Source organism: Lissotriton vulgaris, chromosome 8 (assembly GCF_964263255.1).
Source record: "Lissotriton vulgaris chromosome 8, aLisVul1.2, whole genome shotgun sequence".
Lineage (NCBI taxonomy): Eukaryota > Metazoa > Chordata > Amphibia > Caudata > Salamandridae > Lissotriton > Lissotriton vulgaris.
The window spans coordinates 1413143768-1414297200 of record NC_141696.1 but is presented as its reverse complement, the minus strand read 5'-3'; the positions used below and the strand labels follow the sequence as shown (position 1 = coordinate 1414297200).

At 45.2% G+C, this 1153433-nt stretch overlaps 1 protein-coding gene across 3 annotated transcripts; it reads right to left on the bottom strand.

Moving 5' to 3' along the window:
• Positions 1–502510: 502510 nt before the first annotated feature.
• Positions 502511–1036508, bottom strand: IGSF5 (immunoglobulin superfamily member 5). Of its 3 annotated transcripts, XR_015299372.1 has the most exons (11): positions 1035952–1036442; positions 955937–956025; positions 847284–847601; positions 802339–802650; positions 762849–762977; positions 724827–724851; positions 663611–663723; positions 630618–630674; positions 619243–619267; positions 503486–504537; positions 502511–503410 (listed from the first exon to the last, which is right to left on the bottom strand). XR_015299372.1 is itself a non-coding variant. In XM_086935431.1 (10 exons), the coding sequence occupies exons 2-10, from the start codon at positions 955992–955994 to the stop codon at positions 504474–504476; spliced, it is 1101 nt and encodes a 366-aa protein (XP_086791557.1). In that variant the 5' UTR covers positions 955995–956025; positions 1035952–1036442; the 3' UTR covers positions 502511–504473. The 3 variants fall into 3 exon arrangements, 2 of the variants coding, with proteins under 2 accessions (XP_086791557.1, XP_086791556.1); XM_086935431.1 differs by having other exon boundaries at positions 502511–504537; XM_086935430.1 differs by lacking the exon at positions 619243–619267 and having other exon boundaries at positions 502511–504537; positions 630601–630674; positions 1035952–1036508.
• Positions 1036509–1153433: the final 116925 nt, after the last annotated feature.

Below are 1153433 nucleotides of genomic sequence, written 5' to 3'. Positions count from 1 at the left end.
ACCTAGATGAGGATAGGGATTTTGTATTACTGTAGATGTTGAGTATGGTTACACAGATTTGGTGAAGCTTTCTGCTTACCAGAAATGTTAAGTACTTGTTCTGAGCTCAGTCTTACAAAAATGGAGAAAGAAGCTCCCACGTGAGGCGGTTTTCACTGGTCACAGAAATATGACTGTTTTATGGGATATTTCGTCTTGAATCTTAAGAATTTTACTTTCAAGGACAGTTACCAGGTTCTCATAGTGTTGGTCTGACATGATAGATGACTCCTCCCCAGCATACAGCTCTTTAACTTCTGTAAATAGTTTGGAAGGTCTCTTGTTTGTGTGGGTGCCTTACTAATTTGAGTATCATAGTGCGTGTTAACTCAATTTTATGAGCTTAATGGATTTATTTACTAGTTACTGCTCCATTTTCTCCAGTTTATTTCAGCCTACCCTTTTTTCAGTGAGCAGGTCTGTATTTTAATTCTTGCTAACAACCATTCTTGTTGACTTTGATAATTTTATGTGACAGCGTACTGCAATGTTCAGCCGCTTGTGATTATGTGTTGTAAGGCATTGAGGTTTCAGGGAAGAAGTTTGGTGACTGGAAAGGGCAGTAAACTGAAAACTTTATGAAATCCTGTTGAGATAGCTTACTGCTCCTGAGGTAAATTTGTGTTGGGAAGAGCCTTTAAGATGGATTTGGTATCCTCTGGTTACACTTAGATTTAGAATTCAATTAATTGAGCGAGTGATTGGTCCACCACAAAGAGGATTTCCATTGTTAGCTTCCCTTTTCTTGCTCCATGACGGGTCTTTCCTAAATTCCAACCATCCATCTGTACCCATGTCTTCTTGTTCGACCTAGTCATTCCTTCAGCCCTATTATCCCATTGCATCCGACCCCTTGGTCTAGCCTCCTTCTTTTAGCCCTGCCAGCTCCCCTGTTCTGGTCCCACCCTCTCCCAAAGCGGTCTACTTCTGTCGATATGCGTGATCCACAATCTGGCATTCAGGGTGATCGCTCATGGTGTTCTTCTTACAATTATGTCAGACATTCGTTTGAGGAGAAAGCAGGTGGGGAGGTATGGAATATCCTAGGAATGGGTTCCAATTTGTTTTATGGTTGGCTTCGATGGTGCGCCATCATTTTTGTAAAAAGTTGGCTTGGGTGAGACCTGAAGAACGTGTTGCCTGTGTCTTCGATTGCCGTTTTTATTGACAAGGGGTAATTCTCCTCTGTACCACACATGTCACTGAAGTAAGGAGCAACTAACTCCTAAAGATTTTGAGTTTTTAGGTCAAGCCTAGAGCAGCGCATGCGCTGCTTGCTCGACATTTAGTAAGGGATAAATAAAGTGCTACCAGATGCTGCCATGACCGGCCTAAAGCTTGAGTACATGTGAAATAAACTAGAATATCTATACTAAGCAAGATCTGTGGAGTTCCAGGCATTGGCCAGTCGAAATGGGCCCTATTCCATCTGCATCTGAGCACGTCCGCAACTTGGGAGTGACTATAGATAGTGAACTATCAATGCGAACTCAAGTGAAGAAGGTGGCGGCCACATGCTTCACTATCTTGCATTGGTTGAAGAAGATTCTGTGGATGCTACCTGTGAATTCACAGAGGTCGGTGGTTAATGCCTTGGTGACCTCCTGGCTGGATTACGGCAACGTGCTCTATCTGGGGGCTACCAAGGCAGTCACCAGGCACCTCCATTTGGTCCAGAACGCTGCAGCATGGTTGCTTTGTGGCTGCAAGAGAGGAACAAACATATCTCAGGGCGCCTCAGGGAGCTTCAATGGCTCAGAATAGAGAGCTGTGCGAAGTTTAAGGCCCTGGGTTATATGTATAAAATCAAATCGGGCACGGCTCCCAGGTATTAGCAATCACTGGTTAACATGTATTCCCCTGCCCGCACCCTCCGTTCATCCTCTCAAGGGCTTTTCTGCGAGCCAAAGGTCAGACTTGCAAGGATTGGCGGTAAGTCCTTTTCCTTTATGGGTCCCAGACTCTGGAACTCTCTTCCCTTGGACATCCGCTCTGAAATCTGCTACGGTCGCTTCCGGAAAGCCATAAAAACCTGGCTGTTTAATAAGTAACCTCTGGCCTCGTTGTGTTACATGGCTCTTGTCTCCGTTAGTGCCAGGAAACCCTTTGTGGGTAGCTGTCACGCTCTATAAGCAGAAAAAATAAAATAAATACTACTTTTTTTTAGGCTTATTTTTTTAAAAGAACATTTGCTGTGACAAAAGAGAAACTGCTATTAAATTACTTGGGTCTGGAAATACAAATCTTTTTTTTGTTTGCATTTGGCCTGATTCGCAGATTCGGCCGTATGTGAATGAATAAAGGCATTTTATATACAAAGCCCAATTTGCGATTCAGTGACCTATTACCAAATCGCAAATTGGGGTTGCACTTCAGTGTTCCTAATACCGAATTGCAGTGGTATGTATGAATGGTTTGCGACCAAAATGCGGTTGCAAAATATTCATATTTTACCACCTACTTCAAGTAGGTGGTAACCCATAAAAAAATGCGAAGGGGTCCTCAAGGGACCCCTTACCCTTTGTGAATGTTTGTAAAAACATTTTTTAACAGTAGGCAGAGGTCCCATGAACCAATGCCTGCTCTTAAAAAATTCAAAGGAAACCTTTCACTTTTTTTTTAAACGCATCATGTTTTCCTTTAAGAAAAACGAACTGCATTTCCAAAAAAAAAAAAAAGCAATCACCATGGTGGTTTGCTGACCCCAGCAGGTCACCATCACTGTGATTTTTGTGATTCCTAATGGGGCGAAAACTGAGACCTACCTCATGAATATGAATGAGGTAGGTCTATTTGCGAACCACTGGGAATCGCAAAATGTGTCAAAGATATATTTGTACATTGCTGTTTGTAATTACCAAATAGCAAATCACCAAAAAATTGCTATGCGGTAATCACAAACGATTACCTATGTACATCTGACCCAAAATCTTCTGAAATCTCTTTTCTTATTAATACATTCCCTAAGTTAATATGCCCTTGTCTTCTAGTGGTGTTTTTTGAGAATCACAGCCTAATTGACCCGCGACCGCCGAATGCATCACAGCCACCATGTAGAAAACAAACTTTGGAGCCCCTTCGGATCCCTGCCCACCGCACATTTTCCACAGGGCCGCCACCTCCATCGCGCCCGAACTATATCGCACCATCAATGCCTCACTCACATCCGGCATCTGCCCAGACGACTGGAAACGAGCGGAAGTAAACCCCCTCCTGAAGAAAGCATCAGCCAACCCAACCGACCTGAAAAACTACCGGCCCATCTCGCTCCTCCCATTTGCGGTGAAAGTCACTGAGAGACTCGTAAACACTCAACTGACCACCTTTATAGAAGAGAACTCCATCCTGGACGCCTCCAAGTCAGGTTTCCGCAGCAACCACAGCACCGAGACCGCCCTCCTTGCCGCTACCGACGACATACGTATGCTACTCGACGACCACGTCCCTCATCCTTCTAACCTCTCCACAGCCTTTGACACCGTTTCACATCACATACTCGCAGCCAGACTGCATGTCTCGGGAATCCAAGGAGCCACCCTCGACTGGATCCAATCCTTCCTCTCCGACAGAACCCAGAATATCCGTCTCCCACCTTTCCTCTCCAAACCCATGGAAATCATCCCCAGGGATCTTCACTCACCCCCACGTTCTTCAACATCTACATGGCCCCCCTCGCTGCCATCGTCAGACAGCCTGGGCTCAGCATAGTATCCTACGCCGACGACACCCAGCTCATCCTCTCGCTCACAGAGAATCCCGAAGACACCAGACTATGCTTCCAGGAAGTCATGAAGAACGTGGCAGCCTGGAAGAAGGACAGCTGCCTGAAGCTAAACTCAGAGAAGACCGAGATCCTCATCCTTGGTCCCTGCACCTCCACCTGGGACAACACCGCCATCGGGAACCCACCCACCCCTACAGACCATGTGCGGAACCTCAGCATCATCCTTGACTCGTCCCTCTTCCTGAACCACCAGATCAACGCGGTCACCTCCACCAGCTTCAACTGCCTTCACATCCTCCGTAAGACTTTCAAGTGGATCCCCTCCGACGCACTCATCACCAGCAGACTGGACTATGGAAACGCCCTCTATGCCGGATTCAACAAAACGCTCCTGCACAGACTCCAGACTATTCAGAATGCCGCCGCCAGACTTGTACTAGGGACCCCACGCTATGAACACATGACCCAACACCTACGAGACCTCCACTGGCTCCCTGTCAAGAGGAGGGGCACCTTCAAACTCCTCACCCATGCCTACAAATCCCTCAACAACATCGGACCCAAATACCTCAACAAAAGACTATCCTTCCACGTACCCAAGAGAAACCTCTGCTCCCCTGACCTTGCCCTGGCAGAGGTCCCCCGGATCCGCAGGAACAGAACAGGCGGGCAAGCCTTCTCCCACATCGCAGACAAGACCTGGACCGAGCTCCCTCTGAACATCAGACGCTCCCCAACTCTTCACACATTCAGGAAGGACCTCAAGACCTGGCTCTTCGACTGATCCGGAGCTTTCACCCCCCCCCCCCCCCCCCACCCCCCCAGCGCATAGAGACCCTTACTGGTGAGTAGTGCGCTTTACGAACCCCCGGATTGATCGATTGATTGATTGATTGAATTAATTTTGCCTCCAAACACTGCTTTTTGCTTTGAAAAGCACCCCAGTTTCTCATTTTGTTTTATTAATTCCTGAAGCCAACACCGCATTTACTTCCTTTTTTTGTATTTTTGATCATCAGAGTTAGTTATTAGTAACTAAACTGGATCAGGAGAAACTTGTTTATCCCTTAACTATCATGTTTCCATGGTTTTGCTTTTGAACAACCATCTGCAATTTTCTCAGAAAAAAGGCATTGTTGCATGTTCTGAGCTGCTAAAGAATATATAAAAAAAATCAGACGTTGGGAGATTTTTACAGTGACTCCTAAGATGCACCATGAATAAAGCACAGAAGCGAATTCCAAAAGAAACGGAAGTCGACTGCACTTCTCCCTTCAGACGTTATGGACGTCAGGAATCTGCTTCTTGGAAGTAGCATAAATGCTGCAGCATTCACTGAAATAGAAGGTTGACACCAACAGGCCAAACGATTATGTCTGTTTTAGTATGAATAATTACCTATATAGTCTGGAAAAGCTGGAAAATGTCTCCTTTGCAAAAGGCAAGCAAAATTTCCAGACTTTTCCTGAGTCTAGACTTCAGGACAGTCTTTCTTGTGGGACCGGCGAACTTAGAGAATTATGTTAATGATTACTGTTTTGATTCTTTTTTTAATCTAAAGTGTGTGATTATAGGAGCGTGCTCCCCGATCTGATCATTAAAAGCTTAAACCTGACCTAAAGTTATGGTAAGGCGTATACATGTATGAGTGCAAACACACTAGGATGTTCACAAGTGTAGTGTGTTTTGTGTAGTGAACTGTGGCTTACAGTTCCTAGTCACAATAGTTGTGCCTTGAAATGTGCAATGTGCAATAGTTTGAGGGGAGTGCATCAATTTCAATGGATTAATGAATACTTACTTTCTTTTTTTTCCTCATGATGGTGTAAGGCATGAGTGTGTAGGCATGCGTGGATTCTAGGAGCCCTGATGAAGACCGGTGACACTTATGGGTTTTTAATGCAGCCCAAACATGTTGGATCATCATTTTGGTCAGATGAACCATTGAAGCTCCTCAGACATCCGATGAACTTGGACTTTTAATCATATCTAAGGTACTCAATAAAAAAGAAAAATTTCCTTTGTACACTGTACACATACAGATATTTTGACTATTTAGCTGAATCCCTGTTACAATCCAGTCTTGAATTATATACGAACTATGAAAATTGAACCTGAACCTGAAAGGTTCTGTCTGCAGCTATGTCTGAGAATTCCAGGGATATAGAGAACTTGAAAACCCAAAATAAATCCCTAGGAAGACTTGGAGAGGCTTGAAACTCAGACCAGGAATAACAATTTGAGAGTTCTTAGTATTTCGGAAGGCACTGAAAAAGGTGACATTAAACGTTTAATCTGTAAACTACTAAGAGAAGGAATACTACATGACAGGCCAGACCTGGATCTTGAGAAGGTGAGTGCACAGGGATCCCTTTAAGTTAAAACCTGCTAGGAATACTCCTAGGAAAATTCAGATACATTTTCTTACCTATGCAGTTAAAGAGTTGATGCTGGGACGTGCCCTGAAGGAATGATCTCTGAACTACCAAGTGAGATCGGACATAGGCAAGAAAACTGTACAGAGGCAATGGGAATTGGGTACAAGGATGAACGATCTACGGGGTAAAGGTGACCAGGTCCAGATGAAGTTTCCAGCGATGTTGAAAATCATGTGGAGAAAAAAGGTGCACAATATAAGTAACCGAGAAGAGGTGAACACTTTTTTTGCTCAGATGGAGGGATGAGCGTTTAGTCCTTAAAGACTCTGTGTGGGTCCCCTATCAGGCGAAATAGTGTAGATGCATCAAAACAAGTTCATTATGAGTTGTTAGGATTTCTTTTCTTTAATGCACGTTTAAGTATCTCTCTACGGTAGGGGGAGTCGCGAAGGGCGGATTCTATTGCCCAGGGATATGAAAGGGGGATTCCCAGGGAGGGTGGGTGATGGGGGGCACTGGGTGTTGGGAGCATGTGGAAAAAAAGAAAAAAATTGCCCTCTTTCTGTTATACTCTAATATGGTTATAGCCATTTCTGGGTCCTATCAGGTTAGGAAGTTTAATCAAGAGTCTGTGCTGAAGGAGCTAAATGGGGTAGAGTGTGGAGTTTCGAGTATGAATAAGTGAAACATAGTTCAGTTTATATCTTGGAATGTCAATGGTTTGAGATCTAGGAAGAAGGTGGCCTGGGTGACTGAATACCTCAAGAATAGTGAAGCGCAAATGATACTGCTTCAGGACACCCATCTGGAACAGAAAGAGTGTGGGTTATGTTTTAGCAAGCTACGTTGGGTCCAGTATTGGTAGTGTATTCAGGCCAGAGAGGTTGTACTATAGTAGTGGCTTTAATTATTATTATTATTATTATTCTGAGTTTTGTATAGCGCCTGGTTACCAATAAGCATCCCCGCGCTCACCAGAGAATAGCACTACCAGAATAATGCAGGGGTTAAGCAGAGAACAAAAAAAGTTTTTAAAAGTTTGCGGAACCGAAGAAGACTGGCTTCCGAACGTAGTTGTAGGGGAAGAGAGTTCCACAGGGTGGCCACCTTTATCGAGAACCTTCTGCCACCCGTTCTTGCCTTCTTCGCCCTCCCAACCTGAAGAAGATGTTGGTGGTCGGAACGGAGAGAGCGGGGGGCCTTATAGGGCTGGACCATCTCCCCCAGAATAGGTGGACCTACCCCCTGCAGGACTTTATGGGCAATACAGAGTGACTTGAATTTCACCCTGTCCCTAACAGGGAGCCAGTGCAACGCCCTCAGCGCCGGGCGAGCAGACTGACGCCTGGGGAGACCCGTCAAGAGCCTGGCGGCCGCGTTCTGCACTTGCTGCAGTTTGTTCAGGGTAGATTCAGGTGCATCCAGGAACAACACGTTGCTGAAGACCAGCCGCAAGATAATAAGCCCCTGGATGAGAAGCCTCCTGGTGGCCGCCGGGAGCAGAGGTAGAATCTTCCGGGCTGAACGGAGCAGGCCAAAACACACGCCAGCAGTCTTTTTAGCATGAGTTTTAAACGAGAGGTCCTGCTCAAGCCACACCCCCAGGCTCTTGATCTCCTGCTTGGGGGTGGGTACAGATCCCAGACAATCGGGCCAGCTGCTGGGGGACAAGGATGGAGAAGAGTTCCCCAGCAGCATCAGTTCCGTCTTGGAGCCGTTTAGCTTTAGTGCTGAGCTGCACATCCACGTGTAGATCTTCTCCAGACACGAGTGCAGCCGGTCGGGATGGTGAGCCGACTGGGAAAGGCCTACCACCAGCTGAGTATCATCAGCATAACTGATGATTTTAATACCCAGCGGCAGTACCACACTCTCCAGGGGGGCCATATAAACGTTGAATAAAGTAGGGCTCAATGAAGAGCCCTGTGGCACACCACACTGGAGAGGGATTGAAGATGATTTTTCATGGCCTTCCCACACCTCAAATGTATGTCCTTCCAAGAAGGAAGCAAACCACTTGAGGGCCAAACCAGTAACCCCCACCCCTGACAGCCGTTGGAGAAGCACCTGATGGTCCACGGTGTCGAAAGCAGCACTGAGGTCCAGGAGGATCACTGCCACTGATCCCCCCCGAATCCAGAATGCTCCTAGCATTCTCCACGACCGCCAGCAGGGCGGTGTCGGTCCCCTGACCGGGACGAAAACCCGTTTGGGAATCGCCCAGGAGGGAGTTAACCTCCAAGAAGTCCGACAGGCGACTGTTCACCAGCTTCTCAGCCACCTTACTGAGACCCGGCAGCAGGGAGATAGGCCTAAAGTTGGCAAGGTCGGCGGGATCCAGGTTAGGCTTCTTCAAAAGAGCCTTAACCACCGCCCCTTTCCAACTTTCCAATTATCAGAAATAACTCGGGAATAAGGCTTGTAAAATATGAATCAGATCTCTCTGATAGAAAATTAGTGGCTAATTTAGTGATTCAAGGTAGGCCAGTATCGTGTGCAATGTATTATGGTCCAAACAATGATAATCCAGAAGCCCTAATGAAGTTGGAATCTTGCCTGTTGGAGACTACGACCCGATTATACTTTAAGGGACTTTAATCTAGTTCTAAATAAAGAACTAGATAGAACATCAAAAGTTAAATATGTTAGCCCACCTAAAACATCTGCTACGTTGAAAAATATGATGGCTGAATTTAATCTGATTGATATTTGGTGCAGTGAGATGGGGTAGCTAGGGATTTTACTTTCTATTGTAAAAAGTATGTGCATCATTCTCGCATCGATTATTTTTTGGAGGATCAGGAGTTACATGAAGAGGTGGAAGCGGTAAAACATGTCCCCGCCGTTCTTTCCGATCATTCTCCAGTGATCCTGTCTCTAAGACACCACCAAAAAATGGGACAGAGAAGGTAGACGCTGGATAGGACTATCCTATTAACGGATAAGACAGTTGACTTTTTTCTTTCTAGTAGGGGTTCTGCAAAATTGCAAATAGTCTAGGATGCTTTTAGAGCTTATTTAAGGGCAATATTAAGCTCTATAATGGTTGGTAAGAGACGTGCGGTGAGGCAGGAAGATAATGAGCGAATTAAAGAGATCAAGGCCAGAGAATGCTATCTTCAGAAGGCTTTGATGAAGGGATCAGGTAGAGTTACTGTGCTTAGAGAATTGGAAGGACTACATGCAGAATTTCGAGCACAGCTGTATAAAAGGATATTGGATAAATGGAAAGTGAGTAAGCTCCAGCATTTTTCATACGGTGAAAGGTGTAGTCCGCTTTTAGCTGGGAAGGGCCAGAAATTCAATACGGAGTTTCATAAACGCAGAGTCAGGGATGATGTTGAATACCAATGCAGATATAAGTGGAGAAGCCCGGAGATATGAGTATCCTATATAGAGAGGATATACAACCTAGGAAAGAATGTATAGAGGCCTGGCTAAGGAGGATGGAGCTTCCGCAATTAACAAAAAGTAAAAGAGGGTTTTGGTGGAAGAGATCACAGAGAAGGCGATCAGGGTACAATGTAGGAAAATGGCAGGTGGGCCAGATGGCCTCCCAGTTGGGATCTACACTCAAATCATAGATAAAGTAGCTCTGGCCTTGAAAGATATATTTAATGCGATATATAGAGAAGGTGAAACAGCTCCCCGATCTTGGTCAGAGACCACAGTAACTTTAATTTTGAAACCGAACAAAGATCGGTTGAGAGTAGATTCTTTTAGCCAATATCGCTCTTGAACACAGATTATAAGATCTTTTTAGGGATAGTAGCTCCAAGAGTAGCACAGGGTCATTAGAGGAGTTTTACACTCAGATCAAAGAGGTTTTATTCCAGGGAGGCAGCTTAATGAGCCTACGTGCCTGATGATGGGGGTTATGGATATGGCGGAGGCCCAGAATTTGCCTTTGACTGTAGTTGCTGTAGATGCAGCAAAGGCCTTCGACCAAGTGCATTGGATGTATCTTTGGGAAGCCCTAAGAAACTTTCGCTTTCTGCAGAACATGATGAGGGCTGTGCAAAACGTATACTATCTCCATAGGGCTAGGGTGTTGGTAAATGGAGAATTGTCAGATTGTTTTGACAGCACTAAGGGCAAGAGATATGGTTTCCCCCTGTCTCCGCTCCTCTTTAATCTGTATATTGAGCCTTTTGCGAATTTGATCAGAGCAGATCCCACAATTTTCCCTTTTAAATCATCCGGGTTAGTGGCGAAATTGGCTCTGTATGCGGATGATCTGATTCTCTACACCACCAACCCCCAGGCAGCAATCTCCAATCCGATGGCAAAGGTGGAGAGCTTCGGTTCGATTTCAGGGTACAAGGTGACTGCGGAAAAAAAAAAGTCATGGAATGGAAGAGTAGTTGGGGGTTGAATCTCAAATGCATTATCTCGGTGTATTAATTACACAGAAACTTGAGGATATTCCTAGAATAAATTGAAAAAAGTTAGCCGGGAGAGGGAGTTTGTTGATAAGATGGGCCAATTTACCTTTAAATATATATGGTCATGTGAATCTCATTAAGATGATTGTCCTCCCCAAAATTACTTTTCTTTTCAATTCCATTCCTCTAACTTTTTGGAAGGAGGATATAGCAAAGCTCCAGGGGAAAATAGGTAGTTTCATATGGGCTTTAAAGGGATCTTGGAAAGCTTGGAAAAAGCAAAGGAGGAGGTTGGAGGCGGGGTGGTTTGGCCTTACCGGATCTGCTCGCATACTATCACACTTTTTACTTCAAGAACATTTGCCTGCTTGCTAATAAGACGAATATTACTTATCATAAGGGGGCCCTGTTTTGGGAATCCCCGGGTACCCCCGATTGCTTGATGACCAACTTAGTCAGCCCTTAAAATCTGGGGGGCTTTGCTTTTGGGATCAAACTTAGTGAGTTGGAAACTGGTAAGCAATTGTACCAAGGGACAACTGACAAGATTTAAATACTACCAATTACGTTCTTGATGGGCCACACAAGAGTGGGAGAAGGGGAAGATGACTTGAGGCTAGATCAGTTGAAGAGAGCTGACCCATGGAAAAAGGAAGTCTCATTTTGATTTTGGGCCTTTGTGGAGTGGGATGATAAGATTGTCTCAGAAATTTCCAATCTATGGGTAGGAGAGCTTGGGGAATAAGATCTGAAGCAAGCCTGGTATGATTACTTCTCCATTCTACAAGCAGTGGTAAAACCAGCTTCGCTTAAGGTAATCAACTGTTTACTACTCATAGAGTATATTGGTCTCCAGCTAAGTTATCAAGAGTTACAGGGAACACATACGTCTGTCCAAGGTGTATGGTTACATCAGCAGATCACCTGCATTTGTTAATGCAGCGTCCCAAGATCGCTCCCTACTGGATATCGGTGTGTAATTTTCTTGGGGAAGTAACTGGCGAACGGATCAAGGTGAGCCCCTGACTTGTATTTTTTGGGCTTTATCAAGAAGGTGGTGTACGAACAAACACAGTCATCACTAAATTAATCTTTTATGTGATTCTGTTGGCGAGGCGGGAGATATGTAGGATTTGGAAATCCAAAATTCCCCCATCCTTTGCTGAGTGCCTTAAAAGTATTATCTGCACGAGTCAGTCTGATGTGGCCTGTGACTTCGGAAGTTTGGATAAGGTCTGGACATTGTTAGTGGATTGGAGACAGCGGTCTAGCAGGTCCAATGATTAAGCCATACATGATGTCGGTCCTGGCTCTCCTGTGTCCTGGTCTCTACGTGAAGGAGATGGAAGAGGAAATAGCAGTATTCTTGTGTGTAAATGCTCATCTTTCCCTCCTGGCATCTGAGGGATGAGAGTAATACCAGCAAGAGAGTTGGCAGAATGAGGACTACAAAAAAAGATTTAAAAGAAAAAGAATTCTGAAAACTGGCACGATTCCTGCAGGTTCCAATGGGATTTCGTTAACAAGGCCTTGGCATTTGTTGTACTAATTTTAATTATAGTGTGGCATCCCATGACTGAGGCAGTAGAGTCACTGTTACATCAGCCGTGACTGACATAGTGCATTTTCTCAGTTGTCAACACAGAGGGTGGGTGCTTTCCCTTCAAATGGTTGGTGCTTCGTATGGTGTAAAAAAGTAGTGAGGACAAGTTTGCCTTGCCATGGTGGCATGGACGACCTGTAAGCCATTAGGTTTTCTCAAAGGTATACCACTACACAGTAGCGTCTGGTCCCCAGTGCACCAGGCAGTACTGTGAGATGTAAGGTAGGAGTGTTGCATGGGTGTGTTGAAGGATATTCATACTGGGCACCCACAATAGTGGGTTAAGTCCTGGGCATTTTAATCTGAAGGGAATCGGTTGGAATGGAACAGATCTTCTGCATGGCATTACAGAGTGAGAGGACTTTGTGGTCTTGAGAGGCACACTGTGTGCCCCTTCTATTCATAGTATGCCAACCATCAAATCGCCACGCTGTAGAATGATGGTGACAGCTACATATATGTAGAAATCACACCTCCAGAATTAAGATTGATAGTTGTTTATTCCAGATACAGGGAGATCCTCAGCACAGCAGTCCTTTACTCAGCGCTGCTCAACAGTACTGACATAACCAGAATCTCTGGGACATGACATTGCATATTCTGCCTGGACATTCCAGTTCACAGTCTAACCAATGTATAATGTATACACAATAACTTAATCTACATTAACTCTACATTTCTCCCCCGTTAAGGAACATTAAGGATTTTACAAGAAGAATAGGAAATTAAACTTTGAAGAACAAACATAAAAAGAAATATTCAAACAACAACACTATGACATTTGACAAATTATATTATTGTACATTGGAAACTTTGCAAACATTTCCAAAACTCCAAACGGTCCCATTCTCCAACACTACAACACTTCTCTTTACTCCAATTACTTTTAAGGGGATAGAGAACGTACTGTCCCCTTTTATTACCACACCATTTTGTTTTGTGACAACCCAATCTCCCACTTTAATGTTCGGTATTTTCACACCTTTCCTCATGTTGTAATACTTTTCAGTATCCTTTTGCTTCTCAGAAACAGTTGCTTTAATTGCATGATGATCTACCCATAAACGATCTTTGGCAACCAACCAACTGGGATTGTCTTTCCTATATGGCTCTCTCCCTTTGAGAGAAACAAAAGGAGAAACACCTGTGACAGCATGGGGAGTAGTTCTATGAGCCCAAACCAACTTCTTCAACCCCTCCTTCCAAGACAATCCATTAGCTAATGACAATTGGATGTTATCCATGATAAAACGATTAATCCTGTCTACCATTCCATTTGCTTGTGGTCTGTATAAAGCTACTTTTTCATGTGTAACTCCCCATCTCTCCATAAACTCTTTCATTTCTCTTGATATAAACTGCACACCATTATCTGACACAAAAATGTTTGGTGCACCCTCTTCAAAGAAAGTCTCTTCTAAGAATCCTATCACAGTTTTGGTGTTAATCATATTCCTCGTTTTGTACACAAACCACTTTGTGTGATAATCTGCAAGTACAAAAATAAATCTGTCAGCACCACCTAACTTGTTAATAGGCCCCAAGAAGTCCATCACCAATTTTTCTGATGGTCTGACAGGTAATTCAACACACTTAAGTGGCGGTTCTCTCAATGTCTTCACCTTATTACTGTTAGCACATGCATCACAATGTCTGATCACTTCCTCAACCATGCTGTCTAATTTAGGCCACCAATATCTTTGCCTAATCCTTCTAATGAAAGAATTTTTGGATTTGCCTCCAGGAGACTGCAAGGAGCTGAAAAAAGTTATTTGACGATTGAGAGAGAAGCTCTTGCATGTTGCTGGGGAATTAAACATTTTAAATGCTTTCTTTGGGGTTTGCCATTCAAGGTTAGGACAGACCACAAACCACTGACACATTTATTCATGGGAGGAAGAGGTCTAGAAGGTGGAGTTACTCCTAGAATTTCGAGATGGTTTTTGTCTGTCTTAGAATATAATTTTGAAGTGGAATACTTGAAAGGACTCAAGAATGTAATAGCAGATTGTCTATCCCATCCTCGCCGCCAAAATATGTAGAAATCACACCTCTGGAATTAAGATTGATAGTTGTTTATTCCAGATACAAGGAGATTCTCAGCACAGCAGTCCTTTACTCAGCGCTGCTCAACAGTACTGACATAACCAGAATCTCTGGGACAAGACATTCCATATTCTGCCTGGACATTCCAGTTCACAGTCTAACCAATGTATAATGTATACACAATATCTTAAGCTACATTAACTCTACAATATTCTAGTGGCAGGACAGGCCTTTTTACCTGCCGACTGCCAGAGAGTCACCCGCTGGCCTCTCTAGTGTGTTTAAATTGGTGTGCCAGTTCCTGGTGGTAAAAGGCTCTGATTGTTCAATCTGAGTCTAGTCCCTACTGTCTGCCCTGGGAATCAGGGAAAGTTCCCACATAAGATATAATGTAATAGGTCTTTATAATCAATCTCACTTCTAGTCATATTTTCTGATCCAGCCTCATCTTCCCCACCTCCCTTTCTAGACACACTTCTTTCATGTCAACTGTGCTTTGTCTAGCCGTTCCTATATTTTAGCGATGAATGCTGCACAATAATGCACTTTCCCTCTTCCTTATTTTCCCCTTATCCCTGTCTGCTTCATGGTCACTCACCTACTATCACAACTGTCAAATGCAGGCATATTCATTTTCTTCAGGAGTGTTCTATCTTGTTTTTACTCTCTGTCCTACTCGGTCTTTTACCTTCTTTTCCACTCTTTCTCCACATCTCATTCTCCAAATCTTCTTTTGCTAATCTCCCTTTTCAGCCAGACCGCTCTTCCTTCCTGATTGTCCCTTTCCACTCAATCTCTCCCAAACACAGCAATGCTCCATCCTCAACCATCCTCATCCAACCAACCTCTGATGATGCTATGCTCCAACCTCCCCTATTTCTCTTTTCTCTCCTGCTCACCCACAGCCAGTCCTTAATCACCCTTTTCTGCACTCTTATCTTCCCTCCAATTTGTATTGGTGATAGAAGGTAATAGGCCTAGTAAATAGATTTTTTAATTGGTCATTATCAGACAAATATGTGCCAAGTGGTAATTCCTGGGAAAGTTCAAAACTCACAGCATCTCCCAGTCTTGTGTACATGGAAACAAAGCATTGCTAAGTGATTTAATAAAACGGTAGCAGCACTCTCAGATAAATCTATGATCACAAGCAACATCGTACCTACCTTTGAAAATGTACCTAAGCTGGACATCAACAAATTAGTGCATGAAAGAGAATAGATGTTAAACACAATAACAACTTGACAGTTATTCAAGCGTTAAACTTTTGATTAATGAGATCTCTGGCAGTAAGTGCGTACATTTGAAAGGGTCCCTTCCTACCAGCTGAGCTCTAGCTAAAGCCAGAGCAAATACTTTTGCAGCAACCCTCTTGGTTAAAGGAGCTTTTTCCTCATTTGCCTCTGGATGTAACCAAATCTTGACATGTGCCTTCTACTTGCTTTCTGCTAGTATCAAAACATAGATAAGGTGGAGTATTCTCAGCCACATTATCATGGAATATCATAATTAAACACTTGCCCTGAAGTTCAGGAAGGGCTAGAGAACCCTAACTTTCCCGGCAGCAATTTCTCCCAATCTACTTGTATCATGACTCTGTTGCAGCCTATATCCACAGGTTAAGAAACTGAGGAATACATGCACTTAATCAAGATTACTACAATAAGATATAGGACCACATGCATTAACATAAAAACAAGATGCAAACGAACAGATTCGCAGAATCTGCCCCTTTGTGACCGGTATTTTTGCATTTGGGATGCATCATTCCAAATGCAAAAATCACAATTTGAGTAATAGCAAAATTTACGATTACTCAAAGTGCGATTGCATTTATGGAATCGCAAATTGCGATTCCTTAAATGCAATACATTAACCAGTAAAAATGTGTGATTTCGCAAATGGGAATCGCAAATTACTGTCAATCTAAAGTTGATGGTAATTTGCGATTTCTTTGAAAAATGCACTAAAGTGCATTTTTCAAAGTCCCATGTTACACACACACACACATGCCTTTAGGGCATGTGTGTGCGCAGCATGTGTATAAATTGAAATTTGAGGGGTGCAACAGGATATCCTTTTGGCACCCTTGCACCCCCTGAAATTCCATATGAAATTTGCGAGTATCTGTTGGGTACTCGCAAATTGCGCATGCAATTCCCATTCATTCCTCTGGGCCCCTAGGCCCATAGGAATGAATGGGAAGCACTTCCTTAATTGCCACTCACAATTTGAAAGTTGCAATTAAGGAATGCGTGGGAATCGCGATTCCGACATGCATAGGCAATAGCGATTCTTTGATTGCGATTCCTTAATAACCGCAATTAAAGAATCGCTATTGACTATTTTGATGCATGTGCACCATAGACTCCATAAATCTCTTTCAAATCTTGGTGCATGGGTCATTTGGAGATGTTGCACAGGAGGCACAGCTTAGCTTCTATGACCTTAATGCTAAAACTATGAAAAGAAGTGAAGCTCACACAGCAGGGTAAGAAGGAGGACACTTTATTCCAGCCAGACACAGGAGCTCCCCGGCAGCAACTGCCGATGAGAGAACATTCCCCGCAGAATGTTCCACGCAGGGAACGCTCATACACTAAGGTTCCCAGAACAGAGAACCAGATCCCAACACATCTCCCCTCCTTCAACAGAAAACAAAACAGAACCAAAATGAAAAAGAAAGAAGAGTGAACAGGAAAAAAAGAAGAGAGAAGTGAAACGAGATAGACAAAGTGAGGAAACAAGAAAAAGAAGCACAAGCACAACTTCAGAAGAGAACATGACCAGAAAGAACAAATGCCATGAGAAAGACAGCAATGACAGAACTACAGACTACTGCATATTATAATCATGAAATTTTGCAGGTAAACGCTTTGTCCTGGAAGGCCTGGATGATACACAGAAAGGAGAAACACGACCAGAAGGAACAACACCATCCCTACCAAGAACATCAGAAGACACTTCAACAGGAGGAGAATGTGTGCCCAATCTTCTGTTGACCTCGCCAACCATAGACTTAGGAACAATGGAAATGCAAGACTTATTCTACACTCTACCGTCCGACAGTACCACCACTCGTTCTATTACCACAGACACCTTTTTAGGGGATGAAAACCGAGATTCACCTTTGCGGAGAAAACCAGGTTTCCTAAATCGCACCCAATCACCCACCATAATATCTAAGGGATGACACGCACCAGGCCTGGTATCATACTTCACTTGTACAGCAGCTCTGACATCAGTTACACCAGACAATTTACTAGAATCGGCCACTCTTCTAGACATCCATTCCTTGTTCAGTTTAGAACCAGCCACCCTTCCACGAAGCAAAGTGAACGGGGCAACACCAGTGCTAATATGAGGAGTAGTTCTCACAGCCCACAACATATCACAAAGAGCTTTACGCCAATGCAACCCATTCACCAAAGCAAGTTGCACCTGTTCCTTGACAACCCGGTTGAAGCGCTCAACCAAACCATTACTACATGGGTGATAAAGTGAAGTACGGACATGCTTGATGCCCACATTCTTAAAAAATCCCTGCATCTCAAAAGAGGTTAACTGAGTGCCGTTATCAGAGACCAGCTCTTCCGGAAAACCCTCCCTAAGAAAAACGTCAAGAAAGAAACCAATGATGGATGACGAGTTGGCATTATCAACAAACCTCACCTCAGGCCACTTAGACATGTAATCAATAAGAACAAGGGCATACTTGGGAGAACAACCAATGAGACCAAAAGGACCAGCAATATCAAAAGCCAATTTTGACCAAGGTAAATTCTTCACCACAATAGGTTCAACAGGGGAAGGTCTTGTCACTTGAGACTTGTCACTAGTGACACATGTACAACAATCACGCACATAATGTTCCACATCTCTATCCAGTGCTGGCCACCAAAAATCTTGCCTAACCCTACGCTTCATGGCACGAATGCCAGGATGGCCTTCGTGAACCAAATCAAGAATTCTGTTCCGAATAGAAAAAGGAACCACAAGTAAACCACACCTACGTAATATGCCATCCACAACAGACAACTCATCTTTGACTCTTTTAAAAGGATCCAATTCAGAAGGACAATCCTTATCACACAGCCACACACCAGATAAACAATCAATTACCTTCAAAACCACGTTATCTTCAGTTACTCCATCCAACCACTCACACTCAGAAAGAGCACAACCAACAGTGTCATATAAAGAACACACAGCACACACTATTTCCAAATCATCGCGCTCAAGAGTATCATTCTCAGAACAAAGGGGCAATCTAGACAGACAATCAGCCACATGATTTTTAACACCGGGCACGTACTCAAGTCGATAGCGGAACTCTTGCAACCTGAACTGCCATTTGGCAACTCGTGGTGTAGCCCTACCACCCCCCTTTGTAGTGAATAAGTCAACTAAAGGTCCTCAAAATGAATTCATTACCCCATAAAAAGTTCTTAAAGTGCTGCACGCCCCACCACAAACCCAAGGCTTCCTTTTCAATAGTTGAATAAGTGCCTTCAGCACCCCTCAGTGTTCTAGAAGCGAAGGCGATTGTTTCTTCACAACCATCACTTTTTTTTTGAAGCAGGACCGCACCTAGACCCACATTGCTAGCATCGGTTGAAATAATGCATAGGTCATTAATATTGAACAACTTAAGTGGACTAGCTTGTACAATTTCATTCTTAATTGACACAAAATTGTTCTGACAATCCTCATCCCATACAAATTTGACATTTTTTCAGCAAATTGCGCATAGAAGCAGTTTTAGTGGAAAAGTCGTTAACAAATTTAGAATAATATTCCACCAACCCTAAATATGACCGAAGCTGATCCCTATTGGTAGGCATGGGTGCGTTTTGAATCGCATCCATAATCTTAAATTTAGGTTCGATGCCTTTGTGAGAAATGTGGTGACCTAAATAATCAACGCCATCTTGCAAAAAATTTACATTTGTCACCCCTCAATATTAAACCACTAGACTTAATTATACTCAGAACATGTTTAACCCTCTCATCATGCTCAAGTTCAGTTTTCCCATGTATAAGAATATCATCCTGAAAGAATACAACTCCAGGAATATCCTTAAATAAGTTTTTCATCAAACGTTGAAAAACAGCCGAAGCGGAGGCAAGGCCGAAGGGCATACGAATGTAACGGTAAGCGCCTTCAGGAGTAACAAAGGAGGTCAAATGCCTAGACTCTTTACTAAGCTCAATCTGATGGTACGCAGAAGAAATATCGAGGGAAGTAAAGAATCTAGTGCTGTCTAAGGTGGTCAACAATTCATTGATATTAGGGAGGGGTTGACGGTCAACCCAGATGTTAGCGTTAAGGTCACGTAAATCAACACACATTCTCAGACAATTGTCTGATTTCCGTGCTAAAACAATTGGTGCGAGCCACTCAGAACCCTCAATGGGCTCAATTACCCCTGCCGCACACAACCGTTCCAGTTCTTTTTTGAGTTCAGGGCGAAGAACCTTGTGCGCAACAGCCTTAGCATCGTTTTTGAGAATAATTTGGTGTTGGAAACCTATAGGTTTTCCAAGTTTCCCATCGAAAACTTCAGGAAACATATGTTCCCACTTGACACCAGAGAGTTGAGTCACGATATGAGAAGAAGCAGGAGCAGAATTATAAAATTTGCTACGAGAAATCACCATATCAGGATGATTGGGATCCAAGACAATGTTTAAATTGCCCTGATCATCCCACCCTAAAAGATTGGCACCCTCCTTGACCACAAATATAGTACCAGAAGCAAGATCAGAATGAAATTTGAGATTAGCGACAAATTTCCCTAAAACTTCAACCCGTTTCCCACCATACGCAAAAAAATTTATGCAAGATTCCACAAGTTGCACATTACTTAACGTGTCATAATCCGCAGCATTAATTAGGGTAAAAGGAGAACCAGAATCAGCCAGAAAAGTCAGACAGGTATCATTTACAGAAACACGACCAGAAGGAACAACACCATCCCTACCAAGAACATCAGAAGACACTTCAACAGGAGGAGAATGTGTGCCCAATCTTCTGTTGACCTCGCCATCCTCGTCGCCAGTGAAAAGAAGTGAAGCTCCACACATCAGGGTTAGAAGGAGGACACTTTATTCCAGCCAGACACAGGAGCTCCCCGGCAGCAACTGCCGATGAGAGAACATTCCCCGCAGAATGTTCCACGCAGGGAACGCTCATACACTAAGGTTCCCAGAACAGGAGAACCAGATCCCAACAAACTAGTTATAGTATCTTAGCCTAATCTTTGCCTTGGTCGACTACAGGGCCCAAATGATATGAATTTGAATGATAAACACAGTGACAGATGTCCAAAAGGTAGCCGTGTTTTTGAAATTTATAAAATTGGCTAAGACCTGACCGCACATCATTACTGATACACTATGCTAGGCCATATCTCTGGCATAGTTTTACTAGAGCTCTTTACTTGATAAGCAATTCATAAAATAAAGTAGTACTTAAGAAAAACCTTTGTGATGTATGGTAGCATAATATTATTAGCACTCAGCATGGAATGCTGAGTTGGCTGAGAAGAAGCAGAATGCTTAGAATACTGACACTAAGTACTATTAGAAGATTGGAATGCTGAGACAGATATACATTGTTTACCATGTTAGAAATGTTCTTGCTGTTTTCGCAGACCATAGCATGTAGTGCTGCATTCCTCTTTGCATTCTGTGTAGTTATCATTCATTTTTTATGCACTAGAGTAGGATTTTAAACTAAACATTTTCAGGTATCTTTATTGTTTCTTAGGGCTATTTTCAATGTCTTATTCCTTGACAAACAAGGGTTTGGTGTTCAATTGTGTACCAAAGTCAATCTTGAGGACCTGCTCATTACCAGAAATACGTCCTGCTCAGTGAGTCATGTTGACAGAGCTGGATAATTGTGGTGGAGTTAGGTCCTTCAACTGTCGACTGTGCGACTTCTCCATGGAGTGGGAGTGCCAGGAAAGAGCCAAATCACATTTAGATTTTTTTTTTTTTTAACAATTCTTTATTGATAATTTTTGATCATTCTTTCCCACCCATCCCACCCAATTATAAAAACAACCCCACACAAACAGGCAATGAATATAAACAGAAATATTTTAAATTAGGCGTTATGCATTTAGATTTTTTATGTTGAAGATAAGACTCTCTTTTCGATTCACCCGAGGACAGTGACTTTGAGTGCGGCTGGGTCTGTTCTGGGAATGAGCCTGAGACTTTGAGCAGGATTGGAATTAAACCTTGAAGCGTGATCCGCCTTGTTTCTTGTGCTCAACTATGTACAGCTTTGCCTTATACTCGCTGATGCTTTGAGTGCATTAAGGAGCATTTATCGCAGGACTTCTGAGCCATGCACAGACCCTAGACACAACAGGCAGACATTTTGCTGGGCCTTGACAGATCTCTGCTCCATGCTGCCGCTATTTGAAGCATGCAGTTTTCGGGGAGACTTTCTCTAGCACACTCTGATCCATAAAAGAGAATTTGGGGGATTTATAAAAAAATGAAAAATGTTTGGGAGCAGAGATCAAGACCCTCATGAAAGGAAGCAGTAAGAAAAGAACTAGCCTCGGCGTGCAGTGGTGGTGCCTATATTTGGCTTTGTATCATCACTTCCAGACAGTGCTTAATTTGTGCTGGTGTTTTCGATTTTTTCTTTTCCAGGGCCCGATCTGTTGCATTTTTCTCCCGTGCACATAGGTGGTGCACTGGCCAGCACTGTGCACGGGCCATTAAAACACCCTGTGGGAGCGAGGCTTGTGCAGATGCATGTTCATATTTGGTGCATTCTAGTGTGCTTGCTTTGGTGCGGGCTGATGCGTGGTCTTCAGGGTGGGGCAGGGCGGATGTGTTGTGTTTATGCGCAGTTTAAACTACAAGTACGATGAGCTGGGAACTTCATTTATGTGGCATCAGACAGCAGTCTTTGCTTGCCAGTGCCAACGAAGCTGCAAGATTAGGTGAGTAGTGCGTGCACCATGCTGTATATAACACACAACTGTTATCCAAGAGACAACAGAGTGAAAAAATAGTCCTTGGCTGTGGGACACGGTAGATAAATTCCGGCGCGGCAGCACCTGAAGGAAACTGCCCAGTAAATGCATGCCTTGCAGAATTATAGCAATATACGGGAAGCAGCTGAGGGTGGTCCGAAACCGAAAGAGTAAAAATGCCATTCAGCGTATTAGTACCTCACTTATACCTGTCCCAAGTCTGGCTGTTACTATGGGCACCGGCCGGCGCAACAAACGCACGGGAGGACAAATTAGCAGTGAGCTAAGAAAACTGTCCAGCCCCAGCAGAAATATCCGTTTAACTTATGATAACTTGAAAATAGGCATCTCTGTTTGAAGGAACGTCTCGGCCGTCGGGGGCCAGGAGCTCCCTCCTTGTTGAATCTAATTCCTGGAAATGGTTTTATGCGATTCTGGATGGTTTGGGAATAGCTCGCGCCAGCTCACACATCTTCTTGTGCACGCACAATAATTGTGGCCAGCGTTTAAAAATAAGGCTCGACAGCTCCGAGACGCGGCCAAGTGACAAACTGCAGAGGCTGCGAGGTTACCTGCCCGCAGGCCCCCAGAGGGTGTTTTTATTACATTCTGACAATCCTCTCACTTGACAGGGGCTCCTGTCCACCCGCGTGGGGAAGTAACCCCAAGGCACAGAGCTCCGCCCTTGTGTTACACGCCGAGCTCAGTGCACACATAGAGTAGTAGGCGCTCTGAGCATCTGTCCACCCTGCAGCACGCAATCAGGCACTGCGCGCTGCCCAGCACTGTGCACAGGCGGCAGGCCTCTGGCCTGAGATCTTCGGACTGAGCCCTCGCGCAATAAACAGACCACGCAGTGTCAGCGTAAAAGGCCATTTTATTAGACCAGGCTGCGTAATCTGTACATAACAATAAACGTAAAACAGGTAATAACATCAAACCCCCACTCACACTCCCCTCTCATTCATTTCACTCGTTTCACCTCATCACAAACCCCTAGAAGCTCCATACCATACTTTATTCCTGCCCCTCAATCACTTGTCATCTAGCCCGCTCCTTGCGTCCTTCCAGTCATGCCTCTATCCGCCATTCGAACTCCCCCCCCAAGGGATGGGTGTGCCCGCTCTTGACCCCCCTGTCCCTTCAAAGTACCGCCAACCAGGGAACCCCCTGTAAGGCAGTTCCATGCCCCACCCCCCCTCTCAGGTCCGTCAGCGCACCAATCACACCCGCACTCACTCCCTGTGACACCAGATAGCCTCATTCCATAACTTGCTCACTACATCTCTCATCTCCATCATGTAATAAGCATTGCCCAGCAGGGACAAGTGCACTCCGTCGTCCCTAAAAACTAAAGGTTCCTCGAGTCGAATCACTCCGTGTGCAATTACTTTAATGTCCTTGTCACCACAGTAAAGTCTCATTGCCCTGTTGAGCTTCCTTCGTGCCTTTTCGATTGCCCCATGCTTCATCGCCCCTCTCCACACTTTCCTGGGGACCAACTCTGTCCAGGCAATGCAGGTCCCTGCAAGCCTAGATTTCAACACTTCCAGGTCCCGTTGCATAAGCTGTAAAAGCGCCAAACCTGACAGCTGCACCAAGTCATTTTCTCCCAGATGTATTATCAACAAATCAGGGCATCACCTTTGCGGGATCATCTTCGCGAGCGAGGGCAGTAGTGCCCCCCATCGCATGCCACCTTTGCCCCACCATTGTACCTCGTGCAAGTGTCCTTTCAGTCCCAGGTTACGGCCGTAAACCTGTTGCTCTGCATATTTGGACGCCCAATGCACGAAGGAGTGCCCAACAATCCATGTCACCGTCTTACTGCCCGGTCCACCCACGCAACCTACGAAGAAAAAGATGTTAGAAACAAGAACAACAACCATGAATTGTTGCGTGCTTATCTAGGTTCCTGATCGATACTGTGACCTTATGCCCCTATTCGGCTATAAATCCATTTATTCCCTATATTGGCATAACCGTTCAAGTGCGATTTTCTGAAAAGTCATCTCTGGCCTCACACGAACAGAGCCACATTCCAGCATGACTCTCTGCTACTTCCTTTGCGACCAATTAGTGCAATGACAGAGCAGCAGTCACTATCTGATATTCCTAGATAACACTCCGAGTTCTTCAACAAGATAAAAACTTAGCAAACCTGGAAATCCCCGCTTGCTATGTTTTGATTAGTAATGGAACTCTAATGAGCAACTGATAACTGTCACTTCCTAGTGACATCTTTAATTGACGTCTTATGTCCAGCAAACTTGCGTCAAACCCGGCACCTGTCAGGTATAAATATTACCAACGTTGCCTTAAGCAATGAGCGAACCTGTTGCTGATGCCAGCTGCCTGCATGACCCCGTGTTGGTAAAAACTAGCACTCTGTCGCTGCAGCCTGCTATCCTGTGGTGGTGAAGCTACTGATTACCATTATCGCCGCTACAGCGTGAACTATGGTTCAGTACGCTTGAGGAGCCGTGCAGCCGTCCTCTGCGAAGACATCCAGCCCAGCTGCCCGCGGACGCTGTCACCCCTCCTTCCTCGACGCGCTGAGAGAAGCCGCTGCCTTTCTCGTGCAGAGAAATCCAGTCCCGGCGCTTCCAGTTTACCCTCGCGGGTGACTGGGATATCGAGAGAGACCCCTGAAGGAGATACCAATCCTCCATCATTCTATTCAGAGGTATGGTGTTGACTAAACCCTTAGACGAGAATTCTTGAAACAAACCTTGGCAAAACCAACTTAACTTAAGCTACTTACTTACTCCCCTTCTCACGTGTTAGGCTTAGGTCAGGCACACTGGGGTAGGCTTAGTTAGAAGCACCAGTTGAGTATGTTAGCCTAATGTATATATGACTGTATATATGTTTTATTACTTTTAAACCATTGTATGGCTAAGAAACCATATCAATGCTTTTACAGTTCTATTTCGCAATACTTATCTTACTGTACGTACTTTTCATAATAACAGTTATTGCAATTGTGGCAATACATTTCTCTTGTACGAGAAGAAAGACTGTTCAATAAATGTTAACCCTTTATTGACTAAACGCCCGTCTCTCTATTCTCTACATCTTGTGAAAGTAAACTGCACTAGACTGACTGAGTGAAATCTGTGTCTATTGTTTCACACGACCCTAGAGATCGACTCTTGATCTGAGGAGCAAAGTTGTCATGTTGCACGGTTGTTGGAAAACTGAATCCCTTCTTGTCTGTGCCAAGGAAGCTGATCACTTCCTATGCAGAGAAGAAAGTTTCCAGTGACCTCTGAGCTAGTTGGTAACACAACCCAATTAAGTTTAGCATAGTCAGTGGAGGCCTGGAATATCCGCAGTTCCACGTCGATACTACTGTTTATGTTATTCCAATGCGCAGGGCCTAGTGGGAAACTAGGAACTACACTACATGGCGCCCAACGTTTGGTAAGGCGATAAACTAACGCAAGACTTATAGAGTAACTCAGTCGTGCATATTTCACAGACCCCTTTCTCCCGTAAATACTCCAATAGACGTCTGGAGTGGGTGAAAGGTTAAAATCCGCCCGACCTTAGTAGGAAGAGATTCCTATGTAAAGCTCTGGTTTATTCAACGTTGAAGGATACAGTGTTCCAAAATATTGTGCATCTAATCTTTGTCTCCTTGGAGACCTACTCTGCAAAAACTACATTTTCAAAATGTCAGACAATGAAGAAGCAGCTAGGCTGGCTTCCATACTAATAGAGGAGGACTCGAGTCTCCTACAGGCAGACCCGGATGCTATTATCATCCCGGTCTAGTTAAGAAGATCTATAACTTTAAAACTTATAGAAAACGGACTGCCACCTCAAGGTGGTACAGTAATTTTCGTGATAGAGGCTCACGAGTATCGGCAGACAGAGGTATTCTATCATGGATAAACTTTCCAGCGGTAAACGCTATAACACAAGAGTTTCACTATTACAAAATAGAGGAACCTCCGGATGAGTACGCCCCTTTCGAGGAGGTTGAAATTCCACTTAAATTTCAAGAGCACCTGCTCTGGTTTAATGGCGCCCTAAAACACAATGATCACATAACCAGGCTCGGTCCACTAGGTAGACCAGGAGCCACGTGGCCGGTTCTAGCCAGCTACACACCACATCCTGACATTGCAAAAATGTCTAAAGAAGAACTCTTAGTTAACATAGGAGAATTAACAAAAGCATATAGAGAGTTAGTAAAATTATTTAAAAATAATTTAAACACTCCTAAAAAGAGCTGGGATGGAAATAAACAATCCACTCCCAAGGAAAAAGTTTTCCAGTCCAGAGGAAGGTCTCCTCGACGGAGGGAGAGAACTCCGACTCGAGAACGCCAGTCTCCCCAACGGGAGCCCTCTGAGAAAAGATATAACCTTAGAAATAGGGATAATATAAAAAAAACCTGATAGATATCAAAGTATTGATACACGTCCCTCTCGATCTTTTCCACAGAATTCGGAAAGAAGAGGACGGTCAGACCCAGGAGAGCACACCAAGTCCAAAGACAAGGAAACTGCTCGAAATAAGAAATCTCAATTTCAGAAAAAGAAGGTAGCCAGTATTAGAGTAATCAACAATGCCGAGAATACTGAGGACACAGTTGAAAAACGGGGAGTGGGCATTGACAATGTTGGACAGTGCAGCAGAGATCAGTATAGCGCGCAAGATCTTGATGAGTCATCTGGAGACAGTGGACATGAATGAATTCATTCAGGTTGAAACTGCCGACGCCAGACTTAGCGAGCCCCATAAAATATACGAAATAACATTGCGTATAGAGGGTGATAAGACTAGGAAAATTAAGGGTCTATTTTGGGATAAGCTCTCAAAAGGCTATGATATTCTGTTAGCTGAAAAAGATTGGCCCCCAGAGTTTGTCAGGGAGTGCCCTCGTGGCGAAGAAGTGATTATGCCTGCCTTCTCGAATCACATTCCGATTCATAAAAAATACACATATGCAAGGAAATGGGCAGTAGCCCAGGCACCTGCATTGTATAAAAATCATGTAGGATGGGATGAGGATTCACCTCCTCACAAAATCCAACTAAAAAGTGAACCAACTGCCCAACGGCAGTATCCCATAAAGCAAGAAGCTAAAAAACAAGTCAGGGAGATCTTAGATCAACTTGAGTACCAGGGGGTGATTGAAACATGCACCTCTCAAATGAACAATCCTTTGTTTCCTGTCTCCAAGCCAGACAATTCATATCGTCTAGTTTTGGACTACAGACATCTTAATACATGTTGCAAAACTTTTGCAGTACAAAACTCGCATAGTGCAGCCCTAATGAATAATATAGTTAGGAAAAAATATAAAACGACATTAGACATTTCTAATGGTTTCTTTTGTCAAAACATTGCACCAGAAAGCAAGTACTTGACCGCTTTCTCCGCATTTGGGTCACAGAAAAAATTCTGTCGACTCCCACAGGGGTTCAAGAACAGCCCAGGACTATTCTCAGCTAGGGTAACAGAGTTACTACAAATCTATGATGATGAAGCATTATCTTACGTAGATGATATTTTTCTCACAGACGACGACTTGGATACTCACTTGAAAAGAGTGAACACCATCATACTTGGGTTCGCAGCAGAAGGATACAAATTCAACTTTAAAAAGTCCCGAATTGCCCATCTGACAGTACTGTTCTTAGGGTACGAATTATCAAGTGAAGGGAAAAGCCTAGCGGACAACTTCTTAGAGAAGTGCGCTGTACTCCAAGCTCCAAAAACGCTGAAGAATTTACAATCAATACTAGGTTTTCTGAATTTCGGAAGAACTTACATACTAAATTACGCAGAGAGGGTTAAACCTCTCTACGAACTAATAAAACCTGATTTAAAACAAATCAATTGGACTCAAAAACACACAGAAATTTTGAGATCACTGCAAACAGACATGTTAGCAAAAACAAAATTAGATACACGTGACAACACGATCGATCTTGTAATCCGAGTCATCCCAGGAAGATGCGGATTCACGTACCTAACCTCTAATGAGGGAGAAAAGGTACCGATTTCAATTAAATCTCACTTGTACACACAAGCAGAAAAAACATTCAGTCACACAGAAAGAACTGTGAACGCAGTGCAAATCGCATTAGCAAATGAACGAGAACTAGCACACGGCAAACGGATTAATATCCTTACAGCGGAATCCGCCTTCGAGGCGCTATTCAGCCCAGTAAACCTGCCTACAGTGTCACTGGATCCGAAATGGATACAGTACATAGATTCTCTAGGAGCGGAGGACGTGAAATACTATTTCGCCCCGCAATTTGAAGAACTGAATGATTTAGAATATGAAGAAGAATATCCTCTGCCAATCGAGATTCTGCCTCTCCCACAATACGCCTGTATAATCTATACAGATAGCTTTGTACAGCATTTTAATGTAGAGAGTAAATCCTACAATGCAGCATGTGTGATCATTAAAGGTCGTTGGCTGTGCGGTAAATTCAGACCGAAAGTAACAAAAACTGAATCTGTAAGAAACTGTTCGGTTCAAAGAACTGAAATCAGATCTTTAAAGATGGCGCTCGAAAATGCAGAACGCGAATTCCCCACACTTATAGTGTGCGATTCTCATTTTTGCGTCAACTCTTACAATAACAAACTGCAGAGTTGGATCGAAAACGACTACAAAGATGACACAGGTGCCACAATAAAGCATAAATTGCTCTGGAACGAGGTAGCTCTTTTAAGTAAAGAACTACAAAAGACTCACGTGATTCACGCACAGAGTCTTCAACGTGATGGCGTTCACGTTGCAGGGAATTCATTGGCTAATACAGCCACCGCGGAAGCAACTAACCCGGCTTCCGTAGCCACAAAAAAGCGTACAGATAAGTACATAGACGGGGAAACCATACTGGCAGTAAAAACGACCGTAAAAGGCGACTGTGCAGCACTACCCGTAAACTATCCACTCAATTATGCATACATAATCGATGCAAACTCCGTTCCTTTTGCTCGAATCCCTGGAGTGGGGGACAGAGTAATTCCAAACAGGAGCAGGAGGGGCTTCCTCTTACTGGAAGCACACATGGGGTTGGGTCTGAGACACCAAACAATCAAAGCCTCTCTGAAAGAATTACAATCAGAGTACTGGTGGCCAGGAATGAGTATAGATATTCAATGTTTTGCTCAAAATTGTGAAAACTGCAACCGAGATCGCAGAAATGAACAGGCCAGGGTAGTTTCAGGATCCCTTCTAGACAGCATAAGGCGGTCTATCTGCGCAATCAAAGAAGAGAAGCGCGTCCCAGTGTACACCATTAAGACAATAAGCACTTAAAAAATGAGGTCCCCAGCGCTCGGCTGACGCTAGAACGGTTATAAAAGATTTGCGAGTCTTTATCGGCATATACGCAATTACCACGTTCCATTCTGACCAGGGTCCTGCTTTCAGCTCTCGAGCTTATGAGGAGGCCAGGGCTAGCATGGGAATTGGGTTGTGGTATTCTTGTCCGTCGCACAAGTGTGATAGAAAGAAAAAAACCGGGACATAAAGCAATCTATAACAGCGAAGGTATTAGGTTCAGGCGCTGGGTGGGTCAAACATTTAATAAGTGTCCAGACTAGTCTTAATAACATGCCAAGAAATTCTCTAAAAGGTTTCAGCCCATACGAACTATTGTTCGGAATTAGAATGCGAGTTCAGGACCTCGATAGTCAGATGTCAGTGGTACAAGAAGAAAAAACAACAGACTCTGATGTAAAAGATCGTTTGGCTGTTTTACAGGAACTGAATGAAACAAGAAAATCATTAAGCAACATAAAGTTAAAGCAACAGCCAAGTACCACTGACGAGGCACCACCCGCAACAGCCCCAGCAAGGCCTGTCTGGATTCCAAAGATTGGGGATCTAGTCAGAGAAAAGATCGCGGTTAAGAAGGAATTTGGGCCTTCTTACAGAAAAGCAGTACCTGTCTTAGCAGTCACCGGAACAAGATCAGTTGTGCTACCGCCCCTTGCTGGTAAAAAGGAGAACAGAGTCGTGTCTATCGATCTGGTAAAACCACAAGCATGTGGCCTATAATCAACAGTAGGCCCAGTGGACTCCCAAGAAACAACAGAATACCCAAACTTGCAACAATCCAAGAGGTTCAAACTGAAAGACTCATCACATTCGATCAGCCTGCAGTGCACAATGAAGGACTATGCAATAATGCCATGGAACTCGTGCCTCTTGAAACACAGATTGAAACAGTTCGTCAAGAAACAACACCAGTCTACACTAATGTGGCATCAGAAAGTGCTACCAAGAGACAGATTGAAAAAACAATCCCATCAATTGACAGAACTGCCTCTGGTTATTTCATCAACTTCGACAACTTCTCTGAAGATTTTAACGACCCCGAAGTGATGCCAGAAACAAAAAAGTCGTTTAAAGAAAAAGCAACGGAACTCTTTCATCAACTGAAGGAAATCTACTTAATTTCCCCTTGGCTAGAGTTCTGGTTTGGTCTAGGTGTATTTTTCCTCCTGCTTTGGCTCATCATGGTACTGTGTTTGGGAAAATTCATTGAAGGAAAATATATTACAATGGACACAGCAAGTCAGAACATCAACCTAGTCCTGAAACCACACAGATCATCCCACGTGAAGAAAAGAGAACTGTCAACAGTAAATGTCACAGCAATTCCAATACCTGGTGGGGTAGTATGTGAGAAAACAGACTATGAGATCTATGGTCCGGTCGAAATCCTGAAGTATCCTCATCAACTAAAGGTTTCCTTAAGTGACTTTGTGACACCTAGTACATTCTCTGATGATTGGGACTTTAACAGTATTAATGACATGATGTCTGATTTAGTAATGTCAGCTAGATTCACAGATCATGATTATTTACAAGGTTCATCTAGTTATGAGCAATTATTCTGTTACACTCACTATGGGGATCATTACTTGCATAAATCTGCACAGCCTAGAAATGTTTTTATGTATAATCAATGGGAACATTGTTCTACACCACCTAAAAGCAGTTCTAAAGCATTTTATGAGAAATTCAAATACTTCTCAGGGTTTAACACCAGTGATGCAGAAACGTTTTATTACAAACTGTTAGATAAAACAGGAATGAAAACAATGCTGACAAATTCTAAATTGATATATTCAGAAGCATTTTATGACAAAATGATGACATTTGGTTTTGATTATTGGAAAAATAATATTGAAACGAAAACAATTTGGGGTACAAAAGATTGGCAGGTGCAAGGCATAGAAGCACTGTTTAGAACCTGCATGATACCAGAACAAATGTTATTTTTAAATGACACTGTACACCAAACATCTTGTCTTGGCCTAGCCAAGAACAGAGACCTTAAAAAACCGTCTATACCAAAGCCAATACCTGAGAATACAACAGCTGATATTGAGTTAGACGTGTCACAAATTTTACATTTCAACAGAACACATCCTGATTGGAAAAAGTGGTTAATCTGGCCTACAGACACAAATAGCTGTCAAGATAGGTTCCTGAATAAAACACAGGGTTTACAAATGACCAGATTAGACCCTAGATATTCCCAGAGACAACATCCAGGGATTATAACAACATACAGTGTAGGGAAACTCTGCCTAGAATGGCTAACTACATCCACACTGGCTGAAATTAAGCAACACTTGTCTTTATTAAAAGATGGTGCTGATTTGCGCGATTTCATTCTTGGACCACGCAAACAGCGTCAAAAGCGTTTCATAGCGACCAGTATCTATGCTGCTTACAACGAGGCTTGGAAAGTAAAGCAAATTGAAACTGCTGAAAAAATACGAGAAATTGATCGTATTAATTTGGAGAAATCACTTTCTGTGGTAGACAATGGGTTAATGACTCTATCTTCCAGAATATATTCTTTGGACAATATTGTATCCTCTGCCTTTGATGTGATAGACAGAGATTTGCTAATGTTACAACATGGCCAGTCTCAATTACGCTCTATTATAGAATTAGGCTGGACGCTGCAAAATCTTCGTTCAGGCTATGTGCCTTGGCGTTTAATCAACACAACGTCATTATTTTCCAGTTTTAACCTTACTGAGAAACAGATCAGTTTGGCACAGAAAGGAGCAGACTATACAATCTTGAGCATCGAGAAACTCGAGAGATTACCATTGACAATGTCAGAGGGCCCTGTCATTGAATGGATAATACACGGAATTATCACAATTCCGATAACAACTTTCCGATTTCATAAATGCCTTGAGTACATACCTGCTGGCCAATATGAACAATTGGGTAAGGGATATGTTAAATCCGAATGGAAATTACCATACACTCATTCTTGCTATAGTGACAGCGACAAAAATGTATTTCTTAGTGGTGACAACTGTAAACACTCACTAAGCGGTATACTTTTGTGTCAGGGTATTAATTTACACGGAGCATGTGATGGAAATTCAAACAACCTCTCATGCCACCAGCTAGTCACACCTGCAACTCAGATAGAGCCCTTCTTTATGCAACTCGCAAACGGGAGTTACATTCTTAGAACGGATCACAGGTGCTGTGGCCTCGCGCCAGGGAAAAGTTATCTAGTACAAGTAACGTCCATGGTCAAATGTTGTATGCAAGCATTGTTTCCGAGCGGGCCTCCAGACATAGTGACTCCCCTCTGGCCTCGTCTGAATCTCTATTCTATACGAATTGATACATTAAGCAAAATGAAATCTGTGCTTTTACAGACAACAGTGCCTATAACGTCATCTAAAGAGACGTATGATCTTCTAGTCGCAAGGACGGCTACTGAAGTCCATGACCTTTTATCAACAAATTGCCCCGTGCATTTCGTAGAAATGTTCAGCCAACTCCTTAACATGTCTAGTGCAACAAGCATCCCAGGCATATTTAAGACAGTCTTTACGGGACTGCTAACACCCTTCCAGGCAATTTTGGGAATCTTTCCTAATTTCGTGCACTCCATTTTTGGTGGTATTCCACTATTTTTGGGACTCATCGCAGGGATTCTATTTTTGACCATCCTGCTACGTTATGGCAAGCCTCGGCTCAGACATAGCTCCCATGGGAATGGAAGAGACAATCCTAGCAATGCGCTACAGGGACAGGATAACTAACGTCCTCGGATTGGCCAGGCTAAGAGATCTAAACATGACCTGGTTCCTTTCATTCAGACCGATATGGCAAAATTGCATTTTACCTGTGCTACGGTGTATGCTTTGCGGCGAGGAATGCGTGTTGGACATCTGTCTTTCACTTCCATCAGCAGTACCAATGGACGTCGATACTTTGCTAAGTCCAATAACGGCTCACGCATTGTGTTGTCCCCAGCGGCTACCAATCCTGATGACGGCATTCGTGGAGACTCCTGTACTACAGCCAAGTGGTATCAGTGGAGCGAGTGACAAAAGCAACATCATCCAGGTACAACGTTCTGTGAGCATTGCTGGTCCTGCCTTCGATGACAGCAATCATTCTCACACCTGCCAAGTTACAGCGCTATCTACTTTGGTTGAACTATCACCTGATTTTGTAGACCAATTCTTTGCGAGCCTGTCTGATACGATGTTCTCACCCATAGAGAAACAATAACTTTTGAGAAGCTTTCCGACACACAGCGTTCCCATGAACTCTGAATTCGGCCTTCAGTTTTGATCAACAAAAACTGCCAGGAGCTTTGGAAACCTATTTTCTTTGAATTGGACAATTTTTTTTAATATTGACCCTTTTTGGCACGAACGATTCTTTGCTTAACGTAAAAACTATTCTTAGAGAACAGAAGCTTCACACTTCTATTTCTAAACACATCTAGAGACATAACAACATAACACCAGCCTCTAGCACACATGTTATTACAATGCATCTTTATGTGATGACTTATCTCGCATTTCTTCTGTCAGAGATACTTCATGTGTAATTCTTTTGCATAATCGTTCATTGATTTCATATGCAATAACTTTTGAATGGTTACTATGCTTTAAAAAAAACGTACAGTACCTAAATTCCATGTATTACAAGTACGCCTATTTCGAATGCATTTATGTATTTTGGGGTGGGCAATGTTACACATGCATCTTATTGCTTAGTTTTAGTAATTTTGATGGACATGAAAACGTGGAGTGGGTGTTGCGTGCTTATCTAGGTTCCTGATCGATACTGTGACCTTATGCCCCTATTCGGCTATAAATCCATTTATTCCCTATATTGGCATAACCGTTCAAGTGCGATTTTCTGAAAAGTCATCTCTGGCCTCACACGAACAGAGCCACATTCCAGCATGACTCTCTGCTACTTCCTTTGCGACCAATTAGTGCAATGACAGAGCAGCAGTCACTATCTGATATTCCTAGATAACACTCCGAGTTCTTCAACAAGATAAAAACTTAGCAAACCTGGAAATCCCCGCTTGCTATGTTTTGATTAGTAATGGAACTCTAATGAGCAACTGATAACTGTCACTTCCTAGTGACATCTTTAATTGACGTCTTATGTCCAGCAAACTTGCGTCAAACCCGGCACCTGTCAGGTATAAATATTACCAACGTTGCCTTAAGCAATGAGCGAACCTGTTGCTGATGCCAGCTGCCTGCATGACCCCGTGTTGGTAAAAACTAGCACTCTGTCGCTGCAGCCTGCTATCCTGTGGTGGTGAAGCTACTGATTACCATTATCGCCGCTACAGCGCGAACTATGGTTCAGTACGCTTGAGGAGCCGTGCAGCCGTCCTCTGCGAAGACATCCAGCCCAGCTGCCCGCGGACACTGTCACCCCTCCTTCCTCGACGCGCTGAGAGAAGCCGCTGCCTTTCTCGTGCAGAGAAATCCAGTCCCGGCGCTTCCAGTTTACCCTCGCGGGTGACTGGGATATCGAGAGAGACCCCTGAAGGAGATACCAATCCTCCATCATTCTATTCAGAGGTATGGTGTTGACTAAACCCTTAGACGAGAATTCTTGAAACAAACCTTGGCAAAACCAACTTAACTTAAGCTACTTACTTACTCCCCTTCTCACGTGTTAGGCTTAGGTCAGGCACACTGGGGTAGGCTTAGTTAGAAGCACCAGTTGAGTATGTTAGCCTAATGTATATATGACTGTATATATGTTTTATTACTTTTAAACCATTGTATGGCTAAGAAACCATATCAATGCTTTTACAGTTCTATTTCGCAATACTTATCTTACTGTACGTACTTTTCATAATAACAGTTATTGCAATTGTGGCAATACATTTCTCTTGTACGAGAAGAAAGACTGTTCAATAAATGTTAACCCTTTATTGACTAAACGCCTGTCTCTCTATTCTCTACATCTTGTGAAAGTAAACTGCACTAGACTGACTGAGTGAAATCTGTGTCTATTGTTTCACACGACCCTAGAGATCGACTCTTGATCTGAGGAGCAAAGTTGTCATGTTGCACGGTTGTTGGAAAACTGAATCCCTTCTTGTCTGTGCCAAGGAAGCTGATCACTTCCTATGCAGAGAAGAAAGTTTCCAGTGACCTCTGAGCTAGTTGGTAACACAACCCAATTAAGTTTAGCATAGTCAGTGGAGGCCTGGAATATCCGCAGTTCCACGTCGATACTACTGTTTATGTTATTCCAATGCGCAGGGCCTAGTGGGAAACTAGGAACTACACTACAGAATCAACCAACCTCCTGCCTGGGACCATCTCATTTCCTCACATACCTCTCGCAACAGCGTGACTTCCACCGCCCAATCCTCCTAATCCTGTCCCAGGAACACCCCAACCTGGCCGCAGCTGTCGCAGCCCCAATCCTGAAGGAGTGAGTCCCGAAACCAGACGTGTCCAACCCCAATCGCCGCAAAGCCTTGCGCAACACAGCCAACAATTGTCCCGCCGTCAATCTCGCGCCCGATGCATGACAGAAGATTTTCCCCACGCGCCACACTCACCGTCCCCAGGAAAGTCTGCCACTCAACCACAGGGCATACTCCCCCACCCTCCGTCTCATTCAGCCACACCCACTTACCCCTGCCCAACTGATCAGTCTTCGAGCACCGCAAACAAATACCCAAGCGACCACCATCCACCCGAATCTCCTCGAACAACCTAACTTGTGCCAGGTGCCGAAACCGCTGCCACTGCGAACGAGACAAAGCATCCGCAATGTCATTATTCGCCCCAGGGACATGCTTAGCTCGAAACACCACATTCAACCGCAAACATGCCAGCATGAACCTCCGCAACAGCCGCAGCACTCTCAGGTCCCTTGCCCTCTGATGATTCACCAGATCCACCACCGTCATGTTATCCACATGGAAGAGCACCGACCTGTTCCGAAATTCCTCCCCCCACACTTCCAGTGCCACCAGCAAAGGGAAGAATTCCAAGAAAGCAATGCTCCTCCCTTGTTTGAGCCAGGAGGCCGGCCAGCTCTCCGCACACCACCTGCCGTCCCAGAAAACACCAAACCCCGCTGACCCAGCCGCGTCAGAGTAAATTTGGCATGGCCAGACCGCCCTCTCCTCATCAAAGTCCAGAGGCCACACCGTTAAAGTCTTGCAAGAATGTCATCCAGGTCCTCAAATCTGCCCTCACACCCATGGAAATCCTGACTCTGTGATGTGGAAGCACTGCCCCCGACATGGCCATGCCGAGCCGCCTACAGAACGTCCGCCCCACACGCACCACCCGACACGCAAAGTTAAGGAAACCCAGAAGTCTCTGAACCGCCCGCAAAGGAATCCGCTTCTCCCCAACCGCCCAGTCCAGACATGCCAGTATCTCCGCCACCTTGGCCGCAGGGAGGCGCGCCAGCCACTGCACCGAGTCCAGCTCGATCCCCAGGAACGTGAGGCAACAGCTGGGACCAGCCGTCTTCTCCGGTGCCAGAGGCACACCAAACTGAAGGGCCATCTCCTGGAATCGCGACAGGGCCCTGCCGCAATCCCCGGAACCCGCCCTCCCCAGGAAGAGGAAATCCTCCAAGTAATGAGTGACCTCACGGCACCCACTGACTCGCACCATGACCCACTGCAGGAAAGTGCTGAATAGCTCGAAAAGAGCGCAGGAGATGGCACATCCCATGGGCAAAACTTTGTCCACGTAGCTGGCCCCCCCAAACTGCATTCCTAAGAGCGAAAAATCCGCCGGATGAATAGGCAGTAAACGGAAGGCTGACTTGATGTCGCATTTCGCCAATTCAGCCCCCGCCCCACACATCCTCACCAGACGGATCGCATCGTCTACCGACGCATAGAGCACTCTAGAATCCTCCTTTGCAATAAAGTCGTTCACAGACTGGCCCTCTGGCCATGACAGGTGGTGTATCATCCTGAACTCACCCTCCTCTTTCTTTGGCACCACCCCCAATGGAGAGATGATCAGGTCCGCCAAAGGCCAGTCAGTAAACGGGCCAGCTACCCTTCCTTCCTCAACCTCCTTCTTCAATTTTGCAGACACCACACTAGGCAATTCCTTAGCAGATCTCAAGTTGTCGGCCCACCGGCACTCCCTAGGACCTTGGTAGCCCACTCGAAAACCCTCTGTGAAGCCCCAGAACAGCCGCGCCGCTGCCTCCTGGTCCGGGTAGCACGAGAGCCAGGGGGCCATCGCCTCCACCCTAACCGGTGTAGGCGCCCTTCTGTCCAGGGCGGCCCCGACCTCTGGCGTTCCTCCACTGTTCAGAGGGCGTAGCGAGGGTGAGACACTGAGTAAGGGCATGTTTCCCGCCGCACTTCGAGCACTCATGCTTGAACTTACAGGGATATCTGGAACAATACCCCTTATTGTAGCTCCAACAGGCCCCTGTGGAATATCCACCTGGCTTGGACTGTTGACCCGAGACGATGGTGTTGGGCACTGTTCCACCCCCCGCCCCGCCTTGGGCGGGACGCGGCGGAAAAGACCGATACACAACCGGCAAGCCGCTGGCCATGTGTGTGGACGCAGTGGAGTGCGTGGACGCCATCCACTGCACCCAGAGTTCCTGATCAGCTTGCCCCCAACTCTTCTCTGGATTCGCACTGACCCTAGCTCTAAACTCCTCATCATAGCTCAGCCAAGCAAAACCCCCGAACTGCATCTGGGCCTTGCGAATGATGTCCATGTATTTGAAAAGCGCAATCGCCCTGTCCAAATACTTCTCGCAGTAAATACTGGCATAAATCAAGAACGCTGACGTCCAGTTTTCCATCGTCACTGGCACCCTAGGGCGTCTCATCAGCTCCCACTCCTCCTCTTTGGACCCCTCCTTTGCCTGCACCTCCCTATGTAGTAGCTTAAAGACATCCACAAATTCATGCCTCCAAATCCGTGCCCTTAGTTTCCCTGAGAGATGCGAACCCAATGGCATAGCCAAACCCATATACGGCAGTTTCTTCTGAACCTTCACACCCTTCTCCTCTTTACCATCCCCCTTGTCAGTCTGCACCCCTGTCGTCACCGATTTACCGTCCACCTTCTCACCATCCCCAGGTGGACCGCCCGATGGCTTCTCCGACTCCCGGACCGAACCGTCCCCCACTCCCACTGACCTGCAGGTTCTCTTACGCCCCTCCCCCCCTGGGGACCTTCATCCCAGGCTGCCCACCAGGATCCCTCACCTGTGAGTGCCGTGGTCCGTTCTCTGGGCCGTCCTCTGGGCACCGTCACCTGGACCGCCGCCGTCCCTGCCTTGGTCTTCGTCGACGCCGGGGCCTGCAAAACACCAATGTCGCCGTTGTCCGCAGCGCCCCCTATGCCTTCCGAGTCATCCCGCACCTCCCCGTCCTCCAGCTCATCACTCTCCGCGCCATAATCCAACTCAAGCACCGGTTCCAGATCCACACGCACACTCTCCACCTCCTTCACAGCTCTCTTCACGCCTTTCTGCACACCCCCATGCGCACGCATGCCAGTCTCCACATGTGCCGCAGGAGCCCGAGCCCTCGGTGGAGGGACAGCCACCGCAGACTGCCCTGCTGCTTCTGTCCTGCGTTTTGGAGCCGTCTTGCCAGGCACCCCTGGGCTCTGCCGACAGCCGCCGGCTTGGATCCCCACCCGCCCCTCAGGTCGCTCCAGCCTGAGTGGGCCCCAGCACCATCGGGCCTCAAAGCCGCCCTGGCCGTCCCTACGCCGCCATAGCTCTCAGGGGGGGGGGGGGGTTCCACCACGTTCTTCCTAGCCCTGACTCTCCTAAGCTCTTCCTCCAGCTCTGCCTCCCGTTCCTCCTCAGAAGTCGGGGTGGGGGGGCCCTCAACCTCGTGACCCCACACCGCTCCCACCCTGGCCCTGGTCTGCTCAGCCCACCTGACCTCCCGGATCTGTTCGAGGATCCTCTCCTCCCTGGCCCTATCCTCCCAAGATAACGCGCCCCAGATCTGAGGGGGCGGAGGCGGGCAGTATCCCATAAGCTCGGCCCCCGGGGGGGAGAAACCACCCTTACCAAACCCAGGGGCCCACCCGGGCACCCCACCCATGGGGACCAAGACCGCCACCCCACCCTGGTCCACGGATTCCCCGGCCGGCTCCTGCCTTGCCAGGGCAGGGGTGCCTGCCCTGGAGCTGGTGGACAGGTCAATGGGGGCTTCCTTCCTCTGCCCCTCCTCCACAGGCTCAGTCTCCCCCTGCAGGCCCTCCCCGATGGCATGGGAATCAGCTTGACCCTCTACCTCAATGGCCCTGGACCCCTCCCCTGGACGCACCGCCGGCACAGGGGGCCGCGAAAGGCTGTCCCCCTGCCCCTCCCCCTCCCCTGCTCCAAGCGGAGTGGGAACAGGCCCCAGCAGCTGGGGCGGGGGGCCACGCCCCTCACAGCAGCCCCGGAGGCCCCAGGCAGGAACTCGATCGGAGGGTAGGCCCGCGGGGGCAGGCTCTTACGCTTCCCGCCCCTCGCCGGGTCCCTGGGCGCTCCGCCCCCCTCCGATCGCTTGCCTGCCCACAAGCGTCTGGCTCGTCGTCGAGACAAGCCACAACCGCGGCCTTGACCCTGGCTGAGGCCGCTCGCGTGCCCCTGGTGACCCCCACCCACGCCTGCCCCAACACACCTGGCTGCAATAAATCTTCGCGGCCGGCCCGCGCCAACAACAGCAAGGCCGCCCGGACCTCCTCGGACGTCACACCCGACATAGTGTAAATCTCACGCTTCCGGCCTTTAAAGTGGAACGGCTGCCGTAGAAACAGCCCCAGACGACAATGTGTACTCCACAGCACACTAACTTAGCTAAACTTTGCAAAATACCCTGCACTGGAAAATCCCTTTCTTTTCTCCCTCCCGATGGTGCCAGGCGCAGGAAGAGGAAGTTCCCTTCCTCCCCTGCGCCTATATACCCACCCCCTAACTCCTCCCCTTCCCCTGCCTGTCCTATCCCGCGCGAATGACCCTGGGGGAAGACTAGTCTGCGACTGTGCTTCCCCCGGGGCCCGGCAAAGGGCAAAAGGGGCGCCTTCATGTCTTTGCAGGGAGGCCCCTCAAGTTTTCTTTACACCACTGTGCTTGCCCATGAGAAGACAGGGAGGCTAGGCTGGCGGGGGAGTCTAACGCTCTTCAGGTCTGTATTTTTTACATTTTTGTCTACCACAGGCCCCATGTGCACCTGCCATGTTTATGTACTCAACTTGTTTGGAAACCCTGATGCACGAGTTTCATGTATGTATATATTGTCCTGAGCTTTGAGGCAGTTTCCAGTTATCAGCAGCAGTGTAAGAAAGTCAAACAATAAAAAAGTAATTCTTACATGATTCTGGCAATGTGCATATGGATTCTAAAACTTGATCATGTTGTTTTGGGTGACCAGCAGCTGGGCGGGGGCGCTGAGTTGAGGCCAGGGGCCCTGTGTTAGGAAATAACTTGGATTGAAAGCGCCTGCTACAGGGTTCCTTGTGTGTTCCAGCAAGATTCAGGCTACAATAAAAATATGAAGGTAAAGCTGCACACTGGTGATTAAATGTTATGTCCCTGCTGGAGAGAGATCAGTGTTTCGTCTAGTAGTAGATTTAACTGCAGCACAGAGAGTTAATGTGCCTTTTGCAAAGAACATGTACCATGCAGATGATAGAATTGTATTTAAACGGATAGCTCAGTGGGTTTCTGTTTTTGTCATAGAGATCCTTTTGTTACTTGCTCTTCATAAATTCATAAATTACAGTCCTAATATAGCACAGACGGCAGACTCAGTTGAATTAGTTCAAAAGTGCTTGTGGAAGCCTCTCTGAATGGAGTTGAATGTTTGACTTCATTTGAAAATTGGTGGAAGTGGCATTTTGTGACTTGTAGACTGATCATGTAATAAAACTATTTGTTTGATGCATGAGAGCCTGATTCTCCATCAAAGCTTAATCCCAGTGGTATAATGGACACTTCATTATCTTTTATTAGGAATACTCATTGTGATGCCACAAAACATTTTTTGATGGCATAAAACCTTAACACGCTTAAAGAATCCCTTTTCTGTGTCTTGGACAGCACAGCTATGCAATGGTGAGACTGGCCATGAATGATACTGCCCTGTCACCCCTCAACTTTACATAATTAATAACTGTATATTTAATAAAGCAGAGGTGTACTCTTTTATTGCTGTCCCTCAGTATCTGCTTTTAATCCTTCCTTTCACTTCTCTCTCCTTCCCTTCTCTCCATTCTTCTTTAACTTTCTGCCCTATGTCCGCGTTTCCTCTTAATCGCCGCCTCCCCTCATTAAATGCTTCTCATTGTTCACCTTTCCCTTCCACTCTACTTTCACGCGCTCCACGCTGTCTGCTCTTCTTCCCTTGACTTTCTCCCATTTCCACTTTTCATTCTAATCGTTACACTCCAATCTTGCTTGCCACTGGAGGAAGTGGGCAAAGCCGGGGAAGTGGGTGTGGCCTCTTAACAAAATTTTAGCACCTGCACTTCATATTTCACAAATTAAGCACTGTGGTTGCATTCCAATTAGATTTCTATTTTGTATTGTGTATTGGCAGAGGGCTTGCACCAGGGAGTTGGAAATCCTATCCCTGTGGCACTGGGGGAGCGCCTCTAGAGAACATATCACAATTACCCCTTAGACGTTACTCTTAAGGAAGTAGATTACATAGGCATCAGTAAGTGGGATAAGAGAAGTTATATCTCCTTTAACCACGTCAAAACATCAGGTAGGCTGTTTGTAGAAAAGATAACAAAGATTGATACTAAAATTCGATGTAAACAATATCTACCCAAAAAATATTGCACTTCTCTCCACAGAGTGGTCCTCTGCTCAGGGAAGGCCACAAAAGGGGCAGGTGCAATTAATCCCATAGAGCTGGCTCATGAATCATTGCACTTTACTCTAGGGAAGAGGCTCTGCGAGCACCCAGTGGGGGCAGATGGAGTTTCAAGGGACCACAAAACACTCCGAATGATGTGATGTAGACCCACAAGCGCCCTCACAAACACTGCACAAAAGACCAGTAAAATATCGGTTGAAATGTGGGTGGCGTTTGCCCTCACAGCTCCAACAGCAGGATACCAAATCAGTTTGAGCACTGGCATTGTGAGCTGGACCACCACATTAGAATGGGGAATGACACCATGCCAATGTAGTCTCACCCATACGCCCATCAGCAATTAATGGAGGAGTACCATGCCACCTTGAGTTTGCCCAACAAGGACAGAATAATGGGTAACAAAACGTTTTTGCAAGAAGATTCTTCTTCTAGAGAACTGTTGTCAAATTCACAAAACTTTATACAGTCTTCACAGTTTGTAAACTTCCCAAAACTTTGTAGGAAAAAATAAAATGTATCCGCCATTACTGCTAGAGCCTTGATGTCAGGCAGTAGATCCGGCCTTGGGCTATATTTGTATTAACTCTGTGGCATGGAGGAGCCATGATTGGTATCGCGCCTGCAGTGTTATGCTGCTGTAAGCAGCTTCTTATGCACTTAAACAAGCCCAGACCATTATTTCTGCAGGAGTTTCACCGGACTGCCTTTCAATCAATCAATAAACCAATAAATGCCTGCGCATTCATTTTAACATTCTTGCTGACTTTTTGAGCAGTTTATATACATTACAGCCAATGATGTAAGCAGATGTAGGCACGCTGGATACCTGAATATGGCAAAAGTCGAATGACTGATTAAAAACACAAAATGCTAAAACTGCAATTGGCCTTTTTGGGCCAGTGCAACACCTGCTTGCTCTGAAATGAATAATAATGTTGCTCTTAGGAAAGGTTTCCTTCTACCAAATTATTGACAAATGATATATTCAGGCTACAGTAGAAATCAAGAAAATAGGCGCTGGCTCTGCCTGGATTGGTCCAGCACATACTATGGTGAAATGTTTTTTCCAGGTTCTGTAAGCCCCAGAAAACAGGTACCCAATGGGGTCATTGGTGAAAAAAATAAACAATCATGTGAAAAGATGCACACATGCACACAGACGTACAGACACAACATGTGTAGCACAAGCAGGAACAGTGCAAGCTTCCCTCATGCATAACCACTGGAGCATGCGAATTAGTAGTCCAGGCTGCCTTCACATGTGTAAAACATATTTTTTTTTACCAATGGCAGGGTCTCGTTTCTGGTTCAGATACATCAATCGTCACCTCCCACAAACCCTATTATTCATAAGTTGTTGGTAACAGATATGACAACAAATGCACAAGCTATCCCATTGACCTTTTCCCTGTGAAGGGAAAAGGTCTAGTTAGTCAAATGAATACAGTAAATAACTACATTTACTCCACCTTTCTTCACCTGCCCGATCCTCTCTCTCTCAGGTCGCCATCCGGTTCCTGGGTTACAGAGAAAAAGGAGAACACAGGTTAGGGGCCCCTCTGGCCCCTCCCCCTAGGTAAGGGCAGAGGGAGCCCTTGGGGTGTTCAGGTATCGTCATTGTCATCTTTTTTGTTGACTGAACCTTCCAGGGCCCCCTCATGTAAGGGTTCAAGGGGACCCCTTTGGGTCCTCAGGTTTCGTCGTCTCTGTCTTCATCTGATCCGTCCAGTGCAGCTTAGTCATGCAGGAGACTGTGGATCATCTTTCGGCACCCCAGGGTCGATGTCTCCTTCTTCCATACTACCAGGCAGTTTCTGGAAAACAGAAGAACATCTTTAAAGCAGCACAGGAGCCTCCAGCAAGCCTGGAGATCACCGAGTGTGTATGTCCTTGGGAACAGACCACACATCACTGAGACCGTGGTGATTCATGATGTTGGTATCCAGGCCCTAAGATTTGTGTCTAGGGCCTTCAGCAGGTCCTGTGCGTATGCACACTCCCAGAAGAGATGGTTGGTCATCTCGTCCACGGTGCACCCTCTCGGGCACGACTTGTATTGGTTGAGCCCTCTTGCATGCATGAAGGTTTTTTCTGGCAGACCTCCTTGGATGGCCATCCAGGTGAAATCATTGTGCTGGTCGGTCAGGCACTTGGGGGCGACGTTCATTCATACGTGGTTCACTGTGGCAGAGGGGAGGACGCCGATCGGTTCACTGACATCCCTTGCACGTATCTGGCATAAGACGATCTTCAGAGTCCACATAGCTGGGGCGGCAGTCTACAGTCCAAGCTCCTTCATGAACTTTTCCACCTCCTTGTAGAACCACGGGGTGTCCATTTGTAGGGGACGGCGCTCACCCATTCTGCCCATCCGAGGCGCCTCGCCGTCGGCAACAGGAAGAATCGCACCATCAGAAATCTGGCATGGCTCTCGTCTTTGGTCCTCAAGGTGCTCCTCATGCAGTAGCACACGAAAATTCCCCTCAGGATGGTGGCGATATCCAGCACTTCCTTGTCATGGGTCTTGAACACCACCTCCCTCTTCACTCTGTCCATCTTTGAGCCCCAGATAAAGTAGAAGATCATTCTTGTAATGGCCTTGGCTGTACGGGTCTGCAATGCCACACTTGAGCGAAGTACTGTAGCACTGGCAGGGTTTCGTTCCGCAGGACCAAATACTTCCCTTCGATGGTCAGCTTCTGAAGGCCCAGAGTCCCAGCTTCTGCTTTGTCTTTGCCATTCTCTCTTCCCATGTCTTCTCTGCAGCACCTTCCCTGCTGAAACAGACTCCAAGGATCTTCAGGAAATCTTGCTGGATTGAGAATAGCAGTGGGTCTCGGGTGGGGGTCCAGTGGCCTGAGAGTAGGGCGTCCGGCTTGGTGCTGTTGATCTTTGCTCCTGATGCCTATCCAAACTTGATACAAGTCCTCTCCAGCTCTTTCACGGACTGTCCATTCACGCAAAAGATCAAGACATTGGCCATGTAGAGGGAGCACTTCACTTCTCCCTTTCCGTTTCTTACATTCGTCGGCGAGGAGCTCTATCATGTTAACGAACAGAAGAGGGGGGAGCGGAAAGCCCTGCCTAACACCTGACAGGACGGGGAAGGGGCCGGTTTTCCGTCCATTAACCAATGCGATGCTACAGATGTCTCTATACGATGTGGTCACCCCATCGCAGAAGAAGTCTCCCAGTCCCAGTGATCTGAGTGTCCGGTCCATGAACTCATGGGAACCACAGTCGTATGCCTTTTCCTGATGCAGGCTGATCAAGGCCATTGGAACCTTGCGACTCTTGACGTACGCCGTCGTGCCCTAGACCAGGGCAAGGCTGTCTGCAATTTGTCGACCCGGTATCCCACAGGCCTGGTCTGGATGAACTATCTTCACTATTACTTTCTTCAGGCTGCTGGTCATCACCTTTGCGAGAATTTTGTAGTCCACCTTGAGGAGCGAGATGGGCATCCAGTTGAGATCTTCTCTCTATCCCTTCTGCTTGTACAAGCGAGTTATCATGTCTTCATGCGGGGATTGCAGCATACTGACCTTTTCCACCATTTCGTCGTAGAGATCTAGTACGTCCGGCCGATCAGGTCCCACAGTTTGACATAAAGTTCCACTTGGAGACTGTCATTTCCAGGTGTCTTGCCCCTCTTGGTATTTGGTCGTAGTGGCCAAGTACAGATTTTACAGGGTGAACAGGGTGTCCAGGCCATCTCTCTCTTCGGGACCCAGTGTCTTTGAGATGCCCTCAATGAAACTATCCGTCTAGGATCTCCCTGTAGACTTTGGTGAGTAGAGCTCACCATAAAAGTCTGCTATTGCTCTGATGACATGGTCTTTCCCACTTTGGAGGTTGCCCTCCGAGTCCCGAAGCGCTACCAGCAGTGTGTGGGCAGGGTGAACTTTCTTGTAGAAGAATGTGTTGCATTTCTCATCCTTCTCGAGGTTCTCGGTTCTGGTCTGGAAGAAGATTTTCATGGATTCTTCCCTGAATTGCTCCGTGCACCTTTTTCAGGTTTCCTCCAGTTCATCATCCACGTCCCATCCCCTGTGCTCGAGTTCGTACAGTTGCTGCAGCATCCTCTGCAGTTTCCTGAACAACCTCTTCTTTTCCCGTGCAGCACCTCTGCTTGCATTCTGAAAAAAACTAAGAAACCTGCCCTTCACCCATTCCCACCACACACTGGCATAGTGAAATAGGCACTTCATGTTCCTCTACTCTTCATAAGCGACTCTGAGTTTCACCACTAACTCCTCGTTTTTCAGCAGCAAGCAGTTCAGCTTCCACAATCCAGGGCCAGCGGGTAACTTAGGTGTAAGTTGCCCCTCGAAAATGGCTGCTCTGTGGTCAGAGTAGTGAACGGCGACCATGGAGCTTTGCCCAGGCTTAACCAACGGGGAGGTTAATAGGAAGTCGACCCATGAATGCACAAATCCGTCAGATCTAATCCAGGAAAAATTCCTGGAGTTCGACCCCCTGCTCGGGAGACATCCCAAAGGGATGCCACACTTATCATTCCTACTAACAGCCTGGATGTCATGTCCATCCCCACAGAGTGTGATCCAGTGCGTCCATCCATCTCTACTGTGCAGTTCAAATCAAATCAGGATCCTGGTCCTGGAGGTCACAAGTTGCATCCTGAGCACCCTAACCATCTTGAGCCACTCATTCTTCTCCGGGGGGCATAGACGTTGATGAGCATAACATGCTCACCAGCCCACGAGCCGTCCATGACCAGCACTCGGTCGTTGACCTGCTTAGTGACCCTGTCGGTGGCGAAATGCATCCCCTTGATCAGAATGGCAACTCAAGATAATTTGCAGTCGTTCTCTCTGAACTAAAACGATGGCCCGTGCGTTGAATGCTGTTCAAGCTGGCTGTACAAATGGGCGTATGGAATCCTGCATTCATGCAGGAAATAGATATTTCTATTCTGGGCAGCCAGAAAGCACAACGTGCCAACCCACCTGACCTGGTCCTTTACACTTCTGACATTTAGGATGAACAATGATACAGCCAGTGTCTCCGCGTTAGCTGTCAGTGTCTGGTTTGAAACCTCTACTGGGGTTGAAGGCCCTGGGTTTCTCTGCTTGGGGTGCTCAGCAGTCCCTGGTGCTGCTCTACCTCACCGGTGCTGTCTTCCGTACCCTCGATGAGGACTTCTGTTCCCACTTCTGGGATCCACTGTGTCTCCTCTCCTGTGACTCCGGTGGTTCCCATCATGTTCAGTTCTTGGGCTGCGTACAGGGCTGGGCTCCTCCTGCCGGTCTTCTCCTTCTTCCTCCATCTCCTCGTCTTCGACGATGATGACGTCTTCATCCTCTAACACGGCTTTGTTGATTTTCTAATTGTTATGTTATGCTAATAATTTATTAAGCACACAAATACCCAGAGGTGTCTTGGCGCTGAGGTCCAGAGTAGGTAGGTTTATGTAAGGCACAGGTCTCTATTGTTAAACATCCAGGTTTTCAGCGCCTTCCTGAAAGCAAACAAGGTCGGAAGTGTTCTAATAGAGAAGGGAAGATCATTCCAGAGTTTAGTACCTGCCACCCTAAAGCTTCTGCCACCCCAGCTGGTTTTGAAATATCTAGGAGTTGCTATCAATTTAGCTCCATCTGAGCGAAGATGTCTCTTAGGGGCATACCAGTATAGCAGGTGTCTCAGAAACATAGGACCAATATCATGAAATGCCTTATGGGTAATGCAGAGGACCTTAAAGATGATACAGCTCTTAACCGGGAGCCAGTGCAGATTTTGCAGATGTTTTTTTCACTGACTGAAACTTGGGAATTCCCAGCAAGAGCCTAGTGGCTGCATTCTGAATCATTTGCAGCTTATTAAGTTGCTTCACAGTCAAACCAAGATAAATTCCAGTGCAATGTTCTAGTTTGGCACGAATCAGTGAAGTAATCACTGTTTTCTTACTGTCCACAGGGATAAAAGGTATTTTTTTTATTAACTTAAGAAGAAAAAAGCTCGATGAGGAGACAGCATTAACCTGTGCCTTCAATTTGTTATCAATAATTATGCCAAGGTTTTTTGCCGTGATGACTGGGGTGGGTGACATCTCTAGTTCATCAGGCCACCAACTCTGTGACCAGCCAGCAAGAAATTACCAAAAATGACTATTTAAGTTTTATCAGAATTCAGTCTAAGACAATGAGAGCTTATCCATGAACTGACTGCCAGCATGCAGTTTTTAAAATTTTGCATCGGTGGCAGAGTATTTTTGATAACAGACAAGACAATTTGTGTATCGTCTGCATATGATGTCAATGTCAATCTGAAAGATCTAATAAGTGTCGCCTACATGGAAGGGCAAAGGAAGGAGAATTGTAGCTGCCCAAAGCTACTGATTGTATTCGTCCGGACAGAAAGGAAGAGACCAGTGTGAGAGCCTTGTCGGAAATGCCGATAGAATTTAGACGCTTAAGTAGCACATTGTGGTTGACCGTTTCGAAAGCCGCCGACAAGCCAAGCTGAATCACAGCAGCAGCGCCCCCAGTATTCAAAACTGTTCTGATTTCATCTATGGCTTTAATTCGGCCGGATTCTGTACTGTGTATTGCTCTAATACCAAAGTGGGTTTTGTCTAGACAGTTGTTGTTAAGCAGGTAGTTAGTTAGCTATTTGTTCAAAACTTTTTCTACCAGTTTTGCAGGTATAGGTCTACAATTATTGGGTTCGGGGGGGGGATCGATTTTGGATTTCTTCAGTAGTGGCAAAATAGAGCCCTGTTTCCAAATGTTGAAAAATTCTACCTGAATGAACATGGAATTAAAGATGGTGGTAAGACTGGGATCCAGAGTCTCAGGGGCTTGCTTGAACATATTGGGAGGGAAAGGGTCGTGGGGAGAACCTGATTTGGCCTGCTGAATAAGTGTAATGATTTAATCATTAGTAATTGGGTTAATTCAGAAAAAGTTGCAGCATTAGGTGGCCCACATTAGCTAGAATGCATCTATCTGAGTGTGTTTTAGTGCCAAAAATGACATATATTTGCTCCACTTTTTCAAACAGTGTTGCGCTAAGGAGTTGCAGAAGTCTTGTGAGTCTCAGTTGTGTTTTTCCTGGAGGTTCAGACAGTTTAGAGACTACTTGAAAGAGTTCCTTAGTGGAATTATTTGCCTCCTCAATTTGTTTAACAAAATAGGAGCGCTTCTCTGTTATTATCAGGCTTTTATATTCGACCAGTAGGGATTTGTAGTTGGATAGGTCGCTGGCGCTATAATTTCTTCTCCAGCGTCTATCCGGTCGCCTGCACTCTTGTTTCTTAGCTCTAAGGGTTTTCGAAAACCATGGAGCAGTGGGTGATTTTTTCTTGTTTGAGTTTTTTTTTAAGGGGCTATCTTGTCGGCAACGTATGAGAGCCAGTTATTAATTTGGAGTCAGTCTAATTCCACATCTTCTGGGAGTTTATTTTGGGTTTTAGACAGTTGAGCATTAAGCATATTGCCATCCACCTGTTTCCAGCTGTGATAGGTCATTTTGAGTTCCTTTGGGTTAGTAACCTTGTCCAAAGAAGGGTTGTGCAGCTCAAAAGTAATAGCTGAGTGATCCGTCCAGTAGTGGCAAAAAAAGTCCTCTTTCCTTGCCATCTGCCACTTCCAACTGTTTCTCCGAGAGAGGGCTGTTCCTGCTGCTGCGTCCTTCTCCTCCTTTCCCTGCTTGGGTTCGGCCAGTGGGGCTTCTGGTGGGGTTGCCTACTGGTCCCTGTCATTGGCCTCCTCTGCCTCTTCTTTGTCGTTCGCGGACTTCTGTTGAAACATCTAGGACTTCACCTGGTTCCACACCTTCGCAGTCACTCAGGTGTCGCTTTCGCTGCTGCTTTCTTTCATCGTCTTAGGTTGTTTTCCCTTAATTTTTTTCTTCTTTTTTCCCTTCTTCGGTTCTGGAGTTGGGTCTGTTTCCCTTGGGGTTTCCGTAAGCGGGGCTGCTTCTGGTGCTGCTTCCTTGGCGGCTCCCTTGGGTTGGTGGACTTCCTTGGCCTGTGCCGTCCCAATCATATACAACAGTGACAGCAATAGTGTAGTGATGGGTGGCCTCTCTTCGCTGTGAGACTTGGACATGGTATCTGCCACACACATAGCATCATCAGTGGCAGGGCAGGACCACTTTTACAGGAGAGGGGTCATCCAGACAGGACCCTCGGATCTCAGAATAATGCAGTAACAGTAGTTGAGGCCAATTGCAGTTGAGAAGATGCATAAATCTCAAGGCGAAGGATGATTGGACAGATGGGAGTCACAGGAAGTGATTGCTTCAGGATTAGGAATAGAGTGGGGGGAGGGGCTCTCAGCAACAGATGGCACCGGAAATGCTTCTGAGTCTGCTTTGAAGAAAGGCCTACTACCTAGCAACAATGTCATCCACATGGTTTGCTAGAGTTTTCCAGCTGCCTAAGGCCCTGGTGACTGCTCTCTGAGGCAGACAAAAAGTGCTGGTCACACAGCAAGAAGTCAGCATCTCTCTGCTCATGTCAGATGAGATAAACTACTTGCTGGAAGACAAGGTCACACACATATTTTTTCCACAAATATCAACTTGTCAATTCAAGTAAAGCCTTGTATTTTGTGAGCAAATAGACACATCATTTAAAAAGAGTACAAAGAATTCCTCTCACAAAAGCTTAAAATTGTCATGAAAAAACAGAATCACAATTATTGCTGACACTTACTACTGCTGAACACGGATAATTTCTGGCTTGCAAGCCTAATATAGCTCTATCTCACATCATGGTTATCAACAACATGGCATGAACTACCTCGACTAGGTAAGACCAGCAGCTTATGAAGAGTGCATATAACCCTGGCATGCATGCCCAAAGTAGGCCACCACTATTATGCCAGGGCTAGCCTTCTATTTAGGGTTGCCAGTGGTGTGGATGCTCACTTTAAGCACAGCATTACCACCGTTACATTGTGCCCAGCAATACCAGTGATGGGAGCCAACTTGTCATGGATGGTGCTACATTTCCCAAGGGGCACACTCAATCATGTCATGGATGGCACTGATAAGCCACAAAGTGACCTACACAGGTGACCTACTTGTAGGACACCCCCGTGCCGCACGGCCACCAGCTGCTGCGTGTGCCCCCTCCGCCTCACTGCCTCGTTGTCCGGCTGCCGCCGCGTGACCACGCCCCCTCCTTCGAGCGGCGTGGTCCGTGGTCGCTCCTGGGCGCCGCTTCTCTCCCTGTGCCCTGCTGTCTGTATTGTTAGCTTAGCTTAGTATTGTACTGTTGTTTAGTTAGTATTTTTGTCATCTCTGTTTAAAACTGGTGTAATTGCAGTTTCGTCCCTCTGTATCCCTCCCCGCTCCCCGCTTCCCGCCACCGCCGCTAGCCCCGCCCCTTTTGCCTTCTGTACCCTCCCCGCTCCCGCCTCCCAGCTGCTCCGCCCCCCCGCGCACTTCGCCATATATGGCAACCGTGCAAACGCGCAGCGGTCACGCGCAGCGGGCGCGCCGATTGTGCGCCGAAGGCACGCCAAAGGTAAGCCCGTCTACGCCCGTCCGCGCCTGGACCGCGCCCAGTGCCAGGACCCCTGGCCCCCGAGGACCCCGGCCGACCCGCCTGACGTACACCGCCGCCAACCTCAGCGCACTCAACGCCGGTCGACTCCCAGGGTGCTACCACGCCACACCACGACGCACCCACGGACCCTTCAGCTGCCACGCCTGCAAGTTCACCTGCATCCGGACCTGCATCGCACCAGCACCCGCCAAGTCGAACTCCAGCACCCACCTCAAGTGCATCCTGCTCAACACCCGCTCCGTCCACAGACACGCCATCGAACTCTGGAACCTCCTCGACACCACAGCCCCTGACGTTGCCTTCCTCACAGAGACCTGGATGAACGCCTCTTCAGCTCCCGACATCGCCATCGCCATCCCAGAGGGCTACAAGATCACCCGGAGGGACCGCACAGCCAACCAGATGGGAGGAGGCATCGCCATCATCCACAGGAACACCATCCGTATCACGACCAGCACCGACAACACCCTTACCACCGCCGAACACCTGCACTTCCAGATCCACACCGACCCAAAGACCACCCTCAGAGGCACTCTGATCTACCGACCTCCGGGACCACGCACCCAATTCAGCGAGGACATCGCCGACTTCGTCAGCCCGCACGCCCTCCCCTCCGCTGACTACATCCTCCTGGGAGACCTCAACTTCCACCTGGAGAACAACAACGACCGCAACACCAGCACCCTGCTCGACAACCTCGCCAATCTTGGACTCAAGCAGCTGGTGTCCACCCCCACCCACCTCGCCGGACACACACTCGACGCAGTCTTCTCATCCAGCAAAGACATCGCCTTCAGCCACGCCACAGAGCTTCAATGGACGGACCACAGCTGCGTCCACTTCACCTTCAAAAGAACGACGACCCACCACCACCAGCAACAGGCTGCCCGCAGAAGCTGGAACAAGATCACAGCCGACCAGCTCGCCACCTCCCTGAGCCAGCACCCTCCTGCCAGCTCAGCGAACCCCAGCCAGGCCGCCGACAACCTCACGAAGTGGATCAGCAACTGCGCGGACGAGCTCGCCCCGCTGAGGACCCCACCCAACAGACCCGGCAGCAAGAAAGCCCCATGGTTCACCGACGAACTCAAGAGCTCCAAGAAGAACTGCCGAGCCCTCGAGAAAGTCTGGAGAGGGGAACCAACACCGGACAACATGACCACCTTCAAGCTTGCCACCCGGAAGCACCACCAGCTGATCCGCGCCGCCAAGAAAACTGCATTCAAGGACCAGCTGGACAACAACGCACACAACTGCAAGGAACTCTTCAACATCGTGAAAGAGCTATCCAACCCCAGCGCAGGAAACAACGACATCACCCCATCGCAAGACCTCTGCGACTCCCTCGCCTCATACTTCCACAACAAGATCGCGGACATACACAACAGCTTCAACAACCAACCAACGCACACCACGACCGAACCACCACCCCCCACCTCCACCCTCCGCGCCTGGACTCCGATCAGCACCGAAGACACCGTCCGCACGATGAACTCCATCCACTCCGGATCTCCGACCGACCCTTGCCTCCACCACGTCTTCAACAAGGCCGACGCTGTCATCGCACCCCACCTGCGAGACATCATCAACACATTCTTCGACACCGCCACCTTCCCTGAGAGCTGGAAGCACGCCGAACTCAGCGCTCTACTCAAGAAACCCACAGCGGACCCCACCGAACTCAAGAATTACCGCCCCATCTCGCTCCTCCCGTTTCCAGCCAAAGTCATCGAGAAGACCGTCAACAAGCAGCTGGCCGCCTTCCTTGAGACGAACGGATCCCTCGACCCCTCGCAGTCTGGTTTCCGAGCCAACCACAGCACCGAGACCGCCCTCATTGCCGCCACCGATGACATCCGAGCCCTGATGGACAACGGAGAAACAGCGGCCCTCATCCTCCTGGACCTCTCCGCGGCATTCGACACTGTCTGCCACCGCACCCTAGTTCAGCGCCTCAGCAACGTCGGAATCCAGGAGAAGGCTCTGGAATGGATCATCTCCTTCCTCGACGGAAGAACACAGAGAGTCCGCCTACCACCGTACAAGTCAGAGGCCACCGAAGTCATCTGCGGCGTCCCTCAAGGATCCTCGCTGAGCCCCACCCTCTTCAACGTCTACATGAGCCCCCTCGCGGCCATCGCACGCCAACACAACCTGAACATAATCTCCTACGCCGACGACACCCAGCTGATCCTCTCCCTGACCAACGACCCCGCCGCCGCCAGAGCCAACCTGCACGAAGGGATGAAAGAGGTAGCCGAGTGGATGACGACCAGCCGCCTGAAATTGAACTCAGACAAGACGGAGGTCCTCATCCTGGGCTCTTCCCCCTCCGCCTGGGACGACTCCTGGTGGCCTCCAGCCCTGGGCACCGCACCCAAACCGACAGACCACGCACGGAACCTGGGCTTCATCCTGGACTCCTCCCTCTCCATGACCAGGCAAGTCAACAACGTCTCCTCGGCATGCTTCAACATCCTACGCATGCTACGAAAGATCTTCTGGTGGATCCCCACCGAGACCAGGAAGACCGTCACCCAGGCCCTCGTCACCAGCCGACTGGACTACGGCAACGCCCTCTACGCCGGTACCACCGCCAAGCTCCAAAAGAGACTCCAGCGGATCTAGAACGCCTCAGCCAGACTCATCCTCGACATCCCACGAACCAGCCACATCTCCGGACATTTGAGAGACCTGCATTGGCTCCCCGTCAACAAAAGAATCACCTTCCGCCTCCTCACCCACGCACACAAAGCCTTACACGACCAAGGCCCGAGCTACCTCAACAACCGAATCAACTTCTACGCTCCCAAACGCCACCTCCGATCAGCCAACCACGCCCTCGCCGCCGTCCCCCGCATCCGAAGAGCGACGACAGGAGGAAGGTCCTTCTCCTACCTGGCCGCCAAGACCTGGAACTCCCTCCCGACCGACCTGCGCCTGACCCAAGACCACCTCTCCTTCAGAAAGAAGCTGAAGACCTGGCTGTTCAAGCAGTAACGGCACCCCCTCCCCCCAGCGCCTTGAGACCCTACGGGTAAGTAGTGCGCTCTATAAATGTCTTTGATTGATTGATTGACAAATTACCACTAATAGTCCAGTGACAGAATTTGCCAAAGGTCGGCACCATCAGGCCACGGGTGCTCCTGATACAGAACATTAACACTGTTATGACAGAGCCAGCAGTGCCAAGGCAGAGTTCCATCATGCATAGGATCTCTAAACATGCCATGAAATACAGGCAATATGCCAGGGCCTGCACACTCATAGACACACATGCGTACACATATGAATTTGTTATGTTATGTTACGTGGATTTGTACTGCGCACAGCTGCCCCAGCTAAGGGGCGTCCTGGCGCATGGCAAGGTAACACGCAACAGCCACAAGAAACACAACAGCTAAAAAGAAGGAACCAGGTTAAAATAAGAAAGTTTTAATAGCCTTACGAAAAGAAAAAAGATCCTCCAACAACCGAATCTCCACCAGAAGGGAGTTCCATGAGAGATATTCATAATTTAATAAATAATGGCAGCTTTTAATTTAATAAAAGATATCAGCCAGTAGGCCAGGGCCTGCACACTCATAGACACACATGCATACACGTTTGAATGTGTGAGAGATATTTTTTATGTAATAAATATTGCCAGCTATTAATTTAATAGATAATGTCAGCCAATAGGCCAGGGCCTACACACTCATAGACACACATGCTTACGCATTTGAATGTGTGGGAGATAACTCATAGACACACATGCATACACGTTTGAATATGTGAGAGATCTTTTTAATGTAATAAATAATGCCAGCTATTAATTTAACAGATAATGTCAGCCAATAGGCCAGGGCCTGCACACTCATAGACACAAATGCATACACATATGAATGTGCGAGATATTTTTAATTTAATAAATAATGTCAGCTTTTAATTTAATAAATAATGTCAGCCAATAGGCCAGGGCCTACACAGTCATAGACACACATTCGTACACATATGAATTTGTGAGAGATATTTTTAATTTATTAAATAATGTCAGCTTAGTTTCACATATGGATTGAATTAAATCCAGTTTTGCTGCGATATACTGAACTACGTATCATGTAGATTGGCCACACTAGTCCCAAACGAGACCTGACCCCGTCTTGAATTTCGATACAGCCATGTGTGTGTTGTCATTTCTCGTCTCCTCGCACGCAACACTATGTGCACCAATTAAATGCTTTCTGATGACGTGCTGTTCTCGAAGAACTTGGAGGGAAGCTTACCCTCCACTGTAGCAATTCAAGGTTGCTCCTGCCTGTGCCCTTGAAAGGCCATTCATCCACAAGATTGTCATTCTTTTGTGTGAAACTGGATTTATACTGTCAAATCCATTGACACTAGGGCAATAGAAATTAATTACTTTACTTTGTTCGATAATGTTGCATTTTACTGTACTGTGATTGGTTGAACATATGAAACATATTCATATCAAGCTGACTGCGTGACCGTTGCTATGTATTTTGTGATGAAAAGGGCTCATTTTGTATGTGAACCAATCTCGTTTGCGCGGACTCTTGTCAGTGTGTCTCTTTTTTAAGAATCACAATGGGGCATATTACCAAGCAATAGCGATTATCGCTATTGCTTGGTTAGTGTTAACAAAATTATCGCCGAGCTGCCGCGATTTTTATCACAGATAAACCTTGGTATTACCAAGCTTTATCGCAAATGCGATAAAAATCGGCCGCAATGCATGAACATCGCTGAAATGTCAGCGATATTTATGCATTAGCAAGCTAATGGTCTTAGCCATGTTATCCACCTCCCATTGGATAACATGGCTAAGAACTGCTCAGGGCAGGTTTAGCTTTTGGAGATATTCGCGCTTAGCGCGAATATCTCCAAAAGTTGGTAATAGGAGATAGCGATGTTAGCGACTGTTTCCAGTCGCTAACATCTTGGCACGCCCACTTTGCATGTCATTAGTGATAAATATCACTGACATGCAAAGTGGGGCCCAAGATGGTCGCAATCTCCTACTAGCTGTCGCTAACTGGTGTTAGCGACAGCTAGGTAATAGGGAGATAATTTTATCTCTGCTTTCTTGATAATATGCGCGAATATTTCCTATGAGGCTTGGCTTTATGTCAGACGTTACTTTCAGCCAACTTTTCGGCGCTAAAACATTTTGTGCTCGAAAGTAAATTGTAAATAAACATTTTGGGCATCATCTATGAGCACTTTTGCACCGTCGGAACGTCACTTTTTTGACCTTCCGCTGGTGCAATGTGCCCCAGCATATTTACAAGGCCACGTAAAGCCACTTATCATTGCTTTTCATGGTCTTGTAAATATGCGGACCTTTCACGCAGAACACTGCGTGAATGGGGCGTTCCATGGGTATGCTGCATTCTGCAGCACAAATAGAAAGAGAAAATCGCCTGAATCAATTGATTTTGTGCAGGAAGGTGACCCTTTCTGCACAAAATCAATCAGCCCCGCAATGCAGGCACCCATGCACCATGGTTCAAGGATGCCTGCATTGCTGTATGGCAGCCCATTGTGCGCCAGCACAGGGGAAAAGGAGAGGAGTGCGCGGTATCTCATAGATACAACATATTTCTGACCTTTTGTTTTGACATAGAGCAGCGCAGCAAGATTTCTTGCGGTGCTGCCCTAAGCCAAAACCTCATAAATGAGGCCCTTTGTTTTGGTTTGCATAACTTTTCTGATGCAAACCTCAGTGGCGGCTGGTGACATTTGAAAGAGGTGCATTGTAAAATTATTGTCGTACAGCACTGTGGTGGGCAAGCGCAGCGAGCGTACCCAAACAAACTACGGGGAGTTTGGGGGGTTCTCCCCCTCAGAAAAGGTTGAAAAAAGAGTGGCCAAATGGTGCATTTTCAAGCAAATTTGAGGAAGGAGGGAGGTTAGTAAAGCAATACGAATTAATTATTTATAATTTAAGAAACTTTAGTGAGTTTCTATTTTTCGTGAAAACGCCCTTTACTGTTATTGCTGTTGAGTTGCAGTCCAGCAATCTCACTGACTGGAGAGCCTGAGAAAACGTACAATTCCTCTACACTCATCCTTGTGTGTGAATACACTATTGCACTGCCCATTGCCACAAGGCACAGTTAACCAGGACACCACACAAGTAACAAAAGACTGTGGCCTAGATATTATGGCTAATATGTCAAAAATGATAAAGATGGCACCTCGGACAAACCTCACTAGGTATTCCTTATAAATGCATACCAACATACCACTGGCATTGAAAGAGTGGTGCACATGACCGGTGGTGTTTTGAGCCTCTGTGGTTCCCATACCCGACATCTTCACCTGGCAGTTTCTGATTATCTGCTATAGGTGGAATGTGGCCGCAGCTTTCCTAGTTAAATGTGCTTAGAATTCATTCGGGTTTCGTGGTCCCAGGACCTCGAGCCGAGGGTGTTTATCCCTTGCAGAACTATGATTTTTCTTGAGTTTTGAAATTACCGAATCTGCATGCCAGCAGGCGGCGCGCAACTAAAAATGTCTGTGATTGCCGAGTTCCTATGTTGAGTGCCAGGAAAGGTTTTTAAAAATCCAAAACACGAAACTACCTCTATTCAATGCCAAGCAAGAAATCGATGTAAATAAAAAATGGCAAGCCTGCCTCTCCTAACGGGGTGCACACGCTTTAACAGACAGCTAATTTGTAGGAGTAAACCCACACCATCTTTTCTTCCATTTTATGTTCAGAGACTCCCAATCTGACATCATGGATACATGCTTATTCTTCTAGACAGACTCAATACCTTGTATATCTCATGCAAATAAGTAGAAAGTGACAGGCATGCATAATACATGCCATTTGATTCATAGTTATAATCAAACTTTTGGCAGAGAATATAGGTGCAAAGTAGAAGTATGTGATTAAAGGGAAGCAGGTATCACCATGAGTATGGGGGGGCTGCAACTAACCATTTTGGCCAGATAATGCTAACTACGCACAAGTACATACCAGCGCCTCACAACAGATGCAGACTACTATTTATGACACAAGGAGAGTGGCAACATTTACATGATGTGAAGTGGAGGCCGGAATTCGAGCCTTGCCTCTGCATTAAGAGGTTGACACTTGAAGTCACTAACTGCCTCCTGGAAAGTTCAGCTCGTTTTGGACTTGAGGCTTTTTTTGCGCGTTTACATAGCGCAAACTCGACCTGAAGGTATCAGAGCACTTTACATGAGCACCAGTTGCATTACAGGCGGACACATTCATTTTTAGACATAGGTAGATTAAGTGATCACAGGATGCTTGAACCTCTTGCCTGACTCAAACCTGCTTCCCAAACTTCAAAGTCGGCTGCCCTAACCGTTAAGCCACATCAGGTTGCACTAGGGCCTCGACCTGTGGTAGAGCCAAGCTTCTGGCTCGTGCTTGGCTCCAGCTTTCAGTGTCTCTCCGACCTCTAACTGTGAACCTGTAATATTACACAGAGTGCAAGGCACAGTATACTAGTGTGTGTCAGCAGTATTTTTCCATCCTTACCAGTTCTTTTTCCATCTTCCCCAGTTCTCCCAAAGAATTAGTCAGCGATTCCAATGTGCGATACCTACAGACAGAGCACCTCCTAAATTAATCGCTGCTTGCAACCTTTAACACAACCACACCTCAAGCAAAATGTAGGTTGTAGAATCTGACTCCACACTCTCCATGGCTTCCGGAGTTAAATATCCCCTCAAGCATGCAACACATTTGCCCCCAAAGGAACCACAAAGCCTAGATAAAACAGCTCCCACAAAGCTGGGCACATTTCCACTTGATTTGGTCTTATTTTATTACAAATTGTCTCTTCGTCCCCCTCCCTCGACCAGCAAGCAATCCACGGTAGAACACTTGACGCTAAAACAATCAAAAGCTGCACATAACACCCGGGGCTAAAGCATCTGCACAAATGCACTCTGCGGAGGCCCCTGATGTTTCGGGCAAGCAGACCCTGCCAGAGCTCGCTGGGGATGGCATAGCTGTGCGTCCCAAATTACCTCAGCCACGCGCCATAAATAATATGCGCATAGCAAACTTGTCTTTGCAAGTGTTGAAAAGGTTAGCAAGGCCATTTATGTAACAAGTCTCCTGACAAGACCAGTAGAAAAAAATTAATGAAACATATAACATATGGAAACCATGTCTCTTCTAGGCTGAAAGAGCAAGAATAATAAACGTAATCATCTCTAAAATAAAACCTCAAATCAGAATAGAGCAGAGTGAAATAAATCTAGAGGTACCTGCAATGCAAATAAAACTAGGTAATAATAGACACTATCTGGTGTTGATGCAAGCATTTCACTTTTTTACCTCCTTCCGATAACTTTGAGTCACAGATCTCCTAACAGACATCACCTTTATGGCCAGGTTTGCCTGGTTCGTTTAATGGGCTCTTTGTACGAGCAGCTGGTCTCATTTTATGGCTGTTGTTCCGCTACAGACGAGGCTATAACAATATATTGATAGGAGTCAAGGCATACTGTCCCTGAAAATGAAGCATGTTTTACAGAACCCTATTTAATTGTTGCCGACCTTGTTAGTTTCCTATAGAAAGTCTGTGTCACTAACTTTTAACATCTCTAATTAATGAACAGGGAGGCTGGTGTGCATGGTTATTTTTAGAATATAGGGCGGGGGAAGACATCTCTGCCTTGAAACCATTCTGTCTTCATCTTAGAGGCAGATTTACAATGTCTGGCGCATCTCTGCAAATCAGCAGGGTTGCAGCAGAACAGATGCGACACGCAATTCCCCCCTTGCGCCACCATGGATACGTTGCATTTCCAATGCGGCACACCATGGCGCAAGGAGGAGCAGATGCGTGACGCATCTTGAGGCCTAAGGGCGGTGCATTGCTGGAGTTGCGTTGCAAGCATGACAAAACTCCAGCAATGCACAGGGGCCGCCCTTACTTAACGTGGTGCGCCATTCTTTACGCCTGCCTCAAGCAGGCATAAGGGTTTGACGCAGCAGCGTCGTACAACTGACTCAGTGAAATCTTGCAGATTTCACTGCATCAGTTTTACGGGGCTTTCCTGAGACGGAACGCCCACCCTACGATGGAACGCCCTCATGAAACCTGACACAGGTTTCATGTGGCGCAGTGCTTCACAACGTGACGCATCTGCCTAGATGTGTCACATTGTAAATAAGTCGCAACCTGGCACATGATTTATTCTGCTGCTACATCTCAAAAGTGACGCAACGGCAGCGCAAATGTGTCGCAAGGGGCTTGTAAATCTGCCCCTAGTTGTTTTGCCTTTCGAATCACTAGCAATGTGGAGGCTAACTGGTTTTTAATTTAATGTGCTTTATGATATTAGAAATGTGCAAACAGTCCAGTGCAGCCTCATTGATCCCCCTAATGCCCCATCTTACCCCTTCCCGGATATCAAAGGCACCCAAAGCTCTTACCCTCCCCCAACACCGTTACCGCTACACCCGACACCTGCATCTTTTCTACCTGTGTGGGCCCAGTAGATATGTCGGTTAAAATGGCGCCAGTTTGCCGGAACACTGCTATTCCTGCCCCGATAATAATGCACTGTTAATGAATCCCACACATTAACGGCGCTATCTAGGGGCCCTCTCTGCACGCTAAAATCCTTTGGCCCTCCGATCGGGACATACGAGAGCTACAGGGGAACAAATTTACTGGCAGATTACTGCAGACTATAGACTGTCAAAATGGCGCCAACTCAACTGAACACTGCCATGCCTAGCCCCAAACCTGACACAAAATGTTAGCAAATCTGCCTTAGTTTCATCTTTCACATTTCAAAAGTGAAGAACGTTGCCTGTATTTCATTGCTCAATCTATAAATACAGCAGCAACAGATCACATTTATAGTGCTCTGTGTTTTGCACTGGGGTAAACATAAGGACTGAGGCGAATCCTGTTTGTTTCAGTGTCTTACTGCATACAAATAAAAACATGGCAGCAGGTAATTCACTCGATTTTTGTACCTGTCCAATATTTATGTAATCTGGTGCTAGGGATCACATTACAAAAACTTTGCTCTGGTGCAAATAACAGAGCAATATTCTCTGTTTGTATAACAAACAAATTGAACAGTTTTTTTCCTTTTGTAATACGAAATAAACTAATCACATTTTGCCCCGCACAATATTGTTGATTGAAAATGTTGTATTCCATTATAAGATATATAGTATTAAAAGAATAAACCATCATGGAAATGCCATATACAATATAAAAACAGGGTACATCATAAAATATAAAAACGTACAATTAAAATTGCCAGGATTAATAAAGATAAAATGTATCTTATTGCACAGAGGGTCACCTAAAAACGGAAGTTAAAAAGCCAAATATAATTGTAAAAATTCATCACTTTGTTCCAGTACAGGGCACTTTAAAAAAAAAAAGAACAAACCACAAAAGACACAGCATGATGAGGTAACAATTGTAAATAAAGAAAGGCAGGTCTAAAATGGTAGAAACCTCTTGACCTTAGAATGGGCAACAGGTACCTTCATCCAGGTGGATCATAAAAGCTACAGAATAGTACCAGGTGCTCCAAAATATGGGGTGAGCTGTCATCACAGGGACACATTTTAATAGAATTCGGCTCATATTGCAATGTCTTCCAAGGATTTCTGACGAGGGAAAGGTAAGGTTCAGGGCCAGCACTGGCTTTTAGAAACAAAAGGGCTCTCAGGTTGATTTCTCCAGGCCCATGTTCTCTCTGTTCTCCCCAGCACGTTTTAAGAGAAAATCTTTAATTAGTTTCCTGTCTCCTTTGTTTAACAGCTGAGAGCTATGGAGCCCAGCTCCATATTATATAGGGTTGTTTTACTAGGGTAAAAAAGAGATAAGCAGATTACAGTAAGATTGATAAATATGTATGACAGACCTGCTTGCTTATTGAAAACTATTATGTGAACAGTACAGATTTATGGAAGAATATCCTAGTCCAGGAATCTAAAATCCTAAATCCACACTTCATAGAAAATGTGATCACTGTTTTGACGGTTTACTCAAGGGACCCACAAGAGGAGTTTCAGTGGGGGTGTTTGGGGTGTGACACCCCACAAATTAATACATTCATGGCTTGTTTCTTGGATCTGGGGGCCCTGAGACGGATCTGGTTTGTCTCTATTGGTGTTTGATCGTGTGCCTAGAATAAAAGACAAAACAGTGACCTTTGATGTAAAACGAGAGAGAGGTGCACATTGGGTGGCTAAATTTCAGACAACCACATAGTCTGCAATCAATCCTAGCGACCCTGCTTGTCCAAATTGTGTGATCTTAGCCAATGTTTATATTTAAAAGAGGCTTCTTTATTATCACATACAAGAGCACTTTTATATTCTTGAGTTCATGACCCTTGGCTTGACTCTGGCTCTGGCTCAGCTGGCTCTATTAACTTGTTAGTGCACCCACCTCTGTTTGGGACTTGGACTTTCAGTCATTCCATTCATGAAATGATTTGTAAAAGGCGATGATTAGAAACGTACACATGCCTTCATGCACCCATTTGACAACCCTACCATCAAGGCATCTCGTAGCAGAGGCAAAGAAGAGTGCACATACATATAAAATAAGTTATCCCAGGGCATGGACTCCAGGCTGTTGTTACACATGACTGTAGTCATGAGTTACCAGGGATAACTACCATGCCCAGGAGGAAGCGGGCAGGGGAGTAGCTTCAGGAGGGGTGTTTGGGGTGTGAGACCACCCAAATTAATTAGGTCGTTGGGTCTGGGGTTCCGGAATTAGATACGCAATGTTTGTGTCGATTTTTCTTGTCTTTCCCATTTCACTAAGAGATTGTAACTTAATTTGTCCATTTTTTGGATTGGAAACTTAAATATATTAAGTATTGGTTTACCCAAAAAGTTGTTAATCTGCACCTATATATGGTAAGAGGACCAGAGAGAGACATGGGAGACCAGGGCCAGACCCAAGAGTGTCATTACAAGGAGAAAAAGTGAAAATAGGACCAGCAGCAGTAGAAACAAGCCCACAGATTGGGGATAATTAGGCCAGCAAGCAGAAGGACCAGAATCGAGTAGACTACAACAAGGAAGTACCAGGGTGGCAGGACCAGGAGGTTCGAGATGAGCAGGTCTAGGAGTAATGAAAAGGACTTTGAAATCCCATCCAAGGGGGCCAGGACCAGAAGGAAGACTTATGGGGGTTAGACCTAAGAACACCAGTACAAGGACACAAAATACCATACCCATGCTGACCAGTATTAGAGGACCGTGGTCAAGTGGGCAAGAACAAGATGGAACAAGGCAGACAGGTGACCAGGAGAACTAGTAGGACTGGGCTTTGGAAGTTGGACTGGGGGACTAGGAGGGCTAGAGAAACCAGAGGCAGTAGGACTAGCACCAGATGGCCAGACCCAGGAGTACCAGACAAAATACTACCAGAACTAAGAACACCAGGACTACTTTGGCCAAGGGGGCCAGGACCAGAAGGATTAGGAACAGGGAGTATTAGGGACAGAAAGACTAGATAAACAAGGGGAGAAGGAACTGGAAGACCAAAGGGTCAGAATAAGGGGGAGGAGGATGGAAAGGACCAGGATCAGAAAATAGGGAGACCCAGAATCCAGTGGAACAGGGCCAGGAGTACCTGGGAATGATGGCCAGACAGACCAGGACCGAGAAGGACATTTTTCAAAGTTCTAAGGCTAGCATGAACAGGCGATATTCGATCTTCAGAACTAGAATCAGTGTTGGAACAAGACAAGTTATTGTAGACCCATGAGTACAGAAGCAGAAGAACTAGGAGAATGTATGTTAAGAAGTTCAAGGATAGAGTGAGGAGGATTTAGAAGATCAGGGCCAGAGGTACATTGGGACCAGGAACAATGGCATTGAGAGGACTGGATGAATGGTAACTAGATGAGCTGAAAGAATCATGATCAGGAGTTCTGGAAACAGGGCTAAGAAGGCCATGAAGATCAGAACCTATGGGAATGCAGCTAGAACACCAAGTTGAGCAGATTGATTATCTCTAGTAGGAAGGATAGGATAAGGCCAACCATTGTCAGGAAGGGGCATGGTAAGGGTGGCTGAGAGGACCACGACATGAATGGCCAGGCTCAGGAGAAGACCCAAACAAGGAGATCCAAGAGAGGCAAGATCAGTGGGTTTTATATTAGGAGCACCAACAGGACAAGGAACAGATCCAGGAAGACCACGACAACCCAATCCAGGACAATCATAGTCCAGGAAGACTATGTGGGGCAAGTACCAGAGAGGTTAGATGAGCCGGGGGGCCAGCAGGATCAGGACCTGTGGTACAAGGGCAAAAAGGTACAGGGTGAAGAGAACCAGGATAAGTGACCAGACCTAAGAGGGCCAAAAAGAACAGGACCAGGAAGGATCAAAACTGTTAGGAACTGGGAAGTGACAGGAAGGCTAGATGACAAGGTTTATGATAACACGCAGGAGAGGACAAGAACCAGAACGACTAGGACTAGGGTGGCTAGAAGGACTGTGTGAACTATGTCAAGGAGAACCCAATCTTTAAGGGCCAGCGCATAGGAGGGTTAGGTCCAACGGGTACAGAATCCTGAGAAGGACAAGGGCTGTGTAAACCAATAATAAGAGGATTAGGTCCAAGAGGACCGGAATGGTGAGACTGGGGACCCAGGAAGCCAGAAGGGTAAGCTTGAAGAGGACTAGGAATCAGAAGACTCGGGGATCAGGACCAAGGGGAACAAGAAGATTACTACAAAGAGGACCTGGCATAGCAGGAGGACCAGTGTGAAGATCAGGACAAGAGAGATCAGGACCCAGATGAACAAAGCCATGAGAACCAAGATGGAAGGCTAGGAACAGGATGACCAGGAAGATGAGAAGTAGGATGACCAAGCAAAGGAGGACTAGAACAAGGGGGCCTATAGCCAGTTGTTGTAGATCTCTGATAACAAGGACCAGGACGAACATCTTCAGGAGTATCAGGACCAGATACAGAAAATTAGGAAGGTCAGGAGCATGGGGACTATGACAAGAAGGACCAGAATAAGTAAGGAAGACAAGGGCCATTACCAAAGATGCCAGGATGGCCAGGGCAAGGAGGACTCGAAGGATCATGACCGAGATGAACAGGGCTATGAGTGCCAGGAGCTTGGGAATAGGGTCCAGAATACCAAATGGGGCAGAAAAAAACAGGACCAGGTGGTAGCAGTATCAGGGGGAGAAAGTTCAGGAGGACCAAGGCAGCCAAAATCAAGAAGTCCGAAAGCACTTTATCTGAATGACCAGGAGGACCAAAACTAAAATGACCACGTTCAGAAGGACCCAAACAGAGACAACCAGGACACCATATTTAGTGGTCACAAAACCAGGAAGACAATAAGGGCTGTGAGAACCAGGAATATGAACACCACAGTTAGGCAGACCAGAAGCAGAGCGAGGAAGACTACTAACTGATTAGGACCTGTAGATTCAGGACCAGACGTCCAGGAAACCACAGTCAGAAGAGCAAAAGGTAAGCAGTCCAGGGCAAGAAGATCAGAAGGACCGCAACTAAGGGGACCAGGAAGATCATGGCACTGATGCCTAGAAGGATCTAGACTTAACCAGGGCATATTGGACCATAGTGAGGAGAAATAGAAGGGCAAGGGGGCCAGGATATCAGGAGCCAAGATGACCAAGCCAAGTGTCTAGGAACATGATGACCGGGGCAAGGTGATCATGAGTAAGATGATGAGTTAGTGCAGAACCAAGATAGTAAGAAGCAGGAGAACTAGTCAGATCAGGAGCATGTGGTTATGGCCATTTGGACTAGGGACCAGATGGAGAATATGAAATGGACTAGAGGGATTAGGTTAAGCAGGAACAGGCATAAGAGGAGCATATGGAGAGCAGCTAATGAACCAGGACAATGACCTGGGGTATCAGGACCAGGGTGATAAGGATCAGGGGGGCAGGAGGGCCAAAGAACCCACACCAGGACTACAGTGACTAGGCCTAGTCCAAGAGCACCAGGAGCAATGGACACAGTACCAGATGGAGAAAGAGGACAGGGCCAGGAGGATCAGGATGTCCCAGACCTAAAAGGATTAGGAGTGACAGTTCAGGAGGTCATGGACAAAAAATCAATTTAGAAAAGGATCCAGAAGTCCGGCAGAATCAGTGTGTGGATGATGAGTAGGACAAGGACAAAAGGGACCATATATCCAGTAGGTCCAATACAAAGAATGGCCAGGGGCAGGAAGAGCAGGGCCAGGAGGACTAGAGTCAAGAGAACAAGATTCAGAAGAATCGTAACAGGGTGACCAGTGATATTGGAGCCAGAGCCAGTAGGAGGAAGAGGAGAAACAAAACAACCCAGAAAAGGAGGACTTGATACAGCCCGGAGTAGGACCAAGATCAAAAGGTATTGAAGGACCAGGAAGAGAAGAAAGAATACCAGGAGGAGGTGGAAATCTAAGATGTTGTAAGCCAAATGTATAACGATATCCCTCTTGTAAATGGTTTCCATTCATGCCTTTTATGATGTCAATCCCTAGAGCCCCCCCTTTTAGCCCACATATAGAAGTGATTGTATTTGCTGAAACATCAGAGCATGCAAAGTCGAAGTTACACTCTGAGCTCTGAGGGATAGCAGGCACTATCTGGTGCTGGCAACGACTCCTCTGCTATGGTGGAGTATAGTGTTGCCCCCCCACCAGCCGCAAAACTTTAAACATAAAACAATAATAAAAGTTATTATCTTTTTATTTTCAATAGCTGAAACTTGGGGCAGGCCTAATTGGGGGCCTTCATGGAGGGAGAGTGGTGGCAGGCCACTGTTGTCAATGCACAGGTGGGTTTGGCTGACTGGCTCAGGACAACCAAATCGACATGTGCACTGAGACTGTCTCCAAGCTGAGCTGCATTGATGGGATGGGAGACAGCAATCACAGGCTCCCAGTCTTACTGGGAGCACAAATCATTGGTGCTCAGGCCAATCCGGATACTGCTTTCATGCTTTTTAACAACGGGGGAACAGAGGAGGACGATATTTAATGGGGTCCAGTGTACATGTCCTAAAGTAAAGCTAACAGCAGAGTACAAAGTTCCCCGGGGAGCGTGTGACAGTGTGGAGCAAGGAGTTGGTATTGTCAATACCGTGGATACCAATGAAGGGTTCCCTAGTCGGAACTTAGAGAGCCTCACACACCCAAAGTAAGAGGCGTGAAACACACCCTTACTGGAGGGTGTCCGGTGTCATCATCGACTCACTGCCCCTCGTCAGACCGGCGCTGCAATGTCTGACGGAGTCCCCAAAGGTACTCTTTTGACGGGGTTCTTTTGTTCCTTGCCGATGGTTGGTATAGGTGAGGATGAAGAAAGGTGTAGTCAGTATAATAGTGAGTGAAAGTAATAAAAAAGGTAATCAGTCCACTTTCAACTTTAATAACGTGGCTGATTCCTTAATTAAAAGGGGTGGGAGGGGAGTTTAGAGACCGTAAAGGTATACAGAACAATAACTCTACCCCCTAGTGTGGTCAACATGTTTCTCGCCAAGAGGCGATTCGTCAGGACCTCAGAAAAGTGCTACACAAAAACAAATGTGGACTCAATACTCAATCTCTATGAAGAAAGCAAATACAACCTCACTGGGTCGGAGGACAAGAGGGCCAAGGGGTCCTGCTCTATTTAGGCGACCTAGAGGTAGGGGAAAAAATATATAAAACAGAAAGAACAATTCAAGTCAAATACAACATAGTGACTCAATGCTCAATTCGTGCAACGTGACTCTGGTGACACAAGCTCCACACTGTGAGGAGTGAAGGGGGTAGTGTGGAAGGGAAAAAGCAATTGAACCAGGTATTTGGGTGCAACGTCCCTTCTATGACAAACACCACCCGAATATCACAATTGGAGGGTTGCCATTGTGTATATAAGACAAAACTGTGGTATTTAGCCGAAGCTTACAAGATAACACCCAATCCCTAGGAAACAGAAGCAAGCGCGCAACATTAGTCATGTTCTTACCCTAAAAGGATTAAAATGGGGCCTCGCAGCATGCTCCCGTGAGGCCAGGGTTATAAGGTTGGGTGCACCTATGAGATGTAAAGAATTAGTAACTGATTACCCAGACATGTCAGGTAAACGCGGAAAATGGTGCACTAAACAGCTGCAATAGCGACCCCAAGTGGAGCGTCAAGTATTGTATTGTCACGGCAGCAATTCACAATCAATGCAAGCAAGGAGAGACTCTGGGCGGGATGCTCCCCACTTGATATGGCCTCATATGGTCTCGGTACAGTGATGTAATGCTAAGTTAGGCAAGGAACTCCCACCATACTCCAATATCATCCCATCAGGGACAAACAGGTAACCGGAGTACTGCCCTGGTTCCCTTCAGTAATTGGTCGGGAGGGTTGCAAGCCGGGTGAGTTCATGGCCCAGTGGGTCATAATATCATATTTAAAGGATTTAAAATACGAATAGAGGGGCCCCAGGGAGGCTTGGGGTATGACACGATGCTGCCCAGTTTCCATGTAGTGAAAGCCCGGGCGTTCTGGAGGCGGGGCGCATAAGTGGCCAGGTGGGGTATAGTATCGTATATGAGATACGAAAAGTGGGGCCTCCTGGAAAGCTTCCGTGCAGCAAGGTAAGCTTCGAAGTGAGAAACCTGAAACTTTCGCTTGATATTGTGACCGATAACTACGCTCCTGACATTAAGAACCGGAGCTAAGGTAGTCATGATCGGAACTTACCTTGACGGAGACACTGGAACGGCGGAACACCTACCCCTCACGCTCGCGGCACCTGGTCAGGGTGCGGAGCAGCTGGTGGAGGTTTTCCGCTAGTGTCCGCCGTTTTGTAGGAAGTGGGCCTCTGACGTGGGTGCTGGTCCGATGATGGCGCGTCTGTAGTGCGTCATGCGCATGCGCAGCACCCTGTCTGGTCCAATGGGAGAGATTAGGTCATAGAGTGGCGCTGGATGGGGGCCATATTGGGAGTGGCAGTAATGTCAGCAGTTGGAGGATTACTACGAGAGTCATGCCTCAGACAGTCGGGTTTCAATGAACCCGGGCAGGCGGCATAAAAAGGAGTGCATGAATTAACAAAACTAAGGTGGCCCTAAGGTATGCAAAGGTGCGGATATTCGCGCAGATTGCGTGATGATATACACACTGTGTCAGTCCTTGCCTGCATTGACCGTGAAAAGGTAGGACAACGAGGCTGAACCCAGTAGGTCCGCTACGTAAAGAATTGCTAAGAGGGTAATATCTCAGACAAGCGGGTGTAATTTAACCCGGGCAGACAGCCCAACAATGAGTGTGTGAATTAATCGAAATAATGTAGCCAAAAGGTATGTAAAGGTGCGGATATTAGCGCATCTTACGTGTTAATATACACACTGTGTCAGTATGTGCCTGCCTAGACTCTGAGCTGCCGGGACAGCGCGGCTAGTCCCTGTGGGTCCATGAAGAGTTGAACTGAAAGAGGATCCGAGGTAAATTGGGATAACAGTGACAGTGAAAGGTTGGATTTCTAGTTGTACTACACCGCTGGTCATGGGTGTATGGCAAGAGAGGTGTACCCTGAATGTGTTACTAGGGCGGGAGGGGTATAGGAGTGGTAGAGTGGTATTTATCTAGAGACACTCGTCCAGGGAATAGCGTCATTTAGTCCTATTGTGTCTAGCTGGAGACGATGAACCCATCTTTGTTCAAGCCTAAACAAAGCTTGTCTGGACATGGCTGGTTGGGACTCAAGCACTAACCATTGGATGCTGTCAGCAGGGTGATTGTACTGTTGGTAGTGTTCATAAAGTCTCGTGTGAGTCTTGGAGCACCGTATGTTACTCTTATGCTCCGTTATTCTCAATTTGACCTGTCTCATGGTCATCCCTGCATAGAATTTGCCACAAGGGCAGATAAGGAGATAGACACACTTGGAGCTATTACAGTTGGTATGCTTATTCATTTTCCAAGTGAAAGAGTCTGTTAACGTGATTTCTTTGCACTGTATAGATTGGGGACAGACGGCACAGCCTCCACAGGGGTAGTGCCCAACAACGGGTGGGAGGTCCCATAGTGTCCGTTGTCCAGTACCAGGTGATTTCTTAGGACGTGTGTGTATCAGGGAGTCTTTAAGGTTCGTTGTCCGTTTAAATGCAAACCTAGGCTTGGGTAAATCAGTGCCCCCTGAGTTGAGGATGCCCCAGTGTTTATTCACTGTTTTCTTAATGAAATTAGAATTCCTGGTGAAGCTAGTGACGCATGTTATAAGGTTGTCGTGTTCTTTTTGGTGTACTTCAAGAAGGGCCTCCCTATGGTTGTTGAGGGCTCTCTTACTAGAGTCTCGTATCAATTTGGTGGGGTATCCTCTGTCATGGAGTTTACATTGTAGGGTGTTTGCTTCCTGTCTGTAGTCATCCCTTGACGAGCAGTTTCTACGTATCCTCAAGAATTGACCGAAGGGAAGATTTTCGCGTAGTGCTCTGGGGTGGTGGCTATTAAACAGAAGGAGGCTGTTTCTGTCCGTCTCCTTACGGAACAGAGTAGTGCTCAGACCGGCTGGTCCCAGCCGTATCGTGAGGTCAAGGAAGGGCAAAGCTGTCTCTGACATGGTCCCAGTGAATTTCAGGTAGGGATTCTGTAAGTTAATCCAAGTGCAGAACTGGTTGCAGCTCTCTCGGTCACCCCTCCATAGTATCAGAATGTCGTCGATGTACCGACGCCATAGTGTGAGATGTTGTCTGAAGGGGTTAGAGTCGGGATAGATGATCTGGTTCTCAAAGGCCGCCATGTAAATGCAAGCAATACTGGGAGCAAAAGTCGAACCCATAGAGGTACCTCTGATCTGGTGGTACAGCTGAGAGCCATATTGGAAAAAGTTTTCCGTCAAAGCAATGCTTGCACAGGCCATGATGAAAGATATGGGGGTAGGCGAGGGCCATTCCTGCTGCATAAGGGCGGACTCCACGGCTTCTAGTGTGGCTGCTTGGGGAATGTTAGTATATAACGCTTCTACATCAAGCGTGAGAAGTAGATCCACCTCTTCTCTCCCTTCAATTGACTCGATGAGGCGTAAGACATCTCTTGTGTCTTGTAAGAAGGAGGGTATTTCCTTAACAATGGGTTGGAGGAATACATCACAGAACTTTGATAAAGGTTCTAGTAGTGAGCCAATGCCAGAGACAATGGGTCTCCCTGGGACTGGGCTGGTCCCTTTATGAATTTTGGGCAGAGTGTAGAAATACGGAATCACAGGATGTTTCGTCAGGAGGAACTCTGCCTCTTGTTTAGAGATCCAGCCATTGGCTTCACCTTCAATGATCAGACTAGAGATGTCTGTAATTAGCCTATTGGTTGGATCTGATGGAAGGGGTCTGTAGTGGGTAGTGTTGGCCAGTTGGCGCTTACACTCCGTGTCGTAATCGATGGCATCTTGTATGACAGTTGCTCCCCCTTTGTCGGCTTGTTTTATGACGATGGCGGTGTCATTGCCAAGGGATAGGACTGCTTGTCATTCAGCTTTGCTCAGATTATTGTAGCTATTGAAGTTAGGTTTATTCTCCAAGGACTTGAGTACAGCCTTCTCAAAGGTCAATACCTCTGGGGGGACCATCCCATCCGTAGGGGTAAAGGTGGATGGGTTACGTAGGCCCGTATCAGTTTTTTCACTTGATGGCTGATCCTGGAAGTAGGCCCTAAGGCGTACTTTGCGGAAAAATTGTTTAATCTCGCATATTTCTGTAAAACTGTCCGGGATGGGCGTGGGAACAAACCCTAAGCCCTTTTCAAGGGTAGCCATTTCAATAGGGGTGAGAACTCTGTTAGAGAGGTTGACCACTAGGCTCTTCTCCCCCTCGCTGCACTCCTGGTTTCCATCGGGGCGGATGTCGATGGCTGGTCTTGCCACTGCACCCCTCTTGTCCCGCTCCGTTTGCGCCCTTTTCCTCCTTTTCCTCTTTACCCCTTGGCCCTCTTGTCCTCCGACCCAGTGAGGTTGTATTTGCTTTCTTCATAGAGATTGAGTATTGAGTCCACATTTGTTTTTGTGTAGTACTTTTCTGAGGTCCTGACGAATCGCCTCTTGGCGAGAAACATGTTGACCACACTAGGGGGTAGAGTTATTGTTCTGTATACCTTTACGGTCTCTAAACTCCCCTCCCACCCCTTTTAATTAAGGAATCAGCCACGTTATTAAAGTTGAAAGTGGACTGATTACCTTTTATATTACTTTCACTCACTATTACACTGACTACACCTTTCTTCATCCTCACCTATACCAACCATCGGCAAGGAACAAAAGAACCCCGTCAAAAGAGTACCTTTGGGGACTCCGTCAGACATTGCAGCGCCGGTCTGACGAGGGGCAGTGAGTCGATGATGACACCGGACACCCTCCAGTAAGGGTGTGTTTCACGCCTCTTACTTTGGGTGTGTGAGGCTCTCTAAGTTCCGACTAGGGAACCCTTCATTGGTATCCACGGTATTGACAATACCAACTCCTTGCTCCACACTGTCACACGCTCCCCGGGGAACTTTGTACTCTGCTGTTAGCTTTACTTTAGGACATGTACACTGGACCCCATTAAATATCGTCCTCCTCTGTTCCCCCGTTGTTAAAAATCTTTGCGTGGGCCAACCCACGGAACTATTTAGGTTACCTCCAGCGGCAGATCGCTGTGAGGCCCATTCGTTACCTCGAATCACTGGTTGCATTTGAGCGTATCCCCCATACCCTTTGCCCCACCCATCACTCCCAACGACTCTATCCCCCGGGTGACCGTCCTACCATGGAGGACGTGCCGGGTCTTAGTTTCGATGAGGAAACAATAGCCGAAGCCTTGAGGTCTACACCCTCACTCCTGGGCAAATCAGAAGCAGCCGCCACTGGCTCCTCTACTGACGACTGGACAACTCTCACCACCTTGAAAAAGGAGTGGTTACGCATCACCATACATGGACTTATGATGGCTGAATACCTGAGGGCTAACATCGCCCCCCAGGGACTCATAGTCAACCTCTTCCCTAGGATCTTCCTAGAAGATAACCAGTTTAAAGGGGACTGGTGCCAGGTCTCCTGGAAATGTACGAAAGACCTACTTTTCTTGATTGTCAAAACAGCTAAAAGACTGGCAGACGCTCTGCTGGATAAGATTACAGCCATAGAGACAACAATGAAGACAGCCGTTAATAAAAACTCCAAACCGGCCTTCTCTGCTAAACTCGCAGAAATTAATCAGGAGATTGCCGATAATCAAGAATTTCTCCTCAAACAGAAACTGTCCAAACTTGAAAAAGATGTAGCAAGGTTTGAGAAAGAAAAAGTTTATCCTTACCTCAAGGAAGGATACACCAATAAGAAAACCGGGTACTCCTCCGATGAGAATTCTAGTATTGAAAGTCGAAGGGGGTCCGCAAGCAGTGACTCTAGTACTAGCACCACCCCCAACAACAACCGCCAGCAACGGCGCCCGAATTGGAACCGGGGCTTCCATCAAGGACCCATGTTCCATGGACCCCCACAAATGCTGCCTCCCTGGCAATATCCCTTCTACCCGCAAGGCCCCCCACAATTCTACCCCCAGAACCCTTTTCACGACAGAGGTTGGGGCAGAGGAAAAGGGCGCAAACGGAGCGGGACAAGAGGGGTGCAGTGGCAAGACCAGCCATCGACATCCGCCCCGATGGAAACCAGGAGTGCAGCGAGGGGGAGAAGAGCCTAGTGGTCAACCTCTCTAACAGAGTTCTCACCCCTATTGAAATGGCTACCCTTGAAAAGGGCTTAGGGTTTGTTCCCACGCCCATCCCGGACAGTTTTACAGAAATATGCGAGATTAAACAATTTTTCCGCAAAGTACGCCTTAGGGCCTACTTCCAGGATCAGCCATCAAGTGAAAAAACTGATACGGGCCTACATAACCCATCCACCTTTACCCCTACGGATGGGATGGTCCCCCCAGAGGTATTGACCTTTGAGAAGGCTGTACTCAAGTCCTTGGAGAATAAACCTAACTTCAATAGCTACAATAATCTGAGCAAAGCTGAAAGACAAGCAGTCCTATCCCTTGGCAATGACACCTCCATCGTCATAAAACAAGCCGACAAAGGGGGAGCAACTGTCATACAAGATGCCATCGATTACGACACGGAGTGTAAGCGCCAACTGGCCAACACTACCCACTACAGACCCCTTCCATCAGATCCAACCAATAGGCTAATTACAGACATCTCTAGTCTGATCATTGAAGGTGAAGCCAATGGCTGGATCTCTAAACAAGAGGCAGAGTTCCTCCTGACGAAACATCCTGTGATTCCGTATTTCTACACTCTGCCCAAAATTCATAAAGGGACCAGCCCAGTCCCAGGGAGACCCATTGTCTCTGGCATTGGCTCACTACTAGAACCTTTATCAAAGTTCTGTGATGTATTCCTCCAACCCATTGTTAAGGAAATACCCTCCTTCTTACAAGACACAAGAGATGTCTTACGCCTCATCGAGTCAATTGAAGGGAGAGAAGAGGTGGATCTACTTCTCACGCTTGATGTAGAAGCGTTATATACTAACATTCCCCAAGCAGCCACACTAGAAGCCGTGGAGTCCGCCCTTATGCAGCAGGAATGGCCCTCGCCTACCCCCATATCTTTCATCATGGCCTGTGCAAGCATTGCTTTGACGGAAAACTTTTTCCAATATGGCTCTCAGCTGTACCACCAGATCAGAGGTACCTCTATGGGTTCGACTTTTGCTCCCAGTATTGCTTGCATTTACATGGCGGCCTTTGAGAACCAGATCATCTATCCCGACTCTAACCCCTTCAGACAACATCTCACACTATGGCGTCGGTACATCGACGACATTCTGATACTATGGAGGGGTGACCGAGAGAGCTGCAACCAGTTCTGCACTTGGATTAACTTACAGAATCCCTACCTGAAATTCACTGGGACCATGTCAGAGACAGCTTTGCCCTTCCTTGACCTCACGATACGGCTGGGACCAGCCGATCTGAGCACTACTCTGTTCCGTAAGGAGACGGACAGAAACAGCCTCCTTCTGTTTAATAGCCACCACCCCAGAGCACTACGCGAAAATCTTCCCTTCGGTCAATTCTTGAGGATACGTAGAAACTGCTCGTCAAGGGATGACTACAGACAGGAAGCAAACACCCTACAATGTAAACTCCATGACAGAGGATACCCCACCAAATTGATACGAGACTCTAGTAAGAGAGCCCTCAACAACCATAGGGAGGCCCTTCTTGAAGTACACCAAAAAGAACACGACAACCTTATAACATGCGTCACTAGCTTCACCAGGAATTCTAATTTCATTAAGAAAACAGTGAATAAACACTGGGGCATCCTCAACTCAGGGGGCACTGATTTACCCAAGCCTAGGTTTGCATTTAAACGGACAACGAACCTTAAAGACTCCCTGATACACACACGTCGTAAGAAATCACCTGGTACTGGACAACGGACACTATGGGACCTCCCACCCGTTGTTGGGCACTACCCCTGTGGAGGCTGTGCCGTCTGTCCCCAATCTATACAGTGCAAAGAAATCACGTTAACAGACTCTTTCACTTGGAAACTGAATAAGCATACCAACTGTAATAGCTCCAAGTGTGTCTATCTCCTTATCTGCCCTTGTGGCAAATTCTATGCAGGGATGACCATGAGACAGGTCAAATTGAGAATAACGGAGCATAAGAGTAACATACGGTGCTCCAAGACTCACACGAGACTTTATGAACACTACCAACAGTACAATCACCCTGCTGACAGCATCCAATGGTTAGTGCTTGAGTCCCAACCAGCCATGTCCAGACAAGCTTTGTTTAGGCTTGAACAAAGATGGGTTCATCGTCTCCAGCTAGACACAATAGGACTAAATGACGCTATTCCCTGGACGAGTGTCTCTAGATAAATACCACTCTACCACTCCTATACCCCTCCCGCCCTAGTAACACATTCAGGGTACACCTCTCTTGCCATACACCCATGACCAGCGGTGTAGTACAACTAGAAATCCAGCCTTTCACTGTCACTGTTATCCCAATTTACCTCGGATCCTCTTTCAGTTCAACTCTTCATGGACCCACAGGGACTAGCCGCGCTGTCCCGGCAGCTCAGAGTCTAGGCAGGCACATACTGACACAGTGTGTATATTAACACGTAAGATGCGCTAATATCCGCACCTTTACATACCTTTTGGCTACATTATTTCGATTAATTCACACACTCATTGTCGGGCTGTCTGCCCGGGTTAAATTACACCCGCTTGTCTGAGATATTACCCTCTTAGCAATTCTTTACGTAGCGGACCTACTGGGTTCAGCCTCGTTGTCCTACCTTTTCACGGTCAATGCAGGCAAGGACTGACACAGTGTGTATATCATCACGCAATCTGCGCGAATATCCGCACCTTTGCATACCTTAGGGCCACCTTAGTTTTGTTAATTCATGCACTCCTTTTTATGCCGCCTGCCCGGGTTCATTGACACCCGACTGTCTGAGGCATGACTCTCGTAGTAATCCTCCAACTGCTGACATTACTGCCACTCCCAATATGGCCCCCATCCAGCGCCACTCTATGACCTTATCTCTCCCATTGGACCAGACAGGGTGCTGCGCATGCGCATGACGCACTACAGACGCGCCATCATCGGACCAGCACCCACGTCAGAGGCCCACTTCCTACAAAACGGCGGACACTAGCGGAAAACCTCCACCAGCTGCTCCGCACCCTGACCAGGTGCCGCGAGCGTGAGGGGTAGGTGTTCCGCCGTTCCAGTGTCTCCGTCAAGGTAAGTTCCGATCATGACTACCTTAGCTCCGGTTCTTAATGTCAGGAGCGTAGTTATCGGTCACAATATCGGGTGAAAGTTTCAGGTTTCTCACTTCGAAGCTTACCTTGCTGCACGGAAGCTTTCCAGGAGGCCCCACTTTTCGTATCTCATATACGATACTATGCCCCACCTGGCCACTTACGCGCCCCGCCTCCAGCACGCCCGGGCTTTCACTACATGGAAACTGGGCAGCATCGTGTCATACCCCAAGCCTCCCTGGGGCCCCTCTATTCGTATTTTAAATCCTTTAAATATGATATTATGACCCACTGGGCCATGAACTCACCCGGCTTGCAACCCTCCCGACCAATTACTAAAGGAACCAGGGCAGTACTCCGGTTCCCTGTTTGTCCCTGATGGGATGATATTGGAGTATGGTGGGAGTTCCTTGCCTAACTTAGCATTACATCACTGTACCGAGACCATATGAGGCCATATCAAGTGGGGAGCATCCCGCCCAGAGTCTCTCCTTGCTTGCATTGATTGTGAATTGCTGCCGTGACAATACAATACTTGACGCTCCACTTGGGGTCGCTATTGCAGCTGTTTAGTGCACCATTTTCCGCGTTTACCTGACATGTCTGGGTAATCAGTTACTAATTCTTTACATCTCATAGGTGCACCCAACCTTATAACGCTGGCCTCACGGGAGCATGCTGCGAGGCCCCATTTTAATCCTTTTAGGGTAAGAACATGACTAATGTTGCGCGCTTGCTTCTGTTTCCTAGGGATTGGGTGTTATCTTGTAAGCTTCGGCTAAATACCACAGTTTTGTCTTATATACACAATGGCAACCCTCCAATTGTGATATTCGGGTGGTGTTTGTCATAGAAGGGACGTTGCACCCAAATACCTGGTTCAATTGCTTTCTCCCTTCCACACTACCCCCTTCACTCCTCACAGTGTGGAGCTTGTGTCACCAGAGTCACGTTGCACGAATTGAGCATTGAGTCACTATGTTGTATTTGACTTGAATTGTTCTTTCTGTTTTATATATTTTTTCCCCTACCTCTAGGTCGCCTAAATAGAGCAGGACCCCTTGGCCCTCTTGTCCTCCGACCCAGTGAGGTTGTATTTGCTTTCTTCATAGAGATTGAGTATTGAGTCCACATTTGTTTTTGTGTAGTACTTTTCTGAGGTCCTGACGAATCGCCTCTTGGCGAGAAACATGTTGACCACACTAGGGGGTAGAGTTATTGTTCTGTATACCTTTACGGTCTCTAAACTCCCCTCCCACCCCTTTTAATTAAGGAATCAGCCACGTTATTAAAGTTGAAAGTGGACTGATTACCTTTTTTATTACTTTCACTCACTATTACACTGACTACACCTTTCTTCATCCTCACCTATACCAACCATCGGCAAGGAACAAAAGAACCCCGTCAAAAGAGTACCTTTGGGGACTCCGTCAGACATTGCAGCGCCGGTCTGACGAGGGGCAGTGAGTCGATGATGACACCGGACACCCTCCAGTAAGGGTGTGTTTCACGCCTCTTACTTTGGGTGTGTGAGGCTCTCTAAGTTCCGACTAGGGAACCCTTCATTGGTATCCACGGTATTGACAATACCAACTCCTTGCTCCACACTGTCACACGCTCCCCGGGGAACTTTGTACTCTGCTGTTAGCACTGCTTTCATGCTGCCAGCAGCATGCCTGGAGGATGAGAGCAGCATCAGGATTGGCCGCAGGGGATTCTGGGAGGCTGTGGTGCTGAGAATGAAGCAGAAGAGCAGAGATGCGGCGATACAACATGTAAGTTATTTATTTATTTATTTATTTATTGTGTGTCTCCTTTGATGTTTGTCATCCGCCAGCAATTCTGCCAGGACACGAGCCGCTACTGTGCTGGCACAGTCATCTGAGGGTTAATCAGAAGGCAGATAGACTCAAACAGTGCAGGGAAAGAATATCGACAGGCAAAACTATCGAGGTAAGAATACCGATTGTTTTAAATATTGAGGTAAGTTTTATCGATATTGAAAATATCGATTTTAATGTTTTTTAGAAATATCGATTTTGAAAATATCGATATAAATAATATCAATTTGATAGTTTCTAATTTTTTTATGTTATAATTTTAAATTTTTAAGTCATTTTGTATCAGTACATTTATAATGTTTACTTTTTTATGTTTAAATAATATTTTTTTATTTTAATATACATTTTAGGAGCGGGATGTTGGGTTTATAGGGGATAAAGGTGGGGAGTCATTTAAAAATGTTGATTAAAAATTTATATAAAAATTAAATTTGTATATATTTTAAGAGCGGGATGTTGGGTTTATAGGGGATAAGGGAGGGAAGTAATTTCAGAATGTAGATGATAAATGTATCTGTTAATCAAGGAGAGAGAGAGGAACTAGAGTAGCTAGTTCGTTTCCCCTGGGATATAGTGGTTAATCAAAGAGAACTAGCTATGTCTGTATGCTATGTGTCTGCATGGGAAACCATTTGGTTTAGTATGAAGGCCCTCACCCACCAACCTAGTTGGTGGCATGGTTCATCATCGGGCCCCACCCGAGGCACCGAGTGCCCCCCAGGTGTGCTGCGACGCCAGATTACTGCGGAGCAGGTTTTTTGGAAGGTGAGTGTGCTGTGCAGGTGTGTTGCGTGAGATTTTAAAATTCTGTCCTTGGGGTCCCTAACGGTTACCCTATTGGTGGGCCCCAGGCAGAGGTTAAAAACAAAGGCTTGGGACGTGTAGGGGTAGACTTATGGTCTACCACGTCCAGTGTGGTCGGCTAGTTTCAGCCAGGCCTTTTCATTAAACTGGCTTTCTTCAGGACCTATGTGTGGGGGTGTTACAGGTATCTGTGTGATTCTGGATTTCTTCAGGACCTATGTGTGGGGGTGTTACAGGGATCTATGTGATTGTCACTGCCCTGTATGTGAAGCACGCGCTAAGGTGCTGATATGTGTAAGAGGTATTTCCTCTCAGTTTGTACCTGTAAAGGAAAAAAGGACAAACAAGAGACACATAAAGTTAAAAAACACAAAAGTGTCAACCACGCACATGGGTGGGTTAGTGCCTGGTGCCTAGACTTGTGAGCGAATAAGGTGGGGGTGTAGGCGTTTGTGACGGAACATGGCAATTGCCGGTTTGGTATATGCGCTACAGATGCTAGTACCTAGATGCGTAAAATAAATGTGCAAATTATCTACAAGTAGGATGCTTACTCCTGTCTACAGAGGACAAAACTCCCTGGACTTCCACGGGAGGGTCGGACTTATTAGCACTCTGGCCACCTTACCGCCACATTACGATGGAGGGGGGAATTGTTCCGCAAAGACCGCCTGCCACGCTTCCACCACTGACAATCGTTCCAATTGCCTGGTGGAGCGGACAAGACATGTAAAATGGTGGCGGTGCCTAGCAGGTACCGTCCACCAGATTACAATGCTGGCTTCAGCCAGCCTTTCCATGACGGTAAAACCACCATGGAAAGGCTGGCGGAGATTGGATTCGGGGGCCAGTTGCAGGCCCCCTCTGTGTTGGGGGGCATGGTGCATTGGGGGTACCCATTGTAGCCCCCAACATTTCCCTGCACTAAGTGGCAGGCACCGCGTGGTGCCTACCACATAGTGCCGGGACTGCATGTCATTTTAACATTGTGAACAGTGCTGCACCAGCAGCACAGTCCGCAATGTTAAAGTCCCGGAATGCGCCCGCTAGTATGTTTGATTGGCGGGATCACCGCATGACTGGTGGGTGGTTCCAACCACCGCAACGATGGTGGGCAGACTCAAGTCCGCTCGCCATCATAATGACCCCCCTTAGTCATGGAATGGTAAAGCAAAGTATTTTCCATTTTTTATTTATAAACAGTTTCATTTTTATTGTTTATTAATTTTTTTGTACAAAAAAGAAACCATTTATATACTTTTTTTAAACATTTTTATAAACCATTTTACATATTTATTTATTTTTTTAAATCAATAATATGTATTTGACAAGGTTGTCATTTATTATTTAGTATATTGATTATTATTTTCTAATAAAATAATATTTAATATGTTAAATAATTGACAATATTTTTAACAGAAATTTTTCGTACAACATATATATATTTTTTTAAATGTTTATATTTTTTACTTTTACATTGCATAAAATAAACATCTTTTCATATAAAATAAATATAATATTTTCCTTTTTTTAAAATATAATGAGTTAATGTATATTTTATATTTTTTTACATTTATTTTAAACATTAGGAAAACATTGCAATACATAAAGTTGTATATATTTTTTTTTTTTTAAATTCTATATTTTTCATTGTTTTCTATGGGGAGGTAGTCTTTTTTTCATTTCACTTATGCAGCTATTTTTTTCACCCTTTTCTTTCTATTGGTTTAGTTTTTAGGTCATTTTGGAAGACGGGACCTCGCGGTTGGGAGCTGCTTTTCGTCCATTTAGGTAAGTTTAATTTTATATACTTTTAAGCTAGTTTTAGGGTAGGGGTAATGTAGTAGTAGTGTAAATAGATTGGTTAGGGCGTTATTTGATGGTTTTTGGTGTAGCTAGGTATTTTTTTGGTAGTTTAGTGTTTCATGTGTTTGACAGAGTGTTGGATATAAATAGAATATTATGTAGTGTTAGTTATGTGTTTATTAAATGGATTATTGTGTTTTTAATATTGATAATAATGCTTGTGGGTTTGTATTTGTGTTTTGGGCGGGTGTTGTTTTCTTTTTTACCAGCAGGTTTTGGCTTTAGTGAAAAGATGGATTTACCAGCGCATTTTTTTTTAAACTAAAGGAAAATGTTATTTCTTTTTTCATAACAAGTTATTTGACATTTCCTTTTTTCCCCCCGGGTTGTTGGAACGTTTTTTTTCTAAATTATTTTTGTTTTTTTTATGGTTTGCTGCGTTGGATTTTGTTTTTACAGTTGAATTTAGCATTTTTTGGGGGGCTTTGTTATCCAATGGATTCCTATTTAATTTGTTTGCTGTGGATGTTATTGTTTTCGAGGATATTCTACTGCTACAAAACTGTATTACTTTTTTTTTTACTATGGGTGGGAAATTTATCTCTTTTTACATTGTTTATTTTTGATTTATTATTTATATTATGTCATATATCCTTGTGCTATATTTCAAATGTTATGACTTAATTATAATGATGTTTATATGTTTTATAGTTGGAAGATTTAAATTATATTCAGTATTATGTTTAGTTTAAAGAATCGATTTAGCAATTATGTCTAGGTATTCTAGAGCTGGTGTAGTTGGATACAACTAAGTTTTATATTGCAGTTATTCGTACATGATTTTAGTTTGTTTTCTTAGTTTAGGGCCTATTTCACTTAGTGATTGCTCAAGTCTGAGTTCTTTGTAGCTCTGTTCTTTTTTAATTGCTTCAATTAGTTTATGAGGTGTTGGTTGTCCCCTTCCTATTGTGGCTTGGAAGGCATTATGCCATCCTTGCACCGTGTTGTTTGTTTTTGCTTTTTGAGCCTCAGTACAGGTGTATACGTTCCACCAGGGGATCTGAAATTCTGGATGTCAACAGTGCCCTGATCTATGTAACCTTCCCACCCAGGGGTCTTCGAAGTAGTCTAGGAAGGGACTTAGTGGCTTATTATGATGGTGGGTGGACATCAGTCCGCCCGCCATCATAACGGCGATGGGACCGTCTTCCAGATGTGGAGTGGTCCCACCAGCCCAATTAGGATGTGCCCGCCGTATTTGGGGCGCATCCTGGCCTTTTACCATTGTTGACGGTGCTGCTGGCTGCAGCACCGTCCGCAATGGTAAAAGAGCATGCACAGCATTTCCCTGCACCACGTGGCAGGCACCACACGGTGCCTGCCACTTGGTGCAGGAAACTGCAGAGGGGTACCCAGAGGGGGACTGCAACAGGCCCCAAAGCCAATCCCAGTCAGCCTTTCCATTGCAGCATCAATGCCATGGAAAGGCCTATACATCACCCACATCTTATTATGGCGGACAGTGCCTGCTAGCCATATTAGTTGCCTGGCAAGCAATCCTAACGATTGCGACCGGCGAAAAAGCGGCAGGTGGACTTTGTTTCCGCCATGATACCCACCGCCATCCTAATATGGCGGTGGGTAATTCTCATCACGATGGCGTAACGATCGCCACTGCCACCCCGACGGTGTCGATAATTACGCCATCTGAATGAACCCCATATTTATATTCATTAGCTTGATAGAAAGGACTTTTTATAAGTAAGTTGTAGTGATTGGCTATTTCAGTAGTTGGGACATAGGCCAGGGCTATAAAAAAAATTGCTGATAAGGAAAGTTGCTATTTGTTGAATAATCTATGCTCAAACGTAGATTTCTGTAAGTGCCTCCATATGCTCTGATTAAAATGATAATAGAAACCTTGTATTGTAGTGTGTGGGTATAGTTTGAGGATGGATTGAATTATCGACTGCTCAAAGTCTATTATGATTCTTTGAGGATAGTAGCTTTCTGTGAATTGTTTGTATTTAGTAGTTCTACGTAAGTGGTGTTTTGTTTATTAGGCAGTAATGCGCAAATAAAGGGGATATTTGTCTCTTCATATTCTCTGTGGATGGTATACAGCCAATAGAATGGTTTGGGGCAAAATGTAAATGTACCGTCCATCATCCACGTTGCGCAGTTTTTAGGTTTTTGTAAATTTGTATTAGTTAAATATGATAATTGTCTTTTCATGACTTTCGTTGTCATAAATAAGGGATTTTTTGTGGGTGATGGTATACTCAGTTAGTATTTGAATTTCTCTAAACGTTTGGGGGATAGGTGGAGTTTGAGATGCAGCTCTTTTAGTATTTGCTATTAGTCTTTTCAAATTAGGATAGAAGGTAGTTGTCCTGTAACATGTTCTGGCACTCCCTCATTGTCTCTAGGGCATCTCTTACTTCAGCTTCAGTTACATTGAGGGGATGGTTGTGTTCTCTAACATTTACAACATTGGTATCTATTGTAGTGGCTCTACTATAACAGGCATTTAAATCTTTTCTCCATTTCCAATGTGTTTTATTACAATAAATTTTACTTGGGTATAAGTGTAACTCATGTAACAAAGCATTAGTTTCCCTTTTTGTGATGAAGTGAACTTTGCTCCTTCTGTCATTATTGGGGAATAACTGTGAAGAGATCTATATATATCTCTCTTCACAGTTATTCCCCAATAATGACAGAAGGAGCAAAGTTCACTTCATCACAAAAAGGGAAACTAATGCTTTGTTACATGGGTTACACTTATACCCAAGTAAAAGTTATTGAAATAAAACACATTGGAAATGGAGCAAATATTTCAATGCCTGTTATAGTAGAGCCACTACAATAGATACCAATGTTGTAAATGTTAGAGAACACAACCATCCCCTCAATGTAACTGAAGTTGAAGTAAGAGATGCCCTAGAGACAATAAGGGAAGCAAGCATATATATATATATTTCTTGATGGCATGTTTTGATGGTCGTTGTTTATTCACTATTATATTTTCTGTTGGTATGAAAGAAAAATGATTTTTCAATAACAAATGTACACATATTTTCATGTAAATTGTATCCTTTTGTCTTTAGTGGTCAAACACTTAACACTTGCTAATTGTAGTTGATGAATTTAATTTTGTGGATGTTTTTTGTTGGTGCAGTTTGCAGAAGCTGAGAAGAGAAACAATTTATTAGTTAAAATTGTTATTTTATTGTTTAATATTTTGTTTTATTTGTTAGTTCCTTTATATACTTACTTTGTTTGATTTTTTTCTTTAATGTCGATTCTGTAGTTTCCTTCAAAGTTGTTTGTTGTAACCTTTTTTGGTGCAGTTATATTGAAGTGTAAGCCTTGAAGTGAAAGAGAATAGGTTATATTTTTAGTTAATTAGATTATTTACATAATTTATGAATATATGTATGAAGTTAAAGAATTGCAAATCTCTAATAGCCATGTTTAAGGAATTGCTATATAAAAGTTGCAATTGTTAACTTATGTAAGTATTGCTAAATAAAATGTTATTTATACACAATCTGTATTAGGGAGTATAATATTTTTTTAAATAATTCCTATGGTGGTACAGGGTCATAATAATTAATTGGAAACAATTTGTAGTTTGAATATTTATTTTTCTATTGCTTTTTCAGTTGATATATTGTAAAAGCACTTTTATTTGTTATAAATGAGGCTTTTTTGATAATTGGCTTTTTTGTGACCGGCAATACCATTAATGCATTGATGCATGTGCTAATGACATTTTATTTTAAAACATTTTGTAATACAAAATATATATTTACTAATTTTCATTGATTTAGTGGTTTTTGTTGATGTTGATGTTTAATTGAATTTTGTAGCAGCTGTAAAAAGAACAATCCCAATGACGCATTGCAGCGTTGTGGTTGGCTTAGGGGAGGGAGCCTGGCTGCCTGCTTCCTATTCCTGGAAGCAGACTCAGGAGAGCAGGAGCACAGAAGACTCATGATCCGGCTTTGAGGTAGGATTTTTTAAAAAATATATTCCCAACCCCTGCTCTCCCCCACGTCCTGCCTCCTACAGTGTCCTTTCCCGTGTTTCCTGCCTCCCAGCTGTCCAGCCCCCGCAGCACTAAATGCGCAGCGGGCATACCACTGGTGCGCCAAAGGCAAGCCAGTCTGCGTCTGTCCGCCCCTGGTAAGCGTCTAGCACCAAGGACTCTTCCTCTCAAACACTCTACCACTACGACAATCAATCAGTCAATCCATCAGGGGTTTATAGGTATACTACTCATCCGTGAGAGTCTCAAGGTCCTGGAGGGGGCAGCTCTGGGTCAACCCGAGAGCCAGGTCTTGAGGCTCTTCCTGAAGGTGTGCAGGGTGGAGGAGCGTCTGATGTTGACAGGGAGTTTGTTCCAGGCTTTGGCTGCAGTGTAGGAGAAGGCCCTTCCCCCAGCTCTGGTTCTGCAGATATGCTGGGTCATTGCTATTGCGAGGTCAGCGGAGAAGAGGATTCTTTTGGGTGCATGGAAAGAGATTCTTTTGTTGAGGTATATGGGTCCGATGTCATGGAGGGATTTGTAGGCGTGGGTGAGTAGTTTGAAGGTTACTTTCTTCTCAGTGGGAAGTCAGTGTAGGTCTCGCAGGTGTTGAGTCATGTGTTCGTGTTGTGGTGTACCGAGGACAAGTCTGTCTGCGGTGTTCTGGATGATCTGGAGTTTCTGTAACAGGGATTTGTTGTTTCCCACGTAGAGGGTGTATCCGTAGTCCAATCTGCTGATGAAGAGTGCACTGGTGATGGTTTTTCTGGCTTCGGTTGGGATCCACTTGAAGGTCTTGCTGAGGATGCAAAGGGACTTGAGTCATGTGGAGGCGACGGTGTTGACCTAGCGAGTCATGGTGAGGGAGGAGTCCAGGATGATGCTGAGGTTCCAGGAGTGGTCCATCAGGGTGGGTGGGCATCCGAGGGAAGCAGGCCACCAGATGCTGTCCCATGCGGTGGTGGAGGGTCCAAGGATGAGGACCTCTGTTTTCTCTAAGTTCAGTTTTGGGCAGCTGTTGCTCATCCAGGCTGTGACACATTCATTCCTTCTAGAAAGATGAGTCTGGTGTCTTCATGAGGGAGAGGATGAGCTGGATGTCATTGGCGTATGACACTATGCTGAGCACATGCTGTCTGACGATGGCGGTGAGGGGGGGCTATGTAGATGTTGAAGAGCGTGGGGCTGAGCTATGTTCCTTGGGGTACTCTGCAGTTGATCTCTGTGGGTTCGGAGAGGAAGGGTGGGAGTCTGATCCATTGGGTTCTACTGGTGAGGAAGGAACAGATCTAATCAAGGGCGAGTCCTTGTATGCCGACCTCATGGATTCAGGCTGCTAGAGTGCAGTGAGAGATGTGTCGGAGGCAACGGAGAGAGCCACAGTGTATCTGTGGTCGAGTAGTATGGGGATGTCGTCGGTGGAGGTGAGGAGGGCGGTCTTAGTGCTGTGGTTGCTGCGGAATCTGGACTAGGAACTAGGAGGAATCGAGAATGGTGTTCTCTTTGATGAAGGTGGTCAATTCTGTGTTGACGAATTTCTTGGTGACTTTGGCTGTGAAGGGAAGGAGAGAGATGGTCTGGTAGTTCTTCAGGTCTGTCGGGTCAGCCGAAGGTTTCTTGAGGAGTGACTTGGCATCCACCCGTACGATGGCAGCACCCTCCTCACAATCAACACTGCATGCCACACTGCCTGCCATCTGGCAACACTATAGAATTCTCCTGCACCCTGCTCCTGTCAAAACTACAAACTCTCCTTCTGCCACATGAGCACACCAGCGCCTCTTGCCGCCCAGCCGACCAACAGTGCAGCTGACCGGCTCAACTGCATCCTCCTCAATGCGTGGTCTCTCCACAAACACGCAAGAGAAATCTGGGACCTCCTCAACGCCACCTCTTCAGACTTCTTCATGGAAACCTGGACCAACCTCTGCTCCAGGCTGGACATTGCCATCATCATCCACAACGGCAACAAATTCACCCGCACGGACCACCCTGAGCGGCCAGGAGGAGGCATTGCCATTGTCTGAAAAAGCACACTCCGACTGACCACGCACTCTAATGATCCAACGGTGACGATGGAAAACCTCCACTTCCAGATCTGGACCAACCCCAACACCACCTTCCATGGCACCCTCATCTATACGCCCCCGAGCCATGAACCCCCACTGACCAATGCTTTTGAAGACCTCATCTTTCCCCAGGCTCTCCCATCCACTGACTACATCCAACTGGGAGACCTCAAGTTCCACCTGGACAATCCCAGTAGCCAGAACACCAACCCCCTCCTGAGGTACCTTGCCAACATCGGACTGAAGCAGCTAGTCACCGCACCAACTCACATAGCCTGACACACGCTCAAGCCCGTCTTCTACACCAGCAGGATTTTTAACTTCATCCACAACACAGGACTCTCCTGTACCGACCATCATTGTTTACAACACGACTTCACCACGCCCACCGCACACCATCGCCATCATTGCCCCCCATCGCAGCTGGATCAAGGCCACCGAAGAACTTCCTGTCAACTCCCTCAGCACCACCACTCCGCCAATGCTTACAGACGCCAACACCGCAGTACGCAACCTCCACCGATGGATCTCCAACTGCACTGACACCCAAGCACCCCTCAAAAAAAGACAAGGCAAACAACACTCCAAGAAGGCCAACTGGTTCATTCTTGCCCTCCACTAGTCCAGCCCCACCTGCAGACCTCTCAAGCAAAGATGGAGCCACAACATCAATCAACTCCGCAACACAGTCACCCTTGTACCATGAAAATACAGAATCTGTAAAAATCGGTATTTTCGAATCGGTAAATTTAAATTACCTACATCTAGCCCAGATTGAGGTATCTGCTTAGAGAATGGAAGCAAATGAACGCTTGACTCCTTCTTTGGTCAGTAAATCCGCCATGGCAGTGCTATCTAATAAATAATTAAAGATCGAGGGGGCCAGTTCTATCCCAAGTTGCTACTGGCTCACAGCTCTGGTTATAAAGGAGAGCCCCTAGGCTCAAATAGCCAACATAAACATACTTAACAAGTGTAGGTTATCCTTATTAGACCGAGGGAATACCACTGAAATAGCTGCTAAAAAGGAGCTGGACTACCTTCCTTACTCATTGTGTCTACCAGGAGTGTACATCTTCAACGGAAATATTTATTAAGAGAGATAGGGGGTGAATGAGGGGAGAAGTTTCAGTGTGAGTCAAGCTATTTTCCTGGTGATTTATCAAGTATACATATAATTTGAGTGGGAGCTGATCCTCCTAACTAAAGAAGCTTAAGATGGCAGCACGCGGCCTCATATACTGATTGAAAGCTACGGACCTGAAGTGAGGACAGCGTCGCGGGCACAGCTTTGCTGCCCGACTCCCTGTGCCTCCACCTCAATCTGCGGAGAGGAAGCGGATAAATAGGCTCCCACAGCTCCACTTACCGACAGGAGGCTTGGCACTAAAAGCAGTGGTGGAGCATCTGGCATTGATCCGGTGCTAACGAGAGGCTCCTGATTCACTGGAGGTAGGCAACGGCTCCTACCTCAACTAACCAGTCCAAATCACCCGTGTGAGACAGCGGGAGGACATGGGGGGCCCGTAAAGCAGCATCAAGGTAGTGGGGAGCCCTCCTTCAATAGTGACTGATTCCAAAAGGGCGTACTCAGGCACACAAAGCTGTGTTTTCAAGCCCACAACACTTTGACACTAGCTTGGACTTTAGTGAGCACCGAGCGCAAGCACAGAAGTATGAGAAAAACACTGAAGATCAGGGAGTAGCTCGCCACCAACTGGGCACAAGCGATAAGTAGGGAGTGCCTGACCCTAAGATGTCCACTGCAGTTTGGTCTTCCTCCTAAGCATTCTCTCCCCTTTTGCGGCTGTGGGAGCCAGCATTGTTTATGGGGCCACAGGGACCTTTTAGAGAGTGCTTACAGCGACACGAGGGGAGCATTAAGGAGAAGCTTGGGAGTCTGAGGCAGCCCCGGTTCCTAGTAGAGACCGCATCTATGCTACCTAAGAAGGTGACCTCTTAGGTGTCTAGCTACATTACGCCTGCGGAGAAGACGCAAGCCCAGGAGAAAGAAACCCCCAATCCAGTCATGGCCCTGACCAAGGAAGCCCTGCTCAGCTCTTTGAAGGACTTTAAAGCAGAACTCTGTGCTGAACCTAAAGGAGACCTGCAGGCCTCGTTGGCTCAATTGAATACCGATCTCTGACAACTGCCTGTTGTTTTCAAAATCAGGCCACAACTCGAATGGGTGCAGGGAAACCTTGTCAGACCCCCTTCCACCCCCGTGGAGGGCAATGGTGAGATTTAGTGTCCTTTTTAGGTCTCGGCTAAAAGACGCGCGTAAGCGCGTCTCCGCCGAGATCTTATGTCAGGGACGATGCTTCCCAGGAGACAGGGTCTGTCGCGCGCTTTGCCTCTCTGGAGGCGATTTCCGCTGGCCACGCGCTCGCGAACGCGCTCAGCTGCTGTCTCCTGGGAAGCAGATACACCACACGCGCATGCGCAGAAACAGCGACAGACACACACGAGCGCTCATGCACGCACGCACCCACACATACAGCGAACCCAGCGTCGCATGCATACACACACACACGTGCACCGAGCATCCCCCCCCACCCCTCCGTCGTCGCACCCCTCCCCTCCGCCGTCGCACCCCGCCCCCCACCCCTCCGCCGTCGCGCACACACACACGCAGACATACAGGCATTCTCTCCCCCCCCCCCCCCGCTCCGCTCACCGGTCAAAGGCCCTCCGGACACGCAGACATACAGGCATTCTCTCCCCCCCCCCCCCCCCCCCCCCCCCCCGCCGCTCCGCTCACCGGTCAAAGGCCCTCCGACCGCGGGGCTCTCCCTCGGTGCTCCTCCAGGCACTCCGTGGGCGCGGGCTTCACAAAACGGAAGTCCCGCCCCACGATAGGTTTCGTTTTCTCAGTCCCGCCCCACGTTAGGCAAATGAAACAAGTGCATGCTCTCTCCCTGCAAATCAAAGAAGTGCAGGCTCGCTCACTGCGAATGAAAGAAGTGCACATACTCAGTGCCTGACAGTGCCTCAGAGTTTAAAGCGCTGATTGTACACCACTGAGCACGTGCACAGGAAAGCTGTCTTCTTCCACAACAAGGAGTACATGCATCACACCTCGTCCTTTATCAATAATAAATTCACCGCCGTGCAGCTGCGCACTGCATGTTTCCAGGATCGGCTTGCAGTGTAGTGCAGTGCGGCCTCGTGTGCACCAGTATGAGCTCAGGCCACTATTAAGCCAATAATTCAACACCTCGCGTTCCACATTGCCATAACCCACGCGCCACTGCAGTTAACCAGCGCCAGCACAGAGACCAGTGCAGCGGGCGATGTGAAACCACACAGCTGGACCGCCAGGCCGCACACTCAGTACTCACTGCCAGCACCCTCCTCACTTCCGCCCATGCCCCCTCCGCCGCCCTGCTCCAGGGCACCCCAGTACTTCTCAGCGCGGAATACCCTGGTGAATGCACGCCACTGCCGCCAGTATTGCGCGGCTCAGTGACGTAGCGAGGATTCCACGGACCCCGGTGCTACCGCGCCTGCTGCGCCTTTCCCAGCAGCGCCCCTGCTCTCACATAGAACTCAGTGTCTGGAAGCGATCACGAGCAGTGGGATGGACAGGCTCGCCCAGGCTGGCAGTGTCCATACCCGTGGTGCCCAGCTCCAGAATGCAGTGTCTGGAAGCCCTCACACGCCGTGACAGGCGGGCACTCTCTGCCAGTATCCCCTTGCCAACTGTCTGCTGAGCCCGATTAGCACTCTTTAATTAATCTGCGAGGCTGCAGGGAGGCGCTGACCTGTTCACACTCACAGTGACCCTGCCCCACCCGCGTCCTGCCCTCCCTCTCCAGGAATGGGGACTCCCTCTGGGGAAGCCCGCTCTGTGCCAGGCCCAGCCGCCAGACACACGGAGGTGGAGAACGGCTGCTGCCCAGACACGCAGGGAGTGACCACGGACACGGCTGCCAGCACCACACTGCGCACAGCGCGCCCTCCAATCACGCGGCGGCCGGTCAGGATGCGACCCTGCGGGCACCGGAGGGCACCCCGCGGCGCAGTCTGTGGGAGTCCCGCTCGGGCACTCCCTGCTACCAGCGCCCCCTGCCAGCTTCGAGCGGATCTTTAATGGTATTTAGAACTACATGCATACACCATCTTCAATAAAGTCATTGCACATTTTCAGTAACACCTAAAAATGCATTTAACATAGTGAAAAGAGGCACTGGGCGTCCACACAGAAAGCCAACACTCCCCACAGGGCTTTCATGAACTGCTGCCCCCTCCCGCCAGCAGCCCAACTCAGATTGAATCATTCCCGCCGGCAGGTTTACTCCGTCGGAGGCTCACGCTGTGTGCTCACTCACTGCCATGCTCACTCACCACTGGGCTCACTCCATATCAAGCTCTCTGATTGGACTCGCTCACCAACAGCCTCACTCCGCGCTGTCTTCAGTCACTGCAGAGTAGTGAGTGCAGAGTAGTGAGTGCAGAGTGCAGAGTAGTGAGTGCAGAGTGCAGAGTAGTGAGTGCAGAGTAGTGAGTGCAGAGTAGTGAGTGCAGAGTAGTGAGTGCAGAGTAGTGAGTGCAGAGTAGTGAGTGCAGAGTAGTGAGTGCAGAGTAGTGAGTGCAGAGTGCAGAGTAGTGAGTGCAGAGTGCAGAGTAGTGAGTGCAGAGTAGTGAGTAGTGAGTGCAGAGTGCAGAGTAGTGAGTGCAGAGTAGTGAGTGCAGAGTAGTGAGTGCAGAGTAGTGAGTGTGCAGAGTAGTGAGTGCAGAGTAGTGAGTGTGCAGAGTAGTGAGTGTGCAGAGTAGTGAGTGTGCAGAGCAGTGAGTGCAGGTGCAGAGTGGTGTGTATTGGCAATGTAAATGACAATGCCATTTATTTATGATTTAAAAAAAAAAAAGAAATGTCATGAGCAATGCCAATTGCTCTACCTTTAATGATGCCGAGACCATTGCATTGCAAATGCTTGTTAGGTCTCGGCTAAAAGACGCGCGTAAGCGCGTCTCCGCCGAGATCTTATGTCAGGGACGATGCTTCCCAGGAGACAGGGTCTGTCGCGCGCTTTGCCTCTCTGGAGGCGATTTCCGCTGGCCACGCGCTCGCGAACGCGCTCAGCTGCTGTCTCCTGGGAAGCAGATACACCACACGCGCATGCGCAGAAACAGCGACAGACACACACGAGCGCTCATGCACGCACGCACCCACACATACAGCGAACCCAGCGTCGCATGCATACACACACACACGTGCACCGAGCATCCCCCCCCACCCCTCCGTCGTCGCACCCCTCCCCTCCGCCGTCGCACCCCGCCCCCCACCCCTCCGCCGTCGCGCACACACACACGCAGACATACAGGCATTCTCTCCCCCCCCCCCCCGCTCCGCTCACCGGTCAAAGGCCCTCCGGACACGCAGACATACAGGCATTCTCTCCCCCCCCCCCCCCCCCCCCCCCCCGCCGCTCCGCTCACCGGTCAAAGGCCCTCCGACCGCGGGGCTCTCCCTCGGTGCTCCTCCAGGCACTCCGTGGGCGCGGGCTTCACAAAACGGAAGTCCCGCCCCACGATAGGTTTCGTTTTCTCAGTCCCGCCCCACGTTAGGCAAATGAAACAAGTGCATGCTCTCTCCCTGCAAATCAAAGAAGTGCAGGCTCGCTCACTGCGAATGAAAGAAGTGCACATACTCAGTGCCTGACAGTGCCTCAGAGTTTAAAGCGCTGATTGTACACCACTGAGCACGTGCACAGGAAAGCTGTCTTCTTCCACAACAAGGAGTACATGCATCACACCTCGTCCTTTATCAATAATAAATTCACCGCCGTGCAGCTGCGCACTGCATGTTTCCAGGATCGGCTTGCAGTGTAGTGCAGTGCGGCCTCGTGTGCACCAGTATGAGCTCAGGCCACTATTAAGCCAATAATTCAACACCTCGCGTTCCACATTGCCATAACCCACGCGCCACTGCAGTTAACCAGCGCCAGCACAGAGACCAGTGCAGCGGGCGATGTGAAACCACACAGCTGGACCGCCAGGCCGCACACTCAGTACTCACTGCCAGCACCCTCCTCACTTCCGCCCATGCCCCCTCCGCCGCCCTGCTCCAGGGCACCCCAGTACTTCTCAGCGCGGAATACCCTGGTGAATGCACGCCACTGCCGCCAGTATTGCGCGGCTCAGTGACGTAGCGAGGATTCCACGGACCCCGGTGCTACCGCGCCTGCTGCGCCTTTCCCAGCAGCGCCCCTGCTCTCACATAGAACTCAGTGTCTGGAAGCGATCACGAGCAGTGGGATGGACAGGCTCGCCCAGGCTGGCAGTGTCCATACCCGTGGTGCCCAGCTCCAGAATGCAGTGTCTGGAAGCCCTCACACGCCGTGACAGGCGGGCACTCTCTGCCAGTATCCCCTTGCCAACTGTCTGCTGAGCCCGATTAGCACTCTTTAATTAATCTGCGAGGCTGCAGGGAGGCGCTGACCTGTTCACACTCACAGTGACCCTGCCCCACCCGCGTCCTGCCCTCCCTCTCCAGGAATGGGGACTCCCTCTGGGGAAGCCCGCTCTGTGCCAGGCCCAGCCGCCAGACACACGGAGGTGGAGAACGGCTGCTGCCCAGACACGCAGGGAGTGACCACGGACACGGCTGCCAGCACCACACTGCGCACAGCGCGCCCTCCAATCACGCGGCGGCCGGTCAGGATGCGACCCTGCGGGCACCGGAGGGCACCCCGCGGCGCAGTCTGTGGGAGTCCCGCTCGGGCACTCCCTGCTACCAGCGCCCCCTGCCAGCTTCGAGCGGATCTTTAATGGTATTTAGAACTACATGCATACACCATCTTCAATAAAGTCATTGCACATTTTCAGTAACACCTAAAAATGCATTTAACATAGTGAAAAGAGGCACTGGGCGTCCACACAGAAAGCCAACACTCCCCACAGGGCTTTCATGAACTGCTGCCCCCTCCCGCCAGCAGCCCAACTCAGATTGAATCATTCCCGCCGGCAGGTTTACTCCGTCGGAGGCTCACGCTGTGTGCTCACTCACTGCCATGCTCACTCACCACTGGGCTCACTCCATATCAAGCTCTCTGATTGGACTCGCTCACCAACAGCCTCACTCCGCGCTGTCTTCAGTCACTGCAGAGTAGTGAGTGCAGAGTAGTGAGTGCAGAGTGCAGAGTAGTGAGTGCAGAGTGCAGAGTAGTGAGTGCAGAGTAGTGAGTGCAGAGTAGTGAGTGCAGAGTAGTGAGTGCAGAGTAGTGAGTGCAGAGTAGTGAGTGCAGAGTAGTGAGTGCAGAGTAGTGAGTGCAGAGTGCAGAGTAGTGAGTGCAGAGTGCAGAGTAGTGAGTGCAGAGTAGTGAGTAGTGAGTGCAGAGTGCAGAGTAGTGAGTGCAGAGTAGTGAGTGCAGAGTAGTGAGTGCAGAGTAGTGAGTGTGCAGAGTAGTGAGTGCAGAGTAGTGAGTGTGCAGAGTAGTGAGTGTGCAGAGTAGTGAGTGTGCAGAGCAGTGAGTGCAGGTGCAGAGTGGTGTGTATTGGCAATGTAAATGACAATGCCATTTATTTATGATTTAAAAAAAAAAAAGAAATGTCATGAGCAATGCCAATTGCTCTACCTTTAATGATGCCGAGACCATTGCATTGCAAATGCTTGTTAAGATCTATTGGGAGTCTAGCCTTCCTTCCTTGTTAACCTCTGTCATTCTCAGCACACTCACTGTGTGGAAAAGGGTCCCAGGATGCCCGACCCCAACATGGCCAACAGTGGTGACTTTTTTTCACCCTTGCTGATCTTTTACTTTTACTTACAAAACCCTGGCAGGACTGTGTCTGACCTCAAGAGGACATCTGGAATTCTCTCGGACCATGGCTCCCCCCACCCTGCACTATACTGACATTCCACTGAGTACACTAGCCCCCTACCCGGACAGCGGAGTTCGAGCATTTTGTCCGACGCCCGGTGGAGCTGCTCTGTTCAGCTAATTGAGGAGATTCCATCTTTCTGACCGATGCCTGTTGGAGCTTCCTAGATAAATATAGGGAAGACTGGCTTTGGATTTCCTCCCTGGCCTTCACCTACGCTTCCGGTCTTTGGGCAGACTTTCCCTTTATCTCCTATTCCATCTTCCCCCTCTTCCACTCCCTTCTCATTCCCCCTCTCCTCCTTCCCTCTCTACTTCTAATAATAATAATAATAATAATAATAATAACTTGTCTCTCCCGTAGTACACAGTATCTCAGCCTGACAGCAGAGTCCGAGCATTTTGTCCGATGCCCAGTGGAGCTGCTCTGTCCCGCTATTAAGGAGACCGGCCTTGGTTCATCCCCACCCCGTCACCTACCCAGCCGGACCTTGGGCACAGTTTCTCTCCTTCTCCCTGTCTCGCCCACCCCCCCTCGTATTTCTGGTGCTATGCTTTCTCCTTGTTGCCTTTCTTTCCTGCTTTCGGACCGATGCCCGTTGGAGCTTCTTAGAGAGCTATAGAGGAGACTAGCTTTGGATTATCTCCCTGGCCGTCTCCTACCCACTCGGACTTTGGGCTGACTTTCCCTTTATCTTTTTTCCGTCTTCCCCCTCATCCTCTCCCTTCTCACTCCACCTCTCCCCTTTCCTTCTCTATTTGTCTCTCCGGACATTGGACACTGTTCTTCCTCGTCTCCCTGCTATGGCTCCTTCCTCCCCTCTTTTCCTATAAATTTTCTCAACCTTGTTGTTTGTTTACTTACCTTACTACGCTATTGTAACTGATGTAATTTGTAACGCAATGTTCCTCTGTTATAGCGCTCTGATACCTACGGGTCTAGCCAGCGCTTTATAATCCTTTTGATGTACCCTCTAATGTAACGTTCCCCTGGTTATGCGCCCTGATAACTCCGGGTCTAGATAGCGCTATATAATCTTCGCATATCAAATAAACTAAAAACTGTTTTTTCCTGAACGCTGAGACCTGAACTTTATGATTCACATGTGTTTCTTTTAGTTGTTCTGACACTTAACATGTTTTTTCTTGCTACCTTTTGAAAGTTCCCCTTCTAGAAGGGTCACCCAGATTTTTGCCTTCCTTCTTTTGCGAAACCTGTATTTGTTGGCCATAGGACTCTTCACGCTTTACTCCTGCAAACCAGTGGTAAAGTGGTTGTGCACTCTCTTTTAAACCTGGTAAAATTGGCTTATACCCAACTGGCACATTTAATTTACTTATCAGTCCATGGTAATACATGTACCTAGGCCCTGTAAATTAATTTCTACCAGTGTGCTGCAGGACTCACTGTGCCACCGACTAAAGTAGCCCTGTAACCATGCTCAGTGCAGACTGAGTGAACTCTGTAGCAACCTGCCATGGTCAAACCCCACGTCGGATCTAGCTGGTCCTGCCAATGACTAGGTGGTTACCACTTTTTCCAAATACAGGTTTGTAAGTCAGAAGATAAACTTTCGAGTGGAATTAACTGGTCTGTGTCACCAGCCAATGCTCCAGTGTCGTCAGCCTTAACTTGGCCTGGTCTAGTGCGATCAGATAACTGCAGATGGAGCTCTGTACATTTTGCCACTATTTTTTATTCAAACTTTTAAAATTCCTATCGCTGGTTCTACTTTCTGGATTTTTGTTGGTTTGGTGTCATTTCATTTATCAAAATGTACTCTATTGTCCTAAATTGGTTTTTGATTATTCTTGTGTTTTCATTTTATTACTGTTTTAGTGCTGCATAAATACGTTACCCTGGATGCACAGCAGAAGCAATCCACAGCAGTAGAGTTATCCAGAAATAATCAAAGTATTTTTGGATTACTCCACCGCTGTGGATTGTTTTTGCTGTGCATCCAGGGGACACCACCGCTGGGGTGGTGCTTCTTCCAGACAATTTCACGCTCTAGGTCAGAGAGCAATACCATGTTTGCACACTAAATTCTGTTTGAATTTAAAGTAACAGTTAAATTTTGAATTACTTTGGTGTGCATGAACCACTACATTGTACATAATTACTTTACACATTGCCTCTAAATTAAGCCCGACTGCTTTTGCACCAATGGTACAAAAGGGTTTAGCACAGGTTCATTTAGTGGCTGTTGTAGCTCACCCTGGTAAGGACTGTTAATATTATTTGAGGTGGATTCCCACCTCCTTCTTACATCCTGACCAGCCGGGTCCTGGGGTCAACTTACCTGAGTCTGCTCCCGTTAACAAAAGATCAACCTCTATGTACTCTTTTGTATCTTTTATTGCTGTCTTCGGGAATATTTTTTGTCTTCTTGTTTACTTCTCATACACCTTTAATTTCTATTCCTTAAGGGCCAGATTTACGCTCATTTTTTGTATTCGCAAAGGAGATTTCAGCCTCTTTGCGACCGCAAAATTGGTCAGCCCAATGTACCAACCCTATTTTGCGAGTCGATGATCAATTAGCAACTCGCAAAGTAGGGTTAGAGACTCGTTATTAGGAAGGGGCTTGCCAAGGGTGTCCCTTTCTAATAGCTACTCCAAAACCTATGTATGAATGTTTTGCAACCGCAATTGTGGTCACAAAACACTTGCATTTACCACCCTTCTCAGAAGAGTGGTAAACCACTCGCAAACGGGAAAGGGTCCCTAGGGGACCCCTTCCCCTTAGGGAATGGATGAGCAAATATTTTTCAAGAGCAGGAAGTTGCCCCAGGGACCCCTGCCTGCCCTTGAAAAATGAATCTGAAAAGTTTAATTTTTATGTTTTAAATGCATCCCATTTTCCTTTAAGGAAAACGGGTTGCATTTAAAAGAAAAAAATAGCTGCTTTATTGACAAAGCATTCTCAGACATGGTGGTCTACTGACCCCAGCAGGCCACCATCCCTAGTTTGCCAGCCATTCCCAATGGGGTCACAAATTGCGGCAGCCTCATTAATATTCATGAGGCATGCAATTTGCTACCCTATTGGGAATCACAAACAGAGTCTGAGACACTGTTGTACATTGCATTTTGCAACTCGCAAATTGCGAGTCGCAAAGCTACGGAATTTCCGAGTCGCAAAATGCATGCTTCGTACATCAGTCCCTAAGACTTTAGCCTCACCAATAGCCTATTTTGTACTCTTTATTCATTTTGTACAGTGCTCTGCTGGCTGGTTCACACTATATAAAACTGCATGAATAAGAATAAATACAACTGTAAACATACAGCCGTACATATTTGGTGCTAGAAGTCCGGATTTCAGCATACAGTCTTCCCTTCCAAGATAGCCTCAGATGCACAAGGAACTAGGAGTATTTTGGCACTACCAGCTCCTTTTGGTATTACAGAAGGGGTAGCAGAAGGTTGTACGCGCCATTTGTAATAAGCATTGCATTGATGCTCAGACAGCCATTGGCATCTCCTACTTTGCATGGGGATGGGAACTCACGAAACTTAAATTAGGCCTGCAGATACATGAGTGAAGAGGCCTTGAGGCACACTAAGGGGGTCATTAGGATCGCGGACGGACTTGAGTCCGTCCGCGACCCCAGAGTATGAGGGAACGTCCGCATGGGCAGCGGCGTTCCCTCTGTGCTGATTAGGATGTGACCGCCAGGGTGGCGGTCACATCCTATATCTTTAACATTGCGGCGGGTGCAGCTTCAAGCTGCACCCGCCGCAATGTTAAAAATGCATACAATGCATTTGTATGCAGAAAGCGGCAGGCACCGCGCGGTGCCTGCCGATTTCTGTATACAAATGCAGGGGGGTACCATAGGTACCCCCCATGTGCACCCCCCCTTCACCTAGGGGGCCCGCAACGGGCCCCCGCAGTGAAGATACACATGCTTTTCCTCGGCGGAAAACCCGCCGCGGAAAAGCATCTTTGGAAGCCCATCCTAATATGGTGGACGGTGTCTGAGAGACACCGCCACCATATTAGAGCTTTTCCGCCGCGGTTGTAAGCCAACCGCAGCGGAAAAGCTGCGGACGGAAACCAGGACCCACCAGCCATCCTAATGTGGCGGTGGGTCTTTGGTGGGTCCGCTGCGGTTTTTCCGCATCCTCTGGGCCGGCGGTGGCTTCCGCCGGCCCAGAGGATGCGGAAATTCCGCAATCATAATCGGCCCCTAAATGTGCATGATCCAGGAGATGGCACACAATTAGTGCACATCCTTCATGCACCCTTTGAAAAGGAGCATGTAGCGTCGCAGGATTAGAGAAGCGTTCCCTCCAAACACAAGCCGGAATTGTTGATCGATATGCCATGCATTCAGGCTACTGAAAAGTGACCCTCAAAGCTGCACAAAGTTTGGGACAGCCTCTAGCTGCACTCACATTATAGCACTACTACAAGGTCACTGTCCAATGGGTGCGGGCCATCCTGCTCTAAAAAAGGAGTATCAGCTGGTGCCCCACCTACGTGTCTCTGCTGTGCACAAATTCGGTGATTTGGCATACGTGCCACTGACATATTTTGAGGTAATCCGGCACAAATCCATGATCAGGATTTTTTTTCAGTTTAAAAATGTGGTATTTGAGGACTAGGATGTCCTTGTGACAATCTCTAGTACACATGCAAATGTGTCTTCCATCTTTTCACAATTCTGGGGCACCGATCTCGGTGAAGTGCAAAAATCGATGTGCTCCTTTTCCCATTACACAAAAATGTAAACCATTTGTGTAATGTGGAATCAGGAACTGTTTAACACAGCTGGAAAGTGTGCTCTGAGACCATTCAGTTCAGCACGTCTCCGCCAGTCTGCTCCAGGGACAGGCTCTCCATCATGGGCTTCAGTCTGCAGAAAGTTATGACAAGAGCTAGAAGTGGCAAAGGGTGAATCCACACCATGTCTGTCATTGTCAGACCACATTTGTTTTACTTCTTTAGGGCAACTCATGTACTGTGTAGAAGTCTGTGAAGTTGCCAACTCAAAAGGGTAAAATAAACCTTTGCAAAGGTCTAGACCAGTGGGTAACTTTTTACTTCTTTGAACCCCCACTTAATCGTTACTGGAATCCAGAGATTCTCACTGAATTATTATGGGAATCCAGGGACCCCCGCTGAGACATAACTGGAAGGAAGAGATTTCATAATCGAAGCAGTATTGATTGCTTGAACCTTAAAATAAATCACAAACATGCAGGAACAAACATTCATCAAATACATAAATGCTTAAATATTTAATTTAATTCACAAACAATATAAAAACTTCGAAATTGTATATTAATGAAAAGGATGGAGATTTTCGAAAATCAGTTGAGGCTACCCGTCATCCATACTATAATCTGTTTGATTCATTTGCACTGCTCCCACGAATCAATCTGAGGAGACCAACTTCATTTTTTGCATCCAATTTCCAATTCCTTCACACTTACAGAGCATTTAAAACATAAAACTTTTACTTCTTTATTTATATATACTTCATTAATCTGCTAATATTTTTTACTTTTCTAGGCAATGGCAGACCACCAGAGTAGGCCATGGGTCCAAGGACCACAGGGTAACAATCTAACCCAAATGTTGGTGAGATAAATTTAATTTAAGACGAATCTGAAACATGATTCTGTTTACGTCCAACAGACCTTCCTGTTGTCATCCTTCATCAAATTCCATCTACGTCAAGCCTTCAGAAAATACACAAAGGAAAATTACACAGTACAGCATTATTAATTGGCCCTTTTTTTTAATTCTAAAAAAGTTGTAAGATCTGGCTATGCCCTAACTAGACACTAGACACTGGCTATGCCCTAACAAGTAACGTAACAACTTGTATCACTGTCAGTGCTAAGAGGCCCTCAGGAGAATACTATGAAGCACAAAACTACAAATGCAAACAAAGGGGGTCATTAGGATGGCAGGCGGACTTAGTCCATAACGGCGGGGGTCCCGTGGGGGGCATTAGGATGCGCCTGCCACTGTGGTGGGCGCATCCTGCATGTTTAGCATTGTGGCGGGCGGGGCTCTCAGCACCGCCCGCCACAATGCTAAACATGCATGAATGCATTTGCATTAACAAAGCGGCAGGCACCGCGCGGTGCCTGCCGCTTTGTTAATGCAAATGCAGGGGGGTATCACAGGTACCCCCCCCTGTGCACCCCCCACCTCTCCTTCACTCCTGGGGACCGCAGGGGGCCCCCAAAGTGAAGACTGCATGCCTTTCCATGGCGGCATCTATCCTGGGCCATCCTAATATGGCTGGCGGTGTCAAATAGACACCGCCACCATGTTAGGCCTTTTCCGCCCCGGTCGCAAGGCGACCAGGGTGGAAAAGCGGCGGACGGTCTTTCCATCCGCCGCGGTCACCCCCGCCATACTAATATGGCAGGGGCATTTAGCTGAGGATGGCGGGCGGATTGCCCCCACCAGGCCGGCGGTGGCTGCCGCCAACCTGGCGGGGGCAATCCGCCCGCCAAACTAATGACTCCCATAGCTTTGTTATGTCTACAAGGTGTGCTGCTTTGCCACATAAAATGTGTGGCTTTTGTGTGAAACTGTAGTTCCTGCTTCATTATTTAACAGTTACAAAATGGTTCTGCATTAGATGTATCTTAAAGAAAACAGTTAGGGTCTCATTCTGGTCATGGTAACTATTCTAATGGAAAACATGCAATGCATTTCTTATGCAAAAAGAGGATTCATTCACCATACATTTATTAGTGACATACCCTGCCACAGCTCATACAGATAAGTGTATGATATTATTTTTCAAATATATTTGTTGTTATTTTATTTTTCTGGTAAACAAACATAATTCTTCTGATAATTCAGATAATCCAAGATGAAAAAAGAAATTCGTTCAAAATTGCGAAAAATGTCAATCCGGAAACCGGATCAAAAACTCAATATTTGTTGAGTGCAAAATAAGATTACTTGCAAATTGCAAATCTAAACAATCCACCTCCATTAATATAAAATATGTTTCCCTAAAAAAACATAGAATCAGCATTCTATCTCTAAAATAACGATTAAAAGTACTTACAATAAGTAACAGGTGTTTATCTTCGACAAGAAAGCAATGTGCATGTGAAAAAGTGTATTAAGTTCAATATGTATCACTTGAGTGTGCTGTAGCTAACTGGTCTGACAAGATGATCAGTGGTAGTAGGTATGTGTATTTATTTACTTATTGCAATTTTTATGTAGCTCAAACCTGTCCAAAATGGTATCAGAACGTGCAGAGGATCAAGCTCCCTGTTGGAGGTATTTGATCAAGATGGAGAACTTGTCAATTAATGGTCATGAGTGCCCCAATGTTCATAATGTTTGTAGATTTCATAATGATCCTTATTACCGTGATCATTTTGTGGCCTCATAGGTTAGAACCTGAAATTGGCCCCCTGGCAGGATAATCATGATTGGAAGAAGCACTGGAAGAGAATACATTTATTGTTTTCCCCGAAGATGCTGGATGCAGGATTTGTTGTTATGGATGGAGGTATAGGGTTCCAGATTTTGCAGGTTCTGCCTGAGAAGGATTGATTCAATGTCCGGATCTTTTTGAAGAGTAGAGTTTCAAGTCTGTTAGAGTCTGACCTTTGGAGTTCACAGTATTCACCCAAAACGGTGAGTTTGTGGGCTAGGTACTTAGGTGATCCAGTGTGTAGAGTCTTGTAGGTGATACAGGCTTGTTTGAATTGGCAACTTGCCTCTAAAGGAAGCCAGTTGAGGGAGAACAACATGGGGGAAATTGATGTTTTGCCATCTAATACCAAGCAAGTTTATTGTGGACAAGAGATTGCACTATGGTCTTGAAGTAATTAGCTAGGGGTTTTATTTTATGGAGGAGCCTGTACTGGTGTTGTGTGCTCCTTGCTAGGGCATTAGTCAGTCAGTCATAAGCTTTTATTCGATATGCAAGATATCTTATAAGCGCACATACAATACAGCCATTTACAAATCTAAAAAAAGCAACATTTTAAGAAGGCAATATTAAATCTCATTAAAAAGGATAAAAGGACAAGAAATGTCCAGAATAATTTAGCTAAAAAGAGAATTAAACCGCTACTGACAGTCTCTTGCAACGAATAAACCAGAACTGTTTTAAAAATTTAGCTATGCCACATACAATAGGAGGGGAAGTGTCCGTCATTAGGATGCGCAAAGCTACTAGGTAGCTACGTGTACCCATGTTTCGGCAGAGAGGTTTAAGCCAAAAGCTCCTGGGCTTTGCATAGTCCGGGCATTCGAATAGGATATGCGTAACGGACTCTATCCTACTGGGACAACATGCACAGTTTGGGGACGTATAAGCAACTGATTTCCAGTTTGATACCAAGGCCCCAAGCGGGAGCGAACCTACTCTAAATTTAAAATACAGTGCTCGGTCAAAAGGGAGGGTGATAAGGTCCAGGTAAGGCTCGAAAGCTACAACATCTTTTACTAATAAAAAGGCAGCAGTGGACTTGCAATGATCCGGGTTTGTAACTAGTTGTTCCGCAGCCCATTTCCAGTAAAGACTCTTCACGGCCTCTTTTGGTGGAGCTGAACGTGATGACCAACAGTCCCCCAATCCGATTTTCTCCAGAAGCTTTTTAGTGTCTCTCAGCCATCTTATTTTTGCCCAGCCGCCCAAGCTCATTATTTCCGCCAACCCATCAGCATACGATTTTAGCTCTTCACCCCTCCAAATTCGTGTCCATAAAAGGAGAGGGCGAAGCTGGGCTTGATCTTTAATGTTTTTGCAGCCAGTATCCAACAGCACAGGTACAGTTGGGGTGCTCAGAGGGATGGCGATAATGGATTTTAGGAGCTTACTCTCCGCTGTAGCCAGGGCGTCCAGACGGCAATGTCCCCACAGTTCTGCCCCATACAAGGCTGATGTTACTACCTTAGCCTTGTAAATGTCAATCACTGGGGTAAGCGATCTCCTAGGTGAAGCCCGGAATTCCCTCAGGAGGGCTCCTCCTACTCTCTTATGGTTGAGGACCATCTTATCAATGTGGGGTGCCCAGGTCATTCTATCCGTAATCCGAATTCCAAGATAGTCAAATTCGGATACTTTCTCCAGGGCAACAGAGTTAAGAATAGGTGGGCGGCCCAGTTTCTTTGGAGGATTTAGGACTAGGTACTTAGTTTTGTCCACGTTAATTACTAGTCCCTTTGCAGCACAGAAATCCTGGAAACGGGTTAGCAGTTTCTGGAGGCCTTGCGGGGTCTTGGAGATCAAAAGCGTGTCATCCGCAAAAAGCAGGGTGGGGATCCGCACTCCTCCGAGACAGGGGGCGTCGGCTGGTTCTTGTTGGAGATGTTCTACCACCCCATTCACATATAGTGAGAAAAGGGTGGGCGCCAGAACGCATCCCTGCCTCACGCCCCTAGACACTGGTATTTTCTCTGTAAGCTCTCCGTTTTTACCCCAGCGGACCTGAGCAAAGGTATGGGCGTGGAGGCTAGTGAGGAGGGACAAGATGTAAGGGGGCAATCCCAGCTCATGAAGCACCCTCCATAACTCCTCCCGGGGAACTAGGTCAAAGGCAGTTCTTAGGTCTATAAAGGCCAAGTAGAGACTGCCCTTGCCTAGCTCCACCACCTTCCACCCCAGGAGTGCCAGCCTGAACACCTGCTCTATTGTCCCCATTCCTGCCCGAAAACCTGCCTGGAAGTCCGATAGTATTTTATTCTCCTCCACCCAGTGAAGAATCCTTCCAAGTATAGCTTTGCCTGCTATCTTTTGGGTGGAGTCTATCAGGCTTATTGGGCGGTAATTCCCCGGGATTTCTCTACACCCTTTTTTATAAATCGGGACCACTACCGCCCCCTTCCACGATTCTGGCACTGGCCCTCCCATCATGATGTCATTAAGGAGAGCTGCATTGCCCTTCCCCACTCCACTGGGTATGCCCGCATAAGATCCCCCGGGAGGCCATCTAGGCCAGCTGCCTTGCGGGGGGCTACCCACCCTATTACTTTTTCGATCTCTAAAGGGGTAAAGAGATCATAGGCGTGAGGTTCTAATACTAGTGGGGAGTTCACCCTAACATTTAGTTCCCCGTCTGCCGGGAGATATAAATCCCCAAAGTGTTTTACCCAACTTTGTGGGGGGATATTACAGGGTCTCATAGCTGCCTCGGGCCTATTCCGGGAGCCTACAAGGTTCCAAAAAGCCCTTGAATCCCTACTTTTGCTAGCCTGGAGTAGGTCTTCCCAGAATTTATCTTCCCACTCCATCCTAGCAATTTTTAGGGATCTGTTGTAAGCCTTCCTTGCTTCCTGTATATCACTGTGGGATTTGTGCTTTACTGCCTCCACAAGCCTTGACTTGTGTGCCCTGCATGTTTGAGTGTACCAGCCATCATCTAGCTTTTTACTTAGCTTGTTTCCCAACTTACTAGAATGGATGGTAAACACATTTGTCAAGGCATCTACTAAAGAGACAAATAGTCCACTCACCCTACCCACCCCTTCTAAGGGGGACCCCAGGGTTGTCACTGCATGGTTTAAGAGGGTTGCAATTTCTCCGACCCTTGCCTCGGAGAGGACCAGTTTAGCCCATTTTAATCGTCTTCCACAGAGCGAGACTACAGACTCGTCGGAGGGAGCTAATACGGGGTTAATAAGACCCTTTTTTACAGGGCACCACCACTGGTCCATGCTTAAGGAGAGTGGGTTGTGGTCGCTTTCAGTCGTAGGCACCACCAACATGTCCCTCACATGGTTCCATAGGAATATATCTACTAGGATGTAATCTATCCTAGAGGTGTGTCCTGGTCTGTTATACGTATGGGCACCCCCCCTATCCGAGATTGTCCTCCCATTGACTGCCCTTAGATTTAGTTCAAGGCTCAGGGAGTATAGTTGTAGCGCCACTTCTGACCACCTCCTGATAGGTGGGATTTCCAGTACAGGGATCCCTATCCTAATGTCCTCCTCATCTTGGTCAAGGGCAACGTCCGAGCCCAGAGGCTCGAACGTACAATTCATGTCACCAGCAACCAGTGTGTGCGACTTGTAAGGAGTTTTATTCAGGAGGGTCTCAAGAAGAGATATTACAGGTGACTTTCTCCCGCCCTTAGTCCCTCTGGCATAAATATTATAGACATTTAAAACTAGTCTTCCCCTTTGGTCTCTTAAGATGATATTTTGGATGTCCGGGCAACCTGTGTGTAGCTCCTCTATTCTACAGTCTAAGGAGGCTGCTACCCAAATAAGTAGACCGCCTGAAGGTCGCCCCCTCCCTGTTTCCGAGGTTAGTGCAGGCACAAAGTAGGAAGAGAATCCCACCCTGTGTGCCGGCACTAAGCTCCAGGTCTCTTGGAAAATACATAAGGAGTGCTCATCAACCCATGCAATCCAATCAGGGAGAGCCAGCTTTCTTGCGATCCCTGCGATATTCCAGCTGAAAACCTTGAAAGCTAGGTCCGTCACAACTGGGGTGTCACTGGTCGCGTGAATACTATTGTCTGTGGCCCTCACAGAGGGTGCTTGGAGGGAACAATAATCTTGCGGAATGTCCTTTAAGGCTACCATCCCACTAGTATCTACAATTGAGGGAGAATCAATTCGGGAGGGTAATACTGCCATTGGATCTACTCTATTCACAGTTTCTTTGTCTGAAACTACGTCCGTGCATACCCTGGGGTCATCCTCCTCCAGTCAGTAGCACCCTGGCACCCACGGGGGGTTCATCCCAATACCCCCAAGTGCCCCAGCCCAACATGTCTCCCAATTTTGGCAAAAATCAGGGGAGCTTAGTCTTTCCCCAGTTAAGCTAACAATTTGCCTGGGATAAAAGTAGGATAGGTCTACTACTTTAACCCCTGGAGCCCCCATGTTTTTTATGGGAGTACAGATGGAGTTCACTACTCTGGGGTCTTGAAAGTTTATTATTATGCAGTCCCCCTCCTGACTTTTTTTTACCCTGCCCTACCCACCCTACTCTGCGGACACTTAGAATAATCCCATCCACACCCAGCGGAATTGGCTTATTTGACTTTAGCCAGTGGATGCACTTATTCTTGAGAGATTGGTGATTCTCCAACTGGCCTTCCTTTAGTGGGGGAACGTTTACCAGAACAGCGACAAAAGGTTGACAGTCTGGCGGGAGGTTTACTGGAGGGATCCGGCGTATTGGATTTCTAGGGGCCACTGTAGTAGTAGTCGAAGCTATAGGTTGGAGGGCAGCTTTGGTGACCTTCCCTGTTACTAGTCCCTGAGCATTATCTCGTGAGCCTGGTGTTTGAATATCTTTCACTTTACCACTGGCTGTCTGGGGCTGTTTTTGTGGAAGTGGCTTAGGCTTAGTTTTAGCGGCCTCTATGTGTGTTGGCGGTCCCTTGGATTTCGGCCCTGCTTTAGATAGGGGAGAAATTTTGGGAGCTGGGATTTGGACTCTGTTAGTATCAACCTTTTTTAGGCTTTTTGGGGGGTTAGGATTTATCTGTGGTGGTAAGGAAACTGCTGGGTGCTCACTCCCCTTTAGGTCCGTGTCTTGGTTATCACTCACTCTGGATAGTTGTTTGAATGTAGTTTTAAGTGAGTAAAACCCATCGAGGGTTGATTGCTCTAGCTTATCCATTCTCGCCCCCAGGCCCTTAACCTGAGTTAGTAGGGGCATCAAGAGATTATTTACCCTCTCCAGGATATTTTCAATAGTGACGGGGTCGGTGAGCTTGGGGACGTTAACGGTGTTATCGTTAGTAGGTGGTCCCTTATAGGAGACCACTTCATCCCCCTCTGCCACAGCTTTATTCTCTGTGAACAGGCCCTTAGCATGTTTCCCACCAGGTCCAAAAGGCTTTCTTATTCTTTGATAAAGCGCGGCCTGTCTCACCAACTTGCCCTTTTTACGATATCCTGCCTTTTTACTTGTAGACCTCTTATCCTGCCTAGTTTCGACAGTTTCAGTTATAGAAGGCACCCCATCTGGCAACCCATCTAGTATTACTATAGTCGGGGTGGGCGGTTTTGGCAATGAAGGCTGACTGGTGGCTTTTTTTAGGGGTTTAGGCGATACAGGTGGAGATGATATACTGAGACCATCCCCTTCCTCAATACCACTAGGAAGAAGCGTGGCCAGATGTTCCAACCTGTCTATATTTTGCCCTATTTCAAGCAGCTGAGGGGGGTCTATTGAATCGCCCGGAACACCAGCAGGGGAGACAGTTTGAACCCGCTCACAAGCCGGTGTAAGCGCCTGTGCAGCGGCCCCCAAGGATGAGCGTCTGGAAGGGAGGTAAACCTCGGACAGACGTCGCTCTGACATAGCGATCTCCTTTTCTATTACAGCCGCCACCCTGGTAATGAAGCGGTCCATAGTTCCAATCACAGGGCTCCCGGCAACGACTCCCCTTTCACCCTCACTCCTGAGAAGTTTTCCAGAGCGGGTGGACATGATTGTAGGGAACCCTAAGGGGCCTCACTCAAACCGCCTGTACACACTACTGTTGGAAAGGAAAGGGACGTGGCCCAGCCCAGCCTTGACAGCCCCTGACTGCCACAGACTGCCCGCCCTTTGCTCGGGCTTCGCTCGGCGTCCCGCTGAGCGACTGGCCGTTGTTAATGTAGAGGGCGTTGCAGGCGGGTGGGCGTGTCTCGGTGGGGGCGCGGCCGTGCACACCTGTACAGCGCAGGGACTCCTGGTATTGTGAGTCCCTGCAGGCGCGCTCCCTGGGCCGGCTTTCACAGCTCCCTCCACGAACCAGGAAACACAGAAGCCCTGTCAGCCTCTACCCCTCGCCGCGCAGCGGCACCCGGGAAGCGGGTGCTGCAGGATGTCAAAAAAAGCGGCAGGCGGCGGATCCCTCCTGGGATAAGGGGAGGCTCGAACTGTGGCTTGGCAATGAAGGTCTGTAGTGGCGGCACCCGGGTCAGAATCACCGCAAAAGGCTCCCCTCACCGCAAAGGGCATTAGTATGTGAGTAAAGGTTTTGGACCAACGGTACGAACATATTTTTGGTCACAAAAAGGCAGGGGTTTGAACAAGAAAATCTGTTTTTGCATATACTAAGACCATTTAGTGATTCATTATCATGTTTCTGAATCGCTAAATAGGTTCAGAAAGTTGTTAGGAATCACTATTTGTAAGTGGGGTGTTAAGGGCGTCACTTCCAAATAAAAGTAAAGAGATAGTTTTTAAAACTTTTTTTTTAATACACCCAGCTTCCTTTAAGGAAAATGGCCTCCATTTCAATAAAAGTAATTTATTTATTTAAAGGCAATCACGGAAATGGTGATCTGTGGATGACCCACAGCAATTCAGTATTTTTGTGAACAACTTATTAGTACATAGGTCGGTACGCAAACTACCATGGGATTCATTAAAAAAGTTGGTCTGCAAATTGAGACAACTTATTGTAAATCCTCTCTTAGTACACCTGGCCCTTAGATTCTCATCCAGTGAGAAGCCTAGGGATTTTGCATTTTTCAACAACCGTTGCTCTTTAAAGTTGGTTGCTTCTAACCATGATTGTAAAGAAGAGTTGCTTTGTTGAGGAGAGGTCAGTATGTGGGCTCAGTTTCCGGTGATGAAGGGTGATGTTATAATGAGTGCACTGATGTACTGAAGAGATGTGACTTTCAATTATAATTGAGTGTTGTCTGCATATAGTTGGAAGGACAGGCTACAGGTGCACTGAAGGGAGTTTAAACACGCCATGTAATAGTTGAAGAGTGTGGGAGAGAGGATGGAACCTTGTGGTAGTCCTTGTTCAAGGAGTGAGGGAGTTACGAAATCGTTTGCCCATTTTATTTGTTGTGAGTGGTTGGAAAGGTATGTCTTGTACCATCATAGAACAGATCATTTAGGCCCATACATTCTTCAAGTATTTTTAACCAGGAGGCAAGGTTGACTATGTCAAACACTGTTGGCCAGGCTAGAAGAACTAGAAGGCAGGATTCTCATTTGTTTAATATAGAGATTCCGTACGCCAGCCAGTTCTGAATCTGGATTGACAAGGATCAAGTCGATGATTTTCTTTAATGAGTACTTTCATTTGTTTCTCCATGCAACTTTCCATTACTTTTGCAGGGTAGACTAGAGAATGGCTTGAAGTTGCTCAGATTTTCAGGTTCAGCAATTGATTTTTTGAGGAAATGTGCGATCTAACCTACTTTGACTGTCTGGGATGATACCATTTCTCAGGGAATCGTGTATCATCCTTGTCAGGTACAGGGAGAAAGAGATCCAGATGCCTTTGAGCAATTTGTCTGGTAACGGTCCATGAAGTAATCAGACAACTTGAGGATGCCGAAGTTATGCTTTCAATTTTATGGCAAGGCGCGGAGGCCAATGTTATGCATGTCTCTTTAATTGCCAACTCACAGCAGCATCTACAAAACAATGTAGGAACTTAGAATACGAGTTAATAAGAGTCCTAAAGGCTATTTAGTCCCCTGTAAGGCAGCCATCTTCCTTCTTTGTTGCTGCTCACAGCTATTGATAAGTCACACCTTTATGTTGTCTTATTAAGTATGATTGATGCCCTTTAGTTTGTGTGAGGTAATTATGTATTGATGGGGAACTGATATGGTTTGGGATTGTTTAATGATTTTTTTAAAATGAGAAATATATATTTGCATGTTTTTTTAATTTTAGGATGTTCCCAGATATTAGTTCTTCTATATTTGTTTTCCAATTTTTAAGACCATATTTTCGCGCTTGGTTTGGAGTTATTTAGATTGAGGATGAGTTTATATACATTTCCGTTGGTTTGCTCGAGCCAGGTCAAGTTCGATGTGTGAGCTCGAGCAGACTCGACCCAGCGGTTGCTGCTGCGGTGACGTTTCCAGCTTCTTTTTCACAGGGCGAGTCGTGCGCTATCTTGGAGTTGCGCAACTCATTTCTGAGGTTGCCGATCGCGTGGGGTGCGCGAGAAATTCTGTTGTGGCTTAGGCCTTTCACGATTGAGTCGCGTGCTTCAGAGGAGCGGCGCAACTCGTTTTTCAGCATTGGGATCGCGTGAGGTAAATTAGTGTTTGTAACCTCACACATGCAAGTAACTTGGCTCCCCATCCAAAGCCACTCTTAAAAGTTATAATATAGGAGCATTTTAGACTCACCTCACATCGGGGAGCATCAGGTTGTTGAGGCTAAAGATGGATGATTTATGATCCTGGAGCCACTGTAAAACGTCATGTGATGCGGCAGCCATATTGGATTGGGAAAATCCAATGATTGGATAGGTGTTTTAAGGTGGACATATTTTGGGATGTCATATGAGCTTCAGATTCGTTTTTTCACCTCAGAAGTCAGTTACCTTCGTGTGACAGTTCGAGGTGGTTGGCTTTTTTATGACGGAGGTAACTTTTGTATCTCTTGGGCAATTTTAGGAAGAGAAAGCAGTGTTGTTGCTTGTGATTAAGCACATTTAGATTTAAGTTTCTATTATTATAAAATATAATTTTTATAGATATGTAGAAAGACAGAAGTCTTGAGGTAGACATTGAAGGGAGAGTCCAGGTTTGTGTGGATAAGGCAGTTTCGGTCCTGGCTGCTCAGTTAGGCAAAAAATTAGATGACTGTATGGATACATTGGAGGGCACATTTGCAAGGAAAGTTGAGGAAGAACAGTTTTGATCGGTGGAAGAGGTACAGACGGTTAGTGGTAATGGTAAAAAGACAACGCAGAAAAGGAAGCATTTGCCTAAAGACAAACTCAGCAAAGAAAAAGGGGCCTTTATGCAGAAAGGCAAAGAAAGGCTTGCCTCAAAGGAGGTGTATGGAAAGGCTATAAAGGCCACAAAAGGGGATCACAGAGCGATTGCCTGTGATGAGTCCTCTAGTAGTGGGAACATTGTTATCTCCGGCTCTTCTGAGTTTGATTCTTCGGATGATGAGGTCATTGAGCGTAAAAGTAAAAAAAAAAAAGAAAAGAGAGAAAAAGAGAACATAGATCAAGTAAAGGACCCACTGGCCGACTTTATGTTCGACCCTTGTACTTTTCAGCATCATTTATCTCCCGAATGGGTTCCTATGAAGCATATGGCTGAATATGTTGAAGTCTGGATTAGGAGAGAAATGCCAAAGGAGGTCATTACTATATTACTTTCTGAGTGCCTAGATCTAGACCTACACTGGTGACTAAGGTGGCATTCACTCCAGAACTGGATGCTAAAATGTTGACTTTCCTGAACTAATTGGGAAGAGACCCAAGATGGGGTTTGGATAAAGGATTGAAGGAATGTCAAGATCGCTTTCTAGATGTTTTTGGACCCCTAACAAAAATCTTTGACATGTGTGAGGAAACTTACCTCCAGCAGGGTTCAGAGGATGTCTCAGAGTTAAGGCAATGGGTGCAGAGGGCGGTGTGTTTGTTAAGAAACGCAAACGCATCACTCTGCTGTCAGCATAGGAAGAGCCTACTGATGAAAATTGATCCAAAGCTGGCTGAGTGATCAGGTAAGGAGTCAGGCAAAGAGGCTAAGGGTCTCCTTTTTGGGGAGGAATTTGTGAAAGAAATGGCACATTACACAGGGGCATTTAAATCGATTCAGAAGGTACAAAATTATATTAAAAAGGTTTTTGGAATGGCCGGGAGAATGCGGAGTCGATTCCCTGGCCGAGGTTCTGGTGTTACGAGAAATTCCTTCTCGCGCTGATTTAGACCCGGAAGTTTCCAGTCCTCAAGGGCTTCTCCCCTAGCTTCTACCCGTAAAGACAAAGAGGTAGAGGACGGTTCAGGGGAGCTAGAAGATGAAGACAAGGTATGTTTGGCAAGCGGCCTTTCATCTGCACAGGTAAAATTGAGTGGCCGACTCACCCAATTTTTAGACAGGTGGAAGGAGATACCGTCTGTAACACCCAAGGATCAGAGATTAAGTGGTTACAGGAAAGATTTTGTGAGTATTCCATTTCAGAAGAGAAGACCGACCCCTTTGAGGTTCTCAAAGGAGGAAGAGAAGATGGTAGAAAAGGATTCAAGAATTAGCAGAGAAAGGTGAAATAGAAAGGTCAGACGATTCATCTGTAGGATTTGTAAGCAACTTATTTCTTGTAGAAAAGTAGGACAAGGGTATGAGACCTGTCATAAATTTCAAGGAATTAAATGAGTGGGTGGAGTACAACCACTTCAAGACAGAGGTAATTCACATGTTAAGAGACCTCCTAAGGAAAGGAGAATGGTTAACCTGCTTGGACTTGAAAGACACTTACTTAACGGTCCATGTATGCCAGAGCCAAAGGGATCTTCTGAAGTTCCAATGGAAAGGTTCCATGTGGAGATTCAGAAGCCTTCCCTTCGGTCTTACCTCGGTACCATGGTGCTTTACAAAGGTAATGAGGCCTATTGTAGCTTGGTTATGCACAAGAGGGGTGAGGCTCCTAGTCTATTTAGCCCTAGACATACAACTCTGGCTGTTCGAATGATAGAAGATTTGGGCTGTTAGTGAACAAGAAGAAGTCATGTTTGGTTCCAAGTGAGGAGACAGGGTTTTTAGGTTTTCAGATTTGGACCTTGGATTGTGTATTGCAGTTGCCCATGGAGATGGTGTGGAAGATCTACAGGGAGGTGCGGAGAGCTTTAGTAAGCGAGTGGTTAACTCTGGGGCAGATTGCTAGGATCTTAAGACTACTCTCTGCCTCAATTCAAGCTGTTTTCCCTGCTCCCCTGAAGTATTGTGCTTTGCAGAGGAGGAAGACTATCTATTTAAACAGAGGGTTGAGATATTCAGACAAAGTTCAGACAGATTCAGACAAGGGAGGAATTGAGGTGGTGGCAAGAGAATATAGAGGCTTGGAATGGAAGGGCCATTTTCGGACAGACTATGGATTTAGTCATGGAGTCAGATGCCAGTCTTCAAGGTTGGGGAGCAAAGTGTGGTTCAGTGATGACAGGGGGAACATGGACAAGTCTGAAAAAAGCTATGCACATCAACTACCTAGAACTGCTGGCAGGCTTGTTTGCGGTTAAAAGTTTTGTAAGGAATCATTTGAAGTGTTATGTCCTCTTGAGGAAGGACAATATATCGGCGGTGAGATATGTAAACAAATTGGGAGACTGCGCTCAAAGGTGCTAGCGGACTTGGCAAAGGATTTTCGGCATTTTTGTCTAGGAAAGAATTTCATTATTCAGGCTCAGTACTTACCTGGTGTGAGCAACACTGTGGCAGACTGGAATTCAAGGCAGCTGAGGGATTTCAGCGACTGGGGATTGAACAGGGAGGTGTTCACTATTCCTTTTGAGATCTGATGGAGGTAGACCTGTTTGCCAACAGGGTGAATGCTCAACTTCCCAGGTTCTTCAGTTGGAGACCGGATCCACAAGCAGTGGCAGTGTAAACATTTTTGCAACACTGGGGGGATTTAAAAGCTACGCTTTCTCACCTTTTGCACTAATTCAAAGGGTTCTTCTGAAAGTGAGAAGGGAAGCAGCAGAGACTGTTTTGGTAACTCCTTTTTGGGGTTCCCAAGTTTGGTATCCAGATGTGATGGAAATGTTGATTGCCGAATCACAAGTTAGTTCTGCAGGGGCACTTAAGACTGATGGCGTGGTTGGTTTTGGGAGAATCTGGCAGGTGTCAGAATTATCATTGAAGGCTTCAAAGCTCATTAAGGAATCATGGTCTCCAGGAACGTCCAAGGCATACAAACTGGCCTGGGGGAGATCGCTTCATTGGTGTTCTTCGAGGGGCTTAGATCCCGTATTGGCTCCTCTGGTAGAAGTGGTGAATTTTTTAACAGAAATCTTCCTTGAGGGTAGATCTTATAGTACTGTGAATTTTAGCAGGTCAGCTATATCAGCTATATCAGCAGGGCATGTATTGATTGATATCTTACCAGTTGGACAACACGATGTTGTGAAAAGACTGTGAAGGAGGGGTAAGAGCAAGCCCCAAGAACCCCCCCCCCAAGATGTAGTCAGCTACATGTTGGTTCTCAGATCCCAGATGAAGCAGCTCTGGAGGACCGCCACTGTGAACTTATCAACCAGCAAGGCAGTCATGAAACTCTGATGTGACCCAAAAGTGACTCTGCTTGAGTTTAGACAAGGACAGATGATGAGGGTGAGGCAGTAGAGCTCTGGACCTTGCAGACTGATGGGCTGCTCCATATGAGATAAAGGAGTGCAAGGGGGAAGTCATCTACCTGGTAGGCCTCCAGACTCCCAGAAACCCTGGAAGGGTCCTGCATGCTCAAGCCGCACTTTGAGAGGTCCGAGGTTATTGCGCTCTTGGTGACAGATGTAGGTGAGGAGTAAGAGAGGATTCTCTCCCGGATCTCCTCTCCTCCAAAGAGCATGATGGATCAGTAGAGGGAGTGCACCTCTCCCCCTCTCTGACCCCTCAACAGGAGAAAGCCTGTCGCCAGTTGTTGGAGAAGTTCTCCTTCCTAGTCTCACCTAACCCTGGGCTCACCCCTTGGTGTACCCACAATATTGACACCGGGATCAAGAAATCTGAGAAGAAGAAGATATACAGGTTATTTGACAAAGTGAGAGCCAGCACCAAGGAAGAAGTGTCAAAGATGCTAGAGCTACGGGTGATTGAGCACTCCAACAGCCCTTGGTCCAGCCCTGTGTTGGTAGTACACAAGGCTGCCCAGCGGGATCAACCCCAGTACTCCATTTCTGCATGGATTATACGCAGCTCAATTCAGTCACCAAGACTAACGCCTACTCCATCCCCAGAGCTGATGAGCTCATAGAATGGTTGGGAACTGTCAAATTCCCGAGTAATTTTAATTTGACATCAGGGTAATGACAGATTTCCCAAGTGACATGAAGCATCGCAAAGCAGTTTCGGACAGACCTCGCACCAAGGACATAAAGGATAACTCCCAGCAGGCCAGACTTGGTTCCGTGCTCGGTCGCCAACATGAAGTTCCTGTAAACCTGACTCTTATTGCTACACTGATCACCAGCGACACCCGGTAATCTGAGATCTGCACTCCAATACGCACAAGCAGCTGTTCGCACTACAGTGACGACAGCCCACACAGCCCAGTGTGCTCTTCACACTACATTGAGGACCATCCGTAGTGGTCTCCCACTCCTTGCAGCCTCCAACACCGTAAACGGGACTCTTCGCACTGGAATTTGAGAAGGATAACTTTTTCAGTTGAACTAACCTGGTCCCTGTATTTGACCCATGCTCCATCATGCCCAGCCTGAACTTGTGACTTTATCCCAGTCCAGCGTGACCAGATACAGTTGGTGCTGCTTTGAAATTGTTTGTTAAAATTTACTCTATTTTTCAAAATTGGGTTGGGATTTTCCATTAGTTATGTTGTGACTTTATTACCGTTCATATACTACAAAAATACCTTACACATTCCCCCTAAATTAAGCCTGACCGCTTCCTGCCAGGCTACCAGAAGATTGAGCACTGGTTAATTAAGTGACCTTTGTAGTTCACCCTGAGAAGGACTGTGTTTATTGGGCCCGATTCACAGAATTAACTTAAGACAAAATCCTAAACTTACTACCATTTTCGTATTCACAGAAGGTACTTACTCATTTTGGTATTCACAGAAGGCACTTACTCATTTTGGTATTCACAGAAGTTAGGAGTCCTAACTTTAGGACTCCTAAATGCCTTCTGTGAATACCAAAAGTCTTAAAATTAGGATTTTTCTCAGTTTAGTAGGAGTAAAGTTGAGAAAAATCCTAATTTTAAGTCTTTCTGTATTCACAGAAGGCATTTAGGAGTCCTAAAGTTAAGAGTCCTAACTTTACTACTACTAAATTGAGAAAAATCCTAATGTTAAGACTTTGGGTATTCACAGAAGGCATTTAGGAGTCCTAAAGTTAGGAGTCCAAACTTTACTACTACTACATTGAGAAAAATCCTAATTTTAAGACTTTTGGTATTCACAGAAGGCATCTAGGAGTCCAAAAGTTAGGAGTCCTAACTTTACTACTACTAAATTCAGAAATATCCTAATTTTAAGACTTTCGGTATTCACAGAAGGCATTTAGGAGTCCTAAAGTTAGGAGTCCCAACTTTACTACTATTAAATTGAGAAAAATCCTAACTTTAAGACTTTCGGTATTCACAGAAGGCATTTGGGAGACCTAAAGTTAGGACTCTTAACTTCTGTGAATACCAAAATGAGTAAGTGCCTTCTGTAAATACCAAAATGAGTAAGTGCCTTCTGTGAATACCAAAATGGTAGTAAGTTTAGGATTTTGTCTTAAGTTAGTTCTGTGAATCGGGCCCATTATTCTTACAGACTGTAATACCAGGGAGTGTCAAGGGCAATTCCCTAGGTATGGTCATTCTACAATGGTTATTTTATATTTGGGTGAGCTCCGAATCGTCCTATTAAATCAAACTAGAACAGAGGCAAGAAGGGTGTTCGATCTGCTGGCCTCTACCCTGCTTAGAGGCCTCCACCTAGGTTAAACTTCAAAAGGGTCTGCTTTTGATACAATGTCCAGGCTCTTGAAGCACCACAAACAGACACTGTCAGTTATTGTAAGGTACAGTACAAAAACATCACCCTTTCCTCTGCCACTCCTTCTTCCAATGCAACCAGGTCTCCCATCAGCAATCAGCTGATTCAGCTAACTTCACAGGGATAACGGAGCCTGTGTCCTTAACGGATTTATGTATATCATGTTATGTATGGTTTAAAGGGCAGAGGGGATTTTGAGGTTGGTGTAGATGATAGCAAAGTGCTGGCAGGGAATGGGATACTCAGCATTAGAAGAGATTTGGGACCACAGGGGCAAAGGGGTTAGAGTCAGTGGCAGGGTAAAAGAAGAAAGCTAGGGGATAGGTAAGGTGGGCCTAAGGGAAGTGGTAGGAGAGAGCTGCTGGCCCATAGGTATTTCATTTTTTAATAAATACTTTTCACTAAAAATATTTTTTGCAATGTATAACTTTTCAAGTACAGTTTGACAGGTATTGTGGAGGAGAGTTCAGAAGTAATAAGTAATGATGTTGTCTCTGATGCCACTGGTATTTGTATCTAGTTTAAGTGGAACATACCCCACTTTAGCCTCAAAATCATTATCACTTGTGTTAAGTGTCTCCTTCTATGGCATTGGCATGCATCACCGCACAGCAACGTTGTGCAATATGTAACAAATTGCTACTATGTGATGCACCTTACCTGACTTGTGTAGCAAAGCTCCACTGGAAAATTCCCTTCAATACACAACAGGCCTGATTCACAAACTGTATTTTGAACTATTTTAAGTAGTGCTACAGTAGTAGTAATTGCTTACTAGAAGCGGCAATTCACCAACGTACAGTGTATATCTCCACCACTCTCATCTTTTGTATGGGGATATCCTCACTCATGTAAGTTTACTACTTAGTAGTAAATGTAGAAGGGGTAGAGGCTGAAAATAGGGCATACGTACTACTAAATAGAAGGGTTAAGGGAGGAGTATGGGGGAGGTTAAAGCAGGTTTAGGGAGGGAACCACACACAAAAGAGTAAGTCCATTGCTATTCATAAACTCCCTTCTAAAGTTACTGCAGAATAAAGGACTCAAAGTAGTAGTAAATGCACTGCAACTCAGAGCTGGAGAAAGTCCAGTACAGCACATGGTCACCCACTGGTACTGACTGGTACTGCAACACCTTCCCGTGAAATAATAATGGAGGTATGGGCATAAAATAAACCTCCATGGAAACAATTTTGAATTAAGTGACATTATTTCAACTAGTTGAAAATATAAATATATTTATTTAATGTTAAATAAATTACATATAAAATAATACATTTAATATCCTTTTTTAGGTTGAGCTGGTGTAAGCAGTGCGAAGCACTGCGTCCAGCGAAGCATCTTTTGTTACTCACTTCCTGGGATTGTGAGACTGGAGATGGGCACGTGCAGGCGATTCTCCCATGTGAGCGCGCACGTTCACTCACACACCATGCACATCTCCTGTCCAAAATTGCCAGGAAGTGGAAAACACATACACACAGACACACACACGCGCACGCACACACGCACACAAAGAGACACACGTGCACACACGCACACAGACAGACACACACACAGACAGACACACGCACACACAGACAGACACACGCACACACAGACACACTTGCACACACACAGACACACGCGCGCACACACACACACACACATCCCCCCCACTCACCGGGCTCTTTCCGCGTGTCCCTCTCTCCCTCGGCAGCCAGCGGGTCAGTCTCGGCATGGGAGCCCCGCATTGCTATCCTCTGGTCTTCTTCCGGGCCCCCTCCTGGGACCCGGGACTTCAGCTGCCGCACTTCGCTTTGGCGCCGGGGCTCCCTCTTCATAACAAATAGCACGCATGCGCGGGCAGCCCCCGCCCTCTCAGTCACAACCCGGTTACTGAGCTGCTTTCTGTTTCGCTGTCTTACGTGTTCGCTGCAGTGGCTGCTGTTTCTTTTTTTGGTATTTATTTAGTTATTTTTTATTTTGAGAGTGAGAGTACCTGCACTTCTTAAGAGCGGCACTTTAAACATCCCGTTACAATTAATTTTTACCACAAAACCCCAATAGCCCTGGTAAAGATGTGCACCACTGAGGTACCCCAGGCACATATTTAAGATGTTATCCCACAGTCGAGGTAAGACTAGAGGCGGTGGGTGCACGTATCACAAGAATGCCTCCTGTTAACTCAATGATCGCAACAAAACTGCAGAATCTCTCAATAGCTGCTCAGGCGGAGCCACTATAAACATGACTTTAGCAAGCAAACGCGGATCTCTCTCAAAAATGTTAATCAATCATAGACGTGTGCTTTGCCCTGTCAGTCTGCGAGAGAACTGCAACCTGCATAGAATCTCGATGGCGTCAGCCTATTCTACCTATAGTGACCCAGTTGTTTCCACATGTCCTCTGAGCGCTTTGTTTACAAACATAGGCAATGATGTCTCATGCGCACTCAAATCTAAGATTTCCCTTAGTCTGCTGTTAGTTGCACTGTCGTAAGCAGACGGAGAACGGGGTTTATTCAGCCATGTGTGCATAGTTTCTCTGGTGAGGCGTTGCATTGCCACTATCTAATGTGGTAACTAACTGTGGCGTAACAGAAAATGAATTGCCCGCCCGTACAATGTGAAGAGTACCCTCAAGTTTCCCATGGCTCACAGGAGGAATAAAATGGTTTTACGGGTTAGGGGCCACCTAATAAGTAGGACCCGCCCCTGAGCCCCTGTGGGCTGCCAGGGCCTGTGTTACGCCCTAAGCATATGCTACATTGAATTTTCAGTATAGCGCCCCCACTTTTAAAGTGCTGTATAAAAAGTTTGTATTAGAGAAAATGTTTATTTTTCTGTAACATTTCAATAATAAACAATGTGTTGCTGTTTCCAGGATACCATAGCTGCCAGGTTATCTATGCACAGTGCAGCGTATCACTGAATACTATGGGGCAGATTCAGCCGGCATTCACTGTGGGGCTCACTGCGCAGCGCTGATCACTTCTTTTATGCTCCGTTTCCCAGCGCTTCATGGCCAACTCGTGGCATTAGTAAGCAGTTAGCACCGAGTTCAAAAAGTGGTTTTGTGGTCGTGATAAAGGCTACGTTGCACTAACTGTGCAGCATCGAGCACGCCCGGAGAGTTGTATTGTTACATATATGGACTGCAGTAAAACTTCTCGTACTAGTACAATGTACAAACAGCGGTCTTGTTTCCTATGGGAAGGCTCTCTGTTGTCACAGGTGCTCATTTTCGGAGATGGCGCCACAGCGTCGAGCACGCAGGAAGCACAATGTATATGTGAGGTTGATGGTTGGAAATGTTTGTACAGCCCCTTCAAACCAGACATGTGGCGCAATGGTCAGAACTGCAGGACTACTAACATTAGGACTTTTAAATGCCTTCTGTGAATACCGAAAGTTGTAAAATTAGGATTTTTCTCAATTTAGTAGTAGTAAAGTTAGGACTCCTAACTTTACTACTACTAAATTGAGAAAAATCGTAATTTTAGGACTTTCTGTATTCACAGAAGGCATTTAGGAGTCCTAAAGTTAGGAGTCCTAACTTTACTACTACTAAATTGAGAAAAATCCTAATTTTAAGACTTTCGGTATTCACAGAAGACATTTAGGAGTCCTAAAGTTAGGAGTCCTAACTTCTGTGAATGCCAAAAGTAGTAAGTTCATTCTGTGAATACCAAAAGTAGTAAGTGCAATCTGTCAATACCAAAACAGTAGTAAGTTTAGGATTGAGTCTTAAGTTCATTCTGTGAATCGGGCCCATACTTCGTATTACATTTCGACTGTCACCTTTTTTAGGTCTCGCAGACCTAGCGTTGCATATAGCACGTGGGCCTCCATCAAGAGTGGGCCATTCATTCCAATGGGGGGAGGGGTAATGGGCCCATCAGCATTGCACATTTTGAGGAAACAACTCAGCTCCCTGATCTTTCATCCGAGATTTCACCTGCTGCAATTAGTCAAGGTGTACAGGTTTAATAACTGGGGAAAATATGCCAAAATCGACACAGTAAGTCCAATTTCCACATAATATTTCACCAAAACGAGTAAATTCAGAAATATAAATGCAATTTTCAGGACCTCTGATAGTGGGGAAGTGATGTACCCTCTCTGAACGGTAATGCTCTGCATCTTTCTTACTTTGTTTCAAGGCATGGTACAGTATTTCTACGGTCGTACTTTAAATTTTACATGCTGTGCCATATCTCTAGTCTTTCTGTGGCTTCCTATGCTAGTGCTCTGGTACATAATGACCCAAATCTGGTTCAGTATTTCCGATGGTAGTGATATGAACTGTGTCTTTGTGGCCTGATGTTACTGTGCCCGTGATATGGAAATTATTCAGATGTTGCCACTATTTTCCAAAATGTTGTATTTCAGTGGTATTCTGTTCGTAATCCTCTGGATCAGGCACACAGCGGCTCACAGTGCGGTATTTGTGTGGCACTGGTATTCCTACTGTAATGCTGGGAATGTGGTACATGATGGTTATAATATTTGTGTTGTATACATATGGTAATGCAGTTGCATACAATAATTAAAATAAGACACTGGTGTGGTACACACTTGACGTAAAGTGGTTAAAAGTATGTAAATGACAATATTTTTAATGATCTTCCTTGAAAAACAACACATAAATAAAAGGCATTGTCATTTACAATGCCAATAGCTCAAACTCCCGCAAATGCGAGACCTGTTGCATTGCAAATGCTTGTTTAAATATTGTGGTAACATACTTTTAACTTAAATTAAGATATCAGTACATTACTTTGAATTAATTCTGAACACCACTATTAATATTCTTAAATGCATAATACAAAATATAATATTTATATTTTAGGCGAGAATACTTTTTTATTTAAACTACAAAAAACACATTTAACATAACATATTCAGGATAATCACATTTGAAACCAAAATTAAGTTAATATCGCTGCAGCATTTTAAAAATGTTATTCTACATTTAAAATAAACATATCAAATCAATTTGTATTATTATTAAACATGATATTTTTGCAAGTTTTCTTCAAGTTTAATAAACTCTTTTACTTTTCTCTATAACTTACCATATGGAGATCTCTGACATCGTAGTACAGGAGATACTATCTGCACAAATGGTGTGCTGCATCTTCCTGGTCCAGTTACCCTGATTCACTACCCTAGGAGTAACCAATGGTACATGGAAGGAGTCAATGACCTCATGCACATAAGGAAAACCAGCAGTGCTGTGTTAAGCCAAAATTGCTAACGCAGCTCTACCCTATTCTGAAAACACAGGGATGCGCCGTATTTACAATAATACAGTGCACCCCTGTGTTTAGCGCTGCTGCTAAATTCAGCTGCCTAGCGCCAACGTAGGCACCCTTGCACCATATAGCAAAGGTGCCTGCATTGCAGGGAATCATTTTTTATGTGCAGGAAGGTTTTCCTTCCTGCACATATACAATAACTAATGGTAAATTGTAACTTCTTTGTGTACTGCAGAATGCGCATACATAGAAGTTGCAACTTGTTCTTTTTTAATGATTGTTCACGTGCAGGAAGGAACACCTTCCTGCACATGAGCAATCACTAATGGTGATTTGCTGTTTCTATGTGTGCTGCAGAATGGCTCTGCCCCATATTTACGCCACCCTTGTAAATAAGGGGCAGCATCAAAAAGCAATGGGTATTGTTGTGGAACACCACAGCAACCTACATTGCCCGCCCCTTGAACAATAAATGATGCGTGAAAGGGGGCCTTACTCAAAAGGCGGCGTTAAGTCATGTTAAGTGGCTTAATGCCACCTTGTAAATGTAGCGAAGGGCTTATCGCCAAGGAACATCATAAAAAGTGACGTTCCTGTGGCGATAAGCTCATGTAAATATGCCATAATGCGTTTACTACTTTCAGCATGGGGCGCTTGAAAAGGGTCAGACTCAAAATAAAAGTGGTCAAGCCACCATGTAATGATGGTTGGGTTCCCTTTTGTGTATGCAGTATTAGCGTATAGGCTATGTATGTATGTGCTCTTAGCCCAAATGAGTACATGGAGTTGTAACTTGGACTCATGCATGAATTCTGTACCGTTTTCAGGAGTTATGTCCAGTTCCAAGAGGCACCGGTTTTACAATGTGGATCAAAATGATTACCTTCGTGCCATACAATTGTATATATTTATTGACCAGGCCACTCTACAGGGAAGGAGGCTGTTACATGAAGAACATAAAAGTATATTAAAGCTTCAGAGATATCAAATAAAAAGAGAGTATACGGATAATAAACTTTACTTTATGATTGTCACCCAGCCCAGTCTGAAGAGATGCACTTTCAACTCTTTCCAAAATCTTAATATGTCTGCTTATGAGTGGAGAGTGGAACGGGGAGGGTTCCAGTGGGAAGAGCTTTTCACTTAGAGTACTCTCCTTATCTTGTCTAGTGGATGGAGAACCTTCTCTTGGAGCCTGACCACAGTCATTTGGTCTGTAGGAGTGGTGACATCATGTTGGAAGCACGAAGTGGAGCATCACTATGGCTGACCTCATGCCTGAGGCGTAGGGTTTTGAAGTCAACTCTTTGCAGGAACAGGTGAAGGGAATACAGAGCAATTTCCAAAAGACAGCCAGCAGTGGTGTTTCTGCACAGCACCAGTCACATATGCCAATCTTATAGTTCTCTTATGCCAACTCCTGGAGTTCTGACTGCCCACAAAACTCAATCCTTGGTCAATGTTTTCACAATATTAGGAGAGCAACCTAATTTCCTTGTTCACATTGAACTTTCCAATTCGAATTGCATGTATCTGTAATCACTCTTGTTTTCAATTACTTTCCATATTTCGTTTTTCAATTAATTTCCAGACGTTGGTGTCTTTTTCCATAAAGTTCTTTGAATTCAGAGCATGTGGCCGCTGCCTTTCAGGTGGAGGGTAAGATGAGCAACCTGAATTTGTGCTATTTTGACCATTGACTTGACCATTGACTTGTCAGGGATTCCTGCAAAAACATAATTTCAATTATCAATTCTACAGGTGACCACTGCAAGAATAATGGTGTATGTAAAGTAGGATACTTCATAGGAGCACATTTAGAGACATCGTTCACATGCTGGATCAGAGACAGCTCTCTTAAACAGCACCTTTTTGAGATGAAAGCGGCAGCGGGCAGTCAAATGAGGGTGAGTCATGGATGCAGATGCTGCATACCAGAAACTCTATTTTAGAGACATTTAAACACCATCTATGTTGATGCATCGTGCTTTAGCCCTGCAGTGATGGTTGCCATGATTGTTACATATTCTGAGTATCTGGGCGTCCTTGGCAAACATGTGATAGCACAGATTGACATAGTCAAGGAAGCCGGCCAGGTGTGTCATGCAAATATTAGAGAGACTTGGCAGGAAAGACAACTCTGGTGCCATTCTTGGCAAACTGAGTTCATCTATGCTATTGAAAAATTATCATATTTGATGCAGAGGGATCTGTGCCTGCTGCAGTATGCCAAAAGGGAACAGAGTGGGTTGATGGCATTAAACACAAAGAAAATTCAGTTTATATATGAGGTGCATGCATTAGCATACCCATACTCTGGATGTTTCATATACCAAATATGTACAGGGAATAAAGAGCCCCTGAAAATCACGGCGAACCCCCCCTTGTTTATAAGGCTCATTCTCGTTTGACAACGAATGGGCGCTGGAATTGTGATTTGTACTCTACACTAAGGGCCAGATGTACAAAGCGGTTTAGTGGTCACAAAGCCGGTGATTCACTACATTAAGGTATTTGTAACAATGAGTAGTTTTTTTAAATGTTCTAAATCCATTTTGCAATTTGGTAAGCGGTTGTGGAATCACAAAATGGGATTATAAATGCATAATGAATTACAATTTGAAAGGGGTGTGTTTGGGGAGCCCCCTGAAAATTCCAGTTCGCGATGCTATGTATCAATGATTTGCAAACGCAATTTTGGTTGCAACCATTAATAGTTTACTGACTCCTCACATGAGATAGTAACCAATTATCAACGGGGAAGGGGTCCCTGTGGGATCCCTCCTCCTTTGTGAATGTAAATAAGAAGGTTTTTTTTCGAATGGCGGTGGTCAAGCGGGCATACTCAAATGTTAAACCACCTTTTTAAACAAATTATTTTTCTTAAATGTGGACACGTTTCCTTTATGGAAAAAGACTGAATTAATAAACATATTTAAATGAGATCACAGAAAAGGTGGTCTGCTGATCCCAGCAGGTCATTTCATTGATGGCATTGAATCAGAGTGAGTCCACATTTGCAACCTACTTCAAGAATATAGATGAGATAGGTTGAACTGTGACTCAGTCTAAATGTTGATTTTGCTAACCATCCTATGAGTACATGATTCAGGTCGTGAATGCTCATTGAATTCCCAAAGAGTTGGTGCACAATTTACAACCAATTTTTGATGATCCAGATTTCATACATCTTGCCTTAAGAGTTTTACCAGCCTCTAGTAGTGCTACCTAATTACTACAAAATGTAATTCACAAACCTATGGTAGCAGATGTCCACCTCCTCTTCTATATCTTCTAGGCGTAGATCTCCACCCCACATCTTGATGTACTATTTTGCAGTAAAGTGGAAGGAACCAGCAGAAGTGATGGGAAAAGGAGGAATCATGTCTTCAATATGGATGGTGTTAAGGAAAAATAAGGCGCAATTTGGAAGGAGCATGCTAATACAAAATGCACACCCACAAAAGAGTAAGATCATTGTAATTCACAAAAACAGTTAGTACAGCCTTAATAGTTTCAAATAGTTATAAAGTCTTTACCCCAGAGTCTATACCACGCAGGACACTACCACACAGATAGTACCCCTCATGCCTTTTCATGCTGCTTTACCACAGTGTACATTTACCATGCAGGTAAGTATTCTTATTTTTTAAATGTCATAATTATTATGCTATTTTTTTCAAAAATTTAATTAATGTTAATAGGATGGCTAAAGCTTCAGAGTGCTTAGGGCTTTAAATGGGTAAGTGTCTGGTGTAGTAACGGTTTCAAAGGGTTTTTTAGGGTTTAGGTATTCAGGAATGGTTAAGAATACAGGGTAGTAAGACATATTTAGTGTTCAGTAAAGGGTAAGGGTATGTTTATGGGGTAGTAAGAGATTTTATAGGGTCAAAGTTGAGTAAGGGTACAGAATAGTAAGAGGTTTTAAGGCTTTATGGATGAGTGATGGTATGGGGTGGTAAGAGATTTTTAGGGTTCAGGGATGGTTAAGGGTACAGGGTAAGAAGGTGTTCTTAGGGTTCAGGTATGGGTAAGGAAAACGGGAAGAAAGGTTGTTAGTGGGGGGCGTGGCTAGGCGACCTAACATGGCGGACGCAGCTTAACTGAGCTCCGTCTCGACCAACATTTATCCGGTAATTTATCCTGACTCCCTCCGGCTTCCCGCGGCCTAGAGGGATTGTTCTGTCACCAGTGACCGGCGGCGAGCCTCCGGTGTCACTTTGGGTGCTCAGGGCACCTGGCGATTGGAGCACAGAGCAGAGTGGTGTGCGGCCTGGTGAAGCCGTGCGGAGGAACTGGGGGCTCCAGTTTGACGCAGCCCCGGTGGCGGAATACAGCAGTGGAGCCTGTGGGGGGCACTCGGGGGGCATATCGGCCCTCGGATAAGGCATCCAGACCGTGGAAGAGATGCGGCTGGCCCGGGGTTGGGCGCCTCGTCACTGGGCCTATCCTTCCTTTGGGGCTGGGTGTTCGTGGTGCGCCCGGACTGGCAGGAAGCCCCCTGCTGTTGTGAGCCCGAGACTGAGAGGCGGAGAGCAGCGCCCGAGGAGAAGCACGGCCTTGGCCATTGCTGGTGTACGAGGCTGAAGGGGGCCTGTAGATCATCATACGGCGGTCAGACCGGGACGCGGTTGTGGAGGAAGCAGAGAGGAGGCCTGAGCAGTGTCCGGTAGTCTGGCGTGGGAGCTGGCTCTCCCCTATCCTGGGGCCTAGTGGAACAACAGGGGGCACGAGACTGGACGGCAGGCCCTGGACTGAGGGTGCCTCTGATCCAGCCAGGAGAGGCCCGGGAGTGCACTAGCGGCCTTGGTGGCATTAGCCTGGACAGTGTCCCGTGGCCTAGTGTGGGGGCAGACTTTCCTTAATCCTAGAGCTTGGCGCAACAAACGGGGGGCACAAGACTTAACGGCAGGCCCTAGCCCGAGTGTGCCCTTGATCCGGCTGGGAGTGGTCAGAGAGTGGATCTGCGACCTTGGTGATATTTGTGTAGGATTGCCCATGGCTGCGCCGACTGAGCTTCCCTTGGACGGACTTCTACAACGGGCGGCCATGACGAGGGACAAGGGTGGAGGCGGAACCACGAAGCATGGGCCCATCAACAAGTTCACGGGACCTGGTGGGAGTGCAGGAGCTGCGGGCGGTCAACAGGACTCTGGTCCGAACAACGCAGCTTTGAATGCAGCCATAACCCAGTCCAGGGATATGCTGGACGCGAAAATTGGCGTAGTTGGGTCGGATGTCACGCTATTGCGCCAGGACTTGCAAAATGCTGTGTCCCGCATCACGGAGGCGGAAACCCAGATTTCGGGGGTGGAGGACGACATAGCGGCTCTGAAGCGCAAGGTGGCCAGTATGGAGGGCATCCAGAAGGGACTAGCGCTAAGGGCTGAGGATGCGGAAGGGCGGACCCGGCGGAACAATTTGCGTTTCGTCAGACTCCCGGAAGGCTGCGAGAAAGGCAACATGGAGGGCTTCTTGACGCAGTGGCTGGAAAGTTGGCTCCCCCCGGATTCCCTTTCAAGATGTTTTGTGATAGAGCGGGCGCACAGGGCTCTCATGCAGAAGCCGCCGGTGGAGCCGTGCCCACAGCCTGTAATAGCCAAACTGCTGAATTATCATGACCGTGACACTATTCTGCAACAGGCCAGGGCCAAGGAACCACTCCCTTACGAGAACCAACGTATCCTGATTTTTCTGGACTACACACACTTGGTGCAACAACAGCGGCAATCATTTATTGAGATCTTAAACTCACATACGCCTTGCTTTTCCCGGCCCATCTGCGGGTGGTGTTTCATTCCCGCGCCCACTTCTTTGATACCCCCGAGGAGGTGTTTAAATGGACTGATGAAACGGTGAAGGTGAGGGTACAAACACTGCCGGGTCTGGAGTCGGATTCATCCCGAGTGAGGCACAGTCGCAGACCTCTCAGGGGTCATGGAGAGGGGGGGAAACTGGAGATCCAGGTCCAGGCGGCGGTCAGCATCCGGCGGTGCCTAGGATAAGGGGAAGGAAGCCCCTGAACGACAGACAGTGGACCCTTGACTTTTTCACACTGGTGGGCATGAGGGACTTGGGTTGCATTATACCTTTGCATAGCTATAAATTGATGTGCACTGTTGAGGTTGCTGTTTGCGGACGGGAGGGAGCTGGCGTGTGGATATCCGCAAGGCTGTGAGTGAACATGGGTGGAGGCGGGGCGGAGGGAGCAGCTTTGTGGGCGGCCGAGTATGATTTATGCCACAACAGGTACTTCAATGTTCTTGAGGTATGGCGTGGGCGGTCGGGGTGGGGGAACTGGGATTTGTTGGTTTTTGGGGGGACTTGTTCTGGTTGGATATGAGTCGCACAGTCACATGAATGTCTCACTGGTTGTTGTGTGTGAATATGCATGGCGCAGCGACCGGGCTTCTACACTGAATGCTCCCAGATGACGAATCCTATGGGTAGGGTGCCGGGCCCAGGGGCTCGCTTCAGGTCCTTAGCTGGAATGTGAGGGGATCCCTAGACAAGATCAGGAAGGGGGCAGTGATACGGCAGGCAAAGAGGGCTGGGGCTGATGTGTTAATGCTACAAGAAACCCACCTATTAGGTACTAAGACACTGTGCTTACAGCTCTATGGTTACCAGCAGGTTTTTCATGCAGACTTCACTAGGGGGTCCAGGGGAGTGGCCATTTTAGTGAATCGCAGAATTCCATATGTTCACTCTGCTCAATGGATTGACACACAGGGACGCTATGTATTTGTTAAGATTATGGTTGGGGAGGAGCCTCTGGTGCTGTGATCTGTGATGCCCCACCCCCTCTGTAATGGTCGTTGGTGGAGAAGCTGTTTGCGGTGTGGGCTGACATCCCGGATGCGTTAGCGGTAGTAGGAGGGGTTTAGAATGACATCATGGATGGACTCAAAGATAGGCATAGGCCGGGGGGGGGGTCAGGTGGTGCACCATTCCACTAAACTGAGGGACATGGTTAGAGGCTTGGTCTGAGTAGACACATGGTGGCACCTGCATTGCAACAGGCGGGAGTACACATATCTTTCAGCTGTTCACAAATCCTTTTCCAGACTGGATTATATCTTTGTTCCCAGGGCAGTAGTTGGTAGGGTGGAGTCAGCGGATATACTACCGCGTGGGCTCTCAGATGATTTCCCCATTACAGTCGACATTTGCCTAGACAGGGGTCGGCAGCCATTTAGATGGCGCCTATCAGTGTGGCATCTGCAACACAAAGACTACCAGAGACATATGGGCGAGGCCATAGCTGCATACTTAGTTGAGAACGTGGGGTCCATTGCCAGTGCCGGGACTGTGTGGGAGGCCCTAAAACCCACTCTACGGGGGGCAGACTTAGCTTGGTGTGCGGCTGCCGGGAGGAGGCGCAGGGCGCAATTGGTACGGGGTGAAGCTGAGATTGAGGGGTTGGAGCGTCGGGGCAGTGCTGAGGGCGAGGGTCAAGTGGTGGGGCAATTACTCCTGGCGCAGCAGTCCTATGCCTCTCTGCTGATAGATGAGGCGCGGCAGATATGGCTTGCGACGCACAGCAGGATTTATCAGTGGGGGGACAAATCGGGAACAATGCTGCACCAGTTGTGTCAGGGCACATTTCAGGTGCAGGCCCTGCCAAGGATACTGGACGGAGTGGGTGCCTTGGTCACGCATCCGAAAGAGATAGCGGAGGGCTTCGCTGCATATTACGCAGATCTGTATGCCCCACACAAATGTCTCAGTAAAGAGGTGGTGGATAAGTTTATTGCCGACTTGGCGCCTCGTGCGGTATCGGACAGAGGAGCTAGGCACGGTCTTAGGCGAACTTAACACAGGAAAGGCCCCTGGACCCAATGGGTTTCCTAGTGAATTTTTCAAGAAGTACCACCTGCAGCTGGGTGGGCGCTATAGGGCAGCCCTGGAAGAGGCCAGAGAACGGGGTAGCCTCCCCCCGGATTGGAGGCACGCTAAAGTGGTGGTGTTCCATATGCCGGGCCAACCCCCAAAGCATCATGCATCCTACCGCCCGATCTCTTTGCTAAATGTGGAGGCCAAAATCTTGGCCAAAGCACTAGCTAACTGGCTCTTGCCCCATATCACAGCGTTGGTCCACCCAGATCAGGGTGGCTTCATGCCGCAGAGGACGACCGGACACAATATTCGGAGAGCGCATGTAGCGATGGCAGCGGTTCAGCGCACAGGGGAGCAGGCGGCACTATTATTAGCGGATATGGACAGGGCATTTGATTCGCTAAGTTGGGTCTATCTGTTTGCGATCCTGCCTCGGCTCAACTTGGAGCCCCGCTTTCTTTCATATTTGCGACTTCTATATACGGATCTGACAGCCTCGGTTTGAGTGGTGGGAGCCATATCCTCCAGATTTTCCATCGGGCGCTGTACCAGGCAGGGATACCCTCTTTCGCCGTACCTATTTGCCCTAGCCATGGAGCCGTTGACGACATAGGTGCGCATTGACACGCAACTACGAGGGTTCGAGTGGGAGCGGGGACTGTCTGACAGAATCAGGCTCTACGCGGATGATGTCCTCTTTTTCCTTACAGACCTTAATAGGTCGGGCCGTGCCTTCTAGAAATAATGCAAATCTTCGGAGAATCATCAGGGCTATATATGAACCCTTGCAAGTCGACTCTATGGGTGTTGGGGAAGCCCTCAGGAGTGGGGGACTGGGCGTCTACGCTTCAGGTAGCTGTGGGCGGCATTAAGTACTTCAGGTGTTTATCTCCGAGGTGCCCACGGTCTCCTGGGAGCGGAATGTTGCGCAGGTCTGGGAACGGGTCCGGGCGGATATTAAGACGACATCCCACATGCCATTGACCATTTATGGTAGGTCGGCCATTTTTAAGATGGTGGCCCTCCCCAGACTACTATACCAACTGCAGAACCACCCTTACCCCATTCTGCCCCAATGGTTCCAACAGGTACATTCTGTTCTGGGGCAGTTCCTCTGGGTGGGGGGCACTATACGGGTAGCGTTACGCACCTGTTTTTATCTACTTATTGTGGGGGATTGGCGACCTCTGATATTCTTTCTTACTATCAAGCCTCGCATCTCCTAGTGTTAAATGATTGGTGGTATGGCGACCAGGGGGACCCGGCATATGCCTTAGAGCGCAGCCTTATGGGGTCTCATATGCGACACACCATTCTCTATGCGGCGCGCTTACGGAAGACACTACCACCGGCCACGCAGGTTGTGTTCCAGATTTGGAGGCAGGCTCTGCATCGCATGAGGTGGTGGAACACCCTGACAGGCGAAACCCCCCTGTGGCACAACGGGCGGCTCCCTGGGCACGCGAACCTGCCAGGATTCCGGGGATGGGACAGCATTGGAATTTCGACACTGGGAGATGTGCTGTCTGGTATGACGCTTAAGTCCTTTCAGGATCTATGTAGGGAATTTAGTATGCCTCATTCTCAGTTTTTTAAGTATCTTCAGTTCCGCCATGCCCTCGCCCCGAGCCTAGATGGCCTGGAGTCCCTCCCCGAGTTTAGCCCTCTGGAAGCAAAGGTGTTTATGGGAGACCTAGAGACGAAAAAGATCTCTCGCATATACCAGTCACTAGTCACACATTCTGCCCCTACATTGCAGCAGCTCCGGGAGACCTGGGAAAGGGATGTGGGTGAATTGGAGGAGGAGGATTGGAGGGGGGCACTTGCAGTCCCCAGGGGTGCCACCATAGCAATGCGCCTACGGCTCATCCAATTCAAGTATTTACACAGAATATATTTCACTAGGGAGCGGTTATGGCGGGCGGGGCTAGTTGCATCTCCGGACTGTCTCAGATGTGGCCAGGAAGTGGGGACGTTTATACACACAGTGTGGGTATGCGGCTCACTAGATCGGTTCTGGAAGGGGGTGCTGGATTGCTTGTCTGAGGTTCTCGGGTGGGAGCTCCCCCGTACACCACAATTAGGCTTATTACATGTGATGGATGGGGTGGGCGGTAATGTCTACAAGAGACACCTACTGCTGCTGGGCCTCACTCTGGCCAAAAGAGACGTGGCTAGAGCGTTGAAGGATCCGCGAGCCCCTTCAGTGGTAGGGTGGAAGAGAGGGCTGGACTTCTGTATGGGGATGGAACAGCCGATTTTTGTAGCCCGAGGATGCCCAAGAAAACACTATCGAATTTGGAAACGTTGGGGTGACTTTAGGGGCCTGTGGCTTGAGTCGCCGTTGGACCGGGAAGATCTTCCGGAAGTGGCATGAAGGGGCCATAGTAGAGGTGACATGCATGTAGCCGTTTTGAAGTTTGATATGAAGGAGACGCGTGACGGACCTGGTGCGATTCGGGTGGGTGGGATCCGGGAGGGGGGAGTGGGAGGGGGGTAGGGGGGTGGTGCTTAGTATTGCTTTGTTTATGTTTGTTTATAAAAAAAAAGTTGCTTACATCTCAATTGATGTGGTATATTTGTCCTGCAGATATCTCTGGTGTGCAGAGCTCTGCGGAATATGTGCAATCTTTCAATAAAGTTTGTTTAAAAAAAAAAAAGAAAGGGTGTTACTTTTTTGGGGGGTATAGGAATGGTATAGGAATGGGTAAATGTATGGGGTAGAAGGAATACCTTTAAAAGGGTTGTTGAGAGGAGAGTAGTAAAAGGGGGATTGGGGTCTGGGAGATGTGGTATGTCTGACTGTGAAAGTGGGGATCTAGGTTTGAGTCTCAGTGTTGGCTCAACATCTTGTGATTCTGGGCAAATCACATAATCTTCCTGGGAATACTAAAAATGAATGTGATCTTGTGTAATATAACTGGTGCTCATATAAAGCATGCAGATACCTTCAGGTTGAAGTCATGCTATATAAAATTTCAAAATAAAAAACAAATAAACACATACATATGTGTGTGCAGGTGTTTCTATACATGCACACTTATATGTGTATGTGTGTATGTATAGCAAAGCCGAGTAGGCTGAAACGCGTTGGTTGGGTTTGTTGTTGCTAAATAAACAAACTTAAGACCTCCATTCCTGAGTGCTTTGCATCTTTGCTGGTAAAATTGGTTATGGGGCCTGGGTCCGGCTCCCACGCATAGCACCGACTGCAAGAGCGCGCTGTCAACAGGATCATTTTGTTGGATATATATATATATATATATATATATATATATATATATATATATATATATATATATCGAACAAATGCAATCTCCCGAGCTCCGACCACAGCGACCCAGGAAATCACGCGGATCCAGTAATTGTAAAGCACAGGTTTTATTCAAAAGCTGAACCAAGCAATCTGACGCGTTTCGGGCATCCGCCCTTGCTCACAGACAGTCAGAGTTGGAAATGCATGCGTTTTAAATAGTAACCACTGAGCAATGAAAAAAGTGCATTTTTTTCTCTTTTTTTCAACATACACCTCGTGATAATAGACAGCGAGGACAAACTACTAGTAAAAGATAGCCTAGTCTGTTTTCCAAACAGTTTTAAAATGGCAACAGTTCAAAAAATTCATTATATATATATGCGCACAGGAACTCTCCAGCACGCAGAAAGGAAGAGGCCACACGAGGAATCCGGTTTGGAGGCTTTAATACAGACAGCATGTGGACATAATGCATTTCAGCCGATGGCCTTCCTCAGACGCCACTGCTAATCAGGAACACAACCAACTCGACGCCTCATTGGCGAGAACAGACACCCTCTCCAACCACCTGATCGCCCACCAGGTGGAGTACTGTAGACACTACACCTCCCAGATTGTATCAGTACTGGGCAGGGGTTGCGTGGAGAAACGAAATGTAAGTCCATGTGTGGGCAGGTGTCATGCAGGGCAAAGCGCTGTGTGTCCGATTCAATAACAGTCCCAAAAGCCTCCTTTGGTCCCCGCATACGTTTTCAACCTCATAAATGCAAGCACGCCGGGCCGTGAGTTTGATTGTAATAAATCAACACTCCTAGTGCAGACACAAGCTACCCCTGGCAGCGGCCCCTGCTGTACTCATACATATATATCACAAAAAGGTGAAAGGGTTGTTATAGTGAGGTGAAAATGTCAGTTACAAAATACCATCCTAAACTAAGAAAAAAGCACTTAAATTCACCAGAAATAGTTATCTCTAGTAACTAAGTCGATCCCTAAAGTAACTATGGGCCTCATTATGATGGTGGTCAGATGTCATTTCAGGCTCAAGACGGTCTGACAAGGAGTCGGCAGTCCTGATAGCCCAATTACGATATGATCGCTGTGCAGGCATTCGTAAACATCCCAGAAAAGGGCAGCAGTGCAAGCCACAAATGAAAAATGGATGCTTTGAACATCCATGCACCATGTGTGCTAGGTACCGGGTGGATGGGGGACCTGCAGTGGGCTCCAAAAGTCTCTTTCATTCTGCCTTTACACGGCGGTTGGACCGCCATGTGATGGCAGAGGGAAATTGACATTGTAACTCCTATGGTGGGGCCTGTTATTTTCCTCTTTAAAATTTAATATATCGACTTTTCTTTTAAAAAAAATAAGAACATATGGAAACAATCCATGTAAGAATAGTATAAGTTCTAAGTGCCTGGGCATCCCATTCTTCTTTGGTGGTTAACGCTGATTAGCGAGAGCGAAAAATATATTTTTGAGCAATTGGGAAGCTCAAGGCTCTTCAGGAACAAGCACTGGCAAAGCATATATCGTTGGTCTTGTCATTGTTATTTTAGCCATGTTGTTCAACTTTTGTACAACAGGCGTATAATATAATATCATATATTATCATATAATATGATATAATATATTATAATAAAATATAATTTAATAATATTTTTTGTGTGTTTTGCATGATATGGTATGGTGTAGTATGGTACGGTATGGTATAGTGTGGTATAGTAAAGTATGATGTGACCTGCCGTTGTATAGCATGGTATGGTATTTTTCTTCTACTTGCACTTCTTGGATTCCAGTCCTACTATCCTACTGTTTCCTGTTGTGTGTCACCCTCCAGAAGGCTTTACCCTGTCTGTTAGGTAAGATGTACAGCCAAAGTTGATCACTTTTTAGATGATGCAAGATGTCTTACATGTTTTGCCATTCACTTAGAGGGAGACTAAGCAGTTCTTGAGCATTGAAGTGATGCTGTCTTATTTTTAGGAACCTTTGCTGACGCAATCTGCTCCATGTAAAATACTCATCTGAGGCCTTATGTCTCTCAGGTTGGACAACTAGTAGAGTGTTCGTACCAACATGGTGGGTCAGGGTTAATATTTGAATGGCTATTCAGGAGTCTGCTACTGGGCTTGACTTTCTGGAGCAGGGTCAGTTGATACAAGGCAGTTTTTAACTACATTATGATTTTCGTCCTAACCCTGATGGTAATGATGGTAGATGCCAAGGGACTCTGTGGAGTTTACAAACTGAGATGTGAAATTCCCCAGCTTTGTTTCTTTTTACCACTCCTGAACCTGTTGTTATCTATTTGCACTGGTTAGAATTTTATCTTGGCAGTGTTCAAATTAAGGTAGGATTTGGACATGCATGTTTGGACGGTGGGAAGCCAGTGATTTAGCTGATTGAGAGCTTGCCCTGATGATGTCGCCAAGTGTTGGATTTGTCTAGTCTGTACATTTACCATTCAAATTGCAGAAACTTTTCAAAGTGAAAAAACATGACTACACTCTTGCACCATTTTTGCTGCATGTGTACCATGAAATTGTGCAGAGGTTAGCACTAGTCTCTATTACTTAAAGATGTTTGCACTGTGTAAGAATAGAGAACAGGAGCATGGGGGAAGGTGACTTAAGGAGGTCTCCCTCCGGGTTATTTGAGAGAGTGGTTGGTGCCAGGGCACTGCTGGGGCTAGATTGGTGGGGATTTTAGACAGGCCGGGTGAGGTGGCATTAATGGTCAGGTTGTTATGGTGCTTTCTTTTTTTTACAGAGTTTTATATAGCGCGAACTTGACCCAAAGGTTTCGGGTATCAGAGCGCTTTACACGAGCCCCAGTTGCGTTACATGAGGAAACATTCATTTTTGTTAGGCACAGGGTGATTAAGGGATTTGCCCAGAATCCCCGGATATTTAGCGTCATTGCCGAGACTCGAACCCGGTTCCCCAGATTCGAGGTCGACCACCCTAGCCGTTAGGGCAAGTCTTATATTTGTAGAAAGTTATGATGTTTAGACATGCTCACTTGTTAGTATGGGTGAGGCAAGTGAGTACCTGAATATATATTTAGATGGCAGAACTCAAACAGGTGGAATGGTGCAGTATGCCAACAGCCCTGCTGTAGGGTTGGCAGATAGTACAATTTCAGAGGCAGGATGCAATTATTGGTTGGTCTCATGACTGGTCGGGCAGATCACCTCAAGGAAGGCTGAGTGTGATGGTCTGGGGAGTTGTTGATAGTTAAGATGTAAGCAGTGAAGATGAAGTTTGGTTAAAAAGTGTTAACATTGAGGGCCTGTGACAGAGAATAGTAATAGAAAATTTGTTGTTAAAGAGGGGGCAGGATTTAGGGGTGGGGATGGGGGTTTGGTGGGTGTACAAAAATGTATAGTGAGGATAAACAGTTAGCAAAACCAAAGGGGATGATAGACAAGCATTGAACATTGCAAGCACTCACCCACAGTCAACTTATCTGGGTTTAATCCATCATCATTCTTTAACTCACTCCACCACCCCAGTTCAGTCATAGCCTTATGCAAATCAGTCTGACCCTGTGCCTCATGGGAACAGTCCAGCCCGAACTGCCAAGCCATGTCTTCCCTGGACCGGAAACAAGCATCCTGGGACCGGTTTCTTGCTAATCAGCCATCATCAGCCAGGCTAGCTTGAATATAGTGGCAAAGTGAGCAAGGGACCCACGTCTGGGCAAACCCTGCCAACTTAGGGCGAACAAAGCAAAACCAGAGGGGATGATGGACGTAGCGTTGAACAATGCAAGCACTCACCCCCAGTCAACTGATCTGAGCATAATTTTTTTGCTCACTCCGCCACCCCAGTTCAGACATGGCCCTATGCAAATCAGTCTGACCCTGTGCCTCATGGGAACAGTCCAGCCTGAACTGCCAAGCCATGTCTTCCCTGGATCGGAAACAAGCATGGGACCGGTTTCTGGCTAATCAGCCGTCATCGGCCATGCTAGCTTGAATCCAGAGGCAAAGTGAGCAAGGGACCCAACTCTGTAAGGCATGTGCCAGAGTTATATGTATATATTTTGTGCACCTGCTTCATCAAAGTACCCTTTTTACACTAAATGATCATGTTTTTACGCCATCTCGACCAAAATATATTGTGCAACCATTCTTAAATATTTATTTTTATAGATTAAAATAATGTGTAATAGAGACTTTTTACAAAAGTAAAAAAATAGACAAAGAAGAATTTGCATTCTTTTTACTACTAGTTCAAAAATGCCAACTGAAAACAATTTTGATTCAAACAACTTCTACATTTGGAAAGTGGTCACTGTGTTTTCTCTGTTTCTATTATGCACAAAGAACAGAAAAGTGCACATATGTAGTTTGCGCTTCATTCCACTTTATGCAAAATGGCTGAAGCTCCAACTGCGCCTCGTAGTGCTTCAAGGGACTCGATGACTCCAACGGTCTTTAATTTCAAGGTTGTTTTGGAATGTGAAGGTAGCCAATTATCTCGATGCTTCCATTCGCATTGATTCCCCTAACTCATGTGCCCGCGAGGACCTCCTGACTGCCTTTGAAATCTGCGCGGCCTGACCCCGGGTGGCCAAAGTGCTGACTGGCCCTGTCCCGCGCGCAGCTGCTCTTCAATTACCCGAATGAAGCGAGTCAGAAATAATTAATGAAGGGGGTTAATGGCTATTGATGGGCCATCTGTGGAGTGTCACCCAATTCCAGCAGAGTGTTCCTCGCCGCCGGCCGAAAGGGTGTACTCAGCAACTTTCAAGCTAATAAATTAATGATACAGGCCCCGATAAATACTACCACTGGCCTCTTTGTTGGAGCTGGGCCGGTAGGTACTGAGCACGCGAGCAGAACGAGATGACTGTATTAGCATAATCACACCAGTGGGTTTCTGGGACGTGGAATGTAAGATATATGCCAGGAAGCGCAATTACCGGTTGTATGTAACCACAGAGGGCCCCTACTTCTTTGTGCAGCTGGGTGGAAGAAATCAAACAAATTTTCTGCAGCTGCGTTCTAAATCGAATTATTAAATATTGCATCTTTCACTTTCAACCATATAACACCCTCTTGAAAAGAGCAGCTTACCTTTTGGTAGGTGGATATATAATTGTTGAAAGAAGAAGCGGACCTCTTCACAAAAAATTATGTATCTCAAGAAAAAATATATTGTTTCTCTATCAGAAAATGTTTGTTTGATGATCAAATATCACTGCCAAATATTGTTTATGTAATGGTTTAAGTTTATGTGTTTAAATGTGTTATTCTATTAACCTGACCAATGTTCTGGGGCTGGTGTTTGATCCATGTATCTTTGTGCTGTAGTTAGTGTAAGAGGATCGTTAGATCAGCTGCCTTGGTGCTAATAGACCTGTTGAGAGGGTTTAGTCTAGAAATGGTGTTGGCATCAATTGGTTTTTGGGGTGGCAGAAAGGAATTAAGGGGAAGGGGGGTTGTATTCGGAGTTAAATGGGTAGTTGGGAGTACTGGAAGAGCGATAAGGGTTAGGGGTGTTGATGGCAGTCAGAGAGAGTCAAGGGGGTGAGGAGTGAGTGTACATAGGGAAGGTGAGTTGGAGGAGGGGGTAGGTTGTTCCAGGGCAGCAGTACTTACTCACCCCTCTGTGCTATATAAAATTAAATTATTAATAATAATAGTCATAATAATAAAGATAACATTTACTAGACCCTCCTTGTAGACTGACAGTCCACCTTCATCTGACAGTCTCATGAAAACTGCGGTCCACAAAAACCCTAATGGTCTTTTTTCAACATCCACCCATCCAGTGACCTGAACTTCTTTTCACATCCACCCATCCAGTGACCTGACCTTCTTTTCACATCCACCCATCCAGTGACCTGACCTTCTTTTCACATCCACCCATCCAGTGACCTGACCTTCTTTTCACATCCACCCAATCAATAACCTGACCTTTTCACATTCACCAATCCAATGACCTGACCTTCTTTTCAACATCCACCAATCCTATGACCAGACATTCTGTTCACATCCACCCATCCAATGGCCTTCCTTACTTACTAACGCATGTACGACGTTACAACGCACACATTCACAACGCATACCATTACAACGAAACTTTTACAACGCAGGATCCATTACAACGCATGCCATTTCAACGCACGCCATTACAACGCAGCTCCTATTACAATGCATGCCATTACAACGTAAGTATGGGTAAGTATTTTTTTTATTAATGGGAATGTAATAGTAGTGTAAGTTTTGGATAGTGTAGGGGTTAAAATTACTATTCTAACTCCAGGGGGGTGTAATAGTAGGGTAAGTGTTGGATAGTGTAGGGGTTAACATTACTATTCTAACTCCAGGGGGGTGTAATAGTAGGGTAAGTGTTGGATAGTGTAGGGGTTAACATTACTATTCTAACTCCAGGGGGCGTAATAGTAGGGTAAGTGTTGAAAGGTGTAGGGGTTAAAATTTAATTAAATACTTACCCATACTTACGTTGTAATGGCATGCGTTGTAATAGCAGCTACGTTGTAATGGCTTGCTTTGTAATGGATCCTGCGTTGTAAAAGTTTTGTTGTGATGGTAGTGCGTTGTTTTAGTTGCGTTGTAATGGCTGTTTCCCCATACTAACTTCCTGATAGCAACATGAGAAGATGATGTAATCACATCATTTATAGTGATGGTGATACAATGTGAAACCCTTACACCCCTACTGGACATTGTGAATGTGTCCTTCATGGAAGACATTTTTCTAGATGATCAGACAGAACGTCCTACTATTGAAAAAAGGTTAAACTGGAACTGAAGGACCATGGAAAATATCACTCATTAAATTGTTCCTGAAGAACGTCATTGCGATGAATGTGGCAAATTATGTCCATTAAATATGTCAAAGACAACAGCTGCCACTCTGGATTCGGACAACAACATTGCATGGAAAAGGCATCTACTGGCAACTCAGGCTGGATTTGCAATGGCCTGCCTTTGTTTAGAGTGGGCAAAAAATGATAGACTGAAGTGTGGCCTGAGTAATTATCAGAGGCGGAGATTAATTTGGCAATCTATCCATAACATTTTTGTCTCTCTGAATGGAAAAGGCCATCATCCAAGTCGTCTATGTTATAATTATGGTTTTCGGAAGCAACAAACCCTGCTCACTTTCATCAACCTTGCTATCTATACCGATGACCGCCAAGCTCTTTAGGAAACCCTGTTGCTCTAAATAAGCTTGGGCGGTGCTGTACTACAATAGTTCGAGTTATACCTGAGGACCAGAGCCCAGTTGGTCCAAATGAGACATTTTCCATAAACTGCAGCATCCCACAAGACTCTGTTCTCTCCTCACCAAAAGCCCACCTGCTCGTTGGCCAGAAAGTGTTACAGCATCCACCAGAAAATGGTTGAGGTCCTTTCTGCTTGGCCGCATTGTCAGAACATGCTATCAGTGAGCTAAATAACTGCCTTTCCACCATCCAACCCTACATGTCCAAATCCTATCTCAATTTTAACACCACCATGAAATAATTAATTCCAGTCCAAATAGACATCAGGTTCAGGAGTGGTTAGCAGAAACAAAGCTGGTGAATTTCACATCTCAATTCGTCCTCTGTGACTTGACCCCACTTGGTGTGCAGTGAGCTCTAAATGCATTATTGATCATTAATATTATTTATTTATTTATCATTGTCCTCATTTACCTCTTGCCACGTGATCCTTTATTCCAACTCTGAGATATGGTGTCATCATCTCATGAACTGAGACTACAGGCAATTTCCGATTGACCTCAACCTTGGAGTATCAGACACAAGTGTCAGGTTTAGTGATAGGATGTATTGGCAGCCCTTACACCAGAGGTCTTCAAACTTTTGTCGGCTGAGCCCCTCCATCTAAAACTTTTTACACATTGAGCCCCGCCCCCCACCATCACCACCACCCGACAAAAAAGTTCTGGAAGCTGGTACTCTGCATCATTGATGGCCATTCCCTCCTGCAGAGCCCAGGTCGTATAGGGCAAATAATATTAAATAAATTAAGAGTGTATAGTACACTGAAGTTGTTTTAGTGCTTGTTCTTATTCTAAAGTTCAAATAAAGAGTCTCCAAGAAGGAATTAGCACATAAAATTACATTGGTGCTTTATTTTTCACATAAAACACAAATTGTAGGATAGATTAGAAAAAACACTCCCAAAACACAGGTGTGCGGTGTGCCTGTTTTTCTCCACAGAGACAGTCAATCTGTGGATGGAATATTGCTTCTGCCATCCTTTGGTTGTGCTCCACTTCCAGTCTTGAGCAGTATCTGGAAACAGGAGTGCTCACAACATTTTGTAATATATTATTTGCAGTTTTATATAGTGCAAACATGACCCAAAGGTATTGGAGCACTTACAGGAACATCGTTTACATTACACAAGCACACATTCATTTCTTGTAAGCACAGGGATATTAAGTGATTTGCCCAGAATCACGGGATTTTGAGCAGACACCTAGAATTGAACCTGGCTCCCCAGCTCTACAGTCATCTACTCTGGCTGTTGCGCCACATCCGTACCCCTAAACAAGATATCAGAATAAAGAGTTCCACAAAACATTCTTTCTGACACGATTGAAAAATCCATGATTATGTGGAGTATGGCCAGGTTTTGCCATGTCAGTAGAAGGCCAGCCACAGTTTTCCAAGAAGGCCAAGGGGACATTTACATCATACATATGTGATATAAGTGATTCAAGAGGATAAATGCATCTTTATTCTCTTGCAGCATCAACCGTCAATTTGTTGGCATAGTTGGCTTATAAAGAAGATTGCCTTCTAAAGCTTCAGAAATAGCTGAACAATATTTTTTTTAAATATTGATCTACGAAAGAAGTAAGAACAGATGGTAGGAATACTTCACAATATTTATTATATCACGCTTGTGAACTCAGCTCTAGGGATTGGAACATGTCATACAAGCACCAGCGCCTTTAATCAAGGTCAAATTCATTTTTCGTAAGTCACTGGTAAATTAAGTGATTTTGCCCAGCATCACATGATGTTTAGCCGATACCAGGACTCGAACCGCGGGGCCCAGAACCTAAGTCAGCATCTATGGCATTAATGCCAAATTCGCTCCTCCTTGAAACATCCAACGTTCCCACTAGTAGTGGGATGAAGGGGAAAGGAGCGAGGCTTTAAAAAATATTACAAAAAGCTTTTCACTCTTACCTGCCAGAGAATGGAATCTTCAGGAATGATACAACCATTGTAAATTCTTTGCAGTGAAACGTACTTCCGACGTGAGAAACAACATGGGGTGCAACTAGACCTGTGCTCATTCACGCCTAGGCCTACCTCTGCTCTGACTTGAGGAATCACTCCCAGCCAGGGCTGGCCCTAACACTAATCGCACACCTGAGAGGGACAGGTGAGTGAATTGTCACATGAGCAGGGTGAGTAGTGTGCTTGTGTGACTGCAGGGTGAGGTACAGGGTGAATAGCGCAAGAGCATTGTGAGTGCAGAGTGCAGAGTGATCACTGAGAGCGCAGAGTGTGCGGTGTGCTCATGTGACCGCAAGTAAGTGGAGGGAGAATGGTGTGAGTTCATGGTGAGTGGCATAAGTGTGTGGTCACTATTAGTGCAGGGTGAGAGGGTAGTATGAGTGCATGGTGATCAGTGTGAGTACATTGTGATCCCTGTGAGTGCAGGGTGAGTGTGAAAGAGAAGGGCGAGAATGAGGAGTGAGTTGTCTGAATGCAGGGTGCATCCCCAGACACAGTTGAAGTTACTCAGCATGTGATTGAGGCTTGGCATAAGGTTTGAGATATAAGTTAAACTATTGCTTTTATGGCATTATTCAGGCTTCAGGGATCGAGGGTGGAGGAAATAAATATTGTGCTTATCCTGCACCAAACTTCCAGACTTGCGATTTGTGTTGCCAGCTCTTTATATTGATGCCCCAGATGGTACAAAAATAAGCAGTCACCTAAAGCCTATTTGCAGCACTTATCTGTGCATACTTGGAACAACAAAAATAAATAGAAAGCATTTTTAATTGTTCTAAGGCTGCCTGAATGATCCATGACTGATAATTAAAGGGAACAAAGATTGAAAAGTCACATTACAAATGAATATATACTATTTTATTTATAACCCTATTAAGTGTAAGGACAAGGCCTTTGCAGGCTCTTTAAACAACACATGGCTGGCTTTTTTCTTCTGAGAACCCTACTTTATATTCCTATTCATAAAATGCAGTCTCACACTAAGGCAGTAAAATCCAAATGCAAGGAATGGGCAGAGTGGGGTCCCAGGGGGCACTGGAACCAGAAAACAAACAGCCAGTGTAATCAGTTTATAAAGGTATGTAAATATACACATGGTCTTTAAGAGGCACCCAACGCCCATAGGGTTCAGAGGGTTTCAGCCAACCCCCCCACCCCCCATCAGATAGCCTTTCCTTAAGTTTCTATGACTTTGACACAGGCTCAGATTCGACTTTACTTTCTTGGAATTCACAGCCCTAAGTAAAAACTACAATACCCAGCCTTCCAGTGTGATAGTTACAACAAACGTGATCAAAGTAAACAAATTAACATCCATAAAGAAGCAGATGGGGACATTGTCGTCTTTCTCTAGTCGTATTTCTTTGCTGCTCGTGTTAGCCGACATAAGTGCCATTCCTTGTTTTCTTAGTTTAAAGTTTCAGTGATAAATGTAGTAATATTTATCTTTGATTCTGGAATAACATTTTGGCATCTCATTCTGGGCACTGTGCAGCACCCGCTTTGATGTGGAGCCAGTGTGAGTGCAACTGTGGTTTGCTACAGTGATGCTGTGACAGGTGCTATGCCTCAGCACATGTTGCAGCAGAAGGTCACTTAAAAAAATACAGGACCTCCTGTCTGACCGGTTTGGACATGCAAAGTGTCTCAGTACGGACACACCCTCTGGGTGCAGGAGGGTCCCCAAAGTGTGGATCATAGATAAGAGATAAAGAGATAATCGGAGCAAAGGCAAACAAGTTACAGTTGAAAAAACCTCCTCTGACACCCCCACCCCACCCCAGTCGTGTGGGTCAGCCTGGGCTGAGACAGCTTCCAGGGCACACACGCAGACAGTTTTTGAGCTGCCAGCCGCACCCGAGTACTTCACAGGTCTTTAACCCCTCCCATGCTCGTGACGGAACCGTTCCGTCACGAGCCTCGGGTGGGCTGTGCTGGTGACGGAACGGTTCAGTCATGGCCCGCTCGCCGCGCTTGCGCGGCGCGAATTCCGCGCCTGCACTGATTTTCTGAAGCGCGGGCGGGGCCGTGACGGAACCGTCTCGTCACAAGCAAAGCTCACCCGCGTGCCGTGACGGAGCGGTTACGTCACGAGCATGGGACCGCCGCGCAGCCCCGCCTCCCCCTTAGCACTGCGGCTGAATAGCCGCCGCAGTGAAGGGGTTAAAAGACCATTCACGTGTTAACGGGGCCTTGTTGTTTTTGTCACCTCTTAGCGCCCCTGCATCTCCACTCTGACTATGGCTGAGCCACACAACTGGCGCCTGGAGGCAACAATGGAAGATGAAGTGGTGGGGTGGAGTGCGCGCCCCCCCTGAGGGGATGCTGTGCCCCCTCCCCAGGGGGCGCGCCCCACAGTTTGAAGACCTATGCATTACACTCTTAAATGAGAAATCAAGCTGTTGGTCACTAAGGAAAAATAAGTGAGGATTAACTATTATGAACCGTTATCATTGTTTATCCAAGTAGACGCTGGTTGCCACATATTCAGTCTCTTATCTGAACGATCAATTGTGTTTATCTCAAATGCCTACTTCTCTGAGGCCACCCATCCCACCCTGACTGAGGCAGACTTGAGCAACCAGTTCTTACAGAGTTCTCTCCTTGCTAGGAGAACCAAGTAGAACAGGAACTTACTTTTGTTTTTACCTAATATTATTATTGACCAAGACTTAGAAATTGTTTTGGATAAATAAAACATTTAAAAATTTAGTTATTAAGTAAGTGTTGCCTCTTTGAGGTTTTCAGAATATCATTACTTTGACTTATTTTTAATGGTAAATTGTTGGCAGCCTAACTGGAAGCCAAAGTGAGCACCATGCAAGCTCTGAAAGGATCTTTCAATAGGTTGATTAAGGAATTTGAGGCGATATGATGCCTCCCGTGATTAATGTAAAAAGAACAAATGATGGACAGGATGCAGGACAATGTTATACTTTCACCCCAGGACAGAGATCTGGGCCTGAATCCATAATTTTTTGCTCACCATGCCATTCTAGTTTGAACCCAGCCATATGCAAAACAGCCTTGACCCTGCACCCAAAGGGAACAGTCCAGCCCGAACTGCCAGGCCAGGCCCTCCCATATAGAAACAAGCATCCTAGGACCGGTTTCGGGTTTCACCCCTCATCAGCCAGGATAGCTTGACTCCAGTGGCATGGAGAGCACGGGCCCATGTCTGGGTATACCCGCCCATTCGGGGTTGACAAATGCAAAAAGAACAAATGATGGACAGACTGCAGAACAATGTCATAGATTCACACCAGATGAGAGATCTCGGCCTAAATCCATCGTTTTTTTGCTCATCATGCCATTCCAGTTGGAACCCAGCCATATGCAAATCAGTCTTGACCCTGCACCCAATGGGAACAGTCCAGAACGAACTGCCAGGACTGGAGGAGAATGTTTCAATCTTTCAGCATTCCATCCATCATTTGTTGCAGTTATACTTTTCGCTCTAAGTGGGATGGGTATGCCCAGACGTGGGTCCCTTGCTCACTGTGCCACGGGATTCAAGCTAGCCTGACTGATGAAGGGTGACATACCCCGAAACCGGTCCCAGGATGCTTGTTTCTGGTCCAGGGAGGACCTGGCTTGGCAGTTATGTTTGGACTGTTCCCATGAGGCACAGGGCAAATACTGATTTGCATATGGTTGGGCGCAAACTGGGGTGGCGTAGTGGGCAAGAGAACAATGGATTTAACCCAGATCTCTTGACTGGGGGAGAATGTATGAATCATACAGCATTCCGTCTATCATTTGTTGCAGTTACACTCCCCTGATTAAGGCATGCATAATGAAGGTGGTTCCTGCCGCAGTGTTGGACCTCTTACTTAGCTTAGGATTGAACTGTCCCTGCCAGGTCTGAGGCCCGGGTGTTGCGCCCCTTGCTTGATCTTAGGCCCTCAACCACAGTTGGGTCCCTCGCCTTGAAAACGATGTATGCACACTCTGGGGCCTATCTCTTTTACCGGCCCATTTTTGTTTTTTATACATTTGCAGCTTTGATTTAGCAGGACAACCTGATAATATGATAAAAACATATACCTATATGTCTCCTTTTGTTCGACATGAATTACACTGTTAAAGAGATGTCATTTATTTGATGACCAAGCAATTTTGCATTGAAATCTTTTAGAACTAAAATCTATCCATCCTCCAGAGAGGCAGAAACTATGACAAAGTGTAATAATGCAAGCTGTGGTGGACTGGCACATGTTGAAATAATTGATCTCACTGGGGTGCTGCTTGAAGAGCAATATCTCATTCTAATGCATGTTATTCGATCAAGACATTTCCCTGTACTGAAAACAACTGGAGCCTGGTAGGAGTATTCCTAGTGATGTGCAGATTTGTAGGTTTTGCCATGGAGATGTAATTGAAAGTATCACACACACTTTATTGCATTGTTCTTTGTTTGCAATGATAGATTAAAATATGTGAGTCAATAACAGGAATTATTAAAGAAATTAAAATGTTATACACATGAATGAGCTAGGTTAGGTTATGCATTCAGCATGCATTTCGGAATAATAAATAGCAATGTTTGATTATGTTTGAAATTCTTAAAAATGTGTTGAATTTTAAGATGAAGAATATGTCAAGATTGAGACGTCGATGTTCAAGTTTGGTTGTATAGCTAATATTAAGCTATCATCATGATTTAAAGAAAATAAAACCCTATCTCATTGTACAGCTCTCCGTTGGTTTATAGGAGGTTTGTACTGTGTAGATCGCATGTATACACAAACACATGCGTAAGTTCATGTCCTACTTGAACACTGTTGTTTGGAGGGCGGCTTGCATGAATGAGGGGCGAGCTGGCCCTGTCATCAAGAGCACAACTCGCACTAGCCCTCTTTGCATGTGTGCAAATAATTTTTCACACGCCCAGTGCTCAACGCGCATTCCCTTTTGTGACTGCAGCCATGCAGAAGGAATATCTAAACCACACAAGCAGATTGCAAAAAAAAAAAATAGTTGTCAGGTCCTTTGTGTCAAGCACTGCTAGGGGCCCTCAACTTTATCGCAGACAGTGCCTGTGTCACTGATGACACTTAAACTTTGTTTTAGAGCAGTAATAAGTTAATTTACTAAGTGCTCAGTACCATTTTATTATTTTCATTACAGCTATTTTGTACAGGTAACACATTATAAAAAGTATGCCTCTCAGCATAGGAGCACAAGTACTTATTTTCCCCTTTTAGATGTTCTCCAGCAATGTGCCCCTGTTGACATTTCGCCTTAAAATGCATTCATGGCCTCTATTATGTTCTCTTCTCTGCCCCTTCCTCCTCTTTCTTTTCCTTTTTAAGCTGAGCCAAGGCAGTCACATAATCTCCCCTTCCCCCTCAAATACCGACTTCATCAGCACGCATGCCCTGACCTCCACCGACTTCATCCTCCTCGGAGACCTGAACTTTCACCTTGAGAACAACAACGACAGCAACTCCACCACCCTGATCGCCAACCTCGCCAACCTCGGACTGAGGCAACTAGTCACAACGCCCACCCACTCCGCCGGCCACACGCTCGACCCAGTCTTCTCCTCAAGCCCGCATGTCTCCGTCAGCCACGCCACTGAACTCCTCTGGACCGACCACCGCTGCATCCACTTCACCTTCCAGAAACCCACCACACACCACCGCACCCAACAGATCCCCGGACGCCGCTGGAGCAAAATTACCGAAGACCAACTACATGCAAACCTCGCTCTCAGCCCACCCACCGAACCCTCCAACACAGACGTCGCTGCCCACAACCTCAGACGCTGGATCGAGGTCTGTGCCAACACCCTCGCCCTGCTGAAGAAACCCCCCACAGACACACCAGCAAGAGGTCTAGCTGGTTCACCCCAGAACTCCTAGATTCCAAGCAAGCCTGCCGGAAACTAGAGAAGAAATGGCACAGTGAAAAAACTCCGGACAGCCACGCAGCACACAAGGAAGCCGTCCGCAACCACCACCACCTCATCAGGGCTGCCAAGAAGACCTCCTTCAAAGACCACCTTGACAACAACGCATACAACAGCAAGGAGCTCTTCAACATCGTGAAGGAACTCTCCAACCCCAGCTCCAACACCAACGACATCCCGCCGTCGCAAGCCCTGTGCGACTCCCTCACCACCTTCTTCCACCGCAAGATAGCAGACATCCACGACAGCTTCAACACCCAGACAGCCGCAACAGACAGCAACACAACAGACCCTCCGCACACCATCAGCCACGTCCCCTTGATAGCCTGGACCAGCTTGAGCGTCGATGACACCATCAAGACCATGAGCACAATCCACTCCAGCTCTCCGTCAGACCCATTCCTGCACTACGTCTTCAACAAAGCAATTAGCTCCATCGCACCCCACCTACTCAACATCATCAATCTCTCCCTTGAGACCGCGACCTTCCCAGAGAGCTGGAAACACGCTGAGATCAACGCCCTACTATGTTAGACTTGGCTGTCTCTAGTTGGCAGAGGTATACACTTCTGACAAATAGGGACTCACATCCTCTAGTCAGGGCAAGGGGATCACACACTTAGATAACCCCTGCTCACCCCCTTGGTAGCTTGGCAAAGCAGACAGGCTTATCTCAGAGGCAGTGCGTTAAGCATTTATGACCATGTACAGTAATAAAGTGAATTCACTACAAATGGACACGACACAGTAGTATTATAAAAATAAGGATGTTTATATAAGGCTTAGCACAAGACCAAATAACAACAAAAATATACCACAATCTTAATAAATACTCTTGGAAGGAAAAAAAAAATAGTTCAAGTGTGGTTTCTTCTTAGCACAAAGTCTTTAGTAACAAAAGCAACTCTTCTTCTTTAAATCACAGTTCTTGGCAACAATGTAACCCCCACAGGAGTCGCACGACGTCGAAGCAAAGTTAATCCAAAGGTTCGGCGTCGACCGCGAGGAGCGCTACGTCGAGCCCGGAGTCGCACAGACCCCCACAACACAGTACCTTGGAAAAGCGAAGCACACGATGATCAGCGGCGTCGAGATGTCCGGCGTCGCGTCTTCGGCGTCGATCGGGCCTCGGAGTCGGGGCGATCTGCAGCGGCGTAGACAGATGTCAGGCAGGAGCAGCGCTCACGAGGCGAAGCAGGATACGGCATCGTCGTCGATGTCGATGATGATGTTGCAAGAGTGAGCAGCGCTCACGGCGTCGAGAGGGCTCGGGTCGATGCGATCAGCGGCGGCGTCGACACGGGGTCACTTGGAGCTGGAGCCGAACTCGCTACTCACTGGCGTCGATCGGGCCCGGCGGAGATGCGGGACACGGGAGCTGCACTCACGATGTCGAGCTGCATTCGGCGGCGTCCGTCGGCGTCGAGATTGCTGGATTCTTCAGAGGTACTGGATTTTCAGGTTCCAGCAACAAGCACTTTCAGCAAATGGTGAAGTCCTTTAGCCCTGTGACTTCAACAGGAGGCTGGCACTCTTCCAGCCCTTGGAGATTTTCCTTAGCAAAGCTTGAGAGTACACACACAGTTTCTCTCTCCTGGTTCCTTGGCAAAAATAAAGAAGTGACTGCAGGATTCCCCCCCAGCAAACAACACACTGGCAGCAGGGGTAGGCAAGTCCTTGGATCAGCAGGCTTCTTGTCCTTGGTTCAGGTTTCCTTGTCAGAAGTGATCTAAATTCTTGGTTCAGGGGTCCTTCTCTTATACCCCTTTTTGGCTTTGATCCCTTTGTCCCTGCAGGGGAATTTTCCCCCATCCTGGGTTTGTTGAGGGTGTTGCCAGGCCGAGGCACCTGGCCTATTCACTGTGCAGGGCAGAGTCTTCAGCCGCCCAGCAGGAAGTGGAGCCAGCATTTTCACTGGCAGGGGCAGGGCCATCAGTCGCCCGGTAGGAGGTGGGGCCAGGATCGTCCCTGGCAGGCCCAGAGCCATCAGTCATCAAACAAAACAAATCCTAGTTCTCATGGCAATATTTATCTATTGGTCTGTAGACATCAATGGAAAAAGAACAGTCACTCCAGGGGATCTCCGTAATGTAGATATAATCCCTATGTCTCAGTCTATTGCCTCTTTAAAAAAACCAATCTCTCTGCTCTATACATTTAAGACAGCAAGAGACTAACAAAAACTTTGAAAGAAAAAAATGTGTGAATAGCGAGAAGGCACCTCACGGTAGGCTCATGTCTTGGGTATTTAACCAGTTTAAAAATTGGAGGAGAAATGATTCATCTCCTACCCATAGGAGGAGCACATCATCAATATATATACAGACCGGGGAGCACTCGATCGGCGTTCGAGTGCTGAGAAGACGCCGACCGAGTATTCTCCACCGGTAATGCCCAAAATGACCAATTTGGTACCTGTCTTTATGGTTTTTATGTCTAACAAACAGGGTAAGAGATCGTTCTTAGAGTAAATATTCCTGATGTATTTTTTCTAGTAATTGAACTGAAGGGAGAAAGGACCACGCTCACCTATGGGGGCTGCGTTCCTGTATTTAAAGTCCTCTTGGCTGGTATGAGAGGCAAAACTACTTGAAGGGTAATGATTTTAATTACTCAATACAGCATGGCTGTTTGACAGTGCATTAATATCTATATGTGGAGTATAAGGGTGGACAGCAGGTAACCTCATGTATATCTGTTTATATTACAGCATTGGAGATACAGTGTCTCTTGCAGTGGCATTTAAATTGAGTTGCCCTGAGGAAATTGCCTGATAAAAACCAAGGCAATGAAACATGTCGGCTGTAAGTAGGGTGTGAATCGATAGGTAGTATTCACACTCTCCTTCTTTTATGTTTATGTGTTTGCTGTTTGCAACAGAAATAGGAACGTGAATAAAGTTTATTGTCCTGGTTGCACGGTAACTTGTATGTTAAGTGTTTTATGTTGTAAGTTTTTGTCACATATAAGTTGTGTTCACTGCACCATTCACTGTCCTTTTACTTTGGGTCTGAGACACGTTTACGTTAATGCTTGAAGGCACCAATGATGAGAACAGGGCCATCCTGGTGAGTACCAACCAGGGGTCCAATTGGTGGTGCGCCCGTGAGGTGCCTTCTCGCTATTCACACATTTTTTTATTTTTTTATTTCAAAGTTTTTGTTAGTCTCGTGCTGTCTTAAATGTATAGAGCAGAGAGATTGGTTTTTTTAAAGAGGCAATAGACTGAGACATAGGGATTATATCTACATTACGGAGATCCCCTGGAGTGACTGTTCTTTTTCCATTGATGTCTACAGACCAATAGATAAATATTGCCATGAGAACTAGGATTTGTTTTGTTTGATGACTTTTGAGTGGAGGGCGTCCTAGTTCTTGTCTTTCCCTCTAGACTCCTATTTTGATGTGTCCAGAGCCATCAGTCGCCTGGCAGGAGGTGGAGCCAGCATTGTGTCAGGCAGGGCAGGCTATCAGGAGCTACTCTTCCCCTACTCTCAATGCAAATGCCCCACTCATCCCACACTGACTCATTCAGAACTCTGGAGCCACCCAGCTCCTGTCACACACACACCAAACCAGCAGAAACCGGTAATAGTCAGACAAGAAATTGGCCACTTTCTAAAAGTGCTATTTTCAAACCCAGAGTCCAAAAACCATCCACCCAAACGGATGCGTTATTAAACCCTGAGTTCTGGATAACAAACTCGACATTTTACCATGCTTCCCGAGCCAGCTAGGATTATACCATTAATAATCCTGGCAGCCCATTCTAACTGATGCAGAGCAGGTAACCTTACAATAGTGAAAAACGAATATGGCTGTAATTCACTATTAGGACATGCCAACCTCATCAGGCTTGTCCTACCTTATGCTTACAATGCACCCTGTCCTTGGGCCTACCATAGGGGTGACTAACAGGAAGTTAAGGGAAGGTTTGGGGACTGGCAAGTAGGTGTACTTTCGCAGTCCGTGTGACAGTACCAGAATGCACGTAGGTCTAGCAATGGCAGACCTTTAGACATACTTTTATTAGGCCGCTCTTGTGGGTGGCACAACACGTGCTGCAAGCCCACGAGCAGCATTTGTATTTACAAGCCCTGGCACTCCTGGTGCACTATACTAGGGACTGACAGTAAACCAAATAAGCCAAACATGGAATCCAATCAATATTAATTTAACATAGGGAGCACTTACACTGTGGCACTGATAAGCAGTGGCACAGTGCCCAAAGCAATATACCAGCAAAAACATTGTAAACAGAGGAGGCAAACAGAAAAAAATGGAGGAGAGACTCAGGCCAATGATGTCAGGTCTAACAAACGCCCTACTCAAAAAACCCAAGGCAGGCCCAAGAGACCTCAAGAACTTCCGACCCATCTCTCTGCTCCCCTTCCCGGCCAAGGTCATCAAGAAAATCGTAAACAGACAGCTAAACCAACACCTCAAAAAGAACAGAATCCTGGACCCTTCCCAGTCAGGGTTCCACAACAACTACAGCACCGAGACCGCCCTCATCGCCGCCACCGACGACATCAGGACCCTGCTAGACAACGGGGAGACTGCAGCACTCATGCTCCTAGACCTCTCCGCCGCCTTCGACACCGTCTGCCACCGCACACTACGCGCACGCCTCCACGCCGCAGGGATCCGAGGCATGGCTCTGGAATGGACCACCTCCTTCCTCTCCGGCAGAACCCAGAGCGCCCGCCTCACCCCGTTCCGCTCCGAAGCCTCCGAGATCATCTGCGGCGTACCCCAAGGATCCTCCCTCAGCCCGACACTGTTCAACATTTACATGACCCTGCTCGCACACATCGTCCGACAGCACTATCTCAACATAATCTCCTACATTGATCCTCTCCCTCACCAAGGACCCCATCACCGCCAAAGCCAACCTCCATGAAGGAATGAAGGATGTCACCGACTGGATGAAGATCAGCCATCTGAAGCTGAACTCGGACAAGACGGAGGTCCTCATCCTTGGCTCCAACCGGTGAGCCTGGAACGACTACTGGTGGCCAACAACACTGGGGCAGCCCCGACCCCCACCGACCACGCACGCAACCTGGGAATCATCCTCGACTCAACGCTCTCAATGACCAAGCAAGTCAACGCCGTCTCCTCCTCCTGCTTCAACACCCTACGCATGCTCCGCAAGATCTACAGATGGATCCCGACAGATACAAGAAAGACAGTCACCCAGGCCCTCGTCAGCAGCAGACTCGGCTACGGAAACGCCCTCTACGCGGGAGCCCCAACCAAGCTCACCAATCGACTACAACGCATCCAAAACACCTCAGCACGACTGATCCTCGATGTACCACGGCACGGCCACATCACCCCCAACCTGAGAAACCTGCACTGGCTCCCCGTCAACAAGAGGATATCCTTCAAGCTCCTCATCCACGCACACAAGGCACTCCATAAGACCAGCCCAGTCTACCTCAACAGACGGCTCTCCTTCTACACCCCAAACCACCAGCTACGCGCCGCCGACCTCTCACTTGCCACCGTCCCGCACATCTGAAGAACAACCACCGGTGGGAGATCCTTCTCCCACCTCACCGCCAAGACATGGAACACCCTCCCACTGAGCCTATGACAGACCCAAGACCTGCTGACCTTCAAGAGGATACTAAAGACCTGGCTGTTTGATCAGTAGTGGCCCCCACCTCCCCCCTCCAGCGCCTTGAGACCCTCGTGGGTATGAAGTGCGCTTAACAAATGACTGATTGATTGATTGATTGATGAAATATCAGACGCTTCAGACACTGTTTTCTAAATCGGCTCTTACATTTTTTCTATCGTCAAGGTGCAATGATTTTTCCAGATTCTTCCACTTTCCTGCTTGTTGCTTTAGCGAGCCTTAATCACCGGATATACAGCAGCCCAACCTTGCAGCACAGTTACTAAGTAAGGTGTTCTCTGACACTTGTTTATATGTGACCTCGAGTGACCCGAAGGTGTTGGGGCATTTTACATGAGCACTAGTTACATTACACCAGGCCAGATTAATTTTTGAAGCCATTTTTATATAACATGAACGCGGCTGACCCGAAGGTATTTGAGCACTTTGCAAAAGCGCCAGTTACATTATTCACGGTCATGTTTGTTTTTAGGTGAATAAGTGAGGCCCACGCCGCCCCTGTTTATTCATTATTTCCCCTCTACCTGATAAATAGGAGCATTTTGTTGTTGTTGTTGTTGCTATGTCCAGTGCTCCTATACCCAGGTGGCTGGGACAGAGGGCAGGGTGGGAGACTTGCTGGTAAATGGATGGTACCAACAGTGTTTTCAATGGAAAACTCTGGAGAAGGGTGCCTGGTGAATAGAGATCTGGGGGAGGAGGTATGTGATGTCTCTGCGATTGGAAAGTACTTCCGTGCTTTTTTTCACAGGCTGTTAACCCCTTCGACACTGATGACGAGCTGGGCTCGTCATGGTGTAGCCCGCTCGCACACTGATGACGAGCCCAGCTCGTCACGCAAAGTGCGATTTTGAAAAACCCAGCGCGCTAGCGGAATTCCGCTAGCGCGCATGCGGTTAAATACTCTAGTGATGCCGTTGCACACAGAATGTTATATTGCCATTGACTTGAATCAAGGCACTTGTCTTTCTGTCTATGCATTAAAAAGCCTTGGAATGTGTCCATAAATGTTTCCTGAGGCAAGCATGCATTCCTAATTCACACTACATGACCCAGTGTGTAATAATTAAAATATAGCTCTTCAATCCCTGGTGGCACAGCACCCAGGATAATGTGCTGCATGGCTAAACACTTATAAGGTCCCAAAGGCAAATCCTGTTGGCTGCGCCAATGCTTGCTTTACCATTACTTTGGTCGCTCTGTACTTATTACTCTTACGGCATAAGAAAAGAACGATACAATATTTGAGTTAGGAAGAAAGAAGCTGGGGACCCTTGGGGGCCTGAGAGTGATGTGAAGGCTGTAAATTGGCATGATGAATGTCCCTAGGGAATTGGAGATCAATAGAATCAGAGAAAGGCAACAGACCTAATATGACCGATGCATTAAAAAAGTGTCACCAATTCCACGAGTAGATAAGGCCGGCAGCCCTCATCTCCCATCAAGTATCTATAGAGCTCAATAAGAGATTTAAATCACTTTTTCCTACAATCCCACTCCTCTATCAAAGGACAAACAGTCTTTTCTTACATCTGGGAGGTAATTTCCTGTGCTTGACATGGTCATTCGTGTTGAATGTCGCCTTATGTCATCTCCTGTGATGTCACCATTATACAAATTTGCATGCTTGAAACCTGAAAAATGTTGCTTCCTTTTTGGTCACAGAATGGTGCCACTTATCGTCTAATGGCTCACTCCCATCCAATATTTGTACAGAAGAGTTACCGCCCTCATATTTGCCAACATTCTGAAGGAAGAAAGAGGGAGTCAATAAAAAAGAAAGCGGATGAATCTATTTTCCACATTGATTTACAATAAAGTTTGATCAATTTCAGGTGTGAGGAAGTTAAAATAAAGCCATTTTTTGCTTCAAAATCGGTGCCTGAATCTGATGTGCTGCTGGTATGCAGCGGCATAGGTGCTGATAGACGCACTGGGTTATTTACTGTTGCTATTCTTGTGCTCAGAATAGGTGAGGAGGGAGCAGGTTTGTGTTTTCAGAGTAATATAACCCACTGCAAGTGCCTTCACTGAGTCCATGAGCCTTCTTTTAAGCTGCCAGCAGGGCAGAGGTCCCTTCCATTCCTGTGAGCCCTGCTTCAGATATGGGTTTCTGTCATTGCGTGCTATGTCAATGTCAAGGGGAGAGAGAGATGCTTTCCAAGCTGCATTGCACCCCATGCCAGGAAACATTGTATCATTAACTTCAGCACTCAATCTCTGCAGACTTACAGCTTCATGTACAAGAGGCCACGCCACCAGAGCATCACTTTTTATGACCGACCGGTAGCACAGGCCGCTCTGTCATATATATGAGGCGACGCTGAGCCACTCTGCATGGCTTTGCATGGCCTCATAGTTATGGAGTAAGGCTTGCCTTTCCCTACATCAAGGAGACATTCCATAGGCGTTGCGCCATGGGTTTTTCAACTCAACACCCATGGGTTTTGACACATTCCCAGATTTACAAGGAGCTGTAAACCTGGGAATGCATCAAAACTGTGCGCAGGGGAGGGGGTATGAGGAGAAATAACTTTATTTCTCCTTGTTTTGTCTATTTTCTATGTGTTCTACATTCTGCAGCATATGCAGAAAGGGAAAAACACCTCCATTGAATGTTTTTGTTCAGGAAGGGCCTCCTTCCTGTATGAAAACAATCCTGCCAACAACGCAGACACCCTGGCACCATGGTGCAAACGTGCCTGCGTTGGTGCTAGGCACTAATGTTTGCGCTGATGCAGGCTAAAAGGACAAGAATGCGCTGTATTTCATTAATTATATTCCAGTCCTTCCCTTTTGAAGCAGAGCAGTGAGGCAGTGAGGACGTTGCCCTATGCCAAAAAGTAGTAAATGAGGCCCTAAGATTGAGGAAGCTGTAATATTGGTATACATTTTCATGATAATCGGGTACAACTTTTTTTCTTTTCTACAAAGCCAATTTCTGCTGGCTGATTCTGTGTGTAGGAGGTGATGAGCTATATCTGATTTCATCCTAGTCCCCATTCTTAGAACATTCTGCCTCATGACATTTTTTTGTAAATATGCCCCAGAGTATGCAGCTTTTATAGAACCATATGCAGATTCCACATGGCTCCCATGATCAAATTAGAAGTCAGGGAAGGCTTGACCTGGTAAGGCCAAACGCTCCCATGAACAACAGCGAGTGTCAGTATACACCACTCTGTTATTAGTCATGAGGTTGCGTCTTCACTGCCTCAATACATATTTGACAAAAAGCATTCTCCATTTCAATGTAAATATGTTTTAAAAGTGGAGAGTTGTGAGGACTAATCCAACAGGTTAGAGTGTATCCTTATGAAAGGCCTGATCCCCAAATCAGTTTATACTATGTAATTGTGCATTTGTGTGCACACCGGAATGCGATTCGGCAATTACCCTGCTTCCAAGTTGATTGGCCTCACTGCCAGTCCCTTCCAGTATCTGTTACACTCCTCACAGCAGTGTTTATATGCCTGTGCCAGATCATATCCCCAGACATGTTAACATTTTGAACCTGGAAAGAAGGAGATTTTGAGAAGACAAATCAAGGGAATTTACTACCCCCATTCATCACTTACATTGTTGTGGAACAGATTCTTGGTGGGATACAGCTGAATGAAAGCTATTTGACTTTAAAAAAATGGTAGTCTCCCGTCTGAATCAGGGCTGTTGGCATGTACATGCACTTCTTTCTTCGCTGCATAGAATTCAACCCATATATCGTGGTGGGTGGAATGGTCTCTATGTACGCTTAAGTGAGTGCCTAGTATACAATCACCAGTCCTACCATCTTCATTAAACTGATTTAAATTGATGTGCCTTACAGATACACACAATCTATTGTCATATATGCCTATGTGTGCACTGTACTTTGGGCCTAAACTATTTACTTGCCTGATTGCTAGCAGTGCAACACCCATGAGACACACCTAAGGAAGTGTAAAATATTAGCTTTTTTTGTGTCAAAACTGTTTGCGCTTTGAAGTTGATTTCCTCTGAATATGAAAGGCTTATGTGCAACCAAGACCTTGCACTCCTTGACAATATAGCTTAGCTTTCTACAATCACAGTATTTACCAAAAGCAGAACAGAGTCTGTTTAGTACACAATTAGTGCTGGTGAATAATCTCTATGGTGCAGCGACAAAACCACCCAGTGCAGTTGATTTGAATGGTTGTTCCACCTAGGGGAATGCGGGAGAACCTCTGGTGCCTGCACCGGATTCTTCCTCCAATTTAACCCTTTATGGAGACCAATGGGGAATCGCTTCATGTCAGCTCCAACCCTTCTGGCTGATCAATGAGCCAGCTATGTCTGGTTTTTTAGGGTGGGGGCATGGCCCCACAACATGGGTCAACCCACAAACCCATGATCATTAATTGTATTTTGGTATTTTCCCTCCCCTGGCATTTGAGCCCCAAAGCATAACACAAACAGCCACCCAGGGAAATGAAAATACAGCAGACATTTTGTTTTTGGTGGTGCGTGCACGGGGGCTTTCTGCTGCCCCCTGAAGCAGTAACTGCTAGATGAGGACTGAAACCCCTAATCCCAAGCAGGTATCCCACAGGCCACCAAGGAGGTGTTTTTTGGGGAGATGGACCCTCTGGCATATGGGCTTACTTCCATGCCCGAATTGTCCCGTGAAATATAGGCATGGGGCAGGGGGTCAGGCCACTCATCCGTTGGCTAACTTCACTGTGATTGAGGGCTAGGGGCTTCCAGCCAGCCCTCATCATCCCTAGCCATAGTGTTGTGTCATTCACATTTGCCTTTATCCCATGTTTGCATACAACATTTGGCAAAGGGTAAGCCCACTTCAGCATTGGCTAACTTCACTATGATTGAAGGAAATGAGCAGCTTTCAGCCATCTTTGTCCATTGTCCTATTGCTGTGTCATTCACATTTGCCTTTGTCCCATTTCATTATACTGCATGAGGCAATGGGTCAGCCCGCTTCAGCCATTGGTGGCTACCTTCACTGTGAGTGAGGTCATTCTGCGCTTTCACAAGGAGCACACCATCACCAAAGTAGTTACTTTCAGTGCCAGGGACTACTAACGCAAAAAGTGCTTTTGGAGATCGACTCACTCACTTTAGTTTCCTCCTGTGTGCGGCAACTTGAAGTCGTTTTTTTTTTCTTTTAGGTTCTTGGATGATGTTCTTAGCATTGCAGAGTAGTAAAAGCAAGGTGTTTTTTCTTTTTATGGAGTCAATTGTTTTTCTTGTCTCTGTTATTTTTGTAGCGCACTCTCACTTGCAAACCATTGCATTACATTCTCACTTTCAGCTTATATCAGACACACATCATTGCCACTGCATTATTAGCACTACAGTAACAGCATTCTATCTGGTACACAGTATATGAGAAAGAAAGCCTCGGATAGTTATCAGGGATGATGTCCTGTTGGATCACTGCTGCCTAGGCCCTAACTCAAATATTGGAGGAGAGCTCTGAAGCTGCTTCTGAGAATGAGACTGCACCCAAGGGAGAGGATCATGAATAAAAAGTTGGAACAATCAGTGGAGTTGCATCCGATGATGACTTTTCTTCCAGTGATTCTGAAGCACATGGCACTTGTGAGGTTCTTTGCAGGCACAATCTGTGCAGCCGAGAAACAGTGGCAGTCTAGCCAATCCCAAGTGCAGGCGGGTACAGCACATGGGTAGTTCTCACTTGGCAGCCCCTCATAGATGTCAGCCACAAATTACCCCATTTACTGCAGATACAGGATGTAAAATCAATACTACACATGTGTTGCCTATTGACTACCTACTATTTTTTGTGGATGATGTGTTTGTTGAAGAAATTGTGCATTAAACTAATTTGCATGCTGAACAGCTTCTGAGCATCTATGGAGGCACTCTGGCACCTCATTCCAGGGCACACCTGTGGATCCCACTTCACATGAGGACTTGAAATGTGCTTTGGCCCTTATACTCCTCATTTGTATTGGTGCAAACCAACAGTACAGTCTTACTTATCTACTCGTACTGTTAGGGGAACACTGACCATGACAAGTTGCTCAAAATTCAGCATATTGTGAAACATTTGTCTGCCAAGTTTCCAGAGACTTATACTTTGAAGAATATAGCAGTCAGTAAGTCACTGATCCTGCATAAACGGAGTCTGCTTAGATTTAGAGTTTGGTGCTCTCATAGTGTCGGCCAGTCGGAAACCGATCTTAATCCCTAACGGACGCCGTTTCTACCGTCTGGATTATCATATCGGTTACTGACAGGCTTTCCATGTCGGGCTTTTCGACATGGAAAGCCTATCACAAAGTGACTTTTGGGGCCCGTAGCAGGGCCCCCTTCAATTTACGGCCTCCGGTTGTTGGCCTGGGAGGCACACATAGTACCCCCTTGTGAATCCCTGCAGCGTGTGGCAGGGACCGTAAGGTGCTTGCCACACAGTGCAGGGATTTACAGTAACTCCCAATTCTCTATTGGAGCCTGTGCTGCGACTGGCGTTTGACTGCCGCACAAGCCCCCATAGGAAAATGTGAGTATGTGGCCGCACCATGTGCGGTTGCATTGTAATTACAGTTTCGACCCGCCGGCCTGAAGTTGGTCGGTTTCAAAACTGCAGAGATGTCAGTCAATCAGGATGTCTGTGTTTTAGGCCTTATTATATTGTTGGAGGTAGGCCCAGACCTACAAGTGAGGTTCTATTTCAGGGGTCTCCAACCTTTTCTGTAGTGAGAGCTACTTCTGATCAGTAAAAATCGTCGTGAGCTACTAAATGCCGAGCAACTCGCGCATTTTTCTGAAACATCCCCCCCACACCTGCCTTCATTGACTTTAAGCCGAATTATTGGTGTTCATCAGGGAAGACAAGGTAACACTTCCCATATAGGATCACAAACCAAAGAAAACATGTCCAACCACTCACGGTACACATGCCATAGCTTGCTGACAATGTAGGTAAGTGCTACAGTGAAGTAAGTGCTTCAGTGCCACACATTGGATTAGTAAGCGCTAGAATAGATAGAATGCTGCAACAGAAGGCCTCCCCTTACTTCATTATCAAATACAGTAAAATAAACAAAGGGAGAAAAGTTATGTTACAAGTGAATACATATTACTTTTTTATGCTTGTGCCTTTGCAAACTATTAAAACAGAGGTCAAATGGCCGGTATTTGGAAACCACCCTAGTTTCACTATAAAGCATTTCACTCAGTTCTATAACACATACTTCAACTCTGCAAAGTCCAGAAAATGCATTGCCATAGTTCTTCACTCTGTTCAGCACAGCAACATGCTGTCTGCTAAGCCTTCCACTCTCTGCCCAGTCTTCTACTTCCAGAAATCCAACTCCAATCTCTTGGCAGCCTTTTATTTAATCAAAATCATAATTTGCAGTCTATTTTACAAGGGCTTACTTTGCAGTCTAGCTTTCACCCCTAACTCAATTATGTTCTCACACAGTCCTGCACTTCACAGATTTCAGATGCCAGCATTGTCTGCATCCTACACTAAGCACATCCCCATTTTCTCAAAAGCCATTCACTAACAGTACAGCTGTCCTCTGCGCACAATTGCCAAATACCCCTCAGGCACACAGGTGTAAACCTCTTCAAAAAAGGTTTTGAATGTGAGGGCATCAATTTGTCTGTGTACAATCCCAGCCATGGTGCTTCACCTGCTCAAAATGTTGAGGGCTACCAGTGCATATTTGAATTTAATCTACTTTTTCATCTCAAAAACCATTCTGCTCTGCCTGTTAATTTTTGGGTGTGTGCACTGCTAACACAATGTCTGATGGGTCCCTACTCATCTGGAGCCTGTGCCTTACTGCAAAAGTAGGAGATTGCAAAGTAAACATTTATTTTTCCTTCTCACATTGTGTGGCATGAATTTTGCAGTCTGGACTTTAAAAAGCAGAGAAGAACAAGACAAAAACCCATCAAAGGGACTCCGTCTTTGACTGGTGGCAATGCCCTGTTTCTGCTTGTTGATACATGTTGTTTAGCATAAGGGAAATATGCAAAGCAAGAGGCACAGAGCCTTCATGTTTCAAAAAAATATACATTCATTAATGTTGAGTGTTGCCAGTGCAAGTACATATTTTCGATGTACTGTTATACTTGGCCCCAGTCTGACCTTAATTTTCAAATGCCCCACAGTTAAATTACAAAAATGAAGCTCAGGGAATATGAGGCCTTTTGATTGCAACATCCGCTGCCACCGCACTTTACTATTGAAGAAAGATGTAAAGCGCGGTTGCTGTCAACGTTCCTTGCATGCTCTGAGCAGCTTTCTCTGTCTACCTCAGGCAAATATATAGCGCGGTGTAGTAATCAGTGAAAACTTTCACTGAATATTACACCACGCTATATATTTGCCTGAAGTAGACAGTGAAACAGTTTTAGTGCTGGCAAGGATTTTTTTGCTGTCTGCGAACTTGTTTTTACTAATGAAGGCAGGCAAATGTAAAGCGTAGCTGCCCAGTACATGCAAGGACTTCTAATCTGAATATGGGCTGCCACTGCGCTCTATTACTTAAGGCAGACGTAAAGAGTTGTGGCAGCCCCTTGCAGGCACGGAGCCACTTTCACTGACTACAACGTGCAGGCAAAGGAAAGCTTGGTGAAGTCAGTGAAATCGGCTCCGTGCATACAAGGAACTTGTATTTTAGCACCGGCTGCCACGGCGGTAGCAGCCCAGTGCCTGCAAGGACCTTTGATCTTAACGTCGCCTGCCACCACGCTTTATTTTTTAATGCAGATCTAAAGCGCGGTGGGAGCCGACGTTCAAACCAAAGGGCCTTGCTTGCATGGGGTTAATTTTAACAAGTCACTATGCTGCTGCTCGGCCACCAGCTATCTTACCGTGAAATTATTCCGGGAGGATCAAATAGGAAATACGAAGCGGGATGCCAGCCTGGAAAACAGAGGTGGCGCGTGACTTCAGGAAGTTGTGACTGCAGGAAGAACGTCACGTTCTTCAGTCCGCCCCGCCCCAGCAAAGCTCACTTTAGCCAATCTGAGAAGCTGGTTTGGGTGAGGGCGGACAAGGGCTGATTGCCATAAAAGAGAATGATGGAGTACAAAATGAAAAGCGAAACCACGTCTTAATAATTAGATAGGAGGCACGAGCTACTCCCAGAGGGTCGGCGAGCTACCGGTAGCTCGCGATCGACCGGTTGGAGACCCCTGTTCTATTTCTATCGGGAGACGTGTCAGAACACAGAATATTGTAACCATTTTTATTATCAATTTAAATTCTGTGAATTTGTGTGCTTCAAATGTAATCCACTGTGCAAGAGAGAACACATTTTGCAAAATGCCCTCTGAATCACAGGATAGTATGGGTAACAGCAAATACCCAAAAATCTGAGTGGGACAAATAATTAATATTCTTATTCCTAAACTCATTATCTGGGCACATTTAAAAAATGCTTGGATGTTCTTCATATCTGTTATTCTTCAAATACATATTACTTTATGAACTGATGCATGGTCATTACCAAGTGATACACTAGAGCTCATTTGTTAGCTCTGGATGTCACCGGTTGTAGGGCAAACAAACATTTCTGCACCCAGAAGGATGTGACTGATGTACCAATATATTACTTATGCAAATTGGCCATTGGTGCAAAGAAATTACAGATGAAAATGGTCACAGATTGCTATTTTTTCCTATGTATTATAATGTTTTTAATTCCTCTATTAGTTTCTGTGGTAACATCATGAACAATCATCTTCAATGACCACTTGCTGAATTTTGAGTTTTGTCTACTTTTCAGAGTGGTATAGCTCTCTACGTGCACCAAGGGTTTTGTAATTCTTTTCACCACAAACTACAGGTGGGCAGAAACTACAAAAACAGGAACAATGGACTATCACTTAGAAAAAGTATAAAAACTGGGTTAAAAAATTACTTTTTACAGCTTATTCTTGAAAGCTGAGAAGATGTTGATTATAGCACAGGAAATCTTTTGTTGATGTAAATTGTAGGAAAAATATGTTTTCTTGAGCAGCACTTTCTTCTATTTTCCCCAAAAACTCAAACATTTCTGTTTTTCGGCTATTTTCATGGATCTCTCTGGAAAATTCACAAACCGAGGGTATCTTTAGATTCCTCGGTATGTGGGAAAAAGGGACCCAAATGTGACCTGGATCCCTTATGTGGAAAAAAAAGTTATGTAGGCTTAAGCATCATATGCCCCAGACATAAACAAAAAAGGCTCAAGACTCAACACCTGTAAGTGGGAGAAACCTCAGCAGCTAAGGGATTAACCCTGCAGCATTTCCTTAGAAGAGGCATGGAACAAGAGCATTTACCTTGCAGACAGGCTGCAGGTCTAAAAAGGGTAAGAATATATCGCATGTCAATAAACTTACGAATTTCATTAAGATAATAGAAAGTCTAAGCATTTATTTGACTCTCATTTTCCTCTATAATGCCAGCATGACAATGTGATATGATAGTAAAAGTCAAATTACCGCTGGGCACTGAGAAGGATTCCATGTGCCTTGTTAATTGCCCTAAACATTTGGAATTTTCTGCCACCCTCATTTTCCACTTTTTTTTATTAAAGTACAGTGATTTAATTTGTGGTGATAGCTCCTGGTCAGTGAACTACTTAGTGCTTAATTTTAGCCGGTGGTTTCCGGTGCTCAGCACCAACACTTTGGGGCCGACTACGATGCGCAGGAAATGGCTCCAACCCTCGGTCGGAGCCATTCCTCCAGCATCTTAATCGTCTGTTCGGATTCTTTTCAGACCGGATCATTTGGATGGAATTGGTCAGAAAGGAATCCGAACTGGATTTCCGAATGGCTTCCGACGGGCTCGATGGGCTCGAGGAGGCACCTATGGCGAACTGCACCTCATCTCTTTGCAACGAGAGCATGCATTCCAGTCGGAATGCATGCTCCCATTGTAATGAATAGGATTGCAACCGAACAGTGTTCGGTCACATCCTAATTACTGGTTAGGGACCACCGATAGAAGGTCGGTTGCTCCCACAACCGAATCAATCCGTCCGACATCGAAGTCGGACCCTTAATTGGCAACACCAGCTCTTATGACAGTCTGTCCCATGGTGGCACTGTTTCTAGCACAACAACAGTTGTTTATTAATTCAACATAAAATAAATATGACTAATACTTGCCGCCAAAGCCATTCTTATAGATTAGAGGGCCTGGAATAGTCAGAATTGTCACACTTGTAGGAGTGTGATCGTTAGTGGCTGTGTTGATACTATAATTGGCAATGCTGACGGTGTCAATGGGCATTGCCAGTGGAAATGGACTCCTGACAAGGGCCCTGGCACTTCCCTTTTTTTTTCAAATTAAGCGCTGGAACTACTCGGATTGTCCCTGGAGCGCCTCCTCCCTAGTATTCTAATTTTAAAATAGGCTGCAGAGAAATGTTTGTTTCTGCCGAGCAGGTATGTTTTGTAACATTGTGCTATGTGCTGTCAGCACAATAGCACACAGACTCCTTACACGGCTTTATGTTAGATAAACAATTTTGTTAGTTAAAGTTAACATACGTTTCTGACTGCAATAGCCCATAACTTTATGAAACTAAGGATTGTGGCGTTTTCATTGGTGAGTTAATATTTCTAGCTATTTGCTTTAATTTGATTATATAATGTTATCTACATCCACCGAGACTTCACCTAAGATAATTTATTTGTCTGTTACTGCTGAGATTTCATGATGCTAAATACACGGAAGTATGGAGTCCCTTTTTTGACAGGGCATTCTGGGATTTTTGATTTTGAGTCTGATCCAGGAAGATCCATTGCTGTTAATCACGCTCTTACTAAATTATATTGCTCACTGTGACTATGACAGTCTTGCTAGCTCCATACCTTAAATTAGACCCTCGTGCTTCTCAGCCTCACCAAGTGCTATTTTTGAAGTGCAATGGAAATAAGAACAAAGGGCAGAAGAGAGCATTCAGTCAAACAAAAGCATCTGCAATTTTGCAAAAGTTGGGATTTACAGCCTTATTCATGAAGGCTAAATCGGCTCGCAAAGGGCCGGATTCTGAGAATCCGGCCCTTTGCGAGAGCGATTTTTGCATTTGGGATTCAGCATCCCAAATGCAAAAATCGCTAATTGCGATGTCGCAATTTTGCGAGGAATGACATTTAAGGAATCTCTATTTGAGATTCCTTAAATGCCATTCAACATCCTATTTAAATTTGCGAATTCGCAATTTCTAGGCGCAATTTACCGCGAGGTCAGACCTCGCGGTAAATTGCGAAAACTCAGAAAAATGCATTTAAATGCATTTTTCTGAGTTGCATGTTACACACACACATGTCCTTTGGACATGTGTGTGTGCAACACCTGTGTCACAGATCATTTGAGGGGTGCTACAGGGTGTCCTTTGGACACCCCTGGCACCCTTCAAATCGCTATCTTATTTGCGATTAGCAAATTGCTAATCGCAAATAAGGAATACTCACCATTCATTCCTATGGGCCTTTTGGCCCATAGGAATGCATGGGGAGTTATTCCTTATTTGCGATTAGCAATTTGCTAATCGCAAATAAGGAATCAGTGGGAATCGCAATTAATATTGCGATTCCTACATGAATCCCGTTTTGCGAGTCCTTAATAGCGATTCGCTATGAATCGCTATTAGGGCCTCGCAAAACGGGAGAATGATAAATCTGGCGGTTAGTGACGTGAAACTAGGTAGGATCAGTTTCGATTAAATCATTTTGTTGTGAACGTGGGTGTAGGTAAGTCGAGTCACCGCTCAGGATTGGTGAACCTTAAGCTTGAAATAATACACTCATAGAGACACAGGGCCTGATTCACAGACTGCATTTTGTAGTAGGTAAGTAGTACTTCAGTAGTGCTACTTACTACGAAATTCGCAAGTCTTCGTGTGTATATCTCTACCTCCACCACTCCAATCTTTTGTATGGGAAGATCCTCACATATGTAAGTTTACTAGTTAGTAGCAAATATGGGAGGGGGCAGGGGGAGAGGCTGCAAAGGATAATACTTACTACTGAATCAGAGCGGTTAAGGAGAAGTAAGGATGGTTTAGGAAGGGTTAAGGAGGTATTTAATGAGAGACATGCAGCCACTCACAAAAGAGTAAGGCATTGCTATTCACAATTTGCACTCCTAAAGTTACCTCAACCGAAAGGACCCACAACAGTAGTAAATGTGCTACTGCTCAGATATGAAGTAAGTCCAGCACCACACACCACAACTGGCCAACCACTAGTACTGCAACACTCTCCTATAGAAAATAATGGACATAGGGGCTTAAAATATGAAAAAACAGAATAAAGACCCCACTGAACTTTCTAATCTTCACCCTATATCCCTGTTACCAGTATTAGGAAAAATAACAGAACCAATGGTGCATTCGAATCTAACAAATTATGTGGAATCACATAATATCCTTCACCACCAACAATCAGGTTTTCGACCAAAGCATTCCACAGAAACAGCATTATTAGAACTCACAGATTCTATTAAAACTACACAAGATAAGGGAAAAAATGCCGTCCTGATTTTACTCGATCTCTCAGCGGCGTTTGACACCATTTCTCATAAAATCCTCATAGAAAGATTGAGAGATAGCGGGATAACGGACATTGCTCTCAAGTGGATCAAGTCCTTCCTCTCTGAACGCACACAAACGATATCACTTGGTTCTTATATCTCCGCGGACAAGAAAATCACCTCTGGAGTACCCCAGGGCTCAACCTTGAGCCCTTTGCTTTTTTAATATTTATATGGCCCCTCTTATTTCACTCATTGAGTCATACGGCATCGAAGTTACATCTTATGCCGATGACACCCAATTGATTGTAAGTCTGAAAAAAAACTCCACAGAAGCAGAACAGAATTTCCGTGACTACCTGTCTAATGTCTTTCAATGGATGAAAGTTAACCACTTAAAATGTAATTCGAGTAAAACCGAAATACTGCCAATCGGCAAAAACACAAAATGTACCCCTAGTGATTGGTGGCTAGAGGGAACTACCCCCCAACCCCCGAAAACAGTAGAGATTGCAAGAAATCTCTGAGTTTATTTTGACTCATCACTCGCCTTTGAGCACCACGCAAGGAGCTTAGCAGGAAGCTGCTTCAGCATCATAAAATCCTTAAAGAAATCTTTTGACTTCCTTCCAATAAACTCTAGAAAGTCGGTGACGGTTGCCCTGATACTTTCAAAACTCCATTACTGCAATAGTTTGATGGCTGGAATAAAGAAACAAACGCAAAAAAAACTTCAGAGTGTCCAACATGCTGCAGCATGACTTGTTTTAAAACTTTCTCGTAAATCTTCTGCCTCGGCTGCCCTCAGGACACTGCACTGGCTCCCTCTTCATAAAAGGATTCTTTTTAAAATTCTTTTAATCGCTTTTAGAGCCCTAAATAATATTGGCCCTAAATACCTGGCGAAAAAATTCACATAGAGCGTTGAGATCGGCTGGATCAAACCAAATTAAAATACAAAAATTCTACTATAAGACCAAGGGTGGCAAATCCCTCAGCGTCCTAGCATCCAAGGCTTGGAATGCCCTCCCGAAAGTACTTCGACTTCAATCCTCAGAAATCCATTTCAGAAAATCACTGAAAACGTGGATTTTAATGCAACAGATGCATCAGTCCTAGCAGCAATCTAACACATCATCTTTTCTTCTGCTCACTCTCCCTAGCACCAGGATGCTCCTTCCGGAGGGACAGTTCACGCTCTACAAATAAATAAATGAAATGAAATGAAAATGAAAATAGAGCCCCAAAGGAAATAATGTTAATTAAATATTCAAACTAGTTGAAAATAAAAATACATGGGGGCAAGATGGCTGCTGACAGGCCGTAGGGAGCAGTCGCTCCCTCACCTCTCTCCTGAAAATTACTGAAAATTACTGAATACCGCTGGCGGCTAGTAATGGAACAATTGGGATTTGTGCATGATGAATGGTGAATGGTGCTCTACCCCACCTATATGAAGACATCACTAACTATGCTATGGACATCTAACTGGACTTTGTGGTCGGTGTGTTGCCTCGCCACAAGCAAAGTAAGGCAATTTCAGCAGCGTATTCTTGAAATGATCTGTGGGGGAGTAAGACGCTCTGACAAGGTGAGCGCGAGACACACCATGGCGCCGAAGCCCCCAAAGGTCCAGAGGGAGCAGAAGGAAACGAAAGACAAAGGAGAAAGCTGTCTTCAGTGATCCGGGGGTACCGGCGGCTAACCTGCGGACAAAAAAACGAAGACACAAACTCAGCAATGGAGGCCCACAGAAAAGAATGTGGATGACCCTAAGATTAGGGATGAAACTGTAACATAAAAGAAGGCGAAGGAAAAGGGCAACAGTGCTAAAAAAGGAAATACGGTAGCGAGGAACAATGAAGAGATGGGTTTGAAAGAACCCACACTACGGCAGCCTACCCTGTTTGAATCCTTCCCCCCGCCCCGATAGCAGTGCGATCGCCAAATTCACATCCTGCCATTGATACAGCACTCGGAGACGCGCGCACCCAGCGGTGAGCAGCAGCACGGTGAGCTGGAGACGCAGGCCGGTGAGAGAGCAGCCGAGTATCGGATTGCATCTGAGACGGAGACCGAGCCCGGATTCCAGAGTCAGGTCACTGCACAGCAGCAGACGCCGGAACAACACAAGGAGCTCACTGCAGCTCTTCACGGACGGGGGCGCCCATCACAACAGGCTTTTGAGGACCGTCATGTAGGGAAAAACAATGCTACAGGTACAGATTGCCAGCTGCCGCCACCCGTGATTGACAATAGTAACAGACATGAAGAGCAGGGTAAAAGCGGTGGCCAGAAACTGTATTTAAGAGCAAATGGAAGAAGGAATGATCAGGGTATAGAGGAGCAGTTGCTAACCTCCGCGGGGCACTCAACAGTAGCAAGGTTAAACAAACGGCCTGCAAACACTGACCACATTATAGAGGGACTAAGTACTACTTCTCTAATCCTGAGATTACCCAGCGATGAGTGTTTTTTCTCCGTCAATGATGAGGAAGATGAAGAGGATGAAGAGGAGGAGGTGGAGGAAGGCGGATCGCGGTCAGACTCGCTTTCAACAGGGTCAAGGAGCTGTACAGAGGCTTCAGAAGTAGAGACAGATACTTCAGAGCTAGGGGGAGATACAGTACATAAGGCGGGCTCTCATCAGAAAACCAAGATTAGCAGAAATAGACCCCGGATCAGAGCAAAGAACTCACTAAGCCCCTCACATCCAGAAGTTGCAAAGAAATTAGACTGGGATTACTCGGCTACTTCTCAGTTATATCATGAAGGGGCAGTAAATATCCCACTGCAGTCCCAGCTTCAAAGTCAACCGCAGACCACCAGTCTGGACCTTGTGTATACAACGCTAAAACGAATGCAAGGAGAGGCAAGGTCAGAGAGCCGCAGAGCGAGGCAGGCAAATAAGAGAATACAGGGCTCACTACGAAAAGTTAATAAACTATACTCAGACCTTGCGGGAAGGGTTATGGAGGTGGAAGAAAGAACTGGTAAACTGGAGGACGAAATGGTAAAATGTCAGGAACACAGACAGGAGCGGGAGAAGACATCATCAGATATTTTATGGAAGCTCGAGGACTTTGAAAATCGACAACGAAGAAATAACATAAGACTATTAGGTGTGGCAGAGGGGAAGGAAGGGCAGGATGTTCGGGCCTATGTAATTGAGTTGCTTAGAGGTGCATTTCCTGAAATACCTGCATGGGTTTGGGAAAATGGAGTGCAGAGGGCTCATAGGTTTCCTCTAACTCAGAGAAGGAGGAATGCTATAGACAAGCCAAGGGCGATCCTGGTATTCAAAAGTAACTACCTGTTAAGGGAGGAAATCATGAGTGGAAAGGCGGGATTATTCCTCTAGAACCAGAATAACATTCTCCAGAATCCCGTCACAGGTCGACTAGACCTTTTTACCTGTCATAGAGTGTAGAAGGCAATCTATCTAAACAATTTGTCAATACATTTTAATTCTTCCCATTGCTTTCCCCAAAGAGCCACTGACTAAGGACCAAGTTCAAAGATTTATTACAAAGCCAAAAACAATTGAGTGTATAAACACCTCAGCAAAAGATTCAAAAGATAAACAGGCACTAATACAAACATAATCCTACGGAAAAGTCTCAGTCGACTAAGAAACAATACAAGAATCAGTTCCAGAATCATCAGGCTAACAAGAATTGCTATGACCTGAGTTTTAGTAGGCATTTGAAAAAAAAAAATCCAGATTAATCTGTCCCTACACTATACTAAGTGACATCCCTACTCAACAAGGTTCCCTCCTAACAAAGGTGTCAGCCGTGGTGACTTCCGAAGAAGTACACTCACTTTCTTCGGACTTAGTCTAAGAACTGCTCCCTCATAGCAAAGCTCTCTGCCTGACCAACAGCTTCCTTTCGCCCTCATGCGCATCTGCTCTGCCTTACCCTCGGGGTGCTGTCTCTAATACAAAACCCCACAATACGGACGACACGCCCTAAGGTACGCCCCTCTCGAAGGTGTTTGTTTGCAGAAAATTTCCACCATGGCATCTCTCCATCCTTGTCCGTTGAAATGTCCTTGGGTCTCAGACTCTTCTTCTCTTCAAGTTGCTTCCCTAAGTTCCCCAGTCACTCCTCCATGTCTGGGTCTACCATCCTAACACTCATACACAATGGGCCCTTCTTCTGCAATCTCTACTTAGTCCTGCACCTGCAAAGGAACGCATGCAAATCGGCTCACAATTTCATAATGTTGCAATTGACTTTTAACTAAAAACAGCTTTCTCAAAAACATTTCTATGGTTCATTGTCAAGCAAAGCATTTTCAATCCGGCCTACTTGATTATCATGAACTAGGCCTCTGCACGTTTATGTGTATCTCATTCTAACATGAGCAATACATTTCGTTCTTTAGGCCTTCATCCTTAAAGCAAAAATACATTCTCTAATTTAGGCAATTCTATCACGTTAAAGGAATTCAATATTGAATTTTAATAAAGCAACTAATACAATGATGATCTATAGAGCATCTCTTAATTAGAATGATTCTTCACTGCAAACAACACTTCTAAGTTAATATGTCATTAATGCTTTTCAAAACACTTACATTGCTCTACACGTATTTCTAGCGCATTAATCCTTAGCCCTACGTTACATTTAAACACGATTAATAAGTCCTCTATATATGTGGATGCTGACTACTGGTAAATATGATGCACCCCTACAAACTTTTCTTTGGCTTAACGCTCTCTCATGAGCAAAGCTAAGCCTGAGGCCAAGTGCACCTATAAGGATACAACGTTTTTCGCTAGACCTGACTTCTGCCACACCACTGTGGAAAGACGTTGGCGGATGAGGCAACTAATAACACCATTTCAGAACTTAGGGTGGGAGGCTTATCTGTTGTTTCCTAGCCGCCTCAAGAGATTCTATTCTGAACTAATAAAGAGTAAACAGGATGACTTGGAGAAGTGGGGGGATAAGTGGGCACACGAGTTAGAGGTGGGAAAAGATTGTTTTAATTTGTCATTAGAACTGGGACAGAACATCTTGTGTTCGGCACCCCTTCAAGCGCAGCATTATAAAACATTGTACCGACTGTATTATACGCCGGCGAGGATTGCGCAATGGGGGGGCTCAACAGGTATCAATTGTCCAAGATGTGGAAGTCTTGAGGCAGATATTGTGCATATATTTGCAACATGTACCCACCTTAGTACAACATTAAGAGACTTCGAAACATTCCTTCGAAATTCGCTAGAAATATACATTACTCTACTGCCTTCAACAATACTGCTGGGAGTAACGGATGATGATAGACAACTCTACACGCATTTCTAGCGCATTAATCCTTAGCCCTACGTTACATTTAAACACGATTAATAAGTCCTCTATATATGTGGGTGCAGACTACTGGTGAATATGATGCACCCCTACAAACTTTTCTTTGGCTTAACGCTCTCTCAGTTCCCCCCTTTGATGACCTGTGTCATCACCACCAACCCCAACATCACTCAGGATAGGGACTGAGCTAAACAGAACTTGTCGCTACTTTCCCACGCTTGAGCATCTCCAACGGTCTCAAGCTATGATATTGACTGTCTTGCAGTCTCTCTATTCTTTGCTCTTGCACCCTCATCGACCTTGCCAACCTAGTTGACCTATACCACTTGTACAGTCTCATCAAACCCCACAATCCAATCACACATGCCACAAAAATGATGAGGGGTTTCAACACGTATCCAAGGAAACTCCTTCCCAGATTCGCAAACCAGTTTCCAACATTTCCAAATCCCTTGCCGACCTTCTCCCACACATTCTCTTGCATCAAGTCCTCAATTTCATAATGAATGGCAGTAATGTTACGTATATATTTTTTCAGATCCTTGGAGTTGTCTGGAATATACGTGCAACATTCCTGAACCTTTAAAAGTTTACAGACTCCTCCCTCTTTTGCTAGAAGGACGTCTAAGGCAAGACGGTTCTGTAAAACCATTGTCCTTATCAACAACATCTCACCCTCAACCAACACTAATGACTTAGCTGTGCTCATTGACAGTTCATCCACCACAGTTGCCAACCGCCGTATTTTCACGTCATTCAAAATCACTCCCAACATGTGTATCGCTGCTCCAAACACATCCCCTATTATCGCACCAGCACTCTCTCCCCGCTTCACCCTCGTCTGGTGTCCTCCCTCCAGGAGAGCAAAGTCCTCAGTATGGTATATCTTGGGAAAAATAATCGCCAGATAACATGTCCCATACCACTTCTCCGGCAACCGCACATACGCATTTTTTCCACAGACAAAGTACACAGTAGGGATCACTTGTACCACACTCTTCAGGAAATCCTTTGTGTAATACTCCAATGTGAAAGTGTGCTCACATGTTGTATGACCCACATACACATTTTCATAATACGTCTGTGGTCTGTGAAGGCACAACTTCCCTTTCTGTACCTCATCTAAAGCTATCGGACCATAACTTCCCTTTATCTTGTGTAACTTCTCCTCATCCGTCCAGTCAACTTTACCTTGCCTTGAAGCTTGCAACTGTTTTTGCTTTTGATATCTATCTTCCACTTGTTCTATGAACTTCTTCTCTATCTCTGATAACGAGCATGTCAAATTGTGTCGGTGAGCATATGAGGTGTCTAACTCTTGTGTCGGAATGAGAAATATCCAAGTCTGTCCTCTGACTTATAATAGTCAAACTTATTCAGGTGCTTATAAGCAGGGACTTCCGGAAGCACAGCATCATATTTCGCCCATACAATATGCTAAGCCGCAAACTACATGAAATTCCATATGTCAATGGAAGGTGATGGTATCTAATACCTTCGTCTACTGAAGCCGGTAGTTGCATACACACATAGCAATCCTTCGCATCCATTGCATCAATGTATTCATACAACAACTTTGCATACGCATTTTGCCCAAAATTGCCTTTTGACAGATCTGCATGTAATCTACGACTCTCTTCTGCTAGCAAAGCCTTTTCAGCTCCTATTTTGACCTCTTTCTGGCTAGGTGTGGTAGGTGTAGGTGTTCCCTCGACCTCCACTGCCTGCTCTTGTGGTGCTAAATATGAAACTATAACTACTTAGAATATAAAGAGTATCACTCCACCTATAAGTGTGCCTACAATGCACTTAGCCCTACGGGTCGGGTTCCCAGCCTCCATGGTCTCAGAACAGAGTGGTTCGTTTTCAGCCACAACACAAAGTCTCTTTCTTGGCTTTTGAGAGTTCTTGAACCACACCCGGAAGCAGAAATCCCCTTTTAGTTCTTCATTTACATCACTTCAGACAACCCTAATCCTTCTCCGTCCTCTCAGGGAAGTCCCTAAATTTCTTCTTCTTCCACTCGGCTCTAGGTAAGTTCAACAGCTATTTACAAAGTCTTTAATAATCAATGATGATATTCGCTCCAACTGCACATAGCACATAATCCAAAAGTTCCATGCGAAGCACAACCGCTTCATAAGCCGGTATTTCAGGACCAAATGTAGGAAAAATCCAGGATTAAATCACGTATCTTGCTTAGGTAAGGGGGATTAGGAATTGCGGGTGTCAGTACGCCTTCAATTTCCAGTCCAGGTACCAACAGTATCACTTCCAGCTTAACGTTTGGGATCGTACTGGTCACAGTCACTGACCTCACCCTCCCGGACCTCAATACACCTGGCATTTGTCAAAGGGTAGGTCCACTCAGGAGTGGCGTATCTTTGACAAGGTACTCTCACCCTCCTTGACCTTCTCAGACCTTTCTGCTCTGACTCCTGTTTTCCCTCTTCCGGGTCTGATTCTTCAGATACAGGTGCAAGATCCCTTTTGGAAGCCAATCTTACATTCAGTCGCCTTCGCCTCTCAGGCCAACTTGCCTCTGTGTCACTCACTCCTCTGCTTCTTGTTTGCACCCCCTGCTCATCACTGTTTTCAGCTTGTTCTGGATTCAAATCACCTTCACAGCAACTTCCCCATTCAGAGGCAGATTCTGTGTCACTGTCGTCGTGATTTCCTTCAGCTCGATCAAATGAGTTACCAGCTCCTTCAAACACCCCCACAGCTTGACTTGTCCCCTCTAGTGGATCCTCCTCCACAGCTGGATTTTCATCAACGAGAGGAGCTGTTTCTTCCAGGGGTGCTGGAACTCTTCGGGTGTGAGAAGCATGGATCCAATTCGGCAATCCACCACACTTCACAGTGGTGTTCATCACCAAGATAACTTGGAACGGTCCTCTCCAGCGCACATCTAGGCAGCTCTTCCTCACGTGTTTTTGCACCAAGACCCAATCACCTGGACACAGGTCGTGACAGAGGTCTCTAGAGGTCGGAATTTCAGCCGTCTGCACCTGAAGAGACACAGAATGGATGACATCAGAAAGTCCTTTGCAATAATCAAGAATCAGATCATCTGTGATATTTAGCAAGGCTGCTGAAGGGACGGACGGCAATATCATAGCCCTCCCCATCAACACCTCGTGGGGTGAGAGACCTGTCCTCCTGTCTGGCGTACTACGTAAGCTCATTAACACCAACGGTAATGCATCTGGCCATTTCAGGGACGTAGATGAGCATACTTTCGCCATTCGGGCCTTGAATGTTCCATTTATTTGCTCCACTATGCCAGAAGCCTCCGGTCGATAGCTACAATGCAGTCTCTGGTCAATGTTCAGTGCAGAGCAGAGCATTTTCACAACTTCACTATTAAAATGCGTCCCTCTGTCCGATTCCAAAGAGGTCGGGACCCCGAATCGTGGCACTAACTCCCTCAACAGGATGTATGACGTTACATCGCAAACTTTTACAACGCACACCGTTACAACGCAATTTTTACAACGCAGATACATTTACAACGAATGCCTTTACAACGCATGACATTACATAGCAGATGCTATTCCAACGCATGCCATTACAACGTAAGTATAGGTAAGTATATTATTTTATTAAAAAATTTAATTAATTAACATTTAATTAATTTAATAAATTAAATTATTTATAAATAATTATTTTTTTAATTAATTTAAATTAATTATTTTTAAACTGAACACAAAAATACCCCAGTTCCCCAAAACCCTAAAATACCCCTGTTCCCCAAAACCCAAACCAAGCCCTGAACCCTAAAAATACCCCTGTACCCCAAAACCCAAACCCAACCCTGATCCCTAAAAATACCCCTGTACCCCAAACCCCAAACCTAGCCCTGAAACCTAAAAATACCCATGTACCCCAAAACCCAAACCCAACCCTGAACCCTAAAAATACCCCTGTACCCCAAAAACCCAAACCTAGCCCTGAAACCTAAAAATACCCCTGTACCCCAAAACCCAAACCTAGCCCTGAAACCTAAAAATACCCCTGTACCCCAAAACCCAAACCCAACCCTGAACCCTAAAAATACCCCTGTACCCCAAAACCCAAACCTAGCCCTGAAACCTAAAAATACCCCTGTACCCCAAAACCCAAACTCAACCCTGAAACCTAAAAATACCCCTGTACCCTAAAACCCAAACCCAACCCTGAACCCTAAAAATACCCCTGTACCCCATAACCCAAACCTAGCCCTGAAACCTAAAAATACCCCTGTATCCCAAAACCCAAACCCAACCCTGAACCCTAAAAATACCCCTGTACCCCAAAACCCAAACTCAACCCTGAACCCTAAAAATACCCCTGTACCCCAAAACCCAAACTATATATATAAAATTACTTTAATGTATTTATTATATTTATTTTTAATATTTTTTAAATTAAAAAAAAGGTTAAATAAAATGATATACTTACTTATACTTACCTTGTAATGGCATGCGTTGTAATAGCATCTGCTATGTAAAATCATGTTTTGTAAAGGCATGCGTTGTAAAGGATCCTGCGTTGTAATGGTGTGCGTTGTAACGGTGTGCGTTGTAATAGTTGCGTTGTAACAGTTGTTTCCCCCCTCAACAATAATTTCGCTACTGTGAGTGTATCGCACCTACGAGTTGGGTATGCCTCAACCCACCTGGAAAACACACACACAATCACCAAGACATATCTGAGGCGATTACACCTCGGCATTTCAATGAAATCCAGTTGCATCCTGTTGAAAGGTCCACTGGACCTTCCAATGTGACTCAATGTGACTGGTGTTCTTTTCCCAACATTCATTTGTTGACACGTAACACACCTCTGACATACTGCTTCCGCAGCCGTTCGAAACTTGGGATTATACCAAGTCTGCCTGAACACTCGCATCATTGCATCTCTTCCCAGATGTACAGGACCATGTATCTGTTGTGCCATCGGGCTCACCAGCTCATTCGGCAACACAGCTCTCCTATCAGCCGAAATCCACTAGTCCAACTCTCCTCTGACACAACCAGCGGTCGCCCACACCCTTTTCTCGTACTCGGACGCTTGTTCTTGCATTTTCCTCAATTCATCCCAGGTATCAGCCACTTCAAGTATCATGTTTAACTCGGTCCCTCCCTGTGTCCCTTCGACAATTTGATCAGTAAATGATTATCCCTGTTCGGCACAGTAGCGTGCAACTTCATCAGCATAACGATTCCCCAGGGACACAAAATCAGTACCTTTGCTATGGGCTGTGCATTTTACCACCGCTATCTCCGCTGGACCCTGCAAAGCCTCCAGCAGTAGCCTGACAAACTCCCCATTCCGGATAGGGGAACCTGACGATGTCATGTAACCCCTTGAGACCACAACTGACCAAAGTCATGAACCACCCGAACCCATATTGGCTGTCAGTATATATGGTGATCCGAATCTTGTCTGCTGCCAAACAGGCACGTGTCAACGCAATTATCTCAGCCACTTGAGCGGAGTGTACTCCTTCCAGGCAAGCCGCTTCGACTATTCCATGAATGGTACAGACAGCAAAAGCTGCTCTCAACTGACCAGCATTGTCTCTTACGCATGAGCCATCAACAAAGTAAATTTCATCAGGGTCCAGCAATGGCTCATCAACAATGTCCGGTCTAGGTTTGGTGCACAGTTCAGTTACTTCAAGGCAATCGTGGTCTTCACAATCATCATCTAAGGCATTTGGTAATGGCATTAACGTAGCAGGATTCAAAACCGAGCACCTCTTAAGGGTCACATTCTCCGCGGCAAGTATGACTTGCTCGTAGCGTCTGAGCCTATTATTGGTCAAGTGCTGCGTCTTGGTCCTGGTCATCAACAATTCCACTGTGTGTGGAACATATACCATTAGTGGATGTCCCATCACAATGCTTTCACACCTTTCAATGCTGACACCTGTTGCAGCAACGGATTTGAGACATCCGGGCAACGCTGCGGCTACTGGGTCTAAGGTTGCCGAAAAATAAGCAACTGGTCTACGGACACCTCCATGATCTTGCGTTAAGACTGCCAAAGCACAACCCTCCCGCTCACAACAGAACAATGAAAATGATTTGTTGTAATCAGGCATTCCCAGAGCCGGAGCACGACACAAGTCCTCTCTCAACTCAAGGAAAGCCATCATGCAGTCTGTGTCCCATGGTACCGGATCACTCACATCCTTGTGCGTCAGTTTCTGCAATGGTTTCGCCTTCAGGGAAAAATTGGCAATCCACTGGCGACAGTAGCCAACCATCCCCAAGAACATTCTAACCTCTCTCTGGGTCGAGGGCACCATCATTTTCATTATGGCCTCTATCCTGTCAGGAGACACTTTCCTTTTCCCCTTTTCTATCCTGTGACCCAGATACTGTACTTCAGAGAGACAGTACTGTAGTTTGCTGGGGGATACCTTGTGCCCATTTTCTGCCAAATGGTTCAACAAGGCAATGGTGTCAATTCTACAAGCATCTTCTCTCTCTGACGCAACAAGGAGGTCGCCTATGTACTGTACGAGAACCGAGTTCTGCGGTAGTACTAGACTCTCAAGATTCCTTTTCAGCAATTGATTAAAAATCGATGGGCTTTCCGTATACCCTTGAGGGATACGACACCATGTTAACACACGATCTTCCAGCTTGAATGCAAAAAGAAATTGGCTCTCCTCATGCAATGGTATTGAGAAGAAAGCTTGACACAAATCAATCACAGTGAACCACTCAGCCTGGTACGGTATCTGAAACAGTATCACCGATGGATTCGGTACCACTGGACAGCATGGAACAAGTATGTTGTTCACCTTTCGTAAATCCTGCACAATCCTGAACTTCCCGCTAGGCTTCTGCAAACCCATGATCGGGAAGTTGCATGGGCTGCCCATGACTTCCTTCAGAATTCCCTGTCTAATCATGGATTCGATCACAGGTTTTATTCCTGCAATAGTCTCCGGTGTCAACTTGTATTGGGGTGTTCTTGGAAACTCGGCATTCGGTCTCACTTGAATCTTAACTGGCTCTACTCCTCTGATTAAGCCGATCTCTTCTCCTGTAAAGTCCCACACCTCCTGCCTGACTGTTTCCCGCAAATCCCAGGGGAGTTCCTCCACCGTCAACGCAGGATACAATTCTATGCACACATGCGTGTTTGCAACATTAAAGGCAGCATCATTATCATAAGTTTGTAACTCCACTCCCCTAGGTGTACAGTAGATGGTACAGTTAAGCTTACACAGGAGATCTCTTCCTAACAGACACACAGGGCTGGAATCGCACACCACGAACTGGTGTCTGTCCCTGAAATTTCCTATTTTTACTGGGACTGGCTCAGTCAGTGGGTTTGTCATCCTTCTGTTTGCAACTCCTACAACTTGGATAGTCTGTCCGGAAAGTGGTAGGTTAGGGACTACTGCGGACCGTACAGTAGAACGGGTAGCACCAGTATGTACCAAAAAGGTGGTGGGGTGTCCATCCACATCAGCCTCTACAAATGGTCCCCTCTGGTCTACCGCCAGTACTGCCCCGAGGGTACAGTCCTCCTCACCACTCAGGCACCGTCCTGTCACTGGGTCAAACTAATAGTATTCGTCCCCTTCAACTATGAAAGGCATCTGCTGGTAAACCTTGCTCCCTGACGCAATCTTCGGCGCCTGGGGAACCGGAGCCCTAGGAGCTGAAGTCCCCCCTTTGGCCACCTTGTACTTGGCTACTGTTACTTTCGGCGCCGGAGGAGCCTGAACCTCCTCCTCCTCTTCCTCCTGTACTTGGTTTTCCGGGTTATGGGGACACTTGCGTCTCCAATGCCCGACCTCATGACACTGATGACACATAGTCGTCTTCTTCAAAGTCGCCAGGTCTATCCTTGGCCTTGGACTGTCCTCACTGTCCCTTTTCTGACCACCCGATTTTCTTCCTAAGGTTCCATTTCCTGACTGACCCTGTCCTCCCGGTTGCATCTGGACTAGCATCAGTTTATCCTTAAGCTTCCTTGTCTTAGAGTCTATCTCATCGCTGCAGTACCTCGCGTACCTCAGAATCTCGTCCAGGGGCTTGTTCTACCAACAGATTAAATGTTGTTGTACCATGAGAAAGATATCGGGTCTCAATCCCAGAACAAACTTGGACACAAACTGTCCCATGTCTTTTGGACCCATCACATCCAATCCACTGTATTGCTTGAATATCTGCAATAACTGCTCATAATACCCATGAACTGTCTCTTTCGGTTCCTGCCTAGTCCTGTCTATTTTCACCCAGTCGATGTCCTGTGGTGGTACCTTAGTCTTCAACCACGTTCATCGCCTGCTCATACTTTACCATCACCCTGGGTGAGGGTCCATTTGTGGCAGGGTCTCAGTCTGGCTCCACTGTGGGCCACTCAACACTGACCTTACAGGCTATCCACAGGTCTCTCTAGAGGCAGTGTACCTTCCACTATTTCCTCCACCTCTGATTTGAGCCTCAGCACATCAATTTTCCTTGCTTTTATTGCCGCCCTCAATGTACCTTGACTAGAGGATTCACTAGAGTCTCTCCCTTTACAGTCCTGACTCACTCGTCTGTCTTCCTCGGGTTTGTTATGGGGAACCCTTCCTCTTTCCCAGCTTTCGCGATCCCACTCCTGTCTTTTATCTGTAGGTGCTGGGGGGCGCTCCCCTATTCTCTTCACTCCCTCGGTCCCATTCGTGCCCGCTTCCATTAGACGTGCAATGAGACACCCCCCTATTCTCCTGGCTTCCTTGACCACAATCATCCCTCGATTTGTCGCTCGGGGTATCCACGACCGTCTCCCAGGTTCTCAAATCTGGCCTTAATTCCCAAATCGACCTTGGCCGTGGTCCTCTCAGATCCATCGGTCCTCTCCAACCCCCCTGCTCTCCAGATGAGTCTGCCGATGCTGCCAAAGGGGTGCTCCTTTCTATGGGCCGTGGCAATTGGCTCCACCCGTCTGCCACATTACTCCTTCCTTCACTGGTACTTCTCTCCCTGTCTATTTGTGGCAGACCCTCGCTTTGTGTCTGTCCTGGACTGTACACTGATACTATGGGACCTATGGTGACAGGTACCGTAAGAGCGTCCGGCAGCCTCTGAGAACTGACCCCCTCTTCACTGCGTACCTTCTGTACCGTAAATCTTCCCACTACCCTCATTTCTGGAGAATGGTGAGGTGCCCTCTCTCCCTCCACCGAGCCAGGCCTGTCCCCTACGGGGCCCAAGTCGCTCTCCATTAGGACACCACTGTCCCCGACAGATGCTTCCCTGCCCATTGCTGATGCTGGCCTCCCCTCTATCTCAGGGTTATATGGAGGTGGTCTCTCCGACAACAATCTCTCTATCAGGCTGTCGTCCGTTTCACTGTCATCATCCTCTGTACTCTTTCTCTGCGCATCCCCTGCATTGACCAACAACGGGTATAGCCTGTCCCCTTCGATGGTCTGCACTCTCCACCTCTTGGCCAGTGCATCCCATCTTGCATCTTGGACCTCCCTAACTGATCTCTTCACTCTTTCCTGTCTCCTATCTCTATTCTTTTCATAGGCTGCCCTGATCCACGCATTTAATGCCTCAAACTGCATTGGTCTAGGCAAAGGCCGCAAAGAGGCCATAGTCGCTTTTAACTGGTACAGCACCTCCAATCTAAACGTTCCGTATCTAGGAAAAGTCAATTCCTCGCTTCCGTCAGTCATCTTACACCAGTTCTCAAGCCACAAAATGGTATGTAACCCAACATTCGTGGCCATGTAATGAGCTGGCGTGTCCTCGGGTGGAGCCTCTTCCCTACCCCGAGGTTCTAACTTCTTTTCTCCCTTGAAACAATTTTGCAACACTTTTAAGCATTTCATGATGAAAACCACAACGTTTCTTTGTTTACAGCGCTCTTTTACTTCCCGATGACATTCCACCAATCCCAGCGCGGCTTCACACTAACCAATCTATCTCAGCGCGGCTCTTTCTGACGTCACTCGCTTCACACTAACCGCACTATCCCAGCGCGGCTCTTTTCTGACGTCACTCGCCTCCGCTTCGCAGCAGTTCCCCTCCTCTCTCAGCTCGTCTCCCGGTCACGCATGCGTCCCAATCATACACTTGAAATGATCACTTCCGACCAAGCAACCACTTCCTTGACTGTACGTCCACAGTCTGACTGTAATTGTCACCGAACTGGCAAATGTCTGTCCACGAAACGACCGAACAATCGCCTCAACTGATAGGTTACTAGCACACGGCAACTTCCGACCAGCGTCCGTTACCCACACACTCACACATTCGTTCCCCCTATCTCGGTCCTGCGGGCGATCAATGGCACCTCATGATCCCCTTACAATGGTCGACAATTACTATAGGTGTTCGATACACCCGAACCACTTAAACTCCCCTTGAGCCTAAGATTTTCACCGGTTGCGCGCGCTCACAACCTGATCTCCTTTCACACTACAGGCACTCAACTCCGCAAGACAATAAACTTCAACAATACAATGCACACCGCAATCTAACACGCATGACCCTTTTCATACTCACTCCCTTATGACCTGCTGCTTTCCGCCGCACCGGCACTTTCCGTCATTTTCCATGGAACACCATCCTCCGTCCGCGGTCCTCTGGACGCTCATCGCCAGATCTCTATGGGCCTTGGGGAAATTTTAACCTGCTCTAGATTACTCTCACTCCAGAAGATAAACCATCCTACTCTGCTACCAACTGGAAAGGCGGCATTATTCCTCTAGAACCAGAATTACCTGTCATAGAGTGTAGAAGGCAATCTATCTAAACAATTTGTCAATACATTTTAATTCTTCCCATTGCTTTTCCCAAAGAACCACTGACTAAGGACCAAGTTTAAAGATTTATTACAAAGCCAAAAACAATTGAGTGTATAAACACCTCAGCAAAAGATTCAAAAGATAAACAGGCACTAATACAAACATAATCCGACGGAAAAGTCTCAGTCGACTAAGAAACAATACAAGAATCAGTTCCAGAATCATCAGGCTAACAAGAATTGCTATGACCTAAGTTTTAGTAGGCATTTGAAAAAAAAAGAAAATCCAGATTAATCTGTCCCTACACTATACTAAGTGACATCACTACTCAACAAGGTTCCCTCCTAACAAAGGTGTCAGCCGTGGTGACTTCCGAAGAAGTACACTCACTTTCTTCGGACTTAGTCTAAGAACTGCTCCCTCATAGCAAAGCTCCCTGCCTGACCAACCGCTTCCTTTCGCCCTCATGCGCATCTGCTCTGCCTTACCCTCGGGGTGCTGTCCCTAATACAAAACCCCACAATACGGACGACACGCCCTAAGGTACGCCCCTCTCGAAGGTGTTGGTTTGCAGAAAATATCCACCATGGCATCTCTCCATCCTTGTCCGTTGAAACGTCCTTGGGTCTCAGACTCTTCTTCTCTTCAAGTTGCTTCCCTAAATTCCCCAGTCACTCCTCCATGTCTGGGTCTACCATCCTAACACTCATACACAATGGGCCCTTGTTCTGGAATCTCTACTTAGTCCTGCACCTGCAAAGGAACGCATGCGAATCGGCTCACAATTTCATAATGTTGCAATTGACTTTTAACTAAAAACAGCTTTCTCAAAAACATTTTTTTTTTTTTTTTTTAATATTTTTATTGAGAGGTTTTTCCCCCTTTTTTTCCCCCATAAGGTGTGAACAGGGAACAGTGGCATTCAATGTAGTACAGCACAGAATCATATATACATTAGGGAATTATACAAAGCATAGAAACAAATGTGATATCAAATCATACATAGTTTTTCCGAAATAAATCATATATACAGTAGATACATAAACTTCTATACACTACGTTCTCGATTCCCCCCCCCCCCAATAACTCAATAATCAATAATCAGGGCCTTGTTTCCATCGAATAAGGGGCTCCCATATTTGCAGACCAAGTTTCTTGCCTTTTCTCCCCCTCCTCGCATAGATAGCTGATTCTAACTTTTGAATAGATAATACCTTGCCCATCCATTGATGATATGAAGGAGGGTTAGGATCCAACCATGCCGAAGCCACTAGCAATCTGAGAGTAGCCAATACTACAAATAGAAAGTTTTCATTATTCACGTGTGTCTCAGGGCTAACTCCTAGTAACATTACCACTGGGTTTAATTCTGTTGTGATTGCTAATGCACTCTGCAAAAATTTCTCGATATCCCGTTTAATATTATTTAAATGTGGACAGAGTGAAAAAATATGTATTATATCCGCCCCCGGACTACCACATCTGAAGCAGGTGGTTCCCGAGAGACCCCCCCATTGAGCAATTTTCCCAGGCGTATAGTACAAATGAAATAGGGTCTTGTAATGTTGAGCCTGTAAGGATGATGAGCACAACAATTTTCTTCCCATCTCTAATGACTCTGAGAAGATATCGCTATTTATATCCAGATCTTCAGACCACCTATTGATCCATTTCTCCATGTCATCTTTCTTTAATATTGTCATCTCAGAGTAGAATCTCTTTATAGTGCAGTCCGAGCCTACTTCTATAATATCCATCAATACATTTCTATCGAACCCCAAAGGCCCTCCTTTCCTGTTTATTAAACAGCTCCTAATTTGAAGATATTTAAAAAAGTGTTTTGTGTCTAAAGTATATCGAGCCTGTAGCTCAACAAATTGTAAAATACCTTGTGGGCCCTGAATATCTCCAATCTTTCTTATCCCCCTCCTCTCCCAGTCTTGGAATACAGCTCCCGAAAAGACCATACTAGGGAGGGAAGGGTTGTTTTTTAACCTAGTGTAAAAATTATATTTCCCAATTCCTATCTTTTTCGATATTCCCTTCCAGACATTATACGCAGCCATTAGGGTCTTAAACCGTGTTCTTTTGTAATAACTTTGCTCAGTGAATCTCAAAAAAATATTTTCCGCATTTTTACCCAAAACCAAACCATAGATAGCAAGTGAACCGACATTGTCCCATTCATCCACATCAGCCCCCCCTACCAATCCCAACATGTTTTGGAATGCAGCAGCCCAATAATACACTTTTAAATCTGGTAAAGACCAGCCCCGCGCTCCCGCGGTAAAGACATATATCTCAGTGCCCTGCGTGTCTTTCCTTTAGCCCAGATAAAGCGATTGATCATTTGTTCACATATCTTGAACCACTTGTTTTCAAATAAAAGTGGGATTGCCCTAAATATATACAAAAATTTTGGCAATATCATCATTTTAATAATATTGACCCGACCTACTAATGATAAGTGTAGATTTTCATACCGGTCCAGGTCCTTCTTTGTTTTGCTTATTATTGGAGCAATATTATTTTCTACCAAATTATTTATATCAGCTGATATTTTTCTTCCAAGATAGGTCCCCGCCTGAGCCACCCGGTTATCATCACACGTAGTCACTGAGTTTTTAATAATCTGGGTCTTAGAGGCATTTAGGGCGTACCCCGATATCCGTCCAAATCTGCGGGCCTCTTCTTCTATAAAATCAGTTGCCTCTGTGGGGTTTGGTGTTATCACCGCCACGTCATCAGCATAAGCCAATATCTTACATGATCTCAGCAATGTTGGCAGCGGAGTTATCTCTGGGCAAAGATCTAGTTTACGAATCAGTGGATCCATATACATGGCAAACAGTAATGGGGAACATGGGCACCCCTGCCGTGTACCCCTTTTGATTGAAAATTGACCCGTAGTGCCCCCATTGACTCTTAAAGCCGCAACCGGTTCTTTATATAAAGTTTGTAATGCTTTTATAAACCCAACCCTAAGTCCAGCTCTTGCTAAAGTATACCACAAATAGTCCCAGGAGACCCGATCAAACGCTTTTTCAGCGTCCAGCAGCATTACTGCCATCGGGTCTCCTGTGACTTCGGTGGCGTCAAACAATGTTATTACTTTCCTAGTATGATGGGTCGTTCCTCTACCAGGAATAAAGCCATGTTGAGTAGAGCAGACTAATGGACTTATCACCTCTGCAAATCTCATTGCCAACATTTTTGAATATATTTTAGTGTCATTATTCAATAGTGTAATGGGACGATATGACCCAGGTTCGTCATGCGGCTTGCCTTTTTTAAGAATCAAAACAATGTCTGCACCCCCCCACGACTTTGGTATAGACTGACCTAGCTGGGCAGATTGAATCACTCTAGTTAACTCTTGAGACAGCACTCCCCAGAAAGTTTTATAAAATTCTAGAGGTATCTGGTCGGGACCAGCAGCCTTTCCTGAGGGGAGTTTACCCATAGCTTCCTTAACCTCTTCCAGATCTAACTGTATTTCTAATCTATCTGCTTCTTCATCCGAGACCCTCACCGTTGGTATATTCTCCAAGTAATCCCTAATCTCTTCATTACTACAGGGGTATTGGTGATCATAAAGGGTCTGATAGAATTTCCTAAATACTTCCCTAATCTCTTCCGAGTCAGTTTGTAGATTACCGTTTTCATCTCTAATTTGTCTAACCGTCCCTGCTGCCGCTATCTGCCTAGTACGCATAGCAAGAACATGCCCAACTTTTTCATTATATTCATAGCACTTCTCCCTTCGGATTGTATAGTATACTGCCGCTTTTTTTGCCAGTTCATCTTCAGCATCACTTTTAACTTTTATTAGATCTAACATATATTGTTCAGCTGGCTCCCCTCTAATAACACAATTATTGAGTTGTTCTTCTGCTTCTGAGACGGCTCTCTCTAACTCCCTTTGCAGTAACCCTTCCATTTTGCGTTTATGAATGCTGTAACTACATGTTTCTCCACGGACACCCGCTTTAAAAGCATCCCATATGACTCCCACCGATGTACTTCCTTTATTATATTCAAAAAACTCAGTGATCCATTTTGACATATGTAGTACATAGTCCTCTTCTAGAAGAAGTCTTCTTTCAAAACATTTCTATGGTTTATTGTCAAGCAAAGCATTTTCAATCCGGCCTACTTGATTATCATGAACTAGGCCTCTGCACGTTTATGTGTATCTCATTCTAACATGAGCAATACATTTCGTTCTTTAGGCCTTCATCCTTAAAGCAAAAATACATTCTCTAATTTAGGCAATTCTATCACGTTAAAGGAATACAATAATGAATTTTAATAAACCAACTAATACAATGATGATCTATAGAGCATCTCTTAATTAGAATTATTCTTCACTGCAAACAACACTTCTAAGTTAATATGGCATTAATGCTTTTCAAAACACTTACATTGCTCTACACGTATTTCTAGCGCATTAATCCTTAGCCCTACGTTACATTTAAACACGATTAATAAGTCCTCTATATATGTGGGTGCTGACTACTGGTGAATATGATGCACCCCTACAAACTTTTCTTTGGCTTAACGCTCTCTCATGAGCAAGCTAAGCCTGAGGCCAAGTGCACCTATAAGGATACAACGTTTTTCGCTAGACCTGACTTCTGCCACACCACTGTGGAAAGACGTTGGCGGATGAAGCAACTAATAACACCATTTCAGAACTTAGGGTGGGAGGCTTATCTGTTGTTTCCTAGCCGCCTCAAGAGATTCTATTCTGAACTAATAAAGAGTAAACAGGATGACTTGGAGAAGTGGGGGGATAAGTGGGCACACGAGTTAGAGGTGGGAAAAGATTGTTTTAATTTGTCATTAGAACTGCGACAGAACATCTTGTGTTCGGCACCCCTTCAAGCGCAGCATTATAAAACATTGTACCGGCTGTATTATACGCCGGCGAGGATTGCGCAATGGGGGGCTCAACGGGTATCAATTGTCCAAGATGTGGAAGTCTGGAGGCAGATATTGTGCATATATTTGCAACATGTACCCACCTTAGTACAACATTAAGAGACTTCGAAATGTTCCTTCGAAATTCGCTAGAAATATACATTACTCTACTGCCTTCAACAATACTGCTGGGAGTAACGGATGATGATAGACAGTTGGAAGGCAGATATGTTATCTTTGTAGCAATGGCAGTACTAAGGTTATGCATTGCTACAGCATGGCTTGACCCATTACCACCGACATATCATCAGTGGTTAGCCATGTTACTGACAATCTGTAACTTAGAGAAGGCAATATATGCAAAAAAAGGAAAGAATGGAAGGAAATTGGGACGAAAAATATGGGAACCTATATGTAAATGGAAGGAGGAAAGCAATAATGTTTAGATGTTAATCTTAGATGCTCAGTTTGTATGTTATAATTTGTCTCAGTACTACCCATGTAAAATTGTATGTGCAATTGCGGCGTAATATATATATATATTTTTTTATTTCTCTTCTCTGTTTTTTTATTTTATTTTTCTTTTCTTATTTTGTTGACTGTTTTGCTGTGCCCTGTACACATAAAAGGGGGAAAAACTTTTTAATAAAAAGATTTTTAAAAAAAAGAAAAATACATTTAATTTAGTGCTAAACAAAGGATCTATAAAGAAAACATATTAATATGTTATTTGAAAATAGTTTAATAATCATTTTACTTGAAAAATAAATGTAGAATTCATTTTATTTAAATAACATTACTGTACTCTTAATAAATTATGTTCATTATTTTTTGTGCAAAATAAAAATAAAATGTATTTGCTTTCAGTAAAATCTTTTATTTTAATATTTAGATTCCGAAAAATAATTTTAAATTAATTAAATGTATTAAAAAGGATTACATTTTAAAATAAAATTAAGTTAACAGTGCTGTAGCATTTGGATAGTGTTTCACAGCTAAAAAATATATATAACATTTATTTAAAATAATATTTAACATAAAAAATATTTACACATTTTCTCCACGATTAGGGCATTGATCTCAACTTGATAAAGTTTTTGAAATACTAGTAAAAATATTTTTATGCTTTGTTTTGTTTAATATTTTTATGTTGATAGTCATTCTGACTGCCGGTGGGAACATGGCGTCCTGCTTAGAAGTTGCTCTCCACACGCTGACGAATACTTGATGTTGATGTTACTGGCATTCACCACCACCATGCATAATATTAGGCATCTCTTCTTGCTCACCTCACCGTAGGAGTTGCTTTTTCCACAGACTTGCACCCTGCCCGTTCTTCTCTTCTTGTCCTCTCGGTGTCTGGTTGTTTGGCAGTCTCAGGCCCCCGCTGATGTGTGAAGGCTTGGCTCTGCTCAGGGCCGTGGGAGCGCTCTCTGAGTCCCGTGCAGTGCACCGGGCCCTTCCCCGCCCTGGAGTCCCTGGATCCTGTTCCAGGGGGAAACTTGGCAGAGTCAGTACATGCTGCAACCTCCCGGGAAAGTCAAGTGGAGGCTTTGTAGGGTTTGGTGCCAGAGGTTTGGCAGTCTTGGAGGTTCTTCCTAGTGGAAAAGGCTATGCTGTAAAAACCTGCAATCAACCCAGTCTCTTGAAGCAGGGAAAGAGAGGCAGTAGCATGGTGCAGGCTCTCCACCTATGGAACTCATGACCTTGCGTTAACGCACCGTACAGAGGTACTAGAAAGTAAAGTTCAGAAGCTAGGGTCGACATATATACGGGACCCCCTCTTAGAGTACTTTGGGCTAGGGAAAAGAGAGGAACACAATAACAAAACAAGGAAGGATTCCCCCGTGGCCTTAATTACTTTACCAATATCATATCATTTCTACTTTCAAGAGAGTCCTTCAAAACATGGCAAACACATTTGTTTATTTCATATTTGTACCTTTTTATTTATTCTTTTACTTTTTTTGTAAAATTATTTTTTGTATACTTTTTTCTGAATTCATTATATTCATATCTCATAAAAATTAGTACATGTATTTAATTAACAGTGCATATGTGAACAATAAAAACACCATAGAGAGAACACATCTAAATCACTCTCACCAATACATCATACATCCACTATCATACACTCAAGATCCACTCTTTATTCTGTGTCTAAGGAGACACAGATCTTTCTGTGAACTGTCAGGCTAGGTCGACGCGTTTCGGTGGATTAGGACCACCTTCCTCAGGACCTTTGACAGAACAAAGCTCGTCTCAACAGTTTGTGGACTTTGTATGGATATCTGTAATAATAAATAGAATACAATGTATCTATACCATCATCTTTTCAAAGCAACAAACAGTTACATTATAACTTGAGAAAACATAGTTTGTCCATAACAGTTATCACTTTATGAAGGACCAACAATTTTAACATGATTCAATTCATTATTCATTTATTTTTTATCGTTGCTTTGCTTGCGTCACAAACCAACACTGACCTAGCTGGGTAATTGCATTAAAGTGAGATGTTACCCCAAACAATAAATTTATGTGAAATGAGTATTGTCATATGAAGGCTGGAAAAAACGCAGATTTCGTAATAAAAGGAGTGAAAAGCACGAAGCAAGAGGAAAATTTAGCCCGAAAGATAGAAAATTCAGATCAATGTAGAGGGTCGTACAGTTAGATTAAAAAAAAGATCTGTAAATCTAATCCTCCATGTCAACCAGTACAAAAAAGTGTTAACTATTTATTCACAAATACTCTTACCCTAACAACAATTCGGGTAGATGGTCTCTATGTAGATCTTCAGCCATCAATTAATTGGGTAGATGTCCTATAGTGATATAGAGAGTTAGTTTCTAATTTGAGTATACGTGCATATTGAAATTACAGTATATACCTTCCAAGCATGCTTACCCAATATAGAGTCTCCGTAGTATTATCTTTTGTTTAGCGTAATTTGTAGTTGGTCTCTCCCCATGTTAGGTATGCATTATATCCCGGGAAACTCTCTGTTGGAAATATATGGACAAGTTCTCAATTTACACCCTCCGGATTTGAAAAGAGAAAATCCAATGTGCACGGTTGAACAAACTGACCTTATATGTAAATGTTGTCTCAATGTCAATGTCACTCTTAGATTCGGCGATGATATTTCTTCAGTTTCTCATAGTTGTCATGTTTTTCCGATTTTGTGCGTATTGTATTAAAGCTGTAACGACATATTGAACCAGGATTTTAAATTCATGCTCAATTAATTAAGGGTTCTTAAATTTGGTAACCTCTTACGTTTAAGATATCTTTTACGAACAGTACCACCACTATTTGTATATGTTTTTACATATTGGCATCATTAACCCCGGTTACTGCTGTTTTTCTCTAATACTGCATAGAAGTTTAAAAGAGGTATTTGTATTACGTTCTTATTTATTATATAACTTCGTATAAGCACTCCTGTTACAATTGTTCTCACATGAGGGTTTGCCGTTAAAGATTAGATATCCTACCTAATGCTACAACCGCTCAAATTGAGCAGAAGGCGGTATACATCCATTCGTTAAATGGCCGCCTCACAGTATTTGTAAATGTCTAATAAAGTGCTTACAATATCTTTTACGACCATTACCAGCACTATTTGTACATATTTCTACATCTTGGCATCATTCACCCACGGCTACCATTATATTTCTCTAATACTACATAAGAGTTTAAAAAACCTATTTGTCTTTCGTTCTTGTTTGTTTTATAGCCTCGTATAAGCACTACTTGTACGTGTGTTCTCACACGAGGGTTTACCGTTGAAGATGAAATATCCTACCCAATGCTACAGCCGCTGAAATTAGGCAGAAGGCGGTATACATCTATTCGTTATGCGGCCGCCTCATAGTTTTTATAAATGTCCAATAAAGTGCTTACCAGAGTTTAAGTCTTCCGTGTTTACAATGCCTTCATCTTCCGATATCATGGAATCAGAGGCCCCTTTCCCCCTCGATTTAAATATCGTCATTGACGATAAGTGGAGAAGTGGAGAAGAGTGTGGAGAAGTGTGGCTCAACAGTCAGAGGCGGCAGACCCGGAGGCAGAGGTCGGCCTGGGACCAGGGTTCAATTCCCGACGCGGCTGGGTACAGGACCAATGTCAGCGGGCCCGATAAAATCTCGCCTCGGTGCCACTCTAACCATGGGGTCCCACGCTGCAACTCTGGGCAATAGCTTGCTTAATCTCCACTCCGGCCCCATCACCGCCGGGGATGCCTGGCTGCACCTTGGGGATCCCCAGTAAAGGGACCATCTCACAGGAAAAGCCAGGATGGGTTCCCCAGTGGTACAGCGCTGGGACGCTTCTGGGTAACCACGCGCTTTATAAATCCAACATTCATTCATTCATTCATTAACACGCCAATTCGGCTCGCGTGTTGGCGGTTCTGCATGTTAAAGCGGGCGCCATTACTGAGTGGAGTTTCATATTTTGTATCTGTTACTGCTCGCATTGGATATCATTTTGTGCTTATTGATCCGATGAGATCTTTTTAGTTTAGTTTTTATCGGATGACATCTTTTGTGATTAGAGCAAGATAAAGCAACCGGGTCATTCCTAAAAAGATTAGTAAATTACTGACTCCGTATTTTAATGTAAGTATCGGCGCCATTACTAAAAGGAGTTATCACCTACTCCGTTTTTCCACTCGCATATAATCTTATAATTAGCATAATAGTATATGTTTTATTCTTAAAATAAAACCAGGTACTATGTTCACATGAATGTTTCATGATAGTATTCAAAATAAAGTCTCTCACAATTTCCTTATTAGTAGGGCGCCATGTTGAATAGAGTTTCATGTTCTGTATTTATCATTACTCGCATAAGATATTATTTAATGCTTTTTGGTCTAATGAAATCTCTCTGGATTAATATTTTCCTGTTGAATTCCTTTATGACTCAGACTAAAATATCTCGCAATTTCATTATTAAGTACATAGATTACAGCCTAAGCATATATTTACCCTGATTTCATCCCTTGATACCATAACTTTTGATATTACAAAATCAAGGTTACCTTAGTAAGGGATTGAAGTAATGACTCCATTTGTTTAATTATAGTCCTCATTACTCTATCATTATGATAATGATGATCAATAAGGAGATATATACAGAATTCTTTCAAGGACAATCGGATATTATTCTGGCTATTTTGTTACATACCATGAAAAATTCTCATTTAAACCTCTCCGTACACTGTCCAATTAGAAAATCCAGTAACTTTCGCATTTCTTTCTTGTTATCTCCATAAATTCCCCATTTTTATGTTGTACTTTTTCCAAAATACACAATTTTAGGCCAGATTCCTTATTATTAAAGTCTACACAATGTTGAGTTAGGGGTGCTGTCATCTCACTTGTTCTCACAGCCGATTTGTGTTCGCTGAACCTTGTCTGAACTCGCGTCCTGTTTCGCCTATATATGCGAGGCCACACGGGCATACAATGTAGTAAATGACGTTTTTACTTCTGCACTTGTAAAGGAGTTCAATTTCACATTTACACTATTGTATTGAATTGTGTCACTTACCAAAGCGGACTCACAGGCATGACAGCTACCGCATCTATGGTTTCCCTGTACTACAGGTAAGCCAGTCAAAGTTGTCTGCATCTCTTGTGGTTTGAATTTATTCCTTGTGTGGACCAGCCAGTCCTTAAGATTCCTGTTCCGTCTATAAGCTAACAGTGGTTTAACAATCTGTCTATCATTTTCCACATCTAGAATTCTCCAATTCTTGTTAATTACATTTTTTATCTTGTAATTTAGTGGTGAATGATTTATGACGTAAGTTATCTTCTCATGGGATTTCTGTTTTGTATGATTAAGTAGGGCATCTCTGTCATAGTATTTCGCTCTTTTAAAAGCTTGACGAATTAAGCGATGTGGATCTCCTCATTGAATTAACCGATCCTTTAGTAATGCACCATGGGTAGAATAATCCGATAGCGACGTGCAATTACGGCGAATAAGAAGGAATTCCCCAAAGGGGATGGAATCCTTTTGGCAGTGGATCTTCGCTCAGCACAACAGGAGTTTAAGGATGCGGTTTGAACTCAATAGCAGTTGATGGGGGATAAGGGGAGATCACCGGGAAGGGAGTCCCTGGAGGTCATGAGCTGGAACGTGAATGACTTAAGAGTTGAAAGGAGGCAGCGTTTGGTACTTCAATACCTGAAAGAAAGCTCCACCAGGGTTCACGCACCTTCTGTGGGCTGAATGTTTAGCCAGTAGATCGTTAGTTAAGGTTATAGCTACAGACCAGAAATACATTTCTAAGGGTGTCGCCATAATAATTACAGCAAATTCAGGAATAGAACTACGTAGATCGCAGGCAGACAAAAGTAGGCATTGGGTGCTAGCGGAAGTTAAAATCTGCTGCACCCTATATACCCTGTCTAGTTATTATGGTCCAAATGAAGATGATATTTCACCCCTGAATAATCTTTGCACTAGTCTGTTTGACTTTGAAGTCCCTCTAATAATTGGCGGAGACTTAAAAGTTCTTTTAAACAATAATCTGATTAGATCTTCCCCCGCACTCAAATCACTTTGCCACAAGTTAAATCCTATCTCCTCTCTATGTTAGATAATTTAAATCTATGTGATGTATGGCGATGTATGGCGGAAGATCAATGGCAATTCTAGAAAATATTCCTTTTATAGCAAAAAAAACGGTCACTATTCTAGAATTGATTACATCTTTAAGGAGCTTTCAGAAGTTGGAAAAGTAAACAAATTCATTATTTGCCTCTTCATTTATCTGATCATGCTGCAATTTGGTTAAAAATTGAGCTCCCCTCAAACTCTAAATCTAGAAGGTGGACCCTCAGTAGAAGATTGCTTTTGCAACCAGACATCATGAGCAAGATAGAAAGGGACACAACTGACTTTTTTAATTGGAACTTAGTGTCCACCTCAGTGCACATGGTATGGGACTTTAAGGCCTGGCTAAGAGGGTCCTTAAAGGGTGCCTCAGCTGCCTGGGTTAGAGCAGAAAAAAGTCAGATTGCTTCACTGGAAGATATGCTGGCAATAGAAGAAGCAAAGCTGACGTCTGGGCATTTCCAGAGGGCTGATAAAGAGAGTTTAGTTGGGAGAGTTGAGGACTTGCAACTTGAATTTAGACTCATGGTGGAGAGGAATATGCTGCAGAAATGGGAGGTCAGTCAGATGAGAGATTTAGATCAAGGGGAAAACTGGGGGAAATTGCTAGTAATGAAGAGTAGAATGGATAGGTCACACAACTACATCGGGAAGATCAAACCGGAAAATGGGGATCAGGCTGTTGAGTATAGGGAAGGTATTGAGTCGGCCTTCACTACATTTTTTCAGAATTTGTATCAGGAGGATTTGGTGGTAGATGAGGTTGCATTGGATAATTGGCTCTCTAAAAAACAACTTTCAAAGCTAAGCACTGATAGTCTATTATTTCTCAACCAGGATATATCAGGGAATGAAATCCTGACTGCTCTCTATAAAACTAAGAAAGGGAAAGCAGCAGGACCGGACTTGATCCCATATGAAATACTGGCTGAAGAAATCATTCTGACCTAGTTAGTGTAATTTCATGAAATATTGAGGGGTACCTCTCTACTTCCGGACTCTTGGAACGAGGCTGCTATCCCCTTAATTTTAAAGCTCGGGAAAGACTCCACACAATGTCAGTCTTTCCGCCCAATATCTTTATTGAACTGCGATTCGGCATACAAGACAGTCTCGTATGCCGATTCCTCGACCAAGCGCTTCTAATACCCCTGCCGTTCGGCGCCGCTCATCCTACCCATCAGCAATGTCACCGGCACCCCACCAGGACCGATTTTCACCTCTTTTACCAGAACCCTGCATTCCACAGGGAAGAAAACCTCCACTTCGCGGATCACCGAGTCCATTCCTTGCACAATTAGTGTTATCGCAGGCTCACAGTAAATGTTGCCCAGATGATGATCCCAATTATCCCTTAAAAGGGATCGAAACGCCATTGACTTTTTTAAAACAGCGTACACATGAATAATTGTATTGCAAATGTGTCACGTCTGTAGCCCTATATCAAGCTTGTCACATCATGAATACTTATGAACAAGCTCTTCTTCTGTTTCGCCTGATTGTTTCGAATTTTGTTTTGTTTTCTTTATGATTTATGTTGTTTAAAGTGTCACCCTATCACCTTGTCCCACCTTTTATGTATTGTGTTGGGTACAGGACTGTATCCTACTGGATATTGCAACTGTCCTTGGACAGAAAACTTATTAATTTATTTTAAATTGTCTATCCGGCTGGGTAGACTGTATAGAATCCATTGCGTTCTATATTTACTCTTTGAATTTCTTTCATAACAAGGGCCACTGTCCATTATTACAAACTTTGTAAATTTGGCATTTTTAAAACTGTAATTTAAAATCCAACTTCACTTTCAATTGGATTTCAAATTCCAATTCCAGAGACACCAAACCTGAAAGTATTACATGGTCTGTTGGAACTGGCACGTTCTGGTTGGCTGAGGTGAGTTCCTAGCCAGGTAGAACCTACCACTCCTGTCAAGGTTAGGTGACACTCACTGTATAACCTGTGCTACCCCTTGCACTGAGCAGTCAGGCTTATCACAGAGGAAATGTGAAAAGCATTGGCACAGCACTCTCATACAATAAGTACACTGAGCGTCAAAAAAGAGATTTCACATGTGATGTATGTAAATACAGTTTTTATTCAACACACACATTAACTAACACACCATAAACCTCATGTATTTTTTGGCATAGTTCACAGGTGGAAATATCACTAGCAGTACTAAACCCAAAAGTGTTAAAATGACAACGGTAATATGTAATATTTTACTCCTCCATCACCCTTATGCTTATGCAGTACAAAACTTTATCAGAATAAGGCCCACCCTGGCAAGTATTATAATTCAATACCACACATTTGTAGGGTGCCCCCAAGATCATAATGATATCAAATATGTGTACACACAAAGGATTTCAACAATTTTAAACAGCACTGTGATCCAAGGCTGCACAGGTAAAAATCAATGTCAAACGTAGTATTTTTTTGGCAGGAAGTCAAAGTGTAAAGCAACACCACTGTACAGTGTAACTCATAATAGGCAGTCACTCTCACACACTCACTCAGCACTGATACATGGTACCACCGATAGGCAGGTATGTATGGAGCACACTTGCACACACACGAATATAGCACCATAATGTGGTGGAACTGATATGCGGGAGATAAGTTGAGAATGCACATGCAGACCCCATGGCCCAACCATTCAGCTAACCCCGACTACCCTACACCCACAGGCTGGAGATAAAGAAAACGTTCCCCCCTGATACTAAGCCAATTGTGTCCGGAGTCACAATTAGTCAGGGCCGTAGAGAGGGGGTAGGTGGCAGGGCTAATTAGGCAGCAGTCGAAAAATTTAGATTTGGCCACTACTCGGGAAGTTCACCCACGGTATGCGGAGCAGAAGCAGGCTGAGGGCGATAGTAGTTCAATCATAAGATTCCACACAGTGCCTTCCAGCACCAGCCGAGTTCAGTGAAGCCCAGGGGGGTCACACAGTTTCTTTACCTGCTTATGATTGCTCTCTGAAGTGTTTCTTAGCCCCCACTAAATCATTCTCACCACCCAGGCCCTGTCCGGGCCATACTACCTGGCAACCAAAAGTCATTGGGGCAGGGTGAGGTTAGTCTGCCGCACTGAGGGCACAAAAAAAACAATCGCCGAATGGGGGATGAAGCAGAGGAGCCTCTTTAAAAAGGAGGCACCCCGTCATATGCACATTGATCAAAGTAGCACCCGGGCAATCTGGGCACCAATAATCCGGTTGCGGGATCCCGCATGGGCCGCTTCGTCTATCGTGCCGTATCTCTCCAGGGAGGTATATCATTTGCATTGTGTGTGATCGGAACTGTCTGTTGCGCCTCATTTCCTGGGGGTCTCAGGGAATGAGGTGCAACATCTGGTGTGCCTTGAAACGACTCGCACCAAAAAGTTCAGATCATACACAATGTAGAGTCACAAACTCAGTACCACCCGCAAATAAAGCACAACCTCTGGTGCACAATGATTTGAATTGCACTAGCCTGTAAACAGGCGAGGTCGCCCCCACACACCACTGCTTCTGCCCGCCTGGTCTTGGGCTCTTGCCCTTCGTTTTGGTCTGCCTTGTGCCTCTGTTTGTTTGCTCGCTCTTACCCTTGCTTTCCTTGTGCTTTCCTTTGCTTTGCTTTCCTTGTGCTTTCCTTGTGCCTCTGTTTAGCTTGCTCACTCTAGCCCTTCGTTTTTATTTTTATTGTGCCTCTGTTTGTTTCTGTAGTCTCGCCCCCCGGACGACCCAGCCGCCGCTGAGCCACCCTCGAACCTCCGTTTCCCGCCGCTGTCTCCCTGCGGCCCGCCCCCCTCCTGCCCATTCGCTGCCCCGCTCCCGCCACCCAGCTGCTCCTCCCTCCCGGCTCCTCTCTTAAGGGGATCGCGCCCAAGCGCAGGGAGCGACCGCCGAGCCTGTAAACTAGCGAGGTCGCCCCCACACACCAACACTTCTGCCCGCCTGGCCTTGGGCTCTTGCCCTTCGTTTTGGTCTGCCTTGTGCCTCTGTTTGTTTGCTCGCTCTTGCCCTTGCTTTCCTTGTGCTTTCCTTTGATTTGCTTTCCTTGTGCCTCTGTTTAGCTTGCTCACTCTAGCCCTTCGTTTTTATTTTTATTGTGCCTCTGTTTGTTTCTGTAGTCTTGCCCCCTGGACGACCCAGCCACCGCTGAGCCACTCTCGAACCTCCGTTTCCCGCCGCTGACTCCCTGCGGCCCGTCCCCCTCCTGCCCATTCGCCGCCCGCTCCCGCCACCCAGCTGCTCCTCCCTCCCGGCTCCTCTCTTAAGGGGATCGCGCCCAAGTGCAGGGAGCGACGGCCGAGCCTGTAAACAGGCGAGGTCACCCCCACACACCACTGCTTCTGCCCGCCTGGCCTTGGGCTCTTGCCCTTCGTTTTGGTCTGCCTTGTGCCTCTGTTTGTTTGCTCGCTCTTGCCCTTGCTTTCCTTGTGCTTTCCTTTGCTTTGCTTTCCTTGTGCTTTCCTTGTGCCTCTGTTTAGCTTGCTCACTCTAGCCCTTCGTTTTTATTTTTATTGTGCCTCTGTTTGTTTCTGTAGTCTCGCCCCCCGGATGACCCAGCCGCCGCTGAGCCGCCCTCGAACCTCCGTTTCCCACCGCTGACTCCCTGCGGCCCCGCCCCCTTCCTGCCCTTTCGCCGCCCCGCTCCCGCCACCCAGCTGCTCCTCCTTCCCGGCTCCTCTCTTATGACGCCCACGCGAACGCGCAGCGGTCACGCGCAGCGGGCTCGCCGATTGTGTGCCTAAGGCGCACCAAAGGCAAGCCCGTCTGCGCCCGTCCGTGCCTGGACCGCGCCCAGCGCCAGGACCCCTGGTTCTCGCCGATGCAAGACGACTCGACTGACCTACGACGCCGCCACCCTCAATGCTCTCAATGCCGGCCGGAACCCTGCCTGCTACCGAGCCACCCCGAGACGCACCCACGGACCCTTCACCTGCCAAGCCTGCCGTTTCACCTGCTACCGGACCTGCACCACCCCCGCCAAGTCGATCACCAGCAGCAACCACCTGAACTGCATCCTGCTCAACACCCGCTCTGTCCACAGGCACGCCGTGGAACTCTGGGACCTGCTCGATGCGACAGCACCGGACGTCGCCTTCCTCACCGAAACCTGGATGAACGCCTCCTCAGCACCCGACATCGCCATGGCCATCCCAGATGGATACAAGATCACCCAGAAGGACCGCGTCAACCAGACGGGAGGAGGCATCGCCATCGTACACAAGAACACCATCCGCATCTCGACTAACTCCGACGAAACCTTCACCGCTGCCGAACACCTGCACTTCCAGATTCACACTGACCCCAAGACCACCCTCCGAGGCACCCTCATCTACCGACCGCCGGGACCACGCACACAATTCAGCGAAGACATCGCAGACTTCATCAGCCCGCACGCCCTTCCCTCCACCGACTACATCCTCCTAGGAGACCTCAGCTTCCACCTGGAGAACAACAACGACAGAAACACCACCGCCCTGCTGGACAACCTCACCAACCTCGGACTCAAGCAACTGGTGAACACCCCCACCCACTACGCCGGCCACACGCTTGATCCCGTCTTCTCATCCAGCAAGCACATCTCCTTCAACCACGCCACCGGATTCCACTGGACCGACCACAGCTGCGTCCACTTCAGCTTCAGAAGAACTACGACCCACCACCACCCGCAACAGATTCCCTGCCGAAGCTGGAGCAAGATCACCGCCGAGCAGCTCACCGACTCCCTCAACCAGAACACTCCCACCAGCACAACGGACCCCAACGAAGCAGCCAGCAACCTCAACAAGTGGCTGACCGCTAGCGCCGATGACCTCGCACCACTAAAGAACCCACCCAGCAGACCCGGCAGCAAGAAAACCCCCTGGTTCACCGACGAACTCAAGGAACCCAAGAAGAACTGCCGCACCCTCGAGAAAGCCTGGCGGCTCGACCGGACCTCAGACAACAGGACCGCCCTCAAGCACGCCACCCGCAAACACCACCAGCTGATCCGCGCCACCAAGAAGACGGCACTCAAAGACCGACTGGACAAAAACGTCCACGACAGCAAGGAACTCTTCAGCATCGTCAAAGAGATCTCCAACCCCAGCGCCGGAAACTACGACATCACTTACTCGCAAGACCTCTGCAACTCACTCGCCGCTTTCTTCAACCACAAGATCGCCGACATACACAACAGCTTCGACGCACAGACCACGCACCCTACCACCGAACCAACGCTCGCCACCACCACCCTCTGCAACTGGACAGCATCGAAGACACCACCCGGAAGATGAACTACATCCACTCCGGATCACCAACCGACCCATGCCCACACCACATCTTCAACAAAGCCGACGCCATCATCGCATCCCACCTCCGAGACATCATCAACTCTAGGCATGAGCGGATTTTGCGGATTGGCAATCCGCGAATTTGCGGATTTGCGAATTTGCGGATTGCGAAAATCCGCGAATCCTCGCAGATTTTTTTTTTATGTTCGCACAGGTTTCTGCAAGTTCGCGAGGGTTTTGTACAATTTCGCAAATTGCGAAATTGTACAAAACGCGTGCGAACTTGCAGAAACCCGTGCGAACACAATGTGCCCAGTAGGGTATGTGCCTCTTGTGTGAATAAAAGGTCAGAGAAAGATCAGTTCAGCAGATGAAGAGAAAGAAGCTCCTGGTCACAGGAACAGCACGGGTATTGCGCTCGTGAAAGTCAAGGATGCAAAGCCTATCCAGCATCACAGCTGATTTTCCACGGTAGATTTGGGAAGAAGGCACACCTGTCCAGCCTCGACAACGCTCACGATTGTTTTTGGGCTAATGAATGAGTCACTGAATTTGAGCATCAACTAGTTCGAGCGACCATGTGTGTGTTATTACTATGTAATTGCCCCGAAGGGCGCAGGGGTCCCTTGAGTGAGCCTACTCATGCAACTATTTTACAATGGCGCCAGCAAGCTGCCAGCGCCGTTGTAAAATAGTTACAAAGTTAGCTTGCACAGGAAGCACTTAGATAAAATAAAGCAGCACCTGCTTCGTTTTATCTAGTGGTTCCTGTGCAAACTAACTTTGTAACTATTTTACAACGGCGCTGGCAGCTTGCTGGCGCCATTGTAAAATAGTTGCATGAGTGGGGGTTCAACTTTTGAACCCGTTACGTTCGCGGATTTTTTTTTTGCGGATTTTGCGGGAAATCCGCAAAATTCGCGGATTTCCCAAAAATCCGCAAAATCCGCGAGCGTAACGGATTTCCCGCTCACCCCTAATCAACTCCTCCTTCCGCACCGCCACCTTCCCGGAGAGCTGGAAGCACGCCGAGCGGACCGCCCTCATGAAGAAACCAAAGGCGGACCCCACCGACCTCAAGAACTACCGTCCCATCTCGCTCCTTCCTTTTCCGGCCAAAGTCATCGAGAAGACCGTCAACAGTCAGCTTGCCGCCTTCCTCAAGACGAACAGATCCCTCGACCCCTCGCAGTCCGGGTTCCGGGCCAACCACAGCACCGAGACCGCCCTAATCGCAGCCACCGACGACATCAGAACCCTGATCGACAACGGGGAAACAGCGGCCCTCATCCTCCTGGACCTCTCTGCGGCGTTCGACACTGTCTGCCACCGCACCCTAGGGAAGCGCCTCAGCAACATCGGAATCCGAGAGAAAGCACTGGAGTGGATCATCTCGTTCCTCGCCGGAAGAACCCAGAGAGTCCGCCTCCCTCCGTTCAGATCCGAGGCCACCGAAGTCATCTGCGGCGTACCACAAGGATCTTCACTCAGTCCAACCCTCTTCAACGTCTACATGAGCCCCCTCGCAGCCATTGCACGCCAACACAACCTCAACATCATCTCCTATGCCAACGACACCCAGCTGATCCTCTCCCTCACCAACGACCCCACCACCGCCAGAGCCGACCTGCACGAAGGGATGAAAGACGTCGCGGACTGGATGAGGAACAGCCGCCTTAAACTGAACTCTGACAAGACGGAAGTCCTCATCCTGGGATCATCACCCTCCGCCTGGGACGACTCCTGGTGGCCCCCGGCCCTGGGCACCGCTCTCAAACCAACGGACCACGCACGCAACCTGGGATTCATCCTGGACTCCTCCCTGTCGATGACCAGACAAGTCAACACCGTCTCTTCATCGTGCTTCAACACCCTGCGCATGCTCCGCAAAATCTTCAGATGGATCCCCACTGAAACCAGGAAGACCGTCACCCAGGCACTCGTCACCAGCCGACTGGACTACGGGAACACCCTCTACGCTGGAACCACAGCCAAACTTCAAAAAAGACTCCAACGCATCCAGAACGCCTCCGCACGACTCATCCTGGACATCCCTCGACACAGCCACATCACCGGACAGCTGAGAGACCTGCACTGGCTCCCCGTCAGCAAGAGAATCCCGTTCAGTCTCCTCACCCACGCACACAAGGCTCTCCACGACCTGGGCCCCAAGTACCTCAACGACCGCATGACCTTCTACACGCCCACCTGCAAGCTACGATCGACCAGCCACGCCCTCGCCACCGTACCACGCATCCGCAGAGCCACCGCCGGAGGAAGATCCTTCTCCTACCTGGCAGCCAAGACCTGGAACTCCCTCCCCACCCACCTTCGGCGAACCCAAGACCATCTCTCCTTCAGGAAGCAGCTCAAGACCTGGCTGTTCGAGCAGTAACTTACCCCTCTCCCCCAGCGCCTTGAGACTCTCCCGGGTGAGTAGCGCACTCTACAAATGCCGTGATTGATTGATTGATTGATCTGGTCACACACAATGAAGAGTTGCAAATTATATACCTCCCTGGAAATGAGGCAGAAAATCTGTTGTGCATTGATATGGGACACACCAGACAATTCCTGTCACACACATAGACGCAAGTTCAACACCGCATGTAATGAGAATGCAGTTGGTGTGTCACATGAGAGAGATGCGGCACAATAGACTAAGCGGGCCACGTGGGGTCCCGCAACTGGTGAATACGCTCACCACCAACAAGAGGCTTATGCATGGTGAGGCCCTACGATAAAGGGGCCACCCTCCTTAAATGCAGGCAGTAATTTTGGGGCTCCGGACCAGGCAATCCGGTCTCCAGGCACAATACTTAGTCCCTTGCTCACTTCGCACTACCAGTTGGGATCCAGTAGATGATGTGGGCACTTAAGGGGGCACCGCTCTCCAGGTGTCACAAGTAGACAGTGTGGATCCTTTGTGTGAGGTATTTGGTGACCCAGAGACATCCACAAGAGACCGGGGTCAAGCCAACTAGCCCTTAGAGAACACACATCAGGATGCCTCACAGCAGCATGTAGTCAGCCCAGGTCAGCCACAATTTAGGAAGGGTGCATGGTTCCTTCTAATGGTAGTAATCCTCCTTGTGGTCAAATGTCTCCTCTGGCAATGTTCCAGGGTCTCTGGTCCCACTTCCCAACGAGTGTATCTCTATCCTGCTGAAGTATGGCACCAGTAGTTATACCGTAGTGTACTTTTGAAGTTGGGGGTGGTTCAGAGGGGGTCTCCCTTTGAACCACTAGTGTCTTCCCTAAATTTCAGTCCAGTCTGCCATGGGGCCATAGAATACAGATCGTAATCTTTAGTGGGGCCATGATCTGGCTTCCCAGAGGCCAAGTGTTTAAAACTCATCCTCCAATTTATCCAGCTAGGACTGCAAATGGCAGAGGCCTTTTATTCTAGTTACATGCCCAATGTTTATAGTTGTCTCTGGGGAATGCACAGATGTGCTCCCTCAAACTCCATTGTGGACTGGAGTCAAACTTAAGGGACACAAACAGTTTCAGAGCAGAGAAATTACCACTTTCTAGAAGTGGCATTTCTAAGCTATTAATGACAAATCACCCTTCACCGAAGCAAAGGGTTTGTCACAACGAATACAATTATAGGAAACATTATGAGGCTGCTCCTCTGTAAGACATTATTGCTGCATGAAGTAATTTCAACCATTTCCACTTGTTAACCTATAGGAAGAGCAAACTAGGGGTTGGCGGAATTTGCTAAATTGCCTTACGCAAAATTTCGCGAAACGGCAAAAAATCTCCCCGAGCACGCGGAATTTCGCATGCTCGGGGAGATTTCCGGGGCGGGGCTTCTTTGTGAGTTCACATGCCTCTCTTGTGTTTATAAAAGGTCAGAGACCGATCAGAGCAGCATATGAGGAGAAAGAAGGTCCTGGTCACAGGAACTGCACAGGGACTGCGATCGTGAAAGTCAAGGATGGAAATGCCTCCATCAGACATCACAGCTAATTTTCAAGGGTAGAAATGGGGAGAAAGCACAACTGCCCTGCATCGAAAAAGCTCACGATTTTTTGGGGCTGATCAATGAGTTACTGAATTGGAGCTTTATCTCGGGCACCTGCTTTATTTATAACTGTAAGTGCTTCCTGTTGAGGTTTAATTTTTGTGACAGGAGCATCGTGCCAGAAAGAATCCTGCCCTGCATATTTATCCAAGAAGACGCCACCATTTTGTGTGATAATTCTACTCAACTGGAGTACTTTCTACTGGCTAATCAGTAAGTGCTACCTCGTTGGGTAAATGTATACTGCTTTTCCTACACTACACCTGCATAAAGGGCCAGAAGGGTTGTCTCTAGTGACCACATGTGTGTAACTTTGCCATCGCGCCGAAGGGTGCCCGGGTCCCTTGAGTGAGCTGTCCATCATAGTGGGTAAAGGGCGGGAAGATGGTGCACACCGCTAGTGTGTGTGTGGCGGGGCCAAACGGGCAGGGCTTCTATGCGAGTTCACATGCCTCCTGTGTTTATAAAAGGTCTGAGACCGAACAGAGCAGCAGAAGAGGAGAAAGAAGCTCCTGGTCACAGGAACTGCACGGGGACTACACTCGTGAAAGTCAAGGATGCAAATGCCTCCATCAAGCATCACAGCTAAATTTCGAGGGCTGATTAATGAGTTACTGAATTTGAGCTTAAACTCGGGCACCTGCTTTATTTATAACTGTAAGTGCTTCTTGTGGAGGTTTAATTTTTGTGACAGGAGCATCGTGCCAGAAAGAATCCTGCCTGGCTAATGAGTTAGAAATGCCAACCGGAGCAAAGCCGCAACTGCACACCCACAGGCCTGCAATAACAGGCTTGATACATGTTTGAAAGGCCATTTTGGAGGGTGGCACAATCAGTGCTGCTTCCCACCTTTAGCCAGTGCAGTACCTGCCCTAGGTATGTGGTGTACCTTTTTACAGGACACTCACAGGGACAACACCTGAACCAATCGAGTAGGCACCACATCCTAGCCTCAGTAGGAAGGGTGCGGTCGCTTTCACATTGCATTACAGTGGGAAAACGTTCAGTGTCCTAAGGCTACGACAAAAAGAATCAGCAAAAACCAGGAGGTGAAAAAGCAAAAGGTTTTAGGGAAATTCACTATGAAGGGCCTTTGTCCAACATGGTCCAATTTGAAAACTACAAATATAAAATGTAATAAGGTAATTCCAATGTTATCCTATAGGAGAGGAAGGCCTTGCAGTAGTGAAAAACTAATTTGAGAGTTCTTCACTACCAGAACATGTAAAACCTAAAGGTACCTGTCCCACTTTGCAAATACATTGCACTCTGCCCTCCGGACTGTCCAGGGTTTACCCTAGGGGTGACTTATGTTTATTAAAAAGGAAGGTTTGAGGCTGGCAAAGACTTGACTTTGTCAGGTCGAAATGACAGTTCAAAACTCCACACACTTAGGCTCTGCAATGGCAGGCTTCAAACATGCTTAAAGTGCTACTTAAATGGGTGGCTCAATCAGTGCTACAAGCCCATTAATAGCAATTAAGGTAAAGACCCTGGGCATAGGTAGCTCCACTTTATCAGGGACTTACAAGTACATTAAACATGCCATTTAGGTATAAGCCAGTCTAACATGTTTTAATGCGATAGCTCAAGCACTTTAGCACTGGTAGGCAGTGGTAAATTGCACAGAGCACTAAGGCCCATAAAAACAATTTCAGCAAAAATAGAAAGAGTGTAGGCAAATCATTTGGAGATGACCCTGAAGAAAGGGCCAAGTCGAACATTTCCCAAACTAGAATATAAAAAATACATCGTATTCCCCTCTAGTGTTTAACACACATCTATGCAATGAACTGCTCTACCTTGGGGAACACGAGTGCTGGAGGCTACGGCCCCTACGCTGAGCCAGCAAAGAAGGACATTTGTAAAAGTAAGCAGAGTTTTCATAAATTTTCAATGACCATTGATCTCTTTTAGGGGGATATTATGAAGAAGGCATGGTGTATGATGTTAGCATTTATAGAAAAGGAAGTCTCGTGAGAACATGTTGCCTTAATGGTGACCTGGAGCCAGCTCTAATGTATTCCTTTTTGATGACTGCTAATTGCCTTGAATATGTCAAACCCAAAGGAATTTTACCACAGGCACACACCTGCTGACATTGCCATTCATCAAATCTTGCCAATGAACAAACAAAACCCTCAATTGTTCTGAGATAGACACATTTGAAGCTTCTACTGTAAATAGGCACCTGAAGCAGGCTTTCGGGAACATGGGTGCCATGTTGTACAGCAAGGCTTTGTATCTGGAGCCAACAGCTGTAAGGGCCACTGTGTACTCTAAAATTGAAAATGCTAAGGGCCCCTATCAACCCCCTACTAACCCTTAGCGCCTTGAGACCCTTACGGGTGAGTAGTCGCACTTTAACAAACTCCTGATTGATTGATTGATTGATTGATACTCCATGTATTAAGTGTGTGATGGAAGCCTTCTAGACCCTCAGCATAGAAGTGGATGAACCGTGAACATGTAGCTCAAGGAAGATGGCAATTGTAAATCTAGGGCTAGTACAACACATTTATCACAGCTGCAGCAAAGATGTAAATGTCCAGCCAAGAATAGCTCAAGAAAACAAAGATATATACGCAGTGCACTCGATTTTGTCCAGGGGTAGAAAGTACACAACAAACTACACAAATTAGTGCACACAGTATAAGAAGTAAAATAGAACCATTGGCAATGCACGTCATTTACTGTTTGCTGTCACTAGAAGAGTGTGAACATCGGGGGCCTATTACATAAGGTGCCCCGGGGGCGAAACGGGCGTTTCCGCTCGCTTTGTGCTCCCCCAGGGCAATTTGGTATTATAGAAGGGGGCGTAGGCGCTGGTGCTTCCCCTTCTATATTACCGATAGCCTTGGCGCACTGAACACTTCAGTGCTATCATCAGAGGGCGTTCATTCATTTGCAGAGGGAAGTGCCCTATGCAAAGGAGGAAATTCCTTTGACTCTGTGCCCGCGCCATATTACAGATGCAGGCGCAGAGACAAAGAAGCCCTCAGGAGACGCACTGACAGTGCGCCATTTAAAGGTGGAGTGCTGTCAGAGTGCCTCCTGAAAGCAGCCCTCTGCAGGGGGTAAACGGGGTCCCATGGACCCCCCAGAAATCCCCTTGCAGGTGGATGTACTTGCTTGCAAGGAGATCCCTAATCCCCCTTGAAAGTGCACATGAATGCGCTCCCCCGGGGGCAGCGCGAGTTCGCGTCTGCCCCCAGGGCAGCTCATTCACCATAATGGGGGGCATTGGCATTGTTTGCGCCCGGCTCACCTTTTCAAAGATGCGCTGGGCGCAAACAATGCCAATACGTAATACGGCCCCAGGGCAACCCTGCTACAAGAAGCACAATAAAGTTACAATATCATTTATGAACCATTTGTGAGTCAAAAGTAGTTGATGATTGCCACTTTAATGTTGACGAACACCTAAACCAATATGGCACAGAGCAAAATCAGTGACGAATGACAGATAGTGTACTGATGCTCTGCAAAAGAAGGGGGCAATGTCTCCAATTCAAAAAGTGTCTTGAGGAAGGTAGGCCACCTACTTGGTTTAGGGTTAGAAGTGTTGGCCAATCAAAATGGACATTTCACTGTGCATTGGGCTGTAAGGGACTTGTGGTCCATGGTTCTACATTCAAGTGGGGCGAGTCAAGATATAATGTTGGCAGTCCTCTGTCTGACGCCCAAAAGGAGGAGACAATCAGAGGCATAAAGCAGAGAGGCATATAATGAGGTGTTTTTTACGACACTGAGCAATCTTCAGATCTCACTAGCAGGTGGCAGAAGCAGGGGCATAGCTTGGTCAGTAAGACTGGAAAGAAGGGAGGAGGGGGGTGAGCTTCAGATTTTCTAACAATCACACTGGCATATAATGTTAAAATACATTATACAACAAATAGGGTTTCTGAGAATGGCTTAATGGGCAATCTAAAGGGAGTGTGGTGTCAATTTGTAGTAGTACTAAGTGAGAATGAACACTATGGGCCGGATTACGATGTCAGTCGGAGTTGCCTCCGACCGACACCTTTGCGGTGGATGAATTGCTCGACCATAGGTTGATGGTTCTGCACACGAATTACGATCTGACAGCACATAGTGCGGTGAGAAACTCCCATTTCTCAATAGGAGTTTTCGCAGCAGGTGGTAGCCACCGAGCACAAGCTCCCATTGAGAAATGGGAGTTTGTGAACATCCCTGCACCATGTGGCAGGCTCCTTATGGGGCCTGCCACACGGTGCAGGAATGTTCGAGGGTGATGCAGAGGGCCAGGGGGCCATGCTAGGGTCCCCCAATGTTGCTTTCCAACAGCTATTCCATGTCGGAAAGTCCGACATGGAAAGGCTGTCGGAAAGCAACATCATAATCCCAACAGCAGAACAGCCGTCCTTAAGGGATTATGGTGAGCTTCGGACCGACCACCCGTCGGAAAGCGTTGGTCGGTCCTCCGACTGCTGCCTCTGACCGCACGCATCGTAGTGAGTCAGTCGGACCGCAGCAGTAGATGAGGTTCAGACAGCAACCAACAAGCTGTCGGTTGAGGTCCGAACCGCATTGTAATGAGGCCCTATATTTTGTAAAATATCCAACTTTACCGAACTATTCATCAGAAAATACATTTATTAGGTGGGTGTAACACCCCAAACAGCCCCTGAAGCTACACCACTGTGCACTAGGGCAACAAAGAAGGTTTGCCTTCCTGCTGATTGAGTGTGATAACTAAGATAGCCATCTTCACTGGGGGCTAGTAATTTGGGCAAAAATCCAGACCAGCAGAAAATGCAGAGCAGCTAGTATATTGAGGAGTCACCATAAGAGATACAATTGTGAACACTCTGACAAGGGGTGAGTTTCTTTCTGTTGTCACTGTAACTTTCAAACAAGGGATCCATCATAGGAGGTGTAATAAAAATGAAATATCCTTGTTAGTGAAGGAGATCTATTACTCTAGATGTGTATATCATCTCAGACAGATTGCTTCTCAGCTGTATGCTGAAATCTGAGATTTGCTGATTGATGCCATCACATAATCGGTTCCACAAGGCTCAGTCCTGAATCTAGCTCCCCTTCAATTATTAACACACTAATGTGTGATATTGTGTTTTCTTGTTTGTTCTATTATTGTTTTGTTTTAGTGAAGTCTTCTTGTCGTTTTCTATTTTTTATGTTGAATGTGATGTGTTTCTTTCTAGCAAGGAGTAGCTCTCCTCCATGGGTAAATTGCCCAAAATTTGATGTTTAGAAACTAATTTTCATAGTTATGGAGAAAAAAATAAAAAGCGACATGTTCTTCAGTGGTGGCTGGTGATATTTGAAAATGGTGAGACGTCAAAGTTTGGGAATAGTGCCCTGTGGCGAGTTTTCGTAGTCGACATACTTAGAGCTATATTCCACAAGTTTCATGTGCGCCTCGTTCATATGTTTTAGCATCCAGAGTACATCATCATGTATTGCCAGACTTTTTTCTTCTATGCATGTGAACCTAAACCAATAGCTCTCATCCATTAGAACTGCCTTAGCCCTGATAAATTTTCGGAAAACGGTGAATACTCACCTCTTGAAGAACATTACACCATGATGCAGTAGCAGTCAGCTACTCCTCTTATCACATGTTGAATGAGCCTTTGATCCTGTACTGCACAGTGCTGCCTTTCATTTAGGTACACACTATATAAATACCATACACATTCTTATATGTATAAATCAAAATTGATTTTATGTCACATCTACTATGCTAATGTTAATTTTCCCCTTACAGTTCACAAAATCCACCATTGAAACTCTGCAACATAAATTAACAAAATTTCACCTGGAAGAATAAGTGCCTGATTACGGGTTTGGCAGTCTTACCACCATACCACTGCAGCCTCAAAAGACCTCTGAGTCAACGGTCTTCCACCCGCCTTATTACGATGCATGCAGCCTGAACCATTGATCGAATCGACAGAGTATGTCTCACCAGCACAGCAGGCCGATTACAAAAACACAGTGGTACTGGCAGTCTCCTTGCGGCAGTTCCCCGACGGTGGTAGTCCACCCAAGTACACTCTCAGCAAAGCACCACAACATTGGCCATTAGATGGATATTAATTCAACACACAAGATGCCCATTGTCCAAGTAGATACACCTGCAAATCACACTATGAAACACACCCCAATTCAGACCATGATCCTTAGTCACTCCACTGCAGCACAGCAAGTCAGACCCCAATTTCTAGTGAAAGAAGGCAGCCTTTTTTGACCCCATTCTTTTTACCACTCTCCACACACTTTTGTTGCATATTTTTCTCACATCCCTTGTTTTTTTCCATTGTCTTGTACTTTAATTTGGAGTTATGACACAGCAAAAAAATACATGTTTTTTAGAGACTGAGTTGTCAGTTATGGTGGATAAAATCATAAGAATAAAGCCGCAATTGTTTAGAGCCGAAGTCAAACATACTGCTCTAAGAAAAGGGAAACGTGGTCTAGAATAGTCAACAGATTGATTGCTGTAGGTATCACCCTGCTCACACAGGAGGAAATTAGGAAGAGATGGAATGACCTGAGGGGAATGGTGCGTTCCCTGGCCTCCAAGCAACACACGGAGGCCCAGAAGACTGCCTGTGGTCCTCCAGTGCCCCAATACATCTGTTTTCCGGGGAGTAGAAGGTCTTTGCCATTCTACATTCTGAGGGTTTGACAGGAATACCCGGGGGAGTGGAGTCTGGTAATTCACACCTGACTGACTGTCACAATACTTTAATGTCCTGTTTGTTCCCAACTCGGCTTTTGCCACTGTGTTTTGTACCTAGTTTCCTAACATGCAGTCCTCAAAGTATCAGAGATGTAGGTTTGTCTGTGTTAATGTATATTGTTGCATATTAAATCGTATGTATCAATCTCCATTACAAGCCACTTGTTGGAATGGTGTCTGTAAGTGTATTACTATAAAAATGTAATTCCAGGACCCATATGTGTTAATATGTAAATGTATGGTCCATCCCAACTGCATTTTGGCAACAGGTATGTAACACTAATCATTTTCCTTGTGTTGACAAGTAGAAATTGAAATGACTACAACTACTATGAGGCCCTGTTTCAAAACAAGATGAAATTATGATTTTGACTATTCTCACTTGTCTGACATATTACAACTGATGTTCATTTCTCATCTGGTTAACCATTTTTCAAATCTTTCATACAGCTACTATGAGACCCTGTTTCCGCAACTCAAAACAAGATGAAATTGTGATTTTGCCCATACTCACTTGTCTGACAGATTACAACTGATGTTCATTGCTCATGGAGTTAACCAATATGTAAGTGTTGTCAAGTAGAGATTGAAATGACTACAACTACCATTAGCCCCTGTTTCTGTGACTCAAAACTCCCCATTCTCACTAGCCTGACAAATTACAAGTGATGTTGAATTCTCATGGACTGAGCAATCTACATAAAATGCTGTACTCAGAGACATGTCTGCCTACTTAGCTTTATGTTGTCCTGGTCTCCTTAACTGAAACATTTTATTTATTGAGCTACACAATCCAAAGTGTGTAGCTCAAATATTTGCAAGGCATGAAGGTAACGCAACTAATTAGAAGTGGCAGGTGACCCATTGAATCTGCACTGCTCACACGATGAGTAATACTAAATATGCTACCAAGTTGTGTGATCACTAACCCTGGGTGTAGTTTGCGTAGTAGCGCTACGCATAGCTACGCGAAGTGCACTTCATACTAAGCAAGGTACGCGAACTGCGTAGTGTACTGTGCAAAATGCTGTTCGCAGTGATTGCACAGTGCCGGGTGCTTGTCCGCACTGTGCAATCATTACAAACCGCATCTTGCACAGTGCAAGTGGTCGTTTCCTGCCGCTCGACACCCAGCTGATCCTCTCCCTCACCAACGACCCGGCCAACGCCAGAGCCAGCCTACACGAGGGAATGAAGGACGTCGCCGAATGGATGAAGAACAACCGCCTGAAGCTGAACTCAGACAAGACGGAAGTCCTCATCCTGGGATCATCCCCCTCCGCCTGGGACGACTCCTGGTGGCCCCCCGCCCTGGGCACCACCCCAAGCCAACTGACCACGCACGAAACCTGGGCTTCATCCTCGAGTCCGCCCTCTCCATGACCAGACAAGTCAACACTGTATCGTCATCCTGTTTCAACACCCTGCGCATGCTTCGAAAGATCTTCCTTTGGATCCCCACCGAAACCAGGAAGAAGGTTACCCAGGCACTGGTCACTAGCCGAATGGACTACGGGAACACCCTCTATGCGGGAACCACCGCCAAACTACAGAAAAGACTTCAACACAGACAGAACGACTCCGCACGACTCATCCTGGACATCCCCCACGACAACCACATCTCCGCCCACCTGAGAGACCTGCACTGGCTCCCCGTCAGCAAGAGGATCCCGTTCAAACTCCTCACCCACGCACACAAAGCTCTCCACGACCTTGGCCCCAAGTACCTCAACAACCGCCTCACCTTCTACATGCCCACCCGCCAGCTACGATCGACCAGCCTCGCCCTCGCCACCGTACCACGCATCCGCAGAACCACCGCCGGAGGAAGATCCTTCTCCTACCTGGCGGCCAAAACATTGAACTCTCTCCCCATCCACCTGCAGCTGACCCAGGACCATCTCTCCTTCAGGAAGCAACTCAAGGCCTGGCTTTTTGAGCAGTAACGGACCCCTCCCCCCCAGCGCCTTGAGACCCTCCAGGTGAGTAGCGCGCTATACAAATTGTTCTGATTGATTGATTGATTTGTACTCGAGCAGCAGCTTTTCTCAAGGCAGACTGGTAGTTTCTCATTGTGAGCGGTCGAGAGCATACGCGACCACTCGCAATGAGAAACCTGACCTACCTGTGTTGAGAATCTTGCCGGGAGGTTTATTGTCCATGCTCGCAATCGGCAACTTGATGTTGCTGATCACGAATGAGGAAAAAGTCTTGCCGGGATGTTATTTTGCCAACTTCACATTGAGGGCCGCGAGCAAGCAAAAAATGCCTGCTACGCTACAAGTTTTTGCACTGTGCTACGTGCAATTCGCGTAGCGCATAGTTGTGCAAACTACACAAGCATAGCATAGTCCTATGCCCAGGGTTAGTGATCACCTCTTTTGTACACACGTAAGCCTTGGAATAGTCTAATAAACGTTACCTCTCCACGGTGTTGCCTTACATTTTTGGAAGATGTCATGTTTATTCATTAATCTAAAATTCAACTTCTTGGGACATCTAATGAGCTGCATAATTCAAGTACATGTATTTAATGTCTCCAAATGGAGATAGCACACTTCCACCAATAATAATGTTCTCTATTTCACAACAGGTTTATCTGGTAGAGCACCTGGTAAGAGCTTGCCTGCGGAAGAAACTCCCATTCCACCCTAGGATCAAGCCCTCAGTGATGACAACACTTCTGGAGATCTGGACGTGGATAATGGTGCTGGTCCATGTGGTCAGCGTGGGCAGACAGCAACTGTGAGTCTCACTGTGCCCATGCCAACATCTCCCACCCTAGCTGTAACAGCAGAGTCAACCTCCGTCCCCCCAGCTGTGTACCTAGCACAATTACATCCATTGTGTGCCCCCCAGACCTGCATACTGAGGTGACAATCACCAGCCCAGCTACAGAGGAGCCAGGACCCAGTGGGATAGACAAATCTGGGCCACGGGAACAGTCTTGTGGGGGTATGGGTCGTAAGAGGCATACTGTGTGCCGGCTTAGAGAGCCCACTGGGGCCACTCACACCCAGGCCACCATCAACCAAGTCTTGAGGAGCCTATCAGGACTCCCAAGGCATGATGGGCCAGGTACCAACCGACATATACCATGAGATGCAGCTCCATAAAACCAACATGAGCTCTCTCATAGTAGTGTTGCAGGACATCCCCACACACCTGTTCAGGGCTTTTCCGGCACCATCTACCTCTTCCTGTGGTCCAACAACATCTGGCCCATCAACATCTCTGGCCGCCACAGGAAGGGAGGCCCTGCCAGAGGAAAAGACACCTGCAGCGTTGGATCCCCCACACTGCCAAGTGGGGACGTCCACACATATCTTCCAGGAGGTGTGGATGGCAAGACCTCAACTATCACCAAAAATAAATGTTGCATCTAATTTCCTCCTGTGTGTGTAACACATTCAGTCTGTGGACTATTTCTGGACACATTTACCTTTCTGATGGGATTAGTATTTTGGCCTTGGACTTCAAACAATTTGGCATCTACAACTACGGTTTCATTCACCATGACTGACTTCTTCACTTTTGGTTTTCCCTGTTTAGTTTTTCACAATGTTTATGTTCACTGCAATAAATTCACTAGTCAGAAACTCATTGCCTGCTGTAGTATATCTCAAATTTAGCAATTATATATGTACTCCCATCTGAACTTTACAATGCCAAATATATCAACTTGTGTAAGCATGAATATGTTGCATGTATACAATGCTTAGCTTAGGATCATAGCCATGTATCACCAACAAATACAAACAAGTGTATTCCCATATACTATCTTTCTTCAATTGTTCCAACAATAGGTTAGCATTATGTCAGAAACATAGCATATCACATATGACTCAATTTCCTATTGAATAGGCAAAATTAAAATGGTCAATATCATCAGCTGTAGTAATATCACGTAGCTCACAAAAGGAATCCCAAATCAATAACACAAATAGAAAGTCACGTGGCAATACTACATTTTGTGATCACAGGATCATTCCAATCCAGTGTTGCCGCATTTGGTGAAAATTTCACAACCAAATGTCAGTGGTGTGCGCCACGCACTTTTCCCTACAACGAAGAGACACCTCAACATGCACATACACTTTACAAACAATTAAGAATTTGCCAATGTGAAGGGAGACTAGCATGATTTGGCCCCACAACAAGGTTTTGTTGAAGCACATGATAGCACACAATTTGCATTAGGACCACAACACGGTGAGGTACACGTCCAATGGATTCCTCATAACTTCCATCCTATCACTATGCAAGCTGTCTTAGTATTAGATTTGTTCACCCAAAGTCTGTGACAGGCATTCCCAGGAACAACCCATGTACCTTTTGTACTTCCAAACAGCCTCATATACACACAAATGTCACAACTCTGAAAAGTCCAAATGAAGATGCCATGGTGAAGGCACCTAAAACAGTGCAAAACAAAGACATTAGCTATCAAACCATACATATAAGACAATTCACATAGCCATTGTCTGGAGAACACAGTCCATGTCAAAAAGTGAAAGCTGAACTAAGCAACAGAAACAAAATGAACATGTGTCAAAACCTTCCTCTACAAGCACATTTCAGCTGGCTTTTCCAGGGCTTGACCTTCCTAACATTGTACCTTAACATGCTCCTCACATCATCACAACAAGAGTTGCTGTAACAAAGTCCTGACATGTCACAAAATACTAACACTCATGAGAAAAAGTTGTTGATGAGACTTTGATGGAAGTCAGCCCCTTACTCTTCACCACTGTCATCATCATTTGCCATTTTAGGATCCCCACCTGGTGGCACTTCATGTGCTCCATCTACGATATAAAGGATGTTCCGTCACAAGGCGATATTGCAGAGTATGCAGCCGGCCACGATGATTTGACACACCTTCCTGGGTGAGTAGACAAGAGCTTCCCCAGTCTTGTCCAGACATCTAAAACTGGCCTTCAGGAGCCCAAAAGCCCACACTACTGCCCGCTGTGTCCTTCCAGTGACTTAATTGAAGTAGACTTCCCCTGGCATTGTTGGATTCCTCAGCAGTGCCAACAACCATGGATGGCTGGGATACTCTGAGTCTCCTAGACGAAAGACAGACATAAGTGCAACAATAAGTTACACACTTTCTGAGTCTGCTACCTGACATTATCCACACAAAGTTAGGACAGATCATACTTACCAAGGAGCCATGCCCTCTCCGGTAGTAGTTGTCAAGGCTGCCAGTGTATGGTGCTGTTCTGCAGTATTAAGGAATCATGGGCTGAGCCTGAGAACCCGGCACAGACATTTGAGATATACAAATCTGGTGGGCAGACAACTTGCACGTTGATAGAATGGAAGTACTTCCTGTTATAGTAACCTTGTTCCCTGGCTTACGGTGGTACTAAGACAATATGAGTGCCATCAATGGCCTTAACCTCATATGGGAGGTTACCGAACTCATAGAAGTCAACCTTCACAGTGGCTAAATTCTCACATCCGGGGAACTGGATGTAGATATCAATGTGTGTCATCATGGCTGAAAGCACGTCTTGTAAGACACCACTGAACAATGGTTGTGACATACCACCAGACGTAGGCACATTGCATTGAAAGGAACCTGTGGCCATCAATTGAAATGCTGCCATAAGTTTCACAATTGGTGGGATACATGTAGGAATAATGTTTTGAGGAAGATGATCAGGCTCCAACTGATGACATAAATACAGCACAGTTTTTCTATTCAAGCAAATATTTCTTGATGATATCCCGTTCTGGAAATCTGGAAGGTCTGGAAATGGGCAGCATACTGGAGGCTGCCATCTCCTCTCTCTCCCAGGGTACATATGTGTGCAGTGAAAATAATTTATAACATTGGTCACAGTGTCCACAGTAACATATATGAAAAGTAAACCGAAAGTCATACGGCAGAATATGACTGGTTCTGACGTACCTAACAGTCATCAACACTGTACTTCCAACCGCTAAAATGGCGGATGCCTGACCTCGTATATTGGACATTCATAACCTGTCACCACCAGCAGACGTCAACCACATGGTGGGCGTTTTCATCCACGACAGACACAGCCATAGGCTAATGTTTTTGATTGTGACTGTAACGGGCCAATGGCTGTGTCCGTCTATGCTGATGACTGTGCATGTGGCATACATGTTTGCTGCAGTTTGAAAAATAACTCACTTGCCTTCTAACACTGCTGCTATCATCATCTCCTCTACATTAGCAGCTGTTTGCCACCCTTGGAAAGCAATCATGCCAGGCCAAGCAGGTGAGAGGGCCCCTGCCTTCTCTCCAGAAGAGCTGGTGCTACTGGCTGAACAGGTCCTTTCCCTGTATGACCAACTCTATGGCTCACCAGAGGAACCAGTAACTATCTTACAATCATATATATTACTCGGTTTAACTTCATCATTTGCATTCCCACAGGCTACAATGTTCCTCTGAGTTCCAGAGTGAAGTCTGATTACTATTGTAAAATGTTTTGCTCCCTACATAGGCAATCATATAATGGATTGTTGAGCACTGTACAATGTGCACTCATCAACACTGTGATGTGTGATGTGGGGTAAGCCCTACATTCTACTTTTGGTGCATGCACATATGCATGTATGCATGTAATGGTGCCTATGATATATTTACTAATCCGATCATGGTAAATGTGCAAACAAATGAATAGCCTTTATAGCATAAGCTGTGAATGTATACCGTAAGAAGCAATTGAGGATGATATTAGCTCTATGTATAGTCCCACATATGACTCAGCTCAGATCAGGGCTCATCAAATTGTTGTCCAGGAGCTAGCTATACCTCACAGACCCCTTCAGAGTGTCACACAGCCTTGAGGTAAAGTATTGGCTGGCCACAAGATATACGTTTATGTATTGTACTGGTGGAAATGTGATGTTCAATGAGATGAGAATGCTCAATATGCTCAGGCCTGACAATGAGTTGTGCCCAGTCTATCCTATGGGCCAAGCTGGGGCAGAGATACTGAGTCAATACAACTGATGTACAGAGTAATCTGCCTATAGACTTGCCGATCCTTGGATGATCCCAAAATGAGTTTTCATAACCAATAGTAGCCCTGGATGCTTTTTACATGGACCACATTTGGAATGGTGACTGAGGTAACCCCCAGACCTTATACCACTTTCCATTGGCTCACATTGTCAACATTTTTCCTTTACTTGTGACAGGTCCCTTACTCCCACAGGTCTGTTTTCAATTTTCAATAACTCATGCTTGCACTGTACAGGCCGATTGCACATGTGATACTTTAACAGGGCAGATAGTTGGGTACTTCAGAAGAGATTTGATATGTGAATCACCAGCTTTGTTACATTCAGCTAATCAACAAGAAATACAATGGTATGTTGATGTCATCCCTGTAACAGTGCAAACACAAGGAGATGATGGACGGATGTGCTGAAATTTGTTAGACACTCCAGTCACAGATCTTGGTTGAATCCATAATCGTTCATTAGCTCACTTCACCACCCCAGTTTGGACCCAGCAATTTGAAAATCAGTTTTGACCCTGTGCCTCATGGGAATAGTCCAGTCCGAACGGCCAAGCCAGGTCCTCCCAGTACCGGAAACAAGCATCCTGGGACCAGTTTCGGGCTAACACCCGTCATCAGCCAGGCTAGCTTGAATCCAGTGGCAAAGTGAGCAAGGGGCCCATGTCTGTCCATACCCTGTAACAGTGCTACCTATGTCCAAAGGTGTTTCCTGTGATGGCAGTGCATACAACATGAACTTAATCAGCCGTAGTATTATATCCTATTAAGAAGTCCACATGTCCACACATCCCCAGAAAGGAAGCTCTCAGTGACACACAGCAGCCCTTTCATATGATATAAGTGTTAGGATGTAGTCTATACAATGGTACCAGGCTATATTGACCATATGCATGAAGTCAACAGGCCTGGCTGTAAAGGTGTCTGTACACTAATGCACAAGTAGTTTACCCTTCAGAAGGTCACAATGGTGTGTCGTGTCTCATATTACCTCACATCATAGTAAGTGTGCGATGGCCCTGGGCTACATGATGTCAATGGGCTGGCTTAGTCAGTGTAGGACATGACCAGAGATGAGAATAGTCAGCAGATGACTACAGAAGTGGAGATTACACAGGTGAAATCACATGGAGATTACACAGGTGAAATCGCATGGAAACAATGTAATCTCCTGGAATATTGCAGGACTGGGTACTAAGATGAAAGAATGTAATTGGGTCAGTTACATTGAGCAGTTTCAGATCATTTGTCTGCAGGAGATTTGATCAGTGGACTGTGACCTCTTTCTTGAGGGGTATAAGGCCTTCTATGTTCCTGCGATAGCATCTAGCAGAGGTAGACCTAAGGGGGGCCTGGTAACGTTTATTTCTGTAGCACTCTCTTGTAAAATACGTAGAGTTTTAACAGATAACTCTGGAATCATTGGCCTAGTACTAAATGGAGATAACTGTCTGGTTGGTCTGGTAAATTTTTATAATGCAGTTAACCCTTGTTCAGCTCCTAGTTCTATATTAGCACTAAATGTATTTATTAGCACTTCAATGAAGGATGATAATGGGTGATTTCAATGTTCATCCATGTGGGGACCCCCTGTTTAAAAACCTCTCAGACTTGTATTGCGAACGTTCAGAGGGATTACATCTGGAACACACATCGGAGGGGGAAGCTTTCAATGACCTATTGACCAACTTGGATTTATCACTGACAATGGCATTGAGGGATCCTTTTAAGCACTTTGAGATTCCTACTTTTAAGGGTCACGGGAAGGGAACCTTCATTGACTATGTTTTACTTTCTGTGTCAATGCAGACTTTTGTGGACTCTTTCATCATTGAACACAGTGAATTCAGTGATCACAATCCATTGACTGTAGATTTGAAGGGCCCCTGGGTGGTCAAGGAAGGACGGAATTGTACCACTGGTAGGCTGAACACTACTGACGGCAGAAGGCGCCTTAAGTGGTCTATGATCACACCAGACCGGTTGTATAAAGACATTAAGGATCATTGTACCGAGGAAATTGCAAAATGTACTCAAGAAGGGCCGGAACCATGTCAGGTTCTAAGTGCTTCCCAAAGTATATCAGATAAGGTGTCTCAGTTGATGTCAGCTCCAGTAAAGTCTACAGAGATCGGGGGACCAAGATGGTTTAATCATGATTGTTCTAGGGCTTCACGTAACTTAAGGACAGCCCTGACAACAAAACCCAGAATAAAGGAGAATATTGAACAGTGTAGAAAAGAATACAAATCCGTTATTAACAGTCGTAAGGAGTTTTTAAGAGAAGAGGCATGGAATGAGATTCTCGAACCCTCTACTTTGAAGTGTAGCTCTAGATTCTGGGCGGTAGTAAAAAGACCTTTTTTGACCCAGGACCCAGGGGATGGACTGGAATGCTGCATAACAAAGGAGGAATGGGTAACACATTTCACGCAACTGTATGGTGGCACGTTGAATGTTAATTCCCATTCTCCTTCCTGCAATAGCGGTGACTATATTAGGTTTGATAGAGGTCAGGTCTTTGAAGGCATAATGGGGCTTACAGCCGGGAAAGCTCCGGGACCTGATGGGATCCCGCCAGACTTATATAAGTCTGACCCCAGTTTTTGGGCACCAATATTAGAATCGGTCTTTAACGCAGCTGCTAAAATTGGCTGCCCACAGTCATGGAGGGTATCAACGATTGTCCCAGTTTTTAAGAAGGGGGACAAGGGTAGCCCTCTCTGTTATAGAAATATTTCATTAATTGATTCCATGGTTAAAATAGCGGGCAGAATTCTACTGCAGAGGCTTTCTGACTGGGCGCTGGAAAACAGTATTATGTCCATCTCCCAGTACGGCTTCTGCAGTGGACGCTCTACCATCACACAGTGCCTTAACCTCTTTCTAATATTAAGTAAGTACACTGTCGCTCAAAAGGGTACTGTCCACCTTGCCTTCATGGATTTGTCTTCAGCTTTCAACTGTGTGGGAAAGCTGTGGCAGTCCATGAGGGACAATGGTGTTGACAGTGGGATTGTCAACTTCCTTGTTGATTTACATAGTAACACTAGTGCTAATGTTAGGTACTTTCAAGAGCTGTGTGTAACTGAATTTTAATATTGGAAAGGGTGTGCGTCAAGGATGCATTCTCAACCCTTTTCTTTTTAACTTTTATATTAATGAGCTAGACAGCGTATTGCAGAATGTAAAGGCTGACTGTCCCAGAGTTGGCAGGCGAGGTATTCCTGTCCTTTTATATGCAGATGATGCAGTTTTAATTTCTAGAACAGAGAGAGGTCTACAAGCTTTACTAAATGCTTTTGAGAATTTTATGACGGATAGAGACCTCCTGGTCAACAATTCTAAATCCTTTATTATGCAAGTTGGCCAACAACCAAGAAGGAACTTCTTATTTAAAATAGATAATGTAGCAATCCCCATCTCGAAGACATTCACGTATCTTGGGGTCTCTTTTGACTCCAAACTTAGCTTGATAAAAAGAAAAATGAATTGTTAAGGGTGAATGCTACTATTTTTAACTTTGCATCAAAACTGGGGAAAAAACCTAACAATGCCATGCTGAAACTTTACAATGCAAAATCAGTGGCAACTGCCGTTTATGGCAGCGAAATATGGGGTTATGTGGCCGGTGAGCAACTACAGATTGTTGAAAACTCTTTCATGAAAGGCCTCTTGTGTGTCCCAGCAGGCACATCTAACTTTGTAGTACATGAAGAGCTAGGGTCGCAATATCTATGTGATATTTTCTCATTACGCCCGCTGACATGCTAGTTAAAAACGTGGCTCAATCAATTTCACTGACCCACCTGATTATGAGAGATTACTTGTCTCAGGATAAGGCAATGGGCACACCCTGGTTAAAATATTTGAAATCAAACTTCTCAAGGCTTGGCCACCTGGATTTGTTTGAGCACCCGAGTGGGATTATGAAGGGTGATGTGGATGCAGTTAAGCGAGCCTTCATTGTGGACAGAAAGCTCAAAAGAGAAGGTGAGGAGCTCCTGAAACCAAGTGTAACAAGATTTGCTATGTTAAAAACAGGAGATATGATGGAGCCCTATTTGATGGGATCGCTGACTTCTCATGAGAAGTTCCTGCTAACGAGGTTCAGAATAAATCTTTTTCATCATCTACTGTTTAGACCTAAAAATGCTGCTTTTATTAAACCTACAGCTCCCTGTGGCTGCGACGGCATGTCTCCACAGGATATGCTGCATTTTATATTTTTATGTAAATTTTATGAATATCCTTGCAAACGCTATCTGGTAGATCTTTTAAAGAAACTTAATTTTAACCAGATCGGACCAGCATTATTGTATCTGCAACTTTTGCACAGTGACAGTATTCTTCAAGTTACTGAATTTTTAAAATTGTCTATTAAGTTGAGAAATTGTTTGGACCAATGATGGTATCTCTGTTGATGTGATTATCTTTACTAATGAATTTGCTATGTATGGAATTTGCTGTACCCTGCACTTTTGCACTATCTGCTCATGTTTTATAATTACTGTGTGTTTTAATATGTTTTAAATTGTTTATACTGTAAATGCACATTTATGGTTTGAATCAAAACCGAATACAGTCTTTTTGACTTGACTTGACTACAGAAGTGTGTATTCATTGTTGTGTCCAGCATGTGAGAACTACACATGTTGTGTGTTAACTATCGATTTATGCTTGTGCTAGATGTATGCAACTTGGTCTCAACAAAAGAGATCTATAAAAACCTGCAGTGATGATCTTTTTATTCATCGCTTATATCCATACAGGTCAACGCTCATCAGAATCAGGCCATTTAGATAGTCATCGCCCAGAAGGGGGTCTATGGCTGGCGCTGCTTCCATTATAGGATAAGGTGGGAGGAGCTGAAGTGCTGGGCCCAGAGGATTGCGGAGGTCCAGCTGGGTATACCCTCCTAACACAGACAGGGCGCATGCCACACCCTGACCTCACTAATTGCTTGCATACTAGTGGTGGCCTACCCAGAGCTTGTTGGGCAGTTGAAGGCCTGACAGCAGCTACAAGAGGTTTAGTCCTGGCCAGAGTTGGTCATGTAACGTTGCCAACTTTTTTGGCTATAGGCAAGCATTTCCCCATCAACATTCGAAGTGACCCATGTGCGACACACAAGAAGAGTTCTTGTTTGTGTAGGTCTGGTAGTAGGTGGATGCTGATGTGCTTTGCCTATTGTCTTTATGACCAGGAACACAGCAGAGTCCAGGCCACTACCAATTTACAGTTTTGAGCAGACACATAGCTGAGTAAATTAATAAATTACCTCAAAGCCACTTGTCTTCATTGTGTAAGGAATGATGCTCCCTCACTACAGTCTCTCATGTGATGGTAGCCCTATCACATGTGACATGGCATCCAGTGCACATTTTATGCAGTGACTGGACAACACTTCCCATTGGTAATTTATGATTCTACCATTTCATAAGTTTGCATATATCGCTGGTACCATCAGCATTAGTGCCTACTGCAGGCTCTGGTCGGTTCGAGGCTAGCTCTTTTTCTCGGCCTTCCTGACTATCTGGTCCAGCGCCTTCAGGTGGTGCAGAACTCTGCTGCCCGGGCGATCTTTGGCCTAGGGAGACGAGCTCGAGCGTCCGGGTTGCTCCAGATGCTTCACTGGCTCCCCATCAGGAAGAGGATCCAGTTTAAATTCTTGACCCCGATGCATAAAGCTCTGCATGGATCAGGAGCGGGATATCTGCAGCGGAGATTGACTTTTTATCGTCCAGCTCGGTCCCTCCGCTCGGAAGCTCTTTGCAGAGCGGTGGTTCCACGGGTGAGGAAGGCCCGCGTGGGAGGGCGGTCTTTTGGTTGCAGAGCCCCCCAGCTTTGGAATCTGCTTCCTTTCTCTCTTCGGAGTACTGCCAATTTGCTCCAGTTTAGGAGGGGCCTGAAGACCTGGCTTTTTAACTCCTAGTTTGTTTTACTGCCCATTGTCTTTGTTTTGCTCTGTTGTCTGTTTTTAGCTGTGTTGTGTTATTTCATTATGAGTTGAGGGTGGAAAGCGTCGGGACACTCCTTGTGAGTAGCTGTACGCTATACAAAAGCTCAATAACATAACATAACATAACATGTTGCCCAGTGTACATTTTCCTGTTGTTATTTCATCTGCAATACTGTTTAAAGATTCATTCACTGAATGGTCACATGCATCAGGGAGTAAGATGTAGAAATGTAGATACCATATGTGAGTTTTCTTCACTTAGTCTTACAAGGCAATTTGTGTTTGCTATACCAAATGGTGCTGTGAAGTGCCATCCCATTAGTACTATAGTGATCCCACCTCTTCATGTCATAGATATTCACTGACACACAACAACCTTCAAAGGTGTATCTGCTTGTAGGAATGCAATCTAAGAATGGTGTTGTCACCAGTACCAAGCAGGATTGTGGATGTTCACAGGGCTAAAAGAAGTCTTATACTGTGTGCATTTGGAGTCTCTATCGCTGAAAGCTTTGGCCCTCAATGTCTCCAGGAAACGTTTCTATACTATGTGTAATACATAGCTAAACTATTAAGTCCAGATTTCATGAGACTTTTTGGAAGTGGACATATGATGACATTTCAAATCAAAAGAGTCATCAGTGGGCAATGAGCATTTGCAAGAGACATGCTTTCTGCTACAGCACATCTCGCTGCTACATTGCTTTTTTTAACTTGACTTTCATGATATCATGATGTGGTTTATGGTAAATGAACATTTTGGTAAATTCTGGGCATTGTGTGAACAGTGTAGAAATGCATATTTAATAGCCATCCTATTTGGTTACATCAGTTTACCATGCTATACTACAAGGGCCAAAGTATACAAGGTGATCAACTATCTTAATATGGACATAAGGATGTAGTGTAGACAAGTCCATTAATGCATTTGGAGCTGTCTGGGCTTATGACGTCACTGTGACCACCTATTTTCCGGTAATGTAGCATGCATGCTTTTGCTCATGCTAATGGTAAAGTTTAAATAATGGATCATTAAGCTGTACACTTTATAAATGTTTTGTGTTGGCATTTTGTTTGCACTTGTCCCTAAGCTATATGATGGCAATGTGTTAAATGTGTGCAAGTCACTTATTTGTTTTGTTACACCTGGAGGCTGGTTAGTTGTCAGCATTGTCATACATTTTTTATGTTATCTTTTTTGACATGTGTCCGTTATTGTGTGGTTTTTAAATCTTGCACTTACACACATATGGTATGTGGTTAGTGAAATCATTGGTTGTCCCTGATATACTTGAAGCCGGAAGCACAGAGATGTTTACAAGAATGGGAAAAGTGGACTCTGGTTCTGGGAGCCAGACTTTCAGGGTGCCCCATGATTAAGACACCCGTCTTCTACAGAGAGTATGCATTTGGAGCTGTCTGGGGTTATGACGTCACTGTGACGTCATAACCTTGAAATACTTCCACAACAGATTGGTTTAATTGAATTTCCCAAAAACTGCTTTTTAATGTGGGTGATGTGTGGTAATATTACAGAAATGTTGCTGAGAAGGTGTATTTCTATTTTATGCAGCATTCATACTTATGTTTATTTCATATCACATGTGGGAAATTGGAGGTTGTCACAAAGGTTATTTGATATAATGTTAGTGAGGAGCTGCTGTTACATTGCAATATTAAAAACGCTCATCACTAGCCATGAATATTAGATGTAAACACATCTGGAATTTGGAAGGGTGTGCCTGTGCAGTGTCAGTCACCTGGACCTAGACGCCCTAAAAAAGGTGCATTTAGATCATATATTCAAAGTTGTTCCGAACAGGGACCCACAAAATAAGTTTGTGCCAGAACAACCAAACACCTCAAAATGTCCCTGCCTGTCCATAACGGTGTCAGTTTTGGACGTCATCAAGCAGCAGCGGCAGGATGTGTACGATCGGTTCCAAGGAGTTTCAGCTTCATACCAATCCATTTCCACCAGCTCAGCCCTGGAGGTTAGAAAGTCACAATCACGTCGACAGGAAGGCACATTGTGATTGGGCTGGCTGTACAATTGGCAGTCCACCTTCCGACTTCTATGAAACCGCATGGATCGTAATAGGGCGGGCGGACCGCCAACTGGGCGGTGGTGAATCCCACGCCGTTTCAAGTTCGATACCATGACCACCAAACTCGTTATCAGGCCCTAAATCTCCTAGAATTATGCTGTATGCCTTTACCATGCATGCCTTTACCATGCATGCCTTTACCACAGAGTTCTAGCAATGCACATACCTTTACTATACATGTCTTTACCATGCATGCCTTTACCACAGAGTTCTAGCAATGCACATGCCTTTACTATGCATGCCTTTACCATGCATGCCTTTACCACAGAGTTCTAGCAATGCACATGCCTTTACTATACATGTCTTTACCATGCATGCCTTTACCACACAGTTCTAGCAATGCACATACCTTTACCATACATGTCTTTACCATGCATACCTTTATCACAAACATACATAGGATTACATTAAAATAACCATTACCACACATGCATTTACCATAGAACCTTTAGCACACTTTTTTTAAATGGAAAAAATTGCAATTAAATATAGAAAAAAACAACGATAAATAATATATACTTAGGGCCTTATTTTGAGTTTGGCGGTCTGAGTTATAACATGCTGGGCAGTCGGACAGCTATTGGACTGCTTCTGCCGCCAGGGATCCGCGATCCCTGGTGGTCTTGCAGCGCTCTGAGGTCCCTAATAATCTGGCTGTGGCACTGCGGCACTTCCAAGCATATTAGGAGTTTCCTCACCACCACAGTTTTCATAGCGGTGATCCCACTATGAAAAGTGAGGCGTGTGGAAACAAAGCAGGCCCCCTGGTGTCTCTCTGCCAGGGAATACATGCAGGGGGCCACATGCTGTTCCTCCCCATCTGCATGCACCCCCAGTTCCTGCAGTGAATAGACTTGTCCATCCATGCCTTGCTAAGTATGAGCCTTAAGCACTGCGTCTCTGTGGGCCAGCCTCCGCAGGACCGCCTGACCTGGATTTCTGTTGGAATTCGGCAGACGGTTGCATTATGGCTGTGGCGTTGTGGCAACGGGGTGCTGGCATGGCAGCCCAGTGCCATATCCCCAAAGTCATAATAAGGAGCTTAGTCAAATGTATTTAAATAGAAGAAATTATTTTTTACAAAAACACAAAAAGTTGTTTTGCGTAGCGCATATGTACGTAACTGAACACAACATAACGCAACACATCACAACAGTACGCAAATATTTTTAACCAAAATAAACACTTCTTTTCAATTTTTACACAACATTTAAGTCTACCCCAACCAAGATGGTGAACAAAGGGGCCCATTAGGATGTAGGGTAGATCGCCACCGCACGTATGGCGTAGGCAATCCGTCCCTCATCCTAGCCCGCCCGCCGCCACCCATTTCCCCCTGCCATATTAGTATGGTGGGTGGGACCGCGGCGGACAGGAAGACCGTCTGCCACTTTTCCGCCCGGCCGACAAGTCGACGGGCGGAAAAGGGTTTCATATGGTGGCGGTGTCTGTTAGACACCGTCATCCATATCAGGATGCAGGCGGGAGGGAGCCTTTCCGTGGCGGCATTGCTGCCATACAAAGGCATGCAGTGTTTGAGTTTGGGGGACCTTTGCGGGCCCCCGGGATGTTGGGGGATTGGGGGGGTACCAATAGTGCCCCACTTCATGTGCATGCACAACATGTCAGGCACTGCGCTGTGCCTGCCACGTTGTGCAGGCACATGCAGGGCATGCATTTTTGGCATTGCGGCGGGCGGTGCTGGAACTGTTTTCTGCTGCATATTTTAATTCCAACATCAATTGGATTCATCAATCAGTATAAATTCGTGAAATCTGTAAATTAAAACATTTATTTTTTATTTTTTAAGACCAAAAAGGAAAACTTTCAGAATAATGAACTGTCTAATTTTCTATTGTTGTTTCAAATAACTGTGCACTCTTCCTGAGTGCTGGACAGTGACTGTCAGGCAGATTTACTATTGCATCTCCACCAAGTGTTACCTCAGGGCAGGTGCTGGACAGTGCTTTGGTGGACCGATTGACTAATTTAACACTGCTGCCAAGTGTTACATCAGAGAAGGTGCTGGACATTGACTGGGAGGGCAGATTTGTTATTCTAACTTCGCCAAGTGTTACCACAGGGAGGGTGCTGGATAGTGACTGCGGGCAGATTGACCATTCCAACTCCACCAAGTGTTACCTCAGGGAAGGTGCTGGACAGTGACTAGGGGGGACAGATGTACTATTCCAACTCTGCCAAGTGGTACCTCAGGAAAAGTTGCTGGATAGTGACAGGGGGAAAGGGCTAGATTGAAATATTTTCCTTAATTATTTACTATACAAATTAAAGTTCAGACAGCACATGTTTTCTCTTTTAGGGGCAAATTGTGATGCATCCCTTAAAGGTTCCATCAGGGCCGCATCATAATAGGCCGCTCGGTTTCCTTTCCGACCGCCTCATTATGATGGAGGCGGTTAGAAAGGAAACCAGCCGGTCATTCCAGCTGGCTTCCGATGGGCTGCCATTCGGAAGCCGGCTAGTAATCTCAAGGGAGGGCCTTTCGGCCCTTGAGATAACAATGCACACTTTATGACATGGAAAGGCTGTCAGAAAGTGATTTTGGGGGCTCCTGGCAGGGCGCCTTTGGCCCTTCTGGCCTACGGTTGATGGCTGAAGGGGTACCTTAGAGATCCGCCTGTAAAACCCTGCACTGTGTCGCAGACACCATGGGGTGCCTGCCTCGGTGGGCATGATTTTCCGCAAATATCACATTTTCCAATAGGAGCCTGTGTTAAGACTGGTTCTCTTCATCGTAATCTGTCAGTTGGAACCGCCAACCGCAAGTCAGTCGGTCCCGGTTCCGAGATGGTGTCAGGTGGAGGCTTTCCGCCTGACATCATAATCAACCCCAAAATATTTTCATCTTTTTCTCAAAAATGAATCTCAGAGAAACATTTTGACAATAAAAACAGAAATCTCATCATAAAGTGAGGAACATATCTCCAAAACAGTAAACAAGCCTTAAAGTAAATAAATCTCTCTTCTAATTTCAGGAAGCTAACTTTTCTTTTTCAGCAAATAATAAATTACATTTTCGCCTACACAGGTTACTGAAACTAGACACAAATCTTTTTTGCAGAGGTGCAGGAAAAGGTTCACAAAAACATAGAAAAACCTTAATGAAACAATTTACGAAAACTTTGTTTTTATTTCAGAAAATCGAAAATCGACAAGCTGCATATGTACTGGCACACCAAGGAAAACAACTTTTAAAATAAAAAGGCTACCTTTATTGTAAGGAGAGATTAACTAAGAGAGGTGTGTTGAGTATTTCTCATCCTGTTGCAAAGGCTTAGCGATTGCCCTTGGTGATGTGGGTGAAAGAAGTGAACCACTGAACATAACAACTTTGCCTCTGCAAAGTAGACTGAGCTTAGAGAAAATGTTCAGCACATTAAGGGGCATATTTTCAAGCCCCACCGCCACAGGCATGCCACTTTAATTGACGCTTCTGTGGCGATAGGGGCTACTCCTTATTTACAAGGCAGTGTTCAGCCACCTAATGTGGCTGAATGTTGCCTTGTAAATAAGGCACCCTTTCATGCTATACTTAGCGTGAAAGGGGGGGCAATGGGTGTTGCGGTGGGCGTCCCACTGCAACACCCATTGATTTTGACACTGTCCCCTATTTACAAGGGTGACGTAAATAGGAGGCAGGGCCAAAATTAAAACCAGGGAAAACTTGATCTTAACATGACAAAACAAGGAAAAATGCTTTATTTCTCCTCGTTTTTGCTGCTTCTATCTGTGCTACATTGTGCAGCACACATAGAAACAGCAAAACGCCATGTATGATAGTTTATGTGCAGTAAGGAGTCCCTCCATGCACATAAACAATCATTTAACAAATTACGATTTGTTGCAAATCGTCATTGTTGATTGTTTATGTGCAGGAAGGGACACCTTTGTTCACTTAATCAATCTTTCCCTCAACACAGGTTCTCTTGCACTATGGTGCAAGGGTGCCTGCGTTGGTGCTAGGCAGATGAGTTCAGCACCAGTGCTAGGGAACACGCAAGGATGCACCGTATTGTTGTAAATATGGTGCTTCACTGCATTTTCAGAATGGCGGAGCACAGCGTTAGCTATTTTGGCTTAACGCCGCGACCCAACATTCTTTTGTAAATATGCTCCTTAGGGACTTATTATGACCATGGCGGATGCCATAGTTGTGGTGGCGGTCCATGGACTGCCATACTGGCGGTCCACCTTCCATGTTTTGACTTTGGTGGTCTGACAGCCACAGAGCCACTGATACGGTGTGAGGCTAATAATATGCTGGAGGTGCTGCTGCTGCACAGTCAAGCATATTGCTAGTTTTTTCAGTGCCACAGTTTTCATGGTGCAGCAACCACAATGTAAAGTGTGGCAGTATAGGGCCCCCTGTTACCTCTGGGCCAGTGATGCATGCTGGGGGGCAAATTTTGTGCCCCCTCTGTAGGCTGCGCCACCAGTTCCTGCAGGGCATGGACTTGACAGTCCATGCCCTGCCGGAATGTGCAATGGCGTTCCCATTGCTGTGACTTGCTAAGGTTCATGTATGAGCTTTAGCACAGCACCACCATGGGCCAGCCACTGCAGGACTTCCCGACCTGGATTCCAATAGGAATCTGGCACGCGGTCACAGTATGGGCTTGGTGGTCTTAGAGCTATGCCCCGGCATGGCGGTCCGCTCCTAGAGCGGCAAACTCATAATAAGGCCCTAAAACTCCAGCTGCCACCTCCGGTTGCTCTGTTTTTGAGGGAGGTAGTCCAGAATATTCTCATGAATGCAAGTAGTATGTCCACAATCCCCAATTTGAGAAGAATGAAACAACTAAAAACAGGTGAGTAACCCCATGAGAGTAACACCCCAAACCTACTCACCTAGACATTAACATAATTTAAAAATACTATTAACAAAATTTACCCAGAGACCCAAATTTAAGGATGTTTTTTTCACTTTTCCCAGGTATATTGGAGAAAAATTCAAAAAAGCATTCTTGGTTGAGGAATACATGACAAGCAGTACACTGCAATGTGAACTTAAGAAACTAAGGGCCCGATGTAGGTAAAAGGGATTTTCCGATTTCAAAATACCGAGGCGGTCCGAATCGGTATTCTGAAATCGGAAAACGAGATGTAGGAAAAAAAATGCGAATGAATACCGATTCGGTCGGCATCGGTAATGAGAATCGGTACGTTCCGATTCGGCACGGACCGAATCGGGAATTACCGAATCGGCTAACAACGAATCGGAAATTACCGATTCGGCCAACACCGAATCGGATAGTCCTGATTCGGCTAACACCGACTCGGAAATAGCCGAATCGGTAAAATCCGATTCGGCAATCATAGAATCGTAGCCTTGAAAACACACCCATGGCGAAAAAGCCCATAGGAATGCATTGAAGAAACCGAATCGGTAAAATCCGATTCGGATAATACCGATTCGGATTTTACCGATTCGGTAATATCCGATTCGGTAAAAGCCGATTTGGCAAAAGCCGATTCAGCCAATGAGGTGGCTCCCCCTCCCCCACCCAAACTGGGAGTGGCAACCCTGGCAGGTGCAGCTAATTAAGACGTTTCTGGAGAGCCTGCCTGAGCTCAACACTCACAGTTAGCAGCAGTGGGAGTAGGAGGTTGTGAACTGTAGTGAAGAACATGGCAGACCAGAGCGAGAGCCAGAAGTCCTTCCAGAAGAGGAAGCCAAAGTTCAGCACCACCGAGCTTCAGGTGTTGGTCGAGGAGGTGGTGAGGGTGCACCGCCAGCTGTTTGGAAAGCTGTCCCTCAATGTGCCAGACAGCACCAAGAGGAGGATCTGGGCCGAAATCGCCCAGAAGGTGAATGCTGTGGGTGTCACCCCCAGGTCCGTGGATGAACTCAAGAAGAGATTCTACGACATCCGCAGCCTCACAAAAAGGAAGATGGCAGAGATCCAGAGGCAGGCTGGAGTCACTGGAGGAGGCAGGAACCCGGCGCCACCCCTCACCGAGCTGGAGGAACTGGTCTCCAGCACCATTGAGAGGGAGAGTGTTAGTGGAATTGGGACCCTGGACAGCTCTGCGAGAGCTACAGCTACAGGTAAGAAGCATGCGCATCATGACACACCCTACCAGACACCTCCCCATTAGACGCAATGCATAGGCAAACCCCAGCACAGTACTGTCACCAACATACAAGAGACAAGCATCATGGTACATGTAGTCAGCAGAAGTTAGCAAAATATGGCAGTGCAGAATCACAAGACAGGAAACAGTGTGACACAGTGTAAGGAGATGCAAGGACATGTGGAATGCTTTAATTGTACTGACTGTAATACATCGGCACTCAGTTTACAAATGCTTCTTTGTACCTAGGGGCACCATCAGGCGGAACAACATTGCCATCAGAGGCAGCAGCACCATCTGACACTGCACTCGCAGGGCCGAGCACCAGCCAGGCTGCCCAGGAGGAGGAGGAGGACGGAAACACCCTAGGGCTTGGTATGGAGGGAGACCTGGTGATAGACTTCGAAGCACTGCACTCCCCACAAATGCCCAGCACACCCCCCTTGCAGTTCTCCCCAGAGAACTCCCCTACAAGGGACCTCCTTCCACCTACACCAGCTCCTGCCACAACCATGGCTTTGCCACCAGTACTACCTGTCCTGGGAGCAGGGGCTCAGGGACCGGCCAGCACCACACCCCCACCAGTGGCACCCCAGCCCACTCAGCAGGCCGGCAGCAGCAGTGCCCGGCGCCGTGCCATCACCACCACTGCTGCACCAGCACGGGAGGGCAGTGTATTCCTGGGCCTCGAGGGAAAGATGGTGAAGATACAGAGGCAGCAGGCAAAATCCACGATGGCCTGCCAACGCCAGCTCCTGCAGCACAACCTGCAGATGGGAGAAATGGTAAAGGGATTTCAGGCCTTCGTGGAATCTAACAAGGAGGTGGCAGCAGGGTTAGGCAGGCTAACCACTGCCATAACCCAGTTGTGTAGCAGAATGGAGGAGCAGGAGCTGGTGCGCAGGCGGGATGCCCGGGTACAGAACCGCTGCATGAGCCGCCTTGCTGCGGCGACGGCACAACTGTGCCAGCGCAGCGCAAACATGGAATCTAGCCTGAGTCAGAATACGGCAGAGCTCACAAGGGGGATGGCCCGGATCACCACTGCTATGGAGGCCATGATCATCTCGAACACAGCCTCAAATCCTGCCCTGGGTGATGCTGGGGACAGCAGCAGCCGCAGCAGCCCGGCCAGCGCTGCGTCTGAGCCACGTAGGAGCACCAGGCGCTCCGCAGATGCTGCTGGTCATTCAGAGGGGGCTGAAGGACACCCCAGTGGGTCTGGCAAGCGGGCAAAGAAATAGCCTTGCAAGGGCGGGTGAGGCAACCTGAACCTTGGACTTTTGTTTTATTTTCCTCTACACCATTTTTTGTTGCACATCAGTGCAGTAACTGTGTTGCAACAGTATTAAAATTTGTTTTTTCCCAACCACAATTTAGCAGTCTTTGCATCTGTACTCACTCAGAAATAGTTCTCAGTAATCTCCTCACGTCTGTATCTGCCATCACTTGGCGTACACACCCCAGCTGGCTGTGTCAGTGGCACAGCTTCGTCGTCGTCGTGGTCCTCGTAGTCAGACAACTCCACCTCAGTGCCCTTCTTCACCGCAAGGTTGTGTAACATTGCACATACAGCTATGATCTTGCAGCAGGTGATGGGGGTATACTGCCTTGCACCTCCACTCTTGTGCAGGCATCTGAATCTACTTTTCCAGATGCCAAAGGTCCGTTCGACAACATTCCTTGTGCGTATGTGGGCCCGGTTATACCTCCTTTGGCTGGGTGTGGAGGGGTTGAGGTAGGGGGTGAGTATGAATGAGCGGAGGGCATATGCACTGTCGCCTGGAAGAGAAAGGGGTTACATTACACACATGCATACATGTATTCCACCTAGCTACTATGTGTTATGGGGGTCTGATGATGTGTCTCACCTAGGAGGTATCCTTCACCAAATTCGCCAGCCATCAGCCGTGCATAGATGCCGCTCTGTTGGAAAATATAGGAGTCATGGGTACTCCCTGGAAATTTTGCTACCAGGTCTGTGATGGTGCACTTTGCATTGCAGATCACCTGCACGTTGATGGTGTGTGTAGACTTCCGATTGCGGTATATGTATTCGTGTCCGCTGGTGGGCAAATCGGAATGTGCGTGCCATCTATGCAACCAATGATTTGGGGAAATTGTGCCATCTGGTAGAAGTCAGCTTTAGTTTGTAGCAGTTCTGCGTGGGTTGCAGGGAAAGAGATGTATTGGTCCATCCTGTGTATCATGGCGTCAAGGAATGTGTGGAAGAACCTTGACAGGCTGCTCTGGCTCACCCCTCCTGCTGCTGCAACTCCACTTTGATAGCTGCCAGACGCTAGCAGGTGTAGGCTGCATAGCACCTGGATGTGCGCAGGGATGGCGTGTGCCCTTGGGGTGTGGTGGTCCAAGAATGGTTTGAGATCCCTGATGAGCTCAAGTATGGTGTCAGAGTCCAGCCTGTATCTCTGTAGTATCTCTGCCTCTGTGAGCATGAACAGGGTTATCCTCTGTCTGTAGACCTGTTCATTTCTTAGCCATTCCCTCTGTCCTTCCTGCTGTAGCCGTAGCCGCCTCGCAATGACATAAAAAGCTGCCATCCTGCAAGTTGCAATGCATTTTGGGACTGTTTATATGGGTTGGAGTTGGTTACCACCTGATTGGAATCCATGGTAAATACCGAGTGAATTCTACCGATTTTGAGCCGATTTCGGTGTTTCTGTGCCTCCCTACATCTCCCCATCTGTCGGAATCGGGGAATTTCCCGATCGGCGATTCATACGAATCGGTATGTTTTCCGATTCGGCTCATGTCCGATTCGGTCTATCTACCGATTCGGTACATGGACCGAATCGGTCCATGTACCGATTCGGTGTCACTACCGAATCGGTACATGGACGATTCGGTAATTTTCCGATTCGGTGTCACTACCGAATCGGTACATGGACCGAATCGGTAATTTTCCGATTCGGTGTCACTACCGAATCGGTACATGGACCGATTCGGTACTTTTCCGATTCGGTGTCACTACCGATTCGGTACATGGACCGATTCGGTGTTTGCATCCGATTCGGTGTTTTACCGATTCGTTACATATCCGATTTTCGGTATGTACGTATCGGATTCTTTCCCATTCGGTACTCATTCCGATTCGGATTTCACTCCGATTATTTATTTTTTTTGTTCCCTACATCTCGATGGCTGTTTACCGATCGGTAAGGGCCAAAAATCGGTATTTTCGGCCGTTACCGATCGGTAACGGCCTACCTACATCGGGCCTTAAGGGCCTCATTTATGAATTTTTGCCTAGGGCAGCCCCGCAGGCCTTCCTGCTGCTCTGCCCAATGGCAAAAGAAATGGGCAGGAATGCAGCATATCTATTAGATATGGCACATTCTTGTCTTTTTCTCCCATAATGGGTGCCGTGTGCCAACCCAGGCGCCTTTGCACCATGGTGCAAGGGTGTCTGCGTTGCAGGTATGATTGTTTATTTGCAGGAAGGGGAACCTTCCTGCACAAAAACAATCACATGAGGCTTTTTCCTCTTTCTATGTGTGCTGCAGATTGCAGCACACATTGAAAAAAATGAGGAGAAATACAGATATTTCTCCTTGTTGTGCCTCCCTTACACCACCCCTGGGGAGTCGTTTGTTTTTGGCGCTGCCTCAGAGTTACAATGTCTCCTAAATCTTGGGCAGTGTAAAAAAGCAGTAGATGTTGCAGGGAACGCCAACATCAACACCCATTGCACACCCCTTTAATGCAGAAAACTGCGTTAAAGAGAACGATATTTACAAGGCAGCATTGAGCCAAAAAAAAGTGGCTTAGTGCTGCCTGGTAAATATGGAGCAGGCTCCTGCACTTCTGGAGCGTCCCAAAAAGTGACGCGCGGGTGGTGCATGGGGCTTATAAATAAACCCCTAACAGTGTTGTGCTTTGTAACTCCTGAATGTGTGGACGCATTCTACATCTCAATTATAAAAACTGATTTATTTTACCCAAAATGAGGACAAATTGCCACCACTTCTACATTACTTTGAAGATACATGGATTGGCCATTTAAGTTTAGAAAGAGGTTTAAAATCAACAATTCAATAGAGGGATGGCATAATTATTTTAACAGCTGTATTGGTAAATCCCACCCTAACTATTTCTTTGAAATTTTAAAAAAAGAACAATGTTTCCAGGAAGTGAGAATGGCACAATTATTGTCAGGCACTCTCAATCCCTGAGCTTCCCAAAAAAGTTAAGAAATGTCTGAGAGACAATTGGCCAAAATTCAGTAATGTTAATTGATGGAGGCTTCTGAGTAGCTGGACAAATTTGCATACATTCTTAAAATGTAAAACAACATTTGGTGACTACTCGCCTGTTTTTACACACTAAGGGGACCGATTAGGATGGCGGACGGATCGCCACCGCCATGCAGGAAGTGGCGATCCGTCTGCCATCCGTGCCCGCCCGCCACCTATTTCCCCCAGCCATATTACAATGGCGGGGGGACTGCGGCGGACTGAAGACCCTCCGCTGCTTTTCCGCCGCGGTCGCCTTGGTGGCGGTGTCTATCAGACACAGCCAGTCATATTAGAATGTGCTGTGGGCAATGCCTTTCCGTGGCGGCAATGACGCCACAAAAAGACATACGGTCTTTGCTTTGGGGGCCCGTTGCGGGCCCCCAGGGTGAAGGGGGGGTGGGGATGCACATGGGGTGTACCTATGATACCCTTCTGCATTTCAAAATACAACATGGCAGGCACCACGGGGTGCCAGTCATGTTGTGCTTTGAAACGGACAACATGCATTTTTAGCATTGCGGCGGGCGGTGCTTTCAGCACCGCCCGCCGCAATGTAAAAAATGCGGGATGCACCCGCCACTGTGGCGGGTGCATCCTAATTTGAGGCACGGGACCTCCACCTCTGTGGCGGACGTTCCCGTCCACGGACAGGATGGCGGACTGACTTTGTCCGTCCGCCATCCTAATTGACCCCTAAATTCCCATATGTTGAAATTATTTAAAAAAAAATATTTTTGAAGTTTTAACTTTTGGTAATATTCTCTAAATCCACTCACCAAAAATTAGAAGTAATTCAATGAAGAAACCTCAACAATCCAAAGCCAGGTCCGAATAAAAAATCATTTTGTCTATTACTTTTCCTTCTTTGCCATCCTCAATGATGTCACAATCCAAGTATAAAAAGGCCCATTATTTGAAAGTAAGTGTACTTAACCCCTTAAGCGCTGCCGTCGGCCAACAGTCGTCGCGAGCACTACCTTGCCAGTGCTGCGCACGACCGTTGGCCGACGGGCCAGCTCTTGTTATTCGAACGTTCAGCACTGGGTGCTGAACGTTCGACGAGCAAAGGGGTTAAAAAATTGTCAAGTTTTTTATTGAAAAAAATTAAAAGCCGTGACCAAAAACAATTCTTTTTTTCTTTTCTTCTTGTACCCCAGAATGACTTTTTACTTCCCCAAGTCATTAAACCTTTTTAAAAATACGCACATTTTAAAAAAAAGTTTTATATTTTTATAAAATACGTTAAAAAAATAAACATCACCTTTTTTAACATTTTTTAAACCTATATTATGAAAAAAATACTGATCGGCTTGTATAAAAAAAAAAAAAAAACCAATATGGTGATGTAAAACTGGTTAAATAAACATAATACATACTTTTTATTACTAGGTTATTATTAACTACCTTCTTCTATCTCGCCTTACAATAAGGGTGCTAGCCTATATATAAAAAATAAATTACATTCTTTTACAGCTCATCAGTCCATCATATTGCGAATGAGGCACTTCACCGACTGTAGGAACAGATGCAAAACCAAGAACATCAACCTGAAAACTGAGTAATAAAATAAGGAAATTTTCTACAATTAAAATGCATGGTAAAATGTCGGAAAAAGGTTTTTTTTTTGTTTAAAACATATTGATTAACATTGAAATAATGACTGTTAATGATTGCAAAGTTTAAAAAAATATATTGTATTAAATACAAACTAGTTTATGTTGTTTTGATTAAAAAGTTAAAAAAAAGAAATTGTTAATTATTTCCTTTACCACTTTTTAACTTTATTTTATCATGTTTCTGTCATTTTAAATGTTAATAACTTATGCAAATATTCTTATTTTTTTAATAATCTTACCTTTTTAATTATATTAAAATATATATATATATATATACTTTTAGAAATGTATAGTATTAAGTGTGTATTGTATTACCTGAATATTCATACCAAATCCCCACCCATAGCCTCTATGGGCCAGATGTACGACCATTTTCCGCGGTCACAAAGAGGTTTTAGGCTTGTTTGCGACCGCAAAAAACGTGTGGTCCACGTACTAACCCTATTTTGCAAATCAATTAGCGACTCGCAAAATAGGGTTAGAGGCTCGCTATTAGGAAGGGGCATCCAAGGGCATCTCCCTTCCTAAGAGTGACTCCAAAACCTATGTATGAATGTTTTGCAACCGCAATTACAGTCGCAAAACACTCGCAGTTTACCACCCTTCTCAGAAGGGTGGTAAGGCTCTTGCATTCCCAGGGGACCCCTTCCCCTTTGGGATGCATGCACAATTATTTTTTAACGGTAGGCAGTGGTCCCAGGGACCACTGTCTGCCCTTGCAAAATGAAACTGAAAAGGTTCATTTTTATTTTTTAAATGAAACCTGTTTTCCTTTAAAGGACAATGGACAGCATTAAAAAACAAACTGCTTTATTTAAAAGCTGTAACAGACATGGTGGTCTGCTGACACCAGCAGGCCGCCATCCCTGGGAGTGCTAGCCATTCGCAATGGGGTAGCAAATTGCGGCTGCCTCATTAATATTCATGAGGCATGCAATTTGCGACCCCATTAGGAATCGCAAACAGTTATGAGATACTGTTGTACATAACCTTTTGCGATTCTCAAATTGGGACTCGCAGGTATGTTAATATATTTTTAGATTACTAAGCATATAATACAATAATTATTTTAATGTAAAACTAAAACATTTAAAATATTATCTGAGTATTCTTACAGTTCCTGACACTTAGCCCTGGCATCCCTAACATCCCGCTTCCAAAAACTATTTCTCAAAATTAATTAGGCAAACACAAGAAAAGGATGGACGAAGTGCTAAAACATTGCAGACACTCACCCCTGTCACAGATCTGGGTTGAACTCATCATCATTCTTTAGCTCAATTTGCCACCCCAGTTCACCTCCTTGTGTTTGCTTTGTTTGCCCTAAGTTGGCATGGTAAGCCCAGACGTGGGTCCCTTGCTCACTTTGCCACTGGATTCAAGCTAGCCTGGCTGATGAGGGGTGTTACCCTGAAACCGGTCCCAGGATGCTTGTTTCTGGTCCAGAGAAGACCTGACTTGGCAGTTCGACCTAGACTGTTTCCATGAGGCACAGGGTCAAGACTGATTTGCATATAGCTGGGTCTGAACTGGGGTGGCAAATTGATCTAAAGAACGATGATGGATTCAACCCAGATGTGTGACTGAGGGTGAGTGCCTGAAAAGTTTCAGTGCTCCGTCCATCATCTCCTGCTTTGCTTGCTCTAATTTGGCAGGGTCGGCCAATAGTCGTCGCGTGGGTCCCTTGCTCACTTTCCAACTGGATTCAAGCTAGCCTGGATAATGAGGGATGTTATCAAGAAACCGGTTCCAGAATGCTTGTTTCCGGTCCAGGGAAGATCTGGCTTGACAGTTCGGACTGGACTGTTCCCATGAGGCACAGGGTCAAGACTGATTTGCATATAGCTGGGTCTCAGCTGGGGTGGCAAAGTGTGCTAAAGAACGATGTTGGATTTAACCCAGATCTATGACAGGGGTGAGTGTCTGAACAGTTTCAGTGCTCCATCTATTATCTCCTTGTGTTTGCTTTGTTTGTCCTAAGATGGCAGCGTATGCCCGGATGTGGGTCCCTCACTCACTTTGCCACTTGATTCAAGCTAGCCTGGCTGATGAGGGTTGTTAGCCTGAAACCGGTACCAGAATGCTTGTTTGCGGTCCTGGGAAGACCTGGCTTGGCAGTTCGGGCTGGACTGTTCCCATGAGGCACAGGGTCAAGACTGATTTGCATATAGCTGGGTCTGAACTGGGGCGGAGAAGTGAGCAAAAGAACGATGATGGATTTAACTCAGAGCTGTGACTGGGGTGAGTGTGTGAAAAGTTTCAGTGTTCCGTCCATCGTCTCCTTATTTTTGCTCAAAATGTATTAAAACATTTTAATCTATTATTTATTTTTAATACTGTGTTTTATGTTTATCATAAATGAATACTCTAGCAAATAAGTTAGTACCTGAGTACTAATATAATTTCCTACTTATAGCCCCAGTATCCCTAACATCCTGCACCTAGTAATTCATTTGTAAATGAAATTAACATATATTAATCCAGCATTAATATTTGAAATATGTATTTGTTTTATTAATTAATCCCTTAGCAATTTTAAAATGTAAGTGAATATCTGGATGTTCGTACACTCATCACCATAGCCTCTGTATCCCTAACATCCCTCTCCTAAAAATTTGTTTTGAAAATATATTAATTATTTATGTATTTTCTAACTAATTAGTTTATATGTTTAATATACATTTCTTGTATATGTTTAATATAAATTAATACTCGAATAATGTAATTAGTACCTCAGTATTAATATACTTCTTCACCCATTACCCCTGTATCCCTAACATACCACTCCTAATAGTTAGTTTGCTAATTAAATTAACATATATTAATTCAATCTTTATATGTGAAATATATATTTAATAATGTTTTTTAATTATTAATCTAACACAAGTAAATCTATACATGGTAATTAATAGGCTTCCCCACCCATAGCCACTGTATTCCTCGCATCCTGTACCTAATTGTTTTTTTTTAATATACAATATATATTATTTTAACATTTATTTTTAACAAATAATTACAATACTTATTATAAATGAATACTCTAACAATTACATGTGTATCTGAGGATTAATATACTTCCCCAGCCATTGCCCCTGTATCCCTAACATCCCACTCCTAATGATTATTTGTAAATTAAATTAATTTAACGTGTAATTACCCAATGTTGATATATTAAATATATATGTATGTTTTTAATAATGCTCTTGGAATTTTTAAAAATAAATTAATGCTTGAGTGCTAAAACACTTCCCACATTTTGGCTCTTTTTCCCTAACATCCCACCATAACCCTTAATTTATAAGTAATATATAATTATAATATTTTTATATTGAGTAATTTATAATACATCATATTTGAAATTAAACTAATAAATAACAAAACAAAGCACTTTTTAAAACACTTAACATACTTACCCACTACTTATCAATACTTACCATTAAGCACGGTAAATGCATGCATGGTGATAGGATGTGCATGGTAAAGGGCATGCATGGTAATGGTATGTGCATAGTAAAGGGCATGCATGGTAATGGTATGTGCATGGTAAAGACACATGTGTTGTAAAGACTTCGTGGTAATGGCATTGCATGGTTAAGACTGCATGATAGCAGCTGTGTCCCAGCCTAGAAAAGCACAACATGTGAGGGAAGCATTGAATGTCTGACTGTGGGGCACTGTATATGAGCAACTCATATGAGGCCAGCAATAGAATAGTCAAAGCTCCCTTGTACTGAACCTTTAACCCTAATGTAGCAACACTGCTTGCAAATCTTCCCGCAATACATCTTATGATTACTCCAAAAAACGCTCAACATTGATATCAACAGATATTGGAGAAAACTTGGCAAATTTACAAGTAGAGAGAAATGTTACTGAATTTAATTTGTCACCTCCAGTCAATTATTGGTGTCTACAATTGCTTCACTGGGCCCTAGCAGAACCCCATTGAACAGGTGGACGGTGTGACAAAACACCTATTGCATTAGTGTTGGACCAATCCCAAGTTAAGGTAGGTATTTCAGAAATATAGCCGGGCCTAAGGAGCTCCCTCTCCAATTGTAAACATCGCGGAACAATACGCAATTGAGAAGTTGATAGCTGTGGTTCTTGATCACTCATATGCATTTGAGCGAAGCTGGTCACCTTTCTCCACCTATGATAAAAGGGATGGCACGGATTGTATAAGGACAGCCATATCTGAGATGATGCGAAGATCAGGCGAAGATAGGGTGACATTGTCTCTTGAATTGTGATATATGTTGCTAATTGGTGGATAGTAAAGCTTTGGTCTACTCCCTTCTCTTCCCATACATTTACTCCCATCTCGATTTGCTCAATGGGGTCCATAACCAAAGCTGTTAGGAAATTCTAGTTTGCTTTATAAACTATAGAAAGGACCTGTGTCACACTTTGGCCCATCGATGGTTGACGCAACGATGATGCATGGTTTTGATCATTCTATGCTGCCGTAATACAGTTATTATTAAATGGATTGAGACCTGACGGCAGTAGGGTGGATGAGGATGCATCTTCAGTTGCATTTTTGCCTAACCCTCCATGAATAGCAAAGGAAGGGATTTCGTCTTGTGTTCTCCTCGGCCTGGGCTCTCATGAGCCACATTGTCATGGCGTTGAACCTGCTGGTGCCATTCGACTGCAATTCTATACCCACTTCTCCATTGGAAGCAATATTCCCCAGCTTTATTGGGCATGTAAATGCATTAATATTTCTGTCCCTAAGTTAGGGATGGGAATGTTTACCTAGACTTCATGAGTGTGTGGTGTGCAATGTAGATATCAGTAATTTCTATCCGCTGTCCGCATTGGGGCCACTGCTATGGCTGCCCTGCACTGGGGCTGGATAGCAACACAGTAATTGAAATCCACCATAAGCAGGTTAGAGTGCACCTCAGTGAAGGAGGGATACAATGGAATCTGCATTTGCAAGGCACCTTGGCACGCACACAAGTGCAAAATGTGCCCATGGGTAAGATCCACGTGTTCAAGCCAATTTACTCAAGCAAATTTCATGCAAATTCTCATAGTGATTTTGGAAGTGCAAAATAGATGTCTTTTTCCAACTTAACGTAGTGCAGACCGGGTCCAGCAAACAAATGTAGGGCCTCCTTTACAACAAAATGACGCAACACGGTGCCGCAAGCCATATTGCCCCACTGAGCTGCGTCATTTTAAAAGCACCTGGCTGTGTCATATTGACAACAATACAACGCATCCCTGTGCTTTCCCCTGCGCTGGCGCACAATCGGCTGCAATGCACCAATGCAGGCACCCTTGCACCATGATGCAAGGGAGCCTGCATTGCGGGGATGAATGTTGTTGTGCAGGAAGCGACACCCTGCCATCATTGATGGCGTTTTCCTCTTTCTATACATGCTGCAAAAGCAGCAGACATAGAAAGAGGGAAAAAACTAGAAGAAATAAATATATTTCTCACTGTTGCCTCCTTACATCTCTCCTGGGGAGGCGTAGGATTCCTGGGGAATGCAGCAGAATTCATGAGTGTTGCGTGGGAACACCCACAGCAACACCCATGGCACGACCCTTTCACGCAAAGTGATATATGAAAAGGGGCCGTATTTACAAGGCCATAAAAAGCCACTCAGGGTGGCTTTGCGTGGCCTTGTAAATATGTGCCAGCACATTGTGCCGTTGGTGCATCACTTTACACCAGGCGCGCAAGCGGCTTGTAAATAAGGCCCTTAATATGCATAAATCATTTTACAAGTGATATTGATTTTAAGAACTAAGATTTATCCTATAACTACACATTTGTTGAAAAAATAGGGCAAAAGGATAACACACTATTGTTTTCTACGTATACCATGGAGGACAATGCTTTTCCTGAAAATGTAATCTTATCTTTCACAATTGAAAAGAGGGAGGACATTTATTTTTTCTATTGTTCTCATGGGAGTACCAAAAACATTGTGCAAAACCATTTTGTTCCATCTTTTGCCCTGGTACAAAACGTTAAGCTTAGATGAAATAATGATTTTTCCATTCTCTGCAGCACTATCAATAAAGACTGTGCTGATGGAAATCCCCTACTTTGTTCTGTTTTGTTTTGCTATGTTTTGCACCAGGCAGCTATCACCGTTGGGTGGAAGCTACTTGAACAGGGTGCCGTTCTGCACCCATTGGCACTCTTTTGGAAGCCCTGCGGAGACTGAATGAAAACACACTCTGTGGTTTCACTGAATAGCAAGAGGCATCTGTTTTTAACTTAGATCACATGCGGGAAAGCTGCACATTGTAAGTAATAGAGAAATGATCACCGGCTCGATTAATTTGCCTTGCGGCCTGTATTGCTTCGAAATCATGCGTCGATCTGCTGCGGATGATTTATTCACAGCAGGCCGGGAGCACAATGGTACCCGACGGCCACATCCACTTCAACTTACTGTGAACGAAACAGAGGGTATCTTTGGTGCTCCGGAAAGAACTGCTAAACTCCAAAGGAAGTGGCGGGGGGTATTGTTTCAGGTCGGTAGCAGCCTCTTAGTCCTGCCTTCCATCAATGCTGTTTCCGACCCCTGGAATTCTAAATTTCCTGCTGTTTAACAAAATGGTCTCTTTCTGCCACCAGACACAAGGTTGTCTCTATCTGCCTTTGCCAGTTCTGGACTCCATGGCCCTCTTTTACCCCCTCTGCAGCAAAGAAGAGCCAGTGATGTCATCGGGGGTGGGCTACACATATTTCTGAAGCCACTTCCGCTACCCCTGGCTGAATCCACCTCCATGGAGTGAGCCTTTGTTTATGAGTCTGTGATTTCCAAAATATGATGAAATTTCGCTTTGAGAAATAGTGTCGCTTCACAAATTGCTTCTTTCTGGCGTTTGTATAGTTTTGTGGTATAGGTGGAGCTCACTGTTGTACATGAAGTGTCTTTTTAGTACAATTGCATCTCAGATAATTGAGAGTGTCTCATTCCACACTCAGACGGTGTTTCGTATAATTTCTTAATTTTCAACGTCTAATCAGCATGCAGCAGACTAAGGGCCTCATTACATATTTGGCGGTCATGGCACTGCTGTCGAAACGGCATCGGATTCACCGCCACCCACTTGGTGGTCCGCCCACCCTATTGCGATGCATGTAGTTTCATAGACAAAAGACTACATGGCACCAGGACATCTCAACTGCAGCGGGACAGTACAATGCATCCATTGGCGGGCAGGCCACCAGTGTTACCGCCGGACCAATCACAATGGCCTTCCGGCCAATTTGAATGTGACGGTCAAACCTCCACAGTCAGACCCCCCAGGATATAGCGGCATGGATTAGCAAATTTAGCGGCACAAAAATGGAAATTTAGCGGCACAAATATGGAAATTTAGCGGCAATTTTGCGGCATTTTATTTGCCCATTCTTCCTACAACAAACACAGATATCTTCGTTTTTTTTAGTTATTTAACAACATGAAGCTATGTATATTTGATTTATTTACAATGTAGACACAGTGAATTAATTATTATGGTCTGTGGAAGAAAAAGTCACCTCTGGAGGGTCTCCGACACTCCCGTTCTCACTTCCCCCCATTTTCCGCTGCAATATCTCACTGTTAGACACCTATTTCTCCCCACACTTTTCTGAATTCCTCCATCTGCAAATCTCATGTCATAAAGCACCATCTTCACTTTCTCATGCTTTCTCTACTTCCTTTTATCGCCACTCCCATCCATTCCCACAATCATAAAACTCACCCACTCATCTACAAGCATTGCACTTTCATTTTTTGGCACTGTATATATTTTGACAGCTGTGAAACTCGCTGACACACTTACCAACAATTACAACTGACAGATATGAAACTACTGCTCCGTGCTTGCTCTGCAGAGGTCAAGGACTGGTTGTGAATGTGGCCTTCACAACTGTATGCCCCGCTGATAGGCACTATGAGAAACTTGCTTCATTTAAAGCAACAGTGTATCTGATCAGTGTGGGAGATGCTGTGCAAGTCTTCAGTCTAGGCAGTTCACTATTAGGTAATGACCTCGTGCTGATAGCGAGACAAAGAAATCTCACTCATAGCACACAACGTTAATTCACAGTTTTAGCTTGAGGTCTGGCATATCCGGGCAACTGCAAGACAAATATCATGTGTCACTAATAAAATCAATACTGCGATTTTGGCACGGTCAATTGTCGATCCTACATAGAGTCTTAGGACCTTTGGCTGCATTGTGGTTAGAATACTGCTTTAGCTCGAGGAAAAGTGGTAGGATAAACACAATACCTACAATGTTTAAATCCCGCCCACAGTGTCACTACTGATGATGCTTTCATCCAAGGAGAGCCTTAAATGCCATCCAGCCAAACCTGATGGACCTCAAGTCCGCCTCCCTTAAAGGTTACAGTTGGATGCTAGCAGTCGAGGCAAGGGATTTCTAACGGTTGACAGGGCGGTTAAGGGCTAGTTCGTTAAGTAGCAGCTGGGGTTAAGCACGGTACTAAATGAAGGGACGGTGCAATGAGCGTAATGAAGAAACCAATGACACTGGACAGCTGACCTCAGCAGGGTATGAACTATCCGACCCACCCTCCACCTTGCGATCACATCATACGACTCCATGGTGCTACCTCAGGCAGTAGGAACTGGCTGGGGGCAGCTGCGCATGCGCACACTGTCCAGGAATCGTGGATTGTGACAATCTGCGCATGCTCGAAGAAACTGCTTCAACTGGAGCTTCACAGCTGACATCGAGAGAGTTCAACGTGGATGTGCAGTGACGTCGCATCTATCCTGCTGGTTCGAGCGTACACGGTGTCCACTGTTGAGCTGCGGGGACCCTTAGGGTTAGTCAGGGACGCAACTAGACGCAAACATTCCGGGGCGTGGGGCTAGCACCTTGAACTGTGGAGGAGAAGCCATCTTCAGAGACGATAACAGGCGTCAGTGGCTGCTGAAGGTGGGGCAAGGATCTTCATTTCCGGCTTCCTCGAGCCAGGTGTACACAGCAAGTCATGATGGCTGCGCAGGAGCAGAAAACAAATCATGGTGCACCGAGAGGGGCAAGAAGGATAATAAGTCAGACCCCCCAGGATATAGGGGCTTTGGTAAAAATGCCGCGATTTCAACAAAAGTGCCGATTTCGCGAGCACTTTTGTAAAAATCGCGGCATTTTTACAAAAGTGCCGATTTCGCGGCAAACCGCGAAATCGCGAAATCCTGGAGGGTCTGCACAGTTAAGCTGGTGTAAAGGGACTGATATAAGGCTGAAACTCACCTGTACTCAGCTGCACACGTCCTGTGCTGCCATGGAGCCGATCGTACATGTAGTAAATGAAGATACACAATCCCCTGTGTATGTAGGATTCTTTATTAGTAAGTTCTTTCCAAGATGACAAGTACAAGAGTAGACAAGTAGAACCCCACCAGGAGCCAGCTGTTAGCAGCTCAGCCTCAGATGACCAACTGCCAAGTAAGTTATAGAGAGCCACTGAGAACCAGAGGGACACCCAGGCATTCCATGATGTCATAGTACAGTCTATCCAAGGAGAGCAGTGAAGAGGACATTTACCACAGTACATATCCTGGCTCTGCTGCTTGATGATGTCCAAAACTGAAACCGATGTGGATGCAGCTGAAGGTAGGCCACCATCTAACCCATCTTAATGTGTTTGGGTGCCCTGGCCCAAGCCCATTTTGTGGGTCCCTGTTCGGAAAAGCTTTGAATGTATGATCTAAATTCATCTCTTTGATGTCCTCTTTGGCCAGGTCACTGACACTGCACATGCACACCCTTCCAAATTCCAAATGTGTTTACATCTAATATTCATGGATTGTGATGCGTGTTTTTAGTATTGTAACACCAAAGCAGCTCCTCACTAACAGTACATCAAATAAGCTTTGTGATACCCTCACATTTCTCACTTGCGAGATCCTGTTTTCATATGAAATACACCTAAGTGTGGATGTTTTATGAAACAGAAACACACCTTCTTTGCAAAATGTCTGTAATAGACTCTCACACATCACCCACATTCATAAGTCGTTTTCGGAAAATATTGATTAACCCTTTCCATGCTCATGACGAGCTCAGCTCGTCATGATGCACGGTTGAGCTGTGCTGGTGACGAGCTGAGCTCGTCATGAAAGAATGGAAATAATCAAAAGTCAGCACAGGAGGGGAAAACACCTAGCAGCCAAGGTGTTAAACCATTCTGTTGAAGAAGTATTTCAAGGTCATCATGGCAAGAGTCTCTTTAGAACAGGTATTGCTCAATCAGAGGGCACCTTGAAAGTCTGGATCACTGCGCTAGAGTCCACTTTTACCATGCCTCTAAACGTCTCTCTGCACAGGCCACTGGCTTCAAGCATATCAGGAATAACCTATAGCATCGCCGAGTGCCAAGCATATGTGTGTAATGTGTATCGCAAGATATAGGAACACAGGCATCAGTAACATCATTCTTCTCATATAACTAAAGTAGGTGCAAGGTACACACTAAATAATGGGCACATCCAAAAACATAACACAAAAAGGTATGACACCTAACCACCCTCCATGTGTGGATAGACAAATAACTAATATGGATATATCAAATACATATCCAACATGCCTCATAGTGAGAAGTGCAAGCAAACTTATTCAGACATTGCTCAAGACAAGCTGAAACCTCACCATGTGAAATAACAACCCAATCAATGTCTGACCCAATTTGGAATCGTCCCACATATCCATACATACAACATTTTCCCTTGTCCTGTATGACTCCTGCGCTGGTTCCAAGCTCTAAATATACAAAGAAAGCTGTTTATGTTGGTCACCAATCAGTGTGAAACAAACACACCCGTAGTCACACCTTCCAATGTATCAAAGCACATCAATTAGGTTGTGTAAGTGGTCAACACTATAATGAACGCCTGCCCATAAAAGTTCCATATGAAATTGTGCATGTACATAAAGTACACTACAAATATATTTGTAGTATAACCTGCCATAATTTGTTAACACAATAACATTGCATCACAATTTAATCTCTGCAACATTGCTAGCGTCCCAAAAATAGATAGGGAAAAGTAATTCAAGGACTAATGTGTTAAAAAACAAAGCAGATTTTAATCAGTCCAAATAAACACAGGGACCAAACATTACAAAAGGCCAATGGCCAGTCCAGATAGAATTGGTGTGGCTTAGCACACTGCAGTGCCACACAACGTGCCCTGACTGACACTATTAGGGTAACCTGCTCACAAAGGGGCATCCATTAGGCAGTACAGGCTCCTCATGGTTTTATTTGGGATGGGGATGTTTGGTTTTGTTAAGGGTGCCCTTAGGTTGGAAAGTGGTGTTTTTTTTGAAGAGGAAAGGGTGGACTTACGTTTAGGAGGGGGGCTTTGGGAATGGGAAGTTGAGGAACATTTAGCAGGGGTGCCTTGGTTAGTGGAAGGGGTGGATGGGTGAGTAAGAGGTGTGGATTTGGAGGTGGAAGCGATGGTCCTGGTTGTGGGAGAGATAGTAAGGTCCTTGGAAGTGGTGGTTGGAGGTTTGAGAAGGATGTTGGAAAGGGAAAATGAGAGATCTTCGATAGGGTACTTAGCAGTGGGAATAGTAATGAGTGGGGTCTTGGAGGTAGAGGGAGTAACTGTGTGCAATGTGCTTGGGTCTGTTGTGGGTTCAGGTGCATGTGTGTCAGGTATATGTGCTGCTACCAGGGGTGTGTATTGTTTCTGTGATGTCTGTTGGGAGCTTGATTGTGTGTGTCTGTATTTCTCAGATGTGTATAATGTGAATGGTGTATCTGTGGAGGTTGTGGCAGTGAAAGTGCTGGGTCTGGGTGTTGTGGATGCTGATGTGGTGGTGAGAGTGTGTGTGGTTGTGTGTGATGTGGGCATGGGAGTGATGGTGGTGGGGTTGGGTGTGGTGTCTGTGCAGGCTTTGGATGTGGTGGTTGGGGTTTGGTGTGTGCATGCACGTGTGCAGTCATCTATGATGTGTTGGTATGTGATGGGGGAGTGGTTTAAGTATGTGGGTGTGGTATTGTCAGTGGTGGTTGGGGATGTGATGGTAGTGTGGGTGCATGTGGTCTTGGTGGTTGGTGCGGTGTATGTCTGTTTGGATGTGTGCCTGCTTTTCTGTGCTTTTCTGTGAGGGTTTTGCTTATGTGTGAATGTGCTGCTTGGGTCTGTGTGTGCAAATGTGTTTTGGATAGGTTAGGGAATAGGGTATTAGTCAGGCTAAGGGATGGGGGAGGGACACAAGGTTGGGAGGGATGGGAGGCTGCCCTGAGGGATGAGGCCAGAGCCTGAAAAGAACTCTGTAGGCCAGGCAATGAACTGTGAATGCCTTCCAGGTAGGCCACCATCTGCTGCAGATGGCTGCCTTGCCCCTGTATGGCATTTAGTCGTATAGTCTAACCCACAGAGATTTTTCTCAGGAGGTCAATACCCTCCTCACTCTGTGCAGCTGGGGGACAGGGGCTGAGGTGCCTGAAACAAAGGAGACAGCTCCCCTCTTAGGGGAGCTTGCCCGACTAACTGCTTTGGGAGAAAGGGGGATGGCACGGAAACTGGGAGTGACAGACAAGAATTTAGGTGGAATAAATTCTGGTGGGCCTGTCACCACTCTGGAGTGTCCACCGGAGGATGACTCTGTAGATGATGAAGGTGAGCTTGTGTCCTCCCTGGCACTTCCCACATCCTCTCGGTCACTGACTCCCTCCGTGTCTGTTCTGTAATGACTGGAACCACTGCTACCAGTTGCATCCCCTAACAATGTTGGCCCTTTCTCCTTTGCTTGCCCAGTATGAATCTGAAATGAAATATAAAATTGGTTTATTGCATTACCACACCTGATCATCAGATTTAAACACAAAACATTTCTAACGTGTACAGATCACACCAGCTTTGTGGTTCACTATATAGGCTCCAACATTAGCAGGAAAACGTGCATCCATGCATGCTACCCTTCCTGGAAAGAGTTTGCCACAGTGATGTCATAACCCCACATAGCTCCAAATACATTAATAGTCTACACTCCATGCTTATGTCCATATTAGGATAGTTGAACACCTTGTATATTTTGGACCTTGTAGTATATCATAGAAAACTTATGTCACCAAATAGGATGGCTGATACATATACATTTCCACACTGGTCATGCAAGACCCAGAATTCACCAAATATTTATTTACCTTAAACCACATCATGATGTCATGAAGGAACACATCACGCATGACCGAACACTACCAAAGACCTGAAATGGACCATCATTGAACAGATAAAATCCAGTACTGATACCAACAAACTCCTGTTCGAGAAAGAACAGTGTTGGATCTACAGACTTTCCACACACAAACAGGGGTTAAACAACAATATCCCCTGGAACTCTATCATGCAGAAGTAATGATTTCCTCATGATCTTCATGACATAGTACGGTCCATTAATCTTAAATACTGTTATCCTCCTTCTGGGACCATTTTCTGACTGTAGTAATTCCAGGAGGCAGTTGTAGTGGAGAAGAGGAGGTTTAATGCAGAGAAACAGCTTGAACATCCACAGTATGCAGGAGACAGGCTAACACTGCCCAACTCCCACATATAGAATACAGAGCAAGGTAGAACCATAACAATTCTAAAAGGACTACAACAACTCTTAAAGGGGCATACAACACATCCTCCCTCTTTGAAAGAAAAAAAAAAAAAGAAAACGAGAATTAATGAATATAATCACGCAATCTAACAGGAGAAAACTTTACGCGAACACTTCTCCTGAAAGAATCATTAACAGGCTGTACAACAATACGTTCAGGAACAGCAAGGTCAGAGTTAAAATTGGAGGAATCATTAGGAGTAGAAGCAGAGTCAATAGGATTACAGCATCATTAAGAGTACAGGCAGAGTCAACAGTAACAACAGCATCCCCAACAGGCAAATCAACATTCTCAGCTTGTGGCTCACAACCAAAAGTATCTAACATAGCAGAAAAGGTTAAATCATCATTGACATTGGAAGCAGAATGCAGGGGGGACAAGGTTGATTGAGAAGGGGTCTTAGAATCAAAAGTCTTACAAGGAGTTATCCCAGAATCCACAGTTCTACACAGAGAGATCCTTCTGAAATTCCAAATTTTACCACCATCAACCCTTACAGCCTTGGTAAAAACCTCAGTAACCTTACACGGGTCAGACCATTTGTTCCATTTATTCCCAAAAACTCTACCAAATTTCACACGCACAAAATCACCAACCTTAACCTTCGGACTGCAAGAAGCTGAACCAGGACAACTACTCTTCATCTTATCCTGATAAGCCAACACTTTATCCCTGACTTTACCAAGATCAACAGGACGGTCACAAGGAATCTTATCTTTCATCCACCAAGGTAGTAGCTTAGAGCCGGGTTTCCTTCCTCTTAGCATTTCAAATGGAGACAAACCCGTAACAGAATTAGGGGAAACACGATAAGACAATAGAGAAGCACGCAATGCTTCTCCCCAATTTAGATTGCTTTTGACAGCGAGTTGAATGGAGCCTTTAATTACTCTGTTGAAGCGCTCCGTTTGGCCATTGGCCTGTGGGATATAATTTGACACTTTTTTGTGAACCACACCACATCTTTCCAGAAAAGAAGAAAACTCACGGCTAATAAACTGTGGACCATTATCTGAAACAATTTCAGCAGGGATTCCCTCTCTACAAAATACTTCATCCAGAAATTTTACCACCTGAGAAGAGCCAATTTTATCCACCGCTTTCAACTCGGGCCATTTGGAAAAGTAGTCAATCAAAACTAAAATAAAAACGTCCTTGCTGGATGACAAATCAAAAGGACCAATAATATCCACTCCTAGTTTTTTCCAAGGAGAAGAGACAAACTCAATAGGGGAAATACCAGCAGCTAACGGTTTAACAGACTTGTCACTCAAAGAACATGGCGAGCAAGAAGAAACCCATTTATCAACCATGTTGTCAACACCTGGCCACCAGTAGAACTCACGAATACGTCTTTTAGTACAGGACATACCCATGTGACCTTCGTGGGCCATAGAGATAATCTTCTTCCTTAAGCTTGAAGGAGGAACAATTTTATCCCCACGGGTAACAAAACCTTGATGAAACATAATCTCATCCTTAATCTTATAAAAAGATAAGACTTCACCAGACAGTTTGCGTTCTTCAGGCCAACCATGTTGTAGATAAGACACAACACTTGACATATCAGAGTCATTGTACATAGCATCTCTCAACTCAGACTCAGAGATGGAAATGGATAAACTGATGTTACCTTCACCATTAATATCCCCAATGGAGAACAAGACATCACGATCATTACCAACAATAGTAACTTGTGAATCCAAAGGTAAACGAGACATGCAGTCAGCATGTACATTTAAACGTCGGGGAACATATTCTACAACACATTGGAACTCCTGTAACTTCGCAGCTAGACGTGCTAAACGAGCAGTCAACGTCCTACCACCACCTGCGGCTAACATATTGATAAGGGGCTTGTGATCAGTACGTAAGCGAAATTTAGTTCCCCACAGAAACTGTCTGAAATGTTCAACAGCCCAAGTGCAAGCCAACAACTCTTTCTCGATAGTGGAATAGTTGTACTCAGCACCACGGAGAGTCCTTGAAGCATAGGAAACAACATATTCCTCACCCTTGTTCTTTTGCATTAATACAGAACCAAGACCCACATTACTAGCATCCACACACACAATGCATTCTTTACCCAACTCAAAAGGTCTCAAAAATGGAGCGTTTAAAATTTCCTTTTTCAAAAGATCAAAAGCACATTGTCGTTCAGAATTCCATACAAACTTTGTGTCTTTTTTCAATAAAGATCTTAGAGAATGCACTTTAGCAGAATAGTCCTGCACAAATTTGCTGTAAAATTCAGTAAGACCTAAGAAAGAAACAAGTTGTTCTTTATTGGAAGGTGCAGGAGCCTTGAGTATACTTTGAATGTGATTGACTTTGGGCTTGATACCTTGGGAAGATATTTCATGGCCAAGATATTCCACCTTGGTCTGTCTGAACTTACACTTAGCAAATTTCAAAGTTAAACCTTTGTCTTGGACACGTTTTAATACACAATCTAAATTCCTATCGTGATCTTCAAAATCCTTACCAAAAATTAAAATATTGTCCTGAAAGGCAATTGCTCCAGTACAACCCTCAAGAACCTCTTTCATAAGTCTTTGAAACACTGATGCGGCACTGGCTAAGCCAAAGGGCATGCGACAGTATTGAAACATACCTTCAGGTGTTATGAAGGTGGTCAAAAACTTAGAGTCTTCATGTAAAAGGACCTGGTGGTAAGCACTCGCTAAATCTACTGTAGAAAAAATACAAGCACCAGCCAGGGTAGAAATTAATTCATGAATATTAGGTAATGGGTGCCTGTCAACCCAAATTTCCTGATTTAGGCTACGAAGGTCCACACATAGACGAAGTTCGCCATTACTCCTAATAGATAAAACTACTGGAGAAACCCAGGGAGAGGATTCAACAGGTTCTACGATTTTCCTAGAAACAAGATCAGATAGGATTACTTTTAATTTGTCACGATAGGCCAGTGGTACATTTCTAACCCTGTGTCGAACAGGAATGGCTCCATCTTTAAGAATGATACAATGTTTGAAATTTTCAAATTTACCCAGTTTATCAGTGAAAATAGCAGGAAACTTTTCCTTTAAACGACTGGTAAATACATCAGGCTCATGGGATACAATATACACAGGTTGTGCAGCATTTGGATCAAGTTTAATGCCAAGCTCATGTTGGTGAGGCCAACTGAGAATAGACGCGCCATTAGAGGCAGCATAGACCTTGCCTTTAATACTCCTGCCTTTAAAAGAAATGTCAGCCCAAAAAAAAACAACCAAATCAATTTTGTGACCAGTGTAGCCACCAGGTCGTACATCAGGTGGTAACAATTTCAATGAACCAAAACATTTTTTGAAAATGTCCATGCCAATAATGCTGTACCATGCACAATAGTCAATAAGCATGGAAATGTCATTGCCGTCAAGCAAAATTATGTCTTTTGGAAAACCTTTGCATTTAGTGTCACCAACACATAACAGACTGTTAATTCCAAGAGCATCAATAAGATCAGATTCATCGTCTGTTACTAAATTCACTTTTTGCGAAGACCTGCACATTTTACTAAAATGGCCAGAGCGTTTGCATTTAATACAAACTTTATTCCAAGCAGGACAACCTCTGTAGCTTCCTACATGGTCGACACCTCCACACCTGTAACAAACCACCTGATTTCTTCTTTCGAAAGGTTTAATATCTCTTCTAAAATTCTCTTTTTTATTTGAGATAAACTGCGGTTTAAAAGGGACAAAAGGTTTTTTGAAATTAGAGGGTTCTTTTACTATTGAAACTTCAGGAATTACTACTTTGTTTTTATTTTCTTGACCTCGAATTTCACTAACGAAAAGTTCAGACTGTTCAATCCCTTTTGCAATATTTAACACAGCTTTAAGAGTAGTTTCGGTACCCATCCATAAGCGTTCTTGTATTTTCTTACTTTTGGTTCTCATCATTATTTGGTCTCTGAGAACTTGTTCAAAATTAATTGTCTCGAAAGCACAAGTACCAGATAGAGTTCGCAAAGCAGCTACATAGTTTTTAATAGATTCGTCCTCTTTTTGTATACGTGAGTAGAATTTAAAACGTTCCATAACAGTGTTTATTTTTCTCCCAAACCTAGCGCTTAGTTGCTTAACTACAACATCAAATACATTCATGTCACCTGCGGCTTCAATAGGAGGTACATTTTCTAGTTCCTTAAGACCTGCGCCACCCAAACAATTTTTTAATAAGGCTAACTTTCTTTTAGGAGAACATCCATCCTGTTCTACAACATCGACAAACGCTAAAAATGTGGGAAACCATAGATCCCATTCCATTTTGGGATCACCAGCTAAAGGAAGAAAATGTGCAGGAGATACAATATTGTTAGCCATGATAAATAAAGTTGTGTGGAGAAAAAAAAAAATCCAAACAAATTGTAGAAAATACTGAGAAAAGAAGCTTAAAAACGAGTAAAATACATTACATTTCATAAATAATACATTACATTTCATAAATAAGCATGAATAAATGGTAATGTAATAAATTAAAATAAGAAAAGTAGTCACCGACGTCTAGTTGATGTCAAAAAGATGAAATCCGGTGAAGATTCAATAGTAGAATACAGTCTCTTGAAATTAGGCAATAACTAATAGTTAAATCAGGTGAGCGTTGATGCACTAAAAAGGGAACCGGTTTTCATGAAAGGGCTGCGCATCAGCGTTAAAGAACAACGTTGCTGTGCGCATCGGCGTCGGAAATAGTTGTCATGGGAACTTAAAATGGAGTCACGCTAAGATGAGGTACGTAAGAACGTGATGCGTGATGACGATACGAAGCTCTTCACTGAAGAAGAATTCGGGAGCTTGATGACAGCAAGATGAGTGCGCGAGTGAGACTGCGAGTTCAGAACGCTGGGCCGAGTTCAAAAGTAAATGCAGCTCGAGAAACTGAAGCTCAAGACGGTAAAACAAATTGTAATATCCAATGACAGTATGAAAATAATAGAAATGAAACTAATTTGAAAACGAAAAAAAAATTAGGCAATAGGCTCAGCTCGAAGGTGGGCTTGACACGAAGATAGAGTTGTAGAAATCTTTGTAGAAGAAGGGAAAAGCAGGAAAGCAAGAAATTTCTGCCGCTGGTGCAATCAGAGCACGTAATTAAAAGGAAATACAGGCGAAGGTGCAATCAGTATACACAAATAAATACCTTGAAGTATGAGTGAACGCTGTTTCAAACAGTTCCTCTTCGTCCAAAATTACACTTTTCTTGAGAAAAAAAAAATGTAGAAGTTCTATAGGATATCCCACAGCGTCGCCAAAATTATTTAGTAATTCCAGGAGGCAGTTGTAGTGGAGAAGAGGAGGTTTAATGCAGAGAAACAGCTTGAACATCCATAGTATGCAGGAGACAGGCTAACACTGCCCAACTCCCACATATAGAATACAGAGCAAGGTAGAACCATAACAATTCTAAAAGGACTACAACAACTCTTAAAGGGGCATACAACACTGACCAACTTCATTTTTTTATCACCTGTCATGAACCATTTGAACCCAGTGATAGTGCCCCAGATGAGTTTCCCTAATTACCCTTCCAATGGAGACTAGGGTGTTATAGTAAATGCAGCAAATTGACTTTCAACTCGTACTAATATTAACATCTCGGATTTACTAGAATTCCCATAGGAATTATGATGGATAGGATACCTATTACCTAGTCATATTCATGTAAAATCGATTGAGTCTACAACATTTTAAAATTGTCCCGTTGTTTAACAGCTTCACTGTCTGTGATGACACAAATAGGAATAATAAAGTTTTGTAACATGCTTCACGAACGGTGGGTTAGCACTCTATTCCCTCTGAGTTCTTAACAACCAATCGCCACACTCGCTTGCCAATGTGATTACGCGCATGTGTCATGTGATCACGCTCGTTGGGATGGCGCGGTACGCCTTCCGTTGCACCAATGGCGTTTTAAATACACTAGACAGAAACATGCTGGCAACCACGGGGTCCCTGTTTGGGTGATACCAGGTGCTAAGTGGGAGCTGAATCTTGGCGTAGTGAGTACTTGCACGGAAAGCTCCAAACCTATGATATTTCTCGACATTCGCACTTCCGCCTATTAATCGAAACATCACCTTTTGCCTCCTTTCTTTAGTGTTCGACAATAGTTCAGCACCCCCGCTTGGATCCATGGGGAAGGAATGATCTACAGCCCATGTGAGCCTTGTTTACCTTTCTCTCTCCCATGTTTCGAGTGCCTTTTAAGTTTATTACACAGATTCTGTCTTGATTGGTTGTCTTCTCCTCCCGTTCATTTGAGACGGTTCAAAACCGGCAGCATGTGTATTGCATTCTGCTGCTGTACTCAATTGACTACATAATGCATTAGACTCGTTGCCGATTATGAGCAATGTTGGGGATATACCTAATCCTGTAACCACATATATTGATAGTGCTAAGATTAATGCACTTCACAAATATCATGATAGGCAGTATAGCCTGCTGTGAACACGTTTGAATCTCCACGTTTGGCAGCATGAGGGTCATTTCACTCACTGTGTCACAGCGTCACAGTGGAGAAGTTGTTAGAATGTCTTAACTACCATGACATGCATTTTTTCTTTCAGAATTTCACTTTCCTCTCAGACAAATTGGAAGGTCAAATAACTAAGTTAAATGGTACTCCTTGCCACTGGTGTGGGTGCACCTTAGCCTGTGCGTACCCCTGTGGCATATCTGGTCCTGCAAAAAGCTTCGCTACTGGTGCATGGAGGCTGAAACATGTAGAACGGCTATCACTTTCTCACCTAGGATGTCTCTGGTCATCTTAACCAGTTAATACATCCAACTATATCACCCTTTTAATCTTACCTTACTTCTCCACCATTAAAAGTTTTTAGGATAAGTAAATGTAATTATAATCATCAGGGTGTTACTTTGTCACTCACAACAACCAAAAAACCTGCTCCGCTGTAACCAGTCATCGTACCACCCTTGAGTTGCACTTGGCCCCTCGGGTGTGAACCCTATGATGAAGCATGTCACCAACTAGGTTGGTGAGTGAGGGTTCTTTTTAAACACTCTGTGACTCCTCAGCTACTATTCATCAGTTGGATTCACTCTTTCATTGTTTAGATACCTATTACAGACCTACAGAAACAAGAACTCTTCTTGAGTGTTGCACATGAGTCACCCCCAATGTTGATGGGGAAATGCCTGCCTGTAACCCAAAAAGTTGGCAATGTAACATGTACAACTGTAGCCAGGACTCACTCCCTTGTAGCTGCTGTCAGGGTATCTCAACTGCCCACAATCCCCGGGTAGGCCACTGCCAGTATGCAAGCCTTATGGGGGTCAGGGTGCAGATTGTACCCCTCCATATTGAAAGGACTTCCCCAGCTGGACCTCCGCGATCTTCCGGGTCCAGCACCTCAGGTCATACCATTTTTTCCTGCAATGGACACTGCGCTGACCATCAACCCCCAGGGTCTGCACGTTCCATGCGATGGCTTTCCAAATGGCCCACTTCTGATCACCGTTGACCTGTATGAATACAAGAGATGAATAAACAGATTATCACTGCAAGTTTTGGGATATATGTTTGGTTGACACACAATTTGTATACATCTAGCACAAGCATAAATCAATAGTTAACACACAACATGTGTAGTTCCCACATGCTGAGCACTACAAAGATATGAATACAACTTGTGCAGTCATCTACTTACTATCCTCATCCCTGGTCATGTCCTATACTGACTAAGCCAGCCCACTAACATCATGTAGGCCAGGGTCATCCTACATGTACTGTGATGTGATCTACTATGAAACCGCACACACCATTGTGGCCTTCTAAAGAGTAAACTACTTGTGCATTATTTTACAGACACCTTTACAGCCAGGCCCATTGACTTAATGCAAATGGCCAATATAGCCTGGTATCATAGTATAGACTACATCCTAAGACTTAGGTCACTATGAAAGGGCTGCCATGTTTGTCACTGAGAGCTTCCTCTCTGGTTATGTGTGGACATGTTGATTACTTAAAGGGATATCATACTACGGCTGATTGGGTTCATGTGTTATGTAGTGCTATCACAGGACACACCTTTTGTCATACGTCACACTGTTACAGGGATGACGTCAAACCATTGTATTTCTTGTTTAATTGGTTACATCTAATACATCAAAACTTCTTCTCTCCTAACTTTAGGATGCCTAAATGCCTTCTGTGAATACCGAAAGTCTTAAAATTAGGATTTTTCTCTATTTAGTAGTAGTAAAGTTAGGACTACTAACTTTACTACTACTAAATTGAGAAAAATCGTAATTTTAAGTCTTTCGGTATTCACAGAAGGCATTTAGGCATCCTAAAGTTAGTAGTCCTAACTTTACTACTACTAAATTGAGACAAATCGTAATTTTAAGACTTTCGGTATTCACAGAAGGCATTTAGGCGTCCTAAAGTTAGTAGTCCTAACTTTACTACTACTAAATTGAGAAAAACCCTAATTTTAGGACTTTCGGTATTCACAGAAGGCATTTAGGAGTCCTAAAGTTAGGAGTCCTAACTTTACTACTACTAAATTGAGAAAAATCCTAATTTTAAGACTTTCGGTATTCACAGAAGGCATTTAGGAGTCCTAAAGTTAGTAGTCCTAACTTCTGTGAATACCGAAATGAGTAAGTTCATTCTGTGAATACCAAAAGTAGTAAGTGCATTCTGTGAATGCCAAAAGTAGTAAGTTCATTCTGTGAATCGGGCCCACAGTGTACAGTGCTCAACAATCCATTACATGATTGTCCTATGCAGGGACCACAAAATGTTACAACAGTAATCAGACTTTACTCTTGAATTCATAGGCACTGTAGCCTGTGGGAATGGAAATGATGGAGTTAAACAGTTACCTGTTTCTTTCGTGAGTCAGAGAGCTTGCCATGCAGGGAAAGGGTCTCTTCAGCCAGCAGCTCCAGCTCCTCCTTACCTGCTTGGCCTGGCATCATTGCTCCAAGAGGTGGCAAACAGAAGCTAAAGTGGAGGAGGGGTTGATAGCAGCGGTGTCAGGAGGCAAGAGTTGTATTTTTCAAACCGTAGCATACATGTACTCCAGGTACGTGGTCAACAGCTTATATGGGCACAGCCATTGGTCCTCTATAGTCACAATCACCAACGTTGGCATGCAGCTGTGCCGTCATGCATTAAAAAGCTTGCCGCGCTGTTGGCTTCTGCCGGCTGCAGCAGGTTCAGAATGTCCAATATGTAAAGTCGGGCATCCGCATCTTAGCGATTGGAAGTACAGTATTGGTGGTTGTTAAGTGCATTACCACCACTCCAAATGAGTAAGTAAATCTTTATTGCTTGATTAATTAAAATCTTAGCAGTCCATACAGCTATAAAAAACACATATGAACACAATTACATATTTCCTTAACAACAGAGTTACTATATTCTAAAATCAAGAATTTAGCTGGTTTAAAATACATACGAAAAAATTATAGTAAAACTTCATAATTCAGGCGAAGACTATGTGTGAGTCCCAGGCTTAGGGTATCGCCTGTGACCATAGATCTAATGGTGAATTGTTGGATTACGACCTGCTGGTCTTAGTGTCGATGCGCGACAAATGAGGTGTTCCATGTTTACATATGTCCTACTCCATTGCCATGTAATTTCCATTACACAAACATCTGTGTAGTGCCTTACTGTGAATAAACGATATATTAGCGCGGTGCACTGTACACCGCCGCTGACAGTATTTTGATAGGAAATATCTAAAATAACAATATTACGGTGCTCAAAATACATTCTTGGATGTATAATGTGTACATTTATGTTTCAGACACATGTGAAGACTATAATGGGGATTACTGGTAGATGTAGGACATTAGAAAATTATGTGAATATTGTGTGATGCTTTCACAACCAGTTATGTTTTGACACATGACTTTTGGCTTACACTTCATATATATTACTCTGGACACTGTGACTAATGTTCAAAATTGTTTGCACTCCACACAAAGGTACCTTGGGAGAGGGAGGAGAGGACATCCTCCAGTGTACTGCCCATTTTCAGACCTTCAGACCATGGAAGAAAGCGATTTCATCAAGAAGTTTCCTTTGAATAGGCAAACCATACTGGATTTATGTCATCAGTTGGAGCCTGATCTCCTTCCTCAAAATACTAATCCCACATGTATCCCACCAATTGAAACTAATGGCAGTATTGCATATTCTGCTGCCCACAGGTTCCTTTCAATACACTGTGGCTATATCTGGTGGTATGTCACAATCAATGTTCAGTGGTGTACTCAAAGACGTGCTTTCTGCAGTGATGAAACGCATTGACAGCTGCATACAGTTTCCCAGACGTGAAGATTTAGTCACTGTGAAGGGCGACTTCTATGGTATTAGTTGCCGCCCATATGTGGTCGGAGCTATTGATGGCACCCATATTGCCTTAGTACCACCGCAAGCTAGGGATCAAGTTTACAGTAACAGGAAGCAGTTCTATTCTATCACTGTGCAAGTTGCCTGCTTACCGGCTTTGCATATCTCAAATGTATGTGCCCGGTTCCCAGGATCAGCCCATGATTCCTTCATTCTGCATAACAGCACCATACCCCAGCTGATGTCATAATGTCTACAGGAGAGAGCCTGGCTTGTTAGTAAGTATGATCTGCCCTAACTTTGTGTGGGTAATGTCAGGTAGAATAATCAGAAAGTATGTTACTTATTGTTGCACTTATCTCTTTCTTCCATCTAGAAGTCTCAGCATATCCCAACCTTCCATGATTGTTGGCACTTCAGTGAGGCACATGGAAAGACAGGGGGGGCATTGGTGCGGGCACTTGGGCTACTGAAAGCCAGATTTATATGTCTGGAAAAGACTTGAGAGCCCTCCTCTAATCACCCGATAAGGTGTGTCAATCACCATGGACTAGTGCATGCTCCACAACATTGCCATACAACAGAACATTCCTTATATCGTAGAGGATGGAGAACATGAAGTGCAACCAGGCGAGGATTCTAAAATGCCAAATGATGATGATAGTGGTGAAGAGGAAGAAGATGACTTGTGTCAAGAGCTCATAGCTCATTAACAACTTCTTCTCATGAGTGTAAGTATTTTGTGAAATGTCATGACTTTGACTGTTAAAGCAACTTTTGTTGTGATGATGTGAGGAGTATGTTAAGGTAAAATATTAGGAAGGTCAAGCTCTGGAAAATCAAGGTGAAAAGTGATTGTTGAGGAAGGTTTTGACACATGGTCATTTTGTTTGTATTGCTTTGTTTAGCTTCAACTTTTTGTCATGGACTGTGTTCTCTAGAACTTAACTATGTGAATTGTCTTACAGGTATGGTTTGATATCTGATGTCTTTATTTTGGTCTGTTTTAGGTACCTTCACCATGGCATCTTCATTTGGACATTTCAGAGTTGTGACATTTGTGGGTATATGAGACTGTTTGGAAGTACAAAGGTGACATGAGTTGTTCCTGGGAATGACTGTCACAGACTTTGGGTGTACAAATCTTATACCAAGACAGCTTGCATAGTGATAGGATGGAAGTTATGAGGAATCCATTGAATTTGTACCTTGCTGTGTGGTGTTCCTAATGCAAATTGTGAGCCATCACACAAAATGTTGTTGTGAAGCCAAATCATGCTAGTCTCCCTTGACATTGGCTAAATCCTCAATGTGTGTAAAGTGTATGTAGCTGTTGATGTGACTCCTCATGGTAGGGCAACGTGCTTGTGGCATACCACTGACATTTGACTGTGACATTCCACCAGATACAGCAACAATGGATTGGAAAGATCCTGTGATCAGAGAATGTAGTGCTGCCATGCGTTTGTCTATTGGTGTTATTGATGTGAAATTCCTTTTGTAAGCTAGGCGACATAGCTCTCGCTGATTACATTGGCCAATTTTATTTTGCTTACTCAAAAGGAAATTGGCTGATGTATCCCCTCCTTCCATGTTGTTATGGTCAGCAACTGAAAATGTGATCACTGGCACAGAATATTTGAGTCATGAATGATTTACTACGTTTCTGACATACTGCTAGTTTATTGTTGGTACACTGAATAAAGATGGTATATGAGAATACACTTGTATGCACATGTTGGTGAGACATGGTTGTGATCCTGAGCTGCACATTGTGTACATGCAACATATTCATAGTTACACAAGTTGATATTTTTGGCATTGTAAAGTTTGGTTGGGAGTACATATATACATTGCTAGATGTGATATATGATACAGCAGACAATGAGTTTAAGACAAGTGGATTTATTGAAGTGAATAAGGAGAAAATAAACATTGTGAAAACAAGACAGGAAAACAGAATAGTGAAGAAGTCAGTCAATGGTGAATGAAACCATAGTTGTAGATTCCAAGTTGTTTGAAGTCCAATGTTCAAAATACTACTCCCATCAGAAAGATATATGTGTCCAGAAATTTTACAAAGAGTGAGTGTGCTATACACACGGGAGGAAATTAGGAGTGAGGTTTCTTGCTGACCGTGATGGAGGCCATTGCCTCCTGGAAATTTTCTTGGACGTCCCTGCTTGGCAGTGCTAGGGGTATCCACAGCTGCAGGGACAGGGGTATCTGCAGGTGTGTCTTCCACTGGCAGGGCCTCCGTTCCTGTGGCTGCTGCAGATGTTGACGGGCATGATGTTGTTGGACCACAGGAAGAGGTAGATGGTGCTGGAAAAGCCTTGCACATGTGTGTGTGGATGTCCTGCAGCACCCCTTTGAGAGAGCCAATGCTGGTATTATGGGCCTGCATCTCATGGTGCATGTACCGCTGCAGCTGCATCATCTCCAGGATGTTGGTAGTAACTGGCCCATCATGCCTTGGAAGTTCTGATAGGCTAACAAGACTTGGTCGATGGTGGCCTGGGTGTGAGTGGCCCAGTGGCCTCACTCAGCTGGCCCACAGTACCCCTCCCATGACCCCCAGCCACATGAGCCTGTGTTCTTGGCCCAGAGTGCCATCTCCCAATGGGTCCTGGGTCCTCTGTAGCTGGGCTGGTGATTGTCGTTTCAGGATCCAGGACCAGGGGGCACACAATGGATGTAACTAAACTAGGTACACAGGCTGGATGACTGAGGTTGGCTCAGGTGTTGCAGCTGGGTGGGAGGTGTTGGTGTGGGCACAGTGAGACTCACTGTTGCCGTCTACCCAGGCTGACCAACCGGGCCAGTACTGTCATCTACATCCATATATCCATGAGTGTTGTCATCACTGAGGGCTTGATCCTGGGGTGGAGTGGGAGTCTCTTTGGTGGCCAAGCTCTGGCCAGATGCTCTGCCAGATAGAGCTGTTTTAAAATAGAGAACATTGCTATTGGTGGAAGTGTGGTATCCACATCCAAATGTTTTGTGAGACAGAAAGTAGAAACCTAGGAAAAACAAAATAGGTAGAGATTACTATTGTGATATATTTCAGTGGTATTGAACTTGTCAACAAAATATTTGGAGACATTAAATACATGTACTTGAATTAAGCAGCTCGTTAGATGACCTGAGATGTTGAATTTTGGATTAAGGAATAAACATGACATCTCCCAAACATTTAAGGCAACACATGTAACATGTGCTTTTGACCATTTCAAGGCCTAGGTGTGTACAGAACAGGTGATCACACAACTTGGCTGCATATTTAGCATTATTCATCTTGTGAGCAGTGCAGAGGCATTGGGTCACGTGCCACTTCTAATCAGCTGCTTGCTTTACAAATATTTGAGCTACAGCGTTGGTCTGGTGTAACTCATACCAACGATATTTCCAGTTGAGGACACCAGGACAACATAAAGATAAGTAGGCAGAAATGTCTCTGAGTAGAGCATTGTAATTAGATTGCCTAGTGTACGAGAACTGGACATCATGTTATGTTATGTTATGTTATGTTATCGTAGGTTTTGTTAAGCGCTCAGCTACTCTAGCAGAGTGTCCCGGCGCTGACAGATCAGACACAGCATAACTCTTCCAACGAGGGGCAAATTAGAGGCCAAAAAGCCACGTTTTAAGATCTTTCCTGAAAGATGCCAAATTCTCGCTCTTTCTCAGAGCAAGAGGCAGATCTTTCCAGGCACGTGACGCTAGATGTTGAAAGGAGAGGCCCCTAGTCCGTGCACGCCTGATTACAGGGATCCTCGCCAGTGACATGGCAGCCGATCGTAAGGCTCTGGTTGGGTTATGGAAGACAACTCTCTTCCGCAGATACAGAGCCCCAATGCCATGCAGGGCTTTAAACGCCATGGTAAGGGCCTTAAACTTAATGCGTTTCCTGATTGGAAGCCAGTGAAGGGCCACCAGAAGGCCAGTGGCATGAGACCGGCGCCCAAGGCCAAAAATGGCCCGAGCCGCCGCGTTCTGCACCACCTGCAGCCGTGACAGAAGATATTCAGGCAGGCCGAGGTAGAGTACGTTCACGTAATCCAGCCTCGATCCAATCAGGGCTTGCACCATTGTTTTCCTATGGGCAATCGAGAGAAGAGGGAGGAATTTCCTCAACATTTTGAGTATTCCGAAGCACTGCCCCACCAGGCCAAGAATCTGAGATTTCAATGAAAGGCAATTGTCCATCTTGATACCCAGGTTCTTGGCAACCTTAGAGTCCGAGGCCGGGGGAAACATTCCTAAAGGCCACCATGTCTTCCAACCAGGATCAGGGTGGCAGCCGAAGAAGAGGAGCTCGGACTTGTCAGAATTGCATTTCAACTGGTTAAGTTGAAACCAAGTAAATATAGCGCCCAAGCAGTTCTTAATGCTCTCGCCATCAAAGTCCATGTTCTTGTCACAGGTGAAGAGAAGCTGGGTATCGTCGGCGTACGATATAATCTGGGGGCCCAACGACTCTGCCAGTGCCGCGAGGGGGGCCATATAGATATTAAAAAGGGTGGGGCTCAGAATTGACCCCTGAGGAACTCCCACCTCCAAAGGCAGCACTGTGGCAGAGTACGGAGGAGCCCAGACTGTCTGATGTCGATTAGAAAGAAATGACTCAAACCATCTAAACACCGTTCCCCTAACCCCGATCTCCCAAAGTCTCGCCAGGAGCCCGTCATGGGGAACGGTGTTGAACGCCGCCGAAAGATCTAATAGCACCAAAACTGCTTTCCCTCCACTGTCAAGGACTTCCTTGATGGCTTCTGACACCTCCAACAGTGCCGACTCAGTGCTCATATTAGCCCTAAAACCGGATTGGGTATAGTGCAGGATCTCATTAGACTACAAAGTCGGCCAGGACTGAGTGCACATGCTTTTCAGTCTCCTTGGCCAGAGCCGGTAGCAGCGAATTAGGCCTGTAATTGGCATGATTGCTGGGGTCCAAGGATGGCTTCTTTAAAAGAGGAAGAACCATCGATTGTTTGCAGAGACCTGTTAAGGATCAGATTGACCGTCGGGTTGATAACACAAGCAATTTTAGCTAAGAACTTAGCGGGGCATGGATCACACGGGGAGTCAGATCTCAATTTGGACAAAATTTCCAGAGAGGATTGCAGCTCAATCGGGGGAAAAGTCATCAAAATGGGCAGTCCCGCGATTACCTTAGGAGAGCCAAGTGCTGGATCGAGCGGTCCCACTCCCGCCACAGCAGGAAAAGTATTCTGAATGCTAATGATCTTGTTAGAGAAAAAGCTAGCCAGTTGGACCACCCAAGGTTCAGAAAAGGAGCATTTAGGTGTGATGGCGGCCGGGGAGGTAAATTCCTTCACTACAAGGAAAACTTCTTTACTGGTGTTGCTGGCCTCCTCGATCCTTCTGGCAAAATAAGCTTTTTTCTCTAGATAGATTTCCCTGTGGTAAGCTTTGATCCTGCTCTTATACGCTTCCTTTAGAGGCTCCAGATAGCTTACTCTCCAAGCTCTCTCTGCTTTCTTACAAAGCCTACGGCTAGAATTGAGAGCTGAGGTGAACCATGGCGCAGATGTGCGGGACGGGCCTTTAAGGAACACTCGAGTGGCGCCAGCTCCTCCAAACAGTGAGTAAGCCAGCTTTGAAAGAGATTAGTATCCGTCTCCACATCACCTGACAGACAACACGGATGACTCATCAAATATTGGTCGATCATGTCTGGGGTCACTTTATGAAAGGCACGAGGGAGCTGGGATAGATGTCCTTTATTCCTAATGGTGGAACTAGGTTTATGCAAAATACCAAAGGACACCAACAAATGATCAGTCCAAAGTACTGGTAAAGGAGGGGAGACTCTGATCAAAGCAGTAGAAAAGATTTGATCCAAAGTATGTCCTTTGTTGTGTGTAGGTGACGTCAAGTAAGGTAGTAAGCCGAATGGCTCCGTAGAATCTAATAGCTTGATCGTATCTACAGCATCCACTTCGTCAAAGTGGATGTTGAAGTCGCCAAGGAGTATACAGTGTTTAAATTTTACGCACAGTGACGACATCACTGAGGAGAGTCCCTCATGAAAAGATCCAATAGGATCTGGGGGTCTATAGACCAATAGTCCAGCACAGGATTGGGCAGGAGAAAGTGACAGGCAGAAACCCAGCGTTTCTGCTCCCAGAATATCTTCCGTTGGTATAATATTACATTTAAAGCAATCATTTGTGATATGTCAGACAAGTGAGAATAGGCAAAATCACAATCGCATCTTGTTTTGAGTTACAGAATCGGGGCCTCATAGTAGTTGTAGTAATTTCAATCTCTGTTTGCCAACACTTGCAAAATGGTTAACTCCATGAGAAATGAACATCAGTTGTAATACGTCAGACAAGTGAGAATGAGCACAATCACAATTTCATCTTGTTTTGAGTTACAGAAACAGGGCCTCATAGCAGCTGTAGTCATTTCCAACTCTAGTAACCAACACTTGCAAAATGATTAACTCCATGAGAAATTGACATCAGCTGTAATATGTCAGACAGGTGAGAATGGGCAAAGTCGCAATTGCATCTTGTTTTGAGTTACAGAAACAGGGCCTTATAGCAGCTGTAGTCATTTGAATCTCTTCTTGCCAACACTTGCAAAATGGTTAAGTCCATGAACATCAGTTGTAATGTGTCACTCAGGTGAGAAAAGACAAATTCTAAATTTCATCTTGTTTTGAGTTACAGAAACAAAGCCTCATATTAGTTGTAGTCATTTCAAACTCCGGTTGCCAACACTTGCAAAATGGTTAACTCCACGAGAAATTAACATCAGCTGTGCTACGTCAGACAGGTGAGAATGGGGAAAGTCACAATTGCATCTTGTTTTGAATACAGAAATAGGGCTTCATGGTGGTTGTAGTCATTTCAATCTCTACTTGCCACCAGATGCAAAATGGTTAGTGTTGCATACCTGTTGCCAAAATGCAGTTGGGATAGACCACCCATATACTTATTACCACATATCATTGGCCCTGGAATGATATTTATATTTTAATACACTTACAGACACCATTCCAACATGTGGCCTGTAATGGAGAATGATACATATGATCCTATATGCAGTAATAGGCTTTAACACAGACAAATCAATATATTTGATACTTTGAGGGTTGTATGTTAGGAAACTAGGTACACAACACAATAGCAAAACCAGAGTTCTGAGCAAACAGGCCATTGAGGTATTGTGACAGTTAATGAGGTGAAACCTACCAGACTCCACTCCCCCAGGTATTCCTGTCAAGCCCTCAGAATGTAGGATGGCCAAGACCTTCTTCCAGGGAAACAGATGTATTGGAGCGCTGGGAGGATCACCGCCAATCTTCTGTGGCCTCCAGGTGTTGCTTAGAAGACAGTGAACGCATTTTCCCCCCACAGGTCGTTCCACCTCTAATTTTACGCTGTGTGCACAGAGTGGTACCTTAAGCATTCACTTTGTTGAATATTCTGGACCCTTTTCTTACTGAGAGCAGTATGTTGGACTTGGGCTTCAAACATACGTGAAACAATTATTTGTGAGTTTCATGTACCACACTAAATGGCATGGCTGTGCTCAGACGTGGGTCCCATGCTCACTGGTACATTGGTCTGTCAGAAATGTTATAAATCAGTCTTGGAAAAACACTATAGAATGCCCCAAACATCAGACTTGATTTTTGCCATACTCTTGCAATACTACTAGCTTGCTCCTGAATTCTAAGAATTAGCCTTTAGTGTTTGGGCTTATTCTTAAAATCCATGAGTATACCGTAGTACAAGAATAATAAGTCACACCTACTCAGAGTAAACGTTTTGTGAATGGGACCCAATATGAATAAGTACACAATAGCAGTCAGTGATCAAGTGAGATATACTCTCACTTGATCACTAATAGAAAAACTGATGTAGCAGGACTTGAAAAACATGACTATGGCTTGTTCGATGTATGCATCCTTTTTAGTAAAAAATGTATGGCCCTACAATGAGTTTGGCGGTCTTACTGCCATATCGCTGTGGTGGCTGTCCCAAGAAAACCATGGAGTCGGCGGTCTTACATCCGCCCTATTACAATGCATGCAGCCACATTGCAAGGGTTAGACAAATTGCAAGGATTCCTCTGATCACCATTATTATGTTTCATGTACCGCATGGTTATGCCCAGACATGGGTCCCATGCTCACTGTGTCACTGCAACTAGGCTGTACCCGGCTGATAAGCCCATAACTAGGGTGAAACAAGTCCTGGGTTGGTTGTGTTCTGGATCAGGGAGCAGCTAGTAGCCTGGCAGTTCGGGCTGGACTGTTCCTAATGGAGCATGGTCAAGACTGATTTGCATATGACTGGGTTCAAACTGAGGTGGCAGTATGAGCAAAAGAACAATGGGTTGGGATGGTACCCCGAGCAATTGCCAGTGGTTAGGCAAATTGCAGGAATTTGAGAATTAATTTGTTGATGCCACTTTTTAAACATGATTCTATAAAAAAATATTGTTTTAAATTGTGTATTGAATGTCCCTTGTTGAATTCTTTTATTGTGTTATGGGAAACATCTCCTTTTTAAATTTAATGATTTGAATTGTGTATTTTTTCTGTGATTCTTTTACTTGGTAAATAATAAAAATCGAATTTAGACCCACTCACATACTTTCCCTATGTTTATTTTATTGAAACAGAAATAGTATGTGGTTTGAGTGCCTTGGTGGTTACCTTTCACGCTATTAATCCCTGACCTAGGACTTGCAGTATCCGTTCTCTCAGGGGGTCCTTGATATCTATACATTGTTAGGCAAATTGAAAGCATTCCTTTAATCACATGGTATGGGCGTGCCCAGGCGAGGGTCCCATGCTCACTGTGTCACTGGAACCAAGCTGTCGCCAGCTCATGGGCCCTAACTATGGTGAAAGCAGTCCTGGGTTAATTGTGTTTCATTTCAGAGAAGACCAGGCCGGGCAGTTTGGACTGGACTATTCCCATGAGGAACAGGGTCAAGACTGATTTGCATATGACTGGGCCACGCTGAGGTGGCATGGTGAACAAAAGAATGCTGGGTTGGAATTCTATCCCCAGTGATTGCCAGTGCTAAGACAAATTGCAAGAATTTCTCCCATCACCGTTTGTGTTTCATGTCCAGTCTAAAGTGGCATGGGAATGTCCAGACGTGGGTCCCATGCTCACTGTGTCACTGAAACCAAGCTGTATCCGGCTGATGAGCCCATAACTAGGGCGAAACCCGTCCTGATTTGCTTGTGTTCTGGTGCAGAGAGGACCTGGGATGGCAGTTTGGGGGGAACTGTTCCCATGAGGAGTTGAGCCAAGACGGATTTGCAAATGGCTGGGTCCAATCTGAGCAAAAGAACTATGAGTTGGGATGCTACTCTGAGCGATTGCCAGTGGTTAGACACATTTCAAGCATTCCTCCCATCACCTTTTGTGTATTTCATGTACCACCCTAAGTGGCCTGGATATGCGTAGATGTGAGTCCCTTGCTCACTGTGTCACTAGAACCAAGCTGTACCTGGCTGATGAGCCCATAACTAGAGAGAAACCGGTCATGGGTTGCTTGTGTTCTGGTTCAGGGAGGACCTGGCCTGGCAGTTTCGGCTAGTCTGTTACATGAGGAGCAGGGTAAAGACTGATTTGCATAAGGTGGTGGCATCATTTTTGAAAGGATATTATCATTTAAGAAGCACCTACTGGCGCATTCCTGGCCTCCAGCAATTTTCAGGCATCAATTAAAATGTCAAGATAACTCTGGTGATTAACTGTCTTCCTGGAATGAGACAGAGGTTTATCTAATGGAAGTTTTGACTCATCCAGAGGTTGCAAAGAGGGTTAAAATGTCTGCTGCTAAGAAAGTGTATTATGCAGATAGCAAAGTGCCTATAATGTAAACAGGTCAATGGGTTACTGCTTCTGTAAGAGAACTCCGTTTGTAACTTGTTGTTTTTAAGTCCAAAACCTAATATAGAACATTGAGCTATTCACTGTCATCAAAGAGCTGCATGCGAACTGCAAGGTATATGTTCAAACTAAATATTTTGTTGCCCAGTCGTTCATTATCCTAATCTTGTGAAAAGGGTTCATTTGGGTAGAAAACTATTCATATTATTAAAGGGAACCCCTAACAATGATGTTACGATTTAAATTCGGAATTTGTGCTTTAAAGAATAAGGAGTCTTAAACTATATTGCCTACCAGTATCAATGACATGTTACTCCTACACTACACCGTGTAGTCCTGTCTGATTTAACATTTCCTATACACTGATTTACACACATACGATTGTCTCTGCGCAATGTGTGTGTGTTTTAAAGTGCTCTTACACCTTAGTCTGGTCTGAGTGGTGCTATAAAACTAAATTAATCTGACAGATAGTGGTTATAAAGACTTGAAGGGCACTGTTAAAGGGTGCTAGTGAGGGAATCCGTGGCAGAGGTGGTCATTGGGCGGGCACCGACAGACATTGACGCACAGGGTGCCATCAGTGTTAAAGCCGGCCCTGCCCGAACAATTGCCAGTGGTTAGAAAATTGCAATCATTCCCCTTGGCACCCTTTGTGTGTTTCATGTACCGCCCTAAGTGGCATGGGTGTGCACAGGTGTGGGCCCATGCTCACTGTGTCTCTGGAACCAAGCTATACCTGGCTGATGAGTAATTGCCAGTGGTTACAATATTTGCATGCATGCCTCCCATTACCTTTTTAGTGGTTCATAAATTAACAATGGTCGCCATGGTGATGCATGCATGCACATGAGCGGCAATCTTGAAATGGGTTTTCTTTAATTGAAAAACCCACTTCAAGATTGACAGGAATGCTAATGTATGCAGCTTGATTCCTAGTTCAGCATGCGATTGTCAAAAAGCATCAGTTTAAATCTGTGACCTATTGGCTATGCTAATGCTTGTTTTACTCAGACTGCAAGAATGCTGTGTTTTAGTACTACACAGGTTTTTAAACTGACTGGAATACTGCAAATATCATGAAGTTGCACAGTTCTTCACTAAGCACATTTGTGATCAGTGTGAGCAATTATTTATTTGAGGGAATGCCCGTTTCCCCAGTCTTATCAATTCATAGTTGTACATAGAGTAATAGACAGCTCCGCCAATAATATGTAGAACTACATTTCAAGTTATATGTATCACTATCACCTTACTCTCCTGAAAGGGAACACACATTCATACAAGAATACATAAAACCCCATCTAGAGGTAGCGAGCAGTGTCTAGGGAAAATGTTTCACCCAGGCATTGCAATAAATATACGCGCACAGAGACTCTCACGCAGAGATTTACCTTTGTGAATTTAGACCAATGCATACAATGCATTTTTTTGGTTTGGGACGTGTGCAGTAACAATTAACTATTTATTGAAAATTACAAAAGTAACTCATACCTTTTTCTCTAAAAGCTGTACTTTGAATTATACAAGTTATCAGAATAAAAACAAACAAAAACATACTTTTGCAAATGTAACTAGCAATAATTATGTTCTCTGTTTTTTGTCAAGAATTTTCAATGCCTACTAATTCCTCTTCTTTGTCATCATGTGGTGTGGGTCTTATAAAAAGATGAACTTTGAAATAAATAAAAACATTATGATTTAATGTTTCTTTTATTAATGGTCTAGTGATTAAAATGGACTGGTATAGTTTAGTATTCATTCTACGCATATGGGGCTAATTTACAAACAATTGTTCAGATGCTTATGAGTAATAAAACGTTCCAGCCAAATTTGCATTTCTGCAAAGTTCCAGATAAGTGAAAAGTCTTGTTGTAACACCAATGCTATTTTCTATCTGCATTGGTGTATTTGTTTTTAAATTCATAAAGCGCATTATGGCCATAGGTGTCAAAGCGCTACCACCTGATGAGAGAGGGGACATGGCTAAAGTCACGGAGGAGACAATAGCCAAGTTTTCAATTGCTTGCGGAAGGCCATATGAGAGTTTAAGCTAGCAATGTGGATTGGCAGCGTGTTCCACAGTTTAACGCTGCTTCAGAAAAGGTGCAACCACCCCATCTGGCCTTCTAAAACATCAGCATGTTCACGTTCCTCAGACAGGAAGATCTCAGCTGTCTCTTAGGGGAGTACCAGTGAAATAATGACCCCAGGGGGAACAGCCTTTGGAGGTGCAGCCCCTGATGGACCATACAGAGCACTTTAAAAGTCGCCCAGTACCTCAAAGGCAGCCAGTGCAGGAAGAGCACGTCTTCCCTGTCTGAAAGGCGTTTAAGTACCTCCAGTACCAGATTGGCTGCCGCATTTTGAATGACATGTAGTTTGTTGAGTGTTGACTTATTAATGTTTAAATATAACAGATTGTAATAGTCAACGTGAGATGCAATTAACGGAATAACTGCTGCTATTCTGAGCTCACCTAGTAGAAGAAGAAACATCTTTTTCAGAATTTCTATGATGAAAAAGCATGAACTCATGGTCCTTTTGGTATCGTAGATAGGGGTATTGTCAAAGATAACTCCTAGGTTTTCAGCACAGACAACTGGTGTAGGTAAGGGCCCACATGTCTCTGGTCACTACCGCTCTCTCACACCAAATGTGGTGCCTCAAAGACCAGGATCTCCGTCTTTTTGGCATTGAATTTCATACAGTTCTCCTTGATCCAGATGCTGATATCCATCATACAGAGTTTGAATTTCTCTGCAACTGACAACATTTCTGCAGATATCGAGAGGATCATCTGGGTGTCACCCGCACTGAACAGAACCTGGAAGTCAAATGACAGCACCAATTTTTGACAGCGAAGCCACGTAAAGATTAAACAGGCTGGGGCTAAGAGAAGACCCCTGTGGAACCCCACAAACAAGCTTAAACAGTCCTGCTGTGAAGACGCCACAACTGACAGTCTGGGTCCTATTGGTCAGAAAGGAACCCATTAGGTCTCGAGTGGTATCCCTCAACCCTGCCTGGCGTAATCTTTGCACCAAGCAGGATGGGGATATCGGATCAAATGCTGCCGACAGATCCAACATTACACAGATGGCCGTGCCACCTTGATCCACCTGGCAATAAATGGAAGCTGCTGCGACAACAGATTCAGTACTATGACACAGTGGCAGCTCCTCCACTAAGGAGGAGGAGCGCCACCCCATTACTATTAGGGATGTGCAAAAATAAACAAAAATATAATAACAAGACGTTATTATCATTTTACTTTTCTGTGGAGGACTGGAACCAGGTCAGGGTGGGAGGGGGCGAGGCTGAACTCACAAGAGCAAAGTGAGAAGTGGTTTGCACTCCCCAACTGCGCATAACTGTCAGACCGACCAGTCATGCGGACTTAGCATGTTCCTCACCTGGATGTATTGCCTAGCCCGATGGAGAACATACCCAGGCTCCCAGGTACTGCCTGAGCGTCCAGCCAGCCTGCTCAAACCAATCACAATGCTGCTCATGCAGCGTCATGATTGGCCGGGAGAGTCTTCTTCCATCGCTGCCAGTGCTCTGTGAGGGGTCCAGAAGGTCTTGGATGGTGATAAACTCAGCCAATTCCTGGTTAAAAATGTTTTTAAAGATTTAGGCCAGTGCAGGCAGGAGCAAGATTAGGCCCAGGTTTATTACGTTATCTGGGTTCCCATTAGGCTTTCTTTTTGCGAGAAATGACTAGTGTCTTCTTCCAAGCTCTGGGTTTACTCCTATAGTAATTATTTGGTTATAGACCCTTTCCAGAAAAACAGCAATCAGATCTGGTGCAAGTTGTAAAAATCGGTGGGGACAAGGGTACTCCGGTGAGCCTGATGTCAGGTACATAAGAAAATATTCTACTTAAACGCAGGATATGGTGGAAAATTGACCTAGTTGGATCGAATGGCGATCAGTGGGAGCCTCTGCACTCATAGTAAGGGGATGCCTATCCTCATTCACCTTAAAATCCGAGATCTTCAGGATTTTATTTCTGAAATTACCTGCAACATTATTGCAGAAGTTTTGCAAGTTCTCCTATGTTTGCTGGACTGGGGGAGTAGAGAGCTCTTTCACCGCCTTGAAGAGTTCATTAGGAGTGTTACTGGGAGATCTTATTTTGTTAGCATAATAAGATTATTTTGCAGCCAAAATGGGGGATTTTATGTAGCAATCAGCTCTTTTTGTTTGCTCTCTGCTCTGATGTGAAAGTGGTCCTTCACCTCTGTTCTTGTCTCCGACATTGCCGCCTGTGGTCTTTTAGCTCGTCTGAGAACCAGGGCGCGGATGCTTTAGTTCTAGTGCCAGTCTTGTATTTAAGTGGAGCAAATTGTTCAATTGCAGCCATCACCCAACCATTAAAATCATCTGCCGTAGGGTCCTGTAAGCTATTCTTTTTCACTAGTATTTCACTGAGGGCTAATTCCATGTCTATGGGAGAAATTTTACTCTAACTTCTGTAAGATGAGGGCTAACAAAAGGGGCCTGATTCACAGAATGAACTTAAGACTCAATCCTAAACTTACTACTATTTTGGTATTCAAGACAAACTTAAGACAAAATCCTAACTTCTGTGAATGCCAAAAGTAGTAAGTGCATTCTGTGAATAGTAGTAAGTTTAGGATTGAGTCTTAAGTGAGTGAAGTAGTGTGGCTCACTGGTTAGAGGCGGCAGACCTGAGAGCAGAGGACGGCCCGGGACCAGGGTTCGATTCCCGGCGCGGCAGGTTTCTGGACCAGGGTCAGCGGACTCGATAATTCTCTCGCCTCAGTGCCCACTCTGATCAGTGATCACACTTGGCAACTCTGGGCATTAGCTTGCCTCATCTTCACTAACGGCCCCACCAGACCGCCGGGGATGCCTGGTCTCACCCTGGAGATACCCATTAAGGGACCATCTCTCAGGGAAGCCAGGAAGGGTTTCGCAGCGGTCGAAGCGCCTTGGGACCCTCCGGGTAAGTAGTGCGCTATATAAATGCCTATACATTTACATTTACATAAGTTCATTCTGTGAATCGGGCCCTATGTCTGTTCTATTCTCTTCTGCAATGTAATTCTAAAAGTTACCGCTGGGTAGTCTGACCAGCTGAGCGGGAGAATGTCACCCACCTCCAGCACTGAGTAATTGGAAAAGATTGGCATTATTAATCCTTGTATGAATATTAACCTCAAATATGTGAACATGTTTTGAAGCATATAGTTCATAATGCATGAACTGACCATGTGTAATGGCCTGGATGGAAGTACGTCAGCACTAAGTATGAGTTGGTCTATTATAAATGCTAGAACAGCTACTATGTGTTTGATAATCTACAATTCATTGTATTGCGATACACATACATATACATGGATAGAAGTTTTATACAGGCACCTAGTGCCACAGGCTGCAGGCCAGGTTCGTGATTGGGTCACATCAAAGTAGTGACCATACATTTCCAATCCATGGCAATAAAATTATTTAGATTCCTAACCATAAATTTGGGGTATGAGTGATAATATGTTATTTAGTGATCCCAATTTTAAAGTGCAGTAATTCCACTAGGCAAACTTGAATGAGGCTTTCGCTGTAGTATCACCAAATCTCATTTCATATTATTTTCTGACAGGCGCATGTAGAAACCAGGGTTCTGCAGCAACACAGTGCCCGGCATAAAGTGCTATAACGCCTCGTTTAAGTACTAAATAAATGCAACTACAATACAATACAATATATAACCCACACCAATACCATAGCACTCAGCATTCAGGTACTTAATTCTAGTTCATAAGGGTTGCATAATAATCTCCTTTTACTGCTTGGCACTCTTACAATCATGTAAGACAAAACTGCTAAGGGGCGGCACACAGTACTGTACCCGTTCACATCAATTATTCAGTCACTACCAACTGAACAGGAGGCATGAAATAACCGAACAAATCTGCCACATGCCGTGGGCCAACACAGGAATTTAATTTAGTCTATCACTGCAGCTCTGACTAGCTACATACTGACACCATATATTGGCATCTTCCAATGACACATTGCATAAGCGTAACAAAACTTGAGGGGGCCCTCCTGCAAGGGACGTGGAGGGGCCCCCTCCAGATTCAATTGGGAGCAGCCAGAGTACAGTGCTGAGGGGGTCCCCCTAATTGTGGGGGCCCCCCTGCACCGCGTGGGCTGCGAGGGCCTGTGTTATGCCACAGACTCATTGACATCTTACAATAACAATCAGATATGGTATAATATTAACAAAGTCCATCACAGCAGATCTCGCTATCATTTCTCCCTTTAACCTGTACCTGCTCATGACTGTAAACTTTACACAAACTATTGCAGAATGGACATCCCAGTGAAATTACAAGCTAAGAGGACTATAAGCATAAGAGGTACCATAAAGGGACCTGCAGAGCTGCTCAAAGCTGCCAGCTTACTGAAAACCATAAACTGCTCTCCTCTCTAACACATTTCTTCATCTATCACACAACTAAGCAAGGAATCCCATAATTCAGTAACTGCACCCCTGGGGTCATCATACATGACACTGGAACACTTTCCAAACAGGATTAAAACAGAGACAACACACTGCAAACCACACACCCTATATGGTGAAGTGTGCTACCCATGTAGGCAAGTGCTTCAGCACAATCACATAGAGGTAGTAAGCACCATATAAAATTTGCATTACAATACAATGTAATACAATGGAGCGCATGGCCCTGTTACCTCCAATTTGTACATTTAATGGTTTTGCCAAGTACAGCCCAAGGTCGTGCACTCGATCACAAACAAATCTGTTGGTGCTGCATGCACTATCCCACAAGTGAAGTGCATTTGCAAGATAGTCAATGGCATTCCAACCGCAGCTCTGAGTTTCTGTGCAGCTAACCCACTAAGTCTTGAGAGGGGCACTTAGGAACCATTGCAAAAGTTATCTTCTAAAAGTCCAATGTGAAGAGTTCCATTCGCGGTGGAGGAGACAGCGAGGAGCAGGGTGAGCGTTGTAGAAGGTGGTCGCTGTAGCACAAAGCGCAGGCCAGAAGGTGCAGGCTGTCATCACTGTAGTGTGAAAAGCTGGTTGGGTGCTGCGGACAGCAATTGCTAGACCTTCACATTGGTGGTCACTGTGGGCTGTCGTTGCTGCAGCATGAAGCGCGGATCTCGAGTTGCCAGCCACGGCTGGGTGTTGATGTAGCATGAAGAGTCGGGTTCACCGGAGCTCCACGTTGGAGGTCATCACGGTTGGCAAAGTCTTGGCACGAATAGGCCTGTTTGTGGTAACAAAGAGCCCAAAACTTCAGGATTTCACCATCCTTCACAGGACCTCAATTGATGCCAGTCAGGACTACATGCCCTGGGGAGCCACCTCTTGTGGAGCATGAACTCACTCCAAAAGAGGCCAGCAGGGCTCCGACATGTCCATTTGCAGATCCAGTCAGATCCAGTGCAGCAGGTCAGTTGGGTTTTTCCACGGAGGCCTCTGCAGCTTGTTGTTTCCCTGTAGCTCAGACAGGAGGTCAGCCAACTGACCCTTGGGGTCACTCAGGTAGCCTGGGATGAAGGGAGCCTATCCAGCCTTCCTTCTCAAAGATCAGGGCAGTTCTGAAAGAGCAGGGAAGTCCTCTGAGGAACAAGGCAGGCCTCAAGCTGTAGGGAAGTCGTCTGGGGAATAAGGCAGTCCATCATATTTACCTGTTACCAGCCTTTGAAGTGGGGGATTCCCTATGCTACGCTCACATCTGGTTCTGGATAGTTCCTCCCTTTAGCTACCAAGGCTCCAAGAAGTCTGGGGTTACAAAAGAATAGTTTCAGGTTCCGTTGTGCGTTCTAGAGGCAAGCCTTTTGAAGTTTAGGTGGGGAAGGAACAGCTCCACCCCATCCATTCTGACAGGGGTAGGAAAAGAAAATGCTAACTTTCTAAAAAGAAAAAGAAAAATAATTTCTTTGCTCCCCATGCCATTCCAGTTTAAACTCAGCCAATGCAAATCAGTCTTGACCCTGTTACCCAAGGGTACAGTCCAGCATGAACTGCCAGGCCAGGTTCTCCCTGGACTGGAAAACAAACATCCAAGGACCCGTTTCGGGGTTTCACCCCCCATCAGCCAGGCTAGCTGGATTCCAGTGGAATGCAGAGCATGGGGCCCACGTCTGGGCATACCCGAACCACTAGGGGCGACAAATGCCAAAAGAACAATTGATGGGCAGAATGTTGAACAATGTCAAACAATCACCCCAGTACAGAGATCTGGGCCTAAATCCATTGTTTTCTTGCTCTCCATGCTATTCTAGTTTAAACCCAGCCATATGCAAATCAGTCTTAATCCTGTTCCCCATGGGAACAGTCCAGCCCGAACTGCCAGGCAGGTTTTCCCTGGACTGGAAAACAAGCATCCTGGGCCTGGTTGCGGGGTTTCAACCTTCATCAGACAGGCTAGCTTGACTCCAGTGGCACGCAGAGCACGGGGCCCACGTCTGGGCATACCATGCCAATTTAGGGAGAACAAAGAAATAAAATATTAATTTGCTTTTAACTTTGACTCTGTTTGTTCATATTATGTCAATTGAAGCAATATGTTAGCAAGTAATCCCCAGCAAAGATATTTAAGGCTTGTGATGATCCAATGGCGGGTCAAAGTTCAAAAGGGAGTCAATAATATTTTTTAATTACCAATAACATTGCCACAAATTGACGGGTCTGCACATTTAACCATCTTTTAGTATTATTACGTTTTCGTAGATCCCCCAAGGTGACCGAGTTAAAAAGAGGGTGGTGTAGCAAAAAAGTGTTCATTTGCTAATTGCTTTATAAGTAAGTAAATAAAAGTAAAGCAACCAATGAAATTCGCTGAGAAAACAAAGCTAAAAATGGAGATGTGTTTAAGGCTCAAACGCATAAAATCATTGGAATTCACCAGTCATGTTTAAGAAAGTACACAACAAATGGCTTAACTTTAGTCCCTTCCAATCATACATCATCAACAGATGCCAACAACAGATGTTCCATGTATCTTTTTATTTGATGACTTCTGGTTGGGATAGAAAGCCTTTTGTGGCATCATTCAATAGATGGCCTCTGTAGAGATGAAACTATTACAAAGTTAGTTTTCTTTTCAACCTTTTCAACCTTCAACCTTTTTCACATAGGTCTTTGACATCTTTATGGTTATGTACTAACCCTGGGCGAAGTACTATGCTACGCTCGTGTAGTTTGCGAAGTTTGCGCTAATTCGCACTATGTGAATTGCACGTAGCTTAGTGCAAACACACGTAGCGGTAATTTTTTGCTTGCTCGCGAACTCAACGTCAAGTTGGCGACCGCGAGCGAGCAAAATGACATCCTTGCAAGACTTTTTCCTCATTCGCGATCAGCAACATCAAGTTGCCGATCACGAGCTTGGAAAATAAACCTCCCGGCGAGATTCTCAACTCGGAAGGTCAGGTTTCTCATTGAGAGTGGTCGTGTATGCTCGCAACCGCTCGCGATGAGAAACTACCAATCTACTCGAGCGGAAGAACACGTCCGCTTGCACTGTGCAAGATGCGGTTTGCACTGATTGCACAGTGCGGACAAGCATCCGGCACTGTGCAATCAGTGCGAACAGCATTTTGCACAGTGCACTACGCAGTTCGCGTAGCTCATGTAATGCGAAGTGCACTTCGCGTAGCTACGCGAAGCGCTACTACGTGAACTACGCCCAGGGTTATTATGTACTACAAATTTACAAATGGCGTGATGACAGAGACTCTTAGACTCCCATAAGAATATAGGGGTGACCTTGAGATGACAATAGTGGTCCGATTCTCAAAGAAAGGGTTACATCTGCACCCGCAGATAAGTGACCTCTCAAGAGAGCACCTATATGAATTTTTGACATTCCAGCAGTACGCCTAGACACCTGCAACAGTTTCCAGGAATACTTCTGTCTTCGGGGAGGCATTTCAGTACGCATAATTCTACGTTGTACAATTTTGCACCGGAAATACTATGGCACTTTTTTTTATTATTTGGAAATTTGCTGTCTCACTTTTTTATTCGTAAGAAATTGTGACTCTTCTGGAAAATAACACTTCCCCTAAACACTGCCCGTTTTGGGAGGGATCGTTACCCCTTTCCACTCTGAAAAGATATTTAGTGCTGCCCTATACAGGAGCACATTTTCTGACATTTTCCAGGTGAAAATTGATGGGAGAGGACTGTTTGTCAGTACCTACAAATGTGTGACGTCAACAGGTACACATATTTATGGAAAATTCCAGGCCTGCGTCTCGGATAGATTTATTTTTGTACGAGTGAATCACATGAGGTAAGCGCAAAGACAACTTTTGTGGATTTCAAAGGGGGTTTGCACAAAAAAAAAAGTACATTTGCATATGCAACCCAAAAGCACATGTGCAAATATCTATAGAATTGGGTCCTGGAAGTTTTACTCAAAGCAAAGAAAAGTGATACAGCAAAGGCTAGTTATGCTCTCTAAATTTATGCATATTAAATGAAAATCAGAACAGTACGGGCCATCAACATTTCATGCCACACGTCACTCGATGATTAATATGCCATTCACATGTAAATTCTGAATCAGAGCTAACATTTATTCTGATGAGGTTTAAATAGTGTTCACACCTCCTGCAGCATTTTCAGCAAGCTTCCTAAAAGCAGAATGAGACGGGTTTTCCTTAACATGAATATTCTAAATTGTTTTTAAAATACATTTTGAGTACTTTATAAAGTGTTGCTTGCCATCTAAAAAATACTCAGAGCGCAAAAAGTTGAAATGACTAGTTTCAGCCTTTTTGATTTTTAAGAAATGAGGTGTTCATTTGGACTCCGGTCTCTCGTTGCACTTCCGCTCCCACTGCTGTTATATCGCTTATCATGTTTAGGGCAGGCCTCTCTGCAGCCTTAAAAAAAAACACAGCAAACAGAAATTGGCCTCATCTGTCAGTGTCTAGCGCCTTTAAATTGTGGAAGACTCAGGTGAAGCGCACAGCCTTATCGAAAGACTGCAGAGGGCAGCCTAAACGCTGCTATATAAAGCCAAGGTGGCCGGTGGAACATCACATAATGTGAGTTCCCTTGTAGTGTGCTGAGGCAGTCACTTTTGGGCTTTGTAGGACCTTAACATATTATTAAATGTTGGCAATTCCGAGTGGCAGCTGGCATGGATCGGAGGTGGCGGGGTGGGGGGCAGGTGCGGGAGAGGGATGTAAAACAACAAGCTTACCTTATCACTGCGTCTCTTCGTCGTGTCGGACTCGGCTCAGAACACGAGGCAGGTAGCATCCAGGCTTCCTTGACCAATCACAACACTGCAATGCAGCATTGTGATTGGCCTGAGCGCCGTGGTTCAGCGCTAAGATGGTGCCTGGAGGCCTGGACATGTTCTCCCCCAGGCTGCAAAGTAACCTGCGTGGAGAACATGTAAAGTGTGCATGACTTTTTGGCTGACCCATGTGCACTTAGAGTGGGCAAACCACTGCTTCACTGTCCTGCTCTGAGAGCAGAGCAGCCCCGCCCGTCCCAGCCGCAAAGCAGCAGGAACAAATAAAAAGATAATAACATTGAGTTATTATCACTTTATTTTTCCTTTAGTTACACTGCTTAAAAGCAGTAGGGCGACACCCCTTCGCCTTAGCAGAGGAGCCGCCACTCCCTATTCCTGCACAGAGAGTTCCTATGTAATACAGTTACACTTTTAACACACATTGACAAAACCAATAGGCTGGATTTAATGTGTTAAAACGAGTTTAGACAAATGTGCACAGATTATTTGTGCTGTGTCGTGGTGAAACCTGGCCATTTCTCTGCCTCTAATGTCTGAGTTTCATATAATATTTTTAGAGCTTCTGGTGCTGAGTGGCACCACCACCGCAGACGTTGCATATAAAAAAGCATCAGAAATGCAAGCTTCCCCCTTGCAGTACTGATCCGTTATGGTGGATTGGGACAGTGCTTTAGCAGGTTGTTGTCTGACTGGAAGGTGTATAGGAGATATTGTGAGTGCATTCGTCTTTTCTTTTGTGGAATTTGAACTCTCCTAAGAAAATTTCATCACACAAGGAGGCCAATTGATCAGTGCTACAAATAATTCTTCATCTGGTATGTTCCAGCTAGATACTTATGACCTGCCTCTGCTAAATTGGTGTTAGTGGCCAGCTTCCAGCATGCCACCTGGGGTGGCAAAGGAACTACAAAAGCTTGGAATGATCTTCCTCCCTATATCAAAGCAATACCAAATCTTTTGGGTTTTAGGAAATCCTTGAAATCCTCCCTGTTTTCCACTAATTAGCTTTTTTAGGGCCTCCTTTTCTCCTGATCAGTTAGAGCCAAGACTCCTGTGGGCATTTAAGTGCTAAAAAAAATCAATAGCATATAAAAATAAAATAACATGACAATGAACCACCAATAAAACTCTTTTTTGCTGCCATCTGTTCTGCATAAGATATTTAGCCTCATTGGTTTAGGTGTCATGTTTGTAATCTTCACTGCCTGGCACAGGAAAGATGAGTTTATAGAGGTAATCAGTTTGCATTTATGGGACTCCCGGTGGATGAAGCAACCCCCCGACCCCCACACACACACAAAGGTTTTTCTGTTATATCAAGGTGGACAAGGTTGCATTATAGTGGGACGATAGCGGGGTGGAAGAAGAGCAGAACCAGGTTTCAGTGCATGCAATAGTATGAAGATAGAGATGTTGTATTAGAGACACCGGATCTACAACTCAAGAGTAGTTTTGTTGGGATGTGTAAAAGATGGGACACTAGCTTGGGAGGAGGCGATTCTTTTGAAGCTGTTTATGAAGATTTGTTTAGGATGTTAGCTATGAAGATTGTGATACCATGATGAGTTGTAGGATATGTTCCCAGAGATCATTCAGAAATGTGGGGTGCATTAAAGGTAAGGTGTTTGAAGGAGTGCCACACAGCATTGGGCTTGTTAGACATGTTCGTGTTCAGAAGTAGTGGCTTGATGTGAGGTGTAATGGGGGTGTCAGAAGAGTAGTCTTGTGGGACGAGAGTGTTTGTGGCAGCAAGAGATTAAACATGTGATTGCCGTCTTTGTATCATCTCATGCAGGTGATCCAGCTTCAATCACATGCTAAGCGGTTCATTTTGGAGGCTGGATAAGAGATTTTTGCTCTGATGAGTAGCAAGTGACTGTAATGAAGTATGAGATGAGTATTTGCAGCTCCCATATGAATTATTCCTCTGGGTGGTTGAGACCTTCTGTGGAGGGTCAGTGCGTATACTCTTGTGTTGGAGTCGCTGGGCTGGACTGGGAAGTTACAGCCTGATTCATCATAGACCCGTTTTGCAAGTCTATAATAGCGAATCATAAGGAATCGCTATTACAGACTTGCAAAACGGGATTCATGTAGGAATCGCGAAAAGAATTGCGATTCCTACACAATCCTTATTTGCGATTAGCTAATTGCTAATCGCAAATAAGGAATAACTCCCCATTCATTCCTAGGGGCAAAAGGCCCATAGGAATGAATGGGGAGTATTCCTTATTTGCGATTAGCAATTAGCTAATCGCAAATAAGATAGCGATTTAAAGGGTGCCAGGGGTGTCCAAAGGACACCCTGTAGCACCCCTTAAATGCAAATTGAAACAGGTGTTGCACACACACATGTCCAAAGAGAAACTTAGAAAAATGCTTTTAAAAGCATTTTTCTAAGTTTTCGCTGTTTACCACGAGGTTTGACCTCGCGGTAAATAGCGGGCCGAAATTGCGAATTCGCAATTTTTAAATGGATGATGAATTGCATTTAAGGAATCTCAAATAGAGATTCCTTAAATGTAATTCCTCGCAAAATAGCGAAATCGCTATTACCGATTTTAGCATTTGGGATGATGGCTTGATGAATCAGGCTGTTAGTTGACAGAGGAAGGCTATATTAGGGGTGTGAGAAAGTGGGTAACTGATTGACTGGGATGTGATACCTAGTCAAGCAGCAACCACAATCCGTGTCAGTGTATACGGCACAAGCAAATCCGAAATTAACCTGTGCTGTTCCCTCGGGTAGCTTGGCACAGAGCAGTCAGGCCCAACTTAGAGGCAATGTGTAACGTATTTGTGCAACATTTCAATCAGTAAAAAGGTGAAAACATCATACACAAAAACCCCCACACCAAGTTAAATTAAAACAACAAAAATCCATTAAGTAGAGCTGGCGTAATCATTTTTTTAGGAATAAAGTGGAAAATAGTGCCTAAAAGAAAAAAGCTCCAACCACGGCTATCTGGTAGCGCTGGACTGGAGCAAAGTCAAAAGTTAAGCCCGAACGTGATAGAACATGTGCTGGATAGTCCCTGATTAGCCCCGCTGAAGGTTTCCTTCTCAAGTTATGTGCCAAGAGTCCAGTTCGCATGTCATAGCGTTGTGGGCAGTGATCAGCATAGTTCGAAGAGCAGGCCAGGCATCCCGAACGTGCAGCTGGTGCTTTGCGTTAGCTGAACTCCATAGGCGATCAATGCTTGCTGTGCAAAGACATGGACTGGTGGCAGCTTGAGATGGATTTCAGTGAGAGCGGTGCGCTCTCATTGCAAACTGGCCCATTTGTACTCGTGAAGTGCTGAAAAACACGATTTTATGAGCCTGTAAGCCATACCAAGGGTCCAGGATCTGAGAAGCACCACTTGGCAGTCAGGAATTCGCTGCAACTGGGTCCAGAAGCTAGTTGAGGCGCATTTCATGTCCCTGAGGCCCAGATCAGGTGGCTAGCATATTAGTCCTTGGAGTCACTCTGGAATTCTGGGTTCAAGATTAAGTTGCTGGTCCAGTTCATCTCTCCTAGGCAAAAGGGCAGAAGCAGCAGTTCCTTTAGAGCAGCAGTCCAGCATAGTGGCAGTCCTTGTAGCAGCAGAACAGTCCTTCTTCCTGGCGGAGTATCTACAGGTTCAGAAGTGTAATAAAGAGTTGCTGGCTGAGGTCCAGTATTTTTACCCTGTTGTGCCTTAGAAGTGGGGGAGAAGCTTCTGTAGGTTTCCCTTTGAAGTCCCCAGGTATCCTGCCTTTTGTGCACTGGTTTCCGACTAACTACAGGAGGTATGCCGCTCTTTGTTTGGAAGCATGACACAGCCTATTCAGGTGTACATCAGGCTGTGCCCAGCTCCTCCCTCCCATCCTGCCAGTGATGTCCCCTCCAGGCACACCTACGCTTGCTATTATGTCTGTCTGTCGAAAAGGAATACACAAAGCTCAACAGTCAGCTGCACCTAGTCATCTGACCAGAGACAGGCTACAGGCACCAAATGGCTATGGCAAGTAAATGTCATTTTCTAAAGGTGCCATTTTCAGAATTTCAATTTTATATTCAGGATTTTATATTGTGATTGCAGAGACACCAAACAGGAACTAATCATCTCTTTCCATTTATAAATTACACTTATAAAATGTAATAAGCCAACTCCAATATTATCCTATGGGAGAGATGGGCAGTGCAGATGTCAAAAACTAACTGAGCAGTTTTTCGTCACCAGGACATGTAAAACGTAATAGTACATATCCTTATTTTTAAATATATTACGCCCTGCCCTCCAGGCTGTCGAGGGTCTGCCATAGGGGTGACTTATCTAAGTAAATAAAAATGTAAATGTTCGTTTGTTCAAAATCGTAAAGGAGGGCTGCAAAGACAAAGTCTACAGGCCCCTCCACCCAGGCGGACCATGGGGCATATTACTGCTAACTAAAAAGTACTGTGGGTACAGCGTTAATCGTATGTATATTTACTAGATACACACACTAGGTGTGTCTACTTTATATTTACCTTAAATCTAGGTTGAATCACAGGAGTGGCATACATGGGGCTGCCCCCCATGTTGTCCTGAAGAAGAGGTGTAGGGGACACCTTGAAACATGTTGACAGGATATTAGGGACTATGACCACATAACTGTTATAATTCCTTTATTCACCCCCTTTTTTACCATACCAACTAGAGGCAGGAATAAAAATGTTGGCTTACTAGTTAGGTATTTTTAATTGACACCAATCACCACTCCACCACACACTGCACTACACATAGTTTCACAAACAAGTGCCCCTACGTATCCCTCGCAAGTCACAGCACGCCCCAAGCAGTAGATGCTTGGGATGGCCCCAAATTTTTAAGCATGTCACCTAAGGGCAACCTTGGGTGAGTGTGGGGACTCAAGAAAAGAATTGTCTTTTCCAAGAAAGTGCACCCAAATTTCGGTTGACCTAATAAATTCTCTTTACTTTGGCTAGGTTCACACCTTCATATATGGATTTTAGTGCTATACAAAATCATACATCTCCAAAAGTTCTACACCAATTGCTTTGAAATTTTGACACAACGTTTAGTCTTGTTATATACACAATGTTGGATTCGAATAGGCGTGTGTCCAATACACCCAGAGTTTTTAATCGAAAGGCCAAACAGACCTTATTGATTTGGTTGCTGCACAACAACTACAAAGGACGCATGGAGACAATAGTCTACATATATAAGGATGGACAGTTGGTGTCAGGATGGCAGATCGGGAAGTGGGTGGAGGGAGGGGGGATGAGTTGGGTCACTTTGCAACATTAGCGCATGTTTATATATACACAACGTTAGATTGGAATACGCGTGTGTCCAATACACGCGTGTTTTTAATCAAAAGGCCGTACAGACCCTATTGATTTGTTTGCTGCGCAACAACTACAATGGACGCATAGAGACAATAGTCTACATATATTAGGATGGACAGTTGGTGTTTGGATGGCAGACCGGGAAGTGGGTGGAGGGAGGGGGGAGGAGTTGGGTCACTTTGCAACATTAGCGCGTGTTTATATATACACAACGTTGGATTGGAATACGCGTGTGTCCAATACACGCGTGTTTTTAATCGAAAGGCCGTACAGACCCTATTGATTTGGTTGCTGCGCAACAAATACAAGGGACGCATAGAGACAATAGTCTACATATATTTGGATTGACAGTTGGTGTCAGACTTAAGACAGACTTAAGTTAGGATTTTGTCTTAAGTCTGTCTTAAGTCTGTCTTAAGTCTGTCTGAAGTTTGTCTTAAGTCTGTCTTAAGTCTGTCTTAGTTTATCTTAAGTTTGTCTTAAGTCAAACTTAAGGCAAAATCCTAACTTTACTACTACTAAATGCCTTCTTTGAATACTAAAAGTAGTAAGTTTAGGATTTTGTCTTAAGTCAGTTCTGTGAATCGGCCCCATGGTTTTGATTATGGTTGGTAACCTTTAATTATGCCATGACATTTTTTTTTCCGGGAAGGGATTTTAGTGATCTTTAAGACTCAACTGATTCCAGCATAGGGTTCAGGTCCAGAAGGATATGCTCTTACTAAGACAAAAGAGTAGGTCAATTCTAAGGGAGTTCAGTCTGAGACTGTGATGTTTGTTGTGAGAAGTTGGCCTGGTATATGATGTCCACTATTCTAGTGGGCACCCTGTATCAGTCCAAACAACCCTTATGGTGATGGTTGTAAAGTCAACCTTATAGACCAGCTATCCTAGTGGTAGCATGGACAAAGCAGTCTTAGGCTAAAACTTAAGAGGGCATGTAAAGACAGCTGATAATAATCCCTTGAATATCAAATGAAAGGACACCACACAAGGTATATATCAAATATATATGTATTTATTACTAACACATCCCCTTTGCACTCTTTATGAGGTCAGAGTTCGAGATAAAGCACAAGTTACTCAATAAGCATACTATAAGTTGCACAAATACTATTCTGCCCTAGGGGCCTCACGAACCATATACTAAGTAAGTGGTATAAGAACCACTTCAGGAAAGGTGAATAGGCCTAGGGCCTAGAGAATCGCTGGGGCTACACTGGACAACCAAAGGTTAGGAAGTAGGAGACCCACAGGATGCATGTGCAGTGTCTAAACACACACACAAGTTACCATAGAGTTATAATGGGAACGTAAAAGTTACAAAGTAGTAGATTTCGGACACTTCCGGATGGACTACGGGAAAGCCCTGTTAAACTAGGACACTTTGACCCCGCTGTCCTTGAGGCGTATTTCGGGAGACAGGGAGGACAACTGCCCCAGATGTGGGATGGAGAGGGCGGGGTTCCTACACCTGGCCTGGGACTGCCCCTTGGTCGGTAGCTTCTGGAGGGGGGTGGTGGATCGTATACATGCCGTAACCGGCCTCCGGATTGATCTGAACCCGCTTCACTGCCTATTAGCCCTGGTCCCTAAACCTAGGAAGAGAAACCTTTCCTACAAACTTTTGCAATTAATGTTGGTGCTGGCGAGGCGTAGGGTGGCGATCACCTGGATGGGGCGGAGGGCTCCTGAGTTGTCAGCGTGGCGTAAAGATGTAAGAGAGTGGTCACTGGCAGAGGAGACGCATATGCAGAGGACCCATAGGGATGTGAGGTTGCAGGATGATCTCCTTGCATGGCGAGTCACGTGTGTCACGGAGTTGTCTCACAGCGATTCAGATGGCACGAGCGCTGAACTTTTCTCTTCAGGGGACTCGGGATCTGAGAGGGAGTGGGGAGGGAGTGGGGAGGTTGGACCCGCACTAATGTAGGTGCATTGCCTGTTCCTCAACAGTATTTCACGTTATTGATGTGGTCATTATGTCGCTCATGAACACAGCCTGAACTGTACTCACTGCACCATATAGTGCCATAATGAGGTTATCGTACTGTATACACATGCTTGATGATTGATGCCAAGTTCGGGGGGGGGGGGGGGAATTGTTTTTTCCATGTTGCAAAATCAAAAATAACGTTTTTTTAAAAAAAACTAGGACACTTGGATAGTTAATACCCACGGGAGCACTGGAGTACTCGAGTTACCTCACCCAGGGAAGCAGGGTGCATAGGTGTTCTTTCGTGTCGGGTTTCATAGCTGAATCCTATGGACAGCTGCAAGAAAGTGCTGCAGGCGACCAGGAGGAAAGTGTCCGGGTGGATCCAAGGGTGGATCCGAGTCGAGGAGAACCTGAAAGCAGAGGGGACAGAGTCTGGGTCACTAGCCAGTGACCAGGAAGGAACCAGGAAGGAACCTGGCGATGTCGAGATGCAATCAGGTGAAGAGGTGAAGTTTGTCTCCGCAGCCACGAGGTCCAGGAGGCATCCACAACAACCAGGAGCTGGGGTCGAGCTGTCCCACGACGGATCTAGCTGTTGGCGGTGTCGGTATCCGAATTGGACCCAACAAACCTTGGCAAATGCAATCCACGCAGGATTAGAAGATTGGCTTCTGTTCAGACCAGCAAGGTCTGGGGAGGAGCTTCTCCTTTGCAGGGAAGCTGGAGCAAACCTGGAGCAACCAGGCAAGCAGTGTTGATTCAAAGATTCATCTTCGTAGGGCTCACTAGCCAACGGGCTAGCAACCGGGAAGACGCATCAAGCTGAAATGCAGGAGCGGGCCCCACGTGGCACTCGTGGAAAGTGGAGGGCTGAGCTTCGGTACAAATGCTACTCGGGTCTGGGGCTTCTCCAACCCCAATGCACAACTTCGAGGGTACCTCTGAAGCTGCACGGTTAGCAAACAGCAAGCAGTCCAGGATGTCTGGTCCCACGTCTCTTGTGTCTGCCACAGGTCTCAGCTTTGCTGTGGATGTGGGTCGGAGTCAGAGAAGTCTGGTATTCCAGTTCCTGAGTCGCTGAGTCGCAAACCAGCAAGTTACTGGTGGTGCCTGTTTGCACAGGGTGGTCACTCCTTGACCACAAGGGAGATGTCTTCAGTCTTCCAGTCGATATGGAACGTCAAAGGTACAAGAGTTTTGTTTCAGAGTTTCTTTCCGGGATAATCCAATGTATAAAGACACAGCTCCTATCTTTATACTAAACTAAGGGGCTGGATTACCTGCTAGGTGCCTCCTATGGGTGGAACCTGAGAAGAGGGTGGTTACACCCCTTTCTCTTCGTCCAATTTTGTGCCAGAGCTGGGGCTGGAGTGCCCCAGCAACTGGTTTGAACTGGGCTATGCATGGAGCACCTTGTGTGCCCCAGGCAGTGTCTGGAAAAGCATCTTTCCAATGAACCCACCCTGACCCAATCCCCTACAGGCTGTCTGGGGAGGTGCCAGCACCTCCCTTGACAGGACACCTATTGTCCAGGCCTCCCCTGCCAGAGTTTCATCCAGCAGCAGGAGGTCAGACTCGTGTCTCTGGCAGCAGCATCCATTTTGTGATGCTGAGGCTCTGTTTAACTTTAACCGTGTAAAGCAGTAACTACATGTCTTCTCCCTCTAGAAGGGTGGAATGCTACCCCCGCCTCCAGGACTGGCTGGGGGGGGGGGTAGTATTCCAAAGTGTTTGACACCTTACACAACATGTTTTGATAAAGCCAAACCAAAGTTAGCATTAACTGCGAGGATTATAATGCACTTAAGAGTATACAGTATGGCTATATCATAGAACATTAAAGAAATGGGGTTATATCATAGAACAGCTATAAGGACATGGTTCCGAAAGCTGCAGACAGGCTCAGCTCATGCTAGAGCACCATCTCACATAAAACCAAGCACTCTGCCTTCAGGATTGTCAGGGCCTGCTATATGAGTGACTTATAGGTGTATATGTGTCTATATATAAGGGTAGTTATAGGAATACTATATCTAAGCAAGGGGTGATTACACCACCTTGCCCATGCTGAGTGTTCAGCCTGTGGTGTCAGTTTGGATGGCCAGCCAGGGGTGGCAAAAGATATGCTGCAGCCCCTGGTAGGCCTTGGATGCACCTATGCCCTGGATACCTATGGTACACTATATAGGGGCTCACAAGGTGACCCAATATCCAATTAGATATGTACCTAAAGTACATGGAGTCCATTTTACAGAGAGAGCAGATGGCCTGGGGCCCTGAATAGCAGGATCCCAGGACAACTAAGTCAAAAACCAGCTAAACACTAGGCAAAAAGTTAGGGAAGACATATAGTCAGATATCCACCTTCCTACATTTGTCACTTATTAAGGATTCCATGTTGGCCATCATTGCATTGTGTATGTGGTATTTGAGGCAGTTTTGTATGAGACCGTAGGTAGGGTTTCTTAAATGCATTTTGGAATACGATCTAATATTAAACTGTCTTTGTTTATAGCCATAATAGAATCAAACGAAACCTGTGAAGACTATTGAACTTGAGAAGCAGATTCACTATAGGACTGCCACAAAGGGCAGCCATGAGATATCCCTCAGTACCTAAAGAACATTTTTTAGTAGGCGGTCACACAGTAGGTGTAAAGTTGTGCACCACTATAACCACACATTTGGTTGACAGCACATTGAGATGCACAGTCACCCTTTGTACAACATTGCAAGAGGAGAAATCATCTATGGCATAACACCAGCAGAAGTGTAACACACTTTTTGGTACACAAATCACATTTAGGAGCCAAAATCACACTTAGGTGCACAAAGAGGTGCAAAATCACTTGGGCCATGCACGGATAGAGTATAAGATGTTACAACATATGTAAAAGCTGGAAATCAGCATGACATCACATTTAGTTGACAGCACATAGAGGTGCAAAATACAATTGATACATCAGCATGAATGTGGAAATTCTTTAAGCACAAAATTACATTTAGGAGTGCAAAATCATTGTTGGCCCCAAATAAGCAGCATTGTGGTTTTTCATTTAGGGGTAGTAGCACATGTAGATGCCAAATCAAACTAAGCTACAACACCGTACTGTAACTTCTTGTGATGCATATGGAGCATTATGTGGTGCATGGTTCTAGGGTCTTGGGGCACAGGTATTCCGCCTGTGACATTTAGACAACTACTCAGGAGCAGTAACCATGCTATCCTGTATCTCTAACAGACTACCTTACTTACATTTATGTTTTGGTCTTTACAAACTGGCAGTAAGAATATATGGATTCAGCTGACTGCTGTAGAGAACACTGCAAGGGTTATCAACAGGTTTCTGGAGAGCATCTTTGATAGCAGTTATCACATGTTTTGACTGGCTTAAAAGTGCACATTTGAATAGTAGTAGTCAGTGGGGAAATTGTTGCAAATAAATGCACACCTACTAATGCACAGACTATTTTTTCCTCTATTTTATGACAGAAATGAAGTAGTATTTTGGAAATGTATATCAATGGAATTAAGAATTCCAACATGCAAAAAGTGCCTAACCTCACCTCACTTGTTCTTACAAGATCCATTTACTAACACAAAGACGAGGAGACCATATTAATCAACTTTTTATCCTTATAATTGCACAATTGACAGTCTCAGGTTTAAACAAAAATGGAAAAGACTATTGGTGATTTAATGTTGATGTGTTAAAGAAAGAAATGTGTTTGATCATTTTAAATAATAATAATAATTCATACTTCTAAAGTGCGAACATATCACCCCTTAAGGTTTCAAGCTGCTGGGGGCCATTGGGATATTAAGTGAGCTATTGCTCAGAGTCAGATGATGCTAAGCTGAGCTACTATCAGCAATCAAACCGTGATCCCCATGCTCCGAAGTCAGACGCTCTGGCCACCGCTGTGCCGCACCTCTCCCACTCCCATTTTAAGTAGTGCACACAGGGCAAAGATGAATTGGAAACAGATGAATTTCAGAATGCATGTAAATTGATGGAACTGTATTATAAGGGACAGAGAAATGTGGTTCTTTATAGGAACAAAGTTTTACAAGAGCAATGAAACAAATCTTACTGCACTAAATGTGTTAGCAAAGATTGTGAATTTGAAAACTTTAGGAGCAACCGGATATTGAATCTGTTGGTTACAAGGGAGAATTCAAAGAAAGGTAAAGAACAGCTATTGTAAGATCTTAACAATAAAAATACAGCGGAAGCACAAAAGGTGTAAAGACATCTCCAGAAGGAGAAATAGCCAGATGTTAGACCTGGTATCATTGGAGTGAGTCTCCCTTCCATTTTTTACTGATTGCCTCCTCTGTTTTTGATCTGTTTTGCTGGTTAGATGCTTTGGGCAGTGTGGCACTGCTATTCAGTGCCACAGTTCAAGTGCTCCCTAAGTTAAATTGATGTATTGATTAGTGACTCCATGATTGGGTTATTTGATTTACTTATCAGACCCTAGTACAGTGCACCATGTGTGCCCAAGGCTTGCAGATCAAATGCTGCTGGTGGGCTTGCAGCACTGGTTGTGCCACCCACAGAAGCAGCTTGTAAACTGTGTCTCAGGCCTGCCATTGCAGTGCCTGTGTGAAGTCTAGTACTGCCATGTTGACTTGGTAAGTCTATCCATTTGCTAGTCCCTAAACCTTCCCTTTTCTTCATATCAAACACCCTTAGGCAGGCCCAATGGCAGGGTGCATTGTAAATGTAAGGTAGGACATACGCTGATGTGTGTGGCATGTCCTAATAGTGAATTACAGCCATTTTTGTTTTTCACTATTGCAAGGCTACCTGTTTCCCATAGGCCAGAATGGGCAGTTTGATTGTAACACCTTATAATCCTAACTGACTCAGGGAAATAGGTAGAAATTTGAGTTTAGTATGCTTAAACTCAGAATGATAAAATACATCTTTTAGTGAAGTTAGTTTTAACATTCTGTGTTTGAAAATACCACTTTTAGAAAGTAGGTATTCTCTTGCCTAACTATCCAAGCCTGCCTCTGCTAGGTTGTGTATTCCTTGTCTGGAGTTTGAGTGACATGGGCTGGGGGATTCCAGGAGACAGGGTGAGTCACCACAGGGCTAAATAGAGAGATCTGCATGTAGATGGGTGGGAGGAGTTGCACCTGGGACCTGAATAGGGTTGTACCTTCCCACCACAATGCTGGCTCCACCTCCTGTGGTGTGTCTGATGTCCCTGGCGTACACTGTGAAAGGAAAGAAGGAGTCTTGTCAACAAAGTGTTCCAGGACTGCACAGAACTAGTTTGGAATAGGTACAGGCCCCTCTACCTTCAGAGGACAAAGGATTTTGCAGTAAAAATATGGCGACCCAGACCCCAAGACTTTAGATCACTTCTGGAACAACAAGGCAAACCTTTTCCAAGGAGAAGAACCAAGGAAGCTGCAGGAGTTTGGACTGCATACGCTGCCAGTGTGCTCTGTTGCTGGGTTGGCCTGCAGTGGTTTCTTTATTGCCAAGGAAAGGAGAAGGAACTTTCCAAGAACTTTCATCATCTTGCAGAATATTTCTCCAAGAGCTTGAACATGTGCTTGCCTCCTGCTGAAGTCTCAGGTAAAAAAAACATTCACCACCAGCTCCTCTCTGAATTTCCTTGCTGGGAATTCTGTCTGCAGAAGCTGGGAGCTGGAAGCGCGGCGCATCGAGAAGAAGCGTGTCGCAGTCGCAGCTGTTACCGTCGCATCATCGGAGAAGCGCGTCACCGCCGCAGAGGTTGCCACCGCATCACCAGAGAAGCATTACTTCATCAAAGCTGTTACCGGGCGCATCACCGGAGAAGCGTGTCACCGCCGCAAGGTCGACGTCGCATTACCGGAGAAGCGTGTCACAGGGCCTGTCGTGGCTCAAAAGCTACAGAGTTTGCCGCACGGCTGCCATCGTGCACGCATTGTCTTTTATTTATTTATTTTATTTTTTTAAACTTATATTGCGCACAGCTACCCTCAATGGGTTTCCCGGCGCCAGGGATAGATAAAAGAAAGAAAACGAGCAAAAAGGCCCAAAACAGAACAAACAGTGCAGAGGGATTAATTGAACAGAAGGGTCTTCAATTTTTTACGAAAAGGGAGGAGATCAGTCTCGGCTTTCAAGGCCGGCGGAAGAGCATTCCACATCTTTGGGCCAAGATAAGAAAACGAGCGGCCACCCATTTTGGCCAGTTTAATTCTGGGAACAGAAAAATCGCCACTAGTGGAAGATCTTAAAGTGCGACCAGGCTTATAGACTTGAACCAGGTTCTGTAGGTATTTAGGGGCAGAACCCTGCCTGATTTTAAAGAGAAGGCATAAGGTTTTAAATTTTACACGATTCGGGACCTTAAGCCAATGAAGGTCACGCAGAGTCTGAGCTGCGGAAGATCTCCGGGGTACATTACATAATAAATGAGTTGACGAGTTTTGCACCACCTGAAGCTTATTTATAGTGGCCTTATCGGCCTCAAGATAAAGCACATTCCCATAGTCGATGCGGGAGATCACAAGAGCCTGGACGACAGTTCTCTGAGTAGAGCGAGGCAGCATCCATAGGATCTTCTGCAACCATCTTAAGGTGGAAAAACAGATTGCAGTGTCCCTTGTTACCTGCTGTCTCATAGAGAGCCTGTCGTCAATGAGGAAGCCGAGGTTGCCGGCTACGGGGACTGGATTCGGCAAAGGACCCATATCACAGGGCCAATGCCGAGGGCCCCACAGATCTTTATTCTTGCCCAAAATAACAACCTCGGTCTTGTCACCGTTGAGCTTGAGCAGATGGTCATGCATCCAAGCAGCAACGCGTGACAGGCCAGATTTCAAGGCAGAGACCTCATGGCCCTCACTGCTGGAAAGAGAGAACACAATCTGCGTGTCGTCGGCATACGAATAGATTGTCAAACCGGCGTCCTCCACGATGGTAGCAAGGGGTCTGACGTGGATGTTAAACAGCAGAGGGCTGAGAATCGACCCCTGGGGGACGCCATATGCCGAGGAATAGACAGCAGATTCAGCTTCTGTCGAAAACACCTGAAAGGTGCGCTCACTTAAAAAGGAGGCAATCCAGGCCAGCGCAGATCCAGCAACACCAAGGGAGCAGAGAGAGTCAAGAAGAATGGAATGAGACACGGTATCGAACGCTGCACTCAAATCCAAAAGGATGAGTGCAAAGGTCTCCCTGCGATCGATACTGTGCCGAAGCCTCTCCGTCACCCCGAGGAGTGCGGATTCAGTGGAGTAATGTGCGCGAAACCCAGATTGGGACGGATGTAGATATCCCACGTTCTCGACAAACGAATTAAGCTGAGTGTTCACATTTCGTTCCAAGATTTTAGAACATGCAGGCAGCAGGGATATGGGCCTGAAATTGGCTAAGTTAGTGATGTCCGCGCCGGTCTTCTTCAGCAAGGGAACGACCATGGCATGCTTCCACTCTTGTGCCACCATAGACTCTGTAAGAGATGTATTCAGAAGTCTCATTAGGACTCTCTGTGGTTCGAAATCCAACAGTTTTAGGATTTTCATAGGAACAGGGTCCAGAGGGGAGCCTGACCTGATACTGTTCAAGCACAATGAGAAAGTGATGTCATCAAACAATAGCCAGTCATAGATGTGCATTGAGGGAGAGGGAAGAGGACTGCTAAAAGTATCCACCGGTAGGGAATCAGCAGATGGCAGAGGAGTAATCAAGGATTCATGAATACGCTCCACCTTAGAGATGAAAAAATCTGCGATGGCATCACACTGTGATTTATCCAAAGCCGGAGGAGAAGGTACCGTGTCTGCTCCCGTAGCTTCTTCACCACTGCAAAAAGAGTTCGGGGACAGTTCTGTGCTTGAGTAATCGTAGATGCCGTAAGGGTGGCCTTGGCCAATTTACAGTTAGCATGATAGCTCTTTAATGCTTCTTTATAAGCCACCTTACTAGGGGTTGAATAGGAAAGCCTCCATTTTCTTTCCAGAGCCTTGCACTTGGCTCGTTGTAATTTTAAATCTTCAGAGAACCAAGGTGCAGGAGGTTGAAGGGATCTGTGGCTATTAAGTATAGGAGGAAGGAATGCAGTTACAGCATCCGTTAACCACTGGGAAACTACAGCATTAGATTCTAATCCAGAGCTTTCCAGAATCAGAGTAGATTCAGTAAGATGTTGATTGAATGCCACCATATTAAGCTTGTCCCACCGATAGAAAGGCTTACTCTTACCGGCACAGGGCTTAGAATTGGGTAAAGAGAGAGGTAACATGAAGTGTACCGCAAAATGGTCTGACCATTCTAGTGGGCGGGCCCTTTGGGAGCAGTCGTAGGGTAGATTAGAGATAATTGGGTCTAGGAAGTGACCGGCCCAGTGAGTAGCCCCCGAGTTGCGAAGTAAAAGATTAAAAACTTCGAGGTCAGATAATAACGACTGACTGAGAGTACATTCAACATCTTCAAGATGGATGTTAAGGTCACCAAGAATGGTGAAATTAGCCGTTTTAAGTAGTACGGGAGATATACTATCAGCCACTGAGGATATCCAAGGGCCAGCATTGCCCGGAGGGCGATATATCAAAAGATCGGAAAGCGTTAGTTGAGGGCCAATCATTAATTTAAATAGTGCGGCCTCGCATCCAGGGAGGGGAAACGACTCCAACTTACATTGGTAGATGGTTTTAAAAATAATAGCAATCCCCCCACCCTTCCCGGAAGCCCTGTCCTGACATACCATCACATAGTTGTTGGGAACGGCTATGGCAATGTCAGGTCCAGAGCTTTCGTGGAGCCAGGTCTCAGTCAAAAACAATGCATCTGGCGACTCATCATTTATAAAATCAAATAGATTGAATTTATGTTTGGGGAGCGATCTACAATTAATACTCCAAAATTGGAGAGGAAGGGAAGTCAGGAGTTTCTTAGTGGGCTTCCTTTTGCCCCGGTAATGCGCCTTGGTTGTTTGTGTCTTAGAGAGCAACATTTTGCCGGTAGAAAAGCCGCAACCAGCACAGGTAAAGTAATGGGTGGGCAAAGTACAGGAGATACAGGAGACGGGTATGCGGGGTCGCAAAGATCTTAGTGTAAAAGCCGAATACGTTAAATGATTGGCAGAGAGATCGTGAGTTAACCAACCTGAGCTGGAGTGCGAGATGTCAATATGCAGCCCGTCCTCAGCGCGGACGGGCGCAGACGGGCTCAACTCAGGCGTAACTCCGGCGGAAATCCGGCGATCCCGCTGCGCGTTACCGCTGAGCGCCAGCATGGCTTGCTTTTATGCTGGTCTAGCCTCCTAGCGACAACTAGACCGCTGGGAGCATGAAGCGCCGCCGGGCGTGTGCCCCACTCAAGATGGCCGCCAAACGAGACAGGGCGAGGGACCCGCAAAGTGCGGTGTTCTTCGCGATTAAAATGCAAGTAAGCGGGTCAGAGATGCGAGTGTGCGAAGGCCAGTTTTAAAAACAGGGAAACAGCCAAATAAAAATTCAACTTATTAGACAAAACGGGGATTTTTAAAATATGCACGCAGGAGCTGCACTATGATGCAGCGATAATCCAATAATGCGCCGGAGCTTGTACACATGTCTTCACATCTTATCCCATCGCACCGGATTATCGCATCACATCGAGGTGCCATCTTGTCGCATCGTAACCGGGCCTCAGTACGAGAGTCTATGCATCACCTCCTCTCCAGTAAGGACCAAGACGCATCCCCCACTCTGCGCAAGCATTGAGGCGGGACACACCGACTCCCCCGAAGCAAGGAACCAGCGCATATCCAACTCTACGAGCCTTTTGTTTGTTTTGCGTTACGCTTCCAGGTACTTTTGTGAGAACTGTGTCGCATTTATCATCAACCTGAACTAAGTAACTTCTACCATCTTTAAGTCTATTTTTAAGTACAGTATTGTGGATTTTTGTTGTTTGTGGTCTTGTGTTAAGTCTACATAAAGAATACTTATTTTTATAAAACCTGTGTGGTGTCCATCTGTAGTGTTTTCACTGTATTACTGTGTGTATTCACAAATGCTTGACACACTGCCTCCAAGATAAGCCTGTCTGCTTGTGCCAAGCTACCAAGGGGGTGAGCAGGGATTATCCAGTAGTGTAATCCCCTTTCCTTGACTTAGAAGCAAGGGTCCCTATTTGGTCAAAGGTGTATACCACTGCCAACTGGAGACCCCCAGTTTTAACACCAGGGATATAGAATTGGCATGTTGAGGAAATTCAGGGATGGTGGCAAGTGTGAGCAAAATAGATAACCACAGAGTAATTAAGACCAACGATTCATTGATGGTCAATTGGGATGCAAAGGGAAAGAAAATGTTAGGCCCAGAGTCAGATGTTACAAAACATTCCACATCAAGGGTTCAACCCCTTTTTGGAAGGGCTGTAAGACAAATGGGGTTTTGGTTCATTTTATTCACACGTGTAAGGGAAGTAGGATGGCCATTGTTAGACAAGTGAAGGAGGAGGACAGGGAGGAAGGTGAAGGTGATATATAAATTATAATGGGGAATATAGAAAACACAGCAGGTGGAGAGTATGAAAAGGGGAATACTAGTCAAGTAAAACATATTAATTCTAATATGAGTATCAATGAGAAACTATTTGGAGAAAAGGAAGATACAGTTTCCAGACACGTGACAATGGACGAAGTACCATTCAGTTGATAGGATCCTTTGAATGCAAGCTACAATATAAAGAAAGAATAGAAGGAAAAGTGTATGTATCAAGATAAGAACTAAACATTGTGGGTCTTAGTAATCAGAAAGTATTCCAGATGATCATAACTTCTGGCAAAGAAAATTGAGGTATCATCCGTCAGGGAGGAGTAGAAGAAATGGATAACGGGGTATGGTATGTTCTTCAATGACAGACCCAGACAAATAGGAGGGGTGGTATACAAGATAAAGTTGAAACAAGGAATTATTCCTGTCAAGCATAGACTATGCAAAATATTGTGTGCAGAGGAAATCACTAGAGGCTATCCTGTGGTTATCTCCCACAGTAATGTTTGGGAACGCTACAGAGAAATAGGCATGTGTGTGGATTTGCTGAGGCTGACTAAGGCAATTTAGGTGCAGGTACATATAGTACTATGGATTATGGGTCTCCAAGGGATATCTGTGGGGACAACAATCTTTTGTAAGGTAGATTTGATGGGCATACGAGGAGGTGATCCTTGATAAAAAGTCAAAACACTTGATAGCTTTCTTTACACCTGATGATGCATTTCAAGTTAAGTGGATGATGTTTGGTTAGCATCAGCAGCATCTGCATTTCAACAGGTAATAGTACACCGGTTCATAGGAATTCATAAGGTAGAAGCTTTTCAGGATGGCATTCTTGTGTGGGACTAGAGCAAGCAAGAATATGTTCACTAACAGAAGCTTGTATGACTTTGAGAAAGGTTATAGATTTTTTAAAGTGGAGTAAATAGAATATTTGTGACATATTATCTCTGGGAAAGGTGTAAAAACAAAGCCAGATGTGACTGCAGGTATTCAAGGAGCAACCACACCTCAGAACAAGAAACAGTTGTCCTCATTCTCAGGAACGTTTGAATTGTATTCTATTTTTATTTAAATGTTGCCAATTTGATGGAGTGTTTTATTGAAAAAGAAGGGGGGGGGGGTTCTTATGGGCTGAAAAATGTCAGGGATCACATGATAATATAACGGTCCAGTTGGGGAAACCGGGGCAACCATATCTGTTCACTAGGTGGGCTACTCTGGTGCTAAACACCAGATCATATGGCTCAGGGGCGAAGGGGGTGGATTTACTTCTAGATATGCTTTTTAAATGCTAAAGGAGATGGAAAGTGGGTATTCTGTAGTCAAAAACAAAAAGCATATGTTAATGTGAGTGGGGTGTAATGAAGTGTGTGGGGTGTACTGTAATTGAGGGAAACCTATTTAGTGGAATCACATAAAGGTCACATTGGAATAACTGTGTGGAAAACAGTTTTAAGAGAAGAATTATCGTGGCCAATGGTCACAAGGGAATTAAAGGATTATTGGGCAAGTGAAGTACTTTTGTGGTGTGGTTCAATATTTTGCTTGAGAAGCACAGGTATGCAGTGGGAGTGGTGATTATTTGACAAAGTAGGTAGAAGTCACGTCTATCAAAGTTCCCAAGCTAAGTATTGTTTTGGATATCTTTGATGAGTTGTTTTCTAGGAAAGGATTAACAAAGAATATTTTGATGGACAATTGAGTTCAATTTACTTCTTCTGAGATGACAGGTTTGGTAAGGGAGAGAGGCATATCCTACATGTGAAAATGATATCCACCCATCTCCAAACCAACAGGTTGGTTGAGCAATTTAATAGGATGATAGTAGAATGTATACAGTGGTGAGCAATGGGTAAAATATGTCCAAAGCATTTAAAGAAATGATTAGCTTAAATAGAGCAGTTCCACATAGTGATACAGAGAGTTCTCTGTTTGAGGGCATAAGAGGAAGAATGTATCTTAGTTGTGTACAACATACATTATTCAGAAAGTGAATGAAAACAGATGGTGTAAATTTGTGATATATTTCACAGAAAGCAAGGTGTCATTTGGTGAAAAAATAAGAAGTGATGAGAATCATTTTTTATTGTGCTGATGTCAAATGCAAAGACAAGGCATGTGTCTGAAGGGGGTTGAGTATGGCAAATGATCCTATGCATTTACATAACGTAGCATGAACTTGCAGAAGGTTTGGTGGTGGAATAGGGCAGCAGGCAGTTGTGAAGAGAGAAGCAGGAATCAATCAATCATCAATCAGGAGTTTGTTATAGCGCGACTACTCACTCGTAAGGGTCTCAAGGCAATAGGGGTGGGCGGGGGTTGGGGGGGGTGCAGGTTCCATTCCATCAAGGAGGGGGTCTGTCGAAGAGCCAGGTTTTGAGGTTTCTTGAGAAGATTGGGAGCGATGTTGTCTGTCTGAGGTGGAGCGGAAGGGCGTTCCATGCTTTGGCCGCGAGGAAGGAGAAGGAGCGGCCTCCCAATCTGGTGCGAGGGACCACGGCGTACGAAAGCTGGGCTGATTGTAGGGTCCTTTGGGGTGCGTGGAATTTGAGTCGGCTGTTCAGGTATGCTGGTCCTGTGCCGTGGAGGGCCTTGTGTGCTTGGGTGAGCATCTTAAAGGTGATTCTCGCCTCGACAGGGAGCCAGTGGAGGGTGCGCAGGTGCTGGGAGATGTGGCAGTGTTTTGGCAGGTTGAGGACCAGTCTTGCGGCGGCGTTCTGGATGTTCTGTAGCTTGCGGATGAGGTTTTTGTTTATTCCGGCGTAGAGTGCGTTGCCGTAGTCGAGTCTGCTGGTGACCAGGGCGTGAGTGACTGTCTTTCGGTGTTCGAGGGGGATCCATTTGAAGGTCTTACGAAGGAGGCGGAGGGTGTGGAAGCAGGAAGTTGAGACAGAGTTGATCTGGCGGTCCATTTTGATCTCGGAGTCCAGGATGATTCCCAGGTTGCGTGCGTGGTCTGTGGGGGTTGGCGGGTTTCCGAGGGCGGTGGGCCACCAGGTGTCACTCCAGACGTCGGGGTTTGGGCCCATGATGAGTACTTCTGTTTTGTTGGTGTTTAGTTGTAGGCAGCTGTTTTTCATCCATTTGGCGACGGCTTCCATGCCTTCTCGAAAGTTGCGTCTGGCGGTGTTGGGCTCGTTGGATAGGGAGAGGATGAGCTGGGTGTCGTCTGCGTATGACACGATGTTGAGTCCGTAGGTTCTGACGATGGGGGCAAGTGGAGCCATGTAGACGTTGAAGAGCGTCGGGCTGAGGGAGGAGCCCTGGGGGACTCCGCAGGTGGTAGGTGTGGGGTCCGAGAGGAAAGGGGGGAGTCTGACCCGCTGCGTCCTGCTGGAGAGGAAGGAGCAGATCCAGTTGAGGGCCTTGTCCTGGATTCCTGCATCGTAGAGTCTGCGTATTAGGGTGCAGTGGGAGACTGTGTCGAACGCCGCTGATAGGTCAAGGAGGATGAGGGCTACTGTTTCTCCTTTGTCCAGTAAGGTGTGGATGTCGTCTGTTGCGGCGAGGAGGGCGGTTTCCGTACTGTGGTTTTTTCTGAAGCCGGATTGGGAGGAGTCGAGGATGTTGTGTTCTTCAATGAATGTGGCGAGTTGGCTGTTGATGGCTTTCTCGATGACTTTCGCTGGGAACGGGAGCAGGGAGATGGGTCTGTAGTTTTTGAAGTCGGTGGGGAAAGGAAAGGATAATAATGTCAAGGAGAAAAAGGGAATAGATTATTAGCAAGTTAAGGGAATTTGTACTTGATAAGTGGTCAAGTGGGATCACATCTAGCTTACATGGAGTGAGTGCGGGATTAAAGTGTCAGCAGGAGTAGTAGAAAAATAAATGTTTCAACTAGTTTACATATTAGATTGTGTTTTGTGTGTTGGTTACATAGAGTTAAAAATATTTTTAAATTCTATGTATTGGTAAAGCATTCACATGCTATTCGGTTTATTTTGTATTTAACTTGTGTTCTTTAACGGTTGTCATTTTGTATTTTGTATTCATTACTTCCAGAAAAGAAAAGGGAGATGCTGTAATATTCTGTGATGCATTCACAGTATTCTATGAAGAGTAAGTTGCAGAGCCTTGGGGCCCGGGTATTTCATCTGTAACAGTTGGTCCACTGCGCAGCAGCAATGGCCTATTATCATGTACGTTTGAAAAATGACCTTGCTTACCTTTATGTTTTTTTTGTTCTTTACACCAGTGATGCAACATCAGCAGATGTGCGGAAACAGTTTTTAGAGTACAAATTGCATTTATGTCTTGCTTACATGTCAGGGCTAAATTCCGATTCCTGTACAAACAGACATGTAATACCATATCCTCATAATTTCCCCCCAATAGATTCCAGATGATCGAACCTGCTGGAAAAGCCCGAACAAAGAGTAAAATATGCAGAATTCAATGTGTTAAATATCGCTTATGCATATCGTGCCTCATGGCCAAATTGATAACATACAATAGGATTTATTGATCACGCCTGGTAAATATCACTATCCAGGGTATTGATACTTACATGGGGTGGTAAGTACTCCACTGTATTCCAGAGAACCAAGGCCTTAATTAGTTGCAAAATAACATTTAGGTGCAACATCACGTTGGTGCAGCATGAATAGAATGTGGAAACCCTGTTTGCGCACAAATCCATCTACAGTGTTGTGTTCTGATGCTTTGCTTCACCTTCCATTCACTGCACTAGAAAGCAGTCTCTAAGAAGGTAGACTGATGCACCTAATAGTCAATAGCTAACAGTGAGACAAAACTACTATACTGACCCATTCCAAAATGTGAATTCCACTTTCTTCAAGCAAAGGCTGAAGGGGCTGACTCACATGAACCAATGGCTGAAGGGGGCTATCTCAAAGCCAAACTCAGAGTGTGTTTTTGATGTTGATGAAATAAACTTTAGGAGTTCTAAGAACAGGTGTGAGTTATTATAATTCAATCAGCTGAATTTGTCAGAATTCACAACTTTGCAATTACAGAAAATTGCAGGGTTCCTATTTTTCGTATATGTTCTGCCAAGATCTGTTTAGGTGAAAAGTTCTGCTGTGGTAAGTAGATTCCAGCAACATTAGTAAAAATACAAGTATTAATCCCTGCAATTTTTAAAAATAATTTAGCAGTTTCACAAAATGTGTGGAAGCATAGTCACCAATGTTAAAGTCTACAAATTCTTACACTGCAAAAGGATAATGGTGGAGTTGAACGGGGATGGAAGAGTAAACTAGGGATCAAATGTTGCGCCCATTTGTTCTTTCTGTGGTGCATATCAGCAACAACCGGCAATAATTATCGCTAAGCGCACTTAGTGCTACGATAATGATTGCAGGCTATCGCCGGATTCTATTGCGGAGATAGCATGCTATTAGCAAAGCATATCTCCAAAGCGATAAAAATCTAAGCGTTAGCTACAAAACAGTGCGATTACTGCTGGAAAACCGGCGATAATCGCACTGCGACAGGCGATACCTTTCTGATAGGGCAGGGTGGATTTAGCCATGTAATCCACCTCCCATTGGATTACATGGCTAAATCAGATTAAAAGCAGGCGTACAGAAACCTGTGTTAAGCGCTGTTAGCGCTTCTTATATCATCGCTAAGCAGGCTAGCGATTTCCTTGTTAATTGGAGAAATGTCGTTTAGCAACATTCTCCACGTAAGTTTGGCAAGGTACGCCCACTTTGCATCTCATTAGAGATGCAAAGCTGGGCATTATGAGTAAGGGCGCTAAATCAAGGATTCACGTGATAGTGTGATCTTGCTGATAAGGCGATAAAATTATCCCCGCTTTTCAGCCGACAACGGACACAAAAGCGGCGATAATTTTATTGCGCCGCCTTGATGATATGCCCCTGTACTTTTTTAAATTTTGTTCTTCATGAGTACATTACCATATACTTTGAATGCAATTCATATGGAAAACTCCATAAAACGTGTTATAAATAACAAAAGGAAAATAGTGCGCACTGTACCCAGGGGATTGAAGTGCTAAACTCTGTAGTAGTCTGACTTTTACTGGAACACATAAAATCCATGTTGAGCCATTTTTAATTAATATTTTGCCATTAGTGGTATTAATGATACCTCAGGTTTGTCACTTGCTGTTGACACATTTCCAAAAAACTTCAGAATACATTGGAAACATTTATTTAAAAAAAACGGTATAAAATGTTGATCAAATGCGGGTGGCTTAAGGGGAGGAGCCAGGCCGGCGACCGCGATGGCCGCTTAGGCTCCCGGCTCCGTAAACCTCTCCGCCTCGCGAGCCTATCCTGGCCATTATCCTGTGCCCGCATCACGGTTTTGCGCGGGTGAATGTTTGTGACCGCCGATCATGTGCCTCCGAGATCCCTACCTGCCCTGATGCCGGAGTTATGTCCCATTTTCTACTGCGGCCTGAGATGACGTCGGAGCCGGGACATGGAGTGGGACGCTGTGCTGACCACCGGCGCAACAATGGCGGCCACCAGTTGTGATGCCTAACTGATCGCCCGAGCGGGAGTGAAACTTGTCCCGATCCTTTGTCTGCGCCTCAGCTCTGTCAGCGGTGCCACGGAGAGGTCCCGACCCATCACCGTACGGGCTGCTGATCCCAAGAAGGGGGTTGCTCACTGCAGCGGCCATCGGACGTGAAATACAGCCTATCCTGAAATTTGTGGGAATCCCCCGAATCGTGCAGGAGAGTATTCTCGTTTCTGGCGGAGCCCACCGGGAGGTGTCGGTGGCCCTGATTGCTGCGCCCGGTTTTCCTAGCCTGCTTGTCGCGCCATGCACTCCCCCTCTCCTTTGTTTGGGACCCGCTCCCGGTCCTTCACTGTGATGGATGCTGACAGAGAGGCAGTTCGTGAAAGTAACACCCGGCTTTGGCTGCCCCAAGGAGATGGAATGATCGGGGCTGGGAGGTGCGCCGACATCGGGGAGCATAGCGAAAGGCCGATGGTTGGTGACCTGGTTCTGGCCCTTGGCGCCCTCCGCAGTGCCCTATTACGGGACGCACGAAACCTGGGAGAAAAGCTGGACGCCATTGCTGCCGCCCCGAGGAAGGAGGCGCCATTCGTGTCCTGGGCGACTGCAATTTTGCCTGCTTCCACATCGGTGGGCTGCGCCTTTGATACCCTACCAACTGGGGAGACTGTGAGGAACCCGACTCCTACAGCTCCTAGCTGGCCACCGGGAGTTTCATCTAAGTCGGGGAACACTGGACCTGTGACGCCGAAGGGGTCGGACGACCATGTAACGCATTCGAATGCTCCGACGAGGTTTCGACAGTGGAATGGAACTACTACTCTTACTCCACTGCTGACGGCCCCGTGCTCAGTCCTGTTGCGACGTCTGGTGACCATATTGGTGTGGCTTGATCCCCGTGTTCACTCTACTCTACATGGCCGACTGTTCTCCCCACCCGGGGTGCCTGAGTCTCCCGGCACAATCTCTTCGGACACAGACTGGTTACTGTACGTGGGTGAGCTTGATAGGGTGGGCCAGGGGTAGAGAGGACTCCATCGCGCAGGGACTGCTGACGGGCTGATGGATGTGGCTGAGACTCGGAAATAGTTTGACTATGTAACTTGGCGGGCAACAATGTATCTTATTACCCTCTTGCGGATTGACTGTATCTGATTTCGTATTGTTCACTGTGTTGAGGGTTGGCACGGGGTGGGGTGGGGCCGGGACCTGGCCTGGAGATCCTCCTCCATTCTATTTGTAACTATTTTCTTTTCTTTTATGGACTAGTTTCTTTTTGGGGGTTTTAGTTTTTTTAGGGCGACAGGCACACTGCTAGGGGGGGGTAGGCCATAGCCATCTACAGGAGTGCAGGGTGGGGGGTCGGGGGGATGGGTTTTCTTAGCCTTGTCCTTTTATTGTTTCTATGGCCCTTATTTTTCTTTCCCTTTCCTTCTTTTCTGGGATCTGGGTAGTGTATTCCTGTGTTTTTCTAGTCTGTTTTATTAGGGTAGATGTTCCTATGATGTTCCTGGGCATGATGGTCGGATTGCTACGACGATGTAATGTGTAAAGGTTTTACTGCTTCTCCTGGCTAGAGCATACCGACGCTAATATTTCAACTACAGTCATCCTGTCTATGAATATCCTATAATATTGCAATCCCTTATTTTGTTATTGCTCGAATATACAGTTCCGGATCCTGTTCTTCTTTAAACATTTAGAAAGAAACCTTTCCTGATCCTGTCACACGTGCGACAAGCTGTGGGCGAATGTTGACTATTTCCAGTATTGTGCCGGTGGGTGGCGGGCTACAGTTTTCTACGACATGCTTGACTTGCCTTGACCAAATTGTGTTAGCGGCCAGCCGTGACGGTTGTAGGCCCATACCTGTATCTGCTTAATGTACAATAAAGGTTCACCAAAAATTTAACAAAAAAAAAAAATGAGGGTGGCTTAAATTCTAAAAACAGTGATGAATAAAACAATATATTTTCTGCACACTGCCTGCAAACTATGGTGTCCTTCTTTACTTTGCCCCATTGTGTTTGCATAATTAATGCCATGATTCTATCTTGCATCGCCTATAGTAGAGGAATTCACCTTGCCTTTCCCACAAGATCGATCATACTTCTGCAATGTATTTATATTTTGGCAGCTCGCCTATTTTGTGGGTTTTCAAATTTGAACACTGCAACACAGGCCATGAATCTTTGCATTGACTTCTTCCTTCATGGTCGATGAATTTAGTATAAGGGTCCAATTCCTACTTCGTATAAGAAAAAAACAAAGGTTAAACCATAGTTATAATTAAGAAAACTTTGATTATTCTTTCTATAGAAAGCAAACTTAAAATGCACAAACATGACAAATTCTAACGTTATAGTTATATCTTCAATTTATACATTACACACCACTTTACATTGATATGACTTTATTTATTCGTTAACTACAAAGAACACTTAAACTACATAAAAAATATGAATTGAAAACTTCTACTTATGCCTTTAATTTATCATTTATTCAATACCTTAAAATTAGTATAGCTCGTGCACCTCGATACACAGTGTTGTCAACTCGGTAGCCACACTACATTCACTAAAACTCGCCACTGTGCCATGTACGGTATTCTCACAAAAGATGTGATGTGTGAAGTAATAAATATTATTGTAAATACCATTACTATACTATTTTGCTAGTAGTCTAAAATTCGGCAGCCAGACTCCTTCTGAGCTTGTCTAATAGGTATAGTGTGCATACACAAAAGAGATTGAGGGAGCGACACATTCACCACAAAATCAAGCGGTTCACAAATGTGAATTCCAAAGAATGTTCTTTTATTTGATGGTATTCAACAGAGATGATGACGATCAGATCAGTAGCAAATCTTCATTATTTCATAAGTCAATATGCAAAACAAACAGCCGACGCGTTTCGTCCACAGACGGACATCATCAGGGCTGTAACCACCAAAAACATAGAAAAAAGCAACAAATTAATAAATAATACATCAAAGATTACAAATTTCATGAACATTGTCCATCAGTTATATATAATAGGACACCTGCCGTGCGTGCTATAAATAAATATAACATAACATATTTTAAATGGTATGTGATGTCATATAAAAGGGTATAACAAGTGCATAAAGTAGCAGGTTCTATAGTAGAGTGGTGAGGAGCTAGGTAGAGTGAAATGGCGCAGTATACAGTGTTGTAGAGTGGTGAGGGGTACACTGGAATCAAGTAATGTGTTTTAGAGTGTCATAAAGTGCCATAGAGTGGAGTACAGTAGAGTGTCACAGAGTGGATGAAAGTTTGGTACAGTGGAGTGTTGGGAAGCTGAGTGGAGTGTGGTATACTATGGTAGACTGTCGTAAAGTTGAGTGGTATGTATTAGCATACAGTGGAGTGGATTAAAGTGCAGTAGCGGAGTAGTCTCTCATAGAGTAGAGTATATTAACTGGGGTGGAGCGACTTAGAGGGAGTTGTATAGAGTGCCGTAGAGTGGAGTATAGTATTGTAAAGTGCTTTAGAGTAAAGTAGAGTGCTATATTCTGGTATTGACAGGAGTACATTGTTGTACAGTGTAGTGCTATTCAGTGGAGCATAGTGTAGTATAGTGGAGGGGCATAGACTGTTGTTGAGTGGAGTATACAGTTGTTGAACAGATCACAGTGGAGTAGTGTGAAGTGTACTTGGATAGAGAGGAGTGGCGTAGAATGGAGTACCATCCAGTGGAGCAGCATAGAGTGGAGTGACGTATAGTGTAATAGCGTACAGTGAAGTGGCATAAAGTGAAGAGGCATAGAGTGAAATAGCATAGAGTGGAGTGGGGTAGACTTGATGTACATACAGTGTAAAAGCGTAGAGTAGAGTGTAACACAGTGGAGAAGAGTTGACTACAGTGATGTAGAGTGGGGCGACTTACAGTGAAGTGAGGTACAGTGTACTGGAATACAGTAGAGTGGCATAGAATAAAGTGGATTAGTGTACAATTGAATGGCATACTGTGGAGTGGCATACAGCGAAATACCATTAATTGGAGGGGCGTATGGGGCGGTTGTACAGAGTGGAGTGGCATACAGTGGCATAGCATGGAGTAGAGTGGCATGCAGTGGAAAAGCGCACAGTGCACAGAGGTACAGGGGAGTGGCATAGAGTGAAGTGGCATATAGTGGAATAGCATATCATAGACTAGCATGCATAGTAATAGCATACAGTGGAGTAGCATAGACCGGAGTACATAAAATGGACTGGTATAGACTGAAGTGGCATAAATCAAAATAGCGTACAGTGGAGTGGCACTTAGTGCAGTGGCCTACAGTTGAATGGCATACAGTGGAGTGGGGTCTAATGGAGTAAGAGACAGTGTAATAGTCTACAGTGGAGTGGCATACAGTGGAGTGGGATAAAGTGTAGTGGCAGAGAGTTGGGCAACCTCGCAAACCTCGGACTCAAGCAGCTGGTGACCACCCCCACCCACTACGCCGGACACACACTCAACCCAGTCTTCTCATCCAGCAAGGACATCGCCTTCAGCGACGCCACCGGACTCCACTGGACGGACCACAGCTGCATCCACTTCAGCTTCAAAAGGACCACGATCCACCACCAACAGCAACAGGTTGCACGCAGAAGCTGGAACAAGATCACAGCCAACCAGCTCGCGACTTCCCTGAGCAAGAACCCACCCACCAGTGCAACGAACCACAGCCAAGCGGCCACCAACCTCACGAAGTGGATCAGCGACTGCGCAGACGACCTCGCCCCCCCGAGGACCCCGCCTAGACAAACTCAAGAGCTCCAAGAAGAACTGCCGAGCCCTCGAGAGAACCCGGCGCAGAGACCCAACACATGACAACATGACTGCCCTCAAGCTCGCCACCCGAAAACACCACCAACTCATCCACGCAACCAAGAAAACTGCATTCAAGGAACGACTGGACAACAACGCACACAACAGCAAGGAACTCTTCAACATCGTCAAAGAGTTCTCCAACCCCAACGCCGGAAACAACGACATCACCCCTTCGCAAGACCTCTGCAACTCCCTCGCCTCCTACTTCCACAACAAGATCGCGGACATACACAACAGCTTCAGCATTCAACCGACGCACGCCACGACCGAACCACCGCCCCCCACCACCACCCTACGCGCCTGGATCCCGATCAGCACCGAGGATACCGTCCGCACGATGAACTCCATCCACTCCGGATCTCCGACCGACCCCTGCCCTCACCACGTCTTCAACAAGGCCGACGCTGTCATCGCACCCCACCTGCGGGACATCATCAACACCTCCTTCGACACCGCGACCTTCCCGGAGAGCTGGAAGCACGCCGAACTCAGCGCTCTACTAAAGAAGCCATCAGCCGACCCCACCGACCTCAAGAACTACCGCCCCATCTCGCTGCTCCTGTTCCCTGCTAAAGTCATCGAGAAGACCCTCAACAAGCAGCTGGCCGCCTTCCTCGAGACGAACGGATCCCTCGACCCCTCGCAGTCTGGCTTCCGAGCCAACCACAGCACCGAGACCGCCCTAATCGCAGCCACCGATGACATCCGAGCACTGCTTGACAACGGAGAAACAGCGGCCCTCATCCTCCTTGACCTCTCCGCGACCTTCGACACTGTCTGCCAACGCACACTAGTGCAGCGACTCAGCAACGTCGGAATCCAGGAGAAGGCACTGGAATGGATCATCTCCTTCCTCGCCGGAAGGACACAGAGAGTCCGCCTCCCCCCGTTCAGATCTGAAGCCACCGAAGTCATCTGCGGCGTTCCTCAAGGGTCCTCGCTCAGTCCAACCCTCTTCAACGTCTACATGAGCCCCCTTGCAGACATCGCACGCCAGCACAACCTCAACATCATCTCCTACGCCGACGGCACCCAGCTGATCCTCTCCCTCACCAACGACCCCGCCACCGCCAGAGCCAACCTTCACGAAGGGATGAAAGAGGTAGCCGAATGGATGAAGAACAGTCGCCTGAAACTGAACTCGGACAAGACGGAAGTCCTCATCCTGGGATCCTCACCCTCCGCCTGGGACGACTCCTGGTGGTCCCCCGCCCTAGGCAGCGCACCCCAACCAACAGACCACGCACGCAACCTGGGCTTCATCCTGGACTCCTCCCTCTCCATGACCAGACAAGTCAACGCCGTCTCCTCGTCATGCTTCAACATCCTGCGCATGCTACGTAAGATCTTCCGGTGGATCCCCACCGAGACCAGGAAGACGGTCACCCAGGCCCTCGTCACCAGCCGTCTGGACTACGGCAACTCCCTCTATGCCGGAACCACCGCCAAACTCCAGAAGAGACTCCAGCGGATCCAGAACGCCTCAGCACGACTCATCCTGGACATCCCCCATCGCAGCCACATCTCCGGACACCTGAGAGACCTGCACTGGCTCCCGGTCAACCAGAGAATCACCTTCCGTCTCCTCACCCACGCACACAAAGCCCTACACAACCAAGGCCCAGGATACCTCAACAGCTGCCTCAACTTCTACGCTCCCAAACGCCAGCTTCGATCGACGGGCCACGCCCTCGCCGCCGTCCCCCGCATCCGAAGAGCCACCACAGGGGGACGGTCCTTCTCCTACCTCGCCGCCAAGACATGGAACTCCCTCCCGACCCACCTCCGCCTGACCCAGGACCACCTCCCCTTCAGGAAACAACTCAAGACCTGGCTGTTCGAGCAGTAGCGGACCCCCCTCCCCTAGCGCCTTGAGACCCTCTGGGTGAGTAGTGCGCTATATAAATGCCCTGATTGATTGATTGATTGAGAGAGTTGAATTACATGGAGGTGAGTCATTAAACGTGTACTTGCGTACAGTGGAATACTGTAGAGTGGAGTGGCATACAGTGGGTGGGATACAGTGGAGTGGCATAGATAGGAGTGGCGTACAGTGGAATATCATAGAGTGGAGTGTTGTAGAGTGGAGTAGAGTGGAGTGGCGTACAGTAGAACAGCGTACAGTGGACTGGTAAAGAGTGGAGTGGTGTAGTATGGAGTGTGGTAGTGTGAATTAGCGTATATTGGAGTAGCGTAGAGTGCAGTGGCATAGAGAGGAATGGCGTACAGTGGAGTGTGGTACAGTGTAGTGGCATACAGTAGTATAGCATAGAGTGGATGGTGTACAATGGAGGGCCGAGGAGTGGAATACCATATAGTGCAGTGGCCTATAGTGGAGTGGCATACAGTGGAGTGGGGTACAATGGAGTAGCATACAGTGTAATAGACTACAATGGAGTGGCATACAGTGGAGTGGGATAGAGTGAAGTGACATAGAGTAGAATTAAGTAGAGTTGAGTCAATATTAGTGCAGTTGTGTACAGTGGAATGGGGTATAGTGGAGTGGCGTACAGTGGAATATCGTAAAGTGGAGTGTTGTAGAGTGGAGTGGAGTGGCATACAGTAGAACAGCGTGCAAACAACAACTTAACCTGTGCTATACATTAATATTCCCGGCCAATCTTAAGGTCATTCATGTTAATGCCCGCCATTTCTTTGAGGATGTTGAGACGGCATGGCAATAGATAGAAGTCAATTTCCCGAATCTGGTGATACTGGACAAACACCGGCAACCCCGGAGGCTGAGCCAGAGACGTAGGAGAACAGTGCAACGGGCCACAGGATGACAGAAGATTAGGACAAGAGCATGCCCACCCTTGAACAGAAGATTGAAAGCAGGAGAGCAGCATTGAAAATTGTGGCGGCGCTTTGAACAGCAGGAGAAACCAGCAGGCGTGAATCATCTTCAGACAGCATGCCAGCAACAGACTCAAAGACTAGTCAACCTCTATTCCCCTCTTTGACACTGCAAATGGCCAGGGACCTGGAGGAATGAACACAGATATAGAGCAGAATACATGTATGCTGGTGGGATGCAAGTAATAGAGGAAGAGTACCCACGCCGCCAGGTACCAGTGACAATGCAGACAGAAACATGAAGCTGGCATAATGCGGAAGCTCGCAGTAGTTGGTAACATCTTTAAGCTATCTGACACTACCATGCAACTACTGCAATGCTGCCAATTGGTACAGCGCATAGGAACTGCATAGGGTGAAATAGTCTGTGGCTGGCATATCTTCCCCCTGTGAATGCAGAGAATAAGTTCAAATTGTTGCTGCATTTAGCAGCGGTTTGGTCGAGCACAGTTTCAAGGTTAGACTGTAGTATTGGGGTAGTTCAAGTTCCAGAAATTAGCAGTTACAAGGGTGCACATTGGGACAAGTGACGGATTATACCAGGAAACAGAGTTAAAGCACACAGGTGGGTTTTCCATGGCACATGTAGCGTAAATGGCATCAAGAGCATTGTATAAGTTCCTAACGTGGAATGTACGTGGCATGGGCTCCTTACACAAGAGGTACCGTATTCATGCACAACTGAACAGGCGTAAAGCACACATAGTCTTTCTGCAGAAGACACACTGGAACACAGCTGAGGCGGGTAAGCAGGGGGAAAAATGGAGAGGCCAGCTATACAGCACAACATATTCAGCGTTTGCAAGGGGCGCAGCAGTATTGATACGGGCGGGGGTCCCTTTTTGTCTATTGGAGCAGCGAGTGGATGGGCAGGGCAGGTATGTGCTTCTGAAAGGAGAGATGGCTGGCCAGGTGTTGATGATAGCTAGCATATATGCACCAAATACAGAGCAAGATGGGTTCCTGAAAAGAATAAGCGCAATGCTTGCGGACTGGGCACACCACCCATGGATACTGGAGGGGGACTATAACGTGGTGCTGGACACGCAGTTGGACAGGTCGCATCCGTCTCTTATGGGAGCTTTGGCAATACGGCAGGCTAAGATGGTTGATGCGTGGGTAGGCGGATGGGAACTCTTAGACGTATGGTGAAGCAAGCATGCGGTAACACGTGAGTACTCATATTATTCCCCAGTACATGCAGTACACGCAAGAATAGATCTGATTCTTTGCTCCCCCATCTTACTCCCGCACATACTAGTCACGGCGTATATAGGAAAACTGCTGTCTGAGCATAGTCCGTTGAAAATGGTGCTGGAATGGGGCTGTGTCCCAAACCCCTGTGCTGACTTTGAAATTGAATCCCCAATTGCTTGAAGATGGGGCCTATAAGGCGCAACTGTCAAATACCATTACTAACTATTTCTCCCAGAATGCCAGCTCTGCCCCTACCCCGCTAATTGAATGGGAAGCATTCAAGGTGGTGGTGAGAAGCACCTCCATCTGGGCAACGGTGTGAGCTAGACAACAGATAGTGTGAAATCTAACTGAAGTAGAGTCGCACTTAGGTCCTCTAGAGAAAGAAGCGGCTGAATCCCCGGAGAAGGCAGAAAAATTACAACAGACGCGTATAGAATATGCAGATCTCCTAGAGAGGCTAAGAGTAGTAGACTATAGGGCAGATATCCAAAGAGCTCATATGGAGGCAGACAAACCTGGCACTCTGCCAGCACGTATAATATGGAACCAGCTACAAGCAACTCCAATAATCAAGATCCGCTCCCCCCTTGGGGATGTGGCTGTACCCAACTAACGGTAAATGTAGCATTTTAAAAGTATTATAGGCATTTGTGCTCCCGGGTGACCACGCACACAGGAAATTTGGGGATTCCTCCATGGACTAAATCTACCAAAGCTGGATGAGGCAGACAAAAAAACCTAAAGTCACTGATTATGACAGAAGTGATTCAGATGGCTATCAGGAACCGACCGCGTAATAAGACCCCAGGTCTGGATGGCGTCCCCATAGAAGACCAATGTGGATTTGTGCCACGTAGGAGCACAGCACACAATGTGAGGAGGCTGTATCAAGTGATGTGGGCCCCTTTAGACCAGTTCCGGATGCGGTTGCCTCTCACTGGACCTTAGACAAACGTTTGACACGCTGAGTTGGGAATAAATGCTGGGGGCGCTGATCCGGTATGACATACCCGTAGAATACCTGAATTGGGTCAGGCTCTCTTGGGTTTACTCATACCAACAGGCATAGTCACACGGGGACAGCTGGACGGATGGGAAGATGGAGGGATAACTACTGTGAGGGCAATGTTCCACAAGGGCACTCTACTGTCACACACAGACTTTGCACATACCAATGGCCTGACGGACACCCTATTGCTGCTACACGCCAGATTAACACACTACGTGAAAAGGGTATGAGCCCCGGATGGGCAGGAAACGCCAATGAATGAGCTAGTCCATATGCTTAATTTTATGGGTAATGGTAGGCATTTGACAAAATGGCTATACAGAGGTATCAGGGAAACCCAGACCTCCCAATTAGGGGCATTACGGGCTAAGTGGGATACAGACATGGGAGCAGAAATAACAGACAGAGAGTGGACAGCACTTCTAGCGTACCCGAAAACAGTGTCACGCAACATGCAATTCGAATTTATCCAATACATGATCTTGCAGAGGCCATACCTTACACCTCATAGGCTCCACAAGATGTTCCCTGCAGTTACATCGAACAGCCCGAGGTGTATAGAGACAGATGCAGGGTTCATTCATATGATATGGGCCTATCCAGCACTAACGCACTACTGGGCGCAGATAGCGCACATACTAACATACGTGGTAGGTGAGCAGACTTGCAATATGGCAAAGAGCTGCATACTAGGGCTAAACCCACACCCGAAAGGATACAAGGTACAGGCGTGCTTTGTTCACTTAGTGTTATTACTAGCAAAAAGGCACATCACAAGAAGGTGGAAGGCAACAAGGCTACCAAAAATAGAGGCATGGAAGGAGGAAGTAGAGAAGTGGAGACTAGCTGAAAGAGCTGCGATACGCAAGGAGGAACAGCGAGGGCAGAGGAAAATACCTATTGCAATGGCATGAGATGTGTTGAGTGGGGCCTTTAAAGCATGGGATGGGACCACACAGGTGGCAGCCAATTCGGTGAAGGACATGTCATAGGTACCGACACTGGACACTTATGCTGCTACCACTCACCACAGGGCAGAAATCACACGGGCCAGAGCCACAGGAATTAGGAATATAGATGCCATGTACGTGATGACCTTAAAATGTGATGTTGTACATAGAAATGTGTTGTTTGATAATGTTTCTTTTTATCATAAAGGTAATAGATGAATACTCTGTATATTAGAGCGGATACCAATTGTGTTGCCCAGTTAGTTAACTGCGGGTTTGGTGGGAAGGTTCCAGGGTTGTTGGATTGAGACTGACCACCTGTTATCATTATTGGACATAGCTAACACATGGAGCGCTAAAACATAAAGTGGATGGGATACACTGAGTAAATATACGTACTGTAACCAGGAGTCGGCGACTGTATGGCAACATGATAACTGTATTACTTGTAATTGATAACTGCACAGGTACGCTCATATATCAGAAAGGGTGCTAATTGCATGAATATCTTCACTTGGGAAAACTCAACAAAGTTTGTTTACATTTTTTATTTTTTTTATTTACTTACATCCCTAGTAAAGTGCATTACAGGTGTCCAGGGCCTGTAAATCAAATGGTACTAGTGGGCCTGCAGCATTGATTGTGCCACCCACTTAAGTAAAAAAAATATATTGAGAAAAGTGGGAAACCCAATCTACCCTTAACGGATTTGGCAATTAAATATTAGCGGGTATATGAGCCTACAAGAGATTTATTAAACCATATGTTTACATTAATTACTGCATTCAATGTTAGCAACTTTGTTGACCAACAACTTTATGTGTAAATATTTACGCCCACATTTTATCAACCTTTTCAGACACAGAACCAAAATGGATTTCGAGAACTAACAGGTACAGCATGAGTGTTGTCACAGCCTGAATGGAAGTAGAAGGTGGCATAATAGTAGGAGATAGTAAGAATGGTAAATTTCTGTTTTTCAGATTTTCTCTGCACGTGGTCCTGAGGATAACCCCCACATCTAAGGGGATTTGAAACGCGTCGACCCCCTTGTTTGTCTTAGGCTATTCAAATATATGTAGTTGTATTTTTTAAAACTTAAACATTCTGATTTTGATGATGGCCTACTTAAAAAAGTGCATTTAAACTGATTATAACTAATTTTTTCTTCTTCAAGTGTGGTGTATGAGTGTGATATAGAATGTGAGATGTTGTAAATGTATTGAATAAGAGTGGTGCGTCCTTTATTATCATTTTGTTACTCTTTAATCTTTCACTAGTTCCTTGTACATAAATTCACTGGGCCCGATTCACAGAATGAACTTACTACTTTTGGCATTCACAGAATGCACTTACTACTTTTGGTATTCACAGAATGAACTTACTCATTTCGGTATTCACAGAAGTTAGGACTACTAACTTTAGGACTCCTAAATGCCTTCTGTGAATACCGAAAGTCCTAAAATTATGATTTTTCTCAATTTAGTAGTAGTAAAGTTAGGACTACTAACTTTAGGATGCCTAAATGCCTTCTGTGAATAGTGAAAGTCTTAAAATTACGATTTTTCTCAATTTAGTAGTAGTAAAGTTAGTAGTCCTAACTTTACTACTACTAAATAAAGAAAAATCCTAATTTTAAGACTTTCGGTATTCACAGAAGGCATTTAGGAGTCCTAAAGTTAGTAGTCCTAACTTCTGTGAATACCGAAATGAGTAAGTTCATTCTGTGAATACCAAAAGTAGTAAGTGCATTCTGTGAATGCCAAAAGTAGTACGTTCATTCTGTGAATCGGGCCCAGTGACTCTATGTTTAAATAGGAGCTCACTGTGTAAATAGGATGTTTTTCAGTTATCTGAATATGTAAAAAATTGTCAAAAATGAGTGACTTGATATATGAATAGCTAAAACTAAAATCAATTTTTGTAGGATTCATTCAGGACTGAAAGAGGTGTCCATTCCGAATAACAGTGGTTCCATTATTCTGTTTAATTTGACCAATTAGTGAGCAGTATTGGCAATTTGTTCTGTTTATCAGTGAAGCAGTGCATGGCACTGCTTAGCATTACTTAGCTCCAAGGGGGTGTACAATGAGTGGTGCATGGGCGTTCCCATGCAACCAGTCAAGGTTTCTGATGCTAAATGCAATTTACTAAATTAAGTGGACAGCGTTTAGCGTAACAAAATAGTGCATCCTTCAAATAGGTGTTATGAAGGAGAATTGCTTTTTTCCTCCTTTATTTTCCGACTTTTCATGTGTGCAGCACTATACAGCACACATACAAAGTGGAAAATGTTTAAAATTTGTATAAGCATAAGGGGAATATGCCTCCTTATTATGCATGGCTTCACACCGCATGCAATTACAACGCGGTCGTTACAACAACCAGGTTGTAACCAAGCATACATTAATCCGCAAGTCTTAACGACGACTTGCGGAGGGGTGCGCCAGATTTTGGAATAGTATAAATTACTATTCTAACTCCAGTCTGTGCGGACAGTAGGGAAGGTGTTGGATTTAAAATTCAGCACCTTCTCCCCATCCGCAAGTCGTTGTTTACCACTTGCAGGGTAATGGTATGTGTTGTTACAACGTGGTCGTTGTAACAACTGTGTTGTAATTGCATGCGGGGTGAAGGATTCGTTGTAAGGGCTGTTTACTGCATAAGGGTATTCTTAGAGTACAAAACCTATGCTTGACTGAGGGAGACACCCTTGCACTACGTTACTCAGGTGTCTCAGTGGCACACAGGAGCTAATTTCATCATCAGCGCTAGAGAGATGAGAAGAGAGTGCCATATTTCAGTACATCTGGCGTTCTGCTGCTCTCGCCTCACGCAGTGCAGCATTTTTCGACTGCTGACTGCGCTGCATGAGAAATTAGTAAATCTGGCCCTAAGTTTCTAGGCTGCGGCTGCAAACACAACGGTAAATATAGAACTACAAGAGGCAAACACACCAACAAAAGGCAGCGAGGCAAAAAGAACTAGGTAATCAGAAGGGGAAGGACCGAGGAAACTGAAAGGGAAAACACAACAAACGTCAGGGATGATACGAGTGCGAAGTGGTATGCAAACGGAGCGAGCCAATGCAACTAGTGACACATTGTGAGGTGAAACCTCTGAATGAACCTAAATAAGGACCTGACAATGTTGACCCGATTTTGACCCTAATACTAGGAGGGGAGAATGTGAATTCATGCAGTTAGCAGTCAAGTGTCCCCGATCTCATGGGTCTTCCACCACTTCAGCTGCCTGTGTTTACCCTGCATCCTGACAATCTCCCCTTATCTTTACACAGTACAGCACTATGAGTGCGCAATCTCAAGTGTTTCTGATGGATATTTCCTGTGTATTTTCAGTCTGTGTGTTTAAAGTAAAGTGCATGACTGGTGCAGAATTTCCATATTTTGCTGTTCTTTATCATTATGCAAATATGTATAATGCAAGGCCCTCTTAATAGCACACTGATTAAGGACTGTGATGAGGAGAAGAAGGAGAGGATGAAGTAGTGATGTCTTGATCACTCACTGATAATCTTCATTACATCAGGTCCTAGATTTGCTTCTCAACATCCTTCATCCCCACTTGTTGACCTGATTGCCAAATCTGATAGTGCTTGCTGTAAGCAAAGGATTGCTTGAGTAGCTTTCACTTACATGACGAACAGAAGGAGCAGAGCTAAAAATAAAGAGTCTAATTCTAGGTGCGATCAAGGGGGAATGTATTTAGTTTTGCATTTTGAGGTTCACTTGAGTTCCCTGTCTGTGGGCTGGGAACTCACCCTTTTTGTGATGAGGAAGCCTAGACCGTAGAGTAATAAAGTACTCATGTGACTTACTCTGAGTTAGTTCACATGATCCTTCAACGTAGACTATGAGCCGCGACTAGATAGTCCAGTCACTTCTCGTCTTTCGTCAATGTATTGTGAAACATTCTGTTACGACCTGTCCTAATTATGCCTTTGGTCCCAGCTCAGGCCAAGTTACTCTTCAGATATTTCAGGACCCTACGTTTTGGAGTTTCCAGATGTTTGGGTCTATTGAAGTTTGGATTACAATATTGCCTTTATTCTAGATTATCTTTCCAGGATTTTTTAGTTATCTTGTGCCATGAGATCTTTCCTTTGAAAGATCCACCACTACACGTCACTCCTGGTGGAATTTCCTCCATCAGATAGAGGAACTGGGCATTTGCCCTCACAGTGGCGGTACAACTTTAGTACCCACTTATCCATTCTCTCCTATACACCTTTTACCTCATGTTGAAGACAATTTGTTTATCTCTAAGTGACAATGTGCCACCATTTGCATGGCAGACCCTCACTGCAGTAACCCAACAGGGATGAGGGAGGATCAATCACTTTAAATTAATTGATCTGCTACTGTTCTTGGCAGAGCTTCTCCACAGATTGGTGGAGCAGATGGGCGAGCCCAAGGACTCAAGTGCAGCTGTAGGTGGTCAATCTGTCAAATTCACATTGGATTTTCTCTTACCACTCTTCTAAAATCAGGCCATTCGTTACACCTTTTTGCCAACTGAACTGGCCTGACCATTATTTTTTTATTTAAGTTTTTTGTAGATTCTGGCGACCCAACGTGTGGTGCTTCAGAGAGCTTCATTGAATGTTAGCCTCTTAATAATAACACATTTCCCCCACCTGACCATACCCCTTTCAGTTCTTCCCTTTTCTCTATGTAAAACATAAGAAAGCTATTCTAGCACTTCACTCCAGGTTCCTTGAAATATTTAGTGAAGATGTAAAGTTTCAGCAGCTGAAATGTTAATGTTGTTATAAGATTGCACACGAGTGACATCAGATGCCATTCAAGATGAGTCTTAGATGTCATGCAATTTATTCATGGGGATCTCAGGCTTGCTGACAAGCCCTTTCAGTGCACACTCTCATCAATAAAATAACAGCTGCTCGGGTGGGTAGATTGTCGCCATTTTGCAGAGACGCTGCTGGTTGGAGCCCTCGTCTTCACGTACTTAGGTCAACGTATGTTTTATCATATTTTGTTATACATAAAATACTGTGCTGTATGTTCTTCGCTATGTATGTGTGATGCACGCCCATCTGTGAAGTAATTCTGTACTTAGTCAAGATACTATATAATGACACCAAAATCGTTCATAGGAAACATGGGAGCCTCAAATCCTTGCATAAAACGTCGTCTCAAATGTCCTTATTACAGGCGACTTGTGTCACGCCTAGTCACCCACAACAAAGACATTTTAGCGGCTCAACTTTAATAAATTATTACAGTTGAGTTCTCACACCTCAATGCCTGCTGCTGAGCCAGCAGCTGAGGGGAAAGGCAGGTTAGGGAACATAATTAAAGCTGCGGTTTTAAAAACAGAAATAGGCAGCTTTTCTTTCTTCTGCTCTGTTTTTCTAGATGAACACTAATAGGAAGAAAGGTGATATTTATGGCTTTGTGTTTATTTTTTCATACATTAGGTAATTATAGGAATCGCTCGGCATGTTTTAATTCTGAGCTGCAGCTTTTATTTATTTTGATTCCGACTGGTATTAAACTGATGTTATTATCTTTTATTTTGCCAGAAAATATCTAACTGCCCTCTGGTATGTTTAATTTTGCACTAGATATTCTAATTGTATTCTTTATGTTTACAAACAACCTATTTATTTCAAATGAAAGAGCACCACACCAGGGATATAAGAGTTATGTGGGAAGGGTGATGGTGTGGACCATGTATTATCTATACTACTATTATAAAGAGAGAACTTGCACCTTTTGGCCAGGTAAACTCAGGAACCACAGCGCCAATCTACACACCCGATACATCTATGAAAATGTCAGGGTGTGTAGATGGGCATAGGCTATATAAATTTAAAAAAAAAGTAAATTAAAAAAATTAAGTTTGTAAACAAAGTAGTCCTCTGAAAGTAGCGCCGGCCGGGACCTAGCGCTGGCCGCGACGCGACGTGCGTGATGACCGCAACGCGACGTGCGTGATGACGAGGAAGGAGGAGCGGCGGTGCAATGACGAGCGACTGTGCAGTGAGGAGCGGCGGCACAGGTAAGGAAAGGGAAAGTTCAGTGCGAGACTGTGATGCAGGGGGAGACAAGAAGGAGACAGCAGTAAAGGAAAATGTCGGAGCGCGAGTGAGTCGGGGCGGGAGGGGGGCGCGAGTGAGTCGGGCGGGAGGGAGTCTGTGCGGGAGGGGGTCGGGGCGGGGCGGGAGCGGGTGTACTGCCCCCAGCCCCTTTCTGCCCCAGGCAACGCTGGGGCGGGCTGCTAGTAATGTATAAAGTACTCCTGCCCTATAAGGATAAGGATAGTGCAAGTCACCACTGAATTCCATGACCTTACATAGTAACGCGGCATTCAACTTCATTCCTAGTGGTATATTTAGCTCATATATTTGATCATCTCTTCATTTAGTAGGACTTGGCTCTGTTCATCACCCCGGTCTCTTGCAGCAGTCAAATATGGGACTGATTCTATCTCATGTGTAAGCCACATTGAGGTTCACTGCACCGAGGTGACTCTGGATGGTTGCATCACTTTCCACCATGGACCCTGAAGGGGCTGTAAGATGGAGTGAGTACTTTTGTACAATAGTCCCTTAATAGATTTAAAAAAATTAAATCTACAGGGTCAGCCTGATCAAAAGGTGCTAGGATTGCTATTTTTTATAGGTCAAATAAAAGCATTGATGCCGCCACAAAACTGCGCCGACAGCCTAAAAAAGAAATTATGCAAAAAAGCACAGTTGTGTTTTTAAATTTAGAATTCAGTAAAATCGGCCTGCGCACATATGGAATCCACAATATTAACTAGCAATATATTGTCAAGGTAAGCGTAGGGAAGTCTAGATTTGCCATTATCCACATTTAATTAATTTGATATGTTGGTAGCTGAAATTGTGGAGTAAATATACATACAAGTTGATATTAAAACTTCAATCTAGTGGTAGAACACACATATGCCACCGTTACAATATGTAATGTGATGAAAAATAGAAGATCAGTGCAGATGGACAAAAACTGAAGGGGTGGCAGGTAGACTTTGAAAGTGGTGTGGCGAGCAAAGTCCCCATCACTTCCCAAAAAACTAAACTAATCAATCCCTCCCTCCCTCCAAAAGCCAAAAACAAACCAACCCCTCCATCCGAAAGCCAAATAAAAACAACCCCTTCATGCAAAAGCCCATAATAAAACATAACCACTAACTAACATGCATACGAACAAGTTACTTACCTTCGGTAACGCTTTTTCTGGTGGATACAGTATCTGCCTGTGGAATCCTCACCTTGTAAATATCCCCCTGCGTCAGCAACATTCGGATTCCGGTCTTCTTTGAGGACATCTCGACAGGAGACAGCGATACAATAAACACAAAAACCAAGAAACAGTAGCAAAGTTACTAAAAAGGCTACAGAGGATCCCTCGAAAACTGTTAGCGTCAACGATGCGGAAAAAAGGGAACTGATGTCATCACGCCGACGCAGGCCTATTATGGGGTCGGTGATGTCAGCGGAGCCGCGCGAGATGCTGTGCTTCTGTGACGTCATCCACGTCGGCGTAGAGCTACAAAAGTATTTCCGAATGTTGCTGACACAGGGGGATATTCACAAGGTGAGGAATCCACTGGCAGATGTATTCATAAGAAACTTACATACATCACACATTTCGAATACATTACATTTAAAAAAAATGCTACTTACCCACAGGCTACACGTCCTCCTCAGTGTTCTTCAGCAGTCTGATGCAGGAAGAGCTCACCTAACCAATCCAGACACTGCTCTCATGCTGTTACACAGAATGAGAGAAGTGCTAGGATTGGATGAAGCCAGTTGGCTGAACGCTCCTTCAGGCCCTGGAGGTTTGCACTTGTTCTCCACCCAGGTGTCTAAGACAGCTGGATTGCAGAGCTGCAAAGTGTGCATGCCTGGCTGGCCATCTCAATACAGCCGACCAAACTTAAATGCTCACTTTGGAGGTCCACTCAAGCCACTGCTCCAGACATCTATGCTTCCAGTCGGAAGCACAGGACACGCCAGGCATGTCTCCCGAGTCCCGCCTTGGGCAGGCTGTGGCACACCTCGGTGAAAAATAAAATGGCAATTGACATTTTATTTTTCACTTTTAGCACAGCTTGAAACAGGCAGGGGGCGATGCTTCCCCACCCTCATGAAGAAACCACCACTGACTAACTGATTAGTATGATTGATACCGAAACAGCTCTTAAAAACCATGTGAAAAAAACCTTTGGCATGACAAAACAGCTGGTGTTAGTCAGACAATTAAAAAAATATTTAAAGTGGACAGTCGTGTAAGAAAATGGGGTGCTTGCGATACTTTTACGTGAAAAAGGAAAGTACAGTTTTGAGTAGTTGTTACTGCTAAGAAACTAAATTAGACCTGTAAAGCATTTTAGGGCTTGCCTAACTTGTATCAAGCAAAAGATCACAGGCTTGTGCTGGGAACATAAGGACATTTTATCTCACGAATGAATATTTATAAATGGAGCACTGAGATTCATTTCACAATGCAGTTTTAGAAATGAAGTTGCTAAAATGCCATCGTTTTTCCAGGCTGTTCTGAAGAGAAATCCATTACATATTTCAAAACCTCTGGAGCAATAGTTCTCTACAGCAGCAACCCATCTATGAGACTATAAGAAAAGTCCTTCCATTAGGGCTCTTTTTAGAAATGAATGGGGTGAGGCTCCATAAGCTCAACCTGCCCTTAAGCCAATGTCCCACGTTCCATCCACCATCATGGGATTCTCTAATGATCCAAGTATAAGTCAGGAAGCTGATTCAGCAATGTGTCAGCATATCTGCTCGGCACAAAAGGGGGTGGTGATGGACGGAGCATCTGAATCAATCAAACACTCACACCCAGTCAAAAGATCTGGGTTTAATCCATCACCGTTCTTTAGCCCACTCTGCCACCCCAGTTCACACATGGCTATATGCAAATCAGTCTGACCCCCTCGGCCACATGACTTACCCCAACTTACCCCAATGGGAAGGTAGTTAGGATTACTTTTCGATAGACAAGGCTATTTTTTTGGTTTGCTAATAGCTCTGGCTCCGTTTCACAAATCTTCACAACAATTTTAAAAAAAAAGCAAATTCATTTTTGCCCCTGACTCAAATTGACCTGTCAAGCAGGGGCCAATATAAAGGGGGGTCCCAAAAGCAAATTACCCTATACATTTTCCGGAGACTTCTTTAAACAGCGCTACAATAAAAACTGCTGAACGGAATTACCCCAAAGTTGGCAGGAAGATAGATCTTAGTCAGCAGACTGAAAATGTTGTGATTTGGTGTCAATCCGTTCAATAGTTTTTGAAAAATAAAGGTATACATATATATGTGTATCTGGACGGTTGGGTCCGTGAGAGTTTCATGAGAGTCTTGCGAGAGCTCAAATGAAAAAATAGAGTGTTTTGATTGGCCCAGAGAGCTTTTCTCCTTTTCGACAAGTCGCTCCTGCGCAGAAGCATGCGCTCTGATTAGCTGCCAGCAATATGAGAAAAATGTGGCTGGCAGTTATTATAGAACTCTGGGACTTAGTCGCCTGTCCTGAAGTTTTAGAATTAAAATGATAATAGGGGGCAAGGTATCCCCCTGGGGCCAAAATGAAAAAAAGATCACCAAATTTTACAATGATCCCAGTAGAGTTCTGTGGGATTGTGGCAAAAAAAATAACATTGGGACATCAGTAGGGCCCCTCTCCAGATTCCATATAGGGCCCTGGGGCCCTATCCCCTGGCCGGGTATATTCAATGGGGCCGATGGTGGCCCCGGAGCCACATCTCCCAGGACCGATTTTGTTAAAAAGGGGAGGGAAGTCACCCCGGAATACTGGAGTTTCCCTGCCTGTAGTACTATGGGCTAGGAAACATGTGTTTATTACCGAATGCCGGGAACATTTTTAAATCATCCTCCAAACAGGAGCAAACAATAATTCTGCTCCCAGCTGGTGGGAGATTTGAAAATGCTCCCACGGGCAAGTTCTGTTTCCCTGCCTTCAATAGTGCAGGGAGGGAAACAGAACTCACATTGCTCTGTTTCCCTTCCCTCACTAGTGCAGGGAGGGAAACAGAACTCACATTGCTCTAGCCCAGAGGGAACAGCATACATAACTTCTCCTTCGGGGCAGGGAGCAATGCCCCCTCCATGCAGGGTGCCGGCTGGAGCCACGGGGGCCATGGAGCCCTCCCCATAGCCTCCAACATGCAGTATGTGGGTGCCTCGGTTTGGCACTGTGGTACCCACTTCTGGCCTTGGGCACTGAAGGTCCTAAGGACCTAATGGGGGTTGGGAAGGGGAACTGCGTAGTCCCTCTCCCCATTGTAATCATTTTTTGCCAAAGGAGATGGGGTCCCTGTGGCCCTATAAGGCTGGGGCTCGGGGAGTGGGCTCCCCGGCCCCTCCCCTTTTTTTATTATGTTTGGCCCTGGGGAATGGGATCCCCAGGACCCGAAAAAAAATTATATATATGTTCACTGAAAAAAAACAAAGGTTACAGGGATGTTTTAGTTAGGCTCACAAATCACTCGTATAAAACCATAGAAATTCAGCAGATATATTTACCTTATCCAATTATAACTTACTCCCCTGCAATGGACTGCTTATGACCTCACATATTACATCACTCGTGACATGGTCAGTAACATCACTCATGACAACTCAAATGACATCACTGATGACATCACCATAGAAGTACTTACAAACCTAGGGGATTTTGAGCATAAGGCAGTGATTGATGGTTATGGAGATGTAAAGGTGGACACACAGTCAACAGACACACACTATAGTTCACAGAATCTATAGGAGTGAAAGAGTAAATCACAACAAGGTTCAGTAGCTCAACACATATATAGGAACAGTTTGAAAAGTAGCGGCTCACACAGATGAATCACTTAGAATGGCCTTAGATGATGTGAAAAAAGGGATGTAGATGGCTGATATCATGAGATAGGTGAGATCTTTGAAGGGGTGGTTCTGTTACATGGACAAACACGAATTGCCAAAGAAATAATGGGGACCTTTTTAGGTTGATGCATAAATCGATGGACACATCATACCAATTTTGTCAGTATATAGGAAAGCATTTGTTTCCAATTACTTTTCTTGGTGCTCTTTTGATTTCCAACTTGGCATCGTCTGGATTGCAGGTTGGTCTGTTTTCTCTAGAGATTACAAGCCTGTTGGAAAGAATGTATTGACTATAAGTCTGAAGGCTTTGTATATAATGTAGTTAGTTTATTTTTAATTAGCTGCAGTCCAGTATGGCCTTTCTGTGCAGTGTAGTGAGGTTGGGATGATATGGCCATGTTTTCTGCCCAGTTTTGAGCTACAGGTCTGTAAAGAGCTGCCTTTAGAAGACTGAGGGAGGAATAAGGAATGCCAGTCAGTTGAGCAGGCTCTCCCTCAATATGGGAAAGGTCGGAACTTGAACAGCAGAGGAAGAATTTGTCTGGATGAAGAAAATGTTGAATTTTCTAAAGTTCATCGACTTGATTGCAAACTGTGCAAGCCTTTTTCAATCCTTTAATATTGAATGAGAGTTAATGTGGAAGCTGAACAATTTACTTGCACTGTGCAGGAAGAGGGGTGGTCCTTGGATTCATATCCAAAAAGCAGATTTAAATTTGTGATCCAGTGGTTCCACCATGAAGGAGAACAATTTCAGTTTTAGTGGAGTTTGACTCGACATTACTGGAAGACATCCATGACCAAATAAGACAAGAACACAGATGGTGAATGTCAAAGGCCGATGCTAGCCTGATGCCAAACATGGGAGCTGGCGCCTTACTGATCGATTGAGATATCTTGGTCAAAGACTGAAAGAATAGGAGTTATGCTAGATCTTTGGTAAAACGAAAACTAGCGCCTTTACATAACTAAGAAGCAGCAACCAACATCGCCCTGATGACTACACTACTATTACTCAATACATTCAAGTAGTGCTTCTCACCAAAACAAATGTACAGATTCCTCCATAAATTGAATGCAGATGTTATTTGTTTTGAGGGAGTATGACTGTGTATGAGTATCCATGACCCAGTGCTCCCCTGTCACTCCTGGCAGTACCTCTGATGTTAAAATACAAAGTTGATGGTGGTAAATTTGGTTTTGAAGATGAGTCCATGGAGAGACTGTCCTCACAGACCACTTCTAAAGAGGCATTCCATCAGGGACAAAGGTCAGGATATTTCTTGAGCTTAAGCATTTTCTTGGATTCCTCTCATTGTCAGTATGAGAGGTTTCTCAAGCTCCTAATATAACCACTCCTTGTGGTAGTGAATTGTTCATGGTCAGTGGTAGACCCTAGAAACCTAGGCTCCTGGAGTATTTGTTAGGAAACTAAGAAGTGTTGCAATCTAAAGGTGCTCATAATGGATATCGATTCACCAAAATGCCAGGGAGAGCAGAAGGGACATCACACACCCTTTGACATTATTGACATCAACGGAAGTGACATAAAACGAGCTTTGACCCTGATTCTTCCCAGGTTGTGTTATTTACCTTACCTCTCCCCCCTGGGCTGGCCCACCACTTTGTATTGGCAGCAGCTGCAGAGGGAAGTGTATGACAGGTGAGTGAGGTGCAGCTCAACTAGAGAATCAGCAGCAGAGCAAATATTCCAGCTTATGTTACATAGATCCCTAGAGCAATCATTGGGGCAAAGCTGAAGCCTATCAAGGGCCAAGCGACCCAAGGAATGGGTAAGGAAATTCAGACTCAACCAAGCATGGACATTATCTTTTTATAAACTAAAGATCCCAACCTGGAGAAAAAAACGTTGTAAAAGTTGTTTGAGAAGTTCTTCCTGGGACACATTGAGGGAACAAGCTATTTGTCCCAAAGAAATAGAAAACAACCACTGGCAAGTATGTAAGTATCCTGTTCCCTTTCCTCAGTCGAAACATATGCCAGTTGTGCACCCATATCTTTAATACATTTCAGAATCCTTCAAATCTTTAAATTGCTACATAGGTCCCCGTACCACCCCTTTCCCTTAACCTAAACCTTTTGCTTTTCCATCCTTTGTAAACCTTTCCCTTATGCTATACCTTACCCTTACCACAACCTTAATTACTTAACTGCACATATTCAGATTGGTCTCCTTTTTGTGGATTCCCAAATTATTTACTTACAGATATTTGTATCCCATGATAATTAAAATCCAAAATGGATTTCACCACTGCGTAAGCTGCCTAAATATGCCTGCTTTTGGTCAATCCACCTCAGAAATGTATCTTGATGCCGAATGCTAAAGGATCATACCAGTCATGAATAGCAGTGTGAAAAGGTTGATTCCTGCAGCTTTTTGGTTACCAGGGCAAGGCTACCCTTCGGTGTTCTTGTCCAGCATCAGCACACCATCTGGGTCCATGCCTAAAGTACTTTTAAGGACTAGTCCCAGATGATATTTGGGCAATCACAATCTAATGGATTGTGCAGGAGCTCCAGTCAAAGATGTTGCTCTCTGCCTCACCATAGAATAAAAGTAATCCTTGGGTCTGGGAACAATACTGGCCTCGCTGATGAACGGACCACCACATAGGAGAGTTACCTTCTTAGGACGGTTTCCCTCACCCACCAAAGGTGGCATGCTTCATCATTGGGAAATCCCCTTGTATCATGATGCCTAGTCACAATATGGGCTACAACTCCCTCTCTGAGAGTGAAGAGCTCAGGTTTGTTTTTGAACTAAGGGAGGTATATACTAAATACCCAATTGTGGAGTTTGTGTGGTGAGGGAAGCAGAGCAACAACAAGGAAAAAAGTGTGATTACAACTAAATACCAGGTTCGCTGCAGAACCCTTTAATCTGGAAACCCTGGGTTAGGATTAAAAAGCAGCATGTTACTGCGGGACAGATTAAACCCACTTATGTGTCATCTTGGTCGCCATGTGTCTGCCAATAACCGCAGGGCAGTTCTGTATGTTTGACCACTATAACTCGGAATGTCAGCTGCCAACACCATATGGTGTTTTGGCTTTTCATTTGAGACGTACACAATGAAATGGCAGCCTCTCTAGTAACATTGTACATGGCTACCTTTGATCAGGATCTATTGTTATGCTTACCACATGAAAGTACTATTCCATCAATGATGAGATAGTGCTAACGATCCAACATAGCGGAATTCCCCTCCCATCCATACTCTCTTCATCAGCTAGGCTAGTATTGTTCCCAGACCCAAGGGTTACTCTTGTGGTACCATTTATGAAGTACGGGAGGCAATCCTTGCAAGTCTATAAATTCCCTCAACGCCTCTTTTGTGAAACCCCTCTCTGCCACACACCTATTGTGTTTCTCTCACTTTACTCTGGATCTTTGTCTAGTTAGTAAAGGGGGTAGTGTGTGTGGTCCACTAAGTCTAAGTGGTCAACAAGGTTTATTTCACCAATCTGTCATGACAGGTTACAAGCCTCTGATCCTTACTAGCCTTCTTTTTAGGTGTTAGGTTGACTTCCTGTTGGGAATCTACATCTCAGTTGTGGTCGCTAGGGTGTCAGGCAGTTTTCCTTCATTAGGTGACCATCTCCTCACCCCTATTGTGTTTCCACAGATATGTGGAGGGACTGTTTTCCACAGATTTGTGCAGGGATCAGTCCCCTCAGGAAGATCTATGTAGGTGGGGTTTCCTACCTTCTCAATGAAATTCAAGACTCCGGTTATAATTGTGGCTCTTTTATTTTGCTTTCATCTGTGATTTGCACTCAAAAACACAAAAGGATTCTTACAGATTTCAGTTATTTGCTGTAATTTGGGTTTATTTTCCTGTGGGGCTCTCCACGCTTCTTTCTTCCTGGGTAACACTACTCCCCTTCTTTTCTTTTGCAAGTCCAGAGGTTTCCCTTCCAGAGTCCCTCAAAAAAGAATCAGTAACCACAGGTAAGTGTACTCTATTGAGTAGTATTTTACTCTATCTGTCTTTCATGTTCTATTCTTCTTACAACTTCAGGGAACTTTCCTCCTTTCTGTCCATTAATCTTTTCTTGCCTAATTTGAAGGCTTCTCTAGGCTTTTTAAAAAAAGAGTCTGAATGTTTGAGGTAGTCAAGTGTTATTTCTCTTTAGGTCCTAGAATCAGCTCCCTCACTTCTAATCTCAACAAATTCTTGTCATGGAGGAACACATTTATAATGCAAGTTGTTTTGCTTTACAAAAATAAATGCATGTCTTCTTCTTCTTCTGGCTACACCTTCTTGTCTCTCTTTAGCTTTAGTCTGTCTTCTCTGCCTTTATATGTTGGATCTTCCTGGTAGGGAAAAAAGAGTCAGCCTTTTATTTTTTGTGTTGTCTCCAGTTTTTGTCCTTCCTCTCTTTTAGCCATTTTGTTTTATTTTCTAGGTGGCAGCAAGACAGCGTTCCAGCACGTAGCACCATAAGGCTCCTATCTTTCTGTCTCCTTAACGCCCTTCTTACAACCTATCTGTAGAGTTCTCCACTGCCCTGTTCTCCTGTTGTTAGGCGGATGAGACTTGCGGCATAGTTTCCTTTTACATCCCATGTCCTTGCTTATTCACCCACCCATTCCCTCTTATTTCCTGGTTTCAGACTCACTTATGGTAGGTGTTAGTAGTCTTGTTTCCAGTGTGTGTAGTACAGAGGGAGGTTTTTTCAGTGGTTATCTAAAAGAAAACAAGGGTTGCTATCTTTCTTCCCAGTTCGATTGGCGAGACCAGTGTGGTCCATTCTGTACTTTCTAAACTATAGCTACCTCTCTCAATGTGAAGGTTGCAAGATCTGGGGTCGCTGCTTATATAAGTCTCTTCTTTTGGAGCTAAGTTGGTGCTTCTGCCACTGAGAGAGGTTGACTAGATGAACTTTATTGTTTCACTGGGCTCTGTTTGTTTTAAAGTGACTGAGGGCAAGGTGTGCATTGGCCCGACACTCCTGTCTTCATACTGGTCCTTCATTAGGGATTTGTATTCAACTTGGTGACCTCAGTCTTTCATGTCTAATTTATTGGAGTTCTGGCTTGGTGGAATTTATTTGCCTTTTGGTTACCTGTCTTTATGTTTTAATTGCTGAGACCACAGAAGCATTCCTTGGTTCCTGCCTGGATTTAGTCCTTGATGGTGTGGGTCCTTCAGCAATTTATTTTGTGCCACTGCAGGAGGATTACACTGAGTTTCTTGCTAAGAGCATTTAATCTAGTGGTTGTTTCTTCGGCTGGACTCCTCGAGGGGAGGTAGTAGCTGAGCCTCTGCAATACTATATTATCTGACTTATCTGATACTTGTGTTTGGCCTTGTATCAGCGGTCGCTCCCCACGGCCCCTGGCCCTTGCTGCTATCGTTGTGCTGCTTACATTGCTCTATTGACTGAGACTGTACTATTGACTGCTGCCTGCATCTGGTATCGTACTGCTGCTTGCTGCCTGCACTTTGTATCCTGCTGCTCGTTTTTGCATTGAATTTATACTGGCGCCTGCATTGCTCGCATTGCCTCATTGCTGCATATATTACCCGCCTCGCGTGACGCTCGCATTAATTGTTAACCTATTATTATTTGCTGAATAATTGTGATTGTGCCTCTGCCCACGAAGTTTTAACTGTTGTTGGCCCCAACCGGTTACGGTTTCGCTTCTGTAGCCATTTTGTTGTTGTTGTGCCTCGGAGCCCGTCCTCTCCACCCCGCCCCCGCCTCCCAGCTGATCCTCCCTCCCACTGATTCACTAGGCTCGCCCCGTCCTGGAAAGCGCTGTGACCGTCCTGACTCCATCAGAAGCGGTCGCTCCCCACGACCCCTGGCCCTTGCTGCTATTGTTGTGCTGCTTACATTGCTCCATTGACTAAGACTGTACTATTGACTGCTGCCTGCATCTGGTATCGTACTGCTGCTTGCTGCCTGCACTTTGTATCGTGCTGCTCGTTTTTGCATTGAATTTATACTGGCGCCTGCATTGCTCGCATTGCCTCATTGCTGCATATAGTACCCGCCTCGCGTAACGCTCGCATTAATTGTTAACCTATTATTATTTGCTGAATAATTGTGATTGTGCCTCTGCCCACGAAGTTTTAACTGTTGTTGGCCCCAACCGGTTCCGGTTTCGCTTCTGTAGCCATTTTGTTGTTGTTGTGCCTCGGAGCCCGTCCTCTCCACCCCGCCCCCGCCTCCCAGCTGATCCTCCCTCCCACTGATTCACTAGGCTCGCCCCGTCCTGGAAAGCGCTGTGACCGTCCTGACTCCATCAGAAGCGGTCGCTCCCCACGACCCCTGGCCCTTGCTGCTATCGTTGTGCTGCTTACATTGCTCCATTGACTAAGACTGTACTATTGACTGCTGCCTGCATCTGGTATCGTACTGCTGCTTGCTGCCTGCACTTTGTATCCTGCTGCTCGTTTTTGCATTGAATTTATACTGGCGCCTGCATTGCTCGCATTGCCTCATTGCTGCATATATTACCCGCCTCGCGTAACGCTCGCATTAATTGTTAACCTATTATTATTTGCTGAATAATTGTGATTGTGCCTCTGCCCATGAAGTTTTAACTGTTGTTAGCCCCAACCGGTCACGGTTTCGCTTCTGTAGCCATTTTGTTGTTGTTGTGCCTCGGAGCCCGTCCTCTCCACCCCGCCCCCGCCTCCCAGCTGATCCTCCCTCCCACTGATTCACTAGGCTCGCCCCGTCCTGGAAAGCGCTGTGACCGTCCTGACTCCATCAGAAGCGGTCGCTCCCCACGACCCCTGGCCCTTGCTGCTATCGTTGTGCTGCTTACATTGCTCCATTGACTAAGACTGTACTATTGACTGCTGCCTGCATCTGGTATCGTACTGCTGCTTGCTGCCTGCACTTTGTATCGTGCTGCTCGTTTTTGCATTGAATTTATACTGGCGGCTGCATTGCTCGCATTGCCTCATTGCTGCATATATTACCCGCCTCGCGTAACGCTCGCATTAATTGTTAACCTATTATTATTTGCTGAATAATTGTGATTGTGCCTCTGCCCACGAAGTTTTAACTGTTGTTGGCCCCAACCGGTTCCGGTTTCGCTTCTGTAGCCATTTTGTTGTTGTTGTGCCTCGGAGCCCGTCCTCTCCACCCCGCCCCCGCCTCCCAGCTGATCCTCCCTCCCACTAACTCACTAGGCTCGCCCCGTCCTGGAAAGCGCTGTGACCGTAGTGACTCCGTCAGAAGCGGTCGCTCCCCACGGCCCCTGGCCCTTGCTGCTATGTTTGTGCTGCTTACATTGCTCCATTGACTAAGACTGTACTATTGACTGCTGCCTGCATCTGGTATCGTACTGCTGCTTGCTGCCTGCACTTTGTATCGTTCTGCTCGTTTTTGCATTGAATGTATACTGGTGCCTGCATTGCTCGCATTGCCTCATTGCTGCATATATTACCCGCCTCGCGTAACGCTCGCATTAATTGTTAACCTATTATTATTTGCTGAATAATTGTGATTGTGCCTCTGCCCACAAAGTTTTAACTGTTGTTGGCCCCAACCGGTTCCGGTTTCGCTTCTGTAGCCATTTTGTTGTTGTTGTGCCTCGGAGCCCGTCCTCTCCACCCCGCCCCCGCCTCCCAGCTGATCCTCCCTCGCCCCTCCCCCTCCACTATCCACATATGACAGACGCTTTTACGCGCAGCGGTCGCGCCCTATGCGCGCCGAAGGTGCGCCAAAGGTAAGCCCGTCTACGCCCGTCCGCGCCTGGACTGTGCCCAGCGCCAGAACCCCTGGCCCCCACAATACCCACTCCGCACGCATAACATATGACGCCGCAACCCTCTCTGCCCTTAACCCCGGTCGCCCACCAAATTGCTTTCAAGTGGACCCTTCACCTGCCACTCCTGCAAGTTCAACTGCACCAGATCCCACACCAAATCCACAATCTCCAAAAAGAACCCCGACACTAACCACCTGAAGTGCATCTTGTTGAACACCCGCTCGGTCCATAGACACTCAATTGAACTCTGGAACCTACTCGACACCACTTCACCGGACATCGCCTTCCTTACAGAAACCTGGATGAACGCCTCCTCAGCGCCCGACATCGCCATAGCCATCCCGGACGGCTACAAGATCATCTGAAAGGATTGCATCAACCAAACAGGAAGAGGCATCGCCATCGTCCATAAGAACACCATCCGCATCACGACCAACTCCGACGATACCCTCGCTACAGCCGAACACCTTCACTTTCAAATCCACACCGACCCCAGGACCACACTTAGAGGCACCCTCATCTACAGACCACCTGGAACCCGTACACAATTCAACGAAGACATCACTGACTTCATCAGCCCACATGCCCTCACCTCCGAGAACTACATTCTACTGGGAGACCTTAACTTCCACCTGGAAAAGAAAAACGACAGCAACACCACCACCCTTCTGGACAACATGGCCAATCTCGGACTTAAACAACTTATTAACACCTCCACGCACCTTGCCGGTCACACGCTCGATCCTATCTTCACCTCCAGCAAACACATCTCCTTCGATCACACCATAACTCTCTATTGGACGGACCACAGCTGCGTTCATTTCAGCTACAAAAAGACCGAGACCCACAACCCCCACAACCTATTCCTCAAAGAAACTGGAACAAAATCACTACCGACCAACTCTTCACATCACTTAACTAAAACCCTCCCGTCATATCATCGGACCCAAACCAAGCTGCCACCAAACTCACACAATGGGTCACCCACAGCGCTGACGAATTAGCACCTTTGAAAAACCACCAGACCAAACAAGGTAGCAAAAAGGCACCCTGGTTCAACGATGACCTTAAGAAATCCAAGAAGTTATGTCGTACTCTCGAGAAAACAGGGGGAAAAAAACCCAACCACCGACAACCTGACCACCTTTAAGGACGCCACTCGCAAACATCACCAATTGATCCGATCCACCAAGAAATCAGCATTCAAGGATCGACTCGACAACAACACCCACAACAGCAAGGAACTATTCAACATCGTCAAAGAATTTACCAACCCCACCGCCGGCACCAACGACATCACTCCCTCCCAATTCCTCTGCGACTCTTTATCCTCTTTCTTCCACAACAAAATCGCCGAAATACATAACAGCTTTGAAAACCAGTCCGAAGACCAGTCCACTCCACTCACCTCCGAACCAAAACAGCATTCTCACAACCATTACGCCTGGAACCCAATCCCCACTGAAGACACCATCCGCCTGATGAACTCCATACACTCAGGCTCACCAACCGACCCATGTCCCCACCACATCTACAACAAAGCTGACTCCATCATCGCACCCCATCTCCGTGATGTCATCAACTGTTCCTTCAACTCCGCTACCTTCCCGGAAAGCTGGAAACATGTCAAACTCAGCGCCCTTATGAAGAAACCCACAGCAGACCCCTCTGAACTTAAGAACTACCTCCCCATCTCACTCCTCCCCTTCCCGGCCAAAGTCATCGAGAAAGCCGTCAATAGTCAACTCGCCGCCTTCCTTGAATCCAACAACTCCCTCGACCCATCACAGTCCGGATTCCGAGCCAAACACAGCACCGAAACCGCCCTCATCGTAGCTACAGACGACATCCGAATGCTACTGGACAACGGAGAAACAGTTGCCCTCATCCTACTTGACCTCTCCGCCGCCTTCGACACAGTCTGTCATAGCACCCTCATACAACGCCTCAGCGACGTTGGAATGCAAGGAAAAGCTCTGGACTGGATCATCTTGTTCCTCACCGGAAGAACCCAGAGAGTCCGCCTCCCCCCATTCAAATCAGAGGCCACCGAAGTCATCTGCGGCGTACCACAAGGATCATCTCTCAGTCCCACACTCTTCAACGTTTACATGAGTCCCCTTGCATCCATCGCGCAACAACACAACCTCAACATCATCTCCTATGCTGACGACACCCAGCTGATCCTCTCCCTCACCAAAGACCCTAACTCCGCCAAAACCAATCTACACGAAGGCATGAAAGAAGTAGCCGAATGGATGAAGAACAGCCGTTTAAAACTAAACTCGGACAAAACGGAAGTCCTCATTTTAGGATCATCCCCCTCTTCCTGGGACGACTCATGGTGGCCACCGGCCCTGGGTACTGCACCCATACCTACAGATCACGCATGTAACCTGGGCTTCATCCTAGACTCCTCCCTCTCGATGACCAGACAAGTCAACGCCGTCTCATCTTCATGCTTCAACATATGTGAATGTAAATGTAAATGTATAGGCATTTATATAGCGCACTACTTACCCGTAGGGTCCCAAGGCGCTTCGACCGCTGCGAAACCCTTCCTGGCTTCCCTGAGAGATGGTCCCTTAATGGGTATCTCCAGGGTGAGACCAGGCATCCCCGGCGGTCTGGTGGGGCCGTTAGTGAAGACGAGGCAAGCTAATGCCCAGAGTTGCCGAGTGTGATCGCTGATCAGAGTGGGCACCGAGGCGAGAGAATTATCGAGTCCGCTGACCCTGGTCCAGAAACCTGCCGCGCCGGGAATCGAACCCTGGTCCCGGGCCGTCCTCTGCTCTCGGGTCTGCCGCCTCTAACCAGTGAGCCACACTACTTCACATCCTACGCTTGCTCAAAAAAAATTCCGTTGGATCCCCACCGAAAAAGAAAGACAGTCACCCACGCACTGGTCACTAGCCGACTGGATTATCGAAATACCCTTTACGCCAGAACCACAGCCAAACTACAGAAAAAACTCCAACGCATCCAAAACGCCTCAGCCAGACTCATACTGGACATCCCCCGTCAAGCTCACATTTCCGGTCACCTGAAAGACCTCCACTAGCTCCCCGTCAACAAGAGAATAACTTTCTGTCTCCTCACCCATGCACACAAGGCCCTCTACAACCTAGGACCCGAATGCCTCAACACAAGACTGTCCTTCTACACACCCACCCGCCAACTACGATCATCCAATCAAGCCCTCGCCGCAATTCCGCGCATCCATAGATCCACCATGGGAGGAAGATCCTTCTCTTACTTAGCGGCCAAAACCTGGAATTCCCTCCCCACTCACCTCCGCCTTACACAGAACCACCTCTCCTTCAGAAAGCAGCTTAAAACCTGGCTATTCGATAAGTAATGCACCCACCCTCCCTCAAGCGACTTGAGACCCTCTGGGTGAGTAGTGCGCTATACAAATTCCTGAACTTGAACTTGAACTATCTTCCTTCCACTGAAACCTTGGCCTGCTGGCATTTTTCTTCACCGACTTCAAGGGTGAATAACGATTGCCTTTTTTTCGGCATGACTGAGGCAGTTGCTGTCAGTCCTCTACTTTGTGACTTGGCATCAACCTTTTTGGGAATTTTGGTGCAAGCGAGTAAACGCACACAGTGGCTGTGAATCATTGGTTGCATTTTTGCTTTAAGTTGCCTATGCACTCTTGGTAGGGAATCTGCTTGGACCTCTCCTTCTTCTTTTGCTACTCATTACATGGAGGCTGGAAACAAGAGGCGTTTGCGCAAAGGTGGTGTCCATTGTGCTCCCTGTTTGACTGTTCTCCAGTGTTGTCTTTCTTACTCGTGCACACGGATGGTGTGGCGTTTCACTTGTTTGCTCGAGTAAAACATATGCTGCTTCGCTGTTTCCTCTTAATGCAAGTGAATTGAACAGGAAGGGGGTTGAGGAGGCAATGCCAAGTTTACTTACTGATAATCTGCAATACTGTATTAGTCCTCGTCTCCTTCCCTGTGTTCTATGGCCTGATTTTTTTTGTCTGACCAAATTTAACATGAGGATTGTGGGGCAAGCCATTGTCAGTGTTGGCTGCTGTGTGACAGTGGGGTGGGGCCCACAGCAAGAGAGAGTTTGCTTTGATATTCATAGCAATCTTGCTATCTGTGGAAGTTGATCTCACTTCACAACGTGCATTCCTAGAATGAGAGAGGAGGGATCGGAGTAATGAAAGATCCTGGTACACAATCTGGACAATAAAGAAGAGGTTCAAGTATGACCATTAATTCGCAGAGTGACAAGATTCTCCACAGTTATTCTATGCTTCCTATTTTTTTAGTGTTTCTGTTGCTGCAGACAATTCAGCATCTGGATAGGGGCCAGGTAATAATCAGGCAACTAGTCTCAATATAGTTAGTTCATCAACAATGGAATGGGAAACATGTTAAGAAGTATATGGGGAGGACACAGGCTAAATAAATGGACAGGTCAGATGATATGAAAAGAATAAGTAGCTGAAGGCTCCAGCTGGTGCGTATCACTAATGCGAAGAACTGGATAGGTGATTCTCTGGCTCAGAGGAAAATAGTACCTCACAGTGTCAGAAATGGACCAAAAGCTCACTGGCTCAGAAATGGATAGGTAGTTCACAGGCTCAGAATTTGTTAACTCGGGCAGTTTAAAAGAAGGCATAGCCCTCCACATGGGAATATGGAAAAGGGCTCAAGAGTGTGCAAAACATGGGAAGAGAGAGAGAAAGTAACAAAGCCTCAACTGTGGAGATCATTTCAAGCTGAGTGGGGAAAGTAAGAATTTTTTTTACTGTGAACATTATATGTTAAAACTAGCATGATTCTCTGAACTACAAGTATCCACTTAGGTATTGCCTCCGAAACTTTTTTAGGTCTGGTCATCTTTAGAATGGAACGTCAAAGTGTTAAAATGGAATTCTTGTGATTGTTGACCACATTACACATGATAAGAGATAGCAGTGTCACTGAGATATATAGGAGATTGATGATGGATGGAGGGAGGGAATAAATCAAGGTCTGGTGGTTCAGTGACCAATGCATGCACCGCAGACACATGTATTCGACCTCAAGGTCACCGTTTCAAATGCAAGTAGTCCCACCCTCCCTCTCATCCTTCTGAGGATGATAACGTGAGTATCATTGAGTAATGTAAAAATAAGAATCTGGTACTGAAACCCTGACACTCCATAGGGTGAAAGTGCAGTTAAAATGTGTTATGTTCAATTCTGTGAACTTTGCCACTGTTAAACAGTGGTAAAGTGACATTGCTTCCCCTTAAAGCATGTGCTGTACAATGGAACTCCCTGTTTGGATTATTTAACTTTCCCATATGTCTTTGTAAATGTTGTTTAAGGTGCACCTGTGGCATACGGTGTTCGATGTCATGTGGGCTGCACTGTGTATTTTTACACACCTACATATAAAACAAAACATATTTGTCTGGCAGGAGCACCACCGTGCTCTGGCTCTGCTCAGATTTAAAAGCACCACTGCAGTGGCACAGAACAGGAACAAATTATTTTGCCATGTAGGAAAAACCCATTTTTATATGTTTGTGACTCACACCTAAAATATGCCTTGTAACCCCACAAGGCAGAGTGCTAATAAATAAAAATTGGGAACACAACATATTGGGGTTAGTGTGCCCTCTCAGGAAAATAAAAGTAAAAAGCTATTTCTCCATGTAGGCCTTTCTTCACGGTTTCCTAGGTAAACTAAGACAGGCTTCAAATCTTAATTCCGTCTCTCTGCTTAGGGAAAGGTTAGAAAAATGCTTCAAAGTTATCTCTTGCTTGGTTTTTAAAATGTGGTTTAATGGTGAAACCAAGTTTTGATAACTTAAGAATAAATGTTACTTAATAATAAATTTACTGTAGGCTACCTGAGCCATAATTGTTTAAAACTAGTTCTGTCACTCATTACATTTCCAGACTTGGACTACCCATTCATAGCTGGGAGAGTTAATAACTTGCAAAGAGGATAATGGCCTGACTCTGAGCTCAGAAAGGGAAAGTAGATGTTAATTGCTCACCAATTAGAAGGGATTGGCTACCGGGGAGTTTACAGAGAACAGCTGGCAGAACAAATAGTGGTTTTAGCACTATCTCTTTTCACTTGACGAGGATAACCACTCCTCTTTAGTCCCAAGAGCCTGCCTCCAACAGTCAGCCAGGATCCAGTAACAGTAAGAGGGGAAACTCGTTTTGACACTGTAAGGTGGGAGAAGAGCTTATCTGAATAGAGCAGATTCTTTTGAGCTAAAGACAGGCCTGCCTGATGGCAGCTGAGTTTCACCATCTTGAAGCAGGTCCTGCTTGATAATTTTACAATAAGGCAAATGTGCTGCAGAAGGAGGTGAGAGGACTGTAGGATAATTGTTAGGATTTGATGGTAGGATTTCTCCAATTACTGGCTAGTACACAGAATTAATCTGGCACCTCCACGCACCACCTCTTCAGAACATTGCTTGACATGCAAGAAGAAGAAGGCCCCGCTGGAAGAAAACTCCTAATTCCTCACACAACACATATCGAGGAATCACACAAGGACTCCTAATTCTTGCTAACACCCCCTCAGACAGAACTTGTTCTCTATTGATCAAATAATTGGCCTCCTGGTTTCCTGCTGCAGGGATATAAAAAGTAGAAGGACTCCTGATCCCAAGAGGGGCCAACTGATGAATGAGGCCTGGACCTTACATGATATCTGTCTAGAAAGAAATGTGGTGCCTAGCAGCCTGCTCAGAGGTGCTGGGTGTTGCAGACCAGACCAGGAGGAACTTTCTCAGCTCGTTAAAAAAGTTGGGGCTAAGTACTTTTATTGAGCTTCAGAAGACCAAGACAAGGTGTTGGAGTGTGCACAGGGAGATTGCATCAAAGAAATCCAGGTTTGTCCTGCTCCTTACTTTATGAAAACTGGTTCAGTGGGACCTCGTGGCAAAGGTATCTAACTTTTTAAAGCCCTACTAAGCTAGGGTTTCCAACTTTGCTGTGCTGGAATATTTCACCTTCCAAAAAAGTAATTTTGTCGTCCAAAAAATGAATCTGAAGGTAAAACATTGGACCGTAGAGAGGCAGCAATTCTATCCAACCAACGAAGTGATCTTGCTGTCCATTAGTCCCACTCGGAAATGTAATCCCCAACAGCATCAGTGGGTCTTCGATGGCACCATATCCATCTTCAAGGGACCCTCATTGGCCACAGCCTTGAACCATCTCACACTGGCAGAACTTGACTTCCATAATAAAGTCAGAAGATGAAAGATTTGACTGATTCAATCCACTTGGCGTATTAGTCCACGGAATAGTGGTTTCACTAGACATTTGCACAGGCATTTGCGCATTACAGGTGATAGAGAAGGGAAAATGTTGAGGTGGTGATTGTGCACAAGGATGGGACTATGGTGAGGAGTGGGCAGGTGTTTGCTGTTTGGAGAAGGTGTCTGAAGCGGGAAGGTTGAAGATCACTTGAGTTCAGGGACCATTCATTTAGGATCCAGGCACTAATAAAGGGTTTAGCCTGGGCATGCAAGTGAGAAGCCTGACATGCTTGGATGGGTGGAAATCTGTGATGCGCAAAACTCACGTAATTAGCAGTAGCATAATTACGTAAAATGACTCCAAAATTACGGGAAAATACACACAATTACGCAAAATGCAACTTGCACTCAATAAACTAGATAAAAGTCTCTCTGGTAAAACATGTTATTTCCAGTTGATTTCCAGTAGCACACGTTCAAACCAATGCCTCTCTCATTCAGATTTCTAATTTTGCAAACAACAATGAGCAGAAGAGTCCTCTTGGGTAAAAAATCTACCTGAAACATGTGTTGACCAGCTACATTAATGGAACCAGCCCTTGCATTCAAAACACTGCCACTCATTCGGATTTGAAGGTTCAGGCTAAATAATTACCTGAATGGTCTTCTTGGGTAGCAAATCTACCTGAAATGCTGCTGGTGGTCAAAAATTACCAAAACAGTGCATCATGCAACATGATTCCTCCCTGAAATGACACAATGTGGAATCAGGGCCGGTCCTAGAACTCCTGGTGCCCCGGGCGAAAGAGAAGATGTGAGGCCCCTCTAATTTGCATATATCTTCCAGTCGCAGCCGGCATGACTCGCGGGTGGAGGATCTCGTGGGAGTTCGGAAGGGGGGGGGGTGTAGAACAGGAAGCAGGCAGCCTCCCTCCCCTCCCCTAAGCCAATCATAATGCTGCAATGGCAGCGTTGTGATTGATCAGGAGGCCGACCAGCCAGGCGCCTATGGGGAGGCCATTTTCCCCATGTAGGCTACATTGCAGCCTACATAGAGAAAGGCCAGAGTGCGCATGACTGGATTGGCCGAACAGTCAGCGCACTTAGCAGTTGGCAAGGCAAATCCTCTCCTGCCCTAAAACAGACCCGCCCGCCCCCAACAAAACACTTCTGCTTTCTCGCAGTGCTAGAAGCAGAAACATAAAATGGAAGTTTTAGCATTTTGTGTTTCTGCTTTTGCGAGAAAGTAGTGGGGCGTCGCTCCTCTGCCCTAGTGAAGGAGCCGCCCTTGGTAACATCACAAGAAGTGACATCATAGAAAGTGACATCGCAGGACTATTGATCTTATTTGGCATCCCTGAAGAGACCTAACATGGATATCAGTAACATGGACAAAAAGATAAATATACAAATGAAATAAGTCCATATATTTTAAAACTGTTAAATGGATTACATTTGTCTCATTAGATGGAAAAGCTAGGTGCAGGTCTCACAAAGATGTATATTATTGATCAACGGAGTTTCATGAAATTTTTGTTGTTGCCGAAAATTTCTGGAGACCAGGAAGGAGCCAGTAAGTGCTTTTAGAAACATAATATATTCGCAAACATGACCCAAAGTCAGCGCTCAATGCGATCTCACCGTTTGCACCGCCCTAGAGCCTCCCTGCTCAAGGGTCCTGTGACCTCAATGACAGAGTCACTGTTGCTCTAGGGTGTGCTGCTTAATAGGCCTGCCCAAAAGACTTGCGGTGGGCTTCAATAGGGATTGTGGTAGACAGGCCTTCAAGGTTAACCCACACTTGCCGCTGCTAGGGTTCACCTGCTGGTGCTAAGACACCAGGGCTTCTAAGGTCGTGCGGGTCCTTCCAAGGTCTAGGATGGAAATTTGCTCCCTTAGGGAGATTGGTCTGGTGGACTGGTCATGAAGGCTGAACCTGTCTCTCCAGTTCCAAATTCGGCAGCTCTGACCATAGTGCCACATCCTCTCTCCACTGAACACCATACTACCCCACTGAGAGAAACTCGCACTGCCTTCAACTACAACCCAATTGTGCCCCGCTACTAACACCTAGAGGCGACTCATTTCAAATTACGCACTAGACAAGAGCAATATGCTGCCTAAAAAAAAAAGTGACATCAATCTGGAAAAAGCAAACACTCATAAGGAATGTAAGATTAATTAAAGCATGTGAAATATAAGCAGGAACAACATGGTTACCTTAACGCTTTAGCACTTATTCAGAAATGAATGAGTGCTTTTGCATGAAAAGTTAAGGCCATGACTACAGGGCCGGAACGGACCTGCTTCAATGCCCATTGAATATATCCTTACAAAACAAAAGCAATATGGTTTAAAAAGACCACATTTGTGAATACAGTGCAGTGGTATGCACTTTTTTTTTCCAGTCCGCCCATCAAGGAGGTATTGCAGTACATCCAGAAATGGTGCACATCCCCACCTGGGGAAAACAATGCTGTTTAGAGAAAGACAAGAAAACTCGGTGTAGTGGCACTAATGTGATTTAGGTGTGAATAAAATCAATCTGGCCCCTTTTCGACCCACTCTGTCTTGCTTTAGTTATTTTTTACAGTTTGAATTTTTTATTTCTCTCTTTCCCAAGGCTGCACTTTGGAAGTGAGAAATGTCACAAAAAAGATAACCTTTCCAGCAAAAAAGTTTTTCTTTTTTGGATTCATTTCACAGGGGAACAAATAAAGGAAAGGAAAAGAAAGAGGGAGTAGTGGCTACAAGGCACTGGGAAGGGGGCCCCCACACCCTGACCTTGCAGATTTCTATAGTGCTTAGAGGCCCAGGAAAAGGGGGCCCCCTCCCCTGGGCCTGAAGCAGTAACAAGGCCTTTCTTAAAACACTGCCCCAGCACCAGTTTCTCTGGCTGCTCCCTCCTCCCCTCACCCACTGCGCCTAACCTGTGTCAGGCTGGTCCTGGAAACAAAGGGGCCTTCTGTCACCTAGCAACAAAATGCAGACAGGGAAGGGCTGGTACTTAAGAGAGGTGTTGCCTTGCCCCTGACACTCTGAGCCCTAATTGATGGCCCTGCCCTGTGACTTCCCCACTCTGTTTGTCCCTCCCCCCCACCCCTGCACCCCCAGGAATGCCACCACGCGGTCGGACACCAGACATCTCTGATGTGTATTGTAATGTGTGGGAGGGGGCCCTGGTGGAGCAGGGGGCCCCCTGCCTCTCACCTGAGCGCGAGGCCCTGGGCGGCTGCCCATACTGCCCATGCCTAGCGCCGGCCCTGTGTGGAATAATGACGTAATCTCAGTAATTTCACTTACATTTTAGAATCGAAAAAATTACGGTAATAACGCGCTTTAATAAAAAATGTGCCTAGGTGTTGACTTTGTATGGCTTTTTGGGTGGTCCACCAGGATGCGGGTGTCTCAATCACTAATGAGATTGTACCTACATCTAGGAGACTGTCAGAAAGGGACCAGAAAGTTGAAAGCATGGATATGTAGTCAATTAATTGCCTATTGTCTATTGGAATATTTCCGAGTATTCCAATCTATAAAGTTGCAGAGTTTCTGCCTGTCAGGTTAATTTCTGCTTGAAGCCTATTTAAGGATGCTTGATAAGAGGAACACACGTCACAACGCATTTAAGTCACTGATTTTTCATTGTGATCTTTGATAGTCGCTACTTTTGTTCCCACTTTTTTCAAGTAGTTTTGGTAGTTTTCTGTCAGGACCTTCTGTTGACTTGGTTTGAATCTTTTCTTCTTTATGATGTCAGGGGGAGGTTTGTGCTTTGCTCCTTTCTTCTGCGCCATTTTCATCTTCAGTCAAGAATTAAAAGTTTGTAGATTCTGCCTATAAAAAATCCCACTAAAAGAACACATGCTCCTTTCACATATACTATTCTGTGTAGAGTAGCACCATGGCTACTGGGAGGATTTATTCTTTTATCAGGTAATCAACAAGGGTTTCCAGAAGACTTTCTCAGTGCCCAATCCATGATATATTGAGACACTATAGACTCCTTATGTTTCGGTGTACTTGTCCAGGACCTGGGACAAGGGTTACAACAATTGTGCCTCAAGATTCTGGTGCTTAAACAGACCTTGGTGTCATGATCTAATCACATTACAGCATTCTCCTTCAAGTGCCCACATGTTTTTCTAGGGACTCAAGTAAATGAAGGGAGGTTTAGAATTCTCTTACTGCTCATTTTGCTTTTTTCCCTGAACACTTTAGGCAAGGTTATGACAAGGATTACCTGAATAATGCCTTACTGGACTTGCATTGGGAACATTCCTGGTAATGGCATGTTCAAATGATTGTTTACATTCTTATGATGTTTTCTTATCAGCTTTTAAGATGTTTAAGTGTTCTTATTTGGAGTACACCACTTTAATGCGTTGTATGATAAACAGCAAGTAGAGGCAGATGAACTGACTTACATGACTCCTTTTCGTCAAGTAACTGAGACTACCTACATCTAGAACACTCACATGACATTACTTGACATGGTTTGAAGGAAGGACTTAAGGACAAATTGATTTGATCAAAGTATCCTATTTCTTTTTCTGAACTTATTGATTTGGCAGTCTTTATTGAATACTAGCAGCTCGTCCCGAAGTTGTCCGGTTATGAATTGCTGCCGGCCAGTAGTATATTGTTTTGTAGGATATCGTTTTGATAGCATTTCTTATCTGTGACAGGCCTGTGAAACGCTCCGATTCACAGTGCACTCTTGATGCACTTAAGAGTGCGCGTTCAGTAGTGTGTGAACTCGAGTTTCCCTACTTTATTTTTCCTTGCAATATTATATAGCGCAAACTCGACAACATGGCATGAGCACAATTTACATTACAGAAGAACACATTAATTTGTGGTAATCACGGGGAGACAAAGCGATTTGCCTGGAATCACAGGATGTTGAGCTGATGCAGAGATTCGAACGTAGCTGCCCAGCTCTAAAGTTCGCAATTCTAGAACTTGTGGCGGGAGGTGTGTCTAAAAGTGTATGTCGGTGCTAGCCATCAATGAGAGAGACCTGTGCATTTTTCAAATGGGTGTTGAAAAAATATGAGTATGTAGCTGGAGATGTGGGCCGCCGTGCCACCAATGTACTTACCGGGGGAGGGTAAACACCCATTATTCCGCAACTTTCTTTCTGCATACCATCACTCCGCATACTTTCATTACGAAAGTACCATGACTCCGCAATGCCATTATAACGCATGGCATTACATTTTTTTATGCTTTTACCACGCATACATTTACAACGAAATTAGTTGTAAATGCATGAATGGTAAAAGCATGTTTTTTTAATGTTTGGATAAGGTAAGTATGGGTATAAGGGTATATGTTTTGGGGTACTGAGGTATATGTTTTGGGGTGTTTGGGTATTTTAAGGGTTCAGATATAGTTTTGGGTTATGGGGTACAGGGGTAGTTTTAGAGTTTAGGGATCGGTATGGGTTTTGGGGTACAGGGGTATTTTTAGGGTTCAGGGGTAGGTTTGGGTTTTGGGGTACAGGGGTATTTTAAGGGTTCAGGGCTAGGTTTGGTTTTTGGGATAAAGGGGTATTTTAGGGTTCAGGGGTAGGTTTGGGTTTTGGGGTACAGGGTTATTTTTAGGGTTCAGGGCTAGGTTTAGGTTTTGGGGTACAGGGGTATTTTTATGGTTATGGGGAAAGTTTGGGTTTTGGGGTACAGGGGTATTTTAAGGGTTCAGGGCTAGGTTTGGGTTTTGGGGTACAGGGGTATTTTAGGGTTCAGGGGAAGGTTTGGGTTTTGGGGTACAGTGGTATTTTTAGGGTTCAGGGCTATGTTTGGGTTTTGGGGTACAAGGTATATTTATAGGGTTAAGATGGGTTAGCGTTTAAGGGTGTTGGGGTATTTTAAGGAGGAAAGGTGGGTTATGATTATGGGGTGCAGGGGTACATCTAAAAGGGAGCAGGGTGGGATTAGCACACAATATGAGACATGGCATGAAGGGTGGAACGTACCACACGCCCCCAGCATTTGGCACTCCCCCAGCACACGCCCACAGCACAACGCAGACATGCCCACAAGGGACTACTTTGCTGGCACAGTTCTTTTGCCTTTTTAAATGTATATGGCAGGCGTCTGCATAGCCTATGTCCTTCTGCTGCAACTGCCTTTTCCAACGCTGTATTGGGTGTTGTGATTGGTGCTGTGGTTCCTGAGATTGCCCGCCTCAAAGGTTTGGGCTCTCTCTTTATTATATTAGTATGGATAGATTACACGAGAGATGAAGGGAAATCGGAAGTCCCATGGGCATCATTCAAATTTACCTACAGTTCCATTGTCTGCTAATGCAGAGATTCTTGTTTCCCATTATTTTAAGTAGAGAAAATGCTGGTTGGGACAGTTCAAGTTATTTTGACTGTAGGTGAGAAGGAGTGCCAGTGTAAGTCCGTTTTGGGTTGGTGTTGTGGATTTGCTGGACATAAGATCAATGCCTGTCCTCTAAGACTTCTAAAGAATTCAAGATGTTGTGAATCGTTGCCTGAAAAGAAGACAGGACTGCATTGGCTCCCTTATATTGGAAGTTCCATGAAATATCCTGATAAGAATTTGATTCTCTTACCGATTACAATAACAACAGAAGCAGGAAAGGTGAGTTGTACCTCTGCCTTCCTGGATAGTGAGGTCTGTGTAAAGTTTAATGATCTGGATTGGTCCCAAAAGAGTAATATTCTTAAGAGATAACTGCTGATGGCTCAAACTTAGATGTGTTTCCTATTTGTGAAATTATTCTGCATTGCAAGTCTCCTTTGATAATCATAACAAGGTGTTATCTTTTGACCTAATTGCTTTTTCTAAATATGCTGTATTTTTGGAATTCCTTGATTGAAGAGGCATAGTCCACATGTTAGCCAGTCAGCTCAAATAATATCCATCGTTATGCTTCTGGACGTTAGTGGACACCTACTGACAAGATTGACATGCTAAATATAAAATAATAGTAGGTAACCTATCTTTTTTGCCTTTGCAGTATCATAACTTTTCACCAGCTTTGCTAAACTTAAAGATTGTTCACTTCCTCCTCAAAGAAAATGTGATTGTGGCATAACAAAAGAATGTGATGCTATTGTTTCTTTTGGACAAATGTATTCCCTAACTGAGAAAGAGAATTACATTGTAAATGCTTATTTTTGGGGAAATGTACAAATGGGTCAATTAGGACATCTTCACCATCTGCTGGTGTAAGTTTGTTTTTTTACCACAATATCTTCTACCTTTTATACATGATATGCTTAAACAAGATTACAATCAAGAATAGATACACTTTGCTTCTTACAAAAAACATTTTGGACTCACTATATAGAGCATGACTGTTTACTAAACCAGATTTATGAGGGCTTATCATCTGTTGTTGTTTTAAAGAATGTCGTAAGTGGAAAGCAATATTTTGCACCGCCTTCAGGCATTTTGAATAGCAAGCTAGGGAATTTGTGTGTGTGTAACAATGTTGTCTTTTCTCAGCACTTCATTAATCTCATATTCTCGGATGCCTTTAAGTAGTTTGCCTCGCAATAACTTTAAAATATTTTGATGTATTCAAAGAATCGTGGGGTGAATTTTGGACATGTGGGTCTGGTGCTACCTAGACTCCAGCAACATAATTTGTTCAGTAAGCTGGAGAAATGTGAGTTTGGGAATGAATATAATAGATATCTAGATTGTAGGTTGAATGCCTCTAGCCTTTCGATGTTTCTGAAGAAACTAACAGCCATTTTGGATGCGCCAACGCCAACAAGTGTTAAGAGACTCATAGTTTTCCTGGAATTGCAAACTTTTAGCGTCAATTTATTGAGAATGTTGAAAAGAATATCGGCACCATTACTCCAATCACGAAGAAGCATAATTTTAGGAAAGGTTTTCTGTGGAATGATGCAACAGAAAGAGGGTTCTATACATTAAAACAGACGTTTGTTCAAGTGCTGATCTAGTGTCATCCTGATACTTCAAAGATGTTTATGGTCAAAACTCAATCAAGGACACTGCTAACCGTACCAGTGTGCCCATCCGCACTCCTTCATGAGAAAAATGTCTTCAGCAAACGTGATCACTTGTGTAAATAATATGATCCAAATAAATCAATGCGGGTGATCCAAACAGTTCATGTCTTTTAGGTTTAATCCAAATTCACTGTTACTTCACAGTTTCAGGATGTTTGCAAACATTATCCATGTAAAATCTAGTAGATGCGTGACAGTATCCAAATAATAATGTTGTACACGTTCATTCCCAATGCATTTCGTGCCATAGCACTTCATATGGGGAAATGCATTACATCAATGAATAGTATCCAGCTCTCAGTACGGGGTGGAAGTCAGGGAGATGTTCAAAAGTGACACATCTAAAAGAACAATGAAGCAGTTCTTTTGCTGAAGCAGGAAGATGATGGACAAGAACATCCTGGGGCGCATCTATGAGCCCCTGCGTGACTTTTGCACCACCGGTGCGTCACTTTTTGTGACGCACCAGTGCCGTAAAACATGCGCCATGTTGTGCCATATTTATGAAGTGACGCATCTAGGTAGATGCGTCACTTCGTAAACTCCTGCACTACAATATACCTGTGCCAGGTATAATGTATGCAGGGTGGGCATATCCCCTCAAGAAAGGGTCGTAGGAGTGGTGCAGCGAAATGTATGAGATTTCCCTACACCACTTCTAGAACACCAATGCGTCAAACCCTTATGCCTGCCTCATGGCAGGCATAAGGGAGACGCAGGCACATTCATGGAGTTGCGTCAGGCTTGTGACACAACTCCAGCAATGCGCCACTTTTTGCACTGACAAATACATCAGTTATACGTAACTGTCCTTCCTTGCAACATGATGCGTCATATTGTAAATATGATGCATCATTGGTGTCACAAGGAGGGTGCACTGAAAAGTGGCGCATCGCTGCTTTCACGCAGCGATGCATCACTTCTCTTAAATGAGGCCCCCTGTATTTTATCTGACTCCTGTTGTGTCAGAGTCTAAACAGACTTACTAAGTACTTGAAAGGGAGCTCTTGTCCAGTAAAGAGGACATTTTCTGAAGGGAGACATTTTTTCATGGGCTCTAGAGAACCATTTGAAATTTGAACTGACTATTGGAATTTACAGTATTCAAGAAATACATTTTCAATGTAGTTACAGTCATAAGGCACAGTGGACCTTTTTTTGCACAGTATGATTTTATCATCACTTAAATTCCTGATTTGAAGAATGTTTTAGCAGATGCCTTCCACAGTCATTATTCAAAGGCATTGTTCACATATAAGCAGCCTATGATTCCTCCTCAATGTGCTGTTGAGGTAATTCAGTTAAGCCCCAATAAGGTCAAGAATGCACAATACCAGATGGATCCAAAGGAGTTAGATTTCCATATAAAAATGTCATCAGTCCAACAAAATGATATTTATTTTACTCAAGAGCTATCTTCAATCTCACTAAAGAATTATAGGCGGATGCTATGAAGATGCTCCATAATTCAGGTATTTCTGATCATAGAGGAGTGAGTAGTAATTTGTATGTGGAGGTCAACTGTCCCTTCTGATGTCCAGTAGTATGTTCTTGCACGTCATGTTTATGTGCAACATAAATATTTGGGCTCCAAGACTTTTGGATATTTGTAGCCTTTGCCAAAAGCATCAGTATCTTGGTGCACAACCTTAAAGATTTTATAACAGATTGTCACCCGTCTAAAGGGTACTGTGCGGTAATAGCTCCAGTGAACACTTTATAAAAAGTAGCTAATTTCTCCCCTCAGTGAAATTACCAGTGCCTAAAGCAACGGCCCAATGCTTCTTTTCTTATATGATTTACCTTCATATTTTTACATACTGCTATCTCAGATAGAGCGACTCAATATAACTCATATTTTTGGAAGGCTTTGTGTAGGACATTGGGAATTGAGCAAACATTATTTTCTAGTTATCACCCTCAGTCTAAAAGGCAAAGAGAGCAAACCAATCAGAGGTTGAAGCAATACATGTGATGCAATTCAAGTCAGTTGGGCTTACTAATTGCCAATTACAGAATTTTCTTGCAACAATGCAACTCATAGTGCTACCCAAGGTTCATCTTTTTCTTTTATGCAAGATTTTCATTCTGTGGACATCCCCTCGCTCAACCTAGCATGACAGCAGCTCATTTTAGAAATAAGAAAGTTTCATCACCTAAAGCAAAACAACTAATAAACACCATGAGCATCAAACAAATGGCTTTTTAAGTTAGTAATCATTTTTAATTTGTCTCTTGAACACATATCGTGTTGAGCTGTACTCATTTCAAATGAATGTTAACACAAGGATGTAGTCATTGAAATATGTTTTTTTTTAGCCACAGTTCCAGGTTCACTGTTGGGACCTGTGGATGGGGGTGTAGGGTCCATCCAAAATCAAAGATTGTGTGTCCTTACTTCTTGGTCAGTAGTCTTTGAATACCAGTGCAGTAGACACAAGCCAATTAATCTAGTTTACACCAACTTTAATGAGAAGTTCGGGAGAAGAGGGGGATCTGCTGATGTCACTTCATCCACATCACTCATGAAGGTTGCATTGACTGGGTCTTGAAGGGCCTATATCAAACAATAATTTGAATTACATTCCTACCCCTACTTTGTGATTAAAAGTAATGCCATACTATGTACATGATGGCTTACACGAGTAATTGGTTATAGCTTTCATTGTAGGAAAGGGTCATTTATTTCCACTGAGCATTTCGCCTTATTCTGCACAAGCGTCTGCCATTCTAGAGGTGCTGTATGGGAATGAGGTGTGAGACAATACAAAAATCTTGCCCCCTTTCTTTGAGAATCAGGCGTGAGGAAGGATCTGTCCTTGACATTTTTTGCCTCATCCCCAAGAGCATATTTTGCATGGGAGCTCCTGTGAGAAATCAAGGCTGTTGACCTGCAGTTATTTTGAGCTTCGGCAAATGTCTTATATGAATCTGAGTGTGTGCAAAATGTGTTTATTTCAACATCTTTATATCACCATTTGCGATAAGGCTGATGGAGGGAAACTACCTTTTGGAAATCTCTTGCTGAGGCTCTCATTTTAAGTACCTCACACTTACCAATCTAGCTATTAACAGGAGTTGTGGTATTTTTGTAGGCGGTATTACAGCTTTCAACATTATCACAGGTGTTGTTTTCAGCAACAAATCCTCAGACCAGAAGGAATTTCTCCCGAGGAAATGGATGAGAATACTGGGCTTACTTACCGGAACTGGTGCAGAAAGACCAATTTCTGATGGTTTTTCAATGCCATAGATTGGTACTTGTAATGCTCGGGAAATTTTACATCCCAAAATTACGAGAAGCATGTTTTAGGTATTTCCAAGTGCAGAAGTACCACATCAAAATTCTCAATGATCTTAGAGACTCTGAGGGTATTATGCAGCGTTAAGCCACTTAACGTGGCTTAGCGCTGCCTTGTGAATAGGTCCCCTGTCACGCTGTGTTTAGCGTGAAAGGGGCGTGCAGTGGGTGTTGTGATGGGCGTACCACCGCAACAACAATTGATATTTTTGATGCCCCCTATTCACAAGGGCAGGGTAAATAGGAGCTAACGCCAAACCTAAGATCAGGAAAACCTCGCTCTTCAGTTGGTGATACGAGGAGAAATGCTTTATTTCTCCTCGTTTTTGCATTTTCCACGTGTGCTGCCTTTTGCCGCACACATGGAAAATGCAAAATGCCATGGTGTCTTTATGTACAGGAAGGTGTCCCTTCCTGTACATAAACAAGCCTTTTTTTTAAAATGCCGTTTTGTAACTTACATGTGCGCTGCATGAAGCACCACCCATATATATGGTGCAGCCTTGCTTTTCCGAAGTGGCGGAGAGATGTGTTAAGCCAAGAAGGTTAACGCCTCTCTCCGCCACTTCGTTGTGGATATCCCCCTTGGTTCTTTATGGTAATTTTCCACATTGTCGAGGATCTTGTTTCACACCAGTCTCTATAGTTCTTGGCAGAGTTGAATGTGCTCCTGCCAGCTGTCACACCTGCTGCTTGGGTTCAGCCAAGTGGCACTGTTTTGGAAAGAAGATAAAACTTTAAATTTTTGATGAGTTTCAGATAAAGTACCCTGATACCCGAAGCCGCACTTTCGCAGGCATTTAACCTTTTAACATTTCTTTTAATGATCCGAGGGAATACTGCCTGCATTTAAAATATTTATGCCAGTGTTTGTGTTATTTTTATCTAGAGTTGGTAAGGACATAGCTGAAGGACATCATTAACTGGTGTTTGGCTTTTATTGCAAAGAGCAGTGATTACATAAAGCAGAGTGGGAGAATATTAAACTAACAGACACAATAAAGTAGCTTCTCTCGGCCATTGGAAACTGTGCAAACCATATTAACATCTGTCAACCAGGAGGACGTGGTTTCATGGGGTGGAAGAACTGCAGACAAAAGATGCTGTGATTCCCAATATAAAGTGATATCAAATGTGCGCCCACAACACCGGAAACAAGCTTTGATTATTCATTCAAAAAACTTTATTTCGGTTTGTTTTTGAACCATAAAAGTACAGATCACATTTTAGACATTGAATAAATACACATATTACATCCCAGTTGATATACATAGACTACAAATTTCCATTTGGTGGCGGAGTCCCATTAAAATTCCTAAGACAATAAATTATATATTAACAAATTTAAAAAGTTAAAATACAGTAAAAGCCCAAAGTCTTCCTGGATGTGTTATCCAACAACAGCCCAGGAGCTTTGTTACTTCCGAAGCATTCTCCGTCTTATAAGCCACATAGAGAACAGAAACTTGGCGACGGCTGTAACTATTAGTGCATTAGTATCGGATTTTAAAATTCTAAAAAACTCTAGATATTTCCTAACTCCCAGGTTCAGACACAGCTGTATAATCCATTTCTTTCTGCTGTTGCTATAGGCAGGACAGAACAAGATTACATGCATTAGGGTCTCATTAGAGTTTTCACATCCTGGGCACGGGCGAGCTGGGCCCTCTTTCCATTTGTCTGTATATGAATGCAGGGGCAGTGTGCCATATCTAAACTGTAGATACAACTTCTTTGCTAGAACCGGTTCAATAATATATAGTTCCTTCTCAAAGCTGTAAACATTCTTGAGATCTAAAAAGCTATCGGTGAGACTGGAGGGCCTGGCTGATTGAAGAGCTTCCTGTAGATTATGATGTTTTATGGTCTCAGCCAGGGTTTGTCTCGAAATAACTTGGAATGCAGCCTCAGGATTGGACCACAGGTTCTCCAGTCCAATCTTGGTCGCTAACCCCCTTATAAATGATAGCCACTGTATCCTACCTGCACCCTGACAGGCCATCACGGTCTTCAATTCTTCTCTATAGCTCTCAAGCTCCGGGACACTCCACAATCTTCGCCAATAAAGGAGCGGGCGAGAGGCAATTACTTCTGCAATTGGCCTCAGATTTAGATCCAGCCTTACTGGTATTAGCGGTGTGCTTTTTGGTAGAGTGAGCAGCTGCCTAATAAAGTTATTCTCGGTAACACCGATCTCATTTACTGGTCGGTGCCCCCAAAGTTCCGCCCCGTAGAGGGTGGAAGATCTGTCTTGAACTTTGTATATTTCTAGCGGAGCACTCACTAGTTTATGCACACAAGTTTTCTGCTCTTTCAAGATTCCCCCCACGGCCTGTGACAGCCCTAGATTAGCCTTAGACATTTGAGTGTCCCACCCCATTTTGTCGTTCAGTGTCAAACCTAGGTAGACAAAGTTATTTACCCTTTCCAGGGGTCGTCCATCCATTTTCGGGTGGGGGCAATTAATTGTGCTGGCGTTAAACACCATGTACTTTGTTTTATCTATGTTGATCACCAGGTTCCTTTTCTTACAGAATTCGGTAAATTGGTCTAACACCCGCTGCATCCCCATTGGTGTTTTTGAAAGCAGCAGGGTGTCGTCCGCAAACATTAGTGCAGGGAATTTAGCGCAAGCTAAATTAGGGGCATCAATATATTTTGCGCTGGTCAGATCTTCTATAAGGCCATTTAGAAAGAGGGAAAATAGTGTGGGGGCAAGTACACACCCCTGCCTAACCCCTTCCTCAATTGGAAATGCCCTAGACAGCTGGCCAACCTTTTAACATTTCTTTTAATGATCCGAGGGAATACTGCCTGCATTTAAAATATTTATGCCAGTGTTTGTGTTATTTTTATCTAGAGTTGGTAAGGACATAGCTGAAGGACATCATTAACTGGTGTTTGGATTTTATTGCAAAGAGCAGTGATTACATAAAGCAGAGTGGGAGAATACTAAACTAACAGACACAATAAAGTAGCTTCTCTCGGCCATTGGAAACTGTGCAAACCATATTAACATTTGTCAACCAGGAGGACGTGGTTTCATGGGGTGGAAGAACTGCAGAAAAAAGATGCTGTGATTCCCAATATAAAGTGATATCAAATGTTCGCCCACAACACCGGAAACAAGCTTTGATTATTCATTCAAAAAACTTTATTTCGGTTTGTTTATGAACCATAAAAGTACAGATCACATTTTAGACATTGAATAAATACACATATTACATCCCAGTTGATATACATAGACTACAAATTTCCATTTGGTGGCGGAGTCCCATTAAAATTCCTAAGACAATAAATTCTATATTAACAAATTTAAAAAGTTAAAATACAGTAAAAGCCCAAAGTCTTCCTGGATGTGTTATCCAACAACAGCCCAGGAGCTTTGTTACTTCCGAAGCATTCTCCGTCTTATAAGCCACATAGAGAACAGAAACTTGGCGACGGCTGTAACTATTAGTGCATTAGTATCGGATTTTAAAATTCTAAAAAACTCTAGATAATTCCTAACTCCCAGGTTCAGACATAGCTGTATAATCCATTTCTTTCTGCTGTTGCTATAGGCAGGACAGAACAAGATTACATGCATTAGGGTCTCATTAGAGTTTTCACATCCTGGGCACGGGCGAGCTGGGCCCTCTTTCCATTTGTCTGTATATGAATGCAGGGGCAGTGTGCCATATCTAAACTGTAGATACAACTTCTTTGCTAGAACCGGTTCAATAATATATAGTTCCTTCTCAAAGCTGTAAACATTCTTGAGATCTAAAAAGCTATCGGTGAGACTGGAGGGCCTGGCTGATTGAAGAGCTTCCTGTAGATTATGATGTTTTATGGTCTCAGCCAGGGTTTGTCTCGAGATAACTTGGCATGCAGCCTCAGGATTGGACCACAGGTTCTCCAGTCCAATCTTGGTCGCTAACCCCCTTATAAATGATAGCCACTGTATCCTACCTGCACCCTGACAGGCCATCACGGTCTTCAATTCTTCTCTATAGCTCTCAAGCTCCGGGACACTCCACAATCTTCGCCAATAAAGGAGCGGGCGAGAGGCAATTACTTCTGCAATTGGTCTCAGATTTAGATCCAGCCTTAATGGTATTAGCGGTGTGCTTTTTGGTAGAGTGAGCAGCTGCCTAATAAAGTTATTCTCGGTAACACCGATCTCATTTACTGGTCGGTGCCCCCAAAGTTCCGCCCCCCTAGAGGGTGGAAGATCTGGCTTGAACTTTGTATATTTCTAGCGGAGCACTCACTAGTTTATGCACACAAGTTTTCTGCTCTTTTAAGATTCCCCCCACGGCCTGTGACAGCCCTAGATTAGCCTTAGACATTTGAGTGTCCCACCCCATTTTGTCGTTCAGTGTCAAACCTAGGTAGACAAAGTTATTTACCCTTTCCAGGGGTCGTCCATCCATTTTCGGGTGGGGGCAATTAATTGTGCTGGCGTTAAACACCATGTACTTTGTTTTATCTATGTTGATCACCAGGTTCCTTTTCTTACAGAATTCGGTAAATTGGTCTAACACCCGCTGCATCCCCATTGGTGTTTTTGAAAGCAGCAGGGTGTCGTCCGCAAACATTAGTGCAGGGAATTTAGCGCCAGCTAAATTAGGGGCATCAATATATTTTGCGCTGGTCAGATCTTCTATAAGGCCATTTAGAAAGAGGGAAAATAGTGTGGGGGCAAGTACACACCCCTGCCTAACCCCTTTCTCAATTGGAAATGCCCTAGACAGCTGGCCAACCTTTTAACATTTCATTTAATGATCCGAGGGAATACTGCCTGCATTTAAAATATTTATGCCAGTGTTTGTGTTATTTTTATCTAGAGTTGGTAAGGACATAGCTGAAGGACATCATTAACTGGTGTTTGGCTTTTATTGCAAAGAGCAGTGATTACATAAAGCAGAGTGGGAGAATACTAAACTAACAGACACAATAAAGTAGCTTCTCTCGGCCATTGGAAACTGTGCAAACCATATTAACATTTGTCAACCAGGAGGACGTGGTTTCATGGGGTGGAAGAATTGCAGAAAAAAGATGCTCTGATTCCCAATATAAAGTGATATCAAATGTTCGCCCACAACACCGGAAACAAGCTTTGATTATAGTGGCATTGATTTCTATCATGCAAGCGAAAAGGCACATACAACAACGATATAGAAGTGAGAAACTGAAAAAGTTTTGTGTTATTTTTTATATTGTGTTTCTTGTGTAGGTATATATGGTGATTGATTATGTCATGCTATTATATGGGAAACAACATTTACAACGCAACTTTTACAACGCACTACCTTTACAACAAAACTTTTACAACGCAACATCCATTACAACGCATGCCACTACAACGCAACCATTACAACGCATGTCACTACAACGCATACCACTACAACGCATGTCATTACAACGCATACCATTACAACGCATTCCTACACTATCCAACACTTACCCTACTGTTGCACCCTCTGGAGTTAGAATAGTAATTTTACCCCTGCACTATCCAACACTTACCCTACTGTTGCACCCCCTGGAGTTAGAATAGTAATTTTTACCCCTACACTATCCAATACTTGCCATACATGCAATGTAATGGTATGCGTTGTTATGGTATGCATTGTAAATGTAGTATGCGTTGTAGTGGAATACGTTGTAAAGGTAGTTTCAAAGAATTTGTTGTAATGGCATGCGTTGTAATGGAATGCGTTGTAATGGATGTTGCTGTATAAAAAATGCGTTGTAAAGGTATGCGTTGTAAAAGTATGCGTTGTAAAGACGTACATCCCTATTATATGTTTCATTCTTTGGTTATGCCATGCTTTGTATTGTAGGGTGCTATCATGTGTTGCTATGTTAATACATCCAGTGTTAGTCATAATCCAACGCACAGCTCTGCTAGCAGAACTTTAGTCCAGACCCTTCTCTGTCCCAGGTCTGGTGTCATTCAGGATTGTGCTTCTGTTCATCGTTGTGCAGCTTTGACACATTAAAAACAGTTCTGCACAAGCAGTTCTTAATCAGTAACCATGCGTTATTTCTCAAAGGACTGCATGCTACAGGGCTCAAAGCACCAGAGGATGCTGCCCACGTCAGAGCCAGGAGGAGAAGCATGCATGGTAACATTTTAGAGCAGATAAGTGGGAGATATAAAAATAATAATCGGGAGAATGTATTTCGCCACTGACTTACATTGGAGCAGAGGCATTCTGCAGGAATAGGGTCGACTTTGGTATCCATGGTGGCAGACAATCACCATTTCATTTTTGGCAGTACACAACATGGCGCAAACAAAAACAGAGTTCTAACCTCTGTTTTTGTTTGCTCTATGTCGTTCTCAACTGTTTTTGTTTTGTTATGTAGAACTGCCAAAAATAAAATGTTGAGGCCTGTCACGTACTCTAATCTCCCCCTCCAAGAATTAAGGATAAATCATTACCCTTTGATGTCAGAGGTAATTCTTGGAGGGTGAGATTGCATGGCAGGCATCATCATTTTAATTTGGCAGTTTTACAAAACTCTGAATCGGGTTTCTGCATGCAGGAATCAGGAGGCGGGAGATTAGCCTTGAAATAGGCAGTCTCCCGCCTGAATCTGGAGGGCTGGCATGTATGGGGAATTGGACCAGGGAAGCAGGTCTTACCTTCTTCTCTTTATGGTCAATTTCTGACACCAGCTGTAGAGTCCCTGTCTGCCTCTTACAGCTTGACCATCCTTTGACTTTCCATAGAGTTGCATGAACATCTTCAGAGAGGGAACACAACAGGTCTTCTTCTATGTCTATTGTAGTTTGTGGAAACAGAAGAGCAAATGTAAATACATTGCTGAACAATCTCAGTGTTGGTAGCCCTTGTTATATTTCTAGGAACCTATGTGGAAATAAAAGAAGGATGGTAGCTGCTATCTCACCCTACTCTGCAAATAAATATACTAAAAACCACAGAAGCAAGCCCATAGGCCAAGGCGGTCGTGGGTACAACATTCAACAATGTCGACAAAGCTGCCACTATGAAACAAGCTAACAAGGAGATAAAATTAATATAATCTCAACAACAAATGTAAAGATAACACAACAGGACCATGTATACACAAATGAATTCAGAGAATTATCTATATCTAAGTCTACTTTTATGGCAGCATGACAGAATTTACAGAATAAAGAATATGAAAAAGTATCTATATATAGAATTCACGTTGAAAAAAATAAATATGAGTTTGTTTAAGACATAGACACATTTTCTAACAAATAGCTATGCAGTGAAAAATGTGAAGCTCAAAAATGTGATCAGAAAAGGAAAGTTACAGCAACAAGCTATAACCACATAGAATGAACTTATTTATTAAACTTAACGTGATAATACTCTGCCTCAAAATGTATAATGTTATTGTAGTTGTGTTAGTGTGGATACCATCTCAAGATGTGCCCATGATAAAATTGGATCATCATATGTAACAACACTATTGTCTTTCACAAAGGGATTTATTGCTTTCTAAGAAGCATGACAACTAATTCTCTCAGGTCCCATGAGAATGTTTGGGACTGTTCCTGAATTTTCTCAGGTATGTTTCATTAAACTACTCAAACCTCCTTAACAAACCCCCTGTAATATTTCTTTACAGTGCAGGATGTAGATAGAGCAAGCATGGCATTCCTTCCTGCAAGAGGTAACTCCCCATGATCACCTCGACTTTGTTTGTTGTACCGCAAGCACAGAACAACCAAACTCAAATGATTGGATCCCACTGTTTCGGTCATCAGCAGTGATATAATTGGATACCTGTTAGACCTAGCACCCCTGCTTGGTAGTGCCCCAATCACCCCTCCTTTGACACTAGCCTTTTGTCACCCCAGCAATTAGGAACCCAAACCCAGAAATGGCAGAGGAGCGGGCCAGATGTTGACCCCCAGACAAAGGCTAGCACTCTGGAGGAAAAGTGGCACTCAGACCCAAAATCAGATCACTTCTGGCTCTGCGGAAGACTCATAAGAAGGACTTCCCTGCTGTCCAGCTGCTGGAAGCACTGCCTTCTGAACTGCTGCCTGAGCAAGAAAGGCTAAACCTGCTCTTTGAACACAGGAACACCAGTGTGACCCCAAGTGTTTGATGACTGAGCTTCTGTGTGGGCTATAGGGACACAGAAAACTACAAAGACCCTGCAACCTACATGCCTGCTGCTAGAACTTAGAAAACATTTCAGCAAAAATTGCTTTAACCCCTTGCGTGCGGGGCGTATTCCCCACCTGTGCTGACTCCGCCTTCGCGGGCGGAAATATGACGGAACGGTTCCGTCATCAGCGTCGGTTGAGCTGTGCTGATGACGTCATCAGCACAGCTCAACCGACGCTGATGACGGAACCGTTCTGTCATCAGCATGGAAGGGGTTAATAACCCACAGGGGACCGGGACTTACCTGCAAGCTGATCGGACAAAGGTGCATCACCGATGGGATTGACTTATCCGCAGCTTCTGCTACGTTTTTCTCCACAGCCTCAAATCCTCTTCAACAGGACATCTCCATGATGGCATCTGGCCTCATTTAGCCTTCTTCGGCTACAGCCTGAAGCCTTATCTCACTGAAGGAATCCAAGCTCCAGTAGAACTTCCATGTCCGAAGGTAGAAATCTTCACTGGGTTCGATGACGACCAGCACCCATTTGACATTGATGATCTCCCTCAGCCTGAAAGTCTAGCTTTTCTCACTCTGAGCTTTTCCCACCATCATGGACGGCTTCACAGAGACTTCATCCAGTGACTCCCCATCGTCGAAGACTACCTCTCAGCTACAGCCTGCTGCCTGGCCCCACTGAGGAGTCAACTTTCTCCAGAAGATTTTCGAAGGTAACTCTTGACCAGGGCAAACCTGGTGCTTGTATTAAACCCATGATCCATTGCGGTCGGCCTTAACATTTGACTTTGTACTGAACTAATGGAACCAGATACCCACAGTTGGTGCTTTATTCTTTTTGGCACTACAAACTTCAAAAATGCACAACTCTGGTTCTAATTTTTGGATGTAATTAGTATTGGTGTCATTTTATTCATTAAAATATACTTCTTTGGTCAAACTTGGTGTGGGATCTTTCTTGTATCATATGTCCACTTTATTATTGTTTATGTGCTGCATAAATACTTTACACATTGCCTCAAAGTTAAGTTTTTATTCCAAGCGATCAGTGATATTAAGCACAGGTTAATTTAGTGACTTTTTGTGGTTCACCATGACAAAGATTGCAGTTGAACCTGAGTGGGGTTCCACCCCCCTGAACCAAACACCCAGTTTCTTACTGTTTTGTTTGATATGCATCATGTTCCTGGTCTGGTGTAAAACGTAAGGATATGACATAAGGAGCGGCAATGAGGAGGGAAGTAATGGGTGATTCATACAAAACAATACAATTATACCCTGAAATGCAGTAAATAAAATCTGGCCTGCTGCCTCCATCAACCAACTCTCTCGGCAGTTACCCACCACCCCAACAATTATATACCAAAATACCAATGTTTCACTCTTAAGACGTTCACCTTTCCAATAAATACAAGAAGCATACCTTGTTCTCCCCCAAACCCCTGCGCCACATTATACTTGCGTCAGGTATAGTGTATGCAGGAAAGCCTCATAGAACTGGCACATTGAAATCTATAAGATTTCAGTGTGCCACTTCGAGAACGCCATTGCATCAAAACCTTAAGTCTGCCTCATGTCAGGAGTAAGGGTGATGCAGTGTATTAATGATAGGCCCCCCCCCTTGCGCTGCTGGAGTTGCATCATGCTTGCGACACAACTCAAGTAATGCGTGGCGTTTGCACCGACAGATACCTCAGGATTCCTGATGTATCTGTTTTTCCTTGCGACATGGAGAGCCATACATTAAATACGGCGCATCCATTGTGTCGCAAGGAGGGCGAAGTGAAAACTGTTAAACTGCTGTTTTGTCATAGCGATGAAACAGTTTTCATAAGTAAGCCTCATTAAGTCCAGGATTGGAATGTTTGTAGCCTTCTCTCTGTTAATTGCACACAGCAGAAAAAAAGAGTGAACTTTACAGCAGTGCACAATCGCTTGAGTTTTACTATTCTATCTTTTTTCAATAGTGCACAACCACTTTGAGTTGTGTGTAAACCCTTCATTAAAAGATGGGAGGACCCCTCCAGCCTGAATTACATTAAACCAGTTAGTAATTCTCCATATTCAAGCGTAATGTCAACTAGACTAAGATTCTGGCTTCTTTATGGTTTTGTAATTTCCGTTTTTTCTTCCGCCGACCGTTTAACTTTATCTCACTTGAGTTTAGTACAAGCAAAATCTCTTGCGATGAGGGACAGTTGCAAAGGAAAAGTTTGTGAGCTAATTCATTCTCACAAAGAGATGGGGAAAATAGGAACCTTTAGACGAAAAAGCATAGCAAAAGTACAGTTTTTTATCCACATGCCCCTTTTTGCGTAATATATACAAAACCCTTATTTCTCTTAAGATTTAGAAATTCTATGCAAGTAATGTGTCATTTGTCACACCCAATTAATTATTGTAGGCTAGCATATCTATTTTTATATTACTTTTACACTATTGACGTATGTTGCTAATGAATGATCCAACGACCTTGAATTTTCATACATTCACAAAATAAAACAGCTATATCATCTATTTTTGGGGCATATTCACGAGGAGCTATCACGAAATTAACTGCACTTTATCGCAGCCAAAGTCGTGATAAATTTACCCCACCATTCACAAGCTGGTGTTAACAGCACAAGCACCACTTTTCCCGTGAGAGCAGCCGCAAAAACCATCGGCACTATAGACCCCCACAATTATCGCTAATGAGATGCAGAGTAGGCGTTCCCGGGACATAAGTCGCGACGACACCACAGCCCAACATTCACAACTACCAGACAGATCGGCGATAAGAACAGAAAACACGCGATAGGCCGCGTTAGCAGCAGGAATTTTACCCCTGCTTTGACCTGGTGCAAAGTCGGACCACAGTCTGCACCACAAAAGAGAGCACAGCCCACAGCCACACCTGAAGACAAACAGATGCCATGGAGCAACATAACATGTAGCACAGACACCCAAGAGGGCTGCAACACCCACTGACACCACACCCATGCCCGCAACATCCCCCCCCCCCGGTCCCACCCCCAAACCTGGACAAAGAAATTACACACCAACACCACGAATCACAAAACAAGTATGTTGCCTGAGGTCGCCCAAGCAGGAAAATCAACATACATACCTGGCAAGAAAATGGAGAACCAGTCATACAGCAATGCAATCACCACACAAAACAGCATTTAACCAAAAATGATAAACAATCATTCGGAGTCCTAGCAGGTCCACACTGGACAATCCGTAGGACACAGCCTGGAAGATGAAATACAACAGAAGAAGGTGTGCCATGTGCCCAACAAAGGAAAGAGAGGGAGAGAGCGAGGGAGAGAGATGGAGTGAGACTGCACAAGCAGTGCAAGGCCTTGTAGGGCACCTGGCACCACATGCCAACGTGTGTGTGTATGGCCATCCGTACACCATGAGCCTAAGGCTGTGTCCCAATCGCAGCCACAAAGCCACATCACATTCCGAAACTGCAAGAGGTAGTCAGACAAACCTCCAGAATGAAAGCTTCATTGTCCCAATGCAGAAGGCGGGAGAACACATGCACCTCTGACCTTGGTCCAGAATGCGCCTGAAACACACAGAGAGAGATGCCATGGCAGATGCGGATGACTACTACAACACGCATTGCGCAAAAGAACTATCCAACTTATCCACACACCGAAGCCCCTGCCTGAGGTACCCACGCATGGGATGGTCTTGACTCACAAGGAAACAGCAACCCATGCTTCCCAACGTTGCACACATATTCAAACCATTGCTCAGACCCGTGGTATATCCTCCACACAACTGCCACAGCAGAGAAGAGTGCAGGTTCCACGAGACGCACCAAGGGAATGGCAGGGCATACCAGGCACATGCACAACCCCCATCACGTGGAACATAACCGTGCACGCCTGCTGCATTTGCTGGGTGTAGTGCGACTGGCTGTGCTGCGGATCAGTTACTGGCTCAGCTTCCGCATTGCCTAAGTCACCTGCATCCAGACCTGGTTCCACTGCCGAACATGCACATTTGAGTGTGCCTTTGAAGTCTGCCTATCCAACATAACCGTAGATGAATTGGACTATAACTTGAGTGTGCGCCCCCTGTTGGAACATGAACAGGAGTGTAACCGAAACATCCTGTGCATGGGATGCTTTGATATCCTGCATATGTATTGGCAGTTGTGCATGGGAGATTGCACAATTCCTAGTGTGCAGTGACCACATAGAGGCGCTATCCTGTTGGGCTGTATTGCTGATTGGTGAAATGGCGTGTGCTGAGCACATATGCCCGGACTAGTTGCACTCTGGTGTTCCTTAAACATGACAACAACGTACTATTGGAACACATTGCATATGAAGCTGCGCGGGCATTCATGGACGAGTGACTACGTCCCTGTAGCCACATCCGACTGTTACCCAAAATACAGGTCCAAATGGCATGTTGCTACGTGGGGATTGCTCACATGTCCCACCACAACAGAGGACACGTTTGACATCGTCCAACCCCTGGATGCATGTGCGTGCAACAACGTATGTTTACACACACCGGTGCAAGGTGAGGTAGGTCCATGGTCATAGCAACACAGCTTCATTTGGCAACGTTGCCAATTCGGACACACTGCTAGGGGACAGCACACACACAGCATTGTGGCATGACATGTGAACACGTTGGACCCTTTCCCCTGAGCACTGTCGAGAGAGCAGACAAAAGGCGCACCCGGGTGGCAGAGCACCATGCAGATCCCATGGGCAGTGAGTCATGCCTCCTCACACGGGGCAATGGGCAGATGCCAAACAACACATGACTCATCCAGCATGGCAAGGTGGGCTGGGAGCGTTGCCATCCGTGATGATGTCGGTCCATTTAAAAAAAAAAAACAATGTCTGAACCTCGAACTGTACCCAAGTGTCGTATGCATGTCCCTGCCTGTTGTGGCCATTGCCTCATCCGTACTGACACGCACATCCCAATAAAATCCATGTCACCCCACTGGTGTCTAACTGTGTGGTGTGTTGATTTGATTATCCACTCGTGTGCCACAATGAGCATCGTTCCTACACAGGGAGAAACTGACTGACGCATGTGCAATGGTGGTGTGTCCCTTTTGCAAGTTCAACCTCTGTGAGCAAGACATTGTCATGGGCTAGGTGCTGGCCGACATGTTTGCTTACGTGACTACAACAATGTGAGTATGGTGTGCAACCCCTGACCATGTGGAGCACTGTCATACATCATAACGTAATGTGGCCACACAGATGTGTGTAAGTGGGTTTGCGACGTGCAGTTCTGTTGTCACATGTGATGTAGAGAAGCACTCCTTGGCTGCTACAGATTTGGTCACTTCTTCTCACAGCCCCATTCAACACATGGACGTGGGGAAATAGTGCTGGGGTCGTGAGATTATCGTTGATGTGCAATGGGGACACAGCTAGTACTCACCTTCAAAGTCATCCAATTTGCCATATGGCTCAGGGATATACATGCACATAGACGTAAGTTACCATGGTGTACCTTCATGTGTAATCATTTTCCCCACATCCAGCCAAACTTCCATATATGAGAGTACATAGTAATGACACATCGGTGTGATTCAGAATGTTTTATTCACATTCAGGTGATTGACGGAGCTGGTGCAGTACATGGCCATCCAAACCTACATCACATGGAAGCCCAGTGGTGGGCCAAACAAAATCCTTTGTGTATTGATCTGTGATTAGGAAGTGTGAGAGTGATTCCGCAGCAGGAATGCTGCGAAATTGGTCTGCAGAAATGAAATGGCAATCTGTGTCGGGGTCCAGGTGAATGTCGCAGAGTGTTCCGGGGGTCAGTAGGAGGTTTTTCCCAGGGCATGCAGCATAGGTCATCACCAGGCAGGGACAGGGCACATGACGGTGATGGGTGCTACTGCCACCTCCTCACATAGTAATTCCCCTCCCCCTCATACTGCCCTGATACAGGTTCTGTTTCCGGTGTGTCCGGTCTGTGTGGTGGGGTGATGGATGCAACACTGTGTGCCACGGACACATCAGGGCCCGGAGCTGTGTGTGTTGGAGTTCCCGCTGCAGTCATCTGGGAACGGCTCAGTGGCAGCAATGGCAAAATGAAGAACTGCAGGGCACTGAGGTTCCCAGTTACTACTTGCTGGTGTCCAGCCGAGGCAGAAAGACTTCCAGCCTGCATCTGTTCCATGGTCTCCATTGACCTCTGCATCTGTGCCAACTCTGTTGTCTGATCGCTGGTGCCTGTCTGACCACACAGCTCTTGTATTATGTTCATTGCCCCAGCGAGGTCAGCCAAGGTCTGTGGTGGGGCATTGTGCGAACAGGGGGTGCCCAATAGGGACTGTACGTGGTCCCTGATGGGAATCAGACACCCACGTATGGCATTGAGTTTGGCTGCCATGAGTTCGAAGCCCACACGCAGCTGGTCAGCCAACTCCATCTGGCAACGCCACATACGTTGTTGGAACTCCATAAATTGGTCTGGGGGTGCTGAGAGACACCTGTGGTGATGTGTGTTTCCTGCAGTGTGGTCTGTGCAGGTGGTGGGCTCACCTCAGGGAAGCCGGCCTGCCCTGCTTCTGGGGATGGGGTGCGGAGGCTATCTACGATCCGTTGAAGGGGTTGGTGCAGATGACCAGGGTGTCCTCTTCATCGTCACAGATGATGTGTCTGTCTGCTATGCAGGAGGTGTTGTTTCTTCCTCTGCAATGTGAAAGGGGAGATGCAGGGTTACAGAGTCAAAACATGTATGTTGGAGATTTTCTGATGTATACGTACTGACTGCATGCCAATGTTCATTGTGGCTGTTTTGGTGTAGCTAGCTATTTTATGGCAGTCAGTGTAATTGTTCGACTACATGACAGATGTGTGGTAGTACCCGTGCTTTATTATCACACAGTGTCAGGCAATGCCAGGCATGAGTGGACCGTTCCTACCCACATACGGGACGTGTTGTGAGTTGTGTAGTATGGAGCTGGTGTTGCAGTTTGTACCTCATTGCGGTTATTGCTGTTGTTCTGTGATTGCTATGTGTGTGCTGCATTGTGATGTTGGTGATCTGGAAAGGGCCCCTTTGTGCACATTGTGGAATGGGCCTACTTGGCGTTTCTATGTTTTGCTGCAGTGTGTCAAGGCTCTCCGTGACATGTTCCACAATCATTGTGGGAGTGCAGTGTGCTACACGTATTTGTGCATGTGTGCCATTGAGCCCATCTCCCCCCGCCCCACCTTCTCTGGTCGTTACTCACCCTGTTGCTGTTGGGTCAGGTTGTATTGTGCTGTTTACAGGCCCCCAATTCCTTTCACCGTCTCCACACTGCTGACTGTGGCCACCATTCCCTCCAGCTCACCAGTCACCTCCTGTGTTGCAGGACTCCCACCCCCAGTAGCCCTTGCTGCCTTCCTGTTGGCGGCGAGCTTCTCCTGGTTAGACTGTGCATCGCATGCCAGCGCCTCTTGACCTCCTCTAGTGTCCTCCTCGCCAATCCGACTGCATTGACGTTGGTGACGATGGTCTGCCATATTTCCGTTTGGGTTTCTAATGTCACAGTGAAGGTGCCGCACATTTGTTGGTAGTGTCCTGTGACCTCCGTGACGATGGTCCTGTCTTACTGTGGACTGAACCCAGTCTTCCTCTTGTCCCTGCCTTTCCCCCAGCACGGGGTTCCTTGCTGGTCCTCTGTGGGCTTGTGGGGTTCGGCTTGTCCTCTGCACTCGGTCCGGGTGCATCCATGGGGCGACGCAGTTTGAATTGTATGTTCTTTTTTTTCTCTCTTTCTATTATAGAGCATTTTACTGCCTGAGACGTGGGATTAGCAGGCCTGTGGCTGGTTTTCTATGATTTTTGTACCGTGATTGGCTTAATCCCAGGTTTTTTTGCGATCGTGTTTTGCATTTTTGCAGCACAGTGTAGATTTTCATGCTGATTTTTGCGGCGTTGTCTGGTGTCTATCGCATGCTAGCGCCTTGTTTTGAATTCCACGTTGACACGGGGTTATTTTCATGCGATAGGCTGGGATGTTGAAAGTTGTGTTACGCGACTCTTGGGGTAGTTATCACACGTTCTTGTGAACATACCCCCTAGAGTTTTATGGAGCGTGAACTAGACCCGAAGACATTAGGTATCAGAGCACTTTAAATGAGCACCAGTTGCATTACAGATGGATACATGCGTTTTTTTTTCGTTGGGCACGGGGAGATTAAGTGATTTGCCCAGAATCACAGGATGTTGAGTGTCGTTCCTTAGACTCGAACCCGGCTCCTTAGCTACGAAGTCGACCGCTCTAGCCGTAAGGCTGCATCCTCTCCCCTATCTATTTCAGGTAAATGTAGTTTAGTAATTAAACATACATTTTATGGCAAAATAAAACAGCCAATTCTAATGAGGATTTCTAATAAACATTTATTTCTAAAGGAAGATGGGCTTCGTGGGCATGTATTGATCTAAATATTACTGTGACCATGTCAGCTGTTTGGGTATATTTTGTGTGCATCCTCTTCTAATTAATTAAAAATGTAATTTAGACTGAGAGCAGTGCCTCATTTCAAGCATTGTGTCTTAGCTAACTGATTCTAGCATCTTGAATAAATATGTATTTAATACAGGCAATATCCATATTCAATTTTGTGGACGCACAAAAATAAATGATCATTCTCAGATGGCAACTGGATATGTCTGAGAGTTGTGGAAAATAATGAATGTGCTATCAAATTATATTTCCAAACCTCATCTGTATTCGGGGAAGCAGGAGAGCACGAGTTCTCTAAAAATCGATCAATGGGTGCTTATTACATCAATGTGCATGACAATTATCAATTGCTTGCAATTAGCACGCATCCAAAAGGAATTAATTTTTGTGATACTATTTCTGCAATATGCAAGATGGGAACTAATGGCTCTACTGAGTATATTTATAGAATAGGATATACCTCTCACCAGTACCCTTTCAATACTGTAATTGTTCATCAGTCAGTAATTAAATAATTATAGATTTTGTTTTCCAGCATTCTGCAGCCTATGCACAAGGAGTACTACAACCACCAATATGTTTTTAAATCTGAAAATAAATAAAGCTTTTATGGCATATGTATTCCTCACTACAAGACCACCTTACTACTCAGGTCCTTGGGTTTTCAGACCACGTAGTTTTAGAAGTCTCCATCTTCCACTAGAAGTACAGTTGTTGCACTCTAACAAACAACCTCACACACTTCACATATTCATTACCAGGACTGCACCTCTTAAAAGTTCATAGTCAGCCTCCAGATTTAGGACTGCACGTGGCCAGCCTTGCCTTATTAATCCCAGATTGCTTTTACATTAACCCCTTCGCTGCGGTGGCAATTCCGCCGCAGTGCTAGGGGGTAGGGGGGCCGCGCGGTGCTTCCATGCTCGTGACGGAACCGCTCCATCACGAGCCTCGGGCGCGCTGTGCCAACTGACCCATGCCCTCACCACATCTTCAACAAAGCAGACTCCATCATAGCACCACACCTCCGAGATGTCATCAACTGCTCCCTCAACTCCGCCACCTTCCCGGAAAGCTGGAAACACGCAGAACTCAGCTCCCTTCTGAAAAAACCCACAGCTGACCCCACCGAACTCAAAAACTACCGCCCCATCTCGCTTCTTCCGTTCCCGGCCAAAGTCATTGAGAAAGCTGTCAACAACCAGCTCGCCGCCTTCCTCGAAACCAACAAATCCCTCGACTCCTCACAGTCCGGCTTCCGAGCCAAACACAGCACTGAGACCCCCCTCATTGCAGCAACAGACGACATTCGAACTCTACTGGACAATGGAGACACGGTCGCCCTCATCCTCCTCGACCTCTCCGCTGCCTTCGACACAGTCTGTCACAGCACCCTTCTACAGCGCCTCAGAGACGTAGGAATCCAAGGAAAAGCACTGGAATGGATCACCTCGTTCCTCACCGGAAGAACACAGAGAGTCCGCCTCCCACCGTTCAAGTCAAAGGCCTCTGAAGTCATCTGCGGCGTGCCACAAGGATCGTCACTCAGCCCCACCCTCTTCAACGTATACATGAGCCCCCTTGCGGCCATCGCTCGCCAACACAATCTCAACATCATCTCCTACGCGGATGACACTCAACTGATCCTATCACTCACCAAAGACCCTAACACCGCCAAAACCAACTTACACGAAGGAATGAAAGAAGTAGCCAATTGGATGAAGCACAGCCGTCTGAAACTGAACTCAGACAAAACAGAAGTCCTCATCTTAGGCACCTCCCCCTCCGCCTGGGATGACTCTTGGTGGCCAGAAGCCCTTGGAAAAACCCCCATCCCGACGGACCACGCACGGAACCTGGGCGTCATCCTGGACTCCTCACTCTCGATGACCAGACAAGTCAACGCCGTTTCATCATCTTGCTTCAACATTCTTCGCATGCTCAAAAAAACATTTCGCTGGATCCCCACCGAAACTAGAAGAACGGTCACCCACGCACTGGTCACGAGCCGCCTGGACTACGGAAACACACTATACGCCGGTACCACCGCAAAACTCCAGAATAAACTCCAACGCATCCAGAACGCTTCAGCCAGACTCATACTAGACATCCCGCGTAAAGAACACATCTCTGGTCACCTGAAAAACCTCCACTGGCTCCCCGTAAATAAGAGGATTACTTTCCGCCTCCTAACCCACGCACACAAAGCACTTTACGAACTTGGGCCCGAATGCCTCAACACACGATTGTCCTTCTACACCCCCTCCCGTCATCTGCGATCCTCCAACCAAGCCCTTGCCACGGTACCTCGCATCAACAAAACCACTATGGGAGGCAGATCCTTCTCCTACCTGGCAGCTAAAACCTGGAACTCACTTCCCACTCACCTTCGCCTTACTCAGAACCACCTGGCATTCAGAAAGCAACTCAAAACTTGGATATTCGACAAATAATTCCCCACCCGCCCTCTAGCGCCTTGAGACCCTATGGGTATGTAGCGCGCTATATAAATTTCTTGACTTGACTTGACTTGACTTGACTTGTGACGGAGGGGTTCCGTCACGGCCCCGCCCACTCAATAGAACGCACTGCGCAGGTGCGAAATCAGCGCCATACAGGCGTGCTGAGCTGGCCGTGAAGGAACCTCTCCGTCACCACACAGCGCGGCCCAGGCTGGTGACGGAGTGGTTCCGTCACCAGCATGGGAGGGGTTAAGCATCAAGAATGTAAAAACCACCAGTCGACCAACAAAAACCTAAAAAAAATTAATTCCAAAGATAACAAGCTTTGGCATAGTCAATAGGTCTGGCTTTTGGTAATGTCCTTGTCATGGGAGCCACAAAAAGTCGCTGAATTAACCTGTGCTTACTCCTCTGGTAGGATGGCAAAAAACTAGTCAGGCTTAACTTAGAGCAGAAGTATTCAAACTGTGGGACGCCCCCACCCCCTTTGGGTCCGTGGCGGGTGCAAATGTTTCAGCAAATGCAGATGGGCTGGAAGTTTGTTGTTGGGATTCCAGGCTGTCTTCATTTACATGAAGCTTCGTTTAGACTATGAATTTCCCTCTCATGCAGAGGCAAGGTCACCGTTAATATTTCAGATGTTGTTGCTTTCAACAACAAAAAACTACAGAAAGTAGTCAACTGCGATCCCGAGCACCACAGTTGCTGCGTCAAAGATGTGCCTGAAAATAATGAAATATTCTATAAGCATTTTGTTGTTCTTATTCACCTTCAGGCAACTGCATATAAAATAAGGTAGACACCTTGAATGAAGAATAAAATGCAAATTAAACTCATTAGTGGGAAATGCAATCTTTTAGGTTATAAAACCTCCATTAGTTAATAAAATCTCTGCCGACGTCTCGACGTCTGTTTGTGAGACCAGAGAGTCACATATTTGAATCCTGGTTGGTGCAGTGCGGAATAGGGACTTGTGTATTTATAGTACTATCGGGTCCCAGTCTGTAACCAAAAGAACCATGGATATGTGTGGCACTATTTTAGAATTGTATTATACACAGTATGATAGACTGCCACAACATGATGTACTGTTTAAGATAAAGCAGGCGATTTCAACAGAAACGTATTAGTAATAAGCAGTCAGACAGTACCTGGTGCAAATCTTTTTATAAGTCCACTAGCAGCCCGTCCCGACGTTATCCGGGTATGAATTGCTGCCGGCCAGTAGTATATTGTTTTGTAGGATTTCGTTTTGATAGCATTTCTTATCTGTGACAGGCCTGTGAAACGCTCCGATTCACAGTGCACTGCTGATGCACTTAAGAGTGCGCGGACAGTAGTGTGTGAACTCGAGTTTCCCTACTTTATTTTTCCTTGCAATAATATATAGCGCAAACTCGACAACATGGCATGAGCACAATTTACATTACAGAAGAACACATTCATTTGTGGTAGACACGGGGAGACAAAGCGATTTGCCTGGAATCATAGGATGTTGAGCTGATGCCGAGATTCGAACGTAGCTCCCTGTTAAAACCTAGACTGCAGTGTCAACATTATCGGCGCCATCTTGCCCCTTTTCGAGCCCATTCATGCGCGTAAGCGGGAGCCATTTTAAGTACCATGGCCTCTCTGCCCATTGCTGACAGCCAGCGCGTCTCTCTCTCTCTCCCTCCTGACCTCGCAGGCATCCCCCGCGTGCTGACAGCCCCCGCTCTCACATGCCTTGGGCCATAAACCCCTCTTCAGCACAACTCTGCCTCGGAACCCCATCCTGTTCCCAGCGCGACACCTCCCTTCATTCCTTTCATGATTCCGAGTCCTTTGATAAAACTCCCCTTTCCTCTGTGCCCGTTTGTCTTACTCGTTCCCAGGCCGCCACCTGGCCCTGCGGATACTGTTTATTGCCCCCTATACATTGGGAAGCTTCTCCCATCAAAGGATCCACAAGTTGATCAAAGCCCCCACCCCATGAGATCCGATCAACCACATACATTCCGTGAATCGGCGGAATGTCCAGCTGTGCGACAATCATCACCTGTTGTGACTGGGGTGGGGACTTCAACTGTAAATGTGTGTGGGAACGGGCCTGAAGCGGGGATTCCGAGGATGTCCTTTCATACTTCAAAGCATTGCAAGAATGTGTGACATGCAATAAAGATCATAAACCTGTGTATAAGAGGCCAGGCCTCAGAGATGCGGTTAGAGCACCTCGAGAAGATACCCTGTTGTCTGATTTGATGTGTTCTGCTCCGTCGGAATAAAACTTCTGTTTCCTGCCTTCCAGTCTCCAGCGCCTGCCTCTTTGTTTGGTAACTTGAGTGGGTATAGAGGCGGTTAACGCCGGGCAACTCTGAAAAAGGTCATAGTCCCTACCTTTTTCCACAATTGGCGTCCCAAACGTGGGGCCCATCAGCGACTCGTGGATCCAGTGGGAGAGGTCCTGATGACAGAGTGAACGACTGCAACGATCGGGAGAGCTCCTGTCCGATAGACCCTCGTCTGACAGCCGATCATCCGAACTTCACTGGTTCCGAACAGACCTCTCTCGAGTGATCTACGGTCCTGACTGGGAACCATCAGGAGTGCCGCGAAAATCACGAAGAATAGAGGACGATCGGGCGCTGGATTCGGAAGACAAGAAACTGTCCATGCGGTCCGGGTAAGGTCGTGTAAGCGCGACAAATTGCGAAATGATTGTTTGATTTGGATAATACTAGTATTACTCTTTTGTTGATTTGTTAGGAGATTCACCGTCTGCAAACGGAGAAACAACAGGCTCTCTCTTTGCAAGCAGTGAAGGATAGGTAACGCAGACTTTTGTCCCCGTTGTAATCCGTCGTGCCTATCTTCCTCCCCCACTGATTGATTGTTTGGCCCGAACTGCGAGGCCCCAGGGCGGTTATGCGCTATACAAATGCAATTTTTCATTTCATTTCATTTCAACTGTTGTTCGCGGATTGTTTTCTGGAGATTCTCTGTCTGCAAACAGGGAAGAACAGGTTCTCTCTTTGCAGGTAGTGAAAGGGTAGGTAACGCAGACTTTTGTCCCCGTTGTAACCCGTCGTGCCTACTTATTCTCCCCATTGATTGTTTGATTGACCGAACATTGACTGTTCGATATTGGTTCTTTTGAGGTATTCACTGCCTGCAAACAACGAGGAATAGAAATATTCTGTCTAGTCTTTGCACGCAGTGATAAGATAGGTAGTGCAGACTTTTGTCCCCGTTGTAATCCGTCATGCCTATCTTCTCCCCACTGATTGGTAGCCTGTTTAGCCCGGACCGCTTATTAGAGATGAACCATCCGGCTCCACTGGAAGGCACCCCTAAAAAGGACATGTTTATGAAGCATGGATTGATCGCTATAGCTTATAGCAAGCTGTGGCATAAATATACAAAAAAGGATCGAGAAAGTCAGTGGCCACTGATAGGATCCTTTGACGAGGACAAAATAAGCGCGCTAGAAACAGCCCTTGGGAAACACAAGACAACGCCCACTATGCTTGATAGTCTCGGCATGTGGCGCAAAGAAACCGAACAGCGTAAAAAGAGAAATGAGAGTAGGTTGGGAAAAGAGCTGCGAAAGGCAGCCCACCTAGCTGCTAAGAAATTAGAAGAAGAAATTAAGGAAAGAGAAGAAGCCAAACAGAAACTAGAGGTAGAAACATCAAGCCAGTGTCCGGTTAGAACGCCCTCTACGCTCTATCCCGAATTACCCTTGAAACAGCGAGCCAACGATGATCTTTTGTTAGGTCCTCCGATCATCTACATGCCCCCTCCATATGCCCCTTCCCAACCCTTAGCACAGCACCCGCTACCTGCCCCTTCCCAACCCTTAGCACAGCACCCGCTACCCCCAAGCACAGACGAGAGTAGTACCAGAGCTTCGGCCCCCATGGCCTCTATGCCGACCGAACCCCTTGTATTAGACACAGCACAAGCGACAGTGTTAGATGATCCTGAGACCCGAAAGGCTGATTCCGCAAGAACAAACAGATTAAGCAAGGATGAGCGAGCAGGGATTGACAAGATAGTGAGGACATTGGTAGAAAGAAAGGAAAGTGAAGAGTACATCACGGATATGTTCAACTCGTATGCAGGGAGCCACAGACGACATTTTGCCGTACGACTGTGTTATCATGTCTTGAATGCGTATGAGGACCGATATCGAGACAAAGGTCCCGAGAGCCTAACGACTCTGTATAGGAAGGTCGATATCGGGGATGAGGGCGAGTGTGATGTGACGGACCTCCTTACGCGTACGCTTGAGGTTTTCCGCCACCTCACTGAACAGGAATCGGAAGCTAAACCCACGACACCCGTAGCGACCGAACCACAAACTGAGCGAGCTAGCACCATGATGCCAATAAGAGAGGCTGCTCCCTACTGGGTTCCTCCACGAGGTCAAGGAACACACGATGACGTCAACCACCAAGATGCAAGAGGGAGGGTAGTGTACAACTGGGTCTACCAGCCATGGGATCGGCAAGAGATTCTGACGTTTCGGAAATCTCTGCCTGATTTACGTAAAAACCCCACTGCCTTCTATACTGAATTAGGTACAGCCCTAGGTTCAACGATTATGACCCTGGCTGACATCGACTTATTTTTCGGGTTATGTCTACCAGCTGATGTGTGGAAGCAAATCCGGAAAGTTGACCACCTTGAGCTGTTCGGACATACCTGGTCACAACTCGATGGCATAGATAAACAACGAGAACCTGGACAGAAGCCTTTGAAATCCATTTTAGACCTCCCAGATAAAATTGTACAGAAATTGAAAACCCTGATTCCAGAAAAGAAAGTGGACTGGTCGATAGTAACGGCTTGTCGTCAGAAACCCCAGGAAGATGTATCAGACTACTTCTCCCGGTTTGAAACGGTGTTCTCCGATTACAGCGGCCAGGACATGACCACTGCAACCGGACACCACCTGTTTGTCCAGAATTATGTTAAGGGTTTGTCACCGGAGGTCTCCCAGAAACTGCAGGCCAGCGAGAGTAGTTGGGCGGCCTCCAAACCTGCGGCTATCCTTCAGATGGCCCAATATTACGAACACCAGAAAAATGAAAATGATAGAGCAACAGAGAAAAAGAAGAAAGACTTAAAAGAGAGGGTGATGATTGCACAACTGCAAGGGGTGACTATAGGACGAGAGCAATACAAAGGAAACTACCAGACAAACGTCCCCAAGAACGCACCTCCTAAAGACCGCACCCCGACACCCCACATTGGACGTACAGACATTAGCGAGGACCAGTGTGCCTTCTGTAAAGGATTCGGCCATTGGAAATCCCAGTGCCCGGTCCTGTTGGAGATGATCAGAAATAGGGACCCCAAGGACCTAGCGGGTGGACCGAGAAATAGAGGACAGCAACGAGGGCCCGCAAATGACACGACTAACGATAAATCAAACAGACCAAATACATTTGACCGACCCAGACAGAATCAATACCAGCAGTCTGACTGCGACGATGCCCACAACTTCGCATAGGACTGCCAAGGGCAAGGGAGGGATCCAGTCGAGCTCTATGTTGACCAGCAGGGTCCTTATGTCACTGCTAAGGTCCTGGGTACAAAGTCTCCATTTCTGGTAGACACTGGCGCAACACGTAGTGCGTTATCTAAATGACTGATTCCAAGGGCACCCTTGTCTGGCTCACTTGTGACATCGATAGGTTTCGATGGGACGCCCTCCACAAACCCTTTGTCCACTCCGATCCCCTTCGACTTAGAGAACAATACCACTGACACAACGTTTTTGCTTTCCGCCAATGCTCCTGACGCCATTATGGGACTTGACTTACTGAAGCATTTTCGAGCGACTATTAGATGTTCCCAGGACGGAGTTCGAGTTTTCCTGTACGACAACCCCATTCTGCTTAGACATTGCCCTTCCCGACGCATGTTTTCTATCAATGACGCTGACACTTCCCTGCTTGACACTCTGCCTCCGTATCTGTGGACCAAGACAGATTCGGACGTAGGACTCATGATGATTGACCCAGTGCACATTACTGTTCGACCGGACGCAATACTCCCAAAACTTCCACAATATCGGATATCACCCGAGGGCGAGAAGGCATTGGTAAAGATTATTCAGTCACTGATAGACATAGGAGTGGTAGAGGAAGTGGTTAGCAACGTTTGCAACAGCCCTATCTTGCCCATCATCAAGAAACAAGGAGAGGGAGATGAGAAAGCATACCGCTTCATCATTGACCTTCGAGAGATCAACATAGTGGTTGTACCCCAGTACCCCGTGGTCTCAGACATCACCACTATCCTGACTTTGATTCCTTCTACTGCCACCACCTTCACTGTCATTGACCTCAAAAACGCATTTTTCTCTATCCCCATCCACCCAGACAGCCGATATCTCTTCGGCTTCACCCTAAAAGCCCGCTCATATAGATTCTGTCGAGCACCCCAGGGCTACACAGAAAGCCCCAGCATCTACAGTCAGGCCCTCAAGAGACAACTGGATGAGGTCCAGTTACCCGATGGAGTGGTGTGGATCCAATACGTCGATGACATCCTTTTGGCGGCCGACACCACTCCACTAGCAGTCACAGCCACCATTCAACTCCTGCACTTCCTTGCGGAAAATGGCCACAAGGTCTCCAAAAAGAAGTTGCAATTCTGCCAACCCCAGGTCACTTACTTAGGCCACCTTCTGTCCAAAGACGGAAGGAAACTTACCCCCGACCGGATCCAAACCATTCTTGAAACCCCTGTCCCTAAGACTCAGAAACAGGTCCGCTCCCTACTAGGCCTCACCTCCTTCTGTCGGCAGTGGTTGCCAAACTTCAGCCTCATTGTGAAACCACTGCTTTCTCTGCTAGCTAATGATGTCCCCTTCCCCCTCCCTTGGACCCCTGAATGCCAATCCTCCTTCATAGAACTACGAGATGCCCTTTGTTCAGCCCCTGTCCTAGGTACCCCCGATTACACGAAGCCCTTCTCCCTCTACACTCACGAAAGGGAGGGGTGTGCTTTATCTGTCTTGACCCAGCCCATTGGCCCAAAGCAACGACCATGCGCTTACTTCTCTGCCACTCTTGACCCCGTAGCCAGAGCCTTACCTGCCTGCCTTCGAGCTGTAGCTGCCGCTGCTATCTCTATCCGACAGAGTGAGGGGATCGTGCTCTCGAATTCCCTCACAGTATTAGTACCTCATGCAGTTGACACCCTCCTGAACCAAACTAAGACGCAACACCTGACAAGTGCACGACTGACTGGATATGAACTGACTCTGCTCGCACCCCACATTACCCTGAAAAGATGCACTACACTGAACCCAGCAACTCTATTGCCCCTACCGGAGAACGATCCCAATGTGCCCCCTGTACATGACTGTGTGACCCTCACGGACGAACAGACTAGAAGTAGGGTTGACCTCAGAGACACGGCTTTTCCTGACCCTGACGGAGAGCTGTGGGTGGACGGTTCTTGCATCAAACTCCCCGATGGCACCACTTCAGCTGCCTATGCAGTCACCACGGCCCGAACTGTAGTCGAGACAGCCCGCATCACACAACGATCTGCACAGGCAGCAGAACTGATTGCCCTGACACGAGCATGCATCCTAGCAGCAGGGACCACAGCGAACATTTACACCGACAGCCAGTATGCCTTCGGGGTGGTTCACCATTTTGGGCTCCTTTGGAAGGAGAGGGGATTCTTGACCTCACACGGCACCCCCATCTTACATGGAGATTTAGTCTCCGCCCTGATCGAAGCTGTCCTTCTCCCCAAAAGACTTGCGGTTATCAAATGCCAGGCACACAAGAAAGTGATAGACATTATTGGACAGGGAAATGCACTAGCCGATGTCACTGCTCGAACCACCGCTGAAAATAGGACGACGACACGCATGTACGTGACCAGGTCACAAGCAGAGAAATGGACCGACGCTAGGGACACTATTAGGGACATTCAAATGGCTAGCACACAACACGAATTGACTGAATGGGCACGGGTGGGACTGAAAGATGATGAAGGCTGCTGGCGGACAAAGGACATGAATAAATGGTTGCTACCTGACTCATACCTGATTCCCATACTGACTATGGCACACTCCCCTGCTCACATAGGATCAGCCCCCATGATTGAACTTGTCTCCAGAGTTTGGCACAACGACAAAATCACAGACTCCGCCAAACGTCTGGTCCAACAATGCTTGATATGCCTGCAACATAACCCTGGGAAAGGAACTGTGGTACCCCGGGGAGGGTTTGGGGTTCCCAATCACCCGTTTGAAGTCCTGCATATGGACTACATCCAACTAGACAGATGCCAAGGCCTGAAATACGTACTTGTCGTGGTGTGCGCATTTAGCAAATGGGTGGAAGCATACCCAACCCGTGATAACACTGCTATGGCCACTGCAAAAGTACTATTGAAAGAATTCTTCCCTCGCTACGGCCTTTGTCGAATTTTATGGAGCGACAATGGCACCCACTTCGTAGCCGAAGTCATCCAGTTCATCTTAAAGGGTCTGGGTATCAAACAAAAGTTCCACGCAGTCTTCCACCCCCAGTCTGCTGGACTTGTCGAGCGACAAAATGCCACACTAAAACTAAAGCTAGCCAAGATAGTGGCTACCACAGGACTGAAATGGCCAGACGCTCTCCCACTGGCATTGCTATCGATGCGTTCCACCCCCACCAGACACCACTTGACACCTTACGAGGTCGTTTTCGGCCGACCCATGAGCGTCTGGTCTGCACCAAAACCGACTTCCATTCATGACGTCCCAGACGTCCTAATGTCTGATTACTTGCATAAATTGACTGAAACTCTGTCTGTCATTCACCAACAGGTGCTGCATGCCATCCCTGACGCTTCCAGGGGTCCCGGACACAACCTGCAACCTGGGGATTACATCCTGATCAAGAATTTCCAGCGCGCCAAGAGTCTGGAACCCCGGTGGACGGGCCCCTGGCAAGTCTTACTAGCCACCCGAACAGCTCTTCGAGTGGAAGGAAAGCGGACCTGGGTGCATGCGCACCATTGTAAGAGGATTCCCCCGACTCTGATGACAACCGAAGACGTGACCACCCAGGAAGAGCTCCTGAACTTGTGGGACACCCCCGCGCCGCACGGCCACCAGCTGCTGCGTGTGTCTCCCTCTGCCTGCCTTCTGCCTCGCCGCCGGCCTCGCTGACGCCTGGCCGTTCCCCTCTGGTTTTGCCAGTGTTTTTGCCCAAAATTTGTGATTGTTTTTTCTGCGCCGTCCGATCGCTTTTTTAGCTGTTTTCCTCTGTTTTGCCCGTCAATTGTGCCTGTATTCCCTTGTGCTGTACCATCGTTTTCCTTTCTGTTTTTGCTTTATTTTTCCCTCCATTTGTGCCTGTTAATGTAATTATATCCTCTTTGCCGTGTACAGTTTCCTTCCTGTTTGCCCGCCTACCTCGCCGCCCTCCGCTCTCCCTCCCCGCTTCCCGCTTCCCGCCACCGCCTGTGGCCCCGCCCCTTTTCTCTTCTGTTCCCTCCCCGCTCCCGCCTCCCAGCTGCTCCGCCCACCCGCGCACTTGGCCTTAAATGGCGACCGTGCGACGCAGGTGAGTGTGACCCACTTGTGGGACACCCCCACGCCGCACGGCCACCAGCTGCTGCGTGTGTCTCCCTCTGCCTGCCTTCTGCCTCGCCGCCGGCCTCGCTGACGCCTGGCCGTTCCCCTCTGGTTTTGCCAGTGTTTTTGCCCAAAATTTGTGATTGTTTTTTCTGCGCCGTCCGATCGCTTTTTTAGCTGTTTTCCTCTGTTTTGCCCGTCAATTGTGCCTGTATTCCCTTGTGCTGTACCATCGTTTTCCTTTCTGTTTTTGCTTTATTTTTCCCTCCATTTGTGCCTGTTAATGTAATTATATCCTCTTTGCCGTGTCCAGTTTCCTTCCTGTTTGCCCGCCTACCTCGCCGCCCTCCGCTCTCCCTCCCCGCCACCGCCTGTGGCCCCGCCCCTTTTCTCTTCTGTTCCCTCCCCGCTCCCGCCTCCCAGCTGCTCCGCCCACCCGCGCACTTGGCCTTAAATGGCGACCGTGCGACGCAGGTGAGTGTGACCCACTTGTGGGACAACCCCGCGCCGCACGGCCACCAGCTGCTGCGTGTGTCTCCCTCTGCCTGCCTTCTGCCTCGCCGCCGGCCTCGCTGATGCCTGGCCGTTCCCCTCTGGTTTTGCCAGTGTTTTTGCCCAAAATTTGTGATTGTTTTTTCTGCGCCGTCCGATCGCTTTTTTAGCTGTTTTCCTCTGTTTTGCCCGTCAATTGTGCCTGTATTCCCTTGTGCTGTACCATCGTTTTCCTTTCTGTTTTTGCTTTATTTTTCCCTCCATTTGTGCCTGTTAATGTAATTATATCCTCTTAGCCGTGTCCAGTTTCCTTCCTGTTTGCCCGCCTACCTCGCCGCCCTCCGCTCTCCCTCCCCGCTTCCCGCTTCCCGCCACCGCCTGTGGCCCCGCCCCTTTTCTCTTCTGTTCCCTCCCCGCTCCCGCCTCCCCGCTGCTCCGCCCACCCGCGCACTTCGCCTTAAATGGCGACCGTGCGAACGCGCAGCGGTCACGCGCAGCGGGCGCACCGATTGTGCGCCGAAGGCGCGCCAAAGGTAAGCCCGTCTGCGCCCGTCCGCGACCGGATCGCGACCAGCGCCAGGACCCCTGGCCCACGAAGACCCCGACCTACCCGCCTGTCGTACTCCGCCGCCACCCTCATCGCACTCAACACCGGCCGACTCCCAGAATGCCATCAAGCCACTCCACGACGCACCCACGGACCTTTCAGCTGCCAAGCCTGCAAATTCACCTGCATCCGGACCTGCCTCGCACCAGCACCCGCCAAGTCGAACACCAGCAGCACCCACCTCAAATGCATCCTGCTCAACACCCGCTCCGTCCACAGACACGCCATCGAACTCTGGAACCTCCTAGACGCCACAGCCCCTGACGTTGCCTTCCTCACGGAGACCTGGATGAACGCCTCTTCAGCTCCCGACATCGCCATCGCTATCCCAGAGGGCTACAAGATCGTCCGGAAGGACCGCAACGCCAACCAGATGGGAGGAGGCATCGCCATCATCCACAGGAACACCATCCGTCTCACGACCAGCACCGACAACACCCTGACCAGCGCCGAACACCTGCATTTCCAGATCCACACCAGCCCGAACACCACCCTCAGAGGCACCCTGATCTACCGACCCCCTGGACCACGCACACAATTCAGCGAGGACATCGCCGACTTCGTCAGCCCGCATGCCCTCCCCTCCGCTGACTACATCCTCCTGGGGGACCTCAACTTCCATCTGGAGAACAACAACGACCGCAACACCACCACCCTGCTGGACAACCTCGCCAATCTTCGACTCAAGCAACTGGTGTCCACCCCCACCCACCTCGCCGGACACACACTGGACGCAGTCTTCTCCTCCAGCCCAGACATCGACTTCAGCCACGCCACAGAGCTTCAATGGACGGACCACAGCTGCGTCCACTTCACCTTCAAGAGAACGACGACCCACCACCACCAGCAACAGGCCGCCCGCAGAAGCTGGAACAAGATCACAGCAGACCAGCTCGCCACCTCCCTGAGCCAGCACCCTCCTGCCAGCTCAGCGAACTCCAGCCAGGCCGCCGACAACCTCACGAAGTGGATCAGCAACTGCGCGGACGAGCTCGCCCCGCTGAGGACCCCGCCCAGCAGACCCGGCAGCAAGAAAGCCCCTTGGTTCACCGACGAACTCAAGAGCTCCAAGAAGAACTGCCGAGCCCTCGAGAGAGTCTGGAGAAGGGAACCCACACCGGACAACGGGACCTCCCTCAAGCTTGCCACCCGGAAGCACCACCAGCTGATCCGCGCCGCCAAGAAAACAGCATTCAAGGACCGACTGGACAACAACGCACACAACTGCAAAGAGCTCTTCAACATCGTGAAAGAGCTCTCCAACCCCAGCGCAGGAAACAACGACATCACCCCATCACAAGACCTCTGCAACTCCCTCGCTTCATACTTCCACAACAAGATCGCGGACATACACAACAGCTTCAACAACCAACCAACGCACACCTTGACCGAACAACCACCCCCCACCACCACCCTCCACGCCTGGACCCCGATCAGCACCGAAGACACCATCCGCACCATGAACTCCATCCACTCCGGATCACCAACCGACCCCTGCCCCCACCACGTCTTCAACAAGGCCGACGCTGTCATCGCACCCCACCTGCAGGACATCATCAACACCTCCTTCGACACCGCCACCTTCCCTGAGAGCTGGAAACACGCCGAACTCAGCGCTCTCCTCAAGAAACCAACAGCGGACCCCACCGAACTCAAGAACTACCGCCCCATCTCGCTCCTCCCGTTTCCAGCCAAAATCATCGAGAAGACCGTCAACAAGCAGATGGCCGCCTTCCTCGAGACGAACGGATCCCTCGACCCCTCACAGTCCGGCTTCCGAGCCAATCACAGCACCGAGACCGCCCTCATCGCCGCCACCGATGACATCCGAGCCCTGATGGACAATGGAGAAACAGCGGCCCTCATCCTCCTAGACCTCTCCGCGGCATTCGACACTGTCTGCCACCGCACCCTAGTACAGCGCCTCAGCAACGTTGGAATCCAGGACAAGGCGCTGGAATGGATCATCTCCTTCCTCGACGGAAGAACACAGAGAGTCCGCCTACCACCGTACAAGTCAGAGGCCTCCGAAGTCATCTGCGGCGTCCCTCAAGGGTCATCTCTGAGCCCCACCCTCTTCAACGTCTACATGAGCCCCCTCGCGGCCATCGTACGCAAACACAACCTCAGCATAATCTCCTACGCCGACGACACCCAGCTGATCCTCTCCCTGACCAACGACCCGCCTCCGCCAGAGCCAACCTGCACGAAGGGATGAAAGAGGTAGCCGAGTGGATGACGACCAGCCGCCTGAAACTGAACTCTGACAAGACGGAGGTCCTCATCCTGGGCTCTTCACCCTCCGCCTGGGACGACTCCTGGTGGCCCCTCGCCCTGGGCACCGCACCCAAACCGACAGACCATGCACGCAACCTGGGCTTCATCCTGGACTCCTCCCTCTCCATGACCAGGCAAGTCAACAACGTCTCCTCGGCGTGTTTCAACATCCTACGCATGCTACAGAAGATCTTCTGGTGGATCCCCACCGAGACCAGGAAGACCGTCACCCAGGCCCTCGTCACCAGCCGTCTGGACTACGGCAACGCCCTCTACGCCGGTACCACCGCCAAGCTCCAGAAGAGACTCCAGCGGATCCAGAACGCCTCAGCCAGACTCATCCTCGACATCCCACGAACCAGCCACATCACCGGACATCTGAGAGACCTTCACTGGCTCCCCGTCAACAAAAGAATCACCTTCCGCCTCCTCACCCACGCACACAAAGCCCTACACGACCAGGGCCCGAGCTACCTCAACAGCCGAATCAACTTCTACGCTCCCAAACGCCACCTCCGATCAGCCAACCACGCCCTCGCCGCCGTCCCCCGCATCCGAAGAGCGACTACGGGAGGAAGGTCCTTCTCCTACCTGGCCGCCAAGACCTGGAACTGCCTCCCAACCGACCTGCGCCTGACCCAGGACCACCTCTCCTTCAGGAAGAAGCTGAAGACCTGGCTGTTCGAGCAGTAGCAGCACCCACCCCCCCCCCCCCCCCCCCCCCCCCAGCGCCTTGAGACCCTACGGGTAGGTAGCGCGCTATACAAGTGTCACTGATTGATTGATTGATTGAACAAAGACCGACCATCGCTGAATTGCTACCCGGACACAGAAACCCTTGAACTTGCAAAGATTCCTGACCCTACCGTGCCATCCAAAGAAGGGTATAACCTGCGTCGAAAGGAGAGAGTTTCGGCTAAGCAGACCATTGACTAAGTCATAATTCTCAGATCGGTGGCCTAACACAACAAGGGCTGTCGGGAGAGAAAGCCAGACGAGGTCTTTGGTTCTGCCCGCTACCGAGCTCCCTTGAAGATGATGGAAGCGCCCGATAAGAAGGTGATGGAAGCGCCCGATAAGAAGGTGATGGAAGCGCCCGATAAGAAGGTGATGGAAGCAACCGGACATCCAAAAATTCGCTACAGAAACCCAAAGACAGACAGAATCCACAGTTCAAAGACAATTGCACTTTTCATCACAATCCTTTTCTGCTTTCTCCTCATGACCACGCTCTGGATTGTGGAAGAAAATGCACCTGCTCATGAAACATTCCTGACCACTGCACAGCCTACCACCATGAAGGAACATTATCTGATCTCGCTCTCTCCTCAACTCAGAGAAAGGCGAAAGGAGTTTTGGAACAACTCCTTTGTGCAGCTGCTGCACCAGCACAATCTTGCCACCAATGCCACTAACTGCTGGATCTGTGGGTTGCTACCCCACGCCACTGGACATTCGATACCTTTCATCCCTTCACCTTTCTCAATTCACGGCTCCTGCCTTGCTTGGCTGATCCTCCTGCAAGAGAGCTATAAGGACAATGCCACCTCCAGCAAAACCATGACGCATTTCTTTCACGAGGTCTGGCGAAACAAAACAAAGACACATTTCTGCCCGCAGACCTCCAACGACTCTATCCACATGGACATCCCTGCTAAAGAACGAATTGAAATGCAGGTGTTCAACAATCCAACCAGACCCACCTTCTCCTACCTACGGAAACGAACAGCTGCCACTCTGACTGTGGCTCTATCTGTCATCAACGTCACAGGCCATATGTGCATAGAAGGGCTTCGGACACAGCTGGTAGGCCGCAGTGCTTGCCGCTTCACCAGAACTTTGGACTCTACCGATCCACCTTCCTTTGTATCCTCTCCAAACATGTACTTTGTTTGCGGCACAAAGGCTTACACCTGGCTCCCCAAAGGCTGGGGGGGCACTTGTTTTATCTCCTTCATCCTTCCTCCGACCTATGTGGCTCCAGCGAATCACCATAGACAAAAACGAGCCAAGGACATTGAACAAGCCGACTCAACAGGAGCACAGTTCCTCAATGCTATGAAGGGACTTGTTCCACTCTGGGGCCCGATGGCAAACAGCCGTGCCATCCGACATCTGACTCAGGCAGTCGAAACAACAATGAACATCACAGCTGGTATCCTTGCAAACAACACAGCCGAGCTCCAAGCGGTCCGCCTGGTGGCTCTCCAGAACCGCCTTGTTCTAGATGTGGTTCTAGCGGACCGTGGTGGAGCGTGCCGCATTATTGGGTCCAGCTGCTGTACATATATACCGGACAATTCACCCTCAGTGTACAAGGCCATCGAACATCTCCACAGACTCTCCTCCGAAGTTCACCAGGAGCAGGAAGAATGGTCGCTTGGTGGATGGTTCTGGAGTACTGTTAAGAACTGGGGCTGGAGACTGTTTACCATTATCCTGATTCCTGTAGTTGTAATATGTGGGTTATGCTTAGGAATTCAATGCCTGCCGCCTCTGTGTTCGTTATGTGCGAATTGTATTTGCCCTAAGACTGTGGACTTTGGAAAGGAACGCGTGGGAGCATTATATGATGCCGAGGTTAGGAATTTAATGCAGATTGACATCGAGTAGACAAGCTGGCTAGATATGTTGAAAAGGGAGGACTGTTAAAACCTAGACTGCAGTGTCAACATTATCGGCGCCATCTTGCCCCTTTTCGAGCCCATTCATGCGCGTAAGCGGCAGCCATTTTAAGTACCATGGCCTTTCTGCCCATCGCCGACAGCCAGCGCGTCTCTCTCTCTCTCCCTCCTGACCTCGCGGTCATCCCCCGCGCGCTGACAGCCCCCGCTCTCACATGCCTTGGGCCATAAACCCCTCTTCAGTACAACTCTGCCTCGGAACCCCATCCTGTTCCCAGCGCGACACCTCCCTTCATTCCTTTCATGATTCCGAGTCCTTTGATAAAACCCCCCTTTCCTCTGTGCCCATTTGTCTTACTCGTTCCCAGGCCGCCACCTGGCCCTGCGGATACTGTATATTGCCCCCTATACAGTAGGAAGCTTCTCACATCAAAGGATCCACAAGTTGATCAAAGCCCCCACCCCATGAGATCCGATCAACCACATCATTCCGTGAATCGGCGGAATGTCCAGCTGTGCGACAATCATCACCTGTTGTGACCGGGGTGGGGACTTCAACTGTAAATGTGTGTGGGAACGGGCCTGAAGCGGGGATTCCGAGGATGTCCTTTCATACTTCAAAGCATTGCAAGAATGTGTGACATGCAATAAAGATCATAAACCTGTGTATAAGAGGCCAGGCCTCAGAGATGCGGTTAGAGCACCTCGAGAAGATACCCTGTTGTCTGATTTGATGTGTTCTGCTCCGTCGGAATAAAACTTCTGTTTCCTGCCTTCCAGTCTCCAGCGCCTGCCTCTTTGTTTGGTAACTTGAGTGGGTATAGAGGCGGTTAACGCCGGGCAACTCTGAAAAAGGTCATCGCCCCTACCTTTTTCCACATCCCCAGCTCTAAAGTTCGCAATTCTAGAACTTGTGGCGGGAGGTGTGTCTAAAAGTGTATGTCGGTGCTGGCCATCAATGAGAGAGACCTGTGCATTTTTCAAATGGGTGGTGAAAAAATATGAGTATGTTGCTGGAGATGTGGGCAGCCGTGCCACCAATGTACTTACTGGGGGAGGGTAAACACCCATTATTCCGCAACTTTCTTTCCGCATACCATCACTCCGCATACTTTCATTATGAAAGTATCATGACTCCGCAATGCCATTATAACGCATAGCATTCGTTTTTATATGCTTTTACCACGCATACATTTACAACAAAATTCGTTGTAAATGCATGAATGGTAAAAGTATGTTTTTTTTAATGTTTGGATAATGTAAGTATGGGTATAGGGGTATATGTTTTGGGGTGTTTGGGTATTTTAAAGGGTTCAGATATAGTTTTGGGTTATGGGGTACAGGGGTAGTTTTAGGGTTTAGGGATAGGTATGGGTTTTGGGGTACAGGGGTATTTTTAGGGTTCAGGCTAGGTTTGGGTTTCGGGGTATAGGGGTATTTTTAGGGTTCAGGGGTAGGTTTGGGTTTCTGGGGTACAGGGATATTTTAAGGGTTCAGGGCTAGGTTTGGGTTTTGGAATACAGGGGTGTTTTTAGGGTTCAGGGCTAGGTTTGGGTTTTGGGTTACAGGGGTATTTTAGGGTTCAGGGGTAGGTTTGGGTTTTGGGGTACAGGGTTATTTTTAGGGTTCAGGGCTAGGTTTGGGTTTTAGGGTACAGGGGTATTTTTAGGGTTGAGGGGTAGGTTTGGGTTTTGGGGTACAGGGGTATTTTAAGGGTTCAGGGCTAGGTTTGGGTTTTGGGGTACAGGGTTTTTTTAGGGTTCAGGGGTAGGTTTGGGTTTTGGGGTACAGGGGCATTTTTAGGGTTCAGGGGTAGGTTTGGGTTTTGAGGTACAGGGGTATTTGTAGGGTTCAGGGCTAGGTTTGGGTTTTGGGGTACAGGGGTATTTTTAGGGTTTAGGGATAGGTTTGGGTTTTGGGGTACAGGGTATATTTATAGGGTTAAGATGGGTTAGTGTGTAAGGGTGTTGGGATATTTTAAGAAGTAGGGGTGGGTTATGATTATGGGGTGCAGAGGTATTTAAAGGGAGGAGGGTGGATTAGTTTTTAGGGTATAAAGGTTAATAAAATAAAATAATAAATAAAAATAATATAAATAATGCAATTTAAAAGAATAAATGTTTTAATTAAATAAAAAAAATGTGTGTATTTATATATATATATATAAATACACTTATATACAAACATATATTTGATGTTTTAATAATGTACTTTTACAATGTATATGACTTTACCACACATGCATTTGCGTTATAATGACATGCATGATAAAGTCATATGCTTTGTAAAAGTTTTAGAAATGATGTATTTGCGGAGTAATAGTCCAGCGTTATAAAAATTGCCGAGTGATGGTATGCAGGATGTTGGTTTGCGGAATATCATCACATATTCCCGGGGGAGGGATAGTCCCTTTCTTGCTATTTCCATGGAGGCGTGCCTTGTGTCCAAATGTGCGTGGCGCGAGGCCTGTGCGCAACAGAAGTGGAAAATCTCCAGTGTACGCTGCAGGCGTCACCAGAAGTTAAGGGGAGATTACATTTCCTGCACAATGGCCCCTGTCTGCGCTCCTTCCGGCCCTTGGGAATAGCGCCATGCCTGACCTCCATACAGTAAAGCAGGTGCACATCACTGGGAGCGCGGGGCAAGCATACCCGGAGCTGGAATGTACAGAACCTGGGAAGAAAAAACAATGAAATATTGGGCACAACGCTCGCTTTTTTTTCTGTAATCCCGCGCCCCGCACACACCCACGCCCCCAGCATACGGCCACAGCACACGATATGAGACATGGCATGAAGGGCGGAACGTACCACACGCCCCCAGCGTTTGTCACGCCCCCAGCTCACGCCCACAGCACAACGCAGACACGCCTACAAGGGACTACTTTCCTGGCACGGTTCTTTTACCTTTTAAATGTATATGGTGGGTGTCTGCATAGCCTATGTCCTTCTGCTGCAACTTCCCTTTCCAACGCTGTATTGGGTGTTGTGATTGGTGCTGTGGTTCCTGAGATTACCCGCCTCAAAGGTTTGGGCTCTCTCTTTATTATATTAGTATAGATATAAAAGACACTTTACAAAACTCTGCACTTTTATATTACCTCTCAAAAATAATAACACGTTTTCGCCATGAATCTTCAAGTGACTCCAAAAAATTAAACTCTATACTTGCTCCCTGTCAGCCTCTACATTTGGTGGGTAACCAATTGCACACTTAATCTCCTTTCAGGTAACTGATGGCCCAATTAAGAGGGTGTTGTGGGGACTAATATTTTAATTTACAAATGGACAGAGACCGCTTCCTTTGAGAGATGTCCTAAGGAAGGTGGCAGGATATTCAGGCTAATTTTTTAAAAATTGACCAGCACTACCATTAGTGCAGCAGTTTCAATGGCACTTGTGGAGTGGTTTGAAGGTGCACTACACCCCAACTATTGTTGTCTTACTTGTAAAAATGGGGGTGGGTAGCCATATTCCCCGCTGGAAGTGGGGGCCAGGTCACTCTTGCTGTGCTGGGAACATTTCCCAAGAAACAAGGGGCCGAGATGTCGTGATTTTCCTATTTTGTTTTTAACAGAGAGGAGCAGAGCATCTGTTTTGGGCCTCAGGCCTAGAAGTGATGGCCTATTGGGATGAGCAGTGAAATACATATCAATGGTGCTGAAGGTGCAGAGGAATGGGTCCCTAGGGTTTGAGGTCCCAACGAAACACCAATTATGGCTGTTTTACTATCCTTCCTTGCTTTCACCAGGTCCCAGTATAGCCATCCTGTGCTAGTGTTGCTTTGGGCCTCAGACCAATAGCCCAAGAGAGGGAACAATTGAAGCAAAGGAAACACTTTAGCTTAGGCCTCAAAGAGACAGAACAGTGGGGATGGGGCAAAATGAAGGCCCATTTTTTAACAAGAGGAGACTGCCCACTTCACCGGGTAGTAGCTTTCATTAGTGAAACAGGAGCTGTGGCACTGGGGTCCACTCTATCACAGTTAGGCCTGTCTTACTTTATAAAAGAGGCATGGAGGCTCATTATCCTTGCTAGCATTAGGGCTGAGGGCACCCTTTCAGTAAAGAGGTGGCCAACAGGTGGGAGCTCATTTCAAGTTTTTTTGTAGATTGGAGGATTGACCAGGCATGGTGAGGAAGGGGCCAAAGAGACAGAGGAGATAGCTACTCAGTGACGCAGCTGTCACTATTGTAAAAAGTGCAGTTGCACAGGGGAAGAGGAGTGTGGCAGTCTCAGATCTGGGTTTAATGGCTTTGCAGTTCGGGCTAGACTGTTCCCATCAGGCACAGGGTCAAGACTGATTTGTGTATAGCTGTGTCTGAACTGGGGTGGCAAAGTGAGCTAAAGAATAATGATGGGTTCAATCCAGATCTGTGACTGGGGGTGAGTGTCTGAAAGGTTTTAGCGCTCTGTCCATCATCTCCTTCTGTTTGCTTTGTTCACCCTAAGTTGGCTGGGTATGCCCAGACGTAGGTTCCTAGCTCACTTTGCCACTGAATTCAAGCTAGCCTGGCTAATGAAAGGTGTTACTCAGAAACCGGTCCCAGGATGCTTGTTTCCGGATCAGGGAAGACCTGGCTTGGAAGTGCGGACTGGACTGTTCCCATGAGACACAGGGTCAAGACTGATTTGCATATAGCTGGGCCTGAACGGAGGTGGCGAAGTTAGCTAAAGAATGATGATGGATTCAACCCAGATCTGTGACTGGGGGTGAGTGTCTAAAAAGTTTCAGCACTCCGTCCATCATCTCCTTGTGTTTACTCAAATTGTAATGTCAGCTCTCACTGATGATCCTGGGCTGTCATCTAGATTTCAGGACTGCATGAGAGAAATCAGTTTCTGGATAAACAGGCATTGCCTGAAACATAATTCTGGTAAAACTAAGGTGATAATCTTTGCCAATCTTTCACCTCTCTGGTCCCCGTCCTGGTGGCCAGATGACTAAGACTCCACCCCTCTCCAGTGCCCAAGGCTAAAAACCTAGGCATAATCATTGACAACAAGCTTAACTATGGAGCTCAGGTCTCAGCGGTAGTCTCCTCATCCGTTTACACCCTCACAATGAAAAAGAAAATTCTGCCCTACATTCCAGCTAGCACTAAAAAAATAGCCATTACTGACCCAATGTTATCCAAGTGTTGGGATCTCCGATTGAGTCTCATCAGAATCTCCCTATGTCCATGTTCCCTGTGTGGAACACAGAACGTGGGGAGTCTGACTGGGAGCTGTCAGGGCTGGTCACAAATAAACGAGCTACCAACTTACCTGTGGTCCGCTCTTCTTTTCATTGGCGACGAGTTGGCCAGTTCTGCTCTCCTGTTCCTGCATCGATTCCTGGTGATCCTGGCGCTGTCCGCTCTTCTTTTCACCAAGCTATAGTGCTGCAACTGCCTTTTTATGAACCTCCAGGAAGAATACACCAACTCACTTCAGCTAGTTCAAAATGCTGCGACCAGAATGATTTTAGGCTTGCCTAAGTTCCACTGTGTCTCCCCCGGTATCCGAAAGCTCCCCTGCCACCCAGTAAGGAGCCTGTTAAAAAGAGTCCAATATCCAAATACATTGAAGTAGATTTATTGTCAGCACAGCAATGTAGATCCTTCTCTGTTCAGCTCAAGATGCAACTGCGCAACAGTAAAGAATATAATACAAATAGAACTATGCAGAATGTGGAATGCAGACAGAAAATAAACAGAGCCCATGCCAAGGATGGCAAGCAGGGAGATGATGTAATGACGATGGAGAAAAGAGAGAAGAAGAGAATAGGAAAGTAATAAGAAGAATGTAACACATCCCCCTTATTAATGAGCAAAGTAAAAGATAGTATAGAAAACATGACTATACAAAATCATTACATCTTTTAGGCAATTGTCCTATACGATCAGATAGTTTTACTCTGGAAGCAACAGTCTCCTTATTTCGTACATCACAAATATTTGTAGTTGAATGATTTGATTTTCTGAAAAAAATCATTCTGAGCAACATCATTACAAGGACCCTTAGCTAATATTTTAACATTCCAAACTTTTCCCTCCTGGGTAATTACACTAATGCCCTTCTTAATGTGTATTCTAGACCGTCGAAGGGCGGCTAGGAATCTCCCACTATTGATACATTAGGGCAGTTTATCTCTTCGCTTGACCCAGAAATAGCTCTCTTAGTCGGAGGTGATTTCAATTGCCAGTATGAACCTCTTGCTGGCGTTGATATGGCTGATTTAGAGGATGAGAACGAATACTGGCATATCCCTGAACCACGAATAGCCCCAATAAAAGCTTTGACTCCACTGGTACTGCAAATTAAATCCTTATCCCTTACAACGTCTCTGTGGGCGTGTAATGGGAGGGTGGGCCCAGATAGACCGGGCTTACCAACTTTTAACAGACTGGGCCAAAAATCCAATATTGATTATGTATTAGTTAAAGCCAGACATTGGAATTGGGTTTTTGATTTCAGGATTCACGAACGGAGCGATAGCGACAATAACGCTTTGGTGTTGTCTTTAAAACAAGGGAGTTTTGGTCTGTCCAGCACTGCGCCCGACCCTAACTCTGCCCAACCATCCCTCCTTCTTTCTAATAATCGGCAGCAAATTAAGTGAGCGAAAATACAGGAATCGCCGACCAAACCGGCAGGGATCTTTCAGCTTGTACTACCGTTGCTCTTAGAAATGGGCACGGTTGGAGAGAAGGACTCTGACTCAGAGGCATGGACAAGGGCTGTAGATATCCACAAACAACTGATTGTTATATTATCGGATGTCTTTTTTCCAGGTGGAAGTGGGAAGGTTATCACTCACCAAAAACACCCTTGGTATGACGCATCCTGCCGGAAGGTGAAAAGTGACCTCCTAGCTGCTATAAAAAATGAGGACAGGGCTAGTATCAAACAGTGCCGGCACAGGTACAAGCAGGTAGTTAACCGTGAGAAGAACAACTGGGAGGAGAATAGGTGGGAGAATTTAAGAGTAGCCCTCTTGACCAAAGATTCTAAATCATTTTGGTCTATTGTGAATTCAGGGAGTAGAGCATCAACTATAGCAAATATTGCACTGGCAGCATGGGAAGCCCATTTTGGGGCCATATACACTGATATTGACGTACAGTCAACACCGCACGCCACCTTTGGGAACTCTTATGAACATAGTTTGGAGGCCCAGTTGGTGCCGACGACGGAGGTACTAGATGAAATTCCCCAGCCCTCTACTCTAAGATCACCAAACAAGTATTCCTTGGTGGAACCCCTGATTTGCAAACAGGGCAAGGGCATAGCGGCCTCTCCCGGTGACCACCCTATGGGTGGGGTTCAAGTTATCTCACTTGTGGAGGTTGAGACAGCTATAATTAAACTCCTACCAAACAAGGCCCCTGGCCTTGACAAGCTCCCCAGTGATCTATTTCGTACACAACCCAAGATGTGGGCACCATATTTGGTTATCCTATTTAATGCTATACTCAAGGGTAGTTCCCCGCCGGATACGTGCCTTGGAGCAGAAATTGTCCCAATACACAAAAAAGGCTGTCCATTAACCCCGTCTAACTATCGCCCCAGCAGCTTGATAGACACCACACAGAAGCTGATGGGCAGGATTATCCTAGATAAAATTCAGGGGTGGATAGAGGAAAATGGGACACTGTCTATATTCCAAGCAGGGTTTCGGATGGGTATTTCAACAATCGATAACATTTTTAGGCTCCAGGTATTATTTTGGAAAACGGTATATGTGGAGAGTGGCAGCCTCTATGTCATATTCGTGACCTGGGGGCCCATGTGATCTAGTCCCGAGAGAAAAACTGTGGGCTGTATTGCTGGGTATGGGTCTCCCACCTGATCTGTTAGACATCTTGATTAGACTCCATATCAATAATTATGTGCAAGTTAGGTGTGGACGATATGGAGAACTGTCGAATCGCTTCCCTGTGAAGAAAGGGGTACGCCAGGGGTGTGTCCTGGCCCCAACTTTATTTTGCCTTTATTTGAATGGGCTAGTTGACCACCTCCTGCAGATAAAAGATAATGATGCCCCTGGGCTGGTGACTGGGCGCGTCCCTGCGCGGATGTTTGCAGACGACACTCTGTTGTTATCTAAAACATCAACAGGGATTCAGCTTACCCTGGAAGGCTTCGCAGTTTTTTGCAAACTGCGTGGGCTAGAGATCAACTAGGACAAAACCAAGTATTTGATTTTTAAACCCCCGAGGAAAACCCGCCCGAACCCTCTGTTAAATGGTATACGCCTAGAAAGAGTTAAGATCTTCGATTACTTGGGCATTACCTTGACGGAAAACTTTGACTGGGGGGGCTCAGACAGCAAAGGTGGCCCTAAGGCTGTCTCAGGTGGTGAGGGGAATTAGGAAAGTCTACACGTCTTCGTCTTCAAACCCGCTGCGCCAGTCGTAGAAATGTACAACTTCAGAGCAGCCTCTACATATGGTGCAGAACTTTGGGGCCATAAACGAATATCAAACCTTGGGAGGGTAGAACAGGGTTTCATGAGGAACCGATTTGACCTACCAATCAGTACACCATTAACTCAGTTGCGTATGGATTTGGGTTTAGAACCGATAGAGGAGGTAGTAGCTGCTCGGCCACTAATGTATTGGAAGAGGCTTTGGTCTGTCCCTGAATTAATATCCTTTAAAAACTAGGAACATCCCATGGCTTGCTCATGTGAGGGCACTATGTGATCAATTTGGTTTACCCGAGTTGTGGGAGAATCCTGCAGATAGCTGCCAGAAGATAATGAAGGCTAAGTTGCTGAGTTATGCCAGAAATTATAAACTAGCATCTCTACAGAGATGTCCAACTCTGGGTAGACTGACATTGGAGTTCCTGCAAGTGAAGGTAGAACCGAGTCTAGAGAACTTCTTGGACTTAATCTATCCCGCTCTTGCAAGGAAACTCTATATACAGCTAAGGATCGGCAGCCTCCCACTTAGGGTATTTACTGGTAAATGGGCCAATACCGAGACCATTGTTTGCCCAGCTTGCAAATACAAGCGAGAAGATATTCCCCGTGTACTGTTTTTCTGCACTGCCTACCAGGAGATAAGGAAACGCTGGCTGATCCCACTTTGTAGGAACTTTGGTTTCACCCAATGTGCCCATGCTTGTAGGGTCCTTTGCTTTGATACACATCCCCTAATTGTCTTTGCCGTATCACGATACTTGTTGAGTATGTGGCACAGAGGAGAAGTTTTTTATAATCATTTATATATCTATTAAACTGTATCATTGATAACTTCTGGTTTAATCTATTTAATCTTTAAGGTTTTACTGTATACGTAATTTATTGTTTTAACCCTCAGTAAAATGCCCTGATTTTATGTACACTTTTATGGTCTATTTGATCAAAATAAAGTTATCTAAACGAAACGAAAACGAATAATAAAAACTTTGATCTGGATGACTTTACCAAATTTGTTAGATTCCATATTCATTAAGCCTGGTTTAGGAATTTTTACCCAACCACCAAGATGAAATCCGTGTACCTTGGTATTCCATTTGCTATTATGACATTTCACAGTTTTGTTCTGCTTAAGTTCAATCCTTTTTGTTGTATCATGCACACACTCCTTATCAGTAAACTTAGTTTGACATTTGTTCCTAAACCACCATGGACATACAAAAGATGCCGGGTCTCTACCTTTGAGCAGTTTAAAAGGTCCGACCTCCGTCGTCGAATGAGGTGTAATCTGATAAAACCACAAATGTTCTCTTAAAGCTTTTATCCAATTGGCACCCAACTTTACGGAATCTGTAACAAAATTCTTAAGCACTTTAATAAAGCGTTCCACCTGTCCATTTTCGTGTGGTTCATAAAGAGATGTAGATTTATGTTTGATTCCACACTCTTTAAGAAAACGCTCCATTACCATAGAAGTTAATTGCACTCCATTGTCTGTAACTATAATGGAGGGACAACCTTCACATGCAAAAACTTCTTTAAAAAAGCAATTACAGCACTCTTTTGTGGCCTTGGAGACAAATTTAACCTGTGGCCATTTAGAATGAAAATCAATCATAACCAAAGCAAAATGCAAATTTCTGCCAAGGTTCTTCAGGCCATTTAATAACTTTCAATGGTGGAACATGTAATTTTAACATTTTCTTACTTGATACGCATTCATTGCATTCTCTAACAACACGATCTCTGACTTCATCCATGCCTGGCCACCAAAAAAAACTTCTAACCAATCGTTTCATAGACGAGGTGCCAGGATGTGTTTTATGGGCTATGTTGAGTATGATTTCTTGTTTCCTTTTTGGAGGGATACATTTTCCTGATTTGAATAGTAAATTACCTTCAATCTCTAGTTCTCCTGGGATGTTAAAGAACGGTAATAAATCTGATCTTACCCTGTTCTTCTTTGGCCAACCTCCTAATACACATTTTTTAAATTCACACCACCTGTCATGAAGTTGCTCAAAATTCTTCCAACAAACTCTGTGATTTCTTGGAATTGTGTAGGAACAACATCACCAATGGAAACAACAAAATCGCATTCTTTGACAGTATTTACCTTATCCTGGTCACAAGGTAAACGAGAAAGAAAATCAGCTTTAACATGCTTTTTTTCCGGGAACATATTCCGTATTAAATTATATTCTTGCAACTTTGATGTCAGTATTGCATTTCTGGCTGTGGAGTTCCAACCCCCACCCGTGGATAAAATGTTCACTAACGGTTTGTGATCCATTCTAAGAGTGAATTTACTGCACAACACATACAACCTGTAATGCTCAACAGCCCAACACAAGCAATGAGTTTTTTTTCAATCACAGCATATTTTCGCTCACACCCATTTAAAGTGCGAGATGCAAATGCAACATTCCATTCCTCTTTACCCTCTAGTTGTGAAAGAACTCCACCAAGACCATACAGACTAGCATCCACCGTGATGATACATTCCTTTTTCATGTGAAAAGGTTTCAATGTGGGAGCATTTAAATATCTTTTATTATACACTCAAAAGCTCTTTGTTGTTCTTCTGCCCATTCATATTTTACATTCTGTCTTAATAACACTCTCAAGGGTTCCATTTTCATTGCGAATCCTTCCACAAATGTACTATAATATTCGCACATACCTGCGAAAGATAAGAGCTGCTCCGTTTTGGCTGGTGAAGCAGCTTTAATAATGGCATCAACATTAGTTTTTTTTGGAATAACCCCATCTCCAGACAATGTATGTTCTAGATATTCAACTGAAAGTTTGAACAATTTGCATTTATGTGCCTTGAGAGTGAGACCATGGCTCTTTAATCTTTTACACACCTCATTTAAATGCATAACATGCTCAGACTCATGTTTTGAAAATATCAAGATATCGTCTTGAAAGCACTTAACATCGTCAACCACATCCCTGAATATGTGGAACATGACCCTCTGGAAGACTGACGCGGCTGACACCAGTCCAAAGGGCATTCTTGTATATTGGTACAAACCAAATGCATGATGAAAGCTGTGTATTTCTTTGATTCTTCAATTAATTCTATTTGATGGTACGCATAACGTAAATCTAGTGTGGAAAACATTTGAGCACCCTCTAACATGGAAACCACTTCGTTAATATTCGGTCGAGGGTGACAGTCAACTACAATGTTTGCATTTAGTGCTCTCAAGTCCACAGAGACTCTCAGTTTTTGGTCTGGTTTCCGAACAAGAACAGTCAGTGAAACCCATTCAGAGGATTCAATAGCTTCAATAATACCCTCATCTGATAATTCCTTCAACATCTCTATCAACTCCTCCCTAATATTGATTGGCACTCCCCTTATTTTTTGCTTTACAGGAAGAACATTTTCTATTAACACAATTTTATATGAGAAATTCTTCAACTTTCCCAGCTTATTGCTAAATACTTTGTCATACGTACTAACTAATTTTTCTTCTCTAAAACATAATCTATCTTCTGTATTAACCACTGCAATTTTTTTAAATAATTGACAATCACATACGGACACAGGTTTGCTAGACCTCGGATTCAATGTTAAGCCCAGTTTCCATTGGTCACGCCAGCCTAGGACATTAACTCTTTTCTGTGTATTGTATAATTTCACCTCTGCACACCTGCATTTGAAATGTAACTCCACGTGGAAGAATCCTTCAATATCAATTTTAGTTCCATCTAAACTATATGCTATTATGTCAGGAGCAAGTAAGTTATTATATTGAATAACATGACCCAATTTCTCTTGGAAATACTGATGCGTAATGATTGTCCATGGTGAACCAGAGTCTACCATGAGCATGAGATTTCCTCCTAAAATTTGAAATTCACAATTTGGAGATGACATCATATTATTTGGTACCCCATCAATAATAGATACAACAAAACCTTTGTTAATATCCGATACGTTACTGGTTTTGATGGTATCATTGCTATCAACTACATAGGATATTGCGACGCGTGCTTGTGTAGTACGACGTCTATTATCTCTGCACACACTACTAAAATGTCTTATCCTGCCATATTTTTTGCACTCTCTATGAATTGCAGGACACCCTGGAAAAGAAGCAATGTGAGATCAATTACCAAATCTATAACATACATTATAATTGGTAAAGGTATCATTTTTTTTGTGAACCAGAGGATAATTGAATATGTTACCATTAAATTTCCCGTTTGACATATGGTGTAACTGATGTTGTTTATTCTTCACTTCATGTTTAGGTTTAACAACTCATATTTCTTCTTCCGTAACTATTTTACTGGAATTTTGTTTGACCACTTCCATCCACTTCTCAAATTGTTCTAACACGTTAGCTTCAGATATTGCTTCAGTCAAGGTGGGGTCTCCCATGACCCACAATTTCTCTTTAATTTTCTTGTTCTTAACAAGTATTAATATTTGGTCTCTTATCGTTTCATCAGTTATTGCGCCAAAGTTGCAGTGTAAAGATAAAGCCCTTAAAGCAGTCAAGAAATCATCGAAAGATTCCTCCTCTTTTTGTGTTCTGGTATAGAATTTAAATCTATTCAAAGCAATGCACATTCCTGGTTTAAACCTTTTCTCCATCCTCATTAGTTCCTCAACATCCACATTCATGTTATCACCGCCTCCATCATTGGGTGCAACTATTTGAGGTAATGTCCTGAAGATCACTTGTCCCTCAGAACCCAAACTGTGTAAAAATATATTTTTTTTCTTACAGCACCCATGCGTTCCCCATCTATGGCTTTCATGTACGTAATGAATTCCTCTTTCCACCTTGACCATGGCATGGTGGATCCCCTTTTAGTTGTAGGAATTTAGCTGGAGGATCGAATTGCATTGTGGATACTAATGCTTTGGATAAAAATAATTATAATTTATCTCAAACAATAGATTGGAGAAAGAAGGTAATTGACATTATAATCCTTCGCTATGTATTTATGGAATGTATTAAAATGAGTAATAGCGTCTAAAATCAAGAAGAATGGTGGCACAATGAATAAAAGTGAAGATATAGAGACACACTCACTTGATGTAGTCAAATCCGAAGTGAATGTTTCCTTGTATGTACTTGCAGATATATATTTTCACTTGTTACAATACTTCAAACGAAATGCTTGCACAACTCTTCAGCATCGCTGGAGAAAAGCATTGGGTTACTATAATAAGCAAAATGGCCGCCGATGACGATACACGCTGCTAACGCTGACACGCACTAGATGCTGCGTGTTGCGTGAGCGTGAACAATGAAGCCAGTGATGGAGGGAAGAGCGTTTTCAGAAACGGAATCAGCAAATGGAATTCCTTATGGCACCCGCTGCTTTTTAGGGATGCAGATGGCAATGGAAAGACGGTACGCTGGAAATTGTTGTTTAAAATATGCAATTACATGACGGTAAATCGCAATGATTTTATTTTACCGCCAAAACAGTTGCATACACCGGCAACAATCACCCAAGATGAAGAAATCTCCTGCAGGTGCAATCACAGCACTTCATATATAACAAAAGCAGCCGCTGGTGCAATCATAAAACATAAAATGAAATTAGCATTTTAAGATATCCAAAGTAGCCAAAAATATAGGTGGCAGTTTATATGAAATTAAGCAGGAATATAAAAAATGAATTCCATTCAGTAAGAAAAATCGAAATAATCTCCATGGTTCCAAGAAGCACTCTGTACATGTGCTGATGATGATGACAAGGGTGGTTCTTCAGCTCGCCACCAATGTTAAAAAGAGTCCAATATCCAAATAAATTGAATTAGATTTATTGTCAGCACAGCAATGTAGATCCTTCCATGTTCAGCTCCAGATGCAACTGGGCAACAGTAAAGAATCTAATACAAATAGAACTATGCAGAATGTGAAATGCATACAGAAAATAAACAGAGCGCATGCCAAGGACGGCAAGTAGGGAGATGATGTAATGAAGACGAAGAAAAGAGAGAAGAAGAGAATTGGAAAGTAAAAAGAAGAATGTAACAGAGCTGTGTTAAATTTAAAGCTCTCTGCATTGGCCACAAGGCACTGCACTGCACTGTGTAGCTGTGTATTTAGAACTGTACCCCGCCCCGTTCCACCGCGTGCCATTTGCGTGGAGGGCGAGGCACCATCTTTGATTGGGCTGGACCGGAGCCTAGCGGTCTAGGTCTTCTGGGAGGCAGGGCTTAAACCGCCATGTGCATCTGGGAGCGCAGCGGGCGCGATGATGGCGCGCCTAAGGTAAGCCCGTCTGCACCCATCCGCGGCCGTCTGGGGCCAGGGACCAAAACTTATGGGCACACACATACATACTCCTCTAATGATTTACTTACTCTCAGACCCCCCGATCACCTTTGCCCACAAATACCCCCGTATGTACTAAAACGCACTTCCCTTTATGGCATCCCTAACAACAAGTGTACAACTGGCAATTTTATTCTTCCTGGTTCATATACAGCCCCTCAGTCTTCATTGAGAGCATAGATTAAATTCCATTGTATTTACCTTAACACAGGGTCTATGGTTAAACACCAAATGGACATATTTCTACTGCTGACATCCGAGAAACCTGATATCATGTTTTTAACCGAGACTTGGCTTAACCAGGACTCATTACCAGATATTTTGGCCTCTGTTTCAGCTGACTATTATATTTTAAATGTCAACCGTCTTTCAGGGAAAAAAGGGGGAGGAGTAGCTGCTATCATTCACAACACTCACAAGTTTACTGTACTCCCATCTCTTGTCTTAGCCAGTACGGAGAATGTCGTTTTTAAGACTGACACTGATAGTGGAGCACTATTATTAGTTCTCATTTATCGACTCCCTCAATCTATGCCTACCTTTTCTGTTTCACTGGCCGAACAAATGGCCTCCCTTGTAACAAACTACTCAAAAATTGTCCTAATTGGGGATTTTAATCTCTGGTTTGATGACACTGAGGCAGACCCCCAGGCAGCTGAACTTAAGGATTTACTCTTAGATCTGAACTTGACTCAACAGATCCATTCTCCCACTCATGAGAAGGGGCACAGTTTGGATCAAATTTGGTCTCAGAACCTTTCCTTATCCATTTCTTCCATAACTCCTTGTATCTGGTCTGACCACTTCCTCATATATTTTATACTTATCATCGATAGAGGCATAAAACAGTCATCTCAAGCAGGTGGAAAAATTAGGAAATGGAAGGGCATTAACACACCAGCTTTTTTGGACACCTTGGCCACTACCCTTACCCCAATGACTAAAGACATCGACGTCATTGAAGAAGCCTTTTCACACTGGATACAACGGACAGCTGACATCCATGCACCTTGTGTGAATTTCCCCCGCTCACGCCCTAATGACGCACATAAATGGTTCACTCCACAATTGAAGACCTTAAAACTTGAAGTCCGTCAAAAAGAGAGGAAGTGGAGGACCAGGTACCTACCACAAGACAAAGCAAATTACTGCACGGCCCGTAAATTGTATCAAAAATTTATTCTTAAATAGAAAAACGATTATTTCTCCGAGAAAATATTAAACTCGCAGAACAAGACAAAAGATCTGTTTAACATTGTCAACGATCTTAGTAATAGTGATAGAACTACCCTTCTGGTTACCCCTACTCAAGAGCTCTGTGATTCTATGAATGCTTTTTTTCTAAATAAAATCATTACTATAAAGCAGAGTATTTTTAATTCCTTGCCTCCTCCTCCTCTGGATGATGTCTATCACAACTCTTTTACTTTAGAAACCTTCCCTCCCATTGATGCTAAAATTCTGTCTGATCTCCTTACACGTGTTAAATCTGGCTCGCCCGATGACACTTGCCCCCCACATATTTTTAGGGAGGTGGGGTTGGCAATCCAACAGGGCATTTTCTCGCTGCTAAACGGATCACTGTCACAGGGCAAAGTGCCTAGTCGCCTTAAGAAAGCTTTGCTCATTCCATTGATTAAACAACCAGGAGCGGACCCACATGACCCGATAAATTACAGGCCAATATCTCTCCTACCATATGCATCAAAAATTTTGGAAGCCCACGTCTCTACTTGTGTGTCCAAATTCTTAGAAAATTCTGAATACCTTGAATCTAATCAGGCTGGCTTCCGTCCCTGTCACTCGACAGAAGCCGTGATTCTTGCTGTCCAAAACACTCTAAGACGCAATACCGATAGAGGCATCCACCAGGCCCTTGTGCTTTTAGATCTGTCGGCAGCGTTCCACACGGTTAATTATACCATTCTTATCAACCGTGTCGAACAAGCCGGCCTCAGGGGTCCTGCTTTAAGTTGGATTACCTCTTTTATCACAGGACGCACGCAATCAGTAGGACTTGGCACTTTCACAGCTCCTATAACTCCCACTACATGTGGGGTGCCGCAAGGATCATCATCGTCACCTTTATTATTTAATTTGTATCTCCGCCCACTATTATACCCCCTAAGGAACGCCAAATTATAACTACGCGGATGATCTCCAACTTGTTTTTCCCCTTAACACTCCAGACTCTGTGGTGGAATTTCAGAAAACCATGATTCACATACAGAGTTGGATGAGTCTTAATCACCTAAAGCTTAACCCAGGCAAGACAGAACTCATCTTGCCTGGGAAAAGCGAATTAAGCTGGAGTCCATGCTTTTGGCCATCTAGCATGGGGGCTCCACCTATGAGATCTTCATTGGTTAAAAGTCTGGGAGTCACACTTAGTGCGGATCTCTCTTTGAAAGGACAAGTTGGCACAGTAGTCTCTGCCAGCTTCTTTCAACTCAAGAAAATTAAAAAAAAATAGCCCAGTTCCTCACGTAAGCCGCACTTATGCAGGTTGTCATTGCCCTTGTTTTGTCCCGACTGGACTTCTCAAATAGTCTTTATTTGGGACTTCCAGCGGGCTTGCAAAAAAGACTCTAACTTGTTCAGAATCAAGCTGCTAGGCTTATTCTCAAACAAGCAAAATGGCAGTCTATTAGACCTGGTCTGAAACAACTTCACTGGCGGCCTGTTGCACAGCGAATTGCGTTCAAAACGGGATGTATTATCTTCAAAACTTTACAGGACACAGGTCCGAAATTTATAAAAAACCTTGTTTCCAGATATAACCCTTCTTTAAATCTTCGCTTTGCTTATAAAGCTTTATTGGTTGTTCCGCCTTTTAAGAAAAAACGCCTTGGCGGCTGCTGCTTTGACCATCTTGCAGCCACCTTTTGGAATTCGCTACCGTTTTCTTTAAAAAAGAGCCCAGATCTTCTCACTTTTAGACATTCTCTTAAAACATGGCTTTTTAATCAGGCTTACTGTTGAGTTTTACAATGTGTTATGTTCCCTTCGATAGCGCCATGAAGCTTTCGGGCGTACGAGCGATTAATAAATACATTTTAACATAACATAACATAACATTGGCCACAAGGCACTGCACAATTCTGGCCCTAAGTGCCTAAAGCATAATTTTCAATAGTAAACTCCCAGTAGAGATCGACGTTCCTTGGGTGACAAAAATCTCTCAGTTTCCAGATTCAGAAAATCTAACTGGGGTGGACAAAGCTTTGTTATAGGTACAACCAATTTATGGAACAGTCTGCCATCTCACATCAGAACCATCCCTACCTTACTTACCTTCAGGGCAAAACTTCAAACCTGGCTTTTCCGAAACTAAGGGCATTTCAGTTTGTTCTCATGTGCACTTAGCGCCGAGACACCTTAGGGTATAAGCCCGCTCTATACATTTTAATAACATAACAAATCTGGTGCCAGCCTTTGAAGTGAGGGGTTTCCTATGCTAACCTCAGGTTTGGTTGTAAAACGAAGAATGCAGGGTTGCACATACAAAAGGGACACACTCAAGTTCAATTTCTTTCTGAAAAACAGCAACAGAAGGGCAAGCCTTGCAGGAAGCAAGTTGTCATTATGAGCTAATATTAAACATATAAATGTTAGGCAATATACCGAATGGCTCTTTTCTTGCATCAGGTTTTACTTGACATAAGGATTAAGGGCAAAACAGGTCATGCAAACTTAGTTCAATTGGCTTTGTGCCAAAACCTAGGGGTGTTTTTGCTCTTACGTCCCAGATATGATCTCTTTGCATGAAGTAACAAACAGTGTTTTTGGTTCTGCATAGGGTCAACTTTCAAAAACACTAAATAGTGCACCACAGGTACTGTCTGCTGCCACAGCATCACAAAAGCACCCAGACAATCCTTTAGTTAATTAAGTGCCTTCATATCTGTTACTTGCACCATCATAGAAAACAAATACCATAATAAAGCAACAATCTGGGGCTATGCCAATATGGAAACTAGGAATCAGGTCCCTTTGCTGAACAACTTGTTATTAGCAGAGTTAGGCTGTGTTGACAAAGAAGAGTGTTATAGTAAGACTTAAGAAAATGAAGTTTGCATTGTGTGTGGTTAACTTAAAAGCATACACTGCAAAATATTGCATAGTGGATACTTTTGACAAAGGGCCAGTAGTTTGTGCCTTTAAGAAAGCCCATGTGTGTACACATCTTTCGTGAGCAAAAAGCTGTATATCTGACATGCTTTAATGACAGGAAAGTAAAACAAACAAGAACACAATGGCAATTAGATAATACTATTATGTATTTATGACAGAATAAGGCATTCAAACAAAAAGGCAATATATTGCAATTCAGATGTTGCCATGTCAGCAAAGAAAATACATTTCAAAACACACTGACTTGCAGTTATGAACTACTCATCATGTTCAATCTGCAAAAGGACTACTTGATGCCCCTATTACCAAAACCACACAGGAACCCTAATTGGACAATTTAAACATCTATGAAAATAACATGACCTTGATGGACAAGCTTTCAGAACTATGGTAAATCATGAAAAACACATAAAAGTCAAGGGTCTAGGGGTCCCACAAAGCAAATTTCTCTACTTTGCATGATCATTTCTGAAGTATTGATGACATAAGATTTTCTTAAGTCAACCCAGGAACAAAGCCAATAACGGCAGACTCATAACCGCAGGTCAAACACTAGAGGAGACTGTTCAGGGGTAAACTCTAACACCTCTCATCAGGGACAGTGCTTTCTTAATGTGATTGCACAACCTACAACTAAAGGCTTTAAGATGGCCAAACATTTGGCTGCAATTCAAAAGCTCCTTACACTGTAGCTGGCTCAGACAATATCCTATTAATAACAAATATATTAAGACTAAACATTACAGGGATCATAAGCCAACAGGAAGATATTTTTCATGCTATCAAATGCCATTTTCACCCTTTGTATAATCCACACTCTTTTCTAAGTAAAATATGATTGGTTGGTGAGCTGTTTGTATGCATTATCCTCATCATTTAATTTTGCTGTCACTTGCCTGTTAGCATACATACATTGTCCAATAGTGGGAATATGTACTTTAGATTTGGTCAACAGGACACTGGAATGGCAGTGTCTGCCTAATTGGGTAGTGTAAAACTGAAAGAGCAATGGAGACAAGTATTCTTCTGGTGGTAATACGAAACTGGAATTGCAACGTCAAAACCATCAAGTAAATGCGCAGTACAATGTAGCAGGAGGTGTAGGCGAGTGAGGATAGCAGAGACAGGAGAGAGGCCACGACAAGTGAGGAAGGTAAGGAAGAAGGGTACTGGGGGGTGTGCAAACAATTTTCTGGGGTTATGATAAAGATGGCATAGCAAGGTGTAAAGTGGGAAGGCAATGTAGAGCTGACATAGCAGTATCTATGTGTGGGCATGGTAGAAGTGGTATGTCAATGTATGCTTGGCTGGGGAAGGAAAACCTAGATGGCAATATGAAAAGTAACTGACACATTGATTAGAGCCTGGCCTATTTTAATACAGTAAACAAAAAATCAGAAGGGAGAGTGAAGAGGTAGTGCTGGGAAGCACTCAGGTGGGCGCACCCTCCTCCAGACAATGGTATAAATAAACAACAAGGTCCACCTCTAAGAGGTTTCCTGTGAGCCAAGGTATTGTAGGCATACACAGTATTTGTTAAAAATACCCCTCACACACCAAAAGGGCCCTTGGTGTCATGCTTCATCATCGGGGTCTTCCCGCCCCGCTGCGGGACGGGGCATGCTACGACTAGCGACTACGCTGGAGCACTTAGATATTGTAAGTGCTATGTGAGGTGTATTGAGTGAGTGTGAGTAGGGTCAGGAGTGATATGAAAAAGTGAGATTAAAAAGAATACCTGGCCTTATGAAAGCAAACATTCTTTATTAGTCATAGGCTGGTATCGTTAAAAACAAATTTTAGCTTAACAATGGGCTAGTTCTCCTGGTGATGTCAACCTGTTTTGAGGCTGAATGCCTCTTCGTCAGGACGGGGTCAGATCCCTCTATCACTCACTAAAGTTGCCATCAATGTGTGTATGTGTATATACAAGTGAAAGGATGTAAGTTATAATACCACTGCGGTATGCGATTCAATTAATAACTACAGCCCTATCAGTATTTCTGAAGCGTGCGCTAATACTCGAGCAGTCCTCGCGTCCTCCCTCATCCGCGGCTTCCGTGGTGTGTTTCTCCACTACACAGTTTTTAACGATACCAACCTATGACTAATAAATAATTTTTGCTTTCATAAGGCCAGGTATTCTTTTTAATCTCACTTTTTCATATCACTCCTAACCCTACTCACACTCACTCAATACACCTCACATAGCACTTACAATATCTAAGTGCTCCAGCGTAGTTGCTAGTCGTAGCACGCCCCGTCCCGCAGCGGGGCGAGAAGACCCCGATGATGAAGCATGACACCAAGGGCCCTTTTGGTGTGTGAGGGGTATTTTAACAAATACTGTGTATGCCTATTTTAATAATGGTCTTCTGTATTTAGGAGCACCATTTGAAAGTTTACAAAGTGACGTACAATATGTAGGCACTGAAAGGACTATATGTACTATTTGATGAATGTCCTGGTGTTACTGATAGCTGTCTGGAACATTTGAGTAACAGCTGGATACTTATTTGAAATCCCTTGTCATAAATTCCCCTCTTCTAGGCACATCCCATCCTTTCATTATCCACTAAATAAGACACCTTTAGAAATTAACCCTGAAGTCTGTTTCCATGACTACCAAACAATGGTTTTGCAGAGAGTCGGACAATGCCACTCACACATTTGCAAATTTTAATCACACCCACTTTCTTAGTGATGATTATTCTAAACTAAAATGTGGAGTTAAACAATACTCATTTAGACCCTTGATCTAAATTGCGAAAGTGAATACCATGTATTGGTCATACAATGAACATGCTACAGCACCACAATGGCCTTCAATGATTAACTCCCACCAGGCTATAAAATAACCTACAATAGTGTTTTAGTTATGAGTTAAAACTATCATGTGTAGTATTTCCTGAAACATTGTACGTTTCTTTCAAAGACATTGTTGTTCAATGACCGTGTACCTAAAATAAGTAATTCATATTCACATTAATCTAGAGCCCTCACTTTTTTCAAGGACCTAGTCCGAAATGAATCTCTCCATCTAAAAGCACAATCTCAGCAAAACTTTCTTGTAGATGATTTTAGTGTGTAGGTTCATAACCCAATAGCAAATGCACTGAGGTTCCTCCTGCTAGTCAAGTGCCCAAATTAAACAAACATTGTGGTCTATCGAAAGTCTTCTTGGCTAAACCTTAATGATTCAAAAACTGAATTAAAACTGAAAAGTTCAGGGCCTTTCTTAAAAAAGGTTAAGGTAAGATAGCCTCTCTTCAAAGTTGATTTTTTTCTAATTCTGTCCAAAGGATAATGTGAAATTTTTGCATTCTTATTTTATAACAGAATGTCCACAAACTAACTTGTCATCTCTGTTATTGCCCCCTCCAAATACCTTCCGAGACTCCTAAGCAGAGCCCAACCTCTTCTAGACCAATGCAACAGGCAGGAATGAATACTCTTTGGAGAAACCCATTACCTGGTTACCTCTGCAGGACAGGATGAAATATAAGGCAGTTGCATTGGTTCACAAGTCTCTTCAGGCATCAGAAAATACTGCTGAATGTTTAAAATTGTGCAAGAAACTTTAGGTAAGTAGAAAATTTAATTCGAAAATTCAAAGGAAGCGATTCACAAAGATTTTTCTGTGACAGATGAAGTACACTAGGCTTCAATCAATCAATCAAGAAATTTGTATCGCGCGCTACTCACCCGGAGGGTCTCAAGGCGCTTGGTTAAGACGGAGGTGGATGGGGAGGGAATTCCAGGTCTTGGCTGCCAGGTAGGAGAAGGATCTTCCTCCCATGGTGGCTCTTCGAATGCGTGGAACGGCGGCGAGGGCGTGGCTGGTCGATCTTAGTTGGCGGGTGGGAGTGTAGAAGGTCAGGCGGTTGTTGAGGTACCTGGGGCCTAGGTCGTGGAGGGCTTTGTCTGCGTGGGTGAGGAGGTGGAACGTGATTCTTTTGTTGACGGGGAGCCAGTGCAGGTCTTTCAGGTGTCCGGAGATGTGGTTGTGACGGGGGATGTCCAGGATGAGTCGTGCGGAGGCGTTCTGGATGCCTTGGAGTCTTTTCTGCAGTTTGGCTGTGGTTCCGGTGTAGAGGATGTTTCCGTAATCCAGTCGGCTGGTGACAAGTGCCTGGGTGACCATCTTCCTGGTCTCGGTGGGGATCCATCGGAAAATCTTTCGGAGCATGCGTAGGATGTTGAAACACGATGACGAGACGGTGTTGACTTGTCTGGTCACCGATAGGGAGGAGTCCAGGATGAAGCCCAGGTTGCGTGCGTGGTCCGTTGGTTTGGGTGTGCTGCCTAGTGCCGGGGGCCACCAGAAGTCTTCCCAGGCAGATGGTGATGATCCAAGGATGAGGACTTCCGTCTTGTCTGAGTTCAGTTTCAAGCGGCTGTTCTTCATCCACTCGGCTACTTCTTTCATCCCTTTGTGTAGGTTGGTTCTGGCGGTGGCGGGGTCGTTGGTGAGGGAGAGGGTCAGCTGGGTGTCGTCGGCGTAGGAGATGATGTTGAGGTTGTGTTGGCGTGCAATGGCTGCGAGGGGGCTCATGTAGACGTTGAAGAGGGTGGGGCTGAGTGATGATCCTTGTGGTACGCCGCAGATGACTTCGGTGGCCCGGATCTGAACGGGGGGAGACGGACTCTCTGGGTTCTTCCGGCGAGGAACGAGATGATCCACTCCAGCGCCTTCTCTTGGATTCCGACGTTGCTGAGGCGTTGTACTAGGGTGCGTGGCAGACAGTATCGAACGCTGCGGAGAGGTCTAGGAGGATGAGGGCCGCTGTTTCCCCGATGTCGAGCAGGGTGCGGATGTCGTCAATTGCTGCGATGAGGGCGCGTTTCGGTGATGTGGTTTGCTCGAAATCCGGAATGTGAGTGGTCGAGGGATCCATTCGTCTCGAGGAAGGCGGCAAGCTGTCTGTTGACGGTCTTCTCGATGACTTTGGCAGGAAACGGGAGGAGCGAGATGGGGCGGTAGTTCTTGAGGTCGGTGGGGTCTGCTGATGGTTTCTTCAGGAGGGCGCTGAGTTCGGCATGCTTCCAGCTCTCCGGGAAGGTGGCGGTGTTGAAGGAGCAGTTGATGATGTCCCGGAGTTGGGGTGCGATGACGGAGTCGGCCTTGTTGAAGACGTGGTGGGGGCATGGGTCGGTCGGCGAACCGGATTGGATAGTGTTCATCGTGTGGATGGTGTCTTCGGTGTTGAATGGGGTCCAGGCATGGAGGGTGGTGGTGGGGGGCGTGGGTTCTGTGGTTGGGTGCGTGGACTGATCGCCGAAGCTGTTGTGTATGTCTGCGATCATGTTGTGGAAGAACGTGGCGAGTGAGTCGCAGAGGTCTTGTGAGGGAGTGATGTCGTTGTTTCCAGCGCTGGGGTTGGAGAGCTCTTTGACGATGCTGAAGAGCTCCTTGCTGTTGTCTGCGTTGTTGTCTAGTCGTTCCTTGAATGCTGACTTCTTGGTGGTGTGGATCAGCTGGTGGTGTATCTGGAAGTGGAGATGTTCGGCGGCTGTGAGGGTGTCGTCGGAGTTGGTCGTGATGCGGATGGTGTTCTTGTGGACGATGGCGATGCCTCCTCCAGTCTGGTTGACGCGGTCCCTCCGGATGATCTTGTATCCGTCGGGGATGGCTATGTCGATGTTGGGTGCTGAGGAGGCGTTCATCCAGGTCTCCATGAGGAAGGCGACATCCGGAGAAGTGGTGTCAAGCAGGTTCCATAGTTCCACGGCGTGTCTGTGGACGGAGCGGGTGTTGAGCAGGATGCACTTCAGGTGGTTGCTGTTGGTGCTCAGCTTGGCGGGTGCGGGTGAGTTGCAGGTCCGGATGCAGGAGAACTTGCAGGATTGGCAGGTGAAGGGTCCGTAGGTGCGTCCTGGGGTGGCTCGGTGGCAGCCGGGGAGGCGGCCGGTGTTCGGTGCGCTGAGGGTGGCGGAGTCGTACGTCCGGCGGGTGGGGTGACCCCTGCGGGGGTCAGGGGGTCTGGTGCTGGGCACAGTCCAGGCGCGGACGGGCATAGACAAGCTTGACTTTGGCGCGCGCTTACTCATAACTTTCTGAAGTAAGTCAGGAGTTTTCCAGGTTTACTATAGGCTTACTCATTGCTTACTCCCAGAATCCAAGAGAAAGGCAAGAGTGCGTATATCACAGGACTGTTTTTTCAATTGGGCCCCTTAAGTGCTGGGATCAGAGCTGGTGGTCCAGGCTTGCAAAAAAAAAAAGTGATCATTTTTTTAATTCTCTGCCAGATGGGCTAAGAGCCAGTGAACAACAGATCTCAGTCAGTGGACTCTGAAGAACATTGGGACTGGGACCACTGCACAAAATTCAGGTGATGAAACACATCCAAGATTTTGTACTAATACGGACATGTCATGTACGGAGGAGATGTTTGGTATAACTTTGCATCCTTTGCACACAGATGATAAAATATATTAGAGAGTTTAAGAAGCATTGTCATAAAACATGCGTTTAGATTAGAAAGCATCAGGGATAGAAAGAAACATTGAGGCACTCCATGGCCTAGGCGTGAAAGACCTGAAGAGCTCAGTTGTGTTTGTGGGTGATGTTGACAGGTTGAAGAAAGCCAATTCAGGACTCTCTGATTAATACCCTTATTACCCAGGGTATATTAAGAAGAGCTGTAGTTCACAAAAAAAATACCGCCGATGGGTCTATAAGAATAAGCAAAGATGAGTTGTCCCTGTTTAGTCAGCATTATGCATCATCAACAATTTAAATGACAGCAGTTTCCATGTTACATCCAGGCCTACCTTCATACTCTCATGCCGGTTAACTTTAACTCCTCTGTAAGGGGGTGTAACTTAGATTGTCTTCTCACTGCAATTGTAAAGTTATTGAGATGTTTTCTGTCTTTTTAGCTGGTATTTTCATGATATGAAGGAGAAAGGAACGAGGTAGGGGCTGAGTAATCCACAGGTATTGGAGGTTCAGTACCCAGTACAATAAGCAGGTAACAGAATGGAATGGAATGGAAGTGGATTTATAAAGCGCATGGTTACCCGGGAGCGTCCCAGCGCTGTAACTTAGATTGCATTCTCACTCCAGGTGTGATGATATTGAGACGTTTTGTGTCTTTGTAGCTGGCCATTTGTCACAAGGTTTGAAGGTTTGAAGAAGAATTGAACGAGGTAGGGGTCTGACTAATCCACAGGTAATGGGGTTCCGTATTCAGAATTGTTTTCTTTTTTTTGTAATGAGAATGTGCAGGTTTACCTTCATCACATTAGTAAGGACTGAATAGAGTTGTGAAAGATTGCTTTTACCCAAAAAAGGGTGCTCAGACGTTAGACAGACAAGCTATTTAGATTATGCCAGATTAGATCAAAATCTGCCAAAAAGCAGAAATTTGAGGTTAATATTGCTTGATCCAGCAAATGTTCTATGAATACATGGTTATGACCATGGGGCTGATGGGTGATGTGTATTTTAGTTGGGGTTATGTTTATCTTCTTGAGTTTCCCTTCAAAAGATTGGAAAAAGGGGGATTTTCCAATTTGAGGGCTGTTTGAGTTAGATCATCGCTACATGCAACTGCTAGAACGGCACAAATTAAATCCTCTTGGTCTAGCTCAGGGTTTTACATGGCACACTTTTAGCATATCCTCATTAGGGGCTAGATGTAGGTAATTCTATTTTACCACTTCTAAAATACCGAATTTTACCGATTCGGTATTTAAGAAGTGGTAAAATAGAAGGGGGCACATGTAGGTATTTCAGAATCGGTAAATACTGAATCTGTAAGATTCGGTATTTACCGAATCGGTAAGTACTGAATCGGTATCCCCATTGATTCCTATGGGCCTTGAAGCCCATAGGAATCAATAGTGAATACTGAATCGGTATTTACCGATTCGGTAAATTCCGATTTTTGCAAGGGTGCAGGGGGTGTCACTTTGACACCCTCTGGCACCCCAATTCCGGACTTGTGTGCCATGTGGCACACAGACATGCCCTAAGGGCATGTCTGTGTGTCACATTGCACAGGTGTGTATGCACAGATGTGCATGCACACCTGGATTCGGTATTTTACCACCCAATTGGATTGGGTGGTAAAATACCGAATCTGAAAGGCCTGCGGCACTCAAAGATGTGCTACCTACATGTGCTTTTACAGAATCGGTATTTTTACCGAATCTGTATTTACCGATTCGGTAATTTTACCGAATCTGTATATACAGATTCGGTAAAATACCGATTCTGTAAAGCATGCTCCTACATTAGAAAACCCTAATACCGGTCGGAAACGGCCGAAATCGGCCGTTTCCGACCGGTATTAGGGCTCCTACATCGGGCCCTTAGATACATGGTGTTATCGTAAAAATCTGGCATGGATGCAGCCCTCCAGGATTGACTATGAAGAACCCTAGTCTGGCTAAAAGTTAGAAGAGTCTAGTGGGACCGGGAAATTCCTAGCAGTGCAGTAATTTAATGCTAAAGCTTGCTTGCCACTGGTCTAGAAGCAGACTGCATCAATATTTTTAAAATGCATTCTGTAAGTGCATTTCTTTCTGGTGTATTGTATCAATAATTCATATCAAACTTCTAAAAGTTATGGTTAGGGCTTATGAGGCCAGATTTAGAGGATGGCTTTAACAGCACTTCCACCAAGAAAAGGTGGATGTCTTATCTGTCCTCTTCTTCTCCCCTCACAGAAGAAGGCTGTGTACTCAAGGTCAGATGCACTGCCAGCACCACTATATGTGAGACACCAGTGGCATCCATTATGCTGGCTGAAACAGTGTTGAACCTGCAGCACAATTTATTGCAACCAGTTCAATTTCATTTTGGCTGTGTTACCTTGGTTAAGGAGGTGTGGTTAAAGAGGCAGAGTTGCAATGGAGTCTGGAGTCATGGTGACAATGGCAGTGCCAAAAGGACAGACCCAGGGGAGTGGAAAGTAAGGAAGGACAATGCTGTGACTGGCTTATTTCAACTACGGTTAAGGCTGCAGACACTAGATTTTACTACACTGCTACTTCTCAGTTTTGGCAGCAGGTCCACTAAATGCTAAATGGTGCCCATATTCACAATCTTATACTAAATCAAAACCGAGCCACAAAGAAAATATCCTGTACCAGAAAAGCTAGAAAAAATCTTGTGCAAGTGGGCGCATTCTTCACTTCACGTAAAAATCCCACCTCAAAACAATAAATTATAAAACTTTTTAGAAGTTTTGGAAACAGCTGGCTGGGTATTTTAACAACCCCCAGTGTGAATTGTGCATGTGGGTTTGGTCGGGTACCTTGATATGGCCAAACCAACATTGGTAATTCAGACTCTTCAACCCAGCTGTCTTAGACTCCAGACCAAACCAGGCAATTCACTCGTTTTGCTGTGGTTCAGTATTGTCCTGGGGTCAATATACATCACTAAACGAACAATGCTTCGTAACCAGTGGCTAAGTTATAATCTGTGCATAATATACTAATATAAATAAATGAATTGAATTGAATGAATTTTATTGATCACAATTCAGTTGATTAAAATCTTTGCGTGATCAAAAGGTCAAAATAAAAAAAATACAAAAAAGAAGCCAGATAATGACATACATACACTTAGAGGACCCTTTTAAAAAAATGTTTAAAGACTTTGGGCCTCATTTATGGCATTTTGGCGCAGGGCAGCCCGCCAAGGCAACTTGCTGCACTGCCCTATGCCAAAGTGAAAGGGCAGGAATGCACAGTATTTAAGTAACACAGTGCATTCCTGTACTTTCTGCGCTGTTTTGGAAGCCTAGCGCCAATGTTACAGGCAAGGTTATTTCTGTGCAGGAAGGTGCATTTCCTGCACAAAAACAATTCTACGAGGAGTTTTCCTCTTTCAGCTAACATGAAAAGAGAAAAAAAGGATGAGAAAAAAAACATACTTCTCCTTGTTACGCATCACCTCAGGAGTCGTACGGATTTGACGCTTGCTCGGGTTTGCATCACTTCGTAAATCTGGCGCAGCATCAAAATCCATGGGTGTTGCCTGGGAAAACTCACTGCAGCGCCCATGGAACACCTCCTGGGCGCAGAGTAGGCGGCGCAGTGATTCGCGATGGTTCCGCCTTACTCATGATTTGTGAGACTCCTCGAAGCCATGCAGGGTGGCTTTTTGTGGCTTCATAAATCTTTATGAGAATCCTGCGTCACTCATGTACCACTTTATGTGGTGTAAAGGGTATGCAGGGCTCTCATAAATAATCCCATTTTTATTACTATTAATGCTGTCCAATTGCTGAAAAATAACCCTCTTCGAGTTGTCCAAGAAGGTCAAAATATCAAGATTGAGAATAGCCAAAAGTCACTAATAAGCCTGAATATTTTCCCAGTGCCTGCAGAGACAACAACCCCCTTATATTTGATATTTCCAGATGATTTAAATTAAGAAAAAAATAACAAGGCCAACAATTTGGGATTTATTTTGTGTGTCTGTAAAGCAGACCAAAATATTCATCATTTAAAAAAAAGAAAAATAACTGTTCAATCATTCATGCCTTTATTGTGCACTGGAGTCAAACAGCAGATAGGTTTGCCTGAGCCCAAAATAATGTATGGTCTCTGGCATCATATCGTCATGAAACCCTAGCTCATGAATTTGCAGACGTGTATTTACTGATTTATAACCAAAAAATGAACACAGGCAGCAGGCTGTTGGTGTAGCACTTTGCTGGTGCCGAGTTGTTCATTTGTGTCGTCTTCAGCTGTGACCTGCCGGTTGTTGCATCCGATTAGGAGAGGACACACTGAGAAGGGCATATTTTCGATGACAAATTGTAAAGTCTACGAACCCTGGCAGCTGAAATTGTGCTTTTCATCTCATGTCTCAGATGTGGGGCTGCGAGTGTCAGCACAAGCATCGCGTTGGTGACCCGCGGAATACTGCAAGCATAACTTTTCTTGAGACAAAAAGGGTTCATCTATTTCCATCGCTCCAATCTGAGTCCAGCTTCCGGTAGGAGGAGGATGCAAGGCCGCGCTGCTGTTGGAACTCACCGGTCATCAACACAAGGTACCATTTTCTCAATTTGTGTGGCCTCTTGAGATTCGCTGCGATATGTGGAAATAAGAAAATGATGAACAGAAACCGAAAAGAAATTCCACCTTACAAGAGTTGCACGTGAACTTAAAATGTATTTATGAGGGTGTTTTTTAAGTGTGAGCCTGAGAGAGCGCAATTTGAATAAAACGTATATCCGAGCCATATTTACAAGCATATCGTATAACGTAGGAATGAAATGTATACTGTAACGTGAAGTTAACACCTATAGCATATAATCAACCGATGTTATCAAGGTAATATAGGAAATGTAACTGTATTTACTCTTGAACATGCATTAGATTCAGAAGGCCCGTATACGTAGTGGGCTAATGTAGAAATGTGTAGAAATGCTTACGAACTGAAGAACGTGCAAAGTAGAATTCATGTACATGTGTAACTTTAAATGGAGAAACGGCGAGAAATGTAACATGGAGAGATGTGCAGAGAGCATACATAACGATGTAACGAATGAGAATATAAAGTTATATTCTATGTAATTTGTATCCTATGTAATTTATATTCTATGTAGAATGTATTCACTTAAGCAAACGATTTACTAAATGCGATTATATATAAATGTGTGTTAAAGGTTATACTGTGTAGAAAGCTTCTTGTAAGAATGTTGGAAGGGTTTAGGTCATGTGTGATTTTAACCTAGCTGACCAAGGGTTCGCAGGAGTGTAGTCCGCTGTATGTAATTTAGTGGGCTCACCGGAGTCGTGAATAGCCTTGATGTGAACGTGCGAGCCAAGGAGTCTAGTTCTTGTTAGATTTAAGGTGACAATGCCGGACGAAGTTTATGGCCTAAACGTGATAAGAGACGCTTGGAATTTGAGTCTTGTTTTGAAATGACCATTCACAGGACCAACTAAGGTTACGAATACAGCCGTAAAGAACTAAAGGTCTGTTGAGGTGATAGACTTTGCTCCGAAAGTGTCAAATGTAATGTCAAATGAAGTCACCAGCAAGAAGACGAAGATGGCGTCTAAGGAGAAGGGTCAACTTAACGGACGACACGAAGAGATGAAGCCATGGAAAGAGCAAAGAATGAGATCATGGGGAAATTACGTGGTGGGCGTCGAAGGGGCGTTCCACCCATACTGTGATTGTGTATTTTAGGGACAGTACCCCGGGAAGAAGATAGCGCAGATGACTTGAGCAGATGTCCTGAGAAGTCAGAGAGAGAGAGAGATCAGAGCGCAAGAGAGCAGTAGGCCGAGGACCCTTAGAGAGCGGATGGGTAGGCAGAGAGGGTACTGCTTCTCGATAGAAATTACCTTTAGAGGTTAAGAGAGTTTGAACTTCTTTGGAAGTCAAACTGCTGACGCCTTTTTTAGGTTAGGAAATTGCGAAGTAGGGATGTCACTTAGTATAGAGTAGGGACAGATTAACTTGATTATTTTTTCCCTTTCTTTAGATGACGCAACGGAACCACATCATATCTATGCTTTTAATTTGTTGATTCTCGAGCTGACTTTAATTGTATTCGTTTGTAGACTGAGGTTCTTTAGGGAATATATGTTCCTTCTAGTTCCTGTATATTTGATGAACCTTATCCTGAGAGGATTGTATATGCAACTTTTCTTAATTTTACATTAAATCTTTTAACCCTTATCAGTTGTAAGTGGTTCTTCAGAGTTGCGTCAGTTTATGGGGTTTATCTAACCTATGCGGGGTTTGTCTTTTACTCAATGACAGAAAACAACCGATCCAAAATTGACGAATGAGATAAGTTATCAAATTGATGAAAAAGGGTATTAAAATCTCATTCCCCGCAGTTGGTAGCAGAGAAAGATGGTTTTCTTCTTGAGGAAGACAACCTAGGTCAGGTCTAGATTACCCCAAGGTCCCTAGTCATCGACGACCAGAAGAAGAATCCCTGCCGAAGAAAGTGCTGACGGTGCGTCGAGAGAAAAGCAGCAGAGTCGGTCGAGAGTGAGTATAAGGGTCATGCGTTGTAAGATTGCGGTATTTTATGTTGTACTTGTGTTGTAATGTCAAGCGGAGTTGAATGCCTGTAGTGTGATTGAGGGAAGGTTGTGAGCGCGCGCAACCGGATAAAATCTTAAGTTCAAGGAGAGCTTAAGTGGTTCAGGTGTATCGAACACCCAGAGTAATTTGTCTACCATTGAAAGGGGGTCATGAGGTACCATTGATCGCCCGACGGACCGATGATAGGGGGAGCGTAAGAGTGAGTGTATGAGTAACGGACGCTGGTCGTACGTTTACTGTGTGTAAGTAACCTATCAGTTAAGGCGATCGTCTGACCGCGAGAGGAAAGACGTTTCGCCAGTTGAGGTAGCAATTACAGTTAGACTGTGGCCGTACAGTCAGAGAAAAGTGATCGCTTGGACGGAAGTAGTCATTTTTCAGCGTATGAATGAAAACGCATGCAAGATCGTGAGACGAGTTGAGAACGGAAGGGAACTGCTGCAGAGAGAACGAGTGACGTCAGCGTAGAGTTGCGCTGAGATTGGTCGGTCAGCGTAGAGTCGCGCTGGGATAGGCCGATTAGCGAGAGTCGCGTAGGGATTGGTTGGTTTGTCATCGGGACGTAAATAATGGAGGAAAATCGTAGATTATCGAAAATGAGGTGTTTTAAACGTTTAAGGGCGATCTTTAAGAGAGATAGAGGAAACTTGTATGCCGGAGAAGAAGCTCCACCAGAAGGCACACCAGCTTATCATATGGCAGTAAATGTAGGCTTACACTCAATACTATGGATCTCTGAGTGGAATAAGCTAACGGAAGGGAATAAGGAACTGACGTTTCCGAGATACGGAACGTTTAAGCTAGAAGTATTGAACCAACTGAAAGCGGTAATGCTTGCAACAAGACCTCTACCGAGGCCAACACAGTTCGAAGCCCTTAGTGCATGGTTTAGAGCAGCACACGAAAAGAGCTTAAAGAGACGCCAGGAAAGAGTAATGCGATCGGTAAAAGCAGTGCAGGATGCTAAATGGGACGATGAAGCTAAAAAGTGGAGGGTGCAAAAGATAGAGGCAGACAAACTGTTCACAATGCTAGAAGCTACGGGAGAAAAGAAACCTCTAGAAGAAGATGAGGATAGCGAGCCAGATGAGGATCTAATAGAGAGACTTTTAACAGATAGACCACCGCCGTACAGCGGAGAAGCCGAAAGACCTGTACTACAACAAGGGGACGGAGCTAGATGGGGGGAATATAAATCGCTTCCAGTAACAGAGTGGGATGCCAAGAAGGGTGAGGAAGTACCTCAATCTAGTTCCGAACAGAGAGTAGTAGGAAGATTCGTGGTCCAGAAGGTGCCAGAAACGCAGTATGCAAGGTCGTATCAAATGCCAGATGCTCTACAAGTACCTGTTACCATAGGGCCTATAGTGTCAATCTACAACCCAGAAGGGGTCCAGCAGGAGGAACAGGCACGATGGGACAGAGAAAGGGCAGAGACAGAGGGAAGGAATAATACGACCAATTCCCAAAGGCAGTTGTTAGGACCAATGAGTCGGAGTACCCCCCTAGATTCTGCAACGGGTCCCTGGATAGAACAGGGGGGCCAAAGAGGACAGATGGATTTGAGGGGACCGAAACCGAAATCCTATAAGGAATTAAGGGAGTATTTGAGAGAATGGGATGCTGCCGAAGAAACTGAGAATAAGAAATTAGAAACAGGAGCAGAATGGAGAGACCAGGATAACAGGATCCTCTCCCATTGCGGAGCTGGGGAAAGCAGCCCTGAGTGGGAGGGAGGGAGTCAAGGAAGTAGAGGAGATACTTGCCATATTACCAGCGGCAATAGGCAAATGTGCAACGACAGAAGTGCAGGGTGTGGGGAGGTGCCTCGCGTCACCTTTAGTGAGGGAGAACGAAGGACGCAGGAGTACCGAAATAGTTTCAGATGCACTCACCATGCCCCAGAAGAAAATGCGCGACATTGGAATCACGGGAACATGGAGAGTCGTGAAACGTCTCGACATGCCTCCGGTGATCACAAACGAAATCACGGAAACATGGAGAGCCGCGAAGGGTCTCGCCATGCATCCGGTGAACACGAATGAAGTCATGAGAATATAGGGAGTCGCGAAACGTCTCGCCATGCATCCGGTGATCACGAACGAGATCGCGGGAGTATGGAGGGCCATGAAGGATCTTATCGGTTGTTGAGCGACACCAGACAGCAAGGGGGTTACAATGGTTTAGAACAGCACGGAGGATCCTATATCGTATCGGAAGAAACCGAGCCGGAAAGACGGAATGTAGTGATGGGGAATGGAGCAATGTTCCACCACACCCCAAGGGAAGATGGAAAGGCTTGGGATCTAGAGAGGTGGGAACAAAGAGATGGAAGAAAAACTCCTCATAACTCACCTGTGCTTAGGCGTAGGGCGCATAGTGGAGGTGAGAGGGATGTAAGAGAACAACCTAGGACTGACGTACTGAGAGCTGAAATAAAAGCAAGACGGATTGATGTAATGAGTTCAAAATCAGACTTGGATGAGATAATTGATGGCACAGTGGCAATAGAAAGGTTAGAGCTGTACGAACCAGATGAAATACTGTTTTTATCTAAGGATGTTACTCGGAAGGCAGGGCAGCTCATGAAAAATTATCTGAATTGGCAGACAAGTATATGATAGACATGTCACGAACTAAAGCCTTACGGGCCAACCATAGGCTGAATTGCACAGATCGAGATCTAGATGAGCGTAGAACGATTGGGCTAAGAGTACACATAAGGGAACTGATCATGTGTATCAGGATATGGAGAGATCTGGATAGATGGGAGGAAAAATGGTCCAAGAGGGGATCTGTCAGAAGGAGTGCACTTGTGAAGTCCCAGGATGGAGACCTAATGCGAATGGAAGCTTTCCCTTTGCGAGAAATCGCGAACGGAAACTACGTTCATGTGCCCTGGAGTAGGGGGGATTTAGCGGCATTCACTAATTTTTTCCCCAAGTTAAGAGAGAACCCCGTAGAGTGGTATAAGCAGGTAGAGAGGTTCGTGAAGATCTCTAAGGTGCTGTGGATCGATTTGAACACCTTGTTCGATATCGTAGTACCCGGAGATTTGTGGACGGCATGCAAACTTAGTATCGAATGGCCCACTTGTGAGCCTCCGAGAGATGCCCAGACAAACGGCCCATCAGAGAGAGTCATGGAAAAGTACGAAAGAGTAATTGCATGGTTAAAAGAGAAAGTACCGGTGCAAGACATAGACTGGGTTAAGATAGATCGAACAACTCAGGAACCTAAAGAGACAGTTCACGAATTCTACGAGAGATTGCTGAAAGCATTCAAACAGTATAGCGGGTTGGATGTCATGGATCCTAAAGACATAGGACAGTTTGTGTCGAAGTTCGTTCTAGGATTAAGGCCAGACATAAGCCTAATGATTCAACAGCATTTGATTTGTTGGCAGAACAAACCGTTAGATGAGATTCTGAGGTATGCAAGGTACTGTAGCGACGAAATAGACTCAAAAGCAAAGAAACTTAAAGAAAAGCTGATGTTGGTGCAGATGCAATCAGCTGGAAAGGGTGGACAGCGGCAACAGGGAACAGGAACACCAGTAAAGAAACAGAATAATCAGAGCAGAGATGAGGAAGAAAGACCGAGACCGAGAATGGATATCGCGACACTGAAAAAGACAACGAGGTGTCATCAGTGTAATGAGGTGGGACATTGGAGACGCGAGTGTCCATATAATGTCGAGACGGGGGAATTAGAACAGGAGGAGGATGAGGTTCAACCCAGCATAGTAAAGGGAACAGCAGTCCCGAAGGGAAAGTTTATCAAAGGGGGGAATCAGACTCCTCGAGCCCCGTTTCCTCAACCGCCTCGCATTACAAATGGAGGGAAAACCTATAGACAAATGCCATTGTTCGTAGGAGGAGAAGAATGCTACTACGTTGATCCTCTTACAGGGCAACGAGTGAATAGGGAAGAAGACTGTACTCTAGGTGCAGCCCTGGAAGTAGATCAGAGAGGACCCTACGTAGAGGCTGAAGTAGCTGGATGTCCTACGACCTTTTTGGTGGATACAGGGGCCACTCGATCCACGTTGAGATCAGCGGTAGTCCCGGGTCTGCCAATGTCGGGAGAGACGATACAGGTGGTAGGAGTCGCAAACAGGAGGATGACGAATCCTCTGACAGAACCAGTATCAGTGAATATAGGGAATTTCAGTGATGAACATCAGTTTGTAATCTGTGATTCTAGCCCTGTGTGTCTGTTAGGAAGAGATCTGTTGTGTAAATTGAATTGCACAATACATTGCACACCTGAAGGAGTAGAAGTGCAGACCAATGATGAGGATGCCGATTTTAAAGTTGTAAACTCGCAGGAATGCGTGGAACTATATCCTACCTTGACAGTGGAGGAACTTCCACAGGACTTGAGGGAGAAAGTGTCAGCTGAAGTGTGGGATTTTACTGGAGAAGAAATAGGATTGATCAAAGGGGTAGAACCAGTAAAGATCATGGTAAGACCCAACGCCGAGTATCCGAGAATACCACAATATAAGTTGACACCGGAGACGATTGCAGGAATAAAGCCTGTGATCGAGTCCATGATTAAGCAGGGAATACTGAAGGAGATCGTGGGAAGTCCATGTAACTCCCCGATTATGGGTTTACAGAAGCCTAGTGGAAAATACAGAATAGTGCAGGATCTTCGAAAGATTAATAATATTGTTGTCTCATGTTGTCCAGTGGTACCGAATCCATCAGTGATATTATTTCAGATACCGTTCCAAGCTGAATGGTTCACCGTGATAGATTTGTGCCAGGCTTTCTTTTCGATTCCTTTAGATGAAGAGAGCCAGTATCTTTTCGCTTTTAAGCTGGAAGATCGCGTTTTAACATGGTGTCGTATCCCTCAGGGGTATACAGAAAGCCCATCGATTTTTAACCAGCTACTGAAGAAGAATCTTGAAAGTCTAGTACTGCCCAAGAACTCGGTTCTAGTCCAGTACATAGACGACCTCCTAGTTGCGTCAGAAACTGAGGAAGCTTGCAAAATAGACACCATCACCTTGTTAAATCACTTGGCCGAGAATGGACACAAGGTGTCTCCGAGTAAATTGCAGTATTGTAAGACTGAAGTGCAATACTTGGGCCATAGGATTGAAAAGGGAAAGCGGAAGGTGTCTCCAGACAGAATAGAGGCGATCATGAAAATGAACGCGCCTACAACACAAAGAGAAGTCAGGATGTTTCTAGGCATGGTCGGTTATTGTCGGCAGTGGATAGCCAACTTTTCACTAAAGGCAAAACCGTTACTACAACTGACGCACAAAGGAGTAAGTGATCCGGTACCATGGGACAAAGATTGTTTGATGGCGTTTTTGCAACTGAGGGAGGACTTATGTCGTGCCCCAGCTTTAGGAATGCCTGATTACACAAAACCATTCTTGCTTTATTGCTGCGAAAGAGAGGGATGCGCTTTAGCAGTTTTGGCCCAGATACACGGCGATGCGCGTAGGCCAGTTGCTTATTTTTCGGCTACATTAGATCCAGTAGCCGCAGCGTTGCCCGGATGTCTCAAATCCGTAGCTGCAACGGGTGTCAGCATTGAACGTTGTGAAAGTGTGGTAATGGGACATCAGTTAGTGGTGTACGTACCGCATTCTGTAGAATTGTTAATGACCAGGACTAAGACTCAGCATCTGACGAATAGCAGGCTCACACGCTACGAGCAAGTCATATTGGCTGCCGAGAATGTGACCCTAAAAAGATGCTCCGTCTTGAATCCTGCAACTTTGATGCCACTTCCAAATGAGATTGATGATGAAATTTGTACAGATCATGACTGCCTAGATGTGACTGAACTATGCACCAAACCGAGACCAGATATCGTAGATGAGCCATTGACTGACCCCGATGAAATATTCTTCGTTGATGGTTCATGTGTAAGAGACGATATTGGTCAGCTGAGAGCAGCATATGCAGTTTGTACTATTACCAGAGTTGTGGAAGCCGCCTGCCTGGAAGGAGTACATTCCGCTCAGGTAGCTGAAATTATTGCTTTGACCCGTGCCTGCTTAGCAGGTAACAAAATTCGAGTCACCATATACACCGATAGCCAGTATGGTTTCGGGGTAGTTCACGACTATGGGCAGTTATGGTCTCAAAGAGGTTACATGACCTCCTCGGGTTCTCCAATTAGGAATGGAGAATTCGTGAGATTATTGTTAGAGGCATTGCAAGGTCCGTCAGCCATAGCAGTTGTCAAATGTGCCGCGCACACGAAGAACGTAGACTTTGTGTCGCAAGGCAATCGTTATGCTGATGAGGTAGCGCGTTACTGCGCAGAACAAGGTTATTCTCACACCAATGTAGAAGTGGGGGGAATACAGGAAAGAACTGAATTGACAATGTTGTTAGATACTGTAGATACATGGGATGAGCTAAAGTGTGTTCAGGAAAATGCACCAGATGATGAGAAAAAGGGTTGGGAGACAGCTGGATGTACAAAAAGTGAAATTAATTTTTGGATCTCTGCAGATGGGAGAGCAGTTTTACCAAATGAACTTGTTAGTCCAATGGCAAGGAAATTGCATGGATCAGCACACATAGGTAGAGATGCCATGGTGAGAGTATTCAGACAAACGTGGTTTAATCCGAAGTTTAGAGTAGCGGCAGAAGCAGTATGTCAGCGTTGTGCGATCTGTCAGCAGCTAAACGTAGGAAAGAGAACACCAGTCACATTGAGTCACATTGGGAGGTCTGGGGGGCCTTTCAATAGGATGCAGCTTGACTTTATCGAAATGCCTAAATGCAATAGACTCAGATACGTTTTAGTGATTGTCTGTATATTTTCTAGATGGGTTGAAGCTTACCCGACACGTAGGTGCGATACACTCACAGTAGCGAAATTGTTGCTTAGAGAGTTGATACCGAGGTTTGGGGTGCTATCCTCTTTGGAATCGGACAGAGGAACTCATTTCAATAGCGAAATAGTGAAGATGCTATGTTCAGCTTTGAGTATTGACCAGAAGCTCCATTGCAGTTATCGACCAGAAGCTTCAGGGATTGTAGAACAAATCAACAGTACAATCAAGTCCAGACTTGCCAAAGTTTGTCATCGACATCCCTGAATTGGCCTGATGCACTTCCATTGGTTCTTATGAGCATACGTAGCACACCAGATAGGAAAACAGGTCTGTCTCCACACGAGGTGCTAATGGGAAGAGCTATGAGATTGCCATCGGTTCCGACTGCAGCGCTAGTGAACATCACAGACGATTTGATCTTGGACTACTGCAAGGGACTATCTGATGCCATTAATTCTGTGTCCCTCCAGGTCCAGGCTGCAGAGGTTCCATCAGCACAAGACTTGTGCCATGACTTGTGTCCAGGGGACTGGGTCCTGGTGAAGAAGCACGTTAGGAAGAACTGTCTAGACGTGCGCTGGCGAGGACCGTTCCAAGTCATACTAGTTACGAACACTGCAGTAAAGTGTGGAGGTTTGCCCAACTGGATACACGCTTCACACACCCGAAGAGTGCCAACACCTCTGGAAGAAACAGCTCCTCTCTCGGATGAGAATCCAGCGGAAAGCGGAGAAGCCACAGAGGGGGAAAGCCAAGCTGAAGAGGTGATCGAAGAAGCTGAGCCGGTGTCGGAGCAGGCCGACGATGGTCAGGACACCAGTGGGACCGAAGTCGTCTCAGAAGAAGAGAGTACCTGGGAGTTCGAATCAGATAACGAACAAGCTGTGAGCGATCAAGAGACGAGTCCAAGAACAAGGAGCAGGAGGACAAGGAGTGACGAAGCTAGTTGGCCGGAGAGAAGGAGAAGGCCAAGCTTAAAAGCAGATCAAGAAAGAACCCTTGTCCCGATCTCTGAAGAGTCGGATCAAGAAGAAGAAACTACAGATTCAGGCTCTGAGAGTCCGAGAAGATCAAGAAGGGTACGTGTGCCCTGCAGAAGGTACGCCACCCCAGAGTGGACTTATCTAGCAGATGTCTTGGGGACAGAAATCTGGGAGAGTGAAAGAGGTGAAAGTGATCGATCTCGATCCATTTGTGGCAGTGGAGATATGGATGTTGACGCCTGGACTCGAGACTGAGGGGTTACTGACTTTCACACTTCCCATACCCCCATACCTAAGTCGGATCAAAGATCTAGTGCTAAATCGATTACAGTTTCCGACTTTTGGTCATCAAATTCCAGAAGAAGAAGAAAAAGTTGTTCGTTTTGAACTATTGGAACTTGTTGTTAAAGCTGCAGGTACGAGAATAATTGTTGATGCATAAAGACTTTTGTATATAAGCTATAGAAAAAAAGAAGATAACCTAGAGCCGAGTGGAAAGAAGAATAAATTTAGGGATTACATTTAGAGGACGGAGAAGGGTTAGGGTTGTCTGTTGCTAAAGAGAAAAAGACATTGTTGTGAAAAGAGACTTTTCGTTGATAAATAGCACTTTATAAATTGAGAGATCGAACAAGGCAATTAAAGCAAAGACTGAAAAGAGAAACTTTCCTCGCAACGGAAGGAGTTACGCTGTTTTGATAACATGGAGAACGGCAACCCAAACCGAAAAGCAAAATGCATAGTAGGTACACTAATAGCAGTAGTAATTTTTCTCATAATTACGGTAGTGACCATATCATACATGGTAGGACATGAGAGTGATAAAGAGACAGCAGATGTAAAGCCTGTAACGACTTTGAAACCTGCTCTTGTTGGGAAGGAGGAGGAGAGCAATGTCATCCGTGAAAAGGCGTTACTAGCGAATGAAGCTCGTAGGTTACACGTAGACGAGTCACAGGGAAACTTTAGGTCAAATGCATATGCCAAATTGTTGTACGAGTATATCGATGCCATGGAGGCCAAAGAATGTTACGTTTGTATGCAATTGCCGGCTTCCGTAGACGAAGGCATCCGATATCATCATCTCCCACTGACTTATGGGATAACATGTAGTTTACTGCTTAGTATATTTTATGGTAGAGAAGGGTTTGAGTACTACTTTTCAAATTATGATTCGGTACTGCCTGAAGTTCCGAATTATAAACAAATGAATAAGTGGGACTATTATAAAAAGGAGGATAGACTAGCTAAATTCTTTCTTCCTTGGGATACATTAGATACATCATATGCACGCAGAAATAATCTGACTTGCAAAGTGTCAGAGGTAGAGAAAAAGTTCATAGGACAAGTAGATGACCGATACAGAAGGCAGAAGATTCTAAAAATGTCAGGACAGTGGAAAACAGATTGGACCGAAGAAGAAAAAGCACACAAGAAGAAAGGTAGCAATGGTCCAATAGCTTTGGATAGAACGCAGAAAGGAAAGTTATGTTTAACTCGAAGCAAGACGTATTATGAGAGTGTATTTGTAGGTGAAGTAAATTGCGAACATGCTTTTAGGTTAGAGTATTATACGAAAGATTTTATGAAAGGGATGCAAGCGATTCCAAATGTATATTTTGTATGTGGAAGAAATGCCTATGTAAAACTGCCTGACAATTGGTATGGTTCGTGTTACTTGGCAATTGTCTTCCCCAAAATATATCATGCAAAGGATTTAGCGATCATAGAAGGAAAGGCTTCGACAAGAGCGAAAAGGGAAGTAGGAGATGCAGAAGTAGTTGGAGACATATTTGGAGCGATGTTTCCTATGTTAGGTTTGATACTTAACGATGTTAAGATCAGGAGACTAGCTACAGTTGTAGATAGATTATCTGCAAGTACTGCAAGGTCATTAATGTTAGTAGAAGGAGAGATGCAGTCGATTAGGGCAATGGTTCTTCAGAACCGACTTGCTTTAGATGTACTGCTAGCAAAAGAGGGCGGAGTTTGCAAGGCTTTGAAGGTCCAAGAATGTTGTACTTACATTCCAGACAATTCAAAACCACTTGAGAAAGTCATACAGAACATTACACAGATACATAAAGAAATCGAAGATTTATCAAAAACAAATGTTTGGGAAAAAGTAGGTCATGGAGTAGGAAAGGTTGGAAGTTGGTTTGCCAATCTTGGTAAAAGCATTGTGTGGTATATATTAAAACCTGTATTGATAGTATTGATTTGCATAATCACAATATTAGGGTTAGTGAAATTGTATAAATGGTATAGGTCGAACCGGTTACAAAGATCCATGAGAGAGCAAGAAAGGAGATTAGCTGCTTTACAAGATCAACAGTACAAAAGCTTAAGAGCTCTCGAAACGATAAAAAGAGGGAATATTGTAACTAGTTCTGTGTAAGGGTGCTATTCAAATTGCCTTTAGTGATGACTCCCAGAAGTCATCAAAGGGGGGAAATGAGAGAGCGCAATTTGAATAAAACGTATATCCGAGCCATATTTACAAGCATATCGTATAACGTAGGAATGAAATGTATACTGTAACGTGAAGTTAACACCTATAGCATATAATCAACCGATGTTATCAAGGTAATATAGGAAATGTAACTGTATTTACTCTTGAACATGCATTAGATTCAGAAGGCCCGTATACGTAGTGGGCTAATGTAGAAATGTGTAGAAATGCTTACGAACTGAAGAACGTGCAAAGTAGAATTCATGTACATGTGTAACTTTAAATGGAGAAACGGCGAGAAATGTAACATGGAGAGATGTGCAGAGAGCATACATAACGATGTAACGAATGAGAATATAAAGTTATATTCTATGTAATTTGTATCCTATGTAATTTATATTCTATGTAGAATGTATTCACTTAAGCAAACGATTTACTAAATGCGATTATATATAAATGTGTGTTAACGGTTATACTGTGTAGAAAGCTTCTTGTAAGAATGTTGGAAGGGTTTAGGTCATGTGTGATTTTAACCTAGCTGACCAAGGGTTCGCAGGAGTGTAGTCCGCTGTATGTAATTTAGTGGGCTCACCGGAGTTGTGAATAGCCTTGATGTGAACGTGCGAGCCAAGGAGTCTAGTTCTTGTTAGATTTAAGGTGACAATGCCGGACGAAGTTTATGGCCTAAACGTGATAAGAGACGCTTGGAATTTGAGTCTTGTTTTGAAATGACCATTCACAGGACCAACTAAGGTTACGAATACAGCCGTAAAGAACTAAAGGTCTGTTGAGGTGATAGACTTTGCTCCGAAAGTGTCAAATGTAATGTCAAATGAAGTCACCAGCAAGAAGACGAAGATGGCGTCTAAGGAGAAGGGTCAACTTAACGGACGACACGAAGAGATGAAGCCATGGAAAGAGCAAAGAATGAGATCATGGGGAAATTACGTGGTGGGCGTCGAAGGGGCGTTCCACCCATACTGTGATTGTGTATTTTAGGGACAGTACCCCGGGAAGAAGATAGCGCAGATGACTTGAGCAGATGTCCTGAGAAGTCAGAGAGAGAGAGAGATCAGAGCGCAAGAGAGCAGTAGGCCGAGGACCCTTAGAGAGCGGATGGGTAGGCAGAGAGGGTACTGCTTCTCGATAGAAATTACCTTTAGAGGTTAAGAGAGTTTGAACTTCTTTGGAAGTCAAACTGCTGACGCCTTTTTTAGGTTAGGAAATTGCGAAGTAGGGATGTCACTTAGTATAGAGTAGGGACAGATTAACTTGATTATTTTTTCCCTTTCTTTAGATGACGCAACGGAACCACATCATATCTATGCTTTTAATTTGTTGATTCTCGAGCTGACTTTAATTGTATTCGTTTGTAGACTGAGGTTCTTTAGGGAATATATGTTCCTTCTAGTTCCTGTATATTTGATGAACCTTATCCTGAGAGGATTGTATATGCAACTTTTCTTAATTTTACATTAAATCTTTTAACCCTTATCAGTTGTAAGTGGTTCTTCAGAGTTGCGTCAGTTTATGGGGTTTATCTAACCTATGCGGGGTTTGTCTTTTACTCAATGACAGAAAACAACCGATCCAAAATTGACGAATGAGATAAGTTATCAAATTGATGAAAAAGGGTATTAAAATCTCATTCCCCGCAAGCCCTTCCAAACAACCAAGCTTTTGCACTGGTCCAATCGGGCGGACAGTGGGGCATATTATCAAGGGGGTTTATCTCCGCTTTTTTGGCTTTAAAAGCCAAGAAATCGGAGATAAAATTATCTCCCTATTACCAAGCTGTTGCTAACACCAGTTAGCGACAGCTAATAGGAGATAGCGACCATCTTGGGCCCCGCTTTGCATGTCAGTGATATTTATCACTAATGACATGCAAAGTGGGCGTGCCAAGATGTTAGAGACTGGAAACAGTCGCTAACATCGCTATCTCCTATTACCAACTTTTGGAGATATTCGCGCTAAGCGCGAATATCTCCAAAAGTTAACACCTGACCTGAGCAGTTCTTAGCCATGTTATCCAATGGGAGGTGGATAACATGGCTAAGAGCATTAGCTCGATAATGCATGAATATCGCTGATTTTTCAGCGATATTCATGCATTGCGGCCGTTTTTTATCGCATTTGCGATAAACCTTGCTAATAGCAAGGTTTATCTGCGATAAAAATCGCCGATGTGCGGCGATAATTTTTGTCTCTAAACAAGTTAGAGACAAAAATTATCGCTAGTTGTTGGTAATATGCCCCAGTGTTCGTCTTCCTCCTTCCTCGACGACCTATTTAAAATGTGTTTGTTCCAGACATTAAGGTCGATTCACAAAAGTATTCATGAGTATGGGAAGTAGTAACAAAGGAGTATTATTTCGATTTTCTTAAATACCGTACAAGTCATCTAAATTTTTTTTAGTATAAGTGCAAAGAGGGTAGAATCTTTTCTATGTGCACTAATTGTCTATGAATATTTCAATTTTATTCCCAGATGTTTTTGGGTCAATTCACAAAGGAATGTAAGACTACATGAATGGTACTACAGGAGTACCCTTTTACATACTCCAAAATGCCTTTGTGAATAGACAGCTCAGCCTTTGTGTTTGATGATGTTCTTCATTATCCCTGAGCTGTTTGCTGCTTACACAGCTAATTGGTTGGACAAATAACGCACAAACTGGGGGCAGAGGCTCTAGCAATCAGTCACACATTATCTTAGTAATCACAGCTAATGAGAGGATTACATAGGGTCATGTCAGAGTGCACGAAACCAGGGAGGTACCACCGACCCTATACATAAAACAAAAAAAACTTTGCCCATTTCAAAGCTATGAAGATAATAGATCAGCACCCAATGTAAAGTAAACCAAAGTCCAAATATGTAGTAAGATCTGCAGAAGACCACATAAGTAAAGTTGAGAGTCCTCTTAGAATCACACAATGATCCAAAGTGAAGTAAAAAATAATCTTTATTCCATGACGACCTTCTTCATATTTATTAAAACATGATCCAGTTCATTTGTAGTAGCCAATACATTTCGTTCATGAGAACTTCTTCAGGGCTCATGTATCCTGTGCAATTCAGGTTTTGTCAGGAACATGTGTCAAGTTCAAGTTCAAAAGCTTTATTCGGTTTGCAAATCACAACCATATAAGCAATCATAAAATACATAGACATCATTATTATTATCAATCCTTATTAAATACACAAGTAATACTTGTCTTCAGGAGTAAATTTGGACACACCTTTGGTAAATAATATCGTGGAAACTAGCCGGAACGTGCCTTATGTGTTCTAAACTACATAATGTGCAAATGTCGCTTTACAGTATCTTCAATTATTTGCATTTTGATACAAATTTCGAAAGTGACAAGTGCTCTAAAAGGAAATACAATATGTACAAATGTTGCAATAAAGTACAGGAACATGTGTCATCGACCATTGTTCATTTTCAGGCTGACAGTCAAATGTACTCCAATGATATGGAGTGCAGTCGATGCATATCGGTTACTGGCATTCACTCACTTATTGGTTGCCTTGAATTAATATATGAACAGCTATTGAATATTAAGTAATTGCTGTTTCTATGCTTGTCCCCCACAGAGACGTTTTAAGGCATGGGAAATGTGGGTAATTGCCCAAGGACTTCAACTTCCAAGGGGCCCCCTGTTAAAGTGAGTGCACAATTGAAATTCTTGCAACAATACCATTGTTCAACAGCTTCTTTTTTTAATTCTTATTTCACAAACAAGCATTTTTAGAAGAAATGTACATCCCCATTTACTTAGGAATTACACCATGGAAAAGTAATGCAAAGTGACACAAAGCAATGCAAACTCTTGCAAAGCATTTCAGTTTCAGCACTAAAGTTATTTTTCGCAGGAAAGATGCTGTTTCTTCAGCTTTATTAGCACTTTGTGCCTGCCACCGAGGCTTGGATCAAACAGCATAACGTGCATCGCCACTTGCTGCTTTGGAACTTGTAATTTTCACAGTTTAAACGCCAGGTTATTCATCATCAGAAAATGCTAATAATTTGTCTACTGCCAACAAATCCGTTAGCGGTGTTGTAATTAAGCAGCAAATAGGTTAAGCATTAGCAGAAGACATCCTGTATTTAGAGACTATCTTGTCCGTTTTGTGGAATCCATTTTGTATTTCTGTCAGCCAATTTGTTTGCCATGTGCTACCATGTGCTCGCCATGTGCTCTGTCCTACCTTCCTGTTAACTGCCTTTGAAATCTGCCTAGAGACGAGATATATTTAGCATCTTCCACCTTCGCACATACTCAGTTGAGCTTGCAGCTGCTGTAGTCTGTAACTGTCAGGATGTGTCCACCAGAATTAGCAAACTGTTAGCTCCTCCCACTTGTTGCCTGTACACTTTCTGTATGACCTTATATGTACCTACAACCAGCATTTTGTACTTGTACCGCCTTCATTTGAGCCCTTGTGTGGGTATAAAAGGACCAAGCTCCTTCCATTCAGTGTGCTACTTCATACATTACCGAAGGGTGCTGTGTGAATGTAGTTCCACCTCATGAGGTTTCATAAACTTTGTACTTACTATTCCAGTTTTTGTGCCAACTTCTATTCGATGGACTGAGAACTCTGTGCAGAGAAGGGAGAACCCCTAGCACTGGTAGGCCTTGCTGAGGCCCACCACCACAGCGGCTTAACCTTCCGCAAGCCTAATTGAGGCAAGCTCTAATTATTCAGACTTGTACCCTTATTGTCATGATGATGATCCTACTATTTTTTAAATAGGATCGAAACAGTTTGCACATTAATCGAATCTGATTAAAAAAGTGCATTTACTGTTTCCTCACGCTTGTTAGAAATTGTGTTCAATATTCCACAAGCTAACCTTTCTTGCCTGATATGTTCCTGTCCTAAAGTGTACTTGTCATGTGTTTATGTAGGATGCAGGATTGTGTCCCATTGTATTGATGTGTTTATACTTTTGAATTCGAAATTTTTGAATGATTAAATTGACTGTCTGTATGGACACTCTTAACATAGCACTGATTGGAGTCTATATTTATCCTGATGATCATAATGTTCTTTTTAAGGACCATTGTTCTAATACTAAACGTTGCATCAAGGGAGCATTACTTGGGTGGATTAACACAAGCACAAATAGTTGTTTTATTTTGACACAAAGACTGATCTACTGAAGCTTGCCAGACTAGACTTTGTGTCAAAAAAATAACCCCTCATTGACTCAGACTCAATCAATCAATTAATCAATAATCCTTTATTCTGTATTTAAAGAACACCATAAAAGTACATATTTATACATTTAAAAAACAGTTAAAATATGAATCATGAACATCGCCTGCCCGCTACAAAATTGGTTAGAGATAATTGATAGGAGATTCATTCAGCACAACCCTCTTGTAGTCCTTAGTCTTAAAGCAACCTTAATAAAATTCATAATACAAAACAACGTTCGAGGATCATTGCCCCTTTCCAAGAATAATAGGGCAACCTTAGCATGTCTGAACTTGGCCTGTTTTAAAATACCTACTAAGAAACTGCGCCTGGGTAATACATAAAATGGACATAATAATACAAAATGAAGGGTGTCCTGCCGAGCCGGATTGTCGCAGCCGCAGGCACCCTTCTGCTCAACCGTTAAAGTAAAACCTGGCGGATCGGCCAGTAGATGATGTAAAAGGTTGAGCCTAAAACGGGTAATTAAAAATCTGTCCTGCGCATTAGACATAAGAGCGAGATAAGATTCAATACCCTCCCCTGTCTTGACCATGCTATGGGAGCAGACTGTGGGTTTGCCTCCTTCCACTGCTACTCTACGTGAGGCTACCTGATCCAAAAAGATTCTCTTGACTCTAAGTTTATCTTGGGAGATAAATTCCGTTGGTTTTGTGTAGAGATCCTTACAACCAATTCCTTCAAGGGAAGTCTTCACATACTTTAACCATCGAATACTCATTCCTTTATCCATAATCCATATCCAGGCAATCTCTAATGATTTTTCTGCTCAAGTCTGCCTCCGAGTTGGTCCAAATCTTTAGCTAAGCCATAAGGGGTCTAACCTTTATCAAATTCTCAATGTATACCCTACCGAATTCGTTATGGACAATAAGGGCCAGTGTGCTTTGTGGGGTTTTAAGCACCTTTCTCAAATATTTGTTCTCCTCCAACTGTAATTGGTGGGCATTTACAAAAACCCAAACTTCGGACCCGTAAATCACTTTTGAGCAACATATTGAGCTATACAAATTCATGATTTGCTCCGGTGACCAACGACCCAGCCTGCACCCGTAATTCATTATAGCACCTGTCAAGGACACTAACGTAGTACACCGCTCTTCAATTAATGTTTTAAAATTTAAAAACCAATCAAACAACAGGCCAAGATAGGAAAAGGTTTGTACCTGCCCTATTTTATGTGCGCCTATTTTGTAGGAGAACTTCTTGCAGGGTTTAGTTCCGGCCAACATCACATAGGACTTAGTCAGATTAGCCGATAGATCTAGGGTATCCATAAAAACCCATCTATCAGACACTGAAGTCCCTTAGGGGTGCGGGCTAGAAGTACATCGTCATCCGCGTACAGCAGCACAGGGACGGGTCGAGTACCTACTCTTGGGGAATCCACTTTTAACTTGCCTAGCACCGGATCTAAATTATTAATATGCAGGGAGAACAAAAAGGGGGCCCAATTGCATCCCTGTCTGACCCCACTAGTACAGGGGAAAGGTTCTGTAGTACCACACTCCAGATTGAAACGCACTTTGGCGAATGTGGTCCAGTGTAGTGCTCTAAGAATATTTACCAAACCCTGGTCAACTCCCAAACTGTTCATCAGGGCCCACAGCTTCTCTCTGTTAACATGATCAAAGGCTGCAGTGAGATCCATGAACCCTAAGTATACCGCTTCATTACTGGCTATGGTATATTTGGCCACCAGTAAATAAAGGTTCAGACACTGGTCCATCGTCGACCTCCCTGCCCTAAATCCGTACTGGGCATCAGGGATAATTTGGTGTTCATCGGCCCAGTCCATGAGGCGCATAAGGACCACTCGGCCCAGGGCTTTAGCTGTCACATCAATCAGTGATATAGGTCTGTAGCACTGAGGGTTATCCCTGTTCCCTTTTTTAAAAATGAGAACTATTGTTGCCGATAACCATGAGCGCGGGAGGCCAGTTGCGACAGCCGCATTTATCACCCTTGTAAGAAAAAGGGGTCCACAGCTCCAAGTTTTTTAAATAAAGGTCTGGTGGGATACCATCTGGTCCCGGGGCTTTGTTTCGTGTTAGGCCCTGGATGCCCACTACAATTTCCTCTAAAGCACCTTGTGGAGAAGCGTGGCTCAGTGGTTAGAGGCGGCAGACCCGGAAGCTGAGATCGGCTGTGGACCAGGGTTCGATTCCCCGCCTCGGCGGGTCTCGGGCTCAAAATTCTCGGTCCGGTGCCTACTCGACTCACGGGGTCACACTCTGCGACTCTGGGCAATAGCTGGCTTAATCTCCACTACTGCCCCTCGCGGCGGGATGCCTGGCTTTCACCTTGTGGTTACCCGGCCAGGGTATCTCACAGGGGAATACCAGGACGGGTTCCCTAAGCAAGCGCCTTGAGACCCCTGGGGTAAAGTGTTGCGCTATATAAATCGAAACACATTTACATTTACATAAAGTAAATTCTACTGGGGAAACCCACTGGCAAACCTTCCCAACGTCCTGATTGTTCTCCTCCGTATGGTTATACAGGCCTTTGAAATGGTCATACCATTGTTCAGGTAGGATATTTGTACCAATTTCTGGGGTGTTAGTGTCCTGGAAACACAGGTTATTTATTATTTTCCAGAAAGCAGTCATGTCCCTTCTATCTGCTGCGTCCCTTAAATCTTCCCAGGCTTGTGATTGAAGGGAGGTCTTCCTGCATTTAATCGCCTTTTTATATAATACCTACACTGCGCAATTCTTGACTTATCCCGTGGAAGGGTTTTCAGGCTAGTTTTTAGATCTTTCTGTGCTCGAGAGCAATCTTTATCAAACCATCTGGGAGTAGTATTTGCCCTCATAAGCGTAGTGGATTTTAGTAGACCATCTATCAGATGTGTCACTACCTCAAATGCCCTAACCACAGACGGCCCTTCCACGGAGAGATCTAAACACTCCCCGATCGATTCTTTCCCTCTTTCCATTATTGATTTGTAAAAGGCATCCCCGTCAACTTTAGACCATCTAAGTCGTCTACCCTAGTCTGTTACCTTCTCGATGCTGCCTGCCACCACCCCTCTCCGATCTTTTCTGAGGGGCAGGTTTATTATCTCGAGAACTAGAGGGTTGTGGTTGCTAAATACACTCCATTCAATCTCAACCCCTCATATCCAGTCTTTAAATAATCTATGTAAAAGCTGCACCCTCTGCCTTAAAGGTTGGAGTAACAGCTCCTTCCCTTCCAATAGTAACCAAATCAATGGTATGTTCCAGAGCATGGCTTTTCAATACCTTACCTATTTCAATCCCCTCACTTGTATGCTCGAAGTGCGGGCCTTCCTCCACAGGGCAACAAGACCACTTCTCAGTGAAAGGTAATAGATTAGGGCATAAATGACAGTCAAAGTCACCAGTTATTACCACAAACGGTGCCACCGCCCCCTTCCTCCGTGCTGTCTCCACACTTAGTCTGTTATCTAATTCACGTATTATAGATACATTCCCCTTAGTTGCAACAGCATTATACCAGTTAATCAATATCATACTTAACCCATTTCTAAGGAGCCCAAGGGCCTGCATGTTGTTTGAGGTCCAATTTAAGTTGGTCCATACTCCCTCTGTGTGCAAGTCCACAAATATAAATAGTCCACAAATATAAATAGTCCTCCCATAGCTCTCCCCGGCACTGGTTTCTGGGCGGGCACAGAGAAACACTTGTACCCCGCTAAATGAAAGGGGCTACAATCTACCACCCAGGTTTCCTGCAAACAAATTATCTGGAACCTGGTGATGTACTGCCTACATTCCTGGTTATCAAATTTGGCTGCTAGACTGGCTATATTCCACGATACTAGTTTGAGCCCCCCCTGAATTTGTCTCTTTATAAGCTGAGGTGTAGCGGGGGGTTTGTCAATAGGTCTTTCGCAATTTAAACCATCGTTGGAGCTTGAGAGCGCAGATTGACTCACTTGCCACTGGGATGGCGGATAGGACGGATCTAACCCCAATACATCCTCACTCCCTGTTGTCCTGGACAAAATCCTGGAAGAATATCCTGAGACAGGGAGAGCGATAGTGGAATCCATTGTTGGAGCGACCTCCTCTAATGTTGGTAAATTCAGGATGTCATTCTTATGCTTCAAGTGAAAGCCCCAACTTAGACCGTCTTCATAGCTAGTGGACATATTCAGTGCGGGGTGGGAGGATAGGGATGCAACCTAGGGGGTGTTAGTGAAACCTCCCTCTTCCTGTAAGAGCTTCTTGAGAAGAGCTCTATTGCTCTTTAGTCAATCAAGCTCCTCTAATGACATCAAGGGGTCAAAACTATTCCTCAGACTCAATACATCCTGGTTTCCCGCAAAGACACCTGGCATTGAATGACACAGGCCCGTCCCGTCATTGAAACTATCCCTTCTTGTTAGATGTGCGGGACCTTGGTTGTGACTCAAAGTTCCCATCAGATAAAAATAACTCAAGGGCAAAGGTCTTATATTGCTTGATTGATTTACAGGGCTACCTCTTAATATGTGGTTAACTACTCTGCGGTCCCTGAAATTTACTACCACACAGTTACCAGTGATGTCCTTATGTCTATTGCCCAACCAGCTCACCCTCCGGACAAACCAAATTTCCCCCTGTTCATTCCCTGAAAGCGGTCTCTTTCTGTTCAGCCAGAACATGGTCTTATTCCTTAGCTCTACGTAAGATTCTATATGGTCTGGCTTCAGTTCTGGCGCCCCGTGAGTATGACTACATATGGATATGCCTCAGGAGGTAAATTTATACTAAGTAGTTGATTGGTGATCTTCTCGGGGGTGGCCCTCTTGGTTGGCCCAACAATGGGGGTTCTGGGGTAGTCCGCTTGTGCGTTAGGACTTGCGCAAAATGTGTTGACGGGCAGTAATTGCCTCGCCTATACTCGGGGTACTTCTATTGGGGACACTGCTAGTACTTGGCTGTTGGGGGATTAAGGGTAATGCTGGGGCCATAGTGGAGGTAGTTTGCACAACTGGAAGTCTGCTAAGTTGTACTGCAGGCAAGCTCCCTGAAATAGTGTTGGGAACATTAGGGTTAACTACTGTAGTAGGAGGCATAGTACCACCCTGGACCCCCCCCCCCCTGTTTTCAATAAAGTTACTGTTTTATCTAATCGACTCACAATTAGTTTCATCTGCATGTTAACAAGTTGCTCAAAATGGCTCTGCAGATCAGTTATTAGTTGGGACACCCAACAAGGGGGTACTTGCGATTGCAACATGTGCCCCACATTCTGCCCTCCTACCACACTTATTACTTCAGTCGGGACAGGAATAATTTTGCCCTTCTTGTGCCTGGGTTTCCTAAGGCTGACCCCCCTTTTCTTAGTGATAGGTGCCTTTCTCCCTGCTTTGGGTTTCTCAAAATCATCTTTATTCACCTGCTGAGCACAAGGAATCTCCATGGCTGGCGACGCTAATAGGTTATGTGAGGAGTTAATTCTAACATCAGTCTCGGGCTCCTGAGACGTGATGGTCAAGTCAGTTTGCGGGGTTAATGATAAGCGCCTTTCAGTGCGCTCTATTTCGCTAGATACCGCCCTAATAGTTTTTCGCAACATTCGGTCAATTGCAATGGGCTGTACAGTTGTAGTGGGGAGTGTCCCACTCAGACTCAACGAGGGAGATTGTTTTTATTTCTGAATACATAGAACATTGCACGTGTGCTGCACTGTGCAGCAAATATGCAATATGTGGAATGTTTAAGAAATTGTCTAGGCATGGGATTTTGTACTGTAGTGTAGTTCCTATATTCCCAATAAGCTCTGCGCATTGGAATAGCATAAACAGCAGTGTAGACGTAGGACCGAGGTCATCTAGGTCTCTACTGACTATGTTAGACTTAATTAGTTTTGCCAGCTAGCTCAGAGGTCACTAGATTAGTTCTCGAATGGTCAGGAAAGGGTTACCCGTCCTGATTTAGGCAAGAAGGGATTAGCTTCTGACAACCATATAACATGACAACTTTGCTCCCCCAGAATAAAGAGTGTATCACGAGAGTCGTGTGAAAACAATAGACAACTATTTCACCCAAGTCAGTCGTGCATGCTTAGTTCCACCAGATTGCAGAGAAATAGAGAGACGGGCGTTTTCAATAAAAGATATTATTTTATTGAGCAGTCTTCTTTCTCATGCAAGAGAAATGAATTGCCACAATTGCAATACTTATTGTAAAGTAAAGTGCGTACAGTAAAAGTAGTATTATGTAATAATACTGTAAAAGCATTGATATGGTTTCTTAGCCATATGTTACTTTAAAATGGATAAAATATATACATACATAAAAACATTGACTAACAAACTCAACTGGTGTTTCTAGATACGCCTACCCCAGTGTATCTGACCTAAGCCTAATACGTGGGAAAGAGTAAGTAAGTTTGCAGTTTTTAAGTTCAGTTAAGTTTTGCCAAGTATCGGAATCAAGAATTCTCTCTAAGATTTTAATCAGCTCTGTACCTTGGTTATAGAATGAAGGAGGTCTTGTATCTCGCTTCTCAGGACTCGATCTCCCAGCAACCCGCGAGGGTGACTTGGGAACACCGGAGCTGGATTTTCTCGGCTGAAGAAAAAGACAGCGTCTCTCTCAGTGCGTCAAGGGGAGAGGCGGATTTCGTCGGCTCTCATAACAGCTGGGCTCCCGGGCAAGTAGAACGTCGCTCTGCTCCCAACCACCGTGTGTTTGCTTAAGGCAACGTTGGTATATTTATACCTGAATGGTGCCGGGTTTGGCGTAAGGTTGGACATAAGACGTCACTAAGAACTAACAGTTCTTTCTGGACTCCAGGAGTTCTTGTGTAAATCAAAACAAAAGCAGGGGGTTTTCCCGGGCTGCTGGAGGCTTGGTTTGTTTAAAGAACGCGTTGTGCTTTCTAGGAGTCTATGGGAGGAGCCTTGCCGTGTTTTGGACTGCATGGGCTATTACTAAATATGGATATGATTCTTATGCCTTTATAAGGATATTATTAGTTATAACCACATAAGGGCATGAATCAGGAATATCGAATTAGGGTCCTAGATAGAAATACAACACCCACTCCACGTATTAATGTCCATCATTACTAAATAATAAGCAATATAAACATATAACAATGCATGTGTGTTTTCCAACCCACCCCAAAATACATAAATTGCATTTGAAATGGTGTATGGTGTATACACGAAAATGAGTATTGGTACTGTACGCTTTTCAAGCAGGGTTATCATTCAGTTAAATGCATATATATATCAGCTGAATGAATTGCGAAAATTACACATGAAATGGCTCCGTATACAGAAAAGAAGGTCGAGACCACTTCATCACATATTTATACAATATTGTAGAGGCTGAGGCTGAGGTAAATATTGTCTATATCGTCTCTAAAAATAGAAGCTCTGTTCTCTAGGATTAGTTCTACTTTAAGCAGAGTACAGTGTGCCAGAATAAATGGTAAATAATTTTGAAGTAAAAGAAAAATAATTTTACTTTCAGGAGAAAGGGAGAGAAAAAATTAGTCCCAAATGTTTTCAGTATCATTGTTTAAAAAAAACTGAAGGCCGAATTCAGAGTTCAGAGAACGCTGTGTGATCATTGTTTTTAAAAGTTATTCCCGTTGTTCAGGGGAGAACATCATATCAGACAGACTCGCAAAAAGTTGGTCTACTGCATCAGGTGAAAGTTCGACCAAGTTCGAAAACACTGCAACTGTGCAATTCTCTGCGTGATTGCTATCATCGATGTTTGGATCAGCAATGCTCACAGAAGGTTGTATCTGTTTGGTGCTGCTTTCCTCTCGTACTTCATAGGTGAAGTCTCAACAAATGCCGTCATCAGAATAGGTAGCCGCTGGGGACAACACGTTGCATGAGTCGTTACCAGACCTAGCAAAGTATCGATATCCATTGGTACTGCTGATGGTTGTGTAAGACAGACGTCCAACACGCATTCTTCTCCGCATAGCAGACATCGAAGCACAGGTAAGATGCAATCTTGCCAGATTGGTCTGAATGAAAGAAACCAAGATTCACTCAATTCTCTTAGCGGGCCAATCCGAGGACCTTAGTGATGCGGTCTCGGTAGCGTATTGCTAAGATCGTTTCTTCCATCGTTCCTGGAGTCTTGTCTGTGGATTGGCTTGCCATATCGGAGCAGAAGGAACAAAAATAAAATTCCTGCCAAGAGTCCCAAGATTAAGGGTAGGCCGCCAAAGAGAGAATGGACAAAATTCGGGAAGATGCCCAGAACTGTTTCAAAGGGTGCTAACAGTCCCGAAAAAATTGTCTTAAATACATGTGCGATGCCACTGGTATCAGACATGTTTAAAATTTGGCTTAACATTTCTACGAAATGCACGGGGCAATTTGTCAATAAAAGGGTATGTATCTCTGATGTTGTCCTTGCAACTTGCAGATCATACGTTTCTTTGGACGACGTAAGAGGCACAGTAGTCTGTAAAAGAATAGACTTCATTCTGCTTAAAGTATCAATTCGAATGGAGGCGCTAGGGGGCGCACAGCGGAATGGCTGGGTAAGACCGCAGCTCCGCCGGGCGACCAAGAACGTTGTCAAATAGCTACTTATTTTCTACATACTGTGTTAAGTTAGCATGAGTTTATTAAATGTTTGCACGCAGTTTTCATTCTTGCTTCACTTTTGCACACGACACATAATTGTTGTTTTAGCTTTCAACCCAGAAGAGCTTCATGATTTATTAGAGAAATAATATGTTATTGCTCTGATATCAGTTTTGTTCTGCACTCTGTCTGCACAGTGAGTGCTGAAGGCTACACGGATAACTTAACCCAGTGTTGTTGCAAGGTCTGATCTTCGCACCCCTATAGACATAACACACATGCTGCAGCCAAAATCTGGCACTAGGCGAGTTTTATATTGTTGTGCTGAACGCACAAAAACACACTTGATGTGCTTCGCATGCAGAGAGCTGGTGGAAGATGATGTGATCCTCCTGCCACTGAGATTTTGAGGTATGGGCCCGCCCTGCTAAAACCCAAATGAGACCTTCATAGATATAAAATACTATGCTAAATAGGGAGGGTGTGAATTAGACGTTGTTAATTTCTATTCATTTCAGCATCTTAGTATGCTGTCACCATTCGCCTTTTATGGACTGATAACTATGCTGATAGCATTGTTGCTTATAATATGTTTGCTAGTATTGTACAAGATATTGCGTTTGAGAACCTTGCATTAGTAAATAAATATTTCAAACATGCACGTGTCCTCTTTTACTCCACGTTCTGGTTTGTGATGATTTCATAACGAAAAAGTGTTCATGTGTTCCACGATACCTGAGGTATTCTAAGTTCATGTTCTGGTCTGTCTAAGCATTGGCTTTTTGATACACTTTTGCACAATGGTTTCTATGGCAGAGACTTACATGTTCTGAGTTTGGGCCTCAGCATGGGCTTCAGTGAAAGTAAACTACTACATACAATACTGAAGTGCTACGGCGATCTCACGCTGGCCGTTAGTGGGGCCCTTTGTCATTGTACTGTGCACATGAACCTGAAGGTGCTAGCAGTAAGTGTTTAAAAACAATGCCATACGTAATAGACATGAATATGATTGTTGCGACCCATGAGCACTATTGGCACAGTTGCAATGCTGTCTTCACCAGTTACGGCCCTCATAAGGTCGGGCCTGGGGATCTGCTTCTAAGGGTTATTAAGTAGGACCCGACATAGCGTGTGTACTGTCGCCATTGATTTGGCACTTTTATACCCCGTTGTACAATGTTGGACATAACTGTACATCACATAGTCTGTTGCTGGAATGCCACACAGGTACTGGTACTTAACGCCAATTATACAAATGATTTGTGGTTCTTGTTAAAATCTTTGGTGCCTTTAGCCATTGTGAGATGTACATGACAATGGATGCAATGATGGTATGAATTAACGGGGTAATGCCAGTTAAACTGACCGGTGCACCAGGGGTTACATTCCAAGAACACTGCTGGCAAATTTGCATATCTGACCTCGTTTGCTATTATTTACATGTAGATTTGTCATGAAATGATGCAATGTAGATACTACTCGGAGGCCGTGACCATGCATGTAATGGGCGTGGGTGACACTGGGGCAGCCAGACGTATCACGTTTGAGTAAAACTAACGCTATTAGAGTCGTCCACATCCATTAAGTTGGATGGCGAGTTGTGCCCCAAGCGGACCTCCATGAGGTGTTCCCCATAAAAGTTCTGTTCCATTGGTAGTTATGGAAAGTTCCGCTAGGTTGACAGGACTAGTTCGGGAGCGCAAATGGCTTCGGCAGGATTGGGTTGCTGGAGTGGGTGGGAGAGGGAGGGGTGGGGGTATTGTTACTGTTAAGAGACCGAGTCTTCTAGAACATAGTAATCCGATTTATGTTGTGCAACAGATAGTCACTTGGACACACGTAGATACATACATTGAAGTGCGTACTGGTTCTGTACATGTGTGTATTGGGCTGCAAGTTTGGATATCCCTACCTCATCGATGACACAGAGGGTTAATGGCACAGGTAGTAATCACATGAATCTCCTAACGTGGAATGTTAGGGGTCTCACGCAGCCCAAGAAAATTATGCAGGTGTTTGCCTACCTAAATAGATGGAATATAGATGTCGCTTTATTGCAGGAGACACACATCGCACCTAACACACATCAATCCATAGGCAAACGGTGGGCTGAATCTGCATACACTGCTAATTATTCTTCTTACTCAAGGGGGTTGATGACGCTGATTCGGAAGGGCATGAATTTCACAACACAACAGGTGACACAAGACCCGAATGGTAGATATGCTATTGTGACAGGTATTCTACGCGGACAAAGACTGACGTTACTTAATGTATATGGTCCAAATGTGGATGCACCCGAATTTTTTCAGGAGTTGTGGGGACATCTACAGCAGCTAACAGACACACACATCATATGTGGAGGTGACTGGAATGTGGCATTGGTGGACGATATAGATCGTTCCTCACAATCCTCCGAACCACACAAACAGGCTAGAGCAAAAACTCCTTCACATGTTGAAGGACTTGTCATTAACGGACCTATGGAGGCACAAATACCCCGATATACCGGGTGAAACACATATCTCTGCTATTCACAACAGTTGGTCACGCCTGGATTACTGGCTCGGCACAGATAACATTACACTATGGGCGCAGGACTTACGTGTCCTCCCCAGAACACTCTCAGACCATAACCCCATACTGTTCAAACTCACTTTACCAACTTACACACCACCCCCATTTCAATGGAGATTCAATTCTCGTGCCCTAACAGATATACTCTACGCTGACACCACTGCGATTAAAGTTTACTTTCAGATAAATGAACCGTGGTAGAGGATCCATGTCTCCTGTGGGAAGCCTTCAAGGCTACGATACGGGACGTGTGTATGAGCACTACAGTAGGCATACTTCGTGACATAAGGCGACAAAGACAACGCTGTGAAACATGCATGAGGGATTTAGAGAGGGCCTTTTAGGCCACTCATGATATCACTCTTCTGGGGGAGCTACGACAGGTACACACGGAGCATCAAACATTGGTCGACGATGAGATAAAATATTTAGACAAGAAATACACAGCTAGGTCTTATGGAGAGGGTGGCAGGCCGGGCAGAGTACCGGCGGCCAAAATATGCGAGGGTAGAGGTCATGCAGCCATTTTACGTTTAAAATCGGAGGATGGTACGCTCCAGACACAAGCCACTGGAATTCTGAACTGCTTTGTTGGCACCAACGGGGCATTGTATAGATCTCAACCGATAGCGTCGGAAGAGGAAATTGGCAGCTACTTAAGGGATGTGGCAATAGCGTGGTTGTCGGATGGTCAGAGGGAATATTTAGCGGCACCCATAACGGTAGAGGAAGTCACAGATGTGATTAAATCACTGCCGAATGGGAAAGCGCTGGGCCCTGATGGGTACACAAACAAATTTTATAAACAATACGCGCATATACTAGCTCCTCACCTGGTGGAAATGTACGGAGCAGCATTCGATCTGGCGGTGCTACCCCCAACACTCAGGGAAGCAGTAATAATTGCCCTCTTGAAACCCTCTAAAGACCCAGACTTATGCGACTCCTACAGGCCGCTGTCGCTGATCAATGTTGACTCCAAAATACTTGAGAAAATTCTGGCGGTTCGGCTCACAGCACTAATGACAAATCTGGTATTACCTGACCAGGCGGGGTTTGTTCCTACAAGGTCCACGTCCCATAACACTAGGACCCTATTCGCCTTGTCCCTCTATCTTCAGCCCGCTACGAAGGCGGTAGCAGTGATGCTTGATGCCGCCAAGGCATTCGATTCTATCGAGTGGAGTTACCTGATTGCTATTTTGCACCGCATGATATTTCCCAAAAGGTTTGTTCAATGGGTGTCCTTGATTTACACTAATCCGTGCGCCAGGGTCCGGGTGAACGGGTACTTATCCTATAGCTTTGCTATAGAACGCGGCACTAGGCAGGGATGCCGACTATCTCCCCTCCTATTCGCCCTAGCCCTTGAACCTTGGGCTTGCCTGATCCGCCAGAATTACAAGTCGTCTGCCCTGCAATTCCTTTCCAGACCACTGCATATATCTCTGTACTCAGATGATATGTTGCTATATGTTTGCGACCCCGCTGAACATTTGAATCAGCTGCTGAGAGAATATATCAAATTCGGCAGACACTCAGGATTGGCCATAAACTGGTCTAAATCCTACATCATCCCTCTGACTGACACGATGACTCCCCTGGACACCGAATACCCATTAGAATGGCAAATTGATCCTATATGATATTTAGGGGTGCTGTATCATAGAGACCCTGAGGTGGTGATCCGCTTGAATTATGGGTTAACGATCTCCAAATTGGAAGACAAAGTGCGGCATTGGATACAGCTACCATTGTCCTTAGCGGATCGTATCGCGATCGTGAAAATGAATATGCTGCCCAAATTCCTATACCTTTTTAACAATATTCCAATCACCCCTCCAAGGGAAGTTTTTCGTCGCATAAAATCACTCGTACTACAGCTCGTATGGGCGGGCAAACAAGCTTGCATAGACCTCCAGACACTGACACTTTCATATGCCAGGGGAGGACTCGGGTGCCGGATTATAAATTATACTATTTATGCGCACAGGCCCAGTACGCTGCCTACTGGTATCACGAAGTACCATACCTCACTCACACGGTGGTTGAAGAAGTGGACGCGAAACCTATCCCACTGACAGCTATTCTGTCACATACAAGGCAGCCTCTGCATGCTCAGGTTATTAACATGGTAGACACCACAGTAAAGGCATGGCGGACACTGGGACAACTGGCACATAAGACCCCCCTCTACGCACCGGACATGCCTTTACATCATCATCAGTGCTGTCAGTCACGGGTGAAAAAGTGGGTATGTCACTATTACAGCAGGTGGGCATAGAGCGGATGGGTGACCTATTTAGAGATGGCAAATTTATAGATAATGTTGACTTGACATACATTCAAAACAAGTCGCAGATGTTCTGCTTCACACATTACAGGCTGAAACGGGCTTTGATGGAGCTTTATCCCACCTTTCCCAACGAGCCAGAAAGTCTCGACACACTGCAGTTGATTATCAATACTCACGACCTATCGCACCTAGTGTCAAGGCAGTACACCACAGCGCAGGCAGAAATACCACACACCACTGAGAGGGCTAAATCTAGATGGGACTCGGTATTGGAGGATCCACTAACAGAACAGGAATGGCAACAGACGTGCGCATTAATACAAATTCTCACTCCTAATGGCAATCTCAGAATCAAACATTACAAGTTCCTTCACCAGGCATACTACACACCAGCACGTATGTGTAAATATGGTTTGCAGGATGAAGACAGGTGTAAACGATGTGGCACGGAAGGTGCAGACTTTACACACTTAGCTTGGTTCTGCTCACGAGTCCGTGAATACTGGTGTGATGTCACTGCAAAACTGTCTACTATGATAGGGGTTGAGGTAGATTGCACGATCCGTACCTGCCTGCTGGGCATAGTACCACAACTTAAATCCACCAAACGTAAATTTTGTGTTGTTTCACTATTGCTTGCCAAGAGACAAATTGCACAATGCTGGCACAGTAGCAAGGTGCCAACCACATCCAGATGGTTATGAGATATGTCCAGCTACAGGGATAAACTCCTAACATATGAGGAAGAACTACCGATGCGATCTAGGCCAAAAGATTTCTAGAGATACCTCACTGAATATGTGCGCACGTTGGAGGCTGCCACGAATGAATGATTTAAGGTCTTGATCCAAAATGTATAGGTTGATATCACTACGGTTGGGTGACAGGTGGCTTTGTCCGCACAGACATATTATGATTCATTCAGAATTCACGGAGTTGACTGCTAGTTTGTGATGGTCTCATTCCCTGGTTTATGAGTTGGTAATATATGTTTATCATTGTACACCACCAAAAACTAAAAATAAGACATACTTTATATGCATTACGCCGCCGGACCATGCGTTGTCGGCTACAGGAGAATGTGTTATTTAAGTTAGCGCAGCCGGCCCCTGGGTTGTAGGCTCCTGGCTGTGTAAGTATATCCTGTTACAATAAAGATCTTAAAAAAAGAAAAAAAAAAGAAAAAAAAAGTATCAATTCGAATAGAAGAGGTATTCACATGAGGCCATATTGCCGCCTCCATGTCTGGATTGCTGTTTGGATACAATACTTGCATACAGCAAACGACACTGGAAGTAACAGTAACGAGATAGCATTCTCCTGGCACCATTCCACAACAGCTGTGGTCATTTATTAAAACGTAGCTTTGGTTGGAGAGTTGTCTGAAGAATGGCTCTATCTGTTTTGCAGGAGTCCCTTGCAGGTGACATGAAAGGTTATTTGAAGACCCTTCGCATGCTCCATGCAAGTTAATACCTTGACACAGAAGTGTACCGCCTAGTGATTTTTTACAATTATTACCACTAAGGAATACCTCCTTCTTCCCTTCACTATAACATTTGTGTGTGTAAGGTAAATCCCAGGTTGATTTGATGTATCCTTTACCCAACCTTTCATACTGGCCTGCTGGTATATATTCTTGGCAATTTTTAAATTGGAAAGTTGTTATCGGAATTGTAATGGTTCCGTGTATTATCCATTCAATGACAGGTCTCTCTGACATTGTCAATGGTAATCTCTCAAGTTTTTCAATGCTCAGAATCGTATAATCTGCTCCTTTTTGTGCCAAACTGATTTGTTTATCAGTAAGGTTAAAGATAGAAAATAATGACGTTTTGTTGATTAAACGCCATGGCACGTAGCCTGAACGTAGGTTTTGCAATGCCCAGCCAAGCTGTACAATAGAATGCAATTGGGACTGACCATGTTGTAACATTAGCAAGTCTTGCTCTATTATATCAAAGGCAGATGATACAATACTGTCCAGTGAATATATTCTGGAAGACAGAGTCGTTAACCCATTGTCCACAACAGAAAGTGATCTTTCCAAATTAATACGATCAATTTCTCGTATTTTTTCCGCTGCAATTTGCATTACTTTCCAAGCTTCGTTGTATGCAGCGTATATACCGGCCGCTATGAAACGTTTTTGACGCTGTTTGCGAGGTCCCATTATGAAATCTCGCAAGTCAGCACCTTCTTTAAGTAAAGTCAAGTGTTGCTTAATTTCAGCCAGTGTGGATTTCTGTAGCCATTCAAGGCATAATTTCCCTACACTGTATGTTGTAACTATCCCTGGATGTTGTCTCTGGGAATATCTAGGGTCTGGCCTGGTCATTTTAAATCCCTGTCTTTTGTTCAGGAATCTATCTTGACAGTTGTTTGTGTCTGTGGGCCAGATCAACCATTTTTTCCAATCAGGATTTGTTCTGTTTTGTTGAAAAATGTGGGATATGTCTATTTCCACATCTGTAGTGCTATTACTATCAGGGTTGGGCATTGCAATAGACGGTTTATTTAAGTCTTTTATCTTAGCTAAACCAAGACAAGTAGTTTGTTGAAAGGTATCATTCAGGAATATTATTTGTTCTGGGATCATGCAGGCTCTAAATAATGATTCTAGACCTTGTACCTGCCAATCTTTTGTACCCCAGATGGTTTTTGATTCAATGTTATTTTTTCAAAATTCAAAACCAAATGTAGACATTTTGTCATAAAAGTTCTCAGAATAAATCAATTTAGTATTTGTCAACATTGTGTTCATTCCTGTCTTATTTAACAATTTAAAATAAAACGTTTCTGGATCACTGTTGTTAAACCCTGAGAAGTATGGAAATTTCTCAAAAAATTTCTTTGAACTTCCTTTTGGTGGAGTCGGACAATGTTTCCATTGATTATAAGTAAAAACATTTCTAGGTTGTGCAGATTTATGCAAATAGTGATGACCATAGTGATTGTAACAGTGTAATTCTTCATAATTTGATGAACCCTGTAAATAATCATGTTCTGTCAATTTAGCTGACATTACTAAATCTGACATCATATTATTAATATTTTCAAAGTCCCAATCATCAGAAAAAGAACTTGGTATCACAAAGTCACATAAGGAAACCTTAAACTGGTGTGGATACTTCAAGAGTTCAGCCGGGTCATAAATATCATAATCAGTTCTGTCCCATGCAATACCCCCAGGTATTGGATTGGCTCTGATGTTCACTGATAGTTCTCTTTTCTCAATGTGAGAGGATCTGTGTGACTTTAGGACCAAGATGATGTTCTGACTTGCTGTGTCCATTGTACTATATTTTCCATCAATGAATCTACCCAAGCATAAAACCATGATGAGCCAAAGCAGGAGAAAAAGTACACCTAACACAGTCCAAAATTCAATCCATGGTGAAATCAGATATGTTTATTTTAGTTGGTGAAAAAGCTCGGTCATTTTTCCTTTGAAAGTTTTTGTTGCTGGCTTCTCTCCATGTTCACTTGGATCATCGGAAAAGTCATCGAAGTTGATAAAATAGCCAGATGCTGTTCTGTCAATTGGTGGGATTGCTTTTGGATTTCCATTGATCTTTGCATTTTCTTTTGTTACGTTTGTACATTCTGATGCTACATCGTTGTAGATTGGTGTATCATCACGAATTGTTGCAGTTTGGGTTTCAAGAGGCACAATTTCCATGGCTTTGTTGCATAGTCCCTTGTTATTTACTGCAGGTTTATCGAATGGGATTAGTCTCTCAGTTTGGACCTCTTGGATTGTAGCAAAGTTTGGTCTTCTGCTATTTCTTGGTAGTCCACTGGGCCTGCTATTTATTATCGGCCACATGTTTGTGGTTTCACCAGGTCAATGGAAACAATTCTGTTTTCCTTTTTACCAGCAAGTGGCGGAAGTACTACTGATCTTGTTCCGCTGACAGCTAAGACAGGTACTGCTTTTCTGTAAGAAGGCCCAAATTCCTTCTTTACCGCGATCTTCTCTCTGACCAGATCCCCAATCTTTGGAATCCAGACAGGTCTTGCTGGGACAGGTGGTTCTTCAGTGGTTGTTGGCTTAGATTTTGTGTTACTTAGACTCTTTCTGGTTTCATTCAAGTCCTGTAAAACAGCCAAACGATCTTTGATATCAAAAGTTTTTTCTTCTACCACTGAAGTCTGACGATCCAGATCCTGGATAATCATTCTAGTACCAAACAAAAGTTCATACGGACTGAAACCTTTTAGAGAATTTCTTGGCATGTTATTAAGACTATGTTGGACACGTATTAAATGTTTGACCCACCCATCACCCGAACCTAATACCCTTGCCGTTATAGATTGCTTTATGTCACAGTTTTTTCTTTCCACTACCGCATTTCCCTCAGGATGGAATGGAGAAGAGTACCGCAATGCGATGCCCATGCTGGTCATTGCCTCTTTGTAAGCTCGAGAGCTAAATGCAGGACCCTGATCAGAATGTAGCATGCCAATTGCGTATGTGCCGATAAAGACTCGCAAATCTTTTATAACAGTTCTGGTGTCAGCCGAGCGCTGGTGGTCTACATTTTTAAGTTAATTTTGTCTTAATAATTATGGGGACGCATTTCTCCGGTTGGATTTCTGCGTTATAGATCGCCTGATGCTTTCTAATAAAGGTGTCCTGGCAATAGTCTGGTCCGGTTCACAACTACGATCTCTGTTGTAGTCAGGACAATCCGTTGCAAATTTGTAAATTTGCAAGCTCATCCCCGGCCACCAGTATTCTGATTGTAATTCTATTAGAGATTTCAAGATCTGTTGGTGCCTCGGACCCAGTCCCATGTGTGCATCTTCAATCAAGAAAACCCTCCGGTTCGTGTTTGGAATTACTCTATCCCCCACTCCAGGGATTTGAGCAAAAGGAACAGAGTTTGCATCGATTATGTAGGAATTACCGAGTGGAGAGGTAATGCTGCATAATCGCCTTTTAATGACGCTTTTACCGCCAGAATGGTTTCTCCATCTATTTGTTTTTCTGAACGCTTTTTTGTGGCTACGGAAGCCGGTTGAACCGCTACCGCTGTGGCTCTATTAGCCAATGAATTCCCTTGCACCATGAACGCCATCACGTTGATGACCCAGTGCGTGTATCACGTGAGTCTTTTGTAGTTTTTTCTTTAAAAGAACTACTTGTTCCCAAAGCTTTTTATGTTTTATTGTGGCACCTGTGTCATCTTTGTAACCGTTTTTGTTCCATGTCTGCATGTCACTGTTGTATGACTTGACGCAGTAATGCGAATCGCACACTATTAGTGTGGGGAATTCACGATCAGCATTTTCAAGCGCCATCTTTAAAGATCTTATTTCAGCTCGTTCAGCTGAACAGTTTCTGAGTGATTCAGTTTTGGTAATCATAGGTCTAAATTGACCAGAGCGCCAGCGACCTTTAACAATCGCGCACACAGCACTATATGCTTGTTTACCCCCGACTGCGGGTTGTGCTGATCCTTCTGTATAAATTATACAGCCATAATGTTCTAGAGGCAGGATTTCGGTCGGCAGAGGACATTCGTATTCATATCGTTTTGGACTGCATGGGCTATTACTGAATATGGATATGATTCTTATGCCTTTATAAGGATATTATTAGTTATAACCACTATAGGGCATGAATCGGGAATATCGAATTAGGGTCCTAGATAGAAATACAACAGTACTGGGAGGGTATGCTACCAGAACATGCTTCAAGTACACAACATGTGCTAGACATCACATACCCACCTCTAAAGCATGGTGCAAAGGTTGTGCACTATCAAAAGGGCAGTGATTAGTAGCAGGACATTTTTATGTCTTGTCTGCATGCGGCATGCAAGTTCTGTCACTTGGCAATGATCTTTTGTGTCTAAAAAAAAACTTTAAAGGGACTTTCAGCCTGCCCATTATTTATCATTGGTTGGCCTCATTGTCACTTTTCTGTGCTGCCTTCTAATTGGTCAGGTGTCCCTACCATATCTTTCTGTGGCACATGGACAAACCACAGATTGATTTATCTCAATTAGTGTCAATCCGATGAGCACGCAGTAATTCGGGTCATACTTCTTTCACTGTTCCTACCTGGCGCATTCTTCTTTATCTCCAACCGGTGTGATATGTTACTCCCTCACCCACTAGACCCTCCTTGCCTAAATGCATTTATTTGTAAACATGCCAGTTCTTGCAGAAGCACTGTACGTCCTTGCAAGCACATGCATTGGATCAAAGGCATCAGATGTTTACATAGGTCAAGATAATTGGTAACATCTTGGATTGTAATTGAATTTATAGCACAAAGCTTTGAAGCGCTATAATGCAAGACAGTGGCAACTCAGGCAACTTTCGATACCACTCAATGCCACGCCACTCTGCTCAATACAATGTCACTCCATTTAGTACCACGCCACTCTACCCCTCTCAATGCCATGCTACTTCCTTTACTCACTGCCACTCCACTCCCCGCCATGCCGCTTTGCTCCACTCCACTAAATCTAACAAAGGTGTGACATACGTTTTGCAAATTCATGTCCTTCTTTTCATGAGTAACTCAACATTGCACAAAAAATAAATCTGCCCCTTTGTGTGCATGCCTTGCTTGTCCAACCTTAACGCTTTCTCTCGGGCAGTTGACTTTTTTTCAAGCATTCCGAGTCATTTCTCTATCCTTACTTCACCTCGCTTCGTCACCCTTAACCCTGTTTCTTAACCTCTCTCTTTCCCTCTCCACCTCTCTATGTGGAGAAGTGTGGCTCAATGGTTAGAGCGGCAGACCCTGATGCAGAGGTCTAGCCCGGGACCAGGGTTCAATTCCCCGCCTCGGCAGGTCTTGGGCTCAAACAAAAAATTCCACAGACCTGATAATTCTCGTCTCGGTGCCTATTCCAATCATGGACTACCACTCTGCAACTCTGGGCAATAGCTTGCTTAATCTCCACAACGGCCCCCACAACGCTAAGGATGCCTGGCCTCCACCTTGGGGGTGCCCAGGAGTGGACGCCTCACAGGGAAAGCCAGGATGGGTTCCACAGCGGTATTCGTACAAGACCCTTGTGGGTAAGTAGTGCGCTATACAAGTATCAATTTACATTTTTACCTTCATCCTCGCTCTCTAGCTTAGCTCACTGTACCTCAGCTCTCTCAATAGGCCCAAAATATCTCGCTCAACTTCATCTCTACCTCTCTCTTATGACTTGCTCCTCTCTCTGTCTCGCTCTCTGTGCCTATATCAACATCTATCATTCCGATTTCCCCTCTCTCCTCCTCAACTCTCTCTGAATCATCCCTTTCCCTCTACCTCCCTGCACTTTTCCATCTGACCCCTTCCATTTTTCTTCCATCGATTTAAATCCCCGCCCTATCTTTATATTATCCATCTTTCTACCTCTTTATCAGCTTTTTCCCTATATCACCACTCCGCTTCACCTCTTTATCTCATTTCTCTCTCTTCCTAACATCTCCCTCACTACCTCACCTCTCTATACCCCATTCTCTCTCTCATCATGTAAGACCTGGCATCTTTTTGCGTGTTTCCCCTGACGTTTTGCTTACTGATCTCCTGTTTTTGACTCTGTTTTTGCTGGTGTAATGATTCTGCGCACTTTCCTCACTGCTGTCCAGTGGTAAAGTGCAAGTGCTCCTGTATAAAATGTGTTATGGATTGGTATTTCCGTTATTTGGCCTATTTGATCTATGCGTCAGTCCCTAGTAAAGTACACTGTGGGTGCCAGGGCCGATAGGTCAAATGCTGTTGGTGGGCTGCAGCACTGGATTGTGCCACCCATGTAAAAAGCCCGTAAAGTGTAACTCGGGCCTGCCAACTCAGAGCCTGTGAGCAGCCTGAGGTTGCCATGTCGATTTGGCAAGTGCACCAGGAAGGAGAAGCTACAAAAGGCGCTTAGGGCCTGAGTAGCAGCCAGACATGCCAGTGGGCAATCTGGTGATCTCAGTGGAGAGGCAGAGGATACTGTACCTAGGGTGGATGTGCTTTTGGGAGGGGGTAAACCTTCCAGACAAGGCAGCAGTAGCTTCTCCCCAGAGGAGCTGGAGGACTGGCATGAAACAAGGAAGATTGAGTTGAAGAAAGTGAGATGGAAGACAAAAGAATAGCCAAGGAGGAAAGGAAGATGATATTAGATCATGTGAGAATTATCAAGGAGTTGAGCTAAAGAGTAGATCCTGCTCAGATGGTGACAACAACTCTTCAGCACACACAGACAGGATTGTGTAGGTAACCGGTAGACGAAGGGCGATGACACACAAAGGTGGTTTCAAGGGTATGAGTCGTCTATTCATATGAATGGGGTCCCTGAGAGGCACTGAGGAGTGGGGTTGTGGCCTCTCTTTCCAGAGGGAGCTAGGGATACTCTGATAGCTTTGGGTAAGCGGCAGGACCTCACCTATGCTGACATGAAAGACGCTCTCCTCACTAGGTATTGACTCACACCTGAGAAGTACAGGGATCAGTTTAGGTTCAGTAAAAAGTCTGAGGTCAACACTTGGTTGGAATGTGTGGATATGTTCTGTAGGTTGCTGGATGGCTGGGTGAAGGGCAGTAATGTAACAGATTGTCAGGGGCTCTATAATTTGATAACATGGGAGCACTTGTCTAGTCTATGTTGTGCAGATCTGCGCCAGCACCTAGTTGATAGTAAGCTAACTGACCCCAGGAAGCTTGCTATGGAGGCAGGCTGCTGGTTGAGTACCCGGGTTCACAAGAAAGCGTTTGGGGGAGACTCAGCCAAAGGTGGGCAGGGTCCCCAGCAGAAAGGTGGGGGGACAAGGGTAAAGCACAGGAGTTCTCTAAAGGGCCCCAAACGAGTACCCAGGGTAAAGGTTCCCAGCCCCCAGGTGAAAAGAATAAAGGGGTCTCTACAGAAAAGCCTGCTGAGACCGGCCCCCGCAAGTGTTATGCCTGTGACCAGGTGGGTCACATGAAGGGGGACCCCAAGTGCCCAAAGGGGCCGCAGCCACCCACCGGCGGACAGTCCAAGGTGTTGGCTAGTGTAGTGCTTGGGGAGGAGGGGTGCCCACAGGAGAGTGGGGATCACGCAGAAATTACCCTCATCTCACTAGGGGACAGTGAGATGGTCTCAGGAAACCATGTGCCCCCTAACACAAAGAAATATAGAACCTGGGTGACCATTGATGGGAAAACGGTAGAGGCTCTCAGAGATACTGGAGCCAGTATGACCTCAGTCTGGTGTCACCTGGTCTCTGAGGAGCAGGTAGTCCCAGGGGCATTCCACCAAGTAGTTGCTGTAGACAACTCTGAGCGCCAGTGTAGGGTGGTGCAGGTTCCCTTTGAACGGGGGGTGTCAGGTCCCTTGAGGGTGGTTGTGAGCTCTACCATGCCTGTAGATTGTCTGCTAGGTAATGACCTGGAGCAGTCCTTATGGAAGGATGTTGAGTTCAGGTCTCGCTTGGAGATGCTTGGGTTGCCAGAGTGGGCATGCTTGTCTACTCGGTCAATGGCAGCCAGAAAGGGTGATCAAGAGGACTTGGAGCCTGAAACAGTGGCCCAAGTCCCTGCCAAGAGAAAGGACAGGGGGTGCGAGAAACCGGCCCCCAAAGTTCCCATGGACCGGGAGGAGGCAGACCTCGAGGGGGACGCCCCGGTGCCTACAGGGGAACAGGTAGCCGAACTGGGAGACATCTCTGAGCTGACCCATTGGCAGCAAGAAGGGGGTCCCACCAGGGAGGAAATCTGCCAGGAGCAGAAAGAGTGTCCTACTCTGGAGGGTCTGCAGTGGCAGGCTGCAGACCAGGCAGCTGGTAATCAGTCCAGGTCCCATCTGATCTACTGGGAGGTATAGAGACAAAATATCGACTCCAAAATATCGACTGGACATAATATCGAGTTTTAAATATAGACTGGACAAAATATCGACTGGACATAATATCGACTACAAAAATATCGTTTTTCAGGTAAGTGAAGTAATATCGACTGTATAAAATATAGATAGCAAAAATATCGATTTTTTAATAATATATAATATTTTATAGTGTATTTTTATGTAATAATATGTGTGAATAGTGTGTATTAATGTTATAAAATATTTTATTACATGAATTTTGTTTTGTTAATAATTGCGTAATGTAATTCTGTAGCGGGTTGTGGGTTTATAGGGGAATAGGGTGGGAAGTAATTTAATAATAATTAATTAATTAATATATGTGTGTTAATATTTTGAATTAATAATTAATTGATAATTAATTAATATTAATTAGTTAATTAATTAATATAATTTTGAATATATTTTGTATTAGTAAATAATTGTTAATTAATTAATTGTAATTAGTTAATTACATTAATTAGAGTACATTTTTAATATATATAATTTTGTGTTATTTTTAAGTAATTAATTTTGAAAAAATAATATTAATTATTAAAATAATTACACCTAATGTTCTAATATATTTATTTTATTGTTATTGTTAATTAATAATTAATTGGTAATTAAATAATATTGATAAATTTTGGGTAAAGGAGCATTTTTAGGGTTCAGGGTCAGTTTTCAGTTCATGGGTAAAGGGGTATTTTTAGGGTTCAGGGTCAGTTTTCAGTTCATGGGTAAAGGGGTATTTTTAGGGTTCAGGGTCAGTTTTCAGTTCATGGGTAAAGGGGTATTTTTAGGGTTCAGGGTCAGTTTTCAGTTCATGGGTAAAGGGGTATTTTTAGGGTTCAGGGTCAGTTTTCAGTTCATGGGTAAAGGGGTATTTTTAGGGTTCAGGGTCAGTTTTCAGTTCATGGGTAAAGGGGTATTTTTAGGGTTCAGGGTCAGTTTTCAGTTTTTGGGTAAAGGGGTATTTTTAGGGTTCAGGGTCAGTTTTCAGTTTTTGGGTAAAGGGGCATTTTTAGGGTTCAGGGTCAGTTTTCAGTTTTTGGGTAAAGGGGTATTTTTAGGGTTCAGGGTCAGTTTTGGGTTTTTGGGTAAAGGGGTATTTTTAGGGTTCAGGGTCAGTTTTGGGTTTTTGGGTAAAGGGGTATTTTTAGGGTTCAGGGTCAACAAATAAGATTTAAAAAAATTATTTTTATTATTTTCATTTATTATTTAATTAATATAATTTAATTTAAGTCGTTTTAAGTATATTTTAGTAATTAAAATTTAATATTAATTTAATTTAACACTGTTTTTAATAAAGTCGATATTTTTTACATCTATATTTTTGTTAACGATATTTTGTACTCGATATTTTTGTACTTACCTGTTTGTAGATACAAACTCGATATTTTGACTGTCGATATTTTGTCCACGATATTTTGGCAAGTCGATATTTTGTCAGTCGATATTATTTCAGTGATCCCTACTGGGAGAATGGTCTCCTATACAGTGAGCCTAAGGTCGCTGTGCCTGGGTCAGCCTGTGTGCTGGTGGTACCCCAGCGCTTCAGGACCTTCCTACAGAGTCTGGCTCATGACGTGGCAGGACATTTGAGGTAGGACAAGACCTTTGATAGGCTTGTCACCCACTTCTTTTGCCCCAAATGCGAAGGCAGTCAAATGCGCACTGTAGGTCTTGCCAAACTTGCCAGGCAAGTGGTAAGAGTGGGAGGAAGGTCAAAGCTCCTCTCCAACCTTTTCCAGTTGTTGGAACACCCTTTGAGAGGGTGGGGATGGCTATTGTGGGGCCACTGGATCCCAAGACAGCCATGGGCCAACAGGTACATCCTGGTCTTGGTGGACCATGCCACCCAGTAACCCGAGGTAATCCCTTTCCGGACTACAATGGCGCCAGTGATGGGCCAGGCGTTAATGGGGATCTTTTACCTTGTGGGATTCCCCAGAGAGGTGGTTTCTGATAGGGGGACCAATTTCATATCCAAGTATATGACATCCCTGTGGAAGGAGTGTGGTATAACCTACACGTTCACCACTCCTTACCACCCCCAAGGATATGGTCTGGTGGAGAGATTCAACCAGACCTTGAAGGGCATGATCAAGGGTGTAACAGAACCCATGAGGCATAAGTTGGACTTCCTCTTGCATTGCCTTCTCTTTGCATACAGGGAGGTGCCTCAGAGGTCTCTTGGGTACAGCCCCTTTGTGCTCCTGTATGGCCACCCTGTCCAAGGACCTCTGAGTTTGGTAAAGAAAGGCTGGGAGGCAGTATCTAGTTACATGCTGGCCTTCTGAAACCAAACTGCCCGCTTCAGGAAACTTGCTCAGGCAAACCTAGAAGCCAGCCAGGAAGAAATGAAGAAGTGGTATGACCAGAATGCCACTCTGGTCGAATTTCAACCTGGGCAAAAAGTGTGGGTCATGGCCCCAGTGGAACCTTGTACCTTGCAGGACAAGTGGACTGGGCCATATGAGGTGGTGGAGCACAAAAGTGACATCACCTACCTGGTGAGCTTGTGGAGTCCAAGGAACCCGTTGCGGGTCCTCCATGTGAACCGCCTCAAGCCCCACTTTGAGAGGTCCAAAGTGAGTATGCTCTTGGCAACAGATGATGGGGTGGAAGAGGAGAGTGAGCCTCTCCCTGACCTCCTGTCGAACAAGGAGCATGATGGGTTCATGGAGGGTGTGATCATCTCCCCTACGTTGACTCAAGAGCAGCAGGGGGGCGGTCACCAGTTGTTGTGACCGTTTGCCCCACTGTTCTCTCCAACCCCACGTGTAACTAACTGGTGTACCCACGACGTGGACACTGGTGACAGCCCTCCTGTAAAACACAAGATTTACAGGTTGACTGACCGGGTCAGGGCCAGCATCAAGGAGGAGGTCTCTAAGATGTTGGCGTTAGGAGTGATTGAGCCCTCCAGCAGTCCTTGGGCCAGCCCAGTGGTCTTGGTCCCAAAGCCTGCTGCACCCGGGTCCACTCCAGAACTGCCATTTTGTGTGGACTACCGTGGGCTCAATGCCGTCACCAGGACTGACGCGCACCCCATCCCCAGAACTAATGAGCTCTTTAATCGGTTAGGAGCTGCCTGGTTCCTCAGCACGTTCGATTTAACGTCTGATTGCCTTAGCCAATGGGGCCGAGGAGAGATCAGCATTTTCAACCCCAGAAGGTCATTACCTGTTTCGGGTGATGCCCTTTGGGTTGCTGGCAACAACCTGAACAGTGGACACTAGCGCAACGGAAACATAGAAACCTGCATAACAGAGTCAACTGCTGAGAAACATGGAGGGAGCCAGAGCAAGTACAGAGGTCACCCAACATAGAAACAGAAATGTCAGTGAGTTGGAGTGCACCGAGGTAGAGGCACTAGAGCTGAGCGCGCTCCTGTGAAGAAAATGTCTTGTATTGTGTCCCTTTGGGATATTCCTGATGCAGACACAGTGGGTGTGTTAGACCTGCATCATCTTCCACATCATTGTCCCAGGTCTCCCACACTCCCTGAGGTGACATTGCTGCGCAACCTCTCCACATCACAAAACTCAATCAGTGACGGTCCATGGGTTGCACCTGGAGTGCTGAGCAGGGTAACAGGCAGATGATGGCATCCACGACAGGTGCGAGCAACTCCATTAGTCTGTCAGTACCACTATTTTTACTCTGGCAGATGGCAGTTGGAGGTGGTCCTGGCGTTGGTGGTTTGTGCCTCCTGCAGTGATGCCATGTCCGGGCAAGTCAGGACTCAATTGAATGTGTGAGCCCTGGTGGACTACTGCAGTTGAGGCCGGAGGCAGCGGAAAGCACGGGGTCAAAGAAACATGGCGTTGACAATCCCAAGGCCATGGTCTCAGAGGCCATCAAATATTAAATGAAACAGGGTCCCTGACTTGAGCTGCATAGAGTTAGTGGCCCCGGATGCACGGTTACTTTCTGTCCTCTGAGGTAGGGCCATGCAGACTGAGTGGGTCCTAGTCGATGTCGAAGGTGAATGTGGCGGAGGGTTGTGGGAGACAGTGGAAGGTGTCCTCCAGGGCATTATGCAGAGGTCTGATGTTATCTGGAAGCTGCAAATTGAGGAGTGGAAAGTGACAGCCTCGTTGCCAACACCAATTTGATATGAGCCACATGAGGATGAAAACTACCCCCTAGTCCATAGACTCAGACGCCACCAATGTATGACCAGAGAGTGTCCATGAATGTCGTGAAACAGACTTAGTTGCACCGGGGCTGAGAGGAATGCAGTCTGCGATGATGCCGGTACACCTATATGAACTCTGCCATTGCGAAATCAAGACTCTGTGACCTACTGGACTGCAGTGTAGGCTGGAGGCAGCGGTCAGCAGTGGCCCACAGCCACATGTTGTAGGCTCACGATGCACAGAGTTAGTGACACCAGGGCAGACGTCGGTAGTGTTCGATCACCTCAGTAACGATGATCCTTTTTTCCTCCCAAATGCAACGCATCATCCTCTTATGCCTCTCCTTACGTGCAATGATATGTACACTGCCTTTGAATAATCGATGTCCAGTTCCAATTCTGTGACCTACTCAAGCGCACCACGTCGAAGGGTGTATAGTGAGATACACTCAGCCATAATGAATATGCTCTGCCATGGTGTAATCAAGACTCACTTCCAAATATGTGACCTACTCCAGCGCAGCGTAGGCTGTGGGCAGTAGTCCGCGTGGGCCTACATGCACATGTGTTTGTGATGCTAAGCACAGACTTGGTGACACAACATCGAATATAGTGATTTCAAGTCAGCCATTAACGTCATCCTCTGCCATAGTGTGCATGGCTGGGCCATGTTCCCACAGTGAGTTGCGCTGTCGTGTCCGGAGGGTGTGCATGTTGTATGTGAGCTTGTGATGTGTGCATTTCCTTTTTTGTGATTTGCTTGATTGTGGAGTTGAGGTGTGTGCATTTAGTATTGGACAACGAGCAGTGCATTTCCGTGGGTGCCAGCCTGGTGGCACAGGTTGATGATGGACTGTCGTCGGTGTATGAATCATGCACACAGCCTGAGTGGTTGGCGGCGACGTTGGCAGAGATTCCACGGTGGTCCACTAGTGCCTGCACATTGGTGGGATACATGCGCTTTCTGTTGCGCTTTATTGTGTGCAGTGTTTCCAGGGGGTACAAGTGGGACAAGTGTGCAGTCAATTGCCCCCTGACACGTGTGGGAATCCAGCTGTGGCGTAGATGCCTTGCTTGGTGTCTGGCTGTTCCTGCGCAGTGTGTGGGAAGTATAGATAGTGAGGTACCAAGCTGATGATCTCACCCACAACCGTTGTGAGGGACTTGGATTGGCCTGGCATTGTGACTCCGCCGACTCGGGCGGTTGTTGGTTGGTGGATACCAGATGCAAACAGGTGCATCACAGCCAATATCTTTGTCTGAGGTGGGATGTTGGTTGTCCGCTGTGTTGGTACCGTCAGCCGGTGGCCAATGGTGGTTAGGATGCGGTGGTGGTTTATCCCTTTGACCTTGTAGTGGGCAATGACATTCTCTGGTGTTGGGTCTGTGAGGTTGGTGCATTTTCTGGAGTTGCTGCCTTTGTCTGCGCTCCCTCAATGTTGGTCCGGGGGAGGTGGGGGGTCTCTGGGGGTTCCTGGGGGTGGTGGCGGTAGGGGTTGTTCCTCTCTTGGGTGTCCGGCCCGCATGTTCAGTGGTTCCATGGCATCTGTTGCCCGTCAGGTGTGGCTCTGGCCTGGGCTCCCTTTTATGATGCAGGCTGCCATCCGACTTTACACCAGGTCAGGGCAGGTGTTACTTTCCTGCAGCTAATGCGCCTTATTGCATGTTTCGTGGTCTTTTCGCCTATCTGGCTGGTCGTTGAGAATGTTGAGTAGTGGTGTTGTTGTGGCTTTTGGCACGGGAACGCCTACTCTGCATCTCCTTAGCGATAGTTACGGGGGTCATCTGTGACGATGTTTTTAGCAGCAGCTATCACAGGTAAACTGGTGCTATTGGCTGTTAGCACCTGCTTGTGAATGGGGTGATAAATGTATCGCAACCTTGGCTGCGATAAAGTGCCGTTAACTCTGGGATGACTCCTTGAGAATATGCCCATATGTATTTAAATCCAGAAACACGATTCAGTGAAATTTAAGGTTACAAGAGATACAAACTACAACTAAGAAAAGAATTTATCAGAAGAATTGAAAAGTGTCACTTGAGTTGCTTTGTACTTTAAAAAAAAACTTTGTGCTCTAAAATATCCCAACTCTTCCGAAATAATGAGGGAATGATATCATGGTTTGAGCTTTTGCAGACATTCAGAATTATTTCGTTGTTTACAGTCTTTCATACAGCGAACCAGACCCACCAAAGCGCTTTACGTAGAAGAGGGAGGTGTATGGAGTTAGAACACACACGCATTAAAATCATTAACCAGTGTAGACGCCCTAATAGGTCATGGAGAGTTCACATTTGATTTACCTAGACTGGAGTTAAAATTAAATAAGGATATGTTCAGATACAAAAAGTACAGTGCTGTCAAATTGTTTACCAGCTGTAATATTTTCAAATATGAATGGCTTTTGATTCTCTCAGCTCTCTGTATCCTTCAGAGTCTGCCTTGGATCTTGTCACAAGTGACAGTGTTGCTCAAACAGCTCCAGCATTCTGTGTGTCATAGAGTCTAGACATGAGGCGTTCTCCCCTCCATTTTGACAGCAAGAGACGTATCTCCTATTCCATCATCCCACCCTGTATATTTAATAAAAGTACTTTCATTTGGTAAATGCAATATGAGCAGAGCAGCAACAAAAGAAATATTCTTGAAGTTCACATTTTCCTTCAGAGAAGGAATAGAGGGCATCCAAATAGCCCTATTTTGGAGAGACCAATGCAGCCAGCTTAGTGTGGTTAGGAGTACACCAGTTGCTGCTGGTCATCCCATAAACTAGAAACCAAAATGTATTAATATGTATTATAATCCAACATTTTCGATTTATCATACTAACATTCAAGGAGAGAGAATCATAAACCTCTGTAAAAATAATTAGCTCCTGCCATTCCTCAGACCATTGTAATGGTCCAGTGTACTTTAAAACATAAAGGGGCATATTTACAAGCCTCTATCGCCACAGGAACGTTACATTTTCTGACATTCCTGTGTTGATGCAGGCTTTGCCTTATTTATAAGGCATCGTTGAGCCACTACACGTGTCTTAATGCTGCCTGGTAAATAAGGCACCCTTTTACGCTATACTCAGAGTGAAAGGGGAGGGAAAAGGGTGTTATGGTGGGCGTTGAGCCGCAACACCCATTGATTTTGACACTTGCCCATAGGGCAACGAGGAGAAATGCTTTATCTCTCCTTGTTTTTGCTGGTTCTATGTGTGCTGCATTGAACAGCACACATGGAAACAGCAAAGCGCCATGCATGATTGTTTATGTGTAGGAAGGTGTCCCTTCCTGCCCATAAACAATAATTTAAAAAAATGACGAGATGCAACTTCTGTGTGTGCTGCACAAAGCAGAAACATATGTTGTAGCAATGCGTTTCCTAAGTGGCCGAACGCGGTATTCAGCCAAGAAGGCTAACCCTGCACTCCACCACTTCCCTTGTAAATATACACCAAATAAGACTCATGGTCCAAAAAAGACCACTCATATTATGCAGTGAAAGTAACTGTCACAAGTAATTTTAACTCAAAAATAAAAGATAGCCCATCCTCTCCATTCACAATGTAAGTCCCGTCCAAAAGTCACCTCTAGTTGCAACCCTGGCTTACCCAGGACTGGGTCGTCTTGTAAATCCATAAATCTCTGCCCACATTAGCCAGTGGGGGCATGATTTGTATTTTTAGCCTGTCGAACCTCTAGTGTCCATAGGCAGATGAGCACATACATTGCACTCCCACCTGTACACAGGCACTTGTCACCCAGTGAGTACTTGGTGGCAACTATGTAAAAAAGAGAACACAAGGTGTTGTGCCCCTTTCAAAACTGGTGCAAAACCCTCACAATATTCCTCATTTAAATGCAAAGTATCAATTGCAGCCAAAGCACACCAGGGCCCAGAATTATCAAGGGCTTGTTTTGCCCTTAGGTCACGCAAGGTGATGCAAGGCAACAGAAGCCCTTACCAGTTTACCTAGCCACGCACAGCCACCTCGCGTGGCCCTACGCTGTTTGGTAAATCTGCAGTAACGCAAGGCAGTGCAAGTAGCACCATGGGGGGAGTAGGGTGGAGCCTGGGTGTTCCCACACATCCACCCATGATTTCTGGTGCATTCCCAGATTTACTTACACTAGTAAACCTGTGAATGCCTCAAATTGCTGCACCTTTCCCAGCATTAGCATTATCTTTCTACCTGTGCTGCGTTCTGCAGCACACAGAATTAAAGGAAAATGCCTCTGAGGGTTGTTTTTGTGGAGGAAGGTACAAGGTGTGCCTTCCAGCACAAAAATAATCTTAGCTGTAACGCAAGCACCCTTGCACCCTGGTGCAAGGGTGCCTGCCTTGGCGCTAGGCAGCCACAAGCGCGCAGAGAGAGAGAGAGCAGGAACGCGCCAAATATTAGTAAATATGCAGCATTCCCGCTCTCCTCGTTTGACCATTTAACGAATCTTGATAACTCTGGCCTTATATTTCTAGATTAATTGCAAATGCAATTGAGCCAGGGTGTTTCAGATCGCATTAATACCGCACAGGCCTACATGAACCCATGAGAGCTATACCCTCCTGGGCCTGTTCTGATCAGTCTATGCCTGGTCTTTTCCCAGACGTTTTCTACAAGATTTTTTTCTGCTCCGTTTGAAATACACTGTTCTTAATAATGCAGGATTACTTAAAATGTACATTGGTGCAAAAATGCACCAGATCCTGTTTTTAACGTTTTGCTGCTGTGTAATAGGGACAGTTTTTTGCATCAGGATGAAAACGAGGAAAATATATCGTAAAGCTGTTGCAACAAATATTTGACACATCGGTTGTGGACAAAGAAAGGCCAGTGAAAGAGTGTTTTATTTAAAAAAAAGTTCAGGGGCATATTATCAAGGGGGTTAATCTCTGCTTTTTTGGCTTTAAAAGCCAAGAAAGCGGAGATAAAATTATCTTCCTATTACCTAGCTTTTGCTAACACCAGTTAGCGACAGCTAGTAGGAGATAGCGACCATCTTGGGCTCCACTTTGCATGTCAAATAAATTTATCACTAATGACATGCAAAGTGGGCGTGCCAAGATGTTAGCAACTGGAAACAGTTGCTAACATCGCTATCTCCTATTACCAACTTTTGGAGATATTCGCGCTAAGCACGAATAGCTCCAAAAGCTAACACCTGCCCTGCTGACTTTTCAGCGATATTCATGCATTGCGGCCGATTTTCATCGCATTTGCGATAAACATTGGTAATACCAAGGTTTATCTGCGATAAAAATCGCCGCAGGTCGGCTATAAATGTTTGTCTCTAACCAAGCAATAGCGATAATTATCGCTATTGCTTGGTAATATGCCCCCAGATTCGCTAGCTATTTTTTTTTAAACAGAGAAGGGAAGTAAACTTAAATTGATCTCTCACGTTGTCGAAGTAACAAATACGTATTAGCATCACTCCTGTTGATCAAACCCTAGTTCAGGGATGGAAAAATAGCAGTTATTCCTTATTTGCAAATGTGCAATTTTTATTTTAATCTGAGGATTATAATGAAATACTTCGTGCTGTTTTATGCAATAAAAAAGCAAATATAACATTTCGATAGTTAAGTTGAGTCATTTTTGTTCTGTGATCTGTGTCCTACTGTCAATACTAAACCCAACTAAAACACATAAGGGGCGGGTGACAAGGGAAAGAACAACTAAAAACAGAACAGGTTATTTCAAATGTTGGAACTCTCTCGCATTCTTAAATTGTACCTGTTTATTCATTCACCTTTTACTATTTTAAGGTTTTACAATTTTATTTATTTATTCAAGTTGCAGTTTTTTTCTTAGCAAAGGCATCTGTAGAGAATACACTTTAATTTTAAATGGTCCATTAGCCATGAAACTAGATGCTACCTTTGTCCAAAAGAGTCGAATTCTATAATAAAGATGAGTACCCTCCCGGGTGCAAACCGGAGACTTTCAGGTGGTGAAAAGAAACATTTTACAGCCAATTTTATGGCAAAAATTAAAGCAGATGCGGACATGAAGAGAGTCAGCGATGCCTTAAGCAGTGACCACTCGCATCCGATACGCACCTGCGGCCAGTAACAGACACCCCTTGGGGTCAGTGACATTTATAAATAGCTCCCAACAGGTGTGTTCAGGTAGCTGAACACCAACAAGGCCACATGATGAAATTTACCCTCGAAGCAAGTGACGTGAGACGGGCCTGGGCGAAACTGGACTCTGGAATCAAATCTACCCTTCTGGAGAGGCTTAAGTCCAGTTTAAAGACGTCACAGGAGCCGGGCATGGGTCGTAAAAAAATAAACGCGCTAAATAATGCACAGAATGGAAGGCATGTCCGAAGTCGCAAGTGGAAATTCAGCATTACCAGCTGCAAATGGCTCTTACTGGGTCCAGTTTGTATGAAATATGGGTGTTTTGTCAGGAGTGCCCTGGACGAACATGGATCGAATACTTTTTGCATCGCTACTGCTGCTTACTTAGCTGGTCAGCCTACATTACAAAAACACTTGGGGGCATATGTACAAGCCCCTTTCGCCACCGGCATGCCACGTTTTGTTAATGTTAATGTTAACTGGTATTTATATAGCGCATAATTACCGGCAGATCTCTTACAGCCTTATTCATGAAGGCTAAATCGGCTCGCAAAGGGCCGGATTCTGAGAATCCGGCCCTTTGCGAGTGCGATTTTTGCTTTTGGGATTCAGCATCCCAAAAGCAAAAATCGCTAATTGCGATGTCGCAAATGTGCGAGGAAATGACATTTAAGGAATCTCTATTTGAGATTCCTTAAATGCTATTCAACATCCTATTTCAATTTGCGATTTCACAATTTCTAGGCGCAATTTACCGCGAGGTCAGACCTCGCGGTAAATTGCGAAAACTCAGAAAAATGCATTTAAATGCATTTTTCTGAGTTGCATGTTACACACACACATGTCCTTTGGACATGTGTGTGCGCAACACCTGTTCAAATGTGCATTTAAGGGGTGCTACAGGGTGTCCTTTGGACACCCCTGGCAACCTTTAAATCACTATCTTATTTGCGATTAGCAAATTGCTAATCGCAAATAAGGAATACTCCCCATTCATTCCTATGGGCCTTTTGGCCCATAGGAATGAATGGGGAGTTTTTCCTTATTTGCGATTAGCAATTTGCTAATCGCAAATAAGGAATGTGTAGGAATCGCATTTTATTTTGCGATTCCTACATGAATACTGTTTTGCGAGTCTCTAATAGCGATTCCTTATGAATCTCTATTAGAGACTCGCAAAACGGTTCCTTCATGAATCAGGCTGTAAGTGCTTAGGGGAGAGTGGCCAGAAATTACTAGCGGTGTCATAAACAGTGCATGGATAGGGAACTAGACCGTATTCAGGGCCTCTCTGAACAGAAGCATTTTGAGCTGCATAAAGCCATCAAAATTAACTTTGTGGATCTATACAAACAACCCTTTTCCTCCTGTGTTCACTTGTGAGTAGCGATAACTTTCCCATGACCTCCTAATATGATCCATAGTGACACCTGGGGCATTATTAAGAGTTTGGAGGATACCTCACAAAGTTGCACGATTTCAAGTCCACTGCAATAATAGGGACATCACTCAGTGCCCCGATAGGGCTCACCATGCTGTGCCCCATGAGGTGCTTATCCTCAGTTAATTCACCCTGGTGCACAATGCACCATGCTCTCCGCTTCATTTCCGGTTTGTACTTTACTTATGCACCTCATCCTTTGCTATCCTGATGTATATCCCCTATACTACCCTGTGTCATCATGATGCATAACACCTTGTTCCTCTGCTACGAAGAGTCCTACGTTCTGTTAATACACAATGGAGCATATTTACGAGGGAATAGCACCACTGGAGCGTCACTTTTTAGGATGCTCCAGTGGTGCAATGCCCTGCTCCATATTTACAAAGCAGTGTTAAAGCACTTTGCTTGCTTTTAAATGTTGTATCCTTTCGCTCAGGTATCTGCATGAGAGTGGTGTGTGATGGGTGTTGCTGTGGGCATTCTACCGCAACACCCATTGCTTTTTGATGCTGCCCCAGATTTACGCACACGAGTAAATCTGAGGCATCTAAAACGAACGCCACTGAATAGCAGGCGTTAGATTAGTGCAATGAGGAGAAATACTTTTATTTCGCTCTTTTTCTGTATGCTGCATCCTGTATGCTGCTTGATTGCTTGCAGCACCGTGCTGCACCATTTCGTTACAAACATACCCCCATGTGTCCCTATTGATGCACATCACCCGGTGCCACTACTGAGAAGGACTATGTATGGTTGTTGGCTTGTGTGCATGGGCACCCCTGTCTGTGTTGAACTTACAATATGAACATGCGCGCGAATCAGTGTAAGGACATTAGTGAACTCTACAAGAGTTTGTAAAACTACAAACACTACTGGAGCTACGGGGTATGTAAGACTGACACAACATACAGTGCAGCCGTGTGTGTTAAAAGGTGTCTTGATGCTGTCTGAGTTATGCAATGCAGCACCCTCTGGAAAGTGATGTTTGCATCTACCTCTGGGTAAACATATTAGACACCACTGCTTTGAAAGACTAGTCTACTCTGACGACTAGTAAAGAGTGACACAGTAAGAGAAGATTTCTAAACCATGCGAGCGTTGGTTGAAAATTCAAAATAGTACCGGAGCTGCAAAGCACATGCAATTGAATTGCCACACAAGACAGTATCTACCATAATGCAATGCGTGCAACAACTGATGTCTCTTATCTAATGGAGCCACTTGTTAAAAAATGTTGATAGTTTTCTTGTCTGAATAAGCTGTGCAAAAGCCAAACCTATTGTATTTTTTTAATGTGGGTTTCTTTCGATTCTATCAGATTCCATTGCTTTCTCCAAACGATTTGGCAATAAATTCCTTGTTCAGGCCTTGCTTGGTTGGTTCTCAGAATTCAACTGTGTCTTGCGGTTTGTAGAATTTATACTCATTTATTTTACCTCCCATGTATTTCCGTTGTTCTACTCTTCAGTTCTTGAGCAGCCTTGCTTTTAAAACATCACTTATAGTGCAATAAACAACCTGAGTGTGTCTAATATTAGACTTCAGCTACCGTCCCCAGGTACAATCAGTCAAGCGTAACAGGTGGATTCCCGCTGTGGTAAGTTGGCATACTCACAGCTTGTGCAGATCTATTTTTGAGTGTAATATCTTCACAAACGGCTGCCAGGATGTGCATTTCTTGGTATTGGTCATAGAGAATTTACCTTTTCTTCAGAAGACTAGGTAGAATGTTTTGCTTTGATTGGATTTATTTTAATTTAGGCTGCTGTTTATTTCTATATTTATTTATTTGTGCTTTATTTAATTGCCTTCCTAAATAGAGGATCGATACCAACAAACAAAACTCGGGACTGAATCATAAATCATTTTTTGTTGGGGTTATGGGTTGGCGTCCTTGGTAGCATGTTTTACGACTGTTTAATAAAAACAGATTTGTGCCGGTGGTAATAGGTGGTAAGAATGGCTATGCATATTTAAGCAGACAGATTGCAGCTGAGGTACAATGATACAACCCTACATTACATTATGCAGATGTTTATGCTGTGCAGTGCTGCCGATGTGCTTGCTTTGGTGTGTTGTGACATCTCCTGCTTTTGTGTATTATCTAAGTTTGGGGGATATTCACAAGAAACTGTCGGAGCGCAGTGTTAAGCCAAAATTGCTAATGCCACGATCCAACAGTTTCAAAATGCAGGGATGCACCCTATTTTCAGGGATGCACCCTATTTTCGTGAATGCGGCGCATCAGTGCATTTCCCCTAGCGCTGGCTGGGAAAATGTAGCTGCCTAGCGCCAATGCAGGCCCCCTTGCACCATAGTGCAAGGGTGCTTTCGTTGCAGATAATGATTGTTCCTGCGCAGGAAACTGTCCCTTCCTGCACATAAGCAATCAATAATGGTGATTTGTAACTTCTATGTGTCCTACAGAATGCAGCACATATGGAAGATGCAAAACGTAATGTTTCAATATTGTTTTTGTGCAGGAAGGGACATCTTCCTGCACATGAACAATCACTAATGACGATTTGCTCTTTATATGTGTGCTGCAAAAAACGAGGAGAAATTAAATGTCTCCTCTTTGCACCTGTTTAAGACCATGTTTTCCCTATTCGTATTTTTGGCGCTGCCCCCACGTTTATGCCACCCTTGTAAATAAGGGGCATCATCAAAAAGCAATAAGGGTTGGGATGAAAAGCCCACAGCAACACCTATTGCCGCCCCTTTGCAGCAGCGGACTGCTGCGTTAAAGGGCATATTTACAAGACAGTGTTAAGCCACGTTAAGTAGCTTAACGCTACCGTGTAAATATGGAGCAGGGCATTACGCCACAGGAAACTCATTAAAAGTCACATCGCTGTGGCACAATGCCCTTGTGATTATGCCCTTTTGTTTTATTTATACTCCTGTTTTATGTAGTCCATTTGAAAACATTAACAAATGCTTTTATGTTTTCAGACCAAATCTGCACATTTTATTACAGTGCCAGTGAAAAGCAAATATTTTACCACTGACAATGGTGGTAACCCACCACCTCTAGAGCTTTGCCATCAACTATGACAACACTCAGTCTCCACCCAGGTCACAGACCAAGTCTTAAGCTAGTAGTTCCCATACTCACTTTATGGGAGACAGGCCCTGGGTCTTGTCTACACAGAGGCATGGCTCAGATTATAGTATTATAAAACACAGGGCAACTGGAAAAGGACAAGCTTCTTCATTGTTAACGGAAAGACAGGATTTGGGGGCGGATCATAAAAAATGTTTGACTTACACTGTTACATGTCCTTGTTTTGAAGTAAGGCAGTGGTTTGTGCAAAAATGTTTTACCACCGCATTATGTAAGCAGGTTTGTGGAGCTGTTAATATGGGAAAAAATATTTGTACATACTTGTTGCATTGCATTTTTGTGGTATGATTTTTTGATGCTTTTGTGCTACATTTTTGCATTGTGTTGTTGTTGCATTATACTGTGGTTCTTGTATTGTCTATGTAATTTTACTATTTTGTAGAGGTTATGCTATTATGATTTTGCTTTGTTTTATGTCACTGTGTTTTGTTCTGTTATCCTCTTTAATTACTTTGGATTTCCCAACAAATGCTACTATATTTCCTCTCAAAAGCAGCCATTTCCCTTAAAGTACCTGTGTCAAACAACCGTATACCACTGTCTAAGGTTGTAAAATATAAATGATCACAGGCTCTTCAACTTTTTAGGACAACACTCATCTCAAACTATAGCAGAGACCATATGATCCAAGGAGACCATAGCCTAAATTAGCACCTCCAGTGCTCACTCTACCTGATAGAGCATGTGCCCTAAAATGGAAAGAAAAGGGAGGGTGAAGATTGAGAGAGGGAAAACTTCAGGGGCATCATAGGGAGAGAGAGAGAAACTGTAGAAACAAAAATGCAAGTAGGTAAAAACAGCTTCAGTGTAATTCAATCACGCGCTAGAGAGATTATGTCTAACCTTGAATAAACTAATAAAGAATCAGTTTATGACTAAAGCTTTTTTTTTAGGAAATGAGACATATGTATATTATGTGATTGGCCCTGATGAAGCTTCGTGCTGGTCGCGAAACACGTTGTCCATCTGAGATTCTAAGGTGTAAGAAACAGATTGCATAAAAGACAACAATTGTGATATAGGATATTCATGAGTTCTTAAATCTCATACCTAGTCTAAGAGGGAATACATGGCCGTATAATTATTTGATGGACTATATGTAATATAATAAAAGGTGAAGCAGTGAGCACACATATTCCTGTATTTGGGAGCAAGTGAAAGATTTAGTCCAAGTTATGCTTTCATCTTTTCAGGAAGGGAGTTTCACAATGAGGATGCTGCTCCTGAGAAGGCTTGTGAGATGGCTGAATGGGTTTTAATGTATTTTGACTCCAACTTTAATAGTTCTTTGCTCCTGATATTTTTTAAACCTTTAGACATATTCATTCTTGTTTTCTTATGTCTTTATTTATTAATTCTTTGAGTTCATGTATTAGCTGCTGCAAGCTCAGCTAAGAAAAATGTAGATGTGGTTGCCACTACCTGTGCTCTAGTTCTGCCGTCTCCTTTCCTATTGATTTCTGACCACAAATAAAAATATGGCATTTATGCAAGACTGTGCTTTAATTATTACATTTGGTTGAATGCCCAAGATCCTTGTTTTTGAGAAAATACTAGGTAAGGAAGATCAATGGGTTATTGCTCATAGAACCAGTGGGGGCCTACATTGAAACTGAGACAAGTAGTAAATGAAATTCCACCTCAGCAGAAACGCACAAGTGACCTTTTGACTCCTCATTTAAAGAAACATTAGAAAATTGAGTTTTCGTTCAATACCTTAATTAACACAATTCCAATAGCACAAACTTCTTTGTAGGATGGAAAAGGAAGGTCAGAATTTTAGCACAGTATGCTTTATTTCCAGTAAAGTTTGCACCAAGGTAGAGTTCTGACTGCTGTTTGACTTATGATTTTTATTTTCTCACATATTTGCAGTAAATATAAAAATGCAGTCAATGCTTCAGACACAGCAGAGTGAAATATCATATTCCCAAAATTCAATAAGCAACCACGTTTTCTGTGTTAATTCCATATCAGTCTCTGATTTAAGAATTGCCCTCCCTGTCAAAGATCTATTCTCTAACATACTGTCAACACACAGCTCCACCTCAAGAAGAGTTGACAAAGGATATTGATAGAGCGCCATGTTGTTTGAAAAATTGTAGGGGTGCATCATAACCGCCCATAGTCAGCACCCGCATATTTAGAGGACCCTACTAATGTTTGGTTTTAGAAATGTAGGACTAATCAAGAGTGTTGCCATATATAGAATTATGCTCATATCATTTACTGATTGAAATAGTGCTCAGTCGAGAGAATAATACCTTAAGTAATTTAGGATTAATTGCTCTGTGTATACAATGTGCATTGAGATTAAACGTGCCATATTAAAGTTGCACGTGTAGGTTGTAAGATGAGAGTAATGTTCGTTAACATAGATGGTAATGTTAGGATGTATTCAAGAAATGCTTATGATGTTGTATTAGAAATGCATTAAAAGAGTAAAGGCCTCAGTTAAGAAACGCTAGCAGAGGCCTAATTGTGGTTTTCTTAGCATGACTAGAAATGTTGGAATGAGAAAGGTACCTTGAGAAAAGCTTATGTTTGCAGTTGAATTTCGAATTGTAACTTAGAGCGTGCAGAGGGATCGTTCTCATGCATTTCTTTTGCAGGTGCAAGGCCATTTAGCTCATTAGGTAGAAGGAGCCATTGTTTAGAAGTTAGATTGGTAAGAGTGAAGACGAAAGGGATGTGCTGGCAGGTGCATTTGCAACATTTGGCGGAGAAGGTGCCTGGGATCCAAGGACACAGCAACATTTTTTGGAAGAAGAAGGTTCAACACTGGAAAAGTATGAGAGGCTGTACCTGCTGAAGGAGGAGTGACATGGGCGTACCCCTTGTTTTTGGGATTTTGTATTAGGGAAAGTGCCCCGAGGGTGGAGAGTTAGTTTGTTCTTAGTGAAGCTAGGGTTAGGGTCAGTCGGACTTAGACTAGGTCTTGTTTAATGCAGTCCAATTGGATGTGCAGTTAGACATGGGTCTTAGTTTGGCTAGGCAGGAGAAACTAAGGAGCATCTTAGAACAAGCCCAGTACTTTAGGCTTCTTACCTGGAAAAAGTGAATGTGCTTCTTAGGGAGCCTTCACAGCTGACACCTTTTTCTCTTGCCTGGGAGGTATGTTAAGTAGGGATGCCACTTTAGAATCAGTGTAGGGACAGATTAATCTTGTTCTTTCCATTGGAACAGATGCAGTCGAGAGTTCCAGTGGGCACAGTGATTGCATGTCTAATGCTTTTAGAACTAACTCTGCTTTTTAATCTCAGTCGTCTGAGACTCTAATGTAGGATTATGTTTGTATTAGTGGCAGTTTATTTCTTGAACCTCTTGTTGAGGTGCTTGTCTTTCCAGTTATTTCTAGCTGTTTTACCATGAACTATATATATATATATATATGTATATATATATATATATATATATATATATATATATATATATATATATATATATATATATATATATACATATATATATATATATATATATATATATATATATATATATATATATATATATATATATATATATATATATATATATATATATATATATATATATATATATATATATATATATATATACATATATATATTACAAACTGGCAGTTGCTGGTAGGTAGTTATAGTTAGGACTGGATTTCTATTAAAATTCTGTTTTTGATTTGCCAATTACTATGACGTCATTTGACGAATCTTCACAAAATTTTCAAAACAAATTTGATGCTCACTTCAGCTCCTGTCTTGGAAATTTTCTGGGTGATTCGTCAAGCAAAGGCTGAGAAAAAGGAGGGGAGTCCCAAAATGCTTTTTCTCCATGTTAAGTTCCTTAGGAAACTTTAGACATGGTTACAGCCCAAACTGCTGAGCAGATTCACAGCAAATTTGGCAAAAAAGTAGCTCTTGGTCCAGAAAGCACTCTTTTTGTTAAATGGTGTAAATTCGCTCAGTAGTTCCTGAGAAATGTAAAGATTTCTTCAGCTATACAACTGTAGCCGCAGTGGAAGCGCAAACCTTCCCGATCTCGTGCCTGAGATCTGATTGGCTGCCAACACTTCAAACTAGGAAGTATTGGCAGCCATCTTGTCACTCAGTTGAACCTCCGAGGCCCGCACCCTTTCTCCACTACTCTGCAAACATTCCTCCTGGCCCGTTCCTAGTTAGGGGATGAAGTCCCCTTGCCTGCTGAGTTTCTTTGGAGGCCAACAAATTCTCCTGTTATCAGTTAGCCCCAAGCAGTGGGATTGCTGAAAGGTAGTCAGAGGCCACACCCTCTTTCTCCACCACTCTGCAAACATGCCTTTTAGCGCTATGCTGGTGGGGGATGAAGTCCTCCTTGCCTCCCGAGGGCCTCAGGACTAAAGTGGGCTTCAACCCCCAAGCAGCAGTGCCTCAGTAGGTACGTTTGCACAGTGGAGGAGAGAGGGGGCATGGCCGCTGATGACATCCCATCAATCCAGCTGTGTGGATATATATATATAGTGCTGCTTTATAATACTTATCGCAATGGGGGACTACCAAGGGGGTGCATGGGCATTCCCATGTAACCACCCAAGGTTTCTAAAGCTAAACCTAATTTACTAAATAAAGTAAATTTAGTTTAGTGTAAGAAAACCACGCCCTTTTTAGGGAAAGCAAGGAAGGAAAAGTGCCTTCATTTTTCCTTCCTTTTCTGACTTTGCATGTGTGTTGCACTTTACAGGACACATACAAAGTGGGGAAAGGGTTAAAGTTGGTCTGGCATAGTATTTTCTACTGTAAGGGTTCCTTCAAGTACAAAACCTATGCTAGACTTCCGGAGACACAGATACCCTTGCACCATGGCCCCAAGGTGTCTACGTGGTGCGCAACAGCTGATTTTAGTGCTGGCGTTAGTGAGAGTGCCTTATTTTATTAAATAGGGAGCTCTCCTCCTCTCTCCTATTCATGTAGCACAGTGCAGCCTTTGCGGCTGCTGCTGTGTGCTACGTGAAAAACTAGTAAACCTGCCTTATTATGTTATTTGGGAGTTGATGCTGATTCAGGACTTCAGTCAATACATGTTTCAATGTGGATGCAGGACACACTACAGAAATGACAGGAATGACAGGAATGTGCTGTGTATTGTTAAGTATGGCGCATTACTGCCCTCTCCCTATCAAAGGTAACTTGCTGCACTGCGTGATAATTTCATAAATATGCCCGATATTGTGAATCTCAAAAAAGGGAGCACACCTTTCACCATCTGACTTATCTGGACTCATTTTGGCGTTTACATCTGATGCTTGTACGCAAATCTCTTTCCTGTATGGTTGAGATAAGCATTGGTAAAAAGAAGTCTTGCCAACTTCTAAAATATAGTTTTCAAATGATTTTAAAATTATTGGAGAAAGGGATAACCTAATACCTTTAATTCCTACATTGCCTTCCACTATGTTCTAGCTCTGTTGCTTCTCAGGGTATGACACTTCTTCCTTTTCTATACAGCCCCAATAGTTTTTCAGTTGTCATAGAAATGTTGCCTTGCCTCGCCAAATGGAGTGGCTTCTGTGTGGCCCCATATGAACCACGTATGGGTGTATTTAGAATATGGAGGTGGTAGGTGAACGGGGCAGTTGGAGGACCCATCAGTTTGGAACTGTTGAAATCCATGTTTCTCCTCCTTCCACAGAACTTCTGGAAATCATGGCCTCAGGGTATGGAGCACATTCACAACAGACCGTGGAGGAACCTGCGGATTTGTTTTCTGTATTTGAGAGGTGTGGGGTGAAATGGTGTTGATCACCCCTGGTGACATCAGTAATCTCAGGGCGAACTAGCCTGGTATGTGAGCTTACTCCATATAAATGAGGGTATCCCTGAATCTGCTCATGCCCTGAAAGCACATCCTGGTTAGATTTATCTCTAGCATAACCCTTCTCAACAGTGGTTGGTAAACCCCCTACACTTACACTACAACACATGATTGGCAGCACAGGAGGAAATTCCCATGGATTTCTTTGACCCAACGGGCCATATTCAGCCCTTTGATGACTGCTGATCACTCCCCAGTTCACCCAGGTACCTCTGCTTGGCATGGAAGAAATTATCTTTGTCCAGGTCAAATTAGACCCCATGCTGTTTAAAGGCATTGAAATGTGACTGTCCCATTGAAAGCATTTAACAAATACATGTTGATTTATATTGCAACAGATCTAAAGGCAGTATACCATTTACATGGACACTGCCTATTATTCAGAAAATATATCTCAACAACGTCAACGACTGGCTGCTGAGAAGTTCTGTGAAGATGTGTTCTTGATTGTCCAAGTAAAGGGCGACTCCACCCAGTAGCTGGGGTGTCACCCTTCACAAAACAGTACACATGAATGATGTCGTTCAAAGGGGCCCAGTTAAGAGGAAAAAGCCACAAACTACCACAGAGCATTCAACCTATTTTGCTATTTAGTTCTTGATTGAAGCTAAGGGGTAAATCCTAACGCATCAATATCTCCCTCACATCAGGAAAAGGAATAAGCATTGGCATAGCCAATAGGCCATTGCTTTGGGACCTTATAAGTGTTTAGTCATGCAGCATTTACATACATGGGGTGGCCAATGGCAGAGTGACATACACTTCCACAGGCCAACACTGAGTGAAGCCATAAGCGTGGGTATATTAACCCATTCATAGTGCTCTGCCGATTTCTGCATTTTCCTTGGCTCAGACGCGCATGCCCAGCTGTTGTGTGCGCCAGCTGCTACTTAACATAGAGCCTGTGTAATCATCACATTGCCGAGTGCTCCTCTTTAATTTTAAAAAGCATTGGAACCACCATTCACTCGGTGTGCCCCTTCCTGTTGCAAATTGGACTCGGATTCCATTTTGTTTGTTGTTTGTGCCTCAGAGCCCGTCCTCTCCGCCCGATCCCGCCTCCCTGCTGACCCTCCCTCGCCCCTCCCCCCACCAACCATTTATGACAGATGCTTTTTCACGCAGCGTTCACGCGCAGCGGCCGCGCCCCAGTTGCGCCGAAGGTGCGCCGAAGGTAAGCCCGTCTACGCCCGTCCGCGCCTGGACCGCGCCCAGTGCCAGACCCCCTGGCTAAGCATGGGCAGAAAATCCGTTTCGCTCGCGGATTTTGCAGATTTTCGGTAAATTCGCAATCTGCGAGATTCGCGAATCTCCCGCAAAATCCGCAAATCCGCGAGCAGCGGATTTTGCTCGCACTGCTCGCACTGTTTGCGTGAGTTCGCGGCTTCCCAGTACAACTTCGCGCCCCGCGAATAAGTGCAAAATTGCAGAAATACGATCTTAGCAAAACTGAAACTACTTACCAGGTTCAAAAGTTCAGGCTCATCATTAGTAGCCATTTCCTGTAGTGCTTCCTGAGGGGCCCCTCCAGAGTTCAGTTGCCAGTTGCAACTATTATGTGACCCTGCTCTGAACCTCAGAATAGTTACACATATGCCACAAAGGTCCTGAATTACAGCTAAGGGAGACAAGCAGGAGCCAGGCTGGAAGTTCAAATCCATTAATCAGCCCCGAATTCATTATTGTCAGTTGGGGCAGGGCAGGTGTTGTAACTAATTTTGCAACAACGAAAGCACTTAGCAAGTGCAAAAGATCACTAATCAGGAAGCACTAAGGAAGCAGGTGCCAGCTAAAAAAATATTCTGTGACACATTAATCAGCTCCAAATTAATTCAGGTCACTTGAGGCAGGGAAGGTGTGCTTGCGTTGCCACAATAATGTACACTGACTGGACAACCAGAGGGTGCTGTGATGAAACAGAGGGTGGCATGGGTGGGGCAGAGGGTGGCATGAGTAGTCAGAGAGTGGCAGTGGTGACAGAGAGTGGCAGTGATGAAGAAGAGTGTCCCAAACAGGCTGGACACGTAGAAACAACAAGTTCGCGAAACTTGCGACCCGACAGGTAAGTTCGCAATTTGCGAAAGTGTACAAAACCCTCGCGAACTGGCAGAAACCCGCGCAAACACAAAAAAAAAAATCCGAAAATTCGCGAGAATTCGCGGATTTTGCGGATTGCGAGTTCGCAAATCCGCTAAATTCGCGAACGCGAGATTCGCAAAATTCGCCCATGCTTACCCCTGGCCCCCGTACCACCCTCTCCACCCGAGTTACATACGACGCCCCCACCCTCCTAGCCCTTAACCCAGGCCGACTCCCCAACTGCGCCCAAGCCGCTCCTGGACGCACCCATGGACCCTTCGCATGCAACTTCTGCAAGTACCACGTCACCAAGACCAACTCATCATCCACTAACACCAAACAGAGATCTGACACCAACCACCTAAAATGCATCCTGCTCAACACCCGCTCGGTTCACAAACACGCCATCGACCTTTGGAATCTACTAGACACCATCTCTCCGGACGTCGCCTACCCCCACCCACATTGCAGGTCACACACTCGACCCTATCTTCACCTCCAGCAAACATATTTCCTTCAATCACACCACAGCTCTCCATTGGACGGACCACAGCTGCGTGCACTTTATCTACAAAAAGACGACAATGCACAAACATCCTCAACCTACTCTGCGAACAAAATCACCATCGACCAGATCTCCTCATCGCTTCTTCAAAACCCCCCGGCCCACTCTTCGAACCCCAACCAAGCAGCCACTAATCTCACTCAATGGCTAACCAACAGCGCCGACAACCTAGCACCTCTTAAAAAACATCAAATCAAACTAGGCAGCAAAAACGCCCCCTGGTTTAACGATGATCTCAAGAAATCCAAGAAACTCTGTCGCTCCCTTGAGAAGGCCTGGAAAAAAGACCCAAACACCTACACCAGGGACGCCTTCAAAAACGCCACCCTCATACACCACCAACTAATGGTGACATACACTTCCACAGGCCAACACTGAGTGAAGCCATAAGCGTGGGTATATTAACCCATTCATAGTGCTCTGCCGATTTCTGCATTTTCCTTGGCTCAGACGCGCATGCCCAGCTGTTGTGTGCGCCAGCTGCTACTTAACATAGAGCCTGTGTAATCATCACATTGCCGAGTGCTCCTCTTTAATTTTAAAAAGCATTGGAACCACCATTCACTCGGTGTGCCCCTTCCTGTTGCAAATTGGACTCGGATTCCATTTTGTTTGTTGTTTGTGCCTCAGAGCCCGTCCTCTCCGCCCGATCCCGCCTCCCTGCTGACCCTCCCTCGCCCCTCCCCCCACCAACCATTTATGACAGATGCTTTTTCACGCAGCGTTCACGCGCAGCGGCCGCGCCCCAGTTGCGCCGAAGGTGCGCCGAAGGTAAGCCCGTCTACGCCCGTCCGCGCCTGGACCGCGCCCAGTGCCAGACCCCCTGGCTAAGCATGGGCAGAAAATCCGTTTCGCTCGCGGATTTTGCAGATTTTCGGTAAATTCGCAATCTGCGAGATTCGCGAATCTCCCGCAAAATCCGCAAATCCGCGAGCAGCGGATTTTGCTCGCACTGCTCGCACTGTTTGCGTGAGTTCGCGGCTTCCCAGTACAACTTCGCGCCCCGCGAATAAGTGCAAAATTGCAGAAATACGATCTTAGCAAAACTGAAACTACTTACCAGGTTCAAAAGTTCAGGCTCATCATTAGTAGCCATTTCCTGTAGTGCTTCCTGAGGGGCCCCTCCAGAGTTCAGTTGCCAGTTGCAACTATTATGTGACCCTGCTCTGAACCTCAGAATAGTTACACATATGCCACAAAGGTCCTGAATTACAGCTAAGGGAGACAAGCAGGAGCCAGGCTGGAAGTTCAAATCCATTAATCAGCCCCGAATTCATTATTGTCAGTTGGGGCAGGGCAGGTGTTGTAACTAATTTTGCAACAACGAAAGCACTTAGCAAGTGCAAAAGATCACTAATCAGGAAGCACTAAGGAAGCAGGTGCCAGCTAAAAAAATATTCTGTGACACATTAATCAGCTCCAAATTAATTCAGGTCACTTGAGGCAGGGAAGGTGTGCTTGCGTTGCCACAATAATGTACACTGACTGGACAACCAGAGGGTGCTGTGATGAAACAGAGGGTGGCATGGGTGGGGCAGAGGGTGGCATGAGTAGTCAGAGAGTGGCAGTGGTGACAGAGAGTGGCAGTGATGAAGAAGAGTGTCCCAAACAGGCTGGACACGTAGAAACAACAAGTTCGCGAAACTTGCGACCCGACAGGTAAGTTCGCAATTTGCGAAAGTGTACAAAACCCTCGCGAACTGGCAGAAACCCGCGCAAACACAAAAAAAAAAATCCGAAAATTCGCGAGAATTCGCGGATTTTGCGGATTGCGAGTTCGCAAATCCGCTAAATTCGCGAACGCGAGATTCGCAAAATTCGCCCATGCTTACCCCTGGCCCCCGTACCACCCTCTCCACCCGAGTTACATACGACGCCCCCACCCTCCTAGCCCTTAACCCAGGCCGACTCCCCAACTGCGCCCAAGCCGCTCCTGGACGCACCCATGGACCCTTCGCATGCAACTTCTGCAAGTACCACGTCACCAAGACCAACTCATCATCCACTAACACCAAACAGAGATCTGACACCAACCACCTAAAATGCATCCTGCTCAACACCCGCTCGGTTCACAAACACGCCATCGACCTTTGGAATCTACTAGACACCATCTCTCCGGACGTCGCCTACCCCCACCCACATTGCAGGTCACACACTCGACCCTATCTTCACCTCCAGCAAACATATTTCCTTCAATCACACCACAGCTCTCCATTGGACGGACCACAGCTGCGTGCACTTTATCTACAAAAAGACGACAATGCACAAACATCCTCAACCTACTCTGCGAACAAAATCACCATCGACCAGATCTCCTCATCGCTTCTTCAAAACCCCCCGGCCCACTCTTCGAACCCCAACCAAGCAGCCACTAATCTCACTCAATGGCTAACCAACAGCGCCGACAACCTAGCACCTCTTAAAAAACATCAAATCAAACTAGGCAGCAAAAACGCCCCCTGGTTTAACGATGATCTCAAGAAATCCAAGAAACTCTGTCGCTCCCTTGAGAAGGCCTGGAAAAAAGACCCAAACACCTACACCAGGGACGCCTTCAAAAACGCCACCCTCATACACCACCAACTAATCCGGACTGCAAAGAAAGCCGCACTCAAAGACCGACTAGACGGGGCGTGGCTAAGATGGCGGCCTGAGAGGACGCGTTTTCGTGGAGCTCCTCGTCCCGATCCCCCCGTTGCATAGCCACGCCGCAGCATCTCGCCCAATTTTGGGGTACAGGGTGCCCCAAGCTCGCTGACCCAGACAGGAGGCCGTCCGTCCGTTGACCCGGCCCCGGAAGCCCCGGGCGGACCCACCCGCCAAGGTCGTGCGGTGGCCCCGGGCCCTTCGGCGCCAGAGTGAACGGCGCAGCCGAGTGCGGAGCCGCGGGGCCGGGCCCGCGGGGCGGCGCCTGAGATCGGGGAGGCCGGACCGGAGGAGCGGCGCCAGGAGCAGTGACCCGCTCGTGGAGTCAGCGGTGCAAGCAACGGCCCCGCCGGCGGCCCTGGGAGGACCCCGTGGACGGCCCAGCGGAGGAGCGAGGTGTGGCGGCCGGGGGATCTACGTGAGGCCCCGGCTTGGGCCTCGGTCAGGCATCCTCCACCCCGCGCTCCCACCAGCCGGAGACCAGAGCCAGAGCCCGAAGACGCTACTCACCGGCCATTTTCCACGTGGTCTGGGGTACGGCGCGGACCGGGCTCCCCCGAGATGTCCAATAACGGCCGCCGGAGGGGCCAAACTATCCCCGACATGCTGGCGAAAGGGGCCTCCAAGGGAGACAAAAGCCCGGACAAGCCGACGACGACCCCCCCGCCCAAAGGCAAAGAGCGCGAGGAGGGCGACACTCCTGCCACCAAGGCCTTCATGGAGGACCTGTTCTCCTCCCTTAAAGCGGACTTTCAGACCCTCCGGCAAGATATGGCGGGGGAATTCAGGGAACTCCGCCGCGATGTTGACGACATTGGTGAGCGGGTGGCGGCCGTTGAGGCATCCGACCAGACCAGGAGCGCGGAGGTGGAGCATTTGCAGGACGAAATACTCCGGCTCCACGACCAACAGACTCAGCTCCAGGCCCATGCCGAGGACCTGGAAAACCGGTCCAGGCGCAACAATATCAGGGTGAGGAACGTGCCGCTCAAGGCAGAAGGAGGCGATGTTGCCGCCTATCTACGGGACTTATTCCGGGAGGTCCTGGGAGAGGGAGACAGCCTCGACATTCGCATCGACAGGGCCCACCGGGTCGGCGTGGCACGCAAGGCACCAGCCCCCCCCGCCCGACATCCTGGCCTTCCTCCCGGACTACCCCCTCAAGGAGCGTATCCTGAAGGCCGCCCGCCAAAAGCAACCTCTCCACTTCAGGGACCACGCCATCGAGCTTTTCCAAGACCTGTCGGCGATCACTCTCCAGAAGAGGCGAACATTCAAGGTGGCGACTACTTTTCTCCGGGATAAAGGTATCCCGTACTCCTGGGGCCATCCCTTTAGATTGATCTTTAGGTGGAATGGCACACTTCACCAGCTTCGGTCCCTGCGGGACACTTGTGCAGTGCTGGGCCTCGCTGCAGAGGAGGAGAACCAGGACGACGACGAGGGCCCCGGACCCTCCCAAGCGCGATCTTCCCGCTCCCAGGCGGACGGCTGGCAAACTGTGCGGAACCGCCGTTCCCCCAGGAAAGGATTCAAGCCGGACCCCTCGGAGGTCGAGATGGAACATGCCGCGGCGATTCAGAAAGTCTCCACGGACACCGCGGCTGTGCCTTGAGGAGTCATGTGCACGAAGGTAGACTAATGCATAGCACGATGTATGGGGGGCGGGACGGGGGGCTCCAGGTCCGCCATTGCCACGTTTTCCCATTTTCAGAGACTTCACCAGGGGCCTGGACAATTGCCGTATAGGCTCCGGACAATGTGTTCTTGTTGGGGATTGTTGGTTTGGGTTTTGGGTTTGGGGGGGACATGTTCGGGGCTGGGGGGGGCACTCGGTGTGTTCGGGATGTGCTAAATACTGCAGGATACGTGGAGGGCGGGTGGAGGCTGGCCCCGCTGCGCTTCATTTCCACAATCTCCCATGGCAGTTGAAGGGGTCCGTGTCTTATCTCTTAATGTGAAGGGGCTTAACAACCCGATCAAACGCAGGGCAGTGCTTTCCTTTCTAGAACATTCCGGGGCTGAACTCTGCTTACTGCAAGAGACGCACCTGCTGGCTAAGGACTGGCACCGCATGAAAGCTAGGGCCTTCCCGCAGCAGTTTTTCTCGGCGACTCCCGAGAAGAAGGCGGGGGTGGCTCTCCTGGTATCTAAGCATTTTAAGGGGCAGGTGGGTGGTAAGGTGGCCGAGATCAAGGGCAGACTCCTTGCTTACACTATCCACATTGGCACACTCTCTTTCACACTGGGATCGCTCTACGCGCCTAACGCCCGCCAGGAGGCCTTCCTGCGGGGGGCCCTGTCGGAGGCGCTGTCTGGCGACCTGAGGCATGTCTTGCTCGGGGGGGACCTGAACCTGGTCATGGACGATGAGAAAGACAGATCGGGCAAGAGGTTTGGGGACTCAGGGGCACTTTCAGCAGCGGGAAAGCAGTGGCTCACAGATAGGGGGTTGGTAGATGCTTGGCGGGAATTTCATCACACTGCCCCAGGGTACACTTTCTACTCCGCGGTCCACCACACCTACGCCAGAATAGACCACTTCCTGTGCTCTACTGACCTCCTTCCCACGCTTACAGACATTGACACTACCCCGGCGGCACTGTCGGACCACGACGCAGTGGTCATTCAGCTGAGCGTTCCTCACACGCCCCCACACAAAGGACGTTGGAGGCTTAGGGAGAACTTACTGTCCAGGCAGGGGACGGTCCAGAGGCTTTCACAGACCATCACTGATTATTTGGGGGTTAACGACACTGGGGAGGTGACCCAAGCGACTCTGTGGGGGGCACTCAAGGCGGTAGTCAGGGGCGACATCATAGCGATTGCGGCCGCAGACAACAAGGAGCGCAGGGACCGCCGGAGGGAGCTGGAAGAGCAGGTAACGACACTGGAGAGGGCCCACAGCCGCACGGGAGCCCCCCGCATCTGGCGCCAGCTTAAAACGGCTAGGGCCCAACTTGCGGGCCTGGACCTCGACAGGGCGGAATATGCAGCGCTTCGCCTCCGCCACACGTACTACGTGGGGGGCGATAAAACGGGTTGCCTCCTGGCCAGCACCCTTAAGGCCAAAACGGTCCGCTCCAGGGTCCCGGTCATACAGGGGGACGGCGGCGAGGAGTTTCGGGACGATGCTAGCATAGCCGAAGCTTTCCGCGCCTTTTATGCCCAGCTCTACGCCGCGGACCCGGCCATCGAGGGCGAGGCCGGGCGGGCCTACCTCGAGACCGTGGAAGTCACTTCCCTCAATGAGTCTAACGCCAGCGCCCTGGATAGCCCTATCCGGCTGGAGGAGGTGGTGTCGGCCATTGCCAGACTTAAACCCCTGAAGGCTCCGGGCCCAGACGGCTTTTCCGCGGGTTTCTATAAAACCTTTTGCCAACTCCTCGCGCCGGTTCTCATGAAGCTTTTTAACTCCTTCGGGGGGCCGGGGTCGATCCCAGCAGAGATGTTGGAGGCAGACGTCGTAGTCCTGCCAAAGCCGGGGAAGGATCCCAAGAGATACGCGGCCTATAGGCCGATATCTCTGCTCAATGTCGACCTGAAACTTTTCACGAGCATTTTGGCTTCGCGCCTCGGCCCATGCCTCCCAGGCATTATTGAGCCCGACCAGGCAGGCTTTGTCCCCTCCCGCCAATGCGCGGACAACACCAAACGTATATTGCATGTCATTGACAAGGCCCACTACAACGCCTCGGACGCCGCACTGCTCTCAGTGGACGCCGAGAAAGCGTTCGACAGAGTGGACTGGCGATTTCTCGATCACACTCTAGCGAAATTTGGGGTCGGCCCCCGGTTTCGCTCTTGGATAGGAGGCTGCTATGCAACGCCCAGAGCGACCATAAAGGTGAACGGGCTCAGCTCAAAACCGTTTGCTATCCGACGCGGCACACGACAGGGCTGCCCGCTCTCGCCACTCTTATTCGCCCTATACGTCGAGCCCTTCGCTCAACGGATCCGAGATAATGGGGCAATCACAGGAGTCCGGTTCGGGGGCGCGGAGCAAACGATCAGCCTATACGCCGACGACATATTGGTCGCGGTGGACGATCCCAAGGTCTCCCTGCCCGCCTTCCTGTCTGAAATGGAGGCCTTTGCCGCGGTGTCGGGTTTTAAAATGAATGTTCAGAAATCAGTGGTCCTCCCACTAGGGCGCAACACCAAGCCTGCTCACAGTCGCGAGCTTCGCATAGGGGGACTGGAAGTTAGCACCACGGTACCGTATCTAGGGATAGATTTGACTCCCGCTACTGCTCAAACGATCGAACTCAATTACACTACACTGCTTTCCCGGGTGCAAGGGGATATCGCTCGCTGGAGGCAAAAACCACTATCCTGGCTGGGACGCATAGCGGCCGTTAAAATGACTCTTCTCCCCAAGATCCTCTACCTCTTCCAGACTCTCCCGGTCACCCCCCCGCTGGGGGTGATCAAGATGCTCCAAGATGCCCTGAACCACTATGTGTGGGCGGGCAAGCGACCCCGACTTCGTCGCGACCTGGCTGTGCGGGTTACGGCCGAGGGGGGCCTGGGAATCCCGGACTTGCGCCGCTATTTCCAGGCTGCGCAACTCCGGTATCTGCTGGAGTGGTCCAGACCCACCTCCGAAAAACACTGGTTATTCCAGGACAGGGCCATGGCGGGCATGCCGCTGTGGAAGGTCCCTTTCCTGGCGCGCCAGGACAGGCCGGCATACTTAAGAAAATCCCCTATCACCAGGACCCTACTACAGGTCTGGAACGCCACTGCTGTCCCGAAGGGCCTCACGACCTTTCCATCGCCAATGACACCCCTGTTGGACAACCCAGCCTTCCCCCCGGGGCTCCCGCCGGGCTCGTTTCCCCAGTGGCGAGTGTCGGAGTGTCGCTCGGCAGGCCACTTGTTTGACACGGATGGCTTCCTCCCGTGGGACGAAGTGGTGGCGGGCTACGCCCTCAATAAGCCCCACCGCTACCAGTATTTCCAATTCCGCCACTGGCTGACTCACCCTGAGGTTGCCCCGCTGGTGGGCCGCCCAATGACTCCGTACGAGAAATGGCTCGTGACTAAAAAGTCAGACTCTGGGTCCATTACCGAACTGTACCTCTTGCTCTCTCCACCCCCCCCTGAGGAACGATCTGCAGGCCAGAAACGGTGGGAGCGGGAGTTGGGACGCTCGCTGTCTGATAGAGAATGGCGGGACATATTTCACAGAGCACACCACACTGCGCGAAACACAGCTAGCAGGGAGGCTGCGGTGAAAATTGCATACTACTGGCACCTGACCCCCGAACGCCTTCACCAGGGTAACCCAAGCAGAGATCCCACTTGCTGGAGGGGGTGCGGACACACCGGGACCATGCTCCACATACTGTGGGACTGCGAGGCTGTTAAGGAGTACTGGGAGGTGGTGCTGAAAGACATCAACAATTACTTTGACACTGACATCCCGCGCTTCCCGGCATACACGATTCTTGGGCTCCCCAATGCACTCATGTTCCCTCTTAAGTCATTGCGGGGGCGGCAGATGGGGCTGGCCATGGGGGCGGCGACCCACCACATTCTGTCACTATGGGGCACGCAGAGGAAACCCACACACACGGGGTGGTTGCAAAGGCTATGGTATATCATGGGGATGGAGAGAATCCAGGCCTCGCTCACACAGACCTCAGACGCCTTCCGCGAGACATGGCAACCACTTCTGTCTTTACTGTCTCAAGAATTCACGGAGTTCACATGCCCGAAGTACCTGAGGGTCCTGAAACTGGCGGAGGAATTCCGGGGGGAGACGACCAGGGCAGAACATAAAGTCTAATCCAGCCCTCGCTCGATCCCCGTTAAGCTTACTAGTAACACACCGAGGGGGTGGGGGGGGGGGCTTCGTTGGGGGGGGAGTTGGCTTGGGGGCGGGGGGGGGTTCAGTTTTGGGGGGGGGGGGTAGAAAAGAGTTCTTGCACTTGGAGATGGGCTTGTTTTTGCCGCATGATTTTAAAATGCCTGCTCAGTTTCTCAGCCGGCTGGACTTTAGCGACACTAGCCTACGCCCGCAGCATTTATTTTATTGCCTTGCCAATGATGATTGTATTTTTTGTCTTCTCCCGCTGTATTTTGTTGCACTGTGGAACTCAATAAAAATATATCTGATCAAAGACCGACTAGACAACAACGCCCACAACAGCAAGGAATTATGTATGTATGTATGTATGTATAAATTATTTTATAGCGCGCTCCGTTACTGGAGAGTATCCTGGCGCGGGTAAAGGAGAGGTAGACAGTCAGACATACAAGAAAAACTTAACATACACTCTTGAACAGATGAGTTTTCAAATGCTTTTTAAAAACAGCCACTGAGGACATAGATCGTAGCTGGAGGGGGAGAGCATTCCAGGCCCGGGCCCCGATCACTGAGATCGATTGGCCACCAAGTCTTGCTCGTTTGAAGCGGGAAAGATACAATTTGTGCAGGGTGGAGGATCTGAGGGGACGTGCAGGAACATAGCTGGTAAATCTCTTCCTCAGATACAGGGGGCCTTGATCATGGGAAGCACGAAACGCAAGCACCAGTGATTTAAATAGAATGCGTTGGGCAACCGGAAGCCAGTGGAGCGTGCGCATCTCAGAGCGAACGCTCTTCCATCTCGGGATATTAAGCAAGAGTCTGACTGCCGCATTCTGGATGATTTGAAGGCGTTTTACCAAATAGGCCGGGATGCCACTGAACAATGCATTCGCATAATCCAGCCTAGCCAGTGTAAGTGCTATAGCAACCGTCTCCTTAGCATCCCTAGGGAGCAGAGGGAAGAATTTGCGGAGCATTTTTAGGGTAGCGAAGCAGGTGCCTGTAAGTTTTTTAATGTGGACCTCAAATTTGAGATCCTCTGTGAACCAGATGCCGAGGTTTTTTGCTGGTCTCCCCATCTCTTTTGGGCAAGGAATGTTTGGAGGCCACAGTGAGTTCTTAAACGAGGTGGGGAAGGAGCCATAGAAAAGTACTTCAGATTTATTCAACATCATCAAAGAGTTTACCAACCCCACTGCTAACTCCAACGACATCACGCCCTCCCAAACCCTTTGCGACTCCCTTGCTTCGTTCTTCCACGACAAAATCGCAGACATCCACAACAGCTTCGACAACCAACCCGGAGACCAACTTACCCAACCTACCCCCGAACCCAAACCTCCCTTGAACATCCTTAATGACTGGAACCCAATCTGCACTGAGGACACCATCCGCCTAATGAACTCCATCCACTCAGGATCCCCCACAGACCCATGCCCTCACCACATCTTCAACAAAGCAGACTCCATCATAGCACCACACCTCCGAGACGTCATCAACTGTTCCCTCAACTCCGCCATCTTCCCGGAAAGCTGGAAACACGCCAAACTCAGCGCCCTTCTAAAAAAAACCACAGCTGACCCCACCGAACTCAAAAACTACCGCCCCATCTCGCTCCTACCATTCCCGGCCAAAGTCATCGAGAAAGCTGTCAACAACCAGCTCGCCGCCTTCCTAGAAACAAACAGATCCCTCGACTCTTCACAGTCCGGCTTCCGAGCCAAACACAGCACTGAGACCGCACTCATCGCAGCAACAGACAACATTCGAACTCTACTGGACAATGGAGACACAGTTGCCCTCATCCTCCTCAACCTCTCCGCTGCCTTCGACACAGTTTGTCATAGCACCCTGTTACAACGCCTCAGAAACATCGGAATCCAAGGAAAAACACTCGACTGGATCACCTCGTTCCTTACCGGAAGAACTCAGAGAGTCCGCCTCCCACCGTTCAAGTCAGAGGCCACTGAAGTCATTTGCGGCGTGCCACAAGGATCTTCACTCAGCCCCACCCTCTTCAACGTATGTATGAGCCCCCTCGCGACCATCGCACGCCAACACAACCTCAACATCATCTCCTACGCCGATGACACTCAACTGATCCTCTCACTCACCAAAGACCCTCTCACCGCCAAAACCAACCCACATGAAGGAATGAAAGAAGTCGCCGAGTGGATGAAGCACAGCCGTCTGAAACTGAATTCAGGCAAAACAGAAGTCCTTATCCTAGGTACCTCTCACTCCGCCTGGGACGACTCTTGGTGGCCAGAGGCCCTAGGAAAAGCACCCATCCCGACGGACCACGCACGGAACCTGGGTGTCATCCTGGATTCCTCACTCTCGATGACCAGACAAGTCAACGCCGTTTCATCATCCTGCTTTAACATTCTCCGCATGCTCAAAAAAACATTTCGCTGGATCCCCACTGAAACTAGAAAAACGGTCACCCATGCTCTGGTTACAAGCCGCCTGGACTACGGAAACACCCTATACGCCGGTACCACCGCCAAACTTCTGAAAAAACTCCAACGCATCCAGAACGCATCAGACAGACTCATACTAGACATCCCGCGTAAAGACTACATTTCTGGCCACCTGAAAAACCTCCACTGGCTTCCTGTCAATAAGAGGATAACATTCCGCTTCCTAACCCACGCACACAAAGCACTCTACGAACTTGGACCCGAATGCCTCAACACACGACTTTCCTTCTACACCCCCCCCCCGCCCCGCCAGCTACGCTCTTCCAACCTAGCCCTTGCCGCTGTCCCTCGCATCAACAAAACCACCATGGGAGGAAGATCCTTCTCCTACCTGGCGGCTAAAACCTGGAACTCACTTCCCATTCACCTTCGCCTCACTCAGAACCACCTAGCATTCAGAAAGCAACTTAAAACCTGGATATTCGACATGTAATTTCCCCTCCCATCCTCAAGCGCCTTGAGACCCTCTGGGTATGTAGCGCGCTATATAAATTATCTGACTTGACTTGACTTGACTTAAAGTGTAAAATTGGGGAGAAAGGCACCAACAATAACTTGTACCAGTGTATTACGAAAGAGTTTGCTGCAAGATGATGATGATACAAGAGGAATTGTGCTCGGCAGGAGAAGGCCCCTGAAAGAAAAAGCCCCCATTAATATCTATGGCTTGTTTAAATAAAAAAATAACAAAACAAATCATCTACTTTGACTTCCCTTTGGATCATGATAGCCTCAGGCAGATGCTGATAGTTATCCATAATTAATAAACAACAAGAGCTTAAGAGTAATTCAGTGTGGTATGTTAGTACAAAAATAATCTTCTGAGTTCTATCCCTAAGGTTAAACCCTAAAGCAGTTCATGTTAATGGTCAGAGAGTTTGTGAGGGGAGATGCATAAATGCTCTCGCCAGACAGGTTCCAGCAGCTGGGCTGATTAATACACACTCCTTAAACCACAGTGCCTCACCACTGCTCCACTATGCATCAGTATCACCATGACTGCTGTTAAGGTCACCCAAGAAATATGTGTATCAAATGTCGCTCTGACAGCCGGTAGCAAATCCTTACAAATAACCCATCTGATAAGTTGCTAGGTAACATGACACACTGTAGGGGACACGTAGAAAACGGACTACAAACCGACAGGTGTGGAAGAGAAATCGAACAAACTAAAGTGAAAAACTGTGAATGAGACAGATAGGGACCAGGCACATTTAAAAGACAGCCCCCAGTCCGAACTGACTGGAACAAGAAGGGCAAAAGTGAGCTGCTCAACGGAAATTAGAAAGACCTCCATTATGTTTGGAGCCCCATAGGATATTGCATGTATGCTTGTAAGTGTTTTTCTGTGGGATGGTTTTACTATGTAAGAAGCAACTGCTGATTTTGAGTACAGCATTCTTGTAGGGCTCTGTCACTAACAAAGTGTTGCCGGACTTCGAGATGGCTACAGCTCATGAAGCAGAATCGCTCACCAGCAGTCTAGTGTCCGCTCTGAAGTAATTCTAAGCAATAGCGCAAGCGCAGTATGGGCTAAAAAATACAGGCTGAAGAACTTAGGGAAGCGCCTGTAACAACGGACCAATGCAAAAACAACAGTTGATGGACAGAATGCAGAACAATGTCATACATTCACCCAAGTACAGAGATCTGGGCCTAAATCCATCGTTTTTTTGCACTCCACACCACCACAGTTCAGACATGGCCATATGCAAATCAGCCTTGACCCTGAGTCCCATGCTCTCCACACCACTGGAGTCAAGCTATCCTGGCTGAAGAAGGCTGATAGCCAGAAACCGGTCCTAGGATGCTTGATTCCGGTCCAGGAAAGACATGGCTTGGCGGTTCGGGCTGGACTGTTCCCATGAGGCACAGGGTCAAGGCTGATTTGCATATGGCCATGTCTGAAATGGGGTGGTGTGGAGTGGTGTGGAGTGGCTTGGTGAAACTTGAAGCACAGCGGCCGTGTTGGGTCCCGTGCTAATAAAATAAAAGGCGTACGGTACTAGGAACAGAACACAAGCATCGCGGCAACAAGCAACAGAATGGGAGGTGTGGAAAGTATGGCAGCAACACCAGGGTAAGGATGGGGCAGGGGCAAAGATGCAATAAAATACGAGCACCGAAGCTGAACACGCACCCACAGGGTAACATGAGCAGGAAACCAATAACAAAAATAGTCCCCCAAAAGAACAGATCAACAACCAAACATTAAAGATGCATTAAAGATACAATCTTGTCCCTGCTCCATGGGAGGAAACAAAAGACAAAAAGGAGGGACAAAGAGGAAGTATTCACCCCCAGCAAACAAGCATTTTGGAAGGAAAATCCGAGTTGCAAATAAAAAGCAATGGGTGAGATGTAAGCCCACAAAATGTATACAGCAGGTCTCAGAGTCTCGTCTTAAAAAAACAAGCAAATAACATCTAGCAGAAAATCCTGATGAACAAATATCAGGGACAAAAATAGTAGCAAGAGAGCAATGAACACTACTTTAAAAAAGATAACCTAATACATTCTACTGCATCTATCACTTGTAAATACCTTTTTATATATTATTCAAACAAAAACGTACATCACTGGAAAAAACTCAACTTCATCTTAGATTGGGAACACCAGGCAGTATTCCCAGAACAGATCACCACCTTGGAGAGGGAAATTCATTAAGCTTGTCACAGCCCTTTTCTGTGAGTTAGTCCATCAGATGAAGTTGTCCAAGAGTTAGATTCACTAAGGTAAACTTTCACTTTTGTCAAAGTATACTCTTTTTCGTTATTCCTAAACAACTATTTAATAGTAACTTTACCACTGCGAAGACTCTGCAGTCAGGTGGAGAACTCCGCACCTATAAAGATAGGACAGACCTTTCTTTTTATGTGCAGGGTTTTCCGCTCAACTATAGAGTCTCAAAAGGGCTAAAGTCAATAATTTGTTTGTGAATATCGAAAAAGGTAAACTTACACTGAAATGTATGTTTAACTCTGCACAAATAAAGATAGGACAGATCTATCTTTTTATTTGTGGAGTTCTCCGCACCAACTGCAGAGTCCATTCAGTTGTAAATTTACTATTAAATCGTTTGTGAATACCCAAAAAAGACTAAACTTATTAAATCGTTTGTGAATACCCAAAAAAGACTAAACTTACAAAAAAGTATAAGTTTACCTATGTGACTCAAGCCCATGTTTGACATCCTTTGTCCTTTTCATTTGAAGCCCCACACTGTTTGCAGAACAGTTATTCGGGTGACAGCAGAAACACTAATGCTGCCCAGACTGCAATGTTGCTTATCCATGTGCTGAGTGCGTGTCCCTACAACGGGCCCGATTCACAGAATGAACTTAAGACTCAATCCTAAACTTACTACTATTTTGGTATTCACAGAATGCACTTACTACTTTTGGCACTCACAGAATGAACTTACTACTTTTGGTATTCACAGAATGAACTTACTACTTTTGGCACTCACAGAATGAACTTACTACTTTTGGCATTCACAGAATGAACTTACTACTTTTGGCACTCACAGAATGAACTTACTACTTTTGGTATTCACAGAAGTTTGGATTTTGTCTTAAGTCTGTCTTAAGTCTGTCTTAAGTTTGTCTTAAGTTTGTCTTAAGACAAACTTAAGACAAAATCCTAACTTCTGTGAGTACCAAAAGTAGTAAGTGCATTCTGTGAATACCAAAATAGTAGTAAGTTTAGGATTGAGTCTTAAGTTCATTCTGTGAATCAGGCCCAACATGTTGCTTGACTAGGTGGCTGTCTTCCTCTTGATACCAGCAAGTTCAGGTAAGCCCTTAGCACAGATGTAACAGACAATTGCATTTCTATAAGTCTACCACAACATACTGATTTACAATTCCCTGGGTGATTGCCATTTCTTTTGAAGGGGGGTGCCCCATACTCCTCCTGCCCTTCCCAACCTGCCGACAGGCATTTCCCCACATGCAACAGCAGCACTGTTTAAATAAGCACAGTAGTGCAGGCAGTGAAATGTTTGTCAGCAGGAACAACACAGCCCAAAGTCCGCATACCGATGTATGTCACCATATGCTGGTGCATAATGTTCAGAAATGAAATGGGAAAGTTGTGATAAACCTACATGTTTCAGAAGTAACACCACCCACAGTGCAGCTTCAGATTGAAAAAGCTGGCAGTGTTTTTAAATGGGCCATGCAGTGCTGAGATAAAAAAAAAACTTTACCCAGTTCCGATTCTCTAATAATGAACAACAATAAGCATTCTAGAATGTTCTAGAATGTCACTTTGTTTGATGATGTCAGTTGGTGCAGTATTGACATGAATTGCAACATCATTCATTGTATCAAACACACAAAAGGTCATGGGAGGATGCTTGCAATACATCTAACCACTGGCAATCGCTTGGGGTAGCATTCTAACCCATCATTCCTTTGCCCACATGCCACCTTAGATTAGATCCAGCCATGTGTAAATCAGTCTTAACCCTGCTCGAACCGAGATGTGCTGCTAAGATGCATTTCTTGAATTTTCTTTAGGAGATGCACAACACTGAGGCGACAGCCACTAAGGGTAAGCCCTGGATTCTTCATAGAAACTTATTTTTACTCTTTATGCCCTAGATTTTTTACTTGATGGGAGCTGTGCCACAGCTGGCCTCAACAGTGATGCTCCTCTCCTCCCACACCTATTATCAATCAATTTTTAAATGGATATCATATGCATGATTTGAGAACTGTGTGCAGCCTGAGGGTAATCTGCATCCATATTGTGTTCCAACTTCACAACGTCATAATTCTGAGACAATGATTAACTCTTTGATTTCTCTTTCACATTAACTTTATATAATTTTTATTCGCACCTACATCACAAATTAAGGTATGGGTAATAATACGCAACTCTTGATTCACATGTTAAACATGGCTTTGTGTATTAGGGGAGCACAAGCATTCATTTGTTTTGCAGCACACTGAACGCAGGAAGACTAACAGACCTAGCCATTAGTTCTAGTTTACTCTCTGTCTGCTGTAGGTGGTGTACGGAAGTAAACCTGACAACTGAAAGTGCACAGAACCGTCTTATGCATGTACTGCATTGTATGAACGCCATTTAGGGATTGGCAGGGGTTGCAGCTGCAACCTCTGCTTTAATGTTGTGAACCCTGGCATTGCCTTTGGTCTCAGAGGTGGCAAAATCAGTGTCGGGAACACAGTGGCAGCTGACTCGTCCTCATTGACATCGGCTGGACTCACCTTCTTTTCTGTCAAAAAATGTATTGCAGCAATAGTGAATAGTATTACATTATTTACTATTAGTGTAATACCAAATGGAGTACAATTAGCTGGAATATGACCTTCCTGGCAGCTGAGGTAAGTAGAAAAATGCTTTCAAAGATATGTTGTGTGTGTGCTTGGGGGTGACAGTGTGAATATGTTAGAGAGCTTGTGATTATGTGTGTATGTGTAAGCATGTGTATGTGAGTGAAAGTGAAGGTCAAAGGGCGGGTAATTTCACTTCTGCTACCCTTGGCATTTTGGTGATTTGACGTCCACATTGCATTGCCACTGTTGGGTGCATATTACGAGCAGGGTGTGCGGAATTCTTATGTGGAATTCTACTTTGTGCATTTATATTTTGGACGAAGTCCCCCCACCCAGATTTCCTGGATGTGAGAACACCGGATCCAATTTTACCAGCTACAAATTCCAGCCTGTAATATCACTTAGAGAAAGGGCTGCAATGTAGTCAAAGACCCAGTTCACACCCCCTGCCCAGCCCAATCCTAGGCCAAAGCACGCAAGAGCTCGCAATGCTCCCCCTAAAAAGCAAAATATTTCCTTTCCCTTCTTCTCTCTTCCCACCCCCACAATCCTGCCCTGGCCCCAAACATGAGCTCTTTCAGACATTTACAACCTACTCAAAACATGTGAAGATACAAGCCGGATCGGGTAATCAACTGCTTCAAAATGTAGCCTATCATACACACTTATAATGAATGGAAGTTATTATTTTAAGTGAAAATGCACTTCTGCATTCGAAGGCTCCCATTAGATAGTCATACGTGCAGTACCATGATGAATGTTTTTAATTAAATATATATATATTAATTTTATTACTCTGTGTATATACCTTCATGTGCCAATACCCACACCAATTGTAATCGCTTATGAAAAGTGCACAGAGAGAAGAAGAATGAAGAAGCCACATTTCCTCCACTGCCCTTCATATGTTGGATTAAACCTCACAATGAACGTTGATAATATGAAGATCAGGTTCTTCCCTTGAGCAATAAAAAACAGAAGCAATTACATATTGCATAGGATACTGTATGTTTCAAAAATCAGTTTGAGAATCTATCATAGATTCATAAATCATGTTTCACCCCAGTCTTATTCAGGTAGATTGGATATTCTATGAGACTTGGAAGTTGTAATATGGACTTTGGACATTGGCAGTTTGTTGCATGATATTAGACGAGTCTGAGCAATGCCTGACTTTATATAATGAACTTCCAAAGTATCTTCTCCACGTCCGCCATTTGACACAACTTTTCTGATATCTGATGCCACAATGCACTACTCAAAACCAACTGGATAATGCATTGGCCAATCCTTCTCATAATCCTATTCTGGTACAGTGCATGTCACTCGCCATCTTGGGATCGAAGAGAAATGGAAGTACCCGGATCCACCTTTGCTTCTGTGATGAATCCTTGTCAACTGTGTAGCAAACAACGCCCCTCTGAGTGCGAAGAGTGGCCATGTTCAAACATGCGTCAGATGTCTCACCTTCTGGGGATTGGTAGAATCATAAACAGGATAGAAAGCTCCATTGTAACGGCCAGTGACCTAAGTATAAATAAGAATAAAGCTCTAGTCAATCAAAGCAAATGCTAAGTGACCATGTTTACTATTGCATAGACATTCACAAAATACTGCACATGGAGGAATGCCAGAGGAAATGTAATATGTTAATAATACCTGCTGTACAAAACAGTATTTCTAGCGTTAAAAAGTGTTAGTTTTTGTGAATATTTTCAAGTAGGAATGACAAAAATACTGATGAAGTTGACATTTATTTTAAAATACATAACGTGTCTTTAGGAACCATCGGTAACAGGCTATGTGGTGTTCCTACCATGTTTCTAGCAATACCATAAGGCATATATTGGTGATGTACCTATCTGACATTTACTTCTGTTCCCCATTATGGATCCACTAAACGAACCAACGAACAGCATGATTATGCTCACCACTATGGTGGCATCAGACCCAACAGACACTACACAAATCAACATATTTGGTTATTTGCAGCAAGCCACCTTCCTTGTGGTAGTATTCTAGGCCATCTGCAAGATGACTTTCCTGGTCGACCTATGCGCTTGACGATGTTTGCCAGAGGAAACATGCACTGCACATGTACTAGTCAACATGTTAAGCCATTCCGAACATGCCACCTGCCTTTTGAAGGTTTTCAGTGCCACCTGCAAGATGAAGTTTCCCAGATGAAACAAGCACTGCACAGCACATGTTTAGCTGGTCTCAATATCCCATCTTCCTTATGGTGCAATTCAATGCCCTCTCCAATATACAGCCATGCCCAACACACCACCATCCACATGTTAGCATTCAATGCCGTATTCAAGATGGAGGTTCCCAGAGGTAAGACACACTGCACATGCACAACTCAACACGTTAGGCCATTTTCAAAAATGCACTATCCTTAGGGTAGCAATAGCATTCAATGTCATCTACAGCATAGCTGTTCCCAGAGGAAATACTCACTACCCATGAACAAGTCAAAACGTTTGGCAATGCTTGTTAACTACTTAATTCTTATGGTAGCAGTTAATACTATCTGGTGTTTTTCTTACTTGAAGGAGGCAAGATGGCGCCTGCACGTCAGGCGTGTTTGTGAGAGCTCCGTTTGGGCGTCCTAGCTAGAAGCTGTATCTGAGCCTTGGCGGTGATTCTTGCTATTGCCAGGCCGCGCTCCCAGTCCGCTGGTGCCCTGTTGGTGTTTTGGCGGTGTTCGGTGCTGCGCAGGGGAGTTTTTTTTTGGAGTGCTCCGGTCCAGGGGCTACGATCCTGTGCTTGTGTGGGAGGCGCCCGCTGTGTCGAACGGACGCGGATGCAGCGCTGTGCTGCAGCGGCATCTGGAACAATCGAACGCCGACCTTGGTGCACAGAGGGACGGCTCAACACGTCAAGAGCCGATAGTTGAGAGTCGAACGGAGTCATAGGAATCACGGAGCAGACACCAGAGAAACGCTGAATGCTGCCCCTTTTTTCGAGTGTGGTCTCAGCCAGGAACAGCGCAGGAACAACTGAGGTGAAAACACTGCTCCCGGCAAGAACGTCATTTAAAGTCAAGTAAGACTGCTCTTCAATCTTGAATAGAACTAAATTTAGGGGAGGAAAGGTAACTTTGTTTCTCTTCTAAAAAAACGGATTTTGAAGGGGTTAAAAGGATTTAAGAGGCTTTTTAAGCTTAAAGAGACTCAATAATCGGCATAATCGGCAGAGCCTACTAATTGAAAGGCGATTTTTTGCAATTACCTACATAAACTGTACAGTGCAATATGGCCCCTAAAACTGCACGTGGTGGTAAAACTAGACCTACCGGTAAAAATCAGATTGGAACTCGAGCTGCTCTAGAGGCAAAATCAAAGCAAGATACTAGCAATAACGACCCTGATAATAGCCAATTTGGCACTCCAAAAATCCCACAAATGTTTAACTCCAAAGTAAAAGCAACAACAATAACAATCACCAAGACTCAGAATGATGGAGGTGGGACTGAAAAGAATATGACTAGTAATGACTTGGGCAGTTTACATCTGGACAACGATCAAGATGAGACTCTGGTAGTGGCACTCGAACAGTTGGTAGCCTCTCCGGCAACCTCCTCAACTACTCCATCCACACTTGTCTCTCCATTTGAACCCCTCGCACTGCCCGGAACACAAAATACTGTTGTTTTCAATATTAATGATGAGAGGGAGGATCAAGGTGATGCCGAACTGGACCCATCCCAAGCTGAAGGGGCAGAATGTGATGGTGACCCCATCGGCAGCAAAGATAGTGAATTTTACCCACTCTCAGAGCACTCCGAGGGGTCTGACTTGGAAGAAGATTTAGAGGAGGGGCTGGAAAATACAAGTAAGGAAAGTACAAGCAAGGAAACACCTGTCATTGCTACAGTCGATCTGCAGGCAACTAGATCCTGGAGCGAGGAAACTTCAGATGGAGACCCAACTATAATTGATCAAGATCTAGATCAGGATCTAGCAGACTCTACTCAACAAACCAGCTCTAGCCCTGGCTTTCCTAATCAAACACCAATAGATATTATACTGAAAGCCATTTCAGAACAATGGCTGGAGGCAAAAGCCGAGCACTTGAAAAGTCACAATGCTTGTAAAAAACTCCAGAACACGGTGCGACGCTTAGCCAAGTCATGTAATGATTTTACAGATAGAATGGCAGAAGCGGAAGGACGTATATCCTCACTAGAGGACCAAGTAACGTACATTAAAACTAGACTTGATGACTCCAAGGGGCAGAAAGAAGATGTGAATTCTAAACTGGTTGACTTGGAGAATAGACTCCGTCGTAATAATCTGCGAATTTTGGGTGTTCCAGAAGGAAGCGAGGGACAAGATGTACGACAGTTTGTTGTGGAACTTTTTGAAGAAGCTTTTCCTTATGTTAAAGACTACGCCCGTCCGCGACCGGATCGCGACCAGCGCCAGGACCCCTGGCCCACGAAGACCCCGACCGACCCGCCTGACGTACTCCGCCGCCACCCTCACCGCTCTCAACACCGGCCGACTCCCAGAATGCCATCAAGCCTCTCCACGACGTACCCACGGACCCTTCAGCTGCCACGCCTGCAAGTTCACCTGCATCCGGACCTGCCTCGCACCAGCACCCACCAAGCCGAACACCAGCAGTACCCACCTCAAGTGCATCCTGCTCAACACCCGCTCCATCCACAGACATGCCATCGAACTCTGGAACCTCCTCGACACCACAGCTCCAGACGTTGCCTTCCTCACGGAGACCTGGATGAACGCCTCTTCAGCTCCCGACATCGCCATCGCCATCCCAGAGGGCTACAAGATCGTCCGGAGGGACCGAAACGCCAACCAGATGGGAGGAGGCATCGCCATCATCCACAGGAGCACCATCCGTCTCACGACCAGCACCGACAACTCCCTGACCACCGCCGAACACCTGCATTTCCAGATCCACACCAACCCGAACACCACCCTCAGAGGCACCCTGATCTACCGACCCCCTGGACCACGCACACAATTCAGCGAGGACATCGCCGACTTCGTCAGCCCACATGCCCTCCCCTCCGCTGACTACATCCTCCTGGGAGACCTCAACTTCCATCTGGAGAACAACAACGACCGCAACACCAGCACCCTGCTCGACAACCTCACCAACCTGGGACTCAAGCAACTGGTGTCCACCCCCACCCACCTCGCCGGACACACACTCGACGCTGTCTTCTCATCCAGCAAGGACATCAACTTCAGCCACACCACAGAGCTTCAATGGACGGACCACAGCTGCGTCCACTTCACCTTCAAGAAAACAACGACCCACCACCACCAGCAACAGACCGCCCGCAGAAGCTGGAACAAGATCACAGCAGACCAGCTCGCCACCTCCCTGAGCCAGCACCCTCCTGCCAGCTCAGCGAACCCCAGCCAGGCCGCCGACAACCTCACGAAGTGGATCAGCAACTGCGCGGACGAACTCGCCCCACTGAGGACCCCGCCCAGCAGACCCGGCAGCAAGAAAGCCCCATGGTTCACCGACGAACTCAAGAGCTCCAAGAAGAACTGCCGAGCCCTCGAGAAAGTCTGGAGAAGGGAACCGACACCGGACAACAGGACCTCCTTCAAACTTGCCACCCGGAAACACCACCAGCTGATCCGCGCCGCCAAGAAAACAGCATTCAAGGACCGGTTGGACAACAACGCACACAACTGCAAGGAACTCTTCAACATCGTCAAAGAGCTTTCCAACCCCAGCGCAGGAAACAACGACATCACCCCATCGCAAGACCTCTGCAACTCCCTGGCTTCATACTTCCACAACAAGATCGCGGACATACACAACAGCTTCAACAACCAACCAACGCACACCATGACCGAACAACCACCCCCCACCACCACCCTCCGCGCCTGGACCCCGATCAGCACCGAAGACACCATCCGCACGATGAACTCCATCCACTCAGGATCACCGACCGACCCCTGCCCTCACCACGTCTTCAACAAAGCCGACGCTGTCATCGCACCCCACCTGCGAGACATCATCAACACATCCCTCGACACCACCATCTTCCCCGAGAGCTGGAAACACGCCGAACTCAGCGCCCTACTCAAGAAACCAACAGCGGACCCCACCGACCTCAAGAATTACCGCCCCATCTCGCTCCTCCCGTTTCCAGCCAAAGTCATCGAGAAGACCGTCAACAAGCAGATGGCCGCTTTCCTCGAGACGAACGGATCCCTCGACCCCTCACAGTCCGGCTTCCGAGCCAACCACAGCACCGAGACCGCCCTCATCGCCGCCACCGACGACATCCGAGCCCTGATGGACAATGGAGAAACAGCGGCCCTCATCCTCCTAGACCTCTCCGCGGCATTCGACACGGTCTGCCACCGCACCCTAGTACGGCGCCTCAGCAACGTCGGAATCCAGGACAAGGCGCTGGAGTGGATCACCTCCTTCCTCGACGGGAGAACACAGAGAGTCCGCCTACCACCGTACAAGTCAGAGGCCACCGAAGTCATCTGCGGCGTCCCCCAAGGATCATCTCTGAGCCCCACCCTCTTCAACGTCTACATGAGCCCCCTCGCGGCCATCGTACGCAAACACAACCTCAGCATAATCTCCTACGCCGACGACACCCAGCTGATCCTCTCCCTGACCAACGACCCCGCCGCCGCCAGAGCCAACCTGCACGAAGGGATGAAAGAGGTAGCCGAGTGGATGACGACCAGCCGCCTGAAACTGAACTCGGACAAGACGGAGGTCCTCATCCTGGGCTCCTCTCCCTCCGCCTGGGACGACTCCTGGTGGCCTCCCGCCCTGGGCACCGCACCCAAACCGACAGACCATGCACGCAACCTGGGCTTCATCCTGGACTCCTCCCTCTCCATGACCAGGCAAGTCAACAACGTCTCCTCGGCATGCTTCAACATCCTACGCATGCTACGGAAGATCTTCTGGTGGATCCCCACCGAGACCAGGAAGACCGTCACCCAGGCCCTCGTCACCAGCCGACTGGACTACGGCAACGCCCTCTACGCCGGGACCACCGCCAAGCTCCAGAAGAGACTCCAGCGGATCCAGAACGCCTCAGCCAGACTCATCCTCGACATCCCACGAACCAGCCACATCTCCGGACATCTGCGAGACCTTCACTGGCTCCCCGTCAACAAAAGAATCACCTTCCGCCTCCTCACCCACGCACACAAAGCCCTACACGACCAAGGCCCGAGCTACCTCAACAGCCGAGTCAACTTCTACGCTCCCAAACGCCACCTCCGATCAGCCAACCACGCCCTCGCCGCCGTCCCCCGCATCCGAAGAGCGACTACAGGAGGAAGGTCCTTCTCCCACCTGGCCGCCAAGACCTGGAACTCCCTCCCGACCGACCTGCGCCTGACCCAAGACCACCTCTCCTTCAGGAAGAAGCTGAAGACCTGGCTGTTCGAGCAGTAGCGGCTCCCCCCCCCCCAGCGCCTTGAGACCCCACGGGTATGTAGCGCGCTTTATAAGTGTCACTGATTGATTGATTGATTGATGGTCTCAGGAGATTCAGAGGGCACACCGATTTCCTTTTCGCAAGCAAACGACACGGAACACCCAAACACGGCAATACCCTCGAGCCATTTTGATATCCCTGAATAACTTTTTGGCAAGACAAAAACTGTACGATCTTGCAAGGCCGGATAAGAAGCGATCTGGGAAGGGAATAGAGTTTTTCGTACGCCCTGACTATTGCCATTCTACTGTAGAAAACCGCTGGAGAATGCGCCGAATGATCGAACCATTTAAAAAAAAGGGCGCTCAAGCTTTTCTGCTTCAACCATCCACACTAAAGATTGTATATAAGGGACAGAATAGATTCTTCACCGCCGAAGCTCTAGCAAAAGCATATTTGAATACATTAGAATGAGGAGTAAGATTTGAGTGTTAGATATTAGATGTCTTGTGTGGTATAACTCATTCTTTTCTAATGTTTTAGAGTTATGGATACGCCCAAACATCAGTGGTGCTCTCACATACATCACCGGGGCAATAGGCCCCTTTGCCTTAATGTTGGGGGTGGGTCACTGGGGGGGGGATGGTGTGATGGGGTTTGGGTGGGACAGACACGGGGGGTGTGCTGGGGGGAAAAAGGGGAAAAATTCAGTCAAGGCCATAGAATATTATGTTTAAATAAATAGTCTGTTTTTTGTTGATGTAATGGTACAATGGTATAATGTAATTTTTGCAATGAATCTACGTATTTGCTAAGGCGAGCTGTAATTTTCGAATGTGCTCATTTAATGTATGTGATCTCAATAATGTGCAAAAGCGCAAGCGTGTGATGCATGAAATTCGTTTAATACAACCGGACATAATATGTATTCAAGAGACGCACATACCGTGGGCGAAAAGACAAGTATTGAACGATCTTGGGTTTATAGTGTTGGCTGCCTCACAACAATCTACTATGAATCGAGGTGTGGCTATTTTGGGACGACGGTCTGTAATTGCAACGGGGAAAATTAAAGTAGACAGCTTAGGGCGTTGGGCAATTGCGGAATGTGTTATCGGCAATGTTGTTACTACGATCTGTACAGTATATGGATCCATTATGGATGACACCGCAGTGATAGAATATCTAAATGTAGAATTAGCCCTTTGGAGCACGCCATTATTTTTACTGTGGGATTTCAATATTCATGGGGAATTGAATACTTGGAATCCAAAATTTACTAGATATCAAGGCAGGAAGCCCAAGGTATTTAAGGCATTACGCCAACTCTTATATCAACATGGGTTGATTGATGGGTAGCCTGTGGCGCATTTGAAGGATCCTGGCTTTACTTTTTTTCATCGCCGCACAAGAAATTTGTGCGAATAGACTATATTTTTATACCCAGACATATGGCACAAGGATCTTGCATGTTAGTTAAACCACGCATCACATCAAATCATGCTCCAATCGTTATAGATATACCTATATCTAACACCCAACGAACACAAAGATCCTTTACTTTTAATAGGAAACTCTTATTAGATGAAATATATGTGAAACAAGTAATAGATTGGGCTCAGCAATTTTTCGACCTTAATAGAGGCTCTACATCTTATGCAATGGTATGGGATTGTTTCAAGGCAGGATTACGAGGTGAAACCTGTAGTTATAGTTGGAGTATACAACAGAAAAGAAAAAATATAATGACACAATTAATTCAAGATCTAATTAATGCAGAACATGATTTAATGCGTGATATTAGACTACATCGAGATAGCGAAACTTCATAAAACGAAGTTGCGAAGCATAAAGCTAAGATAAATGGGGTCTGGAGTCAAGATATAGCACAACAATATAAGACCTTTTGTGCAGAAAGATATGAATGTGGGGAAAATGTGGGTAGATGTCTAGAAATGTAAATGTCTGCTGTAAATGTACAGGAATTTATATAGCGCAAATCACCAAGCAGTTTCTAAGCTCTTGCTTAGGGAACCCGTCCTGGTATTTCCCTGTGAGATAACCCCGCAGGGTATCCGCAAGGTGAAAGCCAGGCATCCCGCCGCGAGGGGCCGTTGTGGAGATTAAGCAAGCTATTGCCCAGAGTCGCAGAGTGTGAACCAGTGAATTGAGTAGGCACCGGAGCGAGAATTGTCGAGTCCATGGACATTTTTAGGACTCAAGACCCCGCCGAGCCGGGAATTGAACCCTGGTCCCGGGCTGACCTCTGCTTCCAGGTCTGCCTCCTCTAACCAGTGAGCCACACTTCTCCACATGTCTAGCTCAGAGAATGTGTGGGAGACAGACTATACAGCGTATAAATTCTATAGAAAATAATCAGGGAACTCTAATCGAGTCACCAGAGCGGATTCTGCAGGTCTTTTATGAGTATTATACAAATCTTTATACCCAAGAAGATTTTTCCTCTGATCTACTTGACCAATATATAGATACATTGGAACTGTCCCAACTAGATCTGGCACAAGAGGAACAATTAGAGCTCCCAATTACAATTGAAGAACTTGAGACCTCCCTGAAAGAACTGGCCCTGGGGAAGGTTTGTGGCCCTGATAAACTCCTGCTAGAAATGTATCAAATGCTATTCCCCATAATCAAGAGTGATATGCTCTCAACATTTTTAGAAGCCCAAAATGGTTGTTCGCCGCCATCATGGGAAGATGCTAGCATTGTTATATTTCGTAAAAAAGAGAAACCTTCGCATCTACCCGGGTCATATCGTCCCATTTCACTTATAAATGCTGATGCAAAATTATATTCTAAAATTCTTGCCAACCGACTGAGCCAAACTGTTCCAACTTTAGTTTCTGAACAACAACATGGCTTTCTTCCAGATCGTGGCACGATCAATCATATACACCGGGTTATTGCAACATTAGATTATGCTACCGCAAATCATATGGACGTTGGCTTGGTGTTTCTAGACGCAGAGAAAGCGTTCGATCGCGTTTCATGTGCATTTATGTGGCCGATTTTGGGGAAAATGGGACTTGGATTACGATTTATATCTGCTTTACAAATTATGTATAGACACCCGAGGGCTAAGATTTGTATCTCAGGACAAGAGTCAATGGCAGTTAATATCACGCGGGGCACACGGCAGGGGTGCCCCTGCTCACCTCTTCTATTTGCTATGTATATAGAACCATTGCTAAAGGCATTAATGTCATCCCAATATATACAACCCATGGTTTTGCCGGGAGGTGATATACGGGTGTTAGCTTACGCTGACGATATCGCAGTAATAACATCTGACCCTGAATCTGCATTAATTGAAATAGAAAATCTGACTCGTGAATTCGGCAATGTGGCTGGGTATAAACTAAACATTCAAAAAATACAGGTTATATGCTCAGCAAGATTATGTACTAATGATAGCAGCGTTACTCTGGAGGCCAAATATCTAGGCATTAAAATTAGATTGTTACCTCAACAGTTAGTTATGGCAAACTGGTCTGATATACTAGTATCAGTTAAAAGTCAACTAGAGAAAATTGAATGTTTACATTTATCATTGGTTGGGAGACGTAATGTCTTAAAAATGACTATTTTACCGAATGTTTTATATTATTTTCGAGCAATACCACTGGAGATATCCACATTACAATTGAGGAAATTGCAATCTATAGCTGATCGATTTTTATGGAGTGGGAAATCTTCGCGGAGAGCATCTAAATATATGACACTACCAATCTTAAGTGGGGGTTGGGGAGTTCCAAATTTTGCATTATATTATTTGGCATGTTTTATGCAAAATATTAAATATTTTTCAATAGGTGGAACTCCACCTACATTTGAAAGCCCAGATATTTTTTCTCTTCTACTAGGCCCACAATCTCGGCAAATGCTACTTTGCTTTTTAGATCCTAGTTACTATAAAAGAACCAGATTTAAAGTTATAATGTCCGCTTTTAAAGGATGGCGATCTATACGGAAGCTTATATCATTGGGATGTATTAATTTTTATACTCCTTTTAATTCTATAGAAGTGCTTCCGGTAATATTCAGGGATCACATTATGGGTATATGGCGGGAAAAAGGTATAACAGCCATTGGTGACATGGTTAAAAATGGTACAATTGCTTCATTCCAGGAGTTAAAAGATGAATATAGCCTCTCTCAACATGACTTCTTTAAGTATTTGCAATTACGGAATTTTATTTATACACATCCAAATATTGTACCACTCTGTCATAATGAATTTATGGAAATACTTAAAAAACCAACACGCATCAGGATTATATACCACTATCTGTTAAATTTACAGCAGGATGATATCGAACAGCAGGTATCAAAATGGTGTATGAGACTAGGCACATCTGTAGTACCCTTTCAAGAATCAATATGTATGGCCGATAAAATTATGTTATCCGCCAATCTATATACACAGCATTATAAAACTTTATTTAATCTTTATCATACACCACTTAAAATGCTAAAATGGAGTAATGCAAATAACGGGAAATGCTATAGATGTCAATGTGACTTGGCAGATATTATACATATATTTTCAGACTGCCTTATATTAAAACCGTTTTTTGTATCCATAGAATTTTTTTTAGCACAGATTACAAAATGCGATCTAAATCTCTTTTGGCTTATCAAATGATAATGAATTGTTTCTAGGTTATCAAGAAAATAGATATATTATATTCATGGCTATGGCTGTAGCTCGCCTTTGTATATCATCAATGTGGTTAAAGCCTGAAGCACCTACATATGAAATGTGGCGAGCAAAGTTTTATAATATTTTTCATTTAGAATTTAATTTATATCGCATTAAATCAATTACGAAAAAGCGTAGAGGGTACAAAATATGGCAGACTCTGATAGATTATTTGGATCACTAGTTACTACTATTCCTGCCATCAAATAAGACAAGCTGCTGTTTAGACTGTAGTTATTTAATGCTAAAATCATTTCTATTGCTTTTATGCTTATTTATTTTGAATATGTAAATCACAAAGTTGAAATGTTGACATGTTTATTTTTTCTATATATGGCTTTGAACTGAATCAATAAAAGAAATTTTAAAAAAAATAATACTATCTGGTGTTTTCCAAGAGAAGCATTCACGTCACATGCACTATTCATCAGATTTGGCCATTCTCAACATGCCACCTTCCTTATGGTCACATCAATGAGATCTGCAAGATGGCATTTCCCATAGGAAATCTGCACTGCACTGTACATGTCAACACGTTTGGCACTTTTTGACTTGCCACCTTCCCTAGGCTGGGAGTCAGTGGCATATGCAAGATGACTTATCCCAATGAAACATGCTGTGCACACGCCAAGTCCATATGTTTGGCCATTCCCAACATGCCACCTTCCCTTTGGTACAATTTAATGCTGTCTGCATCAGGGCGTTTGCCAGAGGAAACACACACTGCACATGCAAAAGGCAACATCCTAGTGTTGTAAATTGGCAGCAATGGGTTAGCATTAGCAGAAGCCATCCTGTATTTAGAAGTTATCTTATCCGCTTTGTGAAATCCATTTTGTATTTCTGGTAGCCATTTTGTTTGCCATGTGCTCGCTATGTGCTCTGTCCTACCTTTCTGTTAACTGCTCTTGAAATCTGCCTAGAGACAAACTATATTTAGCATCCTCCACCTTCGCACATGCCCAGAAGGGCCTAGCTAGTAGAATGCACCTGCTTCTCTAGTATAACTGTCAGGCTATTTTTGCTGCTGTATGGAGAAGTAACTCTCCTCCCACTTTGTTGAGAAAGCAGATCTTGTATACCCATATTATTAATTTTGCATGCTTACATGAGCCAGGACTGCCACTTGGTCATATGCTTACTATGTAATCCTAAGCATATATAAGGCCTCTGTTTTCTGTACTCCTCAGACTGCCTCATTCAGTTGCTAAGGCTTCTGTGTGACGTAGTCTCACTCAATTGAGGTTAATAAAGATGTTCTTTTATATTTCAGCTTCTGTGCCAATTTCTTCTTTGTTGGTTTAAAAGGACCAAGTATCAGTGGGACCCCTAGGAACCTTTTTTGATTTCTTCAGTTGGCGCTCCAACGTGGACCTCATCAGAGAAGTGGATATCTGAGGGAGTGATCTTGTCAGGAGACAGAAATCTACTGAGGAGGACAGGACCTGGATTCTACTAAGGAGGTACTCTATGCACGGAGATTCTGGGGATTTTCTGTCTCTGCAGCCCAGTATATTTCTGATCTTCCTGATTTTGATCCTCCATATGATGCCACCCCTGACTGAGAACCGTTTTGGCGTGAGTATTCTAAAAAAAGAGACCGTGAGGTCATTCAGAACTTGGCAGTTAGAATTTGGACAACCATTTGCTTGGTAAGAGTTTGATGCCTTTGATTGGCAAGGTAGTTTAGTAACACTTACTGTGGCTTAGATTTGTGTTGTGTTATAGAAAACAATGGTCCCTATTTTCAGAGGAAGCATCACTTATATACAATAATCATACTCTAAATAGGTAGTATATCTTTTGTCCAGCCGGACACAAGTTTGAGTGGGTACCCCCTATTTCTGAGTTTATGGCTTAGGACTTTGGCCTCAGTAAAGTAGTCCTCTTTAAAGTAGCAGTTTCTCCTAATGCGTAAAAACTGTGAAAATGGAAGGGAGTCTCTCAATGCCCGTGGATGGTGACTGCTGTAGTTCAGTAGAGTATTTCTCTCTGTGGGTTTGCGATGAAGGCTGGTGGTAAGTCGGCCTTCTGTGTGTTTGATTTCCAGATCTAAAAAGGGAATGGATTCTTTGCTGGTGGACAGTGTGTACTTGAGGCCTCCACTATTATTGTTGAGCCAATGATGAAACTGCACTAGGCTGTCAGGGGATTTCAGGAAAATATCGTCTATATAACGCTTCCACAAGGCGATGCCATTGTGGAAAGGGTTAGATGAATCGAGGATGCAAGATGTCTCTAGATTGTCCATGTACAGGATAGCCAGATTCGGGGCAAAAATAGCTCCCATGGAGGTACCCCATACCTGGCCATAGAATTGACCCTCAAAAAGGAAAACGTTTTTTGCGAGGCAAATCTCAAGAAGTTGGAGAATAAAAATGGATGGCACATTTTGAGGGCGTGGGCGTGTCTCTATGATTTTCTCAATGACCCGAAGGGACTCGAACTGGGGAATGTTGGTGTAGAGTGATTCCACATCCAAGGTACACATAGTGTTGGATGTTGGATCAAACGGGTGGTCCTCGATGAGATTGATCATGGCCATGCTGTCCCTGATTTAACATGATGTCTCATGGACAAATGGGTTTATGAAAAAGTCTATGTAGTGGCCCAGGGGTTCCAGTATAGAACCACATCCAGATACGATGGGGCGACCATGGGGGATTCATGGTTTTTGTGAATTTTAGGGAGACAGTAAATGACTGTTATCCGTGGAGATTTAACGTTGAGGAATTCGTATTCCTTTTTAGAAAGAAAACCAGAGTCGAGTGCATCAGTGGTAACTTGTGAGACAGGTTTCTGAATCTCACTGGTGGGGTTGCCTGGCAATTTACAATAATGTTCAGTGTTACTGAGTTGGCGTTGTATTTCTCTTATGTACTTATCCCAGTCTTGGATCAATATGCCTCCACCTTTGTCAGACGGTTTTATAACAAGTGACTGATTGTTTTTGAGGGTGGATATGGCTTTTTTCTTGTGTATAGTGATGTTGTAAGGTACAAAGCTCCTCTTACTTTCAAGGTCGGTCAAGTCATTGAGGACCAACTTTTTGAAGGTAGGGATTTCTGGGGGTATCATTCCTGCAGTGGGGGAGAATTTAGAAGGTGGTTTGAAGGGCGTGTTAAAATGCTTGGGTGGAGAGGGATTGAGAATAAAAAAACTGTGTAGACATATTTTTCTGAAAAATCTTAGGAGTTCTGTTTGGGCATCCAAAAAGTTGGGCCGTATCGTAGGGACAAAGGATAAGCCTTTGTTGAGAAGTGATACCTCGTCAGCCGATAAGGTATGTTGGGTAAGGTTGAAAATTGGTAGGAGACCATTCTCTTGAACAGGGACCATATCTGTTCCTGTGAGGTCGGGTGTTACTACCAGCGGTAGTGTTGGCGACGAGTGAACCGTTCGCCTGGTGGGTTCGGTGGGTTGGGCCATCTCTGTGGTTGCTTTCCTTTTCCAGGCCCCTGTGGTTCTTATTGTCCACGGCCTCTCCCTAAAAAAATTCCTATGTGAAGGACATGGGCTGGCGCCTTGATCTGACTGGTCAGATGAGTCGGCAGAGCTGTCGGTGAAACTTACAAACTGTTGTCTTCTGTTGTATCTGCCCCAAGGCCTCTGGTTTTGTGGGACGTTATAGGGGCGGTTGGTATAAAAGTCTTTAGAGAGGTAAGGGTATGCTCTTTCCTGACTGAAACCTTTTATGTCCTTTCGGACTTTGGTTGTTTTTTTGTTTAATTCGAATTTGTGAAAGTCTTCAATGGTTTTTTGTATTTGTTCAAGAAGTTTTTTAGATTCTGTATTGGTGTTTTTATCTTTGATTTGTTTTTCTAGGTCAAAAATTTCTGTATTTCATTTCTTAAGTTCCTCAGTGGCAATATCTATCCCAAGGACCATCCAATGTCGAGAACAGGTGGTACTGATGTAGCTAAATCCATTTAGATATTTGGGGTTGCTAGTAAATACCCCAGGGATATTGCGTACTTGCAGGCCTACAGGGATTATGTTGGCTTTTAGGTAGTCAGTCAATAGTTTAATCATAAGTATTAACCATAGCTCTTTTTTCTTAAGTTTTTCTAGGTCATCAACCAACGAGGGCTAGTTTCTGAGGGGGTTTCAGCAGAGTCTGACAGAAGAGAGGGACCTCCCAGAATTGTATTAATATATTCAAGATTGTAGAGGGGGGGTGGGGGTCAGACATGCCGAGCAGGGAAGTGTTTGTGAAGTCAAAACAATTGTGGGGGCAGACAAGGGGGAACAGGGGGGAATACGGGGTGTACCCACTTGAGGAAGGGGTGAGGATTATCACAATCCCTTGCAATACGGCGATTGCGCTAATTGCTGTTACAAAAAACAAGGGAACCGAAAAGGTATAGTATAGGGACCTTGGGCAGTATCATGTTATAGAAAACAATGGTCCCTATTTTCAGAGGAAGCATCACTTATATACAATAATCATACTCTAAATCGGTAGTATGTCTTTTGTCCATACGGACAAGAATTTATTTTGCATATATATATATAAAATTAAATTGTTAGAAACATTCAATGGCAAGTGAGCACAGCCGTGACCCACGAAACAGTGAGACAACAAAACGAAGCACAGAATGGCCAAAGGGCAAAGTGAAATACGTCTGTACACTCCTATTTGAATCTATACAGATTACACTGTGATAAAGTGAAAGGGAGGGCGGCACAGTGATTGGTATTGTACGGCTGCTGAGAGACCACATCTGGATTGGTCATGCATTAATTTAAATGCGGATGCAATCTAGTGTCGTGACATGAACACTTATGCTTAAGGCACAGCAGTCAGTGTGTTTAAACAATGACAGGACCACATTCATAGGGATCATGCATTAGATCGTGTAAGCATGAAGGTGGTAATGAAATGAAAAAGTGGATAAAAACGGCGCAGTGATTGGCAGCATGAAGGTGGTAATGAAATGAAAAAGTGGATAAAAATGGCGAAGTGATTGGTAGGACACATTCGAAAAAGCATGTGTCAAGAACAGAAAGCTGATGATGTCTCCTGCCGTGATTACTAGTAATTATGGCACTTTGTGTTGGCCAACTTTTGATTGATATATATGTAGTATGTAAATTGCAATTTATGTAGTCAGGTAATGAGGAGACTTTTCTCTGTTTGAATTTGTTTGAATGGCACTACGTACGAAGAGTACCTTAAGCGCTACTTTGATGATATAATATTTGCATATTTTGCAATATTTTTGGCATGCCAGTTTCAAGCACACATCAAAGAATGTGTTGCTTTTTGGAGGTACCATAGTAAGATGTGAATTAAATTAGCCGGCTCCCTTGAGGGATTAGCTAGATAGGTTTAGGTATAAAAACATATTTCTTTCTTGGTGACTTATCCCCAGGGAATTAAAATATGACAAAAATACAGACAAGTATCCTTTTTCTTGAGTGTATTTTGGTTTCTTGGAAATAAAACAGTTTGTTGGGATTTTTTTTTCAAACCTTTTGGAATATTATTGAGAAGCACTTCTTGTAAATATGACTTACAACTAGTATTTACAAATGGTTTGGTTTAAGTACAGTCTGTAGGCTGTCCTTTGCTTCTGTCTTAAGTGTTGATCTGTGGGTTAAATGTGTGTTTAAATGTCTATGTGGTTTGTGGTTTTACATTGCAACTTCTGTAAGTAAATAGCGATTGCGCTCTTTGTGTAAAGATTGCTAGCCTTAAGCGCACTGTATTATGTGTCCTGAGTGTATGACCTTTTCTGTATATATCTGAAATGAGCTCAATGTGTTTGTATTTTTTTGTTGTCATCAGTTTGTTATGCAAAATGTCATTTAATTAATATTAGATAAAAATTAAATAATAATCCAAAAATGAACCATATGATATGCTAAATAATTATATGTTACTATTTAATTTACAAGAATAAGCAACTATGCACATGTACAAACTGCCAATGCTTAAAAGGTAAAATTAGAATTCACATTCAATAGGAATAAAATAGGCCTCAAAAACGAAATTGTGTTTTTTGCAATAAATAAACATACAGCATTTTTCTTAGATACATTGTATTAGAAATTAACAGGCAAACACATCATCTGACTAAATTGGATGTTGCTGAACTGCACACAAATTTTAGAACTAGAAATGTCTCAGTTTTAAATAGACTCTCACTGTGCTTACATTTCAAAACAAAAATGTAATTTTTTTTTTTTTTTTAAATGTTACTCAGCTGTATTTTAACTGCCGGTTAGCAGCCGCTGTTGTTTTGATTGTAGGGCACGGAGAAACAGAAATGTTGCCTCAGCCAGGACTTTGTCAGCTAAAAACGGGGAAAAAACTTGCATTTCAGACTGCTGTTTTAAAAAGTTACAAAAATGAGGTTCATTATTTTAGATATGAGGAAAACGTTTCAGGTAGAGATTTTCGACGGGGGCGCTAGAGGGCGCCGGGCAAGATGGCCGCACGCGAGTGAGGCTCTGCCAAGACCATTTAAAATTCGCCCATTTATCCTGCTTTAAGCAGCACCTTCGCCCTGTACTTCGGCTGAGCACACCCCGCTGCCATCGGGGGTTTGCTGAGGCGTTTTGCTCTTAGACAGCGGCTGAGCGGAGCGCACCCGGAGCCGGACTGCCCTGTGCCGGGACAACACCAGCGAAAACTTCGACACTTGAGGAGGAGCCGTCCCGCTGCAGCCCGGGCTGTCAACTCCGCTGCTGCCTGCGGGTGTGGCTCTGGAGGCGTGGCGCCTTGTACCTGCGGTGGCGGAGTGGCGGCGGTGCCTGCGAGATCTCCCCGGAGCGGCGACAAGACATTGGGCGGCCTGGACTCGGCCCTACTGGTCTCGGTGAGTGGGGCGGGGCGCTACGCAAGCCCGGGGCTGCGGAGGTGGCGCCGGGCCGCGCTAGGCCGCGCCGCGCGAGCTGGGGCCGGTGGGAGCAGGAGGAAGGGGCCTGCTGCGAGGCGGAGTGGCGGGGCCGGACCTCTGAACACAGCGGGAACTTGGTCTGAGCTGCGAGGGTGTAATCCCCCTACTGCGGACATTTTGCTGGGGTACCTGGGTACGCTGGGAGTTTGCGGGCCTCCGGTGCGCCCGCCATTTTGTGGCTTCATCCCCCCGGACCCTTTAGAGATTGAGCTCCGGTGGTCGGCGCACACCCAGTGCTTTCAATCCCGAACGTAGGCGCTGCCAGGAAGAGGATACAGGGGCTGTGGTCCTGACAACGTGGCCACCTCACTGCTTTGGGGACTAACAGATCACTGTCCATAAGTGAGCTGAGTGGCTGCTCGGAGATCGATTTGGCGCGCTTTTTCCGCCGGGTGCCGTGGACCTGCCTGACCTGCATTGGAGGTGTCTGCGGAGGCCTGGGCCTACTCCATGGTGTGGAGCAGCTGGTGTATACTCTGTGACAGATTGGGGAGCCTCGCCTGGTGTATCTGCTCTGCATAGCTGTACCTTAGCCTGGGCTTGTCTAGCTCGCCGTCATGGGCAGGCCGGAGAGAAACCAACCTAAAATCAACTTTGAGGCGAAAAAGACTGCGCTCATGTCTTCCCAGGCACCCACTGAATCTGACCAGGGGGGGGCCGTTGGGGGTGCCCCGAATTTGGAGTCTACGCTGGTGGCTATGCAGAAGACTCTTCAATCAATTGAAGGCACCATGGAGTCAGTTAATCACCGCCTTGACCAAATGGCGACGCAATTTGACCGCCAGAACGAACGGATGGGGGAGGTGGAGCAGAGAGTATCCGCCACGGAGGATGGCCTAGCCACGGTCTCGTCTAAAGTTTTCAGTATGGAAAGGGTGCTGGCGGTCATACAAGCGAAGAACGAGGAGTTGGAAGGGAGGTCCAGGAGGAACAACGTTCGCGTCACGGGCCTGCCGGAATCCACGAATGTTGGGCGAATGGAGGATTACATGGAACGTATGCTCATCGACATCTTTGGGGCTGACCAACTGTCTCGTGTCTTTATAGTGGAGCGTGCCCATCGCTCTCTGGCTAAACGACCTCCGCCGGGGGCGACGCCGCGACCAATCGTGGCCAGGATCCTGAACTATAGAGACCGGGATACTATTCTACGTCTTGCCAGGGAGAAGGGCTCCATAGAATACCAGGGTAACAAACTTGAGTTCTATCCTGACTTCACCATGGCGGTGCAAACTGCTCGTAAAGAATTTGCCGCGGTGAAACAGCTATTGAGAGCTGAAGACATTGCATATGCCATGTTGTATCCAGCACGCCTTCGTATTGGGCCTCCCTCGGATAACAAGATTTTCTCCTCACCCAAGGCGGCCATGGACTACGCTAAAAAACTGAAAAAACGTGCTAAAGAGCCGAATGGACGTCGAGAAGGCGATGATGAGAGGCAGGACGAGGTTGCCTGAACTGCTTTGCGCTGCTAGCTGCGGTAGGGGTGCAACTGCGGAGTACTGCACTGGGTTACCTCCATTATGGTACATTTATTGATCGCTGCCAGCCATCCGGGCGTTTCAGTGCCTGGCCCGCTTTGTACTGCTGCTGTGTCTGCTGTGGGGGGAAAGATGCTCTGGCCAGCGATGACTCTTCTGATGTTAACGTGTTGATATTGTTGAGGCTATTCCTCCTTTAGGCTCAGTGGGGGGCCTGGCTAGATGGGCCTTGACCGGGGGGGCTTTGCGCACCTGCCGCGTTGGCCACTGCGGACATTCTTAGCTTCAGTTGCTGCTCTGTTGGTTGCGAACACCTCTAGGGGTGCCCAGTGCAATGTGCTGATATTTGATTGCTGAATGTTTATTGCTTTGACCACGAGGATGGGGTTGAAGGGTTGGGGTTATTGTTAATGACAATGGTCTGCGCTCTCGTCAGTTTCTGGCGAGAGTGGTGTGCCACTACGCCCCCAGACATGGGAGATCCCCACATACGGTTGTTTGCATTGTTGGGGGTTGCAAAGGGGGGGGACACGGGGTGGCTTTGGCAAATTGGGAGTGCTGAAGTGGGTGGTGGGATGGGGGAGGGGCTGTTGGGGTTTGTTGAGGGGCTGTTCTTTTTCCTGGTCAAAGGTGAGGGGTCTGAGAAGTCTATGGGCTGTGTTTGGAGCTTCTGGTGGAGGTTTGGGATTTGTCGCAGTGGAGCTCATGTTACTACCAGGTCGATGAGCAAGGAGGGTTGGTCTAGTGGGTGGGAGCTGGTGGGGATAAATTGGCTTCTGGGTTGCTTGAAGCTTTGGCGATATGGATAGGGGGGGTACTCTCACATGTGTCACATGGAATGTGCGGGTACTCAATAAGCCGCAAAAGACTCGACAAATGCTTGCCTTTTTGAACAGACATGGTGCACAGGTGGTGTTTCTTCAAGAAACGCACCTTAAGGGTAAGGCGGCTGAAATGGTGGGCAAACAATGGGCGGGGGTGCGACTGGCCACGGCATACTCTTCCTATGCCCGTGGGGTGATGATTCTGATTAAAAGAAATGTCCCGTTTGAAGTGATTCATGAGGAGATTGACCAAGATGGTAGATATATCATTGTACAGGGTAAATTATGTGGTACGCTGATCACTCTTCTAAATGTCTATGGTCCAAATGTAGATGAGCCTGATTTCTTCGTTACACTCTGGAACAAACTTTATAGCCTCCCACCTTCGGCTATTCTCTGTGGGGGGGACTCGAATGTCATGCTAGATTCCGAATTGGACAAGAAACACGACAGACCCTATGAGCGCAAGAAAGCGGCGGATGCGGTATGTGAGGGTATGAGTGGGCTGCAACTGTTGGATGTCTGGAGATTGCGGAATCCGGGCAAACGGGCAGGAACTTGTTACACATCGGCGCATGGTACATGGTCGAGATTGGATTACTGGCTATTGACCCGTGATGTGAGTGGATGGGTGATGGGTACCGAACATCTGCCTCGCACGATTTCCGACCATGCGCCTGTTACGCTGGTGCTGCAGATACCAACGCATGCTCCCGCTCCTTTTACTTGGCGACTCTCCCCTGGGGTGTTGACTGATCAGGTGTTGTGTGAGCGTCTGAGACAGATAATTGAGGAGTTTTTCGTGAACAATGTGGGCTCTGTTGACAATATGAGCACGGTGTGGAGGCCTTTAAGGTGACGGTGAGAGGGGCGTGTATTGGGCTGAGGTCGGGGGTGCTCACGTCCATCAGGGACTCTATGTCCAGGCTTGAAAGAGAGTTGTCGGTTCTGGAGCGCCGATTGGAGGAGGGGGCGGAGGTCACGTTACTGGCTGACATTAGATCAAAAGTCACTGAATATAACGACTTGGCCGACCAGGAGGTGAAATTCCTGTCCAAACATGCTACAGCCAGGTATTATGGAGAAGGGGGTAGGCCAGGAAAGGGGCTTGCGGATCGGATTAGGGACCCTTGGGCACGCCACTGCACGGTATTAGAGATTGAGGATCAGGGGACCGTGGTGACTACCACGGACGGTATACTCGCCTGCTTTTCGAAACACTATGCACAGCTCTATGAACACAGGGACACGGCGGATGAGGAGGACGTGAATCGGTATTTGGAGGACGTTGCGCTGGTGTGGCTTTCCAGGGGTCAACAGGAATTCCTAATGCATCATGTCACTGAGGCGGAGTTTAGGGATGCAATAGCAGCTCTCCCGAATGGGAAGGCGGCTGGCACGGATGGCTTGCCCTCCGAATTCTATAAAACGTATGCAGATTTGTTGATTCCGCACTTGGCAATGGTCTTGGAGGAAGCGTTTGAGTGCGGACGGCTTCCAGCGACTATGAGAGAGGCGCTATTGGTAGCACTGCCTAAACCAGGGAAACCTCCGAACAAGTGCGATTCGTACCGTCCCCTTTCACTCATGAACACTGATGTTAAAATAATTGCCAAAGTGTTAGCAAAGAGATTGCGTTTACTCCTGCCGGCTATGGTACTGCCAGATCAATCGGGATTTATCCCTCTCAGGTCCACCACTAACAATCTGAGGGCGCTGTTTGCTGTGCTACATCTCCTTAAACCAAAACTGGCTGCAGTGGCAGTCATGCTTGATGCTGCCAAGGCCTTCGATTCAGTAGCATGGAAGTATATGTTGGCTCTCCTACACCGGATGGGGGTGCCTTTCTTTTTCACATCGCTGATTGCCCTGTTGTATACTGCGCCCACGGCGAGAGTTAGAGTCAACGGTCATGTCTCCTCCTCATTTCCGATCCAGAGGGGGACGAGGCAGGGTTGCCCTCTCTCGCCCCTGCTTTTTGCCATCATGATGGAGCCGTTGGCCTGTATCTTGTGGCAGAGGTATGCGGAAGCAGCGTTGAAGTTCCCTCTTAGATCGTTGGCTGTGTCAATGTATGCTGACGACATGGTCCTATAGGTCAGGGACCCGGTGCTCCATTTAGAAAGCATTCTCCGAGAATTCATTAGGTTTGGTCGCCACTCTGGACTGACCATAAATTGGGACAAATCCGTAGTATTACCTCTCACGGATGAAACACACCAGGTTCCATTGGAATTCCCGCTGGAATGGGCGACAGAGTCGGTTCGATATCTGGGCATCTGGGTACATAGGGATTATCAGGAAGTCATACGGGCCAACTATGGCGTTGCCGTCTCTAACTTGGAGGATCAGGTGGCGCGATGGACTCGTCTTCCACTGACCCTGGCGGATCGCGTGTCCTTGATAAAAATGGTAGTGCTGCCGAAATTTCTTTATCTTTTTACGAACATTCCTGTCCCGCTGAAATCGCATTTCTTTGCAAGGATGCGGTCCCTTTTGATATCTCTCACCTGGGCCGGCAAGAAGCCACGGGTAACTTGGGAGGTGCTGATCAAGCCATATGAACTGGGAGGTTTCGCCCTGCCGGACATGAGGCTTTTTATCTTTGCGCGCAAGCACACTTCGCGATTTACTGGATGAATGCTCCACCGTATACCCCGCACGTAGCACTAGAGGCGAGTGCGGTTCTGCCGTATCCACTGAGGGCCATGATTGTCAACGACCACTCGGTGTTTGAAAAGGGGGAGATCGATACTGTGCGACTCACAGCGACCGCATGGGAGGGCCTGGGTAGACGAGCTGCCAGGCTGCCGTTATACGCCCCGGCTATGCCGCTACTTTATCACTCAGCTATTTCCGTGTCAGGCGAGATCAGAGGATTACAGGTTCTGCGGGAAGCTGGGCTACAAACAATGGGGGACCTCTTTCTGGGAGCGTCGTTTATCTCCTCCCAGGCGATGACAGACTGTTCGACAAATGCTGCTATGTCTACCTTTGTTTATGTCAGGCTTCGGGCTGCTGTGCGTGATTTATATCCGACGTACCCAGGGGAGCCGTTGGCACTTGGGGCCTTACAACTGCTCTACACGGCTAAGGACAGGACTAAATTACTATCTAAACTATATAAAGCTGCGCAGGAAGATGAAGGAGGGGGTGCGGTCCTGGCTAGGGCGCGGTGGGATAGGAGTCTCCCAGAACCACTGAGTGATGACGAATGGTCCGAATGTTGTGCTATGACCGGGGGGTATGTGATCAACGGCAATTTCCGCCTTCTGCATTATAAGTTTCTACAACAGTGGTATTACACGCTGGTTCAACTGGTTCGATATGGTCTTCGGTCTGCTACTCAGTGTGTACGTTGCGGTGCTGAGGACGCTGACTTTGTGCACCTGGCCTGGGGATGCTCGCGTGTCTATGACTTCTGGAAGGAGGTGACTGAAAGGCTGACTGTCATGACGTCGACTGAAGTGAGGCTGGATGTGCGCCTCTGTCTTTTGGGAATTGCTTCTGGTGTGTCAGCGCCGTCGCGACGGCTGGTGGTACTGGCGCTTCAATTGGCTAAAAGAAGGGTTGCTATGGGATGGGGCGGGAGGAGAGCGCCTGATGTACAGATGCGGCTGAATGACATGGCTTACTGCAGGGACCAACTGAATTGTTACTATGAGGGACTGCCAGCGAAATCTCGCCCGGGGGACGTGTGGGCTCCGTTCACGCTCTATATGCTATCGATAACTGACCCTGACAGCGAGAGGAGCGCGACTGATGCTCTGTCAGAGGGAGAGGGTGGATCTGCCTGAGAGGTACCTGAGAGCGGGAGAAGTGACTGACCTGTGTGGAGTGTCTGCACTGTGGAGCTAGTAGGGGGTTTAACGTGTGCTATAAAGGGTTGGCGTGGCATGGCTGCCTTACAGAGCCCCACTATGGCTTATGACCGGCTGCGGAGTATGAGTACAGATTGCCTACCCTGGTGCTGACCCTCTTGACATCTGTTGAGTCGACTGCCTCCTTCACACTATGCCTACCGGACTTGGACTGTTCACTGGACCAGGATCAGAAGGGTGGGGGGGGGGTTGGGGTTTGTTGTTGCTTGCCTTTATTTCTGCAAAACTTGAAAATTAGACCGAGATCACATGGGGGCGATATGGCCACAATCTACGGGTGTGCTATGAACATTGCATTTAGATCATCTGTGGTGCCTTCGTGAGCTGTAATTTTCTGGTTCATGCAATTGTGCTGCTGGCGTATGATATCAGGCTCATATGTCTCGTATGGTACACTGATTGCGGCCGGCCCTACCAGTGGGTTGTAGGCACACCGCTGTGTATATGAATAATGTACAATAAAGGTCTTCCAAAAAAAAAAAAAGTAGAGATTTTCATTCTTAAAGGCCTTTTTTATAAGAATATTAGTGGTTCTGATGTTAAAATAATTGTCCTTTTAACCCCTTCCCTGCTCATGACGAGCTCAAATGAGGCACACTGGAGCTGTGCTTATGATGAGCTGAGCTCGTCATGAATAAAGCCAAATAGCAATTTCCAGCACAGATGGGGAATTGCCTTAGCAGCCAAGGTGTTAAAAAAGTGGCGCAAAACTTTTCATGTATCAAGTTAGGCTTCTGTGCTTAGGCTTGTGAATTAATGCGTCTAAATATGATAGGCAAAGGATGCAGCTTGCTTTTCATGTGGAATTATCAAAAATTATTGGTTTTATTAAAAAAAGAAAAAATGATTAATTATGAAAAATTATTTGCAAAAATAAGTACTTTTACATTCGTTTTTTCATATTTATAAAGCTTAATACTCACACTGTGACCTTCTAGCATTAAAATTACATTTAAGTTGTGTTGTACTGCATAATGAGGGTATTTGCATATGGAATTTCAATCTGCGCAGGCGTAAAAAAAACCTCATTTTTATACAGGTATATATGATTATTTTCAACTTCTAACTCCTTGGCTATGTAATGAACATTCTGATAATGAATATTATGCAACAAATTATAGGATATTCATTTTTAAGTGCCCCAAATATCAAAGTCGAAATTGGGTAAATTTCACTATTTAAACAGCATTTCTTTCCATTTAAAGTAGCTTTTAAAGTGTTTCAGTTACACGAAACAGGGTTAAACCCACTAAAGTCGGAAGGACCTGGGTATTTATGTAGTACAAAGGGAAGGGGTCCCAGACAAAGTACAAGTAATTCAAATGTGATTTAAATGAAAAAAATGCAATTATTTCAAGAAACAAAATTACTAGATGCAAAAGAGTTTAATTCAGATTTGCACATGTTACCTTGCATTGGTTAGAACACATCACAACTTTTCAACAAGCTTTTTTGTATATGTGCCCACAAACACAACGGGGAGGGGGTGAAGTGAGGGAAAGTGTCAAGGATAAAGTAGGATGGGGGATAGTCTGAATCATTCAGTGACAAGTATTGTTCACAATTCAAAGGCTAAAAACATGTGCTTCCTTGTGCCAAGGACCACAACATAAGGCTCATAAAGAGTCCTGACAGAGCTAATGTAGACAACCTAACTCGCCTTCAGCCGCTAAAGTCTAGCTTGGGGTAGGAGTTGGTGATTGTTGTATGGTCTACGTTTCGACCCAAGATATGTGTAGGATGGTAGTCCTTACATAGCGGGTCTTCTTCAGGACAAAATAGTTGTGGGTGTGCGACCTCCTAAGGGCAATTAAAAAGAAATCAATTAATACACAACCATCCTGTTAATTAATACAAGGAAGGCGGATTTTTTTAGAGTCGTATCAGTTAAAAACGCGTTGTCAAATTACAAAAGACACTAAACACATGGTTCTAATATTGCAGGGGATTGCAATCCAGATGTATCAAATCTAGTATTGGCTCACCTATCGCGGAGGGCGAGAGGAGCAGAGTAACCAGGGGGTGATGATGTCTCCCGGACCTCGTGATAGAATTCTGCATGAAAATTACAAGGAAAAGCATTGTCATCTATTGATCTGACAGACAGAACACCTATTGTCATCTTGTTGCTTAGACGTTATGAAGGGCTTCGCCAAACTCCAAGTAAACAGGATAAACACCAGACTCTCAGTTCGAATATATATGGTACGAGTGCATTAAATTCACAATCGGCCCACCACGCTTGTAAAGCTGTCCCTTCCCTTGGGCTAAAAAATGACGTACCTTACGAGCACTTGTGTGTTAACTGGAAGCACGTATAATTCATATGCGGCATAGACCTGAGTGCCGTCTCACTGCAACCAATTATAAGGCATACATTAGGTTTACCAATCTCTAGTTCAACAATAAAAAATATATTCCATTCCTAAATTACATTCAGCCAAAACGGCTTCTAAAGAAGTCTCATCCCATGGGTTCAAAAATGGCATACCTCACATGTGCTTCTATAATATCTGGAAGCGCGTATATTTCTTATGTAGTATAGACCTGTGTGCCGTCTCTCTGCAACCAATAGGGAGGCATATATTAGGTTTACCGATCCCTAGTTCTACAATAAAGCATAATGCATTTCGATTGTAAAGATCATACCTTGAACCCCCAAATTAATTCGTATTATCGACTCGTGGGGGTTGGAAAGAAACGCCTGTGCAAGGGAGACAAAATCAGAAAAATGGTTCTATCTTTGAAGTACATTTGCACATTTATGTGTACCTCGTTGTAAGCAAAATTGTAGACATACCTCTGAACACAAAGGGGTTCTGGAGGCGTCTCTCCCAAAAAATATTAGTCCAGAAATCGTCTGCCTTTGGATAAGGAGGAGGACATTTAGTATGAAAACCGTATTGAAACTTGTTTACATTCAAAATGTACGTTTTCAAAAATAGGGCTTACCTCAAAATCTATGTTGTAGCGGTAAAGTGGGTCATATTTAACCAGTAACCACTTTCTTCAACGCGTTGTGTTGAGCCGTATTGTATATCCGCAACCAAACGCAATCCGCTCTGTGTCAAACACCCGGGGCCGTTGGGACTTACTAGTTGGAGGGAGGGAAAGCGGAGGGCAATTGGTATAGAGGCCGTATTTGAGCAGGTAACCTTCAAACGGCACGTTTTTTGAAAAACATGGGGCTTACCTCGAGGGCTATGTTATGGCGGCATAGTTGATTGTATTAATCCAGCAGAACCTCTTCTGCAAAAAAACGGAAACACTGGTGGGTTTATGTCAGATTCCACGTGGCCCAAGCACTGCAGGAACGTAGCATGCACCAGTCCCCTTCCCCTGCCCACTGGACACCCACAGGATAAACTCTATGGGGGCACCTGTGGACCTGAAAAGAGGGTGGTAAAGTTGAGGAGACACCAAGTCTTCCACCCTTGTAGGTAACAGGACACAGCTCCCTCGGTCTTTACGCTTCTGCACCTATGTACAAGCAGGGGAAAACAAAACCATTCATGTGCACTGTACACTAATGTACCCAACCCCCTGTGACCACGCCTTAACAAACACACAACCCTTCTCACCTGTGGCACATGCAGGCTCTGCCTCGTAAAGATGTGGAGTACTGCAACTTCAGAAACAATGTACTCCTGTCTCTGCTCTGGGGAACAGGGCTGTAGTAGGGAAGGAGCTGTTTAGCGAAATGCCAAACAGCGTACCAAAAAGTATAGTATGGGGAAAAAGGTAGGCTTGGGCGAGCAGCCAAAACCAAAAAACCCCGTTAATAACTAAAAGAACACGGAGGGACAAGGAGCAGGGAAACCCTCCGTTGCGCTATACTATCAGCGCGATCAAAAACAAAGCCGCCGCGGAGTGACCCAAAACGTCACTACCGCACACAAAGAGGCGAAGCGCGGTCTAACAGAGACGCGCTCGCGCTGACAGCAAACCTCGGGAACTCAGCGTATAAGACACGCTGGAGAGAACGGGAGCCCCCGAACCCTCAATAATACAATACACGGAATACTGGGGCGAATTAAGGAAAGGTGGACAACAAAGGGAAGGGTTACCTGGATACCGCTAACACACTAACAACAAACAACAAGTAACACGGGAAACGGCTCAAAAACGAGGCAGGAAAGGATCAAAAGGAAAACCCTCTTCACGAGCCCGTGAGAGGGGTTTGGACAGCTACAAAGGAGTAAGGCAGCAGAAGAGGAGGCTCTGCTCAGCACGTTTCAGCAACCAACAACCAGGAAGGGAATCCAAACACTGGCAATATCGAGCAATGAGCCAAAGGTAGGACTAGTTTTTATATGCCTATCCACGGTCATGTGATGTCAAGACATGGTCACAAAGATAGGACTAGCTCAAATCCTAACAGTACCCCCCCCCCAACAATCCTCCCTACCGGTCTGGGCTTGGAGGGGTGTTTGCTATGAAATAGCCGAACCAACCGTGGAGCATGAACCCCCCCAGCCGGCTCCCATGTCCTATCCTCCTTCGTGTACCCCTTCCAATCTACCAAGTAGAAAAGACGGCCCCAGACACGCTTTGAATCAAGAATAGCCTGGACCTCAAATTCCTCCTGGCCATCAACCAGGACAGAAGGAGGGGGCGGCAGCACCTGGTCTGTAGGTACATAGGGCTTAAGCAGTGAGGTGTGAAAAACAGGGTGTACACTATACTCCTGAGGTAACCTAAGCTTCATCGCTATAGGGTTAACTACCTGGAGAATGGGATATGGACCCACAAACCTGGGCTGCAGTTTACGTGATCCCGGTAATCTCAAGTTGCGGGAAGACAGCCACACAAGATCCCCTATCTTGTAGGCAGGAGCAGGACCTCGATGTTTGTTCGCCTGCTCCTTCATAGCCTCCTTTTCATCTAAAAGGCTTTTTCTGGCCAAGGCCCAGATGTCTCCCAATTGCCTACACACGTCGTCGATGGCTGGCACGCGTCCCGTGGGCTGTAAAGCCATTGCCCTCGGATGGTATCCCAAGGAACAAAAAAAGGGTGTCATGCCCAAGGCGGAATGCACGCTGTTGTTATAGGCGAACTCCGCGATGGGCAGGGCAGTTACCCAATCACAGGACAAGGACGTAATCAGACACCTTAAGTATTGCTCCATCGTCTGATTAGTGCGCTCAGTCTGACCGTCAGACTGAGGATGGTAAGCCGAGGATAGACGGATCTTGGTTTTCAGCACCCTACACAACTCAGTCCAAAAGTGTGAAACGAACTGTGCCCCTCTATCAGATATAATCACCTCCGGCAACCCATGCAAACGCACAATCGAAGACATGAACACCACCGCCATCTCCTTTGCGGTAGGAAGTTTAGGAAACGGTATGAAGTGGGCCATCTTGGTGAATAAATCTACCACCACCAACACGGCGGTGAGGCCTGCGACAGAAGGTAGATCGGTTACAAAATCCATGCTCAAAGAATGCCACGGACCAGGTGGAACCGGCAAAGGCTGTAAAAGTCCCGAGGGTTTGCAATGCGAAGGTTTACTGGTTGCACACACCGGACAAGCACCTACATACCCCTGAACATCCCTTGACATGGACTCCCACCAAAACCACCTCATACACAAGTCCTTGGTCTTTCTCATACCTGGATGTGCTGCCAGGGCAGAGGAATGACACCACTCCAACACCTCATCCCTCAAACCAGGAGGAATAAACAACCTGTCCTCCTTATACAAAAGACCGTCTTGCAACACCACCTGGGGTATGGATAACCAAGGGGCCAGATCCAAGTGGCTTAATCGGTCTTTCACGAGAGCAGGAAAATCGTCCCCTGTCACTGCCCCTACTATTCTCTCGCTAGCGATCATTGCCCTACTCGTACACGAAGAACCTTCCTCTCTTGCATCCACGTGTATACGGGAAAGCGCTTCAGATTTCACCTGTTGAGCCGCAGGCCTATAGGTTATAATGAAGTCGTATTCATTAAAGAATAGAACCCATCTCATCTGACGTGGTGTTAATGCCCTAGCTGAACGAAAGAATTCAAGATTCTTATGGTCAGTGTAGATGGTAATCACGTGACGGGCACCCCATAAGTAATGACGCCATTCTTCAAACGCAAGTTTGACCGCCAGCAGTTCTCTCTCTGCCACCGTATAATTGCGTTCAGCTGGCAATAAGGTTTTGGAAAAGAACGCAATTGGATGCATATGGCCTGTGGCGTCATCTCTCTGTGACAATACCCCTCCTACAGCACACAAGGAAGCATCTGTTTCTACGAAATACGGCAGGGCAGGATCTGGATGCACCAACACCGGGGCAGACACAAACTGTTTAAGCAACATACGAAAGGCATCTTGAGTCTCACTAGTCCACTCAAAAGGGACACCCTTTCTCAAGAGGCGAGTCATTGGGGCCACTATATCAGAGAAATGCAGGATAAATCGCCGATAAAAATTAGCGAAACCAAGAAGCACCTGTATTTGTTTCACGTTCGTAGGCACTGGCCAGGTCTCAATAGCCTGAATCTTTTTCGGATCCATCCGAATGCCTGCAGCAGAAATGACAAACCCCAAGAACTCCACTTCAGATGCTCCAAACTGACACTTCTCCAACTTAGCGTACAAATGGTGTTCCTGTAACGTCTGCAATACCTGCAACACATGCTCAGTATGATCAAGCCCTTTCTCTGAATAAATGAGGATGTCATCCAAATACACTATAACGGTTTGATCCAAATATCTGCCAAGAACTTCTTTTATGAAGAATTGAAACGCCGCGGGCGCGTTGCACAAACCAAACGGCATTACGGTGTATTCAAATAATCCATACTTTGTTTTAAAAGCCGTCTTCCACTCATCCCCTGGCCGAACCCTTATAAGATGGTATGCGCCCCGCAAGTCCAGCTTGGTAAAAACTGTAGCCTTGCGGAGCTGGTCCAGTAACACGGAGATGAGCGGAAGAGGGTACCTGTTCTTGACTGTGGCAGAATTCAATGTGCGATAGTCAACACACGCCCTCAAAGACCCTTCCTTCTTAGGTATAAAAAAGATAGCCGATGACACTGGCGAGGAAGAAGGACGTATATAACCCAACAACAACATCTCATCTATATATGTCTTCAGATGAGCCTCCTCAGGTTCAGAGAGAGCATAGACCCGACTGCATGGTAAAGGGGCCCCTGGTATTAGGTCGATCTTACAATCATACGACCTGTGTGGAGGGAGACCTTGGGCACATCCTTTATCGAACACATCCTTATACGCAGAATACTGTGGAGGAATCCTACACGTCTCGGTCACAGCACAGGATAAAGGATCGATCTGCTCCGCCGCCACAACATAACAATTCTTTAAACAGTGAACCGAGTCCAATGTAACCAGTCTTTGCACCCAGTCGATCCTGGGGTTATGTGTTTGTAACCACGGGACCCCCAGTACCAAGCCGAATGAAGGTGCGTCGATCAAATCAAAGACCACGGATTCTACATGCCCATTATCACACAATAAACCTAATGGTTCAGTCTGTCGGGTAATACACCCCGAAGTCAACTCAGTCCCATCGATAGCCCTCACTGGCTCTGGTTGTTCCTTTAAATGACACGGAACCATCAGCTTATCCGCCATCGAGATATCCATGAAGTTCCCAGTGGCCCCGGAATCAAGCAATACTGACACCGGGACACGGTTCTGTGCTGATATCAACAAGTGAGCATTAATCACGAAATGCCTAGGAGCCTGATCTATCGCCCCCACCACTTCATACTGAGCCTTTCTTTCCCTATCAGCTAGTTGCTCCACTTTTATGCATGCCACCTTTTTCCCAAACCCCACACCAGAGGGCTTCACGGGACAATCACGTGCGAAGTGTCCCCCCTGTCCGCAATACAAACACAGATTCTTCTCTCTCCTTCTCCTCTTTTCCTCTGGAGTCAGAGGACCCCGTACTCCACCAATCTCCATAGGCTCTGGAACGGCTTTACTCTCACCTACCGCCTTCACCTCCGGTTTCATGTAACCACCCCGCGAGTATTGAAACCGGCTACGTTCTCCTCGCCGTTCAGTCACCCTATGATTCAATTTCACCACCAAATCGATGAAAGCCGCACAATCCTCAGGCGGATCCACCACCTGTGACACAATATTCTTCAATTCTTCGCATAAACCCTGTGAGAATAGGGATGTCCTCTTCTCAGTCGGCCAATGCGTCTCAGACACCAATCGGTTGAAGTTGGCTATATAAGACAACAGGTCCTGCCTGCCCTGCCGCAATTTCAATAGTTCTGCGTCACTGGCCTGCATGAACGCATGTTTGGCGAATAGACTACGCATCAAGTCTTTGAACGCCAGATAGTTATACAACACACGGTCATTGTTTTCCACTAACAGGATTGCCCATTGGGCTGCGTTGCCAGCCAGATACGACAATATGAACGCAACTTTTGCGGAATCATCAGGAAATGCATTTGTTCTACACATAAAGTGAAGCTGGCACTGGTTCATAAAAGTACCAAATGTATCACTCTCTCCTGTGAATCTCTCAGGTGGAGCTAAAGGCACTGCTATAGGGGTTGAAACTGTCACAGCTATGGGTGAGCTGCTGCTTGCAGTACTAGCTCCTGTCCCTGCTGAGTACTGGAAGGTGGCTGGCTGTATCACGGGACTAGCTCCCCTATGCTGTGACTGTTCTCTGGCCCTTACTGCTACTAACTCCTGTTTAAGACCTACATTCTCTTGTTGTAACTCTTGCACTTGTGCCTGTAGGGTGTGTACAGCCCCCATGATATCCTGCATTGAGGGGCCCCCCGTACCCCCACCCATTGGATTCTGCTCCTCATCCATGCTCGTCCGGGCAGTGCTATATTAACATGGGCTCGATATTCTGTCAGATTCCACGTGGCCCAAGCACTGCAGGAACGTAGCATGCACCACTCCCCTTCCCCTGCCCACTGGACACCCACAGGATAAACTCTATGGGTGCACCTGTGGACCTGAAAAGAGGGTGGTAAAGTTGAGGAGACACCAAGTCTTCCACCCTTGTAGGTAACAGGACACAGCTCCCTCGGTCTTTACGCTTCTGCACCTATGTACAAGCAGGGGAAAACAAAACCATTCATGTGCACTGTACACTAATGTACCCAACCCCCTGTGACCACGCCTTAACAAACACACAACCCTTCTCACCTGTGGCACATGCAGGCTCTGCCTCGTAAAGATGTGGAGTACTGCAACTTCAGAAACAATGTACTCCTGTCTCTGCTCTGGGGAACAGGGCTGTAGTAGGGAAGGAGCTGTTTAGCGAAATGCCCTCGTACCAAAAAGTATAGTATGGGGAAAAAGGTAGGCTTGGGCGAGCAGCCAAAACCAAAAAACCCCGTTAATAACTAAAAGAACACGGAGGGACAAGGAGCAGGGAAACCCTCCGTTGCGCTATACTATCAGCGCGATCAAAAACAAAGCCGCCGCGGAGTGACCCAAAACGTCACTACCGCACACAAAGAGGCGAAGCGCGGTCTAACAGAGACGCGCTCGCGCTGACAGCAAACCTCGGGAACTCAGCGTATAAGACACGCTGGAGAGAACGGGAGCCCCCGAACCCTCAATAATACAATACACGGAATACTGGGGCGAATTAAGGAAAGGTGGACAACAAAGGGAAGGGTTACCTGGATACCGCTAACACACTAACAACAAACAACAAGTAACACGGGAAACGGCTCAAAAACGAGGCAGGAAAGGATCAAAAGGAAAACCCTCTTCACGAGCCCGTGAGAGGGGTTTGGACAGCTACAAAGGAGTAAGGCAGCAGAAGAGGAGGCTCTGCTCAGCACGTTTCAGCAACCAACAACCAGGAAGGGAATCCAAACACTGGCAATATCGAGCAATGAGCCAAAGGTAGGACTAGTTTTTATATGCCTATCCACGGTCATGTGATGTCAAGACATGGTCACAAAGATAGGACTAGCTCAAATCCTAAAAGTTTATTGTGTATTAAGCCCCAATGTGCCACGTTATCTTGTAGCAACCCAGGGCGAAGGACAGGGTATAATCGAAGCGCTTACCTTCAACGCTTGGACATACGTCGGATTGTTTTTCCGCAACCAAACACCGCTCAGGTCTCTGCCCAACTACCAGGGTCATGTAAACTTCCTGGTTGGAAGGAGAGGGTGGAGCCTAACACCGGGGCCGCGATGGAGGTAGTAGAAAGACTACTCCTCCCCGGCTCACCCGGGTAGTATTTATCGATTCAGTACACACCAATTTTAAGAAAATCACCTAATGCGGAAGGCTTTTATGGGGCTCAATTTTAGATTATGAGAAAATTCATAAAACGATTTTTTGTGTTGTCTGGATAGAATCCACAGAGAGATATACAGAGAAAATCTACCTTGTGCATGACTTCTCTACTCCCATAGGGACAGTTCTAAACAGGTTGGTGCAGACGTATTATGGGCAAATAGTGGGTCAGAACTTATTCTGAGCACATGGGCAAATAGTGTGAGCACATGGAGCTATGTTAATTCATGTTAAAGGCCCACAGTGACGGATAATTGTTCGGACAGTTGTTCAGACATACATTTTAAATTATTAACATTCCATATGTTAGACCATCGTATACGACACATTAAATACATACTTCATTGTATATGATACATTAACTACATATATAATGTTCATTATTGCATAGAATCTAAGGCTGGCCTGCCAAACATGGTAGCAAAAGCCATACAGTAATGATTAAGTATTGCATAGTACACGTGATATCTAAACGGGCAGTATGCACTTATCTCACATGATTAGGTATTGCATAGTACATGTGATATCTAAACGGGCAGTATGCACTTATCTCACAGGTTAGTGAAGACCATACACCTTTCCCAGTTTATAAAGAGATGTATACGTGGTATGTATACGGGCAGTGTGCACAAATCTCGCAGGATAGTGTAGACCACAATCCTTTCTCAGTTTAATAAACTCTCGTGAAAACTGTAGACAGTGCACTTATCTCGCAGGGTAGTGTAGACTGTTCAGTTAAAAGGTTAGCCAACTGTACAAAACTGCTTTCGGACTCATTTAGGCCCTCGACTACAGAGTTGAAAATATGGATCCACTTCAACTCTCTGACATTAAGGATACTGGATAAATCGCCTCCCCTTGGGCCTAGTGTCACGTGTTCCAGAACCGCCCATTTGAGTGTTTCAGGAAGGTGGTTTTCTTTTACGCAATGTTCAACTAGGGGTGCCCCAGGTACCTTGCATCTAATGCGACTACAGTGTGCAAGGATTCTAGCTTTTACACGCTGCTGAGTTTGACCTACGTATATAAGGTCACATGGTCAGATTATACCATAAATCACATTCCTAGTATTGCAGTTCGTGTGGCTCTTGTATGTGTGTCGGTGATTTTAAAAAATGAAGTCCTTTGATTGGATGGTAAAAGGGCAAGCCTTACAGTTACCACACCTAAAATGTCCCACTACAGGTGGTTGTTTCCAGCATGAGGCCAAGGTAGGTGCAGCCGGGCACTCCAAAAAGGATGATACCACATAATCTTTTACACACCTCGCCTTTTTGAAGGCATGCATGGGTACATTTGTAATCTCCAACTCGTCTGCAATTAGACCCCAGTATTTATTGATTGTTTTTCTAATTACATGACTTTTAGTTGAAAAAGTAGTGAAGCAAATCATGCGTTTTTCTTCTTGACATATGCGTAAGGTGGGTTCCAAGAGTGTTTCACGATGACTAAACCATGCCCTCTTCCTTGAGCGCCTGATCAGCCGTTTGGGGTATCCTCTTTCTATCAAGCGTTTCATCAGTATATCGGATTGTGTCATATAATCTTCCTTTTTACTACAGTTCCTCCGGACCCGAAGGAACTGACCATAGGGTAAGTTATCCCGAAGACTCCGAGGGTGGTGACTTGAATACTGTAACAGCGAGTTTCGTTCCGCAGGCTTTCTGAAGAGTGTAGTATAGAGTGTGCCATCTTCTGCTACTATCGTAATATCCAGGAAGTCAATTCTGTTGTTGCTGGCTTGCATCGTGAATTGAATGTCTCTAGACTACAAATTAAGCCAAGAATGAAAACTTTCGAGATCACTATCGTTACCTTTCCATATGATCAAAACATCATCAATATACCGCATCCACATGCGTATTTGATGTCGGAATGGGTTGCAATCATTGATGACAAAGCTGTTTTCATAAAAAGCCATGAACAAATTCGCCAGGTCCCGTGCAAATGCTGCCCCCATTGCCACGCCTTTGGTTTGTAAATAAAATACATTTTGGAACATAAAGAAATTCCTCATCATAGCGATCTTTAATAGAAGAATGATGAATGAGGTGGGTACTTGTACTGGGGCTTCCCGACTGTCAAGGGCTGTAGTGGCCACCATGAGGGCCTCCTCCTGGGGGATACTCGTGTAAAGCGACACAATGTCGCAAGTTACCAGTACTTCTTCCTCTGGATTGAATGGTTTGCCATCTACCAAGTTGATGACGTGTGTGGTGCCTCTCAGATAGGTGGTGGTTGCTTCGGCTAGGGGTTTGAGGAAGAAATCCACATAGCGACATAGGGGCTCAAGGATGGATCCACATCCAGAGACGATGGGTCGTCCTGGGGGGTTATGCATGTCCTTGTGTACCTTTGGTAAGGTGTAGATGGTTGGAATGCGTGGATGACTTTGATTAAGGTACTGATACTCATGATCCGTAAGGAAGCCTTGTTGAACTCCTTCCTGCGTGACCCTCTGGATCTCGGCCACCAAGTCTTTTGTTGGGTCAGCCGTCAGCTTCTTATAGCTGACGCCATCGTTTAGTTGATGCCAGATTTCTTCTTTGTATTTCAAAGCATCCTGGATGATGATGGCCCCACCCTTGTCGGCTGGCTTCACCACGACATTGCAATTGGATTTTAAGGTATCAAGGGCTGCTTTTTCAGTCTTCTTAATATTGTATTTCACATACACCTTCTCATTCAGGATCTTTTTAACTTCTCCAGTGACGATGCTTTCATAAGCCAATATTCGGTGGCTCATTGTATTGGCTGAAGGTACAAAAGTCGATGGTACCCTGAATCCAAAAAACGTGCCGTTTGAAGGTTACCTGCTCAAATACGGCCTCTATACCAATTGCCCTCCGCTTTCCCTCCCTCCAACTAGTAAGTCCCAAAGGCCCCGGGTGTTTGACACAGAGCGGATCGCGTTTGGTTGCGGAAATACAATACGGCTCAACACAACGCGTTGAAGAAAGTGGTTACTGGTTAAATATGACCCACTTTACCGCTGCAACATAGATTTTGAGGTAAGCCCCATTTTTGAAAACGTACATTTTGCATGTAAACAAGTTTCAATACGGTTTTCATACTAAATGTCCTCCTCCTTATCCAAAGGCAGACAATTTCTGGACTAATATTTTTTGGGAGAGACGCCTCCAGAACACCTTTGTGTTCAGAGGTATGTCTACAATTTTGCTTACAACGAGGTACACATAAATGTGCAAATGTACTTCAAAGATAGAACCATTTTTCTGATTTTGTCTCCCTTGCACAGGCGTTTCTTTCCAACCCCCACGAGTCCATAATACGAATTAATTTGGGGGTTCAAGGTATGATCTTTACAATCGAAATGCATTATGCTTTATTGTAGAACTAGGGATCGGTAAACCTAATATATGCCTCCCTATTGGTTGCAGAGAGACGGCACTCAGGTCTATACTACATAAGAAATATACGCGCTTCCAGATATTATAGAAGTACATGTGAGGTATGGCATTTTTTAACCCATGGGAAGAGACTTATTTAGAAGCCGTTTTGGCTAAATGTACTTTAGGAATGGAATATATTTTTTATTGTTGAACTAGAGATTGGTAAACCTAATGTATGCCTTATAATTGGTTGCAGTGAGACGGCACTCAGGTCTATGCCGCATATGAATTATACGTGCTTCAAGTTAACATGCAAGTGCTCGTAAGGTACGTCATTTTTGAGCCCAAGGGAAGGGGTGGGCCGATTGTGAATTTAGTGCACTCGTACCATATATATTCGAACTGAGAGTCTGGTGTTTATCCTGTTTACTTGGAGTTTGGCGAAGCCCTTCATAACATCTAAGCAACAAGATGACAATAGGTGTTCTGTCTGTCAGATCAATAGATGACAATGCTTTTCCTTGTAATTTTCATGCAGAATTCTATCACGAGGTCCGGGAGACAACATCACCCCCTGGTTACTCTGCTCCTCTCGCCCTCCGCGATAGGTGAGCCAATACTAGATTTGATACATCTGGATTGCAATCCCCTGCAATATTAGAACCATGTGTTTAGTGTCTTTTGTAATTTGACAACGCGTTTTTAACTGATACGTCTCTAAAAAAATCCGCCTTTCTTGTATTAATTAACAGGATGGTTGTGTGTTAATTGATTTCTTTTTAATTGCCCTTAGGAGGTCGCCCACCCATAACTATTTTGTCCTGAAGAAGACCCGCTTTGTAAGGACTACCATCCTACACGTATCTTGGGTCGAAACGTAGACCATACAACAATCACCAACTCCTACCCCAAGCTGGACTTTAGCGGCTGAAGGCGAGTTAGGTTGTCTACATTAGCTCTCTCAGGACTCTTTATGAGCCTTATGTTGTGGTCCTTGGCACAAGGAACCACATGTACTTAGCCTTTGAATTGTGAACAATACTTGTCACTGAATGATTCAGACTATCCCCCCATCCTACTTTATCCTTGACACTTTCCCTCACTTCACCCCCTCCCCGTTGTGTTTGTGGTCACATATACAAAAAAGCTTGTTGAAAAGTTGTGATGTGTTCTAACCAATGCAAGGTAACATGTGCAAATCTGAATTAAACTATTTTGCATCTAGTAATTTTAAAGTGATTCAGGCTTCAGTAAATGCATACATTTAGGTATAATACAAATAGCTGACTTCTATATTGTTAGACAAGTATCTTGCACCCGCTTATAATTGAAACTGACAAACAGGGGAATGGGTCAGCTTTCTGTTTTCAGGGTGACTTTGAATAGGAAAAGCTGCATGGAATACTTTGCACACAGAATAGGACAGCTGGGAAGAGTTAAAAGTCAGTTCTAAATATAAAAGCATAGCATGGCTCCCAGAGCAAAGTTTCCTTAGACATTTGGACCTCTGAACTTTTTGAAAGAGGACAGGAGAAAAAAGATACGTTTTACCTTTTTTTTGGCAAAAAAAAACAAGTTTTATGCACTCATATGAATATACCACACTACAATTGTATATGTGAGCTTTGCCATATTTATACAGCACTAATGTGTTTGTGTCTTGTAAAGCGCAAAGCTACCCGGAGGCGTCCTGGCGCTATAGACCGCTGCGGAACCCGTCCTGGCTTTCCCTGTGAGATGTTCCCTCCTGGGTATCTCCAAGGTGAAACCAGGCATCCCCGACATTTGTGGGGGGCCATTGTGGAGATGAGGCAAGCTAATGCCCAAAGTTGCAGAGTGTGATTCCTGGTTAGAGTAAGAACTGAGGCGAGAATTATCGAGTCCGCTGACCCTGGTTCACAACCCTGCCGCCCGGAATCAGAGGTCAGCCCGGGACCAGGGTTCGATTCCTTACGTGGCAGGGTCTTGGGCCATGGTCAGTGGACTCGATAATTCTCATCTCGGTGCCTACTCCAACCATGGGTCCCACTCAGCAACTCTGGCCAATAGCTTGCTTACTCTCTACTAACGGCCCCATCAGCGCCAGGGATGCTTGTCTTCACCTTGAAGATGCCCAGGAGGGACCATCTCACAGGGAAAGCCAGGATGGGTTCCACAGCGGTATACAGCGCCGGGACGCCCCTTTGGTGGGGTAGCTGTGAGCTTTACAAGTATACAACATTTAAGTGATAACACCATTATTGTAGTTTTGCAAGGGCATTGCGCCTTGAGACCCTTGCGGGTGAGTAGTGCGCTATACAAGTATCAATTTTACATTTACATTGCTAGTTTTTTATTAGCTAGTCTGTGTAAATAAACTAACAGTCCTTATTAGAGCTGATGTTGCATAGTTTGGATCATGAAAAGTAGAACGCAGGGAAGATGCCATTGTGATCCTTAGCAAAAAAATGTTTTGAAGAAAATGTTGTTTTATAGATAAGAGCACCTGTGAAATTAGCAGTTTTAGATTTTCCTGTTGCTCCTATAACATGAGAGCATGGTCCTATTCGTACAATGTAGGTGCTTCCTATTAAGAAGAATCATTTTAGAAGTGTCTGCAGTCCTGTACAAGTAATGTATAGTTTATGAGCAAAAGTGTAGAACATTTCCTTTTTTGAGGGTTTTCAGATTAGTACACAGGAATACACCAATGTGAGGATTTAGAGTACGTCTGTGTTGTTTTTCTCTTTTTCCTCTGAATTTAGAAAATTAATACAGACTTCCTTGGCTGCTTGGGATTGGGTGATATATCACTCTTGTTCACCAAGAGTTCCTTTTATATTTGCCAATAAGTCCAGGCTGTTGTTATTTTTTACTCTCTCATAGATAAGATGAAAGTGGCTCTTGTGTGCCTTGCTAATATATGGGGCGTCCCAAGACTAGTAATTATTCTGACTATCCTCTCTGTTGATAGACTGTTTCTGTGCCTTGTCTAAATACCTTCTGTTTTATCCACCAATAGATATATGCTGCTTTACAACCATTGCCAGAGGGGCCCGGACATCAGAATCAGCCTGAAGAGTCAGCGTCAGCACCAGTCCAGCTTGAAGCCAAAGTGAAGATAACCAGCACAGGCATTGCTGGCAACTAGGACCTCAGTGAAGGCGGAAGGCCTGTGATCAATTGCGTACCCCTGCCACTGTCTTGGGCAAAAGACGGGATCACAAATCAGAAAGGAGAAATTGTGGATGATGCCCAGCTGAGAGTCACAGACGGACCAGAATAGCGAGGAGGCTTTGCTTGAGGTGACCCCTTTTGAAACAAGGGTTGCTTCAGAGATCCTACCATCAGGCCTTTGAATCCTGGTCCCAAAGTGAATGCAAGTTTTCTCCTTTGTTTGCTGGTAAAGAGATACCTGGGTACACTGGATGCAATATTTGGCCCCAACGAATGAGCTGTCCTCCAGCAGAGCAATACAGTTGTTAGGGAAGGACTTGAGATTAGGGTACAGGTGCTGTGTCTCTGGTGCCTGTTAGATTAAAGTGAAGTAAACTGGTGCACTGCCTGAGACACTGTACAGGATCGCTAAGAGCATTTGCCTGGTGGGTGACTGCCCTATCCTGAAAGAAGAGACTTTTCCCTTGAAACTGGACTGTGAAACAACAAGAGCCTGCCTGTGAGGCTCAAACGGATACAGGGAGAAGACTCCCCTCTGGCTTGGTTGTACAGCAGCTTCAATTTCCCCAAGGATTTATTCTTTTTCTTGTCAATAATGTATCCCTTTAGTCGTCCCATTTTTTAGGAGAAGCAGCCCTTTGCAGTTCTTCGTTCTAATTCCTATGGTCCTGTTTGGTCCTCCTGGTCCCTTGGAGCCAGGATTGTTTTTATAATAATATGTTTAAGTCGCTTTAACCCTTTCGATGCTCATGACGAGCTCAGCTCGTCATGATGCACGGTTGAGCTGTGCTGATGACGAGCTGAGCTCGTCATGATCAATGGACCTGACGATAAGTCAGCATAGGAGGGGAAAACACCTAGCAGCCAAGGTGTTAATATTTGCATTAGTTATACTTATTATGCACAACAACAACAAAAATTCTGACCAATTGCAAAATGTGACTTTGCCCTTTCCTTGAATGTATTTAATTGATATTCTAGACCTCATAAAAAGAAAATGGAACAGTCTAGTGAAGATATTTTTATTAGAGTTGTCCTATTAGCTTTCTGAAACTGAAATTGATAGTCACTGAAATGCATAGGAGCCCTGAAAATGTTTACTAGATGATTTTAGGATTTGCTTTTGCTTAGGATTGTGAAAAATGATAATTCTGTGTGTAATAGTGGTCATTAATCTCTCCTGCAATTTGTATGTTAATTATGACCTAATGCTTTGTTCTCTTTGTATTCCTGCTTATACCTTACATGTACCCGCTTAATTAAATGTTTAGAATGGAAAATGCCCACCTAGCAATGAATTAGGATATTGATAAATTTATGAAAATTAATGAGCACATATTTTCTATGTTCCTACTGGATCATAGGAATGTATTCAGCTAATGCTAAAACGGTTGTCTGTTGTAAATTGGCAGCAATGGGTTAGCATTACCAGAAGCCATCCTGTATTAAGAAGTTATCTTATCCGCTTTGTGAAAGCCATTTTGTATTTCTGACAGCCATTTTGTTTGCCATGTGCTCGCCATGTGCTCTGTCCTGCCTTTCTGTTAACTGCTCTTGAAATCTGCCTAGAGACAAACTATATTTAGCATCTTCCACCTTCGCACATGCCCAGAAAGGCCTAGCTAGTAGAATGCACCTGCTTCTCTAGTATAACTGGCTAGCCAGAATACTTTGATTTAAGATTAAAGCCCACACAGCCCATGAGTACTGTGTAACCAAACCGTTTGTTTAGCAAAACATTTATTTTAGTTCAAAATCATTTTTCAAAGTTCATAAAGACATGACATCAAAATGAGAACACTGTCGAAAATAGTCAAGTCAAAGGCAAAAACAAACAATTGTGTGCACCATAAATACAAAATGTACAGACATAAATACCAAATATTCAAACGATTATATGACACCAATGTGCAACTTAGAATACAAAATATACAGTCCAAATCGATTGTAATTCAAACCATAAAGCATGAAGAAAAAGACAAACAAAACCAGTCCTTTAGCTGAAATACCAGTGGACAGGCGGAATTAGGGGTGGTAAACCAATGCCTGCCTGTCTCACAAATCTTGTGACTGAATGTTCAGTCTGGTTGCAGACCAGGGCCCACACAAGTGGACTAAGTTGATCCCTAGCTGCACCCTTTCTTGCCACGGGCTGGGGGTCAACGCGTTTCGAACCAACGTAATTCAAGGTTCTCCTCAGGACATGGACTGGGTACGATCTTAACTGTGAAGAAATTTAAAAAGGGTGGTGTCAAGCTTATAGGCTCACAATGTTGAAAGCGAGCCCATATTACTATCGATGCCCGGGCTGCTGGCGCAAGTCGCCTCTTAGTTCCCATTCTGAATAGTTACCAAATAAAGAGACGGGCGCTGGAAGCAGGAATCACAAGAACAGGATTTATTACTCATGAGGAGAGCCTGTCATTTCGGACACGAAACACAGTGTCTTTCGGGAGGTGCTCTAACAAGTGAGCTGAGACATCGTCTTTTATACCTTACAAAACACTTGGCATTACAATCAGGACATTGTGACACAAAGAAAAGACATCCCCATAATCCTCGTGTCAATCCTACCCCACATATGCTTACAATAGAGACCCTTGAACTGTCGATAAGAGAAGGGGCAGTGACGCAGCTGAGTGTTCTGCTGATTATTAGGGTATGTGCGCCTGATCGTATCCCAAGGGGTGGGGAAGCCGGGATCTATAGTGGGTTCTTTGAGGAGGAGTGACTCCATACCATAAGGGGCAATAAACAGTTTCTTCCGGCTTAGGCGTTGCCCTCGGACATGTGTGGACAGTCCATCGCGGAGGGAGGGTTTACTAACAGAGGGGTTATTCATGAAAGGAAAGGAGGTGCTGGTCAGGTGCGGTCGTGACTCCCAAGGACAGGGCCTTGCAGAAGAAGAAGAGTTATGACTTGTCCATGCGAGGGAGGAGGGGGAGAGCCAGGGTGCGCACAGGGACAGAGTCGCATAGAGAGAGAGAGGTCTTATGACCCGCACATGAGAGAACGAGGGCAGTCAGATACCGCTGGGGGGTTATGCCAGCTGAGGCAAGGGATGCTTCTTCAAGAAGGAACGGGGGACTTTGCGTGGGTCAAGCAGGGGGGTTGCTTTTCGTAGCAGGGTCGCGCAGAGGGAGAGGGTTTCATGATCTATACATGTGAGAGGGGGGTAGGGGGGGGGAGTTCAAATACGCGCAGGAGGGAAGCCGGGGATTCCGATGAGCGGGCAAAAAGGGCCATGGTGCCTAAAATGGCTATCAGGTATATGTGGGCACGGGCTTTTACTGGCGGAGTGGCGTAGTTAACGTACAGGGAAGGGAATGGGAAAGGGCAAATGAACACTGCTTATGTACATCACTTTTCCTAATTTTCCACAGTCGCCGCTTTTTACATAACAGAGTTCATTTTCTTAATTAGTGGGGGGGGGGTGTACATATAAACAGGCGCTGTTAAAGAATTAGCATCTATCAGTACTAACATATGGCATATATTCATGGACAGTTGATGTGATTGGCAGAATGTGGCATATAGGAAATTGCATTTTGTTAAGTTCCTAACATTTAAATACACTACATAGCATAAATGCTTCTAACTTTCTCAATAATGTGACCGATGAATATTTTATCAAATAGTCGAGGGAGGAGTCCAGTTCAAATAAGATCTCTTCGTCACAGTGTCTTTTTAGCAGTGAGCCATCACTGGTAGGCTCTAGTCCGTGTCCTTATGTTGGCGCTATTGAGCACCGGCGGTGGAGCTATAGGTCCAGCTCGGATCCATCCTTACGCGTTGCAGGGTGCGGTCAGTCCTCTGCTGTTAGACCACAGTCCTGTTCCCTAACCAGTCCTTTTAGTGGCGCCTTATGCTCGGCACCCATATTCCTGCGGCATACCCCATTTCCACCTGGATGCTGTTCTTCCTTTCGACAAAAAGTCACGTGGAAAAGAGGGTGTGTGGTTTCGATAGTCGATGGGAGTGAGGGGGCGGAGTGGGGGGCAGATTTTCCTGGGACACACCAAAGGGACCAAGGGAGCAAAGGGTAACAAGCGAGCAGGCCCATCAATCGGGCTTGAAAAGGGGGACGAAGACTTCAGGCACGCGTGGGTAGGTGGACAAAAGGCTTCAGGACAGCCTTTCATCCTTTCGTTTTACCACATTGGAGAGTGCTGTCTCGCCCCGTATTCCTGTTGTGCTGTGGCTCCACCTTTGGTCGAGGTCGCCTGTATCCCATGATCGGCGGCCAAGCTGTGTGTCACGTCCGACCCTCCTCCTCCAGTGGTCGTATATCTTTGAATAGGTACAAAACAAGTTTTAGAGAACTGGCAGGAGAAGACATTTGTGCATGTGAATTCCTCCCTCAATCCTACGCAGACACGTTCATTGGTCACAGTCAGAAGTTTATTATCAAGCAGTGCATATGTCGGCATTCCTACTGAGCTTATGCCAAGCTTATTCATCGTCTATTCATGACATAAGAATAGATAGAAATTAGACTCCTATCAACTGCGCATTTTGTCACATTCATCCTTCCGGAACCTCCAGCGGACTTTGGTCTTTCAAACCCGGGCCTTAACAGTCTAACATTTCCCTCCAAAGCTGGCTATCCCTTTCAAAACTGGGGCGGGGGCGCTATCGTCGGGGGTCAGGGTAAAAACAACGTTTTCCTGAGGGACGACAGTTACTCATGGTCACTAGGTATGTATCGGGGACAGTAGCTGGGGTCAATCAAGTGGGGCGGGGACGCTTCGGGCATTCGCGCTTGGGTGCAAAGGGGGTGGGGCAATCTGGGCATTGGGGGCCAATCTGGACATTGACGCTTGTTTCTAACAACAACAAAAATAGGGTGCCATTGACATATAGTTCCCCTTTTAAGAGGGCCAGATTAGGGGACCTTAGTCGTCTCACCTGTCCTTTCTTTCTTAGCCAATTCGAGTTCATTCGTTTTGTAGAAAGGAGAGGTAGTAATATGGCAAATCACAATCATTTTATTTTCTGTCAATTTCACTGAACACCTTCGTGTTCACAGAGTATCCAATCAGACTGGTGCCAGCGGGGCACAATTTTTTATCACAAAAAGGAAGATGGAACAGGGGGACTCTCGTAGAGAGTGAGAGTCGTCCGCAACCTAAACGAGCCATTCAGTACACGTATGACATGTAGAGAGAGAGAGAGAGAGAGAGAGAGAGATGGAGGGGGAGAAAGAGAGAGAGAGAGAGAGAGAGACGTGTATGAAAATAGGTCATTTAGTGCGTTCACAACACAGAACAGCAGGGTCAGGTAACACGGAAACACAAAACAGAGGGAAGACATAAATCCCTACACTACGCATACACAAACTCAAACAAGGGTTGGGAGGAGAACAGTACGTGTTTTACACAAAAAGAAAGATTCACGACAAAACATAGAACAGTTGTTGGCCAAACAAAAATCTCCTTGCACATACTGCGCATTTTTTTTTTTTTTAATATCCTATTTATCCATGGGCTGAGCTCTTTTTACCTTTCCTCCTCTTCTTCTCGTTTCCTACTTTTGCGAGCGCTCCCAATTGCCGATACTTACACCTCGTTCAGCCGGTCAGAAATTAACCTGGTCGGGCTATTGCCCATAGGTGGATCTTAAACCACTTTTGAGTTTCTTCCTTTGGTTGGAGGTTCTCCAGGCTGAGGCAACAGAGGGTATTGATCAGGAGAACAGTCGGGCAGCTTCGTTATATCTATAAGAGGGTGAGAAGGAGGTGGTACATTTCGAACATCAACAATATTTCTAACTTCCCAGACGGGTGGTGCCTGGGTACCCTTACCTCAGGACTTTTCCTAGTCCTTTCCCTATCTAATTAAACGTCATAATCGCGTTATCTAGTGTGCTAATTTTCGAATCTATTTCCGTCATACAGTACCCGTCAGGTTTCTATGTCAGTCCATCCTCCCAGTCGTCCTAACGTGCTAATTTTGAGTCAATTTCTGTCATACAGTACCCGTCAATTTTCCATGTCAGTCCATTCTCCCAGTCGCTATGCTCTAATGGAGGAACAGTCATATCTAAGTCTAGCGTCAGTACTATGCTCAAAGCTCCTCCTTCCTTTATCGTCGGTCGTTCGATCATCGCTCTTCCGTTCTTCAGCCGACGTTCCGACGCGACCTGCAGAAAGGAGGAGAAGAAGGGGGTGGGGGCAGCATTCAAAATTCATCAACTTGCATAAATCCGAGAATATTTTTACCTACCACATACTCGACCTATCTCCACGGGGTGCATTCTCTACCATTTCGGCGTTTAAGCCCAGAGGGACCAGCAGTGTTGGATAGATAATCGTTGATGGTCTGCGTATCTACATGAATCACCTGATCGTGTCTTTTTAGGTCATGTGCAAGGGTGGTGGTCAAGTGGCATTTCTTCGGTATCGTTTTAAGGGCGTCTGAAACACTTTTCCGGCTGTCTGTGACACAGAATGTAGTGGCTAAGTACCGGGCCCCTTTAGCCTTCAACCTTAGTCTGTAGTGTAGTTCCTAGTTTCCCACTAGGCCCTGCGCATTGGAATAACATAAACAGTAGTATCGACGTGGAACTGCGGATATTCCAGGCCTCCACTGACTATGCTAAACTTAATTGGGTTGTGTTACCAACTAGCTCAGAGGTCACTGGAAACTTTCTTCTCTGCATAGGAAGTGATCAGCTTCCTTGGCACAGACAAGAAGGGATTCAGTTTTCCAACAACCGTGCAACATGACAACTTTGCTCCTCAGATCAAGAGTCGATCTCTAGGGTCGTGTGAAACAATAGACATAGATTTCACTCAGTCAGTCTAGTGCAGTTTACTTTCACAGTATGTAGAGAATAGAGAGACGGGCGTGTATCAATAAAGGGTTAACATTTATTGAACAGTCTTTCTTCTCGTACAAGAGAAATGTATTGCCACAATTGCAATAACTGTTATTATAAAAAGTACGTACAGTAAGATAAGTATTGCGAAATAGAACTGTAAAAGCATTGATATGGTTTCTTAGCCATACAATGGTTTAAAAGTAATAAAACATATATACAGTCATATATACATTAGGCTAACATACTCAACTGGTGCTTCTAACTAAGCCTACCCCAGTGTGCCTGACCTAAGCCTAACACGTGAAAGGGGGAGTAAGTAAGTAGCTTAAGTTAAGTTGGTTTTGCCAAGGTTTGTTTCAAGAATTCTCGTCTAAGGGTTTAGTCAACACCATACCTCTGAATAGAATGATGGAGGATTGGTATCTCCTTCAGGGGTCTCTCTCGATATCCCAGTCACCCGCGAGGGTAAACCGGAAGCGCCGGGACTGGATTTCTCTGCACGAGAAAGGCAGCGGCTTCTCTCAGCGCGTCGAGGAAGGAGGGGTGACAGCGTCCGCGGGCAGCTGGAATCGGCTGGATGTCTTCGCAGAGGACGGCTGCTCGGCTCCTCAAGCGTACTGCACCATAGTTCGCGCTGTAGCGGCGATAATGGTAATCAGCAGCTTCACCACCACAGGATAGCAGGCTGCAGCGACAGAGTGCTAGTTTTTACCAACACAGGGTCATGCAGGCAGCTGGCATCAGCAACAGGCAACGAACTCACAGCTCGTATCTCTCTCATTGCTTAAGGCGACGTTGGTAATATTTATACCTGACAGGTGCCGGGTTTGACGCAAGTTTGCTGGACATAAGACGTCAATTAAAGATGTCACTAGGAAGTGACAGTTATCAGTTGCTCATTAGAGTTCCATTACTAATCAAAACATAGCAAGCGGGGATTTCCAGGTTTGCTAAGTTTTTATCTTGTTGAAGAACTCGGAGTGTTATCTAGGAATATCAGATAGTGACTGCTGCTCTGTCATTGCACTAATTGGTCGCAAAGGAAGTAGCAGAGAGTCATGCTGGAATGTGGCTCTGTTCGTGTGAGGCCAGAGATGACTTTTCAGAAAATCGCACTTGAACGGTTATGCCAATATAGGGAATAAATGGATTTATAGCCGAATAGGGGCATAAGGTCACAGTATCGATCAGGAACCTAGATAAGCACGCAACACCCACTCCACGTTTTCATATCCATCAAAATTACTAAAACTAAGCAATTAGATGTATGTGTAACATTGCCCACCCCAAAATACATAAATGCATTCGAAATAGGCGTACTTGTAATACATGGAATTTAGGTACTGTACGTTTTTTAAAGCATTTTAATCATTCAAAAAATTATTGCATATGAAGTCAATGAACGATAATGCAAAAGGAATTACACATGAAGTATCTCTGACAGAAGAAATGCGAGATAAATCATCACATAAAAATGCATTGTAATAACATGAGTGCTAGAGGCTGGTGTTATGTTGTTATGTCTCTAGATGTGTTTAGAAATAGAAGTGTGAAGCTTCTGTTCTCTAAGAATAGTTTTTACGTTAAGCAAAGAATTGTTCGTGCCAAAAAGAGAGGGTCAATATTTTTTTTTTTTTTTTTAAATTGTCCAATTCAAAGAAAATAGATTTCCAAAGCTCCTGGCAGTTTTTGTTGAAAAAAAACTGAAGGCCGAATTCAAAGTTCATGGGAACGCTGTGTGTCGGAAAGCTTCTCAAAAGTTATTGTTTCTCTATGGGTGAGAACATCGTATCAGACAGGCTCGCAAAGAATTGGTCTACAAAATCAGGTGATAGTTCAACCAAATTAGATAGCGCTGTAACTTGGCAGGTGGGAGAATGATTGCTGTCATCGAAGGCAGGACCAGCAATGCTCACAGAACGTTGTACCTGGATGATGTTGCTTTTGTCACTCGCTCCACTGATACCACTTGGCTGTAGTACAGGAGTCTCCACGAATGCCGTCATCAGGATTGGTAGCCGCTGGGGACAACACAATGCGTGAGCCGTTATTGGACTGAGCAAAGTATCGACGTCCATTGGTACTGCTGATGGAAGTGAAAGACAGATGTCCAACACGCATTCATCGCCGCAAAGCATACACCGTAGCACAGGTAAAATGCAATTTTGCCATATCGGTCTGAATGAAAGGAACCAGGTCATGTTTAGATCTCTCAGCCTGGCCAATCCAAGGACGTTAGTTATCCTGTCCCTGTAGCGCATTGCTAGGATTGTCTCTTCCATTCCCATGGGAGCTATGTCTGAGCCGAGGCTTGCCATAACGTAGCAGAAGGGTCAAAAATAGAATCCCTGCAACGAGTCCCAAAAATAGTGAAATGCCGCCAAAAATGGAGTGCACAAAATTAGGAAAGATTCCCAAAATTGCCTGGAAGGGTGTTAGCAGTCCCGTAAAGACTGTCTTAAATATGCCTGGGATGCTTGTTGCACTAGACATGTTAAGGAGTTGGCTGAACATTTCTACGAAATGCACGGGGCAATTTGTTGATAAAAGGTCATGGACTTCAGTAGCCGTCCTTGCGACTAGAAGATCATACGTCTCTTTAGATGACGTTATAGGCACTGTTGTCTGTAAAAGCACAGATTTCATTTTGCTTAATGTATCAATTCGTATAGAATAGAGATTCAGACGAGGCCAGAGGGGAGTCACTATGTCTGGAGGCCCGCTCGGGAACAATGCTTGCATGCAACATTTGACCATGGACGTTACTTGTACTAGATAACTTTTCCCGGGCGCGAGGCCACAACATCTTTGATCCGTTCTAAGAATGTAACTCCCGTTTGCGAGTTGCATAAAGAAGGGCTCTATCTGAGTTGCAGGTGTGACTAGCTGGTGGCATGAAAGGTTGTTTGAATTTCCATCACATGCTCTGTGTAAATTAATACCCTGACACAAAAGTATACCGCTTAGTGAATGTTTACAGTTATTACCACTAAGAAATACATTTTTGTCGCTGTCACTATAGCAAGAATGAGTGTATGGTAATTTCCATTCGGATTTTACATATCCCTTACCCAATTGTTCATATTGGCCAGCAGGTATGTACTCAAGGCATTTATGAAATCGGAAAGTTGTTATCGGAATTGTGATAATTCCGTGTATTATCCATTCAATGACAGGACTCTCTGACATTGTCAATGGTAATCTCTCAAGTTTTTCGATGCTCAGGATTGTATAGTCTGCTCCTTTCTGTGCCAAACTGATCTGTTTATCAGTAAGGTTAAAACTGGAAAATAATGACGTTGTGTTGATTAAACGCCAAGGCACATAGCCTGAACGAAGATTTTGCAGCGTCCAGCCTAATTCTATAATAGAGCGTAATTGAGACTGGCCATGTTGTAACATTAGCAAATCTCTGTCTATCACATCAAAGGCAGAGGATACAATATTGTCCAAAGAATATATTCTGGAAGACAGAGTCATTAACCCATTGTCTACCACAGAAAGTGATTTCTCCAAATTAATACGATCAATTTCTCGTATTTTTTCAGCAGTTTCAATTTGCTTTACTTTCCTAGCCTCGTTGTAAGCAGCATAGATACTGGTCGCTATGAAACGCTTTTGACGCTGTTTGCGTGGTCCAAGAATGAAATCGCGCAAATCAGCACCATCTTTTAATAAAGACAAGTGTTGCTTAATTTCAGCCAGTGTGGATGTAGTTAGCCATTCTAGGCAGAGTTTCCCTACACTGTATGTTGTTATAATCCCTGGATGTTGCATCTGGGAGTATCTTGAGTCTAATCTGGTCATTTTTAAACCCTGTGTTTTATTCAGGAACCTATCTTGACAGCTATTTGTGTCTGTAGGCCAGATTAACCATTTTTTCCAATCAGGATGTGTTCTGTTGAAATTTAAAATGTTTGACACGTCTAACTCAATATTAGCTGTTGCATTTTCAGGTATCGGCTTTGGAATAGACGGTGTTTTAAGGTCTTTGATCTTAGCTAGGCCAAGACAGGATGTTTGGTGTACAGTGTCATTTAAAAATAACATTTGCACCTGCCAATCTTTTGTACCCCAAATTGTTTTCGTTTCAATATTATTTTTCCAATAATCAAAACCAAATGTCATCATTTTGTCATAAAATGCTTCTGAATATATCAATTTAGAATTCGTCAGCATTGTTTTCATTCCTGTTTTATCTAACAGTTTGTAATAAAACGTTTCTGCATCACTGGTGTTAAACACTCAGAAGTATTTGAATTTCTCAAAAAATGCTTTAGAACTGCTTTTAGGTGGTGTAGCACAATGTTCCCATTGATTATACATAAAAACATTTCTAGGCTGTGCAGATTTATGCAAGTAATGATCCCCATAGTGGGTGTAACAGAATAACTGCTCATAACTAGATGAACCTTGTAAATAATCATGATCTGTGAATCTAGCTGACATTACTAAATCAGACATCATGTCATTAATACTGTTAAAGTCCCAATCATCAGAGAATGTACTTGGTGTCACAAAGTCACTTAAGGAAACCTTTAGTTGATGAGGATACTTCAGGATTTCGACCGGACCATAGATCGCATAGTCTGTTTTCTCCCATACTACCCCACCAGGTATTGGAATTGCTGTGACATTTACTGTTGACAGTTCTCTTTTCTTCACGTGGGATGATCTGTGTGGTTTCAGGACTAAGTTGATGTTCTGACTTGCTGTGTCCATTCAATTGTAATGAACTTCCCTAAAATTAAAACTAAAATTAGGCAGAGTAGGAGTATGAATACCCCTGTGATAATCCAATGCTCAATCAACGGTGAATCCAGATATAGTTCTTTGATTTGTTGAAGGAGTCCTGTTGTATTTTCTTTAGAATACTTTTTTGTTTCTGGCATCACTTCGGGGTCGTTTAAATCTTCAGAGAAGTTGTTGAAGTTGATGAAATAACCAGAGGCAGTTCTGTCAATTGATGGGATTGTTCTTTCAATCTGTCTCTCGGTAGCACTTTCTGATGCCACATTAGTGTAGACTGGTGCTGTTTCTTGACGAACTGTTTCAATCTGTGTTTCAAGAGGCACGAGTTCCATGGCATTATTGCATAGTCCTTCATTGTGCACTGCAGGCTGATCGAATGTGATGAGTCTTTCAGTTTGAACCTCTTGGATTGTTGCAAGTTTGGGTATTCTGTTGTTTCTTGGGAGTCCACTGGGCCTACTGTTGATTATAGGCCACATGCTTGTGGTTTTACCAGATCGATAGACACGACTCTGTTCTCCTTTTTACCAGCAAGGGGCGGTAGCACAACTGATCTTGTTCCGGTGACTGCTAAGACAGGTACTGCTTTTCTGTAAGAAGGCCCAAATTCCTTCTTAACCGCGATCTTTTCTCTGACTAGATCCCCAATCTTTGGAATCCAGACAGGCCTTGCTGGGGCTGTTGCGGGTGGTGCCTCGTCAGTGGTACTTGGCTGTTGCTTTAACTTTATGTTGCTTAATGATTTTCTTGTTTCATTCAGTTCCTGTAAAACAGCCAAACGGTCTTTTACATGAAACTGCGTTTTTCTTCTTGTACCACTGACATCTGACTATCGAGGTCCTGAACGTTCATTCTAATTCCGAACAATAGTTCGTATGGGCTGAAACCTTTTAGAGAATTTCTTGGCATGTTGTTAAGACTAGTCTGGACACTTATTAAATGTTTGACCCACCCAGCGCCTGAACCTAATACCTTCGCTGTTATAGATTGCTTTATGTCCCGGTTTTTTCTTTCTACCACACTATTCCCTTCGGGGTGCGACGGACAAGAATACCGCAACCCAATTCCCATGCTGGCCATGGCCTCCTTATAGGCTCGAGAGCTGAAAGCAGGACCCTGGTCAGAATGGAACGTGGTAATTGCGTATGTGCCGATAAAGACTCGCAAATCTTTTATAACCGTTCTAGTGTCAGCCGAGCGCTGGGGACCTCATTTTTTAAGTGCTTTTCGTCTTAACGGTGTACACTGGGACGCGCTACTCTTTTTTGTTTGCGCAGATAGACCGCGTTATGCAGTCTATCAGGATTTCTGAAACTATACTTGCCGGTTCATCACTGCGATTTCTGTTGCAGTCCGGACAGTTCTGAGCAAAACATTGAATATCTATACTCATTCCTGGCCACCAGTACTCTGATTGTAATTCTTTCAGAGAGGCTTTGATTGTTTGGTGTCTCAGACCCAACCCCATGTGTGCTTCCAGTAATAGGAAGCCCCTCCGGCTCCTGTTTGGAATTACTCTGTCCCCCACTCCAGGGATTCGAGCAAAAGGAACGGAGTTTGCATCGATTATGTATGCATAATTGAGTGGATAGTTTACGGGTAGTGCTGCACAGTCGCCTTTTACGGTTGTTTTTACTGCCAGCATGGTTTCCCCGTCTATGTACTTATCTGTACGCTTTTTTGTGGCTACGGAAGCCGGGTTAGTTAGTTGCTTCCGCTTTGGCTGTATTAGCCAATGAATTCCCTGCAACGTGAACGCCATCACGTTGAAGACTCTGTGCGTGAATCACGTGAGTCTTTTGTAGTTCTTTGTGTAAAAGAGCTACCTCGTTCCAGAGCTTTTTATGCTTTATTGTGGCACCTGTGTCATCTTTGTAGTCGTTTTCGATCCAACTCTGCAGTTTGTTATTGTAAGAGTTGACGCAAAAATGAGAATCGCACACTATAAGTGTGGGGAATTCGCGTTCTGCATTTTCGAGCGCCATCTTTAAAGATCTGATTTCAGTTCTTTGAACCGAACAGTTTCTTACAGATTCAGTTTTTGTTACTTTCGGTCTGAATTTACCGCACAGCCAACGACCTTTAATGATCGCACATGCTGCATTGTAGGATTTACTCTCTACATTAAAATGCTGTACAAAGCTATCTGTATAGATTATACAGGCGTATTGTGGGAGAGGCAGAATTTCGATTGGCAGAGGATATTCTTCTTCATATTCTAAATCATTCAGTTCTTTGTATTGCGGGGCGAAATAGTATTTCACGTCTTCCGCTCCTAGAGAATCTATGCACTGTATCCATTTCGGATCCAGTGACACTGTAGGCAGGTTTACTGGGCTGAATAGCGCTTCGAAGGCGGATTCCGCTGTAAGGATATTAATCCGTTTACCGTGTGCTAGTTCTCTTTCATTTGCTAATGCGATTTGCACTGCGTTCACAGTTCTTTCTGTGTGACTGAATGTTTTTTCTGCTTGTGTGTACAAGTGAGATTTAATTGAAATTGGTACCTTTTCTCCCTCATTAGAGGTTAGGTACGTGAATCCGCATCTTCCTGAGATGACTCGGATTACAAGATCGATCGTGTTGTCACGCGTATCTAATTTTGTTTTTGCTAACATGTCTGTTTGCAGTGATCTCAAAATTTCTGTGTGTTTTTGAGTCCAATTGATTTGTTTTAAATCAGGTTTTATTAGTTCGTAGAGAGGTTTAACCCTCTCTGCGTAATTTAGTATGTACGTTCTTCCGAAATTCAGAAAACCTAGTATTGATTGTAAATTCTTCAGCGTTTTTGGAACTTGGAGTACAGCGCACTTCTCTAAGAAGTTGTCCGCTAGGCTTTTCCCTTCACTTGATAATTCGTACCCTAAAAACAGTACTGTCAGATGGGCAATTCGGGACTTTTTAAAGTTGAATTTGTAACCCTCTGCTGCGAACCCAAGTATAATGGTGTTCACTCTTTTCAAGTGAGTATCCAAGTCGTCGTCTGTGAGATAAATATCATCTACGTAAGACAATGCTTCATCATCATAGATTTGTAGTAACTCTGTTACCCTAGCTGAGAATAGTCCTGGGCTGTTCTTGAACCCCTGTGGGAGTCGACAGAATTTTTTCTGTGACCCAAATGCGGAGAAAGCGGTCAAATATCTGCTTTCTGGTGCAATGTTTTGACAAAAGAAACAATTAGAAATGTCTAATGTCGTTTTGTATTTTTTCCTAACTATGTTATTCATTAGGGCTGCACTATGCGAGTTTTGTACTGCAAAAGTTTTGCAACATGTATTAAGATGTCTGTAGTCCAAAACTAGACGATATGAATTGTCTGGCTTGAAGACAGGAAACAAAGGATTGTTCATTTGAGAGGTGCATGTTTCAATCACCCCCTGGTACTCAAGTTGATCTAAGATCTCCCTGACCTGTTTTTTAGCTTCTTGCTTTATGGGATACTGCCGTTGGGCAGTTGGTTCACTTTTTAGTTGGATTTTGTGAGGCGGTGAATCCTCATCCCATCCTACATGATTTTTATACAATGCAGGTGCCTGGGCTACTGCCCATTTCCTTGCATATGTGTATTTTTTGTGAATCGGTATGTGATTCGAGAAGGCAGGCATAATCACTTCTTCGCCACGAGGGCACTCCCTGACAAACTCCGGGGGCCAATCTTTTTCAGCTAACAGAATATCATAGCCTTTAGAGAGCTTATCCCAAAATAGACCCTTAATTTTTCTAGTCTTATCACCCTCTATACGCAATGTTATTTCGTATATTTTATGGGGCTCGCTAAGTCTGGCGTCGGCAGTTTCAACCTGAATGTATTCATTCGTGTCCACTGTCTCCAGATGACTCATCAAGATCTTGCGCGCTATACTGATTTCTGCTGCACTGTCCAACATTGTCAATGCCCACTCCCCGTTTTTCAACTGTGTCCTCAGTATTCTCGGCATGGTTGATTACTCTAATACTGGCTACCTTCTTTTTCTGAAATTGAGATTTCTTATTTTGAGCAGGTTCCTTGTCTTTGGACTTGGTGTGCTCTCCTGGGTCTGACCGTCCTCTTCTTTCCGAATTCTGTGGAGAAGATCGAGAGGGACGTGTATCAATACTTTGATATCTATCAGGTTTTTTTAGATTATCCCTATTTCTAAGGTTATATCTTTTCTCAGAGGGCTCCCGTTGGGGAGACTGGCGTTCTCGAGTCGGAGTTCTCTCCCTCCGTCGAGGAGACCTTCCTCTGGACTGGAAAACTTTTTCCTTGGGAGTGGATTGTTTATTTCCATCCCAGCTCTTTTTAGGAGTGTTTGAATTATTTTTAATAAATAATTTTTCTGGATTTTCGAGCAGTTGGGGCTTAACTGGTTTCCCACCCAAGCTGTCTCTACCTAATTCTTCATAGCATTTTTCTATGATTTTTGCTAGTTCAACAGGATCTTTTATATCTGTTTCCCTCAACTTCTGGCGGATCGCCACAGATGCTGCTTCTCCCTTTACGTTGGCTAATAATATAGCCGTGACCTGCTTGAAGTCTTTCAGTAATTTCATACCTAGATTTAAAGCGGGCTCTGGACCGAATTCATTTTGAATCTGTTTTAGCACTTCTGGTATTACCGCCATAGACGGAACACCGTGTGTTTTTGTGTAAATGGAAGCAAAGACTGTACCCCAAGTGTCGCAGTCCTCCACGTGTGGTGCGATTCCCATAGGAAGGCAGATGGTCAAGATTCTGTGTTTCTCTATAGGGGTAGTATCAGGAAATACTGCCTCTATTTGAGTGATTTTCTGGGCTAACCAGAAAGGAATTTGTTCCCGTTTTACGGGTGTTTTACCAAGACATGACTGTATGTTCTGTGGTGTAATTTTATTTGTGTTCCCCTGATGAGGGGTCAGCTGTGGCGTATTAACAGCTGGCTGGATTGTTGCAGTCCGCATTACATATTGGACTAATTGCCTATGTATTTTTATTAATGTGTTTAGCTGTGCTAACAGCTCTTCTCTAGACATTCTTGCAATGTCAGGATGTGGTGTGTAGCTGGCTAGAACCGGCCACGTGGCTCCTGGTCTACCTAGTGGACCGAGCCTGGTTATGTGATCAGTGTGTTTTAGGGCGCCATTAAACCAGAGCAGGTGCTCTTGAAATTTAAGTGGGATTTCAATCTCCTCGAAAGGAGCGTACTCTCCCGGAGGTTCCTCTATTTTGTAATAGTGAAACTCTTGTGTTATAGCGTTTACCGCTGGAAAGTTTATCCATGAATAGAATACCTCTGTCTGCCGATATTCGTGAGCCTCTATCACGAAAATTACTGTACCACCTTGAGGTGTCAGTCCGTTTACTATAAGTTTTGAAGTTATAGATTTTCTTAAATGTGCCGGGATGATTATTGCATCCGGGTCTGTGTATTCGGGACCTTGCTGAGTCGCATCTGCTGCGGCCCCAGTGGTTCCGTTTTCTGGCATTGTAAAAATGCGAGGTTTGCAGAGTAGGTCTCCAAGGAGACAAAGATTAGGTGCACAATATTTTGGAACACTGTATCCTTCAACGTTGAATAAACCAGAGCTTTACATAGGAATCTCTTCCTACTAAGGTCGGGCGGATTTTAACCTTTCACCCACTCCAGACGTCTATTGGAGTATTTACGGGAGAAAGGGGTGTGAAATATGCACGACTGAGTTACTCTATAAGTCTTGCGTTAGTTTATCGCCTTACCAAACGTTTGGGCGCCATGTAGTGTAGTTCCTAGTTTCCCACTAGGCCCTGCGCATTGGAATAACATAAACAGTAGTATCGACGTGGAACTGCGGATATTCCAGGCCTCCACTGACTATGCTAAACTTAATTGGGTTGTGTTACCAACTAGCTCAGAGGTCACTGGAAACTTTCTTCTCTGCATAGGAAGTGATCAGCTTCCTTGGCACAGACAAGAAGGGATTCAGTTTTCCAACAACCGTGCAACATGACAACTTTGCTCCTCAGATCAAGAGTCGATCTCTAGGGTCGTGTGAAACAATAGACATAGATTTCACTCAGTCAGTCTAGTGCAGTTTACTTTCACAGTATGTAGAGAATAGAGAGACGGGCGTGTATCAATAAAGGGTTAACATTTATTGAACAGTCTTTCTTCTCGTACAAGAGAAATGTATTGCCACAATTGCAATAACTGTTATTATAAAAAGTACGTACAGTAAGATAAGTATTGCGAAATAGAACTGTAAAAGCATTGATATGGTTTCTTAGCCATACAATGGTTTAAAAGTAATAAAACATATATACAGTCATATATACATTAGGCTAACATACTCAACTGGTGCTTCTAACTAAGCCTACCCCAGTGTGCCTGACCTAAGCCTAACACGTGAAAGGGGGAGTAAGTAAGTAGCTTAAGTTAAGTTGGTTTTGCCAAGGTTTGTTTCAAGAATTCTCGTCTAAGGGTTTAGTCAACACCATACCTCTGAATAGAATGATGGAGGATTGGTATCTCCTTCAGGGGTCTCTCTCGATATCCCAGTCACCCGCGGGGGTAAACCGGAAGCGCCGGGACTGGATTTCTCTGCACGAGAAAGGCAGCGGCTTCTCTCAGCGCGTCGAGGAAGGAGGGGTGACAGCGTCCGCGGGCAGCTGGAATCGGCTGGATGTCTTCGCAGAGGACGGCTGCTCGGCTCCTCAAGCGTACTGCACCATAGTTCGCGCTGTAGCGGCGATAATGGTAATCAGCAGCTTCACCACCACAGGATAGCAGGCTGCAGCGACAGAGTGCTAGTTTTTACCAACACAGGGTCATGCAGGCAGCTGGCATCAGCAACAGGCAACAAACTCACAGCTCGTATCTCTCTCATTGCTTAAGGCGACGTTGGTAATATTTATACCTGACAGGTGCCGGGTTTGACGCAAGTTTGCTGGACATAAGACGTCAATTAAAGATGTCACTAGGAAGTGACAGTTATCAGTTGCTCATTAGAGTTCCATTACTAATCAAAACATAGCAAGCGGGGATTTCCAGGTTTGCTAAGTTTTTATCTTGTTGAAGAACTCGGAGTGTTATCTAGGAATATCAGATAGTGACTGCTGCTCTGTCATTGCACTAATTGGTCGCAAAGGAAGTAGCAGAGAGTCATGCTGGAATGTGGCTCTGTTCGTGTGAGGCCAGAGATGACTTTTCAGAAAATCGCACTTGAACGGTTATGCCAATATAGGGAATAAATGGATTTATAGCCGAATAGGGGCATAAGGTCACAGTATCGATCAGGAACCTAGATAAGCACGCAACAAGTCATACTGCACGTATTTTATGTCGGTGACAGTAGCCATACATTTCAATAACATTCATAAATACAAACGTTACAATAATATTTGCGTGTTCAAAAACTTTTATTGAAAAGGTTGGCGCACAAATACGGGCCTACAACCCAGTGGGCCGGCTACGGAGCAGACTGGAACTGGGCATGAGGAGCGAAGTCGGTGGCCATTTATTTCATAAAGTGCAGCAGTGCAATGAAAAATCATATCAAACTTTCTTAAGCGGCAAGTATAATGCGTGCCAAGCGTTCAATAATATCATCTCATCATTCTACTATTTGCTCAATATCTAATGTACATCAATTCATTGTTTAAATGCTCAATCAGTGCCTATTTCATACCGATTCATAGCTGCAACCACATAATTAGTACCCACTCTAAATCAGTTCATCATCCCAACACATAATCAATGTTCATCTTATATCGCGTTCTTTTCCAAGCACATACTCAATATCCTTCTTATCTACTTTCATTGTCCAAAAACTGCATACATATCCCGGGGCATCAAAGCTGAGCAATCAGGGTGCAACAAGGTTTATTTAAAAAGTCTCATTTTGTGTCGGCGCCATTTTGGGCGAGGTCAGGCAAGTCCCTGCATAGTCAGATTGCCTCCACTGACTCGTAGTAGGACCAGAACCTTCCGTTGGTGGTTTCAAAAGTTTTTCGCAATGGGTTAACAGTTTAGCAATATGGACCATCAGTCAAAGAGTGGGGAGGGCGGTAACAATTTTCCCTACCGGGTCATTCGGGTGTTCCTCCGGAACTGAACAAGTCTGTGCCTTGGCTGTATTTTAGCCATTTCCAAACTGAGGCTGGCGCTGGCAGGAGTGCGCCGATGTCGCGGTTCCCAGTGAGGGGGACGGGGTGCCCATGCGGAGGGACCGGGGTGCCCCCCCGGCTCTCATAGAATCTTCAAAGTTGAGGAGAGAAGGCATGGGGCGTGTGCCCGTCCTGGGCAAAAGGACCGCTTTTCGATTTTGACCCTCTTTAAGCAAGAGCGTTGGGGTGTCGCTGGAAGCCTCCACCTGGAGGGAGGTGGGGGAGGCTCGTTCGCGCCGCCTCCCCCTTCCAGCGACCCGGCGCCGTTCTTTGGCTCCAGCACTTCGGTATTGGCCGTGCCGGCTGATGAAGATGGGGGGGGGGTCGGTGGCTGAGGCAAGACATCCCCCCCTTTTCTGACATGTGGCGGAACTACCTGAAACTCTCAGGCGTGGCCATGTGGCGGGACTATCTGCAACTCTCAGGGTTGTCCGACCTCGCCTTTGCTCCGGTCCTCGACGATGGCCAGATCAGGCAAGAGAGGGGGCGGGGAGTGGTCGGTGGCCGAGGCAAGACAGCTCCCCCCCCCCCCCGTGGCCCGCAGGGCAGCAGAAGAGGGAAAGGGGAGACCTCCATGATTCCTCGGGCCGTCCGCCCTACAGCCTCCCCTTCCGACCGCGGCCAGCCGAGCCCTGCACGCATCGAGGCCTCGCCTTCCGGATGGGCGTAATTAGAGTTCCATTACTAATCAAAACATAGCAAGCGGGGATTTCCAGGTTTGCTAAGTTTTTATCTTGTTGAAGAACTCGGAGTGTTATCTAGGAATATCAGATAGTGACTGCTGCTCTGTCATTGCACTAATTGGTCGCAAAGGAAGTAGCAGAGAGTCATGCTGGAAGGTGGCTCTGTTCGTGTGAGGCCAGAGATGACTTTTCAGAAAATCGCACTTGAACGGTTATGCCAATATAGGGAATAAATGGATTTATAGCCGAATAGGGGCATAAGGTCACAGTATCGATCAGGAACCTAGATAAGCACGCAACAAGTCATACTGCACGTATTTTATGTCGGTGACAGTAGCCATACATTTCAATAACATTCATAAATACAAACGTTACAATAATATTTGCGTGTTCAAAAACTTTTATTGAAAAGGTTGGCGCACAAATACGGGCCTACAACCCAGTGGGCCGGCTACGGAGCAGACTGGAACTGGGCATGAGGAGAGAAGTCGGTGGCCATTTATTTCATAAAGTGCAGCAGTGCAATGAAAAATCATATCGAACTTTCTTAAGCGGCAAGTATAATGCGTGCCAAGCGTTCAATAATATCATCTCATCATTCTACTATTTGCTCAATATCTAATGTACATCAATTCATTGTTTAAATGCTCAATCAGTGCCTATTTCATACCGATTCATAGCTGCAACCACATAATTAGTACCCACTCTAAATCAGTTCATCATCCCAACACATAATCAATGTTCATCTTATATCGCGTTCTTTTCCAAGCACATACTCAATATCCTTCTTATCTACTTTCATTGTCCAAAAACTGCATACATATCCCGGGGCATCAAAGCTGAGCAATCAGGGTGCAACAAGGTTTATTTAAAAAGTCTCATTTTGTGTCGGCGCCATTTTGGGCGAGGTCAGGCAAGTCCCTGCATAGTCAGATTGCCTCCACTGACTCGTAGTAGGACCAGAACCTTCCGTTGGTGGTTTCAAAAGTTTTTCGCAATGTTTTAACAGTTTAGCAATATGGACCATCAGTCAAAGAGTGGGGAGGGCGGTAACAATTTTCCCTACCGGGTCATTCGGGTGTTCCTCCGGAACTGAACAAGTCTGTGCCTTGGCTGTATTTTAGCCATTTCCAAACTGAGGCTGGCGCTGGCAGGAGTGCGCCGATGTCGCGGTTCCCAGTGAGGGGGACGGGGTGCCCATGCGGAGGGACCGGGGTGCCCCCCCGGCTCTCATAGAATCTTCAAAGTTGAGGAGAGAAGGCATGGGGCGTGTGCCCGTCCTGGGCAAAAGGACCGCTTTTCGATGTTGACCCTCTTTAAGCAAGAGCGTTGGGGTGTCGCTGGAAGCCTCCACCTGGAGGGAGGTGGGGGAGGCTCGTTCGCGCCGCCTCCCCCTTCCAGCGACCCGGCGCCGTTCTTTGGCTCCAGCACTTCGGTATTGGCCGTGCCGGCTGATGAAGATGGGGGGGGGGGGTCGGTGGCTGAGGCAAGACATCCCCCCCTTTTCTGACATGTGGCGGAACTACCTGAAACTCTCAGGCGTGGCCATGTGGCGGGACTATCTGCAACTCTCAGGGTTGTCCGACCTCGCCTTTGCTCCGGTCCTCGACGATGGCCAGATCAGGCAAGAGAGGGGGCGGGGAGTGGTCGGTGGCCGAGGCAAGACAGCTCCCCCCCCCCCGTGGCCCGCAGGGCAGCAGAAGAGGGAAAGGGGAGACCTCCATGATTCCTCGGGCCGTCCGCCCTACAGCCTCCCCTTCCGACCGCGGCCAGCCGAGCCCTGCACGCATCGAGGCCTCGCCTTCCGGATGGGCGTAACCGCGGACCTGTTGCACTTCGGGAGCTTCCGGAATGGGGGTAGGTGTCTAATTGATTTGTATCTATTTCATGTTACCGTTATTTGGGTGTGGCAGACAATGAGGCAGACATGTTGGGAGCAGGAATAGGCAGCGGAGCCTAGCTACCTCGTGGCTATTTTTGCTGTCAAACTTTTCGCCATTTTATATTTCTTATTACGAACTGTTTCTAATGTTTCTTATTTTTAGTGAAGTCGAAAGCTCATCAGGGGGTTACTGACTTAGCCCGATTTCTTTTATTTTTCCTTCCTTTCCTTAGCGTGTTTCGAGCTAAAGTTTTCTGTTAGTAGGGTACGGTGATCACTTCATTTTTATATGTCCTTTCACTAGGGGTACTCCTGGACGGACCAGGTGAGTTACCTCCAATAAATGGTCCGGGTTGGAGCTAGATTATCAATCAGAGGGGAACACATATCCTTCGTTAGGGTATCATCCTGGTCGGACCAAGTGATGTACCTCCACTTACAAGGGTAGCCTCCTGGGCGGACCAGATGGGTTACTTCCAATAAATGTCCAACAAGTGGGGGCATGTGTCCTCCATAAGGGTAGCCTCCTGGACGGACCAGGTGAGCTACCCCCCAAATAATAGTCAATCAGTGGGGAGTGGGTAGGACTGACGGATTACAACGGGGACAAAAGTCTGCATCACCTACCCTTTTCTACCTGCAAAGACTAGACAGAATATTTCTATTCCACGTTGTTTGCAAACAGAAAATACCTCAAACAAACAATTCCTTGGACAACAATGTCCAGTCAATCAATCAATCAGTGGGGAGAAAAACAGGCATGACGGATTACAACGGGGACAAACGTCTGCATTACCTGCCCTTCGCTATCTGCAAAGGGAGACAGAATATTTCTATTCGTCTCTGTTTGTGGACAGGGAAGATCTCAAAGAGCAACAATCGATTATTTTAATCGATTTCAAACAATCAGTGGGGAGAAAGGTAGGCATGACGGATTACAACGGGGACAAAAGTCTGCATTACCTACCCTTCTCTATCTGCAAAGAGAGATGAACGTTCCTATTCGCCGCTGTTTGCAAACAGAGAATGTCTCGTTCTCAAGAAGAGAACCAATATTTCAAGTAGCATCCAAAGCTAAATGAACCAATAACCAAACAATATCAGTATTCAAATACCGATTCCAATACAATCAATCAAACAATCAGATGGATAAAACCATCCTACCAATCAGGCGTAAAACGCCCTACTTAATCTTACCCGGACCGGACCATATGGACAGTTCTTTATCTTCCTCCTCCAGCGCCCGATCGTTCTCTTACTCCATGCAGCATTCCTGTGGGATTCCAGTTAGGACAATAGGTCACTCGAGAGAGGTCCGTTCAGAATCGGTGAAGTTCATTCGATCGGCAGCCGGACGAGGGCCCTCTCAAGGCAGGTATACTCCGATCATTTAGATGTTCACTTCTTCGTCTGGATCTCTCTTACTGGACCTTATGTCACTGATGGACCCCGCGTTGGGACGCCAATTGTTGAAAGTGAGCCCATATTACTATCGATGCCCGGGCTGCTGGCGCAAGTCGCCTCTTAGTTCCCATTCTGAATAGTTACCAAATAAAGAGACGGGCGCTGGAAGCAGGAATCACAAGAACAGGATTTATTACTCATGAGGAGAGCCTGTCATTTCGGACACGAAACACAGTGTCTTTCGGGAGGTGCTCTAACAAGTGAGCTGAGACATCGTCTTTTATACCTTACAAAACACTTGGCATTACAATCAGGACATTGTGACACAAAGAAAAGACATCCCCATAATCCTCGTGTCAATCCTACCCCACATATGCTTACAATAGAGACCCTTGAACTGTCGATAAGAGAAGGGGCAGTGACGCAGCTGAGTGTTCTGCTGATTATTAGGGTATGTGCGCCTGATCGTATCCCAAGGGGTGGGGAAGCCAGGATCAATAGTGGGTTCTTTGAGGAGGAGTGCCTCCATACCATAAGGGGCAATAAACAGTTTCTTCCGGCTTAGGCGTTGGCCTCGGACATGTGTGGACAGTCCATCGCGGAGGGAGGGTTTACTAACAGAGGGGTTATTCATGAAAGGAAAGGAGGTGCTGGTCAGGTGCGGTCGTGACTCCCAAGGACAGGGCCTTGCAGAAGAAGAAGAGTTATGACTTGTCCATGCGAGGGAGGAGGGGGAGAGCCAGGGTGCGCACAGGGACAGAGTCGCATAGAGAGAGAGAGGTCTTATGACCCGCACATGAGAGAACGAGGGCAGTCAGATACCGCTGGGGGGTTATGCCAGCTGAGGCAAGGGATGCTTCTTCAAGAAGGAACGGGGGACTTTGCGTGGGTCAAGCAGGGGGGTTGCTTTTCGTAGCAGGGTCGCGCAGAGGGAGAGGGTTTCATGAACTATACATGTGAGAGGGGGGAAGGGGGGGGAGTTCAAATACGCGCAGGAGGGAAGCCGGGGATTCCGATGAGCGGGCAAAAAGGGCCATGGTGCCTAAAATGGCTATCAGGTATATGTGGGCACGGGCTTTTACTGGCGGAGTGGCGTAGTTAACGTACAGGGAAGGGAATGGGAAAGGGCAAATGAACACTGCTTATGTACATCACTTTTCCTAATTTTCCACAACAATTTGAGGGACCTCTCTGAACTCTCCACAAGTAAATAAACACAACATGTTACCTGCACCATGTGCACAAAAAATTGCAGGAGTGGAGATAATCTGCAAAGCAGGAGATTCTGTAGAGAGAAAAAATTGAATGGCAATCAGGGCGATAAACTATTTAGGCTTAGACACACTCACCACGCTTGTTTGTATATATAGGGGGGCTCAGTTACCTGAATCGAGTTGTCCAGGTGTCAACAACAAGAGACGCCCGCCGAGCGGTGTGCTGTTAGAAAAGTGGCAGAGTTGACATTCCTAATATGAGTTGTGAAAAGAGATCGAGAATGCCCCGCATCAGAACACCGAGCCTCAATAAAAGTGGACGCTGATCGGTAAAATCATATGCAGCACTTTTCCTACCTGCACGCCGTGTGTCAAAGACGTCGGCTGTGTAGAAGCGAAGTCGGGGATTCTTAATTAGGTAGGCGGGAAAGATTCAACCGCACGGAGCCGCTGCAAAGGGCACAAAGAAGGAATTTAAAAGTTGCCTGCAAATGCAGAAGCATGGTCTGCTACAATCGGCTGGAGATTTCGGGGACACAACTTACAAATGCAGCAGGGAATGAATCCAAGCGGCGACCGAAGGCGTACAAGGAGTCCTTGGCGCGGGCTGGTTTGCAAGCTACTAAATACAAACCCAGTAATCCCACCGAAAGTGAGAAGGGACACCAGGGGATTCACAGGAATGCTGGTACTTGAAGTCAAGCCAGTCCGACTCATAAAACTGAACCAAGATATGTCAGTATTCGGCAGTATCTACAGGCATTTTCTCATTATACTGAACCAGGATGTGTCAGTATTCGGCAATATCTACGGGAATTTACTCATTATATACAGAATGGAACAGTGTGTTTAGTAAAATAGGGCACGGTTAACCTATTCTCACATTTCCGAACAACGAAGTTTGTTCGGAACCATCTGCGGGCTATTACATCGAGGTAACAGCCCGCAGATGGTTCCGAACAAACTTCGTTGTATTGCCGAATACTGACACATCCTGGTTCAGTATAATGAGGAAATGCCCGTAGATACTGCCGAATACTGACATATCTTGGTTCAGTTTTATGAGTCGGACTTGCTTGACTTCAAGTACCAGCATTCTTGTGAATCCCCTGGTGTCCCTTCTCGCTTTCGGTGGGATTACTGGGTTTGTATTTAGTAGCTTGCAAACCAGCCCGCGCCAAGGACTCCTTGTACGCCTTCGGTCGCCGCTTGGATTCATTCCCTGCTGCATTTGTAAGTTGTGTCCCCGAAATCTCCAGCCGATTGTAGCAGACCATGCTTCTACGTTTGCAGGCAACTTTTAAATTCCTTCCTTGTGCCCTTTGCAGCGGCTCCGTGCGGTTGAATCTTTCCCGCCTACCTAATTAAGAAACCCCGACTTCGCTTCTACACAGCCGACGTCTTTGACACACGGCGTGCAGATAGGAAAAGTGGCACATATGATTTTACCGATCAGCGTCCACTTTTATTGTGGCTCAGTGTTCTGATGCGGGGCATTCCCGATCTCTTTTCACAGCTCATATTAGGAATGTGAACTCTGCCACTTTTCTAACAGCGCACCGCTCGGCGGGCATCTCTTGTTGTTGACACCTGAACAACTTGATTCAGGTAACTGAGCCCCCCTATATGTACAAACAAGCGTGGTGAGTGTGTCTAAGCCTAAATAGTCTATCGCCCTGATTGCCATTCAATTTTTTTCTCTACGGAATCTCCTGCTTTGCAGATTACCTCCACTCCTGCAATTTTTTGTGCACATGGTGCAGGTAACATGTTGTGTTTATTTAGTTGTGGAGAGTTCAGAGAGGTCCCTCAAATTGTGAGCCTATAAGCTTGACACCACCCTTTTTAAATTTCTTCACAGTTAAGATCGTACCCAGTCCATGTCCTGAGGAGAACCTTGAATTACGTTGGTTCGAAACGCTTTGACCCCCAGCCCGAGGCAAGAAAAAAGGGTGCAGCTAGGGATCAACTTAGTCCACTTGTGTGGGCCCTGGCCTGCAACCAGACTGAACATTCAGTCACGGGATTTGTGAGACAGGCAGGCATTGGTTTACCACCCCTAATTCCGCCTGTCCACTGGTATTTCAGCTAAAGGACTGGTTTTGTTTGTCTTTTTCTTCATGCTTTATGGTTTTGAATTACAATTGATTTGGACTGTATATTTTGTATTCTAAGTTGTACTTTGATGTCATATAATCATTTGAATATTTGGTATTTATGTCTGTACATTTAGTATTTATGGTGCACACAATTGTTTGTTTTTGCCTTTGACTTGACTATTTTCGACAGTGTTCTCGTTTTGATGTCATGTCTTTATGAACTTTGAAAAATGATTTTGAACTAAAATAAATGTTTTGCTAAACAAATGGTTTGGTTACACAGTACTCATGGGCTGTGTGGGCTTTAATCTTAAATCAAAGTATTCTGGCTAGCCATTTTTTCTGTTTTGCAATTGTTGAGGTCCAGGCTGGTCGGTTTTTTGGGCTCAAAACCTCTGTGTATACATGTCTCTAGTATAACTGTCAGGCTATTTTTGCTGCTGTATGGAGAAGCAACTCTCCTCCCACTTTGTTGAGCAAGCAGATCTTGTATACTCATATTAGTCATTTTGCATGCTTATATGAGCCAGGACTGTCCCTTGGTCATATGCTTACTATGTAACCCTAAGCATATATAAGGCCTCTGTTTTCTGTACTCCTCAGACTGCCTCATTCAGTTGCTAAGGCTTCTGTGTGACGTCGTCTGACTCATTTGAGGTTAATAAAGATGTTCTTTTATATTTCAGCTTCTGTGCCAATTTCTTCTTTGTTGGATTAAAAGGACCAAGTATCAGTGGGACCCCTAGGAACCTTTTTTGATTTCTTCACTAGGCCACTCTCATCAGGCCACCTCCCTAAATGCCATTTCCGAGATGGTGGTTCCAAGAGGACGACATGCATGTCTCATGTACAAGTTAACATGTTTGTCCATTCTTAATATACCATCTTCCTTGTGATAGAATGTAGAGCTATCTGCAAGATGCGGTGTCCCATAAGGAACATGCACTGCACATGTACAGGGCTTGACCATTCTCAACTGTTGTGTTCGGTATAGCATAGTAACTCAGCACGGCGCATATTAACCTGTCTGTGTGTTGGCAAGATGCTGCATCCTTGCAGAGGCATCCATATGCCCTCTATAACACTGGGAGCAACAAACAAGTGATAAAACATGCCTTGTGCATGGCAACACGAGAAAGAGCTCCAGCAAAGGAAATATGTCTTCACCAATGCCCTACATACGTCGATGAAGGTCCTCCTCCACTTGCAAGTTTCCTTGACAGCAGGAAGGAAGTGAAAACTTGACCTGAAGGTATTGGAGCACCTTACATGACCACATCTATATTTTGTTTAGGTAAAAGAGATGAAGTGGTTTTCAAAGCATCACAGGATGTTGAGCCGACGCTGAGACTCGAAACAGTTTCCTCAGGTCCACAGTCGGCAGCTCTGGCCATAACACCACATCCTCTCTCGGCAATGAACACACATGTACGATACAGAACACACCGGGCAAAACCCCTTTCTCCTTTACATGTTGAAAATGGCTTGGCTTTCTCTTCTTAGAGCGATGAATGCCAGAGTGATAGCTGTCCACCTCACCACTAAAGTCACGCTTAGTCCAATATCCTAGTCCAGCAATGTTTTGCAGAGGGGTAAACATTTTGCACCTGGGAGCTGCCCAGGTTGGAAAAAACATGGATGCTTCATGCTTCCCTGTTTAGATATCTTCCCCGGACTACCTACCTAAGAAATATAAACGGAACCCCAATCTATGTCTGAATAGTAAAAAGGCTATGGCACAGTGGACCTTACAAAAATAAATACTATTAAAGTATTTTATATAGATATATAGATATATAGATAGAGAGAGAGAGAGAGCGAGAGAGAGAGAGAGAGAGAGAGAGAGAGAGAGAGAGAGAGAGAGAGAGAGAGAGAGAGAGAGAGAGAGAGAGAGAGAGAGAGAGAGACAGACAGACAGACAGACAGACAGACAGACAGACAGACAGACAGACAGACAGACAGACAGACAGATAGATAGATAGATAGATAGATAGATAGATAGATAGATAGATAGATAGATAGATAGATAGATAGATAGATAGATAGATAGATAGATAGATAGATAGATAGATAGATAGATAGATAGATAGATAGATAGAAAGATAGATAGATAGATAAGCAGGCTCTTTATCTCAAAAATTTGACCTGGCTTCTTTTTCCTGTTGTTCAGTCTCATGCACTCTTTAGATGTCTGGTATATTTCCCACCTCACTAATGGCTGTGACACAACTTTTCTCTCCCAAGTTAAATAATTTACTTACACATTCTTGCATATTCCAAAAAAAGTACACCAGCCACTGACAAGCATGGAATGTGACAGCACATCAGAGAATCCCACTCAATTACACACATCAGTTATTCAAATTTCGTTAAATTGAGGCGTATATTGATAGCCTGCTCTCTAGAACTCCCTGACCCGGATCCATAATTGTGGACTTCATCACCCCACTGGTGCACGAACCCAGGACTGGCATAGGTGTTCCCCCCGCAATTGGCGTTTTTTTTCCTCGCTAGTGTCAGTTGACCCCAATAAAAAACGTGCAGTTTTTTCGCAACTTAACTTTAAAAACATGTTCCTTACGACTTTGGAACTGGGTGGATGTAAGCAACTTTTTTGTCTTTTGAAACATCTTAAAACGGGTGGGGGAGGGAGTCCCCTTTTTAATGAAAAAATGCTACAAGTAGAATGGTTTGTGAATTACGGGCAAAAATACTAATATTATTTTTTAGAAATACAGGAAGTTTGCATACTTACCCCCATACTCTTATGTTGAGTTACGTCCACTGAGAGAAACATGACTGAAGGACTGCATTGAGCATCAAAAGAGTATTCATTTTATTTCAGTCAACTCCTTTTTAGGTCTCGGCTTCACAGCGCGCATGCGCTGTCTCGTCGAGAGATGCTGTATACAGTATTGTGGGGGGAAGCTCCGCCTACTTTCCATTCAGGTTTTCTAGGTTTTTCATTGGCTTCATTTTACAATGTTGCCTTCTGATTGGTTTTCCTCCCATTAGTCCCTCCTCCTGACGGCCATGGCGTAATTTGTGCACATCCGTGGCTATTGGCCCCTTTACTCAAACATTATTTTATGCCCTATGTCACTTCTCGCCCCCCCATCAATCCCTTCACTCCCGTTCTTGCTTTTTTAAATGTCCGCAGTCCCATTTGTAATGCAATACGTCTCGCGTAAATGCGATTCGTATTGCTTTGCATATGCTTGTTTTAAAGTGCCTGACGAAGCCGTAGTATACCGGAAGAGAACCCTCGGTTGATCCGAAAGTCTTGTTTCGGTGGAGATTGAGCCTGCACACTAGCGCTACTCTACCGCTGTTTTTATTCATTTGGTGCGGAGGGAGACCCTGAAACAGGATTGAGAGTCCCAAAATGGTGGAAGGAGAACTAATCGTGAACAGTCATCACCCGGCTGCTGTAGGGTGAGTCACAGATGTTAGTGCGCGGGGGCTTTACAGAGTGGGAGGCGTGCTTTTGTTTTCGTTTTTGCTACGCATTTGTTACACTGCATTAATAGTGCTCTGTGTCTCTGCATCAACCCCTCTTGTAGATGGTTGGTGTCAGCCCCATGGGTGCAGACCCCTGGCTCGGGCCTTGGATTCTGTGGAGGGGGCGGGGTCTTGAGAGTCTAGGGAGTGGGTGAGATCTTTGGGGGGTCAACGCTTGGTTGCCGAATCCTATCTTTTCTGCCTGAAGCCAACTGCTTACAGAGTAAGCCGATCCCTGGCAAGTGAGGTTAAACAACAAACACATCAGCTGGACGGGCCGTGACGTAGGTTCAGGTCCTTGCAGGTCCACAGCTGCGTCCCTCTCTCACCAAACTAATAAATATGTAGCAGTTTTTTGAGTCTCAGGGCCGCTCGTCCCCTTCTCTAGGGCCCCCATCATGTTAAGTAAGGTGACAGCAGCCATCACCCCAAAACCGTCCCTTTGTTACAGCTCCATACTTCATGAGACTTGCAGCCTTCTCTTGCAGAAACACGTCACATTCACAGTTTTTCCACCCTTTCTATAGTGCTCATACCTTTTTTGTTTGTTTATACTGCTCTGTACAGCTACAGGGGATCAGGGGTATAAAGGTGTAGAAGGGTGATATAAATTACACTGTTTCCTTATACCGTTCGGGAGTAGTGTCTTACTTGCCGAAAAAGCGCTTCGACTTCTCACCACTTTAATGTGTGAAAAACAAAAGACCAGGAAATTCACTCCACATAAAACCACCACTGCACAATTATTAAGACAATTCGAATATATGAGCAAAAAGGAAATTAACCAAAGGTTACATGCAACCACGTTGATCCATTATCATAAAAACAAAGGAATACCAAGGGGACTCAGAATCGCTCTATAGCCAATGCTCTGTATAAACAGCAAGAAATTTGTGGAAAAATGGTACCAGATTTTAAATAAATGTTCACTAGACCCGATCCTTCTGATTGTAGAGGAACTTTCAAAAGTATTAGCTGAGATTGAAGAAGAAATCAAAGTAATCCAGATTGAAATCAATAAAATTTGTGACGTACAAAAAACATTAGAAGACATCAATATCAAACTCGAACGATATGCAAAAGAAGTAAACAAACGAAAAATCCGCAAATACCGCCGGGATACGTTGGACTACAAACTAGAAGAAGTTTACACCTGGGCTGAAATTTCTAACCAACAAAAAATGGCAACCACAACAACATCCTCAAAAAACTGGCACAACATCCTCACAGGAAAGTGTAGTCTCCGACTCAGATATCGTTCAATCAAGAGCACCAGTAAATATTGCCAGCAAGACTACAGCAAAACCATCCACAAGCCACACCAGTCAACAATCGGCTTTTTTAGAAATAAGCCTAGCAGCCAATGCTCCACCAACTTCAGAAGCACCCCAAGAAGGGGTCAAAGAAACCGCAGAAGAAATAGCCAAAAGGACCAGGAGCCAGATGTTAAAAGCGACTTAATCATTAATATTTCTTCAAAGAATTTGACCTCGGCGCAGAAAAAACTTTTGAACAAAGGGACCACATTCGTTCCCACTTACCGGTCCAATCAAGCAGAGACAGAAATTGCTCTTTTCAAATTTTTCAGAAATCTAAAATTAAGATTTTTCTTCAAAGATATTCAAGAACCACAAACAACAGATACATGGTCCAAAGAGTTCAAACCAAAAAGCAACTTTTGTGCGCCTTTTTCTCATAAGACGCTGGAAGCCTTCGAACGATCTATGTTATCAGAAGTTCAACGTATTTCTTTCACCAAACCGAGAAGAAGCAATTTGTCCCCTAACAAATGGAATACTTTAAAAATCTTAAATCAAGACAAGAGCTTAACTTTCCAGAAAGCCGATAAGGGTGGCGCCCTTATCGTGATGGACACAGAGTTTTACCTCAACAGCGTGAATGAGCACGTTAAGAATGAAGACATTTATCTACCTCTGGATTCCGATCCCACCTATGCATACCAACAGATTTTACAAAAAAATTGTAGATCATGCATTGGAAATGAACTGGATCAGTCAAAAGACACAAACAATTTTTGAGATGAAATATCCTAGAAGACCGCAACTGTATATGTTGCCAAAAATCCACAAGGATCCAATTAAACCTCCTTTTAGACCCATAGTCTCGGCCTGTGGCTCAATCTCTGAACCCATTGGAAAATTTGTAGATCGATTTTTACAACCTATCGTGCAGAAAAGCAGCACTCACATCAAAGACACTACATCATTTCCGAATCTGCTTAAATCAGTGACATTGGATAAAGACAGCACTTACTGGTTGTGCACTATTGATGTGACCGCTTTATACACATCCATCCCCCACAATGAGGGCATTGAAGCTCTCGAATGAAGCCTTCTGAATAGTGATCTAGAAGAGTCACAGAGAATCTTCATCATGGAACTGATGCAATTCGCATTATATCACAGCTATTTTGAATGGCAGGGTCAATTCTTTAACCAATGTAATGGTACTTCTATGGGCATTGGGGGGGCGCCCTCATTCGCCAACATCTTCATGCACAAATTGGAAACTGATCATATTCTACATGAACAACGTTGGGTTGAGGGTCTCATTATATTCAAACGCTACATTGACGAAATTTTTTTAATTTGGCAAGGTTCTCATCATCAATTGGAAGAAAACATTTTATTACTGAACACTCAAAATGATCGGATTAGATTCACACATAGGATCAAAACTGAAACGATCCCGTTTCTAGATGTTCAAGTCATATTGCACAACAACAGCATCAGCACTAAAGTCTACACGAAAAATACGGATAAAAATGCCAGCCTTTTGTTTCAAAGCTTTCACCCAGAATCCTTAAAAAAACACCTACCCACGTCTCAATACATCAGACTAAAAAGAATCACCACAAATGAACAAGATTTACAAGTCTCACTGGACCAACAAACTTCCAAATATCAACAGAGTGGGTACCCACAAGACATCCTTGATACATCTCTTAAAAAAATCCCAGAACTACCAAGAGCGACACTATTACAAGAGAAGGTAAAAACCACAGAGAAAAAACTGTATGTGTTTTAAAATATTCCACTGAATCCACCAGAATCAAACGTATAATTAATAAACATTGGCCACTGATTAGAATGGAACCAGATCTCAAAGATCTATACAATGAAAAAGTCACCTTCGCATTTCAAAGATCTAAGAATCTGAAAGAATTGTTAAACACTCCTGAGAAAACAAAGGTCATATGGAAAGGAATGCAGAGATGTTTAAATTGCACACATTGCAACAATGTTATAGTGGGGAAAACATTCACCCACCCAACGCAAGGCCATCAAATTGATTTACGTCATACTAGTACTTGTGATACCACCAATTGTATTTATGCCATCAAATGCCCTTGTGGCAAAATATATGTGGGACAGACCGAGCGCAAAATTAAGGTTCGTATCACCGAACATAAGAGTAACATTCGCCTGTGCAATATGAAATCCACTATAGCCAGCCACTGGAAAGAAGCTGGTCATCAAATTTCCCAACTTAGATTCATGATTTTGGAGACTGTTCCACAACGTCGCGACATGGATCCATTGAAACAGAGACTGAGAATGGAGTATTTCTGGATCAAAAAATTTAATTCCATGCATCCAATCGGGATGAATGATCGGATCGAACATTCTTGTTTTTTGTAAATCAGCATTGACTTATGAGATGCCCTGAGCCCCCACTTCAATGCATAATTTTGTTTCTGTATTGACTTGTGTACAGCATACGTGACCGTAATTCATTACATTGTATTATGCTCCGTTTGAATGATATTCGCACTATAGCATGTTTCATGGCATTAATCTTTTTTCAGTCTGTCTTTCACAAACTTCAGTTTTTTTCACAACTTTATTTCGTTCGTGTACATCGTACGTACTTCCCCTCACGAAGTCTTGACACTCATATCACATGACTCAGCTTTGGGTTCTATCCGTGTTTCGTATTGGTGATCCCTCATTTATCACGTGACCCCGTAGCATTGACAACCCCCAATCGGTAGCGGCGTTAGGTAATCCTTCAGAATTTCGAAACCGGAGAGACGCGGCACAGCCCGGTCCGATGTAAGTTTTCCCAATGGGGTTTTGTTTACGTTTGGGCACATCGCACCTGTATCACGGCATTTGTAAATATTGCATGTGGCACTCTATTGATATTTTGACACTCTATCCGTATTTTATGGTTACACTTCACCAGCATGTAGAAATTTTCAAGTCGGCTCTCAAGCTCTTATAAACCCACGCAGTTTCACGATCATCTAGCATGTAATCCAAAGCCATATTCAATCTTTCGTTTATACCCTTAACTCATTTGGTTTGTCTTTATGGTATGCATGTAGGTCTGCAAACCTCTTCATTGTATGGTATAGTATTGTGATATTATTTTGTGGAGGTTTTGAATTGGTCCTGTTTTAACTTCTTTTACAGACCCCTGACGAAGGGTCCCCGTTTTGTTGATCCAAAATGCGTTGGGTATATATGCAACATATTGACAACAATCATTGAAAATTGCAGATTTCCATTATGTTTGCAAAGATGTATTGAACCACATATGGTTTGGAGAAAATAGTTGTTGGAATGACAAACGAACTTTGAAACCAATAAATGGAACTTTGTGAAGAAACACATGTTTCAAGTTTATAGCGCGCACATTCCGTTCGATAGATTTTTCTACCCACAACATAGATTCGCTTTGTATAAGGCACGGTTAGACTACGTGCGACGAATGCAGCGCCAACCTGATCCAAGCAAAAGATTGACAATAAACCTTTTGTGAACTACTGAGTGCATTGGGATTACACAGTTACTGAAAAACAAAAAAGACACGCATGACCTTTGTGAATCAACATTTTCCTGGACATCAACACATCTCATCACATAATCCTACCACAATCCTTTTCACACCTTAACGTCAGCGGAACATGTAATAACAATGGCCACTTTTCTACACTCTTGTGAACCCTAACACATCTGTCAGAATCCTTTCACGAGACTACCCTTCTACCTAACCCCTAACTGAGCTAGATTGGGCAAAACATGGGAAACTGACACTGGAACTAACTCCCATGACATGGATTAGCTGAACATTTATTACATTCATTGTTCAGAAATCGTTAGTTGATTGCCCGGTAAAGTGAAAGATATAACGCATGAATATAGGTCCCGAAAGGGACACGTTTCATTATCCGTTATAAAATACTACGGGGTCAGAGACCCAGAAGGACCTGGCCCACTTAAAACCAAGCCTCCCAAATGCAGGCTGCCTATGTGGCTCTGTCTACCCTGGATTCCACCAAGTGTCTCTTAAAAACCCCTCCTTTGCTACGTATACTGTCTCTTTACTTCTTTCACTCTTGGAGGTTCCTCTTCTTTATACCTTTTTCACCATTTTCCCACCTTTCTCTTCCTTCCCTTTTCTGTCTTCATCTCCAGTTCAGAATGGCCCAAAGTTGAATCATAACATATAAATGCTAAATACACAATGTTGTGCACGGGTGGGCCCTGCTAACATTTGTCCACTTAAATTAAACCCTGTATCAATATAGCCACAGGGAACGAACCACCTTGAGAAGCAGAACCACCACCAGAAGTCTGTGTCAAGCACTAAGAGGCCAACCCATGGGCAAGCTGCTCCACAAAATACCCCTAACCAAGGAAGAGGTCTTCTCTCTGCATTCTTGTTCAGCAGCTCTTAGACTCTCTGTGAGCGCGTCCCACTACATATGTTATGTTATGTTATGTTATGTTATTCCAGTTTATATAGCGCATGGCTACCCCAGCAACGGGGCGTCCCAGCGCTTGCAGACATGCCAGAAGGCAGAACAACGCAGCCAGTGAGGGTATGTTAAATGGAAGAGAACAACCAGGTTTTGATTTGTTTTCGAAAAAGCATGTGGTTGGTGGTGGCCCGTACCCTTAGGGAGATCGAGTTCCAAAGCTTCGGGGCCAGATACCTGAAGGAGGGCCACCAGCTCTACTCCTCCGGATCCTGATTGTGTGGACAAGAGAGAGGACCGCCGAGAGGAGGGCACGCATGGGGACATAGAGGGAGCAGAGTCCCTGCAAGGTTTGGGGGCCAGCGCAGTACAGGATTTTATGGGTTAAGCAGAGAGTTTTAAATTGAATGCGCTGTTTGATCGGCAGCCAATGCAGGCGTCGGAGGATCGAGGATGTGTGGCAGGTTTTTGGTAGCGCAAACAAAGTACGGGTGGTGGCATTCTGCGCTCTTTGTAGCCTATTTATCACTGTCAGGTTGGAGGCAAGCATAAGAGCATTAGAGTAGTCTAGATGGGATAAGACTAAAGCCTTGACTATAATCTGACGAGTGGGAGGCTCAAAGAAGCTGAGAATGGGTTTGAGAGAGCGTAGGCGACCATAACAGGTGCCTGTCACTCTTTAAGCATGGGTCTCTAAAGCAAGTGAGTTGTCCAACATCACACCCAAATTTTTGACCACCTCCTTAGGAATGGGAGGTGGTCCTAGTGTGGGGGCCACCAGTGCTTGTCCCACTTCTGTGTATCACTACCTATTAGGAGTACCTCCGTTTTAGATGAATTTAACTGGAGACAGTTCTGAGACAGCCAGTTTGATATGGCCAGGATATCTTCTTGGAATTTCGTTTGGTCCGCCACAGTGTTTTTAGAGAAGGTGAAACTAAGTTGCGTGTCGTCCGCGTACGATATTAATTTGATCTTACGTTCCCGAGCCAACATGGCCAGGGGGCGGACATACACGTTAAACAGTGTGGGGCTCAGCGCCGACCCCTGCGGAACCCCACTTTCAAGAGGGTGCCTGCTGGACGAGTACGGCGGGGCGTGCACCTGGAAGGAACGGTCAGATAGAAGTGACGCGAACCAATCCAGGGCACTCTCCCTGACTCCGATCTCCCACAGTCTCTCAAGCAAGATCCTGTGGGAGACCGTATCGAAAGCCGCACTCAAATCCAGCAGAATCAGAATCAAGGTCTTGCCCCGGTCCTGTGCCTCCCTTAGATGTTCTGTGATGGCCAATAAAGCAGACTTCGTGCTGGGTTTAGCACGGAATCCGTTCTGAGACTCGTCCAGAATCCCATTGGACTCCAGGTAGGTGGTCAAGATGGAATTCACATGTGCTTCCGCCACCTTGGCAAGGTATGGAAGTAAAGAGATAGGTCTAAAACTATCTGGCCTGGCGGGGTCCAACGAGGGCTTTTTTTAAAAGGGGGACTACCTTAGCATGTTTCTAAGATTTGGGGATGGAGGCTGACTGGGATATGTGACAATGGTACGGAGTCTGTAATGAAACAGGACTTGTGGAAGTGATGGGGGAAAGAGGATGAAGTAGGGGGGAGCTCCCGTACACACCCAGTAATACATGCAGTGCAGTGGCACCAGGCCACAGCAGTAGTGAGGGGTCCTCTGCAAACGAATGGGGGTGTTCTTTACTAAAGCCATGGAATAGGGGACCCGACTTCCTTGCTAACCCCTGGAATGGTGAATTTGGGCCCCACCTCTATAACCCTCGTTGTCCCTCCTCTGCAGGGGCAGCCACAGCCTCACACTACTATAACTGCTGTTTTACTAACACTACTATTAATGCACTTGCTAACTTTTATCACTGCTCTCTTGGTAACTTAACTGCTATCACTACTCTATTGCTCATGCTTACTGCTTTACTAGTAAAACTGCTACATTACTATTCTGCTACTTCTGAAGTCATTGCTAACCTGCTAACTTATTCATCTAATGCTAAAAACAGTATAATAAATTTATAATGGCAACTACAACACTAGCAGCCTGATTCATCAATCTCCCGTTTAGCGAGGCCCTAATAGCGAATCATAGCGAATCGCTATTAAGGGCTCGCAAAACGGGATTCATGTAGGATTAGCAAAATTTTTTGCGATTCCTACTGATTCCTTATTTGCGATTAGCAAATTGCTAATCGCAAATAAGGAAAAACTCCCCATTCATTCCTATGGGCCAAAAGGCCCATAGGAATGAATGGGGAGTATTCCTTATTTGCGATTAGCAATTTGCTAATCGCAAATAAGATAGCGATTTGAAGGGTGCCAGGGGTGTCCAAAGTACATGTGTGTGTGTAACATGCAACTCAGAAAAATGCATTTAAATGCATTTTTCTGAGTTTTCGCAATTTACCACGAGGTCTGACCTCGCGGTAAATTGCGGCTAGAAATTGTGAATTCGCAAAAAAAAATTGGATGAAGAATTGCATTTAAGGAATCTCAAATAGAGATTCCTTAAATGTAATTCCTCGCAAAATTGCGAGATCGCAATTAGCGATTTTTGCATTTGGGATGCTGAATCCCAAATGCAAAAATCGCACTCGCAAAGGGCCAGATTCTGAGAATCTGGCCCTTTGCGAGTGCGATTTTGTTTAATGAATCGGGCGGTAAGCTCATTAATATGCCAAGATCAATTGCCATGGCCAATGCATTCTATAGCTTTTTTCTCCTTCTGTACCATTTATTTGCAAAATAACCATCTCGTTAAATTTTGTGTGACTGCATTCAGTGGCCTTCGGGGCTACCTTGGTGCCCCTGTGGGTAAGGTAATATTGTGACTCAACCCGCCCCCACACATACACGCACACCTCTATGCACTGTGCGTCCTGCAGGACATCAGTCATGTGCTTAAACTAATGGTTAGCGGTATGGATGGAGACACCAGAAGCTGCAAAAATAGGAACATACCATATAAATATTTCTGCTGCTTCTGCCGGCAGCAAACTTCCCACCTGCTGGATCCTACGGGGGCTGTGGAAATCCATTTATGGCAAACATAATTTTGATTCATTCGAGTGAGAGAAAAAACCTGAGCTCGCAGGGAAAGCATTGAAATGAAACTGCAGACAACAACCCCACCTGGCTTTAAGGCATTTTCGGTTACTTTATAGTGAAAAAGTAAACGCTGCTGTAATACATTAGCACACAAATGCAGGCCATTTGCGTGCAGAAACTCTGTGACCTGCCCACCTCTGGACAAACCGAGAGAAATTGATGAACACATTAACACCAACAAAGCCAGCCCCGAATTCAATCCCACAGTCAAGTGCAGGCGTCTTCCATCCCGAATGGCAATTGTTGGAATTGACATTTCTCCTACTGTAGCTGTGATATTGACGGATGGGCCCGGCGCCAAGTGCAGCCGCGCGCCGCAGGCGGGGAGACCACAAGGCCTTTCATTGTGTTACTGAACTGCGCTCCCTCTGCACACAAAGGCTGTGACGCCTCAGGAGGGAGGATAGATACCCAAGATGCTGCGCCCATCAGAGGACTTCACTCAAGCCAACAGTATAATTGCATTTTTCTTTCACGGGCTTCTCTTTTATTCGTTCAAGGCTGAGACACTGTAGTTCTCAACACTTTTAACCCGATCTGATCGGGATATTGCTTACTTGCTGCAGCAACACATTCTGTATTTACCTAAGCTTTGTATTGTATTGTAATTGCACTCTGCTTGTTGCTTTGTTGTGCTGGTCTGCTGCTTGCTGCTTCTATCTTGGAAGTGAAAGGATGGGACTTTACTTTCTACATCCCACTTCCAAAATTCTCCGAGGGCTCGTGTGTGCTTGCCTCCTGTTAAGAAATATCAGGGCCATGAAGGACTTCACCTGCCAGTGCCTGGGCTCTTCAGCTGTGAGCTCTGACTTGCAGAGTGATGGTGCTAAATTCAGTTCTTGGGCCCTTGGAAGTGTAAGCTGGTGATCTTAAGGAGAAAATCCACACATCGACTCCCACTGCCTGTTTTCTCAACAAATCGCTGCAAAAGAATGATGCATTGCCACTGCCTACAATGAAGCGTTGACAGCGGCTTTCACCGAAGGCCACACCTAACCTTGCAGTGCGTTGAAGAATCGCATTAACATGAGTCCAAAGCACTGTGTCACCAATGTCTGCGACACCCGCTCCAACTCCGATGCAGGACCTGCTTTGGAGCAGAGGAATCAACGCAGTATCTGCATTTCGGCTGTGAAATCGATGCAGCACCTGCTTTGCCACTATGGCATCAAAGCAGCGCGTTTGGATTTTTGAAGCAACATCCCTCACCGCCGAGTTTTCATCAGCACCGCGCTGCAATAAGGAACCGAGGCTGCATGTCCACAAACCAACGCATCAATTCCTCTGCCAGTAAGGAACTGACGCATCATCTCCCATGTCAGTAAGGAACCAACGCATCACCTCCCATGCCTATCAGTAAGAAACTGACACATCACCTCCCCTGCCAGTAGAGAACCGATCCCTCACCTCCCCTGTGTAGTAAAGAACCGACGCACCACTTTGCTTTTCCAGTGCCTCACCTCCCATGTGCCTTGCCCTAGCTTTGATTTTTCACGCATCTAAGGTACTTTGTGCTAAATAGAATGCATTCATTGATTTCTATGGACTAAACTTGCTTAATCATTTAAAAGTGATATTTTTACTTGTGTACTTTGGATTTTTGTAGTTTTGGTCTTGGTTTATTCCAATAAATATTGGCTATTTTTCTAAACTGGTGTGGACTCCTAATGTAGTGTTTTCACTGAGTTAAAGTGTGTATGTACAAGTGCTTTGCACAATGCCTCCGAGGTAAGCCTGACTGCTCGTGCCAAGCTACCAAGGGGGTGAGGAGGGGCTATCTTAGATGTGTGAAATCCTTACCCTGACTAGAGTGAGGGTCTCTACTTGGATAGGATGCAAATCACTGCCAACTAGAGACCCCATTTCTAACAGCCTGACTCACCAACTATACTTTAAAAAGAAGGGATAAATGCGGTTTAATATTAGGGGCTAAAAGATACACTTACTCAGCATCCTAATTCATACATTTTTTTAACAATACTCCAATCTCTAAGCAAAACGAAACATTATAAAATTAAAAGTACATTAAACACTCCATTCAAAGTGAAGCATGAAATATGATTATAAAGCAAATTATATCAGTGCTACTCAACTACAGCTCTGGCACCAGGACCCCTTGACCCGAGGGGCCCATTTAACCCTGATAATTGTTGTATTTATGACCCAACAGTAGTTAAAGGGGACCTTTTCCTTCCTTGCACCAGGGCCATGACATCCTTGCTTGACTATTGTGTGCAATTAGATATTGTGTCATGGTGGCCTCACATGACGGAAATACCTTAATAGGTGGGAGAGCAAAAAGTTGATTAATAAAATTAATTTAAATCTTTACAAAAGACATTTACTTCACAAGGTGTGGTAAGACACACATTGGGTAGATAGTTAGATACACTTTACAACATATTTCTTGAAATAAATGTTTGTTTTGGAGAAGTTTATTTATTTTTATTCTGATTTTATCATGAGTTTTGAAAGTTTGCAAGTAAATCATCAATATACAGCTTTTAACAATCCAAGTGTAGTTTAGGCCCAATCTTTAAGAACATAGGGCCACATGCATCAATATTTGTATTTGCGATTCCTAAATGACGATTTTTAAGGAATCGCTATTTGGGAATCGCAAATCCTTATGCATGTAGGAATCGCAAAAAAAATTGTGATTCCTTAACATTATCTAGTAGCAATTCGCACATTGCGAATCGCTATTAGGTTTAATGATACTCCATACGTTCCTATGGGCCTACAGGGCCATAGGAATGAATGACAATGCATTCACAAATTGTGATTACTAAATTGGTAATTGCAAATTGTGATTGCAATTCCAAGGGTGCCATCGGGCATAAGGCCCCCCAGATGCACCCTCGCCCCCCAAAAAAAGGTATGTGTGCACATGTGGCGCACACACATGTCCTTAAGGGTATGTGTGTGCGCCACATGTCAATTTGCAAAATGCAGTTTTGTGCATGTTTCAAAGAATGCGCAGATTACTATCAACTTGCACAGTTTGCATTTAGTAGAGGCTTGAGGCATCGCCTTCAGGGAATTGCAAATTACGATTCCCTAAATGCATTCATAATTTAGGTAATTGCAAAAAATTTCGATAACCTGATTTGCAAATGGAAATGGGTTCATGCATCAGAAAAGGGCTTTTTCCATTCGCAAACGGGCCAATTCTGCGAATCGGCCCATTTGTGGCCGCAAAAAAAACTTGATGCATGTGGCCCATAGTAGGTTAGCTGTTAGGAAGTTGAAACACATGTTTTTGCCTTTAGCTATATATAGCAGCACTATCAAAGTCTTGAAAAGTAGGGTGATTTTCAATTTCGATTTTAAAGGAGTGTAAAACGTCTTGCTGCAGGAGAGTCTTTCACAGGTGCCACATTCCTACCTTCTAAACTGTACATGTCATTCTGCTCCATTTGCCTTAAATTGCTGTAGTTTACTGTGGCAATAAAAGTATATCATGTGGATGGAGAGATGCTCTCTTGGCTGCTGCCATTTACATTGCCAGAAGTACCCTTGCAGTGAGAATGAAGCCCTGTGTAGAGATGGCACAGTTGGTGCCACATTTCATTCTAGTAAACACCAACAAAACACATTCATGGAACATAGAAATCTTAAAATAGAAATTTAAAATGCATTCACAATAGACCCCAGTACCGAAAAAGATTAAACAAAAGGCTACCAAAGGCCTCCCAGCGCTAGAGACAGAGTCATTACCGACAGTAAAAGCATCAAGGGAACAGCAGGGTCTTCAGAGATTTACGAAAAGAGAGGTGATTAGTCTCAAGCCGAATATGATCTGGAAGTTGATTCCAACACTTCACCGAGATGGCAGGGAACAGCCGACCACCGCTCCGCACTCGATATACTCTCGGGACGACTGCGAGACGTTTCTTCTCAGAGCGTAGCGCTTTTTTTGGGAGGTAAGGAGTGATGATACATCTTAGAATCGGAGGTGCCCTAGAAGACAGCACCTTATGGGCAATGCACAAGGCTTTAAACTGGATTCTCTCGGCCACTGGCAACCAGTGCAGAGAGACAATAAGGGGGTGGCAGATGCCTGATAAGGAGCCTGCATGAGAGAGCGCGCAGTGCAGTTTTGCACCGTTTGCAGCTTTTTGATGGTAGAGCATGAGGATCCAAGATAAAGCACATTGGCGTAGTCAAGCCGTGACAAAATCAGGGCCTGCACGAGCAGTTTCCCTGCACTGAAAGGTAGCAAGGGAAGGATTTCCTAATCATTTTTAGGTGGCTGCCTCTCCGCGTGCATGCTCCTTAACCCCTTCCCTGCTGGGAACATTCCCCCACTGTGCTGGGGGGAGGGGGGAGTGCACAAAGCGCCCCCGTACTCATGACGAGCTCAGCTCGTCATGCAGCACAGTGCTTGTGTGCTCATGACGAGCTGAGCTCATCATGACCACACCCGTTTCTTTAGAACGTTCGCACAGCAGGGGAATTTGCCCAGCGTACGAGCGTTCTAAAGGTCATGACGAGCTCAGCTCGTCATGAGAACACGAGAACCGTGGCTCATGACGAGCTGAGCTCGTCATGAGCATGGGGGGGTTAAACTCCAGTATCACCTATAAAATCATATAGGAGAGCCTGCAATACTCATTGGCCCCATCGTGAATGCATGGCCAGGGATTGGCAGAGCTGCCCAAGCAGGGCCAGCTCAGAGAGCTTTGCTGAAACAAAGCCACATGACACTTCAGGGGCGTCCTTCTCTCTAGAGACAGAAGCCCAGGAAAGACTCCCTTGAGCTCTAGGACTGAGCAGAGAATGAGCAGGAGGCGGCGGCTGAGACCTGTGAAGCCAATGAGGAATACAGAATGATCAAGCTCAGCCACCGTGTGCACGTAACAGAAAGTACGACAGTGTGGCCTCCCTCTCCTCTGGAGCCCGCGGAAGGATACACAGCACAGGGGGAAAGGAAGCCGATGCAGGTCGGCTTCCTCTCATGAAATTATAAACCAAAGTCAGCAGCAGTAGGAAGGTGAATTTCGTGCAGGGAGGGTGGTGAGGTCTCTGCTACCTGTGTGCTTCGATCCGGGCACTCATAGAACTGCAGAACTCCGCAAAGGTTTGGCCAAAGAACAGTAGGCAATCTCTAGTTGTCATTGAAGGTCCCCAAAGGCAAGTTGTATGTGTTTACGATGCAAGACGATGAAATGATTTGGGAAGCAGAGAAACAAAGGAAAGAGTGCAACACAACAGTAGCGGGAGGAGTACACAAGGAAGACAATTAGAAAGCATGTGAACACTCCTGGAGAGCTTCACCAAAAAATAAAGAGTTCCTGAAAAGATAGTACTCATGGAAGAAGACAAAGAGCCAATGGGAGAAGTGGTAAATAGTCTATGCTCCACAGGAGAGACGAAGACACGATGGATGAGCTACAACAAATAAAGCCAGCAAATAGAAAGCAAGCAAACATGAGTGACAAACCACAAAGCCAATGGTAAGTAATGAGTGCAGTGCATTTCTAGGTAATCTTACAGCATGTCACCAATACGTCTTTGCAACCAGACAGCTGCGCTGTCAGGTAGGCTTTGACCTAAAAAATAGTTCTATAAGCGAATGGGGCCATGGCATCAAAACATAGGAAGTCTAATACTGGACTTTCAAATGTGAGGGACATTTTAGAGAGAGGCCTGCACTCATTAGTAGAGCGGATGTGATACAGTTGTCTTACATTTTAGGTGAGACGTTCCGAAAATGATGCAGCATGTGAATTTTGACCTGAATTATTAGGCACTTACACAATCGTTGTGTTTTTTTCTTTTGCCACATGTATTTTTATCCTGGGGAACTAACAGTGCTTAGGGGAGTTGGGTACTTTGTTATGGCATCATCCAGGTGGATGGGGGATGCCCCCATGCAAATGAGGAAATTGCTTTACCTCCGCACCCGTGCTGTGTGATGGATGTGCAAACAAAACAGGTGATGGACCGAATGTGGATCAATGTCACACATTCACCCCAGTCCAAAGATCTGGGCCCAAATCCATCATTTGTTAGCACTCCACACCACCCTGGGTTAGACAATGGCGATATGCAAATCAGCTCTGACCCTGTGCCCCATGGGAACAGTCCAGTCCGAACTACAAAAGCCATGTCCTTCCCAGAACGGAATCAAGCATCCGAGGACCGGACCAGTTGCGAGGTAACACCTCTCATCAGCCCGGTGTGATGGATGTGGGCGCAGAGGCAAACATGGCCTTAAGATTTGCACTGAAAGCACTCCACAAAAAGGGGGCGTGCTTTCACTGCTTCTCCTAAAGGTAACCCTCTGTAGGGGAGAAAGGAGATCCTATTTACACCCTGGAAATCCCTCTGAAGGTGGGTGTCTCTCACTGCAAGGGGATCTCTCTCCCCTCTTCAAAGTGCAGGCGCCATGCCACCTGTGCTGTGAAACACGGAGCAGCTTTAAAGCAGGCGCTCAATATTACACCTGCTATTTCACCTACATGCACAGCCACAAGGGATGGGCGTGTTCATGGCCACCCTGAGGGCAGCACATTCTAATACTGTGCACTGTCCTGTTTGCACCTTATGAAAGGTGCACCAGGGCGCAAACAGGGAAAGTACGCTTAATACATCAAATGGTCCCTGGTCTACTAAGCGACATATTGTTATATCATAAAGTTTGCACAGGATTGTCTCTATACCTCCACTCACCCAGACCCAATCTAATAAACTGAGATGTATCCCTCTTCAGACGATACTTGAGGGTACATTCGGACAAAGGCGGGGTGAGGTGAAATGATGTGACTGAGAGGTGACTGAGACAGAGAAATTCTGTAATTATTGGCACCGTATTTAACAAGCATTTGCAATGTAATAGGTCTCGCATTTGGGAGAGTTAGAGCTATTGGCATTGAAGTGATAATGTATTGTATCCATGTTTTTCACCTGTGATTATTGACGGGCCCCATCCGGGTACCTTGGGCCAAAGCATCACAGGCACCTGAAACAAGCGGAGGGAATCTGGAAATATCTCTTCATCTTCTCTGCAAATGATATCTCGGTACAAACCCAAGTGTCACAGCTACTGATGTTTAAACACTGATGTTCCAGTGTTCATTTTGGGATCCCAGCTGTACGAATGATATGTAACATGTTGCATTGTGCTTTAATAGCGGGCGCTGCCAGTATCACAATGTAAAGGAGAACGAAGTCAAAGTCAAAAGTTTATTATGATTTGGCTCTCGTTGAGGGCCACATAAATAACGTACATATTAACATAACAAAAATAAACACAAGCTACATACAGCGACAGAAACAACCACTTGTTATCTACAAAAAATGCACTCATCAACATCTCCCGGAATCACATTAATATATATCTAAAAATTCTTTAAAATATTTAAAAATTCTGAAACAGAACATTTCGTTAGGGGTGCAAAAAAGAGCATGGAAGAACATTTTTACATTCATGATTCCCAGTTGTAAACAAATTGGTTTTATCCATTTTTTTCTCAATAGGTGCAATACCGGACAAATAAACAGTACATGGTTGAGATCTTGAACAGCATTATTACATAAATTGCATAAGGGGGACACTCCATACCATTTTGCGAGTAGTGTATTAAGTGGAAGCAAATTATGACGTAGAAGGTACCATATCCTACGAACACCATGCGGAATGTTCCAAGTTAAGTATTGTTGGGCTAGTTTAGGTGTATAAGTTAAAACCAGGGCTTCCCTTTCTTTATGCTTCTGTTGGGCGAGTATATCCAGTTTATAACACAGTTCCCAGGACATACTTTTTAACTTTAACTTCAATTCTGATGGAGAAAGTGAAAATAACGTACTTTCATCCAGTTCCAGTATCGAAACAGCTTTTCTAAAAAATTTTACCAGCTGCGAGAACTCATTAAAGTTGCCCAAAAGTTCCTTTTTTAAAATTTCTCGTAAGGTTCCTGGTTTGCCTCGGGCCAAGCTTGCTACCCATCTTACGAGAGCAGCCAACCCTTGAGCCCAGCAACTTCGCAGTCCGAATTCCAGCCTGCAAGAAGAAGTGGAGCAGGCTGAATTAAATGAGGAAATTTTCCTTAATACCTTCCCCTCCATTTTTTGCATAAAATCCCATTGATTTAGATCCACCAATTCCATTCCATAAAGGAGGGTGGCAGGAATCTTTGCTCGAAATACCTCCAAGCATAAGGAGAAGTGCCTCTTCCCCGTCGCTTTATACAAGGAACATAATCCCCTACCATGGGCCATTGCTTTTCTAGAATTATTTTCGATGTGGGGCTTCTCACTAAGGTTAGAAGATATTATTTTGCCCAAAAACGTGTAGGAGTTAACTACCTCAAGTTTTTCTCCACTTAATGTCCAGTTAAAACTCCTGGATCTGCACTTCTTCTTACCAAAGATGCACATGATTTTGCTTTTTGAGCTATTGATTTTCATATAGTGTGCATCAGCGAATTCATTCAATGTATGGAGACGATTAGCGAGGCCTTTCGGGGTCAGATCTAAAACAAGTATGTCGTCTGCATACATTAGAATAGATATAGGAGATCCTCCAATTTTTGGGGCTAGTCCCTCACAATCAGCAACAGCAGTTGGCAAATCGGCCATATACAGGGAAAACAGTGTGGGTGCCAATATACATCCTTGTTTTAGTCCATTCCGGGAGGGGATAGCTTGAGAGAGACCCCTTTCGCCGCCTTGTAACACCCTACACCATGTGTTCCAGTGTAGGGACTTAACTAAGTCCAATAAGTAACCCGGCATACCCAATGCCGACAGCTTTCTCCACAGCGTCGGTCGGTCCACCCTGTCGAACGCTGCGGAGAAATCTATAAATGCTGCATATATGCCCCCACCACGTACACGAACATATTTGTCTACAATTACCTGGAGCAAAGTTAGGTTATCCAGAGTTCCGTGCTCTTTTCGAAATCCTGTCTGTTCCCTAGGTATAATATTATTTAAATTTGCCCATTCTGTTATTAATACTAATAAAAGTTTTGCAAAAATTTTCCCTATCGCGTCCAATAAGGCAATTAGGCGATAATTAGAGGGATTATCCCGGTCTCCTTTTTTAAAAATTGGGATCAGGATACTTCCCCGCCAAGAGTCGGGAACTGTTCGAGTTTTAAAACACACCCGAAACACTGGAAGAAGAATCCTGCTCCAAGTGATTACGTCTTGCTTAATTATAGACATGGGCAATTCGTCGGGTCCCATAGCCCCAGAAGAGCGCATGCTCCTGATTGCGATAGCTATGGAATGCTCAGTGGGGAGTTCCATTTTAGAATCAGTATTAAAATCTGGAACCCATGCATCGCCCCCTGCATCATTGGGCGCATATAAGGTGGTCACAAATTGGGTCCAGACATCTTCAGTAATAACAATCGGAGTGGACGTTTTTACAGATCCACATCCTTGCCTTATTATGGACCAAAAATCTCTAGAGTTTTTACAATTTGATGCCTAAAGGAGAACGAGATTGCATGTAAGCCTTCTTAAAAAATTATGCCAGAACTAGGGGTGTGCAATATTTGCACATGACATTACGCATTTTTTGTGTGTGAAATTAAGTATATTACGTAGAATACATTTTTATTAGTATCTCAGATTGTATCTCGAGTAACCTTTCACTGTAATGGTGTGCCTTTTATCATAAAGTCACATAAGACACTGGTGGGTTACTGGTATAAGAAGACAATATCTCTGGAATAGACATTTGCCACTCAAACCAGTTTACATCAGGCAAAAATTATGCAGAGTTCTGCTTTATGCAAAATGCCAAAACGTGCACATAGTTGCTCAAGATTACACTGACACAAACAAAAATTTTACAAAAATCCTTGTCAAGATCTGACTGACTCAAGCCTGTACCATAATCAAATGAAAAAAGGCTTTGCTTAGGTTGTGTGCCCCCATGTTTGTGCAGCTGCTGCTGAGGCCAGGGGGCCGGAGGACAGGAGCAGGGAAAAACATCCTGGCAGCACAAACTCTCCATGGAGCAGCACTGTGAGAGGTGAGCATGAGTGAGAGCAGGCGCTATGCAGCTCAGGTGAAAAATCAAGGATGCCACCTTGGGTCAATCGGAGAATGCTGCTCACTGCTGCGAGGTCGCAGGGAATGGGTGGTTCTAGCCGGAGAAACAACAGGCCAGGCACCGGCCTGACCCATGTGAGAGCAGTCAGTGCTGCCAGATTAATTTATGTAGTGCTTGAAGTCCAAGCAGGCCACGGTGCGAGAGATCACGTGATCCACACAGAGGCTGGGCGGGCTGGGGGTGCTCAGCTTGATTGAGCCCCGAGTAGCCTGTTTCAAGTTTGTTACATTTTTTTCAGTTTAATAAAGTTTTATTGAGTATTTTAAAGATTATAACAGTACACATGTTATGAATTGACGTAAAACAGGCAAATAATACGTATAAATAAGAAATACATAACATATGCACTAGAAACTAATTAGAATGATAAGAAGGATATAAATGAAAGAGAGAGAAGGAGATAGGTAAAGAAGCATAAAGAGAACAAGAAAGAAAGAAGATATAGAGGAAAAGGAAAAGAGAGGCTCGTTATCCGATGATGTTGATATTTTATCTTCTTCTGCCAGATTGCTAGACCTGTTCATCGCTATTGCATTCAAAGTCATTCTATCATGTTGGAAAGATAATTCTAAGATTTCTGTTCATACCTGGTGGAATTTTGTATGCGATGAACATAGGCTTTCTATTGCTGCCTCTTCTTCTACTCCCTTAAAAATTAAATCTGATCTTCTTTGGCTCCCTTTCACATCCTATCTTTCTTCTAGTTCTCCTTCTTGAATGCTTTCTATCTATTCCCACAAGTTTGTTACATTTAAGCGTAAGCCACCACTGCTCAGGGGCGACCTTAGGCATGTGCAAGCTGTGCACCTGCACAGGGCCACCAAACCCCAGGGGCCACCACGCATAAATATATCCTTAACCATATCGCTGCGGTGGCTATTCCGCCGCAGCGCTAAGTGGGCGGGGCGGCCGCTCGGCGGCCGCATGCTGATGCGGGAACCGCTCCATCATCAGCCGCGGTTGGGCTGTGCTTATGACGGAGCGGTTCCGTCATGGCCCCGCCCGCTCAATAGAACGCCCCGCGCAGGCGCGAAATCAGCGCCGCGCAGGCGCGGCAGCAGGGCCATGACGGAACCGCTCCGTCATCAGCACAGCGCCACTGCAGCTGATGACGGAGCGGCTCCGTCATCAGCATAGAAAGGGTTAATATAATAATCCTCTGAGTATGGATAGATATTTGCGTGGCGGCCCCTGGCAGGGATTTGGCGGCCTCCGGCTCTGTTCCACTTCCAAACACCCTGAACCCCCCTCTTCACTGGCCTCCACGCTCTACCCCGCCCGGACCCCCCCTTCGGGGGCCCCCTACCTACGCTCCCTGCCCAGGGCCACCATGAGCCTAGAGCCGCCCCTGCACTGCTTGAAAATACAACTTATTATTATATATGTATTGCTCACCAATATAATTTTATTGAGAAGTGTTGGACCTGGGCCTCTTGGCAGGGTCATCCCTAAACTTTTTGCCTTCCTCCAATACTCTCTCTGACCTATTTTGTTTGGTTTAATGACTCTGGGCACTTTACCACTGCTGACCAGTGCTAAAGTGCATATGCTCTCCCTACTGAAAATTGTACATGTGATTGATATCCATGATTGGTTCATTGGATTCACTGTTAGTCCCTAGTAAAGTGCACTAGGAGTGCCAGGGCTTGTGAATGCCAATACTGCTAGTGGGCCTGCAGCGCTGGTTGCGCCACCCACAGAAGCAGCCTTAAGATGTGTCTGGGGTCTGCCACTGCAGAACCCGCGTGCAGTCTCGTACTGTCATGCTGGCTGGGCAAGTGCACCCACTTGCCAGCCTCTAAACCTTCCCTTAACTTCATATCAGTCACCCCTATGGTAGGCCTGAGGGCAGGGTGCATTGTAAGTATAAGGTAGGACAAGCCCTGATGTGTGTGGCATGTCCTAGTAGTGAATTACAACTAAATTCGTATTTCACTATTGTAAGGCTACCTGCTTCCTTTAGGCCAGAATGGGCTGCTGGAATTATTACACTCTATAATCCCAGCAGGCTCAGGGAGCATGGTAGAGAGTCATGTTTAGTATGCCTGAACTAAGGATGATGAAATACTTCTTTTAGTAAAGTTTATTTTAATATCCTATGTTTGCAAATGCTACTTTTAGAAAGTTAGCATTTGCTTGCCTAACCATTTCAGCCCGCCTCTGCTGGTATGTGTATCTGACTGTCTGGGATGTGTGAGTGACAGGGCTGGGGGATGACAGGGGGTGAATGCGAAGATGACACCTTAGTGGGAGGTAGGAGTGGCTCTTGACTCTGAATCTAGCTATGCTCTGCCACCACAATGCTGGCTCCACCCTCCTGGGGAGCGACTGATGACTCAGCCGACACCTGGCCCAGGAAGGGCGAAGCCCCATCAACAAGGTACTTCTGGTTGCCCCTGTCCGCACAATGCTGGCTCCACCTCCTGTGGAGCGTCTGATGTGCCTGCCCCTCACACTGAAAGCAGAAGCCGGACTACACCCAGCGAAGTACTCAAGGACTGAAAGTGGCTATGCAAAGGCCCCCCTGGCCTGTAAGAACAAAAGAAATGCAGTATAAAAGTAGGAGCCCTGCTCCTTGTAAATTAGATCCTGTTTGGGCTACAGAAGGAACTCTGCCCGACGAGAAGGACCTGGAAGGACAAGGCGGAGTGCTGTCTCTGGCCTGTGTCTGGTGCCTTGCTGCCGAAGGAGAGGAAAAGAAAAGACAACAGGAAAACTTTTGCTTTTATTGAACTTTGTGCCAAACTCTGCTGAAAGATCTCCAAGGGCTTGCCTGTGAACTTGCCTCCTGACCAGCGCCCCAGGACCAGTGGGCGCTACCCCCTGACAGAGGAACCACTGCGAGACGCTGTCTCCCCTCTGCAAGCCTCCCCAGGAAAAGCGGAGTGCGCTGTGACCATCGCGCTCTTCAGCAACGCTCTGGGAGCTGCCCTCCCTCTAAACAAAGTGACTGCCGCCTGCCTGGCCAAGAAGCATCGTAAAGATCAGCCCAGCTGATCCGAGCACAGTGACTGACCCCGAGCTGCAGCTTGCAACGTGAAGAGAGGTGGCGCCCGGTGCCTGCTTGCCCCCTTCGTGTCTTGTGCCCCTGAGCGCGCCGCCGCTGTCCGAGAAACAGCTGTTGCGTGGGGTGTCTGAACGTCGCCTGGATTGATAGAGGCCTGCGCCGAGGAGCGCTGACCCCTGAGTGTGCCCTCCTGCTCAGGAACCCCGAGGCGCTGGCCCCGTGCAACCCGGCCCGCACAGCAACGTTGACCCACGAGCCAGAGCCGAGCCGCCGCTCGCTCCGAGGCCGAGGAAAGTACTGTGAGGAGCCCTGAATCCCCATGCGGGGGATTCACGCTGAATAAGAACTGTTAGTGAGACGCTAACCCCAAGAACTGATTATTGCTAAAGGAAGAACTGTGGCAACTTAATTGAAAGTATACTGGAACCGTTTTACATGAACCAAGACTGTATTTACAAGCCTGCTTGAAATTTATATAAAGAATATATATTTTTACAAATACAGTTTGGTGTCATTGTGTGGTGGGTTGGTTGTGATGGTGTAATATTGCAAATGTTTAACCCTATGTGCCCCAGAGATTAGCCTAAGACTGCTTAAGCCACACTACCTAGAGGGTAAGCAGAGGTTGTCTTGAAGGTAACCCTCAGCCCTGACGAGGAAGAGAGAGTCCCTGCTTGTCGCTAGTGTTGCACTGCGCCAACTAGAGACTCCCCCTTCCTACAAGAAGAGTCTGGCCAATTACACTGCTCACTAACTTATCGGAGATCAGGCAAGGCTCTGATTATCATTTAGAATCAGTAATGCCATTAGAGATACCGGGCCAGGCCACAGCCCTGGTTAGCTCCCTTTCACTTTCTGTTCTCGGCACAACTTGCATGTACTCATTGCTTAAAGACCCTTTGGGCACGGCAACAAAAAAAGGACATGGAGTAAGTAACTCTTGGAGCTTGAAAACGAAAGAAAGACACATATAGTGGCCCTACGCCAGAATCAAACGGCGAAACAAACACAAAACTCAACTTTGTATAAAAATATGTAAATCCTTCTAGAGACATTGGGTGCCATGCACAAACAAGAGTAAAAGCACTTCCCCAAAACGGTGCAATGCTAAAATATGATGCGCTGCTTTTTTAATACATCAGTACTTGGACAGATACAGTGGATGGATGGGGAGTCTGTCCACTGAGAGAACAGCTTCAGGCCCAGCGCACGGCAGGTCTGCAGTGCTATTATAAACAGAACGGAAGTCATTCACTTCCGGTCTTGGCAGTGTCTCCGCAGCCCCAGGAATGTCAGGGAAACAAAACACAACTCAGGAAAGGGAGCGAGCTTCAACAAGCCCAATCTCACTTAAAACGAAGCCCAAATCAACCCAATATCCTCCTAAAAATGCCCAATTGCATTTAAACATCGAAAAGTGCTGAAAAAACACACACAAAGGAATGGGAGGGATGGCCCGGGGACAGCACTAACACAACTGTGACTCTTAAGGACTTATCTTCAGCGGACCTCTTGTCCATTGAATTTATCTCTTAAGGACTTGTCTTCAGTGGACCTCTTGTCCATTGAATTTATAAAAACAGGCATGTTGGATGGGAATAAGGCGACAAAAGCTACATGGACTTCCACTGACATAGTCAACAAAATCTTCAAGTAACAAGGTCTCCTTAAAGCATGAGGGATCAACACAACTGCCCACTACAACACAGGATACCCGCTGCCCCTGCTTGAGCGGCCCCAGCAGCGACCAGACACAATCTCAATGACTAGGTCCGTGCTGAGGGGTGCACTGGGTCGCTTTATTACTACAGCACCGCAGGCTATACCCACGGAAAATATTTCAAGGCTTACTAACACGTATCGCACAATTGAACATCGGCTCATCAGGATATGTAATTCACAAGGAAATTCTCAATGACAAGGTCGTCGAACAGAGAGAGATCCGCGCATGGAGGCATTACACATGGACCTATGCTCTTGGAACATCAACGGGCTTTACAATAAAGTAGCGGATACCGATTTCCTACAATATGTCAAATCGTTTGACATCATCCTCCTCCAGGAAACATGGCTGGAAGAGCCAATTCATCTGGAGGGTTATACCTGCCATCATTCCCCAGCCACAAGGAAAAGCAAGTTTGGTCGTTTGTCAGGAGGCCTAGCAACCTATCTTAAAATATCAACGATTGGTTACGCTCGGGCACTCAGCACAACCTCCTTGGCTATAAACACAGTGGAGGTACAACTTAACTTCGGGGGTAAGAAGAAAGAGGTACAGCTTACCAACACCTACATGAACCCTAAAAACAAGGGAAAGCAGGGGAAAATTCTAACAGACCACTTATACAACGTTATGAACACCCGAACATCCCCAAATCTAATTCTGTCTGGAGACTTTAATCAGTGCATCTTGGGGACTTCAGCAAACAATGGTATTCAGGCACAGTCTTATTATTGGGATATCCCGAACCAATCGTTAAGCGGTCCTTGCAAGGCATCAAAGGCTGCAAAGGCACTATTGGAAGACCTTGAACACATGGGCCTGAGGGTCTTAAACGGAAGATTTGCAAAGGATTCACCATCCGTGGCCTCATTCATCTCAGGCACTACTACCTCTTTTATTGATTATACGCTAGTCTCCCTTACGCTATTTCATCACGTTTTGGGCTATAACTTAGGAGACAAGGGTGAAAGCGACCATCGCCCTGAAGAAGTCAGTTTAGGAGCCCTTCCAGACGATATTCTCTTAAACGCAACTGGGCCGCAGGACAGTTACACCATCAACCTTAAGCGTATTAAGACGACAGTAGCAAATACTGCGGAGGTACTTCTAGATGCAAAAACTCAACTGAGCACTTCAAACTATCCTTCCGGCAATACAGTGGCAGGCTGGGAACATTTTACGATGGAGTTTGCAAACAACTACTCTACAACTGTACGGCATTTTCCACCACCAGTACATGGTGTTACAAGGAAGATCTCGGGCACCCAGAAACTGGCAATGAAATCATACAAAAAAGCGATTAATAAATCTTTAAGATTGCTGAAGAAAATCCCGGGGGATGGAATGCTGCTAGCACAGATTCGCAAGCACCGTGCGGATCTTAAAATACTGAATGGGGAAATCAAAAGAGCTAACAACGCTGACTTCTGGGCTAAACTTCATCATGCATCCAAAGGCAACAACAGCGCCCAGTTCTGGTCGATCATAAACAAAATGCTAGACCCAAAAATCAGTGGTATAACATCTGACATATCGAAATCATCTTGGGAATTATTTCTTGATGAACATTTTAATCACCAGGATAGCAAACAAGGGAGACTCTTAATCTTCTGGATGGCCGACAACCGCAAATTTGCTCATCAAGAGAAGATGTCATTCTAGTACCCTCTGCGGCCCAAATCAGGAAATTAATCTCCAAAGGTAGAAAAGACGGGGCAGCTGGACCAAATGGTATTCCCTCGGCCCTCTTCAAACTTGAACCTGATTATTGGGCCGACATATTGATCCCCCTCTATTCATCCGTCACCAACTCTGGGTGCCTTCCCGTCTCATGGAGGGCCTCGATCATCTCACCGATCTACAAGGCGGGGGACAGACTCCTTCCAAAAAACTACCGACTGATTCCACTCCTTGACGTTGAGGCCAAATACTTTACAGGACTCCTATTGATCCATCTGCGAGAATGGGCTGCAAACCAAAGCTTAATACCGTGTAGCCAAACGGGTTTCTGCAAAGACACGGGGACAACAACCAACTTGATTGCCATCTCGATGCTCATTGACAAGGCTAGAGCGAACAAGCAGGCTCTCCACCTCTGCTTTGTGGACTTTAAGGCGGCCTTTGACAACGTCAACCGAGAAATCCTCTGGCGAAAACTGGCCTCCTGGGGATTCCCCCCCTCCCCCTATTAAGCCTCCTGATTGAGTTGCACACTAACACGTGGGTCCAGGTAAAGCTTGGGAACGGCTCGCACCTCTCTAGGCGCATTCCTACCACAAAGGGCCTAAAGCAGGGGTGCGTGTTAGCTCCAACTCTTTTCAATCTCTTTACAGCTGACCTGCCACCCGCCTTAGATGCCTGCAATTCTCATGCTCCGCGGTTAGGAGGCAAAAGGCTGTCCAGCATCTCCTATGCAGACAACGTGGTCCTGGTCAGTCACACGAAAGATGGTCTTCAAAACCTTATTAACACGCTTCATGGTTATGCCGTCGAAAACCTACTAGAAGTGAACATTAGCAAAACAAAAGTTCTTTCTGTAACTAGGAGCAAAAAGTCGCACACTTGGATGCTCGGCTCAGAAGCAATTTCAAACTGCTCTGAATATAAATATCTTGGGATCCAAGTCGATAACGGTGGCCGCTACCAAAACCAACTAGAGGCCATCAAGGGGAAAGTCAAGCTAATAGCCGTGACATTGAAACAGCTAAAGACCAACCTGACCGGCGAGACTCTACTTCCACTATTACGAGTAGCTAAAATCAAAATAGAGTCATCAATCACGTATGGCAGTGAGGCCCTAAGAGGAATTGACACAAAACTTCTGGACACAACCATCTCAAAGGCCTACAGATTTCTCTTTAATTTGCTACTCTATACTTCGCAGGCCCAGATTCGGTTGGAATTCGGGCTGACGTGCCAAACAATTGCTCGAAGAGGCTCATACATCAAGTGCTGGCACAAATTAAAGAATTCTCCAGAAAACACCTGGAACCGACAGCTCTGGCAAGACATGATTACCTCATCGCGGATGCCGGCGAAAAAATATCTAGAGGAGTCCCTGTCCATTACAGGACTGAAAGACCTATGGGAGACTCCTCTATCACATGCGCAATTCAAGCGCATAGTTAACAAGAGTTTAAAGAGACACTCGCATGTGGAGGACAAAGCTTTGCTCTCCTATAGGCGCCATGCCTGGATGACCTTCTGCACATACAAAACACCGGGGCTCCAAGCATAATTTGGTCTGGGGTATGGCTGGAAAACAAAAGATCAAGAGGCCTTTTTCGAACACAGGCTAGGGATTCTACCCGCTATTCCTTACCTACCACCATGGTTGAGGCAGAACTACGGGACTAAATGCCGGCTCTGCGGAACAGGAATCGAAGACTTGGAACATTTACTGTGCACTTGCCCGAGGCTGAATGATGAAAGAGTAGCTTTGTTGAAAACAGCTTTCAACGAACTAGGAGTCCGCTCACGCAGACAAGCTGTCCTCGCCGGTTTTGATCCTTGTTTCCCGCCACTAAACGGGAAGCTAGTGAAATTCCTGAAACTAGCAGAACGGAAACAAATAACGCAGGCGCTTGGCTGAATGGAAACACGGGACAGGACCAAGTGCCTCGAACAATTTTCCCCGCAGGGGTTTTACTGTTTGCTATCTTTGCTATTCAATCAATTATGAATTTCTGCTTTTAAGGCCTTTTAAATTTCTTATGAGATCGTTTTTAATGCACTTTTTGTAACGGTTTTTATTAACCTAAACAATAAAGAATTACTAACTTAACTGTGACATTAAGAGAAGGTAGGAGGGAGGAATGCTATAGTAAAATCTAAGCAGCTATGGCACCAAAACGGAACAAAGGCAGACAGTATCAGAGCTGGAAACCAAGAATAAAATAGTCCCCAAAAGAACAGATAAAGAACCATAGCGTAATGATACAGTTCTTAGTCCCTGCTGCATGGGAGGAACTGAAAAGAAAAAGGAGGGACAAAGAAGCAAGACCGGCCACTAGCAAGCAACGATTTTTAAAGGACATTGAAACAAACAAATCAAAAGCAGGGGGTGGCTTTAAGCCCAAAAGAGAAGTTACAACAAGTCGTGAATGCTCAATCTAAAAATGAGTCCTGAGCATTCAAGAAAGCATCATCCTAAGAGAACAACTCTGTGACACTTTTATGAAAAGGTGAGGGCACTCTCCAAGTGATATTATTGGAGTCTAGTGGTAAGGGGCTCCATAGCAATCACAATAAGACTGGGGGATATGGGACAGCCTTGTCTACTCCCTTTGAAATTCATTAGGAGGCTGAAAACATCATATTTTTCCAAATGTGCATGGCTAGTTGGGTATATAGTAGTTACCCAGTTCTTGATCTTGATGAAACCCATATATTCTAATGTCATAAATAAGGGCCTCCACTCCAGGAAGTCAAAAATACTGCTGCTTCATTGATCTGTGCGTAGAGCTGATGGAGAAGGCCTAAAACAGTGCAAAGATCATGAGAGGTAGAATGCCCAGGGATGAAGCAAGGTTAAACCAGTCTGATTATATTGGAAAGTAATGGAAGGATTCTATTGGCCATAATTTTGGCTAGTATTTGATTATCAATGTTGATCAGCAATAATGGCCTGTTGGACTTGGATGGAGTATCTTCCTTCAGAACAATAACTTTTAAGACTTGAGTCAGGACCATCACTGCATCCTAATGTAGACTCTACAGATAGTTGTTGGTGTCAGAAAGTGCAAAGGTTCTGGCATTAGCTCCATCCAGGCCACCAACAGTCACTCAGGGGCCCCTATGCAGACAAGAATGGATCCTACAGGGAAACATCCTTTACCCCGCATGTGTTACTCCGCAGTGCCAATACCCCACAGTTTTAACACCGCAAAATCTTTTAAAACTCAGGCCTTTACACTACATACTATTACAATGTATTCCCCAAAGTAACACAACGGTGGAGTTAGAATAGTTAATTGCGTTGTAATGGGGAATGCATTGTAATAGTTTGTGGTGTGAAGCCCTGCATTGTAAAATATTTGGTGGTGTAAAAACTGCAGAATAATGGCGCACAGAGTAAAAGAGTGCGGGGTAAAGTGTGCTATTCGATCCTACCACACCCGAGGCATGCAGCAATAAATAAAGGTTGGAGGGCTTGAGCAGACCCATCCACAAAGCTAGACCGAGGCCACAAAGCAATAGTTCAACAGCAGAAGCCCGCAATGGAGCCCATAGCCATCTACAGCCAAATTGGCGAGATACTAGTACTGTGGTACACAGTTCTTGGTTCTAACAAAGGTGGGGATAGATTAACTATTTCAATAAATATATTTTAATATATGGAATCCGTAGTGTTCTTTAAATGACCAGATGCATTCTCTTGTGGGTACTCCCAATACATCAGTGGTGCTATATTTATCTTTTGTTGCTTGTGTTGCAGTTCAGGGAGGACTTGGCCTGGCAGTTTTTGCTGGACTGTTCCTACTGGAGCAGGTTTGAGACAGGTTTGAATAGGTCTGAGCTCCTGAGCCGCAAATGCAAAAAACATAACCAACTCCAACTCAATCACATGAAGGCATTGTTATTGTACTAATACATTCAAAAGCTTCGGTGACTACCAGTTAAGCTCAGCTCGAACTGCTTGGGAAGCCAAAGCAGTAAGATTTGATGTTCTCATTCTGGCATTTATAAGTAACTCCAAGGTTGCAGCTGAAGTGGGAAGCGCGCAAAATGTAATCAATGTATCAGGAAGATGATGTTACACGAATAATGATTACTCATCAGTTTGCTATGCGTGAGAACTGTACTGTTGAGTGGATTTCCATTTCTGGAAGAAGGTATAAGTACCTATGCTTAGAATTATTTTGTTAAACACCATGCTGGTGCTCCTGGAACTACTATGTCTATCATCTTAATAAACTTCACTCTCAAAGAAGAAATGTCCTTAAAAATTTTATTTAGTGTCCGGAAGTTGACAGAAGTGGTGGAAAAACACTTATCATTGATCGAAGGATTCACAGCCGCAAAGTCGTGGTGAGGGTGGCAGATGTGGAATGCATGTTAAATAGCTGGATTGACCCCTCTTATTCTGACCTCTGTGCGTGGGACCTACTTGGCTGCACTGGTAAGTGGCTCATGCGTAACCCTAGTAGTTTTTTAAGAGCAACTATAGGCATAGGGTGGGGCATGAGGAGTAAAAATGTAACGGAAGTATAAAAGATAGACTGCAGTCAGGTCACCTGTGAGGGGTGAAAGGTATGTCAGGTTTCTTTCCTTATCCATCAGCATGGGGCGAATGCATAAGGGGAAGACTGGAGAAGAAAAAGTGTGTGTCTTCCTTTAGGGGAGTGTCAGTTTACCCCCAGGTGTATGGGTGATTCTGCTGAAGAGGTAGGCCCTTCCGAATGTGAAAGTTCATTAGAGATTACAGGCAAGTGTGACTGAAAACCTTACCCTACCAAGGTATTCTCACAGATAAGGATGGTAGATAAACTGTGCCAGGTTTCTCCTGTAGAGTTGCAAGTATGAAAATGCTTCAGGAGGGGCGGTTCCATCAAAGTGTATGTGATGTAGGTTCCCCACCTGAAGTCATGGGTAAATCTACCAGTAAAGGCAGGTTAGATAAGGTACAGCAGTCCCTCCCCGAGGAATGCCAGGGCATGAAATGTTGATAAAGTCTTAGAGTGTTCCTTTGAAATGAAACAATTGCAGTATTTGCCAAGATGCAGAAATGAATGAAAGAAGCCACCTCGGCCAGCTGAGAATAAGGCACTGAATGAATAGGAACAGCAAACAACTGATAAAGCTAATGAGAGCAAGGTATGAATAACGAAGCTTTGCAGAATCAGGAAGGGTTTTGTGTGAGCGTGTGGTGGGAGAGACTGGGTTATATATATCCCTCCCGAGAGACCAGAGAAAGATGAGGATTGTCTAATTGAAGATTTGCTGAATGCTCGCTTGCCACCACCACCTTATGTGCCTTAATTAAAGAATGCAGACTAGGCGAGTCAGGAGTCGTGTGGGATCACTATTAAATTTGTTGATTTTCTTTCAATTTTGGCCCCAGGGGTTGCCTTATGGGGTCTCCCCACGAGGCCTAAAGTGTCAGGGTATCCCTACCCTGCTCCCTTATATCATCTTATTTGTAATTCAGGACAGGAAACTAAGTCCCGGAGTCCTGTAATGGCTGCCAGCAACACTTTTCTCATGTTGCTGGCAGGCAATCAGACCACTGACTCCCACAGGAGCAAGGTGGCCCAAGGGGAACTAAGCTCCCTGGGTCAATCAGAATCCTCTATTTTTAAATTGACAATCCCACAAGACTCTTGCAGGAGTCCCTTGGACCCAAATGTCAAGATATACAAATATTTTTGTACCTTTATTTCTCAGAAACTACTGAACTAATTAACACCAAATCACAAAAAGCATTCGTTCTGGACCAAGATCTATCTTCCTGCTAAATTTGGTGTAATGCCGTTCAATACTTTTTACGGTAGCGCTGTCTAAAACAGTCTATGGAAAATACATTGGGATTTTGTGTTTTGGAACCCTCCTTTTTTCTCCACTCCCACTTGACGGCTCACCCAGAAACTTTCCATGCACAAATTAGGCTGAAAAGAACGCTTTTTCTTGAAGTTTCTTGAAGATTTGTCAAATGTGCTCAAAGTTATTAGCAAATCAAAAATGGCATTTCCTATAGAAATGGTGACTTAACTATAACTACCCAGTGGCGACTGCCATTATTGCAAGTATACACTGCCCTTCAGCTCTCTCCTAGCACTGGCGCATTTGTGGTTGACTAGTGCCTGCATTACAGGCAGGATAATTTAACACCTTGGCTGCTAGAGGCATTTTCCTCCTGTGCTGAATAATGGAATATCTCATTGTTCATGACGAGCTCAGCTCGTCATGAGCACAGCTCAACTGTGCCTCATGACGAGCTGAGCTCGTCATGAGCAGCGAAGGGGTTAAAAGAGTATTCCTCCTTCTATGTGTGCTGCAGAATACAGCACACATGGAAAGAGGAAATAACAAGGAGAAATAAAGCTATTTCTCCTCTATAAACACATTTTGTGGGCTCACCCCATAAAACATACAAATATACATGCATATATAGCAAATCACAGCAAATGAGCATTAAAAAGTGCTAAACAGTTACAAAACTTCAATATGCATAATGCTTGGTACAGATTGCTGTCACAGCCCTAAGTCCATGTTTTGTTCCCTCAGGCACCAAGCTGCGTGCACAAATCTACTCAGATTGAAAAAGATGAAACCTTGGGTATCCACTTAAAAAAAAACTTCATTCTGCTTGGTGATGCCTCAGATCCAAATTCAAGCACAAAGGTCAGATCAAATTTCTCCTTATCGCTGAGTAGATAGAGCAGAAAAGTAAAGTGCGCCCCTCAGTTTCAGGCAAATTAATACGAAATGTGCAACAATCAGAGTCCTTAATATCCATGGAACATTTGCAGCTAAATATAGAATAGGTAAAATCCCTAGTCTGAATTTAATATATAGAGTTTTAGCAAAATGGGGCACTACATTGTCCAATAAAGGTTCAAAATTCAGAGAGGACTCAAAGTTAAAAAATTATCAATTGCATCTCCTCCTGTATATTCCACAGTCCATGTTTCTTCAATTAAGTGCCAATATTTCTGTTTCAAAAGCTTAATTGGCTTACAATGAATACTTATTGAATAATCCAAAAGAAATATAATTTTTTTTTACATAATTCAGCCAAGACAATGCATTAGATTTGTCCATTTTCAAAACCTCAAATAGACCATTTCTGTATGATTCTAACTCTTCGGTATGCCACATTCTAGCCAGGACAAGGGGTCTTACATTTGCTAAATGAGATATTTTCTTAATGTACAAGTCTAAAAAGGGGAAGTAAAGTGGTACTGAATGACATATGGAGAAGGGATCTTACAAAGTTGTTCTTCTTAACAAACAATGCTGTTGCATTTTGGCTCCCCCAAATCTCAGCCCTATAAAGTGCAGCTGATCGAGCCTTTTATCTCTGTAACTGCAGGTTTTACAGTCATGCTACAAACAAGAAGCCTTGTTAAAAAATCCCTTTGGGATTGGGAACAATTTCAATTCTATATTAATTACTGGTATCTGTTCCAAATCTAGCTGGACAAAGGCTCAAGCACAGAAGAGAAAGTATTTTATACATTAGCTAAAACCCAGGTTTCCCTATATTTGGCCATTTAATTAACCTACTATTGCTTCCAACCATTGCGTCAATATTAGGCGTAGTATCAGCTATGGCCATATCACACATTATTGCATGGTTCAGTGTTAGATCGAGAGCATTGTGGTGGCTATCTTTAATGATTTTCAGATCAAGGAATACACTTAATAATGTCTCCTCATTTTGCCTCTCGGTGGTATGTAGACGATTTTGGCACAATCCCAGATTTACTGCTTTTAGTAAATCTGGGAGTGGGCAAATTCCATGGGTGGATGCACTGGAACGTCCATGCTCCATCCATAAAATGCCTATCCCCACAAAATGTAATGCAGCGCAAGTCGCTATGTTGTGTTACATTTCTTTACAAAGTCATGCAAGGCGACACAAGTTGCCCCTTGCATGGCTTTGTAATTCTCATTCAAGACTTGTGTTGCCTGATGACGATTTGCAAAAACTACAATTGATGGACGGAATGTTGCACAATGACAAAACATTCACCCCCAGTCACAGATCTGGGTTTAATCCATCGTTAGTTTGCTCACCACACCACCCCAGTTCAGACATGGCCATAGACAAATCAGTCTTTACCCTGTGCCTCATGGGAACAGTCCAGCTCGAACTGCCAAGATATGTCTTCCCTGGACCAGAATCAAGCAGCCTAGGACCGGTTTCTGGCTATCAGCTGTCATCAGCCAGGATAGCTTGATTCCAGTGGCATGAAGAGCATGGGACGCACGTCTGAGCATACCGGTCCCACTCGGGGTGACAAATGCAAAAACAACATTTGATGGACGGAATGATGCACAATCAGACCCTCCAGGATTTCGCGATTTGCAAAAAAATCGCGTAATCGGCAGTTTTGTAAAAATGCCGCGATTTTTACAAAACTGCCCGCGAAATTCCTCCCATTTCCCAACTTTTGGGAAACGAGGACCTCTTGTGGCCATCTTGTTGACGCGCTGACTTTGTTTGTCAACTAGCTTCGTGTATTCAAGCCCAAATATGACAAAGAGGTGTGCCAGTTTAATCTGAGATCTAGTGCCAAACTATGACGGGATGATAGGAAAATAATCTCCAGACCTGACATCCACTCGTGGAGCATTTGTCTCTGGAGATTAAAAGGCATAACGCTGCCCGGAAGTTCATTTATAATGACGCTCACTTTGCAAAACACAGCTGCTGAATACGGAAATGAATTCCCCATGGGATTTGAATTTTGGTTTGGCTGACAAAAAGAAAGTTAGGTTTAACAACAGTGGCAACGAAAAACAACTCTTAAAGGTATTCAAAATAATCACCGTTAATTATATTAGCCTCAAAGAAAGAACCCGCACCATCCTAACAGTTTAGCCGGTGTTTGGTTGTGGTTCCACCGTCTTGACAGCAATTTCTTTAAAAGCCACAGTACCGGCATAACGTATAAGTGCAAATATTCCAATGTCATTTAGCATGTGAGATGGTCTGATGATGTATGCCTATGTATACATTGTCATGCTGCCTTTTTGCTGATGCAGTTTAGTGTCAACAATAACCATTTTATTTTTTATTCCATGATGACGTGTTTGCTTCCGTACTATACAATGTGAAAACAGTACATGGGTAACAAAAGAGACAGGAGAGATGTTACCCGTGAACCTGAGAGGACTAAACTCATGGTGAAGCACAAAAAAACTGGATATCTGTGCAGCTGTTTGAAACTCAGCCCTTGCCCTGTTAAAGCGTGAATCAGATGAATTTTAGCTTAATCACCAGATCGTAAAGATGTATGTGCCTGCAGGTGAAATTCCATATTGCAATAGTGAAATGTGCAAGGGCTACAGTGAGAGGAGCATGTTCTTAGAGTGTCCTTTGCATGCAGCGATGGTAGTGGCTGCACTTTCCTAAACTGTTCCTAGCTCACATTGTGATATTGCTGTTGAATAGCTTTCAGCCCACAGCGTGTAGAAATCATACATCAAATGTATTGCGGCCAGCGTGATTGTGCTTTAACTTCCTGTGTGTAATACGATTGGTGAACTGCGTGCGAAGTGAGCACGCAACAGATGTTTTGCAACAGTTGTGTGCGCAGTGTATGCATTTTGGATGCAATTAAACAAATATACCAGCTATGCAATGTTATGGCCATTTACAGTGTCTTGCAAATCTAGAATGAATTTCGTGTGCCTTGTAGTATGAATAGTGATTGCATAGTGGGTATTGTGAGTAGGCTATGGCTGCAGTGGGTGCTATGACAGGAATGATTGTAGTTATTCAACCCTAAGTTAAGTGTGCAGTGTGAACATTGCGGGGCATTCAGCTGAAATGCTACTACACGTTGTGCAATGGGTGAAGTAAATTTGCCTGCAAGAACTGTGGATGTGCATATAGCTTGTTCCGATATTAAATACCAATCTGTGCCAGCACATAGATTGCTTAACTACTTCCTCAGTTAAGTGGAAAATCTCTGTGCGTCCAAAGCACGCAGAACCCTACTGGGAGAGAGCTTTACTGCGCATAAGGGATTGGCTGGCCTGAGACAGCTGGCCAAACCCTTATGCTCAATAGTGGGAGTGTCAACCTCTCCGCCGCCAGCAGTGTCATCCCCTGGGAACGCCCCAAGAATCGTCAGTGTGCGCCGCTGCTGCAATGGTCGGTTGGGGCTTCAATAACTGGCCCTAGACTGCTTCGGATGAAGCCATGGAAACTAGACTACGCTCAGAGAGGTCTACTTAAAAAATTACATTTTAGAGGATCAAAGCTATTTTGTAATGTACTTGATGACATTGTGCAAAAAGGAGCGGAAGAGTAAACAATTCTCAAACCTTTTAAGCTGGGGTCTTTAAAGTAATCCTTTATGTTGAAGCGTCCTCTCCAAAATCTTCAGGACAAGAGTTCCCTTTGAGGCCTGGCTATGTTTGCTCAAGTTGACCTACGAGGACTGGACCAGGTAAGCGGGAGGTGACCTCCCTATGCAGTCTGTCGCACTTATTTGGAACAGTCACTACGATCCTGTGCCCTTGGGAGCCTGAGGAAGAGGTGTCCGGCCTCACGGATCTAGGAACAGCGGTGCCCCAGCAGGGGTGCATACATTGTCGCTAGAACATCCCAGGGAGCTCTCTCCTATGAGGTTAGGACTGGAGCTGCGCTTCTATAGAGCTACAGACACTTTAAACATGCCTAATTCAAAGTAGAATACTCTGCTAAAACAGTTTCCATTGATTTCAGGTTGAAAATTAATGATTAAGAGTAACATAAAGTGCCGCTAAATTGCCGCTAAATTTCCATATTTGTGCCGCTAAATTTCCATATTCCTGCCGCTAAATTTGCTAATCCATGCCGCTATATCCTGGGGGGTCTGCACAATGGCAAAACATTCAACCCCAGTCACAGATCTGGGTTTAATCCATATGCAAATCAGTCTTGACCCTGTGCCTTATGGGAACAGTCCAGCCCGAACTGCCAAGCCATGTCTTCCCTGGACCGCAAAACAAGCATCATAGGACCGGTTTCTGGCTACAAGGCCAGGATAGCTTGATTCCAGTGGCATGGGAGTGAGAGAGCGCAATTTGAATATAAAATATATAGTAGTCAAATCTAGACGCATATGTTATAAACGCAAGAATGAAACGCATATCGTAATGTAAAATTGACGATTATAGCATAAAGGTCAACTAACGTGATAACATGGTATAGGAAATGTAAATATATTCACGTGTTAAACATGCATTAGAGTTAGAAGGCCCATATACATAATGGGTAAATATAGAAATGCTTAAGAAATGTAGAACGTGCACAGTAGAATTCGTGTACGTGTGTAACTTTATATGGAAAGACGTAGAGAAATGTAACATGGATAAATGTATAAGAGAACTTACATAACGATGTAACCAAGGAGAATGCATAAGCTATACTCTACGCAGTCGTATTCTATGTAATATATATTCTATGTAAAAGTGTATTCAAAGTATAACTAAGACTTTTTGCTAAAATACGAATATATAAATGTATGCCAAAGGTTATACTGTGTAGAGGGGTTTCAGGAATGCTAGAGGAGTTTAGGTCATTTGTGATTGTAACCTGACTGACCAAGAGTTCGAAGGAGCATAGTCAAATGTATGTAATTTAGAGGGCTTGTAAAAGTCGTAAATAGCTTGATGTGGACGTGAGAGCCAAGAAGTCTAGCACTTGTTAGATTTAAGGTGACAATGCCGGACGGAGCTTATTGCTCGAACGTGAGGAGAGACACTTTTGAATGTGAACTATGTTTTGACAAGAGCATTCACAGGATCTAGAAGGTTAAAGAGTTGCAGGTATAAGTTAAAGACTTGTCTAAGTTCATATGACATTTGATCCGAAAGAGGCAGTAAAAGTCGCCAATGAGATGATGAAGATGACAACTAAGGAGAAAGGTCAACTTAAGGAACGAAGCAAGGAATGGACCAATGGAAGAAGCAGGAAGCTGACATCATCGGGGAAAGTCCGTGGTGGGCGTCAAGGGGCGTTCCACCCACACTGTGATTGTGTATTTTAGGGACAGCACCCCGGGGAGGAGGTAGCAATTGGCGATCAGGAGAGGGCAATGAGAGAAGGGCGAATTGCTCAGAGCGAAGGCAAGGGTAGATGCCTTGAGCAGATGCGCTGAGAGATCAGAGCGCAAGGGAGCAGTAGGCCGAGGACCCTTAGAGAGAGCGGATGGGTAGGCAGATAGGGTACTGCTTCTGAAACTTAAGATTCCTTTAGAGGCTAAGAGAGTTTGAACTTCTTAGGAAGTCAAACTGCTGACACCTTTTTAGGGAAGAAACTTGCGAAGTAGGGATGTCACGTAGCATAGAGTAGGGACAGTTTTAACTTGATTATTTTATCTTACTGCAGATGACACAGAAGGAACCACTTCACACTGAAGCTTTGATTGCGGATCTAGAGACTGATTTTGTATTTTGTATACTTTGAGATTTATTCTGTAAGGATTGTATTGCATTCAAAATTATTTCATATAAAACTCTTAAATTTTATCAGTTGTAAGTGGTCCTTCAGAGTGGCGTCAGTTAATGGGGTTTGTCTAACCTATGCGGGGGTGGTCCTTTCCTCAATGACAGATAAAACTCGATCCGAAATTGACGAATGGGATAAGTTATTAAATTGATCATAATCATAAATTGATATCAAAATCTCATTCCCCGCAGTTGGTAGCAGAGGATGGTTATCTTCTTGAGGAAGACGACCTAGGCCAGGTTAGTTTACCCCAAGGTCCCTAGTCATCGTCGACCAGAAGAAGAGTTGCAGCCGAAGACGGTGCTGACGGTGCGCCAAGAGAAAAGCAGCAGAGTCGGTCGAGAGTGAGTATAAGGGTCATGCGTTGTAAGATTGCGGTGTTTTATGTTGTTCCTGTGTTGTGATGTCAAGCGGAGTTGAATGCCTGTAGTGTGATTGAGGGAAGGTTGTGAGCGCGCGCAACCGGATGAAATCTTATGTCCAGAGGACTTAAGTGGTTCGGGTGTATCGAACACCCAGAGTAATTTGTCTACCATTGAAAGGGGGTCATGAGGTACCATTGATTTCCCAACAGACCGATGATAGGGGGAGCGTATGTGTGAGTGAATGAGTAGCGGACGCTGGTCGTACGTTTACTGTGTGTAAGTAACCTATCAGTTGAGGCAAGTGTCCGACCGTAAGAGGAAAGACGCCGTGCCAGTTGAGGTAGCAATTACAGTTAGACTGTGGCCGTACAGTCAGAGAAAAGTGATCGCTTGGACGGAAGTAGTCATTTTTCAGTGTATGAATGAAAACGCATGCGAAATCGTGAGACGAGTTGAGAAAGAAGGAGAACTGCTGCAGAGGGAACGAGTGACGTCAGCATAGAACCGCGCTGAGATTGGTTAGTTTGTCAGACGGCAGCGAAGAGTCGCGCTGAGATAGGCCGATTAGCGAGAGCCGCGTAGGGATTGGTTGGTTTGTCATCAAGACGTAAATAAGGAAGAGAATTAGCAAGGATCAAAATGAAGTGTTTCAAGGGTTTAGGAAAAATCTTTAAAAGAAAAAGGAGAAATTTATATGCCGGAGAAGAAGCTCCACCAGAAGGCACACCAGCATATCATATGGCAGTCAATGTAGGCTTACATTCGATATTGTGGATTTCCGAGTGGCACAGGCTAACTGAAGGGCATAAAGAACTGGCGTTTCCGAGATTTGGAACATTTAAACTAGATGTGTTGAACCAACTGAAGGCGACGATGCTTTCAATGAGACCTTTACCGAGGCCAACACAATTTGAAGCTCTTGGTGTGTGGTTTAGAACAGCACACGAAAGGGGCGTAAAGAGGCGCCAAGAGAGAGTGAGACGATCAGTAAAGGCAGTACAGGATGCCAAATGGGATGAAGAAGCTAAGAAATGGAGAGTACAAAAGATAGAAGCGGACAAACTGTTCACCATGATAGAGGCTACGGGAGAAAGGAAACCTCTAGAACAAGAAGATGAGGAAAGCGAGTCGGAGGAGGATCTAATAGAGAGGTTATTAACAGATAGACCACCTCCATACAGCGGTGAACTTGCGAGTCCCATATTACCGCAAGCAGACGGAGCTAGGTGGGGGGAATATAAATCGATCCCAGTAACAGAGTGGGACGCTAACAAGACTGAGGAAATACCCCAAACTAGTTCTGAACAGAGAGTAGTGGGAAGATTTGTGGTCCAGAAGGTGCCAGAGACGCAATGCGCTAGGTCGTACCAAATGCCGGACGCCTTGCAGGTTCCGGTTACCATAGGCCCTATTGTGTCAATCTATAACCCAGAAGGGGTTCAGCAGGATGAACAGGCACGATGGGACAGTGAAAGAGCAGAAGTGGAGAATAGGAATGCCACAATGAATCCCCACAGGCAAATACGAGCACCAATAAGTCGGAGTACCCCATTAGATTCTGCAACGGGTCCCAGGATAGAACAGGGAGGTCAAAGAGGGCCAATGGATTTGAGAGGTCCTAAACCGAAGTCTTTTAAGGAGTTAAGGGAATATTTGAAAGAATGGGAAACTGTCGAAGAGGCTCGGGGTAGGAGTTTAGAAACGGGACCTGAATGGAGAGAAGAGGACAACAGGATTCTCTCCCATTGTGGAGCTGGCGAAAGCAGCCCCGAGTGGGAGAGAGGAAGTCAAGAGAGCAGAAGAGATATTTGTCCTACCAATAGCGGCAATAGGCCAATGTGCGAAGACAGAAGTGCAGGGTGTGGCGAAGTGCCTCGCGTCACCTTCAGTGAAGGGGAACGTAGGACACAGGAGTACCGGAATACCTTTAGGTGCACACACCATGCCCCAGGTGAAGATGTGAGACACTGGAGTCACGGAAACATGGAGAGTCGCGAAGCGTCTCGACATGCATCCGGCGATAGTGGACGGAGTCAGGAGAACATAGGGAGTCGCGAAACGTCTCGCCATCCATCCGGTGATTGCGAAAGAGATCACGGGAACATGGAGGGCCGTGAAGGACCTTATCGTTTATTAAGCGACACCAGACAACAAGCGAGTTACGGTGGGTTAGAACAGAACGGTGGATCCTATCTCACATCTGGAGAAACCGAGCCGAAAAGTCGGAACGTAGGGTTGGGGGACGGAGCATTATTCCACCATACCCCACGTGAAGATGGAAAGGCTTGGGATCTAGAGGGGTGGGAACGAAGAGAAGGAAGGAAGACTCCTCATAACTCACCTGTGCTCAGGCGTAGGGCGCATAGTGGAGGTGAGAGGGATATGAGAGAACAACACAGAACAGAAATGCTGAAAGCTGAAATAAAAGCAAAACGGCTTGACGTAATGAGTTTGAAGTCAGACTTGGATGAAATGATTGATGGCACAGTGGCACTAGAGAGATTAGACTTGTATACACCAGACGAAATATTGTTCTTATCCAAGGATATTACTCGGAGGGCAAGGTCAGCTCATGAGAACCTATCTAATTTGGCAAACAGGTATATGGTAGACCTGTCGCGAACTAAGGCTTTACAGAGTAACCATAGGCTAACTTGCACAGATCGGGATCTGGATGAGCGTAGAACGATCGCGCTGAAGGTACACATAAGGGAATTGATCTTAAGTATCAGAATATGGAAAGATCTGGATAGATGGGAGGAAAGATGGTCCAAGAAGGGCTCCGTTAGACGGAGTGTGCTTGGGAAGTCCCAGGACGCAGACTTGATGCGAATGGAAGCCTTCCCTTTGCGAGAAATCGCGAATGGAAGCTACGTTCACGTGCCCTGGAGTAGGGGGGATTTGGCGGCATTTACCAATTCCTTCCCAAAGCTTAGGGATAATCCCGTTGAGTGGTACAAACAGGTAGAAAGATTCGTGAAGATCTCGAAGGTACTGTGGATCGATTTGAACACACTGTTCGATATCGTAGTACCCGGAGATTTGTGGACGGCGTGCAAGCTTAGTGTCGAATGGCCTAATTGTGAGCCTCCGAGAGATACCCGGACGAATGGTCCATCGGTTAGAGTCATGGAAAAATATGAGAGAGTAATAACATGGCTAAAAGAGAAAGTGCCGGTGCAAGACATAGACTGGGTTAAGATAGATCGAACTACTCAGGAACCGAAAGAGACAGTTCATGAGTTCTATGAGAGATTACTGAAAGCATTCAAGCAGTACAGCGGATTAGATGTAATGGATCCTAAGGACATTGGACAGTTTGTTTCAAAGTTTGTCCTCGGGTTGAGACCAGAAATATGCCTAATGATCCAACAGCATCTGATCTGTTGGCAGAACAAACCTTTGGATGAAATTCTGAGGTATGCAAGGTACTGTAGTGACGAGATAGACTCTAAGGCAAAGAAGCTTAAAGAAAAGTTAATGCTAGTGCAAATGCAAGCTGCTGGAAAGGATAAACCACGGCAGCAGGGAACAGGAATGCAGGCAAAGAAACAGAATAATCAGAGCAGAGATGAGGAAGAAAGACCGAGACCGAGAATGGATATCGCGACACTGAAAAAGACGACGAGATGCCATCAGTGTAACGAGGTGGGACACTGGCGACGCGAGTGTCCTTACAATGTTGAGTCAGGGGAATTAGAGCAGGAGGAGGGAGAGGTTCAGAACAACGTGGTTAAGGGAGCCATAGTCCCGAAGGGCAAGTTTGTCAAAGGGGGGACTCAGACTCCTCGAGCCCCGTTTCCTCAACCACCTCGCATCTCAAACGGAGGGAAAACCTACAGACAGATGCCATTGTTTGTAGGAGGAGAGGAATGCTACTACGTTGATCCACTTACAGGGCAGCGGGCGAACAGGGAGGAAGATTGTACTCTAGGAGCCGCCTTGGAAGTAGATCAGAGAGGACCATACGTAGAGGCTGAAATAGCGGGATGTCCTACAACCTTTTTGGTGGATACGGGGGCCACTCGATCCACGTTGAGATCCGCGGTAGTCCCAGGTCTGCCAATATCAGGAGAAATGGTTCAGGTGGTAGGAGTCGCGAACAAAAGGATGACGAATCCCCTGACCGAACCAGTGTCAGTAAGGATAGGGAATTACAGTGACGAACATCAGTTTGTGATCTGCGATTCTAGTCCTGTGTGCTTGCTAGGGAGAGATTTGCTGTGTAAACTGAACTGCACGATACATTGTACACCAGAAGGAGTAGAAGTGCAGACTAATGACGAGGATGCTGATTTTAAAGTCGTAAACTCAAAAGAGTGTGTGGAACTATATCCTACCTTAACAGTGGAGGAACTTCCACAGGACTTGAGGGAGAAAGTCTCAGCTGAGGTATGGGATTTTACAGGGGAAGAAATAGGATTGATCAAGGGAGTGGAACCGGTAAAAATCTTGGTAAGACCCCATGCTGAGTATCCAAGGACACCACAGTATAAGCTAACGCCAGAAACGATTGCAGGAATAAAGCCTGTGATCGAATCCATGGTCAAGCAAGGAATACTGAAGGAGATCGTGGGTAGTCCATGTAACTCCCCGATTATGGGTTTGCAGAAGCCTAGTGGAAAATACAGAATAGTGCAGGATCTTCGAAAGATTAATAATATTGTTGTCTCATGTTGTCCAGTGGTACCAAATCCATCAGTGATATTATTTCAGATACCGTTCCAAGCTGAATGGTTTACCGTGATAGATTTGTGCCAGGCTTTCTTTTCGATACCTTTAGATGAAGAGAGTCAGTATCTTTTCGCTTTTAAACTGGAAGATCGCGTCTTAACATGGTGTCGTATCCCTCAGGGGTATACAGAAAGCCCATCGATCTTTAACCAGTTATTAAAACGAAACCTTGAAAGTCTAGTACTGCCCAAGAATTTGGTTCTAGTCCAGTACATAGACGACCTCCTAGTTGCGTCAGAAACTGAGGAAGCTTGCAGAGAAGACACCATAACCTTGCTAAATCACTTGGCCGAGAACGGGCACAAGGTGTCTCCAAGTAAGTTGCAATATTGTAAAACTGAAGTGCAATACTTGGGCCATAGGATTGAAAAGGGAAAGCGGAAGGTGTCTCCAGACAGAATAGAGGCGATTATGAAAATGAACGCGCCTACAACACAAAGAGAAGTCAGGATGTTTCTAGGCATGGTCGGTTATTGTCGACAGTGGATAGCAAACTTTTCACTGAAGGCTAAACCGTTATTGCAACTGACGCACAAAGGAGTAAGTGATCCGGTACCATGGGACAAAGATTGTTTGATGGCATTTTTGCAGCTGAGGGAGGACTTATGTCGCGCCCCGGCTTTGGGAATGCCAGACTACACTAAACCTTTTTTGCTTTACTGCTGCGAGAGAGAGGGATGCGCTTTAGCGGTATTAGCTCAGATCCACGGAGATGCGCGCAGGCCAGTGGCGTATTTTTCGGCTACATTAGATCCAGTAGCCGCAGCGTTGCCCGGATGTCTCAAATCCGTAGCTGCAACGGGTGTCAGCATTGAGAGATCGGAGAGTGTAGTAATGGGACACCAGTTAGTGGTGTATGTGCCGCATTCTGTGGAATTGTTAATGACCAGGACGAAGACTCAGCATCTGACGAATAGCAGGCTCACACGCTACGAGCAAGTCATACTGGCTGCCGAGAATGTGACCCTAAAAAGATGCTCTGTCTTGAATCCTGCAACTTTGATGCCACTTCCGAATGAAGTGGACGATGAAAATTGTACAGATCATGACTGCCTCGATGTGACTGAACTATGTACCAAACCGAGACCTGATATCGTAGATGAGCCATTGACAGACCCAGACGAAATTTTCTTCGTTGATGGTTCATGCGTAAGAAACGATGTCGGTCAGCTGAGAGCAGCTTATGCAGTATGCACGATTACCAGAGTTATAGAAGCCGCTTGCCTGGAAGGAGTACACTCCGCACAGGTAGCTGAAATTGTCGCTTTGACTCGTGCTTGCTTAGCAGGCGACAAACTTCGAGTCACCATATACACCGATAGCCAGTATGGTTTCGGGGTAGTTCATGATTACGGGCAGTTATGGTCTCAAAGAGGTTACATGACCTCCTCGGGTTCTCCTATTAGGAATGGAGAATTCGTGAGACTTTTGTTAGAGGCTTTGCAAAAACCTATGGCCATAGCTGTGGTCAAATGTGTCGCGCATACAAAAAATGTTGATTTTGTATCACTAGGAAACAGATATGCTGATGAAGTAGCGCGCTATTGCGCGGAGCAGGGATATTCTCACACTGATGTAAAAGTGGGGGGAATCCAGGAAAGAACTGAATTGACAATGTTACTAGATACTGTAGATACATGGGATGAATTGAGAGCAGTACAAGAAAATGCACCAGATGACGAGAAAAGGAGCTGGGAAACAGCAGGTTGCGGAAAAAGTGAGATGAATTTCTGGGTTTCTGCCGACGGAAGGGCAGTATTACCAAATGAACTTGTTAGTCCAATGGCAAGGAAATTGCATGGATCAGCACACATAGGAAGAGATGCTATGGTGAGAGTATTCAGACAAACGTGGTTCAATCCTAAGTTTAGAGTAGCGGCAGAAGCAGTATGTCAGCGATGTGCGATCTGTCAACAACTAAACGTGGGTAAGAGAACACCAGTTACATTGAGTCACATTGGGAGGTCTGGGGGGCCTTTCAATAGGATGCAGATTGACTTTATAGAAATGCCTCCGTGCAACAGACTCAGATACGTTTTAGTGATTGTCTGCATATTTTCTAGATGGGTTGAGGCTTACCCTACACGTAGGTGCGATACACTTACAGTAGCAAAATTGTTGCTTAGGGAGTTGATACCGAGGTTTGGGGTGCCATCCTCTTTGGAATCGGACAGAGGAACTCATTTTAATAGCGAAGTGGTGAAGATGCTGTGTTCAGCTTTGAATATCGATCAGAAGTTACACTGCAGCTATCGACCAGAAGCTTCAGGGATTGTAGAACAAATTAACAGTACCATCAAGTCCAGACTGGCTAAAGTTTGTTCATCGACATCCCTGAGTTGGCCAGACGCACTTCCAGTGGTTCTTATGAGCATACGTAGCACACCTGATAGAAGGACAGGCCTCTCTCCACACGAAGTGCTAATGGGGAGAGCTATGAGGTTGCCATCGGTTCCGACTGCAGCGCTAGTGAACATCACAGACGATTTGATCTTGGACTACTGCAAGGGACTATCTGATGCCGTTAATTCTGTGTCCCTCCAGGTCCAGGCTGCAGAGGTTCCATCAGTACAAGACTTGTGTCATGACCTGAGTCCAGGAGACTGGGTCCTGGTGAAGAAGCATGTCAGGAAGAACTGCTTAGACGTGCGTTGGCGAGGACCGTTTCAAGTCATACTTGTAACGAATACCGCAGTGAAGTGTGGAGGTCTGCCAAACTGGATACATGCCTCACACACCCGAAGAGTGCCAACACCTCCAGAAGAAACAGCTCCTCTCTCGGATGAAAATCCGACGGGAAGCGGAGAAGCCATAGAGGGGGAGAACCAAGCTGTGGAGGTGATCGAAGGAACTGAAACTGTGTTGGAACAGGACGACGAAGGTCAGAACACTAGCGGGACCGAAGTCGCCTCAGGAGAAGAAAGTAATTGGGTGTCCGACACAGATATCGAGCAGACTGAGAGTGACCGAGAGACAGGTCCTAGAACAAGGAGCGGAAAGACAAAGAGTGACGAAGCCAGTTGGCCGGAGAGAAGGAAAAGGCCAAGTACGAAAGAAAAGAAAGAAAGAACTCTTGTCCCGATCGCTGAAGAATCGGATCAGGAGGAAGAAACGACAGACTCAGGAACGGAGAGTCCACGAAGATCGAGAAGGGTACGTGTGCCCTGCAGAAGGTACGCCACCCCAGAGTGGACTTATCTAGCAGATGTATTGGGGACAGAAATCTGGGAGAGTGAAGAGCGTGAAAGTAATCGATCTCGATCCATTTGTGGCAGTGGAGATATGGATGTTGGCGCCTGGACTCGAGATTGAGGGGTTACTGACTTTCACACTTCCCATACCCCCACGATTGAGTCAAATTCAAGATCTAGTGCTAAAAAGATTACAATTTCCAACAGTTGGTCAGCAAATGTCAGAAGAAGAAGAAAAAGTTATTCGCTTTGAATTATTGATAATTGTTGTGAAAGCTGCAGGTCCGAAAATCATTGTTGATGCATAAAAAGGACTTTTGTATGTATGTTATAAAGAAGAAGATAACCTAGCGCAGAGTGGAAAGAAGAATAAAATTAGGGATTACATTTAGAGGACGGAGAAGGGCTAGGGTTGTCTGCTGCTAAAAAGAGAAATGACATTTTTGTGAAAGAAGAGGTTTTGTTGATGAAAAGCACTTTAAAGACTGAGAAAGCAACCAAGCAACCAAAGACTGGAAAGGAAACCATTTCCTAGAGAACGAGGTACGCTGTTTGATGACATGGAGAACGGCAACCCAAACAGAAAAGCTAGATGTATAGTAGGTACACTTATAGCAGTAGTGATATCTCTCATAATTACAGTAGTGACAATATCTTACATAATAGGACATGAGAACGATAAAGAAATAGCAAATGTAAAAACTGTAACGACTTTGAAACCTGCTCTTGTGGGAAAGAACGAAGAGAGCAATGTTATACGTGAAAAGGCGTTACTTACAGATGAAGCTCGTAGATTGCACGTAGACGAGTCACAGGGAAATTTTAGGTCAAATGCATACGCTAAACTGTTATATGAGTATATCGATGCCATGGAGGCCAAAGATTGCTACGTTTGTATGCAATTGCCGGCTTCTGTAGACGAAGGCATTAGATATCACCATCTCCCATTGACTTATGGGATAACATGTAGTTTACTGCTTAGCACATTTTATGGTAGAGAAGGATTTGAGTACTACTTTTCAAATTATGATTCGGTACTGCCTGAAGTTCCGAATTATAAGCAAATGAATAAGTGGGACTATTACAAAAAGGAGGATAGACTGGCTAAATTCTTTCTTCCTTGGGATACATTAGATACATCATATGCACGTAGAAATAATCTGACTTGCAAAGTGTCAGAGGTAGGGAAAAGGTTTATTGCACAAGTAGATGACCGATACAGAAGGCAGAAGATTCTAAAAATGTCAGGACAATGGAAAATAGACTGGACAGAAGAAGAGAAGGCACATAAAAAGAAAGGTAGCAATGGTCCAATAGCATTGGATAGAACGCAGAGAGGAAAGTTATGTTTAACTCGAAGCAAGACATATTATGAGAGTGAATTTGTAGGTGAAGTTAGTTGCGAGCACTCTTTTAAACTGGAGTACTACACGAAAGATTTTATGAAAGGGATGCAAGCTATTCCGAATGTGTATTTTGTATGTGGGAGAAATGCCTATGTAAAATTACCTGATAATTGGTATGGTTCATGTTACTTGGCAATTGTCTTCCCCAAAATATATCATGCAAAGGATTTGGCGATAATAGAAGGAAAGGCTTCGACGAGAACGAAAAGGGAAGTAGGAGATGCAGAGGTAGTAGGAGATGTATTTGGAACGATGTTTCCATTGTTAGGCTTGATCCTCAACGATGTTAAAATTAGAAGGTTAGCGACAGTCGTGGATAGATTGTCTGCCAGTACTGCAAGGTCATTAATGTTAGTAGAAGGTGAGATGCAGTCGATCAGAGCAATGGTTTTACAGAACAGACTTGCTTTAGATGTAATACTAGCAAAAGAAGGCGGAGTTTGTAAAGCTTTGAAAGTTCAGGAATGTTGTACTTATATTCCTGATAATTCAAAACCACTTGAGAAAGTCATACGGAACATTACACAGATTCATCAAGAAATTGAAGATTTATCAAAAATAAATGTTTGGGAAAAAGTAGGAAATGGAGTGGGAAAGGTTGGAAGTTGGTATGCTAATCTTGGCAAAAGTATAATATGGTACATTTTAAAGCCTGTATTAATAGTATTAATTTGCATAATTACATTATTAGGATTAATAAAATTATATAAATGGTATAGGTCGAACCAGTTACAAAGATCGATGAGAGACCAGGAAAGGAGACTAGCTGTTCTACAAGATCAACAGTATAAAAGTCTGAGAGCACTCGAATCGATAAAAAGAGGAAATGAAGTAACTAGTTCTGTATAAAGGGTTGTATTCAAATTGCTTTTAGTGATGACTCCTAAAAGTCATCAAAGGGGGGAACTGAGAGAGCGCAATTTGAATATAAAATATATAGTAGTCATATCTAGACGCATATGTTATAAACGCAAGAATGAAACGCATATCGTAATGTAAAATTGACGATTATAGCATAAAGGTCAACTAACGTGATAACATGGTATAGGAAATGTAAATATATTCACGTGTTAAACATGCATTAGAGTTAGAAGGCCCATATACATAATGGGTAAATATAGAAATGCTTAAGAAATGTAGAACGTGCACAGTAGAATTCGTGTACGTGTGTAACTTTATATGGAAAGACGTAGAGAAATGTAACATGGATAAATGTATAAGAGAACTTACATAACGATGTAACCAAGGAGAATGCATAAGCTATACTCTACGCAGTCGTATTCTATGTAATATATATTCTATGTAAAAGTGTATTCAAAGTATAACTAAGACTTTTTGCTAAAATACGAATATATAAATGTATGCCAAAGGTTATACTGTGTAGAGGGGTTTCAGGAATGCTAGAGGAGTTTAGGTCATTTGTGATTGTAACCTGACTGACCAAGAGTTCGAAGGAGCATAGTCAAATGTATGTAATTTAGAGGGCTTGTAAAAGTCGTAAATAGCTTGATGTGGACGTGAGAGCCAAGAAGTCTAGCACTTGTTAGATTTAAGGTGACAATGCCGGACGGAGCTTATTGCTCGAACGTGAGGAGAGACACTTTTGAATGTGAACTATGTTTTGACAAGAGCATTCACAGGATCTAGAAGGTTAAAGAGTTGCAGGTATAAGTTAAAGACTTGTCTAAGTTCATATGACATTTGATCCGAAAGAGGCAGTAAAAGTCGCCAATGAGATGATGAAGATGACAACTAAGGAGAAAGGTCAACTTAAGGAACGAAGCAAGGAATGGACCAATGGAAGAAGCAGGAAGCTGACATCATCGGGGAAAGTCCGTGGTGGGCGTCAAGGGGCGTTCCACCCACACTGTGATTGTGTATTTTAGGGACAGCACCCCGGGGAGGAGGTAGCAATTGGCGATCAGGAGAGGGCAATGAGAGAAGGGCGAATTGCTCAGAGCGAAGGCAAGGGTAGATGCCTTGAGCAGATGCGCTGAGAGATCAGAGCGCAAGGGAGCAGGAGGCCGAGGACCCTTAGAGAGAGCGGATGGGTAGGCAGATAGGGTACTGCTTCTGAAACTTAAGATTCCTTTAGAGGCTAAGAGAGTTTGAACTTCTTAGGAAGTCAAACTGCTGACACCTTTTTAGGGAAGAAACTTGCGAAGTAGGGATGTCACGTAGCATAGAGTAGGGACAGTTTTAACTTGATTATTTTATCTTACTGCAGATGACACAGAAGGAACCACTTCACACTGAAGCTTTGATTGCGGATCTAGAGACTGATTTTGTATTTTGTATACTTTGAGATTTATTCTGTAAGGATTGTATTGCATTCAAAATTATTTCATATAAAACTCTTAAATTTTATCAGTTGTAAGTGGTCCTTCAGAGTGGCGTCAGTTAATGGGGTTTGTCTAACCTATGCGGGGGTGGTCCTTTCCTCAATGACAGATAAAACTCGATCCGAAATTGACGAATGGGATAAGTTATTAAATTGATCATAATCATAAATTGATATCAAAATCTCATTCCCCGCAGGAGCATACCCGTCCCACTCGGGGTGACAAATGCAAAAACAACAATTGATGGACGGAATGATGCACAATGGCAAAACATTCACCCCCAGTCACAGATCTGGGTTTAATCCATAGTTATTTTGCTCACCACACCACCCCAGTTCAGACATGGCCATTTGCAAATCAGTCTTGACCCTGTGCCTCATGGGAACAGTCCAGCCCAAACTGCAAAGCCATGTCTTCTCTGGACCGGAATCAAGCATCCTAGGACCGGTTTCTGGCTGTCAACCATCATCAGCCAGGATAGCTTGATTCCAGTGGCGTTGTGAGCACGGGACCCACATCTGAGCATATCCGTCCCACTTGGGGTGAAAAATTCAAAAACAACATTTGATGGACGGAATGTTGCACAATGGCAAAACCGGGCCTAGGATGCTTGATTCCGGTCCAGGGAAGACATGGCTTGGCAGTAACGATGGATTAAACCCAGATCTGTGACGGGGCAAATGTTTTGCCATTGTACAACATTCCGTCCATCATCTTGTGTGTTTTAATGACGATTTGCGTCATGCGAGGACAACACAAGCCCATTACAAAATTGAGATTGCAAATCAATTGCAGAAAAATACACTTCTCATTATTACCCTGTAATTCCATGCGTAATAAAATGCGATAACAAAAAACATTTTTGATCCATGAATACCTTTTCAAATAAATAAACTACTTTTGTACTATTCATGCCTCATTCATAAATCGAGGAAGTAACTGGCCCGAGATATTATGATTGTTTTATTAATTTAATAATTGTATGGATTTATGGATATATTTCCGCAATAAACATCGAAAATAACTGATATCGACTCCAATTCGAATTTAAAAAAGCAGAAGCAAGTTTACTACTTCCAGTCCTCATTATGCAAACATCGCAAAAATATAGCAAGATGTGTTGATCTATTTTTGGCCCTGGTGGGACAATCTTCGTGCAACGTGTACTGGAGCAAACCCTGTCTGAGTTGCTGTTCCACAGGCCGTGCAAAACACCATCTGCTCCACTTCTGCAGTGGTGTAGAGTCTGTGAAGGCAGAAGCAGCGCTTCGACGGGAAAAGATTAACTCGTGAAATCATTTTTACACTGTGGGCATAAACATGGATGTGAGCGCCGTTTACTTGGTCCCTCGGTGCATTCATTTACGAAATCCTCTCTGTAAAGGAACATCCGTCACCGGAAGAACGCATTTAAGAATATTTGATGCGTTGCTCAGTTCAGCAATCATGTCCCGCATCCTACTCTAACTCCTCGTGCATTATTGAAAGCGTTGCAGGGGAGGACTGTCGGATAACGAATGTGCGCAATATTGTTCCAGCAGCCGCAGTAATGGCTTCCTCTGACTCGAGGAGGGGCGGAAGCAGACAGTGATATTAACAATGAGTCCCTGGAGAGGGCTTTCCCGGACCACAGTACCGCAGAGATGCTCTGCAGAGCCAAGCTGTTTCTGAAACAGCTCGAGCGTTTGTAAAGTAAGCAACTAACGTTGAAAACGTCCCCATCCCCTCTATTCTAGAGATTGATGCATGCACGTAGGTGTCCTTTTGTTTTCATTTTCGCAAATGTGCATTTTTGTTGCAGTTATCTATAGCGCGAACTAGACCCGAAGGTATCAGAGCGCTTTACATGAGCACCAGTTGCATTACAGACGCACACATTCATTTTTGTAGGCACGGGGCAGTCTCAAACCCGGGGGCATATTACCAAGCAATCGCGATAATTATCGATATTGCTTGGTTAGAGACAAACATTTACCGCTGAGCTGCGGCAATTTTTACCGCAAATAAACCTTGGTATTACCAAGGTTTATCGCAAATGCGATAAAAATCGCCGCAATGCATGAATATCGCTGAAAAGTCAGCGATATTCATGCATTACCGAGCTAATGCTCTTAGCCATGTTATCCACCTCCCATTGGATAACATGGCTAAGAACTGCTCAGGGCAAAAGTTGGTAATAGGAGATAGCGATGTTAGTGACTGTTTTCAGTCGCTAACATCTTGGCACGCCCACTTTGCATGTCATTAGTGATAAATATCACTGACATGCAAAGTGGGGCCCAAGATGGTCGCTATCTCCTACTAGCTGTCGCTAACTGGTGTTAGCGACAGCTAGGTAATAGGGAGATAATTTTATCTCCGCTTTCTTGGCTTTTAAAGCCAAAAAAGCGGAGATAAACCCCCTTGATAATATGCCCCCTGGTTTCCGAGGTTCAAATTCAGCTGCTCTAGCCGTTAAGCTGCATCCTTAAGAGACAGCACATAATTATATCAACAAAATCTGTGATTACTTCCTCGTCCGTCTTACACTCATAGTCCTTATTCAGTGAATGAGCTTCAGTCGGCAAATACATTGACTGCCTAGCCAGGGTTGCTGGGGAAGTCACTCCAAGGTTCATATTTGGGAGCCATGATCTTCTGGGCTCCATTGAAATCCTTCTTGGGACTAAATATGCGGCCACCATTCCCACAGTCCCCTCCCCGAAACCTTTCCCGTTGTCTGGCCACATCAGTACTTTAGTGTGATAATCTGTAGAGTAGGTGGTGCTGATGGTGGGATTCTGAGAGAGTACTGCCCCGAGAAATCTACCTAACAGTGGGACTTCCAACTTACAAACCAGATCAAACCTGAAAAGTTCTTGAAATATCAGAAAGCTAACATGGACTACCAAGCATTTGACTGCACCATAGGTATCTGTCAGCTTGCATCTGACCCCTCATCAATTACCGATGTCTGTCAATAGATGTCTGATGCATCCCACTGTGTTCTAATGCAATGTTCAGGCCATAGAAATAACAAATACAATTAAGATTTGGGCCTTTACTGTTTCATAGATGTGAAAGAGGCATCCATTTGAGTGCCCCTCCCTTGCCCATTTATTGACACATTAAGACCTTTGGAATGCAATTGCAAGTTACACGTTGTTGGAAATGGCGCTTCAGGTTGGCTAGGGTATGCACTTAAGCCAGGCAAAACCCACCACTATATTCAGGGCAAGTAAGTTACACACCAAGATAAACTGTGCTCACCCTCTGGTAGCTTGGCGTGGAGCAGTCAGGCTTATCAACAGAGGCAATGTGTAAAGCTTTTGCGCGACACAATCACACAGAAACACCAAGAATACACCAAAAATAGATTCCACACATTATTATATAAAAATATACATATAGTATGTTATACATAAAACAACACCACAATGACATGAACCATAAATACTGTGCATATTATGCAAATCCTGAGATAGTTCTCGTTATCCTGCAAGAATCAAAACAACATGAATTATAATATCAGGGCATGAAATGCAGAAGTAGGTTAGGAGACACATAAATCACCAACGTTCTCCACAAGCACGTCAGTAGCAATAAGGGAACTTGGATCCAAGAATAATCAATCACAGCTCCTCTGCAGAGCACGCTGGTGCAGGACTACTAGTGAATAGAGTCCTACAGCAGAAGTGCTCTGGGGCAATCTTTTGTGGCCCTGAGTTTTTGGGAGGACAGAAGGCAAGTCAACAAGCCATGGGAAAACACTTGCACTAGGCAGTTTACCAACAATGGCGGTTTCCCCTGGCAACACAGCTGTCCTCTGGCAATGTGTAGATTGTAGAACCAGCAACATCTGTTTACAAGTCCCAAGCAGTGTTAAGTGAGAGCAGAGTCAGGGCAACAAGAAGAAAAGCAGAGTAGTTGAGTCCTTTAAGCAGCACAGCAGTTAGTAGGGCAACAAATGGAATAGCAGTCCCAATTAGTCATTTAGGCAGCGCAGGAGTCCTCTGACAGAGGTTTAGTTCCAGATCCAAAAATGATTCCCCAACCTGGGGTCAGAGCCCTTGTACTTACACTGATAGCTGTACATCAAAGGAGTGACTTCACAAGGACCTTTAGAAGCGTGCAACAATCCCTTTCAACCCAGCCTTGGCTCCAGACATCAGTAGGGGGTAAATCAGCTCTTTGTGTGAGGGCAGGAAAAAAATGATACAAATGTAAAGTATGAACGCCCCTCTCTCTCCCAGCCCAGGAAGACCATCAGTATGCAGATGACTGCAGATATAACCCTGTCACAGCCAGTCCTTCCTGTGTTGTGGCTGTCTGGAAAGTATGAACAAGTGTAGCTGCCAGCCCTAAATAGGGACTGGAGTCAGGTTACATAGTACAAATAGTCATAAGCACAGAGAAATGTCCGCTCTCTAAAAAGGGCATTTCTAAACTAGTAATGTAAAATCCAACTGCACCAGTAAGCAAGATTTATCACTACCATTCTAAACATACCAAACATGGCAACACCACTCCTTGCTGATCAGGAATTGCCACTGAAACACATATAAGGGAATTCCCAATGCTAGCCTATGTGAGGAGTAGGCCTCACAGTAGTGAGAAACAAAATAGGCTGTTTGTCACTACCAGAACATGCCACACAATTAAGGCACATGTCCTACTTTTTACTTAGACAGCACCCTGCCCATAGGATTACTTAGGGCCTACCTTAGGGGTGACCTATATGTAGTAAAAGGGAAAATGAAGGCTTGGCAAGTAGTTTTAAATGTCAGGTCAAGGAAGCAGTAAACTGTGCACACAGGCCCTGCAGTGGCAGGCCTGGAAGGGGTTTGCACAGCTGCCTCTGTGGGTGGCACAAGCAGTGCTGCAGGCCCACTAGTACCATTTAATTTACAGGCCCTGGGTATATGGTATAAAACTTTACAAGGTCCTTACAAGTAAATTAAATATGAAAAACAGGATAAAACCAATCATATCATGTTTTAGAGAAGGGAGAGCACATGCATTTTAGCAATGATTAGCAGTAGTAAAGTGCCCAGAGTCCTAAAGCCAACAAAAAGAATGTCAGGAAAATAGGCGGAGGACGGCAAAAAGTTTGGGGATAACCCTGCATTCACTGCCTTTACGGTAAGATAAGACTGTTCTGAAACCCCATTCTCGAATGTGGCCTCACTACATAAAACACCCAAAATTACAGTAGCCATCTCAATGAATGAATATATTTCACAAAAACTGTTCAGGGACTGAAGGACTTGTTTTTAAACTTACATGAGTGGGGTATCTGCCCAAATTCTGTTCTGTGCCAGAAGAGTTTGAGATACTGGATGCTTCCGATGGAGTTTCTAAAATAAAAGAAGGCAAATTAATGTCAATCAAAAGCATAGTAAAGAAACGTTCCAGTTCAGTAGAACCCTCCCCTCTAAACATATCCAGCAGTATTTTGGAGTGGCTCGCTCATTTTGGGGGTGGGGCCAATACGGACTTGTGTTTGGTTGGCTCTTCTCTGTAATGGCAAAGAGCAATAGAAAGGAATGCACCCTGAGCATTTACCACTGGTTCAGACTGAATGAAGCATTTCCATCCATAAAGTCTGAGCTAAGTGAGCCACTTTATGTGGTGTAGGTATCTCCACACATGATCCAAGCTCACTGTTCCAATGGAACTCAAGCTCATTGATGGGACCCAGCAAGGCCAAACAAATCAGAGATTGTTAGTGTTCCTGTTTTGAGGGGCATCAACTATCAGTTCAAGTTGATTTGAGTGAAGTGTGTCTTCTCTGCAGTGACACACAGGTCCAAATTTAAGAAAAAGTTGATAAATTCCTCAAAGGGGAAGAGCAGAACAGCATCATATCTACTAAGATATATCACAGTTTTCCATTTTCCCTGTGCTTGTGCATTTTAGGATGCCATGAACCAGGGCAGACACCTTGCACCATAGTGCAAGAGTGTGTGCATTCTGTAAGAAATAGTTCTTATACTGGAAGGGGACCCTTTCAGCACAAAAACTATCTTTAATTCTTTTCCTGCTGTATATGTATGCTGTACAATGCAGCACACTTGCAAAGTAGGAAAAGCGAGGAAAAATTAAAACTTTTCTCCTTGTTATGCCTGTTTTCGGAAGGTGTATGATTTTGGCGCAAATCCTTGTCTACAAATGTTTGCAGATGGAGATTTGTGTCAAAACTCATAGGTGATTTCATGGGCACACACATGTTGCATCCATGGCAAAAATGAATGACATAAAGCAACACAATCAGAACACAGGACAACTTTGAGTTACTTTTGAAACTATCTAACGCAAAACCCTGATTTGCTATAGATATTAAATCCCAGCATAAAGTTTTGCATTTAGTTGGTGATACAAAAGTAACTCAAACCCACTGTTAGCAAATATGGTTTAGATAAGCTCAACAGTTATGCAAAGGAACTAAAGCAAAAAAAGTAGTACTTATTTAGATCTGTACACACATTTTCAAATCTCACTGTTTGACAGATTTAGCAGATAGTGAGGCAAACCATGTCAGCACTATGAGAAGTTGGCCTGATATATAGTGCTCACTATTCTAGTGATCACTGTGTATCATACCAAACGTCCCTTATTGATGATTGGTTGTAAGTCAACCTTATAGACCAGCTATCCTAGTAGCGTGGACAAAAGCAGTCTTTAGGCTAAACTCTAGAGGGCGTGTTAAGCCAGCTGTTTTACCATCACATATACCCCTTGAACACCAAGTGAAAGGACACCACACAAGTTGTTATGAAAATAAAAGATATTTATTTATAACAAGTCTACCCTGAACTCTTTATGAGTCAGGGAGCTAAGCACAATACAAAACTCTTACGAAAATACTTCAAGTTGCACAATTTACACAAATGCCCGAGGGGCACGAAAACCATATACACTAAATGCGAATGCGAATGCAAAATACTAGCAGGTAAGTAACAAGATCCAGAGGCTTCAGGATCGCTAGGACTACACTACTGAACCCTAAGGTTAGGAGCAGGAGGCCTAGGGAGATCGGGTGCAGAGTGTGCACTCTCACGCGGGATGCGGGACAAAGTCTATGGAGGCTAGTATTTCTAAAGTTACTGTTATCGGACGAATCCGACTAGATAGACTAAAAACGACAAAGGATCTGGACACTTGGATAGTGAACCTGCGTTGGAGCACCGAAGTGCTCGGGTTACCTAGCCCAGGGGCTGCGGCTGCATAGGGTTCAAAAGACGTCGGGAATCCTCGTTGTAGTCTATGGAGCGTGAAAGAAGAAGTTGCTGGCAGGCGACCAGTGAAGAAGTTCGATGTGATCCAAGCCTGGATCGGTGATGGAGACGACCTAAAAGCAGAGGGGACTCAGTTCTTAATCACTAGCCAGTGATTGTGTGGGCACCAGGATGGCACCGGATGAAGTCACCTCGACCAGGTGAGTGGGCGACGCTGGACTCTGCAGTCACACGGGCTAGGAGGCGTTGTCGGCGACCAGGCTGGAGGTGCGAGCTGTCCCACGAAGGTATCTGCTGTCGGTGATGCTGGACCCAGGATTGGGGCAACAAACCTTGGCAAAGTCAAGCCCACGTGGTGGAGTCAAGATGGCGTCTGGAGTGGACCAGGAGGGTCCGGGGTGCTCTCCCGTTGGAGGGGAGCAAGGGCCAGTCTGGAGCAACCAGACCAGCGATGAAATTGTTGTGGTACGTCGTCAAGAGGGCTACTAGCCAGCAGGCAAGTGGCCGGACAACGCAGTGAGCAGCAAAGAGCAGAAGGGCCCCACGCAAATCTCGTGCATGCTGGAGGGCTGGACTTCGGTGCTGGAGCTGCTCAGGATTAGGGCTTCTCAAACCCCAAAGCACTCACTCGAGGATCCCTCGGCGGTCGTGCTGGTTAAGCGTTGTGCAGTTTTGAAAATGGCCGGTCCCTCAGGTCTCGTCACACCCACGAATCTCAGCTGGGCTGATGATGTAGGTAGAGGTCAGAGAGGCCAGGGAATCCGGGTCTCGTCGAGCTGGGCAGTCTTGATCCGGAGGATGGACTTACAGCAAACCGCGATGCTTAGGTGGTGCCTGCGGGTGCAGGGTGGCTACTCCTTAGCCACAAGGGAGAGTCTTCAGAAGGTATCAAGAGTTCCTTTCATGGAAAGTAGTTCAAGATTCAGAATTATCTAATTTGGGAAGGGGGCCCGCTCCTACCTTTATTCTAAAGAAAGGGTCTGGCACGCGACTAGGTCCTGCCCATGGGTGGGACCAGGAGGGGGGTGGTTACACCCCTCTCCCTTGTCCGGACTTTCCCCAGCTCAGGGGCTGGTGTGCCCCTGGAACTGGTTTAAGCCGGCATATGCACAGTGAGCACCGGGGTGCCACTTGCAGTCACCTTCCTCACAGCCCTGCCTACCTGGGATACACAAAACCCTGTCTGGGATGGTGCTAGCACCGCCCCTGACAGGAAACCCTTTGTCCAAGCTCTCCTCGCTGGAAGGACTCCCAGCAGCAGGAGGTCAGACTTGTGTCTGTGGTGGCAGCATCCATTTTGTGATGCTGAGGCTCGGGTTAGCTTTAACCGGGGTTCTCAGTTACATACATGTCGTGTCCCTCTAGAAGGGTGGAATGCTAACCCCGTCGCCAGAATTTGCGAGGGGTTAGTATTCCGATTCGTATGACACCTTACTCGACATGTTTTGACAAAGCGATACCAAAGTTGGCAAGTAACCGCGAGGATTATAATGCACTTAAGAGTATATGGTACGCGTTATCATGGAACAGCTATTAGGACTTGGTTCAGCAAGCTGCAAACGTGCTCAGCTCATGCCAAAGCACCATCTCACATAAATCCAAGCACTCTGCCTTCAGGATTGATAAGGCCTGCCATAGGAGTGACTGATAGGAATACATGTGTCCATTTTAGGGTTAGATATAGGTATACTATATCTAAAGCAAAGGGTGATTACACCACCTTGCCCCAGCTGTTGTGCAGCCAGTTATGTCAGATTTGGATGGCCAGCCAGGGGTGGCATAATACATGCTGCAGCCCCTGGTAGGCCCTGGGTACACCTATGCCCTGGATACCTAAGGTATACTGTACAGGGACTGATAAGGTGGCCCAGTACCAATTAGTAAATGCACCTAAGGTACATGTGTGTCAATTTAGAGAGATAACAGCTAGGCTGCGGGTCTGATTAGCAGGCCCACAGCCAGGGAAAGTAGTAAACCAGTGAAGCAAAAAGCTAAAATCCAGGGTGATCATAGGATTGCAGACCCTACTCTCCTACAAGCACTTTACACATCTAGAAGCCTACCACAGATTGTTTCACTGCAAATTCCACAAAACAGATATCTGCAGGCTAATTTGCAAATATTAGGGTATTATCTACAGATGATCAACTCTTTCAAATGTCTTAGCTCCTCTAGTGTATCAAAAAGCAAATCCATAACACATCACAGCTAGATATTTCTGTATTTCAAGTAGTCCAATATTATCATTATCTGCATAAGATATTTTTTAGAGGAGGAGTAAACAGGTTATTTGCTAAAAGTAATCAAAGGACATCATGGTGAGGATTTTGGTAGATGTTCCGTCCACCCTATTTAGAGTGTAAACATATTTATATGTCCCATCCTCTGTATCTAAAGTACATACATGGGTTTGCACCATATCGCCCAACTTATTTAGAGTGTATACATGTACATCTGTCTCATACACCCTATCTAAAGTGTATATACAGGGGTTTGTATTCTAAACAGAAAATTGTTTACTCACAAATTTGCAGAAACACATCAACTCCAAAGAAATAGATCTGAAATGATCTTTATTTACAACTAGGTAGAGCATTATCTTCAAACACATTTTCAAATAGTGTTTTTATTAGTATCACTGATGAGTGACACGAGTTTCATAAGATTTAATTTGCTCCAGCGAAGTCTTGTGAGATTTCAGCCTTTTCAAGTCATGGTGGCTCTTTTGTTACCTTTTGTTACAGGTAGGTATAAAAGGGGACACACCCTTGAAAGCACAGTTTTGATGAGCTCCTGTGTCCCTGAACTGATTGAGGATCAAGAGTGCTTGTGGAACTGGAAGACTTTAGAAACGCAAGGCAAGCTATTCCAAGGTTCACAATTTGGAGGAATGGTCTTTTGGCCTCCTTGGACATATTTGTGGGACTGGATATGAGAAAAACAGTACTGGAAATAAGCAGCATGGGTACAGGCTTGTGCCCACCTTGTATATTATTTGTAAATTGTGCTTCACATTTGTTTAAAAATTAAATATTTGACCTCTGCCCTGCTGGGTATGTCCTTTTCAATATAGAAATGACTTTGTCTATATTTATTGTTTATATCTTTACGTTTGTAAGGGACGACTGTTGCCTTAATAGTACCAACACTCAGTGGCAATCAATGAAGCAGGGTTGCAAAGCGCAACTACTCACCCGTGAGGGTCTCAAGGCGCTGAGGGCAGGCGGTGGCTCCGTAGTGTCCAAAGAGCTAGGTCTTGAGGTTGTCCCTGAACTTGGGCAATGTGGGAGATTGCCAGAGGAGGATTGGTGGGGTGTTCCAGTCTTTGGCTGCGAAGTAGGCGAAGGACTTTCCACCCATTCTAGTCTTGTTGATAGGAGAGACGGTGGCCAGAGAGAGCTGGGCTTATCGCAGGTGTCTTTTGGGTGCGTGGAAGGAGAGGAGATTATTCAGGTATGCAGGTCCCGTGGGTGTTGTGATGGGCCTTGTATGTTTGGGTGAAGAGTTTGAAGTTTGTTCTTCTTGTGGCGTTCTGGACAGTCTGGAGTTTGCGAAGGAGCTTCTTACTGAATCTGGTGTAGAGAGCATTGCCGCAGTCCAGTATGGTGCTGATGAGTGCGCGCCTGAGTGATGGTTTTTCGATATTCGTTGGGATCCATCTGAAAGTCTTTCAGAGCATGCGGAGGGTGGTGAAGCTGGTCGAGGATACGGCATTGATATGGCGGTTCATTGTGAGCGATGAGTCTAGTATGATGCCGAGGTTTCGAGTGTGGTCGATCAGGGTGGGGGATTTCTGATGGCGGAGGGCCGCAAGGAGTCATTCATTGAGGAGGGGGTGGAGCCAAGGATGAGGACTTCTGGTTTTTCTGAGTTGAGATTTTCAGGCAAGTGTTCTTCATCCAGGTGGTGACGACTTTATCCCTTCTTGGAAGTTGTGTTTGGTGATGTTCGGTTCATTGGTGACGGAGAGGATCAGCTGGGGGTCGTCGGCGTAATAGACGATGTGGAGCCTGTGGTTTTTGATGATGGTTGAGAGGGGGCCATGTAGACGTTGAAGAGGGTGGGGCTGAGGGAAGAGCCTTGGGGCACTCCGCAGTTGGTCTGAGAGGTAGACAGGGAGGCTAACCTGCTGAGTTCTGCCGGTAAGGAAGGGACGTATCCAGTTGAGGGCCTTGCCGTGGATACCAGCATTGTGGAGTCTGGTGGCTAGGGTGCTATGGGAGACGATGTTGAATGCTGCTGAGAGGTCCAGGAGAATGAGGGTTGCAATTTCACCCTGGTCGATGAGGGAGCGGATGCCGTCAGTGTCAGCGAGTAGGGCAGTCTGGGTGCTGTGGTTGTTTCGGAATCTGGATTGGAAGATGTCGTTAGCTTCGATGAAGTTTGCTAGCTGGGTCTTTTCGATGACCTTGGCTGCAGAGGGAGATGATTGTTCTAGTTTGTGCAGAGGTGGAAGTGAGAGTGCTTGTGTATGGTGTTTTTTTTGAAGGAGTAGTGGATGCAGTGGTGAAGACGAGGTTGAGAGTGTGTCCTGCTGTGTGCGTGGGGGTGGTGACTAGTTGATTCAGTCATAAGTTGCAGAGGTTCTCTAAGAGGGAGGCAGTGTTTGAGTCAATGCGATTATCCAGGTGGAGGTTTAGGTCCCTGAGTAGGATGTAGTCTGTGGATGCGAGGGCGTGGGGTGCGATGAAGTCAGTGATGGCGTTGGTAAAGGGCAGGCGGCCTGTAGTTAAGGGTCCCGGACAGAGTCGTTTTGAGATTGGTCTGGATCTGGAAGTGAAGGTGCTCCATGAGGTTTGTTCTGTTGTCTGGGAGGGTGGTCGGGCTGTTGTGAACTTTGGCGATGCCTCCTCCTCAGTGGATGGGGCAGTCCTTACGCAGGTTCTTGTTTCTGTCGAGAAGGGGATAACGATGTTCGGTGCTGAGTTGCCATTGGTCCAGGTTTCCATGAGGAAGGCGACATTGGGTGAGTAGATGTTGAGGAGGTCCCAGATTTCTATTGCGTGCTTGAATAGGGAGCGTACATTAAGGAAGATGCAGTTGAGTGGTTTGTTAGCTGTGATGTCCGATAGTCTGGGAGATGTTGCTGAGGTACAGAGGTGTGTGAATGTGTGGCAGCAGTGTAGACAGGATAAAGAGCCGTAGGTGTTAGTCAGAGTTGAGATCTGGCCGTTGTTGCATCCGGGATTGAGATCGTGGAGGGTGCTGGAGTTGTAGCAGAGGCGGGTCCGGGGACCAGGATCCCATTGTGCTGGTTACGGTCGAGTCACAGAAAGGTGAAGACAGGCTTGCCTTTGGTGCACCAGCAGCTACCATTAAGTAGGAATCAGGGGGGAACACTGGAGGGGGAGGGGCCACGCGGGCAGCAGCATGGGAAAATGAAGGAAAGAGCAGGAAGAAGGAAAGAGTAAAAAACAAAGGAGAGAGCAGATGGAAAGAGTGAAAAACGAGGGAGTGAGCAGAGGGAAAGAGGGAAAATTCAAGGAGAGAGCAGAGGGAAAGAGTGAAAAGTCAAGGAGATAGAGTCTGGTGGATCCGTGGACTAATGCATCCACTGCAGGGGTCTGTGTTCGACTTCATGGTCACAGGTTCAAATCCTGGCTGGTCCATTCAGCATTACATCCATCTGAGGTTGATAAAATGAGTACAACTGAGTTGGCGTAGTTCGCGGAGTTTTGCTACGCGAAACTCAGCGAAGTTACAAAAAAAACTCTGTGAATTTCCGCAAGTGGTGGAGTGCAGTGCGAACTGCAGTTTGTGCTGGTATTTCTGCCACTCGGGTAGACATTCTACTCGAGCGGCAGCTCGTGAACTTACCGTTCGCGATCGCGAGCAGGGAAGAACTTCCACTACACATCGCGAAGTAGACTTTTCTGCACTCCGCGAACTCCGCGGAGTGCGAAGTGCAGAAAACTCTGCAAACTCCACAAACGGAACGAAGTTCCCCGTCCAGGCCTAGTAACAATAAACATCTGTTATTCAGTGTCAAGATATTCCATTTGTGGTGAACATGCCCTTTACAAATACACATATTATGTTATGTAAAAAGGGCACAAAGAAGAGGCAAGTGAGGCAGAGCAGCAGAAGAGAAGAGGGCCTTCCCACAGGACCACTAGGGATGAGGTGCAGGCAGGTGGAGGAAGGCCTCGAACACCCTGCAACGGACCTCGTGGCTCAGGGGGCAATAATTAGTGGTGGAGCTGCGCGAGGGGAGAGCAGTCACACTGACCAGGTCAGTAACAAATGAATAACTGGAGATCTGTGCACTATTGAGGACTGCATCTACCAGAATTCATTGTAAAAACTGTCTCAAGAAAGTTGGCAGACCACACCCACTGTTTAAAGTTCCTCAAATGTGTTGGGTTGATGAACCCTGTGGCTGCGTCTGTGTGCTTGGAATAGTACACAACCTGATATACTGAGAGCAGCTTGATAAGCACCTACAAACCTACAGACCTATAGATTGTTACTTGACACTGAGTGTCAATTAGTATGAAATGTATCCTATGATATCCAGGATTTGCTTTGCTAAGACTGTGTAGCAAACACTCGATTGTGAGTATGAACCCCATTGAGGACTGCATCTTCCATAATACATTGGAGATTTGGTGGAGGCAGGCAGCGAACTCTTCTGGCCCACTGTTTAAAAGTTCTGGATATAAAGTACTCTTTACCATTCAACAAAAAAGTGTTGACCCGAACTACACAACTGTGACTTGCTAAGGTCAAGACAAAGGTTCTCATCATCACAAACAAAAACTCTACAGACATTTCTAAACCATGCTCCTTGACAACACTAACTGTCCCAAGCATCAGTGTTCCTAATGAAACATGTAACAAAACTTCATCACTCTTCAAGCACATCTATTTCCCAGATGACCCCAGGAAAATAACTCTAGCTCTTCAATGAATAAAATGTCTCCATCATAAAACTGTCCGCCTGCACAGTAGTACAATTTGCAAAAAGCTCCACTTTCCATGCATGAATAGTCACACAAGATTCACATCCTTTAAGTATTTATTTATTTATTTGTTTAAACTTTATTGTTCAGTTAATTAAAACCATAACAAATTTCCTTTGCACTTGTGACACAATATTAAAATTTTAAAATTAGTTAAAAAATACATGTTCAAAATATACACCAAGATAGAATTCAAATACTCGTTAAAAGGTCAAGAAAATGAGATTTCAGAAAAACATCCTTTAAGTAACCAAACCACTTGTTACCAACTAGACATGTGTCCGAAAGTCAAAGCCAATAAGAATTGTGTAGTAAATGACTTCCAGGAAACAAGGTGAATATCTTTAAAAGGTATTTATTCTTCTTAGTTGAAGCACCCACGACTAGACGATCCCGCTCCACTCCAGGACTCCAAGCAACTGAGTAATGTTGCTAGAATCCTAGAGCAGGAGGGGGGCATCCGAACATAGAATACAGTTCAAAGGCATACAACCATGTGTGTCCTTGAACTGTGGTACAGCGCGAGGACCTAACTACATATCAATACACTACACTACAAATCAATACACTACAACTTCTCCCCCTTTACAAGGAAGACAAAATTCAATATTTCAAAATAGAAAATAAATGAACAAATTAAATAAAAATATGAAAATGTTTATGATAAAAAATTATCATTTAATCTTGCAGGCAATCGCCTGCAACGAATTCCCAATTCCGAATCAGATTGAATATTATCAATTATGGTTTCAGAAATTGAAGTAGGCAGGCCAGAAACAGTAGAACGATTAACAGAACCATTAGATGCAGTTGCACTGATACTACTTGTCGTTGGAGTTTTGAACCAAAAAGACCAATCACAGTGTTCAAATTCTTCTCTAGTTAAATTGAGTAATGAGCGTGCCTGTGAGGTAGATAAATATACCAGAGCTCTTTTGTTCCACCAACCTCTACTGCCAAGTAAAGCAGAAGCTTTATTGATTGAAGTGACCTGAACAGGAAATGAAAATGTCGAAGAACCTTTGGTGACCTTCTTGGGATTTTTAATAAAAACCCAATCACCAACTTTCAAATCAAGTGAAACAACATTTTTAGCAAAATCATGTTTAGATTTCATAAGGTTTTGTTTTTGCAAAACTCTGTCAGACAAGTTTTCGATGTTAAGCTTTTTTTTAAATACCTTGTTCAACAGGTTTTCATTGCCAAGATTGAGGTTACCATTCTTCTGAGTTCACCAATTAGGACACAATTTAGTGTGAACAAGTCTATTTCTCAAAAGTGAAAATGGGGAAACACCTGTTGTACAATGTGGGGAAATATTGTAGGACCACAACTTGGTTTCAAGAAAATTCATAACATCTTGGCGAGAGGAAATGGCTGTTTGGATAGCAATTTAACCAATCTGGTAGCTCTCTCCACTAAGCCATTAGATGTAGGGAAATAAAGAGCCACCTTATAATGAACAACATCATGTTCATTTAAAAATGAAGTAAACTTTTCAGAAGTAAAGTGAGAACCATTGTCTGTTACAACAATAAAAGGGGAACCTTCAATTAAAAATAACTTTCTTAAAAATGTTACAGCATTGGTGGAATTAGCTGAGTCACAGAACCTGTGATACACCCATTTAGAATGGTAATCAATCAATAAAATAAGGTACTTCATATCATGAGAAAGTAACTCATACGGACCTGAAAAATCAAAAGCAACCTTTTCCCAAGGTTTCTCTGGGAAGGGAACAGGATGAAGAGGAGTGTTCATGACTTTCCATTTTTTGTCAGAAAGCAAACACTCATGACAGGAGTCAATGAAAAACTTAACCTGATATTCAATGGATGGCCACCAATAATGAGATTTAATGAGTTAAGACGTTTTTGATATTCCAAGATGACCTTGGTGTGCAAATTGAATAATATGATTTATGATGCTAGAGGGAGGAACAAAAACCCCATGTCTCATTATTAAATCATTAACCAGGGATAACTTAGACCAAACACCAATTAATCACATGGTAGAGTACACTGCCCTGGATCTTTGCACCATGAAGTCTGTCTCGCCATATTGTTTTTATTAAGGTAGATAACCATGCTAATAAAAATCCCTGTGGTTACCTAACCTTTTTTAACTATGCACCACCATCACTTGCACACCCCTTAACACGAGGCCCCCATACCGCATGCACCAACTGGCAGGGACAAAAGATCTCCGATAAAGAGCCTCATCTGGGTGCCCATCAGGCATTGCACCACCAGCTTGACGAGGAACAAAAACCCATATGATGAAGCATGACACCTAGCTTGCTGGGTGTGTGAGGGTTTTAGGTCCCGAAAGGGAGGACCCCCACTTTTCTTCCCCTTCCCCCCCCCCTTTCTCCTTTGCTTACTCTTAGCTTGCTCTCTGGGTACCCTCGATCTAGCTTGATCTCTCAGAACATACCTCTCTCTCCTGCTCTCCCCCCCAAGGGAACTGCGTACCCTTCTTTGTTCTCACTATTCCGGGCACGTACGCTGGACCCTCTTGAATAGCCCGTCTTGTCCTTCTTTTTTGTTAAAACAATAACTCAGAGGCAACCATAGCGAAAGCCTACAATTCATTAGAAAGCTTCCTACTCTCTGGCCAACCCTTGGAAATGTACTCTGCAACTAATTTCAAATTTTCATCCCTATTGTACGCCTCAAACCAAGACTGCTCTGTAATACTAGGACATAATTTGATGGCATCAAGGGCAGTAACCACACATTCGATATCCCCAGCTTCCTCAGCTCCAGAAACATCTTGAAGGGCCATGCGTGACAGTCAGCTCTGAAGTTTTTTCCCACAGATATATGTTTTATGCAAAAATTGAATCCATGCAATTTAGACAAAAGTCTGACAAGCCTGGAAGAAGCTTTACCAAGACCATCGCCATTGAGAAGTTGAGTGAGAGGTTTGTGATCAGTAAATAAATTGAACTCACGTCCCCATATGTAGTTCTTAAACTTCTCTATAGCCCACACACAAGCGAGTGACTCGCGTTCTATGGTGCTATAATGTGTTTCCGAAACTTTAAGTTTCCTTGATGAAAAAGCTATTGTGTGCTCTTTTCCTTCCATCCACTGACCTAAGACAGCTCCTAAACCTGTCAAACTGGCATCTACCATTAACAAACATCTGGAAGAGTCATGAAAAGGATGTAAAGCCGGAGCTTCAACAATCAAGTTCTTGACTTGGTCAAAAGAGGCAGCAATTTCCTCTGACCATCCAAACATTGACCCCTTACGTAAAAGAGCACGTAATGGCTCCACTAATTGAGCATACCCTTTGACAAATCAAGCATAATATTCTGCTAGGCCTAGAAAAGATCGAAGTGCATCTTTGTCCTTGGGAGGGGTGGTGTAAGTGATGGCTTTGATAAGAGAAGTTTTTGGTTTGATGCCCTCTGGTGACAAGGTGTGACCTAAGTATTCTAAAGACTGGGTACCAAACTTGCACTTATCAGCTCTGACTGACATACCCGATTCATCAAGCTTGCGTTTGACTGCATTTAAATTCAACAAATATGACTCCCAATCGTTAGAAAAAATCAAAATGTCATCCTGGTAGGCTTGGACTCCGGGTATGTTTTGGAAAAGATTGTCCATAATCTTCTAAAATCCACTGGCCGCGGAGGCCAAGCCAAAAGGAAGTTTTAAATACTTGTGAACTCCAAAAGGAGTCACAAATGTGGTAAGTTCTTGGCTATCCTTGGTTAGTGGTACCTGGTGGTAAGCTGACCGCAAATCAATAATTGAAAAATATTTGGCACCCCCTAAATAAGCAAGAAGATCATGAATTTTGGGGAGGGGGTGGCAGTCAACTAGGATATTCTTATTTAATGTGCGCAAATCAGCACATAATCTCACCTCACCATTGTTTTTTCTAACTATAACGATGGGAGAAACCCATTCTGAAGAGTTTGAAGGTGCAATAACACCATCATCACATAAGGATTTAAGAACATACTTGAGTTCATCCTTGGCACTAATGAGTACAGGTTGAACCTTATGAACCATTGGATTTGCCTGAGACTTCAGTCTGATTTGATGTTGAAACACCTTTACAGTACCTGGTTTGTCTGAAAACACATCGGGAAACCTATTTAAAATTTGTTTTATATCAGAATTATGATCAATGAGAGCTAGACATACGGATTTCACTGGTGGAATGGGAATATAATCCTGGGGAGGTTCACCTACTGCAATAGGATTTTCAGAACCAGGAATTAAGTATAAACTCATTTTCACAAGGTCTTGCCATCCAATTAGGTTGCGTCCCTTGACAGCAACATATATTTTTTTAACGATAGACCTTTCTAGACATTCTAATCTAAAATTAAAATAGCCTAGCATGTCAATGTCAAACTCACCGAATGCTTTCGGGTTGACATCAGTTTTGGATAAGCAAATAGAATTATTCCACTTCTCATAAAATACAACATCTGACAAAATGGTGATAGGAGATCCCGAATCAGCCATTATAGGAATCTCAACATCACCAAAAAGTGCAGTACCTACAGGGCCTTTGACTGATTTTGAAGAGACAATTGAGTTACATTCAATGGAAACCACCATGTTTTGGAACTGGTTCACACAATCTTGTACATTCTCAGGATATTCAATACTGTTGACTCTGGTAGGTCTCTTCACAGACCCGCAAGAGCCTTGGAAATGACCTAACTTCTTACATAATACACATCTTTTCCCAAGAGCAGGACAAATGGGGTTATTACCAAGATGTGACTTCGACCCGCATCTGTAACAAATAGCATTAGTTTTCCTATACATTTGCTTAAAAGGCTTGTTAACATTCACAACATTAACAGAACTTGAATTTTCAAATGAAACACTTTGACTAGGAGTGCGAGGTTGATCATTCTGCAGAACTCTGGATGTGGTAACGGACCTTTCAATACTCTTCGCGATATCAATAGTTTCTTGAAGTGTCGGTTTTCTACAACTCAATAAACGTTCTTGAACTTTTTTTGAGTGGCAAGCAAAAACAAATTGATCCCGAATATATATCTGGATTTGCTTCAAACTCACATGTTGAGGCCAAAGCTCTCAATTGTGCAATATACTCTTCTACTGACTCATCCTCGCATTGTCTCCTTTAAAAAAATGATGTCTCTCAAGCATTTCATTTGACTCCTCATCATACTGTTTTGCAAGACAAGATAAGGCTTCCTTATAAACATCCCAATGATCTGCATCACCAGCCTCTCCAGCAGGAGCTGGAAATTTTGGCAGATTTTCAAAAACATTTTGAGCTGCGACACCCAAACAACCATATAGGATTGCCACTTTCCTTTCTGTGCTAAACTTAACAGCATCAATAGCAATAATGTGATTAGCGAAAGCTTTGACCCATTGACGCCATAGAATGATTGGCTTCCCTGGATGTTGTAGAAAAGGAGGAGGTTGGGCAAATTGTTGAGAGGAGGCAATGAGAAAAGAGATAAATAAGTGAGAAAACCTTGTCAGAAAGCTATACAGCTAAAATAGCTAATAAAGTTGTAAATAATTATTGTAAAAAAATCGTGCAGAAAAATCAAGAAAACGTGTAAAAATGCTTATAAGTAAAAATGATAGACTTGTCTCTTTATAAGTGGAACAATATAACAAAGTAAGGCAAGGTGTGCTTGTCACCGTGACGAGAAACAAGCTGAATGTGTGCCTGTAAACTTAAATATTTGTGCAGGCAAGAAATTTTTATGGTAAGAATGGTGTGCCTGTCACTGATGTACAAATTTGGAAGAACGTATCTAAAAAAAGAACAAAAAAAACGAATCCAATACCTTAAAACAAATCTAATTTGCAGCATTTTTCCTCCAGCGTCAGCGCAGCGCTATCATTTGATGGTGTTGCCAAGTAACTATGCGGGTAAAATGGCCACCTGAGGCTGCGCGCTGACGTGGTGATTGAGAGCGTCTGACTCACGTTCGTGTTGATAAGCGTAGGGGCTCACGCTATGACGCTGCAGTTGAGGTAACGTGTGACCTTGTTGCCAGGTTACTGAAGTCGAGAAGCATCGGAGATGAGAAAAATGCTGCAAATTCAAATTCCAAGTAGAAGGAATGCTTCTCCGGTGAGTAAAACAGCTCTGTACGGGTGGTAACGTAGGGGATATGAATGACGAAAGTAGAGGTGCCGAGGCAGGTAAATTTCGTCGGTGGGTGCTTGTTAAAAATGAGTTCTTGACCCGCTCGCCGTCAATTGTAGTAAATGACTTCCAGGAGACAAGGTGAATATCTTTAAACGGTATTTATTCTTCTTAGTTGAAGCAACCACGACCAGACGCTCCCGCTCCGCTCCAGGACTCCAAGCAACTGAGTAACGTTGCTAGAATCCTAGAGCAGGACGGCGACATCCGAACATAGAACACAGTTCAAAGGCATACAACATCACGTGTGTCCTCGCACTGTGGTGCAGCACGAGGACCTAACTACATATCAATACACTACACTACAAATCAATACATTACAAATTGCTCCTATCTAAACATTATCTAGCAAACTATCTTAAAATTCTCCTTATACTGGGGTACTGTCTCAAATAAACAGGTAAAGTGTTAGATCTTGTCAAATGCCCTCTCATAACCATGCAACCCATCCCAAACCAGTGCCTCACATCCAAACTACCATTCATATGCAAGGTTAGTTAGAAACATAGTGATACTTCCATCTGTAAATATGTAGGCGCATGCAACCTCCTATGTTCATATCGCTACGGCTCCAGGTAATGAAAGTCAGAATTCTAGAATAGTATCTTCTTGCTGGTCAAATGCGATACAACTGTGCTGCTATTCTTTGACGTCATAGTGCTATGTGATGCCATAGACAGGTGACACTATTCTCACACTTGATGCCTGCGTATGGATGAGTGGTCTGATTCTGAAATTGATCCATACTTTACCAGCACAAATCTCACGGTATCCTCCAGCCAAAGGACAGTAATCCTTCCCATGTTTGCTTTAGAGTCTCGCCTAATGTCATTCTGTCTTTGTTATTATTTAACACTTCTACTTGTAAGCTCACCCATCACTACTGTTCAAACACACACTATCTATTCACCATCTCATCGACGTTGCCCAAGGGCATCTGCAGATCAAATGCTGAACCTTTCGATGCCAACTAACTTCCTAAAACGAATGGCTCCAAAGTAGATCAACTGGTTGTCTTCACTCCTCCTCCTTTGATACCTCCACCTGGTAGGCTAAATTCACGCGTAATGACATAAAACACATCTATGTCATTCAAATAGGAGCACCAGCTGGGGAACTGTGGGACTGTTAGTCCACTAAGAAGCCCAGCTTGCATCTCCTTCGTAATGAAGTTCATTGCTACAGATGTGGACTTTCAATGTGCTGTTTTACTGCTTGTTTATAGGACTTTCACACTGCAACTGGCATTGCACTTGTAAATGTATGGAATTTCCAGCTGTAGGTTTGATCTTTACCAGAGTATGCAAAGGGTGGTATACGCCTAAGGCTGCATTACCATTTGTAGAGGTATTGCTATGAACATCACTCTTATCCTTACTTCATTACTATTTGTAGAGGCACTGCTAGGATTAGCCACTCTTAATTATTATTATTAGTTATGAAGAGATTGCTATGGTGCGCCATTCTTAACCATTTTTGATTACTATGTGTAGATGCTTTGCTAAAATTAGCTTCTTAACCAACCTTCATTACAATTTGTCGAAGCATTGCTATGATCTGCCACTTAAACGTACTTCATTACTCTTTTTAGTGGTATTGCTATGATGGTTGCTTTTTTGTTTTTTAACAACAGATTTTATTGAATTTTCAACATACCACAAGGGCAGAGTCCAGCAAGCAAAATAGAATCGGAATGCAAAATGGAAAGTCCCTGAGTACTGTGGAAAACCCACTACAAAAGTCTGCAGAACATCAGACCATGGGAAAAGCCCAACCCCCACCCCCCAAGTGCACACCATACATACTTTGATAGCATTATGTGTACAAACCAAGGGAATTCCCATCTACGTCTTCTTAGCACTGATACTTTGAAAGGGTAAGTCATTCACTACCAGTCGTTCAATAGGGTCCTGGGTAGCTGTCTGTGACATTAAGGGCAGATATGTACCCCTGTATTTGTCCCACCTAGACCAGATCTTCCCATGCTTCTGTGGACACCTGGCCTGGAACACAGCACTCTCCACTGACATATGCGTATCCAAGGCCTTTTTCCAATTGGTTATACAGGGTTGGGACGTATCCTTCCAGTGTTGTGCAATGTCCCGTTTAGACCTTGTGAGTCCTAAAAACAAAAGGTGTCTTTTATACCTGTTCCTCCCGATGCCCTTTGTACTGTGTGAAAGCGCCAATCTTGGGTCTGTCGGGACATACCATGCTAGTACACGCCCCATGCAAGACAACACACCCGACCAAAAGAGCTGCAGTGCTCCACAACTCCACACCATGTGTAGGAATGACCCCTCGTCTGCACCACATCGGAGACAGATAGGGGACTGAATTGCCCCCATTTTCCAGGGGCAGAGACGCGTGTAATATACCCTGTGGAGATATTTAAATTGGATTAGCATGTATCTGGTAGAGGCGGTGGCGCACAGAGGTCTACCCAGCGCCTCGGCCCAAGCGTTGTCCATCAGAGCTGGCACGTCAGCCTCCCAAGCAGCCCGGGTACTGTGAATAGTGGTCTGGAATGTGTAGTCAGGGTTTGGTAGATTTGCTGGATTTTGTGGGCCCCCAAATCTCCCATCAGTAAGCGACATTCCAGCGGTTGGAACTCTAGTGGCCAAATCAAGGGGGTCAGTGCGTGACGGAGCTGCAAATAGCGATGGAACTGTGATTTATGAAGGTCAAAATCCGCCTGCAGCCCTTGAAATGATTTAAGGGTGGTCCCCTGCATTATGTCTCAGAGATTAGAGATACCAATATAATCCGAAGATACGTTCCCTGCCAGAGGTGGGTGGCGCATGTCAACATACCCCACCAACCCGTGGACCTAACCACCCGTCTCCATGTCTGAATAACTACCCAGCAGACCAGGGGAAGCGTCTCCAAAGAGGAGCTACTATATAAGAAATGGAGCAATGGGGTACCTGCCATGGTCGACCGCTCTAAAACATAGGCCGGATCTGTCTGCGAGCAATACCACCACTCATTGATCGCCAAGAAATGCGAAGCCCAGTAGAATACACGGACGTCTGCCGCCGCAATAAGCATGGGCGAATTTTGCGAATCTCGCGTTCGCGAATTTTGCGGATTTGCGAACTCGCTATCCGCAAAATCCGCGAATTCTCGCGGTTTTTTTTTTTTGTGTTCGCGCGGGTTTCTGCCAGTTCGCGAGGGTTTTGTACAATTTCGCAAACGCGAACTTACCTGTCGGGTCGCAAGTTTTGCGAACTTGTTGTTTCTACGTGTCCAGCCTGTTTGGGACACTCTTCTTCATCACTGCCACTCTCTGTCACCACTGCCACTCTCTGACTACTCATGCCACCCTCTGGCCCACCCATGCCACCCTCTGTTTCATCACAGCACCCTCTGGTTGTCCAGTCAGTGTACATTATTGTGGCAAAGCAAAGCACACCTTCCCTGCCTCAAGTGACCTGAATTAATTTGGGGCTGATTAATGTGTCACAGAATATTTTTTTAGCTGGCACCTGCTTCCTTAGTGCTTCCTGATTAGTGATCTTTTGCACTTGCTAAGTGCTTTCATTGTTGCAAAATTAGTTACAACACCTGCCCTGCCCCAACTGACAATAATGAATTAGGGGCTGATTAATGGATTTGAACTTCCAGCCTGGCTCCTGCTTGTCTCCCTTAGCTGTAATTCAGGACCTTTGTGGCATATGTGTAACTATTCTGAGGTTCAGAGCAGGGTCACATAATAGTTGCAACTGGCAACTGAACTCTGGAGGGGCCCCTCAGGAAGCACTACAGGAAATGGCTACTAATGATGAGCCTGAACTTTTGAACCTGGTAAGTAGTTTCAGTTTTGCTGAGATCGTATTTCTGCAATTTAGCGCTTATTCGCGGGGTGCGAAGTTGTACTGGGAAGCCGCGAACTCACGCGAACAGTGCGAGCAAGCCATAAAATCCGCTGCTCGCGGATTTGCGGATTTTGCGGGAGATTCGCGAATCTCGCGGATTGCGAATTTACCGAAAATCCGCAAAATCCGCGAGCGAAACGGATTTTCCGCCCATGCTTACGCAATACCACCACCGTAAGTGGACTGAGTGCATGTTGTGAGTGCAACGTGGATCGTGCGCCCTTGTAGGGGGAATCTATTCAGGAGTGCGTTAATTTGGCGAAACCACAACGGGGGGATATGGAACGGGTAGTTCTGGAGCCGGTAGAGTAGGCGGGACAGTGAAATCATTTCAAAAATAGCGGACCAGCTGTATAACAACAGGTGCAGTTCAGACCAAATCGATGTTTCATCCCGGACGGCAGAGCTATGCTGTGTGCCCAGGCGTCGCTGGGGCACCGTGTTATGTAGACCCCTAGGTACTTAAGGCCCACATCCTCAATGATTTGTGATGACGCCCAGGCCTGATTTCTCTGTTCGCCATGAATCGGGAACCTGATTTTAGCTTTTACCACAACTTAATTATTATTTGTAGATGCAGTGCTATGATTCAAAACCCTTACATTTACTTTATTATCATATGGCGGGGTATTGCGACGATCACCTCTAGAGGCATTGCTATCTTCTGCCACTCTTAAACACATTTCTTTACTTTTGTAGAAGTATTGCTCCAGTTCCTCTGCTTGAGTGTCACCCCACTTCAATTGCCCCAAAACCCCAGAAATAAAAAATAAACTGGCAATTTATTGCCATTTAATTTTCACCCCCGTCCTGAGCATAGCGTCATGACAGGGGTGGGGCCACTGTTAAGTGACAACAGCAGGGAGGAGGTTCGGCAGGTATTCAACTGTTTAAACTGTGCATGTCTTTTTGGCCTCCCGTCTTGAGATGGCCAGTCACACACAAGCACTTGGAACAACTCTAACCCAGCTGTTTTAAGACAGCTGGGTTAGAAAAAGCCAAAGCATCCAGAGCGCTGTGGAGAGCCGAGTGAGGCCACACCAATCCAAGCACTGCTCTCATGCGAGTGAGGCGGTACAAAAGGGGGTGGTGATGGACGGAGCATCTGAACCAATTCAACACTCACACCCAGTCAAAAGATCTGGGTTTAATCCATCACCGTTCTTTAGCCCACTCTGCCACCCCAGTTCAGACATGGCCATATGCAAATCAGTCTGACCCTGCGCCTCATGGGAACAGTCCAGCCCGAACTGCCAAGCCACGCCTTCGCGACTCTGGAGATATACTCCTTATTCTGGAGGGAGCAAAGTTGTCATGTTATATGGTTGTCAGAAGCTAATCCCTTTTTGTCTATTCAGGAAAGCTAAACACCTTCTTGTTTACTCGAGAAAGTTTCTAGTGACCTCTGAGGTAGCTGGCACACACAATTAAGTCTAACATATTCAATAGAGACCGAGTCGACCTCAGTCCTACGTCTAAGCTATAGTTTATGTTATTACAATGCGCAGAGCCTATTGGGAATATAGGAACTGCACTACAACATATTACATCACTCATGACATGTTCTATGACAGCATTTATGACATCACTCATGACATCTCAAATGACATAATTGATGGCACGCCCTGTATTAATAGGGGAGGGGGTAGCGTGGTTCCATCTCTCCTAGCTTTTAGATGGCTCAGGGATACTAAATCCACAAGTCCCTTAATGGTTACCAGCAAACATTTTCTCTTGTTGCTGGCAGCCAATCAGAGTGCTCACTCCTGTGGGTGTCTGACTCCCACAGAAGTGGTTTGGCCTAAGGAAAAAAAAGCTCTATGGGCCAATCCAAATCTATTTTTGAATCAGCAAACCTGTGAGACTCAGGAGGTAGTCCCGTTCAGATATACAAATATTTTAAAACCTAAATGTATCAAAAACTCCTGAATAGATTTACAGCAAATCGCAAAAAGAACAATCTACAGACCAAGATCTAGTTTCCTGCCAAATATATCATTATTTATTTATTGAAATATAGTTGAATGATAGTTTTGTAATATGATATTTTTGTGGTCAATATTTCATCATGCCACTGGTGAACATTTCAATAACGTCTACTGGTGACTTCACAAATACTTTGGCTATTTCCTCAGCAAACTCTAGATTATACTTTACCTAGTTCAATTGAAGTAAATATGTACATGTTTTCTAGATGCTGCTTTAATTTGTTTGTCTAAAGCAGGCAGGGATCTATCACACTTTTTTTCTGACAGTAGTTGTGCCTTACTCACAACTTGAAGTGGCCTTCTGAATTTCCAAGAGTAAGACATACTAACTCACAAAAAAAAACTGTTAACTATTTGTGTATAATATTTTAAATGCCTTGATTTTTTCCCACACAACTTAAGTCTTTATTCAGTTAATTTAAAGGTATTGTGTTAGACTTGGTACCCTTGGCGTGGGTCTCCCTTCCGTTTTTTTGCTATTGCCTCCTGTATTTTTGCTATGTGTTTTGCTGGTCTAGATGCTTTGGGCACTTTGTCACTGCTATTCAGTGACAAAGTGCAAGTGCTCCCTATTGTATTGGATTAGTGACTCCATGATTGGCCTATTTGATTTACTTGTCAGACCCTAGTACAATGCACCGTGTGTGCCCAGGGCCTGTAAATCAAATGCTGCTGGTGGGCGTGAAACACTGATTGTGCCACCCACAGAAGCAGCTTGTAAAATGTGACTCAGGCCTGCCATTGCAGAGCCTGTGTGCAGCCTGGGGCTGCAATGTCAACTTGGCAAGTGCACACACTTGCCAGTCCCTAAACTTTCCCTTTTCTACATTTTAGTCATCCCTAAAGTAGGCCCAAGGGGAGGCTGTAGTGTATGTAAAAGGTAGGAAATGCCCTGATGTGCGTAGCATGTCTTGATAGTGATTAAATCTAATTTCACTATTGCAAGGCAACCTGCTCCCATAGGCCAGAATGGGCAGTGTGATATACCATTTTATAATCCTACCTGAATCAGGGAACTAGGTAGAAATTTTAGTTTAGTGTGCCTGAACTAAGAATGATAAAATACATCTTTTAGCTAAGTTGGTCTTAACATTCTGTGTTTGAAAATACCACTTTTAGCAAGTGGGTATTTTCTTGCCTAACCATCTAACCTGCCTCTGCTAGGGTTGTGTATTCCATGTCTGGTTTGTGAGTGACATGGGCTGGAGTGGCTCCATGAGGCAGGGTGAGTCAACACTAGGCTGAATAGACCTATCTGCATTGGGAGTGGTGGGAGGAGTAGCATCTGGGCCTGAAAAGGGCTGTGCCTACCTTCCACAATGCTGGCACTACCTCCTGTGGTGTGTCTGATGACCCTGGCCCACACTTACAAAGGAAGAAGTTGTGCACTGGCGGAATGCACCCAGAACTGGTTTGGACTAGGTACAGACAATCTCTGCCTTCAGAGTCAAATGATTTGTGTGTATAAAAAGGGGGACCGAGACCCCAGAACTTTAGATCACTTCTGGGAATCAAGACACCCCTTTGCCAAGGAGAATAACTAAGGAAGCTGAAGGAGGAGACTGCCCCTGTGCTGTTGGGGTTGGCCTGCAGTGGTTACTTTATTTGCCAAGGAAAGGAGAAAAGAAACTCTGTGTGCACTTTTGCAATCTTGAAGAAGAATCTCCAAGGGCTTGAACTGTGCTTGCCTCCTGCCTGAAGTCTCAGGGATACAAGACTTCCCCACCAGCTCCCCTGAATTCCCTTGCTGAGGAATTCTGCCTTCACAGAGGTGCCTACTGTATTTTGGCCCCTCGGAGAAGACTGCGAGCTGCTGGGAGCTGGAAGCGCAACGCAACGAGGAGAAACGTGGCACAGCCGCAGCAGTTGCCCTCGCATCGTCAAAGAAGCGTGCCGCCACCGTACCTGTTTGCCGTTGCATCACCAACTAAGCGCGTTGCATCCCCGGAGAAGCGTGTCGCCGCCGCAGAGGTCGCCATCGCATTCACCTGAAAAGCGTGATGCCGGGCCTGTTGTGGCTCAGAAGTTACCGAGTCCGCCGCATGGCCTTCAGGCGTGCACGGATCACATCCACCGTTGTCGCATTCTATCAAGACGCCATTTTGTCGCATCGCACCGGATCGTCGCATCACCTCCCCCGAAGCAAGGAACCGACGCATCACCTTCCCTGCGACCCTTTTGTTTGTATTCCGTGATGCATCCAAGGTAATTTGAGAGTAAAGTGTCGCATTTATCATCTACATTGAAATAAGCTATTTCTACCATTTTAAAGTCAAATTTTGATTACAGTATTGTGGATTTTTGTCGTTTGGTCTTGTGTTAAGTCTAGTAAAGATTACTTATTTTTCTAAACTGGTGTGGTGTCAATTTGAAGTGTTTTCACTGTATTACTGTATGTGTTCACAAATGCTTTACACACTGCCTCTAAGATAGGCCTGTCTACTCATGCCAAGCTACCAAGGGGGTGAGCAGGAGTTATTTTAGAAGTGTAGCCCCTTAGCCTGACTAGAAGCAAAGGTCCCTATCTGGTCAAAGGTACCTACCTCTGCCAACTAGAGACCCCCAGTTCTAATATAATGCCTTCTGTTTGCTTTCATGCTTTAAGTTCTAGAGCTCTGAAATACAAACTTGGTTAACAAAATGAAAAAATGGTATATTTTTGTACCCCCTGCCTTTGCCCGTTTGCCGCCCCGCTCCCGCCTCCCAGCTGCTCCTCCCTCCCACTTCTCCTCCTATGGAGGTAGCGCGGCCGCCGCGCAGCGGACGCGTGCAGCGGGCGCAGTGGAGGCGCGCCAAAGGCACGCCAAAACAAGCCCGTCTGCGCCCGTCCGCGCCTGGACCGCGCCCAGCGCCAGAACCCCTGGCCCCAGCCGCTGCCAGGACACCCGACTGAGATACGACACCGCCACCCTCATCGCACTCAACACAGGACGACCTGCCGCCTGCCACCAAGCCAGCCCGAGGAACACCCAGAGACCCTTCACCTGCCAAGCATGCAAATTCACTTGCCTCCGAACCTGCACCCCGCCCACCGAACACAGCAACGACAACAACAACCACCTCAAGTGCATCCTCCTCAACACCCGCTCCGTCCACAAACATGCCGTCGAACTCTGGGAACTCCTTGAAACAACAGCACCAGACATCGCCTTCCTCACCGAAACCTGGATGAACGCCTCCTCGGCCCCCGACATCGCCATAGCCATCCCGTACGGCTATAAAATCACCCGGAAGGACCGCGTCAACCAAACCGGAGGAGGAATCGCCATCATCTACAGCAACACCCTCAGCGTCACGACCAACACCGAAGAAGCACTCACCGCCGCCGAACACCTACACTTCCAGATCCACACAAACCCCCAGACCACCCTCAGAGGAATGCTCATCTATAGACCCCCGCGCCCACGGACACAATTCAGCGAAACCATCGCCGACTTTATCAGCCTGCACGCCCTAGCCTCACCAGAGCACATCCTCCTAGGGGACCTTAACTTCCACCTGGAGAAAAACAACGACAACAACACCACCACCCTGCTCGACAACCTCGACAACCTCGGACTCAAGCAACTGGTGGACAGGCCCACCCACCTCGCTGGCCACACGCTCGACCCCATCTTCTCCGCCAGCAACCACGTGTCCTTCAGCCACTCCACCAGACTACACTGGACCGACCACAGCTGTATCCACTGCACCGTCATGAAGACCACAACATGCTACAAATCCCCTGTAGATGCTGGAACAAACTCACCACAGACCAGCTGACCACATCGCTGAGCCAGAACCCACCTGTCGACACCCCTGACGCCAACGAAGCAGCAGAAAATATCGCACAGTGGATCACCAACTGCGCTGATGACCTCGCTCCACCGAAGAAACCCTCAGACAAGACTAGCAACAGAAAAACCTCATGGTTCACAGACGCCCTCAAAATCGCAAAGAAATCATGCCGAACCCTCAAAAAAGCCTGGCGCCTCAAACGGACATCAGAAAACATGACAGCCCTCAAGAGCGCCACCCGCGAATACCAACAGATGATCCCCACCACCAAAAGGGCATCGTTCAAAGAGCGGCTTGACAACAACTCCCACAACAGCAAGGAACTCTTCAGCATCATCAAAGAGCTCTCCAACCCCAGCGCCAGCAACAACGACATCACACCGTCGCTAGACCTCTGCAACTCCCTCGCCGCATTCTTCCACCGCAAGATCACTGATATAACCGACAGCTTCGGACCCCAGACTCTGCCTCCAGCCACCAAACCAACGACCCCCACCACCAGCCTCAGCGCATGGACGCCCATCAGCACTGAAGCCACCACCGCGTCATGATCACCATCCACTCCGGCTCCCCCTCCGACCCATGCCCTCATCATATCTTCAATCAGAAAAAGGAGTGCCTCTCCACAACTCAGTAACACCCCTATTCATGGGCCATCGAAAACTCAAGATGTCGTTTCCAACAAGGTACTTTTATTTATACCATTCAATTAGACATTTATAATTAATTTGTCGAAAAACACATATTAAATGCAGACAAGACCTGTGTTAAGCATAAGTTCAAACCAAAATGAGACATTTGAATACACAACAGTGTAAGCACAATTTAACAAACACACTATACGTAAAAAACAATGTATGAAAAAAACAATGTATGAACAGACAGTGACATTTAAACATACATCACACTAAATGGTGAATATATTTTAGCATTTGATTGAAGCAAAGCAGAAAAATGGAGAAGGAAAGGAAGAAGTTGAAAGAAGAGACGCGAAAAATGAATTCGAGAATCTTATGACACCAGTGGTAGCTGGTGTGTGTATTGTCTTTTTTCACATTAGCCGACGCGTTTCGAATCCTGGAAATTACTATCCGGATTCTCTTCAGGGCATGGTTATTCAGTCTGTGGAGTTATCAAAAAGACAATGTATGAGTATCTTAAAGACGGGACAAAGTCTCCCTGTGTAGTGACACTAAGCATAAAAGGACCTACCGCTATTTGAATGAGGCTAAATCGTTGAACGTATGGCAGTGCAGATTGTAGAGGGGTCCAAGGAAATGGAACTACCTACAACAAAGTAAATTGACATTGTACCAATTGAAGCACTAATGAGTAGACTAGGAGCGCGATATGAATTGTTTATAGTTGGACATACCGTCATTAATTTGAAGATCGATGTTGGCGGTTGTCTCTAAGTTGAGTGCAGGTTCTTCGTCACACTTTAATGAGTGAACTGGCCTGTGGCGCTGTGGGCGAGAACAATGATGTGAGTCAAGGTTGGGGGAGTTCAAGAGGAAGTTGACTGTTGGACTGGTTTGCTGGAAACATACCTTTAGTTCAAAGTTGAGGCGGGGAAGTCCTAGTTGCTCGGAAGCATTGTTAGTCGTAACCGGCGTGTTAGGTTTCACACGGGGTCCGTTCCCGCTAAAGAAAAAGCGGAACAATTGTCAATGTATTTAGCGCGTTTAACCGCGACTGAAGCAGAGGGCAACGGCGGGTGCTGCAGAGGCGCCGCTTACCAAGGCACTGTGGGATTTGTTCGCTTATAAGAGAACCAGACAACAAGTCAATACACGCATTTGCCAACACCGTTCAAGGATCAAAAATAAAATCATGACTGCCCCCATGGTGGAACATTTTATAAATGCCAATCATGATGCCAATGACTTGAAATGGACGGTTCTACATACGTTACGTCCTTCACAGAGTAACGTTGATTTTGACAGAATGCTCCTCAAAATGGAAGCATATTTGATTTTGAAATTTAATAGCGTCCAGAAGGGCCTTAACAGCCTATCTGAAATTGCCAGACTTTGATCCCACAGTGCCTTGGTACCTTATGCCCGGATAGGTCGCGTCTCTGTGTGGTAAACTCGTCTTTCAGTAAGACAGTCTTCATTACCACAATGCTTAGACTAGCGCGAACTACGATTCCCACAAGGCTCAGCGCTATACCAAAGGCTTATTGCCATGACAACGATGATAGCATCCATCTTGTGGATTCACCAGAACGTAGGGAGCCAAGAACGAGATACACGAAGGTAAGCGGCGCCTCTGCAGCACCCGCCGTTGCCCTCTGCTTCAGTCGCGGTTAAACGCGCTAAATACATTGACAATTGTTCCGCTTTTTCTTTAGCGGGAACGGACCCCGTGTGAAACCTAACACGCCGGTTACGACTAACAATGCTTCCGAGCAACTAGGACTTCCCCGCCTCAACTTTGAACTAAAGGTATGTTTCCAGCAAACCAGTCCAACAGTCAACTTCCTCTTGAACTCCCCCAACCTTGACTCACATCATTGTTCTCGCCCACAGCGCCACAGGCCAGTTCACTCATTAAAGTGTGACGAAGAACCTGCACTCAACTTAGAGACAACCGCCAACATCGATCTTCAAATTAATGACGGTATGTCCAACTATAAACAATTCATATCGCGCTCCTAGTCTACTCATTAGTGCTTCAATTGGTACAATGTCAATTTACTTTGTTGTAGGTAGTTCCATTTCCTTGGACCCCTCTACAATCTGCACTGCCATACGTTCAACGATTTAGCCTCATTCAAATAGCGGTAGGTCCTTTTATGCTTAGTGTCACTACACAGGGAGACTTTGTCCCGTCTTTAAGATACTCATACATTGTCTTTTTGATAACTCCACAGACAGAATAACCATGCCCTGAAGAGAATCCGGATAGTAATTTCCAGGATTCGAAACGCGTCGGCTAATGTGAAAAAAGACAATACACACACCAGCTACCACTGGTGTCATAAGATTCTCGAATTCATTTTTCGCGTCTCTTCTTTCAACTTCTTCCTTTCCTTCTCCATTTTTCTGCTTTGCTTCAATCAAATGCTAAAATATATTCACCATTTAGTGTGATGTATGTTTAAATGTCACTGTCTGTTCCTACATTGTTTTTTTCATACATTGTTTTTTACGTATAGTGTGTTTGTTAAATTGTGCTTACACTGTTGTGTATTCAAATGTCTCATTTTGGTTTGAACTTATGCTTAACACAGGTCTTGTCTGCATTTAATATGTGTTTTTCGACAAATTAATTATAAATGTCTAATTGAATGGTATAAATAAAAGTACCTTGTTGGAAACGACATCTTGAGTTTTCGATGGCCCATGAATAGGGGTGTTACTGAGTTGTGGAGAGGCACTCCTTTTTCTGATTGTATTTACTAGGCCCAGCCTCCCCACTTGTCCACTAGGGCCAAGCTCCCCTTGTCCTCCTCATCATATCTTCAACAAAACCGACACCATCATCGCACCCCACCTCCCGATCATCATTAACAGCTCCTTTACATCATCCACCTTCCCTGGAGGCTGGAAACACGCTGAAATCAATGCCCTTCCGAAGAAACCAACAGCGGACCCCAAAGACCTCAAGAACTTTCGCCCCATCTCTCTTCTCCCCTTCCCAACTAAAGTCATCGAGAAGATCGTCAATACACAGCTGACTGCATTCCTCGAAGCAAACAACTCGCTCGACCCATCCCAGTCCGGATTCCGAGCCAACCACAGAACTGAGACCGCCCTCATCGTAGCCACCGATGACATCAGGACCCTGATGGACAACAGAGAGACAGCCGCTCTCATCCTCCTGGATCTCTCGGCAGCCTTTGATACTATCTGCCACCACACCCTAATTACCCGCCTCTACAACACTGGGATCCAAGGAAAGGCCCTGGACTGGATCACATTGTTCCTCTCCGACAGAACCCAGAGAGTCCGCCTCCCTCCCTTCCGCTCCGAGGCCACCAAGATCGTCTGCGATGTACCACAGGTCTCCTCCCTCAGCCCAACCCTCGTACGCAAACACAACATCAACTTCATCTCCTACGCCGACGACACCCAACTGGTACTCTCCCTCACCAAAGACCCTCCCACCGCCAAAGCCAACTTCCAGGATGGAATGAAAGATGTCGCAGACTGGATGAAGCACAGCCGTCTGAAGCTCAACTCAGACAAGATGGAGGTCCTCATCCTCGGACTATCCCCATCCACCTGGGACAACTCCTGGTGGCCCACGACACTGGGCACCGCACCGACACCAACGGACCACGCACGCAATCTGGGATTCATCCTGGACTCCTCCCTCACGATGACTGTGAGAAGTTGGCCTGATATATGATGTTTCCAATTCTGGAACCACCTTGTATCAGTCCAAACAATCCCTTATGGTGTCTGGTTGTAAGTCAACCTTATTAGACAAGCTATCTTAGCGTAGACTAAGCAGCCTTAAAGGCTTAACTCAAGAGGTTGTGTTAAGCAAGCTGTTTTACCAATCACAGTCCTGTAATATCAAATGAAAGGACACCACACAAGTATATATTATAAAAATATATGTATTTATTTCTAAATTATTCCCCAGTACTCTTTATGAGCAAAGGGGCACAAGCGTTAAATCAAAAGCACAGTATAACATACAAAGTTGCACAATTATGGATGAGGGCGGGTGGCCACTCAAACCATATATTAAAAAAGTGGTATAAGAGATACCAATCGAACAGTGGTTAGGCCTAGGGCCTAGGGAATCGCTGGGAGCAGTCGGGACAAGCAATGCTGAAGTCGGGAAAACCCCGCGGGATTCGGGTGCAGCACTTAAAGTGCGGCTTGCACCAATGCAATGTCAAAGGTGCGTAAAAGTTACACAAATAGAGTTTAAGGACACTTCCGCTGAACCTAGAGGAACCAAACTTTAGACACAGACCCTAGAGGTGTGTACCAGTGTGGGAACACTGGCGTTGCAATGTTACCTCACCCACAGGAAGCGGGTGCATAGGGTCGAAGTGGCGTCGGGTTTTGACACGCAGGCTCTTGGTGCTTGGAGCTGAAGATGCTGAAGGCGATGTGAAGGAGAAGTGTCCGGTGTGATCCAAGGGTTGATCAGAGTAGAAAAGTACCTGAAAGCAGAGGGGACAGAGTCTGGGTCACTCAGCAGTGACCAGGGTGGAACCAGGACGGAACGAGGCAATGTCGGGCGCAATCAGGTGGTTGTCGAGGAGCTTCTCTCCGCTGTCACGTGGGCTCTGGCCATCTGCGACGTCCAGGAGTGAGTCACGATCTGTCCTACGCAGGCTCTCGCCGTCGGCGCAGTCGGCTTCAAGATTGGAGCAAACAACACTTGGCAAGAGCAATCCACGCAGGACCAGAAGATTGCTTCCCAATCAGACCAGGAGGGTCGGAGCGGGTGTCCTTTTCAGAGGAGCTGGTGCAAGTCTCGAGCAACCAGAATGGCAAGTCGGTTTTAGGTTTTCGTCGGCACAGGGGCCACAAGCCAGCTGGCAAGTGACCGGGTCAATGCGTCGAGCCAAAGCAAGCAGAAGGGCCCCACGCAGCACTCGTCGAGTGTAGAGGGGTGAGCTTCGGTGCAAGAGTGGCTCAGGGTTGGGGCTTCTCAAACCCCGGTGTACAGCTTCGAGGGTCACTTGTGGGCTGCACGGTCAGCGTCTTGTGGTCTTTTCAAGATGGCGTGCCCCACGCTTCCGGTCGCCTCCACGGGTCTTAGCTCTGCAGGGACTATGGATCGCGCTGTAAGAAGGCAGGCAAGCTTGATCTCGTCGATCTCTGTCGCTCGAGTTCCGGCGGGAACTGCAACAAAGCAGACGTTGAGGTGCTGGATGGTGCCTGTTTGCACAGGGTGGTCACTCCTTGACCACAAGGGAGATTCTTCAGTCTTCTACGTTGAGTAGGATGTCGAAGGGTCCAGAGTTTCATTTCAAATGTTTCATCAGGATAATCTGAGTGCGTTGGCACTGCTCCCATTCTTATACCAATCTAGGGGGCTGGATTACCTGCTAGGTCCCCTCCTATAGGTGGGACCCAGGAAGGGGGTGGATACACCCCTTTCCTTTGATCCAGGCCACGCTGGGACAGGGGCTGGTGTGCCCCAGAACCGGTTTGGCCGGATTATGCAAGGGGCAGCCTTGTGCTCCCCAGGCAGTGTCTGGTTTCTTTCAAACCTCCCTGCTACAATCCACTATCTCCTGTCTGGGGTGGTGTGACACCTCCCTGTGACAGGAAACCCTTTGTCCAGGCCTCCTTGGCTGAGTTTCAGTCAGCTGCAGGAGGTCAGACTCGTGTCTGTGGCAGAAGCATGCATTTTGTCGATCTGAGGCTCTTTTTAAAATCAACCGCGTTTTAGCAAAGTAACATGTCGTCTCCCTCTAGAGGGGTGGAATGCTACCCCCGTCGCCAGGACTGGCGAGGGGGTAGTATTCCAAATCGTATGACACCTTACGCGACATGTTTTGATAAAGCCAAACCAAAGTTACCATATAACCGCGAGGATTATAAGGCACTTAATAGTATATGGTATGGCATTATCCCGGATCAGCTCAGGGACTTGTTCCCGACAGCTGCAGACAGGCTCAGCTCATGCCAGAGCTCCATCTCACATAAAACCAAGCACTCTGCCTCTAGGATTGTTAAGGCCTGCCATAGGAGTGACTGATAGGTATATATGTGTCCAGATAGGGTTAGATATAGGCATACTATATCTAAGCAAGGAGTGATTACACCACCTTGCCCCAGCTGAGTGATCAGCCAGTTGTGTCAATTTTAGATAGCCAGCCAGGGGTGGCAAAAGATATGCTGCAGCCCCTGGTAGGCCTTGGATGCACCTATGCCCTGGGCACCTATAGTGCACAGTACAGGGGCTGATAAGGTGACCCAAGCCAATCTAGTTATGCACCTAGGGTACATGGAATCCATTTTACAGAGAGAGCAGATAGCCTGGGGCCCTGATTAGCAGGGAGCCAGGCCAACTAAGTCGAAAACCAGCTAAACACAAGGCAAAAAAACTGGGGTAACCATAGTCAGGTAGCCACCTTCCTACAATGACCAAGCAAGTCAACGCAGTCTCGTCCTCATGCTTCATAACCCTGTGCATGCTCCGAAAGATCTTCCAGTGGATCCCCACTGAAACCAGAAAGACGGTCACTCAGGTCCTCGTCACCAGCCGACTGGACTACGGGAACGCCCTATACGCAGGAACCACAGCCCAACTTCAGAAACGGCTTCAGCGCATGCAGAACGCCGCCGCACGACTCATCCTCGACATCCCTCGACACAACCACATATTCACCCACCTGAAAAACCTGCACTGGCTCCCCGTCAGCAAGAGGATCACGTTCAGGCTGCTCACCCACGCACACAAAGCACTCCACGACATGGGCCCGAATACCTCAACAACCGCCTCTTGTTCTACACCCCCACCCGCCAGCTCCGCTCTACCAGCCTCGCCCTCGCCACCATCCCACGGATTCGCAGAGCCACCACCAGAGGAAGATCGTTCTCCTACCTGGCAGCCAAGACATGAAAGTCCCTCCCCGCACACCTACGACTGACCCAGGACAATCTCACCTTCAGGAGACACCTCAAGACCTGGTTATTCGAGCAGTAGCGGCACCCTCCCCCCCTCCCCTCAGCGCCTTGATACCCTCAAGGGTGAGTAGCGCGCTCTACAAATGTATTATTTGATTGATTGATATATAAACTGGCAAGAAAGACCCTTGGCCAAGTTTTACTGTTTTTTTAACCTTTAAATGACGGCAATCTGGCCTGACTATCCTTGGAAATTTAGTTGGGCATTCATAATTTGAACAATTGATATCCGCTGTGGTGCACTGGGATCTAAAATCAGCCCAGTAGTGCACAGAATGAGTATATTGAACCCCATTGTTTCCACTTGCAATTGGGGCAGAAAATTATATGCATGTCTATGTGAAAATTGTCTGTGTTCCTTCATGGCTGATTGCTAGGCTGGATAACCGATGATCCCACCACCCATCCATCCCTAAAAGCAGTTACCAAGTGCTCAGAGTACATGCTGTTCTCTCTGTGTCCCTTATCTGTGAGATCAATTTACATGAGGGGGACCTGAATCCGTGGTTTAGCACCTACAGTATAATCTGGCCAAAGGAGAATGGAGGTTGCTTTAAAGGTGAACTGGTGGTCCCACGTACAGAGTACTCCATGGAAAGAGAAATTATTAGCAATCATAGAAAGTACTTTCACACAATGAAAATGTCAGCGGATCCTTACTTGGTAAAGGTCTTCTAGTAGCTGGCTCCTCTTCATTATCTCCAAGGTCAGCTTTCATGGCGCTGTTCTTTGAAATCGTGCTGACATTGTTTGTTCTCTGAGCTGCCACCTTCCTACAAGGTAAAATTCACAGAAACTCCATCAGGAAAGAGAGCCAAGGAGACATGAAAGAAGGCATCACTGCACAAAGAGCCAGCACTGAAGAACATGGTCTGCACAATGTCATGGTCCAGAACTACCACTTTAGCTCCCATGTGCAGACACTTCTTGCTAGACAGCTGAACCACCGAGCAAGCATGTTGAGTAGCAAGGGTGTCATAACCTCTAAAGGGCCTACTACTCAGGCCCTGTACTTGGTGAGACAGTGTATTGTATGAAATAACCCCCACCAAATTACGAGATTTGTAGAAAGATATTGCTGATTTCCGAATGATCTTGTAAATACTTGGAATGTTTCCCCAGTAATTAGCAGGTTGACATGCCATTAATGTATCAAAAACTCATAATTGTGTGCAGTACTACTATTTACTGAACATATTGCAGTAAACTGGGCAGCTCATTATGAGGGCCTCACTGGTAATCTTCATTTCTCTTACTTCTCCTTCTATTATCAGGACCAACAGTATGAACATGAGTAAACCAATCTCCACCCAACCAAATGCAACTGTGAGGATTGAACAACTGAATATCAAAGCAAACAATATTGCTGCATATTAATATCGAGGGACAAATTAGCAAAAGGTAGGTGAATATGGGAAAGTATAGGTTTACTATTCCTAACTTCACATCTATGTTTTCATATGATATATGTACCACATTTGTGGAGTGAGGTACAGAAAATATACCTCATGCATGCCAACATTTTAGAACAGGAATGTGAGAGATTCTTGAAAGAATATCGAAGGATTGCATTTTCCCCATTGACATCTTTAAAACTGAGGCAATTTCAATTGGGAGACATCTAAAATAAAGCCCTTTTTGGCTTCAAAAATTGGTAGTCTCTCTTCTGAATCAGGTCTGTTGACATGTATTTTAGCTGTTATTTCGTCTTCCTCAGCTTGGGTACCCGCAAATGACCATGCCACACATGGAGCTTAGTATTACATGGCTTTATTCTTCTTGTGTAACTGCGAACTCAATATTCTAAATAAGCCTTCATTGTATTCTGCTCTAACACCTATGTCATAGCTCTACGGAGTCCATCAACCTTGTGTCCTTCAGTCTTTGGCTTTTGCTTACTTTTCACACTCATGACTGATTCTTTCTAGTCACCTCCGGCCTCCATGTCAGCAGCTTGTTTCTCGGCACACTCTTCAGTTCTGGCAGCCACTAACATTTGCTCCACACTAAGAGTTTCTCTCAGCATTCATTGTCTGATTGAATCTGACAAGCATCCATCAATAACTCAAAGATGTATAGCTTCTTCATCCTTAACTTAATTGAACTTACAGTGTTTGATGAGTGTTTTGAGTCTTTCCTCAAATTCATTGATGGTTTTCACCAACTTTCTGTTGTTCTTGACTGAAAATTTATATTTTGTAATCTACAGTGGGCATTGGATTGAACTTGCAATTCAAAGTTTTTTCTGATGGTATGTGATCTCTTCGTAAGTTTCTGGTGTTTTCCTTGTGACTTCTTTTACACCATCATCAGCAAGGTTTTTGAGGAATTTGATAACTCTTTTTATCAATCTCTTCAAGTGAATCAATGAAAACTTCAAACATCTCTAGCTATACAATCTATCTATTGACAATGTTTTGCTTTTTGGTGGTATCAAAAGGTGGCGGTGGTTTCAGAAATGCAGAAGTTTTGTAGACCAGCACAAAATGTAATAAGACCACTGTTGGATCATGGTGACATTGGGCCCGATTCACAGAAGGAACTTACTACTTTTGGCATTCACAGAATGCACTTACTACTTTTGGTATTCACAGAATGCACTTACTACTTTTGGTATTCACAGAATGAACTTACTCATTTCGGTATTCACAGAAGTTAGGACTACTAACTTTAGGACTCCTAAATGCCTTCTGTGAATACCGAAAGTCTTAAAATTACGATTTTTCTCAAATTAGTAGTAGTAAAGTTAGGACTACTAACTTTAGGACGCCTAAATGCCTTCTGTGAATACCGAAAGTCTTAAAATTACGATTTTTCTCAATTTAGTAGTAGTAAAGTTAGGATAATTAACTTTACTACTACTAAATTGAGAAAAATCCTAATTTTAAGACTTTCGGTATTCACAGAAGGCATTTAGGAGTCCTAAAGTTAGGAGTCCTAACTTTACTACTACTAAATTGAGAAAAATCCTAATTTTAAGACTTTCGGTATTCACGGAAGGCATTTAAGAGTCCTAAAGTTAGTAGTCCTAACTTCTGTGAATACCGAAATGAGTAAATTCATTCTGTGAATACCAAAAGTAGTAAGTGCATTCTGTGAATGCCAAAAGTAGTAAGTTCATTCTGTGAATCGGGCCCTTGGTGTAGGCAACTCATCTGTGAGTTCTTGCGACGTGCTGACCTCAGGATCATCTTTATTACTAACGGTAAATGTGACTTTCTTTGCTGCCATCTGTAAAAAATTTCACTATTCTGAGAGTCGTTCTCAGCTCTTTATTCTTTGAAGACCTGTGAAGTTTTTCTGGGACCCACTCAATAGTTTAGGTGACTGGCCACTACGGATGTAGATGGCTCTGTAAGCACTAATGTTGGTATGTCTCCTTGTGCCATTTCACTGCTTGCAGCAGTATGATGACTCTCTATAGGTTTGGCAAGTCAATTATTTTTTTCTCAATATCGATTTGCAATTTCTGACACCTAGCCAGTCTCTGCCATGCAACTCTTCTGTTTACGGTGATATTTAGCAATTTCCAATTATCAATGACTGCTCTTTGAAAACCTGGTTGTATCCGCCTTCATCATAGACACTCTGTATAAAGTATGGCTTTATCTTACATGGCAGTGAAATTCTTTTATGTATTGCCTGACCAGCAGGTTCTCAAGCAACCACGTGTATGTTCTCTGCATTGCTTTTGTTAACTTCAGCTGCTGCATAGTGGCTGGAGCTTTGCTTTCACTCCACATGTACTTCAACCACAGCACACGTGGCATGCACAAGATATGGAGGTTAGTATTACAAGTCTTTATTCTGTGTGTAACTGCGAACTCAACAGGGCTGGACTGGCTACCGGCCAGTCCAGCCCTGGGAGCCGGGGGCTAATTTCACTGCGGTGGGGGCTGAATTCGTTGATTGGGACCTGCGTGTACTTCAAAATAAACAAAGCTAAATGATTTATTTTCAGCACACGCAGGACCCATCAACGAAATCAACCCCCAGCTCGGCAGCACACCAAAACGCCCGGTAGCCAGTCCAGCCCTGGAACTCAACATTCTAAATCAGCCTTCATTGCACTCCTCTCTAACACCTACGTCATAGCTCTACGGAGTCCATCAGGAGCCATACGGATTCCGTCATTGTTAACTCACAAGAAACTTTACCTAGCTCTATTTTCTTTTCGATATTCTGTCCTCTATATGCTAGCTCATCAGTATTGTTGATTCGATATTTAGGGGCACACCCACTGGAAGGGGAGCCCACGAGCTTCATTTAGTAAGGACTGGAGCAGGAAGGGTACTCTGAATGATGAGATTATCAGAAGTAATTGGCATATTACGCCACTGGCCAGGAACAACGACGGATGTAAAGCAAGGAAGGAAAAAAAGGCTCGTCTGATCCTAGTTAAATAGTGAAAGTGAGACAAAGTGGTGTTGCACTGCCCGGGCCCCTCATGTCTAGCACCATTGCACTTGCTGCACTATTGATAGCTACACCCTTAGAACAAGCAACTTAAAGCTTCTCTCAGCCATTGAGTAAGACAGATGGTAACTCCACACTTCCTTCTTACTAACGGTTTCTGGACCATTGCAAAATAATTCACATTAAGCACGTGTAAGGCCCCGTTTTCATCAGCTGCTCTGCTCAGCTGGAGTGAGGCTCCCAGTGGGGCAGCAAAACATTTTCCACAAGGGGTACCAAAACCGGATTAGTAAAAGCTTGCAGTAAAACTGCATACATCCCTGAGAGTCCAAGAGGCCAATATCTACACATCAAATGCACTCTTATCAAAACAAAAATCAGGAGGGAGAGAGCGAGTTTGTGAGAGTGTGTGGGTGGGGGGGAGGGGTAGTGAATATGTCTGTCACCAATTGCTCCCCTTATGAGTGTCCGTTAAATTCCGGTATGACTGGAATTTTAAATTTTGTGGCTAAACCCGCACCCCTAAATTTTCCTCAGGTAGATTCTGCGGGTCAAACCTGCTGGAATTTACTGAGGGGGAAAATGCAGGGAACATGGCAGAACATGTGCAATTTGGTGCAGTAAACACAAAATCTGCATGTTTGCCACATTTTACAGTGAAAATCGTATAATAGGGGGTATCTGTCACACTTGTTAAATTCTGATCCCCAGGACATCCGATTATAAAAGATGTGATAATGAACACATTTGGTGCTACTTGTAATGAGGGCCTAAATGTTGTAGCATAAATGAACTGGCTTGAAGTTACAGTCCCACTTTGTATACTTCTCACTGCATTCCTAAATTTTAATTCCTAAAACCTAAATTAACGTGATCGTAGTCAGCATGCTGACTGATTGACTTGAACGCTGTTTTGAAATATGCAATGTTTTGTGGATTACAAGTTAGAATCCCAATTCACAAATTTTAATCCTGACAATGCTGACAAACTTCCACCCTTCAAAGGAAAGTAAACTGGGTTTTATCAATAAGGATAACAGTAAAATGTTTTACCACGTCTAGAAATGCCAGAAGTGTGCTACGAAGCACCATATAAAATGGGTTGTATGACGGAACCCCGCATGCATTTACCCTGCATGCCTTTAGAACGTAAGTCACTACTCCGGCTGTGACATTACCATGCATTACTTTACCACGCATGTCATTACAATGATTTCCTTTAGGGGTGCAGGGCTTTAGAATAGTATAAATTACTATTTCAACTCCAGTCTACGCAACACTAGGGAAGGTGTGGGACTTACAAATCCAACACCAGTCCAACAACGCGCCCCCTACAGCAAGTTGTTGTAAGGACTTGCATGGTAAAGTATCACATGGTAATTTCTCAGTCAGGGTAGTGACTGCTTTGTAAAGGCTAGTCGGTGTTGTGACTGCGGGGTAAAGGATGTTTTCCTTAAAAAAGTGTTTTTAATAGCAGTAGTGCTGGATCCATTTTTGGTGTGGGGGTGCTGCCATCAGTGTCCCAACATTTAAGTCATAGGTATTGAGTAAAATCCAAAATTCGCACAAAGAACTAGTGTAGCAAATGAGCCACATCCATTCAGCAGCAGTGGTAAGTGTGTTGTGTGTAGCTGGTGGTGCTTTTTGGTGCAGGCTGTACTAAATATAATACTTAAGCATGATGTGGAAGTTCACTGTCATTTATGGACAACACATTTTCCATTGAAGCAGCCACAGAATTCTCACTGACAAGTAGTTTTACTAATAAAATTATACTGTGCACAAACAACAATGTGCAGAAATGGGGTATAAGCAAATATCTATCATTTGAACATCACAAAGTAATGTGCCGTGATTTGTTATGATTTATTAAAAGTGTTGTTTCCATCACACTTCAGAGTTACCAAAAAATGCTCTTTGTTTGTGCTTTTCTAACTCCTGTTATATTTTGAAATATTTGTACATTTCATTTACTGGTATTTAAATACTGGCGTGCGTTAGAAAAAAACGGACATTCTCTTGCTTTTCCTTTCACACTCCCTCTACCCCCAACAAGATTGTAAGAGAGTTCACTTTACAAAATCCTCTAACATTGCAGTCAGAGTAAGAAGTTAAACACAAATCTTCATGTTAAAAACATAAGAAACAATTTGGCAGAAGACATAGCCTGACATTTAACTTCTGTCTTTGAACACAGCAAATGTGACAAAGTAAAAACTAAATTTAAATTGATCTTAATTGCTCATTCTCCTTATAAACTCCAGCATGTTGATTTTGATGGTGCTACACCACCCCTCACCACTTCTTCCAGCTACTGTGTTTAATAGAGGTTATCTTCCTGAAGGCATGTGCAACCAAAGGCTCTTTAAGGGACCACATGTAGTTATAGAATGCCATATATTTGCCTCTGCTGCAGCATCGGTTCAATAAAACCAGGTGTTTATAGTCGTCATTATCAATTAAAATCTTGGCTGATTTCAATGAGATGTTTTCTAATATGAGATCCTATTCCTGCGAACAACTTAGGCCCCCATGGCATTTCTATTTTGTGTATTCAGCAGGGGGTGGGGTTGGGTGTTATCAATGTATACATCTTGTGCATTTATTTATTCATTTATTTATTTACATGTTAGCAGTTTCCTACAATGTGGTCTAGAACCCAGAGAGTATTACTTAAGGTCAAGATTTCAGTTACAAGAGAGAATATAAATCAAAAAGAAAAACAATTAAAGCAAGCATGTGGAGGACACAATATCACAGTGAAGCGAGTTAATGCTCATTTGAGTGGGTTATTGGCACAATACAGATACATAACTGGAAAATAGGGTGACGTATTGTAAATGTTAAACAAAACAGTGTGTAAAATCATTTATATCAATCTTAATTATGTAATGCAGACTCTCCAGTATCGATGGTGCTTAGCATTCATATGGGACCCCTATGTCCAAGGTTGTTGCTGGCCACCTGGATATGTCCTGTTTCTAAGTTAGATATTCCTGGGAGCCAAAATGAGGAGCTTTTGGATACTACAGCTAGATTAAAGATATGTTTTGCCTTAATGCGGAGTCAATTCAGTGTGATTAAGGATGGTGGCATAAAAAAAACTGAGGGGGATCTCCTGCAAAGTGCATAGAGGTGATCACCACATTCCAAGCCCATTGAGGAGCTCCCAGGCCAGGGGCCATCCACCTGTGCATAGTGCCAGAGGGGCCCCTCCTGGAGCTTGGGGGCGACCCCCTCACTACGGGGGCTGCAGGGGCTATTGTTACACCACTGACTTTCTTGTGACTGCCCGTTGTAATGCTCCTTTAGAGGGGCTAAGTGTCATTTTGAAATTCCTACTAGTAGTGAGTTCCATAATCCAGCATTAATAGGACAATGGCTTGAAGCACTTGTTTAACATTGATTTCTTAGGACGGAGGGTTAATACCAGTAGGAGTGCTGCAATTCTACAAGTTCTGAAAAACCCATTACCAACAGCAAACAGATTGCCTTTACCAACGCTTTTAAAAAGGATGACTGCAATTTGGAACCTCACTGAGTTCTCTCAAAGCTGAATGCGAGATTAATATGGCGACAGTAGACAAGCACATCTGCTATTCTGTGCCCAACCTTCAGTGCTATTCCTTTGAAAGCAAACTAGTTTTTTGGAGCGGCACAGATGCCCAGGAGGAGGGACTATTTCACTGGAAAAAGATTCAATAAGTGCAGCGTGCAATGACTAGACTAATAAATGTTGTTAGACCTGTTAGCATTAAGGTGGACTTCCCACCAACATTTTCACCTACCACCTCCACGTTTCTGACCTTGTTTTTGCGACTCAGTGCTCTTTACCACTCCTAACCAGTTCTAAAGTGCTTGTGCTCTCTCTCCTAAACATGGTAATATATCTTATCCGCAATTGATATATTTAATTTACTTATATTCCCCCAGTAAAGTGCTCTACATGTGCCCCTGGCCTATAAATTAAATGTTACCAGTGGACCTCCAGCACTTGTAAATGTGTGGGACTTGTAAAGCGCACTGTTGCCCGGGAGCGTCCAGGTGCTGAAGACCACTGGGGGACCCGTCCTGGCTTTCCCTGTGAGATGGTCCCTTCTGGGTATCTCCAAGGTGAAACCAGGCATCCCCGGCGTCTGTGGGGGGCTGTTGTAGAGATGAGGCAAGCTTAATGCCCAGAGTTGCAGAGTGTGATCCCTGGTTAGAGTAGGCACCGAGGCGAGAATTATCGAGTCCGTTGACCCTGGTCCACAACCCTGCCGCGTCAGGAATTGAACCCTGGTCCCGGGCCGTTCTCTGCTTCCGGGTCTGCCGCCTCTAACCAGTGAGCCACACCACTACACTTACTGTGGTGTCCACTTAGTAGCCCCTTAACCATGGCTCAGGCCTGCCAATGCAAAGCAAGTGTGTGCAGTTTAAACTGCCATGTTGGCCTGTCAGTTTAAACCTTTTGTCAGGACCATAACTTCCCTTTTTATACATATAAGTTACCCGTAAGATGGGCCCTGGACAACCCTGAGGGCAGGGTGCAGTGTAAGTAAAAGGCAGGACATATACTTTGAAACTTTACATGTCTTGGTAGTGAAAAACTCCAAAGTCATTTTCACTACAGCAAGACTAATCTCTCCCATACGATAACATTTGGACGACTTTATTACAACTTATAAGTGTAATTCCCAATCGTGGAGAGATGGACATTGTAGGCTTGGTGTCTCTGGAATCACATTTAAAATCCAAAGGTATGGTAAAGTCAGATTGTAAATTGCAATTCGGAAAATGTCACCTTCAGGAAGTTACTTAAACAAAGAGAATCCACACAGGGATGTTACTGGAGTGGTCCCTACAATGGTGGGGAGCACACAGTGTTCTTTAAATACCCCTCACACACCAAAAGGACCCTTGGTGTCATGCTTCATCATTGGGGTCTTCGCACCCCTCTACGTGATGCGGGGTGCTACTAACCGACGGAATACGTGGGAGCACGAAGGTTTTGACTTATGTGTGGTGTGAGGAGGGGTTATGTCATTAAGTGAGTGGTGGGTTCGAAAAAGTGTGGGTAGTGAAAAAATAAACAGGGCCTGGCATGTGAGGTCTAAAACATTTTAATGGGCCTCCGTGCTGGCACTATTAAAAAGGGGGTGTCGAGGTGTATTTGTATGTTAATGTACAGCACCTCATGAGTGCGTCAACATGTTTCAAAGCTGGGCTTCTTCTTCAGGACGGGGTTGCACAGATCCCCACTTTACTCACGTCAAGATGTCCCTTAACATCACTGTTAAACTTAATTAAGTTTAATTCAGCTATTCGAGACTAATATGTGCCTAATTTGTATTTCATAGATATCTGCAATGTATACCTGTAACGAAAGGGAAAGAAAACAAAAAAGAAAAAATGGCATTATAGTTGTGAAATACCCAAATGCTGGTACAGTGACCTAGAAAAATCTGAGGGCAACACTACCTAGACATAATATGTCATCCTATTCCTGTGAGGTGTCCTGAAAAGGAAAAAGACAGACACAAGACATACACACATATAACAAAAAACACATGCTCTATTGAGATATTTGTTGGGATGATATGATGCTCAAGGATTTTAAAAGAGACACTATAGTAGTATACTGAAGTATAAAAGAAGTTGGTGCATACTTGCTGCCAAACAAATTGTTAGCACCATGAGCCTCCAAGACGGTAAGGGTGTGGTGCTTAAATAGCAACCTGAAATAGGGCAGAAAAAAGTAAAAACAAAAATAAAAAACTTTGTCAAAATCCAGTTTGTCTTCGTATCACTTACTTAGTCACGTTGTTACTGTAACACTTAGATCTGCCTCGGCTGTGCCATACTCACAAACAGCAGGAGAATCCCTGTCCTTAACTGCCCCTTACTGCGGCTCCGTCAATACTGTGAGCAGCTCAGAAGTTGGGTTTAAGTACCCTTCAATTATCGTAGGTGCGGAAAAACCGGAAAGGACGAGGGTCTTTTGAGGTAATTCCGGTTTTAGTAATCGTCAACTCAAATTGACTCAAAACACCTGTGTAGGTACAGGGAACACTGCGTGCATCAGTGCGGCGAGTGGAGAGGGAGGTATCTCGTTGCCGCAAATGCGGAAACTGAACCTCTAATCTGACCTATAAATCCTTCATAGTAGAGTTAAGCTGAGACTTACACAGAGATGCAACAATAATAGAAGATATTCACATATATATCATACTCTTTAGTTGATCATTTATTTTCATTTTCATAATTTAAGATTGAAAAAACATTTTGTAGCATTTTTTAGTATTTTTTAACACAGAACAAAAAAAGTGAGACAGTACTAGAAAAATAATGTTTTGCAGTAAAAGACTTATTATAAACCCCACATAAAAGCTAAACAGTGCTGTCAATCTCTCTGTCACTCAATCTACATCATTCATACATATTACACACATACTCATACTAATAGCAAAATACAATAAAATACAACAAAAGACGTCAATACATCTGAGTATCCCACATGCTCTATTGTAATTGGATTTCCATATTTTTCTGCACTTGATGAGTTCAATTTCTATGTTACTTCTTCTTTTATTTCTTGTTCCTTCTATGTTTCTTTATGCAAGGGTCCCAGATGTATAGGGCCTACGTACGTTTCGGTGAACTATTTAGTTTGCATCACCTTCATCAGGGCCAGACAAATACATACACATACATATTACCTACTGGCGGTCGCCAGTAGGTATATATAGTTAGGATTTTTTCTCTATGGGATTTTTGAAAATTCTATGTCTAATAACTTTGGCGTTTGTGGACGGAATTGGCTGAAATTTTCAGTAAAATTGAACATTTTGTTTCTGAGCAGCCCCTGACAATTTGGGGGGGTTTCATTAAGGGGGGGCCGAGAAAAAAGGGGGGTCCCAAAACGCGTTTTTCCAATGTTAATTTCCATAGGGCGGTTGGCCTCACTTTTAGCTCGAACGGCTGAATGGATTTGCACGAAACTTGGCAAAATTGTAGGGACTGTTAGCCCGATGTGCCTTTGCTAGGTCTCAATATATGTGCTCCAGTGGATTTTGAGTAATTTAGGTTCAAAAAAAGATATATATCTGGGCGCAGCCTAACCACACATCTGATCTGATTGGCTGTCAGCACTTCATCCAAGAAGTGTTGGCAGCCATCTTGGGACCAATATACATGATAGCACCTCATTAAAAAGCATTGTAGTTAATAGAGGGTTTTAGGACTTTAGTTACATTATAAATCATTTGTTGATGGTACCATACTCGTTTTAGGAATTGTGGTGGGTTCTAAGGTGATTTTACCATGTGAAAAAACCTTCTGCTGTGATATCATGAATATTGTTTGAAAGAAAACTAATATCTCATGATTTTCCCACAGTGGTTTGGAAGGGGATCTATAAGCTAAACTGAAAGCATATTTTCTTTAAATTCACATTATCTCTCTCAGTCATGTGAAAATGAAGTCTGACATTCTCAGTAAAACCTGTACATCCAACAAGGACAGAGACTGTCAGTTGATTCCTTTGTGCTCTACTGCAGCCTCCTAAAGTGTTCTAAAGAACAACTAGAGCGCTAACAGTCCTACGTATTACAAAGGTATAGCACACCTGGAGCCATCGTGATGGGAATAAAGTGGTAACTCTTAAAACATTTCATTTAAAAAGGAACAAAATGAGGGGGTATATTATGCAATAGAAGGTATTATTAGTGCTGCAGAAAGAAAAATTAGGGCACATTTTGAGTGACTTTTCAAATCCTCTTCTATTTCATTAAAAAATTCTGACATGCAGTCTCCCAAAATGGCCACCAGAGACAAAAGAGCCCAAATGTAGCCCAAATATCACCCAGATGTAGCCCAAGTATAGCCCAATGACAGAATGTCCCAGAGTGTTCTAAAGAACAACTAGAGCGCTAACAGTCCTACTTATTACAAAGGTATGGCACACCTGAAGCCATCTTGATTGGAATAAAGTGGTAACTCTTAAAACATTTAATTTAAAAAGGAACAAAATGAGGGGGTATATTTTGCCATATGAATTATGATTAATGCTGCAGAAAGAAAAATTAGGGCACATTTTGAGTGACTTCTCAAACCCTCTTCAATTTCATTAAAAAATTCTGACATACAGTCTCCCAAGATGGCCACCAGAGACAAAAGAGCCTAAATGTAGCCCAAATATCACCCAGATGTACCCCAAGTATAGCCCAATGACAGAATGTCCCAGAGTGTTCTAAAGAACAACTAGAGCGCTAACAGTCTTACTTATGACAAAAGTATGGCACACCAGAAGCCATCTTGATTGGAATGAAGTGGTAAGTCTGAAAACACTCAATTTGAAAAGGAACAACATGAGGGGGTTAATTTTGCCATAGAAAGTATGATTAGTGCTTCAGAAAGAAAAATTAGGGATCATTTTGAGTGACTTCTCAAATCCTCTTCTATTTCATTAAAAAAATTCTGACATGCAGACTGAAACATGCACTTTGAATACCAGCAGCAGACGTCCCTGGTGAGCAGTAGCTTTACTACAGTGATCTAATGTGCAACTAGAGTGCTAACATTCAGAATTTATGGCAAATGTGTGACATATCTGAATGCCTTCTTGATGGAACCAAAGTAAACAAGCATTGAAAATGCAATAGATCTCGCCCTCGTTTAAGTTAAAGCCATTCTGTTTGTAATGAGGTGGCTTTTTAGCTTTGCTTTTATTAGTGTTTTTTCAACTTTCATGTAAATAACATGCATCTTTATGCATATAAGTATATGTATGCATGCATTTATGTTTGTATTTATATAGATATACAGATGATATATGTTTATATATGTATGTATATATATATATTCACTGAAAAAACCATAGGTTATAGACCATATATAGTTAGGAATTAGCATTTACAAAACCTTGAAAATTCACTGAAAAAACCATAGGTTATAGACCATATATAGTTAGGAATTAGCATTTACAAAACCTTGAAAATTCACTGAAAAAACCATAGGTTAAAGACCATATATAGTTAGGAATTCACATTTACAAAACCTTATTTTACTCACACAAAACCATTGAAATTCCATATATAGTTAGTTGCACTAACTATATATCGCGCACCCGCAATCCACTGCTGATGATGTCACATATTACATCATTCATGATATGGTCAGTGACATCACTGATGACATCACTGATGACATCTCAAATGACATCACTGATGACATCACTGATGACAACATCCAGTGACTGTATGTTTCTGTAAAGTTAAAATATGTCTTACATATTGAAGAATGAGTGGATGTATAAGTGTCTGGATGAAGGATTTAGTAGGTGCATGACTGACTGTATGAGGGAGTGATTAAATGTGTCTCACTGAGTGCATGGGTTAGTGACTAAACTGTCTTAATTTGTGCATCATTATGTCTGTTGTTCTGTAAACTGTTGCATGTGTTGATAAGTAGCTATATGAGTAACTATATGGGTTATTGATTGGTTGCCCAAGTATTTGTATGGGAGACTGAGTGTGTGTGTGGGTGGCTGGGAGGTGTATGACTCTGTGCATAGATGTGTGAGCAGTTGATTCACTAGATGTATGGTTTCAAAAGTGCATGTGGAAACAGCTGTATGGGCGGTTGACTGTGTGCATGAGTGTATTGGTGAGTGAATGGATATCTCAGTGCTACATGTCAAAGTAAGTACATATGTAAAACACAGTACATGTGAGAGTTGACATATATAAATAACTGTGCATAAGAGCCAGTGAATGTGTGAGTGGCTGTATGGATCATTGTGAACTTGTATCAGGGATTGTATAAGAGAGTAAATATGTGTTAGTATATGTTTGAATAAGTAAAGTTTGTATAACTGTATAGTTGAGGAAATGGAGGTGTGATTGATTCTTTGCATGACTGACTAGGTGTGTGAGTAACTCCATGGATGAGTGACAGTCTGTGAGTGTCTGTTTACACTGATTGTATTTAAGGTTATATTAGAGTCTGAAGAGGTTCATCGTATTATCACATGAATGATATCATCAGTGATGTGATCAGTAATGTCATCAGTGATGTCATCAGTGATGTCATTTGAGATGTCATCAGTGATGTCATTTGAGATGTCTTCAGTGATGTCATCAGTGATGTCACTGACCATGTCATGAATGATGTAATATGTGACATCATCAGCAGTGGATTGCGGGTGCGCGATATATAGTTAGTGCAACTAACTATATATGGAATTTCAATGGTTTTGTGTGAGTAAAATAAGGTTTTGTAAATGCGAATTCCTAACTATATATGGTCTATAACCTATGGTTTTTTCAGTGAATATATATATATATTAAAATGAGGGGGTTCTTCACATCTGAAATAAGAAATGTAATATGCTGCATATTAGTTTGACAGTATAACGTTGCATCCTGTTTCCAAAAGCCAGTTTATATGCTTCTATTTATTTATAAAGTGCTGTTTGTGATACTAGGCCCACCTAGTAATGCCTGTTTCAAGAAAAATTGCTGCAGTGACCAAAGAGGTAAAAGGACAAAAAGTTCCTAGCTTGTGGCGAAGTTAGAGAGATAGGGTGGACGAAAAGCAAGTAGTTAGTGAGAAGATTGAAGGATGGATAGGAACAGCTAAAGGGTTATCTCCACAGTGAGTCTAAGTTCAAAAAGATGCACTCGTGTCAAAGCCACCACCTAGTAGGGTTATGCTTCCATTTACCTACTTGTAGAGTAAAAGAACCGCTTTGCAAGATGCAGTTTGCAGAAGTTGCGTTAGATTTGTCTATTACACTAGAACAAGGGAGAAAATATTCACAAAAATTATACTCTAGGTTATAATTGTCATTACCTGGAAAACTTCTTTTTTAGAAGTAGGGGGGGGGGAAATTTCTACATTTTAGCCGTATTAGACACACGTGCAATGTCTATTTGAGAAGATGCAATGGTCTATTCAGGTACTAGAAGAGAGCTGACTCTTTTATCACACTTCTCTATTGAGGACTGAGTCCTAAAGGGAAGACAAATATGTCCACTATGAAAATTGCTATGTTTGCTGGATACTTATTATGGTATCAAAAAGTCTGACCCATAAGGTCATACTGAGGTGGAAAAGCCATCTTACCTTAGAGCACTACACACCAGTATTTGAAGCTTAATATCTATCTTCTTTGAGTGTTTGTGAAACTGGATACAGCTCTACCTAGATTATGTTGCCCTTTTTGAGAAAGACCAAAGAAGATTTTCTGTGATATTGCCTAGGGGGCCGCATATGTAGCTAGATGTGCAAACAACATGTAAAGTACTCGCGTTGTGACAGTTTTAATAAATTTAAGCTGTTGGCAAAAACCACGAGCATACCAAATATGCAGCTCGTTAACTATGTAATGAGGGTAGCTACCCCAATGTTGGTCTAAAATAGGACTGTAGATTTAAACACAAAGCTCTGTAAAGTTTACTTTTTGTTGCGGCTAGAGATTACTGCAAAAGACGTTACTTAGGTGCTATGCACTATGTGCACATGACCCACGCTTAAGCTCAAGGTTCTGATGAACACATGGGGCTGTTTTTATTGATGGAAAAATACACATTTAGGACATGGCAAACTTAATGCTGCATTTGTTTGTAATTGAAAAATGACATCTGAGCGATCTCCTGAAGGGCTTTACGTAACAGCAAACACACTAATTGTATGCTCTATGGCTGTATATAATAAAGAGACTCCGGACATACTTAACTGTCAGGATATCGTCTACAGATAATAGCTACTGACCCCTTGTCCTACTAGTGTCTAAGTTATAGTTTACGTTAAGCGCATTTGCTGGCATGTATTCTATATTACCGCTAAAATTGTCGCCTCTAACGATAAACATAACGGTCAGATAACGGGTATGCTCACCTCTAATCAGCGCACTTGCTTGCATGTATTCTATATTAACGCTAGGATCGTCGCCTCCAACGATAAACATGACGGTCAGATACGGGTATGCTCACTTCTAATCAGACGTACCTGTGCCATATTGATGATAGCTACTATGTTCTAATATAGTATTTTTGCCGTGGGTTTCCTATACAAGCTTACTGTGAGTTCTCCCTCTGTGTTCTGTATCCAGATATCAAGAAATTCCACTTGTTTTGGGGAACAATTACTGGTAAATTTGAGATTCGGATCGGCTAGATTTAGCCATTCCATATATTCTTTGAGTGCTGATTCTGTCCCTGACCATATAAAAAATACATCGTCTATAAATCTATGCCAGCTGGTAATGTTCTCATAAAAAGGGGCTAGTTTGTTGAAGATATGTTTTATTTCGAATTCCCCCATGTTGATATTAGCAATGCTGGGGGCACAAGACGCCCCCATGCTTACTCCTTTAATTTGCTGGTAAAGATCTTGTTGGTATTCAAAGAAGTTGTTATGTAGGACAATCTCTAGGCACTCTAAAAGGAAACTGTCAGGTCTATGCCCCGGTGTCCTTGCTAGGAGTGCTGCCACCGCATCCATAGCTCGGTCCTGGGGGATATTAGTGTAAAGTGATTCTATATCACACGTCACTAGTAGTTGTGATGTTTCATTAAAAGCTGTATGTTCCAAGACTTTTTGATACCATAATAAGTGTCCAGCAAACATAGCAATTTTCATAGTGGACATATTTGTCTTCCCTTTAGGACTCAGTCCTCAATAGAGAAGTGTGATAAAAGAGTCAGCTCTCTTCTAGTACCTGAATAGACCATTGCATCCTCTCAAATAGACACTGCACGTGTGTCTAAAACGGCTAAAAGGTAGAAATCCCCCCCCTACTTCTAAAAAAGAAGTTTTCCAGGTAATGACAATTTAACCTAGAGTCTAATGTTTGTGAATATTCTCTCCCTTGTTCTAGTGTAATAGACAAATCTAAAGCAACTTCTGCGAACTGCATCTTGCAAAGCGGTTCTTTTACTTTACAAGTAGGTAAATTGAAGTATAACCCTACTAAGTGGTGGCTTTGACACGAGTGCATCTTTTTGAACTTAGACTCACTGTGGAGATAACCCTTTAGCTGTTCCTATCCATCCTTAAATCTTCTCACTAACTACTTGCTTTTCGTCCACCCTATCTCTCTAACTTCGCCACAAGCTGGGAACATTTTGGTCTTTTACCTCTTTGGTCACTGCAGCAATTTTGTTTGAAACAGGCATCACTAGGTGGGCCTAGTATCACAAACAGCACTTTATAAATAAATAAAAGTACATAAACTGGCTTTTGGAAACAGGATGCAACGTTATACTGTCAAACTAATATGCAGCATATTACATTTCTTATTTCAGATGTGAAGAACCCCCTCATTTTAATATATATATGTATGTCTATGTATTTATCTGGCCCTGATGGAGGTGATGCAAACTAAATAGTTCACCGAAACGTACGTAGGCCCTATACATCTGGGACCCTTGCATAAAGAAACATAGAAGGAACAAGAAATAAATGAAGAAGTAACATAGAAATTGAACTCATCAAGTGGAGAAAAATATAGAAATCCAATTACAATCGAGCATGTGGATACTCAGATGTATTGACGTCTTTTGTTGTATTTTATTGTATTTTGCTATTAGTATGAGTGTGTGTAATATGTATGAATGATGTAGATTGAGTGACAGAGAGATTGACAGCACTGTTTAGCTTTTATGTGGGGTTCATAATAAGTCTTTTACTGCAAAACATTGTGTTTCGAGTACTGTCTCACATTTTTTGTTCTGTGTTAAAAAAAATACTAAAAAAATGTTTTTTCAATCTTAAATTATTAAAATGAAAATAAATGATCAACTAAAGAGTACGATATATATGTGAATATCTTTTATTATTTTTGCATCTCTGTGTAAATCTCAGATTAACTCTACTATGAAGGATTTATAGGTCAGATTAGAGGTTCAGTTTCCGCATTTGTTGTTTATTCTCCCTCCTCTAGACCTAAAAAGTAAATTCGGGAGTACCCTTACTATATATGCTTATTCCCTCATGGTGTGTGTACACACTTAGTTTGTGCATGCAAAGTTGATAATGTTTTATCGCTGTCTGTACACTCATGAGCCGGTAAGTACTTTGGTCAGGCCAAGAAACAGATGCTCAAACAAAACTCTATGGAAGGATTGTATTCGGAAAGTGTTTACTAAGACAGTTGCCCCCAAGGGATGTAATTATTGAGCCCGTTGATATGGGCCTCATGGGAACAGTCCAGTCCGAACTGCCAAGCCATGCCTTCCCTGGACCGGAAACAAGCTACCAAGGACCGGTTTCTGGCATTCCAGCCGTCTTCAGCCCGGCTTGCTTGAATCCAGTGGCAAAGTGAGCAAGGGACTCACGTCCGAGCATACCCTGCCAACTTATGGCGAACAAAGAAAAACCAAAGGAAATGATGGACGGAGCGTTGACAATACAAGCACTCACCCCCAGTTAACTGATCTGGGTTTAATCCATCACCGTTATATAGCCTACTCTGCCACCCCAGTTCAGACATAGCCATATGCAAATCAGTCTGACCCTGTGCCTCATGGGAACAGTCCAGCCCGAACTGCCAAGCCATGCCTTCCCTGGACCGGAAACAAGCTACCGAGGACCAGTTTCTGGCATTCCAGCCGTCTTCAGCCCAGCTTGCTTGAATCCAGTGGCAAAGTGAGCAAGGGACTCACATCTGAGCATACCCTGCCAATTTATTGCGAACAAAGAAAAACCAAAGGAAATGATGGACGGAGCGTTGACAATACAAGCACTCACCCCCAGTCAACTGATCTAAGTTTAATCCATCACCGTTCTTTAGCCCACTCTGCCACAATGTGAGAAAATCCCCTGTAAACTGTGTCCTACAGCCCAATCTCCGTCATCAACTCTGAGTTTAAAATCTGCACCAAAGTGCTGGCCCACCATCTACTTCAGGTTCTTCCAGCATTGATCCACTCCTATCAATGTGGGTTTATGCCTTGTCGTGGTACACACCATTGCATTCGTAGAGGGCAAGTGGCGGTGGCCTACCATTATCTGCTGCCCGGTTCCAATGTTCTTCTCCTTATAGACTTCAGGAAAGCTTTCAATTCCCTTGAATTTGATTTTTTATGGATGTCTTGTCCCGAATGGGCATTGGGACCCGCTTTATATCCTATGTTCAGACTTTATATGCTGGTCCCATGGCTAGAATTCATTTGAACGATTCCCTGACATTGGGGTTCTCGATTCAGAGGGGGACCAAACACGGTTGTCCCTCCTCCTCTTTGCCCTCATGATTGAGCCTCTGTCAACATGGGTCTGCTGTGACGCACAGCTTCATCAGTTCCGATGGGGGCTGGGGGTCGAAGAAGACTGTATTGTGCTTTTTTGCCAACAACAAGTTGATCTTCTTAATTCAGGGGCAACAGCTCCTAGAATAATACATATGCTTGACCGGTATGGCCAAGCTTCAAGACCGGTAGACCTCTATATGTTTCCAGCGGTCGAGCTTCCTCTACCTTGGCGTATACATTTTCTTTTTTCCCAGTTTGGCCTTGTCATTGAACCTGACGTCCCAGGTGGCCTGCATGTGTAAAGATCTGGAGCGGTGGTTCTCTCTCCCTCTTAATATCTTAGGGAAGATTGCAGCGTTTAAAATGATGATGCTGCTACGCTTCCTATATGTTTTGCAGAACTTCCCCATACCATCCCCAGTTCCTGCTTTTGCCTCATTCAGACCATGATGCGGCCCGTCCTGTGGGCTCATTGGGTGCTACGTATCACGTTTGGAAAATGTGTGCAGTCCACCTTCGACGGCAGCCTGGCAGCGGCTGACCTCCACCCTTACTACTGGGCCTCTCAGCTTGTGGACCCAATTAACTGGTTTTACAGCGGTCGAGAAGACCCGGCATACCAGGTGGAAATGTTGCTTATGTCATGGGATGCGATCAGAAATCGTCTGTATGGGTCAACAATCCCCCACTTTCTCCTGGACTTGACCAAGGTGATCTTCACAGCATGGTGTGCGGATACGAAGTGGAGCAACTGGAAAGATAGAGTTACACTCCAGAACCACCTCTGGAGGGGTACTTTGCTCCATTAAGGGGCTGACTTGAAGGTGTTTGGGAGGTGGGAGCTGATTGCGATTTCTTGTTTGGGTGATGTGTGGCATGGTTCGCACATGCAGTCCTTCTCAGCTTTGCAGCCTGACTTCCAATAACACCACTCCAAGTTTTTCAGATTCTTTTAGCTCCGCCATGCTTTCTCAGCCTAAAAGGGTCATTAAATTTAGTCCAGTGGAGGGTAAAGTTTTCATGACTCCTTTGGGGTAGGGAGGGGTCTCCTAAATCTACAGCTCATTGGTGAGTAACTCTCCGGATTTAGTTGCCAACCTTCGCACTTCGTGGAAATCCTGGGTTGGAACTCTAGAAGACGGGGAATGGAGGGAAGCGCTCATGGGTTCAAGAAAGTTGGCCATTTCCTCTCGGCTCTGGATGATTAAGGGAAATGTCCTGCACATTACATATCTGACACCGTTGAGTTTGTGGAGGGCAGACGAGCTCCCATCAGCCTCGAGTCATACATGTGGAGCTGACAAGGCAGATTTTAATCACCTTGTCAGGTTGTGCCCCATCATACACAGATACTGGTCCAAACTACTGAAGGTCTTGTCAGGGGTGTTAGGAAGGCCCCATTATTGTTCAGCATGGATAGGCCTGCAGGGGCTATTGAAGGACCTGGGTGGGGGGAGCTCTGAGAGATATTTCTTGGTAAAAGGGATATAGCCCAGAACTGGACTTCAGCCGTTGCCCCTGACTTGCTGGTCTGGCAGCGGGCTACAGACTGGTGGTGTTCATAAGTGAAGGAGCCAGGTACAGAGCACAGGGCTGCCCATATAATCACCGTAAGATATAGGGTCCTTGGTGGGATTACTTTGGGCTCTAGGAACTGCAATGTTTATCCTAATATGGTCTTATGGCCATGGAATTGCGGCTGATTGTATTGCACTGCCTGTCCTGTTACATTTGTTTGTTGCATGCCATGAAAACGGTGTGTAAATATAGGGAAGCCCATTGCGCTGACGGTGCGCCAATAAAAGTGAAGCACCCGCGGATCAATGGCTTATAAATAAGCCCCAAAGCATGTAAAAGTGTCTCTTTGCTCTGTCACTGATACATTATTAAAGTTTTGTCTGAATCATTCAGTGCAAATGGATTACATGTAAGATTCGTAAGGACCTGGGGATCATTATAATAATCCATATTTTAAAACAAGCACTGGCAAAGCCAATAGGTGGGAGCTTATTGTGCTACCACATGTGGCCATAACACAATAAAGAGAGACAATCGAGTAAATATTAGCAGGAGCAGATACAGAGGATCATAGCTGTAAAATAGTTCTGTCATATAAACACAAGCAGAAGCCGAAGGATACATCTCAATAGCTAATGCCATCATGAGAGAGCAATGCCTGGGTGGCCTGAGGACACTGTTTGACAAAGTCTCAAACAAATGGCTGAAAGTAGATGGTCAATGAAAGCCAATGTTTGAAGGGGAAGACCCAAAGCCCACTTTTTGTATATTGCTTGCAAGAGCTCTGTTCGACAGCTGCGCTGTCAAAACCCAGACCTCTAAACTGCATTACTTACTTTCTGCCAACAAACTTTCCCGGAGAGCAGCATTTTACTGTCAACCGGTGCATATCGCAGTTTAGTGGGAGCTATAAAAAGAAACTGGCACTGAAAGAGGAGGCATACTGTGAGCAGTATGCTGCGTTTTGTTCCATTTCAAAGCCTATAAAATATTTTAGAGAACACTGTGCTGTACTCCAGCTGTGCTATCGAGCAGAGGAAAAACCTGGGACCGTCATGAAAATGAGATGCTGCACCTCATGGGGGGATCCTTCTGAATCTGATTACCATAATAACATCAAAGAAACCCTTGGCATGTCCTTTCTTCCTATATGGAAGATGAGCAATAAAAGCAAATACATGTATTCACATCTGTATGTGCTACACAGAGATTTCTGGAAAACAATAGAGAAGAGAAATGAAATCTGAAAGTAGGGAACAATTCAAGATCACATTCCAAGGATAGGAACTCTTGAAGAATGTAGGTGAGCATCTGCGACTCCTGGAATCTGAATATATTATATAGCTTCAGAGCAAGATTCCTGAAGGCCTCAACCGTGAGGAGGACCTCCATGTGCATCTAGGCTAGGGTAAAGATGATATTTGTACCCCTGGTGCACCATCAAATTCCCTTGATATCACATGTATAATATCATCTGGGCTTGGAGAGCCTTATTCCAAATTCCCCCCCTAGAAATCCACCACTTTCCCTATACACCCACCCCCCCTCTTCTTCCCCCACACCTCCTCTGTCCTGCAACCCCATCCAGCAACCCTAGAGTATCGACCTCTGTGAACACACCATACCCATGTTCTCAGAGCGGCTGCTCTGACATCTAAATGCTTGTTTTTTCGATACCCTGCATTTCTCTTTGAATACACAGAGGGTGGGTCGAAACCAGTGTCTCTTGAATGGGCATTTCCGTGGATTATTATTTAGGCTGATCCGGTCCTCCAGCGACCAGGGGATCCGAGAGGGACTACATGATCACTGGACCAATGTGCTACAAGCGACCACAATAGCATGCCAAGTAGTGGCCAGTCGAGTTTGCAGAGTTAGGCACTTGCCTCCCCTGTTTCAAAGGTACCAGGCGCAGTGCGCTGAACACAAGCGATATGCCCAATTTTTTCCAGCACTAGCTTTGGCTGCCAATCGCTTAGACCTTGACCGTGTCTTTAACTAAAATTGCCTATTTTTATAAAAATATTTTTTTGAACTCGAATGAATTAACTCTAGTTTTGAATGTTGATCATTTGTAGCGTGTGACAATCATGTATTATAAACACTTGCTGTGAGAACTTTTTTATGTCTAAACTTGTGCAGATTTCTTTTATGTTTATCACCACAGAGGAAATGCTTTAAAAGGTCACTGCCACTACCGGGTCATAGTATGACTTTTGACAAAGACCATGCTGTCGAAACGCATCAGTCAATAAATACTTAAAACCCTTTCTTTAAAATCCTGAGTGCGACTCCTTCTTGAGCTTCTGTGACGTTAGGACTTTTGAAAATTATAGTGGGTCCAGCGCCTGCCTGTCTGCACCGACCCCGCCTGGTGGATGTGATCGGAAGGAGATATATATATATATATATATATATATATATATATATATATATATATATATATATATATATATATATATATATATATATATATATATATATACATATATATATATATATATATATATGTATATATATATATATATATATATATATATATATATATATATATATATATATATATATATATATATATATATATATATATATATATATATATATATATATATATCCACCAATTCAAGGTACAGGATACGCCTGGCCGATTCGTGGGTGGCCCGAGTTGGGGCTACTGGAAGCCCAATATATTATACAATTCTCTGCTCCTCCAACAGACATACTCGGACACCCAGGTATGCTCGTGAAATATTTAATTGCAGAAAACAACGCGTTTCAGCTTGTGCCTTGATCACGTTTTATATATTATATATATATTCACTGAAAAAAACATAGGTTTCAGAGACGTTATATTTAGAAATTAGCTTTTAAAAAACCTTAGAAATTCACAGAAAAAAACATAGAATTCAGGGGTGTTATAGTTAGCTGGCCATTTCACTCGTACAAAACAATAGAAATTCCTCCGTTATAGTTAGTTCTGCTAACTATAACTCGCGCGCCCGCAATGCACTGCTGATGATGTCACATATTGCATCATTCATGACATGGTCAGTGACATCACTGATGACATCACTGAGGACATCTCAACTGACGTCACTGATGACATCATGTCTCTGAAACCTATGGTTTTTTCAGTGAATTTCAAAGCCTTTTTAAATGCTAATTTCTAACTATAACGTCTCTGAAACCTATGTTTTTTTTTCAGTGAATTTCAAAGGTTTTTTAAATTCTAATTTTAAAGTGTGATAGTAGTTATACCTATTTTTTAACTGATTTTCTACAGTTTTTTAACTGTTTATTCATAAATATTTTATTCATTAAGTAACATTATATATTTTTCTGAAAATTGCAAACAAAAAAATTCAAACTGTAATATTGATTACTTTTTTTGTTTTAATTTTTAATTTTAATACATTAATGTTATTTTTCTTTTTAAAAACAAAATCCCACATTTTTCCAGGGTCGCGCACTCAAAGCGTACATATAACACATTGGGTGCGCGGATTCTAGCCGCCATTTTAGAAAAGTCTGATTGGTATGTGACCAGTGCTCGACTCCTGCTCCGGCGCATTCGCAACACATGCGCATTACGGCACGAGACGCTTGCGCGGTTGCTGGTCCCGCGTGACGTTATAGACGTGCTGGGGCATGCTGGGTGCGTGACTCCCACAAAAAAAATGTATGTTCCAAAATTATATGTATGTGTCTTTAATCTGCAGAAATCATGCAGGGCAGAACATGCTATAAAAACTCTATCTGTGCTGCAGGATCTTTGCTTCCCAGTAAGAGCGTGGGTGGCAAGGAAACATGATATGATATGATATAAAGGGTTTTGTAGCGCGCTCTGTTACTAAAATAGTATCCTGGCGCTGAAGGTGAGGTCAGATTACGAGGAAAAAGTGGAAATTAGCAAAATTAGAGGGTGATATTGAACAGATGGGTTTTCAGCCCTTTCTTGAAGGCCATAATGTTAGGAGCAGCTCTAAGATGAAGAGGGAGAGCATTCCAGGCCCTAGAGGCCCTGACCGAGATAGACTGGCCACCTAATCGGGAGAGCCTAAATCTGGGAACCGTCATTTGGCACTGATTGGCCGAACGGAGACATCTGTTAGGAATGTACAGGGCAAACCTTTTTCTCAGATAGACAGGACCGGTCAGATGGACCGCACGGAAGGCCAGAATGGAAAGGGGCGACCACTCGGTCCCCCCGAACGTATGGCAGAGTGCCTCGATCCCCCCGGGAAGCCATTTTGGGCGGGAGGCGCGTCTCGGCTGGTATGCCCGAAGCGGCGTAGCCGGGGCGCGCTTTTTCCCGCCCTAGAGCGGGCTGGCCTAGACACTGACGCGGCTGGCCACGCCCTCGGGGCAGGCAGGGGCGGGTTTACGCCCGCCCTGAAGATGGATAAAAAGGGACGCAAGACCAGAAGACATCCTCTTGTTCCTGTGCTCTGAAGCTGCACCTCCTCGCTGCACGTGAGCTCGAGACGGAACGAAGAGCCAATTTTGAGCGTTTTAATCGTTCTTGTTTGTTTTACAGTTACTTTGTTGGAGAATGCCGAAGAAGATGGGAAAGCGCATGACTACTGACCAGATGCTGCGTGTTCTCATGAAGGAGATGTCCGAGCTAAAGAAGCGGGTGGACAAGAATGAGGAAGGGGGTCCAAAACGTCCTTTGGCGGGAGCAGCCCCGGAAGGGAAAAACAAGAGGCCCAGGAGGGGGGCAGCGGGTGAAGACATCCCGGGTCCCAGTGCCCCGCTTCCCGTTGTGGTCACCCCCGTGTCCGAGGATGATATGCCGCCCGAGCTGGCAGCACAATTGGCAGCGTGGTTGGGAAAAGGTAACGAGGGCGCCACGGCTGTCGATGCGCAGGCGCTGATAAAGCAATTGCGTGAGAAACGGGAAGCAGCCAAGGTGCCCGTGCCGGCTGCAGTAGGGGACAAGACACCAGGGACGATTGCGACCACAGAGGCAGCGTCAGGTGCAGGTAAGCGGCCATTGCCGATCGCGAGGGATGAGTCAACACCCGCTCGGAGAGAAAAGTTGGGGCAACATGTTCCTTTGGCAATTAAGGAAAAGATTTGGGCGGGGGAGTATGTGAACATTTTCTCACTGCTTGTTGATCATTATGAGGTAGAGCATGTAAAGAGTCAGAAGGATCTCATGCATCCGAGTGTTTGGCGCGCAAAAATGGCCGCCTTTAAAGTGAATGAGAATATCGGCAATTGGGGCAATGCTTGGGGAATCTTTACATCAATCTTGGGGGAACGTAGACCTGAGTTGCTTTCCGAGTTCCCAATCTATCAATCACGAATCATGGGGTACTCGACATCGCACCAGGGTAATCATTGGTTCTGTTACGATAATCTGTTCAGAAAGGAAAAAGAGCATAATAAAAGTTTAACCTGGGATTGTTATGATTCCTTGACTTGGGATAAATTGAAGAAGTCAGGGATGTTGAAAATGCCGTTGGTGGGAAGTAATGTTGGCGAATCCTCCCGGCAATATGCGGGGACGCCCTTTCGATCAGGTACGGGTGCCGACGATTACTCGAAACCTGCCGGCAATACCGGGAAAAGGGGTTTCTGCTTTAATTACAACAGAGGTAAATGTACTAGACCCCAGGGATCGTGTAAATTCAAACATGAATGTAGTGGTTGTGGGTCGTCCCATCCTGAGTCCTCGTGCAGAGCCAGAACGGGTGATAATGGGGGGAGAGGAGGTGCCAAACAGGTCTAATATAGTCCGAGGGGCGCCTTTACCTACCCCAGTTGATACCCTGGCGATGATTCCCTGGCTCAGTGAATACCCGGATCGTACTTCTGCTGGGGTGCTGCGGAACGGTTTTTCGTATGGTTTCCGCATCCCGGTTGGGGACTTTCAGGGTGTGGAAAAGTGTAAAAATCAACTTTCCGTCTTGCAGCATACGACCGTAGTACAGGATAAGATCCGGAAAGAGGTGACTCGAGGTCGGGTCGCCGGCCCGTTTAGTGTACCCCCGGTCCGGAATTTTGTTTGTTCTCCCTTAGGGGTAGTCCCCAAGAAAGACCCCGGTGAGTTCCGACTGATTCATAATTTATCAGCTCCACGAGGTCTTTCCGTAAATGATGCAATCGATCCAGAAGTGTGTTCGGTGCGGTACGCATCCTTCGATGAGGCCGTAGCCATTTTAAATCGCCTGGGGCCCGGGGCGCTGATGGCGAAGTCAGATATCGAGTCAGCGTTCCGATTGCTCCCGGTACACCCAGACGACCAGCGTCTCCTAGGTTTCATGTTTCAGGGTTGTTATTACATGGATAGGTGTATGCCAATGGGGTGCTCTATATCCTGTGCTTATTTCGAGAAATTCAGTAGTTTTCTACAATGGGTCTTCACAAAGAAAACAAGTTTCCAAGATGTAATGCACTACCTTGATGATTTTCTGTTTCTTGGGGCAGCCGGGGATCTTGAATGTGGCCGGGCCTTGGCCGAATTTTGTGTGTTAATGAAACAGTTTGGTGTGCCATTGGTGCCGGGTAAAACAGTGGGTCCTACGACTTGCCTCGAGTTTCTGGGGATCGAGTTGGACTCCATTGAAGGGTGTTTCCGTTTGCCAGCTGAGAAAGTGTTGAAGTTCAGGGCTGCGCTGCAAGTGTGTATAAATGCATCAAAAGTTACGCTGCAACAATTACAGCAGTTGGTGGGACAGTTGAATTTTGCCCTGAGGGTAATGCCAATGGCCCGCCCCTTTTCCCGTTCAATTGCCCAAGCGATGGTCGGCCTTAAAGAGTGCCATCATCGCACGAGACTATCGGCCGAGATCCGCCAGGACATAAGTATTTGGTTAGCATTTCTGGCGGACTTCAATGGTAGAATCGTCTGGAATGAACCAGCCGTGTCTTCTGAAGAGCTGGGGCTGTGGACAGATTCAGCAGGAAGCATAGGTTTTGGCGCCATCTTCGGCACGAAATGGTCGGCACAAAGATGGCCGACATGGTGGCATGAGAATGGTCTGACTAGTAATATTGCTTTCCTGGAACTGTTTCCCATCTTGGTGGCCTTGAGAACATGGCCCGATGGGTTCAAAGATCACTCTGTCATATTTTGGTCTGACAATATGACCGTGGTCGAGTGCATCAATAGTCAGGCAGCACGTTGTAAACTGATTTTAAGACTGCTTAAGGAAATTGTTTTACTATGTATGCAATTGAACGTGCTATTCAGAGCAAAACATGTTCCAGGGGTGATGAATCAGGCGGCTGACGCACTGTCTCGTTTTCAAATGCAGGCTTTTTCGGGTTTCCTCCCCTCAGCGGACCCAGAGCCGGCACCCTTTCCCGAAGCTCTCTGGTCTCTCGGTGCCCCGAACTTCGTCACCTCGTGGGAGAGAGTCTAGCACCAAGGACGAGGAAGGCATACGAAGGGGCGTTTCGGGCCTATTTAGCCTTTTTGGGGAGTGATAGAGAGCGACTTTGGGGTCACGAGGAAGGGGTAGTGAATTTCCTGATGTCCTTACGTAGGGCTGGGAAATCGGTGGCTACGGCCCAGAGGCATCGTGCTGCCATTTCCTTTGTTGCCAGAGCACACGCTATCCAGGACCCAACAGCGTCTTTCGTTGTACAAAAAGCGCTGCGTGGGTGGCAACGCCTTGAGGGTCGCAGAGTAGATGAAAGGCGCCCGATAGGTTTGGATAGATTGTCCCAGTTGTTGGCCACACTCCCGGCCACATGTTCATCTCAGTTTGAGGCGGTGCTGTTCCGAGCCGCTTTTACGCTAGCATTTCACGGAGCAATGCGGGTAAGCGAACTAGTTGCAAGGAACAAACTGGATGTGGCAGGGGGTTTGTGCCAGGAACACGTTCAGATCAGGGGAGAAACAATGACTGTCTCCTTTGTAAAATCCAAGACTGATCAAGATGGGATGGGTGACTGCGTCATCATACGCAGGATTCCTGGGTCCTCCATGTGTCCGGTAAAGTGTTTAGAGGATTACCTAGCACGAAGGGTGGCATCATGGGGGGGGACTTTGTTAAGACACGCTGACGCCACCCCACTGACGAAATTTCAGTTTCAGCGGGTGCTTGCGATGTCAATTGCCGCTGCGGGCTTGAACCCGGGCGAATTTGGGACCCATTCCTTTCGGATAGGGGCTGCTACGGAAGCTACAGCCAGGGGTCTTAATGTTGAGCAAGTGAAACGAGTGGGGCGTTGGTCCTCCAATTGTTACAAAAGATACGTGCGGTTGCACATGTTGTGAAGCTGTAATAATGTACTCACGCTTCTTGTTTTTGTTTGGTTTTCAGTTACGCAAGCCTACGAGGCGGGGCGGACTATGCAGTCGACCCTACACCGGGCCAGCGGTCAGACATCACCGGCTGTGAAAAAGGAGGTGTGGGTCGTGGGCCACTCATACGTGAGGCGTGCCGCAGACGTATTCAAAGCAGGTGACATGATTCACGTAGCTGGGGAATACGGGTACAGGATGTCCTTCTACGGAAGGGGCGGTCTCTGTATTGACCAGTTTCAAACATTTTTCGAGGGTTTGTTAGGGCGGACAAGGTCACCGCCGTCTATAGTTATAGTGCATGTTGGGGGTAATGATTTGGTCACCATCGGTAGACGACTACTCCTGGAGGCAATGCTTTCCACCGTAAGTTGGTTGGCGAGGAGAGTTCCGGGGTGCACGATTGCATGGTCCCATTTGATTCCACGAAAGGTGTGGCGGGGGGCTATCTCTATTCCTGCTTTGAACCATTCTGTTAGAAAGCTTAACAATAAAGTGAGTAGGTTGTTCCGTTCCAGGGCATTGCATTCTATTTCTCATAGCTGTATTAATGATGACAGTATGTATTCGGGGGATGGTGTGCATTTGTCTTGGGTGGGGAATGAGTTACTCTTAGGAGACTTCTTAGCATGGTTAAAATCGTTGAAACATGACCTTTAGGTAGGAGTTGTGTGGGGGGTCCGGATAGCCGGTCAACTATCCGGCCTGTGGCGGTAAGGTCATGATCGGTGAGCACTAATTGGAAGATCCCTATGAGTGGGCGTCACCCAACACGGATGGGAGCGCTCGGGGGAGGTGGCCTTTGGCCCCTCAACGGGGAGGCGGTCCCTTCTAAGGATGGGTCGCCGAAAGAAGAGGAAAGGCGGTCAAGGCCCCTTCCTGTGTAGGAGGGGTTACAGCCCCCTCCTGGGGAATTTCCCGGGGCCAGTGACATCTGCGACGGCAGATGCGGTAAGTTGTGTGGGGTTGGGGGGAGGTCTACGATACCTTCTAGATACCTCACACGAGTCTTCGAACGACCTTTAACTGGCGTCGAGTTGATAAGTGCCCCCGTCAAGTCAAGGGAAATTGGTAGTAGTTGCACTTGAGTACGCCTCAGTGCTGTCGCCCCTCCAAGTGGGGGGGGTATGTCTGGTTAGGGATCTTGACACCGGTTACGACCTTGCCGTTGGCCCTTAAACGTTAGGATGTACAATTTCAATATTTCAAGTAAATGTTTTGTAGGATGATAGTTCGGCTAGGAGAACCTCTGTATTAGAGAATCTGTTAAGGTTAGCCAAACATCGCAATGTGGTATGAAATTGTACATTAATGTTTAAATGTTTATAATTTTTTTGTTTTAATAAATACGGCCGGGAGGGTCACTCCCTCCCACTTCCAAAAACTTCAAGAACTGTTTCCGGTTTCCCTCCTTTGGGGATTGTGTTGAGAGGGGGTGGCGGGTATCTCAGCCATATGGAAAGGGGCGACCACTCGGTCCCCCCGAACGTATGGCAGAGTGCCTCGATCCCCCCGGGAAGCCATTTTGGGCGGGAGGCGCGTCTCGGCTGGTATGCCCGAAGCGGCGTAGCCGGGGCGCGCTTTTTCCCGCCCTAGAGTGGGCTGGCCTAGACACTGACGCGGCTGGCCACGCCCTCGGGGCAGGCAGGGGCGGGTTTACGCCCGCCCTGAAGATGGATAAAAAGGGACGCAAGACCAGAAGACATCCTCTTGTTCCTGTGCTCTGAAGCTGCACCTCCTCGCTGCACGTGAGCTCGAGACGGAACGAAGAGCCAATTTTGACCCACCCACCAGCCCCTGAGGACAGCCAGTGGTTTTAATAAATTTGATCAATTATTCTATTTCGTTTACAGGTTATTGTAGTGTTGTGTTGATGTTGAAATGCGTAATAAAGATTGGTCTAATTTTACAAGTTTGCGATTAAAGAACTTCGGATGTAAGGTCCATTTATAAACAGGTTTTTTCGGTCATAGTGGCCAATGTAGTTTCGTTTAGTTAGCATTTGTCGTATTTATTTTGGTCGGGCGGTAAGGTCATGATCGGTGAGCACTAATTGGAAGATCCCTATGAGTGGGCGTCACCCAACACGGATGGGAGCGCTCGGGGGAGGTGGCCTTTGGCCCCTCAACGGGGAGGCGGTCCCTTCTAAGGATGGGTCGCCGAAAGAAGAGGAAAGGCGGTCAAGGCCCCTTCCTGTGTAGGAGGGGTTACAGCCCCCTCCTGGGGAATTTCCCGGGGCCAGTGACATCTGCGACGGCAGATGCGGTAAGTTGTGTGGGGTTGGGGGGAGGTCTACGATACCTTCTAGATACCTCACACGAGTCTTCGAACGACCTTTAACTGGCGTCGAGTTGATAAGTGCCCCCGTCAAGTCAAGGGAAATTGGTAGTAGTTGCACTTGAGTACGCCTCAGTGCTGTCGCCCCTCCAAGTGGGGGGGGTATGTCTGGTTAGGGATCTTGACACCGGTTACGACCTTGCCGTTGGCCCTTAAACGTTAGGATGTACAATTTCAATATTTCAAGTAAATGTTTTGTAGGATGATAGTTCGGCTAGGAGAACCTCTGTATTAGAGAATCTGTTAAGGTTAGCCAAACATCGCAATGTGGTATGAAATTGTACATTAATGTTTAAATGTTTATAATTTTTTTGTTTTAATAAATACGGCCGGGAGGGTCACTCCCTCCCACTTCCAAAAACTTCAAGAACTGTTTCCGGTTTCCCTCCTTTGGGGATTGTGTTGAGAGGGGGTGGCGGGTATCTCAGCCATACAAGACTTTTATACATAATCCGGTGGGCAACCGGAAGCCAGTGGAGGGTCCTAAGACAGGAGCGGACACTAGAACTGATGGGAAGATTGAACAGAAGCCTGGCGGCCGCATTTTGGGTGACCTGGAGACGTTGGTTCAGGAAGGCAGGGAGACCACAAAACAGACCGTTGGCATAGTCGAGCCTAGAAAGAATTAGGGCGCACAGCACCGTCTCCATGGCCTCTCTCGGAAGGAGGGGAAAAAACCTGCGGAGGGCCTTGAGAGTAGCAAAGCAAACCCCCGTAAGTTTTTTAATATGGTCTTCGAACTTAAGGTCATTCCCGAACCAGACTCCAAGGTTTTTTGCTGGGCCACCGATGGATTTAGGGCAGGGCAAGTCGCGAGGCCATAGGAGGTCGCTAAAATTGTCAGGGAAGGAGCCGTAGAAGATCACCTCAGACTTGTCCTCATTGCACTTAAGCTGAGCAAGCGCTAACCAATGGAAGACGGATGAGAGGCAGAGTTGGACCGCCGAGCAACACTTCTTTGTTTTTCTCATTTGAACAACATTAGAACTAGACCATTCAGCGCCATTAAGAGAAAGTGTATTTTCACTGAATATCCCTTTTAGTTATAGTGAATGAAGACCATGTCATCAAGCCATCAGGTCACAGTGCATCCTCGAGGAACCTCACAGCAACAAAAATCTTTAGGTGCATGTTGAACTCAGTGCTTAGTTTAAGCTGGGACCAAGTGCAGTAGGGACCTTATGGTCCTCACTGTTGAAAGAGCACACAGGATTTCCCTGGAACAATTGCAAGAAATTTCTATTCTGGAAACAGAAATTCAAAACAACGAACTGATCTCAGACGGGAAAGGACTCCTTGAAAAAATAGAGAAAGAAATATTAGAGTTTAAGGACTACTCAGTAACTCAAAAAGAGAACAAATTTGAACTGAATTAAAAGAACTACTCATTAGAAACGGTCTACCCGTACCTACAACAAGATTTCTACACACGGCAAAATCAGAGACAGTTCTTTAGGGATAATCAATGACGTTCAAAAAAATAATTTTTTGACTTTCTCGGAAACCTCTTCCTCTTCGGGTGGAGATACAGACACAAGTGATACAAGGAGCAATTTGAGCTATAGGGGAAACGAGTCTAACCAGCAACATAACCTGCAGCCTTTTTTAGACAGAGGCCGACAGCAAGCAAGAGGCCGGTCAAGTCCCAATTACCAGCCATGGGAAATGAGAACAAGACACCAATATTACAGGAGCTAAATCCATCACCATTATTTAATCTGTCTGATCGTGCTCTTACCACCTCGGAAATAGCCGTTCTTGAAAAAGGACTTTCATTTGTCCCTGTAAGAACAACGGACTTCGTGAAAATGAAATTGGAAGCTACGGAGTTCTGTCGCAAAATAAGGCTTCAAACATTTTTTCAAGACGCACCAGAGGCACAAGGAAAGGAAGTCACGGGCTTCCGGAAAAAATCATCATTCTGTCCACCGATATGTAAGACACCGAAAGAAGTAATTACTTTCGAGAGGACCATACTGTCAGGTATTACAGCTCTCCAGAAGAAGAAACAGTATATAAACTATAACCTATCGAGAAATGAGAAAGATGCCATCAGCTCACTCAAGAATGATACATCGCTAGTAATTAAACAAGCGGATAAAGGGGGAACGGTAGTTCTCAAAAAAGAAGTGAGACGCCAACTTGGGGACCCCACCTGCTACAGAAAGATCAATAATAACCCCACAAAAGAACTACAAAATGAACTGTTTTCTATCCTTCAGGAAGGCTATGATATAGGGCTCCTAGGACCAAAGGAGTTTGCCTTTCTCCAAAATAAAAACCCTAGGATACCAGTTTTTTACGTTCTTCCCAAGGTGCATAAGAACGCGAATGACCCACCAGATCGCCCTATAATATCGGGGTGCGGATCACTGACAGAAACGGTAGCCAAGTATATAGACTTCTTCTTGAAACCACTGATTGAAGAAATTCTGACTCATTTATAGGACACAACAGCTTTTCTGAATGAAATAATATCAATACAATTCGACGAAACCAGACAGCTAATGGTTACAATGGACGTAGTCTCATTGTATACCCAGATCCCGCAGGATAAAGCTTCAGAGACTTTAACAATTTTCTTGGATTAAAGAGAACAACCTACCAGAGTACCTACAAGTTTTTTGGTGAGATTGGCCAAGTTTGCACTGCAAAAAAACTATTTCCAGTTTGACACTGAGTTCTTTTTCCAATTGAAGGGGGTGGCCATGGGCTGCCCCTTCGCACCGGAATTAGCAGTATTGTTTATGGGGCTCTATGAGACCAAGTTTATTTACAACAACAATCCATTCACTGAATTCATTACTAAGTACATCAGATACATCGACGATGTATTTTTCATCTGGTCGGGGACCCAAGAGACATTAAATGATTTTGTGACATGGCTTAATCAAAGAATTGAGGCTATCAAATTTAGCCACACTGCATCTAATAAAAGTATCACTTTTCTTGACGTGGAAGTGTATGCCACGGAAGGCACATTAGGAACAATATTGTTTCGGAAAACAACCGATAGAAACAAAGCCCTCCACTACACAAGCCACCACCCTAGAAGCCTCAAGCCAAACTTGCCATTTGGCCAATTTTTACGAATTCGGCGAAATTGCTCCAACAAAGACGAGTATTTTAAGCATGCTAATGGGTTGATGGAGCGGCTGCGTGAAAGACGCTATCCAAAAAAACGATTAAAACACTCATTAAGGAGGGCCTGGTGGGTTCCCCGTGAGACTTTGTTACAAAAGAAGGAACAACCTGATATGAAGAGGATTGTGTGTGTGACCACATTTGGCCCCAGCTCACACCAACTGCGAAAGATGGTAATGCAGAACTGGCACCTGGTAAAAAATCTACATTGTGACCTGCAAGAACCATCGCTGTTCGCATTTAGAAAAGAGAAATGTGTGGCTAACCATGTGGTACGAGCTGCCCTACCTCGTGAAACTAAATCCACACTAAGGGTAATGTTGGGGTTACCCCCAATAACAAGACATCATAAGTGCGGCAATTGTGCCTGCTGTGCACAAACGGAGGAGGGTGCAGTGTTCAGTTTTGATGGCATTCATTGGAAACATGACAAATTTACTAACTGCCAAACAAGGCATGTGGTATGCGGAATTATGTGCCCATGCCCAAAACTATACATTGGAAAAACTACACAGGAGGCACGTCAGCGGATTACGCAGCGCAAATCACGGATAAGAAGAGAAGTACCCAACGAACCATTGGTCCAACATTGGCTATCAGAAAAACACAAGGAGGAAGACCTATGCTGAACCATCATTTCAAAAATTGACTGTGACCCTCGAGGCAGTGATATGGAGCTGAAGCTGGAACAGCGGGAGGCATTACTAATAATGAAGTACAATACTGCTCTTACTGGTCTGAACGAGATTTCTGAAATTTTCAGAACGTCTCCTTAAGACAATATACCCCTGACATCAGTAAGCTACCTGCGGTTAAATGGCTTGGAGGATGGACGGCACTGCCCGCCCAGGCTGCAACTAGAGATAGAGCACATCGCAAGTCAGATGCATCAAGCACAATAGACGATGTACCTTTAAGAAAATACTCGATCATGTGGCCAGAACGGAGCGTGATATACGTACAAGTCGGCTTTCTACGACAAACCTCCGGATTTCTTTCGAGAAAAGCATCGGGCGTAAACGTAAGTCTAAACAGAGGTTCTTCACGTTTCCTTGTTTCACCGGTCCCTAAAAATGCGTTTATCCAGTCTCCCCGTTTCCACTTTTAGAACCGCTTAGTGATTCAAGCATCAGCAGTGATCAACAAACCCGGCGTGGGTGCTCTGCGCATGATACCAGGTAAGTCTCTTTGTTTTAGACTTCCATGTACCCAACAAACAATAATCACTAACGGAAGGCTGGGGTCATTAATTTTCGACCCACGCTTTTCTCCCTTCAGGCACTACGAGCTCTCCCAACGTATGACTAAGGTCAGTCCTAACTCCAGTGACTTTAAAAAGCACTTTAGCATGTTTCTTCCCCAATTAACCTGAAGCTTCGTTCCCATTTAGTGTCACCGCCCAACACAAGTTGAGTTAGGTGAGTACCAATATCCGTCACTTCATTAGTATTAGCTAGCATGTAGAGGCCTTTTTATGTATTGTAAATGTCTCCTTGTAATTGTTTCTTGTCCAGCACATTGTGACTACACCACATGACCTTCCAAGGGACATCAATTCCTTAGACATAAGGTAGGCGGAGTTGAGCCGGCTGGCGGCTGTTTGTTGACACATAAAAAGGTAGTTTGACGGAATACGTGACTTAATCTGGCATATTTGTCTTTTGTCTTTTGTAGAACTTTATGGTCCTGAGGAGAACCCCGCAACCAGGGGCTTCGAAACGCGGCGACCTTAGTTGGCCCTGAGTCAATAATAAGGCTAGGACTGTGTTAGGATAATTTGAAATCGAGTTCTAACTGTATATTTTATGTAATATAGTCACAATAGGATATCTAGTAGGGTACATAAAGTGTACGTTGAATTATTTTTATTGGCAAAGGGCCATACTATATGATTTCATGTTATATCAATGTGTGTGAGTGTGGGGTGAATGGACTAGTAGAAGTGTGGGTTGGATGTGTTGTAAATATGTATAGTAAATATATGTTATTGTAATTGATTGTTCTTTATTGTATATTTTTGTATATGCACCCAAAAAAAGTACTTTTGAGAAACAAAAAAGTTAAAAGTGACTAGTGAAATAAATAAATAAACAAACTAGTGACGTTAGAAAAAAACGGACCGTCATGTCATTCATATAGGGGTTAACCAAAAAAAAATTGTAAGTTGATTCCAGTATTGGCATTTGTGTTGTTCATTAATTACTTGGTTTAGCCTTGCTGGGTTAAGAGTCAAGACCCTGTGTTGTTCATTAGCACTTCTTTTTTTTAAGAATCAAGCACTGGTAAAACTCTCCCCCGATGAACAGCATTAGTGGTAAGTGTGAAGCAACACTCTGCAAACACTGGGGGAAATAGAAAAGCCGCACGTAGGATCACTATTGCATCTGTCTAGTGAAACATGAGGTAACACTCATTGGAATCTCAAAGAAAGGCTACACGTACACATGTTGGGAATGGGAGGAAGCAGTTTTGGAAGGGTGGTCAATGGTTGTTTGGACTCAGAAGACAACAAGCAAACCATTGTTGTTTCCATGGGTTTTAGGTTCAGCAGACTTTGTAACAGGCAAGTAGCAAAAAGGAGTGAAGAGGAAAGTCACAGGAGCAAGAAATGCACTAGGGTATACAAAAAGGGAAGGTAATGGTAGTAATGTGTTATTTTATGCCAGCAGTATCTCCATGTAGGCAAGCAGAAACTGTGGATGTCTAGCACATCTCCTTCTAAGCAGATTGCACAGTTTCTCTTAACCATTCCCTTTCCACTCATAATCCCTCGTCAGGGCTTCCTGCCTCTTGGGCAGTGGTGTGGAGTGTTGGGACTCAAGTTGTGAATGTACTATTGTGGTGCCTATGATGACAGTGCATGTACATTGACACACATAACCAGTGGATATGGCCACTTCTCTGCTGCTCTCCAAGCGGGTAGGGACACCAGTCAATGCAATAGGGTCTGGACATCTGTCTTGGGCCCACTGACCAGTTCACTAAGTAGAGTAGAGCTGCAAAAAGCACTGGGCATTAAATATTGGAACAATAAAGGTTCATCAAGAATCGATCACAGAACATCTTCAATTTCCGGCACGTTTCATGAGAGATCTTGTACATGGGAACACAAACCTGTGACATGTGAATCCATCATGCTGGTGTGAGGAGAGAATGAGATGGAATTAAAGGGTCTTAATGTAGCTGAGATACCACTCATCTGAAGGTGATGAGGAGGTTGACACAGCACTGTCAAGTTCCAGGGTATTAGATGTTTTGGTCTACCTTTAAGGTCACAAGCAATACTTCCACTCAAAAAGACTGACCCTCGCTAGAATACTTAGTAAGATATTGTGTGACGGCCCTGTCCGCTGCACTGGAGACGTACATTCACTCTATTCAGCAGAGCGTGCTAGGCATCATGTCATGGGCCTGGGATGTACCAAGACAGACCCTGTTGCTTGCACCTGGTCTTCTCCCACAGAGGTGGGAAACAGCTTGATTCCTCCACATGGCACCAGTGGTACTGGCTTCCACATGCCATGCACAGAGCAGCCTGCTTTCAGACTTTGACATCATAGTCTTAAAACAAGCAGGAACTGGAGGCCCACAGGCAAGTGGCAAGCTAGGTGTCCAGGTGCCTGCTAAACGCCTCCCAATCTGGCTTCCTCACAAATCACAGCATCAAAACCACCTTGATCACAACCACCGATGACATCTGGACTCTTCTCGACCTCTCCGTGGCCTTCAACAAGGTATCCCACCACACGCTAATCGAAAGACTCCACAACATCAGCATACAAAGGAACACGCTCAGATGGGTCACCTCCTTCCTCACAGGAAAAACCCAGAGGATCCACCTCCCACCTTTCACCTCGGAACCCAAGGAGATCACCTGCTGGCCAACATCGTCAGTTCCCATGGTCTCTAAATTCCTTTGCATTCGACACCCAACGCATTCTCTTGCTCACTGACAACCCCACCACCACCTGAACTAACTTCCACAGAGGCATGACAAGCACTGGATGAAGAACAATTGCCGGCGGTTGAATACAGACAAAATAGAAGTACTGATCTTCAGCAAAAGCAGCAAAACATGGAACAGCTCCTGCTGGCCATCAGACTTAGGACTCACACCCACTCCCTCCGACCACGCTAGAAACCTCAGAATTATAATTGACAAAAAGCTCACCTTGAAATCACAGATCAGCGTTATCTCCACCGCCTGCTTCCTCACTCAGGCATGCTATGTAAGGTCTTCAAGTGGCTAACCCTACATACGAGACGCACTGTGACACAGACCCTCATCACCAGCTGACTGGACTATGGCAATGCCCTCTACATAGGAATTGCCACAAACCTCCTACAGAAACTTCAGACCATACAGAACACTGCAGCCAGCCTCATCCTCTGTCTTCCAGGACAAACCCACATCACACCCTACCTCAAGTAACTCCATTGGCTCCCCATACAGAAAACCCTATCAGGTTATTAGCCGAGCTTTATAAATCCTAATTGATTGATTAATTGACATCACAACAGTTGGAATGGATTCTGTAACGCACGCCTAGATAATCAAGCTTGTGAGCTGGCTTCTCACTTTGAGGGTTTGTACTCAACACAGGTACCACCATTCCCCATCACTGTCCTTTGCATGGTAAACAGAGTCCCAAGCAGAATACTACAAGTGCTGTTCCACTCACAATATTGAAGTTTTAGCCATACTACTCTTCTCCTCTGCACTACAAACACATCTAGTGGTGGTAAGATAGATGGGTTAGTGTAGAAAAAGCCTTTCTTGGAGAGTCCACAAAAGGATTTTTAACAATATTTCTAAAAAGCCTAAAAAGGAGACCTGGGTTGTTTACGATGCTCCAATAGCTGGCCGGCCACCCCTTTCACCAACAACACTTTTTAAACATTATTATAATTTAGGTGCCCACAGGTTGGGGCAGTCAGATCCAATTTTCCTCAGGGGACCAACCAACAGATATTACAAAGCACTCTGCTAGTTGTTTTGCCACAAGTGTTGTGCGGCAATTCTTTGCTAAGGGCCATTTTCTCCGGGGACCTCGGAATGGGTAAGTGGGTGGGGGGCTGGGTGGGAAGTGCTGACTTCCCACCCAGCTGGGTGGGAAGTGCTGACTTTTCTCTTTTAAGAGCAGATCAGATAAAAAAAATCTAGTAGAAAAAAGCACTGCTGACGTTCGTGCTGCCTCAGACAATTGCTGGTGGGTATTTCAAAATTAAGATATCCGTAGATTGCAGCTATCAATTGCTCCTACTTTCAGCATCTGGCAGCTCTTACAAACTACTGCTAAAATCAATCAACAAAGTTCTCAATACTATCTATTTCCATACTAAAAAATTACTTTCTCTGTGAATTAGAACCCCCTGTAAATCCATCCACTGCATCTCATTTGCCAATGTAATTGGGCTATTACTATGTTTCTGTCTGTTACAGCACATCTCGGACCGAAAACAGATGTAAGCACCACTTTTAATGGTTTTTCCTCAGTTTCAATTAAAATGAGTTCATTTAAAAATCGATATGAAAGCATCTTGACCCAGATATATGAACTGCCCTTGATGTATCAAATGTTGTGCCATCTTTTCATGGCACAGCTCGTTGCTCTGTTTCTGATGTACTTCTCATGTGGAGCAGGGCTGGACAAATGGTCTGCCACATCAGTTTCAATGCACCTCTTTGCACAAAGAACGGTGGCCTGCAAGGGGCAGAAAACCACCATATTTGTACCAGTTCCCTAATATGTCAACAATGCAGTGATGCCAGAAGCCTACGCATTCAGAGCAGATGATAGATAACAGGCATGCACAGTTTACATGTAGCCAGCGGCGGCTGCCAACATTAAAATATGGGTGGGGTGCGATGCTCAATACACTCACCATATATGCCGGCCACAAAGTCTGAATGCGGTCTCCGTCCTGACGTCCTGGCGTCCTGGCGCTCTCCTCCTCGGGCGGAAAGGGCGGGACTTCCTTGTACAACCCGAAGTCATCCAATCCTGGAGCTGCACCACAGCTCCAGGATTGGTTCTAGCAGGCTCCATGAGTGCTCATTTTGAGGCTGGGTGTCTTGCCACTGCAATCTCTCACCTGTTTCTCAGCCTTGGGATTACAGGCTCTGAAGTGCGCATGTCAGATTGGGCGGCTATAGGCAGCCGGCCAATCTGACATGCTCACCGGTATTGGTCTGGATTAATAGTGCAATTGCACTAATCAGCCCCGCCCCCTGTCCTCTGACACATTAATAACATTTCATTTATTACCATTTTATTAATATCTATGCCTGCTGCCCTCAGCAGGCAGGGCAACACGCCTCTGCGATAGTGATAGAGCTGCTGCATTTAGCTACTGTTTACCACCTACCCTCATTAGTCTTAAGCATACAGGGTCTGTTTTCAATGGTACTATTTGGTATTCACAGAGGTATTTTACTACTAGTATCTTATAACTGTGGAGTCTCCGCACATAAAAAGATAGCCATACCTACTTTGAAGCCACTGGCGTTGTGACATAGGTTTGTAACTTTCTTTGGTATTTGCAATGGAGGGCGCCACTTTTACATCATCTGCCCATATGACTTGAAAGGGCTCACAACGCGTTCATTATGAGTTGCATTAATATTAGCAGACTGCAATATTCAAAGTCTTCTACATTGCGATAGGATGTTTTTATAGAGTCGAGCTATTCCAAATACATGGCGTCTTGTCTTAGCAAGGTACATTTAAACAGAATATATACAGTTTGCTATTTGTTGTCACTGGATAGATGAAGAATGTAGAGGTTATTCCCGATGCCACAAACAACAGCACTAAATATGGGCTCTAGGCCTGTTGCTGAGCTAGGAACATGGAGACTTGTTCTCTAATCAGAATTTTGACACCTAAGTTTATCTGATCAATGATTCAGACTTAGTCATTTCAGGGCTTATTTAGAAGTCCCTTGCGCCGCTGATGTGTCACTTTTAACATGGGAAAAAGTGATGGACCGGCGGCGATTGTAAATAAGCCTCTGCCTTTATGAAAGAAATAGTGGCGTCATGCAAAATGATGTCCCCCCCATCACCCGCGGAATGTGATGAGTGGCCTGAGTCCCTCATATCTCACTAAGGTTCATTGGCCTTGGAATGAGTGGGCCCCTCATGAGGGTTTGGGGACACCCTGGAAGGTGGGGGGACCCTGCGCGACAGTGGCTACAGGGGCCTGCTTTACACAGCTGTGTGCATTTCCAACAGCTGCAGTTGTAGTAGGAAGAAAGGTTCCAACTCCTAGAATGCATCAGATTGTTAAATGAAAGCCCAGTTCTGCACGTACAGGTTCTGCATACATCAAGAGATCTGGCAACCCTTTCAACATTGACCAAATAATTAAGTGGATCTGAACAAAATATTTTGTCAATCTAAGCTATATATGTGTGTTGTAATGTGTGTAACACCAGATTGATGTTGCTCTAAGATCATTTAAACATAGGATAAAAGGTTACAGCTCCGGTGAGAGTTTGTTCAAAGTTAAGGGATGCAGATAAATTGCAAAAAGTGTACTCATGCAATGCTCTGGTACTTACCAAGAAAAACAGTGTGCAAGGAGTATTAACACACGTAAAACAGGGACAAATTCAGTTAGTGCAAGGTAATCCCTGCTTTTTCACCAAATAGGTAAATTGGCATCCAATACCTGTCTAATCAATTGCATCCAATCAGTCAATCAAATCAAATTGTATATATAGACCACGTCTAAAAACCAGTGAGGATATCCATGTGCGGAGAATTTGCTCTAAGGGGCTCAGTGGAAATTACAGAAGAGAGAATGAGGTCCTTAGGTGAAGGGAGAGGTTGTTCCAGGATTGTGCCATAAGGAAGAAACGGTCATCCTCTGCTGTTGCTTCGGTGGATGCAGGGTGTGTGCACAAGGGAGAGGGAGGCGAAACGTTGGTGACTGGAGGGTTGGTTGAAGTTCAAGCAGTGGTTGATGTATGCTGGTCTTTGGTTGTTTAGGGCCTTGTAGGTGTGGATCAGCATGTTAAATTGACACCTCTGTTTGAGGACGTCAAGGATGAGTCTGGCCACTGAGTTCTATATGATCTGCAGTCTCTTCAGATGGTGTGAGATGACTCTTACATAGAGTTTGGTGCCGTAGTCCAGCTGGCTGGTGACTAGGGCTGGAGTAAGAGTTCACGGGCAGCTGTTTGAAGATCATACGGAGCATTCAAAGAGTAAGGAAGTAGGTGGAGGAGACTGCATTGATCTGGTTTTTCATGGTGAGCTTGCTGTCTTGGGTGATGCCAAGGCTGAACTGGGCCCTGGTCCTAGTTCAGAGGACCACCCAGAGTCATTCCAAGGGAAGGTGTTGTTCCTGAAGATCAGCACCTTCATTTAGTCTGGGTTGAGTTTTATGCAGTTATTCCTCATCCAGTCAGCGATGCTTGTCATGCACCTTCAAAAGTTGGCTTTTGAGTTTTAGGGGTCTTCTGATAGTGATAAGATGAACCAGGTGTCATCTGCGTAGGATATAATGTTCATTTTGTGGGTCTGATGATGTCAGCTAAGGGTGTCATGTAGAGGCTGAGGAACGAGCCTTGATGGATGCCGCAGATGATATTCTTGGCTTCCAAGGTGAAAGGTGGTAGGCAGTTTCTCTGGGTTCCTCCGGTGAGGAAAGAGATCATCCATTTGAGGGTGCCTCCTTGGATTCTGATGTGATGAAACCTCTTGATAAGGGTATAGTGGAATACGGTGTTGAATGCTGCTGAGAGATTGAGGAGAATCAGGGCTGTTTCTCCCCGGTCAAGGAGTGTTCTGATGTCATTGGCTGCAATGATCAGGGGGATTTTGGTGCTGTGGTTGGTGTGGCCCAGAAGACTGTTGAATTCCAGGTGTTCATTGAGTTAATTTTTCAAGGACAGGTGTGGAGTTTCTTAAGAAGAGGTCTGACTTCTACATGTTTTCATGCTTCGGGGAAGGAGGCCGTGGTTATGGATGAGTTGGAAATTGCACCAAGCTCTCTGCTGATCATCTTGCTCCTGAAGTTGAGAACGTGGTGGGAGCAGGAGTCCATGAGAGCTCCTGAGTGGGCGAAGTTCATGATGGCTGTGGTGCTTTGTGTGGTGAGGTGGTCCCAGGCTGTCAGCAGGTGGTCGAATGTTGCTTCGGGGTCAGCATCTATGGGAGGGAGGAGACTGAGGGTGTCGGCTGAAGTGGGTTGAGATTCGAAGTTTTTGTGGATGTGGAGATCGTCATGGAAGAAGTCTGCCAGGGAGTTGCAGCTTTCCTGAGAAGGGGTGATGATGTTTTCAGTGGCTGAGGGATTGGCAAATGTGATGATAAAGATTTCTGTGCTGTGGTTGCATTTAAAAAGTGCCATCATTTACGATGTATCCATGTACTCTGCGATGAAAACCATAAAAATGCTTTGACTTCAGCTGAACAATAAAGTTGTCACCTTGTTCTTCAAAAAATGGCTGGTTTTGTGCTTTTTTGATGTCTAAAAGTAGTTTGTTCTAAAGGCAAGCACCTTCCAGCTCATGAGTCTACCCCCGGGTTGCTTGTCTGAAACTCTGAAACAATCAAGAGTTTTAAACTAGTACATATGGGTTCTGGCCTTGGGTAGTGCCAGTAGAATTGTGACCACCAGTCATGGGAACTGTCTTGATGAATCTCTGCAGTCCACTGCAAGAGTGCTAAATTCAATTCACAAGGTATGGGTAACCAATGATGCTTTTAAAGTGTGGTAGAACATTTGAATAGGCTGGATTTCCTACGTCCACTCTAGCCCCTCAATTTTGATTTTGTTTTATGGGAGTCTGATAATACTCTTCATTGGAGCACTGATTGAGTGAGTGAGTGATGGTATTAATAAAGTGCACTAATGCCGGGGCGTCTTGGCGCTATGCAGGGTAACAAGCTGAGAGTGCTGACCACGATCCTATCTAGTAAAAAGCCACGTTTTGATTTCCTTCCTGAACTGTAAGTGGTTGGAGATTTGCCTGAGCTGTTGAGGTAATACGTTCCAAAGCCTTGATACCCAATGGGAGAAGCTCTTCTCTCCCCAACGTTGTCTATTGATCTTAGAAACCAAGCCAGCCCGCGAGAGGCAGACCTCAGCGGGCGGGTTGGCATGTACCTGGTGAATAGGCGTTGAAGATCGAAGGCCCCCATTCCCGCCAGTGCTTTATGAACTAGACACAGCGCCTTGAAATCAATCCGCCTCTGGACTGGGAGCCAGTGCAGCTGCCTGATGGCCTGTGAGGAGGAATGGCATTTGGGCAGACAGAGTAGCAATCTGGTAGAAGCGTTCTGGATAGATTGCAGTTTGGCCAGTTGTGCACACCCAGCTCCCAAATAAAGGGCATTGCCATAATCTATTCTTGAAAAGATAGTGGCAATTATGACCGTTTTCCTGAGGTGGTAAGGAATAAACGGCAAGATCTTTCACAGCCTCTTAAGCACAAAGATGCACGCAGACACTACCTGGTTCACCTGTGGCTTCCAAGCCAGATCTTTGTCAAAAATGAACCCAAGATTCCTTGCTTTCACCACTGGAACCGGACAAACTTCCGCAGACGTAGGCCACCAGGTGTGGTTCCAGATGGATTCTTTCTGTCCAAAGTCTAGAACTTCAGTCTTTTCAGTATTCAATTTCAGAAAGTTAAATTTCACCCACTGCATAACTGCCGACATACAGTAGGCGAAATCAACGGACTTCGAGTCTACAGAATGGGGCATAGAGACGATCAGCTGGGTGTCATCAGCGTATGACACCAGCTTAAAACCCAGGTTCTTTATTATCTTGGCCAAAGGGGAGACATAGATGTTAAACAGGGTGGGCGATAACGCTGAGCCCTGGGGAACTCCTCCAGGAAGGGTAAAATTGTCTGACGGATGGCCGTTTCAAGAGATGGCTTGTTCCCTATCTGACAGAAAGGAGGAGAGGAGATCTAACGCTAGGCCCTTGACACCGATATCCTGCAACCGTTGGATAAGTACCTCATGGTTTATGGTGTCAAAGGCCACTGTGAGATCCAGTAGAATCAGCGTGACCCCGCCTCCCTCATCCATCCCCTTCCGGATTTCCTCTGCTGCCATCAACAGGGCAGTTTCAGTGGAATGATTAGCCAGGAAGCCGTGCTGAGTGCTGTCTAGAATGTGCCATGTCTCAAGATAAGAGGATAGTTCCACGTTCATGGCTTTTCACAGTGGTAGCTCTATTTCTCCTCCAGGAAATAATGCATATTTTAGACAGTTTACAGATGGAAGCCACTATTCTTGGTTAGTTGTTTGACTGTACCATCAGCCCTGGTGTGAGGTCTGTGCACTTCATTAATTAGCAAAAACGCCTTGTCAGGATAGATGGGTCCTAAGAAATAAAACAATAAAATGACCTGACCCATTGTAAAGTGTACAATACACCATTGCAAAAAGTGCAAGAGGTTGGTGAGGGGTTCTTTCTTGCTCTCTGCTGTTTCCTTACTTATAATGCTAGGAACTCATATAAAATATTGAGTCAGTTATATCGAATGGCACATATATTGACTTGTAAATATCGTGACACAAAAATATCGACCCCTCAGCCTTCCTGCATGGATCATTTGGCAAATATTGAGAACAAACACTATCTCCAATAATCAGTGTGCCATTTGGCATCTTCTCTGCACCTGAGGGGCCTTTCTTCTGCTGCTAACAACCTGTGTGTCTTCATCTTGTCGCTAATGCAGTTGAAGACATCCCTAATAACTTAGAGGCCACAATCGCCAAGAGAGATGACCACTGATACTAGCCGGCCAATTAGCATCCTCAACATTAACTGAGGAGTCTGGCTGATGTCACTGATGAGTTGTGTTATGCACAACTCATCACCTTTTCAGCTGAGGACATCCACGATGTCTCGGAGATCGGAACTACCATGGAGGGACGGCCAATGATCCTGTCTGCTGTGCTGGAACTTCGATGTGACTCGACAGGTAGAACGACCTCAAAGATCCTCCTCCCACTGCCAGAGGACTCTGCCATGTGACAGCAAACAGAGCAAGATGACCATCACAAAACTGAGCAGTGTTCCTTTTAGACTGCATCTGAAAGCATCTTGCCCTAGAACTGTGTAGTTAAACCTGGCTACTGTGCTGCCTGAACCTTTAGCAAGATACAAGACTGTACAGATCTATGGGCCCCTGCACTGGGCCATTGATTGAGCATCTATAGTAGAGTGCTCCAACCAGAGCCAATTCTTTCCTGAGTCCCCTTAAGTAAATATTCTACTCAGATGGCTTGACGGTAGAGCCCTAGTGGGATAGTTCTGTAGAAAGGAAGTGATCATAAACAAACCCTTTCCAGGACCTACGGTGAGTGTGCGAGCCATGTGCCTTGGTTCCAGTCGATAGCGATTAGAAGAATTCTGTACAAGAGCTTACTTCTTTTGTGCAGTATTACACTTTGTCATGCTTTAAAGTACTTCTCTTTTTACAACAAAGGCACTGGGCATTATCTTATTGTGTCTGTTGGTGGATTGTTGTGTTTGAGTTCTTGCCCCTTCCACTCCACCTTCCTGAGAAGTCTTTGCTTGTGTGGCTCACTATCCTGACAGTCAAGTGCAGACAGATGTACTTGGCTTTATTTTACCTTTGGAACTAAAAATATTTTCAAAAATGTTACACTGAAGATTTTATGGGAACTGTGTCAATTTTGGACTCATATAAAATGTTTGATTATCTTCTTAACTACAATATTCCTATGTTGTGTCCAGCTTTCCAAATATATTTTAAACACTATTCACAATTTTCTTTTAAAAACAATTTTTACCAACTCATTGAGGATCAAGGGGTATTAAAATAAAACTTTGTTCACCAAATAAATTATGTATTCATTCATGGCTAAGGCAGTCATGTTCCTAAATCAGACAGTTTTGCCACTTCTAAGCACTATAATTATCTGGTGGCTTTAATTCAACTGATTTCAAAAGGACAGTAATTTAGTTGGTCTTGACAGGATTAAAGTTTGTGACCTGAATTTTACAGCAAAGGCCAGTGGACAGTATTTGACTCACTAACCCTCCTGCCTGCCATCTTCATTTCGGTATCATAGAGAAGTATTTTATTGGTACCCAAGATTCAGCGTGATGCTCAAAGCCCTGCCAGTTTGTTCAAATTTACCACAATCAGAAAAAAACATTAGTGAGCACAGTCGAGGCTGGGCAAGTGTGCTTTAACTCCATATCTGCCGTCGAAAATTAGCTGTAATACTCGAGGGAGGTCTTTGCATCCATGAGTTTCTCGAGCGCGATCCCCTTGTAGTTCCTGTGACCAGGAGGCTGCTTTCTCCTCACCTGCTGCCCTGCTCGCTCTCTGACCCTTTATACACAAGGGGCATGTTGACACGTATAGAAGCCCCGCTCGTTTGGCCCCGCACCACACACTACAGTATCAAACGTCTTCCCGCCTCTTCCCAACTATGATGGATAGCTCACTCAAGGGACCTCGGCACCTTTTGGAGCATTGGCAAAGTTACAGGCACACATGGTCAGTGGAGACAAATCTTCTGGCCCTTTACGCAGCTGCTGTGTAGGAAAAGCACTATACATTTACCCAACGAGGTAGCACTTACTGGATTAGTGTGATAGAAAGTACTCCAGTGCAAATCGCAGGAAAATCTGTGAATTCGCAGATTCTTTTGCGAATTTGCGCGAATTCGCGGACCGCAGATCCGCAAAATTCGCTCATACTTAGTTGCATGTAGCCCTTCCAGCAATTTTCTACCTGTTGCTTATCAGTGGGTCTACTTCTTGTACTTTAAGACAATTAAAGTCCTTTTGTTGTGAAGCTTTGTGAGTGCAGCAGGTGCAGTCCTTATGAGTGCGGTCCTCTCTCATAGAGTCCAAGAGCCCAGCAGGGCAATTCTTTTCGAAATGCTTATGTTGGGTCTTTGGGGGTCCAGAAGCTCTGATTTGCCTCTTGGAGGGTTGGGACTACAATTCCCACGATGCACCTGCTCAAAATCCTTTAAAGTACAGGTGAAGCAGGTCAGCTGGGCTTGTCTTGATGAGGTTGATGCCGGGGACTTCTCAAAGCTCCTTTGTACCTCTTGCTTTCAGGTCCATCCATAATCATTTTGAAGTCAGGCAAAGTCCTCTTCTGTGAAGTCCAAGGGGTGTAGCAGTCCTTGTGAGTGCTGTCCTCTTGTGGTGCAGACCAGGGGTTCAGCAGGGCAATCCTTCTTCTCATTATATTTCTAGGAAGGGATCTGAGTTGCTGGGCAGCTCTCCCATATTTATCCAGGTTTCTGGGCTGGAAAGAAGGGGGTACCCTTGACCAATGGGATGCAGGGTGTCACCCTTTGTCATGACCACTTCATGACCACTTCCATAGAAGTGTGGCATTTCTTTTCCCAGAAAGCACTGTTCCACAAATACCAAAATGGTGAACAACTCTCCTGGAGGTTCATGTCTGGTTAACCCATCCCACAGGTGTGGCTATAGTGTCCCTACACTTCCCTTCCAGCCCCTCTCCTAATTCATTTACAGGGGCTCCCACCTGACTGGCGTTGCAGGAAGTGGGGTGAGCCTAGCTCATGTCCTCACTGTCTTTGCACTGAAGACTAGTTTGGCTACCCAGCCCCATTCATGTCCTGGCCTCTGCTGTTGCAGGTCTCCTCCCACCAGATGTCTCCTTTTTCTCAGTCCAGGTCACTCCACACCTCATTACGGTAGATTGGCTCAGCTTGTCAGAGGCTGCTACAGGGCTGAATTGGGTAACTTTAGGAAAGCAGTTCTATAACTTCTTTCCTACAATAGTTATAATCAATCTAACCATGGCAAGTTGCTGGCTTCATTGCAACTATTAATTTGATACGATACGTTGAATTACTATTTTAGCTCCTTCCTGTCAAAAGATAGACTTCATTAATGTTAAATAAAGCCTTCCCAAGGCAGCCTATGGAGCGAATGTATTACAATGAGGTAAAAACGAAACTAATTTTTTCCCTCACTAGGACATATAAAACATATTTTATAATGTCCCTGCTTATTTTAACATTGCACCCTTCCTTGAGGGCACATTGGGGCAGACTTCGGGGTGACTTAAATGTAAGCATAAGGTAGTTTATGACTTTAGGAGTACCTTTAATTCCAAAGTAAAATTTGGACTTATCTTTATTTTAAAAGCTGCAAGTCAGGGCTGGCTTTTAAAATGACAGCAGACACCACATCAGTGCACATGCATGTGCATTAAATCTACTGAGCTTTTAAACCTACATGCCCTACTATATACTATGGATAGTCAGAACCAATGATAATTATACCTAATTACCATATATCGTTTAACAGAGCGCTGGTCCTGGGCCTGGTTAGCAGGGTCCAGGGCACAATCCGAGTCAGTAACCAGTCAAAAATGGGGACAGAAAGTGGGGGACCCGGCAAAAAGTCCTGTTTTCTCACAGCCACTCATTCCAGCGTAGGGTGGCAGAGCACTTTGCATGCCACACATATTACACAGACAATCAATCATACATGTGTAAATCAGTGTACAGGTGATGTTACAAAAGCCAGAGGACTATAAGGTGTAGGAGTGACTTGTCATCCATACTGGTAGGCAGTATAGTTTAAGACTGCTTGGTCTGGAGAAGCACAAACTCAGAATTGAAAACAGAACACAATAGTTGGGAGTTCTATTTAAAAATAAGAATTGATTTCTACCCAAATGAGCCCTTATTGCAGCATTAATCTATGCTCTAATATATACTTTGCAGTGTGCATGCTGTAATTTGATGACAATTTATAGCTCACTGTTCCATATTAGGATTTTAATTGATAAACTGCAAGTACCAACAGGATGTCTCTTACAAAAGCAGTAACCCACTGACCTATTTACATTATATGTCCTTTGTGATCAGCATGGTACACTTTCTATGCAGCAGGCATATTAACCCTCTATGCTATTTTATGATTAGTCAAAACCTCAACTAGACAAACCCTCGATCTCTATCAAGAAAGAACATTAATCACAGGAGTTATCTTGAAATATTTATTGTTACCTGGAAATTGTTGGAGGCAAGGAATGCGGCTGCAGGTGCTTTTAAAACCATAATATACTTGCAAACACGACGCCATCTATACCTGGGCTTCTAAAAATGATGGCATTATCCTCTGTACTCTTAAAGCCGGAACTCCGCACCACTGATGTCAGTAATAGGCTTGTGTGGTGAACTCCGCTCCACTTGCGGAGTTGGCAGAGTGTTTTTTCCTTGCTCGCGTTCACCAATGCCAAGTTGGCGAGTGCGAGCGAGGAAAATAAACTTCCCTGCGAGATTTTTCTTCGTTCGTGATCATCAACATCAAGTTGTTGAGGGGGAGCGTGGAAAATAAACCTCCTAGAAAGATTTCTCAATGCGGGATCAGGTTTCTCATTGCGAGTGGTCATGTATGCTCGCGACCGCGCATGTTGAGAAACTGCCCGTTCGCTTTGAGAAAGCTGCTGCTGGAGTAAAAATCTACTCGAGCGGGAGAAAAGGAAAGCCTGAGCTGTGTATTGTGCCGTTCGCATCCAGCACTGTGCAATCACCTCAAACAGCATTTTTCTATCGAACTCCGCCGCTCGCGGAGATCTGCTTAGTGTGGCGGAGTTTTTCTACCACTTCGCAGAGTTTCGCGTAGCGCAACTCCGCGAACTCTGCCCAGGGTTAGTAAGTACATAATTGCAATACCTCTCTGATTACCACCTAGCAGAGTGGGTCTTTCTGTGAAACTGTGTTTGCGTTTACTGGTGTTGGTATTTCTTCTGCAATGAGTCAAGTAGGATTTTATGAGGGGGCATTTCCTAGGCACATTGGTGATTGTAAGATGCAAATCCAAATTTACTTACATATATTATAACTGAATCCAAGTAATTTAAGTGAACAATATAGACGTTTGCAACAAAAGTCTTTTTTTTTACCCTGAAGCTCAGGTTCAAAAGTGATTTGCTTCCATTCCTTGTGATCTAGTTACCCCTCTTTTTTATGTTTATTCAAAGTTTTGAAAATAAATACAGATCATACCGTGGAAGGCATCTGCAGTGTTTTTTTATTTCTCACTTTGCAGCAAGTTACTTCTACCAGCAGTTCTTTAGTATTAGTAAACTTCAATCTTATATTGCAGAAGGATTTTCTGTTTATCTGGTTTATAGTTTAAGCACGCTAGTACACTTTTTGTGTACTAGCGACCTCTAGTGGAGTCTGTTGCACATGCAGCATAGACATTTCTCCATAGTCATCCAGCTTGTTTGTGTTTTTTACTGGGCATTACAATTTTTTATCTGCCACTACATTGAAACTGTTGGTTAATGTGCACCAATCAAACACCAGTAATTTCAAAAACTATTAATCATACCAGAATGGCAAACACCCAACCTAGGGGAAGTGTCTCTGCGACCACTGATAATCACTGGCAATGTATCATGTCTACTATCTATGACAGTGAATATTTTTCTAGGCCTTTTTATTACCAATCAATGGAAATAATATGCTAATTAAACCTAAATGTCAAATTTAATAAAAATAGGTGCAGTGAACTCCGAAACCTAGTGAACAACATAGTTTATTTTAAGTGTTTAATATGTTTGAAAAAATGCCAGGGATTTTTAAGAGCTTCTTGCTGGTGCAGCCCAACCCAGGGGCATATTACCAAGCTCCTATCACCACCACAACGTCACTTTTTGTGACGTTGGGGTGGTGATAGGGTCAGCGCCCTATTACCAAGGCAAAGTTAAACCACATAATGTAGCTAAAAGTTAAGTGGCTTAATGCTGCCTTTGTAAAAGGGCCCCTTTCATGCTAAAATTAGCGCAACACCCATTTACTTCGACGCTGCCACCTATGATCAAGAGAGGCGATAAGAGATGGCAGAACCGAACTTAAGACCAGGAAAATCCTGGTCTTAAGTGGCGAAATGAGAAGAAAGGCTTAATTTCTCCTCGTTTTTGCTTTTTCCATGTGTACTGCCTTGTGTAGCGCTCATGGAAAAAGCAAAATGCCAAGGTTTGTTTATGTACAGGAAGGTGTCCCTTCCACTACATAAAAAACTTTTTTTAATGCATTTTTGTAACTTACATGTGTACTGCATGAAGCAGCACACATGTAAGTTACAGAATAACATTTTAGATGTGTTTATGTACAAGAAGGGACACCTTCCTGTACATAAACAAACCTCCCTGCTCTCAGACACCCTTGCACTCTGGTGCAAGGGTGCCTGCGTTGGCATTGAGTCGTGAGACTTAGCGCCAACGCAGGGGGAAACCCCAGGCTGCACCATATCCTTGGTAATATGGTGCAGCATGGAGCTTCCGAAGTAGGGATCTCACCGCCACTTCCTAGATAATATGCCCCACAGTCTTTATTGCTGTGCTCTATAGTACTGTCCCTTTCCCTTTTGCTGGCCTATAGAACACTCCACCGATTTCCAATTAGATTTGTGCAACACTTTAGAAACAGCAATCTATGATGTTTTAATAAGCGTGTTCCACATTTCCACAGATACCTCAATCCATGTCAATCAATCAATCAATCAGTGGTTTATAAAGCGCACTACTCACCCGTGAGGGTCTCAATGTGCTGTGTGTGTGGGGGACGGGTGCAACCCCGGATCCGTCCAAAAGACATATCTTGAGGTCCGTCCTGAACGTGTGCAGGGTCAGGGCATCTGATGTTCACCGGGAGCTTGTTCCAGGTTTTGACCGCGATGTAGTAGAAGGCTCTCCTGCCTGCCCTGGCTCTGCGGATGCGGGGGACCTCTGCCAGGGTGAGGTCGGCGGAGAAAAGGTTCCTCTTGGGTACGTGGAAAGAGACTCTCTCGTTGAGGTATTTGGGCCCGATATTGTTGAGGGATTTGTAGGCGTGGGTGAGGAGTTTGAAGGTGACCCTCTTCTAGATTGGGAGCCATTAGAGGTCTCGTGGTTGTTGGGTCATGTGACGCGGTGTCCTGAGTACAAGTCTGGCGGCGGCGTTCTGGATGGTTTGGAGTTTGTGTAGCACAATTCTGTTGATTCCGGCATAAAGGGCTTTGCTGGAGTCTAGTCTGCTGGTTATGAGCGCGTGGGTGACGGTCCTTCTACAGTTCGGGGGGATCCATTTGAAGGTCTTGCTGAGGATGTGCAGGCAGTTGCAACTGGTGGAGGCGACGGTGTTGAACTGGTGGTTCATGGAGAGGGAGAATTTGAGGATGATGCTGAGGTTTTGTGCATGGTCTGTAGGGGTGGGTGGATTTCCGAGGGCAGAGGGCCACTAGGTGTAGTCCCAAGCAGAGCTGCAGGGTCCGAGGATGAGGACCTCGGTTTTCTCTGAGGTGAGTGTCAAGCAGCTGCCTTTCATCCAGGCTGTGATGTTCTTCATTATGTCATGGAAGCAGAGTCTGGTGTCTTAGGGATTCTTCGTGAGTGAGAGGAAGAGCTGAGTGTCGTTGGCGTAGGATACTATGCTGAGCCCTTGCTGTCTGATGATGGCGGTGAGGGGGGCCATGTAGATGTTGAAGAGCGTGGGGCTGAGCGATGATCCTTGGGGGACTCCGTATGTGATATCGGTGGGTTTGTAGAGGAAGGGGGGGAGTCTGATTCTCTGGGTTCTGCCGGAGAGAAAGGATTGGATCCAGTCGAGGGCGGCCTAGAGGTCTAGAAGGATGAGGGCTGCAGTGTGTCCCTGGTCGAGTTGCATGCGGATGTCATCAGTGGCGGCGAGGAGGGTGGTCTCTGTGCTGTGATTGATGTGGAATCCAGACTGGGAGGCATCTAGGATGGAGTTCTCTTCAATGAAGGCCGTCAGCTAGGCATTCACGAGTCTCTCTGTGACTTTGGCTGCGTAGGGGAGGAGAGATATGGGCCAGTAGTTTTTCAGGTCTGTTGGGTCGGCCGTTGGTTTCTTGAGGAGGGGTTTAACCTCCGCCCGCCCATGTCTAGTATGAGTCGCTAGCGCAGTGTTTTTTAACATTTGCCTTCTGTTTTTTATTGTCCAGCATTTAAAATAGAAATGTGGCTCTAAATCCCACCATGCTATTGCCAGACCAGCCACCTGGCCCTGTGTATTTTGAAGATGCAGCAGGAGGTGCGCTGGCAGAATAGTGCAAGCCTGGCCCAAACTTCTCCCATATTATCCTAACATGGGTGAATCGTTGCCACTCCCTGCTTGGAGGTTTGATGGCACCTCCGAGAAGACTTATGTGCTGCTGCCTAATTGCCCTTTTGCCATCGTTGCAGAACAATTCTTGGGCGTGTCTCACAATTATTAGAACATCGATGTGTTAAAAGTTCCACTGAAGACAATGAAGTGTATGTGGGCTAAGCATGGCTGGTATAGGCTTTCTGCTCCAATATTCCCAGTGGTTATTTTGTAAAAACAAAATGAGTGTGGGGTCTCTCGTCAGGAGTCAGCTTGCACTCCTCCTGTTAGCGCAGCATACAGCTGAACCGACTACTAAACATAAAAATGGGGAGAGGATGTGGCGTAATGGCCAGAACTGCCAACTTCTGAGCTGGGGAACCAAGATTGTTTCACGCGTCAGCTCAGCATCCTGTGATTCTGGGCAAATCACTTAATCTACCCATAAATGAATGTGTCCTTAACAGGTGTCCATGGAAAGCGTCTGTGCTGAGCACCGGAAACCACTGGCTCAAATTAAGCACTGAAGCATTCTAATAGTTGTCTTTGTGTTTCTTCCTTTTTAACATTCATCTCTCAGTAGGAGAAATGTTCTCATAGCCTTACAGCCCTTCAGCCTCGGGATCTACCAGTTGTTGAATCCGCGCTCCTTCGTCATAGGTCTTTGCCTGCGGCTCAAGCCTTTATCTCATGTTCAAGGCATTTACCAATGGATATGGCCCATTGCAGGTGGCTATAACACTACAGTATTGCTGCCCAGCAAGATTTACAGACATTTCACTGCATGACAAACAATAACCCCTGCCACCCCTTCCAAACCTGCTGACAGGCCTCCCCCTCCCCTGCAACTGGAGCGCTAATGAGGCGCTGCAAAGCGCAAAGTCTGCATAGCGCCCGCCAGCAGTCGTTCTTTCATGTCAAGTGTAGAACTGTCTGGCCACTAGACAATCGGAGGCATCATGAAAGCAAGCCCTTAAACTTACCAGGGTGCTTTAATGTTAGTTCTGAGGCTGAATCCTGGCAAACACCTGCTCAGATGAAGCACTGTTTATGTTTAATGTAATGAAAATAAGAGAAATGGGGGCCCAAAGTGGAACTAGAAGATTTACCTGCAACCTTATTGTATCCATTGTTTTTTAAGGAAAGGTATAACTATTACGTCTGGGGCAGGACTCTTTCGGATTGTAAATTTCCTCTTTCATGTACTTTGTATTTTTATTAATTAAAAATGCAACATTTTTGTGATTATTTCGCTGCTCATACTCATTATAAAGTGTCATCCTTAAATATAGACTAAAAGTGCGTGAGTCGCTCATATGTTTTGCCTTCAATAGAGTGATTTATGAAGTATAGCACACTTAGGCAAATGTTCCAAATAAATTCACACATTTCTTTTCACACCTTATGTCACTAATCATCAAGACTGTTTCTCTTCAAATAAGACTGAGAAATTGTACATAAGTTGCAAGCACGTGCGTATCGAAAGAGAGGATCTTCAGAGAAAGCACCAAAGCTGCTTGAAGTTCACGCGCTGGCCCGAGCGAGTGCTCTCTGCTGCTTTCTTAAGAGCAGCAGAAACTGGCTTCCCTGCTGCAAACTCAGAAACATAGGGGTATATTTAAAGCCCCTAACGCCACTGGAGCGTGACTTTTTCTGACGCTCATGTGGCGGAAATATGTAAATATGTCCCTTTGCCACAGCAGTCCGCTATGGCAAAGGGACGGGTAGTGGGCATTACACTGCAACACCCATTGCTTTTTGACGCTGCATATTTACAAGGATGGGGAAGCGCCAAAAACTAAGGCCAAGTAAAACCTGGTCTTAGGATGCGATACGAGGAGAAATTATTAATTTCTCCTCCTATGTTGCACTTTCTATGTGTGCTGCATTCTGCAGAACACATGAAAACAGCAAATCGCCTTTAAATATTGTTTATGTGCAGGAAGGTGACCCTTTCCGCAGATAAACAATCGTCCCAGCAGTGCAGACACCCATGCAACATGGCGGCAGGGTGCTGGCTCTGACGCTAGACTGTTTTTTTAGCACCAGCCCTAGAGGAAATGCAGCGGTGTGCCATATTTTTGTAAACACTGCGCATTACTGCGTTAAAAAAATGTCGGAGTGTGGAGTTATCAATTTTGGAGTAACACTACACAGAAAGGGATATGTGCAGGACACGCATCTAGGAAACTCGTTTGTATGATGCTTTTGCTGCTATAGGCTAAAGGCTATCTGATATTTCACTTAATGTGCGCCGTTTAATATGTTATCATTTTTCCCTGTATTGACATGCCATATTGTCTCTTCTCACCATTACTTTAATTGCTGCAATAACGCTCATTCATATAATCTGCACTAGAAAAGTGCTTTAATATTTATTAAAGCCTCCTAAAAATTCTTAGCATGGACTTCTTGTGGGAAACGGGCTCCAGAACTCGCTAATTAACAAAATCTTGTGCTCTGTGACACAAATGATCATTGCCCTATACACATTGGGGCATATTTACGAGCCCCTTGCACCGCCAGAGCATCACCATTTGTGATGCCCCGGTAAGAAAAATCACAAAATCATATATTTGAGGCCACGCAAAGCCACCATGCTTGGCTTTAAATGGACTTATAGATATGGATTAAGGCATGGCAGTGCAAATTTCTGTGTTACCTGACTGTGCTCAGGAGACGTTCCATGGGCGTTAACACTTCCCTAGATTTACAGGGGCATGTAAACCTTGGATGGCACCAAAACCTTATGTCTCCCAAGGTGAGGCATAGCAAGGAGAAATATCTTTATTTCCTCTCGTTCTTCTTCTTTCTATGTGTGATGCATACCACAACAAATATAGAAAGAGGAAAACACCTCTTAGGATTTTTTTGGTGCAGGAAGGTGACTCTTTCTGCACAAAAACAATCCTGCTGACAACACTTCACCCTTGCACCATGGTGCAAGGGTGCCTGCATTGGCACTAGCCTGCCTAAATGGTGCCCGCGCAAGAGAAAAGGGCAAGAATGCACTGTCTTGCACAAATATGGTGCAATCCTGCCCTTTCACTTTTGCGTTGGGCCGAGCAGCAAGCTGACTTGCTGTGCTACCCTACGCCAAATTCCCATACATGAGGGCCATTATTTCCAGGTGAGTTGTCGGAGAAGCATGGCTCACAGCCGATATGAATTTGCTGCTTTTGCTGACAAGCTGGTTCATACCTTGCCCTGTTCCATTTGGGTTTGGTGAAGCTGATTGTTTTACACTCTCATCTGGCCTTATTTATATCTCATTGGGAGAGGGAAGGCTGCTCTGGTGTTGATATCCTTCTTTGCTATTTGGGGTGTGACCTTTCATAAAAGTATTGCAGCCAACCAGGTTCATACATGAAAAAGAAGATGTCACAAACAATATAATAAAACCTGGTACAAAAATACAATCACTAAGGTGTACACAAGTAATCAGGTCAAAGGATAGAAACGTGACAATGATACATAAAATTCATTTTAATTACTTTCCTAATAAGACCAGTGCATTCACAAGAGACAGTCCTTCAAGCTGTCAGCATCTAAAAGGTTGAGAATGCAAACTCCTGCTAAAACCGTGTCACATAGAAACAAAAATTTCTCATTGATAAAAGCTGCAAATATAAAAAAGCAGGTCTAGCCTGTCTTGAGACTGTTTGCTGTGCATGCATCATCCGCATATAGAAGAGCAGGGATCTTTCTGCCAACCACCTTCAGGACATCACACCCTGAATCACATAAAACCTGTTCCAAACGATTAATATACAGAATAAAAAGAAAAGGAGCCAGGATACAGCCTTGGTGCATGCCTCTACTTAAAGTGCTGCGTGCATTCTCCAGAGGAGCCATCCCTTACAGATGCTGATAGACGGACATGGAGATCCCTCATAAGCACAAGAAGAGGAGCCCTGTTCTTCCCAGAGCTTGGATCTATTCCCTCTGTCAAAGGCTGAGCTGAGAACAATGAAGGCCATATACCTCACCCCTCCCTTGGCCCTTGTGTATTTATTAACTAACATGTAAATTCAGGTTCTGCTCCACCGTGCATCTGCCCAGCCTAAACCCATACTGGATGGCCAATACAATGTTACGCTCATTGGTCCAATCAGTGAGTTTGCCAAGGATCCCTCTCCCTAGAATTTTAACATCTGCATCTACTAGGGACATTAGTCTGTAAAAAGAAAGATCTGCTCTACCCCACCCCCCTTCTTGAACACAAGCACAATCTCTGAGGGATACCAGTCTAATACTATACAGTAGTGCATGATTTGTTACTAGTCTTAGGTCATATAATTAGGGGTGGGCAGGAAACCCCGCTCCTCTGGCAGAGTTCATGGAGTTTAGCCTACTCCACATGGAGTGTGGAGTTTCAGGAAACCTTCACCCATCTGCCACTGGGCGGTGTTTTTTCTCGCATGCGGATCGGCAACATTAAGTTGTTAATCGAAAGCGAGAAAATGGAGCGCTTAGGTGTTACATGTGGAAGTCATTTGAAGTCTTTTGATGTTATTGAGCAATTGAAGAATTGACCGCTGATGTTACCTAGTGACTGCTTTTTTTGATCTCATCTATCAATCTTATGCCTACTTGAAGAGTTTTCAATTTCCTGAAGAATAAATAGATGCTTCATCTGTTAGCACAAGGTGGAGGGGGTGTGTGTGTATGCATGTGTGTGTGCGTACACATCTACTTGCTCTTATCCCAAAAGTGTTGCACAGGGCGCAACCCTTTGAATGTAATCCTAGTACCCACTAGGTGTGAGTATAGTATTGGACAGAAAGGTTAGTAGTAGTCTTGTTTCTTCACGAGAGGCTAGGTCTTGCTACTTGGTCAGACAGGATCTAACTAGATGTTAGATCCATTTAATGATGTGCATGGAGGAGAGGCAGTGGATGGTTAGAAATTGGTTCCTTTCATTACTTAGTGCATCTTCGGGTTTAATATGTGTTTGAACTGACAACTAAGCCCAGGTGTCATTGGTTGTTGGGATACAGGCAGAGATAGAGTGATGAGAAACAAAACCTTTTACTTTGTATCAGTCGGCATCAGGAACTCAGTTCAGGGGTGTCATAGGAAGCTCCTCCTCATCCAGACATGCATATGGTGCAGGCAGTTTTCCATATTAATTGGGATCTCTGTTTTGTCTCCAAATGGAGATGAGTTTTGGTGATATCCATGAACATTGGACATTTGGATAATGAATGCATTTATATTTTGGGGAAAGCTGCTTTAGGTTCTCCACCTAGCATATTCTATTGACCAAGTTCTGATTATCTGTCTACAGTTAGGGAGGAACAACTCGGATCAACTATCAAGCTATGTCCAATGTTCCTTGCTATGTTTCATAGTTGTTTTTCAAAAGCATGTTGTAATCTACCACATTGAAACCTGCAGGTAAGTCGAGCGGGAACAGGTTTGCTTCATAGGTCAAACCTAAGGCAATTAGTAGGATTTTTCTGATCACTAAATTGCTTTTCATTTCCTCTTATCAGCCAAAATTCAGTTAGTCACTTGTGGAGCAGGTTGTATTGTTGCACACATTAGTACAAATGATATGTGACTTCATTTTCAAGAATGTTGCTTGAGTTGAGATGATGCAAAATCCACCTGTAGTTTAGCAATGTAGAAGTGATTGAAATGCCATGCTGTGGGGTGCAATAATGGCTAGGTCGAGTACAACTAAAAGTCACACACAGTTCTCCTATATAAAATGCCCCAGGTGTGCCCCCCTTGTGACAATAATTCAGTAGAATACATCCTAAAGAGATATGGCTTTAAAGAGGTCTGTGGATTCTGCTCGTAGTCTGGAGTTATCACAGCTACATTACAATTTAGCAGAAATGTAAAATACCTGTTTGAATTTGAAAGAAAGCTTTAAATGTCAACAGTAAATACTTTGCTAGACCACAATCATCATCTTTGGGTGATAAGAAGCTTGAGTGACACGTTATCCTAATTGCTGAACAACAGGTCATTCCCACTTTTAAACGTATCTGGTCTGAATTGTCAGACATGTACACAAACTGGTCAAAATGATAAAGCAGAACTTTATCATTAGTAAAAACTGTTATTTACAATTCTTCAAAATGCCAAACAGTATGGTATGAAGCACTGTCAAGAATGTTCTCCTTCATCCATTATTTTTATGATTATTATTATTTTACTAAGAGCTGTAGTGAGTCTTTCAGCCCTTATCTGACAAGAAGCTGTTTTGGCAACAAAAGGTAACTTTTTATTTCTCCCTTCCTTCTTTTTCCTTCATCAATGTACCTTCCCAGTTGTATCCTCCATCTTTCTTTGTAAATGATTGGATATTCCTTTTTCATAGAAGTTTTTGAAAATGTTGTGGAAGTATAAAAGTAGCAAGCTCAGTTAACTTTCTATGATAGTTATCTAAGATAGAGTTTTGTCATAGGAATCTTTGCTTGGAAAATGTATCACCTGTGATTGACTATTTCTTCTTTATTTCTACTTTTATTTGGGATAATTACATGTATATAAATCATGCTAAATTATGATTTAAAAATGTGCTTTCCACACTCATTAAACCTCAGCACATAGAAAGAATATTCCCAGAGGATATTAACTGTAACAACTACAACTATGACAAGAATAGGAATAAAATAGGAATAAGACCAACTCACAATCAAAGCAGGCACCAAATCGAAAAGAAAACAAAGTAAACAACTACCATCTAGGAAAGGTACTGGATCTATCTAAATATTTTATAACAATGCCAGAAAAATACACCCATTGTCTAAATAAGTAACAAAATACCATGCAGGCATTAGTTGAAGGTTATATACACAATATTTTCGATATACAAATATATATATTTTCAATAAATGTACTCACTTTAACTGGCTTTGATAACTTGACTCTAGAAGAAAGAATAACATGTTGGTGAGACTGAGTGTTTAAAATAAAATACATTATTTTACATAATACATTTAATTGCTTACTGCGGATGCACAGTTTTTAAAGATTTGAAGGGATCAATGTTTGTAATGTTAGAGGTACCGCATTTCGTCCTTTGAACTGTTTCTTGTAGGAGGAATAATTTTACTTTAATTATATATGCAAATGTCACTTGTAATATGCAAAATGTCAGAGGGACACCTTCTCAAAACTCTCTTATTGCCTGTCTCTGATAATCATCTCGGCTTGAAGGGACTTTTTTCATATTATGCAATCTCACCTCTAACAAGTAAACACCATGCTTCTGTGATCTCATGCCACTGAGATTATTTTTCATGCTGTGACAATGATCAAGAGGCATATTGTGTCGTGGTGCATTAAGGGATATCCTAACTCTCACAGCCTCTCCAGGACTCACTATCATAATTCCCCTAACCAAAATTTCAAGCTTGATCCTGCAAGGTATACCCAGTAAATTCACCAAACTGTTCAGTTCCTTCACTATGAATTTTCTCTATTTTCTTTGGGTACTGAACCATGATACACAATTGTTACTTTCCGATTAGATTCCACTTGTAAATCTTAAACCCTTTCCGAACTAGCATTCAGTGGCAATATATCTTTTAAATGCCTACTGCTTCTTTTCCGACATTTATGTAAATTGCTCTTTAGCATCACTGTATGAGATATATTTTTGTTTGCCATATCTTCTATGTAAAGGGGTTTGATGCTATGGCAGCCTGGTAGGCACTTAATAAAATCACAAATAATAATATTCGTAGGTAAAGAAAATGGGAAACTTATCACAAATAAATTGCATTGAATGGGAGAAATCAGGGAAAGACTGTTAGACCTGTCAGCCTTAGGGTGGTCTTCGCCCAAACTTTTTGTCTCACCTCTCAACTTTTGCTGATCTCGTTTTTGTTGATTTTAGGGCTCTGTGCACTTTACCATTGCTAACCACTGCTAAAGTGTGTGAGTTTGCTTTCTAAAGCAAGATAACACTGTGTTAAACCCAATTGTCACATTACATTTACTTGTAAGTCCCTAGTAAAGTGGTACAACAAGTACCCCATGCCTGTAAATTACTAGTGGGCATGCAGTACTTATTGTGCCAACAACTTAAGTAACCTTTTACACATGTCTCAGGCCTGCCATTGCAGCCTGTGTGTGCAGTTTTAAATCGCCATTTTAACCTGGCCAAATAAAACCTTTGCAAGGTCTAAACCTTCCTTTTTAATGCATATAAGTCACCCCAAGTTTAGGCCCTACACAACTGACTGGGCAGGGTAAAGTATAGTTTAAAAAGTTAGCCATATACTTTTAACTTTCACATCGTCTCTTCAGTTATATATTTTACTACTACAAGGTCTGCCTCTTCCATCGGAAAATATTGGGTTACCTTATTACATTTAATAAGTGATAACTTTTAATTGGGAAGAGGTATATAAAGAATTGCAACGTAAAACTCTTGTTAATGCTAAAGTCAGATTTTAAATCACAGTTCTGAAAATGCCACTTTTTAAAAATATGGCATTTTCATTTCCAAACCAATTGATGCCTGCATCCTATATCCCGGGTCGCATGACTTTGTGTATTGCTTGCTGACAGTGGGACAAAGGGGGTGCAGATGATGGCAGGATGGACCATCTCTGACTTGATAGGGAGGAGGAACTGTCACCTATCACACTTACACGTCACAAAGGCTCTGCCTCAGCACACTCACAAAGGGTTTCACACTTGTGTTTTGTGCACCAGACAAGCTGGAGCTCAGGCAGGGAGACAGGAAATTCCAAACACCTCTTGGGGTGGAAACCTCTAAACAGTGTCCTACTTCAAAGCTGGCACCAAATATACATATTGGACCCTCCGATCCAACACTTGTAGTACACCTCTGTTAAGAGTGATCTTTAGAAAGCCTATTGGTGTAAGTGATCTTTGAGCTTTGTTGTTGCTGATTCGACTTTCAGTGAAGGGTGCCCCTCTGTCTGGCTGTCCCTCTCCAGCTCCTGTATTTTGTGCTGCTACTCTGCTACCCTATTACTCTGCTGCCCTGCAGCCTGAGTGAGAAGTACTGGAAATGTATCCTGAATCCAGGACCACCAGAGTCAGAATGACTCCAAGGACTAGTTGGCTGGTCTTGGCCGGAACTTAAAAGGATCCAAACACCTTATCCTTGACTCTAGCACTTAGAGAGGGAGGGTTTAGATAGTTTATTGTTATAGAGAGGGGGAGGGACCTTGTTCCCTGGCTTGAACTTCCTGATTGTATGCACAGTACTGTTAATTTGCTGGTACTACTATGCTGTAAATCTGCGATGCTGACACTGTACCAATATGGCCAGGGTGGATTGTTTCTTTTGAAAACCCAATAAAATATGTTTGTTTTTTTTTAAACTTGGCCCTAGCACCGGGATTCGGTTTGCTGTGAGTTTTGCCCACAAAGTGGTGCCACCCCAGTCCTGGATCATTAGAAGTGGGCCTGAAGGTGGTCTGCCAGCCCAGCTGTTGTCTTTTAGGGAGAAATGAAGCTGCGCAACACATCTCATCACAGCCCCACATCAGAACCAGGGCTGCACAGTGCATCTCTGATGCAGGAATTTGCATCGCACCCTGCAGCTCATCGGCACAGGTGCTGCGAGATGCATCTCTAATGCAGGACTACACATCGCCAGCCTCCATCAATGGAATCCTCAACTATGAGAGCAAGCCCTGTTTATGGCTTCATCAGTATTATGGCTGCGCAATGCATCTCCAATGCAGGACTTTACATCGCAAGCCTCAGTTAACCGCATCCTCGATGACAACTCAGAACCTCACGTTGCAGCCTCTTTAGAACCGCCACCTTGTGATGCATCCTCAATACGAGATCTTGCAACAATCTGCAATCAGGATTTAAGGTACCTTCTTCATCAGGCCTAACTTGGTCCCTGAATCTTACCTACGCTCCATCAAGGTCAGCCTAAATTTGTGACAAGGCTCCTGGTCCAGTGTGACCAGATAGCCACAGTTTACGCTTAGTGCTTTTAGGCATTATTTTGACCTAAATATTTAAAATTGCATAGCTCCTGTTCTACTGATTGGACTTTTTGTCATGTTGGTGTCAAATAATTCATAAACATTTACTCTAATATTATAAATTGGTGCGGGATTTTTCTTGTGATGTGTTTTCGCTATATTACAGTTTGAAGTGTTACATATGTATTTATACAGTGCCTATACGTTAAGCTTGACTGCTTTGTGCCAAGCTACCAGAGGATTAAACACATGCTCATTTGGAGAATGCCTTTGCTGCACCCTGACAAGAATTGTGGTTGCTGCTTGAGCAGGGTTCCATCTCCCTCAACCAGTAACCCAATTGCCTACAAAAACAAAATAAAAACAATCCACAGCAGAATTTAGAACCGGTCTGCTTTAGAGTCTATTTTACAAGGAAGGAAGATTGATTTGATCAATATGGTATTTTGAATATCAGAATGCACTCACAGATATATTTATAGTCCTTCATTGGGGTATGTCACCTTTGAAGAGCTCTGACATGCATACACATTTTAAAAAAAAGGTTCTGGATACATTCTAGGACTGTGCCAGACTGGCCACGGTGAACAAACTAAAGTGGATGGGTAGCCAATGGAAATCTTTTAACCGAGATGTATTGTAACAGTAATAAGCAGTGCTTAATTTAAATCAGTGGTTACAGGTGCTCAGCACCAGCACTTAATTGTCAACACCGGAGCTAGTGACAGTCTGCCACAAGGTGGCGCTACAGAGATGATCACAACAACAGTTCATTATTAATTCAATATACATTAAAAATGACTATTACCATCTCTTTGATCTATAAAAAACTGATCAATGGTAGGACTGACCTATTGGTACTCCTCCGGGAAGTATGGACCCAGGACGGTCTTGAATTAGACGATGAGGATTGGCAGTCTGCGATCTCCTCTCCCAAGGAGGTCGCGATTCCGGCCCGTCTCCAGTTTGTGCAACTTAAAATTCTGCATAGAGTTTATGTGACTGGCCCACGCTTGATTAGAATGGGTTATTCAGAAGATGGTCTTTGTAAGCGTGGTTGTGGGTTGCTCGGGACGTTTCTACATATAATTTGGGAGTGTCCTGCAGTAGCTGCTTTTTGGACTGGGATAAACAATAAGATGAAGGAAGCTACTGGTATTGATCTGCTGCCCGAGGCTAGACGTTGTCTCCTGAATGTTTGGGAACCTACTGACTATAATGTTGCACAGACGCAGTGGGCAACCCTGGGAAATATGGTGGCTAAAAGACACATAGCGCAGTTGTGGGGCTCCCAAAGGCCGCCCACTGTTGAGGCTTGGATGGAAAACATGGATTGGTGCATGTTTAGGGAGAAAACTATGTGGCACGGGGCGACCCAGGAAATGGGGTAAGATAGGGGGTAATTGGAACACTTACCGTGGAGATATTTGCACTCCTCCTCTTATGGATGTCCCTGAAGTTCCACTTTCTCCCTGACCTGCCATTCCTCGTATTGTAACATATATAATCGGTTTTGTATTCGTCTCTCCCCTGCTCCCATCCCCTAATATGACTTGTACACCTTATTGTATGGTATTTTCTATTCCTCCTTCCGCATTCGGACTGACATCCTCTTGTATTGTGTTTATTGCCTTGTTTTGGTTTTTTTTCAATAAAAAGATTTACAAAAAAAAATGCAAAACATTCAATATCCAATTATAGAGCCACTAATTACTTAAGATTTTACAAACTAGATTGCCTTGTGTTCGGGATTAAGATCAGGGTATTTGTCGTCCAGTATAAATGGACAGGTGTAGAGACAGGTGGTGCCAGGTAGGAGGGAACCTCATGGACTGTGTATGTGCACATGCATCGCCTACTCATCATCACCGGACAAGGATATGCAATCAATAAAGATATACGGTATGCAAAAAAAAATGACTATTACCTGCTGCCCAAGTCGTTCTTTTTGGGCCTGCATTAGTCTGAATAGTTACACTTGTGTGTGATGGTTAGTAGTTGTGTTTTTACAATCATTACTAGCATGGCTGGGGCAATGTGTGGTGCAGGCTGCTGTGACCTCCTGACAGAGCCCTGGCACCTATTGTTTCACAAATTAAGCACTGATAATAAGGTGCCACCGAAACTATACAGGCTGCTTGATTTTAGATTAACTGAAGTTCAGCAAGAGTGACTATTTGATTCCCAATTAGGCACTGTTACAATAATCAAGCCTTGAACCAATCAAATACATAATTGCCATACAACTGCAGTCTTCATAGAGCAGATGAGGCATAGGGTGAATTGTCTTCATCAGAAAAATCCATTTAAAAATAAATAGGATAGTTCTACATCCATTTGTAAAGCGGCTTCAAAGTAAACTCCAAGGCTTTTTACAGAATCAGATCAAAGGGAGAGAAAGCATTAGAAGGTTTTGTCTCTGTGACCAGGATTTCTGCTTTATTGGTGTTTAGCTTCAGTCAGTGTTAAGCCTTTCCACTCCCTTACCTCAGACAGACAGAGTTGTATTGAGAAGTAATACTTACTATAGCGGCTGAGTCTGAACAATAATTGTATCTTAGGAACTAATTATGGGCTAATTGAAATTTGTCTAATTGTAGATCCACCTTGTATAAACACTTTGGTTGCATAATAAGAGAAAAGGGACTTTTGTATGTGCTGAAGAAGGTGGATGTAAAAAATATGATTCCACCGAATCACTGGATTGATGTTTCATTTAACGATCACCTTACTATCACACTGTTATTATGATTTGAATAAATATTTGGGTGAACAGCATCTAGATGTAGTATTTGGAGGATGCATAGTATGGGTGATGTCTGTATGAGATGAAAAGAGAATTTAGATGGGGTGGGTGTCGTTTTAAGAGTTAATACTGTATTGACTGCAATCTATTTTTGCCAAAATGTAATTTACAGTGTTTTAATGTTTAGGTTAGTGTCCCTTTTTGACATGGTCACACCCACATTTTGCCTGGTATTTGATGTGATTTTGACTTCAAGTGTACCAAGTTCCTGCTAATCAGATCCCCAATGCCAGATCTATTTCCCAAAACTGTACAATTGTTTCCCCCATTTTGCAATCCCTTTAGCGCACTCTGTAAGCACCTAGTAAATGATAACATGGTACCTAGGGCCTGAGGTACTAAGAAAGGGTCCCCAAGGGCTGAAGCACGAATTGTGCCACCCTAAGAGACCTCTCACCAAACATTTGCAAGACTGCCAGTACAGTGTGTTTTGGTGCAGACAAAAGTGAAAACACAACATGACACACATCCCTGTGTGCCATGTCCCCTAACACTGCATTTAGTATTTGTAAGTCATCTCTACAACAGGCCTTGTTACCCTAAGGCAGGGTGGCTTATACTGCATGTGAGGGCATTTCTGCGTGAGCAGATATGCCCCTTGTGAGAAGTTAGCCATGCATATGCTGTCCACTATTCTAGTGGGCACCTTGCATCAGTCCAAACGACCCCTTATTGATCGTATCGTGGAGTGTAAGCCCACAATCTTCGGTGCAAATGGTGCTTAGGTCTTGGACTACAAGTAGCCCAGCGCACAACTTCTGGAAAGCTCGAGAAGTCAATGCACTAGCAAATGTGCACGGTTTCCAGGGGTTCTGGTTCCACGTCACTCGTGAGGGCTGCAGGGTCTCAGCTTTGCTAGGATCTCAGGTCGGCCTCGGAGAAGTCGGAAAGTCTGTGTCACAAATCCTTCGTAATCCGGTGGGAGCCTAGGAAATGCAACCCGGCATGATGCTCCTTTGGTGCCTGTTTGAACATGGAGTCACTCTTTGACCCCAAGGGATATTCTTCCATCTTCAAGTTGAAATAGAATGAGGAAGTTCCAGGATATATGTTGCAGAGTTTCGTCCAGGGTAATCTAAAGTCCTAAGGACTGGGTTCCTATACTTATACTAAGTTTAGGCATTGGACTTACTCTAGGGTCCCACCTATGGGAGGCCCATGGTGGGGGTGGTTACACCCCTTTCTCTTTGTCCAGTTTTGAGCCAGTGCCCTCTGCAAGCGGTTTGAACTGGGGTACGCAGAGGGACACCAAGTGTGCCCCCAGCACTGTCTGAAAAAAGCATTCTATGAATGCACCCACCCAGCACCAATAAACTAAAGCCTGTCTGGGAGGTGTGACAGGAAGCCTATTGTCCTGGCCTCCCCTGCCGGAGTTTCGTCCAGCAGGAAGAGGTCAGACCCATGTCTGTGGTTGTGGCATCCATTTTGTGATGCCAGGGCTCTTTAAAACTATTACCGTTTAAGCAAGTGTGTACATGTCTTCTCCTTCTAGAAGGGTGGAATTATACCCTAGCCACCAGGACTGGCAGGGGGAGGAGGGAAGGATTCCAAAGTGTTTGACACCAAAAACAACATGTTTCCATGTAGCCATTCCAAAGTTAGCTTTTACCGCGAGGTTATAATGCACTTAAGAGTATATGGTCTGGCTGCATCACAGAACAGCTACAGTGAAGTGATTCGAAAGCTGCAAAGGGGCTCAGCTCATGCTTGGGCACCCTCTCACACAAAACCAAGCACTCTGCCTTCAGGATTGTTAAGGCCTGCCATAGGAGTGACTTATAGGTTTATATGTGTCAGTGATATAAGGTAGATATAGGTAGTCTATATCTTAGTAAGGGGTGCATGCACCACCTTATCCAGGCTGCAGTAGCAGTCCTGTGGTACCATTTTGGAAGGCTTCCCAGGGGTGGCATAATACATGCTTCAGCCACTGGTTGGCCTCTGGGGTACCTATGCCCTAAGAGGGGCTTATAGTCAGTCTGAACAGTGAAGTGAGTGCCAAACAAGTATGGCCTCAGCTTCTTCAAAGCCAAAACCACAGCAACGGCCTCTATCTCAATAGCTAACCAACGTTTCTCTCTAGGGGTCAGCCTTCTGAAATAAAAGCTCCTGGCTGGTCCTGACCTTCATCGTTCCATTGTGACAGCACAGCCCCTACTCCCAACTCAGATGCATCTATTTGGACAATTAATTCTCTGGAGTAGTTAGGACTTTGCAGAATTGGTGCAGTGCACATGACCTTCTTCAGATCATCAAATGCCTTTTGACAGCTTACTGTCCACTGAACTTTCTTAGACATTCTTATAGAAGTTAAGTCATTCAGGGGTGTCACAATGGAACCATACCCCTTGACAAATCTCCTGTGGTACCCAGTCAGGCCCAAGAAAGCTCTGACCTGAGTCTGGGTAGTTGGAGCAACCCATTCCATTATGGTTTGGATTTTGCTCTGCAATGGTTGAACCTGGCCTCCACCTACAAGGTGGCCCAAGTACATGACCTGATTCTGCCCTATCTGGCACTTAGTAGCCTTGATAATTAGGCATGCTTTCTGCAGGGGCTCCAAAACATTTCTCAGGTGGACAAGGTGGTCCTTCCAGGTGGAGCTAAAGACAGCAGTATCATCTAGACATGCTGCACTATAGTCTTCCAGGCCTGTTAGGACTTTATTCACTAACCTTTGAAAAGTGGCAGGTGCATTCTTCATACCAAAGGGCATTACCACACATTTATAGTGCCCACTAGGGGTTGAGAATGCTGTTTTTAGCTTTCCATTATCAGCTAGTCTGATCTGCCAGTAGCCAGCTGTAAGATCAAATGTGCTTAGAAATTTGGCTGAGGCCAGCATATCTATGAGCTCATCTGGTCTTGGTATTGGATGGGCATCAGTCCTAGTGACTGCATTTAGACCCCTGTAGTCAACACAAAACCTCACCTCTCTCTTACCACCCTGGGTGTGAGGTTTAGGTACCAAGACTACTGGACTAGCCCAAGGGCTATTTGAGGGTTCAATGACTCCCAAATCCAACATTTTCTGGACTTCAGTCCTGATACAGTCCCTGACATGGTCAGTTTGCCTGTAAATCTTATTTGTAACCGGCAGACTGTCTCCAGTGTCCACTTCATGCGTGCACCAGGTAGTCTGACTTGGAGTCAGAGAAAACATATGTCTGCACTGTTGGATAACGTGTCTGCAATCAGTTTGCTGCTGATCAGTGAGGCTGCCTGCCAGGCTACTCCATCTACTGATCCATCATCAGGGTTCTGAGAGAGCAAGTCTGGTAGAGGGTCACTCTCTTCCTCCTGTCCTTCATCAATAGCCATGAGCAAGCCCATGTCTGCCCTGTTGACATGAAGCACCCTATGAGGACTCCTGGGAGTTCCAAGATCTACCAAATAGGTAACCTCTCCCTTCTGTTCAACAATAGTGTAGGGTCCACTCCACTTGTCTTGGAGAGCTGCTGGGGCATAAGGCTCCAACACCCACACTTTCTGTCCTGGCTGGTAAACAGTCAGTACAGCCTTTTGGTCATGCCGGGCTTTCTGTAATTCTTGGCAAGCCTCAAGGTTTTTAGTTGCCTTTTTCATGTACTCAGACATACTGGAACGGAGACCGAGTACATAGTCCACAATGTCCTGTTTGGGAGGTTTGAGAGGTAACTCCCATCCCTCCTTCACTAAACACAGTGGGCCTCTTACAGGATGCCCAAACAGAAGTTCAAAATGGCTGTAGCCACCCCCCTTCTGAGGCACAACCCTGTATGCAAACAAAAAGCAGGGCAGTAGGATGTCCCATCTCTGCCCAAGCTTTGCTGGGAAACCGTTGATCATACCAATTGTGGCAGCAATCTCTTGTGGTAGCAATGACTCTTGTGCCCTTCCAAACCTGTTTGGTTGCACATACGACACTTTGTAGTGCAGTGTTAGGGAATCGTTTTTCTCTGGTCTAGGTTCCTGTGGAGGCCCAGTTGGTACAGATTCTTGATTACCTGTAGATGGTACAGGTCTGTCCTCTTCGTGTCCTGTTTCTGTGGGTCTCAAGGATGTTGTCTCTCAATCATTGCAACAAGTACTTCCCGGGCTAATGTCACTTGATGTGAGAGCCATGCATGCCACTCCAGCACCAGGTGGATGGGTGGGTGGGACTTGTAGTGTTCCTCAGGGCTGGCTCTAGGGCAAGTTTATTATGTTTTTAAAGCACCTGCTGCCACGTGCCTTTCCTCTGGCAATTACCAGGCCTCACAAAAATGTCAAGTTAACTCCTGTGATTAACGTTCTTCCTGGACAGAGATTGGTGTTTTGTATAGGTGATGTTTTGATTTATGCAAAGGTAGTGCAGAGGGTTAATATGCCTGCTGCAAAGAAAGTGTACCATGTAGATTACATAGTGCATATAATGTAAGTAGATCAGCAGGTTACGGCTTTCAAAAGAGACATAACTTAAAGTCCTAATATAGAACAGTGAGCTATTAACTTCCAGCATAGAGCTGCATACACACTGCAAAGTATATATTAGAGCCTAGATTAATGTGGCAAAAAGGGTTAATTTGGGTAAAAATCTAATTGTTAAAGAAAACTCCCAACTATGCTGCTTCTTTTTCTGCTCTTAGTTTGTGCTTCTCCACACCAAGCACTCCTAAACTATACTGACTACTAGTATGGAATACATGTGACTCCTACACTTTTAATCCTTTGGCTTATGTAACATTTCCTATAACTGATTTACACACATATGTTTGATTGCCTCTGTGTAATGTGTGTGTGATGCAAAGTGCTCTGTCATCCTCTGCTGGTATGAGTGGTGCGATATAACTAATTCAATGCACCTAAGAGAGAGTGGTTATGGAGACTTGTTCACAATTTAAAGGGTGCTAGTGAGAGAATCCGTGGTGGAGGTAGTCATGGGGGGGCGCCAAATAACATTCTCGCACTGGGCGCCACCAGCGCTAAAGCCAGACCTGGTGTTCCTTTTAATTTGTTATTAGTGTACGTTGCGTTGCCATTTTTAGTTTGCTGTTCCCTCTGCTCTCCGTGTACAAGCAGTTGTACATGTGTTGGGGGCTTGTGTGACTATATTGGCAACTTTTTACAATGAAAATAATAAGTTTGTACTGGGATGAGATCACGCTAAATCTCCATCGCTCATGTTTTATCTGTGTGTGCCAGTTTATTTAACTCGTAGGACTTTGTCTCTACCCCTTCCCTCGTTTGAGCAGCAGCCAATTTTGAAACTGTGTGTGACTTGCTTTCAGTGTGTTGCACTCTCCTGACACATCTGCTGCTACAAGGTCCTGACGTCACTTCCTGTTTAACACTTATTAAGGTAAGCCTGTTAAGTTTAGGGTTCAATACTTCTTTAAGGTACCCCGTTTACCTTTGCACTTCCATGTAATTATTAGCACACTGTTTAAAAGAGAGGTCGTCAATTTTAAATCGGTGGGCCCACTCGGCCTTCCATCCTTATCAGGTCGATAAAACACCAAGTTCTAAATCAGTATGGTGTATGCCTACGGTGAGGGTAACTGTTCAGAGAAAAAGCAAAGCCTAAAACAACAAAAACACAATTTGTCTAACTCTGTCTCCCAACTGAAAAAATTCGAATTTGAAACCTTAAATAAAGCTTTTTTTAACTCAGAGGAAATCCAGAACAATAAGGCAACCACTGCTGTGAGTCTTTCTGCCCTAAGGGGCCAATTTCAAAAGTTATTCTTTTTCATAGTTTGGCCATGATGTCCTTTTGCATCATTTATTTTTGTGATATGACAGATAGATTACCAATAGCAAAAAAGATTGCAGAGGTCAGATTACATAGCACGTCACCATCGCCTACATGTCGCTCGCCCACACTCCCCGCATCAGCAGAAGTACGAGCGGAGGATACTTCTTCTCCTATCTCACAGCGAAGACATGGACTAACCTCCCCCTCCAGCTCCAGACTGCCCCATCTATTCTGGAATTTCAAAATGATCTTAAAACCTGGCTATTTAAATGAGTCTCTCGGACGCTGCAAGTGCCTGGATGCCCTCTCGGGTGATTCGCTGAGCTCTATAAATTACCTAATTGACTGAGTGTATGAATATATCAATGAAGAAACAACTGGTTTATGTGAACATATTTGGATAAAGATGAAACTAAATGCAACTAAAAAAGTACAAGCTAAGATCAACGAGAAACATTGCTGGATTCGAATGTCTTTGGGGTAAAATTCCTAGATACCCAATTTCGAAGTACAGATAATGGCTGAGTGTTTTGTCATGGTCACATACAGTATTTTAAACATCAAACCAATGGCTGCTTAATTGTTGAAGCCTTACATTTATAGAGGTGGGCCACAAAAGCAAGGACATTGACGATTACGTACAGGAGTATACAGAATTTGAAGCTGTATCCCTTAAAGGGATGAAAATGTTCACCTGCAAGTCATGTCGAACAACTGTTGACATTGAAAACAGGGCAGCGGATAATATCAAAGCCCACCTGAGCAGCAAAACCCACAAGAGACTTTTTTCTCCAGCAAATGACCATGGAGCAATGCACAACTCATGCACGCCAAAATATTGAAGAGGCTGCGGATATCCCGCACAAGTTTGTGAAAGCTCTGTGTGAAGGTGGTGTTCCACTTCACCAGACTGATGGTCCAATTGGAGAGCTGATTAGTCAGCTGTGCCCTGCAGCAAGGACAATGTGCAAATCCAGCCAAATGTATGAACAATATCTCCCTGAAGTGTTTGAAGCACAGCTATGAAACATACGTCAAGCTGTAGCAAATGTCCCTATCTCTTTAACAATTGACGAAACCACAGAGGTGCATGGTGACCGAGCCATAGGAACATTGGTCACATATAACTGTGATGATGAAGAAAAGGGTCGCCGTTCAGCCTTAGTTGACATCACTGTATCTGATGACTGTAATTTTGCTAAAATTGTCTTAATTGTATACAGAGTGCTACAAAAGTTGGGTAAATCATGGCATGATCATGTTGCAATATGTTCTGATTCTGCATCCTATATGACAAAGGCAGTAACTGATTTGCATGCTGCTCAGAGTATTAATTCCATCCATATAAAAGATCCATGTCATCTTATACATGCTGCTGTTTCCTATGCTCTGTCTCAGCCTGAGAACCGGGACATGTATGATTTTGTTATAAAGGCTGGAGCAGTATTTAAGTATGCGCGAAACTTAAAACGTATTTATTCGCAAGGAAATGTAGACAGGAGAATGAAATATCAAAGGGCGATTGTTGTGATCCGATGGGTCAGCTGGTATGAGGGAGCAGTAAGACTTTTGGAAACATGGCACTACTTCCTAGCTTTAATAAACAATGAAGAAGCCACTGGATCAAAAATTGATCACCCACGTAAACTACCCGGCCCCAACAGTGCAAACCACCAATCTTTCTGTGTGATGATGCATTTCATTGTTAAAACTCTCACTGGTATCATCAACATTCAGAAGGATCTCGAGTCACAAGAAACACATGCCCACCAAATATATTAAGACATAGATATTGACATGGCTTTGGCATTGGAGCAAGACTATACACAAGACCCAATGATCGCCAGTCTATTGCAAGTATTACCACAAAAAAATGCAAATGCCCTAATAAAAGACACGAGTACTTTTAAAGATGCACTGAAAACAAGTGGGATGCTGTACTAGCTCGTAACGTAACTGGGAAAATGAGTTACAGCTCTTTTTGGAAATGGGTTACAATCCCAGACCCATTCAAGAAAGTTCAGTTTAGTCTGGATTTCAATGATTACAAAGATTTATTCATGTTGGTTGGAGCTTCTGATGATGTAATGAAAGTTGTACAAGAATAATTCAAGAAATATTTAATGCACCCTATACCACAAAAAGACATAAGTGCAATGACACACTGGGGTTCTCAGAAGCAAGAATGGCCAACACTGTGTAATCTTTCTTTGAATCTTTTGGCCATTCCAGTATCATCAGCAAATATTGAACGGGTTTTCAGTGCTCTTCACTTCATTAACAAACCAGAAAGAGCCTCAATGTCCTCAAAGTCTCTTGAAATGCACATGTGCTTGTACTACAATGGCAAAGTTTTCAGATGAGTGTATTGTGTTGACCAATAACAACCGGGCGCAGGTGTGCCTTGTCAATTTAAATAAATGCGGAAAAATACTAGCTGTATTGTCGTCTTTTGCTTGTGGCAAAAATAAATGTGGATAAATACAGAAACAATGCCCAAAAAATAAATATGGATAAATACAGACGGAAATGGCAGAAAAATAAATACCATATGCACTTGAGAGTATATGGTCTGGCTGCATCACAGAACAGCTACAGAGAAGAGATTCCGAAAGCTGCAGAGGGGCTCAGCTCATACTTGGGCACCCTCTCACACAAAACCAAGCACTCTGCCTTCAGGATTGTTAAGGCCTGCCATAGGAGTGACTTATAGGTTTATATGTGTCAGTGATATAAGGTAGATATAGGTAGCCTATATCTTAGTAAGGGGCGCATGCACCACCTTACCCAGGCTGTAGTAGCAGACCTGTGGTGCCATTTTGGAAGGCTTTCCAGTGGTGGCATAATACATGCGTCAGCCCCTGGTAGGCCTCTAGGGTACCTATGCCCTTTGTACCTAAGGTACCATATACTAGGGACTCACAAGGGTACCCCAGTAACCAATCTGGAGTGTACCTAGAGTACATGCGATCACTTTAGACAGGAAGCAGCTAGGCTGGGGTCCTGGTTAGCAGGACCCCAGCCAGACTAAAATCGAAAAACAGTGAAATACCAGCAAAAAGTGGGGGTAACCATAGTAATTAGATCCTACTCTCCTACACCAGTGTGCTGGTCCAATCCATTACTGCCAGTGCAAGTGAACAGGGAAGCCATTTTAAAAGCCATTTTAAAACTTGTGCTGGACACTGGTGAAAACGAGTCCCCCAGCTACATGATGGCGTCACCGAAAATGGGGATGTTTGGTATCAAACATCTTGTATTAATAAACCTGCACTGATTCCAATGTTCTTGGTGGTTTCATACCTCTGATACAGCAATATCGCCTTCATGGATCCATAATAAAAAAGTAAATAATCCTTTTCTTTCCTGTGCAGATTTTACTATCTCTAGCAACAAAAGGACGAATAGATGTTTTCCAGTTATTAAAGCTACTAAAAAGGCTCTTTTAGATCTTGATACCCTTTTTCATTTACTTATTAAATGTTCTAAAAGAGATTTAATATGGCTTAATCCTGTTATCTAGTTAAGCAATAATATTAAATATTGGGAACCCTGGGTTGATGCTGGAAAATATTATAAATACAATATCTGTCAAGGTCATATGTTTATATCCTTTCTAGATTTACAAAATACGCTTGGTTTGCTACCCTCTGAGTGATGTAAATATGAAATTCTTTGTAATGTTATGCTTAATTCCTTTAAATATGCTATACTGGTTGCCAAAGTAGAGCTTTGCTTAGGTTTATTGAATAGAATTTGTCACAATGCATCTAAAGAATCAAAGCATCTATCAAATACTAATATATCCAATTAACGGGCTATCAAAGAATTCATGACTATTGAATTTTCTTGTTCTTTATCACTAACAGACTGACAACAAATATTAGTTCAATCAATATTGACTTTCTTTGTTTTGTGATAGCTCTAACATTAGTAACTCAATAGTATTCAGAATTAGTTTTATTTCACGTGTATTACCGTATAGTTCTTTTTAATATATGCCTCTTAAAGCCATCGTATTTTCTCTCATCGATATCCCTCCCATCTTTTCAGTACTATTTTTTTTATATCTGCTTGCTTATTATTGCAAAATCTCAATACAGTATTTTGAACAGTAAATCTTGAATTGTTTTCTAAAGGGCAATACACTAATAAGAAGAAAATGGACAATGGAACACATGGGTAACATGTAAATCAAAGATTTGAATACCATCCAATTCACTTTGCCTTTCAGTTTTTCAGTCTTTAAAGGTCTATATAATGCTTGTTTATGCTACCCCATCAAAATGTGACTTACCTAGTGTTTCTCTGATACTCTGGGTGTCTCCTCTCTAGCATCAGTCACCTCATCCTACTCAGGCCTTCACATTTCATAGAGCCAGTCGACAGATTCACCCTACCTCCTATTTGTGTACAGATGCTGCACGTCTCTCTGCTATGTATACTGAAGGCTTTACATTTACATTTACATTACTTTATATTACTCTAGTTGGTTTTATTCAGTCACATTTCATTTACATGTATTTAAAAGGCTTGCACTTTTTACTGTGGAACTTTATTGCATTCCAGAATATAACCTGCCACACCATTTACATTATGCACCATTCTCTGTCTATTCTTTAACTTGAACGGAACAGCAATAAAAAGGCAGCTTCCTCCCACTGTGGCCTGGCAGCTGTACATCTCTCAATGCCATTGTTCTTAGGCCAATGAAAAGTGGCATTTATGGTCATTGAGCCTTAAATTGTCTTATTTGAAGAGCAAGCTAAGCATCAAATCTATTGTTCATCTATAACAAACTAGGAGTAACAAGGGACAATGCAGTCATGGAACCAGAAAAAAGGCCGGGTCCTACAGATAGTGTGGACAAAAGGGGAAAAAGTAGACTAGTCACCACTCTATTTAGAACCCTCAGAAAAACCCACACAAACAAGATCTGGGTATTAATGGGAGGGTGGCATAGGTAAGGGATTAGAAAATTGCAAGTCCTCCTAAGCCATCCAGCATGTGACTGAAGTCTCCACAAATTTAAGAATCAAACGTATCCAATTGAATTACATGCACTATGCATATCTAATGTAAGGCACCTGCATGCCATGCTTCCTGGGGAGCCACAACACTGACTCAAAAGAGGAGCTGGGAAGGCCTTCTTTTTCCACATGATTTAGACATGCCCAAGGATCCAGGGCTTCTGCGGGAACATTTCCAAACAGATTACTGACCCAACTGGGAAGCAGAACTTGTGCACTAAAGTAAATATAACTCTTGCTATAACCATGCACTGCTCAAGACCTCATGTATTACATCACTCATGACATGTTCTATTACATAATTGATAACATCACTGCAACAACTAATATGACATCATGACTGTGTTAGGCAGGGGCGAGAGTTATAGTTACTTTAGGTCACGAGGTATAGTTACTTGAGATAACTATAACTAGTGAATTTCTGTGGTTTTGTTTAAAACAATATGTTTTTACTGACTTTTTCACCTATGACGTCCCTTTAACGTTTGTTTTTTTCAGTGAATATATATCTATATTACACAACGTAGTTGCAGTTAAGACCGTGCCTCCACAGCAAATGGATTTTTGGTTTGCTAATAACGTTGGCCCCGTTTTACATACCTTCACAAAACTTTCCCAAAAACGATCCCTTCACCTCAACTCCTTCCCCAAATGTTTTAGGGAGATTCATCAAGAAGAGGCAGAGAAAAAGGGAGGGTCCCAAAACATGTTTTCTCCACTGAGTTTTCCAAAGGAATTATAAACAGCACTGCAACAAAAACTTCTAAAAAGGGTTACACCAAATTTGGCAAAAATCTCGATATTTACCCAGAAAGTGTGCTATTTGGGATTTGGTGTAAATCTGTTCAGTAGTTTTTGAGAATGTAAGGATCAAAATGACAGATATCCAGCAACTACGGTACCACAAGATCAAAATATGTGATCTGATTGGCTGCTCTCAACATGAAGATATGGCGGCTGCCATTTTATGACTCGGGGTCTCAGTCCCTGTGTTGTCAAAAACAAATCAAAATAAGTAATATTGGTGTAGGGTAGGGCTACCCTGAACCTTTGGCCCTTGTATGGGGGCCAGGAGAGACACCCTCTGGTGTCAAATGAAAGTATTTTTTTTATTTTCGCAGCACCATGGTACCCTGGTAATACTGCAGCACTCTGTACAGTGAAATAAATGCTGGGCCTTTAGCCACTGCAAGAACCTGGGGTTGGGAATGCAACTATGTCTTGGCCGCCCCTGAGGGGGTTGGGCACAGGGCCTGGCCGCATTTCAAACTCTGTACGTAACCTCAGGTTGCGCTCGGCTAAAGGAAGCACATGATACTGGGGGTTCGGCCACGTAAGGGAGTTTGTGCGCAGGGTCTGGTTATAGGCCAGGTCCTGTACTAACCCCAGGCTGTGCATGGCTGAAGGTATGGTGGTGTGTTTGCAGCATGTGGGGGGGGGTTCTTACTTCACTTATGGCATCATTGATAACATCAATGTGACACCTGAAACTGTTGACAGCACTGCATGGTAAGGGTGAAAGTTACTGTTACTTCAGTTAACTATAACTGGTGAATTTCAGTGTTTTTTAACAATAAAATGTAATTTTTTAACTGATATTTTTAGATAACTATAACATCACTTTAACCTTTGTTTTTTTCAATATATATATGTATATATAAGCTCCTCCCTCACGCCTACAAAGCCCTACACAGCTAAGGACCAGGGTATCTGAACCACCACCTCACATTCCACGTATCCACCAGAGTGTGGTAAATAAATTTACCGGACTATTTTTCCATACATTAAATATCAATAAGGATAGCTCAATCAAATGAGAGGCAGAGTCCGTGGTATCTGAGTCATACGGGCTTTAATTATGATCCTCGAGGAACAGGACATCATGTTCCATCACCACTAAGGGTCAGGAAGGGATATTCAACGCTTTATTAACATCACACAGTATATATAGTAAAGCAGTTTAATTGAAAATGAATACAGTAGGCGTAACAAGTGAAAAGTAAAAGATAAGAACACATGTGCGTAACAGGAGGCGTGTAAGAAGGCGTACACATGGGCGTGCACTTGACATGTCAGAGAAACGTCACAAGAAATGTCACAAGTGGGTGGATGCTTAGAGAAAGTTTGCAGGATCAGCAGAAACTTTTGGCCTAGATGCGCGCGCAACTGAGTATGACGTGTAACTGGGGAGAACCGGGGGCTTTGACTTTAGCACTAGAAGAGGAGACTGGTGTCTGGGATGTCAGAACGACCTGTACCTATGGCATATCTGGTATCTCATGTTTGGAGGATGTAGTATCTGGAGTAAAAGGTCTCTCGGACAGAGGCCATTCAATACTGGATGCTAGTGCGTGCATACGTGTCTTGGTGCAATGCGCGAGGCCATGGGCCTACCATGGTAACGGGTTCAGTAAATCACTTGCAAGGAGGACAGGAAGGCCGGGCCCTTTGCTCTGCAGCCGGGAATAAGTTTACCTATTTCACTAGGCTGGAATGTGTTTTCGAGGAGGCTGAGCTGATAACCGTAGGCAAAATACTGTCTTTGGCAGGAAGGCCAGGCTGAGCCGGGCACCGCTTCGCTGGGCAGGAAGTAAGGCAGAGGTCAGGGATGCATACCTAAACTACAGCTTTCAGAGACAGAAGAGACTTCGAGCCTCAATTAAGGGCCTAGCTCGACTGAGCCAGGAAACATGGAGAAAACGTGTGCAGGATTCAGAAGAGTACCATGTAAAGACGTTGGCACCATAGGCCTAGAAGCCCAATTAACGTAATTTTCTTGGAGAATTATATAACTGACATGTTAACGTCGGACGCAAATGCATATGCGTCTTTCTAGCATGCACGGGAAGGAAGTTACATGGCATACAAGGAACATGGGTGTATGGATAGGGTACGAGTGGGGGACACATTAGCTACCTGAAAATTTCTATTACCTCATTCCCTCCTTGGCCCCTACTTCACCCTTTAGGATATATCTATGTTCATGAGACCATCTATCTGTTCATATAGCATCATTTGTTCATCTTTCTTCATTCGGGAATGGGAACGTGTACTTGGACGGGGAATACAAGCTGTGGCGCACAAGCCGCAAATCGCTGGCCCACATTGCAGACAGAGACAACAACTGAATACTATGAGCAGTATAATTCCTAGGAATGACAATACTTTCCATCCCCAGGCGGATATCACACTCCAGAGCCAACCGGACCAAGTCCAGGTGCCTGGGTTCTGATGTATCTGATGAGCTATCTCATGAAGCCGTGTTATGGCCTTATACACAGATGGCGCGTTATTAGGAATAAACACGCAACAACTGGATCCGATGACTCTACAAGCCCCGCCCCTATCGGCCAGGATGACGTCAAGGACAAGGCGATTTTGAAGAACAACAAGTCTCATAGCAGACTGCTCCTCGGTCAGGTTACCTAAAGCAGAAGTAGTCTCATTCACTACTGCTTCCAAAGTTCGTGTTAACCTACGTATTAATTTACTATTTTGAATGGGGCCTATGAAGAAAAAGAATCCTTTATTGAAATCTGTATATTGCTCCAACGTTGTTTCAGTCTGATCGACAATCGGGGTCTTGATCTCCCTTCTATGTCTTACATGCACAAGATGTGGATTTCAATGATAATCAGGTGGGGCTAGGAAAACAGGTGGCAATAGGAACGCGATATAACACGTCCCATCCCAATCTAATGCCAGACGTACATAGGCTGTCTGACCACATATAAAATATGAATGGCGGGAGGCTTTGAAAGTAGACTTTCCTTTATCACTGAATTCGACCACAGTATTACAATCACTGTGTCCTAGATGTACTGAACCATTCTTTCTGACGCATAATTCACCTTTCACTGGTAAAACTGTAATAGACGGCAAGTCCGAATTAGTCTCAGACTGCACATTCAGAATCATGAGGTTAAGTGTAAAATTACCTAATCCATACACTTCATTTTCTAGATCGGTCCCTGTCCTTCGGGGAAGACCTTCCTTGTCTGGGAAACATATTTTATTCATAACTGTATTCAAGTTCCCCCAAATCCAATTGCCTTGGGAAACCGTGGACGTACTGTCTAGGGAGGACATTAAAGTAAACCATGCACCACACGAACCATTATGTGTAAACGGATAAGGAAAGAGGGGCAGAACTCCCTTGTATTTCTGATAGGGAGGGAGTCGGCCACATACCCAGCAATTGGTGGCATTGCTAGTCTGGTGGGAGTGGTGTAACATACGGATAAAAGTATTGTTGCGCATTGCTAATCGATAGGACAACTCGTGTGGGGGCAGGTCGCTGAAAGTGTGCTCTACAGTGTCATTAGAGGAAGTATGTACATGAGAATCAAGAGGAAATAAAACATGTAGCATTAAACTTACGCATATGATCGTCAGACTCAGAAGAAACATAAAAATTAATGCAATAACGCATCGGCTATGCAGATTTTTGCAATATTTTTCTCTCTTTTCGTTTCGCCTATCTCTCTGACTACTTGGGTCTATCTTATACATGTCAGAAACCTGTCTAACTGCTTCACCCGAGGGGGACTTAAACAATTAAACACTGTCTGACTTACTAGACCTCAACTTGGCTCGGTACTCCTGCTGTGGAGTTTTCTCTAGCAGGGGGAGTTTAGAGTCAGTGTCTGAAAGGGGGCAGTCCTTGATTATAGTTTCTGGACACAATCCATGAAATCGCTTCACGTGGCTGGAGTGCAACCATCCCTTCCAGCCTTCTAGTTTCACTGTGGTCCTCATCGTCAACAACACCAACTTTGGCTGCTTCCACCTCGGCTCCAGAGGGCTCGATCGGTCAAAATTTCGGACATAGACGTGATCCCCTGGAACGATTTCATGCGGTTTTACTTGGGTGTTGTCCGGGAAGGCAGCCGCGACCTGTGAACGACAAGATAGTAGTGCAGACATCAAGGAAGCTAGGTAATCTGTCAGCATAGTACTGTCAACATCAGTTATTCTTCGAGGCATAGGCGTACCCCACATGTTTGGGGGACATCCAAAAATTATTTCATACGGGGACAATCCAGTTCTAGAATGGGCTACCATTCGCATGTAAAAGAGGGCAACTGGCAAGGCTACTATCCAGTCTACACCTTTTTCTGCACAGATCTTCGCTAACCGTGTTTTCAGGGTTTGATTATGTCTCTCAACGAGACCAGCGGCTTCAGGGTGTCGTACGCAATGAAATTTCCACTGGTAACCTAACAGGAGTGATACCTGTTTCATGAGCTCGGACGAGAATGGCTGACCATTATCAGAGTACACGACACGGGGCAAACCGTATCGCGGGAAGAATTCGCGGACCAACTGCTTGGCAGTGGTTACAGCAGTGTAATCTGGGACTGGATATGCTTCTGTCCATCGGGAAAGGGCACATACGACTACGAGGACATACTTGAATCCTCGGCATCTGTCCATCTGGATATAATCCATCTGGAGGACTTCAAAAGGATGGTCAGGAGGATGAAATCCACCTTGTTCCACGGGGATACCTTTGCCTGGATTGAACTGACAACAGATCATGCAGGTACGCACTTTCTGTTTCGCTGCTGCACGTAAATGCTTGTTGAACCAAAGATTCTGTAAACTGTCTAACATGGCTTTCTCTCCTAAGTGTGCTGGACTATGTGCTGTGTTAATGATAACTTGAACCATAGAGTCGGGGAGGAACCATATGGCTCTTCCCTTCGTCATCCATCCCTGATCTGTCTGGACCCCTCCTTGTTCAGTCCATTTCTTGATTTCATCTGGAGTTGCATGTGTCTGTATGTCGAGTACATCTAGCGTGGGATCCTTAACTGTCATACAATGTGTCAGTGGAGTCACTTCAGTCTTTGTCGGGTCAGTTGGTATGTCTGTCTGAGTCTGAGCTGTAAGTTTAGCTGTTCGATCTGCCAGGTCGTTACCCTGGGAAATAGTATCGGTGACTTTAGTATGTGCTTTGCACTTCATGATGGCTATGGCTGTGGGCAAATGTATTGCTTCTAGCAGGGCTTGAATGAGGGGACCATGTTGTATCTTGGCACCGTGAGAAGTTAAAAAACCTCTTTCTTCCCAGGGAACACCGAAGTCGTGAACGACTCCGAATGCGTACTGTGAATCTGTGTATATGTTTACCTTCTTGTTCTTGGCTAGTATACAGGCTTGGGTCAGAGCGATGAGCTCTGCTGCTTGGGCAGATAATGTGTCAATACGATGTGTTTCTATGACTTCAGTTTCAGTGGTCACTGCATATGCGGCTACTAACCCTCCTGTGCTTGTTCTCATACATGAACGATCCACGTAAAGTGTCAGTTCTGGATCGGACAATGCAATGTCTGTCAAGTCTTGTCTTGGCTTTGTCACGGTATTAATGACTTCCACACAGTCATGTGGTGCTGGATCTGCTGTAATGGAGGGTAATAATGTGGCAGGGTTGAGTATGTTGCAACGTCTGATTTCTATGTGTGGTTGAAACAGTGTCAGTTCATAACCTGTCAGTCGTGCTATGGTCAAGTGCTGAGTCTGGGTTCGGTTTAGGAGAACTTCCACGGAGTGTGGAACCTGTACTGTCAAGGGATGTCCTAACACTATTGAATCGCTTTGTCTGATAGCTAGAGCTGTTTCTGCAACTGATTTTAAGCACGCAGGCAAGGCCTGGGCTACTGGATCCAATGTACTAGAAAAATAAGCACAAGGCTTGTGGTGTCCTGCTTGATCTTGTGTGAGAACAGATAATGCTGTGCCATCGCGTTCTGTGACAAAAAGTGTAAAAGGTTTGCTGTAACATGGTGTAGCTAAAACTGATGCTTGACATAAAGCTTTCTTCAAGTCATTAAAAGCTTGTGTATGTTCCTGAGTCCAAGGGAGGACAGTCGAAGTCGCTGCCTCCTGTGTTGTCAACTGTATGAGTGGCTTGGCTAGGTATGCATACTGAGGAATCCATTGTCTACAGTAAGAAGTGAGGCCAACAAAAGCCCGTACTTCCTTTTGTGTCTTGGGTTGTGGCAGATGTGCAATTAACTGAATACGATCTGGTGTCAACTGTCTACCCCTCTTGGACAGCAAGTGTCCAAGGTATACCACTTGCTGGGCACAGAATTGTAGCTTCAAAGGGGACACTTTATGCCCCTTTTCGGCCAGAAAATACAAGACTGTCAGTGATGCGCGTTCGCAGTCACGTTCGGTCCGTGCTGTAATTAACAAGTCATCAACGTATTGCAGCAGTGCAGTGTCAGTAGGCATGTGAATACTGTCTAGTTGTCGTTTCAGAGCTTGACTGTAAATACTAGTACTTTCTGTGAACCCTTGAGGTGCACGTGCAAATTTGAAGCTTCGGCCATTTAAACAGAATCCTAAAAGGTACTGGCTTTCAGGATGAATGGGAACACTAAAGAAGGCGTTCTTGAGATCGATTACAGTAAAGAACGCTGCTTCGGAATCAATAGCAGTCAATAGGGAAGAAATATCTGGGACTACTGGGTACTGTGGTATTATGCATTTATTCAGTTCTCGAAGGTCGATCACCAATCGGTAGACTGGTGGTGCATTTGGGTCAGTTCGTTTAAGAATCGGAATGATTGGAGAATTACATACATTGGAGTCAGTTTCTACAACTACTCCTTGTGCAATGAGCTTGTCAATAATTTTCAGTAAGGCTATTACAGCCTCAGGTGGCAACTTGTATTGTCGGATCCGGGGTAGTACAACACCTTGTTTGAGCGTAACACGATAGGGTGTAATGTGCATACAACCTACATCAGTTGGACCTTGCGCCCATAAATGCTGTGGTACATTTTGCAATCTTGGATCAAAATCTCTCAACACATAATGACCTTTAAAGTCACGTAAAAACAATCTCACTCCTTCCGGAGAACAACATATCACTGCTCCTAGTGCTTTCAATGTTTTAATACCAAGTAAGTTTTCAGGACATGATTTCGTAAGTAACAAGTCTGTAGTACGAGACAATGGACCAACTCCTAAGGAAACTGGCTTTGACACTTCGTTAACAATAGGCTTTCCTGAAAATCCAAGGGAAACATTCTGTGAGCCTGAGAGGGGTGCCCCTGGAACCTCGTCGTGACTGATGGTAGTTCTGCTCGCCCCTGTGTCAATCAAAAATTTTCTGTCTTTCCCTAATACCTGACTATGTACATAGGGACCCTCTTGATCTACAGGAACCTCGATAAGGGGCAAGCCAACCTCCCTCTCTAGGCTGTTTCATGAATACTGCTGATACTCGGGGTACTCTGACTGTGCATACTGGTACATTTGCTGTGTGACATGTTGCGTGGCAGCAATGGGTTGGGGCTGAGGTATTGCTACTGTCTGTTGTTGTGCATTCTGGGGAGGTTGCGTGTTCTGTGGAATATTCTGTGGAACATGTTCTGGTCTAGGTGGACGCGGTCTTTCTTTCGTCCTGCCTGTAGCAATATTGTATTTCAGAACGGTACATTCGTTTATATAGTGACCTGGCTGTTTACAGTAATTGCAATTCCCTTTAACAGGAACTGCAGGGTGACTAGTCTGTGTCGTACCTCTCTTCTGGCTATCTGCTGGGACGGACTGGGCAACTAGTACTTTCATTTTCGTATCTTTCATACGTCTCTGTTTATGTTCGTGTTCCTCTCTGATTCGGTTCTGGTGGTACTGTAACATTTGTAACATTTGGGAAGGAGTATTTGCTTGCCAAGTACTTTCGACTTTCAGTACTCTACTTTTAACTTGTGGTAAGGAATTCTCGACTAGTTTGGTCACAAAAAGATGTGGATAAGATTCACTACTTGTTTTCAGGCCGCTATTAATAATAAAACATTTCTCGAATCTAGAATAAAAATCACTAGTGTCTTCGTCTTGTTTCTGTTTGCAGGCTGAGATTGCATCCCAGTCTTCCTTTTTAACTGTCAATAACCTAGGCAAGACTTGTACTAATAATCCTGGTAATGCTTTGGCTTTGTCCCCAAGACCTGTACCTGGGACTCGTCTATTTTCTTCGTCTTCTAATTCAGTCCAAATAATCTTTTTATCTCCCACCTCCCATTCTTTCTCCTTAAGTTTTTCGTAGATGCCGGCAGGCAACAATACCTTTAACATTTTAAGAATGTTGGAATACGTATAATCTCCCATGAGTAACATATCTTTTAATTCACGGTGGAACCCTGCTGGATCTTTATCATGACAGGGCACTAATTTCTTCATTTCCAATAATTCCATTTTGGTCAGGGGTGTGTATACAAATACTTGTTGAAGCTCAACCCCTGGGGTCTGGACGGGATGAACTTCTCGTAAAGGATTCTGTCTGTCTATGTAAAAAGGTTGTCTTACTGGGGGTGGAACAGGAGCGAAATGTGGAGTCAGGAAAGTTCTGTATTTGTGGCGTTGTTCTAGGATGGTATTAATTAAATCGGTACCTAGGCCTCTCCATCTTTTTAGGAGTAATTCTTCCAGTATATTATATAGGGGACCTGGATCAGAATGTTGGCTTTCATATAGTGTAATGAGATGCTGGATCATGTACATACCAGCTAGTCGCTGTTCGTCTGGGGTAAGACTCAAAAATGTTTGCGCTACTGAATCATCTTTATATATACTAGTATTTCCAGCCCATTGTACTGCTGACCGTGCTAGTTCCTGATCACGCATGGTACTAAGTTCACTGTAACCTATTCTTTCTTTCAGTATTCTATCAGTGGCTTGGAATACATGTTCAAGAGAACATTGTTCTGGTATGGGAGAAAGGAAATGTTTTTGTTTTTCCAGACGAATGGGTCTGTCAAAAGGTCTGTCAAAAGAATACTGTTTAGGAAGTCTCGCTCTTCCTACGTACGCTATTCTATCTGGGTCTTCTACAGCATTATCTACATCTTCCTCCTCTGAGGTTTCATTCTCCTCTTTCTCGTCTTCCCTAGCTGCAGTTTCTTTTTCGTGTATTATTATAATTTCTTTACGGATCTTCCTGCACATGGCTTCTACGCAATTTTTTTTATCATGTTTACCATCAGCTATATTGTTACTCCAATTTATCAGTATGTCCATCTCTTCTTTGCTTGTACCTGGCCGATCTCGTTCCCTTATCAAACAATTTATCAAAAACTGTAAGATCATTCTTTGTGTCTCAACCTTGTGGTGTGCCATGGCCTCGCGAATGCTTTCTGCAGGATGGGAAATGACGACGGGTGGGGGAGTCGAGTCTTGAGGGAGTGGAGGTAACGTGTCCTGAACAGGCTGAGCAGGCTGAATAGGCTGCTGTACATTATTAACAGGTGGTACGCGTACATTGGTGTATGCTGGAGCTACATCATCTAAATAGGAAGAAAGGAAAATGTCTGCTGCGGTCTGTTTATGACTTCCGGGGTCGCTTTAGGCAGGCCCTCGGCAAGAACAGGATACATGCCTGTAATAAGGGCATTTCTTTGTCGGTCATGTTGTTCTATTCTGACTCGTTCTCCTTCTTCTAGTAACTCTCTTTCTTTAGCTTTTTCAGATTCTTCTCTACTTTTCTCTGCTTTCCTGATTGCTTTCTCTGTTCTTCTATGCGCTTCTTTACGCCACAATTCTATGGCATCTTTCTGGGATTGTCTGGCTTTCTTTTTCCATAGTGCTTCTTCTACTCTCATGATGCATTCAGCATCCCATGTCCCTGAGACAGGCCATCTATACTTCTCTTCCAGATCCCTAGTATAATCCACCCACAAATCTAGGTACAGTATGGCATCTAAGCCGTGCTTGTGGTACATAAAATGTCCTGGAGTGTCCCTAGGCGGGACGGGAACTGCTTCTTCGAGTATCCCTTTCCTAGTTCCTATCTGACGTAATTTCGAGAACAGTGGCATATTTGGACTGACTTTAAACGTGAGCACAATAAACACAGTAATGAATAGCAAACAATCATTCATACCACGACATTAAACACATTGAAACATTTTAGACTGATATTACCTGGAACAAAGAAAACATATATTCTGGAAATCTCGAGAAACAATACTAGAATACTGGATTACTAGATGCACTGCTAAAACAGTACAGACAATACCGGTCCCATAAAGAGACACGTCATACCGCATTCACCTAAGTGAACACGTCTGGACCAGGTCTATGTACCCAGACCCGTCTTGACCGGGCACAAATTAATGAACCCGTCTAGATGCGTTCCCAACAACGGTACTCACCGGGAAGCAGAAACTGAAGGCCTCGGAAACTGGACTGGACTGGACTGCGTCGGGCTACGATTTCTCCTACGCATGCGCTTCGGAACAGGTGGGCCTCCGGATACCTCGGACCTTGCTCTCTCGACTTGGGGCTCTGGTCGGGATCCTCCGCATTCCTCACCTTCTCGTCTGGATGCCGGACCGCAGTCTCCGTCTCCTCCGTGGGCCTGAGGGAGATAGCAGGAAAACCCGCAGGTGTGCACTGGATCCCTCACGGCTGTAGAAGGGGTCAAGGCCTGCGTTACATCGCCGGCGAGTGGGGAAGGGGGGGGTCCCTGTTCGGGCGCCAGAATATGTGGTAAATAAATTTACCGGACTATTTTTCCATACATTAAATATCAATAAGGATAGCTCAATCAAATGAGAGGCAGAGTCCGTGGTATCTGAGTCATACGGGCTTTAATTATGATCCTCGAGGAACAGGACATCATGTTCCATCACCACTAAGGGTCAGGAAGGGATATTCAATGCTTTATTAACATCACACATTATATATAGTAAAGCAGTATAATTGAAAATGAATACAGTAGGCGTAACAAGTGAAAAGTAAAAGATAAGAACACATGTGCGTAACAGGAGGCGTGTAAGAAGGCGTACACATGGGCGTGCACTTGACATGTCAGAGAAACGTCACAAGAAATGTCACAAGTGGGTGGATGCTTAGAGAAAGTTTGCAGGATCAGCAGAAACTTTTGGCCTAGATGCGCGCGCAACTGAGTATGACGTGTAACTGGGGAGAACCGGGGGCTTTGACTTTAGCACTAGAAGAGGAGACTGGTGTCTGGGATGTCAGAACGACCTGTACCTATGGCATATCTGGTATCTCATGTTTGGAGGATGTAGTATCTGGAGTAAAAGGTCTCTCGGACAGAGGCCGTTCAATACTGGATGCTAGTGCGTGCATACGTGTCTTGGTGCAATGCGCGGGGCCATGGGCCTACCATGGTAACAGGTTCAGTAAATCACTTGCAAGGAGGACAGGAAGGCCGGGCCCTTTGCTCTGCAGCCGGGAATAAGTTTACCTATTTCACTAGGCTGGAATGTGTTTTCGAGGAGGCTGAGCTGATAACCGTAGGCAAAATACTGTCTTTGGCAGGAAGGCCAGGCTGAGCCGGGCACTGCTTCGCTGGGCAGGAAGTAAGGCAGAGGTCAGGGATGCATACCTAAACTACAGCTTTCAGAGACAGAAGAGACTTGGAGCCTCAATTAAGGGCCTAGCTCGACTGAGCCAGGAAACATGGAGAAAACATGTGCAGGATTCAGAAGAGTACCATGTAAAGACGTTGGCACCATAGGCCTAGAAGCCCAATTAACGTAATTTTCTTGGAGAATTATATAACTGACATGTTAACGTCGGACGCAAATGCATATGCATCTTTCTAGCATGCACGGGAAGGAAGTTACATGACATACAAGGAACATGGGTGTATGGATAGGGTGCGAGTGGGGGACACATTAGCTACCTGAAAATTTCTATTACCTCAAGAGAACTCAAATCCTCCCAACTCACCCTTGCCTCCATCCCCTGGATCCACAAGACCAGAACCGTAGGAAGATCGTTCTTCTACCTGACCGCCGAGACCTGGACTCCCTGCTCCTGCACCTCAGGCAATCAGCGTCGCTGACCCAATTCAGGAAGGATCTCAAGGCCTGACTCTTTGAATCGTCCTACACCCAGTCCGACCAGCAGCCTCCCCTCCCCCAGCACCTTGAGACACTGATTCATGGGTGAGTAGCTGCGCTTTACAAGCCCTTGATTGATTGATAGATAGATAGATAGGTAGATAGATAGATAGATAGATAGATAGATAGATAGATAGATAGATAGATAGATAGATAGATAGATAGATAGATAGATAGATAGATAGATAGATAGATAGATAGATAGATAGATAGATAGATAGATAGATAGATAGATAGATAGATAGATAGATAGATAGATAGATAGATAGATAGATAGATAGATAGATAGATAGATAGGTAGATAGATAGATATACATGTATATATAGTGGGTCACACTAAAATTCACTTCTAAAGACAACACTGGCCTGATCTACCAGTGTTAGATGTGCAAAGTGAACTATTCTTTACCATTGCACGCCCATCTAATCAAGGGGCAAAGGTCACAAATGTAGGCGTGAATGCACAAGCAGGGGTTAATAGCAGATACCTACTCACTCATACAATCCACTATGTTTGTTTGTGTTGCTGTTTGCACTGAGGTTCACATAAAACTGTTTCATTCATATTCATGATTCAGTATACTTGTGCTGTTTTGCACAGATCCCTTTTGCCCTTCTCTTGATTAGTCCATTTCGTGCACACGAAACAAACAGCCTGCTCACCACACTGCACAATACAGTGCTGCAGTCCCACACATATAATGTAATACAACTGGTTATATGTGTCCAACACTCACACTAATGTTCTTTAAATGTTGATAGGTGAAACACAGACTCAAACAACATGGCTTGCAAAAATATGAAACACAAAATATACCTTCCATAAATGCCACAACAAAACTGAGGATCTGTAGTTACTGTCTAAATGCAACCAACTCACCTGCTGCTATTCCTATTAGGATTGGCTTCATTTAATATTCTAGCCTCAGTCTTAGAATATTATGTGCAAGTGCTTGACAGTGAAAAAGGTGCAGGTTGATATTTGTGTGGTCTATTTCTAGAGTCCGTTTTTGCACCTAGGGTAAGAACTTACCTGAAACTGCAAGCCGCCGTCCACGTCTCGCATCCAGTCCTCTTCCTGGTCACAGCAGCCCCAGGGACAGACTACCATCCAATCCCCGTGCTATGCTGTGAGAGCAGCACAGTGATTGGTCTGAGCAGGCAGGAGAGATGCTCTGCTCAGACCAGGGAGTCTGTGGAGTTTCTCCAGCCCAGGTTCAATGCAGTCGACCTGGGGAAACCTAAGTGAGCATGTCTGTTTGGCCGGCCTGAGAGGGCCCGCCAAACACATATGCACACTTAGGGAGTGCACATAGCACTCCTCCTCCCCCTCCCAAGCCTCGGCCCTGCACCCCCCCCCCCCCCCCCCCCCCCAAAAAGCGTTAGATCAGAGCCGGCAAATGAAAAATAAAACAATGCTAGAACATCGTTTTATTTTTAATTTACTGGCTCTGAGGCAGGCAGTGGGGCAACGCTCCTTCGCCATTACGGAGTAGCCGCCGCTGATTTTAGAATGCCTATTGTTGTTGATGCAGGATTGGTTAAAGAGAATAGTTGTCCTCCTTTAAACGAAGGTACTGAAAAAATAAGCAAAAATTGCATTGAGCATTCCTGCTGAGTGTTTCCAGGCAGGACATGAATAACTCTACAATTTAGAAAATCAATATCAGAGTAGCTGAGCGTGCTGGAGCTAAATAGCTTCAAAATGAGATTCTGAAAGCCAATGTAATGTCAGCAAATCTATGAGACTAAACTCCAAATTCAGAACATGTGCATATTTAAAGTCTCCTCTTTCCTTAATGCTTTGAAATAATACACTTGTCCCAGTGAACAGGGATCTGGTGTGAAATCTGTCATGTGGCCTATTTAGCATCTCTTACTAAGTCCCCGCCCCTCTCTCACTCTCCATTAGCATGAACCCTTAGCCTGCAGTTTTGAATATTGCAAAAGAGAGAATCATTTGTGAATTACTCTCCACAGATAGCACCTGTGACCGCTGTATAATCCTTGGTAGTTGAAACAGGACCTTTCCGTAGAGTCGCCCAATATTTTTGCCTTCCTTCACTGAGCCTGTTTTTATTGGTTTTTAGGACTCTGCCCACTTTACCCCTCCTAACCGCTGGTAAAGTGCTTAGGCTATCCTCTTTAAACATGGTAAATCTGTACAGGAATACACTTGATTGGTATGTTTAATGTACTTATAAATCTCTAGTATATGGTACTGCAGGTACCTAGAAATTGTAAATTAAATGCTACCAGTCAGCTGCAGCACTCATTGTGCCACCCTCTAAAGTAGCACTATAAAACCGGTCCCAGGTCTGCCACTGCAGCCTATCGTACAGTGATAAACTGTCATTTTGACCAGGCAGCACAAACCTTTTGCCAGGGGTAAATCTTCCTTTTTAATACTTATAAGTAAGTCACCCTTAAGTTAGGGCCTAAAAGCTCATTGAGGATGGGGCCTAGTAATTAAAAATTAGGGCAAGTACTTAAGTTTGACATGCCTCGACAGGGAAAAACTCCCAAAGTAGTCCCATAGACTAAAATTGGGGGCCATATTATCAAGAAAGGGAGATTCATTATCGCCGCTTTTATCGTCAGGAAACTGCAGCTAAAGTGGTGATAATGGGCTTGAAAATATGCCCTTGTGAATTCCCATAGAAGCCCAGGTTAACACCAGTACCTGGGCTTCTATGGGAATTCACAAGGGCATATTATCAAGCCCATTATCGCCCCTTTAGCGGCAGTTTCCTGCTGATAAAAGCGGCAATAATATATCGCCTTTTCTTGATAATATGGCCCAGGGTTACTTTACTGCACTTAATAAGTGATAAATTCAGTTAGAGCTGATGGAGAATTCCACCTTCTGCTCAGCCAAATCATATTTTTAAATCCTCTTAGATGGTAAAGTCAGATTTCAATTCACTATTCTGAAAATGCTTTAAGAAAGTTGACATTTCTCTACCTAAAGCAAATGTGCCTCTCTGCCAGTGTCAGGGTCACATGCCTGTTAATCACCCTCCTCCGGTGTAATGTATATTTCTTCCAGACAGGGGACAAAAGGTGGCTCGGTGTAGATGAAGTGGCTCTTTCTGTAGGATGGCTGTGGAGGAGTTGTGCCATGCTCTGATTGCTCTTTGAGGGAATCTGCCTACAGCACCCACAAAGGATTCTGACATCAGGCAAGGTCTTGTCCTTCTACACTGGCTGGAGCCAAACCCAAAAAAGAAGAATAGGCCTAGAAGAAGTTTCGGATCAGGCCAGAGATTGACCTCCACAAACACGGGCTGACACTGGGTATAAAAGTGGCAGCCTCAGGACCTCTCACTGGACCAGAAAAAAATTAGAAAAATAAATGCCCTGCCTGCTGTCTGAAGAAGGAAGACTGGACCTGCTTAGCCTGAAACCAAAATCCAAAATTTGACTACAAGGGTCAGTTGGCTGACTTTTGTTTTAGCTACAGAGGCACACAAGTTTCAGAGTCCATACCTGCTTCGTCCCAGCTGACCAGCACCAACTGGGCCTGCCTGGACTCCACTGGTAGCCTCTGCTGGAGTGAGTCCTGACCCCCAAAAGGTGCCCAACAAGGTTCCTGGACTCTTAGCTGTTGTTAGAGTGTACTCCTCCTACCTCACAACTGCAAGAGCCTGTCTCCAAGTGACAATCCAGTGGTTCTGGGCTCTTTGTGCCAGCAATGACTGCCTCTGTCCCCCATCAACACAAAGCTCCTGCTCTTCACATCAGCAACAACCACCCGCATCTCCTGCCAACACGAAGCACTGATCTGTGACCTGCGCTTCGCACCAACCATGATCTTCTTGCTGATATACCTTCAACTTGAGACCAACTCTTTGCAGTCCCTGCCAAAGCCAAAATCAAACTGTGGCTCCTTACGTGGAACTGCACTGAGTCGAAGATAAACCCACAACCGGGAAGAACTTGGTCCCTGTATCTGGCCTACACTCCATTGGGGTTGGCCTTGACCTAATCCAGTGTGAGCATATAACCACGATTGCAACTCTCTTCTTTTTGGTGCTATTTCTAACTGGAAACTTAAAAATTTAGAAACCTGTTTCGATTTATTGGACTTTTGTTGTATTGCTGTCATTTTATTGATAAGAATTGAATCCATGTTTCTAAATTGGTTTGGGTTTGTTCATGTGTTGTGTTTTCACTTACTTATAGTTTGATTGGTGAATACATGCTTTACACGCTGCCTCTAAATCAGCCCTGACTGCTTTGTGCCGGCTACCAGAGGGTTAAACACAGGTTTATATAGTGACTTTTGTGGTTCACCCTGACAAGGATTGTGTTTATTATTTGAATAGGACTCCCACGCCCCTAAACTAATAACCCCATTTTTGTATTGACCTTTTCTACACGAATAATCTCTAATGAATGTGACATTTTCAGTATTCTAATTATGGCTGTCTGGAGAGCAGTAAGCGTGTCTTGCAAAAGAAATATTTCAGCGAAAGGCCTACTAGCAACTCCTCACTGCAGCCCTCCAGATCTGTGAATGGAATTGTGGTTTTATGCACTGCCAAACGAAAAAGGGAAACATGAATCATACATGACTAAGTTCGTTCAAAATTAATTTCCAAATATTGAGCACTATTAATAAACGCTAATTGCTTTTAGATCTTCTGTTTGGGCCTTCACATTTTGATAATTAGAGTGTGCCTGGAGCTGGGCCTCTTGAGTGAAAATCTCGACATCATAAACAAAAAACTCGTGGTTTCGAAAAAATGAACAAGAACCCATAAATGTGGCATTTTTGAGAGGATAGCATTCTGGAGAAGCAAAACTCAGTCCCTTTCTTTCTCAGTTTCATCCCATCACATGTGCGACCCCCAAGGTCCTGCTCTTTCGCCCCGCCCCTTTCACATCTCTAGCTCACTTTCTGGATGCCCACAGTGTTTAGTGACACAGGAAAACAGATGATTCAGGGATCCTTGTGAAATTCCAGGGTCTGGGGATTCATCATCAGCTCGCTATTTACTTGAAGGACTACCAAAGTTCAAATGCACTAGATCTGCCTTTCTTAGAATAGTCAGAAAAGAGTTTTTTTTTTTTCCTCGGGGGTTCATTTGACCTTTGACCTTTGCCTTCCTCCTGCCCTGATGCTATGAGTTCTCCTCCAAGGCCAGCCCAGAAGGGCAGCACCCTGGGTGCCATCGACACCTGTAAACTGGACTTCAGCCCCTCACGTGCATCTCATCGTGTACGTGGACTTCCGTGCATCCTTCTTTCTTGTAATCCCCCAATAAACTGTTTTAGTCCTCACAGTATTGATCTCTTGCACAGCAGTCCTATGGGCCTCATTTATTATACTTTGATGCACGGCAGCGCAGCAAGGCTTCCTTCTGCGCTGCCGTGTGTCAAAATAAAAGGGCAGGAATGTGCTGGTGCATTACAGTCCTCCTCTGCACCAGTGCACAAACAGCAGCTGTGCGCCAACGCAGACACCCTTGGGCCATGGGGGAAGGCTGTGGGCACTGCAGGGATGATTGTTTATGTGCAGGAAGGGACATCATCCTGCACAAAAGCAAGCTTTAGAGGTGATTTGCTCCTTCAATGTGTGCTGCAGGATGCAGCACAAATAGAAAGAGCAAAAAACGAGGAGAAATAAAGGTATTTCTTCTCGTTTCCCACGTTGCGCCACTCCTATGCCTCCCCTGGGGGGACATAGGTCCCCCCAGGTTTATGACACTTTGTAAATCTCGACGAGTATCAGGTTCCATGGATGTGGTCTGGTAGCACACACAGCAACACCGAAGGGATGCCCCTTTCACGCAGATTAATGCGTGAAAGGGGCACATATTTACAAGGCCATTAAAAGTCATGCAGGGTGACTTAACGTGGCCTTGTAAATATGGGCAAGCACACTGCGTCGCTGGTGTGTCTAAAAATCAAGTGACGCACCTGCGGTGCAATGGGCTTGTAAATGAGGTCCTATGTTGCTTGTATCTTGCGTGCTGGTTTACTGCAACATCATCTTTGCTGGCTTCCATAAGACTTTTAATGACAAACAGCAAAGAATTGAACATCAAACATCAAGGGTCATCTGAGACCTTGGGAGCAAAGATCACATCACTCCTGCCTTAGATCAAAATAAGATCCTTTTGTAAAATGCTGTACATTGTACATAAATCTGAGAATGGTTGTGTGCCTGGTTACCTCGGTACCATCCCCCCAAGCACTGGTGATCCTTCACTGAAAACTGCCTGATTGATTACCCTACTGTAGCATCCAGGTACCACACCAAACCATGGATATGGTGCAGGTATGTTCTTTATTCCTCCATATCTCAACTAAACAGTAAACTAAGTTCAGAATCCTTCCATTGGAAATGCACCTTATGGGGGATCGTTTTGTGTAAGCACCTGAAAACCTGGCTGTTTCCTCTTTGGGGGTATCTTTTCCCAGAGTTTCCTTGTTTGGTTCTAGCACCAGGATGTCCACTTGGGGATTTTGATATACACTTTATAAATAAATAAAATAATAAATCCTGCATAAAGAAACATTCTATTCCCAGTGCTTGTGATCTAACAATTAAAGGGATATATATTTTGCAATATCACACCACCTAAGTTAAAAGTGTTTGCGGGAGATCTCTGCTTGCCCAAGGCAACTCCCTCCGGAGCTCCATTCCTCAACCAATCAGCTTGGAAAATGCCTTCATAAAGTGAACAAGAAGCCTGAAGGATCATTTGTTGCCAAGTCTGCGCCAAGAGCAGTGTCAAGAACTTACTAAAGACTGAGGGCCTAATTACGATGGCGGTCGGACGAGCGTCGCACCGCCATGGTTTCAGAGCAGGAAAGGTCCGACTATGAGAAATGCGCTCCCTTTTACAATACGACTAGTGTGGAGGCGATCATAAAATGCATTTTTCTAGTGTTCCATGTGGTGCCTGGCACAGGGTGCATGTATTTGTGGGGGGGCACTACATGTGACACTACATGTGGGACTTTGTGCTAGGCTGCCTTTTTATAGCTATTGGACCTCCATGAAAAGGCAGTCAGAATGGGCCATTGTAATCCCTAAGGCAGTCCCTCAGCAGGCACCACCCCTATTGTAAGGAATACAATCAGACCGATGGTGTAGATTGGTCCCCCTGACAGATGCGGTCTGCCTGGCCGCTTTATAGCGCTACAAAAGGGGGTGGCGATGGACGGAGCATCTGATTCAATCAAACACTCACACCCAGTCAAAAGATCTGGGTTTAATCCATCACCGTTCTTTAGCCCACTCCGCCACCCCAGTGCAGACATGGCTATATGCAAATCAGTCTGACCCTGTGCCTCATGGGAACAGTCCAGCCCGAACTGCCAAGCCATGTCTTCCCTGGACCGGAAACAAGCTTCCGAGGACAGGTTTCTGGCATTCCAGCCGTCTTCAGCCCGGCATGCTTGAATCCAGTGGCAAAGTGAGCAAGGGACTCACGTCTGAGCATACTCTGCCACACTTATGGTGACCAAAAGCGGTACAAAAGGGGGTGGTGATGGACGGAGCATCTGAATCAATCAAACACTCGCAACCAGTCAAAAGATCTGGGTTTAATCCATCACCATTCACCGTTTCAGATCTCTTGACTGGTTGTGAGTGTTTGATTGATTCGGATGCTCCGTCCATCACCACCCCCTTTTGTACCGCTTTATAGCGCGGCAGTCGGACCACCCTGCTGGATGTTGGTCTCACCCGCATCCTAATCAGGCCCTGTGTTCCTGGGGACTGTGCTGAGCGTGCAGCTGAGCTTTCGTCTGTGTATGAGCTGTAATGAGCACTTAGGGAGTATAAATCACTCCTCCCCCTGCTCTGGCCAGCCCGCCCGCCACTGACTGCAATAGGAAAAATAAAATTATATGAATGTTGCGTTATTATCATTTTATTTTTCCTTTTGAGCAAGGGGTTGACGCTCCTCTGCCTTAGTGGAGGAGCCGCCACTGCCGCTACCTCCAGTCAGACATCTTAGCCTGGCCCATGAATTCTCAGCTCCCACCTTCAATGCTTTTCAATTGAATGAGACATTATTATTCTTCCATTTGTGTGTAACGTGTTATTTTCCACATTTAGATTTATTATAAACGGAGGTCCCAGTAATTTCAGAAAGTGGTAAATATTATGATTTTGGGGGGAATAACATTTGGAAATCGAATTTACCTTGTCTCTGCATGTCTGTGACTGGTTTTCCACCCAGATACTTCTGTGGTGTTTCCGCTAGAGATCATAATTCCAAGGGGCCCAGTAACTTCTGTTACTGAGGCGTTGGCCCTTTATAAAGAGGAACTAAATGTTTCTCTCTGTTTTTTCTTCCTCAGATAAGTTACTCCTCTGGGGTATTATTCTTATGTCTTTCCGACTTACCAAAAAAATTGCAATTTTTGCTTTGAGCACTTTACAAAAATTGAAAATAAATTAAACAAATAAAATTACCAAGAAGTCGCTATTCAATCATCTAACATCTTCTTTGTTTACTTACAAAAAATAATGATTTACCTTCTTTCTTTCTTCTCCGGCAGCAAAAAATGATAAGGAGAATGATAAGAATGATAAGAAGAAGTCCACCAATGGATACAGTGACAGCGATTATGATCACATCCCTTTGATCCAAAGAATTGCTGTTCACTGTAACACAAAAGAAGGTGGGGTTAGGGGAAAGTGAGGAGTGCACTGGAAGTAGCACATCTGATCTATAAGCAGTGCCTGTAAACCTTTTTTGCCAAGGAGAAACAGGTGCACTCTACCTACTTTACACCACAGTCGTTTCTCATAATATAGAAGATTAATATAAAACAGAACGCTTTAATAAATAAAATAAAAAACTGAGCAAACTTTACACAGAGAAACATTTTGATGTTTTGCAAATTTCTCAAAGGTCCATTTATGTTTCTCTCTGTTCTGTGTAGTAATAAATAGGCCTGGGTGGAACTCAAGTAGTTTCACTCTGTGGAATTCCGCTGAGTTACCTCAAAATTTCGCGGAGATGTGCAATCAACGGAATCCTAGTACATCGCACTGATTTTTTTGTAGCATACCAGAAAGTGCCGCTTTTTCTGCTGCTCAAGTAGATTTTCAACTCAAGCACCAGCTTTCTCAACGTGCACATTAGCTTTCTCAACATAAGCGGTAGCAGCTTGCCGCGACTGCCCGTGTTGAGAAATCAAGCGGGTGGTTTAGCGTTTAATTTTCTCGTAAACACTCGCCAACTTAACGTTGATGAATTGCGTGTGGGAAAAAACTACTTCATGCGGCAGTTGGTGGAGTTTTTTGAGAAACTCCGCGTAATCAGCAGGAGGAGCGGAGCTTACCGCCCACACATAGTAATAAATGCATATAATTTTGCAAAATTGCTGGGTTGTGGTTGTGGGCAGAGGGGGGATAAGGCAAGAAGACGTCATGTAAGCATAGCATGACAGCAGGTATTTCGAAAGAGCACAGCACGAACAAGGCAGGGATGTTTAAAAATGCAACAAGGATTCGACAAGAACACAGCACAAACATAGCAGCTATGTAGCACGAATGTATCAAACAGGGAGTAGCTACCACAGATCAGATGCATTATTCTCAGGGCCACAGGAATTATGCATCAGGAGAGTATCAAATTATGTTTCAGGGTTGACTAAATTATGCATCAAGAAAGGAATATTATGCTGCATAATCAGTAGCGACCGGCATGTCCCATGGGTGGGGGGGTGTTGAGGTTCGCTAGCGGGGGTGGAGGGGGGGTCATAATTAAAAAAAAAATCTGCTCTCCTGACTCAGACAGGAACAGGAACAGGAAGCAGGCAGCCAGGCCTCCTTCCCTAAGCAGATCACAATGCTGCATGCAGCATTTTGATTGGTCTGGAGCGCCGTGACACGGTGCAAGCCAGAGGCTAGAGGGGTGGGCATGCAGCCTGCATGGAGAAGGGCAAAGTGCACATGATTGGTTTGGGTGGCCCTAGAGGGCCGACCAAACACTCTTTGCGCACTCAGGAGTAGGCAAACCAATCCTTCCCTGTCCTGCTCAGAGAGCAGAGCAGCCCCGACCACACTCCCACCCACAATTCAATCATAAAATCTTAATAACTAAAAGTTATTACCATTTTATGTTTTGGCTTCTTGCACTGCGAGAAAGCTGTGGGGCGGCACACCTCCACCATAGCGCAGGAGCCGCCCCTGGACATAATGTAGCACATTTTGTGATAGCCTTATTGCATTATTTTAGCATTTTTATGTCTCGCCTGCACACCCCATGCGCTGTGCCTGGGACAGGTCTTGTTTACATTAAAGGACATAGGGGAGCTGCTTGAAGCCGTGTGCGTGTGGAGTGCACTTTTCCCTGTCAACTACCTTTGCCGCTTCTGAGGAGGAGAAGCCCTGACACCGACCACAGAGGTCTCCTGCTGCTCTTGGGGAATCATCGTTATTTTGAAGTGTGTTTCCAGCGGGCGCGGGACTGCGAGTCCCAGCAGGCGGAGCGCCGCTGACACCAGGCGCACCTGCGACTCTTCCCGCCCCTCCCCCGTGGACACCTGAAAACGGCTCGCAGCCTCCGCTTTGCGGGAGCTGCTTGAAGCCGTGTGCGTGTGGAGTGCACTTTTCCCTGTCAACTACCTTTGCCGCTTCTGAGGAGGAGAAGCCCTGACACCGACCACAGAGGTCTCCTGCTGCTCTTGGGGAATCATCGTTATTTTGAAGTGTGTTTCCAGCGGGCGCGGGACTGCGAGTCCCAGCAGGCGGAGCGCCGCTGACACCAGGCGCACCTGCGACTCTTCCCGCCCCTCCCCCGTGGACACCTGAAAACGGCTCACAGCCTCCGCTTTGCGGGAGCTGCTTGAAGCCGTGTGCGTGTGGAGTGCACTTTTCCCTGTCAACTACCTTTGCCGCTTCTGAGGAGGAGAAGCCCTGACACCGACCACAGAGGTCTTCTGCTGCTCTTGGGGAATCATCGTTATTTTGAAGTGTGTTTCCAGCGGGCGCGGGACTGCGAGTCCCAGCAGGCGGAGCGCCGCTGACACCAGGCGCACCTGCGACTCTTCCCGCCCCTCCCCCGTGGACACCTGAAAACGGCTCGCAGCCTCCGCTTTGCGGGAGCTGCTTGAAGCCGTGTGCGTGTGGAGTGCACTTTTCCCTGTCAACTACCTTTGCCGCTTCTGAGGAGGAGAAGCCCTGACACCGACCACAGAGGTCTCCTGCTGCTCTTGGGGAATCATCGTTATTTTGAAGTGTGTTTCCAGCGGGCGCGGGACTGCGAGTCCCAGCAGGCGGAGCGCCGCTGACACCAGGCGCACCTGCGACTCTTCCCGCCCCTCCCCCGTGGACACCTGAAAACGGCTCGCAGCCTCCGCTTTGCGGGAGCTGCTTGAAGCCGTGTGCGTGTGGAGTGCACTTTTCCCTGTCAACTACCTTTGCCGCTTCTGAGGAGGAGAAGCCCTGACACCGACCACAGAGGTCTCCTGCTGCTCTTGGGGAATCATCGTTATTTTGAAGTGTGTTTCCAGCGGGCGCGGGACTGCGAGTCCCAGCAGGCGGAGCGCCGCTGACACCAGGCGCACCTGCGACTCTTCCCGCCCCTTCCCCCCATTAGTACATAGGCAAGCACGAAACCGCGCACGCGGGACGCGCGCGGGCGTGCGCCGGGCTAAGCCCGGGACAAGGGCGGGACCGTCTGCGGCCGTCCGGGGCCGGAAGAGGCCGGGCTGGGCCCACTCCCTAACATTTTACATCCTATACTCTACGCCACGGCATTGCCAAGGTACTGTTATATATGTTAAGATACAATCGTAAGACTTTGACATTCTGTGCTCCTGTACACTGTTGCCTGGTCCGTTATTTATAGCGTCCCCTCATCCTTCTCCTTGTTGCCAGACGGGGGTCAGTGGGGTTTTTATGAGTACTCGCTGAATCGCCCAGGTATAAGGTTTGGCAGGGGGGGTAAACGTTACATAATAGGACCAAAACTTAGAATACACGGTTTGTACTAGATGTTTTTGTTGCTGATCGATCTTGTTTTATAAGTGGCATATTAAGCGCGCTTGGGACTGATCTTAATCCACCTCTAAGATTTCCACACATAGGAACCATAGGTTTTTACTGTTTGTAATAGATGCAGGTTCTGAGTACATAACTGTATATGCCGTATGACACTATTTAAATTTTGTATTGTTCTGCTAGACTTGTAGCTTTTTTTTTTTTTTTTTTTTATCTTTCCCAGCATTTACCTGTGTATTCCGTGACCTTTGACCCGATAATAATGTCTAAAAAAACCTCCTCAGTCACCCCAGCACCACTTAAAACCCTTGACTCTTTTCTTGTACAAGTGGTTAAAAAAATTAATAATGACAGAAGGGAATCTTTGGGCCTGAGTCAATCACCAATTTTGCTCCCATTGAGCCCTGACCCAAGTTCACAAATCTCTGATATCCCATTGCCCGATCCTTCTACCCCCATACCTGATGCTAACCTAATCAACCTGGAAGTAGAAGGCGGAATCTCTGATTTGCTAGTTGATCAGTCAACAAATGTCGTGTATGACTTAGAGCAGCAGCAAAACACTGATGCGGAGATCCCCTCATCTTCTTCCCCTGTTACACGTCCTGTAAGAAATTGTAGGAAAAATCAAGCCAAAAGGGGAGGAAAACAGTCAGGAAAGAAGAAGGTTAATTCACCCCCTAGACATAAAGGGATAAATGTGGCGCGTGATGACGTGGTTGAGCTTAGACAAATTATTGATGATGACCTATTTAATAGGATTGCAGATATGATTGACATCAAAATCAAAACCATCATCAAGCCTCTCATTGGGAAGATCGATAAATTAACTTCCGAAATAAAAAAGATGGGAGGGATGCAAAGTAAGCTGGCGAACGACTTGGAGAACTTGGCCAATGAAGTTTGTAAACCTGTAGTTGCCATAGAGGAAGAGCAGGGTGTTGTCCCAGGCACTACGGATATACAACAACAGCCCATCTTGGATGGCCAATCGTTACCATCTGTGCCCACCAATGATGCAACTAGTGAGGCTCCCATGTCGCAACCTGTGGGACCTGCCCCTTTGCACTTAGGGGATGATTCACCACAATTCATTTTGGAAGCCTCACCATTAGTCCTGGTTCTGGCGAATGTGCCTGTTTTATCTCAGGAGCAAAGGGAATCCGCCCAAGGCCTTAAGGACAAAGCCTTATATTGGCTTACCAATAACATGCGCATGAGAGACCAGGGGGCCGATCAGCTAGCCGGTGAAATTGTTACGGCAAGGAGAGTACCATGGATTGGAAACAAGATGAAGAAATTTAATGGGGACTGCGTTATATTAAATTTTGCTAGCGCAGAAGTACTCCCTAACATTCTTGCTAATATCCTCCCACCGCAACGCAGAACTGGATCCATAATTCCCCTTACCCTGAAATTCTTCTATACCGAGACCCAGATGGCGACTTTTTCCAATATTTCCAGGCCTAGAAGAAACAATAGAATTGCTCACTGGGGTGGGGAAACTAGGGCTAGATTTAATAACAACCACTTCCACCCCCCAAGCAGCCGTGGGTTAGGGCAACACAACTTTTCACATGGGCCATTGGCCAGAACACCAGGGCCACTTTGGCCCAACATAAACAGGTGGGGCCTACATACCACAGGCTACGATAACAGAGGCCAGGGCATTGGGTTTATGCACAGGCAAGGGAACAAACACTTTCCAATGCAACCTAATACCCCCCAGCCTATGTGGAACCCAGCAGTAAACGGATGGGGTCAGGTGCCCACTCCCTTCGACTGGGGCTTGGGTATGGGAAACAGATATGGGGTTCTGTCAGGCCTAAACGACTGTGACTGACATATAGAGGTAACAAACCAGGGTATAGATGTCTCAGCTCAACAATTGGACGTGGCACCAGCTCCATGCCTAGTACCTGAGACTTCTAGGGACTCTTGTAGGCTATTGAGTTGGAATATTGCGGGGCTAAATGGCAAACGCGAAGACAAATCGTGGTCAAGCTTCGTCCTAGCCCATCATATAATTGCCCTCCAAGAAACGTGGGATACTTCTGATAACCTGTGGTGGGATGGGTTCACCAGTTTTACCAAAGCCGCTGTCCATAGTCGTATGGGGAGGGCCAAGGGAGGCCTTTTATTTTTGTTTTCACTAGATTTAAAGGGTAGCTGTAGGGAGATTGATACTGATTCACCCAATATCTTGTTGGTCGAAAGAGTGACCAAAAACAGTAGTAGGACTATCTTTATTAATTTCTATAACTCAGGGAATAGTGAGCACAGAGGCCGTAATATTACGGATCTGGATAGGATTTTAAACACGGTCAGTCAGAACAAAATGCTTGATACAGATTATATTTTATTAGGCGATTTTAACATTCATCCGTGCAATCTAAATTGCAGGAGAAGTAGCCCTGATGGGGACGATGGGCCTGAGGAACCCCACTTTGAACATTCTATTGAGGGAGAGGAATTGGAGGATTTTCTTGCTAATTATGACCTCTATGAACCAGATGGTGGAATTAGATTATCAACCTTCACCGGTATCCCACATGGCACCATCATTGACTATATATTTGTATCCCTAAGCACTCTTACACGGGTTAATGCCTATCGCACCACACAATCACATTTCAGTGACCACAACCCTGTAGAGTTAGAAGTGGCTTGGGGAGGCAATATTGGACCATCCCCACTGGAAGTGACCACCCATCCATTAAGGACGACCGGACAAGGAAGACGCCTGAAATGGGCAAAGGTGGTCCCAGAAAAATTTTATGCCGAAAATGTTGCTAAGATTAAGGGGCAGGTTGAGGTCTGCAAAAATCCTTGCGCACACGGCCAAGAAATCGTAGAGGCCTTTGAGGCCATATGTGTGCAGGTGTCACAGGACCTCCTGGTAAAGACTAAAAACGTAATCCCAGGAAACAAGCGCTGGTTTGACTCAGCATGCTCAAAAGCACATAGATCATTACTGGTAGCTTTAAAAAGCACCCCCAGGGCAAATGATGAGATCACTAGACTCAGGAAAATCTATAAATTAGCATTAAAAAAACGAAAGGACACCATTAAACAAGAAGCTTGGGAAGATCTCCTTTCAGCAGCAGTCCTGAAGAATAGCAAAAAGTTCTGGGAGATTGTTAAACAGCCTTTTTTCTCAGACGATGATAATGATATTATGGATTGCGTTATTCCTGATGAAAAATGGTTATCCCACTTTAAAAATGTCTATGGGGATACTGCTGACGTATCTACAGATGCCCTGCCGATAAGACCAGCCACCTGCCCCATTACTTTTAATAAAGATGAGGTGGAGAAAGCCATTATGTCCACCACAAAGCACAAAGCACCTGGCCCTGACGGTGTGCCGGCCGACTTCTTCATGTATTCCCCAAAATTGTGGGCTGAAGTCTTGACAAATGTGTTTAATGCAGTGAAAGCCAATCTCGTACCCGCATCATGGAACATTTCCACCATTGTTCCCATCTTTAAAAAAGGCCAACGGGATAACCCAGGCTGTTATAGGCCCATATCCCTCCTAGCTTCATCGGTAAAAATTTTAGGCAGAGTCCTCCTATCTAGGTTAAGGGAGAATGTTGAGGGGTGTGGTGGATTGTCCGAAATCCAATATGGATTTAGGGAAAAAAAGGGTACCATTGAACAGTGCATTAACTTACATCTGCTCATCTCCAAATATACTATAGCCAAGGAGGGGTCTTTGTACCTTGCATTCATGGACCTCTCCTCGGCCTTTGACTTGGTCAATAGGACCAAGTTGTGGTCTATCCTGTTGGAGATCGGCATAGATGAAGCATTGGTCACCTTTATTTCCTCCCTGCACCAAGAACTCTTCTCGAGTGTACGCGTGACTAACGAGGGCAGGTGTACCGCTCTCTTTAGATCCTTAAGGGGTGTGCGGCAGGGCTGCATTTTGGCCCCCCTATTGTTTACCATCTACATCAATGGCTTGGGGGCACACCTGGGGGGGCAGGAAGCCGACGTCCCGCGTGTAGGAGCTACAAAGATCCCAGCACTCCTATACGCGGATGACGCCGTGCTGATCGCCCGTACAGGAGTTGGCCTCCAGCGCCTATTGAATGCTTTTGGCACGTTTATGGACCAACTAGACCTTAAAATAAACGTTGCCAAGTCACATACCATGGTGGTGGGCTTAGGGTGCCGCAGGAAGAGAACCAAAACATTCACCTGCAGGGGGGACCTGGTCACCAGGGTATCCACATTTCCCTATTTGGGTATTCTGTTCGACCAGAATGGGACCTGGGGTCCACAGGTCAGAGCTAAGAGATTGGCCGTTACTCGATCATCTTCTGCAATACTGAGTTTTGCTGCTAGGCTAGGAGCCAGGCCTATGGAAGCTATTTTAAAAATCTACAATAGTAAATCCGTGGCCATTGCACTATATGGCTCCGCACTGTGGGGTTACGCTAACGTGGAGCCGATCCAGAGAGCAGAGAATGGTTTCATCAGAGCCCTGCTCTCTGTACCCCAGTCCACCCCAACGTACTCCATACACAAACAAGTTGGTCTTCAGTTCCTCTCGGATAAATTGCGCATGGCCCCTCTGATTCTATGGTTAAAAATATGGTTGAATGAAGAACTCCCATTAAACCACAAGATCCTGACCGATGTCCTGTCCCTTGATAGATCTAACAAAATTCCATGGCTGGCCTACCTAGCAAAAGTTTTTTCCGACATAGGTCGCCCGGAGCTTTTTTCGTCTCCAGAGTCCATTAGGATTCAAGACCTTGATTCGGTCAAAAAGTCCTTTATAGGAAGGATGGAGATGTGCCGTGAAGAGAGTGAACTAGTAAAGCCGGCAGTGAGGGATCATTGCTTGTTGCTCACCTCACCTTCACTTGAACCTTATCTTGGCTATGTTACACTTCCTTTTCATAGGTTTCTTTTAACAAAATTTAGATTTAATTTGTTGCATTATCATTTAGGTACTTTTAATAACTGGCAGAATCAGCTCCGCCCTGTAGCTGTGACCAGTTCTCAGTGCAGGACACAATGCACTTCGTCATGTTTTGTGATTTATATATAGAGTCTAGGAAAAAATTCCTGTTGCCAATCCTCAAGGAGGCTGGTTTCACACAGGTGAGGCCGGCTTTACTCTATTTACAATTACTACCTAACCCTTACATTACTTACTGCGTTGCTAAATTTTTGGTAGCAGCCTCAAGGGCAAAAGCTGCCTGCCAGGATTAATTATAAATGTCAAGTACATTTTTCCTCTTAAACTGATTTTTATAAATTTTATAATTGTTGTCAGATATCTGTATCATGTACATTATATTAACTCTGTATGAAATGTATTTTACCGTTTACTTCTTTGTATGGTTTTTAATAAGCCGAATAAAGATAATTTGACTGACTGACTGACTGACATAGGGCCTGCCTGTTGCTCCTCATTTGTTGGCTTCATTGTCACTATTATATGCTGCCTCCTAATTGGCCAGCACATGCTGGATGTCATTTCTTTTTTTCTGTAGAACATGGGCCAAGCACAGATTGATTCAACTTAATTAGTGTGTGTACGCTGATTGCGCTGTGAATCAGGTAGTATTTCTTTCACTGCCGCCACCTGGCTCCATCTCCTTTATACCCAACCAATTCTTTCAGAAGCGATGTACATACTAACAAGCTCTTGCATCAGATGTTTGCATAGATCATAAAGCAAGATAATTGTATTGTATTATAATTGCATTTATATAGCCCTTACTTGCCCTGACGAGGTTTTGAAGCACTAATGGGCAATTCACTGGCAACTCAGGCAACGTTTCATACATAAAATGCCACTCCACTCCACACCATGCAAAGGCACACCGCCCAATGCCACTCAACTCCACTCCATGCCACACCACACAATGCCAATACACACCACACCATGTCACTCCACATCCTGCCATACAATGCCACACCATGTGACACAATGCCACTCCATTCCACACCACACAATGCCACTCCACACCCCACCACACAATGCCACTCCACTCCACATTGTGCCACTCCACTCCATGATATGCCATGCCACATAATGACACACCACTTCACGCCAAACAAGGGCACTCAACTCAATATCACACAATGTAGCTCCACTTCTCACTATGCCACTCCACTCTAAGCCACACCCCACCACTCCACACCACTACACCCTATGCCACTTGACTCTATGCCACTCGACTCCACTCTATGCACTCTATGCCACTCCACTTTATGCCACTCTATGCCACTCCACTTTATGCCAGACTACACCACTAGACTACATTCAATGCCACTCCACGCCAAAACACTTTACTCTACACCACTCCACTTTATGCCAATTTACTCACCAGTGCACCCTCCTCTATGCAAGTGTGCTCTATACCACTCCACTCTATGCCACTCTAATCTACACCATTCTAATCTGTGCTACTATACTCTACACCCCTCCACTTTAAAACACTTTACTCTATGTCAGCCCACTCCACTCTACAGACTCTATTCTATGCCACTCTACTCTACACCACTCTATGCTATTTCACTCCCTTCCATACCACTCCACTCTACACAATCCCAATCTACACCACTCCACTCCACTCTACACCACACTACTCTATGTGAATCCACTCTACACCATTCTAAGCTACTCTATGCCACTCCACTCTACTACAAGCCACTCAATGCCACTCCACTCCATGCCACACCCCTGTACACATCTTCACTCCACCATACTCTACACCACTCTGCTCTTTGCCGCTCTGCTCTATGCCACTTCTTTCCACTCCACACTACTCTACATCACTCCATGCCATTCGACTCTACGCCACTCTACTCCACTCCATGCCACTCTATGCCGAGCAACCCTATGCCAGTCCACTTTATGACACTCAACTCTATGTCCCTCTAAACAACTCTGATCCTCGCTACGCCACTCTTCTCTACTCTATGCACCTCCACTCTGCGCTATTCCACTCTATGCCCCTCCATTCTACTGCACTCCATTCCATTTTACAACACTCTGCACCACTTCACTCTATGACACTCTACTCTACTCCACTTTACTCTACTCCACTCTACTCTGTGCAATGCCACTCCACTCTTTGCAACTCCATGCCACTCTACACTACTCCACTCTGTACAACTGTACTCTACCCACTGTATACTACGCCACTCTACTCTACACCACTCAGCTCCACTCTAAGCTACTCTATGCCACTCAACTCTACTCCTCTCAACTCCACTCTCCTCTACACCACTCTATTCTACGCCACTTTCTTTTGGACATGCGGAGCAGCAGCCACGTTGTTGTGCAACATGGCTAAAAGACATTGGCAAAGTCAAGAGCTTTCGCCTAGGCGACACATATTTGCTTTGCCAATGCTTGTTGCCCATGGTAAAACTGCATTAGAAATGTGTTTAACTCATTAGTACCATTTTAACAACCAAATACAGCAATAACCTACTGAATGATGACCACCCTGTGTAACAACACGTGTTGCTGCTTTTTAAATATCTTTTGAGCTGTTTGAGCTAGAAACTATTTATTTCTTAAAATCTGCAAATTATGCAGCAGAGGATGGATTATGTGGCAAATGAGACAAATGTATAAAAACGCCATGGCCACAGAATTGCAGAATTCCAGTGGCCCTGATTATATGGGAATTGCATCACTATGCAGTGTTTATACAGGGTGTGTGTTGAGACAAGGCCGTATCTGTACACTCTGTTAGGTTAATTGACCTGGCAGCTTTTGCAATGGCCACTAGTATCTCAGCAAAACTTCCTAGCATTGCTCCTTTTACAGACTCACGTCATCTTGAACGCCATCTTCTAATTCTTCACACATTACCGGCATTCTTTTGTAACACTAGGTCTCACCTAAACAAAACACTGTCAAAATTTGGGACCAGCTATCTTCACTTTCCCCTGACATTGTTTTTTTCACCGAAACCTGACTGATTGCTTCTGTTAACCAGACATTCTGGTAGCCCTCCCAGACAAATATCAAAATCTGAGACTAGACAGAGAAAACAGGATAGGTGGTGGCATACCCATAATCTTCAAAGATACAATTAAAGTCTCAATTATAGACACTTTACAAGCAGACTGGGTAGAGATTTGCGTTTATAGAATTGAAATCTCTCGAAAGGAGTGCTGGAGGAGTGCCCTAATATACTGCCCTTTAAGACCTGCAAAATATTTTATTCAGCTTCTCATAGAATTGCTCACCATGTTGTTGCATTGCAACATTTTTAATTTTCATGGAGAGAATTCCACTGATCCTCAGTTAATTCAATGCACCTCTGATTTAACTTCATTAGGCCTCCAACAGAAAGAGATCCCACCCATAGAGCGGGCCATACCCTAGATTTGATTTTCACAAATTCTCCCGCTTTGTCTAGTGATACCCCACTACCCCTTCACTGGGCCGATCACTCTCTAATTTGTTTTCAGATTTCTAAACCCAAGTTGTCTCAGCATGCACAGAAGGCCTTTTTTTGTTCAATAGATTTATTAAGTTTTAAAAAGAGAATAAATAGTTAAATACAATATAAGGTGATACAATCGAAGGGAGAAATATAAAGGAGCAGTACAATAGTTGGTCCAATGATAGAACAGCATATTCAAGGAATAAATTAATAATATGGAAAATATTATAAGGGACGTCAATGAGTCAAAATGAATCAAAATGAGCATCAGAAGTATCACCATAAAAAAGCATGCACAGAAGGCCTTGAAGATTTGGGCAAGGCACTGGTGCAAAATCACCCCTGAAGCCTTTTTAATGAATTTACACCCACATCAGCTGACTCTTATGTTGGCAAAGTTCTAACAGATTACCACTCGGCTGCTAATGCAGCTTTCAACAAGATAGCCCCTATAAAATGTTGCTCTAATTCTTACCATTGAACCCACACAAACCTGGTACAACCAGGAATTGCATGTTGAAAATGCTCTGTGTAAAAAGCTTGAGAGAGGATGACGCCATTTTATTAATGTTGTTGATAAAGAAGCATATAAACTAACCTTAACGAAATATCACAGCAACATAAAAAAAGCTTGTAAAGCACACATTTCTCTTCAAATTAATCAGACTGGGAACTCCCCTAAGGAGCCCTTTCAAGAGCTTAACTCTTTCCTTAACCCTCAAACCTGCTCTAAAGAGTTTGTGCCATCACAAGCTCTTTGTTATTTCCTGGTAAATCACTTCGAAATAAAAACAATATCATGTATCACAATTTCCCAATATTAACTCAGTAAGGCAATGAGAAGTTTAATCCGTGATTACCGTTCTCAACCAATGGTCTTACCTTTGGTAAATGTAAGCCACTCCTGCCTGACTCTATTCAGAAGGTAATTGCAACTGCTAAATCTGGGTCTCCCTTGAACATCTGCCCACCAGCTTGCACCAGCAATGGCCATCTGCTCGGTATTTAACCTATCCATTGCCAGTGGGAAATTCCCCTCTGTCTGGAAAGCAGCACTGGTCACTCCCATTAAAAAAATACCAGTCTGTCAACCAAGGATCTTGCCAACTACCAATCCATTTCTCTTTTCTTTATTCAGTATGTTGTTGGAATGCCAAATCAACATCCAAGACATGGAACATCTGGAACTTAATAAGCTGCTAGACCCATCTCAGCCGGGCTTTAGACCTATGCCCAGCACTGGGACCACTCATGTGGCGTTAACTGAGCAAATCAGATGCCCCTTAGATCAAAACATTCCTTCACTACTTGTGCTGTTGGATCTATCCGCAGCATCTGGTACTGTTTCGCATCCTAGATTGCTACAAAGGCTGTAGGAGGTAGGAATCCAGGGCACGGCACTATCATGGTTCAAGGACTTTCTAACTAACTATTTGTCTGGGTTCCTACAAATCTCACACCTTGGAACTTGACAAGGGGGTGCCACCGGGCTCTTGCCTGAGCTCTACACCCTTTAACAACTACGTGGTCCCCTTGTTAACCTTGTTTAATGTTGGCTTTCAACCAGTGTCACATGCTGATTATCCTCAGCTAATCATCACCCTTAATCAAGATTTGAACAACGCTAAAGCTTTTTTCTCAGCAGGGATGACAACCATTGCAACCTGGATGACAGAGGAATGTCTCCGATTAAATGGCAATAAAATTGAAATTAGGTTGTTTGGCAAGACTCAATAACTTTTGTCCCCCGGCTGGTGGCCCCCTAAACTTGGCATAGCTCAGACCCCTAAATTGGTTGTAAAAATGTAGGCATTGTGCTGGATCAAGCACTCACTATGAAAGAACAGGTTGCCACCACCACTGGTACCTGCTTTCATATACTGCGTCTGCTGCGGAGAGTTTTTCATCTCCTGCCACATTCAGTGAGGAAAACACAAGTCCAACCACTGGTCACCAGGGCAGCAAGGAAGGTAGAGAGAAGAGATTAATGCACTTATGTGGTTGTGAGAGGGAGGATAAGAGATGTTGCATAGGGTTACAGTGCAATAGATGTTTAACTGAAAATATTATAAAATACATATTAAACACTATAGGAGCGTCCACTTTGAAGACCAGTAGGAAAGGGTGCAATAATGTGACAATTAAGGGGCAGATGTATCAAGATACCATTTTGCACTTCTCAAATAGCGATTGTTAAGGAATCGCTATTTGAGAAGTGCAAAATGGTATGTATGTAGAATTTCGCTATTTATTAGCGATTCCTTAGAATTCCTTAATTGCGATTAGCAAATTGCTAATCGCAATTAAGGAATCATTTCCCATTCATTTCTATGGGCCAGGAGGCCCATAGGAATGAATGTGAAATTATACTCAATTTGCGATTAGCAATTAGCTAATCGCAAATTGAGAATAATTTCAAGGGTGCAAGGGTGTCTTAAGGACACCCTGCTGCACCCCTGAATTTGATATGTGTACGCATATGGCGCACATACATGCCCTAAGGGCATGTATGAGCGTCATATGGCACCTTTAGAATTTAAAAAAAGTGCTTTTTGAAAAGAATTCGCAACTTACCACCAACTACAAGTTGATGGTAATTTGCGAATTCTTAGTCAAAAATCGCAACACTGAAATGCTTGATACATTTCAAATATTAAATCGCAATTTGCCTTTTCTTAAAAGCCTCGCAATGTTAAGGAATCGCTAATTTAGCGATTCCTTAATATTGCGAGGCTTTTTGAATGATACATTCCAAATCCAGTTTTTTTTGTCGCAAACGCTGCTATTTTCCGAATCGCAGCGTTTGCGACAAAAAAAACGGATGATACATCTGCCCCATAGGTTCTCAAGTTTAATCCAGAAATGTTAGCACTCACCAAGGAGTAGACAACTTGTGTTCATAGATTAAACTCGAGTGTGCAAAACTGCTGGAATTTGATTCTATGGACTCTGACATTTTTATTTTAAATCTCATAAAGTTTAGGAATTTCACAAAATTCGCATATTCAAAATGTGGATGAAAACCTGCTAAATGGCGGTTCTAAACTGCAGTGGGAGAATATTATCCACTGCCAAAATGAGCACCCCCTTTGATTAACTTAATTCTGCCAGTATCTTTATTTTTGTTATTCTATCTGCAAAATTCAATAAAAAATATTTGAAAGACAAAACTTCACACATCTTTGCCAGAAAAATCTTAATTCCACACACCCCTGAACTAGATTCAGCAGGTCAATATCAAGACGTTATCATGCACAAGGAAAAAATGAACTTATGCACCATTTAGCAATATATATTATATCCAGTCCGAATATCTTCACGGATAGTCCTCCTTAATACCAGCGGAGTCCTAAAATATGAGGAGAATGTATATAGACAGCCAGAAGCCCTCCTTTACATGGTATCACCACCTTCCCAAATGTAATTACTGTCAAATGTGGCCACCATACCGATGGCCACTTTTATCTAAGAGGAAATCAGCACATTCTTGTACTCCCTTACAAAGAATTCCGCAAAAGGTATAAAAGCGAATGATGCACCTTAAGTACTCGTAGGTGAGGCCGAAAATCATGGTATATGCCGGCCCAAGTGTACAACTAAAATATGGTTTTGCGGTATGTGGCTGTTTCACATAGACCAAGACTGTGCTGTCTACTCTTGACTGCAGTAACGTTAAGAGCATGAGAGTATTGCGAATTTGCAAAATGTCCCTCACATTGGCCATAGAGGGGCATATGTAGGTAGGCGTTTGCAAATCGCAAATGCCGGAATTCGCAGAATTCCGGCATTTGCGAATCGCAAACGGCGATTTGATATGTAGGTGCCACATCGCAAAATAAGGAATCGCAAAAATGGCGATTCCTTATTTTGCTCAAGCATTTAAGGAATCGCAATTTTGCAATTCCTTAAATGCTATGTAGGGGTGCCTTAGAAATAGCGATTTGGGCTTAAGGAATCGCAAAATACCTACTCCAAGTAGATGGTATTTTGCGATTTCCTTTCAAAATGATTTTGTTTTAAAAATTCAAAGTGCCATGTGGCGCACAGACATGTCCTTAGGGCACCCTGGCACCCTTGGAATTGCGATTCTCAAATTGTGATTTTCTAATAGAAAATCGCAATTTGAGAATGTATCCCCATTCATTCCTATGGGCCTCTTGGCCCATGGGAATGAATGGGACACTCTTTCCTTAATTGCGATTCGCAATTTGCAAATCGCAATTAAGGAATTTTTGAGATTCGCTAAAAAATTGCGATTTTTGGGGGCGTGGCTAGCGGCCGAACATGGCAGCAGCATAGAGGACTATCTCCGACAGAGAAGCGGCCTCTCAGACTATCCGTACCATAATCCGTGGCTGAATCAGACCTCAGACGGAGGCACCGGACGCCCGGGACCGGGCGGGGCTGGCGGCAAGTACCCGGACGAAAATCGGAGGCCGGACAGCGGAGTTACCGTCGAGTGTCGGTGTGACCGAAGCACAGGCCTGAATCCGGGGAAACCAGTGGCGAGTGAAGCCGACCGGAAGTGCGACCTGACCGGCGACGACGACCGGAGGTGGTCGGGACTGGAGAGGAAGCCCGGGAAGCAAACAACGAATTGGAACTCTCATCCTTGGAAGCGGCGTTGGCTCGAACAGAAGGCTGTACGCTGCTGGAGAGGCGGAGGGACTATCCGAGACTGATGTCACAGCAGTGACCCTGAGACACCGGGACGATATTGGGCGACCGGAAAGGACAGATCGCCCGACAAGGCAAGAATACTGTGGCTGCAACTCTGTTACCATCGGGGGTGCGCTGGATACGACCCCCATCTACAGTAGATTGCTTTCCTTGATCGGACTACAGGCCGCATCGTATCCGTGGCCGCTCCCTTTCCTCCCGATTCCCTCTTCCCGAAAGCCTGAGCTCCATCATGGCGGGAAAGGGCTCTAAAGGCGGCACGACCCAAACACGTATCGAACGATACACTAATGATAAAACGGCGTCCCCTCCAGCAGGCGGACGGCACACCTCCACGAAAACGGTGGACAACGTGGGGACAAAAAAGGCGACCCTAGATGATGTGATGAGAGCACTCACGCAGGTCCAGACAACGGTGGGCTCCATCTCGACCGAAATAACTCTCATTCGGGCAGATCTCCACAAAATGGCCGAAAAAGTGGGGTCACTGGAGCTGGTCACAAAATCGCTGGTAGAGGACGTGTCGGAACTCCAGACGGCAATGGAGGCAGTCGTCGCAGAGAATAAACTATTAAGGAACAAGCTGGATGACCAGGAAGGGCGCTCCAGGAGAAATAATATACGAAATCTTGGAGTTCCGGAGTCAGAAGGCACTAGAGCAACTGATCTCTATGTGGAGGACCTCATCAAATCGCACCTCCATCCCAAAGGACTATCGGCGTTCTTCTCAGTCGAAAGGGCGCACAGAGTCCCGGGAGGACAGCCTAAACCGGGGGCATCCCCATGACCGATCCTGGCGAGACTGTTCAACTTTCGTGATAGGGATGCCATCCTCCAAGCAGCGCAGGTTTCCCCACCCGTAAAGATTCAGAACTCCACATTGGCATTCTTCCCGGACTATACAGCAGAGGTGGCCAGGAAGCGAAAAACGTTTCTGGAAATAAAGAAGGAACTCAGAAGAAGAGAGATCCAATACTCCATGATATTCCCGGCTAAACTACGGGTGGTAGCGGAAAACAGGACATGGTTTTTTGATAATCCAGAGACTGCCCGGGACTGGCTGGATGGCTGGCGCCCTGCCTCTCAATCCCGCCGCCCGGGACGAACTAAAAATGGCCAACAACTGAAGGATTGTGACAACGTCCGAGAGGAGGACCTAGACAACGACAGGAGCTCGCCGATGAGAGACAATGCTGATGCAGACCAGGAGGTGGATATTTAACGGCCCGGCTGGTACGAGACATTCTTGATATGGGACTGCCGCCGGGACTGTCATGGACACTGGGCTGAAGGCCTCTGCAGAGGGTATGAGGGGCCGCTGTTTCTGGAGTATTCCTCACCCCCAACGAGCAAGTAACCTTGTGTTTCTTTCTGGGTGGGTTCAAGCACTCTGCTAAATTGGGGTGGCGGGCAGTTTTGAGTCCGTGTGGCAGGGAAGCAGGGAGGGCGGGAGTTCGGGGCATGGGGGGGTTAATAAGGTTTGATGGTTTGCATTGTTTGACTCTACTGTTTACACTGACAATCACTATAGTCACATTATACTGGATTTCACACACCGGGCAGACCGGTACTGATCTGAGGACACTAGACCCGTTACAGCATACGAATGTGGGCACCCATGGGGATGGGTTTCTACCGGACACATTGCTGCCTCGTCCTATGGGGTCTGTGTTTAGGTTTACAATTTTACGATGGAAGGATCGCCACAGCCCAGTAACGTGATGGATGGTCCCGATGTGGGGCCTGTGCCGCTGTTACAAATAATGTCGTGGAATGTCAGGGGTCTGGGAGACAAGGTAAAGAGAGGGTTAGTTCACCAGTGTATTAGAAGATTAAATTGCGACCTGGTCCTTCTTCAAGAGACACATTTAGTGGGTGCAGCTAGCGAAGCTTTAGATAGGCGAGGATACCGCATGGTAACACATTCAGACTTCACTTCGGGGTCCCGGGGGACAGGCATCTTAGTGAAGAAGGCATCACGATTCATTCAACAGACTACTAAGATTGATGGTCATGGCCGCTTTGCTGCAGTCTGTGGGCAGTGGGAGGGGATATCCATTAATGTGGTGTCTGTGTACATCCCACCAACACTACATGCATCGGCACTTCCGGACCTGGGAAAGTTCCTTCTGGAGCTCCCGGACGGAGACCTAGTGGTGGGAGGAGACTTCAACGCAATGGCTCATGTCACACAAGATAGGTTCCCAACCCCGGCGAATTCACCAGGCCCGACCAGATTCAGTGAGTTCATGGAGGCACAGGGATTGGTTGACATATGGCGGCACTTACACCCCGAGGATCGGCAATACTCTTATTATTCGGCCACACACGATTGCCTATCCCGTATTGATTATTTTCTTACACTGGGGGGTGGCCGACTCACGATCACTGATGTACAGATAAGACCCCGGGGTATATCAGATCATTCCCCCTTGACCATGACCATGTCCTGTACAGCGATAGCACGTAGGAGAATCTACCCAATCTACCCTGGATATCTCAAAATTCCTCACGTCCGTAAAGACTTAAAAAAGCGACTAAACACTACTTTAATGAAAATGCGGGCTCAGTGTCCTCCCCAAAGACCCTGTGGGAAGCATATAAGACAGTGCTGAGAGGGCAGGCGATTGCGACAATCACGAGACATAAACGTACACAGAAACAAGACCTGCTGGCACTAGAACTAAAATTGGAACAAGCTAATGCGGCCCATATGGCACTCCCATCGGAGGACACACGCCACTCACTCCACCTCTGTCAACAGCAACATGACAATCTTCTCAGATGACGGACAATAGAAAATATTGAGATGACTGAGCATAGGGTTTATGATATAGGCGACAAAGCCAACAAGCTATTGGCCTGGCTAGATAAAAAAAGTGAAGGCAGCAGACACATTTTACAACTGTAGGATCCGGAAGGAACATATCATACACGCCCCTCTGAGATCATAGACATTTTAGCAGACCACTTCCAAGCAGTCTATACTCCAGGAGAGGTGGTCACGGCTGAGGCGGCAGTGTCGGCGCTTCAAGATATGCAGATCGAACCTCTATCACCGGAGGCAGTGTCCGAACTGGAGGCAGACCTAACGGAGGAGGAGATCCGAACAGCAATTGGTGCGCTGCACACGGGTAAGGCGCTGGGCCCTAACGGGATTCCGATTGAGTGGTTCCAAGCAGTATCGGACACCCTGATCTCACCACTGTTAGCCATGTTCGCAGAGTGTCGAGAAACAGGGGTTCTGCCCTTGGATCAACGAATGGCGACTATAGTGGCCATCCCAAAACCAGGTAAATCGCCCACGGACTGTGCGTCGTATCGCCCAATCTCGCTGCTCAACGCAGAAGCAAAAATTCTGGCAAAACTGATTGCGAATAGATTGACCCCGCACTTAAAACACCTGATCCACCCGGACCAGTCAGGCTTCATGCCACATAGAAGCACGGCATTAAACCTCCGGCGTGTGCATGGGGCACTGGCGCGAGCCCATTTGCTACGGGAGCCGGCAGCCATTCTGTCACTAGATGCCAGAATGGCTTTTGATATGGTGGAGTGGCAATATTTATTCGCAGTCCTGGCCCATATGGGTTTTGGCCCAAAATTTCTCTCCTGGATTAAACTCTTATACGCGAACCCGGTTGCACATATAGCAGCCAATGGCCACATCTCCCGAGCGATCCCTCTGGCCAGAGGGACGCGTCAGGGCTGTCCATTATCCCCTCTACTGTTTGCACTGGTGTTAGAACCGCTCGCTACTGTTATTAGGACTACACCACTGTTGAAAGGACTAACGTGGGGTGACACCTGGGAAGATAGAATATCCTTATATGCTGATGACATGCTAATTTATTTATCTAACCCAGAGGTGGGCATCCCGATACTGTTGGCAATCTGTGATAGGCATGGTCTGACCTCCGGATACACTATCAACTGGACAAAGTCAGTCCTCTACATGCTGAAAGGTCCTGCGCCGCTCCTCCCCGACAATTGCCCGTTGGTGATAGCCGATACTTCATTTAAATATCTGGGCATACACGTAACTGGTGACGCGGGTGTGTTTTACGATCAGAACTTGGCACCCCCGCTCACTCGCCTAAAGGCGGATGTACGTCACTGGAAGGCCCTGCCCATCGCACTGCTGGGGCGCGCGGCATTATTTAAGATGATGGCACTCCCGCGCCTCTTATATGTGCTAGAGAATACCCCGGATCTGATCTCGCCTTCCTATTTCCGAAAAGTGACGGCAGCAATGACCGATCTATTATGGGGAGAACGTCCGCCCAGAATAGCGCATAATAAACTCAATCGTGGGTGGTATGACGGAGGGATAGCTTTGCCGAACATGCAGCTTTACTATTGGGCGTCACAGCTCAAAGTCATTAATCAATGGATCCACGCCCCACATGATGACCCGGCATATCTAGCAGATAGAGCGCAATTGGTAACACATAGTTTACTGGCCCCACTGTATAATCCAAGCCTACTGAAGCGATTGCTCGGTCCAACCAAACACACAGTAACAATATGGTATATGGCGCTGACACGGCTTAAATGGAGGGGAGTCATAACCAAGCTTACTCCACTATGGGACACTAAACAGCTAGGCTGTCTTAGATCCAGTAAAGGTTTTACCCAATGGGATACTATTGGAATCTCGACGGTGGGGGACCTATGGACCACTACTGGGATGATCCCTTTCCCAAACCTGCAGCAACAATATGCATTAGGCCCCACTGAAACTTATAGATACATACAAATTAGACACACACTAATGGCAGTAATTGAGCCAGGGTCCGCTGTTCCTGAGTCCTCACCTTTGGAAGACCAACTTCTCACAGACTTTATGCAAACACGAGCTACCTCGCTTACATATCGCAAGTTACTGAACAATCTCCCGGATCCCTTACAACGGTTGAAAGAGAAATGGGAAGCTGAGCTAGGTGCCATGGACGAGACAGATTGGAATGCCGCACTAGCATCACCAAGGGAGGCGGGGGTTTTCTGCCCGGTTTAGGCTCATACAACTTAAAATAGTGCATAGAGTATATTACACCAGGACCTCTCTGCACAAAATGCACAGGGCGGAAACCCCGTATTGTCTCAGGGGGTGTGGGGAGGAAGGGACACTACTGCACACGCTTTGGGAATGTCCGGCCATCTCGAGTTATTGGCAGCAGGTCATGCGCACCATTTCCCAGACTCTTGACACTTCCATGACACCGGAACCACGTATGTGCTTGCTGAATGTGTGGGAGGGGACTGACCTGACCCTCCGGCAACAACAATGGGTCACTATTGGGACTATGGTGGCCAAACGCGACACTGCACAGAGATGGGGAGTGGCAGAAACACCTACTCTAGCACTGTGGTGTAGGACGATGGATAGACTTATGCTAACCGAACGCACAGTGTATAAAATGAGAGCCAACCCCCACAAGTGGAACAAGGTTTGGGAAGCATGGAACAGATATAGGGGGGATTTGTGTGAGCCACTGCCGGAAGAAGAGGACGACAGCTCAGAAGATGATGATGAGTTGGATGAATGAGACAGGGAGAAATGTGTAGATGAGTGCAGTAGGATGGGAATCGACTGATGGGGGCTTCACTTAGTTTGGTGCTCAGAGAGGGAGAGGTAGTAGCCTGGGAACCTGGAACCGGCAAACAACACTGAACTCAACTGTGATGATTCACCGTGACTATACATTATGCAGGAGTCTATTTTTTTGTTCTTGTTAAATTTAAAACAAAAAATAACATAAAAGTAAGATGACATGTATTCTATCACTATATCCTTATTGCATTTTGCACTATACCAAACATTTGTTGCCGGACCGGAAGGTTGTCGGCTGAATAGCTGTGTAACAGTACAGAAATGTGATTGAATGTGAAACGATTTCCTGTGATGCGATGTACTGACATTGTAATGATGGCAAACTTCAATAAAATCTTACACCAAAAAAAAAAAAATGTAAAAAAAAATTGCGAATTTTTACCTACATTCCATTTTGCAATTCTCAAATAGCGATTCCTTAAAAATCGCTATTTAAGAATAGCAAAATGTGAATTACCTACATATGCCCCAGAGTCAATTACATTGCGATCCCTTGTAATTTCCCTGTTTCTGCTGCTCTTTTGACTTTACAGCAGGAAAGACAATACCATCACTGTGTGTCTACTTGTCATGGCCTCCAGAGCCTTGCAGGGACTTGAAAGTTGGATAAGAAAACAAGAAAGATAATACTGGAGTCAATTGACTGTTAGTAGCCAAGATCATTGATGTTTGTTTATGTTCCTGAGGGTGGAAGGTTTTCTCTCTGGGGACAAGTGATTGAAAAGCTCGTCTGAAGGGATAAAACAGTGGCGTAGGAAGGTTGGTGCCCCGGGTGTCATCACTGAGGGCCGTGACAAATTGGGAAAATCTGTACGTATTGAAACTTTTTAGTTCAGTCAACAAATGCTACAAAACGCGGCTGAACTCGACGCGGGGGGCGACAAGAATTTCCGCACCGGGTACCCCCTGATCTTGCTACGCCACTGGTGATACATGCTATTGTTTAAATTGTCATTGTGGAGTCAGAGGATCGTACAGTAATGCCTTTCTTTTTGCTTCCTATAATGCACATCTGGTTTCTCCTTGATATCTTATAGGAAGAAGTATAAGATATATGCGTAGTTTGGAAGACTGTGGGCTGCTTCCAGTACATCTGTTTCCTGAAGGAGTGCTACATGATTTCCACATAAGCACATTCTGCTCCATCTAGCTAATATTTTGCAAGTGCCGCTTCAGATCTGCGTACAACATTTATGACTTCTCCAGAACTTTGATTGGAAAGTTTACTGTGAAATTAAGCACCTGGTCCAATTAAAAAATATATTTTTGGGTGGAGACTGGGCTCGCTTGTTTTCTTTGGTGAGACCATTATAGATCTAGGGCCATACTTATCGAAGATTTGCGTTGCTCTTGCACCACGCATTGTGGTGCAAGAGCGATGCAACTCTTAAGGCAGTTTTATCAAGCCAAGCAAGGCCACCTTGCGTGGCCTTGCCTGGTTTGATAAATCTAGAGTAAGGCAATGCAGTGCAAATCTGCGTTGCGTTACTCTGGTCTGGAAAGGTGTTCGATGGGTGGAGTGTGAGTGTTCCAATGCATCCGCCCATGGATTATGGCACATTCCCAGATTTAGTGCATCACAACAGCTAGGGAGACTCACCATACATAATAGAAAACAATGAGTCACAAGGAAAACAGTTTCCTAAATTCAAGAAGAGTTGTCTACACAGGATTTCTGTTAAACTGAGTGGGAAAGTCATAATTTATGGCAGAGGATGCCTCACACATAATAGTGGAGAAGTGTGGCTCACTGGTTAGAGCAGGCAGACCCTGAAGCAGAGGTCAGACCCGGGACCAGGGTTCGATTCCCGACGCGGCAGGGTGTTGAGCTCAAATGTCCACGGACTCGATAATTCTCGCTTCGGTGCCTGACCTAATCATGGGTTCACACTCTGCAACTCTGGGCATTAAGCTTGCTTAATCTCCACAATGGCCCCCCCCCCGCGGCGGGATGCCTGGCTTTCACCTTGGGGATGCCCTGTAGGGGCTATCTCACAGGGAAAAACCAGGACGGGTTCCCAAGGCAAGCGCGGAGATACCCCTTCGGGGGTCGATTCTGGCGCTATATAAGAAATGTAATAATAATAATAATAATAGTGTCATGTTTCATCATTAGCATCCTCTCCCCACCCTGGTAAATTAGTACCATCAGGGCGGGCTTAACCTCCTTTAAGACTTGGCGGTAGGATGGAATTCTTGAATAAAACTACTGGACAAAAGTGGGATCCAGAAAATCTAAAAATACCTTAAAGTTCCTCAGATATCACCTTAATATGTGAGGGCTCTAGGTATATCTAAAAACACTATGACTGTCGGGTAAACAGAGAACAATGACTCAAACCCATTTCATACCAGCCAACTTGCTTCTGCCCATGCTACTCGCCTATCTGGGCTGGGCCATTCGTCAGGGCTCTAGGATCCCTTACTCTAAATCATAGACTCAGTCTGTCATATCTGGTCATGCACCAGCATTACCATGAAAAACAGAAATGCTGCAATGCTCAGCACGGCACATTACTGCCCTTTCCCTATCACGCTGATATGATGATAAATATGCTACCCAGTATTAAATCCCTTTCCGTGCATCTTTTGCTTTCAGTTCAGCCCAAGGGCTGTGGGTCTAATTGAGCTCAGTTTAGCTCCTTGGTTCCAAGTGTAGGCACATGCCACGGAGCTAAAACAACTTTGGCCCAGAGCCGGTGTAAAGGGCCACGTTGGGATAGAGGCATTCTTACCTCTATAATCAATCAATCAGTGTCTTGTAGAGAGTGACTACTCAACCATGAGGGTCTCAAGGATCTGGGAGGGGGGAGGGGCTGGGTCTGAGGTTCTTCCTGAATTGTGGCAGTAATGGTGATTGCCTGAGGTGCAGAGGCATTCTGGACGGTCTGAAGTTTATTTTGGAGTTTCTGGGTGGACCCGGCATAGAGTGAGTTGCCACAGTCCAGTCTGCTGCCAATAAGAGCATGGGTGACCCTTTTACTGGACTCAGTGGGGATCCACTTGAAGATCTTACAAAGGAGGCAGGGCGTGTAGAAGCAGGACGACGAGTCGGGTCATTGAGAGCAAGGAGTCTTGCAAGATGTCGAGATTTCGTGAGGGGTTCATAAAGGCAAGGTAAGTGAGGCTTGCTTAGTCACTTTATATTTGCCTAGTATCAGGTGTAAGTTCAAGCATTGCTCTACGGTGCCTATTCGGCTGCGAAAACCGTATTGACAAGGGTTTATAATTTTTTTTCCTCTGTCCACTCTATAAACCCATTATATAAACCCCTTATAAAAACCTTTGCCGGTATATCTATCAATGAGATTGGCTGAATCCCCCTTCTTAAAAATTGGTGTAAGAGTAGAAATAGAGCAGGAGCCAGGTATAAATGCATATTTTAAATTATTAGAAACATTAGTCAACAGTGGGGCCCAGAAGTTGACATTGCACTTAATGAAATCAATAAGTACGCCATCCGTGACCGGAGCTTTGCCCCGTGTGCCCTGCTGTATAGCTACTGTGACTTCACGCAGGGTAACCTGTATGTCAGAGTAGGGGTCCGCTCTCTCTAAAACATGGGGAACAGACTACCCAGCTGACTAGATTTTGGAGAAATGTGCCTCTCATGCCTCACTGCTTATATGGCTCCTAATGGAGGTCACCATCTGGTTAGCGGATCACATGGCGGAGACTGCATCCCAGAAGGACTTACTGTTTTTGGTGACTGCTGCAGGCACACAAATATCCCACTGCTGGGTGAGAACTTTATTGCCCCTCTTTGCTGTGGCCCTTTTAAAGAGTTTCAGAAGGATGGCCACAATGGAGGAGTTCCTCTGGCGTGTTTAAGACCAAGGCATGACCCCTGAGAGGTAGATTTACCCAAATGGTCAAACCCCCAAGGCATGGCCGGAGCGAGATGGAGTGGCCGGCACACTAAAATATAGATGCCAACACTAACAGCAAAATATCATAATTTCTTATATATTATTGCCATTCAGGGAGATGTACTTTGGAACGAAGTCCTGCGATGTTGAAGATCAGTTTTCATTGTTGTGCCATTTGACTTCAGGGTAGAGATGTCTGGGCTTGTAGGTAGTTGGCTTGATAAAAACCTGGGCTGTTTTGGCACAATACCACTAAAAGATGGTCTGTCGATCTCTGTGAGACCTGATAGGGCTGCATACCTCTGACTACATGCCATACCCATATCTGGCTGTGGCTTACAACTAGGCAACTGTGGGCATGGCACCTGTTTAGGAGGTTTATAAAAATACCCGGGGCAGGGAAACAATGCATGTCAGTGCGGGGAGACCCACCTCATAGGGCTCAAGTAATTTCTTGATACTGGCCGATTGCCTGAAATCCACAACAATGCAGTCTCCCGCTATATTTTCTTGGCGAGGGACTCACCTATCCAGCCTTGTGCAGCATTAAGATCTTGTTTCCCTCTGTCTCATGAACATCTTTAGGACTGCTGAGCCAATGGATAACCCTATTATACAGTTTCTTCAAAGTCTCAATTTGATTGTGCTTTAACGGAGGTACTCCTGCCAATACTATTACGTATGGGCATGCTGCTAGAGGTTACATTTAAAACCCAAATGCTGGGATTAAGAACTATGGGCCTGATTCATATTTCAGGAGATGGGTTACTCTGTCATATTGATGATGGATAACCCATCCGCTGAAATGTAAATCCCATAGGATATAATGGTGGATGGGATATCCATCACCGTTGTGATGGAGTAACCCGTCTGCCGATATCTAAAGCAGGCCCCAGGTCATTGTGACCATTATTGATGGGAACCACACGGCCTTGCTTGGTCATAGAGTTCAACAAAGGGTCGATATGGGTGCCTTTGTGAGTGAATCCTGTCTCTTGTTCTAAGGGAATGGGGGTCGTAATGCTAAAGTTAGAGCTGGGAATCGTAACAGGCATGGGAGGGTTTGCGCTCTGGGTTACAGTTTTTTTTGCAAGACGATTAGCCCCCTTCTTGTTCCGATGTTCATGGCAACAGACATGTGGTTATTGTGGACTGTGATGTTTTGATTAATAGTCGGCAGGATTAGTTTGATTAAACTGGCTATTTCGGCCTCCATCACAGTCAATCGCTCCTTGATAGGACTGAGTCGCTCATGGAGAAATCAATATTAGGTTGATCTATCCTCTTGCTAGGTTTGTTCTGACTTGGTTGCAATAATATTAATAATACTAATAATAATATTAAGTAAGCTTGTAAAGCGCATGGTTACACTAGCTAGTGTGTCCCCACGCTGTGGCATAGCTTCATCAGGGGGCGCAAGGGTAGGAAACAGCATCACCAAACAGAATCCTAACTCCGGAAGAGCCAGGTTTTCAACTGCTTCCGAAAGACTGACTCCGATGGTTCAATCCGTAAAGAGAGAGGAAGTGCATTCAAATGATTAGAGGCCAGGTAGCTGAAGGCGCGAGCTCACATTCTCGCTTTCCTTGCTCTGGGGATTATGATCCGACTGGTCCCAGATGATCTTAAATGCCGGGTCGGGATGTAGTGAGTTAGTAGCTTGTGTAAATAGCTCGGCCCCTTCCCCTGCAGGATACGATGACTGATACATAAAACTTTGAAGAGTATTCTCTCCCGCATTGGAAGCCAGTGGAGAGCAAAGAGGGCATTCCTCAAAGAGGATCTTCTAGGGAGCATCAGGATCAGGCGGGCAGGCGCATTTTGAATGCATTGAAGTCTGTGTATGCATTTGTTACTTGCTCCTAGATAAAGAGCATTCCCGTAGTCCAGGTGAGAAGTTACTAACTCATGGACTAGGGTTTCCTAGCTGCGATAGGCAGCACATCTAGACTCTTCCAGAGGCCTTTTAATATTCCAAAGCACTACCCTGCCACCATTCTAGTGTGACCCTCAAAGGAGAGTTTGAAATCTATTCACACCCCCAGATTTTTAACCCGATTACTCGGCGAGGGAGTGGGACCCAGTGACTGCGGATACCATACCAAGGACCAGATGGAGGGTGTTTTCCCCACCACTAAAAGCTCAGTTTTGCTGCTGTTAAGTCTTAGACAGTTATTTGTCATCCAGGATGCTGTAAGCAGGTAGAGACAATTTTGGCTGTTACTTCAGAGGATTGTGACAGAGATACCTCCAATTGCGTGTCGTCAGCATTTGACACAACACTGATACCATAGCTCTCGATAATCTCTGCCAAGGGGGCAATATAGAGATTAAAGAGAGTGGGGCTCAACATAGATCCCTGAGGAACCCCTTGGACCAGCGCTTTGCTTTTGGAAAAGTGCGGTTGCTGGGTCACCTGAAAACTCTGATCTCGTAGAAAGGACCCCTGCCATTCTAGGGCCACCTTATCCAGCCCCCTTCCCTAAGACGCTGTAGGAGTAATGGGTGGGATACAGTGTCAAAGGTCAACTTAGGCCAATGTGCATGGCTGCCGGTCTTTTTAGGTTTTACAGCCGGTTCGGGGGGTGGGGGGGGTGAAGACAGGATGCGCTTGTTAATCTGTGTGACGCCAAGCTCGTATTTATGTTGTCCAAATCAACTATTTTGCACTCAGCGTTATCATTACTAGAGTTGCACGCCCCTATGTCAACCCCAGGAATTTCTTCTTGCCTGGAAGCTTCAGGGTAAACCGCAATTATTACACTAGTGCTGCTTGCCACATCAACTGGCCCACTCCCTAATTCTGTGGATCATCTCCACTCTGTTATAGCAATTTAGTTTGTGACAAACGCAATGGCTCGTTCAAGCACTGTATCTATGCTGGTCATCCTGCGGTGAACAGTAGTGCAACCAATCGCTTTACATTTGCCAATGATATAAAGTTGGTGACACTCTCCCGCAACACTCAGAGCGGTGTAGCTGGCAATGGTCCTCATTATAGAGTGGGCACACCCCGGTCCTTAGATTGCCAGGGACTGGCGCAGACGGGCCTGTTGTGTCAGAACGCGTATGCGCTGCCCAACACTTAACTAACCATCGCGGTGGCCAGAATCTGGTGGCCTATGCGCTAATTACATGGAGCAAAATTGTGGTGTGGTGTACGCGGAGCTGCGGCCTATGTGCGTCTCTGACATCACATCCGCCCGGGCTCCCATTTATTGCTTCTGTCAAGTGGGGCAAAGACGGCTACATTGTGGATGAGGTCAAGGGGGCTCTACATAATCTCCCCTCTGACACGCCTCACTAATGGGCCAATTTGTGTCATCCCAGTTCCGTCACAGTGAGTGGCGACACTACATTCCTCCCCACCGGGGGAGTATGCAGGAATTGTATAGCTACAAATGAACCTGAAGACCCACACTTGGAATACACATGCAGAATGTGAAAAAGAACAGTCTTACATGAAGTGGTCCTTCAGTCTATAGTTTCTTCTCAGGCTGTACCGGGTGCACCCATGGCACCCGGACACGTTACTGGGAGGCACCACCCTGGGACTTTCTGGGACACCAGCACTGTTCATAGGCACCTCCGTAGCTGGCATAACCGTCACAGGTGAGTCCGCCTCAGAACCTCCCCACTCTTCCTGGTCAGGAATATCTGCCATCTGAAACTTCCTGAAAAATGATACAGTCCGGCTGACAGTCTCAGTGAATCGCTGCGCATTGATTCTTGTGCATCTTCTGTGGGTGATAACCCAGGGGTCTTCCTCATAAGGCAGTCTAAATTTGCTACCCATGGCATCATCTGAAGGAGAACAAAGTCACCCACGCTGAGGTCCGATGGCTGGGCTCTCCGTCGTCGACTGGCTTGCTCATTTCGAAGGTGAAGGCGGACGTGAACCTGGTCCTCATTCATGGGTTCCGGAAGCCACTGAGGGTGATGCGAAATGGAATCCACGACAACTCGCTCCATGGACAGTTAACCTGTAGCTATCCCAATTGTGGAATGTGGCGTTTGCCGGTAGACTCGAAGAAATGAGAAAATCGCTAACTCCAGAGACTGGTGGCGGACATGGGCAATGCGGATAACTTTGTTTAATGTGCTCATGAACCTCTCTGCCACTCCATTGGCTTGAGGCCACCTTGGCGTTATTTTACCAAGAGAGGAGGGATAGTGTGCTATCTCTTGTCCCTGAAAAGGAGGACCATTATCAGTTCTGAGATCGTGAATGAGTCCATGAGTGGCCTTCACCTTTTCCAGCTTGGCAATGACCTCGCTCGCACTTAACAACAGGATTACCTCTCCCTCTGGATATTTCGAATGATCATCAATCAACACGAATGTGTATCTCCTGTACGGGAGACTTCCGAAATCCAGGCTGACACAGGACCACGGGCTGCCTGGTCGGGGATCTGTGATTACCAGAGCTGGCAGGCTGAATTCGCTGGTGGCCTGGCAACACTGACAGGATTGCACTGTCTCCTCTACCTTCTCATCCATCAGAGGGAACCATACCTTGGTTCGCAATCGGGTCTTAGTCTTCCACCTGATGCCGTGCATATGCCAGTTGGATGACTTGAGTTGTTAGGGCTGTAGGGATAACTAGGCGATGGCCTCGGAGGAGGCACCCCGTGGAATCTTCATTCAGCTCATGTCAGACGTGGTACAAGCCCTCCATTATCCGTTTTGCCTCTGTGGTGAGCACCTTCCATTCATTCATGGCGTTCTACCGCTGACCTTGCTTCATGATTTGGATGGCTCGTTGAATACATTCATCCCGGCGGGTTTCTTCAACCAACACATCCATAGACAAAGGAATTGGGCAGGACTTGGCCATTACACATCAAACATATTCCTCCATGTCCTCAGCGTCAGCCTCCTCTTCTGGGGTGGCCGCCCGGGGGTGACACAATAGATAATCCACCGGATTCAGAGCTTCAGGATGGTATTCCATGCGGCAGTTGAACTCATGCAATTGAAGCATCCCTTTTTCAATTTGAGGAGGTGGTTTGAAGGCGGTGCCAGCAAACGGGGGTAGAAGAGGCTTGTGGTTAGTTGCCACAACAAATGGATGTCCATATACATATAAGTGGAAGTGGCGACATCCCCAATGAATGGCTATTGCTACTTTCTCAATTTGGGAATACCTCTGCTCCGTGTCTGTTGAGGAGCGACTGGCAAATGCCACAGGGGCCCAATCTTCCTCGGCCCGGCCCGCTGCAATAGTACAGCTCCAAGCCCTTGAGTACCAGCATCAACAGCAACCATTGTCAACTTGCGCGGGTCAAAGAAGGCCAATGTGGTGTTGGAGGACAGGGCATCTTTGATGGCCTGGAACGCTACTTCATGTTCAGAACCCCAGGTCCAGGGGACAGCGGCCTTTGTTAGCTCTCGGAGGGGATGAGTGAGGGTAGTGAGATCTCGGATAAACTGGCCGCAATAATTGACCTTACGGAGGAAGCTCCTTACCTCGGTTACATTGGTGGGAGTAGGTGCCATTTTTATATCTCGTACTTTGTCCAGATCCGGGGTAACACCCGAGGCTGAGAAAACATACCCGAAGAATTGTAGTTGCCAATTGAGGAACTCACACTTGCTGCGATGAAGCGTAAGGCCGGACTCTTGGATTCTCTGTAGCACTTGGGTCAGCCTGGTGTTGTACTCTGCGATGGTTTTAACGTATGAGAATATCATTGCTGACGTTCATCACTCCAAAGAATTCCATCAGCAGTTTGTGGATTACGTTCTGAAACCCCTCGGCCACACTGACACCCCAAAGCTCAGGCAGGTGTATCTCCTCAGGCCCAAATGAGTAGGAAAGGTGGTGATGTATCTCAACTCTTCATGCAGCACTAACTGATGGTATCCAGATTAGAGGTCCAATTTCGAGAACCAACACGGTCCACTCAGTTCCCATATAAGATCGTCAATTGTGGAAGTGAGGTGTTTTTCACTTTCTATTGCGGCGTTGGGCAGTCTCATATCGAAACAGATTTATCCGCACCTCTCCAAGATGTTTCTGCTTGTGTGTCACGATGATAGGGGACACCCACGGTGTGGGACCCGTTACCTTCTCGATAATTCCAGCCGATTCCAGCTTTGCCAGTTCCTTCTCAACCAGTTGCCTCAGATGGAAAACAATGCGTTGGTGGTATAAGGCCACTGGCTGTTCTGTGGGGTCGAAGTGCAGATGTATTTCTTTCCCTTTCAGTCGCCCAATCCCCTCAAAGACTTCGGGAAACTCTGGTAGGATGTGCTGAACCATTTCCTGGTGGATTCCGAAGCCAAACGTCACAACTCCCAGGTCTTCCGCTGCCCGGCATCGTAGCAGCATGCCATGCCCATCCTCCGCAATGTATATTTGTGATCTTATCAAGTTGGAGCCGTATGAAATGTTCGTCTTAAACATTCCCCTCATTGCCAGTGGCTGGTCTTGTCCATACGCGAAGACATTAATGGTTGTGGAACTCAGAGATGGGGTTTGCTCTACCGCCTCGTATGCTTCCACAGACATGATATTAATGGTTGCCCCAGTATCTATGACATCCGTGATGTCTTGATCTCCAACTCGCATCTGACATTGTGGAAGTCGGCGTGATGCCTGGGTGGCGGTGCCTATCAAGTATGCTGTGTGAACAGTGTGTTTATCTCCTTCATCATTGTCCATATCACTGTTTCTGCTCCTTGCTTCAAGGATCAGGTTAACAGTGGGCCTGGCTCCTCAGCTCTTCCATGATCGGCACACTTGCTCAAAGTGGTTCATCTTCCCACATCCTGTGCACCTCTTACGTGCCCTGGACATTCTGTTGACCCATGAGGGTTCCTCTGCAGTACCTGCATCTCCGAGTGTTAGCTTAGTCCTACCTGCCTGGTTTAGTTGCTGGGTGGGTCACAACCGCATTGACCGGTTCCACTTTTATTGGGATTTATAGAGATGCCTCCATGTGTGCTGCCCTGGCCTGTGACAGTTCTTTGGTCCACCCTAGGGTTAGGATGTCGACAAGGGGTTTCCCTGACTCCTCAAGTGTTCTTACCATGAATTTGGCAGAGGCGCATCCTTGTATTATTTGACCCCTTATCTCTTCCGCTTCATCATGAAATCCACACGTACTTGCTAGGTCCTTTAAGCGAGCGTGGAATGTATCAATGGATTCGTCCGCCTGGTGGAAGATGAATCACTCATAATCTTGGTTCACCATGGGCTCAAAGTGTGCTGACAGGGCAGCAATTAATGTGAGGTGTGTCTTGGGGGCCGCTTCATTGATCGACTTGGCAATCCTGAAGATGTCTCTCCCCCCCAGATGCAGGAGCATGGCCCTCTTTTGGTCGTTGTCCACCTTGGTGGCCTCGAACAATAACAGAAGATGCTCCACCCATTCCTTCCATCTGGGTGCTTGGGCCGAGAGCCGTCCTTCTGCCAGGAATGTCTCAATGGGCGGTATTGTGGTGATGTTACTCTTCTAGCACTCCACACAGTAGCAGCAGGACGTGCTGCAACCGGGACAGATGTGCCCCCCATGGCTTTTTGCTGCATGTTCGTGAGCCTGCAACCAGAGTTTCACACCACCAACCACCATGCAGGACTCCCCTTGGTGTACCATTGGCAACCTCTGCCGTGAGTTTGTGACTGTGGGCACACCGTCTTGCTTTAATAGAGTTACACTGCTGACTCGCCACTGGCTCACCTCCCTGTTGGCGTTCCTGTTGTGCATCTTGATGTTGGGCCGCACTGAGGACTATCCATCCTACAGCACTCCTGGGATGATGTGGCTTCTGATAGTGTTGATAAGAGATGTGATAATATTTAAACACTTGGTGTTCATCGAATCCATATTTTTCAAGAATTCATTATAGTCATGAATTATGAATCACGATTCATTACGTTTCATTATACCCAATGCATTTTGGGTTATCAGACTAAAGGAGCGCGCCCTTTGTGATAATATTATCATATCTCTCATAATTTCTTGAAAGGCACTGAGAGACACAGTGCGACAAGGACAGCGCCAAAACTATTTGATTTAAAACTATAAGTTAAAATAAGGTGTGCACAGAGATAATCGATTATCGCTTCTGATAGTGTGTCACACTGGAGTCTCTTCTGCCTGTAGTGTATGCGCCGCCCGCCACTTAACTAACCATTACCGCTCCTCGCGGTAGCCGGAATCTGGTGGTGTATGCACTAACTACACAGAGCCAAATTGTGGTGTACGTGGAGTCCCGGCCTATGTGCGTCCCTGACGTCACATCCACCCAGGCTTCCATTTATTGCTTCTGTCACGTGGGGCACAGACGGCTACCTTGTTGTTGAGGTCAAGGGGGCTCAACTTAAGCTCCCCTCTGACCCGCCTCACTAATAGGCTAATCTGTGTCCCACCAGTTCCGTCACAGTGGTGACACTAGAGTGCCCGCTCTTGCACCAGTCTTCGCCCAGGCACACGCCTGGACACGTCCCACACAGGGGGGTATTGTTATGTTATGTTATGTTAACTGAGCTTATATAACACGCAGCTGCCTCAACAAAGAGGCGTCCCGGCGCTGACAGCAGATGTTATCTTATGTTATGTTAGTAGTTTTTAAAAGGCGCGCAGCTGCCCCAGCCAAGGGGCGTCCCGGCTAATGTCCCAGATAAACATGAGGACTAAGAAACTGAAACGGTTAGCGCAAGGACAGAATCAAGAGGAAAGGGCTCGACAGAGGGGTAAAGAAATGTTTTAATAGCTTTTCTGAAATCCAATAAGCAATCTAGGTTGCGGATCTAAAAGGGCAGGGAATTCCATAGCTTGGCTGCTAGACAGCGGAAGAATTGCCCCCCTCCCCCACAGCCCGGAGACGGTTCACTCGAGGGACAATAACCAAGTGTTGTCCCATAGAGCGCAGCTGGCGACTCGGAACATAAAATACCAGCAAATTAGCCAGGAACCATGGGGACGTAAGCTTCAAGATCTTGACCCAACTGGCACTATGATGCTCCCCCGCCTCCCTCAAAACACAACAACACTCTAGGGCTTGTGGTCCTAAATGCCCAGTCGAGATAGAATGCGTCCCATGCTGTGGGGGTAGTAGCTGGTCTTTTGTACCACCCGACTGGCGCAATGACCCTCCCCCGCCTCCTCCAAAATAAAACAGCACTCTAGGGCTTGTGGTCCTGAATGCCCCAGTCGAGGCAGAACTTGTCCTTGTTTATTTATTTTGAAATATATGTACAGTTTATTTATAGGTATTTAAATGTAGTGTGTTAGAAGAAGACAACATCCTATAGCCTTTATTTTCACACTAGCAAGACTCTCACGTAGTTCACTTTACAAAATCCTCACATTTTAAAGTAAGAGAAAGAAAGGTAAACACCTGTTTCTATGTTAACAGAAGAAGCAGCAATTCATCAGAAGACTAGACTGACATTTGAACTCTGTATTTGAATGCACAGCAAATGAGACAAGATAAAATCAAAATGTAAAGTCGTTTAATGCTCATTCACCTTCTGAACTCCAGCATGATTATTTTTGGGGAGCTGAAACACCCCCCCTCAAATTTGCTTATAGCTCCTATGGTCATAACTAAAGAGAAAGAGAGAGTAGAGGGAAGGGAACGGAACAGAAGGGAATGGGAAAGGTAGGGAAGAGTAGGGTAGGGAAAAAGAGCAGAAGGAAAGAGAGACAAAATGGAGAGAGCGCATAGAGAGAGAGAGAAGAGGAAAGACAGAGAATGTTACATTATGTGTACACGCAAGTATACTCTAGCATGGAGCAGGTGTGTATGCCTGGCCCTCTCTATGGTAGGTTGTTGAATAGAAAAACCAGGGCTTCATCTTCTTGGGGGATTTAAGAAGAGAGGTGAGGCTCTGATGCAGAGGGAGTGGTTGTTCCATGCTTTAGAAATGATGTGAGAGAACGCCCATCTCCTGATCTGGTTCTATGTATGCGTTGGTTGTGTGCAAGCACAAGTCCTGCGGAACAGAGGTGTCTAGGTGGTTGGTGGAAGGAGATGTGACTGTTCAAGTGGGTGGAGCCTAAGTTGTGTAGTGTCTTAAATGTGTGTGTGAGAAGTTTGACATTAGCACATTTGTGTACTGGGAGCCAGTAAAGTTCCCTGAGGTGTGGTGTGATGTAAGGTTTGAGTGGGAGGTTAAGAATGAGTCTGGCTGTTGAGTTCTGGGTGGTTAGTAGTCTTCTAGTTAGTTTCTTGGTGATCCCGGCATAGAGGTGGTTCCCCTAGCCCAACTTGCTGGTGACTAGGGCTTGAATGACAGTTTTTCTAGTTCCTCAGCATCTTCGGGTGTTGAAACAGGATGCAGAGGCAGCTAGGGACACTCCGTGCCTGGAGACCTGGTTTGAACCACAAAATTCTAAGGATGCCCTCTCTAGTTTCCTCAGTCCCTCCTTAGATGAGCTTTTGATACTCTTGACTAAGATTAAATCTGGCGACCCACATGAACCAGCTCCACCCAGAATTTTGGCTCACCGGATGGAGATCATCTTACCAGGTTTGTGTGACTTGCTCAATACCGCTTTCACAATTGATCAGTTACCCACAAGATGGAAGTCAGCCACTGCTGTACCTCTCCTAAAAAAAAAAAAAACAACACTAGACCCAGCTCTATCTGAAAACTTAGGCTAATTTCTCTGCTCCCTTACTTTTCAAAAGAGCATGTCAACGCTCAATTAATGAGATTTGTGGGGACCAACAATCTGCGGCATGAGACTTAATCTGGGTTTCGGGGTCAGTATATTACAGAGTCAGCTTTTCTGCTGGCCTTTGAATCTCTTAGACTGTGCAGATGGTGGTCAAACAGTGGCATTAATAATGCTTGAACTTAGCACAGCGTTTGACACCATATCCCATGGCCTTTTGTTAGAACGGCTTTGGAATTACAGTGTTCGGGGGTACAGCTCTGAGGTGGCTTTCTTCCTTCCTCCAAAACCGCATCTTTCAGGTAGTTCAAAGGCCTTTCTCATCTGAAGTTCTGTCTCTGCCTCAGGTGGCTCTGCGTTGAATCCTACATTGTTCAATCTGTATATGCATCCCCTGGCAGATGTCATCGAGTGACACAGTTTTACCATTGTGTCTTATGCCGATGACACGCAGCTTATTGTTACTCTATTTCAGGATGAGGGAGAGGCAGCAACCCACCATGGAGCTGCCTCAAGCTCAATGCCGGTAAAACAGAGTTTCTTATTCTTCTCAAACAGCCCTCTGTTTGGTCTTCCGCCTGGTGCCCGGAAGCCTTAGGTCCTACTTCAGCCCCCAAGCCACAAGTGAAGAACCTAGGGATATGGTTTGATGCACATTTGAGAGTCTAATAGCTGAGAAATGCTTCAGCATTCTCAAAACTCTTACTCTGGCCATCAGTTTTCTCCCTAGCAGCCAGGAAAACAAAAGACCATGCTCTTGTCCTGTCCAAACAGGACTAATGGAATGTACTCTACATTGGCACAATGCAGAGAAGATTAGAATGGTTTCAGAGAGTACAAAATGAGGCAGCAGACTTATTGTTGAACCTCCAGAAACTGGTTCCCTAAGGCCCACCCTCGCCAAACTGCATAGGTTGCTGCTGAGCAAAAGAATATCCTTTAAAGCCATGTGCATATGCCATAAAATTTTAAAAGGCAAAGGGACCCGATATCTCTCCCCTCTGGGGTCAATTTATCAGCCCAGCTGAAGAGTCAGGTCAACTGGTGCCATACTTGCTCTGGTCCCCATCATGAAACAAACCCACATGGGTTGCTGTTCTTTTAGTTTTCAAGCCTCTAAGATGTGGGACACTCTGCTCCTTCATCTGAGACAAAATCTCTCAGAAACAACCTTCGGGAAGAATCCCAAAACAGACTGACCTAAAGCTTCATTGCTCAAGGATGCCACACTGTCCTGGCCCATCTGATAAGTTTTTACCTTAGTCTTTTTATTTCCTTTCAGATAGTGATTTTCTGATCTCTATTATGCTCTTGGAGGGCAATCCTAGCGTGGGGATGCTCCAGTTGGAGTAAACAGGCACTTTATAAAATGTATTAATATTGACTTTTGAGATCATATCCAATTTGCTGTTGATGGTTATTCCGAGGCTCCTGGCATGGTGCTAGGTGTGAGTCTGGGTCTGGGTCTTAGTTCAGCGGGCCAAAAGTTGGTGTCCCATGGCGAGGTGTTCTTGTCCTAGACTACTACTTCTGTCTTATCTGTGTTGAGCTGGAGACAGTTGGCTTTCATTGAGTTAGCAACTTCAGTCATGCAGGTAGTGAACTTGTTTCTTGTGTTGCATGTCTTGACCAAGAGGTAGAGTTTGAGTTGCATGTTGTCAGCATAGAAGAGGATGTTGATGTCTTGTGTGCAAATAACAGTAGTCAGAGGGATCATGTATGCATTAAAGAGGGTAAGGCTGAGCGATGACCTTTGAGGCACTCTGCAGATGAGTTTGCAGGCTTCACAAAAGTGCAGTGTCAGACAGGAAGCCCGTGTTCTATCCATTAAGGAGCAGATCCGGTGGAGAGCAATTCCTTGGATGCCAATCTCTTGCAGGCACTTGATGAGAATAGAAAATAAGGCATTGTAAAATGTTGCAGAGATGTCCAGGAGAATAAATGCTGCTGTGCCTCCTCTGTCAAGGATCATGCAGATATCATCTGCGGCAGCGATGAGTGCTATTTCTGTACTGTGGTTCAGGCTGGATCCAGACTGAGTGACATTGAAGAGCTGAGTGGAGGAAGTTGGGTCTGTAGTTGGAAATGTAGAGTGAACGGTTTGTTGAGCAGCTTTATGATGGTGGCATATTTCCAAGTGTCCGGGAATGTCGATGGAGGCATTAAGGATGGGTGTTAGTGCTTCGCTGATTGGTAGTCTTTTTGTGAAGGTGTGGTGGAGGCTAGGGTAAGAATGGGCCCCTGAGTGGAAGGCCTTTATGGTAGCAGAGATTTCCACAGTGCTGATGGTGAGCCACGAGGTGAGGGCTTGTTCTTCGGCCATAATGGGAAGTTGAGTTGTGATGGTGATGGGATCCAGCTGAGGGTCAAAGTTGCTGTATATGGAGGTAATTCTGTTACAGAAGAATTCTAAGATCTTGTACAAAAGGTCTGAGCAGATGGATGGATGTATGGTTTAGGTGGGTGGGTGGATGAATAGATGGATGGATAGACAGACAGGCAGGCAGACAGGCAGACAGACAGACAGGCAGACAGACAGACAGACAGGCAGACATATAGATAGATATATTTGGAAGGACGGCAGGTTTGAACATATGTGTCAGAGCTGCTTTGAATTATAAGTCCAATCATCCAGAATGATATAAGTCAAGTTGAAGTAGTTTATTGAATTGTGATAACAATGATATAGAAATTTAAATAAGAATTTACATAAGACTAAGTATTACACATGGTTAATAGTTAATAACATGTTAGTTATAATTATTTAGATCAGCATTGCCTACTTACCCACAGGATGTTCTCTCACTGTCACGCTTACTGTTGTAGACTGAGGCGTAGGAAGTGCTTCTATGGAAGCAAGGCAAGTCACAGTGCTATTATCTCCAAATGTCATATTTAAAGTGCTGACAGCATTTTGAAGTCCTTCGGATCCTACACTGTGCTGTGTAGTCACATAGTTGAATGAATCCACAGGTGAGTTATTTGTCATCCAGGTAATGTGGGGAGCAGGGAGCCACCCAGAGGCTTGGCACACAACGTAGGTAATTTCATTGATGACAGTGGTGAAGCTGCCATTTGTAATTTGTAAAGTTCCATTTACTGCAAAAGCAAGGACAAGTGGTCACTCTTAGTGCACACGTATAGTTCCCTTTGTATGAAGATGCTATTTCTTTGACTTTACCATTAAAAACCACGTCCAAGAAACTTTATCCCAAGTCTAACCATCTGGCGTTTAGATGTTTTTTCCACATTTCTGATAGGTCCCATTTTATTTCAAGTTTAGCACAGTGGTGGTTTAACCTAATAGAGTAAACATGAGTAACATGAAATGTTTTTGGCACAAAGATCTATACAATCAGTTGAGTTATGGAGCATTGAGTGCATTTGTGTTAATTAGGCTGAAAGTTAAAGGATTATGTTACTTACCCTGTAAGCATCTGTTCATAGCGTGAAATGCTGCAGATTCACATACTATGCATTCTTCTGGCAACTAGTATTGGGTCCGGACTTTGCAAGTTGTTTTTCTTGAGGAAGCTTTACGATCAGCGTTGTCTCTCCTCCCCCTCAAGGTATTGCGCATGTCGAACACTTTGTTGCTCAAAAATTTTACTTTTTGCCATTAAAGGAGTGATGATATAGTATGCTTAGTAAGCGTTTTCTGTTAGACCTGCTGCTTTGTAAATATTTTTTCTCCATCTAATACCTGCCGGGGAGGCAGGAGGGTGTATGTGAATCTGTTGTACTATAAGCTAGGCATAATGATGCTTACATAGTAAGTAACATAATCCATACGTAGCATGTGTTGGCTGTTGATACACATGCTATGGGCAGACTGTAAAGCAGTACCCCTCCACGATGGGGCTTTAGGCATGAGATTGTGCAGTTGTTTGAAATACTTTTTGAAGGACTGCTTGCCAAACTAGAGATTGTTGCCTTGCTCGGACATCCCCACAAAAATGTTTTGTAAACCTGTGTGGGTTCATTCATGTTGCTGCTTTTCAAAAATCACTGAGTGGGATATTTCCTAAAAATGCCATGGTTGCTCCTTTTTTCTTGTTGAATGAGCCTTTGGTACATTTGGTAGTGTTCTTTTTGCTTTTGAATAACATATTTTGATGTATTTGACAATCCATTTTGCTATACCTGTTTTGGATACAGAATTTCCTTTTACGGAATTTCAAAAAGGGACAAAAAGCTGGTTTGTTTTTCTGAAGGGTTTAGTATGTTCCACATAGTACATAAGTGCCCTTTAACATCTAATGTATGTAATGAAAGTTTGGTAACAGTTTGTGGTTTTGGAAAGAAAACTGGCAATTCCAAGGTTTGCTTCAAATGAAGTTAGTTCCCAAATTCACTTTGTCTGAGAACACTTAGAAATTAGGTTCTTTAATGGGAGGACATGTATTTCAGTGACCCTTCTTAATGATGTTATTATTGCTTCAATGAAAGCCACTTTCTATGTAAAAAATTATATTTGACAATTATGTAGTGGCTCAAATGGTAGCTGTGTTAGTACCATGTTTAGATTCCACGCTGGTATTGGAGGTGTACGTGGTGGTACGACTCTTTTCAATCCTTCCATGAAGGCTTTGATTACAGGAATATGCAAAAGTTACTGGTGCTTCCTGTTTTGTAAATGTAACAGGTAAAAAATTAATTGTTGTTCTGTTGGGGAAGAAGGGTTAATGTGTTGTGGTGCACACTAATTAACAAAACGCTTCCATTTTGCTGCATAGCAATCCATCGTTGTAGATCTTCTTGCTTCTTTTACAATAGTCATATATTCCTCTGGTAGATTGAGCTATCCAAATTCTATGACCTCAGGAGCCAAACTGCAAGATTGAGCTGTTGAAGGTTGGGATGTCTCACCCTGCCATTGCTGTGTGTTAGAAGATTTGGATAACTGGGTAGCTTCTCGTAAGGTTGTAGGGAGAGCTCCAATAGTTTTGTGTACCATGGTTGACAAGTCCATGTGGGTGTGACCAGAATCAGAGCAGTTAAAGTGTGTCTGAGTTTCCTGACCACAGAAGGTATAAGTGGGAGAGGAGGAAAATTGTATGCAAATATCCCTGACCAATTCATCTATTGAGCATTGCCCCTGAATTATAGCTGTGGATGTCTGGATGTGAAGCCTTGGCATTTAGTGTTTTTCCTTTGCTGTGAACAGATCTATAGTAAGTGTACCCCACCTTTGGAAGCATGTTTGTTGTAACGTACTGTGTGTATCCCATTCGGGAAAGTGCTGGTGTGTTCTGCTGAGGAGGTCCGCCATTGTGTTTTCCTCTCCTGGTATGTATTGTGCTAGTAGGTGAAAGTTGTGATTGTTGGCCCATTTCCATATGTTTTGTGCCATTTTGGATTATTATATGGAATGGATTCTCCCCTGTTTTTGTATGTAATACATCACAGTCATATTGTCTGTGCCTACAAGAACAGTGTTTCCTGCTATGTTTGCAAGAATAGTTGTAAGAGCCATTGAAATGGCAAGTAGTTTCAACATGTTGATGTGTAGCAACTGTTCTTGTGTTGTGCAGTATCCCAGAACCACAATGTCCTCCATATGACCTCCCCATCCCAGAAGGGATGCATCAGTTGTGATTGTTATTTGTTGGATTGTATCTTTGATGGTTGTTCCTGCTAAAATGTTTTGATTGTTCCACCATATTTTGCCTGATGAACCTTGGGTAAAACCAACACTAGAGCTTCCATGTTCCCTCCCGCTTGGGACCATCGATATGGTAAACAGTCCTGGAGGGGTCTCATGTGTAGGCGAGCATGAGGCACTATTGCCATCATTCCTAATACTTTCATGATTGTTTTCACTGGTAGGTGATGATGTGTCTGAGAAAGATCTAGATGGTTCTGGAGTTTTAGAACCCTTTCGGGATAGGGGTAAGCTGTCCGCGAGATGGTATTGAGAATTCACCCTAGATACGATTGAATTTGGAATGGTTGGAGATGTGACTTTGTCACATTGATAGAGAAACCCAATTGATGCAGCAGATGTATTCTCTTTTGGGTTTCTGAAAGTTATTTGTATTTGTCTAGACTCTTGATCAGCGAATCGTTGAGATAGGGAAACACATGCATTTTTCTCTTCTTAGTTTTTCTGCAACTACTGCTAGACATTTTGTGAATAAAATGTAATGATGATACTTGTAAAGCGCACTGTTACCCCATCTCAGGGTGTCCTGGCGCTGAAGACCGCTGGGGAACCCGTCCTGGCTTTCCCTGTGAGATGGTCCCTTATGGGTATCTCCAAGGTGAAACCAGGCATCCCCGGCGTCTGTGGGGGGCCGTTGTGGAGATGAGGCAAGCTTAATGCCCAGAGTTGCCGAGTGTGATCCCTGGTTAGAGTAGGCACCGAGGCGAGAATTATCGAGTCCGTTGACCCTGGTCCACGACCCTGCTGCGTCGGGAATCGAACCCTGGTCCCGGGCCGTTCTCTGCTTCCGGGTCTGCCGCCTCTAACCAGTGAGCCACACCACTCCACAATACCCTTGGGGCTGTTGTTACTCCAAAGGGTAGTACTTTGTATTGATAATGATGTCTACTTACCACTAATCTCAGGGATTTTCTGTGTGCTGGATGAATTGGAATGTGGAAGTAAGTGTCCTACAGGTCTAAAACAGTTATGAAGTCACCTTTTTTGAAGTAGTGGTATTACATCTTGTAGTGTGACCATATGAAAACTTTCTGACAGAATGTAACGATTTAGTAGCCATAGATCCAGAATGGGTCTTAGGTTTCAATCTTTCTTTGTATTAGAAATTAAACAGAGTAAACTCCTTTGTTTTGGTACTTGTGTGGGACTATTTTGATGGCCCCTTTCGTATGCATTTACTTCTTCTTTGAGCAGGTGTAGATGTTGTGGATTTAATACCTGTTTCTTTGGAGAAATATTTGGTGGTAGTTGAAGTAGTTCTTGACAATATACTTGTTGAACAGTTTGTAATATCCTTTGGTCTCATGTGATGTTCTGCCACAACAGATGGAAGTGTTGTAGCCTTTCCTCGACAGGTGGTTTGTGGTCAGGGGGAAGTGTGAGCAAGTCATTTTGTTGTGGAGGTGGAGGTGCTCCTGTTGGGGCTTCCTCTTCCTGTGCCTTTATTATTTTTGTATCCTCCACAATAGTAGCCACGCCCCTGCTGAAGGTATTATTGCTGTTGATGCTGATAGGAAGTTTTTTCTCTGGTACCTCCGAAAGGGCAGTTGTTTTTGTGGTGTGCCCTGTAAAGCACCCAATGACTTGGCGGAGTCAGTGTCTTTTTAATCTCTTTGGTGCTCAGGACGGCCCAGGCAATCTGACAACACGGTGGGCGTGTGCTAAGGACAGCCCTGGGCTGTCCGAATCCAGCCCATTTCTTAATTCTCTCGCACAGCAAAGATTTCCAATTCAGCGTCTTGAGGAAATAGAAATTTTACGTGGCCAATGTGTCCCCTGCATGTACCCCACGTTTAGTGTGTCACCCATGCATTTTCCCTTTATGGCCTGTAATAATGATGCCTCTGCATTTCCGTCCCACATTAGAATGTCAGTTACCCAGCCTTCCATGAAAGAAACGTTAATTCTGCACTGAGGCCTATCAGCCTTATTCATGAAGGGGCCGTTTTGCGAGCCCCTAATAGCGAATCATAGCGATTCGCTATTAAGGACTCGCAAAACGGTAATCATGTAGGAATCGCATAATAAAATGCGATTCCTACTGATTCCTTATTTGCGATTAGCAAATTGCTAATCGCAAATAAGGAATAACTCGCCATTCATTCCTATGGGCCAAAAGGCCCATAGGAATGAATGGGGAGTATTCCTTATTTGCGATTAGCAATTAGCTAATCGCAAATAAGATTGCGATTTGAAGGGTGCCAGGGGTGTCCACAGGACACCCTGTAGCACCCCTCAAATGATCTGTGACACAGGTGTTGCACACACAAATGTCGAAAGGACATGTGTGTGTGTAACATGCAACTCAGAAAAATGCATTTAAATGCATTTTTCTGAGTTTTCGCAATTTACCGCGAGGTCTGACCTCGCGGTAAATTGCGCCTAGAAATAGCGAAATCGCAAATTGAAATAGGATGTTGAATAGCATTTAAGGAATCTCAAATAGAGATTCCTTAAATGTCATTTCCTCGCACATTTGCGACATCGCAATTAGCGATTTTTGCTTTTGGGATGCTGAATCCCAAAAGCAAAAATCGCACTCGCAAAGGGCCGGATTCTCAGAATCCGGCCCTTTGCGAGCCGATTTAGCCTTCATGAATAAGGCTGTATGTTGCCAATGTATTTGCATAGTGCAAGTTTAATAAAAGTCGAGATGAACCCGTTTTGTGGCTCAGCCTGAGCCAGTTCCCGAATTAAGGTTTTTCATGCCTCCAGACACTCTGAGGGCTGCAGCTACGTATCCCTGACCTCTCGCATACTTCTGGCTCAGCCGACAGAGGCCCAACCCGGCCTGCCAAGACAGTATTTTGCACACAGTTATCTGCTTGCTCCACAGAAAACACATTCCTGCCTAGTGAAGAAGGTAAACAGAACCCGTCTGCAGAGATAGGTCCTAGCCTTTCTGTCTCCGTTTAAGTGATTTACAGAGCTTGCATCCATAGAAAGCCCATGGCCCCCACGCAATGCACGAAGAAATATATGCACACACCGGCTCTTGGTGATGAGCAACCTTTGCTTGAGCGACCTTTACTTCAGATAATACATCCCCGGATCCAAGATATCAGATAATACCAGACGAGCAGGTCGTCCTGACACTGAAGGTTTCTCTACTAGACCGAAAGTCAGCTCCCCCCAGCTTCCCCCAGTTACACGTTAATTGCACGTCATGACCAAGTTGCACACACAAGTAGGGTAAAGGTTCCAGCTGGCCATGCAGACCCCCTCCATGTATCCACCCACCTATGACTCACCTATGACTCCTCAAGTGAACGCCCACATGTACGCCCTCTTGCACGCCCACATGCTCTTATCTTTCTCTTTCTCTTGCTCTGCCTGGAGCGCTCCTCCTTCTCCATGCAATGCAATATATATTCCATGTATAAATATTGTACTCTGTGAATAAAGTTCAGAAGACCCTTCCTGAACCTTAGAGGTGATGGAACCCGATTCTCCCTTAACTCGAGTTACTGAAATAAAGCCCTTTTGAATCGGACACCACGGACTCTGCCTCTCATTATATGCATGACCCTTTGTTTAAGTATAGAAATTCTGACAGGGTAATATTTAATTTACCACATAATTATGGCGCCCGAATAGGGACAAGTCCCCCTCCCCACGCGCCGGTGATGTAGGTCCAGCCCTTGCCCCCTTCTACAGCCGTGACGGACTTCAAAGTGTACACGACAGCGGGATTTCCTGCTTACTCCCTCAGGCCCACGGAGGAGACGGACTGCGACCAGGCATCCATACGAGGCGGTGAGGATCGCGGATCATCCCAACCAGAGCCCAAGCCGTGAGAGAGCAAGGTCCGAGGTTTCCAGAGGCCCACCTGTTCCGAGGCGCATGCGCAGTGTCAAGTCCACGCAGTATCAAGTTTTCCGAGGCCTTCAAGTTCTGCTTCCCGGTGAGTACCGTTATAGGGAACGCATAAAGATTCAAGACGGGTTCATTTATTTGAGCTCGGTAAAGACGTGCCTCGTTCATACGGGCACGGTAAAGACGGGTCCACGGTAAACGTGGGCACGGTAAAGACGTGTCTCTTTACGAGACCGGTATGGTTGTACTGTATTCCAGTGCATAAAGTTAATTGTTTTCAAGTTCATGTTCTTCCCCATGTATCAGTTAGAATGTATCTGTTTTAATGTTTTAGTGTTGTAGTGTGAATGATTGTTTCAGTCAGAGTATTTTTGTGTTTATTGTGTTGTTCATTAAGTCAGTTTCAACATGCCACTGTTTTCGAAATTACGTCAGATAGGGACCAGGAAAGGAATATTCGAAGAGTCAGTTCCCGTCCCGCCTAGAGACACACCTGGTCATTACATGTATAACAAACACGGGCTAGATGCCATATTGTTTTTAGACTTATGGGTAGATTACACAAAGGATTTAGAGGAGAAGTACAGATGGCCTGCCTCAGGAACATGGGATTCTGAATGCATTATGAAGGTAGAGGAAGCGCTATGGAAAAGGAAAGTAAGACCGTCTCAGAAAGATGCCATTGAGTTATGGCGTAAAGAAGCGCATAGGAGAGCAGAGAAAGAATTCCACCAAGCAGAGAGAAGTAAACAAGCAGCGGAAAAATCCAAAGAAAAAGAACTGCGGGAGGAGGGGGAACGGGTCAAGGCAGAACAGGCAGATAGAGAAAGATATGCCCTCGTTGCTGGTATTTATCCCGTCCTCTCAGAAGAACTAGCTAGAGTGACCCCCTCAGAAATACCCCGTAGGTCGCGTATGCCACCACCAGTACCCTTTAGAGTACGTAGAAAGAAGCCGACAGCCTCAGAAGCTTTTATTTCCTCCTATCTAGAAGAGCCCGCACCGGACTATGTAAACGCAGAATTCCCTCCGCCCCCATCAGAGGCTCAGCTCCAACAGCTCCAGCGGATCATGAAAAGAGACGCATGAAAGAGACGAAAATGAAAGTGCTGGTTGCCCAATCGGTGCCAGCAAACGCGAACAAAAATGGCAAAAATACCACGACACCTGTCAAAGGGAACTGTAATTATTGCAAGCAACCAGGTCACTATGTAAATGAATGTGCTGTCCTGAAACACAATATAGCTACAGGCAAGACAAAAGAACGACCGCATCCTCCCAGGCAGAATAGCACCCCACAGAACACGCAACAGACAGTAGCGAATTTTCCACCTCCACCACCACCTGTTAATGCCCCGACACAAATGTATCAGTACACGCAGTCAGACTATCCAGAATACCAACAGTTCTCATGAAACAGCCTAGAGAGGGAAGTTGGCTTGCCCCTTATTGAGGTTCCTGTAGATCAAGAGGGTCCCTATGTACATAGTTGTGTATTGGGAAAGGACAGAAAATTTCTGATTGACACAGGGGCGAGCAGAACTACCATCAGCCATGACGAGGTCCCAGGGGCACCCCTTTCAGGCTCACAGAATGTTTCCCTGGGATTTTCAGGAAAGCCTATTGTTAACGAAGTATCGAAACCAGTTTCCCTAGGAGTTGGTCCATTGTCACGTACCACAGACTTGCTACTTACAAAGTCATGTCCTGAAAACTTGCTTGGTATAAAGACATTAAAAGAACTAGGAGCAGTTATATGTTGTTCTCCGGAAGGAGTACGGCTGTTCTTACGTGATTTTAAGGGACATTATGTGTTGAAGGATTTTGACCACAGACTCCGGAATGTACCACAGCACCTATGGGCAAAAGGTCCGACTGACGTAGGTTACATGCACATTACACCATACCGTGTCACTCTCAAAACAGGAGTAGTACTACCACGTATCCGACAATACAAGTTACCACCTGACGCCGTAGTAGCCTTACTGAAAATTGTTGACAAACTCATTGCACAAGGGGTGGTAGTGGAGACTGACTCGAATGTATGTAATTCACCTGTCATTCCTATTCTTAAACGAACAGACCCTAATGCACCACCAGTTTACAGACTAGTTGTTGACCTTCGAGAATTGAACAAATGTATAGTCCCTCAATACCCAGTGGTCCCAGACATTTCTTCATTACTGACTGCTATTGATTCTGAGGCAACGTTCTTTACTGTAATTGACTTGAAGAATGCTTTCTTTAGCGTTCCAATTCATCCAGATAGTCAGTATCTTTTCGGATTCAGTTTAAATGGACGCAGCTTTAATTTTACGAGAGCTCCCCAAGGTTTTACAGAGAGTTCTAGCATTTACAGCCAAGCATTAAAAAGACAGCTAGACAGTATTCATATGCCTACCAACACTGCACTGCTCCAGTACGTAGACGACATCCTAATTACAGCACGATCAGAATCAGACTGCGAAAATGCATCACTGACAGTTTACACTTTCTGGCAGACAAGGGGCACAAAGTGTCCCCTTCGAAGTTGCAATTCTGTGCACAGCAAGTGGTGTACCTTGGACACTTGCTGTCCAAGAGGGGTAGACAGCTGACACAAGAACGTATTCAGTTAATTGCTAACCTTTCACAGCCCAAGACACAAAAGGAAGTACGGGCCTTCATTGGCCTCACTTCATACTGCAGACAATGGATTCCCCAGTATGCCTATCTAGCCAAACCACTCATACAGTTGACAACACAGGAGGCAGCGTCTTCGACTGTCCTCCCTTGGACACAAGAACATACCTTGGCATTTGAAGAATTAAAAAGAGCCTTATGTCAAGCACCAGTTTTAGCGACTCCTTGTTACAGCAAACCTTTTACGCTTTTCGTCACTGAACGAGATGGAACAGCATTATCTGTCCTCACACAAGATCAAGCAGGAAAACACAAGCCTTGCGCTTATTTTTCCAGTACACTGGATCCAGTGGCCCAGGCTCTGCCTACGTGCCTGAAATCAGTTGCAGCAACAGCCCTAGCCATAAGACAAAGTGACTCCATTGTGCTGGGACACCCCCTGACAGTCCAGGTACCACATGCAGTGGAAGTTCTCTTGAACAGGACACAGACACAGCACTTGACTGTAGCGAGACTGACTGGATATGAACTGACGTTATTTCAGCCACACATAGAGATCAGACGATGCAATATTCTCAACCCTGCTACACTTTTGCCCTCAAGTACAGTAGACACTGCACCACATGACTGTGTGGAAATAATGAATACAGTAACGAAACCAAGACAAGACCTGACAGACATTGCACTGCCAGACCCTGACCTGACACTTTATGTAGATGGTTCATGCATGAGAACAAGCACGGGAGAGTTAGTGGCCGCATATGCCGTGACCACTGCTACTGAAGTCATAGAGACACAAAGAATAGACACACTGTCAGCACAAGCAGCAGAGCTCATCGCTCTGACACAAGCCTGCATAAGAGCCAAGAACTTGAAAGTAAACATTTATACAGATTCACAGTATGCATTCGGTGTTGTTCATGATTTCGGAGTGTTATGGAGGGAGAGAGGTTTCTTGACCTCTCATGGGGCTAAAATTCAGCACGGCCCGCTTATTCAGGCTCTGTTAGAAGCAATACATTTACCTACAGCCATAGCTATCCTGAAATGCAAAGCACACGCCAAAGTTACAGACACCATTTCCCAGGGTAATGACCTGGCAGACCGAACTGCTAAACTTACAGCCCAGACACCAACAGACATGACAAAGACAGAGGTACCATTACTGACAAAAAGTATGACAGTCAGGGATCCTTCACAAGATGTACTCGACATACAAACACATGCCACTTCAGATGAAATAAAGAAATGGACTGAACAAGGAGGGGTCCAGACTGACCAAGGTTGGATGACTAAGGGCAAAGCTACATGGTTTCTCCCAGACTCTATGGTACAAGTGATCATAAACACAGCACATAGTCCAGCACACTTAGGAGAAAAGGCAATGCTAGACAGCTTACAGAATATCTGGTTTAACAAGCACCTACGTGCAGCAGCGAAACAGAAAGTACGTACCTGTATGATCTGTTGCCAGTTCAATCCAGGTAAAGGCATTCCGGTGGAACAAGGTGGTTTTCATCCTCCTGACCATCCTTTTGAAGTCCTCCAGATGGATTATATCCAGATGGACAGATGTAGAGGTTACAAGTATGTCCTGGTAGTTGTGTGTGCACTATCTAGATGGACAGAAGCGTACCCAGTCCCAGATTATACTGCTGTGACCACCGCCAGGCAATTGGTGCGTGAATTCTTCCCCAGATATGGATTGCCCCGTGTCGTGTACTCAGACAATGGTCAGCCCTTTTCTTCTGAATTAATGAAACAAGTATCCCTTCTGTTAGGATATCAGTGGAAGTTTCATTGTGTACGATACCCTGAAACAGCTGGACTTGTCGAGCGCCATAATCAGACACTTAAGACGAAATTAGCAAAGATTTGTGCAGAAAAAGGCGTGGATTGGATGGTAGCCTTGCCGGTTGCCCTCTTTTACATGCGTATGGTAGCTCATTCCAGAACAGGCCTATCTCCTTATGAAGTGGTTTTCGGTAGACCGCCGAATATGTGGGGTACGCCTATGCCTAAGAAAATAACTGGTGTTGAGAGTAACATGCTGACAGATTACCTGGCTTCCTTGATGTCTGCACTACTCTCTTGTCGTTCACAGGTTGCCGCCGCCTTCCCTGACAACATCCAGGTCAAGGAACATGCCGTCGTCCCTGGTGACTACGTATATGTGCGGAATTTTGATCGATCAAGCCCCCTTGAGCCGCGCTGGAAGACACCGAAATTAGTATTGCTTACCACGAGGACAGAAGTCAAGGTCGAAGGACGTAAAGGATGGCTTCATGCCCAACATTGCAAAAAATTCTTTGGAGATTCAGGAACTTTGATAAAGACTAAAGACAGTACCGATAGTACAGACTCTAAGCCCCCTTTGCTAGAAAAGACTCCGCAACAAGAGTATAGGTCCAAGTTACGGTCTAGTAAGTCAGACAGCTTTTAATTGTTTAAGTCCACTAGGTGGTGAATCGGTTAGACAGGTTCCTGACATGTATAAGATCGTAGACCAGAATAGTAAAAAGAGCAAGATGAGAGAGAAATACTGCAAGACATTACGTAGTAGATGTATAGTAACTCTGATTTTTATGTCTCTTCTGAGTATAACCATAATATGTATCAGCTTGACACTACATGTTTTCTTTCCTCCTATTGCCTCACGTATACACTTTTCCATTAATGACACTGTAGAGCACACGTTTAGTGATCTGCCTCCCCATGAACTGTCATATCGACTAGCCCTGCGCAACAATACTTTTATTCGAATGTTGCACCGTTCTCATCAGACCAGCAATGCAACAGATTGCTGGGTGTGTGGCCAACTTCCACCTTATCAAAAGACGAAGGGAGTACTGCCCTTCTTCCCTTTTCCGTTCTCGCACAATGGTTCGTGCGGAGCATGGTTTGCTTTAATGACATCACTAGACAGAAAGTCCACAGTTTCCCAGGGCGACTGGATATGGGGAAATTTGAATAAAGTAATGAATGGGGCATGTTTTCCAGACGATGACGGTCTTCCCCAAAGGAAGGGGACCGATCTAGAAAATGAAGAGTACGAGCAAGGAAATTCTTCCCTTAGCTTTATGATTCTGAATGTTCAGCCCAAGCAAAATACAAGTCCACCGTTTATATCAGTCCTACCAGTAAAAGGTGAATTGTGCGTTAGAAAGAAAGGATCGGTACATTTAGGACACAGCGAGTGTAATACTGTAGTCGAGTTTAATGATAAAGGAAAGTCTTCTTTCAAAGCTTCCCGCCATTCATATTTCATTTGCGGTCAGACAGCCTATGTACATCTGCCCTTAGACTGGGGTGGGACATGTTATATAGCATTTCTGCTGCCACCTGTCTTTCTAGCCCCATCCCATTATCATCGAGATTCACGACTAGTGCATGTTAGACACAGGAGAGAGACCGATTCCTCCGTGATTGATCAGACTGAGACAGCTTGGGAGCAATATACAGATTTCAATAAAGGATTCTTTTTCTTCATAGGTCCCGTCCAAAACAGTAAACTTATACGCAGGTTAACAAGAACTCTAGAAGCAGTAGTGAACAAGACTGCATCTGCCCTGGCTAACTTGACCCAGGAGCAGTCCGCCATGCGACTTGTTGTTCTTCAGAATCGTCTTGTTCTTGACGTCATCCTGGCAGATAGGGGCGGGGCTTGTAGAGTGATCGGCTCCAGTTGTTGCGTGTTTATTCCAAATAATGCACCATCTGTGTACGCAGCAATAACATGGCTCCACAAGATAGCTCACGAGATACATCAAGACCCAGGCACATGGACTTGGTCCGGTTGGCTCTGGGGTGTAATATCCGCATGGGGATGGAAAGTATTGTCGTTCCTAGGAATGATACTGCTTATGATATTCGGCTGCTGTCTCTGTCTGCAATGTGGCCCGGCGATTTGCGGCCTGTGTGCCACTGCCTGTATTCCCCATCCACGTATACAAAAGAAAAAAGACGAACAAATGATGCTGTATGATCAGATACACGGTCTCATGAATATAGATGTGTCCTGAAGGGCACAGTAGGGGACAAGGAGGGAATGAGGAAATAGAAATTTTACGTGGCCAATGTGTCCCCTGCGTGTACCCCACGTTTAGTGTATGTGCATGTCACCCATGCATTTTCCCTTTATGGCCTGTAATAATGATGCCTATGCATTTCCGTCCCACATTAGAATGTCAGTTACCCAGCCTTCCATGAAAGAAATGTTAATTCTGCACTGAGGCCTATGTTGCCAATGTATTTGCATAGTGCACATTTAATAAAAGTCGAGATGAACCCGTTTTGTGGCTCAGCCTGAGCCAGTTCCCGAATTAAGGTTTTTCATGCCTCCAGACACTCTGAGGGCTGCAGCTACGTATCCCTGACCTCTCGCACACTTCTGGCTCAGCCGACACGGGCCCAACCCGGCCTGCCAAGACAGTATTTTGCACACAGTTATCTGCTTGCTCCACAGAAAACACATTCCTGCCTAGTGAAGAAGGTAAACAGAACCCGTCTGCAGAGATAGGGCCTAGCCTTTCTGTCTCCGTTTAAGTGATTTACAGAGCTTGCATCCATAGAAAGCCCATGGCCCCCACGCAATGCACGAAGAAATATATGCACACACCGGCTCTTGGTGATGAGCAACCTTTGCTTGAGCGACCTTTACTTCAGATAATACATCCCCGGATCCAAGATATCAGATAATACCAGACGAGCAGGTCGTCCTGACACTGAAGGTTTCTCTACTAGACCGAAAGTCAGCTCCCCCCAGCTTCCCCCAGTTACACGTTAATTGCACGTCATGACCAAGTTGCACACACATGTAGGGTAAAGGTTCCAGCTGGCCATGCAGACCCCCTCCATGTATCCACCCACCTATGACTCACCTATGACTCCTCAAGTGAACGCCCACATGTACGCCCTCTTGCACGCCCACATGCTCTTATCTTTCTCTTTCTCTTGCTCTGCCTGGAGCGCTCCTCCTTCTCCATGCAATGCAATGTATATTCCATGTATAAATATTGTACTCTGTGAATAAAGTTCAGAAGACCCTTCCTGAACCTTAGTGGTGATGGAACCCGATTCTACCTTAACTCGAGTTACTGAAATAAAGCCCTTTTGAATCGGACACCACAGACTCTGCCTCTCATTATATGCATGACCCTTTGTTTAAGTATAGAAATTCTGACAGGGTAATATTTAATTTACCACAGTCTACAGCTGGACCAGAAAGATGTTCTCCATCAAAAGGGACATTTAAAATATGCTGTTGTCCTTTGAGTTTGAACCCAGAAATGCGTAGCCACGCATGTTGTCTGAGCCTAATAAATGTGGTCATGCCCCTAGCCATAGTGTCTGCTACATCTAAGGCACATTTGATGGTAGCGTTTGAAACGATTTTACCTTCATTAACTAGATCTTCTCCCTTTTTAGGTCTCGCCTGGCGAAATGATGTGCTGCTATCGCCAGAGAGGACCTTTTGGAATCAATTCTCCCCGTGGGCTCATGCATGCGTCTGCATGGACAAGGATAGCTGCTCTCGCCATCTGTCCATAGCAGACAGCATGCGCGGGTCCGTGGGACAGTGGACCGTCCGCCGCCATCTTGTTCATGCCGGCTTCCTTCAACTCTGGCTCCAGTCTGCTTTCACTTTAAACAATTGCAAAAACCACAGTTGATTGATAGAATGCAGAACAATGTCATACATTCACCCCAGTACAAAGATCTGGGCATAAATCCATCGTTTTTTTGCACTCCACACCACCCCAGTTCAGACATGGCCATATGCAAATCAGTCTGACCCTGTGCCTCATGGGAACAGTCCAGCCCGAACTGCGAAGCCATGCTTTCCCTGGACCGGAAACAAGCATCCGAGGACCGGTTTTTGCATTTGTCACCCCGAGTGGGATGGGTATGCTCAGACGTGAGTCCCATGCACTCCACACCACTGGATTCAAGCAAGCCGGGCTGAAGACGGCTGGAATGCCAGAAACCGGTCCTCGGAAGCTTGTTTCCGGTGCAGGAAAGGCATGGCTTGGCAGTTCGGGCTGGACTGTTCCCATGAAGCACAGGGTCAGACTGATTTGCATATGGCCATGTCTGAACTGGGGTGGTGTGGAGTGCAAAAAAACGATGGATTTGGGCCCAGATCTCTGTACTGGGGTGAATGTATGACATTGTTCTGCATTCTGTCCATCAACTGTGGTTCTTGCATTCACTTTAAACAAAGCACGCGTGCGCGTGACGGACCCAGGGTCGAAGGAAGCCTGCGCGCAACAATTTTTTTTGTTTTGCTTGTTGGAAAATGCCGCAGGAAGGTTCTGCGTCTTGCGCTCAGCCCCCGCTTCCTCGGCGCTCAGCCCCCGCTTCCTCGATGCCCAGCTCCGACTTCCTCGATGCCCAGCCCCGCCTTCCGATGGCCCACTGCACCGGCCAGCAGTCCCTTCCACCCCTATTGATGCGTTTTAAACCGCATTACAGGGCATTTACCCAGCCACCGAGGTGGCTTGTCACTGCTGCTGGTGCCTGGAGGGAGGGTGAAAACGCAGGAGCATGCTTAGGTTAAGATCCTAACAGTGCTGGATAGCTTAGGAGGTTCATGCGCCTACTGCAGAGATCAGCGTACTGCCTGTAGTTTTCTGGCTGCGTTGCTAGCCACTGGCCATGCAACTTTTCCCAGACACATTAAGTAATTAAAGTCTGCTGAGCTGAGATGGGGTAACCAGAGCTTTACAACACCAATGACCGCTGGGTGTGAGGACGAGGGGGTAGGGGGGGTGTGCGCAGCGGGCCGGCGGTAATTTATATGGAGGAATGATTGTGGTAAATGGGAGAGCTATTGCCACCCTCTGCTACTTAAGGCCTACTGACCCCCCCCACCCCCACCCCCCACACACCCCAGCGGACTCCTACACCGGAAGTGCCTGTCTGCACGGCAGGTATGAGGTACAGTGCACTTCAGGAGACAATCACAGCTGGGCAGGCCCCCTAAAACTCTGTGCGCTCTGCAGGTCTGAGGTAGAGTGCTCTTCAAGGGTATGCTGTCTAGAAGAAGAGCTAACAGTTGGACAGCCTCCCCTGAGGCTGCATGGGTGAAACCAGTTGCCCCAGACAGCTTATTGACTTTGCTCTATCCACGTCACTGGCCTGAGGGTGTTCACTAGGTGGTTCTCGGCGGGGGTGGGGGGCATTTTTTGTTTCCTGAAGGGGTTCACTGGGGTGGTTGCCGAGGGAGGGTTCCTGGGAGAGGGTTCACTGGGGAGGGTTCACGTGGGTGTTCACTGGGGGTGTTCACCTGGGGGGTTCACTGGAGGGGGGTCACTGGGGCTGCCCCTGAGGCTTTCAAACTCCACAGTGTATCAGCAAAGAAAACACACAATCCTAACTTTTCCTTTTTTCACAGCCTATAGATGGCGGGAGAATGATTGTGAAGAACCCTGTGATAAAGCCAGTAGGCAGTTAGATATTGCTTGTGAAAAGCCCTCTGTCAAATACTGAAGTCATGAGCTGGCTTACTGTGACAACGTGTTGTTAAAGCCAATAGCCAGCAGCTTGTTGCAAATAGAAACCCTATGCCAAATTCAATGCACATGAATTGTTTATTTAGAACACTTTATTTTACCCAAAAATAGTGTTTCCCCTAACTTTTGATTGCTTCATGTTAATTTATGTACTTATGCTGAATAAAGTATTTTTTTTCTTTTCGAGCTAATAGTGTTGGCTACAGTGCAAGTGGTATTTAGTGTTATGACTGTCTCTGCTCACGCTGAGTTTCTAGACCACACAGCCTTCCTGAATACACCTGAGACCTCCCAACATCACTATCCGAGAATTAAATGTTAAAGTGGGCACCTAGTATGGTGGCGCCAGTAAATCTGAGGTCACAACTGGACACCAACCTGTTGCACAAATGGCTAAAGTGACACAAAGTTTGGTGCATTCTTTAGCCAGCTCAAGGTCTTTAAGAAGCTTCTACCTTGCATCGACAACAACTGGTCCATCCCAGTGGGCAACGTCTTGACTCAATCTAGGATGCTCTACACTAATACCAGTTATGCACCGGCTTCTGAAAACGGCTCGATCGGCTTCAATTTGTGCAAAACTCTATCTGTCTTATAATGGCCTTCTCAACATCTGAAAGGATATCACCTTTCCTAGGAACCCTTTACGGGGTATACCTTCAAACTAGAGTTGCCTTTCCAGCCCCTATGAACACTCAGAAATCCTTACATCACCACAGTTCTACCTTTTTAACCTCCAAATTTTCACTTTATCAGTCAAAAACAATGTACAACGCACCAATCCATTTCTGTGTCATGAGCCATGGTGGTAACGTACAGAAATATACCCTTTTCCATCACAGCTGCCTTTTGCGCAGGACCCATTTTAATGAAATCCAAGACAGTCATCAAAACCTGACCTTTAAGCCACTGTCTTCTATTTGTATCTTGTCCCTTCATTTAAGTTTCCTGATTTTTGCACAACTGTGCTGTACAAAGTAATGTAACACTGAAACCCAGTAACTCGTGACTGCCCCTGAACTCTCCAGACGAGCCCAGACAACCACAAATCTGCATCTCAATTTAATCACAAGATCTCATCCCATATTTATCACTAATCATGAGATTAGCATAACCCCAAGGTTGCATCTGAAGTTAGCATTAAATCACATCTCAACCGGGAGATCGCACATAAGATTTACCAGAAACCCCATCTTAACTTTACCACTAACCTACAATTCAACTTAACCCAAAGTTCATATCTCATATTTAGCACTATTTGCCAGATTAGCATAACCACAAGATCACATTTTACATTTAAATTCAGCAGTAATCCACATCTCAACCAGAAGATCGCACCTCCGATTTACCACTAAATCCCACACTACTCACATCTTAACCTTCCCACTAACACGTCTCGGCTTAACCACAAGATCTCATTTTAACTTGGCCATGACATTACATCTCAAACAAGGCAGGAGACTACTTCTCAGATCAACTATGAGACCAGATCTAGTTTTAAATATTAAACCAAGTCTTAACTGATCCCCTGAAGACAGCACACATTAAAAGCTGGAGCACATTTCCTTCTTGAAATGTAGAAAGGCGCATTGAAGGACTTGCAGAAAATTGTTTTGTCTAGGGCTGTTTTAGAAAACTATTTTGTTAGTGCAAGAATAAAAACAAGCATTAAAAATCGCCTTTTATTAAGTAAAAGCCATTTTCTTTGCTATACAATACCATTAGCAAAGCAAATGGCTTTAACTTAATTTAACTTTAAAGTTTGAATGCTAGTGTGTGCAAGAGTGTGGTAAGAATTGTCCTGAGGCGGAAAGCTGGGACATTTTTTAAACAGAAACGCTGTACTTGCTAGTACTTTTAAAATTGACTGTTATTACTGCTTTTATCATCGTAAAACATTTTTGTGACTGACTGATTTGATAGTTAGCATAAATTACTGTGCCGAAAATTACCAAGTTTGATGTGCCGCCGCCTCCAAAAGCATTGGTGTGCCGGTGATTGAAGCGCCCCCTGCTCTCCCCCCACAGCTGAGTAAACGCTGCTGGGGGCCCCCGCCATCTTAGGTGAGGACACGAGAAGGGCGAGCTGACGAGTGCTCAGCACCTCCCACCCTCCCGCTAGCGCCAGTACAAAAAGCCCCATTCACACTCATTCCCTTGAATGCTAGTGTGTGCAAGAGTGTGGTAAGAATTGTCCTGAGGCGGAAAGCCGGGACATTTTTTAAACAGAAACGCTGTACTTGCTAGTACTTTTAAAATTGACTGTTATTACTGCTTTTATCATCGTAAAACATTTTTGTGACTGACTGATTTGATAGTTAGCATAAATTACTGTGCCGAAAATTACCAAGTTTGATGCGCCGCCGCCTCCAAAAGCATTGGTGTGCCGGTGATTAAAGCGCCCCCTGCTCTCCCCCCACAGCCGAGTAAACGCTGCTGGGGGCCCCCGCCATCTTAGGTGAGGACACGAGAAGGGCGAGCTGACGAGTGCTCGGCCCCTCCCACCCTCCCGCTAGCGCCAGTACAAAATGGAGCCCCTAGACCGGAAGCGCAGCGGACGGGCGCAGCGGGCGCACCGCCAGCGCGCCGAAGGCGCGCCTAAGGCAAGCCCGTCTGCGCCCGTCCGCGACAGGCCGGGGCACGGGGCCAGAACCCCTGGCCCTTCCGCCAGTCATTTAGATCAACGGGTGAACGGCATCAGGACATACTCAGGCAGCGCCCTAAGGCAATTAAACACCACTGACACAGTGCTTCATGACTCGTGTGCACTACTGGGCCCCATGAACACCATGGGACCAGTTAGTTGTCGAAATTGCCACTGGAGGAGTGACCCCTGGCACTACCCGATTAATATTACTACTCACAACTTGGTCCTAAAATGTATCCTGCTAAATGTAAGGTCCCTCCCTAAACACGCCATCGAAATTTGGGACGTTCTCGAAAACGACCAACCAGACCTAGCCTTTATCACAGAGACATGGCTGGACAACCATAGTACCCCGGACATCGCAACAGCTCTCCCCGACAACTATAAAATACTCAACCTGAATAGGGAGAAACAGAAGGGAGGTGGAGTAGCCTTACTGTTTAAAAACTCCCTCACATGCAGACAGGAGGTAATTACACAAGCCAGCAGCCATGAAGCTATGGCTTTTTCAGTATCCATTAACACCACCATCCTATTCGGCGGGGCCGTAATCTATAACCCTCCTGCCTGCACCTCTGACTTCAACACCCAACTCCTATCGCAAGTCATGCCAATATGCCTTCAGAATAAAAATATACTGCTCATAGGAGACTTTAACATCCACTATGAAGACAGTAACAACCCCCTCACCAGGCAACTGACCGAGAATATGAAGATCCTACAGCTACACCAGATAATTAATCAACCTACTCACAGGGCAGGACACACCCTTGACCTGTTATTTTCCAACATCAACTCCATCTCTATCTCAGCCATTAAACCTCTATTATGGACGGACCACTCTTTGGTCGAGTTTAACTTTCAGCTTCCCACAAAAAACCCGAGATCCTCCAACCAACCCACAACCCATACCAGAAGCTATGCGAACTTTAAAGTGGAAACCTTTCGGAAACACTTTGTCCAGCCTTCTAGGGGAGAGTCTAATGTTGATGAAGCAACAGATAAACCTCAGAGCCATATCGCTTCGGCTCTGGAGCACTGCTCACAGCTCCGGCGCGATGCCAATCCCAGGCGCACCGTGTCCGAAAACTGGTATGGGCAAGAACTAAAGGCTCAAAAAAAGGAAATGCACAATGCTTGAACACAAATGGAGGCTAGCAAAAACCCTGGAGACGAGGGCTGCTTACAAAAAAGAACTCTCACAATATACTAAAGCTATCAGGAAGGCAAAAAAAGCTTACTTTTCTTGCAGAATCTTAGAGAACAAGAACTCCTCAAAAGAGCTCTTCAAAATTGTAAAAGAGCTCTGCAGCCCCGCTAATATCTTGCCCAATTTGACCCCCTCTCAAACAGACTGTGACAGAATGAATAACTTCTTTTGCGAAAAAATAGACAAGATCTATTCATCCTTCTCCAAAACAAAAACTGCAAGACGGACGGATCACGAGTCCTCCTCTCCTCAAGCCTGCTGTACTAGCTTTGGCCCATACTCCGAAGAGGAAGTAGGCAACGCAATGCTCAAAATCAAATCTGGCTCCCCCCTGGACCCCTGCCCCCACCATATTTTCCGGCAGCTCATCCCCCTGATCTGTCCTGCAGTGACCCAGGTACTAAATCATTCATTGGATGCCGCAGAGTTCCCATCCAGCTGGAAGATTGCCACAGTCACCCCCCTCATAAAAAAAGCTGGCTTAGATAGTAACAACCCGGCCAATTACAGACCCATATCCCAACTTCCCTATCTATCAAAAGTCCTAGAGAAACTGGTCAACAGACAACTGACCAGCTTTCTCGAGGCAAACAACCTGCTGGACGTCACACAGACGGGTTTCAGAGCCAATAATAGCACAGAAACAACCCTCCTGGCAGTACTACATCACATCAGGATGCATGTGGATCAGGGTAAGACAGTTGCCTTGATATTGTCGGATCTCTCGGCGGCGTTCGACACCGTCCCCCACCGCCTGCTCCTGGAAACTCTAGCAACCAAAGGAATCAGGGAAAAAGCTTTGGGCTGGCTGCGATCTTTCCTATCGGAACGATCTCAATCAGTACGCATGGGTCATTTCTCCTCCCCATGCCGGAACATAAACTACGGGGTCCCACAGGGGGCCTCATTAAGCCCAACTTTGTTTAACATTTTTGTTTCATCCCTGGCGGGAATAGGCAGGAAGTGGGGTATGGAAATCTGTTCCTATGCCAACGACACCCAACTCACTGTCATCCTGGATGAAAAAAACAACCCCAAAGAAAGGCTACTCAACTGTCTTACTGAACTGGCGGAATGGATGCACCAGCATTGTCTAAAGCTCAATGCAGATAAATCCGAGATACTTCTGTTCGGAAGCCACACCCAGCTGTGGGATGACAGCTGGTGGCCAAAAGAACTGGGCATTCCACCTACCCCATCACAAACAGCAAGAAACCTTGGAATAACTATAGACACTGCCTTATCCATGAAGACTCATGTAGCCGCCATATGCGGAAAAGGCTTCGCAATCCTAAAAATGCTTAAGAGAGTCTTCCCATGGATTCCAATGGAGTGTAGAAAGATCCTGGTCCAGTCACTCCTGATGAGTAGGCTGGACTCTGGAAACTCCCTGTTTGTAGGCATGGCAGAGTACCTGTTTACCAAACTCCAAATGGTGCAGAACGCTGCAGCCAAGGCCATCTGTATGAAACGGAAATACGACTCGACCAAGAGCTGTTTGCGTTACCTCCACTGGCTCCTGATGAAGCAGAGAGCATCTTTTAAAATGATGTGCATTGCTCATAGAGCACTGCACAAAACTGGTCCCCTCATCCTTAGAAATAGGATTCAGTACTATGCTCCCACACGGAACCTCCGCTCCCAATTCTTGGCTCGTGCAAAAACCTGCCGGGTAAAGAGAGCTAGGATGGGAGAGCGCGCTTTTTCCCACATCGCTGCTTCCAAATGGAATGAACTACCCACAGCCCTCCGACTTACAGAATGCCACCTGGCATTTAGGAAACAGTTAAAAACCTTTCTCTTTCCCCAGCCTGAATAATTAAAAAGAGAGCCCTCACCCACATCATATACACACTAGATAACATAGCGCCGTGATATCCTACCCTGGATGATTGTTAGCGCTCTACAAGAAACTAAAATAAATAAATAAATAAATAAACTTAATCAAAGGCGAGACCTATTGCATTTTCACTGCTTGTTTCTATGTTTCTCTGAAAGATGTTGCATGAGATCCTGTATTTGATCCAAGGTTGCTCTGTTGTAACGTGAAAGCAGGGCTACAGAATTTACAATGATGTCCCATGGCAACCCTTTTTCAGCTGCATCAATTCTTTTGCTTTCCTTATCTGCGGGAGGTGCCTCTCGAGTGCCTTGTGCAGCTGCTCTCTTCCTTGCAGTGGTGACTACAAGGGAGTCTGCTGGGGGATATGATCGAATGGAGATTGTGTCGTTTGGTGAGGGTTTATATGTTTTCTCAATGTGTGGCATTAGGACCCTTGATTTGACTGGGTCCTTAAACACCTCTTCAGAAACATTAAGAATGATCCAATTATAGGTAAAAATTGGACAGTACGCTCTATGTGAAAGTGTTTCAATGAGAAAGTCACTTTCCTATTCTGTTGAATGCATTAGGAGCTTATGACAGCTCTTCGTATGACGCTATGATATGATGAAGTGTCATCGGGGGAGAATGCTTTGTAGTCACTGGTGGTTCTATATTATAATCTGGTACAACCATATCATCATCATCCCATCGGTCAGGTGTGTCATCAATATGTTGTGTGCCCTAGGAATCAGTGTCCTGTATTTTTCCCTCTTTTTCTCCTTGGGGAATGAGTTTGAGGTGAAGCTGGTGCACCAAAAAGTTATACGGCATGTGGCCCTAGTTTCTCGTGGTACATTCTTTTTTGGAGGATGAGGAATTTGTTCTTCTTCTGCCTTTCTTTTTGCAGTCTCTTTTTTTTCTTGCATAAAATGTTGCAGTCCGTCAAATGCTACCCCTTGATCTTGAGTGGGTTTAGTGCTTTGTGTTTTTTGTATCTTGTGTGCTGATATAGTGCTTTTAGAAACAGCTTGAGGCTTTGCAATGGTAGATTCATTGATTTTCCTTTGTTTAGAAGAGTGTCCGTGGTGTTTCTGAGAAATCAGTTCCAAAGTTTTGGACTTGCTTTCACTTAATTCCGAAAGTTTTTTTAGGCTTAGATGGAATTTTCTTAAAACTCTTTGGTGCCGCTGTTTTTGTTGGTTTTAGATGAGGCCTTGGTGTTGAAGGCATGGTTGGTGCTGATGCACTCTTCGGTGCCGTTAGCGTTTCAGACCCTTCCCATTGTGGTTAGCTGGCCACCCAATCAGGATAGAGTATATTCTTGTCCTTCCTTCGAGGAATGGTCACAGGGTCGGCCTGAACCCGAAGGTTGTGGCGCACCATGGCGGTGTATTGGTGGTGGAGAGTGTATAATCTTCTTTGTATGGGGGATAGTAGTACTCACGATACATGGCGTCATCTTGGTCCCTGGTCCTGAGTCTGTGATTGGCACCAGAGATTGTTCTCCCCCAGAAAATATCTCGGACGTGGTGTAATATGGGCTGGCTATGACCATACCTCCTCCTGTTAGAGCACTGGCCTCGCTCTCCACATCGGCGTCATGGCAGAACTCATTGTGTCCAAAGCGCCTTCTTATTTTTGAACAATGTCCTTTCCAGGTGTAGAAGTTGATTTCAATTGCTATCTTTTGCCGTAGGCTGTGTGGCGTCAAAAGGAGTCTGTTCAAGCCCAATGGTGGAAAAAACATTTTGAGGAACAAAGTGTTCGACATGCGCAATACCTCGAGGGGGAGGAGAAATGACGCAGGGCGCTGATCGAAAAGCTCCCTCGATAAAAACAACTTGAAAAGTCCGGGCCCAACTCTAGACGGCAGAAGTATGCATAGCATGTGGATCTGTAGCCAACACATGCTACGAATATACAGTATTTTCCATTAAAAACTCAGATTAAAGTATGAGGAATAGTTAGAGACCGGCAGATGCAGGAACTCTGCCAAAAATGTCCACCCTAAATAAGTGGATGGGAAATACGCCAATTTTTGGTGGATGTCCCACATTCTCCAAACTCTAAATAATATCCCATGCTGTATGTTGACAGGTATAGTTATGCACATTAAAATGAAATAGGTTCCAATGAATAAATCAACTTCCAGCGCACTCTGCAAAAGAAGTTTACTCTGTATTGATCCTGGCTCCAACTACAGTGCAATTCTGACTCTGCTCTCATGAACTACTAAACAATGGCTGAAACAGGCTGATCAAAACAACCAATATTTAAAGGAAACTTGACCAAAGCCCATTTCAATGCCATCGATTTCAAAAACATTTATGAGTAGGGGAGTTTGTACTACTAGTATGAGCAGTACTCTTTAATATGCTCTTACATGTCTTTATGAATCAGCCTCGAAAAGTTCTACTCCCTCTTAGTACAAGTGTATTTGACCATTCCCTTAATGTTTCAATTTTTTTCTTATTTCTAGATGTTTTGGGACAATTCAAAAAGAATCGGAAATAGTATTACAGGAGTACTACTTAACTCACTCAATAAAATATAGGAGTCTGTTCACAAAGGCATTTCGATTTTTATTCAAGAGGTAAGCTAAGACAGGCATCTAAGGCTGTTGTTACCCCCAAGACCTAAAATGGTAGTGCAGTAAATATTAATCTATTTTATGCAAGATACCAAATCTGTGACTTTTTAAAAACGTTGTTTCCCAGTATCAAAGCATGGAAAATTAACTACAAAAATGTGTCCAACCGACTGTCACTATTGAAGAAGCCGATTTGGTTGCTGTCAAAAGCACACGCCTTGTGCTGAGAATCCAGTGGGAGCAAAGCACTCTTGCCCCTCACCTTATCCACCACAAAATCCACACAGTATGAATACATGGACGACTAGTGAAAACAAGGAAACGGAAATGGCAATAGAGTGAAACAAGGACATTGGATATCACACTCTTAGTCGTCACTCTGCTGGACACTGACGTCTGCAGGTCAAGATAGATTTCTCAAAGTAGCTGGATATTTTTCAGTAAACTGTTGTTTAAACCATGGCACCCGAACTAACAGTATACATAACTTAAAAGTATCTCTGTGTAACCCACCCTCTGTGTTCTTGAAGTGAAACTGATATTTCAGAAATTGAGAAACAACTACAAGTGGTTCTGTCAGGGAGAGACCAATTGCTTAGTACATGTAAATAATTAATCACCAAAACTATAGTCTAAACATTATTTTTAAGACTATTAAATGGAACACAAAGGAAAAGATTTTTTCAATGCATAGCATTTACTAGTTCATTTCATGTCTGTTATTTTTTATAAATCTAAACACATAATTGATATGTAAATAAAGTTAATCAAGTAAACAAGGTGATATGAGTGACACTGTGATATATTACATGAAGTGTATATGAAATATATCAAACTTGAGGAATAAAAAAGAGAGATCTGCCCAAACAAATTTTCTAAAATTTTTCTCAGGCTTTTTATTACATGCTTTTCGTGGGGCTGAGAGAACTGTGGGGCATGTGCGGAAATTACTGTTGACGTTTCGACCCTGTGGTTCAATCGGAGGCAAGGCGAAAATTCAGCCACCCTCTCATCGAGTCTTCGTTTTTATTTATTAAAACAGTTAATGTGTACCCCTCAGCTTCTCTTGACGCATTGAGGGTTGAACATTAATGGTGTGCTTGAATCAAAAGCGAAGACTCCATGAGAGGGTGACTGAATATTCACCTTGCCTCTGATTGATCAGACAAGATACCAACCTGGCTGGTGCTTTGACTGCACAGGTGGTAATCCTCATCCGACCACCCTTAAAACTTTGGATCATAATTAATACAACCATCCATCACCTGATAAATGTTTCTGGATATATGCTATCCACTACTATTGCAATTCAGGTGAGCGTGGATTTTTATCAATTCTTGGTCTTGGCTAACAACTACTGCTTTAAGTCCTCAGGAAGAACCGCCGCAAAACATTTCAGTTGCGCAAACCACAGGGTCGAAATGTTGACAGTCATCCCAGCACATGCCCCACAATTCTTTCAGCTACAAGAAAAGCATGTAATAAAAGACTGAGAAAAATTACAGAAAAATTTGTTAGGGCAGATCTCCCTTTTTATTCCTCAATTTGTGTATATTTCATGTGCATTTCATATAATATTTCACGGTGTCACTCATATCACCTTGTTCACTTGATTCACTTTATTTACATGTCACTTATGTGTTGAGATTTATTTAAAAATGACAGCCATGAAATGAACTAGTAAATATTATGCATTGAAAAAAAAATCTTTTCCTGTGTATTCCATTTAATAGTCTTAAAATAATGTATTAGACTTTAGCTTGGCTGATGAATTTTTTACATTTACTAAGCAATTGGTCTCTCCCAGACAGAACCACTTGTAAATGTTTCTTGTTAATACCCAGGTTATAAGGGACACTGTGTTTCCCTATTGGATCTAACAGATTTCTGAAATTGGAGCATAACAAGATTCAACACAACCTGGATTTTAAACTGTTCTCCTTCTTTATTGATAACGTAATTAACAGCCTTCAATATTCATTGGTTTCTAAGTAGGTAACAATCTACAATATTCAGTGGTTTCTAGGACAATGAACACATATATGTATTGTTCCATAAAACTCCATTTGGATTTCATCAGTAATCAAATTTCTTTAAGTAATAATTCTTCCCATTCCTTCATGATGCGAATCCAAGAGTTCTTGAGAAGCAAATCTTTCAGAAAGGTTTAAACTGATAGACAAATGGTCAACAGAGTTCAGAGTTCATTTTCTCTTAACACGTCTGAAATACAAAACTACCTTCCAGTTCTCTAAATGGAAAACACAAACCGAATGTCAAGGTTCTAACAGCAGCAACATTGTAATGTGATTGTCCTGCAAAGACACAATGGAACAAGAAGGTAGTTACACCACATTATCCAAAATAGGCATCGCCATCTCTAAACAATATGAGAGAATTGCAGTTTTCCTGTCTGGCACCACCATGAGGTGCATTCTCCACAGGCATGTAGCCTTTCACCATACATGTGTCTGCTCAGCCCTGACCGGTAAGCCACGCATCCTGCTTGCTGCACCCTGATTGCTGCAAACCTTGCAGCTTCAAATATTGTATATTTTACGCTGTCTTTAATACAGGATTACTCATGGCGAAATCGAGTATTCCTTTCCATGAAAGAAAGGCAAATATCTGTAATTACGTATAATATTGAATCGTATTATCATGATAATACCATAGGAACTTCATCTCTGAAAAAGGTATTTCAAATAACGCCTTTGAATGGTAAATAAAACTATGAATTGAATCCCTTTTTTATTCCTAATAAAGAGTACTTAAATTCTATACAACTTTGAAGTGCCATCAAACAAATTTCAATTTCTATTGCATTCAGCTACTGAATTGCTTTTGCAAAAAAAAACACAAACATTGGGATGAATACACATATTTAATGAATGGGCAATACATCATGTGATGGAACAATTGCATTTATGTTCTACACATCAAAGGTGAAGAGAGGAAACAAAGTCCATTATAACACCCTCCTAAAGTACCACAAAACTAGCAAGATAGTGAACCGTCTAGAGTCCCATCTCATGATCTTAGACACATAAGTAATCCCTTTTCTTAGATAAAATGACCCTCACCCCATTTTGCAGAAATCTTCATAGGGTCTTATCTCATCTTGGATATATCTCTCAAGTATGGGCTCATCATTCTAAAAGGGAGGTTTTGATATCACAAGTAGGGAATTGAGCAGATAGTAAGATTTAAAATTGTCTAGAGAAATCACTCTTCAATTTTGTACCGAGCCTTTTTCTATCATCTGGTGTGTTAGGCAGTGGTGTAATTTGGCCACTTTTATTTTTACCATCTACATAAATTGTCTAGAAGAGCTGCTCTTAGAAAAACATTGTAATGTCACTCATGTTGGTACCCAACCATTACCAGCTCTGTTGTTTGCAGAAAACGCCGTCATACTGCCAAGGACGGCTTTAAGGTGTCCGTCCTTACTCAACTCCTTTGCAGAATTTATGACTAGCCTTGACCTTTCTATTATTTACTCAAAATCTTAAGTTATGGACATTGGGGCCAAACTAAGTAAGCATAAAGTCCTAATCTGTAATAATTTACGGATTACCCAAACTCAAACTTTCAATTACTTCGGTTTCCTGTTAGATGAAAGAAATACACTGGATCCCCTCCTTAGGTCTAAAAGGCTCTCGCTGGCACACTCTTGGAGGTCAGCTATGGATTTTAGTGCCAGGCCGGGGAAGAAACCATTCTAGGACCTTCTTCACCTTTATCAGGCTAAATGTGTCTGTGCCACATATTATGGTAGAGATAATTGGAGGTACAGGGACTGCATGGCCTTTCGGCTTGAGTAAAATAGGTTCACGAAGCACCAGTTGGGTGTCCCGAAAAGCCCCGCAACTTCCACCAATCACGAGGAGTTGGGCTTCAAGTACATTCTAGATGCCATCAAATTAAGTCCTCTGTTGCAGTAGATCCTAATATGGTCCAAATCCAATACTGAGCCAACTTGCCTCTCCCTGGACAATGTCAGAGTGGCCCTTGGCTGTATGATCTTAAGCTTCAGTTTGCCTCACTGGGTCGCCCTACTTTGTTTCTACACCCTGACAAGATTATCATGGCTGATTATATGTGGAAGAAACACGTTTTTATTGTATTCCATTTCTACAAGGGAGGGTTATGAACTGAAGAAACCCGTTGTTTCTGCCCACTGTTTGATAAAAAATGAAATTCTAATTGAGCCCTGTCGGACTTGGGTGACTACTGTATACCATCGCCATCTTTTAATATGGTTCAGACTAGACATCTTTCTGCAACTTATCAGTTTAGCCCAATGGTTGGTCTACCATTGGCTCCCTCAGACCCTGTGAGTGTGATAACATCTCCACACATTCTCGTAGCCAATTTGTCTTTTTTTTACCGCTTTATACTACCCAAAAAAAAAGATTCTTATTTCCGTTTCCGAGTTTAAAGGTTTTATATTTTAAACAGGTGGAGCCTGTATTGCTTTACCTTCTAATGCTTAAGGATGTCTATACCTCGGTTTAAGAAAACCAAAGCAGGAGGAAGATCGTTTGGCGTAGCCGCGGCGAAATTGTGGAATGCCCTTCCGTCTGAGCTTAGATATATTTCCGATCTCCTCCTGTTTAGGAGGAGATTGAAAACACTACTCTTCCTGAAATTTTTGTTTGCCACCGGCTGCCTTCGCTGTTATGAGTCTGTCAGCGCCAGGATGCCTTTTCTAGGTGACAGATGCGCTCTATAAATGTAATAAATTAATAAATAAATAAATACTTGTATGAATGGCTGGTGCTTCCTGAGTACCACTATCAAGCTTCGGGAGGCCTGGCCCTGATTCGGCTTATGGCCTTCGTGTCAATTCACAAGGCAATCCGGACATTTCTTTTAACTGCAACAGCACTTGCTTTTGAGTTCTTTGCCTTTTTTTTCCCCACATGTCCATTGTCCCTGCGTTTGAGTCATGATTTTTGTCTATATTACACTAACAGACCATAGCGTTATCTCTCCTTTCCAAAAGAACATAGAGGACCCCAGATAGAGGTTATTGTTGTTTGGAACTCAGAGGTAATCGCGTTTGTTTCATATTTTTTTGTTTTCATCTTTAATGAACTGTGTGCCTTACTGGTTTTGCTCTTTTAATGTCTTAGAGCTTTATCAGCACTTTATAATGAATCTATAGAGAGAAAACTCCAACACTCCAGGCACTGCACTCTCTTGATGTACCTACTTCATGATGAGTATTTTTTACATTTGATACCATTTCAATCTAATGTCAATGTTTTAGCAAGTCTGTTAGGATGTTATGTAGATGATGTTTTCTATTTATGATTGCTGAGTTCTTTTATGGTCTTATTTTTAGAACCGAATAGAGCTATTACTGATTGACTTTTCTTGGTTCCTCTGGCAAGTTTAAAAGACAAGGTTGATGTTATGGGGCCCTAATCATTCATACATCAAAATAGTTCAGCCACTCATAAAGTCAAATCTGGTCAGTGGGTCTTGTGAGAACATGAATATATCCCTGCTGTCGAGTCTCTACCAAACGTTTGTCACTACATTGGTTAGGGAAACACATCAGAACCATACGGACACTACATGCGTTTAATCGTAATCGCTTGAATCTTGGGTAAAATAATATCCTCTTAAAAAAAAGATCAAAAAGGACATATTAATTAACATGAACAGATAGATATAATAGTGGTTGATTTCAGAAGCATGCAAAAAACATCTCTGCACACTATGTGCATTTGTCACATTTATGTGCATGTAGCGCCAAAGTGCACTTTGCAGTTGTAAGACATTTGGTTAGTATTGATTGAGAGGGGAGAAAGCTTCACTCAAGCAACAATCACAATCATTATCAGGGTGAACCACAAAAGTCACTAAATTTACCTGTGCCTAACTCTCTGGCAGCTTGGCACAAAGAAGTCAGACTTAACTTAGAGGTAATGTGTACAGTATTTATGCAGCACACCAGTAGTAATAAAGTGAAAACAAAAGAAAATCACCAAACCAATTTTCAAATATAGAGTACATTTAGATAAATAAAATGATACACAAACCACAAAAGTCCAATCAGTACAGCCAGAAATATAGAATTATAAGGTTTTTAGAGAAAATAGCACCAAGAAGCAGAAAGCACCTCTCGCGGCCATCTGGTCACTCTAGACCAGGGGAAAAGTTCAGGCAGACAGCAATGGAGCATGGGTCCGAAATAGTGTCCAGGTTAGCCTGGTGCAAATAGATCCGTTCTTATTGGAGGAGGCGGCTTTTGAAACCAAGAGGAGATCATGCATCTTAAATGGTCATGGCTGTAGCTCAAAGAGTGAGTTGTTGCTGAAGCTTCGCGTTGGTTGCTCGTCATAGAAACTCTCTTTCGGCGTGAAGGGCAGGTCTCATGTTGCCAATCATTGCAGACAGTCGCTGTCGGCATGAAAAGATAGTCTCTCCAGAGTTTTGTGTTGGCAGTTGTCGTGAGCAACAGAGTATTGGTGTGAACTGCCCTGTTCCCCATCACGAAGAGCCCAAACATCAGGAGTTTCACATTTTTCTTGTAAAGGAATTCTCACTGATGCCAGCCAGGGGTTCAGGACCTAGATCGTACCTCTTGGGGATCATGACCCACTCCAGTAGAGCCCAGTAGCAGAGTTCAGGCATGCCCAGACACTTAACCCTAAGCCCTAAACCCTTAAACACTACCATATACTACTATTAACCCTAAGCCCTAAAGCCTAAAACAGTCCCCTCCACTACACTCCCCATCAACTACCCTAAACCCTAAAACACTACGAGTACAGTGTCGTCCTTACTTGTCTCTCCTCGTGGTTCCACCGTTGTCTCCCCGCCGTCCGTGTCCCGGCGCCCGCATTGTAAATGTTCCGGCGATATAATGGCGCCTGCGATGTAATGGTGTGCATAGTAAACGTGCGCGTTGCAACGTCGTGTGTGCTGTGATGACAGGCAATGTAAACGCATGCGATGTAATGCATGCGTTGCGATGGTCGTTCGCCAGTAGGATGTATGACGATGCAACGCAAACAAAAACAACGCATACCATAACATCGCATTTTTTACATCGCATGCATTTACCACGCAACCCATTACATCGCACTCAGCCTCCACATGCATGCAAAAGACCTTCACAACGCACACAAATATCACGCATTCTATTACACCGGAAAATTATCCCTAACGGCCTCCCAAAACACACTACGACGCCCTGACACAAAACAGTAAAGTCTATAAAACGCTCCAACACAAAGACCTAATATAGCAACGTACCAAACACAGTACGACCCCCCTGACACTAGGCTCAACCATAAGGCGTAAACCGAAGAGTCAAAAAATGTACAATACACTACTATTAACCTTAAGCCTTAACCCTAAAACACTACCACATACAACTCTTAACCCTAAGCCCTAACCCTAATGCCTAAAACACTACCATATATGACCCTTAACCCTAAGCCCTAACCCTAAAGCCTAAAACACCACCATATACGACTATTAACACTAAGCCCTAACCCTAAAGCCTAAAACACTACCACATACAACTCTTAATCCTAACCCCTAACCCTAAAGCCTAAAACACCACCATATACCACTCTTAACCGTAAGCCCTAACCCTAAAGCCTAAAACACTACCAGATATGACCCTTAACACTAAGTCCTAAACCCTAAAACACTACCATATACTAAAATTAACCCTAAGCCCTAAAGCCTAAAACAGTCCGCTCCACTACACTCCCCATCAACTACCCTAACCCTAAAACACTACAAGTACAGCGTCGTCCTTACCTGTCTCTCCTCGTGGTTCCTGCGTTGTCTACCTGTACATGTCCCGGCGCCTGCGTTGTAAATGTGCCCACGATATAATGGCGCCTGCGATGTAATGGCGTGCGTAGTGAACGCACGCATCGTAACATCGCGTGCGTTGTGACGGCAAGCAACGTAAACGCATGCGATGTAACACATGCGTTGCGATGGTCGTTTGCCGGATAGGAGTCTCAATCGTGTGTACGTAGTTCCCAATTGTTTAAGTAAATCTCAGCACTACGATCAATGCAGACCCTACACTATTAAGCTGGCTGTCCTATCGGCGAAGGGAAGGTAGAAATCTCACACTAATAGGGAATATATGCCAATCACTGACCAGATTTGGCTTTATTGATTGGCTGAAAAATGTTGCTGAGAACAGGCTGTAGGGATGATTAGGTCTTCAAAATATCCACTATGTTTTCTAATCTTGCCAGAGGAACCCTGAATAAAACTGAAGAGGGATTGATTGTTCTAGACAATTTTAGGTCTTGCTATCTGGTCAATTTCCTACTTGTGATAGTAGGAGCGCCTTTTCAGGTGTCGGTCGCGATATTGACAGAATAAGATATAACTCCATGATGAAGCATGCCCCAAAATGTGAGCGAGGGTCCTTTTATCTAAGAAAAGAGATTCCTCCTGTAGCTGAGGTCCTAGGAATCTGTCTCCAGAGGGTTCGCTACAGTTTTTTTCTGAGAATTGCAATAATGGCGTACATACAAGGAGATATTATGTGGTGGCAGATAGCTATGGGCGTCATCAGAATCATATCAGTTTGCTCTCTGCTTACTCAAAGTTAAGTCCAACAATAACAACAAGACTTAAAAAAGTAAAAAGTAAAAAAGGTAGTGGGTGCAAAGAGAGGGCCCTATGTTTCGTTTTTCGTTTGTCCGTTGTCTTGAGTTAACGCAGCATGGACTGATTTCTTCATATGGATTTAGGTTACTCATTTAGGGGCATATCATCAAGGGCATTATCACCGCTTTAGCAGCACTTTTTGTTGCTAAAGGGGCGATAATGTTAACGCCCTATTAGCAATAATCGCACATACAGCAGCTTGCACCTGGAATTTTATCGCTGTTGAGATAAGCGTTGCTGACAGTATGCTATCTCAGTGATAAAATGCAGCGTTAGCCGGCGATAATTATCCTCGCGCTAAGCGAGCTGATATGCCCCTTAAATCTTTTTTTCCATACACTTTTTCTCTTGTCTCTAATCAAATCTTCAAGTCGATCGATACAGATTATCGGCTATATTTGTGAATAGTCAGATTTGGGATAGAAGTTGCAGTGAACAGCTAGTAAAGTTCAGGAACCTCAAAGTGACAGAAGGCTACTGTTGGATTGGACAAAGATGTTAGACTAGTGGAGGGGGTACTAAATCTAAGTATTGTTTTATACAGGAGAGGGAGACGAGGGAAGACAGTAGAATAATAAATCCAACAGGGTAGGTAATGTAGTATTATACCAAGCAATTAGTGATTCACAGATTCGAACTTTAGGACACTCATTATGGATAATGAGATTGTGTGCTTGAGGGTGGGGCTTGAAGACTTATTCCAATCACTAGTACTCAGTAGTTGTGGTGATGGAAGGTATGTAATCGGCGGACATATCTTTGTGGCTTGAATATTTTAAAAATGATGATAGGTGAGAGGCTGAGAGTGCAGGGGTTAGTGAAGTGTACAGCTAGAAAGGAGGCACTCTGTGGGTCTCAGTGGGCAGTTGTCAGAGATTGGTAAACTTTATTCTGGCCGACGCAGGGTGCATACAACTCCAATTCCATTCAGCATTGAAACATACAAGACCCGCTAAATGGAGCTGTCAAGGTAATACCAGGCCATGCAGAGTTGGGGTCGGCTAGTCACAGGAAAGCAGTGGAGACACAGCTTGATAGCGCTGAGAACATTCCTATACAATGAAGAGTGCGGTTTAGGAGGCGAGAGAGTAATTTGGGGCATCCTGAACGTGGCTTTCCCAAACCAACCCCTGAAGCCCTTTCGCGCCCTCCTCTTCAATAATCACTCAGAGCAGCAAACGTGTCTCTCTCTTTCCACAAACTTTGTGCTGTGGTTTTTACTTGGAGAGGTGGTGGCAGAGGTGCCACCCAGAGGTATAAAAAAGGCAGAGTTGATGGATAGCTGGAAGACCTGATGAAAAGGCCGAAAGTATGAAATAAAGTATCGGCAATGGTAATGGCAATAGGAGGTATTAAAATGTATTAAAAAAACGCTGTATTTTAACAGTGCAACAATGATCTACTTATATCACATCTGGGCTTAAAGGTCATACAGTGAAGATCTGCAATCCTTAAAAAAAATTGTAGACCTTACTAGAGCAGAGAAAACAGTGGTCAAACGTGTCTAATATTTGTGATTTTGACTGCTCTGTCACAGAAAAGTCTGACCTTGTCCCTCGGTGTGTCAGGATGTTGAATGACACCCACTTAATCCCTCCTTGATACTGTTAAAAAAAACAGGTGAAGTTGCATCAGATGTCACTAGAAGTGCTGCACTTCCTTACTTGGTTCAAACTTCTCAGGCAGGGTAGTGATCTTCTGCTTTGTCGTGAAGCCTTGGGGACAGTATTTTAACTCATTAGACTTAGCTTTCCGGACTAACCCTGTATACAAACCACAAATTGTGGAAAACATGGCCATCTTTGGAATAAAAAATATAGTATAGGTGTCCCTGCCTTGTAATGGCCGGTAATAGTCATACTGCAATCACAGATAAATAGAACAGCTGGCAATTGACTATAGGCAGATCAGTGACTCAACCCACACTCTGGCTGCGCAAGTGACGTCATGCAGTCTTTGACTCCCTGTGACATCACAGGGCTGACTCCTTGCACTGCCATGAGCCCCTCGACAGTCTAAAGGCCTCGGTTTCGAGCAATGAGTGGTAATGCTCCTTTGTGCTGTTCACCTTCTGTTCCTACTGCTGTCTATAACTTCTGAGAAACAGAGGTCCGTAGGATTAGGTTATCAAAAAGACAGATGCAAATATAGACCCCAATCAGTACTATATTGATTCTTGTTTTCAGTACCCAGCCGGGCCTGAAATTTTATTTCAAAATATAAACAAGTTTAAAAGACCATCAGAGAGGTCTAATGCAAACGTTGATAGGGTACAAGCCTGTACCTATCCAAAAGTACACTCCAAAAGGATTGAAACAAATAGGCAAGAAAGCAAGGAAAAGAGGGTAAAGAATATCAGGCAAAAAGAACATGGGAGCCAATTGTCCCTTGCATCAGTAGCATATTTGCATGGCAAGTTCAGACAACAAATTCATGTAACAGTTTCAACACGATGGTAAGGTTACAGAATTTGGCAAAGTGTCGACGACGTTTCGATCCCCGGCTCCTAGTGAACTGGGATCATCATCAGGACATAAACAATGTTTTGCCTGTATGTGCTTTTTCTTTGCAAACGATCCTCACGAGTCTCCTATGATGCTGGGAGAGATTGTGGGGTAGAGGCTGGTGCCTCGATGTCCTGTTATAAAGCATATAACATGGTGGCCATTGGTTCCTTAACCAGCTATTGTGGAAGTCCACAATTTCGGGAAGCCGGCGGATTGCCATTGAGCACACCGCCCGTTCTTCGCTCGGATCGCGAGTGAAGGAGCACTGTCCCGACGTGAAGAAATTATTTCAAACGCAGAACCACAAGCGATTTTAATATATCGGCCAATTCCAGCGGAATCACATAGCTGGTTAAGGAACCAATGGCCACCATGTTATATGCTTTATAACAGGACATCGAGGCACCAGCCTCTACCCCACAATCTCTCCCAGCATCATAGGAGACTCGTGAGGATCGTTTGCAAAGAAAAAGCACATACAGGCAAAACATTGTTTATGTCCTGATGATGATCCCAGTTCACTAGGAGCCGGGGATCGAAACGTCGTCGACACTTTGCCAAATTCTGTAACCTTACCATCGTGTTGAAACTGTTACATGAATTTGTTGTCTGAACTTGCCATGCAAATATGCTACTGATGCAAGGGACAATTGGCTCCCATGTTCTTTTTGCCTGATATTCTTTACCCTCTTTTCCTTGCTTTCTTGCCTATTTGTTTCAATCCTTTTGGAGTGTACTTTTGGATAGGTACAGGCTTGTACCCTATCAACGTTTGCATTAGACCTCTCTGATGGTCTTTTAAACTTGTTTATATTTTGAAATAAAATTTCAGGCCCGGCTGGGTACTGAAAACAAGAATCAATATAGTACTGATTGGAGTCTATATTTGCATCTGTCTTTTTGATAACCTAATCCTACGGACCTCTGTTTCTCGAAATAAATGATTGCCCAAGGTCCTTAGGTACTTAATTGGGTCCCCCTTGTCTGTGAAAATATATAGTCTATAACTTCTGAAACAAGGGGTAGCAATGGCAGTGCCAGAAGTGCCAACAGGCAAGCCAGACATAATAGCTGCTACCCCTGACTACCGTTCCTGATATCTGAAATTTAATGGGGATAAAACATAAATGTTTCGGATTAGAGATAACCCCAGGATGTGTCTTTTTACACCCGAATTTTGGCTCCATCATTAGCTATTACAAAATGACTCTTGGGAAACAGGTGAATCATCTCTGTTCCACCAACTTTTTTCTTGCTCAAAGTTTTGAGACAAATTCTTCCTTGTATCCCCTCTACAGTCCGCCTGGTAGTGGTTTGGGGACCATTCTTAGTCGCCTAGTCTACTGCAACACTCTCTTATAAGGGGCACCTGCTGGTCAGCTGATAAGACTTCAGAGAATTCAAAATGGTGCTGCGAGACTTGCATTGGACCAGCCCAGACACTCCCCCACATCAGCAGCCCTGGACTCTCTACATTGTCTCCACAGCACCAGGACACTCTACAAATGTAATAGCATAACATAACAACCATGGCATTAGAACCATAATGGAAACAATGAAAATATGACAAATGTATATCGAGAAAAGGGAATGAGATACAAGAGTAAGGAGATATATTGGCCTCCCACCTCAATTGCCCAGTAACCCCAAGTCGTGGTGTTGCTTGGGAGGAAATGTAGTTGAGTGACAAAGTTACATGCTTCAGAACCAGTAGGCCTAGATTTTCCAGTCCCAGCGTCCCAACTTTATCAAAGTTTGTGATCCTGATCCAATCACTTTGGACACGAATCACAAAGAAAACTTGTAAATCTCACCCCTGTATCCATACTCCTAAGAACAAGTGGTGTAGGTTCACATACATTTTCAGAATTTGCATACATTCCCAGTACTACACCTGGAAAGTGAAGCCTGTGTCAGGTTTCCAGGCCTCCTGGGAACGCCATGTAACATTTTTCCAAGGGACTATTTTCCCAGTACGGTGTTGTAGTCACAGTGCCAGTTTTCACTGCGGAGGAGTAATGTTCTCAGCAAACGGACATTGCAGTATTTTTTTCATTTTTTTTCCATGGTAAAATCGTCTCCCCCTTCCATGCAGCTTGGGGTGTTCCATGGTCTTTGCCATCTTGGAAGGATATTTACCCCAGCCTTTTGGTGGAGCAGACCTCCTAGCATTCCCAGCTTGGGAAAGGGTTAGTAAGGAGTTTGTGAATGCCCTTTACCTCCCTGCCCCTTGCCTGGAGGCTGCTACTGCATAAATGTCCAGAGCCTTGGAGTGTGATTATGCAGTAGTCACAGTATTATACGTGCCAGCGCTTCCTTTGTGGCCACCTGGCACCTGTGTATGGAAACATTTTTGGTCCCAAACATACCGTTATGGATAGAAATATACTTATGGGCAGATTTACAAGCCCCTTGCGCCACTTTTAAGTCACTTTTCCAATGTTAAAAGTGACGCAAAAGTGGCGCAAGGGGCTTGTAAATCTGCCCCTTAGTGTTCGGGTCCAATATGTCCATGTGCCTAAATTGTTGCTTGGGCGTCTTTTTCTGCCAAAGAGAACGCTTCAATATTTTTATATTGTCATTGGCTAATAAAAACGATTTAACATTTTTGGTGCGATGGAAAGGGAAGAACAGTATAATTATCAATGAAATAGTCCTCCTGTTCAGCAGCTCCTCTGTTTATTCTGGAGGGCAGAAACATTTTAAGGCATGGGTAAAGTGGGATCAGGGAGCCGCACCCTATCAGGGGGCCCCTGATAGAGCCTGCATCGAGTCTTGCCCTGATCATCTTGAATACTTCTTACATCGATTGTTTTCAATACAGTTTTCCTTTAATTTATTTTTAATGTGGGTGATGTGTGAAAGCTCATTACAGACATTCTGTAGACAAATATTATGTATTTTTAGATGAAAACAGGACATTATATGTGAGAAATGGGAGGGTGTCTCAGAGATTATTTGCAGTAATATTAGTGAATATTAGATGTAAACACTGTCAGTAACCTGGCCAAAGAGGGAATAAAACAGCTGAAATTGGATCATAAATTCAAAAATGATCCAAAAAGGACCCCCCTCCCCCCCGACTCCATAAGAGGGTCCATGGAGGGTCATGCAAGAGGGAGTGAGAGACAGGACACAAGTATACATTATCCCCTGTATGTTTATGTTGTATCAATGTTTAGGAAATATTCTAAGAGACCCTTAATGTACAAGATTATACGTCCCATGCATTCCTCGTTAGATCTTTCTTGTCTTAAAATTCCAGCATCCAGCATGCACCAACTGGTTGAGGCTGCAGCAAGAAACAGGTAGGATGTTAAGTGTCTATAGGGCTGAGTTCTATATCTTGATTTTAAAAAACTGTTTTTTTATTACTCTGTGGAACAGAGTCTAACCTGAAAGAGGAAGGATTTCCAAGATGAAAAATCTCCATGGCACACAGTTAAGTTTTCCAGGAATACTCCCAGAAATCTATGACATGTGTAAGTTTTCAGGACCCATTCCTGAATATAAGGGTTTTCTTATTTCCAAGAAAATTGCAAAGTTAGCAAGGAGTAGACCTATTTACCTGTATTTATAGTTATGATCATTCTTTTGAATTGGAAGCTGAATGAATCCTGCCTACTAAATGCAGAGATCAACCAATATCAGTTTGGAAGTTGTCCAAATCAATCAATCAATCAGACATTTGTAGAGCGCGCTACTCACCCATGAGGGTCTCAAGCCACTGAGGGAGGGGGGAGGGGTGGTGGGGTTGGGAGCTGCTAATGTTCAAACAACCAGGTCTTCAGAAGTCTCCTGAAGGTCAGCAGGTCCTGGGTCTGTCGCAGGTGGATGGGGAGGGTTTTCCATGTCTTGGCGGCAAGGTGGGAGAAGGATCTGCCGCCGTTGTTTGGTGGATGTGTAGAATGGTGGTGACGGTGAGGTCAGCAGAGCGGAACCGGTGGTTGGGGGTGTGGAAGGTGAGTCGCTCGTTGAGGTATTCTAGTTCGGCGTCATGGAGTGCTTTGTGAGCATGGGTGAGAAGCTTGAAGGTGATCCTCTTGTTGACAGGGAGCGAGTGCAGGTCCCTCAGGTGGGCAGTGATCTGGCGGGGTATGTCGAGGATGAGGCGTGCAGAGGCGTTCAAAATGCGTTGGAGTCTCTTCCGGAGTTTGGCCGTGGTTCCCACGTAGAGGGCTTTGCCGTAGTCCAACCTGCTGGTGACGAGGGCCTGGGTGACCGTCCTTCTGGTTCTGGTGGGGATCCATCTGTAAATCTTGCAAAGCATACGGAGGGTGTTGAAGCAGGAGGAGGAGACGTTGACTTACTGGTTCATTGACAGAGATGAGTCCAGGATGAACCCCAGGTTGCATGCGAGGTCGGTGGGTGTTGGCGCAGATCCCAGCGAGGCTGGCCACCAGGAGTTGTCCCAGGTGGAGGGGGTGGAGCCGAGGATGAGGACCCCCAACTTGTCCAAGTTCAGTTTTAGGCAACTGCTCTTCATCCATTCGGCGATGGCCTTCATTCCTTCATGGAAGTTGGTTTTGGCGGTGGCGGGGTCTTTGGTGACGGAGAGGATCATCTGGGTGTTGTTGGCGTATGAGATGATGCTGTCGTTGTGCGATCGGACGATGTTGGCTAGTGGTGACATGTAGACGTTGAAGTGGGTCGGGCTGAGGGATGATCCTTGGGCTACGCCGAAGGTGATCTTGGTGGCTTCGGATCAGAATGGAGGGAGGCGGACTCTCTGGGTTCTGTCAGTGAAGAAGGAGGTGATTCAGTCCAAGGCTTTGTCTGGATCCCTGTGTTGTAGAGGCATGTGCGTAGGGTGTGGTGGCAGGCGGTGTTGAAGGTGGCCGAGAGGTCCAGGAGGATGAGGGCAGCAGGGTCCTGAGGTCGTCGGTGGCGGCGATGAGGGCGGTTTTGGTGCTGTTGTTGCTGCGGAATCCGGATTGGGACGAGTCGAAGGTGTTGTTCTCTTTGAAGAACTGGGTCCGTTATCTGTTGACGATCTTCTCGATGACTTTCACCGGGAAATGGAGCAGGGAGATGGGCCGGAAGTTCTTGAGGTCCTTTGGGTCTGCTTTGGGTTTCTTGAGTATGGCGTTGATCTCTGCATGTTTCCAGCTTTCCGGGAAGGTGGCAGTCTCAAATGAGCTGTTGAAGATCTTTTCGGAGTTGGGGTGCAATGATGGAGCTCGCTTTGTTGAAGATGTGATGGGGCAGGGGTCTGATGGTGAGCCGTAGTGGATGGTGTACATGGTCTTGATGGGGTCTTCATCGTTGACGTGGTTCCAGGAGATCAGGCTGCTAGTGTGACTCCATAGAGATCATGTCCAGGCTGCTGCACAGTGGCGGCTCATCCGCTAAAGTGGAGGAGCGACGCCCCACTGCCAGGAGCAGCAAAGAAAGGGAAAACTAAAATGATAAAAACAAAATGGTATGATCATTGTATTTTTTCCTCCTGCTGTGGCAGTGCATGAGGGGGCAGGCGGAGCTGTAGGGGGGGGAGTGGTAGAAGACTCCTGTGCGCAATGACTGTTTGGTCGGCCCGACCGAGCCGCCCAAAACAGTCCTGCGCACTTCCCTGTATACAATTTAGGGTGCATTATAGCCTGCATGGAGAACATACCCACCCCTACAGCCCCTGGCTGAGCGCCGTGTCACGATGCTCATACCAATCACAACGCTCCTTTGGAGCGTTGTGATTGGCTTAGGGGTGGGAGCATGGCTGCCTGCTTCCTGTTCTGATCTGGAGGTGGGCATAGGCAATCAGGAGAGAAGACTGCTGACCTAGCGGCGGTGACAATGTACGTTTTGTTTTTTTAAAGCATCCTGCATCCCCCCCGCCTGTGCCCACCACCCCACCCGCGAGCCGTGCCGGCCGCACCTGCTGCTGCAGTGTGAGTATCACATGCTACAGGGTAAACTGTCCTCCAGGAGACCTCTTCCCCTAGCGAGCCCTCAAAGCAGTCAGATATGCTGCCTTTATCTTTGCAGGGCAAACATATGAATGGAGACCGGCAGATCCTTACAGGACTTTATCAGGGTGTTTCACTGATGCCTAACTGATGCACTGCCACACAGCTCATTACAATTCATAAGCAGACCCTAATCAATCAGGGTTCTTATAAAGCACGACTACTCACTCGTGAGGGTCTCAAGGCTCTCTAATGCAGGTCGTAATATGGTGCTGGAGTCCTTATCCTAGCACTGAGAAAATACATTTAGTGCTGGCCTTACAATTGCCCTAGTCAAAGCGTATCCCTGAACTCTGACAGCTCTGAGCTGTAACCCCCAAGGTAAATAATTGACTTAGGCCTCCATTGCAGGTTGCCCGGAGTGGTATCTCCATCAGGGATACTGCTCCCGACAACTCCAGGTGGTCCATGGACCTCTGTTAGGGGTTGCAGCTGCAATCCATTGCTTGCCCCTTTCCTTCCCCTGGCACTGCTTGTGTGACCCCTGGCCTCAGAGGAGGCAAAATCAGTGTCAGAAACACAGGGGCAGTTCTTCGTAATGGATGCTGGTTGGAGCTCCACTTGCCTGGCTTCTGTCAATTTTTCTATTATACAAATAGTGAATAATATTATTCACTATTAGTGTAATAATAAATTGAGTAAATTAGCTGGAATATGACCCTATCTGGAAGCTTAGGTAAGTAAAAAATGTTATATGTATGTTGTATGCATGCTTGCGTTTGAGAGTGTATTTATGTGCTCAAGAATGTGTTAGTATGTGTAAGCATGAGTGTGTGAGTCAAAGTAAAGGTCAAACGGCATGCGATCTCACCTCCGCTACCCCTGGCATTTTTGGTGAATTGACATCCATGAAGTGGTCCCGTGAGTCAAGAGGCGTTTTACCGGACTCAGATCCACACTTGAAAGACTTGGGGCAGGAATGTACATCAGAGGCACACCCAATCTGTACTCGCCATGGGGGACGCATGCAATGCATCCCCTAGAGCAGTGGTACTTAACCAGTGCTCCACGCGCTCCTGAAATGGCCTTTACTCAGATGCTCACCATCAGTATTTAATAGAACTGGAGAACATTTCTAGGACGTGCAGATGTACAATTTTGCCAGTGAAACTGTGCAGTTGACCACATTTGACCTTCACTAGGTTGCAGTTAGTGACCTTCATACAAGTTGCCCTTGGGCAAAGCTTGACACAAAAAGGTTTTAACCCCTCCCCTGCGGGGCTAATGCCCCCGCTGTGCTGGGGGGCGGGGCGCGCACAGCGCCCCGGTGCTCGTGGCGAGCTCAGCTCGTCACGCAGCAAGGTGGCGCTGTGCTCATGACGAGCTGAGCTTGTCACGGCCACACCTGTTTCTTTGGAACGCTCAGCACAGTGGGGGAATTAGCCCCGCGTGCGAGCGTTGCGGCCGTTATGACGAGCTGAGTTTGTCATGAGCACACGGCCACCATGGCTCGTCATGAGCATGGGAGGTGTTATAGGGAAAAGCTTCCATTGAAAATAAGAGCTTTGCAAAGATTTTGGGTCATATTATCAAGAACAGGCGATAAAATTATCGCCGCTTTATCGGCAGGAAAGATATGTCCTCGTGAATTTCTATAGCAGCCCAGGTTCTGTTGTTAACCTGGGCTGCTATGGGAATTCACAAGGGCATATTATCAAGCCCATTTTCGCCGCTTTAACTGCAGTTTCCTGCCGATAAAGCGGCCATAGTTTTATCGCCTGTTCTTGATAATATGCCACTTTGTTTATTGACTTTCGCAAACTTTTAGCACAAAACCTACGGAAAATACACAAACGTTGTGAAAATTGGGACAATTGCAATGCCTTAAACATCACACATTCCATATATTGAATAACACTGTAATTTTGAGCCCCCTGCGGCACCACTACGTCACTTTTCGTGACATACTGGTGGCACAGGGGGCTCCTCCATATTTACAAGGAGAGGAAAAGCCACCCTGCTTGACTTTTCCTCTCCTTGTAAATATGGCCCCTTCAAACGCAGCACTGTGCGTAAAAGGGGCGTTCCATGGGTGTTACTGTGGGTGTTCCCACGCACCACCCATGGAACAAGCACATCTCAAGATTTACAAGAAATCGTAAATCTGGAGAAGCGTGTGAATGCTACGCCACCCTAGAGGTGGCATAGCGAGGCGCAACAAGGAGAAATGTTTTCATTTCTCCTCGTTTTTTCCTCTTTCAATACGTGCTGCATTCTACAGCAGGTATTGAAAGAGGAAAAAGCCTCTTGTGATTGTTTTTGTGCAGGAAGGTGCCCCTTGCTGCACAAAAACAATCTGCCCACGACGCAGGCATCCTTGCACCATGGTGCAGGGTGCCTGCGCCGGCGCTTGGCTGCAGTTTGTGCGCCAGTGAAGGGGAAGCGCAGAGACGCGACATATTCTTGTAAATATGTTACATCTCTGTGCTTTCCAAACTAACGCACCCCGGCGCAGCAAAATGACTTGCTGCACCATGCTGCGTTACTTTGTTGTAAATCTGACCCCAAGTGAGAATTCTTTTCCAGAGACTTTGACCCTAAATTGTAAGTTTTTGCAAAGTTTTGTGCGATGAAATTACACTTTTATTGGACTTTTTTTATCAACGTTTGTAGATGTGAAGTGCTGAAATTCTGCACACCCCTAGAACTCTCCCTGTTCCTCAGATACAATCAACAACGGTGTTATTGAAGTATGAAAGAGCGAACCTACCTTCAACAGAAAGATACGCTGTGAAGAAGTCGCTTGAAAAGACATTACATTCAATGGTCCCAGCATCACTGATTCCGACGTCCGAGATGATCAGTTCTGAGGTGAAGGAGTTAGCCCGCGTGTAGTTGACTGCAGAAAAGCGTTTGTGAGGAGTAGTTACTCCTTGGTCTGAGCTTACAGTCAAAATTGGGGTGCGCTTCATAAACCAGAAGATGGTGATCCATGCTCCCTCTACGGTGCAGTTGAACCGGGCCTGAGACCCAACTAGGACTGTTGTGTTGCTGGGTCCCTGTGTCACCACCTGACAATGTCCGCAACCTAAAAAAAAAAAAAAAAAAAAAAAAAAATATTAATTTAACTTTTGGTCTATTTTGTCTTCAAATGTGTGCAGAAGCCCTTCTATTTCCTTGTTTCCATCAATGTTTCAACTTCATTTCAATTAAAAGATCCCTGATTACCCCAACCTTCATGCAGAGTGACCACCTGGCAAGAAGGCAAATTCGGGACAGTGATAGCAAAAGTTCAGGAAAAGGGTCAAAATTCAGGACAAAAATCCAAGGCAACAGGTCCTTTTTACATCGCACAGGTATAAAATAGACAGCTGGCAGAAGTACAAGCTAAATCAAATAGGTTTATTTTCTGTAGGTCATATTACACATTGGAGTAATAAGCAAATATTCATATATAGTTGGTCATATTTCAAGATGAAAAAAATAGCTAAGATATACACTTGTTTCCATGATTGTCTCAATTTCATTTCAATTAGAAGCTAACTGATTACTCCAAAACTTCATATAGGGTGACCACCTGGCAAGAAGGCAAATTCTAGACATTTGACAGTAAAAATTCAAGAAAAGGGTCACAATTCAGGACAGAAATTCAGGACAAAAGGTCATTTTTACATTCACATCTGAGGACACCGCCCAGTTATAAAATAGGAATCTGGCAGAAGTACAAGCTAAAATAGGTTTATGTTCTTCAGGTTATATTACACATTGGAGTAGTGAGCAAACATTCATACATAGCTGGATGTATTTAAAGATAAAAAAAATAGCAGATATACACTCCGAGTAGAATTTGACAGCCGACAGAAGGGGCACTTTTCACAAGTCTACTCCAGTACCATGAATGATAGTGCTAGAAGCTGCACGGTGTTGCTGTGTATGTAGACTTAGAATTCACTACTAGAGAGCGTGAAACAGAGACAGCATTGGTGGTGAGAAAGGAGGAGAGAGAGAGGTATGCAGAGAGGGAGATACAGAAGGTTGGAAGAATGATAGTGAACAGTGAGAGAAAAGGAAAGCAAGTGGGGATCTGCCAGCTGAGAGAGAAAAAGAATGTATGATGAAAAGAGAAAAGAGGATCACAGAAGAAGATGCCGGGGCAGAGAAAGGAGCGAAAAACAGACACAGAAAGGTGCAGAGGGCTACAGAGAAAAAGTTGAAAATTGTAAAAAAAAGCAGAGGGTGGCATATCAAAGGCAAGGCAGAGGGAATCAAGAGAGAGCATGTGGGTGAGGTAGAGACGAGGAGAGAGGAGGAAACAGACTGAGAAACTGGAACTGGGAGAGGAAGAGAGGTTAAATATGGAGTGAACATAGAGATTATGAGAGGGTTTACTGTGTAACTGCATGTCAGAATTTTCAGACCCAATTCCAATGTACCATATGTTTGATAATCTGATGCTGTTCTGCTCTTTCCCTTTTACACAAGTAGCGTAGCAACTTTACTGACCGTGCTGTGTTGCATGAAATGTTAGTAAGTATGCCCCTCAAAGATGTGGCAGAGTCGGGTAAAGAACGGTGATGGATTAAACCCAGATCTGCTGACTGGGTGTGAGTGTTTGATTGGTTCAGATGCTCCATCCATCACCACCCCCTTTTGCACAGCTTTGTTCGCCATAAATTGGCAGGGTATGCTCAGACGTGAGTCCCTTGCTCACTTTGCCACTGGATTCAAGCAAGCCAGGCTGAAGACGGCTGTAATGCCAGAAACCGGTCCTAGGAAGCTTCAATCCGGTCCAGGGAAGGCATGGCTTGGCATTTCGGGCTGGACTGTTCCCATGAGGCACAGGGTCAGACTGATTTGCATATGGCTGTAGGAAGGTAGATACCTGACTATGGTTACCCCCGACTTTTTGCCTGGTGTTTTGCTGGTTTTCCGACTTAGTTGACCTGGGGCCCTGCCAATCAGGACCCCAGGCTTACTGCTCTCTCTAAAATGGATTCCATGTACCTTAGGTGCATTACCCAATTGGAACTGGGCCACCTTGTCAGACCCTGTAACTCAGGGCATCGGTGTACCCAGAGCCTACCAGGGGCTGAAGCATGTATTATGCCACCACTGGATGGCCATCTAAATCTGACACAACTGGCTGCACGACAGCTGGGGCAAGGTGGTGTACTCGCCCTTTGCTTTAGATATAGTATACCTATATCTAACCCTAAAATGGACACCCGAATTCCTATCAGTCACTCCTATGGCAGGCCTTGACAATCCTGAAGGCAGAGTGCGTGGAATCGTGTGAATTGGGCTCTGGCACGAGCCGAGCCCGGTTGCAGCTTGCGGAACCAAGACCCAATGGCTGTTCCATGATAACGCGTACCATATCGCTAACTTCGGTATCGCGTTATCAAGACATGTCGAGTAAGGTGTCATACGAATCGGGATACTGACCCCTCACCAATGCTGGTGATGGGGTTAGCATTCCACCCTTCTAGAGGGACACGACATGTACGTAACTGTGAACCCCGGTTAAAGTTAACTGAAGCCTCAGCTCCACAAAATGGATGCTGCCACCACAGACACAAGTCTGACCTCCTGCTGCTGGGAGTCCTTCCAGCGAGGAGAGCTTGGACAAAGGGGTTCCTGTCCGGGGCGGTGCTCGCACCATCCCAGACAGGGTTTTGTGTATTCTGGGTAGGCAGGGCTTTACAGGAAGAGGACTGCGGAGTGGCACCCCGGTGCTCACTACGCATCTGCCGGCTAGAACCAGTTCCAGGGGCACCCCAGCCCCTGACCTGGGGAAAGTCCGGCATGGGAGAGGGGTGTAACCACCCCCCTTCCTGGTCCCACCCCTAGGGCAGGACTAGTCACGTACCCACCCCTTTCTTTAGGATAAAGGCAGGAGCGGGGACCCTTCCAAATTAGATCATCTTTGAATCAAGAATACTTTCTACGAAAGGAACTCTCGACTCTTCTCAAGATTTCTCCCTTGTGGCTAAGGAGTAGTCACCCTGCATCCGCAGGCACCATCTAAGAACTCTGCGGTTTGCTGCACGTCCTTCCTCAGGAATCCGACTGCCCAGCTTGACGAGAACTGACTTCCCTGGCACCTCTGACCTCTACCCACATCGTCAGCTCAGCTGAGATCTGTGGGTGCGACGAGACCTCGAGGGACCGGCCATCTTCAGAACCTGCACGATTTCTTAATCCGCACGACCACCGAGGGATCCTCTGGTGAGTGCTTTGGGGTCCGAGAAGCCCCGACCCTGAGCAGCTCCAGCACCGAAGTGCAGCCTCCCAGCATCTCCACGATCTGCGTGGGGCCCGTCTGCTTTTGCCGCTCATCACGTTGTCTGGTTACTAGCCGCTGGCTTGTGGCCTTCTCGACGATGCCCGACAACCAACGCTGCTGGTCTGGTTGCATCAGACTGGCCTTTGCTCCCTTCTGAGAGAGGAGCACCTCGGACCCTCCTGGTCCACTCAAGACGCCATTTTAGGCCCACCACGTGGCCCTGAATTTGCCAAGGCTTGTTGCCCCAATCCTGGGCCCAGCGACGCCGACAGCATCAACCTTCGTGGGACAGCTCGCAACTCCATCCTGGTCGCCGACAACGCCTCCTGGTCCGTGAGACTGCAGAGCCTAGCGTCGCCCACTCACCTAGTCGAGGTGACGATCATCCGGTGCCCTCCTGGTACCCTCTGACTACTGGCTAGTAGTTACCAACTTGGTCCCCTCTGCTTTCAGGTGTCATCCATCTCTGATCCAGGCTTGGATCTCTACGAACTATCTCCACTGGTCGCCGGCCAGCAACTCCTTCCTTCCGGCTCCTGGTTCGTCAGCGAGGACTCCCGACGTCTGTAAAGACTTGTGCAGCCGCAGCCCCTGGGCTAGGTAACTTCGGCACTTCAGTGCCCGCATAGCCTCCTTATCTAAGGGTCCCGAGTCCCTATCGCTTCCGACTTACCTTATCGGGTCCGCCCGAGACCACTAAACTTCCCGTGCCCTCGGGCACTTGTATTGATTGTGCACTTGAAGTATTTTCCTAAGAGTTTTGTTGTGTGCTTAGTACCCTGTCCTCATAAAGAGTACAGGGCTGTTGTGATTTTAATAAATACACTGTTTATTTTCATAACACTTGTGTGGTGTCCTTTCACTTGGTGTTCAAGGGGTATGTGATGGTATAACAGCTGGCTTAACACGCCCTCTAGAGTTTAGCCCGACGACTGCTCGTATCCACGCTACTAGGAAAGCTGGTCTAAGGTTGACTTACAATTAATCACCATAAGGGTCGTTTGGACTGATGCATAGTGATCACTAGAATAGTGAGCACTGCATATCAGGCCACCTTCTCACATTGGTGAGCAGCGGTTGGGATTTGAGCTTGCTGTTGTTCTACCACGCGTATCCTAAGAATATCTTGTGAAAGATCGCATAAGTACTCCAGGTACATATAACTTAGCTTAGAATACTCTGAGTTCTACTGAACCAGCTGTTGTAGCTCCTCAAGGCTTAGCTCACCTTGGCTGCAACTCTTAGCAAGGGATCAGTAGGTAAACATATAGTGTAGGTAGGTGCATCAGTTACACCACACTAGAAGCAGCATGTCGGACAAAGGAGGAAACACTGAGTCTCCCCTTGTGTCAGTCGACCTTCCACAGGTCACTTCCAGATATGCTGCACTTAGCTTCCAAGAGATGCGACAAATCTGTACGTCTCGGAAGCTAAAACAGGGTGCAAACCCTACCATTCCGTTTCTGATTGGTCTCTTGGAGACTTATGATGCTAGGAGGGCTGGTAACACAGACCCTTCTCATCCAGAAGGGAATATGCCCCCCCTCGAGGGAACCTTAGGTGACCCTGACCTTATCCATCTCTCCGCAGAAGGTGAAGAGGAGGACGAGGATCCAGAGACATCTGGGGACGAGGCAGACAAAGGTCCAGTAGTAGTTAGCCAGCAAACTAGGGACAACTTAAGCAGGCACGAGAGTGGTACTAGGAGACCCCTGGGGCCCCTCTCAGGCCAGCTTAACATTGGGAATGGACGAGTTAGGTCTCTGTCGAGAGGCTCTAATAGATCCGTTCGAACCAATGGCTCTCGAGGCTCTTCTCGAAGAGGGATGACATCCCCTCAGAGGAGAGTGTACGAAGCTAAAGAGTGGGAAGTCAATCTGAGGATCGAAAGGGAAGAACTTGCCCTGGCCAAAGAAAGACTCGCCTTTGCTAGAGAGCAAGAATTGAGTGGGAAAAATCCCACTGGTGGCAGCATTCCCCCACGGGAAAACAGGAGTTTAGACACTAGACACCTGAGTAAGATAGTGCCCCCCTTTAAGCAAGGGGATGATATCCACAAATGGATTACTGCTTTGGAGAGGGCCTGCACTGTACAGTGCATCCCCCAGAGTCAGTGGGCAGCTATCTTGTGGCTCTCCTTTGAAGGTAAAGGTAGAGATAAGCTCCTCACTACTAGAGCTGAGGACGCTAACGATTACCAGGTCCTGAAGAACACACTGATTGATGGGTTCGGCCTAACCACTGAGCAGTACAGGTTGCTGTTCAGGGATACCCAGAAAACTCAGTCTCAGGACTGGTCTGATTTTGTCGATTGTGCCACTAAGGCTTTGGAGGGCTGGTTGCTGGGCAGTAAGGTTACTGATTACACAGGATTGTATAATTTGATCATGCGAGAACAGATTTTAAACAATTGTCAGAACCAGTTGTTGCATCAGCACCTTGTCGACTCGGATCTGACCTCGCCCCAAGAATTGGGAAAGAAGGCAGACAGATGGGTCAGAACAAGGGTTAAGCAAAACCAGGGCCAGAACCAGGGTGGTCAGAAGAAAGCCGACCAGAAGGGTAAAGATTCAAAAGGGGAACAAAATGACCAGAAGTCTTCGACAGGTCCCCAACAACCCAAAGAGGGCGGGGGGTCAGGCTTCCCAGAAAAAGAAGAATCAAGAAGGCCAATCAAAAAGGTGGTGCCAATACTGTAAAAGTAAAACTCACTGGTTTAGTGAGTGCACCAAGAAAGGATGGCAGACTCCTGCTACTGCAGCCCCTAAGGCACCTGTGCCCCCTAGTACAGCCAGCAGTAGCAGTGCACCTCCCAAGGGACTAGTTGGGTTAACCTTGGGTTCTGAGGGGTGTGACAACCTAGTTGGCACACTCACTCAGGCTGTCCTTGTCTGTACAGGGGATGTGGATATGTCCCCTGATGTCAGTCCCAATACTTTGGGCAGGTACAGACAGGAGCCCCTCATCAATGGTTCAAAAGTTGAGGCCTACAGAGACACAGGGGCTAGCATCACCATGGTGGCTGAGAGCCTAGTCCCCTCAAGGCAACTTATGCCTGGTGCCACATACCAGGTAGTGAACATTGATGGAGTGCAGAGAGATCATCCCATAGCAGTGGTAAATCTCAGCTGGGGAGGTGTCACTGGTCACAAGAGAGTGGCAGTGTCACCAAACTTGCCTGTAGATTGCCTACTGGGGAATGATTTAGAGACCTCAGCCTGGGCTGAGGTAGAGCAAGAAACCCATTTTAAAATGGTAAACCTCCATGGTAAGGTTAGTGGGGCAGTGATAGCCACAGCCCCAGTCCAAGATGTCCTCCCTGAACAGGTCAGGAGGGCTGTGCCAGTCACCGCCCTATCCCAGAAAGATGCCTTTCCTGAACAGGTTGGCAAGGCTGTGATGGTCACAGCCCAAACCCAAACTGAGTCCCTTCCTGAAAAGGTTGGTGGAGTTGTGATGGCCACAGCTCAAACTCAGACAGATAACAGTGTTGTGAAGCCTGAAACTATGGATCACTCCACTCAGACAGAGAGCATTGAGGAGGAAGAAAAGTCTTCCCCCTCCCAGACACTAGGTGAGAGCCAGCCTCCTCAGGGAACTGACTCTACCCCTGGTTAAGGAACTGCCCCAGAGGTAGTCAGGCCTAGCCTGGCAGAGCCCCTGATGACAGTGGAACCTTCCCAGGCGGGACCCAGTCTGGAGCAGGTAACCTGCCCCTCTCTACCCTGCCTCAGTCAGCCCAGGGCTGTAGAGGTCAGGGAGGCCAGTGGTGGGCCCCAAAGGGCCCCCTGTCCAAAAGAATTTCCCAATCAGCAGATTAGGATCACTGAAGCTAGTAGTCCTAGCCAAGTGAAAATAAAACACACTCCTGAGGGATCCCCCTTAAACTTAGTTAGGGACCTCCCACAGCTGGACACTGCTGGGCACAGCCAAACCTGGGGCCTAAAAACCCCAAACCTGACCTGTCCCTCCAGTAAGCCAAACAGAGGGACTCAGCCTCCAGCTTTAGGTAGCCAGAGGTTGACCCTGAGAGCTCATAGCAACTCAGTACTGGAAAGAAAGGCACATATGGTGGATAGTGATTGGGGGAGGTTGAGCCCAACAGTAGTGGAGTCTCACTTCAGTACTCCAGTCCCACACCAGCCTGTTACTTTGCCAAAGCACACCACAGGTAGTGATTCCCTATGGTGGAGACCCTCAGATACCCTTAGGGTGAGGGGTTGCTTAGTGTACCATGATACAGGGGGTAACCATGCCAGTGCATGTACCACCTCATATGGCCACTCAGGCAATATAGGCTTACCTGGACAAGGATAGCCGTATCTCCTTTCGTTTGGGGGGGGTTGTGTAGGAAGGTAGATACCTGACTATGGTTACCCCCGACTTTTTGCCTGGTGTTTTGCTGGTTTTCCGACTTAGTTGACCTGGGGCCCTGCCAATCAGGACCCCAGGCCTACTGCTCTCTCTAAAATGGATTCCATGTACCTTAGGTGCATTACCCAATTGGAACTGGGCCACCTTGTCAGACCCTGTAACTCAGGGCATCGGTGTACCCAGGGCCTACCAGGGGCTGAAGCATGTATTATGCCACCCCTGGATGGCCATCTAAATCTGACACAACTGGCTGCACGACAGCTGGGGCAAGGTGGTGTACTCGCCCTTTGCTTTAGATATAGTATACCTATATCTAACCCTAAAATGGACACCCGAATTCCTATCAGTCACTCCTATGGCAGGCCTTGACAATCCTGAAGGCAGAGTGCGTGGAATCGTGTGAATTGGGCTCTGGCACGAGCCGAGCCCGGTTGCAGCTTGCGGAACCAAGACCCAATGGCTGTTCCATGATAATGCGTACCATATCGCTAACTTCGGTATCGCGTTATCAAGACATGTCGAGTAAGGTGTCATACGAATCGGGATACTGACCCCTCACCAATGCTGGCGATGGGGTTAGCATTCCACCCTTCTAGAGGGACACGACATGTACGTAACTGTGAGCCCCGGTTAAAGTTAACTGAAGCCTCAGCTCCACAAAATGGATGCTGCCACCACAGACACGAGTCTGACCTCCTGCTGCTGGGAGTCCTTCCAGCGAGGAGAGCTTGGACAAAGGGTTTCCTGTCCGGGGCGGTGCTCGCACCATCCCAGACAGGGTTTTGTGTATCCTGGGTAGGCAGGGCTTTACAGGAAGAGGACTGCGGAGTGGCACCCCGGTGCTCACTACGCATCCCAGTTCCAGGGGCACCCCAGCCCCTGACCTGGGGAAAGTCCGGCATGGGAGACGGGTGTAACCACCCCCCTTCCTGGTCCCACCCCTAGGGCAGGACTAGTCACGTACCCACCCCTTTCTTTAGGATAAAGGCAGGAGCGGGGACCCTTCCAAATTAGATCATCTTTGAATCAAGAATACTTTCTACGAAAGGAACTCTCGACTCTTCTCAAGATTTCTCCCTTGTGGCTAAGGAGTAGTCACCCTGCATCCGCAGGCACCATCTAAGAACTCTGTGGTTTGCTGCACGTCCTTCCTCAGGAATCCGACTGCCCAGCTCGACGAGAACCGACTTCCCTGGCACCTCTGACCTCTACCCACATCGTCAGCTCAGCTGAGATCTGTGGGTGCGACGAGACCTCGAGGGACCGGCCATCTTCAGAACCTGCACAATTTCTTAATCCGCACGACCACCGAGGGATCCTCTGGTGAGTGCTTTGGGGTCCGAGAAGCCCCGAACCTGAGCAGCTCCAGCACCGAAGTGCAGCCTCCCAGCATCTCCACGATCTGCGTGGGGCCCTTCTGCTTTTGCCGCTCATCACGTTGTCTGGTTACTAGCCGCTGGCTTGTGGCCTTCTCAACGACGCCCGACAACCAACACTGCTGGTCTGGTTGCTCCAGACTGGCCTTTGCTCCCTTCTGAGAGAGGAGCACCTCGGACCCTCCTGGTCCACTCAAGACGCCATTTTAGGCCCACCACGTGGCCCTGAATTTGCCAAGGCTTGTTGCCCCAATCCTGGGCCCAGCGACGCCGACAGCATCAACCTTCGTGGGACAGCTCGCACCTCCATCCTGGTCGCCGACAACGCCTCCTGGTCCGTGAGACTGCAGAGCCTAGCGTCGCCCACTCACCTAGTCGAGGTGACGATCATCCGGTGCCCTCCTGGTACCCTCTGACTACTGGCTAGTAGTTACCAACTTGGTCCCCTCTGCTTTCAGGTGTCATCCATCTCTGATCCAGGCTTGGATCTCTACAAACTATCTCCACTGGTCGCCGGCCAGCAACTCCTTCCTTCCGGCTCCTGGTTCGTCAGCGAGGACTCCCGACGTCTGTAAAGACTTGTGCAGCCGCAGCCCCTGGGCTAGGTAACTTCGGCACTTCGGTGCCCGCATAGCCTCCTTATCTAAGGGTCCCGAGTCCCTATCGCTTCCGACTTACCTTATCGGGTCCGCCCGAGACCACTAAACTTCCCGTGCCCTCGGGCACTTGTATTGATTGTGCACTTGAAGTATTTTCCTAAGAGTTTTGTTGTGTGCTTAGTACCCTGTCCTCATAAAGAGTACAGGGCTGTTGTGATTCTAATAAATACACTGTTTATTTTCATAACACTTGTGTGGTGTCCTTTCACTTGGTGTTCAAGGGGTATGTGATGGTATAACAGCTGGCTTAACACGCCCTCTAGAGTTTAGCCCGAAGACTGCTCGTATCCACGCTACTAGGATAGCTGGTCTAAGGTTGACTTACAACCAATCACCATAAGGGTCGTTTGGACTGATGCATAGTGATCACTAGAATAGTGAGCACTGCATATCAGGCCAACTTCTCACAATGGCCATGTCTGAACTGGGGTGGCAGAGTGGGCTAAAGAACGGTGATGGATTAAACCCAGATCTTCTGACTGGGTGTGAGTGCAAAGATTGGTTCATATGCTCCATCCATCACCACCCCCTTTTGTACCGCTTTGTTCGCCATAAGTTGGCAGGGTATGCTCAGACGTGAATCCCTTGCTCACTTTGCCACTGGATTCAAGCAAGCCTGGCTGAAGACGGCAGTAATGCCAGAAACCGGTCCTAGGAAGCTTGAATCCGGTCCAGGGAAGGCATGGCTTGGCAGTTCGGGCTGGACTGTTCCCATGAGTCACAGGGTCAAACTGATCTGCATATGGCCATGTCTGAACTGGGGTGGCAGAGTGGGCTAAAGAACGGTGATGGATTAAACCCAGATCTGCTGACTGGGTGTGAGTGTTTGATTGGTTCACATGCTCCATCCATCACCACCCCCTTTTGTACAGCTTTGTTTGCCAAAAGTTGGCAGGGTATGCTCACACGTGATTCCCTTGCTCACTTTGCCACTGGATTCAAGCAAGCCTGGCTGAAGACGGCTGTAATGCCAGAAACCGTTCTAGGAAGCTTGAATCCGGTCCAGGGAAGGCATGGCTAGGCAGTTCGGGCTGGACTATTCTCATGAGGCACAGGGTCAAACTGATTTGCATATGGCCATGTCTGAACTGGGGTGGCAAAGTGGGCTAAAGAACGGTGATGAATAAAACCCAGATCTGCTGACTGGGTGTGAGTGTTCGATTGGTTTAGATGCTCCAGCCATCACCACCCCCTTTTGTACCTCAAAGATGTGGCACTGGTATCCAGACATAAAATTTGTCTTGGACTTTGTGCAGCGTTCCATTGCCTTTTGTCTAGGGTCATACTACTGAAATAAATATACATACACACATACCAACAGAAAATCACTATTTTCCAAAGAATGAGGTAGAAATCCATAAAAGATTCCTGCATGCAGCATTTGCCTGGCACATCACTGTGGAGAAGTGTGGCTCAAGTGGAGAAGTGTGGATCAATGGTTAGAGCGGCAGACCCTGATGCAGAGCTCTGGCCCGGGACCAGGGTTCAATTCCCCGCCTCGGTGGGTCTTGGGCTCAAAATTCCACGGACCTGATAATTCTCGCCTCGGTGCCTATTCCAATCATCGAGTCCCACTCTGCAACTCTGGGCAATAGCTTGCTTAATCTCCACAACGCCCCCTACAAGGCTAAGGATACCTGGCCTCCACCTTGGGGGTGCCCAAGAGTGGACGCCTCACAGGGAAAGCCAGGAAGGGTTCCACAGTGGTATTCGTACAAGCGCCTTGAGACCCTTGTGGGTGAGTAGTGCGCTATACAAGTATCAATTTACATTTACTGTGTGGCACTAGAAGATGTTGGGATTTGTGCCCACTGGCCTGTTATTTTAGTTATCTCTCACTGTGCTCTTCATTCTCCATTAACTGTAAATTTTGAAATAAACATTTGGAAGACAGAGGGATTACAATCAAATCAAATCCCTCCATTCACAGGCTATGCCTTCCTACCAGTCTGTCCCATTATCAGCTCTTGTAGTGCTTGTGCCTCCGGCCCTGGAGCACTACATGGGCTGCTGGAATGATAGGTACGTCTAGAGGTGGGAAAGCCAACAAATTAACAGGGCGAGCCAAGCCAGAGCCAAGCCAACAGTCTGGTTCTCAGAGGCCACACACGAGCCAAGCCAAGATATTTGTTACCATGTAAAGGATACAACAGGTATCATGCAAAATATGATAAAGTCTCTTCGTAATTGAAAAACTTGTACTTTTTAACGTGAAAGCTTCCCCATGAATACATCACATTATAGCACTGCACTGAGAAGTACTTATTAAAAGTGATAGTTTTTAAACATGAGCTTAGAATCATTCCTGCCCCCCACCCTTACCCTGGCGACAGTTCCATTACTTGAATACAAGGTAAGACATTAGTCATGTAAACCCTGTATGTGGCCCAGATTGTTATTGAACGAGCAACGTTATAGTCTATTAAACCAACCACAATTGTTTTTTGTACAGCTGGTATTCTGATCTCATGTATCTGAAGGTGCCTTCATATGAAACAAGTGAAGAAAAAGAAGTATTGGTCAAATAAAATATTTGCCTAAATTCACACAATTTGGTTAATGGGGAAGCTGCAAGTCACGTTTTGAGGTCTGACTTTGTACAAATCAGCCACTAAATCGATATCCATTTGTCTCTTTTTTACCTCGGATGTTTATGCATTATTTTTACCTCTTTGTTCATGAAAGTAGAACGAGGGTGACAGGCAGAAGCATACGAAAGCTATATTTGTTATGGGCTCAAGGTTCCATTGGGACTTCGAGCTGAACCAGAGCCAGGCTTCAGGCTCATGGCTGGCTCGAGCTTTGACCGCTTTGTGGTAAATAATTAATATTACCTTATCTTAGAATTTCTATATTATCAAATACCTTAATTTAAGTAAAGAGAGGAGTCCGTGGTTTTTGAGTAAAGAAGGGACAATAACTCGAGTTAAGGGAGAGCTCCTTCACCAAGCGGGTTTAGGAGTGGTCTGGACTTTATTCACACAGCAGAATATTTATACAGATTCAGTCAGTAGACAAAAAGAGAGAAGAAAAAGGAAATGACAAGCAGTGACAAGAAAAAGGGAAGTGACAAGCAGTAATTTCCAACCAGATGTGTCAAGGTATGGGCGTGTCTTGTGACTCGTGAGAGTGCATGTGATGTGATGAAATATGCACTTTTCAGTTGAAGGCCCTTCCTCATCCGGGGGGTTTATCTCTGGCTTGCAGTCAAGAACAGGAACTATTTCTTAAAACAGGAACTATCTGCTGCTGGGCTTGCAGTCAAGAACAGGAACTATTTCTTAAAACAGGAACTATCTGCTGCTGGTTCCCAGAATTGGCAGAACCACAGGAATGTGTGGTCAATGAACTGAGATGCCAGGTGCAGGGTGTCTTGCTCGTGGGTCTGAAGACAAAATGGATGACACACACGAAATGGGTGCTTGTCTGAATAAAATGGCTACCAGGCAGAAACAGGGAAATGATGGGGCACAATTGTCAATTTTATTTCCTCATTCCCTTTTTGCCCCAGAGTGTACCTGTTTCTATATCTCAATTTGCATGGGATTGTCTATGCATTCCTGTAGCATAATTTTTTCGTTTTCTTTCTGCTGGATATGTGGTTTAGGAATGCAGCTTGCAGTGCATAGTCCGCACAGGGCAGGGACACATTGGATGCAAAGGCAGCATCCAGTTATGAACAGGAATATTATGCCAGCTGCTGACAGCAATTTCCATCCCCAGGATGATATTATTTCCCAAAACCAGTCAGACCATGTCCAAGTGCCAGGTTCTTGATGTAGGCTGGCGGCTATCTTGTGTGTCTAACATGGGGCACTAGGAGGTCTCGGTGGTAAGTGGATAGGGCCACAAAGACAGGAGGTAGCAGAAATGCTATATAGCATGTTCCCTTGCTTGTATTCTTCACTTTCTAGGACTGTACCTGTCGCCTGAGGATTTCCATCCTTATTTGGGTAACAGGCAGCATTAAGTACCTTGTTTAAGTCTCCCCAAGACCACCCATTCTTGCATGAATTATTTCCGTCAGGGCAGGAGGTGGCGGTAGTATCGTCAGCTGTTATTAGGGCGAACTAGGCTTCACAAGTCCCATTATAGGAAAATGGGAAGGGGAAAAGAGGCATCCCTCCCTTTTTGTCATGAGGTGGGAGGCGGCCACATATCCAGCAATTTGTGCTATTGCTGGCCTGATGAGTGTAGTGTAACATCTGTATAAAGGTATTGTTTTGCAAGGCTAGTCTATGGGCTTGTTCATGAGGGGGTAGGTCATGATATGTGTGTTCCTGAGTGCTGTTGGGTGTATGAGAGATGTGTGGTGTTGGAGGAAAAACAGTGTGGAGGATCCAACCAAGACACGTCATAATGGTTATGAAGAAAAACAATATCATTAAACATATGATAGAACCACTACACAAGTACTTAAAGTTCTTGTTTCTGCGTTTCATTCTATCTTTTTCCCACATAGTCAAGGTGTTTAAATCCATCCCCATGCTCCAACCGCTTCACCACTGGACCTGCGCCCAGTGGACTTAATTAGCCAGAGTCCGGATGGCAGACCTCAACTTTGATTTATATTCTTGTTCTGGGGTCAGTTCCAAGGGCACAAAAGATTGTTCTGTTACAATGTCACTAGGGTTGGCAGCGTTGCCGGCAACAGTGTCTCTTTGTCCAAAATATTTGCGGCAGTGGCTTGCGTGTAGCCAGTCCTTCCTGCCTTCGACCTTCACCGCCGTCCGCGTGGTTAGGAGCGCGAGCTTCGGAGTCTTCCACCTGGGCTGAAGAGGACTGGTCCTGTCGAAGTTTCTTATCATCACACAGTCGCCGGGTCGGATGGTGTGTTCTCCAGGGGCGGTTTTGTCAGGGAAGGCTGCAGCGGCCTGTGAACGACAAGATTGGAGTGCAGACATCAAGGAAGCCAGGTAATCAGTCAATATTCTGCTGTCTACATCAGTAATTCTTTTAGGCATTGGCGTACCCCACATATTTGATGGTCTGCCAAAGACCACCTCATATGGGGATAGGCCAGTTCTGGAATGTGCTACCATACGCATGTAGAAGAGGGCAACCGGTAAGGCTACCATCCAGTCCCCGCCTTTTTCTTTACAGACCTTGGCCAATTTTGTCTTCAAAGTCTGGTTGTGTCTTTCTACTAGACCTGCTGCCTGAGGATGTCTTACACAGTGAAATTTCCAAGTGTACCCTAACAGGAGAGACACTTGCTTCATGAGTTCAGAGGAGAAGGACTGGCCGTTGTCTGAGTAGATGACACGGGGCAACCCATACCACTGGAAAAATTATCTTACTAGTTGCTTAGCAGTTGTCGTCGCAGTGTAGTCTGGGACGGGATAGGCTTCTGTCCATCTGGTCAGAGCACACACTACAACTAGTACATACTTGTATCCTCTACATCTGTCCATTTGGATGTAATCCATTTGGAGAACTTCGAAAGGGTGGTCAGGGGGATGAAACCCACCTTGATCCACTGGTGTACCCTTTCCTGGATTGAGCTGGCAGCATATCATGCATGTCTTTACTTTTTGTTTTGCTGCAGCTCGTAAGTTTTTGTTGAACCAAATGTTCCGTAGGCTATCTAGCATGCCTTTTTCGCCTAGTTGGGTGGGGCTATGGACCGTATCAATTATCACCTGTACCATGGAGTCAGGGAGAAACCATACTGTCCTGTCTTTAGTCATCCAACCCTGGTCGGTCTGGACCCCTCCTTGTTCGGTCCATTTCTTTATTTCGTCTGCGGTAGCATGTGTCTGTATATCATGTACATCTTTCGAGGGATCCCTTACTACCATGGTGGCAGTCTGTAATGATACCTGGGAATCTGTCATGTTAACTGGAGCCTGAGCTGTCTGTTTGGCGGTCCGGTCTGCTAAGTCATTTCCTTTGGATATGGTGTCTGTAGCTTTGGTGTGTGCTTTACACTTCAGGATAGCTATGGCTGTAGGCAGATGTATGGGCTCTAGTAGAGCCTGGATCAGGGGGCCATGTTGTATCTTGGCCCCATGTGAGGTGAGAAAACCTCTTTCCCTCCATAGCACCCCAAAATTGTGAACTACACCAAAAGCATACTGAGAATCTGTGTAAATGTTAACTTTCAGCTGTTTTGCCCATTTGCAGGCTTGCGTCAGCGCGATGAGCTCTGCTGCTTGGGCTGACAGAGTGTCTATTCTTCCTGTCTCTATAATCTTACAGTCTGTATGCTGCCACTAATTCTCCAGTGTTTGTTCTCATGCATGATCCATCTACATAAAGCGTTACATCAGGATCTGGGAGTGGAACATCTGTCAGGTCTTGTCTTGGTTTTGTTACTACGTTGATCACCTCCACACAGTCATGTTGTGTTGTGTCATCTGAGCTTGAAGGCAAAAGAGTAGCATGGTTCAATATGTTGCATCGCCTTATCTCTATATGAGGCTGAAATAGTGTCAGTTCGTATCGTCAGTCTTGCTATAGTCAGGTGTTGTGTCTGTGTTCTGTTCAGAAGGACTTCCACGGCATGTGGCACTTGTACTATCAAGGGATGTCCTAACACTATTGAATCGCTTTGTCTTATGGCCAAGGATGTAGCCGCAACAGATTTCAGACATGCAGGCAAGGCTTGTGCTACGGGGTCTAATGTACTGGAAAAATAAGCACAGGCCTATGCCTGTCTGCCTGAATTTGGGTCAGGACCGACAGGGCTGTACCTGAGTTTTCTGTTACAAACAAGGTAAAATCTTTGGTGTAATCAGGTGTTGCCAACACTGGGGCTTGACACATAGCCTTTTTAAGAGACTGGAAAGCTTGTGTGTGCTCATCCGTCCAGGGTAATTGTGGAGTAGCGTAAAGTATAGTGTCTTAAAGTGGAAGAGAGTAGAGTGTTGTACAGTGGAGTGGTATGGCGTGGAGTGCAGTAGAGTGGAGTAAAATGGTGTGGAGTGGAGGGTTATTACAGACAACACATTTACAATTGAAATGACTACTACATTTGACTGTACAGAGCACAAACGGTAATGTGTGGATATGGCATCACCTAGTATATTGATTTGTTTTGATCGTTTTTAGATATTTGCTTCCATTCTTCACAATTACAAAAATGTGCGTAATTTGTGCTTTCCTAATTCTGGATGTATTCTGAAATATCTGCAAGGTTCCTTAACAAACATTTACATTTTGTAGTATGCCAGAAAAAAAAATCCTTTCTTTTCCCATACCCAGCTAGTTTGTTACATAAACCCTCTCACTTTGAAGTCAGAGAAAGAAAAGTAAACAGCAAGCTCCCTCGGAGGACACAGCCTGATAGTGGACCTTCGTCTTTGAAAGCACAGCAAATGTGGCAGGATCAGAACAGAATGTATAGGCCTCTTTACAGAAAGCGAACACTTGTGGAAGAATACAGTAATTGGGCTATGCTCTACAGGATGGACTAACTCAAGTTGGACAGCCTAAAACAAATAAAGCCAGCAAATAAAAAGTTAGCAAATGTGAGTTTCAAACCATAAAGCCAGTGGTAAGCAATAGGCAGAAAGCAATAAAATCATAAGGCCAATGGTAAGCAATAGACAGAAAGTATTCCCCAGGAAGCTTTCGGAATGTACACAAGAAGTATTTTCGCAACAATATCTGCGCAGCTTAGTAGGCCTTGACCTAAAAAAAAAAAAGGAGCCAGACCTCAAATGTAACTCCACCTTACTTCTTATCTTAGCTGTTATTCCACAAATTGTTTAAAGACAATGACTTTAGTTTATGGGTTTTCAAGAATATGTGCTGATCACATGATATACCGATTTAAACCTATGAACATTTCCATTTTATAAAATCGCTATGATGGACATCACCTTTTCTTTAGGAAAGTTTTTTTTTGTAATTAGTACCGTGGGTCAAATTATAATTGCATCTATTTGTTTCGTGACAAAAATGTAATGCTATATGTCTTATTGGACTTTGTTGCTGGATTGAAAAAAAAACATTACTAGTCTCTACACTGCCTCCATGTAAGTGGCACATTGCTAGTTCGGATGTGGGCTCTCTCCAAAATGATGTCACTTAAATGTAGTAGGGTAGATAAACTAATCCCTGTAGCACTAGCCAACAATACCTAATAGTACTGGACTATCAACTAACCCAGGTTTCCGAAGCACCAAGCTGCCTGGCGTAATGCGTTTCAACGCCTCTTCCGGGGTCGTAAATGCTCTATAGATTCAATTACAAACACCAATATATACAGGGATCACGCGGTCGGCTCTAATGGTCACGGATGCCACCTTCAGTCAGTCTAATTTAAAAATATATATATTTTTTTTTTGACAATATATTTTGTATACTTTATTTAAGAAAGTGAATAGAAATGCAAACTCAATGTTTCAAAACTCATCAAGTTACATTTGAAAGATAAAAAATACACATTTGTTTATTTCTTATATTTTCCATAAAAAATAAATTCGCTTACACATTTCTCAACCAAAGGTAAAGAACAATCTGTCTTTGTATGAATCTAGCAAGAAGAGGCTGTAGGGGGCGTGGCCGCCCTGGTGGCACAGCTGTGGCCCTCATATGCAGGGAGAATTTGAGGTGTACCCTCAGTTCTGGGGGTCTCAATGACAGTGCAGGTGTGGGGTGAGTGCAGCCTTGTTTCGGAAACATCACCTGGATCACTAATTAGATTTACAAGTCTCGGGAGACGGTGGTATTAGACTATGGAGGCCCTTCCTATTTCTGCCCCAAACCTTCGGCCCGCACCAAGGCAGCATTCCTGCCTGCATTTTTAATTACAACAGATTCCAGTTCCTAGCCCATTCCATCCAGTTGTAAATGTGAGATCAGCATTCCATCGAGTGTGTGTGACACTCCCTTCTCTTATTGCATTCTTAATAAATAATCTGTGAGAGGCATTTATTCTCCACACTGTCCCACTTGACTTCTTGTGGGTTAATATTCCTTTTAAGAAGTAATACAGTTTGCATGTTTTTTCACTAGTAGTATTAACAAAGCATACGTCCCATGTTCTCTTGCGCACAATATGAAACCCAGTCACTGAAAACTGAGGCACTGGGACTCGTGGCACTCCCCTTTCCATTGGCCCCGCCCCCATGAGTACCTGCAATTCCGGGATTGGATTTAAAACCCACGCGGTCAGCTACTTGGGGTCTCTTAAGGCACTGCACTGTATTTGGCACTTTCTAGAATGTTGGTGGTGGGTCATAGCTGTCATTATTATCCCTGTATCAACAACTAAGAACTAATCCCCTACACAACCTAAAGGATATTTCGCAAGTGGATGGAAAGCGAAAATGGCACAGAAATGACATGTAAATATTTCAAGTTACACATTGAGACATTTATTGACAAGGTTTTAAAATTAAAAATCGAGACATAAGCCATGCCCCAGAACAGACCCTAGTCAAGATGTTAAAACTATCACCATGGCCACCCACATGTTGTGTTAATGACACGGTGTCATCTCTGTGCTGTTCAAATGACAATATGGAGACGTGTGCACCCTGCTAAAACAACAAGCTTCACTAAGCTCAGGGCTTAATTTGTGCCGGGGCTTACCGGTGCTTAGCACCGGCACCTAATTATCAGGACCGGGTCTACACAGTGAGTCACGCATCGCATTAAGTGAGTGCACCGTCCGCACGTCAGTTACATGATTTCCTTTGTGCATGTGTGCTGCTGTCACTTAGTTACCCCGTACTGACTGGTTGAGTTGTTTGATCATGATGAGTCATGACTCTGAACAACTTACTGTCTTAATGGTGACGAGTCCGACTTAATTTCTCCTCCTCACTCGTCTAGTGTTTTTCACTGCCAGCAGACTTCCGGCCCAGTGGACGAGGTCAAGCGGTTCAGTGTTGCCGGCCCCTAGTGGGCGGGACACTGAGTTGGGCTGGTCTTCTTCTTCTGCGGGGGTTGGCCGTTGGGGCTGTGCGCGGCAGAGGGAGTGACGCGTGCGCAGATTTTGCAATTGAATGCGTGCGCATTCACTTGCCACGGCACGCCCGAGCATACCCGCACAGCCGCATCATTCTCGTTGTCGTCGTGCTCACCACCAAGTAACTGGTGGTGGTGGTTGAACTTAAACGCTGCCGCCGTTGAAAGTAGCGGTAGTCGGTCGGACCTGAGGTTGGCTGACTCGGTAGACGTGGAGACTGACTACTACTGTTGCAGACTAGCTCACCAGGTGAGGGGTGGTGAGGCATGGCCTGGGGCAGGCCGGCGGCCTAATCATCTTCATCCAGGACTGTCTGCATCATGATTTATAAAAACATAAATAATGCTTCGCAGGTGAGGCAGAGCAGGGGGCAGGGCCTGGCAGGCTGCAGGTGCGGTGATTACTGTCTGGTTAACATTTTATGTAGATTATTTTTTTATTTGTTGGTTGTTCTGATCATGATGGCCTGCTGGGGTAGGCCGGCGGCCTAATCATCATTTAAAAACGTAAATAAAGCTGCGCAACGCAGGTGAGGCAGGGCCTGGCAGGCACAGGCCGCAGGTGCCGCCGTGATTACAGGTTTACTTCTTTTTATTATTATGTTGATTGGTGAGGGTTTTTTCGGTCTGATGATGATGAGTGGCCGCGACCATTAGTTTGGGGCCCTTAGTTTGATCATCATGATCATGTTGCCAGGAGTAGTGTGTGGGGCTATTGACTGCGCAGTTGCAGGCCGTCCCGGGTTGCCTGGATGGATCAGACATTACTAGGCTAGCCCTGGTTTCAGTTTTGGTTCAGGCTTGCTCGTCACCAAATCTGCGGGGGGTTGGTTGGGGGCTGTGCGCAGCAAGCAGCGTGCGCAGATTTAATTTTCACATTGCAATGCCAATGCGCGCGCATTCGCTTCTTTGCCACACCCAGGGGGCCCAGAATACCTGCACTGCCTACAGGCACTGAGGCTCACCAGTCACTCACTACCACCGTAGCAGCAATGATGCCTGGCCCTGGATTGATTTTGTCACTTGTGCACGGTTCACTCAGTATGTTAATGGAAGGGTCCGTCCGACTCCGCCATGCCTTCTTCTCCCCTCCACACACCCCAATGCCACCCTGCTTCCTTCCAGTACCTTCTAATCCAGTGCCAGCTGCACCTGTGCCGTGCACCATTCATTTATCACTCAAACTGTGGAAAAAGCGGCCTCTACCTTACGGTAATGACGGCACTCCAGCCATAATGTAACTGCGCAGTGCGCACAATCTCGGGGAGCTCGCCTGGGCTGCGTTTTTTGCCTTTTTGCTGTAGGTTATACAACCATCATTTCACTTGCTGCCTGCTGTGGTGACGGTCTAGCGTTCCGATCACCGGAAACGGAAGGGCGGGACCGGAAGCGGAAGGTGGCCATTTTAGGTTGTTGGCGCCGACCGCGGGAGAGACAAGAAGCTGTTCCCGGCGCTCCGGTGAATTTAACTACAATTAAGCTTCAGTGTGGTGATTTGGAGGCCTCCACAATGGCGACGAGGACTGGGATATGAACTCCGCCCCCATCTACCGAAAAAAAAAAAATTGGTAATCCAACTAAGCACACGTAGTGACCGGAGCGTGGCAGAGGACATGAAGCAGCCCTGATCTGAGGCTACAATAAGCACGAGCAGGGCAGCAGACACGCGCAGCTGCAGAGGTACGCCAAATAGTGACACAACCACATAGGGAGCACAGCTTCCTAGGGGGTTGCAGAGCACTGCAATCAAGAGGCACCGGTGCACAAGGGAGCCCCACCGCAACGCAGCGGTACATACCTCTGACCAGAGACCCAGCTCAGCACGCTGGTGGCGAGACAACCACGCGGGGAAGGGTCAAGAGCAGGAGAAACAGAGCGAGGGGGCAGTCAGCAAAAACGCCCATCCAGCGAGGGCAAGGCAAAGAGCAGCGCGACTGACAGTGAGCACACTGGCGAGGACGCAGACGAGCAACGGTCACCAGGGAGCCCACTTGGCAAACGCGTACCAGATCAAGCAGGCGCAAGGGCTGGCAAAAGATGGCGACTCAGTCCACATCCCTCACGCAAATGGTACCATTTCTTGCGAAGAGTGGCGAGCCAGAAATGCAGTGGAAAGACTGGAAACGGTACTTCCTCAACTACTTGGAAGCCTTGGAGGAAGAGGGCGAAGCACCATTCTCGAGCCAGAGGAGGAAGAAGATACTACTACACAACTTAGGTCCCGAGGGAATCAGAGTATACGACACCATTGTCAAGGGCACGAGAGATGCGGCAGACACTGATGTGTTTGGTCACGTCATCGCAGACCTAGACGCACACTACAGGCCGGTGGTTTGTGTGGCGATCGACAGACACAACTTCTTTCAGAGGAAGCAGAAAGGAGGAGAGTCGGTGGACGAATATGTGGTGGCACTACAGAAGTTGGCCTTAACCTGTAAGTTTGACACGCTCCACGATGATCTGATAAGAGACCAGATCATTATGCACACGTCCAGCACTCACATTCAGGAAAAACTGTGGGTCAATGGAGGCGCCCCCCTGAAGGAAGTATGGGCCTTAGTGAAGAAGGCAGAGATGTCAAAACGATGCGCGCAAGCTGGAAGGAAAGAGACAGGAGGAGCCCAAACCGTCTGCAAAATTATGACGCCAGCGAAAAACGAGAGATCGAAGCCAAGAGACCAACAAAGGAGCCAAGATAATAAACGGACCTCCCAGACTAGCCACGCTGACCAGAGGACAGGCAGAGGAGGACGGCTGAGCTGTTACAGATGTGGAAGCATGTCGCACTTGGGAAATGACAAAGCGTGCCCCGCATTCAGGGCGATATGCTCATTCTGCAGTGTGTTCGGGCACTACGAGAAGGTGTGCCGCCAAAAACCCAAGGGGGCCATGATCAAATACATGGACCAAGAACAACAAGGAGAAGCAGAGAGTAATGAAGAGGAAGAGGATTTAGAGGAAATACTCTACATTGATGTGCAAGTGTTGGAAATGGAAGGTGAAGAGACGGACAAACCGAAGCTGAACATGCAAATAGGAGGGGTGCCAATGGAGATGATCGCAGATAGTGGGGCACCAATCTCCATAATCCAAAGAAAGGTCTGGGAAGAGAAGTTTGGGGCACAAAGAGAAGAAGACTTGCAACCAATGGACGTGAGACAAGTGACATACACGGGGCAAAGGATCCCAATGTTAGGGTACTGTCCCTTACTATTTGAATTCAGAGGACGTCAAGCTAATTGCAAGTTGTACATTGCCGAGAAGGGGCCGTCAGTGCTCAGCTGGAAGGACCAAGGGGCACTGGGTATACTGTTGAAACCAGGTGGAGTATAGAAAATCTTACTCATGGACATGGAAGGTGAGGACAAAGGAGGGTCCTGGCACAAGGCATACCCCAAAGTATTCTGTGGACAAGTTGGAGAACTGATCAAATATAGACACCTCATTAAGTTGAAGGAAGGGGCGGAACCTGTCATCAACAAAGTAAGGAACATCCCCTTCCGATGCAGAGAAGCAGTACAAGCAGAGCTCTAAGGCTGGAAAAGGAAGGGGTGATAAGAGCCATCGAGGTGCGGAGTGGCTTTTGCCTCTGGTAGTAGCAAAGAAGCCGAACGGGAGGGTGAGGCTATGTGTTGATCTCAGAGAACTCAACAAAAACATCCTGGTCGACAAGTTTCCCCTACCCCGTATCAGCGAGATGCTGGCAAAGACCAAAGGCAAACGGTGGTTCTCCACGATAGACTTATCATTAGCCTACCACCACGTCAAGTTGCAACCTTCATGCAGTCACCTCACATCGTTTATCACGCCCTTTGGCTGTTACGAGTTCGTAAGGATGCCGTTTGGCCTGGCCTCTTCGGCCGCGGTATTCCAGAAACTTATGCACAGGCTTTTCAGGAGAGAAAAGGAAGTTCAGTTTTTCCAGGACGACATCCTGGTCATGGGAGAGACTAGACAAGAACACAACGAGAAGCTGCACACAGTACTTCGCACATTACAGGAAAATGGATTGACAGCGGAGTGGTCAAAATGCAAGTTTGGAATGCAATCTGTCACATATCTGGGACACGAAGTGAGCGGAAGGGGTATAGAACCAAAAAGAACCAACATGCAAGCAATCATAGATGCACCAGCCCCGAGCAAGAAAGAAGACGTCAGGTCATTCCTGGGAATGGCGGAATTTTATAGCAAATTTATTCCCCACTTTGCCACCAAGACACATTACTTACGACAATTATTGAAGGAAAGGAATGGATTCCAGTGGAACCAGGAAGAGCAAAAGGAATTCGAGAAGTTAAAACTAGAGATGAGCCAAGCCATTCCTCTGAAAGGATTTGACCTGGACGCTGAGTCCATACTAACGACTGACGCGAGTGACCGTGGTCTGGGTGCAGTGTTAATGCAGCGGATGGAGAAAGGCGAGATATCCACAATTAGCTTTGCCTCAAGGTCCCTGGCGCCCAACGAGGAGAAGTTTAGCGTCATCGAGAAGGAGATGTTGGCCGTAGTATGGGCGATGGAGAGATTTCGGCAGTATCTATGGGGCGCAAAATTCTTGGTGAGAACAGATCACAAGCCCTTAGTCAAGGTGCTGACGTCCAGTGGGCATGCGCACGCTACCCCAAGGATTGCCAAAATGACACTACGTCTGTTGGACTTTGTGTATGAAGTAGAACACATACCAGGACCGCAGAACAAAATAGCCGATTTCTTGAGTAGGGCAGCAGCCATGGAGGAAGCAGATGAACAAGTGCGCCCAAAGTGGGAAGGATATGTAGTGGCCACCATTCAAGACATGGAAAGGGTGATCAGTGCACAGGACTGAGAAGAAGCTTACAAGGCAGACGAGGATATGGAAGCGATCAAGGGATACGTGGTCCACGGATGGCCGGAAAAGAGACACCTCAAGGAGGCGCTAAGACGGTACTGGGAGGTGAGAGATGAGCTGTCACTGGCAGAGAATCCCATGTTTCTTCTGAGAGGCGACGAAGTAGTTCCACCGCAAGGCTTAATCGAACGCTTGATGGTACTTCTACACAAAGGGCACCAGGGAATCACCAAAACCAAGGCCCTGGCCAGACAAGCGTACTGGTGGCCTGCCATCGATGCCCAATTGGAACGACATGTGAGAGCGTGCGAGTCGTGTGCCAGAGCCGACAAATCCCAGTGCGTGTTGAGACCAGCATTAGGAAAGTTTCCCGTGCCGGAGGGACCATGGGAAATGGTGTCTGTTGATATCATGGGACCCATCCTCAACAAGGAAGGAGTGCAGAAGTACGCCATCATCATGGTAGACAGGTATTCCAAATGGCCGGAGGTGGAAATAAAGGAGGAGGTGAATACCGAGGCGGTCGTAAACTTTCTACGCTACGACTTCCTCAGGGAAGGGATTCCTAAAGTCATCACGTGCGACAATGGGCCGCAATTTGTGTCTGCGAAGTGGGAAGAATTCACATCCAGGAATGGCATTGAGGTGAATCACACCCCTATTTATCACCCATCGGGTAACGGACAAGTTGAACGCTTCAACCGAGTAAATAATGGGCACCATTCAAGCTGCCATTAATGATGGTCTGGACTGGGAGAAAGAGTTGCTGAAGATGCTATGGGCTTACCGTATCACCCCGGGCAGCACTGGGTACAGTCCCTTCAAGGTACTGAGGGGAAGAGATGCCTTCACAAAGGACAATATGGCATGGAGGAAATTGGTTGTGCAAAGTAAATGGTCACCCGCGGTGGTCAGAAGAAACCTGGTAAGAGCACAGGAGGTGTACACTGAAAATTTTAATAAGAGACACAATGTGCAAGGATGGAGTTAGAGAAGGGCGACTGGGTAAGAGTGAAGTCAGCTATCCTAAAGAAGAAAGGGGAGAGCAAGTTTTCACCACCCCTACGGGTAGTAGAGCCTTATGCCCGGTCAGCCTTACTCAGTGATGGAAAAGTGTGGTCACAGGACAGAATGGCGAAATGCAGCAAGATCCTGAAGTGGGGAGAAGAGATGGTGGAAGATACAGAGGATGTAGAAGATGGAGAAGGTGGAAGTAGCGGAATGAACAGGGAGAATGTAGAAGAAGGTGGGCAGCAAGTAGGAGAGAGAAACATGGAAGGGGACAGAGGAGATGGAGCGGAAGAAGGAGCGAAAGGCTGGAGCAAGGAAAGATCGGACAAGGATATGTTGAAAAGTGACATAGAGGAAGCAAGTGGGAGAAGTGACAGAGAGATACAGAGTGGCGAAGGAGGAGATGGAGTGAAGAAGACGATAGCGCGAAGTTCAAACTCGACATGAGCACCGGTTACGTTACACAAGGACACATTCATGTTTCGGTAAGATTACGTGATTTGCCCAGAATCAGAGGATGTGGACGCGACCCCGAGGCACGAACATTGGTTTTCAGCACTAAGCGGCCAGTTCTAGCCGTCAGACCACATCCTCACCCCGGGATGAGAATGCTGCTTGCATCGCAGTGCTTCATTTTTTTTCCAGGGCCTGCGGGCAGTGGGAAACTATATTTACTTTTGGGGCCGAGAACACATTTTTTCTTACTCAGTCTCTGACCAAGCAAATAATGCTAAATCATTAATCTCGGGTTATTCCGTAGCGTCCTTCTCGTTTTAAAGCGTTTTAACGTTTTAAGGGTAGTAAGTGCTATATAGATACATTTACAATTTACAATACAAGAGTGACAGAGAAAAAGGCAGAAAATGGAGAAAGAAGTAGGAAGACAACAGTGACAACAAGCATTTGCAATGCAATAGGTCTCGCACCAGGAAAGCCTGAGCTATTGGCATTGTAAATGACACATTTTTTATTTATGTGTTGGTTTTGGAAATAGCGAAATTAATAGCTTTGTTATTTACAATGCCAACAGCCCCAACCTCTGCAAATGCGACACCCACAGCATCTGTAATGCAATATGTGTTGTACTTACGTGACTTAGATGTATTGACATTACAAATAACAATGGCTTCCAGTTTTTTGAATAGTTAATACTTAAGTAAAAGTCATTGTAATTTATAATGGCAATAGCTTCAACTTTTGTAAATAACTTTTGTGAAAATTATGTTCAGTGTATTTAAACATATATCTTTACCGTACCCACAAAGGTTGTGGGTCCGTCTTTATACTTTACCGTACCCACAAAAGTTGTGGGTCCGTCTTTATACTTCCAGCAGTACTCACCGAAAATAACTAGAAGGCCTGATGATCTTGAAATGCGCGCAGCTTCTGAGAAGGGGCTCACAAGACCTCGGACTCGTCTACTTCACGGGTTGGGCTCTGGGTTAGGACGTTCCGCAATCTTCCTCACCGCCTCGTGTGGATGACGGGCCGCAGTCGGTCCCCCTCTTTGCCTCGAGGGAGTTGGCGGGAATTCCCCGCGTTTGTGCACTTGAAGTCCGTCAAAGGTCAGGAGGGGACAGTACCGGGTCCAACATCGCCGGCGCGTGGGGAAAAGGGAAAGTCCCTGTTGAGGCGCCAGAAATGTGGTAAATAATTAATATTACCTTATCTTTCTATATTATCAAATACCTTAATTTAAGTAAAGAGAGGAGTCCGTGGTTTTTGAGTAAAGAAGGGACAATAACTCGAGTTAAGGGAGAGCTCCTTCACCAAGCGGGTTTAGGAGTGGTCTGGACTTTATTCACACAGCAGAATATTTATACAGATTCAGTCAGTAGACAAAAAGAGAGAAGAAAAAGGAAATGACAAGCAGTGACAAGAAAAAGGGAAGTGACAAGCAGTAATTTCCAACCAGATGTGTCAAGGTATGGGCGTGTCTTGTGACTCGTGAGAGTGCATGTGATGTGTTGAAATATGCACTTTTCAGTTGAAGGCCCTTCCTCATCCGGGGGGTTTATCTCTGGCTTGCAGTCAAGAACAGGAACTATTTCTTAAAACAGGAACTATCTGCTGCTGGGCTTGCAGTCAAGAACAGGAACTATTTCTTCAAACAGGAACTATCTGCTGCTGGTTCCCAGAATTGGCAGAACCACAGGAATGTGTGGTCAATGAACTGAGATGCCAGGTGCAGGGTGTCTTGCTCGTGGGTCTGAAGACAAAATGGATGACACACACAAAATGGGTGCTTGTCTGAATAAAATGGCTACCAGGCAGAAACAGGGAAATGATGGGGCACAATTGTCAATTTTATTTCCTCAGCTTGCCCACCTCTAGCAACAGCCCTTGCAGGGTCCGTTTTAGTGCTGGTGGCAGCTTCCATGTTGGTGCACACCTAAAAGACCAATTTCTCTACGGATTTCTTTGCTACCACTCTTCAATTATGTCCCTTATCTCTAAATAGACCCATTTCCCATGTGTATTTAATTTCTTTTATAGAGCTACTCATTCCAAGTATGTAGGGCAAGTTGTAGAAGTGCATCTAATCATACATATATTATAGAGAGACAATGACTCATACAAGTGTGTAAGACACTGTATAGGAAATGCAACTTAAGACAAGGAGGGCTAAAAGGTGTAGGAGTCACATCATCCATACTGGTAGGCATTATGGCCCCAATGCAAAGGCATCGGTAATATTTACAAAGCCATGCAAGGCCTGATTTCAGTGGCCTGGCGTGGTTTTGTAAAGAAATGTAACGCAACTGCTTGCGCTGTGTTACGGTATATTTCAAGATATGAAGCGTTCCATAAGGTATTCCCATGCATCCAGCCATTGATTTTGGCACAATGCCAGATTTACTAAGGCTACTAAACCTGGGAATGTATCAAAATTTTGCATCTTCATCTTGATTTCCCCTCTTTATTTTTTATTTCCACGTGTGCTGCATTCTGCAGCACACATAGAAAGAGGAAAGTGCCTGCACAAAACAATCCTGCCTGTAACACAGCATGTCAGCACAAGGAGATGGAAGAAATGCTGCAGATCTTTGTAAATATAGAGCATTTCTGCTCTCTCTCTTTCACTCAGCACAGTTCAGCAACTTTGCTTGCTATCCTGTATTGCGTGAAAGATTAGTAAATGTGCCCCTATATGTTAGGAGTGCCTGGTCTGGAGAAATACAAACTGAGGATTTAAAACATAACATAGTGGTTGGAGTTGCTTTTATTTATAAGTAATTATTATTGTGCTAAAAAAAAACTATTTAACAACCATAGAATAATGAAAGACTGGGGGATACAATAACCTCTAGTAACAATGAAACTTTGTGACAGCATCTGTAACCCGCTGAGCTATCCATATAAAATTTAGGAGTTCGTGGGTCTTTTTTATGGCAAGGGGGGCCGGTTTTAATGTTGATTTTCCTGATATTACTGTAAAAATTGCCTGCAGCAAACATAAATGCATGTATTCTTCCATCCCTTGCAAAATACTCATGCAGCGTGCCTTTACCAGTTAAAAACTGGCTTGATTTGCAAATGAGGGCCACTTTTTAAGTTATCTGGTTCGCTAATGGAGACCTCTTTTATTATGGTGCCGAGGTTTAGTTTTTGTCCCAGTCCGACCCTGGGAATAGGACAGCTCGCTGCCAGGGCCCGACTGGGAACCAAAACCTGCCCTGGCAAAGTGCTCGGCCGCCCCCGGGAGGGGGGGGTGCAACCGCGCTCTTTGCCAGGGCCGGTTTTGGTTCCCTGTAACAAAAACGGCCCCCAGGAGCCCAAAACCGGCCCCCACCCTTGCGGTGCACCGGGGGATTGCCCAGTGCCCGCAACGGCCAGTCCGGGCCTGCTCGCTGTGATCCCCAAATTTACAGGCAAAAGGCAGCCAAAGGTCATCACAGACTGTCTGTGACATTTACAGATGAGAAGTCACCCTACCATCATAATAAGGTTCAATTTTGAGTCATCTAAAAAGTGAGAATGGGGTGTTACTGTAAGGATTTGCATGCACGCATGCATACACACCTCCAGCCATCTTGGAATGGCTTTCTTTTAAAGAAAGTCCATTCCAAGACGTCCCCCCGAGCATCTGCACATATGCATGTGTTATGGCGGATGGATGAGCACGCGTCGTGATGCACTGACAGACATTTAGGCTTTATCTAATAGCAACGCAAGCAAGCACTGGCAAAGCCGTTAACATAGTCTTTTATAGGCAGGATCTATTGGCTCAGACAGTGCTTGCTTGGTTATTTGTTGCCCCACTAGTCTTATATCCGGCTTTGTTAGCCAGTCACACCAATTATTTGCACAGAACAGAAAAGAAAACACAGTGTCAGGCAAACTCTGGAGATTAAACGACTTCACCATCATCGCTAAGTGCACTGCAATAAGGGGCAGATGAAGAGCCAACATGCTAGGTCAGGGAAGGAAAATCCAGGAAAAGTGAGGCAGCTGGTCAGCGGAGTAAGTAGCAACAGTCCTTTGCATTAAGGAACTTATTTACAAGCGCAGTGCGCCGCCGGACGGTCACTTTTTTTGATGTTCCAGAGGCGCCCCGAGCTTACCAATAACTACGAGGCCACAGAAAGCCATCCTATGCAGCTGTTTATGGCCTCGTACATATTGTGTAAGGCAACACAGCGCAAAGTCGCTGTGTTGCCTCACACTGCATGGGGGAGGCGTGCAATGGGCATTGCAGTGGGTGCTCCCACTCAACGCCTGTGTTTTGTGACACATTCCCAGCTTTACAACATAGCGCAAATCTATTAATGCGTCAAAAGTGTGCACCTCCCTATGGCAGCCCAACCAGATGTTTTTGTGGAGGAAGGTGCCTCTTCCTATACAACACAACAGATTTCAATGCAGGCACCCTAGCACCATCGTGTAAGAGTGCCTGAGTTGGAGAATGGCAGCCATTTGTGCACCGGCGCTGGATAGAGGACAGGAATGCACCATATCTCATAGGTAGGCGCATCCCTGCCCTTTTCTTTTGATGCAGGGCGCTGCCCTGAGCCAAAATGTTGTAAATGAGGCCCTAAGTGTCTGAGCCTGTCACACACTAGTATCCTACAATTCCTCCAGAAATATGGTGGCAATTTTCAAAGTAGTTTGTCTACCCGCCTACTCTGATTTCCTATTGTTGATGTTCTCACATCTAATAGATGTGGACCTACAGCACGTGAAACAAATTACAAATGAAAACGTGCAGTTCTTTAATCAAATAAACATTCTGTAAAAACTCATAGGGTTAGATAACATTTACCCTAAATAATCAGGGCGCTTAGAAGCCAACAGCTCCAGTCGCATGCGTTGTGCCTCTGAAGTCTTCTGTTATCCATTCCCCACCCACAATGTACAGGTTTTTCTACAACCCTCTGTGTGCCATGCACAGCAAAATGTATTCCTATAAGGAACTTGTGGCGCTGCACCGCATCAAACATTACCCCCAAACAGACATGTACCATTTCTCACATTAACCCCTTTGAGGTTCCGTGACAATTGTAAGTGATGTTTTCGACTCGCACGGATATGGTCGAGTCTGGTATCTACGAACCGCAAATGATGAGTTTAGTGGGTGTGTGCAGTTTCGCTGTACTAACCTAAATCGTTCGTCTGTTTCGTGGGTTTATACATCTGTACCCACGGGTTCCATCTTAGATATGGCATCCATTTTGTTTCTTGCCCTCAAGTAGCCAGCGAACGGACGCTGTCCGCTTCACGACCCTGGGATTCCCAAGACTCTTGCGGAAGACACGTTTCCTTTGAAAGTGTCTTTATGATGAGGGGGATGATACTGTAAAGCAGATGGCCCCGCTCGAGGCTCATCTTGCCGTGCCGTTCTGTTGTCCCAGCCGTGCATCTCATTAGGCACGTCTCTTTGATGCCTGTAGCTCGTGTTTCCCGATACCACCCCTTTTACACCCTTTCCGATCTCCCCACTGTTTCTGCCTTCCTCTGCACCTGTCCTTGTTCCTTCTTCGATCTGTTTATTGCCGATTGGAATGTACTAATGGTGGGAAGATGGGTTTTTACAGTTGGGAACCACGAATGTTTCTGTACTTATGTTCCGGACCTTGAATGCATCAAAGCGACCCCTCTCGGGGATAATTATGGGAACCAAGTTGTAAACCTTTGTGTACCATGTTAATCTATGAGAGAAACGTGTATAAAAAGGAGCGATCCACAGTAGCAACTTGAAGCAGATCCCGAAAACATACCCGTTGTGTACTTCTTGTGAAATCTGTGTTCCCTGCAGTAAATAAACCTCGAATCTTTGACGCCGAAGGAAGTGTCCCGTGTCTCTGTCATTTGTACGCCGGAACAGGTTACCCACGAAGGTTTCAGGTGTTGTCCCCTGGCACCGCTGGGTCCTAAATAACCCAGTCCTTCAGTTGGCGCCCAACGTGGGGCTGCATCAGTGGTACCGGTCCAAGCCCGACGATCGTGAGGAACTTCGTGTGAAATCTCCGAGGGAAGGTGCACTCCGCTTCATCGATCCTGTTGTCGAAACAAGTGGCCCGACGACTTTTCCCGCGAAGATTCCCGCCTCCTGACGGCTGCGACGGACTGCTGCCCTGACTGTAGACCTGTTTTGGCGCCTGGCGTAGACCTTGGTACAGCGAGACGATTGACGGGCCTTCCTGGTGACGCCATTGATCTTTGAGTTAAGTATTTGTGGGTCGCTCCCATAGTCCTTGGTTGTGGTTGCTTAGTTGTTGCATGGTTCCATTGCATTTGTGGTTCTTAGTACTTGGTTCTTTGTTGTGTTGTTTGACGTCTGCAGTCGCCAAAAACCGAGGGTTTTTGCTCTTTGCTGGGACTTGGTAAATCCCGTAACCCTTGAAGTTTGTGAAACTCGGCTAGTGTGCAAGATGCCTGGTCGTAGTACTTTGTTCAGTTGTTTCAGACGTTGTGGTACGGATTCCCGACTGGAGGACTCGTGTCCGATACCTCCGGTTGGAACTCCAACTTACGAACTTTACAGTAAGCATGGGTTAGGTCCTATTACCTTTAATGAATATTGGATTCGTTACACTAAAAAGGACGGTGTCCTTAGTTGGCCGCCTCATGGTAGTTTCGAGACCCCAATTTTAGATAACCTCGAGGCAAAATTGTTTAAGAAAAAGTCAAGGCCGGCCATGTTTGATGCCTTTCGGTTGTGGCGCAAAGAAGCCCGACAGAAAGAGATCAGACAGACTAAACGTAATCAGAGAGATGGTGTTGCTACTATTGTAAAGAAGGCAGAGCAGTTTCAGCGTGATAAGGAGGATAAGGAAAAGGAAGTTTTTGACAGGCTTCAGCGTATGACTATAGATAAATGTTATCCCGCTCTGCCAACGGAGTCGATAAGAAGGAGGAATTAGTTGAGGATCCTTTAATGTCTTATCTTATGAAGTCACCACCTCCGTACGCACAGGGTACAGCAGCTCCTGTGGTTCCCCCTGTACCTGCTCCTGTACCTGCTCCTCAACCTGTTCTTCCGACTGTTCCTGCTCCCTTGCCTATTGTTGTTTCTACTGCTCCTCCGCCTGTACTTCCACATACTCCTTCTCCCGCTACTGCTCCGGTTGTACTCACTCCTACTGTTTCTTCTGTTTCTACTCCTTCTCTCGTTCCTACTCTATCGTATACTTCTCCAACTACTCGACGTCATACCCCTTCAATGGCTGCTAACTTTTTCAATTCTCTTGGACCTATTCTTGAGTCCGCTGATTCGGACGGTCCACAAAGACGTAGTCAGCTTCCTGGTAATAGGGAACGTGCTGCATTGTACAATATGGCGATGTCATGGATGTTGCACCCTCATAGAAATCCTCCACGTTCGGTGTTGGATACGTTCAGTCAATTCAATATACCAACACAGAGGTATGTTTTTGAAGAAATGTGCAAAGTTTTGCGCGATCAAATATCGGCAGATGCATCGGAAGATGTACTAACTGCTTTGACTAACTTACAGCTTCAGTTTTCGAGCGGAATGGTGGTGGGTACCAATGTTCGACGTGCCATCGAGCAATTATTAGCTTTTCGTCCCTCTCCGATACCTCAAGCATTGTTCGTTGAGGATGTTGAGAGACAGCTAGATCCATCTGGTCAGTTTCCTATGCGTGAAGTTCCACCAGTGTGGATGCCAGGTGATGCTGCTCAAAATCCACCGATCTTGCCACATTTCCAGAGAGTATGGATATATCTCCCATGGAAACGATCAGAAGTTTTACAGGTGAAACAATCTTTGCCTGACCCTCGCAAAAATCCGGCAGGGTATTACAAGGAGTTATCGCAGCTCGTAGATGCTACGATAATGAATCTTGCCGATATCGATATGTTGTTTGGCAATGTTGTACCGCAACCGGTATGGGCTAAGATTCGGCACGAAGATCATGCACACGAATTAGGTGGCGATTGGGCTGCTCTTACTGCGGCCGATACACGACAAGTTGGCGGGGCTAAGCCTGAACAGCTCATTACTGCTCTCCCTCAAAGAATTATTACCTTAATGAAAACGCTTATGCCAGCTATGAGGGTGAACTGGGACAAGTTGTCAGCTTGCAGACAGAAGAAAGACGAGAGTGTCTCCGATTTCTTTACGAGATTTGAGGAGGCATTCATCGACCACAGTGGTCAGGATATGAGTACCGAGGGTGGTCAGCGTTTGTTTGTGGATAAATTTGTTTCAAACTTATTGCCGGACTTGAGCAATAAATTAAAAAATTCTGAGAGTGCGTGGGCTGTTTCTACGTCTGCTCAAATATTGGCTACGGCACAATATTATGAGAATAGGGAGAAAGAAGAGAATGATCGTGCCGATAAAAAGGCGAAAGAACTTAAAACTAAGGTGTTGTTGCAGCAAGCGTACCCTCCGCGCTCGAATCAGAATGATTCGCAACAACGTAATCGATCGCAGTCGCAATCTAATAGGTCGCAATTGCGAAATGACTCCTCTTCGCAAAGATCTTCATTAGGGTACAACCAGTGTGCCTATTGTAGACAGGAGGGTCACTTAAAATTCAATTGTCCTGTTCTAAATGAGCGTAATAGTGGTAACACATCTAGAGGAGGCCGTGGTGGTGCTCAGCAGACATCACGTGGTAGGGGTCGTGGTGCTCCCAACGATCGTTCAGACAATTCATCAAATTCTAACAATTGTTTTGATCAACGTGGATCATCGCAAGGACAATCTGCGCAATACAACGTAGACGATTATTACGTCGATCAGGATGCTGACGACAGTAATTACTAGGACAGCCGTAGACAAGGAGAGGGAGTGGTATCAGTTCCGGTTGATCAGAGAGGGCCTTACGTCGCAGTTGCCACCTCGGGCGTCGTTGAGCCTTTTCTGTTGGACACTGGTGCAGCGAAAAGTTCCATCATGCATTCGAAACTCCCTGGCGCACCTTTGTCTGGCTTAACAAATGTTTCCGTTGGATTCTCTGGCGCCCCTGTTAGCAATCCGGTTTTGTGCCCATTGCCACTTACAATTGGGCCACGTGAGCTTGAAGCTCCGTTGATTTTGACCACTGGATGTGGTGAAAATCTCTTGGGCCTGGATTTGCTAAAAACGTCTGTATGCGACTTTGTATTGTTCTCCTGCGGGAGTAAAGCTTACTTTGGGTGAGAGAGTTGTCTCTCCAATGTATTTGTCTCTCGATAAGCTCCCACCGGAATTGAGTTCTCTTCCTGCATCTTTGTGGGCAACAGGTCCCAATGACGTGGGCCTGCTCGACATCTCCCCTTATGTTGTTCACGTGAAATCTAATGTACGATTGCCTCGTATTCCCCAGTATCGTATCTCCCTTGATGGTGAACGTGCATTGTTGGCGATCATCTATGATTTGATCGAGAAAGATGTTATTGAGGAGACACGGGGAAACGTGTGCAACAGCCCTGTACTGCCTATTTTGAAACGTACCGATCCTTCTAAACCACCTGTTTATCGTTTTGTTATCGATTTGCGGGAGGTGAATAAAATTGTGATTCCTCAGTTCCCTGTTGTGCCTGACATCACGGCGCTACTGACTCTGATTCCAGCTTCTGCATCTTGGTTTTCAGTAATCGATCTGAAGAATGCGTTCTTCAGTATTCCGATTGCTGAAGAAAGCAGAGACCTTTTCGGTTTCTCGATCGGTGGTCGCAGCTTCCGCTTTAAACGTGCTCCTCAGGGCTACTGTGAGAGTCCATCTATTTACAGTCAAGCCTTGAAGGGTCAACTAGATGCGTTTGTGTTGCCGGCTGGTGCGGCTTTGATCCAATATGTCGACGACTTATTGGTGGCTGCAGATACTCAGGACATTTGCAAAATTGCCACTATATCATTGTTGCAGCATCTCTGTGACTTACATCACAAGGTGTCTCCTTCTAAACTTCAATATTGTTGTCAAGAAGTAACCTATCTAGGTCACTTATTGTCAAAGGAGGGAAGAAGGTTGACCCCAGAGAGAATTGCAGCCATTGCGCGCATATCTGTGCCGACAACCCAAAGAGATGTGCGTGCCTTTCTAGGTATCACGTCATACTGCAGGCAATGGATTCCAAATTTTTCATTGCTAGCGAAACCATTGGTGGCTCTTACGTGCAAGGATGTTTCGACTCCTTTACCATGGACGGAAGAATGTAAGAAAAGTTTTTCTGAACTGCGTGACGCATTGTGTTCGGCTCCTGTGTTAGGTACTCCTGACTATAGCAAGCCGTTTACACTATACGTTCACGAGAGGGAAGGTTGTGCGTTGAGTGTTTTAACGCAACCTTTCGGTGATAAACAACGTCCATGTGCATATTTTTCCTCGACCTTGGACCCGGTAGCTAGAGCATTGCCGAGTTGTTTGAGAGCAACAGCGGCAGCCGCGGTCTCCATCCGACCATCAGCAGGATTGGTCATGGATAATATGCTTACGGTGATGGTTCCGCATGCAGTTGACACTCTTTTGAATCGTACGAAAACTCAGCACTTGACGAGTGCGAGGTTGTCAGGGTACGAGCTGACGTTGTTGGCAAGTCATATTCAGATAAAACGATGTAACGTCCTGAACCCGGCGACTTTGTTGCCAATTAGTGCAGAGTCAGATGAAATAGCAGCCCATGACTGCTATTTGAGGACTGAGGAGGAAACAAAAGGTCGAGTGGACCTTAAAAACACTCCCTTTGGAAGATCCCGATGGGACTTTGTATGTGGATGGTTCGTGTTTTAAATTGCCGAATGGTGATGTGACGACTGCGTATGCTGTTGTAACTTTGAATACTGTCGTGGAAACTGCAAGATTGAATCAGAACTCTGCCCAGGCTGCAGAGCTGATCGCTCTAACTAGAGCGTGTGTGTTGGCGAAAGGGAAACGAGTGAATGTGTTTACCGACAGCCAATATGCCTTTGGCGTCGCTCACAGCTTTGGACGATTGTGGAGAGAGAGAGGTTTTATGACGTCGCATGGTACGAAAATTCAGCATGGACAGCTTGTGAATGATCTTTTGGATGCACTTACGTTACCTAAGCAAGTGGAGATTGTTAAATGTAGTGCGCACCATAAGGTGACGGATGATGTTGGTCGTGGTAATGCGTTCGCGGATGAGATTGCTAAGGAGACTGCCCGGAACCTTAGCACTAGAATGTATGTGATGAGTTCGGTTAGGTGGCCTACAGAGACTTGCATGTGTGAGGACACTATCGAGAGCGTGAAAGCAATTCAGAATGAGGCCACTGAGACTGAAAAGACGAAGTGGAAAGAGAGTACGGGAAAGTTGGATGCGAACGGTTGCTGGGTCGATTTGTCGGAGCACAAGAGGTGGATGTTACCAGATGCATATGTGCTGGCTGTTGTGACAATGGCACACGGGTTAGCACATATTAGTGCGAAAGGTATTTGTAAGTTGTTGTCTCCTGTGTGGAAGAATGATGGTATTACGAAGTGTGCTGAGAGATTGGTGAAGAATTGCATGATATGTATGTTATACAATCCTGGAAAGGGGACCCCCACACCTCCTGGCCATTTTGCTCCCCCTTCATATCCCTTTGAAGTAATCCAGCTAGACTTCATCCATATGGAGAGATGCAATAATCTGAAATACGTTTTAGTTGTGGTTTGCGCATTCTCCCGATGGATTGAAGCCTACCCTCTCAAAGACAATACTGCCCTGTCTACTGCGAAAATCCTGCTGAAGGAATACTTTCCTCGCTATGGAATGTCCAGAATTGTGTGGTCTGATAACGGAAGTGAGTTTGTAGGGAGTGTGATGAAGAGTGTGTGTAAAGGCCTTGGAATTAATCAAAAATTCCATAGCGCCAATCATCCCCAGTCAGCAGGTTTGGTTGAAGGGTATAATGGCACCCTTAAACTTAAACTGGCTAAGATTCAGGCTACGACTGGTCTTTCGTGGCCTGACGCTTTGCCCCTTGCCTTGTTGTCAACAAGGACGACAGTACACTCCCGAGTAGGGCTCAGTCCCTATGAAATAGTGTTCGGCCGTCCTGCGAATGTTTGGGGGGTTCCTAGACCGGGTGTATTTTCTAATCTTGAGTATCCAATGCTGATTGATTATCTTTATGATCTGACTGCTAAACTGAGGTTAATTCACCAACAGGTTTACGAAGCACTGCCGACGCAGACGGAGGGTCCAGGCCACCAGCTCCAACCCGGGGACTGGGTGGTCACCCGCAACTTTTCCCGAAAAAAGAACTTGGAACCCCAATTCACCGGACCCTACCAGGTCCTCCTTGCCACGAGAACTGCTGTCCGTTTGGAAGGGCGAAAAAATTGGGTGCATGCCACCCATACTAAGAAGGTTCCTATACCTTTACCGGCAGACTCGTGGGTGAGGAAGGGCATTGCTTCATCTGAAACAGAAGGACCACAGACTTTTGTACCTTTTAGCGACGCACAGCCTGTCGGAGAATCCTCAGTGCAGCAGAAAGACATTGTTGGGCATTTGCCATCACAAGACTCAAGATTAGAACACTCAACTGATCGGCAGAACTCTGTTCCTTTATCAGATTCTTTGTTTGACGAACAGACACGTCCTGGGAAAACTCGATACTTTTTGCGATCCAACACCAGAGACTAATAAAAATTTCCGTTCTGTCCCTTGACAAACAGCATTTTCCCATTTGCCACGATCAGTTTAAAACACCCGTATTATTGTGATTATTTTGTAAAAATTGAGCTTCGTTCCATTTATGTGCTTTTACTTTCACAGCTAAGAGACTGTCTGTATATATATTGTGAATAAAGATACCTTGCATCCAGATGTACCGTAGGGCCGCGCGTGTACTTCCTTCTGGTTAGTAGGTCTTGGCGCTAGGCTAAAGACCGTCGGTTCCTGGGAACTCCTAGGGATTGACTACTGCTACACAGAACGAAGTGCGTCAAGAAACGTTGCGGACGGTAGTAGGGGATGGCTTTTTCGAAGCTGATGGACTTGGAAGAAGCTCAGGCGCAAAGATTCAAACTGCAACAAATCATTCGTACCAAATGTTTTATGTTCCAAATGTTCTTATTGTTTTTGACTGTTTCCTTGCTATTGGCGGGTGGGGTGTATTACATGATGTCGTACTTCTTACTTTCTGCCATACCTACTCCTACTTCTGAACCTAAATCTACCTCCACTGCATCTCCTCATTCTTTTCATATCTTACCCGAACACGAACAGGCTAGACGTGTGGAATTCAGAAATAATTCCTTTGTTCAGCTCCTTCATCAGCATCAGTTAGTGGTGAATACTACAAATTGTTGGGTGTGTGGGTTAATGCCACATACCACGGATAAGGGATTCCATATCTGGTCCTACCTTATAGTTCCCAGGGTTCAGCTCGAGCATTCCAAACAATGTTTCGAAGTGCACTAGATTCTTACCCCAGTCGAGAGCCACGTTCTCCCTACTCTGGTCCTGGCTCGTATCATAAGCCTTTGTCTATAGCGATAGAAGATTTGGATAAAGATATCTATGAGCCATCGCTCATCCCAGAGGAAGAGGTACAAGCCTATAGGGTCCTGAGTAAGGTCGAGTATAGTGCGCTCACGAGTGAAAAACAGCTTAGAAGCTTGCCTCCGATATGGGTCGTACCCCACATTGGTAATCTCTGTCTAATGGGTCGTGGCCGAAGATCGAAAGCTCGTCTTGGAGAGAGTGCTTGCTCCGAGAATTATATTCTGCCGATGGTCTCGTCCCCTGTGTTTCTGGCTGCCAGGGGTACATACTTTGTCTGCCATGATCGTGCGTATACATGGTTGCCCTCCGACTTTGTGGGCTCATGTTTTATCGCAAATCTGTTGCCTCCGACGTTCACTGCAGATGCAGACTATCACAAAACTAGAGTTGTGAGAGGCGTGATTAGCGAAGAGGACACTGCCGGTCAAGAGGCAGGAGACTTTTTCAAGGGTTTCCTCCCGTTTTGGGGACCTATGGTTAATAGTAGGAACCTGAGACAGTTGACTCGTGTGGTGGAATCGACAGCTAATATCACTGCCAGTGCCCTTGGTAATATCACCACAGAACTCCAGGTGGAAAGGCTCATGACGTTACAAAACCGTATGGTTTTAGATGTGGTCTTAGCAGATCGAGGTGGGGTATGTAAGGTGATCCATTCGAGCTGCTGCATTTTCATTCCAGATAATGCTCCGACTGTCTATCAAGCCATCTCAAGGTTGCATAAGATCTCTGAGTCCATACACGTGGACGTAGGGGATTGGACGCTGCTTGGGTGGTTTTGGGGCCTGATGTCGACTTGGGGTTGGAAGATTCTGATGATCATCGGAGTTGTTGTAGTGTTTCTGTTCACGTGTTGCCTTTGTGTGCAGTGTGGTCCTGCCTTATGTGGCCTCTGTGCTACAACGTGTATAAGACAGCCGCCTGTTACCAAAGGGACTCGTTTGGACAGAGTTATGTTGCAGCAACATCTAGATGGTCTGATGAATATTGAGTATGATTCCGACTAGTGCTTGCCTACATGAGGGCAAAAGGAGCGTCTGAGGTTCCGTGACAATTGTAAGTGATGTTTTCGACTCGCACGGATATGGTCGAGTCTGGTATCTACGAACCGCAAATGATGAGTTTAGTGGGTGTGTGCAGTTTCGCTGTACTAACCTAAATCGTTCGTCTGTTTCGTGGGTTTATACATCTGTACCCACGGGTTCCATCTTAGATATGGCATCCATTTTGTTTCTTGCCCTCAAGTAGCCAGCGAACGGACGCTGTCCGCTTCACGACCCTGGGATTCCCAAGACTCTTGCGGAAGACACGTTTCCTTTGAAAGTGTCTTTATGATGAGGGGGATGATACTGTAAGGCAGATGGCCCCGCTCGAGGCTCATCTTGCCGTGCCGATCTGTTGTCCCAGCCGCGCAAACCTTTGTGTACCATGTTAATCTATGAGAGAAACGTGTATAAAAAGGAGCGATCCACAGTAGCAACTTGAAGCAGATCCCGAAAACATACCCGTTGTGTACTTCTCGTGAAATCTGTGTTCCCTGCAGTAAATAAACCTCGAATCTTTGACGCCGAAGTGTCCCGTGTCTCTGTCATTTGTACGCCGGAACAGGTTACCCACGAAGGTTTCAGGTGTTGTCCCCTGGCACCGCTGGGTCCTAAATAACCCAGTCCTTCACCTTCACTGCGGCGGCTATTCCGCCGCAGTGCTAAGGGGGCGGGGCGGCCGCATGCTGGCGAAGGAACCACTCCGTCATCAGCCGCGGTTGAGCTGTGCTCATGACGGAGCGGTTCCGTCATGGCCCCGCCCGCTCAATAGAACGCGCCGCGCAGGCGCGAAATTAGCGCTGCGCAGGCGCGGCGGCCGGGCCATGACGGAATTGCTCCGTCATCAGCACAGCACCACCGCAGCTGATCACGGAGCGGTTCCGTCATCAGCATAGAAAGGGTTAAAATATGTGTCTCATCACATATGCGTTTTGAGAGAACATGGCACCTTTAAATGACCTACATTCAGAAATGTAACAAAATCCTAAACATTATCAACATAACACTGAGGGAAACAAGAAGGGGGTAAGTGGAATGCATCAAATCATCTTGGCTACTGTTAATTACTCAGGGCCGCATTCAAGTTAATCGCTTTTTGGCTGACAATGCCACCTGAGACAGAAACCAATCATATGCAGATCAGCCCTGCTCCTAGTCCAATTGGACCAGTCCAGCGCATCAGACATTGGGGCCCGATTCACAGAATGAACTTAAGACTCAATCCTAAACTTACTACTATTTTGGTATTCACAGAATGCACTTACTACTTTTGGCATTCACAGAATGAACTTACTACTTTTGGTATTCACAGAAGTTAGGACAAACTTTAGACAAACTTAAGACAGATTTAAGACAAAATCCTAACTTAAGTCTGTCTTAAGTCTGTCTAAAGTTTGTCTTAAGACAATCTTAAGACAAAATCCTAACTTCTGTGAATACCAAAAGTAGTAAGTTCATTCTGTGAATGCCAAAAGTAGTAAGTGCATTCTTTGAATACCAAAATAGTAGTAAATTTAGGATTGAGTCTTAAGTTCATTCTGTGAATCGGGCCCATTGATTTGCAGCCCTTCTCTAGTACGACATAGAACAGCTCCAGGAGGGACAGCATGCAAACACTGGATAATACATCTCTGGTATTATTTGTAAAGCAATTTGTTTTTATTTTTTAAGTAGCCTTTTTTCCACAATATATTATTTTGTTTTAAAAGAATGCATGACATATAACAAAAAACAATTACATAATTTTTTGTTGATTATACTTCATGGAAGCATTTGCTTACTATGCAGAATGTGTGTATGTTTTAAGAAGAGAAGTGATAATAGCTCTCGCACCTCGCAGCGGCGGCAAGGTCGTGGCGGTGCGCCCGCCTTGCAAGAACGAGATTCTGGAGGTTCACATCAGGACTTGTATGATGTACAAATTGGAGATGGTCGTGTTGGTGATGGCGAGGTGCCTAGTTTGAGTGGGGCACAGGAGTGTTTGAGTGCAGTGACGAGTTGCTTTTGGACTATGATGAAGAGGTAGTTAAGGAAAGAGAGTTTGAGCTTACCTTCGCCTCACCCAGAACCACCTAGCGTTCAGAAAGCAGCTTAAAACGTGGATATTTGACAAATAATCCTCCTCCCCTTCCTAAGCGCCTTGAAACCCTCTGGGTATGTAGTGCGCTATACAAATTTTATGACTTGACTTGACTTGACTTGACCAGGAGGGCGCTTGGAGGGCAGTGCTTAATGATGTGCATCATAGGCGCAGTGATGCTAGCAAAAAGGGGAGTTTTTATGTTTTTCAGAGACCAGTTCATGGTGCGGTATCTACGAGAGTGGTGTCAATCCAAACAGAGACAAGAGCGGTGTCAGGACAGACGGCATTGGTGCGGGTCCCAACCTAAAGACCAAAGGCCCGATGTAGGTCACCAAATACCGGTCAGTAACGGCCGAATTTGGCCGTTACCGACCGGTATTTGGTGATTGAGATGTAGGGGCCATTATTTTACAGAATCAGTAAATTTACCGATTCTGTAAAATACCGAATCGGTAATTTTACCGATTCGGTAAATCCCAGATGTAGGTAGCACTGCTTACAGTGCTACAGGCCTTCAGAATTCGGGATTTTGTCACCCAATACAATTGGGTGGTAAAACACCGAATTCAGGTGTACATGCACATCTGTGCATGTACACCTGTGCCATGTGGCACACAGACATGCCCTTAGGGCATGTCTGTGTGCCACATGGCACACAAGCCTGGAATTGGGGTGCTACAGGGTGTCAAAGTGACACCCCGTTCACCCTTGCAGGATTCGGTATTTACCGATTCGGTAAATACCGAATCAGTATTTCCCATTGATTCCTATGGGCTTCAAGGCCCATAGAAATAAATAGAAAATACCGATTCGGTATTTACCGAATCGGTAAATACCGAATCTTACAGATTCGGTCATTGTAAAATAAAAATTACCTACATCTGCCCCCTTCCTATTTACCTACTCTTAAATACCGAATCGGTATGATTCGGTATTTAACAGTAGGTATGTCAGGATTGTGGTTACGAGCGTGCCGCTGTCCGCGAAATGCGTATCATTTGGCACCTCAACCAACCGGAACTACATTTCCCAGAGGGCCAAGCGGTTATGCAACGCAAAGACGCTAGCCACGCAATCCCCGGAAATAAAGCAACGAAGCGGCTGCTGTCGGTGCCGATAATTCTTACCAAGCTGGTGTGGAGGTTTGTAGATATCGGTGAAGCGACACAATCGTGAGTAACAGCATTCTGTGAGGATATTTGCCTGGAATTACCCGGATTGGTGACAGGCTGTGTTAAGAGGTGTCGTTCTGGTGATACACTCGGCTGGGTGTATACGTCTGTTTTCCCTGTTGGGTGATAAGTGCGGCTGCCTTCTCTTGCGGGGAAAAGAACTTTATGTATATATTGGATTGTTTGGTTAACTCAGGAGCGGAACGAGAGTTCGAGAAATACTGTGGATTTATTTAAACTTGTTCTCCTGTGAAAAGTAGTTTGGGCTCAAACTGCTGTATGTGTATAGTCATCTGTGGATTACGAAGGAGTGTCAAAGACTCTTCATTGCACGTGAACATTCAACGCATAAATGTATGAGCTGACCTGATACGAGGGCGAAGAAACCTCCCGTGTTTTTCATATCATTTGTCTGTCGACAACATTGTTTTGTTATCTTTTCTTCAGTGCAGGAGAGAACCTACAGGGGGGGTATCTAAACAAAGGGAAACATGCAGCCCAAGGCAGAACACTGAACGAAAGTGGTAGGTGAGGTACTGGACTAATGTGTATGCACCCTGTGAGGAAGATAGCATCACCTTATATTATTCATTGTTCTCTTTCAGTTGGTTGCCATTTCGGATAGTACCCTAGCCTCTCTCTCCTGTTTATAAAGACATCCTATTTTCCTTTTCAGGTAGGAGTGTAGACACACAGGTGTCTTTTGTTATATAACTCGTTGTATGCAGGGATAAAGTGAAGGATAGGGAAGAGGGTGTTATTTTAAACGCATTGTTTCTGTCGTTTCAGATCTCCCTCCCCGCTGTCCCCTTCCTTTTCCGCGCTCACGAGACCGTTCTGCTAGTCTGTAGTTACCAAGTCAGGCAGCAGGATTGTTGCGAGGGTGTGGGTATAGGGCTTTCAGCACAGCCCCGAGGAGTAGTGCGACGGAGCCTGACAGGTAAATAGGAATTACCTACATCGGGCCCCAAGTTAGGTATGTTGCCCAGGTTACTTACCGGTAATCTTCATTACTCCGAGTATAGTCTTCCTCGCCACATGACTAACAAAGTGAGATTCAGCTCCACACCAGAACCCTCCAAAGCAAAAAGTCAGCCTCCCATCCCGTCCTAATATGGCCGACCCATTACACCCTTGACCTCTATAAGAGGCGGGCCGGCCCAACCCAGCCGCATGAAAATACCAAGCACAAACATGAAGCCGATAGCCAGAAAGGGAGGGAGGGATGGGAACTCATGTGGCGAGGAAGACTATACTCAGAGTAATGAAGATTACCGGTAAGTAACCGGGGCATTACCTCCTTGTTAGTCTTCCTCGCCACATGACTAACCAAGTGAGCACATACCAAAGCCAAGCAGCTTCATGGAAACTCACAAGAAACTAACGGACCAGAATGGGAAGCCCACAAAAGAGGGAAACCCAACAGACCAGACTAGTGGAAAGACCACCCAAGAGAGAGGCAACCACGAGCAGGAAGATACAGCACGGGGCAGAAAGACACCGGAAGGTCCGAAAACCCGGACCCCCGAGACACGCAGTGCCGCCAGAAAAATCCGCCTCAACCAAAGGTTGAAGGAGGACAGAGAAGGCACGGAACTAGACCGCATGGAGCCAAAAGCAACAGCAAACAGACCCCATAACATAAAGCAGCAAGCCAGTCCAAACACACCAAGACTGCCCAATGGACAGCCAAAAGCGAGAGGGGATCAAAAGCCCTGGCAGTGGAAACAGAGGGCATCCCCACCACAGCAACTGTTAGATTTGGGGGTCTCTGGTTGGCACAGGTAAGGACTTGTGACAAGCAGGGACCCTCTCCTCTAGTCAGGATAAGGAGATTAACCTCTTAAAATAACCCCTGCTCACCCTCTAGGTAGCTAGGCGCGAGCAGACAAGACTTATTCTCAGAGGTGTTGTAGGTTAAGCATTTGTGACCACATACAGTAAATCAGGGACAACACCACAGATGGACACCACACTATGTTTGTATCAAAAATAATTATCTTTTATGTAAAGGCTTAGCACAAGACCAAATAACGTCAGAAATAAACCACAATACTTATTAGCAAAAGAGTTCTTGTTAAAATGCATAGTTTAAAGAGTCTGTGCGCTTCGTATCTCTTGGTTCGACCCTACGGTGATGAAATGAACCAACAGAGTTTAACGCGCATAGCGGACGCTTCTGTCCGATGCACTCAAACACAGAGTGCGAGGCGTACACAGTATCTTAGGTGGGGAAAGTTTGTCACGGACGATGCGTTGAAAAGCCCAAGCGTTACACTCGGCAATGTCTTCATTTCGTGGTGCGAGCTACGGCTCGTAGAGGCCCAGAGTCACGTTACTGGAGGGGACGGTGCCTTGTGTGGTGTGGTTGCTGTTTGTTGCGGCGTACGCGCCGTACCTTGAGAGCAGGCGCCTTTGTAATCCTCGGAGCGCGGTGCGAGGCTGACAGAAGCTGCGGTTGTGCGAGACGTACCTAGCCGCTCTACGCGCTATAACCTTTCAACATCAGCGGCAGGGTGCACACTGAGCAATGCGGTTCGTAGGGGGGACAGCGAGGTGCGTGCGGAGTCCTGCCTTCACGTTGCGAGCTACGGCTCATGGGGGCCAAGAAGTCGCGTTGCTCGGGCCGGACTGGTCCTTCCTTCACGTTGCGAGCTACGGCTCGTGGGGGCCAAGAAGTTGCATTGTTCGGGCGGACAGCTTGACACAGGGCTGCCCAGTGTACGCAGTGATTCTTCACAAGGCGCACACTTCTCCCTGCTTCAGCGCTGCGGGGAAAACGGCGTCCTCAGCAGCTCCTCTCAAGGTTGTTGAAGTCCACTGGTCCTTTGACTTCGTTCAGGGGGCAAGCTCACTCACTCCAGCCCTTGGAGATCTTTTTAAAGCACAATTTGAGTAAAAGTCTTTTCCAGTCTTTTTCCTCTCCTTCAGTAGCAAGGCAACCACTGCAGGCCAATCCCCCAGGTCAGGGACAGTACTCCTCCTTACAGCTTTCCCAGTTCCTTCTCGTCGGGCAGAGGTTCTTCTTGTTTCAGCAGGATCTGATTTCTTGGGCTCAGGGTCCCAATACGTATACTGTAAATCTTTTGTTCTTTCAGGCCAGAGGGCCTTTGCCCAGTCCAGCCCACTTCTGGAGTACTTTGTTTACAGGACCCTGGCTTGTCTTTTCAATGTGCAGGTCAGAGACATCAGACGCTCCACAAGAGGTGGAGCCAGCATTGTGGTGGCAGAGCACAGCCCTATTCAGAGTCCAGGTGCACTCCTCCCACCCATCTGGATGTAATCTTCCTATTCACCACCTGGCTGGCCCAGCCTGTCTCCTGGAATTCCCCAGCCCTGTCACTCACAGAAACCAGACAGCAGATACACATCCTAGCAGAGGCGGGCTGAAAAGGTTAGGCAAGCAAATACCAACTTTCTAAAAGTGGTATTTGCAAACACAGAATATTAAAATAAAATTTACTAAAAGATGTATTTTATTATTCTGAGTTCAGGCATACTAAACTCGAATTTCTACCATGTTCTCTGAGTCTGTTAGGATCATAGAATGTAATAATTCTAACAGCCCATTCTGGCCTATGGAGAACAGGTAGCCTTGCAATAGTGAAAAACGAAAATGGCTGTAATTCACTATTAGGACATGCCACACACATCAGGGTTTGTCCTACCTTATACTTACAATGCACCCTGCCCTTGGGCCTACCATAGGGGTGACTAAAATGAAGTCAAGGAAAGGTTTAGGGACTGGCAAGTAGGTGCACTTGCCCAGTCAGCATGACAGTACCAGACTGCACGCAGGCTCTGCAATGGCAGGCCTTAGACACACTTTACAAGGCTGCTTCTGTGGGTGGCACAACCAATGCTGCAAGCCCACTAGCAGCCTTTGGATTTACAAGCCCTGGGCATTCCTGGTGCACTTTACTGGGTTCTGACAGTAAACCAAAAAGGCCAATCATGGAATCCAATCAATATATACATTTTATACAGGGAGCACTTGCACTGTGGCGCTGATTGGCAGTGGCACAGTGCTCTGAGCAGCTAACACCAGCAAAACACATGAGGCACAGTAATAAAAAGTTGAAGGGAGACCCATGCCAAGGTGCCAGGTCTAACAGCGACCCAACAAAAAACCACAGCATAAATGAGACGCAGTACGCCCCGAAACACAGCTACACCGCACAGTGAATTACCAACTGCGAGAGAGTCAAAACCAACAGAGGAACAGGGTAGCAGAACCAGATGCACCAGGAACCCAGCACGCCAATTGAACAACCAAAACCACGAAGGTCACCAGAGCCCCACCTGCAAGGAAATAAACAGGCGGGACACGGACTCCAGTCACAAAGGACCCCCCGGAAAGGAGCACGACACCAAGGAGAGAACCAAGGCAGGCTCAAGGAATAAAGACCCAGGAAGGTGCAGGAAATGACTCTGAAGAGACCTGGGGCTAGATGTAGGTAATTCTCATTTACCGACTCTAGAATACCGAATTTTACCGATTCTGTATTCTAGATTCGGTAAATGAGATGTAGTTAAAAATTCTGTATTTTTTACCGATTCTGTAGGATTCGGTAATTACCGAATCGGTATTTACTGATTCGGTAATTGTCATTGATTCCTATGGGCCTTGAGGCCCATAGGAATCAATGTTAATTACCGAATCCCGAATTTGCAAGGGGGACAGGGTGTCACTTTGACACCCTGTTGCACCCCTGATTCTGGCTTGTGTGTGATGTGACACACATACATGCCCTTAGGGTGCACAGGTGTACATGCACAGATGTGCATGTACACAGGAATTCGTTATTTACCACCAATAACGAATCGGTAAGGGCCTGTGGCACTGATTACAATGCCACCTACATGTAGATTTTCCGATTCGGTAAATATACTGATTCGGTATTTTACCGAATCGGTAAATGTACAGATTTCGTAAATATACCGATTTGTTACATTTTCAGGCCCCTACATCTCCATCTGCAAATACCGGTCGGTAATGGCCGAAATCGGCCGTTACCGACCGGTATTTGCCGTCCTACATCTGGCCCTTGGTCACCAAGGGAACCCAACCGGCCAACAGCGATAAAGCGGAAAGCCCGCAAGGCCGCCCACGGCTGAAGAGTGGAAGGGACCAGGTCCTAGGCCAAGCCACCAGAAAGGAAGTAAATTTACACCAGAGGCCACCATGCAGAAAAAAGCACCCAGAGCCCAGCAGAGAGGGGAGGAGCGAGACTGCCCGCACAGGGACCAAGCAAACCGTCCCAGTAACGCTCCACAAGAAGGAAGCGAGCCACCAAAGCGAGCACCCAGGTGGCCGCACAGCCAGCCAACAAACAGGCCTGGCCGAGCCGAACAACGATGAACCAACAGGAACAGGAGCGCAGAGGGAGGAAAAGCCACAGACAGAAACACACCTAAGGTTGGAAGGACAGAAGAGCTGGGTGAAACAAGCACGAGCAACCTGAACAACCCCAGGGAGCAAACCCAAGCCAACAGGCCCCCAGCACCCCAAAACCAGGGACCAAGGGGAAGAGGAAGCAACATCCCCACAGGAAATGCAGGGCCCCACCCGGGGAAGGAGAACAGGGAAACCCTAGCAGCCCCGGAAAATAAAAACACAGTTCGAACACATACCACCATGGGACAACACGAAAGCCGTGGCAGGAAACAAAACCACCTCTTGTGCAAGAATGTGCCCCTCGAAGCACAATATCGACCAACGAGCCAGAGCACCACGGTCCAACACTCGCAGCAGCACAAACCAAGGGAGAAGCACCCAGGTGAGCACCACCAACCGTCCAAACGTCCCATCCAGGCCAGACAAGCCCAGACCCCCGTAAGTAAAAGGGACCAGAGGAAAGCGCCAAGCCGGGAGGCAGGATGAAACGGCAGAAAGAGCCCCCACCGGGGACACAAACCGGAACAAGGGACCCAGTCAAGAACAGCACAACCGTGCCGAAAAACCAAAGGGGAAAAGAGAAGACAACAGCACCCGGCAAACCCAGGTGGACCCCCATACAGGCAAAAAACAAGCCCAACCCAGCGCAACTACTGAGACAGACAAGAACAGAAGATCCGAAGGAGGCTGTAGGCCCAGCAACCCCCCAGCGAATGAGGCAGGGGAAAAAACACCCAGAAAAAACACATGAAGCCCGCGCAGGGCAGAGGCAAAGTCCAGAAAAACCAAGGAGCGGCCAACAGTAGCCAGATGGGAAACCCGCCATCAGGCGCACCAACTGACCCCGTACAGACCAGAAATTCAAGCACGCCCCACAGGACGCCAAAGGCCTACAAATCCCAGGAAGGGGACACCAGAACAGACAGACCACTCCGGGGCAATAGAAGGGAACACCACAGGTGAAGCTCAGGAGCGAACCGTAACCCAGGAATGCCCAGAAGCCATGAGACCGACAGGATGGGGAGGACCCACAAGGGACGGAACCGGGGAAGCGAAGCCAACTGCACCTGGATATTCCCGGGAGAATGCCAATCCAGGCACGAACTAGGCCGACCCAGCATTAACGTCTGAGATCAGATGAGATCAGGTGATAGAAGGATGGAAGCGCCACAGGCCCTTCACAACACACCCCATGGAAGGCCCCTACCAAGGCAGACAACCCCAACCCAAACAGCTGGGAGGCACAAAACCAGCCAAAGGGGGACAAGCACCAGGAGGGAGGCCATCAGAAAACCAGAACAGGATGGGGAAAACACCAATACCCCACCGGTAAAATGGAAACGGATGAACAGGACCCGCCGGAGAATGACCAGCGAGAGAGCCAAAAAGCAACCCAGCAAGAAACAGGCCAAAACGCACACCCCTGCAGAGGTGAGCGACGAACCCCAGGCCGACTAAGAGCCACTACCCAAAGGTAGAAGACCAACCAAAGAGCTGCAGCACTCCGGACACGAGCAGGAGAGCCCAAAACCCCACAACCGGAGCGGCACAGCAGTGAGCAGAGGGCACCCAGGATGGGAGGAGAGGCAACAGGAGGCCCTAATAGAAGCCCAACCCTCAGGAAGGGAGGCGGAGAGCAGGCGGGAACAGGATAGACAGACCAACGGCCCAAAGCCTGGAAGGGAAGAAGGAGTAGGGACTAATACAGCAAACACCACAAAGCTGCGACCCCGTGACACACTGTCAAATGTCCGCCCGGGAGAGGAGAACTGGGAACCCCAGCACCCCCGGACACCCATAAGCAACAATGACTCCATTCACCAAAAAGAACTCACAACAAGTGAGACAGCAGGCATCATACCATGTGCAGTTGTAAAGCACACAAACACACCAATGGGGCACCTTGGTACTGAATAACAGATATTCAACAATACCCCACGCAATGGAACGAAATTGGCGACCTCAGAAGGCTGCGTGGACCAGCCGGGACCCGAACCTGCGACCATTAGGACAAACACAGGCCCCTGCAGTGGACGCAGCAGTCCACTGAGCCACCAGACTCGGTCAAAACAACGTGACAGTCAGACACCGTAACCGCCAGTCCACAGCGCCTCAACCAGGAGAACCAACAGGGAAACAATACACACATCACAACCAGGGCAAAGCACAAACCCGGATAAGTCAGTGAGACGATCAGAAACACAGCTAGAAGGGCGTCCACCCCAGCCTGGCCTATGTTCGCACAGAGATCAGAACAGGTCTGTGAACAGCATAATGCAAATGGAAACAACCCCAGAAGAAGGAAGAGAGAGGATGGTCCGGGATAGAACCCGTGATCACGAGGACACCCCAGCCAGCCGCAGCGAACGCAGAAGACCACAGGGGGCCCGATTCACAGAATGAACTTAAGACTCAATCTTAAACTTACTACTATTTTGGTATTCACAGAATGCACTTACTACTTTTGCCATTCACAGAAGTTATGATTTTGTCTTAAGTTTGTCTTAAGACAAACTTAACACAGACTTAAGACAGACTTAAGTTAGGATTTTGTTTTAAGTCTGTCTTAAGTCTGTCTTAAGTTTGTCTCCCACAGCCCCAACACATACACAAGCCCCAAGCCGACCCAGGAAAGGGAGACAGGGTGTGGCAGAGCGCCACCAACAGAAGGAGCGGCCCAAGGGCGAAGAGGGAAGGGAGGGGGGACCCTGGTCACAAGTGTAAGCCAAAACACTGTGCCCACACGGACAAGGGGAGAGAAAAAACAAGGCTGCCAGAAGAGAGCCCCAGAACTCCCCTTCCGTCCTCCTGTAAACCCAGGGCTCGCTAAAGCAGAGCCTAACTGTCCCCAACCAGACACCTGGGGAAGGAAGAAAGAAGGTCCCAGAGTCCTAGGGCACGCTAGAGCAGGGCCACCAACATGGGACCCTGTTCCAGCTACAGCAGGAACAACTTACCTGAGAGAAGCACAGGAGAGAACCGCAGTGCAGAACCAAAAAAACAGGCTGATGGGTTGGGCCGGCCCGCCTCTTATAGAGGTCAAGGGTGTAATGGGTCGGCCATATTGGGAATGGATGGGAGGCTGACTTTTTGCTTTGGAGGGTTCTGGTGTGGAGCTGAAGCTCACTTTGTTAGTCATGTGGCGAGGAAGACTAACGAGGAGGTAATGCGCTGTTCAAACTGATGGGGCATTGGGGTTAAAGAACAGTCAGTGGGATAGAGGTTAACGATACAATGAGTCCAGGGCTCTGTTTATACAAATAATGCTTTGGGACAAAGACAATGGGAACAAGAAGGAAAGCAAGGAAGCTAAGAGTAAGAAACTCCCATTTATGGGGATCATGAAGCCTTTAGAAGCCCATTTAATGTTGTCAACCAAGAAGCGCATTTGAAAAGGGGAATATATTGAGATTTTTAAGCTGCGCCCCAGAGAATTTTGGGCAAAAGAGGAATCTACGGTAGAAGTATATGAGCTGTCTTGATGGCCTAAGGTGCCGGTGAACATTGAAAACTGGACAGCAATGGTTCACATTTATTTTAGCGTTTAGTGCTAAACAAATCACTTGGTGTGAACCACAGGGGAAAGGTTTTGGTCAGAAGGGTTCCCCTGGGCATGAAGGGGGAGAATGCGAGAGCAAGTTGGAGACCAGGTTGAGGTGTTTAGGCATATGGATGGGACCAAGATATCGGCCTTGCAGGTGTTAGGGGTTTTTCGGAAGGCTTTGAGCGCTTTAGGATATCATGCACGGATGCACTCTTTCAGGATTGCCATGGATATAGAGGCAGAGCGTCGGGGTTGGACTGCAACAGAAATCATGAGGATGGGATGGTGGGATCAGATTGCTATCAGCGATAGTTGAACTTGAGTTGGCTTTTGCAGGACATGCATTCAATTTGCTATTTTTCTGTCTAGGTTGCATCACAGGCCAGGGCATATTGAGATTTGATTTGTGGGTACTTTTTTTGGGGAAATGGGCAGCTCGGCATGGGGAGACATGGAGCGGCGGAAAGCAGCTCGTCTTCCAGGATATGGCGGTGCAGCTGAAGTGGTTTGGAAAAGGGGGCATGCAATGGTTTGAGGTGTTGCCTATGTTACATTTTTGACAAGGGGCTGCCCTTGCCCTGATGTGTTATTGCTACATTTGTGGGGGAATGATCTTGTGAAGCTGAAAGGATTGGCACTTTTAAAAAGTATTAAAGTGGACTTGTTGGACTTAAAGAAGTCATGATCTGGTACTACCATAATATGGACTGGGTTTGTGCCAAGGAAAACATGGTGTGGGGCACATAAACCGGGTGCTGTAGACGGGGCAAGGTGGAAGGGTAATAGGGAGCTTAAAAAATCTTACAAAGTTTAGGGCATTGTTTCTTTGGAGCATATGGACATACAATATGAGGAAGCAGAGATTTTCAGGGATGACACCATTTGGGGTTGAGCTCTATTTGATGTGAATACAGACCGCTTTGGCAAGATTGTTGCACTTACCAGTTGAAATGTGAATGACTTATTCTCGGGGCGGCAGACAAACTCATTCTGGTGGTGATTGTTTTAACAAGTTTAAAGTTTTTATACAAACGTTGGTTTGGTTGACACACAGTCGAGGATGTGGGAGGGGAGGGGGGATGTTACGAATGCAATAAGAATGCAATTAGTGGGGCATTTGTTGAAAGTACGGAAACAACACTTAGTAAACTCCTGCACAATGTTTAGATGCAGGGATTGAGAGTGAACTGGTTTGTGATTGGTCTTTTGGTTGCTCAGGGTTACTTAGGGGAAGGGAAGGAGGATGGGTAGTATGTTGATATATTTTAGTGAGATCAGGTTTTATGTGTAGTATGTAAGGTTTAGTTCCAAGGGTATGGTTTGAAAAGTGGCCTCTGTTTCATTACAGCAGCCTTTCCCACACCATCACTTTATCTGGGAGTTCTTTAGTGCACCATCCCCCCTGAATTATCGAAAACAGCCAACAACAATTGACAAAGTTATGGATACTGGCTGCGTTTATGTGTATGTCAGTTGCTGTTATATTTCAAGATACAATAAGAAAAAGGTCAGAGAAGCACTAAAATACCAGTTGGGTGGCACACTATGGCAATCGCAGAAACACTTAGGTAAATAGGCGACTTCCCTTATAGAGACTCCTCAACTTCTTCACCCCACTTAAAGTCCTGCGTCTATGTACATTACAACATTCACGTGCCATGTAACCTTAGAATCTAATATTAAATGATCAGCATTTCAAGATGGCTGCCCTAACAGCCTTACGATCTTTTCCATTCTTGCCATTTGTTTCGATGGCCGGTGGGCTTTTCAAGAAAGCTTCCACAGTCCACTGTTCGAAAGTGGGGGGCATTTGTGACAAGAAGCAGAGACGCGACAACTAAGAAGCAAAATCTGAGTGCTCTATCTCGCCTGCATGTTAGCAAAACTGGATATGTTGGGCCCAATTCACAGAATGAACTCAAGACTCAATCCTAAACTTACTACTATTTTGGTATTCACAGAATGCACTTACTACTTTTGGCATCCACAGAATGAATTTACTACTTTTGGTATTCACAGAAGTTAGGATTTTGTCTTAAGTTTGTCTTAAGACAAACTTAGGACAAACTTAAGACAGACTTAAGACAAAATCCTAACTTAAGTCTGTCTTAAGTCTGTCTTAAGTTTGTCTTAAGACAAACTTAAGACAAAATCCTAACTTCTGTGAATACCAAAAGTAGTAAGTTCATTGTGTGAATGGCAAAAGTAGTAAGTGCATTCTGTGAATACCAAAATAGTAGTAAGTTTAGGATTGAGTCTTAAGTTCATTCTGTGAATCGGGCCCGTTGAGAATGTTTGGTCCAGGTGTGATGAAACTGGGAGCTTGTTTTCATCTTGGTGGAAAAAGCAAGCACCATGAATGCTGTTTTGCAGACCGCTTCATACGCACTTTATTTTCCCTAACACCTTCCGAATAAAAGATGCAGTGTTCTCTTGTGGTGTGATTTCAATTCCCAACTTCTCTAGCTTCTTTCAGCAGAGCCATATTTTAATGGTATCTCATGAAATGCTGTACACAGTAGTTACATTTTCCAGTGATGCAACCGGCATCACTAGCAAGATGAAAGCACTGTAGCATATAATTTGTCTCTGCTGGAACACGTACCTCTGGTTAAGGTAAACATTCCCTTTTTTCGCTCTCTAAATAGTTCACTCATCAGTTCGCTAATTGGTGAACAAGAAGCAAAGATATGGTCCTCATGATTTTAATAACCACACCTTAACACGTCCCAGCATCATACGTAATTCCTGTTTTAAGTCCTCTCAGAACTGCGAGGGTCCTAACACTCATATATCAAGACTCTACAGACATTACGCTGTAGAGTGCATTAAAGTAGCGATTGAGAGTAAAAGCTTGGCTAGCTCTTCCACAGTGGAAGACTTTTTCTCAAAAAAGTCCTTCTACAGATGTGGAGCCTGCATCAAGCACCCAACACTGTCTCGCTTGGACTTGCACTCTGGTGCTGGTGTAGCTGGCATGGAGTTTATATTTGAAAACATCAGACGGCTGTATCATTGCTGGGTCCATAAAGTCTTTGCGAGAAGTACATAGGGGTGCTAGAAGAGACAGCCAGACTGGCAATCTCCCATCAGCCGCCCAACTCAGAGGGCCTTGATCCCACTGTGGTGTCCAACCGTCACCTTGCTGTGTCAGGAATCCCACCAGTTCCTAGCGCAGCACCTCGAGAAGCTACTGGTCCCTCCTGAGCTGCCACCTGTATGTGTATAAAGTTGACTGGGGATGAGTGCTTGCAATGTTGAACTCTCCGTCCATCATCCCCTTTGGTTTTGTTTTTTTTGTTTTAGTTTTTTAACTTGTATGTGCATGGCAGAGACAGCATCACCCTCTGCGTGCAGTGCAGGTGCAGGGCAATGCACTGGCAAAGCCTTTCATGAACACTGCAATGTCCATAAACAAACAATTAAACTTTTCTTAGGTGGACTGCTACAACTATTGTCCAAACAAATGCTTCACTCCTGGCAACCAACTTGTGAGTGGATCCATAGCTCCTCTCTGTAGTACTCCTGAAAGCTCTGCTAAGGTTGATCATATAAGGTCTTGAGATAGCTGCACTATCAACCCAGACCTAGCAAATGTGATGCTGCGACTGCAAGAGGGTTTATTTCAGTGAGAAACACTAAATGCTAAACTCTCTGTGGCAATTCTAGCTCTCCTGAAAATGCACTGTAATGCATGGTTAATTTATTCACTAGATCAAGCTACTAGAAGTTCACATTTATGGAGGAATGTTGCCTTTCCACAAGCAGAAACAGATTTACATCATGCCCAAAGCAGTATTGATATGATCAGTTGTGTAACGCAAAATGATGGGGCCCCCTGCAGAATGTGATGAGGGGCCCCTGAGCCACTAATAAATAGTCATAGACCATGGGCTGATTTGGGGCCCCACTAAGTGCTGGGGGCCTCTGAAAGGTTGGAGGCACCCCTGCAGAGCAGGGGCCGCAGGAGGACTGAAGTATGACCTAATTTAGATTTGAAGAGCGAGCTTATGTACTGGATGACAAGAATGAATTGAAATGACAGTGATTTTAGGAATCATTAGCGCTAGAGCAACAAAAGTGTCTTCTAGGAGGTGTAACTATTGATTAGCGACAGGATTGGAGCAGTGGTGCAAAACAACTTGAGGGCCCCCCTGCAAGTACACGAAGGCAGCCCCCACTCCTCAGTCCACCATCTATTGGAGCTCGGCCCCCCCACACTGCAGGCCGCCAGGGCTTATGTTACGCCACTGAATTTACGGCTCACTTGCCCTTGTGACTGGGACTATTAGCTCTATTCAAAAGAAAGACATTAACACCAAAAACAGTAGCGTAGCTTCTGAGAGGCTGATGTACTCTCATTCACAATGTTCATACAACGCAATTTGAGTCTGGAAGAACAGACCCTTTCCGGTGATGGATGCGGTGGTCACCGATCTTTCCCTCACTATTTCTTCTCAGAAAACGTTGTGGGTGATTCTTCATCAGTTATCCCTAGTAGGTTTACTGGTTGCAGAATTACTGGACGTTAGCTTTTCTCTTGCTCCTTAAATGGTTGTTTTATGAGAATAGTGGCACAAGACATACAGTGGCGGCTGGTGATGTTTGGAAGTGTTGCGGCGTAAAGGTTCGAGTTGAGTGCCCGGTGGCGAATGAGTCTTGCGAGCCAGCCCGACCACCATAGTTAGGGTTCGAGGGTTCCTCCTCGCCCTTTTTGTAATCAGTACCATAGATTATGCAAGATAAGCAAATTGCCACACCTGGGGGTACAATGGCGACAACGGAAAGGTGCGACATTTGACATCTCACAAGGGGCCGCCACACCACAGGCCTCTCAGCACCTTATCCACCCCGAAGAATGCTCCCTTACATGTACTTTAAATACCAATGTTTACTGCGGTTAAAAAGACATAGCTTTCACCCCCCACGAGATCGGAACAAAAAACTTTGAACATGTTATGTACTAAAATTCTGAGTCAAACAAAAGGGGGGAGTGAGAGGTCAGGTTTACAGGGGACTCGGCCTCCTTCCTTGAATGAACAATCAAGAACAATCCAACCGTACTCAAAGTAGCTATCTTCCCAGTGACCTTCATAGTAGTAAGGAAAACGATAAGTTTTCTTAAAATAACCCTCACCCACCAAAATGTCCCTTGGTGGAATGCTTCATCATCAGATTCTTCCCACCCCGTTGTGGGATGGCGAACGACGGAGACGTGGGCGCATTTTGTAGGGTGTGGACTATAAAGCGAATGGTGTTATAAGATTGGAAGGGTCAGGCTAATGGGTTAAAAAATACCTGGCTACGCGGGAACAAAGGGCCTGATTCACAAAATGTACTTAAGACTCAATCCTAAACTTACTACTATTTTGGTATTCACAGAATGAACTTACTACTTTTGGTATTCACAGAAGTTAGGATTTTGTCTTAAGTTTGTCTTAAGACACACTTAAGACAGACTTAAGACAGACTTAAGAGACTTAAGACAGACTTAAGACAAACTTAAGACAGACTTGAGATAGACTTAAGAAAAAATCCTAACTTAAGTCTGTCTTAAGTTTGTTTTAAGACAAACTTAAGACAAAATCTTAATTTCTGTGAATACCAAAAGTAGTAAGTTCATTCTGTAAATGCCAAAAGTAGTAAGTGCATTCTGTGAATGCCAAAATAGTGATAAGTTTAGGATTGAGTCTTAAGTTCATTCTGTGAATCGGGCCCTAAGATTTATTTAATCCTGTAGCTGGAATTATTAAAAAGGGGGAAGACGAGAAACACACATTAATGAGTGTGTGTCTCACGAGCTACATGTTTCCAACCGTACTGGGCTGTCCTCCAATACTGCTTGTGTGATGCTAGTTAGATACCCAAGTTGCGGATTAGTAAATTCAATATCTTCAAGAAACTCAATAAGATTTGAAATGTATCTTGTACACCAAACAGAGAGAACATCCTACTCCGCTTTTTACAGTCAGCACAAAAATCATAACGACTCTTTACCAATAACTGCCTGTTACAAGATCATTAACTATTGAAGGCAGGGTAGATGTATCACCACCACCAGTGGAACAATGGTTTCATGATTGCCGAAGATATATGGTGGAAAAAATTATATGAGAGGAACATTGGCAAATTCATCAAAAATGGGTATATTTGATCAAGTTCCTGCAAGGTACAAATGGCATCACGGTGTGGACTGACTAGTTCTAGACACCATTTTTAATCCAGTATTAGCTGCGTTTTTTATTTAGGACAATTCTGCTAATTTTATGTGTGGCTTTTAAGACATCTTTATCTGTTTCGCTAGATTTTAGTTTTTCCCAAAAAATAAACACTGCATACTTACATAGAAGGGCTTTTGGCCAGCAGGCTTCATCTGTTGGTCTGTTGAATTGTCATTCACCTTTTTGCTTCCACCCACCAAAAACTACAGCATGGGACAAGCTCTGTTCTCTACTCAACCTACAAAATCACAGCATCACAAATATTGCACAATAGGAGAATCTCTTGTGTACCTGGTGCCTTTCCTACCACTGAACCAGACTTTTGCTTTATGCATATTTCGAATGTCACAAATGTAAAACAGAAGCAGAATTGTAGCTGGTCCATTGAAAAAGTTTCCATGCAAAATCCAAGAAGTATTAACTTTCATGTACCTTAACTGTGTGCCTGTCAGAGTTGTATGAAAGAAATAGGTCTGGGGCCAGTATGCAGAGTTCCGCTATGCAGAACCCTGTGAAGTGACATATAAACTCCTCCGTGCTCCACAGACCTCCACAAAGGGCAGAGTGAGAAAAGCTGGTGTTGATTTTTAGCACCAGCCCTTGGTCCCGCGCTGTAAAATGGCACAACATGAAGTGCAAAAGGGAGCAGCTTCTTTTTGCCAATCAAGTAGATGTTCTACTCGAGCGGCAGCTTCTTTAACACAAGGAGCAGGTTTCTCAATGCGAGCAGTAGTGACCTGCCGCGACCAACCCAGTTGAGAAATCTTGCCGGAAGGTGGTCTAGCGTTAGATGTTCTTTGCTTGACAACTTAACATTGATAAGCCGCGAGAGAGGAAAAAGTCAGCTCAGCGCCACTCTGCTGAATTTTTCGGAACACCACGCTCCACACAGAGTGTGGAGTTGGAAAATCTCTGCAAACTCTGCGAGTGGATCACAGTTTACAACCTAGGCCTACACAGAAATCGAGAACTACAATACCTTGATACCAGAATATCATGTTAATACTTGCATCTATAAAAATATGGTGTTTTACATAATAAATAGAAAAACTACCTACATACTGAATAAAAGGTTTTGATTAACAGAATATCACACAAAAAAAGGGAAGTGTAGTAACATATTTATACCATTATGTATAATTTATTTAACAAGATTAGAATATAAAATAATATTATAATTAAAAATAAATTAGTAATGTGGATGAAATATATGTATTTTCATATATTCTGCGAACTAAACTCGATGTACGTCATTAATTAGGGGAATTGATGCTAAGGGTTCCAAAAAGCCCACATACTAAATGATCTGCCTCAAGAAGAGAAATTGCACTTAGGGCCTGATTATGATGTCAGTCGAAAAGCCTCCGACTGACAGTCGGATTCCCCTAGACCATGTTGGAACCCATCTGCCCAACTCGGTCAGAAACAATTCCGACTGACCGATTACGATGCTCAGGGTCGTGTGGTAAATATTTGATTTACCGTCCTAATTTCTATGCAGGTAAGTACTTAACAAAAATAACTCAATCGGAAAGAAAGACGCAGAGTCCGTGGTGTTAGAGTTCTTAGGGGTTTTATTCCTTAAAAAGGAATGGTCATGGTACCAGATCGGATATCGGGTTCCTGCCACCACTGGGGTGCAGGAAGGGATAGAGCATACTTTATTGACAAGACATAACTTTTATACTTAAACCATATAATGAATACCAATACAGTAGGCGTAACAGCTGAGAGAAACAAGATAACAGCATACACGTGTTAGCAATACGTAATCAAAGGGCGTGAACTAGGCGTGGACATAGAGGTGTGTGCTAGAAACGTCACATGTAAGTGTCACGAGTAGGTGGGAACTTAGCAGAATTTGGCAATGTCAGCAGAAATCTGAGGCCTGGATGCGCGCGCAGCTGCATGACGCGTAAGTGACGTGGAACTGGAGGGTGCAGGGGACTTGACATTTACACTAACGGAAAGAGACAGAAGTCTGGCATGTCAGATCAACTCGTACCTATATCATATCTGATATCTGATGTTTGGGAACCATATTATCTAGAGGGAAAGGTCTCTTGGGCAGAGGCTATTCTATACTGACTGTGAGTGCGTGTATAAGCGTCTAAGTGTCTGCATGAGATGCGAGGGGGCATGGGCCTACCATGGTAACAGAGGCTATGAATTACTTGCACGGAGACAGTGAGGCCGGGCCCTTTGCTCTGCAGCTGGAAGGATGTTTACTTGAACTAGTAGGCAGGAATGTATGTTTGAGAAGCGGAACAGATAATTCGAAGGTTGAATACAGTTTTGGCAGGCAGCAGGCTGAGCCAAGCGCCGTTAGCCGCACAGGGAGTAAGGCAGAGGTCACGGGTACAGAGGCAGCCCAGGCTGAGGCGTTCAGAGTCAGAAAGCAGAAAAAGGCTCGATGGCAGAATTCAGGGCCTACTTCGCCAGAGCTGAAAAACATGTAAAGTACACCACAAAAAGACATTGGCATGGCATACTTAGGAACGGAATATTCAACCCATTCAGGGTGGGTCTGAAAGAGGACATGTTAACGTTGGACGCAAATGTATTTGCGTCTTCATAGCTGGCACAGGAGGGAAGTTACATGCACTTTAAGCTGGTACATGGAGACGGTGGGGTACACGTTAGGGAACATTTCTTGACCATAAAATTTATATTTCCTCATTCCCTCCTTGTTCCCTACGGACCCTTCATGATATATCGATCCTCATAAACCGATCAGTCTGTTCTTGTAACATCATTTGCTCTTCTTTCTTCTTTTCGCGTTTTAAGTGAAAACTGGAATGTGTAATACATGAAGTGGCGCACAGACCACAAATCGCTGGCCCACACTGTAGGCACAGGCAGCAACTGAATACTATAACAAGGGCAATGCCTAGGAAGGATAGGATCTTCCATCCCCAAGCAGTTAACGTTGTCCAGAACCAACCGGACCAAGTCCAGGTGCCTGGATTCTGATGTATCAAACTTGCAATTTTATGAAGACGTGTAATAGCTTTATATACTGTAGGCGCGTTTTCTGGAATGAAAACACAGCAACTTGACCCGATGACCTTACAAGCTCCGCCCCTATCTGCTAGGATGACGTCAATAACAAGACGATTCTGAAGAACAACAACCCGCATGGCAGATTGCTCCTCTGTTAAGTTGCCTAGAGCGGAGGTAGTTTCATTCACTACTGCTTCAAGTGTTCTAGTTAATCTTCCTATCAGTTTACTATTTTGGACGGGACCTGTGAAGAAAAAGAATCCTTTATTGAAATCTGTGTATTGCTCCCATGCCGTTTCAGTATAGTCGACAATCGGGAGATCTCTTCGGAATCTATTCTTTACTAGATTTGTATTTCTGTGATAATCAGGAGGGGCTAGAAAAACAGGTGGCAGAAGGAATGCAATGTAACAGGTACCATCCCAATCTGGAGGTAAGCGTATGTATGCGGTATGGCCACAAACAAAGTAGGAATGACGAGTAGCTCTAAAGGAAGATTTGCCTTGATCACTGAATTCAACCACAGTAGTACATTTACTATGGCCTAAGTGTACTGAACCCTTCTTTCTGACACATAAGTCACCTGTGACTGGTAATACTGACATAGCAGGGAGAACTGGTGCAGCTTCGGATTCGACTGTAAGAATCATAAGGTTAATTGTATAATTACCTAATCCATATACTTCATTTTCTAGATCAGTTCCAATTCTAGTGGGAAGTCCCTTTTTGTCAGGATAACAGGCGTTAAGCAGAACTAAGTTCAAGTTTCCCCAAACCCAATTTCCTTCGAAAACAGCAATATCAGGATCTAAGGAATTAATTATTCTAAACCATGCTCCACATGAGCCATTGTGTGTGAACGGGTACGGAAAGAGGGGCAGAACTCCCTTGTATTTCTGATAGGGAGGGAGTCGGCCACATATCCAACAATTTGTAGCATTATTAGTCTGATGGGAGTGATGTAACATACTAATGAAGGTGTTGTTGCGCAGCGCAAGTCTGTAAGATAATTCATGGGGGGGTAACTCGCTAAAAGAATGTTCGGCAGTGACATTGTAAGCAGATTGTTCACGCTTGAAAATAGGGTAGTATATAGGCAGCAATATACTGGCAACAATAATCAGAAGACTTAGAAAAAACATAATCAATAATGTCACTATACAGTGACTACGGAGTGATTTACAGTATGCACGTTTCTTGAATCGTCTCTCTCTCTCTCTATCTCGGTCTAGGGGATACATGTCAGAAACTATTTAACCGATTCACCTAGGGGAGGACTTAAACAATTAAACTGTCTGACTTGCTAGACCGTAATTTCTCTTTGTACTCCTCTTGGGGAGTTTTCTCTCTTTTTGGAACTTTGAAGTCTCTAGTATCGAGGCAGTCCTTTGAGGGGGTGGAAGAGTCAGTCTCTGGCAACAGTTCATTACATTTTTTAATATGACTCGTGTGGATCCACCCCTTTCTTCCTTCAACTTTGATCGCCGTCCTCGTGGTCAGAAGGACGATCTTCGGCTCCTTCCAGCGGGGCTCCAGCGGGCTTTTCCTGTCGAAGTTGCGAATCAACACAGTATCCCCGGGACGGACATCGTGTGGCTTTACATCAGTGTTGTCGGGGAAGGCTGCGGCAACCTGTGAACGACATGATTGGAGTGCAGACATCAAGGAGGCAAGATAATCTGTCAGCATGTTACAATCAACATCGGTTATTTTCTTAGGCATGGGCGTCCCCCACATATTCGGTGGTCTGCCAAAGACCACCTCATACGGTGATAGTCCTGATCTCGAATGGGGGACCATTCTCATATAGAACAGTGCAACTGGCAGGGCGACTATCCAGTCGACCCCTTTCTCTTTACAGATTTTAGCAAGGCGTGTTTTCAGTGTCTGGTTATGCCTCTCTACAAGGCCAGCGGCCTCGGGATGTCGGACGCAGTGGAATTTCCACTGATATCCTAGCAGAAGGGAAACCTGTTTCATGAGCTCGGATGAGAATGGCTGTCCGTTATCTGAGTACACGACACGAGGCAAGCCGTACCGTGGGAAGAATTCTCGAACCAGCTGCCTGGCAGTGGTCGGGGCAGTGTAATCTGGGACTGGATATGCTTCAGTCCAACGGGAAAGTGCACAAACAACTACGAGGACATACTTGAATCCTCGACAACGGTCCATCTGGATATAATCCATCTGGAGGACTTCAAAAGGGTGATCGGGAGGATGGAATCCACCTTGCTCTACAGGGACGCTTTTACCTGGATTGAACTGACAACAGATCATGCAAGTACGCACTTTCTGTTTTGCTGCTGCTCGTAAATGTTTGTTGTACCAGAGATTCTGTAAACTGTCTAACATAGCTTTTTCTCCTAGGTGTGCTGGACTATGTGCTGTATTTATTATGACTTGAACCATAGAGTCGGGGAGAAACCATGTAGATTTTCCCTTCGTCATCCAACCTTGATCTGTCTGGATCCCTCCTAGTTCAGTCCATTTCTTGATTTCATCTGGAGTAGCATGTGTCTGAATATCTATTACATCTAGTGTGGGATCCCTAACTGTCATACAATGTGTCGGTACTATTGTCTTTGTCACATCAGTTGTCTGGGTATGAGTCAATGCTGTATGTTTTGCTGTTTGGTCTGCCAGGTCGTTACCCTGGGAAATGGAATCTGTAACTTTAGTATGTGCTTTACACTTCATGATGGATATGCCTGAAGGCAGATGTATTGCTTCTAACAGTGCTTGAATGAGGGGACCGTGTTGGATCTTGGCACCGTGAGAGGTCAGGAAACCTCGTTCTTGCCATAACACTCCGAAGTCGTGTACAACTCCGAAAGCATAACGGGAATCTGTGTATATGTTAACATTTCTGTTCTTGGCTAGTATACAAGCTCGGGTCAGAGCGATGAGCTCTGCTGCTTGAGCGGACAGTGTATCAATACAATATGTTTCTTTAACTTCAGTTTCAGTGGTCACTGCATATGCGGCCACTAATTCTCCTGTGTTTGTTCTCATACATGAACCATCCACATAAAGTGTCAGGTCTGGATTTGTCAGTGGAACATCTGTTAAGTCTCGTCGGGGCTTTGTTACTGCATTAATGATCTCTATACAATCATGCGGGGCTGAATTAGTCATAATCGAAGGTAACAATGTTGCGGGATTCAGAATGTTACAGCGTCTGATTTCTATGTGTGGCTGGAATAGTGTCAGTTCATAACCTGTCAGTCGTGCTATAGTCAAGTGTTGAGTCTGGGTTCGGTTTAGAAGAACCTCTACAGAATGTGGAACTTGTACTGTTAATTGATGTCCTAAGACAATTGAATCGCTCTGTCTGATTGCTAGAGCTGTCGCTGCAACTGACTTTAAGCACGCAGGGAGTGCCTGGGCTACTGAATCCAATGTACTTGAAAAATAAGCGCAAGGCTTATGTGAACCTGCTTGATCTTGAGTGAGGACAGACAACGCTGTACCATCACGTTCTGTAACAAAAAGTGTAAAAGGTTTGCTGTAACATGGTGTTGCTAAAACTGGTGCTTGACATAAAGCTTTCTTTAATTCCTCAAAGGCCTGTGTATGTTCCTGAGTCCAGGGAAGGGCAGTCGAAGTCGCTGCCTCCTGTGTTGTCAACTGAATGAGTGGTTTAGCTAGAAATGCATATTGAGGAATCCATTGTCTGCAGTACGAGGTGAGGCCTATAAAGGCCCGCACTTCCTTTTGTGTCTGGGGTTGTGGCATATTTATAATTAACTGGATGCGGTCAGGAGTGAGCTGTCTCCCCACTTTGGACAGCAAGTGACCCAAGTACACAACTTGCTGAACACAGAATTGCAGCTTTGAAGGAGACACCTTGTGTCCCTTGTCGGCCAGAAAATGTAAAACTGTCAGTGATGCTTGTTCACATTCGGGTTCACTTCGTGCGGTGATCAGCAGATCATCGACGTATTGTAGTAAGGCGGTGTTAACTGGCATTTGGATACAATCAAGTTGTCTTTTCAGTGCTTGACTATAGATGCTGGGGCTTTCTGTGAATCCTTGAGGTGCGCGTGAAAATTTGAAACTTCGTCCATTTAAACTGAATCCGAAGAGGTATTGGCTCTCTGGATCAATGGGCACACTGAAGAAGGCGTTCTTGAGGTCAATTACAGTAAAGAACGTGGCTTCTGAATCAATAGCAGTCAATAGGGATGAGATGTCGGGAACCACAGGGTACTGTGGAACAATGCATTTATTTAGTTCTCGTAAATCAATCACCAACCGATATACTGGCGGTGCATTGGGATCAGTACGTTTAAGAATCGGAATGATAGGGGAATTACAGATATTGGAGTCGGTCTCTACGACCACTCCTTGGGCAATGAGCTCTTCAATGATTTCCAGTAAAGCCACTACAGCATCGGGTGGTAACTTGTATTGTCTGATTCTCGGTAAAACAACTCCTTGTTTGAGTGTAACACGGTATGGTGTGATATGCATGCAACCTACATCGGTTGGGCCTTGTGCCCACAGGTGTTCCGGTACATTTTTCAATCTGACATCAAACTCTCGTAATACATAGTGACCCTTAAAGTCACGCAGGAAAAGTCTAACTCCTTCCGGAGAACAACATATCACAGCTCCTAGAGCCTTCAATGTTTTGATACCTAACAGATTTTCTGGACATGATTTCGTGAGTAACAAGTCTGTAACACGTGATAATGGACCCACAGCCAGGGGGACTGGTTTCGATACCTCATTTACAATAGGCTGTCCTGAAAAACCAAGGGAAACATTCTGTGAGCCTGAGAGGGGTGCCCCTGGGACTTCATTATGGCTGATTGTTGTGCGGCTTGCCCCTGTGTCAATTAAAAACTTTCTGTCTTTTCCCAATACTTGACTGTGTACATAAGGACCCTCTTGATCTACAGGAATCTCAATAAGAGGCAAGCCAACCTCCCTCTCTAGGCTGTTTCATGTGTATCGCTGATAATCGGGATAATCAGATTGGGCATACTGGTTCATCTGTCGTGAAACTTGCTGTGTCGCGGCAATGGGCTGTGGCTGTGGCTGTGATACCGCTGCGGTCTGTGCTGTATGTGGTGGAGCATGCATAGGTTGTGAATTCTGTGAAGTCTGTTGCTGGACCTGGTCCTGTCTAGACGGATGCGGTCTTTCTTTAGTTTTACCTGTTGCTATATTGTGTTTCAGGACTGGACATTCATGTACGTAGTGACCTGGCTGCTTGCAATAATTGCATGTCCCTTTAACGGGAGCTGCGGCATTACCTGTCTGGGTCTGGGTCGTACCCTTTCTCTGGCCGTCGGCTGGAACCGACTGGGCCACTAACATTTTCATTTTCGTGTCTTTCATACGTCTCTGTTTGTGATCCTGTTCTTCTCTAATTCTGTTCTGATGGTATTGTAACATTTGTAACATCTGGGATGGCGTATTTGCTTGCCATGTACTTTCAACTTTATATACACGGTTTTTGACTGCTGTCAGGGAATTCTCGACTAACTTTGATACAAAAAGATGCGGGTACGACTCGCTACCTGGTTTTAGGCCACTATTAATAATGAAACATTTCTCGAATCTTGAATAGAAGTCACTGGTATCTTCATCGTGTTTCTGTTTACAGGCTGAGATTGCGTCCCAGTCTTCCTTTTTAGTTGACAATAATCTTGGCAAGACCTGTACTATTAAACCTGGTAATGCTTTTGCTTTCTCCCCAAGGCCTAGCCCTGGAGTACGAATTTTTTCCTCGTCTTCTATTTCTGTCCATATAATCTTTTTATCTCCCACCTCCCATTCTTTTTCCTTGAGTTTCTCGTAGATGCCGGTGGGCAGCAGTACCTTTAACAATTTCATAATATCTGTATATGTGTAATCTCCCATGAGTGACATGTCTTTAAGTTCTCGGTGAAAACCTGCAGGGTCTTTATCATGACAGGGTACTAGTTTCTTCATTTCTAATAGTTCTAACTTGGTCAGAGGTGTGTATACATACACACGTTTCAGGGTATTATCGGTACCCATAACTGGATGTACTTCTCGTAACGGATTCTGCCTGTCAAAATGCTCAAAGTGACACATTTTTCTTTCGGGTGGCTGAGCTGGAACATATTGTGGGCCTAAGAAAGCGTTATATTTACGTCGTTGTTCTAGAATTATTTGAATTAATCTGGTACTTAGGCCTCTCCATCTATTCATGAGTAGTGCTTCTAATGTATCGGGTAAGGGACCTGGATCAGAATGTTGTTGTCTGTATAACGTGATGAGATGCTGAATCATGTATATACCAGCTAATTTCTGCTCGTCTGGGGAAAGGTTCAGAAATGTCTGTGCTACTGTATCATCATTGTACGTGTTAGAATTGTCAGCCCATAGTACTGCTGACCGGGCTAGTTCTTGTTCATCCATAGAATTGAGTACATGGTACCCCATTTGTTCTTGAAGCATTTTATCGGTAACTTGAAACAGATGTTCAGGCAATTTTGGTTTTAATATGCCAGAGAGAAAAACTCTCTTGCTTTCTGGACGAATGCCTTTCCTAAGGTAATTTCCCTTACCTACATACGCTATCGTATCTGTAGTCGTTTCTGGTTCTTCAGGTCCTTCCTCCTCCTCGGAGGAGGCATTCCTGTCACTTTCTTTTTCTTTTTCATGTATTTCTATTACTGACTTTCTGATTTTCTTGTACATGCTTGATATACAATTCATTTTATCATGCTTACCTTCGGCTATATTTTGACCCCACTTGTTTAGTGATTCTATTTCATCCTGGTCTACCCCAGGCCTGTCTCGGTCTCTTATTAAGCAATTTATGAAAAAGCGTAATATATATGCTTGAGTGTCAACTTTCTGGTGTGCCAGGGCCTCCTTAATACTATCGGGATTTTCTCCAGTCTGGACAAAATGATATATTCTATCTAGGTGATCAGTCATCCCTGGGAATAACACTAGGTAATCTGTAGCTTGTCGCAAGCGTAGTGATGCTATCAACATCCTATCTTCTTTACCGGGTACTGGATCGTATCTGCAAACTGGAAGGGGTTCTTTGAGTCTGTCGAGACGGGGTGATTGGGGGGTATGTTGCTTCAGCAGGTCTCTAAGGTGTAATCTGTGTGTTGTTGGCGGGGTCTGGAGACCCCCTGTCGCACCTCCTGAGCCAGAGGCTTGAGCATTATTTCTCTGTGGAGTCTGTATGTGTATCTGAACTTGTCTCTTACTGGGATCGGGCACAATCGGATTTGGTATATTAATCTTAGGTGCGGGAAGTGGCGGAGGTGGAGGAACAGGTGGAACAGGCTGTCGAACGGGGGAACCTTGTTGCGGTAATGGCGGGATATGGTCTGGTGGCGGGTTGCCACCTCCGTCCCCGTCACCGTCAGTAGGCGGGACGCGGGCACGTGGATTGGTGTAAGCGGGTGCTACATCGTCTAGATAGGAAGCAAGGAATATGTCTTTGGTGGTCCTGTGATTTACTTTAGTCGGAACCAATGGTGACGGCAGATTTTTCGGTATTTCTGAAGTGGCTTCAGGCGAACCCTCGGCCACAAGATACATGCCATTTACAAGATTGTTTCGCGCGCGGTCTACTTGTTCTGCTTTTACTCTGATCCCTTCATTAACTAATTCGTTTTCTCGGGCTCTATCTGATTCTTCTCTATGTCTGTCTTCTCTACGGAGCGCTCTTTCAGCACGTTTATGTGATTCTTTACGCCAAAATTCTATGGCGTCTTTCTGAGATTGTCTGGCTTTCTTTTTCCATAGCGCTTCTTCTACCTTCACGATGCACTCGGCATCCCATGTTCCTGTAACGGGCCATCTGTGTCTCTCGTCTAGGTGCTTAGTATAATCGGCCCATAAATCTAGATACAATATGGCGTCTAAGCCATGCTTATGGTACATAAAATTTCCAGGAGTGTCCCTAGGGGGGATAGGAATTTCTTCCTCTAGTATCCCTTTCCTAGTTCCTATCTGTCTTAGTTTATTGAAGAACGGCATCTTATTACTTAGTACTGGATACTCGATACTTGTTACTTACTTCTGAATACAGCTAGTTACACAAAAACACAATAATGTACATCAAACAGTCACTCATACCACGACATTAATCACATTGAAAACATTTTGAACATATATCACTACCCTTGATACTAGATGTACTGCTAAACAGCACAGATACACTGTTGGGAACAGTGCAAGAACTTGTATGCTTGATATACTGCTAAAAAGTACAGATACACTGTCTAAAACAGTGCAGACCGCGTTTGTGTACCCAAACACGTCTTTACCGGATACATAATAATGCACCCGTCTAGATACGTCCCAGCAATGGTACTCACCGGGAAGCACGGAACAGAAGGCCTCGGAAAACTCGACTGGACTGGACCGGACTGGACTCGACTCGACTCGACACGTGGATACTTCGGAAACTGGTGGGCCTCTTGACACCTCGGACCTTGCTTCTTTCGGCTAGGCTCTGGTCCGGATCCTCCGCACTCCTCACCGCCTCGTCTGGGTGCTGATCGCAGTCTCCGTCACCTCCGTGGGCCAGAGGGAGATACAGGAAATCCTGCGGGTACGCGTAGTGGTCCGTCTTGACTTATGGCAGGGGGCAAAGGTTGCAACGCACCAACCGGCGCGTGAGGTGGGGGAGGGGTCCCTATTCGGGCGCCAAAATAATGTGGTAAATATTTGATTTACCGTCCTAATTTCTATGCAGGTAAGTACTTAACAAAAATAACTCAATCGGAAAGAAAGACGCAGAGTCCGTGGTGTTAGAGTTCTTAGGGGTTTTATTCCTTAAAAAGGAATGGTCATGGTACCAGATCGGATATCGGGTTCCTGCCACCACTGGGGTGCAGGAAGGGATAGAGCATACTTTATTGACAAGACATAACTTTTATACTTAAACCATATAATGAATACCAATACAGTAGGCGTAACAGCTGAGAGAAACAAGATAACAGCATACACGTGTTAGCAATACGTAATCAAAAGGCGTGAACTAGGCGTGGACATAGAGGTGTGTGCTAGAAACGTCACATGTAAGTGTCACGAGTAGGTGGGAACTTAGCAGAATTTGGCAATGTCAGCAGAAATCTGAGGCCTGGATGCGCGCGCAGCTGCATGACGCGTAAGTGACGTGGAACTGGAGGGTGCAGGGGACTTGACATTTACACTAACGGAAAGAGACAGAAGTCTGGCATGTCAGATCAACTCGTACCTATATCATATCTGATATCTGATGTTTGGGAACCATATTATCTAGAGGGAAAGGTCTCTTGGGCAGAGGCTATTCTATACTGACTGTGAGTGCGTGTATAAGCGTCTAAGTGTCTGCATGAGATGCGAGGGGGCATGGGCCTACCATGGTAACAGAGGCTAATTACTTGCACGGAGACAGTGAGGCCGGGCCCTTTGCTCTGCAGCTGGAAGGATGTTTACTTGAATTAGTAGGCAGGAATGTATGTTTGAGGAGCGGAACAGATAATTCGAAGGTTGAATACAGTTTTGGCAGGCAGCAGGCTGAGCCAAGCGCCGTTAGCCGCACAGGGAGTAAGGCAGAGGTCACGGGTACAGAGGCAGCCCAGGCTGAGGCGTTCAGAGTCAGAAAGCAGAAAAAGGCTCGATGGCAGAATTCAGGGCCTACTTCGCCAGAGCTGAAAAACGTGTAAAGTACACCACAAAAAGACGTTGGCATGGCATACTTAGGAACGGAATATTCAACCCATTCAGGGTGGGTCTGAAAGAGGACATGTTAACGTTGGACGCAAATGTATTTGCGTCTTCATAGCTGGCACAGGAGGGAAGTTACATGCACTTTAAGCTGGTACATGGAGACGGTGGGGTACACGTTAGGGAACATTTCTTGACCATAAAATTTATATTTCCTCAGTCGGAAGGAGAACCGTTCAGTTATTCCGTTGGTTCCAACCAGCATTTGGAGAATTAGAGTCGGTCAATTCGTACAGCTCAAAGGTCAGCATTTCCAACCGACCGATTACAGTGTCAGTTTCCAACAGCCTTTCTGAGTCGGTCTGCCCAATACGAAAAGGCTGTTGGAAACTGAATCTGGGGACCCCTAGTAGGCCCCCTTCATCCTGAGTCCTCTGGTTTGGGGTTGAGGGGGTACCCAAGGGACCCACCTGTAAAACCATGCACAGTGTGGCAGGCACAACGGGGTGCCCGCGACAGGGTGCAAGGTTTTGGCAGGACACCCATTTTCCCCATAGGAGCCTGTGTTGTCGGTCGGGACACAGGCTCCCATTGAAGTCAATGAGAGGCCTTCTGAACGGTGTTCGGAAGCATCGTAATCTGTCGGACAAAGCCCCGACCACAAGTTGGTCATAACCGAATCAGACAAGGAGTCAGTGATTTAGTTTCCGACTGATATCGTAATGAGGCCCTTAGTTGTAATTACTGCAATTTGGTTCCCTCAGTAATAACCTGTCTCCTCGCAAGCTATTCTCCACTCAATATTGATCCTCTTTGAGAAACGAGATCTCGCAGCCAATTTCAGCGCTCTGTTGATCTCTATCCAGGTTTGCATGATAGAAACACCCCTATGTATATACCTAAATATGTAAATACATAAATAGTGCCACTAATGCCCTCATATTTGATATACCTTACATCTTAATTATCTGCCATGGGTTTGAATGCAATGCATCCTTTTTAAATGGTTGTAGGCAATATTAAGAGACGATACAAACTTTAGTCGAAAGCTGATTGTCATCTGAGATTTTAATATACACTTGGATCATCATGATACTGGTACACCTGTGATTTAGTCAACATTTGTCAACAATTTCGGTTCTGATCAAACTAAAGCCTACTATATGCTCCACCTCATGCTTAAGATCAACAGCGTTTGCTGAAACACAATTGGGACACTACTAAGAATGTGAAACACTACACCAAAGTTCTTCCTGCAGAGGTCACTTTAGAAACACACATTCTCCGACTATACACAACAAAGAAGTAGCCTCATACTCGAAGACTGTACTCTAGCTCTCGCAGGCTTAAGCAAAGCAACCCGTTTCCTGGAACACGTCTGCAGCACTCCTTCGAACTTCACACATGATTCCAACACTTCACACAGGCGGCAATGTACAAACTCAGACACTACCAACCCTTCACATCAAATGAGGTAGGCTATTATGCAATTGTAAGCTAATATAGGAAGCATACGACACCCTGATTTTATGTAAAAGAAAGTAAAGGATAGGGAAACAACAACAACATTTACCCGAAATCTGAAGAACTTGTATTGGCACAGCCTATAGGTCTGGTCTATATAAAATGTTTATGTTCTTAGTTGCAATGACTGCACAAGGTGCTGTGTGTGTGTGTGTTTAGTATAGTATCATGTGCCCAGGTGTTGTATGAAATGCATGCACAACCCACACTCTAATACGACACATAGCTGTTCCTCTTATATAGTCAATGGTGCTTTTGCAAATATGGCACAATAACTGTATGATAAAGAGGGATCTAACCACCTGCAACCATACTGGTGCTTTGCAAAACAAACCTGGCTAAGTCAGAACAGAAAACAAGCGTGTTTATTCTCAGCGATTGTTTATGTATGCCTCAATGATGTATGTATGTATGTATACATTTTGTCAAACAGCTTTGACAAAACATTTCAGTATTTCTGCTGATACAACTTAATTCTGATACCAGAAAAATACATACTTTCTTTTTTTAGGTCTGGATTTTGGCAGTGCAGCTATCAAACAGACCTACAGCTAACAATATACCTAGAATGGATGTTGGATCCACCTTTTCAACCATTCGCCTTTTCAGGGTTTGGCTTTAGACTTTGTCAATCATGACTTGGTTTAGTCCAGTTTAATATTCATCACTCACTGACTGCTCTTGCCATTTTGGGTGTGTCCTTCTGATTCTGTTCGAGTGCTTTCATTCTACCGCCAGAGGAGCTACTTTTCAACTATGGCCATCCGTGGCCTGTCCCTTTTTTGTGCCTTGCGGTAATGTGCTAATGCTCCATGCTTTAGTGCATTGACTTATTGGCTTTGGCAGTGCTTTGTACCTATAGCACTTTATTTGGGCCATTAGCCTGTGTTTGTGTCATTCTAATTCCTGCAGAAAGGGAAACAGAATTTAGGCGATTTGTGCAGACTCACACATCATGCTTATGGGTGAGTGGAGGAGTTAAAGACCCCCTAGAAGGGGAATCTAGCAGCAAAGTCCCTAACACTGTTGAGATCGTTGGGGTCAACAGGATCCCCCGCCCATTGATGGATATTCTTCCCCAATAGAATTGACTGAGCGCCCTACTAAAGAAGCCATCAGCCGACCCCACCGACCTCAAGAACTACCGACCCATCTCGCTGCTCCCGTTTCCCGCTAAAGCCATCGAGAAGACCGTCAACAAGCAGCTGGCCGCCTTCCTCGAGACGAACGGATCCCTCGACCTCTCGCAGTCTGGCTTCCGGGCCAACCACAGCACCGAGACTGCCCTGATCGCAGCAACCGATGACATCCGAGCCCTGCTCGACAACGGAGAAACAGCGGCCCTCATCCTCCTAGACCTCTCTGCGGCCTTCGGCACTGTCTGCCACCGTACCCTAGTACAGCGCCTCAGCAACGTCGGAATCCAGGAGAAGGCCCTGGAGTGGATCACCTCCTTCCTCGCCGGAAGGACACAGAGAGTCCGCCTCCCCCCGTTCAGATCAGAAGCCACCGAAGTCATCTGCGGCGTTCCTCAAGGCTCCTCGCTCAGCCCAACCCTCTTCAACGTCTACATGAGGCCCCTCGCAGTCATCGCACGCCAGCACAACCTCAACATCATCTCCTACGCCGACGACACCCAGCTGATCCTCTCCCTCACCAACGACCCGGCCACCGCCAGAGCCAACCTACACGAAGGGATGAAAGAGGTAGCCAAATGGATGAAGAACAGCCGCCTGAAACTGAACTCGGACAAGACGGAAGTCCTCATCCTGGGATCCTCACCCTCCGCCTGGGACGACTCCTGGTGGCCCCCCGCCCTAGGCAGCGCACCCAATCCAACAGACCACGCACGCAACCTGGGCTTCATCCTGGACTCCTCCCTCTCCATGACCAGACAAGTCAACGCCGTCTCCTCGTCGTGCTTCAACATCCTACGAATGCTACGCAAGATCTTCCGGTGGATCCCCACCGAGACCAGGAAGACGGTCACCCAGGCCCTCATCACCAGCCGACTGGACTACGGCAACTCCCTCTACGCCGGAACCACCGCCAAACTCCAGAAGAGACTCCAGCGGATCCAGAACGCCTCAGCACGACTCATCCTGGACATCCCCCGGCGCAACCACATCTCCGGACACCTGAGAGACCTGCACTGGCTCCCGGTCAACAAGAGAATCACCTTCCGTCTCCTCACCCACGCACACAAAGCCCTGCACAACCAGGGCCCAGGATACCTCAACAGCCGCCTCAACTTCTACGCTCCCAAACGCCAGCTTCGATCGACCGGCCACGCCCTCGCCGCCGTCCCCCGCATCCGAAGAGCCACCACAGGGGGAAGGTCCTTCTCCTACCTCGCCGCCAAGACTTGGAACTCCCTCCCGACCCACTTCCGCCTGACCCAGGACCACCTCACCTTCAGGAAGCAGCTCAAGACCTAGCTGTTCGAGCTGTAGCGGACCCCCCTCCCCTAGCGCCTTGAGACCCTCCGGGTGAGTAGTGCGCTATACAAATGCTTTGATTGATTGATTGATTGATTGACATATACAATGAGTGGCTGTGGTGATGGGTTTACGTTTAGTCATATAGCACTTTGTATACTGGGACTTAGGAGTTCATCTTGTGATAGAAAGATGAACCCACATATCCCATAATGCTAAGTGTTCTCAGCTAAAAACCGAGAGCTGGATGCAGATGTCACACCAGGCATGGGTGGACCCTGCTGCTAAATCTCTTTTATTTTAGAAACAAGCACCTGAAAGCATGCGATAACACAATACAGGGCCGGCCTTAGGCATGTGCAAGCTGTGCACCTGCACAGGGCCACCTGTGCCTCTGCAGGATGGATACATATTTGCGTGGCGGCCCCTGGCAGGGATTTGGCGGCCTCCGGCTCTGTTCCACTTCCAAACACCCTGACCCCCCCCCACCCCTCCTCTTCATTGGCCTCCGCGCCTGCGTTCCTCCTGGGGCCCCCACCTACTCTCCCTGCCCAGGGCCGCCATGAGCCTAGAGCCATCCCTGCACAATAACGTGCAGGCAAACTCGTCCTAAGCAGGTGGGAGATACGTTTTTTACAAAAGTAAACTATATCAGATGTGACTTTGAAACTGCTGATATTCGTCTAGAACACGGATCCATTGCATCGTCCGTGCTTTAAATTATGCCCCGGCCCGCAGAAGCTGGGTGCATTTTAGAGATGCCCTCGTGTCATGCAGTACCTACATAATGTATGTTAAATCTGTACATATATGCTATATGCTATGTTCCTACATGATGTCAAGATGAAAGCAGGAGAGGAAATATTGTGAATCTCGTGTATGATAAAATATCTAACGAGTAAATAGAAATACACATAGTCAAAGCATTATCATCACTAAACCGATTAGCATCTGTTTGTGTACTATCATGATTGCAATGGCCAATCAGAAGACTTGCACGAGTATTTTTTTTTTTGTCCTCATTTGCCTTACCCTCGTTCAAGAAACGCCAACCACCTTACTTGTCCTACCTTGAGAGACAAAATATTTTAAATATCTCCCATTCCAAGACACAATTGACATAATGGCGGAAGAAGAATCCAGAAAAGAAGAGGGGGAAGGTGTGTGGGCTAGCAATTACTCCATCAAGGTATTTTTCAACCTATTGGACCATCACAGTATCCATGGGGATCAACAACCCAAGGTCCATGGAGTGTTGTAGGTATAATCATAGGACCCGGGGAAAGAAAAAAAAAAACCCGGAACCCTATCTCCACTGAACCAATTAATCCCAGAAAGTCAAATTTCGTTTTCTGCATAGTCTGCCCAAGTCCACCTTAGATGTTTCATATAGGGACGTCAGCCAACCTGAATGCGATGGTGCCGTGGTGTCAACCCAAAACTTACAGATTTGCCTTCTTGCTAAAAGAATTGCATAAAAAAGAAAAGACCTTGTCTGGCCGGTGACGCTTTCATCTAAACCGAAAATTATTAGTGGCAGAGTGATAGACAATGATATGTTGAGAATAGAGTCCAATGACGACTTTACTTCTTCCCAAAACATGCCGATGGAAGGGCAGTCCTTGAACATGTGTCTGTCAGATGCTTCGGGGAGATTACATTTGTTACAGCTCTTTCCTGGCTGGAATTTTGATAGCCTTAGAGGGGAGAGGTAGGCACGATGTACCGTAAAAAGATGGTTACGCCTCAGCCATGCTGGTTTAACGATTTTATAAAGGAGAGTAAAAGATTTTGTCCATAACTCCTTGCACTGAAAGCCTAGCTCACCCCCCCACAGCTCGTCAGGGAGGGTAAAATCCCCATCAACCTCCTCCAGAATACTCCAGTACGCGAGAGCAACCTTTTTGCCTCCCCCTTGCCTCTCTACCAACTGCTGTTTCAGGTTACTAACTTTCCCCAGAGAAACACCTTTCCTACACAAGGCCCTATCCCAGCTATCAAGCTGCATATGCTTAAATCTGGATAGACCAGGGCCTACCCTGTCCCGTAACTCTTCCCATGCCACCATTGACCCCCCTGCCAACAGATCTCCGCATCTTACAATCCCAGCATCCTTCACGGGGGTCGCCAAACTGTCCTTTAAACACTGTGGTAGGGGGGTGTGGCCAAGATGGCGACCTGAAAGGATGCTGGCTTTCATGGCTCCTCAGCCCTGAACCCCATTTAGCCTCTATATTTGCCTACAAACCCCTGGACACGCCGGAAAGTAGCCTCACCGAACCGAGTCCCCTGCTGACCCTCTACTGGGCGACAAAGGATTGCGGGAAGGCTCTCCATAAGCGGCGAATCGCCTGAGGCCGAGACCGGACGGAGAGCGGTGGTGGAATGGCGGCTGCGCGCTGAGGGGGCGGCCGCTGTCCTTGGGCTGCAGAGGCCCCGCCGCACATTGGAGGCAAGACGTGGCTCGATTGTGGTGACAGCTGGGACCCGGGGTTAAACGGTGAGTCCCGGCGCGCAATTCGCCGATACCAGCGGCAGAGGCAGCGATCACCCGTGGGCACCCAGTGGCAGGAGCGAAAATTGAGGCCCCAGGCCTGCGCAGCGGTTCGCCGGAGGCTAAGAGCAGACCCAGAGCGGCGAGGGAGGGGCGGCCGCCGATCTTTGGCCGGAAGGTCCCGCCGCAGGCTCGCGGCTGAGCAAAGAATAGCCAGAGTGAGAGCCGGGACCCGGAGCGGGAAGGTGGGTCCCGGTATACAGAGTAATCGGACCGGTGGTGGAGGCAGCGGCCATCTGTGGGTGCCCAGCGGTAGGCATGAAAATTGAGGTCCTGGCCTGGGACCTATAGCCACTGAAGTGGTGCGGTCCGGCTGGGGCCCTGGGGATGGTGGCGGCCTGTCGGGCGGGCCCCACACAGCGAAAAGGTCGAGGCCTGGCTTGCATCGCTTGCTGATCAGGCAGACGACCTCTGGAGAGAACTGTGACCGACACCTACAGCGCGGAAAGGAACGGACACTGAGGGCCGGGCTGGTGGGACGCAGCAATTCAGGTAACCAGAGGGAACCTCACTAGCCGGCGTCTTGGACATTGACCACCCCATGGTTTGCGCTGCCCGGGAGGAAGGCCAGCACCGGTGGGGTGAGGAGAGGCACAGGGAGATCGGGAATGCCTGGCCGCCCCGCTGAGGAGGCGAATCCGGGCCGAGGGCCGAAGTGTCAAGGCAGCAGGAAGGAGAAAGGGCAGCCGCCGAGCCCCGGCGGAGGACACAGCGGGGGCCCTGTCGAGGCCACACGTGAAGCAGCAGGAGACATCAGAGAAGCCTAGAACACTGAGAGTGGAGGTGGGTCCTGCCGCGGGGTGCAGCGCAAAACAGGAGGGGAAGACGGTGGGGGCCAAGAACACCTTGTGGGGACCACGGTACTGGAGGGCCCAGTCTCAGGCCTACAGGAAGCAGCTTGGTGGGCAGCACAACACCACTGACATTTCTCAGGGCACATTCAACCTAGGAGACAACGCACGGGGTGCACGCGATCCAGCGCAGGTGACTTAACCCTGCACGATACTCTGGGCCCGGGTTCTGGGGCCTGCGGCGTGGCCACTGCTGGAGGAACTCGGTGACAGTAAGAAGCATAAGAGGCCCGGTTTCCTAGGGGAGACACTCAGGGACGGTGGAGAGGCCACCCCCTGGTGAGGGGGCCCCCCATTGCAGTCACACAGGACAACGACAAGAGCGCAGACGATGTGGTGACCCGCCCTGCCGCCTTGAGGAGATGTCGTGAGTCGCCACAGACTCAACCCAGAGGAGTCTGAAGATACGATGGCCAACATGGGGCGCAAGGGGGCACGCACAATTCCGGACATGCTTACTAAGGGTGCTGCCAAAGGAGACAAAGGTCAATCCTCCCCAGTGACAGCAAGCGGCTCGAGACAGGACGATACTGAGGCGCCTATCACCAAGTCCTTCCTTGAATCCCTCTTCAACTCCCTCAGGGAGAATTTTCAGACCCTGAAACAAGACCTGGCCGGGGAGCAACGCAACCTCCGCCGCGATGTGGATGGCCTACGAGAAAGAATAGCGACAGTGGAGGAGGCGGACCAAGCACGGAGCGAGGAAGTAGAACTTCTCAGGCAGGAGGTCATCCGTCTCCAGGAACAGCAGGTGGACCTTCAGGCACACACGGAAGATCTTGAGAACTGCTCCCGGAGGAACAACATCCGCGTCCGGGGAGTGCCACCTAAAGCAGAAGGGAATGTTCAGAGACATTTTAGGGGAACTGAAGACTTTGAGATCCGCATAGACAGAGCACATAGAGTTGACCCGGCGCGGCGTGCATCGGCTCCCCCGCCAGATATCCTAGAATTCCTGCCTGATTTTCCCCTAAAAGAAAGGATCTTGCAGGAAGCCCGGCGGAAACAACCCCTCCACTTCCAGGGTCACTCGGTGGCCTTGTACCACGACCTTTCCGCCATCACCCTGCAAAAGCGGGGAGCATTTCGGGTGGCCACGACATTCCTGTGGGACAATGGGATCCCCTATTCCTGGGGCCACCCCTTCCGACTCGTCTTTAAATGGAAGGGGACCGTGCACCAACTTCGCTCCCTCCGAGACACCTGCACACTTCTGGGAATCGACCCTGTTGAGGACGAGAAAGAATGCACTGCGTCGCCACGGGACACGCAAGATAGACCCAGGTGGAGGTCTGGAGGTGAATGGCAACGAGTAGGGCGCAGGCGGTCCCCCAAGGCGGAAATGAAACCAGACCCGACGACAGTGGCCCTGGAACAGGCAGCAGCCATACAAGAAGTATCCAAGGACACGACGAATGCGCATTGAAGCAGCATCAAAGTGGGGTTTGCATCTATTGCTCCATGCCCACACGGGCGGGGGGACGGGCGGGGGGGCAAGCGGGGTCGCCACTGCCACACTACCCTCTGGACGTTTTCACCACAGGTCTGAACTGGTTCCAAAAGGCCTGGGACTATGGTTTGCGTTTTGGGGTTTCCAGTTGGGGTTAGGGTGGGAGGGGAGGTGGTGGGGGAGTTGAGCGGGGAAGGGGTAGGAAGGTTGGGGGGGTGGAGTTTAGAGATTGGAAGGGGGGGCGGGGAAGGAGGTTGTTCATTTGCTATTTGCAGGAGGAGAAAGGACTAGCAGGTCTGATCCCAGTATTAACCATGCCGCCTACAACCCTTAGGGTCCTGACCTTTAACGTACAGGGTTTAAATAACCCTGTTAAGCGGCGTGCGATTTTGTCCCTATTAGAGAACACCCGGGCAGACATCTGCTTATTACAGGAAACCCACCTAATGGCCCGCGACTGTCATAGGCTCCGCTCCCGCAAGTTCCCAACTCAATTCTTTTCCCCGGGCCCCAATAAGATGGCGATCTTGGTGGCATGGTCATTTAAAGGGGAAGTTTTACATAAATGCGCAGAACAGAGAGGGAGACTACTAGCGTACCGCTTTACTTAAGGGGTCTCCTGTTTACAATTGGGTCCATATACAGTCCTAACGAAGGCCAGGAACGCTTTTTCCACTCAGCCCTTACAGATATCAGGGACACGCCAGATAGGCACATCATACTGGGGGGAGATTTCAACATGGTGTTTGACACGGTCCTGGATAGGTCTGCACAATGCACTCCCCAAACCAGAGAGTTCTCCTCCAGCTGCACAGACCGGATAGCAGAGCTGGATCTCCACGATCTCTGGCGCCGCACACATCTACACAATAGGGAATACTCTTATTATTCCAATGCACACAAAACTTACGCCAGGCTAGATCATCTCTTGGTCACTAGCCCGGTCTGCACTCTGTCCACTTCGACAGAGATAGGGGTGCTCTCGCTCTCGGACCATGCACCAGTCACCACCACCCTCACTCTGCTGCCTGCCTCGAGTCCTCCCAGGGTCTGGCGTCTTCGGGATACTTTACTGCACAGGAAGGATGTGGTGAAACACATTCAGGACACTATCCAAGACTACCTGACCCACAACGCTAACAATGACACGACATGGGCGATACAGTGGGCGGCCATGAAGGCGGTTATCCGAGGGGAATTTTTGGCTCCCTCCTCCGTGGAGAATAGGGACAGACAACGCAAGCGGGATGAGCTCACGCAACGAGTACAGGAACTGGAGCAAATAGCACCAGCCAACTGGGGCACCTAGAATATGGAACCAACTCAAAGTAGCAAGACACCGCCTGATGACGCTAGATATGGGCCGGGCGGAATATGCAGCCTTGTGGCTGCGACATGCCTATTACACTGGAGGGTACAGATGTGGCCGACTATTGGCAAGTAGGCTCCGAGTTGCGCGCCAGCAACAGATAGTGAAAGAACTTTCCCGCCCCGATGGGTCCATGGCCACAGAGGACGCTGAGATTGCGGAAACTTTCCACGAATTTTATGCGACTCTTTATACCAGCGATCCCCTAAACGGCCAGACGGCGGCCGAGTACCTGGACTCTGTCACACTTCCCTCTCTAGCACATTCAGGAACACCTTGACAAGGATATCCGCATAGAGGAAGTGATCTCTGCCATTGCCAAACTTAAGCAGGGGAAGGCCCGGGGCCAGATGGCTTCACAGACCTTTTTTACAAAACATTCTGCAAGACATTAGCACCGATCCCGACCCGTCTTTTTAACACCTTTTCAGAACCTGGCGCCATCCCCCCTGGTCTTCTGCGTGCGTCCCTCACGGTCATTCCCAAGCCTGGAAAGGACAGGACCAAATGCGAATCGTACAGGCCCACATCACTACTAAACGTGGACCTTAAATTATACACGAGCATCCTGGTGGCCCGACTGGGCCCCCACTTGCCGGGCCTTATAGACCCGGACCAGGCGGGTTTCATCCCAGGCCGCCAAACGGTGGATCACACCAAGAGGGTTGCCCACCTCATAGAAAAAACCTCCTAAATCCGTGGAGAGAGTATGATGCTGGCGGTTGACGCCGAAAAAGCATTCGACCGGGTTCACTGGCCGTACCTGGAGATGGTTCTGGCGAAGGTCGGCATCGGGGAAAAGTTTCGCATTTTCATTTTTAATTGTTATAAATTCCCTACGGCAGTGGTGTGAGTAAATGGCTATAGCTCGCGGAGCTTTGGCATCGAGAGAGGCACAAGGCAAGGGTGCCCGCTTTCGCACCTGCTCTTTGCTCTGTATATTGAGCCATTCACTCAGAGGATCCGCCAAAACAAGGCAGCAACGGGGATACGGTTTGGTGGCTTTACACACACCATTAGTCTCTATGCAGACGATGTATTGCTCTCGCTCGACAACTCGCGGACAGCCCTGCCTGCGTGCATGGCGGAGTTGGATACCTTTACGAAGGTGGCCGGGCTTAAAATGAATGCGGACAAATCGATGGCCCTCGATCTGTCCCTAACTCCTTCCACAAAAGCCTACTTACAGACCCTCTTCCCCCTCCAATGGTCAGCGGACACGGTGCCGTATCTAGGGATTCAGTTGACTCCCACGCTCACGACTATGACGACGGCCAACTACGGTACGCTTCAAGGGAAGATACGCGAGGAGCTGGGACAATGGAAACACCTCCCCCTCTCTTGGCTGGGCAGAATCACAGCGGTCAAAATGACCGTATTGCCCCAAATCCTCTACCTCTTTAGAGCACTACCGCTGCAGCCACCTGCAGGTTGGATCCGGAAAACACAGGCTGACCTCGCCCGCTTCATTTGTCAGGGTCGGAAGCCGAGAATGAAGAGGGCACTGTCTATGCTGGCTCCGGAGGCGGGGGGACTGGGGATACTGGTCTTGCACAAATATTTCCAGGCAGGGTAACTACACTATTTAGTGGAATGGAGTAAGTGGGAGTCAGAGAAACACTGGCTATTCCAAGATCAAGCAGTGGCAGGTCGCCCGCTCCAGGAGATCCCCTTTCTCTTTAGGGCCTTCCGACCGGCTAATCTTTATGCTTCATTTATCCCGCGAGTTCCAATAAAGGTATGGGACGCTACTAACATAGTACATGAACTTAGCACCTTCCCCTCGCCGCTTACTCCCTTGGTCGACAATCCGGATTTCACTCCGGGCGTGGCTAAAGGAACCTACACCCACTGGCGACCGGCGGGATGTCGATGCCTCTGTCACATCTATGGCCCAGACGATGTATTCCCCTTTCCACACTTTAAGCAGGAATATAACTTCCCGGAGACGGAACGGATGCGATACCTTAAAGTCCGCCTTTGGGCACTTCAGCCACAAGTACGTGAGACGGCAGATAGGAAACTTCAGCCGTATGAAAGATGGCTGCTGTCCAGCACCTCTGACACCAAATTAATTTCTGATCTCTACAGATTCCTACAACCACCAACAGCACATCTCTATAACCCGGGCAGGGAACGCTGGGAACGGGAGCTGGAACGATGGGAACGGGAGCTGGGCAGGACTCTGAGTCACAGGGAATGGGACCAGATCTCCTATAGGGCACGCCATTCGGCATACCACACCGGGATTACAGAGACGCTAACTAAGATATCTACAGATTGGTACTACACCCCGGAGCGGATACATAAGATGGATCGCAGCAAAGACAAAAATTGTTGGAGGGGGTGCGGACACACAGGCACACTTTTGCACCTCTTGTGGGACTGTCCCCTTCTACATTCATACTGGATGCAGGTGATAGATGACATTGACACTCACTTTCAAACAGAATTACCTTGTTTCCCCGCCTACACCATACTGGGGCTCCCAAACCCATTGACATATCCTCTTTGCTCGCGTAGGGGAGGCCAGATGGCCATAGCCCTAGGCTCTGCAGTACAGAACATCCTTGTGCACTGGCACACCACTACGGTCCCTTCCACTACAGGTTGGTTGCATAGGATGTGGTGTATCTTGGGGATGGAGAAGTTGTCACTTACCTTAGTTGGGGATATAGATCAATATGATGAACTCTGGCAACCATTCCGCTCACTGTTGGTTACTGAATTCAGAGAACTTATCTGCCCGAGATATCTCCGCTTGTTACGGCTCACAGGACCCAAAGAGGCGGTCTCCTAAAGGGGTTGCGGATGACGAATACATCACGACCTGGAGAGGGGGGACTAGGGAGGACAGATTTGAGCACTGGACGGGGGGCGAAGGGAGGGGAGGGAACAGGGAGTGTGAGGGATGGGAGGGGGAGTTTTCTATTGGAGGGGATTTCGTAGCACTTTTTGTATACTTGGGCCATTACGGGTTGGATTGGTTTTGGACTGCTATGCCCATCCTATCTGAGGTTATACTTGCCTTTCAAATGTCTCTTGCTATTATTAGACGTAAAGCATTTGCAATGACTATCTTGTTTTCGATGTGCAGATTTCAAATAAAAAGATTTGAACCTAAACACGGTGGTAGACCTGGGGAGTTCCACAATGGTGCAAAATTTGAGAAGTATGAAAGCCCTATTCTCTTTCTAATCTGGCCCAGGCTTTAGCCAAAGATTGAAGAATTTTTAACGTAACTTTTTTGAAAAATTTCTGGTCCCCAAATTTAAACAGAAATCCATCAATTGGTAGGGCCGCCCCTACTAACATGGCTTGAAACATTATCCCTATTGACGGGCTAGATGGTGTTTTCAAAAGCATTCTAGAGTGGGACAACTGAAAAGCCCATGCATAATACTGTAAGTCGGATAGTGCCAGCCCTCCCTTTTCCCTCCTCCTTCTCAACTTCTTCCATGCCAATCTAGTAGCTTTGTAATTCCAGAAAAAGGAATTAATTCCTGCTGACATTTATCTAGCTGTTTAGCATCAAAGGCCAAGGGGATGGTATTAAAGATAAATGTAAATTTGGGAAGGATAGACATCTTTACTAAACATATCCTCCCTAGTATAGTAAGTGGAAGATGGGCGCAGGATTTTAATAGCTTCCGACATTCGTTAAAAACCCGGTCTAGGTTGTTTTGCACGATGTTTCCAACCTCTTGAGTGACTCGAATTCCGAGAAAACGCATGGAGGAGGTCACATCAAGTTGTATATTGGCGATGTTCCAGGCCATTATTTCCGTTTTACTTGCGTTAATTTCGTACCCCTGAAATCCGCCCAAACTCCTCCGCCCTCTTAATAACAATGGGGAATGATAGATCCGGATCAGACGTAAAAATGAGGATGTCATCTGCCCGCCTCTCCTACCCCTCGAATTTAAAAGAAGGGAAATTAACCTCTTTTCTCAAAACCTGAGCAAACGGCTCGATGTACAAATTGAAGAGAAGGGGAGAGAGCGGGCAGCCCTGCCGAGTGCCCTTCGTAATTTTAAAGGGCTCTGTCAGAACACCGTTAATTAGCAACCTAGCCAATGGGGCCTTATACATGAGAGTAATAACTCGACAGAAGCCATCTCCAAATTTAAATTTTCTCACAGCTGCGGCCAGATAAGGCCGATTGACCCTATCAAAGGCTTTGGTTGCGTCTAAAGAGAGGGTTGCCAAAGGAAGGGAGAAGGTGGAGGCGATGTCTATAGCCCCCACCAAATCGTGTGTGAGATCAGCTAACTGACGCCCTTTTATAATCCCTTTTTGATCATGATGGATAATTGAGCCTATTACGCTCCCCAATCTAGTTGACATGATAGTTGCGAAGATTTTATAATTGTTGTTCAGGAGCGAAATTGGCCGGTAGGATCCGCACTCAGTCAGGTCCTTCCCTGGTTTAGGAATCAGGACGATGGTTGCTTCGCTCCACGACTTTGGGGGTGCCTCCCTTTTCAGGAGAATCCCAATAAAAAGGGCCGTCAATGTTGGAACAATAGCTACACTTAAAACACGATAGAGCTCTCCGGGTTGGCCGTCAGGACCAGCCGCCTTCCCTCGCTTAAGTTGTCCAATGGCTTTACTCACTTCTGCCTCTGATATTTCCATCTCCAAGCGGTTACTTTGTGCTGTTGAGAGAGTCGGCAGAGAGACTTTATCAAGCCAGGAATCGCTTGCCACATGGTCATCGATAATATCCTCTTTATAAATCCCTTGAAAAAAGTCTAGAAAGGCGCTCCCAATATCCGCATTAGAAATCCTGGAAGCTACCTCACCTTCCAGTTTTATTTCTCTGATGTAGTTTTGTGCTTGGTCAGATTTTACTTTCCAAGCCAAAACCCTGCCTGCAGCCTCCCCAAATACAAAATGAGAGATCTTGCTTGCCTCCCATCTCTTAGCAACCCTTTCTTGTAAAATGTTCTCAAGCTGTTTTTTTTCAGTTCAGCCAACTTCCCTTGCACTTCTGTTGAACCCATGGAGGTGCGGTAAGCATGAGCGAATTTTGCGGATCTCGCGTTCGCGAATTTTGCGGATTTGCGGATTCGCAATCCGCAAAATCCGCGAATTCCCGCGAATTTGCGGATTTTTTTTTTTTTGTGTTCGCCCGTGTTTCTGCCAGTTCGCGAGGGTTTTGTACACTTTCGCAAATTGCGAACTTACCTGTCGGGTCGCAAGTTTCGCGAACTTGTTGTTTCTACGTGTCCAGCCTGTTTGGGACACTCTTCTTCATCACTGCCACTCTCTGTCACCACTGCCACTCTCTGACTACTCATGCCACCCTCTGGCCCACCCATGCCACCCTCTGTTTCATCACCACACCCTCTGGTTGTCCAGTGTACATTATTTTCGGCAAAGCAAAGCACACCTTCCCTGCCTCAAGTGACCTGAATTAATTTGGGGCTGATTCATGTGTCACAGAATATTTTTTTAGCTGGCACCTGCTTCCTTAGTGCGCCCTGATTAGTGATCTTTTGCACTTGCTAAGTGCTTTCATTGTTGCAAAATTAGTTACAACACCTGCCCTGCCCCAACTGACAATAATGAATTAGGGGCTGATTAATGGATTTTAACTTCCAGCCTGGCTCCTGCTTGTCTCCCTTAGCTGTAATTCAGGACCTTTGTGGCATATGTGTAACTATTCTGAGGTTCAGAGCAGGGTCACATAATAGTTTCAACTGGCAACTGAACTCTGGAGGGGCCCCTCAGGAAGCACTCCAGGAAATGGCTACTAATGATGAGCCTGAACTTTTGAACCTGGTAAGTAGTTACTTTCAGTTTTGCTAAAATCGTATTTCTGCAATTTTGCACTTATTCGCGGGGCGCGAACTCACGCGAACAGTGCGAGCAGTGCGAGCAAAATCCGCTGCTCGCGGATTTGCGGATTTTGCGGGAAATTCGCAAATCTCGCGGATTGCGGATTTCCCGAAAATCCGCAAAATCCGCGAGCGGAACGGATTTTCCGCCCATGCCTAAGGTGCGGAGCTTTTGTTCAATTGGGTTCATTTCCAGCTCAAGGGACTTGCACTAGTATTGTTTGACTGCATTGTACGTTCACTGGATTTGTGAAGAAGGGACATGAAGCAGAAAAGGGCATGAGTGTTTCATTTATAGACACTGCAGGGAGGGGGGTGGATAGGGTCAAAAAATAAAAGCAGACAGTGGATCCCCCCACATACACCATACAGTGACTGCCGATTGTGTGGACTGCACCGATTTGTGATTTTTGCCGCCCGACCTCTGGGTTGTGGGCTGAAAGGCTGTGTACAATAGGCGGGGACATGATAACGAGAGGGGGGATCTTACACTAATGATACTTATCCTGATTGACATATTATGTGATTAGATCTGCAATAACACGGTTTGATAAAAAAAAATGAAGCAGAAAAGGGCACTCAATGCTTGTCTCTACTTACTGGAGGGGTTAGGAGGCTGAGTGTAGCTCACCTCAACTTTGTGTCTCATCCCTCGTGGAAGGCTAAGAGGATAGATATATGATAATATTCTTATTGACAGAGGTTGACCAAGGGAGGGAGACAGAGAGAGGCAGTCAGGGGGAGACAGAGGGAGGGAGACAGGGGGTGACAGAGGGAGAGGGAGAAAAGGAGAGGGAGGAAGGAAGGGAGGGAGTAGGAGGGAGACAGAGGTTGACAGAGGGAGGGAGAAAGAGGGTGACAGAGAGAGGGAGACAGAGAGGGAGACAGAGAGAGGCAGTCAGGGGGAGAAAGACTGAGGGAAAGGGAGGGTGACAGAGTGAGGGAGGGAAGCAGAGGGTGACAGAGGGAGGTAGAGGAAGGGAGACAGAGAGAGACACACAGAGGGAGACAGAGAGGGAGGGAGAGGGAGGGAGGGAGAGGGAGACAGGTAGGGAGAGAGAAGGAGGGAGGCCAAGGGAGACAGAGGGGGAGAGACAGTGAAACAGGGAGAGGCAGTCAGGGTGAGACAGACTGAGTGAGACAGAGGGTTACAGAGTGAGGGAAGGAAACAGAGGGTGACAGAAGGAGGTAGAGGAAGGGAGACAGAGAGAGGGAGTCAGAGGGAGGGAGACAGAGGGGGGTGAGGGAGACAGAGGTTGACAGAGGTAGGGAGACAGAGGATGACACAGAGAGGGAGACAGAGAGGGAGACAGAGAGAGGCATTCAGGGGGAGACAGAGGGAGGGAGAGGGAGGGAGAGGGAGTGTGACAGAGGGAGGGAGGGAGACAGAGGGTGACAGAGGGAAGGAGGGAGGGAGACAGAGGTGACAGAGGGAGGGAGAGAAAGGGAGACAGAGAGACACAGAGAGAGGGAGGAAAAGAGGAAGGGAAACCGAGGGAGGGAGAGGGAGGGAGGAAGAGGGAGACAGGGAGAGGGACAGAGGGAGGGAGACGGAGAGGGAGACAGAGGGAGACAGAGGGAGGAGGGCGACAGAGGGAGACAGACAGACGGAGAAGGGCAACAGAGGGAGGAGGGCGACAGAGGAGGGAGGGAGACAGTGGAGAGAGACAGAGGGACAGAGACAGAGGGATGGAGACAGAGGGAGACAGAGAGAGGGAGACAGAGAGGGAGACAGAGAGAGAGAGAGGAAGACTGAGGGAGACAGAGGGAGGAGGGCGACAGAGGGAGGGCAACGGAGGGAGAGAGACGGAGGGAGACAGACAGAGGGAGACAGGCGGAGGGAGACAGAGGGAGTGAGAGCGAGGAAGAGAGAGAGAGAGAGAGAGAGAGATGTGTGTATGCCGGGTCTGGTGGCTCAGTGGACGATGCTTCTGCTGCAGGGACCTGTGTTCAACCTCATGATCACAATTTTTTGTTTGTTTTAGCCCCGCCCCTCCCCCTCTGACCCCGCCCCTCCCCCTCTGACCCCGCCCCCATCGGTACGGCCCTCAGCCACAAACCACACTGTACATTTGGCCCAGAGAGAAAGTTTGTGAGTACCCATGGAGTATGGTATGGTCAGGGCCACTGGAATTATGCAGCAGGGTTGGGTCAAATTATGTGGCAGAGTTGAGTAAAGCATGCGGCAAGATAATTCAAATTATACGGTATAATGTGGCTCCTTTTGTGATCGTTTTTCTTCATTATTTTGTCATTTATAAGCTTGTTAACACTATCTGAGCATTAGTTGTACCTCACTAGTACCAGGAAAACACCCAAATATAGCAATAAGCTACAGAACGGTGACCAGTTAACCTTTGCAAAAGACCTTCCAATGTGCCGCAACAAGTGTTTTCTTCGTTTTCACTAACTTTTGAACTGTTTGCGCTAGAATAAAAAAAATGTTTTGATAAAAGTTGCAGGTTATGCAGCAGATGATGGATTATGTGGGAAGTGCGTCAAATCTACAATTATGGGAAAATCGCCACAGCTACACATGCCTATAAATCCAGTGACTCTATCTTATGTTATGGTATAGTAATAAATGGTATAGTATGGTGTGGTATTACAAGGTGTGGTATGGAATTGCATTCCACAGTATGAGTATGGTATGGTATAGTATTGCATGGCCTGGTATGGTATGGTATGGTATGGTATGGTATGGTATGGTATGGTAAGCCCATAGGATTTCATGTTTGGTTTGGGATAATATATGTTTGGATAGGAATGGAATGTAAGGCATAGTATATAATGGTATGGGATGGTATGGTAATAGCATGGGATGTCATAGTATGGTGTGGTATGGTATGGTATATATTGGGATGGGATGGAATAGTATACAATGGTATAGTGAGGTATGGTATGGTAATACCATGGGATGTCATCGTATGGTGCTGTATGGTATATATTGGGATGGTATAGTGTACAATGGTATGGTATGGTATGGTATGGTAAGAGCAGGGGATGTCATTGTATGGGATGGGATGTCATGGTACGGTCCAGTATGGTATGGTTTAGTAAGGGATGGGATGCCGTGGGATGGTGTGGTAAGGGATGGGATGTCATGGGATGGTGTGGTATGGGATAGGATGTCATGGGATGGTGTGGTAAGGGATGGGATCTCATGGGATGGTGTGGTATGGGATGGGATAAAATGGGATGATGTGGTAAGGGATGTGATGTCATGGAATGGCGTGGTAAGGGATGGGATGTCATGGGATGGAATGGGATGTCATGGGATGGTGTGGGGTGTCATGGGATGGTGTGGTAAGGGATGTCATGGGATGGTGTGGTATGAGGTGGGATGGTGTGGTAAGGGATGGGATGTCATGGGATGGTGTGGTAAGGGATGGGATGTCATGGGATGGTGTGGTATGGGATCGGATGTCATGGGATGGTGTGGTAAGGGATGTCATGGGATGGTGTGGTATGAGATGGGATGGTGTGGTAAGGGATGGGATGTCATGGGATGGTGTGGTAAGGGATGGGATGTCATGGGATGGTGTGGTATGGGATCGGATGTCATGGGATGGTGTGCATCTATGCTTTACAGAGCGTCAGTGTCGCAAAACCGTATCTCGAGCGATCACGGCACAGGACTCACCAATTCATGTAGGATACTCCTTTATCGCATTAGTTCCATGTACGCTCCACGAGGAAGAAGTACATATGATGTAAGTAGGTCAGTAGAACTTCCCACTAGGAGCACAGACTTCACCACTCTGCCACGTATGTTCAGGCTGTGCATGCAGTCCTCAAGTAAGTGGCATGCCGCAGAACCAATTAGATGCTGCATACATTGTGTGTAAATGTCACATCGCACCAAGAAATTACAAATTCATAGCTCGGTTAGATGCAGTAAGTCTGCTTTACAAAGATCAGCACACATTCAGCTTATTCAGCCAGGACTCACTTCCCTTAATGACTCATGATTGCAATGATTGGAGAGGCTGGAAAGACCTCACTTGTTTCCTCTTCAGGAACTGGAGAAGAGAAATGCTTTGCTGTCACCACTGCCTAAAAGGCTCTCTTTATTATCCTCAGATCATTAATGTACTAGATTGATTAAATGACAAAGAAAGCAACTCTGCCGAAGGATATGATGTCAGGGAGCTGCCAACATAATTCTCCTTTCCTCGAGCATTCAGGTAAGTGTGGTATATTTATTGCTGTTCATCTGAGCTGTGCAATCACCTGGATGTGCCATTCGGCTATATTTAGAATTAGTGGAGGAGCCAGGTCTGCACCCGGGCGAAAATTTCACGGAGGGGATTGAGGGGATGAAATTCAGCTACAGCAAGGACCAGCCGTGGCCCTTGCATGTAAGCGCGATGGAGCCAGGTGGGGCGATATTTCGGTGGACGATGATGAGGGAAGATTAATTATTTATTCAATTTTCCCTTGTCATCATCTGTTGAAATCCCCCTTACCCGGCCCCACCGCACCTACCTGCATAGGCCGCGGCTTCAGGTCCACTGGAATTCTGCGGCTGGGGAGGACCAAATAATGTGGCAGGGTTGAATAAATTATGCAGCATGAATAGTCAAATTATGCAGTGAAATGTGGCACATTTTGTGAAAGTATTACTTCATTATTTTTTTCATTTTTACACTTGTGAACACTGTCTGAGCATTGGTTGCATCTCACTAGTGCCAGTTTAACACCTAAATATAGCAATAAGCAACTGAAAGGTGACCAGTCAACCTTTGCAAAGGGTCTTTCTTCTCTGCTCGGCAACACGTGTTGCTGCATTTTTATTAACTTTTGAATCGTTTGACCTGGACAAAATAGTTTTTGTTCAAATCTGCAGCTATGCAGCAGACGATGGATTATGTGGCAAATCTATACTTATGCAAAAAATGCAGAAACCGCTTAATTCCTGTGGCCCTGACTATGCCAAGTGTCACTTCTAATGTGTAGAAATTTTAACTACTGCACAAGCACGGTATAATGTCCTGCTCGTTATATGCAGTGACAGCAGGATGACATCAAAATAGGCACCATGCTGCGCACATGCGCACTCACACACACACACACACACAAAAAGCACAATTATTAACCCCTTCACTGCGGGGGTCATTCCCCCACTGTGGGGGGGGGGTGGAGGGGGGCGCGCACAGCGCCCGCATGCTCATGACGAGCTGAGCTCGTCATGAGCTACAGTGCTCCTGTGCTCATGACGAGCTCAGCTCGTCACAGGTGCATTGGCTCCCGTGGAACGCACAGCAGGGTAATTCTCCCAGCACCTGAGCGTTCCAAGGCCCATGACGAGCTGAGCTCGTCATGAGCATGCAAAAGGTTAAGCACTGATTACATGATAGTACCCTCTGCACCTTCTATTAAACCCAGTTAATTGCCTGCCTTGCAATTTTGATCTAAGTTGAATGCGAAGCTAGATAGTGTAAGGCAATTAACAACTGTGAGTATCCAACTGCATATTGGCAATAATTATATTAGCGCACCTCGCCACAAACTCTTCCCCACCCCACTACATGTACAGAAACACTCCAACTGTCCTTGCCTGTTTAGGACTTAGACTCTCTAAAAAAGTCGTCAAACCCTTTGATCCTCTACAGATAGTGCACCATCCATCTGCACTTCCCTGTCTGAGAAACACTAGGCCATGGATGCTGGAGCAGAAGGCATGAGTGAGCCACTGGGAAGGTGGGAGATTTCCCAATGGGGTGGTACTCCGTAAGAGTGTCACAGCAAAGAAAGGATGGACGGAATGCTGACAATGCAAACATTCTCCCTCAGTCAAAAGATCTGGGTTAAATCCATTGTTTTTTTGCTCACCATGCCACTCCAGTTTAGACCCAGCCATATGCATATCAGTCTTCACCTTGTGCCTCATGGGAACAGTCCAGACCGAACTGCCAGGCCCAGATCTCTGTTCTAGGGTGCATGCGCGACATTGTTCTGCATTCTTTCCATCAATTGTTCTTTTTGCAGTGGTACTCTGTTAGACCCTGAAGTACAAATGCAACTTCAGCTTAGGCTGGATAAAGAACTTGTGTTTTTAATCATTCAAAAAAAAAATACAGACTTAGTGGGCTTTGGGCCTGCCCCTTGCAGTCTTTTCTTTTCATCTGTATTCCATGGTTTGTCTTTCTCTTGATGGGCTGTCCGTCAAGGCCATGGCATTTCAACGATAGTCACATTGCCTCCTTTGTATTCCCATAGGGATTTGGTGATGGGACTCAGAAGTGATCCGTTTGTTAGACTTCAGAAGCAACTAGTGTCTACTTTGTCGCTATGGTGGAGGAGCGTCACCCCCCACAAAAAAACGTGAAGAAAGGAATAATAAAACAACACTCGTTTTATTTTTCCTTTCCTACCCAGTCTTGGGGGCAGGGGATAGTGGTGACAGACACTGAGGAGAGTGCTATTGCACTCCCATCACTGTGCATGATGCTTTGGTCGGCCGTCTCAAGCCGGCCAAACCATAATGCGAAGTGAAAGCTCTTGTCCAACCCAGCACGCAGCTAGTTGGACAGAGCAGGCATAGACTCTCAGTCTGTCCTGGAACGCAAATCGAGGGCACTCAGGCCAATACTGAAGGTGCTATCATGCGCAAGAGCAGCTTCAGGATTGGCCGCAGGGCATTCTGGGAGCTTGTGCCTTCCAGAAGAGGTGAAGTGGAGCAGAAGAGTGTGAGGGGCGGCTGCAGGTGTGTTTTTTTTTCTTTCTTTTTTTAAATCCCCCCTGCGACCCCTAGAGCCCTTTCTCCCCCATCTCCCGGCTGCCCGCCCAGCCCCCCCCCGGCTCTTCCAGCATACCGGCAGCTCCTGGAAGCTGCATGTACCTTGAGACCCTGGTCTGTTCTTCATGTATTTATTTTGCTAACACCACATTATTTTAAGAGCTTATTTAAGGTTTTTTTGTTTAGGGAGTAGCTGCTGTATTCATACTTTAGCCTGCCTTTAACATACAGTGCTAATTACTAATCACCACAGAGCATTCACTCGTTTCAGCTTGCTGTTGGCAATCGGAATTAAGCTCACAAAGTAAAAATGTGCATGCAAACAGGCTTTCTTAAAGACGTAGTGAAAATACTAACCCTTTATCAAAAGTATGTATTAGGTAATGTTTTGCTGCATATTCCTTTTAAGTTCACTACTTACAAAACAAATGTACTGTTCTGACTACTTCTCTGAGGGTATAGTTAACTCTGCTCATATAGTCTGCTCAGCAAAGAGGTCCTACTTCCAACTTTCATACTGTTGGAGGGCAATATATTGCTTCACTAATGCGTTGTCTTTCTAAGACGGTTCTTGGCAGCACATGCAAAATCAACTAACTACTGCCAAACACTCCCACAACTTATTAGGTTTGCCAATGTTGCTTTCAAAAAGTTGTTTGGGAGGAAGGAACCCTACTCCCAAAACACCCCTGTAGATGCTTGGCGCAATCTGCAGCTCCCAGTTTGATCTCTAGGAAGGGACAGCTGGACTAAAGACACCCTATACAATGTTGCATATCACCAGGGATTCACTTGGCACCTCTAACTCTCTGGGCCCGCTGTCAAATGTAAATGTTAAGACCACCTTGTGGGGGGAAACATCCTTTATGACGCAACTTTTACCACGCAGTGCCTTTACAACGCAGGTTTTTCAACGCAAGTCATTACAACGAATTGCGCTGAGGGGCGCTCTAGTATAGGTCATAGTTTAATTTACTATCCAACACCTTCCCTACTATCCACGGGGACTGGGGTTGGATTAGTAAATTAAACTAGTCACTATCCAGCACCCCCAACGCTCGTTGTAACGACTTGCGTTGAAAAACCTGCGTTGTTAAAGCATGCATGGTAAAAGTATGCGTTGTAACAACGTACATCCCCTTGTGGGTAATCTACATACCTATGCCACCTCAGGGGGCTGGAGAGTAGGTTTCAACTCATGTAATCTGAACAGACTCCAATTTGTATGTTAAAAAAAATGGAGGGGGTCATTAAAACAGAAACATGTATAATGAAAACCAACTCAGTCCTAGGAACAGTATGCACTAGTGCACCAAGTGCATTACCAAGTAGTGGGTAAGTCTGATAATAAAAATAGCACTCATTCATATTTCAAGAGACAATTTACATTGTAGTTTGCAATAATGAATTAGTCAGTACACTCTATTGATGTAACTGAATATTTGATATGCATTATGCGTTACAAAAGCTACCATTTGTACAACACAGCACACAAGCTTACTTAAACCTTTCAACCATGTGAAGTATAAGAATGCTTTGTCACTCATAACTAGTTTGAACCATGTGCCCACAGATCAACACAGTCAGAATATGTAGATTCTCACCAACACTGCTGCTATAGATTGTGTGTGAGCATTTTCACAGTGGACACGTATTTAAGTTTGCACCAATGATTGCGAAGACGATTTGACAAGGTTTATGGAACCCAGCCTCAACATTTACTAGGGATCACTGCTTCTTACATTGGATAAGGATTTAGGGGGCATATTATCAAGGGGGTTTATCTCCACTTTTTTGGCTTTAAAAGCCAAGAAAGCGGAGATAAAATTATCTCCCTATTACCTAGCTGCAGTTAACACCAGTTAGCGACAGCTAGTAGGAGATAGCGACCATCTTGGGCCCCACTTTGCATGTCAGTGATATTTATCACTAATGAGATGCAAAGTGGGCGTGCCAAGATGTTAGAGACTGGAAACAGTCGCTACCATCGCTATCTCCTATTACCAACTTTTGGAGATATTCGCGCTAAGCGGGAATATCTCCAAAAGCTAACACCTGCCCTTAGCAGTTCTTAGCCATGTTATCCAATGGGAGGTGGATAACATGGCTAAGAGCATTAGCTCGCTAATGCATGAATATCGCTGACGTTTCAGCGATATTCATGCTTTGCGGCGATTTTTACCGCATTTGCGTTAAATCTTGGTAATACCAAGGTTTATTTGCGGTAAAAATCGCTGCAGCGCTGCGGTAAATTTTTGTCTCTAACCAAGCAATAGCGATAATTATCGCTATTGCTTGGTAATATGCCCCTAGATTCCTTGCTGCCATAGCCCCTTATTTTATTTATACTTTACGTCACTCTGATAAAATGATGTTATCTCGTTAACAGCATTCTCCTTTCAATCTCTTATGCAGGTCAGCTCTGCTCTTACTACTTTGGTTGCACTTAACACATCGTCTTACTAAAGGAACCATCCTCAACACTTTGGTCAACTCGACGTTTGGGAAACTGTGGGGCATATTATCAAGGGGGTTTATCTCCGCTTTTTTGGCTTTAAAAGCCAAGAAAGCGGAGATAAAATTATATCCCTATTACCTAGCCGTCGCTAACACCAGTTAGCGACAGCTAGTAGGAGATAGCGACCATCTTGGGCCCCACTTTGCATGTCAGTGATATTTATCACTAATGACATGCAAAGTGGGCGTGCCAAGATGTTAGCGACTGGAAACAGTCGCTACCATCGCTATCTCCTATTACAAACTTTTGGAGATATTCGCGCTAAGCGCGAATAGCTCCAAAAGCTAACACCTGCCCTGAGCAGTTCTTAGCCATGTTATCCAATGGAAGGTGGATAACATGGCTAAGAGCATTAGCTCGGTAATGCATGAATATCGCGGACTTTTCAGCGATATTCATGCATTGCTGCCGATTTTTATCGCATTTGCGATAAACCTTGGTAATAACAAGGTTTATTTGCAATAAATATCGCCGCAGCTCAGCGGTAAATTTTTGTCTCTAACCAAGCAATAGCGATAATTATCGCTATTGCTTGGTAATATGCCCCAGAGTTCTCTTTAAAACTCTGAAACATGTGAGACATAAACAGCCAATTCAAACAGCACAGATCAAGTGAACAAGTATTCCTGACTCTATCAAATACACTCTAGGATGGTCATTCTCCTAGAGACATTTTTGGAAAGTATGGGCCAGCTGTTTTATTTGACAACATAATTGGCCACAGGTATGCAGGATAAACATATTTTTGTTTTACGAGCTGTTCTGAATGGACACTAATTAAATATTCCAGTAGTTCATGGTCGGAACATTTGTGAAAGAAATGTTTAAAATAAATTACACACATTTTACCGCTCCATTCACAAGCATTTGCAATGCAATCAGTCTCGCATTTATGAAAGTTAGAGCTATTGCCATTGTAAATGACGTTCTTCTTTTTGTTTTTTTTGTTTGTCATGGAGTGATTTTGTTTTTAAGCACACATGTGGTAGCTAGTGTGGGCAGAAGTAGGCTATGTAAAAAATGTACTAATGTTACAAATTCATATACTCCTTTTAGGGCTGGTCTGACCCCGGCACATAATATTTGTACAGTTTCGAAGAGTCAGCATCCCAGGAGAAACATGGGGGATGGAAGGAGCGGGTGGAGCATGTCTTCCCAAAGTGCTTTTCAAAACTCTGCTTAGAGATGGTGCAGTGCTGGGGCAGTGACATTACCCCCAGGTCCCTCCTGACCTCGTCCCATTCCTTAAAATATGGAGATAACCATCTACACGACAGAAAAAAAGAAAAGGAGCAGGCTGGGATACCCTACCCACTCCCTCCTACTGGGAGTAAATAAGCGGTACCAACCCAGCATGCAGCCTGTTCTTTTTTTCTGTCTTCCGTCAGAAAGGTTGTGGAGTTTGCTGTTCCTTACTTGCTGTGGACTTCCAGGGACGTCTCGTCTGGCTGCTGGGCTGTCCTCTCCGTCCCTGTTGTCCTCCTTCTTGATACGTTGTGCTGCAGGGCTTCTCGACGTTCTGCTTCCGCGGTCTCCTGGCCTGCCGGCCTTGCCGGGAGCCGCGTTGTGGGCGGCCGGTCCTTAGTGGCTGGAGCGCCGCTCCTCCGGGCTTGTTCCGGGTTGTTGGCTGCGTCTTCCTGTAGCTTGGCTGGTCATGGAGACGTGCTGCTGCTGCTGCTTGGAGCACCGCGGGCCGTTCTTGGGGAGGCTCCTGGTGTTCCTGGATGCCGGTTGGAGCTGTTCAGGGGCGCCTGGACTTTCTTTTGCTTTCCTCCCTGATCTCGGCTTGAGTGCTTGGGAGTGACTGTTGCTCCCGGTTTCCTGCTGACTCGGCGCTCGTTCCTGGTGGCGCCTGAGCTGGTGTTTGGGGGTCAGTCTCTGGATCTTGATGTTTGACTGCCCCTGTGGTGAGTACCGCGTAGCGGTTTCTTTTGCCCTTGTTTGGTGCTCGCTTCGGCGGCTCCTGTTCTTCCATGGGTGCTGTCATGAGGAGTTTGGCTTGACAGTATGTGGCCCCTGCGCATTGATTTTCCTGCACATTCGTGTTTCTTTCCTTTTTCAATTTTCTTTTGTGCGGGGTGCCTGGTCTTTGCTTTCTCCCTCAGGTGCCGAGTCTTGTGGATTGGTTTCCTGCACCTTCCTTTGGCTCCTCCCGGCGCTGGTTTCCTGTTATGCGCCAGGGCTGGATTCATGGGGGTATTGGGCTGGTGGTGCGCCTTTCCTGCCTCATGGGTGAGTACCGCGTAGCGGGCCCCTTTTCTGCTTGCTCGTGGGCCTGTGTTTGCCTGTGGGTTGTTCACTTGGTTTTCCTTGCGTTGGGTGCGGGCCATGGGGTTGGGTGGTCATGGCTGCGCTTTCTGCTTTGTGTTTGGCTGGGGCTGTGTTCATGTGCTTGTTGACGTGGTTCCGTGCTCTGGCCGTGGTGTCGGGCTTGCTCGCCCCTTATCCTCCTTTGGGGGTTTGCCTTCTGGCATTGTTGTTTGGGGGTTGCCCTTGCTCTTTGCTGCTCCATTTGTTTGGTGCATGTGGGTCTCTGTGTGTGCCTTTCCCGGTTGGGTTTGGTCTCTTGGCCTGTTCTTGCCTGGTGTTTTTCCAGGGTGGCTTTCTTCTTGCCTTGCTGGGTCCCTGTGGCCTGGTATTTGTGGTCATGTACTCTTTTTTAGCGTTCTCTGTGTTTCGCTCTATGGTGTTTCGCACCCTGTGTTGGCTGTCTGCGGAGGGTGGTTTCGCGTTTCCCCTCTTGCAGCCTGCTGTGGGTCCGTCTGTGCTGCTTGTGGTCTGCTGTTGCACTTTGGATGGGCTTGGTGCTGGGGGGGGGCTGCAGTGTTGTTCTCGCCTCCTTTTGGTGGGGGGTCGCTTGTTCCCTGGCTGCTCTCCTCCTTTTCGCTGGTTTGCTTCCTCCCTGTGCACCTCGCTCCTGGGGATGATCGGGGTTTTGTCCCTGGAATTTAGTGACTGAGCGCAATGTACAGTTAAACATGTGATTTAAATAAAAAATTATATATGGTTAGATGTGCCCTACTTGTCTTTCTCTCCCTATTCCTAAAAAAGTGTTTGTGTATCTTGTGTTTTTTCAACAGATACCCAGAGTATAGCCTGACACAAGCAAAGGAATTAAGCAGGAATACTGGTGGTGTATCAAAAATGTATTTTGCTTATTTTTTCACATTGATTGCAGCAGTAATGTATTATATCTGGTCCTGAAGAAAGCCGATGATACATATAAATTGATCAATAGGCTGAAACATGTCGACCCACCTTTACCAGTGGTTTATATCCATACCACTGTGCTGTTACACTTTTTAACCCTGTCAGGTAGAACACGTTAATAAAGTCAATTGGTGATTCTATCTAGACAGTTTTAATTCACACCTTCCCTTCATACAGCGCTGCATAGACCCCATCACAAATCCATCACATTCATATGGGATTACCATCCTACTTCCTTGAAAACTTAAAACATCTCTGAGCTCCTTCCTTAAATCCTGAAGTAGTAGCTCCCAGCGGTGACTAGATTTTCCCACTGGTAAGGAGGCCCCATATGATGAAGCATGTCACCTTCGGGTGAGTGAGGGGACTTATCCTTAAGGGATGCTTGCCCTTAGTTAGAAAACACTTTGCAAACACTCTGCTAGTTGAGAGAGAAAATAGGGCTCTATCTATAATACACATGTAAGAGACTGTAGTTGTATATAGTGGTTTTCAGAACCGCTTATGTACTCCCAGTGGGAGGGAGTGGGTAGGGTATCCCAGCCTGCTCCATGGAGATGGTTATCTCCATATTTTAAGGAATGGGACGAGGTCAACGGGACCAAGAGTAATGAAGATTACCGGTAAGTAATAAGGCAATATCCTGCAACAGAGCCTAGAGCGGAGCCACTGAAAGACAAGGCACGAGAAACAGCACAATGCTCATACAAAATACATAAAACGTCACATCATCCGTACCTCACTTCGCGCACTCCATGCCAGGAAGCAGTAACAAGCATTGGCAACTCACACTTCGACAACACTGCCACTTCCTTAAATTAAAGTTATTGTGTCCTTTAAAGTTGAGTAAACCATTCCGTAAAAGAATACTTTACGGTGCACACTAGATTCCGATGTCGACAAGTGAAAAGAGAAGTTTTATGGTGTAAGAAAGTCTTTAACAATTAAAAATGTATCATTTACGATAGGGAATGAAGCAAGACCATATGGACATTTTCAAAGAGAATGTGTTAACATTAACTGTGGCTGAGTGTGGAAAGGACTTTAATGTAAACTCAATTGAACACAAAATTGTCTAAGCACACAATCAAACTAAAGCACTGTTGGACTGCACACAACCATGTGAGCACGCCTGCATCCTTTTATGTACAGGTGCCCAGAAACAAGGAGGCACCTGCTTCCCTACGTAACACGTAGGCGCCAACGCGGGCACTCAGCGAATGAACTTGTGTACTTTCGTATGCCAAAAACATGTTTAAAAACACATATATACAAAGTACCTTTTGTATGAGTCAAGCCAGGCATTTCTGAGTGCTGCACAGCCTGACAGATGCCTCAGGGCCCGGGGTCACAGTTAAGGTGACAAGATTGAGCAATTCCTTCTGGACTTTCAGTCCTGCTCACTACACGATATAAATTAGATGGTGTGTTACATTTGGGCAATAAGAAAGATACGAGCACGGGGCCAAGGCTGGGAGGGGCATGGAACAGAACACTGAGTATACACCTTGGTTAAAGAGCGTAACCAATTACGAGGCAGCAAAGAAGAGTGAAGCTGGAGTCAACCTATGGTAAGCTGCAGGAGGGATTAAAGCACTATATAGAATACAGCATGTCTTGCATACAGCGCATGTGCACTGCCACGATCGACCTAAAAATGGCTATTAGTGCAAATGATCTGTGCTTGCACTTTGGCATTGCCTTCTATTGTGTCTTGAAATGTCTACAGCACCTTTCCTCTGACTCCCAGACTCTTATATTTGCCATCCTGCCACTTCCAAGTGAATTATCTGCCATAGAATACGACCAAATGCATATGAACTAAAAGAGTGGAAAAATTAAAAGTTATACACATCTAACAATCTCAGTCTCAGACCTCAGACTGCAGAGATATCCCTCAGGTTAGGTAGGACAGTTGGGTCACCCTGATAAGGGGCCAGGGTGACCCAACTGTCCTACCTAGGCTTTAGAAAGAACCCAATGCTAATGATAAAATCATCTTTCTAAGCTATAAATACAGATCTGGTGATGAAATAACAAGTCATAAAATGACCCAATATCAAGAAAGTGCCCAAAATGTGCAAACCAAGGTTTATGTGACAAAAGATTCAGGCGACACCTCACTGATGAGGCCCAAAAAGGCTGAAAACGGCCCAGGGTTGATTGTATTCCTATTCTGATGGGGCACGCGTAGAGAAAGAGACTTTACAGACTCCACTGTCTCATTCCGAATGTTTGTGATCTGCACCAGAGACTCCTGAGGCACAGATTACTCGGGGAAAAATAATTTGTAAATCGTCAGCGTAATTGAATACGGTGACGTCCCAACTGCCCAGGGAGTGGATGAGAGGCTGAAGGTACAAATTAAAAAGGAGGGGGGACAGAGAAGAACCCTGGGGAACCCCGCAAGATGAAGGAGCACTGGTGGCGCTGTAGGGACCCAAACTGACTGCTTGGAATCTACCCTCCAGGAAAGACTTAACCTAGGACAAGGCAGGCCCGCGGACTCGACACGGTGGAGTAAGATGTTGTGGTCCACCGTGTCGAATGCCGCCGACAAATCCAGTAGGACCAATGCCTTGGGGCGTCCTCTGTCGGCATTACATCTGAGGTTGTCCAACACGGCGAGGATCACAGCCTCGGTGGAATGGGCTGGTCTGAAGCCGGCCTAGTTCATTTCCAGGAAGTTGGACTCCTCGATGAATTGCAAGAGGCAAGTAGTCACGTGTGCCTCCAGGATTTTAGACAGGTAGGGCAAGAGAGAGATGGGCCGATAGTTGGCAAGGACCGCTGGGTCCGCGCCAGTTTTTTTTAGCAAGGGCACCAGTACAGCCTCCTTGAAAGATCTAGGGACTGTGCCGGAATTGAGGGAAGTGTTGAGTAGGGGTAGGATGCAGTGCCGAAAAGTATGACATGTCGCGAAACACAGAAGGAGGACAGCAATCCTTGGGGGAGCCAGATTTCACACGAGTGGCCAGCTTGGCTAGGGAGTCGGGGTCGAGTGTGGGAAAACAAATCAGAGTGGAGGTGTTAATGGGAGGGACTGCAGCTATTACTGAGAGAGGGGAGTGAGGGATGGAATTTTTAATTGCCAAGATCTTGTCGATGAAAAAGGTGTTCAAGGCATTGCATGACTCTGCGGAAGGGGGCAAATTCGGGAGTGTCCTGGTTTCCGATGTTAGTTCGCCGAGGACCTTGAATATCTCTTTGGATTTGTTGGGGGCTGTTGATATTCTCTCAGAGAAGAAAGCAGACTTAGTTGTGATAATGGCTTTTTTATATGCTTTGCGTGCAAGCACGTACACCTCCCTGTCTGTGCTAGAATAATTACGCCTCCACCTGCGCTCCAATTGGCGCAGCTCAAGGTGTTGTAATTTCAGTATTGAGTTGAACCATTTGTGGGATTTGCTATGGCGTGAGCGGGGGAAACGGGACAGGGGGGCGAATTTGTCACTAGCGGTAGTGAGCCAGTGAGCAATATTAGCGTCCAGTGTGTTGACGCCTAGATTGTTACTGGGTAGGGGCTGAGTCTCCGCAAGGAAGGAGAGAAAGGCAGAGGAATCAAGAGCGTTCCATTTCCGAGCAATCCCGCCCTCCAGCGGGGGTGGCTTGACCAGGCCCTTTACAGAAATAGAGGAGTCGATCAACGAGTGGTCAGACCAAACGCAGGGAGAGATATTCGGACCAGTGAGCGATACCCCTTGCGTCCAAATGTGATCCAGGATGTGGCCCCCGGTGTGAGTAGGGGTGGTGACATGCTGGGTCAGGTTTAGACTGAGGAGTGCCTCAAACAATTCAGTGGCGTGGGGGCCGGCATCGGTATGGTTGAACCAGTAATTGAAATCACAGGACATGGCGATGCGGGCAGAAGAGGTCATCAGGGCGGCGAGCTGTTCACTGAGGGCAGCAGGGAACAGGGGCATAGGGGTGGGGGGACGATATAGGACGATGAGAGTCAAGGCACCAGCTTCCGTTGCCAGGCTGATGACAAGATTCTCAACCTCAGGGAGACATAGAGAAGAAGATGCAATGAATGTCAGATCTTTCCGTATGATTGCCCCCCCCCCCCCCCGCCACGACGAGCTGTAGGCCGGTTGGCATTCAACATGTAGTAGTTAGGGGGCAGGGCAGCCAGAGTGTCAGGAAGGGAAAGATCAGATCAGATCTCAGGTCTCAGTAAGCAGCAGGACATCGGGGTTCTCAGCTGTCAGCAGGAGAAAAATATCGGCGTGATGTTGGGGGAGGGAACGTGTGTTAAGGTAAAGTATACGAATAAGAGTCTCGGGCGGGGTGGAGGCCAACGAGGGTTTATGGGTAAGCCTGGGAGAAGGTATGTCAGCCGAGATGCCGAGGGATACAAGGCTGTCCCAAATTGTAGACGGAAGGGTGCAAGGAGGGTGCTGTAGGCCTCTAAGTGTGGCAGGGGAGTAAGAGATGGAGGGGGCAGCGCCCCAGGGCCCTGGGCCCGTCTGGCCGCGGACGGGCGCAGGCGGGCTGGACTTTGGCGCGACTTCGGCACGCTGACGGCGTGCCCGCTGCGCCCGTCCGCTGCGCTCCCTATAGGGGGGTGCCATTTTATAGGGCTGATGGCGTGAGGGGCCGAGCGCTAATAATGCCCAGCGCGCATCAACAGGAGTACCTGCACAACAAAAATTTAATTAGGAATTTAATTAGGAACACAAGTGATAAAATTACATTAAAATGCGCGGGATGCGCAAATTAAATCGAGCGAGTAGCAGAAATCCCATAGAGCCACTCAAGTAAGCCTCGAGCGTCCAATCAATTGGGAGGCCAAGTTGTTATGACTTTTATAGGGCTGATGGCGTGAGGGGCCGAGCCCTATACCGATACCGATCTATAAGATTATCTCTTCCAAAAAGAAGTTACTGAACTAATAACTGTTTAACTGGACTTAGAGGACGGGCTATGATTGAAAATCATTCACTACAGATTACTTTGTTCTATTCAGGCAATGATTTGGAGGCGGCCATAAGGTGATTTAAGTGATGAGTGACACCAGCACAATACTTTACTGCCCTTAAAAAATTGTTGTTGATGTAACTGAAGCACAGCGAGACACTCATCTCATTCATAGATTTATACATATGCGCCAAGATCACACATGGCATCAGACAGGAGTAGTGTGCCACGAAGTAGGATGTCGAACTGTGCAAGCAAAAGCTAAGCACTTCACCAGCGCGCTCCCGTGAAGAAAGGAGTGTAAAGCGTGACAAGTCCATATGATGTCAGTCTATCTATTCTTTGATTAGGGTTGCCGTGAACCTTGTCACTGCTAGATAATGAAACATTTCTTTAGGGTGTGGCTTATCTTTGAGTTCATAATCAACGTGCCCAGAGCAAGCTGGCAGGTGAATTGACCCATGTTCCTGCTCCGCCCTATTCCATAACGGGCACACCTTATGTTTATGACATCAAGTGCACCCACAAATAAATACATTCTTTGCTTGGGAATTGGACTGGCAGCCTTGAGTCTGGTCTGCTATGTTTTTTAACTTGGTCATTTTCTTACTCAGTAACTTAAATATAAATAGTGTCCGGGTGACCAAGTAGTAATTATTTCTAATTACGATGTGGATCGTATGTATCGGTGAACTTTAACATACCCACAATAATGATAAGGATCGATTTGTATGTACCAACTTTAGAAGTACACAATATTTCGCCTGAAACTACTTATTGTTTATTTAGACGGTGCAGATCCCCTCAAATAATAAAGAGGTAGGATCACTGCGGGAATCTATGAGGAGTAAAGGAATCCGATTGGGCAAGCAATAAACAAAAGCAACAAACTTTAAAGTCAGTGGAAACACAGCCCTTGCTACGGAATGTAATATCCCTACGCAAACTACAAGTAAGCGACAATGTAAAATGTCCTTGTTCAACAGACAATTAATCCAACACTTGTTTGTTAAATCTTAAAACTATGTTATTTATGTGCAGATCCTCTGATGACATAACAGAGTGCAAGCGGAGGTTCGACATTCATTAATACTTCTGGGATAATTCTGGTACCTCAAAGTTAAATTGTTACGAATGTAAGACCCTTTTTAGACCTTTTTTCTCTTACAGTCCATGAGTAAGAACATTAATCTCCCCACCCAATATAAGTTAACTAATTGTATGTATTTATTTTAGAAAGAAGATGTTTTTAAAACTGTCCTGAGGAAGGTGTTGTAAAAAACGAAGCACCGAAACGCGTCGACACAAGGATTTTTAATTGTATAAATTGATTGTTTATATTATGTACTGAGAAATATATATGGTAAAACTTGGAAAATATGTTTAATATGTTTTTTTAAGTATAACTGTATGATTTTGTTTTTAATGAATTGCTTAACCAAGTATATGAAAAACTTTTTTTAAATAAAAAAATTATTTAGTTTACATACAATTTCATGTTCTGATTTAAAGATACTGTATGGGGAGATGATGATGAAATTGGTCTAAATAAATGTTACTGCATATGACGTACACTAGTACCTAAAATTGAAACACGCAGAAAGGAATTCTCTTTATTTGTTTTTGATATTTCCCGGTCCTTTCTGGGTTTATTTGGGAAAACTCTCTCTTTTTATAGCTGGGGTGAATGTATGACATTGTTCTGCATTCTGTCCATCAACTGTTATTTTTGCACAAGTCTCCGACTTCCAGGCATACTACTGGCAATCAAACACCCAAAAGGTGATTGGACGAATGCTTAAAAAGCGTCTAACTACTAGCAATAGCTTGGGGTAGCATTCCAACCCATCATTTTTTGCCCACTGTGCCACACTAGACAAAGGAACTTATTCAGGGTTTGGCAGATGGAGTAAAGACAGATAGTGTGACGAAGGACTTTACGTCTGCCATCCTGTTACTCCTCCTGCTAAATATAGAGATGTTCACCAGCCCTGTGGACATCTCTAAACAATGGCAGGAACCGCCCTCATGGTGGTTTCTGTCAATGTAGGAAAAGTTTGATGGATGGCTCCACCAAACATGATGGACGCCGAACAAACCTGACGGCTGTCCATTAAAAGGTACCAAAGTTTTTATTATCTTTCAGGAACAAACTTCCAAAATGGGACACTGCGTTTGAAAAAATAAAAAAAATAATGACCCTCACACTGTGGGACCTTCCTTTCTTGGTATTGGGTAATTGTTCACTTTTTTACTTCCCCTCCCGACAAGGGTAAACCTGGTGTTGAGGGACAGTGAAAAGCCATCTGACCTTCTACTCTAGATAAGCCGAACAGTCAGATGGTTTAACACCAATGCCCCCCTAGTCAGAGGAAGTTTTGAAACATCAGTGTTAAATTCGTAGTTCGCCTGACTCAATATCAGGTAGGCAAACCTTGAATTTAGAACACAGAGGGGCATATTAATAACGAGTAACTATATTTATCGCTAACTAGGCTTTGCAACGATTTTTTATCGCTAAGCATCGCTGGAAATTATCGCTGAGATAACTTGCTATTAGCAACGTTTATGTCAGAAGTGATAAAAATCCTCACGCTAACTGCCAAATGAGAGATTATCGCTGGAAAAGCAACGATAATCTCTCGAAGTTTGGCGTTAGCTTGATGATAGGGGCCCACAAACTTAGCCATGATATCCACCTTCCGTAGGATATAATGGCTAAGTCAGGAAAATACCAGGTGTAAACAGGGTTAGCGATATCCTTGATAATAGGAGAAATGTCGCTTAACAACATTTCTCCTATTATTTTTCTCTGGACCGTCCCCTTTGCATCTCATTAGAGATGCAAGGGGAAGCATAGAGAAAAAGGGTGCTAACATGCAAATTTGCGTGTTAGCACCCTGTTGCTGATAGGGAGATAATTTTATCTCCGCTTTCTTGGCTTTTAAAGCCAAAAAAGCAGAGATAAATCCCTTGATAATATGCCCCGGAGTACTCTTTAGCAATGGAGTACCCTGTCTGCCAAACTCTAAATCAGACCCAGAGGCCCACCTACTGCAAATCAGTGCTGGCCCTGCTCCTCATATGAACAGTTCATCCCGAACATTGACAATCTTACCCATTCACCGTGCGGTCCATGGCTTTTTTAGCCGAGAAATTTGAGATTCACAGCCCCCGAATCCCACTGTCTACGCTAAGCCTCAAGTACTCCAAAATGTAAATTTTTTATACCCAAGGTTCTACTTTTGCCACAACATGCAAGTCTTTCATATTATGCTGTATACCTATTCACATGTTAACACACGTCTGAAACTCATAAACTGTGTGGTCATTTACCCTTTTTTTAACAGTGTTGTCTCATAACCAGTGAAGGATCCTTCAAAGAGACCATGGAGGATACAAAGCCTTAACAAAAGTGAAATACAAACTAACGTCAAGTTCGTGTCCACTACTATCTAGACCGAAAGGAAAACCTTTTACACACGCATATAAAAATAAAAATATCATATTATACCTGAGAGCACCGAAATGGTGATATAAATTATTGTAGCAAATCTTCTAATGCTGTCCATGAAATCCAATCCAGGTATGTCTTTCTGAAGCCTTAGAAGAAATAAAGGAAAGAGACATAACAGAGTTGTGCGTAAGTACCACAAAAATGGAGGTGTGAAACATTTAGCGGAAGTTATGAGATGGACTCATTTCTGCTTGAGATGCTTAATGTAAGAGTGCCCACATTTCTCCAAGCAGTTAATTCTACTATTCATTACTTGATTGTTATATAGCGCTTCATACTTCACATCCTTACGCACTATGGACCAGCAATGGCCCATCCATATGGGCAAAGGGGTCATTTTTTTCTGTTCAATAAATGTATTCGTTTTTAAGAAGCATATAAATAGTTGAATACAATAAAAGAGTGATACAATTGATGGAAAGTGAAGAAGAATAATAGCATATATGGTCTAGTCCCCAATAAGTCTTCTTAACCCCTTCGCCGCGGGGCTAATTCCCCCGCGGTGCGGGGGTGGGGGGGCCGCACACGCGCTGCGGTGCTGATGATGAGCCCAGGCTTGTCATGCAGCACGGTGCTCGTGTGCTGGTGACGAGCCTCGGCTCGTCATGAGCCCTCCCGCGCAATGGAACGCTCAGCACAGCGGGAGAATTATCCCCGCGTGTGAGCGTTGATTGGCTCATGATGAGCCCAGGCTCGTCACCAGCACACGAGCACTGTGCTGCATGACGAGCCTGGGCTCGTCATCAGCACAGAAGGGGTTAAATACTGCATAAGGATATGAAAGAAAAAAGTATTACGCAAAGGAATTTTAATAACCATCAAAAGCATCACCCTAATATAAGACAAGAAAATATGTAGAAAGAAAAAGCAAACAGGAAAAACAAGACAGTGAGAGAAAGAAAGAGAGAAAAATAGAAAGGAAGACAAAGGAGAAGGGGAGCGAAGAGTGAAGAGGAAAAAAGGAAGGAAGGAAGGAAGGATCTCCTGCAGTGCTCCATATATATAACAAATACAACAATCAACTAGACGATGCAAAGGGACACTGATCGACCAACCCTTTCGAGGCCAAATCCATATATGTCTCCAAAGCTCTCCAAACACTACTAGAGATAGTAGGGGAAAGATGAGCCTCACCACCGAAGTATGGCACTTCTTAAAAAAGAGACCCATGCCCACAAAGTATGGTATGATATGGAAGAAAAAGACTTCCACTCCATAAGAAACCCTTTTACTAGAGAGGAAGAGTGTTTGTCAGGCTGAGCAAAGGAGCAAGGCATGCGCTAAATGCGCAGGCTCCTGGCTTCCTGAGCTGAACTTTGCCAGGCTGAGGATTTCACCGCCCTAAAGCGCCCAGAGCCGAGTGTCAATCAGTGACACCTCGTCACAGAGTGGAGTGGGGTCAGCAACTCTCACTTGAACCCATCCCACTCTGTGACGCGTGTGAGATTGCTGCCTTCCCTTATTGGCTGGCCCGGGGCAGCAGTTGGAGTCCCCTCCTGGGACATCCGAGGCATTCCTCTCCCAGAGTTGCAAGAGAGGTAAGTTGTCTGTTATTGAATATTTGGTGTGTGCATGCACATATGTATGAATATATGAATTTGTTGTGAGTGAGTGTTGTGAATAGGTGTGTGTGTGTGTGAATGCATGTGAGTGGGTGAGTGTATATGTATGGCCAGCCCACCCCCTCGTTGTCAAAGTTACAGGCCGCCACTGCTATGAACTTCATACTACATGCCCTGGGGGTTAGGTCTAGTATTCCTCCCACCAAAATTTACATATATCGGGGAGGGCATTACCGGATATTACAAGGGGTATCCCGAGGGAACCCTGATAAATGTTGAATTGCTCATTGATTTGGTAACATCAGACCGACTCCCCGGTAATTCCTCATTTCTCCCCAGAGAAATACAGAGACATTTTGGTTAAATTCAGTTCAGCAGCTGGCATGTCCAGATGAAACACAACCCATCCACAGAATTACTGATCATCTTGTAATTAAAAGAGCGCTCAAAATGTGGGCATAAAGCAACGTTCGGGGCATAAACAAAGATAATGACTTGTTTTTTAATAGCACTTCTGCTGTTTCTAAGTGCTGCAAAGAGAAGGTGCTATTACTGATTTAATTCTACTCAAATTATCGACTTCAGAAGGATGGAGGGCTTAGTTTGCATGCTATGAGTCAAATTCGAGACATGCAGATATCAGCAATGAGCAAATACCTTACTGAGCCATCTTAATCTTCTGCAAAACTATACCATTGACCTTTCCAGACAGACAGCTCACCATAACGTGGTGGAAAGAGCTATCGTTATCATTGACACTTTCTTATAGCAATAATTAAAGTGAATATTTGTGGGCAATATTGAGAGCAAATGAGTTTACCAAAGAGAAATAAACAATGTGCATCCTTTTTACTTATAAGTGACCTTTCCATCTAAATTTTTGTGACTGAAACACTAAAGAAAATATAACGGAATGTGTATAGTTAAACCAATTCCTGCCTATGTGATCAATAAAGGCATTAGATGTAGGTATTGCCATGTGTTTATTTGTGAACACCTTAAGGCAGTCGCGGTCTGGTATCAATGGAAAAGGGGGCAGGCGCGCGCTAAAAAATACAATTTAAAAATATAAAAATAAACATGCACACACATAAAATTTAAAAATTTAAAAATAAACGGGCGTGTGCGCCAATAAAGTTAAAATGTAACAAAAGTAAAACTTACCTTAGGAAAGGAGCTCTGGCTACTGACCTCTCGCAACTCCAGCTGGCTACCAGGGAACTCCCTAGACCAATCCTGGCGCTGCTCTTATGCTGTGAGAGCAGTGCCCTGATTGGAGGGAGCGTCTTCATTGGGCGCTCCAAAGTACTGTTGAGGCCTGCACTTGCTCTAACCCAGCTGTCATAATATTTCTGGGCTTGAGGTTTCAAAGTGTGCATGTCTGGCTGTCTCAAGACGGCATTCCCTCAGGTCTTGTATTCGTCGATCTAGATTTGCACCAGTGTCACTAACAACTAAACTACTGTTGAAGTGTTACAATATTTTTAATGCAGTCCTTCATAGTGACTTACACCTTTCTCTCAACAAGTTCTAGCTCCAATATTGTTTCTCTAACCTTCCTAGCTTTTTGCCCACAAGGTGAAGCATTGATCCCAAGATATCATAAGGAGCTTCATGCTAAAATTAAAGAAAACATTTCCGTCCAAAACAAAAAATATTTAAAAATACTAACATATTTTGCTGCAATTTTAATAATAGAATCTCCTCAAAACTGATACAGAGATGGAATATTTCTGCTGAAATGCAAACGACAAAGGACCAGCGCTAGTGGAAAAATGCAAGGAGTTTGTATATGTGAAGAAAAAAACATAATACGAAGAAATCAGATTTCTCTTCCCCTCTTCTCACTCAAGCCAAGATTATAAAATATAGCCAGCAATGATTCACCCAAAAGGATTTAGTGATATGATTAATTATCATGACAACTTGAATCCACCACACATCCCTTAACTAAAGTCAAAGGTTGTCATGCCCCTCAAACTATTATATCATTAGTTACAATAGTCGTTTAAGGGCAAATCTAGTAAATGTTGCCACAATACAGCTTAAAAGCCAAGTAGACGTCATTAAACAAAGCAACTTTCTAGAATTTTGTTGTTGGTGAATGTCAGGTATGCCTGATTGGGTAAAGAGATACCTTGAGTCGCATTATAAGAATCAGGGAAGTAATTGCAGTTACCAGCTACATAAGGATTATAAATTGTACAGGGAACACAGATATCCCAGACTTATTCTTCAGTGGCTTAGTTTAGGATTGGGGGGACAATATGAATCTTGTGGAGCAAATTGTCCAGAATGGAGGAAAATATTGATTTTTTGGTATGGAAACTACAGCATTTCCAAGCATTCCCCATTCCTAAAAGTGCAACTCCTAATTGTACAATATTTCTACAGCGGAGAAGTACCTCATCCGAGGATACCAGAATCCCGGGTACAGCGGGGATGCCAGAGTGCTGGCGTGCAAGAAGGTCACACTGTAGTGAGGCTATTACAGTAGGGCGACGACAATCTGCTATTATCTTAGGTGGCAAATAGTGTCAGATTGGGACCGGGACCCATAATGCTCATCTCTGCCCACTCCTGCAGTCTGTGCGGTGCTGCTGCCTCCCGGGCGTCTCTCTACTATCATGCTCTGGCTGAGGAGTTTCAGCGATGCTCCAGCCCCGGTGGCCATAGGTGAGCCAGAGGGGGGGTGGTCGACTATGACTGCAGGTGAGGTCAGGCGCCCTCTCACCATTCCCGTGGGCTGTAGGTATTTAGTGGAGTGGCACCTTGGCTGGTGCAGCCCCGCTCCCTTCCGCGGAGTCGCATTTTCCACTGTGCATCTTGCGGTCACATCACCGGCAAGTAGGCCTAGAAACCTGCATTTTGTATACATGTGGAGCGTACTGGACCTACGACCGACACCCTGACAGATGTTATTAGGAGGGGTGGCTGAAATCACCTCCCCCATCAGAGAGGAGAACCCTTCAATCCTTGCTCTGGGATGCTATAGAGCCTCTTGGGTTTCAACTTAATCCTTGTTGTGTACTGCTTATTCTTGAATGCTCCTTCTTGTGCTGTTCTCTAGCTACACTGGGAATTCTAGATTTTGAGGACAGTTTTTCCGAGGAGCCAGTGGAGCAGGAAGGGTGTTCAAGCCTGTCTCCTATTATCTTTGGTGTTTCCAGCATTAATAAATACTTTAACTAAATTTGTGAATCGTCATACTTAACAATTTGGCGACGATTACTTCCACGCTGGAGCACCAAGAACCTACGCGTGTGGGAGTACAGCATTTGTGCCTTGGAGGATCCTAATGGTTTTCATCAATATTGAAGCTGATTGATGGTCGTAATTCTCCTGAGGACTACTTCTACTGCTGGGAAACTACGTTCCGCTTTTGTTTGGCTTTTCTACTCAAACTCAAACTGGTTTGGGCAAAGGATTTTGTTTACCTTCAACTCCGCTACTCAACCGCCTTCAAATCCTGCTGCTACCGCACTTCATTTGCTGTTTCCCTTGTCCGGAATCTTGCTGCCTGCCGCACTCCTTGGGTATTATTAATCACTGACGTTCTTCTTGAAAACGTGCTCACACATCATTGTATGACGCCCTATGTACTACGTTCTAAGTTGGAGAGTCTTGTTTCCTGGCAACATTACGTGGGATTTACACTGTGTACGGCACGTATCCCATACTAATTTGGCTGGCGGTGTTTATGAGACACCGCCACCGTATTAATCCTTTGCCGCCCCGGCCGCAAGGCGACCGGGGCAGAAAAGCAGCGGACGGTCTTTCCGTCCGCCACTGTCCCCCCGCCATACTAATATGGCGGGGGGGCATTCGGGAGTGGATATCAGGCGGATTGCCCCCGCCAGGCCGGCGGTGGCTACAGCCAGCCTGGCGGGGGCAATCCGCCCGACATCGTAATGGGCCCCTATGTCTCTACGAGGAACATTTCGACGCGTATTCAGACAACATTCTGACCTTTTGAAACATTTTCATGCGTCCCGGGCTTCATTAAACAACACTCCTTTTCCACAAAGGAACATTTTACGCCTACTCATCTCTCAGGATCTTCAAACTCTTCAGTATTGAGTCTACTGTCCCTAGTGGCAATGGCATGGTAGAACGCTTCAACAGAGTGATTGAGAATGCTGTTCAATTGACCATGAAAAACAATGAGAACTGGGAAATTCAAGTTGTTAAAGCGGTATGGGCTTGCAGAATTTCTGCGCATGGTGCTTTAGGCGTTTCCCCTTTTGTTGTCATGAGAGGGAGAGAAGCGAGAACGAAATTTAATGCTGATTGGCTTCTGCATCCTGTTAACAATGAAATTTCCTTGGAAGATATCAGCAAATGAATTGTGGACACCCATTTGAAGCATAAGGAACAATATGATCTGAAATCAATTCCAAAGATATTAAAATGGAGGTAGGGATGTTAGATAAAGTGAGAAATCCAAGCAAAATCAAGAGGGGTGAGAGTCAATTTTCTGAGCCGTTAACTGTTGTTGAGGTGTTATGCAATGCTGTTTTGTTAAGTGATGGCAAGGTTTGGAATCTAAAAAGAATTGCTGTAGTAAATCAAGACTTAGCAAGGGACGATAAGTTCACTAAGAGGTTGGATTTGTTTGATGATTACGACGTTTGTGAGAGTATTGCAATTAATAATACTATGAACGGGGAGGAGCCAAGATGGCGGCGAAGACGGACGGATAGTCTCCCGGCTCTGTGAGCCTTTGTCTCCCGCGACGATATCCTGCTCTCCATCCTGTCACTGCGCTTCATCGGGAGGACGGTGAAAGAGCGCTGCATCGATTGGCGTTTCTCCGGTGTCCCTGCCTGCCTGCTAGCCGGAGATCCTGCTGAGCCGTTCGGACGGCTCTTCTTCGCCCTGGTACCGGGACCCATTCAGCGGTGTATGAACGGCGGCAGCCACAGCTACGCGGGGTGAATTGGTTGATGCGGTCTTGGCGCTATACTCCGCGCTCCTCGCTGCTAAGAATCTCCTCAGCCCTTCCATCGGCTTTTACAGGTCGGCCGCCTGGGAATTCTCTCTGCTGCCTCCACTGTGATCTTTGTGGATGAGACGTGCTGTGCCTTCCATGTTGGCGCACATCCACTGCTCAACCCCAAACTTGCCCCTGCTCTGAGTCGACCGGGGTGGAACTTTCCTGTGAATCGCCCGTTCTTTGTTGCTCTGGGCTGCGCCAGTGGCTTGGGTCCCTGCTGTATTGCATAGACTACACCCGCATACCCCTGGGTCTCTCCTGGCGAGACTACAATGGCTGCTGGCTCAGTAAGGGAGATGGCGAACGATGCCTTGTATAAGGACTGGACCGCGCCATGTGGCTATGGGCAGTGCGCTGGACCTGGCGCCGTGCCTCCGGCGGCAGAGACGGTGGAATTCCCGACCGCCTTCACCTGTGGCTCTGTTCTCGCTGCCCTAGCCGACTTGAGAGCCGGACTGTGTGAGGGTGCCAGATTGCTGGAACGGAAACTTGAGGCTGCCACACTTAAGATGGTTTGTGCTTCGCCGGCTTGTTTGCCTCAGCGCACCGCATTGTCTTTCCCTACTCCGGATGGGGATACAGTGTTGCCGCGCGAACTTTCGGAGGATCGCTTGTCTTGCAGTGTTGGTGTGTATGGCTCGTTATCTGCCTGCCTCCCTGATGCTTCATTGTTTCCCTCCCTGCTTGAACTTATTATTTCGGCACAACGCCTGGTCAACCTGGCTGTTTTGGTTCAATATGCTCCGCTACCATTTCAGGCTGTTCTGCAACATCGGGCGCACCTGGCAACTCTACTGTTATGTGCTTATGGACTCGTTCGAGACTGCAGATGTCCATTTTGTTTCGGGGCATCTCCTCCCTGTCGAGAGCGGCCATTTTGCTCCTTTGTTTCATCTGTGGCGGTCACCCTGCGGGAACCAGCCCCGGGGGAACGGGTGCGGACGGGCCAGGGCTAAGGGAACTTTTTCCACAACTGGTGCTGGATTGGCCGGTGGGGACTCGGACTGAGACACATCCTTTAACGCATATTGATGCAAGATGCAGTGACTCTCCCCATTTCATTATGTGTTCCTGCTCATTGTTTTTGTTGATATGTGGGGTGATGTGCACATTTATGGCTGGGTAGCCCGGGAGACTTTTGGGATGGCCCTCCTCTGATATTACAATAATTTCTTTTTCTTTTTCTCTTCTTTCTTTCCTTGTTCTATATTTCGGGTTTATTGGGCGACAGACACACTGCTGGGGGGCGGGGGTAGGCCGTAGCCTCTGCATGCGTGTAGGGTGGGGGGTCGGGGGATGGGATTTTAGTTTTCTGGTTTCAGATTCTATGGGCCTTGTTTTTTCTTTCGTTTTCGTTTTCTTCTTCTTTATTCTATCTTGGGTCCGTGTCTGGTACTGATAGGGGGTGGGTGGCGGTGGACACTGGGTATGATGTTAGGTTTGCTACTCCTGCTGCACAAACTTTTGAGCCGCCATGCCGCCTGGGGGACTTGACTTTCGTGGTTGTTGGATTACGTGATAAATTTGTCGCTAATGTTGTGTTGTGCCTGCACGGACTCTGCTTTCTTAGTCTATTGTTTATATAAAAAAAGACAAACTTTAATAGCTGCAACAAAAAATTTAAAATTAACCTTCATTGCTCCTGGGACATGGTATCACAAGGTTCTCCAGTGTAACTTTTAAATGCTCGCTCATTGTAATAATGTGTTACTGTGTCGCCGTATTGCATGCGCTGGTGCTTTAAGAGTATTCGTGGCCGGCCTGATGGTTGTGGGCCCGTATTTGTTCTTTTACTACTGCACAATAAAGGTTTTCAAAAATAAAAAAAAATAATAATAATAATACTATGAACGATGCTGTTGGTGGTAATGGTTCAAGTGTGTTGAGACAAGATGATGAAGATGGTTTATTGAATGAAAATGTTGAAAGTGGTTGCAGCAATACATTGCTCAAAGCGTCTTCTGATGAAAGTGGTTGCAGCATTACGCTACCCGAGGCAAGCAATAATAGGTCTTCTGATGAAAGCTGTTGCAGCAATACTTTGCCTAAGGTGAACAATGATAAATCTTCTGATGTTGGCAAACGTGTAAGGAGTAAACCCAAATGGTTATCTGACTATGAACGTAATCTTGATACTTCATAGCTTTACATTCATTTTCACATTTATTTATAATGTATAACTTTGTTGCTGTATTGCCTTGCATACATATTAATATTTATTTATGATGTATAACTTTGTTTCTATTTTTTGTTCGGGGGAAGATGTGTTGTGTACTGCTTATTCTTGAATGCTCCTTCTCGTGCTGTTCCCTAGCTACACTGGGGCTTCTAGATTGAGAGGTCAGATTGTCCTAGGAGCCAGTGGATCAGGAAGGGCGTTCAAGTCTGTCTCCTATTATCTTTGATGTTTCCAGCATTAATAAATACTTTAACTAAATTCGTGAGTCGTCATACCTAACAATACTTTGCCTGTAATTACCGGGCCTGCCTGCTGGAGGGGTTATTGTACACCCCAATTGTGAGAAGTTGGCCTGGTATATGATGTTCACTATTCTAGTGAGCACCTTGCACCAGTCCAAACAACCCTTATGGTGATGGTTGTAAAGTCAACCGTATAGACCAGCTATCCTAGGGGTAGCATGGACAGAGCAGTCTTAGGCTAAACTCAAGAGGGCATGTGAAGCCAGCTGTTTAACCATATGTAACCCCTTTAATACCAAATGAAAGGACACCACACAGGATATATATAAAATATATATGTTATTTATTACTAAACAAACCCTCTGAACTCTTTATGAGGTCAGAGGTATAAGCACAATACAAGATATTAAATTAAAATACAATAAGTTGCACAAAATACAGTAGGGCCCTAGGGGCACGCTAAACCATATACTAAAATAGTGGTATAAGGACCACTACACGGAAAGTGAATAGGCGTAGGGCCTAGGGAGTCTCTGGGGCTACGCAGAGCTACCAAGAGTTAGGAAGCAGGAGGCCCACAGGATGCGTGTTCAGTGTCTAAACACACACGCGTGTTACCATAGAGAATGAATGGGAATGTAAAAGACGGAAACTAGTTCTTTTAGGGTACTTCTGACTGGACTCGGTGAAAGTTACTTGAAACCTAGACAGTTGGATAGTTAATACCCACAGGAGCACCGGAGTACTCGCGTTACCTCACCCACAGGAAGCGGGTGCATAGGTGTCAAAGTGTGTTGGGTTTCGCCGTCGAATCCTATGGAGCCTGGAAGAAAGATGCTGCAGGCGACCAGGAGAGAAGTGTCCGGGTGGATCCAAGGGTGGATCGAAGATGTAGAGGACCTTAAAGCAGAGGGGACAGAGTCTGGGTCACTAGCCAGTGACCAGGAAGGAAGCAGGAAGGAACCAGGCGATGTCGCGAAGGAATCAGATGCTGACGGGAAGCTTGTCTCTGCAGCCACGTGGACCAGGAGGCGTCAACGAAAACCAGGAGTCAGGCACGAAGGCTCTCGCTGTCGGCTTCAGGATTGGAGTCAACAAGCCTTGGCAACGGCAACCCATGCAGGAAACTAAGTTGGCTTCTTACTCAGACCAGCAAGGTCTGAGGGGCTGCTTCTTTTGAGGGAAGCAAGGGCCAGTCTGGAGCAACCAGACCAGTGGTGTAAATTCAAAGGATCATCGCCAAGATGGCCACTAGCCAACGGGCAAGTGATCGGGCAGACGCGTCGAGCAGGAAAATGCAGAAGGGCCCAACGCAGAACTTGTGGAGTGTGCAGGGCTGATCTTCGGTGCAGATGATGCTCGGGCTGGGGCTTCTCAATCCCCAGTGCACAGCTTCGAGGGAGCCTTGGAAGCTGCACTGTAAGCAAGTCACTGACTTTTCAAGATGGCCGGTCCACGTCTCGCATCGCCTCCACGGGTCTTAGCTCTGCTGGGGCTGTGGATCGGGCTGAAGGAAGTCTGGAAGTCCGGTTCTTGTCAGATTCTGTGCTCGGGCTCCGGCGGGAGTGTCGACAAGGCAAGTCGTTGATCACTTGGATGGTGCCTGCTTGGGCAGGGTGGTCACTCCTTGACTACAAGGGAGATTCTTCAGTCGTCTTTTTTCAAATAGATCAGTGAAGGTCCAGAGTTTCGTTTCAGAGTTTCAGTCAGGATAATCTAAAGTCTAGGGACTCAGCTCCTACCTATATACCAAATCTAGGGGCTGGATTACCTACTAGGTACCTCCTATGGGTGGGACCAGGGAAGGGGGTGGTTACACCCCTTTCCCTTTGTCCAGTTACGCGCCAGAGCTGGGGCTGGAGTGCCCCAGCACCAGTTTGAACTGGACTATGCATGGGACACCTTGTGTGCCCCAGGCAGTGTCTGCTTTCTTTCAGCCCTCCCTGCCCTAATACACAAGAGCCTGTCTGGGGTGGTGCTAGCACCTCCCAAGACAAGAAACTTATTGTCCAAGCCTCCCTCGCTGGAAGGACTCCCAGCAGCAGGAGGTCAGACTTGTGTCTGTGGCAGCAGCATCCATTTTGTGATGCTGAGGCTCTGGTTAACTTTAACCGGGAAGAGTAGGAACAACATGTCTTCTCCCTCTAGAAGGGTGGAATGCTACCCCCGTCACCAGAACTGGCGAGGGGGTAGTATTCCAAATCGTATGACACGTTTTGATAAAGCCAAACCAGAGATAGCATCTGACTGCGAGATTCATAATGCACTTAAGAGTATATGGTATGGCAATATCCTAGAACAGCTATAAGGACATGGTTCCGAAAGCTGCAGACAGGCTCAACTCATGCTAGAGCACCATCTAACATACAACCAAGCTCTCTGCCTCCAGGATTGTTAAGGCCTGCCATAGGAGTGACTTATAGGTGTATATGTGTCTAGATATCTATATATATATCTTCCTATATATATATGATCTGATAGTGGAGAAGTGTGGCTCACGGTGTAGAGCAGGCAGACCCTGAAGCAGAGGTCAGACCCGGGACCAGGGTTCAATTCCCGACGCGGCAGGGTCTTGAGCTCAAATGTCCACGGACTTGATAATTCTCGCTTCGGTGCCTGCTCTAATCATGGGTTCTCACTCTGCAACTCTGGGCATTAAGCTTGCTTAATCTCCACAACGGCCCCCCGCGGCGGGATGCCTGGCTTTCACCTTGGGGATGCCCTGTAGGGGCTATCTCACAGGGAAAAGCCAGGACGGGTTCCCAAGGCAAGCGCCGAGATACCCTTCGGGTCATCGAGCGCTATATAAGAATACACATACATACATACATACATACATATAAGGTTAGATATAGGAATACTATATCTAAGCAAGGGGTGATTACACGACCTTGCCCCAGCTGAGTGATCAGCCAGTTGTGTCAATGTGAGTGGCCAGCCAGGGGTGGCATAATATATGCTGCAGCCCCTGGTAGGCCTTGGATGCACCTATGCCCTGGGTACCCATAATACATTGTACATGGGCTCATAAGGTGATCCAGTATCCAATTGGTAATGCACCTAAAGTACAGTGGACCCGATTCACAGAATGAACTTAAGACTCAATCCTAAACTTACTACTATTTTGGTATTCACAGAATGCACTTACTACTTTTGGTATTCACAGAAGTTAGGATTTTGTCTTAAGTTTGTCTTAAGACAAACTTAAGACAGACTTAAGTTAGGATTTTGTCTTAAGTCTGTCTTAAGTTTGTCTTAAGACAAACTTAAGACAAAATCCTAACTTCTGTGAATACCAAAAGTAGTAAGTTCATTCTGTGAATAACAAAATAGTAGTAAGTTTAGGATTGAGTCTTAAGTTCATTCTGTGAATCGGGCCCATTGTAGTGAATTTAGGGAGAGAGCAGCTGGGCAGTGGGTCTGATTAGCAGGCCCACAGCCACATTAAGTCAAAAACCAGTGAAGCAAAAAGCAAAAAGTGTGGTGACCATAGGAAAGCAGACCCTACTCTCCTACACCAATCATCCTGGCATTGGGTCTGCTCGTGCCCCCATGTTCTGGGCTTCATTGGGGGTGTGGCCGGCACACATATGTCCTGGACTGTCCAGGCAGAGAGAGGCAGGACCTATGTTCATTGATGGTGATTTGGCACCCATTTCCTTGTTATAATCTGGTGCACAATGCTGTCCAGCGCTGGTGTCCTCTCTTCCTCCTGTTTCTAATCTTCAAAGACAAAACTCTACCTACCGACTTGAGCGCACACAGTTCACCAGTCGGTCATTCCTCCACTACTTGTACGATGGTAAGAGTGTCGAGAAACGGCCTCCACAACACGGATTGCAATGGAAGGCTGGAGGAGGGCTACTAGACGTATGGATTGGTAAAAGAAGTTGATGCGTTTGACTCTGCTCTGGGAGGGGATATGGCTGTATGAACTGGGAAAACTGAGGGGCTTATGTTCATGGCACTTGCTGGGAACTTCCCGGGTGGCGGACCTCTTGGATGATGGTGGTATAATACCCTTCCCCTACCTTCAAAAAGAATATAGTATGAGTTCCACCAAATACTTAAAATGTAACCTGTTGCACCACGCTTGGCAGGGAGAGGGGCGTGGGAGACTTGGAACTGCCCAAGTACGCCCCTCTCGAAGGCTGACTGCTCCTTGAGGAGATACTTTCAAAGGCTATCTCCCTTACATAAAGAACGCTCAACAACATGCTGGGCACGCTGGTTAAGCTGAGGGCTCTGGGGGGGCTTAAAGATTGATATTGGGAGGCGGCCCTGATGTGCCCAAGGGAGGTTGCAATAAAATCTGGGCTGTTCTTGATCCAACTCAAAGAGCTCCACTGGGTATCTAACAACAGGAACTGTCTGCACTGCCTGGGGAGGGCCGTTTCCCTGGATTGTCTACATTGTGGGGTGTCCCAAAGCAAATTTGTTTATACACTGTGGAGTTGCCTGGCCATCCACATATACTGGTCACAGGTGGTTGGGGAGCTCAGTGGAGTGTTAGGAGAGTCATACCTCTTGACCCCAAATATTTACTGCTGGGATTTCCAGTAGACGTGGACAGTCCCAGGGTGAAGCTACTCTATTGAAATTTGGGGCTTGTGGTAGCCAAGCAGCATAAAGCAAGGCAGTGATGAGCCCCTGGGGTCTCAAATGGGGGAAAATGAAGGTCAGGGATGGACCTCTACATTGTGGCGAAAAAGGTGGTGTAAACAGGTAGAGGCTGCCTAAGCAAGTTGTTCAAGGTCTGGGGAAGTTGGTTGAAATATTATGATATACAGTACCCTGCCAATATGGCAGCTGTTTGTACCTAAACCATTTGGCATGGGAGTTAGTGTCTACTATCCTACTGTATTCTACTAATGTGGTCATGTACCAGCCCTGTATGCAGGACGGTCTGTGACTGTTGTGGGTTAAGTGATGGCGCCTTTTGGTTGATTGTTCTATGACAATTTTAATTATTTGCATAAATAAATAAAAATAAATATGTTTAAAGAAAAGTCTTCACTGACACAATATGGGGAAAGTGGATTGTCGACAGACGAAACCTCATTCTGATGCTCACCGTACTCCCCGCGGCTCAGCCCCTAGTCCTGAGACTGTGTGCTTGCCTGGTGCCTGCTGGCACTGATGACATGAGGGACTTGCTCCTTGCCTTGCAGACCTGCTTGACTTTCATTGAGTCTAAAATGGATTCTTTCAGGGCTTGAATGGATTACTCGCAATTTTGTAAGCATGGAGGCAGGCTGCTAGAGGTTGAGCAGCTCATTTTGCAGGTGGAGGACACTGTTAACTCTTGGGGTTAGAAAACCTGATTAATATGGATGTGTATTGAAAGTGATTGCGGCCAAGAATGCGGTCTTAGAGGCTAGGCCGGGTCACAATAATAATTAGTTTTTTTCCAAAAACCTTTATTGAAGGCAAGAGTTGTTGACCACAGCATGGTTCCTACATCCCTGGGCGGGCCGGCAACGCAAAGTAATGTTCTGCAAAGCAATGTAGGCGAGGGAAAGATACACAGCAAGCCGCCTACAACCACAACGGGCCTGCCGCGTCAGGTGGGACAAGGTTAGCTAGTAGCATTAAATGGTCATAAGCAGTTTGATCGAACAAAAAAAGAAAAACAATTGAGAACAATATAATTACCACTTGAGCACAGTTAAAAGTAGAAGATGCCCATGTATGCTGACGTATGCTAACAGTAGGTCTAAGATATGATTTTACCCTGTGTTTTTTTGCCTCTTTGGGCGTTATACCCTGGCCTAGGTGAGATCCCACATGCATCAGTTCACATCCCTGTTGTGGACCCCATCATCGCTAATGCTAGGTTCAGCAGCTGCGTTTGCGGCAATGGTGTGTTCCAAAAGATAGATTTGGAGGGGGGTCAATATGTCTTGTGACTGAGAAAAAGGTAGTACGAGTTCAGCATGATTGTGTAATTGCTCTTGACAATAGATAAGATCTTGCAGCCAGTCTTTGAATTTGTGGGCTCTTCCCCTTCCCCACTTGCAGGCGATCTGCCTCTTTGCGAGAAGGAGTGCTAGGGACACATACTTTCGCACTTTGGCATCCAGCGTCTCAGTATTGCCCAGAAGCACGGTTAGGGGGTCATCTGGAATATGTAGCCCAGTCATCTGGTCAAGCGCTGTTAACACCTCCATCCAGTAGCTTCGTATGGGTGGGCAGTCCCAAGCCAAGTGCCTAAAGTCTGCTCCTGCGCTACTACAGCGGTCGCACCGGTCATTGTCTCGAAGGTGAAGGTGAAGGTGATGCAAGCATGTAGGTATGAAATAAAGGCGGTGAATGTACTTGTAATGAGTGATGCGCAATCTGCTGCTGGCGGAAATGTTTCCAGTTTGGCGACAGCAGAAGGACCATTGGTCCTCGGTAAGGGGGGAGCCCAGTTCCTCCTCCCACCGACCTTTGGCTGAGGGGGGATTGTATTCCTGATCACTTTGGATGGTGCGATATAGTAGGGACACAACGTGTGTACGGGTAGTTTGCTGCAGAAGGGCGTGTAGAGGGGACATAATGGGTGGCTCCTGCGGAAAGCACAGAGTGATCACATCCTGTCGTAGCCTGACATAGAAAAAACATTCTAGTGGGGTAGGAGGTGAGGTGCCAAAGAATTCCTCACTGGTGCGAAATGTGCCCCTGAGATAGAGTGTCCCCCAGGTCTGGAGGGACGGTTTGCAAAGGAGTCGAAGGCATCCTCCTTCTTGTGTGACCGGGAGGTCATGCCTACCGTGGAGGGGTAGTAGGGGAGAGTATAGTAGGGTGCAGTGTAGTAGTCTAGCTAGGTCGTGTGAGGGACTGATGGTGCATTGTACAGTGGTGGAGGCTAAGCGCCTCGGGACAGCAGGAGTCCTCAGGTAGGCAGAGCTTGGGGTTGGGGCCATGTACCCGTCCTCTATCGCCAGGTGTGGCATGTAAAGGGGGGCTTTATGCAATATGAGGAAAAGTGAGCCTCAGCTCAACTGAAGTATACCTCCAGGTCTGGTACTTCAAATCCCCGGCACTAAAGGGTTGTTTGAGGGTGTCCCAGTGTAGTCTGACTTGTTTCCCACCCCAGGTAAGGCGAATAAGTTGAGATTTAATGACTTTGAAGAAATATTGGCTTAGGTCGTAGGGGAAATTAATGAAGAGGTAGAGCAGTTTGGGTAGGACCATCATTTTTATAAGGGAGATACGCCGAGCCACGGAGAGGGGTAGCGTAATACATCTGGTGATTTTCTCAGTTATCTGATCAAGTACCCACCCATAATTGGCTGTCATCAAATCACTCCTATTTCGAGTGATGACCATGCCAAGGTAAGTAAGTGTATCGTCTCACCATGAAAGGGGATAGTCAGGCTCGAAGCGCGCAGTGGCATCAGCGAGGGAGTAAATCTGGGACTTCCCCCAATTAATATTGACACCGGAGAGGTGACCAACGAGAATGAGCAACCTGAGAATAGGGTTATGGCTTTGATCCGGGTTACGAAGGTAAAGGGTGAGGTCATCTGCATATAAGGAGATTAATATTTGCCTCTCCGGATAGATGAGAGCATGGTCCCGGAAGTGCTGTCGGTCTTTGGCAGCCACGGGGAAGAGGCGGGGCGAAAGAGGGCACGCCTGGCGAGTGCCTCTGGCTATTGTGAAGGGAGAGGAGCGGGCACCGTTGACCATAACGGTGGCCCACAGGCCAGTGTATAGCAGATTGGTCCAGGAGTGTCACAATAAATTACATATTTTAGGTGTGCCTGAGTCCACTAACACCAGCAAACTGGAGGACCTTGTGGAGAGACTCTTAGGGGCATATTATAAAGAAGGGCGTTAAAATTATCGCAGCTTGATAATATGCCCTTGAAGCCCATGTTCACCCCAGAACATGGGCTTCTATGGGAATTCACATGGGCATATTATCAAGCCCATTATCGCCCCTTTAGCGTCAGTTTCCTGCTGGTAAAGTGGCGATAATTTTAACGCTGTTTCTTGATAATATGCCCCTTAGTCTCCCTCTTCAGTGCTGACTCCTTCTCCTGTCTTCTCATTGTGGAACGTGTGCATTACACTTTGGCTTCCAAACCCCCTCCAGGGGCTCTGACGCATTCCATCATTGCTCGTCTTTTAAATTTAGGGACCGCGACAACACCCTAGCCTTAGCACATGAGAAACGCACAATGACTATTGATGGCAATACCATTTCCCTATTTCTGGATTTCACAGCTGTGGCCCAGAAGGTGTGCAGGAAGTTTCTCCTGACTAAACAACAACTTCAACAGGGTGCCATACCCTTCACTATGCAGTACCTGGCTCGACTGTGTATTACCGTCCAGAGGCACCTGCATGTCTTCACCACTCAACAGACCTTTGAATACTTTGCTAAATCTGTCGCCCTACCTTCCAATGAAGTTTGTTCTCCTGCCTCATCATGTGCTGCACCAGACTGATCTGAATGTGACTTTGTTTTACATTTACAGGTTGCTCTTCAGTTATATTATTGGTTATTTTAGACACTAGATGGGGGTCTGGGCTCTGTTCCCCCCGATGCCCTCTTCTTCTTGAGGATGTCTCCGATGTCTGTTTGGATGAGCCCCACGGATTCCACCTTGTGCTTTTGTCACAAGTCATTTGAACAGTTGTTTTGTGCTTATTGTGTTTATCTTGTTTTTGTGATGGGATGAGCATGTTTTAGCTGGGTGGGAGAGATTGGCTACCTGACAAATATGAGATATCAGTGTGGGTGGGTGGGAGGCGAGTAAACAGGATTTTACTTTCTGTTCATGTGACACATGCTCAAGATATTATATGTTATCGCAACCCGTAGTTATTGTTGCTATGCGTTCGCATTTTTAATGTTATGTTCTGCAAGTATTTTTCTTAATACTTCTATGTTTTCTGAGGCGGCCAATCCTCCAGTAGGCTTTCATACAATGTGCAAATGTGTCACCTGGAATATGCATGGACTTAGTGACCCATGTAAAAGTAGGCATAATTTGTCATACTTGGACCAGCATGGGATTCAACTTGCATTGCTACAGGAGACACACCTGACCTCACATGGTTCCCATCCCTTTGCGACTAAATGGCCATTCCTACAGATGCTTCTCCTCTTATTACTCGTATTCCAGAGTTGTGTTACTCCTGGTGAGATCGGGAATCCATATACATTGCATGGTTCCTTGACTGACGATCAGGGTATCTATGCAGGGTAAGCTAATGCCACATACTATCACCATGGTCAATTGCTATTGATCTAATACGGATTATCCAAGCTTTTTGACTACTTATGCATTGTGCCAACTGGACTCTCTTTGTTACTATGGGGTGGCAATACCAACTGCATGATTAGTGAGGTTGATGATCATCCGCGCATGTCCGGAGTGTTGCATCTCAACACCTTCAGGACATGTTGCACGACCATGATCTCCTAGATATATGGCATTTTTCATCATCCATTGTCAGATGTACGTTTTTACGATGCAAGCTTTTGCCACGCATGCCTTTACAACGCAGGTTTTTCAACGCAAGTCGTTACAACGACTTGCGTTGGGGGGTGCTGGATAGTGAATTGTTTAATTTACTATTCCAACTCCAGTCCCCGTGGATAGTAGGGAAGATGTTGGATAGTAAATTAAACTATTACCTATCCTACACCGACCCCAGTGCAATTCGTTGTAATGACTTGCGTTGAAAAACCTGCGTTGTAAAGGCACTGCGTGGTAAAAGTTGCGTCGTAAAGGATGTTTCCCTCCACTGGCTAGTGAGGGCAACTTCTATTTGGAAGTTATTGGAAATTGATCCAGGCTGTACTACTGTCTGTTCTCTAATTGTCTGGCATCCTGGGTATGGGAGTTTTGTCATCTAGCTCTCACTCCCCTGTTCTGCTCACGTTGTGCTGCTTACCTTCATTCCCATAAACAAACCTCTTAGCTCCAGCTGGGCCCTCTCCCCACTTACTTTGCTTTATCACCAATTTGCAGAGGTAATGCGGCAGGAGATTTCTGACTTTTTTCTCGCACTGTGAACACTGTACCGCAGATTGGTATGATCTGGGATGCCTTTAAGGTTACTCAGAGCTCTGTTTGGCTAAAAGTGTTGGTGTCTTCTGTTCTCTTTGGGCCATCATTCGCGGTTAGAGTGGGATTTGTCAAGGCTAGAGTTGCTTCAGTCTGGTGCCACGGATCCTCTGATAGCCCATCAGATTAGGACTACTTTAACAGAGTATTAGGACGTAGTTGATGGGGAGTGCCGATTTCAAGGCCGATTTGAGACTTCCGGAGCTGATGGGGAGTGTGTCATAAATAGGCATTTTTGCAAATCACCCACTCCATCCACACATTTTTGGCCCCCATTTGAACTAATAGATTCTGGCTTTCGACTGTGACAATGCACAGTGCACTAAAGCCTGCTAACCAGGCCCAGCACCAGTGCTCTCTCCCTAAAACTGATACATGTTACTTGGCAACCCCAATTTGCAATGACTTTCACCCCGCACGCCTTTATAAGTCCCTAGTACATGGTATCAGTAGATGCCCAGGGCTTGGGTGTTAAAGGGATCTCTAGGGACTGAAGCACTGTTTGCGCCACCCTATGTGACCTAAGTAATCTTATGACAACAGTCCTGCCATAGAAGACTGCAGGAGCTGTGCAAATTGCTTCAAAGAGATTTTGACCTCACCATGAGTGGCAAGGTCACAGCACTATTTTTAATATATGCCTGTCACCCCTAAGGAAGGCCTCCTGAGCCCAGGAGGCAGGGTACATTATATTAAAGGTGAGGACATCTTAATGCAATATTATCTGTGTCCTTATAGTAGCCTTTTCCATTAAGGGCTAATCTGTGGTTAACAGGAGGACATGGATTGGCACCCAGTAAACCTCGAGTTTGGCAGGTTCATTATAGTACCACCGAAATATGACATGTTTGGGATCAAACAAATGTGCCTCATCAAGCCTGACACGATTCTTGTGTCGAGGTCGCTGTGGCATGCACTCAGGTGATAACCTTACAGGTTGCTCACCTGGTTACTCCAGCCTTTCTTGTGCTCTGGCTGCTGCAGCCAAGACAGGAATCTTACCCTCTGCCAGGAGGTGTAACATCTCCCAGAAGTCAAAAACAATGGCCTGAATGGGAAGGAGGTGACTGCTCCCTTCCTGATCAGATGGCTAGAGAGTGGAACATCAAGGCGGTAAACTTGAAAGCATCACTGCCTCTGATATGCATCCTGGCTGCACCCAAAGGAAGGAATAGATGTCCCGCTGCCCCCAGGCACATTTGAACCCAGGCAATTGTAAAAATTATGAAGTCAAGAAGTGTACATCCCCATTAGGGCCTCCATGATTTGGAATGCCCTGCCCAAAGCCCTGCGCCAGATTACCTTGGAATCACAATTTAGGAAAGCAGCTAAAACATGGCTTTTTAATCAAGATTAAGCTCCCGAACACTCTGAACTCTGCACGCTTTACTGTTCGCTACCTGTTGCAATAGCGCCGGGACACGTCTTTGGAGGTAGCTGTTTGCGCTCTACAAATGGCAGTATTATTATCATTATTATTATTATTATTATTATTATTATTATTATTATTAGGCTTGCCATACTTCTAGGGGCTACATGGTCTTACAGCTAAGGAAGGATTCAGCCATTTTTAAAAGTGGCGGTATAGAGGGGTCTGGGTAGAAAAGGTGAAACACACCCCCGGATGTGGTCATCTCAGGATGTGATTAGCCGCTGGGGCTAGTAGCCCATTAACCACTTGCACCCACATCTATAATGTCCCTAAATCTAGGATTTAAAGGACCCATGACACCAGAACCTCTGTTCTGATCTGACTTGCAAGAAGACAAAGAAGAGACCAGTGTCTGCTGCAATAGTAGCTGCACAAAGCAAAGGCGTGATACTCTGCACCTGTGGCAACCTTCTTTGAACTGCATGATTGTCATGTCACCATGGCCCAAAGACCAGTTCCCCCACAGAGGGGCCTCTTTGGGAACCAAAGACAAAGCCAGGCTCACTTTGACCAGTGGCACTAGGCCCCTGCACACTGCAAGTAAAAACAGTAGACCAGAAACAAAGAATCACTGGCCTTTGGGCCCTCTGAGGGATCGCCCAGAAGCAGATGGTCCAGTGCACTGTGGGAAGCATAGTCCTGAACTCCAACAAGTTTCAGGTGGCTAACGTTTTCCACCGGACCTCCAGACGTTGAAATAACTTTCTGCTGAACTTACAACTGCCAAAGCTTGCTGGTCACCAGTCCGGCAACCACCACCTTTACTCGACACTGCACCTCAAGGGAACTCCTCACAACCTTCAACCCATGTCAGCAGTGTGTAAGATTCTTGAGCCAACTCAACCCGCAAGCGACTGATTGTCACTACTGCTTTTTACCATTGGATGCAATGCTAACATGTTAGAGCATTGATTGGCACTGATTTAATTTTGCTTCTAAAATCCATAACCGGTTATACTTACCTGATTGACTTCGTTTTGGTGTCTAAATACATATAAAAATCTGCTTTCGTTTTATAAATTGGGGTCAGATTTCTTTCGACTTGAGTCAATTACTTGATAGTACTTTGAAAATGCCTTACACGTTCCTCTAGTAAAGCCTGACTGCTCTTGGTCACTCTACGACGACTGAGCTAAGGATTTATTATTTTGAATCCAAGGACCATCTTTGGAGTATTGTGACAGCATTGCATAGTGAAGCCTAACAAGCACAACTACATAATACTCCACCTTCCTACAGTGAAGCTGATCAACCGGGAAAGACGCTGGCTACCATGATCCACCATTTTTGGGCAGCTAATGATGTGATCGGTATTTGAGGAGCACATGATCAACTGCATACTGCTAAAGCACATATTCTGTAGACATTCACTGATTTCTACTATTCCCTTCATATGTCCCAATGTAGCGCTCCTATAGATGTGGGGTCCTATTTGAATGATGTAGCTCTAGGGTGGCTAAGTGATGCTCATTATATGTTTCAACAGCAAGTTTTACGCTAGAGGAAATCCGCGAGGTGAAACAGCAGTTGCAGTCGGGTAAGGCACCGGGACCCAATGGGCTCCCACCTGAGTTTTACAAAACCTACATTGATCTCCTAGTTCCTCAACTGCTTGCTGTTTCCCGAGAAGCGAGAAAGGTGGGACGTTTCCCAGTGTTGATGAGGGGGGGCACTCATTTTCATTTTGCTTGAGTCTGATAAATGCCCCGGAGCATTGTGAATACTATAGGCTACTATGTTTAATTAATTGTGACATCAAAATTCTAGCAAAGCTCCTTGCTAATAGACTGAATCTTCTTATGACTAATTTAGTGCGTTTTTGGTGCTGCCTCAGAGTTACGATTCCTCGTAAATCTGGGGGAGTGTCAAAAAGCCATGGGTGTTTCTGGGAATGCCCACAGCGACACCTATTGCACGATCCTTTAATGCAGATAACTTGACTTAATGCTGCCTGGTAAAAATGGAGCCGACCCCAGGGCCACCAGAGTGTCGCGAAAAATGACGCTCCGGTAGCACAACCTCATTTTAAATGAGCGCCATAGTTTAAAAAATCCCTCCATTGGATTCAATCTGCATTTATGCGGCGTTTGTTAGCATATGGTGTATGTAGCTGCTTACACGCCAGTGTGTTTGGTATTCATTAATAAGGAATACAAGTTGATCCTCTGAAGGGGGCCTTTATAAGCCATTTTGAAAGGTATATTAATATTTATATAAAACTCGTAAATCTTTTTGTGAGCTAGTGTCCCTAAAACATATTTACGTCAAAGGTTGAATGTAATTTTATTTCAGTACCTTGCCTGCGGTGATTCTGACGTTTGACAAGGAAGGCCTTTGATGTGCTAATTACCGAGGGGTATGGTTCTCAAAGAGATCAATCTAGGTTATTAGTTCAAACCCAGTGAGTGGTACTCCCTCCTCCTGACTGAAATATGAACCTTCCTTTGATGGAGCCGGAGGGGAGAACTGAGCTCTTCAAAGCAAATTCATCTTGGAAGGAAAGGCAAATGTAGTGTGAGAAATTGGCACAAGGCAATCAAAGGAGGCAGAGGAAAATGTTTGACTGTGCATTTTTAGTGAAGTATTTCCCTACAAAAATACAAAACAAAATCCAAAACTAAGATCTCATGCTCACCTTTGGCTGCCAAGAAACACTTCCCTCGCTGGAATTTTTATATCTGCCTTGATAGTGCAGCTGAATTAAGACTTATTGGGCCCGATTCACAGAATGAACCTAAGACTCAATCCTAAACTTACTACTATTTTGGTATTCACAGAATGCACTTACTACTTTTGGCATTCGCAGAATGAACTTACTACTTTTGGTATTCACAGAAGTTAGGATTTTGTCTTAAGTCTGTCTTAAGTTTGTCTTAAGACAAACTTAAGAAGAAATCCTAACTTCTGTGAATACCAAAAATATTAAGTTCATTCTGTGAGTGAGTCTTAAGATAATTCTGTGAATCGGGCCCATTGTTACTAAATGTTCAATGTATACACAGAGTGGTATTTGGATCCAACTAGAGGAGAACTTGTCACTCACCTCTGGCTATTGGTTGTTTGGATTGTATTCTGCCTACTGTGGTATGATTGCAATGCACTTTATGGGCCTGATGTTTGAAGGGCTTATGTTGCCCTTGCATCATGCAAGAACAAAGCAAGGCCTAAAGTGAGCTTTACTATGCCACGCAGAATCCCCTTGGTGGGTCTGCGTGGCATAGTAAACCTGGAGTAACGCAGGCAGTGCAAGTCGCTGCCTTGCATTACTCTGGCCTGGGAAGGCGTTCCATGGGTGGAGCATGGGTGGAGTGTGGTCGTTCACAGGCCTCCACCCATGGTTTTAAGTATATTCCCAGATTTACTAACATTCGTAAACCTGGGAATGCGTCCAAATGGTCGGCCTTCCCAGGTGGGGCATAACAATTTTTTTTTCTCTTTCTACGTGTGCTGCAGAATAAAAACCTCAGAAAATTTATTTTTGCGCTAGAAAGTGTCCCTTCAATCCTGCTGCAAAGCAGGCTCCCAGGTGTCTGCCTTGGTGCTTGGCAGCCACAGGTGCAGCAGCGCAGAGAGAGAGCAGGAATGAGCCATGTGCAAGTAAATATTTCGCATTCTGGCCCTCTCAATTTAATGCAGTGCAGCAAGTTGTCTTGCTCTTTGAGTTGGGCTAAATATGAGTAAATCTGGCCCTACGTATCAAAATGACACTGAATTACCATACAATAAAATATTTATTTCGCTGAAGAATTGTAAAAAAATGATTTGATGTCCATAAATTGACTAAGTTCAAAGGTAACCAGGCAACCCATAAGACCTGTCCAATAATGGACACTCTAAAGTCTGCTGAACGTTTGTCTTGATGCAGAGCCTTTGTCTGATGTTTTCGTCAGTGCATAAAATACATTTCAATTGATTTCTGTGCTATTTACCTCTAGTTTGATTCTTGTAGATTTTTTAAGATTCTATTCAAATTAACTAATACAGTCTTAGACTTGGTTTGGGGATTACTGATTACAGAACATATCTACTGCCTTTTTGGTCACAACAAGTGGTCACAATTTACAGCTCTACTTTTTGTGTTCAGACATTTATGTTGCAAACCAACCTTTATACTGATAGGCTGGTTTGCAAAAAGAGAAATCGCAGTTGGTTGCAATCCGATCTACCTAATTATTATTCTTCATGTAGGTCAAAAATTGGGACTCACTCCAATCGATCACACTTACAGAGATGGTGGCCTGCAAAGGTCAGCACACAATGATGCCAATGAGTGCTTTAAAAAAAAAAGAAAACTTTTTTTTAAAGCAGCTCAATTTTATTGTTTTTTTAAAAAGGTTTCTTTTTTAAAAGTTTCAATGAGATTTGCCAGTGGTCCCCTGGACCACTGTCTACTGGGCCCTGAAACCTTTACCCCAACTAACAAAAGAGGAGGGGTGCAAACTCCTTCCTTTTTGCAACTCAGTTACCACTCCAAATTGGGGGTCTGTAACTTTTCAATGGTTTGCAACAGCAGGTCAAAAGCATTTCATACATATAGATAGTACTCTACACCAGCGTCCCCCAGAAACTCCTCAGGAAACTACAGACCGTTCAAAATACCAAAGCCAGACTGGTCCTCAACAACCCTGCTGCAGCCAAATCACCGAACTCCTTTGATAACTCCACTGGTTCCCAGTCAACAGAAGAATCACTTTCAAGCTCCTCACACACTTCTACAAAGCCCTCCATGACGCAGGACCAGCATGTCTGAACCACCGCCTCTCATTCCACGTACCCACCAGACAACTCCGCTCCGCCCAACTGGCCCTGGCCACAGTCCCACGGATCTGCAAGAGCAGAACAGTGTGAAGATCCTTCTCCGACCTTGCTGCCAAGACCTAGAACACCCTGTCTCTCCACCTCAGGCAATCCCCGTTGCTGACCCACTTCAGGAGGACCTCAGGTCCTGGCTCTTCGACTGAAGCTCAGCGCCCAGCCGAGTCAGAAGCCCCCCTCCTCAGTCCCACCCCTCCGCACCTTGAGACCCTCACGGGTGAGTAGTTGTGCTATACAAACCTGATTGATTGATTGAGATAGGAATCAAAATGAAATGGAAGTCCACAACGTGCCCTTTCCAAATTGCGATTTATAAATCCATTTTAACCTCCCTTTTAGTAGTCTATAAAACTCTAATAGGTTTAGTACATAGTACAAAACATCTTAGCAGTTGCAAACTCACAGATTTAGTGAACTGCAGGGTTTACGTCCACAAAGATTTTCATACGTATGGATTCACATTCTTTAAATATAAATGCTTTTTAAATTATTGATTCTTGATTCCCCCCGCTACACCAGAACCCAGTATCTCTCATAGTAAGCTTTGGCTGAGCCAGTGGGATAGCTGGGGGGGCAGGGTTGGCCCCCCAGCTATACCACTGGCTCAGCCAAAGCTGCCACAGGCAGCACTTTTTTTGGGGTGGCGGCACTTCTCGCCGCAATGCGGCAAGTGCGACTCCCCTGCACTCCCCGCTTTACATGCACCAGCCGTCACCACTAGGTGGCAAACTAGGTGGCCGCCCACAGAGCTGAGCCCAAGGTAGTTAAGAATGAGACACAGACACTGTAACTAGTTGTTTGATTTAGTTACTTAGGTACTGGGGTGAGGTTATAGTGGAAGTTCAGCCGTTTTATATATAAAGTGCCAAACATCCATTATTGATGTACACCAACAGTAATAATTTTTAGATGTGTCTCTAGGCTTTAGTACACTTCGTCTCTGTTTCATCACCTACTGCAATAAGGACATTGCCGTTATATGTTTCCAAAATACCAAAATTATATCCAGTCGATGGCTTTACAATCTACATTTTCAAGCCTTAATCTAATTAGGCCTTGGAGTAATCCAGAGTAATCAGAGTAATTTCATGTTACTCTTTGAAGTGGAATCACCAATAAAAACAGAATTATGCCCGTTTACAGAATTAAGAGTAACTTTGGGAAAAAATCCAACCACAGGAGCACATTAGCTGATCATGCTGCTGTTTATGTTCTGTCGCATTTAACTCTGTTTTCTTGCCATAAAATGCATCCATTTTGGACCTGAGGTAGATTTTGCGCTAAGGAACTAATGATAAATGTCGACAGTAAATTGAGGGAAGATCCTACTCGCAGCGCAGATTTAGTGAGCGGCTCCTTGTGTTCAATATTCATGTGCATATAGCGCTCTTTTCTGGGTCAAAATACATCCAGTGTACAATGTTCTAATCAATTTTTGATGTGACAAGGCATTTTTGGTTCAAGAAAATAGCACTAATGCACAATTACTCTTTTTGCTTTTTTCCACGTATTCTCGCTGACTTTTTAGTTAATTCTGTGTGATTACGCAACACGGAATTACGTGAGTTACACCCCTCCCTAAATCTAATATGGACATTAGTATAAATTATGTGATTATATATTTCCTCGCGTTGTTTCAAGGCAACCATCATTACTCAAATAGTAATACATTCCCTCACATTTTTCTTTATTGCAGTACAGCTCCCAATATGAATTCTCACTACTTGGAGTTCATCATAGGAACACAGAAATCTTGATTTGAAATAAATCTATTTTCATAGCATAATGCCTCACTACCATCTTTTTAGATCTCACCAAAAGACAGTTTTAGCCACCTGATAAGAGCTCATTGTCATCAGAGACACTACTCAACATGCACATACATCAAGAAGGAGGCTTTTGGACAGCCCCTTAGTTGGATAACCTCACCAATGGGCAGTATTTATCTTTGGGTGAATAAAATGGAGGGAAAAGTGGTACCTAAAAGATCGGCCCACTCCAATGCATTTTTAAATGCCCAACTGGGCTGTAATCTTCAACTAAAAAAAATAATGAGCTGGAGAATAAGTACAAGTAAGCATAACATTTGTTGTTCTTTCGTGATCACACAGATGGGATAGTTGTCTTAGTAAAAACAGTACCTAAATCTAGAATATGCAACAGAGAGGGTCCTCTGGAACCACTGCGAAGGAGCCCTTCGGCTATATTGCATATTCAAAATGAAATACTTATTGAATTTCCTGGCAAATCAAGAAATTGGGTATTTGATGCTGCCAAACAAACCAGTTGCCTCTGACGGCGTCATGATACCTGCATGCTCTGATATAAGTGTTGGAGGGGATGGGAGGGGGGCTAAAAATCTATCTAAAAAACGAAAATTGGTTCTAGTGTGTATCTTCAGAATCCTGCCTGACTCAGAGGTGGTCATGAAGGGCTAGTATATCCCTGTTCTACATGCGACAAATGAGGAACCTAAATACAGTGGATGCAGTGACCGGTCACACCTTTTCCCCCAATTTTGTAGACATTATTATCGCACGGACAGACGAAGACGATCTAAAATCAAACATGACTAATGAAAAGCTGCCAGAAATTGAATTTGTGCGTGGGAAAAAATTGGGGGTATAAGGTGCCTACTAAAAAAAGGTGACTGTATCCCTAGGTTCACAGCTAAGGCTTCTCTCTGATACATCCTTGAAGGAGAAGCCATTGTTTTGGCCAAGAGTGGTATCAGGGAGGAGTGCAATCATGGCAATGAGGAAATGTTTGCGTGTGCACCGTGGGCGTGTCTTGACATTGCTGATCAAAGGTTTTGAGCATTCAAATAGGATCACACCCCTTCTCTAACAAATATAGCAATGTGCATTCTTTGGCTTCTATCATGTAATCCTGCTGCCTTAGTGATTACATACTAAATATACACACAGCGGCATCCAATGTGGTTCAGAATAAAGGACGCAACACAGCCACACGTGGGCGGATTGTAAATAAGGCTCCCTGTTTTCCGTTTTTACTGCTTTTTACATATAAATACAAACAGAAAACTATTCATTTTCCTGCCAGTATTTATTTTCAAATGTTAAATAAAAGGGGAAATAGTTTTTTGTTTTTAGTGAATCTAAATGCTGTCAGTCATGACAGCCCGACCAATTACTGTGCGGATTGACAGGAATGTGTGCTAAAAACAGATTTTAATTTTTAGTAATGAGGCTTAACCAGCAGTTAATATGCACATAGTTGATTCTAAAATGTTCATGTTTTCATGTAAGTGCATTGATTTATCATGTGTGGCTGTTCCTTTAATTGAAACTCGTCAGGGATTCAAGTATGAGTGCACATTTATTGGTTAAATAAATGTGGAAAAATACTACTTACAGCTTCATTTTTTCATAACCCCCTTCCCCCAAATATGGATACAGATCAAAATTAGCAAAAAATAAATATGGATAAATACAGACAGACTTGTCAAAAAAACTATTGCCATACAACCTATCCCTAATTATAAATGCACTTCTAAAATGTCACTACATTTATTTTGCAATCGCATTACGAATAAAACATGTCTTTATCTCTCGTAATAAAGCCCATTTGACATCTATTGCAATGATGAAAATAATTATTTATCAAGAATGGCCCTGTAATTAAATAGTATTGCCCTATGAAAAGTGTGTTAGACGCTGTTAAATGATCGCTCTAACAGTAATAGACCCATTAAGGCCCGGTCTTATATTGGTAATCAGTTTACTCCCCCGGTTGTATAATGCCCTCTCCTCTTGTTATGGCCCTAAGAGAAAGTGGATTTCAAAATCATTATGGAACTCGGCTGAGCAGCTATATAGTTCTTAAAATATCAAATAAAAATTCGCAGAATGTTGTAAATTAAATAGGGTACACAGTAAATTAAACTTATAAATGTCAGAGTAGAGGCCTTTTACCAGCTAGTTCCTCTACCATGTGAAGTCTTCACTAGAAATAGCATTACTCTGATGCTCTGGTTACAGTCTGAAATATCGAGTGGGGAATATTGTGTTACCTTAAATATCGTAGCCAAAATACTGAAAGTTAAGTGCAGACAGGGAAGTGCAGAATTACTATCTGCATCTACGTACCTTAAAAATACATATATCGTCAAGGTACATATATGTGGAGTTAGGAATAGAAAATCTATACATGCTTACTTGTCAATATCTTTGAGTTTAATATTTTGGCTATAATAGTAAGGAATTTCAATATTCACTATTTAATGTTCAGGGCCACCTCAAATGTTCTCATTAGAGCATTAGAGGCCTTGATGGAATGAGATAATTGCCCACCACATGAACGAGGTTAGCAGGATAATCCCTAACTCCTAGCCTAAAACAGAATAATAACCACTGTTAAGGTCCCTAACACCCTTAGAAGTATTTGTCAGTCCTTGCCAAGGACACCATGTTTTGGATCCTTCTTCGTCACACATTTTTCGGTTTCTTTGTTTCTTCTTCTGTACAGAAAGACAGTTTGAGAAGTCACCAAGAATGCTATTAGGACTCCCACTCAGGGCCTGTCATTCTGTGACACCGGGAGCCAGGAGAGGGGAGTCAGCTTTTAATAAAGGAAAAAAGCCTTTTCTTACAAAAATTGTGCACTTGTGTAGTGTGGTTTATGGGCCTCTTTCTGTGTGCATGTTAAGTTAGCATGGCTTATTAGGAGTTTAAACGCCATTTTTCCTTCTGCTGCTTTTTTGCAGACTACACTTCTTAGCTGTTTTTGCAGAGTTAGCTTAAACAAAGGTCTATACATGAGAAAAGGTTTGTTTTTCGACATCTCTAGACATACATCGTGTCCCCAGTTTGTACAGTGAGTGCTGAGCCTCCAAGGTTATCATAATGTGCAAGCCTGTTTATCGGCGTGTCCGTGTAACACATTCTAGACACAACAATTTGGCAGCTGCAAGTCGAGTAGGATTCTGGCGCCTTTATCACAGCACACTTGCCAGAAATGAACACACTTGGAAGATTCCAGGCATGCAGAGAGACTAACTGATCCTGATGTAATTTACACTTACTGAGCGGACAGGCAAATGGGGTACCCCTAAGAAAGCTCAAGAGACCTTCTATAGTTTTATAATACATAGTTCCTAGATAGGGAGGGTGCTTCTAATAGGCGCTTTTATCACCTGTATGCACTATCATTATAATATGATTCCTCCTTTTGTATTTTATGAATTGTGACCATGCTGATTGTATTATTCTTAATCATATGTATGCTTATGTTGATTAAAATACTGCACTTGAGATCATGTCGTTAAAATAAACATTTTAACCTTACCGTGTCTCTATTTTACTCCAGTTGTGGACTGGTATGAACGTATAACAAAAGAGTGTTCTCACTTCCCACCATTCCTGAGATGGTCCTTAGTCGCATGTTCTAGGTTGTCTAATCATTGGTTGGTAAACATCCTTCACAACGCAGTCAAAACACTGCGGTGCCATTACGACTTGTCTTTTACAAGGCAAGTCGTTACCACGACTTGCGCTGGAAGGCGCTCTAGACTAAGGAATAGTAGATTTACTATTCCAACACCTTCCCTACTGTACGTAGGCTGGAGTTGGAATAGTAAATCTTACAACTTGCGTTGTAAAAGATGCGTTGTGATGTACCGCGATCATTTTGATCGTGTTGTAACATCATACAACCCATTGGTTTCTTTGCTATAGGACGATGAGCTAATGTGACACTGATTGCTAGTCTGGTAGGGGATTTTGGATACTAAGCCTAATTTACTGAGGTCCTAAATCTCTATGCACAGTTCTGTGTCTGAGCATAATCCCTGTAACACTTGGAAGCTGCACAGTGTAACATTGTATGCTCTACACAAGCAATATCACTGTGGAAGCTAGAAAGGACTGCTAAATTAATAACAACATAAAGTCACAGAAGGTACTGCATAAAGCTGCATAATTTGTTTTTTCTTTGTTGCATATTTTAGTCAACTTTGCCTCATATTTTGGTCCTTGATTGCTGCATATTTTTATGCCCTATTGACATGAGCTTAATGCCTATCTCCTTTTCCCAGTCTCATTTCACCTTGGCTCAAAGCCAGTTCCAAAGTATCAACAACACTACATGTAAACACCAAGGCCCCGATTCCGATCTCGTTCGGAAAGCAAACCAAACGAATCGTGTCCTGAATGCTTTCCTTACGACTCGTGTCAGGGGAGTTCGGTTGAACAAGTACGATGCATTTGAATGCACCCAGATAGGATTCGGTCGGACTCCCATTGACTTCAATGGGAGCCTGTGTACCGAATGCGTGCACAGGCTCCCATTGACAAAAAGGGTGGTTGGGGATCATCGTGCACCCTGTGGTGGGTACCCTATATGGGTCCAATTCACAAAGGCATGTATAAGCATGCGAAGTAGTACCCTTCGTGTACTCTCAAATATCATTGGTTATGTGGACCAAAACATCTAAAATGAGAAAATTCAATGAATATTTATATACAATTAGTTCAAACAAATTGCTTCTCAGGTTTTGAGGGTGTGGACCCACAGAAAAACCCTGCCTTCCCTGAATGTCTAAACCCGCGAGCAGAGATGTTTGCACTGCTAATATTTAGAATCTGGGAAAAGTCAGGGAAAGGGGAGAGAAAAGCAATGGACTGGAGCTTGCTCCCAGCTGGAAATATCTCAGTCAAGAGACAGCACTGTGCAATCACTATATTACGGCAATAGTTTACTCTACACTGGCTAAAAAATAAAGAAGGATAGTTGAATATATTGAACCAGCTGGAACGAAGATGTGAAAACTCATAGAGGTACAGGCTTAATGGTGTCAGCAGCGGATGTTGCAAGGTTAAGTATCAGGCTGACCAGGAACCCAGCCTTATTCCCAAGGATGAAGCTGCTAGCATGCCTGTTAGTATAGAACTAAAAGAGACAAACACCAACAAAAGGAAGCAAGCCAGGCACACCAACTTAAGGTAACAATGCAAAAGAAAATAGGCAATTAGGAAGGGGAAAGGAAGAGGGAACCAAAAAGGGAAAAAAAACACAAGAATAAGTGAGACAGATACGAATGTGAGCTGGTGCCTATACAGAGACAGACAATGCAACTAGCAACACAGACTCTGAGCCCAGAATGATCTTACATAGGAAGCTGCCATAAACACACCAGTGAGTATAGAACTACAAGAGGCAAACACACCTACAAAAGGGGGCAAGGCAATAATATGTGGGGTGGATAGAAGTGCAAACTCGTAGGTAAACAGAGAAATCCAATGCAGCTAGCAACACATTGCCAAGTGAAGTCTCTGAACCCTTAAATATCTTATCTAGGGATCTGCCACTGTTGACCCGGTGGGATTTCAACACCAGGAAGTGAGAATGCGAATTCATGCAGTCATCGGTCTAGGGTTTCCATTCTCATACATTTCCACTGGCCTGCCTTTCAATATTTCCAGCCCAGAGCTGCCTGTGCTTGCCATGAATCCTGACAGTTAACATAGAAAATAGCCCATCCGGCAAATTGGGCTGGGCCCAGGTTTGCCAGGATGACTCCTCCTGACGAATCTAGTGACATGATCAAAGTTTGTTCGACCTAAGACCTTAAAAACACATCATCCTTTAAGGTCACACAATATTGTAATTTGCCCCAATTGATTTGTAAGTCCATAATCTCTTCCACTTCATATTCAGATGACCCATCTACTAGTGATTGTGGAGGTTTAGACAAGACTGCTCTGACTCTAGAGATGTGACAGATGGAATGAATGCACCAATGTGAACAACGTGCTAAGTGTACCGCTGAACTTCCTATTTTTTCTCCAACTATGAACAGCTCAACAAGTTAAGAATTGAAACTAGTATGTGATCCTGGGATGGTTAACTATTTGGTTGATGGGAGCACTAGAGAGTCCATGGCAGGATAGTGCATTTTAGTGCTGCTCTGTCGGTTGGGGGAAACTATCCGACAAACATCCTGCCATCCGGCTGCATGCTGCCAAAAAGAAAGGCACTAAAGAGCACATGGCAAGATAACAGGAGTTTAGTGCTGCGATGCCTGTTGGGGAAAACTATGTAACAAATATCCTGCCAAATGGCTGCATACTGCCAAACAAAAGGGGAAAATAATGTGCAGACACTAGCAGGGATCAAAACATGGTGCTATTAAACAGAGCTGTAGGATTGAAAGCAGACTTGGAGGGAGTGCCCCTGGTGTTCCGATGTAGAGGCCGCTGATCGAGATCTGCGAGTGCAGCGCTCTTGGTGAGTGCTGGGTCATGCCTGATCCTCGCGACCGATGGACCACATGACCCCAACAGTGACAAGAACAGACTAAAGAGGTAACCTGGACCGGGTGGACTGCAGGCCACAGCCCCGGGCGAAAAAAGCATTGGTGGTTGCACCGCCTGGCCGGTCTGTAAGATCGGACCCTGCGACTGGTGTGTGCTGCTACAACCCGCTCATTCGAGTGGGCAGTAGGGGCTGACCGTGCTGCAGGACCAAACTTCGCCCACGAAGTCAACTGAGCAATGCAACTATCCACGGCCGCCATGCATAGACAGCTCATAGGTTGCAAGTTACACTGCCTTGCTCCCCAGGCTGGGTCAGACTGCAGGGTGCCACCCAAATAACACATTAGCTGTGTACATCCTTGTTAGAAATGGCGGTCTCTAGTTGGCAGTAGCTTGCACCCTGTCCAATTAGGGACCCTTATTCTAGTCAGGGCAAGGGAGTCGCACAGCTAAGATAACCCCTGCTCACCCCTTAGTAGTTTGGCATGAACAGTTAGGCTTATCTCAGAGGCAATGTGTAAAGCATTTGTACATACACACCTAGTACCTGGGGAAGTGTGGCTCACTGGTTAGAGCGGCAGACTCTGAAGCAGAGATCAGGCCCGGGACCAGGGTTCAAGTCCCGACGCGGCAGGGTCTTGGGCTCAATGTCCGCGAACTCGATAATTCTCGCCACGGCGCCTACTTTAATCATGGGTCCCACGCTGCAACTCTGGGCAATAACTTGCTTAATCTCCACAACGGCCCCTACAACACTGGGATGCCTGGCTTCACCTTGGGGGTGCCCAGGAGGGGCATCTCACAGGGAGAGCCAGGAAGGGTTCCACAGCGGTATACAGCGCCGGGACGCCCCGTTGGGGCAGCTGTGCGCTTTACAAAATACACTACATACATACATACCTCCTCCCACCACTCTAGCTCAGGAAGACACATCAGTTGTGCGATGGGCCATCACGATATGCATGGCACATCTCAGCCCCCTTTGTGTGACTGTCTAGAGTGAATGCACAAACAGCCCAACTGTCACCCTCCCTCAGACGTGTATTCCAAAGGCAGGCAGAGGCACAGAATGGCAATGCAGGAAAATGGGGTCAACAGCAAAAAGATTCTAAAAGTGGCATTTTCAAACATGCAATTTAAAAACCAACTACACTACAAGATGTCTTTTTAAATTGTGAGTTCACGATCCCCAAACTCCTAAATTTCTATATCTTCCCTATTGGAAGTTACACTTGTAAGAGGTTACAAGGCAACTCAAATGATAACCTATTGGAGATATAGTCCTTGCAATAGTGAAAAAATAAATAAGCAGTATTTCAGTATCAGGACATGAAAAACACACCAGTACATGTTCTACCTTTTAAATACACTGCATACTGCCCATGGGGCAACCTTAGCCTACATTAGGGGTGGCTTACATATAGTAACATGGAAGGTTTGGGCCTGACCAGTGGTTGCACTTGCCAGGTCCACATGGCAATTTAAAACTGACCACAGAGCCACTGCAGAGGCATGCCTGACCAATGTTTACAGGGCTACTCATGAGAGTGGCACAATCAGTGCTGCAGGTCCACTAGTAGCATGTCATTCACAGGCCCTGAACACACACAGTGCACTTTACTAGGGACTTACCAGTTTATCAAATATGCCAATCGTTGATAAAGCAATCACCATTGCAATTTACACAGAGAGCATATGAATATTAGCACTAGTTAACAATGGTAAAGTGCCCTGAGTGCTAAAACCACCAAAACAGTTCAGATAAAATAGGAGGAAGAAAGGGTTTGGGAATAACCCTGCAAAAAGGGCCAGGTCCAACAATCCTATTAAACTTACAGCATTAGCACACAAGAGCCTCTGGGCAGGAAAGCACCATTCCAGCAATCGGCGAAACAAGGAAGCCACTGGACACTGTGGCTGCTGAACACTGATTCAATTGCCAACTTCTTGCCTACATCTCCCCCCAGAGCGGAGCCATGTATGGGGAAGACTGTCAGCAACCAGTCCTGCCTCACGTTTGAGGCAAGGCGCACCAACAGATCCCCAGGGGATAGATAGCACAATGGGGGACAATGTGAACCCACAGCTTGCAGCCCAGGCTACAAATGAAAAAGACTTAGTGGCAATGCTCCAGGCCATGCAGCAAAGTGTGACTTCAATAGACTGTAAAATAGACACGTTGAACCTATGTAGTGATAAGATCTCAGCAAAGCTTGATAAACCAACCGCCTTCATTACTACGACCTGAAACAACACAGGCTAAAATGGGAGGTGCTCACCCTTCCATATGCTCAAGGGGGTTTTGGCACTCTAGGCCTGGAACTATACTATCTGTGCATGCAGGCACAAAGTGACATCACCAGCCTGATCCCAGTTAATGCTATCTTAACACACCAAGCAGATAACATTAAGAGGACAAAATTCAACACAGTCTATTGCACAATGACAGCTTGGTGCCAACTGTGTACATGTGCTTGGAAAGTACTGATTTACATACAAGAACCTCCATTAACTTATTATCCAGCGATATCGGTGACACATGACCAAAGGCGCTTGAGATTTTCAAAAAGTCAAATCTTAGGAGTATAAAAGGCATGTGTCGAGAGGGACGACAGGCGCAGAACCCAATGCCACGCCCCTCTGCTGACTTTCATATATTATCTACTCTGTGCTGCTGTGGAGGCAATATTTCCCCAGTTCTCGAATGTACACCACACCTTCAACGCACTACATACACTACTATCAATCAATCAATCAATCAATCAATCAAAGACACTTATAGAGCGCACTACTTACCCGTAGGGTCTCAAGGCGCTGGGGGGAGGGGGGTGCCGTTACTGCTCGAACAGCCAGGTCTTCAGCTTCTTCCTGAAGGAGAGGTGGTCTTGGGTCAGGCGCAGGTCGGTCGGGAGGGAGTTCCAGGTCTTGGCGGCCAGGTAGGAGAAGGACCTTCCTCCTGTTGTCGCTCTTCGGATGCGGGGGACGGCGGCGAGGGCGTGGTTAGCTGATCGGAGGTGGCGTTTGGGAGCGTAGAGGTTGATTCGGTTGTTGAGGTAGCTCGGGCCTTGGTCGTGTAGGGCTTTGTGTGCGTGGGTGAGGAGGCGGAAGGTGATTCTTTTGTTGACGGGGAGCCAATGCAGGTCTCTCAAATGTCCGGAGATGTGGCTGGTTCGTGGGATGTCGAGGATGAGTCTGGCTGAGGCGTTCTGGATCCGCTGGAGTCTCTTCTGGAGCTTGGCGGTGGTACCGGCGTAGAGGGCGTTGCCGTAGTCCAGTCGGCTGGTGACGAGGGCCTGGGTGACGGTCTTCCTGGTCTCGGTGGGGATCCACCAGAAGATCTTCCGTAGCATGCGTAGGATGTTGAAGCATGCCGAGGAGACGTTGTTAACTTGTCTGGTCATGGAGAGGGAGGAGTCCAGGATGAAGCCCAGGTTGCGTGCGTGGTCTGTCGGTTTGGGTGCGGTGCCCAGGGCGGGAGGCCACCAGGAATCGTCCCAGGCGGAGGGCGAAGAGCCCAGGATGAGGACCTCCGTCTTGTCTGAGTTCAGTTTTAGGCGGCTGGTCGTCATCCACTCGGCTACCTCTTTCATCCCTTCGTGCAGGTTGGCTCTGGCGGCGGCGGGGTCGTTGGTCAAGGAGAGGATCAGCTGGGTGTCGTTGGCGTAGGAGATTATGTTGAGGTTGTGTTGGCGTGCGATGGCCGCAAGGGGGCTCATGTAGACGTTGAAGAGGGTGGGGCTCAGCTAGGATCCTTGAGGGACGCCGCAGATGACTTCGGTGGCCTCTGACTTGTACGGTGGTAGGCGGACTCTCTGTGTTCTTCCGTCGAGGAAGGAGATGATCCATTCCAGAGCCTTCTCCTGGACTCCGACGTTGCTGAGGCGCTGTACTAGGGTGCGGTGGCAGACAGTGTCGAATGCCGCGGAGAGGTCTAGGAGGATGAGGGCCGCTGTTTCTCCGTTGTCCATCAGGGCTCGGATGTCATCGGTGGCGGCGATGAGGGCGGTCTCGGTGCTGTGGTTGGCTCGGAAGCCAGACTGTGAGGGGTTGAGGGATCCATTCGTCTCAAGGAAGGCGGCCAGCTGCTTGTTGACGGTCTTCTCGATGACTTTGGCTGGAAACGGGAGGAGCGAGATGGGTCGGTAATTCTTGAGTTCGGTGGGGTCCGCTGTGGGTTTCTTGAGTAGAGCGCTGAGTTCGGCGTGCTTCCAGCTCTCAGGGAAGGTGGCGGTGTCGAAGGAGGTGTTGATGATGTCTCGCAGGTGGGGTGCGATGACAGCGTCGGCCTTGTTGAAGACGTGGTGAGGGCAGGGGTCGGTCGGAGATCCGGAGTGGACGGAGTTCATCGTGCGGACGGTGTCTTCGGTGCTGATCGGAGTCCAGGCGCGGAGGGTGGTGGTTCGGTCATGGTGTGCGTTGGTTGGTTGTTGAAGCTGTTGTGTATGTCCGCGATCTTGTTGTGGAAGTATGAGGCGAGGGAGTTGCAGAGGTCTTGAGATGGGGTGATGTCGTTGTTTCCTGCGCTGGGGTTGGATAGCTCTTTCACGATGTTGAAGAGTTCCTTGCAGTTGTGTGCGTTGTTGTCCAGCCGGTTCTTGAATGCTGTTTTCTTGGCGGCGCGGATCAGCTGATGGTGCTTCCGGGTGGCAAGCTTGAAGGTGGTCATGTTGTCCGGTGTTGGTTCTCTTCTCCAGACTTTCTCGAGGGCTCGGCAGTTTTTCTTGGAGCTCTTGAGTTCGTCGGTGAACCATGGGGCTTTCTTGCTGCCGGGTCTGCTGGGCGGGGTCCTCAGCAGGGCGAGCTCGTCCGCGCAGTTGCTGATCCACTTCGTGAGGTTGTCGGGGGCCTGGCTGGGGTTCGCTGAGCTGGCAGGAGGGTGCTGGCTCAGGGAGGTGGCGAGCTGGTCGGCTGTGATCTTGTTCCAGCTTCTGCGGGCAGCCTGCTGCTGGTGGTGGAGGGTCGTCGTTCTTTTGAAGGTGAAGTGGACGCAGCTGTGGTCCGTCCATTGAAGCTCTGTGGCGTGGCTGAAGGTGATGTCTGTGCTGGATGAGAAGACTGCGTCGAGTGTGTGTCCGGCGAGGTGGGTGGGGGTGGACACCAGCTGCTTGAGTCCAAGATTGGCGAGGTTGTCGAGCAGGGTGCTGGTGTTGCGGTCCACTACCACTATCCACTACCACACGAAAAGTTCTCATTATTAAGTATACATCTCAATGCAGAATGACAAGACAATATGGAATATAATATTGGAACAGCCCATTACTAGGCATTTTGTTGCACCCAACAAGTAGGCTAACCTCTAATAGCAACTTGGTTTTAATACATATTAAACACCTGCATCAAATGTACTATGCCCCCTCAGGTTTGGGCTGAGGTAGGATGCATGTTGTGAGAGATGCAGGCATTAGAATCAGACTTCATTCACTTAAAGTAGGACCACTCTCCAATTAGTGCTGAACACAGATAACTGACGCTCTGTCCGACATGATACTGAAAAGTGGCAATAGGGACTTCGCCTGATTTACAAGGCAGCGTTAAGCCACTTTAGGTGGCTTAAGGCTGCCTTGTCAATAAGACACCCTTTCATGCTGTACTTAGCATGAAAGGGGTGGGCAGTGGATGTTGCGGTGGGCGTTCCACCGCAACACCCATTGACTGTGACGCAGCCCCCTATTTACAAGGGCGTTGGAAATAGGAGGCAGCGCCAAAATTAAGACCAGGGAAAACCTGGTTTTAAACAGGCGAAACGAGGAGAAATGCTTTATTTCTCCTTGTTTTTGCTCTTTCCATGTGTGCTGCCTTGTGCAGCACACATAGAAACATCAAATTGCCATTGATTGTTTATGTGCAGGAAGGTGACCCTTCCTACACATAGGAAGGTGACCCTTCCTGCACATAGGAAGGTGACCCTTCCTGCACATAAACAATCAAACAAATTAAGCAGCACACATAACAGCTGGAAAATGTCATTTAAAGATTGTTTATATGCAGGAAGAGGGACCTTCCAACACATAAACAATCTTCCCCTCAACGCAGACACCCTTGCACTATGGTCCCAGGGTATCTGCATTGGCGCTTAGGCTGCTAAATTTTGCACCAGCACATGGGCCTCACCATATTTGGGTAAATATGGTGCAGTCCTGCGTTTATGAAGTGGCAGATTGCAGCGTTAAACCAGGAAGGCTAACACTGCACTCCTTCACTTTGTTGTAAACATGACCCCTTTCTTTAGTAAAGGCACTACACCCAAAGTAACTGACAACAGTGGCAACGTTAGTGGCTAAAAGACAGGTGGGAAACTGATGAAGTAAACAGAAAGCACCCACGAAGAAACAATTAATCTGCTGCAAAAAACAGTTGGAAGCATATACGGAGGAATGTTTTTTTCCCAGTTTTTTTTTATATAACGAGAACTTGGCCCAAAGGTATTGGGGCACTTTACATGAGCACCAGTTGCATTACGGACGGACACATTCATGTTTTTGTAGGCACGGGGAGATTAAGGGATTTGCCCAGAACCATTAAGGGATTTGCCCAGAACTAAAGGATGTTTGAGCCTCCCACCAGACTTTAGCCTGGCTCTCCAGCTACAAAGTCGGCTGCTCAAGCCCTTAGGCCACATCCTGCACCATCACGTCCATGTGGGGCCCCCTGACTGTTTAGCTGTTAACTATCTCAGACTCCCCTTAGCAGACTCACGGAATACAGAAGACCGCACCAGAACTGTTACACCCGCCACTGTATCAATCAAACTGGTGGTGCCTGTATCAATAGCAATTGGAGCGTAATACTGTAGTTTCCACCTCCTTATAGTCATATTGTTCCCAGTTTTCTATAATGTGTGCCTTACAGCGATAAAATTCCCATTATAAAAAAGGTGATGGACACCTAACCCCCCTCAACCCTTCTGAAACCATGTCCTTTCTCCTATGCTAAGCTGCAAGTTGAGTTACAGTCTAGTGTCTACACGGTAAAGCAGGCCACAAGGCAATCAGGGCATCACTTTCTCCAGTGGAGTTAGCACACCTTCATTTTCTAAAGCACAAATACTCAAATATTTGCAGGCAGAACGAGGCTGCTATCATATCTAAAGAAGCAGCTGATCTAAAACAAACATTAACACCTCAGTCTCCACCAGCCCAGAGAGTTATACAGCAATCTACTGATTTTCTCAGGACCACCCAGAAAACAAGGTCAAACAGTCTATAAGATTGTAACCAACCAGACAGTGGTTTGAAACAAAAGAGTCCAAGATACAGACCGAATGAAGCCTGCCTGCAAAAAACAGTAGAGCTCTAGGGGGGTTATTTACTAAGGGCTGAAAGGGTGCTTGTGTGACACTGCTGAATTTTGTGCTGCACCCACATGATTTTATACCGGTAAGTAAATCAATGCAATGCTTAACGTCACTTTGCGCCATACTAGCGCCCAAGCAACACCTTACAGACAACTGTAGGACTTTGTCAAATACTTCTCTAAGCATCTGCCTCCTGGAACCACTGCACACAAGGGAGAATGTGTGGTTCTAAATAAGGAAAACAATCAGATTCAATCAATCCAGGAAAGATTTAAGAAACATCAACCTTGAAGCCAGTGGCCCAAGGTTTGAAAGAGCCAATAGCCAACACCAAATGAAACAGAGGGATACAAGAAGGTAAAAAAGCCAGAACAAATCAGGATATTAGGAATGAAATCAGCTCATAAACTAGATCAGAGCTGCACTACTTATGAAGTAAACAAGTCCATACAGATAGTTGTTGCTCAATGAGGCGCGGAGTGAGAACATTTCTTCTTTATTATTTCACTCTTTAATAGCAACTGCCAACATGTTTCGTCCTATTGTGTAGGACTTCTTCAGAGCATTCATCAGTCTGAGTCAACCGGAAGATAGGGTGCATATGGTAGTTGCCTTGTAAATAGATTTTTTCTAACAAAAGTAGCAATCTCACATCTGTATAAAGCTCATCAGTATATGAAATAGAAGACCCAAAGTAAGAATCTGAACATTATATAATGAATTCCAGTTTCCAATAGTCGTAAGGAGTTCTGTAGATAACGTGATATAATAACCACAGTTATATAGGAAACCACGGGCGGGAGGAGCACGCCAGATATTATGCTGGACTACACTTCCAATCATGAAGTACGGCTGCCTGTATTAAGAGTTTCTCTAAGGATTTGCATGTTCTAATGTACCAGTACATTTCCTATATAACTGTGGTTATATAGGATTTTATAACGGTATACAACGTTTACCACGCATTTTTTACCACGCACTACACTTACAACGCAGGCATTACCACGCATACCATTACAACGCATTGCGCTGGGGGGCGCTCTAGGATAGGGAATAAGTTTAATTTTATATCCAACACCTTCCCTAGTGTCCACGGGGACTGGAGTTGGAATATTAAATTATACTTACCACTATCCAGCACCTCAAAGCGCTATGCGTTGTAACGGTATGCGTTGTAAATACCGCGTTGTAATGGTATGCGTGGTAATAGTATGCGTGGTAACGTCATACATCCTTTTAGAACACTTTTAAAGTACAGTTATAGTACAGTTATAGTTAAAAAAAACTAAACTTACCCGATGTTGATTATTCCCAAAATCCATATATCTCAAACCTCACCTATAAAAATGAAATGAAATGAATGAAATGAAATGAAATTAGATTTATAAAGCGCATGGTTGCCCTTGAGCGTCCCAGCGCTACCTTAACAGAAAAACAGAAAGGCCCTAAGAAAGGAAGAAAGGAACAAGGATTATTCAGCTTTAGGGAAGAGAAAAGTTTTAAGAGATTTTCTGAACTTTAGATAGGAGGCTTCCATCCGGATTTCCCTAGGGAGGGCGTTCCAGTGTTTTGCTGCATTCAGGGAAAACCGGCGTCCTCCAGTCCGGGCTTTTCTCACTCTAGGAACGGAGGCCAGGTTCTCTCCGTCAGAGCGGAGGGTCCTTGGAGATTTATAAGGACAAATCAGTTTTCTTAAGGCGGGAGGGCCTTTGCCTTGAAGTGTCCTGTGAGCAATGCACAGAGTTTTAAATGCGATCCGTTCCTGGATGGGGAGCCAATGCAAGGATCTCAGTAGTGGTTTGGCCGAGGCCCTTCTAGGAACCCCCATGAGCATTCTGGCTGCCGCGTTCTGTACCCGCTGCAAGGTGTTAATTGTTACTTTCGGTGCAGCTAGAAGGAGAGCATTACCATAATCCAGTCTTGATAGTATTAGACCTTGGATTAGGAGCTTCTTAGATTGGAAGGACAGGAGGGGGAGCACTTTCCGCACTGAACGCAGCAGACCGAAGCAGCTGCCTGCGACTTTCTGGGCATGGGTCTTGAATGTTAATTGGGGTTCAAACCAGACCCCAAGGCTTTTGATTTTCTCCTTTGCTGGGGGCAAATCCCCCATACAGGGGGGCCAGAGCTCAGAAGGCAGAGATGTAAGGTGGTGACCTAGGAGCATTATCTCCGTTTTGGCTCCGTTAAGTTTGAGCTTGGAGTCTGTCATCCAGGAAAAGATTGCCGAGAGGCAGCGCGAGAGGTTGTGAGAGCATCCCCCTTGTTGAGACAGAGAGACTCCCACACCAAATGCAATGCTCAGGACCCCATCCACAATGTGACAGGTCATATTGTAGATGACCTCACATACAGCGTGACTATGGCTATAGTATGAATTCTTTGTTTGGGTATGTGTTTTTATTTAATGGTGTTCTGCTGTCGGGTGTTCTCCCCTATTGGACTAAATTCTGTGAGGTCTTCAGCAATGATTTTGATGTGTGAGTTATGGTTTGTATGATAAGGTAGGAGTTACAGACTGCACAGTTAATAGTAAATGTGGACTTTCAGGGGTTTTTGGTTTTAATTCATTAACCATAAAATATGGTAACACGCTAAGAGTAAAAGAGACAGACCGAGAGACAAACAGACAGACAATGGAATACCATTACTGAGAAACCAATTTATCCAAACGTTTTAATGGACCTTTTGAGGATGAATGGTGTTAGAACTGGGGGTGTCTAGTTGTCAGAGGGGATGTAATGTAATCTAATGTAATCAAAATGTCTAAAGAAAGAGAATTTTCCACAGAGCCTTTAAGAGTGAGAAACAAGTTCCAACTGTCTTATTCACATGTTTCTCCAGGCTCAGCTTGTTGTCAAAAACGACCCCCAAATTGCACACCGCTACAGCTGGGAGGCGTGTCTGCCTGAATGGGCCAGAAATTGTCTGGAAGCGGACATGGGATTTTCTCCACAGTGCAGGTAAGATTTCTGTTTTCCCACCATTAAACTGTAGAGAGTTGTCCCACAGCCATCTAGCAGTCTTCTGCATGCATTCATGGAAGTTACTGAGTGATGTAGACTCTCTGCCTTCTAGAGACAGGATAAGCTGTGTGTCGTCTGCATAATTCACCAGCTTGATGTTGTATGATTTAATAATGGTAATCAATGTTCTAAGATAAATATTAAAAAGGATCAGGCTGATAGATGAGAAATGAGGAACCCATTTTGGACTGTTCGGAATTCAGAACGAAAAGGGGGTGGGCTATCGCTTGTTGCCTATTTTCCAGGTAAGACTGAAGCCAGTTAAAGGCCAGGCCCTCACACCCAAGGTCAGCAAGCCGCCTCAGTAATATTCTATAGTTGACTGTGTTGAATGTGGCCGACATATCTAAGAGGATCAGCTCTATTGACTGGCCATTGTCTGCCCGCATTCTAAGTTCATCTAAGACGACTACTAGAGTTGTCTCCGTCCCATGGCCAGGTCAAAAACCAAATTGCACGTCTTCCAGTCCCCGGTTGGTTTCCAGAAATTGGGAAAGACTTTTACTGACCAGGCGTTTAAGAATTTTTGCCGGGTATGGGAGGAGGGAAATAGGTTGATAATTATTAAGGCACTGAGGGTCAAGGGTGGATTTTTTCGACAAAGGTGTCACCATATTCTGTTTCCAGCAAGAAGGAACTATTCCGCTTCTCAAAGATTGACTCCAGATCTGATGGAGCTGTGGTAATAGCTCCCTGCATACTCCTTCCAGACTTTGTGGGGGAGGGGGTCCATCGGGGACTCAGATTTAGTACGCATGGCAAGCTTGAAAAACTCTTCTTCTGTGGGTGTACTAAGCTGGTTAAAGATAGCAAGTCTATTTTCATGTGCCCCTTTCTCTGTTTGATAGGCTAATGGCTGTGTGTATGCCTTCGATACAGGGTCACATGAATTTTCCTTGCTTTCTGGTAACCCAGTAATTATTTTTGAGATTTTCTCCTCAAAGAAAGTAGCTCTTGGGTCACAATAGTTTTATTTTTAGAGCAATCAGGATTGGTCAGTTCATCTACTATCTTAAAGACCCTCCGGGTTTTCTTGGGAGCCTCAGGAATTGAGTTGGCAAAAAACTCTGCTTTAGCTTTTAAAATTTCATTTTTATATTTACTCATTGCAATCTTCAGAGCTTCTTTATTAGGCTGTATCGCAGCCCTTCCTCCATCTCCTTTCTGCAAATTTTCAGCTCTTTTAACCCCTTCGATGATTGTGACGGAACCATTCCGTCATCAGTCACAGTTGAGCTGTGCTGATGACGGAATGGTTCCGTCACGACCACACCCTGTTCTGGAATGTCCAGCACAGGGGGGGAACTCATGCAGCAGCCAAGGTGTTAAAGGATTTTTAGGTTCTTGTTAAACCAAGGGGCAGATGGTTTACGCTTAGTCTTCACATTTTTTACTGGGATGGTTAAATCAAGGGCCTTGTTGATCTGTTTAAAAAATTCCAGATAATTTTTTCCCACAGGTTTGTTTACACCAATCAAATTAGTACCAATGAATATACCCGCTACTTTAGCAATAAAAGGGAGTTTGTTCCATTCTCTGCCCTGGTGAAAGTTAGGCGGTTTAACATGGTCAGGATTTTTTTTTTAAATGGCAAGTGTAAAAGTAACAAGGAAGTGGTCCGTCCAACAAAGAGGCGAGGAGGACTCTATTTTGGAAGTGTTATCTTCAGCGAAGACAAGATCCAAAATGTGACCACCTTGGTAAGTAGGGTCCAGTACCAATTGTTGTAGGTTCAAATTCTCGCAAGATTGCAGGAGGTCAATAAGTGCCGACCCCATATTTTCATTGCCCCAGAGATTAAAATCTCCTACAATAACCATGCGGGAGTGGGTGAGAGCAAAGTTAAACAAAATATTTTTTAAATTCTGAAAATAGGGTCAACAGCACCAGGGGGACGATAGCAGACCATGCCCGATAGCAGGTGTCCACTGGGGCACGTCAGGAAAAACCCATGAGCTTATGCCCTCTATGTTGTCAATAGAAAGTTGTACAAAGCTCCATCTATCTTTAAAGGTAACTTCCCCTCCTCTACCTGTCAACCCTACTGGCCATGCCATTCCCTGTTCAACCTCAGAGTCAGGACGAGTCCAGGTTTAGGTGAGAAATAGTGCGTCAAGCTTGAGGGAATCAATCAGTATGTATATCTCCTGGTGGTGTTTTACAAGTGATCTAAGATTAATCAGAACACACTTGAGACTATCCAACTTATTACTCTCCAGCGGAGATTTCGTCTGCAAGGGAGAGGTGTGGATGTTGTCATTACCCTTACCTTCCCTTAACCATAGGAGTATTTCCCTTGTGTATACGTGGCGAGAAGTCCTCCCAAATTGAGGGTCAAAACCAGCAGCATGGCTGGCGCTACGAGTGGCCGGTGCGCGGATGGGCGCAGACGGGCCTTTGGAGCGCCTTTGGCGCACCGGTGATGCGCCCGCTGAGCGGCTGCATTGCGACCGTGCTTTTAAAGCCCCTGTCACTGAGCATCTAGAGCAGGCATTAATTAACTTTAAGGCAGTCGGTGAAAAATGCAGTTTAGTCTAAAAAGTTAAAAAACTGTTTGCTAAAAAGAACACAATTTTAAACAATTAAAAGCAAAACAGCAGCTCGGCAAGTAAATTCAGTGCGTGCATGCAGGTATGACCGATTTGGAATAGGCTGTCCTTTGTCGAAGTAGGGACCCTTCTTCCTAGTCCGGGTAAGGGGAATACACTTCTACAATAACCCCTGCTCACCCCCTTGGTAGTTTGGCACAAGCAGGCAGGCTTAGTTCCGAGGCAGTGTGTAAAGCATTTGTGCACACATACAGTAATACAGTGAAAACACCACAAATGGACAACACCAGTTTAGAGAATAATAAGTAATCTTTATCTAAACCAAACAAGACCAAAACAACAAACATTCACAATACAGTAATACAAATAAGACTTTCAAAAAGTAGAAACAGGTCTGTTCAAAGCAAATACCTTGGATACGTCACACGCACAAACAAAAAATGTCATAGGGAAGGTGATGCGTTGGTTCCTTACTCCCTGGGAAGATGATGCATGGGTTCCTTACTTCAGGGGAGGTGATGCGTTGGTGCCTTACTGCCACGCAGGGGCGGTGAACTGCCGGCTCCTTACTGAAGTAGAGGTGATGCGTCACATTCTTACTGTGCTTGATAGTGATGTGTCAGTTTCTTACAGCGCCCCTCACATTCTTGCAGGCGTGGTGCCCTGATGCGATGCGTGAGGATCGGAGATGCATCAGTTCTTGTGATCGGAAGTCCCAAGATGTGTTGGTTCTTGCAACCCCAGAGACGGGTCTGCATCGGAATCGGTATAGTGATCTCGGACTCCGTAGATCCATGTACTCGATGCAGCGTGCAGTGATTTCTTGAGCCTCGGCCAGGCTCTGCGTCGGTTTCTTCGGAGATGCGTCGGAATCAGGTGCGTATGCGTCACCCTTCTATTCGTTGCGTTACTTTCCCAGCTCCCAACAGCAGGAACAACCTCCAGAGGCCCAGAACAGCAGCAGGCGCCTCCTGGTAGGTAAGAGCTCCCAGCAAGAAAGTTCAGTGGAGCTGGGATTGAAGTCTTTGTATCCCTGAGACTTCAAAAGCAGGGGCAACCTCCACTTCAAGCCCTTGGAGATGTTCCTCAAGCAGGGGACACAGCACATAGCAAAGTCCTTGTCCTCTCCCTGGCAGAAACAGCCACTGCAGGCCAGCCCCAGACAGCGCACAGTAAAGAGGCAGTATTTCTCCTACAGCTTCTCCAACTCTTTTCCTTGGCAAAGGTTCCTCTTGAATTCCAGAAATGATCTAAAAGTCTGGGGTCTGTGCCCCACTTTTTATAGAACAAAATCCTTTGTTCTCCTGTGGCAGAAAAGCTCTTTGCCCAGCCAAAACCAGTTCTGTCCTCTCTGGTGCAGCTTCCTGGTAGGAGATGGAGACATCATTATCTAAAGCAGACCAGGCCCACTCAGGTGTGAAAGAAATCTCCCCCCCCTACTCTGAATGCAGCCCAGGTCTATTCAACCCAGTCCTGACTCACCCTGGAAAGGCAGGACACACCTCGACCCACCCCAAGTGGCTATCTGAACAGAATGATCATCCTCAGCCCCCTTCACTCCAAAGCCGGGCAATCCCTACACAAACCTAGCAGAGGCACACAGCATGGCTAAGCAAGTAAATACCTACTTTCTAAAAGTGGCATTTTCAAACACATAATGTAAAATCATCCTCACTAAAAGATACATCTTAATATTCAGAGTTCAGGCATACTACACTGTGTCTTCCTACCTTGTCCCAATGGGAAGTTATATTTATAAGATGTTATAAATTAACTCTCATTCTATCCTATGGGACAGATAGCCTTTCAATAGTAAAAACAAATTTGGCAGTATTTCACTATCAGGACAGCCCAGACACATAAGGGCATGTCCTACCTTTCACATACACTGCACCCTGCTCACAGGGGCACCTTGGGCCTACCTTAGGGGTGACTTACATGTAAGAAAAGGGAAGGCTAGGGCCTGGCAAGTAGGTGCACTTGCCAGTTTGACATGACAGTAAAAACTGTACACAGACACTGCAGTGACAGGGCTGAGTTACATTTACAGGCTGCTTAGGTACGTGGCACAATCAGTGCTGCAGGCACACTAGCAACATTTGATTTACTGGCCCTGGGCAAACAAGGTGCACTGTACTATGGAATGACTAGTAAATCAAATATGCAATCATCAAATCACCAATCCATAAACACAGTTTACAGGGAGCACCTGCACTTTGGCACTGAACAGCAGTGGCAAAGTGGCCAAAGCATCAGCAAAAACGAAGGCCAACACACAGCAAAAAAACAGGAGGCAAAGGCAAAAATACGGGGGAAACTCACACCAATGATGCTAGGTCTAACAAATGGCATTTAACATTTTCTAGAAACCAACTCATATAATGCCTTTTCAAAAAGAAATTATAATAATTGGCTTATGCATCCTTATTTTTAAGGTGTAAATTAAATGGTTGCAGATCTTACTTTCAGAAACATTTTTGTGGAAGGTATGTATTTTAGTCCTTTACATCAGGGGACTATATTTTGAGTTTATATCTTTTACATTGTCAAATAATTACTTTGGATGCTTTTAATTTGCTGAACCCTCCTCACCCCTAACACCATTCATCTCCAACCCTTAAAAATGCCTCCCCACACATAAACTACACCCATCCCTCACCCCTAAACTCCACCAATCCTTGAACCCTAAAAGCTCTTTATAACCCTAAACTCCATCCCCCCTGAACCCAAATAACCCATCACCACATCTAAACTGCACCCATCTCTGACTCCTAACTACACTCATCTGTGAACCCTTAAAGCCCTTTCTACTCTTAAACTCTACCTATTAACCTAAAACCCCTCAGTACCCCTAAACCCCACCCATCCCTTATCTCTTTAAAATCCTGCACCACCCCTAAACTCCACTCATCTCTAAAACCTGAAAAATCCCCACCATCCCTGAAAACCACCCATTCATGATACCCAAGACAATTTAACTCTCTTAAACTCCCCCATCTCTGAACAATAATAGCCCTTTCTACATGTAAACTCCACCTGTTCCTTAACCCTTAAAACCCAACACCACCCTAAACTCCACCCATTGACAAATATTACTGGATTGAGTTTTGGGGTAGTGAAGTGCTTTCGCCCTTTTACCCTTTACCACCCGAAAATTCAAACCATCACTGAACCTTAAAAACAGTCACCAACCCAAACCTCAGCCATCCGTAAAACCTAAAAAGCACCAACACCCTATATGACACACATCCCTGAAACCTAAAAACCCCATACCACTCCCAAACTCCACATCCATGAACTCCTTTACCCTCACCATCCTAAACTCCCCTAATGCCTAGTCCCTAATAAAACCCTCATCACCTCTAAACTTCAACTATCCCAGAACCCTAAAAACCCCTCATCGCCTTTAAACATCACCCATTCCTGAATCCAAAAAACCCTTGCTACCCCTAATCTTCACCTAAGTGTGTGAATTAGGATGATCCTTAAAAGTAACTTTCCTTTCAAATGTTTTCTTTAATTTTTAATTTATTTGTATGTCCTTAAAATTTCCTTTCCATTAAATTGTTTTTCCATGATTTCGAATCTCCCAACGTGATTTCTCAGTTTTCGTTTTCCCATTAATGCACATACATTAACCCCTCCCACGCTTGTGACGGAACCGTTAAGTCATGCCCCTCAGGTGGGCTGTGCTGGTGACGGAACCGTTCCGTCACGGCCCGCTCGCAGCGCCTGCGCGGCGCTGATTTTGCGCCTGCATGGCGCGTTCTATTGAGCAGGCGGAGCCATGACGGAACCGTTCCGGCACAAACACAGCTCACCCGAGGGGCGTGACGGAGAGGTTCGGTCACCAGAGCGAGAGCGCCGCGCGCCCCCCGCCCCTTAGCACTGCGGTGGAATAGCCGCTGCAGTGAAAGGGTTAAGATAGAGTGCTTCAATTGAGCCTGTGTTGCAGGTGGGGTTCACAGGCACTTATTCTTCCTCTCCAACTTTGAGCCATAGCAAGAGAAAGAAAAACATAAAAAGTGAAAGAAGGAGGAAGAGAAGGATGAAAAACAGTGACAAAGGGAGAAAGCAGGGATGAAAACCTGCCAGAGTGATACAAAAGAAGCAGCTAAGATCTGGTGGTGAATGAAAACAGGAATGAGGCAGAATTAAGACTAGGCACCGTTGGTACTTGGCACCCCAACACTCTGCAGCACCAGTCACATGCTTCTAAGCAAAACTCTTGAGACAGACAGACAGACAGACAGACAGACAGAAAGAATGATAGATAGATAGATAGATAGATAGATAGATAGATAGATAGATAGATAGATAGATAGATAGATAGATAGATAGATAGATAGATAGATAGATAGATAGATAGATAGATAGATAGATAGATAGATCATGATTTGTGGCCAACAGTAACTGCACAATGCCTTTGGCCATGCACAGCAAGTGTTATTGCTGCCCCCAAACCTTCTTAAATTGAGGAGCTGACCCTCTTATTGCCTTTCCCTTATGACCAGAAAATCAGAGCCTTCATGCTCGCAAACTAAGGGATGGGTCCGCAGGAGACCCGAACTGGAAAACTATTTAAAAAAAGAGCTCAATCTCCTATCACTTCTGTTTATTTTTTTAATTTGGGTCCTCTTAGTTCCCCTAAACCCATATTCCAAAACAGTTTGAACCTATAGTCCAAGACAGTTTGGGAACTCAACAGCCTAAATATACAGAAGTGTTAACCTTTCCAAGCCCACTGAGCACCTATTTAAAATGTGAGTTTCTCAAATACTACTGAATGGATTTGCCCCAAATCGTAAAAAGCCCTCTTTCTGTGTAAATGGTCTACTTTCACTACAAGCTTTGGTTAAGTCCATTCAGCGTTTTCTTCTAGAGAAGTGAGTAAAATTTCTCATATGAGTTTAAATTGGAAAAAGTGTATTTTTTAACCCTTGCCGCTTTAACGTTTATTTTTTCTCTTCAAAGAACTGCACAAAAACTAGCATGCTGGACAAGCAAAGCAACTAATCATTAAAAGGTTCTACAATTCAACAAATAACTGGAGTGCTGGCATTGTTTTGGAACACACAGATGTATGTATAAACAATTTGTTTTTAAATGTGGGTCACGGTACCTCTACACTGCCCCCTCAAACTTCATTGTTTGAATTTTCAGGACACAGGGACCGAGTCACTATGTCCTGAAATGGGGGCCGCACAATTTCTCTTTGTATTACGGCCACCCAATCACAGCACAAGCTTCTGCAGGAGTTCACGAGAACTTTTCGCTCCCATGAGAGTGAGACAGGCGACAGGAAAAAAGCCCTCTCAACCAATCAGATGGCTCTGTTTTCTATTTTGCAAAACTGCAGGCTCTCGCAAGCATCTCGGGAACCCAACTTTGGGTATATATAAATATTTTTAACCTAAATTTTTCAAATACTACTGCATTTTTTTACTCCAAATCACACAAAGCACGCTTTCTGGACCATGATCTAGCTTACTGACAAATTTGGTGTATTTCCGTTATACCATTTTGGCTGTAGGGCTTTCCAAAATTCCTAAAGAAATTGCATGGGGAAATTTGGTTTTGGGCCCCCTTTTTTATCAGCCACTGCTTCACGGATTACCCCTGAAACTTTCCAGAAAGGAGCTGAGGTGGATAAACTTTGTTGGGGGAAAGTTTCATGAAGATTCTTTAAACAGTTATTAGCAACCCAAAACATTTTTTTTTATAAATTTGATTTTAACTATAACCACCTACTGGCGTTCGCTGGTGTATATACATATACACACACACATATATGTACATATGCGTGGTGCACTCAGACAGAGATGGTGGATGTTCAATAAAGTATTGAAAATATACCTCCCAAGTGCGCCACGTCTTTCCTTTTGGATGCAGCTTTAAATGATTCATGGATTCTCCTCCGCGTGTGGCAGCACCCGTTATAACTGAGATGTGGTGGTACAGCAAAGCAGGAAACAAATATATATATATACATATATATATATATATATATGAAGAAAGGTTCCTCCCCAGCCTGCTCTGCGCTCGCAGGCACTGCCTCCACGCCAACAAGGAAGAGGACCGGACCAGCAAATTCAGCAAAGATGGTATTTTTATTTACCGATTAAAACAGAACCAGCGACGCGTTTCGGGCGGGAAGCCCTTGATCACGCTGTATATATATATATATATGTATATATATAGATAGATAGATAGATAGATAGATAGATAGATAGATAGACAGATAGACAGATAGACAGATAGACAGATAGATAGATAGATAGATAGATAGATAGATAGATAGATAGATAGATAGATAGATAGATAGATAGATAGATAGATAGATAGATAGATAGATATATTCAGTGAAAAGACCACAGGTTTCAGGCACGTTATATTTAGAAATAACCATTTAAAAAACCTTCGAAATTCACTGAAAAAAACATAGATTTCAGGCACATTATAGTTAGAAAGAAGCATTTAAAAAGCCTTAGAAATTCACTGGAAAAACCATAGGTTTCAGGCACATTATAGTTAGAAATAAGCATTTAAAAAAACTTTCAGAGACGTTATAGTTAGTTGGACATTTCACTCGAATAAAAGCAGAGATATTCGGCCTTTAGGGTTAGTAGAGCTAACTATAACTCGCGCCCCCGCAATGCACTGCTGATGACGTCACATAATACATCAATCATGACATGGTCAGTGACATCACTCTTGGCATCTCAAATGACAGCACTGATGACATCATCCAGTGAATGTGTGTTACTTTAAAGTTGAAATATATATATACGAATAGACTTGTTTCTATACATCCGTAAATTAAAACTTTGGAAATACTTTAAACAGAAAGCGCTCAAAGATAAGACACATGGTCCACCTACAAAGACGGGTGCAGCCTACATTGATCCCACCGAGATGAGCATAGGTGACCTTGAAAGCTTGGCTGTACTTGAGGATCTATTGGAAGAAGGCGGGAGTCAAGTTTTGCCGCCAACTGACACAATTGATAGGGGTAGGTCCATGGGCATAACCCAGATTGGTGAATCAAGCACTTTCAAGCCAACTTCCCGTTTCCTCCCACAGACACCAATGGATGCATTGGATGTTTTTTCAGAAGCTGTAAACCAAGACTTACAGAGACTTTCCAGACAGGAAGAATCACAGAAGGGCAAGATCAATTGGAACCTTTCATTTAAACAACGGAAAGGCATTACCAGCTAGGAACAGGACGACTCAATAGTGATCAAGCCCTCAGATAAGGGCGGTAACGTTGTTATTCTGAGTCGCGAACAATACTGTAAGGAAGCCCTTTGCCAACTACAGGACCCTAATACCTATATGCCTACAACAGAACGCGAGTACCAGGAGAGTATTCGGGATTACCACTCCCTTGTCAAACATTGGTACGGAAAAGGAGTACTAGGCAGGGAGGAATACTTATTCTTACAGAACAAACAGCCGAGACTGCCTAGCTTTTATTACCTCCCACAGATCCACAAACATGCCACTCAACCACCGGGGAGACCAATCGTGTCGTCGATCGGTGGACTAACCGAAAAAATGTCAAAATTTATCGACTCATTTTTGGCGCCATGGGTAACGCAGTTGAGTTCCTACACTAAGGACTCTAAAGACTTTCTCAGGCAAATACAGGATGTGGAATGGGAGGATGATTTACTGATGATTACTATGGACATCTCGAGCCTCTACACGAGTATTAGACACCAAGATGGCATTGCAGTAGTTAAGACTTTTCTGAATCTACGACCCACCCGATACCTGGAGCATAGCAAAATGATTTTGGACTTTATATTCTTTTGCTTGAATAACAACATCTTTATTTTCCAGAATCAGAGATACAGGCAAGTGAGGGGGACTGCGATGGGCACCTGCTTCGCCCCCAGCTACGCGAACCTTTTCGTGGGCTGGTGGGAGAAGCAGGTGGCCTGGGCAGACGACAAAACCCCCTGGGTGGATAAGGTGATATGCTGGAGGAGGTATATCGACGACCTCTTCCTAATTTGGAGGGGGTCTGAGCTCTCAGCACAAGAGTACATTAAGATTCTCAATCAAAACGATCTTAACCTGCAATCCACATACTCAATGAGTAAGAAAGAGGTCAACTACCTAGATCTAAGGGTATTCGTTGATTCAGTCATGATCCAAACAGCCCTCTTTAGAAAAGAGACGGCGGGCAACTCTATCCTCCACGGACGCAGTAGCCACCCGACTTCCCTGGTTAAGAGCATCCCCTACGGGGAATTGTTGAGAATCAAGCGCAACAGTTCCCTAGAGAGAGATTACACAGAGGCCGCACAACAAAGCGTGAAACGCTTTAGATCCCGCGGCTATTCTACACTTACCCTCCAACAGGCTGAGGAGAAAGCAAAAAAAGTTGAGAGACATACCCTCTTACAGGACAAAAAGATTGATATTCCCAAAGGAGGGAGTGGCGTTATAAGACTCATCACGAACTATTCGGTGGCAGCGAATAAAGTCAGAGCCATCATGTCGAAAAATTGGGGGATCCTGCAATCAGACACTGTAATTGGAAAGGACCTACAACAACACCCAATGATAACTTTTAGAAGAATAAGGTCACTAAAAGACAGATTAGTCACAAGCCACTTACCAAAGGGAAAGTCCAAGGGAGAACTGCAGGCCATGCATGGCTCATACCCATGCAGTAAATGTAAAGCAGTAACAGTCAGAGGGTACTAAGCTATCAGGTGCCACATAAGGAGTCTAAGATCAGAATCAACAAGTTTATCACTTGTTCAACCACATTTGTGGTGTACTGCCTGAAGTGCCCCTGCGAACCGATGTACGTAGGGAGCACTACGAAAGCAGTTAAGCTCAGGATCTTAGAGCATCAACGGGCCATCGCCAACAAAGATGAAAGCTATCCGATGGCCCGTCATTTTGCTAGCCACCATAACAGCGATAGGACTCAGCTTAGCTTTTTCAGACTAGACTGCATCCCTCAAGACATCAGGGGTGGAGACCAGAAACGGAGACTTAGACGATTGGAGTCACGATATATCATCGACCTCCAAACTAAGTCACCGGGAGGACTGAATGCAGGGGAAGAGCTATTATCACACCTATAAACACGATGATCGTTTCCAGAACTATGTCATTGTCAGAGTTTATTTACACTTACAACAAAATGCTTTAAGCTATCAATTGGTTCACAGTTCAACCCCTTTGATGAATTGGAATTGGATTTGATTTAACATGGTTATGTTAGTTTGGTTAATTTAATTGTGTTTTTATTAACCATGCCATTTAGGCTTTAAGCATTGCCAATAATTCAAAGATTGATGGGGAACAGAACTTTTGAATTGTTTACCAGCATAGAAATATGATCACTCGAGCTATGAAATTGATGCTGATTTATGATTTTGGTTTTAGTTTTGAACCAATGAATTGCCCATCCAGGGCTTAATGTTTGCAAATGGATATCGCAATTAATGTGACTTATTGAGATGTGATCAATATGTACAGCATCGTATGCATTGCTCGGAAAGAGTTTACTTTTGCACTGCAATGAGCGTTATTTCATCACTCCAAGATGGCGCCTTTATTTGTATTATGGTCCGTTTTCACTTTCAGTGAGTAATGCCTTTATTTACTTCCGCCTTGCTGTCGCCAGCTGACAATGACGAAGGCAAGTGCTGAAACGCGTAAAAAGGACACTGACGAAGGCAAGTGCTGAAACGCGTCTGGTTTGGATTGTTGCGCAAAATAAACCATACCTGGTTTAATCTCTGCTGTGAGTGCTGATTTGTTGCCGGTTGGTAAACCTGCGGAGCTTGAATATATATATATATATATATATATATATATATATATATATATATATATATATATATATATATATATATATATATATATATATATATATATATATATTTCAACTTTAAAGAATATTCTTTAAAGTTTAAATATATATATATATATATGTATATAACAAACTCCAGTACTTCACACCGTGGGCGGAAGAACAAAGGACACAGCAGGGATTGCAAACGGCTGTTTATTCGGAGATCAGGGCAGACCGGTTTCAGCAAAAGCTTTCTTCAGTGCCAGCAGTCCGAACAATGCGTTCTTTCACTTGAGCTTCTTAAGTTACAGCCCCTCCTTCCCAGTGGAATGAGGCACACCTGCGCTGGATTCTTCTCCACGCTGCGCAAATGACGAGGACTGCCAGTCCCACAATGCAGCGTGTGGATGTTCAGTGCATGTGAAAGAGCGACGATTTTGACACAAGCCTTTTGTCCCCATTCTCTCAACCATAAACCTCACAGGCACCTGGATTGGGGGCGCAGAATCCAGTGGCAGCGTCCCATCAAGCGTTCTTGATCCACTGTACCACAGCAGCTTCCTCCTGCTTTGTAGGTAAATGGTGGGTCACAGATAATTCGATGCCTCGACTACCTTCAAAAATGTTCCCATGTCTCTGTGACCGCTTTTTACTGAGAGGGTCCTTTGTGCGCACCATAGGCAGTACGCATTAAACAAACTCCAGTACTTCACACCGTCGGCGGAAGAACAAAGGACACAGCAGGGATTGCAAACGGCTGTTTATTCGGAGATCAGGGCAGACCGGTTTCAGCAACAGCTTTCTTCAGTGCCAGCAGTCCGAACAATGCGTTCTTTCACTTGAGCTTCTTAAGTTACAGCCCCTCCTTCCCAGTGGAATGAGGCACACCTGCGCTGGATTCTTCTCCACGCTGCGCAAATGACGAGGACTGCCAGTCCCACAATGCAGCGTGTGGATGTCCAGTGCATGTGAAAGAGCGACGATGTTGACACAAGCCTTTTGTCCCCATTCTCTCAACCATAAACCACACAGGCACCTGGATTGGGGGCGCAGAATCCAGTGACAGCGTCCCATCAAGCGTTCTTGATCCGCTGTACCACAGCAGCTTCCTGGTGCTTTGTAGGTAAATGGTGGGTCACAGATAATTCGATGCCTCGACTACCTTCAAAAATGTTCCCATGTCTCTGTGACCGCTTTTTACTGAGAGGGTCCTTTGTGCGCACCATAGGCAGTACGCATTAAACAAACTCCAGGACTTCACACCGTCGGCGGAAGAACAAAGGACACAGCAGGGATTGCAAACGGCTGTTTATTCGGAGATCAGGGCAGACCGGTTTCAGCAACAGATTTCTTCAGTGCCAGCAGTCCGAACAATGCGTTCTTTCACTAGAGCTTCTTAAGTTACAGCCCCTCCTTCCCAGTGGAATGAGGCACACCTGCGCTGGATTCTTCTCCACGCTGCGCAAATGACGAGGACTGCCAGTCCCACAATGCAGCGTGTGGATGTCCAGTGCATGTGAAAGAGCGACGATTTTGACACAAGCCTTTTGTCCCCATTCTCTCAACCATAAACCTCACAGGCACCTGGATTGGGGGCGCAGAATCCAGTGACAGCGTCCCATCAAGCGTTCTTGATCCGCTGTACCACAGCAGCTTCCTGGTGCTTTGTAGGTAAATGGTGGGTCACAGATAATTCGATGCCTCGACTACCTTCAAAAATGTTCCCATGTCTCTGTGACCGCTTTTTACTAAGAGGGTCCTTTGTGCGCACCATAGGCAGTACGCATTAAACAAACTCCAGTACTTCACACCGTCGGCGGAAGAACAAAGGACACAGCAGGGATTGCAAACGGCTGTTTATTCGGAGATCAGGGCAGACCGGTTTCAGCAACAGCTTTCTTCAGTGCCAGCAGTCCGAACAATGCGTTCTTTCACTTGAGCTTCTTAAGTTACAGCCCCTCCTTCCCAGTGGAATGAGGCACACCTGCCCTGGATTCTTCTCCACGCTGCGCAAATGACGAGGACTGCCAGTCCCACAATGCAGCGTGTGGATGTCCAGTGCATGTGAAAGAGTGACGATTTTGACACAAGCCTTTTGTCCCCATTCTCTCAACCATAAACCTCACAGGCACCTGGATTGGGGGCGCAGAATCCAGTGACAGCGTCCCATCAAGCGTTCTTGATCCGCTGTACCACAGCAGCTTCCTGGTGCTTTGTAGGTAAATGGTGGGTCACAGATAATTCGATGCCTCGACTACCTTCAAAAATGTTCCCATGTCTCTGTGACCGCTTTTTACTGAGAGGGTCCTTTGTGCGCACCATAGGCAGTACGCATTAAACAAACTCCAGTACTTCACACCGTCGGCGGAAGAACAAAGGATACAGCAGGGATTGCAAACAGCTGTTTATTCGGAGATCAGGGCAGACCGGTTTCAGCAACAGCTTTCTTCAGTGCCAGCAGTCCGAACAATGCATTCTTTCACTTGAGCTTCTTAAGTTACACCCCCTCCTTCCCAGTGGAATGAGGCACACCTGCGCTGGATTCTTCTCCACGCTGCGCAAATGACGAGGACTGCCAGTCCCACAATGCAGCGTGTGGATGTCCAGTGCATGTGAAAGAGCGACGATTTTGACACAAGCCTTTTGTCCCCATTCTCTCAACCATAAACCTCACAGGCACCTGGATTGGGGGCGCAGAATCCAGTGACAGCGTCCCATCAAGCGTTCTTGATCCGCTGTACCACGGCAGCTTCCTGGTGCTTTGTAGGTAAATGATGGGTCACAGATAATTCGATGCCTCGACTACCTTCAAAAATGTTCCCATGTCTCTGTGACCGCTTTTTACTGAGAGGGTCCTTTGTGCGCACCATAGGCAGTACGCATTTAACAAACTCCAGTACTTCACACCGTCGGCGGAAGAACAAAGGACACAGCAGGGATTGCAAACGGCTGTTTATTCGGAGATCAGGGCAGACCGGTTTCAGCAACAGCTTTCTTCAGTGCCAGCAGTCCGAACAATGCGTTCTTTCACTTGAGCTTCTTAAGTTACAGCCCCTCCTTCCCAGTGGAATGAGGCACACCTGCGCTGGATTCTTCTCCACGCTGCGCAAATGACGAGGACTGCCAGTCCCACAATGCAGCGTGTGGATGTCCAGTGCATGTGAAAGAGCGACGATTTTGACACAAGCCTTTTGTCCCCATTCTCTCAACCATAAACCTCACAGGCACCTGGATTGGGGGCGCAGAATCCAGTGACAGCGTCCCATCAAGCGTTCTTGATCCGCTGTACCACAGCAGCTTCCTGGTGCTTTGTAGGTAAATGGTGGGTCACAGATAATTCGATGCCTCGACTACCTTCAAAAATGTTCCCATGTCTCTGTGACCGCTTTTTACTGAGAGGGTCCTTTGTGCGCCCCATAGGCAGTACGCATTAAACAAACTCCAGTACTTCACACCGTCGGCGGAAGAACAAAGGACACAGCAGGGATTGCAAACGGCTGTTTATTCGGAGATCAGGGCAGACCGGTTTCAGCAACAGCTTTCTTCAGTGCCAGCAGTCCGAACAATGCGTTCTTTCACTTGAGCTTCTTAAGTTACAGCCCCTCCTTCCCATTGGAATGAGGCACACCTGCGCTGGATTCTTCTCCACGCTGCGCAAATGACGAGGACTGCCAGTCCCACAATGCAGCGTGTGGATGTCCAGTGCATGTGAAAGAGTGACGATTTTGACACAAGCCTTTTGTCCCCATTCTCTCAACCATAAACCTCACAGGCACCTGGATTGGGGGCTCAGAATCCAGTGACAGCGTCCCATCAAGCGTTCTTGATCCGCTGTACCACAGCAGCTTCCTGGTGCTTTGTAGGTAAATGGTGGGTCACAGATAATTCGATGCCTCGACTACCTTCAAAAATGTTCCCATGTCTCTCACACAAAGCACGCTTTCTGGACCATGATCTAGCTTACTGCCAAATTTGGTGTATTTCCGTTATACCATTTTGGCTGTAGGGCTTTCCAAAATTCCTAAAGAAATTGCATGGGGAAATTTGGTTTTGGGGCCCCCTTTTTTATCAGCCACTGCTTCACGGATTACCCCTGAAACTTTCCAGAAAGGAGCTGAGGTGGATAAACTTTGTTGGGGGAAAGTTTCATGAAGATTCTTTAAACAGTTATTAGCAACCCCCAAAATTTTTTTTTATAAATTTGATCTTAACTATAACAACCTACTGGCGTTCGCTGGTGAATATACATATACACACACACATATATGTACATATGCGTGGTGCACTCAGACAGAGATGGTGGATGTTCAATAAAGTATTGAAAATATACCTCCCAAGTGCACCACGTCTTTCCTTTTGGATGCAGCTTTAAATGATTCATGGATTCTCCTCCGCGTGTGGCAGCACCCGTTATAACTGAGATGTGGCGGTACAGCAAAGCAGGAAACAAATATATACATATATACATATATACATATATATATATATCCATCAGCAAAAGGAAAGCCTGGAAATTCCAACGCGACAAGGCTGATTATGCTGAAGGCCGCATTTTCACCTTTGCGAAGAAGTATGATGCCATCAAAGCCTCACGGGGCCAAAAATTTGCAACTACTGCGGATCAATCAAACAAGGCTCAGGGAACAGCATTGCAAGATGACTCATCGGAGTCCAACCTGAGTTCAAGCGTGAACAGCGACTCAGACTCCAACTCTGCTCAATCAGGAAGGCAATTGGGGTTTACAAAGCTCACGCCAGCAGAGGAGTTGGACTGTGTGAGGAAAGACTGGCGAGGGACTCTACGCCCGAGAACGCAGTCGCGCTCAGGAACAAAAAACTCAACGCAAAACGCTACCAACGTCGCAAGGCCAGATCCAGAGCAAGAGCCAAATCAGCAGAAGAGGAAGAAAAAAAGTGCAAAAAGATGGAACAGGAAGTGAACTTATTATCTGGAGCAAAGGACGTTGCCCCCTCCATTGTCAACTTGACTGACATGGTCCTGTCCGATTCTGAGATCAATATCCTGTCTAAAGGTCTTACATTTTGTCCTCCTTGCGATCTGAATTATGCGGACATAAGAATTGATCTTTATAGATTTGTCCGCAAAATAAAGCTACAGAAACATTTTGCTGGAGGAAAAACCCGCAGCAGCGTCACAAGGGTTGAAGCCGGAGAAGATGGATTGCAGGCCCGTGATTTGCCAGGCTTGGAAGCCCTTGAGTCTCTCAGATCGGAGCAGTCATCTTCACAAGCTACATCTGGAGGTGAGCCGAGTAGGGTGGGGGGACTCACGTCCTTTAAACCGCGCTCAACGTACACACCTGTTATGATCTATGATAATCTTGACATTTTTCACGATGCAGTGGTCAAAGACATTAAGTTACTACATTCCAAAGTGCTCAACTCTAAACGGAAAAGATTTTCACAAAATGATCAGTACATGCGGCTTATCCAAAAAATTCAGGCCAATGAAAATGTCATTGTCAGACAGGCTGACAAGGGAGGGAATATAGTTTTGTGGCCACGAAAACTATATCTTGAAGAAGCTCTCTCCCAATTGAATGATCTGAACTGTTATAGACATAGCGACATTTCATTGGTCAAAAAAGCTCAGGAAGACTTCCATTCCTTGCTCATGGGGTGGAGATCTTTTGGCCTACTGAGCATGGATGAGCTGAAATATCTTAAGAATAACCATCCAGTCACGCCAGTCCTATACCTGATCCCTAAGATCCACAAAAATCCAAACAAGCCCCCGGGAAGACCAATAATTGCAGCATGTGGGGGCTTGTTAGAGAAGACAACTATATATGTGGACTCTTTCTTGCAGGAATTTGTTCAGGAGTTACCATCGTATGTGCAAGATTCCAATGATTTTGTAAGAAAGATACAGGATATAGAGTGGGGTATGGATCTGTGGCTCATCACACTAGATGTCATGTCTTTGTATACGAGCATTAATCATCAGGACGGACTCAGAGCCATAGAATTCTACCTAGGACTGAGACCTATTATCATGGCTGACCACAACCGCATGTTACTGTCAATGATTTCATTTTGTTTACACCATAATTTTTTCATGTTCAACAATAGATATTACCAGCAGGTCAGGGGTGTGGCTATGGGGGCCTGTTTCTCTCCCAGTTATGCCTGTCTTCACATGGGCTACTGGGAGAGGCAGGTTCTCCATGGCACGCACGCTGACATTTCCAGACAATCTATTGTTAGGTGGTATCGTTATATAGACGATGTGTTCCTAGTCTGGAAGGGCACTCGCCAGGAGGCTGAACACTTTGTTGACCTCATCAACAAGAATGATTACAATCTGCACTTTACCTCTAACATCAGCAGGGATCAGGTGCACTTTCTAGACATGACAGTCACACCAGGAGCAACAAGTCTAGAAACGAGGCTATACCGCAAGGAGACGGCAGGAAACACGATCCTCCATGCCAGTAGCCATCATCCTGCTCACCTTATACGCAGCATTCCATATGGTGAAATGCTGCGTATAAGAAGATTAAGCAGCACAGAAGCCCAGTGCCAACTGGCTCAGCAAGCCAGTAGGTCCAGATTCTTGGCTAGGGGATATCAGGCTGCAATAGTGGACAAAGCCATAGCCAAAGCTAATGCTATCCCACGTAGCCAGGCCCTTGAGCCCAAAGTCCACAAAAAGTCCACCACCACTAATGATCAACCAGTCAGATTGATTTGGGCCTTTAACAGGCAACAGGCCGCGCTGGGGAAAATAATTTCCAAACATTGGAATCTTGTGAAATGTGACCCAGTGATAGGGGATAGAATACCCAGTACCCCATCCATCACATACAGGAGAGCGTATTCCATGCAGAATGCCCTAGTTAAATCCAGCCCAGAAGTCCTGACCAGCAAAAATTGGTTAGGGAAAAGTAGGGGCTTTAGGAAGTGTTCATCCTGCAAGGCTTGCCAGCATGGATTGAATAAAACAGAGTATGCTATCCCATTCACTTCTGAGGCACGTAAGATAAAACAACAACTTACATGTAAGAGTGAATATGTGGTGTATGTGCTGGAGTGTCCGTGTGTCCTTCGTTATGTTGGTAGCACCAAATTGCAGGTGCACAAGAGGATACTCCAGCACATTAGGGCCATCAATACTAGTGATCCATCATACCCGGTGGCCCGTCACTTCAAGGAACACCATAATAATGATAGCTCCCTGTTGCGCTATTACGCGATCGACTGTGTTGGTCCCCTTAGGAGAGGAGGAGATAGGGACGGGGCCCTGAGAAAACTGGAAACCAGGTATATACTGGAAATGGACTGTCGAGCTCCGGGGGGATTGAATTCCACCGAAGATTTTTACACGTGTTTATGATAATTCTATACTGCCGTGTTCTGTCATTAGCTTCCCCTGTTGAGCAGTCTGTTGCTTCTGAATAGATAATAGTGGTATTCTTGACTGTCTTCTAATTGAGATTAGTGTCGTCAACACTGTATAGATCAGAGGGTTGGATGGTTCTAAAGTGGGGTGCAGCCTAGGCTTAGGCTGCATTAAGATGTACTAAGAGCTTCTTTCATTTTTTTAAGAACTAATCAGCATGCTCTACTGAGAAAGAGTAGGAGAAAACAATGTCACAGAGTCACTAAAAATCCAGAAAAAAAATTTTCACATAAAAAAGTGCACATGTTTATCCTCTTGTTACTCACTATTCACTAAGGTACATCCGGTTCTAGGTATTGGTCTGTTCAGGTAATTCATGAGCCTAGGGGATGGTAGCGTGGCAGAGGCTGCGATGGTTTCCCTTCTCTTTGTTCGGGGGGGGTCAACATCTCCTCTGCCCGTGATGTTTCCAGCTCAGTGTATGTGTAAACGAATCTGTGCATTTATAATGGGATGCTGCGATCTGGGTATTAGAGTGAAAACATTTACGCTATAATATTATTCTCGCGTACTATAGATCTCATCCCGAGTGAACGATGTTGTGCTCATCTGTATATATATTTTTTACAATGCACTGTACAGTCATGGTTTTAACATATATATTTATATATTTATGATATAAGATTCATTAATTTATATATATTGTTTTGTATATACTAACTTATTAATTAGGTGTTGTACATGACTTGTTGTACAGAGTATATATTGTATATAGTATATATGTGTTAAGTATGATCTTCATGAAGCACATTGCATTTTGCACATCGTTTTTGATTTGCACAATTGGATTTATCCAGTGATCTTTGTTTACACTGTGTATATATATGAAATAGCATTTGCACTTTATTGATACAGTATCCACCGTTACAACATGACGTCAATTCAGGGATTATCCCGAGAGGTGTTTGAAATTCACAGTCTGTTGTCTGTATCTATTAGCAGGTGCATCATGTGACCACAAACCTACCAATTGGAATGTATTTCCACTTAGCACTAGCACTTTAAAAATTGCCTTTTTCCCAGCGTGCGTCATGTGATCAAGGCTTCTGTGTAGGCCGAAACGTCATGCTGTGTGCCGCTTCCTCGAAGGTACAATAAAGAAAAGATTGCTCACTGCACCTGAGGTCTCCTTCCTTCTTCCTGCGCAGCGGTCTCCGGCATTTGGGCTCCGGGCGAGAGGTAGCTGAGGATTGTTTCATATATATATATATATACTAGCAGCCTGTCCCGACGTTGTCCGGGTATGAATTGCTGCCGGCCAGTAGTATATTGTTTTGTAGGATTTTGTTTTGATAGCATTTCTTATCTGTGACAGGCCTGTGAAACGCTCCGATTCACAGTGCACTGCTGATGCACTTAAGAGTGCGCGTTCAGTAGTGCGTGAACACGAGTTTCCCTACTTTATTTTTCCTTGCAATATTATATAGCACAAACTTGACAACATGGCATGAGCACAATTTACATTACAGAAGAACACATTAATTTGTGGTAGGCACGGAGAGACAAAGCGATTTGCCTGGAATCACAGGATGTTGAGCTGGTGCCGAGAATCGAACGTAGCTCCCCAGCTCTAAAGTTCGCAATTCTAGAACTTGTGGCAGGAGGTGTGTCTAAAAGTGTATGTCGGTGCTGGCCATCAATGGGAGAGACCTTTGCATTTTTCAAATGGGTGGTGAAAAAATATGAGTATGTTGCTGGAGATGTGGGCCGCCGTGCCACCAATGTACTTACCGATGGAGGGTAAACACCCATTATTCCGCAACTTTCTTTCCGCATACCATCACTCCGCATACTTTCATTACGAAAGTACCATGACTCTGCAATGCCATTATAACGCATGGCATTACATTTTATATATTTTTACCACGCATACATTTACAACAAAATTCGTTGTAAATGCATGAATGGTAAAAGCATGTTTTTTAAAAATGTTTGGATAAGGTAAGTATGGGTATAGGGGTATTTATTTTGGAGTGTTTGGGTATTTTAAGGGTTCAGATATAGTTTTGGGTTATGTGGTACAGGGGTAGTTTTAGGGTTTAGGGGTAGGTTTAGGTTTTGGGGTACAGGGGTATTTTTAGGGTTCAGGGCTAGGTTTGGGTTTTGGGGTATAGGGGTATTTTTAGGGTTCAGGGGTAGGTTTGGGTTTTGGAGTACAGGGGTATTTTAAGGGTTCAGGGCTAGGTTTGGATTTTGGGGTACAAGGGTGTTTTTAGGGTTCAAGGCTAGGTTTGGGTTTTGGGGTACAGGGTATTTTTGGGTTCAGGGGTAGGAGTGGTGTGGCTCACTGGTTAGAGGCGGCAGACCCGAGAGCAGAGAACGGCCCGGGACCAGGGTTCGATACCCGACGTGGCAGGGTCTCGGACCAGGATCAGCGGACTCGATAATTCTCGCATCGGTGCCTACTCCAACCAGAGATCACACTCGGCAACTCTGGGCATTAGCTTGCCTCATCTCCACAACGGCCCCTCACAAACGCCGGGGGTGCCTGGTTTCACCTTGGAGACTCCCAGGAGGGACTATCTCACAGGGAAAGCCAGGACGGGTTCCCCAGCGGTCTATAGCGCTACGAGGCCTGCGGTGCGGGTAGAAGTGCGCTGTATAAGACACACACAACAAGTTTGGGTTTTGGGGTGCAGGGTTATTTTTAGGGTTCAGGGCTAGGTTTGGGTTTTGGGGTACAGGGGTATTTTAAGGGTTCAGGGCTAGGTTTGGGTTTTTGGGTACAGGGGTATTTTAGCGTTCAGGGGTAGGTTTGAGTTTTGGGGTACATTGGTATTTTTAGGGTTCAGGACTAGGTTTGGGTTTTGGGGTACAGGGGTGTTTTTAGGGTTCAGGGCTAGGTTTAGGTTTTGGGGTACAGGGGTATTTTTAGGGTTCAGGGCTAGGTTTGGGTTTTGGGGTACAGGGGTATTTTAAGGGTTCAGGGCTAGGTTTGGATTTTGGGGTACAAGGGTATTTTTAGGGTTCAAGGCTAGGTTTGGGTTTTGGGGTACAGGGTATTTTAGGGTTCAGGGGTAGGTTTGGGTTTTGGGGTACAGGCTTATTTTTAGGGTTCAGGGCTAGGTTTGGGTTTTGGGGTACAGGGGTATTTTAAGGGTTCAGGGCTAGGTTTTTGGGTACAGGGGTATTTTAGCGTTCAGGGTTAGGTTTGGGTTTTGGGGTACATTGGTATTTTTAGGGTTCAGGACTAGGTTTGGGTTTTTGGGTACAGGGGTGTTTTTAGGGTTCAGGGCTAGGTTTGGTTTTTGGCGTACAGGGGTATTTTTAGGGTTCAGGGATAGGTTTGGGTTTTGGGGTACAGGGGTATTTTAAGGGTTCAGGGCTAGGTTTGGATTTTGGGGTACAAGGGTATTTTTAGGGTTCAAGGCTAGGTTTGGGTTTTGGGATACAGGGTATTTTAGGGTTCAGGTGTAGGTTTGGGTTTTGGGGTACAGGGTTATTTTTAGGGTTCAGGGCTAGGTTTGGGTTTTGGGGTACAGGGGTATTTTAAGGGTTCAGGGCTAGGTTTGGGTTTTTGGGTACAGGGGTATTTTAGGGTTCAGGGGTAGGTATGGGTTTTGGGGTACATTGGTATTTTTAGGGTTCAGGACTAGGTTTGGGTTTTGGAGTACAGGGGTGTTTTAGGGTTCAGGGGTAGGTTTGGGTTTTGAGTTACAGGGGTATTTATAGGGTTCAGGGCTAGGTTTTGGTTTTGGGGTACAGGGGTATTTTTAGGGTTTAGGGATAGGTTTGGGTTTTGGGGTACAGGGTATATTTATAGGGTTAAGATGGGTTAGTGTTTAAGGGTGTTGGGGTATTTTAAGGAGTAAGGGTGGGTTATGATTATGGTGTGCAGGGGTATTTAACCTGTTGCATGCTTGTGACGGAACCGCTCCATCACAAGCCACGGGTGAGCTGTGCTTGTGACGGAACGGTTCCGTCACGGCCCGCTCGCCGAGCCTGCGCGGCGCGAATTCCGCACCTGCGCTGACTAATTAATGGGCGGGCGGGTTCGTGGCGGAACCGTTCCGTCACAAGCACAGCTCACCCGCGAGCCGTGACGGAGCGGTTCCGTCACAAGTACGGGACTGCCGCGCGACCGCCCCCCCCTTAGCGCTGCGGCGGAATAGCTGCCGCAGCGAAGGGGTTAAAGGGAGCAGGGTGGGATTAGCACACGATATGAGACATGGCATGAAGGGCGGAACGTACCACACGCCCCCAGCGTTTGTCACGCCCCCAGCACACGCCCACAGCACAATGCAGACACGCCCACAAGGGACTACTTTGCTGGCACGGTTCTTTTACCTTTTAAATGTATATGGTGGGCGTCTGCATAGCCTATGTCCTTCTGCTGCAACTGCCCTTTCCAACGCTGTATTGGGTGTTGTGATTGGTGCTGTGGTTCCTGAGATTACCCGCCTCAAAGGTTTGGGCTCTCTCTTTATTATATTAGTATGGATATATATATATATATATATACATATATATATATATATGTACATATATATATATATATATACATATATATATATATATATATATATATATATATATATATATATATATATATATATATATATATATATATATATATATATATATATTACCTACTGGCGGTCGCCAGTAGGTATATATAGTTAGGATTTTTTCTCTATGGGATTTTTGAAAATTCTATGTCTAATAACTTTGGCGTTTGTGGACGGAATTGGCTGAAATTTTCAGGAAAATGGAACATTTTGTTTCTGAGCAGCCCCTGACAATTTGTGGGGGTTTCATCAAGGGGGGGCCGAGAAAAAAGGGGGGTCCCAAAACGCATTTTTCCCATGTTAATTTCCATAGGGCGGTTGGCCTCACTTTTAGCTCGAACGGCTGAATGGATTTGCACGAAACTTGGCAAAATTGTAGGGACTGTTAGCCCGATGTGCCTTTGCTAGGTCTCAATATATGTGCGCCAGTGGATTTTGAGTAATTTAGGTTCAAAAAAAGATATATATCTGGGCGGAGCCTAACCACACATCTGATCTGATTGGCTGTCAGCACTTCATCCAAGAAGTGTTGGCAGCCATCTTGGGACCAATATACATGATAGCACCTCATTAAAAAGCATTGTAGTTAATAGAGGGTTTTAGGACTTTAGTTACATTATAAATCATTTGTTGATGGTACCATACTCGTTTTAGGAATTGTGGTGTGTTCTAAGGTGATTTTACCATGTGAAAAAACCTTCTGCTGTGATATCATGAATATTGTTTGAAAGAAAACTAATATCTCATGATTTTCCCACAGTGGTTTGGAAGGGGATCTATAAGCTAAACTGAAAGCATATTTTCTGTAAATTCACATTATCTTTCTCAGTCATGTGAAAATGAAGTCTGACATTCTCAGTAAAACATGTACATCCAACAAGGACAGAGACTGTCAGTTGATTCCTTTGTGTTCTACTGCAGCCTCCTAGAGTGTTCTAAAGAACAACTAGAGCGCTAACAGTCCTACTTATTACAAAGGTATGGCACACCTGAAGAAACAACATGAGGGGGTATATTTTGCCATAGAAAGTATGATTAGTGCTGCAGAATGAAAAATTAGGGCACATTTTGAGTGACTTCTCAAATCCTTTTCTATTTCATTAAAACATTCTGACATGCAGTCTCCCAAAATGGCCACCAGAGACAAAAGAGCCCAAATGTAGCCCAAATATCACCCAGATGTAGCCCAAGTATAGCCCAATGACAGAATGTCCCAGAGTGTTCTAAAGAACAACTAGAGCGCTAACAGTCCTACTTATTACAAAGGTATGGCACACCTGAAGCTATCTTGATTGGAATAAAGTGGTAACTCTTAAAACATTTAATTTAAAAAGAAACAACATGAGGGGGTATATTTTGCCATAGAAAGTATGATTAGTGCTGCAGAATGAAAAATTAGGGCACATTTTGAGTGACTTCTCCAATCCTTTTCTATTCATTAAAACATTCTGACATGCAGTCTCCCAAAATGGCCACCAGAGACAAAAGAGCCCAAATGTAGCCCAAATATCACCCAGATGTAGCCCAAGTATAGCCCAATGACAGAATGTCCCAGAGTGTTCTAAAGAACAACTAGAGCGCTAACAGTCCTACTTATTACAAAGGTATAGCACACATGGAGCCATCGTGATGGGAATAAAGTGGTAATTCTTAAAACATTTAATTTAAAAAGGAACAAAATGAGGGGGTATATTATGCAATAGAAGGTATTATTAGTGCTGCAGAAAGAAAAATTAGGGCACATTTTGAGTGACTTCTCAAACCCTCTTCAATTTCATTAAACAATTCTGACATACAGTCTCCCAAGATGGTCACCAGAGACAAAAGAGCCTAAATGTAGCCCAAATATCACCCAGAGGTACCCCAAGTATAGCCCAATGACAGAATGTCCCAGAGTGTTCTAAAGAACAACTAGAGCGCTAACAGTCTTACTTATGACAAAAGTATGGCACACCAGAAGCCATCTTGATTGGAATGAAGTGGTAAGTCTGAAAACACTCAATTTAAAAAGGAACAACACGAGGGGGTTAATTTTGCCATAGAAAGTATGATTAGTGCTTCAGAAAGAAAAATTAGGGACCATTTTGAGTGACTTCTCAAATCCTCTTCTATTTCATTAAAAAAATTCTGACATGCAGACTGAAACATGCACTTTGAATACCAGCAGCAGACGTCCCTGGTGAGCAGTAGCTTTACTACAGTGATCTAATGTGCAACTAGAGTGCTAACATTCAGAATTTATGGCAAATGTGTGACACATCTGAATGCCTTCTTGATGGAACCAAAGTAAACAAGCATTGAAAATGCAATAGATCTCGCCCTCGTTTAAGTTAAAGCCATTCTGTTTGTAATGAGGTGGCTTTTTAGCTTTGCTTTTATTAGTGTTTTTTCAACTTTCATGTAAATAACATGCATCTGTATGCATATAAGTATATGTATGCATGCATTTATGTTTGTATTTATATAGATATACAGATGATATATGTTTATATATGTATGTATATATATATATTCACTGAAAAAACCATAGGCTATAGACCATATATAGTTAGGAATTAGCATTTACAAAACCTAGAAAATTCACTGAAAAAACCATAGGTTATAGACCATATATAGTTAGGAATTAGCATTTACAAAACCTTGAAAATTCACTGAAAAAACCATAGGTTATAGACCATATATAGTTAGGAATTCGCATTTACAAAACCTTATTTTACTCACACAAAACCATTGAAATTCCATATATAGTTAGTTGCACTAACTATATATCGCGCACCCGCAATCCACTGCTGATGATGTCACATATTACATCATTCATGACATGCTCAGTGACATCACTGATGACATCACTGATGACATCTCAAATGACATCACTGATGACATCACTGATGACAACATCCAGTGACTGTATGTTTCTGTAAAGTTAAAATATGTCTTACATATTGAAGAATGAGTGGATGTATAAGTGTCTGGATGAAGGATTTAGTAGGTGCATGACTGACTGAATGAGTGAGTGATTAAATGTGTCTCACTGAGTGCATGGGTTAGTGACTAAACTGTCTTAATTTGTGCATCATTATGTCTGTTGTTCTGTAAACTGTTGCATGTGTTGATAAGTAGCTATATGAGTAACTATATGGGTTATTGATTGGTTGCCCAAGTATTTGTATGGGAGACTGAGTGTGTGTGTGGGTGGCTGGGAGGTGTATGACTCTGTGCATAGATGTGTGAGCAGTTGATTCACTAGATGTATGGTTTCAAAAGTGCATGTGGAAACAGCTGTATGGGCGGTTGACTGTGTGCATGAGTGTATTGGTGAGTGAATGGATATCACAGTGCTACATGTCAAAGTAAGTACATATGTAAAACACAGTACATGTGAGAGTTGACATATATAAATAACTGTGCATAAGAGCCAGTGAATGTGTGAGTGGCTGTATGGATCATTGTGAACTTGTATCAGGGATTGTATAAGAGAGTAAATATGTGTTAGTATATGTTTGAATAAGTAAAGTTTGTATAACTGTATAGTTGAGGAAATGGAGGTGTGATTGATTCTTTGCATGACTGACTAGGTGTGTGAGTAACTCCATGGATGAGTGACAGTCTGTGAGTGTCTGTTTACACTGATTGTATCTAAGGTTATATTAGAGTCTGAAGAGGTTCATCGTATTATCACATGAATGATATCATCAGTGATGTGATCAGTAATGTCAAATGAGATGTCATCAGTGATGTCATCAGTGATGTCATTTGAGATGTCATCAGTGATGTCATTTGAGATGTCATCAGTGATGTCATTTGAGATGTCATCAGTGATGTCATCAGTGATGTCACTGACCATGTCATGAATGATGTAATATGTGACATCATCAGCAGTGGATTGCGGGTGCGCGATATATAGTTAGTGCAACTAACTATATATGGAATTTCAATGGTTTTGTGTGAGTAAAATAAGGTTTTGTAAATGCGAATTCCTAACTATATATGGTCTATAACCTATGTTTTTTTCAGTGAATATATATATATATATATATATATATATATATATATATATATATATATATATATATATATATATATATATATATATGTATATTACCTACTGGCGGTCGCCAGTAGGTAGTTATAGTTAGGATTTTTTTCAATGTTAAATCTCAAAATTCTATTTGGAATAACTTTGGCGCCGGTTGACGAATCTGCCTGCAAATTTCCTCAAAATGGCCTCGCGGCGCACCGGTCCTTTCTTGAAAGTTTGGGGGGGATATGTCAAGCAGGGGCCGAGATAAAAGGGGGGTCCCAAAACGCGTTTTCCCCATGTTAATTTCCATAGGGCGGTCGATTTCACTTTTAGCCCGAACGGCTGAATGGATTTACACCAAACTTGGCAAAATTGTAGGGACTGGTAGCCCGATGTGCCTTTGCTATGTCTCAAGATATGTGCTCCAGTGGATTTTGAGTAATTTAGGTTCAAAAAAATATATATATCTATAGCCGCGCCCCGGTACGCGCCCCGGGGAGCGCTCCGGGCGCGACACGCGAGGTGCGCACGGAAAGCTGATTGGCTCTCGGGTGTCTGTAAACATTCGAAACAGTCCGGAGCGGCTGCCATCTTGTGTCTCGGTCAAATCGAGACACAAGAGGTGGCTAAAACAAAGTTGGAAATGACCATAAGGCGTCAGGGATAGACCCCCTTTGACCCCCTAGGTTTGATGTGGGGGCTCTAAAAGGGCCCCGCAGGGCATTTAAAATATATATTTTTTTCGTTTTCCTCGGGGGGAGCGCCCGGTGCGCTTCCCAGTGCGCGTTCCCGGGGAGCGTACTATGAGGAAAAAAGAATGACAGAGTTTTTAAAAAAGGAAGCCTTTTTTTAGAAATTGGAGGTAGTTCTAAAAAGAACTTTTTTTTTCTTATTTTTGTTGTTTTATATTTTTTTTGTGTTTTTTGAACATTTTGTACTTTTTTTGGCTTTTCAAAACAGTTTTATATTTTTTTGTATTTTTTTAGGGGGAGAAACAAAAAAAGGGAATTGAAACTGGCTCAACTGGAGCAAAAAAACAAAAAACCCAAAAAATTACTTCTTTTTGGGGCACTTGTGATTGTCACCTGCAAGGACGATTAGCTTTATGCTCTGTTCACCATAGGCGATAAGCTTGCCACATGCAGAACAAGTGATTTTAAAATCAGAAAATCTTGGCTGAATACAAGGCATCATCTCTGATGTTTCTGGTCCCGATGAAGTGGGTTTGTTTCTTTGGGAGGTGGTCCTTGAAGAATGGGGAAGGTTACTGGCCAGTTCCCTGAGCTCTGCACGAGAATAGTTGTTAGGGTGCTTTCTGGTCACATGACGAATCATGGTATAGTTACCAAATGAATATTTTTTGTTTGGGTTGCCGCTTGAGAGTTCTTCATTGCAGATTAGGCAAGTTACCTTGGCCGCATTCACTTTTTTCTTGCCCTCTGGGAGTGAAAAAAACTCCCATACAAGTGTGGCTTGGGCTTGTGTGGGGTATTTTCTTCAGGCAGCCATCTTCTCCTCCCCTCCTCCTCTTCCTCTTCCTCCTCCTCCTCTTCTTGACCACCAATATAATCTGGAGCTGGTCCTGTTGGTGGTGGTGGTGGTGGTGGTGGGGCAGATGCACCAGCTGCTGCTGCTACTGAAGCCATTATTAAGATCAAAAAGGTACAGAGATGTACAAACAGGTCTTCCTCAGTCAAAGGACAAAGTCAGAATAAGGAAAAAAGGTGGGGTCTTTCATCATTTGGAAAAAAAAACTGTCCTGAACCAATGGGAAGCGTTATTTTCAGGTCACAAGACCAGGGGCTTCATCATTATGAAACCAAAACTGTTATAAACCAATGAAAAGTGTTATTTTCAGGTCACATGACCCGACGCGCTTACGCTACGCGCCCCGGGGCGCGCCCGTGGGCGCGCTCCGGGTCGCGTATCGTAAGCGCGACGGATGTTTACGTTGCGCGATCGTATTCGCTCGAGTACTTCCGGGTGCGTTTACGCCGTGCGTATCACGCGGACGCGGCTACGCGATACATCACGATCATGTTTTCGTTCACGATATTGATGCTCACGGGACGCTCCCCGGAGCGCGCCCCGGGGCGCTTTATAGAAGTACGCTTTCCAGGGCGCTCCCCGGGGCGCGCACCGGGAGCACTCCAAAAATAAAAAAATACATTTTTAAAAATGGGATAATTGTAGGGACAGGTAGCCCTATTCTGAAGTGGTTTTTAAAAAAATTAACTTTTGAAAAATATGTATTGTGCTACATTGGGCTTAATATATGTTAGAGCCAAAATGTACCCAAATATAGCTCAATGTAGCCCAATGTAGCCCAAAGATGGCCACCAGAGACAAAAAAAAATATAGCCCAAATATCAGCCAGATGTAGCCAAACTGTAGCCCAATGACAGAATGTACCAGAGTGTTCTAAACAACTAGAGCGCTAACAGTCTTACTTATAAAGTGAGACTTATAGTTAGGAATTAGCATTTAAAAAACCTATGAAATTCACTGAAAAAACCATAGGTTTCACACCAGTTATATTTAGGAATTAGCATTTAAAAAACCTATGAAATTCACTGAAAAAACCATAGGTTTCACACCAGTTATAGTTAGGAATTAGCATTTAAAAAACCTATTAAATTCACTAAAAAAACATAGGTTTCACATCAGTTATAGTTAGCTGGAAATTTTACTGTCATAAAACCATTGAAATTCCACGTTATAGTGAGTTGGACTCACTATAACTTGCGCGTGTAATGCACTGCTGATGACGTCACAAATTACATCACTCATGACATGGTCAGTGACATCACTCATGACATCACTGATGACATCATCCTTGTGACAGAGTGACAGACCTCCTTTCACTGTAATGTAACCCATGAAACACAAAAAGAAAAATATAAATTAAAACATTTTAAAAAATGGAGATACCCATACCAGTTACAACAACCAATTCAATAATTCCACCATCTATATACACATTTACTCATTCATCAAGAGTTCTATATTGTCACTCATACATATACTCACTCATCATATGTAGTGATACATCTATACATCCTGTTACACACCGACAGTCATCCAAAAGTTATTCACACACATACTCACACATGCAAATAAACTATTGAACATCCATTTATTTGCATATACAGCTATACATACACTACCACCTTACTTCTAAGGAAACTTACACATACTTACTCTCTTAAACAATCACTTATAGAAACACATACTTATTTAAACAAGAAGTCTTTCAGTCTCTCACACTCACATATAATCACTCATATACATCAATACTCACATATACTAGATTAAAACATATGTAGTTACAGATAAAGACACTAGTGAGACAGTCATTCACTCACTAACACACGCATATACACACTCATCCACCCAAACAGTCCTGCACATATGCCGTCTTCAAAACACATACAAACAGTGAGTCAGTCATTGATGCATCTATGTGCTAAGTAACACTCCCACCAAACCATACAGACACTCATACTGATACTAAAAAAAACATCTAATAACCCATATACACACACATGTAGCTACTCACCAATCCATGCAGCCATTTATACACAAAGTGGAACACTGATACATATATTTAAATATTTAAACAATACTTTCTAATTTATGTATTCACTAAGATACAATTAATAAGGCAGTTATATAATCAATTTTTAAAAAACCCCATCTATTTAGACACTTTTTTACCCATTTATTTTTCTGTCGACCTTTAGATATACATATATGAAAAATATGTATGTTTCAGAAAGACACACATTCACTGGATGATGTCATCAGTGATGTCATTTGAGATGTCAATCTTAATAAGCCAGTTAACCAATCATTTTTTTAAAAAAAACAAGCATTTACACACTTATTTAAACATTTATTCTTATTTATTTCTTTTTCAGAAAGACACACATTCACTGGATGGTGTCATCAGTGATGTCATGAGTGATGTCACTGACCATGTCATGAGTGATGTAATTTGTGACGTCATCAGCAGTGCATTACAGGCGCAAATTATAGTGAGTCCAACTAACTATAACGTGGAATTTCAATGGTTTTATGACAGTAAAATTTCCAGCTAACTATAACTGATGTGAAACCTATGGTTTTTTTAGTGAATTTAATAGGTTTTTTAAATGCTAATTCCTAACTATAACTGGTGTGAAACCTATGGTTTTTTCAGTGAATATATATATATGTATATATATAGATAGATAGATAGATAGATAGATAGATAGATAGATAGATAGACAGACAGACAGACAGACAGACAGACAGACAGACAGACAGACAGACAGACAGACAGACAGACAGACAGATAGATAGATAGATAGATAGATAGATAGATAGATAGATAGATAGATAGATAGATAGATAGATAGATAGATAGATAGATAGATAGATATATTCAGTGAAAAGACCACAGGTTTCAGGCACGTTATATTTAGAAATAAGCATTTAAAAAACCTTTGAAATTCACTGAAAAAAACATAGATTTCAGGCACATTATAGTTAGAAAGAAGCATTTAAAAAACCTTAGAAATTCACTGGAAAAACCATAGGTTTCAGGCACATTATAGTTAGAAATAAGCATTTAAAAAAACTTAGAAATTCACTGAAAAAAACATAGGATTCAGAGACGTTATAGTTAGTTGGACATTTCACTCGAATAAAAGCAGAGATATTCGGCCTTTAGGGTTAGTAGAGCTAACTATAACTCGCTGATGACGTCACATAATACATCAATCATGACATGGTCAGTGACATCACTCTTGGCATCTCAAATGACATCACTGATGACATCATCCAGTGAATGTGTGTTACTTTAAAGTTGAAATATATATATATATATTTATTTTTTTTCAACTTTAAAGAATATTCTTTAAAGTTTAAATATATATATATATATATATATATATATATATATATATATATATATATATATATATATATATTTATGCAAAGGTGTATTGAAGAATGAGTGGATGTATAAGTTTTTGAATGGATGATTTAGTAGGTGTGTGACATTGTATAAGTGACTGATTAAGCGTATCTTACTGAATGCATGGGTTAGTGAGTAAACTGTGTAAATGTCTATATCAGTCTGTCAGTTGGTGTATAAGCGGCTGCATCAGATGGTGAGTAGCACCATGACTCGCTGATGACGTCACATAATACATCAATCATGACATGGTCAGTGACATCACTCTTGGCATCTCAAATGACATCACTGATGACATCATCCAGTGAATGTGTGTTACTTTAAAGTTGAAATATATATATATATATATATATATATATTATTCTTTAAAGTTTAAATATATATATATATATATATATATATATATATATATATATATATATATATATATATATATATATATATATATATATTTATGCAAAGGTGTATTGAAGAATGAGTGGGTGTATAAGTTTTTGAATGGATGATTTAGTAGGTGTGTGACATTGTATAAGTGACTGATTAAGCGTATCTTACTGAATGCATGGGTTAGTGAGTAAACTGTGTAAATGTCTATATCAGTCTGTCAGTTGGTGTATAAGCGGCTGCATCAGATGGTGAGTAGCTACATGACTGTCTATATGGGTTATTGATTGGTTGCTGGGTATCTAGAGTGTCTTTGTGAGTGGGTGGGGTGGATGGCACTGTGCATAGATGTGTGAGTGGGTGATTCCCTGGCTTTATGGGTACAAGAGTGCATCTGTGAAGGGCTGTATGGGGGGGTGAGTGTGTCTATGGGTGTGTTATGAGTCAATGGATGTCCTAGTGGTATATATGTGAGTAACTATGTATGTGAAAGGTAGTATAGGTGAGTTTTGGGGTATATAAATGACTATACTTGAGAGTGAGTGATTGTGAGAGTGGCTGTATGGATGAGTGTCTGCTTGTATGAGTGATTGTATAAGAGGACCACTGCACAAACGCCAGGGAACATTCCCTGGCAGTTGCAGCTGTCCAAGGGCGGCCCGACCGCCCTAGTCGTAATAGGGTGGTCGGGAGACCGCCACTGTGAGTCTGACTCATAATAGGACCCTATCTCAAATCTAGTGTCACAAACAGGAGATACTCTATGAAGAATGTAAAGAGAACAAAGAAAGATTAGAGAACAGACACAGAGCACAGATAAACTGACTAGAAAGATAGACATAGATTGCAGAGAAAGATGGGCAACAAAAAGGACCCAGGCACAGAGACATGATTCACAGAAGGGGTTAGATTTAATTTGCGTTGTAATAACTGCCTTGTCATTTCACCTAATTGTGTGATCCTGGGACAATGTGCCTATGTTTTATAGATTTCAGGAATGCAAACTAAAGGGGTCATTAGTCATTAGGATGGCGGGCGGATTGCCCCCGCCAAGCTGGCGGTAGCCACCACCGGCCTGGCAGGGCAATCTGCCCGCCATCCTCAGCTAAATGCCCCCGCCATATTAGTATGGTGGGGGAGGACCGCGGCAGACGGAAAGACCGTCCGACGCTTGGGTGGAAAAGGTTTAATATGGTGGCGGTGTCTATCAGACACCGCCAGCCATATTAAAATGGGCAGTAACAGATGCCTTTCCGTGGCGGCGATGCTGCCACGAAAAGGCATGCGGTCTTCACTTTGGGGGTCCCCTGCGGGACCCCGAAGTGAAGGCGAGGTGGGCTTGCACATGGGGGTACCTCTGGTACCCCCCAGCATTTGCATACACAATGCGTTAGGCACCGCGCGGTGCCTGCCGCTTTGTGTATGCAAATGCATACATGCATTTTTGACATTGTGGCGGGCGCATCCTAATACCCCCCACGTGACCCCCGCCCTTATGGCGGGTGGTCCCGAATTCCGATAGGATGGCGGGCGGACTAAGTCCGCCCGTCATCCTAATGACCCACCAAGTCTCTTAAAATACCACATACACTTTTACCAGGTCAGTAAACATTTATCACTAATTTATTAAAACTAGCTACCTCAAAATTCTCTGCTCACTGTAAAATAAAATATTTGTGCATGCCTTACTATAAATAGTACACAGTAATTTTTTTAAAGTAGACATCTGCAATGCCCAAATAGCAATGTCTGCATATTTTACCTACATTTGCACATACTATATACTCAGTTAATATATGTAAATCTGCTTCGTGTCCTCTAAATTGAACTACAAATAGCAATTACATATGTAAAAAGATATGCTGTGCTTCTATTAAAGCAGTGCCCGCACACAACATCCCATAGATGTTGACTCTGCAAGTCTCCGTGCAGTAGTTAAAAGTCAGACCTCTTGGTTCTGGAGATGCTTGAGTATTGAGTTTGTAATCGAAAGGTACTCAGGCCTCAGGAAAAAAGTGACAATGCCCCAGATGTAGAGAACCTTTTGTTCATTACTAGAGGAGGGATGTTTGTAGGTCAGAATATCAAGAACAGAATTATTGTGAAGTGTGTATATGTGTATATATATATATATATATATATGTATATATATATATATATATATATACATATATATGTATATATATACACTTCACAATAATTCTGTTCTTGATATTCTGACCTACAAACATCCCTCCCGTGATATATATATATCACTCAAGGGCGGTCTGGTACATAACACTCACATGCATAATATTTCTCAGATTTAATCTCTCTCTCCTTTCTGTCGTGTGCAGCACCCTGTCACTTCCAGCCGCGGTCTGCCTTTATAGTTGCATGTTAAGCAAGTGTCTGTTAGTCTGTTTGCCCCGACGGCATCCCCTCATTTCGTGACCTGCTCACCGCTTACCTTGTTACCTTAGCACCATCCTGGGGGTCGAGGGCCGTGAGCTGCTGCACAGGGGTTGTTTAGGTCCGGGCTTTGCCTTAAACAGCTGGGGCTCAGTTTCCCAAAGAACTGTAGCGTGACCTGTCAAACTTCATAAAACCCATTAGGACGCGATCCCTCGGTAAAACCTAAATGTACTTCAGTTCCGTAACACAGGAAGTGAAATAACGTATCGAAACTCCAGTCTCTGCCAACTCAGGCGCTTTCGATAAGATTAGCCTGGTGGGCACGCCCACGCCTACTGCACTGGGTAACCAGCTACAGCACCACACAAATCATTAACTACCGAGTAAGAAAGAAACTGCCAACAAAACTATTTAAGCCGCAGGTATGAAAACAAACGCCAGGGTTGAAGGGTTTTTATTCAGCCGCCTGTTCCTAATCCCCTCAACCTCCTTTGTACTGAAGGCGCCATGTTTCTCGTTATTCCGTATAACGGAGAAAGCTGCTCTGATGAACAGACACCTCTGGCCCTTTTCAGCAGATGTGGTTACGAACTCCAGGCCCCGCCCCTGCGTGAAGTCACTGAAGATGTGATTCAAAACCAGGAAGTGATGCATCAACGAGGGGCGGGGCGCATAGGTGCCTGCCTAATCCATCACCCAGGTGATGTTTTTATTCATGCGTCATAAGGGCAGCCGGAGCGTACATGTGCAAAACACATGGAGGTTCCTTAATGTTAGTATATAGATATCATTTCATTTATGTTATTTAAAAAATATGAGTTTTGAAAAGTGTGTGCTGCGTTGGTGCTATGGCCAGCAGGGCAAAACAGCAGAGAGCCAGAACACACAACAGGGAAACTAAAACAAGCATTGGAATAGTCAATAGGTCTCGCCTTTGGGACTTTATAAGTGTTTAGCTTAGCCAATGTTGTTAAGCTATGTTGTAGAGATTTGTGGCTGCTGTGCAGCATGTTGAAAAGCTATAATAAAAAAGTATAATTAGCATTTTTGTTGCTTTATGTATACCCAATAAGACATTATGTACCACTGAACAACCCTATTAAAAAACAATTAACATAAAACATGTCTTCTATTAGTTTTGACTTTGTAATGCTGGCAACCTCTTCCTGCCTGTTCCAATGCTTTTTAGGTCTTGCCTTAGCGATAGCGCGCTCTCACTTGCGAGGACTATAGCTGCCGGCTCAGCCGACAACGAGGGGAGACATGAGCTGGCCACGCGCGCAGCGTGGTCTATGGTAGCGTCGGATTATGACACGCGCCTTCGGATTGGGTCACGCACGTGAGCTTGTAAAGAGACAGCTCACGCGCGCGACCCAATCCCAAGGCGCGCGTCTGAATCTGCCTCGCCCCACCCCACTCCGGACTCTGCAGGCTCAGGACTGCGCCCTTTGTCTTCGGTACGTGTTGCGCGGTTCAGTGTGTTCAATAGAAGCTCATCAGAGTGTTTCAAAGATCAGACGGCGCACACGGGACACCTAAAAGATGCTTTCACACATGGAGAGCATGCCGTTTCACGCGGCCTCTGCATACGTGTCATCCGTCCTCCCTTTGACTGTTTTGTGGCTAGGACCCTGCAAATAGCTGCGTTGTTTGCGTTTGCATATCGCCACGCTTTAAGGCCCCGCTTGCTATAGCAGGATTTGCTCTATTGGTGACCAGATGGTTTGTTTTGCGGCGTGAAGCAATGGCGTACCAAATGCCTTCTCTAGCCCCATGCAGGCATTGCAATGCAATAGGTCTTACAATTTTTTTTTTCATTACTTATTTTATCGAAAGAAAATCATAGCCGCATACGTTTCAACTGAAAACATAGGAGGGAGGGTTATCCCAGCCCGAGAGTTTCCTCTCCAACTGATGTCAGGCAGGCCAACAGCAAACTGAAAACATTACGCTGGTCGTGGCATGGAACCGCCCCCACAGTCTGGCATAGGATAGAGGCTGCAGCCCACAGGTTTGAGCAGTATGCCTCTTCACCGGTAAACACATGTGCTACTTCTGTGTTTACTTATATGATGTCACATGGTACGGGGTGTGCAGTCCGTTCGTAGACCTCGTAAATGGGGCAGAGTGAGGGACGGCTACATTTAGCTCACCCTGTCCTGATGCAGATCAGATAGTATTAGCTTATTTCAACAATAGTGATCCGTATATAGTCCTAACAATATATACAAACAAACTTGCTGAGTATTCACTTTAAAAGACAATATTAATAACATTTTGTTTAAAGGCTATAGATTTTCAAGCACATTGTGGGGTTGGGGGCGTGCATTTGATCCCGCCTTGTTCGGTGAAAGGGGCGCACAGCATTGATTTTACTTCCTGGCCTGGGAGGGGTGGGGGCGGAGGGTGTAGGTGTACTCCATTCATTCCTTGCTTTGGGTTTCTTTTGATTACACTCACTTGATTCTGACTCGCCGTTCTGGGAAGGGGCTAGGGTTCTGCCTGTATGTATTTCCTATTTCTGGGTGCTAGAGCGCACTTTCTGCCAATTATTGCAGGTTTCGCTCTGCATTGACTCTTACCTCGAGTCGGCTCTGTATTATTGACACCTCTGTTCTTTGCGGACATCGCTTTTCCCTAGAGTCACCCGTTTCTCCTAATTACCTCTTTCCTGTGAGGAGTCTCACTCAGCCAGAACTCGTTTTACCGGAGGACAATGACGTGTTAATTACCCCTTTGTTGTTCGGAGTGGGGGAAGGTGAAGACCCAGAGGAAGCTAAGATTTCATTAATTTCTCTTTGAGTAAATTGTGTGAAGTTGTGAAACCCCTTTCCATCTTTAATTCACCTCCTCCACCGTATCTTGATTATTCTACCATCCGCCTCGATTTTCTTCTCTACTCCGAATGGGCAGTTGACAATTACAAACCCCAATGCAATGTTAAGTGCAACATAAATAAGCACATCACAATTAGCGTTGGCGTGTCACTGCCCTCCTCCCGGTACTCTGGTCGAGAGATGGACCTTCCCCGAATCGCCACTGTCGTGTTGGAAGGGTTGGATTCATCTCACAGTGTTTTTCTTTTGCATTGTTACTTCATAAGTAACGTTCCTGGGTGAGATAACGTTAACTACAGCACAACGTTCATAGAGTCTAACCGAAAAGCTGCATGTTTACATGCCAATTTCTGAAGGGAACTTGTGATGAGGGTCAATTGGAAAAATGCAACACGGAACAACCAAATTATGCAGCAGAGTTGACTAAATTTTGCAGCAAGAAAAGGCAAATTATGCACTCAGCACCACCACAGCATCACTCAGCACTAATACAGCATCACTCAGCACCACCACAGCACCACTCAGCACCACCACAGCACCACTCAGCTCCACCACATTATCACTCAGCACCACCACATTATCACTCAGCACCACCACAGCACCACTCAGCACCACCACAGCACCACTCAGCACCACCACAGCACCACTCAGTACCACCACAGCACCACTCAGCACCACCACAGCACCACTCAGCACCACCACAGCACCCCTCAGCACCACCACAGCATCACTCAGCACCACCACAGAATCACTCAGCGCAACCCCAGCATCACTCAGCACCACCACAGCACCACTCAGCACCACCAGAGCACCACTCAGCACCACGCAGCACCACCACAGCACCACTCAGCACCACAACAGCATCACTCAGCACGCACCACCACAGCATCACTCAGCACCACCACAGCACCACTCAGCACCACCACAGCACCACTCAGCACCACCACAGCATTACTCAGCGCAACTCCAGCATCACTCAGCACCACCACAGCATCACTCAGCACCACCACAGCATCACTCAACACCACAACATCACTCAGCTCCATCACAGCATCAATCTGTGCAACCATTCAACAACAACTGGTTCAAATATGTTCTCTCAATGTTGCAAGCTTTATTACAAATGTCACAAAAAGATGGAAGATGCACAGGCAGAAAGGCAGGCAGGGAGGGAGTCATGCATACAGCTAATGAGAGAAAGCCTGGCAGGTAGGGGAGGGAAGGACAGACAGAGGTAGGCCACAAAAGTCACAGAAAGAGCAGGGACGATTATAGGGGAGGCGTGAGGGACGCCCTCAAGCGGGTCGAGGGTGGGGGTCAGATTAAGTGAGGGAGTGCTTTGCATTGCCACAGCATTGCAGCATGTCTGAGCCCTCGGAGCGGCGCGGACTGTTGAGAGATAAAGCGTTTACACTTGTATAGCACCAAGAGGTGCTTTTAAGAGGCACCCGGCACTACCCAGCACAGTAATAACTGAGCTGCAAGCAACCTAGTTACTCAGTGGGGGAGGGGGAGGCGCTGGTATGCCGAACCAAACAGAAGCTGACAGCTACCACATTTATGCAAGGACGGGGGGGATAGTGAGGTCAGCAATGCAGCATGTCTGAGCATCATAAGGTTATACTTTACAGAGCCATACGCTCGGGCGCCGCTGCTCCTGCACCTCATGATCATCTCTCAGTAGAGCATCATATGGTTATACTCTATAGAGCCATAAGGTAGGGCACTTCTGCTCCTGCCTACCCACACCCACTTTAAGAGCATCAGTCTGCACAGCATGAAGGAGTTATTATGCTTCCCTAATCTGATGCAGCGCTACCCCAGGAATTTCTTTAAACTCATCACCTTTTCCTTGAAGAACTTAATCACACATTTACTCATCAGTGGGGCCCATAACACTGCGAGTCACTCGTACACACATTCACCCTACTTCAAGGATTGGTGAAGATCAAAAGGAGAGCTGGTGGATCATAGCGGGTGTCTAAATGAAACGCTAAATATTTATAATATGTACATCTGCAGTTTAAACTCTTGTTACCATGGTTTATCTACAAGAAAATTATTCAGACACACCACCATTATTTTGTCAATGGATCTGCTAATAAAAATTAACTAAAGGATAAACAAGACCAGCTTGATTCTCCATTTATTTATTTTTATTCGAAAGAGAAAATCTTCTAGCATATCTTTTTTTTTTTTTAATTTTATTTTTATTGCAAACAAGTCAGATTAACAACATTAAAGAAACATCAGATTTAACTTTTTTTGCTATGAGATGTTCGTTATGACCAATTTACATTATAGATCAGATCCATTTGTAAGGTAATCCCAGAATCAAAAAAGAACAACAAAAATTAGACCATTTTACATTAAAGAAAAATAAGATTTACTATAAACAGATAAGTAGTGTCTTATATTTGTCCATTCATTTCTCCTTGAGTCCATTGTTGAATAGGCGCCCAAATTTTAATCCCCATTTGTTTTTTTCCCGTCCTTTTGTTGCATAGATAGCAAATTCGAGATTAAATTTAGCCAGCAAGCGAGATCTCCACATAGAAAAGGAAGGTGGATCTGTGCTGATCCATTCTTGTGTAATACATGCTCGAAATACAGATATCATAATAAAAATCAAAAACTGGTGTTCCTTTCCTAAAGTATCTGATGAGAGTCCAAATAATAACAGTTACGGAGTTAGATTTAATGTATAACCTAATATAATCTGAATAAATTTCTGCATTTCTGAAAGCAGTATAGTGAGTTTGGGGCAAGAAGAAAACATGTGAATAGTGTCTGCTCCAATCATGGAACACCGATTACAACAAATACCAGCAGTAGCACCCCATTTCATTACCTTAGCTGGAGTGTAGTACAAATCAAGCAATATCATATAATGTTGTGTACGTGATCTACCAGTAAATAGAATAGAATTAGCTAGCTCAATTGATTCTTCTAGCAATGCATTTTCCCCCAATTTCACTGCCCATTTTTGTTGAATCATGGGTAAATCATCCGGAAGGAAAGTCATAAGTACATCATAAAAATAACCTATCTTCCTTTTAGAGAAGAGACTCTCAATCAGTGGGATCTTTTGTAGAACTTGTCGATCTCGATATAATGTTGATTTCAAAAAACTATAAATCTGCATATATTTGAAATAGTCATGTCTCGTGAGATTAAATTTAGTTTGAAGTTCAGAAAATGAATATATGCGATTCTCTGTCCATAAATCACTCAGATTCGTAATACCATAATTGCGCCATTTATTCATAGTAGAATCTCTAAATATGGGAGAAAAACATTGTGATGAACTTAATGGAGTGTACCTCGATAATTTTGGGATACCAACAAGTTTTCTGATAATTTTCCATGTTTTATATGCTGCAGTTACAATCTTAAATTTTGTCTTTTTGTAATAGCTAGGTTCTATTATTCTTTCTCTCTAGCTTTGATTCCTAATGCAAATTCATAAATCGATGGGGTGTGTGCAAATGAGATCGGGGCTTTATTACAGATAATTAATGGGGATATGTATTGTAGTACAGCCGCCAAATAATAAAACAAAAGATGTGGGGTAGCCCATCCTCCTCTTGTCTTTGGTAAGATCATTTTTTTGTAGGCTCTCCCTATCATTTTTTCTGTTTGTTTGAAGAAGTCTATCGGAAATTCAAGTGGCACTGTTCTAAATAAATATATGAATTTTGGCAAGATTAGCATTTTTAAGATGTTGTTCCTCCCGTATAATGATAAGTGTAAATGGTCAATACGTTGGCTTTTTTTAATACTGGGTTATAGTTAATTTTAGGAATATTGATAATTGGAGTGGTTAACTTGATACCTAAGTATGTCGCTTCCGTAACTATATTAATTTGGGGTGGAGGATTTTGACCAACGAAGAGTATTTGTGTTTTGGAGAGATTTAATTTATATCCTGAAAAGGACCCAAATTCTACTGCCAATTCCTCAATCCTAGTAAAAGCCTTAACAATGTCTTTAGTAACAACTACCACATCGTCTGCATATGCCAATGCTCTGTAATTAACACCTGCTACCTCTACTGGATTTATCTCGTCATCCTGATTTAATTTATTAAGGAAAGTGTCAATATAGATGGCAAAAAGAAGTGGAGAGGATGGGCAACCTGACGTGTTCCACGCTGGATGGGAAAAAAAGGAGATTCATTAGAATCCAGTTTAACACGAGATGTCGGAATTTGATAAAGAGCCTTCAAAGCTACAATTATTCCTGGGCCAAATCCCTTCATATAGAGTAGGTCCCAAAGATAGGGCCAGGCCACCCTATCGAATGCTTTTTCAGCATCCAATAGGGCGATTCCGATTGGTGTATTGGTTCCTTCTGCCCAATCCATCAGAGCAATGATTCTCCGAACATGATCTGATGTATCTCTATTCGGAATAAAACCATACTGCCAGCGTGAAACAATTGTAGGTATAATTTGTGATATTCTGTAAGCTAAAATTTTTGAATATACTTTGCTGTCAGCATTTATTAGGGAAATTGGCCTATATGATGCGGGATTCAGAGGATCTTTATCCTTTTTGGGAAATGTCATAATTATGGATCCGCTCCAAGAAGATGGTGGTTTCCCTCTCTGTGCCTCAAGAAAAGTAATCAGAATATATTTTGTTTTATGACATTCCTGAATATTTTATAAAATTCCAACGGAATGCCATCAGGACCCACAGCTTTCCCTATCGCCAGTGACAGTAATGCTTTTTCTATTTCCTCCCATGTAATGTCAGATTCCAAAGCCAATTTTTGAGCGTCAGAAAGACAAGCAAAGTGAAGTGTTCTCCCAAAATTCATAAAGAGGTCTGGCAAATAGGATACAGAGTCATATTGATAAAGTTTAGCATAAAATCGACAAAAAATTTCTAGGATTGACTCAGATTTATTATGTAGCTGTCCTGTCTCATCGCGTAAAGAATTTATGGAATTATAAACTTCTCTTTGTCTAATTTTTCTCACCAGTATCCTACCTGAGTTCTCACCCAATTCATATATCTGAGAGCGAAAGATTGCCATCTGTTCCGCTAATTTGGTAGCAAACATTTCATATAATCGTGCCTTATGAATAGCTAGATTAGTTTCGATATCCCTTGTATCTTGTGACAGAGCTATTGCTGCTACTAGTTTCTTCTCCCAATCCATAACATTCTTATAATTTAATTACATTTTTCGCCGATTGGTCTTTTGTTTCTTAATAACATGAGATAATGATTCACCGCATATCCCTGCCTTAAAAGCATCCCAGACATTCTTGACTTGCGCAGTTCCTCTATTAATTTCGAAAAATTCTTTTATCCATTTTGACATAAATTCCAAATATTCAGAGTCTACTAATAATTTCCTGTCGAATGTCCAGGTTCTAAGTTGAGATGTGGATAGCATATCTGTTTTAATTTCAATCATTATTGGATTGTGATCCGAAATAATGCGTAGATATAACTCGAATAAAGTATCTTTAATTAATGCGGATTTAATTAAAAAATAAACCAAACGCACACATTTTTTGTGTGGGAATGAAAAAAATGTAAACCGTGGGATTGAAGGATTTTTTTCATATGCGACATCAAGTAAACCATGATCCAGTAGCAAAGACGAATTGCGTTATATGTTTTTTTTGCCACCTTGATAAGGTAATAAACCACATATATTCATATTAGCCTCAATATGGAGATTTAGGTCTCCACATATGATTAAAGCAGGTGACCAGGAGGCAAGCTCTAAATTTAAGAAGTTTAGTAAATCTGGATTGTCTACATTTGGAGCATAAATTGACCAAATTGTCCATAGTCTATTATTAATACTTAACTCCACTATTGCCCATCTGCCATATTGGTCAGCCTTACAGCATTTAGAATATCCTAAACCTCTCCTTATTAAAATTGCCACTCCTTTTGTAGTTGTTCCCTGCTGTGTACAGGTTAATAAATTCATTCCCAATTCATTGTACAACTGTCTGTCACTCCACATAATGTATGATTCTTGAATGCAAAGGATATCGATCTTCATAGTTTGAATAATATGCCCAGCAATCCCTCTTTTTTTCTTGTTATTTAAACTACATACATTCCAAGAGCATATTCGTAATTTCTCCATCTTAATTGAAAGTTGAATTGATGATCTTCATAGTATACATATTTCTCTAACCAATTATCTTCATTCACATCACCATCGACCTCCATCTCCATATTACAATCTCTAAGCTTAGACAGTTTCAATTTATGCAACAGGATGTTTTGTTTAATAAGGAATCGAAAGAAAAAAATAAGAACGTTGAACAAATCAAGCAAATTATTAGATTTTCTGACTTTGTTTGCACCCTCCCTACCCCCTCCCCCCCAAGACCACCCCAGGCTCTGGCTTGGCCGACCATCCCCCACCCTTACCCCCACCCAACCGGGACATAGGGACTCTCTAGTCCCTAAAAGTGATGACATGAGTTGCGCTGAATAACTCGAGTCTCTCAACTCACCTCTATCATTATTATTCATTATATACCAACCAATACACAAAAAGAAAAGATATGATTGTGATTAATCAAACAAGAGAAAAAAAACACTGGTTGGTCTAAAAGTCATAGAGCAAGGAAGAAGAGACAAAGTTAAAAAAATAACAGAGTGACAAAGTATCCTCGCTCACAAAATGATAAGATTTAAACCAGTCGAAGCCCCATAGATCGTTTCAATAACTTTTTCAAATAATCTTTTCAAAAAGAAGCCAAAAGCTCTTTTGCTGCCTTTTCAGAGGTTAGAAAATAAGAACGTTCTTTGTATATTATTTTGAGTTTAGCAGGATTCAAAAGAAAAGCTTGGGCACCCTTAGCTTGGCAAAGAGGTATAAGTTGACGAAGTTGCCAATGCATTTGGACAGTGGTATGGCAATAATCAGGACGTACAAAAAATTCCACGCCCTTCCCCTTATGCTTCCTGTTAGGTCTTGCTGAATCATAATCAAATTATTTAGAGAGATTAGAATCGCTCGTGGATTACGATTTGCATCTTGTCAATCATTTCTTTGAAATGGGAATCTATGGGCTCTCTGAAGCTCAGTTTCCCATTTCCACTGACTTAGCTCAGGAAAGGCCTCTGTAAATAACTCCGTCATATATTGTCGAGCATTTGCCCCTCATTCCCTTCTGGTATATTTAGAATTCGGAGATTATTTCGACGTGACCTGATTTCTAAATCCACAAGTTTCCAATTGATCTCTTCCTTTAATCCTTCCATTGCCGTTATCTGAGTTTTTCGTTCAGCCACAGAGTCGTCAATTACTGATATTCTGTTTTCTGTTTCCGTTACTCTAGCAATAGTTTCATTGGATGCCTTGATTACTTTCCTTAAATTGTTTTGCACTTTTCTAACTGCTCCTTGTAGCCGAAGATTCTCTGTTCTGGTTTCTTCCCTATGCTGGAGCATAACTTGGTATAGAACATCTAAAGTCATTTCTGGTGTCTCTGATTCCTCTAAGGCTTGTTTTGATCGTCCTGGTGATGCAAACGTAGATGTTGACAAAGAGGGGTGACCGTTACTAGCTTGCATAGTAAGCATTGAATTCTCATCCGCCCCCCACTTTGGTCTGCTCAATGAGTCTTCATTCTCAGATTCATCATCGCTGACAATAGCGTTTCTTAAGTCTTGCCCGGAATCAGATAACGATTTTTCAGTATCGCTCAGTTCTCTTTCTCTTTCTACACTATCAGAGTCTAACGCTTCAGACAAGTCTGTCATAGAATAGAAATTTCCAGCGGAATCAATAGACTCTGTGTCGTTGATGGGGATTGAAGAGATTGGTTCTTCATTTGTGCTATTAGAACCTGGAGCTATGTCAGTTAATGGAGTTGATAGCAGTGCAGTTAAACCATTATTAACGCTATTAACTTTCTGAGGCTGTTTATCCTGCATGTTGTTTTGATTATTTAAATTTTTTGTCTGTGCTAAAGGTATTTTTTCAGACACAGGAATCTTTTTTGTGAACATCCCTGGAATCTTGGGAATGGCTCCAAGCCTACATGTCCCAGAATTCACTTGGGTTGTATCGCCAGAAAACAAGGTACTCGGGACACCAGACAGGACAGCAGACGCCGGGGAGGGTTCTGAAATCGGCATCTCGGGAGCATCTGCATTAGTATTCAATACATTCCCATTATCAGACGCCCCCCCTCCTCTGCTGTTGCGGCTCTCATCTTCGGCTTTTGCTGTTTAGAAACGCTCCGGTATTCGGGCTTTTTGGTGCCATTGTAGTCAAGACAGCTCTCCTCCGCCTCCGGTGTCTTTCCCTCGTTGTACGTTCAGGTCGCGTTGTCTCCTGACAGTCCACTCGATTACGCCCCACTGGCTGTTCTCGCTGTTCTCACTGTTCCCGGGAAACCGACCTTTGATTCTCTGCAGGTGAGCGCGCTGTCGATGGAGACGGACTCGCTGGAGACAGACTCGATTGCACCCACGCCAGACGGAGCGTCCTTTGGTAGCTGCTCCAAAGATCTAGCCGCATACCGGTCCGTTTTCAACAGGTAACAGTAAATCTTCTTTGGATTCTCTGGGTTCTTTTTCTTTTTATATCAATACATGAAACAAATACAAAGTAAGGCCGTTGTTTTCTAAAGAAGTGAGCCAACCTAGAGACCCGAGTTCAGTGCTGCTCACTCGGACACTGCTGTGTCCACCATCATTTATAATTATTTAGTTCAATAGTTCAGAAAATAAGTGAATTATTTACCACAATCCCAGGCACAGACATTAGCATAAGACAGAATAGTTCCCAAAGATCATCTCTCTATTCTCTCTAATTGTTCATTTCATCTAAAGACTCCGCAGTCCGCACCCATTCAGGAAAAGTTAAAGTTCAGAAAAATGTCAAAGTCCTTACACCTTAGGAAAGATTTAGCAATCCGGCAGCATGTCAGGATGCAAAGATGAAAATCGGAAAGGAAGGGTTTTTCTTAATTCCGGATGCACCCTTTTATACCCTTTTTCCCTACCTAATCTATCTAAAAAGGAAACTTAGTGTCTTTAACAGTTCTGTTTGGACAAGTCGAGGGGTGGATGAGCATAACCTCATCATTTTATTGTTCCAAATTTGCGCTGTTGTCAAATATGAAAGTGGTCTTTATCTTAGCCTATGCCCATTTCACTTGTGTCCTTAAATTGATATGTTAACAGTTTTTCCCATGTTCACGATGCGGATGTTCATTTTTGCTGGCACTCAGTCGAGCTCTCAGGGCACATTGTCCTTGACCCATTCTGCACAGGCACAGGCAGCTCACGTCATTGTCTTGAGTTCAGTCGTGCATGCGTACAGCACTTCAATTTCAGAGTCACAGAAATGTCCATTTTTTTATGAGGCCGAATGGGCCAGAACAGGAACTATTATAGAAACAAACACAATTAAACGTTAATTGTTGAATTATAACCCTTCTGTTTACCTCCCCCCATACTAATGTAGCCCTGTTAGTTATTACCTAGCAGATAAAGCAACATATATGCGTGGTTTGCTCACCATTCTCCATCTTTTATGTCACAACTAAACAGACAAAAGTATATTCATGCCGCTTTTGATTACATTATAGCAATTGCATTAATTATAAACATACCAACATCACTTAATTAGTCGATTATGGTTTGCAACATAAGCAAATTAGTTTCCTATGTGTACTTGTGTGTGTGCATTCTATTCTATGTTGGTTAATTTTTCAAAACCACACGATTAATTCATGTTACTGTTATGAGGAAGTAATTTTATGAGAGGTATACAAAATGTTGTTTCTCCACCTCACTCCATCAACTCCCTCCTTTGGTGATTCATCACCAAACAACTCACAACATTTAGCAAATTTTATCTTAACGCGTTTCAAGTACTTTTAATTAGTGTGACTTATACTCCAGTGTCTTCTATCTTCTTTCTGTCTTGATAAAGTCGTTCTTTGAATTCTTCCATTTCTATATCACCCTTTTCACGTTCTTTTTCTTGTTTTTCCTCAATCACTTTCTTTATAGACCTTTTGACATTTCTCCTCTTTCTGAGTTTACAACCTAATCCTAATATTAAAATCACTACTGTTATCATTGTTACTGGAATTAGTACTTTACCTATAATAGATTTACCTATTTCATAAAACCTATTTCTAACTGCTGAAAAACTTCTACCTAGTTTCTCAAGAACACCATCAACCTCCAGTGGTTCTGCAATTCTGTGAGATTTGTAATATATCTTTCAATGTTTTTACTTTTGTCTGGAATGTATGTACAACAAAGTTGTACCTTCAAAATTCCACAAACTCCTCCTTCTTTTGCCAAAATTATATGAAGAGCAAGACGATTTTGCATCACCCTAGCCCTCATAGCAACCATTTCAGTGTTTACCATTAAAAATCCACCTGCGGTGTCTGTTGACATAAAATCTACTTTCATTGACAATTTCGAATCCTGTTTGCATTAAAGGATATTCCCACTGTTGGTATCAGTGCTCCAAAAACATCCCCTATTATTTCTATCACACTTTCTCTTTTTCTACGACTTAAAAGTTTACCTATCTCATGCACTCCATTAGTACCTCTATGTACATGGAAAATTTTAGGAAAGACCAAACCTAGGTAACAGGACCCGTACCAGTGATCAGGTAATCTATAATAAGCTTTAGTCCCACACCACAAGAAATAGTTCCCTGGAAAGACAGGGTCATTTCCACCTTTAAATCCCCAACGTCCTTTTATGATATATGTATCTTCACATTGACTTGCTCCCACAAAATAATTGTCATACACAGTGTTGTCTCTTCGAATACATAATTTCCCTAATATATGTGTATCTATGTTTATGGCCACATTCACATTATGCCCTTCAATATTTTCATCATCAATTGTCCACATATTAGATTTAGTATGTTTAACTTTTCCCCTCCTTTTATATTGATTTCTTCTCTCGTCAACCATATCTAGAAAAGCCTTTTCTTAATTTCTCATTTTACAAGTCAAATTATGTTTAAATGCATAATCATGAGTAAACTCTTGTGTTTCCCAAAAATATTCTCCTCGCAATCTTACTATTTGGAACCTTAATGTCAGGTCGCTGGTGAGTCACTACCAGGCTATCTATGACCTGATTAAGGATGAGTCTCCGGACATTTTCTGTATTACCGAGACTTGGTTGCAGGATGCTGACACTGCTATCCTCAACCTGGCTTTCCCGCCGGAATATTCGGTGTATATGCTCTATCGCCCTACCAGAGGCGGGGGCATAGCGCTTGCCGTCAAATCTTGCTATCCTTGCGACTGGAGGGATTTAAAAATAGCGGGTTGTGAAAGTGCATCTTTCCAGATTTCTATCAGCCCCCAGTTTTCCTTCTCCGGCATGTTAATTTACCGTCCTCCAGGTAGTGACGTGGAGTTCAGGGAGGCTCTCCCAGATACTATAGGTATGCTGGCAGTGGGATGTGCTAATTTCTCCATTTTAGGGGATTTGAATTTCCATTTTGAGAGTCTGACCATCCCTGCTGTCAGTAGTATACTGGCGGATCTAGAAGCCTTCCAATTGGTCCAACGAGTCACTAATCCTACCCATGTTGGAGGGCATACTTTGGACCCTTTTTTCACTACTCTTACAGAGGCTAGGGTTCTTACCCCGACCCCTCTTGCCTGGACTGACCATTTTTTGGTCAGGATCCAGTGCCCATTGTATGTGCCTCCCCCTAAACCTATGGCCAAAGTCGTCCCGAGACGACACTGGAACAAACTTACATTAGAGGACCTATATCGCATTCTGTCGGAGGACCCACTTGGCCCATTTGATAACGTGGATATGGGCTACAACCTTCTTTGCGAGTGGATTACTCGTGCCTTGGACTCTATTATACCAGTTACCCTGAGCAAGTGTAGCGTAAGGGACCCAAGTCCCTGGTACGATGACTCTCTACGTACACTGAAGAGGGTGTGCAGAGGCGCTGAACGTGAGTGGCGTAAAGCGTATGACACTAGTAAAAAAGTGTTGTATCTTGCCACTATTAAAACGTACCATCGCGCGGTCTGCAGAGCGCGTGCTGCTTTTTATTCTCTTGAGTTTCGTAACAGCTCTAACCCCTCCAAAACTATCTTTAAGGCCCTTAAATATCTAATGGCAAAGAAGGCCTCCACTAATGATATTGGTTCGACCTCACATTGTGAGGCTCTGGCAAACTTCTTTGTGGAGAAGGTCCTAGCCATTCGTCGGTCATTTTCTAGCTTTACTCAGGACGTCGGACCGTCTCTTAGGCCCGAGGAAAACACGGTCCTGCATACTTTCCCTTGCTTATCGCCTGAGGGTTTTAATCAATTGGCCCACCACATTAAGTCCGGTTCTCCGGCAGATCCTCTGAGACCGGCTCTTTTCAGGGACCGGTTGTCTCTGGACGTTTTACCGGTGTGCACTTTGATTAACCTTTCGCTTTCCACCGGCACGGTTCCTGCTAGTTGGAAGCAGGCGGTGGTTACGCCGATCTTGAAGAAACCGGGTTTAGATTCTCTTAAACCTGAGAACCACCGGCCGATATCACTTCTTCCATGGCCGACGAAAGTAGCGGAGGCACATGTGAATAGAGTCCTCTCGGATCACCTTTTGCGTGCAAATATCCAAGATCCCAAGCAGAATGGCTTCCGTGCTGATCACAGCACGGAGACAGCCCTTCTTTACATGGCGGAACATCTGCACCTGGGGTTAGATGCGGGTCAAACGGCGGCGCTTGTTTTATTAGATCTTAGCGCCGCCTTTGACACCGTCTCTCATAAAATCCTTCTCCAGCGCCTGGAAGAAGCTGGCATTTCTGGGACCGCCCTACAGTGGTCCCGTTCTTTTCTTGCCGACTTTTTGCGTAGCCATTCCACCCCATCAGTCCAAACTCCACCCACTGGACCAAGGAGTCCCCCAGGGATCCTCGCTGAGCCCCACGCTATTTAATCTGTACGTGAGGCCCCTGGCTGATGTCGTCAAGAGGTGGGGCATGACTATGGTCTCATACGCTGACGACACTCAGCTGGCGGTCACGCTCAGCGGGGACTCTGATTTGGACGCCCCTAGGTTCCAGAATGGGCTGAGGGCGCTCGCCAGCTGGATGAACTCCAACCATCTCCAGCTGAACGCAAAAAAAACTGAGATTATGATCATCGGCAAGAAACAGGAGCTCTGGGGTGACAAATGGTGGCCTCCGGAATTGGGGCCTACTCCGACTCCGGTAACGGAGACAAAAAATCTCGGTGTTTGGTTTGATCCTGCCCTTAGTTTTGTTTCCCATACCAAGAGAGTGGCCGCCAGTTGTTTTGGTATTCTGCGAGGATTAAGACCAGCACTGAAATTTTTTGACGCCTCTACTAGGCAGCTGGTGTTGTAGGCAACGGTGATCTCCCGGCTTGACTACGCCAGCTCTCTTTTAGTAGGGGTGAACCAAGCGGAAATTACACGTTTGCAACATATCCAGAACGCAGCAGCCAGAGCTGTGGTTGGCTTGCCCAGGTTCTGTTCCGTTGCGAATACTCTACGTTCCCTCCACTGGCTCCCAGTCAAGCAGAGGATCCAATTTAAAGTGCTCTGCCTCTCCTACAAAATTCTCAAGGGCCTTGCTGCCCCGATTCTTTCGAATCTTTTGACGCCCTATGTCCCTGCTCGCTCCTTGAGATCTTTGGGTCAGGACTTGGCAGTAGTCCCTCGGTTTAAGCTTAGCCGAGTGGGAGGCCGCTCCTTCCTTTAGAGATACGGGCGTCAGGTAATCTTTTCTTATTTCGCAGGGCCATCAAGACTTTGTTATTTCCCTGAGTCTGTTTTCTTTTAGTCTATTGTCTGGTTGTTGTGTTGTGTAGGATACCTTGTCAGGCGCCAGGACGCTCCTTCGCTGGAGCAGCTGTGCGCTGAATAAATAATCCTAACATAACATAACATAACATAACAAAAACTTTTGCCGGCTTAATTTTGTTTAGTTCAGCTACAATTTTTTATTTCACAAAAACATAATCAGAATTTGAATAATATTACTCCAATTTACCTGTTCTATAAAATAAACTTGTTAATATACTACATGTAACTCCATATGTGAGTGGAAAATGGTGATAATTCACCCCCTCTGCAACTGATGCTGGCAATTTTACACATACATAGCAGTCATTAGCATCCATAGTTTTAACATACTCAGATAATAACTTTGAAAAAGTGTTTCTTGAGAAATCACTTATTGAGTTATCCTGATGAACTTCTGGCTTATACACATGTAATTTATCATCTTTAATAAATTCATTATTTTGCTCATTCATACTTTCATTTGTTTTCATCTTTTAAAAGTTTGGTCTAAAAGGAATATTAATAGCTAAAATCCACCATATCAACATTAATAATCCAGTGCATATTAACCACATTCTACACCGTTTTCTAAAAATAGCACATTTTGATCTAATTACATCATTAGTAGACATTTTTTTTTACACAACGATTTTCACAGTTTTCCTCACCTAAATATTGTCTCTCATTAAGGGCCCGATGTAGGTGGCAAATACCGGTCGGAAACGGCCGAATTCGGCCGTTTCCGACCGGTATTTGGCATCTTGAGATGTAGGGGGCCAGATTTTACAGATTCTGTAAATTTACCGAATCGGTAAGTTTACAGAATCTGTAAAATACCGAATCGGTATTTTTAGCTATTCAGTAATTCCCAGATGTAGATGGGACTCTTCTGAGTCCCAAAGGCACTACAAATTCGGTATTTTACCACCCAATCCAATTGGGTGTTAAAATACCGAATTCATGTGTGCATGCACATGTGTGCATGCACACCTAGCCATGTGACAGATAGACATGCCTTTAGGGCATGTCTGTGTGCCACATGGCGCACATCCCTTTTTTTGGGGTGCCAGAGGGTGTCAAAGTGACACCCCCTGCACCCTTGCAAAATTCGGTATTTACCGATTCTGTAATTATAGAATCGGTATTGCCCATTGATTCCTACGGGCTTTAAGGCCCATAGGAATCAATGGGCAATACCGATTCGGTATTTACAGATTCGGTAAGTACCGAATCTTAACGATTCGGTATTTACCAGAATCTGTAATACCTACATCTCCCCCCTTCATATTTACTGACTCTTAAATACCGAATCGGTAAAATTCGGTATTTAAGAGTCGGTAAATATGAATTACCTACATCTGGCCCTAAATCTTTACTTTACACTTATGGTGTTTTCTTACACCAAGATTTCAAATATTGCCTTTCTTTTTGCTGTTCTTTTTCCCAGTTTCAGATCAAACATCTCTTTTCTTTCTCTGAGTCACAGTTTTACTCACTTTCTTTCACTTGACCTGGACAATTCAGGTTCTCTTGGCTGCTGTTTACTTCATCAATAGGAGGCAAGATCATGTAAGTCCGTTAAGGTGATTTATAGTTTTCATTTGGTTTCCTCACCCTTTTTGGCATTTGAACAACCTCTATTTTCTTTCCAAATAACTCCCTTTGACTGGTTATTTCATTTACTTGATCTTGTGGTTCTTTCGCTTTATTAACCAGGTTAAATTTCAATCCATCAGCTCCGTTAGGCCAATCATCTCCTTTACAAGCTCTTTTTGTTTTTGGTTCAATAGTGTTACGTTCCACTCTCAAAGCTCTTTTCCTTGAACTCCTTCTCAATTGAGTTTCATCTTCACTGTCATCAGTTTCAGTTTCAGAATTTCCGACAGTTTCATTTACGATGAACTTTATAATGTCTTGTCTTTTCTCAGAATCTGCTTTCTCTTTGGTCAGTGCTTTCACTCTGTTAGGAAGATCTCCATAACTGGTGCTTGGAAGCTCATCCTTATCGTGAGTTATTTCCTCTTTTCCAGCATCAGGATTTTGGTTCCTGCTTCCGGAGCTTTCTGACTGTTCTTCAGTATTTTATTGATTACCAGTTTTATCTCCACATTGCTCAGTGTCCTTACTGGTATCAGTTCTTACCAAATCTCGACTTTCAGGTCGATCTTCAAAATTTGGTATTTCAACAGTTTCACCTTCTCCTTCAGATGCAGAACTAGCATCTGATATCTCCAGATGTCGACGACCAGGTCGAGCTTCAGTATCTGGATCTCTTTCTGGTTCACCTTCAGAATCAGAATCAGTTGTGCTTTCACCTTCCTCCTGTGGATTCTCAGGCTCAGGCACATGGATGGTATGGCTGGCGTGCACCCATCTCTTTACTCTGGAATATTTTATATATATATTTTTTAAAAACCTTTATTGTAGCATTCCATAAAAATACAAGCATGGGCCTAAACCGCAGGGGCCGGCCGCTAAACAAAATTAAGACCCACTATATCGCGGTACGACACAGCTCATCAGCCGACAACCTGAGGTCCGGCAGCGATTCAGGATAAAACTTGTAATAGAATGCACAACTGAGTCACAGGATGAGACAGAGGTTTCATTTTATATTATTTAAAGAAAGGATCGGGTGCCATAAAATCAAGCAGAAGAATACGGGGGACAGGGCAAGAGACAGGATATGCACGTAATAACCGCTATAATGGAACATTGGCGCCAAAGCATATGGATCGGTGTAAACGACAATACAATATACATTCTATGTTGAGCGCCAGTTCTCAGGGCCTGCCCACCCAGGAATCAGGATATCGTAAAAGCATAAGCACTAAATAAGAGTACACTATAAAATTCTGAATGATTCGCAAGCTATACCGATCCTTTAAGGAAGAAAAGGGAAGGAAGAAAAAGGCCATAGAAATAAAAAAAGGCAAAATAAAAAAAAAGTCCAACCCCCCACCCTGCACCCCTGCAAATGGCTACAGCCTTACCCCACTAGCAGCGTGCCTGTCGCCCCTAATATAACTAAAACCCTAAAAGTAGGAAAAAGAATGGAGGAGGACTTATCCATTTGGGCTCCCAGCCCCGATAGTCCCCCCGTCAGAAACAGACACCCCCTATTGCAAAAAGACCAACGTATGAATCCACTTATAGGAGAAATTAGGGGGCACTGTGATACACCGCCCAGCCTCGAAGATCAAACAGTTGCAGGTCGAACACCCGTAACAACCACTCCAACCCATCCCGACCTAAATGATCTTAACCTTGACCCTTCAGAACCAGCATACAAACCCCCCACAGCGAGACCCAAAGGCACACAAAGGAGTCATAAAGGAGAAGGGAGTCATCAAAAATCAATCCATGGCAACTCGTAGACAGAGAGTCCACAAGAACTTCAGACGCAGACAAACTCTCTCTCCTAGATGGACAGTCCCAATGTATCTTGCCCCGGAGTTGTAAAGTCACCAAGAAAGGAGAAGACGACCACAAAATGAAAGAGATGTTAAGAACAAAAGTCTCCGGGAGGGGAACGCCTACCGATACCTCCAAAGTCGATAGTGATGGGAGGTTCGGCAATACACTGACGACCTTGGGAACACCGTCCTCCAGGGCACCATGCGATGGTTTCAATACTTGCTTCCTTACGGGGTTCTCGCACGGAGTCAAAATGGCCGCGGCTTGAATGGCTGCAGATTGCTGTTCCAACAGTGAGGCAGGGTCCGGTTCCACAAGGAGCATCTCAGATAGGCGCGTATCCAATTTGTTCAATAAGTCATCCACATGTGAATGAAGCGCCCAAATCTCTGCCAATATTGAACTCAGCGATGGCTCAAGCACCGGTCGATCCATAGTCTCACGCCCGACACCAATCACAATCACCTCCCCTGGTGAATCTGGCATCCTCGGGGGGGACAAAGAGGATCACGAACGGGCAGATGCGGAGGGTGACCAGTCTTTGTTCGCAGCCACGGTCAACCCGGTTAATGCCGCAGGCCAGAGACCCCGACCTACCGGACCCCGGCGGGGCCCAACACCGGGACCGCGGGACCGGGACCCCCACCCACAGTCACCAGCAAGCAGAGTCACTCCTCCATCGATGCTGAGCAATAGAAACGATCGCCGCCAAATTCGGGCTTAAAAGAAACCTCCACTTCGATTGACCAGATCCAGCCTGGGTCTCCCGGCCGATGTTGTTGCACTGCAGCCCGGCTGTGAAAGTACTCGAGGCCCCGGCTTCCCCGCTGGAGTAGGCCGCAATCTTCAACTTGATGCAACTTCGTCAAACCAGCCGATAAAAGTTTCCGGATTTCACCATTGGAGTGCGGAACAGTTCATTCACACAGAGGCTAGGCGTAAAATCAGGATAATGTACAGGATATTGTGGCGGGATACGGAGGTCGGCGCAGCGGGGAGCCTAAGCAGCCATCTTGTTTGCCTGCGTAGCTCCTCCCCCTACTCCGGCACATATAACTGCAGTTGTGCTGACCAAAATAACCTTTCTCGGTCTTTGCCAGCGAGGCACTAAGCAGTTTCTTCTTCGGTGTACCTTTATCCGAACGCAATCTCCAGGGACTAGATCATGAGCTGGATGTTTTTCTTTCGAGTTTGACTCAGTTCCCACCTGATGGAACACAGAAGTTACCATGTCAGACAGGATTTTGCAGTAATCCAGTATGATGTCATCATTAATAGTTAACAGTTTATCAACTGGCACAAATGCTTGTCTCATCACTCTTCCTATCACAATCCCATATGGACTTAGTCCAGTCTTTTTATCAGGTATGCTCCTTCAGGTCATCAAAACAAGTGTCAAAGCGTCCAGCCATTTCAGTCCAGTAGCCAAACACATTTTTGCAATTCTGTTTTTATTATTCCATTCATTTGTTCAACTACCCCAGAAGCTTCTGGTCTGTAAGCACAATGCAATTTCTGATGAATGTCCAGTGCCTCACAAATCATTTGCAATAGCTCATTTTGAAAATGTGTGTCCACGATCTCTTTCAATAGTTACTGGGAAACCGTAGCGTGGTATAATTTCACACAACAGCAATTTTGCAACAGTTACTCCATCATTTCTCCTAGTAGGAAAAGCTTCGACCCACCGAGAAAACAGGCAAATGATCACAAGTACATATCTAAGTCTATTACAGGGTGGTAACTCGATAAAATCTAACTGCATTCGTTTGAATGAACCTCCCTCCCGTCCTATGGTTCCCAAAACTCACAACTGTTTTTCTTCTTGCATTAAATTGTTGACACACCAGACATCTCTGACACAAGCTTTCAGCTATCATCCTAAACTTAGGGTTCTACCATGTCTGTCTAAACATCCTATTCATAGCGTCTCTTCCAATGGGAGCTTGACCTTGGTACATTCGGGCCATATTTGAAATCATAAAAGAGGATCTTCACAGCGGACCAGGTGATTAGCACCTCAACTTCAACAGTCCCATAAAATGTTCAATGTCATGTGCTGATAACCTCCAAGACCTGCTGTGGTTCGGTCTCACTGGGTTCCCAGATAAAAGCTTGCAACGATGTAGAGGCAGCACCATGTGTCAAGTAATTCGCAGAGGCAAAGTTTTCTGAAAATATATTCTTCTTTTTATTGATCTTTTTTAAATTTTTTTTTTAGGGGTGCACAAGACAGCCAACGCGTTTCGCTTCCCATCTTGGGAGCTTAGTCAGGCCTGAAAACAACGTGAAACATATATATACATTAATACATATAAAAAGAAAATAAATATACATTGGACAACATAAACTAACAATGACTACATAATCAATAAGCAAGACAATAATACGAAGATTGCACAATGATGGTATTTGGGAAGCAAGAAACACACACAATGTTTATAAAAATGTTACACAGACAAGGAGATAAAACTACAGTTAAAGAACAATTTAAAATAATTTCATTACTGTATTCTAATAACAGGGGAGGATCCCGCATAGGGGACTATGTAATAGGCATGGTCAGTGGGAGAGAGTATGAGGAATGTATAAGTAAAAAAGAATCAGTCAAGCTAGGTAACAAATTGACCTAGAATATGGAGAGTTCAGAAAAGTGAAGAAACAGAGAAGAAATCTCACCAAGGTCAAAAGAAAGTGCACAGACAGTAATATACGGGTCCATGTCAGGCAGGCATTATGAAGCTCAGTCAGAGTCCAGGTAAACAGAAGATAAGCTTCCAGCTGTGACCGAAAGGAAGAAAAATTTGAGTATACTGAATAAATGAATATTAATCCAAAGGACATAAATTAAAGCACCACACACAAATGTATAAAGGTGCAGAGTCTCACCAATGCTCTAGAAAACTACACAGTAATTTGTGCACAACTGAGCGCCGTGGGGACCAAATTGGTGTAGGGTAAAATTCCAAGGCTGTGTTGAGGCAATCTGAAAAATGAAGGTAGCAACTGAGACCTAACAATATCTCATAGTTATGAGCATAACTGCGCTTGAAACAACATGTCATCTTATATGTCACAGTCATTTCAATAAAGTTAAGTCAAGCGAGATGGTAAAGCAGATTCCACCTTCATTAACACATTCACAAATCAACATAAAGTAAGCTTTAGATGTTGAAAGACACAGACAGTTGAGCCGAGTTAAATCAAGAAGAAAGCTGAGTAACATTGCACCCAAGATAGAGTTAACTGGGTGTAGCGGTCACACAGATTAAAAATAATAATATTAATCTGAACATACACAGGGGAATTTGGACATTATTATTTCAAAAATTCAATCAAAAATAGGAAGCCAAGAAAGTGTATAAAAATCTAATACTGAATAAACATAAGTAACCGTGACTCACATAAGTGTATGAATCTCTGGAAATTTGTAGAGATGAGGTCTTTCTTAGGAGGCTGGCAGACCTTAATAAGCTGCCGAACCGGCTCGTTCTAGAAATAAAATAAAGCAGACTCTCCGTTGATACCAGCAGGGAAACAACACATTGGGCCCAGGCGTGCTCCCTCTCGTACCACCCCATAAAGAGGCAGGCGTACGAGGGGGCAAACCTGGAACCCATCGCGGTACCATTGGTCTGTTGGTACCAACGGCCGTCAATAAGAAAAAAGTTGTTGAGCACCACACGTGATTGCTCCATTGCCTTAAAACACACCTCCTTATAGCAGGATGGCGCTGGCGTTCTGCAAGGGGGACTCTGTGTGTACGATATACTTCCTTGAGGTAAGCGTGAAGTTTTGTAAGGTTTGAATGTTACTCGGTTCACTAAGGGTGGGTTTAGGAGAATGGGGGCTGCATACAAGCATGCTTGGTGTCCCGCCTACGATATACGTTTCAGTTCATTTATGCTCTGAACATTTGTTGTCGGTATTCCAACCTAGTCGCTTTTAAGTTTTTGAGATATACCCGGTGTTTTGAATGTTACTCAGCTCATTACTGTTGGGTTTAGGAGAATGGGGGCTACATACGAGCATGCTTGGTGTGCCGCCTACGATATGCGTTTCAGTTCAGTTATTCTCAGAACTTTTGTTGTCGGTATTTCAACCTAGTCGTTTTAAGATTTCCTTTGCAATCTGGCTTACATGTGTTGTTTCCCTGCTGGTATCAATGGAGAGTCTGCTTAATTTTATTTCTAGAACGAGCCGGTTCGGCAGCTTATTAAGGTCTGCCAACCTCCTAAGAAAGACCTCATCTCTACAAATTTCCAGAGATTCGAACACTTATTATTATTTTATTTATTTATTTAAAAAGCTTATAAAGCGCACAGCTACCCCAGAGGGGGTGTCCCGGCGCTACAGATTCCACACTAAAAGAGAAGAGATAAGCTGCTTTATGAGGTAGTAAACAGCCAAGTTTTGAGTTTGCGTCGGAACACAAGCTCCGACTCAATGAACCTAAGATCCAGTGGGAGGCTGTTCCAAAGTTTGGCAGTAACAACTCCGAACGTTCTGCCCCCGCTCCTGGCACGACGAAATCTGGGTACCACCAGGAGACGTAGGCAGTTTGATCTCAACGATCTGACAGATAGAGATAGTTTGAGTCTCTTACTCAAGTAAACCGGGCCTAACCCGTTGAGAGCACGGAAGGCCAGGATCAAAGCTTTGAATTGGATGCGGCGGGAGATGGGAAGCCAGTGCAATTTTTTCCGGTAGGATGCTACCGAGTGGCGGGAAGGGATATTTCCGATCAGTCTCGCAGCTGCGTTTTGCACAACTTGTAACCGTTCAATAAGGTAAAGGGGAGCGCCGGCATAAAGACTGTTGGCATAATCTAAATGCGACGTGATCAGGGCATGGACAATGGTCTTACGGGAGTCCAAAGGGAGGTAAGGAAAGATCTTCCTGATCATGCGTAGTTTGCCAAAGCAGGCTGATGTGACCTAATTGATCTGGGCCTTACAAGACATGGCATTATCAAATTGGAAGCCCAGGTTACGAGCTGTCTGGACTGGGATCGGAGGGGGATTCAAAACTGTTGGCCACCACAGAGTAGCGGAAAGTGCAGTTTTTTGGTTAAAAAATAAAACCTCAGTTTTGTCAGTGTTCAATACCAGATGGTTAGAAGCCATCCAGGAGCAAATGTTGCCAAGGCAGTTGCGAAAATTGGTAAAATTGGTGTCAGAGTGATCTCTAAATGAAAACACAAGCTGCGTATCATCAGCGTAAGAGATCACTCTGACCCCCCAAGACTCAACCACCCTGGCCAGCGGGCCTAGGTAGACGTTAAACAAAAGAGGGCTTAGGGCCGAGCCCTGAGGCCCCCCCCCACAAAAGAGGTTTATCCTCTGATTCAAAGGGCAGAAGAAATACCCTCTGCGTCCGCCCTGTAAGGAACGATCTGATCCAAGTCAGTACAGTGCCTCCAATTCCCAACTGCCGCAAGCGGTCCAGTAGTATCTCATGGGATACCGTGTCGAAAGCGACGGACAGGTCGAGGAGGACCAACATGGCTCCTCGCCCCTGTCCACACACTCACGAATCGTCTCCGATACCTCTAAAAGAGCGGTCTCAGTGCTACACCCGGTTCTAAATCCCGACTGGGAATCATGTAGCAACTGGTTAGCTTCTAAATAATGAGCCAGTTGCCTCTGAGCCACCTTTTCCAGGATCTTAGCTGGCTTGGGAAGAAGGGAAATCCGGCGGTAATTACAGAATTGTGAAGGATCCGCATCCAATTTTTTCAGGATAAGGACCAGCATAGCCTGTTTCCAAGCCAAGGGAAATTGACCCGAGCTTACCGAGGAGTTCCAGATGGAGAGAAGAGAGCTGATTAAAACCGGGGCAAGATTGCCCATCACCTTAGCGGGAACTGGATCCAGCGGTGACCCTGGTTTAACTTGAACAAGTAATTTAGTGGCAGTCTCAGGATTAAGCTCTTTAAGGGAATGCAGCAAACATTTCTGAGAGTCAATATCAGGGGTCAGATGGGGGGGACAAAACTGGTTCAAATGAGGAGGATAACTTAATAATTTTATCCTGAAAAAAGCCAGAAAGCCCGTTGCAAAGGGCCTGGCTAGGGGAACTCTGAGCCATCATGGCAGGAGGGTTAACAAAATCCTTCACTATCTTAAAAAGGGTTTTGGTAGAATTCTCAGCATTCTTAATTAGCTGTGAAAAGTAACCTCTCATCGTGGATCGTTTTAATTTTTGGAATTTATTCAGGGCAGACTTATATATTGTTTTTGACTCGGGATCATATGTCTGCCTCCATTTGCGTTCCAGCTGTTTACATCGACTCTTTTCCTCCCGCAAAGTGGGGGAAAAAAAAGGAGCAGAGGGCCTAGATCTAGTGGAGATAATAGGGTTTAATGGGGAGATGACATCAATTGCAGCTAAAAGAGCGGAGTTGTATTTAGCCACTTCCTCGTTGAGATCCATAGAAGGATCAAACTGATAAGAAAAGCAGGGATCAATGGCGTCACAAGTGACTTTATGCCATTTTCTCCCTATCTCTCCATTCAGAGTAGAAGGAGGGGGGAGTGGAGGGATGGTAAGTTCAAAAGGGAGAAGGAAATGGTCCGACCAGGTAAGGGGCAGTGAAGGGAGAGAGGTAATACCCGGATGGTTAGTGAATATCAGGTCAAGAGTATGACCTGCTGTGTGAGTCGGGCCCTTAACTAATTGGGACAAAGTTAGTCCTTGCAAGGTTTCAATTAAAAGAGACGCTTGTGTGCAGGATGGGTTGTCAACATGTAGGTTAAAATCTCCTAACACCGTGAAATAAGCGTGTCTAAGGGAAAGATCGGCTATCGTGTGCAACAGGGTGGTAAGTGAAGAAATTGAAGCTGTAGGGGGGTTGTATACCAGGATGCCAGCCAGGATAATGGTAGCCGAATCCAAGATTGTATAATACATGGCTTCAATAAGTCCTAAATTGGTAAGTTTCTTGACGGTCAAATTAAGATGGGACTTTAAAATAACGGCAAGGCCCCCTCCCGTTTTATCGTTGTCACGATTGATACCCACCAATCGATAGCCGGAGGGAGTGGCCAAGTGTATATCGGGTTGGGACGTATCTTTAATCCAAGTTTCCGTGAGAAATAGGATGTCCCAGGCCTGAGTGTCAAGTGATAACCATATCTCACTGGCGTGACGAGGCAGGGAGCGACAGTTGACTACAGCCGCCTTTATCAACCTAGGGGGACTCTGGGATTTAGCGATCTTCAAGGATAGGGGGCAACGATTCCACAAGGAGGTAAGAGTGAACTCACAGTATAAACAATTGAAAGGGAGGTCCTATAAGCTAAGAGGGCAAACACAAACAGCTGGAGAGCACATACCTTGTCTAAGCTGAAGAAGCTGAGCGCCAGTCCAAGTAATCTTTGTAGTCCGAGTGACAGGGGGACCGGCACTGGGCACGGGACAGGTGCGGACGGGCGTGGACGGGCGCAGACGGGCTTGCCTTAGGCGCGCCCGCTACACCCGCCCGCTGCGCGGACGGGAAGTCCCCTTGTTAATGTCCATTCTGGAGGAGAGTGGGAGGCGTTGGTTACTTATGTTTAATCGGTATTAGATGTTTATACACTTTCTTGGCTACCTATTTTTGATTGAATTTTTGAAATAATAATGTCCAAATTCCCCTGTTTATGTTCAGATTAATATTATTATTTTTAATCTGTGTGACCGCTACACCCAGTTAACTCTATCTTGGGTGCACTGTTACTCAGCTTTCTTCTTGATCTAGCTCGGCTCAACTGTATGTGTCTTTCAACATCTATAGTTTACTTTATGTTGATTTGTGAATGTGTTAATGAAGGTGGAATCTGCCTTACCATCTCGCTTGACTTAACTTTATTGAAATGACTGTGACATATAAGATGACATGTTTCATGCGCAGTTATGCTCATACCTATGAGATATTGTTAGGTCTCAGTTGCTTCCTTCATTTTTCAGATTGCCTCAACACATTTCAAGTGCCTTGGAATTTTACCCTACACCAATTTGGTCCCCACGGCGCTCAGTTGTGCACAAATTACTGTGTAGTTTTCTAGAACATTGGTGAGACTCTGCACCTTTATACATTTGTGTGTGGTGCTTTAATTTATGTCCTTTGGATTAACATTCATTTATTCAGTATTCTCAAATTTTTCTTCCTTTCGGTCAAAGCTGGAAGCTTATCTTCTGTTTACCTGGACTCTGACTGAGCTTCATATTGCCTGCCTGACCTGGACCAGTATATTACTGTCTGTGCATTTTCTTTTGATCTTGGTGAGATTTCTTCTCTGTTTCTTCACTTTTCTGAACTTTCCATATTCTAGGTCAATTTGTTCCCTAGCGTGACTGATTCTTTTTTACATATACATTCCTCATACTCTCTCCCACTGACCATGCCTATTACGTAGTCCCCTATGCAGGATCCTCCCCTGTTATTAGAATACAGTAATGAAATTATTTTAAATTGTTCTTTAACTGTAGTTTTATCTCCGTGTCTGTGTAACTTTTTTATAAACATTGTGGGTGTTTCTTGCTTCCCAAATGCCATCATTGTGCAATCTTCGTATTATTGTCTTGCTTATTGATTATGTAGTCATTGTTAGTTTATGTTGTCCAATGTATATTTATTTTCATTTTATATGTATTAATGTATATATATGTTTCACGTTGTTTTCAGCCCTGACAAAGCTCCCAAGGTGGGGAGCGAAACGCGTTGGCTGTCTTGTGCAGCCCTAAAAAAAAAAAAAAGATCAATAAAAAGAAGAATATATTTTCAGAAAACTTTGCCTCTGCGAATTACTTGACACATGGTTCTGCCTCTACGTCTTTGCATATTTGAAATCATGTTATCAGGCATTACTGGTCTTTCATCTTTGTAAACCCAAATATCATCTTCTTCCCTCTGTCTACATCCTGCTTTTAGCCAGATGTTTTTCTCTTCCTCACTAGCTTCTTCCTGCATCTGTCTCACTTCCTGCCAAGTCTCAACTACTGTGATTAGCATTAATGGACTTGAAACATGTTTTTCTTTTCCGTCCCGATTTATAGATGCCCAGTTTTTAGCACAGTATTTTGCGATGGAATCAACATACTGGTTGCCTCTGGTGCCGTAGTCATGTCCTTTCTTGTGGGCTGCACATTTCACAACAGCAATCTTATCAGGCAACTGAATTGCATCGATCAACATCTTCACAAATTCAGCATTCCTAATGGGGGATCCTGCAGAAGTTAAATACCCTCTTTGGCACCACAAATGCCCATAATCATGGACAACCCCAAATCCATACTGACTGTCAGTCACTATGGTAACTTTTATCTCTTTTCCCAGTTCACATGCTCGAATCAATGCAATCAATTCCGCTATTTAGGCAGAACGAATTCCTTTCAGACAAGATGCTTCCAGGACATCTGCTACTGTACATCTAGCATATGCAGCACACAGAGCACCTTCATCTGTTCTCAGGCATGAACCATCAACAAACATTACATAGTCAGATTCAGGCAATGGTTCATCTTTGATGTCAGGTCTTGGTTTGATACAGTACTTAAGAACATCCAAACATTTGTGATCAACCTCATTTCTTACTTCTTCTTCCATAACATCAGGTAACAAAGTAGATGGATTTACATTCACACATCGTGGACTTGTCACATTATCTGCACGTAGAATTGTTTCCTCATATTTTGTCATCCTGTTGTTAGTAAGGAACTGTGTTTTTGTCCTAGTGAGGAGAATCTCCACAGAATGAGGTACATATACCCTTACAGGAAATCCCATCACTATTCCTTCGCTTTGTTCCAAACTTACATTTGTAGCTGCTACTGCTTTTAAAAATCATGGCAAGGCTTTTGCAACTGGATCCAAAACAGCTGAGAAATATGCAATTGGTTTTCTCAGTTTTCCATGCCTTTGAATAAAGGCTGACATTGCACATCCTTCTCGTTCACTGCAATACAGCTCAAACTCTTTTTCATAGTCAGGCATTCCTAAAGCTGGTGCTTCACATAGGCTTGTTTTTAGCTGTTCGAATGCTTCCATTTCAGCCTTATTCAGTACTATAGGGCCTTTTACATTTGCTCTTGGTAATCATTGTAAAGGTTTTGCTATCAGTGAAAACCCACTAATCCATTGCCGACAGTAACCTACCATTCCTAGATACATTCTCACTTGTCCTTGAGTTTTTTGTGGTTGCATTCATTTTGATTCTTTCTATAGTGACTTGCCTAATTCCTTTAGCAATTTTATGACCTAAGTATTGTACTTCTTTCTGTCAAAATTGCGATTTCGATGGAAACACTTTATGTCCCTCTTCTGCCAAATGGTTCAGTAATACAACAGTTTCTGAAACACATGCAACTTTTGTATTTGATGCCACCAACAGGTCATCAATATATTGAACCAATACAGATTCCCCAGGCATGTTCAAACTTTCTAATGATTTATTAAGCAATTGATTAAAGATGGATGGACTCTCAGTATACCCATGAGGAATTGGGCACCATGCCAAAATGCGGTCTCCGAACCGGAACGCAAATATTGGCTGGCTTTCGGGATGTAATGGAACAGTAAAGAACGCATTACATAGATCAATGACGGTATACCATTCTGCATCATGTGGATTTTGATATAGGATTACTGCTGGATTTGGTACAATCGGACAACATGGGACAACAATCTTATTAATTTTTCTCAAATCCTGCACTATCCTAAACGTTCCGTTAGGCTTTTTCAATCCCATTATTGGCGAATTACAAGGACTGCTTTCTATCTCTCTCAAAATGCCTTGTTTAATCATTTTGTTTATTACTGGGGTTATTCCTTCAATTGTTTCTGCTGTCATTTTGTTTTGGGGAATGTTTGGGTGACTCACTCCTTCTTTTAAAGAAACTTTTACAGGATCTACATATTTCATCAGTCCAATATCTTCTCTTGTAAAATCCCACACTTGTTCTTTGACTACCTCTTTCAATTCAACAGGTATCTTTTCTCGATCAAACACTGAAACATTTCATTCTTTTCTGATTCTATTAGCGACATAGTCATTTTGTACAGGCTGTCTTCATCTGGGGTTTGAAGTTCAATGCCATCTGGTGAATAGTTTATGGCACAGTTAATTTTACATAGAATGTCTCTGCCTAACAGGTTAACAGGACTACTAATTTCCAATTTCTACTTTTTTTTTTTTCAAAACCTTTATTGATGACAAATAAGGTACACACAGCTTCTTGCCTTCAACCTGAAATATCAGGCCGGCAGCAACAACAATGGTATCAATGCAAATCACTTACTGAAGAGAAACATAAGTCTAACACGGCATGCCACCTACAACCCACATGGGCCAGCTGCGATCTGTACTAATGAGAGCTGCGTAGGAATGCATTTATTAACAATGAGGTTAGCTAGTCACATCAAAACAGTGGGTGCTTGAGGTTTCTTGTTTTTTCTTTTAATCCAATTTCTACTTCAACTGGCTTTGTTAAGGATGTTTTGATCTGCCTATTAGCTACACCTACAACTTGGATATGTTTTCCAGAGAGAGAAAGGTTTTGAACTTCTACTGATCTGACAGTAGAACGGGTAGCACCTGTGTCCACTAGGAAAGTCACATCTACATCATTCACCTTTCCATTCACAAAAGGACCAGATTGATCTACCTCAAGAGTGGCGCCAAGCACGCACTCTTCTCCCTCTCTCAGGCACTGTCAGAAGCTGTCATCCGACTCACTCTCATCTTCCTTTAACCAGTACTGCGGACTCACATTCACTCTGGGCGCCTCCACAGAATCCTGTCTCTGCACTGTATCTCTGTAGATTTACACTGTGTGGAAGTGGAGGTTGTGGCACCTGACTTTGTTGAGTAACTACCTGCTGCTGTGGCGATTGCTGCTGAATTACCTCATTCTGCACCTGCGGATTCAATGACGTATTTTTGGAATTAACTTTTGGTGGATACTTACACTCTTTCTTCCAATGCCCTATCCTGCTGCAATTATGCCAAGGAAACTTTTTCTTTAGTTCATCCTGATTCCCTACTAATTTAGGTTTAGTAAAATTTTCCTTCATTTTTCCTTGACTCCCGTTTGCGATTTTATTTTCCAATTGTGCCACTTGATGTTCGGCTACCTTCACTTGTGCCCACATGGCTTTTTCTTTAAGCTTTCTTTGTTTTACTTCAATTTCATCACTACAGTATTTTGCATGTCTCTATACCTCATCTACGGAACATGATTGCCAATCCATCAAATTATGTTTAATCATGTCTCCTATTTCTGGTCTTAATCCAAGCACAAAGCGATACACAAAATGACTCATACCCTTTTCATTCAACTCCTCATATCAACTGTACTGTTTAAACACTAACAACAGTGGAGGCGCTAGGTGGCGCACAGCGGAATGGCTGGGTAAGACCGGGGCTCCGCCGGACGGCCGACAACTTGCTGCCCTAAGATCGCCCCAATGCCCACAAAACTGCTGCCCAAACGCCGTCCCTGATGTAAGAACCCACCAGGATCACGATGACCTAAAATTCGAGGATCGGGATCCAGCAACATCGAGAGAAAACGACTAAAACAGCTCCGAGGTCTCGGGCGTCCAAGATGGCGGCCACCGCGCTCCTCTTCACATATCCGGAGCTGACGGCGGAGTGAGCACACCACCTGCGTTGTTATGGCCAGCGCTGTGAGCGGACCAAGGGACACATAGGTACTTTAAAGTCAAAGTTTGATTTGAACTAACGATGGTATCCCCTATGGAAGCATTGCCGTGCGATTGTTTGTTCGTGACTCGCGATGGACAAAATGGCGGCACCCAGCGTCCGGGCCATTGACTGGGCTGATTCAAGAGTCTCGGGACCTATGCGCCACCACTAACACAACTTACGGAGAAGTCCGACTCTCAGATGCCTTTGAATGGTGGAGCGACGCGCTGCCGCGAATGCGCCGATGAGACACGCGATATCACGTGACTAACGGACATTGCTGCGAGGATCACGTTAACCCGCCGCGTTCCCCCAATAACGCTGCATAGCCTCAAACCTTACACCACGTCCTCCGGGAGTGGATCTCTGTTGGAGGATATTCCGAGCACACGTACTCCCGTGCTCCACGCTGACTGCCACCGAAAATCCATCGAACTCACACCCTTAGACTCGGAACGGTCTTGGCCGCTTGCCGACATCTACCGGCACGAGGACACTGCACCGGGTGACGGCCTCTATTCCCGGGCGCGCGTGCTGTACAGGGCGCTAAAAGGGCGGCGGCGAACAGACGAATAAGGTCCACGCCTCGGGACGAAGCCCTGTTTACACGCCACCCTCGACAATGATAAGGCCCGAAAAGCAACAACAGAAAATATCCTTTTAAACTAAAAAGACACCCAAGGCCGCTGAAACGATGCCTGGAAGTGTGAGCGGATCACCGGGTGAACCATCTCCCGGGAGTAATATGGAGAAAATATTGCTAGCCATCCAGGCTAACTTACAAGACATCAATGGTAAACTAGACAACTTAACATGCAGGATGGATGGCAAGGCGGCCAAGCTGGAAAAGCATGGAGAGAGGCTCGAGACGGCGGAGACACGTATCTCAGCAGTTGAGGACGAATCACACGCCACCACCACCAAATGCACGAACATGGAGCGGGTTTTGGAGGTGATAAAGGCAAAGGAGGAGGAATTGGAATCACGCTCCAGACGCAACAATGTGCGCATTACAGGCCTGCCGGAGTCGACCAACACCGGACGCATGGAGAAATACGTCGAGAAATTGTGCAAGGCCATATTTGGAGATGACGCACTATCGCAGATTTTTGTAGTGGAGAGAGCACACAGATCCCTTGCGCCCCGTCCGCCGCCAGGTGCGTCACCGCGCCTTATAGTGGCAAGGATCCTAAACTATCGTGAAAGGGACACCATCTTGAGATTTGCACGTGAGAAAGAGCCTATCACCCACCAAGGCAACAAACTCGAATTCTACCCGGACCACACAGTTGCTGTGCAGCAGGCTCGAAGGGAATTCATGGTGGTGAAATCCAAACTCCGGGATCTACAAATAAATTACTCAATGCTATACCCGGCCAGGCTAAGAGTGATGTGGGAAGGCAAGGCTGTGCTACTGGCGTCTCCTAAAGCTGCACAGGAATTTGTGAAAAAAGTAATCAAACAGAACAAGTCCAACGCGCAAGAGGATCAGCAACAGGATTCGGACTGAATTCACAGCAACAGTGCTAAAACAAGGATATATGTGAGTATGATAAGCTGTATCGCCCTACAGGCGATTATCTGTACCCATGTTGGATGAGACAACACCGAACAGAGATGCTAACTCACACTAGCCATTTTTTAGACTCGGCACCTGTGCACACCAGACATGCTGTTGCTCATTGATTCCTAAGTTCATTGACACTCTTTTTAAACAATGGTTCCTGAGCAGTGAGATACAGGGGCTGAATCGGGGCCACAATATGAGAGCCGCCGAGGATATGTTGTTGAGAAAAGTGCCGAGATGTTGGGGCTAACATAAGCGCCACATTAGTGGGTTCGTTATACTCTGAGAAGTATCCATAAGACTTGGGGCCAGATGTAGGTGGCCTAAAATAGCCATTTACCGATCGGTAACGGCCGAATTCGGCCGTTACCGACCGGTAAATGGCCATTGACATGTAGGGGCCCTTAAATGTTGCATTTTCGGTAATTTTACCAAATCGGTAATTCTACCGATTCGGTAATTTTACCGATTTGGTAATTTTACCGAAAATGCAAGATTGAAATGTGGGTAGCCAATTTTCCATTGGCACATGGCTTTCAGAATTGGTATTTTACCATGGAATACAAATCCATGGTAAAATACTGATTCCTGTGTACATGCACATCTGTGCATGTACACTTGTGCCATGTGACAGACAGACGTGCCCTTAGGGCATGTCTGTGTGCCACATTGCACACATGCCTGTTTTGGGGGTGCTAGAGGGTGTCAAAGTGACACCCCCTGCACCCTTGACAAAATCGGTATTTACCGATTCGGTAAATACCGAATCGGTATTTGAATTGAATCCTATGGGCTTCAAGACCCATAGGATTCAATAGCAAATACCGCTTTTTTAAGGAATCGGTAATAAATCCAGATGTTGGTACCTACATCCCATTTACCGATTTTGAAATACCGAATCGGTAAAATTCGGTAATATTCGGTATTTCAAAATCGGTAAATGTGATTTACCTACATCTGGCCTTTGATGTACTGATATCTCATGGGGATTCAAAACACGCGCCAAGATACACATGCTGAACTAATTGCGATGTCTCATGGACGCAAATGTTGTAGCTACAGCACTTACTTAATGGGCTGCAAACCACGTGCGATGAGTGCCCCTTTTTATTTTCTTGCTCTTTTTATTGAGATCCGTGCTGTTGTAGCGACCTGCACTAGGGCTAGTGCACTGAACCCTATTTGTCCTCATTTGATGAACGTTGTGTATCACTAGATAGACTGTTACAGGGCTATCACGTGAGGATAAGTGTCCACCGCTCAACGCACGTGCACATTTATATTTTAGTTAGAACATTGAACTGCCAGTTATTCTAAAAGGCGCGCAACAGCCTGCGCAGGTTGAGATGTGTGGTGAGGCGCTATGGCTCGCATTTGGAGTTGCACGTGAGAATGTCTTTCATATAAACTACGGCTGGTTGGCCATAAAGCCCACGTTTGCTATTGTACACAGGTCACAACGTGATGTATTGATTAGTTACGATAACTATTCGACGGTCAAGCTTAAGCAAGTACAGGGTTGGGGTAGATCTGGGGTATGAACTCATGACACGCCTAATTTAACTAACGCTATTAATGTCGTCCACATCCATTTAGTTGGATGGTGTGTTGTGCCCACGGCGGACCTCCACGAGGGTGTTCCCCACAGTTTTGTAAATATGTTCATGATGCCAAGACCCGAACTGTTGTCAGGGCTAAACGGGGGGTGTATGGCTTCGGCATGATTGGGTTGCTGGAGTGGGTGGGGGAGGGTCGGTTGGGGGATATGTTACTGTTCTGAGACCGGATCTTTCAGAGTATGTCAATCCACTGCATGTAAAGGAACAAATGATCACATGGTTACACATAGTTGACTATATGCACATACAGGCAGATCCCAGACATGATTGCACAGCGCGTCAAATGCGGACACCCCTGCCTTACAGATGACTCAGAGGGTAGATAACACACATAGGCCTACATGTAGGTAATAGCAATTTACCGAATGGTAAATACCGAATTTTACAGATTCGGTATTCACTATTCGGTAATTGCTATGTAGATAAAATAATCGGTAAAAATACAAAATCTGTATGATTCGGTAATTACCGATTCTGTAATTACAGAATCGGTATTTGCCATTGATTCCTATGGGCCTTGAAGCCCATAGGAATCAATGGCAAATACCGATTCTGTAATTACAGAATCAGTAAAATTACCGATTTTGCAAGGGTGACAGGGTGTCACTTTGACACCCTGTTGCACCCCTGTTTCTGGCTTGTGTGCCATTTGACACACAGACATGCCCTTAGGGCATGTCTGTGTGCCACATGGCACAGGTGTACATGCACAGATGTGCATGTACACTGGAATTCGTTATTTACCATGGAATAGTATTCCATGGTAAATAACGATTCGGTAAGGGCCTGTGGCACTGATTACAGTGCCACCTACATCTTGATTTACAGAATCAGTAAATTTACCGATTCGGTATTTTACCGATTCTGTATATTTACTGAATCGGTAAATATACCGATTCTGTAAATAAAATGCCCCCTACATCTCAAAAGCCAAATACCGGTCGGAAACGGCCGAAATCGGCCGTTTCCGACCGGTATTAAGGCTCCTACATCTGGCCCCTAATGCACACGTAAACCTCCTCACATGGAATGTACGTGGCCTGACGCAGCCTAGGAAAATTCGGCGGGTATTCGCATACCTAACCAGATGTCATATAGATATCGCGCTCTTGCAAGAGACGCACATTGCACCTAATACACATCAATCCATAGGCAAAAAATGGGCTGAATCTGTTCATTCCGCCACGTATTCCTCTTATTCCAGGGCGGTGATGACATTGGGTAAAGGGTTGAATTTCAAGACTCAGCAGGTAATACAGGACCCGAATGGCAGATATGTTATTGTATCAGGCACCCTGCGTGGTCAACGACTAACACTTCTCAATGTATATGGCCCAAATGTAGATGCCCCCGACCTATTTCAGGAACTGTGGGGTCACTTACAGCAATTAACAGACACTCAGATCGTGTGCGGGGGCGACTGGAATGTGACACAAAGACCGTTCCGCCCAGTCCCTTGAACCCCACAAACAAGCCAGAACCAAACTCCTGCATATGCTGACGGACTTGTCATTAGCGGACATATGGAGACACAAATACCCTACAATACCAGGTGCTACACACATCTCCACTTGTCATAACAGTTGGTCGCGTTTGGACTACTGGTTAGGCACAAATAATATCATACTTTGGACACAGGATGTGTACGTCCTCCCCAGAACACTGTCAGACCACAACCCAGTGCTGCTCAAACTCACCGTTCCAAATTTCACTCTACCTCCCTTTCAATGGAGGTTCAACTCACGTGCTCTTACAGATATACTTTACGCAGACACCATCCACACAGCGATCAAAGACTACTTTCAAATAAACGAACCCACGGTGGATGACCCATGTCTGTTGTGGGAAGCCTTTAAGGCCACGATACGCGGCATTTGCATGGGCACTACAGTGGGCATACTTCGTGACATACGCCAACAAATTAAACATTGCGAAACATGTATGAAGGAAATGGAGAGGGCTTATGAGGTTAAACATGATATCACTATACTGGGAGAACTACGTACATTGCACACGGAACATTATCTGGACGAAAAACATTCCGCTAGATCTTATGGGGAAAGTGGCAGACCGCGTGGAGTGCTAGCTGCCAAAATTTGCAAAGGTAGAAGTCATACAGCGATTCTAGGTATTAAATCGGGGGATGGCACAATGCAAACACAAGCCACGGACATACTACGTTGCTTTGTAGAATCATATGGTGCGTTATACAAATCACAACCGATAGCGTCTACAGATGATATTAACAGCTACTTCAGGGAGGTGGCGATAGCATGGCTGTCGGATAATCAAAGGGAATATTTGGCGGCACCCATCACAGTAGTAGAAGTCACAGATGTGATTAAATCACTACAGAATGGCAAGGCGCCAGGCCCGGATGGGTACACAAACGAATTTTACAAACACTACGTAGATATACTGGCCACTCATTTGGCGGGAATGTACGGAGCCGCGTTTGACCAAGGTAAACTCCCCCCAACGCTCCGAGAGGCAGTAATAATAGCTCTCCTAAAGCCCTCTAAAGATCCAGCCCAATGCGACTCCTATAGACCACTTTCGCTGATAAATGTCGATTCCAAAATACTAGCAAAAATCATGGCGGTGAGACTGACACCATTGATGACCAACTTGGTGCTACCTGATCAGGCGGGGTTTGTTCCAACACGTTCCACGTCCCACAATACCCGGACATTGTTCGCCTTGTCCCACTATCTCCAACCCAACACGAGGGCTGTCGCGGTACTGTTGGATGCCGCCAAGGCGTTTAATTCTATTGAGTGGAGCTACCTGATTACAGTCCTACACCGTATGGGCTTCCCCAAGAGATTTGTCAAATGAGTTTCCTTAATCTATACTAATCCGTGTGCCAGGGTCCGAGTGAATGGGTACTTATCTGACAGCTTTGTAATAGAACGCGGTACCAGACAAGGCTGCCCACTTTCCCCCCTCCTTTTTGCCCTCGCATTAGAACCCTTGGCCTGCATAATCTGCCAGAACTACAAATCATCTGCCCTGCAATTTCCCTCCAGACCATTACACATATCACTATAGGCGGATGATATGGTGCTCTACGTTCGTGACCCCGCTGAGCATCTAAATCAGCTACTGAGAGAATACATTAAATTCGGTGGTCACTCCGGGTTAACAATAAATTGGTCAAAGTCCTACATTATCCCCATTAGAGTGGCAGACTGACCCGATACGATACTTGGGGGTATTATACCATAGAGATCCCGAGATAGTGATCTGCACGAATTACGGCTCCACAATCTCCAAACTGGAAGATAAAGTAAAACGCTGGATACAGCTACCGCTGTCCTTAGCAGATCGTATCGCGATTGTAAAGATGAATGTACTGCCTAAACCTTTGTACCTCTTTAACAACATCCCAATCACCCCTCCAGGAGAAGTGTTTCGTCGCATAAAATCGTTAGTACTACAGCTCATATGGGCGGGCAAACAAGCGCGCATAGACACTCCCATATGCCAGAGGAGGGTTCGGGTGCCAGATTTTAAACTGTACTACCTGTGTGCACAGGCTCAATACGCTGCCTATTGGTATCACCTAGTGCCATACCACACTCACACTGCGATTGAAGAAGGTGACGCGAAACCTGTCCCTCTCTCAGCTATCCTCTCATACAAACGACCGCCACTGCACGATCATGGCATAAACACAATAGACACCACAATAAGGGCATGGCGCAACCTTGGTCGGCTGGCACATAAAATCCCTCTTTATGCACAGAATATGCCTCTACATGATCACTCTGCATTGTCAGTCACGTGCGAGAAAGTGGGTATGTCAATATTGCAACAGGTAGGCATTGAACGAATGGGGGATCTGTTTAGTGAAGGCAGATTCATAGACAATGCAGAACTCACATACATTCAGAACAAATCACAGATGTTTTGTTTCACACATTACAGGTTGAAGAGGGCCATGATGGAACTATACCCTACTTTCCCTAATGAGCCGGAAAGTCTAGACACATTACAATTCATTATTACTACCCAAGATCTATCACACTTGGTCTCACGGTTGTACACCACTGCACAAGCCGAGATACCACACTCCACAGAGAAGACTAAATCCAGATGGGACTCGCTTTTGGAGGACTCTTTGACCGAAAAGGAATGGCAACAGACATGCGCATTAACACAAATGCTTACCCCTAATGGGAATCTTAGAATCATACATTATAAATTTCTTCATCAGGCATACTGCACTCCGGCACGCATGTGCAGGTACGGCATGCAGGATGACAACAGGTGTAAGAGATGCGGTGCAGAGGGAGCTGATTTTGTACATTTGTCCTGGTGGTGCCCCAAGATCCATGAGTACTGGGTAGAAGTCACCACTAAAATTTCTGCCATGGTAGGGGTTACAATAGACTGCACGATCCGCATTTGCCTAATGGGCATTGTGCCGCAGCTTAAATCGACTAAACGTAAATTTTGTGCGGTTGCACTATTACTAGCCAAACGACAAATATCACAGTGCTGGCAAAGTACCCAGGTACCCACCACAACCAGATGGCTGCAGGACATGTCCAGCTGTAGGAACAAACTCCTAACATATGAAGAGGATCTACCGATACGCTCTAGGCCAAAAGACTTCTGGGTATACTTCACAGCATATGTGAACGCACTGGAGAATGATACGGAATGAAGATGTTGGATTTTAACTCTGAATGACGAGGTTTAAAACACTGTGGAAGGGTAACTAGTGATGTGTTCTGTATAGATGTGATATGATATTTGCTTTGAATTTTCCGGTATTGACTGCTGAAATGTGAAGGTCTCACTGTTGGGGTTATGTACTGTTCCTCTTTGTGTATTTTTAATACACCAACAAAATATATAAAAAACAAGACCTAACTTATATGCAATACGCCGCCGGACAGTTAGTTGTTGGCCACAAGGCTGTGTAACATCACTTGTGCAATATGCCTATAAGCTAACGCAGCCGGCCCCCGGGTTGTAGGCTCCTGGCTGTGTAACAATCTTTTGCTATGATTAAAGGTCTTAAAAAAAAAAAACACTAACAACAGTGTCTCATAAAATGCATGTACTGATTCTTTTGGTTCTTGTAATGTCCTGTCTATCTTTACCCAATCTGTTTCTTTCGGTGGAATTGTATTTTTCAAAAGCACTATTACTTGTACATACCTTCGCATCACTTCAGGTCCAGGAGCACCTGTCACTTTGTCTCGTGGATATTCAGTTTTCAATCCACTGTTATTTTGCACTCAGACCATAAATCTGCTGGTACTACTATGTCAAACAATCCATCTAGATCCTCCCATAATACTTTCGAAACATTTACAAATCGATCCACTTGTCGATACCATTCTACTGGTTTTTCTCTCAATCTGGGGAAATCATTAGTACATGATAATATGTCCTGTCTAGTCCAAGGGACATGTACATATCCTCATCCCGGTATTTCTCTCATAGGGAATTCATTTGCTACTGTTTCTTTTTCTCTCACTGGGAATGCTAAAGTGGATTTATCACTGACTTCTTCCTTTTTCTTTGCCCATTTTGCTTTCCACCTATCCACATCTCCCCATCTTCTTAGTAATACAATTCGCTCTTTTATTTGGGTTAATCTTTCTGCGGAATTCATATTCTCAATGTCTTTATATGTAAAATCTACTCTATAAGGTTTCTGTAATGTTTTATTCTTTACAAAATCTACATTTAATTCAGTAGCAAATCCTTCTAATCGGTCATGCATAGACTTTGCTTTCCAAGTAATGCTTTTGCACATAAACATTAATACATCGTCTTGGTATGTTTATAGCCTATCTGTTCCAATTGTTCCAATCATTAATTCTTCCATGTCAATTTTCAGTCTAGCCACATCTAATACTTTAGGTTCATGATCTTTTACTTTTAAAGTTTTGATCCAATCACCTATTTCCTGTTCTGTTGGTCCTACTGGGGTCTGTGATAAATCTATTTTTTCTATACTCCTTTCAGGAGTCACAGAATCAGATTCCACACCAGTTGGAAACTTATATGGTAGACTCTGATTGAAAGTCAAGCCAGGCGGTGTTATATGACTTGTACGCCTAACCTCAGACAAATCTGGATACATTTTTCTCTTACTTATTGCAAACTTTGATTCAAAGGAATTGTCAAAGAGAGTTCTTTTATTTTCTGATTTTCGGACACTGGAATTACAGGACCTATTGTTACTGGGACAGTTACAGCTTCTATATTTTTAGTAAGTTCCTGTATCTTTTCGGTTAATTCATTTGTAGAACGTATATATTCAGAAGTACTGAGTTGTTTTTCAATTTGTTTCTCTACTCTAGCCGCACTTCTTCTGGTTTCATCATTTAGTTTAGGGGTACCAGTAAGTCTAGTTTCTATCAATGGGATATTTGAATCATATCTCATTTCTACTCTTTCTGGAAGGTCTCTAAAATTTGAAAATCGTTTTGGAGTTTCAGCAAACCTATCCTCCATTGGTGGAGCATTTGAAGTGGTCCATATAGAACCCGGTTGATAAGGTGGTGGTCTCCTATTTAATATCTCCTCCAGCACTGTATCATCTGATTCACAATCCTCATAACCATTCCTTCCTGTCTTCACATTATTTCTTTTCTCCATGCATTTTCGTCCTTCTATCTCATCAGCCATTCTAACCGTATACATCCCATCACACATATCAGCATTTCTCCACCTTTGCATTCTACTTTCATGAGTTTCTTTCCAAAATCCACGAAATCTGACTCTTGGTCCTCTGTAATCTTCCAGCCTTTCTCGCTCTAATTCATGCATCTCATCTTCCCACTCAACTAGTGCTTCAAATTGAGTCGGTCTAGATCTAGGTTCAAGCTTCATCATTTTCTCTCTCAAATTTCGTAGTACTTCAAGACTAAACGATCCTACTTCTCGAAATGCTAGAGCACCATCATTCTTGGTATATCTAGCCCAGTTTTCTAACCATATGCATGTATGATAGCCATATTTTGTCATCATATACGAGGCAGGCGTTTTAGGCGTAGGGAGTAATTTTCCCTCTCTTGTCACTATTGCTTTGTCCTTCTTGAATACATTTTTTTAAAAATTAAACCATGAAGGTGTCTCTTTCTCTTCTCCATATTAAAGCTCAATTTTCCTGATGATTTCCGGACTTTCAAAACAATCGCGCACCCTTCTGTAAACTGCTTCGTTACACCAACCTTTCAAAGCGCGGTTCACACTAACGCACCAATAAGAACAAGATACGTTTCCTTAGTGCTCAACCAATATTCTCACTGTTTCGACTGATGCACCTATCAGCTCTAATTCTGTCTTGGTCACGCGCACCAATCCCAGCGCAATACCTTTGACGTCAGGCCTGCTACGGTTTCTGCAGCTTCTGCTGACCCTGCCTTTACAAAAATGTATCGGCAATTCGTATTTACACTTTTATACAGCTAAAACTCGCTGTGCCCCCGAACATTCCCAGCCCCAAGGTGATGGGAGGCCCCGCAAAAAATCTTGGTATCTGGTTTGGGGAGGACTTAAGATTCGAGGACCACATAAAGAAACTATCTGTTTTGCTACTCTGAGAATGCTGCGAAGATTTTTCCCATTGCTTCCCAGAGAAGCAAAAGAGACTGTTGCCCGAGCTCTCATCCTAGCAAGACTAGACTATGCGAACGCTCTGTTTAGCGGTATCCCTGCTTATTTGGTTAAACGCCTGCAGGTTATCCAGAACACCGCTGTCCGCCTCCTGTTCAACGTTCCGAGATGGAAGAGTGTCCGCTCTAACATACGCAGCCTTCATTGGCTGCCAGTGCCACAGCGCATCTTGTTCAAATCCCTAGTGCTCTCGTTAAGAGCAACCCACGATCAAGGGCCTGCCTATTTGAAGAAACGGTTCATCTTCTATGCCCCCACACGAGCTCTTAGATCGTCCTCCCTGTTTAAGATGACTCTTCCACGCTTCAGGCGAACTAGACTAGGAGGTCAGTCCATAGCCGTGGTTGCTGCCCGGGCTTGGAATGCCCTTCCCCTCCACCTGCGCTCCATTCAGTGCGTGGCCCAGTTTAAGAAAAATTTGAAAACTCATCTATTTACTAGTGTGACATAAGTTGGTCTCTGCTCTGTCTTCCTCTGCCTCCCTCCATCGCGCCAGGATACTCCCAAGTAATAGAGCGCGCTATAAAATGGTTTATACATACATACATACAGTAACCACCTAAAACAACTCCATGTGTCTATTTCGCTAAAACCAAAGTGATAGTTTTCTCAATCGCACAAGTATTCTGTATTTCCAGTAGACTGCACTTACCTCTTCTCTACCACAGATTTTTAGACTTGCCGATAAAGTAGCACATCCCTCTACCTTACCCTTCTCTCAAGCTCAGGTTAAGCTCTATTACTCTCCCAGCAGTAAGTTTTAAATCAGAACACACAATGATCCCTCTACTTAAGGCTAAGATTTTATAGACTGCCCTCGCTATACATTTATCCTTTCTCACATAAAGTACCCTAGACTTGTGATAGACGACAATACCACTACTCTGAAACAGACTATGTGATGTGCGACTTCACTTGCCACACTTCCTCTGCCTGCAGAGTAACTAGCTTCAAACACTTTTCGGAAGCCTTTTCCAGACTACATATAACGTAACACAGACTCAACAGGTGTCAGTCATGAATTCTGTACATCAAAATTCTGTACACATTGCCCTATACATCTTATCCTAGTTAACCTATAGCAACCTATGCTCTGCTACCAAGTAATTAACTGATGCAGCACTACTCCAGAAATGTCTTTAAACCCATCACCTTTTTTTCCTGAAGAACTTAATCACACATTTACTCAACAGTGGGGCCCATAACACTGCGAGTCACTCGTACACACATTCACCCTACTTCAAGGATTGGTGAAGATGAAAAGGAGAGCTGCTGGATCATAGCGGAGTGTCTAAATTAAATGCTAAATATTTATAATATGTACATCTGCAGTTTAAACTCTTTTTACCATCGTTTATCTACGAGGAAATTATTCAGACACACCATTATTTTGTCAATGGATCTGCTAGTAAAAATTAACTAAAGGATAACCAAGACCAGCTTAATTCTCCATTTATTTAATGTTTATTCTAAACAGAAAATCTTCTAGCATAACCTTTATCTATTCATTTTATTTTATTCATTTAGTCAGAAATAGCCTAGGAAAGAAAATAATTAAATTCAAACATGTATATTTATTTAGTTCAATAGTTCAGAAAATATGCAAATTAATTACCAGAATCCTAGGACACAGACATTAGCATAAGACAGAATAGTTCCCTAAAATCATCTCTCTATTCTCTCTAATTGTTCATTTCCTCTAAAGACTCCGCACCCATTCAGGAAAAGTTAAAGTTCAGAAAAATGTCAAAGTCCTTACGCCTTAGGAAAGATTCAGCGATCCGGCAGCATGTCAGGATGCAAAGATGAAAATCGGAAAGGAAGGGTTTTTCTTAATTACGGACGCACTCTTTTATACCCTTTTTCCCTACGTAATCTATCTAAAAAGGAAAATCTTAGTGTCTTTAACAGTTCAGGGGTGGATGAGCATAACCTCATCATCTTATTGTTCCAAATTTGCGCTGTTGTCAAATATGAAAGTGGTATTTGATTTAGCCTATGCCCATTTCACTTGTGTCCTTAAATTGATATTTTAACAGTTTTTCCCATGTTCATGATGCAGATGTTCATTTTTGTTGGCACTCAGTCGAGCTCTCAGGGCACATTGTCCTTGACCCATTCAGCACAGGCACAGACAGCTCACTCTCGTCTTGAGTTTAGTCGCGCATGCGTACAGCACTTCAATCTCGGAGTCACAGAAACGTCCATTAGCCCGCATGGGCCAGACCAGGAACTATTATAGAAACAAACACAATTAAACGTTAATTGTTGAATTATAACCCTTCTGTTTACCTCCCCCCATACTAAGGTAGCCCTGTTAGTTATTACCTAGCAGATAAAGCAACATATATGCATGGTCTACTCCCCATTCTCCATCTTTTATGCCACAAATAAACAGACAAAAACATATTCATGCCGCTTTTGATTAGGTTATAGCAATTGCATTAATTATAAATGTAACAACATCACTTAATTAGTCGATTATGATTTGCAACATAAGCAAATTAGTTTTCCACGTGTACTTGAGTGTGTATATTTTATTCTATGTTGGTTAATTTTTCAAAACCACCCGATTAATTCATGTTACCGTTATGAGGAAGTAATTTTATGAGGGGTATACAAAATTTTGTTTCTCCACCTCGCTCCATCGTATCCATGAAAGAGGGTGCCACTGTCATTGTCACCAGAGACGTGTAGTTAATGCATGGCCGGCACGCACACAACAGTTAAACAATGCAAGTCTTTTTGCAATATGACAGAGCCAGGCTTCACAGGCTGGTAGACAACGGGCTGCTGTTGTGTGTCACTAGAGATTGTAATGAACACGTTTGAGGCGCTTCAAGGGGCTAAACACGAGACAGGCCTCGGCTGAATCTAAGCGGCTTACAAAGGGTGGGGGTACTATGCTGCCTCCTGCGAAACGTTAAAGGCGTGCATGACAGAAGCCACGGAGTACGGCAGAATAAGGCTCTACCTCAGTTGTGTACCAAGAGGCACCGCTGTCCTGTGTGGCATCACTTTTATGACAAACTGTCAGCCAGGGACATATTGGAACAGCCCATTAGTTAAATTCATTGGCTGTCCTCGCCTCCCTTCACAGGGCTGACGCACTAGACCCCATTCCCCAAAGATACCTTTGCATTGAGCTGGGCTCTCAGTAAGGCTTCTATGCGCTATGGATATTTCTGCCCCAGTTAGTAGAAGGAGTTTCAAGGGTGAGGTACAAAGGGCTGACCTGTGCAGACTGTTCCCAGGTGAGATGGACATTGGCTTGGGAGAGGCCCCTTCTTGTCAGCACCCCATCTTTGCTCTATAAGATGTTTATGAAAGCCAAGAGCGAGGAGGTGCACAACACCTGGTGTCTGCACTCAGAGACTGAACCCAGGAGATGCAGCGCCCCCGAGATGAAACTGCCAGCACCCCGCCCAGTACAGGCCCCCCAGCAGCTACGGAGATTCACTTTTGTTGCTATTCTTTCAACAAAGCGGCCGTATGTTTTACTCTGGCCCCCTCTGGTGGTGATACCAGCGGCAGCTGTTGAAATAGCTAGAATGTAGCACCAAGGCTGGTTTTCTATCCCTCGAGGTTCCCCATCTGTCTGTGCCTCTGCTACCAAGGTTACCCGGATTCTGCTGGAATGCTATGAAATGCAGCTTCAGATTTTGGAGAGTTTGTGAAGTGCGTTTCACAACCAACCAACATCACAGATTATTCATTCCCTCTCAACACATCCAGAACCAGGCAGCTCCCTCGGAACGTCGCGGACTGCTGCTAAAACTTGAACAAGGAATGCACGTGAGAGAGAGAGGGGGAAGTGAGCCTGGGAGTGGTGCGTACATGAGTGTGCAGTCTGCTCATTTTTGAGCACTGCACTCATGCTTGTGGTGCACCCCTGCTTGCTCCTGTAAGGTGGAGGCCGCCACAAGCACAAGTGTGTGCTTGAAAATGAGCAGAGAGACAGCTTAAGGTCCTCCTATGTGGCGCATGCGCGCTGCGTAGGCGAGACCTAGAAAGGAGCAGGTTATTGAGGTATTCTGAAGACAAGGTGGTCTGAATTTGCTGTTAATCAATTATGAGAATGGTTGTGCTTGTGCGTTAAACAGCGGTGTAGAGCAGGTGCCCTGCAGTGCCGCTGGGGTCCCCAACCCTTCAGGGAGCTCCCCATATAGTCTCAGAGGTCCCTCATGCATTCTGCGGGCGGTGGGGGCATCATTTTGCGTTACGCCACTGGCGCTAGGAACTTGAAAAGAATCATGGACGTTTCTATCGTTAGTGACTGGTACCCCAGGATTTCCCCCTGGAACCCCAGGAACTGACCATGCTACAGAAAATAAGTATGGTTGCAGAAGTCACGTTTACCTTATATAGTTTGCACACCTTGTGTTTACCGTGGCCCGGTCCAACAACAATTAGGGGAGCTATTGAGCCGTGAAGTGTGGGACGAGGGTTCAATCCTGTGGTTTGAGCTAGCTGGTCAAAGAGTAAAAGCTGTTTCTTTTGCTTCTGCTGACATTTTGAGACACAAAACTTTTCAACTTTGAAATCACTAAGAGGCTGGGGTTAGCCAATCTCAAACGTCTCCTTAAGTGTTATTGGTGTAGTATGTGCTGCAAGATAGCTTGGCCCTATCATTAAAGCTAAATACAGACTGACTCAGAATTTTCAATGGCTTAAAACCATCCTGAACACAATGTGACATATTGCTACGATTAAATACCAGGAATCTTCATTATTGTCTTTATCAGTGTTACTATTGCTTTTCCTAAAACTCAAGAAAAATCTTGACCCACCTCAAAGACAGGTACATACAGGCCCTGAATAAATACACATATATTTCAGCACCTCCACTTGAGGAAAGGTACAAGATCCGCCCCACCCCCATCCTGCAGTACATTCTATTTATCTAAGCAGAAACAATGATCACTTCTGCCAGGAAATCCTTTTTAGTTTGAGCGGCAGCATGCATGCTCTGTCTGCACGACCTGCTGTAATCGATATATGGAGTGTAATCCCTCCACCTGCTTGCAATTGGTTCACTCCTCCGTCAATTTTATTTCCTGGCTCTTTATTGGTTGGTGCTCGAGTACATCACTTCAGGTTTTAGGTGAGTATCACCAGCCAACTACAGTTTCCTTACACTTCTAGGTGTTCTTTGGGGACTACTTGTTTACTTTATTGACTGGTAGTATTACTGTGTTACTTTTCCTAGTACGTTCCCCTGTTTATTTTTTCAACATGGTGCCAGCTGTAAGGGCCGCAAAACACATAACTTATATGTATTTGGGCGTTGCGTTTTATATTTAGCACGCCGCCCGCTTTTATGTTTTTTTTATTACCATGCAGCTTGCCTCACGGGCTGCCACATGCATACATTTTATGCAAACGGGTGCCGTGCTTTGGTTCACCACAGCATCCGGTTTTAGGTTTATGGGCACCATAGCCTTTCCCTGGCTGCAGCCTCCAGAGTTCTTGAATTCTCAGCACACATGCTGCTGCGAGTTAGGCACGAGCTCCACACCACGGGGCATAATAGCAATGGCCAGCGATAATTATCGCTGGCCGTGCTTAGCGATAATTAGATTATTGCAGGCTATCTCTGCTTTTTATCACCCTGGGAGCATGTAATTAACAACATGTTACTCCAGGGAAATAAAAATTCCAGAGATAGCGAGGTTATCTCCCTTTTGCGGGGAACATCGCTGGTTTTCCAGCGATGTTCCCTGCAAAAGGGCGATAACATTGCTTATACGATCCACAGGGTTGTATCAGCACAATCCACCCCCTATGTTAGGGGTGGCAAAGTCAAGAATTTAGCAGACGTTAGTTTTTGGAGAAAACAGCAGTTTTCTCCAAAAACTAACGTCTTCTAAAATGCTAGGGCATCCTTGCTGATAGCTCGAAGCCGCGCTATTGATGTCCTGAAGTAGTATGTCAGGAACGCCCACTTTGCATCTCATTAGAGATGCAAAGGTAGGCATAGTACAAAAGGGTGCTAACATGAGATTATGCATGTTAGCACCTTCTTGTAAATAGGGCGATATTTTTATCTCCGCTTTTTTGGCTTTTTAAGCCAAAAAACAAAAGCAAACAAAACACACCCATCCCCTTTCTCACATACAGCTTTCCAGCAGAACCCCAAGCCACCTGGGTCTTTTCAACCTATGATTGTGAATCTCAGTTTCATTGTGAGGCTTACAAGGCATAATACAGAGCAAGACCACTACCCTCATAGCATTAAATAGCAATATATATTATTAATACACTTTACCAAATTCCTGCCCTTTCCCCCATAGAGTATATGAACCCTCATTTGTGCTCTGCTACTTACTGAGGTCCCTTGCGGTCGATAGCCGTGCAGGGATGCTGGCATATTCGAAATCTTGTCTTAATTAAGTAGTTCACTCCTTTAAAACTTTATAATATAACGAATAACTAAAACGCTCTTTTTACACACTTAAAACCAATATTTTGTGCCGCTTCTGGGATTATACCACTAACAAATGTTGCAAATTACACAATCATTCTGTACGCGCTACTTGTTATGTGACATTTTGTTGCTAAAGCCTGTTCCAAATTAGAATAAAGTGATAGGAGCGGGTGTCCTTTGTTTATGTCTACTTTCAGTTGCCACTTCCCAAGCACTCATGCGAGTGGATTGTGTAAATGGGTACGGCTGACTTTGAATTTGGGGGCAGATTTATGAGTCCCTTGCGCCACGTTTACGCCGCTGTTGGGTCACGCAAGGCAGCGTAAACGTGGCGCATCCCTACGATCGATTTACAACGTGACGCATCTAGGCAGATGCGTCACGTTGTAAAGCCCTGCGCCGCTTGTGGGCGTTCCGGCGCAGGGTGGACGTTCCGGGGCAGGTGCGCCTCGCAAAAGTGGCTGAGTGACTCAGTCACTTTCTACGTCAATTCCTTACGCCTGCTTGAAGCAGGCGTAAGGGTGACGCACCATGCATTGTAGGGGTGGCTCCTGTGCATTGCAGGAGTCATGTCGCACTTGCGACATGACTCCTGCAATGCGCCGCCCGTGCGCCGAGAGATGCGTCACGCATCTTCACTGCATTGCACCATGGTCCGCCGCATCATAAATGTGGCGCACCATGGGTGGCGGAGCAGTGGCGCACTGTGGCGCATGTTAACTGGCGCATCCCTGGGGATGCGCCAGTTAACATAAATCTGCCCCTTGGTTTTCAGGCTTCCGCAAGAGGCAGGGTTTGGCTCTTGTTTTTGTGTTGTGATTTCGTTCCAGTGGGAACAGAGGATTGGCAACCCGGTTCTTTGTTGTTCCTTGCTGTCTGTCTGGATATCCTCTGCTGCTCTGCATCATGTCTCTCACCATCCATGGAGTGCACCATGGTAATGCCCCAACTACTCCATTCTTACCTTGAATGTGTGGCTCAACTTGGTTGTACGTTTCTCTCAATCTCACACGGCCCATAGCTCCACACCTGGGCCGTAGCTGCTATTTGCAATCACTTATTCCTTATTTTCTAGGCTAGCACTCCATAAGAATGTATTGTTTTTCAGACTGTTTCCTTTTATCCCATCGGCTAACTTACTTAGCTCGCACATTTTCTTAATATAGCGGTGTTAAATCGCCCCAAGGGCATTAGTACCAACTTACAATACACCACATCCGTTACATTGATTTATAAGTTATAAATACAGCTTCGTTCTAACTCAGCTGAAATGCGACAGCCACAACTAATTATTGAAGTCACCCTATTGTAATGTTTCACTGATTTCATTTGCCAAACTCTCTTTTCCTGTAAACCATCGGCCCAACACAGCCATCCCCTCAGGCCCCTCTATCCCATTCACAGTTTTTTTATACAGTGCAATATCAGCTCCACGTCATTGGAGCAATTTGCATAAGTACCGGATTGCATTACACTAGGTCACTTACATTTATCTATATATTTCATAGCACTACCGAAGGCCATTTTGGTAAAGAAAGTCCTTCTCCCACCTGTATATACATAGGATTTGAGTGCCCTAAAAAATAAACCCATTTAGGTAGCAGGACAAGGGAAGTAGGAAAACAAATGCAGCTTTGTTCTTAGCTGAAATGTGACAGACAAAAATAATAATTAAACTGACCCTTTCGTTTAACTTTTCCAATTTAATTTGCCAAACTATCCTTTTGTTAAAAGCAAGTGCAGCAATAACACATTTTTAGGAAACTTCGGGCAATTACATTACCAAATTTAAAAAATGAGTCAATGGACAACAGATTCTATATAATGTTTTCCTTGTATTTTAAATTCTTCCAAAACTGTTGGGGAAATGTACACCAAACCAAACAAAAGACATGCACCAAACTACTGATTTCATGGTGAGTTGTGCTGGCTAAAGTTTCTGCTCTCTTGCTTCCTACAAAATTCCCTGTGGACTTTAAAAATCATACCCTTTTGTTCTTCCTTTTTACCTCCCCCTAACACTACTCCCCTTGACCACTCAGCTTTGCTGGAGCATATTTTGGGGAAATATATAAACTGTTTTAAGAAATTCAAAAATGTAGCGCTTTAAATGTTCTTTTTATTTTTTCTGTTAAAAAATGTATTAGTTTTTAGGAAGCATATAAATAGTTGAATACAATAAAAGAGTGATACAATTGATGGAAAGTGAAGAAGAAGAATAGCATATATGGTCTAGTCCCCAATAAGTCTTCTTAAATATTGCATAAGGATAATATGAAAGAAAAAAGTATTACGCAAAGGAATTTTAATAACCATCAAAAGCATCACCATAATATAAGACAAGAAAATATGTAGAAAGAAAAAGGAAACAGGAAAAACAAGACAGTGAGAGAAAGAAAGAGAGAAAATAGAAAGGAAGACAAAGGAGAAGGGGAGCGAAGAGTGAAGAGGAAAAAAGGAAGGAAGGGGGGAAGGATCTCCTGCAGTGCTCCATATATATAACAATTACAACAATCAACTAGACGATGCAAAGGGATACTGATCGACCAACCCTTTCGAGGCCAAATCCATATATGTATCCAAAGCTCTCCAAACACTACTAGAGATAGTAGGGGAAAGATGAGCCTCATCCACCGAAGTATGCGCACTTCTTAAAAAAGAGACCCATGCCCACCAAGTATGGTATGATATGGAAGAAAAAGACTTCCACTCCATAAGAATCACTTTAACAGCTATAGTCAATAAAAAAAAACAGTAATTGTAACTCTAAGGAATCCAAGGGCAGAGGTGTTCAGAAAGCCAATGGGCCAAACATGGGAAATCATGGGAAAGGAAAGCTGAAATTGAGTTCGAAAAAATTAACATGAGATGTTTTTGTATTAGATCCCAAAAGGGCTGCAAAAGTGAACATTCAAAAAACATATGTGGAAAATTCGCAGCAGTCAAACCACAACTCCAACAAAGACCATCATCCTTCAGAGCCAGAAAGTGTAGGCGCACTGGAGTCCAATGAAGAAGATTGATAGAAAAGAATTTAGATTGGATTAAAGAAGGGGTAATTTTATTATGAAGAGAAAGTTTTCCAATCAGCTGCCAGGATTCTGGAGATATTTGATCAGTGAGATTCTGATCAAAATGATGTAGCCATTTCTGTTGGGTAACGGTAAACAAGGCAGAGGGAGTGGAAGACAGAAATTTATAAATTTTCGAAGCTACATGTCCAGATCTAAGCCACAACTGGAACAACGCAATAGTAGGAGAATGTGGATCCAGACGCAGGTAACAGTAAACAAGGCAGAGGGAGTGGAAGACAGAAATGTATACATTTTCGAAGCTACATGTCCAGTTCTAAGCCACAACTGGAACAACGCAATAGTAGGAGAATGTGGATCCAGACGCAATTTAGCAAGAGCAACTTTTATTTTTAGAAAGGTGTAAAAATCTAAGTTAGTGAGAGAAAATGGTTGAGCTAAAGAGGAAAAGGCTAACGGATCATTGTTGGAATCATAGGGATGACGGACCAGCTTAATCCCCTTAGAAGCCCAATAAGTTATCAATGTAGGATCAATAGTCATTTTAATTCTAGGATTGTGCCACAATGAAAACCATCTCGATTTATGAATCGGGATAGCAATCTTCTTATCGATTGACCTAATTGCAGCAATGGTATCTAGGATGATTGTACGGGAAAATGGAATAGATAAGGTGGATATGGTGAGAAAGGAAGTGGTTGGCAAGGGAAAAGAAAGGTCTTGTTCAATCAAGCCCCAGGAAGCCGTGTGGCCCGGGATAGAGGAAAACCATAGAGCCCCTTGTGAAGCTAAGAAAGCCACCTGATACTTTTCCCAATCGGGAAAATTACAGCCACCCATATCGTAAGGTTTTCTTAAAAATGTATGTGCAATTCTAGTCTCTTATCATTCCATAAAAACTTAGAAGTGAGGGAATCAATCTCATAAAAAAAGGACGAAGATAACTTTACAGGGAGCATAGAGGACACGAAGTTAATGATAGGTGTGATCATCATTTTTAAAGTTTGGAGACGGCCCCACCAAGAAATATGCTTAGGGGACCAGGTATCCAAAAGATGATGCACTTTAAGTAGAGTTTGAGCTTCGTTGTAGGCCACCGTATCATAAGAGTACCACAGAACCAGATCCCCAAATATTTAAGCTGTTTAGATTGCCATTTAAAACCTGCTGTGCCCATATGTGCTGGGAAACAATAGGCATTCAAGGGAAACATTTCTGTCTTATCTCTGTTGAGGGTATACCCAGAAACACTAGGAAAATGAGTGATAATATCTGTAATAGCGGGAATGGCCAGAACAATATCATCCGAAAAAATGAGAACATCATCTGCATAAGCAGCTGTCTTTACACAATGTGAGCCAAAAGTAAACCCTTTTCTCTTTTTATTTTTAAATGGCATTGAACTTTGACTACATTGTATTACTGCTCTAGCATCAAGGAAATTTTACATTGGGATATCAGGTTTACAACATGAATGTTGAAAAACATGGTATAAGGATACACGAGGAGATATGCATAACAATAAACATTTTATGACAGAATACAATAAAGGGGTAAGTCAAGAGATATCTTGGGTAGGTGCCTCCATCTTCTGCGAATGGGCCTCCCTCTTCTGCCGCTGTTCCCGCCTCTTTCACTGCTATGCGTTTCCCTCTTCGGCTAATGTGCCATCTGTGTCTCCCTCTTGCACCTCTGTGCCTCCCTCTTCTGCTGCTATGTCACCCTCTTCCGCCACTTTGCCTCCCTCTTGCTCCGCCATTGAATACAAACCCCACAGCTGTCGGTGCGTGTGTAAAGGGAAAAAGGGGATGGAGTATCTGCACTTCTATATTTCCAATTCAAGTACTGGGAACAACAAGACATTTTGTCCTCAGAAAGAAATGCCTTTTATTATGTTATGTCACTGTGCCTGCTGTGTTTTTTGTTTTTGAACTCTGTGCTGCATTGCTCCAAGCTGTCTGCAATGTGTTTTCTAGCACTACTCTGTGCTCCCTGTACTGAGGGTTTCTGCATAGTTCTGCTATACATACACCAATTAAGTGAGGATTAGTGTGCAAGTGTTATAGTAGTGCAGTTGTATGAGTTTTATGAGTGTGTTCTTCAATACTTGCTCTTTTGAGTAGGTCATATTTTGATGGTTTAACGTGGTTGCTACTGTGATGGCTGTTTTTGACAAGTTGGTGTTCATTATTCACACATTTCAACCCCACACAATTCAACTCCATACATTTCCAACCCACACCGCATAATTCAACACTAAACCACATAATTCAACTCAACAACATAATTATACAACACACCACATACATCCAATACACACCAGTGAATTTCACACCATGCCCCAAAATTCAACAGCACACCACATAATTAAACTCCGCTGCATGCCACTCCATAACACACAATACTATTCCACATAATTACACTACATAACACACAATCCCACTCCATGAAATTCCAATACAATTAATACCACATAATTACTAGTCACATAATTCAACTGCGTACCAACAACTAACAATTTCAATCCAACCCCCATAATTCCACTACACACCACATACATAACCTCCATAATGCATAGGTAAAACACATTGTCATTTACAACGCCAATAGCTCTAACTCAATCAAATGCGAGACCTATTGCATTTTAAATGCTTGTTGTTATATGGAGGGCCGGTGTCCCTCACTGGTAAGGACCGGGACAAGGAGGGATGAAGTGGTAATGCTATTCTTCACAGAAGGATGTGACTGCACTATTATAGCTCTTGGACAGATTTTAACAGAGCCTTTTCAGCACGGTCAAAAGAGGGCCCATTTTGAGTGAGATTCGTTCCACCACAGATGAATAAGAATGAACAAAAACACTTTCTTAGGGTACAGGTGAGCAGTAGAAAATCATCTCCCCAAGACCTCGTAGGTTTAATGATGTGAACTGGGGTCCCAGATTCCTTCATCACGAATGCTGAGGAATTTGCAAATCAAAGGACAATCATTTCATCGCTGTCGGTTCCAAAAGTTCTAGTACTGTCATCATGGAAAATGTCTCACAACTTCTGCTGCCTTCTTCATTAGTGGCTTGGGGTTTTCAGCAAACAGAAAGGGGATGGAGTAATACAGTTCTGAGAGAGAACCACTTTATGGCCACCACTATTTAACATCAACAGGTACTCGACAGTAAGTTATATTTTAACAGAGCCAGTCGTGCCTTTCGGCTTTTATCCTTCTTTCCTTTTCTAACTTGAAACCTCAGTGCTATCAATGTTTCACTTACAGATCTTGGTTGTCTGTGGCATGTTTGTCTACTGTCACCACAATACACAATTTATCACCTAGCCTTTTACTTCATTCTCTTTGTTGTGTAGTTCATCATCTGCTGTTTTGTATTCATTGTTGATTTTTTTTCTTTTCCCTTGCTCAGTTTTTTTAGGAACATATTTCTTCATGTTTGGAAAATGGGAGAGTTCGGTGTTATGTGGAATTAAGAATACTGTAGGAATTTGTCACATGAAAGGTTCTTTGTTTGGGTGATTGCTGCTCGCCTACAAGAACATGTGGCCTTGCTCTTCTTAGCTCCAATAAACTTGCATCCTGCAGCCTCCTGGATGTCTCTGGTTCTGCACTTCTGTATTTTGTATTTCATAGTTCTTTCTTTGAGTTCACGTTTAGTTTCTTTTGTTAAAAAATGAAAAAAACATTTCCAATAGCGAAGTGTTATTTTTGTTTGCATTTGTTCTATATTAATGAAGACGTATGACGCATATGAACATTAGCTGCACCTATGCAAAAATACATAGAGGGCAAAGGCTTGAAAATGCCCCCATGCACATCTGCCCATTTTATCTGCTATAGTGGTTTGCTGCCTCTATCGTACCTGGTCATCTACTCTTACTGCCATTTGTGAGTCATAGATTTTTTTTAAATCTTGTTTCTTTGCTGCCCATCACTGTATGCTGCCTGTTTTGGCTTCCTCTGCTGCCCCTTCCTGGCAACACTTCCAAGCAGGAGCTTTTATCCTGAACAATCCTAAATTAAAAAAACCTCCCCCTACTTTGATGAAGCCTTTACCTTTATGACCAGCCTATTGACTTGGTCAGTACCACTGTGGGCTCAGGTTAGGCCACGGTTTCAGAACTCTACCTTAAAAAAAGACGACAACCCCTGTCACAAATGAATATATAGAACATGCCCAATTCTCCTACTTCCCTTTTTGAATTCCATCTTATGTAATGGAAGCCTCAATCATGTCCCTTTTCTGCCCACATCTTTGACTCCTCTGATGTCCATTTATCTCCCTTATTTTTTATGAGACTTTGGGCTTCATTTATGACAGTTGGCTCAGGGCAGCCCCGCAAGGAATGTTGCTGCGCTGCCCTGCGTCAAAAGAAAAGGGCAGGAATGTGCTTTATCCAGTGGGTTAGCACGGGGCTGGCGGGGGCGGTCCGCCCGGAGCAGCACATGTGTTGAGTGCGCCGGTTTTCGCCTCCCCGCTGTTATCTGCGGCTGTTGTGGGGGCGGTGGTGACCGCAACAAAAATTGCCAGCACCCCCCACTCTTCAATGATCGCCACACGGAGGCAAACTCAGATGCCACCATGGCAGCCGCAGGTCTAGCTATGCCACTGGTGGCCGTATCTATAAAATACAGTGCATTCCAGCCCTTTCCCCTGCACTGGAGCGCAATGGGCTGCCATGCGACAAAGCAGGAACCCTTGAACCATGGTGCAAGGGTGCCTGTGTTGCGGGGCTGATTGATTTAGTGCAGAAAGGGACACATTCCTGCACAAAATCAATCAATTCAGGTGATTTCCTGCAGCACACGTAGAAAAAGGAAAAAAACAAGGAGAAATGAAAACAATTTCCACCCCTGGGGTGTGGGTAGATTCTGGCACATTCCCAGGTTTACGATTTCTCGTAAATCTGGGAATGCTTCAGATTCCATGGGTGTTGCATAGGAACACCCTCCGCAGCAGCCATGGAAGGCCCCTTGCATGAGGGTGTTCTGTGTGAAAGGGGCACATATTTACAAGGCCATGAAAAACCACAGAAAGTGGCTTTACGTGGAACGTCAAAAATGTGAAGTTCCAACAGCACTAAAGGGCATCAAGGGGCCACATAAATGAGGCACTTTGTTTAAATGGCCTATCTTTCCTCATTTGCATGTCACATTGGTAACAGGTCTCACTCAATCGGCTTGCTTAGAGATAAAAGACCTCAGCAACCTGTGCTGCTGTGTCATATCCACAAGTTAACCTTTGTAACTGAAAATTCCCCTTCTTATTATGTCTGGCCTATAGACCGCTTTCGAACTCTTGCTAGCCTCATGTTTTTCAAACAATATCATAAAAATAATACATACACTTAAAGAGGCTTGTAAATAATAATGTTCCTTCCTCACTATAAACCAGCTTTTTTTTTTTTTTTTGAAAACCTTTATTGAACATTTGCAATCAAATACAGACAAGGGCCTACAACCCCCAGGGCTGGCCGCTAATCATAGGATCTCAAGTCAAAAGCGTACTGGTTGCAAAGATAAATCTATTTAACCACAGGATAGGAGGTTTTCATTTTTAAATAATAAGTAGAAGAGTCGGGTATCGCACAGTGTCTCGGAGCACAGAGGAGGGCGAGCAGAGAAACAACGTGTTCTAAAGAAACTCGCTATCCACTGAGTCAACGAAGTTGAGACATGAGTTATCAGGATAGACTAGCACATTTTGTTCGCCGACTCCATCAGTACTGACCGCCCCAGAGCACCAAAACCCAGAATAATCAAGGTGCAGGTATAGAGACCAGGATGCAAGAAAGCCGAACCCACTACAGTAACCCGAAAAAGAAAGGAAAAAGAACAAGAAAAGAGAAGGAAGAGAAGAGGCCATAGAACAAAAACAAAAACGAACACCCATCCCCACACCCCCCCACCCTGCACCCCTGCTGATGACTACGGCCACCCCCCTCGCAGCGTGCCTGTCGCCCGTTAATAGAACCCGAAATATAGAAGGGAGAGAGAAAGAAAAGGCAAAAGACCCTACTTGTGAGGGAAATCGGAGGAGGGCATGTTACTGCGGACTCCCGGTCTCCTTCCCCCGTCAAGACTAACCCCGCCCCGGACTCCGTTAGATCAAAAAAGACACAGTCCCGTTAAACCTATGCGACAGTGAGAGACCCAAATAACAATCTCAACCCTGGCCCCGTCTATCAAACGCACTAAAGTCATTGGTGAAAGAGAGCCATGTCCATGAAGCTGAAAAAAGTGTGGCAATTCTCAATACGGATGATTGGTGACAATGGCGCCCCTCCCCGTCTCCGAAGCCAAGTTGTAGCCCATCCGCCATCTTGAGAGACCGACAGGGGAGGGGAGTAAACAAGGTCCAAACCAGCAAAGGATAAAAAGTAGACAATTCCAGAATGGGGATATCTTGCAAATGTTCCAGGGGATACACAATCGGGGGTTTCAACGTCTCCATAGGGCGATCAGGCACAGTATGGTCAGGCAGATCTAGTATAGTAGGAGCAAACACCGCTTCCAGCGCCAGGTCAAGACAGGTCTCCGAGAAAGATATTAAAATGCAGGCTGATTGCCGGGGTGTGGGTATCGAGTCAGGGTCCGTACTCAGAACTGTGAGGCCATCAGTCGCAGACAACAAACTGCAAGTCCGGACTACAATGGTTCCCCTGAGTGCCATGAGTGCCTCCAGCACCGTTCGCAATGACGGGCCAGGTCCAGTCTGCTCCGCTAGCTGCATTTCCTCCTCCAGCATGGTAGTCCCCACGGAGTGGCGCCTTCTCCGGGGCAAAATTAGACGGAGCAGGAGTAAGCCATGAGGGACTGAAGTTTAGCAATCAAGAATACGGGCAAGGCACCGACCCGGGGGACTGGCGAGCGATTGCCGAACCCCCGGTCAGGGACTCCCGCGACACATCACTGTGCGCCACTCGTCTCCTCACCTACTATTGAAACACCAGGCAGTTGGCAGTAGCATACCAATCAAAAGTCCGAATGTTCCGGAGAGCGGACCCTACCACAGTCGGCAGTCCGTTGTTGTTCAACTCGGACCCGGCAGAGCTTGCACTCGAGACCCCGGCGTCCCCGCTGGGTTAGGCCTCACACAACCATCGACGTATCTCCGCTCCACGACTGCAGAGAAACTCCTGGACTGCACCACCGGAAAGCAGGTCAGATCACACACACGGATCCAGTGCGGGAAATCAGTATAGTCAACAGGATAGCAAACCGAAAGACGGAGGTCGGCGGAGCCGGGAGACTATGCGGCCATCTTGGTTGGTGACGTAGCTCCTCCCCTATAAACCAGCTTTGATATATTTATTTATCCTACGAAAAAGGACCACAACTCATTAGAGTAGCTATATTGTATATGTCTATGTTTATTTATAGGTTGAAGCCACACTCCACAGGTTTGTGATTGATATGTGAACCACTTGTATCTGAGTTGAGAGAACCCTTTAGTAACTACTTGTAGACCTGCATCTTACCATTGTAGGAGCACTGTCAGTACGCAGAAACTCTCAACTAAAAGACAAAGATTATACCAACATATAAATACTTCTCCTTGTACATATGGGTGAATAGAAGTTTTTTTTAAAAAAAATCAGAAAATGTATTGAAAACTGTAATTTTGACTCATTATTAAGAACCAGCTTTGGCAAATAATTAATTCTATGCAAAACAAGCACAAATGTTTAAAATAGCAAAAGAGTGTATGCAAATTAGTATATTAAAGATGCATAACTTAGCTTGGTGCAGGACCCTTAAAGCAACTGCTTCTGACTCAAGTTGCCTCTCTATATATATAAATTCTTTATTCGGCTTGTTTCACAGTGGAAAAAAACCATAAAAGAGCAGAAAATATCATACAATGCAAATACATATGTTACATAAAATTTCATATAAAATTCATTTCACAGTATAAGAATTAATCAGGGGATGCGAAGGGCCGCTCGAAATTAAAACTAACGAGGATTTTAGAGGTTCTTTCTATGTCTCATGATACATTTTAGAAAACTACTAACAAAATAACAGACATTTTCCGTTTCCAGCATTTGCAGTCTTAAAAGGGCGGGTCTGCACTGTCTCAGCCCCCACGTTCTTAATATCGGTAAAAGCCAAATCTTTCTGTGGGCTTGATGGTATTTACAGAGCAGGATCACATGCAAGTTAGACTGCGTGGACAAACCATCACATGGGCAGGGGGGAAGAATGTCACTCCAACAGTTTTGTGATGGAAAGGTAACCATTCTAAAGAAGGTATTGAGCCTGAATCTTGTGATTAGCATTCTCTCGTAGGTTGTTATTTGGAGTGCCAAGTACGGGTGGATGTCGGAGGCTATTTGGATCATATTTGCATGGATGACTGCCGTTTTTGAGGAAATGGATGCAAGTCTTAGAGTTTCCAGGTGTCTTAGTGCTTTCTGTTTAAGATCTTTTTTCGAGATGTCTGTTATTGACACCGGGTCCAAATAGTAGTTCTCAACGCCTAAATCGTTAAAAAAGTTTCTAACATAAAAAAGCCATTTTATTTTTGTGGAATTGTCCAAGTTCATTGTGTCTGAAATGATGGCTTGTGTCAGGGCATTTTTGTCTGACTTCCAAATGCGTCGCCACAGCATCAACGGTTCTATTTTGATTAGGTCCTCTATATAGGGTATAGCTAATTCTAGATGAATTGCATAGGTAGAGGTGCCTTTAGGGGTGGCTAGCAGAAATCTTAAAAAGGCGTTTTCAGCTTTGAATGAAATGAAATGAAATGAAAATAAATTTATTAAGCGCGATTGCTGCCCAGGGGCGTCCAAGCGCTGAGTTGTGCTGAGGCGGAGAAACCAGGAACAGGAGAGTTAAGACACGAAGGATTCAGCAAACAGTAGCGTCTTCAAGTTTTTCCGGAATGAAAGCAGATTAGAGTTCGATCGGAGTGAGAGGGGAAGGGCGTTCCAGCGTTTTGCCGCGTTTAGAGAGAACAGCCTGCCACCCGACCTTGCTCTCTTCACTCTGGGTACAACGGCAAGGAAGGCTTCCGTCGACCTAAGATTCCTGTTTGGGTGATAGGGGGTTACGAGGTCGTTGTTGATGGATGGGCCTGTTTTCCAGAAGGCATTATGTGCCAAGCATAACGCCTTGAATGCTACTCTCTGCCTCAGTGGCAGCCAGTGGAGACTCTTCAGAGCAGGTCTGGCTGACTGGGAGCGAGGAATCTGTAGCAGGGTACGGGCTGCGCAGTTTTGCACGATCTGTAGTTTCCGAAAGGTCATTTCGGGAGCCCCAACATACAGGGCATTATTTGAGTCTAGGCGAGACTGAATGAGGCCCTGTACCGCCACCTTTCTAGCTTCTAGCGGTAGAAGTGGAAGGATCTTTCTAAGAATTCTTAGTAGGCCGAAACATGTGGCGGACAACTTCGTGGCTTGGGTGGTAAACGAGAGTTTGTTATCCAGCCACACTCCTAGGCTCTTAACACTTTCCTTGGGGGTGGGGGGGGGACCCAGAGTGCAGGGCCATAGAGAGGTGAAGGGTACTGGGGGGGTTGGGCCTAGGAGCATTAGCTCCGTCTTATCCCCATTTAGTTTTAGGGAGGAGGAGGTCATCCAACCCTTGACATCCTCTAAGCATTTTAACAGATCTGCCGGGCATTGCCTGTTGTTGCTAGCGGCCAATGAGACCACTAGTTGAGTGTCGTCGGCGTATGACACAATTTTGATGCCATACGGTTCGACGACATCCGCCAGCGGCCTCATGTAAACGTTGAACAGCACAGGGCTCAGGGAAGAGCCCTGTGGTACTCCACAGCTGAGGGTTTTCCTGGAGGACCTTGTCTCGCCATCAAAGATCCGAAAGGATCTGTCAGACAGGAAGGACTCAAACCATCTTAGTGCGTCGCCAGATACTCCGATGTCATGGAGACGGTTCAGCAAGATGTTGTGGCTGACCGTATCGAATGTGGCACTTAGATCAAGGAGGATCACCGCCACTGATCCCCCCTGATCCAGTACCCTTCGCGATTCTTCCGTGACTGCTAACAATCCGGTTTCCGTCCCGTGCTTCGGTCTGAAACCTGTCTGCGATGTGTGTAGCAGAGAGTGGTTTTCCAGGAACTGAACGAGTTGGGTGTTTATAAACTTCTCCAAAACCTTGCTGACCCAGGGGAGAAGTGAGATGGGGCGGTAGCTAGCGTTATCATCGGGATCTAGGCTAGGTTTCTTCAGCAGCGCCCGCACCATGGCTTGCTTCCATGTCGTGGGGACAGTGCATGCAGAGATGGACGAGTTGAGAAGTTCCAGTATTATTGGCAGGGTGGTTTTAGAGGCCTGCAGCAAGACATCTGGGGGGGCAGGGTCACATGGGGAGCCTGATTTAACTTGGCGTGCCACCTTATCTAAGGTGTCGAGATCCAAAAGAGGGAAGTGCTCAAGGGAGGGCTGCTCGGGAGGAAGGTGCGATCTCGGAAGGGGTGAGGCAGTCGCATCCCGGTTTGTGGCTACTGAAGGAAATGTTGAATAGATTTTTACAACTTTGTCATGAAAAAAGTTTGCCAGCTCGTTACATTGGTCCTGGGTTTTATTAGGCGGGGTTGCCGTATTGGGGCTGGTGCATCGCTTTATTATACTGAAGATTTCCTTCGGCTTAGATTTAGCTTCAAGTATTTTATCTGAGTAGAAGGTGGCTTGGGCGAGCCTGATTCCAGTTTTATAAGCTTTAATCGCCTCTTTGTAGGCGGCCTTTTTATCCGGAAGGAAATCTAGTCGCCAGGCTCTCTCTTGTTGCCTGCAACGGCGTTTTAGTTCCCTCAGGGAGTCGGAGAACCAGGGCGCAGATTTATGTATTTTCTTTGAGGAAGATCTGCGAAGAGGGAGGATCGGGTCCAGTGATTTTGTAATCCAGTCTACGAAGTTACCATTTGCCACATTAGGGTCTGGGCAGGGTAGTGGACGAGTAGCGTCCAGATTGTGTACCCAGGCATCCAGAGGGAGCTTTTTCCAATTTCTTCTAGTCGTGGCTTGGGATGGTAGCTGGGGAACTTTTTGTGTGGTCCAAGTAAACGGGACCAGAAAGTGGTCTGACCATGGGATGGGAATAGGTAAGTCGGCCTTCAGATCCGGGCAGTTGCTGAATATGGGGTCCAGCAGATTGCCCTTTTCGTGAGTTGGAGCTAACACCAGTTGGGACATTTGAAGAGCTCCCAGGTCCTCAGTTAATTCTTTAGCGAATTGGTCTGTGGGAGAGTTAAAATGGAAATTCAGGTCCCCTAGGACCGTGTGGTTGGCCGAGGCTATAATTCTTTCTGCTATAATCTCTGGGAGAGATCTGTGGAACATTTTAGGTTGTTCTGGGGGGCGATAAATCAGGGTGCCGGAGAAAGAGCTATTGGCATTCATCTCAATACAGAATGCCATGCTCTCACACTCAGGAATGGTTTCTATTGAGGTGCGGCATTGGTACTGAGTCTTCAATACGATCGCCAGACCTCCCCCTCTCCCTTCCAGCCTATCTAGCCGGACAATATGATACCCTGTGGGTAGAGCTAACACTACATCTGGCTCAGAGTGTGCCGTGAGCCACGTCTCCGTCAGGAACAGTACGTCTGGTTTTTGTTCCTCTAGCAACATAGCAATCTGCGTGCTATGTTTGGGTAGGGAGCGGCAATTTAGGGCAAACATGCGATATGTTTGTGCTAAAAAAGACGGATGGGGGTGGTGGAAGGAGTGTTTACAGAATCGGCATTGTGTAGGAAGCTCTGTAGGGGCGTAGATATGAGTACAGGGGGCACCGGCTCCACTGCCCATGCTACGAAGGGCCGCCGAGGAGTAGGTCCTGACCAGCGATGTATGGGGAGCAGGGTTTGTGGCCCCTGGTCCCGTCTGGTCGCGGACGGGCGCAGACGGGCTTGCCTTAGGCGCGCCTTCGGCGCGCAAACGTCGCGCCCGCTGCGCTCGTCCGCTGCGCGTCCGACCAATACACATGCTTTATGCCGCTGATCGGGAGGTTGGGGGGGGCGTGGCCAGCCGAGGGGGCGTGTCTCGCCTCGCCCTCGAGAATGGCGTCGGAATGAGGGGGTCGGTTGCAGCGAGGAGCGCTGTTTGTGAAGGCCCAGGTACAGGTTTTAAAATCAAAGTATCACACAGAAAGTTAAAATCTATTTGTCCCCTGCTCCCGGCTTTCCGCCTCAGGAGCCAATCATACGTGTGGCGCTCGGCGTTTGGCGCGCTCTATTTGTCTGTTTCCTGGCGGGGGGGCGTGGCCAGCCGAGGGGGCGTGTCTCGCCTCGCCCTCGAGAATGGCGTCGGAATGAGGGGGTCGGTTGCAGCGAGGAGCGCTGTTTGTGAAGGCCCAGGTACAGGTTTTAAAATCAAGTATCACACAGAAAGTTAGCTTTCTGGATGGGACTAGTATCTGTGTAACCCCAGACTCCCGCGGCATATGTTGCGATTGCCTGGCATTTGGCGTTATAAATCTTGAGGAGCTCTACTGGTGATCTTTTGCCTAATCTCTGGGAAAAAGTTGTTAGGGCAGCAATTGCCCTCTTAAGTAAATGTGCCCTAGTGTTCACTGCTGGCTTCCAGCTAAGTTGGTCATCTATCATAACCCCTAGATAGGGGTACTGAGGGGTAGCTTCGAGCTTTTGGTTGTTGAGGAGTATGGAGTTTGTTCTTTTTTGGCCTCTACCAACTGTCATTACGAACGTTTTTTTCACGTTCACCTTTAAGTCGAGATTGCCCATGAATGAAGTGTACTTGATTACTGCTTTCTGAAGTTCTCGGGGCGTTCGCGCAAGGATGACAGCGTCATCCGTGTAGAGCAGGGCTGGGATCAGGCGGCGGTTTATGCGAGGGAGGTCCTGAGCCCCCCTCAACATCTCTCCCTCCAAACCATTGGTATAGAGTGAGAAGAGGAAGGGGGCCAGGACGCATCCCTGCCTGACCCCACGCCCTACGCTAAACGGTGACGTCAGCTCTCCGTTTACCCCAAAGCGAACTCTAGCTGTTGCCCCGGTATAGAGCTCTCTTAAAAGGTCTAAAAGGGGTTGATCTACTCCCAACTGAGCTAGGACCTTCCACAGCTTTGCGTGCGAGACGCAGTCAAAAGCTGCGGATAGGTCGACAAAGACCATATATATCTTAGTAGGGGTGGCCTGGGTGTATTTGCCCATTATTAAGGAGAGATTAAGGGCCTGCTCTAATGTACCAAAGCCCTTGCGGAAGCCAAATTGGATGTCGGAAATTATGCCCCGGTCCTCACTCCACTGCTGGAGACGCTCTAGGATAACTCTCCCCACTACTTTCCCGAGCGAGTCCAGCAGTGATATGGGCCGGTAGCATTTTGCGTCTTGACGGTCCCCCTTTTTAAAGATGGGGACCATTATTGATTTGGTCCAGGAGGTAAGGATTCCCTCGTTCGCTGCCGCTGTGCAGACTCTAGTTAGGATGGGTGCCCAGAGGTCTAAGTTGTTTTTAAAAAAGTCCACTGGGACCCCATCCGGTCCTGGTGCCTTGCCTGATTTACTGCTCTGGAGTGCATCCATAAGGTCTGGGATATCGAAAGGGACCAAAATGGGATAGTGTGGCTTTGAAGGCAGGGGTTCTGTTGGTGAGGTGTTTTTAAAAATCTCTTCAAAGTGAGAGACCCATGTATTTTCATCAATGGCGACTTCTATTTTTGGGGTGCCATTATCAGTAAGGTAAGGGGTTCTTACTGTACGCCAGAAAAGCTCGCTATTTTTTGAGACTGCACCTTTATGAAGATCGTCCCATAATTTTAGCTTGAGTTGGGCAGTTCTCAGTTTTCTTTCCCCTATATATTGGCGCCTTAAGAGTTGAATCTGGGCTGCATCTCGTGGTTTATTTTGAAGTGCAGATTTTAATTTTTTTAGAGCCGCTGTGCAGTTATGGTTAAACCATTTTGATTTTGTGGAGCGGTTTGGATTGGGTTTTGAGGTAAGTAGGTCCTTTATAGAATCTAAGATTTGTTTAAAATTTATCAGGACCTCCTTGTGGCTTGATGCAAGGTCCAGGCATTTCACAATGTTTGGGTAGGTCCGAGTTATTAGTTTTTTCAGTATGTCAGATGGATGAATTTTTGCCCACTTGATTGTAAAACCATTGTTTTTGCCAACCTGGATCTTGTTCTGTGTGAGAGTAATCGCCATCTCCAGTTTATGAGAGGAGTTGGATGGCATAAGTAACTTTATTGCTAGGGCGGAGTGGTCACTGAGGGGAGTGACAATGACCCTGAAATCTTTGAGTTTGTTCATGAGGCTTGGTGTAAGGAGTATGAAATCTACTGTGGTTTGATGACCTCTGCCCACGTAGGTCGGAGCAAATTTATTTGGGTCTGCATCTAGATGGTTTGCGATGTGGAGATCCAAGTCCGATAGGACGGTGTTGATGAAATTTCCTAGTTTATTGTGGGCAAAGTGCGCCATTGGGATGTTAAGTTCGTCCATTATCCCACAGCACAGTGGGTTAGAGGCTGTACAGGGGTGGAGATTAAAATCTCCCCCCCAGATTAGATGGATTGCCTTATTTACGGATCTCCGGTGGTGAATCTGTTTTAATTTATCACAAAGGGTGGTGAGAAGAATTATGAAGTTTTCTTCCGATAAGTTACTATAACTATTGGTCAGAATGATTATTTCTTTGTTTGCAAGGGTTAATGAAAGAATTTGGTGGTTGGCGTCCTGGGAGAGTATAGCCACTTTATTAAGTGGTAGGGTATTTGAAATGTAAGTTATTAACCCACCCTTTGGTCTGCCCATTGGGCTGGGTAGTGCTGGGACAGAATAGGTTTTGTAGCCTTGTAGGTGTAGTTCCTCTACAGACCATGTCTCTTGCAGACAAATTACTTGATATGAATTTAGGAACTCCTGCGCGGAACCATCCTCGATTTTATTTCGGAGGCCTGCGGTGTTCCAGGAGAGTACTGTAATTAATGAAGAATCAACATTACGTTCATCTATTGAAGCTGTAGGTTCCTTATTTCTGGGGGCTAGAGAAGTTATAAAAGACTGCGGGGAGGGAGATGCGTGAAGCTCATTTGAGGGGATTTCTGTTGATGGTCAGTCGACCATTTCTAGGCCATTGTACCTATTGTGTAACGGGATGTTATGCCATGGGTCCCACCGAGATTGTTCTCTGTGAGGGAGCCATTGAGTATAAGGCCTTCTGTCGTCCCATCGTCCACCCTGATGGCGTTGTCTTACCATGTGCCAGGAGTAGTCTGGCTCGTATAAGTTAGGGGGACCGTGGTATCTGGGGATTGATAGATCATCCTGTCTGGGGAATGGGGCGGACCAGGGAGGCTCCTGCTCCTGTGTGAAGCCCCCTGCCTGTCTAAATGGATAGAAGAAGGAGAGTGGCTTGATCTTAATTCCTCCATTTGGGGTGATATCTTCCCATGCACAGACATAGTCTGCTATTCGCGGGTCCTCAAATGTGATTGTTATGCAATCACCGGGAATGGTTTTTCTAGTGCTGCCCACCCACGGTACCCTGGCAACAGATCTAATTCTTCCACGCCAGGAAGATGGAATCGGGCGGTTGGTCTGGAGCCAGTGCCGGGCTTTGTTTTTTAAGGACCAGATCGGTTCTGGGGTGGAATCTGTTAATTCGGGTACTCCAGCCATCACCACCACGTATGGTGAGGCCTCAGGAGGGAAGTCTGCTGGGAGTCTTGGAGGACCAGGATTCCCTGCAGCATTTCTCTTGGGCCTGTCCGCTGGGGTTTTTGGTGGAGGGGGTGGAGGGACAGAAGTTTTTGTTACTGGTTTGATTACGTTCTTAGCAGGAGTTTTGTTAGTAGAGCTACTAGGTGCTGCCGGGGTGGCGGCAACTGTGGATGCCGCACCTGGGGAGGTTAGACTAATTATCTGCTGCGAGTTATTGGTGGAGGACAAGACTGTTGCAGTGTTTGCTGTATTTGCTATTTTAGTTGGATTTGATGTGTTTTTGTTAACGGAAACGTTTGATGTAGTTATCCGGAGAGTCTTTTGTTGTAGGTTGGGCAGAGATGGATTTGCAGTAGTGGTTGGTTTTTTAGTGTTGTTTCCTCCTGTTTTTTGTGGGCATGATGGGTGAGTTAGCTGTTGAATTTTTAGGAGTTTGGAGATTTGTGACTCTATAGTTAATAACCGGTGTTCTAAGGGTTGTAATGCCTGTTTAACTATACTAGCTATACCGGTGAGGGTTAGTTCCTTAGCCCCCGTAACCTTCAAGTCCACTTGGGCTTGTTTGTTAGGGTGGAGGTCCAAGGCTTTCGGGGGGGCTCTTTCCTTCTCTGTCTGATGGACTGACACTAGAATCTCTATTTGTACTGATCTATCATCATGGTTTTGTGGGGTGCTAGATGGTAGTGCCAGACTTTCTGGCGTGATGGAATTTCTAAGCGCCCTTTTCTTGCTAATGGCTCCCTCCCTCCTACTCCTTTCTATTCTTTTGTCTGTAGAAGAAATTTGTGTGGGTGTTGTCGGAGCCTGTTCTGGGGTTTTTTCTAAGTCAGAGCTGAGCTGGGAGTCCGCAAGCTGGGATACTGACAGATCTACTGTGTTTGGCAAACTACGTCTCTCACGTGTTTGCGCTATCTCAGCGTTTGGGGCTCCCAGTGCTGGAGATCTGGCTTCCGCTAGGATACCTAATGAGGATCTTTTGGCGAATGCCAGATCTAAAGAAACCCTTTCTTCCATTATTGATATACTTTAATCTATGAGGGTGTTAGCCTTCGCTAGGAAGTCGTCCATAGGGCCAAGTAGTTTACCCACAGAGGTGGGGGCTTTGGTTTTGGATTTTGATCCCCTCGTATTCACCATTATTGTCCTTATTGGGTTCGTTGGATGAGGGAAAGGGGGGTGTCCGGATAGGGATGTCAGAGGGGTGGCCCTGTCCAGTCTCTACCAGTCTCTAACGGCCTAAAACCGCCCGGTCTTTGCCCGGTCTTCGCCCCGGGCTGCGACCCGCGCGCGACCCGCGGCGCGTTAGAGACTGGCTGATAATAAAGGAGGAAATGAGGGCGTGGCCGCCGGGGGAAGAGGCGCCTGCTGCAAAGAGCGGTGGTTTCTGGCCCTCGCAGTCCCCCGGTAGGCTTTTCCAGGGCACAGCCTATGCACTGCAACCTGGGCGGGTCGCGCTGAGAGCGAGGTGGAATACCGCCGATTGCAGTAACGCTCCCACCAGCCGACCTCAGCCACAGGGAATGCGATGAAGTTCGTGAACAAGGGAGCGGTTCCTCGAGCCAGGAGCAAATAGCAGGTCAGTGAGCGGCACCCGCGCAGCGGGTGTCGCGAAAGGTTTTATGAGAGCCGGTCAGATCAATGGGCATGGCCGCCAGGGGAAGAGGCGCCTGCTGCAAAGAGCGGTGGTTTCTGGGCCTCGCAGTCCCCCGGTAGGCTTTTCCAGGGCACAGCCTATGCACTGCAACCTGGGCGGGTCGCGCTGAGAGCGAGGTGGAATACCGCCGATTGCAGTAACGCTCCCACCAGCCGACCTCAGCCACAGGGAATGCGATGAAGTTCGTGAACAAGGGAGCGGTTCCTCGAGCCAGGAGCAAATAGCAGGTCAGTGAGCGGCACCCGCGCAGTGGGTGTCGCGAAAGGTTTTATGAGAGCCGGTCAGATCAATGGGCGTGGCCGCCGGGGGAAGAGGCGCCTGCTGCAAAGAGCGGTGGTTTCTGGGCCTCGCAGTCCCCCGGTAGGCTTTTCCAGGGCACAGTCTATGCACTGCAACCTGGGCGGGTCGCGCTGAGAGCGAGGTGGAATACCGCCGATTGCAGTAACGCTCCCACCAGCCGACCTCAGCCACAGGGAATGCGATGAAGTTCGTGAACAAGGGAGCGGTTCCTCGAGCCAGGAGCAAATAGCAGGTCAGTGAGCGGCACCCGCGCAGCGGGTGTCGCGAAAGGTTTTATGAGAGCCGGTCAGATCAATGGGCGTGGCCGCCGGGGGAAGAGGCGCCTGCTGCAAAGAGCGGTGGTTTCTGGGCCTCGCAGTCCCCCGGTAGGCTTTTCCAGGGCACAGCCTATGCACTGCAACCTGGGCGGGTCGCGCTGAGAGCGAGGTGGAATACCGCCGATTGCAGTAACGCTCCCACCAGCCGACCTCAGCCACAGGGAATGCGATGAAGTTCGTGAACAAGGGAGCGGTTCCTCGAGCCAGGAGCAAATAGCAGGTCAGTGAGCGGCACCCGCGCAGCGGGTGTCGCGAAAGGTTTTATGAGAGCCGGTCAGATCAATGGGCGTGGCCGCCGGGGGAAGAGGCGCCTGCTGAAAAGAGCGGTGGTTTCTGGGCCTCGCAGTCCCCCGGTAGGCTTTTCCAGGGCACAGCCTATGCACTGCAACCTGGGCGGGTCGCGCTGAGAGTGAGGTGGAATACCGCCGATTGCAGTAACGCTCCCACCAGCCGACCTCAGCCACAGGGAATGCGATGAAGTTCGTGAACAAGGGAGCGGTTCCTCGAGCCAGGAGCAAATAGCAGGTCAGTGAGCGGCACCCGCGCAGCGGGTGTCGCGAAAGGTTTTATGAGAGCCGGTCAGATCAATGGGCGTGGCCGCCGGGGGAAGAGGCGCCTGCTGCAAAGAGCGGTGGTTTCTGGGCCTCGCAGTCCCCCGGTAGGCTTTTCCAGGGCACAGCCTATGCACTGCAACCTGGGCGGGTCGCGCTGAGAGCGAGGTGGAATACCGCCGATTGCAGTAACGCTCCCACCAGCCGACCTCAGCCACAGGGAATGCGATGAAGTTCGTGAACAAGGGAGCGGTTCCTCGAGCCAGGAGCAAATAGCAGGTCAGTGAGCGGCACCCGCGCAGCGGGTGTCGCGAAAGGTTTTATGAGAGCCGGTCAGATCAATGGGCGTGACCGCCGGGGGAAGAGGCGCCTGCTGCAAAGAGCGGTGGTTTCTGGGCCTCGCAGTCCCCCGGTAGGCTTTTCCAGGGCACAGCCTATGCCCTGCAACCTGGGCGGGTCGCGCTGAGAGCGAGGTGGAATACCGCCGATTGCAGTAACGCTCCCACCAGCCGACCTCAGCCACAGGGAATGCGATGAAGTTCGTGAACAAGGGAGCGGTTCCTCGAGCCAGGAGCAAATAGCAGGTCAGTGAGCGGCACCCTCTCTAATAACAATAGGAACTGCAGATTCATGAAAATATTTCAATGCTTTTGCAGATGACTTGTAAAGGGACACCAGGTAACGGCTAGATTAGTGGAACTTCAGCTTCATATAAGAATTTCAATGCTTTTGCAACTAGCTCAATGGGGATATTTAGTAAGTACTAGTGAAACTGCAGATTACTTTAAGAATTTCATGACTTTTGCATTTGACTTGAAAGGGACACCTAGTAATGACAAGTGAAACTGCAGCTTCATGAATGAATTTCAGTGCTTTTGTATTACATTTTGAGCAACACCTATAGACAACTTGTAGAACTGCAGCTTGATGTAAGAATGTCAATGCTTTTGTATTTGACTTGTGAGGGCCAACAAGAAACAACTAGTTGAACTAAAGCTTAATTAATGTCAATGCTTTTGTATTTGACTTATAAGGGATACCTAGTAACAACTTGTAGAAGTGCACCTCAAGAGGGACACCTAGTAATGACTAGTGGAACTGCACCTTCACAAATAAATGCTTGTGCATTTGACTTGTGAGAGACAAAAAGTAATGAACTTCAACTTCATGTAAGAATTTCAATGTTTTTGCAATTGACTTCTGAGAGACACCTAGTAACGACTTGCAGAACTGCACCTTTGTGAAAGAATATCAACTTTTTTTGCATTTGACTTGAGAGTAACAACTAGTGAACTACAGCTTAATGAAAGGGTTTCAAATCTTTTGCATCTGACTCAAGAGTGAGCTCTAGTAACACTTTGAAGAACTGCAGATTTGGGAAAGAATTTTGAAGAAATAGCATTTGACTCGAGAGGGATTGCTAGTAACAACTTGAGGAATTGCAGGTTTGTGTATATTTATATATATGCAAAAAAAAGAAGCAGTGCCAACATACATTTCAAGTAAATCGACTTGGGCCCCCTTTTCAATCTTAATAATTCCAGTCAAAGTTCCATGTCGGAAGCACGATGGCCTGTCACATGCATGGAACAGACATGAAACTTTGACTGGAATCATTAGGATTGAACTGGGTACTATACCACCCAACCTACTACCTGGAACTTGCACTGGACATTGTTTTGTTTATATTTCTGCATTCCGTGCAGTATTAGGATTTGAGCAATAACCCATCTCAGATGAAGTCCCCAAGGGCGAAACGCATTGGCTGGGCTGATGTGCAATTGTTATAATGAATAAAACTTCAATAAAGTGGATGGTAACAGCTACACAAGATTCCAGAGGAAATTTATTTGATGTTTAATCACTAATGTTTGGGGACAGAACATCATATGAAATTTGTTGTAATGCAGCTAATTGAGCGAAATTGATCACACAATTTTATGCTCCTTTAAATTTTTGGGGGTCCTTGAATGACAGGTGTTGCATGTTGGAGGATGACATGCCCATGGATGTGGTGCAACTGATGGTGTTCTTGTAGATGATAGCGATTCCACTTTGGTGCTTATGAAGTCTGTCTTGCCTGGCAATCTTGTAGCCAAGGGGAATGGCTGTGGCAGTCAGGTTATGATGCAGGATTCAGCCAGGTTTCAATGAGTAGGTTAGGGCCTTGTCATGCAGCAGGTCCCAGATCTCTGTCACATGTTTGGTGAGTGAGTAGATGTTGGAGAACTGTGTTGGTGGTTGCAGCACTGTAGGTACTGTCAGTGCAGTGAGTGTTATGTGTGGGTAAGTGCATGAAAACCGACAGGAAGCAACAGTGTGTGGAGCAGCTACCAGGGTTGAGGGCACGGAGGATCTCAGCATGGTAGCGGCAGGAGGACTAGGGTTCCTTTTAGCTGAGCGGTGTCCAAGCATGGACGGGCACAGAGGGGCTTGCCTTTTGGTGCGCCAGCGGCGCACCCTTTGCGTTCTTTTGCTGTTCCTCCACGCTGTGGCAGCCATCAAGTAGTTCCTAATACAGGACAAGAGTGATGCCACTTCATGTGAAGAAGGATGATGGGAAATCCAGTGATGTCACTACCTGTGGAGATGAATGATGGAAAATTATCTTGACTGAGAGCAACAATTCCGCTTTTCTTGTAGCAAGTTAATCAATATGAGGCATAGAAAGAAACAACAACACTGAACCAAATGAAATCAGTAAAGGCATTCCAACAGTAGGTGAGGAATCATCATCCGGAGGGAAAGAGAACAGCTGTGAAGTAGTCGAGCGGTTTCCACTGCAGAAGAGAATCCAACAGAATTAGATAGAGGTGGAAGCAATCGAGGACGGTGCTTGAGCTGCAGAAAAAACAGCCCAGGAAGGATTAATGAAACAGTGGGGGGATAATAATCGTCTCCGTGTCTTTAATAGAAATCTAGCCTTTCTGACACTAAGGCTAGGAAATCTCAACTTTAAAACAAGGCCGGAGGCTTATATTATGCTTGTTCAAAGTATTGCAATGACCAAATCAGATACATGGGCAATTGAATTACGATAAAAGATTGTGAAATTATTGATGTTTGACCAATCTGCAGATTTGAGAATATCGTGCAAATTAGAACTGCTCATAAAGCCCTGGATGCCATAGCCCCACAGGCTGATTGGCATCAAAGGAATCAGTATTAATACCAGCCAACGACATGACCCATTGTATCCAGCAGGCTAGAGTAGGAGAAGAGATAGGTTTATGGGGTTTCTGAAAAGAAATAAGTAATTGAGAAGAGGAAGATCTCAGATCTGCAGTTTGTGAAACATACGCTTTTTAACAATTTCCCACACATAATTTAGGTTGAGTAGGGAAAAAGGATAGTGAATTGTCGTTACATTAGTTTTGGTACTCCTATGAACCTGAAATGAAACAGGGGAGAAAAGTAAAAAGAAGACACATTCAGAATTTTACCATCTGTATCACACTTTAAAGAAATTACACACAAAAGCATTGTCAATTTTGCTGATAACTGTTTGAGAAAAGGATTCACATTATCTTGCCATGAAATAAACATTTTGAACACCACATTGACATCCCACATTGTATTATATTTAGGAACAGGGGTAATAACAAATCTTACTCCCTTTAAAAGACGGCAGACCAAGGGGTGTTCACCAACTGGTCTTCCAACCACTCTGAGATGTTCAGCTGAAATGGCTGATCTGCAAGTTTTGATTCTGAGATAGGCTTTCCCTTGAGAAGCCAGCATGGCAAAAAATTAACAACCAAGGTTATATCTGCTGAAATGGAATCTAAATTCCTGTCCATACACCAGCCATACCAGGCCACCCAAGCTGACTTGTAGAGTTTTACAGTACCAAGGGCTGAGAATTGTTGAATGAAGTAGTTTGCCCCCTCTGAAATTCCTTAGGGTCTCCAGAAAGACCCGAAATCCTCCAGAATCATGTTGTGCTGAACTCTCTGAGGGTTGAGAAACAGATTGGGAACATCAGGTATCCAGGCTGGGAAGTCTGAGGCCAGTTCTAACTGAGTTGGATACAAAAGTAGAGTTTGCCAAAAGGGGCTGATTAGAACCAAAGATGAAAGTTGTCTGCGGCTTGAGCCAGGACTCGCGCAATCAGAAGAAAAGGGGGAAAGGCATAAAGAAAAGACTGTGGCCAAGTCTGAAGAAATGCGTCAATGGCTAGGATCTGAGGGCCCGATTCACAGAATGAACTTAAGACTCAATCCTAAACTTACTACTATTTTGGTATTCACAGACTTAAGACAAACTTAAGACAGACTTAAGACAGACTTAAGTTAGGATTAAGTCTGTCTTAAGTTTGTCTTAAGACAAACTTAAGACAACATCCTAACTTCTGTGAATACCAAAAGTAGTAAGTTCATTCTGTGAATGCCAAAAGTAGTAAGTGCATTCTGTGAATACCAAAATAGTAGTAAGTTTAGGATTGAGTCTTAAGTTCATTCTGTGAATCAGGCCCTGAGGATCTGGTCTCCAACTGAAAAAAGAAGGAAGTTGGGTATTCAGATGAGAGGCCAAGAGGTCGATTGTTAGAAATAGGGGTCTCTATTTGGCATTGGTTTGCACCTTTGTCCAAGAAGGGACCCTTGCTTATAATCAGGGTAAGGGAGTTATGCCCTCAGACAACACCTGCTCACCCCTTTGGTAGCCTGGCACAAGCAGGCAGGCTTATCTCAGAGGCAGTGTGTAAAGCATTTGAGCACACATACAGTAATACAGTGAAAACACTACACATGGACACCACACCAGTTTAGAAAAATAAGCAATCCTTATCTAAACCAAATAAGACCAAAATGACAAAATGTCAACATACAATCATCAAAATATGCAGTTTGCCAACATAACCTTAAAAATGCAGTTAGTTAAATTCGATAGCTCCATCCGGTGCTACCGCAGTTCTGAAAACAACCAATTCAAACAGTTTCGGTCAACCATAGCGAAACGGACCAGCATTGGTGTCAGAGCCTTATAAATAGTACTTTTGGTGCCAGCCGACCGGGTTGATGCAGGCCGGCGACGGCAACCATAATGGTTGCAGTGTGAAGTGGAGCGGTGCAGCGTGCATTGCTCTCAGGTCATGGTGCAGGTAGCGGCTCGGTGATGGTCATTCAGTAGCGACAGGGAGACCGGGGCGGCAGTGCGAAGTGTGCGGTGTGAAGTTGGACGGTGCTCGTTGCAGTCCTGATGGGTCACGGTGCAGGTGGCTGTGCCAGTCGATGGGAGATGGCATCGGTGGGACCCGACTGCGTTGTGGGATGGAGCAGTGCGTCGTTTGACTTATAAGCGATGCCCCCAAACATGGTGCAGGCAGTGAAGGCAATGTCAGCTTTCAGCGTTGTCAGTGAGGCCAGGGTTGCCGTGTGAAGTGTGGCAGTGCCTTCTGAAGTGTCTTCCAGTCATGGAGCCAGCAGCGGAGTTAGTGATGGTGTCGGGCTGCAGAATTCCCTCTGTGGCGACTGGAACGCAAGGTCCCAGAGGTGGTACCCAAAGGACGGTGAAGTCTTTGCAGTTCCTGAGACTTTTTGAACAGGAGGCAAGCTCTACTTCCTTGGAGATACTCAGTAAAAAAAGTTACAGGAAGTTCAGTCCAGTCCTTTCCCTGTCCAAGACAGAATCAGCTACTGCAGACCAACACAGCAAAGCACACAGCAAAAGGGTAGTCTCACCTCACAGCTTCCCCAGCTCTTCTCAACAGGTTCCTTGATCCAAGCGAGTTCTAAAGTCATAGGGTCTTTGCCCCAATATTTATACCACATTTCCCTTTGTTCTCTTGTGGCAGAGCGTTTCTGTGCTCAGTTCAAACCAGTCTGTCCTCTCCAGGCCAGCTTCCTAGCAGGAGGTGGGGACTATATTGTCCAAAGCAGACCAGGCCTATTCAGGTTGAAGGAAATCTCCTCCCTACTCTAAATGTAGCCCAGGTCTATTCAGCCCAGCCCTGACTGATCCAGGAAAGGCAAGACACACCTCAACCCCCTGCAGTGGCTGCCTGAAGAGAATACATACCCCCAGCCCCTGTCACTCCAAAGCAAGACAGTTCACAAATCAGCAGAGGCACACAGGATGGCTAAGCAAGAAAATTCCCACTTTCTAAAAGTGATATTTTCAAACACACAATATAAAAATCATGTTTAAAAAAACATGATTTTTTATATTCTGAGTTCAGGCATACTAAACTCTATCTTTCTACCTTGTCCCAATGGGAAGTTATACTTATAAGATGTTATTAATAAACTCCCATTCTATCTCTGGGACAGATAGCCTTTCCTTACTGAAAAATGAAACACACTGTTTTTCACTATCAGTACATGTCACACACACCAGTACATGTCCTACCTAACACATAAACTGCACCCTGCCCACAGGGGTACCTTGGGCCTACCTTAGGGGTGGCCCACATGTAATAAAAGGGACGGTTAGGGCCTGGCAAGTATGTGCATTTGTCAGATCGACATGACAGTAGAGACTGCGCGCAGACACTGCAGTGACAGGTCTGAGACCCCTTTGGAAGGCTGCTTGTGTGGGTGGCACAATCAGTGCTGAAGGCCCACTAGCAGCATTTGACTTAAAGGCCCTGGGCACACACAGTGCACTGTACTAGGGACTTAGTACTAAGTCAAACAAGCCAATCATGGAAACACCAGTCCATAAACACAAATCACATAGGGAGCACTTGCACATTGGCACTGATCAGCAGTGGCAAAGTGCCCAAAGCATCTAGACCTGAAAAACGAACTCCAGCACACAGCAAAAAACATACAGGAGGCAGAGGCAAAAAGACAAGGGGAAAACCATGCCAAGGATGCCAGGTCTAACATTGATTGAAATGTTGCTGAAGATGGAAGAAATACCATTGAATACCGAAGGATGCAGCTGCCAATCGCTTGAATCTTGAAGATGTCTGGTCTATCAATATGCTACAACATTCTGATTTCCTGGGAGGTAAATTGCTCTGACTGATAGATTCAGTTGAAGACAGTACTCCTAAAGATGTTTGGCGAGGTCTGCCAGTGGTTTGGAACTTGTACCCCTCAAGATGATTGATGTATCTGGCACTGACAGATTGTCCTTTCATAAAACACTGGTGCATTTAACCCTGTCTTTTGCAAAGGTCTAAATGGCAAAGGAACCTAAAAGCATCTCTAAACTGTTGATATGCAAGAATGACTTTTGATGAGACCATGTACCTCCAGCTGAGAACGGACCACATCTTGCACCTTAACCTGTCCAACTTGCATCTGACTCCAAGAGAAGATTATGGTGGCATAGAAAATTGTTCTCCGGTTCCAGGTGTCTAAGTGAGTCAACCACCAAAGGAGCTCCTCTCTGGATTCTGGATCTAGTGAAACGGGGTCTGAAAAGGCCAGGCATCTTTGGAGATGTCGGATTTTTAATCTTTGAAGAGCGTAATAGTGAAGTGGACCAAGAAATATTGCCTAAATTGATGAGGCAAGAAGACCCACCAGAGATCTGAGAGAAAAATGAGTGAGAGTTAAGGAATGTCAAATCTCCTTTTTTATGAGAGTCACCTTGTGTAGAGGAAGCTGGAGGATAGATCGAGAGGTATCTATCAGATAACCAAGAAATTCTAATTGTTGAGAAGGAATTAGAGCATATTTCTGGACATTGATAAGGAAACCTAGATAAGGAAGAAGGACTTGACAAAGATGTAAGTGCGAAAAAATAACAGTTTTGTCCTGGTCATAATCAGAAAATCATTCATTGAGGTACACAATTAATCTGATTCCTTGTTCCCTAAGGAAGGCTACCACCAGTTTGAGTATCTTGGTGAAACACCATGGAGCTGATGATAGCCCAAAAGGATGACATTTGAATTGGAAGAAGGAAGGACCCCATTGAAAGTGAAGATATTTCCTGTGAGAGGAATCAATCGGAATCATAAGATAAGCATCTTGAAGATCCAGTCTGACCAATTGTTCTGGAGTAATATGTCTCTGAGGTGGAGGATAGTCTCCATCTTAAAGTGAAGATATACTACAAAGTTGTTGAAAACCTTTAAGTTTATTACAAGGGGACATTTTTGTTCTTTTTCTGTACCAAGAAGATGATACTGATAAAACCTGTGGGTTCGAAGTCTACTAGTCCGATAGATTCGATACCAGTGTAATTCTTTTATGGCGGAAGTAGCGGATTGATATCTTGGCAATTTTAGCAGGACTGAATTTTGCAGCACCTGTAATTTGTTTTAAAATTGTTTCTACAAGTTGGAATATAGGCCATTACAATAATCAATTCTAGATCAAATGAGTGATGAGAAGACGGTTTTCCTTGCAACAACGCTGAAAGCCGACATTGCCGCCACTCCCTGCATCATGGTTTGGGGGCATCGCTTGAAAGTCACACGACGCACTGCTCCATCCCACACCGCAGTTGGGTCCCACCGATTCCAGCTCCCATCGACTGGCGCAGCCACCTGCACTGTGACCCATCAGGACTGCAACGAGCACCGTCCAACTTCACACCGCACACTTTGCACTGCCGCCCCGGTCTCCATGTCGCTACTGAATGACAGTCACCGAGCCTCTGCCTGCACCATGACCTGAGAGCAATGCACGCTGCACCGCTCCACTTCACACTGCAACCATTATGCTTGCCGTCACCAGAGGAACAGATCCTGAGAAAAATGAAGAGCACAGGAAAGTTGTAATTGTACTGAGGGCTCCTGAAGTTCTATGAGATACCTTAGAACCGTTTGAATTATCCAGGGTTCTGTGGTGAGAGGAAACCAAGAATTTAGGCAAAGAGCTAATATGCCTCCTACAGGAGGAAGGCCAGAATTGTAAACTCTTACCTGAATATTGTTCTCCTTTCATTCTATATGCCCTGGAGCAGAAGCCTCTGGAACGACAGGGATAGAACTGGGGATTGTAGCCAGTGTAGATGTCAACTTGGGAGCTTGGTCGAAGTAGCCTTTGTTGAGGTATTGCCCTCATGTTGGGAGGCAGCCGGCAAAGCAACTCCTGCTTTTGCTGGCCCTGGTAAAAACCAGAGAAGAAAGATTTTTCTTAAGAAACAGCTGGGCTTTGTCCATAATGGCTGAGGGCTGAAAGCCGACATTGCAGCCACTGCCTGCACCATGGTTTGGGGGCATCGCTTGTAAGTCACACGACACACTGCTCCATCCCACACCGCAGTCGGGTCCCACCGATGCCAGCTCCCAGCGTGGAAGGGTATGCTCAGACATGAGTCCCTTGCTCACTGCACCATCAGGATTCAAGCAAGCCGGGCCGAAGACGGCTGTAATGCCAGAAACCGGTCCCCGGAAGCTTGTTTCCTTTCCAGTGAAATAATTGGCTTGGTAGTTTGGTCTGCCCTGTTCCCATGATGCACTGGGCCAGGGACAGACTAATTTGCATGTAGCCAGGTTCTGAGCTGGGATGGAGCAGTGAGCTAAAAAACTGCGATGGATCAAGCCCTGATCTGTTGACTGGGTAGGAGTGTTCTGCTTAATTCAGATACTCTGTCCATCACCACCCCCTTTTCTGAATCGTTTTGTCCACCATAAGCGTGGAAGGGTATGCTCAGACATGAGTCCCTTGCTCACTGCACAATCAGGATTCAAGCAAGCCGGGCCGAGGACGGCTGTAATGCCAGAACCCGGTCCCCGGAAGCTTGTTTCCTTTCCAGTAAAAGAATTGGTTTGGTAGTTTGGTCTGCCCTGTTCCCATGATGCACTGGGCCAGAGACAGACTAATTTGCATGTAGCCAAGTTCTGAGCTGGGATGGTGCAGTGAGCTAAAAAACGGTGATGGATCAAGCCCTGATCTGTTGACTGGGTAGGAGTATTCTGCTTAATTCAGATACTCTGTCCATCACCACCCCCTTTTCTGAATCGTTTTGTCCACCATAAGCGTGGAAGGGTATGCTCAGACATGAGTCCCTTGCTCACTGCACCATCAGGATTCAAGCAAGCCGGGCCGAAGACGGCTGTAATGCCAGAAACCGGTCCCCGGAAGCTTGTTTCCTTTCCAGTAAAAGAATGGGCTTGGTAGTTTGGTCTGCCCTGTTCCCATGATGCACTGGGCCAGGGACAGACTAATTTGCATGTAGCCAGGTTCTGAGCTGGGATGGTGCAGTGAGCTAAAAAACGGTGATGGATCAAGCCCTGATCTGTTGACTGGGTAGGAGTGTTCTGCTTAATTCAGATACTCTGTCCATCACCACCCCCTTTTCTGAATCGTTTTGTCCACCATAAGCGTGGAAGGGTATGCTCAGACATGAGTCCCTTGCTCACTGCACCATGAGGATTCAAAAAAGCCGGGCCGAAGACAGCTGTAATGCCAGAAACCGGTCCCCGGAAGCTTGTTTCCTTTCCAGTAAAAGAATTGGCTTGGTAGTTTGGTCTGCCCTGTTCCCATGATGCACTGGGCCAGGGACAGACTAATTTGCATGTAGCCAGGTTCTGAGCTGGAATGGGCCAGTGAGCTAAAAAAACGGTGATGGATCAAGCCCTGATCTGTTGACTGGGTAGGAGTGTTCTGCTTAATTCAGATACTCTGTCCATCACCACTCCCTTTTCTGAATCGCTCCCATCGACTGCACAGCCACCAGCACCGTGGCCCATCTGGACTGCAACGAGCACCGTCCAACTTCACCCCAAACACTTCGCACTGCCGCCCCGGTCTCCCCGTCGCTACTGACTGACCGTCACAGAGCCTCTACCTGCACCATGACCTGAGAGCAATGCACGCTGCACCGCTCCACTTCACACTGCAACCATAATGGTTGCCGTCACCAGAAGGAACTGATCCTGAGAAAAATGAAGAGCACAGGAAAGTTGTAATTGTACTGAGGGCTCCTGAAGTTCTAGGAGATACCTTAGAACCGTTTGAATTATCCAGGGATCTGTGGTGAGAGGAAACCAAGCATTCAGACAAAGAGCTAATAAGCCTCCTACAGGAGGAAGGCCAGAATTGTAAACTCTTACCTGAATATTGTTCTCCTTTCAATCTATATGCCCTGGAGCAGAAGCCTCTGGAATGACAGGGATAGAACTGGGGATTGTAGCCAGTGTAAACGTCAACTTGGGAGCTTTGGTCGAAGGAGCCTTTGTTGAGGTATTGCCCTTAGGTTGGGAGGCAGCCGGCAAAGCAACTCCTGCCTTTGCCGGCCCTGGTAAAAACCAGAGAAGAAAGTTTTTTCTTTAGAGACAGCTGGGCTTTGTCCATAATGGCAAACGTGGAGAGATATTTTCCGAGGTCCTTAATAAAGAAATCTCCAAACAAAATACATTTAGCCAAAGGACCTTCTTTGTTGGTGGGGAGACTACTAAGTTTTTTTTATTTTTATTTAAATATCTTTATTCAGACAAAAATTTCCCTCCCCCCCCCCCACACATTTTTCTTTTACATCCGGTGTGTTTACAACATTACACAGTCATTTACAACAAATACAGATTTGTATTAATAAAAAAGTAAACAAAACAAAAAAATAAACAAACCAAAGAGAAGAGAACCAAAATACATATTTAAGACAACCGTGAAGAGAGGCAACAAAAACCACTAAACTTCAGAATAATGCATCCTACGTTCTCTCCATAAAACTTATAAAGCTAACAAATTTCTCAACTACTATCAGAGACAGATTTCCTGCATTTCCATTTCTCAATAGGTAGCCATATCTTACCCCCCAGAGCTTTTGCCTTCCTTCCTCTTCTATCGTATATGGCCCTCTCCAGGTTGTATGTAGATAGTAGTCTTGCTACCCACGTCTGAAACGACGGTGCTGATTTCTCCTTCCATGCTTTAGCTACAATTATCCTAAATACTGCAGTGACCATGAATAAAAATTCTGGATAGGTTGTATTTACATCTAGGCTTACCCCCAAGATTATCAGCTCCTCAGTTAGTTTTGTTTGTATTCCCAGTGATTTATCCAGAAACTCTTCTATCGCCAGTTTTAGAGTATACAATTGTGGGCAGTTTGCAAACATATGTGTTATATTAGCCTGTGTAGAATTACACCTTGGACACGTTATTCCAGAGGAGCCGCCCCAGCTGGCTATTCTGGCTGGTGTGAAATATAATGAATAAACTGTTTTATAATGTTGAGTTTGAAGTGTCGCTGAGCATAAAATAGTTCGACCATAATCTAAAGAAGTTTGTAAGTCTTCCGGTCGTGCCTTTACCTGTTCTCTCCATTTATTACTGTATTTTTCTCTATCGTCTATCTTATAAACTTGGAGCTCTGCATACAGCTGTCTTATTGAGCATGCAAGGCTGCTTCCCAGGTATTCCATTATCCTACAGCTCTTCATCCCTCCTACACCCCCTGTTTTTGTGTGAAAGTAACTCCTCACTTGAAGGTATTCGAAGAAATTATTACCAGCTATGTTATATCTTTGCTGTATATTTTGGAATGTTAAAATTGCCCCCTCTGCGTCCATTAGATCCCCCAGTTTCTTAATCCCTTTTACATCCCATTCCCTCATAACTGTGTCACGGAAGATTTCCATTGGAAGATCGTTGTTCATATAAAGCCTTAAATACCTGTTGTACCTTCCCAGTCCCAGTTTTTTCCTTATTGCTTTCCAAACTTTATAGATCGCACTCAGGGTCTTGAATCTTGTGTGCTTAAAGTATGCGAAGTCCACTGTTGTTACTAAGGCGTTTTCTGCCGCTTTACCTAAGAGGGCTTCATATACATTAGCCGGACCCTTTCTTCCCTCCTCCTCCTCCTGAACACTTCCACCTAATAGTCCTTTGGAGTATTGTAGAGCTGTTGCCCAGTAATAAAGTCTAAAATCAGGTGCTCCCCAACCTCCCCTTTCTCGTGATAGAGTTAAAAAACGGTATGCCCTACGTGTCTTCCCCTGTGCCCAAATTAGTTTATTAATTACTGATTCTATTTTATTAAACCATATCCCTTCAATAAAGAGTGGAATTGCCCTAAACAAATATAAAAATTTCGGAAAAGTAACCATTTTAACAAAATTAATTCTACCCATGAGAGTCAAGTGTAAGTTATTGACCCTCTCCAAATTGGTTTTGACTTTGTCTAGTAATGGTTCCATATTTATCTCTACTAACTTTTCCAAATCTGCTGTCACCTTAACACCCAAATATTTTGTGTCTGAGACAACTCTTGCATCTACGAATGTAGTATGTCTATTCTGAACTATTTGTGCTTTTCCCCTATTTATTGAATAGCCCGACACCTCTCCAAATTTTCTTGCCTCCTCTTCTATTTCGACCAGTGACTCCTCTGGTGTAGGTGTTATAACAGCCACGTCGTCTGCGTAGGCAAATATTTTATACTTCTTTCCATGCAATAAAACTGGCTTAATCCATCTATTTTTTGTAAGCCTTCTCAGATAGGGATCTAAATAAATTGCGAATAATAAAGGTGAAGCTGGACATCCCTGCCTAGTTCCCCGTCTGATCTGTACTGCGTTGGAATATGATCTAATAATGCGTATCCTAGCACTAGGATGTTTATATAGTGCCTGGATTGCGGTTATATACCCTCGACCAATACCAGCCCACTCCATAGCCTTCCATAGGTAGACCCAAGAGACCCTGTCAAAAGCCTTCTCAGCATCCAAAAAGATAGCCGCGACAGGGTCCCCCAAGGCTGCTTCAGCATCCAGAATAGTAATCAGCTGTCTAATATGTTCGGTAGTTCCTTTGCCGGGTATAAACCCATGCTGTGTAGGGGACACCACCCTCTCTATCACCTTACTCAATCTATTAGCCAATGCCTTAGAGAATATTTTTGCATCGGCATTGAGCAGAGTGATAGGTCTGTAAGAACCCGGCTCAGTGGGGGGTTTATCTTTTTTTAATATGACAATTATATCAGCGCCCGCCCAAGATTGAGGAACTATTCTGCCTCCCTGTGCCAAGCAGCAGATTGACCAAATATCTTTAGCTAGTGCCTCCCAAAAAGTTTTGTAAAATTCTACCGGGATCTGATCCTGGCCTGTTGCTTTGCCAGAGGGTAAGCTGAATATTGCATCCCTTATCTCCTGCACCGTTAGCTGCATATCCAATTTGTCCCTTTCTTCTATACTCAATCCCTCTTGTAAACCTTCCCTTAGATATTCCAGGCTTTTCAACTCTATCTCTCCATCATTTTTATCCTGCTCATAAAGCCTCTCATAAAATCTTCTGAACACCTCCTGTACCTCTTCAACTTTATTAACGATTACCCCATTGCCGTCCTTAATTTCTTTAATCTCGCCTGCAGCTAACGTTTGTCTAGTTCTTATTGCAAGCAAGTGCCCCACCCTCTCGTTATATTCATAGCATTTTTCTTTATTTGCTAGGTATTTTCTTGCTGTTTTTTGTGCCAAGGTGGTCCCTGTTTCCGCCTTCTGCGCCTCTATAGCCACTAAAATCTGGTCGATGGGCTCTTGTCTTTCTATTGCATCTAATAGCATTTTTTCCAGCTCGATCAAAGTTCTAATTTCCTCTTCCACCTTTTCCTTTTCTTTTTTATTTCTTCGTAATGTATAGCTCAGTGTCTCTACCCTTATTCCCGCTTTAAAACTGTCCCAGACCATATCTGCCGGGGCTGAGCATCTATTTATATCCCAAAATTGAGTCATCCATTCTTTCATCCTTACAATATAATCCTCTTCTTTCAACAAACCTCTCTCAAATGTCCATGTTGAGTTAGCTTTTCCTGCTTTTTGTGTCGTTGCTAGGCTTAATACCAACGGGTTATGATCCGACATTATTCTTGGGAGACATTCTATTTTAGCCCTGCTGACTAAAGAGCTAGAGATAAAGAAGTAGTCCAGTCGAGCTACTGTTTGATGTGGCGCTGAATAAAAAGTACTACCAACGCCTAATGGATTAAATTCCAGCCATATATCCACCAGCGCATTATGTCTAGCGAGGTTTTGTACAGCTTTATGCACCTTTTTTTTCCTTCCCTGATATATACCTCCACTTGCATCTAATATTCCATTCAGTCCATTGATATTGAAATCCCCACAACAGATCACTGGCTCTGGCCACAAGGCCAACTCCCTATCAATAAAATCTAATAATGCCGGGTCATCTTCGTTTGGACCATATAGCGAGACCAAAGTGCATCTTCCCATAGCTGTTTCTATGTCTAGTATCACCCATCTTCCATCAGAATCCTCTTTTTTCTTTTTGATTTGGACTACTCCTTTTCTGGCCAGAACTGCCACCCCCTTGTTTCTTCCCTCTTGACCTGTGCTAGCAAGAATCTCAAATCCCATTTGGCCAAGTAGGAACTTTTCTTCAGCTGCTATGTGTGTTTCCTGTATACAGGTTATATCTATTTTCCAGTATCGCAGCAATGAAGATAACTTCTGTCTTTTTTCCATATTATTCAGCCCACAGATATTGATCGACATTATCCTAACTGCCATAGTTCTAGCTTAGGATTTGCCAGCCCCACATCTACTTTTTTGTCTTTTTCTATGCATTCTTTAAGTGCTACACTCCAAACTTTACAAATCTGTATTATTTTACACCACCACCTTTCACCCATGACTTCTTCCCTTCCCTCTCCCCCCCCCTTTGAAGCCCCCCGCCCCGAAAGCTCCCCCCCTGTGACAGGCAAATAGGTCATCCCTGACCTATGCGTGTCCGCTTAGCACTGTAGAGTCGCCCCCCCTCCCCTGCCCTCTTATCACCTACTACATTATCCTATCAGGCGTAGTCAGGTATCCTTAATTATTTCCTTCTGGCCCCCCTTTGTTCTTTTAGTTCTGTCAAAAATTCTCCCTCTTTTATTTCAGAAAAGAACATTCTAGTACGACCTGCTACTATGACCTTCAATTTCGCTGGAAACATTAAATATGCCTCTGCTCCATGGGACTGAAACTCATTAATCAGCTGTCTTAGCCTCCAACGCCTCTCCACTGTTATGTGACAAAAGTCAGGTCTCGCAAAGAAAGTTACCCCTTCCACCGATTTTTTGGCATCAGGCCTGGCTCTCTCCATAAGTTCTTGTCTTGCCAGGTAGTTTCCAAAAAATACTAGCATAGCCCTGGGTAGCGTTCCCGAGCCTTCCTTATGATTTTTTCTTACAAAGAGTGGATACCTATGGGCCCTCTGCACCTCTTGTTCCCAGTTCCATGGTACCTCCGGGAATGCTCCCTTTAGCAACTTGACCACAAAGCCTCTGGGATCTTGGCCTTCAATCCCTTCCTCAATTCCCAGGAGTCTGGCATTATTGCGTCTCTGGCGATTCTCCAAATCCTCCACCTTCCACTGTAAATCTTCCATGGCCTTAGTCTGTCCCTCTTTAGATGCTTGCCACTCATTTACTTCGTCTTCTAAGCAGCCAGTTCTTTCTTCCACTTCGATGACTCTTTCCTCCACCTCTTCAAATTTTTTATTTATTTTCCTAATTGAGGCTTGGATTTTTTTTGTGTCATGCCTGGCCCTTCGGCTTTCAGCCCTTGCCTCCATTTGTATCTGTTTCAGTGTGGCAAACATTAAATCCAGCTTCCCTCCATCGTTTTGTGTCTCTTTTTCATCTTCCTTATATATACTAGAGGTAGCGGAATAGTCCCATACTAGCCTTTTAGTTGTTCCCCTATGCATGTTCTGGGGAGAGCCTGCTCTTCTAGCTGCTGTTTTGCGCTTCTTTTGCGTGCCTCTCCCTCTAGAAGTGTCGCTATCCTCAGAGCTTGAGAGTGGGCCTGATAAGTCTCTTTCCTCCTCGCTACTTGCTAATGTTGACTCTGATTCTGACTCTGTTTCCTCTGGGATAGAGAAGAACCCATCGCCATCAGCCCCTTCAGCCCCTTCAGCGCAAACCGCCCCTGCCATATTGCCATCGTATGTCCCCTGTGCAACATTCTCTTTGTCTTTGGCTTGTAGCTGCTCTTCCCGAATTTCATCTTCTACCTCTTTAAGGGCCTCGAGCATTTGCCCTGTATTTGATATCATACCCCCACTGCTTGCCTCTCTCACCTCTTGAGCCGGGTCGTGGTCCTGTAGCTCCAGCGTCTGTTCTTGATCCAAAGCGCCGCCGTCTGACTGTGCCTGCGCTGCTGTCTGACGCTCCGCCGGAGGCTCCGCGGGAAGCGTGAGCTCCGTAGATTCTTGTTGCTTGGCAACGCTTTGGCTTGCGTCCTCGAGGACGTTCTGAGCTGAGCCTGCGGGCGGCATGACTGGCGCGTCTTGCAAAGTTCCTGGCGATCCAAGGCTTCCCGGTGCCTCCGCCCTCACCCTGGCACCAAAAGCCTCGGACACTGAAGGCTGCCGATACACGGTATCGTTTCTCTTTCTTTCCGCTGCATCCCGTGTCACTGGCGCGTTGCTAGCGCTTCTCATGTCTTTATTTTGGTTCAGCATTTTCTCCTTTTCGCCGGCTTTCTCCAGTTTTCGTAGCTGTGTCTTTGTTAAGGTGGAGACCGTGGGGGTTATCTTTTTGTTGTTAGGTGGTACTTTTGTTTTAGGAATAGCGCCCGATCTGCTCGATTCCTTTTGAGATGATTCCTTGCTTGTAGCGCTCGACATGGGTAATTGTTGCTGTGTTTTCTCTTTTCCTCGCGTGGCCATCTCTGCCATCAATACATTAAGGATTCTGAAATACCACGATTTTGTTTTCTTGAATAGATTTGCAAAGTTAGTAAAGCCTCCGCGGTAAATCAAAACTGCGGATTGCATACTGCTTGCAGTTCTCCATTAGCGCCTGGAGTTTTACTCATCAGCAGGAGAGGGGTCTGAGTGCGACTTACTCCCACAGCGCCTCGGCGGCCATCTTGCCCCCAAGATCCAATAACAGTCCCTACTAAGACTACTAAGTTTGAAGGTAATTTTTAATAACAAACTTTTCCGACTCTCTTGGGAGATGTGTGTATTGGCATTGCCTAGAATGCAAATAGCCTGGTAGGCCCAATTAGAGAGGGTGTTCAGATCAATTAGAATGACCTCAATCCTAGCTTCCTCAGTCAGATCCAAAATCCTGGTGAGGGTACCAGCCAAATCTACAATCTTGTCTTGACAGTTGGACCAGGCGGGGTCAACTCCTTATTTCGGGTCCTTTCCAAATTAGGTAAAACACATCAGCATGTTAGAGTCAATGATGGGACTCGGAAGGGAAGGACGGGGACATTCTGATTTTAATTTGAGTGATCAATAAGGGAGGGATCAAACATTTGAATGTCTCCAATGGAAGGAAACGCTAAAGGTAGAGAGGAACGCTGCAACGAGGGCGTGAGTCAAAGACAATAGATTTCATGCAACCAAGAATAAAAATGTGTTAAAATTACCATAAGCTAATTCAAACTGTAAATAGTAAAGAATAAATATGAATATAACATTTGCCTAGACTGCAAGCAGCAAGAAAAGAGGAATTGTTGCTCTCAGTCAAGATAATTATTGGGTTATTCGGCGTGCCATTGGAGGTTCTATTGTGATATCACTGTTTGTGGTTCTTTTTCCGTAATGGCGTTTTTTGTCTTGCTTGGCTGCTGTTAATAAATAGCAAGAGAAGACAACATATTATGAGCCTCCGGTTTTGTAAAAAAATCTTGGTCATATAAGATGGCATTTTCTTCCAGCTTATTGTACAGCTCTCTTGGACTTTGACTTTTGTATACCATCCTATTAATAATGCTTCCAGCATGTGGATCTCAGTGCTGCCTCGTTAAATCTTGCTAGGAACAAGATAAAGGCTAAAGTCCTGCTGAAATGTCCAGATTCTGCTGTGTACCTTGATTTTATAGAAGCTTGCAAACAGACCAGGGAGTAATACACTGCACCTTGAATCACATTTTCCCTTTCAGTTAGAGACTGCAGGCAAAGTGTCCAAGAAAACTACTGCTAGAAGTGCATGTGAGCTTAGTGGTGACACTATATGGCAAACAACCTCCATCTATGCACAACCTTGGATTATTTACTTTCTTCATTGACCCAGCCTTGATCGTCAGCTTTCTGGATCAAGACAGACCTACAGAGTCTGTGAGAAGCTGTTGGCCTGGAGTTTAAAGGGATCGAGGTTAGGGTGCAATTGAGGGAAGAATAAAAAAGGAAGAGTCATGTTAAAAAGGGAAGCACAAAGGGAACACCCTCATAAAAAGGGTGACAAATGATGTAACACTTCCATCAATATCATGAGGCTAGACAAGTTTAAATCCAAACCCTTCTCTCTTCCGTGTGGAGTTCCACAGGGATCCTCTCTTAGCCCCTCATTATTCAATCTTTATGTGGCAGAACTTGCTCGACTTATTCAATCTTTTGGTCTTTTACTCACCTCTTATGCAGATGATACACAAATTGTGGTCTCAGCATCAAATAGGACCAGAAACACGAGTGCCCAGCTTTATAGCTATATGAAATAAATCTGCTTCCGGATGGACAGACATTGCCTTAGGTTGAACTCAGGAAATACAAAAGTGATGCTCTTTGGAGTTGACCCCTGTTTTTGGACTTCTGACTTCTGGCCATCAGAAAAGGGCCCACTCCCACTCCTTCCTCTAAGCTCAAAAACTTAGGTAAGATTCTTGACGTCAAACTTAATCTTAATAAACAAGTCAATACTGTCATATCCACCTCCTATATTATGCTAAAAATCATCAGAAAGATTCTGCGCTATATTCCAGTTAGTGCAAGGAAAACCATCTTCTCATCACTCGTTTGATCTAGAATTGATTATTGTAATGGCCTATATTCCAACTTGTAGAAACAACTTTAAAACAAATTACAGGTGCTGCAGAATTCAGTCCTGCTAAAATTGCCAAGATATCAGTCCGCTACTTCCATCATAAAAGAATTACACTGGTTGACTGTCAGAAACTGCATTAAAGTTAAAACACTCTGTCTCACTTATATGGCCCTACAAGGCATTGGGCCAGAATGTTTGAGAAACTCAATCTCATGGTGTATTCTTAAGAGGAACCTCAGATCTTTAGGTTCATACTCTGTCACCCCATCCAGGTGTAAGAAAGCTAGATGGGCAGGTAGTAGCGTCCAAGTAGGAGCGTCTAAGCTCTGGAACGCACTTCCTCTCCACATCAGATCTGCACCCTCTTTGCTGGCTGCTAGCAAGCTCCTCAAGACTTGGCTTTTTAACCTGAAATGTCCCAGCATGTTTCTGCTACTTTGCCTTCTATAAGCGCCAAGATACCCCGGGGTAAATGCCACCCGCGCTGTATAAATCTACATAACATAACAACAATAGGACATAAAAAATGTAATTGCTATCTGAATAAACAAAAAATAATAATGTGATGTTAAAAAAAAATTCACTATATTGGTCCTGATAATATTTACTCCAAAATTAATCTCTCTATATTAAACTGAAAAGATTTATTGTGTCCAACATATTACAGGGCATGCCAACAAAGTAAACTCTTAAGCCTGCTGTAACACCATTACGAGGATGGAGATTTGTAGCTTTCACAAACCTCTTTTCTGATAAATTCTGCAAGCTGTGTCAAGCCATTGAACTTTGTGTGGCCTGAGCCTCCTGGCCACAGTCAATAGAAAGAGAGAAGTTATGTAAAATCTATAGGAGAGAACTTACAGGAAAGCCACTTTGTGATTCTGACAACCTTGGATAAAGAGAAACAAAACCTGGGCACACATATAATTATTGACAGTCCATAAAGTAATGAATGAATGTGGTCAACACCGGATGGATATCTTGTAGCTTTAATGCATGTATATAAAATTAGACAAACGCCAGCTGGCGTTTGTCTAATTTTATCTACACGCATTACTTTATGGACTGTCAATAATTATATGTGTGCCCAGGTTTTGTTTCTCATTGTTTAGTGCAGGCCCCTGCGCCTGTCCCTTTAGGGGTTTTTGGGTTTCCCCCTTTCCTAGCAGCACCATACCCTTTAACTACTTCCTGTATTTAGTCACCCTTCTTAGCTACCTGTTTGAGCGCCAACAGTCTGTCACGCCAAACCCCGCACAGTAAACAACCTTGGATAAAGCATTGTCAGTCAAGGCATAATTTTTGCCATCTTCTGACTTTGTATGTTTAATTAATTGAAACAACCTGAAAAATGTATCCAACCTCATGGAGCCCCGAACTGAAGAATCCTTGCTCCTCTAAAATGAACTTATATTTGGGACTAGCCCTACATGTCGATTTGACCATGTGTGCTAGCAAACCACAATCCCATTGGACAAGGTATTGATGAAAATTCCCACAGGTAGGGCTCTGCAGTAACTGAAAGGGAACAAGCACCGTTATATAAGACCTCTTAATGAAAATACATTAATAAGTGAACTGATGTGTACACATCTTTTACTTTTTCCTATAGAGTTACACAGAGTTCCATATAAGTCAATGTTAACAATTTCTCCAATTGGACACAGTCGCCCTCATCCTCCTCGACCTCTCTGCAGCATTCGACACAGTCTGCCACAGCACCCTTTTACAACGCCTCAATAACATCGGAATCCAAGGAAAAGCACTTGATTGGATCACCTCGTTCCTCACCGGAAGAACCCAGAGAGTCCGCCTCCCACCTTTTAAGTCCGAGGCCACCGAAGTCATCTGTGGCGTACCACAAGGATCCTCACTCAGCCCCACCCTCTTCAACGTATACATGAGCCCCCTCGCGGCCATCGCCCGCCAACACAACCTCAACATCATCTCCTACGCGGATGACACTCAACTAATCCTTTCTCTCACCAATGACCCCAGCACCGCCAAAACTAACCTACACAAAGGAATGAAAGAAGTTGCCGAATGGATGAAACAAAGCCGTCTGAAACTGAACTCAGACAAAACAGAAGTCCTCATCTTAGGTACATCCCCCTCTGCTTGGGATGACTCCTGGTGGCCGGAAGCCCTCGGAAAAGCACCCATCCCGACAGACCACGCACGGAACCTAGGCGTCATCCTGGATTCTTCACTCTCAATGAACAGACAAGTCAGCGCTGTATCCTCTTCCTGCTTCAACATTCTTCGCATGCTCAGAAAAACATTTCGCTGGATCCCCTCCGAAACAAGGAAAACAGTCACCCACGCTCTGGTCACGAGCCGACTGGACTACGGAAACACCCTCTACGCAGGCACCACCGCTAAACTTCAGAAAAAACTCCAACGAATCCAAAACGCCTCAGCCAGGATCATATTAGACATCCCACGCAACGAATACATCTCTGGTCACCTTAAAGACCTCCACTGGCTACCCGTCAATAAGAGGATCACTTTCCGACTGCTTACCCACGCTCACAAATCACTCTACGACATCGGACCAGAATGCCTCAACTCACGACTGTCCTTCTACACCCCCTCCCGCCAACTACGTTCTTCCAGCCAAGCCCTCGCCACTGTACCTCGCATCAACAAGACCACCATGGGAGGTAGATCCTTCTCATACCTAGCTGCTAAAACATGGAACTCACTCCCCGCTTACCTTCGCCTTACCCAGAACCACCTAGCATTCAGAAAGCAACTTAAAACGTGGATATTTGACAAGTAATCCTCCTCCCCTTCCTAAGCGCCTTGAAACCCTCTGGGTACGTAGTGCGCTATATAAATTTTCTGACTTGACTTGACTTGACTTCATTTTGAACAGTTCATTCCATTTCTTTCCACTCTCTGTTTTTCTGTAAATCTTTTATGGTTCGTAGCCAATATATTACATTATATTTCTACGCTCTATTTGGGTAACAACCGGTTCATTCTCTATTTTTCAGTTAAATGTATAGTATCTGTCAGACCTGTCAATATTAGAGTGGTCTCCCCCCCGCCCCCGTCCACCCCCAGTTGTTTCCCTTCTCCACTCTAGTTCTGTTTAGTTTGTTTATGTTGGCCTTGGGACTCTGCACACTTTACCACAGCTAACCAGGGCTAAATTGCTTGTGCTCACTCTCTAAAAAAACATGGTAAATTGGCTTACACCAGATTGCCACATTTAATTTACTTATAGGCCCAAGTAAAGTAGTATACCATATACTAAGGGCCAGTAAATGAAATGCTACTAGTGGGGTTCAGCACTTATTGTGGCACCCACTTAAGTAGATCCTTAAAACATGTCTCAGACCTGCATTGCAGCATGAATGCAGTTTTATACCGCCATAAGCGAGGTTCTCCAAGCGTTAAACGCAAGCAGAAATGGGAAAGCCCCGGGCCCAGATGGGGTACCCGTAGATTTTTTCAAATACAAAACGGATCTGTGGGCCCCAGTATTGACCAGGGTGTTCAGGGCAGCAATGAAGAATGGTTTGCTGGCCTCCTGGACTAAATCCATTATGGTCCCTATCTTTAAGAAAGGAGATAGGCATCAGGTATCCTGCTATCGCCCGATCTCACTGCTGGACTCGCTGGGAAAGGTGCTGAGGAGAATAGTGCTTGAGCGTTTACAGCAGTGGGCTGACGATGGTGGGATCCTCTCTGACCTTCAGTTCGGGTTCTGGGAGGGTTTCGGGACGACAGAGCAAGCCCTAAACTTATCAATGCTGCTGGGTAAATACGTTTGTGCAAAGCAGGGCAGGTCATACATGGTGTATGTTGACTTGTCTGCTGCTTTTGACTGCGTCTCCCATACAAAATTGTGGTCCGTTCTCTTATCAATGGGCGTTAATGTCCCTCTGGTTGATTTCTTGAGGGAATTATATTTGAATGCCTCCGGGAGGGTACGTTTTGGCGTAACGGGCGAGCTATCTGAGTCTTTCAGAGTAGAGCGTGGTGTCCGGCAGGGTAGTATCCTGGCCCCCTTTCTCTTTTCACTTTATACTAATGGTCTTGAGCTGACAATGTTGAAGGGGGGCCAGGATCTACCGCAAGTAAGAAAACGCCGGATCCCCGCTCTGCTCTATGCGGATGACGCTGTGGTACTGGCCCGCACCCCACGCGAACTACAGAAGGACCTGGATAGGTATGCTACCTTCATGGGGAACCTAGATTTTCGAATAAATATAAAAAAGACCTATGAATTTGTAGCGGGTTTAGGAAAAAAAGGGGGTAAAGATATATTCCTAAATAAAGAAAAACTCGAAGTCACTGGCCAATACTCCTATCTAGGTATCATAATTGATGACAGATTAAACTTGAAACCCGCAATTGAGGCCAGGAAACACCATTTCATGCGAGCCATTGCTGCACTAATAGGTTTTTCGCAGAAGTTGGGAAAAAGGCCACCCGTAGAACTGTTACACATCTATAGAGCAAAATGCCAGACTATAGCACTGTATGGGGCAGGATTGTGGGGGCATGCTAATACTAGCTCCCTACAAGTGGCGGAGAACACTTTTTTAAGATTTTTACTAGCGGCACCCAAATGCGCTTCTACCTTCCATGTGTCATACGGAATTGGGGATCCCGTATTTGGTGGATTTGGCAAAAATACAACAACTTTTACTTTGGCGACGCATCTGGACATCAACGGAAAACTCACTTACTAAGCGAATAGTGGCAGATTGTATGTCATTAGACTATTCAGTTAACAACAGCTGGCTTATGTATGTGAAAACGTTTCTGACTGATCTTGGGCTCGGGAATTATTATTCTGAACCTGAGACGATCTCCGAAATATCTAGAAAGGAATTGAAAGCGAAAGCATTGAGCCTTGTAGAAGAGCTGCGTTTCGCCACGGAAGTAAGAAAAGCTTCTGTTCAACACTCAATGGCGATCCAGACTGTCCGTTCAATTTAACCATATCTAACATATGATCTGTCACAATTTGAGCGATTTCTGTTGGTTAGATTTAGACTTAATACCTTTCATCGACTTGTGGCATTTCCGGTCCAAAACAGTTGGGATTGAATCCTTTCATTGTGTCCATGTGATGGAACATCAGAGCAATTGACTATTCACACTGCTCTGTTCTGTAAATTTTATGATGGTCATCGTAAGCTTTGGTTCTTACCACTGTTAAAATCATTGGGTGTTAGAAGATGTCGCCCAGCCATGCTGCGACTGCAGTTTCTAGAGACTGAAAGGATTTGTAAAAACATTGTGACATTTCTGAAATGTATTTTTAAACATAGAGTAAACTTTTGATAAATCTCACCTCTATGAAAATATATGAAGTCTAGAATGCTGATGTACTAGTTAACATGGCTGGGGATCCCCGATGTTCCGTACGGATAACACATTTCTAAGAATTGTAATAGCCTTCGTTTTTAACTATGTATAATTGTTGATTTTACTTGTGACATTGCTTTTATGGTTTTTTATGCATTTTAAAAATCGAATAAAGAAATACTTACTTACTTACTGCCAATTTGACTTGGCAAAATAAACCTTTTGACAATCCTAAAACTCCCTTTTTAAGACATATGTCACCCCTGGTGGAGGCCCCGACATCCCATTGGGCAGGGTGCATTTTATTTAAAAAAGCTGGGCATGTACTTTCAGGTTTTACATGTCCTGGTACTGAGAAACTCACACATTTGATTTTCACTACTGTGAGGCCTACCTCTATCATAGGTTAAGACTGGGTTACCTCAATACATTTAATAAGTGATGACCTTTGTTTGGGTGCAGATTAAAATATCATGGTTGATGTCTAAGGAAGTGTAATTTAAAATCCTCCTTAATGGTAAAGTCATTCTTTTAGTCACAATTCTGAAAATACCACATTTAGAAAGTTGGCATTTCCTTGTCTTCACTATTTGGTGTCTGCAGCCTGCTCCAGCCGCGGCCGCTGCCCGTAAGAGTGGATGAGCCAGCTGGGCAGGGATTTCTAGAGACGACAAGACAACAATTATTTATTTTCGTCTCTCGAAATCCCCCTTCAGCCAGCCCCACCGCCCCACTGCTCTTACCTGCAGCGGCTGGCCTGCTCCTGGGTCACATGCCTAAGTGTAGTTGGCAATTGGCCACACAATAGGGGGACTGAGTATTGGTCATCCTGGCAATATGGGAGGAAGCTGTTCACAGCCCCACTTGCACTTTAAAGACACTGCCTCAGCTCACACACAAAGAATGTCACACTAGTCATTTGTGACTCTTTACACCCTGGAACCAGAGCAGGGAGGCAGAAAATTCCAGACAGCTCTGTGGGGGCAAAACTCCAGAAGTTTCTTCCTCTTCAAAGCTGGCACGAGGTATACAACTAAGACCCTCAGATTCCCTCTTCGGTTCCATCATCAATCAAATTAACCTTATTCGGCACAAAGCCATATACGTTTCAACAAACAAACAATTCAAATTTAAAATACACTATTCAAGTTTAAAGTACATTCCTGTGTCCTTTAAAAATAGTATAAAAAGATAAAAATTCCTATACTAGCTAAAATCATGATTCTACATAGATGAAGTAATAACCATCAAGTTTAATTCCTATTTAACATAAAAGAAATCCAATTCATTTCCTCATTCCCCCTTAGTTACTGTACTTTATATTGTTTCCTAATGCCCATTGCGGATTTGATCAAATGTAATACTGCAGTGTAAATAACAGGATTAGTCAATGATTGCAAATATCTGAAGCCCTCTAAATATGTACATGGGCGAATATTCTTAAGCAAGGGCACCAAAAATCTGCTCATTAGATCTTCATAAAGTGCACAAAAAAGAATAAAGTGCAAACTGCCCTGGGTAGTACTATTGTCACATGGGCAAGGTATAAGATTGTCTGTCCACCGGGATTGTTTAGGAAACCCTACCAAAAAGTGCAATGTGCTAAGATGGAATCTTGTTAAAAGAAAACGCATCTAACTGTTAGTGGTGAAGGAAAGCTAATATTGCTGTTTATTCATAAAAGGGCAGCTAGGGCCGGGTACCTCCAGTTGTAAATGGCGTATTTTTGCCCAGACACTATACTCCTCTTTAATTTTGCCCTTTGCATTAATGGGAAGGATTGACGGGGTGTCAAAGTACTTGCCCAGCCCAGTCTGGAGTAACCTATCCCTCACAAACCAAAGCCAAGGGATCCTCAGAGACTTGTCCAAGTTAATACAGTCTTCGATGATCTCCCTGGAAAACTGTAACTCTTCTGAGGCCCAGATTTTGGCCGACAAAAGCAAGGAGGCAGTGCCGATATGATCTTCTATATATTCCATCCCCACTTCTTGATGAGAAAATGAGGTGGCAGCACTGCTAGGAATCATCAACAGGCGTTTTATGAACTTGTTCTCAACCACTTGGAAAGGCCGGCTTCTTTGGTAACCCCACCCCATACAATGCAACCGACATGCATTTCGCCTTGTATAGGGTAAAAAGCTCAGGCACTGGCTTGTGGCCTAATTTACAAGCAAACCTAAAAAGCCCTCTTCAGTTCACTTCTGGACTTGCAGAGGACCCTCAAGGACTGCCCTGATGCCTGTGACCTGCAGTGTACTTCAGATGACTGTTATGTAGCCTCAAGTCTGCCTTGTGCCCTCAGAGGTCTACCCTGCTGCTTGAAACCTGCTTTTCTACTTGAGCCCAGGACTTCTAGAGTGACTCAAAGGGCTATTCGGCTGGCCTCATGATCAGAGCCTCAGGGGTAAGCATGGGCGGAAAATCCGTTACGCTCGCGGATTTTGCGGATTTTTGGTAAATTCGCAATCCGCGAGATTCGCGAATTTCCCGCAAAAAAACCCGCCAATTCGCACGCAGTGGATTTTTTTTCTTTGCGGTGTAAGTTCGCAATTGCGAACATGTAGGTGCGGCGGGCAGCAACAATCTCGCGATCGCGAAATTACAAAAATTGCAATTCCGCACAAGAAATCTACTAGCAAGCAGCATAGACCTTCTGAAAATGATTATTTTTATCAGAATAACTCCTCAGGTTGACATTTGCCTGCACTTTTTTAGATTTGAGGCCTTTTGATTTTCTTTGGATAACTTTTGGATTAGAAATCAACTTTCTCATATAAGCTTGGTGGGGCATTAAAGTTGCTGTAATGCTGCTCTGCAGAAAAACGAGTTTTGCAAAAGTGAAAGCAGGTTCAAAAGTTCAAACTCATCATTAGTAACCGTTCCCTGTAGTGCTTCCTGACAAGGGCCCCTCCAAAGTTCAGTTGCTAGTTGCAACAATTGTTCAGTTGCTAGTTGCAACAATTGTATGACCCTGCTCTGACCCTCACAGCAGGCTCATAGAATAGCTACAAGTATGCCACAAAGGTCCTGGAAAAAAAATTTGCACTGCAACAGAAAGCAAATTACAGATAAGGATGCAGGTGCCAGACTGGAATTTTAAAACAGTGACACATTAATAAATCAACCCCAAATTAATTCATGTCAGTTGAAGCAGGCAGGTGTGCTTGCTTTTTCCCCCCATAATCTACAGTGATGATGAACCAGAGGGTGGCATAAGGCATTGATGTACCAGAGGGTGGCATGGGTAAAACAGAGGGTGGCAGGGGTGAAACAGAGGGTGCTGGGAACCTATGATGATGAACCAGACGTAGAAACAACACAATCGTGACCGTTGCGAGCCGACATGTAAGTTCGCGATTGCGAACTGTTACAAAACCCTCGCGAACTGTCAGAAATCCTTGCGAATTGGCAGAAATCCTTGCGAACACAAAAAAAAATCCGCAAATTCGCGAGAATTCGCGGATTTTGCGGATTGCGAGTTCGCAAATTCGCAAAATTCGCGAATGCCAGATTCGCAAAATTCGCCCATGGTTACTCAGGGGCAGAACAGACTTCAGCCATCTTGAACACGCTCCTGGATAAGCCTAAGGGAACCCTGACTCTTTAGTCCTAGACCCTAAGAAGTGGTGCTAAAGGTGCCCAGATAGCCCAAATCCAACATTTGGGACTATTCAGCCAAAGATTGGTTTGAGAACCGAGAGAATACAGGGACTTATCTGCATGTCGATCGGCCCAAAGTGTATTGCAGGTAGGCTTGATGTCGTGGTAGCTCTCTATGTTGTTGGCTCCTGTGCCAGAAAGGTATCAGGCCTCGTGGTTCCCTCGTCGGCTACAGCCTACAGGTTCGTCCTTCTGAAGATTTCCGACTTCCAAAAAAGAGGCAAAGTCTGAACATAGAAATCTTCACTGTGACTTCGTCCAGCAGCTCTCTGACGACACCTCCTCCTCAGACACCACCAGCTGGCTTGCCCAGCTGAATTTCCAGGTTATTTATTTTGCTTGTTAAAACTTTTTCCATGTTTTATATTAAATATTTTTGGTATTTTTAAATAGAAAAACATTTTTACCTCTGGAATGTGTCTAAGTCACATTACTGTAAACTTGATTCGAAATTGCCCATATTTTAGTCAAGACTTTACACTAAAATGTGAATAAATCCCTTTTCATGCAAATCCCACCCAAAGGCGTCCTTTGCCATTCAACTGATTACAGCGACACAGTGCATATTACATATTTTAATTAAAAAGGGAGAAAGGAGAGATACAGTTGTAATCGCTAATCACATTACCAGTTTGGCTTGGCAGGATCATTTTGCTCAATTGTACATGGAAGTGGATGACTTTCCCCACACAACTCCATCAAAGCAGACAAAGGTCCCGCTAGCTATTAAAGCCACCAATCTCTTCCAATTGAAAGAAATTGAAGTGGCAATAAATTATATCATTCGTGCAAAGGCAGCTGGACCCAATGGCATTCAAGGTGATCTAATCCTTGCAGAGCCGCAGAAGTGGGCCCATTATATTTTGCTCCTCATTAATTTTATACTAGAGGGAGCTGAAGTCCCAAATTCTTGGAAGGGGGCAGAGGTTGTACCTATATTTAAAAAGGGAGACTGCCAAGACCCTGCTAACTATAGGCCTGTTAGCCTAATTGATGTTATTCAGAAAGTGGTCGGCAGAGCCCTTTTTAATAGGTCTCAGAACTGGATGGAGGAGGAGGGTATTCGCTCCCATTATCAAGAGGGTTTTAGGAAACCCACTAGCACAGTGGATCGGGCATTTAGACTACTTCTCCTTTATTGGAAAGTGGTCGTAATTGGCAAGGAAAGCCTCTACCTTGCTTTTATTGATCTTAAGACCGCGTTTGATTTAGTCCCTCGCGAAAAGCTATGGGTAGTGCTCCAAGAAATGGGCATCCCTTTTTATATCTTAAACCTTTTAACACGCTCCATGAGGATAACTATGCCCGAGTCAGATGAGGGGAGCAGGGGCAAACCACAGAGAGGATACCGGTTAACAGGGGGGTCCGCCAGGGCTGTGTGTTGGCTCCTACCTTCTTGTCACTTTATGTGAATGGAGTGGTTAGTTTTTTAAGAGAATACCCAACTGACGCCCCAACCCTGGCAGGAGAAAAATACCAACCCTCCTGTTTGCTGACACAACTCTTCTTATATCGAAAACCCCAGTAGGACTCCAGAAACTTCTCAGCGGCTCAAAAAAGCTGCCTAGTGCCAGCACAGGCACCCTGCCACCATATTGCAATGTTGCCTGTGCTGCAGGGTTGATTGTTCATGTGTAGGAAGGGACACGTTCCTGCACATAATCATTCATGACGATTTACTCTTTTGCTCTTTCCATGTGTGTTACAGAATGCAGCACACATGGAAAGAGCAAAATACGAGGAGAAATTAATAATTTCTCTTCGTATCGCCATACTAAGACCACGTATTCCCTGGCGTCAGTTTATGGTGCTGCAGAGCCTTGTAAATCTGAGGGAGCATCAAAAAGCAATGGGTGTTGCGGTGGAACACCCACTGCAATACCCATTGCATGCCCCTTTGGTGCAGAGGACTGCGTCGGAAAGGGGCATATTTACAAAGTGGCATTAAGCCACGATAAGTCGCTTAGCGCCACCTTGTGAATATGGAAAATGGCACTACGACACCGGAAGAAAAAAAACTGGTGCTCCGGTGCCAAAAGGGGATTGTAAATATGCCCCTCTGTTTCTACTGATTGGATTTTCCAAAATTGTTGTGGGCTTTTTCTTTTGTAGTGTTTTTGCTTTATTATGGTTTAAGTGCTGCATAAATAAATTATACATTTCCTCTAAGTTAAGTGTGACTGCTTTTGTGCCAAGTTACTAGACGGTTAAGCACAGGTTAATTTAGTGACTTTTTATGGTTCACCCTGACAAGGATTGTGGCAGCTGGTTGAAAAGGAATCATGTCCTCCTCAACCAGCAACCCAAATTCTTACAGTATCCTGATGTCACCCTAAAGTTTTTTGATTGCAAGTCTTGATCTCAGCCATGCTACTAAGCTCCAGGCTGTGAGTGAGGCAGCAGGGTATCCTTGGGTGGAATACCATTGTGCCTCATCACAACTGGCTGGTGGGTCCCTGATGCAGCAACACGAGACTCAATTTTATCGACCAGTACTTCCGGCCGGTAAAGCTACATGAGGTTTTGGCTGCAAAAGTAGCCAAGCTTCATCCTCTGGTCCCTTCCTGTTATTGATCAGAGAAGTTACAAATGCACACATCCTGGAGCAAATGAACATGATTTATATGCAAACTCGTGTTAGGCAAACTAATTATTCACCCTAATAAAATTATTCCATGCTTTATCTTTAAAAAAATGGTAACCTCTCCACCAACATCTTGCCCGGTGATTCCATCCTAGCAATTATGCAATGATCTATTGGCCTATTTCCATGACAAAATAGATACTCTCACAGCCAACATGGCTTTATCGACCGACTCCCTTCTTGCCTCTACACGTGTAATGATGCCTTGAGCCAGCAAACTCCTTGAATTGTCTTCCAACCAAAAGGTAGATTGTGCAAAGAGAGGCGGTTCTCTGTTGTGTTTTCACTTTATTAATGTTTGAAGGGCTGCATAAATACATAACACATTTGCTCTAAGTTAAGCCGGACTGCTTTTCTGCCAAGCTACCAAAGCGTTAAGCACATTCTCAATTTGGGATTTGCTTGCGTTTCACCCTGACAGAGATTGTGGTTGCTGCTTGAGTAGGGGTTCACCACGGCAACCAGTAACCCAGTTTCCTACACTAGCATTTCTGTTCACCCCAGCTGTAACGCTAAGATCCAGACAGTCACATCAAACCATTGAATCAGTCCCCAGGCTAGTACAAAGGATGCAGCTGTACAACATTCACACCAAGATCTGGGCTGAAGGCAGTACAAAGAGCTTGCCAGAGGGCTTGAGTTCATAGGGAGAAGGCATGTTTGCATTGCCCAGCATTCCGTCCATCAATTGTTTCTTTCGCATATGTCACCTTAAGTGGGAAGGGTATGCCCAGATGTGGGCCCGTGCTCACTACACCACTGGATTCAAGCTAGCCTGGCTATGAAGGGTGATGCCCTGAAACAGGTCCTTGGATGCTTGTTTCCGGTCTAGGGAGGACCTGGCTTGGCAGTTCGGGATGGACTGTTCCCACAAGGAACAAGGGGGCAGATGTATCAATATACCTATTTGCGATTCTCAAATAGCGATATTTGGAGAATCGCTATTTGAGTATTGCAAAATGGTATGTATGTAGAAATTCGCTACTTTTTAGCGATTTCTGATTTCTTAAAAATCCTTATTTGCTATTAGCAAATTGCTAATCGCAATTACGGAATAATTTCCCATTAATTTCTATGGGCCAGGAGGCCCATGGGAAGTTATTCTCAATTTGCGATTCGTAATTTGCTAATCGCAAATTGAGAATAATTTCAAGGGTGCAAGGGTGTCTTAAGGACACCCTGCTGCACCCCTGAAATTTACATGTGTGCGCATATGGCGCACATACATGCCCTAAGGGCATGTATGAGCGCCCCATGGCACCTTTACAAATGCCCAAAAGTGCATTTGTAAAAGAATTTGCAAATTACCACCAACTTCAAGTTGGTGGTAATTTGCGATTTCTTAAGGTGAAATCGCAAAAATTAAATGTTTCTTACATAGCATTTAAGGAATCGCAATTTGCGATTCCTTAAATGCTTTCGCAAAATTAAGGAATCGCAAAATTTGCGATTCCTTTATTTTTGCATCATACATACCATTTTGAGAATTTTTAGTCGCAAATGCTGTTTTTTTGCGAATTGCAGCGTTTGCAACAAAAAATACCTTGATACATCTTCCCCAAGTTCAAGACTGATTTGCATATGGCTGGGTCCAAACTGGGGTAGTGTGGTGAGCAAAAGAATGATGGATTTAATCCAGATCCTTCTGACTGGAGGTCAATGTTTGCATTGTCCAGCATTCTGTACATCAATTGTTTCTTTTGCATATCCCCACACAGATCGTCGTTTTATTTTTCATTTGCTTGGCTGCTGGCTGGGGTGGGGGGGCGGTGTTCAACGCTCCTCTGCCATAGCGGATGAGCTGTCAACACACTGTGTGTCAAGTGAAGCACAGTACTGTGTCTACACCAAACATATACTCGATTTTTCCAAAAAGGGTACACTCACCTCAGTTGTGTCACTCGTATGCAAGGAGCTAACCCCTAGATTCATCAAAGTCCCGTTTTGCGAGTCAGTAATAGCGATTATTAAGGAATCGCTATTACAGACTCGCAAAACGGGATTCATGTACAAATCGCAATTTATTTTGCGATTCCTACTGTTTCCTTATTTGCGATTAGCTAATTGCTAATCGCAAATAAGGAATAACTCCCCATTCATTCCTATGGGCCATGAATGAGAAGACATATCAATGTGCGAATCGCTATTAGCAATTCGCATTTTGAGTTCGCGATTTCAAGGGTGCAGGGGTGTCAAAAGGACACCCTGTTGCACCCCTGAAATGATATTGGACGCCGGTGTTACGCACACACATGTCCCAAGGACATGTGTGTGTGTAACATACAACTTAGAAAAATGCACCTAAGTGCATTTTTCTACGTTTCCGCTATTTACCACGAGGTTTGACTTCGCGGTAAATAGCGGCCCAAAATTGCGAATTCGCAATTTTTAAATGTTTCATGAATTGCATTTAAGGAATCTCAAATAGAGATTGCTTAAATGCAATTCCTTGCAAAATTGCGGAATTCTATAATAGCGATTTTTGCATTTGGGATGATGAATCCCAAATGCAAAAATTGCGCTCGCAAAGGGCCGGATTCTTAGAAGCTGGCTCTTTGCGAACCGATTTTACGTTGATGAATCCGGCCGTTAAATCGTCAATTTCCCTCTACTAACACACAGAGAATAAACCAAATATCCTTCCCTCCTAAGCATGCAATAGCCTAAGCTTATTACAAACAATCTCCGAACTGCAAACACACACTTTCCAAAAATGTGTAAACCCACCATCAACCCAAACATAACAAGTACTGGCAAAGTTAATAGGCTTGGCTTTAATTTGATAATACATTCACACGTTGTTTCAATATGTTGGCTCTCATTAAAACCTGACCTATTGCTTTTACCAAAGTTTATCTGTATTTGTTTGAAAATGTTAAGCCAACACAAACCTACATCACTGTAGCAGTAACCGGCAAAATGTGAACTAAAAAGGCCTGCATAGGCAACGAACTTCACCTCCAGTAATATATGTGGCATCTTCAGTGCGGCAACCTACTGACCTTCACCATCAGGATAGCTCAGCGAAGTCATCGCTACTACTCGACAATGCATTATTGGAAACTCATCTGTAAATTCAGCGTACCATCTTCTTACTAACAATAATTATTTACAGTGCTTACAAATGGCACCAGTGTGGCCAGCACCGGGATACCCTTGCATGCGATAGTGAGCTCTGCAAATACACACAACATACACATGGAAACATAACATAACATAACAATGGCGTGCTACAAGTGTTTATTATTATTAATATCGGGAAAAGGGGCGACATTAATGGCACAACCCAGGCAACAGCGCTTCAACTCAACTCTAAGATGTTAATAATTGTTTAAAAGAAGCTATTTGAATGTTTACCTTTAAGAAGGTTGCTGCACACTCACTATTCTGATGTGTACAAACTACAATGGCTGCATCGATGTACCCTAGAGTAGGTACAAACGGCAGAACTGCGCCCTCTAGTGTTACATGAAAAAAGGAATGATTATTACTATTGCGATTATTAGTATGACAAGAAAAAAATAAAAACAAGGCACAGAACAGGACAGCGGCTTAGACTCTCTTGAACCAATGTATGTAAAAATGCACAAAAGAACATCTATTTATGTATTTCCCTGCACAGACTCTACAAGACTCAACAGTCAGCCCATGTATCTTTGCCTGCATATGTCTAGCAACGACAATAGGAGAAAGCTCACCGAAGTGCTTATATGCCGTATAACGGAGAATCAAAATTGTTGGCTTTTTTACACAGCGCAAAAATGTTGATTTGCCTTTCAGTACATTTCTTCCGCAGCCGTTTGCCGAGATGAAATGAAATGAATGAAACTTATATAGCGCACGACTTACCCTGGGGCATCTCAGCGTTTGCTTAGGGAACCCGTCCTGGTATTCCCCTGTGAGATAACCCTGGCAGGGTATCCACAAGGTGAAAGCCAGGCATCCCACCGCGAGGGGCCGTTGTGGAGATTAAGCAAGCTATTACCGAGAGTCGCAGAGTGTGAACCCGTGAGTCGAGGAGGCACCGGAGCGAATTATCGAGTCCGTGGAATTTTTGAGCCCAAGACCCGCCGAGGCGGGGAATTGAACCCTGGTCCCGGGCCGAACTCAGGCTCCGGGTCTGCCGCCTCTAACCCCTGAGCCACACTTCTCCACCCGAGATTCACAGTGGTTCTAGATTAAATCAAATTATTGTTCTTTTACAATAAGCTTCAAGTATTATCCAAATGTGAAGTGTCCACAAATGTTGTCTCTTCTTCAGAACTTTGCTTCTGCCTCTGCAGGTGGTATGTATACCAAAGGCAAAAATTATTGTGTAGCTAGGGTGACCAGAATTTGAAGGCCAAAAAACGGGACATTTAACAAAAATAGAAAGAACTACAATTTTACTTCAACCCAGCGAACAGAATGATAGCGTTCCTCAGCAGGGAATTATAGAATTGCTTTGGAAAACATAAAAAGGTACCTTCCACAATTTTCAGTCGACTCTCTCTAACAAGTATTTGCAATGCAATCGGTCTCGCCTTTGGGACCTTATATGTATTTAGCTATGCAACACATTAGCTTGGGTGCTGAAACAGATTTTGTTCTTTAACCCCTCCCACGCTGGTGATGGAACCGTTCCGTCATGCCCCTCGGGTTGGCTGTGCTGGTGACGGAACGGTTCCGTCATTGCCCGCTCGCCGGGCCTGCGCGGCGCGTTCTATTGAGCGGGTGGGGCCGTGACGGAACCGTTCCGTCACAAGTACAGCTCACCCGAGGGGCGTGACGGGGCAGTTCCATCACCAGCGTCGGAGCGCCGCGCGGCCCCCCGACCCTTAGCACTGCGGCGGAATAGCCGCCGCAGCGAAAGGGCTAACATGGAGGGGAAGTAAGCACCAAATTACGTGACACGCTATGGGAACACATGGAAAGAAATATTGTTTTTCAGCTGGAAATGGTATAGTCCAAAGCTCAGATTTTAATATAAATGCAGGGCCTTTTGGTGGTTATATCACTGAAAATACAAGATTTGAAAAATATATTATTGTCTATGGATGCTTGTGGAAGACAATTTCTATGGACTGGAATCTAGAGAATGCTAAAGTGATTCTGGTATTTTACTGACCTCTGCTGGTCGTTTTCTATCAAGAAAGTTAAATAGAGGCAGTTGCCAGAAAAATTAAAAAAAGAAAGTCCCTCAGCAGAAACCAATTCTGGTATCTTATTGACCTATGCTGGTCGTGTTCTATAAAGACAGTTAGATAGAGGCAGTTGAACAGAAAAAAAGTCCCTAAGCAGAAGCAGACAAGTCCTAAGGCTGATCCCCAGAGCCCACAAAGTACATACATATATAAGTATGTACTTAAGTATATACTAAAGTATATATACTAAAGTATATACAAGAGGTCTCGAAGGCTCGACCTGAAAACCTGGAAATAGGCTAAATTTCCCTAAATCTGCAAGGACAGCTGGTGAAAACCTGGACTGTCCTGCCAAACCCGGGACACATGGTCATCCTATGTGTAGCCCTTATCCCAGGTGGGAATGCTAGCAGCACAGGATTTATCGAAAAAAATAGCCTGGGAGTGTCCTTACCTATGTTCTCAGCCAATAAATACTGCCTCTTTGAGGTCTGTGCAAATTGTGTCTTACTTCAACAATGATCAAGTAGGCCACGGAACATATGGCAAATGCTTCACACTTACCTACTCGAGTCATAAATGGCATTGGACTTGCACGCAGAACCTGATACACAACTGTAGCCCTCGAAGGGTCTAGAGCCCAGTTACGGAATTCCATCGGGACAGCACATAACAATAAGCATTTGTTAGATCTGGTCATAAATATTGTGTAAAAGGACGACAAATTGTATAATATTTGCAAAGCGCTAAATATATAATAAGATGTGTAACACTGTATGAAAACAACATATGTCTGTTGAATGTGTATAGTGTTAACCTGAGCAAAATGAAAATAAAGTGTTCCAAAAAAGTATATATGTCTTACTTGTAACATGGTCAAGTATGAAAAAGTGTGAACATGCTGGATAATCATTATCAAGTGTTAAGTTAAAAAAAAATAACCTTTTTATGCAGTGTTTTTGCTCTCAATAAAAGATTTACCTTAACCTTTTTGCTGCTAGGACTTTTCGCCCTCTTTTCCCAGTGCTAAGCCTTTCCTTGGGATTCTAAAGCTACCCACTGTGTGTGGATTCTTCTGGAATGGCTACATTTTAAATTTTGGGAACAAAAGGAGAAAAAGTGCTGCAGGAAAAAGTGTCTATTTTATTCTCCTGACAATGGCATCATTGAAAGATTTATGCAGCTAAAATCAACATCTTCCCTGCTTTCAGGAGCAGGCAGACTTAATTCAGAAAAACACATTTCTTACCACAGTTTTGGCATTTTACTGGGAGATAGCAAATTGTTCCTATTTTCTGTGCTTTCAACCCCCTTCCAGTTTGTGATGGACACTGGTGCGAAACCCATAGTGGATCCCAGACAGCTATACATTTCTGAAAACTAGATAACATTTTTAATTTAGCAAAGGGTCTTTTGTAGAGATCCTTCAAGGTTTTCCCAATGAAACTAAGGGGCCTATTAGGATGGCGGGCGGATGCCCTTGCGGTGCTGGGACCGGCCACCAGTGGTGCGGTGGTCCCGCAACGGCAATTAGGATTGACACCCACTCAAGGGGCCAGGCTCGGTCCCGAGGGGATAAATAAAGGCGCAACCAGGCACGTAACTGCACTTGTGTCTAGTGTATGTGTGCTCCGCAGGCTGTTACCAGGCCCGGACTGGCCGTTGCGGGCACCGGGAAATCCCCCGGTGGGCCATAAGGCTGGGGGCCGTTTTTGTTACGGGCCATTTTTGCAGCATACCTGCAAAATCGGCCCTGTAACAAAATCGGACATTAGCGGCCATGTCAAAGAGCTCCGTCACCCCCCCTCTCCCCCATGGTGGGAATTTGCTATTGGCTGCACGAGCGATGGCATGTCACTTCTGAGTATCAAGCAAGGACCGTAGACTTTGAAATTGGTATGCTTTGTGTCGCTTTGCGCCACACACAAGTCCTTAGTAAATAGCCCACAAAGATTAGAGAGGGAGAAAATACATCTATCACTGGCAAAATCACAACTCCGAGGTATAGTAAAGAAATAATGGAAGTGCTACAACTCAGGTGCCATCAGAGCGAGGCTGACAAAGAAATGTATAGGGAGAGAAAATATTGCAGGTACAACTCCCAAGTAATGTAGAGAGAGAGAATCTTCATGCCTCCCAAGTAGGATGAGAAAGAAACAAAAATAGAGAAATTAAAGGATGTGCTGTCTCTGGGATTGAGTGCCAGGATGTTTACTGCTCATCAAACACTTGCACACTGCCCTGCTTAAGCAGTAGCCCCACCCTGCCTATGTTTTGATCTGACCACCTGAAACTTAAGTGCTTGACACTGGATTGAGTGAATGTTTCCAACTATGAACTTACGACACATTCATGAAGTCCCCCTCCACTCATGGCATGAAGATGCTATAAGTGAACCAATAGACAAGTCACTTGTCACGTGCTGCTAATATATAGCCAATAGGGTCAGAGAAGGACAAACAATATAGTCTATCACTCCATATACAAGGGAGGTTTTGTACAGAGCAGATTCAGAACTAAAACACAGTGCAGTGCTCTCAGATGTGACAACCAAGTGTAACGAGACACAGTAAATTAATTATTTTGACGAGTATGATACAATTAGGTCAAGCAGGGAATCAACAGATTTGAACCCAGATTTCTTGGTTAAACATTCTGCAAGTTTTGTTTTGTTCCATTCTAGTAGTAGCTACATTTCAGGACCTAAATTACACACTGTGTTAAATAAATACATTGATTACAAAATAAATCAATGACACAAACAATCTGTAGCAAATGGTTCCCCCCCTTTAGGCCACCAGAATATTACACAATTTACTGCCTGTTTTTTTTACTTTTACTGTGAGTGAGTCTCACTACCTGAATCTCACTTACAATACATTCACAGCGTGCTAATAACCAGTGTCCACCTTTTAAGATAAGGCTGTTGCTGCACAGCTAGGGTAAGACTAGCAGGCTGATTGTGCGTGAACCCGTGAGCACACATAGGTGGCCGAATGTGTAGACTATATGTGTCAGACTACTGTCATGCCCAGCAAGGTATCTTCGTAAATGTAGCTTGGTGCAGAAGGCACTCTTCAGGGATTGGTACTAACCTGGGGTAGGCCCTATGAGTGACCATTCATAATGTAGGGCTGTAATACTTGCACTGTGTACACATTATAGGGAAAATCTGCACTAAAGTACAGTTTTGGTCCATTTAGGCCTGCAAGGTCCAGCAAGGTATTTAAGGCCTTTTCACACAATAGGCCAATTAACAGTGCTTGGCCCAGTTGCTGCAAAGGAAGTGGTGGGGAGAAAATAAATCTGCATATGCTAATTAGCTTGTCACATTGCACCTGGAATGGGACAGCCCAGATCCTCTAGAACAAAGGATGAAGGCCAAACCTTTGGAACTCTTTCTACAGCCAATTTGAATTTGTCATCTTGGTTTGTCCCAATATGCTATGTAGGAGGACTAGGTCACAGGTGGAGGCATGGTGTGGCATCTTAGAATTGGCCATAGGTGACTGCCTCATTCAACTTTCCGCCTTCACTTAGACGGGGGTAGGCTGTCAGTGATTTCCGTTGCGGAAGAACTCTCTTACTGGGAGCCTACTTTGCACTTTACCTCTCTTACGTTGTTACTGTGTTTACTTTGCACTTTACTTTGCACCTGTTTGTTTCAGCATTTTAAATCATTTTTATCCGATTTTAAAAAACGTTAAAACTTTTACACAGTTGTTATTTTGGTCTTCTGCTGACCTTAAGATCCTTCCCCACACTCCTACCTTACTTCCCTGGTCCACCGTGGCAGTGTGCCATTTGTTGCGGAGGGAAGCGGGTTCTTCCTGTCACCTACCTCACTTCCTGTGCTGGTGCTTCTCTTTTGGTAGGGTCAGCGGTCCAGTGTTTTCCAGCCCAGCCTATTTAGGAGCATGCTGGGCCGGATGCCCAGCGGATAGACGGCGGTAAGCTGTCAGTGATTTCCGCTGCTAAAGAACTCTTCTTACTGAAAGCTTACTCTCCTCTTTGGTTGTATGTTGTAACAACGAGTTTTCCGACCACAACTTCACTAACAACAAGTTCGTAACTGTGGTGATGGGGCCCTAGGCCCGCATGCTAAGATAAATCATGACACAGGACACCAGTTAGGGATTACAACTATGGCCCCGAGCACGTGCGCTCGGCCTCTTTTATTAACAGCGTCACCTGACCCAGTGACGTCTTTGGTGGGTGGGTGTTTAGTGTAAGGCTACATGAAAACAACTAGCCTGTGTCCTGGCAGAACATTACATCCCTCCCAAAGTTTAAGGAAAGAAAAATGAATGTCCAACTTGCAAGAAAAGCAGAAAAGAAAATGTACAGCCCCAATGGATTCTCTTCTGGCGATCGGCTGGGAGATGTTAAGCGTTCTGGACTGCAAAGTCAATCAGATGAGCTTCACCTCAGCGGTGTACTTCAGATCATCCTTGTCTTCCTGCGTTTGCGCTTCTGTACAGTGTTCATCATTTGGACCATCGGAATCAGAATGGGTGTGACCCTTGATGGGTCTCGCAGGTGTTCCGAGGCCGGTGGATGACAACCCCTGTTGGTTGCTGGAGACGACTACGGCACAAGAGGTCTTTCCTTGGATTCGCTGGTCTGGATGCTTTCACACCTCCTGCCAGCCAAGTACCTTCCGACGTGCCTTTCTCGCCTGACTCCTCTCTCACTGGAGCCTCGAAGACTGGCCTCTCGCGCTTGGACTCTTCTCTCACTAGAGTCGCTGGGAGGACAGTCTTGCTGGACACAATGGGACTGGGTGGACCGTGCGGGGCTTCGCATGAGCCGCGCAAAGGCGTCGCTGAGGAACTGCCAACGGACTCACCGCCAAGTCGCTCATGTTGCCCTCGGGGATGTTGATGTCATTCGCCAGTATGGTCTTGCTGTTGGGACATGGGGTCAGTGTCTTCATCAGACCGTTTCTCGGTGCCGAGTGTTTACCTGGGGCCTTGGTGCTTCCTGTTGCCTGTCGTGGAGCTGCCGCTGCTGCACCTCTCCTATACGGATTCCTCTCTCACAGGAGTTCCTCCGAGGCCCTTGTCCCCTGGACTGCCACGTGACCATGTGGGCTGTGTGGGTCGCTGTGGAACTTCGGACAGGGCCACAGTCGAGTCTTGTGTAGTCCACAAGGGTGGATTGTCTAGTGCTCGGGTATGCTCTGCTTCGGCAAGCTTCAGGTTCACGGGGCACCCGTGCGGTTCTTCGGTGGTTGGTCTCCTCAGGTGCAGGTTGTCGGGATTACTGAGATCCACACGGATGTTGCGATGCTCCTTGGACAGCACCGATGTTCCTGTGTGCTGACTGTGGTTCTCATGCTCCTTGGACAGCACTGATGTTCCTGTGTGCTGAATGTGGTTCTCTCTCTTCCTCTGTGGAGTGATGGTGTGTTACTCCAGTCTTCCTCTTTGTTCTCTTTCCCGACGCAGTCCAGTCTTCTTATTTGCTTGCTCCTGCTAACCAGGCTTCTCCATGTAGCGGGCCCTCTACATGTCGTCCCCTTGGTCTTGTCCATGCGGTGGGACACTGTCTTCGCTTGGCTTGGTGACTAGACCTGCTGTTGTATCGTCCCTTTTACTTGATCACTTCCTTTACTTTCATCGGGACACCCTTCCTTGGTCATCGGGTTTCTTTGGCTCTACGGTTCCATCTTCAGTGGCACTTCTGCAATTCTCTGGCGAATTGGCTTCTTGTCTTCTTTGCTTTCTTTGTGGCGTCGCGCCCTTCTTCACCCTGTTCCACCTCGCGACGCGGTCTGGTCACTGTACTGTCTTGGTCTTCCCAACCAGTCTTCTCCAGGCAGCGTACACTCCACCTGTTTCTCTCTGGTCTGGGCATGGCTCTCCAACACTGTGATCTTCTCTTCTTGTGACTGGACCGGTCATCGCACTCTTCTCGGTTGCTTCTTTTTTTCTTTTCCGTTGGCGACCAGCCTGGGTGGTCGGTGTTTCCTCCTTTCTTCACAACCAGGCTGGTGATCGGCTCCATCTTCGACATGAGGCTTCATGCATCTAGCGTTGGCGCGCTTTGTCGGCACTGTAGAGGGTTCTGTCACCACTCCTTGTACCTTCACTTGGGCATGCCGTCATGCTTACTGATGATGGTGCTTTGGTGGCTGTGAGACGTTGCTGCCGCACTCTGGGACCTTTGTGGGCTGTCCTGTGGCGTTGGCGTGTCGCTATGCAGTGTCACTCTGGCGCTCCTGATTTCTGGCGCTCCTGGCACTTTCCGGCGTTGTGCTGCGCTGTCCTGGCGTGCGGGTGTGGAGTTCTTGTACTCCTGGGTGTGGAGTTCTTGTACTCCTGGCGCCTCGTGGCGTGTTTCTGCGTTTCTGGCGCGTTTCTGCACTGTCTCCTGGTGTGTTCTTTAAGGTTCTGGCGCGTTCCTGCCCTGTCTCCTGGCGTGTTCCTGTGGTGGCCTTGCGCTGCAGTCAGTCATTTCGAAGTGACCGTGGTGGTTGCCGTCCTCTGCTTGCGTTGCTGGGGGCTTGTCTTGGGTTAGGTTCTGTAGTTGGTTGCCCCACGGCTTGTTCCTTTGTGTGGAGCCCTTCTGATTTCTGGTGGTGGCGGCAGCACCACTGGCAGACGTGGATGTGGCTTATCCGCTTGTTTCTAGGACACTTGGTTTGAGCACTGCTTGCTTCTTTGGTGTGTGTAGGTGCAATCTACCCTGGACGTGATTGCAGGTAGGGTGTTGCAATGTGCAGTCTCTGTTCTTAGCTTTGAACCTGGTATTTCCCTGGCTGCTTTGGATCTGTGGCTGTGGCACTAGGATTGTCAAATGCTTGTTGCAGAGTTAGTTGAGGCTTGTCAGTGCAGTTCCGCGATTAGTCACTAGATGCCAGTGTTGCTTTGTTTCCAGAGGCGTCCTCGGCTCGTTCCTCTCCGAGTGTCCCAATGCCTTCTCACTTCCTTTGGAGGAATGCCAGTGCAGGTTTCTCCAGCCCTCTGCACGTCCTCCTTACTTTCCCCCAGAGGCACAGGCACACATACACAGGTAGGTGCTTTATTGTTCTTTCTGCGTGTGACTTGCTTCTCCCTGCTGCCAATGTTCACAGGTTCTGCAGCCGTGCTTTCAATGCTGATGGGGTGGGGGCACTGACGCGTATGTCTTGGCAGCGCTGTGTGCTCACTGTCCCCTGGTGTACTTTACGCCTCCCTGGCTGTGTGGGGACACGCGTTGCTACCAGCAGTTTGTTTGCTTCGCTGGGGGGCTTGCCTCATTGTCTGCTGGCCGTAAACTCAATTCTGGCTGCAAGCGGGTAGGGAGACACTCGTAGGCCATCAGTCCTGCTCTGTATTCAGGCCGTCATTCTCGCCTCCCTGTACTTTACTGCTCACCGGCAGCCCCCCTCCTCAGTTCTGTGAGGGCTGCTGGGGCTGGCATGGCCTATTTTGTTTGCTCTTGTCCTTGGGGTCACAGTTTGCGAGCTTCCTGTCCCTTGCAGCAGGTTCATCACAGCCGCGTGGGGTGGGGACCGGTCCGGCGTTCGGCAGGGCCGCTGGCCACACGCTTTCTCTACCCCTTATCTTAGGCGGCGATAGCTGCCTACAGTCTTTTTTAGCGGAGCTGGGTTTTTGAGTGATTCACCCCCACCGCAGCACCTTCACCCACGCTGCACAGTGGGGGGGGGGGGGGGGGGGGCAATGGGGGGGAGGTAGCCGTTCCCAGACACTGTGGACTTCCTTCTCTCCTTGCCTCTCCCCCACCGCCGCTACAGTTACACGCTGCGCGGCGGGTGGGGTTCGCTGCAGGCAGGCCGCGGGTGGGCTCCGCGAGTCTTGCTTTGGTACAGGGCCAATGTCGGGCACCCCTCGCACTGTTTGGGGGCACAGTTTATGTTTATAGCGGGTGGGCTCCGCTTTGCATGTCCCGGGCGGCGCTACCAGGCGGCCGCCATTAAACAATCCTGACTGTTGCGGGTGGGCTCCGCTTTCGGTGCTGGTCACAGGCTCACCTTCGGCCGATGGGCCTTTTCACCTCGCGGCTGGGCTCCGCTTCGGTCACCACATGGTGGGGCCTCCCTTGCGGCCGAAACGGGTGGGCTCCGGTCGATACGCTTACTCCCGGGCACTTCGGGCCGAGGCTCCGCGTGGCGCTCAGTTGCGGCCGGCTCAGGTGGGCTCTGGTCGGTCCGCTGCACTTTCCCCTCGTGCAGGGAGGCTCACGCCGGGCACGGAGGTGCGGGGTGGGCTCCCGATCGCCTCCTCCGTTCGTGTCGGCCCGGGGCTTAGCTCACGCCCAGCGGGCCTTCGCTGAAGGTCACTTGCTGTTGGGGGGGGGATTGCTCATTGCACGAGCAGCATTCTCCTTCCTTCTCCCCCCCCCCCCCCCCCCCACCCCCCTCCAACGTTTAGGCTGGTGCACGCATGGGCACCGGCTCTGCCTCGTCGCCAATGTGGTGATGGGGCCCTAGGCCCGCATGCTAAGATAAATCATGAGACAGGACACCAGTTAGGGATTACAACTATGGCCCCCGAACACGTGCGCTCGGCCTCTTTTATTACCAGCGTCACCTGACCCAGTGACGTCTGTGGTGGGTGGGTGTTCAGTGTAAGGCTACATGAAAACAACTAGACTGTGTCCTGGCAGGACACTACAGTAACCACGACCCCGTCTAAACCACGACTTTTCTTCCCACACATTCCTTTACCACAAATTATCTTTGGAAAGCAATGCGTGTTTAAAAAAAAAGCTTTCCAACTAGTACCCCGATCAGGGATACTGCCTGTGCAGACTAAAACATATGCCTTATTAAATACCGAAGCCCGATGCTCCTAGAAGCAACTGAATTCTATATTGAGTGTACACAAAATAGACACAAATCAACATTTTCAGAGGTCTTTAATTGAAACTGGACTACAACTTATAGTTATGCAGCACGGGCTGCGGGCCATACTTTACAAAGACACACCGCACACAGATATGCTCACAGTGGGTGTGGCCATGAGTGGTCCACAGCCGCTTTAATACCCTTCAGACGAACCCACACTCCAGGCTAGTATTGCATAGTCATCATGCCATCATATAACCTAACTATATGTCCTCAATGGCGATATTATTTGCTGCATCACCACAAGTTCCAAAACGATGGTACCGCCAGGCCAGCACAAACAAGCACTAGAGTTTGAATAAAGAGGTTAACATTTCATTCAGAGACTCCTCGTTGTCCTGAGATATTAGGGGCATATTACCAACAACTAGCGATAATTTTTGTCTCTAACTTGTTTAGAGACAAAAATTATCGCCGCACATCGGCGATTTTTATCGCAGATAAACCTTGCTATTAACAAGGTTTATCGCAAATGCGATAAAAAACGGCCGAAATGCATGAATATCGCTGAAAAGTCAGCGATATTCATGCATTATCGAGCAAATGCTCTTAGCCATGTTATCCACCTCCCATTGGATAACATGGCTAAGAACTGCTCAGGGCAGGTGTTAGCTTTTGGAGATATTCCCGCTTAGCGCGAATATCTCCAAAAGTTGGTAATAGGAGATAGCGATGTTAGCGACTGTTTTCAGTCTCTAACATCTTGGCACGCCCACTTTGCATCTCATTAGTGATAAATATCACTGACATGCAAA

Coding starts and splice junctions, on each gene's coding strand:
- IGSF5 (XM_086935430.1), bottom strand. CDS start 955,994: ATGGACAGCATTAGAAGATTTGCTACAATAATTTATATCACCATTTCG. Junction 802,651..847,283: donor AGCGTATCTTTCTGTTGAAG/GTAGGTTCGCTC, acceptor TTGCTTTTGCAG/TAAATGGAACTTTACAAATT. Junction 504,538..630,600: donor TGGGCAGATACCCCACTCAT/GTAAGTTTAAAA, acceptor ATTTATACTTAG/GTCACTGGCCGTTACAATGG.